The sequence below is a fragment of the Triturus cristatus genome, chromosome 11 (assembly GCF_964204655.1).
Source record: "Triturus cristatus chromosome 11, aTriCri1.1, whole genome shotgun sequence".
Classification (NCBI taxonomy): Eukaryota; Metazoa; Chordata; class Amphibia; order Caudata; family Salamandridae; genus Triturus; species Triturus cristatus.
In genome coordinates, this window is record NC_140594.1 from 224,532,970 (window position 1) to 225,577,590 (window position 1,044,621).

Genomic DNA, 1,044,621 nt, shown 5'->3' on the forward strand with positions numbered 1-1,044,621 from the left:
GAAAAGCTGCCGTGCCCCAGCCTTGTTACCTAGCGGTAACAAGCTAGAGATGGGGCTCAGGGGTAAGAACCTTTATCACAGTGGGAGCTACTTCTGATCATTGAAACTCACTCTGCGCTATTACCTATCATAGGAATACATGTACTGAGATGCCGAATAACTTAAATGCTGTCCCTAGGGTACCCCAGTCCTGCTATAGAGATAGAGAGCATACAACATAGATGGCATAGAAGCTGTATTGCAAAAGGTTTACATGTGAGGTCCTTAAGGATCAGTTTTGTCCCTTCGCTTTTGAGACAGTGAAAGGGAGAAAGAGAGAACTAGAGAGAAAAAGAGGCTTAGAACATGAGAGAAAAAAGAGGAAGAGGAACAGAGAAATCCAGAAATGAAAGGTCAGAATGAGAGCAAAAAATGAGTGTGAAAATGGAAAATGAGAAAGAAGCAGAGAAAGTCAGGGAAAGAAAGAGCAAAAAAAGAGAAAGAATGAGAAAAAATTAAAAATATACAGTGAAAGGAGCAAAAGGAAGGGGGTGAAGGAAGAAAGAGAAGAAAATGAACAAGGAAGAAACAAATGGAAACAATGAAAGGTGAGAAAGAAGGGAACACGGCAAAAGAAGTAGAAAAAAGAAGGGAATGACAGAAAGAGAAAAGAAAGTAAGCAAGAGAAAGAAAAAGAATGAGAAAGGGATGAAAAGTATGGAAAGGAAAAATGAGAAAGAAAGTAAAGAGAATATAAAAGAAAATAGGTGAGAAACAAAGGAGAAACGGATTAAAGGACGGGTGGAGGAAGGAAAGAGGAAAAAGAAAGGAAAAAGTACAATATGTAAATACAATAAGAAAAAGAGAAAGATAACGAATGAGGAAGGATGAAGACAGAAGCTACAGGTGAAAGAAAGGTAGGAAAGAAGGAAACAGAAAAAAACTGAAAAGAAGAGACAGGACAAAGGAAAGGAAGTAGCGAAGGAGATAAAGCAAGAAATGAGGGAGGGAAGAAAAGTGAAAGAACAAAAGCAGCTGTAAATCAAGAACTGCAAATCAAAATCTGGAAAGTACGCATATCAAGGGATTACTCTTAAAGCAGAACAGCAAGCAATACCACCACAAAGTCTAAATAGGATAGGAATATTGGTTGCAACAACATTAGGTACGGCGTTCATAGGTATTATACATGAGATCGCTACAGGGAAGAGCACAGATTTTTACTTCAAATCTTTTTATGAGCATCTTTGCATAATATAAACAGCCATAGATAAAAATCTAGTGTCACTAAGTCCGCTTTCTTCATCTAGCAAATTAAAATATGGTAAAAAAACATCTGAGAGAAAGCAGAGGCTTTCAACCAGTTAGGCTCACATCAAGTACTTGCAAACCAACAACATGCACTCCTACCTTTTATTCTCCTTATGAAGGTAGAAATACACATTCTAAAGCTTTATATGGGGGTGGGGGCGCAGTCGCTTCCCCACACCCCACCCCTAGTAAGAAGTCTGAGGTCTTAGGGAAAGGCACAAACATTGTAGCATTAAACTCTAATAGGATTGTCTATATAGGCTGCCCCTTATTGTTGCTTTCAGTGATAACAGGGAACCACCCTTCACTTGTCTTGGGGTGTAACTAGGTGTGGCTGTTTTTCCTAAATTGGGTTAGGTGAGTTCCTCATAATTTACATTGGAATTTCCCAAGGTTTCATTATTCAGTAAACGAAACTGAGAGCCCTGATTCTTGGGGGAGTGAAACATAGAACCTCTAGTTGGGTCATATAAGCAATGAGGGTTTGCTGCTGAGTCATTAATTTCTTTTCAGATTGGTTAATCCTGTAGGTTAACCGTTTCATGGCCAACATTTGACACAGTCTATTAAACACAAGGCAGTAGTTGGCAGTTCCATATTTTTCTACAAGAGGGCAAGGAGTTGCTTGGCCGCACTTGACATGTCCGCCAAGGCTCCAATAGGTCTGTGTCATGCCCTCCACAGATAGGAGTTGTATTCCCAGTATCAATGTGCTTGCGTTAGCAGTGATGAAATATACTAGGGTTCTTTTAATGTGACCAAGAACCTTCTTCCAGAAAGTTTGTATAACAACACAGGACCACCAAATGTGTATAAAGAATTTGGCAGCTTGATTACATGTCCAGCAACTTATGGATGCTGTGGGAAACATGCACCCTAATCTCACCAGCATCAGGTACAGCCGAAACAACATATTTTAAAACTGATTCCCTATGGTGTATGCTTTGGGGTATTTTAGGGAAATCACGCCATAGCTGTGCCTATGCTTAGCCGTCAAGTCTCTCCAATATCTGTGTCCCAATGGGCCCAAAAGGGATGTTTGGTAATGAGCTTGGACTCCTGAAGGGTGCAGAGAAGAGGCCATTCGTTCCTTCAAATGTACAAACCAGTGTTTCAAAAGGCATAGGAGGCCTCATAGCAGCCAACTAGAGAGAGAGGGGTGTTCGGTGTTGGGAATGTGGTGAGCACTATTTCAATTGCCACTTGGTTTTAGCAGGGGTGGCAGTATATGCATCGCTGGGCCTTAGGTGTCATTGGAGCCAAGCCAGATCCAATAGCAGCTGTGTAGCCGCCTCGCTATCCATTTGTAACCTTCTGTTTTTCCAATCACCACCTACTCTGAAATAAAGCACAGATGTGTTCTGCTGTGTAATAGTCCAAGAGATTTGGACAGAAAAGACCCCCTCTCTTGCTAAGGAACATAAGAATTTTAGTTGGGATAAGAGGCGTTTTCCCTCCTCATATAAATTCTCTTCATTTGTTCTGTAAATTATTATTGTCTGCAGTATAGATGGATGTTAGAAGGGATTTAAATAAGTAGAGTATCTTGGGCAGGATGTTAATGCATTCTAACCATGAAAGATAAAGAGGGTGCCCTCTTCTGATGTCCTCCAGGATATTTTTCTGACATTCAGGTCCGTTAGCTTGGGTCCAATAATCAAAGTGAGCTGTAATATTGAGACCATGATATCTAATGGAGTGGGAGGCCCTTTTGAAAGGGGTCCAGTGCCTGTAACTGGGGGAGCATATGGCTAGGTATTATATGATTTAGGACTCATGATTTTTCATTTTTAACTTTGAAACCAGAGACCCATTCGAAGCCATTGAGGTCTACTAACTCAGGGACAGGTCTCATGGGATTTAAAATTTGAGTAACAGGACATCTACACATATATTCACCTTGTACTGGAGCCCCCCCCCCCCAAAAAAAAATGTGATGCCTGCCATTCTTGGTGAGTTCCTGTTTCTAATTACCCGTGGCTCCACCACAAGAGTGTTGACAGAGGACATCCCTGCCTGGTTCCCCTTGTAAGCAAAAAGGGATGAGAGCGTTGGTCATTTATTCTCAGTAGTGCTATGGGGGACATATGCCTCCATTATAGGAGCCCAGATTTTGGGCAGTTAGCTAAATGCTGGAAATCGTAGCTCTGCCTTGAGAGAGGAGGGAAAAGTAAAGAAGCCAGAAGGCTTAACAGATCAATTAGGAATGTCTGGAGCAGATGAAGAACAAAACCTATATGCATGATAAGCATTTCGAAACGAACAAGGCTCACCTTCATGACATGTTATTTCCAAGTTTTGAGAAAGGAAAAGACTACAAGATTCAAAATTAAAGTGTGAAAACCGGGACTAGAGTAAAATATGAAGCAGGGTTTCAAACTTCAGCAAGTGTTCTGTAGTGACAGGGTAGGAACAAGGCAGAAAGCCTCATGGCCATCAAGTTCACCACCTGGTTTCAAGATCAGTCTGGATGGTTGTATTACTCTTATAGCACCGTTTTATTCTTTTAGAAAGGTCTTACTTTGCTGCAAGATGAAAGCACTACATATACTTAGTCATCCTTTATGCATAATTCTGCAGGGATGCAATTGATTACTGGCGGGACACACTAAGGAATAACTAGAAACGAATGCCAGTCTAGAGAAGGCACTCCAACTCTAAATGCACCATAAAGGGAAACATCTTATACTGAGACCTGTAAGTAAATTAAGGTACTTCAGTACAATGGGAATCCTAAAAGCTTGGGAGGGCTTGGATATGGTAGTAGACCCATGCAAATTCCCAGTCCCTTCAAACGTACTTTATTTCCAACTGCCATGACCCTCCTAATGCAAAGAGCTGTGCTAAAAATTTTCAAGTTTTTTTTTATTTACAGGCCACTAAATAGATTAAGCCTGGGCTCAGCCTGAGAGCATGTGCAGATTGAAGTGGACCCTTCTAAGGATTGCTTCCAACCATTCATCAACATGTGTAATACTCATTCTTACTCAGGGTTAGGACAGACTCAACAATCATTGCCATCTTGAAATGAGGTGATGTATCATCAAGCTTCACACCTTTAAAGAATGTAAAAACACTTTGTGACAAGTTGACCTGATATATGCTGTCCACTAGTTATAGTGGGCACCTTGTATCAGTCAAAACAACCCTTATTAATGAATAGGTTTAAAGACAACCTTTATTGGTAGCTATGGAGAGCAGCCTTCAGGCTAAGTCTTGAAGGAGTGTAAAGCAGCTTGGTTTACCAGATTATAACCTCTTGAATTACTAAATGAAAGGAGAACCACACAAGGTATATATAAAATATATGTATTTATTTCTAAACACTCACCACTAATCTCTTTATGAAATTAAGCCCAAGATACACAATAATACAGTTCTAAAACGACAGTAAATAGCACAATATACAATGGGCCCCAGGGGCGGACCAAACCATATATTAAGAAAGTGGTATAAGAACCACGACTTGACTAGATACAGTGCCTAGAGCACGTAGAATCGCTGGGACCCCAAGGAACCACCCAAGGTAGTGACACAGGAGACCCACGGGGGACGGGTGCAGTGTGAGAACACAGGCACGAGCCCAGTACTATTCTATGAGAAAGTCGTGGGTGGTATTTTAGAAGTTAAGGACACTTAAGAGAGGACTTTGAGCAAACCCCTTTAGACTTGGGGGTTCTAGGGCCAACACCCACTGGAGCACCGGAGTACTCGAGTTACCTCACCTGGGGAAGCCGGGTGCATAGGTGTCAAATGGGGGAATCATCGTTGATTTCAATGACTATCTGCTGCAAAGTGGTGCTGCCGGGAAGAAGAAAAGTGTACGGTGTGATCCAAGCCTGGATCGAAGATCAGAAGAACCTGAAAGCAGAGGGTACAGAATCTGGGTCACTTGCCAGTGACCAGGGGCACAATAGACGAATGCCCACCGATGTCGGGTGTTTCAGGTGCGAAGAGGTGAAGCTTGACTCTGCAGCCAAGAGGACCAGGAGGCGTCGACGACAACCAGGAGCTGCATTCGAGTTGTCCCACGAAGGATGTAGAGTGCTGTTGTGCGGGTGCTTGGATTGAACCCAACTAGCTTTGGCAACATTAACCCACGCAGGTGCGGTGCGGACCAGCAAGGTCCTGGGGACTCCCCAAGCGATGGAGAGTCAGGGCACGTCTGGAGCAACCAGGGAAACCCAATCAGAAGTAAAGTTGCCTTTACAGGGACCCACCAGTTGACGGACCAGGATTTGCAAAGGGACCTTGAGAGAAAACACAAAGGGCCAGCTCACGGAACACTCGTGGAGTGTAGGCAGGCATTCTTCGGTGGAATTGCTGCTCTGGGTCAGGGCTACAAGTAACCCAAAGCTCAGCTGCTGGAGTCACTGGAAAGCTGATGCTTCTGCAAAGTAACGCGGTGTCCAGGGGTTCGGGTTGCACGGTCGCCACGAGGGATACAGGCCTCAGACTTGCTGTGGGCACTGATCGACCTCCAAGACCACGTAAACACCCCTCCTGTGGTGCAAAGTTCTTCGGAGTCCTCAGGAGCATCAGAGATGCAAACCGGTCAGATGCGTCTTTGGTGCCTGCCTTACAGGGGAGTAACTCCTTTACGCCAAGGGAGATTCTTTAGTCATCTAGTTCATTGTAGATCGCGAAGTTCCAGGATTATGTATCAGAGTTTTGTCTAGGTAAATCTAAAGTCCTGTAGCCAGGGGTTCCTGTCTTATACCCAAGGAAGGGGGGGGGACAAACTCTAGGGACCCACCTATGGGAGGGTTAGGAAAGAGGGGTGGCTACACCCATTTCCTTTGTCCAGTTTCACGCCAGAGCAGGGGCTGGTAGCCCCTGCAACCGGTTTGAGCTGGACTGTGCACCAAATGTGCCTCCAGTGCAGACTTCAAAGCACTCTTGGAGTGCACCCACCCAGCCCCAATACACTAAAGCTTGTCTGGGAGGTGGTCACACCTCCCTGTGACAGGAAACCTATTGTCCAGGCCACCCCTGCTGGAGTTTCGTCCAGCAGCAGGAGGGCAGACTCGTGTCTGGCATCCATTTTGTGATGCCAGGGCTCTGTTAGCTGGTACCAGGTATACCGGTGCTGTCATGTTTCTCCCTCTAGTAGGATGGGATCATACTCCCACACCAGTTACTGGTGTGGGGGTATATTGACACAAAAACTCACAGGGTATGGGGCAAATATGACTGTACCTATCCCCTAATTGGGTTAAGGTTTGGGTGCCAAAGACCTGAGACGCAAAACCCCTACGTCCCCTATGGAAAACTCCACAAAACAATTATAAACAAACAATGATCAGGCACTCCACTCAGTAATACATATGTTATAAAGGACAAATTTTTCAGAAACAAATCAGCATGTCGTTGTATAACTTCTTTATTCAAAATTCTTCTTTAAAAATGACACGAAGACCGTATACTTGATGGTCATCTGCCCGATAGTACGATTTCCTTGATTTATAAGAAATTAATCAACAATCGGGCGGACCTCCTTGTGCGTCTTTGGGAGGCCTGGACCGGAGACGGGTTGGAGTTGGATGACAAAGACTGGCAGTCCGCACTGTCCTCCCCGAAAGAGGTCGCCATTCCTGCCCGTCTCCGTCTCGTCCAGCTCAAAATTCTTCACCGTGTTTATGTGACGGGTCCTCATTTGGTTGTGATGGGTTTTTCTTCGGATGGGCTGTGTAAGCACGGCTGTGGAATGAGCGCCACCTTCCTTCATATCCTTTGGGAGTGTCGCAAGGTTGCGGCTTATTGGCACCGTGTGCATGCGGTAATGGAGTGTGTTACTGGGGTCGCTCTGTTGCCTGAGGCTCGTCGATGTTTGTTGAATATATGGGAGCCGAATGATTACAACGTTGCCCAGGCCCGGTGGGCGGCACTTGGGAACATGATTGCAAAGAGGGATATCGCGCAGCTTTGGGGTTCCCGACGGCCTCCCACCGTGTCAGTGTGGAAGGAGAACATGGACTGGTGCATGTTCAGAGAGGAGACGGTATATCTGGTTCGGGGCAAGCCCGGGGCGTGGGGTAGAATTTGGGTCAGTGGAATACCTACCGAGGTAACATTTGCACGCCCCCTTTTGAAGACACTCCTGACATTTCTCTGTCCCCCTGATCCTGAGGTTCCTGGAATACTGTACCATTTTTGCTGATTGTTCGGACTTCCCCGCTGCCTCCCCCCCCCCCCCCCCCCCCCCCCTCCGGTCATCTCTATTGACCTCCTGATTCTTTACCTGGTATGGTGGGGTCCCCCCATCGGCACTCGACACCGTCTAGACTGTTTCTCGCCTTGAGTTTTGTTTCATTGTTTCTTTGTTTGCTCTTTTCTTTAAAATTTAAAATATTTGTATCCTGCCTAACTTCTGAGTTGCCGAGAATATCTCCTGTAATCCTGCTGAGCCTCTGGGGATCAGTCGCTGCTTCGTGATGACAAGCAATTTACATGCATATACTAGCGGCCGGCCCTGGCGGTTGTAGGCCCATGTTTGGAATGTTGGTTTTTTGCACAATAAAGTTTTTCAAAAAAAAAAAATGACACGAAGTAGCCAACGCGTTTCGTCCATACGGACTTCTTCTGTTTGTTTATAACTGGTGTGGGGGTATGATTCCAAAGTGTTTGACACCAAACACAACATGTTTCCATGCAGCCATTCCAAAGTTAGCATTTACCGTGAGGTTATAATGCACTTGAGAGTATATGGTTTGGCTGCATCATAAACAACCCCGGAATAAAGGTTCGAAAGCTGCAGAGGGGCTCTGCTCATGCATGGGCAACCTCTCACATGAAACCCAGCACCCTGCCTTCAGGACTGTAAAGCCCTGCCATAGGGGTGACTGATAGGTTTACATGTGCAGTGATATGGAGAGATCTAGGTAACCTATTTCGCAGTAAGGGGTGCATACACCACCTTACCCAGGCTGCAGTAGCAGACCTGTGGTGTCATTTTGGAAGGCTTGTTAGGGGTGGCACAATACATGCTGCAGCCTGTGGTAGGCCTCTGGGGTACCTATGCCCTGGGTACATAGTATACCATATACTAGGGACTTATAAGGGTACCCCAGAATCCAATCTGGAGTGTACCTAAAGTACTGCTAATCAATTTAGAGAGGAAGCAGCTAGGCTGGGGTCCTGGTTAGCAGGGCCCCAGCCAGACTAAAGTCGAAAAACAGTGAAACATCAGCAAAAAGTGGGTGTAACTATAAGAAGCAGATCCTACTCTCCTACACACTTCAGTTAACTTTAGGCTTTTGTAGACTTTTTTTTTTAGGAGCCTCAAGCCAAACTGCTGCCATTGATGTCCGTGGATGACAAAAATAAAATTCTGAATTCCCAATTCCTTAAATATGCACAATTGTGCCATGCCTGGCAGGCAGAGAATCTCCCTTGTGAACAACTCCCAGAATATGTACCCCTGGAAGGCAGACTCTTGTGAGAAGAGCTCATTAATAACAACATCCCTGACGGACTGGTGGGACTCCGGACGTGGTGGGAGAGGGAAGAAGGGCCTATGAAAGACATAGATTGGGAGGCAGCATTAATGCACCCCAGAGAAGTCGCCATAAAAGCGAGACTTCGCTTCATTCAACTCAAGATACTACACCAAATTTATTACGATAGAGACAGGTTACATAAGATGGGTAGGGCAGGATCCCCATGCCTGGCCTGCACGACGGCCAGAGGTGACTTTTTCCACACAGTATGGTCATGTCCCGAGATACAGTCATACTGGAAGCAGGTAGTCGATTTGTTGGGAACAGTCCTGGGGGTGTCGGTGCCGATGGACCCGAGATTTGAGATACTTGGGATACCAAGTGAGGTGGACATCACCAGAATATAGCTAACTTTCGCCTCCTTGGGGCTGGTGGTGGCCAAAAGGGATATAGCCAGAAAGTGGGGGTTTGCCAACAGGCTGACTATTTAGGAATGGACGAGGGGGATGGATATCTACATGACGGCTGAGCAAACCACATATCGTAGGAGAGGGTGCCCATTTTTTTTTTTTTTTATAAGATCTAGGGCCCGTGTAGAATATACTTCAGACTCGACATAGGTGACGACATACAACAACCCAATACACAGGCCACACAAGAGACTTAGAGAAGACGCCCGAGTGCACAACTTACTGGCGACCTTCACTGTGACCCACCCATTGCTACTCCTGAGCTCAAAATGAAGATACATGATCAGAACGATAAGGCTCTGGTGGCGAATCCTAATTTGCATGAATCAAGAGGGAGTGGGAGATATGGCCTTGATGGTGCCTTGATGGTGATGACATTGTTTGTATTGGTTTGCTATTAATTCCTGCAACTGTATTATGTGATAACTATGTTGAGCTAAACGTTCAGTTGGAAAATAATATATATATATATATTATCTACTGGCGGTCGCCAGTAGATAGCTATAGTTAGGACCGTGTTTCCATAGGAAATCCGCAACATTCTATTTGGAATAACTTTGGCGCCAGTTGACGAATCCTCGCAAATTTTTCAAAACAAAAGGGGCGCTACGCTCCGCTCCTACCCTGAAAGTCTCGGGGGGATTCGTCAAGCGGGGGCTGAGAAAAAAGGGGGGTCCCAAAACGCGTTTTCCCATAGGACCTTTAGTCCGAGCTACAGCCCGAACGGCTGAACAGAATTACTTGAAATTGGGCAGAGAGGTAGTCCTCAGGTCAGGGATGTGCCTTTTGCAGGTCTGGTGTAAATCTGTTCAGTAGGTCCTGAGAAATAGCATTTAAATCAATATATATATCTATAGGCGCGCTCCGTGCGCTTACGGTAAGCTTACCGTACGCGTATGGTGCCGTGCGCGAGCTCAATTCTGATTGGTGGTTACATGACTGTAAACATTCGAATCGGTCGAAATCAGAAAGTATCGGCCGCCATTTTCTGTCTCTCGCACTGAAAAACAAAGGTTGATAACATGAAAAGGGGGCAACGAAGAGAGTTGCAGACCCCCTAGCGTTCGTCAGGGGGTTCACGAAGGACCAAAAAGTATGAAAAATAAATTTGATAATTTAAAAACAAAATCGCGGATTGCGCGTACGGTAAGCTTACCGTAAGCGTATGGTAAAAAAAAATAAAAAAAATAAAAAAGAATTAACAATCACATTTAATATATAAATCTAAGGACCCCCAAGGGAGAAAAAAACAATTGATATTTTGTAAAAAATGGCGAGGCGTGGCCGGGACGTAATGCGCAACGTGGGCGCTCGGGGCGCGAAGCGCACCGAGTGCCCACTGTGTGCGCACGGTGCGCGAAGTGCACCGTGCGCGCAAAAATTACAAATAAATACATAACTTAGCATTTAAAAAACCGTACAAATTCACTGAAAAAACCATAGGTTTCACACACGTTATAGTTAGGAATTAGCATTTAAAAAACCTTGCAAATTCACTTAAAAAACCATAGGTTTCACACAAGTTATAGTTAGCTGTACATTTCACTCGTAAAAAACCAATGAAATTCCAGGTTATAGTTAGATCAGGTAACTATAACTTGCGCGACCGCAATGCACAATGTGTCATTTCAGATGTCATCATTGATGTCATGAGTGATGTCACTGACCATGTCATAAGTGATGTAATATGTGACGTCATCAGCAGTGCATTGTGGTCGCGCAAGTTATAGTTACCTGATCTAACTATAACGTGGAATTTCATTGGTTTTTTACGAGTGAAATGTACAGCTAACTATAACTTGTGTGAAACCTATGGTTTTTTAAGTGAATATATATATATATATCACCCAGTCCTCTGCAACCAACCAAAGGATGACGACGCCGTGTCCAGGCTCAAAAAGATGTATTATTCAATCAGCCGGTTTGTACGCGTTTCGCCTGCCCTGCAGGCTTGATCACCAACAATTCATTTAAACTCAAACTCCTTATTTACATAATTTTGCGTGCTCGTGACGAGTCACGTGACGGAACTACAACATTAGTGCATTAAAAGAGAGACTCGTAGTCCAACGGGAAAGAAAAACTCTTGGCTCTATAGTGCACAATTGATCATGCAAATCGTAATACTTATAAGGAAAAATACCATAAAAGCACATCTCATGTCATGCCTCCCCCAAGAGAAACAAAAGCGGGCAAGTGCCCTGATTATTCCTGATTAATACAATTCCTGATAACAGATATTATCGTAACGTTATCAACACGTGTACTGCGCAGATCCGTGTGGTTATCTTCAAATCGACAATTTGTCATTTTTCACAATTTGCATGATTAGCAATTTAAGCCCAAGTGGGCAGTCATTCAATTTACTTTTTACAAAGTAGCCCATTGGTCATGTCTTACTCTAAACAATACTCAACAACAAAATGTGTGCAGTGCAAAAGGAACCAAAAAAAAAGCAACTCAAAAGTTTAAAACACAATCGAGGGGGATTGTTGCTGCTATTCCATATACATATTGTACAGGTCCTTTAAAGATGTGTAATTAGATCTTCCTCAATATTGAGACCTGTGGGGGTCTAATCATGCAAATTGTGAAAAATGACAAATTGTCGATTTGAAGATAACCACACGGATCTGAGCAGTACACATGTTGATAACGTTACGATAATATCTGTTATCAGGAATTGTATTAATCAGGAATAATCAGGGCACTTGCCCGCTTTTGTTTCTCTTGGGGGAGGCATGACATGAGATGTTCTTTTATGGTATTTTTCCTTATAAGTATTACGATTTGCATGATCAATTGTGCACTATAGAGCCAAGAGTTTTTCTTTCCCGTTGGACTACGAGTCTGTCTTTTAATGCACTAATGTTGTAGTTCCGTCACGTGACTCGTCACGAGCACGCAAAATTATGTAAATAAGGAGTTTGAGTTTAAATGAATTGTTGGTGATCAAGCCTGCAGGGCAGGCGAAACGCGTACAAACCGGCTGATTGAATAATAAATCTTTTTGAGCCTGGACACGCCGTCGTCATCCTTTGGTTGGTTGCAGAGGACTGGGTGATGTAATGCGGACTTTGCTGGGGTAGTTCGCGGCAGACGACGCACCCTCTGTTCTGGCGTGTGGCGGCAGTTACTCGAGTGAGGAGGAGCAAATATATATATTATTATTTTTTTTTTTTTTTTTTAAATAATACAATTCTGAGCAAGAATCTCCCCACTAAGACTGTGATTCCTAGTTGCTTGTTCTATTCCAACCAGTGCTAGACCCCTGTTTACGCATGGGTCAGAATTTCGAGTTAAAAGGTATTTAACGGATCCGATAATTATCAAATGCGCTAAATAATTCAACCTTCATTAAGCTCCAGCAGGTCAAACCTGCTCAATTAACGGGGTAAATGCATACTGTATTTAATGTATCATGCAGATTGTGGTGCATTGAACACCAAATTCCACGTTATTCCCCAATAACTCTTAATAGGTGTCATTTATCGTATCCGATAATAATGTGCCCCGTGGTATCGTTATTCATCAGGTTTGATAAATAGCACCTAAACTCGTAATCAGGCTTTAGATATCTTATCATTTTACTTAGCATCCAACTCTAAAGATTGCATTAACAGTAGAAATCCAGCACTAGAGGGAAGGTTTTTTTTTGTTGGTTTTTTTTATTGTTATACTTCAAAGAGCTTGTTATTATTGGGTTCAATCTATTTTTCATTTTTCTAGTTACCTGCACCGTTGTGAGGTGCCTTAACCCCTTTTACTGCCAGGAAGGATGCAGATTCACATTGCGGAGGCTATGTTTTTTGTTTGTTTGCTTCTTTAAAGGCTCGAGATCACAAAAACATTTACAGCAGGCGGCAAGTTAATTCCTTCCTGATTTAGGGCAGTGCACTCAAGCCCTAAAGCACAAATATTCGCTCACTTTGCCCTATATAGACGGCTAAATGACAGTGTAAGAGATAATAATGTAATGCCAAGAAAAGTACATTCATTGCTTTTCCATTTCAGTCTGTGCTGTGCTTTTGCCATGTGATAGATATCTAACTTTAATTGTATTTTAAATAATTTTTAGATTACTGAACGCTATCTACGAGAGCAAGAGGCACTCCTCCGTCAAAAAGAGGAAGAGAAAGAAGAGAGGTTAGCTGAACATCAGTATGAAGACTTAGTCCAGCAAGAGGCTGATCTAATGACTCAGCGAGGATACCAAAACAAGGTATTTATGTATAAAATGTATCACTCCAATAAACTAGTTTAAACACTGTTAACTTACATATTCTTAGTTAAACAAATTAAGTTATTTTGCAGAATGTGATCGGCTGTTTTCATAATAAAACCTGTTATTGAATTTGTGTCCGTGCACTAGCGACCATTAGTGCAATAAGAAGTTGCTACATTTTAATGTTATGGAAACTATACCTCTTACTTGATATTTAAGAAAACACATTTGAGCACTTGCATCCTGCCATACAGTATTGGATTTTGTTTTTCTACTTGTCCTTAACGGTGGGCAAAGCTGTCAACTGATTCCTACCACAACAGTATTGCTCTCAAACTCGAAATCGGAGGTCACATTCCTAATAAGTTGACACTGCCTTATTTAAGAAACATGCTAGGCAGTGGATTTGACTCCATCACAAAGGCATGCACAGTGTCAGTGGTGGTTTCATCATTTTGTCATGTGCTTCCACATTCTCACGAGGATCTATTATCCACAGAAACCCAGTACTTCTTAGCGGGACAAAAGCTTAATGAGCATAGGTAAGAGGGATCATGTAATTGGTGCTGTACCTGAGCTGGCTATGTCTGTTGGTACCAGTAAGATGATCAGCTACTCCTTTTCCTGGACCTTCTACCAGAGGGAAACTTTGGATGCGTGCACTTGTGATAGCTTCCTGAAGTTAAATATCTCAGCAATAAGGCATGGACTTTTGTGGTACCTTAAATGACATGTTCGCTCCCGATATTGTCTCCCTGGTACAACAGTGTGTTCCTGCCTCAAATTTACTACATAACTTACCCAATGCATTCTGGATTTAGCCAAACCTTTCAGTCAAATTACCGGAAGAGATAGAGAACTTTGTCTCTTAATCCCTCACATCGTGGGTAAAGAGTATCTTCCCCCAGTGTCAGAGTACCAGTTAACACATTCTATAGATACCTGAGAATGGTGCTTTGTTACAGGATGACCCCAAATCACCCATTCCTTCTCTGACCTACATAAAGCATGTCTCAAAGGATTATAGAATAAAGCATGAAAACCTAAGTTGGCTACTGCTTTTGGGCAATGCCCTGCTCCGCGTAGGCTCTTATTTGGCTTGTAAAGACACAAAGTGTGAGGGGGTGAGAAAAGCCTATGGAGCTCCAGAATGGCTACCTTTCCTCTCGGCTAAGGCTTGGCTTTCCTTGCTAGAGCTCCGTTTCTGTTTCAGTGCTGTATTGAATTTAGTCACTGGAGAGTACATACTGTGGGAAAGGTGTGGGTGACGTCCTTTGAAATGTGTAAAACTGGTGTGATGTCAGATTTGATAGTGTAGAAACCTGGGAAACTGGGCTCCTCTCCAAGGTTTCAGGCTAGGCAAAAGTCAAGTTGAAAGAGCATTTTTCGCACCAAAGCCATTTTTTCTTCTTCACGAGCTGCCATTTATAGAATCCTCCAAGATGTTAAGCCGAGTTCACATTGAAGGTGAAGGATGCTCTGGTAAACTTTATGGAGCATGCATCTCCAGTAGAATGTACACCAATGCCTTTTTTAATCAATTAATTATGATTTCTCAGAATGTGTGAGTACAAAGCATCATGCCTGATTCTTCCTCGAGTTCCTCGTTCATGTTGCTCAAATGTCATCTTGAGCACTATTGAAGGAGATTTTAAAAAAACCTCTCAGGGATGGATTGAGACCTTCCTCATGCAATCTTCTGAACCACAGATGCCTTTCAGTACAGCAGAAAGTTCATTGCAGAGGTTTTTGGACTCCAGGGCTATGCTCTTTGCAGGACCGTGGTCAACGTCTTATTCACCTGGCCATTAGTCTGGGCTAGGAGCCTTTCCTTCCTCTCCTCCAAGGAAATGTTCATATCCTTTCAGAAAATACCACTGCTCTGTACCACAGGCAAATGAACAAAAAGGGAGGAACCTCGTTCAGACATACTCTGCAACTCAACATTTCAAATTTAGGAGCAGTGCCTGCCAAACAGCAATCTTCCTGTGTGTGTCAAGAAGACCTTCTCGGCAGGTTAGAAGGATCTAGAGAGTATCTTCATGATCTGACTATTTCTGTGAATATGTCTATTAGCCGGAGAGTGCACTGCTCAGACCTGGAATTTTTATCCCATTTGGGAATGAGTGAGAGGCCTTTAGGATATGTTCTTATGCTGGATTGGTTAGGAAATTATGTAAGCGTTTCCTCCATAGCCCAGGTTTCATCTGCCTCTTTATTTATTTTCAGGGGATCCTTCAACTCCTTGCTCCTTCTAATAGCCTTGCGAAATATGGTTTGCAGAAAAACTTTTTCACTTAGACAACAAAAATTAGTTATTTCCACAGGTTCTAAGCCTGCTGAGTGAGCAGAGGAACCTGATTAATCACACCTCCACTGCTGAGCTTGAAGTCTTGATTCCTGAAAAAAATGTCTATGAACATTTAGGCTTGTTAGAAGGAAAACTAGTCATTGTGTGTGAGGATAGAATAGAGAATACGATTTCAGGAGCATTTGAATTTACTCGAGGCTTCTGTGGGTGATTTATCATCCTTCACATCCTTTTTAGCCTAAGAACAAAGATGGTGAAAGGAATTCTTTCCATATACAGGGATTGTGGAAGGAACTTTTTTCCATATTCAGGGAATCACTTTCTCCTAGATCCAACAAACCTATAGCTCCACTTGAATATTGCATACATTAAACCTTGCTCATTGTTTGTGTGGCAGAAAGATGCAGTGGGATCCACTTACAGCAAATCTCATATCCCAATGATCACACCAAGTTCAAAAGACAACTCGTCTGAACATAACCTTGTTTGTGGAACAGCTAGCTCTCCAGAGCCAGAAAATCTAGCTATGCTGATGTCTTCTTGTATCTTCAGTCTTTAACCCGATTGAAACTGTACTGGTCATACTCTCAGTGAGCATCTAGTCAGTAATGATCCAAAAATCAAAGGAGGGAGTGAAGAGGAAAAAGGTAGAATCGTCCTCCTCTTGATACTGTTATCCAACATAGGGATTCTACCTTGTATTATGTGAATATATATGCACCCATGTGTGTGCTGCTATTTTAAAAAAATTATTTGAAGTGTTTAGTCATACGTGAAAAATGGTGCAAAAGGATCAGAGCTCCTTCTCTCAATTTGTGGGAAGGGCAATGTTTAAAAAAAAAATTAAATACCCCTCACACACTGAAACCTGATTCAGTGTCATGCTTCATCATTGGGGTCTTCTCGCCCCTCTACGGGACGGGGCGTGCTACGACTTACGTAGACGCAGGAGCACTTTATTCAGTGATTGGTGAGTATGTATAGTGCGTGGGATCGTCAAAAGAAAATGTGAGATGATTAAAAATTCTCTGGCTAGTGGAACAAAAATACTTTATTGTCTTCCCTGGCTGAGAATATTAAAAGTGGGGAGGTGTAGATGGTGTACTATAATGAGTCACCTCCTACAAGGTCGACATGTTTCAGAAGCCATCCCCTTGGCTTTCTTCCTCAGGACCAAAAAACCGATCCCTGTTACACCTCAATGGGTGATAGAATAAATGTACATATGCCTGATAGTCACAAACACTGTCCTTAGTTCTCTGTTATGGGAGTAAAAAAATATACCACTTGTATATCTTAAGAACCTGAAAAGAAAAATATTTTGGATAAATCATGGCTTTCATCATTTATCTTTATCTATTCACATCACCATCACGTGGAAAGTTTTAAGCTTTTTGTGATATATTTCTCTTGTGCAACTCTGTTGTAGGTAATGGTACCATTTGGTAAATATCCTCTACTCATAAATCATCTGAAAGAACACTCCTTGTGATTTCTAGTGCCCAGTATCACATTTACTCAACATTCTATCATACATATGTATCTCCTAGCAAGATTCATCTTATGTTACAATACATTCATACATAAAGGAAGTATTTGTACACTCTGATTGTGTCCCAAAAGGTTACAGATTAATGATCACAGCAAACGAGCACTCGCATTCGTACTCCCATGACAGGCCTTGTAAAAAAATGGGAGATGTTTTCCAAAAGTCTGTGCACTCGTGCTTTTTAAACTGTGATCTCACGGTGTGTCTTTTTTTTTTTAATTTAAATAATGGTATTCATGCTCTCAAAAGGACGTGCCATAATAATATCCTTATCGCTCCATGAGCTCACACGTGCGGTGTCGGGTGCCTTCAAATAGACACTGTGGGTATTTTAAAAGAACAGTAGGAAAAACAAGGTTTTAAAGCCAGGGTGGTTTTTAAACAAACAAGCGTGGTCTCTTCGGCTTTTTTAAGGACATGCCATTGTCCTACTTACATGCTGGAACGAGCGCAATCACCAAAGGAAGTACCTTCTCATGGCTCGTCGGAACCTAACTGAGGTTTGCCAGAGCCCGGTCTTTTAAAGTGCAAGGAGGCATGCTCGATAGGAAACCGGTGTGGCTGGAAACACTAGACCTTAAAATTTTAAAGATGGCCGCCGGTAAATGGACCCAAAACAGGGTTCATTTTGATCCACTTCCTGTTGGAATGATTAACACTGAATAGGTTGAAAAAACACTAGACCTTGGAATTTTTAAAGATGGCCACCGGTAAATGGACCCAAAACAGGGTTTATTTTGATCCACTTCCTGTTGGAACGATTAACATTGAATCAGTTGAAAAAGCAAGCATATATTTGTTTGTTTTGAGGATTATTTTGGAGGAGTTTCAAAAGGCAGCCAAATGGAGGTTGAATTCAAAGAAATTATTAAACAAAAAAGAAAAACAAATTGCTGTGCTAGAGACATCGCAGACATGCATTCATGTATGTGGGTTTTTTAAAAAAAAAACACGGGGGGACAAATTATGAAAAATGGAAAACCTAATGGAAAAAAGGTAAAGAATAAATCCCAGCAGTAGAACGCTAGAGGCTGGAAAAATATTAACTGGAAACATTTTCCTGTCAGAGGATAAGGATTGAAAAGCAAAAACCATGTATATTTAAAAATAGAGTGTGTGTACACGTAGGTTTCAAAAATTATAGTTTCTCTAAAAAAGAAGAAAAAGGAAGAAAAAGGAAGAAACCCAGTTTCCAAGGGCATAAACCTCCTCTTTGTTCAGTATTAGTTATGGGGGTGATTGTAGTACTGTATACTCCTTATGAGTCTGCAACTTTTTGGTTGATCATTAGTTTCCAGGGGCATAATCAGAGTGTACAAATACTTCCTTTATGTATGACTGTATTGTAACATAAGATGTATCTTGCTAGGAGATACATATGTATGATAGAATGTTGAGTTAATGTGATACTGGGCACTAGAAATCACAAGGAGTGCTCTTTCAGATGATTTATGAGTAGAGGATATTTACCAAATGGTACCATTACCTACAACAGAGTTGCACAAGAGAAATATATCACAAAAAAGCTTAAAACTTTCCACGTGATGGTGATGTGAATAGATAAAGATAAATGATGAAAGCCATGATTTATCCAAAATATTTTTCTTTTCAGGTTCTTAAGATATACAAGTTGTATATTTTTCTACTCCCATAACAGGGAACAAAGGACAGTGTTTGTGACTATGGGGCATATGTACATTTATTCAATCACCCATTGAGGTGTAACAGGGATTGGTTTTTTGGTCCTGAAGAAGAAAGCCAAGGGGATGGCTTCTGAAACATGTCGACCTTGTAGGAGGTGACTCAATATAGTACACCATCTACACCTCCCCACTTTTACTATTTTCAGCCAGGGAAAACAATAAAGTATTTTCGTTCCACTAGCCAGAGAATTTTTGACCATCTCACATTTTCTTTTCACGATCCCACGCACTACACATACTCACTAATCGCTGAATAAAGTGCTCCTGCGTCTACGTAAGTCGTAGCACGCCCCGTCCCGTAGAGGGGCGGGAAGACCCCAATGATGAAGCATGACACTGAATCAGGTTTCAGTGTGTGAGGGGTATTTTACAATTTTTTTAAACATTGCCCTTCCACAAATTGAGAGAAGGAGCTCTGATCCTTTTGCACCATTTTTCACGTATGACTAAACACTTCAAATACAAATAGTAGCACACACATGGGTGCATATATATTCACATAATACATGGTAGAATCCCTATGTTGGATAACAGCATCTAGTCAGTAGCCATGGCCCTAACTCGGTTCACAAACCACTCCATGTGATCCTTTGGTACCAGAGGGGAAAGTACTATCCTAGACAACCACTACCTTGTCAGACCTACTTAACTATCTGCCTCTACAGACTATGGTTATTATACACAGTAATGTATTTCAACATTCCCAGCAAATCCCTGTTAGCCTTCCACCAGCTGGCCACCATTACATTGGCAGACTGTTGGTGGATGTATGTCCCCCCAGGAATATTGTCCTCACATTCAACAGCTTTCTACCCAACCCTGCTGTCCCATCTTAGGTTGTGGTCTCTGGCCAGGCAATTAGACCCCAGTCGAGTTAACCCTCAAGGAGAATGGCCACACCCAGCTCCACTACACTATTAGACCAGCTACTGGTGGTGAAAGTCAAACTAAGTGTATTGGAATGATTGAACGTTTAAAAACCTGGGGGTTTACATTAGGTCTTCATACATTAATGAGCCATCATTCCCTTGGTAGCCATCAAAGGAAGTGTGCTGGTTCACAGATAACCGAGAACGCTGAATCAAGATTTAACTTAAACATAGGCAAATTATATTCTCAGGTTTTATATGCTCATACATTTGTGTGTGTGTGTCTACTGCCTGTGTTCATTAACTGTTAAATACCGTCTGTTCGTTGATGATGTAATTCTCTTGTGAATATCTGACACAACTGCTCACCGAGTGCCCTAACTTAACAAGGATATGACAGAGTACTTTGTTATAGCACAAACAGCTATATAACTCTGGAGTGCGTTTTTGTTATTCTTCAGAGGCAACAAACCTCTATTGGGAATCCTGTAACCAACATGTCTGTTTCTATCTCGCTTGACGGTATGCATAGATCATTCATCACACTGTAGCAAAACTATTATCACACATGGCGTTAGTGAGACTTATTAAAGGGAACTTAAAGAACTTCTTTCTCACCTTGCAAACACCCTTCGGGCCACATCATATAAACAAGCATTGGCAAAGTCAACAGGTCTGGCACTTTTCTAAAAGTGAATATATGCTTCCATTCATGCAATCACTCATCCACATCGGTCCTCTGTCACTCATGCATGTATTCATAAACCCATTGACTCATTCTTGCATTCACCCACTCATTCTTCCTCACAAGACACAAACTCGCAGTGACAAGACAATTTGTGAATAAGGCAGATCTTTTGGGTTTGCTTCAAGTCTGTTGGGAGTGATGGGTGCGCTGCTGGTAGCAGTGACTGCTATTTTTTGGGAGGTGAAAGAAAGTACATGGGGGGTGACTGCTAGCCTATTTTGGGTGTGAGTGTTCCAGTAGCGTGTGACTGCTTCTGTGTAATAGGGTGTGAGAATGCTGTTGGTAGTCCGTGACCTCTACCCTGTGAGGGGTGTGAGAGTGCTTCCAACATTGCATGATTGTTTGTCCGTGGGGGTGTGAGAGCGCTTTTGGTAGTGCCAGACCACAAGTCTTTGAGGAGTATAAGACTGCTTCTTGTATTGTGTGACTGCTGTTCTGTTAAGAGCATGAGAGTCTTGAGAAAAGTGGAGTGCTGTCTCAGTTGTTTGTCAGATTGTTAGTGTAAGATAACTATTCTTTGAGGTGTCTGAGTGTTGATACTCTGTGAGAGTTATGGAAGTGTTATCTAGTGTGGCTGATAGCCCTATGGGTAAGAGTGCATTTGGCAGCGTGAGACTGCTACTGTGGGAGGGTGCTGTTGATGGTATGAAACTATCAGTTTTTTGGGGGTGCAAGAGTGCTGCCTATTGTGCGATACGGTCTTCAGTACATTTCTAATATAATCTGCCTACCATATGACAGCAGTTCATTCACAATAACAATTGGAAAGCTGAGTATGGTTTAAATCTCTTTATTGGAATTTTCATATGGAGACGGCAACAGGAAGAGCAACACAGCGCTCTGCTTATATAACATATTGCATTGTTATCAACAACATGGAATAAATAAATCCCAAACCCAACAGGAACCCTCTCCACCCCCACCCACCCCTAGGTACTCATTGTAGTGAAGTATAATGGGAGTGACACCACATACCTCTGCTAGGGTCCGTTTAACTGGAATCTCCCTTTGTTACAGGGGAGGTAATGTCGGTGAGACGGAGTTGGCGCAGGTATTTGGGACAGGCAAGCTCCCGAAATTCCATGAAAGTAGCGCTATGATCTTGCACCATAGCTCTCCATATGATGCACTCTGGGCAGTGAGAGAGAGAGGGGGGGATCTTATCCATCCCCAGTATATGCCAGAGGCAGTGGAGCCATCCCTGGTGATTTGGAATACGTCCTATGCGCCAATGCATTTGTATGTTCTGGAGTGAAGCTCCCTGCGCCAGCCGTATGTCTTCCCCTGTGGGATTTTAATGGGAAGGTAAGTGGGTTAAGTAGTCCCGAAATCATGTAAGCAATGAACGTTGGGAGTTGTTTATCTAGATGTGAGTCGATATCTATGATCGTGGTCCAGTAGTCCGCTAATTTGGGACAATCCCATAGTAAGTGTAGCAATGTTCCGGGTGGAGCCACAGCCCCTCGAGCAATCTGGGCTCCGTTCTGGGTTCCCTTTGTGTAGGTGTACTGGCGTGATGTACCAGTATGAGGCTATCTTGGTGATGGTTTCAATGCTGGCTGCGTTGCGTGCCGTGTGTCTTGCTTTATAATACACCCCCCCCCCCCATTCTTTCAGCGTTGTTTGTCTCCCTAATTCTATCTCCCACCTCCTCTGGCTAGCAATAGGATGTGGCGAAGCAGGTTGGCACAAGATGCTGTAGAGTTGAATAATACGAAGTTTATTCAAAGTATTGATCAGTAGCCACTATTTGAAAGGCATAAGGCATCTCAGGCCCCTAGGCGATTAGGCAGGTGCATCAACCAGTGTCGCACCTGCAAGTAGTGCATCCTCTCGGATTCTGGCATTCCATAGTCAGTGCCCAGTTCGGCAAACAATAGCATCCCCTTCTCCGCGAACAGGCGGACTGGCAAATTATATCGCAATAGCCAGCATAGCCTCGGCAACAGCCTTAGAAATGCCCCATATTAATAAAAAATGCATCAGTTGACCAACATCTATGTTCATCCCAAGAGTAAGTCCAAAGACTGTAGAAAAATAGTGCAGGAACTAATGAGATTAGCAGAAGAAGACTTAAAGCACTTTGTAATATCTGGGGACTTCAACTTGCATCTACTGTGCGCATCCACCAGGTACCCAGAACTAGCCCAAACTGGGTTATGGGAAATACTTGACCAAGGTAAAAACACACTTGGGCTTCAAACAACAACTGGAAGCCGTCTGCTGGAAGATCTTGAACATTTATGCCTCAGGGCCCTGAACAGCAGGTTCCTAGAAGACGACCCACTGGCCACCACATACAACTCCAACAGAACCAGCACATGTCTGGGCTTTTGTGTCGCTCTCCATATTTCAACATGTTTTTTCATTCCAAATCAAAGACAGACCTGGCAGTGATCACCTCCCCCAGGAGGCACTATTTTCTTCAAATCCAACCACCCCAAAACATATTGTAGAGATAGCAGATAAAGCCTACTCCATAAACTACAGATGCATTAAGATAACACCAGCTATTCTTACGCAACTGCCCGCAATCACAGTAGATATACTTCAAAATCTCAGAGGTGTACAGCTGACGTGGTTGCTATGTGGGAAATCCTTATAGAAACACCTCAAGAGGCACATACAAAAGCGAACAAACCCAACTCTGTCAGTAAAATGTACAAGGAGGGCACTGGCACAACACAAGATCCTAGATTCCGGCAGCTCAAAACCGCAACAAATAAAGCTCTTCAAACTCAGCGGAAAAGGCCGGGAAATCCGACCGCCTTTGCAGCCCTACGACAATGAACAAAATCAGACCAATAAGCTAAAATGGTCAATAAAAATTGCACAGGAAGATGACCTCGGGACAAAGCTCCACACCGACTTGAAATGTCTTAATAGTGCCAGATTTTGGGCCTCTGTGACCCAACTCCTTCAACCATGCCACAGAGGTATTGACTCGTATATCTGAAGCCACATGAGCATAATATCTAAAAAAAACATTTCAACCATAAAATAACAGTCCCTAGACGGAACCCTGGGAAACTTTAACTGCAGTACAAGCCGAAGGATTATACTAGGTGGATGTAGAGAATAAAAGCAAATAAGTAAAAGATAAAGGGAAGGAGCTCCAGGCCCTAACAGTATACCTCTGGCGGTGTTTAAACAGCGTTTTGGGAGAAACCTTGGCACCGCTGTTGGCACAGATCAGAAGCAAAAGTACTCTGCCTGCATCATGGAGAGGTTCGAGTGTAACGGTTACAGATCTACTTCTTTCACCCTTCCCTGTGGTGTTCCACAGGGGTCTTCGCTGAGTCCCACTCTTTTTAATCTGCCCCTTACACCCCTGGCCTCATTGATCAAAGGCCTTGGCTTTTCAGTTGTCTCCTACGCTGACGACACCCAAATTGTGGTGTCAGTCACAGAGAATGCCGACAGCACAGCTAATTGTTTCCACAACTGTATGCAGCAGATAAGGAGCTTAATGTCTAACAACTGCTTGAAGTTGAACTCTGATAAAACGGAGGTGCTACTGTTTGGCAATAATCCATCATTTTGGGGCCCTAGTTGGTGGCCTGAGGAAATGGGTCTACTTCCCACTCCTGTGCCAAAGGTGAAAAATCTGGGAATTCAGTTAGGTGAAAAACTTTCCTTTGTGGGACATGCCAATGCTATTACCTCATCTAGTTTTTTCATTTTCAAATCTCTCAGGAAGATTTTCCCTTGCATCCCTCTGGACCAGAGGAAAGTGGTGATTACCACACTAGTCTTTGCTAAAATAGACTACTGCAGTGGGCTCTTCTTGACACCCACAAGAAAGCCTTCGACAAATTACAATTGGTCCATAACGCAGCTGCAAAACTGATTTTAGGGATCCCAAAACACCACTTCACTGGCTCCCAGTCAAGAAAAGGGTTATGTTCAAATCCCTGTGCATAGCCTTCAAGGCCCTCCATTCCAAGGGACCAGTTTGAATTAGGCAACTCTTCCATCGTTATATCCCGGCCAGAAACCTAAGGTCGGCCTCCCAGGCTAATCTGGTTGTCCCCAAGTTTAGCAGAGCTACCTGGGGAGGAAAGAGTTTTGCAATAACGATTGCTAAACTCTGGAATACTATGCCACTTACCCTCAAAACATCAAACAATCTGCTCACCTTTCGCAAAGCGCTTAAAACCTGGCTTTTTAATAATTAGTTTAAACTTGCTTCTTCATTTCTTGGGAGCCTCACTGTTGTCTAGTGTCTCCTACCCTTCTTTTTTCCCCCTGGAGTTTTCAGCGCCTAGACACCCGTGGGTATGGGTGCGCTTTAGAAATCCTAATTTCATTTCATTTCACATCTCCAATTTTCAAGCGAGGAGACATATCTCTCCCATCTAATTACCGTCTAATCGCCTTGATTGATAATGGCGCCAAATACTTTGCCAGAACTGTGCTTGATGAGCTAACAGCATGGGCCTCCAGCAACACCATTATACCATATAGTCTGAAAGAAACACATAGTGATAGATTCCTTACCTTAGAATTACCCCCAGGTGTCAGACTGGATCCGGAAAGCTTTTGTCAGCCGTACCCCTGCGCGTCGGAAGGTGACGTTGTGCAGCTCCGTGTCCGTCGTTGCCATTGTGGTCGCCGAGATGACGTCGCAGCAGCTACTTAGACGCCGCCCTCGCGCGTCTACATCAGTTCTTTCATTTTCTGCGCCAGCAAGCGCAGATACGGAGAGAGCTGGATCCCACAGTCACTTTTTGACTTAGTTTTTCGAGGCCTTTTTGTCTCTTCTTTTCGAGTCGATCGACTCCTGGTGCCATAGGGATGCCCGGTTTCAAGTCCTGTGGGGACTGTCATCGAATGATGTCGGTGACGGACCTACACCGCGTGTGTCTCTACTGCCTGGGGCGCGATCACGACCCTAAGTCGTGCCCTGACTGCCGGGTCATGGCGCCAAAGACATTGCGGGAGCGGTCCCGAAAGTTACTTGAAGTCCGGCAGTCGGCTCTGCGTCGCTCAAGGTCCTGGTCCCATGGGAGGTCGAGGGACCGGTCGCAGAGCCATCACCATTGTTCTTCAGGATGGAAGTCTTCGCACTCAGGGTCAGGTAAGGCGAAGCATCACAAGAAGTCGAAGAAGCGCCATCGCTGACCGACTTCCCATTGCCCGCAGCGGCTGAGGGTAGGGGTGGTGCCTCTCCCGCAGCTCCGGCAGAGTCTACGGTGTCGCAGTCAGCCTACCCGCCCTTCCTGGGTCCGTCAGCAACTCCGGCCCAGCTGCAGGACTTTCTGTCAGCCATGGCCTGCCTCTTGGGGCCGTCCTGCCCCGCCGGCATGCCTCCGGGCCCTGTGGGCCCGAGTGGGGGTCCTCACCGTTCACTGTCGGCGGCTTCGGTTCCGGCATCGCTGTCAGCTCCGGCGCTGTAGGGCCCCCAGGGATCCAAGCCTGGATCCCGGTCAACGCTGGTTGACCTAGTGACACCACCACCGATGTCGACCCCACCGGCACCACTTCCTACGTCGCCCGTGCCTCTGGACGACGCCGTCCCAGGTTTCAGCCCTGAAGTGGACACGGCGCCGGAACAGCGTGGCTCGACGCCGATTCTGACGCCGTCCCAGGTTTCAGCCCTGAAGTGGACACGGGGCCGGAACGGCGTGACTCGACGCCGATTCCAACGCCTATGGGGCCTTTCTACCCCGATGTCCAGCCTCTGTATTTTCGGCCTGTTCCACAGCATTCGGAGGAAGGTGAGGACTGGGAAGGGTCTAAGTCCTCCTACCGTAGCTACGGAGAAGGGTGCGAGTTATGCAGTGGTGTTGCGTAGGGCAGCCAAGGCTCTCCACCTAAAACTCCCTACAGTGGCCGTCAAGACTAACCCCCTGACAGAAGTGCTGCAGCCGGTGGCTACCTCTGCGGAGCCACTGCTGCCCTTTAATGATGCACTTTCGGATGTTCTTTTTGGCACCTGGTCCAGGCCCAACACAGGGGCTCCTGTGGATAGGAACGTGGCCCGACGCCATCGCCCGGCCACGGGCGACCCCCTCTTCCTCTCCCAACACCCCACAGCTGAGAGCTTGGTTGTCCAAGCCTCTACGTCCCAAAGCGCAGGGAATCCAAGAGACTGGAACAGTTTGGGAATAAGATATTTTCTTCCGCCAGTTCAGGTCTGCGGTCTGTGAACACTGCATGCCATTTGGGCCATTATTTCCACTTGTGTGGGATACGGTGGCGCAGGTGCTGTCTCAGTTTCCGGAGGAGGCCCGGACAGTGCACTCCAAAGCTATTGCTGAAGGGAGAGATGCGGCAAAGTTCACAATACGATGTGGTCTTGACACCACCGAATCGCTGGGCAGGACGAGGACTACTGGCTTCACGGGGGATGTCCAGAACATCCTGATGGACATGCCCTTTGATTGCATTCGCCTCTGTGGCAACAAGGCAGATAGTGCGTTGGAGCGTTTTAAGGACTCGTGGGCTACGGCCAAGTCCTTGGGCCTTTCTGCCACTCGTCCTCCTCTGCCTTCTGCTTTTCGCTCTTTTCGTGGCCACGGAAGGGGCGCTCCAACACGTTCGCTCCAGAGCCACAGGCCGCAGCAGGAACTGTCTCAGCGCAGATGTGGGACCCCCAGAGGAGGGTCAGGGGAGTCAGCCGGCGGGTCAGTCCACCTCCACCCTGGCCACCACTGCCTCCAAACCTTCCTAGTCCGGTTTTTCATGCCCATCAAATGCCAGTGGGCAGCAGGATTCACCACCACCTCCCCCACTGGCGCACCATCACTATGGACAGGTGGGTTTTACAAATAGTCCGAAGGGGCTACTCCCTCCCCTTCGAGACTACCCCTCCAGCCATGCCACCCCAGTACCACCGCATGTCGGGGAATCGCTTGGCACTTCTTCAACAGGAAGTTGTGGCCCGCTTGGCCAAGGGGGCCATCGAGCGCGTTCCTGCGCCAGAAGTAGGTTGTGTTTGTAATTCCCACTACTTTCTGGTGCCCAAGAAGGACAAGGGCCTGCGTCCTATCTTAGACCTCCGGATCGTCAATCACTTCCTCTGGAAGGAGAAGTTTAAGATGTTAACTCTGGCTCAGGTCTTGTCTGCCCTCGACCCTGGAGACTGGATGGTAGCGTTGGATCTGCAGGACGCATAATTCCATATTCCCGTCCTGCCGGCCCACCGGCGTTCCCTGCGGTTTGCGGTAGGCCACAAGCACTTTCAGAGTACCGTGCTCCCCTTTGGCCTTACCAGCGCCCCTCAGGTGTTCACGAAAGTGATGGCGGTGGTCGCAGCTCATCTGCGCAGATTAGGGGTCCTAGTTTTCCCCTATCTCGACGACTGGCTGTTGAAGGCGGGATTGCCCCAGGCTGTCGTCTCCCACCTCCAGACTACGGCCGACCTCCTGCATTAGCTGGGGTTCTCCATCAATGTGCTGAAGTCTCACTTGCTTCCCTCTCAGAAGCTCCTCTTCATCGGAGCGGTTCTGGATACGATGCTCTTTCGGGTCTATCCTCCCGAACGACGAGTCCAGGATATTCAGGCTCTGATTCCGATCTTCTGGCCTCTATCCTGGGTTTCGGTCAGGCTGACCCTGAGGCTGCTGGGCGTCATAGCCTCCTGCATCCTGTTGGTCGATCATGCCAGATGGAATATGCGGGCTCTGCAGTGGGACCTGAAGTTCCAGTGGGTGCAGCATATGGGGAACCTGTCAGAGTCTGTCCAGATCTCGTAGGGCACTGCAAGACAGTTACAGTGGTGGCTCACAAACCGGCATTGGGTGAATGGCAGATTCCTCTCCCTTCCCCAACCGGAGCACACAGTGGTGACGGATGCATCCCTCCTGGGACGGGGCGGCCACATGGGAGAGGAGGAGATCAGAGGCCTCTGGCGGAGTCCCGGCTTCATATCAATCTTCTGGAGCTTCGGGCAATCTGGCTTGCACTGAAGGCATTCCTTCCCTTTGTCAAGGGGAACTTAGTGCAGGTGTTCACGGACACCACCGCCATGTGGTACTGCAACAAACAGGGTGGGGTCAGGAGGCTCTGCGTCTCTGGACATGGCTGGAACATCAGGGCATTTCCCTGGTGGTTCAACACCTGGCAAGTTCACTGAACGCCAGGGCGGACAAACTCAGTTGCAGGTGCATGATGGATCACAAATGGCGTTTTCACTCGGAGGTGGTGCATGGTCTCTTTCAGCAGTGGGGAGAGCCTTGGTTAGATCTATTTGCCACCAAAGAGATCGCGTAATGTCAGCAGTTCTGCGCATTGGAATTTCCAAGGTGGCACTCGCTCGGCGACGCTTTTCGCTGCGAGTGGAGTTGCGGTCTGTTGTATGCCTTTCCGCCTATACCACTTCTGCCCAGAGTGCTGAAGAAGATCAGGCACGACTGGGCCCAAGTTATTCTTGTGGCTCCGGACTGGGCTCGAAGAGTATGGTATCCCGAGCTACTCAATAAGACCATCGACCCCCCCCCCCCCCCCCCCCTTCCCCGATCTGACTGCCTGTTCGGGAGGATCTTCTGTCGCAGCAGCAGGGGACAGTCCTCCACCCGAACCTGTCCAGTCTCCACCTCCTTGGGTGGCAGCAGTTAATTCCCTTTGACTTGCTTCCTGAAGTTTCTAATGTTATTCAGGCGGCCCTCCACTAAGTTGGTATACGCCTGCAGGTGGAACAAATTTGTGGCATGGTGCATAGCAAAGGCTGTGGATCCTCTTTCTGCCCCTCTTTCAGAAGTTCTTTTGTTTCTTCTTTCTTTGGCCCAGCAGGGCTCTGCTCTGGGCACTATCAAGGGCTACCTTTCTGCTATTTCGGCCTTTCTCAGGCTTCCTGATCAGCCCTCTCTCTTCAAGTCCCCTGTTGTAAATAGATTCCTCAAAGGCATTACTCACCTTTTCCCTGCTATTCCTTTTGTGAAGCCGCAGTGGGACTTGAATCTGGTTCTTACATACTTGATGTGCGCTTCCTTTGAGCCTCTTCAAACCTGTCCTCTACGTCTCTTGACTCTAAAGACTGCTTTCCTGGTTGCCCAGGCTCTTTCTTGTAAACCTCCTTTTCTGTCTGTCCATCCAGACAAGGTTGTGCTCAGGACCCGTCTATCCTTTCCGCCAAAAGATGTCACTGATTTTCACATCTGGTAGACCATCACTTTGCCGACCTTCTTTCCGCCTCCTTCTAGAGAGGAAGAGAGGATCCAATATCCATCATGATCACGAGTATTCTGGCGATCTCTCTTCTAATGGATGCTGCCCGTGCTTCCAATACATCGCTATTTTTCTGCTACATTGATTTGAAAGCAGCCTTTGACTGCGTCGACCGAGGTGGCTGTGGTAGAAGCAAGAAAGCTGGAGAAAACCACAAAACCTGCTTAACATGCTGATTATGCTCCATAGGGACACATGGGTGCAAGTCAAGATAGGTGCAGGAACGCACCTCTCCAGAAAAATCCCAACCACCTGTGATCTAATACAGGGATGCGCCTTGGCACCAACCGACCCTCTTCATCCTTTTTTTGGCAGACCTGACCGAGCAACTACAAACCTGTAACTCCCACGCTCCTAAATTAGGCGACTAGGCAATATCAAGCTTTCTCTATGTTGATGACGTGGTGCTGGTCAGTCGCACCTGGGTGGGGCTACAACAGCTGCTGGATAACTTGAATGCCTATTCCCTTGCCAATGGCTTGACAATTCACCTTGCTAAACAAAAACCATGGTTTACAACAATAAGGCAAACACAGGCAAGTTTTTGGGGTGACACCTGGCTTGACAGCACAAAGGAGTACAAATACCTCTGGGTCATCATTGATAAAGGCATTTTCACAGCCCAGAAGGAGGTGATACAAAGGAAAGGACTGTTTCTGTAGTAGCACTTAAAAACCTGAGAAGAAAACTTGCCAGCCCTTCCCTGATGCCTTTCCTGGAAGTAGTGCGAGTGAAACTTCTGCTGACAATCTCCTAATGATGCGAATCTCTAAGAGGCCGGGATGCTAGTACCTTAGATGCCACAATGGTTCGTGCTTATAGAATCATCTTCTCACTGCCGAGTTACACCTCACTAGCATAAATAAGGTGGAATTTTATTTAATAAAACAGGCGCTCGCCCAGCGCGGAGCATATGTAATATGTTGGAATAAGATCCGGAAAGCAGAACCAAATACTTTGAATCACATGCTATGGAAAGAGCTACAGGATCACGACACATCGCCGGCAAGAGCCTACTCACTCGACCTTTTTGGCCTCACACAACTCTGGGATTTGACTATTAATCTCCAGGCTTTTAAACGTCTGGTCTTGAAGACACTTAAAATTCAATCTGTTATCAAGGACAGGGCCACGCTATCAAGAGCACACGGGTGGATGATGCTTAATAAATACAGAGCTTTTGCTCTTCATAACTACTTTGCAACTGGGTACCCATCCTTCATCAAGCTGCAGTTCTTAAGATATCGGCTGGGGTTATTACCAGTAAAAGCTCTTTTGCACCTTGGTTGAGTGGAAATCTCCCTGAGCCTGCCGTCTCTATGGGATCAGGAAAGAAGACCTGCTACAACTAGTCTGCTCTTGTAAAACTGTGCAAGAAGAAAGGAGTCAGCTAGTGACAAGGGCTTTCAACCAAAAGGGAATTTGTTTGTGAAGGCAGGCGGTCCTGGCTTGCTTCGACCCAGGGGATCCCCTGCTGGACTGTTGCTTCATCAAATTTCTGCTGAAGGCTGAAAAAAGACTGCTCCACAACACAAACCCCAGCCCTGCTAGTCAATCTGCTATGTAGAAACAATGGACTATCCACTTTCCCTCCATCTAAACCTAGGCTGCACATTAGGTATTTACAAAATTATTTTATTAGGAACATTGCGACCTACCAAAAGGTGATACTGCGGCAGAACCAGGTCATGAAATTCTAGAAATCTTATTTATTAATAAAATGATACTCTTAAATATGTATTTAAACACCAAATTGTAAAAACTTGAATTCGACATGTTTATGTTTAAATTGCCGTTTTTAATCGATCAATTTATTAATACGTCAGACCATTTTATTTTATCTAACAAATTTTAGTGTAATTAGTTTTAAGTAACTCAGCAATTATTCAATAAAGTTAACTTAGACTCCATGTCGAACAGATGGCCCACCTATTGGCACTTCCCACGCTGCCATGGTAAAAATGCCACCTGATCCATGTCCGGAAGGAAGTCGGTGTGACCCAAGATTGCTGTCAATGGAGAAGGAAACGTTGAAAGGCCTTTACGTTGTCCCATGTGATCCCAGACCTCCATATTAACTCTGGTGATGGGAGATAGGTAGAGGCTTGTCAGGTGATGAGCCCTCTCCAAGAAGGGAACCTTCCATAGATGCCGACCTCCTATTGTCCTATCCAAATAGCCAGCACTTGTGGGATTCCTCCTGACTCCATTCCACTAAGTACTGTAGTTCTGCCTCTTGATAGTATTGTAAGAGGCTAGGAAAACCCAAGCCTCTGTCGACAGTGGGTCGATAAGTCTGCTCTTCTCGCATGCGAGGTCAGCTGTCTGCCCAAACAAATCGATTAATTTCTCCTGGATTATCACGGGGGGCGGTGTCATCAGGACGGTCTGGAATAGGACTAGGACCTTGTACAGGGCAGTCATTTTAAGGACAGACACCCTCCGAGCCTGGAGAGCTGGCAATGTCACCATCGGGACAAGTCTTCCTTAAGGTGTCACAGCAAGGATCCATGATTTAAGGTAGAAGTCGCCTGTACGGAGGATGCTAGTTGGATCCCCAAGTATGAGGTGGAAGTGGGTGCCCACCGTATCGCATATTGTGTTGCAAGTTGTGACTAAGCCTGGGCAGAGTTAAGAAAAAAAACTCTGCTGTGATACGCGGAGCTCCGCAAGCAGCGGAGTGCGTTAGATAAATGCTGTTCGCTGTGATTTTCAGGTGCTTGTCCCCACTGTGCAGTCATTGCGAACTGCACCATGCACAGCGCAAGCGGGCGCTGCCTCCTTTCTGCCACTCGAGTAGATTTTGACTCGAGCGGAAGCTTTCTCAACGCGAACGGACCATTTCTCAATGCGAGCGGTCGCGACCATATGCGACCACTCGCAATAAGAAATGTGACCGTCCGCATTGAGAAATATCGCCGGGAGGTTGATTTTACACGCTTGCGCTCGCCAACTTGATGTTGACGATCACGAATGAGGAAAAATTGCGCCGGGAGGTGGATTTTCCTTGCTTGCGCTCACCAGCCATGCCCCCTGAGAGTGCGCCCATGTGGCATGGCTGGGCCCCTCTCGGGTACGACCCCAGTGTAAGTGGTGGCAATCCCGTGGGCTATCTTCTGTCCTCACTCAGTGTGACCTGATGTTGAGGCAAGTAGGCAGCTGGCAGGTAAGTGCATGGTTTGTAGCGAAGTGGGAGTTAGGGCCAGGCCGAACGCATCATGCTTGTGGCAGCAGCCGCCATGTTGTACCACTCAGTCCCGCTCATCCACCAAGGCCATCATCCAGAAGCAGGGCCACTCTGTGTCGCCCAATGGGACCCCGCCTTCTGTGGTCCCACAGGGGCTCTCCGGTCTTCCCTTATTTGGGATTCAGTGCTGGGAATTCGCTGACTGGGCAGCGGCCTGCGATCTTCGTAAGTCAGCCGATGGTGCCACACCCGCAGTGTAGCTGGCCCGATCTCCATTGCCTTCTTGGTGTGGGCGACAGATACCCCACAGTTCAACCCCGCCTGATGCCCAGCACGGCTAGGTGAAACGGCAAGCAAGCGACTTGTTTGTGGAAGCGCAGCCTGTAGCAGCGGTGTAGTTGGGACCAAACCGATCGGGTCAGGCCTGCGTTGGCGGCCACCATGTTGTTGCACTCATATTCCCTCCGGTTGCAGTAGTCTATTGAGGCCCCAGTCTGGAATTGTTGCTGGTCTGCACTGTCTAATGAGGACTCCATTCGTCCACTTCTCTATGGGAGCCACCCCAGGTCCTCTCCGCAGGACATGCAAAGCATATAGGTGTCCTAGGTCGGGGACGGAGAGACGGAAAGGCACATCCTACCCCTCCTCCATCGTGGGCCATTTCCCAGAAAGTTATTTATGGAAAGATGGGAGATTTGATGCAGCGTGTCCTAAAAGACTCACTTCTTTCGGTTTATTAGTACTAGTGGAAATGTCAGGGGCCGCTCCTCCGCAATGGCGGAGGAGCTTAACTCAACTAGCAGAGCCAGCAGCTAAATTTTAAAACTATATTTGATTATCGTTTTATTTTTTAGCAGCTGGCTCAGCCAGCTTGTGCAGGGAGGGCTGGGGCATCGGAGGGGGTAGGAGAAAAGTGCTGAAGAAAAGTGTTTCCAGTGCAGAGAACAGGCAACAGGTTATGTGACAGTTCCCACCAGAGCTTGCTAAAAAGCCTCTAGTAAAGAATACACTCTTTAAGTGCACATGTAGGTTTGGCCGGCCGTCTCAGGCCGACCAAAACACACATGTGCTCTTAGGTTTCTCCAGCCTGGCTGCATTGAGCAACCAGCTGGAGAAACCCCACAGACTCCTTTGTCTGAGCAGGGTGTCTTTCTAGTTTGATCAGGCTAATGCCTGCGCTGCTCTGCTGTGCAGGGATTGGACAGGGAGTCTGATGCATCCCCAGTGCCATCCGGGACACGGAAAAAGAAGCACCCGGCGAGATGCAGCCGTCAACTTAAGGTAATTTTATTTCTTTTTTTATTCTCTCCCCACTGCTCTCCCCCTCCCGTGCCCCCTCCACCCCACCTCCCTTGCCCCACTACCTTTTGTATGTGACAGCTGCCACTGGGATATGTAACTAAACATTAGTAGGGCAATTAATGTTTAAATGGTGATTGGCGCTCTGTGCACACTCCTCTTCGAACAATGTCTCTGTATGAACGTCTTTAGTTGAATAACAGCTCTTAGCAGTGGAATCAATTGCGATTCAGGGATTATCCCAGTCCATTGAAACTTTCAAAGTAGCATGTGAATTCACTAAAGAAGGCAAATGAGAAATGGAGAAACCAAGGGGCCTTCTTATTATGTAACTGAGGATGGGTATGTTACTACAATAAAGAGTGCACGCCATCTGAGCATTAAGTGGAGAAGTTAATTATTTCACTTTTTTTAAAAATAATTTTTATTAGTGCAAAGGATATCATCATAGTTCATACAAAAATTCAGCATTGGTAAAACAGGGTAGCTTCACAAACATATACTTTACATAGACCAATCCATAATATAGGATAAAAGATATCAGATTGTGTTATTCATCCATGAATTGTCTGTGCCAAATAGCTTTAAATTTCTGCATTGAGCTTATACCTCTAGTTTTAGCCAAAGCTTTTTCTCTCAAAAATCTCTACCAATATTGCCCACCACTCTACCGTACTGCAGGGTTTGGGGGAAATCCAGGCCCTTGCAATGGTAAGCCTGGCAGTGACTAATAAGAGAGCAAAAATGCCCAACGTGTAGGGCTGGGGTCAGCCTTGTATCCCATCATAATCTCCTGTACAGTAAAAATTACGTCTAAGCCAAATCTAGCTTTTTCAGACGTATCGAACGCCCTCCCAAAATGCCAAGATTGAGGGACAGGTAGCAAACATATGTACAATATTAGCCGCAAAAGTTCCACATTTGAGATATTTTGTTTTATCATCAGGAGATTGACCACCACCCTTCTCCCACCAACCTGCTATTTTCTCAGGAGTGTAATATAACGTGCGCAATGTCCTAAACTGTTGAAGCTTTAGGTTAACTGAAACTGCCGCTTCTTTTTGTATCGTAAATGCTTCATCTATTGCTATAGCAGTGATGTCTGTCTCCAGCAATCAACTCCACTTCAGTGCGAGCTGGACGCATGAATCGGTTCAGTGCAGGGATGAGTGTTGGTTAGCAATGCGAATTGAGTGTTACCAGGGTATTTCTTGCATGAGTGTCATAATCTCATAAACCGCTATGGATGTAACACCTTGCGATCTCACAATAAAGTCTCTTATTTGTAAGTACTTATAATAATGTTGCTGTGGAAGGTAGAAGGTATTCTGAAGACTTTGGAATGTTTTAAGACCGTTGATATCATACAGGTGACTAAGTCTTTCCACCCCAAACATGGCCCAACCTTTGCCATGCTGTTATTGAAAATTCCAGGTACAAATGGGTTGTCCCATAAAGGGAACCTGTCATGGAATATGGAGAGCAAATAGCCAGAAAGAATTTCCCGCCAAACAGTAACTGTATCTCTGATTGTCTTAAAGCAGACACATTTGTAATAGTTCGGATCTTGGGTGCGGTAAAGAAATCTGCTACTGTCTTGGTCCAGTAAAAGCTGATGGCTAAAATCTTGATCCTTAATTGAGAGAAGGCTATGTAAGCGACACATAAAAGAGGCCCAAAAGTATAATTAAAAATTAGGCAATTGAAGACCCCCTTACGTATATGGGTATTTTATAAACGTAATAGCTCGTCCTGCTCGCTTATACCCCCAAATAAAGCTGCTTTTTATACCATCTAGTTTTTTAAAGAAGAGATTAGGGACTCTTAAGGGAATGGCGCAAAATAAATATAAAAAGTTACACAATATCGACATCTTTATAATGTTGTATCTGCCAATATTGCTTATAGGCAGCTTATGCCATAAGTTTTTGGTGACATCTTGTAAGAAAGAATCATAGTTCCGATTTATGGTTTAAATCGTTTTACTTTGGTTTAGGTGCCAGAGTTAAACAAACCACCACCTACAACCATTAGACGGTGGGGAGTAATGAGAGATATGAATTTTACTGTGGAAAGTAGAGAGAAGGAAATCAAAGAGATAGAGAAGAAGATAGTCAGAGGCCTAGGTACTGTCTATATCCCGAATGTGCAAGCTTCTAGCCCTTAGGGGGGAGCTCCCTCTCCTCGTGGGTGCGTTCCTCTCTGGTGGGAGTCGCAGTGGAGAGCCTGATGACTCGCAGGTATCTTGGGCATGTGAGTTCCACAAATTCAGAGGATAAATGTGTAATAGTAGAGCCCCATGTCTTGTCAAATCTGAGTAGCGTTCGGGAGAGCCCAGCGGTGATTTTCTCCATGCCTACCACTTCCTAGACGCTATGTAGTCAGTCCAAATTCGCTGGGATTTCCTCCATTCCCCACCTAGACAATAACACTTGCTTGGTGGCCCCTAATGCTGAGGTGATCGCTCTACCCCGGCAAGACTTAAGGGGATATGTAATGGGGTTGGGGAGTCCCAATAGGATATAGCTGAGAAATCTAGGTATTTTGGTATGGTAGATGTTATCAATGTCTGGTAAGTTGGAGTCCCAAAAGGTCTGTATCTTAGGGCACTGCCAGAGGATGTGTGTTAGTGTGCCAGGCTGTCCGCATCTGCGCAAACAGAGATCATCCCCTCCTGGTTTCCATTGTGCAATTCAGGCAGGGGTATAGTACCAATAATGCGACATCTTTAAAAACATTTTCTTACCAGCAGTGCTACAGGAGGAGGCTCTGGCCCTATGAATAATATCCCACCATTCCTTCGGGGAAAATTCCCGCTCCCCGCCTTCGTTGCGCCGGGGATTTCGTGTTAATTTTAGCTTTGTTCAGAAAGGTGTAGATCTCTGATAGTAGATGTTTGTCTGAGTTATGGGTGATGAACCAGAGCTTGAATTTAGTGAGGGGGTGACTTGCATGGGGATGTACCTGGGGCTGGGAGACCCAGTGAAGCACAGCCAGGTATTGCCAGTACACGTCTTTGGGGATCCTGAAGCCTGACAGCAGTTGGGGGAAGTCCATGACACCCTGCTCATCAGGTCCCCTATTCTTTTGCAGTTGGCCTCTTCAGGTAGCCATTTTCTTCACTAGTGGGCTGGAAGTCAGGGCTGCCAATGAAGGGGGTCAGAGTTGACATAGCAGTTGAGAGCCCAGACTTCTCTTGCACTCTGTCTCATACCCTCATGGTGGACCTCAAGACCTGGGAGATGTATACTCCAAGCAGGGGATGTTGTTTGGGGAGCCAGGGAACCTTCAAAATATGCATGCCTGCGATTACGCGGTCAATGAAGCACCAACGTTTTTCCAATTTCAATTTGTACTACTCTGCCATGTAACGTAATTGCGCTGCCTCGAAGTATCACCCCAAGTGTGGGACTCCGAGTCTCCCGTCCTCCTGCCTCTGGTGTCGAGCCATGGATGCCTTCATCCCTCCCCATATGAAACCTACAATGAGTTGCTGAAGTTGAGCCACTATTCTAGGCGGAGAATGTAGCGGAAGCGTCTGTATTATACAGAAGATGTAGGGTAGAAGAGTCATTTTTATAGCAGCCAGCCTGCCCAACCAGGACATTGTGTGCTTCTTGCAGGTAAGGAGCTCCCTTTGCACTTTAGCTAGGAGCTCTGAATAGTTCACCTGAGTGATCTTCTCCACCGTGGGGGAAATCCGTAGTCCTAGGTACGTAATGCCACCGGAAGCCCATGCAAATGGAAATGGCATCACCAGTTGTTGCTGGTCTGCTTTGGGAAGGGTTAGGCTAAGGGCCTGTCTCTTCCGAAGATTGATTTTAAATCCTGAGACCGCGCTAACGGCCATTATATCCGCTAAGAGGGGAGGCAAGGAGAGCAACGGCTGTGTGAGGAAGAGCACCACATCGTCCGCATATAGCAAAATCTTGTGTTTCCATCTCCCATCCGAATCCCGGGAATGGTAAGGAGCTGCCTGACTCTTTCTGCAAACAGCTCCATATAGAGCGCGAAGAGAAGGGGTGAGAGTGGCCACCCTTGTCTAGTGCCCCTCCCAATCTGGAAGGAACGGGAAGCAACTCAGTTTACTCTGATAAACGCCTCCTGTCCTTTGTAAATGCAGTTCATGTATCGCTCCCCAATGCCAAATCTGTATAGGACCTGTCTCAATTAGGGCCATTGGACCCTGTTGAACGCCTTCTCGGTGTCTACCGACAGGAACGCTGCAAGAGTCTGCGTGCGCAGAGTTTTATCCAAAAGGTGGCATAGTCGCCTAGTCCTGTCACTGCAATTATGTTCTGGGATGAATCCCGTCTGATCCGGGTCCACCAATCCTTACATATGGGGAGCGAGATGGGCCACTAAGAAAGGGATATAGGACGGTACGATGCGCAGTCCAGGGGGTCCTTTCCTGGCTTGGGTATCACGACCACCTCTGCCATTGACATCGACTGGGCCAGACTCCCAGTCTCGCTGAAGGTGTTGAACAGTCGGGTTAGAAGGGGAATGTGGTCTTACGCAAAGACTTTATAGAAGTCACCGAAAAGCCGCCCTCTCAAAGGGCTTTCCCAGGGGTGAGTCCCTGTACCACCCGCAAGACCTCCTCATGTTGGATGTCTGCTTCCAACTTGGCCGCATCCAGGGGTGGGAGGGAGGACACAGATGCCCTGCGAGTGTATTCCTCAGCTGCCGATGGATCTTATTGTTCTGCCGTGTAGAGAGCAGTATAGAAGGACTCAAATTTGTCCGCAATGTCCTTATCCGACTGGTGGATCTCTCCTCGGCCATTCCTAATCTCTACTATACGGTGGGAATTTGTCTGGGCTCGAAGCAGATGTGCTAAGAGCTTCCCAGCTTTGTTCCCCCTCGTAGTAGTGCTGCCTGGTGCGAAGAAGGGATTATTCAGCCTGATTAAGGTCCAGGGCCCTCAGTTGTTTCCTCACCATGCTGATTAACCAACACATTTGGATTGCCCCTGTCCGACGGTGGACCCCCTCCAGCTCCCTGATTTGGACCTCCAAGTCTTCCTGCTTGTCCCTTCTCTCTTTATTCAATCCTGCCGCAATAGCTAGAAGCAGACCCCTTATGACCACCTTCAGCGCATCCCACACCAAGGAGACGGTGACCGAGCCGTCAACATTGGTTGCTAAGTAAGTTTGATTAGCGCCCCGTATCTCTGTGACATTAGTCGTATGTGAGTAATTTATGGTTCAGCCTCCTCACTCTCTGGCGGGAAGATCCCCTGGGTAAAAGCAACATAAGGGAAATCGGGAAGTGATCCGAGAGCGCTGCCGTCCCGATCGCGACATCCCCTGTAGCCCTCATGACTCTTGGTTGGTCCAGAACAAGTCTATGTACTCGTAGGTTAGGTGCGCCACGGAAAATAAAGTATATTCCCGAGCTGTTGGGTAGCGGTGTCTTCAAGCATCCGTAAGCCCCACCTCCCCCATTCTCTGTAACATGGAGTCCGAAAGGGACCCGGAGTGCCCCACACGGAGAATCGATTGTCTATCTGAGAGTCTGGGGCCAGAAGGATAGCAGTTATCGTATCTAGCGTCTCTCAGCATTGCAAGGAGCGCCCGCTGTTTAATGAGTGAATTAAGTCCACGGACATTGAAGCTCATGATCAGAACCTTAAAAACTTTCATTGAGGAATGTGTGGGCATAAGCCATGGCAAATCTTTAGTGTAAGTCAGCAGGTCCGACTATGCGCTCCCTCCCATCCCCATCTCCCAGCAGAGTCCGACAGATGGACCAGACACCACAGCAAGAGTCTGTCTCTTCCCCCCCCCCCCCAACTCCCATAGCCAACCCGTAGGGTAGAATGCAGTAAGCTCTTTGTTCATGTTTCATTTGTGGACGCAATGGATTGCATTGGTGGGTCATAATACCTACTGGAGGGGACCTGGCTAAAAACGCATAGTGCTGAAGTATTTCACCCCACTTTGCTCGTGCCCATCGAGGATGTGGTTCGGTGCTTCACAGGTCTCTTCTTGGTATGAATAAACCCCCAAGTCTGGATATATCCCTGCCCGTGCATGTGAAGACCCCTGATGCCGGAATTGTAGAAAGAGGAACACGCAAGAGGAGAAAAAGACAGAACAAGGAAAACAAATTAAACAGATGATCCACCGCCCGTCGGCTGTGTATCACACCATCGTGCATGGGTCCATGTGTCCAGTAGTAGATCATCACATCCATATGGTTGGGCCCCCCCTCACCAAGGCCGAAGTCACTCTCCCCCAGACTTGTCTGTCTGCCATCTCAGTCCGTGGGCCCCGGACCAGTGCGCCGATTGAGTTCACTCATTCAGAGGGCCACCGCACCCTCGCGAATTTGTATCTGCCGCAGTAGAGCTTCCCTTTCCTTATGGTTTTCCTGGTCAGAAGGTTTTGTGCTCTTCGCCCTTCTGGGACCTCGTCTTCGGTTCAGTTTGGGTGGCCACTTAGATGTTGGCCCTTCCTCTAGCAACACAGAGCCTCCTTCTTCTTCCAGGTCGACCCGAGGACTTCCTGCGCTTCTTTGAGGGATCGCAACACTCGCAGCTCTTTATTCCAGATAAAAGATAGTCTGAACGGATGTCCCCATTGGTAACGAATACCATGGTCTCGGAGATATGAAGTTGCTAGCTTCAGAGTTTTGCGGCGTTGAAGAGTGAAGGGCTAGAGGTCCTGCAAGATTCCCACTTGAAGACCCTCAAACGCCACGGTCGGATTGTCGCGGGTGGTGCTCATTATGATCTCCTTCTGCCGATATGAAATAAGACAGGTTAGGATGTCTTGCTGTTGTCCCGGCCCGGAGGCAGGCCACCCGGCGTCTCCTAGAGCTGGTGCGGCGAGACGGAAAAAGCGTATCACCCACTCCTCCAGTCTGCCACCATCTTCCTGAAGTGGCACGCCTTTAATGCGAATGTTGGATCGCCTCGAACGATATTCAAGATCCTCCAGCTTGAGAGAAAGCTCCTCGTTGCACTCCCAAAGGTCTATCATTTCCCAGGCTTGTTCTGTGATTCCTTCCTCTCTGTGGTCCCCACTTCTTTCTAAGGAGTCCACTCGGTCCCCAATTTCTTGGATCTCCGTTCTCAGCTGTTTGATATCAGAGGCGACATCTTGCCGTAGGCTTGCGAAGTCCTCCATGAGCTTGCTAAGCAATTTCTCCATAAAGCCCCATGTGATCGGATCGTCTGTGTGTTCTCCGGCCAGTTCCATGTCTTTCTCAGAGGGCTGGGCGGCTTGTTGTTCGGAACTGTGTCCCCCTGTTTTCTTGGTGTCTGGTTTATGAAGGAGGTATTTAATCGTAGGGTTCTTCTTTGCTCGTTGCGTAGACATTTCTGTGTGGCACCCCCGAGCAGGCCAGGGGACCTCACAGTCGGCACGTCACGAGACAACTCTGTCTTCCTCCAGCCCGCCCATAAGTCAGTGACCTCTGTTCCCTGACCCACTGTCGATTGAATCCTGTCCCCCTGGGCGTGGGGTGAGGGTCAAGGTCTATGCTGCAGATCCTGGATATCCTTTACCCATCACCTCGCCAGCACTGACTTCCTCATATACCCGGGGGGCTGCGCCTCCCAACTCAGTGTCAGGCCCCTATGCAATAGCCAATATGGCCGACCAACCCACAGCGTATGCTGCGCTTCAAAGGGCCCTCACCGTGGCCGCATGCGCTCCTTGACTCTCCAGTGCCTCCACGTGGTGCTCAAGGGTAGGCCACCATCCAGATAGGCCTAGTGGCTATCAATGTAGGTCCCAGGATTAAGTAGGGGCCAACTCACAGTTCCTGGCTCTCAGTGCAGTCCCCCCGCTTAATTTGCACTATACCCAGACCCCTACCTGTTGGGGGAAACCCTGGTGCCAATCGGGGCTGTCTCTATCAGCGGCAGTGACTGGCTGGTGTGGGCCTCAGGCTCGTCCTCTGGACCTAGCTCAGGCCTCTCTTCCAGGGAGCGCATGAACTACGACCACTCCTGTGATGCCCTGCCCTGCGCAAGCTGCTCGGTTTCTGCTTACCACCGGCTTCACTGACCTCCGAGTCGGCCTCCTCCGCCTCCCGTGGCTGACTCTGCATGCCCACCCGGACTAGGGCACTGCTTATGGCTGCTCACCATCAACACGGCACAGTCTTTAGACCACTTCCATTGTCTCCTTCTTGGCAGCCTCTGGGTCCGTCCAGGCCACCTCACCACAGGGTTCCAAGCCGCTTAACCCTAGGGGTCACCAGCACAGTTTCATGATTCTGCACTCATGTGAGCGCTGCCGGGGCTTCGTCAGAGCCGCTGCCTGCAATCTCCGCAGGCTCGGCTATCCCCTCACGTGGCGGCGGCAAAGCACGAAAGGCACGCCATCATCCAGACCCCAGTGCCTGTCCGCAGCGTCTTCGATGCAGAGCCCGGCAGCACCAGGAAAGACTTAATCGTCTAGCCCAGCCTCCTAGCGTGCAGGAACACAGGACTTCAATTCCACCTCATCCAGGGTCTCTATTGTGCCATGCAGATGCCTTTCTCAGCTCTGGCAAGCAGAGCTCCGAAGAAACGGTGCTACTCCGCTGCCATCTTGGCCACGCCCCCATAGTTCAGATTTAATATGTTTTCTATTTGCGAAGTGATACGAACTCCGAGATAAGTCGACACAGGGCGTACTCCAGCTGTAGGCCTAGCAGGTTTGAAGTTTATAATCACTTGTGTCTTACTGGGATTTAGTTTGTAGCTGGAAAATGACCCAAAGGTTGTTGCTTCATTCATGATTATTTCTAGTGAAGTAGCTAGGTCCACTGTAAAAACAGCAATATCGTCTGTGTAGGCAATAACCTTAGGCGCACTTGTTCCGAACCATAGTTTTGTGATAGTTTCATTAGTCATCAGTATCCGTATGAAGGGCTCGATATATAGTGTAAACAGAAGTGGGGACAAAAGGCAACCCTGCCGTGTGCCTTTGTGTATAAAAAAAGGGTGCGGACTGAGTGCCCAGATAGCTGAGTTTGGCCTGCGGTATAAGGCTCGTATCCATGTGAGAAATCGGCCAGTAATTCCAAATGCGGCAAGAGTAGGCCAAAGACAACTCCAAGGTACACACTCAAAGGCCTTTTCTACGTCTAAAAGTATCATACCTAAGTTGCTCCATGCTCGTTTGGCATAATCAAAGGCCATGATAGCTGTATTGGTGTCTGCCGTAGTTCTTCGGCCCACTATAAAGCCATGTTGTTCTCCCGAAACCAATCCTGGCATCAGGGGGGCCAGGCGATTAGCCAGCACTTTGGCATAAAGCTTAGCATCCGCTTTTATGAGGGATATTGGTCGATACGAGCCACATTCATCAGATGACTTACCTTTTTTTAAGAAAAATGTAATATTTGAAGTGTCCCAGGTTAATGGTATTGTCCTAGAAGTGCCGATCTCTTGTATAATCTTGGCAAGCAAAGGTATTGTGATATTCCTAAATAGTTTATAGAATTCAATGGGAATAGAGTCATCCCCAGCTGCTTTACCTGCTGGCTGTACCGAGAGGGCCACAAAGAGTTCCTCTTGAGAAACCTCGGAGGTCAACTGTGAGGTAACCTCCTCCTGCAAGAGGGGAAGAGCCCTTTCTAGATATTTAACGAGTTCCTCTGAATTTATTGAATCTGACTTGGCATATAGAGTTTCATAGAATGTTATGAACTGTTTAAGAATCAAGTGGGTCTCAGTGTGAAGTATATTATCAGCCCCTTTAATAGCCTTTATTGAGTTTTTGGCCTTTTTGACTGCCAGTTGGTATTCAAGTATCTTCCCCATCTGTTCGCCGTTTTGCGAAGACCGATGATTGCCTAGGGTTATTTTGGTTAACAGCCGTTGCATGAGATCTTTCCAAGTTAACAAGTTCCACATAGGTGGCTTTGCTAGTGCCTACTCTGGCTTTATTCTCTCGCCATATAAATTGCTGTGTGATGCCTCTAATATATGCTTTCATCAAGTCCCAAATGATACAAAAGTTAGTAGCGTTAATATTAAAATGAATAAATTCTACAAAAGCCTTTCAATATATGCAATATACTCATTGTTGGTCAATTGGTTTTGTGGGAAAGAGAAGGAGTGTCTAGTTTTACTTGGCAACTGTGTTTTGAAGCTAAAAATGATAGGGTTATCATCCCATGTAATGTTTGGGCATAGCTCAATCGTGCCTGTCTAAAGTATCAGATCGTGAGCCCAAACCATATCAATCCTGGATAACTGCCTCCGTGGACATGAGTCATATGTGTAGCCTGGAAGGTCTGGGTGTAGAGTTCTCCATACATCTTTAAGATTATGCAAACAAGCTACTTCCAAAATCGAATTGCAGTCATGTGGCGACTGGTAGAGTCGATAGAATAATTCATCACACAGTTAAAAACGCCTATGATTATTAAAACCCCTTGCAATTCCAATTGTATTTGCATTAATGCGTTAAAAACCTTTGCATCATTGGCATTAGGCTGGTAATCATTAAACAAAACATATTCCACATCAAACATAGCTAGCTGAGCAATTACCCACCCCCCTCTTGGATCTGCTAAAACCCTCTGTGTTGTATATATAAGCGTTTTACTAGTTAGGACTGCAGTTCCTCTGATCGAGGCGCTTTGCGAAGTGCATATTATAGTATGGTACTTTAACTGATCAAGCAGCCCCATGTCTTTATGAGCTAAATGGGTTTCTGAGAAAAAATACCAGATGGGGTTTATATAAATTTAGCTTTTTGCGAACCAGCTGGTGTTTCCCAGCAGCATTTAAACCAGAGACTTTCCAACAGATGCACTTAAGTAGCGCCATAAGTTTTCAAGAGGTGGTCACAATATATTGCTTTTCCTTGTGAAAAGATACTGTTTTTAGTATAATTCTTATAGTTGCTGGCCTTGTTCATTACAAAAAAACACACAAGTTGGTAATTGTTGGCTACTCCCTGTCTTTCCTTTTTCATATCCCCTTTGCTTTTAGCTTGCCCCCTAATCCTAAACCCTGCCAGCACCCCCAGTCTATCTCACCCCCATCCCACCCCGTATCCAAGGAAAAGACTCACCCCCCCCCTCCCTGCTGTCGCTGACAGGACAGCTAGGGAGAGGGCCAACACACCCTGAAAGTCGCCCCACCACCCCTCCACACCGTGACTGTAGTTCTTCAAAAGTGCCTTAGTGCAGAAACAAAGAAAAAGCAGAAGAGGAGAAGAAACCAGTAAGACCAGGGGGAATCATTGTAACAGTAAAGAGATAACGAGGGCATACCAAAATCCAGCCTTCCTAATATATCAGACCATTACAGAATATTTGTATGAACCCATATGCGCCTGCTTGTTCCCCCTTAATCAAGCATTTTGAATAACTTTAGAATGGGAAGAGGTAGAAAGAAAGGGGCTATTTAGCTCCTTGTATCCACTTGGCCAAAATCTGCTAAGCATCTTGCTCCATATGCACCAATTGAGCTTGGCCATTTTTGATGATTTTAAGGCGGGCTGGTTACTGTAAAAAGACATGTGTCCCTGCAGACTTTAAAGGATCTATAAACTGGTGCAGTTTCCAGCGTCTATCCATCGCACTCTTTAAAAATCCGACCTACAGAAGATGGAATATGAACCCACTCCGATAGGGGCAGCAGGGCCAGCCTTGATGGAAACTGCTTGTCATAAGGGAAAGTTTCCAAAATAGACGAGAAATGGCAGAGTAAGGCGACCTGCAAGTTTGTTGAGGGCAATAGGTAATCTATGTGCCTGTTGCACTTGGCTGTCCCAGTCCCAGTCATCCAGGTTGGGAGATGCTCTCTGGAGTAGTTGTACCACAAATGCATGAGGATCAGCACCTTCCTTGCTTCCTGGTACTACAAAAAGGCGGAGGTTATTGCGTCGTGGCCTGTTTCGAAGTCCTAGACTTTGCCGTGCAAAAACGTAAGTTGATTTTTATGTGCATCGGAGATGATAGCGGCCCCCCATCGTGTGATCTTCTCTGTCTGCTACTCATTGCTGCAGCTCTGCAATATCCGTTGTTAATGCCACTACCTCAGCAAGAGCCTGTTTAATCGCTGAGCTATCTGCTTTAGCCTGTGAATAGCAGTGGCGGCTGGTGACATTTGAAAGTGTTGGGGCGTAAAATTATTGTCGTACTGCACTACGGCGAGCGAGCATAGCTTGCGAACCCGAACAACCTACGGAGGGTTCCGGGGGAGGGGGGGGGGGTTATATCCCCCGAGAAAATTTTGAAAAAGGAGTGGACAAATGATGCATTTTCAAGCAAACTTGAGGAAGCAGGAAGGTTAATAAAGAAATACTATTGAATTATTTATCATTTAAGAAATTGCAGGGCGTTGGATTTTTTGGGGAGGTTATTACACAGAGGACCACTCGATTGTTGAGAGTCTGGCAGAAAAAAGTATGGTAATAGACCGCAAGATAGAGTGTGGAAGAGAGAGCTCACCTGTGCTAACTTTTACAATGGCCTCTGTTTCTGGCACCTCACAATATCCACCAATGCCACCTGCCCTTGAGAGCCAGCTCATCTCTGCCCACCAGTGCCAGCTTCACACTGCCCTCAAACACCTTACAGTGCTCACCACTGCTTGCTTGTTGGAATTCAGAAAGTTGTGAACTTATGCCTCTTTGTGCCTCATGTGAGCTATGGTTGTGCTCCTCCACCAATAGTGTTAACCGGGTATTAAATTGTGAAAGACAGAGGACTTCAAGGGGAAAGGTTTAGGGGATCCTGTACTGGTGAAAAAGGTGCAATGCAAGGGAGCTTTCTGACCAAAGAATATTTAAAGTAGAGATGAGCGCATGAAAATGTGAGGCGTTTGTGTAGTTCACTTCTGTGCTAGCCCTCTTCTGTGAGGGCTATTGAAGTTTGCGCTACTGCTGCAATGCCTCACTGGGAGCTGTGCAGGCTACTGCTGCTGTTTGAAGGAGGCTTAAGGCTTTCTCCTCCTGGGCATGAGGTCGATAGCTCAGTTATATCCAATTCCCAGAGGTGCAATATATTTATTCTATATGAAAATGCAGCAGGTACTCAAGCTATTCGATTTTTCATTCATTGTCATGTAGAATACGTGCTTGTTTGTTGGGACATATTGAATATAAATGTAATCCTAATTAGAGCTCGGTTAGCCATGGTTGAGCTGTCACAGATTCAAACAGCAGCTGCTGTATAAATGCATTCCTAGGCTTCACTCCTCCCTGACACTGCTATCTGACGTGCTCCTTTGTCCACTGATAAACACACTGACCTGTCTGATGCTTCCTAGATTAGTCAGGTAAACACTCGCTGCTGACATGTGCTGTGATCTTCTGGCCACTGCACAGCATGCCACATAATTCATCTACACAAATCCATTCAACCCCACGCAATTCCGTGCCACAGAACACCACAACTAACAATTCCAATCCAACTCACATAATTCCACTACACACCACATACATTCATTCCACACCATAACACATAGGCAAGAAACATTTACATTTACAACACCAATAGATCTAACTCCCTTTCTTTTATTTAAACAACCAGACACACAGATCTGTAGCTTACTCCTACCTATTTGTTCTTTTTCATCACAAAAAAGGCAAAGCTATTCACACAGTTCCACGGGACACAATTAAATTCCACACATTTCCAATCCACAGCACATAATTCAACACCAAATCACATAAAACAATTCAACACAATTACACAACACACCACATACATCCAATCCACGCCACGCAATTTCACATTATGTCACAAAAATCAACAGCACACCACATAATTAAACTCCACTCCACGATACAAAATACCATTCCATATAATCACACTCTATAACGCAAAATCCCACTCCTCAAAATTGCACCTCACTCAATGGCATATAAATCCACATAATTCCACAACAGACCATGCCACATAATTCCTCTAGACAAATCCATGTCACAATTACACAGCTAACTAATCCAATACAACCCACATAATTCCACTACCCACCACATACATACACTCCATAACACATTGGTAAAAGACATTGCCATTTACAATGTCAATAGCTCTAACTCAAACAAATGCGAGACCTATTGCATTTCCAATGCTTGTTCTTTATGTAGACTGCTGCATGCAGCATACATAGTGAAAATGGCCCAGGTGGGCGCCTCACCAATCACAACGCGTTGTGATTGGCTTAGGGGAGCAGGAGGAGGGAGGCTGCCTAAAAGGCACCAGGAGTAGCAGGAGCTGAGGCGGCGGTGCGGGATGCAGTCGCGGAGGAAGGTAATTTTAAAATTTTATACAGATTTCCCACTCCCCACCCGCCCGTTTTGTCGGCCGTGACTGAAAAATTAACATGCGCCCTCATGGGTATTTTGAATGCCTTGTTAAAGCGAAATCAAGTGTTAACAAGCATTTGCAATGCAATAGGTCTCGCATTTATAAGAGTTTGAGCTATTGGCATTGTAAAATTACAATGCCTTTTATTTATGTTTTGGTTTTAAAACAAATAAAAGGCATTGTCATTTACAATGTCAGTAGCATAAACTCGCATAAAAGCAGAGTGCGGCGTGCAGCAGAGTGCGGCGTGCAACAGTGTGCGGCGTGCAGCAGTGTGCGGCGTGCAGCAGTGTTTCGTGTAGCAGTGTGAGGCATGCAGCACTGTGACGTGCAGCCGTGTGCGGCGTGCAGCAATGTGCTGCGTGCAGCAGTGTGCGGCGTGCAGCAGTGTTTCGTGTAGCAGTGTGAGGCATGCAGCACTGTGGCGTGCAGCAGTGTGCGGTGTGCAGCAGTGTGCGGCGTGCAGCAGTGTGCGGCGTGCAGCAGTGTGCTGCGTGCAGCAGTGTCGTGCAGCATGAAGCAGTGAGTAATGCAGCAGTGTGCAGCAGTGTGTGGTGTGCAGCAGTGTGCCGGTTGCATCAGTGTGTGCCGTGCAGCAGTGTGTGGCGTGCAGCAATGTTTCGTGTAGCAGTGTGTGGCGTGCAGCAGTGTGCGGCATGCAGCAGTGTGCGGCGTGCAGCAGTGTGCGGCGTGCAGCAGTGTGCGGCGTGCAGCAGTGTGCGACATGCAGCAGTGTGTGGCAGTGTGTGGTGTGCAGCAGTGTGAGGCGTGCAGCAGTGTGTGGCGTGCAGCGGCATGCAGCAGTGTGTGACGTGCAGCAGTGTGTGGCGTGCAACAGTGTGTGGCGTGCAACAGTGTGTGGCGTGCAGCAGTGTGAGGCGTGCAGCAGTGTGAGGCGTGCAGCAGTGTGAGGCGTGCAGCAGTGTGAGGCATGCAGCAGTGTGTGGCGTGCAGCAGTGTGAGGCATGCAGCAGAGACACGTGGAGGGTGAGGAGAGACACCTGGAGGGTGAGGAGAGACACGTGGAGGGTGAGGAGAGACAAGTGGAGGGTGAGGAGAGACACGTGGAGGGTGAGGAGAGACACGTGTGGAGGGTGAGGAGAGACACGTGTGGAGGGTGAGGAGAGACACGTGTGGAGGGTGAGGAGAGACACGTGTGGAGGGTGAGGAGAGACACCTGTGGAGGGTGAGGAGAGACACCTGTGGAGGGTGAGGAGAGACACCTGTGGAGGGTGAGGAGGAGACACCTGTGGAGGGTGAGGAGGAGACACATGTGGAGGGTGAGGAGGAGACACATGTGGAGGGTGAGGCGGAGGGTGAGGAGACACGTGTGGAGGGTGAGGAGACACGTGTGGAGGGTGAGGAGAGACACGTGTGGAGGGTGAGGAGAGAGACGTGTGGAGGGTGAGGAGAGACGTGTGGAGGGTGAGGAGAGACGTGTGGAGGGTGAGGAGAGACGTGTGGAGGGTGAGGAGAGACGTGTGGAGGGTGAGGAGAGACACGTAGAGGGTGAGGAGAGACACGTGGAGGGTGAGGAGAGACACGTGGAGGGTGAGGAGAGACACATGGAGGGTGAGGAGAGACACGTGGAGGGTGAGGAGAGACACGTGGAGGGTGAGGAGAGACACGTGGAGGGTGAGGAGAGACACGTGGAGGGTGAGGAGAGACACGTGGAGGGTGAGGAGAGACACGTGGAGGGCGAGGAGAGACACGTGGAGGGCGAGGAGAGACACGTGGAGGACTAGGAGAGACACGTGGAGGGTGAGGAGAGACACGTGTGGAGGGTGAGGAGCGGCGTGTGGAGGGTGAGGAGCGACGTGTGGAGGGTGAGGAGCGACGTGTGGAGGGTGAGGAGCGACGTGTGGAGGGTGAGGAGCGACGTGCGGAGGGTGAGGAGCGACGTGTGGAGGGTGAGGAGCGACGTGTGGAGGGTGAGGAGCGACGTGTGGAGGGTGAGGAGAGACGTGTGTGGAGGGTGAGGAGCGACGTGTGGAGGGTGAGGAGAGACGTGTGGAGGGTGAGGAGAGATGTGTGGAGGGTGAGGAGAGACGTGTGGAGGGTGAGGAGAGACGTGTGGAGGGTGAGGAGACACACGTGTGGAGGGTGAGGAGAGACGTGTGGAGGGTGAGGAGAGACACGTGTGGAGGGTGAGGAGAGACACATGTGGAGGGTGAGGAGAGACACATGTGGAGGGTGAGGAGAGACACGTGTGGAGGGTGAGGAGAGACATGTGGAGGGTGAGGAGAGACGTGTGGAGGGTGAGGAGAGACGTGTGGAGGGGAGACGTGTGGAGGGTGAGGAGAGACACGTGTGGAGGGTGAGCAGGGACACGTGTGGAGGGTGAGCAGAGACACGTGTGGAGGGTGAGGAGAGACACGTGTGGAGGGTGAGGAGAGACACGTGTGGAGGGTGAGGAGAGACACGTGTGGAGGGTGAGGAGAGACACGTGTGGAGGGTGAGGAGAGACACGTGTGGAGGGTGAGGAGAGACGTGTGGAGGGTGAGGAGAGACACGTGTGGAGGGTGAGGAGAGACACGTGTGGAGGGTGAGGAGAGACACGTGTGGAGGGTGAGGAGAGACGTGGAGGGTGAGGAGAGACACATGGAGGGTGAGGAGAGACACGTGGAAGGTGAGGTGGAGAGTGAGGATAAACAGAGTTGGAGGGTGAGGAGAGACGGAGGTGGAGGGTGAGGAGAGACGGAGGTGGAGGGTGAGGAGAGACACGTGTTGAGGGTGAGCAGAGACACGTGTGGAGGGTGAGCAGAGACACGTGTGGAGGGTGAGCAGAGACACGTGTGGAGGGTGAGGAGAGACACATGTGGAGGGTGAGGAGAGACACGTGTGGAGGGTGAGGAGAGACACGTGTGGAGGGTGAGGAGAGACGTGTGGAGGGTGAGCAGAGACGTGTGGAGGGTGAGGAGAGACACGTGTGGAGGGTGAGGAGAGACACGTGGAGGGTGAGGAGAGACGTGGAGGGTGAGGAGAGACGTGGAGGGTGAGGAGAGACACGTGGAGGGTGAGGAGAGACGCGTGGAGGGTGAGGAGACACGTGTGGAGGGTGAGGAGAGACACGTGTGGAGGGTGAGGAGAGACACGTGAAGGGTGAGGAGAGACACGTGAAGGGTGAGGAGAGACGTGGAGGGTGAGGAGAGACACGTGGAGGGTGAGGAGAGACACGTGGAGGGTGAGGAGAGACACGTGGAGGGTGAGTAGAGACACGTGGAAGGTGAGGTGGAGGGTGAGGATAAACAGAGTTGGAGGGTGAGGAGAGACACGTGTGGAGGGTGAGGAGAGACACCTGTGGAGGGTGAGGAGAGACACCTGTGGAGGGTGAGGAGGAGACACCTGTGGAGGGTGAGGAGGAGACACATGTGGAGGGTGAGGCGGAGGGAGAGGAGACGCGTGTGGAGGGTGAGGAGACACGTGTGGAGGGTGAGGAGAGACACGTGTGGAGGGTGAGGAGAGACACGTGTGGAGGGTGAGGAGAGACGTGTGGAGGGTGAGGAGAGACGTGTGGAGGGTGAGGAGAGACGTGTGGAGGGTGAGGAGAGACGTGTGGAGGGTGAGGAGAGACATGGAGGGTGAGGAGAGACGTGGAGGGTGAGGAGAGACACGTGGAGGGTGAGGAGAGACACGTGGAGGGTGAGGAGAGACATGGAGGGTGAGGAGAGACGTGGAGGGTGAGGAGAGACACGTGGAGGGTGAGGAGAGACACGTGGAGGGTGAGGAGAGACACGTGGAGGGTGAGGAGAGACACGTGGAGGGTGAGGAGAGACACGTGGAGGGTGAGGAGAGACACGTGGAGGGTGAGGAGAGACACGTGGAGGGTGAGGAGAGACACGTGGAGGGTGAGGAGAGACACGTGGAGGGTGAGGAGAGACACGTGGAGGGTGAGGAGAGACGTGTGGAGGGTGAGGAGAGACGTGTGGAGGGTGAGGAGAGACGTGTGGAGGGTGAGGAGAGACGTGTGGAGGGTGAGGAGAGACGTGTGGAGGGTGAGGAGAGACGTGTGGAGGGTGAGGAGACACACGTGTGGAGGGTAAGGAGACACACGTGTGGAGGGTGAGCAGACACACGTGTGGAGGGTGAGGAGAGACGTGTGGAGGGTGAGGAGAGACACGTGTGGAGGGTGAGGAGAGACACTTGTGGAGGGTGAGGAGAGACGTGTGGAGGGTGAGGAGAGACGTGTGGAGGGTGAGGAGAGACGTGTGGAGGGGAGACGTGTGGAGGGTGATGAGAGACACGTGTGGAGGGTGAGCAGAGACACGTGTGGAGGGTGAGCAGAGACACGTGTGGAGGGTGAGGAGAAACACGTGTGGAGGGTGAGGAGAGACACGTGTGGAGGGTGAGGAGAGACACGTGGAGGGTGAGGAGAGACGTGGAGGGTGAGGAGAGACACGTGGAGGGTGAGGAGAGACACGTGAAGGGTGAGGAGAGACATGTGGAGGGTGAGGAGAGACACGTAGAGGGTGAGGAGAGACACGTGTGGAGGGTGAGGAGAGACACGTGGAGGGTGAGGAGAGACGTGGAGGGTGAGGAGAGACATGGAGGGTGAGGAGAGACATGGAGGGTGAGGAGAGACACGTGGAGGGTGAGGAGAGACACGTGGAGGGTGAGGAGAGACACGTGGAGGGTGAGGAGAGACACGTGGAGGGTGAGGAGAGACACGTGGAGGGTGAGGAGAGACACGTGGAAGGTGAGGTGGAGGGTGAGGATAAACAGAGTTGGAGGGTGAGGAGAGACGGAGGTGGAGGGTGAGGAGAGACGGAGGTGGAGGGTGAGGAGAGACCGAGGTGGTGGGTGAGGAGAGACGGAGGTGGAGGGTGAGGAGAGACGGAGGTGGAGGGTGAGGAGAGACACGTGTGGAAGGTGAGCAGAGACACGTGTGGAGGGTGAGCAGAGACACGTGTGGAGGGTGAGCAGAGACACGTGTGGAGGGTGAGTAGAGACACGTGTGGAGGGTGAGGAGAGACACGTGTGGAGGGTGAGGAGAGACACGTGTGGAGGGTGAGGAGAGACACGTGTGGAGGGTGAGCAGAGACACGTGTGGAGGGTGAGGAGAGACACGTGTGGAGGGTGAGGAGAGACACGTGTGGAGGATGAGGAGAGACACGTGTGGAGGGTGAGGAGAGACACGTGTGGAGGGTGAGGAGAGACGTGTGGAGGGTGAGGAGAGACGTGTGGAGGGTGAGGAGAGACACGTGTGGAGGGTGAGGAGAGACGTGGAGGGTGAGGAGAGACACGTGGAGGGTGAGGAGAGACACGTGGAAGGTGAGGTGGAGGGTGAGGATAAACAGAGTTGGAGGGTGAGGATAAACAGAGTTGGAGGGTGAGGAGAGACGGAGGTGGAGGGTGAGGAGAGATGGAGGTGGAGGGTGAGGAGAGACGGAGGTGGAGGGTGAGGAGAGACGGAGGTGGAGGGTGAGGAGAGACGGAGGTGGAGGGTGAGGAGAGACGGAGGTGGAGGGTGAGGAGAGACGGAGGTGGAGGGTGAGGAGAGACGGAGGTGGAGGGTGAGGAGAGACGGAGGTGGAGAGTGAGGAGAGACCGAGGTGGAGAGTGAGGAGAGACCGAGGAGGAGGGTGAGGAGAGACCGAGGAGGAGGGTGAGGAGAGACCGAGGTGGAGGGTGAGGAGAGACCGAGGTGGAGGGTGAGGAGAGACCGAGGTGGAGGGTGAGGAGAGACCGAGTGGGGGGGTAAGGAGAGACCGAGGTGGAGGGTAAGGAGAGACCGAGGTGCAGGGTAAGGAGAGACCGAGTTGGAAGGGAATCAGAAGTGGAGGAGAGAGAGAGGTGGAGGGTGAGGAGAGACAGTGGTGGAGTGGGGGGGAGGGGAGGATATCACTTTTACTTCATCTCCTAGTGTAAGGTAAAGCCCCCACCCCACAGGCCCTTCCGGGGCTGAGAGCAGATCACTGTTCGCATCAGCCGTCACCCGAGACCGCTCCGTACTTGTTGTTGGTAAAATAGAGGTTCACTATCTGTTGATAATGGGATTCACTTGGGGGGGCTGACTTACCTCCTCCACCCCCAGGGCCAACACTGAGAAGGCATCAGAGACCTGGTGCTGCCTATGCTGCAGTACTGCGAGAGAGAGGGATGGGGGGGCGGGCAGAGGAAGAGGAGTGGGGTTAGAGAAGGGACAGGTGAGGAGAGAAAGAGGAGAGAAGGGACAGAGACAGAAAAGGAGCAAAAAAAGAATTAGAGAGAGTAAAGAGGAGAGTTGGGGAAAATGAAAACATTACGAGAGAACATGTAGCAAAGAGGTGGAGAGAGAAGATGGGAGAGAGTAAGGACGCCGCCAAGAGATAGGGCAGAGACAAAAAGAATCGAAACAATACAAAAGTATTTTCCAAACTCGTAAATAACCACGGGCCAAACAACTGATCTGCAATGAAGCATCCGAATCCGGTATATCATGACGTTAACCATGCAATAAAAAATAAATTTAAAAAAAATTAAAAAACACAAAAAAACACGTATACACCATGTTGACCCTTTTCCATGCAACGTATTCTAAAACGCCATTCTCATTCATACATTCACAGCAAACCTGTTCACAAGAGTGACAGAAAATGTGGTATTAGTGTTACATTTTTGTTTACATCCATACCCGCTCACTTATGCAATTAAAGGATTCATAACCACACGGTTAAACAAAACGTACTGATTGGCCTTGCCGTGAAGGAGAAACATGTGTTGACACACACTCCCGATCTGTGAAACGTTCACCCCACTTTCTCGAAATTGAAACCAGTGCATGTGTCCGACGAACTTCCTGCCGCTTATCTGAATGCACCAGTGGCAGAAGATAGTCACCATCTTGCAACAACACAATTAAAGGGAGGCATGTCTGTCTCTCCCCACCGCCACATGTCTCTGAGTCTTCCTGTCTCATGCGAGATCTCCCTCTAGGAGACAGCTGACACCGACTCTTCCCCTGAGACGGTACGGGAGATGCGTGTGTGTGCATAGTGTGTGTGTCTATATGTATATATCTGTGTGTGTATGCATGTGTGTGTGTTTGTATGTGTATATGTTTGTGTATGCATGTGTGTGTTGGTGTGCAAGTATGGGTGTGTCATTGTGTTCATTTGTCTTCATGGATGTGTACACATATGTTTGTGTGTATACCTATGTCTGTGTATGCATGTTTGTGTGTATGTATATGTGTTTGAGTATGTTGGTGTGCGTGCTTGTTTATATGTGTATGTGGGGTTGGTGTGTTGGTGTGCATGTATATGCATATGTTTATGCATGTCTGTGTGTGTTTGTATATGTTCATATGTGTGTGTAAATGCATGTGTGTGTTTGTATGTGTGCATATTTGTGTATGCATGTGATCAGAGGGAAGAGTGCACTTGAGGGCAAAGAGGAAAACATACAGGGAAGAGTATGTGAGGGCAGAGAGAAAAATAGAGAGGGAAAAGCACGTAAGGGCAGAGAGAAAAATACAGAGGGAAGAGTCCATGTGAGGGAGGAGAGAAAAATAGAGAGGGAAGAGCTCATGTGAGAGCAAAGCGAAAAATACAGAGGGTAGGGCGCATGTTAGACCGGAGATAAAACATAGAGGGAAGAGAGCATGTGAGAGCAGAGAGAAAAATATAGAGAGAAGAACACATGCGAGGGCAGAGAAAAAAATACAGAGCGAAGAGCACATGTGAGAGCATAGAGAAAAAATGCAGAGGGAAGAGTACATGTGAGGGAAGAGAGAGAAATACAGAGGGAATAGCATGTGTGAGGAAAGAGAGAAAAATAGAGAGGGAAAAGCACATGTGAGGGCAGAGTGAAAATACAGAGGGAATAGCACATGTGAGACCAGAGAGAAAAACATAGAGGGACGAGCATATGTGAGGACAAAGAGAACAAGTACAGGCTATGCCAAGCGGAAGTCATCGCGTTTACGATCAAACATCAAAGCGGCGAAAGTGAAAGTAATCGAGCAGAGCATCAAAGGGCTGGGTGAGAAGGGAGAGGGGAATGCAAGGGTCAAAGCGGCTAAAGTGAAAGTAATCGAGCAGAGCATCAAAGGGCTGGGTGAGAAGGGAGGGGGGAATGCAAGGAGCAGCTGTGCACGTGTACGCCATTGTGCACTCAAGCCCTAGGCCAGCAAAACCATGTGGGTAGCACTTTTGGAAGCCCACTTACAAAATGTCTCAAAGAGACAGCTTTCGCTGTCTCAGCGAGACCTAAAAATGACTCCATAGCTTGCAACGCCCTTTCGTTTCATTAATGTTCTCTTTTTCTTGTGCTGCCACCTCGGCCCCCTGCTCAGATCCGAGGGGGTACTTAAAGCTGTCACCGAGCCACATGGACCTAGAAAAGTCTGTGTTCAAATGCGTAGTCACATGCGCTTTCATCAATTCATGCCAGCCGCCAGACTACAACTGCAGAAAGTAATGGTGCTCAGCCGGGGTGGGGAATCCTGTGTTAAATACCACAGAGCTCGGCCTGCTCTGACTCGGGGAGGCCTGGCCTTGTGACAATTTACATCAGATGGGCTACTAGGGTTGTAGAAAAGACATCAGTCACCTCAGGCATTGTGTAGTGTAACTGGCTCTGCACCAGCTCTACCTGCCTTTAGAGGAAGCAATGTTTGAAAACCCCTCGCCCTCTGCTCAGTCCCGCCTCTGTAGTGTGTGAAAGGAGTCCTGGCTGCACTGGTAATGCTCATAAACGCAGAGTGTCATTTATGATAAGCCACTTCCTTGGGAGGGGGGTGTCAGGCACCGGCTCTTAAAAAGTAGCAGGTGACAATGTGTGAGGCTCGTTATATATACACATTTGGGTTTTTATGGAGCACTTCGTGCTGCACTGATATTGTCTGTAAGTTCTGTAAATAACGGGTTATACTGTTATCCAATGCTATAATTCTCAGCTTTATCAACTGTGTTCAATTAATACCACTGACAGCGATGATATTTTGCTAGTTGATGCGGGCCGTGAATCACAGCAGCGGTACTTCCGCGCTGCGTGTTTACGGAGTCTGTTGCCCGGGCAGCATTAAACCTCTGCCCTGGGGAGAAGTTGTTCACACTCCTGTATTGTTGCTGCATATCGGTAAATGTGCCGCGTCTATAAATGTGCTCGTAGTTTGACATTGTATTACCTGTTTGGGAAATATAAACTTTACAATTTATTTATGTCTCCTTCGTCATTAAAATATTGACATAACTTGCCCATAACAAGCAAATAAAGTGCCCAGTCTTTGCGACTCCAGTGCGCAAGTGCTAAGACATGATCTAGAGAGCTGCCTCTCCTAAGTTAACCTCTGAGTAGACCCCTCCAAAAGCGTGAGTCGGCCGCTGGGAGGCTTCTGCGCACACAGCACTACCCTAGAAATGTTGCCTGTTTGCAAATCATACATTGGTGGCGCCCCATGTCACATTCTTTGTTGGCATCCACCATGACCTCCACTGATTCCCTCACTACGACCGGTGACCACTGGTTTCATAACCGCGCCGGTTGCACACGCATCTCCCCTTCAGGTGCATTAAGCCACTGAGCTCCTTCTGGTCACAGAAGCGTTGAGCGGCAGACCATGAACACCGCACTGAGTGGACTATTCCCCTGAGCTACCTCACTGATAGAAGACGCAGGCCACATGGCCTCCCTGTCTCTGTGATCGGTGCGTTAATCCACTGAGCTACTTTCTAATATTTCAATGTGTGATCTTCGGGTAGAGCTCTTACTGATAGAAAACCGGCGACAGGCAGATAACTGTTTCATTAGCAGTCTCATTAACCAAGTGAGCGGCTATCTTACCTGCAGCCCGTGCATTACAAGAAAGCTTGTTTTAAGGATTTACTTCGTACATTTCTGTTTAGCTCCTAGGATCATTGAAGAAAACGTATGAAGTAGAATAAATGTTCTTTCTGCTAAAATATTATGGCTACAGGTCACACCAGAATAAATATATTGCACCTCTGGGAATTGGATATAACTGAGCTATCGACCTCATGCCCAGGAGGAGAAAGCCTTAAGCCTCCTTTAAACAGCAGCAGTAGCCTGCACAGCTCCCAGTGAGGCATTGCAGCAGTAGCGCAAACTTCAATAGCCCTCACAGAAGAGGGCTAGCACAGAAGTGAACTACACAAACGCCTCACATTTTCATGTGCTCATCTCTACTTTAAATATTCTTCGGTCAGAAAGCTCCCTTGCATTGCACCTTTTTCACCAGTACAGGATCCCCTAAACCTTTCCCCTTGAAGTCCTCTGTCTTTCACAATTTAATACCCGGTTAACACTATTGGTGGAGGAGCGCAACCATAGCTCACATGAGGCACAAAGAGGCATAAGTTCACAACATTCTGAATTCCAACAAGCAAGCAGTGGTGAGCACTGTAAGGTTCTTGAGGACAGTGTGAAGCTGGCAGTGGTGGGCAGAGATGAGCTGGCTCTCATGGGCAGAGTGTGAAGGTGGCATTGGTGGATAGTGTGTGAGGTGCCAGAAACAGAGGACATTGTAAAAGTTAGCACAGGTGAGCTCTTGCTTCCACACTCTATCTTGCTGTCTGTTACCATACTTTTTTTCTGCCACACTCTCAACATCTCTGTGTGGTCCTCTGTGTAATAACCTCCCCAAAAAATCCAACGCCCAGCAATTTCTTAAATGATAAATAATTCAATCGTATTGCTTTATTATGCATCATTTGTCCACTCTTTTTCAAAATTTTCTCGAGGGGGATAACACCCACCCCCCACCCTACCCCGTACCCTCCGTAGGTTGTTCGGGTTCGCAAGCTATGCTCGCTAGCCGTAGTGTAGTACGACAACAATTTTGTGCCTCAACACTTTCAAATGTCACCAGCCGCCACTGAAGTATCATCCTTGGAATCAGTGTCCAAATAATGCATTTACGACCCACGTTAAGGACCTTTGAGCATTTGACAGCCTTGTAGATGCAAAAACACGTCATTGATATCTTGTGCTAGGTCAGTAAAAACCACAGATGTAAAATTGCTTTATCATTTTATTCCATGCATTTAGGCCTTACAAGCAAACTGCACACTTTTAAAGATGACCTCAGAGTGTTTAAGAAAGAATTGTGGTTACCTTATCACAGAATTGTTGAAGGAGATGGGCACCACCAGACCATGTGTATGAAATCAGCAGGAGCCAGATGGTACTGAGAGCACATTCCTACGGGTGGACCATACATCTTTAGGAGTTGTGTCCCAGTTAGGAAGTTTGATGTAGAGGACTAAAAATAAACCTAACATTATGCAATAATACTTCTTGGCAAGCTAAAATTCTTTCTCACTCTTTCTCTGAGAATCCCTGCATCCGGAGGCATGGACTGAAGTGGGAGGCTAATAGCCTGTTTTCCACATACCAATTACAATAGAGTGTAAAACCTTTCGAGATTTCAATCCTAGGTTCTTCCTTCCTCAGCACAGGATATTCCAAACATGAAGCTGTAAAACCGAAACTGCCCAACAAGGTTTCAGAATGTTTCTCTCACATTTGCATACAATATCTGAATCATAGAGCCCCCCCCTCACTGAAAAATCCAGCATCCTATAAAAGGGCGACCCCATTGAAGTATGCAATCTTCTTCTACTGGGAAATGCCTAAAGGTGCATTTTTGGGGAATATATAATCTTAGTGTGAGTTCTTATCATTAATTTTCTCTAACATTTCAGCCACTAGTTTGAGGAGCGGGATCCTGGGAGTGAATTGTGCTCTAGGGCTGCATTTAGTGCAAAAAGCCACAGCCTATTAGTTATCATGCTTTCTGAGGATCCATATTTGATGATCCAAGACCTGGCAGTCGTACTGCCAGGTAATACAGCTCTAAATCTGGAATGCCTAGGACTCACCTCTCCACTGGTAAGTTATTTATTTATTAAGGACTACTTTGTATTTCCACTTACTTCAGATAAAAATGAAAGAAAGAAATTAAATTGCTTAATTAGGGGAGTTTTCAAGATAAACTTTGGAAATTGCACCTAACCTAGCGCATTACCAACATTGTTGCTGAACCTACCATGCCGTTTAGTCACAAGTGACTTTGGTGCCAGACCACACCAGACCACCAAGGATCCCTGAATGGCATGCTAAACCGCACAGAAATTGGTCAGTGAAATGGTCATCAGCATGGTGTTCCTACATTTCCAGATATTCCGAGGCCAAGATAAAAGGCAAAGCGTTTATGCTGTTTACATATAGAATGCCCTAGTGGGAACAAACAGCATCCTACCAGTTTACCAGGACTCTGGACCCTGGTCCAAGCCAGCTTTTCACTTCAAGGAGAACTCTAATGCCAGAGAGGAATATAAAATGTCCTCTATGTGCTAATATTTATCCTGTCCAGCCTCATGGAGTACTTGTGGTGTAACCAAGCAGTCCCACTGCCAAAGCAAACAGGAGTGGCAACTACAGTTATCCCGGTCTAGTACCTCTCTATTTGCCATCAATCAGAAATTACTCTGCCCATGTTTAGCCACACCTTTGGTTCTATAATAACAGTTTGATCTTGGTTAAAATTCAGTATGAAAGAAGTGTTTAGAAATAGTTTCGCCTGATGTCTCGTATGCCCTCTGTGTAAAAAAATGACCAGTGAAAGCTACAATTCCTACTTGACTGTCTCCAAATGGTATGGAAAGTGATCAAAGGTTTTCTGCCAAATTTTGGTCAGTGGTGAATGTAGCCTGGTAATAATGTGCTATATTCCAAAGTACAACCTGCGTACTGTTAGCCAGTAACTTCCCTAAAATCTAACAAGTAGAGGTTCGGCGTTGATGGTGGGAAATGGAATTACCTGTCCGTTGAGTTTTTAATTGATGTAAGTACCAGTTTTGTAATTGCCTCTTACATAAATGCTGGAAATTTACCATGTAAATCAGAATATGTGACTTGAAATTCCACTTAGCCAGTGTTCCCCTCAAAATGATGTAATTTGACCTCTATAATGATTCAACGAAACTCGCACTACATCAACACTGTAAGTTGTAGACACCACATTGACATTTTATTGATGCTAGTGCACCCATCCCTCGTCCGAATCGGTGGATGATTATGTTTCATATAGGTACTCCAATATAGACTCAGGCAGTCATCTAACCTTTCACCTATATTGTCCCCTACCATTGTACTACCTAACGGTTCTTGGGACTGACCTTTTACCTAGTTACGGTATTGCTTACAGGACGTGGGGTTTTCCCTGAAAACTAGCCTCAGCCATTATGCATGAGGATTCTTGGAAACTCGGCAGGACTACCTTCTTCTGCATGATAACTATGTATAAGGGTCATTCCTTCATGACACAGCAAGGTAGAACCCCTGAGGGTACCACTTTTGGTATATAAACACCATATCTTTCTGGGGTAGGCAGAGGATAAAAGGACTTACATGCTGACACACTGACCCAAGACTCTGAGGTTCCTGCACGCAGACACTCCAGCTGTTTAAAAAGAAAAATTGTAATGTTTCAAAATCATTTTTTAATAGTAAGCTGTGGTCCTTGGGAGGACTGCTTGCTCTTAAAAAATATTCTTTTTAAACATTTGCAAATGGGTCCAACTTTGAGTTGATGATAAAGTGCAAATATTTTACAACTACATTTTGGTTGCAAAGCATTAATACATCTCATTCTGATTCGGCATTTGGAAGGGCCGCCCTAAACACGCCCCTTCCAAATACCGAATCTGTATGTATTCGCAATTCCAAATTACGATTAAGTAGCATGTTACTGAATCGCTATTTGGGATCAATACGGAGTTCTGCCAATCGGCCCGTTTGCAACAGCAAAAATGCTCAGTACATCTAGCCCGATATGTCTTTACCATATACTCTCTTCATCAGCCTACGTGGCATTTTTGTGGATGCAGAAATCATCGACTGGGATGAGCAAATGTCAGAGAGCTCAGGATGCTTCCATGTCAAGATCAGATTTATCTTGTCAGTCTCTCCCCACAAGTTTGCATCTGGCAATAGAGATTTGTGAGTGGAACCGGTTTACAAATGTTCCATCGTCGTACGACTTGTTCCCTTACATTGCTCAATATTGCTTGCACCATCTATCAGAGCAAGGAATTGTAGTGTAGTTCCTATAGTACCCCTGCAGGACTTGCGCTTTTGGATAACATACATTGTGGGTCGGGTGGTAGACTGACTCTGTGCACCCCTACCACATGTTAGCCGTGTTTTGCATTAGCTAGCTCACAGTGCCACTAGAATCTCCTTTTATCAGAGAGATTAGTTTTTGGCAACCTCAGAACATAACAAACCCTGATTCCTCACACTCATGGAAACAATATACTACTTTTCACCCAGTCACTCATGCTTGCACATTATTTCTCAGAGAGATACACGGAAGAAACCGTTGAGCATGTTTACAATAAGAATTTATTGTACTGTTGTTCTTCTAGTGTAAAATATATGCGCTGCTACAAATGTTACACAGTAGCAGAGATATAGGATCAGCAGTACAGTGAATAAAAAGGAATAGTACAGTTCTACCATTTTGCAATAGTCCTGAACATATACATGAATACAAAATGCATTTATAAAATAAAGCGCATACTCCTACGATGCCTGTCTAGATGTACCTAGGTGTACCATGTGAGTTGGTGCGAAAGAGCTAAAAAGCCTAGGAGCCAAGAATCCCGCTAGGATTTAGTCGACCCCATTACCTGCATAATGAGAGTGTGGGACCTCATCCTGGTCTCGAGTTGGACACCCTGCAAGGGATGTTTAGACCACTGTCAGCTGGAGCGACTGCATGCAGGAGTCTCAGCGTCTCTGGTCAGTGTATCAGCCTTGAAGTCTTTGTTCCCTCCTGCCTACTGATAGCAAGATATGCTGTATTTATACAGTCCTTGTGCGTGTGTTAGCCATTGTTCAGTATGAGGATGATGTTGGGGATTAAACCTTGTCTGTAGATAGGAGAGGTGAAGTATACTCCCCCCGGGTAGTGTTCTCATAAATTATTCATATGTGCTAAGGATGACGTCTTAGCAATAAGGATTGGGAAAAACCCTCCCTCTGCATGGAACTAGGTGAACGGTTTAGTCCATAAAAGGCGTCAGTCCTTATAAGGCGTTCAGTCCCTATAAGGCATTCTGTCCTTATTAAGAGTTATGTCCTTATAAGGCACGGTCATATGAAATGAAAGGAGATGATGTAGGGAAAGTGTATGATGTTCCCTGGACCTATATTAGGATACTGATATGAAATATAACAGAATCAGGAGGCAGACTGTATCATAGCCCATAATAATTTAAACTAGACAATGTCTGATTGAACCCTTTGCCGCCAAACACAGCTCGATGTGCCCTCAATACTCATCGAAATGGTCGGAGGCCAGAATTATATCACGGGCTACGTTTCACCACAGATAGTCATGAGGGCCTGTGGACCATGAGTAGTAGACTCGCCGTTCCTGAGATTTACAGTAAACAAATGGTCTCTAAAGCTGGGGTAGATGCTGTACAACACAAACAATGTTGTGGTAGCTTGAGCTGTCAATGTATGATAGGCAGTACTCGTTGTTAAGAATAGAACTTAACCATATACGTATATTTTTTCATACAGGTTTTCAGGACGCCAAGAACAGCATGGACATGAATTTATTATGCAGAAATTGATGAGATGGGATCCATCTAATATTCACATCACTTTATCAGATAGTGAAATGATATTTTGCATGCTGTTCAAGACTTTCTTAATCCCGATAATTAGGAAATTTTTATTAGAAAGCAAAAGGTTTTGTATGACGTATTTATGTACAGCTAACTTTATATACACCCGTGGTAAACAGATGTAAAGAATTGCTTTTGTAGTTTTTCACAGCATGTTTTTGAAACAGACTATAGGACGAGCCTTTTCTGTTGGCAAATATAAAATGAATGATGTAATTACTTCAGAGGTATACTTGAGCTGTATTTTACCTCGCGACTATTTAATATTCTCATATTCATTGTACTTTCTGTTCTTTCTTTTATTAATTCGGTCACACCAAGGCAAGTGTATGCTGAAAGTTGCTTTATCAAATTATCTGTCTGTGCATTATTTATTGTCTAATGTATAAAGGCACATATTTATTGTAAGAAAGGGGCAATCTTCTGTTATATGATTTTCTTCAAAATGTGTCTTCGTACTTTTATGTTAGGTTTTGGTCTTGCCTCTCTGGTTGAAAACCACATCACTAATTGCTATGCTGTATTAAATCCACCTTAAATCTGCTTGATAACTTAAAATGTAGCAGGAATATACACAAGAATGTTATGCTTTAAATAAAACAAAATGCCATACTCAAGAACGGCATCCCCCCCCCCAAAAACCTAACATCAAAAATTGTAAAACAAAAGAATACATTAGATTGCTGATAAGAAGCAGAGGACCTAACCTTTGCAAGTCATGTTCGTGGGTTCTTAATTTAATCTGCAACATTTGCAGCTTTTACTTTGCATGTAGAACATGTATTGAAACTTAAGAAGCAACAGATGAGGACAACATGAATGTTTGTTATTTTGATAGCAGAAATGCTTTTAATCATTGTTAACTTTTGTAACTTAAACTAGCAGCTGTATGAATAAAGAGTGTCATTTTGTTTCTTTGTAACATGATTGGCATTATCTTCTAAATGTAAAAAATGTGTACAAATATTGAGGACTATTTTAACATGCATTGGTATAGCCGTCAGATCTGGGGTATTATAGGTGAATGATTAAGTAGCTATATGTTAGCCAAGTCTCTAAACACTTAAATATCACCTGCCTGTCTACATTGCAAGAGCTGTGCTTCAGATACCGCTAAACGTGTTATCTTTTGGGCTGTGTACTCTGGGCACCTATCTTTTTGTAGTTCTTTGTAAATAGATGTGTCTATTGTTAATGTGCATGGTTACCTTAATGTCAGATATGTGTGACCATGTGTATGCAGTATGCAAAATCCAAACCTACTGGCTGTACCAATCCCTATTCTGCATGCTTATGTCCGCTGTCAGTTTGGAGGGACTAATGTTTAAAACCTGCTCCGAAGTGTCTACAAGGGTACATGCTTAAGCACTGTTTATAAAAACATGTGAAATTCGGGTAAGCACAATACATTTCAATAGTGTGCTATAGCTAGAGAAAAGAAAACCGGACGAATCCACTACTAAATCCAATCAATCAGTCTCAAAGCCAAAAGGCCTCTCCATTAACACCTGTTTACTTTTCCAGTGATTTTTTTTCAGCCAACTTACAATGAGTTTTCTAAAAGCTAAAGAAAAATCATTCCAAGATGTCTGATGCGCATATGTGCACACTTGCGCGGCAACCACGTTGGTATAGTTTTCTTTTGCATTATGAAAAATCCTTCTTAAATGGCCACTGCCCATTTCTGCGTGGCCGCTGTCTTTGAATTTTTGTTATGCCTTAAAAAAATTCCAAGATTGCTGCCACGCGTGCACGCACACAAAGAAGGCCTTCACAGTGTGGTTTCAGAACAGTTTAGAAATGACTGCCAACTGATACAACGCTAGCAACTGTCACCGTGTGAAAATGCTGGTGGTGGTGGGCTCTGAGGAGGGGTATGGTATGGTTTGAATATAGAGTGGGTGGGGGAGAGAAAATAAGGGGCGCAAAAAGAACTGGAGAGTGAGGGGAAAATAGTCTTTTGCACTGCAAATCAAGGCCTTACATCAGTAGTTGAAGCAAGCAGTGATTGTCATCAAGTCAAAACATGGTGAGAATGACATTTTGTTAGAGCAAGGCAAACCTTAGAAAAGGAAGAAAGGAATTGAATCAGGAGCAGGGAAGTGCGATTGACAAGAAAACCATCGAATCATGAGAAAGGGTCTGGCAGAAATCCTACGTTTATACTGGATACAACATGTCTGCTTTGCTAAAGCTGTCCCTAGGTGAGACATTAATCGATAGATAAACTTATCTGCAGTTTTTTAATTGACTAAAAAGCTAAACAGCTAACTATCCTGTTAAAAAGAGGAAAAATTAAGGAGAAATAAAGATTTTTCTCCTCGTTACACCTCACCTGGCGAGGTGTAGCATTTTGACGCATTTCCAGGTCTAACACTAATGGTAAATCTGGGAATGCACCAAAATGTATGGGTGAATGCGTGGGAACACCAACGCTCCACCCATGGAATGCCACCCTGCTGCAGAGTAAAAAAAGGCAGCAATTTGCGCGAACGAAAAAGTAAGGGCGACGAGAGAGTAGAGCAAGTAAGCAATCAAGAGATCTAGAAATAGCAGCCAAAGATGTTGCCTGGTATGTTTTGGAGCCATGAGTCCTTAGGGATGGTCCAGAATCATGCCTGGTGTCTTTTTCCAAAGACCCTCACATGTCTATAAATTGCTGCGCCCTCCCCCTCAGAACATGACATTCATCTTGGTCGTTAATACATGCCAATCGTAAGGGTATCATTTTTGCTTGAAGAGGCACCTTCTTTATGACACAGACCAGGAGCTAATGGAGTCCTCCCAACAAATCATGACAATGAGAAGACTCGGGAAGATGTTTGATGCTGTTTTAATGTTTTATCTGGCACTGATAAAGCCAGAGGATTTTGATTTGCAGAAAAACTGATCTGGGAACTCCATGGCCATCGCCCAATCGAGCTGCGACTGCAGGCTATGCAGCTACGTGTGTGCTTCGGATGGCTCAAATGTAAACAAGATTTGACCACTCAATCCTCTATGTCCATGGGACTACTGCTCCAGGGTCCGGAATCCTGGAGGTAAATCAAGGTATAATTGGAGGTCATTCCAATAGTTGACTCTTGGATCCGGACCTGGGACAGATATGGCCTGAATTTGTACCAATGCAGATTAGGCCAGCAGTGGAGTAAATTAGGTTTAAAAAGATGCAGTTTAAGACTATACAATCGTTTTACCTGCTGTGAATTATGGGCCAGATTTATCAAGGGATTGTGTTACCCTTGTGTCACTCAAGGCGTCGCAAGTGCAACTCATCTTAAAGTAAATTTTACCAAGCTGCGCAATTCCACAATGCATGACCCTGGGTTGCTTGGTAAGTCTCTGCCTTGTGTTACTCTGCCGTTGGGAAGGCGTTCCATGGGTGAAGCGTGGGTGTTCACATGCATCGATACATGGACTCCGAAGCATTCTCAGATTTACTAACACTAGTAGACCTGAGTATGCGTCAGAATTGAACACCTTCCCACCGAGGCGAAATGAGGAGAAAAATCTTTATTCCACCTCGTTGTTTCCTCTTTTTAAGTGTGTTTTATTCTGCAGCACACTTAGAAAGAGGAAAAAGGCTCAGAGGATTTCCTTCCTGCACAAAAACAATCCATCTTGCAATGCAGGCACCCTTGCTCCATGGCGCAAGGGTGCCTGCTCTGGCACTAGGCGGTAGATTGTGCAGCAATTGTGTAGATTGTGCAGAGGATAGGAATGCGCCATATCTTAATATATATGGCTCATTCCTGTCCTCTCCCTTTCACGCAGCGCAGCAAGTTGCCTTGCTACATTGGGTGAAAAATTGGGAATCTGTCCCTCAGTCTCTAATAGTGTTGAAGAGGTCTGACCAGCATAGAAACATCCTGAACTGGATAATGAAGTGTAGCCTAATTTAAACTGATCCTGTACTTGAGTAGAGTAGGCAGCATAGGTGTAAATTAGACTTCCAACTTCGTAGGAGCTAGATCAAGTTGTTGAATTACGGATTAGGCTGGCACTGGTGTAGATGAGCTCTGACCTGGTGGTGACTGACCCAACATTGGTGTTTGTTCCGGTCAAATTAGGCTGACATTGCTGTAGATTAAGCATTGCTGTAGATTAAGCCGGTACTGCTGCAGATGTCTGAATATCTGTTAAGGCTGTACTCTGTTAGATTCCATGGCAGAAGTTTATGTATCAGAGTAAAGTAGGCCATATGACGGACCAGCACTTGAGCACTAGCGCTAGAAGAAACTACTGAGGCCACCTGGGCCAGTAGTGCTTTGCTCTCATAAGACAGATACATGTGCTGAGTTGGACCCCCAGTTCTCGAGGAGCCAAAGGAAAAAACCATTTATTGTGCATGCAACATTCTGTGCACTTCTGAGAAGCACATCTTCTACACCCACTCTAAGACAATCACACTTTATAAGGGACTGCACAGGGGTCATGAAGTTATTGTAATCAGTCTTTCAGAGTGTGCAAAGCAAAGGGGGTGGAAGTGCAGAAAGAGATGAGGACATCCTGGAGGGCAGGGCAGGGCAGTGTGAGAAAGGAAGAGGAGTGAAAGATCTACCGATAAAGACAAGAAACGAAATAGAAAACTATGCTATGAGGGTACAAGTTAAACGGGTGTAAACAAGGGGGAATTAGAAAGGAAAGTGAGGGATCGTCGGTAATGGAGAGGAAGAAGGAATGGAGATAAGCAAGGATAGAGTGAGAGAAATGGGTGTATGGTGAAACGAAAAAAGTGAAAAGGTAGTGTCGTGCAGTTCCTATATGACCTATACAGGCTCTCGGATAACAAACTGTGGGTTTGGTAGCTGACTGATTCCGTGCACCCCCCACCGGATACGTTAGCCTGTTTGTATCAGCTAGCTCACAGTGCCACTAGAACCTCCTCTTATCAGGGAGAGAATAGTTTTTGGCAACCCCAGAACATAACAACCCTGATCCCCCAGGATCATGGAAACAATATACTACTTTTCGCTCAGTCACTCGTGCTCACTTAGATTGTCTCAGAAATACACAGAATAAACAGGATGGGCGTTTGAATAAAGATTTATTGAACAGTTGTTATTCTAGTGTAGAATAGATGAGCTGCAACAACCATTAGACAGTAGCAGAGATATATGATTAGCAATACTACGAAAGTAAAGGGATGGTATAGTTCTAACATTTTGCAGTAATCATGAATATATACAATTACATAGAATACATGATGATAATGTGTACTCTTACAATGCCTCCCTAACTAGATGTACCTAATGTACATAGCATCTGTGTAGGTGTTATGCCAAGAATCCCTCTAGGATCTAGTCCACCCCATTACCTGAGAATTAGAGAATGTGGGATCCAGTCCTGGTCTTGAGTTGGACACCCCGCGAGGGATGTTAGACCACCGCTAGCTGGAGTGTCTGCATGCTGGAACCTCTGCGTCAGACGGGTAGTCACGGTCTCCTCTGTCTCTCTAAGTAAGACATGGTGTCATGATGAATATATACCCATAGGTCTCCCCAGGGGTCCTACCTTGCTGTGTTACTATATCGGCCTGAAGGATGATGTCGGCCCTGAACTTTATACAGGAGATATCAGTCCTGCTGTACTTCTAAGAAGCCTCATGCATAATGTATGAGGTTCGAACCAGGGAAAAACCAGCGTTCTGAAGGCAGTGTCGTATCTAGGTAAAAGGTCAGTGCCTAAGGACTGTTATGTATGTAATGTAGGGAAGAATATAGTTGTAAGATTGTGATGTTGCCTTCGCCTATATAAGGTACCTATATGGAATATAACAGGTGATGAAAGATATGCACTATAAAAAAGTGGGTTATTAATAGGTGGGAGTAGTCCCCCTAAGCTACTAATAATACCACAATGTTAGACCTGGCATCATTGGCGTGGGTCTCCCTTTCTCTTTTCGCTTCCTATCTTTTATGTTGGCTGGATTTAGATGCTCTGGGTGCTGTGCCACTGCTAATCAGTGCTACAGCGCGAATGCTCCCCGTGTAAATATGACTGTATGAATTAGGATAACCATAATGCCTAGGTCTGTGTAGCATGTTCTAATAGCGAGTTACCCTCCATTTCACTGTTACTATTGTGACGCTATCCGTTCTCATAGGCCAGAATGGGCAGGTTGAGGATTACCTTCTATAATCCTATCTGACCCCCAGAACCTGAAAGGGACTTCAAGTTTGAAATGTTTATGCTCAGGACATTGAGATACACCTTTTAGTAAGAACCATTTATATATCCCATGTTCGAAAATGCCTCTTCTGGAAACGCAGTATTGTCTTGCCTGAGCTTTCCTGTAGGCTTTGCTAGTATGTGTATTGGCCGTCTGGTTTTGGAACAGCAGGGCCAGCTGGGTCAGACCTGGCTGGAAAGAGAGATCGGTATTCAGAGCATGGGGGGGGTGACTCTTTGATCTGAGCAAGGCTGTGCCTGGCAAGGTGAATGATGGCTCCACCCCCACACTGGGCGTCTGATAGCAGACCCCCGCATTCCGAAAGGGCAGGATGTCACCTTGTAAACCAAGTGCTCCCCGACCCCACCCCACCGAACTGGTTCTGGCTGGATTTAGTGATTTGTGGATTTAGAGAACAAAGACTTTTTAGGTATAAAACGCTGCGCTGAAACTTTGTCCAGGTGAGTTCCTTCTGGATGTCAAGACAAAACTCTGTCCGAGTGAACAGAGGAAAGGACTTTTGAAACTTTCACCAAGCTTGCTGAAGAAACTACCCGAGGGCCTGAATTAAGAGCGCCTCCTGCCGAAGTCTCAGGGACATTAGACTTCACCCCGTCAGCCATCGGAATTCCTGTGCGAGGAATTCTGCTTGCAGGTGAGGCCTCCATCGAGCAATCTGGAGCCTCTAGTTCTACTGTGAGGAACGCGGACTGGGAACCTTCGCTGAATCTGTGTGGGCCGCTGCAGCTAAGAGAGAGCTGTCGCCGCTGAGAGCCCACCTGGGTTTGAATCTTCGGAACCCTCGCTGAATCTGTGTGGTCCGTTGCAGCTAAGAGAGAGCTGTAGCCGCTGAGTGCCCCCCGTTGTGACAGCCTGGTCGAGACCATCCTTCGTCCTCTGGGCCGCCGCAGCTAAGAGAGAGCTGCTGCCGCTGAGTGCCCGCACCTTCGCCAACTTGGCATCATTGTGGTCTGTACTGTGGGCCGCCGCAGCTAAGAGAGAGCTGCTGCCACTAAGTGCCCGCATCTTTTTTTTTTTAAACAAATTTTATTGTGTCAATTTGACTATCACCACGCAGAGCTCTGTAATCCAGAGGCGTCTGCCATATCTCTTATACATTTACATGCAGGCAAATGACAATTGTATATTCAAACACCCTCAATTACCCTTCCCGCAACTCCCCTCTCCCCCCCCAACACCCTGTGATCGCAGTACCTCCGCCTGAACCCACTCTCCCACTTCCATCCATCAGGTTCCCCCCTTGCATTACTCACACCCCCACTTGCCCCCCCCATGACCACTGACTCCCATGAACAAGCACCCCTATGGGTTGACCTCCCCCTCTACCGGGGGTTCTAACCAAATTCCCCGAAAGTCTGCCCACCGTTTCCAGATCTTATAATCTTTGCGTGGGCACCCCCTGACCACAAATACAGGCTGCTCCAGCCCCATAATAAAATCCAATCCGTTTTTCCATTTCGTCAGAGAGAGTGCCCGCACCTTTGCCAACTTTGCATCATCGTGATTTGTCCTGTGGGCCGCCGCAGCTAAGAGAGCTGCTGCCGCTGAGTGCCCGCACCTTGCCAACTTTGCATCATTGTGATTCGTCCTGTAGGCCGCCGCAGCTAAGAGAGAGCTGCTGCCGCTGAGTGCCTGCACCTTTGCCAACTTTGCAACATTGTGGCCTGTCCTGTGGGCCGCCGCAGCTAAGAGAGAACTGCTGCCACTGAGTGCCTGCACCTTTGCCAACTTTGCATCATCGTGATTCGTCTTGTGGGCCTTCGCAGCTAAGAGAGAGCTGCTGTCACTGAGTGCCTGCACCTTTGCCAACTTTGAGTCATCGTAATTCGTCCTGTGGGCTGCCGCAGCTAAGAGAGCTGCTGCCCCTGAGTGCCCGTACCTTTGCCAACGTTGCCTCGCATCTTGTCCACCATTGTCGAGGATTGTCGTCTCGTGGGCTGCCGCAGCTAAGAGAGAGCTGCTGCCACTGTGAGCCCACCACGGAGCAGCAAGACGAGAGTCATCGCCACCACCAGCCCGGGCCGCCGCAGCTGCGTTCTGCTGCCGCTGAGAGCCCGCCTGTCCCTGAGTGCCTGAATCATTGTGGGTGCATGCTGCGGACCCCTGCAGCCAAGACTTATGGTCGCTGGGAGTCTGCCTGTCACCGTCTCCGCTTCTTTGAGAAGCTGCGTGCTATGTCCCCTTTCAGCAGCAGGTATCTGGTGCGCAACGGGTCGCGTAGGCCCCGGCCTTGAACTCAGTCAGTGTCACGTTCTGGTGAATATGATATTGCCTTTTTGAGTCTCTACTGGTTTACATGCATTGTAGCTTGTTGAAACACTTTGAGAGTCTTGAGTTAAACCTTCGATAAAGATATTATTTTTCTATACCTAATTGAGTTGTGTCCTTTTGTGGTGTCGTTACTGCCTTATTGTGCATGGTCATAACTGCTTCACACACTGCCTCTGAGATAGGCCTAACTGCTCGTGCTACGTTACTACAGGGTTGAGCAGAGGTTGTCAAAGGGGCTAGCCTACTTGCCCTGACTTAGGAAGAAGGGTCCCTATTTGGACATTGGCGCCAGCCATTGCCAGCTAGAGACCCCCCTTTCTAACACACAATCACTAATAGGTCCAGTCAAGTCTCAGTAAATTAATACCTGCTCAGCCCTTGGTAGCTTAGCAAACGAGCATTCAGGCTTAACTATAATTTAGGAGACCAGTATGTTTAAAGAATTTAATACCACCAGAACAGTAAATAAGTAAGACACAACACAATAAACATCCAACACCAATTTATAAAAATAGAGATTTGTTTTATCTTTACAATGACATCAAAACAACAAATATCCAATGTAGGGAACCGGAGGTATGAATTTTTAAAGATTAAATACAAAATTGTGCATTCTAACGCCAAAATGGATAACGTGCAACTTGCGGGTATCTGGCCATGCTGGACTGGGACAAAGTCAAAGTTTTAGGCTGACCGCAATGCAGCATCGGTCAGATAGGTTGAGAGCTAGGTCCAGGTCAAACGTTGACCTTAGTCTTTTTCTTGGAGCTCTTCTCGTGACCATGGGCTGGTCGGCGGGTTCTCGGGTTTTTCAGATTTGAGGTTTGAATCGATGGTGGCAGCCTGCTGCAGCTCGGTGAAAAGATGGGCATCAGATCCTCGATGACAAAGAGGGTCTTGAAGTGGTCATTGAAGGCATCCCTCTTGATGTTGAGTTGGGCTCTGCCTGGAGCTTCTCAGCAGCATGAACCACCAAGGTTGATCGGATCAGCAAGTCGATGCCGGCAGCTTGACTCATCATCAAGCTGGTCTCCTCTTGGAGCTTTTCTGAAAAACTTTGCAGAATGTTTCTAAATTTTGAATTCTTGAAGTGTCATGGTTCCTTTACGGGTAACAAGGTTCCAGTAGCACCAAGGGTAAAGAAAACTCTGGATTGCTTCTTGGTGGCTAGGACTCAATCTTCCACAATGCGCCTGCACAGTCCAGAAAAAATCCAGTTGCAGGTAGCTGGGGTGATCCTCTCTTTGGTTTGGCAGGTAACTTCTTCCAGCTCTGTTGTATCTGTTGGTGATCAGGGGGTCCATTCCATCCCTTCAATTTGTGTACAGTGCCCTCTTTGTGGAACCTTGTGAGTGCAGCAGGTTCAGTCCTTCTGAGTGCAAGCCTTCTATGGTGCAGTCCAAGGGTCCAGCAGAGCAGTCCTCCTTCTTCCAATGTTCCTGGCCGTGCTATGAGGACCCTCTGGAGCTTCGCCATATTTATCCTGTATTCTGGACTCTCAGGAAGGGGCACCCTTACCAATAGGAATAAAGGAGCCTCGCCTTGTTGTGCCCACTCCATGCCATATGTTTGATCTAGAATGCACTGTTCTAATCAATCTCCTTTAGGTAGGTAGGTAGGTAGGTAGGTGGGGGGGGGGGGGGGGGGGTGTGTGTGTGTGTGTGTGTGTGTGTGTGTGTGTGTGTGTGTGTGTGTGTGTGTGTGTGTGTGTGTGTGTGTGTGTGTGTGTGTGTGTGTGTGTGTGTGTGTGTGTGTGTGTGTGTGTGTGTGTGTGTGTGTGTGTGTGTGTGTGTGTGTGTGTGTGTGTGTGTGTGTGTGTGTGTGTGTGTGTGTGTGTGTGTGTGTGTGTGTGTGTGTGTGTGTGTGTGTGTGTGTGTGTGTGTGTGTGTGTGTGTGAGTGTGAGAGATCCAACCCAAAGGTGTGGCTAACACTTGACTACACTCACCGTCTAGCCCCTCTCCTAATTAGGGGGGCTCCAATCTGGCTGGGAATCAAGGAAGTGGGAGCTAGTTGGGACATCTGTTCTCCTACCTTTGAAGTCCAGCTTATCTCCCCCACCTCCATCCTCTCCCTGGCTTCTCCGCAAAGCAAATTTCCTCCCAGCAAATGGCTGTATTGTTGCAGCCCCAGATCTCTTCACGCTTACTCCCGTAACAGCTTGGCTCAGGCTGGCCAATCAGAAGAGGCTGCTGCAGGGCTACTTCAGGATAGTAAGTTCTAAAACTACTTTCCTGTAATACTTATACACAATCCAACCATGGGAATTTGTTGGATTTATGTTAAACGCTATTTTGAAACTTTCAATATTATGTCAAGTTAGCTCCAAACAAAAGTTAGACTTTATAAAGTTTAATAAAGCCTTCCCATTTTAGCCTATGGGGCTAAAAGCACTACAATAGGGAAAAACAAATGTGGCTGTTCCTTACCAGGGCAAATATAACATTTTATTTTTTATAACAATGCACCCTACCTTTGAGGCACCTAGGGCAGACTTAAATGTAATAAAAAGGTAACTTTGGAAGTACTTTTAATTCCAAAGTCGAATTTGGGCATATATTTATTATAAAACCAGCCTGCAAGGCAGGTCTGACTTCAAAATGATACCAAACACTCACGCTCAGTATACTTTTCAGATATAAAACGGTTCCGTGTGCATTGCATTTCAATTTCAAGCAGTAACTGGGAGGCAGACTGATACAATTGATACCATAAGGAGAAAAATAACTACTCCTTGGAGCCAAAGCCATCTTTATGTATATTTTCATTAAGTAGTAACAAAAGGTCTTGTAGACAGACTGTGAAGCCAGAATTAAAAATGGCTAGGAATGGAAAAACAAGGGATTAAACCCAGATGTGTGATTGGGGGTGAATGTTTAATTGGTTCAGCATTCCGTCCATCATCTGTTCTTTTGCTTTTGTTGCCCTAAGTGGGATGGGTATGCCCAATGTGGATCCCGTGCTCACTGTGCCACTGGATTCAAGATAGACTGTCTGATGAGGGGGTGATACCCCAAACCGGTCCCAGGGGGCTTGTTTCCGGCCCAGGGAGGACCTGGCCTGGCAGTTCAATCTGGACTGTTACCATGGGGAGCAGGGTCAAGACTGATTTGCACATGGCTGGGTCCAAACTGGGGTTGTGTGGTGAGCAACAAAACGATGGATTAATTCCAGATCTGTAACTGGGGATGAATGTTTGATTGGTTCAGCATTCCATCCATCATCTGTTCTTTATGATTTTGTGACCCTCATTGGGGAAAGCTATGCCCAGACATGTGTCCTGTGCTCACTGTGCCACTGGATTCAAGCTAGCCTGGCTGATGAGGTGTGTTTCCCCGAAACTGGTCCCAAGATGCTTGTTTCTGGTCCAGGGAGGACCTGGCGTGGACTGTTCCTTTGCAAGGATCTGTCAGTTGGAACCCAGTGCAGGGGCACTCTGACTGGAGTAACCAGGCACTTTACAAATCCATAACATGACATAATCATAAGTACTGACTAGTCTCGTCCATGTGAAGGATCCTGGAGTACTTCTTTTAATATATCTTCTTTTGTGGCCCTGTTTTCCCCTTACTTCAGGAAGGCCAAATTGTTTCTTATATAATATTAAATATCTTTGAAGCCTAAAAAATAGCCTCTAGTAGGCAATCCCTTTAATTTACCTTTAAAAAGGACAGAATATTATGAAAGTATTGAAAGATTACTAGAAATGACTGACGTTTCCTAAAAACCCCATCCACAAACCGTTTTGTAGATAAGATTGAATTGGAGTAATCGGGGAAATGTAGACACATAGACTGCAGCTATGTTAACATGGAAACTGATACTGCAACTTGAAGGGCACACAGCCCTCCAGTATCCCATAATGCCTAGCAGGTGGCAGTTACCTTACTTAGGGGCATAGACTCAAGGATCTATCGCCGAGTTATCGGCATTTTAGCGCCGCCAAGGTCGCGATAAATTTATCGCCCCATTCACTACCTCGTGTAAACAGCCGATACCACCAGTTTACATGCGATAGCAGCCGCAAAATACATCGCCACAGATGACCCTGACAACTATCGCTATTGAAATGCAGAGTAGATGTGCAAAAAGCCGCGACAACACCACACCTCAACATTCTAAACGACCAGCCACATCGGCGATAAGAGCCCAAAACAGGTGATAAGGCGCGTTAGCAGCAGGAAATTAACACCTGCTCAGACCTGGTGTAAAGTCTGATGACAACCTGTACCATCAAAGGGAGCCCAGCCCAGAGCCACACATGAAAAACAACAGATGCCATGACACCACTGATCAAGCATCCCATAGCCCCAATAGGGCAACAACACCCACCGCCACCACCCCCAGGTCTAACCCCCCCCGGACCACCACAGAGGCAGCGCAGACACAGACAGCGGACCTTCTGGAAATGCACCAGCTTCACAGACCCAACACCAGACAATGTCAATGCCCACTACAGGCTCAAAAGGACAACCATCCTCTGCATCCGTACTATCATTGCCCCCAGGCTGACGGTACCAACACAGCGGACAACCAACATCCCACCTCAGACCTCCCAACCAACATCCGCCAGAGTCGGAGGGGTCCCACAGCCAGTCCCATCCAAGTTCGTCACACCTGCCCTGGTTGCCATCATCAGCTTGGTACCCCAGTACCTATACGTCCCCCACAAAGTGCAGGAACAGCTGGATATCAAGCATGGACCATACACCAAAGCTGGGTTACCGCATGTGTCGTGGGCAATCGACTGCACACATGTCCTACTTGTGCCCCCTGCCAACACTGCACACAATTACCGCAACAGAAAACACATGCATACCATCAATGTGCAGGCAATAGTGGACCACAGGTGAGCCTTCACCAATGTCGTATCCAACTACCCAGGCAGTGTGTATGATTCCCTCATCTTCCAACAGTCCAACATCACCCAGCGCTTCCAGGATGGCACCTATGGGAATGTACTGCTCGTCGGCAAGTACTAAATGAACACACCACACACCTCAACTACACAATCATGCAACTCACAGCTCTGGCAATGCACGTCACAAACTCACATACAACATGCAAAACAACATGCCCACCCACCAGACACAACAGCACAACTTACTGTGTTAACCTTGGTTAACCATGTACATGAGCCATCAATGGCATGGCACCTCAGCCCCACAATAGCAGAATGTGTGAAGAGGTGGGAACCAGGCATGTGCGAAGGAGGCAAGTGACCCATGAATGAGAATGTACACAATGCGGAGATGTGCTGGACAGACTGCAGTATGCAGACCACAAACATATCCATGTCTACATGCACTGCTGGTGTTTGGGGTGTACTGGACAGAGGACGCAACCATGTCACCTCAGCCAGTGGAGAAGATCGCATAAATGTGGCTTGTGACATACCCCCCTGTAAGCGTGTGCGGAGTAGGCTGCCCGGCGTACACCAGGCATGCGTAGGGGTGTGAATACAAAGCACGCACGCGTAGGGGTGTGAATAAAAAGCACGTAGCTCTGGGCGTGGTTCTCTTCCGGAATGCCCAACGTCTGCAAGGGCAGCGCCCCCCCATCTCGCCACGAGGCCAACGCCGTCGCTGTGAGTGGTGTGGTCTGCGATCCTGTGCACCTGCTGCACCCCGGGCCGCTGGTCCCAGGACCCGTCATGCCCGCCCTGCGAAGCCAGGCCTCACTGCTCACCTGCCGACACCAGCATGTGTCAAAGAGCGCCCACCATGTGCCGGCGCTAGTTCCAAGCCCGCGGGCCACGACCTTGGCAGCCTTCTCAGACCATCACGGCCTCCGCGACACAGGTCCACTATACTCCTTTCTCGTTGACGTACTCTACCGCTGCGTCCGACCTACACTACGGTCAAGTAGGTCACACATTTTGACTTGAGTCTTGATTATGCATTGGCAGAGTACACACTTCATGGCTGATTTTATGTCACTATACTCCCTTCGATGTGGTTACACCAAGTCTGTGCATGGCATCCCAACCACACGTGTCTGTGGGCCCTTGATGACCATGTCTTCGGCCTACACTGCGGTCCAGCAGGTCTCACACCAATCCAATCCAATCCAATCCAGTCCGTACCAGGCAGGACACGGCATTGTTGCTGGCTAAACATCCGCTCAGCTCTGTTGCTTCTACCTCCGTCAACCCCAAGTCATCCCCACACGCCATTTCAACGTCGTGTGTCAGAGTTCCAGGAGGGGCTTGCCGAACAGCGGTTGGCCCATGCTGACCGCTGCCTCCAGCCTACACAGCGGTCAAGTAGGTCACACAGTTGGAACTTAGTCTTGATCTGTGTATGGCAGAGTTCATATCATTGTACGCAAGGAGAGGAGTAAGAGGAAGATGTGGTGCAGCGCTGAGGAAAAAAGGATCCTCGTCACGGGGGTGATTGAACACTGCCAACAACTGCTCTGGTGTCACTAACTCTGTGCATCGCGAGCCAATGACACGTGACTGTGTGCCCCTGCTGACCGCTGCCTCTGGCCTACACTGCGGTCGAGTAGGTCACACATTGGGAACTCAGTCTTGATTTATTTATGGCAGACTTTATCTCATTGTACTGGCATCATCGCAGACTGCATCCCATTTCAGCTCTGGTGCCACTAAGTCTGTTCCCCAACATCCATGGATACTTTCTGGTTGAACTTTGGTGGCGACTGAGTCTATGGACTGGGGGTTGTCTTCATCATCATGTTGGTGATACTGATTTTGTGGCAAAAACTAGGCTGTAGCAGTCCATTCCTACATTTGCCGCTTCCAGACGGCTTCTGCCCTTTGCATCATGCCCTGGAGGACACCTTCCACTGTCCCCCGCAAACCTCCGGCACATTCACCTTGGACATCGACGAGGACCCGCTCAGCTCACGTGGCCCTATTTCACTGCACAGCAAGTCATCGTCCAGTGGTGGTGTGCCTGTGCCGGCCGCAGTGCATCCGGGACCTCTAACTCTGTGCAGCTCAAGTCATGGACCCTTTCTAAATGAATATTGGATGGCCTCTGTGTCGATGGCCTGGGGCACATCAAGGCCATGTGTCTGTGGCCCTGCGCTTTCCGCTGCCTCTGGCCTCAACTGCGGTCCACCTGGGCTCACACATTAAATCGAGTCCTGACCTGTCCGGATGTCGCATCACTGCAGGATGCACATGCCACCACCGCCAGGACCAAGTCCAAAAAACAGGTGCCAGAGTCGGAGGTGTCTTACTGCCAGACAATCAGAGTTGCTCACAACTGTCATGGGTGCCATCATCAGCTTGATACCCTGCTCAGCTCTTCAGATGCCACTGACTCCACCACACCTCATGGACCATTGTGGTTGCATGTTGGGTGAACATCGTACTTTCTCTGGCTACCACCATGATGCTTCACAGTTGTTTCTGTTATGCAGGTGTTTTCTGTTTCAGCTTTAATTGTGATCACTGTTCAAGTTGTTGCCAGCACCAACAACTCCATGAGGGCTGGCTTACACTCACCCCACACACATCCAGCACAGGCGTCACTGTACATGTGACCCTGGCAATAAAAGGTGTCAGGCGCACGTGCCCGTAGCCAGTTCAACGAACTATGTGTGTCCGTGTGCTCATGATGTATGCATTAGGGCCCTGGGCCCTATAACATTGTGCCATGTACAGCGGATGCAGCCATGTCACCGCAGGCAGTGGGTGTGACCTTGCACATGTGGCTTTGTCGTCCCCCACTCAATACGTGAGAGAAGTGAACTGGGCCGGTGTACGCCAGTCCAGCGTGAGGGTGTGGATGATTATCCTGTGGCTCTGGGTGTGGTTCAGTGCTGGAAATGTGCAAAGGCATGTGTCTGTCTCAGTGTGTCTCCCCGTTGGGGAGTGTAGGTGGTCCCTCTTGGGACTTAAACACCCACGTATGTGATCTAGTCCGACTTCCATGAGGTAGAGCCCCACCCCTTCTGATTGCCTAAGATGCCCATGTACAGTTGTAGGGCTTTGGTGTCGGAAGTGTGGAGGTCCTCTTGAACATCACTGTTGAGTTGTCTGGTCTGCTCTGCTGGAAGTGTTGTTTGCCCCTCTGCAATGTGAAGAGGAGGCGCTTGTTGACATTGTGTTGGCATGTATTTTGACGCATTGTTCATGTTTACATACAGACTGCATGGCAATGTACATTGTGATTGTTTGGGAGGAGCGGACAATTTTATGCGGGACAGTTTTGGACTATATGACGTAGGTGAGGTTGTACACGTACATTTTCATCTCACCGTTTCCTGCTATGTAAGATGTGATTGGCCTTTTTCTATGCACAAGCAGACCCAGTTGTGTCCTCTGTTCTGCAGTGTAAGTGTTGCACTGTGTACCACATTGTCGTCCAGTCAGTGGATGTGAGGTTATTGCTATGGGTGTGTGCTGCATTCTGGGGGAGTCGCTCCTGCAGCTGTGATTTTGCTGCCCCTTATCCCTTGGAGGCGGTCTGCCTTTGACTTTTGTGCTTTTAAAGTGCTGTGATGTTGGTGACTTGGGTCATCTGTGCTCTTGGACGGGTTTTGCACTCTTGTGCATTGTTTGTCTGGTTGTGTGGTGTGCTACACGTCGTTGTGCATGTGTGCCATTGTGCCCATCACCCCTCGTCCCCCCAGTCCCTGTTCGTTACTCACCCTGTTGATGTTGTGTCAGGTCATGTCGAGCTGTGTCCGGACTCCAGACTCCTTGCACAGTCTCCACACTGATGACTGTGGCCGCCATTGGCTCCAGCTCCTTCTGTGGTGCAAGACTCTTACCTCCATTCGCCGTAGCTGCCTTCCTGTTGGCAGCTGGTTTCTGCTTGGTTTGGCTTTTCACATCATGCCAGCGCATCTTGGCCTCCTCGACACTCCGACTGCATTCACGATGTGATGCCATATATCCGTCTGTATTGCCAATGACAAAGCGGAGGTGACGGACAGTTGTCATTAGTGTTCTGTCACCTCCGTGACGACGATCCGGTTGTCATGCGGACTGTACCCCGTCTTCCTCTTCTCCTTGGCCTTCCCCAAGCCCGAGGGTTCTTGCTGGTGGTCTGTGGGGCTTGTGGGGTTCGCGTTGACCTGGACACTCGTTCCGGGTGCATCCATATTGCTAAGCAGTTTATCTTGTTTTTGGTGTGTTTTTCTTGTTCTGCTTTTAACGTGCATTTTCCCGCATGACACGTGGGAATTGCAGGCCAGTGGCTGGTTTTCGATGGTTTTTGTATCGCGATTGGCGTCATCGCTACTATTTTCACATTGGTGTTTTGCATTTTTGCAGCGTCGCGTTGATTTTAGCGTGGTCGTTTGACGCAATATCATGAGACTATTGCATGGTGCCGTCTGCTTGTGAATACCACATTAACACAGAGTTATTTTCCCGCGATAGACTGCGATGCGAAGAGTTGTGTTAAGCTAATTTTGCGATGGTTATCACACGTTCTTGAGAATATCCCCCTTAATTTTTCCAGCTCCTGGTGACGGATCTTGTAGCATTGAGCTCTGCCGTTTTGATGTTCTTCATAAATCTCTTTAAATTTCTTCAGACAAGCTTCAAACGAAGAGGCCTATTTGTAAGCCCCTAGCGGCCGAAGCATTAGTTTTTAGACGCTCCGGTGGCGCACAATACTTCACCATATTTACTAGGCAACGCAAAACCACCCTGCGTGGATTTTCATGGCCTTGTAAATAGGGCCCCCTTTCAAGCATTACTCTGCATGAAAGGGGAGTTCCATGGGTGTTGCTGTGGGTGTTCCCATGCAACACCAATGGTTTCTGATGCATTCCCAGAGTTACAAGGTTTAGTAAACCTGGGAATGCAACAGATTCCTATGCCTCCGTCACAAAAACAATCATCCCTGCAACGCAGTCACCCCAGCACCATGGTGCAAGGGTGCCTGCGTTAGTGCTAGGCTGCACCAGCGAAGAGAAATGCGCAGGGACGAGTCTTATTGCTATAAATACAACGCATCCCTGCACTTGCCTAATGACGCAGCACAGCGCAGGAAGGTGGCTTGCAGTGCTGGGCTGCATCGTTTTTTAGTAAATATGCCACAAAAATCTTTTGACCTCTAGAGTGTTCGTCTGTCACTTTGTGACATAAAACATTTACTTATTGTTGCAAAAAATGCCTTATTTATTTGCAGCATGTCCTGTGTGTGACAGTCAAAGGCAAAATCAAATCCCTATGATCTATATTTACTTTACCTCCCTAACAATCACATTCCAGAGCTATGTCCTCACTGAAGGACATTTTCCAGGGGCACCATGAAGGACAGGAAGAAGATTCGCCTGCATGATAATGAGGAGCTGTGCAGAGCAGGGGACTTTATCTGAAGGAGCAGGAATGTTATTGAGCGAGGAGAGGGTCTGTCTCCTACCAGCTCTTTATTTCCACTGTCTGGGGACTACACAAGAAGGATTTCTAACAACAGACATCACCCTGGGCAAGCATTGGCAAAACCAATATGTCTCACCTATGCAAGAGCTATTGGCGTTGCCATTGTGTCTGAACCATGTTATACACTAGCGTGCCTGCTGTTCAGAATGGCTTAATGTTAGTGGCATGGAGTGGATTGGGGTGTCGTAGAGTGGAGTAGCATGGAGACAGTAGAGTGGAAGGGTGCAGAGTATTGTAGAGTGGGGTATATTGGTGTAGAGGGAGTTGTGTAGAGTGGAATGGCATAGAGTGGAAAAGAGTGTCATTGAAAGGAGTACATAGAGTATTGTGGGCGGAGTAGAGTCGTGGAGAGGCATAGAGTGTTGTGAAGTACAGTGTCCTAGACTGGAGTGGTGTGGCTAAGTGAAGTAAAGTGGCAGAAAGGGAGTTGCATAAAATGTTGTAGAGTGAAGTAGACTGGTATAGAGTTGAGTGGAGTAGTGTGTAGTGGAGCGGCTTTGAGTGTTGTGAAGTGGCAAAGAGTGCAGAAAGTGAAAGCCTTATTAAAATCCGTCCTTAAAGAAAATGGGGTAAGGACATGTCGCCAAGCACTTATAACTTGCCTCTCTTGGAAATCGGCTCATCTGACCACACAGTTTGTAAAATTTATTCTTATTGCAGAAAAAAAGTTAACCGTGGAGTGTGCCACCAGAGTTTAGGGGCTTGTGATAACCGATAATTGGTTTGTTTGACGATGCTGCCCCAAAGACGTTATCAACTATACTTTAATCTGACAACGTATAAATTGATATTTACGTAAGAAAGGATTCGCTGAAAGGATTTGCACAGTGGCATTTTTATCTATGGCATTTCATTTATTGAATTTAACATACTGATATTGAAAAAGGGTGCAGTGTACGGAATTCTTAGAAGACTTTGTGAAAGGCTTGTTTTAAAAAGGAACTGCACAATGGCACTTTAACTATGGCATTTTAATATTGACTTTTTTCATTACAATACGGGGTAGTGGAGGCATTTCTCACAAAACCTTTTAGTTATTTTAATTATTAGTCTTATATATAATTTAGCATAGTTATTTGTGATTTGTGTGAACCATTTGATTTCTAATATTATACACCCGAGAAGGATGGCATACTTGTAATGTTTACATACATAGGCACTTTAGCAATGGCACTTTAAATTAGGAACTGGAGGAAAAATACTCAAAATGATGCTAAAATATGGCGTGATTACTGTATTGAAATGTGGTGTATCTTCAATATTATTTTCCAAATTACAATGTTTTGTTGTGTCCATGCACAATTTAATGTCTTTTATATACTTCCTGTTTGTAATGATTTTAATTAATCAACAATTAAGTTTGACACTAGTAGTTGCTAGAGTGCAGAGTGTGTTGTAGAGTGGCATACAATGGAGTGGAATAAAGTAATGTGGACGGAGGAGAGTGTTGTAGAGTGTCATCATGTAGAATGTCAGCATGGAGTAAAGTGGCGTAGAGCGAGTGGAGTGGAGTAGAGTGTTGTAGAGTAGAGTGTCAGAATGGAGTGGCAGAGAGTTGTGGAGTTACATAGAGTGTTGTACAGTTGAGAAGAATATTGAAGAGTGGTATAGAGTGCCGTAGAGTGGAGTAAAGTGGCATGAAGTGTTGTAGAGTGGAGTAGACTGTCAGAGCTGAGTGGCATTGAGTGGAGTACAGTGTAGTGGATTGTCGGCGAGTGGAGTGCAGTGGGAGGGGCATAGAGTGTCGTGTAGTGGCATTGAGTGGAGTAGAATGTCGTAGAGTGGCATAGATTATCTTAGAGTAGAGTGTCTTAAAGTAGAGTAAAGTGGCATGGGTTGGCATAGACGGAGTTGCATAGAGTGGAGTAGACGGTCAATGGAGGAGAGTGTTGTTGAGTAGTGTAGAGTTCTGTGGAGTAGAGTGGAGTGGCGTAGACTGTTGTAGAGTAGAGTGGCATAGAGTGTCATGGAATGGAGTTGCATACAGTATCAAGAAGGAAGCAAAGTGGAGGGGTGTATAGTGAAGTAGAGTGTGGTGGAGAGGCATGAGTGGAGTAGGATGTTGTAAAGTGGGATGACGGAGTAAAGTATCAGGAGGGAGTTACATGGAGTAGAGTTGTAGTGTGGAGTGTCACAAAATGAGGTGGTATAGAGTGTCGTGTCGGGAGTAAAGTGGCATAGAGTAGAGCAGCATTGAGCCGAGGGGATTATCATAGTGTTGAATGGCCTTGAGAGGAGTAGAGTGTCCTTGAGTGGAGTGGCATAGAGTGGAGTAGAGGGTTGTAATGTGGAGTGACAGAGTAAAGTGGCGTAGAGGAAGCTGCATGGACTAGAGTTAATTGTCACAGGTTAAGAGGTACAGAGTGGAGTAGTGTGTTGTAGAGTGTCGTGGAGTGACAGAGTGTCATGGAGTAGGTGGTTGTTGAGTGGAGTAGGTGGTCGTCGAGTAGAGTGGATTTGAGTGGAGTGGCGTAGAGTGCTTTGGTGTAGAATGGAGTTGCATACAGTGTCAAAGAGGGAGTAGAGTGGAGGGGTATATAATGGGGTAGAGTGTCATAAAAGTCAGTTGAGTAGAGTGTCATGGCATAGAGAGGAGTAGATTGCCGTCCAGTGAAGTGGCTTCGAGTGGAGTACAGTATCACATAATGGAATGGCATGGAGTGTTGTGGAATAGATTGGGAAGGAGTGCAGTAGATTGTCATAGAGTGGAGTAGCATAGTGTTGTAGATTGGAGGGAAGTAGAGTCACAAATAGTGGCATAGAGTGGATCAGTGTAAAAGTGAAGTAGAGTAGATTGTCATTGATTTGAGTGGTGTATCATTGAGTGGGGTGGCAGAATGGCATAGAGAGTTGTGGAGTTGCATAGAGTGTCAAAGTGGAGTAGTGTTGTAGAGTGGAGTTGAGTGTTACAGATTGTCATAAAGTTGAGTGGAGTAGAATGTCATGCAGTACAGTGTTGTGTCATTGAGTGGAGCAAAGTAGAGTGGCAAAGAGGGAGTTGCATAAAGTGTAGAGTGGAACAGAGTGGAATGGCATAAAGTGGAGTCAAGCGGAGTGGAGCAGAGTATGGTGGAGTGGCGTAGAGTTGAATAGAAAGTTATAGAGTGTTGTGGAATGGAATAGAGTGAAGTGGCATAGAGGGAGTTGCATAGAGTGGAGTCGAGTGTTGTAGAGTGGAGTGGCGTAGATTGAAGTAATGACTCAGATTGGAGTAAAGTGGCATAGAGGGACTTGTGTAGAGCAGAGTAGAGGGTTGTGGATTGGCGTGGAGTAGAGTTATGTAGAGTGGAGGTGCAGGCTGTGGAATGGCATTTTCCTTAGAGTAGAGTGGCTTGTTCTAGAGTGACGTGTCGTAGAGTGTCTTGGATTGGAGTGGCATGTCATAAAGTGGAGTGTTAAGTCAAAGAGTGGAGTGGCGTAGTGTGGAGTATGCTTGGAGTGGATGCACAATGCCATTAGAGACAATACATCTTCAATTGAAATGACCATTACATTTCACAGACATGCAGTTTTACTAATAAAAGTATACAGCGCACAAATGATAATGTGTGAAAATGTCATCACCTAGGGTATTGTTTTTTGATCGTATATTTGCTTCCACCACACTTCAGAATTTCAAAAAACTTACTTCATCGTGCTTTCCTAATTCAGATATATTTTGAAATATCTGTACAGTTCATTTACAGACATTTAAATGTAGTTGTGTGCTATAAAAGCCTTTCTTCTCATAGCAAGATTGCTATATAAATCTTCTCACTGAAGTCAGAGAAAGAAAAGTAAACACAAAGCTCCTTTGGAAGACAGAGCCTGACATTTGACCCCTGTCTTTGAATACACAGCAAATGTAACAGGATAAGAACAAGATTTAAAGGCTTTTTTTTCTTTTCAGAAAGAGAACATTCGTGAAAGAATAAAGTAAAGATGCTATGCTCCACAGTAGGGACAAAGACATAGTGGACAACCTAAAACAAATTAAGTCAGCAAATAGAAAGCAAGCAACTGTGAGTTATAAAACACAGAGCCAATGGTACATAATGGGTGGAATGTATTTTCAGGGAAGCTTTCAGAATGTCCCCAACATGCTGTTAGCAAACCAAACAGCTGTGCGGTCTGATAGGGTTCTACCTAAAAACGACAAGGCTCCAGTTCAACATCAAGGACTCCGACATCAAGGCAAGGTACAGTGCCAACTTGTTCGCTATTTAAGACTGGGTTAACACCGAAGAGACTCCATGATGTCAAAGCACCCATTGGCATCGAGACACACTAGATTTTCTTTCTTTTCCAAATTGGAAGATTGGGAAAGAAAGATGAAGTCAAAAAGACTGCCTGCTACATTAGGCACTGGATATTCACCATCTGGACCATCATCACTGGTGGTCATTTCCGATTCTCCAGCTCCTCCTGCTCAGCCTTCAACTGCACAACACTCATGGGCATATTTACGAGAGAAGTGGTGGAGCGTAGCATTAGCCTCCTTGGCTTAACACCACACTCCACCACTACTGAAATGCAGGGCTGCACTGTATTTACAAGAATACAGTGCAGCCCTGTGTCTCCTCCTGCGCTTGTGCTAATTTAGCTGCCTAGCACAAACGCTGGCACCCTTGCACCATAGTGCAAGGGTGTCTGCGTTGCAGGGGAATGATTGTTTATGTGCAGGAAGATGTCCCTTCCTGTACATAAACAATCATTAATTGAGCTTTATAACTTCTGTGTGAGCTGCTTAATGCAGCCTTGTGGTGGCGATAGGGGCTTCACCTTACTTACAACATCTTTAGAAGTGACGACGTCGTGGCGATAGGGGAATAACTTCTCCTTTTTCTTGTGCAATTCCTGTTACTCCTCCACCAGATCCTTCTCCTGCATTAGGGCTTTTGGGGTCTCAACTTCCATCAAGATCACCTTGGGCACCAAGGAGATCCAAGTCTTCTCCTCCTAGATCCAGTTCTTGTCACTGATCAAGGCCGACATCAAGACACCGTTCTCATCTCTCAAGATACTCCACCTATTCTAGACATTCTTCAAGACATAGACATCAATCTACAACACATTCATACTCATCTGCATCATCAATGTCCTCTGACACAAGAAGACTTTGTGCATCCCGTGACTGACTCTCCCCCAGCAAAACATTTCCCCTGTTAATGATATCGACATGATTCAAGAGGTGCTCACCTAGGGAGCCAATGAACTGAACACCCTTCTGCCAGCTTTTTACACACTTCACCAACATTTATTGCTTACTGATCTGGATTCTGTTTTCTTTCATTCGTATCCTCCTCCTGAATCTATAGTGATCTTGGCTGCAAAAAAGTTTCATGCTACAGTTCTCTCGTCTACGGTTCTACTAGACAAGGAAAGCAGAAGATCTTATTATGCGAGATGAAATCTATGTGGTACAGCAGCCACCATCATGAAGGATAGTGCTACTGCCTACTTCTAGGCAGATACGAGAATCACTTTCGGAATTCCTTTAACAATTTCTTGACGACTTACCAAGAGATCGCAAAAAAGACTTTATTAAAATTTTGACTGAGGGCATGATGGTATCCAATCCAGTTGTCCGTGCGGTTGTAGACACATCCCTATTGCCTGAATATGGACACTGTCAAGGAATGGCTTAAATGAGATATTATTGGATAAGGCTAGTTGCTCCTAAGCCAGAATGTCAACAACAATTTTTAAATTTACCTTTTTCTGGCACAACTTTAGTTGAAGTCCTACTGGTGATGATATGGCCCGTATGACAGCCAAAATGGAGACCTAACAAGGAATATGATGCAACCTGTATTCATGGGAACCTGGACAAGTAAATAAACAACAAGGATAATGGTTCCCTCGGAAGAAGCTTTAAGCCTAAGCTCCCCTGGCATCACAGAACATCTTAAAAAGAACAGATATACCAACGCCCACCACCAACTCACGAGAAAAGCGAGGAAAAAAGCGATTGAAGACAGAATCTCCACACACGCACACAACAGCAAAGAACTCTTCAACATCATCAAGGAGTTCGCCCAACCCACCAGCGAGTCTACTGATATCCCTCCCTCACAAGACCTCTACGACAAACTCAGCACCTTCTTTGTATATTATTTAATTATACACAAAATATACAACAGGTAGGTGCTACAAAAAGAAGGCACAGTGCTAGTGAATCAAGAGAATGGTGATTAATAAAAACTCATGTGTTATTTACGAAAGGACAAAACACTGTAGTCTGAATAATAGTACAATTCTGGCTGCATTGGAGTTCAACTTTGAGGAATCTGTTCTAAAAACTTTACGATGAATGCCAGTCAGTAATATAGTATGTCAATGTTTTGACCCACTGCTATTAATTCTAGGGATTTGATCAGGACCAAACAGATTAGTAGCAACCTACAGCAAACAAATCCAATCAAACGATCACTAGCCAGTATAAATCATGTTAAAGGCACTAAAAAAAACTTTATAAAAATTATAGTATGGTGTATCAATTCTCCCACCTTGCTGGTACTATAACAATTATTTATGCTTTACTCCCCACACTCCTGAGGGTTAAAACCCCACATCACTGAAACCTTATCCATCTGGTTGGATTTAATATTTTTTGAGAACTTATTAAAATTGTAATAAGCGTGCTTGCTCTCTGCAGCCACGGGGACAGAGGACGATTACATCCTGACATTATAGACCTTCAAGATGTAAGAGCAAAATAGTATTGCTGTCGAATAGCTACAGGATTCCAAATAGCCCAATGAACTGGTAATAATTAAGATGTAGAAATTATACTGCTAACAAAACCAATCGGACCCCAACACCACATCCCCCCTGGACAACCTCCAAAACATTGGACTCCGCCAAATCGTGACCGAACCCACCCACTCAGCAGGACACACCCTCGACCCCCTCTTCACAACAGGAAACTCCATCACCTTTAGCCACACCACCAAACTCCCATGGACTGACCACTGATGCCTCCACTTCACCTTCAGAACGCCCATCATCCACAGACACCACTACCTGCTCTCACAAAGAAACTGGACCAGAATCACCGATGACCAGCTTACCTCTTCACTCAGCAACTCCACCCCAACCATCACGAAAAACGACGACCCCAACACAGCAGCCCGAACCCTGCACAGATGGATCTCCGACAGTGCCAACACCATAGCCCCCCTCAAGAAAAACAACACCCGCGCCAAGAGAGCCAGATGGTTCACCACCAAACTTCGAGAGTCAAGACGCACCTGCCGCTGCCTCAAAAAGGCCTGGAGGAACACCAAATCCACAGAAACTCACAACAATTTCAGAACCGCTACCAACGCCCACCACCAACTCACGAGAAAAACGAGGAAAAAAGCGATTGAAGACAGAATCTCCACACACGCACACAACAGCAAAGAACTCTTCAACATCATCAAGGAGTTCGCCCAACCCACCAGCGAGTCTACTGATATCCCTCCCTCACAAGACCTCTACGACAAACTCAGCACCTTCTTTCACCACAAAATCAAGAGCATCTAAGACAACTTCAACGAAGACAACCAACACACCCCGACACCCTGAAGCCAACGATTGACAGCTGGACAGCCCTCACCATCGAAGACACACTGAAGACGATGAAAGTCAATCCACTCCCGGGCCCCCACAGACCCCTGCCCCCACCACATCTTCAACGGAGCTGCTGAGACCATCGCACCCATGCTCCGCCACACCATCAACCGCTCCCTGGTGACCGCCTCGTTCCCCGACGACTGGAAACACGCCAAGCTAAACACCCTCCTGAAGAAACCCTCGGCTGACCACACAGATCTCAAAAACTAAAGACCCATCTCCCTGCTTCTGTTTCCTGCGAAAGTTATCGAGAAAGCCATCAACAGCCAACATCAACATCGAAGAGCACAACATCCTCGACTCCTCCCAATCCGGCTTCAGGGAAAACCACAGTACGTAAACCGCCCTCCTCGCTGCAACAGACGACATCCGCACCCTATGAGACAAAAGAGAAACAGTAGCCCTCATCCTCCTCGACCTTCGAAACGGTCTCCCACCGCACCCTTATAGGCAGACTTCACGACGCAGGGATCTAGGACAAGGCACTCGACTGGATCAGCTCCTTCCTCTCCGACAGAACGCAGCGGGTCAGACTCTTCCCCCCCCTTCCTCTCGGACCCTACACCAACAACCTGCGGAGTCCCTCAGGGTTCCTCCCTCAGCCTGATGCTCTTGAACGTTTACATGGCTCCGCTCACCCCCATCGTCAAAACCTACGGACTCAACATTGTGTCATACGGAGACGACACCCAACTCATCCTCTCCCTATCCAACAAACCCAACACCGCCAGACACAGCTTTCGGGAAGGCATGGAAGCCGTCGCAAAACGATGAAAAACAGCTGCCTACAACTAAACACCAACAAGATGGAAGTACTCATCATGGGCCCAAACCCCGATGCCTGGAACGACACCTGGTGGCCCCCGCCCTCGGAAACCCACCCACCCCCACAGACCATGCACGCAACCTGGGAATTATCCTGGACTCAGAGCTCAAAATGGACCGCCAGTTCAACTCAGTCTAGTCCTCCTGCTTCCACACCCTCCGCCTCCTATGTAAGACCTTCAAATGGATCCCCCTTGAACACAGAAAGACAGTCACTCACGCCCTGATCACTAGCAGACTTGACTACGGCAACGCACTCTACGCCGGAATAAAGAAAAACCTCACCCGCAAGCTACAGAACATCCAGAACGCCGCTGCAAGATTGGTCCGAAACCTGCCAAAACACTGCCACATCTCCCAGCACCTGCGCACACTCCACTGGCTCCCCATCGAGGCAAGAGTCCCCTTCAAGATGCTCACTCACGTACACAAGGCCCTCCACAACACTGGACCAGCATACCTGAACAGCCGACTCAAATTCCACGCACCCCAAAGGACCCTACGATCAGCCCAGCTCTCCTATGCCGTGGTCCCACGCACCGGAAAAACCAGATCGGGAGGCCGCTCCTTCTCCTTCCACTCCACCTCAGACAGACAACATCGCTTCCCATTTTCGTAAGAGACCTCAAGACCTGGCTCTTCGACGGACCCCCTCCTTAATAGTCTGGAACCTGCACACCCCCCCCTAGCGCCTTGAGACCCCTACAGGTGAGTAGTCGCGCTTAACAAATGCTTGATTGATTGAAGCAGATGTACCCCGCCCCGCCTCGCCTCGTAGCACGCTTAATACCGCCTTATAGACTCTTTGCCTTTTAGTCTCAAGCCTCTATACTGAATCAAGAAGGTCGAATTTTCAGGAATTTATAATGTCACAAGTTCCTTTGTTTACATTTCTTGAGGAAAACCATGTGAAAGAACTGTGTAAAGTACTTTTAAGATAAGGCCATTAACATTGCACACAACAGTCTCAATTAACTTGTTAGCCACTCTTATCACTCCCCCATAAAAGACCCGGGCCCCCGAAGGTATGAGCTGTCCTACGTCACTGGAGAGGAAACGAACGGCACCGGCCAGGAACCAAAAGTAACGCCAAGAAACACCTGCCGGTCTAAATGTGAAACATGTTTTCACCGCTCGTCAATCCAAACACTCCTAGGCCTACAGCAATCGACCCCACAGTGCCCTTTAATACTAGAACTAGCCCTTACTCCTCTGTTTGCTACGGCTGATATCGACCATAATGAACTAGTTTATAGGCTGTAAACGGGCAGGACTCAATAATTTAAGAATATTCATTAACAAACCGCTGACCACTCCCACGGGTGAGGTATTTGTGTCGGAGAGCTCTGTTTCCAGGTTGCTGGTAGCCCCTACGGCGGTGTTAGTAAACAGGTCTAGAATAGCTTGAAAGTTACTGGTGAAACAATCTCTGGCAAAACCAATAGGTCTCAGCACTGTCCGAGGTATTTGATTTGACAAGATGAATGTCTTTAAGCCATGTTGTCTAACAGCAAAGCTGCAGTTCAGCATGGACAGGGCAAGTACGGGAAGGTGCGAGGGAGAAAGCAGAGACGGGAGGGAGGAGGTGGGAGAAACGGAAAGCAGCAACGAGAGGAAAAATACTGACAGGGGAGGGGGTGATTTGTGGATGGGGCAGGCACGGGGAGACGCGAGGGAGCAAGCAGCGATGGAAGGAAGGAGGTGAGGGAAACGAAAAGCAGCAAAGATAGGAAAAGCAGTGATGGGGAAGGGGATGGTTTGTGAACGGTGCAGGAGGGCGGGTGGAGCTGGTAAAAGCACGCGCACTGTGTAGAGTGCTGAAAAAGAAAGAAAGAAAAGAATAGGTCCTAAAATGGTCGTAAAAACGGGAGCAGTGGATGTTTACAAGCCCTTGGTCCATGCTCTGGTGGAAGGGCTAAACACAAGAAGAGGCATGACCATGCATGCCAGGGACAAGTGGTGACAAAGAATATGAGACAGATGATGGAGTGAGCAAATGGGAAAACCTGTGGCCGGTATAAAGCCCATAGATTAAACACATGTCTCTTCAAGACAGCGCATGCGCTGTGTAGCCGAGACCTAAAAATAGTCTTCTTCAGTAACAAACATGGCTCAAAGCATGCTTGTTTATGTAATTTTATGTTACCCTCAAATGCCTACTGTTTATTTTGCCTGTAATTCAGATGTCATGTTAGATGGCTGTTTGTTTTGTGTCTCTCTTTTTAGAGTTGTTGTTATAAAGTATTTAAGTGACATCGCAACATTGTGGCTGCCTAAGATTTGAGTGGTGATTTATACTTGTCTCCTTCATGGGCAATAACAATAAAATGCATGGTGAAATTAAAAATCTTGCCATTTAATTAAAAAAAAAATACTAGAAAAAAATAAAAAGGCATCAGTTTTTTTAAATTTTATATTTCTGGTATAAACCCATAGAAGCCACACTTTAGAGGTAACATGTATTCCTATTTCCTTCTTTATTTATATGTTGCATGTGTGCCCTAAAAAATAAAAGATCAAAAAATGCACCAGCTTGCCAGTGCCAGATCTGTTGGCTTTGCCAATGCTTGTGTTTTTATGTTTTTTGTTTTTTTAACTTTCTGGCTTGAGGTGCCTCTTCTGCTGCTTGCAGGAGAGCAGGTGACCTTCTGGTGAAGAACACATTCCATTCCACCAATGGAACTCAATCGCGTTTTTACAAAGCCAATAGGTCTGGCCTTTAATGGCTGCCTGTTAACATATGGCAGAGCTATTGGCTTTGCCAAGAATTACACAGTTATTTTGCCGGCAACAGCACTACTATGTTGTAATCACATATGGGAGAAGTCCAGTAAATCACAGGTGCAAGCAGGTTTCATCAGTATAAAGGAATAAGGACCCCCTTTTAATAAATCACAGTTCCAAGGGCATGAAAACATTGAACAGTGCAAGCAGGTTTCATTACATCCAGAGCTTAAAAGGTAGATTGGGGGCTTATGGAAGTCTGCTTGCTGTTTTTAAAGTCATGGGGGCATATCTACAAGGCGGCACTAAAAACCTATCGCCGCTTTTGCGACCGTTTTCGGCCGAAAAGCGGCGATAATTTTATCGCTATATCAGCAAGGTCACGCTATCGCGTGAATCCTTGCCTTAGCGCCTGTTTTCTGAACACCCAGCTTTGCATCTCTAATGAGATGCAAAGTGGGCGTTCCTTCCTGAAATAACTGGAGAATTGTCGCTAACCGACATTTTTCCAATTATCAAGGGAATCGCTAACGAGCATAGCGATAAGAAAAGTAGCGCTAACCATGGTTATCGCTACTTTCCTCACGCCTGCTTCAGGACTGACTTAGCCATGATATCCTATGGAAGATGGATATCATGGCTAAGTCTGCCTTGCCCTATCAGCAAGCTTTCGCCAAACGTTGTGTGATTATCGCTGGATTTCCAGCGATAATCGCACAGTTGGCAGCTTGCACGTTGAATTTTATCGCTTTGGAGATAAGCGTTGCTGATAGCACGCTATCTCCATGATAAAATTCAGCTTTGGCACGCGATAATTATCCTTGTGCTAAGAGCGCTGAGCGATAATTATCGCCTGGCCTTGTAGATATGCCCCATGCACTCTAGGAAACATAGGAAATGGAAGCATTTGCTTTTTCCCTACTTTCACAGTTGTTGGTATGTACAGGAAGAGGCCAGAGAGAAGTTACTGTGATTATTTTAAGCTAGTTTATGATTCAAGCAATGCTTTGCCATAGCGTGGGGCAAATCGTGCTGGGTCTGCCGGGTGACATCGCCTGCCCTGACCTCTGCGGCACTTACCGGATCAAGTGCCGAGGTCTGGGGACATCTGCTGCCGGTTTCCCCTGCTGCCGCTGCCTGCTCTGACTGCGCGGCCGCTGAAGGGGGAGACAATAACCCCCAGGAATCCCTGCGGTCGGACGACGCCTACGCCCACTTAGCGTCCGGTGGTGCTTAAAAGTTCAGAAGAGCTCCGGTGGAGCGGGTGCTTTGCCATAGCGTGGGGCTAATCGTGCTGGGTCTGCCGGGTGACATCGCCTGCCCTGACCTCTGCGGCACTTACCGGATCAGGTGCCGAGGTCTGGGGACATCTGCTGCCGGTTCCCCTGCCGCCGCTGCCTGCTCTGACCGCGCGGCCGCTGAAGGGGTAGACTACAACCCCCAGGAATCCCTGCGGCCGGACGACGCCTATGCCCAATTAGCGCCCGGTGGCGCTTAAAAGTTCGGAAGAGCTCCGGTGGAGCGGGTGCTTTGCCATAGCGTGGGGCAAATCGTGCTGGGTCTGCCGGGTGACATCGCCTGTCCTGACCTCTGCGGCACTTACCGTATCAAGTGCCGAGGTCTGGGGACATCTGCTGCCGGTTTCCCCTGCCGCCGCTGCCTGCTCTGACTGCTTGGTCGCTGAAGGGGGAGACTATAACCCCCAGGAATCCCTGCGGCCGGATGACGCCTACGCCCACTTAGCGCCCGGTGGCGCTTAAAAGTTCAGAAGAGCTCCGGTGGAGCGGGTGCTTTGCCGTAGCGTGGGGCAAATCGTGCTGGGTCTGCCGGGTGACATCGCCTGCCCTGACCTCTGCGGCACTTACCCGATCAGGTACCGAGGTCTGGGGACATCTGCTGCCGGTTTCCCCTGCCGCCGCTGCCTGCTCTGACCGCGCGGCCGCTGAAGGGGGAGACTACAACCCCCAGGAATCCCTGCGGCCGGACGACGCCTACACCCACTTAGCGCCCGGTGGCGCTTAAAAGTTCGGAAGAGCTCCGGTGGAGCGGGTGGTTTGCCATAGCGTGGGGCAAATCGTGCTGGGTCTGCCGGGTGACATCCCCTGCCCTTACCTCTGCGGCACTTACCGGATCAGGTGCCGAGGTCTGGGGACATCTGCTGCCGGTTCCCCTGCCGCCGCTGCCTGCTCTGACCGCGCGGCCGCTGAAGGGGTAGACTACAACCCCCAGGAATCCCTGCGGCCGGACGACGCCTATGCCCAATTAGCGCCCGGTGGCGCTTAAAAGTTCGGAAGAGCTCCGGTGGAGCGGGTGCTTTGCCATAGCGTGGGGCAAATCGTGCTGGGTCTGCCGGGTGACATCGCCTGTCCTGACCTCTGCGGCACTTACCGTATCAAGTGCCGAGGTCTGGGGACATCTGCTGCCGGTTTCCCCTGCCGCCGCTGCCTGCTCTGACTGCTTGGTCGCTGAAGGGGGAGACTATAACCCCCAGGAATCCCTGCGGCCGGATGACGCCTACGCCCACTTAGCGCCCGGTGGCGCTTAAAAGTTCAGAAGAGCTCCGGTGGAGCGGGTGCTTTGCCGTAGCGTGGGGCAAATCGTGCTGGGTCTGCCGGGTGACATCGCCTGCCCTGACCTCTGCGGCACTTACCCGATCAGGTACCGAGGTCTGGGGACATCTGCTGCCGGTTTCCCCTGCCGCCGCTGCCTGCTCTGACCGCGCGGCCGCTGAAGGGGGAGACTACAACCCCCAGGAATCCCTGCGGCCGGACGACGCCTACACCCACTTAGCGCCCGGTGGCGCTTAAAAGTTCGGAAGAGCTCCGGTGGAGCGGGTGGTTTGCCATAGCGTGGGGCAAATCGTGCTGGGTCTGCCGGGTGACATCCCCTGCCCTTACCTCTGCGGCACTTACCGGATCAGGTGCCGATGTCTGGGGACATCTGCTGCCGGTTTCCCTTGCCGCCGCTGTCTGCTCTGACCGCTTGGCCGCTGAAGGGGGAGACTACAACCCCCAGGAATCCCTGTGGCCGGACGATGCCTATGCCCAATTAGCGCCCGGTGGCGCTTAAAAGTTCAGAAGAGCTCCGGTGGAGCGGGTGCTTAGCCATAGCGTGGGGCAAATCGTGCTGTGTCTGCCGGGTGACATCGCCTGCCCTTACCTCTGCGGCACTTACCGGATCAGGTGCCGAGGTCTGGGGACATCTGCTGCCGGTTTCCCCTGCCGCCGCTGTCTGCTCTGACCGCTTGGCCGCTGAAGGGGGAGACTACAACCCCCAGGAATCCCTGTGGCCGGACGACGCCTACGCCCACTTAGCACCCGGTGGCGCTTAAAAGTTCGGAAGAGCTCCTGCGTCGCAGGACGCACGCGGGCAGCGCAGGGAGAGGCCCGGGACAAGGGCAGAACCGTCTTAGGCTGTCTTAGGCCAGAAAAGGCTGGGCTGGGTCACCCCTGCAATGCTCGCATTATTTTGGTTATGGCAACCTAAAAACTGTTGAAAGGTATTGACTTGGCTGAAGTGTGTAAAAAAAAAAACTCTGCTATTTGCACCATATTTTACTTGAGCTGAGGATAGAGCATTGGCTTTACTGTAAAATGGCAAGAAGACGGGCAAACAAACCCTTGATGGACAAAACGTGTAACACCATAGACACATATTTAGTTAAAGCTTTATCAGAAGAGATTTATCGTACGGAGAGACGCTTGTCCACAGGGCTTAGTATTGCGCTCTGTGAAAAGATCAGTGACGAATTAATCTTGATTAATGAAAAAAGAGCAAGTACCCCTGAGTTACCCTCAATTGCAAGAGATGGCTCTGATTATGCTGAGGGCTTGAATGATATTGTAGATGAGCACTCTCGTATCTCTAACACACCCACACTATCTGTACTGATTGCTTTCCTCAATGTTTCTCCTCCTCCTCAGCCTAAAACCATCAGGCAGAAAAAGAAAACAATTGGTCAGGGGAACTCTAAGATTAAGAAAGATAAGAGATACCCTACACGGGGGGCCAGTAAATACAAATAAAAATTTAGCCCCTGAAAATGTGTTGAATGTAATATCTGTAGAAGTTATGTTTGATAAATTAATCGTACTACTTAGGCCACTCCATGATAGAATAGATAATATAGCTAAGGAAGTTCATAAACTAAATGGAAGCTTTGAGAAAATGTATGCAAGAATGGGGAAGGGCAACCTGAGGGCAGATATCTGTAGGGAGGATTTAACCTTGGCCATTGACAGTAGTAGCAATCCCCCAATACCTAATGTAATTAATCATACAGAGAGAATATCTGTAGGGGACCAAACTTATAGCCAACCTATAAAGGAAAATGTAATGCAGAGTAGAACTAAGCATGCTACCTTTTTAAACTGTGGTAAAGACCAAAGGGAGAAAGCAACTGCAGGGGTTAGTAATTCCCCGGCAGCAGACATCAATAGAGTAGATAACATAGATGTTATACTCTCTAAAACAAATAAAGCACCTTTATCTATTGATTTGCCCCCTGAGTGTGGGGCATATGTGGCAGTCTTAGTGAATGTATCTAAGTTAGGGAAGGACCAGTGGGAAAATTATGATGCACTCAAAAACAAAACACTACATTGGTTGACTAACAACTGTGGTTTCCTGTTGTCGGGGGCCAACCAGATATTGTTAACACAACGGGTAGGATGGATCGGCCCTCTCAAGAAAAAGTTTGAGGGAGATTGTATCATTATTAATTTTAAGTCCCCCGGTTAGGCGAGGAATACTTTATCAAATGCTCCACCACCGTCCCCCCGAGAGTATAACACGACTCTCTTGCCACTAGGATATTTCTATAGGCACCTAATGTTGAGCAGTAATCAGGGTAACTTAACCCACAACCCCAATTCTATTAACCAGGCACTATCATTAGCGCAACCACCATCTTGTATAAATGTTCCTTTACATAACAGATATCAGGCACTAAGTTCTTTGGAAGATAATGACTGACTTACGTTAGCTGATGGAACAGTGCAGAAATTCAACCCAATAGGGAACGAGGATGCCATAGTTCAAGGAGCAGCATTAGAGGTTGGGCTGTCATTTTCTTTGCCCATCGTACAAGAAGTTCATAACAAGCCTTATTGTAATATGGATGTAAATATAGGCAGTGAATTGCAATAAATAATTTGGGAGGGGCAGTTAGAAACTGAGATGATAGCAAGTGCTGTAATATTAAAGCCTTTACCTAAGGAGAGCCCAAATAATAATTTGCACTTACGGAGTAGGCCTGTTACAGTTGGTGCAAATGAAGGATATATAATTGTGACATGGAACGTAGCAGGTCTTAAAAGGAAATTAGATACGCCGTTCTGGAAAGACTTCGTTACCTCTAATTATGATATAATCTGTTTACAGGAGACCTGGCATAGAGATCCAATTTTTGTAGAGGGATATACCTCAAAATGGATTAATGCTATTGATTCTATGTCAGGAAGGGCTAAGGGTGGTCTTCTGATTCTCGTCTCTAATAAACTTATGAAATGTAAAATTAAAAGTTGTATAACAATAGACTACCACTGCCAGCTTATGAGGCTTCAATTCCATAAGGGTAAAGATTTGCTCTTAGTTAATTATTACAATAACATTTTTAATAGTCATAGGGGGAGTGTAATTTATAAACTGGAAAAAGAAATTGAGAGGGCATTGTTAGAGCCAAATACACAAGCTATTATCCTTTGGGTCGGCGATTTTAACATCCAAGTGTGTCCGCTGGCCCAAACTAAAATATGTGGGTTTATGAAAGGTCATAACGTGGGGGATAATACTGGCCATATGCATTTCCCACATGGTGAATATGGTACAGCACTAAATTCTTTAATAGCTAAGTTCGATCTTGAACTTTTGAGTTGTACCATGACCAGGAATAATATTAAATGCCCAACTTTTACCGGCAGGAATGCCGCTACTACTATTGATCATGTTTTGATTTCGTGCAATAGTGACTATGCCAATTTATGGATTACAGAATGCTGGGGGAAAAGACAACCAAATAACACTAAGAGTATTATTAATATTACTCCCACAAGAGCAAATGGCACGAGGATTAAATGGATGGGTGTTGACCCCCCAAAAAATACAAAAGGAAGTGATTGTTAAATGTAGGCGGGAAATAGATCACTGTCTTAGCGAAGAGTTCAATTCAATGCTCTTGATTCCTAGCTTCCTTAAAATAACCAAGATTATAGAAGGACTTTTTACCAAGAATCACAGGGCAACAAAAAAGTACACGCAGGATGGTTCGATAGGAATTGTACTCAGGCTCTAGATAGTTTGAAGTTAGCATTAGGAACTAAGCCACGTAATAAAATACACATACAAGAATTACGTTTTAAATATAAACGGACTATTGAAGTCCGTAAAAGAGAATTGCAAGGCGAAGCATGGGACAAACGCAGTTTAGCTGCAGCCACTAATAATAGCAAACTATTCTGGGAGACAGAAAAATTGTCCTTTTTTAAAGGATGATTGCCAGCCAGAACTAACCTCGCATGTAAATTGTAATGTCTGGATCGAATATTTTACCAACATTTTTAACCCAGATAGGATTGATAACAGTTCCCCCTTTGATTCTCTCTGGCCCGTTTTACCCCTATCGATAAATATTGAAGAAATATATGAAGGACTAGCGGATAGTAAAGGAGGTAAAGCCATGGGACCGGATGGGGTCCCTATTGATTTGTACAAGAATGAAATTAATTTATGGGCCCCGATTTTAACTAGGATTTTTAATGTTGCTATAGAAGACCACTTTCCGCCGTCTTGGGGACACTCACTAATTATCCCTCTTTTTAGGTCTCGCCTGACCCAGCGCATGCGCTGGTCTGGTGAGACATTTTGTGAGGGCTCCAAAAAGTGCTACCAGGCCAGCCTAGAGCTACGGTGCATGTGCGCGGGCACGTGCGTCGCGCTTTACCGCGATTACTTTCACTTTCACGGCCGCTTTGATGTTTGATCGCGATCACTTTCGCGGCTGCACGGCCGCTTTGATGTTCTCCGTGAGGCTTCAATAGATTGCAGCAGTTAAAACAAGCATTGGCGTAGCCAATAGGTCTCGCTTTTGGGACCTTATAAGTGTATAGTTATGCAACTGTTGCATGGCTAAACACTTATAAGGTCCCAAAGGCGAGACCTATTGGCTATGCCAATGCTTGTTAAAAAAGGTTCCAAATCAGAAGCCTGCAATTACCGGCCAATATCGTTACTAGACTCTTCAATTAAGGTAATGAGCAGGATTCCGTTGAAAAGGCTCGAATCCTGGGCCTCAGATAACAAAATCCTCTCACAAGCCCAATATGGGTTCAGGAAGGGCTTAGGTACATTGGAACAGTGCGTCAACCTTGATCTTCTTATCAGTAAGTACACATCAGTGAAAGGGGGCAATCTGTTCTTATGTTTTGCTTTCTTAAGTAGTGCTTTCGACCTTGTGGACCATTCCATACTGTGGCGTATACTACTGGATACTGGTGCCCCAAAAGAAATTGTTTATTTTTTGGCAAGACTTTATGAACGTCTATCCAGTAGAGTGCGCTATGGCACCGCAGGCGAATGTACCCGTTTTTTTTTTTTTATTAAGGTTATGGCATAACAAAGTCATATAACTGTAATACTTATTGCAATTGGTTGGTTCAGTTCTCTCAGAATGTATACCCATCCCTACTACAATCAGTACATAAGAGATCACATTAATAATTCCACACAAGTTTATACAGTTCTTCCCTGTTTCAATCTGAGATGTTCTCACTTGGTAGCTCAGGGGGGTCACATATTAAGCCCCTATCTTTGTTCCAGGCCCCCCACACCTTTCCCCATTTTCGGGGACAGCCTCGATTGACATATACTGCTTTCTCTGCGACCATGGCCACAGTACCCCGTTTTTTAACGTTAAAAGGGGCATCCGACAGGGTTGCGTTTTGTCCCCACTTTTGTTTTCATTGTTTATTAACCAAGTGGATGCAACCCTAAAACAGATATCCGCTAATGCCCCCTCTGATAGATGGCCAGGTTGTCCCAGACGATACGGTTTTATTGTCACGTACTCCAATAGGCCTCCAGCGTCTTATTAATAATTTTATAATGTTTATTAATGGCAGAAAACTTTTAATTAACAAATCTAAGACATTTGTTATGACATGTGGGAAAAAAAACACCTAAACCAAGCAAGGCCTTTTTTTCTGGAGGGTACAAAAATGCACTTGGTTAAATCTTTTTGTTATCTCGGCGTAACCTTCGCAGGAAATGGGAAATGGTTATGCGAATATGATAACATACGACATAAAATGAGTAGAACTACCAATAGTATTTTCAGATTTTCAACCAGAGTGGGAGCCAGAAGAATTAAAGATATGGTTGCCATTTATAATGCTAAGTGTGTATCTTCTGCCCTCTATGGTGCTGGCATTTGGGGGCACCATTCTGAGAAGTCACTACAGCAAGATGAAAACACTTTTCTTAAACGCTTGCTATAGATTTGATACATCAGGAAGTGGGACTCAACTATATCTCAGATTTAGCCGCCTTACGTCCTCTTCTATTATCGCGCTCTATCTGGTTGAAAGAGGAAACATTATTTACACAACGTTTTATTAGGGACTGTCTGAAGTTGGACCATTGTTCTCGTATCCCCTGGTTAGGTTTTATTCATTACTGGTATAGACTTTTGTTTAATTGCAATATCAACATAGAACCAGAGTATGTGGCTTTAATTTCAAAAAGGGAGATTAAAGAAACCTTCTTAGACTATAAAGGGGTGGTACTAGAGAGATTAATTGGGAAACAACCCACTCTGATATACTACCAACAATTAAATCTTAAAGCTGGTTGTCAGGCATATCTGACTGAAGTAACGAAATCCACCCATCGTTTTGTCCTGACACGTTTAAGGCTAGGGATTGTTCATCACCTTGTGGCTTTCCCGATTATGAAAAAAAGCACCAGCTCTGTGTGCCCTTGTGATAATATGTTTAAGCAAAGTTGTCGCCACTTTTTAATGTTTTGTAAATTTTATCTTTTATTAAGGAAATTTTACTTGAAACCCTTGTTTTTAAAATATAATATTCGGTCCATTAAAAATGCTATGAGGTTATTTTCCACTCTGTTTGCTTTTATGTGGCATCTTACATTTTAAAAAGTATTGCTGCTAGGAAATCCATCATTCTTTAAGTTTGTATATAATATGAACTGGTGCATTGAATATAGTGGTTAAGGCATTTCTGTACGTTTTCTGCATAATTTGCACAGAATTGAATACAGCTGACAAGTGTTACTTTATAGTAGCCAAAATAGGAACATAGCTGGCATATGACACTTTATAGCGTAATTTGCACATAATGTACAATGTTAGCACATGTCACTTTTTGTAAAATTTGTAGGTATTTCACTGTGTATTCTATTTTGAGAATGTTGCGGAGGCTGTTATAATGTATAATGTTTTCTTCCTTTTTGTTGTTGTTTTTGTTGTTGCTTATATGGTTGTTATTAGAAACCGAATAAAGCTTTTGAACTTGAACTTGAACTTGATTCAAGCAATGCCAGCATCCGCGCCCTGCAGGCGGTGAACTTTGTCCAGAAGGAAGGCACTCTAAGAGCGATAGAGGAGGGTTCAGAATCGTGGTGGTACCTTGGATATATCCAACCTAAAAGATGCAAACCAATTTTTCAATGAAAACTCTTGATGTTTACGTTTTTAAAAGGTTGGTATATGCACTGTAATTGTATGTGTACGTATTTTTTTTTATTGCCTTGGCGCACAATCCAATCAACTAACATAACAAACATTCACACCCTAAAACATGACCTCATCTAACCAGCTTAATAATACATCCGTTTCCTAAAGACATGGGAATGTAAAATGCAATCATATGTTTGAATCCCTACCACGGCCAACTAAGCTTGTCAACTTCCGGAGTTCGATACATTCAAAGTCATTACATTGAGTGATAGCAAGCATCTTATTTCCAGATTTACAATGCAGAAGGAGCGAGGACGAAGGGAGGGTGCATAAACACCAGAGCCTCGGTCCGCACTAAGGCTTGTGTAGGGCACATATGCGGCGTAGGAGACACTAAAATTCTGGGGGGGACAGGGACAACCTTGAGCACTTTCCAGTGACCCTATACAAACCACCGCCCGTTAAACAAATACAATTGCATACTTTCGAAGTGAAATATTGAGAAAAGCAGGCATGTAGTCACAGTTTGCATGTATGCTTTATTGTTATTCACATTCATATAGTAATGAGACCTAGGTGCCGATTACGATCCGGTAAAAAATTTCCCCGTACGACTCGTATCCGGTCTTTTTACCGTACGAATCGTACAAGTGCCGTACAAACTGCCAATTACGATTCGCATGGGAAAAAGACCATACGAATCGCATTGGGAAGTATTCCCCACACGTCCTCGGGTCGGAAAACGTGTCGGACGATTTACCGTACAAATGTGAAAAGTGAAGTCCGACCGAGGAATCACGATCCATCCCGTGCGTCCGATGTTACAACCGTATGGAAAAAACACCGTCCGCACCGAACACCCATAGCAACCATGGAGACATGTGCCCGCATACGCGCCCAACACTCCCCCAGCCCCCTAACGTCCGAGACGTACCCCCGTGTATGTACACCCCCACCCGTGTATGTACACCCGTGTACGTGTCGTACCCCCCCTGTATGTACACCCGTGTACGTGTCGTACCCCCGTGTATGTACACCCCTGTACGTGTCGTACCCCCCTGTATGTACACCCGTGTACGTGTCGTACCCCCCGTGTATGTACACCCCTGTACGTGTCGTACCCCCGTGTATGTACACCCCTGTATGTGTCGTACCCCCGTGTATGTACACCCCTGTACGTGTCGTACCCCCGTGTATGTACACCCCTGTAGGTGTCGTACCCCTCGTGTATGTACACCCCTGTACGTGTCGTACCCCCCGTGTATGTACACCCGTGTACGTGTCCTACCCCCCCTGTATGTACACCCGTGTACGTGTCGTACCCCTCGTGTATGTACACCCCTGTACGTGTCGTACCCCCCCCTGTATGTACACCCGTGTACGTGTCGTACCCCCCGTGTATGTACACCCCTGTACGTGTTGTACCCCCGTGTATGTACACCCCTGTATGTGTCGTACCCCCGTGTATGTACACCCCTGTACGTGTCGTACCCCCGTGTATGTACACCCCTGTAGGTGTCGTACCCCTCGTGTATGTACACCCCTGTACGTGTCGTACCCCCCGTGTATGTACACCCGTGTACGTGTCCTACCCCCCCTGTATGTACACCCGTGTACGTGTCGTACCCCTCGTGTATGTACACCCCTGTACGTGTCGTACCCCCCCCTGTATGTACACCCGTGTACGTGTCGTACCCCCGTGTATGTACACCCCTGTACGTGTCGTACCCCCCCTGTATGTACACCCGTGTACGTGTCGTACCCCTCGTGTATGTACACCCCTGTAGGTGTCGTACCCCCGCCTGTATGTACACCTGTGTACGTGTCGTACCCCCGTGTATGTACACCCCTGTACGTGTCGTACCCCCCCCTGTATGTACACCCGTGTACGTGTCGTACCCCTCATGTATGTACACCCCTGTACGTGTCGTACCCCCCCCTGTATGTACACCCGTGTACGTGTCGTACCCCCGTGTATGTACACCCCTGTACGTGTCGTACCCCCCCTGTATGTACACCCCTGTACATGTCGTACCCCCCCTGTATGTACACCCGTGTACGTGTCGTACCCCTCGTGTATGTACACCCCTGTACGTGTCGTACCCCCCCTGTATGTACACCCGTGTACGTGTCGTACCCCCGTGTATGTACACCCCTGTACGTGTCGTACCCCCCCCTGTATGTACACCCGTGTACGTGTCGTACCCCTCGTGTATGTACACCCCTGTACGTGTCGTACCCCCACCCGTGTATGTACACCCGTGTACGTCAGAGTCGCACCCCCACCACAACCTCCTAAGTACGGAGCGCACCCCAGGCCCCAACATCACAACCGCATGTACGAGTCGTACCAAGCCACACACAAGGACAGCACTGTACAACCAAATGGCCCATGTACACCCCGTACACACGCTAAAAACGCACGTACACAACCAGGACAAAACAAAACAACACAAGAATACACCATTCGAATGGCACAAAGCCACTAAACATGTCCAACAACCACTAAAACAACACATTCACTGACCTGCAACTGCCAAAAACAAACAGAGGCCCAAAACACCACCACTCCTTATAACACACCCACCCAAAGTTCAAACACAGCCACACCCACCAATGGACCAATAAAAAGGGCCCACACACACAAACCATGAGCCTTTGCACCAGACTCACTGCTGCCAGACCCCACAGACAACCTACAGCACCATACTACAAGCTTTACCACACCTTACACTTGCACACCTTCACACAACCACCTTCACAAACACCCCCTCATCACATTCACACACACACACACCTGCACAACCACACCCACACACCCACAACCATCCACACACCCCCCCATCCACCCCCACACCCCTCACCATGCCCACTAACAAGAATCCAAAGTTCAGTAACCGAGAGTTGGAGGTCCTTGTCGATGAAATCCTCAGAGTCGAGCCACACCTCTTTGGAACATTGGTCAGACAGACCAGCATGTCAGAAAAAACAGCCATGTGGCAGACCATCGTCGATGCTGTGAATGCTGTTGCGGACACCAGAAGGAACAAGCAGGAATGCCAAGCCAGGTGGTACGATCTGCGGAGGAGGGTCCGAGCCAAGATGACGGACGAACACAGAAGGGCCGTCCCGCAGACCCGTACACTACCATCCCTGGGCGGAGAGGGTGATGGCCATACTGCCGGTGGAGGCAGTCGAAGGATTAGGAGGACTCCGAGACCCGGATGAGTACACAAACAACGCACCTCACATGGGGGGAACGTCATCCACAACCAAACTCACAAACAGGCACGCAACCACCCCAAGCTATCGCATGACTCAACCACACTCCATGAACACGCACATGCCACTGGCGCCACCATGCCCCATGCACCCAGCTGGACAATGTCAAGTCACAGGCCACAGAAGACACCAACACATGACACGATAAGCCAGATGGCGGGAGGGTGGGCCCCAAAAATCACATAGTGCAACTCAGAAGCAGACAACAATGCCCTCTGCCCATATGGCCTAGGTCACAGCCAGACAAACACTGTGTCCCCACACAGGAAAGACTCGCCAGCAAATGGCGGACGCCTTGCATTAACACATGGGGGTGAAGGCACGTTTTTGCAGATGACAGCAGCTAATGAACAGCCAACACTGTGAAAGAGTGGCAGCACACACCACCACAGCAGCAGCGCTGACACAGACACTACACCCAATGGGTGCCTGGAGATCAGAAACAAACTCACATCAACAAGCCAAGGGCTATTCAAAGATCTGCTAACAGTGTGTGCCTAGGAAGCTGGGCTTAGGTGACAGAGGGTGACACACAGAGGGAGGGAGAGGGGGACAGAGAGGGAGGGAGACACGGGAAGACGGACAGAGGGAGGAGGCTGACACACAGAGGGAGGGACAGGGGGACACAGAGGGAGGGAGAGGGGGACACAGAGGGAGGGAGACACAGGGAGACGGACAGAGGGAGGAGGCTGACACACAGAGGTAGGGACAGGGGGACAGAGAGGGAGGGAGAGGGGGACAGAGAGGAAGGGAGACACAGGGAGACGGACAGAGGGAGGAGGCTGACACACAGAGGGAGGGAGAGGGGGACACAGAGGGAGGGAGACACGGGAAGACGGACAGAGGGAGGAGGCTGACACACAGAGGGAGGGACAGGGGGACACAGAGGGAGGGAGAGGGGGACACAGAGGGAGGGAGACACAGGGAGACGGACAGAGGGAGGAGGCTGACACACAGAGGGAGGGAGAGGGGGACACAGAGGGAGGGAGACACGGGAAGACGGACAGAGGGAGGAGGCTGACACACAGAGGGAGGGACAGGGGGACACAGAGGGAGGGAGAGGGGGACACAGAGGGAGGGAGACACAGGGAGACGGACAGAGGGAGGAGGCTGACACACAGAGGGAGGGAGAGGGGGACACAGAGGGAGGGAGACACGGGAAGACGGACAGAGGGAGGAGGCTGACACACAGAGGGAGGGACAGGGGGACACAGAGGGAGGGAGACACAGGGAGAGCAAATCAGCCTTGTGGTGTGTGGGAATGTCTGGTCGTCAGCAGGTGGACTGCGTGCATGTAGACAAGGGTGGCCAGTGCCAGCACCCCCCCTCTCCTCCATGGCAAAACACAGGGCCATGTCACAACCTGTGCACGAGCACAACGACAGCTACCTGCATCATTGAAGTGTGTGGAACAACTTCATGTGCCCACGTACAGTGCAACACGGAAGGCGCCAATGCACGGCTCGCCACACCTGCCCACTCCACTGCTGACTGCAGTCACACTTGACGCAGCAAGTAAGACTGTGCCACACATAGTTAAAGTCGCCAAAGCTGTGCCCAAGGGACACACCCATGCACAAGTGCACTGTGAGTGGAATGCAAGACAGATCCTAATTCCCAGAGGCAATGTTCCAACTTTGAAACTGATGAAACATGGATGTTGCATGGACCAAAATTAACATTGTCTCTCTCACACACAGGTCAACCTCGTGGTTCACCCCCCAACTCTGGGGGGGAAGACTCATAGGACCCGGCTCTGCGGGAGGGCGATCCCACCGGCAGCGACGACTCTCACCACTCTGTGGACGACCCCGACCAACCTGGCCCCTCTGGTGTCCAACGACCTGCAGCACCTGCGTCAGGTACAACGGGGCCAACCACCACCCCCACTCCTGCCACATGCCAGGAGACACCCAGGATCCCTGCCCCACCACCACAAAGCAGCCAGGCTGGCCAGGAGGGACACGGTGTCCCGGGCACCCAGGAGGAGGCAGGCGACAACGCCAATGCCACCCCTCAGGGGTCCCGGAGACCCGATGTGCCCACAAGGGCAGGCCAGGTGCAAGTGGGCATGGGTGGTGGGAGTGGAGGACGGCGGAGGCGCCAGCCTGACCTGTTGGCTGGGGAACCGGTATATTCCCATGTCCGTAACATCCTGGACACATACCGGCAGGACACCACGGGCATGGCCCAGGTTGTGTCCACCCTCAATGAGATGAAGGGGACCCTCGATGAGATAAAGACCCAGCAGGCCCAGCAACATGCCTGTCTACTGCAACACCAATGGAGGATGGAGGACAGACAGGCTGAGCTTGTGACGGTGTTCCAGGGGATTCACAATACACTCCGTCGGATGGCCGACAACATGGGCAACCCTCCCTGTGCCAGAAGGCGTAGAACATCAAAACCCACAGGGAGAGACCAGGAGGAGGAGGAAACATCCGATGGAGCATCCCAAACATCGTCACGGCCTGCTTCTGAGGGTCCCCGCAGGAGGCCGGGTCGTCCACGGAAAGGACCGTGAGGGTCGGCGCTACATCACCATCTCCCAGGACACCTGGCCTGGCACCTGGCCCACTGGAACAACAGCATCACAGCATCAAGAGACATTCTCTGCCACATGGCCTTGCTGGTCACTATCTGACCAATGTTGACAAAGACTGTGGCATGGACTCTGAGGATTTCCAATGGCAAGGACACCAACTCCCCTACTGAACTTTGGATTCCAAACTCCCGGAAAGCCCATCACGTCATACCCCCCCCCCCCCACCCCCCACCCCCCCCCCCCACAAAAATAAAAAGTCACACCATGAAGAGAAGATGCCTGCTGGTTGCATTATTACCTTACATGTGTCTTGTAAAGTCTAAACATGCCTGGGTTCTCTTTTGACTTCAACCATCCACACCCTGGGGCCTGAGTCTGGCACAGGACACACGGGTCACAGTGTATTAGGCAAGACAGACATGGAGCACCATACACACCCGTGATGGGCCCAACCAGCTGAGTGGGTGGCCGCACAACCGTGCTGACAGACACATTGAGTACAGCAACAGTCATGCGCAGAGGTCAGGGATCCTGTCCAGTGTCCTGGGGGGCACCCAGGTATGTGTAGACAGGTGGCAGAACCATGTCCTGCAAGCTTGAGTCCGGTGGATGCAGAGAATGGGGGCCTGGCCAACGTTGGATGCATGGGGATGGCACATGTCACAATACCCACACAGTCATGGACATCATACACAATACACACTCTCATCCCACACACACAGCTTGCATCTTGCTACTTGACACATAGACACATAGCCACTATCAGGGAAAACCATGCCAGACATGCTGGATGCACCGTGGCAACACACCAGCATTGACTGAGAAGAGGCACCTTGGAGGCATAGGGACACCTTTATTAGTCATGTGTTCGGGATTGCAGAGGCAACTTGAAGTACACATGAACACTTCATGTGGAGTAACATGTGGGTCCAACACTGGCACCCCCCTTCTGCAGCACAAATGCGTGATAGCCATGGAACTGGCACACAATTGTCGGCTAACAGCTAAACACCCACAGCTGCTCACGGAGAGACTGCCATACACCATTGATCCGCTGATGTAGAAGTCCCACACCATGTCAAGCCAATGCAAACCGTATGTGTCCGAGGGCAGTGTTACACACATTGATGCCATCATCACAATCCACTATCCCATCACTGATGACTGTCAACAAGTCAGACCATCTATTCAGGTGTACACAGCTGCATGTCATGTGTACCATGGTGATGCAACATGTCTGCAGAGGAACCAAACATCCACAGGGGCAGTGTGCATACATCGTGAACAACTGCCACACCCAATACACCCCTGATGCATCCCTTACCCTAAGGAGACTTCCAAACGTGTCCGTGCCTGTAACGCTGAGTCAGCACACGATGACGTGTCCATGAGGAATAGCAGTGCCACAACAATGCAAGCAGCAGACGGCATGCGCAAGTACCTGGGGAAGAGAGACACACAAGAAGTCAGCTACAAAAAGCACAGCCACTTGCATGTGCATTTATTCGACACATGTATGGATGACAACATGCTAGGTCACAATTATGACTGGGGAAATACAACCATCACTGGCACCATCACTCCAGTGACACACCCACACACACCTCTGACTCACGTGCCATACATGCATGTGGAGACACACATCACAACACATGCCACACGGGGACCAATGCGTGCACACTCAGACACTGGTACTCACCACTAAGCAAAGAAGTCGCGTATGAGCCGAGTCAGGATGTCCTCTTGCGGCTCCACATCCTCCACATCACTAGCCCCATTGCCAAGACCTTCGTCCTCCACGGGTGGATGGTCCTCGTCATCTTGATCCAGGATGAGTGGCACAGCTTTCTCAACTGCCATGTTGTGCAGCATGCAGCAGACCATGAAGATTTTGCAGACCTTCGCAGGGGCATATGGGAGGGCGCCGCCGGTCTTGTGTAGGCACCTGAATCGGCTCTTCAGCAGGCCAAATGTCCTCTCTATCACTCGCCTTGTCCAGCCATGTTGTAGCGGAGCTGGGCCGGCGTGATGGGGTTGCGGAGAGGTGTGATCAGCCATGGCATGTTGGGATAGCCAGCGTCCCCTACATGGGAAGCACATGGACATCATTGGAACTGGAGAAGCGGTCGTGCCGGTAGTCTACGCAAAATACAGGACAGACAGACTGTACCCACCAACAACACATGCTCGTTCGTTGCGCAGCTGCGTCATCATTTCAGGCACCCTGCTACGCCTCATGATGTAGGCATCGTGTGCTGATCCTGGAAAACGAGCACAGACATGTGAAATCACCATGTTGGACAGACACACCACAAGGGCATTGATGGAGTGGGAGTGCTTGCGATTCCTGTACGCTACCTCCTGTGCCTGTGGTGGTACCAAAGCAACATGTGTCCCATCTATGGACCCAATGACATGGGGCATCCCTCCCAGGGCATAGAATCCACGCTTGACCCCAGTCAACATTTCAGGGGTAGGAAAATGGATGAAGTCATCCAGGTGAATCAACATGGCCTCTAAGAAATCATGCAGCACACGGCAGAACATGCTCTGGGACATGCCACCAATATGAGCTATGGTATTTTGAAAGGTACCCGTGGCTAGAAAATGTAGGGCTGCCATTACCTTCAGCTTGGGTGTCAGTGCCGTAGGATGCCTGTGCAGCGGTTGCAGGTGTGGTGCCAGTCTCGCCGTCAACTCCAGAATCAACCGTTGGGGGAAGCGGTAGCACCGGATACGATCATTCTCCCGCATGGCAGCCAAGTCCGGAATTGCTCGGGGAAGAGGCGGCGCTCTGCAGTAATTTGGAAGTGACAAGGAAGAGTGAGTGCACCACAACAACAAATAATTTGTACTGAGCACATGGTAATCTGTCTATACACATATGCTACATAAGGAGTCAGGTATGTGCCACATGCCCTGGACACGTATGGCTGCCAGGTGACACTCCTACCAAGAGCCAGCTACACACGGAGATTGAGAACCTCCACATGCCATGGCATGGGATTAGCTGTGTCCCAGTGCAAGTGAACAGCCAGACGCAAGACAGGAGTGACATACACCCACACATCAGCAGAAGTAGGATGCCGATTGCAGAGACTGGTAGCGGAACACTAGAGCCACAGGTCACATGACATTACACTACGACAGCCCACACACCTTGCCATGAAGGTGCACATGTCATGACTCACCACACATTCATAGAGAGGATGCAGACATGTCCTAGTTACGCTACTCCGTGTCCCATGCATACATACGCACCTCACATCCGATACCACATGTGGCATGGTGTGCGGAACAGTGTGCAATGTCAATCTACACACAGACACATGTTGGTTGTTGCAACAGCTGCAGCTTTTGAGGGTGCTCCAACATCAACCTAATGGGAAACCCCCACACATACATGACATAGTCACATCGTGCACCGTGGGTAGTGACAAGTCAGGTGTGGTAACCCCTGTACCGGGCATCAGGGGACACTTCCGTGTGTTGGTGTCCGTGCCATGCCAGTGTCGGTCATCCCAAGTGTGCAGTACGACATGCACACATGTCCAAGGAGTCAAGGGCATGCCTGGCACACATTGCACCGTCACACATTACATCTGTACACATCTCATCATACATCTGGTGCCTTCTCGACTCAGGAGTCATGTGCCACATCACAGCCTGTCACACCTGTGCCCCACACATGTAGTACTGCACAGACAATGCCTTGATGTCCATCCATGGACAAGTATGTCCGCCCTATTCCTTCCTGTGTGCTGCCTGTCACCACTGTGATGTGTGAAAACCGCCGTACTGCTGCTAAGAGGGCCTGTGTACGTTCCCATATCACTATGGGAGTGCTGCCGTATGTGTACCCATAGTGATGGTGAGCGTACAGGCATGTGTACGGTCAGTAAGTACGCATACGCGAGAACACCCATAGTGGTACGGCCCGTACACACGCCTGTACGTTCACTATCACTATGGGTGTCCTCGCGTATGCGTACTCGTAGTGATAGTGAACATACAGGCGTGTGTACGGGCCGTACCAGTACGAGTACGCATAAGCGAGAACACCCATAGTGATACGGCCCGTACACACGCCTGTACGTTCACTATCACTATGGGTGTCCTCGCGTATGCGTACTCGTAGTGATAGTGAACGTACAGGCGTGTGTACGGGCCGTACCACTATGGGTGTCCTCGCGTATGCGTACTCGTACTGGTACGGCCCTACACACGCCTGTACGCTCACTATCACTACGAGTACGCATACGCGAGGACACCCATAGTTATAGTGAACGTACAGGCGTGTGTACGGGCCGTACCACAATGGATGTCCTCGCGTATGCGTACTCGTACTGGTACGGCCCGTACACACGCCTGTACGTTCACTATCACTATGGGTGTCCTCGCGTATGCGTACTCGTAGTGATAGTGAGCGTACAGGCGTGTGTACGGGCCGTACCAGTACGAGTACGCATACGCGAGGACACCCATGGTGATAGTGAACGTACGCACGCGTGTACGGGCCGTTGCTATGCATTTGGGGTGCCCTAGGGTCCCGGAACGCACCGTACCTGTGGGTGAAGCTCAATTTTACATAGGGGACACATGAGGGACAAGTATTAAGGCCTACATGCATGCTGGTTGTCATGGAGCCCAAGTTTAAAGTTTGAATTTGTTCTGGAAGGTGCACAGCAGAAGTCAGTTGGAATGAATCTACTTTGTTGCAATGTGTTTGTGGGGTTGACATCATGCTGAAGAAAAAAACACAATAAGAACCCACTGACTGTGCTAGGTGTGAAGGGATTGGAGGAAACATAGGATGCAAATGTGAGTGACCAATCACTCTGTACTCCTGTGCATGAAACAGGACAGCAAGGCAGATATAAGGCAGCCAGGTCCCATGAGGGAGCAGTTGCCTGCACATATTTCCTATCTAACACACTGCTGCTGCTCGTGATTCCCTGGAACCATGTCAAGGTCTGTGGAGAGGTCACAGCCATTCACCCTGGAGGAGAACCTGGCATTGCTGGATGTGATCCTCCCACAGTACCCCCTGCTGTATGGGCGACCAGGGTATCAGGTGAGTGCAGAGCTACTATCACAGACTGTGTCCCTTTTTTTGTGACTGTGACTTCTGCCATTGTGTCCAGGTGTGACACACATGCTATGTACTGTAGGGGGGGTCCCGGGGGGGGGAATGCCTGATGTCTCCCAGCAGTGCCCAGAGTCAGGAGGGGTGGGTGCCTATCACTCCCAGCAGTGCCCAGAGACAGGAGGGGTGTGTGCAGAGTCCTCCCAGCAGTGCCCAGAGTCAGGAGGGGTGTGTGCCTATCACTCCCAGCAGTGGCCAGAGGCAGGAGGGGTTGGTGCCTATCACTCCCAGCAGTGCCCAGAGTCAGGAGGGGTGGGTGCAGAGTCCTCCCATCAGTGCCCAGAGTCAGGAGGGGTGGGTGCAGAGTCCTCCCAGCAGTGCCAAGACATAGGAGGGGTGTGTGCAGAGTCCTCCCAGCAGTGCCCAGACATAGGAGGGGTGGGTGCCTATCACTCCCAGCAGTGCCCAGACATAGGAGGGGTGGGTGCAGAGTCCTCCCAGCAGTGCCCAGACATAGGAGGGGTGGGTGCCTATCACTCCCAGCAGTGCCCAGACATAGGAGGGGTGGGTGCCTATCACTCCCAGCAGTGCCCAGAGACAGGAGGGGTGGGTGCAGAGTCCTCCCAGCAGTGCCCAGACACAGGAGGGGTGGGTGCCTATCACCCCCAGCAGTGCCCAGAGACAGGAGGGGTGGGTGTGATGCACAGTGTGAGCCTTGATAATTGATTGTGTCTTTGCCCTCATTCCACCTCTGTACTTTCACTGGCACGTACTGCTTTTGCCCTTCCCCAGAGGAGTATGTCCCTATGGGAAAGGTGCAATGCGTTGGCTGCATGACATGCCTTGTTGTAACCAGCTAATTTGTTCCCATATGTGTCTCTGTGACATGTTGCAGGTGTATTGATGTAGTGTCACTTGTTCATCCTCACAGGTAGGCGCCTCTGCCAAGGAGCAGATCTGGCTGACCGCCGTCAGTGCCGTGAGGGGTGCGGATGGTCGGAGGCGGTGCCTGTCCCAGGTGAGGAAACGCTGGCAGGATATCCGGTGCTGGACGCGGAGGATCGCACGGGTCCTGCTGGGGGACTCACCTGAGAGCCATAAGAACCGCGGGCGCCGCCGTCTCTCCCACATCCACAAGCGTGTGCTGGCGGTGGTATTTCCAGACATGGACAGGCGCTTACAGGAGATGCAGCAGCAGGAAGGGGGTAGGTACATGTGTGTTTGTTGTGTTTCACCAGCATTTGTAAGTGCACTGTTCCATGGATGCACTGCCAGGGTTTAATGGTGCTGTGCAGATCCTGTTACCCACAGTATTGCAGTGCTCTCCTGCCTCCCTTCCCCTCCTTGCAATGTGTTCCCTGGTCTGTGTGACGTCACTCCGTCACAAGGTTATGTAGCCTGGCACCTTCTCCATGTGTACAATGCCTGCAGCATCATGTGTGGGGGTGGTGTGTAACATGTTTTGGGACCTTGCCTGTGCCCTGTCCAGTTCTGGTCTTGTGGGTTCCATGTCAGTTGGCACTAATGCTGAGTCCAGACATGGGAGTTAGTCTCTCAAGTGTGAGGCCTTACAGCACGCATGTCCTATGTGGTGGCCTGTGACATGATGTGCATGAGTGTGCGGTACGCATAGTGCGGGGATGGTAGCGTGTGTTGCAGTCATTCCCATTCAGGAGCATGGAGTTGTGTGGCCACCACTGTCCCCAGGGGCATATTTTCCTAGGTATCATGTGTGTAATCTGAATATGTTGACAATCTCTGTGTCTACAGCATAGGTTGTGCTCTGTGCCATTGTCCCCTGGCCAAATGTATATTGACGTGAAATGTAGTACAAGTGTCCACTGTACAGACTGACCTGATTTTCCTTGTTCATACTCACGGTGGACATTGCCTGTGTGTCTTGTTACAATCATCTGATGATGCCCATTTGTACATGATTATTTGGACAGGCGCACCTTGGGTATTTTGTGTGCAACCTTGATTTGTTGCATCCCATGTGTATTTCACCCAGACTAAGGGATGTAAGTGCTTCCTGTGTCTCCAAATAATTGTCTCATGTAGGGGGTGGGTGGTGCGGGCATGGCCTTCATGTCACAACCTGATATCTCCTTGCTAGGACTGGCCAGTGTGTGATGTTGGTCTGGACATGCACTCAAGGTGCAGTGGGCCAGTCATGGTGGGCATGTTTTCAGTTTAACCTATGCTGCATGTGCCTCTTGTTCCTGGATATGGTCCCTGCTCATCCCTATTTCCTGCCATGCTGTGTGGTGCAGATGCAGTGCTGGATTGTCCCCAGGGCCGTGCTCCTCAAAATTCCATTCCATCTCATTTGCTATTGTGTCATGCTCTCCATAGTTTTTCGGTGGCATGGTGGGTCAAAAAACTGTGTCTTGCATGCCCTACATATGTACCTTGTTTTGTAGATGTAACTATTCTTTTGTTTCAGGCTATGCACTGTGACCTATGTAGATTGGACTCATGTGACATATGTATACAGGTGTATGATTAATTTCTGTCTCTTCACCCTGCCCACAGCATCGTCGGGGGACACGGAGGGAGACATGGGCACAGACGGAGCAGAGGGACCGAGCACCAGTGCCAGCGGTGACATCGGGGCTGGCACATCAAGTGGGACTGAGGCGGAGGAGAGTGAACCCGGGGACCTGTCGACTGGCACAACAGAGTATAAAGCTGACGGGTCCGAGGATGATCTCTCCGAGTGGGCGGCGGCTGCACCAGCAGCTGACAGCGGCACTACATCTCGCCCCGCCCCCTCCATTGCCATCAGCCGCCTCCCACTTGCTCGTGTCCCTTCCCAGCGTGCCCGGTCACCACATGTCTCCTTCCTGCCAGGCACCGCACCCCCTTCCCCTGTCTCCACTGCTGCCGCCAATGCCGAGTCTGTGGACATCCAGCGGCAGTTGCAGGTTGGTCAGGCTGTGATCCTTAATGTCCTCCATGGCCACAGCCAGGTCCTCAACAACATGGAGGCATACTTGGAGGGCATTCATTCATCGCAGGCTGACCAACGCAGCTTGCTGAGGTCGATAGACTCGACACTGACTGCAGCAGTGGGTCTCCTGCAGCGCTACGTCCCACCCCCTACCCCTGCCCCATCCACACTTCCCACTCCCATGCCTGTCCCACATACACCCAGACGTCAGCATGCACCCACCACAACACACACAGGCACCACACCAGCAGGGAAGGTCCACCGCACACCTCCTGACACGCACACACAGGGTGAAGTAGGCACACCCACTGGGTCGGGGGGCAAACGTGTGACACGCAGCCAGAGTGGGAGTCCACATTCCACCCAATCCACTCCCTCCAAATCCCCTCCCCTCAGCTCTCCTGGCCACATCTCCCCCAAAGACTCCTTCATGGCCGCTCTGTCCCTGAGCCCCACAGTGACGCCACCACGCAAGCGGTCAAAGAAGTCCTCGGTCAGGGTGGTTGATTCCCCCCCCTGTCTACACCCTCCCCCAGTGGTGCTGCGACCCATCCCTCTGACCCCCCCCCCTCCTTGGGGCCTGTGGTTCGTTCGGGTGAAGGGGATTCCCTTGCGGACCTGGCTGAGGTGTGCAGCGAGCTCCTGGCCTCCACCTTTGGCCCTGCCCCACCCCCTGTGGTGGAGTCCTCCATCCCTGCACCCACGACGCCTACCCTTTACCCTCCTGTCCCTGCGGTGCCTGTTTCTTCCCCCCCACATGATGCCCTCACCCCTGTGGAAAACAACGGAATGTAACTGTGCAGGCAAGCTAGTGGACACGCATCCCACTGTGTCCCCCATCCAGCTGTGACTTCTGGACTGCCCAATGGGCTTTGTAAATATTGAACTTTCAACGAACATACAATTTTTGATATTGCTGATTAAAGCCATTTTTGTTTCCTTTGAACACTACTGCTTTTCTGATATTGCTGTTGGTGGGGCTGCTACATGATTTTGGGTGGTGATCATGTGTTGGTTGTGTGGGAAATGTAGTAGTGTGCTGGTCATAGGGGGGACCCTGGGATCTGTGTGCCATCACACGGTGTTAGCTAGGTTTCTGTGTTCATGTAAGCAGTTGCTGCATGGTGAATTTGTCCAAAGGTGTATTCCTTCCTCTGTGTACCCTGCCATCTTCCCTGCAGGGTGTTCCCAATATTTAGCGCAGAGCTGTGTGTACATTAGCTGGGTGTGTGACGGACTCCTTCTACTTTGCACATGCATGCTGAGCGATGTCTCCACCTGCATCATTCGTGGCATTCTTGGTAGTCATTGTACTTGTGTATGTGGACTATTGACATGACTTCATGTGTACATGTTTTCTTTTCTGCGCTATGCATGCGTATACTCCCAGCCTCGCACACATGTGGTACATGTACTGCAGGGTCTTTGTGCACCTGACTGAAATTTGTGGGCATGGTATCTGTGGCTACTCCACCCTTTGTGTTTCATGGGCACTGCTGTGAGTGTTCGGCACACACCCCTCCTGTCTCTGGGCACTGCTGGGAGGACTCTGCACACACCCCTCCTGTCTCTGGGCACTGCTGGGAGTGATAGGCACCCACCCCTCCTGCCTCTGGGCACTGCTGGGAGTGATAGGCACCCACCCCTCCTGTCTCTGGGCACTCCTGGGAGTGATAGGCACCCACCCCTCCTGCCTCTGGCCACTGCTGGAAGTGATAGGCACCCACCCCTCCTGTCTCTGGGCACTGCTGGGAGTGATTGGCACACACCCCTCCTATTTAACAATATGTACGCTTTGTCCATACACGTGTGTGGGTTTGCTCTATGGGGGTACGGGTCGTACTTACACTGTTGGGGTGGGGGGTGTGCTCCATACGTACACGGGTGAGGGTACGGGTCGTACATACACGGTTGGGGTGGGGGTACGGGTCGTACTTACACTGTTGGGTTGGGGGGTATGCTCCATACGTCCGCGGGTGAGGGTACGGGTCGTACTTATACCGTTGGGGTGGGGGTACGCTCCATACGTACGCGGGTGAGGGTACGGGTCGTACTTACACTGTTGGGGTGGGGGGTACGCTCAATGCATACGCGGGTGGGGGGACGTGTCGTACTTACACTGTTGGGGTGGGGGGTACGCTCCATGCATACGCGGGTGGGGGGATGTGTCCTACGTACAATGTTGGCATGGGGGTACGCTCCTTGCATACGCGGGTGGGGGTACGTGTCGTACTTACACTGTTGGGGTGGGGGGTACGCTCCATACGTACGCGGGTGAGGGTACGGGTCGTACTTACACTGTTGGGGTGGGGGGTACGCTCAATGCATACACGGGTGGGGGGACGTGTCGTACTTACACTGTTGGGGTGGGGGGTATGCTCCATGCATACGCGGGTGGGGGGACGTGTCGTATGTACAATGTTGGCATGGGGGTACGCTCCTTGCATACGCGGGTGGGGGTACGTGTCGTACTTACACTGTTGGGGTGGGGGGTACGCTCCATACGTACGCGTGTGAGGGTATGGGTCATACATACACGGTTGGGGTGGGGGGTACGCTCCTTGCATACGCGGGTGGGGGTACGTGTCGTACTTACACTGTTGGCATGGGGGGTACGCTCCTTGCATACGCGGGTGGGGGTACGTGTCGTACTTACACTGTTGGGGTTGGGGGTACGCTCCATGCATACGGGGTGGGGGTACGGTCCGTACATATCCGTCCCCACGCTATGTGATGCTTGTGCGGGACGTACCCAGGCCTTTGCCACGTGGGTACGAGCCGTCCCGCCATTGTTGGGGTGACGTAGGTGTGGGCGTGGTACGACTCGTACCCACGCTCTTAAGGCGTGGGTACGGGACGTACCTGTCTGGTTGTGTTGCCGGTTCGCGTCGTCAAGAACTTCTGTTGTGGCGGTCGCTGGCTTAGCTGGACACGCCCCCACCCCCTCGTAGTGACCAGGGCCTGAGGGTCAGGTATGTCCAGGGCATGTGTGCTGTGTGACTATGGTGGGGGTTTTGTGGCCTGCCCTGGACCTGCCACCCCCCTCCCCTTTCCCCCCTCCCTTTGTTGTTCTGACCTTCTGCGGTGTCTGCGTCGTAACCTGTAGAGGAGGTCGACTGCTATGAGGGCCGGGATGACACGTAGGTTCGGGTCCATGTCTGTCTGTCGCGTACGGGTACTCCTTGTTCGCGTCGTCCTGTCTGTCCATCGCGTACTGGTACTCCTTGTTCGCGTCGTCCTAATTTCCCGGCAGTTTTTGGCAGCCGGAAAATATTCACCGTGCGGGATGACGTCGGTGCGAATCGTAATTCCTGGTTCGTGAATGGCAGGCTGCGTGCGTCCCGACGTCACGTCGGCGCTTTCCCAGATCGCATTTGTATGTTTATTTTCGTCGGTCGGGGTTTTGTACGATTCGTACGGAAATGGTGTTTCCGTGCGAATCGTAATTCCATGTTGGTATATTTTGACGACCGGGTACGCGTCGGACGGAGAATATGCTCCGTCCGACGGTTCGTACCCGGTTTTTACAGGATCGTGATTGGCACCCAAATGTTTAAAAAAACCATATATATGAATCTTGCATCTTAATGCACAAAGCAAACAAAGGCCGCTGACTTAGGGTGGGGGCGTTGTGTTTGCAAGTGCATTATGGTTTGAAAAGTACCTGCTGCTGCATTCCTGGTCTCCAGCAATTTTCAGGCAACAATAAAAATGTGAAGACAACTTTGGTGATTAATGTTCTTTTTTTGAGAGAGATCGAAGACTTGTCTAGTGAAAGTTTTAATTCAAAAGGTCAGTGAGTTACTGCTTTTGTCTGAGATATTCTTTTGGTATTTGAAGTTTATAAGTTAAAATCCTAACATTGAACAGTGAGCTATTAACCGTCATCAAAGAGCTGCATAAAAACTTCAATGTATAGATTAGAACGTTATGATTTTTCCCCAGTCTTTCCCTATCCTAATGTTGGAAAATGGGTTCATTAGGATAGAAATCAATTCTGATTATTGAAGAGAACCCCCCAACCATGGTGTTATGTTTTACATTCTGAGTTTGTGTTTCTCTAGTGTTGCAAAGCCACCCTGGGCACTCCCCAACTTTTTGCTGACTGGTACTGGTGGTACCTGACTGACTGACCCTGGCCTCTGCCTAAACAGCCAGTGCTATTCTGAAAGAGGCACTTAAAAATACAGTGAAAACACCTACATACACTAGGGTGCACTATGGATTAGGGTACCCCTATGATTGACATAACCTCTCCTATAAGGCCCTAGTACATAATAGGGCAGGGGGATTAGAACTACTTTTAAGTCCCTAGAATATAATAAGGCATGGCAGTTTAAAGGCCAGCAGCCCTTTCTGCGCTTGCATGTGTGCACTGATGAAGCCTGAGGTCAGTTTAAAAGTAGCCCTGTGTTATAGGGCTGCTTTTAAAATGCAAATTGTGCCCAAACTCGACTTTTGGGTTTGGGGAACTTACAAATTGATCAACTACAATGTTGGGGCAAAATTAAGTGGAAAAATGTTTTCCACTTAACTATGGCTGTATCATACTTGCCACATAATACATCATCTGCTGCATAATCTAACGATTTCCTCCAAAACAATTTTGTAGCTCAAACGGATCCCAAATTACTAAAAGAAATGTGACTTGTGTTGCTGTGAAATTTAGGGCCCTTTGCAAAGGTTAGTAAAGAAAACAATTCCTAAGAAAACAATTGGTCCCAGACACTCCTAATGACACTCAAATTAATACCTGTAGGAGAGTGTATAATGCAATCAATTCATACAACCGAAAATGTATAATGTAAAGGCACATTCAACAGGGAAATCTCATATATAAGAGGCCAACCAAAGTCAATTAAATTGCAAACATCAATTTATTTCCCGCTGAATCATATTCATAAAATGCAAACTTAGGGGCTGACTACGATGGCAGGCGGACTTCAGTACCACCGCCATCGAATCGGGGAATGGGACCGCTGGCCTTCAAGGTGGAGGCCCCACGATAGGCATTACAATGCGACTGCCACTACGGTGTTCGCAGTGCCTATCTTTTACATTGCAGCAGGTGCTGCTGGCTGCATCATCCGCCGCAAAGTAAAAAAAAAGGAACATGTTCAATATATCGGTGCATGCCACATGGTGCAGTGATATGTTGTAGAGCATCATAGATGCCCCCCAGGACCCATTTCTGGGGGCCAGGGGTAAAGGGGCCTGCTACGGGCCCCCAATGTCCGTTTCGCCAGCATTTCTATGGCAGGTGAACCGCCATTGATAAGCTGGCGGGTAAGGGACATCGTAATTCCTGCTGCGGTGCATGGTAGGCACCACCAGTATTGTAGGAACCACGAGCCCCTCCACCACACCGGCGGGCTCAAGAAGCCCGTCGGGTGCGTGGTGGTTGGTCATTCCGACCGCCAGGTAACCACCCGCCATTGTAGTATGGCGGGCTGTGATGCAGTCACCAATGGCGGTGGGACCGCCACCGACGGGGTGACATGGCGGTCCCACTGCCATTATAATCACCCCCTAAGTTTGGTGTGCATGCAAATCCTACATTGCCAACCCCTGGCAAGTTGCACTGCTAGTGCTGGAAAAAGGCCAATGGAGGTACCAATGGGTGAGGTGGACTGGCCTCAAGGGTCTTGTGACCTCAGTGACAGATTCACTGTCGATCTAGGATGTGCTTCTTCATATGCCTGCCCGTAAGACTGGAAGTGAACTGCAGTATGGATTGTGGTGGACAGGTCCACCTGCGGGTGCTAAGACACCTGGGCTTCTAAGGTCTATCGGGCCTTCTAAGGTGTAGCATCGGAATAAGCTCTGTCAGGAGTGTGGTATGGTGAACTGGTCATGAAGGTCTGAACATGGTTCTCCAGTTCCAAATTCAGCAGCTCTGGCCAGAGTGCCACATTCTCTCCCAAACTGAACACCATACTGCCCCACTGAGAGAAACTCGCACTGCCTTCAGCACAACTCAATTGTGCTGCGACTAAATTCAAATTATGCACTAGACAACAGTAAAATGCTGCCTGAAAAAAAATGAATAACACCCTGGAAAAAGCAAACACTCATAGGGAATGCAAGAATAAGCAAAGCATGTGAACTGTAATCAGAAAAAAACATGGTTACCTTAACGGTTTTAAACTCATTATTCAGAAATCAGTAAGTGATTTTGCCTGAAAAGTTCAAGACATGGCTACAGGACCAGGAAGGGACCCCTTTCAATGTCCATTGCTTATATCCTTTCAAAATGTATGCAGTTTGGTTTAAAAAAGACCACATCCCCAAACACAGAGCCGCATTTTATAAGCTAAAATAATTAAAAAGTTGAAAACGATCATATTAAATGTTTCCACTCTACCCATCAACCAGGTATTGCAGTCCCTTTAGGAATGGCGCACTTACCCACCCTGGGAAAACAATGTTGTTCAAAGAAAGAAGATAAAAAGAAAGTAGCGCTTTCACTGGCAAACTCTGTAAAGTGGCGCTAATGTGTGTGGGTGTAAATAAGAGTCTTGCCTGTCTGCTGTCCACTCTGTATTGCTTTATTTAGGTATTTAACTATTTTTTCTCTCCATTCCGAGGTTTTTCTTTTCAATAGAAAGCGGTCAGAAAATGAGGACATTTACAGCCAAAGTGTTCAGCCTTTTTTGGATCAATTTCACAGGGGAACAAATAAAGAAAAGGAGAGGCAAGAGAGAGTACCTTAAGAGCTGCCTCTTGAAATCAGCACGTAAGCAGGAGCGAGACAGAGACAGAAAGAGATGGAGGAATAAAGAGAGGAGGGCAGCCGCCAGAGGCAGATCAGGAGTAGTGGACACGGTCCTTGCCATGAAGGAAAAGAGACAGAGTTTATTTTTTCTCCGTTCTCTGCCCTTCCCAGAACGGCTGAGCCTTCCTGCAGCATAACAAAAGGCAGAGGGCAGGTGGCCTCTGACTCCAGGCAGGTCAAGTGCAGGGCCATTAGGTAGCGCTTTCGCGTGCTAATGGCCCTGCGATAACAGAAGGGAGAGGGGAAATTCCTTTGTCCCCTCGTCCCCTCGTCCCCCCCACCCTCGTCCCCCGTGTCCCCCCACTCCAAAATCTGGGGGGGATATATCCCCCGCGTCCCCCACACTTCCTACGCCCATGCACATATGACACAACGAAACAACCAGTGCGCCGCTCCCCGCTCCACGAAGTTAGGAGCTACCTGGCGTATACCCAGGGCTTTAAGTGGGCCGGGTCTGTCAGGGTCTGAGCACCGGCAGTTTTTTTTGGGGGCCCTCGAAACGGGTCTCTATCGGGCTCTATTTTCGTGGATACTAAAGGTAGTCCGTTCTTTATTTATTTTTTTTCGGACCCGTTTTGAGGGCCCAAAAAAAACCTGCCGGTGCTCAGACTCTTTTTTTCCCACTTAAAGCACTGGTTTATTAGTAAGTTTGTTAATAAAATTAACATGGACATAGCTTCGATCTGAGCTTCGTCCACCCTTTTACAACAGGTTGTTTACTCCTTTTTTCTAGCAAATACCCCCGTTTGCAATTCAGACACCACTTGCAGATGCGACGCGTGCATTCTTGCACGTCTGTTGTGCACCGCAGGACTGGCTTTTCAATGAAGTGGAACTTTAACTGAAACACAAGAATTAGTTGTTTTCTGCTCAGTGCCAAAATGAATGTCTGGGGCCTGTGATTCCACTGTGTTGCAGTCTAGCCTTTCTGTGTGTGGTGTCCGTGTCTGCCGAGAAGAGGGAGCATTCCATCATCGCACACATGCCAGCAGCAAAGATTCAAGCAGAAGACTCACGTTTTTTAAAATCCCAAATGTTTTTTTTAAATTCTTTCTCCCGCCTAAAAGTGCCTACCTCCACTTCAATGCAGGAAAATGTGGAAAATACATTCCCAGACTATTTTAATAATTTCCTTCTTTACTGGCATATTTGTAATAATGGGAGCCTGCTTCACCTGATTATTGGTGGGATCAGGGCTTTAAATGGGCTGGGTCCCTGTGGGTCTCAGACCCGGAAGTAATTACAAGCTAACATTGAAACAGCCCTATCAGGCTCTATAATCACGTCCTTACCTTTACAGACAAAACTCATTGCCCGATTTCTGAACAGTGAATGTACAACATGTTAAGGTAATCCAAGTCCATGATTAAGTTCTGTTTATATTTCATATGCTTAACTTAATCTTCTCTTCCCAAAGGTGTTTGTTCCTTCTTGGATGTTCTATATCTGTAGTATGTGTGACGCACATTACTCTTGTGTGGTGCATACTTTGAACTGAGTGGCTTCCAGGTGCTTATAAAAGGCCACAATATAGAGTTCTGGAGTTGAGGCTGAACGAGGTGCAAGTTTCTCACTTGGCTGTCACTGTGTCCAAAAAGAGTTCACAATACATGCCCATTCTATCCTCGGCCTCTCTGCAGAGATCACGTATGCCAGCTGCAACTGTGATTCTATGCAGATGTGTGTGAAAGAGATAAGCAGTGGTCAAATTATTGACACAGCGTGAGTAACAGAAAATAAATTTCTTGGAGGCGAGTGAACGTGTTGTGTGTGCAAGAGGTGGTGAAGTGAATGAGATGCTAGGGAGTTCATAAAGGGGAGAGGGCCTGTTAGCTGGCCAGACCTGTGTGAGGCTCATGTTTTGCCAGAAAAACTGTTACAGAAAAGCAAGGTGTGAAATAAAATGGTCTTATCTGAAAGGGGTGGTGAAGAGAAGGACATGCCAGGAAGCACATACAGTGGTAAGTGACAAGTCTGTGCTCAAGGGGAAAAGAGTTGAAGTGTGAGAAGCGCAAAAAAAGATGTGAAGAGAACAAGAACACAAAGGCTACACGTAGACTGCAGAGAAATGTGGTATGAAGGGAAGAATGAGTGTTTGAGACACGGAAGACCACGATATCTTCCAAAGGCCTGAGTAATGTTTAATTCAGAGTCTCATAATTTCAGAATTGAAACCTTTTCAGTATTATTTACAACAAAATCTTTGTTGTTGCTGTTTTATCTTATGCAGTTAACAGCCATTGACAAAGCCAATTGTCCTGGCTTGTTTTAGGGGTATGTTGGCTGTTGTGCTATATAGCGGGATGCAATATGGGTTATACTTAATAAATATACCTTTTTGCCTATTTTATTATCCTTTGCTGGATGCGACTTCATGATTTTCTTAAGCACACAGTGCTAGTTATTTTGATTTAGACCACGCCCCTACTAGGATAGGCCACGCTCCTTCAAGACATAAACCACGCCCCTTTTAGAGCACCCCCAGTTTTTTTTCCCACTTAAAGCACTGCGTATACCTCCCCCCGCCCCCCCAAGCCTGTTCCCGCCACTCAGGTGCTGTTCCCCCATTTGTACCTGGCCAGGTCTCCCCATTGGACGGGGGTGAGACATTTTGGGTAAATGCAGCATATTATTAACAGCCTAGATAAATAATGTGCAGTGCAAATTAATGTCTTCTATGTCTATTCAGGAATAGGTGATCTTAGGTTACTGGAACTAAAGAGTCAGGGGGTAGCAAGTCAGAGACACGGGGTTGGGGGTGGAAAAGGGTGCAAAGAACGAGTTATCCGAGCGAAAGACAAGGGCACTGGGGTGACGGGAGATGGAGGAAGAGGAAATGGGGTTGAAGCGACAGGGTGGATGGTAGGAGTTCTTAGAAGCGAACAAAAGAAGTATGAAGGCCGGGGTGAAAAAAAGAATGTTGACTTAAATCGGGGCAGAAAGGACAGGGGCTGGAGTTGGACTATGCAGGACGTGAACAGTTGCTCGGATTGAGAAAAAGCTGGAGAACAAGGAGGGTGGTGCAAGTGGAAGCTGTAATCATGCCGGAGAAAAATGGGGAGCTGTAGTAAGCGCACGGTAGAAGAAGTAAGAAACCCGGCAGCAGTGAGGAGGGAGCTGTCAGCCCTGGGTAAAAGTTTACACGCAATATGAAAATCCAACCAACATGTCATCTCTGTGTGAATTGAAAAACAGTTTGAGGAGTCCCTCGTCATGGCACGCATAGCGCCTCTCACAATGCAGCTTATCGCCATAAAAATGTAAAAGCTCTATCTTGGCGCGAGGGTCATCTTATGGGAATCTTATAGGAGAAAACGAAAAGAGTAGCATTTCTGTGGTTCAAAGAAGCCGTTTTTCATATCCACCTCCAGGAGCCTGTCATAGCTCCCGAAGACGTGCTTAACACATTCCACACACGGTCCCCCATCTAAATAAATTTTAAAAGTAGTTCCCGAAACAATGATAACAAGCATTGGCATAGCCAATAGGTCTCGCCTTTGGGACCTTATAAGTGTTTAGCTATGCAACATTTGCATAACTAAATACTTATAAGGTCCCAAAAGCGAGACCTATTCCAGAGTCGCAACTAGAGCCAAATTTCGGGGGGGGGGGCTGAGCAAAAATTTCGGGGGGGCTGAACTTTAAGCAATAGGCAGAGTGGATCTGCAGGGGCTCTTAGAAGGGGTGAAACAACAGCGAGGCCTCATTAACATGCAAATGGTCTTTTAAAGACCTGTGAAGTGCTCGGGTGCGGCTGCTTTTTTGCCCGGGAAGGTGTCCAATGGGTGTTGCGCGCCTGCTATTAGCAATGCCAAGCGGCCGTGCGACCGCGAAAGTGAAAGTAATCTCGGTAAAGTGCGGCGCGCGTGCCCGCGCACATGCACTGTAGCTCTAGGCTGGCCTGGTAGCACTTTTTGGAGCCCTCTCAATAAGTCTCGCCAGACCAAAGTGAAAGTGATCGCAATCGCGATCAAACATCAAAGCGGCTGTGCGGTCGCGAAAGTGAAAGTAATCTCGGTAAAGTGCAGCGCGCGCGCCCGCGCACATGCACTGTAGCTCTAGGCTGGCCTGGTAGAACTTTTTGGAGCCCTCTCAATAAGTCTCGCCAGACGAGCGCATGCGCTGGGTCAGGCGAGACCTAAAAATGGCTGATGCGTATGTTTAAAGGTAGTTGGACAGTGCGCTCAGGAAGGGATAAACGTTACAACAAACAAGTGATGGACGGAATGCTGACAATGCAGACATTCTCCCCCAGTCAAGAGATCTGGGTTAAATCCATCGTTCTTTTGCCCACTACGACACCCCAGTTTAGACATGGCCATATGCAAATCAGTCTTGACCCTGTGCCTCATGGGAACAGTCCAGCCCGAACTGCCAAGCCATGTCTTCCCTGGACCAGAATCAAGCATCCTAGGACCGGTTTCTGGCTATCAGCCGTCATCAGCCAGGATAGCTTGACTCCAGTGGCGTAGTGAGTACGGGTCCCACGTCTGGGAATACCCATCCCACTTAGGGCGAAAAGCTGGAATGGCATGGTGAGCAAAAAAACGATGGATTTAGGCCCAGATCTCTGTACTGGGGTGAATGTATGACATTGTTCTGCATTCTGTCCATCAATTGTTGTTTTTGCATTTGTCACCCCGAGTGGGACGGGTATGCTCAGACGTGAGTCCCGTGCTCTCCATGCCACTGGAATCAAGCTATCCTGGCTGAAGAGGGGTGAAACCCCGAAACCAGTCCTAGGATGCTTGTTTCCAGTCCAGGGAGGACCTGGCTTGGCAGTTCGGGCTGGACTGTTCCCACGAGGCACAGGGTCAAGACTGATTTGCATATGGCTGGGTTCAAACTGTAATGGCATGGTGAGCAAAAAAACGATGGATTTAGGCCCAGATCTCTGTACTGGGGTGAATGTCTGACATTGTGCTGCATTCTGTCCATCAATTGTTGTTTTTGCATTTGCAGGAAGGGATAAACAGCAGAAGAGGCATGACGTATGCATGCCCTTCACAAATGGGAAGAAGGAACAAGCATTGGCATAGCCAATAGGTCTCGCTTTTGGGATCTTATAAGTGTTTAGCCATGCAACACTTGCTATTGTTTCATGAAGGCTATTGTGTTGGATAACTAAACACTTACAGTGTCCCAAAGGTGAGACCTATTGGCTATGCATTTGGGCGCCTTATAAGTGTTTAGGTAGAGCTATTGACTTTGCCAATGTTTCTAAGCTGTGCTGTAGAGAAGTGTGGCTGCTGTGCAGAATGCTGAGAAGTTGTAATTAAAAAGTGTAAGCACTGAGTGATGCTGTGGTGTCGTTGAGTGATGTTGTGCTGGCCCCGAGTTATGCTGTGGTGGTGTTGAGTGATGCTGTGCTGGCCCTGAGTGAAGCTGTGCTGGCCCAGAGTGAAGCTGTGGTGGCCCTAAGTGAAGCTGTGGTGGTGCTGACTGATGCTGTGGGATGCTGATTGACGCTGTGGCACTGCAGAGTGATGCTGTGGTGTCGTTGAGTGATGTTGTGCTGGCCCTGAGTTATGCTGTGGTGGTGTTGAGTGAAGCTGTGCTGGCCCCGAGTGAAGCTGTGGTGGCCCCGAGTGAAGCTGTGGTGGTGCTGACTGATGCTGTGGGATGCTGATTGATGCTGTGGCACCTCAGAGTGATGCTGTGGTAGTACATAGTGATGCTGTGGTGGTACTGAGTGATGCTGTGGTAAAGGTGAGTTATGTTGTGGTGGCCCTGAGTGATGCTTTGGTGGTGCTGACTGATGCTGTGGTGGTGGTGTATCCGCTGAGGGGAAACATCAATCAAGGAGGATGGCTCTGTCTGGCTTGTGCCCCAGTGGCGCCTCTGGTCTGTTTCCTGCTGACACTTGTTAATTTTGCATTGTAATGTAACTGGAAACAAGCCGCGCTGTATGCATGCTTGAACAACAAGCACTAAATAATAGTTACGCAACGTTGCTGCGGGAACACTGGGAGTATGTTTAAAAGCACCAATGTAACAAATATTGTGTGTTAATACATAGGTATGGAAAACCTTTGCAAATAGTTTTTTGATTTGAGCCAGAGACTCAAGGAATAACGAACATAGCAAGAGGAGAGAGAGAATAAAGGGGCAGATGACCGGGTATTGGGAAGAATAGAAAGAGAGTTATAGCGCAGTATGCGGGGGTACTGGATGTCTATGCGCTTTTACCTCAGACAACTGCGGAAGGGAATATTAGCAGGCGGGGTATACAATGCATTGCTATTGAAGACCCTCTAAGCACTTCACCTCACATAAACGGTGGCACTATATGGGTCACAAGTGAGTTATACAGGTTGACATTATAGAGCGGTATATGTTGCGTCATGAAATTAAGCTTGGCTGAGCAGTCCCGCTGTATCCCACCTTGACTAAAGCAACGACTAGCCTGCAGGTTGTTGTCAAAGATAGAGCCATCTATAGCTGTTCATACGAGGAGGCCGGGCTTGGCGCTTTACACCCTCGCTTCTGCAGCACTTCAGGGCTCACTTGTGCTTCGCAGTCACAGCTAAAGTCTGCCTTAGTACCACTGCCACTAGTGTTAGAGCACGGAGTGCGCTGCCTTTACCGCCGCAGGTATTCATTCCATCATGAACCCGCACGAGAGGTGGAGACGTCCAGACTAATGAGTATGTATAATCGTCTTATTAACCAGCGAGGTAGCTCAGTGGGTTAAATGCTCGCTGGCGACGTCTCCGGTGATGAATGGTCAGGAGTCCGGTAAATCCCACTCACTTTGTCATTCCCAAGATATTGATGAATACAATTAAAGTTGGAAGCTTTCACACCTGTGAATTATAGCACTTAGAAACGACTGAACCTACATGAAGCTCTACAAAAGTGATTGTCTGAGGGTTGACTGTAGAGAATTTTGCAGACTACCAAATGGGACTATGTAACAACCCATGTATCAGACTGAATACGAAATATTAGAATAATGCGAATTATTATCAGTGCTGGCTAAAGCTGGACTCTCCGCTTCAAAGCACTCACGTACATCTGCCGACACAAAGTAAAAGAAAGAGTAAAAACTGCCTGCACATCTGTGAAAGTCTGAGGAAGTGAGACTGAGGAGGGGGAGGAGCGTTGAAGCGCGCGCTTGGGAGAGCAAGCGAGAGGAAAGCCAGATGGCGCCTGAAAGCACATTTCGTTACTCCACTGCTTCCTGTCATGGGACAGTGTATCTAGTAGGCAACATAAAAGGAATTAAATAACTAAGTGTTTTATAACTCACTTCAGTCCGCATTTCTTCTGTTTCAAGCGCTTTAAATAACAAGGTAATTTGACTGATTTTATTGTACGTAATTTAGCGACCTCAAGTGAATGGAGTTGGTCTCGTCGGGGTTGAGGCACGCTACTTTAGTTCACTGCATTTTGTCAGAAGCGAACCTTAAAAAAACTAAGACATCGTCCACCATTTTTCTCACAACTAAGCACTATAAGGGCAGTATTACGAGAATGAAATCTTGCAAGTCAGTATTCATCTTAACGCGGCGCTGTAACGTAGTTTTCTTTGCAAAGCAAGCCTTGTTGATTTAGTTTCAGTTTCACTCCCGCAACGCAGCGGTAATCAGAAACGAAACTAGGACCGGAATCCTCGACTCAGATCGTCTTTATACCTTTGATGGGTTAGTATAGTGCCTCAAAGTCAGGCGAACGGGGGGGCGCCCTCACATTCCCAAGTTTACTGTATAACTTGCCAGATACCGTGAAGAGAGCAGGTAGCAAGCATGCATATCATTAATTTTTTTGTTTCAATTTCTGTATTGGTTTTCAAGCATGAAGCGTCATACCGATACACGCATGAGCTCAGCTTAGTAATCATGGCACACACATCACAAGTTACAACAGGTCAGGCAACAGTGCAATTCGTGGTCTATAGTGCATCTCGCAGCTAGTGCTCTAAGAACGCCTATTAGCATGTGGCGCACGGGAGTTGGTTGTTGTGGCTGACTACATTGGTATGCAGGGATGAGTATAACATGCCGGCGGGGGGCGGGAGGGGGCATAGGTGGGGAATAGGTGTTAAAGAAAATACCGTGAACTTCTACCCAACTTGGGTCTCTGCCTCTCTTTGCCGCAACTATATATGTCATTCATTTCAAGATAACAGTAAGCGTTTCGTCATGTAGGCAGGACCGCACACGGAGAACTTTAAATGAAGAATCGAAACATAGAAAACCTTTACAGAGCAATTAATGACTGAAGACGACAGATCAAATTAATGTCTGACAACATGCACTGATATATTTGTTGTTTTGGCATGGAGTGTGCATCCAGAGGGAGCACACAGGGAACAGAAGGCAATGGGAAGGATGACTAAGAAGTGAAGGGGGCAGGCCGCTAGTCCGTTAAAGTGACGCGGCCGCGAAAGTGAAAGTGAATGAGCCATGACGAGAGAGGAAAGCCAGATGGCGCCTCTGCTCGTTTGAAAAAGAGATAGGAAAGTCAGATGGTGGCTGTGCGCGTGCCCGCACGCGTAACCGCAAGCTTTAGGCCACAAGCAAAAGCTTGTGGTCGGATTTCTAAAGCCCACTCACTAAATGTCTCGCCAGACTAGCGCATGCGCTGGCTCAGGAGAGACCTAAAAAAACGGAGGAACAATGCTGCCAGTAAATGAGAAGCCTATGGGTGGGCTGAAGCCCACAACAGTAGAAACAGCATATATTGGTTTGAGACAGCGCATGTGCGTCGTCTAGAGCCGAGACCTAAAAAGGGATTAAATCTGCATGTTTATTCAGGGATAGTAGGCTGTAGCAAGGTACAAATATAAGTACACCATCGGAACCTTTACCTACTCAAGACAATCTTATCTTGATTTTTACATGGGACCCTAGCAGAATAATGTTTTCCCGTGTTTTAGGCTCTTTGGCTCTCGCAATTTAATGGGTCAAAGCTACAGTATGTGCAAGATGTGCAAATCAGCCTATGAGTAAGTCCATCGAACTGTCGTGTAGTTTCCACTCTACTGTAGGAAGTGCGTGTTTGTGGACAGCATAAACGTTGGAATGGTGCTAGACTGACTCCCTGCACCCCCTCAGGATATGACGTCCTATAGGCCAGCTAGCTCACAGTGCCACCATAAGCCTCCCTATACCTCGGCGGGTAGTAAATTGCTCTGGCAACCACTGAACATGACACTCCTGATCCCCCAGGAATCGTGGTAACAGATCTAGAACCCTTTTGCTCAGGCACTCCTGCTCTCTTTCTCTCAGAAATATACAAGGAATACACAGTGGGTCGTTTTCAATATTTATTGAACCAACGTAATTCTTGTATAAAATATATGTGCTGCAACGATCAATAGACAGAAGCAAATGCAAGGGATTAGGAGTATAAGGGCAGTGAAAAGAATAAAAAATGTAAAAACCACCATGCTGAAACAATGTATGTATGCAAGCATATAAAATGATATAGAAATCTGGTGTACTGCTACGGTGCGTTTCCTAAACTAAGCATTTAGGGGGTGTGTTTTTCCAAGAATCCCAGTACTGCATGATCCAAACCTTGTTACCTGAAGGGAAAAGATGTAGGTCACCATCATGGTCACAAGCGGGACACCTCTCGTAGAGATATCAGCAGGCTGATGGGCTGAAGCATCAGCATGTGGAAACCTTGCAAAGGACAGCAAACAAGTTCCTCTGCCAAATAGATGTTTACTTCTAATAGAAGGCATCCTTGCCTTGGGCCGCGATCTCGCTCAGGTCACCATTGATATGTTATAGATAGCTATGTCACCATATGTACAAAACAAATAAACACAGTTGCACAAAGTATGTATAGACCTTGTGTGTGATGTGTCAAGGTATCATGATAGTGTTCTTGCGAAGTTGATTCTGTAAGCAGGTGCATTTCCTAGAAACTAATATGCATGTTTGCAAATGCGTGGCAAAAGTCATTGTGTGAGAGTGAAAGCAACTTTAGGAAGAAACCTGTGTACATGTAAAAGTGGCAGTGCTTCCCTCTAGGCCTAGCTGGGACACAGGACAAAACACAAAATCTGTTTGTGCCCATTGCTGCTTGAGGAACGAAAAAAAAGTGCCTAAAACCCATTTTTAATGCAGAAGGTATAAGAACAATTTCAGATGCACTATAAACCTGTTTTAAAGGCGCTACAACAAAATCTGTGGGCCATGAAGTAACATTTTTAGGTCTCGCCTAGCGTTGCAGCGCATGTGCTGCTCACTCGGCGAGACCTATAGTGAGAGAGTAGATTTCAGAAGGGACTTGAAGCCCCGCCATTCATTTTTATTGGCTGGCGTCACCGTTTAAGGTAAATGGTGGCCTGCCATTGGAAATGAGGTTTTTTGGGTGACGCCCTTTCGCCTTTTCGTCTGGCCGATCCGGACAGGGTTGTCTGCTTTGCTGCTGTCGCAAAGTAATTTCTTTTCTTTATGGGGGCCATCTGTTTGCACTCAACCTCGTGTTTATTTTTGCATGGCGCTTTCACTTAAAGTGAAAGCGCGATGCAAATATAAAAATGCAGCTGAGTGAAAACAGATGGCCCCCTGCCTTCCCGCATTGGCGAGCGCTGGTTCCCACTGCAGGCAGGCACTAAGCGCATGGCTCGCTTTCACTTTCCTATTTTTATTTATCATTTGCGCAATGGCGTGCTGGCCCTGCCCCACCCTCTGGAACGGCTGCTCCCTCCCTCTCCCTGGCGGCTCAGGTTGAGTGAGGGTGGCTCCACCTTGTGCGAGCAGCCCTAGCACTGATTGAACCCACCCTTTGTTTTAAAACCGTGTCACGAGATTGCCACAAAAATGCTTTGGTTTTTTCCTGGTCTCTCATTATCCCCTCCAGCAAATGTATCACATTTCAGTTTTCAGAGCGGGCTGACTGAATATAGCAGGAGATACGTTTTCATGTTTTCGAGTTTAGATCTACAAATCAGGCCCTAGCAGAAAGCAATTTAGTTTACACAGATGATACTGTGAGTAAAAGTTACATTTAAACCATTAAGTGTATCATTGTCTGTGTTTTCGGTGCGTGAAATTAATTAAATCGTTCGGTCCATCGGTCAATTTAAAATTGCAGTCTATTTTTGAAGAATTTCCCAGCTTGGAGTTTTTAAAATATGTTCACCCTAGTTCAGGCTCCTACCCTACTCTAGCTTAAAGCACTCTGACTAACCCTCAATAGCCCTCCTTATACAGGCTCCTCCCATTGCAATCTTTGAAGAGCCCCCATCTCGCTGCTGTGGAAGCCAGAGGATGGAGACTGGAGAGGCCGCTCCTCCCAGAGCTCTGAGATTGCTGCCATGGCCGGGCTGCACGCTCTGTTCCTGCTGTTGGTGAGTGTTTATGCCACCAGTGTTAAAAGGCAGCCTCAATTCCAGTGTACTCTCTTCCCTGGTTAGCGGTTGGTGTCTTGTTTCCAGGGAGGAGTTTTCGGGTGTGGAGTAAAAACATTTTTTTCCTGCACTAGTTGGAAGCGCTAAAGCAGGTCCCTCCAGCAGGAAAAGAGGCGTGCCGCGGGCTGCTAGAGGCCAGTACACAGACGCAAGTAAAACAACGCCAGCGGCTTGTGTGAGCTTGGGCGATCCATTGAAATGCTTCTCTGCATCCATCTGCCGCTACGGCCTTAACAATGTCTCTGCTGGACTCGGGTTTAGCCCGCATATTATTGGCTCCGGCACCAAGGGGGGTTGGTTTTCAATAGCGCATTATCTGAAGGTAAATTCACATGCCCATGTTGCCATGGTGCCCTCTCGGAGTCAGCCATTATGCTCTGTTCTGCACCTTGCAAAGTTGGCGAATGCTTGGTATGCGCAAGATTGCTTTGCACGTTCAAATCACCAGAAACATTATTTGTTTACTTACATTTCCTTGATGATAATACTTTCTAATGCGTGCATCTGTTTATTGCTGCAAATCGGGTGTAACTTGGGCAAGCTTTTAAAAATTTGTCCAAAATAGCGACTTTAGGCCAGCATGACAGGATTTTTGTCCCTTTTTTCATATTTACCTTTGCAAAAACTTGCACAGAGCGCAGACAATGTCGGGAGTGAGTCAAAAGAAGAAATCTTGGGAGAGGATGTAGTCTGATGGCTAGAGCTGCCGACTTTGGTGCTGGAAACCAAGGTTCGACCCTCGGGGTCGACTCCACATCCTGTGATTCTGGGCAAATCACCTAATCTCCCTGTGCCTACCAATTTTTTTTTTTTAAATGCATCACTTAGAGCCAATCCACCGTCCTTAGAGCCACTCTATCGTCCTTAGACCCGCTTCACCATCCTTAGAAACTCTCCACCATCTTTAAATGGAACTGTCTGCAAAAGTATGTTTTGGCAGCCGAGGGGGTAGAGGCTGGGGGGTCACAATAGAGTCATCACATTGCACCCAATGGACAGGTATGGAGAAGCTGCTTCTGCTTTATTTTGCATAGTTATCCCTCATCTGGCGCATAATCTGTAGATAAATTGTTTCTAACTCAAAAGGATCAAAGGTTACTAAAAACTTGGGGCCATATTATCAAGGAACGGCGATAACATTATCGCCGCTCCTGCCGCTAAAGCGGCGATAATGGGCTTGATAATATGCCCTTGAGAATTCCCATAGTAGCCCAGGTTCACACTAGAACCTGACCTATTTACAATCTATGCACTTTGTAATTGTACTGAACTATTAACTTTTATCAAAGAACTGCATACACGCTGCAAAGTACAGAATTGAGCAAAGATTAATGGTGCAAAAAGGATTAATTTGGACAGAAATCTATTCTCATTATTAAAGAGAACCCCCCAACTACTGTATTCCTTTTTAAATTCTGAGTTTGTGCTTCTCCGGACCAAGCACTATTAAACTATACTGCCTACCAGTATTGATGAGGTGACTCCTACACCTTGTAGTCCTCTTTCTTATGGAACATATCCTATATGTTGAGTTACACACATATGATTGATTGTCTCTGTGTAATGTGTGTGTGTAATGCAAAGTGCCCTTACACCCTACACTGTTATGAGTGGCGCTATATGTGCATCTGAGAGAGAGTGCTATATATGCATCTGAGAGAGAGTGGTTATGGAGACTCGGGCACTGTTAAAAGGTGGTGGTGTGGGAATCCGTGGTGGAGGTGGTCCTTGGGGGGCGCCAACACACATTTTTGAGCCACCAGCTCTAAAGCCGGCCCTGTTGGTATCGGTCTACGTGGTAACCTTCAAAACTTTGATTTAAGACCATATTGTGTTCTTTGACAGACTCTTGTGTTCCCTTCCTCTCCTTACCCCCACTAAGGCATTTTATGCCTCATCAAGCCAAACTACCAGTAGATGGAAAACCTGTGCCGCAGCAGTTTGGCTGCACACCCAATAGACGCCTTCCTGGAGGGTTTCTAAATGGCAACTAACAGTTATCCACCTTTAGAAACGAGGTCAATCTTTCATTCAATATCCACCCATTTGCTTAAGTGGATTTATTGTCAAGACTACAACAAGATCACATACGTTTGGCAAGCCTCAAATTTGGGGAAAAGAATGTTACATACCTTTGGGAAAGCTCTATCTGCTAGATACTCTGCCTAACTGGAGATTCCTTACCTAAACAATATCCCCAGATGCTAAAATGGCTCCACAGAATTTTCTCAGCAATACTCCTCTGGTGCTGATAGTTGGTGCCGTGTAGCACTGCAGAGACTCCATTTCACACCATAAGTGATGGAGCAGAATGGCTTAGGAGTGCTACCTCTGTGTGCTGGTCAGTTTCTTTTCTTTCTCCTTCTGCACTCTAAGACTCAGAGCACTACGACGAAAGGCAGGGACGTATACCAGGACCCAACTTGGAATCTTATTAAAATGTTTGGGAGTCCACTCCACACAATTGGGAGGGTAGTGAGGGATCTGCAGTTAGAATATCCATCAACTAGCAGTAATGTTACCGAAGATAAGTAATTTGTTCTTCTGATACATACTTCTAAACTCACCAGAAGAACAGCTAACATAGCAGCACCTTCCAAAGATGGAGGATCTGAAGAGTGAACTAAGACTAGAAAGCCTTGCATTGCCCTCCATTTGGACCTGAATGCCAAGGCAGTGTTGTTTTGTGAACATGTGCACCAACGCTGATGTCGCATCCGGCAGATATCCAGAGCCAGCATCACCCACCTTGCCAATGCTGTCATAGCGGCCATGGTGAAATACTGTTTGCCAGTGCTTTTTAGATTTTAATGCAGTAATGTAAAGGATTATCCATCTCAACAAGGTCCTTTACTGCACCTCCGTCTCTATTTTCAGAAGAGAAAATTCTACAAATATAGCTCGTCTTCTGCACGATGGTCGCTTATGCGGTAAATGTGAAAGTTCGATGCTCTTTTAGAGTCAGACCAAAGGAGACTCTCCTTTGAAGTTTGAGGTGGAGCGAAAAAAGTTGGCAAAATGATAGATTGGCCAACATGGAAAGACGTTGTAACTGTGGGTGAGAAAGCCGCCTGGGTCCACAACACTAACTTGCCTAGAAAGAAGGTGGTGTAGGGGGTTTGCACAGAGAGTATGCGCAGTTCTCCCATGCAGCCACATGATGAATATGGAAACATTTGAGCCAGACCTTTGATTTAAAAAAAAAACGAATCACAAGTGATTTATATCGATTTGACTGATCAGTTAAAGAAAGTTTGGGTCAACAGATAACCCTTACTGTGCCCACTACAAGGCCTTGCTCTGCAAGCAATGAAACAAACACATCTAAAGGTTTTTCCTGCAGTGTCAGTACAACCAGCCCCACACACGGCTATGAACTTCTCCAAGTACCCAGAATAGATGGACTTTGTCAAACAGTGTTTGGCTACAGGGATAACGTCGACTACTACAACATGCAGATCGGACGCTTTTTACTCTCACTGCTCAGTCACCATGCATGGAGGTGTAGGTTGCAGAGACTCTGGCGCAGGATCTTCCACTATTGCTGAGAAAGAAGGCCATCTTTAAGTGGTACCTGTATTGGAGAGCAAATGATCATGATCCTGGGGGCAAGTACAGTGTGCAGTAGAGCTGATAATGTGAGCTCTCGCTGGTGGTGAACAGATCGAATCAGGGCGTACCCCACTTGTCGAAGATGCCCCTGGTCACCTCAGGTTGGAATTGTCACTTGTGATCTACCAACTGACTGACAAACTACCACCTGGAGAATCTCACTGACCCAAACAGAAACAACCCCATTCTCAAGGACCTTTCCAATCTCTGACTCACCCAGCGAGGGAACAACTCCACCCATGTCGAAAGTTATCTCTTAGACCTCATCTTCACTATCTGCAACATCACAGTGGACAAGCACACACCTCTTACTTGGACCGACCACGCTCTAATCCATTTCAAACAGTCACCATCCCCAAACTGCACCCACCAAACCCACAAGACACCACTGCAACAGGATCCTAGAAACAACAAGGACCTCAGAACTTCTAGCTAACACACCACAATGACCTTTCATGGCCCATTCACCAACTTCAACGCCCGGATCACCTCCTGCGCTGACACACTGGCCCCAGTCAAGACCACTAAGTGGGAAGGGTATGCCCAGACAAAGGTCCCATGCTCACTGAGCCACTGGATTCAAGCTAGCCCGCTGATATGGGGAAATGCCCCGAAGCCAGTCCCAGGATGCTTGTTTCATGTCCAGGGAGGACATGGCTTGGCAGTTCGGGCTGGACTGTTCCCATGAGGAACAGGGTCAAGACTGATTTGCATATGGCTGGGTCCAAACTGGAGTGGCGTGATGAGCAAAAGGATGATGGATTCAACTCAGATCCTTATGACTGGGGGGTGAATGCTTGCATTGTTCGGCATTCCGTCTATCATTTGTTCCTTTTGCTTTTGTTGCCCAAAGTGGGAAGAGTATGCCCAACTCAATCTGGATTCTGGCCAAACCACAGCACTGAGAATGCCTTTATCATTGCCACAGATCACATTCGACTGATCCTTTGACCAAGGTGGATTCCTACTAGACCTATCCACAACCTTCAACACAGTCTTTTCCCCCATCCTCATCTGATGGGTCCACAAAGCCAGCCCATAAGAACCGGTGCTTTGCTGGATTGGCTCCTTCCTCAGAGAACACACGCAGTCATCAGCCTGGCTCCCTACACCTCATCTGCTGCCAAACTCAACTGCCAGGTTCCCCACGGATCATCTCTCAGCTCCACATTTTTCAACACCTACATTGCCTGGCTTGCAAACATCATCAGGACCTGCAGAATCAACATCGTCTCCTACACTGATGACACTTAGCTCATCCTTTTTCTTCCCTACGAAACTCCTGGCATCTGGACCAACTTTACCACCTGCATGTTTGAAGTAAACTGATGAAGACCAATTGTTTAAAATTCAACACGGACAAAACTGAAGAAGTACTCCAGCACAGATGTGCAAGTTACTTACCTTTGGTAACGCCTTGGCTGGTAGAGACTGGATCTGGCCACAGATTCCTATTCCTTATATTAGAATCCTCTCCAGGTGCCAGATTGGATCCCAGGAGGCCCAGGATATATGCCAGATGGCTCTGTCCTTCATAGATACAAGCTTGCACCTGTATGATAGCACCCTTGGCCAGCAATGGTTGACTTCCACAACGCGATTGCTGAATGGTATGCTGACCGTTTCTCTGATTGGGGGGTGGGGGAAGGGAAACGAGGCAGCACTTAAAGGCGTGGTGTAGCTCCTTTTAATGATTTGTAAGACCCATCTATCCAATGTGATGGCTCTCCAGACTGGGTGGGCAGGGAGACTGAGCATTGGCCTGTGAGGTCAAGTTAAAGTGGCTTGGCAGCCACTGCAGTAGGGAATAAAGAGAGAGCTATCCCTAGTGATGTGAATGGTCTTGGCTGTTATCACAACTTCGGCCCGAAATAATTGGGGCTGCTGCACAGGTTGAGAAGGCTGTTGCTGTCTGTAGGCTAGCTGCCTGGAATAACTACTAAACCTCCAGTACTGATGGTGTAACTTCTTGGTGGGTCTAGTATCCCAAGGATTGTGAATATGTTGTGACTCGACTGTCCTTAACTAGTTTGAGTGCCGAACTAGCCTTCTCCTCAAACAATCATTATCCCCATAAAACATGGTCGATCGAGGTTAGTCATACCTTCTAAGCAGTACACAGGTATCAATAGCACTAGCCACACAGTCTGTGGTGTCCAAACCAGGCTCAAGACATACTTTGTAGTGTCCTGGCCATCATATAAGGTTTGACTCAGCAGGGCTCTGAAGTAGTCCAGAATGACTGTCAAGGTTTTGCTGGCCATGCCCCATAAAACATGTGTACCTGCCAAGAAAGCATACCGCATTTATGGATCTTAAGGTCAAACTGACCGAAGACAACAAACTCTTTCCTAAGGCATCAACTCTCTTTCCAGATGATTGGTCGGAAAGACATTAGGAGTGATTCATTAACACCTGTACCACCACACTTGCAGGCATAGGTTGCCTTGTCAGAAAATCAAGGTTAGCGTATGTGCCTGGCAATAGGTCGTTTGTTAACAGAACTTGAGCACAGCTTTGGCCAAGTGGCCATAATGGTGTCTGTAAGAGCCATGTCGAATAGCAATAATGGCTCCGAAATTGGGCCTCCTTGCTGGATCTCACTTTTGCCTTGGGTTCCATAGGTGACAACGGTAAATCAGACACTTCTGCTGCCCTTTCCACAACGACTGTGAAAAATACCCTTTCTTCCATTGGTGGTTTAGGTGGCGGGTCTCACTCAGTTCCTGGGGATGTGCTTAGCCTAATGGCATTTTGTAAATCCTGGTATAGCCCATCATTGATAGTGAGGAAGGAATAGGTCAGCCTTCTTGCCATCATCAGAGTCACCGAGAACATTCTGCATATTTAAACCGCATCACAGTCGAATCTACTAAGGCCTCCGGTATACTGGCATAGATGTAGAGGCCAAGGAATCTGGTTGCAAGTTGACTGGTAGTACAATTGTGGTCTCCTAGCACGACAAAAGCTTAAAGCGAGCTGATGACGGCTCTGGGTCGGATACCGGCTTCAGGATCGTTTCCTGAGCATGAGTTGACTATCGCTGAAGGGGCCATAGTGGTAACATGAACTGGCTTCGGAATGGGCCCGAGCATGAGGCATTCTAGTTCGCACCAAGGAGGGCCTGCTGGCAGAAGTCCAACTTGAGTCCTATAGGGCTCAATGGGGCTCTAAGGTGTGCCAAAAGGATCAAGAAGCATCTGAAAAATCTTGCAGCATGGCCTTCTTTAATGGCTGGAATTTGCTATGGGGTTGACAATGGCCCAGGGATATCAGGCCATGCTAGGAGGAGCAACCGCGGGACCAAATCAGAGTTGAAGATGCTTGAGTGATATGGCCTTAGGTTGCCACCCTCATGCTTTCTCAACTGGTGACAAGCAGAAGGATGGGATTTATAACTGTTTTGCCTTCGTCCGCAACATCTTTGACTTAATAGAAGATTTTAAGTGGGAACAAGACATCACCAGGGACAGACTTCTTGAACAGGTTCGCGAAAGGCCCCATGACTTGGAGCAGGATCTATTTTCTAACCATGCATGACCCCGTCTTACATTTGGCGAGGTAGAGTTTTGCCTCCTGCTCTTGGATTGGCTTTGGGTGTATGAGGCACATTTAATGCACAACTCTGAATAGTGACTGAGGCCCAAGCACCAAAGGCACATGTTGTTTGAGTCCTTGACATCTGCGTCCTGCAGTCATGGCATGGCTTGAATTGCATAGATTTCAGGACAGACGTCATCTTTGGCACATTATCTGAGTATTACGTTTTTTTAAATGGTCAATAAATGTACAAAGTTGGAAACAGAGCACCTCACCTGTGTTGAAGGGAGCAGAAAGAAAGAAACCAACGTCAGCGCACAGGTGTGGGTCTTACACGCAGCACTGCTTTTACTTCAACAGCACAAAGCCACAAGATGCCGCTTATGGGCATGTGGGAGCATTACTGAGAATTTTTCCAGATCCTGTTGTGCATGGGGATATTCTTAAGGTGATGAATCAGCAGTTCGAAGTATCTAACAGAATTATGAATAACACTATAGTAGTTTGCTTCCCACAACGTCAACTGCTGTGGGTACCAAGATTGTTTTTAAGTCATTACAGAAAGAAGCATAGAGTCCAGAGAGTCCCCAGAGGTATAGCAGAGGCTAAATTAGGTAAGTACTAATAGCTCTCTTTGTGGTAGTGTGGGCAAGCAGTTAGGCTTATCCAGAGGGTGTGTTAAGCATTTATTGTTTTCACTCACTCAAGGACTGATTATACATGCTCAGAGACAGAATCCAGACCAATTGCGTGAGTCTTAAAAAAGGTATACTTCAATTTTATTTCTAGAACGAAGCAGGACTTGGTACAGGTAGGTAACATTTACTTTCAATTGTAAACCTTTACACAGAAATGCAATTGGGAATGGATTTGTAATTAGTACAGGTTGGTATGGTTTCAAAAAGCAGGTTAAATTACACAGTAATAACTTATAGAATACTTTTTGATTACTTCGACTACTGGGGGTGGTATGCCTAGATACCCCATCGAGGGATCACACGATACAAGATAAGTAAGACTGTTCTTGGTTTGTTATAGTTTCTTTTTCCTCCATATAAAACAGTTCAACACGTAGAACATTTTAGGCCCAAAAACTCATAACATGGGTTGCTGTGAGAGGAAATGGGTTATCAGTTTCACAGCTAAGTATACGTCTTACGAGCTGGAGTTTTGAGGGTTAGGACCAAGGTTTCCTAAGGGGTTAGGTAGGCACTCAAGTTGCACCACCAGCGGCACTAGGGCGGCCAGGTGCAGAGTGCAGGGGCCCAATATTAGCCAGTAGGGGGACGTTCGCCTAGTTGCTGTTTAGGTGCAGGCCACTCGGGTGTGGGAGCAAAGATCCTGGGGTTAAGTTCAGCATTGCAGGGGCCAACAATCAGCACAGGAGCTGCACCAGCAGCAGCACAGGGACGGCCGGGTGCAGGGTGTCAAGATGATGTCGGGGACCCTTTGTTTTTCCAATGGAGACCTTTGGTTTGGCAAAGCTGCTGCAGGCTTGGGCAGGGAGACTTCCTGAAGGTGACTAGAGGTTGGAGAGGTAAGCTAGGACCTTGGGGGATGTGTGGACACTGTCAGATGGGCCACCCAAGGTCGAGTGCAGAGGTGTCTTTTGGTGTCTGATTCTTCTGACTGGCTCTGGTCACGTACTTCAGACCGCTTCAGTAGCAGTCTTCTTACAGCCTTTGGTCGTGGTCGGGGGGCCCTTCAGGTTAAGAATGAAGGAGTCGGCTTGAGGGAGTTCTGGGGTCACTGGTTCCCAGATCAGGATCGCTGGGGAGGCCTCCTCTGGTTGCTGGGCCACTAAGACCCGGGCCGTGGCAACCGGGTGCAGGACCCCGGAGCCGCCAGGATCTGGTCTTGGACTCTTTGGGTGATTAAGGCAAGTGTTCACGAGAAACAGAGTCTGTAAGATGGTTGCAGGACAGGTCCTCCGGGCTCTGGAGGGCTGCTGGCTACGCCGGTTTCTTCGCTGTAGGCAGGTCAGAGACGTGCCAGGCCGGTAGGGCTGGAGCCAAAGCAGTAGTTGCCCTCTTCTTCCTGGGTCAGCACAGCTCTTCGGTCCTTCTTTCTTCCTCGAATCTGAGGAGGGAAGGTTCAGGATCGCCCTGAAATACTAAATTTAGGGGCATTAAAAGGGGTGTGCAGGATGGGGCCAATGGGTCCCTTCCTTGAGGTGGGTACATCCCCTAGTATGCCACCCTCCAGTAGGAGGGGGGGGCATGAGCCTCTTCCTGATTGGTTGGGTCCCCTCATCTTCAAGATGGTGGGGACTGAGATGTGTGCTTCACCTCGCCTCCCCACCTGAGAAGTGGTGTTGGCAACGGTGGGCACACCTCTCCTTCTAGCTTGGTTTTCCCACTGATTCACCTGCCCAAATTGGGGGCAGAACTGGTGGGAGCCAGTTGCTGGGGGCAGCAAAAGGTAGGGACAGCTCACAAAGGAGGCAGGCCTTCCCTGGTCACAGTGCCCTTGGTACCCATGGTACATTTTACAAGGAGCTTATCTGTGGCCAAACATGTGGCACTTGTGGGTACAGAAGTACAGCTTTGGGAAAGAACACAGGCCCTGGGAACCTGATTGGCAGGGACTCAGGGCACACCAGGTTAAAAGTGCATCATGTGTCAGGCAAAAAGTGGTGGGTAACCATGCAAAAAGGGGCCCTTTCCTACACATCCTCTCTCCCACCCCCACCCCAACGAAAGAGGATGAGACCAACCTTTCCCTAGAGAGCCTTCATTGTCTAAGTGGATAAACCTGGAAAGGCAATCTGCATTGGCATGGGCAGTCCCAGGTCTATGTTCCACTGTGAAGTCCAATCCCTGTAGGGAGATGGAACACGTCAAACGTTTTGGATTTTCCCCTTTCATCTTCATTAGCCATCTGAGAGGTCTGTGGTCAGTTTGAACCAGGAAGTGAGTACGAAACAGGTATGGTCTCAGCTCCTTCAGGGACCAAACCACAGCAAAGGGCTCCCTCTCAATGGCACTCCAACACTGGCCCCTGGGGACTAGCCTTCTGCTTATAAAAGCAACAGGTTGGTCTTGTCCATCATCATTGGTCTGAGATAGGACCGCTCCTATCGCTAGCTCAGAGGCATCAGTCTGTACAATGAACTGCTTGGAGTAATCTGGAGCCTTGAGAATATGTGCTGAGCACATTGCCTCTTTTAGGGTATCAAAAGCATTTTGGCAACCAACTGTCCAGTTCACTTTCTTGGGCATCTTGTTGTGGGTGAGTTCTGTGAGGGGAGTCACAATGGACCAATCCATATCCCTTCAAAAACCTCCTATAGTACCCAGTCAAGCCAAGAAATGCCCTGACTTGGGTCTGGGTTGTTGGACCTTCCAATCCAGGATGGTCTGGATTTTGGGCTGCAGGGGTTGGTCTCGGCCTCTACCTACAAGGTGGCTGAAGTACAAAACAGATCTCTGCCCTATCTGGCATTTGGATGCCTTGATAGTGATAGGCTTGCAGCTTGCAGGGTTTGTTAATGCGGCCACAGGTGGACCAGGTGATCTTGCCAGGAAGAGCTAAACACAGCAATATCATCTATATAATCTGCACTAAAGCCATCCAACACAACAGGGACTTGATTCACCAACCTTTAGTGGAAGGGGCATTCTTTACACCAAAGGGCATCTTTGAACTGGACGTGCCCATCAGGTGTGGAGAATGCTGTCTTTTCTTTTGCTCCAGGGGCCATGCCAATCTGCCAGTAACCTGCAGTTAAGTCAAAGGTACTTAAGTAGTTGCCAGCCCCTAACTTCAGTTCATCAGCTCTGGGGATGGGGTGTGCATCTGTCTTGGTGACCGAATTGAGGCCTCTGTAGTCCGTACACAACCTAATTTCTCACTTTCCACCCTGAGGGTGAGGTTTAGGGACTAGGACCACTGGGCTGGCCCAGGGACTCTCAGAAGGTTCAATGGCCCCCAACTCCAGCATCTTGCTGACCACAGCTTTGATGCTTTCCTTAACTTGATCAGACTGGCGATTGATTTTGGCTTTGACAGGCAAGCTGTCTCCAGTGTTCACATAATGGGTACACCAGGGAATCTGACCAGAGGTTAAGGAAAACATCTGTGAATACTGTTGCAGAACCTGTCTGCAATCAGCCTGCTGTTGGGCAAGAGGGTGTCTGAATAGACAACTCCATCTACTGACCCATCTTGGGAGCTATAAGAGAGGAGGTCAGGGAGAGGTTCACACTCTGTCTCCTGGTCATCCTCAGTAACCATCATCATGGTCACATCAGCCCTGTCACAATAGAGTTTGAGGCAGTTCACATGTACCACCCTTTTGGGGGACCTGCTAGTGCCCAGGTCTACCAAGTAGGTGAACTCACTCTTCTTTCCTGGGATAGGCTAAAAGCCACTCTATTTGTCCTGGCGAGCCCTTGGTGCCACTGGCTCCAATACCCACACCTGTTGCCCTGGTTGAAATTCTCCCAGGGCAGCTTTTTGGCCACACCAGAGCTTCTGGATCTCCTGGCTGTCCTCAAGATTTGTTGATGATTTCTGCATGTACTCTGCCATCCTGGAACGAAGGCCTAGTACATAGTACACCACATCTTATTTTGGTACATGATGGGGTTTCTCCATTCCTTCCTTCACAAGTGAGAGTGGTCCTCTTACAGGGTGGCCAAACAGAAGTTCAAAGAGTGAAAACCCTACTCCCTTCTGAGGCACCTCTCTGGAGGCAAGAAGCAGGCAGGTCAACAGAACATCCCATCTCCTTTTCAGTTTTTCAGGGAGTCCCATTGTCATGCCTTTCAATGTCTTGTTAAATCTTTCAATAAGGCAATTGGTTTGTAGGTGGTAAGGTGTTGTGCACTTGTAGATAACTCCACACTCATCCCACATGTGTTTTAAGTATGCAGACATGAAGTTGGTGCCTATGTCTGATACTACCTCCTTAGGAAACCCTACCCTGGTGAAGACACTAATGAGGGCCTTGGCTACCACAGGGACTGTAATAGTCCTAAGGGGAATGGCTTCAGGATACCTAGTAGCATGATCCACTACTACTAGTATGCACTTTTTTCTGAGGTTTTGGGAGGTTCCAGTGGACCCACTATATCCACTCCTACTCTCTCAAAAGGGTACCCCAACCACTGGTAGTGGGATTAAGGGGGACTTTGTGTGTCGTCCTGTCTTGCCACTGGCTTGACAGGTGATGCAGAAGCTTACCTTTTTGGGACATCTACGGCCAACAGAAGTGGCTGACCAATCTTTCCCATGTTTTGGTCTGGCCCAAATGTCCAGCTAGGGGGATGCATGGGCTAGAATGAGTAAAAACTCCCTACACAACTGGGGCACTACCACTCTCCTAGTGGCACCTGGTATGGGGTCTCTGGCCTCAGAGTACCTACCTCCCAATAGACCTTGTGGGAGACACTGACATCTCCCTGCTTGTGTGCAGCAGCTTGCTGCCTCACACCTTCAAGAGTGCAACAGACCTGCTGCCCAATGCACAACTGTTCCCTAGAAGAACCCCTGGTCCCAAGAGCTCTACCTCGTAGGGTTCAAGCTCCATGGGCTGTCTTCCCTCTGGGGCTGACAAATCCTCTCCCTGAGGAGAGGGGTCCTGATCTTTTTGCTGTGTGGAAGCTATGTCACCAGTCTTCCTACCTTTCCTCTTGGGAAGTTAGACCATACTTTCAGGCTCCAACTCTCCTTTTTCACCTTGTGCTAGGCATTATGCTCTGGTTTTTACACACTATCTCATGGATTTGCAGCATGGCTGCATGTGTCTTTCTTTCTACCTCAGCCCATGCTGAGGTTTCCAGACCATTTCCAAGCAGATGGGCAGCTGTGAGTTTTGAAGACCTCTACTTGTTTCAGGCCAGCAACACCCCCCACTCCTCCAGTCTAATATCACCATATCCATGGCATGGTTAGTGGTGACACTGTCAGCATTGGTAACTGCATAGGTGTTTCCAGTTAGATATTGTTCTGGGGAAACCAGTGTATCTCTCTCCATGGTTAGACAGGCACCTGTATCCCTCAGGGCTTCTATCTTGAAATGAAAATGAAACTAAAATTTCTAAAGCGCTGCAATTACCCGGAGGTATCAAGGAACTAAGGTGAAAAGGACAAGCTGCTGGAACAGATTTAGAAGATGCTAGGAATATTTGCTAAAAAGCCAGGTTTTAAAATTCTTCCTGATTTGTAGTAAATTTGCCTTAAGTTTTGGTTTTGTCGGGAGCGAGTTCCACAGCCTCGATGTACATGAAATAAATACCATCCCACCCCAGTTCGCTTTCTTAAATCTGGAGATTACACGATTTCCACTGGTGGAGGAGTGCAAAGAACGTGCTGGTGAATAACGTTGAAAACATATTAGATAGTCAGGGCCAACACCTTGTTATGCCCTGAAGGAAATACGAAGGTGCCTTAAATTGAATGCATTTGCCTATGGAGAGCCAGTGTAGCTGGACCAACATTTGAGATGTGGATTTGTATTTCAGAATGCCTGGCAATAGCCGCGCTGCTGCATTCTGCAGCATCTGTAACATGTTAAAAATGCTTCTTAATATTAATAAAAAGTGCGCAACAATAATCCACTTTGGAAGAGATAAGGGTCGTAAATACCATCTGCTCAGGCTCAGTGGAACAAAAGGCAGCACTTTCAAAATATAAAAACACGAAGAGGTGATGTGATTTATTTGTCCTTCAAAGGATAACTTGGTGTCGATAATTACCCCAGATTTTTAGCTCTGCTACTAGGGGTAGGCAGAGTCCCAAGTTTCTGGGGCCACCAGTTTGAGGACCAAAAAGAAGGATTGTTGCTGAACAGCCGGACCTTGGTCTTTGAGGAGTTTACCTTCAAGCAGTTGCTGCTCATCCACTTCCCAATATGAAGCATACAGTTGTGAAACTGGGCTGCCATGGGTTCAGGATTGTCAGTAACAGACACAACAATCTGCGTGTAGTCAGCATACAAAACCAGTGTGAAGCCAAAAGATCTAATTAAAGCTACAAGTGGGGTAACATAAAGATTGAATAGAGTGGGGCTCAGGGTTGAGCCTTGAGGTACCTCAAAATGCAGCAAGAAAGCCAGGGAGACCGTCTGGATTCGGTCAGCCAGGAAAGAGGTGATAAACTTAAGTGCGTTGTCTTTGATCCCAATTAATTAGAGTCAGTCAATTAGAAGAGCAGGCTTGACCGTATCAAACGCGGCCGATAGAGCCAATAGGATCAAGGCCGCATTTCACCCACTATCTATTGTCTGTCTGATTTCTTCCGTAGCTGTGGTCAATGCCAACTTGGTACTAAGGGAACTACGAAATCTAAACTGCGTAGAATCAAGACTCTTGGTTTTGTCTAAAAAGGTTGTCAATTCCTGGTTGATGACTTTTTTGACCATTTTAACACGAAATTGTGATCGAGAGATTGGTCGATAGTTATTAGGGTCACCAGTGTCTAAGTTGGTCTTTTTTAATAATGGAAGAATTGACCCTATCTGCCAGTTTTTTTTCGAAAATATCCTACTTCAAATAGTCACATTCACAAAGGGGTACCGCAGGTATTTCTTTAAATTAGGGGGGCAGACAGCCAAAGTGGTCAACTCTCCCTCCCCTTCAAAGACTAAAACAGACTCAGTGTGGACCTTGATTTGCTCTGGGCACACGATTGATCCAATCTGAAGATTTGCCACACCAGTAGAAACTGGAGGGGGACTAGGGGCTGGTTTGTTGGGACAGGCAGGATCTCCAGTTCAGTGTCCCTTTTGTTACAGTGGAAACACCAGGCCTTAGCAGGATCAAAATGTTTTCCCTTGTACCCACCAATGGGCTGGGAAGAGTTCTTGGGCCTACCCCCCTGACAAGGATTTGGGGGCCTTTAGAAGACTCTAGTATGTTATCTTTAGGTTTCTCACCCTCTTTCCCCTGGGGAGGCTTTGAGACCCCTTTCTTTTGGTCACTCCCAGGGGCTGTCTTAGTAACCTTGTCTTGACCCAGTGGTCTGCCTTCTTTCCTAATTCTTGGGAAGAAATTGGACCCAGGTCTACCAGATACTGATGCAACTTTTCATTGATGAAGTTACTTTAAATGTGTTCCTTCATAAACAAATAATAAAGCCCTTCATAATTCTGCACTTTACTCCCAGTCAACCAGCCACCTAATGTCTTTACTGAGTAGTCTACAAATTCCACCCAGGACTGACTCTGGGATTTCTGAGCCCCCCTGAATTTAATTCTGTACTCCTCAGTAGAGGGTCCAAATCACTCAATCAATGTGCCCTTCATGAGTTCATAGGACTCTGCTTCTGCCCCAGATAGGGTCAGATGTCTTTTTCTGCAGCTACATGTGAACGGTTCCCACAGGAGTGCCCCCACTTCTCACTTTTCTGGCCTCACAAGCCTTCTCAAAGGCTGTGAACCACTTGGTGATATCACCATCCCATAATTTAGGGACAATCCCTTTGGGGATTTTAGGATCCTAGGATTATTCCTTCTTTTGAATTTTTAAATTTCTGCCAGCATTGATGGGTCCTAGGCCCATCTCTGCTCTCTCTTTCTCTAGAGCTAGGAGCCTAGTCTCTAGGTCTAGTCTTTTGGTCATCCTTGCTAAAAGGAGATCCTCCTTAGTGAAGTTGTCCTCACTGTCTGGTATGGAGTTGGTCCTACTGCTGTAGAAGCCAGACCCTGTAACTCTTGGGTGCTGAAGGTAGACCACAAACAACAAGTTACTTACCTTCAGTAACGCATTATCTGGTAGAGACTATCTAGTTGCAGATTCCTTACCTTTGAATTTTCCAGGCGTCAGGCTGGATCCGAAAACATTTGCTGAGCAATACCCCTTTTGCGCACCGTCGAGGGATTCCATTCGGCTCCGCGTGATGGCATCTGTAGCATCGGTTATAATGTTGTGATCACTCGTATAGGCACCACCCAGGCATGCAGACTTCAGTACTTCTAGTTTTTTTCCACGCCAGAAGCACAGAGCCATGAAGTAACTGACAAAGTTGTGTGCAAAACAAGGGCCCTGAAAAGGGGAGTAACCCTAGCCCTGACAAAATCAGTCCGCAAAGCAGGGAGGCATGGAAGGGGCTTTAAGGAATCTGCAGCTAAATAGAGTCTCTACCAGATAATGCATTACCAAAGGTAAGTAACTTGTTCATCTGATCGAGACTGGATACCCAAGCTATACCATCCCAGCGGTGGATTGCAGACCAATACCTTAACTAGGAAGTTCTGCATGACCGAATGGGCAAAATGCCATTCCCTGCGGACCAGACTGTCCAGGCAGTAGTGCTTGACAAATGTGTGCAAAGATGCCAAATTTGCTGCCTGACATTTGTCCAGGACTGGGACACCCCGAGTCAAGGCCGTAATCGCAGCCTTTCCCCTGGGGGAATGGGTTCTTAATCCCTCAGGGGCCTGCTTCTTGGCCAGGGCATAGCAGATCTTAATGCAAAGAATGACCTAGTGAGAGATGGTGCTTTTCTGCACTGCCAACCCTTTCTTAGCACCCCAAAAGAGTTAGTCGTCCACCCGGAACTCTTTTGTGAGGTCAAGGTAGAACGACGACTTTTTTGGGTCCAGACGGTGGAGATGCTCCTCTTCCTTAGAGCAATGTGGGGGAGCAAAGAAAGTGGGCAGTGTGATGGACTGACCCAGATGGAATGGAGTCACAACCTTTGGCAAAAATGAAGCACGGGTGTAAAGCACCACACGGTCTGGAAAAGACAGCATATAGGGAGGCATACAAGATAGCGCCTTTGTTAGACCTGGCATCTTTGGCGTGGTTTCCCCTGACTTTTTTGCCTCTGTCTCCTGTATTTTTTTTGACGCTGTGCTAGATTTCGCTTTTGCTGGTTTAGATGCTTTGGGCACTTTGCCACTGCTGACCAGTGTCAAAGTGCAAGTGCTCCCTGGGTAAATTGTTATTGTGATTGGTTATCCATGATTGGCAGATTTGTTTCATCAATAGGTCCCTAGTAAAGTGCACTGAGTGTGCCAGGGCTGGTGATTCAAATGCTACTAGTGGGCCTGCAGCACTGATTGTGCCACCCACGAGTAGCCCTATAATGGTATCTCAGGCCTGCCACAGCAGTGCCTGTGCACAGTTGCTAACTGCCATGCTGACCTGGCCAGGGATCCCACTGGCCAGGACTAACCTTTCCCTTTCTGGACACGTTGGGAACCCCTCTGGAAGGCCCAAGGTAACCCTCTGGGCAGGGTGCAGTGTATGTGAAAGGTAGAGCATGTATTAGTGTGGGTGACATGCTCTGATAGTGAAATACTGCCAATTTCATTTTTCACTATTGAAAGGCCATCTTGCCCATAGGACAGAATGGGGGATGCTGTGTCCCATGTGTACCTGCATATCTCCCCATAGCAGCATGATGGAAAATTGAAGTCTGGTATCCCTGAACTCAGAATTTAATAACCATCTTTTGGGAAGGATGGTTTTTAAATCCTGTTTGAAAACAGCACTTTTAGAAAGTGGCTGTTTTCTTGTCGAACCTTTCTGTGTGCCTCTGCCTGTTTGTGAATTGACTGTCTGGTTTGTGAGTGACAGGGGCTGGGGTGGCTCCAGGAGGCTGGGTGAGTCAGCCCTAGGCTGAATAGCTCCATCTGCATCTTAAGTTGTGGGAGGGGATAGCACCTGGGCCTGGATAGGGCTGTGCCTGCCTTCCACAATGCTGGCTCCACCTCCTGCTGGGCGGCTGACGACCCTGCCCCTCTCTCTCAAAGGAAGAAGGTGTCCACTGGCAGGAGACAGCCAGAACTGGTTTAGACCGGGCTCAGAGCCCTCCTGCACAAAGGGATCAAAGACTTTTTGGGGTATAACTACAGGACCCCAACCCCTGAACTTTAGATCATCCTGGAATCAAGAAGGAACCTCTGCCAAGGAGAAAAGCTGGAAGCCTGAAGAGGAAGGACTGACCTGTTGTGTGTTTGTGGGCTGACCTGCAGTTGCTATTCTGCCAAGGAGAGGGGAAGGACTTTGCTGTTGTTGTGTCCCCTGATTGACAAGGACTCCAAGGGCCTGAGGAGAGCTGGCCTCCTGTTAAGAAGTCCCAGGAACAAAAGGACTTCCCCCACCAGCTTCTCCCCCTGAACTCTGCTGTGTGAGTTCTGACCTGCCTAGGGTGCTTTATCCAGTTGTGTGGCCCCTGGAGGTCGTTTCCTGCTGTTTGGGGAGTTGGTAAAGAAGAAGAGAAGAAAATCTACAATTGCCACGCATCGCTCGCTTGCGAAGTGCATCGTCGACAGTGCGAGAAGATTCCCGTCACCACAAAGATCGTCGCAGCACCTGTTGCTGCTGCAAAAACCGACGTGTCACTCGCTTGCGGAGGGTATCGCCCCGGTGCGAGAAGATTCCTGTTGCTGCAAACATTGTCGCAGAACCTGTCATCGCTGCGAGAACCGGTGCACCGCTGGCCTGCGGAACGCATCATTGACAGCGAGAGAAGAAACCCGTTGCTTCGAGCATCGTCACAGAGTCCATCGCCGACGCATCGAGTGGCCACGAATGAAGAGGATCAACGCTGCGCCGTGCATCGCCGCTGCACCGAAGATTGTCGCATCGTACATGTGCGAGATGCTTCCCATCGGAGAACCTGCAAACCGGAATCCATACAAGGTATCGCATCGCTCCCCCTACAGACCGGATTCGACGCAACCCACCCGCTGCGTACAGCGGGGTTGTCGCATCGCCTCCCTAGGGTCTCAAGTGTGACGCATCGCTTGTTTTCTGACGGTGCAGCGGCTGTTTGGGAACTTTTGTCACATCTACAGGTACTTTGGGCCAAAACTAACGCAACTGTGAATTATTTTGGTGCAAACCCTTTTAAAGTCTTATTTTGGAACAGTGTATGTTGGATTTTTGTCATTTTGGTCTAGTGTAGTCTAGATAAAAATACTTTATTTTTCTAAACTGGTGTGGAGTCCATTTGTGGTGTTTTCACTGTGTTACTGTGAGTGTTGGTACAAATACTTTACACATTGCCTTTGATAAGCCTGTCTGCTCGTGCCAAGCTATCAAGGGGGTGAGCAGGGGTTATTCAAAGTGTGTATCCCCCTTACCCTGACTAGAAGCAAGGGTCCCTACTTGGACAGTCCTCTGCCAACTAGAGGCCCCCAGATCAAACAGCCTGCAACTCACTCACCCTCTGGGCAGATGTTATCACCACTAGAAAGGCCGTCTTGATGGTAAGCAGCTGGAGGGGACAGTTGTGTAAAGTCTTGAAGGGAGTGCACATAAGATAAGTGAGGACCAAATTAAGGTCCAACTGCGGCATAACAAAGGGAGCAGTGGAAACAAGTGAGTCCGTCCTTTCATAAACCTATTTACAATTGGAGGCCTAACGAGAGATGGATGGTCAGGCAGCTGCAAAAAAGCAGATAGAGAAGAAAGATAACCCTTGAGAGTTCCCAAAGCAGAGCCCTGCTAGGCAAGGGTTAGACTAAATAGAAGAACAGTGGAAAGAGAAGCAGAAAGAGGGTCGATAGACCTTTCTGTACAGTATAATCGAAATTTCTGGGAGGAAGATCAAAAGCCATCAACTGCCGCTGCTCAATTTCAACGCATGGAGGCGCAGAGTTGACCGGTTTGGGTAGAAGATCCTTCCCTGGTGCTGCGACAGAAGATCCTCTCGAAGGGCAGCGTGATTGGAGGATCGATGCTCATTTTCAGAAGCTTTGGATACCAGACTCTCCTCGCCCAGTCCGGAGCCACAAGAATGACTTGGGCCTGGTCGATCCCGATCTTCTTCAGAACCCTCGGTTGGAGTGGAATGGGCGAAAAGGCATACAGCAGGCCTGAGCTCCACTCGCGACGAAAGGCGTCGCCGGGCGACAGCTGCCCTGGAAACTCCAGAGCGCACTATTGCTGACACTGCGTGTTCTCTTCTGAGGAGAACAGATATAACCAAGGTTCTCCCCGTCGGCTGATAGAGACCTTGCGTCACCTCCCACTGGAGAAGCCATTTGTGATCCACTAGGCACCGATGGCTGAGTTTGTCTGCCCTGGCGTTCAGAGGAAATTGCCAGGTGTTGAAGCACCAGGGTTATGCCCTGCTGCAGAGATGCAGGGCCGATGACCCCACTTCTCCCTGCTTGTTGCAGTACCACATGGCGGTAGAGTTGCCCATGAACACCTGCACTAACTTCCCCTTGACAGAGGGAAGAAATGCCTTTAATGGCAACCGAATGGCTCGAAGCTCCAACATATTGATGTGGAGCGCCGACTCCACTCGAAACCAGTGTCCCCTGATCTCAAAATCTCCCAGATGGCCGCCCCATCCCAGAAGTAATGCATCTCTCACGACTGTGAGCTATGGTTGGGGAAGGGAGAGGGGTCTGCCACTGACTCAATCGCAGTTTGTCAACCACCACTGCAGATCTCTTGCTGTTCCTTCCAAGATCTGTACCACATCGGTGAGATTTCCTCGATGCTGTGCCCACTGGAACTTCAAGTCCCACTGCAGAGCCTGTGCACACCATGTGGCACACTTTACCAACAGGATGCAGGAAGCCATGAGGTCCAACAGCCTCAGAGTCAGTCTCACTGAAATCCAGGATAGAAGCTGAAACATCGGCATCATAACTTGAATATCCTGGACTCGCTGTTCGGGAGGATAGGCCCAAAACTGCACTGTGTCCAGAACAGCTCCGATGAAAGTAAGCATCTGAGAAGAAGCCAGGTGTCACTTTAGCACGTTCATAGAGAACCCCAGCGAATGCAGGAAGTCTTCCATAGTCTGAGGGTGGGAGATGACAGCCTGGGGTGAGGACGCCTTCAACAGCAAGTCGTCAAGATAGTTGAAGACTGACACTCCTAATCTGCGCAGATAAGCTGCAACCACAGCCATCACCTTGATGAACACCCAAGGAGCACTGTTAAGGCATAAGGGGAGCACAGTAAACTGAAAGTGCTCGCGTCCTACCTTGAACGGCAGATAACTCCTGTGGCCCAGCAGGATGGGGATGTGAAAATACACATCCGGTAGGTCCAACGCTACCATCCAGTCTTCTTGGTCTAGGGCAGACAAGACCTAAGCTAGAGTGAGCATCTTGAACTTCTCCTTCTTGAAGAAGAGATTGACGGTCTGAAGATCTAAAATGGGCTACAACCCTTTGTTGGAATCAGAAAGTAGTGGGAACAACAGCCACTGACTACTTCTGACTGCAGGACCCTCTCTATAGCTCCCTTGGCCAAGAGCTGTAACTTCCTTCTGGAGCAGTTTCAAATGATCCTCCGTCAGCCGTTCTTGATTTGGCAGAATGGGAGAAGAAAAAGAAAGGAAAGACAAGACAATAGCCCTCCTGAATGATCTGCAAGACTCTGTTGTCCGATGTTATGGGCCTCCAGTGGGGAGATGATGATGGTTTCTACTGCCAACTGAAGTGGTGTGGTCTTGCAGAGTCAGACCAGGAGTGCTTGGAGGCTTCGGCTGCTGATGGCAGGGTGGCCGTCGACTTCTGGCTTCCATTCCTAGGTTGGAATGAACCACATTCACGTCCCAGCACGGCTTGGGAAGCCTGCGAAGGTCGGTGGCTGGGATAGGGATGACGCAGCTGGAAACCCCTTCCGTTGCCATGAAAAGGGCAAAAGCTAGACTGGCCACGAGGTGTAGAAGAGAGGCCGAAGGATCTAGCCGTAGGTCGAGAGTCGTTGAATCACACTAGGGGCCAAATCTGCCTTCTCCCCAAAAAGATGGGTTCCATTACATGGCATATCCATCAAATTTGCCTGGTCATCGCCTAAGAAGCCAGTTGTCCTAAACCAGATGTGACGCCTCAAGGCCAGTGTCGTGAAAATCGATCTGCCCAGCGAATCAGCCATATCAAGGCCACACTTTATGGCGAATTTTACTGCATCTCTGCCATCCTTAACTGCCTGTGAGCCCATCCTGGGCCTTGTTGCAGCACTTGCGAAAGCGTCTCCCAAAGGGAGTGGGAGAAACGGCACATTAAGCATGCGGTATTCACCGACCGCAATGCCAGGCTGGAGGAAGAAAACACCTTCTTACCAAGTGAATCCAGCCTCTTGGATTCCCGATCCGGAGGGGCAGAAGGGAATGTGCCAGAGGATGTAGAAGCCTGTACCACCAAACTTTCGGCGGGGTGGGGTGTTGGCTGAGGAACTTTGGGTCGCTCAGAGCAGAGTGATGGTGGCAGGTGATGGTGGTGTGCAATTGTCCAATTCACAGGAGTCCCTGTGCTAGGCTTGGACATGTGCCTAGAAGGACATCATTAAAGTGCAAAAGGGGTTCAGAGGTGAAAGCCCAGGCTGAACAGCACTTCAGTCAGATTAGTCCTGACCTGCCCGGAAAGCAGCTCTAGTCCGAGGACCTCGGCTGCCCTTTAAACCACCGTGGCACAAGATGCGCCCTCCTCCGTAGCAACAGTTGTCGGAGAGAGCATGCCAGTATCTGGAGAAGTGTCCAGTCCACTGGCTTCCCCAAGTTCCCCATACCAGTCCAACTGCTCTGCAGAGTCATCCTGATGTTCCAAAAGGTCCATAGATCCATCCCATTCCTCTCCGGAGCCTAACACATCCTCAAAGTGTTCAGGTGACAACATAGAACCTCTGGGTTCAATCAGCGTCGGAATCGACTTCGAGCAACACCGTTCCATGTCGTTGGTGATAAGGATGGGGCAGGCACCGCCGGTAGGCACTGGCGGCACCGACTTCGGGTCAGACACCAGAGGAGTTCGCAATGGCACGGCCAGCATTGATCTGGATCCCTGAGGCCCCACTGGCGCTGTGGCCAGAGCCAACGGAGTTGAACCCGATAGGGCCCCTTCCGACCCTGCGGTGCCCGAGGGCTCACCAGAGGGATCGGCCTGCAAAAAGACGCTGCACATGGCCTTGTAAAATTCTTTAATTTGAGCAGGGGTCACTTTGTCCCCTGGAAAGTGAGGGAGGCTCGAAGTCCATCCCGACTCCGGCTCCACAGAACCGTGCCTAGAGCATCAGTGCTCCTTACCACATTAGTCAGCAGGCAACAGTCGAGGCAAAGCTGAAGTCCACTTGGACTTCTTCGTGTGCCTCTTCCCCAAGTAACCCGAAGACCTCGAGCGGGATGAAGAGGTCTTGGGGCTCCAGGAGAGGTCCTGCGACCTCCTCTTCTCCGATCGGGACCGGTACCTCCGCAGAGTCTTGCTGGCTGGCGTAGACTGCTGGGCCACAAAGAGCTTCATAGCTCATTCCGGCAAGGCCTTCGGAGACATAGCCCGACAGTTCGAGCACAACTTTGAATCGTGGTCATGCTCGAGACAACAGAGACAGACAAGGTTGGTGAGAGGCACCGCATGCTTTAATTCCATTCTTCCTCAAAAGACATCCTCGCACACATAGTTGAAAAAAATTCTAATGTCGACAAAAAGTTGAAAAAAGGCCTGTCAAAAAGAGACAGAGGGGTAGCTCTTCCAGGATCTGAGCTTAATTGGCCCGGAAAGAAAAGAACTGACATCTGCGGGCCTGGCTGGTGCTGATATAGGTGACTGCGACATCATAACCGACGCTATTGATGCCGTCAGACGGAGCCGAATGGAGACAACCGATGGTAGGCGCAAGGTGTATTGCTCAGCAAATGTTTCTGGATCCAGCCTGGCCTCTGGGAATTTCAAAGGCAAGGAATCTGCAGCTAAAAGTCTCTATCAGATGTTCCCTTCCTCATTAAGTAGTTGAGGTGGTTGGTCTAAGACTTAATCATCCTCACTACTTTCCCCATTCTCCTGAAGGTCTACACCTTCTTCTGTGGGATGGTCCATTACATACCCTGCCAGGAACTCTTGAAGTTGTATTCTGGTAGGGTTGGACCCAGTTCTTATTTGCTTAGCCTTACAGAGAAGCCTTAACTCTCTAACCTGTAGGTTGGAGTAAGGGGTGAGGTTGTGCTCCTATGTCATATTCCCTGTGTTGCTCATTATGTTTCCAAAGTGGGGTTCTTTTTAGAAGACCAACATTACCAAATCTAAGTACTTCCCCCCTAAGTTTAGTGACTTTCTTTTTTTTATTTTTTTATTTTTTTTTTATTCCTCATACAGCAATGTAGTGTATCTGGAGTTATCGGGGACCCAATTCTCTATTTTCTAGACCATCCCAGTTCTCCATTCTTTGGAGAGATACATTCTGTAGAATCTTTAGAGTAGGGTCCCTTTTCGTCCGTAACACTTCCAAAACTTTTCCATACGCGCTGGGGGAGCTGACCACTCTGGTCACTCACACAAGCATTATGCTTGTGGTTTTATTGCCATTGCATAATCATTGGAATTAAATGGGTCAAAGCTTGATTGTAACATAAAAATACTAAATTAGATTGCGAATTGAGAGGCTTCCCATATTTCCCAGTACTTGTACCTTTTACTGAGCTTCCCTCTCCTATCCCATTTATTTATTCTGTTAATTGAGGCCACCCAATCCAAATGTGTGGGCGGGACTGGTCTTATCCACTTTATACAGAGCTCCCTTCGTGCAAGTAAAATCATTATGAACAGAAGATTCTCTTCCTTCTTAGTTAACGTTATTAACATATCATGTCTTCTGACCCCAAAAATAACAAGATCTATACTTACTTTCACTGGTCTTCTTAATACCAAATCTATGGTTTTACTCACTTCCTGCCAGAAGCCTTCAATATGAGGACATTGCCAAAACATGTGCACATCATCTGCTCTTGGAAGAGCGCATTTAGGGCATGCCTTCGCAACGGATCCACCAAAGTTAGAAAGTCGCTTCGGCGTCCAGTATGCTCTATGGGAAGTAAAGAGATGATTTCTCTTTAAGGCAGCAGATTTCACAATTGACCAGCATTTGTTCATTGATACTTGCCACAGGTCTTGGAGATCCAGCGCTGGCAGATCTTTCCCCCAGATCTCATAGGGAATCGGAAACTCATCTTCTCCTGCTTTTACCAGTGCCCAGTACCATGTTGCTATTTCTTTTTTCTTTGGCGGATTTCTTATCATGATTGTTTCCATGATCCTATTTCCGGAAAATTTCTCCTTCACTGTTTTTGCCCAGCTAGTGAGCTGATAATATTTGAATTTTGAAGGGGCTATACTTGAGTTCGAGAGCAGAGTTTCCCAGTCTATTATACTGTTACCGACCAATAACTGGCCCCATACTCGAAAACCTGAAGATTTAAGAGGTATAGCCAAACTGTCTTTGAGGCATTCTGGTGTTCCTGGGGAATCCCAAATGGGCGCAAACTCACTATAATATGGAATATTTAGAGTGCACCTAATTTGATACCAAAGCTTAGCTGCTGCTCTCAGAGTCTTCAATTTCACTTTTTTGAAGTATTTTGGGTGGCCGAATTTGAATAAAAAATGGCCAGTATTTTTAGTCATTACTTTAAGATGTTCCGGGTACAAATCATAGTTGTTTAGAAGAACCCTCATGCTCTTGAATTGAAAGGCTCTGTAATATTCCACTAGGTCTGGGCTAGCAATTCCTCCTTCTGCTTTTCTTCTCCGTAATTTTCTCCAGGCAATACGTGTACTTTTTGCCATCCAAATGAAACTCGCAATTTCCCCTTGTATTTTTTTTAAAGTTTCTCTCTTAAATTCCAATGGGATTGCGCTGAATAAAAATGTGTATTTTGGGAGGATGGACATCTTAATTATATTAGATCTGCCTAAGAAGGTTAGAGGGAGACCCCCCCATGCTTTCAATAACTTTTTCACGTCAGCTGTTACTCTATCCATATTTATCTCGGGTATCTTACTTAGGTTTTTAATCAGGTCTATTCCCAAATATTTAATCTTCTCCCTGGTGTAAATGTTGTCTACCTGGGAGTTCCAACTCATTATCTCAGTTTTTGATTGATTAGTTTGGTAACCTGAAACCCTCCCAAAGTTTCTTAAAGTGTCATAAATGGCCTGAACAGAGCCTATATAGTTGCTCGTGAAAATCATCACATCGTCTGCATACAAGGCTATTTTTTTTTCCCAAGTCTGAAATTTGAATGGTGTTATTTCAGGGTGGACTCTGAGCCTATTTGCCAGAGGCTCGATATATAAATTAAAAAGAAGGGGAGACAAGGGACATCCCTGACGGGTCCCTCTAAATATGGGGATGTTTTCTGTTAAATTCCCATTAATTAGGACCTTGGCTTTTGGTGCTCGATAAATTTCTTTGATTGCTCCCTGAAAATTTTCTCCCAGGTTATATTTTGCTAAAGTAGCATTCAAAAAAGCCCAATTTACTCTATCGAATGCTTTGGCCGCATCCAATGTTATTATTGTCAGGGGGATTTTTTCGCTTATAGCTATATCTATTGATCCGATAAGCTCCTGCGTAAGATCTTGTAAATGTCTACCCCTTATAAACCCTTTCTGGTCTTCTTTTATCAGTTTTCCTGCAAACCTACCGAGCCTCTTTGCTAATATTTGTGTATAGATCTTATAATCACAATTGAGTAAGCTTATAGGACGGTAGGATTCACATTTAACTGGATTTTTACCGGGTTTCAACAGGATGCTTATCGTGGCTTCATTCCAAGAGTCAGGGAGTCTCCCCTTCTCCAAGTAAATTGTGTTTAACAAAATTGTGAGCGGGGGAACTATAACCTCACTAAGTTTACTATATAGTTCATTAGGGAGGGCGTCTGGACCTGCTGATTTACCTCTCTTCAGACCCTTTATTACTTCTTCTACTTCCTCTTTAGTAAATGGGGCATTCAGATCTTCTTTTTCCATGTTAGTTAGCTCAGAGAGTTCCAAATTGAGTAAGTATTCTTCTAAGTCCTCATTCAGTGGAACAGTATCTTCAGTGTATAGGGAAGAAAAGAAGTCTACAAATTCTCTCATTATTACCCCTTCTTCTGAACACGGGACAGTGCCGTCTTGTGGTAAGATATTAAGTATTTTATTTCTATTGGTATCGGTCTTCGTTTTCCATGCTAACAACTTACTGCAGCCCTCCCCATACTCATAGTGAGTGAGCTTGCTTACCTCCCATCTCTCTCTAACCTTACTTTCTAGAATTCCTGTTAATCTTTCCTCGTATGCCATCTTGTCTACTTCCAATTTCTTTTTTTTTTCCAGATCCACCTCCGCTTCTATTAATAACTCTAAATTTTTAATATCGGTTTCCAACCTTCTAATGTCTTGTTTTGATATTTTGGTTTTATAAGCGGCCAGACTGAGTATTTTCCCCCTAATAACAGCCTTGTATGCATCCCATGTAGTTTGAGGAGATACTCCCTCTTTATTATTTTCAAAGAAATTCACCGACTCTTTTATTAGATTCTCAACGATTTGTATATCATTGAAAATGGTTTGATCCACCGTCCATCTTATGTTAGACTGTTCCATGCCCAATTGAGTTTTGAGTAGGACAGCGGAATGATCTGAAAGTAAGGCTGGTAAATGCTCAACCCTAATGATTTTACATACTATCGTTTTTTCTACAAGAAAAAAATCAATTCTGGATTGATGACCCAGTCTTTTATTTTTGAACGTAAACGGGTAAGTTTTATCACCTTTCTCCTTCCAGATGTCCACCAACCCCAGATCTTTTCTGTAGATTCGCAACCATTCCCTCATTTTTGGGAGATTTATGTATTTCATTGGGGGCTGGCGATCTGTCTTGGGGTCTGGAATCAAGTTAAAATCTCCTCCTAAGACCACTGGAGTTACAGACGATAGTAAAAGAGTGTATAAATTTTGTAGCGAGGTGGGGTCATCTAGATTCGGCCCGTAATACCCAGCTATCGTGTATGGGGTGTTGTGAATTCTGACCCTAGCAATCGCCCATCTACCTTTTTTATCAACTTCAGTTCTCTCGATTCGGGCTTTTACTGACTTTTTAAAGAGTATAGCTACCCCTTTTACAACACACTCCTGATCTGTACAGACATAGCAATCTACCCATCTCGTTTTTTTTATAATGTCGTCCCATTCCTTTTTTAATAGATGTGTCTCTTGCAAAATTATGATCTCACAATCTATTACCCTTAAGTACTCCAAAATTCGACGCCTTCTACTTGGTAGCCTTAAACCATTTACATTCCAAGATAATATGTTAACGTTTCTTCCTGACATTTCTTCTCTCTCCTAATCTTACAATCCGCTTTACCCCATTTTCTCTTAATTGACCTAGGTGGTCCTCAGTAACTCCCATTGCTGCTTTTTCATTTATTTTTGCTGCATTCTGAGGATATTTTTTTGATTTTTTCCCTAAATTGCTCCCCACCCCTGTGCATTTTTTTTGAGTTTTTATATTTTTGAATGATAAATAACCCACCCTGGGGAAGCCTCCCTCTTTTTCTTGTTGGGGTATATTGATGCCCCTTCTGAGCTCCAAGGCTGGCCGCCTTTTTATTTTTTTCCCTTTTCTCTTCATTTTAGTATATGTGGGCTCTTCTCATCATTGTATATATATATATATTATTTTTTGGAATTATATGGATTATATGTGTTCCAATTTTACATATTTTTTTTTTTAAATAAATGTTTAGATACCCAATCACTAGGCTAAATCACCAAGAACTAAGTCCGCAACCCTTCTCTCCTGTAATAAATATAATTCAAACTCCAGTAGACAGCCCTGATTGACTCCTTGCCTGATCTTTCATTTGTTCAAGGAGAAGAGCGACTTCGGCAGGGTCTCTTATGTTGTGCATTTTGTTTCGCCACATAATTCTGAGGCTGGCCGGGAACTTCATCTGTACTGAGGCTCCTAGACTTTTTAGTTCCTGCATGTATTGACCGAGTTCCCATTGTCTATTTTGGGTAGATTTTGAGATATCTGATCTGATTCTGAAGGTGCAATCATCTTTTTTATGAGGGCCTTTCTTTAATGCTTCACTCAGGATTCTTTCCTTGATGTTGTAGGTTTTAAAATTTACTAAGATTTTTCTTGGGTTCTTCCTCTCTTTATTTCTACCAAAGGGGTCACGGTGGACTCTTTGAATATCGTCATCTAATCCTATTTCTTTAGTCCATGGGAATTGCTCCTCAAGTAGTTGGACTATAAATTTCTTGACATCTACCCCTTCTTTTCCTTCCGGGACATTTAATATTTGTATGTTGTTTTTTCTCGCCTGATTTTCCAAGGATTCTAGTTTTTCACTCGTACTTTTTTCCTTCTCTTTTAGAACCCTTATATCTTTTTCATTTTATTCTACTTTTTTGGATAGTCCCTCAACTGTTGCTTCAACTTCAGTAACCCGATCGTTCAGTGCAATCATCTTAGTGTCTAGGTACAGAGGAGATCTCCTACTATATCGGATTAGAGGGGAGCCGGGGGGATTGGGTGATGCCTCACTTGGGTTCTCCATGGTACTGTACTAAGATAGACTACAGAGTACGTTACAAGGAACTTACTGCCTGGCCATATATTCGGCCAAAGAGTCATGCCGGAGGAGTTGTGGGAAGAGGGTGGAGGGAGGGGGGAGGGAGTTATTGCGGAGTATAGCGGATAGCTTCAAGATGAGTTACATTGATCATGAACTGGACCTGTTGAGTGAGAGCCCTTTTACTCTTATGTCCGCAATCTGGCCTCGCATGAAGGCTTGCTGATGGACCTACTGGGGACTATATCGCTGGGTTTTGGGAGGAGTGATTAATCAGTAAATATGACAATGGGTGCCAGTGGGTATGATGGTCCTAGGTATGAGGCTCAGATGGGTGTTTTCAGGCTGTATTGATTGCTGACTGTAATGTGTTTCGCATGCTATTAAATGTTAATAAACATATTCAAACAAAAATTTTTTTTTTAAAAATCATCTTAGTGTCTAGGGCCTCACACACCTCACGAATTTTACCCTGATTCATCTCTGATATTGCAAATTTTGCCCTCATTTCCTCCAGCATCTTCTCAAGGAACTGATCTGTTGGACTTAAGCCTAAGGTCAGGATTTGTGTTTGGTTCCCCGGAACTCTATTCCCACTATGATGTGAATTCAATTGATCGTCTGCCGGAGTCAGCTGGGAGTCCACTGGTGAATTAGGCTGAACTGACATAGCCGAGATGATAGGATCAGAGATTACCTCAGACATCATTAAAGATGCTGATGATATGACAGTTTTGGAATGGGACTCAGTTGGTGCAGGGACACAAGCCAGGGAGGTTTTCGCAATTTTCGTGGAGTTGGTCCCTTTTGCCACGCTCTTTCGGCTTTGTTCTTGGATGTTAAAGAAGGATCTAAGGGAGGGGGTCACACGGGGGGGGGGGGGGGGGGAGTGCCACACTTCCACTTCTCCCCGATTCTTTTCGAATCCTCCCTTTCGTATAGAAGCTACTAGAGTCCAGCTTAACCTGTTTTTTTGAATTTCTCTTCGTGCTGCGAGGGGCAATGTGTTGTTTAGGGTCCACTGGAGTTGCGTTTTGGAGAAAGTCCCTATTTCTTAAACAGTAGGTAGACCTGCTTTTCTCCTGCTCAATGTCTGTTATTACTCCCTTGGCTTGTGTCTCTTGTGATTGAGTAAGTACACTTGGTCCTCCAGTTTTTGCAAATCCCAGGCAATTTACCCCCTCTCCCTCACTTCTTTTGCTTTCAATAGTACTAGAGTTTAACATCCAGAACGACACTCTGACAAATTTAAGAGAATTGGTTGTACTTTTCTCTCCGCACTCACTTGAGGTCCGGAGAACCCCTTTTATTACACTAGTGGGAGAACAAAACACTTATTTCTGAGATCTTCTTTTCCAGTATATTTTGCACAGTAACCGAACTCTCCTGATCCGTAGTCTGCTTAGGACACAAGTCACACAGATCCACTGGTACTGGTTTTGAAAATCCTCCTTTGCACGAGTATTGTCTGCACTTGTTAGAACGCCACAACTGCAGCCGCTCCCCGGTTGAATACGGCGTCTGACACCCTGCCTTGCCTTCCGCTGTTGGGAATGTTCTGTCACTGCCCCCGCTGCCTCGGAACGGAAAGGACACTGCACGCGGCTTGCCGAACGGCTTTGCGAGCTTTTCGTGCAGCGCTCCACACACTCGTAGAAGGGGGAAACCTCTGCTCCTCCTGTTTCTCCTGCCTCACCTGCCGGGACAGAGTGTTCGGTGTAAGAAAAATCAGGCGCCAGTTTTGCGGTCCTCCGACTCGGTAGGTTTCTGCGGGTATATTTACTCCCTCCAGTGGCATGTTATTTTCTTGTTATCTTCTTATCTCGATCCGGAGCCCTTACATGTCTCATATCGGGCGTCTACTACATGCTGGGGGTCGCGTAACTATTAGTATATTTAACGAATTTCGTGTACTTTACCCGATGTCAAGACATCTTCTTCCACAGCGAAGAGATGGGAAAAAATAGCCTGTTCATTGGTCTACATAGGGCAGTTCTCTCGGAGCTCCCGACCTGGCGGCCTAGCCGGCCGCCATCTTCCCCCGAAAGCCCCCTTCAAAAAGTTTAGTGACTTTCACTTTTTCTAAATAAAAAGCAAAAGAGATTTAACACAAGGCCCTAACAAGACTATTATACATTAGTCAATTCAAAAATGTAGTTCAAATAAAGTCAATTTTTCGATTCTTGTCATGTGATCAGAGGTTGACTAAGTTAGTCCAATAAATGTAAAGCTTTCCATGCCACCTCTAATCCATCAATGTAGTAAGCTGGCTCTGTATATACTATACCAAAGTAGGGTATAGTACGCACAGAGTCCAGGGCATCCCCAAAGGATTTGCAGAGGCTAAATTAGGTAAGTACTAACAGCTCTCTTTATTGTGGGTGAGCAGTTAGTCTTAGCCCCAGGGCGTGTTAAAAATGTATTCTGTTCACTCACTCATGGACTGATTACACATACTCAGAGACAGAATCCTGTCCAATTGGGTAAGTATAAAAACTGTATACTTATATTTTATTTCTAGAACCACGCAGGACTTGGTACAGGTAGGTAAAATGCACTTTAAATTGTAAACATTTACACAGAAATGCACGTGGGAATGGATTTGTAATTGTTACAGGTTTGTATGGTTTTAAAAAGCAGGTTAAATTGCACTGTAATTACATTTAGAATACTTTTTGATTACTTCCGACTACTGAAGTGGTATGCCTAGATACCACACCGAGGAATCTCACCATACAAGGTAAGTAAGACTTTTCTTGGTTTAAGATATAGTTACTTTTTCCTCCATACAAAACAGCAGTTCAACAGTTAGAACATTTTAGGCCCAAAAACTCATAACATGGATTCCTATGGGAGGAAAATGGTGATCTGCTTCACAGGTAAGGAAACGTCTTACGAGTGGGAGTTTTGAGGGTTAGGACCAAGGTTCCCCAAGGTCTAGATGGGCAATCAAGTTGCACCACCAAAGGCACTGGGCCAGACGAGTGCAGAGTGTTGGGGCACAATATTAGCCAATGGGGCTAAGGGGGCCTTTGTTTAGGGGCTGCTTACGAGCAGGCCACTTGGGTGAGGGAGCAAAGCTCCTGGGGTTGAGGTCAGCACTGTAGGGGACACCAAACAGCACAGGATCTGCACCACCAGCAGTACAGGGGCTGCCAGTTACAGGGTGCCCAGAAGACGCTGGGGATCCTGTGGTTTCCAAAGGAGACCTTCGGTTCGGCGAAGCTGCTGCAGGCTTGGGCAGGGAGACTTCCTGAAGGAGACTAGAGGCTGAGAGGTAAGCGAAGATCTTGGGGGATGCCTGGATAGCGTCAGTTGGGCCTCCCAAGGTCGTGCGGCGTTGAGTGTGGGGGTGTCTTTTGGTGTTGCATTCTTCAGACCAGCTCCGGTCGGGTTCTTCCAACCGCTTTGGTCGCCATGAACAAGTTACCTTCGGTAACGCAGATTCTTTAACTTAGAATATCCTCCAGGCGCCAGACTGGATGCGGAGGTTTTTCAGCAGTACCTCTGCGAGCCGGGTGACGGAGTCGCATGGATCCGCCCTGACGTCGTCCACGGATATGAAATCAGTGGAGCCATATAAGTCCCTCCCGGCATGCTGACATCAGTTTTCTACTGTGTCAACATTTCCGTGCCACAACGCAGAGCCACTACTAAAACTGAGTGTGTGGGAACAGTATGCCAAAAAAGATAAAAAAATCTTTGAAACAAGTTTGAAAATAAATAATAAAGTGATGAGAAACATTACAACGCATTGTAGAGAAAAACAGTCATACTGTAAGGAACTGAAGGGAAAGAGCAGAGAACTCGCACCTAGAAAAAATCTTGCGAAGAACCATACTTTCCTAGGAGGCAAAAAAGCAATGGAAATGAATGTTATTGTAAACAACAAGCAGTATGCAACCACTTGAATGTCATTGTAATGGACAACAAGACTGTACCCGCATGAAGTTATGGCAATTGACAACATTTCTGCAACAACAGAAAATGTGCAACCATACACAATAAATATGGCCAATTGACTGTAGCATAGTCAAATAGACCCCAAACTAATGGAGAAAAAGTCTCGGGGAGAGGGAGGTAAGAAGAACATGACCAATCTTCACACTGGAAAAGAACCAGGGTGAAGAGCGTGGAAGGATGTAGGAGCCCACCACCCAATTGTGAGAATGTGTAGAGAAGCAACAGGTAAAACAGAATCAGACATCCTGACCTGGGAAGGATGCGAAGAGACAAACACGCACGAAGACAGAGAGCACAGGCAGAAAGACCAGTGAAAGAACCCAACCTAAAAGGTCCTCTCAGAGCGGGGAGGATGGGTGGGCATTAAGGAATCTGAGGGTAGACTGTGTCTCTACCAGATACATTGTTACAGAAAGTAACTTGTTCATGTGATAGAGACATCTAGCCGCAGATTCCTTAACTTAGAATAGATACCAAAGCTATACCCCATTGGCGGAGGGTCTGCGACTGAACCTCAACAAGTTCCAAAGAGAACTAATCCATCAATAAAGATTGACTAAAAGAGGTGGAAACAGCAAGTGCAAGCATAGCTGACACTAGACCCATTAAGCTCTGGAAAAGGAGCATGAACAAGGAAAGGCAATGTAACCACAGTCCGTCACAGGACAGTACGAGACTTTCACCTTCCAGGAAGGGACAAAGGGAAAGCACGGAAACCAGAACGGTAGTGCACAATAAAAGAAAATCCATAAGATTCTGTAATTAAATAAGAAGCAGAACTGTGTGCAGGATCCCATGGATCTGCATAAAATAAGTCCCAGAGAAAGGACAAAACAGCATGACGGAGTCAGAGCATACAAAGTGAGCATGCACAACAGTGGATGCCATGAATGACATGTAGAGAGACAGAGGTCACCCAAGTAGAGATATACTAAACCATGACTACAAGGAGATACATTTATGTGGATAATAGAGATACACATATGCAGACTGTCGAAGTCACACCACACACATGCAAAAGCCCATGAAATGTAGCATCAATAGCACATATGTTATGTTATGTTAATGAGTTTTTGTAACGCGCACAGCTACTCCTAGGAGTGTCCCGGCGCGAGCCTGTGAGGATCCAGAATGGGACAAGAGTTAAAAAAAACTGATGAATCTCTTTGATGGCCCGTAAAGAGACGGGAAGTAAGTTCCAAGCCGTAGCCGCCTTAACAGCAAAGGATCTGCCCCCCATTCTCTGAAGGCGCACCTGAGGAATTCTTGCCAGCAGCTGAGAAGATGATCTTAAATGCCTAGTAGGCACATAAAAAGCAAAATGTTTCCCGAGATATGGCGGACCACCAGCATATAAGGTGCGATGAGCTATCACCAAAGCCTTAAACTCCACACGCTTCCTTACCGGAAGCCAGTGAAGCGTGCGCAGATGATGGACCATGCTCAGCCTCGCCGGAATATTCAAAACCACACGGGCTGCCGCATTCTGGACCACCTGTAATTTTTTGAAAATATAATCAGGGAGGCCCAGATACAGCCCATTGGCATAGTCAACCCGGGAGAGAATCAACGCCTGAACCACTGTTTCCTTTGCTGGTCTTGGCAGCAGAGGAAGAAATTTCTTAAGAGACTTAAGAATCCCAAAACAGCTCCCCGTCAGTCTTTTGATCTGGTTTGAGAAAGACAGCTGCTCATCGAACCAAACCCCTAGATTTTTTGCTGGGAGACCTGAGCACAGGGGTAGGGGAAAGTCAGAAGGCCAAAGTGATTCCCTGAAACGAGGAGGAAAGTTACCATAGAGAAGGATCTCAGTCTTCTCCTCATTACATTTCAGTTGAGCCGCCAAAAGCCAATGAAAAACGGCTGTCAGGCATTCCTGCACCTTTGTGGTGGAAAAATCCGATTTACCCCAGGTAAAAAAAAGCTGGGTGTCGTCGGCATATGCCACAATCTTTGCACCACATGCCTCCGCCAAAAGGACCAGAGGGGTGACATATATATTAAACAGCAGGGGACTCAAAGAGGACCCATGTGGAACACCCGTGGTAACTGGTTGCGGAAGAGATGAAAACGGCGGCATCCAGACCTGTTGCGACCGTCCCTCCAGGAAAGACTCCAGCCACTTCAGGGCTCGTCCGGTAACACCAATGTTTGCTAGTCGAGTCAAGAGCAGAGCGTGAGGGACGGTGTCGAACGCCGCCGTCAGGTCCAGCATTATGAGGGCTGCGCTCCCTCCCGAGTCTAAACACTCGCGAATAGCTTCCGAAACCTCTAACAAAGCAGATTCGGTACGGTAGGCAGCTCTAAAGCCCGACTGGGCAGGATGCAAGAGACTAAAACCCTCTACAAAGTCGGTAAGCTGTTTATTAACAGCTTTTTCACAAATTTTTGCAAGGCAAGAAAGTAGAGAGATGGGACGATAGCTCCATGGAACTCCCGGGTCCAGTGATGCTTTTTTTAAAAGTGGAAGGATTTTGGCTTGTTTCCACTCTGAAGGAACAACTGCCTCTTTAAGGGAGAGGTTAATAAGTAAGTTAACCTCATTATTCACTACCTCGGCTGTAGAGGCCAGTAGTCTAGCTGTACACGGATCCGCCGGCGACCCTGATTTTATAGATTTCAGAATTTTCAGGGTCTCCGACGGGTCAACAGAGGCAAAGGCCGAGAGCGTAGGGGCAGCAATAGGGGCCATGTCCAAATACAGATTCTGGCCAACAAATGACCCCTGAATGGCCCGTATTTTATCAATGAAAAAATTAGAAAGCTGTTCACACCAGGCGGCAGACGCCGGGAGTTTGGACAGCATAGCCTTAGGGGCCAAAAAGCTCTGAGCGATAGAGAAGATTTCGCTCGAATTATTATGAGCCGACTCAATACGGTCAGCATAGTAGAGACTTTTGGCCTTTCTAATGGCCTGGTAGTACACCTTCTGAGCTTCTCTAAGGACCTTTTTTGCCGAGGCGCAAAAGTCAGCACGCCAACTGTGTTCCAGCTTTTTATATTGTTGTTTGAGCAGTCTAAGCTCGGCTGAGAACCATGGTTCAGAGGAGGTATTCCTCACGCGATGGCGGCAAGAGGGGGGAGAAAGAGTACCCACAGCCCGCTCAATCCAGCCTGTAAAGCAGGCCAATGCCCCGCACAGATCTGCCGGGAGAACGGTTTTTGAAATCTCAAGAAGATTTTTGAAGACAGTCGGATTAATTTTAGCAGTGGCAGGCCGCGAATTGGCCTGACGCCCCACAGCTTCACCTCCCAGAGGCCACATGAAGCAAGAGAAGAAATGATCTAACCAGGAAACTGGGAGAGGACTCTCCATGTGGATGGGAAAGTAGGAACAGATGGGATCTAGAATATGGCCTCCTCAATGGGTTGGGTGTTTAACCCATTGAGAGAGCTGGGCCAGATCTAGATAATCTAGAAGAGACTGGGTATTTACCGAATCCGTCTGATATAGATGAATGTTAAGGTCACCCAGAAAAAGATATGGAGAAAAACGCAGGGCTCTGGGAACAATAACTTCCTCCAGACCATTGAGAAAAGGACCCGCAGGGCGGGGTGGTCTGTATACCAGTGTCCCGCCCAACGTAAAGTGGGCCGAAAAGACGATCGTGAAATACAAAAATTCACCTTGCCCCAATATAATACTAGACTCTTGGGAAACCTCCCAGACATCTCTATACACTATGGCAACACCACCCCCCCTACCACTAGGGCGATCTGCCCAAGAGATCCGATAGCCTGCTGGAATAGCCATTTGAACAGTGGGATTAGAAAAAGTATTCAACCAGGTCTCTGTGATAAAGAGGAGATCCAGCTGATGGTCCAAAACAAGATCAAAAATTTCTTGATAGTGTCGCACCAGCGACCTACTATTAATCAAGCCCGCTCTGATAAGAGGTCACTCTGGGGGCAGACCCGAACTCTGATCCCTTCAAACCAGCGCCAAGATGAAAATGGCATTCTGGACAGATTGGGCGCCGAACAGAGCCGACATCCCAGCTGGACGGTGCAGAGCAACTGGCGGGTCTCAATGACAACAATTCCCCCCCGAGTGTACCCGTTGTTACCCACCGAAACCACAGAACTACGGACAGCATACCTGGCGCCCGGCGCTTTTGGGATGCTGATGGGTGCAGACGGGCTTGCCTTGTGCGCGCCTTCGGCGCGCCCGCGGCGCACCCGCTGCGCGTCCGATCCGCGCGCATTAAGTAATCCCGTGTGCCTGAGAGCTAGACCGCCACCGAGCAGGAAATGGCGGCTCTCACGGCAACACGGAAGCACAGGAGGTGTGGTAGCGTGTGCCCCCACCAATCAGCCCCTCGTAATAGGCGAAGTCAATTATATTTCAGGATAGCATGTGATAAAAACATAGTACATCAGCGATTTTAAGGTGCAAGTATGGGGCCAGTAAAAATTAAAACAGAGGAACTGTGCAAAATAGCAAAAGACAAGCAGCTTTCTTCAAACAACTAAGGCGGACCTTCAAGCGCTGCGCATCCGATCCGCGCGCATTAAGTAATCCCGTGTGCCTGAGAGCTAGACCGCCACCGAGCAGGAAATGGCGGCTCTCACGGCAACACGGAAGCGCAGGAGGTGTGATAGCGTGTGCCCCCAGCAATCAGCCCCTCGTAATAGGCTAAGTCAATTATATTTCAGGATAGCATGTGATAAAAACATAGTACATCAGCGATTTTAAGGTGCAAGTATGGGGCCAGTAAAAAAGAAAACAGAGGAACTGTGCAAAATAGCAAAAGACAAGCAGCTTTCTTCAAACAACTAAGGCGGACCTTGAAGCGTCGGCAGAAACACAGAACGTATCACCAGGTAGTCATACTGACAACCATACACCGAAATACATTGGTTAACCCGTTCGGTGCCACGCCCTTTCCCCCTCCTGTGCCAGGCGTTTCCCACGCGGGTGGGTTTCATGACGAGATAGTCTCATCATGGGCACAGCGCGACCGTGCTCCATGACGAGACTATCTCGTCATGGGCACAGAAGAGGTTAAAGGACACCGGCAGAGGCCGGACACAAACATAAGGCTTGCTCTCATAATAGAGAGACAAAGAGAGAGAGAGGAACAGAAAGAGATAGAGAGACAGAATCTGGGGCTAAGAAACCCAAAATACTGCAACAAAGAAAAACATAGTATGAGTGCTCTCCCGCAGTCAGTATACATATTATGATATGTATACATATCTATACATACACATATATATACATATACACACACATATATATACACACACACACACACATATTTTTGTTTTTGTCTTTTAAAAAAAAAATGTATAAAGAGAAAGACAAGGGAAACTCGGAGAGCATGCCCAAGACAAATACAGCAGCCTTCACAACAGGTACCTACGGCACCAATGTAAACCATAGCAGGACATAACATATGTCAAAACACAGGAAATCACATACAGATATATTCAGAAATTTGTATATATAACCATATACAGACACTGTATAAATGAAAATGAGCATCTCTGAACAGAGAGACTTCTAAGGATAACATCTGCTGAGGCCATGAGTAGAGGAGCCTGAGCCCCTGCCTGGCAATGAGCAAAGGGAAGACCAAGGACATAAGCACTTCCTAACATCAGAGATTGAAGAGTAGACAATACCACAAAGATTACAACACAGCCAACACTGTGGCGCAAGTTGGACCAGCAGGCCACCCAGCACCTATGAACGTACCAAGTGTGTACCGACAGACCATGCCAGAACTGAAAGCGGAATAGAAACTGTTCCGGAAGTGGAACAGAAAAACCTGCTCACAAGAGACATTGTCTCATGGCTAAGACAGCCAACATAGGCCCAAAAGGTGGAAACACCGCAAAACGCTTGACAGACAGCCAAAGGCAAGAAAATAAAGACATGAATAAACAAGGATGAGCCAGTTGTAGCGTAAACCCAAAAATACTATGGAGAAGTCTGCATCCACAGAGGCAGGAGAGAACTAGGCACCAAAGAGAGCTACGCCACCCTTGTGGGTCTTACCAGAGGAGAAGTCCCATAACAGTAGGGGAGACGGGAAGAAGCGAAAACCATATTGCGATAAGCCTACAGCATGAACTATAGGAAAATTCCCCAGAGGGAAAGAAGAGAACAATCCTAAGAGGACCTCGCGGGATCCTCAGTAAGGACCTACAACATCCAGGAAGAACAGTACCTGGGTTATTGTACACACACCACCCAGGAAGAACACCTCCCGTGGCAAGGTAGAATGGCTATACAATAACCAACGAATACCCCATATAGAGTATGCCACATCCTTATAAAAAGCAAGGGAACACCCCTTGAGACTAGCTCTTAGACAGAGGAGATGAAAATAAAGGCAGAAACAGCTGTCTGGCTGTACTGTCCATCTGGGAAATAGCTTGAACCCAGAGACGGACACCAGAGAAAGACAGTGACAATACTGCAACCAATGCAAACAAGACAAGAAGTCCGCAACGATGGACTTAAAACAATGTCACTCACGGGAAACCCGACATGAGACGCTGGACCGCTGAGTTCGCAGTTTTCCTGAGAACATTCTCAGGAAAACTGACATCACACAGCCAAGTATGGCGATGCAGAACAACTGACCAAGCCATAGCCCGACCCACAGAGACAGTGGCTGATTGAATCGAACATTTTGCCAGCTCACGACCATCGTGGAGTATCCGAGTCCGGTCAGCCTAAGGGCCTTCCGGAAGAGAGAGAAGGAGGTGCTCAACTGAGTCCCAGAGGGTGAAAGTTGCCCATGCAAACACGCAGGCCCGACCTCGCGACGCAAAAAGTTGTCTGCCACATGTCTCCAACCAGCGAGACTCCCTAGTGGGTGGAAGTATCAGAGAAGAGGACGACGGCAGTGAAGCCGAGGCTGCCTGGACGACAAACCCTTGAGCCCTAGGGTGTAGGGACAGATAGACAGGGTCATCTGGAGCCAGGCAATGACTATGTGCGATAGCACGTTCCAAAGGAGCCCCCCCGAGAAGGGCCTCGCCCAGGTCCCCAGAAGAATGTTGTACAACGACCCGCCAAAAGGCAGCAAGGGCTTGACATCCACATTGCCCTGGTGGAGCAGATCCAACAAGGTATCGGAAGGCAGCGAGACAGAAGGAGGATTGAAATGTAATATGTCAGCAGCTTTACGAACAACTCGTGTAAACGCTGCATTAGCCTCCATGGCCCTTCTAGGTGGCGACAGCACATCATAATTCGGGGATGGTTGCAAGCTAACACGTCCACCACAGGCCACAGGCTCTGCAGCCAGAGGAGGGCCAAGGGCCTGCAATTGCTCCACATCAACATGTTCTGAAAAACGCATAAGCCACACTGGGGGGTGGGGGAGCTGAGGGAGGGGAATCCCAAGGGGCCTCATCCAGCATCAGAAAAGGACGTCTCCGGCGTCAAATGATGTCTAGACGGCGCTGCATCGACATCGATGAACGTCGAAGGAGACTCCGTTTACTGGTGTCGGGACTGCTTCGACCCAACATCCACTGCGATGGGAGACTGCGGTGTGAGACAGAATCGACTAGGGGACAAGTCCCCTGCTGCAGCCGCATCATATGTCATCGCAGGGAGCCCCACAGGACTGTGCCCTGACGTGGTAGGTGGACTTCGGCCCTACGTTTGAATGGGAAGCCCCACCGGGCCGACTCCAGACGTAGCAGCGACTCTGGAACCGAAGTCAGGGTATTCGACTGGTGCCGAAGGTGAAACCACCGGCGAGTTCCCAGTCCCTACCACCTCTGTGGGGCCCGAAGGCGCGCCAGGGAGAGGGGTCATCACCCCAACCCCAGGAAATGGGGGGTAGGCAGGGGTCGACTGCTGAGGGGCTGTGTCCGGTAAAGACCGGGAGCAGCGGCCACCGACGTCACTACTATGTGAGGCCGAAGGCCTCCATGACTACTTCTTGTGCTTACCTGAGTAAGGTGAGTGACGGCCTCGTGAACGGCTCTGACCTGCCCCGAACAGGAGCCCTAGCTCGAGATGGAGACCGGCGACGCTTGGACTCCGAATGGGACATCCGGGCGCTCAACAATTTCATCCTATGTTCTCGCAGGGACTTCAGCTTTAGCTTCCAACAGGCGTCGCACTCCACGGAGTCGTGGTGCTCACCCCAGCACCACATAAAAATTGCGTGCGGATCCGTCGCCCACATCTGCCACATACAGGTCTCACACGACTTAAAGCCCGAAGGCATCAGCACACTGTTCCCAGATGTAAAAAGGCATCAGTAAGTAAGTTCTCCCTGTTCCGCACTGCAGGCATGGATAATAAGAAAACGGATGTCAGCGTGCCGGGAGGGACGTGTATGGCTCCACTGATGTCATATCTGTGGACGACGTCAGGGCGGAGCCATGCAACACTGCCCACCCCCCCCCACCGGCGCCCAGAGGTACTGCTGAAAAATCTAAGTTAAGGAATCTGCGGCTAGATGTCTATCAGATAGGGGTCTTCCTACCGCCTTCGGTCGTGGTCAGGGGGGACCCTTCAAATTAAGGCTGCAGGCGTCGGCTTGAAGCTTGAGGAACGTCAGAGTTCCCCGGTTCCCAGGTCAGGATCACCAGGGAGGCCTTCTGAGGTTGTTGGGCCACTGGGACTCAGGCCGTAGCTGCCAGGTGCAGAGTGGTGCTGGACCGCAGAGCCAACTGGATCTAGGTTCTGGTCTTGGAGTCTTTGGTTGAGCAATAATGGGGCTCAAGGGAGACAGAGTCTGAAAGATGGTTGCAGGGCAGGTCCTCCGGGCTCTGGGGGGCTGCGGGACATGCCGGTTTCTGTGCTGTAGAAAGGTCGGAGGCCATAGCAGTAGGTGTCCTCTTCTTCCTGGGTCAGCCCAGATCTTTGGTCCTTCTTTCTTCCTCGAATCTGAGGAGGCAAGGTTCAGGGTTGCCTCTTGGCAGGGGTGTATAGGTCAGGACCAATAGGTCCCTTCCTTGGGGTGAGTACACACCCTAGTATGCCAACCTCCAGTGGGAGAGGAGCATGAGCCTCTTCCTGATTGGTTGGGTCCCCTCACCTTCAAGATGGAGGGGACTGAGGTGTATGCTCCACCTTGCCTCTCCCCACATGAGGGGAAGGATTGGTAAAGGTGGGCACACCTCTCCACCTAGTTTGGTATTCCCAATGATTCTCCCACTGAAAGTGGGGGTAGAACCAGCGGGGCTAGGTGCTCTGGGCAGCAAATGGCAGGGACAGCTCACAAAGGTGGCAGGCCTTTGAAGCTTCCCCTTCGTGGACTCAGCCAATCCTGGGGAAGGAGGCATGACACCTCTGCCAAGGATGGGCTTTGGTTATGGACCCAGAGAGTGGAGGCTCTCTACCCAGGGGTCCAGAAACCTGTCTGGTGGTGGCAAATGGCGGGCAGCAATTCAGGAACCGCACCAGTGCTGCTCTGAGTGCATTTTACATTAAATACCACACTGGCATCAGTGTGGGTTCAATGTGCTGAAAAGTTTGGTACCAAATTCCCAGATTTCAGTAAAGCTATCATGGGGCTCTGCAGTTTGTAGTGGCCAACTCCCAGACCATATACTCTTTATGGCTTTACTACACTTACAATGTCTAAGAAAGGACTTAGACACAGTAGGGGTACAGGGTTCATGCCACTGTACCCTCAACTGAGGGCTAGTGCACCCTGCTAGGGGGGTGGCCTACCTAGGTCTCAGGCAGTGTGTTACAGGCATGGCACACATGGAAGTGTGCCATGTCGACTTCACTTTTTGCTGCAACAAAACACGCAGCCTGCAATGGCAGTGTGTGGATGTTAACGTATAGGGTTTATAAGGGTGGTACAATAGGTGCTGCAGCTATTAGAGGCCTTTCCTAGTCACAGTACCCTTGCTACATTTTACAAGGGGCTTACCTGTGGCCAGAGATGTGCCAATTGTGGAGACATAAGTACATCTTTGGGAAAGAACATAGGCCATGGAAACCTGATTGACAGGGACCCAGGGCACACCAAGTCAAAGTGCATCATGTGTCAGGCAAAAGGTGGCGGTGAGGGGGGTAACCATGCAAAAAGGGTCCCTTTCCTACAAGAAGGGAGCATTTTTTCGAGCAGGATTTGTTGTTTAGACAGAGGTAGTGGCCATTGATGGTACTTTTTCTACAGGTGTTTTTAAGCACTGCTTCATGGATGCACACATGGCATCATGAAACCACATCGTGATTCCGAGATGGAATGACATAATAAAAACTAAATAAGCTTCACTGACTAACATACTCCTTTGAAGGTAATTTGCTAGATGCATAGGTTCTGCACAAAAGCAAAATCTCTCTGTTGGTGGGGGGGGGAGTCCCATAAATGGACTTAAATAATATGCACCAATAAAGAATGGACCCTTCAGGTGAAAATGCACCTTTCGAGCGTTTGTAATACAAAGGGAAAGGAAAGAGGACATATGCAAGGCAGTCTTCTGTAAAAAGACACATCAATTTTGGTCTTCAGCACTTGGGGAATGAGTCGTTAAATATGAAAAATCAAGTTTCTTAGCCTCAACGTAGCATATAAACAAAATTGTTCAGAATTTGTGGAGACGCTATCATAAGAAAAGCTATTCGGAAATCTCTGTTTTCATATCTGAGGAAAAACATATGAAGATTTTCACGTGAGCAAATAAATAGGGAACTCTGAAACAAAACCCTCCATGGGTTATTGAGTGGTATAAAAAACGGCAGGAGCTTGTAATACTTCAATAACATAAGTCATAAAAAATGATTTTTTTTAAATTCCATTTATTACATAACTGCAAACAAAACAACAATTTTACAACAAAGAAAAAAAGGCTACACAATTATTTCACAGTCAGAAACACATGCCATTGAAGGAGGCAATGACTGAAGTACAATAAGTTGGACACCAAAACATACAGTTTCATAAAAATACATTATTCATTTTTGTTTTTAAATTTCTGATGGCATAAGTTTTTGAAAGGTGGCGCAGAAGATAACAGAAAAAGCATTCCGATAAATACAATTTGGAATTTAAATACTACCACACAGCTCATTTGCGGTGCTTTCTTTACAACCTCATTTGCATCGAGTACTTTTCACAGCAAGTTAAAGAAATAGTCCAGAATATAGATATTTTTACAGTAAGTGCATATACATTTGTATTCTTTGGCAAAAAAAATTCTAGATTTCATTAAACCTAATTAGTAACAATAAACTAAATTGTATTACTTATTTTTTCAACCAATTTGTTTTTGAAAAATTAACATAAGTGCTTCCAGCTGCATAAGATAGAAAGAAGCAAAAGTCAGAGGGCCAATACCAAAAAGTGAAGCCCAACTTAAAATGCAGTCCCAGCATATTGCTGTTTAATTTTTGTACTATCCAATTATTCTTCAGACATATGGTGATCATCAGTAATACTACTGGTGAAAGATGCATGACAACACACAATTAATTCGTCTATTGGTGATGAATAAAGCAGGCTTGTGAAAAAGAGGGTCCTTATCTGTATACAAGAGATGAATGCAGTTGAGAGAGACTTGCAATCCTTTGCTTTTGCAGCCATTGTGGCTTCCATTTGAAGAGGGAATCCAAAGAGCAGCCCAAACTAGTGAAAGGTGAGCACGTGTAACTCCAATTTAAATTAAAATAAGCTCTCATTCTACATAACTGCTGTTGGAGGTAAACATTCTTCACTGATTAGGCACCGCTTAGGGTTTAGATACTTACAAAACAATGAAGGAGAGTCCAAAAGGCAGGGTATTTAGTAACGAAGTGCCATGTAGATACGTATTTCAGAACAGGATTCCCTACCTCTGGATTGCCATTAGCATCACAATACAAACAGTAATGCTTATAGGCGGTGTAGAATCATACATCTACTTTCTGAAAGTGATTACCGCAATTGCAGTGTTGTTTTTTTGTAAAGCGAGGCTTGTAGATACTTAGAAATTGATGGGGATGGATGGGGTATTTTGGCAATTTGAAAGCAATATTAAATGCATACAAAAATCCACCTGGAAATGCTGTTTTGACAACAGCTTGCATTATAACTTTAGGGGCAAAGGTCTACTAAACCTGACTGAAGCCTTTAAAACCACACATCACTGCCTTCCACTGGGAAAAAAAAAAAAGATTTGGACATCCAAGTTATTTTAAACTATGCATCTGCTTCCAAGAGATTGGGAAATAACTGAAACAGTAATTGACTAACAGATGTAGAAATCACACACAAGGTTGTCAAATAACCAGGATACATCTAAAAATTACACTGTGAACTACTCTTCAATGAAAAGAAAATGAATAGGACAAGAAGACACTAACGGCTCTTGAGCTGAAGTGAAAAAGTCACCTTGATGGACAGGCGTCAGATCAGATTTATGTGGCTACAGCAATACAAAGCTCCCATACAGGAGTCATACATCAAAGGGAATGAAATGGTCACTTTAACCCCTCCCAAACTTCTGACATAACCCTTGGCTTGAAAATAAGAAAACAATCGACTCCTAAGGGAGGATTCAAGGTCAACCGTGAAAAATGATATAATCCTTCTTTTATATACAGAGCCTCCTACACAAAATCCCAATCTTCCTTAAAACAATCAAGAGGGGGGCAATGACACTTAAAAACATCAGCTAATTTATGCTTGGTTGTAATACAGGTATCCACTACCTCTATTAGAAGAGCTACACATGAGCAGAACTTTTAACAAAGAACTATCCCAAGATATAGATGACCTGAACATCAGAACAAATCTGCCCACACCAGAGAAATTATATAGTGGAACAATTCAGTAATCAATTGAAAATAAAATGCATGAAGTAACTTCATAAAGTGCACGTTCCCAAGGGTTCTGGTACCTGGATATTAAGCCTTTCCCTTTTAAGTGGAGGCAAAAACTCTGGTCTAGCACTCCCACAGAGGGCAAACATTGTTTACTGTACCCTAATCCTAAGAAGGTCTCTTATTTCTTACTACAAAGGTTCACTGGTAAAAAGGGAACGCTGCCTAAAATCTACACATCTTAAAGTTCTGCTTTTTCCAAAGTCAATGATTAAGACTTCCAGCTCCCTCTGCTGTATTCTCCAGTATATCATCATCATCTCCATGAGGGTAATCTTTTTTAGAAGAAACATAAGAGCTAACCAGGCCTCAATGCCTTCCGAGAAACTGATAAGCAGAATCTGAGACTATACACTACTAATTAAAAGGAGCTTCAAAATGCTACCAAAAAGCATCCATCACCTTTTGAGGCTTTTGAGAGGCAAACTGTAAGAAGGACAGAATAATTCATTTTATTATCTATGGCATGCACGGGACAATCTTGCAACAAAAATCAAGACTATGGGCCAAAGATATTACTGGTTGGGATGAAGTGTTTGTGCAGCATCTATTACTCAACCTGAATAAATCTTTGCTGTATGACAGATGTATCAATCGGAAATAGTGCAAACTGACCACTCACTAGCATTTACCTAAATTCTTCCTCATTAATTTTCATGAGGCACAATGCAGTGTACAAATGCTTGCAAATGCATAGATGAAAGCCTGCATAGTAGAGGAAACCAACAGTTCTCCACTGACTGCTCGTATGGTAACAGGGAATGCAATACCTATTCAAAGTGGTACACTGCATTTTAGTCTTGTTTTTAGTGAATGTGAAACTACTTTACACATCGCCGTGGGCACGGGCACAAGTCAACGGAATGGTCTCTGAACTCTTCAAAATACAGATGGGGATGGAAATGAGATAGGGGCTGTCTCCTCTCTCCTCTTTTGATTGCCCTTATCATGAAGTCCCTGGCAGAAAGCTGAGACAAGTTGCTCAGGTCTGGGGCATTAAATGGCCTGGAGAATAAGTGGATCGTATTGCTCTTTATGCAGAGGATGTCCTGTTATATGTGCTGCAACTGCGACAATGTATCACATTTCTGATGCACATGCTTAGAGTTTATTGCGAAACCTCATTTAAATACCTTGGCATGCATTTCTCTCGGGACCGGCAGGTCTGCTGGGAATTAACACCACCTCTCGGATATAAAAATTATTAAATTCGTACAAGCATGAAGAAATGGAGTAAACTTCCAAGGTCTATAAAAGGGAGAAGGCCGTTTTAGGAATGATAGCCTTAGCCCAAACTATTGCATGTCCTTCAAAACTATCCCTATGCACTCCCTAGCAACTTCTTTGCCACACTACATTCATCAATAACCATACTTTGTGAGAAGGTTGGACCCCATGTGTCGCTTTCACTAAATGTTACAGTCGACTTATGATGGTGGACTGAACATTAGGATACATTACTGGGCAGAACAAGATACTTCCCTTCAGTAATGCCATTTCTGGTGGATACCTTAAGTGCAGATTACTCGTCTTTACAATATACTCTTGTGCCAATCTGAATCTGGAAGATTTAAACATTGGTCCGGCGCCAGTAGGTGGCTCCATGCAGCTAAGCGCTGACTTCATTTCACCTCCGAAGGGGCGATGGAGCTGCATGTAAGAGCTAACCCTGCACGTGACATCCGTATATTTTTTTACACTGTCCGCGCCCTCAGACATGGAGCCCAGTAAGCAGAGGTGCCAGATCTCTAGTTTGGGACCTTCTTACATAGAAAAATACCATTCCACAGAATAGGGAGCTGGGAGGGCATTGAGGAATCTGCGACTAGATAGAAAGTCCACCAGAAAGAGTGTTACAGAAAACAACTCACTCATTCTTTTGCTGGATACTTTTCATTGCAGATTTCTCACCTTTGGAACAGATACCAAAGCAGTACCTCCCTAGGTGTTTGGTCAATGAAATGGCTCAGACCAAAAAATCTTGCAGGAGCGAGCAGGCAAAATGCCCATCTCAACGGACCGGACTGTCGAGGTAATAGTGCCTCTTGAACATGCACATTGATGCCCAGGCTTCAGGCTGACAGTTGGCAAAGGCATGTACTCCACATGCCAGCATAGTGGTAGTAGCCTTAGCCCTGGTAGAAGGAGCCCCCAGTCTTTCCGGAGGCTGTTTTGGTCAGTGCGTAACAGATTTTAATGCAGAGGACAATCCACTTTGACAAAGTCAATTTTTGCACTACATTGCCTTTTTTGCGCCAGATAATATCACAAAAAGCGGATAGTTCACCTGATGGACTTTAATGCGATTGATGTAGAAGGTGAAGTCTCTTCTGTGGGGCCAACCAATGGAGTCTCTGCTCCTCATTCAATGGGTGAAGCAGAGCAATGGATGCTGGGAGAGTAATAAATTGCTCCACATGAAAAGCAGTTGGCGATGTGTGGCAAAAAGGCTGCCCTGTTCATCAACACCACTTTATCTGAAAAAAAAGCAGTTAAAGACAGCTGCACAGAGAGAGGTTAGAGTTCATTCATACAACAAGCTGAAGTTACAACGACCAGGAACACAGTCTTTAGAGTCAGGAGATGTAGTAGGCAGCTGTGCATTTGTTTGAAGTGAATGCACATGAGGAAAGTCAGGACAAAACTGAGATTCCACTGAGGCATCACAAAGGGTTTCAGGAGAAACATGCTTTTAACCTTAGAGAAATCTCATCACAACAAGTGATCTGTACAGGGATGGGTGGTCTGGCAAATGACCTTTAATGCCGCTCCTGGACACGTCTTTGCTGGGCCGGAGTAAAAACAAGACATTGGACAATGTGGCCTGGAATGGGTCCCCATGCAAGGGCCACATCAAGCTCCAAACTTGTCCCAGTGCCCAGCCTACACGGACTCTGTGAAGGACCACCTGGGGCAAGGATAACATCTACAACTTCAACAGAATGCAGCTGACTGTCACCGCTCAATCTCCACACATGGAGGTGCAGATTTCACAGGTTCCCTGCTCAGCTGCTGCAACAGAGGATTCTCCCAAAGCGGTAGCCTGACAGCAGGACTGATGCTCATGTCCAGAAGTTCAGTGTACCACACTCTCCTTGCCTAATGTGGAGCTACTAGGGTGACTTGGGCCTGGTTGATCCTGATCTTTTTCAGAACTCAGAACACAAAAGGCAGGGGAGGAAAAGGTGTACAGAAGTCCTGTGCTCCAGTCTATCCTGAATGTAGTTCTGAGAAAGTGTTATTGGAAAGTTTTCAAGAGTAACAACATGTTCCTATTTCGAGGCCAGCATTGTCTCAATGGCCCCTTTGGACAGTAGCGTACCCATGTCTTGCAGTAAGATTGAATGGTGCCCTTCTGTTACCCGTTCTAATGTGGGCGGAAGCTGGGGAGTGTCGGAAAAAAGAAGGGCATAGCGGTGCTGCATAATCTAAAAGGACCTATCTATCGGGTGTGGCAGAGAAAATGGCCTTCCACAAGGTGATTGTGCATTGCCAGAGGCAACTAAAGAGGATTGTAGGCTGATGCCCCCTGGTGCTCTGCACGCTGGATGCATGATACCCATCCCTGGCCATGAACGAGTTGAGGTGACTGCAACAAGGGCAGGCGGTAGGAGGGGGGCTAGTGTTATCTTTATGCCAAATCTCTTGAGTACCTTCATAAGAGCCAAAACTGATGAGGAAACTGTCTGGCAGGGGTCAAAACACCAAAAGAGTGAACTGTGGCTGGATTTTCTGGAAGCGCTCCAGGGTGGAATCAGCTTTTTGGCCAAACAGGCATGTCCCAGTGAAAGGCATGCCAATGGGAAAAGCCTCCAGATAAGCATGTGGATCTCATTCCTGCATGGTGATAGAGCACTACATTAGGGCTGTCTGCTTGCCCCAAGTAATCAGTAGTGTCGAGTAGCACTTTGATGCCCTTGCTACTTTTATTTAGCAAGATAATGGCAGGATAGGGTCGAGCCCTGCTTTCCCTTCTTGTGTTTCAATGTTGAGTTGGACTTTCACTTGCCAGTAAATCTCGATCACAAAGAAAAAATAGGATCCTAAAATTAATTTCTTGCACATTAATTTCCCAAGACTAATATCACAGTAATTAAGGGATTTGAAATAACCATATCGAACCATCCTGCTGATGGAGCAAGTGGTGTTGCTGACCATTCGGCCTCATTAACTGTAATGTTAGTAGTGTCTTCGTTTCTGAGTGAATCATCATGTTCATTCTCCTTAGGGACATTACAGAGCAAAGTCTATTTGTCTTTCTTAGATATATGGGCATACGCAAAACAGACTTAATAATGCCTCAAAAACACAGAGATGTAGGACAGAAGAGAAGTATAGAGCATGAGGAGAGTGTGCGGCATGCATTGTTTTTTTTAAATTGCCCTCACCAACAATATGTGGCATGTTTCATCACTAGGCTTGCTAACAACATTCCTGCACAGACCAACGCTTGGGATGGAGCAAAAGGGAGGGGAAAGACAATACAAAATCTCAGGGATCAAAAAAAGAACTATAATGCAGAGAATTAGATTGAAATTGGCTCAGGAATATCCACTCTATATTTTACTCCTGGACTTCCTGATCAGGATTAAAACGTGTATAATATGGGATGGTGGTGTCCGGGTGAATAAATGGCCCTGCACCCTGCCTATCTGCAGGTCTGTCAACATGTTTCAGCCGATTTTATATAGCCCCTAACGGGTACTCAGGACCTTCGATCCCCTTATTTCCCCTTCTCCCCTACCTTACTCAGTCGGTAGAATGAGGTGTGGCCCATTTTAGTCTGGGGCCTTGTGAACACACTACGGTAATACTGAGTCTCACACAAGTACTTGCTCATGATGGTGCACATGCAGGAGAATTTCCCTATAGTCAAACATTCGTCAAGGGTAGACCGCCACAGCCATGAGCCACTTTGCACACCATGAAGGTAATGGCTATGACTGGGAGTACTGGAGTTAATCTCACTGCTGAGTAGAGCAAACGCAGCATAAATGAGGCAAACATGTGTGCATTTTTGAAGACTTATTTGGAGGTCTGGAAACAGTGTGCCTTTAGTGAACAGAGGTTATAAGCATGGACACAGAGTGAACTATTTTCCAGCAAAGAAGAAAATCATGAATCCAATCCCTTCCCAAGGGAATCTAGTTCTTGTTGAATTAAGACTTTGCAGCAGTATTTATCAGCAGCCGTTCCTCCATGGGGGCGGAGGAGTGCCGCCCCCTCCCCACACAGCAGCAGAAAGCTGAAAAAATAAAATCGCACTGAAAGGATTTTCATTATCATTTTAGTTTTCTGGCTTTCTGCCATACTGAGAGGGAAGGGCGGGGCCAGTGTGCCATAGCTGCTGAATGGCAGCAATGACGAGTGGCCCTTCAGTGTCAATTGGGCATGTGGGTTAGGCCGGCTACATTATTACGGCCAAACAGGCATGTGCAATTAAACCTCTCCAACCCGGGTTGAGCGAGCAGGCACAGGCCTTCAGTGCTCTTTGGAGTGCTGAAGCTGCCTGCTCCAGCAAAACCAGACACTTCTCTCGTGCAGCTTGAGAGCAGGGTTTGCATTGGAGAAGGAGCTGCAAGACCTCGCGCTGTAGGAGTCAGGAGCTGGCTGGAGGAGTTGGGAGAAGGCTGGAGAATACAGAGGATGTGTGCTGCAAGCTAAAAAGTAAAGTGAAACTTTTTTTCTCATTTTGAAATGTAATTGATTATTTGCATATGATTAAATTTTATCATGTCGACCCACCATTTTCGTGGGTCACAAACCACCACTGGTATGCATTCTAATAATTTGACCTGGAAACGTCTGTGTAGCTTAAAAAACACACTGAAGTAAAAAAACAAAAAACAAAAAACAAAAAACAAAAAAACTGTAAGGCCAAAAACAGCATCTAGAAAATAGATCGTGATGGCAAAAATCATTATGGAAAATCTTGACATCACTAGGTCTCACATGGTACAGTGTGCACCTAGGGAAGACTAAAATGTATGCTACACATATTGTGACTTATTCAGAGTCAAACATAGGTCTAACTACAAATGACTCAATGATTTGAAGACCCACAGTGCCACGGGTCACAATTGGTCAGATCATGGTGCAGTCTTCTCAACACACCTAATTCTTATTTCTATCTTCCTTTAAATAGGCTGCAATTGTCGAGATTTTACTGAAAGTCAGTTTCCACCCAGAGTGATTCAATGCCATAATGCTATTTGACTGGAGTGCACCTTCCTGTTCCTGGCTGTGTTATAGTGTTAACACATCAAATGCATTTTTACTGGAGTAAGCCTTTCAAGGTGAGGATACATCCAATTCAAGCAGCTTTATGAGTCCATGGTCTTTGACTTTTGAAGTGGTCAGAAGGCACCCAGACTCTCTCAGAAGGTTTAAGATTCAAAGGACCAGCCTTACTGGAATAATATCCCCAACAGATGCATAGTACTTTGTTCAAAGAGCCTAATGGGAAATATTACATTGCCACTACCTGTCCAATACAAAATGCACTTAGCTTAGTTCGAAATTTCAAAACATCAACCTACTGTTTCTGTGGAAAATCGTATGCATACATTGAATTAAAGTGATTTGCCTGATAAATGTGCTCATCATTGAAAATATTTGATACTTTAAGCATTTGCTATATTTCTCTTTCTCACACCTTAACACCTTAGTGTGAGAGTCTAAAAAATGAATGTTCTGTTAAATTTTTCAACAATGCTAGCAGCATTTTAAAGTGAAGATCAAATCTATTTTTTTTTGTCTGGAATACTAATGCCATGAATTCTTATTATGGTAATTAAGATCATTCGGCATTGCTGTACAAAGAGTAACACTGCATGTTTTTCTACAATCCATATGTTGATCCATAATACATGAATAGTGTTATTTGCCAAACAGATCTAATGAGATAGCCGTTTATGGTAACATAATGCCATCTTTTTCAGGGTTATGAAATGTAAGCACGTCCTTCATTCCAATCACAGCTGTGGGAACATGAATTAAAGGCAAGAGGAAAAAATACAGTCACTATATGTAAAAATACAAGCAGCAATGAAGGAAAGCAATACAAAAATCATACAAAACCAAAAAGAAAGATCCCTTTTAGTTTGCAGACGTTTAACATTTTCATTATTCTCAGACAGGCGTATGAAAAACATTCTCTCATACCACATTTCAAAGCAATAAAATTATCACAAATTAAGGAAGGCACCTTGAATAACCATGCTGCTAAGGTCTAGCAGGCAGTTTTGCATCATCTTTCCCTTTGTAGAACACAACTCTTAAACTATTCAAATACAGTGTTGGTGCATTAATCTGCAACACAGCACTTCACAAAATGTGCACCATTTTTTCTCCCTAAAAATCCTGTATTGGATAAACTTTGTGTCTCAAAGTCTTTTGTGTAAGCTAAAATACTGAACAATCTCTTTTACACATCAGAGATTTACAGAGGTGATAGGGTAATGACATTTTCTCACATCAACTCATTAGTGATGCCCATGTTTCTATACAATTGTATATCATTTATGAAGTGGGACAACAGAAATAAACAAGTATGCTACAGCACAGAGATAGCCTACTGAAAAGTCTTAGTCTATGACACATGAATTAAAGATATAATACTATGTTTACAAACTAATTATGTTTTTCAAGACTTCTGAGTAAACAATTTAGAATTTAACAATAAGAAATTGTGGGGTGACTTAAATGTTTATAAATATTCCATTGTAATATTAAGGCATAGCCTACTGATTAACTGTTTATTAATAACATTTCTTTTTTAAAAGTGCAAAGTTGAATACCCTGTAGCAATAGATTTATTTAACTTTACTAACATGTATTGAACTAATTCCATGGGGAGATTAGTTCCTATAGATTACCTCTAAAACCTGATATGTTTGAACAATTTACAGTTTGTTTTAACTAACATCTACATGACAGGTTTTATATACATGTACCTAGTTATAAATGGAATATGGCACACAATAGACACAATCCTGGTGCATTTAACTGGCAAATTAAAAAAGAATGAATTGCCAATTTGTGACAGAGAACTACTAAATAATAGTCAAACTACAATTGGCTATGATTAACTATAGACATTGGTTCTTGTTGAATTGGATTACATTTCATGTGAAAAAGGCAATGTACGATATTAACAGGTGCCCAATAATATTATGAAATATTCACACATCCTGACATCTACATCAGTACAATTATTCTGCATTGTTGCAGGTTGTTAAAATCATGCTGCTCTTCAATATCACAGATGGGCCTCTTAAGATTGTCAGAGGTTCAGATATTTTATACGTTACGGTTATTCAACCTGATGTTCATAGGCAAACATTTGCTATATTTTTCATGAAGTACTTGTTTATAATCCGTTTAACTGAATACCGAGACTGTTAAAATTCTTTAATACATTTTAAAGAACTCCATATTATCTTGACTTTGACGGATTGCAAGTCTATAGCAAGATCGTGCAAACTTGGCCTATAACAATAATCAAGCAACTTGATTTAATTGTGGAGATAATCTATTCACGAAAGTAATCCATATTCAACTGGGAACTATCTAAAATGCATATACTGCAGTTTTTGTCTTTTTAATAATGCCAGTGCACTGTGTTTAATGTGAAAGACTTCACATCTCAAACGTAAGAGAACTTATTGCCTGGTAACATGGTTTTAAACTGTACAAGAAGTCTACAGACCTACAACGGAAGCAAATTCTTATAATCTTAACAGAAGATAATTGATACCATGGAATTGTGAGGTAATTGGGTCTCAAAATGTCTGTAGCTAACTGGTATAGAAGAATCTATATTGGGCTTTTAGAAACTTTGCAGTGGAGCAATACAATTTGCCATGGCACAAGTGCAACAATTCTCAAATTACATTTTGAATTATTAATTAAAATACATTAATACATGTGAATGTCCATCAGCAGTAACAATTTTAATTTGTCACCAATAATTTTGCCAACATTTAGAGCTTTTACGTTCCTTACGGATGAAACAGTTCACCTTAATACTCCAACAGGCATTTTTCCAAGATGTTTGGCAAGAATAAGGTATGAAATAAGGCAGTGGGTTAAATAAATAGCTTAACATAATTAGTTAAAAAAACATGCTAAAATAATACTGGTATATTTTTTAAACGTTGACCCTGCGCCTTTACATTTTGGTAAAAAAATAATAAAAAGGTGGTATTTTCATTAGAGCTGTAACCTCATAAAAAAGCAAGTCTCTAAAACACATCATTCAGTTGCTGTTTTCTTTGGTTGTTATTGTCACCAGTTGCTTAGCAGCCTTTGCAATGTCATAAGCGCATTGAATAACTTGTTGGGTAATAAGCTGTACATCGGTTGTAGGACTCAATTCCAATAGAAGCGTTTTCTTACATTCCGTCTGAAGTCTATAGGCACTGGATGTTAGCAGTCTTAGTGAAGTTCTCACCATGTCAGACTTGGGTTTCTAAATAAATGAAAAAGAAAAGAAAAGAAAAATCCATTTGTTGGTTTGGACAAAAAAAACACAAGTCCTATGAAAATAATTTACTTTCCACAGCTGAGGACAATGCAACGTATGATAGTTCAAAAGACAGATTTGCAAAGCATTTAAATTACTTGTCCAAGAGACTGAGTTGTGATTTTGGAGTACGATAATTATGTCAGATCCTACACTGTACCAGAGGATGGTTAAACAATGCTCTGAACGATTTATTCAATCGCCTGGATAAAGGTGCACATGAATATCACAGCTCCGGCAGGATCCCTTCACCTCCAAGAATCTAGTAACTACTCTTGGAACATATTTCAGGCTGGAGGGCACAACTTTGAATGGGAAATGTTTCTTTTCTATAACTAAAGAAAGCTAACCTTTTTGTATTTCTTCATGAATGTTATAAAGGAGAAACAATCATTGAAGTCTACTGAGCAAAGGTTGTCTTCTTCCGAGATGGAAGAACAAATCATACAGATAAAATGAGATGACAAGCACACAAGGTGTTTTCTATTTTTAACATTTTTTTATTTGCATTTTGTACAAAACAAGAAACAAAAGAAAACAGAGTTCCTTCGGTTACAGTCATGCAAAAGCATACGTGTACATTCTTCATCACAAAGAATCCCACTCCGTCATCCCTTCGGGTTTCTAGAGTTTGAATAGCCCACCCTTTCACCATTCCCCACTTCAATGTGCCCGGATTCTTCCCCGTCTGGAATGGTCGTCAACATCTCAGGCAGTTCAGGTCACTGCGATGGAGTTGGGCCCTATCGTAATAGACCCTATGCAGGACCTTGTATTGAATGAGACGAAGACGGGATTTAATGGCCACCTCGCGGTGGTGCATTAAAGTTGCCACCCAGTCTATATTTTCAAGTGTACCTAGATTGTGTTCCCAGGACTCCCTCAGTCTCCCCAGCCTATTTAGAGCATTTTTATTCAGGGTTCTGTATGTCAGCGAGACCGTCTTAGCAAGTATATGCTCTTGTAGTAGGCAACACTCCAGTGGTGCATACTCCGGCAGTGAGGAGGATAGGGAGCCCTCCACCTACCATGCATGTCGAAGTTGTGCATATTTGAGAAATTGAGAGGTGTGCAACCCAAAGTCCGCCTGCAGTGCACGCAAACCTTCAAGTGTACCCTTGGAGAGAATGTCACCTATGGTGGAAATGCCAATGACATCCCATCCCTCGAAGCCCCTCAGCTTGTGTAGTTCCCTTAACCAGGGGCAGTGCCAAAGAGGTGTTTGTTTTGGTGGTTTGCGCTCCCACCCCAATGTTTTCGACGCCCTGTCCCAGACCTCCAGCGTAACCTGTGTGGCCGGAAGAAGTCTTCCCTTGCCCCTTCCCCCGTAGAGATAGTACAGGTATGTGCGGTTCGCCATGGTGTCCCTTTCAAGCCTGTAGGTGGGATGATCTGCCATGGCATGAAGCCACTCATTCACCGGGGTTAGATGTTCCGCCCAATAATTGGCCTCCATATCAGGCAATGAAATTCCCCCATTGTATTGGTAACGGTGCAGTGTGGTCAACGCAATCCTCGGCTGCTTTCCAAGCCATAGAAGGGAGCGTAGCTCAGCATCTATCACCCGAAAGGTTTGCCAGGAGAGGGGGGGGGGGGGGGGAAGTACTCGTTCTGGGGGGCGTAAAGAAAACGGGGCAGGGTAATCATTTTAAACATAGCCGCCCTACCTAGTATTGTGAGGGGTAGGGATTTCCATCTCTGTGCATCTGTAGCGAAATTGGTTATGACCCGTTGGATATTCTTCTGATATGAGAGCTCCTTGTCTGTGGTAAGGTAGATCCCTAAATACGTAAACCCAGTATGTGCTATCTGTAGGGTCCCAGCGATCGCCGCTCAGGCGGTCACGGCTCTAGGGCTGTATATGACAGATTTCTGTCAGTTAATGGCATAACCGGAGCATGTCCCGTAATGGTCCATGATTTGATTATCCTAATGTTGAAAAAAGTGTTTATTTGGATAGAAATCAATTCTGATTATTAAAGAGAACCCACAACCATGGTATTACATTTTAAATTCTGAGGGTGTGTTTCTCCAGAACAATCACTATTAATATATTGCCTACTAGTATGGTTGTCATATAACTCCGACACCTTGTAGTCCTTTGTCTTATGTATCATTTCCTATACAGTGATTTACACATGTATAATTGATTGTCTCAGAGTAATGTGTGTGATGTAAAGTACTCTGACACTACACTGGTATGAGTGGCGCTGTAAATCAAATTAAATGCATCTAATGTGTGTTTATGGTGACTTGAGGGGCACTGTTAAAGGGTTTATGATTTTGGGGTTCCCAGCACACTGGACATACACTTGTCTTCTTTATTTGACAGTGGCCTTCACAAAAACTCATCTGCGGCCTTGCAGAGGCCTCCATCCTAATCTGCCAAAAGGCCTGCGTGACAGCTGAGAGCTCCTTGTTGGGCCTGCTCCTCAGGCCGAGCCTGTGCCGGCACCTCGGGCACGAGATGGTTAAATCCTGCTGCTTCATGTAACGAGTGAGGCATGAGAGGCAGAAGGTGTGCCAGCACTCTGTGGTCACCGGATCTGTGAAGTACTCAACCAAGCAAATGATGCAGGAAACGTCACCGAGAGCAGCTGCTGGGTCGGGGAAGTACCCAGTGGCAGTGCAGAGGGAGGCCGAGGGCTGCTGGACGCCGGGAGCCGCTGGTGCGCTAGCGGCCATGGCGGCCTCTCCCATCCCGGTGTGTGGACTAGGATTTCCGCGCTCGGGCTTTCTCTGATTATTTGTGGAGAGGAGTGTCCCTGGACACTTGTATGTTCGGGCCCTCGGAGGCACCAACAAAACAAGCCGTACCCAAGTCCGTCGGGTTACACGGTGATCCGACCAGTGGAATGGGTTTCTACAAGCATAATGTGGTACAAAGGTCGGGGACACAAACTCAAGGGCCTGTTTGAGGAAGACCTGCGCTAAGCACGGGCGCGCGCACAGGGGCAGCTTCAGGGCAAAGAAAGCTAATTTTTCTTAAGTAAATTTTTTCCCCCTTTTGCCGCCCTAGCCATTTTGCCATCCTAGGCAGCCGCCTAATGGTAGAAACGGCCCTGTCCCCATCCACCACTTTTAACAATATGAGTCCTAGGGGAGCAAGCCCCTCTCATGCTGTGTCCACAGGCTTACTCTGTGCTAGGGCGAGTCTCCTCCGATGTGTCAAGGCTTCTCAGGTTAGCTTGACAGGAGATCCTGCGGTAGCAGTGCAGGCGGCCGACCAACACCACCGCCTCCACCCTTGTGTTAGCACTAGGGGTGGGCAGAAAATTCCGCTCCGCCAGCATAGCAGATAAAGCCAGACACTCCTGCTCACCGGCCCGGTCCCTGCTTCTGAAAGCAGCAAGGCCGGGGAGAGCCTCCCCGGGCCCCGGTGGACCCCTGTCTCCAGCGCCCGGACCCTCGGCTGGCTTGCAGGACGGGGGGCTCCCGCACCCTGGGGCCTGCCGGACAGAGCACGAGCCCCGGGCCCGGTCCCAGCTTCAGAACCCTAGCCAGGCCGGGGAGAGCCTCCCTGGGCCCCGGTGGACACCCTTCCCCAGCGCCCGGACCCTCGGCTGGCTTGCAGGACGGGGGGCTCCCGCACCCTGGGACGGAGCACAAGCCCCGGGTCCGGGCCCAGCTTTCGAACCCTAGCCAGGCTGGGGAGAGCCTCCCCGGGCCCCGGTGGACACCCTTCCCCAGCGCCCGGACCCTCGGCTGGCTTGCTTGACGGGGGCCTCCAGCACCCTGGGACACTGGGACGGAGCACAAGCCCCGGGTCCAGGCCCAGCTTTCGAACCCTAGCAAGGCTGGGGAGAGCCTCCCCGGGCCCCGGTGGACACCCTTCGCCAGCGCCCGGACCCTCGGCTGGCTTGCAGGACGGGGGCTTCCACACCCTGGCACACTGGGACAGAGCACAAGCCCCGGGCCCAGCTTTCGAACCCAAGCCAGGCCGGGGAGAGCCTCCCCGGGCCCCTGTGGATCCCCGTCCCCAGCGCACGTAACCCTCGGCTGACTTGCGGGACAGGGGTCTCCCGCAACCTGGGACGGAGCCGCACCATGGGACGGAGCTCCAGCACCGGGCCCAGGCCCAGCTTCCGAACCCTAGCCAGGCCAGGGAGAGACTCCCGGGCCCCAGTGGACCCCCTTCCCCAGCGCCCGGACCCTCAGCTAGCTTGCAGGACGGGGGGCTCCCGCACCCCGGGGCCTGCCACACGGTGCAAAGCCCCAGGCCCGGTCCCAGCTTCCGTACCCTAGCAAGGCCGGGGAGAGCCTCCCCGGGCCCCCGGTGGACCCCTTGTCCTCAGCACCCGGACCCTCGGCTGGAACCAAGGAGGGTTAAGCCCAGGCCACGTCCTCTCCCGACGGCCTGCCCGGGATGCCCATTTTTCTCGACTATTAAGCCCCCAACCAACACCTTTTCTGGGGTCTGATGAGCGTCGGCATCGGGCGCCTTAACCCGGCGTTTGGTTCATCCTGCAGCGCCAGTTCTGCTTACCAAAAGTGGCCCACTAGGCACTCGCATTCCATACCCGGCTCCACGCCAGCGAGCCGGGCTTCTTACCCATTTAAATTTTGAGAATAGCTTGAGATCGTTTCGGCCCCAAGACCTCTAATTATTCGCTTTACCAGATAAAACTGGGGGCTCCGAGCGCCAGCTATCCTGAGGGAAACTTCAGAGGGAACCAGCTACTAGATGGTTCGATTAGTCTTTCGCCCCTATACCCAGGTCAGACGACCGATTTGCACGTCAGGACCGCTACGGACCTCCACCAGAGTTTCCTCTGGCTTCACCCTGCCCAGGCATAGTTCACCATCTTTCGGGTCCTATCACGCATGCTCATGCTCCACCTCCCCGACAGAGCGGGCGAGACGGTCCGGTGGTGCGCCCGCCTGGCGGCGGCGGCACACCTTGGAACGGTCGTTCCGAACTGCTGCGGAAATGTGCTGGGCGGAGAGGGGTGACGGCGTGGCGCACGGACCTGCTGGGCAACAGCGTCCAAGGGCCTGGCGCCACCCGACCCCTTCTGCTCGGGATCAGACCACTGGGAGGCACGAGCTGCCGGGGCCGCTCGGCCTTCGCTCTGCTGGGTAGGGTGAAGGGCCTCCCGCCAGGCGGCAGGCCCTCGAGTCGGACGGTCCATGCGGTGAGGAAGCTAATTGCTTGAAACAACAGCCGAGGCTGGCCAAGCAGTCCATCCCTAAATGGACCGAGAGTGCCCAATCGATCAGAGTACGGCCGGGGCATCCCCTCTGCAGGACGCCCTGCGCGGGGGGGATGACGGCTTCACATCCCTACCTGCTCCCAGGGCGAGCAGGCACGAAGGGAGGGCCCATCGATGGGTGCCGGGAGGCAGGCGCGTGCCCGGGTGCTGCCTTCCCCGTCTTGCGGTCGCCGGACATCACGGAGGTCTGACCCAGCAAACCCGGAGAAAAAAGGGCCATCGGGAAGGGGCTGAGAGGCAGGTGCGTACCCAGGCCCCTGGGGGCCCCGGCGGGCAGGCCCAGGCGCTGCCTTCCCCGTCTCGGGATCGCCGGACCTCCGGAGGTCTGACCCATAAAACTCGGAGAAAAAGGACCACCAGGAAGGGGCTGAGAGGCAGGTGCGTACCCGGGCTCCTGGGGGCCCCGGCGGGCAGGCCCGGGCGCTGCCTTCTCCATCTCGCGATCGCCGGACCTCACGGAGGTCTGACCCAGCAAACCTGGTGAAAAAAAGAACATCAGGAAGGGGCTGAGAGGCAGGAGCGTACCCGGGCCCCTGGGGACCCCAGCGGGCGGGCCCCGGGTCTGCCTTCCCCCGTCTCGGGATCGCCGGACTTCACGGAGGTCTGACCCAGCAAACTCGGAGAAAAAGGACCATCGGGAAGGGGGCTGAGAGGCAGGTGGGCGTACCTGGGCCCCTGGGGGCCCCGCTTCCGGCGGGCCCGGGTGCTGCCTTCCCCTGTCTCGGGATCCACGGACCTCACCGGCTCTGACCCAGAAAACTCGGAGAGAAAGGACCATCAGGAAGGGGCTGAGAGGCAGGAGCGTACCCGGGCCCCTGGGTGCCCCGGCGGGCGGGCCCCGGGTCTGCCTTCCCCTGTTTCAGAATCGCCAGACCTCATGGAGATCTGACTGACCTGCCCTAGTAATCTGGAGGAAAATTACCCCCCTTTCTTGTAATTCGTGCGCACGAGGTGACAGAGGGGACCCAAGGCACAAATGTACCTGACCTCCTGGAGCCCTCGTTGGGATCCCTGTTTCAGAATCGCCGGACCTCATGGAGGTCTGACTGACGCTCTCCCTAGTAATCCGGAGGAGAATTACCCCCCTTTCTTGTAATCCGTGCGCACGAGGTGACAGAGGGGACCCAAGGCGCGAATGTACCCGACCTCCTGGAGCCCTCGCTGGGATCCGGGAGGCAAATGGACCCTCATCGAGATTTCCAGGCAAGCCCGGCCATCTTGTCACCCCATTGGAAAGCATTGCGCGCGACCAGATGGCCGAAGGGACATGCGCGACCAGATGGCCGAAGGGACGTGTGTGACCAGATGGCCGAGGGGACAGGCGCGACCAGATGGCCGAGGGGACAGGCGCGAAAGGGAAGCCATCTGGTCGCTCTGTGCCCCAACGAATGAGTGAGCGGGCGCCAAGGCATGGGGGACCGGAGGCCCAGGGCCCCAACTGTGCCCCAGCCATGGAGGCTGCGTGGGGGACACGACGGGCCCTCCGACTAGGGGCCCGCAGAAAACCTTGACAAGCAGGGGAGGCCTGCACGGGACCGACAGACCCCAGTCCCGGGCCCTTGGCAGAGCGGCAGGCTGGGGAACGGGGCCCAGGGCCGCAGCACCCGGCACGGGGTCCGGCTGGGCCCCTGGACCCAGCCGGGGCTCCCAGGACTGCAGGCGAAGCCTCCCCGGGCCCGCCGGACCCCGTCTCGGGCACCCTGCCACGCGGCAGGACCCAGGACGGAGCCCGGGGTGGGGAGGCTGCCCTCCCTGGGGCCCCCAGGGGCCCGGCCGGAGCTCCTGAACCCAGACGAGCGAGGGGACGCTCCCCGGTCACAACGGAACCCCGTCCCGGGCCTTTGGCAGTGCCACAGGCCCGGAGACGGGGCCCGGGGCCGGAGCCCCCGAACCGGGGCCCGACCGGGCACAGAGGCGCAGGGAAAGCTTCCCCGGGCCCTCCGGACCCCGCCCCGGGCACCCTGTCACGCGGCAGGACCCAGGACGGAGACTGAGGTGGGAAGGCCGCCCTCCCCGGGGCCCCCAGGGGCCCGGCCGGAGCTCCTGAACCCAGACGAGCGAGGGGAGGCTCCCCAGCCACAACGGAATCCCGTCCCGGGCCTTTGGGAGTGCCGCAGGCCGGGGCCCCCAACCCGGGGCCCGGCCGGGCCCCCTGGACCCAGCCGGGGCTCCCAGGAGCGCAGGGGAAGCCTCCCCGGGCCCTCCGGACCCCGTCCTGGGCAACCTGCCACGCGGCAGGACCCAGGACTGAGCCCGGAGCGGGGAGGCTGCCCTCCCCGGGGCCCCGAGGGGCCTGGCCGGAGCTCCTGAACCCAGATGAGCGAGGGGAGGCTCCCCGGCCACAACAGAACCCCGTCCCGGGCCTTTGGCAGTGCCGCAGGCCGGGGGACGGGGCTCAGGGCTGGAGACCCCGACCCGGGACCTGCCTGCCCTTTTTGACAGAATGAGAGTAAACAGTGGGAAGAATAGAAAGCGTTAACCCCTTGAGTGCCCCGCCCTTTCCCCCTCCTGTGCCGGGCCTTTCATTAGCGGGCGGGGTCCATGACGAGATAGTCTCGTCATGGGCACAGCGCAACCGCGCTCCATGACGAGACTATCTCGTCATGGGCATAGAAGGGGTTAAAGCAATCCACCCATCACTTTTGTATCTTTCTCTGTGCAATGCTCCAAGTGTAAAGGGTATGCCCAGACATGAACATATGCTCACTGTGACATCAGACACAAGGTGCACCCTAAAGATAAGGCCCAAATACTCTAAATCCAGTCTGGGGTCGAGAGATTCGATAGAGGAGCGGTGGACTCAGGGATGAGTCCTCAAACGTCTCTAGACTGACCAATCAGATGACAACGATTGTTGTAGGGATAGAGATGCACAATCAGCACTTTATTTCTGTAATTTACAGAATGCTTACTTTTCTAGGGTTTGGATCAAGAGACTGTTTGCCTACTTTGCACACTAGCCTATCTGGCATACACTCTGTATTGATTATTGCATGCTTGTTTATGGAAACCTATTTACATTTTACATGTATCATGGAACTGACAATTGTTTTATGAAATATTTAAATTCAAACTAGTTGGTAATCATTCTATGTAATATTTCATGTGCCTGAATTTTTACATCTATTGCTATGATTTTGCAGACATGCTATTGATTTTTTGCAAATTTGTATTAATCTTGATGACATGATATTTGTTTTCTTATTTGTTGTGTGCTTGGCCCCCCTTGTGTGTTATAAATGCATAAGGGATAAAAAAATAATTTAAAAAAAGAAGAAAAAAAACTGTCTGGGGTTGCTAGTGTTCCGTTCAGAGGGGGCATGGCCTGGCAATCCGAAGGGCTGTTCCTAAAGGACCTAGACCAAAAACTATTTGAATATAAATGGTTCCTGTCTGGGGTGGCATGTTACACAAAAAAGATAATGGACTGGTTTGTGGCCCATAGTAATTAACAGTTGCTGAGTTTAGTCATAGCAATTCACCCCTTATTATTTTTTATGTATTTGGACCAGAAGGGTAGGGCGTAGCCCGTGTGGGTAAGCCCAGGCTATTGGCGATTTGTCATGAGTGTTTTCAAAAGGGTAATAAAGTAGGAAACGCTTTGGTGGGTGGTGGCTTGCCAGCCAACATGGCGGACAGGGATCTGTAAAGCCGGAGCCGTTAATCCCCCATGCCTGCCAATTTCTCCTGCCTTCGCCCATCAACACTTACCTGCTCGGGCCAATCCTGCGTCGGAAGCTCTCCGGCACCGGTTGGGCTGTCCGTTGTGCCTCGGGACCTGCTGGGGCTGGGGCGGTGTCTGGGCGATCCTGCCGGCTCCTGTGTGCGCGCGAGGCGTCCTCTGCGTGTAAAATGGACGCTCGCGCCTGAAGCAAGCCCCCAGCGGCAGCAGCGAAACCGGGCTCTGTGAGATGAGGCGAAGAGGCTGACACACCAGCTCGGCGGTATACATCGGCCCGCGCTGTTCGTTGTGCCTCTGGGTCTGCTGGGGCTGCGGGGGTGACTGTATGACCCTGCCAGCTTCTGTATGCGCGCGCAGCGTCCTCTGCACCTAAAATGCACGCTCGCGCCTGAAGACAGCTACCTGCGGCAGCGGCGGACCTGGGCCCTGAGAAGCCGGGCGGGGCGGTTGAGGCGCCCGCTCGGCGGTGCACATCGGACCGCGCTGGCCCCCCCCCCTACAATCTGGCGATACACGTCTGGTAGACCTACCTGAAAACCGGAGTGTTCCATGTACTGTCAGTGCTCCGGGTGCTGTGCGGGATATGCGCTTGTGTGGCCCTGGGCGCCCTTCGGCGGCGGGGGCGCTGCGTCTCCTGGGACCCAACCTGCCCACGGCAGTGGCGGTGAAGACCGGGAGGCCCTATCTGCTGCCAACCTCCTTGCGGCGCTTTTGCAACAAAAGATGACTGCCCACATCTAGCTGCAGTGACTGGAAGCGATAGTGGACTATGGTTTTGGGCAGCACCAGGTGCAGTGTGCATATTGGACCAAGCCGGCCCCCCTCTGCGTCCGGTGAGAGCAGTGCTTCAATACTGGAGAAGTAACTGGAGGTGAGCGGGGCGGTCCCTGGCACCATTTCGGAGGCATCGGGGAGGTGATGACAGTACACCTGACGGGCCCCGCCTCCCGGTGCGGACCATACGGGGACACTGCGGCCTGGAGGCCGGTTGGACCGCCACTGGTGGTGGCTAACTGGGGTTGTCCCTGACTGAATCAGACTGACACCAGCTGGCACTCATGCTGGAGGCCACTGACGCAACATGTGAGATGGCCACTTGGAGCCCTAAAGGTGGCATACCTGGCGAGCTGCCTCGGCGATCGGTGTATGCCTCTGAAGGTGACGAGACTACGTGGGCCGGGCATACACCACGGATTTTTGGGTGAGGCTGGGGAGGAGGTGAGCCACCCCACACTGGACTGTGACGCTAGAGGTGGCGACCCTTGGCGAGTGCAGCGGTCGACCGAACTGTTGAGGTACTGCCAGGACAACTGAAATCGGAACCTGCCCGATGCCCCTGCTGGTCCTCGGCTGGGCGCTGACCGCGGCCACCGGGGTGAAGCCGCAGCGCTTTGCCTCACCGGACCGCCCTCACGGGCGCTTAATACAGGAGCGTCCCCCTCGCTGTCACACCGCCTCGGCTGGTGGCTACCTGCGAATGCCCACGGCGCAGCAACTCGTGATGGGTCGTATGAAAGCCAAAATGCAAAAGGGGCCCTCGCGTGGGAATGCTCTACACCCTCCGACTTCATGTACTGGTGGCACGCCGGAACCCACACCCACAGCCCTAGCAGCAAAAATGGACTCCGTCCTTGCAGCGATGGAATGGATAGGTGCCGCGTTGGAACACACCAGAACCTCCCTGGAAACCAGGATAGATAAGATCGCCTCGGACTTCACCCTCCCACATGCGGACCATCGTCAGTTGGCTGATAAAGTCACGGTGCAGGGCCAAACAATTAAGGAGCTCCAGCCTATCACACAAAGCCACACTGCAGCGCTGCAAGACCTACTGGATTGTGTTCATGAGCTGGAAGACAAGGCGGATGATGCGGAGGGTCGTTCCCGCCGCAACAACGTCCGCGTGGTGGGCCTGCCGGAAGGTGAAGAAGGTAGTCATCCAGAACAATTCATGGAGCGGTGGCTTCGTGATCTTATTCCTCAAGGTCTCCTGTCGCAGCAGTGTCGAAAGAGCCCACCGCATCCCAGCACAGACCACGGCCGTTCCTCTTTAAGTTACTTAACTACAGAGATTGTGACGTGGTTCTCCGAGAAACGCGCAAGATGGACGCTCTCACAGTAAGCGGTAGCTCGGTCATGTTCTTTCCTGAATATACAGCCCGGGTGCAAAAGCGTAGGAGCAACTACACTGCAGTGAAACAGCAACTCCGCGCCCTTGAAATACCTTACTCACTGTTGTTTCCAGCACGCCTACGCATTACAGCTAAGGAGAAGACACACTTCTTTGATTCCCCATAGGAGACATGGGACTGCCTAGAGGAGTCGGGGCTGTGGTCGGGCGTGAGGCCTGTGAACTCAAGCAGTGGCGCCGCAACAGGTGGAGGAGCCCGACGTCGTCGACGCCGCGGGGCCAAGAGGCTCATCCAGCCTGGGATCAATGCCCCAACCCCGGAGAGCATGCGTAGGGAGAGATTGGAGGCTCTAGAAGCAGTCACCACCCTCGGCTCCCCACATGCCCAAGAACGCTTGGACCCCCGCATTCTGACCACTCTGGTGCCAAGCGGCTCTTCCTCGCCCTCCACTACCGTTTCAGAGGATCTTACTCTACCGGTGGTGATTTCGCAAACTGCTGATGATCTTATCTGAACTAACCTTCTGGCGATGGCCACCATCATGGACAGCTCACGCAAGTAACCCATTGGCAGTCCCCGCTGGGTCCTGTCTATGGCTGGGAGCAGGGGTGGATCTATTGTACTAGCGGTACTGTCCGTCCCTCCTGGTGTCGGAGCGGCGGTGACCCGCCTGCCACCGGCTGGGTGCCTGCATCCCAACTCATGGGGCCAGGTGGGAGGGGAGGTGGCGGGGGGGGGGTGATGGACCCAGGGGGCGTTGCATTACCCTTGCCCACCAACCAAACTCATGGCCCGTTGGCCCCACATGATGGCGCTAGAGCTCACACTGTCGACGCACATATGCAGGAGCAAGGGGGAAGGCTACGACACGTCACAGCTGGCGCGCACACCCTCACAGGCACCCTACTGACCTAGTTTACGCCACTCCATTGCTATAGAAGTTTGGACGGACATTACGCAATGTCTGCCCCTGATGTTACACTGTTCTTGGTTTCTCAGTTGTGTTTCTTGTTGCAGCACTCCGACACGCTATCGCCGGACCTTGTCCCTTGCCCCGCCTGCGCCCGCCTTAGCCCCGGCGCCCCATCACACTGGCTCACTCGCGATGGCGCGCACTGACATAATTACGTGGGACATCCGCGGCATATACACGCCCTCACGTCGGTATTCCATCTTTGCATACCTACAGAGACACTTTGCGGCCATTGCCTTCCTACAGGAGACACATATGACCCAGCCGGAGCTAGACAGGTTGCGAAGACGCTGGAGAGGCCAATTATATGGCACGACCTATTCAGCACATGCTCGGGGCACACTGATCTGGGTGCGGGCGGGTACCCCATTTGTATGTGCAGACACAGTGATAGACCCTGCAGGCAGGTACACTCTGGCTCGGGGAACACTAAACGGCCAGCAAATACTATTGGGCTCCATTTATGCTCCGAACATTGACCAAGCCTCATTGTTGGCACAACTGTCCAAGTCATTGGCCCCTTACGCTGGAATTCCGTGGTTGCTGGGCGGGGATTTCAATTCGGTACTGGATATACACCTGGACAGGTCCTTTCCGCCCCTCCGTACCACGCAGGCCAGTTCGAACGCCCAGGCCCTCGCCGGATGGCTTTCACATTGGGCGCTGCTAGATGTGTGGCGTTGCCTGTATCCTGACACTCTTATATATTCTTACTACTCCACGGTGCACGATCTTCACATGCGATTTGACAGGGTAGTGGGCTCCCAGGCACTGTCCCCGCTGATTGAAGATGCTGAGTATTTGGGGCGCACCCATTCAGACCACAATCCCCTGAAGCTGCGACTGAACTGGGACCCTGGTCGCCCCCCTGTACCCACGTGGCGTCTTCAACCCGCCGCGTTAGAACATCCAGAATTTCGTGCCTCTCTGGGAATGGCTATCCTGGAGTATTTTGAACTGAATGACGGGACGGCGAGCAGTGCGCTGGTGGAGTGGGATGCCCATAAAACGGCTACCAGGGGACACTGTCTTGGTGCAACGTGGAGCATACATAAACAATTAGCGTCGAAATGCAATTACTTCAATATGAACGTGACTGTGAAGGCGGGGATCGCCACTCCGTGCATTTGGCGCGTCTTCGGGCGCAGCATGCTGACCACCTGGAGCATCTGCGCTGCCACAATAACACGGCCCATACGGCACGTACTCATGCCAAAGCAGATAGGGCAGGTCGCTTGCTAGCTTGGTTACTCAAGCAGGAAAACGCCCACGCCCCGATTGGGGCCATACGTACGCCAGAAGGACCCCTGGTCTACCCCCAGCGCGAAATACACCGGGTGATGTCCGACCACTATGCGCAGCTGTACCGCTCTGCGGGGCGTTGCTCCGGGCTCGAGCTGGACGGTTTCTTGGAAGCTGTTCGCCTACCCACGGTCCCCGGAGAACATCTGGAGTCACTCGACGGCCCCCCTACCTTGGAGGAGATTGGTGAGGCGATCGGCTCCATGGCCACCGGGAAGGCGCCGGGACCGGATGGCCTCCCGGCTGAATACTATAAGGCCTACAGGGAGTCCCTGGTGCCGAAACTGCACACTCTTTATTCCACAGCTCTCGAAGAGTGCGTTCTGCCCCCTTCAATGCGCGAGGCCTACTTGGTGTCCCTGCTTAAACCAAACCGGGATCCTGCGAGTCTGGGATCATACCGGCTCCTGGCTCTACTTAATGTGGACTATAAAATATTTGCCAAGGTGTTGGCAGAGCGCCTGGTGCCGGTGGTGCCACAATTGGTGCACAGCGACCAGAACGGATTTGTGCCGAAGCGTAGTACCTCACTGAACCTACGGTGGTTCTTTAGGGTAGCCTCGGATACTGTGCAGAGGTGGCCTGGGGCGGGATGTCTCGTACTGGACCTTGAAAAAGCCTTCGACTGTTAGGAGTGGGGCTACCTCGAGGCGGTGCTGATACGATACGGGTTGGGCCCGGGGTTTCTCCAAATGGTGGCACTTCTGTACAGGAACCCTTCAGTGAGGGTAAAAAGTGGGCCCTACATCTCTGCTGCAATACCAGTCTGTAGGGGCACAAGGCAGGGGTGCACGCTTTCGCCCCTCCTGTTTGCCCCTGCTGCGGCAATGCGCACAACACTAGGAGATGGAACCCCCAGGAGACGCGACACATCAGGTGTCGCTGTACGCAGATGACCTTCAGGTGTTTGTCAGAGATGTTAGTAACATTCTGGTCGCTCTGGAACACATACTGCTCAACTTCGCCACTCTCTCGGGACTTAAGGTGAACGCCACTAAGTCCTGTCTGTATGTGTTTGGTGGGGATATCCTGGACCCAGGCTATATTCTAGATAGCATGCGTGTGCAGTGGAAAGCGGACACTTTCCGATACTTAGGAGTTCAGATATACCGCCAGCCGGCGGACCTCATCGAGGGCAATTTGGGTAGGGCTGTGACGGCGATTAAGTCCCAGATGCGTTTTTGGAGCACGCTCCCACTCACAGCCACCGGCAGGGTAGCCTTGTCCAAGATGGTGATACTCCCCAGCCTTCTGTACTATTTTGCCAATCTGCCAGCATATATCCCGGCGGCCTTTTTCGCCGCACTTACGCGGTCGCTCCGGGATTTCATTTGGGGTAGCGTGCGGCATAGGATCGCTCTGCCCAAGCTCTACTTACCTACCGACCAGGGAGGCCTGGCTGCGCCGGGCTTTGAACATTACTTGGCAGCGCAGATTCAATGGTAGGGGCCGCGATGACACTGCAACAACAACACCTCCCCTGTCTCTAGCTGACATTACCAAGCTCTTTCACCCTGCCGCGAAAGCCTCAACGCCGACACCACTCCTCATGGTAGTAGCCTACAAATGCTACCGTTGCAGCCTCTACCTTACTAGAACCCTGATTCCTTATGCTCCGGCCATTCCACTGGAGGGCTCCCCTAGCGGGCTGGGGGTGCTCACCGCCTCTGAGCTAACGGAGGGGCATGCAGCAGACATACAGACCCTGGGTGACCTCTATCCGGACGGCACTCTCATGGAGTACGATTCCCTGGTCGATGAGGCAGGCCTGCCACCTGGGCAATTCCTCAGACACCGTTCCCTGGTTACGACAATGACTGCTAGATGGGGGGACATGGCGGTGGAACTGGGCCAACACCTCACCATACAGTATCAACATGTGATGGGGCGGGGTATGCCCTTGATACGGTGGGTTGCGGCCTCCCTCTGCACACACGCGGCGATCAGTCTAGAACCGCTTCGCCGCAAATGGGAGATAGACCTGGGGAGGCCACTTGATGACAGGGAATGGGACAAGATGCTACAGAGCCCACCACGCATACCCCGCAATATGCGGTTCCGCCAGATACAGCTGTTTATACTCCACAGTGCGTACCTCACACCCGAAATGATTAATAGAAATTTCCATCGCATGGACACGGCTTGCCCCCGCTGCGCGGAGTTGGGGGCTGGGCTGGTGCACATGCTGTGGAGTTGCTGCAAGCTGCGCCCATATTGGGAGTCAGTCCACGAGGCACTGCATATATGCACAGGCCGTACCATACCATTTGAGTGGCCCGTCTATCTACTACACCTATTCAGCAGAACGCCAGCTATGAACGTCACCTCTCGTTTTCCCGAATTGGGGTTGGTGGTGGCTAAACGACTACTCACTAAACACTGGAAGGCACCGGATCCACCACACACATGGGCATGGTGGTTTTCACTCCAGGCATGGACCAAGGCGGAAGGCATAGCTCTCCTGAGAGAGGAAACACTGGGACTTCGGAGGACACCTATCACGACACAGCCGGGTCTCCTATGTGGGACTGCTCGTTTGGGGGGGGGGGGGGGGCGGAAGGGCTGGGGACATAATGTGAAGTATACGTTTGCAGGTCGGACTTTGCTGCTGTTCTTGGTTGCTGGGGGTTCTTGACGATCTGCCCCCCTGTTTATGTTCTCTTTTATTATCTGTACCTGCAAGTATCCTGATGAATTTGAGTAGACTCTGTGCACTATACCACTGGGCCTATCATACCAAAGCTTGATATTGTGTATCGTACTGGGGTTCGTATTATTACCACTTGGTCATTGAAACCATTGACTGTCGGGTGAAAGGTCCCCATGTTTCACGGTACGGCTTCACTGTTCTAGCCTACTACTTTATGATATGGTCAATGTTAATTGAATACTGGTGCCTGTCTGTAAGCTGTAAAATTTGTAAAACAATAAACAGATTTTTTTAAAAAAAAGAAAGTAGGAAACGCTTCCTCCCATTGATGTTAGTGGTAAAGGGGAGGAGTCAAAGACATTTTTAGAAGGCAGATCCATCATAAGACGTGGGAGACTGGAACTACTGCTGCTTGTGATGTTAGCATCCCATATGCCCTCCTCTTCCTTAAAAGGAGGTAAAGCTCATAGTGGGTCTATACCGGCTAGGAAGATTGCTTCTGCCATGAGTGTTGTTTTTCGGAGAAGCCACAGAAGTGTCAGTACTGTGGGTCCAACTGCTTCAATAAAATCCAGAAAACAGTCCATAACACGCCGATTCCAAAATTGCCAGAGACGAGCATGCGCGCCACTGAATCCATCAATGCTATCTAGATATCACCTACTGATAGGGTTGAGCACATCTATGCATGTCTTTGTAAGGTAATCCACATGCCTATGGTCTGAGCAATTTTGAAGATGTGGTCCAGGCTGCACTTCATGGAGGAGTCCAAACCATTGGTTAGCAGGTCAGAGAAAGGCCTTTCTATGTCACAAGGGAGATTGACACTGGCCATCCAAGCCACTTCCCCACAAGGCGTGGATGTATAGGCTAAGGAGATCTGCAGCATTTGCAGCATGCAAGGCTAGTCTGCCTGAAGCAAATACTTTTCTGTACATAGAGTCAGGCTTTAAACGCGTGAACAATAGGAGTGGTGTGGAAAGTATTCACTTTTAACTGGCAGGAGAGCAAACTCTCCAGTGACAGGCATGCAGACATGAATTTAGGTGCAGGCCTATGGCGCTGTGCAATTTGTCTTTGGACTGGCTCCTAAAGTGCTTTGTTGATTGGCAGCTATTGCTCTGGAGTCACCAAGGATGACTTCAAGGATGTCAGTCAATAAGTTGAACCTTGCTTCACCACTGCACAAAGGTCAGAGCTTCTATTGCTTTTGTACCACAGAAGTATATGAACATGCATTCCTGAGGGATAAAGAATGTCTCCTCCTTAAGGCAACCTACATTTTGTAGATCTAGAAGGCCATCATTTGAAATGTAAGGAGGGCGAAGGAAGTCAGCTTTAGAATGGTCTTCCTCTATGCGCCCATAGTCTCTATTGGGCATATCCAGGGCTTTGGAATTTGCTCTGAAGAGTTCTTCAAACCAGGCAATTGGGAGGAGCTATGAAAAAGGTGCATCATGAAAGTAGGTGTGAATCTCTGACTTTGTCACACAGATAATTTCTGAAGACTTCAAAGAAGGAAGTGGTGCTGAAACCGTCTCAGAGAGTGGCACTGAAGATGGCATCATAGGTGATACTGGGGCACGACAACTGGTGCTTTAGAAGGCATGAACATCTTAAGGAATAGCACCAAGGTCGAAGCCTGGTGAAGTGCAGGGTATGGAAGAGTCTGGTCAAGGCTGCTGAAATCTCCAAATCTGCAGGATCAGCCCCACCTTTGAGGACTGGCCAAAAAGTTGAGAACTTGTTCTGAAAATGTCCAACATATCTCATCAGAAAAACTGGGAGGAGTCAGTGAATGAAGTCATGAACTTCAGCTTTATTGTCTTCAGAACAGGAATCAGCTCCAATGAGAGTACTACCACTGGTACTGTTTCATCTAGACAGAGGTGAACGATTTTCTTATGGGGGGATCCTTTGGGAGATTGAATCTTGTCCAAATACTGAGCTGAAGTTGAGAAATGGAGTGATTAGGAGGTGTTCTTGCATCCCCTGGCCAAAAATAGCTTGACTTCCTACTTACTAATGGCCTTCTGGTGCAGAGATGAGCAGCAGTCGCAGTCTGAACCGAAACACCATAGGTTGCGTGAATCAGATAAAGAGATCCTCTTGCAATACAGCTGACAAGATTTAAACCCCAAAACTTTAAGAGATGATGTATAACCTAGTCACTATCGAATTCATGGAGATATTTTTATGGTAAATGGATCCAAGCTGATGAGGTGAAGAAAAACAGGAATTAATGTCAGTCACTGCCATATACAGCCTGTTGTCACACCTGAGGTGGAAGGAGATGCGACAGAAGGCTGATTGCCTCACCTAGCAGCCTTACAGCAATATTGCCAGGGAAACGTTTGCCAGATCCAGCCTGGTGCCTGGAGTACATGCGTTTGGTGAGAAATTTGCAAGCATACGTACCCATCAGAAATCTCATCAATGCTTAATCTACTTCAGAGAGTCACCAACGGTTGCATTGTTCTGAATTAATATGCTCTACTATCTCTCTTTATTTTGAAATTTCGATTAAAGATTGTCACGGTCATAGGGTGGATGGACCCCAGTGCAACATTATGGATGAAAGATGTGATGGAATGGGCGTTAGCCCCCCACCCCAACAAAAAAACACACATAAAATTGTCCAGGAAGGGCAATAAGGAGGTTGAAACTTCAGAAATATGGTCGGAGGTGACAAATGAGTTTGCAAAATCAACTGATTTTGGAAGAGATTGCTGAGCAGGAGTGATGCCAGAGGGTACGCCACTGGACAGTGGAAACTGGAAGGGTACATACAGTAACTAGGTACAGGAGAAAAAGGCTGTCCCATTTGAAAGGGGGATGAGGCAACATGTGGTGCATAATGCTACTGTAAAAATTAATGTGATGTCATGAATGTTTGTGTCCTGGATGTACGGTCAAGATGCAACTAAGATATTTTGCGTATGAAAAAAAGAGGGTTGCTTTGCTGCAATTTTCTTGGCTTTGCATACCTGATTGGATGACAAATGTTTAAGTACAATAAAAATTATATTTAAAAAATACTGTCACACTCATTTCCTTTATAAAGTCTTTTAAAAATAAAAATTCAGCAGCAGTGGGTTCTTTCCTGTGATTAATGCTTCAGTAGTACATGATGGCAACAAAGCAAAGTCCTATAATATTCATTAGTTAGTTAGTTAGTTAAGCAATTTATAGAGCGCGCAAATACCCTGGGGTGTCTCGGCGCTGCGGACTAGGTAGACGTTGGGCAAGAGCTAGATAGTCTCTTGATTGAAAAGCCAGGCCTTGATCTGCTTCCTAAACGCAAGTAGGGATGGGCAAGTTTTGATATGTTGGGGCAGGGTGTTCCACAGTTTAGCAGTAGCGACTGTAAATCTTCTGTCACCCCAGGCTACTTTCTTTGTGCGGGGGATATGCAGGAGGTTGGCCATTGAGGAGCGGAGAGTTCTGCTGGGGGTGTAACCACATAAGGCTTTCCTCAGAAAGACTGGTCCGCTGTTATGAATGGCTTTAAAGGCAAGGCAGAGGGCCTTTAACTTAATCCGGCTTGTTATAGGTAGCCAGTGAAGACTTCGTACTATTGCTGAGATAGGATGATACTTGGGGGTGCCTGTTATCAGTCTTGCGGCTGAGTTCTGCACCATCTGGAGTCTGTTGGTGACCTATTTCTGGGCGTTAATTCCTATCCTATTCATATAATCAGGAACACCAAAGTTTTGCAGATTATCGATCCAAGTGTGCTTATGAAAGGACCACTTATTTCCACGTTTTTGCTGTTTTAATATATTGATTTTGCCATGAAGGGTTTTGGCAGAGGTGCCCCATGTTCTGTGGTTTGGCTTAAGATCTAAGACAGCTACAAGTGATGAATATTCGTACTACTGCTGCGAGGAAAGGAAGGTGCGCAATCATTATTAAAAAAAGATTCAAGGGTATCCTACTGCACTCCTATTCTGTGCGTTTTACCTAGCTAATTTTGCTCAGTCAGAGGCTAAGAAAGGTACAGCCTATCACCCCAACACAACAGATGTGGCTGTAGGAGATAGTGCCTTTTGCAAAGGATGCTGCTTTACTCAACTGTGACAGCGTGGTTAATTGGGAGTTGCCCAACTTAACTTGGAAAAGAATAAGATTTAAAGATTGCCTTGGGGGGGTTATACACAGCTGGCTTGCTGCCCATTTTATGCCTGAAATTTGACTATTACGATTAACTCCAAATGAAAATGTTATGTTACAAAAACCAGTTGCTCAACCTATGCCTTAGTTAAACACATAATGGGTCTATCTCTCCAGGCGAGCGGAGCTTGTTTTGGAAATCAGTAGTCTCTAACAAAATTACTCCCTCTTTCTCCCAAATAAAATATTGGCTCCTAAATTGAACATTCTGGACTCCCTCTTGCCTTCACAAGATGTCTCTTAGCGCGGATTCAACGTGTTGCAACTCTAATATTACTATTAGTGATCTCCCTCACTTGCTTGCTTTTTTTTTTTTTTACTGTAGCTCTGTTTCTAAGTTCTAGGACTGTATTTTTTTTTTCACACATTCCCTCTTCGGGATCCACCTGGAAATGGACTTTCTCTCACTCATTCATGGCTCCTTGACCCAAAAGACACATAATAATAGCCTCCTGGAAGATATATTACTGTCTGCAGCATGTAAATCCGTTCTCGCTAACTGGAAAAACAGTCGACAACTCTTTCAAGTCCTGGTTGAACTGGATCGCTCACTTAAGTGAGGGGCGATAACATTACTTTATTTTGCCAATACCAAACCGCATGAACCCCTCAACACACCATGTAGTGGTCTCATAGTTATTACGTTCCATGAAAATCCAACTGTGCCCTGACTCTGATGAGGTGGGTTCCTAACATACTCAGGTGGATCTCCACCAAATGCATGGACCAGAGTGATATCCTAAGGCAACTTGGTGCACCTCATCAAACCAAAATTCGAGAACCACCTCTGATTAATCTGGTCAGACAACCAGATGACAAGCCCACTCGACACAGAAAAGTTCATTCTGTACCCGGCACTGACATTACAAGTATCGCTAAGACTTGGTATTGGAGACTGGCAGATGCGAACTTCAATGAAATTAAGCTAGCCCCTTGCAGATCACCAGGTATACGAATGAATAGTGAGGTAACAGTGGGCTCAATACAGGACTCTTCTACGTCATAGTTCCCAGGACATGATCAATCGTCCTTAGTTTCTATAAAACATGCAGTTGTTGAAGCGAAGCTGGCTGTTGCGTGCGAGTTGGTATTGGACTGGGAGAGTTATTTCAATGACAACCCATTTTCCTCTGTGTACTGCGTTTGAGTTTGGATTCAGCTAAATTCACAAAAATATATTTTAAAATTTGTTCATACGTGATTTAATTAAACAACTCTTTTACATACAACTTTACTTACTTTTGGGAACAGCGCTGCCATTTCAGTTACAGCCACATGTATTCTTTCTGAACATGGTATGTAACTGCAAGGAATAAGAATATCAGCATTATTATTCTTCTCATGAAAACACATGAATATTGCAAAGGTATCTACATTAATTCCTGTTAGTCCAGAAACACGCCATGCACAATAGGGACACATCACTTATCATAAGTGATTGTAAGTGCATAAGCCTGTGCAGATGATGCGAGGAAAGTGGATAGAATTTCCGTTTTCTGTTATTTTGATGCAATAATTAATATACAGGAACATGCATAGAAGACACGCATTGTGCACCCTATTTATTTTTGTTTATGGTACAGACAACAAATAGGTTAAATAGAACTTTATAACAGTCAAATAGATATGCAGCAATTATCCTTCTACCCTCAAATTCCTAAGCTGTCACAACCTTACTGTAGGATAAGATTTTAAAAAGTGTGCATATTCCAAATAAAGTTCTGCTCAACAGGTTTTTCGCCAATTGTTAATCAGATCCCAGAATTATCTGATCATTTTTTCCAATGTAACAGCTAAGAGGTGTTTAGTTAAAAAAAAAAACCTCTGGTCTTTTACAGAACACACTTCAAAACCGTTATACACACAGCTAAGCTGTTCGGATGTAGATTCAGTGTAATGGCTGAAAGTTAAAATAAATTAAAAAAATCTTTATTAAGTTTTCGTTGAATGAACAGCAATGTCATAGCAGTGTGCACCATAAACAACACATTTCCCCAGCATAAGGAACAAGCAAAGCATAAACTGACAATCCTTGACCCACTTCCCCCAATCCGGATTCAAAAGCAGTAGCATCTCTGAAAGGACTACAGGTCCTGCTCCGAAGAAGCGATCGAGCTGGTGGAGACTAGGTGTTTTTGCTAATCAGAGATTTCCTTCCTCCGGGGGCACCCACTACTACCTCTTTCCCTTCAACCAATCTACCCAGCAAGCTCGCCCATGTCTGCAAGTCCTCCTGCACATTCTCATCCAGTCTATACAGCTTAATAAACTTCTCTTTGGCTAAGATATCTTAACATCACTGTACCATACGGTGAGGGGGGGCTCTTGCGACTTAACCACCAAATCGCAACCCTTCTGCAACCAGCGCTAGATTCAAGTATTTCTAATGAATCTTTCTCTATTTTTCTTAGATCACTCCCAGGATATCTTGCAGCGGGCCAGGCTCCAATGGGATGCCAGTTACCATTGCCAATGTAGCAAGGATAGACTCCAAAGCCAGTAACGCTGCACAGGGAAGCAATCCCAGCCACTGTGTAGGAATGGGGGCCCGCTCTGCCTGGCACCTAGGATATGCGGGACTTCGCACTGTATAAACCTTACTTAGGATCACGGCAGTAAGATATATGCGATGTCGAAAATTGAATTGAAGGAGCTGAAATTTTGCCTTCCTCGAAACTGCTTGCACCTGTTCACACACCAAGTCCCACACCTTGTCTGTGAACTGCACCCCTATATCAGACATCCAGGTCGACCTCACCCCTAACTCTTTGTGGGGATCATCACCCTTTAAGGCTCTGTACATGTGTATTATGGTGTGTTGCGAAGTGCCTAGTTGCCGGATAGCCTCCAAGGTTCGCGAGGGGAGGGGCCCTGCGCAAAACACATCCAAATCTGTTAAAGCTGAAAAGTTAACACTTGATAGCTGCCAACTTACTCCCTCCTTGCATTTGTTTTACATATTTCAAGTGGAAGACAGGCACACTTACTTTAAGTGAAAACAGTAACATGAGTGCTCTACGTAAAGGTTACAGTTACTCCTAATAAAACTATTTCTCTCACTACTCCCTGAAATTAAGTCAACAAAAACGAATAGGTATTTGGCTGCATTATAGCATGGCATAGGAAATAAAACTACCATAACATTTTCAACTTCACGTTTGAAATAGTGACGCCTACATGCCTCAGAATAACGTTAGTCTTAAGCCGTACTTCTTTTGAGTATTCTGGGAACCATGACTGAGACAGCAACCATCTTGGGTACCCCAATGAGCAGGAATCAACATTCCGTGGTACTCCTCCACGTGTGTTCCTCTGAATATTAAATTGACGTCTAATGAAAATGACCTTCTTAATAAAATGATCTAATAATCAGAAAACATTAGCAGTATCAACTAAGTAGCTTTACCTTGTTGATTCCCAATTACGTAGAAATAGATTGAATCAGTTGTGAGGTGAATATTGCGAGGTTAATAAGTATACCAGCAGGCAAGATTTGGAACAAACAGGCAGCAACAAAGGTCCTTGCCAAATTAAGTCTCAATCCTCGAACAGTCTTTATAAAAAGCATCATAATTAACTTCTGTTTTTCAACTGACAGAAATGCATTCATGGCCTTGACTGGAGTATCAACAATGCCCTTGGATAAGGGAGCTAATTTAAATATTTTGTGATAGGACGTGCAGTCTGGGAGAGAGGTGTGCCTGCGAGCAGAGACTGGAAGCTGTTGTTGCTTGCTTTTTTCTTACTGATGTTAGTTGGAACTAGTCATTGACCATTCTACGTAAATGTCTGAAACAGTGAAGATGTCTTCCAAAATAAGTTAAAGAAAGGAATTTTCTTTGAGGCGCAACACCCATCCCGCTGGGAGTTCCAAGGTAGGCCTAGGAGAATTGCTGGTGGCCACATCCTTAGATGCAGTCATCAGTACCTACAGTCACTTCGGCATCTATCCTTAACCATGAGTAGTAAAAACTACAGCACGCTCCGCACAACTTAATGGCCAATATACCACTTCATCCCTGTTTCATATCACAGTCCTATCCCAAAAGGGTGGCTTGCCTGCAGAGATACTGAACTTTCATGTATTTAAATAGGTCCACCAAGAGAATAAGATGAGGCCCCCTTCTTATTGGAAGGGGGCCTCATCTTACTCTCTCATGGTGGAACGATTTAAATACAAGAAAGTTCAATATCTCTGCAAGCAAGCCACCCTTTTGGGAGAGCCTTTTTTGTCGCTTACTTGTTCCTGATCTTCTTCAGTCCCACGGACCAGAATAGGCAGAAAGGCATCCGGGAGTGCCGGGTTCCACTCTAGCCTTAATGCGTCTCCTTTGGAGCTTCAATGTTCCAATGTTTTGACACTACATGTTCGACAGGGGTGAAAAGATCCAACAAGGGCTTTCCAGACTACAGGAATTGTCCCATGCCACCTCATGATGAAAACCATCTTTTGTGATCTACCAGTTGTCGGAGGCTGAGCTCATCCACCCTTGTGTTTAAAGATACCACCAGGTACTCCCTGCTTTTAGCAGCTACACGTAACCCGGTATTCCCCCGAAAATTGGAGACAACTGCTGGTAACATTTTGAGACTGGTGGGTGTGAAAGTACTGGAAGACCTATTCCCTAGTGGAACTTTCATGTCTCTTTAAGACTTTAGGGCAAATGGGGCTGGTAATCCCATGGCCCTGCTGTATTTTTAATCTTTGAATCTTAATACTTTATTGTTTAAGTTAATAAAAACCATAACAATATCCTAAATATGAGATTAAGTTAATTAACCAGCATTTAAATGATTTAAAAGACAATTTTATATCACATAAAACAGACAAAAATAGAAAGTATCATATAAATTGTCAGCAATATTGTTGCTGTATTACCATAGAGTGCGTTCCATTGCCAAGGCTGCTTTTCTAGCTTTCCTAGACTTCCTAAAGAATTTCTGCTTTTAAACAAATATAAACAAACAATGAACATTTACAAATGTATCTCTTTTTTTATTTGGCTCAGCCGGCGCCGCGTCCCAATGCGGATCCCAGGTAGGAACAAAATGGTCCTGGAACCGGGGCAAGGGCGGGACAAACGGCACCCACTGCAGCACCAGAGGCGGAGCAGAGGGTGGGGCCGGAGGCGGAGCCGGCAGCGCTGGACCTTGTGGCACCGGGGCCGGAGCCAACAGTGCAGGATCCTGTGGCGCCGATGCTGGATCCGCCGGCGGTGCTGCCGGCCCCACAGGATCCGGACACGGGACCGCGGGGCCCGAAGGCGCGCCGGCGGGAGCCCGAGGCCCAAAAAGGCGGTCCATGGTAGCAAGAAATTCTTGCACCTGTTCAGGAGTCGCCGACGGACCTGGGTAAGGCAGGTAGGCCGCGGGACTCCCAGGCTCCAAAGGAGCCGTAGGGGCCGAACCCCTTTCCCCCTCGTCCGCATCCGAGGACCGACGGGGGGGTGTCGGAGAGCGAACTCGCTTCTTCTACTTCTTTTTATGTCGTCGCTTACCCGAATCCGAGGGCGAAGATTTGGAGCCCGAGGAGCGACAACTGCGGCCCAGCGAGCGTTCACGGGAACGGTCCCTGGACCTGGAATGGCACTGGGACGAGTGCCGAACCTCCAGCAGCTTCCGGCGCCACTCCCTCAAGGCCTTCGGGCCATGGCCCGACAGTCCCGGCAAGCCCGGGAGTCGTGGTCGGTCTCCAGGCAGTAGAGACAAACATTGTGGGGGTCTGCCACCGACCTATTGCGACGGCAGGCCCCACAAGACTTAAATCCAGGTATCCCTACGTGCACCAAGTCTCAAAAAGATTAGTCAAAAAGTGACTAAGGTACGTCCTCTAACCGGATATGCGCTTGCTGCCGCGGAAAAAGAAAGAACTGACGTCAGCGCGCATGGGTGGCGCCCAAGTAGTCTCCGTGACGTCATCTCGGCACTTACGACGCCAGCGACTGACGCGGAGCCGCACGACGCCAACTACTGACACGCAGGGGTACTGCTAGCAAAACTTTCCAGATCCAGTCTGACACCTGGGGATATTCTAAGGTAAGGAATCGATCACTAACGTGTCTCTTTCAGATGAATAATCAAATAATCGTCAATGCGAAAGCCAAGGATGCAACCAAGTGTCAGCCAAGAATCAACAAAACTAACTGCCACAGAAATATGCCCCACAGGGCCCAGATGAGAGTTTTGCCTCACTCATACAGCCAAAGCATAACTGGAACCTATAAATCTCTTCTGATCTGGATAGGGACCTTGGAGGAAGACCAGCAATAAGGGAGGAAAAGAATCCACCTCTGAATATGCAGCCACCGGGGGAATCTATCAAAGGGGATACAGCCTATAAGGCTGCATGCAAAATAAACTCTGGGACCTCAGCAACATTACATAGGACCGCACTAAAAGAAACATCTTTTCATGGGAGACCACCCAAGTTCGACCACATACTTTGAGTTAATATCGGCAAAATCATGGAAATCAAAGGCAAAGCTCCACAGGCACTAAATAGAACATTGACCTCCACACCCCCAATTTAAAATTGCATCTGGTACAATATGTTTGAAGGAAGGTCCAAGAGAGTCCACCGGCTACGCACCCTATGTGGGTATGCAGGTTGAGATTTTAAGTCAACTGTAGCCTCCTGTGTTTGGCTAGAAATCAAAATGGTTCCTAAAGCTAGAGCCCCAGATAGTGATTTTGAGAACTGTGTCATAATGTGATGCAGAGTATGACGTTAAAGCCAAAACTAGCAGCAAGGCTGGGACTAATATCAACACTCATATCAGCAGGCACGGGGTAGGCGGTTCAGGGGGCTTAGGAGGGGTGGCATTAGGCACCACCTGAGAGGGATCAGCCTCAGGGTGTGTAAAAGCCAGAAATAGATCCTGCAGCACCAGGTAAGGACCTGGGCACTGGTGCAAGCGTGTACCTAATAAGGCAGGCGATGAATCCAATAAAAATGACCTTGTCAGAGTTTAAGGACAAAAGCACTGTAATACTGGAAGCAGCATTGAGCTTTGGCGAAATCCGAAGTTTGGATCAGTTTATAAGAACCAAGGCAGGACGACCTGTGTGAAGAATCACTTTAGCTCGCTCCACTCCAATTCGGATCTGGAGCGGGATCTGAGGAGGCATCTGACTCAATGAATATTGAACATTTAACTTAAAAAGGAACACATGTCAAAGCAATGGGATCTCGATTTATGCAGCTTCATGACATCACAACTAGTGAGGGGCTTGAACATGGACGCAGCAAAGGTGCCGCCTGCTGGCATGGGAGAGCTATTTGAAACGTTTCAGGATCCAGTCTTGGAGATTCAAAAAGTGAGAAATCTGCAGATAGAAGTATCCATTACAACTTTAATTTGAAGCTATAACTGCCAGATAGACTAAGCTATCGATTCACATCTCTTAAAACAGAAAGCAGAGCATAATATTGTTTCTCTGATGTAAGAACATGCCTGGTTTTGTTAAACAAACTTTAAAATTCTCTTACTCCTCCTTAATCAGATGATACATTAAACTTAAATGAGTATTTTTATGGAAAACAGTGCAAACACCGGATATAAAAAAAAATACCTTTCTTACCATACAAACTTCACTTGAAGCAAAACATATACACATTAAAAGGCACTTTATGTAATTTTCAAAGCGCAAACTGAACACACTTATTCAAATTGTATAGGAAAAGGAAGAAGGGCACAAAATCAGGGGCATTTAGGCTATACATGGAAAGTTTCTCAAAGGCTACCAACAAAAATTAAACATGTTACCATTTGAAATTATATTTCGATAAGCTAAATTAAGCTATGATCAAAGCACCGATACAACATTATATGCATTCTATTAAAACTGGAGTTGCACACAATAGAAATAGTTATTGATGGTGATGAACAAGTTACTTACCTTGTTCATCACCATGTAGATATAGATTCCTTAGCTTTGAATTACCCCCAGGAGTCAGACTGGATCCGGAGAAATTTTCTGTAGCAGTACCCCTGCGCGTCGGTAGGTGGCGTCGGTCGACTCAGCGTCCGTCATCGGCATCGTGGTTGCTGGGATGACGTCGCGTTATCTACTTAGACGCTGTGCTGACGTTAGTTCTGACACGCCTTTCTACGCCAGAATCACAGAGCCATGCAAGACACTGACCACTGGTGCACATACCTAGGGTCGCAGAACAGGAAGGATGGATGGGGCGGTAAGGAATCTATAACTACATATGTCCCTTACAAATACATCGTGACCGAAGGTAAGCAACTTATTCATCTGAAAGCGACTGTAGTTCTAGATTCCTTACCTTAGAATAGATACCCCAGCAATACCAACCCCGGTGGTGGGTCTGCGAACTAAGTTCACCCCAGAAAGTCCTGGAGAACAGAACGGCCAAAGAAGTCTCTACGGACTTGGCTGTCCAGGCAGTAATGTCTAGTGAACGTGTGCAGAGATGCCCACGTGGCTGCCTGGCAGATGTCAACCAGTGGAACTCCACGTCCCAAAGCAGTAGTGGCTGCCGTCGCCCTGGTGGAGTGGGCGCGCAGTCCTATTGGAGGTTGCTTTTTTGCCAAAGAATAACAGATCTTGATGCATAGGACAACCCATCGAGAGATGGTACGTTTGTGCACAACCCGACCTTTCTTGGCACCCACATAACCCATGAACAGTTGATCATCCACCCGGAATTCTTTAGTGCGGTCAAGGTAGGACAGTGCACGTTTTGGGTCCAGAAGGTGGAGTCTCTTCTCCTCTTTGGAAAGTTGTGGAGGAGGGAAGACGGTGGGCAATGTGATGGTCTGACCTATGTGGAAAGAGGTAACTACTTACAGAAAAGAGGTCCTCGTGCGAAGGACCACTTTTTCCAGATGAACAGTAGGAAAGTGAGGCTTGGAAGACAGAGCCAGAAGCTCACTCACCCTGTGAGCAGAGGTGATGGCAAGCAGGAAAGCAGTCTTTAAAGAAAGAAAAAGAGGACAATTATGTAATGGCTCAAAGGGAGCAGACATAAGATAAGTAAGGACAAGATTTAAGTTACACTGGGGTATTAAGAAAGGAGAAGGAGGAAAAAGATGAGTAATGCCTTTCAGAAATCTGTTTATGCAGGATGACATGAGACCCAGCAGCCTCAGAGTCACTATCACAGAAATCGGGGATAGAAGCTGAAACATTGGTATCCTAGCCTGAATATCCTGGATTCGCTACGCCTGGAACAGCGCTGTATCTAGAATTGCTCCAATGAAAAGGAGCTTCTGAGAGGGAATCAGGTGTGACTTTAGCACACTGATAGTGAACCCCAGCGAATGCAGGAGATCCGCCGAAGCCTGGAGGTGGGAGACGACAGTCTGGGGCGATCCCGTCTTCAACAGCCAGTCGTCGAGATAGGGGAAGACTGGAACCCCTGATCTGCGTAGATGAGCTGCAACTACCGCTATCACTTTTGTGCACACCCGAGGGGTGCTGGTAAGGCCAACGAGGAGCACGGTAAACTGAAAATGCTGTGACCTACAGTGAACCATAAGTAACGGCGGTGGGCAGGCAAGACGGGGATTTCAAAATAAGTGTCCTACATGTCCAAAGCTACCATCCAGTCTCCAGGGTCGAGGGCAGACAGAACCTGAGCCAAGGTTAACATTTTGAACTTCCCCTTCCGGAGGAAGCGGTTGACGTCCCTGAGGTCTAAGATAGTACACAGGCCTTTGTCCTTCTTGAGTACCAGGAAGCAGTGGGATTAGCTACCATGACTTACTTCTGGCACAGGGACTCATTTGATAGTTCCCTTGGCCAAGAGAGCCGTAACTTCCTCGCGGAGAAGAGCCAAGTAATCCTCCGACATGTGTTAGAGTGTTGGTGGCAAGGAGGGGTAGTCTCGAAAGGGAGGAAGCAGACCCTTCCTCAAAACACCACCTGTCTGATGTGATGTTATGCCAATGAGGGAGGTGATAGAGGATCCTGCCGCCCACAGGCAACTGGTGGCCCTGAAAAGTCTGACTAGGAAGGTCTGGAAGCTGCTGCAGGGGAGGCATTGGTGGACTGGCCCGCCCGCTGGCCCCAGACCCGAGACGCTGGGTCCAACGGCCACGCCTAGGCTGGGCCCTGTAGCTCTGGGTGGAACGTGGTGGGGCACCCCTTCCGTAGCTACGAAAGGGGCAAAAGGCAGACTGCATGGGGCGAAAAGTTGCTGCGAGGCCCAAGGATCTGGCCATGGCCCTAGAGCGCATTGTCCGCCTTGTCACCAAACAGGCGACGGCCATCAAAAGGCATGTCCAAATGTGTGCGTTGGGCATCCCCAGAGAAGCTAGAAGTTCTCAGCCAGGTGTAGCGCCTCAGGGCTACCGACATGAAAACTGTCCTACCCAGTGAGTCAGCAGTATCCAGCCTACACAGGATGGTGAACTTAGCTGCGTCTCAACCCTCAGCAACAGCGCGGGTGAGCACGGCCCCGGCCTCCTTCAGGCACCGTGGCAGCACTTGTGTGGCCGTATACCATCCCACACAGTGTGTGTAGAACAGCCCAAGAGACATGCGGTGTCCATCGACCGCAGTCCTAAGCTGGTGGAAGAAAACATCTTCCCAAGATGGTCCAGCTTCTTGGATTCCCTATCTGGGAGAGAAGTAGGGAAGGCGCCTTTGGAGGATGAGGCTTGGACCACCAAGATCTCATTGATAGGATTTTGGGAGAGGAAAAGTGGGTCGCCTGGGGCTGGGCGGTGGCGTTGGGCAATCATCCTGTCCACAGGAGCCCCTGTGCTGGGCTTGGACCAAGTGCCCAGAATGATGTCAGTAAGAGCCTCATTAAAAGGCAGCAGGGGTTCCAAAGAGGCTGCTGCCGGCTGAAGCACCTCAGTCAGGAGCTCAGTCCTGACAGCCACCGTAGGAAGCTCGAGGCCCAAGGCCTCAGCCGCCCTACGCAGAACCACAGGGTAGGAAGCCTCCTCCTCTGTAGCCAAGGTAGTGGGAAAAAGCATACGAAGGTCTGGGGAGGTATCCAGACCACTCGCATCACCCAACTCCTCTTGCCAGTCCAGCTCCTCAAGTTGGTCTGCTAGAGGGTTATCTGACCCCTTCCAGTCCTCCTCTGGCTGCGACTCAGGGCCATAGGGAACACCAGGGCTGAACAGTGGTACAATAGTACCTTACGGCACCGGTACCGACGTCGGACGACATCGGTCCAGCACCAGGTCCAGGTCGGGGTGAAGCTGGGGTCGACGCCGGTTGGGGGCACAACCGGGATCAGGGGTGTCGTCTCTGGAATCGGCTCCGGGGAAGGTACCGTGTGGTCAACAGGTGCCGATCCGGATACAGGCATGGATCCATGGGGGCCCTACAGTGCTAAGCTTCCGGCATCGAAAGCCCAGGGCCCCCAGCGGAGTGCGCAGGGCCCGAAGGCGTACCAGCAGAGTCGGGCTGCCCAAAAATGCTATGGAGCACTTTGTAAAAGGCACAAAGATGGGCAGGGGACGCTCCAGCTCCAGGAAAGGAAGAGAAGCGCAGAGCCATCCCAGCGGGCTCTGAAGATGGAGCCGAAGACAGACGACGCTACGGGTCATGCAATGAGTCGGCTGACGGACAGAGAGAAGGCGAAGAGTGACTATGCTTTTTGTCTTTTTCTTGTGTTTAGACTTATTGGAGGAGTGCAAAGACTTCGAGGAAGAATGGTGATGACTCCGCGACCGGTCCCGCGACCTTTCTCTCAACGGGGACCTTGAACGGCATGGAGCGAACTGCCGCGCCTCCAAAAGCTTACAGGACCGCTCCCACAAAGACTTTGGGTTCATGGCCCGGCAGTCAGAGCACAACTTCCGATCGCGGTCGCGTTCCAGGCACCAGAGGCACACTAAGTGCAGATTGTTGAACGACATCAACTTGTGACAGGGGTCACAGGGCTTGAAGCCGGTCCAATGATGGGACATCCCTCGTGCACCAGGAGTCGAGGAATAGAAAAAGGCGTCGACAAAAAGTTGAAACAGGGTTAGTCAAAAAGACTAAGGGGCACGCTCTCTCCTGATCTGTGCTGGCTGGCGTGGAAAAAGAAAGAACGGACGTCAGCGCGCAGGGGCGGCATCTAAGTAGACACTGCGACGTCATCCCGGGGACTACGATGCCGACGATGGACGCAGAGTCGACCAACGCTACCTATCGACATGCAGGGGTACTGCTACAGAAAAATAATCTAGATCCAGTCTGACGCCTGGGGAAATTCTAAGGTAAGGAATCTACAACTACAGTCTCTTTCAGATATTGATAGTATTCTAGTTGCTTAAAAAATTAAATAATCAGACATATACAATCCTATGTCACATGAAATCCTAAAAACTAAAAGCATAACTTGGGCCCTCAGTGATCCTAATCTGCGATACAAGTCATTTACCCTACACTGCTACATTTGATTCCCAAGCTTGCATACGTGACATTTTGGTACCTAAACACTTTAATTGCTGGCTCACTGAAGGCTTATTTAGGCCAAATGTGCTGAACAAGGTATTTAGATGTAAAGACCATCATTGTTGTCTGGCACTAGAGCACGACAATATTATTACAGTTTAACGATATCCGGAGTTTGACAAGGGAATGGACATATCTATTTAAAAAATCAACTGAAAGTGACTGTATTTGGTGCCACTCGAATGAACTCTTATTAGGGCTGCGTAAGAAAAAATATTTTTAACAGACTCTTATCTATTGCAGTGTAATGTCAATGCAAAGAGGAAAGACTTTTTTTTAAAGGGCGTTTCTACCTTCCTCTGTGCAATCAACATGATGTAAAGGCAGTGATATTCTATGTTACACTTATAAAGGCTCTTGTGGCACAAAATATTCTAGGGTCCAGGAACACCCTTGTCAGAGTGAAATCCAAGATAGTTTCTACAAAAGATGGTTGCTGAGAGCGCACTGAAAAACTTTCCTGATTTACGCACTGCAGAGGGAGAAAACCAATGTGGTCTAGATGTTTAAACACGCTGCCTTATAATTTAATTTGCAAGGTGTCCACTTAAGGAAACAAGACGATGACAAAAGCACATCTGCTCGGATGAAACCGGATTGAAACCATAATTTCACTTTTTGGAAAAATATAATCAAAGATCTGTATAATAAGGAATTTATTCAAAATGTTGTTGCAAAAGACTAAGCTAGTCACGAAGCCCCAAATTAAATCTATGACATAACAGTATTTATGGATAAATATATAACTCAAAAGCTACTGAGAAGTGACTGGCACATATTACATGCAAAGGTCTGAATATTATACAGTGGTTGGAATGGCCAAACATGACTCATTTATCCAATTAACAACTCACAAGGATCCAACAAAGGTGTTGCTAACGTTTGGGGTAGGCAATGTTATACTGTAGCAAATTTGCTTTCCTGTGTGGTGGCACAGATATTTTTACTTTTTATGGACTTACGCAGTCTCCCAATACCAGCAAAACATTACACAGCTATTCAGAGTCACAGTGTGATTTTCTTTCTCCTGCATACGTATTGTGAATCTGGTTGCGGCCAAGTAGTTGCAGAAAATGCACTAGTGGAGTAGAATTTTTATGTCAAATGTGGACTGCATTGTGCATTTACTTCATCCACATATTTGACCGAGATGTAGGCGTCGGAGAACACCATTGTTATATACCTGTTGGCAGTTTTAAAACCCCTGCATTAGAAAGCAGAGAAAAAGTTTTGTCAAATAGGAAACATATGTTCATACAGTGAATGAGTCACCTCCAAGAGTGTAATATAAGGCCACTGGAGCGGGGGCCTAAGGTATAGAAGTGTGACATATGGACTATAAGAACAAGTTACTTACCTTCGGTAACGATGTATCTGTAAGAAACATTAGTTAGTTAGATTCCTCACCTTAGAATATCCCCAGGCGTCAGACTGGATCCGGAAGATTTTTCGTCAGCAATACCCCTTGCGCGTCGCTAGGCGTCGTCTGCGGCTCGGCGTCCGTCGTCGGCGTCGTGCGCCGGAATGACGTTGGAGTACTTAGACGCCGCCCTCGCGCGCTGACGTCAGTTCTTGTACATAGCCTTCCGCGCCAGGAACGCAGAGCCATGCAAGATACCGACACTGGTGCCAAAAAATTCTAGGGCCCTGAAAGGGATAGCCTTAACCCTAGATGTCAGTTCGCAGAACGGGGAGGATGGGTGGGTCGGTGAGGAATCTAACTAACTAATGTTTCTTACAGATACATCGTTACCGAAGGTAAGTAACTTGTTCATCTGAAAGAAACACGTTAGTTAGATTCCTCACCTTAGAATAGATACCGAAGCAATACCAACCCCGGTGGTGGGTCTGCGAACCAAGATCACATCAGAAAGTCCTGGAGGACAGAACGGCCAAAGAAGCCATCCCTCCGGACTTGGCTGTCTAGGCAATAATGCCTGGCAAACGTGTGCAGCGAAGCCCACGTTGCCGCCTGACAGATGTCCTGCAAAGGGACTCCCCGCCCCAAAGCAGTAGTAGCCGCTGTGGCCCGAGTAGAATGGGCGCGCAGCCCAACAGGCGGTTCCTTTTTTGCCAAGGAATAACAGATTTTTATACACAAAACGACCCACCGGGAGATGGTCCGTTTGTGTACAGCTTTTCCCTTCTTTGCACCCACGTAGCCAACGAAAAGCTGGTCGTCCACCCGGAACTGTTTTGTGCGGTCCAAATAGAAGGAGAGCGCACGTTTTGGGTCCAGATGGTGGAGCCGCTCTTCCTCTTTGGAAGGATGCGGAGGCGGAAAGAAGGTGGGCAAGGTGACAGATTGCCCAAGATGAAAGGGGGTCACCACTTTCGGTAGAAAGGAAGGACGAGGCCGAAGGACAACCTTGTCCGGATGAACAGATAGAAAAGGAGGCTTGGACGATAGAGCCTGGAGCTCACTCACCCGTCTAGCCGAGGTGATGGCTACCAGGAAAGCAGTCTTAAGAGTGAGAAGACGAAGAGGACAATTGTGAAGAGGCTCAAAGGGAGCGCACATCAGGAATGTCAAGACAAGATTCAAGTCCCACTGAGGCATTACGGCAGGGACAGGAGGGAACGTGTGAGTAATGCCTTTAAGAAAGCGTGACACTACAGGGGACTTGAAAAGAGAGGGCTGATCTGGAAGCCGTAAGAAGGCAGAGAGAGCAGCAAGATAACCTTTCAAGGTGCCCAGGGCAGAGCCCTGCCGGGCCAAAGAAAGAAGAAAGAGGAGAACCTCAGAAAGAGGGGCGGAAAGGGGATCCACAGCCTTTGCTGTGCACCATGCCACAAATTCGTTCCACCGGCAGGCGTATACCGTCTTTGTGGAGGGACGCCTGGCTGCCAGAATGATATCACAGACTTCAGGAGGCAAGTCAAATGGCATCAACTGCCGCCGCTCAATCTCCACGCATGGAGGTGGAGGCTGGACAGGTTCGGGTGGAGGACCGTCCCCTGCTGCTGCGACAGAAGATCCTCCCGAAGGGGCAGACGTATCGGAGGATCGGTCAACATATGGGTAGCTCGGGATACCAGTACCTTCGTGCCCAATCCGGAGCCACCAAGATGACTTGGGCCCGGTCGCGCTTGATCTTCTTCAGCACTCTGGGCAGAAGTGGTATAGGCGGAAAGGCGTACAACAGACCGCAACTCCACTCGCGACGAAAAGCGTCGCCGAGCGAGTGCCGCCTTGGAAATTCCAACGCGCAGAACTGCTGACATTGCCCGTTCTCGTCGGTGGCGAATAGATCTAACCAAGGCTCTCCCCACTGCTGAAAGAGACCTTGCGCCACCTCGGAGTTCAGACGCCATTCGTGACCCATCATGCACCGGCGGCTGAGTTCGTCTGCTCTGGCGTTCAGAGAGCCCGCCAGATGTTGAACCACCAGGGTGACGCACTGGTGTTCCAGCCATGTCCAGAGGCGCAGAGCCTCCTGACAAAGGGTCCACGACCCCACCCCGCCCTGTTTGTTGCAATACCACATGGCGTTGGTGTTGTCCGTGAACACCTGCACAACACTTCCCCGGACAGAGGGAAGGAAGGCTTTCAGTGCAAGTCGGATCGCTCTCAGCTCCAACAAGTTGATGTGGAGGCGAGACTCCGCCGGAGACCAGAGGCCTCTGATCTCCGCCTCTCCCATATGGCCACCCCATCCCAGGAGGGACGCATCCGTCACTACGACATGCTCCGGTAGGGGTAGGGAGAGGCTCTTGCCCGTGACCCAATCGCGGTCCGTGAGCCACCACTGCAACTGCTGTGCAGTGCCCTCCGAGATCAAGACATGGTCGGACAGGTTGCCGTGATGCTGGGCCCACTGAAACTTCAGGTCCCACTGCAGAGCCCGCATGCGCCGCCTGGCGTGATGCACTAGTAGGATGCAGGAGGCCATCAGCCCCAGAAGTCGCAACACTAGCCTGACCGAAACCCAGGATAGAGGCCGAAAGATGGGAATCAGGGCCTGAATATCCCGGACCCGCTGTCCCGGCGGATAGACCCGGAACTGCGCCGAATCAAGAACCGCTCCGATGAAAAGGAGCTTCTGAGAGGGACTCAGGTGTGACTTCGGCACGTTGATGGAAAACCCCAGCAAATGCAGGAGATCCGCCGTAGTCTGGAGGTGGGAGACGACTGCCTGGGGCGAGCCCGCCTTCAACAACCAGTCGTCGAGATAGGGGAAGACTGGAACCCCTGATCTGCGCAGATGAGCTGCGACCACCGCCATCACTTTCGTGAACACCCGAGGGGCACTGGTAAGGCCGAAGGGGAGCACGGTAAACTGAAAGTGCTCCTGACCCACCGTGAACCGTAGGTAACGCCGGTGGGCCGGCAGGACGGGGATGTGGAAATATGCGTCCTGCAAGTCCAACGCTACCATCCAGTCTCCAGGGTCTAGGGCAGCTAGAACCTGAGCCAAAGTTAACATCTTGAACCTTTCCTTCCGGAGGAAGGCATTGACGTTCCGGAGGTCCAAGATAGGGCGTAGGCCCCCTTTGCCCTTCTTGGGAACCAGAAAGTAGTGGGAATAACAACCACGACCTACTTCTGGGCTCGGAACGCGCTCGACGGCCCCCTTGGCCAAGAGGGCCGAAACTTCCTCGTGGAGAAGATTCAAATGATCCCCCGAGATACGGTGGTGCTGCGGTGGCATGGCTGGAGGGGTCGTCTCGAAGGGGAGGGAGTAGCCCCTTCGGACGATTTGCAGCACCCACCTGTCCGATGTGATGGACCGCCAGTGGAGCAGGTGATGGTGAACTCTGCCGCCCACTGGCGTGGAATGGGCCTGAAAGCTCGGACTAGGAAGGCTTTGAGGCGGATGCTGCTGGGGTGGATGTGGACTGACCGCGTCGTCCTACAGTACCGCCTCGGCGGAAACCACGTCCGCGACCGCATGCAGGTTGGTTCTGCGGCCGGTGGCTAGGCGGACGTGAGGAGGAGGAGCCCCTTCCTTGGCCACGAAAGGAGCGAAAAGCGGAAGTTTGTGGCCGCGGGGCCGAGAGGCCCAAGGACGTGGCCGAAGCCCGGGAGTCCTTGAAGCGAGCCAGCGCACTGTCCGCTTTGTCACCAAAAAGGCGAGCGCCATCAAAAGGCATGTCCATGAGGGTGCTCTGGAAATCCCCTGAAAAGGACGTGGACCGCAGCCAGGCGTGACGTTGAAGCGCCACCGTGGTAGAAATCGCCCTACCCAGCGAGTCCGTAGTTTCAAGCCCACATCGGATTGCATGGCGCGCTGCATCTCTCCCATTGGCCAGGGCCGAGGAAAGCCGCGCCCGGGCCTCCTCCGGGCACAGTGGCAGCACGTCCTCCACCGCATCCCACAAAGAGTGGGAATAACGGTCCAAGAGACAGGCGGTGTTCAAAGACCGCAGGCCCAAACTGAGCGAAGAGAACAGCTTCTTACCAAACTGTTCCAGTCTCTTGGAATCCCGGTCCGGAGGAGCGGACGGGAAGGAGGATTGGGAGGTAGAGGCCTGGATAACCAGACTCTCGGGGGTGGGGTGTTGGGACAGAAAACTGGGGTCGCCCGGAGCAGGGCGGTGGCGCCTGGCAACGTTCCTGTCCACAGGAGGGACTGTGGAGGGCTTGGACCAGGTGCCCTGCAGAACGTCAGTGAGGGCCTCATTGAATGGCAGCAGAGGCTCAGTGGAGCATGCGGTAGACTGAAGCACCTCAGTGAGGATGTTAGTCCGCACAGCCATGGCAGGCAGCTCTAGCCCAAGGGCTTCGGCCGCCTTGCGCAGCACCACAGAAAAGGCTGCACCCTCCTCCGAAGCCACAGTCGGAGGAGAGATGAATCCAGTGTCTGGTGAGGTATCCAACCCACTGGCATCCCCCAGTTCATCTGCCCAGTCCTGAGCAAGTTGGCTCTGAAAGGCCATAGGGTCCTCAGACCCCTCCCAGTCGCCCCCGTCATCCGATTCCTGGTAAACAGGAGGAATGATTGGAGCCGGTCGATAGACCATATGTGTCTCTAGCGGCATCGTATGCGGCGTCGGGCGGCGCCGCATCGGCGTCGGGACCGGACAGGGGCTGAACCGGGGATCGACGTCGACCGGAGCCGGCGTCGGGGGTGGTACGGTGTCGGCGCCGGCGGAGGAGGCGTAACGAGGTCGACCGGCGTCGACGTGGGCCCAGGCTCGGGCCCCTCGGGGACCTGCGGCGTCAGGGCCGGAGCCTCCAACGGCGCCGGGGCCGGAGCCACCGGCACGCGAGGTCGCCCAGTCGAGTCCGCGGGGCCCGAAGGCGTGCCAGCGGGCGTCGACGGCGGGGCCAGGCTCCTCATGGCCGAGAGGAAGGCATCGACCTCCGCCGGCGTCGCGTCAGTCCCAGGGACCGTCGGGTATGGGGACTTGCGCGGCGCCTGCGGCTCCTGCGGAGCCGCGGGGGTGGAACCACCCGGACCCTCGGCCGAGTCGCGCGACCGGCGAGGGGAGTCCGAAGAGCGGTGTCGCTTCTTGGACTTCTTGGAGTGCCTCGACTTACCCGAAGACTTCGAGCCAGACGAGTGACGGTGTCGGGTGCGACTCTGCGACCGATCCTTGGACCTCCTCCTGGACCGGGATCGAGAGCGACGCGGAGCAGAGTGGCGAAGTTCGAGAAGCTCCCGCCTAGCTTTCGAGGTCAGGGCCATACAGTCGGAGCACGACGCCGCGTCGTGGTCGAGGCCCAAGCAGTACAGGCACCGGCGGTGATGATCGGTCACCGACATCAGTCGGTGACAGTCGTCGCAGGCCTTGAAACCAGGCATCCTACCGGCACCAGAGTCGATAATTGACCAAAAAGAGTCAAAAAAGTTAGTCAAAAATTGACTAAAGGGGTAGCTCTCCCGGATCTGCGCTTACTGGCGCGGAAAAAAGAAGAACTGACGTCAGCGCGCGAGGGCGGCGTCTAAGTACTCCGACGACGTCATTCCGGCACACGACGCAGACGACGGACGCGGAGCCGCAGACGACGCCTAGCGACGCGCAAGGGGTATTGCTGGCGAAAAATCTTCCGGATCCAGTCTGACGCCTGGGGATATTCTAAGGTGAGGAATCTAACTAAAGTGTTTCTTTCAGATAAGAAATAATGTATGTCCCCACAGTGTAAAGCTGCCAAAAGCTTTTGTCAACGTGTAGGTAAGGGTACATTTTCCCCCAGCAGGCCTAATCATGAATAAAAAAGCTAGTTTCACACTGGTTCAAAATGGTTTGAACTCCATTAAAAGGTATTTTACACTTTTTATAAAAAATCTTAGAACATGGTCGAAGTGGATCTTTAGCCATCTATAGCAGAAATGTAACTTTTCACAATGGTACCTTGTGCCACCTAAAAAACAAACATAACTAAACCAGTTCTGGTGGCTGACTTTTCTCCATTACTGTAATTAACATTTCACTTAGGCATGCATTGTTGGCCTGCCAAAGAACAAACCAGTCCATTCTAAAGCTAGGAAGGCAACTGCAGTAGAAACACTAACCACATAGCTGGGGATAAGTCGCCTGAAAGGAGCAGGAACAGTATGTTTCACAAAGGACTTCAGCAGTAGACTTGAATTTCACATGGAAATTGCAAATTGGGACCAAAGAGACAAGAAACTGATCTCACAGAAACGTCTTCCATGTACCCAGATCAGGAAGAGAGTTCCCTCATTACCACAAAGGGGGACCTGGGAAAGGTCCCAGAGCTCCACTGTGGGGGACCTGACTAGAACCATTTTGAAGGTGGGACTCTTGAATGGTTTCCAGCAAGGTGTAAGAGAAAGTGCTGAAAAAGAGTTTGGATTTTGTTGAGAACACTCCTGGATTCAGCCTTCAAAATGTTCCAATCACTGGCTAGTGACACCACAAGCCAGCACCACATCACCAATTTGTCAGAACATGCCTGAACTGGGAAGAACATCTTAAAGAAGAAAGAACTCTGCCTGTCCATTAAGCAATGAGTCAAGATCCCTGAGGTGGGGCCTAGTAGCGAAGTACCTCCTTCCTGGTGGTATCTTCATCTGCTCCAGGGCTGGACTACAGTAGGTAGCCCTGCCAGGAACTCTGATGCCATTCCTAAGGGTCATACTAGATAGTAAGGTGATACATACCTACTTACTTACCACTGGGCACGTTTAGGCACTTCCTGGATGCAGTGGAGGGGGCGAGATGTGTTTCACTGTATCTTCAGACTGACCATCACGGTCTGGGGATGCGTCCCCTTCCAGATTCTGTTTTGAGATACTCTACCTACTCATATATGGAATATCACAGACCCGAAGTTAAGGGGTCTACTTGTGGCAGCCTGTGGAACACTTACTTGAACCCTTCATTGTTCATGTGTCTTTGAACACCGGATTCCGATATCAAAAGCGACTCATCAGTTACTGTTTTAAGAGGCAGTTAGAAAGTCCAAAACTGAGGCACCAAAGTTTGTGAACATGGCTGAGGCAGCTTGGTTCCCTCAGAGAGCGATAAGTACTCTGCTGAAAGTATTGGCTGAAAGTAAGACTTCAATCACGGAGGTCAATGCTGTGGTCTCCAATACCACTGCTGGTGACGTCCACTCTCTGCGAATGGACATTGCCATCTTGCTCAAGTGGATGGATGCCACTGACTCCAGGATATGGGTCTTAAAGTTTCGGGTAGACGGTGTCCAGGATTGGGGCCTGGAAATCTGCACATAAAGCAAAAATAGGGAGACTTGGAGATAAGACCTGGCAAGATAATGTGCAAATTAATGGGCTTCCCAAAAAGTCAGAGTACAAAAATATCTCTGCATTCCTTTTGCAATTGTTTACCTCACTCCTGTACCTAACTTTAGATCCCCCATTTTAATTTCAAAGTGCCCACAGCGTAAAACGTCGCACTCCCTTGAAACTAAACATGCACAACCAAACCTGGTGTGTTTTTGCGTCACAGTCAGGTCCGTCAAGTCATCAACACATCAAAAAACATACAGGCTGTAGGTGTGTGAGAGGCAGAAAATTTACATCTACACAGACTTCTACTATGGTATTACTATTAAACAGAATAAATTATCGGCCATATACCCCAACTTCGTCAGTGAGACATCACTATGGTTGCACCGCCAGAATGATCATTACTGCTAATGGTAACCACGTGACTCAAAAATGGTCTGCAGGGCACAGGCACACTCCTCGGCTTCACCTACACCATTAGATAAGTCCAGAGTCCCAATGAAAATGTAGCTGCTCACATGTTGTGAGGCTTCACAAACTTTGGCCACAACTCTTCGTTGCCTATGTGCTTCCACTCCGATGTCCTCATATACTCTTCATTGTGTGCATGTTGATGTATTCTTTACTGCTTATGTCCAGCATTATGGTATCTAGGTAGGCTATATGAACCTTCGCTCCCTTTGCTACTTTCTCATTGGCGTTTCCTATCTCCCTGGCGCCAATACCTGGTTTCTCTGTATTCTGGATTGCGATGCTTTGTCTTTATTTTCATGCTCCCTGCTTCTTTCCTCTAACTTCTTGTTCCTTGTGGACAGGCTATGTATCCACATGACCTAGATGATCGGGGCCCCAGGCCTGCAATAGGTGGGCTTTTCTGCCCCCAGGCTACAGGTGTGTGTGAATTGTTGATTGCAGGATACATTTGTACTCCTGTTGGTCCCAAGATGCCTTTTCTGACTACCCTATCCAGAATTCTACATTCCATTGGAACCACCAAAGATCTCCTAGTAGGGGACTGGAATCTCCCGCAAGAACCACACTAGGACCACTCTTAAACCTCCACTGACCCACATCCCAGTGACAGATTTGTCCTACAGAACATCATATTAGACGATGCGATGATCGAACAATGGCGCTTGATGCACCGCTTGGACAGAGAATACACTTTTACATCTTGTGATCATTGTTCTAGGTCCAGGGTCAATTACTTCCTCTGTACAGCACCCTTTGCCCACCATCTGATGGCAAAGTCCATTCTACCCACAGGACCGCCGATCATGATCTGATCCTCATGACCTAGATCTTGCTGCATTCTGACTCTGACTTTACACTGGAGAATGAATGCCGGTTGTTATAGACTCTCTGAGGAAAAGTTAAGACTTGTTCTTCAATTTTATTTGGAGGAAAAACGATAAATCGGTCCTATCTGTGCATGTGATCTGGGCAGCGAAGGCCTGTCTTCAGGGCGACAGGATGAGGGACTTGGCGACCTCCAAGAAGCACGTGGAAACTGAGAGGTGCAGGTTACATAAGGTCAAGTGTCTAACTCAATAATATAACACTTCAGATTCCTTCAGAGACCTCCCCAAAGCTAAATGCATCCTCAAAGAACTGTAAGACTCGCAAGTGGAATCAACACTTTTCTGCTTGAAACAAAGGCATACTGAACGCTGAGAGAAAGCCAGGTGGATTGTGGCAGCCCAAATAAAAAGTTGAGTCCGGCAAGGCTAGTCCTGCACTCAGGAACGACCAGGGACATCTTCCGAAACACGCATGACAGTCTGAAGGAATTTACAGTGTTTTATGAACACCTATATGCCTCAGAAGTGCCGGAAACTCAGCATTCAAAACATGCTTTTCTAATCCAAATCACACTTCTGAGGCCTCTGCTGGAACACTCAAGAGACTTTGGAAGGAGAGATCACTTGTGAGGAGATCACACAGGCGACTGACAGGATGGCTACTTTTAAGGCACTGGGAGCAGACAGGCTGCAGATCAAACTCTATGAGATATCTAAACTAATTCTCAACCCAGTCTTAGAAAAATGGTATAGGGAAATTCTGCAGCCAGTAAGTACCTCTGAGTTCCACAGGGCAAGAATCTCCCTCATACCAAATCCAGGCCGTGACTCATTCTCCCTTATTGGACCAAATCTTTAATCAATATGGATATAAAAATTATGGATAAAATATTGGCCAGTCGCATCAAAAGGTTTCTCCCTCTAGGGTTGGTCCCAGCGCAGTCCTCCACTAACAACTCTGAACCCTTTCACATTTCCGCTGGCAGGCTAAGGACGAGCGTGATGAGAAACTACTGCTCTTACTGGATGCTAAGAAGGTGTTTAACCGCTTGGAATGAGCCTACTTGTTCTGCATGATGGAGTAGATGGCCCTGGGCAGTGCATTCGTAGATGAGGTCTGATGGCCATATACTTCTGCCACAGAGTCTGTCTCATACAGTGGTTTCGACTACTGGAGTTTTTGCAATTAAACAGAGTACTAGATGCAGTTAGCTCTTTTCTTACTTGCTATTTTTCTTGACACTAGAACCCCTTGCCATTGCTAAACGTGCATCCCCAGATATTCACAGCATATATACCACAGTGGGTTAGCATAAAGCAATGTATTACGCGGCCAACATTTTATTCACCCTCTCAGACCCCACTACCTCCAAACTGCATTTTGTGTCTGTGACAAATTCTTTCTTGGGCTACAGGATTAACTAGACTAAGTGTGAAGCTCAGTCATTGACGGTCATCACATCTAGAGCTGCAATCAGTGACTTGCCTTAACCCTGGCCTGGCCAACACGGTGAGGGATAACGTGCTACCCCTGCTTGAAAGGATCAAAATCGAATTCACCACTTGGGCACCTTTCAATTGTCCATGTAGGGCACAGTCCAGATCGTGAAAATGAACATCATGTCTCGATTCACGTAAATCTTTAACATGCTTACCTTGATCATGTCGGTCCCTATTCTTAAGAAAATTGATGGGGCCAATAAGACCTTAAGGTAGCCAAGCTCTATGCGTTAACAACAGCAGGGGGCCTGTGGCTTCCTCTGCCAATTCATACTAGCTAGCTCCGCAACTGGCACATACGATGATGTTGAAAGTGGACAGAGACATGCCCATGAGGTGACTCACAGAATATCACCTCCTCAGATCCTCCTCTGATTTAACTTTACTTTACACAGACATATCTTACACGGACTGCATGGCCAACCTCATCTTCCAGGCTACCCAGCAGACGTTGCGCTGGCACCCTCACTCCTGAAAACCCCAGCATGGCTCCACTCCTTTACCCCCATATGAATTAACTAGCAGACGGGGAGGAGAGGGGATTTGAAATACAGTCACCAGTGTGGCTGTCCGTGGGCATAAAACGTCTGGATGACCTGATTCAGGATAGAGAACTCCTCTCATTCCCAACTCTCTTGCACAAACACAACGTAACACAATCCCAGTATTGGCACCACCTCCAACTAACACAGGCTCAGAGATGATTTATAACCTCCCTTTGGACTCTCTTTTGCAATATATGCTTCAGTAGAAGGACCACAAAGAAATTCTTTGTGGATTATACTCCACCTTGATTGATGACCCTTTTTCCATACCAACTGCCGCCTCTCTTTGCGGGTGGTGGTCTGACTGACTCAGGGATGTGGAATTTCTATATCCGAGGCCCAGAACATATTGTTTGGGGTCAAGGGCAACACATTTTCGTGTGTATTTTGTCCTTGGGACAAGTAGGCCCAACCCCCTACAGCACAAACCCTTTGGGTGCCAGTTTGCAGGACCACATTACGGATCAGGGAAGGGCACTGTCTGCAGTTAAGGTAAAATTTTTGCCCATATGTTTATGCTGTTCAAACTTTTATTTATGGTTCATTAATTGAAAGCCTTTATTGGTATGGTGAGTGCTCTAAGTAAATGCTGTAAGCTCAGACTGCACTGTCGACAGTGGTTCCAGTATAAAAATGTGTACACAGGTTTTCAAAGTTTAGCAATACGAGGCTATGTATAATGCTCCCAGAATACTCTCTGATTTGATGCACATATTTGCAGAAGCTTGAAAGCAAGATTGATGATTCTTTGCTTTCAAAATAAAATGTTCCTAAAAAAATGAAAGCAGGAAAAAAACATTTTGCTAAACTACTGTAAAATTTCAGGTACCATTTCTTTGCAGCATTTAGTAACATGTGTTGATGCATGCGAGTATTTCCCAAAAATATTCATAATGGAAAATCAGTGTAACCAGTTTCAATAAGATTATGGGAAACAAAAATAAACAAGCATTGGCAAAGCCAGCATGTGACTTGTTCGGGCATGGTTTTTGTAAAACCTTACTGGTGTGGGAGCTTCCGGGCCCTCACCATTATAACAAACTGCAAAAATTGATTTTTGGTCTCAAAAAGCACACACTGCCACAGTAGTTACTGGCACTAATCAAAACTACGTTATGTGCAGATATGGTTCTTGTGAAAGAGCAGAATGCTGTCACTCACTGTGAAGCCAATCGATACAGAGAGAGATACAGAATTCTAATCAACAGGCAACGCCAGACCAAATTAGGGGCCTAATTATTAATGAAAGTCTCAAAAGCGCACCCATGGTATATACTCTTGCATTAACTGCAGCTGTACGTCTTTCGTGAATTCCCAAGAATTTACAGTAGTAGGATGAGAAATAGTACTCCTAGAAAATATTAATAAACTGAATTTTTGCATGAGCTAATATGCATGTGTAGATTTGCTCATGCGAACATCTGAGTGTTTGCAAGTGCACTTTCCCTCTAACCACTTTTTTCCCAACTCTGGAAGGTGGTTTACGTCTGCTATTGTCAGGAGTAAATTTCCAACATTTCTCAGCATGGGAAAAGATTAGAGAAGAGTTGTTGAAAACCCTTAAAACATGCAAGTTAGTAGCTCTGCACAGACTCAAAAGGGCATTCTAACCCTAGAACTATTGCTTAACACTAACTTCAGCCCCAGTATGTAGATCTGCGGAAACGTGGCAACATAAGGGGATTGCAAGTATTCAAACACTACAAAGGTATGAGCATTGGCATAATCAGAGAGTCTATATCAGAGCTCTTATATATAAGATTGCTGCCATCATTTGTTGCTGCACTACTTGCCAGCAAATGGGGCAAGTACTTTTTGTTACAGGAAAAGTAGATTTATGAACCAAACTGCCCCATGGACAAGTAGATATTTTATTAAATTCCACACCCCTGCTGACTTGGTTTGGAATTTACTGATAAAGTTGGGCCCACATCATAGAAAACCACAATAGGACACTGAGGGAGGTAGGTCTCAAATTTAGCAACTATAGCATTTTACTCATGTGGTCCCTGGCATGCATCTTTCTAAGCCGCATGTTGCCGGATTCTGCCTGTTGATAGTGTCATGTCCAATGCTACAATATAGTTTATATAGTTTAGGAATGCATCATGCTCATGCAATTCTGAAGAACAGTATGGGATTCACTTAAACCGATTTTAGGGGTCTTAATGTAGGTAGCAAAGAGACTAGCAATTTACCACAATGCATCATCTTTACCTCCAATGCCCCACCATGGCTATTAGTGGATACTCTCTTGTACCGCTTGGGTGTCAGATATGCATGTTATGGTCTCATACGAAAAGGTCATCTACAAATTGAATGATTGCATGCAGTAATTTGAGGCTGTATGGAGCATATTTCTATCCAAAATACTGTAATTTCCTCTTCCTTCTTCCCTGGTTTTTCTCCGTACTTTACTACTCGATAGATAAAAGACCACAAACTAAGTAGGGAGATATTCTTGTGGTGCGACAGTTACCAGTTAATATGTGTTGCCTTGATATGAGCTTGGTTCTGGATGGAATTTACTTCCTGTATGTTATTTATTTACTTTCCCTTATTGTTTAAGCTCCTCCACCTCACCCCCAGGATACCCCTTTTTGATGTGGGTGCTGATGCTCCAGCACCAATGGTGTGTATATTTGTTAGGTAACTTACTGTATATTTTACATTGGAATGTTATATTACTTTGAAATGCCAATAAAGAGTTGATATACAAAACATACAGCCAATGTAGTGATTTGAAAGAAGGCCAAGTGTTCTCTTGAGAGGACCAATTCAGGTTTGTTGAGACAAAGCCAAAACAAAACAGACTAGGCACCACTCAATAAGGAGGATGAATGGATTGCTAGAATTAATCTCAGGTACTCTGGGATGGAACACCTATGCAATATGTTTTTGATCACTGAACCAACACAGAAGGGGACTCACATAATGCAAATCCATAGGTAGTTTCAACAAACTGGTTGCAAACCAGATGCAACGGCCAGAACTATTTTGAAGGGATTAGACAGACAAAACGAGAAATGAGTTCCAAGTCAGGAAAACAAGGAAAATGGAGGGCATTAAAGTTCTTCCTTGCCAAAATGTACTTACTAAAGGTGCAACAAGGAGGGGCACTACAAATGGGTCTGTCAGGTGAAAGACCCTGTCCTTGCTGCAACAATCATAGCAAGTGTGTTAAATATGGCTGAATGGACCCAACAGGGCCCAGGTAAGCCATCCACCCCCTGGCTCTCTGCTAAAATTAGAGCACAGAAGAGTCTCTGCAAGAGGCTGGAGTGCAGCTGGAGAAGGTCTTATGACCACACAGCAAAACTCACCTATAAGGCGGCCCTTACAGAATTAGGAAACTTATGCGGCAAACGATGAGAGCACTTCTAGAAGTGTATCGAGAATGCGGGTAATTCTTCTAAAGTAATTTTCAGTATTGTAAAATCTTTCCCCACACGGGAAGTTATGAAAAGTGCTTTTCATCCTTCTCATGCTCTTTTAACTAGCCCCTCTGATTTTTTTGATGAAAAAATTCTAAAGCTATACCCTACGTTCCCGCCAGAAGCTAGCTTAGAAGGTCTTGCTCCTTCGTCCGATAACCCTTTGTTTGTTTTTTCAGACTTTTTCCCAATTCCCAAAAAGGACTAGCTTGAGGAGATAGTGAACGGTAATTCTGGTTAACCAGATGATCCCTGCTTGCCTCAATTTCTTAAAATGGTTGCTTGCTCCCAGTGTAAAGCCTGTTCTGAACCGGATCTGGAATGACTCTCTGATTTCTGGCATATTTCCTGCCGTATGGAAACAGGCATTCCTACTGCCGCTGCTCAAGAAGCCCAATGCGTACCTGGTGGTGCTTAGCAATTTTAGACCCATTTCTCTGTTATCGGCACCAGTGAGAATCTTAGAAAGGATGGTTTATCGCCAACTATCCTCCTTTGTAGAAGCAACCCTAAACATGGACTGCTCATCATCTGTATAGTGGTTATTCACCAGACACTGGATAGTCCTGTCAGATATGAAGGTACCATACACAAAAAGAACACAAAGACAATTGGATTGGAAGAAGGTGCTGACACCAACAAAGTATTAACGAATGTAAGGATAAATGCACCAGTTAGTTGCAAAGACCCCTCAGACTATACAGGACTACAACTTTGGGACATTAACTGTAATATTGTGGTAAAAGATTTGAAAGGACACATCGGATCCTACTAATACTATGGATATACATTTGTAAATTTAACTGATCTTAATTCTGTTGTTGTTGAAACTGATATGAAAGGCACGAACCGGAACCTTATTATGATATACAAACTGTAATCTAAACAACTCCTAAAATGTACCTGTGAAGCGCTCTGATACCCTCGAGTCATGTTCGCGCTATACAAAACTCTATAAATATAAAAATGAATAAATATAAGAATTGTTTGTTGCATGCTACTCAATCTGGCTTCCCTGCAGGCTATAGCATGGAGACCGCTCTACTAGAAGTGTCTGAAACGGTTAGAGAGGTACTGGATGGTGGTGCCTCCGCTATGGTAGTGATGCTTGATTTTTGCGGCAGCATTTAACACGGTAGCTCATTTTACCTTGTTGAATAAACAAGAGCATGAGCCACAGGGCTCTGCTCTCAGTCCACTGCTTTTCAATCTATACTTGGCCCCTTCGACCGCTCTCATTGAATCCTGGGAAGTGAAGATTGTCTTTCATGCAGATGACACGCAGCTTATGTTTTTGTTTAGAGAACATTCAAAAGCAGCTTTTCTTAATTTCAAAGATACCGGTTTCATCAGCTAGAACTCTAGGAATTATGTTTGATTCCGATCTCTCTTTTGCGACCCAAATACGGTGTATTTCTCCATGTTGCTTTGTTAAGATAAGATCTGTCAGAAAGCTGTTGCGTTAGTGACTTCACATTTGGATTACGCCAATAGCTTATAACTGGATCTTCAACTTTTGTGATCCATAGTTTACAAATAATATAGAATGCCACAGCTAGGCTCATCTGACAGGCCCTTTTCGTCATCACATCTCCTCATTTGAAGCAACTCCATTAGCTTCTGGTTGCCAAGAGGACAGAGTTTAAAGTCCTGACATTTGCTTTCCAAGCCTTAAGTGGCAGAGGATCAACGTATCCCGGGAATAGGCGTAGACTGTACTATCAGGAGAGAGCCCCGAGATCTAACCACCTGCGACTCCTTCGCATTCAGAAGTTTGCCAAGGTTTGATGAGGAGGCAGGTCGTTCTCGATACGGATGGCTAAGCTGTGGAACTCCCTGCCCAATCATGTTCGCATTGCCGAGTCAGAACAGGGTTTCTGGAAAGATTTTAAAACATGGCTTTTCAATCAAGCTTAGATAGTGTTGGCCGAGTCTATTCTTCAGCCTTGCTTTGAGCGCCAGGATGCCATAGTTGAGGTAGCTGCATGCTGTGCAAATGTCTTTGATTGATTGCAATCAACCTAGCAGCAATGGACATTTGGCAAAGGGACCCAGATGCTCTATCACATATCCATCCAAATACCATGGGGTTTGTGTTGGAGGCTAGTATCAAAGGGAGGAAGGTTCATGCCTTGAAGGATGAAGCACAGGACTATGCTGAAGAAGAATTACCTCAACTCCATGACAATCCTGCCTAGTGTCAACTGCACAGGTTAAGTAACCAGTGGGGATGACTTGAAGCATCCAATTGCAGAACAAGATGTAGAAATCAATGGCAAGTTCGCCATGGTCGATGTAAGGGTGCCTGAGAAGCAAGGTGTTGGATGTCTCTTGGTAAATGATTTGATTATACCTGATTTATTACTGGTGTCGGGAGGAAGAGACTAAAGTCATCCCGAATTTGCAAAGAACAGAGAAAGGTACTGGCAGATCAGGACAGATATTGAGAAAGCACTGGTTGTGACCACTTCGCCTTTGCCTAAGAGGCAGAGGAGAATGAGACATGCCAAAAAACTAGGTGTTGGATTATGGGTCATTTGCAGAGGTGCAGGGTTTGTTAGCTGCTGTAGGACTAACTCCAGAGGAGTTCCTCCATGCACAAGTGGCTTACACTCATAGGACTTTTGAAGGAAGCCCAGATTAAGAGAGTGGTTGGAAAGTATTATGCTGGACTGAGAAGACAAGCTGCTTTACAGTGAGCCAGAGTATCCCGAGTCAGAAGCTAACAAGAGACTAGTGGTTCAATTAATGAACAAGACTTTCTGTTGTCACTAGCCCACGAGGGGCCCATCCTAGGGCATTTGGATATAAAGGGTAACTAGCATAAGTGGGACTCTTTGTTCTACTGGCAAGGTGTGCAGAGGCAGAGAGGTGTTCTGCAGAACTTGTTCTACTAGCCAGTTGAGTGGTAAGTCAGGAGGTAAGACCCAGTCACCTTTAGTGACACTGCCAGTGTAAGGTATTCCATTCGAGTATGTAGGCATTGACATTATTGGTCCGTCTGACCCCCTGTCAGCATTAGGCAACAAGTACCTTTTGGTTGAGTTGGATCATACCACCAGCTATCCAAAGGCAGTACCCAGGAGGAGCACAACTGTGAAGTTATTAACAAGAACACGCCTAGCTTTATTTTCAAAGGTTTTATGTCCTAAGACAAGTATCATCAATCAGGGAATATACTTTATTTTGTCTTACATGGGAGATGTGGCAGCAAGCAGGTGTTACCCACCACTACTCCCTGGCATACCACTCACAAACCAATGCACTGGAGGAAAGGTTTATCAAGACCGTTAAGAGCAAGATGGGAACTCTGCTACAGAACCTCAGGAGGAAATGGGATCACGTCCTGCCTTGTCTCCTATTCACTTAAAGAGACATTCCATTGAAGGACTTTAGGTTCAGTCCCTTCGACCTTCTATTTGGACACCAACTGCGTGTTTGAATCATCTTAGTCAGAGAAGGGTGGGAAGGACTTTGTGATAGGTCTCAGGAAGCTGATGGTGCACTATATGACTCATGTGAAGAAAATCCTTCAGGGGCAAGTCAAAAGCTGATGACTTAGCTTGACCAGAAAGCAATGTTGACTGGGTACCAGGAGGGTGAGGATATGTTGGTGCTGAAACCCTTTTATCCAAGGGTTAGAAAGATAAGTGGTGTGGGCTGAACATGGTAGTACAGATAGTTTCTGAGGTAAAATACTTGGTGGACACAGGAGCCAAATAGAAGGAGTTCAATGTGAATGTCACCAGTCATACCTCCAGAGAGATTTCACAGTAATCAAGCCAGTGACAGAGAAGGTTAAGAAAGACCATTTCACAAGACGCTGCACAGTAATGTGAACTATGGTTATGTGGATGGGGTACAACATTGTCCCTGTCATGACACAGAAACACCTACAACCCTGAAAGTCAAGAGGAGAAAGAACTGTACTTTGTTGAGTATGCAAATCCATAGTAGTATGAACTGCAGGACACCAGAGGCAAACAATCTCAAATACCATGGCCGGGGCCCAGTAGCCTCGTGTCTGACATATCACCCTATGAACAGGGTCTGGCACCCTAAGAAATGGACATTGCTCAAACTGCACAGGAACCTTTTTCCTACAATTCACTGAAATGAAAATAACGTTCAACAATATATAACTTTGTGACTCTTATTATTGATCAAGACAGAGCACAAGCCTATGAATCAGCCTGTAGAATGTGCTAGAAGATTAGATTTGGCCAAGCATAAACAGTGTTGAAGAGCATAGCCATTTAAAATAGGCATTGGCATAGCCAATAGATCTCGCATTTGGGACCTTATATGTATATTTACTTTTGCTATAATCATGGCACGTAAAGCGCGGGTGCCGCGATTACAGCAAAAGTAAAGAAATAGAAAAACATCTATTTCTTTACTTTTGCTATAATCGCGGCGCCTGCGCTTTACGTGCCGCGATTATAGAAAAAGTAAACATACTTATAAGGTCCCAAAAGCGAGACCTATTGGCTATGCCAATGCTTGTTTACTTTTGCTATAGTCGCGCAGGGGAGGGGACCTGCGAGATTACCTTGTGGGAGCGTGCGACCATATGGCGCCACCATAAGGCGCCACGCGCTCCCGCAAGGAAATCGCCAGCCGTGCACGCGTTGCCATTGCAAGCAATGCAATGCGTGCACGTTTTTGCCCCCAAAGCTGTGCCGATGGCATTAGGTCTCTCTCCTATGCAGCGCATGCATGCTGCGTAGGCGAGACCTAAAAAGAGCGCTGAAATATCTCCATGAACGAGTCCATACTGTGATATTTTAGAGATTCTAGATTAAGTCAGAGGAAGATTCAGAATGGTGGTTCCCAGAAACTATAATGTGAAGCAGTATCTGTATCACAAGTAATTAGCTTAACACATAAATTCATAAGTGAGCTTATATTAATGTGGCTGATATTTAGATAATCTGAAAAGAAAATGGGGGGTTGTGCCCATTGGTGGCAACCTAGACTGAGCCCCTTTTAAATTGTATCAACAATTACAGTGTCTAGGTGCCAAATAATATATACTAGTTCACACTTAAAGAACCTAACATTTAATTTTTGATGGCCCTTATGATTTATTTCACTTTCATTCTGTGATACTCTCAAAGCTTATGGAACTTTCTTGTATGTCCTTTTTGAAGGGCAACCTTTTTAAAAATAAATCATATATACATTTCACAACCTATTTAGACATCAAAACCAATATAACCACATACAATTATATAAATAACAAAACAATACAGTTGTGAAGTAGACCAGTCCCTCGTTAAAATAAAAATAACACCTGGCGGGGATATCGTTTTTTGGTTAATAACACCATGTGTTCTGGCCCCATACATTGCCAATCTTACTGTCCAAATTCGTTACCTAATTGCGACTATAAGATTTTTACCAGTATCCTTACAGTTCGTTTGAATAAATTGGTAGGGCAATTGATACATGAGGATCCAAAGGGCTTTCTAGCAGGGAGGAATATGAGAGAGCTTAATCATACCCTGACAGGTTCAATAGACATAGCTACAACACAAGGGGCTCCTCTCGCAATTGTGACCCTGGATGTGGCTAACGCATTTGACCGTTTTAATTTGAAATATTTTAGGATTACCTTACAAAATTTCAGACTAGGTAAAAACAGGATAGACTCAATGTTTACGATTTATAAAGCTCCAACAGCGAAGATCCTTGTCATCTACAGTAAGAATAGAAAGGTAGACAAGTCTTGGCTGCCCTCTCTCTCTCCTGTCTTATTTGATCTATACTTTGAACCTTTCGCTCAAAGTCTAAGAATGAATGCTGGAATCAAGCCTTTTGTAGTGGGTGCATATTCAAGGGAGATCTCATTATATGCAGACTGTTTAATGGTTTCTACTTTGGATGTAACATCTGCTCTGTCACACCTACCGGCTTTGGTAAGGAAAAATGAAGAGAAAACAGAAATAATGCTCTGGAACCAAAATGGCGGAGCGATAACAAGTGTTCAAAAAATGAGATATTTGGGGACTAAAATAACTAAAGACATAGGGAAAATAACAACTATTAATCTCGAAAGGGTGGAAAAGGAGATAGGAGGGTTATTAAAAAGATGGCAGAACCTTCCACTTTCGATATATGGGCGGATCAACTTAGTGAAGATGTCTGTCCTTCCTAAACTCACTTTTCTCTTTGACAACATCCCATTACACTTCGAGAAAAAAGCGCTCCTGATAACTGCAAGTGAAAATAGCATTTTTTATTTGAGTAGAGGAATACAACACTCTTGGAAAAAATTGAGACGGGAAGTTGGTGTAGGAGGCCTTACATCTTTACTGCTGGGCCTCACAACTTAAAAACAATAGAATGCTTCTTTTACATCCTGATGAGTCCCTAATAGGAGTCATGTTTAAGACTATGTTGGCAGGCTTACCTGAGGAGGGGTTCTCTTACAAGTATGGTGCACCAAAATTATTTACAAATGTGAGACTGAAACGTTTACAGGCAGCACCAAGCACCTGGTACGAGGTTAGATCAATTATGGGTATAGCACACTACAGTGTTTACTTGACAGTCTTGTGAAGCCTTTGAAGCAGGGCGATGTCACCAGGTGGGGGTAAAGGTTAACCTGGAGTTTTTGGAACAACAAGATGGGCAGTACTATATTATCCAGGTTTAAAATCTACCAAGTAAGTGCATGACTTAAAAGTCAAATTTGGTTGAAGGACGACTCAGGACAAATGGAAGTCGGTCTCCAGGACTTATCGGACAGGAAGAAACAAGTGGCGCATTGCTACCAGTATCTGCTGACGGCAGAGGAGGATATAATGAAAGCACCATAATCCATGTGGGACGGATCCCTGCCGGAAGCGAACCTGGCTGAGTTATGGCAAGTATCTTTTACTACACTTTATTCAGTGGTTAAACCTGCTGCACTAAAGAAGAATCACTTTTTCACCCTACATAACATTTACTGGACTCAAAAAAGGTTGGAAAAAGAGAATGGGAACTGGCAAATTAAAATGTAAGCAGTGCAGCAGCGGTGAGGCAGACAAAATGCATATGTTCGCCACATGTCCAAGACTAGAAGAATTTTTGACAGCAGTAGGTAAAGACTATTTCTCACTCCACCGGAGTCAATATGGAGGTAAGCACCACTTTAATAATGCTTGGGGTAATTCAGCAAGATAAGGATTCATGAAATCAGCAAGTAAAATGCTGATATCTGATATTTTATTTACTTTGACTGGCAAGGAGAGAAATGAACAAGTTACTTACCTTCAGTAACGATATATCTGTAAGTGACATAGATTAGTTATGGATTCCTCACCTTAGAATTACCCCCAGGCGTCAGTCTGGATCCAGAGAATTCTTTCCTCAGCAGTACCTCTGCGTGTCGATAAGTGGCGTCAGGCGACTTTGCCTTCATCGTTGGCGTCGTGGTAACCGGAATGACGTAGCAGTATCTACTTAGACGCCGCCCTCTCTAGCTGACACCAGTTTTTTACATGACATTCCACGCCAGAAGCGCAGAGCCATGCAAGACACTTACCACTCGAGCACGAAAATTAGGGCTCTGAAAGGGAGTCCCTTACCCTAGAACAGTGGTTCCCAAACTCTTGACTCCTGAGGACCCCCACTGAATCACTACTGGAGTCCGGGGACCCCCAAGCAATTTTTACAATTTAAATGTCAAAAAATTACAACAGGCCGGCTTTAGTGCTGGTGGCGCCCTGTGCGACAATGTTTGTTGGCGCCCCCCCAATGACCACCTCCACCAGGGAGTCTCTCACTAGCACCCTTTAACAGTGACGAAGTCTCCATAACCACACTCTCTCAGATGCATTGAATTAGTTAAATAGCGCCACTCATACCAGTGCAGGGTGTTCGAGCACTTTGCATCTCACACACATTACACAGAGACAATCAATCATACGTGTGTAAATCAGTGCATAGGAAATGTTACATAAGCCAAAAGACTAAAAGTGTAGGAGTCACATGTCATCCATACTGGTAGGCAGTATAGTTTAAGAGTACTTGGTGTGGAGAAGCCCAAACTTAGAGTCGAAAAAGAAACTGCATAGTTGGGAGTTCTCTTTAATAATAAGAATCGATTTCTGCCAAATTAATCCTTTTTGCAACATTAATCAATTTTCTAATAATGTATTCTTTGCAGTGTGTATGCAGTTCTGGGATGAAAGTCAATAGCTCACTATTCTATATTAGGAATTTAAGTTATAAATTGCAAGTAACAAAAGGAGGTTTCTTTTGAAAGCAGTAACCTGCTGATCTGTACATACGCACTCTGTAATCACTTGGTACACGTTCTTTGCAGAAGGCATATTAACCCTCTGCACTAACTTCACAGAAGTCAAAACCTCAACTACACAAAATGCTGATCTCTCTCCAGGAAGATAATTAATCACAGGAGTTATCTTGACATTTATGTGAGGCCTGGTAATTGCCGGCGGAAAGAAACGCTGCAGCAGGTGCTTCTAATCTAAAAAGCATAATAAACTTTCAAACACGTACCCAGGAAGCCAGCGGCCGGTGCGGTGGCACCGGTCGCACCGCCCTAAAGCCCACCGGCCGCTGGCTTCCTGGGTCCGTGTTTGAAAGTTTTTTATGCTTTTTAGATTAGAAGCACCTGCTGCAGCGTTTCTTTCCGCCGGCAATTACCAGGCCTCACATAAATGTCCGCAACACCCATTGCACTCCCGTTGTGTGTGTCGGCCCTCAGCCCGGAATGAGACTTCACCCGAGCACTTCAGAGGTATTTAAAAGCCCATTTGCACGTTATTGATGCCTTACTGTTTCACCCCTTCTAAGAGCCCTGCGCAGCTGCGGGGCTCTTAGAAGGGGTGAAACAGTAAGGCCACAATAACGTGCAAATGGGCTTTTAAATACCTCTTTAGTGCTCGGGTGAAGTCTCTTTCCGGGCTGAGGGCCGACACACACAACGGGAGTACAATGGGTGTTGCGCGACTGGTACACCCGGCCTACACACGACGACCTAATTCCCATGGCCTTGCCCAACAGGTGTAAATGTAACATTTTTAAAATTAATGATAAAGAAATAAACACTCACGTGCTCTAGTAGTGGTCCGAGGTGCCGGAATGCAGGTATTTAGCGAGGCGAAGCGGAGACAGGGCATTGGGCGGCAAAATGCTCCTGGGCTGGCTGCAGACGCGAGGGAAGACGCACTGCCGTGGGAGCGTGCGCGTCTATGAAAAAATAAGCCAATCACCCTTCAGCTTCCCCGGCCTAAGCTGAAATGGTGATTGGCCCGATTTTTTTTGGTCCCGCCGCCCCTGCGCTGTCATTCACAGTGCTTGTATGCTTAAATGCTTCGTAATATTTAAAAATAGCTGACTCGAAGGCACTCCAGTTCGCGGACCCCCTGGGAATGTGTCACGGACCCCTGGGGGTCCGCGGACCACAGTTTGGGAAACGCTGCCCTAGAAGTCAGTTCGAAGAACGCGGAAGATGAGCGGGGTGGTAAGGAATCCATAACTAATCTATGTCTCTTACAGATATATCATTACCAAAGGTAAGTAACTTGTTCATCTGAAAGAGAAAATTAGTTATGGATTCCTCATCTTAGAACAAATACCCCAGCAATACCTACCCCGTGGGGTGGGTATGCAAACCAAGTTCACACCAGAAAGTCCTGGAGAACCGAACGGCCGAAGAAGCCGTCCCTCCGGACTTGGCTGTCCAGGCAGTAGTGTTTGGTAAACGTGTGCAGTGAAGCCCACGTAGCTGCCCGACAGATGTCAAGAAGAGGGACTCCACGTCCCAAAGCAGTTGTGGCTGCCATCGCCCTGGTGGAATGGGCATGCAACCCAACTGGAGGTTCCTTTTTCGCTATGGAATAGCAGATTTTGATTCAAAGAACAACCCATCAGGAGATAGTTTGTTTTTGCATGTCCGACCTTTCTTGGCACCCACATAACCGTCAAAGAGCTAGTCATCCACACGGAATTGTGTTGTGCCTCTCTTATTCTTTAGAAGGATGCTGAGGCGGAAAGAAGGTGGGCAAAGTGATGGTCAATCCTATATGGAAAGAGGTAACAACTTTGGGAAGGAAAGAAGGCCTAGTGCGGGGGACAACCTTGTCTGGATGAACAGCCAGTAAAGCAGGCTTTGAAGAAGGGCCTGTAGCTAACTCACCCCTCAGGCAGAGGTGATGGCAACCAGAAAGGCAGATTTGAGGGTTAGGAGTCTGAGAGGACAGTTATGTAGCAGCTCGAAAGGAGCACACATCAGATAAGTAAGAACCAGGCTCAAGTCCCACTGGGGCATCACGAAAGGAGTTGGAGGAAACAAACGAGTAATGCCCTTAAGGAAGCGATTTACAATAGGGTACTTGAAAAGAGAAGGCTGGTCAGGCAGCCGAAGGAAGGCCGAAATGGCCGAAAGATAGCCTTTGAGAGTGCCCAGAGCAGAACCTTGCTGGGTCACAGAAACAATGAACAGGAGAACTTCTGAAAGGGGGGCAAAAAGGAGATCCACAGGTCGAAAGCCGTCAACTGTCGCCACTCAATCTCCACGCAATGAGGTGGAGGCTGGACAGGTTCATGTGGAGGACCGTCCCCTGCTCCTGCAACAGAAGATCCTCCCGAAGAGGCAGTCTGATTGGAGGATCGATGGCCATGTGCAATAGCTCAGGATACCAGACTCTCTGTGTCCAATCAGGGGTCACAAGAATGACTTGGGCCCGGTCACGCTTGATCTTCTTCAGCACTCTGGGCAGAAGAGGTATAGGCGGAAAGGCGTATAGAAGACCGCAACTCCAATCGCGACGAAAAGCTTTGCCTGGCAAGTGCCTCCTTGGAAATTCCAATGCACTGGACTGCTGACATTGCGCATTCTCTTTGGTGGCGAATAGATCTAACCAAGGCTCTCCCCACTGCTGAAAGAGATCTTGCACCACCTCAGAGTGAAGATGCCATTCGTGATCCATCATGCACCTGCGGCTGAGTTTGTCCGCTCTGGCGTTCAGAAAACCTGCCAGGGAACCACCAGAGATATGCCCTGATGTTCCAGCCATGTCCAAAGGCGGAGAGCCTCTTGACATAGGGTCCATAACCTCACCCTGCCATGTTTGTTGCAATACTACATGGCAGTGGTGTTGTCTATGAACACCTCCACCACTCTTCCATAGACAAGGGGAAGGAATGCTTTTAGTGCAAGACGAATCGCTCAAAGCTCCAGAAGGTTGATATGGAGCCCGGACTCCGCTGGAGACCAGAGGCCTCTGATCTCCGCCTCTCCCATGTGGCCGCCCCAACCCAGCAGTGATGCATCTGACACCACTGTGAACTCTGGTTGGGGACGGAAGAGGGATCTGCCGTTGACCCAATCCCGGTCCATTAACCACCACTGCAATTGGTGTGCAGTGCCCTACGATATCTGGACGCAATCGGAAAGATTCCCCATATGCTGTGCCCACTGTAACTTCAGGTCCCACTGCAGAGCTCGCATATGCCACCTGGCATAGTCCACCAGCAGGATGCAGGAGGCCATGAGGCCCAGTAGCCTCAGGGTCATTCTGACCAAAACCCGGGATAGAGGCTGAAAGATCAGAATCATAGCCCAAATATCCCGGATTCGCTGCTCGGGAGGATAAGCCCGAAACTTCACTGTGTCCAAAACCGCTCCGATGAAAAGGAGCTTCAGAAAGGGGATCAGGTGTGACTTTGGCACATTGATGGTGAACCTCAGCGAATGCAGGAGGTAGGCCATAGTCTGAAGGTGGGAGACGACAGCCTGGGGCGAGCCGCCTTCAACAGCCAGACGTTGAGATAGGGGAAGACTGGAACCCCTGATCTGTGCAGATGAGCTGCGCCCATTGCCATCACTTTCGTGAACACCCAAGGGTAGCTGGTAAGGCCAAAGGGGAGCACGGTAAACTGAAAGTGCTTGTGGCCTACCGTGAACCGTAGGTAACGCCGATGGGCAGGCAGGACGGGGATGTGAAAATAAGTGTCCTGCAAGTCCAACGCTACCATCTAGTCTCCAGGGTCGAGAGCAGACAGGACCCGAGTCTAGAATGTCAACATTTTGGACAACTCCTTCCGGAGGAAGCGGTTGACGTTCAGGAGATCCAAGATAGGACGCAGGCCCTTTTTCTTCTAGGGAACCAGAACGTAGTGGGAATAACAACCAACACCTACTTCTGGGGCAGGAACTCGCTTGATGGCTCCCTTGGCCAAGAGAGCCGTAACTTCCTGTTGGAGAAGGGCCAAGTGATCCTCCGACATGCGATGGGTCTGATGTGGCATGGATGGAGGGGTAGTCTCGAAGGGGAGGGTGTAGCCCCTTCGGACTATCTGCAAAACCCACTCGGCTGGTGTGATGTTGAGCCAGTGGGGGAGGTGATGGCAAATCCTACCGCCCACTGGCAAAAGGTGGCCCTGAAAGGTCAGACTAGGAGAGGGGGCACTGGTGGACTGGCCCGCCCACTGGCTCCCAGATCCAAGACGGGTGGCTCCCACGTCCCTAGCCACGCAGAGGCTGGACAACTTGCGCAGGCCTGTGGCCCTGGGCAGACTGCGCTGGGCGGGAGGTGGATGTGTGGCCCAAGGACTTGGCGTAGCCCTGGAGTGCTTAAAGTGCTTAAGCGTGTTGTCCGCCTTGTCGCCAAACAAGCGACGGACATCAAAGGGCATGTCCAAAAGCATAGCTTGGACATCACCCGAAAAGCCAGTAGACCTCAACCAGGCATAGCGTCTAAGGGCTACCAACGTGGAAACCGTCCTGCGTAGAGAGTTGGCGGAGTCCAGCCCACATCAGATGGTGAACTTTGTTGCGTCTCCCAGTTCTGCAACTGTACAGGAGAGCATGGCCTGGGCCTCCTCCGGGCACTGTGGCAGCACCTGTGCAACCGTGTCCCACATCGAGTGGGAGTTACAGCCCAATAGACATGCGGTGTTCACCGACCTCAGTCCCAAGCTGGAGGAAGAAAACATCTTTTTCCCAAGGTGGTCCAGATTCTTGGATTCCCTATCAGGTGGTGCGTTAGGGAATGCGCCTTTGGACATTGAGGCTTGGACTACCAAGCTCTCAATGGGTGGTATGGGAAGAGAGGAAAATGGGGTTTGCCCGGGGCCGGGCAGTGGCGTTGGTCAATCATCCTGTCCACAGGAGTCCCTGTGTTGGACTTGGACCAAGTAGCCAAAAGGATATCCGTAAGGGCTTCATTGAATGGCAGCAAGGGCTCCGAAGAGGCAGCTGCTGGCTGAAGCACCTCAGTCAGGAGGTTAGTCCTGACTGCCACCCTAGGAAGCTCGAGGTTTAAGGCCCCGGCTGCCCTACACAACACCACTGCATAAGATGCACCCTCCTCAGCAGCCTCGGTAGGGGGGAAGACAGCATGCCAAGGTCTGGGGAGGTGTCCAGACGACTGGTGACACCCAACTCCTCTCTCCGGTCCAGGTCCTCTAACTGGTCTGCAAGAGGGTCTACAGACCCCTCCCAGTCCTCCTCAACCTCTCCTGGTAGCCACTCAGGGTGATAGGAAACATCAGGGGAGAACAGGGGTACAAACGTACCGGTAGGCGTCGGTCCCGACGTTGGACGACGTCAGTCCGGCTCAGTGTCCTCATCAAGGGGGAGGGCCTATGCCGGTTGGGGACACAACTGGTGTCGGAGGCAGTGGCGAAGTGTCATCACTAGATTTGGCGCCGGAGGAGGTGTCACAAGGTCCAGCAGTGCCGATCCGTATCCAGGCCTGGATCCTTGGGGGCCTTGCGGCGCCAGAGCTGAAACTGCCGACATCGAAGGCCTAGAACCCCCAACCGAGTCCACGGGTACGAGGGCGCGCCGGCGGAGTCAGGCTGCCCGAGGATGGAATGCAAGGCTTCGTAAAAGTTGCGAAGCTGGGCAGGGGTCGCTCTGGTTCCCTGAAAAGGAGGGAGAGCCAGAGTCGACCCAACAGGCACAGCGGGCGGAGCAGGGCGACTACCTTCTGCTTCCCACATTGCGTCGACCGGCGGACAGGGAAAACGCTAACAGCGAAGATGCTTCTTCGACTTCTTCTTGTGCTTGGACTTACCCGAAGACTTCGATGACAAGTGGTGGCTCGGCAACTGGTCCCGCGTCCTCCCTCTTGACCGGGACCTCAAATGGCGCAGAATGCCAGGCCTCGAGAAGCTTTCGGGAACGCTCCTGCAAAGACTTCAGGTTCATGGCCCAGCAGTCGGAGCACGACTTCGAGTCGTGGTCATGCTCCAGGCATCAAAGGCACAAGAGTTGCGGATCCGTGACCGACATCAATTTGTGACGTCGGTCCAACGTGACATACCTCCGTTCACCAGGAGTCGAACAACAAAAAAGTTGTTGACAAAAGTCGCAAAAGCGGAGTCAAAAAGTGACTTGAGGTACTGCTTTCTCCGGATCTGCTCTGGTTGGCACGGAAAAAGAAAGAACTGATGTCAGCGTGCGAGGGCGGCGTCTAAGTAGATACTGTGACGTCATTCCGGTGACCACGACGCCAAAGATTAAAGCGGAGTCGACCGACGCCACCTATCGACGCGCAGAGGTACGGCTGAGGAAAAAATTCTCTGGATCCAGTGTGACACCCTGTGGGTAATTCTAAGGTGAGGAATCCATAACTAATTGTCTCTTTCAGATATGTAAGCTCTGGGCCTAAGCTTTGGCCCCTATATGGCAGGCCTGGATGAGATCTGTGGTTTTCTTTAAATATCTTGACAGAAGCAGAAATAATGAGAATGGAAAAGGAAGGTTTAGGAATTTGATAAAGTTCTGAAGATATTTCTGGCCAATGATTACAACCCCTCAATTCAGCAAAACTGGGGGGGCTGTATGCACTCTATATATCCCAGTAAATCTGATTGAACCAAAGCCGATATTGAGCACAAGGGAAAAGAGTCGGATCGGTGCTAATCGGTGGCGACATGAGGACAATAAAACATTTTTTTTTTTTAAAGACAAGCTGTGTGACTTCAAACCAACATCTCATGCGTGCCTTCTCTCATATCGTTATCCTCCTTCCATCCACATAACCGTTTGTGCCAAGCATAGTCTAGGGCAGTGATACTCAAAGTACGGCCTGGGGGCCGCATGCGGCCCTCCTGACCTTTACATGAGGCCCCCTGAGCAGCAGCAGCAGCACTGGGCTGCTGTTTACTTGACTCAGCACTAACTAAATGGTTCAATATAACCTGTTGAACCATTTCACCTTAGTAAATAAACCGAATTCTAGCAGTGTATTCAGCAGTATTTTTTAAGTAATGGTTTTCAAACATGAATTCAGAAATGTTCATGCCCCCTTCCCCCACCCCTGATAACAATGTCATTTTTTTTTTTTTTTTTTTTTTTTTTGAAAAACCTTTATTGATGTTTCAGTCATTTACACGTATGGGCCTACAACCCCCCGGGGCCGGCCGCTAAGTAACCAGGATAATAAAAGCAAATATCAACACAGGCGGCACCTCGGAGAGCGAAGTCTTCAATCCAATATAGTCCGGCCAATGAGCCGCACAGGTAGGACACCAGGAGAGAAAGGGTTTTTCATTTGATGATAAGACAAAACAGTAGGATCAGGTGCCAAACAATTTCCCAACAGCGAGAAGGGGCAAGGATAAGAGACGTAAACAATAAGCAGCAATACATTGAATCAATGGCGCCGGCGCGGGAAAGTACGGATGTGGAGAAATATCAAAAATAGTTGCGCCTACAGGTCCCCGTACCTAAAGCCCAGCGAACCCCCCGGAAACTGTGGCACACATGAAGAGCAAACGATTCACAATCAGGGTGGTGTATCGCACTGATCCCAGAAAAAATAAGCAAAAAGAAACAGAGAAAAAAAGAGGAGGCCATGGAAAAAGAGATAAAGACTAAAGAGTCCCCTCCCCCATCCCCCCACCCTGCACCTCTGCGAATGAGTATGGCCCCACCCCCCAGCAGTGTGCCTGTCGCCCTGGAACTAGACCCGAAATATAGAAGAGACAGGGAAAAAAGAGAGTGAGAAAGAGCCCCCCCAGACGGGGGGGCGGAAAGAATATAATAAACTGGAGGAGGGCCTTAAAAACATACCCCCGGCTTCTCCCTCCCGCACGGTGAAGTCTCCCCCCCGCAAACAATTAGCAGCACCAAGTCGACCATATCAAAAAAGGGGGGGGGGGGAATGGGGAGCATTATACACCAACTATGCGAATAACCACGAGAGCGCGCAACCATGAGTCCGCCTGTCTACTAGGTGACCACCCCCGAGGGATCGGCCTCAGCCTTGACCGCTTTTTGCGACTCTGCCCATGCCCGCCCCTCGACCCAGCACCATGTCCGATGTCCCAAGGCACAGGAGTGTCCAAAAACAGTCGGGAAGCGCCGCACACGGGTGGGGTGGAAGTCTCTGAGCATCCGCACAGACCGCTTCATGGAGGGGTGTCTTTTCCAGTGCCGCCCCAGGATCTGCGCTGCACACAAGGTCCAGACAGGCTGAATCAGCCAAATGAGACACACGTTGCTGGAATTGTCCCCGGGCCGCCGGAGACCGCGCACGGGACAAGGCCACCATCTTCCGCTCAGGTCCAATACCTCCGGGACAGATCAAGTCCACAGTTAGCCGACCACACGGTAGCATATTGTCCGGAGTGTCCGGCTGTACACTAATCGCGGGGGGGCCGCAACATCTTCCTCTTGTGTGCAGTGTGGAAAGCCACTGTGTACCTGTGGACCAGCATGCCGCCACTGTCCCAACGCTGTTACCACATCATCTAGCTTCCCCCCCAGGATCCCGGCGCCATGAGCCAAGGAGTAATGAAGGGCACCAAGGGCCTCCAGGAGGTCGCCGTACCCCAGAGCAGCTCCCTCCGATCGCTCCGCCACACTCCCGAAAGTCAAACACCCCCTGTCTCGCTGCGTCCCAGCGGAGAGGATGGTAGGCTGCATCGTGACAAAATGGCCGCTGGGAAGGCCCGACTCGTATTGGGGCCAGGACCCCGGGAACAACGCCTCAAGGTCCACGTCGCTGAAGACAGGGATCCTGGGGCAGGCACAGATTCAGCCGTTGCGCGGTCACGGGCAACAGTCGTCTCCGCCACGGACCAGCTCCCGCGGAAAGCCGGGAGCAGCCCTTAAGGATCAGGGCGAGCCAGGGACGGCGTCTGGGCAGCTCACCGTCAAAGGCAGGGGCAATCGCCACAGAATCCGAGAATTGTACACCCGGGCATGTCATCAGTCCGCAACGCTCAGCAGGGGGGAGCGGCCACAGCAAAATGCAGGCCGAGGGAAGCTCCGCTTCGGTGGACCGACTCCACCCAGTCACCACAGGCCGCTGTTGTTCAACTGCCACCCGGCCAAGGCGTCCACTCGAGGTCCCGGCTTCGGGACCGCACGGGCCGCAAAGTTCAACCGCTGATTTCTCCGGTTGTACGGCAGTCAGAGACCTCGGAGTCACACGATCGGTTGCCACTTTCGTTTACGAACACGATCTCGTAGCGCAGAGTAAGGATCTCATGCAGGATATCCGTGCGGGATGCGGAGGTTCACGGAGCCGGGAATCTACGCTGCCGTCCCGGTCGCCATCTTGGCTCCTCCCCCAACAATGTCATTATTGATTACATCCAAGCACAGGAGATGGTTTTGTACAGCACCATCCTAAAGTCATATTTCGAGGACCTTTTATATGTTATAATGAAGAAAAAGGAGGGAAATTGAAATAAAGCAATTGCCCAAGGTCACACAATTTGGTCAAGTTGAGAAGCCAGGATTTATCCCAAGTTTTCTGGTTGCACATTGTGCAATTGAGTTCAGCCAGTAGATATACATGTTTTGTTTCCCCTACACCCACTTTACAACCCCTCCTCCCCCGCTGACATCAGTGCGGCCCTCGGTCACACCAAAGATCAAACTTTGGGGCCCCTGCGAAAATGTTTGCGAGTACCCATGGTCTAGGGCATGTTTTGCACTCTTGTCTGAGAATAAGACTGGTGAATTCCATGTCATTCCTACAGCAGAATTCAAATCTACAGGTTAGTGGTGACCTGACTCTGACATTGTACAGTCCACACTTGAAAGGCCTTTTAATGTATTACCTTGTAGAATGCTAGAAGTTTAAATTGTGTGGGGTCTTCACACACAGAATGATTAGGACTGGGATAGTAATAACATGGAGATAACATTTAAGAATTTTTCTCATCTGGGAAAACATCAGCCACTTGAAGTTCAAAAACATAATAAGAAACACTATTTGCAAAACAAAAAGGGAGTGGGGGGGGGTGGACCTTTCATCTATAGTTCACTGATTTGACACTGATCTAGGATGAAGTAATTTGTTTCTCGTATCTGATACATGCAATATACTAGATAGGCTCAGTCCCTACTGGACGAGTGAATATGTGCAAAGGCATGCGTTTGTACAGAACAAACAAGTAAGAAACTTTCAGAAATTAAGATTAAAAAATAGAAAAATGTGATTGAGAGGTATTGGCAGTACATATCTGTTCAGCTAGGATAGGGCTTGGAAGCAATGTACTATTGATGGCACTTTGCACATTTAAGTACATTATATGTGTGCGGCTGATATTGAGATAAGACGTCAAAGTGATGGCACTCCAAAAATAGTACTTGGATAAGAATCTACATTCCAAATAAGTAAAGTCTTCCTAAACGCTTATGTGAAGTCTTCATCAATGACAAAAATGGTGGTCTGTTACCTTGGAAGTCGAGATGTTATTTTAGGTTAATTAAATTTATAAACAATTAGGGATGTGTACCTTTGGAGCAATTTAAGAAATATGTCCACTGTGAAGCTGTTTAAAAACGTTTCCATGAAGAAGTTGGGAGAATTGTATCTCACTTGTTTTTGTCAGGTGTATTCAAAGACTTCACAGCACATTACAACTACAGGGCAAAGTTCAGAGAACTTCATGAATGCAGAACAAGATGTTACACTGCAGATTATGTAAGTGGTTTAAAATGCAAGTACTTTTAAATGTGAAAGTGAGTAAAACAAATCGAAGTTCTAAGCATCTCGGATCTTCCATGTTACGTGTCCTAGATCAAATAATTCTTCTGCACAGTTGCTCTTAATTGCCACAAACTGAATAATGACTAACTTCCACAAGTTCCTCTATTGACCAATCGCTATTCGGCATTTCCTAAACAAAACTTCAGAAGCACAAGGAAGTCAACAACCTTCACCACAATCAACTGACTTCAGACTCCAGAGAGCAAAAGAGTATGTAAACATAAATCCAGAGGACCACTAACAGCTACAGATGAGGAGCTGCAAGTGGCCCTGAACCTCCTTTAAGTCACTCCCACATAAAATAGAGTGAATTGCCAGATTTATTTACATCAGCTGCATATGTGAGTTGGAGTGTTCTGTACAGCACTGCACTGGATCTGCTCCTTAGCCACAAGCCAGATAGGACAGGCACCACTGAATCCAGCTAGAAAACAGTCATAAGACCAGTACCTATGAGCAGTAATAGGGGGCATCATCACCCCTAAATGCTATTCTTGTCCAGGTCCTCACAACATACCACCTCAGGTTGCAGTTCACACCCTCTGGCTCAAGAGGAGATATGGGAACCAAAGTAACATTAGTGAGTGTATCAATTCACCTAGATGAAGGAAGGGTTTCTTTTCTTGAACGGTAACCTAAACATTCTGGTGTTTGTATTTGACACACAAATGCCCTTTATGCTTCAGATCAATACTGTGGAACAAAATACCAATCCTACCAGTTGAGAAGCATTCTAATACAAATACATGCCAACCACATGAATGAAATAACTGAGATTGGACTACTGCAACACATCTGCGCCAGATTGCCCACATAACAGATGCAAAACAGCAAAAGGAAATCTAGAACCTCGCAGCAAAAATATGTTTACATCTCAAAAGGCCAAGAATGCCAACCCAGCTTTAATACCACTTCACCGCAACTCAATATAACAAGAGACTCAACTCAAGGTGTTATGTATTATGCACAAACCCTTTTTGAAGAGGAGACCTAATCTATTTGCAAAATCTGGCCTTCTGTTTTCTACCCACAAAAAACCTTAGAGCCAAGGAATCCTAAACAAAACAAACATGGCGGAAAAGCCCTTACTATCTGGCCCTAGTCTCTGGAATGAACTTGGTCCGCTTTAAAGATGTATATGTATGTTATGCAGATCTGTAGAACACACCATCACCCTGTGGGGTATCCTGGCGCTGAGCAGGTGTGAGTCTAGGAACCCCTAGGGCCTAGTGGGACTACTGAAAAAACAGGTCTACAGCAGATTTCAAGAAGTGAGGAGGAGGTCGAACCACATGATCTGGTTTTCCATATGAGTGGGATTTGTGCAAGTAATAGTCTGAACAGGCGGAGGAATCTGGAAGTGTTCTGAAAGCAAATGTGATTGTTAAGATTTTCTGGGTCACGATAGGCAGTACCTTTAAAGTGTGAGTGAGGAGTCTGAATTGTGCTCATTTGTAAATGGGAAGACAGTGAAGTTCCTTCAGGTGGGATGTGTAGTATGTGAGGTTGAGAGGAATTCTATGTCAGGACTGGAGGCGAGGATTATGCCTTCTTTCTTCGCTTTATTAAACAACAGCATCGTTAGAAGAAACTAACAAAAACTACTTTTCCCATGAACCATTGGGAAAAATGTAGTCACAACAACAGAGTAATAACAACCAATCAAGACAGAGACAGTGTCCAATCAGGGCTCCTCGGTAACTGTATAGTCCCTTGTTAGTGTCTTGTCCTCCTCTTTCTTCGCTGCTGCGCAGCCAGTTAAGTTCTCCTCAGTTCTCTTATGTGGGGGGACTTGGTTTCAATGTAATTTGTGCTTGGTTTTGGTGCATATGTACGTTGTTCGCAGCGCGTTTGCTTTATGCGTGATGCGGCGCTCAGTAACGATTTACCTGTCACATTGATTTATGACGTGTTCTTGCTAGCGCTCGCTTCTTTTGTTGAGTATCGTGTTGCGCGTTGATGTTTCTTCACATTATCGCCGCGGGAATGATTTTTTTTTTGTCACTCCTACGCGGCTGTTAATGCTGGTGTGTTGCTCTGCTCCTCCCGCCGCCTGAGGGCGCGGGAGGCTGAGGTGAGCGCGACGCGTCTCGACGGTTTCAACCGTCTGTCAGAGACGCGCGCGCGTTGAGGTGTAGCGGAGCTCCTGGGCAGAGATTAACGCCTGTGTGGTCCGTATTAGCGCGCGAGGGTTAACAAACTGCTCGCAGCTTTACTTTCTTAACGCTCGGTCCCCAAGAGAGGGGAATGAGTCAGGTAACGCTTCAATAGCGCTGACGCCTCCTGTCAGGGAGGTCTAGTATTGGCCTTTGAGCCTTTTGTCTCTGCATAAAAACGGGATTGCCTGCCCAGGTTTTGATTTAGATTTGGTTCACCAGCCCCTATCCCCTTTTGGGTCAGTCACCCTATTGCTTGGTGGTTCTACCACGCAAAAAATTTTAGTAGCTGACACCCAGCTCTGTTTTAATTGCTGTTGTGGCCCTAAGACTTGCGTCCTCTGTTCCTCCCTTAAAATGGATTACTATGATGAATATCAGGAGGAAGAGGAAGACCCTTTGGCGGAGGTGCCATGGGGGGATGCCTTTTATGAGGCAGTGGATACCTCCATTTACAAGGCTGTGGATCAAGCTATATTGCCTTTGGAGGACAGACTTACACATAAGATCGAGCAGGCGTTTTCTCGCCTGGAGCGTAGATTTGGGTCTCAACCGGCCCCAGCATCTCAGGGTAGCCCTGGCTCGCCCCCTGCTAAACGTCCTTGTGCAAAAGGGGTAGATATAGACGCCTTTGAACGCCTCAAACAGGCTTTTATGGAAAGTCAACCTCTTCAGGGTTTAGGGGACTCCCTACCTCCAGCTCCGGCTCTTTCCCCTCAGCCAGGTCCTTCAACGGATCCTGATTCAAGCCCTTCCCGTCCCTGGCTTCCTTCACGGCCCTCCCAACCCCTGCAGGTTCCTTTGGTTCCCTCTGATTCGCAGCCCCTACCGCTGCTTTCTGACATGTTAGACCCTAACGACATAGTGCACCCACGGTCTTCGGACTGGACCCCTGCTGAAAAAGTCGCGACGTATGTCGCAGAACATATTCGAAGGCCACTCGAGAAAGAGGCCCGCAATTGTCTTAGGGCGTAATGCCCCCGACCTTCTCTAGAGGGTAAGGTGGCCCTCACCCCTGAAATCGACCCTAGAATGTCGACGTTTTTGCAAAAATTTATTAGAGATCCCAAGAAAGGAATTGATAGGTCTTGGAGGGCGTGTCAGGATAAACTCTTGGACGTCCTTGGGCCCGCCACAAAAATTTTGGACATGGCGGAGGAAGCCAAAGCTTCCGGCTCCATGAAACCACCTGAAACACTATCCGGCTGGGCTCAGCGGGTAGTAGTCTTTTTGGGCAATGCTAATTGCGCCTTGTCCACCGAGAGACGCAGGTCCCTTCTTATCAAGATAGATCCAAAGCTCGGAGACCTTGCTGATTCGGAGGCGGGGGCCATTGCCCAGGGGGGTCTGTTTGGTGAACCATTCATTAAGGAGCTAGGTAAATTTGTAAATACCTTCACCTCGTTAGACAGGGCTCAGTCCACAATCAAAAAAGTGTTTCCTCGTGTTTTTCGAGGGGCCGGTCGAGGGAGGGGCCGCTCGACCGGTCGTCAGAATCACCAATCCAACCAGAGAGGCCCTGCCCAGTTTCAAGATCAGTCCAAGTTCGGAAACTTTTACCCCACAAGAGGTCGCCGAGGCAAAGGCAGAGGATACAGGGGAGGAGCATCTAACTCAAACTCTGGTGAGTGTTTCCCTTTCTTCCCCACAAAACATAGGAGGGAGGCTGGCAGGTTGTTACGAGGCTTGGCTGTCTATCACGCACGACGCCTGGGTGCTTCAGACGGTGAGAGGGTTCCACATAGAATTCATAGGGAATCCGGTACAGAAGGTCCCTCCACGTCCCATTCAGTTTTCACTCCCCGACACTCAGTTGGTGGACGAGGAAGTGTCCTCCCTTCTACTCAAAGGCGCCATTTCCCGGACGTCGCCCCATCCGAACGGTTTCCTCAGCAACATCTTTTTGGTCGACAAGACCGACGGGGGCAAGCGCCCGGTTATCAACCTAAGCGAGTTCAATGGGTGGTTGGTTTACCGCCATTTCAAAATGGAGGGCATTCATCTCCTTCGAGATATCCTTCGACCTCACGACTGGATGGTCCGCCTGGACTTGAAGGACGCCTATCTGGTGGTCCCAATTTTTCAACCACATCGCAGGTTTCTCCAGTTTGCCTGGCGGAGTCAAGTTTACGAATTCAACGTCCTGCCTTTCGGTCTCTCTTCGGCTCCCTGGTGCTTCACCAAGGTGCTCAAACCAGTGGTGGAATTCCTGAGAGCTCGAGGGATAAGACTGATCGTTTACCTAGACGATCTTCTCTTGATGGCGGCGTGTCCTCGTCTGTTGACAGAGCAGCTTCAGATGACAGTAACTCTGTTGCAGGATCTTGGGTTTGTGATCAATGGGAAGAAGTCTCTCCTTCATCCCGCCCGGACCGTCACCTTCTTGGGGTTCGTCATCGACTCCTCCTCCTCTACTCTAAGTCTGCCAAACAGAAAACTGGCGAAGATTCGTCACGAGTTGCGGCGGGTTTTGGCCAGCCGCCGCGTTTCCCTTCGTCAGTTGGCTCGGGTGGTAGGTCTCCTGTCAGCTTCAATTCAGGCTATCTTCCCGGGCCCTCTACACTACAGGGCCCTTCAGCGCCTCAAGGCTTTCTTCCTACGGAAGGGATTTCCATACTCCCACAAGGTCCTCTTGTCCAACGAGGCTCGGGAGGAGATCCAATGGTGGTTAACGCACATGGAGGCATGGAACGGGAGAGCAATCTTCGGCTCCGTTCCGGATCTGGTTATCGAGTCGGACGCAAGCAGACTCGGTTGGGGCGCGCGTTGCGGGGACCTTTCTACGGGGGGTTTGTGGTCTCCCGCAGAACAGAGATTACATATCAATTGTCTCGAACTACTGGCGGGCTCGTTTGCCGTCAGATGCTGGACGAGAGAGTCGGTGCAGTCATGCGTGCTCCTCAAAATGGACAACATTTCAGCAGTCCGTTATATCAACCACCTAGGTGGCACAAAATCGAAGGCGCTGTCGGATCTGGCAGCAAGTTTGTGGCAATACTGCCTAGACAGTCACGTTTCCGTCACAGCGGAATACCTGCCGGGCCGCGACAACGTGGAGGCAGATTTCCACTCGCGCCACTTTCGGGATACCAGCCTGTGGAAGCTGGACGTCTCAGTCTTTGCGTCCCTCGACGACCTTTGGGGTCCGTTCACAGTAGATCTTTTCGCGTCCCGTCTGGACCATCAACTCCCGAAGTTTTTCAGTTGGAGACCCGATCCCCGGGCGGCAGCCACGGATGCATTTCTCCAAGATTGGAGCAAAGAGCGGGGCTATGCGTTCCCTCCGTTTGCGATGATCACCCGCTCAACTGCACAAGTCCGCCGGCAGCGAGCGGACTTAGTCCTAATCACCCCGCTTTGGAGGTCTCAAGTGTGGTTTCCAGTTCTTCTGGAACTTTCATGGGATTTTCCAATCCTACTCCCCCGGTTTCCTCATCTTCTCAAGGATCCGTTCGGCGCTCCTCATCCCCTAGCGTCCACCAATTCGCTGTGGCTCATGGCGTGGAGGATTTCAGGGGCAGATGGCAAACCCCAGGCCTTTCGCGAGCGGCTGAGGAGCTCATCTCCAAGGCATGGGCGGACAGTACGATTAAGAGATACAGGTCCGCGTGGGGCAGATGGTCCCGTTGGTGTTTGCGAAGGGGTCTCGATCCCCTGGTCGCGGACGTGGTCCACATCGTGAATTTTTTGGCAAGGCTTGCTTCAGACGGTATGGCCTACAGGTCTATAAACACTTTCAGATCTGCAATTTCCTCTGGCCATAGCCCGGTGGGGGGATCCTCGGTGGGGGAACACCCGTTGGTCTGCAGACTATTAAGAGGTATCCGTCTTTTTTTACCACCAGAGCCGAGATATTCGGCTTTATGGGATGTTAATCAGGTGTTGAATCTTTTCCTTTCATGGCAGCCTAACAGTTTTTTATCCCGTAAGGAGTTGTCGGCTAAGCTGGCAATACTCCTTTGCCTGGTGTCTTGCCGGAGAGTCTCTGATGTACGAGCTCTTGATATCTCCGGTCGCATGTTCACTCCGGAGGGAGTGACGTTTACACTTTCACGACGAACAAAGTGCCACACAAGGGTCATTTCTTACCCGGAATTTTCAGATTCACCGAAGCTGTGCGTGGTTCGCTGTCTTAAAGCGTATGAGGAAATGACGAGTGAGTACCGTCCTCCGGGAGAACGTCAGCTTCTCATTGCGCTCCGGAAACCCTTTAAGGCGGTATCCTCACCCACCATAGCCAGATGGGTTCGGTGGGTGATTCAAGAAGCAGGCATCAGCCTCGGACTTTTTGGAGCCCACTCGGCAAGAGGGGCCATGGCATCCAAGGCGTTCGGTCTGGGCGCTCGCTTGGAGGACATCCTCAATGCTGCGGATTGGTCCTCAGATTCTACCTTCAAGCGGTTTTATTTCAAGCCAATTCTAAATATGGCGCATTTGGTTGTGGGCAAGCTTTAAACAAGCATAATCCTCGCCTCCAGTCCTGACATAGAATGAAAATTTTCCTAGCTATCGTAAAGGAAAGTTTCAATTCTATTAAGGACTCGGAGGCGAGGATTATCCCGCCCTGTGCTCTTGGAAGAGATCCCTCCCCGTATGGAGGTAGGTATGTTGTTTTCCCCTTTGGCGGTCACTGTGTTGCTTTCTCATGCATGACTTAAGAATTGTTGATATTGTTTTCTTTCCTGAAACCTGATACCTAGGGTTGTTGTTTCCTCTGGTAATGCGCTCTTGTTTGTTTCAGGATCAGAGACCCACAAACAGGATTCCTGAACATGAGGATTGGGCTGTCTTCGCGCTCCGAAAGAGGAGGACAGGACACTAACAAGGGACTATACAGTTACCGAGGAGCCCTGATTGGACACTGTCTCTGTCTTGATTGGTTGTTATTACTCTGTTGTTGTGACTACATTTTTCCCAATGGTTCATGGGAAAGGTAGTTTTTGTTAGTTTCTTCTAACGCTGCTGTTGTTTAATAAAGCGAAGAAAGAAGGCATAATCCTCGCCTCCGAGTCCTTAATAGAATTGAAACTTTCCGTTACGATAGCTAGGAAAATTTTCATTCTGGCTGCCGATTTCTGAATGGTCTGCAACCACCTGGTGAGTTTTTGTTGATCATGGCATAAAGGTTGTTTCCGTAATCCTGCTTGCTTGGAAACTTGAGCATGTGTGACAGTTTTCCTGGTGCTAATTGGGAGCCATTTGAAAATCTTCCTTAGCATCTTTAGGGTACGATACATAAGGCGATGAAGGCATTGAATTCGGCAGTCATGCAGAGTTTGCTGTTGATGATGATCCAGAGGTTCCTGGTGACCAGGCTGTTGGCCACCAGGAGGAGACCCATGGTTATGTGCTTTTCCCGAAGATCACAATTTGGTCTTTTTGGAGTTCAGCTTTAGATAGTTACTCTTCATATCCAGTTAGTGATTTCAGTCATGCAGGCATTGAACTTAATTTGGTTACTGGGTGTCAAGTCCTTGTGAAAGAAAATGAGCTGCGTGTTGTTGACTTAGGAGAAATATTATCATGAGAGCGGATGATGCTGGCTAGAGAGATCATGTATGCCTTGAAGAGGGTCAGACCCGAGAGGAAGGTTGCAAAACTCTGAGTAGGAGGTTGCTGGCACCCGAGGTGTACAGTGCCAGACTGACTGACTGGGTCCTTCCAGTCAGGAAGGTGCAGATTCATCTGAGAATGTGCTCTTCGATTCCAATGTCATGAAGGTATTGGATGAGGATGGGTAGGAGACTGTGTCAAATGCTGCTGAGAGGTCCAGGAGAGTGAGGACCGCTGTGTCTCTTGTGCGCAGATTCATGTGGCTATCATCCATGGCAGCAATGAGTACAGTTTCTGTGCCATGGTTGGGTTTGAAAGTGAGTGGTGTCATGGAGTTGGTGGTCATCAAGGCCTCTGTTAATGATTTTCTCTAAGATAGGTAGCAGGGAGATTTGTCTGTAGTTGGCAAGCGTTGACTGGTCTGCAGAGGGTTTCTACAGCATTAGGAGGGCAACTGTGAGTTTCCAAGTATCTGGAAAGGTTGCAGAAGAAGTGAAGGCATTCAGAATGGGTGTAAATGTGGCACTGATGGGTTGCAATCCTTTGGAATAGGCGTGGTGGGGAAAGGGGTCTGATGGGGCCCCTGAGTGGAAGAATTTAATGGTGGCGGCGGCTTCCTTCGGGGTGATGACAGGCCATGTGGCTAGCACTGGTTCTTTGGATAAGATCGGGAGGCGCTGGGTGATGTCCGTAGGGTCCAGTTGAAGGTTGAAGTTGCTGTAAATGGCGGTGATTTTGTTGCTGAAGAATTGAGAGAGAGTTTTGCAGAGGTCCTGCAAGGGAGTAATCAGGTCAGAGATGGCCGATGGAAAGGTGAAATCTATCCCATGGCAAAGATTTCTTTGCTTCTGTTGGATCTGGCACTGATGAGGTTTGCCAGAGCAGAGCGTTTATTAGTCAGGATTGTTTGATGGTAGTGTTTCAGGGTGGATTTCGACGTGCTACTGTGAGCATTGTCCCGGCTCATTCTACATTGGCGGTCCAGTTGTTTGCAGTGGCATTTCATCAGTCTCAGTTCCTCTGTGTACCAACTGTCCGGAGGTCTGGATCCTGTTGTATTGTTGTTTTTGAGGGAGACCAGGGAGCTGGGACAGAAGGTGGTCTAATAGTTGAAGTTCTTGAAGCCTTTTGGGAAGCTGTTGCTGTGCTCTGGTCCATGGGTGCTGAGTGGCAGTTTAGTCCTTGTCAGTGATGCTGTTCTTTTTTCAGTGGGCTTGTCTGGCAGTGGTGCATGTGCATTGGAACGGGGGTGGGAAGGGAATTCTGAATTTGACGAGGGCATGGTCTGACCAGGGAACTGGTGTGGTCTCGTCAGCCCCGTTGCTGCTGATATTGGTGAAAGTAGGGTCCAGGAGGTGTCTGACGGTGTGGGCAGGTCCTTTTGCTCGTTGGGTGAGACCCGGGCTTCCAAGGTCTTCAATGAGTGCTCTTGTGTTGAGGTCAGTGTGGTCTTCCATGTGGAAGTTCAGGCCCCTGAGTGCGATGTAATTGCTAATATCGAGACCAAATGGTGCAACAAAGTTTGTGATGGTGTCAGTGAAACTGGTGTGCGGAGCCGGTGGTCTGTTAATGAGAGTGCCATTTAGGGTGCAGTTCAAACTTGTTTAAGTTCAATAGCCCTAAATAAAAAAACAATCTTCAAGGCAGCATTTAGTATAGTACGTCTGAACAAGACTAATCCCAGGGATTGGGCTATGGCAGACAAAAAGATCCTAATCATGACTACTTACAGCTGATTTTTCATTAAGAAGGTCTTGCCATTTCCCAGCTCTAAGATCGCATCATATGCCATTTTCAGCCTGAGAAGAAACTTATGTTATCACTGTCTTTCACAAAGTAGTTTGAAGTGGCCAGAAAGTGGCACAAAACACCCTAATGCTCTCCAGTCCTGTTATTCATAGAGGGCATCATATTGACATTTAATAAGACTACAAGTACTCCTAACATTGACAAATATTGAAATTCAGGTATAGAGTCAAATGACTATAATGAGTTTCCACCTGAGGCATCACACAGACAAAAACACACATTTACAATGCACCATTAGCGTCAAATAAAAAAAATATACACTTCAGAGGTCTGAGGTCTTCATACCAGCGTTTAGCTCTTTCCTAAGGGCTTTCGATTTTAACAGATTTGAGACTGGAACAGCATGAAGATGAAGTCGTTTTCCAGGATCACACAAAATGGTCCAGTGGGGATGGCATGACTACTGCTGTTATTTGTTGGATCAATAGTTAATATCTAAATTGCTAAACAGTATCAACTCCTAGAAAGACTTTTGAAGTCACTCTCATTTGGAGGCCCTCCAGCAAATATGGTGAAAGCTAAACAAATCACACACGTTTATCATATCGTAGCTTATAACTCAGAGTACATTATGCTTAGCCCAGATCTTGTTAGTAATTTATATACCGTGTCTTATAGGGCACATTCCCTGGGCGAAATACGCCTTAATACGTTTTCATAATTTTCTTCACTGCTATAAAATAAAACAATCTCTGAGCTGCAACCATTTCTCACATTTCATAGCTAATGTTAGCAAGGCTAGAACTTTGTGTCCTGATGTACACAGTTCAAGCAGGAACAAATGACAAAGTGAAAGTGTAACTGAACATGAAAGTTCTATGTTCGAAAAGTTTGCATTAATGACCTGGCACAAGTTACTGACTAAAGGTGCACATACTTTTTATTTTTGGCATCCAAAACTAGATGGAGTGCCTTTTTTCCTTTAACCTAATCCGAGGCTTGCACAGAACACAGTGGCTTTAGTCTCATGCAAAACAGAGTTAATCCTCAAACAAAATTGATCAATGGCATTCTAGTGATGAAAAGTATTAATATTGACATATCACCATGCTGTTTGATAAACCTTTCAGGACAATACATTAAAAAGAAAACTACGTTTTCTGTTAATTTCATTTAGGGCTCTGTCCTTTACATTTCAATTGCTATTTTATCATAGAAAAGTAACTGCATTCTATTAAATAAAATCATTCTACAAGATGCTTAACTTTCATCTATAATACTAAATGGTCCCTGTTTTGTTCATGCACCAGAACCAAAAAGGTAAAGAAACAGAATAAAAACAAACAAAATAGAAAGGGCACTGTGCCTGGAAGGCAGGGACAGAGGCCAGAATACCAAGATGTTGGGTCAGGCTGCTGAAGGGTCAGTGGCTGCAACGGAGCTTTCTCAGCCCAAGGAACCAGTGTACTGAAACAACCGAGGCTGTGCCTGAGCCTGCGCATGCTTTCACGCTCAAAAGGTCTAGACAGAGAAGTTGATGGACAAAAACAGTAACAGAGAAACCAAAATGAGAGGGAAAAGAAGAATGAAATGAGCACAAGTGGCTAAACACTGCATTTTAGGCTATAAGAAGAACAAGTTATTTACATTTGGATATGCTCTTTCTAGAGGATAATTGATCTAACTGCAGATTCCTCACCTTGTTATTATGCCCAGGCGCCAGACTGGTTTCTGGAAACTCTCTGTATTAGTTTCTGTGTGCCAGTAAGAGGCGTTGTGCATGAGGACATCAGTTACTCAAAGACATTTTCCGTGCCATCAAACAAAGTGTGTGACTGCAAACTGATACATCAAGAGTATGTCAAATCTAACTTGGGACCTGGTTGTTTCAGAAGAATTCCAGTTTACAGAACCTGGAGGAAGGCGGATGGTGAGGAATCTGCGGTAAGCTGAAGTATCCACTAGACACATTGTTAGCAGAGGCAAGTAACTTGTTCTTCGGAGAGATACTTGTAACCACAGATTCCTCACCTTGTTGTCAATAAAAAAGCTATGTCCCTCAAAGGGGTGGGTTGTGAGGAATGGACTTCACACCAGGAAGTCCTGCAGGACACAGCTACAAAAGGATCCTCCACATGGGTCTGAGAACATATACAGTAGGGCCTGCTGAATGTATGGATAAATACCCAGCAGGGTGTCTTTGCAGATGTCCAAATCAGGAACACCCAGAGTCAGGGCCATATAAGAAACCATCCAGCCAATGAAATGGGCCCGAATCCTTCTTGGACAACATGACGCACAGTTTTATACAAAGGACAACTGGATGTTAACATGGTCTGTTTTGTACTGCTTTTCGTTTCTTCACACCAACTAATCAGATGCAGTTGATCCCTCACTTGGTACTCCTTAGTCCTATTCTAATAGAAACTAAAGGCCTGCTTGGGATCCAATCAGTGTAGCCTCTCCTCCTCGTTTGAGGGGTGTGGAGGAGAGAAAAACGCAGGAATTGTGACAGACTGGCCCACTTGAAAGCGAGGCACCACTTTCAGAAGAAAGGATGAATGCAACCTAAGCACTCATTTATTAGGGAAAAAGGTGTTATACAGAGGTTAGACAAATAGCGCCAACAGCTCACTGAGACTACATGCAAAAATGAATGCAATAAGGTGCACAGTCTTTAGTCTCACAAGTCTCAGGGTGACACTATGAAGATGCTAAAAGGAGCACACATCAAGTACGTTAGAACTAATTTCGAGTCCGACTGCAGCGTAATGATGGGGCCAGGGAGGCCAGGGAGAATCATGTGCGAAAGTACTTTTAATAAAAGAATCACAGCAGCTGATCTGAACAAAGATGGTTGATTAAGCAAATGAAAAAAGGTCAACATGCATCATAAGTAGCCTTTACTCATGCCCACACCAAAACCTTGCTGAGCAAATCACAAAACAACCACAAGAAGATAAGACAATTTATTCTTCAGTGGATCAATTTAGACTTTAGAGGGCTTCCCCTTGCACCAGGAAACAATTCAGACCAACGTCCAGAGAAAATTGCCTCTGTGGATGGTTGGCAAGGAGCCAAAGCACCACCCACCACCTGTGACCCAAGATTGAATTTTCTCAGTTGATTCTACTCAATCTCCATGCATGCAGAAGTAGGATATGGAAGTTTGAATATAGGACTCTGCTGCTGGGACAGAAGGTCCACTCAAAGAGGAAGTCAAAGTGGAGGGCATATGCTGAGATCCAGGCACTCTTAGTACCAGACCCTTCAAGCCCAGCCCAAGGCTATTAGAACAAGCAGAGTATGATCACCCCCCCCCCTTCCCCCCTGAAACTTCAGGGAGCAAAAGATGGGACATTAAGCCTTCTAAGAAATAGCAAACAGATCTACAGAGAGCGTATACTACTGAGAAAAGATACCCTATGATATCTCCAGACGCAGATGCCACCTGTGATTGACAAGATGATACCCGATTAATTCATCCGCCCGACTGAACAAAGCCATGAGATGACTGCCTGTGAAACCCATTAAGATCCAGTCAATGCCGCAACCTCCAGGCAGAGGGCATGGAACCCCCAACTTGGCCCTGCTTGTTGCAGAATCACATGGTGATCATGTCAGGACTTCTGATGGAAGGCATAAAATCACTGGGGGCTTGCCAGATGACTCCAAACGATTTAACATGGCACTGCTCCACTGGTGACTAGGATCTCCTGATCCCCACATTGCCAAGCGAACCCCACCCCTGAGCACAGAGCACAGAGTTGATGTGTCCATCACCAATGTAACCCCTGGTTGCGTTAAGGCTAATTGCCTGATGTTCACCAGGTGGGCAGTAGTCATACACCACCAAAGATTCTGGCCTACTTCAGCCAAAAAGCCAATGTTTTCCGACAGGAACTCCTAGTGTTCGGGCCAATTGAAGGTGAAGATTCCATTGCAGATCCCACTAGTGCCAATGGTCATGAGACACCAGCAGAATGCACAAGCCCAAAAAGTCTCTGAACCATTCGCCTTTTATTCCTCTGGGATTTTTTTTGGGGTGCTTTTCCAACTGTCTACTGACACTGTCCCGATGATGGCCCTGGTCAAGTAAGTTTTTAGGGCGGAAACGTAAACTTTTTACAAATGTGGACTGTTCAAGTACCTATATTAAATATGACTAAGATCAACTAAACATGCACCTGAATTATGTGATATCTCATATCTTGGATAGCTTATAAAATAATCTATTTATAGTTATACACTCTTTTCACCTTGTTTTTCAAAAAAGCACTACACTGTTAAGCCACCTCACATAGATAATGTAAGGTAATTGCTGAAATATATATGTTTGCTATAATATGCTTAACCTACTATGTTTTTCTACTTGGTGGATTACCTTTAACATGTATCTGCATGGATTAATCTCAATTAATAAACTCCAAGTCCAACTCTTCGTCCCTCTTTGTTTGACTAATCCAAACAAAAATCTTGGCGTTAAACTTCTTGTTCCCGATTTGTGTGCAGCACAGCTTACATGCGGTCCTTTGGGAGTAGACATCCCTGCACAATGTCAGTTTAGAAAGTTCAGAAGTTTGGAAAGCTTTAGTCAAGTACTGAAAACTGTTGGAGGGGAGTTTTGGTTAAACGCCTTAGGGCACAGAAAAACAAGAAAAACTGACAAACAAGTTACTTCTTTTTTGGTAGAGACTCCATCTAGCTGCAGATTCCTCACCTTTAAATATCCCCAGGCGTCCAACCAGATCTGGAAGATTTTCGAGCAGTACGCCTGTGTGGCAGTAGGTGGCTTCAATCACTTTCTCGACTTTCTATGCCAAAGCACAGCACCGCAATAAGAACCGACCACTAATGTGGAAAAGACTAAGCCTCTGAAAGAGGTTATCGCTCATACCTGAACCGATTCACAGAGCAGTGCGGACGGGAGGGTCGGTAAGGAATCTGTGGCTACATAAAGTCTCTACCAGATAAGGCGCTACTGAAGGAAAGTAACTGATAGAACTTCTATCCAAAGATTCCTTACCTTTGAATAGATACCCAAACAATACCTCCCTGGAGGTGGGACTGCGAATCCTATCAAACCAAAAAACCTGCAAGACCTAACGGGCGATGTACCCATGACGAAAGACTGGACTGTCCAGGCAGTAATGTTTTGTGAACATGTGCAGAGATGCCCAAGCCGCTGCATGACATGTCCAGGAGAGGAAAGCCACACACTAATACAATGGTTGTAGCCTTGGCTCTGGTAGAGTGAGCCCACAAGCCCTCAGGGGGCTGTTTCATGACCAATGCATAGCATATTTTAATGTACATGACAATCCATTGAGAGATGGGTCTTTTCTGTACAGCTTTCCCCTTTTTTAGCTCCCAAAAAACCCACGAAAAGTTGATCATCCACCCGGAACTCTTTTGTGCGGTCAAGATAGAAAGGCAATGCTCTTTTTGGGTTCAGGCGGTTCAATCTCTTCTTTTGAGGGATAGGGGAGCAAAGAAGGTCGGCAGGGTGATGTTTTGGCTGACACAGAAAGGAGTGACCACTTTTGGCAGGAAAGAGGCATGTGGCCGGAAGAGCAGTTTGTCTGGATAAAAAGGTGGTGTAAGGAGGGTGCGCCGAGTGCGCATGGAATTTGTTATAGTCACTAAGAAATCTGTTTTGTTGGTCAACAGCCTAAAAGGACAATTATGTAGAGGATCAAAGGGAAGACCACATTACAAAAATAAGGACCAGGTTGAGCTCCCACTGAGGCATAATAAAGGGTGTAACTGGGAGCATGTGTTGTAGACCCTTAAGGAACCTAGTCACAACCTGTGACTTACAGAGAGAAGGTTGGTCCAGCAATGATTTCCCAATGGCAGGTGTATACCATCTTGGTGGAATGATGTCTGACTGCCAGAATAATGTCACAGACTTCTGGAGAAAGGTCGAAGGCTGTCAACTGTCCCCACTCAATCTCCATGCATGGATGTGGAGGGTGCACATGTTTGGGTGCAGAGCCCTGCCCTGTTGCTGCGACAGAAAATCCTCCTGAAAAAACAGCCTGATAAGAGGACCAATGACCATGCTCAATAGCTCAGGATACCAGACTTTCTGTGCCCAATTCGGAGCCACAAGAATTACCTGGGCCCAGTCGTTCCTGATCTTCTTGAGAACTCTGGGCAGGAGTGGTACTGGCAGAAAGGTGTACATGAGTCTGGAGGTTCACTCGAGATGAAAAGTGCCTGAAAGCGAGTCGGTCTGAAAACTGCAGCACGCAGACCAACCGACACTGCACATTCTCTGCAGTGGCGAACAGATCTAACCAATGCTATCCCTACTGCAAAAAGAGGCCTGGAACCACCTTCGGATGGCGATGCTATTCGCAATCTGCTAGGCTTCTTTGACTGAGTTCGTCCACCATGGCATTCAAAGAGTCCGCCAGTTGTTGAACCGCCAAGAAAATGCCCTGACGTCTCAGCGATGTCCAGAGGCGCAGAGCCTTCTGGCAGAGGGTCCAAGACTGCACCACACCCGGTTTGTTACAGTAGCACATGGCAGTGATGCTGTCCGTGAACACCTGCACCAGCAGGATTGCAGGAGGCCATGAGACCCAAGAGCCTCAGAGTCAGACTCATCGAAATCCTGGATAGAGACTGAAACATTGGTATCATAACGTGGATTTCCCAGACTCGCCGCTTGGGAGGATAGGCCCGAAACTGCACTGTGTCCAGACCGAGGAAAGGGAGCGGCTGAGAGTCAAGTATGACTTTGGCACGCTGACAGTGAATCCCAGTGAGTGAGTACAAGAGCTTCTCCATAGTCTGAAGGTGAGAGATGACTGCCTGGTGCAAGCCTGCCTTCAACAGCCAGTCAACGAGGTAGGGGAAGACATAAATCCCTGACTGCTGTAGATGAGCTGCGAACCCTGCCATCACCTTGCTGAACACCCAAGGGGTGCTGGTAAGGTGGAAGGAAAGGACAGTGCGTTGAAAATGTTTGTGGTCCACCGTGAAACACAGATAGCCTCTGTGGTCCCGCATGACAGGGATATGGAAATAAGAGTCCTTCAAGTCAAACACTACCATCCAGTCTTCCAGGTACAGAGCAGACAAAACTAGAGCAAGCTCAAGCATTTTGAATTTCTTCTTTTTCATGAAGAGGTGTGGGATGAAACACATTGAGAATAGGACAGAGTCCTTTGTCCTTGGGCAGCAGAAAGTAGCGTAAATAACAACCATTACCTATTTCTGATGTCAGCACCCTCTCTCTGGCCAAAGGAGCCTGCACGTTTTGACAGAGGAAGGAGAGGTGGTCCTCTGTCAGCCGGTGGTATGTAGGTGGGATGGGTGGATAGGGTGTCACAAGGCGTAGAGAGTACCCCTTTTGACTATCTGTAGTACCCATCTGTCTGATGTTACTGACCGCTAGTGGGAGAGGTGAGGACGTATCCTACCTTCCACTGGGTGCCCAAGATGGTCTGAGGGCGGATTAAAGAGACTTGGAGGCAGTGGCTGCGGAGGGGAGGGTCATAGACTGGCCTGATATCAGGGCGCCAGCCCCACATAGTTGCTGGGACCTGCGTCCTCAGCCATGAAAAGAGTGGGAAGCCTGCAAGCCCTGGCAGCTGGGATGGTATGGGTGCAGATGGAGACCCTTTCCACATTCACGACAGGCTGATTGAGGTGGACGAGGGGCAACTGACAACCCCAAAGACCTGGCCATAGCTCTGATGTCCTTGAAGAGCGCAAGTGCTGAATCCGTCCGGTCTCCAAATAGGCGAGAACCATCAAAGGGCATGTCCATGGCCATCAAAGGACATGTCCGTGAGGGAAGCCTGGGCATCTCCTGAAAAAACAGATGCTCTCAGCCAGGCATGGCACCGCAAGGCCACCGACGATGAAGTCGTTCTACCTAGTGAGTCAATCGTGTCAAGTCCACATCTGATGGAGAACTTTGCTGCATCTCTCCCATTGACAAAAGCCTGAGAGAGTACGGCCCGGATCTCGTCTTGGGATTTGGCGCTTGCGTAAACCAAATCCCAAAGAGGTATGGGTATAACGGCCCAAAAGTTATGAGGTGTTCATGACCACAGTGTCAGGCTGTTGGAAGAGAATATTCTCTTACCAGTCTCTTGGGTTCCCTATCCGTTGGAGTGGTAGGGAAACTGGGATGTGGAGGCTTGGACCACCAAGCTCTCCAGGGTAGGGTGCTGGGTAAGGAAATGGAATCATAGGATCGGGGCAGTGGGCAATCGCCCTATTCACAGGAGTCACTGTGCATGGCTTGGACCAGACACCAAGAAGGACGTCTCAAAGGGCTTCATTAAAAGGGAGTAAGGATTCTGAGGGGGAAACTCCCGGATGAAGCACCACCATAGCGAAAGAGGCTCCCTCCTCCGTAGCCACAGTAGGTGGGAAATCCAGACCAGTATAATGTGAGATGTCCAAACCACTGGCCTTACCCAGTTCCTCATACCAGCTGTCCTCCTAAACTGGTTCTTCTCCACTGGGGGCATGTCCAAGATGGCAGACGGGATGGTCGCTTAAGAGCGAGCTCCGATCCCCCTCTTCATTTCTCCGTTCCAAATCCCACTTGCCCCACAAGATTAGGGGATGTGGGTGTTTGTGCCCTGCTGTGGGACACTCGTGGCGAGCCTGGCCTAGCGGAGGTTCCAGAAGGATGCCTCCCGACATAGTGAGGACACCGCAATTTACGACCTCATCTGGGCACGATGAAATGAGACTGCGGCCCCGGTTGGAGATAGCTGCGCAGACCCCCGCCTTGTGAGTTGTCCAACCCAAGAACGCTGCAGGCGCTGTGAGCAATGGTAGTGTGGGCAGCCATGCGCACCCCCCCCCCCGGGAGAGAATCGTCGGAGTGAGTGCAGAGCAGGGCGGAGCCTTGCTCCAGCGGATGCAGCTTAATTGGAATTTCGGCATTCACACACAGCTTGAGATAGGGTGGCGGCAGAGTAGAACGGCCACTGCCCGGAGGGAGATAACATGCCGCTTGAGATGTCGGGCATGCACCGGGGACATCCTGGAGGTCATGCTGTAAGGATTGCCTGTTTATGCCTGTCAACTGCTGGTATAGGCCTGAGCAGTGAAACACTAGGCCACCTCCCCCACTGCTGGATAGAAGGCTTAGAAGGCATGGCTGATTCCTCATTTCCTCTGGCTCTGACAATCATTAGTGTGGCATACCTTAGCAAGCACTAGATGAGGCAACAATTTGTGTGGAATAAATAAACAGGCACTGCAAGAGACGGCCTGAGAAGCGTGCTGCTGGTGCAGGGAAGCTCACCCTCGCATAAATGCTTACGCAGGGACCAGGCTGCTGTCACTGTGGCGCTCTCTGTAGGACACATCAGGACTGTGAAGGGGAATTGGACAGACCAGGATAACAGGATACTTTGGCAGGATCTGAGTAATCAGACTTTCTAATTGACTTTTGATGACGGCCAAGGTCCAGAAGGGGAAGGGCAGTGACATCCTGCAGACTTGTGCGGTCGTAGAACCAGCGCAATCCTCAGTGCAACAACTTCTGCAGGACCATATCCAGAAAGTTTCTGAACTACTCAGCCACAAAGCCTCTATTGAACTGAAACTTAACTCTTTGCTATATGATATGGGGCTCCTGAAAGTAACCCTGGGCATAGTACTATGCTTCGCTCACGGAACATCTCCGGACTGAGGATCAACTGGGGGAAATCCTGTTTATTTCCCTCGCTACAGACACCTGACCTTCCACTTCACCCCGCTGGGGATGCTCAGCTGATGTTTGAAGTATGATACTTCCAAGTATCTAGGAGGGCAAATATATCACTTTGAACAAGACCTAGTAGAAGGGATCCTTGGGAGGGCCTTGTTCTCTATCAGACAATCACTACCTATATCGCCTCTGGGGAGAGTGCCTAAGTGTCTATAGCTAAAATGTTGGCCCTTCTGCAACTCCTGTATTTCTTTGCAGCACTCTCGGTGATACTGAAGAGGCCTTTCTTAGTGAACCTTTGACGATTGTTGTCCACATTGATAAGGGCAAATAAAAGGCATAGGGTGACACTAGAGACGTTATATGCTCTACTGAAGGACAGATGGTTGGGTGCTCCCAATAATTAGCTTTAATATGCCACGGTCCAACTCCAGTGGCCACTTCGTTGGTTGCTGCAGGAGACAATGCCGGAGCGATGTCTGGTGGGCTCTGCCTTTGGGGATTATTCGCCACTAGAGTTGTTCTTAACCTGCCCTTAGCATGCTGCCATTACTGTCATGGTGGTGGCGTGGCATTAGAGGAAATATATATTTCATGGTAAACGTGATGCACCCAATGCACCTGGTCTCCCACTCTGGGCACCCCCACAGAGCAGATACTTTACTGGAATTTTTCCGATTAAATCCTGGACAGCAGCTGGCTATGAAACCTGGGGGGGGATTTAATAGTAGATGGTAGTGTTTGCACTTTTGAGGAGTTGATGGAGGTGGGTGGACTAGACCCGGGGCAGTTTTTTTTTTTAGTTCCTCACGGAGGAGAGTGGCTGGGAAATTGTAGAGGTTGGATGGGAACTCCACACAGACGGCTGGCCCATTGGAATTCATGTTAACATTGACAGGATCCAGGCGGGCTATCTCACACACATACCGAGCGTTACAGGAGGAGGGCATAGACAAGGGTTTCCCGGCACTTAAGGGATGGTGGGAGGAGAAATTGATTATGGAAATATAGGACTCCACATGGCAAAGATGTTTGGGCTCAGTTAGAACCACACGAAAAGCGTGTTTTTGATTTATGCAATTCAATTATATTCATCACATGTACCTTGCCCCAGACAGAAAGGAAACATTTTCCCAGGTATGGGGGTGGTGTGTTCTAGATGTTAACAGGTTATTGGTGATGCCCCTCCAGTGGTTGTGTGGCTGAGGGATGTGATTTGATGGGCGAATGTAGAACTCTCAGTTCGAATGGATGCCAGAGCTCGAGATGGGAGATGTAATCGTATGGAACAATGGAATGAGTACTCAACCAGACTGAATATGATTCTTGCCCCTACCGACCATACTAATATACCTCAGATGTGAGGCAGTTTGTTCAATCCATTCGGGTGGCAGGAGGGGGTACTGTTGACTATTATGTTGCCTGACAATCTGGTAATGGGGAGAGGGTGCGGGGGACCGAGCAAGGTTGATTGTTTTCTTTATTTGATATGTGTTTCTTCTTTATGGTGACTGTTAGCTCATGATGGCACGGCCTTATGACTCCTTTGATTTTTAAATCATTCACATGTTAATGTTTTGCTGTAAAGGCTGAATGAACCAGATTACCTCGGACCAAGCCACTGTAACACCTTTGGAGTGGAAAATGTATACTACAAGTGAACTGTACCAAAATTGTCAATAAAGATATTTAACACAAAAAAAAAGGTTCTTCTCCATAAGGGTCCATAGACCCCTCCCAAAAGTCTCTCTCCAGGCCTATCCATTAAATAAGGCACTGACTTCGCTCTGGGGAGTATGTCCTTGGTCGGCGCCGAATTTGGTGTCGGACGACGCCCATCGGGCTCCGTGTCTAAGTCAGGTAGGACGATGGGGATGGTGGCGCCTAGGGGCGTCGCTGGTATTGGATAGGGCGTCTGCTGCGTCGGCACTGGAGAAGATGCAAAGAAAGGTCTCGCTCTCACCAGTAGCTCGGCTCCAGATCGAGTGAGGGATCCTTGGGGCCTGAGTGGTGCAGAGATTGAACCTGCTGGCGCGGTCCTCATAGGGGCCTCTCTTACACCCATGGGGCCCGAAAGTGCTCCTGAGGGGCGGACTGCCCGAAAATTAGGCACATGGTCTTATAAAAGTTATTCAGTCGGGCGGGAGTCAGTCCGGCTCTGGGAAAATATGGGAAGCGGCGATCTGTCCCAGGTTCAGGCGCCGTCGATTCACAGGGTCCGGAGTGCCGATGTTCCCTCATCTAGTCAGATGACTTTAACTAAGTCGAAAAGTGTTTGTATTTCTTCTACTTATGCTTGTGGGACTTACCCAACTTTCCAGAAGACTTCGAATGCTATGACGAACGTAGAGACTGGCATTACGAACGGTCTCAGGAGCTCCCAAGCAGACAGGATGTAGAGCATCGCAAGGTCGACAAACATCGGGCAGCAAGGAGATTGATGGAGCGCTCCCTCAGCACCTTTGCATATATGGCACCGCAGTCCCTACAAGCCTTGGAGTCGTGTCCCGGTTACAGGCACCACAAGCACACCAAGTGGGGGGTCTGTCCTCAACATTTGCAGATGACAGGCTCTAAAGTTTATAAGTAGCTGGGTTTTCAGATGACATCCTCACGCCAGGAGATAAATCTCAAAAAGTCAACAATTTTTTTTTTTAAATTGTAAAAAAATGTCTGAGCGGTAGCTCAATCTGAATAAATCTGGGCTGAACGATGTCAACTCAGAAACGAACTACGTCAACTACCGGCACTCAGTGGGTACTGCTTGCAAATCTTCTGGATATAGTCCGACAGCTAGGGATATTGAAAGGTACGGAATTTGAGGCTAGAAGATGTCAGTGGGCAAGGGTGGTGCCTATAAAATGCTCCATGAGGTCAAGCCTGGAGCCTAGACAGAGTCTAAGGCGCCACATGCCAGCATGCAGGACTTATTTCAGACAGTCTTCTGGATCCAGTCTAGCACTTGGAGAGATTCACAAAGTGAGGAATCTGCTGTTAAAAGTGTTTAAGAGAATAATTAAAGCCATGCTTTCAAAGAATTTCCCTTTAAACATATTGAAGTTTCTGATTTCCAAGTAAAATTGCTGTAGCTGTTACAATTAGAATGTAGAACACTGAGATTAACGTTATTATGAAGTATAAATGTAGTATCCCAATAAAACAGTTTGATTGGGGAAATAGGTTTTCTTTAATGTAACAGGTTAAAACATTTCGAAATATTATCACTTACAGATTTCTCAAAAGAAAGAGGTCCATGATTAAAAAGTGGATTCTGTGAAGGCTGTGACAGCTACTGGAAAGGCATACATACATTTTACTACATGTGACTCAGGAGTGAATTAAAATACTTCATGCATTTCTGTTCTGGCTGGTGTAAAAAAACTGCTTACCTGCAAGTGCAGTTTGCCAGCATCAACGTGTTTTAGCAATTTACATGCTTTTTATGAAACTAGAAATCCCCAACCTTAAACCAATAAATCTGTCAAATTGATCAGGAGCAGTGATTCACTTACATTCACCTCAGATTTGCAGCATATGCACCTTCTTTTAGTCTTTGTAGCAGTGGCCAGGCTAATCTATTTCATTTCCACCCAGGGGTCATTTAGATGTTTTTTTATCAGATTATTTAATCGTGAGGACTGGCCTCCAAAGGAGAATGTTAGATTGATAGTAATGCTTAGTTATAGGTACATGTAGGTAATTGTGGTTCGCCAGCATTGGATCAGTTTTAGTTCTCGCCAGAGACAGCACATGCTGTTTAGCTTACAGTGGTCTTAGAGTCTGCCCATTGGTTTGCTGTATCATCACCCTCATTTGCTTGCTCCTCTTTGGCCAGCATACGCAGGCTTCAAATCCTCTTCTGTTTGACCCTCCCCAAGAGCATGGTCCAAGTACTTGCATCTTTTCACCGCTCATGCTTTGGAAGCTAATGTTTTTTGTTTTCTCATTTCGGTGAACCACTCTGTGAGAGTGCATATGTTTGCTAGTTGTTCCCCTCATCGGCCCCCCACACACAGTGTCCCTCACTCTCACCTGATTCTGTTCTCCTTTGTTGCTTTCCCCACCCAATGCCTGTGTTGTTGCATTCACCCTCCATGTTGTTGCTTGCCTCATCCTCCCGCTGTCCACGCTGTTGCTTGCCCCATCCTGTTGTCCGTGAGGTCCCCACCAATGCTTGTCCATCATGCAGTCCCTGTTGTGGTTTGCTTCCTGTGTTTTTGCTTGCCTTTTCCCACCCTCATCCTGCTGTCTGTTGTTGCTTGCCACTCCTGCTGTCTGTGTTGTTAATTAGTCATTCCATGAGGTTACTTGTCCCTACGACCCTTCTTCCACAGTCCCTGTTGTTGCTTGCCTCTTCTCTTCTCTCACACAGACACATCGGACTGCGTCATAGTGCTTTTTCAATGCACCCTTAATGTGTTTTGGACAGAATGGCCTTTATTGAGGCAGCTGAGTGTACTGAAAGGGCAGTGACACTGCTAACTAGTAAAAAAGAAAAAGAAATTACAAAAAATAAAATCCATTATGCCTCTGCTTTGCTTAACTAGGTCTTCAACACTTTTTCTATTTCTGTATGTCAGAAACCGATGATCAGGAGTTATTTGTTTGCGTAATACTTCATGTGCTTTTGGCATTTTGTCTACACAACAATATGTCATCTATATACACACACAGGGGTATGGAAGAAAAACAGTAAGCACTCAATTTTACCACTTAGCAATAGTGGCAGCCATTTCAGGTGTTTATTATTTTGTGACTTCAGCAATATATTATTTCTCTGGATACACTGAAATAGTTGTTAAATTTAGAAAGTGTGCATCTTGTTCACTCATCTAGCCAAAGTAAGGTTTCTATTAATGCTCTTTCCATGACAGAAACTTCTGAAGTCTGTGAGATAAAGTCTCAATCCACAGATATTTAAACCATTGTCTTGTCTTCCAAGTGAAGTTAACTGCAGTACAGTGCTTGGCATCAGCTTACCCTCTGCTAGAGTAATATTCAACTTCCTGCTGTATGCCCTCAGACAGAAAATCCATCAAGTTTGACATTGTACCACAAATTATCCTTCATATTGCAAAATAATTCCCATGAAAATATTATCTCTGATTATGAAGAGATATTCTTTTACTAATTTTCCCCATTTCTGATATATTGTCAATAAGAAGGCACAGGGAGACTGCAGGTATTATCAACAGATATCTGAACTGCTTTTTCAATGATAAAGATGCTTTGGCAGACTACATGGATAGCACTACTCAAAACCTTGCATTTCTTGGCTGGGTGATTACTTGACGCTGGGGTAGAAAATGGATATTTCATGGGCTGTTTGGCAGAATTTATAAACATTGTTCAAATTGAGCCATTTGTGGGTGATAAACCAATTTAAAGACAGAAAAACAAGGTGATAATTAATTTCAAAGGCCCACTGAAATTACATGCATGGTCCAGAAGGAATGGGCGAATAAGAGAAGATAGGCTCCTAGGGAATGTCTCAATCATTTTAAGGTTTCTTGTTATTATCTGGTTGAGATTCCTCTCCCACACTTTAGTTTTTCTTCCTCATCAAAATTCTCGTCTTCATCACAGTTTGCATTAGCTTGTGAATCTCGCCTCTGTATTTGGAAACGTCGGTCCTTCCTTCTATCCATGTGGCCTTATAATGGTTTTCTTTCTTATCACATGTCTTCACTAGTTTAAGTATGGTATCTATCAAGGTTGGTAGTTTAGCCTTTTCTTCCTCTCAAGTGTCAGTACATCTAGCATGGTCTCTGGAGAGATGGGGAGTGTCCGATTGCCAAGGCCCTTATGATGACTGATCTGTTTGCTTCTGTTGACATTTGGTGTGCCGGCTTCAAGGGATTCGACAGTGGAGTCAATGAAAGTTTCATCGGTTTTGAGGATCCCAACAACATAAAGCCCATTCCAGGAACCCGTTACATGAGGTTTCTTCCTGGCAGGTTTTACAGATTCTGGGAAAGATATTTTCCTTTTTTTAAAGGCAAGGGTTATGAAAATAAAAGCTAAAACGCTCCAGGCCCCTGATTTAATGAACATTGCTAACAGATATTAGAGTTTACGACATCAAGAGGGTATGTAATGTATGCAGTCTTCACAAGGCTCCTCTAGCAATATTTTTCTATCCAAAGTCTATCCATCCAGCAGAGAATTACTTTTTCTTTCTGAGGATGTGACATGTCTGCTATATGCTAGAAGACTTTTCTGAGAGGTAAAATGTATGACCCTACAGATGAACGAAAAGAGCACCTCAAGAATGGAGAAGCTCCCTCTGGAGTATACGTTTTATGCAAAGCAAAACGCAAGCTGCTATTCATTGAAATTCTTCAAAGAAGCATTTGCTCAAGCATGGAACTGTCTCCCCACAGACGGTGTAAAAAACAATCTTAAAAGGCCTCTAGGAGTGGGGCTAAAGTAAATCTCTGATTCACCAATGCAAAATCATTCTAAAAAAATGTTGGTGAACTGCCTATCTGAATTCCATATTATAAATATAGGTGAAGCTGCTACACTTGTATATCTATACCCCAACAACTGTATACAAATTTTATGATGCATCTTTTATGGTTTTTTGTGAACCGAAATGAAGATATATTGAATTGAATTCCATATAAGTTCATAAATGCTGCTAAATAGTAATATAACACATACGATAACAAATTTTGCATTTCCAGCTTGACTGGGAAATTATAAAAAAATAACCACTTAAGGATCTATGAAATATTCAATGTTGGAGTAAAAAAAAAAAGAGTATGAAAAGCCACAGAGAATCTAATTGCAGAATAAAGTAGATTCCCAGACCGCTAGTTATTCTCCACATCTGATTTAAAATAAGCAAATCAGCCAAGATTCAAAAAAAGAATTGGGTTCAAGTTGTTAACAGGTTTTGCCTCATCCACTGGCTATTCCTGTTACCAGTTTCATGGGTATCCTCGATGCATACAAGTCAACCTGGAACCTGATTTACAAGTCAAAGGAAAAAATGATGAAAAGGTGTGCAATGCCCTTCATATCAGTGTCCAGTGTCAATCCCCTATCCCTGCATCCTCCATCCACAGTTCCAAATGTACAGTTCACTTAAATTAAACCCATAAATAATTCTGCAAATGCCAAATTTATTCACTGGGAGGGCAGCTGGGGGTGGATTAATACAGAAAAGGGCTGATAGTCCATCCAATGGCCTTTGGTGCTATCAATGTAAAATATGAATGCTCTTTTGCATCCAAACAGCAGTCACTCTACTTCTTTCCAGAGGTGAAGGGGGTGGGGGGAAGAATACTATAAAAGTGACTGATTTGCCGACGTGAAAAGAGGTCACAACCTTTAGGAGAAAAGCCACTATGGTCCTCAGCACCACTTTGTCCAGAAAGAAGGTGTGTAGGGTGGCTGAGCTGTCAGAGCTTGGAGCTCATTGATTTGACAAGTGCATGTGATTGCAATGAAAACGTTCTTCAGGGTTAACAGATGTAGGGGACAGCTGTGTAGCAGCTCAAAAGGAGCACAGAAAAGTATGGACCAAATTAAAGTTCCACTGTGGCATCACAAAACTTTTTAGAGGGAACATGAGGACCAAGGTTTGAGAAAACACATCACAACAGGAGATCTGAAGTAGGATGGTTGGAACGACCAACAGCAAGAAACAAAATAAAAAAAAAAAAGGACCAACAAGTAACCTTTAACTCCTGCAAGTCCTTGTGGGGACTAAGACTGGAAGATCAGTAACACATCCGACAGTTTGGCGTGTAATGGGTCCATACCATGGGTGCTACATTAAACCACAAACCAGTCCCAGCATCCCACATAAATGAATTTTGTAGAAGGAAGCCTGTTCTTGATGACATGCACTACTTTGGAAGATAGATTAAATGCAGTTGTCACTACTCGATCCTCATGCATGGAGGTGTAGATTGAGCAAGCCAGGGTGCGAGACCTTGACTTGCTGCTGTGACAAAAGATCCTCCCAAAGCAGCATCCTGATTGGAGAACAGATGCTCATGGCCAGATGTTCTGGGTACCACAGTCCCTGGTCCAAACCAGAGCCACTAGGATGACTTGGGCTCGTCATTCCTGATGTTCTAGAGAGCTCAGGGCAAGGAGAGGTCGGGTGGAAAGGCATATAGGAGTCTCAAGGTCCAATCCAAGCAGAATGCAACTCCAAGAGAGAGCCTTCTTGGGAACTCCAACACACAAAAGTGTTGACATTGCACATTCTCAGTGGTGCCACAGAGATTCAGTCAGATATCTTGACAATAGTGGAAGACATCCTTCTCCACCTAGGGATGCAGTTGCCATTCGTGATCCGCAAGGCATCGTTGTCTGAGTTTACCTGCCCTGGCATTTCAAGATCCCGCCAGGTGGTGTATGATCCAGATGTCCCTGATGATTCAGCCCAACCCAAAGATGCAGAGCATTTTAAGAGACTCCAGTTTATTCAAAAATAAAAAAAATTGACTTACCTGGGTGCCGCCGCCTCTCCTCCGTTGTCTTCTGGTGCAGCAACAGGAAGCACACAGCCTCCCAAAATCCCCTGTCCAATTAGAATTCTGCCTAACAGCAGTGTTGTGATTGGTCTGAGCACCGGGGTTCGGCGCTCAGACAGGGGCTTGGAGGCTGGGGATGTTCCCCACCAGACTGTGTAATGCAGCCTGGTGGGGAAGATGCAAAGTGTGCATGATGGTTTGGCCAGCCAAGCAGTCATGTGCACTTGGGGAGTGTGCTTAACACTCCTTCTGCTGCCCACTGCACTGGCCAGCCTAGCTCCACCCTCCCCGCCCGCACCCCTTGCAGAGCCTAAGCGGAGGAGACGCCGCTGGCTCTAGAACCACGGTCATCACTTTTGTGAGTGACCGAGGGCATTAGTAAGGCCAAAGGGGAGAATAGCGAATGAAAGTGCTCCTGCTCCATCGTGAAATTCAGATAACGCCTGTAGTTCTCCAGGATAGGGGTGTTGAAATAAGTGTCCTGCAGGTCTAATGCTACCACCCACTCTCAAGGGTCGGGGCAGACAGACCCTGGTCTAGAGTGAGCATCTTGAATTGGCATTGAAAAGGGAAAGATCTAAAATAGGATAAAGGCATCCTTCCTTCTTCGGCACTTGGAAGTAGCAAGAGTAACACCCAGTTTCCACTGCCGAGACCAGAACCCTCACTGTAGGTCCTTGGACCAAAAGGGCCTTCACTTCCTGCTGCAAGAGAGGCAGATGGCTCACTGCCAGCCGCTGTGAGGATGGTGGAAGGGGCAGCAGGTTGAGAAGAAAGAGAAGTGTTTGACCCTGCCGGACAACTGGAAGGACCTACTTGTCCAAAGTGATGTTGCCACCATGGGAGAAAATGTCAGTCTCTGAGAGGGTGGGTGTGCGCCTGAAAGGGCACACTAAAGAGGTTTTGCAGCAGCAGGAGGAGCAGGAGATTGGGCTGTTTGCTGCACTTGATGTCTGCGTTGTCTATGGGTATTAGGGCTTTGCCCATGAAAAGGCTGTAGGGTCTGCTGGGCTGGATGTACTGAAAGCCATAGTCTCGGACCAGGAGAAACAGCTTGCAAAACTGATGTTTTGGAACAGACAGGCCCAAGGAGTGCAATATGGCCTTGCTGTCTTTACAGTGCTTCAGGGAAGAGTTTGTCTTCTAGCCAAAGATGCGAGAGCCATTGAAGAGCATGTCTATTAGGGAAGATTGGACATTCCCAGAGAAGCACAACGACCTCATCCAGGTGTGTCTCAAGTGTCATGCTAGTGCGAATTGCCCGAGCAAGGTAATCAGTAGTGTCAAACCCCAACGAAGGAATGCGTTACTTACCTGTAACTGCAGTTATCCAGTATTGGTATCATTCATAGATTCACATGCCTGAATCATTCCCCGTCGTCGGGATGGGAGTCCCCGGTACATAAATAAAGTAATGTCTCTAAAATATAGAGTAATAGACCAAGGACCTCACCTTAGTAACATATCCATGTCCTTTTGTAAAAAAGGACCAAACTTTGGAGTGAAGCCAATCAGCTATCACCACCCTCTGGAACCTTCCTGGAAGGAGCTCTAGTCCCTCAGATTTTTGTAAGCACAGTGCTAAGTAGTTGTATCACTGAGAGACCCAAGAGAGTCCTTCCAGGGGAGGTGGGTGGGTTGCATGTGAATCTATGAAAGATACCGATACTGGATAACTGCAGTTACAGGTAAGTAACGCATTCTTTATCCAGTATTAGGGTATCTTTCATAGATTCACATGCCTGAATCAGAGTAGTAAGCAATGATAAGCACATTTCGAATGGTACAGTATATATGAATTCACCAGATAACATATAAACGTGAAAATAGAAAGTACCAAAAAGCAATGAAATAGCATAGTAAGAAACACAATAGAGAAATGTGCGTATACAAGAAAGGATGGTGGGATGAAAGGCAGGGCTCACCTCTAATGAAATAGGTGACGGAGCACCGCTTGTCCCACTGCAGCGTCTCTCATGAGTTCTGTATCCAGGCAGTAATGCTTGGTAAATGTATGCGGCGTCTTCCATGTTGCCGCTCTGCAAATGTCTGCAATGGGCACACCTGCAAAAAGTGCCCTTGAGGTAGAAATTGCCCTCGTGGAATGGGCTCGAACTTTGGAATGCAGGGTCTGCCCCGCTTGCTGGTGACAAAAAGTAATAGCTGCGGAGATCCAGCGAGAGAGCCTTTGTTTAGTGACTGGGAGACCTTTCCTAGGTCGACTGTAAGCCACAAAGAGTTGGTTGGATTTGCCGAATGTCTTGGTCTTGTCAATGTAGAATTTTAGGCAGCGTTTAAGATCCAGAGAATGCAGGGTCCTTTGCCACTGAGGATTTGGAAAAAAGAATCGTAACACTACAGGTTCATTGAGATGAAAGTTTGACGGGACCTTGGGTATAAATTTCGGATTCGTGCGTAGTATAACCCTGTTGTGTTTGAATTGAAGAAAAGGGTCTTGAATTGAGAAAGCATGAAGTTCACTCACTCGCCTTGCCGAGGTAAGGGCTGTTTTCCAGGAGAGATACTGAACATCAGCTCTGTGTATCTGCCCAAAAGGGTGTTTCATAAGCTGAGCCAGAACTGTGTTGAGTTGCCATGAAGGAGGTAAAGTCTTTACAGGAGGGAATGTCCTAAACAGGCCTTTAAGAAATTGTTTAATCAACCTATTAGACCACAAAGAAGGGCCTGCAAAGGATCTCCTGAAACAGGATATTGCTGCCAGATGGACTTTAATGGAGGCATGAGCGAGACCAGAGTTCGCCAGATGGAGAAGGTAAGGCAGTATTTGCTCTGGAGAGGATGAAAGAGGGTGTATTTTGTTTGACTTGCACCAGATACAGAACCTCTTCCATTTTAAGGAATATGTTTTGTTAGTACTGTCTGCTCGAGCCAGAACTGCTCTACAGTCCAGAGGTATGTCTAGACCCTGGAACTCTCTGAACTCAGGAGCCAAGCTGAAAATCTGAGAGACGCTGGATCCGGATGCTGGACTTGTTGGTTGTTCATTGTGAGAAGAGAGGGAAACAGTTTCAACTGGATCGGCGGTTCCAGGGAGAGAAGGTGAAGCTCCGTGAACCAGTGTTGGTGTGGCCAAGCTGGAGCTATCAGGATGAGCGTGCAAGGTTCCGCTTTCAATTTTCTGAGAACCCTGGGAATCAGGGGAATTGGTGGAAAAGTGTATGCCAAGATGTTGCACCATGCGATCGAAAATGCATTCCCTAGAGATCCCTTCTGGGGATGCCAACTTGCGAAGTGTTGGCATTTGGCGTTCGGCTTGGTAGAGAATAGGTCCAGAAGAGGGGTGCCCCATTGAGAGAATATGTGGTTGAGAATCCGCTGATTCAATTCCCATTTGTGACATGCTGTCTGTTGTCTGCTCAAAGAGTCGGCCAGAACGTTGTGTGTTCCTGGAACGTACTCTGCCAGAAGAGAAATGTTGTGATGGAGCAACCAGTTCCAGATTTTTTGCAACTCGTGATAAAGTATTAGAGAGCGAGTTCCTCCCTGCTTGTTTAAATAGTGCATTGTCGTGGTGTTGTCAGTCCTCACAAGCACTAGTGAATTTCTGATCCGTGATAGGAATGCCAGAAGACCGAGATAAACCGCTCGTAGCTCTAGGAGATTTACGTGGAGTTTTCTTTCGGAAAGGGACCATTTCCCGCTGATCTGAAGTACTTGGAGGAAAGCTCCCCAACCTTCCAGGGACGCATCTGTTGTGATGGTATGTGGAGAAGCAGGAAGCAAGAAAGGCAAGCCTTGAGAAAGGTTCTGAGGGCAAATCCACCACCGTAGAGCCTTGATCATCTGAAGGGTCACCCAGATGACATCGTCGAATGATCCCGTACATTGGACCCATTGAGCTGATAGCGCCTCTTGAAGAGGGCGCATGTGAAGGCGACAGTGTGGAACTAGTAGAATGTAGGAAGACATCATCCCGAGCAGGGATTTGAATAGGTGCACTGTAAGAGACTTTTTTGATCGTAAGCGAAATGCCAAGGAAAGAAGCTTGTCTCTTCGCTCTTGTGAGGGAAACGCTTTCTTCTGGGTCGTGTCGAGAGTAGCACCCAGGAAAGTTATACGCTGGGAAGGCCGGAGGACGGACTTGTCCTGATTGAGAGTGAGCCCCAAGTGATTGAAAAGCCGTAGACAGGCGTCGGAAAACCTGGACGCGTCTTCTAGAGAGGGTGCTTTGACGAGCCAGTCGTCCAGATATGGAAAGACCTGATGGTGTTGTTGTCTGAGATATGCGGCAACCGGAGAAAGGCATTTTGTAAAAATGCGTGGCGCCGATTTGAGTCTAACGGAAGGACACGGAATTGGTAATGTCTGCCCGCTACTGCGAATCTCAGAAATTTCTTGTGATTCCGATGGATAGGGATGTGAAAATAGGCATCCTGAAGGTCTAAAGACACCATCTAGTCGTTCGCATTGAGAAGTTGCAGTACTTCCTGGATGGTAACCAACGAAACGACTGCTTTTTTAAGAATGTGTTGAGACTTCTCAAGTCTAAAATTGGCCTCCATTGCCTCTCCTTTTTGCGTACCAGGAAAAAACGGGAGAAAAATCCCTTCCCCCTTTGACGAAGAGGAACTCTTTCTATAGCTCCCTTCTGGAGCATAAGTGAAAGTTCCAGGAGTAGAGCACGTACATTTTTGTGAAGCATAGGTCGGGGAGCGGTTTGGGGAGGAATTTGAATGAACTCTAGTGAATGTCCGAATTTAACTAGTTGCAGAACCCAACAGTCCTTTGTTATTTGTTTCCAATTTTGTAGGTAGTGGGAAATTCTTCCTCCAACCTTTGAGGGCGGAGAGGAGATGGAGACCGGCGGTAGTGGAAAGTCACTGTCGCCGAGCAGGATCTTTCTGTCGACCTCCTTTGTCACGAAAGGAGGACTTAGTGTAGGTTGATTGGTGCTGTTGACGTTGCTGGTATAGTGGCCGATATTGCTGATTAGAGGAATAGGAAGATCGGTGTTGGTAATCACCTCTTGCAGATGTTTGTCCTCTTCCTCTTGAGCCCCGAAAAGGTGGGTTCTTGAATTGAAGGGTACTAGGCTCTAGCTGTGTCAGTATCCGTTTTTATACCCCGAAGAGTTTCTTCAATGTGTGTTCCGAAAAGAAGCTGACCATCATAGGGCATGTCCAAAACTTTTGTTTGCACTTCCGGTCGGAATGAAGTCGCCTTCAACCAACCCTGGCGCCGTAGTACAGCTAGCCAGCCAGTTGGCGATATCCAGTTGAGGCGATATCCAGTTGAGGCGATATCCATCGCACAGTCTATTATCTCGAATGCAGAACGTTCGCCCTCCAGCAAGATCTTTTTTGCTTCTTCCTTTGAGTCATCTGGCAAGGCCGCAAGATATGGAGCAATATCTGCCCACATCTGCCTGTTATAGCGTCTTAACAGTGCCAAGGAATTGGATGCACGCACTGTTAATGCGGACATTGACGAGAAACATTTTCCGATATTATCAAGCCGTCTACCGTCTTTGTCCGGAGGAGCGGTCAGCAGAGCGGAAGGATTTTTTTCGATTTCCGCTGAGCAGCTTGTGTGATGACTGAGTCTGGTTTGGGATGTCCGGTTAAGCAAGCTGGAACAGTATCTGGAGCTCTGTATTTTTTATCCAGACAAGTCAATACTGGGGGCACCGAGGAAGGGTTTTGCATTATTTTAACACCCTGATCCCATATATAATCTATAATAGGGATAGATCTGACTGATTTTTTAAAGGGCTCTTTAAAATCATAGAGGAAGCAATCTTGCTGGTGTGAAGGCATAGGTATTTGGAAACGCTGCGCCGCTCTTTTCACTATGTTGTGAAATCCCCCAATGTCCTCAGGAGGCGAGTCCGCTTGCGCGGGCACGGGGAAAGCTGGACAGGGGAGTACATAATCGTCCCACTCATCACGAGCAGATAGGGAACCTTGAAGTTCCCCTTCCTCATGTGGATCCTCCTACTCATCGTCTGTAGAAAGCGGAGGTGGTGAAGTGACAGGCCTAGACTTCAAATTTAAAGGTGGAGGCTGTGGTCTGGGCGGTGGAGACACAGCTGGAGGCGGAGACATGGCAGAAGTGGGAAATCGCTGCTTATAGTCCATACTGAGGAATTGCAGATCAGAAACTAAAGATGCAGGCAGACAAACCATGGGAGGTGGATGGCATTCTTCAGGATAAACTGCCTGATCCTCCTGTACTTGATCCTCATAGTCTGACCTGTCCTGATACTTGACGTTAAGTTGAGATGGGCTTGTCGCCTTCCTAAACATACTGCCATCATCAGAATCTTCTTCCTCCAAAAGGTGTGCTGGAGGTAATAGCTGGACCCTACTAGGGGAAGTCAGGGCCGGCGTCAACGTACATTTTGTGATCTTCAGATGTACGTACGTACTTTTTAGATTGGAATCAGCTGTCGTCAACGTGCCCGTCGATGGTGTAGTCTTCGACTGTGAAGCGTCGACGGGCACCATGGTAGACGGAGTTCAAGTCGACTGAGCTGTCGTCGACGGTGTTGTCATGGTCGATGGAGTTTGTCAACGGAGTCTTCGTCGACGATGAAGTGGATGTCGACGGGATAGTCTTCGGCGACGGTGTCGTCGTCGACACAGTCGTTGGCGATCGCAGCGTCGACGGTAGTTTGGACGTCGACGATGACTTCTTTATCTTAAGCGTTGACAAGACAGACCTACCGGCCGTCGACGATGGAGTCGTCGATGTGGATAATGAAGAAGACAGGACAGACGTTGAAACAGTCGTCGACGAGGTCACACACAAGGCTGTAGATGGAGATTTCCTCGTCGTCGAGACCACCGTCGACGAGGCCGTCGTCGACTGGGTGGAAGAAGGCTTTTTGAAGGTGTGAAGAACCTCCTGAGGAGAAACCTTCGCTGAAAGAGCCTTGGGATGTACCTCTGAAGACTTTTTATACGCCTTCTTTTGAGGTGGCTGCAACGAAGGGCCTGGAGAAGCCTCCCTTGGTCTTTTCCGAGAGGACTGAGAAGATATGGAAGAGTCCTCACTCTCCTCAGAAGACAGTACTTGTTCTTTGTCTTTAAGCCTCTGCAGTCAAATTAAGAGACGTCCCTCACGATCTTTGAGGGTCTTTGAGGAAAAGGTACGACATACCTTACAGTCCTTTGAGGAGTGATCCGGATAAAAGCAGTAGAGACAATCCTTGGGTTGGTCATCCACATGAAGTCTCTTTTTTCCACAGGAAGCACCAGGCCTAAAAAGGCCTTTCTTTGGAGTATCTGCCATGAAGAACTGGAGAACTTCACCCCGAAGATAGAAAATTGAAGTAAGAAGCACTGGAAATCCAAAAATAAGGAAAGCTGAGCAGAGCTCAGAGGAGACTCCCTTAGCACGACGTGCGGTAGAAAATCTGAGGGACTAGAGCTCCTTCCAGGAAGGTTCTAGAGGGTGGTAATAGCGGATTGGCTCTATTCCAAAGTTTGGTCCTTTCTTTACAAAAGGACATGGATATGTTACTAAGGTGAGGCCCTAGGCCTATTACTCTATATGTCTTACTTTATTTATGTACCGGGGACTCCCATTCCGACGACGGGGAATGATTCAGGCATGTGAATCTATGAAAGATACCCTAATACTGGATAATCATACATTTTGCAGCATCATGGTCATCCTGAATGGCTTCTGTAAGTGTGGGGTGCAAGTCCTCTGGTACAGCAAGCATGATTGGTGCGATGGAATCCCAAACAGCATGAGTACAGCAGCCCAAAAGGCAGCTGGCGTTGACGGACCAGAATGCTAGGCTAGTGGAGGAGAACATATGTTTGCCAAATGTTCCAAGGCAATTGGACAATCTATCCAGTGGAGTGGTGGTAAAGGCATAGGGGTTGACCTTGCTTGTGGAAGCTTACACCACTAAGCTGTCCGGAGTCAGATGCTGTGTTAGGAAAGCCGGGTCAATAAGAGCTGGGCTATGGTTCCTTGTTTTTTAGAATGTAACTGGCCCGGAACATGGCTTTGCCCATCTCCAAAGAAGGGTGTCAGTGAGGGCCCTTACTGAAAGGCAACACAAATTCATTAGTAGTTTGTCTAGGCTGGAAGAACTTGGTAAGAACATTGGTTTTCAACCAAATAGTGGGCAATTAGAGGTTAAGAACTTCAGCTGCCCTTCGCATCATCACTGCGAAAGAGGCACTTTCTTCAGTAGCTGACCCAGGTGGGAGAGAGCATACCAGTGTCTGGAGAAGTATACAGTTCACTGGCATCTTGTAGCTCATCATCACAGTTGTCCTCAGTATAGGGATGAGCAAATGAATTCCCTTCATCATAACGGTCCTTATTAGACTTCGCAAAAAAGACTGTGGATGATCTGGACCCTTGCTTGAGGCAAGTGCAGAGTATCAGAATCCGATGGATTGCCAGGAAGCTGCCTGCGGTCTAGTGAGGTCATGGCGCAGCCTTGGTCAAAGACGAACCAGAGTCAGCAGTCAGACAGCTCTATCGGTTGCACTTTGCTGTCATCCGACCGCATGCCGAAAAGACGCAGCATAACTTCATGGAACTTGTGGATTAGCTGCGGTGTTGCTGAGGAACCTGGAAACTCGGGCTGCCTTGAGGCGAAAGTTGAAATGGACTCAGAAGATCGAGTTTGGGGCCAAGACCAAAAGGACATTGACACCCTCTTGCCTACTCAAGAGCAGCGGGAAGGGGCAAGGTTCCCATGGACTACTTTTTTGTCTTACCTGAGGAGTTTGACCACAACGAAGATCTGCAGAGATAAAGACTTTGTGAATGGAAACAGGACCTTCCCTTTGACCTTGAATGGTCACAGAATGGAGTCTTCTGGTGCTTGGCAACATACAGCTTTACCTTATAGTCCTGGGTGGCCTTCAGATTAATTTAGGTGCAGTTGCTAAGGGTCTTAGAGTCATTGTGTAACCCCAAGCACCAAAGACAAATCTGGTGGGTATCGGTCACAGAATTTCCTTACAATGGTCTCTACAAGATTTGTACCCTGTGGTTTTAGGGGTGACCTTTTCCCTTGCACACTGGTATGTAAAGTAACATTTTGAGAAAGTAGTTTTGTAGAGAGGTGAGGTGCAGCTCTCGATTAGTGTGTGGAATAGAAAATAAGAAACCAATAGCGTGCATGGGTGGTGTTCATATGCGGCTTGGCACGTCGCTTCTAGAGTGGAATGACATCAGTGTGGAAACGCATGATGCCACTTACTAGCATGCATGGGTACTGCTTAGGATTTTATATGAATATTCAATCTGCGAGGAATCTAAATTTAGAAGTATGCTTCGGAATTCGAAAACAGAAAGACAAACATACTTTATCCGTATGTCAGTAATACTGCTGACTGAAACATTCTTTAACTAAGTTATAGTTTTATCAACCTTTCTTCTCTGAGTTTGTGCATTCAGTCCTACCCTTTCAGTGAAAAACGGTGGTACTTCTGAGAAACCCTAATCCTCTGCATCTGAAATAATAAACAATAAGTGTATGAGCAGTCTTTCGCTGAAAATCTCTCATCTTAAAGTACATTGCGATCAAAAATGTCTGTATTATATGCCGACGACTTCTAGGGTAGACTCGTTTAGATTCTCCCCTCAGAAAAATTTAAAAGAAGGCTATTTTGTTCTGTTGCTTATTTAACATTGGTTTACAATTCAAATAAGAGCTTTTAAAATAAAAGATGGATAGGATCCCTTTAGACGTGCATCTTTAAAAATATTTTTGGAAATCTTTGTGTTTGCTAAAAGTTGAACTGGGGTCCCACACATACACATACATATTCAATGTTTATTAATATTATGATGGAGAACCCAGGTTCATCTTTCCTTAGCATTTTACCAAACCTATCTACTTTCTCAGTTATTAGCTCTTGAAAACATTTTGTTTGATGATCCATCATTCCTACTTTACTCAATCAAATCTAGCTGACATAACTAAACTGAGTAGCTATGTATGCCCAGATGCAAATCTAATCACTCGCATATGTTCAAAAGGTATTCCCCTACGATGTTACTGCTCTATCACTATTTTATATCACTTTTCTGAAATACAAAGTAGACGCAAACGTGAAAAATGGGCGTCAATGGTATCATCTCCATATTCGCACCTCAGTTATGTTAGCTAAAACAGTTTTAAAACTTATGATCGCAACGCAATGGAAAGCCAACACTCCTACTGGTTTTCCTGAGCAGAAGAGACAAATTATGTAGATTATACATTTTGAATTGACAATTGTGAGGCAGAATAAGACAACAAGGAAAATCTACCTGTTGCAAGCAATGGAGGACAAATTAGGTACAGGCTTTAGTCTGTGAGATATATCATGTCTTTCAAACTCATGTGGCACAGTTCTTTGCTTTTCTTAAATGTTAGCTCAAGACTGGTAATGATTAGTTAAATAGCCCTGCTACTATGATCCTCATGTGCCCAGTAAGTTGCCAGTTGTAGGCCAAGACTTTGCATTCTTGGCTGTGCCTCCCTGAAAAAAAGGCTTTCCTCTTGAATTATGTATGATTATTAAAAAAAACACAAAAAAATGATAAACGAGAAATGAGTCAGGGATACTTAGTTAATATTAAATAGAGTTTTTTGCACCTATTACAAAGTTGGGAAAATATTTTTAAAAAAGTTAAATCTTAAACTTGCGTATGGAGGTTCAACAGACTTTCTCACCTGTCATGCTTATTTTCTTGAGCTGCTCGCAGCAGTTCCTGAATATTTTTAGTTATCTGTTCAGTTTTGCGAATTACATCCTCCGTGCAGGGCAAGACAGGACTTGGGTCTGTATCGATGTTGCCTGTTTCCATACTGCCAATGTCTCCTGCCCATCCTGAACTTCCTTGCTTTTCTTTCTTACCACTGCTGATTCTGTAATACAAACATAACTACATTACACAAAACACTGCTGGGAATCTCAGTTTTGGCAAAAATTGGATGATGTCCTGCTCGCTTTATTTAGAGTTTATACGCTTAAACAGATTACACAGATGTGAAATGATCTATGTCTCATTGTAGGATAATTCAGTCCAATTAACCAATTTTCACACCACTTCTATAAACTTGGTCAACAAGTAATTAACTTATAATCAAACCATGTATTAGCTAGCACAGTCCATCTTGTTACAGCTGACGTTTACTGGTAGCCACAATGTGTTTCAGGGTTATTTCTCAGCTTCGGGCCCTATTTTATAAATTCCTTGATGGATACCTTAAGAATAAAAACTAAGAGAAAATATTATAGACTAAACTCACATAATGATCTTGCACAGTTTATATTCTCCGTTTTGTCAAAGGAGGAAATACATAACATCAAAAAACAATTGTACAACTGGAAACAAAAATGATTTAGGACCTGTGTTTGAGTAGTTTTTTTCAGAGGATCCCAGACTGCAGAAGTTCTTTCCTTTTAGAAGGCAGACATTTAACTATATACATTGCTGTAAATTCAGTGTGTAGGATGCCAGGCTCAGAATCACCAAGATTTATTACACACTATTTAGGCTATATACCAATGTATACACTCCAAATGACTGAGTTACTTACATTTGAAAATGCTCTTCCTTGTGGACAGTATAGCTAATCGCTGAGTCCTCACCTTACAAATACCCCCCATGAACCAGACTGGATCCACAAACCTTTCTTCTGTTTTGGTCCCTTGCCACGCTGCACTCTTGATTTCAGTCTCTTATTTCCCTTTCCATGCCCTCAGACTCAGAGTGTGAACTACTGTTGGTACCAGTGGGGTGATCTCTAACTTGGAACCTTTTTTTAGATGTTAAAAAGAGACCACTCCACGGGGGGGGGGGGTGGCTAAGGATGGTGAGGAATCTGTGGCTAGATTGGGTATACATAAGAAGGAGCATTTTCAAAGGTAAGCAACTTGTTTTTCTGATGGATAGTTCTCACCGTTGATTTGTCGATTCCTCACCTCAGAATAGGTATCAAAGCAGTACTTCCCCAGATGGAGGGCCGGTGGAATGGACTGCAATCAAAAAGTCCTGTAGACCAAGAGGGTGAAGTGTCCTTCAAGCTGGACCTGCCCATCAAAGCAGTAGTGCTTTGTTAACATATCCATTAATGCCCACATCGCAGCCTGGAAGATGTGAAGGACAGGCGCTCCATGAGCCAAAGCAGTAGTAGCAGCCTTAGTCCTGTTGAAATGAGACCCCAGATCTTGCAAGAGCTGCTTTTCGGCCAGTCTGTAACAGAGCTTGATGCAGAGTACTACCAACCTTGACAAGGATCTCTTCTGCACAGCCTTCCTATTCCTCACTCCAGAGAACCCATAAAAAAGCAGATTGTCCACACGGTATTCCTTGGTACGATCAATATAAATGCATAAAGCTCTTTTGAGGTTCAGCTGATGGAGATGCTCCTCCTCTTTCAAGTAGAGAGGGGGAGCAGAGAACACAGGCCCTATGGACTGCCCAACATGAAAAGGAGTCCTGATTTTCATAAAGAATGCCACTGTAGTCCTCAGCACCAAATTGTTTGGAAAAAAGTTAGTGTATGGCGGTTGCATTGCAAGTGCTTGGAGTTCACTCATAAGTCGAGCTGCTGTAATCACAATGAGGAAGTCTTCAAAGTCAGAAGACACTGTGAACTACTATGCATTGGCTCGAAGGGTGAACACCTGATAAATGTCAAGACTAAATTAAGGTCCTACTGTGGCATCATAAATGGCTTGGGAGGGAACACGTATGTCAAACATTTAATAAACTTCATCACAATACGTGAGTAAAACAAGGATGGTTGGTCCAGTAAACGCACAAAGGCCGAAAGGGCCAACAAACACCCTTTTAATAGTGCCCACTGAAAGGCCTTGCTGGGCTAAAGATAAAACAAACAAAGGACTTCTGACACCCTTGCTTGCAAGGGGGAGGTCTATCTTATAAATGCCACACGAAGCCACAAATGAGACTTGGCATAAATGGATTTTGTAGAAGAGCGCCTGGCAGCAATGATGACATCCACCATAACAGGCAGAAGGTCAAACTCACAGACTCACAAACTGCACAGATTCAGCAGGATGACCCTGCATTGCTGCTGTAACAAAAGATCTTTCTGAAGTGCAGCCTGATTGGAGGACAGATGCACATGCCAGCAGTTCCTGGTACCACACTTTCCTGGTTCAATATGGAACCACTACAGTGACTTGCACCCAGAATTTACAGCGGGAGAGGTAGGGACGGGAAAGTCAGTGCTCCATTCCAGTCAGCATTCATCTCCTAATGAGAATTCTTGTGGGAATTCCAATGCGCAAAACTTATGATATTGTGCGTTCACGACAATGGCAAAAGATCTAGCCAAGGTTCCCCCCCCATTGGAAGATGCACAGCACCACCTCAGGCTGTAGATGCCACTCATGATCCACTAGAGGGCGTCTGCTCAACTTGTTACCTCTGACATTTGGGAACCGTGCCAGGTGATTGACTAACAGGAAACTGCCCTGGCACTCTATCAAACTCCAGAGGCACAGTGCTTCCTTTAAGCAGCTGTTTATTGCAATACTACATTGAAGTGGTGGTGTCAATGAGAACCTGCACCAGAACCCACTGATGGCAGGAATGCATTTGGAGCCATAGGAATAGCCTGCAACTCCAATAGATTTATACAAGTTTCTGTTGGGAGACCAAAGTCATATGATCTACACCTCCCCTAGATGGCCTTCCCAGCCCATCAGAGATGCATCCATCACCACCGTCAACTCTGGGTGGGGAAGGGAGAGGTCACTGGACGGCTTTCGTTTGAGCAGTCACCACATCAAATCATAAGCGGTCTCCTCTGAAATCCAGATGACATTTGTCAGATTTCTTTGATGTTAGACCCATTGGAACTTCAGATTCAATTATAGAACATGCATATGCCCCGTGGCATAGCTGACAAAGAGAATGCAGGAGCAAGAAATCTCAGAGCTGCTTTCACCATGATTCAGGATTAAGGAAGAACAAGGGGATTATAGCCCGAACAGCATGAACTCACTGATGCGGAGGGGAGGCCCGGAATTGCAATGCGTTCTAGAATCCTCTGTGAAGGAGTCAGGTGTGACTCTGGCATGCGGATAGTGAACTCCAAGAATATCAGGAGGTTAGCTGTCATCTGCAGGGGGTTTACGACGGACTGTGGTGAGCCTGCCTTCAACAGCCAGTCAATCCAGGTAGGGGAAGACTGGTATCCCGATTTCCAAAGATGGGCCACAACCACCTCCATCCAATGGAGGGGAGCTGGTGAGGCTGAAAGGGAGCACCACTAACTGAAAATACCCTAGTCTTACCTTTAACCGCAGGTAATGTATATGAACTGCAGGACGGATATTTGAAAATCTGCATTCTGCACGTCCAAAGACAGCATCCATTTGCCAGGGTCCAGGGCAGCGTGAGCCTTCTGTATTTGTTCCTCCAGAGGGCATTCAGATGCTGAAGGTCAAAAATAGGCCACAGAGCCACATCCTTTTTCGGCATAAAGAAATAACAACAGTAACTACCCACTCCTCTTTCCGAGTATGCTAACCTTGGATAGTAACACTCCTACCTCCTGCAGAATAATGAACAAATGCTCTTTTGGAATTATGTCTGATGTGAGAGGAACGTTTGGTGAGGCAAAAAAGGACATGTAAGACATAACCATGCTGAGCGACTTGTAAGACCCATCGCTCAGATGTGATGCATCTCCATCTTGGAAGGAAGTACTTGATCATTCCTACTAATGGATGAGCAAGCACAAATAAGAGCAAACTAACACACTTTGATGATTGCTGCAGCAACGGAGCGGGAATGAATGGACTGTTGCTCCTGCTAGCCTGCCAGACCCATGTACAAGGCCTCGAAAGGACCTGGGTGACTGCTGCACTGATTGGGGAGACTGTCTTTTGATAAAAGCCAGCCCTCTGGAATAGCCACTGAACATTTTGAATTTGTGTGTAAACTGCATGGCAAAGACCAATAGACCCATAAAGCTTACAGTGGCTCTAATTTCCTTAAAGACCCCAACAAAGAATATGCCTTAAAAAAAAAACCATGAATTTAGGTCCAGATCTCGGTACTGGGGTGAATGTATGACATTGTTCTGCATTCTGTCCATCAATTGTTCTTTTTGCATTTGTCACCCCGAGTGGGACGGGTATGCCCAGACTTGGGTCCTGTGCTCTCCATGCCACTGGAGTTAAGCTATCCTGGCTGAAAAGGGGGTGAAACCCCGAAACCGGTCCTAGGATGTTCGTTTCCAGTCCAGGGAGGACCTGGCCTGGCAATTCGAGCTGGACTGTTGCCATAGGGAGCAGGTTCAGGACTAATTTGCATATGGCTGGGTTCAAACTGGAATGGCATGGGCAGCACAAAAACGATGGATTTAGGCCCAGATCTCTGTACTGGGGTGAATTTTTGCATTTTGCACCGGAAAGGACTGAGCTATCAAAAGGCATATCCATGACAGAGGCTTGTACATTGCTGGATAATCCTGTGAAGCATACACATGTGTGTAGGCAAAACTCAACTGGTGCCAACTGCCCTCTCAAGGAAATCAGAATTATGTAGGTGATTGTGGATAACCTATTTAGGCGCGTCTAGACCATCATGAATTGTCTGATCCAGGAAGGCCTTAGGGTCTTCTAGGACCGCCAGCAATATCTTGCTGGCCATGTCCCACAAGACATGCATGCAGAACCTAATAGGCAGATAGCAATAAACAACTGCAATGCTAGACTGTGAAGAAATTCATATACTTGCCAAAAGTCTCAATCCTCCCTTTCTGGAGTCACAGGGAATGAATTGGGATTAACTTTACGGGTTGGGGGCATGGTCTAACTGCGCTGCGAAATGGCCACTTGCTGAACGAGCTCCGCCGCCGTGTTATGATCCTGTATCAATCCTGCCATCCGGAGAGCCACTGCTGAGCTATAATTGCCCCTATGTAATGCCGAAGAGGTGGTGACACAGATGACCTGCATCCCGGAGCTGGGACCGGCGAATTGATTGACTTTGCGGGGTCCGATGAGTGAGGCCTGCCCGCCGTGCTGCATACTCCATGCCGGCAAAGCTGAGCGATTGGAGATAGCTTGCGGCAACCGAGCAGGTGTCAGACTGGGGTATCCTTGTGCCCAACCTGCGGGAAAAAGACATTGCCTGAAGGGGCACGATCGCCGCAAACCTAATTTCGAAGGCGGATAGTGGCTGAGCCTCAGGGCGGTGCGCGAGCCGAGATTTTGAAGTCAGGAGCGGACTGGTTGGTGTGTGAGGAGGTCGCTGCGTCAGCCCGGGACTCTGCGTTATCAACCCGGTAAGCGGCTGATCTCACTGCCGCGTCTATCATTGGTTGGTCTGCTGGGCTAAGAAAGTGATGACCCCCGTGTGAGGACCATGGTGCCGCTCACGGATGGGTGTGCGAGGCCCCTGGAGCAGGTTGCTTGCCGCAGGATCATCCTTGGGGTCCGGCCAGGGAGCTGTGATGGACTTGCTGGGGCGGATGTAGCTGAGGAGAGGCCGGACCCTACAGTACACATTTCAGTGCCCAGGTTGTAATGATGTTGCCCTGAGGCCGACGGCCATTTGCTGCACTGTAAGTGCGCCAGCCAAACATGATACGCCTGCTAGGTGCTGGTCAGTTAGCTCAGATCAGTGCAGAGCAGTCCCAGTAGCGCACAGAATTGTCTTTGCTTAGACACAATAGAGTCTGGGTGGCTGGCCCTCAAGGCAAGTAGACTCCTGGAACTGCTACATATAATTACAGCATAGACATCGGCTATTCAAGCTACCTGGCGCTATGGGAAAACAGGAGGCAAAACAGCCCAAACTCACTTTCGAGAATAAACGGAACACTAGACTTGCTGAGGGAGAGGGAGATGCTGACAGCCAACCTACGCCTCAATCAGAGGATCAAGGGGAACACTTGCGCACACTACTGCTAGAAATGAGGTCTAGCCTGAAAACGATTGACACCAAGCTAGATGTACTCACCTCACAACTCGACGAGGTCAAGATACAAGTGGAAACGCATAAGACAAGGATGGATGTTCTTGAGAATCTTAGCTCCGAAAAACCATGAGTTTCAAGTGGAGAGCAACTGAGGCAGATGGACAAGGTTCTCAACCTTATTAGGGCAAACGACGATGATTTAGAGGCCAGATCTTGGCGGAACAACCTCCGTATAACTGGTATTCCCGAGACGACGGCCATTGTCAAAATGGAATCCTTTGTTACGCTCTGCTACATGATCTCTTTGGCACCGGCCTGTCGGCGGTGTTCGCGGTCGACAGAGCACACCGTGCATTGGGTCCTAAGCCACCAATTGGAGCAACGCCCAGGCCAATTCTAGCTAAGCTGTTATACTATCAAGACCGCGACTATTGAGGCTAGCAAGAGAGCAGGGATCCATTGACTATAAGGGAAATTCCATTTCCTTCTACACTGACTTTACACCGGTGGTGCAGGCGGCCTACAGGGAACTCCTACCCGTGAAGCGTATCCTGATGCAGGCTAAGATCCCATACGCCCTACTCTACCCTGCAAAACTCAAAGTGACACATGAAGGGTCTTCTCACATGTTCATAGATGCAAAATCTGCATTAAAGTTTGCTTAACATGTGGGAGGAAAGAAAAACGCGCACAGGTCTCCTGCGGGCAGCACCTCCGCAGCTGGTTTAAGGGACAACAATTCACTTTTCTTTTCCCTTTCGTATACATGCTGTACCAGACATGATGTTTATTATGTCACCATTTTGGAATTTGATTTGTTGGGGAGTGGGTGGGTGGGGGGGGGGGGGTTCGCTCTTAACTGATGCTGTAATGTCATGCTACTCTTAGGGTGTTTGCCGGGATGAGCAAGCAGGCCTTAAGGTGTGCCGACTTGTTATGGCTCTCCAATTTAAGCACGGCCACCTTGCCACTCGGCAGGGAAGTATGCAGGAGATCCCACGCCCCCCATGAAGAGTTCCTAAAGGTTTTTATTTTTTATTTTTTTCATATTTTAGCTTTTTCAAATACAAGAAAAACATCTTACAATCAAGCAGATGATGGCATTGGCTCAGCATACATGCATGATACCTATAAACTCATTGCATAAATCACAGTGTTGCTGAATACATCGTGAAGGGCACAAATACATACAGACAGGGCAATAGCAGGAAGCATATTATTGGGCAGGAATAGGCAGGGCAATAGTGCAAGGCACACCCGACAGTCCTAGATTATAGCATTGGCATAGCATGCAGGCTACATTTAACCTCAGTGCTGAAATCACAGTGGTACCGTATGCGTCATCAAGGGCACAAATACATACAGACATGACATTGGTAGGGAGCATATTGTGAGGTAGGAATAGGCAGGGCAATATGGCAATGCACACCCGACAATCCTCAAATATCAGCAATTGACAACAAATAGGACGTGAGCGGCCTCCAGATATCTCGTGGCTAGGATTTTTATGGTGCCTGCTTCCCTGGTGACCGAGAGGTCTGAATGGTGCAGTAGTGGCATGCTCGGTGCATTTAATGGCAACTTATGCGCTCGTTGACCAAGATCACGCCAGGCCCCAGATGTGATCTGCACCGTATCAAACTCCACTTTGTCAAACACCGTATGTTTATTAACAATCATGGCCTTGAGTGGTATGGGGTGCACTGCGCCCGTCTCCACCGCCACATGCGGAATGAATGCTGGGTCATGTTGCCAGTAGTAGGCGTAATGGGCCTGTGCACAGAGTAGAAGATGAAAGTCTGGCGCAGCGAAGCCACCCCGGTCATATGGAAGGGTAAGTGTCTCCCACTTAAGCCGAGGTTTCCTACCATCCCATGCAAGTGTGATCAAAAGGGAGCGAAGCGTGTTGAAGAAATGTCGCGTCAGGCGCACCAGGACATTTAAAAAAAGATATAGAAAGCGCAGAAGGACCACCATTTTCATCAATACTACTCGATCCGCAAAGGTCAGAGGCAACTTGATCCAGCAGTGCACCTGACCCTCAAGCCGTGCAATGGCGGTGCCAAAATTAGACTGCACAACAGTTTGCATGTCCCTTTGCAACCATATTCCTAAATATTTTACAGGATCTGCACACCACACTATGGGATATTTGGTGTCAAACTGCTGGGTACAGTCCTGGGTACAGTCCATAAGGGGCAGAATAATCGATTTGGCCCAGTTGATTCCCAAGCCGGAGAAACGTTAGAATCGGACATATTCACGTATAAGTTGCGCAAGAAAGCACGCCGGCTCCCGGACATACAACACCATGTCTTCCGCATACATGGAGACGGCAAACGGACGCTGTAAAAATCGCAAGGCCGTTTCAGCATGGCGCTGTTGTAGAATACATGCCAGAGGCTCTAGTATGAGGGCAAATAGCAGTGGCGACAACGGACAGCCCTGCCGCGTGCCACATTGTATAGGAATCGTCTCCGACAACTGCCCATTGACTCGAACCCGGGCCACTGGATTGGTATATATTAGCTTTATCCAATTGGCAAACACAAATGGTACACCCATGCGGTGAAGGACCGAAATCATGTAGGACCAGGAGATCGAATCAGACGCCTTTGCAGCGTCAAGCAGCACCGCCGGCAACGTGGACTCCAGCACATGCATGGTTGCGAAAATGGTGTGCAAATTATGCGACGTAGAACGGGTGGGGACAAATCCCGATTGATCCGGGAGTACCAGAACAGGAAGGAGGAGTTGCAGCCTGGTAGCCAACACTTTCGCTAAAACTTAAACATCCGTATTCATGAGAGATAACGGACGGTAGGAGTCGCATTTGTCAGGCGGCTTATCAGGCTTTAAGAGCGCAACCACAAGTGCCTCACGCAGGGTTGGCAGTAAACATTGGGTTTCATACGCCTCGTCATATAGCTGAAGGAGACAGGGAGCCAATTGATCTACATATTCTTTATAAAATTCCGCCGGAAGCCCATCTGTACCCGCAGCTTTCCCATTGGGCAGTGCGGCTATGGCATCCCGCACTTCGCCCAACGTGAGCGGATGCATCAAAAAGTCTTGCTGCCTCCGTGACAGCCACACCAAAGCGATATCATCAAGATATTGTTCAAGCTCAGCAGTGTCAACCGTGGGCCTGTGAGCATACATCCTGGTATAGTACTCCGTGAACACATTGAGGATGTTCGGCGTGTCATAGTGTGTACTATCAGCGACCGTGATCGCTTGTATCGTGTGTGCCCGAGCCTGAGGCTCCCGTATACGGCTAGCCAGAGTTTTGCCCGGCCGGCCGCCATCACCGTAATACCTCACTTTGTACCGGCGTGACAGGTGCTTGATCTCTTGATCAGCCATTTCATTAGAGTCTACAATTTTTTCTTTTATGAGTGCCAGTGTACTGGGATCTGCTCCCGCACTATATTTACGCTCCAAGTCGCCCAACTCACGCTCCAGCGCTGTCATGGAGCGACTTCTACATGTCCCCCGAATAGTTACATTAAAGGCTTCCCATAGCGTTCCCATAGTTTGGACAGACCCAGTATTTAGTAAGAAATAATCCGATATGGCCTCACGCACACCCTCTTTAAAGACCTGATCTAGCAACGAAGACGACTGCAATTGCCATTGAAAGGGGGGAGGGATGCGAGATGGCAGAATCATGTCCAGAGCTACCGGGGAAGGATCTGAGAGTGTGAGAGGTAGATGCCTTATCTGCGTAGTCCATGTACAGACATCCTGTGTGCCCAGCCAATAATCTATGCGGGACCAGGACTGTCGGGCATATGAGTGTCATGTACCTTCCTTAGCATGTGGGTGCCGTAATCGCCAGATGTCAGTAAGGCCCAACGACCACATACCGTCACGTACGGCTCCCGTAGCCCGTCGGAGGGGTGTCTGCCGTTGACACCCGATCTAAGGATCCAAGACCACATTAAAGTCACCGCCACAGATAAGTGCCGCCGGGGATAATTTACAGAGTTTGCACCATATTGCATCAAAGAATGCTGGATCGTCCACTTTAGTACCATATAGATTGACAATTGTCAACGGAGTATTATATAGCATACCTTGCACTAGGATATATCGTCCGCCTTCATCCTCCTCTACATGTGTGGGCACAAACGGAACCCCCTTCCGTACGATAATCATGACCCCCCCGTGCATAAGAGGAATAGGAAGCAGCTATTCTCACACCCGCCCACCTAGTAGCAACATGCAAGGCTGCCTGCTTTGTTAGGTGTGTCTCCTGCAACAAGGCAATGTGAATATGGTGCCTGTCAAGGTATGATAGCAACTGGCGCACTTTCCTAGCATTGTTAAGCCCCCGCACATTCCAGCTCACCAAAGAAATGCCAGAGTGTTTGCATTCAGCCATGTCTGTAAAAGCTACCCATAAAGATCACAACACATTGCAGTAGGTATGAGACATACAGATCTGTCGCTGCTGAATCGTCACATTCAATGCCATTATAGTACAACAGTGTTCCCCTCCCACCCACAGCGGCCTCAGAACCATAGCGCAAATAGACTCCCCATTTAACACAACAAGAAAAAGGCAGCGCAGTTCTCAACGTGCCAGACAGGCTAACAGCGTGAGAGTGCAATACCCCACTAAAGGCACCCAAAGGACCCAACCCAGAAAGCAAAACTTGGGGAATTCCCATACTGTGGGTCGCTAGTAGCCCACGCCCCCCCCGCGTAAGCAGGGTGGGTCGAGCAAAGTATAGTTAGGCTAACCAGACAACGACATATAACCAATCAACAGAGTCATACAGCTTCGATCTATCATGAAATCAATACCTGACATAAAGTACTCCACCCAGCAGGTAACTAAAGCATCTCATATGACTTTATGAACAAAGTTTCCCAAATTGAACAAGCATAGAAATACTTATTACATGGCACGAGGACCGCACAAACCAGAAACAATCATATCACATTATATATAATAGACCAGGGACACCTGTCCACCATTACAGTCTGAAAGATGATCAGAAATGGCTCACATGCTCAGCCTTCGGAGTCCGAGGGGGCACCTCTCTCTCGCTGCGTCTCCTGCCGTTCAAGTCTTCGGATATATTGCAAGGCCTCCTTCAGTGTCGTGAAAATTTGCGCCTTCCCATTATGTTGTATCCGTAGACGGGCAGGATAGAGCATAGCATACTGAATCTGAAGTGACCGCTACTTCAGCTTGACTGTTTGATATTTTGGGCGCGCCTGTTGCATGGCAACAGTGAAGTCAAAGAATAGCTCCACTTTCATCCCTTGATAGTCGAGTTTCCCTTTCTCTCTCGCCAGACGGAGCGCAGTGTCTCTGTCCCTATAGTTCAATAGTCTGGCAACTATGGGGCGAGGCGGGCCCCTGGGATTGGTCGCGCATCCAACGAACGGTGAGCTCTCTCAACTATTAACACCTTTGAGAAGTGTTCCGCCCCCAGCAACGTGATGAGCAATGTCTCAACAAACGTCTCCATTGGCCCGGTGTTGGTGGTTTCCGAAATTCCGGTTATATGGAGGTTGTTTCTGCGGGAGCGGGCTTCTATGTCCTCATTCTTGGCCATGATGACCTCCAGTATTTTTTCCATGGCAGCACAAGAGGCGCCAACCGCCACCACACGATCTTCTGCGGTGGAAACGCGCTGCTCCGCCTCCGCAATCTGCGAGCCATGCCTGTCTAATCTCGAGGCCATAGTGTCCATACGCAGGTTAAGGTGGTCAATTTTGGCGTCAATAGTATGCAGGCTCTGCTGCATGCTAAGCATCATACGCTCCAACTTGGTAGAAGCGCCAGTCTCAGGGTCAGGATCTGTGTCCGAGGCAATAGGTGTTGGAGGCTTGGCAGACTTCTTAGTCTCAAACGTTAGTTTGCTCTGCTGCTTATCCGTCCGGCCCATGCTGAGATACTTTTAGAGTCCAAATCAGTGATCTCAAGTGTCCCAAGAGGCCAGCCCACAGCGGGAAGTCTAGCTCCAAAGCAGAAAAGTAGTAGTGCAGGCAGCCGTGACCAGACGCCGTGCGCACTCTGCGCACCAGCAGCTAAACCAGCTACAAAAATACAGGAGCCAGCCTCCCGCCCAGACTGCCCACAGCAGCGGCAGATAGGTCACAGAAGTGATAGGGCGCAGCACCACAGGGTTATGATGGCTGACACTGGGACAGAGACACAGCAGTTCGCGTCGAAAGCTGGCAGGCCCAGCTAAATCTGGAAAGAGATAGTGACAGGAACAGCTCTGGAAACCTACACACCTGCCTCAGAGCGATAATGTAGTAGAAATACTCCCCCAACTAGCGCCCTCAAGCTGACGTACGGGGCAAGTGGACCGGGAGTATACGATACAGATGGCTCCCCTGACAGTCCCAAAAGTTCCAAGGGCAATGAAGGAAGGCCGTTAGTGGCCGCTGTGAGTGATTTCCCCCAGGGAGCGCTATGCCGCCAGAGGCCCGTAACCGGCGCCTATATGCGCGCCGAATCTGCAGCTAGTGCAATATCACACTCACCAGCTGAGATGACCGAGCAGGGCAGCCGCTGAATACTGGCGCTGTATCTGCCGCCGTACGCCAACAAGCCGCAGGCCTCGGGAGGAAAGAGCCGCCGCTACCCGCAAAAGGCAGTCAGGCCGCGGCCTCAGGCACAACAGCAGCCGATGTCGCAAAGTGATAGCGGGCCCGCCACCGAGACTCCCAGCAGCAGCTCACACCGCCGAACAGGCACCCTGATGCTCCGCAGCCCTGCAGCTCCTCCGCCACGTAAGGGCCGGTCAATCAGCAGATCACCTTCCGCAAACACCAGGGCACGACCGGACACCGGAGCCGCCACCGCAGGCGGAAGCCACGTAGCGAGTAAGCTCCCGCAGCCCCGGGATCAGGAAACGGCGGACACCCAGCACACTTCACACTCCACCGAGCACACTCCAAAGCCGCTTACTGTGCACCGGAGAGCAGACTGCTAGAGTGGAACACAGCAGCACCGGCAGGACCCCAGCAGCGGAGCAAAACCCTCAGGTCATGGAGACCAGCAGCTTACACTCCCTCACGCCGCCATCTTACGTCCAGCGAGGCCTGGCAAGGGGCAGCGGGGCCGGAGCCTGGAGAGGCAGCCAATCGTCAAATGAAGTACAGCAGTGCACTCCTCAATGTTTCAGAAGCAACCATCAATCAGGTATAGCCATGGATGGCGCCAGGGATTGCGGATATTAGGCGGATGTTTAACTCGACCAGCGGAGCAGCACTAAAGCGCAGCCATCTTGCTCCGGGCTCTCTAGCGCCCCCCAAGAGTTCCCAAAGGTTGCGTCTAAACTTGCATTGGGTGTTCAATGTTGTTTCTGTTTTTTGGTTGGGTCTGTAATGCACAACTTGTTTGGGGGGCTGGTGTGGGTGATGGGTGGGGGGGTAAATGTAATGTTTTATTGTCAGGCAAGACATGGTAAGGCAGCACACTTGTAGGCAGAGGTGTGGCAGATACCACAGAAGATGCATGCAGTTGGCAGAGGGCAACGGGGATATCCGTAATTACCACCCAGCAACGCACAGACATAGGTAGAGCTGCAGCTCCGGTCACAGGGTGCCGCATTCCATTACAATTGACAATAGATATATTATGACCACACTGAACCTACTGACATGGAACATCAGGGGTTTGAATGACCACAGGAAGGCTAGACTAAGCTACACTTATTTAGTCAGACACCACATAGATATATTCTTTCCACAGGAGACTCACCTGAACTGCACCCCATCCACTAGGCTACAACATAGAAGTTGGGGACAAATATTCAGCTGTCTACTCCAGCTATGCGCGGGGGTGGCTGTGCTGGTTAGGCAGGGCCTGGACTGGAAAATATGCGATTCACTTATTGATCCTAAAGGGAGATACGCTATACTGCTGGGCTCACTAGGGGGCACACTGGTCACTCTAGCAGCAATATATGGTCCAAATACGGACACGCCAGAGTTCTTTCAGACTATATGGGCGAATATCAAATCTACAGGTTGTGATACTGTTATATGGGGAGGGGACTTTAATGCTGTGCTAGATGATGCACAAGACAGGAAGGGCCTATCCAGCTCTCTACATCTAACTCCAGCAACACACTTAAAGCAATTATATCAGATGGCCATTTGACGGATGTCTGGAGAAGCTCTAACGTAATGTATATCAGACCACCACAGAGCGTGGTCAAGGCTGGACTTCTGGCTGCTGGCTAGAGATGGAGTGACATGGATGAGGGAGTTACGCAACCTTACCCGGTCACTGTCGGACCACGTCCCTTGCCTTCTACTCTTAGCCATGCCCAACACACCCAACAGACTGTTCAGATGGAGGCTCCCCTCTAACCCCGTACTGGACGAAGCTTTCAAGGAGGAGATTCATGGGGACATTGTCAAATATTTTAATCTCAACACAGGCTCAGTCACGACCCAGTCATCCCTTTGGGAAGCTTTTAAAGTAGTTATTAGGGGCGAATGCATTGCGAGATAAACTAGGGTTTTGAAGGCAATTAGGTCTACACTCCCCTCCCTCGAAGCCCGAATTAGGGACCTTGAGACTCAATTTTACAATACAGGCAATTCTGATTTGCTTGCCAACTAAAAGAAAGCCTGCTGGAGTTTGAGGAAGAGGAAAATAGGGAGGTGAAGTTTATAGGCAAATATACACAAGCCAGACGTTACGGAGAGGGGGGACAGGCCAGGTAAAACTCTCACGAACATGCACAGAGCCCCGCGGAATGCCGCACGTGTTAGCGAGATCAGGGGTGGCGACCAGGCCTTGATCAGGGATCTGCCTAAAATCCTAGATAGATTCACCCAATTCTATTCCAATCTTTACACGCCCACACATCAAGCACAACCAAAGGGCCAGCAGCCCTTCTTGGAATCCCTTGAACTGCTGTGGCTGGAAAGGGGGCATAGGGATTATCTGAATAATCCATTTACATTGGCTGATGTAGCACAAGTCATACGAGGTTTTCTGTTTGATAAAGCCGCTGGTTCTGATGGCCTGACCACTACATTCTATAAAAAGTATGCCGAGGAGCTCTCTCCACACCTCATCGCAGTGTACGAAGAGGCGTAGACCACTGGAATCCTCACGCCCTCTATTATTATTACGCTGCTTAAGCCCGGGAAACCTAGCGATGAAGTAGACTCATACAGACCACTTTCTCTTATAAATGTGGACGTTAAAATCTGTGCAAAAGTGCTTGCGAGAATGGGCTTCAGCTCTTTATTTATGGGCCTCATACGCCTATTATACACTGCACCTTCCTCAAGAATTTGTCTCAACGGCATGCTCTCCAGCCCAATTCCACATCACTAGGGGTATGAGACAGGGCTGCCCTTTATCCCCCCTCCTCTTTGCTATAGCTATGGAGCCATTGGCAGCGTGGATCAGGCAGCACCACGCTGCAAGAGATTTGGGTTTTAGTACGAGGGGATTGCTAATCTCACTATACGCAGATGATATCACGTTATACATAAACAATCTCGAGACAAATTTGGCCCCCGTATTGCGCAAACTCATAAAATTTAGCGGAGCATCCGGCATCTCCATAAATCTACTATCTTTCCCCTGACTGATGCCACTACCCCATTCTCTGTCGAATACCCCCTGCAGTTGGCCAATGGTCCAGTAAAATACTTGGGCGTATGGCTCAGTCAGGACGAGCAGGAGATCTGGGCCATGAACTTTGGGCGAGCTATTACATGGTTGGAAGGGAAAATAAACGCCTGGGCTAAACTCCCTCTCTCCCTAGCCGGGAGGATTGCGGTGGCCAAAATGGTGATCTTACCTAAACTTTTATATTTATTTGTTAATATCTCGATCCCACTCAATCAGGTTTTATTTTCAGTAAACTCCGGTCGTTGTTGATAGCAATGGTATGGGCGGGCAGGCGGGCAAGCTCGAGTCTCATGGGAACTCCTAACACTGCCTCTTTCGCAGGGTGGGCTGGTCACCCCAGACTTTCAACTGTATGCATTTTGGGCACAAGCACAATTTCTACAATTATGGGTTCATTCTGTCCCATTCCAACCGCATGCTGCTGTGGAGATAGATGCGGCGGCAGCGGTCCCCCTCCAAGTGGCGATATACCAGGCATAGAAACGACCACGGGATGGCATTGACACAGTTGAGACCCTGAGATGGGCGTGGGAAAACTTTGAGATAGAGCCCAACTATTAATACTGTAACCTCCTTTCATCCCCTGGTGCATAACCCCATGCTCCCTATGATGTCAGAGGGCACCAACAGATCCATGGCAAGAGGATTAGGCCTACATACCTTTGCGGACCTATATCCAGGAGATACTTTCAGAGATCCGCTGGAGGCTTCAGCTGGGAGAACTAGGTCATTTTCAGAGCTCTTCTTTTTTTTTTTACAGACTTAGGGCTACCTGCAAGCAAATACATGCAAAATTCCCCGTTCCCCCGCCCACATTGCAGGCACTTGAAAACATCATTAAGATGACATCCCCTCGCAGGCTCATCACACGCCTTTACAGTAAGATGAACAAGCATTGGCATTGCCAATAGGTCTCGCTTTTGGGACCTTATAAGTATTTAGTTATGCAGCACAATATCCTTGGTGCAACATCAACTGTTGCATGGCTAAACACTTATAAGGTACAAGGTTTAGCCATGCAAAAGCTGATCTTGTTGCACCAAGGATACTGTGCTAGCAAAACTAAATACTTATAAGGTCCCAAAAGCGAGACCTATTGGCTATGCCAATGCTTGTTCGTTGTTATGACCCAGATGGGGAAATGTGACACACAAAAATGGCAAGAATGTACATAATCACCAAGATGTTACAAACTGCGGGAATGACTTCACTCACCATCCAACATCCAATTACATTATAGGTTGACCCCTTGCTTTACCCTTGGCACATCAACAACCTCCTATTTACTGCTGAGGGCCTTGGGGAGAGGCAAGGGAAGCAAACAACGGAAAGTAAACATTGCCCTTTTTATACCTGGTCTTTAAGACAGCTTTAGTCTCACATTAAACTATTGCTTTGGGAAACATTCATAGATAATATACATACATAGAGGAGCATTTGGTCAGCACGCTTCATAAACTGTTCTGTTTAATTGTCAATCATATCTTTCTTCCCCTACCACAGCATACAACATGGGGCAATGGGTCACCACACATTTCCGATTGGGTCCCCTCACTTTGAGTGACTGTACAAAGCTAGTGCCCATTGTACCCACTAAATTACAATAGTTCCTTTCTCTTCGGTGACAAAGCTCTTTCAAAGTGTACTACTTAAATTTAATTTTTTGTATTTTATCTGGCAAAATTGCTATTTATTTTGTTTGCACTCAGAGTCCAGATAAGATGGCAACTTAATTTCTGTGTCCTTTCTAAATTGCTTGTATGAAGTGTTTGAGGGCCATTGTAGCTGCCTGCAATCTGAACGTTCGGCTCCATCATGAAAGAATTTTGTGTTTTTACAAGTTTAATAAAACAGCCACATAAGTAAATATTTATTCACTTTAAATGTTTTACTGCAAGTATCTGGTAGTGGTTTGTTTTCTATTTTTATTTCTTTTCATGCCGTGTGCGATATGCTGTCAATAAACAGATGGAAAAAAACGTAACCATTGCACCAGCATGCCAAAGCCAGACCTGCTGGCTTTTCCAATGCTTGTTATAATTCTGTTCATGCCACTAAAAGCAGGATTTGCAAGGGCAATCAAGAGCTACCACCTGCTATCCCTAGCTATCCCTAACAGACATCCACGAAGACAGTGGTTGCATGTTAGATAGGGTGACCAGAGAGATACTTGGCCCAGAAAACATATGGAGAGTTGATGAGGCCTAACTCATGGCAGGTAGTGTAAAGGTTTGTACCAAAGACTGTTATAAATAATGAAGGCAAAAAGCTACTGTTGTTTCTGCTCAAAATCATATGAGATTTTTACACCCATAGTTGCAGTGTAGTTTGTGTCTTCTGTCTTCAGAGAACGAAATAGCTCAAGGAAAATAGGTTGGAAAGTGTGTCTGCATGAAGTGGGGTGAAGAAAGGTGGGGTAGGGATGAATTGGGTTTATGGGTGTAGTGAGTGGGCGTATGAGGGTAGGGAAGAGAATAGTTGTAATTTAGAAGAAAAAAGATAGTGACTATCAAGGGAAGAGTGTGGATGAAGGCCGATTAGAGTGAGTGCATGTTAGAGTGGTGAAACAGTAAGTGAGTGTCAGTAGGAGAGATCAGAGAGAATGGCTCTATAAATGAAGATTAAAGGAAGTTAGAGAGTAAGTGACCCTCAAGAAGCTCCTGCTCTTCTAAAGTCCATGCCAAATCCAATGCAACCAAAGAACCATGCCACAACCCATCTGCACCCATGGGTGGGAGCACTTTCCACCCACCTGGTCAGGCTCCAAGGGCTACCCTTTGACCAGAAGATAAAGTGACAATTGTGCAGTGTCCACAAATCCTAACGTGTATTCAAACCACCGTGTAACTCGAACAAGTTCAAATGTTACACAAACTGGGAGGGGGTGAAGGATCAGGTCAGGCTCTGGAAATTTACCACAATTTGTACAGAAGGACATGTCTGCAGTGGGCCTTGCAGCCCACTGTACTACCTCATATGCCAACATGCCACCCCTCTCACTTCACCACACAGTCAAGAAACACACCACTCATGCTATGCACGACCACAGAACACTATCCCATTCCCTGCCTGCACATCAGAGACACACACACATACTCCTCTCCTGTGTCCATAACACTCACAGATGACAATGTGAGTTCAGAAGAAGGTCGCAATGCCCAATCCCCCTGCGAAGCCTACCTGTAAAATGCATACTTAGATACCCACACACCAGGGTGGGAGGACAGGAATGCTACTTTTTCCATTACTCTTTTTTAGCCCTGAAGTCGGGATGCCTTGTGGATCCAGACTTCTTGGGCCATTTTTGGCCAACCTGCTGACATTTACTACCTGCTACACGGGCTGGTCAGGGATGCGCTCCCAGGTGAAGGGAGGCTGTTGCCAGGGGGAGCGTTGTCCAGTCCCTCTGCTTATGAAACGGGCAAGTGGAGGCTGGACCATGCCTCTGTCCACCAGCCATGGTTGTACCGGATGTGGATCACCACCTGGTAAACCTGGTGCATTGTTTTTAGTCCCAGTAGTTTCAAGTTCAGAAACAACAGACAGCCCATAGTAGGGCAGAGGTTCCACACCACCATACTCGTAATAAGAGGCTAAGAGCAGGGGTTTAAGTGGGATGAAAAAAATGGGGGGGGGGGTCCCTCAGAGGGGCAAGGCCGATGTAATTAAGGGCGTGGCTTGAAAACACGCAAGCTAAAGATCTGCGCTTAACACATTGTGCTGCCCGACTGGTATTTTGCTGCTTCTGTCATTGCATCTAGATATATTGTATTGTATTGTAATTGAATTTAAATAATACAACAAGTAACATTACATCTACAACAAGCCGGGACTATTGGCTTTGTCAATGTTCATTAGTTGCATAAGATAATTAAGCAACAACTATGGCTTCCTCATATATAATATAGAAAATGCTTTCATTCTAAAATAATGGGGCTGTGTTACATCAATGGCAGTGACGGATGGCACCGCTTCAGAATAAAGATTTTTTTTCACGCTGACGTTGAGGGCAAAAATGGAGAGCTCGATAGTGACCTTTCTCGGAACCTGCTTTTTAGAACAGTCAGTGCTGAGCACCGGCAGGACCCGGCCCACTTAAAGCCATAGCTAAGAGAACTAGTAGTTGGCGAACTCGGGATTGTTCAAAATGGCGTAACATACGTCATTTTCCACATCTATTCTTTATTCGTGAGCCACTCATTACCTGGAGTTTGGGCAGGCTTGGGTGGCGATAGGTGGGGAGGTGAGGGGGCGGGTCCGTGCTGGTGACTGACTGCACGAGGGCAGGTGGAACATGCCGCTCTGCCGAGGAGAAGACGAAGCTGCAAGAGAGGAGGCAGCCGGGAGAAACAGTTGGTGCGGAGACTTCAGGGGGCTGTATCCGCAGCGCTGTGCACAGTGCCAGCTATGTGCACAGCCGGCCGCCTGGCACCGTTAGCAGGATGCCAATGAAGCAGATGAGCACGGCTTCTAACACTAATGCAACGTAACAGTGTCTTTGGCACTGGCAACAGGTGCCAACATGCCCGTTCTGCTGCCGCATTACACTCACTCACTCATGGGTGGAATAAAATGCCTTACATAGACTCATGGTGCACTGAGAGTCAAAACATGCAGGTACCTGAAAGGGCATAGCTGACAGCTGTCACATCCAAGAGCACAGAAGCCGAAAGCGGCACAGATGCAGGCAGTCACAATGGTCCCTGATTTCCTGACCATCAGGACACATACTTGGCACATATTTAGTTTCACAGAAGTAGGATCAAGTGTGTGTTTTATGGGGCACACACTGCACATTGAATTGGGGCACACAGTGCGCATTGAATTGCCGCTGGGTGCTTGGGTGATTTATGGTGTGTTTGGTGCTAGTGAAAGTTAAAACAAGCGTTGGCTGCGAGACGCGATATGTGGTGGGGGAGGGGGAGAAGAGGGAGTTGTGTGCGCGCGTGCGTCATCGCGATCGCTCTGAAAGCGATCGCAATCGCGATGACGCACGAGTTTTCAAAGTGCTGCAGAAGGCTAGCGGTTCGCGCGTGCACGGTCGCGTGAACGCAAGCGCTAGGCCAGCCAGCAGCACTTTGAAAACACCCATACAAAATGTATCTCCGAGCCAGCGCATGCGCTGGGCTCAGCAAGACCTAAAAATACTGCTCCCATAATCACGCAAAAAGCGATCTAGGGATGGAACCTAACGGAGGACCAGTGGGCTTTTTGCTGTGGGCAGCTCACTGTCCTATCACCCAACTATAAATTACGTTTAATCCATTTTAAATTACTCCATCGGTTTTATAGAACTCCTATCCAGTTGCATAGAATGGGGGTCAAGGCAGATGATAGCTGCTGGAGGTGTGGTTTCAGGCCGGCCACTTTTATTCACATGGCTTGATATTTTTCTCGCTGGCAACAGTCTAGGCTAAGATATTCACTACAATCGATAATATAATCAGTACACAAGTCGACCCTGAGCCGCACGTTGGCCTACTGGGCTATGTGAGAGACACATCGGCAGAACACAGAAAACTACATGTTTTGCTATTACTCTTTGCCAAACGCAGACTAGCCATATACTGGGGAAGGAAAGAGGTACCCACATTGGAAGCCTGGCTGCGGGATGTCACTTTCAGTCAGACACAATTAACAACTTTCTGGGAGCTAATGCCAACTGCATCTAGGCCAAAAGACATTTCGGAGCAGTTTCGGTCATGGGCCTGTTTACAGCAGGGGGCGACGGAGATGCAAGCCGATTAAACTGGTCTTTCAGAAGCTTGCTAACACATTCCAGAGTGTAGTTTATCCGAGGTATAAGCAAATTAAGTGGTATATTAACCAAGTGGTCTTCCTTTGGTTAGCCATGTAGTTTGAGGCTCGGGGTCCCCCTGTACAGGTGGGTTGGAGTCGCTCTGCAATACTTGTAAAACCGTTATAGCTGTGGTACTTAATGTATTGTCCTGAATAAGATGTTGCCTGTGTTGTATCCATGCTACTCTGTACAACTGTAAGATATACGCCGATCACCTGTGCGGCTACTATTTTATAACTGGCTGGTTATACTGCCTTGCGTTATGTTGGTTGTGTGGAAAAGTTACCAGTATGCATTTGTTCTTGGCATGTAGAGCTGCAGAGTTGTACACTATCCATAGATTGCCATCTGGTGTTGGGCTTGGATGCTTGCACTTTGTTGTTGTCTTGGAAGAGTCTTTTGTAGTCACGAGATAGGCGATTCCTCCCTTGGACGTTAGTGCGCATGGGCATAGACTCCATCCTCAGATTGTTTTTCGTCATGATGGGAAATGTTGGAGTCAGTAAGAAATAAGAGATGTCCATGTGAATGTATCTAATTAAGATAATAATGGAACAGATACAGGTACCAGGAAGGCGGGTGGGCGTTTACAACTCTGCAGCTCTACATGCCAAGAACAGATGAATACTGATAAGTAGCATATTCCGTTCGAGGCATATGAGCTGCAGATTGTACACTATGCATGGACTGTACAGCAGTGTCTCCCCTAGTAGTGGTCACCTGTATCTATTGCAGTAGTTTGAAAAAGTGTTTTAAGAACAGCTTGGCCTACAGAAGCTTGTTGCTTAGCCTGCACGTCAACACAATAGTGTTTGGTGAAGGTGTGTGGTGTAGACCATGTTGCTGCTTTACAGATGTCATCTAAGGGAATGTTCCCTAATAATGCCATGGAAGCCCCTAGTTTGTGTGTTGAGTGCGCTCTAGGGGGAATTGTTAATGTGCGTTTAGCCTTTAGGTAGCATATTTGAATGCATTTTACTATCCACCTCGCGATCCCGGCTTTGGAGATGTGGTTACCTTTATGAGGTGGTGAGAAGGCTACAAACAGTTGTTTTGTCTTTCAAAAGGGCTTAGTTCTGTCAATGCAATAAAGTAGGGTTCTTATGACGTCCAGTGTGTGAAGAGCTCTCTCTGCTACAGAGTCTGGGCATTGGAAAAACACCGGTAACTCAACTGATTGGTTAAGATGAAAATCAGAGATTACTTTGGGAAGGAATTTTGGATTTGTTCAAAGAACCACCTAGTTACGATGTATTTGTAAGAATGGTTCTTGTATGGGTAAAGCCTGGATCTCACTTACACTTCTGAGAGAGGTAATTGCATCAAGGAAAGCTGCTTTCCATGTGAGGAACTGCAGTTCACATTTATGTAGAGGTTCAAATGGGGGACCCATGAGCCTGGTAAGAACAATGTTTAAATTCCACACCGGAGAGGGTGGCAGTCTGGAGGGAATTATCCTTTTAAGGCCCTCCATAAAGGCTTTAATTGCAGGTACTCTAAATAGTGACAAGTGTTGTCTGTTTTGTAAATAAGCGTCAAGTGCCGCTAGATGTAATCTTATGGATGAATATGCTAGATTACAACTTTGTAAGTGTAGCAAATGGCAAATGATGTCCTGGATTGAAGCATCCAGCAGATCAATTTGATTTTTATTGCAGTAGATGACAAATATTTTCCATTTTGCTGCATAGCAAGCTCTAGTAGTAGGGCGCCTGGCTTCTTTATTGATGTTCATACAGTCCGGCGGAAGGTTAAGATAACCCAACTCTAGGACTTCAGGAGCCAGATCGCTAGATTCAATTGACCTGGATCGGGGTGCCTTATCTCTCCATGGCGATACCAAAGGGGATGATGGACGGAGCGTTAGAGCAAATAAAACACTCACCTCCAGTCAACTGATCTGGGTTTAATCCATCATCATTCTTTAGCTCACTCCACCTCTCCAGTTCAGACATGGCCATAAGCAAATCAGTCTGACCCTGTGCCTCATGGGAACATTCCAGCCTGAACTGCCAAGCCATGTCTTCCCTGGACTGGAAACTAGCATCCTTGGACCGGTTTCGGGTTCCTAACCTTCATCAGCCAGGCTATTTTGAATCCAGTGGCAAAGTGAGCAAGGGCCCCACGTCTGGGCATACCCTGCCCACTTAGGGCAAACAAAGAGATACCAAAGGGGATGATGGACGGAGCGTTAGAGCAAATCAAACACTCACCCCCAGTCAACTGATCTGGGTTTAATCCATCATCATTCTTTAACTCACTCCACCACCCCAGTTCAGACATGGCCATATGCAAATCAGTCTGACCCTGTGCCTCATGGGAACAGTCCAGCCCGAACTGCCAAGCCATGTCTTCCCTGGACCGGAAACAAGCATCCTGGGACCGGTTTCGGGTTCATAACCCTCCTCAGCCAGGCTATCTTGAATCCAGTGGCAAAGTGAGCAAGGGTCTCACGTCTGGGCATGCCCTGCCAACTTAGGGCAAACAAAGCGATACCAAAGTGGATGAAGAGGGGTGAAACCCCAAAACCGGTCCTAGGATGCTTGGTTCCAGTCCAGGGATGACCTGGCTTGGCAGTTCAGGCTGGACTGTTCCCATGAGGCACAGGGTCAAGACTGATTTGCATATGGCTGGGTTCAAACTGGAATGGCATGGTGAGCAAAAAAACGATGGATTTAGGCCCAGATCTCTGTACTGGGGTGAATGTATGACATTGTTCTGCATTCTGTCCATCAACCGTTGTTTTTGTATTTGTCACCCCGAGTGGGACAGGTATGCTCAGACGTGAGTCCCGTGTTCTCCATGCCACTGGAATCAAGCTATCCTGGCTGAAGAGGGGTGAAACCCCGAAACCGGTCCTAGGATGCTTGGTTCCAGTCCAGGGAGGACCTGGCTTGGCAGTTTGGGCTGGACTGTTCCCATGAGGCACAGGGTCAAGACTGATTTGCATATGGCTGGGTTCAAACTGGAATGACATGGTGAGCAAAAACACGATGGATTTAGGCCCAGATCTCTGTACTGGGGTGAAGGTAGGACATTGTTCTGCATTCTGTCCATCAACTGTTTTTGTATTTATCTCTCCATGGTTCTGCGTAAGCAACGTTGGGGAGAGGCGTAGTTTTTGGTGTGTAACTACTGAAAGTTCCAGTAGTGTTGTGAACCACGGTTGCCGTGCCCATGTGGGAGCTACCAGGATCATCTTGAGAGACTGTTGTCTGAGCTTGCGTACTACTAGGGGAATCAGTGGGATTGGCGGAAAAGCATACGCAAATCTGCCTGACCTGTTCATCCATATCGCATTGCCTTCGGACAACGGGTGTGGAAACCTGGCGGCGAAGGTTGGGCATTTTGCATTTGCATGTGTGGGGAACAGATCTATGTCTGGTTGACCCCACATTTGGAAAAATGGTTGAAGAACTTGGAGATGAAGTTCCCATTTGTGTATCTGCTGTGTCTGTCGACTTAGCAGATCCGCAATCTGATTGGGAACTCCTGGAAGATGTTCTGCCAGAAGGTATATGTTTTGTGGAATGGCCCATCTCCAAATGTTTTGTGCCAGCTGAGACAGCTGCAAAGAATGTGTGCCTCCTAGTTTTTGTATGTAATACATGGCTGTCATGTTGTCCGTCCGGACTAGGATAGTCTTGTGATGTAGATGTACTTGGAATGATTTTAATGTTAGAAATATTGCCAGTAATTCTAGGAAATTGATGTGGAACACTTTCTGTTGAGTGGTCCATTTGCCTTGAATTGTGTGGTTTAGGAGATGGGCTCCCCAGCCGGTGAGTGATGCGTCTGCTGTTAGCACGATCTGTGCCCCGGCTTTAGAAACAGCCGCCCTTTGGAAAGGTTTAGTGTGTTACACCACTGCAGAGAGCGATGTGTGTGGCTGTCCACCAACACCAGATCTGTAAGTTGTCCTTGAGCCTGGTTCCACTGACGTGCTAGGCATTCCTGTAAGGGGTGCATCTGAAGTCTTGCATGAGGTATGATAAAAATGCAAGAGGCCATCATTCCTGTGAGTTGCATGAATACCCTTGTTGGGAGGGAATGCTGTGGCTGAAATTTGGTGATTAGTGTTTGTATACTAGTTATCCTAGCTGGATTGGGATATGCCAGAGCTCTGGAGGGGTCTAATGTGGCCCCTAGATATTGATGTAATTGGGAGGGCTGAAGATGTGACTTGGTGTAGTTTACTGTGAATCCCAAGTCGTATAGCAGCTGGATGGTTTGATGAGTGTGATGAACACACTGGTTGAATGACTTGGCTTTTATCAGCCAGTCGTCGAGATATGGAAAGACATGGATTTGTTGTCTTCTCAAGTGTGCTGCTACTACTGCAAGGCACTTTGTGAACACCATGGGTGCGGTGGTCATCCCGAATGGAAGGACTTTGAACTGATAGTGTTGTCCGTCCACTATGAATCTTAGATATTTCCTGTGAGCAAGGTGTATGGGAATGTGGAAGTAGGCGTCCTAGAGATCTAGTGTGGCAAGCAAGTCGCCTTGTTGAAGTAGTGGGAGGACCTGTTTAAGAGTAATCATATGAAAATTATCTGACTGTATGTAAAGAATGAGGGGGTCTGAGGTTGAGTATTGGCCTTAGGGTGCCGTCCTTTTTGGGAATTAGGAAATACAGCGAGTAAACCCCTGCTCCTTGATGCTTTAAGGGAACTCGTTCTATTGCCTGCTTTTGAAGCAGTGAGAGAACATCTTGTTTTAAGAGTGTGAGATGTTCCGTGGACAATGGACGCTGTTTGGGTGGTATGGTGGGTGGGGTTGCTGTAAGTTCCAGGCAGTAACCATACTGGATAATTTGTCTTACCCACTTGTCTGTAGTGATGGAATTCCAGACAGGCAGGAACTGTGAGATTCTCCCTCCGACCAGAGTGGAATGGTGTGGAGGGAAGTCACTGCTTATTAGTGGGGGAGGAGGGAGTGTTGTTGTTACCTCAGCCTCTCCCTTTGTTGTTATTTGCCCTGTATCCGCCTCTAAAATATCCTCTGTTGGGAGATGTTTGCATGGTGTTTTTGTAGGAAGAAGAGGCGGTGTCTGTTCCAATATTTTCGGATGCTCCTCTATAAAAGGAGCGACGAAAGGAACCACGTGTGGATGGAGACTAATGCCCCCATGGATTTAGCAGTCTCCGTGTCCTTTTTCATTTTCTCTAGAGTGCGGTCTACAGCCGGTCCAAAAAGTTGTTCCTGAATTAATGGCTGATTGAGGATAGTTGTTTGTACCTCCTGTTTGAAGCCTGAGATGCGTAACCAGGCATGTCTTCTGAGTAACACACTAGTGTTAATGGACCTAGAGGCTGTGTCAGCTGCATCAAGGGCACACTTGATTGATGCATTGGTTATTAATTTGCCCTCCTGAATTAAATCATTTGCCTTGGTTTTATATTAATCAGGTAAATGTTGTAATAGGGTTTCTCGTTGGTCATAGTGAGCCCTATCGTACCTAGCAAGTAATGCTTCTGTGTTGGCTATCAGCCAGTGATTAGCTGCTTGGGCAGCAACTCTCTTGCCAGAGGCATCTAACAACTTAGATTCTTTATCTGGAGGTGGAGCATCACCGGAGGTCTGAGAGTTGGCACGTTTCCTAGCATTAGTCTAGAGGGAGTTGCCCCTTGATGTAGGTGGGATAATCGGGAGCGGGTTTATATTTTTTGTCAATCCTGGGATTGAGAATTCTAGCTCTCACAGGGTCCTTGAATATTGCGGGGGCATGTTTAATGACCCCCTTTGGCATTGGCAAGGTTTGTACAGTCTTCTGTGACTGTTCAAAGGTGTCTAGAAGAAAGTCCTCGTCTGCAGGGTCAGAATGCATCTGAACACCATGGTAGAGAGCAGCTCTATTTACAAGCTGACCAACGCCAATATTGTCATCTGGGGGAGATGGCTTGGTTGGATATGCCTGGGGATCAGGGAGGTCTGGGGGATCTACAGGGTCATCATAATCGTCCCAATCGTCCTGTGGTACGTCGTTGTCGTCATCAGGGTGAGTGAAAGGGTCATTGTTGCCTCCCCCAACCCCCTAAATCGTCATCATTATCATCTGTCATGGCTATGGGCTGCAGCTCTAGGGGCACGGGAAACTGCTCGCGCAGACTCTGTGGCAAGATGCATGGTGCCACTCCCATGGCTCGCTTTTGGTGGTTCTGCTATCGAGCACGGAGCCATTAGTGTTGAAGCTCATTATGTTCATTGTTGTCAGTTGTATCCATGTATGCCCATTGATGCTCTCCGTTTGCTCAAGTGCTAACGTAGTTTATTATATGTCCAGGTCATTCCAACTATTAATGCTAACGGAATGCAGCGCTTGTAAAGGCATGGTAGACGCTGTGTTAATGTCAAAATGCACGCATTCGGTCATCCTCATTATTTTCTTGTGCCCTGTATTCTGTATTATTGCCGGTAGCTTTATGGCCACGCCCCCTCTGGCATCGTCACGCTCCTACGAGCGCTCTGGAACAACTGCAGTCTGTAAGGGCGGGTCCCTTTTATAAAAGGGGACTCCGCCTGCAAACAAACGCTCACTATTCCTCTGCTGCATCGGGAAGAGGAGTCAGCTGTTGCGGTTGTTTCCCGACTGTTCCGAATGCAGCAGAAACATCCGGACATTGCTCAGAATCAGGTGCGGTCACTAGCAGCAGTACCACGAGTTGATTTAGCAGTTTTACCTGAATCAGTGTAAGAACATCTTGGCATCGCAAACGCTTATGTTAATTTTTGCTACTAAGTAATGGGCACATTACTGTGGATGTTTAGAGACATTTAGAGACAGTTAACTCTAACTGATTCGTGGAACTAATCCTGTTTTTGTAAACACGGATAATTTTTGGAAACCTTTGCTGAACAGAACTTTAAAAGACTTTATCACACGTATTCAAGATATGATTGTGCGAAGTTGCGTGGCTGGTCCAGCAAGTAAAACAAGCATTGTATAGTGCAAGTTTGGAAAGGATTGCGGTGGGTATAATCTCAATCCCTTTAATTTATGATAGTGTTGCAGAAATAATGTGCAATTGACTAATGACTTTAGTTACTTCCCCTTTCACGCCGCTGAGTTCACAGTAGGGAAGAACAGGTGAATATTCTAAAACATTATATTATAGCGAATGGTAATTCCAATTCCTAGTTCTTCCTGTTTGACGCATTCTACATTTTGTTATTTCAGATCTCCTTCCCTGCTGTTCCTTTCCCAACACCCTTTCCGCCAACCAGGCCACTCTAATACTATGTGTCCTAAAGACAAATCAGAGTTAGAGCTGCCTGAAGTTGGGCCCTTCTATCATCGTACAAGCTCCGAGGAACACCTTGACATCATCCTGTAGTGGTGGTGAGTGTGGTGGCAGTTTTGGAGAATGTGGAGGAGAGACCGGCTTAAGAGGGTCGTATAGGTGAAGTGGCACAGTCTTTTTGTTCTTCACAGGCACTGCAGGGGTGTCTGGCGTGTCCAGCTTCCTCTTCTTGTGTGGAACAGCAGCCATATGATATCCTGTTTTGGGGTCTATGTGGAGAGTTTTTTTGTTTCGGATCGTCAGGATCCGGTCAAAAAAGTTATTCGTCTTCGGTAACCGCTTTCAGCGCCGACTTCTTCGGGTCCTAGCAGGGTTTGGATTTCTGCTCCGAGGCCTTGGGAGGCGGTTTGGGGTCCTTTGGTTTGGCTGTGGAGACGGAAATCTTTTTCGGTTCCGAATGCTTTGATTTCGAATCCGATGTCTTTTCTTTCGGCGTCGAGGTGGTCAGTGCCGACTTCTTTTTGGGAGTAGGCTGCGCTCCCGTCAACGGTGCCGAAGGCACCTGCGGGACACAGATGCGGTTTGCTCGGTCCCGAGCTTCCAGAAGGCTTGTTCCTTATCTTTGGAGCCGGCCCTGGGGGCAGGGCTTCTGAAACTTGTTTTCGGTTGCGGCCAGCAGGCGAAGTCTTGACCAGGGCCTTTTTTTTCCGGGTGGAGTTGGGGTAGGGGCAACTGTAGTCACTCGTTGACCAGGAGTAATGTGGTCGTCTGAGTCGTCTGCTTAGGACACGACTTCCAGGTCCTCAGAATCCTCCTCCGGGACATCGGGGCCTTCATCGAAGATGTTCACCGGTGCCGGAGCTGCTCGCTGCACCATGATGTGTTGTCGGGCCCGGCGATCACAGATGGTCTTTTTGGATCTAAAAGAGGCGCAGGCCTGGCAATTGTTCTAGTCGTGCTCAGGCGAGAGACACAGGTTACAGACCTTGTGGTGGTCAATGTGTGGGAATTTAGCTCCACACTGGGGGCATTTTTTAAATGGAGTCCTTTCCATGAGCTGTGGCCCGAACGGCGTCGATAGGCCCAGCGGCCCGCGTCGACGACTGGAATCGAGTAGTTGAGGTGCGCATCGAAGATCACGCGATCGAAAACAATACCGTCGAGTTTTAGATAGTTTGCACGTCAAAAAGGTTTGGAGAATATGGTGCCGAACCGGAGTGCAGAAGTTACAGCCGAACCCGATAGCGGAAAAAAACAATCTGAGGATGGAGTCGATGCCCATGCGCACTATCGTCCTAGGGATGAGTCACCTATCTCGTGACTACAAAAGACTCTTCTAAGACAACAACAAAGTGCAAGCATCCGAGCCCAACACCAGATGGTGATCTATGCATAGTGTACAATTGACAGCTCATTTGCCTCGAACACAGTTTCAACCAAGTGGCTGGCAAAATATTGGTGAAAGCCTCGATACAAAAAGAGCAAATGCTCAAAAGTGGCTGGCCCAGACTGTAAAATGTCTGTAAGGCCACTTGTTTTTGTATCAACTGAGGGCAGCTGTAGATCTAGGAACTTAGCTGCCCTCCGGACCACCACTGCAAATAAGGCACTTTTTTCCGCTGGTGGCCCAAGTGACAAGTCAAACCTTGCCTCAGGGAGGGTGTTAAGCCCACTGACCTCTTGTACATTTATGTAAAAATTTTAATCTGTGTAAAGAGGGGGAAAAAACATTTCCATGCCCACCATTATCATCTTCACCATCATCATCCCCATCCCCTTCGTGGGATGCCCCTTTTTCAGAGTCAGAACCAAAAATATAACTGAGCCTCTGCTGGCGTGTCCAGGGCCAGGATGTATGACGACCACTTGCACATTTGTAATCTCTTAACAAGACATCAGCTGAAATCAAGCCAAAGTTGGTTCAGTGTTCAACAATAAAATCAGCATTGGGTCCTGTGGCGTCGATAAATGTATAGATGTGGAATGGCTTGGCTCAGGTCCTGGAGCTGGAGTGGAAGCTTGTACCAGAGTAGCTTTGAGGCCTAAGGCAGGTCCTAAGGGGTCAGATGACACAGAGGAAGGATCTGATGGTGTCAAGCCAACTGGGGGCCCCTCCAGTGCCTTGGAGCCTGAAGGCATGCTAGAAGGAGCCGGGAGCACTCCACAAATCTGCAATATGACCTCCTCAAAGGCTTAAATCTGCTGCAGTGTTGAAGATTCCCTGGGAACCTTCAGGCTGCACTTGTATCAGTTGAGGAATCTGTTACACGAACGGAAACCTCAAGGGTGAATGACCTAAGGTTGAAAGTGGCAGGATGGGGTTGAGTTCTGCTTTTTTATGTTTGTGCTTGGACTTTGAACTACTGGAGAAGTTCAAGTGCAAAGTTGACAACTCGCAGTAACAGCCTTGTTGCGGCTTGGAGCAGGGCAGGACTTGCACGAAAGCCTCGACTTCTGGTGTTTGACGACATGCAACTTCGCCTCCTGGATTGCCTTCGGGTTTATGAAGGCACACTGATCGCACACCATAGACCTATCTCGTGAGGGTCCGTTACCGGCATTCGATTTCTGCAGTTGCGGCATGATTTTAGGTGGATTCGTCGTTCCCTAGCACATGGAATTCAATTAATAAGTTGTTGAAAACCAACAAAGAGTGTGCAGCTCCAGATTTGCGTTGGATGGTGCAGAAAGAAAGAACATAATGTCACCACACGAGGTGGCATTTATATGCAGCTCAGCTTTGTCACTTCTGGGGTGGTATGGAGTAAACACAGAGCCACATGGCAGCACCTTGTGGCACTCAGGAGTAGTGCTGTAGAAAGGTTTCCGGATCTAGTCTAGCGCCTGGGGAGTATTCTAATGTGAAGAATCTGCGACACCAGCCAATTTTTTGCAGATGTCCTGCATACTTGAATCTCTAAATAACCCCTCCAGTCTTTTACAGTGGTTAGTGGCACAAATGAAGTATTTAGAATTCAGTATAAGGAACCAGTTTATGGATTAAACACTAACACTCCTTGAGGTGTATAACTGGTGGCTTCCACAGATTTGCAAGAAGGTAGCCAGTTCTGGTTGCCTTTTCAAATGATTTGCTGCTAGCAACATGCGGCTAGATTTTCTAAGAAAAGGGACTACACTTTTCAGGCTGGTTTGCGAACCCTTCCATGCCATAGGTCACAATAATGCATAAATGTCAATGTGATAGAAGGTGGATGTGAGAAGAGTTAGAACTACCACCAAAAGGAAAATAATGGAAGCATTAATTTTACTGCATAATAAAAAAAGGCAGATTTGGAGTTGTGGCAAATGGCAGAATGTCCACAGAGTTTACTTACATCCTACTGCTGTGAATGTGATTATGTTAATCTAACAAAAAAAGACACAGGTGAAACTGCAATGTGTGAAGCAGAATATTCACCAACAAACAGAATATCATACACAATATTAAGCACAATATTAGCAAAATAATTTCCCAAACCTACTTGCAAACATGAATGAAGATAACATGGGTGTCCGCGACTGCTTAGAAAAGTAAATAATAAATATTAACAGATAGGATAAAGTGTATATATATTATTGTACCCCTTTGGCAATACATTTCAGAAAAAGCTGTTGTTTTATAAACTGAGTATATATAGTCGTTTTAAATGTTTTAAATGATATTTGTTATTTATGACCACCCGTTTTAACTTCCCCAAACAGGCTCCAAACCATATTTTTATACTGTGTGTTATGAAATATTTATGTATCGTGCTTTTATGACTAATACGTCAAATAAAGCTTGTTTGGATTGGATTGGTATGTATGTATTAAAAAGCAAAATGTACAATTGAACATTTTAAAACATTCTGTAAATGTGATGAACTTTGGAATTGGATGCTAAAAGTTAAGTTAGTATCCTCAGAATGATACGTGGAAGCAGTGCGAGTGCATCAAACAGAATAGACTATGAATGATGAGTGGCTGCAATTGAATTCGTAAATGCTCCAATCTTCCTATTAAAATTGCATTTATTTTCTTGTGAGTCAAATAAAATATGTCATCATTGTGCATTTGTTTGATAAATGCTTGTTTCTGTATTTTAGTATATTGGTCTGCGGTTCAAATCATCGAAAATGCTTAGGTTTGGTTCCCCAGATTTCAATAATGATTCAGTGGGGGTCCCCGGGTTACTGTAATGATTAAGTGGGGTCCTTAGAATTCAATATGTTACGAAGCACTGTAGTAGGCAATAGGTTTTACAACCTGCTTAAAAACAATATATCTAATGAGTTAGTGCTCTTTTTCAATGCTTTGAAGACTGCAGCACTACAAGAAGTGAGTACGAACTTCCTCAGCGGGTCAAAGAACACAGTAAGAAAGTTTATGTGATGTCACGTGGATAGGTTGTCCTCCAAGGAGGAGGGGGAAATCATCCTTTCGGAACTAGGGCCCTCACACACCCAGCAAGCTAGGTGTCATGCTTCATCATATGGGCCTGCTCCTCGTCGGGTCGGCGCTGCAATACCAGACGGGCACCCATAAAGGGGCTCTTTACCAGAGATCTTTAGTTCCTTGCCGTTTAGGTGCCGTGGGTGTAAGGGGCCTAGTACGTGTAGATGTAATGGTGGATGTGCAAGATAAACAGGGAAGGGAATCCTCTAAATAAGTTTTGTTGTGTAAGGATCCCAGCCTGGTTAAAATAATGATAAGGAGAGGCGATTATCTGGCTGTTATGTGTCAAAAAAGCGCTATACTCCTACATGGTCGACATGTTTCTCGCCTAGTAGTCAAGATTGATCTGTGGCAATTCCTCAGGACCAAATGAACAGAAAAACGATCTACACCTAATGTTGAGGTGAAAAACTACCTACCACGTAGTGTACCTACGGGAACGGTACCCGCAGGCCCATATGATGAAGCAGGACACCTAGCTTGCCGGGTGTGTGAGGGCCCTAGTTCCGAAAGGAGGATTTCCTCCTCCTCCTGGGAGGACAACCTATCCATGTGACATCACATAAACTTTCTTACTGTGTTCTTTGACCCACTGAGGAACTTCATACTCACTTCTTGTAGTATATCAGGGCACGTACGTTGGACCTTTTAAAAAGCCCACTGTCCCTTATTGTTGATTGATTCGAAGACTGCGGCCCCATTAGGAATTTGCCTCAGACATACTCCCACAATTCAATCCTTGGACATGGAATGGCAAAAAAGAAAAATCACTTTCGCTAAGAAGTATTTGGCTGCTCAACATTTACAAAATAAATAAAAATAAATAAGTGCACTTTAGAGAATGGAGAAAAACAAACGAGCATTGTCAAAGCTCTCAATCAATCAATGCCTACAAATCCCTCCACAACATCAGACCCAAATACCTTAACGAGAGAGTATCCTTCCACGCACCCAGGAGGAACCTCCGCTCCACCGACCTCGCCCTGGCAGACGTCCCCCGCATCCACAGAAACAGAACAGGCGAGAGAGCCTTCTCCTACATCGCGTCCAAGACCTGGAACGAGCTCCCGGTGAACATCAGACGCTCCCCCACCCTTCACACTTTCAGGACGGACCTCAATACCTGGCTCTTCGACTGATCCGGACCTGCACCCCTCCCCCCCCATAGGGCCTTGAGACCCTCACGGGTGAGTGACACACTTTATAAGCCCCTTGATTGATTGAAAGCCTACAGGACTCCGTTCTCAAAGGTCGAGCTACTGCGTTTGCCAATACCTTTGTTAACTGCCATTTGCACCAAAAAAAGCATTATTACGCTTGCATGTGGATGGCAGACAATCGTGCAAGTTTCTTTTTATTAAAGAAAGGGCATTCCAATAAGGCTTCGTATGCGCACGCATGTGGCACAACATACATGTGGATGGCATGCGCATTGTGACACACTGCAGCCATTATGTTATTTTTAATTTACCGTTCTACCATGGTGGCTGTCCATACTAGAACAATAAATGCAAAGTTAAATAAAAAAAAGGGAAAAAATGAAGCGGACAAAAAGAAGGGAGTGGCAGTTTGCAGCTGCCAGGCCTACTTAAAAAACACGAAGTGACAAATCAATCAAATAAATTAATTAAGACAGAGCATCAGGGAGAGCAAAAGGGAAGAAGGAGAGTACACAGAGGGGACAACAGGAACAAGATGGGAGAAAGGAAAACAACTTTTCATGAAGTGCTGAATGAAAAACAAGCGTTGAACAAGTCAATGGGTCTTGCTTGGGTATGAAGACGTTTTGCTGGGACTTTCTTAAGCTAATACGGTTAACAAAGTAGTAGTATCTACATGTGAGTCATTAAAAGTTATTCAACACTTCTTTTTGCATATGTAACTTATCTTTGAGCACCATTTGGAAGTGACCAACACAAGCAATTAACACAAAGTGCTGACATTTACATTCTAAGACAAAGTCTGTAAACAGGCAGTCGGTCGCTTTAAACTTCTTTTACCAACTTTAAAGAAACAGGGTTCCTGTCATTTCACCTGACTATGTTATCTAAATTATAAAGTATTAGGGGATGAGAACACCAAAGGTAAGGGAAGTGGAATCAAAAAGCACAGAGCAGGAAAGCCAATATGGTGAAACCTTGCAAAAATATACAGCAGAAATCAAAATACAAATACTCATTGGCAATGCCAATAGCTCTGGCTCTAAAGGAATTTTCTATGGGAATAAGAAGCATTACCAGTGAATAGTATGGGAATTGATATGCATTTGTGTGGAAGAAAAGAACTGCAGAATAATGCTGGTGAAAGTTAAAAGGTCAGGTGACAGTTACACTAAACATCCATGTCGGTTAATGACTGCCCTCTTCCCATCTGTGCTGCGGCCAGTAAAAAGCACCATAAATTATGTAGTTATCTATGAAACTTTAATAGCATTCCAATGTCTTGTCTCTGACCCTAAGCATTCAAGCTCAGGTAGATGGTAAAATAAAGCCATTACTGCTGTGTGGAGGACAAGCACTTTGTACTCCTGGCTCCCAACATATAGGTGGAGCCAAAGCCCCTCTCTAAGTGATGCTCACATAATTGTCTGTCAAGCCAGACCATAATTAAGCCTGGATTTCACTCTGGTTCTCCATTTCCAAAGTAGGCAGTCCCATATGAGGCCTTAACTTTCACCAGATAGTATAAAAACGTGTTCACACGCCTTGTCCACAATATAAAGAAATTAAACATATCAATACAGTTGCACAATTGTTTTAATGATTCCCCAGTGCATTCTTTTATTTAATATTGCTTTATTCAAATGTCATCAAAATTATGAGATAAAAAGGCATGGGTACACAAAAAGAAAGTTAACTCCTAACAATAAACAGAGTATGGAAATAAGCCATGGCAAAGTCATACAGTGTCAATATAGAACTACAAAGAAAAGAATATTAGCACAACAGCCCGGAGTGTGCATTACAGTGCTGTACAAGCAGTTAGAAAGGCCTAGCACAGGAAATTCAGACAAGAAAGGCTATTATTAAAAGAGCCTAAAGCGGATGGGAAGTATAGGATACAAATCTGACTGTAACTGATAGCCAAAGCTGTCCTTAGGGACTCTGCAGAAAGGAACCCCTTCAAGTTAGCAGTGGAAAGCTTTAATTCATTCAATCAGAATACTGAGAGTACAACATGCTTTTGAGTGGGACAGGCAAAGGAACAGGACGGAAAGATATGGGATCATGAGCAGGCACCTGATATAAAACAACAAAGCTATCAAATCATGAGCAAGGGGCTGACCCAAAGCCCACTCCAAGTATATTTTATGTATTGGAAACAATAGGTCTGCTTGCGATTTGATATCAATGTTTATTGCTCTGAAGCATTTGAAGTTATTCACTTCCATTCTTGTTGCATCCGAAAAATGCTTACACATGCAGGGCTGTTAATCAAGGCTCAGGAAGCAATTCTGGATATTAAATTCAAAACACATTTTAGACATCCATTGTACTTCTGCTTGATAAAGGAACTCGGAGGCGATGTCATTCTAGCTGGGATCTGTATCAATGTGCTTGACCACAACAATACAAGGATGGTACTGCAGGGTTAACTCTTGTCTGGTTCAACATCATTGACTACAAAAGTAATAACGGATACAGGCAAAGATGGTGCTCTAGTCCCCCTTTAAACACATAATGCAAAGTATGATAAAATATGATTAGCAGCATCTCATGCTCTACTCCAAATATCCTCAGGATTGTGCAGCCTTTGCAATTGTTAATACTAATTCTATAAACATGAACAATTCTTTTAGAGGACCTCTTCTTAGGCATTTCATGATTAAAAGGAAGTATATTTTCATTCTGTTTTTGAAGCACAGTACGAAACTAGAGCAATCCCTATTTCCAGCAAAAAGGTCTGCTTATAGATTTAAACTGTATGTGCTTTGCGAGGTCACAAAGGATTGGTGCATACTTTCAAAACAATTATTTTTTGCTACATGTACAAAATATAAAAAACATACCCCGTGTCTTCTGGTTCCAAGTCGTTCATCGTGTTATCATAATCACTCTCTGGCATACTAGTCTCCTTTTCTAATTTTGATGACTAGAGTTAACAGTGAAAAAAAGGTACAATTATTCAAGAAAATAAATTGAAGGCGAGTATGTCTGTACCAATTAACAGTCAAAGTAAAACTAAGAATAACCTGATTAAAAGATGAAGTTCACAGTTAGAATGCCATCAAACCAAATAGCGTTTCTTACCAATAGTAACCCCTAGATTACTACTCTATTACCATCTTGTGACAAATTTGCATCTTTCGGGGCAGAGTTGAAAACTGCAAATTAGCAAACCAAAGAGCAAATAGCATCTTCATCCTACTTGTTTTTTTTCTTTTTATTGGCATTTGGTAATTTAAGCGTACAAACATCGTGTTTCATAAAGAGGATTGTGATACATAAGTAGCAGAGTAGACCATCATCAATACATAGAGTACGTTTTACATCTTATTCAGTGTGGATGCGGTCTGTGTTGTAGCAGGTCTTTGCCAGTAAGAAGAACTGGGGGAAAACTAAACTGGGATGTGCCATGGGGTTTTCAGTGTTTAGGCCAGGCGTGTACTGTGGGTCCGTTATTGCCTACTCGCTAGTGCAGCTACTATTCAGCTGGGAGGAAGCGGATGCGCGGGCCGACGTGGGGGGCCGTGGAGTGTGGCAGACAGGCGAGGACAAACCCGGTGGGTCTAGGAGTGGCGCGGGAAGTCGTGGAGGGGGATCCCCTGCCTCGGGAGCCTGTGCAGTGTGAGGCTGTACGGTGTCGGGGAATGTAGGTCCGTGCCCGGGACCTCCGGGGTCTGGGATTGTCTGAATTGGTGCAGTAGAAGCGCCCATTCTAAAGAGATTGGGACCTTGCGGATACCTTTGGCTTCTTCCTCGCGAATTGCATCCTCCTCGGCTGCCACCCATTTCAGAACCGCCCCCACCCATGCCGCTAGTGGAGGACCCGATGGGGCCCGCCAATGCATGGCTATACAGCGTTTGGCCAACAGGTGGGCTAGGAAAACAAAGCGCATTGGTATTTTGTGTCGTTTCCTCCCTCCGAGTATGCCCAGCTCGCAACCCTCCCAGGTAGTCAAGTGGGTCAGCCCGGTGAGATCTCTGAGCGTCGAGTGGATAGATGACCAATAGGTCTGAATGCCCGGGCAGGTCCAGAACATGTGGGAAAAGGCTGCGTCCCCCGCTTGACAACGAGGGCAGAGGAAGGTCGTGTTGGGGTAGAAGCGTTGAAGGCGCGCTGGCGTTAGGTAGGCCCTATGTAGGATGTGAAACTGTATGTTCTTAAACCGGGCATTCCTGGATACTTTTTGGGGGAATTCTATCGCTCTGTCCCACTCGCTATCATGGAATGGTCGTCCTGCTTCCTCCTCCCACAGGGCACGTAGGGATCCTAACAGTGGGGGTGTCAGTTTCCTAATCGATTTGTACAACCATGTGGTGAGATGGCGACCCGATCCCATTCGTAGTATTGAGTGGAGTACTGGGTGTGTGGGGGGTTCCCCGATGTAAGGTCGGAGTATGGTCGGTAGTGGCTGAGAAGTTGGCGGTGGAGCAAGAACTGGCCTGGGGGCAGGTCATAATCGTCCATAAGTTGTCGGTACGACCAGAGCTGTCCTTCTTCGAACAATGCTTCTGCCTCGACTGCGTCTCTAGACGTCCATTCCCGAAGCATAGCAGAGGTGAAAAACCCCCAGTGTCTGGGCCAGCCGACTAGCGGTAGCAATGGTGTATGTATACGTTGAACGCACTTCCGGGCGATGTCTACTTGTAGGGGGTAGGTTCGAGTGGGGCGGGATCCCGGTATAAGTAGGCAGCGTAACTCTGGTATGGGCATACCACCTGTGGTAGTACATGTTTCGAGTGTATCTGTCCGCCATCCAATATGAGAGCCACTGAAGCTGCGATGCCAGGAAGTAGGCTTCAAATGACGGCGCGCCGAGCCCCCCCTGTGCCGTGGGTAATTTCAGCTTTGCTAGCGCGATCCTGTGCCGCCCTTTACCCCATTAGGGAACTGAGGAGTGTGTCTAAGTCCTTGAAGAAGGAACGGGGTGGGATTACTGGGAGGTTGGAGAAGTAATATAAGAGCCGCGGGACCAGTATCATCTTTGCGAGGGCTACCCGGCCTATCGGGCCAACGGGAGGCTCTGCCAGAACCCGATGGAGGATCGTATCCCTGCGAGTGCCCTACGGTGGTTACCCTCGTAGATGTCGGCTGGGGAGTGGTATAAACGAATCCCGAGGTATCGGGGACCCTCTGCCGTCCAATGTATTTTCCGGTCACCGATCCAGACATCCTGGGAGGAGGCGCCTGGATGGAGGGGGTACACCATCGACTTGTCTCAGTTCACTTTCAAGCCCGAGGCCGCCGTGAACTCCATCAGGGCGGTCTCTAGCATGGTGAGATCCGCCGTCACGTCTCGTATGTATATGAGTAGGTCGTCTGCGTACATGGACACGCAGTGCGTGACATCCGCTAGTGGAATACCCCAGGTCTGCCGGTCCCGGCGGAGCCGGATAGCTAAGGGCTCCACCGCGAGCGCGAATAATAAGGGCGAGCGGGGGCACCCCTGTCGCGCGCCTCTGTTTATTGCGAATTCCGGGGAGGTGTAGCGACCAAGGCGGACCCGAGATGTAAGGTTGGTATAGAGCAGGCGAGTGTAGGCTATGAGCGTGGGACCCAGTCCAACCCGTCCGAGGACGGCAAAGAGGAACTGTCATGTTAGGGTGTCAAACCTAACATGACAGACCAAATTCAGGCCCAGCCGACTCGTGGGGCCTGGAGAGCAGAAGCTCTCTTGTTTCGTTGGATGACTTTGACAGACGCGATGAAGTCGAAGAGCGTTTGGACTAGTTCAACTTCTTGTGTTTGTGGGACTTACCCAACTTCCTAGATGACTCGGAGGGCAACTATGAACGTTGGGAGGGGCTCCGCGAATGGTTCGAGGGACCTCGAGCGTCACAGAGTCGACCAACGTCGGGCAGCAAGGAGCTTGAGGGGTCGCTCCCTCAGCTCCTTTGGGTGCATGGCGCAGTAGTACTCACATGCCTTGGAGTCGTGTCCCGGCTTCAGGCACCACAAACATACCAAGTGAGGGTCGCTCTCCAACATTGGCTTATGATAGGCCCTAGATGGTTTGAAACCAGCCGGTTTTTTTGGTGACATCCCCATACAAGGAGATGAAAATATCGATAAGAGTTGACAAAAAGTCAAAAAAGACCAGTCAAAAACCGACTGAGGAGTAGCTTAGACTGTATCAGTGCTATCTGATGCAGAAAGGAAAGAACTAACATCAGCGAACCACGGTGGCGTCTATATAGGTACAGCGCACGTCACTTACAGCGTGGATGCCACCAGCGCCATCTACTGGCACACAGGGGTACTTCTCAAATATCCTTTGGATCCTGTCTGACGCCTGGGGATATTCTAAGGTAAGGAATCTGCGACTAGAAGTCTCTATCAAATAAACATGTTACTTACCTTTGGTAACATTATTTCTGTTGGATACTTTATCTAACCAGAAACTGCTCATCTTTAGAATATCCCCAGGTGCCAGACTGGATCCGGAAGAGTTTTCAGAATAGCCCCTGTGCAGAGGTAGGTGGCATTGTGTGGGTTAGTGTCAAATCTGCTCCGAGGTGGAAGTGACAGCTGTATAAGTGCCACCCATGGCCACAAGGGGGCTTGGTTCGGTAAATGAAAAAGTCTGAAAAGGAGGAGAACCTTTAACCCTGCCCACTGCAAGTCCTTGCTGGACAATGGCAGAACGAAGAGCAAAACATCTGACAGTTTGGTCTGCAATGGTTCCTTATTGAGAGTTCCACATCAGGCCACAAATTTGTCCCATCATCCCATATCCACAGACTTTGTACCAGATTTGGCTACATCTGCCAGGATGATATCCACTACTTCAGAAGATAGATCGAATGCGATCAACTGGCGCCACTAAATCTTCACGCATGGAGATGTAGAATGGCCAGGCCAGTTGCTTGACCCTGCTTTACAGCTACGACAGAAAAGTGTCCAAAAGCCGCAGCCTGATTAGAGGACTGATGCTCATGCCCAGAAGTTCTGGGTACCGCACTCCACTGTCCCAATTTGAAGTCACTAGGATGACTTGGACCCAGTCACTCCCGATGTTCATAACATGTGATAGGAGATGTAGTAGCTGAAAGGCATACAGGAGTCCCAAGTACCACACAAAATGAATGTCTGAAAGACAGCCTTCAAGGGGAATCCAGTGCGCAAAAGGGTTGAGATCAGTCTCTGCCTGATGGATGACAGGAAGCCAAACAAATGGCCTGTAACTTTAGCAAAATCATGTGAAGAAGGCCCTTGCCCTAGACCAAAGTCATCTGATCAACACCTCTTCTAGATCTCCTCCACCTCCCAGCAGCAACGCATCCATCACCTTCTGCTGGGGTAGGGTCAGGTTTCTGTTACTGGTCCAATGGTGGTCGAGCAGCCACTACTACAGCTCTTCGTAAACGTGGATGGAATCGGATAGGTTCCATTAGAGCTGAACCCTCAGACTTCAGTACTAATTGCATGTGCTATCTGGCATGGTTGACAAACAGGATGCAGAAGCCATTACAGCAAGAAGACTCACAGCCCTTCTAACAGAGACCCAGGATGCAGGTTGAAATATCCAGATTATAACCCGAATGTCCTGCACTCGATCTTGAGTGGAAGCCAGAAACTGCACCTTATCCTGTATGGTTCTGATGAAAGGGATCCTCTGCGAAGTCAGGTTTGACTTTGGCATGCTGATCGTGAACCCCAGCGTTGAAAGGAGGTACATCGTCATCTGGAGGCGGTCCACAACTGACTGGTGAACAAGCCTTCAATAGCCAGTCATCTAGGTCGGGGAAGACTGGAAACCCTAACCTCCAAAGGTATACTGTGACCACCACCATCACTTTTGTGAACACCCAATGTGCACTAGTGAAGTTGAAGAGAACATGGCAAATTGAAAATATGCTTAACCCACCTGGAACTACAGGTTGCACCTGTGGGCCTGTAGGACAGGAATATTGAAATATGTGTCCTGCAGGTCAAGCACTACCATCCAGTCTTCAGGATCCAGGGCAGATAAACATGAGTCAGAGTGAGCATCTTGAAATTGCCATTTCCCAGGAAGAAACTAAAAGGTCGAAGAGCTACAATACGGTGAAGGCCTCCTCCCTTTTTCAGCACTAGGAAATAACAAGAGTACCACCAAGTTCTGACCTTACAGGCAGGAAATTCCTCCTTCTCGCTGCAAAAGACCCTGAAATTCCTGCAGCAAAATGGACAAATGATCCTCCGAAGGCCTCCCTGATGTGGATGAAAAATGTTGAGGAATGGAAAGGAATTACAGGGTGTATCCCCACTAGACTATCTGCAAGATCCACCTGTTGGATATTATGGCTTGCCACTCGAGGAGGAAATGACTGATTCTGCTTCTCAGGGCATTGTTGGGTGCCTCTAAGGGCAAACTAAAGCAGCTTGGAGGCTGATGCTGGAGAGGCTTGGGCCTCGGAGGTTTTCAACTCCTATGAGCCTGGGTGCTTTCTAGGGGGACCTACTGCGGAGGTGGAGGGTGTTCTCGCTGCAGGTAATACCTTAAAAGGGACAACATTGTTGAGGATACTGTCCTGCAGCTGTGAAGATCTAGGGAGAACACAATGGCTCTACTTTTTATTTTGAAGTGCTGGAGAGTGGAGTCAGCCTTCTTGCCAAAAAGGTGCGGCCCTTCAAACGATAAGGCCATGAGCGACAATTGAAAGTTGCAGAAAAAACATATGGATCTCATTCATGTGTGGTGCTGGAGCACCATGCCATTGCCGACTGCTCTGCCTAAGCAGTTCCTTGTGTCAAGGCCCGACTGTATGACATACTTGGATGTGTCTTGGTCACCTTGAATGGTTTGTGCTAAGCTGGTTGGAAGTCTTCTGGGATTGCTAGCATAACATTTGGGAGTACCAACACAGCAAAAAACAGTTGTAAGTGCAAGGTAAGCTGAAGAAAACATCCTTTTCCTAAATTTTTGACTCTGTCAGTGGGGGAGTAACTGGAAAAGAATTGGGGTTTACCCTGCTAGTAGGTGTTTGTACTAACAGGCTCTCTGGTACAGGGTGCTGTGTCAGTAAGGTAGGGTCACCTTGAGCAGGTCTGTGTTGTTGTGCCACCTGTCTGTTCACAAGTATGCAGGTGCAGGGTTTAGACCAAGATCCCATGAGTGTGTAGGTCATGACTTCGTTAAATGGCATTAAAGGTTCAGATGAGGTCTGTGGCCAGTAAAATGTCCCCAAGGACGTTGGTTTTCACCTCAACAGTGGGTAACTGTAAATCTAGACCCTTTGCTGCCTGTTTAATGACTACAGCAAATTAGGCTTACTCTTTCATGGAAGTGCTAGTGTGAGAACTCAACAACAAGTCAGGGGAAGTGTCCAGCCCACATGCCTCTTGTAGGTTCATGTATGTAAAAACTGTCATGATAAGGTAAGGGAAAATGTGTGCTCACCATAATCATCGTCACCATCATCACCAAAAGCTGATTGACTTTGGTCAAAGTACGATTCGATGAGGTGCTGGAGCGCGGCTTTTAAGCAAAGGAACTGCTTTATCAGAGTCAGAAAAAACTGAAGCCAGGTGTGTCAGAAATATTTTGGGGAGCATCTTACGCTGAGAATGAGCTGGTAGGGTGTCGAAGATTCAATGCATGGCCTCCTTATATATCTCAATCTGTTGTGGCATCGTCGACTGCCCCAGGAACTCAGGATGTATCAGGATCAGCTATGGAATCGACTTCTCGGTAGGGGGCTGGGAGTGAGGTTGAGGGGCACCTTGAATTCTTTGAGACTTGACAAATGGAGTGTCGAAGCTCAAACGAGTCCTGCTTTAACTTCTAGAGCTTCATTTTGGACTTGGACTTACCCTATGACTTAGAATGCAACAATGACCTGTCGCTGGAAAGGCCATAAATGCGGGAAAGGGTCCATGCCCTTGACTTAGAGTGGATGAGGTCCTTACACAACTTTCTACGGTGTTCGGCGACATACAACTTGGCTTCCCGGATTGTCTTCAGGTGCATAAGCAAAAGACACACAATTGATGGACGGAATGCAGAACAAATCAAAAATTGGCTGAAGAGGGGTGAAACCCCGAAACCATTCCTAGGATGCTTGTTTCCAGTCTAGGGAGGACCTGGCCTGGCAGTTCGGGCTGGACTGTTCCCTTTGGGCACAGGGTCAAGACTGATTTGCATATGGCTGCAAAAAAACGATGGATTTAGGCCCAGATCTCTGTACTGGGGTGAATGTATGGACATTGTTCTGCATTCTGTCCATCAATAGTTCTTTTTTCAGGTGCATAAGGGCACACTTCTCACATGACTTGGAGTCATAGTATGAACCCAAACACCAAACTCACCCCTCGTGGGAATCTGTCACAGAGGTGTTTGTGACAGTCCATACAATGCGAAAACATGGAGTTTTATGAGGGGACATTGTTCCCTGCACACTGGTAAGAAATATACAGAATTTTTTTTTTGCCAACTGATGTGAACACGTTAGGAGCTTCCTCTGGATCTACACATGGAGACTTAGAAAGAAAGGAACTGACACAGCACCATCTACGGGACCACAGGGGCTATGATGAAAAATCTTCCAAATCCAGTCTGGTGCCCTGGGATATTTTAAGCGCGAGGAATCTGCGGTTAGAAGAATCCATCAGAAAAATTGCATATACAAATTTCACTTAGTCATTTGATTATGAAACACAAATGTCAGCCAGCATTCACTAGTCTTTGGTGAAAAAGTGCTCCCTGTGAACCACTGATGCATGGAACCTCCTTTAACAAAAAATGACTTTCTTGTATGGATTGATTAGGCACTCGTATCACCTTAAGCATTTGTTTATTAACAGCTCTGCAAGTTCTGGCGGAGTACATGAATGGGTCTTGGGTGGGCATACATGGGCCATTCAAAAATCAAGATTCTTTTCATTTTCAGACATTCAGTAATATATTTGCTGGTGTCTTGGACCACTGTCTTGTTGCATGATCCACTTTTGGCTAAGCTTTAACCACGGGCCGAATATTGAAATATTTTCCTGTAGAATGCGCTGGTATACAGAAGAAAAATGGTGGATGCAATAACTGTGAGGGGTCTAGGCCCTGCTGCTACTGACCAGATATTAATCATCAATCTTCTGCTTCACTTGTACGTAGAGACAACGTGCATCCTTTGCATGACAACCTCGTCAGTAACTGAGCAGTGATACAGGAACTGGGTCACATGTCTGTATGTAATAAATTGTTATTTAAATACATATCTGATCCACAGAGCTCCCAATAATGCTGATGTATAGTTGTTGTGATGCAATTTTCATTAATACTCCGCTGTATGTAATCAAAAAGAAAATTTCAATAAAAAGGTTTTTAAAAAAAATCAAACATCTGTCTCACTTGAGGGTTAGTATCATGTTCTTGTGGGGATCAATAGTGTTTAGGCTTTGTAAAATATGTTCTACCATAACAAGACAAGCGTCACTAAACTGCAGCCTTTCAGGAGCTACACATGCAAGTATAGATCACAAGTCATGTAACATTTCCCAGAGCCCTAATGACTTGTGCTTCTGCTGAAGGCTTTTCCTTTCAGGGTTTTTTCTGGAGTTGGAAATCAGTTGTTGAACTAGGATGAGGTTTCGCAAACATGCGCTTTCAGCTTTTTAAATCCATCATATACTTAAGTAGGCTTGTTCTGAAATGGTACAGACTACTTTACAGCATTACAAGTTAAAAACAAAAGAGCCGTGTGACCATCCCCTCATTGCTGAGAAACCATGGATTCAAATATATGATTTTCCTGTATTTCCCAGTTTATTAAGATAGTTTAAAGCCTCCCGAATATGTTCAACACCATTTGATTAACTGGCAATAGAGGAAATGCTTCAATCCAGGGAAGCAACAAGGAGTCTTCAAGAACACCAACTCTCAGAAGCAAAGCAAAGTGCACTATGAGTTCACTTTACTTACAGAGAAACTTCCTGATATTGAGGCCACAATACCACAAATATCCGTATCTCCCTAGATTATTTGCAGATTTTACCAACCTCAAGGCTAATGACCAAAATATATTAGTTATTTCTTTAAAATCAGTTTCATTCACCATGAATGAGTCAGTCACTATTTGATCATTACATAAAATGCCACATCTGTACTGGTCTATCCTCTCACAAAACTTTTTGTGAAATTGGAGTTATGGTAGCTGCTTCTCCAAACAATCAGCTAAACGATTTGTAAGCTTCAATGAAAAAGAGATAGGGGACTCATCAAGAGGCCCTTTAGGAAGTATGTCTTTGGGCTTATCATGTGTATACACTTAAAGAATAGCAGGTGGACTAAACCAGATGAAGCTAGACCCGACCAGTCTGCTGACATTGTTGAAAAAATTGCAGTGAATTAATTCTCAAAGTTTTGCCTATCATCTCCATATTTCTTGTAAAGGCACCTTGACTAGAGAATTCTCAAGTCTCAACATTTAATTTGTCTTCAGGCTGTGAGGAGTGTCATTCTTAGTCAAAGGCAAATTACTGTTTGACTCAACATTTGCCAGTTTGCAGCTACTGGCTAAGTGGTCACTAGCAAGCAATCAAATGGACCACAAGATGGTTAGAGGAATCCTTTAATTTCACACATGGCACCAGTGCTGTCAATTAGACACGTTGCCAAACAACTCTCTGATATCAGTGCTGATTTATTTCTCCTTCCTCCCTCTCCCGCCCCAACTGGAGGCAGAAATGCCTTCATGCATAAGGAGCCATAACCACTACTATGAATTTATTTTTTCTGCCTGGGTTCATATTTGGCATCTGTGACATCAAAGAAATTCTACATTTATTTGTAAAGCCAACAAGCACCCTTTTCAGGAAAACATTTTTCATAAGCCCGCCTTCAAGGGAAGAGTACAACTTCCCTGCTAAGAGTGGCAGTTAAAAAGCTGCCTCCAATGACAGCTTTGGAAAAACCCAAGGTGCTGAAATGAGGCCCAAGGTCATAACTCTGAACGGGAATGATTTCCCCTATTCCAAACTGTACATATGGTATGCGTTCTGTCAGAATGAGACTATGGAATTTTATGTCCTTGGTCTAAAGAGATACCATCCAATCTCCTCCCCTCAATGTTGCTAGAATTAGTGCTAGAGAAACCATTCCAAAATGTTCCTTTGTGTACTTGAGCATAATCCAGCAACTGGATGGTCCTGTCCAGTTTTGGAATGATAGGATATCTGTGGTAGAACTTCTACCATTCTTCTTTCAACTCCTTCCAACAGTTTTTTCCATGTGTTACTCCTATGAACTCAAGAATGTGGGGCTGAATGGAAGAATGTACACTTTCCTTACCATCTACAGGACCCATAGAACTGTGGTCAAACTCTACTACTCCAGAATGAAGTTCATCAACTTCCCTCCTACGAGTATCACATACTGCATGGGAGTCAAATAAGTAGATTTATCAGTTATGCAGTGGACATTACAAATGTAGCCTGAGTTGTTATTTGTTAGGCATCTTCTGAGCCCCTTGCCTGTTTCTTGACTTGTGACTGTGTTGCAAAGGGGTCTTTTATTGCAAATTTAGGCGAATGACTTGCAGTGAGCTGCTGAATGGTATAAAAAGGCTTGGGAGATGGTAAAAGGCTGAAAGATCTACCCATTGACAGTGGTAACATTTGTCATTTACATTGTTTTGAAAAGGGAGGAGTGCAGTATGAAGTGTCCTATAGATTATTACTTTAGTGTTAAAGATCTGTCTGGCTGTATTTACATCCGTCTTACTAGACTTGATGTCACGTTACAGTCTAGGAAAACCTCCCTGTACATTTGGAAACATGCCCTCTGAAAATAGATCTGCTATGTGTGATTAGTGAGACTGAAAAGATTCCTCTTCGGGGCCTGCATTTCATAAGGAAAGACCATAGGATTGCCAACACAGAAGCACGTTTTCCCCAAATATATTTAAAAGGAAAATCATTGTGAAGACCTTTACACATAATATCATTAGGCTTATTATGTACACCAATCTCTTGTATCAGGAAGCTTAAGACCAAAGTTGAGGCAGTTCTCCTAATTAGTGCAATGGATTAACTGCAGTCATGTGGAGTAGTAAAACCTAATTTATCAGTCAAGCTTCCATAGATGTTGCTGCTTGTTCTGTGGGACACCAGCACTGAAAGGTTCATCAAATGGTGCTGTAATTTAATTCAATTTAATTGTGGGTTTATATAGCGCTAGAATCGACTCCCGGAGGAGTATCTCCGCGCTTCGACCGCTGGGGAACCCGTCCTGGCTCACCCTGAGAGATGGTCCCTAATGGGTATCTCTAAGGTGCGACCAAGCATCCCCGGCGGACTGGGGGGGCCGTTGTGAAGATGAGGCAAGCTAATGCCCAGAGTTGCCGAGTGTGGTCCCTGACTCGAGTAGGCACCGAGGCGAGAATTATCGAGCCCGCTGACCCTGGTCCACGACCCTGCCGCGTCGGGAATCGAACCCTGGATCCGGGCCGTCCTCTGCTTACGGGTCTGCCGCCTCTAACCAGTGAGCCACACCTCTCCAAAAGGTTATCTGGCATGCAAACTATACATTCAGCTTTGGGCCCGTTCCAATACAGGTGGCTCAAGCAAAATTGACATGAGATTATCCATAGATAACCTATGCAAAGTTGCAGAACTCTCTGTAGTTCTCAATAGCTGATAAATGGGAACTGGGGAGGAGGAGGAGAGGTAAACAGCTCCCTTGTCTGAGACAAAAAAGGCAAATTTTCAACCACAAAGACAAACAGTACTACTGTAGGTGCTATGGGCACCAAAGTAAGATACACCCATCACCCCCTTTTTGCTGGCATCTGAAACTGGACTCCACGCCCAGCGCAGTTTGACCAACAACTTGTGGAAGACTCCAGGTCTCCAACTTGGTTCAGGGATGGTGTCCTTTGTCTTTTTTTCCTATGAAGAAAATGACTGTCTTGCTGAGACTTGCTATAGAACCTGCACTTCTTATGTTTATGCTTCTTTAGTGAAAGTCACAGTGAAGAACAGCAATGGGAGACCGGATCACCTGACAGGATGGGATGAATTTATTCCTAACTTATAAGACTTGGCTGGTCCTCAAGGGACAATCTAGCCATATGAGCCTTAACTTTCTTTTCCCTTCAGTGTCTAGCATTAGAGGTCATGCTGAAGCAAGTGATGCATTTTGAAGCTGTCACACTTTCCCAACAGCTTTCATCCAAGAGACACAGAGTGGTCAAGGAAATCTTCAAACTTTAGAGCAGGTCTAAGATCTTCTTATAAATTGCTGAAGGGAGCCTATTAACTGGAAAGCAAAAAATAAAACAATCAAATATCTGAAACGGACCCAAGAATGTTTAGAACTTGTGATATCTTGCTATAGAAAAAGGAAAAGGTTTCAGGGAGGGGTGAGGAAAGGCAGAAGGGTGTTCTGTCTTTAATGCACTATATGTCAATACTAACATGCGTCACACAACCAGTTCAACACACTGACATACGTGGTGCCACACAATGCTGTCACAGTGTATAAAGGGTACTGGGTTCTCAACCTGTGAAGTTTCAAAGAAAAAGAACCTGCAGAGGACAGTTTCCATTAGAAATATGTTTGATCATTCTTACGCTAATAACCTTTTAATAAATTCTCACTAGATTTATAATGTTTCAAGAGAATGCACTTAATTAAGTCAGCAAAGTTTGAGGGCGATTTATTTGTGATGGCCAAACATATAGAAAAAGCATGGATTTGCATGTTGATTCAACCTATATGCACAGCCATTGGTGCATTTTGGTACTCGTATGCAATTCATTAACATTCTTTTACAAAAATAAAGATTTATTTATACTTTATTATTTGATTGTAATGCCCTGTTAAGGAAACAAAATAGTTTTTAATATTCTTACATATATCAACCAAAAATACAATTATGTGTGAACATGCTTTATTAGACATTTGGGTTTCACAAGCACATTATTAGTAAAAGAAAATAATAATAATACAAATAGATGTTTTAACTTCTGAAGTCTAGATTTCATTCCATTAATTATTCAGCCTCCATTAAAAGCACAAGTTAATGAGCAAGCGTCACTGTTTGTGATGTTTCTATGTGCAGTATACCATCCCCACATTGACTCCAATACATCATAGTGCATCACATTGTCACCTACTACGGACATGATACTATAAATAGTAAGTAATATAAATGAGGTATGGGTAATAATTATTAAGAACGGTGGTAAAGGTAACTTAAAGAAAATAAATAGACATCTTTTTGTGTCATGATGCAGTGTCAATAAAGATATGCATGCAACAGCAGGTGAGCATTTATTGGACACATTTCTCACATTTTAGGTTTTACTGCTGTATGTTTTAAGGTCATGTAGTATGTACTAAATGACCAGCTCATTTTCCACAGTGCACACATTTCTCCATTGACTCTAGTATTCACACACAAGATTTGCACTTGAAGCCACAAACTGTGTTCATAAAATGTTGGTCATGGCATGGAAACCCACACCTCAAATATAAAGCACTGTCCATTAAAAACATTATATTCTAAAAAGGTAGACAATAAAGAGCTTCATTCTGAGAGGTATATACGTACAGGCATGAACCACATTAAAAAAAATTGAGCAAAGACTTTCTGAACAGAGTCTCAAAGAGCAGCCAGTATTTTAAGCGTTATTAGTTTATATTTATGATAAAGTAAGTCATGGAAATGGTAGGAAACATTCTATATTTTTGTTAAATAGATTTTAGCCGATGGAGGGTTAGATGAGTGTCAGAAGAGTATTTTTTTATGCAATGCAGCTGCTTCATGCAAGAGAGCGGAGCAGAAAGAGGGCAAAGGACAGAAGCATGAGGCTCCCAAGGAGACTTCAGCTTTCTGACAATGAGGTGTATTCAGAAGGTACTTAACCCTTCGAGCGTTTTCATCCCTTGACCAGGAAAGTGTGGAGGGGAAAGAAGGTAGCGACGAAGAGGAGGTCACAAACCCTCCCCTACTGATCTAAAAGTAGAAAGAAAAAACACTGGAAAAAACAAGCAAAACTACACTAGCACATTCATCAAAAATGAATAATAGGGAAAACTCATTAAATACATTTTCCCGAATTAATTATATCCAATGTCTGCCAAAATAGGTGCTCTAAAATGAGATACATCAATGAACAAGGACCAATACTCAGGCATGGAGTAATGACCAATGCCCAGAGGAGTATGGATCAACATCTAGATGGGCTGGCAGTGAGGATCATGATCCAGATCAGCAGGGATTAAAACCAAGAAAGGATCTTAAACAATAACCTCACTTGAAACACAAATAGCATTGGCCAAATTATATACTATATAACATAGGAGAACTTAAAACATAATTTAAACTAGACCAACCAGGCTGCCTACAATCAAAACTACACAAATATACACTTTTAACACTTTTCGAGGATGAGTGAAAATGGTGCAGGTAGATTTCAAAGTATTTATCAAAAACAACTGCAACTTTCGCAGAAAGCAAGTTTAAAACACAAAGCATAATTACAGAAAAATATATTATTGAGAACGTACCTTAAAATTAATGAAAACAAAATTGATGTTAGTGCGTTTAATACAGGTATGTTTCAACAAATATGTTTAGCATTTCTGTTAATTTCAAAATCAAAAGGAAACTCTAAATTGGGATAATCTTAAACAAATTAGTTGTAGTGCAATGGGCATATTGCTCAGGACAAATATTGATATTACACACTGGCCTGTAAAATGTTTGACAGATTGACCACTAACCTGCAGAGCGTTCACTTGTTTGTAAGTTTTGGGACTTATTTTATATAGAATGAGTTATAGATGGGGGTACTGAGATATGCAGACAATAAACCAACATTGGAGCCATTGCACCAATTCCCACAGTTTGCTAAAACATACCAGCTAATGAAAGAACTAGGTAAACATCGCCCTTATGAGTGCAAACAGAAAGACAGCAAAGATCTGAATCAAATGTAACATAAAATGCTACAGACCATTAAGATCAGTGCAGGTACAAGGACTATTAGCACCCAAAGAATAAAAGAGTATTATTGCAGCCCTTCCTTCAGCAATGAAGCATATTTGAGTCTTCAAGGGACTATATGGTGCATCATGCATGCTGGTGCCACGGGTAACTAACTAAATGTACGTTCAAGTTCAACAGACACACCTTAGGCCTAAGACCAATGGATATCTGCACAGGAGCTGTCACTAATTCAAAGCTTTCACACAACTCTCTACCAAGGAGGATGTTTGGAAGAGAAGATATCACAACAACTCAATGTTTTCAGAATATGCAATTGAAGTAGCTACTCTACTGCAGTGGAGAGTAGACGGTAGCGCTCTGTCAAAATATGATGACCAGGTTGTTAACTTTGAGAAATTTGGTAGAGGGTATGTTCAAAACAGAATAGCAGTTGTGAAGTCCCTAAATGATTGTACAGCTGTCTGATACCTGCAGTTTCTATTTTTACCTGCGGTCCCCCCTCATCATTTTCCTTGGTTAGCTGAGTTTGAGGACCCCTTAATTCCAAGGGAACCATCCACTAAAATAAAATTCTGGTGAGCGTACAGTTGTACAATGCTGTGTACATTGCGACAGAGGAGACACTCAATTGATCTTCTCATCCTGCGCTCTGGAGGGTGTAAAAATCACGTACCCTTAATGGAGGTCCTAGGTGGTGACATCATTTGTGTAGTTTGCAGGTGCAGCAGCTGTAGCCCATAGAATCCCCAATGGCTTCCAACAAGTAAAATAAGTCCACTGATCTCTGGTAAGTGCTGTCCTTTTCTATTTATTTATTCCCCTCCACCCCCGTGAAAGGCAAATGTTCGTAAAAATATCTACAATGTTTTTGTGATAACTGCAACAATCAGAACAAGTGCAGATGTGTTGCTTATGATTCTTCCATATGCATGAGGACTGACTTTGAGGAGGCCAGTCTTTGAGTGCTAAAGCACAAAACTCCGAGATAGAGCATTCTGGACCAGTGCCAAAGAAGATGAAAATGAAAGGCGTAATTGCACTGAAATGAGTGCATTATGGCTTCAACGACATCACCAGGCCCCACGTTCGGCACTGCCAGGGAGCCAGTACCCCTTTACTGTTGTCAAACAGCTTTAAAGTTTTCTGGATCGAGTCTGAAGCCTGGGATAATTCAACAGGTGAGGAATCTGCAGGTAGAAGTATACCTCAGAAAGAAACTTCTTCATTAACCATATGTGATGAACAAGTCAAGATGATTTCTCAGTGTTTCCATGATTATTTAGTGCTGAAAGATGCTCAATGAGTTTTGTTCAACTGACAAAATTTTGATTTAAATGTAGTAAAACTTCTGTAATCGGGAAACATAATCCTAAGAAACATTTGATGAATGGCCATTTACTCCACGACTTACTATAATAGACGGGCTGTTTAAAATTGTAGTGCTGTTTCAAATTACTCATAAGAGACAGTCAACAAATGTGAATGGGTATGCATGAACTATCTAATGATCTTGTCAGAGATAAGGTGCAATTAAAGTGTTTGCTAATTATTTTTATTTTATCAAACTACAAATCACTAATGCATTTGAACAGATTGGGTACTTTAATCTTTTTAAATACACCTAGTAGGTAGCAATGACTCAAAGTGTATTGTCCCATTTGGAGGTTCTAGTCTACTGGTCTTTGGGATGGACTCCCTTTTGAGTTAGTAGACTCTCCAGTTGTTATCTCCGCAATCTAGGCTTCTCCCCTTTATTCCAGCCACTCTCCATGGACAGCTCAAACTGGAAGTGTCAGGCAGACACACAGTTTATCTCTTGTAATCTTACATAAAACCTGCTACTCTAATGTAAGCCTACAGACAGACAGCTTCATTCCTCTGGGCTCTAGTCTCCAATACTACCTCTTGAAAACTTGATTGACAGTTAGCTTCCTTAGGTAAGGTGGTAGGAACATGGCATAAGCAAGTGATATCACAGCACACCGTTTTTACATTCCTTTTTTTTTATTTCAATGCATGTATGGGGTACGCCTAACACAGGAAGATCTCAAAATGAAAAAAGTAACCTGGCAAATTGTTGGAGGTGTAAAGAAAACATATTCTGTTACTCCTTTCTAAACATTTCAATAACACGCCTGATCTAATTTTGCATCATCTAGTCCTCTGACCAAAGAGGGGTAGTGTCTGAATAAGATGCCTAACAGCCAATTAGTTTTTACAAAGTTTAAGTATAAGACATTGCTTTATTCAAGGGGCACTGTGACATTGTACAGATGGAGCTTCACGGATTTAGATGCACAATATTTATAGGGGTCTGGTCAGAATGTAGAAATACTGACATGTAATGAAATGAACAATAAATGTATAGAGCGTGAAACATTCACCCGAAGGTGTGAAGGCGCTAGCTCATCAATCATGACTAACTGGACAGTCCAGAAACACATCAAATATTAAACAGCCAGGTCATCAACACCTTCCTGAAGGCCAACAGGTGAGTTTCTTGTTTCAGCCTAAGTGGTAGAGGGTTCCACAATTTGGTCGTACCGACTAGAAAACTCCTTCCACCCCAGGAACACTTTTTGAACCTGGGAACAATCAGATTATGGGCATGAGATGAGCGAAGATGGCGAGCAGGAATGTAAGGCTGTAGATTCTGTTTAAAAAAGCTAGGCCCTATGTCGTTCTTAGCCTTAAAAGCAATGCAAAGAGCCTTAAACTCAATCCGTCTCTTCACTGGCCGGCAGTGTAATTCTTTGAGCGCCGGTGAAACATATTTATATCTTGGAATGTTCAGTAAGAGATGTGCAGCAGCGTTTTGCACAATCTGCAGTTTGGATAAGCACTTCTTTCGCAGGTTGATGAAAAGCCCATTACAGTAATCGGCTCTAGATAGAACAAGAGCTGAGACCACTAGTTTGGGCAGCTCAGCTGGAATAAATGGGAGAATCCTTCTCAGTAGTTTTAATGTGTAGAAGGAAAGGGATGTAACTTGGTTAACGTGGCTTTCGAAAGAGAGCATAGAGTCAAACGTGACTCCCAAGTTTTTCACCTTATTTGTAGGAGTCTGTAATGGGCCCAGCTCCAAAGGCCACAGAGCAGGGGACCAAAAATTAGTATGGCCACCAAAGAGTGAGACCTCGGTCTTACTAGAGTTCAGTTTCAAGTAATTGGTGGCCATCCATTCACTGACCTGATGAAGACAGGTGTGAAACTGTGCAGCAGTGTCAGCTGGCGAGCCTCTCACTGAGACTACAATCTGGGTGTCGTCGGCATATGAAATAGCCGGGAAACCCATGGACCTGATTAACCTAGCCAGAGATGCAACATAGTTATTTGGGCTCAATGAAGATCTCTGTGGCACTCCACATGTCAAAGTAAAGTTGGGTGACTTGAACTCATCAAGAGCCACAAATTGCTCCCGGACAGACAGGAATGATTCAAGAAAAGTAAACACTTTCTCTTTAATACCAATCCCCCTCAGGACTTCCAGCAATTTGTGATGGTTCACAGTATCAAATGCAACAGAGAGGTCAAGCAGCACTAGTGCTGCATTGCCTCCTGCATCAACTGTCTGCCTAATTAATTCAGATGCTGTGATCAGGGCCAGTTCGGTGCTATGATGCTTTCTAAAGCCAGACTGAGTAGCATCCAGGAAAGCATGCTTCTCAATATATTCGGATATAACACCATTCATGGCTTTTTCCACCATCTTTGCAGGCAAAGGGAGTCTGGAGATTGGGCGGTAGTTGTTAGGATCCGCCCTATCTAAATTTAGTTTCTTCAGAAGGGGGAGAACAGACACCAGTTTCCAACTGGTGGGGAATATACCAGAGGTGAACATTTGGTTAAAAATAGGAGACAAATGCAAGGCAAATAGTTCCGGTAGATGATGGAAGATTTTAGGGGGACAGGGGTCCATAAGGGATCCAGATTTAGTGGACTGCAAAAGGTTAATGGTCTCCACTTCCTCCTTTAAGTGTAAAATGCTTTAGGTCCTCAGGAGAGTCACAGGGAGTATGCCATCGCCTTTCATGGGTCCATAACCGGTGTAGTCTCCCCTTCTTGTGGGATGGGGCAGAAGATAACAGTTGGTTAGAGTAATAGATAGCCCAGACAGGAAGGGGACACCATCAGGGGAAGGAAAGCTGCTTTAAGTCGCAGAACCAATTTGTTCAGAGAAGAAGCATTTTTAGAGCAGGCAAATGTTTAGTGCTTACTCACTTACTTTTGTGCCACGCTGAAATAACTGCAACCAGAGAATACGTCTTAAATATCAATAACCCTAACTGACAACAATGGAGGGATCCAAAGGGAGCTGCGCCCAAAAATCAAAACCAAATTCAGATCGCATATAGGGCATAAGGAAAGGAGTGGCACTACGCAGCTTTTTGGTTAGGTTTGTGCTATAGAAGAACAAGTTATTTACCTTCTGAAACGCTTTTTCTGGTAAAGACTATATAGCCACATACTCCTCACCTTTCAAATAGTCCCCAGGTGTTACACTATATCCTGTACTATATCCTGTACCTTGTTAGCAGTACCTCTGCACATCAGCAGGTGGCGCTGCGTGAATCCGCACTGTCTCCATTCTGCTCTGGAAATGAAATGTTGAGCCAATATAGACACGACTTCCGCCCACACAGATGTCTAAGTGTGTTTATATGCCCAGACTTGGAGCCCTCAAAGCATATTAGTGAGACCAGTGTGCAGACTCCTAGACTTGGGATCTTATTAATGGACAGAGTTTAACACACAAAAGAGAAGCTGGGAGGGTTGGTGAGGAATCTGCAGCTAGATAAAGTCTCTACCAGAAAGAGCACCAAAGGTAAGTAATTTGTTCTTCATAGAGACTACTATTTGCAGATTGCTTATCTTTTGAATAGAGCAAAGCAGTACATATTTAAAGGTGGGTCTGTGGATAGACTCAAACGAGAAAGTCTTGCAGGAGCAAGCGGGCAAAGTGCCCCACTCTGCCAAACTAACTGTCCAGACAATAGTGTTTCATAAACATATGGAGAGAAGCCCATGTAGCCGCCTAACAAATGTCCTTGATAGCCTGTGGTAGCTGGTTCGGACCTGACAGAATAAGCATGCAGCCCTTTTGGAGGCTGCTTTTCAGCCAATGAATAGCAAATCTTAATGTGGTGCACAATTAAACAAGATGGTTCTCTTCTGCACAGCCTTGCTCTTTTTCGCTCCAGAGAAGCCCACATAAAGCAGATCATCCACCCGGTGTTCTTTGGTATGAGTGATATAAAAGCATAAGCGCTCTCTTGTAGTCCAAGCGATGGAGTCTCTCCTCCTCCTTGGTGGAGTGAAGCGGAGTTAAGAATGCTGGCAAGGTGATGTTCTGAACAATGTGGAATGACGTCTCAAATTTAGGCAAGAAAGGCGCCCATGTCCGTAAAACCAGCTTGTCTGGGAAAAATGTAATGTATAGCGGGTTGACAGAGAGCTTGAAACTCATTAACATGCAGAGATGAGGAATACTGTCTTGAGGGTGAGAAGTCAGAAGGAGCAGCTGTGAAGCAACTCTAAGGGAGTGCACACTAGGGGTCGTATTACGGTATGGAGGCATTTTCCTGGTTAGCGCTGGGCAACCTTTCAAAAGGTACGCCCAGCGCTAACCAGGAAAATACACAGCATTATAGTGAATGCGCTGCCCCCAGAGCAGCCGCAAACTCACACTGCCCCGGAGGCAGCGCATTCAGGTGAAAAAAGGAGCAGCTGCTTTTAAGCCGCTACGTGTTTCACAGTGAAGGCGGCAACCCTGCGCTTTGAAGGGGGATTAGAGATCCCCTTGCAGAAAGGTGCAGCGAATGACAGCACATGCCTGCAAGAGGAGGACTTGGAGTCCCTGGGACCCTCTTTCCCCCTCCAGAGGGCTGCCATCAGGGGGAGCACTCTGACAGCATGTTTGCCTCTGTGCCCACGTCTGTAATACAGCGCGGGCGCAGAGGCAAAGAGATTCCCACATTTGCATAGGGCCACGCCCCCATGCAAATGAGGGAACACCCTCTGATTATAGCACTGGTCCTTTATGTGCGCCAGTGCTACCAGTATTACAGAAGGGGCAGCAAACATCTGCAGACCATTATGTAATACCCAAGTGCCCCGGGGAGACAAGCGGGCACAAATGCCGATTGCGCCCCCGGGGAACTCCGGCAATACAGCCCCAGAAGTGTAAGGACAAAGTTAAGGTCCCACTGTGGCATGACAAAAGGGGAGGGAGGAAACAAATATAAATCTTTCAAAAAGTGTATAAAAACTGGACACTTAAATAAAGAGGGGTGGCAACCACGAAAAAGCTAAAAGAGTTGAAAGGTATCCTATAACTGTGCTAGGGATAACACAAATTACAAAACGTCAGATAAGGGAATACCGTGTAAAAGATGGTGGCTAGCGGCTGAACACTCTTGGTCAGAGGTCGACTCTGCCGGCATAATCTAATCATTCTCACCTCCTCATTCTACCAACCTGAGTGGTGTTAACTGGCTTTTCCTATTCCCACAATGGCACCAAAACAATTGCAAAAGACTCTGGGAGCCGTGTTCTTGTGCAGGCACGAGTTGCCAGCTCCTTTGGCTCCCGCTTTCTCTGCTTTGGCAGCAGTGCTTCTGTTGTGGCAGCAGGAGCAAGGGAACAACGTCTTGGAGGCAAATGTCAGTGCAGAAGCGTTCTGCCGCAGTGGAGGAAGGCTTCTGATTAAGGTCAGCCCCTGCGGTACATCTTTCCCGCATTTTCCATGCGAGTGCTGATTTCGGAGGGCAGACCAGAGTATCTACCAGCTGTGCACACATATTCAGCACAAAAGGATCAGCAAAGGCTTGGAGAATGCAAGCTGGCATGATTGGTGAAACTTACTTTTTTTTCTGTTGCCACTTTGTTGAAGTTCTAGTAAAAACTTTGACTCCTCATGTAGAGGGTATTGGGATGGGCCTTGGGCGGAGATCTCAGTCTTGTTGGGAATTATGTAGTCTACCACTGTACTAACCCTGACAGGAGGCTGCAGGCAAAAGGAGGTCAGAAGAGTGCCTACAGGACTGATTGAGGTGGTACCTGCAATACTGCAAAATCTTATATATGGTCACAATTCAAGTTGCGGTTTTTCCTCAGCCAGCATGCCAGATAAAGGAGGTGCAAGGAAGGGTGGTAGAGGGGATCCAATGGGTACTCACACCTTGCCAAAAGTGGAGAGACAGCGGCTTCTCCTTGATGGGTCTTTTGGGTCCCATGGTGGATTCAGCGGTCTTGGAGTGATTAAACCCACAAAATACCTATTGGCAGAAGGCAGACAATGCCCTGATGCAACTGGGGGCCTTAGCTGGGGTCTAGCAACATCAAAGGAAACCTCCGGACTAGAAACTTTGGTCTCCTCCTCTGGTTCTCATGGGGAAGGGCAGGGAAGCACGCAGGTGGGGGTTCAGAGAACTCTAGTCTCTTGTCTTGTCATTCTCTCCTGGTACCTGCTCTCCTGCTCTTGCAATGGTTTTGAGTGAAGATTCCTGCCATTTCGGACCAGTAATGCTAGTCCCCATTCAACTACTTTATTTGTATTGGCTACTGATGGCTGCAATCAGCTGAAGTAGGTCAAAATTCTGGGGAGCAATCTGATGCAGTCTAAACACCACCACCTACTTACTCTCACTTGACTGGAGTAGCCAAAGTGGGGTCTGGAGGGGGAACTGACTCGGCTACTTGGTGCCAGTCAGGAGGCCTTCTTTTCCCTATCGGATTGGTCTGACAGTGATGAGAAGGAGACAGATGATCTAATAGATAAATCAGTGTTGGATGCAACAGGTAACAGAGATTGCACAAGGGGTACTGATCATCCTAACTTGCCTGACCTAAATTTGGATGGTGCTGCATCTGCATTGCCTCGCTTAACTCTAGATGAGGCCCCTGTTTCGGTGACAGCTGCCTTAGGAACAATTAATCCCACCCCTCATCAGATGGAACGGACGGAATGGGGGAGCTAGTTTGAGATCCTGATGGGACAGAACAGACACCAACTAATCGTTCTCCACTTGCTTCAGTACCCTCTATCATTCTACCAACTGAGGCATGGCCACTTGGTAGTATTAATGCTTTAGGGCCAGGTCCCCTTTCCTTAGGAGCTGCACCTGCGAAGGCATCTCAGGGCATCCAGGATGCCCCTACCCTGGATGTTGTACACCAACTTCTTTTGCAGCACAGGGAGGATTACAGGAGGGATTCCTCTGTGTTAAAATCTGCTCACATGAAAACCGAAGCTGTAAAATGTCAAGAAATATGGATATAATTGGGCGGTTAAAAACTGCTGTGCTCGACAGATGGCCAGGTTTGAGAATAGCGAAGACCAGGGGTGGATTCTCTAGTATAGAGTAAAGAATAATTCCAATGTTAATACTATTCATAAGGTTAGGGATGAGAATGGCTTGTTGGTGGCTAATTTTGCTTCTTTTCGAGGCATTTTCTCCTGTTTCTATCAAGCACGCTACCAGGAGGATTGTATCTCAATGATGATGGAAATCCTTCAATTCACTGAGAACTGTACTGTTGGCATAAACTGAGCCAGATAGAAAGCTCAAGGCTGGAAGCACTGATTACTCTTACAGAGAAAGAAACTGCTATTGTTTCTCTTGCTCAAGTTAAGGCTTTGGGCCCTGTTCAGATACCCTTGGAATTCTATGCTACCTTTAAGGATATCTTAACTCCGATTAAAGAGGCACTTTTTAACTCCTTTGATTTAATTGCTAGGGGACAGAATCCTGGGTTGAGACCAGAATTGTGATTGTCCCTAAGACAGTAAAAGATCTTACGCTCTGCGGGGTGTATCACCCCATTTCTCCAATTAACAAGGACTGTAAGATCTGTAAGTGTTAAATGGAATATTTTCTGTCATCACGCAGATGGTAGACAAATCAGCATGGTTTTATTCTGGGGCTGGGCACAACGTCTCATATAAACACAGAAATCACAGCTCTGGAGATAGTATAAAGGGGTTATAGGAGGGATGCGGGAGGCTGTTGGCTTGATCTTTCTGGACCCTGAGAAGACTTTAGATTGGGTCTCTCGTCCCTTCAATATTTTGGGGCCACGGAGACCTTGGTCCAGGTTTTATGTCAAGAGTACAATGTCTTTATGTGTGACCGAAAGCTATGATCTGCTGTTCAGATTCCCTCTCTGAATCTATAACTGTTTTCTCTTGGGCTAGGTAGGGGTACACTTTGTTTGCCTTGTATTTCAAACGTTTTATTACATTTTTGTGGAAGTCTGAGGACATCCATCCTCTAACGACACATTGGTTAGAGGTGAAGGATTTGGCAAATAAGGATGATTTGGCTGTTTTGACCCCTATCACGATTGTTGGTTTGGAGGCTGTGCCGATGATGGCTCAAACATTCAGTAGAATCTCCAGATGTATTAATAATAATAATATATGGATTTATAGAGCGCCTGGTTACACTACAGCGGTGTGTCCCTGCTCTGAGACCAGACCTATCTAAGCTACAACCAGGAGACATAGTAAGAAAAAACCCTAACAGAACACTAAGAGGAACTGAACAATCAAGTCTTCAATTTATTCCTAAACAGTATTTCAGAAGGTTCGGCTCTTATCAGCGCCGGGAGGGAATTCCACGTTTTGGCAGCTAGGAAGGAGAAGGAATGTGTCCCCAGTCTGGCCCTAAACTTGCACAAAATTGGCCTTCGAAGATCTCAAATAACGCTGCAGGGAGTATTCACAAATACCGATTTGGGTAGAACGCTGTTTATTCCAAGTAATTTACGTCCACATCACACCAGTTCCAATTAGGTATATGGTGGTGAGTTGTCAGTTGCAAAATTCTTTATTCATGAATTGTTCATGCCAATGTAGCCTGCCAATGTAGCCAACGTGTTTGTCCCTTTCTTGAGACTTCCTCAGAGCTTAGTCCTGGTGTACTTGTATTCACATGCCACTTGTAGGTATACAGATTCACAAGAAGAGTATTGGCCTTAACTATTTGGCTGATGTTCGTCATTCTTAAAGAAAAGTCATGTTTGCCAGCGGTATATTCTGGCCCATCTTGGTAGCCAAACCTGTTAGTATGCTGGCATGTATGCATCGTCTCACAGCTCGAACTTCGAGTGACATGTGAATACAAGTATATTGCTTCCATATACTTAATTCGAACTGGTGTGATGTTGACGTGTATTACTTGGAATAAACACTGTTATACCCAAATCGGTATCTGTTAATATTACCTTAACTAAGATATAGAACCAGAGAAAACCAGTGATTGTGAGCGCTGATCTCACTAGTGTACAAGTTTGGGGATATTTCCATTTATGGGGATTAGGAGGTTGTTCCCCCTGATTGTAGCACCACTCCTTGTTACTATTTCCACATTGCGATAGGTGCGGTATTGAAGGTCTATGTCTCCTTTTGTAAATCGCTTAACGCCGCAGGGAGTAAGGCTGTATCATAGTGCGTATGTATTTAGGACCTTTCTGGGAGAGAATCTTGTGACAGAAGCAAAGAGCTTTAAAACAGATTCTCTTTTCCAGCAGTAGCCAATGAAAGTGGCAAGAGCAATAGTTGCCAATGCCATTTTAGGAAGGTTAAGAACCAAGCGAGCCACTGCGTTTTGCACTCTTTGGAGTTTTGTTAAACTACCTTTGATTGCTCCTAAATAAAGACCATTGCAGTAGTCTAAATGAGACGTTACGAGTGCATGTACCATGGTTTTACGTGACTCAATCAGGAGCAGATCCAGGGTCTTTCTTAAAGTTTTAAGAGTGCCACATCTTTTCCTTGCTACACTACCGATTTGGTTTTTGAAGGAGAGTTTGGGATTGAACCACACTCCTAGATTTTTAACTTTAGGCTTGGGTTGTGGGATCTGGCCCAGCGCATCAGGCTACCAAGCTGATGACCATACAGATGGAGCCTTGCCCACGATCATGATCTCTGTTTTATTGATGCTGAGCTTCAAACAGCGGTCAGCCATCCATGAGGCAAATTCCACCAGGCAAGATTTGAAATGATGCGTCGGACCGTCCTAGCCCTGAGAGAGGGTCACGATCAGTTGAGTGTCGTCAGCATACAATACTAATTTGACATTGTGTTTCTCGATGATCTCTGCAAGGGGATGAATGTAAATATTAAATAGAGTAGGGCTGAGAATAGAGCCCTGGGGAACTCCTTGCAGTTGGCTAAGTATCTTAGATGTGAAAGGTCTCTGTGCGACTTGGAAGGTGCGACTGAGCAAGAAAGAAGTGAGCCCTCTTAGTGCGAGGCTGCTGACACTGCACACCTCCAGATCAGGAGGCCGTGAGATACGGTGTTGAAGGCCGCGCTCAGATCAAGCAGAGTTAGGGCTGAGACCTTTATCTGCACTTTGTCCTAAGGTTTCAGTCACAAGTAATAAGGCAGACTCTGTAGAGTGAGCAGCCCTGAAGCCTGATTGTGAAGGGTGAAGCAACTCTCTCGCTTCGATGAAACGTGTAAGCTAATTGTTAACATGTTTTTCAAGGATTTTAGCAAAAAAGGCCAAGAGTGAGATGGGTCTCAGATTGTCCTGGATCATAGGATCAAGGGTAAGTTTCTTGCAAATAGGGAGCACAATTGCATGCTTCCATTTCTGAGGTATTAGCAGTGCCACCAGTAGTGAATCATTGAATACACAAACACGGGTGGAGGGGCCCATTTCCGATCCCTTTTTTTTAGAATTACAACGCTACAGGAAAGGGAACAAACAAACATACAGGAAAGATATGGGCCAAAAAAGGCAAGAAGGGGAAAAACCAGGCACAGGCGGACAAGAAAGAACAGGGGTGACCACGAGATCAAATGCACGCAATCAGAAGAATTGATTAATGTTGAAGATACTACATGTATGAATACTGTTAATGTTGTAAATCTTTCGGATCATGTACTTAATGAACATGAAATTAAAATATTGAGCAAAGGCTTGAGTTTCTGTCCCAGTGCTGTCCCAAACTTCACATCTTTACATGTCAGCTGTTTTAAATTTGTTAGAAAGATCAAATTGTTAAAATACTTTCAGGATAAACAACAGCTGTCCAGTGCAATTGGGAATGTTACTCATCTAGAAGAATTACCATCGATTAGGGACATCAAAGATGTCCAATTACTACTTTCCATAGACGACAGTGATTGTACTCCATCATTACAAGATGTAGCAATGGATCTAGACTTTGATACTTTTGTTAGTTCCGACAGTGGTTTGAGACACAAATCCAGATTTACACCACAATTGCCAGGGCACAATCTGATTGATAAATTTCAACATAACATTTTCAATGATCTATATAAATTAGAAGACCAATATCTCTTGAAGAGAAAACATTATCCAACAAACATCACGAGGGAGGAAAGACAGGCATTGCTCAGTCTCAAAAATGATTCCTCCCTTGTCATCCGTGAGGCTGACAAGGGAGGAAATGTTGTGCTAATGAACAAATCGGACTATATGGATGAAATAAACAGACAATTAAGTGATGATATGACATATCAGCTATTAGACCATAATCCGGTTAACACCACCAAAGAACTCATTCATAATACGTTACGATTTTGGAAAGACAAATGTTTGATCTCAGATATCGAATACAGATATCTATACAATGATACACCAACCATACCGTGTATATACGTTTTACCCAAAATACATAAAAATGAACCCTTCCCCCCAGGTAGGCCAATCATTTCGGGAATTGGATCACCAACTGAACGTATCTCGGAATACATTGATGCATATTTACAACCATTGGTAGTGAACCTACCATCGTTCATAAAAGACACCACAGACGTCCTAAGTAAGATTTCGGATGTAGACTGGGTAGAGGGACACTATCTTGTCACCCTGGATGTGTGTTCCCTCTACACCAGTATACCTATGGACATGGGTCTCCTGGCAGCACAATATTTTCTGGAATCTAGGTCCATACAATTCCTAGAACACACAGTCATGATACTCGAATTGATAGAATTGGTGTTAAAAAACAACATTTTCATGCACAATGACACTTGGTACCGTCAAATTAGAGGGGTGGCGATGGGGGCGAAATTTTCGCCCTCATTTGCCAATCTCTATATGGGATATTTTGAACTGCACCATATTTGGAAGAAGGGTCCTAATACACTAACGGAAAATATCCTATTTCTAGGTCGGTATATAGACGATATACTGATGTTTTGGTCAGGTACAAAAATAATGCTTGATGAATTTTTCCAGTATCTCAATACCAATCCCTTCAACTTAAGGTTTACGAAAACAGAAAGCACTACACAAATCAACTTTCTTGATATTACAATTGTAGTTGCTAAGGACAAACTGCTATCACAACCATACAGAAAAGATACGGCATGCAATGCAGTTCTGCATGCCACCAGTGCACACCCACCCTCACAGATTAGAGCAATTCCTTTGGGGGAGATGATCCGTACAAAAAGAAATTGCAGTGATACGCAAATATTGGATAACGAACTAAACACAGTGGAACAACGTTTTATGGCCAGAGGATATAAGACATATGATATCCGAAAGTTACGTAAAGCTGTAAACAGTATGACTAGAACGGATTTGTTGAAGGGCCGCATGAAAACAAACAAAAGGCCAGACAGTACAAAAATGATTAGGTTTATTACACCATACTCTAATGCGAGTGTAGAAATCTTCAAAATTCTCAGAAAACACTGGCATCTATTAACAGATGATGAGAAAATCATGGAGGCGGTGGGACCAAGGCCCAACATTACCTTTGCCAGGGGTAATACTTTGAGACAATCTCTATGCCCCAGCTTTATTTCAAAAACGCCTCAAAGGACATGGTTACCAGTAAAACCCAAAGGATTTTTTAAATGTGGTACCTGCAATGTTTGCCCCTTTGCGCTGAATAAAACCACGTCATTCAAATACAACTCTGAAAGAATGTACACAGTCAACAACTTTATTAATTGCAACACGAAATTCGTTATTTATTGTATCATTTGCATTTGTGGAAAAATTTATGTAGGCAGTACTATCCGACCACTAAAGGAACGGATACAGGAACACCTAAGAGCCATTAGAAACAATAATTTGCAATACCCGTTAGCCTTACATTTTAATACCACACACAACCATACTGAATTGATCAGAATTACTTTTCATGGCCTTGAGGTAGTACTGCCACACCAGAGAGGTGGCAACAGAATTAGTATGCTCAGACAAAAAGAATGTAAATGGATTGTTTCCCTTAGAGCAGTTGAACATGGGATCAACATTGATAAGGAACTTTTTGAATTTCTGTAGATCAATGTGTTATGCATTATAAATAACAATTACAAGTTTATATTTTGGCATATTATCTACCGATACCTGTCATTACTTTAATAATGGAATGTGCAATATTGCAGCGAACTATAATCATGTTGTAACAGGCTTTTCAATATAATATTGTCTGTGACATGCTGTGGCGCCAGGATTCCTATCTCATATGACCTGCTGCTACCTGTCCTTTCTGTTTCCAACTTTAACTACCTATTACGAAATACCATGCTCTCTCGCCTTTCTAAACGTCACTGTGGTAATGATGTCGGGTCTTTTCTTGAAGAATGAGTATATGAACAGGACTTGACAATCACAATGTATCGAAGGAATTTGGGACGATATGAGAAAGAGGACGGTAGTTTAGACATAATACATATACTGTTGTATCGTTCCAACATGGCCGCCAGTTCGCTTACTTTGAATCTGGTCGCTTCAGGTGTTAGTCCATTTTCTGTGTTGACAACTCCGGGCCCTACTTATACATCATAATGGCGGGAGGCACTCGGTTTACAAACGCCCAGGAACATGCGGGAGAATCAATAACGTGTAGGAGGTGAGTGCGATATGGGCAGTGTCACGTAAATAATTGAAGTAATACGAAGCGTGGTGTAATGAACACCAATACATTTCCGTATGCGATATGGGCAGTGTCACGTAAATATTTGAAGTGATACGAAGCGCGGTGTAATGAACACGCATACATTTCCATATGCGTTTGGATCTTAATGCATAAGCCGAATCACTTTGGGGAATAATATAGCTATATAACTCTCGGCTCGACATGCAGATACATAGCACACAATAGGTGCGGTAAAACGTTGACCGTTCGTAACTAACATGAAATCATGACCGCTACTAGACCACAGCAAGTACATACGGTCCTCCAATTGCTCACGCATATAGTATTTAAGTGGTCATCACTGAATGATGATCCTGACAACACACCAGAGTAAATCTTTGTTTCCATTGTACTTCTAATTTAGAGGGGACGGATCCTGGTCCTTGGTTACATTTGAGTGACTACGGATACGAAGAAACATTGATAGCGCCTTACTTGGGGCACGAATTACGTGACCATTTGGTGGGAACTAGGTAAGCAATACAGATTGTCACAACAGATGTGTTGACGAATACCAATTGAGTTATATTGTCAGTGGTTATAGTACATTATAATTCTATTTTTCAGGTGTAATCTTGGGAATTTCCTTTACACCTAATACGAACAAAACAGTAAAACTCACAAGGTGAGATGTCATCACCTTATATTACATGACTTGGAGCACTTTAGTACCAATGACTGTTCGGGTATTGGCTTTTAACACGGGCACATCCATTAACACTCACTATACCTATCGGTGTAAGATGAATGACGAATTCTGAAAATTTATGACAATAGTATTCAGTAATTCAGTGGTTTCTTGGACTACGATGTTCTATCCACTTGGGGAACCTATCGGGATCTATCTCTCTACTAATCATACAATGGAGGGGATCACTTTCTATCCCTTGGGGAACTCTCTCCCTTTGAATTTGATGATCAATTATGGATCTGTTTTACATTAGAATGTACGGCATAACACAGCTGAGAATATTGAGTATGTTTCTGGTTATACAGAAAATTAGATACGTTGTTTTTTTTCTTTTTCTTGTATGTATGCAGCCTTGAGAAAGCCCGTTGGGCGAAACGCGCGTCGGCTGCGTTGTGAAAACTGGATACTTATATGATTATGAAAGAATAAACATAACATATCCTGTTACATCAAGATCGGATATCTATGGTGTTTTTCGCATGAACATTTACTACTTTTGGACCACACCCAGGAATAAGATTGTCTTAAGGGGTGCAGGTTACTTTTGGGGTGTGCAGCATTGCCTTTTTTGTAAAGTCTTCCAGGATGACGTCCATTTGTACTTCATGAAAAGTAGCTGCCCTATGTATGACCTCATGGTACGAGGTGGTGCCATCATAATGTTTTGATGGGTACAGATCTGGGTCCGTATCACCGGGGGAAATCGAATCTCTGCTGTCCCAAGGGTTGTTTCTCGGTTCAGGATCATAAGAGGTATTGTATGGTTCAACTGGATAAGTCAGGCAGCCCCCAATAGGAAGAGTGTAGTGACTCGTCTAGTGAAACTGAAGGAGGTAGAAAGTATGGTGGTGGAAGTGAGGGGGAGGTGGACGATGAGTGCATTGAGCAGGGACATCGTCCATATGTCTCCTATGATTTGGAGGAGGTGTGGGTTCCAAGGCAATCTGCTCCTCAAAAGGTAATTTCCTCTTCCTTGGCGCCTCCTTGGGAGAGTCTCCTATGGCGTTGATAGCAGTTTAATGGTGATTTTCCCAGTTTGTGGGTGGATTAAAAGGTGCTTTTGATGAGCGTTCATTTTCTCCTATAAACGCTGGAGAATAGACTGCTCCAAGTCGTCAGAGCCAGCTGTTTTTTTTAAATATTTTTTTTTATTTGGTTTTCATAGCATAGATGTGATAGGACAACATCGTTAGGAATTTTAATTTACATAAGAACTTGTACATGCATTTGGATACATTATCATTTCAGCTGTGAACATTGTTATAATCTTATATACTGCACTAATATGTATCTCTTGTTTTAGTCTATGACAAAGGATGTAGCTTCACTGTATATATTACAGCGTTATTTGATGTCTGTCCTTGGAACTGTTGAGTCTAAGACTCAGTTCTGCAATGGGGAGTATAACTATAACTAAACTGGCGAGTGGAACAAAACTGGGGTTACACTGTGTATGAAGAAATGTAAGGCGCGAGATGTAGTCACAGCCAGCTGTTGATAGTGATTTTAGCACGGAGTGTGTTTTTGGCAATGATGAAGCCTCCGATGTCGAGGCCTATAGTGCCAATGTTGACTGATGTGGGCTTCGGTGAGGAGGTTAGTTTTGGTGCCGGAATCGATTTAGGCATCACCTTCAATGTCAAAGTCGACAAGCCCATTAGCTCCAAATAAGGCTGTGGATTATGCACTGCCTTTGTGGGTGGAGAAAGGAGTGGTGTCGGTTCCATAGGCTTTTGTCAGTGCCAACTACAGCCCGAAAGCAGTAATTTACCAGTAAGCCGTTGTTGAATCTCTGGGTTTGACGTCGAACCCCTGCTGGGGCAGTGCTGTACCTGTCCACAGGGTTACTCTAAGACTGTGGGTTGCGATTGGGAAGTAACCACACTTAAGGTCGAAGTTGTTGGGGTGTGGAACTGCAGGGTTCCGATGCTATTCTCCTTCAGATTCGGAGGGAGAGCTCACCTCTAGACTGCACCAGCTGGGTCCCGGAAGGGCCAGCTTCTTCCTCTACCTCATCTTGTTCCCGGAAGATGGTGGAGAGTGTAATCTCCATCTCAGTTCTGCATTCTCCTATAGGCCCACCTACGCTCACCTCGGTGTAGAAGGGTCTTTTTTGACCAGTCTATGAGGCAGGCCTGGCATGAGTTCGCACTGTGCTTGGAGCAGACTTGATAGGGGTCAGTCCAGGGGAAGGGGCCACAGCACTGAGGGCAGTATCTGAAGGGCATCCTTTCCATTACTAATACTCTAAAGGGGAACTTGAAACGAGGGATGGTAGGCCCCAAGAGGGGGCAAAGGCTCTGGTTGAAGTGAGTTCCATTGGTTGAATTTTGATTGTCGACAATGAAGCTGGATCGGTTAGGACTGTTTCATGACAACGGAAGTGAAAGAGTCAAAAAGGCCCAGCAGTAAGCGCTACTAGGCACTGAACACAGAGCCTGATCGGTTTACGTCAGAACCAGATGGCGGAAAAAAACAATCTAACAATCAATAGAGCTGGTGCCCATGAGCATTACCAACTAAGGAAAGAGTCACTATACCTTGTGACTCTTAAGACTTCTTAGAAGAAAAACAAGCTGCAAACATCTGAGCCCAACACTAAATGACAAGAGTATGTACAGCCTGTGTATCTACATCCACACATGCTATGAACCTATTGTTCCCTTTTCGCATTGATTACCCATTGGTTCCTCGGGCTACTGGGATGCCCCCCTGTGGTTTGTATTGACATCTTACACAGAATGCTGTAACATTTGGGTACTTAATCAGAAGTGGAACGTTTCTGCAAGTTAAAATAAGGTCTTTGAGATTTATTTTCTGATAATAGTTTTGTGACGGTTCCAGCTTGATGAAACATGTATCAGTTGAATCATTAATTAAACAAGTTACTTACCTTCAGTAACGCCTTGTCTGGTAGAGACACTATCTAGCCGCAGATTCCTCATCTTAGAATTATCCTCAGGCGTTAGCCTGGGTCTGGAAATATTTTTGTGAGCAGTACCCCAGCAAGTCACGTCGTTCGGCTTTGTGTGGCATTGTCCACGTCAGTGACATGTGGGGTGCCTATATAAGTGTCACTGCAGTGCTCTGGCATTTGTTTATTTTTGTGACTTTCAATGCAAGGAGTGAGGAGCCACGAGCGGGGAGGATGAGTGGGTCGCTAAGCAATCTGCGACTAGATAGAGACTCCATGGATAAGGCATTACCGAAGGCAAGTAACTTGTTCATCTGATAGAGACTTCTGGCTGCAGATTATTTACCTTAGAATGGATTCACAAGCAATACCATCCCTGAAAGTGGGTCTGCTTACTAATTTGATAAGAGTTAGTCCTGCAGGACCAAACAGGCAAACTGCCCATCTCGATGGACCAGACTGTCCAGGTAGTGATGCTTTGTGAACGTGTGCATGGAGGCCCACATAGCTGCCCATCAGACCTGTAGGATGAACTCCGCTAGCTAATGCAGTGGTCGCAGCTTTTTCTCTGGTGGAGTGAGCCCACAAACCCTCAGGGGGTTGCTTCATCGTCAAAGCATAGCAGATCTTGATTGATAGCCCTATCCATCTGGAGACGGTCTGCTTCTGCACTGCCCGTCCTTTCTTCGCTGTGACATACCCCATGATGCGTTGGTCATCCACCCAGAGCTCTAGTGTGCGGTTAAGGTAGAACGATAACACTCTTTTTGGGTCCAGCCGGCAACGCTGCTCCTTGGAGGTATACAGCTGAGTGTAAAAAGTAGGCAGAGTGATGGATTGGCCTCTTGAAAGTGAGAGACCAATTTCAATAGAAAGGTAGCTCTTGTACAAAGTGCCAGTTTGCCTGGGTAGACATTGAAGTAGAGAGGCTTGAATGATAAAGCCTGAAGTTCATCGACTATCCGAGCAGATGTTATAGCCATGAAAAAAAGCCATTTTTATGGTGATGAGCCTGAGTGGGCAATTGTGCAAAGGCAAAAGAGCCCACATAAAAAAACAGAGAGGAAGAGATTGAGGTCCCACAGGGGCATAATCAACGGGGAAGGTGGAAACAAATGTTGCAAACCTTTCAAGAACCCATTTACAATAGGGAATTTGAAGAGAAATGGCTGGTCAGTTAAAAAAGCAGAAATAGCAAAGATCGCCCTTTAGATTGCCCAGAGTAGAGCTACGCTGGGGAAGAGAAAGGATTATAAAGGAGAACCTGAGAAAGGGGGGAAGAAAGGCAATCGATCTCTCCTTCTGTATACCATGCCACAAATTTGCACAACAGCAGAAGTATACAGTCTGGGTGGAGGGAAGCCTGGCTGCCAAGAAAACGTTACAGAGTTCGGGAGAAAGTACGAAAGCGGTCTACTGTCACTACTTGATCATCACACAAGAAGGCAAGGAGTTGACAGGTTTGGTTGCCGGACCTTCTCCTACTGCTGTGACAGAAGATCCTCCTGAAGGGGCAGCCTGATTGGAGGATCAATGGCCCTGCTAAACAGATAGGGATACCAAATTTTCTGTGTCCCATCTTGAGCCATAAAGATGACTTGGGCCTGGTCATTCCTGATTTTCTTGAGAACGCTGGGCAAGAGTGGTATGGGTGGAAAGGCGTACAAGAGGCCTGAGCTCAACTTGAGAAAAAAAGCGTCTGCATGTGAGAACCGCCTCAACCTCTAGCGCGCAGAACTGCTGACAGTGCACGTTCTCGTCACTGGCGAACAGATCTATCCGAAGCTCTTCCCACTGCTCCAAGAGACCTTGCACCACCTCCGGATGGAGATGCCTTTGGTGATTCACTAGGCATCTCCAGCTTAGTTTGCCCACTCTGGCATTCAAAGAGCCCACCAGATGTTGACCACTAGGAAAATACCCTGACGCTCCAGCCATCTCCAGAGAAGCACAGCCTCCTAACAAAGGGTCGATGACACCACCCTACCCTGTTGGATGCATTACTGCATGGATGTGGTGTTGTCTGGGAATACCTGGCCTAGCTTTCCTGTGATGAAGAGTCTTTCAATGCCAATTGATTCACTCGGAGCTCCACCAGGTTTATGTGAAGTCCAGATTCTGCTGGAGACCAGAAATCTCTGATTGCCACCTCTCCATGATGGCCGCCCCGTCCCAGGAGTGACGCGTCTGTGGGTACTGTCAGACCTCGATGGGGAAGAGAGTGGCATCTGCAGCTGATACAATCGTGGTTCTGTAAGCCAACACTGCAGGTCTTTTGCAGTTTCCACCAAGATCTTGACCATGTCGTAGAGATTCGGCTGATGCTGCGTCCACTAGAGCACCAAGTCCCACTCCAGAGCCCGCATATGCCAGTGGGAATGTCTTACCAGCAGCATTGCAGGAGGCCATGAGGCCAGCAGAGTCAGTTTCACCGAATTACATGCATTATGTCCATCAATTGTTCTTTTTGCATTTTTCACCCAGAGTGGGACGGGTATGCCCAGACGTGGGTCCTGTGCTCTCCATGCCACTGGAGTCAAGCTATCCTGGCTGATGAGGGCTGAAAGCCAAAAACCGGTCCTAGGATGCTTGTTTCCAGTCCAGGGAGGACCTGGCCTGGCAGTTCGGGCTGGACTGTTCCCATTGGGCACAGGGTCAAGACTGATTTGCATATAGCTGGGTCCAAACTGGAAAGGCATGGTGAGCAAAAAAACGATGGATTTAGGCCCAGATCTCTGTACTGGGGTGAAAGTAGGACATTGTTCTGCATTCTGTCCATCAATTGTTCTTTTTATAAGAGTCAAACACTACCAATTTTTTTAAAACATCTGTTTATTGGCATTTATTTTAGGCACCTACAGGTGTTTACAAGCATATCAGATAACATCATATATCAAAGTTTTACGTGGTCAGAATGGTTGATAAGTAGTCCAAAAACAGTCCGTTGTATACAGTTTCCTTTACAAAAAATACGTGATCTACTAGTCCCGTTATCAGCTGTACCACTCCTGATTCAGTGGTGATTTACAAATTATAAGATGAGAGGAAGACTGTGAAGTCTATTAGATGTCCAATATTATTACAGTAAAAGAGAGAGGAAAAGAAAAACTAAAAAGCTCAGGTTCAGCATCTTAGAGAATCAAATACTCTGTAGGTACATAACTGGTAGGACTCAGTCATTAAGGTGAGGGGGTGGAAAGGTCTGGTCAGATGATCTTGATACGGCTAGCAGTGTGAATCCTCCACTTTATCACTCAAACACATTTTACAACCCAGGGGGGTGGGAGGTCTAGTTGCAAAGCAATTATAGCTCCGGAGAACTGTGGCCTGAAACAACAGTATCATAGCCTAAATATCCTGGACTCACCCTTTGGGAGGATAAGCCCGAAACTGCACAGTGTCCATTACAGCATCCTGTGAAAGGGAGCGTACGAGACAGAGTCAGGTGTGACTTCCACATGTTGATAGTGAATCCCAGCAAGAGCAGGAGGTTCATCATAATCCGGAGGTGGGAGACAACAGCCTGGTGCAAGATGCCTTTAACAGCCGGTTGTCAAGATAGGGTAAGACTGGCATGCCTGACCTCTGCAAATTAGCTGCAACCACCACCATCATCTTGGTGAACACCCAAGGGGAGCTGGCAAGGCCAAAGGGAAGCCCAGCAAACTGAAAAAACTCTTGGCTCACTGTGAACTGCAGGTAAAGCCTTTGGGCAGGCTGGATGGCAATGTGGAAACATGCGCCCAGTAAGTCCAAAGCTACAATTCAGTCTCCCCAGTAGAGGACAGAGAGGACCTGAGATAGCCTGAGCATTTTTAACTTCTCCTTGAGGAAGAAATTAAGAGGGAGCATGTCTAGGATAGGACTAAGGCCTCTGTCCTTTTTGAGTGCCAGAAAGTAGCAGGAATAACAACAATGAACTACTTCTGGTGTTGACACCATCTCTATGGCTCTCTTGGCCAAGAGAGCTGTCACTTCCTGGTGGAGAAGAGAGAGGTGATCCTCATTCAGCCTGTCACAAGTTGTTGACATGGGGGATGGGTAGTCACAAAGGGAGTAGCTCTGTTGGACGATGTGGGTCCTTCTTTAAAACTGCAACCGCGTGGGGTTCCTGGTTACTTACCTCGGGTGGTTCCTTGGGTCCCCAGCACTTCTACGTCTCCTGGGTATAGTCTTGACTTGAGCCGTGATTCACATACAACTATTTTAGTATATGGTTTGGTCTCCCTCTGGCGACCACTGTGTATTTGTGCTACTTACCTGTTTTTATTGCAAATTATTGTGTGCACTGTGTATATCTCCGGGTATGAGATATCTGTATGTGTTAGTGTGTTATAATAAATACATATTTTTATAAATATACTGTGTGGTTCTTTTTCACTTAATCTATACCATTAAGATTATACTCTGGTAAAACAAGCTGCTTTACACTCCTTCTGGACTAAGCCTGAAGGCTGCTCTCTACAGTTACCACTTATAGAGCTTACTAAGGTTGTCTAAGACCAGTAAATAACCATAATGGTTGTCAGGATTAGTGCAGGGTGCCCACTTGCATAGTGTCCACCATATACTAAGCCAGCTTCTCACATCTAGTCCACATCGCATCGTGAACTTAGTCGTGTCCCTCCCATCGGCAACAGCCTGGTAGAGAACAGCCCAGGCCTCCTCCGGGACTGTTAGCACGATCCGTGCAACCGTATCGCAGAAAATGGGAATAGCAGCCCAAAAGGAAAACGGTGTTCACGACTGCAGTGTCAGGCTGATGAAAAATAACATCTTTTTTCCTAGGGTATCCAGTTTCTTGGATTCCCGATCCGGTAGTGTGGTTGGGAATGCCAGGACTTGCGTGCAAGGTGGAGGCTTGAACCACCAAGCTCTCTGGGGAGGGGTATTAGGAAGTTAGGAAGTTAGGATCCCCTGGAGCGGGTTGGTGGTGGGGGCGGCATGCAGTTGTCCTGTTCACAGGAGCCCCCCTGCCGGGCGTGGACCACATCCCAAGCATTACATCAGTAAGTATCTCAGTAAAAGGGAGAATGTGTTCTGATGGGTAAACTCCTGGCTGAAACACTCCTGTCAAGAGATTCGTCTTAACTGCCACAGAGGGCAAGCTGAGGACGCTCCCTCATCCATAGCCACATTAGAGGGAGAAAGTGTGCCAGTATCTGGAGAATTGTCCAGTCTGCCGGCTTAACCCAGATCCTCCCACCAGTTCAAGGTGTCAAAAGCTGGTATTCCTCAGGGTCCAGCGACCCCTCCCATTAATCCCAGAGTCCTAGCTCATAAGAATAGGTCTCAGGCTCCTGCCTGGAAGATGTGGGTTCAGTCTGCGCCAGAGTCAGCATCAGACAATGCCCCTTGGGCTCAGTGTCGGAGTAAGGCATTAGATTGGAGACGGCGCCGCCGGTGGAGTCTACATCGGGACCAACGCCAGGGAAGGTCAAGGTGCATGACCAACGTCAGTCAGGATCCAGGAATGGATCCTAGGGGCCCGACTGGTTCCGGGGCCAGTGCCGCCGGTGTGGAACCAGACAGGACCTGTGCCTCACACTCCGGCTCAATGGCACGCCACAGCGAATGGGCCACCCAAATATGAGGAGGTGGCTTCATAGAATTCACATTGCTGAGCGGGGCTCACTCTGGCTCTCGGAGACTCAGGGAAGCATGGAGCTGGCCCAGGAGCTGGCTCAACCGCAGAGCCAGGCTACGAATGTGGACGATTCCTCGTCGGCCTACAGATGTCGAGAAGTCGAAGATCTCTTTGACAACTTCTTCTTCTGGTGGTGTGACTTACCAGAGTGACGGGACTACTTCGAATGCGACGAGGATCTCGGACTCTGCCACTGTTCTTGGGCTTTCCTCTCGACCAGGATCTCGATTGTCACGTTGTCATTAGTTAAGCTGCAAGGAGCTTGAGGGATCACTTCCTCATGGCCTTCAGGATCACGGCAATCAACACAGGCCTTTGCATCAGGGTCGCGCTCGAGGTACCAGAGGCATACAAGGTGTGGGTCCATGACTGACATCAATTGGTGACAGGTGGCATAGTGCTTGAAGCAGGCCTTCCTTGAGGACATCCCTGCCATACCAGGAGAAAAAAAACCTTTAAAAAGACTTCGACAACGGTCGAAAAATGTTAAGACAAATAATGACTAAGGGGTAGCTCTTCTCCGGACCTACGCTGACTGGGGTGGCAGCTATATAGGCACCAGGCACGTCCCTGTGGATTGGACGATGCCACACAGAGCCGAATGGCGCCACCTATATTTGGTTTAGGCTTATTTGTTTTTGTTACTTATTTTTACATAGGGTGTTTTCACCCTTCAACCACTTGGAACATTCATTCTGCTCACAGCAACTTGTCTCTGTGGCTTATCCTAACACCTCTAGAGTTTTCACCATCTGAACATCATACTGAAGGACAAACACTCAAATATTGGGCAGTGTTACAGCTGGAGTGGAACACTGTAGAGTAAGTCTAGAAATGGGCGGCAAGCCCTGTGGTGGGCAAAATAGGCCAGATGTATCCCATTAATTATGCCCTTACCATCTTCTGTTTTAAGGCAGGATAAGAACTTGAAGGAGAGCATAAACGGGCAGGCTGTGGACAAAGGTCCACTTTGTCCTACTGCTATTCACATTAATGTTCACTCTGCTGACACAGAGGCAACCCATAGGAAAATAATAGCTCAAATTATCAACAGATATTTTAGTAAACAGGATTTCACGAGTGACAGTCTTACCCAATTTGAGAACCTCAACTTTTGTAGAGTGAAAAAGATATCTCAGCAAGCGTGAGACAAATCATTTGGTATTGACCATTTTAATTCGACATAGATGCTTAACCCACGATAGGTCCTGGCAGTGATACAGACAGCAATGTCTTTGGAGAAGTATCATCAACCATAAATGGTTTACTGTGCAGCTCTTACACCATAGCTTTGCTTTCACACAAACATATGATAAAAGTTCCTACCTGTTTTCCACATCAAGAGCAAGGAGTTTCTGCAAGCCAGAGCATATTAGTAATTTGAAGTCTGAAGGATAGACCCGTTATTCTTGCCCCTCTTTGTTGGGGCATAACGGATGTGATTACACCTTTGCATCTTCCCTTTTCAGACTAGAATATACAATCAGTTTGTGCCTGGATATAATTTCAATCTAACCCTGGTTGATGCATTTAAAGCTGGCTAAGCTCTGGGGTTGCCTCAATGTCAGCGCCTAGACACCTTTGGGTAGCAGAGTGCTTTAAAAATCCTTTTTTCCTTTCATTTCAATGTCCATTTTTGTGAATGTGTTGTTTTTTGCTTAGTCCGATTATAGGTTATAGGTTTGTGACAGTTTGAGTCCATGCACAAGTTTTCCTTCCTTTTCACTTAGTTGCCTTCTGCTGAGGATAGCTTGAACCATTATAGGTCTTTTTAAAATGTTGTGCTGTGTACAATAGTTCCATTCATTTTAGTTGCTCTTTTCGAAATACAGCTGGTACTGGACTCTTCACTTGGCCAAATAAATATTATGATGATTTAAAGATATGTTGCCTTTGAAGATAGTGAAATGTGGCGTAGTTGTTCTAGTTTAGAAAGCACAGGTAGGTCTTCTCCTTTTCATCTATACTTAACTCTACTTCAATAGGACCGATGTGATACTTTTTTTACTGGTGTGTTGGATCATCTATTACATCTAAGGCTAAACTGATAGCAGTTTTGCGAGGGATGCGTTGCTTGCCTCCAATTCTTGGCCAGTGTGCATTTTCAAAAGAGGATAACTAGACCAGTACCTGGATTGTGGAGCTGCTAAGGTAAAAAGTTGTTCTACATCCATTAACGAACCACATCCTGGCAATCTATGATTTTGACCTAGTGCCCATTTTCAGCATACACACAGACGGATGTCTATGTGTTAAAAATAACTTAAGGAATTGCTTTTGGTGCATTAAACTTCCTCTGATATGGATGAGGCACACCACCTGACATTTTATAGCAAGACAGTTGCCAAATAGCTTCTAGTCATCTGACACCTACGGGAAGGCGTAGAAAATGTCGCTTTTTATGCCGAGATTTCTTTAGCCCAGAATGTTGAAAGCAAAAAAAGTCTCAGACTGCAATGTTGTAAGCTAAAAGAAATAAACAGACAAAACTGGACTGACTGAACTTGGTGCCCCTTAGCAGCTACGGGAAAGTATCACTGATCCAATTATGTTCTGTCAGTTGTGTTAAGGTGAAATGACGGGATTCAAACGGGGAATGTCTCAGATTCCCAGCTAATCTCTTAACAACGTAAGCAGTATGTAGCACTCTACCATGATGTAGATTGCAGAGATGAGGGGATTCTCGCTAAGACTTAATAGCGTAATTTTCATTCCTCTTTCAGATACGAACACTAGGTTTGCTGTTCCACACAACCCGAAGTGTTCTAATGAAATCCCTCTTTAAGACTTTGGGAAATGTTAGGTTTGAGATAAGATGCAGGTTGGCTTAGGACTGGAAGTCCTGTAAGACCAAGTAAAGTAGGTAGCCACCACTTGATGATGCTAAATACGGAAAAGGCCGAAAACCAATGTTTGCTTAGTGAATAAGGCCACTCCACAGGAAAAGTGAAACTTGTGCTTCAGCACCCATTATCATACAACCACTCTAGATTGGGTTGGTACTTCCAGCAGTTAGTTTCTTCATAAGGGGTGATAACTTCATGCTTCAGGACAGCAAACATAATGGACTTCTGCAGGACCATTTAACATGTCTATCATGTTGCTGCAAGTGTTTGGAAACATTTTTTTTATCAACAACCCTACCAAATGGAAAAGCAGCATTATGTACAAAATGAAGAAGTTAATTACCTTCAGTAACACTATAACTGGTGGCTACTCTAACAGCAGATTCATCACCTAGTGAACATTTCGGAGATGCTAGAGAGGACCTAGAACATTTTCAAAGCAACTGCTCCTGCAGGCAGATAGGAGGCCCAACTGACTCCAAAGTGACCCGGTGACATACCAGGAAGTGACCACATCGAGCTATATACAGGTACGACCATGGTATGCTGATATCAGCTCTCTTTCAACTATTCCACACACTGAGGCACATACAGACTGTGAAAGATTGCAGCAAGAGAGTGCGAAATGTGACTTGAGACCTTTTCAGAACCCAAAAAGTCCACTCAAAGAATGATGAGGGAGGAAAGGAATCTGTGCTAAAATAGAGAATGCACCAGATAAGAGTGTTACTTTAGGTAAGTAACTTGTTCTTATGATGGATACTTACTTCTACGCACTGATTCCTCACCTTTGGAAGAAATATCAAGGGGGTGCCTGCTAAAAAGTTGGAGGGTCTGAGGGATTGACTTGTAATAGGAAATCCTGCAGGACAAATCGGATGCAATGGCACTTCCTGCAGACATGGTTGTCAAGACAGAAATGTCTAGTGACGCTGTAAAACAAGCCCATATGGCAGCCAAGGAGATGTCCAACACTGGAACAGCTCTTGCCAACACCACAGTGACTACCTTGGATTCATGGCATGGGTTCAAAGGCCTTCAAGAGGCTCCCTTTTATCTAGAGCACTGCATGTTTTAATACCTAGAATGATCCACCTCAATAAGAGTTGCTTCTTAAGTGTTTTACCCTTCTGAGCATAAAAATGTCAATAAATAGCTGATCATCTACCCAGTGCTCATTTGTGCTCCTGGTGTAAAACCTAAGAGCTATCTTTAGGGCCAATCAGCAAATTTTCTCCTCCTCCTTAGAGGGGTGAGGTGAAGCAAAGAAGGCAGGGAGAGTGATGGACTGTCCGACAAGGAGGGATGACACCACCTTTGGCAAAAAGGAGGTGTATGTTCACAGTACCATCTTGTCTGGAGAGAAGGTGGTATACAGAATTTGCTATGAATCCCGTGCAGCTCACTGATAAAGAGCACAAAAGTAATCACAATCAGGAATACAATCTTAATTGTAAGCGCTCATAGGTAGCAACTGTGTGTAAACTTAACCCCTTCGATGCACATGACGAAGCGGTTCCGTCATGAGCATCGGTTGGGCTGTGCTTATGACGGAACCGCTCCGTCATGAGCACAGCCCCTGGGGGAAGCGCTGGCGGCATCGATCAGAGGGGGATGGCAGCGGAAGAGTTTCTGCTGCCACCCCAGACCGCCCCCCCCCCCCCCCACACTTTCCCATGACGTCAGCGCGCGCCACGTCATCAGGAAGCGCTGGGACGCCTGGAAGCCAATTGATTCCAGGAGGAAAAAGGTCTCTTTGCATGAAGAACATTTGTTGGCCATTCGCAGAGTTTTGTCTGAGAAGACAGCGGAACTCTGTGTTATGACCACCGATAAATCTAAGGGTGAAATGATCCCTAAAGCTCATGCTAATACTGTGGAGACACTAAGCTCGTATTTCCAGGCTCCACGTAAGGATGGGACTTTGGGGGCTCGCAAACAAAGGAAAAATTTATGGTACACTTCAGACTGTAAGCTTAAAAGACAATCTCTGATCCTAGCAGTTAGAACTAAAAATCGTTCTAGGGTTAAAATGGCTAGAAAAGACTATAAGGTATCTCTACATAAAGCGAAGACGGAGTGGGATGAGCGACACTGGTCAGAGCTAAAAGATGCTAGCCAGGAAAAGAACAAGAATCTCTTCTGTTCTTTAGTGAGTCGTGGAGCCAATAGGGATTTAAATATTGTACAGAATCATATCACTGGATATGAGTGGCATAACCACTTTGCAAAGTTATATTCCTTTATGGAGGACGGATGTCTGGAGGAGCCATGCGGCACCACAGATATTCCTCCTTTGGGGAATGATAGAGACCCCTTTTCGCGAGTCGAGATAGAGTCTGCAATTTTAAAATTAGTCCCTGCTAAGGCCCCTGGACCGGATGGTCTGCCAGGAGATTTATTTTTGTTTGACTCTAGAGGGTGGTCAAGTTATTTTTACTTGTTGTTTAATGCCATTGCTGCAGGATGCCCAGTACCAGATTCCTGGAAAGGCGCTGAAGTAGTTCCCATCTACAAAAAAGGTGATAGGGAAGACCCTTCAAACTATAGGCCCATAAGCCTGACTGATGTAATGCAAAAGGTGCTTGGTAGGGTTCTCCTGCAGAGAATACAATCATGGTGTGATGATGAATATATTCTCTCACAATACCAGGCGGGGTTTAGGGCTAACACTGGGACAATCGATCAGGTTTTTAGACTAATGCTCATATACTGGAAAGGTAGCCTTTATATGGCCTTTATCGATTTAAAAACAGCTTTTGATCTGGTACCGAGGGCTAATTTGTGGCGGATTCTAAATGATATGGGCATTCCTCCAATTATTGTTAATTTGTTAATCCGTCTTCATGAGGGTAATTATGCTCAGGTGAGATGGGGTGCTCAGGGTCAGCTAACAAAGCGGATTTCTGTTGACAAGGGCGTGCGCCAGGGTTGCGTAATGGCTCCCACCCTGTACTCCTTGTATGTGAAGGTGGTGAAGTTTGTACAGGAGGACCCAGCGGATGCACCTATTTTAGTGGGTGACAAAGTGCCAACGCTTCTATTCGCTGATGACATCCTGTTGGTGTCTAAGACTCCAGTTGGGCTTCAAAAATTGTTGTTCAGATTTCAGTCCTTTTGTGATGCACGGGGCCTAGTTATTAATACCACGAAGACCAAGCTTATGGTTTTTAACACCCCGAAATCTTTTAGGAATAATTTTACATTAAATGGTACCCCTCTGGGAAGAGTTGGGAACTTTGATTACCTCGGCATACGCCTCTCAGACAAAATGCTCTGGAGGCCCCATATAGCCAAAATGCTTCTGAATCACAAACGCGTGACTGGGGCACTAAGCAAAGAACATCGCTTCTCGTACAGTAGGCCAGTTGCCCCTGCGTTAGCAATTTATGAAGCAAAGGCAGTTAGTTCAGCCATGTATGGAGCCGAGATATGGGGGTCTGAAAACGTGGACGAAATAAGTAGGTCCGAGCATAAATTTTTGAGGGAACTGGTGATGTTCCCCCGCAATACCCCTTTAACACCGCTAATGTATGACATGGGTAGGCGTCTGTTTAGAGCAATCGCTAGGTTACGACCATTGCTCTTTTGGGCCTGCCTTCGGCGCACTGAAGAGCTTACCAATTATGCTGCAGCTCTAACGGAGGTAATGAAGTTGGATGTTAACTATAAAGTCAAATGGTTATCGTATGTAAAGAAAGTTATGATGCAGCTTGGTCTGAGAGATGCATGGGACAGTCAGGTTCCCCCTAGTAAAGCGGAACTCAAGAGATACTATTGGGATTGGATTGACAGGCAAGAACTTTGCAAGCCAATGTTGGGCAGACTGACAGAGGAGTTCCACCTGTTCAAACACACTAAAAGCTTGGAGCGTTATTTAGATGTGATCCAGGTCCCATGAGATAGAACCCTATACATCCAGTTTAGATACAGCACGCTCCCTGTTAATATTCGAAAGGCAAACTGGTGTAAAGCCGAGGACACGACAGAGAGCTGCCCGTGTTGTGGAGCTCCAGTGGAGTGTGATGCCCATGTCCTGTTTGCCTGCCCTGCCTACAATAAAGCTAGGAGCAAATGGTTAAAACCAATTTGCAGTGGCATGGGCACCCACGATTACCGGTCTGCTATGCGTATTTTAAAATCTGATCCCAGTGTCTTATTTTCTTTTGGAGTGGCCACATTTTTAGGCCAAGCTTGGCAAATTAGGATTAGAGCCCAACGAGGTGTGACCCTATTATAGACATTTATGTCCCATTATTTGTGATTAAAATCATTTATCATTTTGGAATGTTTTACAATTTTTGAATACTGTTAATCACATAGATAGCACTTGCACTTTACACATAGTCTATTGTGAGGGATTATGCCACTCTATGTATATAGCGTTTTAGATCTAAGTCTAGGTCTTTTACGAAATTGGTTTTATGTCCTTTTTAATCTCATATGCTGTTTTTCATTTAAGTCAAGATTTTTTTTTTTTTTTTGCATCCATCTGTACTGTATTGTACTCGAAGCTTTTATGATACATGCTGTCAAATAAAGCTATTTGAATTTGAATTGGAAAAAGCTATTGCAAATTGCTGCTCAGTTTTTAACTCTAGGTTCGTCCTGTTCTTGGTGAACCTACAAGTCCTATATATCCCCACAACCAGTAAGGTCCAGCGGATGTAACGGTATATTGCTTTCAAAGAGCTGTCATAATTAGAAGTTGTTACAGGTGAAAACGTTGACACAAATGGCTGTTTTTTTCAACTAATTTTCAATTGTTCCTATATTTAACTGTTAGTTTCTATAAAGAGACGTTGATGGATCTACACAAATGACCGCTTGCTGATTTCAGAATTTTGTCTACTCTTCTAAAATGTATAGCTTACCAGGATCTATTATTGCTTTCATACCCATTTCTACCATTAACTGGAAGGAGGTTGAAAGCACAAAAAATAGCAAAAATAGGCTGTGTCCCAGAAAAATGCCAAAACTGTGTAAAAAATGTTGGTTTTCTGACAAAAGTCTGTCATTCCCTAAAAGCTGGGAAAATGGTGATTTCAGCCCCACAAACACTTTTTTGATATCATTTGCAGGAAAAACCCAGACGCTTTCATTTGCAGCCCTTTTTTCCAATTTGTCCCAAAAAAACGAATATTTAGCTGTATTTTGGCTAATTTCTGGGACCCCTCCAGGGGAATCCACAAACCCTGGGTACCTTTACAATCCCCATGATGTTGGACGAAAAGGACGCAAATTTGGCGTGGATACCTTATGTGGTCAAAAGGTTACAGGGGCCTAAGCACGCACTATCCCAAATAGCCAAAAAAAGGCTTAGCACAGGGGGGGGAAAGGCCTAGCAGCGAAGGGGTTAAATGGCATGCATATCAGAAATGTGAAGCCCAAGTTACCCATAAAGATATAAAAAAGGGTGCAGGGGGAAACATGTAAGTAAGTCCCTTTAAAAAAAAAAACTACATCACAACACTTCACTTAAATAACAAATGGTCTTTGGACAAATGCAGAAAAGCTAAAAGGACTGACAAGTAAACTTTAACAGTGTCCAATGCAAACCTTTACTAGGGAAGAGACAAACACAACCCAATAAAACATCAGCCAGTTTTAACTGGAAAGGGTCAGCTTGACAGTCTCCACACCGGGCCACAAACTTCACCCAAATCTAGAATGAAAGTATTTGGTAGATGGGAGTCCAGCCACAAGAATAACACCCATTACTTCAGTGGGCAAATCAAACATGCTCAGTAAACGCAGCTCAGGCTCAACACATGGAGGTGTAGGCTTTGGGGATTTGGTTGGAGGAACCTGCCCTGTTGCTGAGACAGGAGGTCCATTCAAAAAGGCAGCAGAACTAGACGTCAAATGCTCAGGAGATAAGGGCACTACACTCTCCTGGCCCAATTTAGGGCTGTGAAAATGATCTGAGTGCAGTCTAGTGTGAATTTCTACTCTGGGCAGGAGAGGAAAGGGTGGGATACCATACAGGAGACAAGAGTCCCACTTCAGGCTGAAGGAGTTTCCAACGGAACCCCTTGGCAGAAACTTCTAAAGGAAGTAGTCTTAACACCCTGCGGTGGCAAACAAATCTAGACAGGGCATGCCATATGGGACGATGAGGCCTTGAATCACCTCAGAGTTAAGACGCCATTCGTGATCTGTGTGAGAAGTTGGCCTGGCATATGCTGTCCACTAGTTATAGTGGGCACCTTGCACCAGTCCAAGCAACCCTTGTTGTTGATAGGTTTAAAGACAACCTTTATTGAAAGCTATCCTAGTGGTAGCTATGGAGAGCAGCCGTCAGGCTAAGTCTTGAAGGAGTGTAAAGCAGATTAGTTTACCAGATTATAACTTCTTGAATCACTAAATGAAAGGGGAACCACACAAGGTACATATAAAATATATGTATTTATTTCTAAACACTAATTACTAATCTCTTTATGAGATTAGAGTCCAAGATGCACAATAATACAGTTCTAAAACGACAGTAAATAGCACAATATACAATGGGCCCTAGGGGCGGAGCAAACCATATATTAAGAAAGTGGTAAAAGAACCATGACTTGACTAGACACAGTGCCTAGAGCACGTAGAATCGCTGGGACCACAAGGAACCACCCAAGGTAGTGACACAGGAGACCCACAGGGGACGCGTGCAGTGTGAGAACACAGGCGTGAGCCCCGTACTATTCTATGGGAAAGTCGCGGTTGGAATTTTAGAAGTTAAGGGCACTTAGGAGAGGACTTTGAGCAAACCCCTTTAGACTTAGGGGGTTCTAGGGCCTGTGCTCACGGGAGCACCGGAGTTCTCGAGTTACCTCACCCAGGGAAGCCGGGTGCATAGGTGTCAAATGGTGTCGGGAATCGTCATTGATGTCAATGGCGATCTGCTGCAAAGTGCTTCTGCCGGGAAGAAGAAAAGTGTCCAGTGTGATCCAAGCCTGGATCGAAGATCAGAAGAACCTGAAAGCAGAGGGGACAGAGTCTGGGTCACAGCAACCCACGCAGGAAGAGAAAAGATGCTTCTGTGCAGACTAGCAAGGTCCTGGGGACTGCCCAAGCGATGGAGAGTCAGGGCACGTCTGGAGCAACCAGGGAAGCCCAATTAGAAGTAAAGTTGCCTTCACAGGGACCCACCAGTCGACGGACTAGGGATCGCGAAGGGACCTCGAGAGAAAACACAAAGGGCCAGCTCAAGGAACACTCGTGGAGTGTAGGCAGGCAATCTTCGGTGCAAATGCAGCTCGGGGTCAGGGCTACAAGTAACCCAAAGATCAGCTGCAGGAGTCGTTGTAAAGCTGATGCTTCTGCAAAGTGACACGGTGTCCAGGGGTTAGGGTTGCACGGTCGCCGCGAGGGATACGGGCCTCAAACTTGCTGTAGGCACTGATTGACCATTAAGACCACGGAAACCCACCTCTTGTGTTGCAAAATTCTTCGGAGTCCGGCGGGAGCTTCGGAGATGCAAACCGGTCAGATGCGTCTTTGGTGCCTGCCTTGCAGGGGAGTAACTCCTTTACTCCAAAGGAGATTCTTCAGTCATCTAGTTCAATGTAGATTGTCGAAGTTCCAGGATTCAGTATACTCGTTTCGTCCAGGTGTAATCTAAAGTCCTGTAGCCAGGGATTCTCATCTTATACCCAAGGAAGGGGTGGGACAAACTCTAGGGACCCACCTATGGGAGGGTCAGGAAAGAGGGGTGGCTACACCCATTTCCTTTGTCCAGTTTCGCGCCAGAGCAGGGGCTGGCAGCCCCTGCAACCGGTTTGAGCTGGACTATGCACAGGGACACCAAATGTGCCCCCAGTGCAGACTTCAAAGCACTCTTGGAGTGCACCCACCCAGCCCCAATACACTAAAGCCTGTCTGGGAGGTGGTGACACCTCCCTGTGACAGGAAACCTATTGTCCAGGCCTACCCTGCTGGCGTTTCATCCAGCAGCAGGAGGGCAGATTCGTGTCTGTGGCTGGCAGCATCCATTTTGTGATGCCAGGGCTCTGTTAGCTGGTACCGGGTATACCGCTGCTGTCATATCTCTCCCTCTGGAAGGGCGGGATCATACTCCTGCACCAGTTACAAGTGCGGGAGTATGATTCCAAGGTGTTTGATACCAAACACGACATGTTTTCGTGCAGCCAATCCAAAGTTAGCATTTAATGTTTGGTTATAATGCACTTAAGAGTATATGGTTTGGCTGCATCACAAACAACCCCGGAGTAAAGGTTCCGAAGGCTGCAGAGGGGCTCTGCTCATGCATGGGCCCCCTCTCACATAAAACCCAGCACCCTGCCTTCAGGATTAGTAAGGCCTGCCATAGGGGTGACTGATAGGTTTATATGTGCAGAGATATAGTGAACCTCTATCTCAGTTAGGGGCGTATGCACCACCTTACCCAGGCTGCAGTAGCAGTCCTGTGGTGTCATTTTGGAAGGCTTCCCAGGGGTGGCATAATACATACTGCAGCCCCTGGTAGGCCTCTGGGGTACCTATGCCCTGGGTACATAGTATACCATATACTAGGGACTTATAAGGGTACCCAGAATCCAATCTGGAGTGTACCTAAAGTACTGGCAACCACTTTCAGGGAGAAAGCAGATAGGCTGGGGTCCTGAATAGCAGGATCCCAGCCAGCCTAAGTCGAAAACCAGCAAAACAGCAGGAAAAAAGTGGGGGAAGCCATGCAGTCAGATTCCACCTTCCTACAGTCTGCTTGATGAAATCTGCTGAACATTCAAGGAACCCACCAAATGGTTGACTGAAATAAGGAGCTCCTCAGATTCCAACTGCTTCCAGTACCACAGCGTCTACTGGTAAAAGACCCGAAACCTCATATAGCACTTCTTGTTGTAGTACCACATGGAGGTCATGTTATTTGTCAGGGCCTGAACAGACTTTCCTCTGAATGACAAAACAAATGTTTAAAAACTAACCAAATGGTGCAAAGCACAAGCAGGTTGATGTAGAGACCCTACTCCTACAGGGATCAAAGGCCCCTGATCTCCACCTCTCCCACATGACTGCCCCAATCCAGAGACCATGCCTCCTTGCATACAGTGCGCATTGAATGGGGCAAAGGGAAAAGTCTGCCACAGGTCAGACTGGTGCCTGACAGCAACCACTGGAGGTGCATGTATCCAATGCAGAGAGCATTTGGGAACCTCCATTCCAAACTGCCAGAGAAAGTCTTGTTTGCTGAATGCATTAATGAGCATTTGATTGTTTAAGGGTGGCCGGAAATGGCAATGCCTCTGGCTCAGGAGTGAAGGAATGGGCTAATGCCAGTACAGGGCTTGACGGAGGTCCAGTGGGGTCAGTCAGCACTGGCGTGGGTACCGTCCATAGAGGTCTGGCTAAGAGTTCCTTCGGCTCCATCGCGCCCAAAGGCACTACAGAGGAAGCTGACTTTGATCTACAGCGCAACAACCAGTCCTCCTTTAAGACCTCTATATCTGCCAGGAATGTTCGACAACCCAGGGAAAACCGGCATACCAGGACCTGCTTTGTAATGGGTTTGGAGTCAGACAATGGAAGAGAAACTGTGTCCTTTGAGTGCCAACTGTGTGACTTCAGATAAGGACTAGTAGGACAATTAAGATTGGATTTCTTGCGGCGGTGAGAAGAAATGTCTTTCAACTTACTATTAAACTTACCCGAGGACGGCAACTTCGAGTCAGAGTGGGACAGGGAGCGAGAATGCCACTTTTAGCACTAGCGGATTAATTTCTCATGTTCAGCAATGTACAGCTTCACCTCCCGCTCCCTGATGACCTTTGGGTGCATAGATGAGCGTTATTCATAAGACATGGAGCTGTGCCTAGAACCAAGATACCATAGGCAGATATTATGTTGGTCAGTAATGGACATCTGCTTCATTAAGTCATGGCAAGGTCTGAAGCCTGTGGTCTTCGCAGAGACATTTTCCTAGCTTACGGTCTAGAAACATGTTTTGGGAGTTGGTGAGTACCAATAAAAAGTTGGGAGTGGAGCTCCAGATTAGCGTTGACGGGAGCAGAAATAACAGAACTGTTGTCAGCATGTTGTGTGCCTTTATAAGAAAATTCCTGGGATGGCAAGGGGTCACCAGAGAGCCAACAGCGCCATCCTTAGACACGCTTGAGCAGTTGCTTGGAAAAGATTTCAGATACAGTCTAGCACCTGGAAGATAATTAAAAGGTGAGAAGTACAAGTTACTTACCTTCGGAAACGATGTATCTGATAGATTTGGTTCTAGCCGCAGATTCCTGAACGTAGAATTATCCCCAGGCGTGAGACTGGACCAGGAAAACTTACTTGCCCAGCATCTCTGCGCGCCGTGGCGCGGCACCTCGCGACTCCGCCCCGACGTCCTCCGCAGACGTGACGTCAGCGAGGTCACATAAGCCCCACCCCGGCGCGCCGACGTTAGTTTGCTTCTGAGAACTTTTCCGCTCCACAACGCAGAGCCATCACAACAAAACTGAGAAGAGCATGGGAACAGTGTGCGAAAAAACCAGAGAAACAAAATAGAGAAAAACAAAAGGTGAAAAACATCACCAGACGGCATCAAGCACCAGAAGGCGATAACAGCAGGCCAGAGCAGGAAAAGAGCAGAGCACCACTCGAAGGAACAACTGAGCAAGCCAAGGCGAAAACACCAGGTGGCAGTTAAGCACCAGAAGACCAAAGCAGCAAAGCCATAGCAAGAAAAGCACAAAGCACCACTCCGCGGAACCACCTTGCAAGCCAAAGCAAGAGCCATCCTGGAGGCACAAGCATGTGAAAGCGCGCGACAGAAAGAGAGAGAGATAGAGAGAAACTGCAAACACAACCACAAAGGGCCACAACGCCTGAAAGGAGTAGGAGGCTGAAGGACAGGTAAAAGAACCCCTAACGAATAAGACCGGTAGGGAACCAGAAATACTAACCACAGAGGGAAGAGCAAAGATAGGCCCTCACGCTGGAGAGAAACCAGCTAGAGGAAAGCCTGACCGGAAGAAAACGAAAACAAGCCACCCAGAGGGAGGCGACTGCAGAAACCCAAGCAGAAGGTCCTCGCAGAACGGGGAGGAAGGGCGGGTCGTGAAGGAATCTGCGGCTAGAACCGTCTCTACCAGATACATCGTTACCGAAGGTAAGTAACTTGTACATCTGATAGAGACTACTAGCCACAGATTCCTTAACGTAGAATAGATACCCTAGCCATACTCAGAAGGGAGGAGGGCCTGCGAGAGAACCCCCCAGCCAGAGAGACACAGAGCCCCTGCAGAGGACATGTCACAGGGACAAGAAGGGAAAGGACAGGAGATCCTAAGCCCCACCAAGGGAAAACCGCCCAACACCCCGCAGGGGCAGACAGCACCCGAAGGAACACAAGGACCACCTCAATCCCTAGGGAGAAGAGGTAGAACCGGAGGCAGGGCCCCCCTGAAGAAACACAGACACAGTGACAGAAGAGAGCTGAGCACACCCCAGCCGTAGCATCGGACAAGGCAGGGATGGCTCCACTGCCAAAAGTGCAGACGGAAGAAGAAAGGCACAAGAGAACACATCAAAGGCCACAATGGTGTAGCAGAACAAACAGGCCTGCACTGGCATGACAACCAGCAGCAGACAACACCACTGAACAGTGCACCCAGGACCAAGTAGACGTCAGCCAAAGGCAGAGGCCAGGAGGGGCCAAGAAGGGCCAGGACACGCCCCACGAGAGGGGCCTGCTCCCACTGACCCCCGAATGAAGAGGAACTAGGGAGAAAGAAAGAAACAGAAGCGCAAAACCGCGAGAACAGAAGGCCATAGACAGCAGGCCGGACCAGGCCCGCGACACAGTGATCCAGGAGACGGAAGGCCTGGGGCGCAACGCAAGCCACTCCAAAACCACCAGCAAGAAGATCGCACTCGCGACATACCGTGACGCCACGGAGAGCAGAAGTCTGAAGGACGACAACACCTCCCCAGCACAAGATAAAGCTATATAATAGCTACCATTACTCCACATAAGGCATGTTACGTCCCAGAACATGGGAACCCTCTTAGGAAAACGTTTCCGCAGCAGAGGACAAACAGAAGATCCTGCAGAGATTAAACCGCAGATGGCTGGCCAATCAGCCAACAATGAAAAGACAGAAGGCCTAAACTCAGGGCCTACACGGCTTACCAACAGCCAAAACCAGTAATCAAAAAAGGGGGCCGGACCAGCAGTCAACAGCACCAAAGTCCCAACAAAAGGACCTGAAGGCACATGAACCACACAGAACACACAACCGGAGCTACTCGGCACAAGGCCCCAGTACAAAAATGGAAGAACACCTCCCTAACACAGACCAACTCACAGGTCACGGAGGCGGCGGAGCAGGGCGAAGCCCCGCAAGAAACCTCTGAATGGCAGAATCCGCAGGGGCGTGGAACAACAGAGTGCCATCAAAAGGAATGTCCACCAACCGTTCCCTCACACTATCCAGGAACACACTATCCCAGAGCCAGGCATTGCGACGGAGGGCCACAGAAGTAGCCATGGTACGACCAAGCACCTCCGAAACGTCCAGAGCCGAGCGAAGAATAAAGGATGCCAGCTCCCGGCCATCCAACACATGGTGCCTCAGATCAACACAGGCACCCTCCCGAGAAGCAGCAGACATAAGGGGCTCTGCCGAGTCCCACAAGCAAGAAGTGGCCCTTGCCAAAACACAAAGAGTGTTATGGGCCCGCAAAGCCGCACCGGTGGAGGCGAAGATATTGCACCCCCAGGAATCCAACCAGCGGGCCTCGCGCGATGGAGGGGACAACACCGATGGCAGGGTGGGAAAGGCAGTCTGCAAAAGAGGGCCCCTGGTAGAGGGGTGGAGGGAAAGACAGACAGGGTCATGCTGTGCCGGACCGCTGCGGTGCAGAAGCGGTTGGGGCACTGGGTCCCCCGTGGTGACCCGCCCCCACGTGTGAAGCGAAGCCTCAAAGGGAATAAGCAGCTCCCGACCCAGATAACCCTGATGGAGGACTTCCAGAAGATGATCTGTGGGGAAATGGGCAGCTGGATCGCCCATGCGCAAGATCCCTGCCGCCGTGGAAACAGCCAGAGCAAAAGCAGCACCTGCCTCCGTAGGGCCCAGTGGAGGGAAAAGCAGTTCCTCGGTGGGCGACGGCTGCAAACTAAGGCGGCCGTCCCCTCTGCCAATCGGAGGAAGGAAAGGCCAAGTCCGAAAAGGAGGAGGAGGGGTTGTCGAGGAATGGGGAACCTGAGGACCTTTTGGTGAAGACTGCGGGCGCGGCGACGCCGATGAGCCGTCTTTGGAAGACGCCGGGGAAAACTGCACGACGCGGCGGACCGTCTCCGGAGAAGACGAGACCAACAAGCGCCGAACTTCTGGGGAAGAGGGAGCATCTGAAGATGACTCAACGACCCGACGCCAGCCCGGCGACGTAGAGTCCGCGACAGGTGTCAGGTCAACGTCGACCAACGCCGAAGGGGACGCCGGAACAACCTCTACCACAACTCGCGGTGCAGGAGACCGGAGCGGGGTCGGAGCAGGGGCGGCTAAAGAACAGTGCTGAAAAGGCGTCAACTCGACCTCCAACAAGGCAGCCGCCTGCGTGGAGGGACGAGGGGGAAACGCCCGACCCCTAGCCGGCCCATGCTGCGCCACCAGGGCCAGCAGCCGCCGGCGCCTGAGCGGCGTCACCCCGGCCTCGGACAAGGCCGCCCCCTGCCCAGAGGACCGAGGGGGACTCGAGGACACGCCCCGAGCTCCGGCAACCTCCCGCGACACCACAGGTACCCCCGCGGGGTTTGCGGCGAGGCAGAGGCGCCGTGGTCCGAAGGAGAGAACCCCGAAGGGCCGCACCCCGACGGCCCCACATCCTCCAAACCTGGATCTGAAGCCGCCGGCGATGCCACAATAGCCCCCAAACGCAGCAAGGGACCCGCAGACGTCCCAGGAAGTGAAGGAGAAGATGGAAGAGCCAAAGAGGTCTGCAAGGCCGCCGCATAGGCCTCCATCCGGGCTCCAGTCGCTCCCGCGCCGGGAAACGACGGATAGGATGGCGATGCACGGGCCGCACCACCCGCGGAGAACCCACGTCCCCAACAGGCCGGAGACCGGGCCTCGGGTACAAACTGCAACACTTACCAACAGGTGAGCGACGCCCTTGCAGCCTGGGAGAGGGACGATGTCGGAGACTAAGGCGGCGGTTCTTGAAGCCGTCTGCGGGGGACAGACGCGGCGACGATGCCGACCTGGACATACGTGCCGACAGGAGCTTCATCCAGCGCTCCTACTGGGACTTCGGCTTCATCTGCTGACATGCCTCACAATCCGTGGAGTCGTGGTGCTCCCCCAAACACCACATACAGTTGGGGTGAGGGTCTGTCGCCGACATCTGGCGCACGCAAGACGAGCACGTTTTAAAGCCCGAAGGCATTTGCACACTGTACCCATGAAAAACAAGAAAAGAAGGCCTGAACAGGCCAGGACACAATCCGGGTCCGCGTTGCACACAGAAAAGAAGAAAACTGACGTCAGCGTGCCGGGGTGGGGCTTATGTGACCTCGCTAACGTCACTCCTGCGGAGGACGTCGTGCGGAGTCGTGAGGTGCCGCTTCCCGGCGCGCAGAGATGCTGGGCAAGAAAATTTTCCGAGTTCAGTCTCACGCCTGGGGATAATTCTACATTAAGGAATCTGCGGCAAGTAGTCTCTATCAGATATCTACAGTTAGAAGTATCCATCAGAAAAGTTACTATAATAACTGGTATTACGTCAATGCTATGAGTAAGGTCTGAGTTCAGTGCTTAGCCAGCTGTGTGGGTGGGATCATTAATCAGCTGCTAGAACTCAGCAGGTAATGATTCTAGATTGTATCCACTCTGTATCTGCTTGTATTGATTTAAAACCATTTGTTCACATTTATTAAAATGAATTTCTATGACATGATTCCCAAATTAAATCCCAGTTTATAAAAAGAAGGGGTCAGAGTTAGGATTGGTGTAGAAAACTACGCAAACAAAATATATTTTGAATAGATAATGTAATTAACAATCTCATTTTCAAACCAGTAGTTAGTAATCACTGAGAATTCTGTGCATTTCATCTCAAGTGGATAGTTATGGGGTCCTCTTTGTCCATTTTTTTAATGAATATTCTGTAAATCCAATGAGCGCCCTTTACGAAATATGGCCATAATCAGGATGCAAACTTTAGTTTCTGCAAAGCACTTGTTTTTATACAGTAGGTTCTGCAATTTAGCAATGTGTTTTGGGGCAGATTGACATAGTCTATATTTAGCTATATTCCTTTGATAGATTATATATATTTTTAATTGGTTTTACACTTTTACCATATATACACCTGTGTCTGAAGGGAAGGTTTCAGAACAAGTCTGGGAAGACGGTAGGACAGAAATGGGAAATCAATTGATTCAGTAAATAAGGACCTTTAGAAGGATAAAGTTACTTTCATTGTTACTCCTGTTAATCCTACTTCATAGAATCTCTCAGGCTTTACGTTTTATATTTATCTTTTACCTGCTTATTTATTTCCCAGTATTCCAGGTACAGAAGTAATTCCAAATCCAGAAGGCTATTTCAGGGTGCCAGTTTCGGTTTCTTTTATCCATTCTCAATCTTATTACATTACTTTGGCACCTAATCACAGATTGGGCTTCCCAAAATTCAAAACTGACACAGTTTTGTAATGGTCCTACCAGCATGACTCCTCATGTTCTGAGATCTGCCTGTTCTGTTTATGTTATACCTTTTTATTTGCCTACTACTGTTTGGATCTTGGCCCCATCATCTTGTCTTTCATTTTCATTCTGTATTTGAACTAAAGGCCCTCAATTCTGTCCTTATCTTTAAAACACTTATTTCATTTTATTTCTTACCCAGTAAATCTGTAACAGATCTGGAAGGATGCTTTTGGGCATCAGTTTTGTCTCCTTTACTGCACCTTCAGTCCACTTTTTAGGTCTAAACTAGTGTAGCGCGCATGCGCTGCTCTAGGTGAAGGCCTGTTGGAATCCCTTCAGACTTTCTGCAAACTCGTGCGTGTGGTGTTTGATTTTCCACACATGCTATTGGCCTTTGCGTGTGGCTTTCAAAAATGAAAGCACGAAATTGGCCAAAGGAGGGTGCATGTCCCACCTTTTCTGAAAATGTTTACTCCCACAGCGTTTAGCTGTCAGGAGCGAGCAGCAGTGCACAGCGTGCCATCTGTTGTGGATCATGTTTCATTTCAAGACCTTGCTACTTTCCTTACAAGGAGCATCCCCTCCTCCCGGCCAGAGGACAGACCCCACCACCACAAGAGTGGGCGCTTCTTTTTCCAGCACTCACATTTCATCTATGTCAGCACTCTCTTCCTGCACCGTTATCTTTGTATTAGTATGTTATTGTCAAGACATTTGCTGTACTCTGTAGTTGGCCTCTATAATCTCCTCTTTTTCTGTACCATCTTAAAAATTGACTGCACCTTTTAACAATAGCGTTTTTTCATCACTGTGATGCGTGCTTCCTTTTACACCTCTGCACAGCTGTGGTACGTGCTACCTTTGCCATCTCTGCAGAGTGCACAGCTGTGGTGCGTGTTTCCTTTCCCCACATTGTTTTTGGTGCTCGCTCCATCAAGAGGTGTAACGCAGGCCCTTGCTGGGGGCTTAATTTGAGCCGGTGTCTGCCGGTGCGCACATGGGCACTTAATTATTAGCACTTGCTTTTTGTGTGTGCTTGCTGGCACTAGCTGCTAAATAATGCCTCTGCACAGCTGTGGTGCATGCTACCTTTCACATCTCTGCACAGTACACAGCTGTGGTGCATACTTCCTTTCCCCCATTGCACAGTAGAACAGCTTCAAAATGGACCGCACCTTTTAACATTTGCGTTTGTTCATCACTGTGGTGCATGCTTCCTTTCACATCTCTGCGCAGCTGTGGTGTGTGCTACCTTTGACATCTCTGCACAATGCACAACTGTGGTGCGGGCTTCCTTTCCCCCCATTGCACAGTACACAGTTGTGGCGAGTGCTTCCTTTCACCCGACTGCACAGTAGTGGTGCATGCTTCCTTTCACAACACTGCACAGTGCAGATATGTGGTGTGTGCCTCCTTTCACCCTAGTGCACAGCTGTGGTGCATGCTTCCTTTCACCTTATTGAACAGCTGTGGTGCTGTGGTGCAAGCTTCTTTCACCCCACTGCACAGCTATGGTGCGTGTTTCCTTCACCCCACTGCACGCGCCCCCCTCCATCACACCCACATGGTTCTCTTGTTTTCTGTTTAATAAACAAATTTCACACACAGATGCCCAGGTTTCCAATGTTAGCATTTGTGAACTCACTGGACCGTGCAGCTTTTCTTACTAGGCGCGTCCCCTTCACCCCGGCCGAGGGACAGACTCCACCGCCATAAGATGGATTATAAAGCCCCCTGACAGACGCACCAAGGCACTGGACCTTGCAGCTTTCCTTACAAGGCGCATCCTCTCCACCCCACCGAGGGACAAACTCCTCCACCACAAGCTGCTGTGATAGTATGAGAATATTATTCATTTTTATCATTGCTTGCAACTTTGGCATTGACATTATTGCTCTTTATTACACTATTTGTTCGTTTTTAAATCATCAGCAGCAATATTTGTGCCCCTGTGCTGCCCAGACAGGAAGCACACCAGTACGGCCACTGTAACAGGAAGAAGACCCACCACCCCTCCCACACCTCCAACAGACGGCTCTCCAGTAAACAGTCTGTGTATTCTTTCTTATCACTGCAATTTATCTCCCTTCAATGGCTCCTCACCCGCCCCCTTCACTCTTCCCCTCTCTCCCTCCCACGGTCTCCTCCCCGAGATTGGTGCAACAGACATAAGTGTTTAGGCTCTGTTAATCTGTAGGAACGTTAATACCCTTAAAAGGCCCACACTGCCACCGTTATTTTATTTTTCAGCTATACTGATTATATTGATATGCCAAAACCATCCAAACATCCAAAAAGGTGCCTACTATACAAAATAAAGGACACAGAGCATTAAAAGATGCTTTGTTTTTGGGAATATTGTTAAATAAAGAGTTTTCCGTGGGAGGCCTGCACACGGGGACAGTTCAGAAAGCCAGCACATTTCACTCTACAGGAGGCCTACAGATCAGCCGCTGCATACCAGGCGTCCTTTGTAATACAGTTCCTTTGAGTGTGTTTGTGTGTGTAGTAGTCCAGGCTCTTGGTGCTCGCTCGATCCAGGGGCGTAACACAGGCCACTAGAACACATTTTTTGTATTAATTTTGTTTTTTAGTACAATACTTCAGTTGTATATAATGTTTTTTAAGTTAGATATAAGGTGGCAGAAATAGTTATAATACTTTATTATAACTTAGCCATTTTCAACATGTTGCACAGCATTCACAATGCTCTACAATACATAATAAAAACGTTAACAATGCCAATAGCTCTGTCTAAACACTTATAACGCCCCAAAGGCGAGACCTATTGGCTATGCCAGTGCTTGTTTTTTCTTAGCCTTCTCATCGCAGGTCCAGCTTCCTACACTCCAAATGCTGACTGGGCTATTTAATGCTCCTTCCAAATGCAAGCCCATCTATACCAAGACTCTATAGGCAATGAGTGATGCAGCCTACTTCTAACCTGCCCCAACCTTCGGTTCATTTCTCTTGCTCTAGGGATTTCATCCTCTCTCACCATCCTCAACTCAACACAATTGCCTGTTGTAAGCCATCCTTTCGTCAAATTGAAGCCCCCTTATCGATAGCTGTGATTAGCTGCATCACTGCCCTCAATTGTACGCTGGGCAATTTTAGATCCATGCCTGTGCACACTCCACTTTCAGACGGTCGTCCATAACCTCGATTAGGATTGCTGCAGCAGAAACATGATCAGTCCTGACACTGTCCTGGCTATTCTTTTAGACTATAAAATATTTTGCTCGGACTGCATGCTTAGACTGCTGTTGGTATTAATCTCTGTTTGTGACTCTTAAAATTTCCAGATTTAAACTGTTGGCATGCCCTGCCGACCGACTTGATGCCATACCCGTTTAATCTACCTTGCAGTATTTGTTGCTTCCTCTGAAAACATCTTCCAGGCTCATTAGTGCTGTTTGGGGGAAGTCCTTGACAATCTCTTGGTTATGTTGCTCCTACCTCAAATAGTCTACTTCTTTGAGACTTCGACATTTGGACAGACCGGTGTGACTGCAATGACCACACTGTGTCAACAAGCACCACACACATTGCAGGTCACTGTTTGGATCTCATCTTTTCTGGCCTCTGGCACTGGTTTCTGTTAGTGTGGTTCTCCCCCCTGCTGAATTGGATTATTTCTCAGTCTTTGCTGCTCATTGCCTTTCTGCCCCCTCTAGACACTGCCCTCCTTGTTTCTACAGCTTTTAGACCCTGGCTTAAACTCTTGTTTCAAAATTCTGCGCCAACATTTCTACCACCTACTCAACCCTGGGCCCCACCCCTCCACTACCTAGCCTTACTTCTTAATTTATCAAACCAATGTCTGGCTTCTGGCAGCTATTAATGCTATGTTTTACTTGTAGCATTCCACAATCAAAAAGGGTCAGTCTTTTACCCTCTAGTTTTACCCTATAATGTCACCACATCTTTGAGTAAAAAGAAAGCCAAAACAGCTAAAAAACATACAAATTCACTATGCTTCCAAACTCTCTACCCATAGGATCTTCCAAGCATGTTGTTTTTATCTCCTTAAACACATCTATAACTTTCACAATTCAAACACAGCAATCTTTGAGACTGCATATCAATTGAGCAGCCCAATCAGTATGAAATTGGTGATTAACTCTTTCTGAATTGTGCGCTGAGCTGTACCCCCTTCCTCCAGCCCCAAATTCTGGCACAGTGGGAATTCTACGCCTCATGCTTTTATCACACAGGATTGCCAGCAATTATATGTTTTTAGTTCCTCCTACTGTTTAGATCAATTTCAACTTCTCTTAAAAAAAAAGAGGTCCCTAAAACGTCTAAACACCACAAGTTCTGGATCTTCCATGGAGTTGGGGAAGGTGGCTGGAGTAGTATCCCCTGTATTCCGTTATAAACAATTGCTTTCTGGTTAGTGCTTTGTTCCACCGCCTATTAAGGAGGTCATAATAGTCTCACTTCTAAAGGGGCCCACTGAGGACCTTTCACTTGAAAATGTATAGTCATTTGGCTTTGCTCTACCTCCTTGCAAAGAACTTGGCAAAGTCTGTCAAAACCAACTCTACACCGTTTTGGAAAAGACCACCGCAATGGATACAGCTCAGTCCCATTTTTATCCACTCACTACACAGAAGGCAGTCAGCGTTGCACTCCCAAGCATTTGGCTTGCTCCGGATGAATGTAGTGTGAGCGCTATAATCCTTTTAATTCTCTCCATGGCTTTTCACACTGCGGACCATCAAAACATGCTTTGCGATATAGGGGTCAAATACACTTGCCTATTTATTTGTCCTGCTTACTAAAAACTGCCATTCTAATTTTGTCCACAGATAGTCATGGACAGCCACTGTGTTATTAATAAGAGACCTTAGCGCTATCTGGTGAGGTGGATGCATCAAATGACATTGGTGGGGATAATGGGGACAAGCTCCAAGTGCTTAAGTTATGGCAAGGTCACCTGCAATGAGGTGCCCATAGCAGTTAGGTGAATCCAGCAGCCAAGGAGGCGTTTCCTAAGAAATGCAGTCATAAGAAAGGTACAATAACATACCTGGTCTCACCACCCCCCTCACCAACTTCCACATGTGAGAATGAAGGAATGAGTCTCACAGGGCAAAGGACTCAAGTTGTTGGGGCTCTTATGGCATTTCGTTTTCTTGTACAGAGGACTGTGTTTTTTTGTTGAACCACTGACAACCCCTTTAGGGTTCTGGCGTGCCATAGTTACACACATGCACTTACCAAGCCTGGAAGCACTTGCACCAGTGCCAAATAAACAAAAGGTTCCTGCACTCAGGTGGGTATTTTATAAAAGCATAGCCCAGCAGCAACATCTCTGTGAAAGCACTAATCCACCTACCCCAAAGACCCTTGTCCTCACGAGCCCCAGCTAAGAGACATGAGTGGTCTCACTGTGAAGAAATAAAGGGAGATCTACACGTACAGATATATTGAAATCTGCACAATCTATAGAGAACCTGGAAAAAAAAGCCACTGGCTGGAGCAATCAAATAGGAAACTGCATCTTGCTGCACACCTTGTCTGCTCCTCCCTGATTGTCATTCTCAACCGGTCATCATTGACATTAAAAGGCAGCTGCAGGGAGCACTATGCAAATACAGCTGATGAGGATGGAGGCACACCAATGTATGGGACATCATGCACTCTTTTTCAAGCTTGATGAACATCTTGCTACAACTCTAGGAGTCACTGATGAAATTAAGAGCTGATGGGCTTGGTCACATTTTGACCAAGGCTGCTATCACCGTCCGTGTCCATGTGACTAAGCCATGAGTACAGGTGAAGTCAGAGTCAGTACAGGTTTTAAGAGACTGGCATATCAAAGCAGGGCAAACTGAAGGTTTCAGAGTCAAAGTAGTGAGAAACACATGGAGGTTGACATCATAAGGAATAATGATGACTAGCCATTCTATCCATAGGTATTGCTATGGAATAAGGTTGAGTTGCATTACCTGCATTTCTTGCTCCTTCCTAAAAGGTCCAGCATGTACACTCTAGGGTACTCTGTGCATGAGATTCAAGATCTGTGTTTGCAGAGGCAAGCCCTTCCAAAGACTGGTTGCCCTGTGAAGGAGTGTACACAGGGTCTTAACCCTTTCACTGATGTATCTAGGAAATACAATCAGTAGCTGTAAGATTCCCACAGAAGACTGACAATGTACAGTGAACAGTCCTTGTGCTTCTGCTGCTAGGAGCAAAGCACTGTTTGTGTCTTCCCTTCATGTACCAGGATCCTCGTGTTTGCTGCTCCCAAGACCAGGGAAAATTATGGAATGACAAAATCTGCTTCTGTCCTCAACAAACTACTTCTCAAAGCCAGGAGACCAATATATATTTGAAAAACAAAAACAATCGATTAAAAATTACAAAGTATGGTGGCATATTATAACTCCATAATAGCCACTTATTTTCTAAAGTTATAGGTGCTGTAATTCCCAGTAACAGGACATTTTTCTTCATTTACTGTTTCCGACATTCTTCCTAGGAGATAGCTAGAACTGCACACGTAATTCCAGAGGAGAGGAAAGCACATGACAAATAATACCCCGAGAAGAGAAAGGAGCATATGTGGAAAGGGGATTATGCATCAAAAATGTACATGTACTGTCAGATTTAAATCGAGAATAGAAATATTAACTGAGACTTTTAAGTACAGCTATGTGTATTGCGGTCTACTAGAAGACAGCATTTATTTAACCTCCCTTCTAGCCTCCAGTCCACTTTTAAATACCCTTAAACCATAAGAAGTAATTGTTGAGGTACATACGTTGCCTTAAGGATTTCCCAATAATTTGAGAGCTGGAAGAGCTTTTTAATTGGCCAATGAAGCAACTAATAGGAAAAGAGTCAAATATTCTTTGAGATTTCACATTTACTCACTGGTGGTAGTTTTTCAGTCGGCCTAGAGATAGCCTTACCTCTTTCAACAAACTCATATAATTAAAAAAGTCATAAGTTAAATAAACACAGATAGAGGGGCTTAGGGTCACCCCTTTTCATCCATTGATCTTTTAAGTGTCAAAGACATTTTCGTCCTTCGTTGTTGGTACACAGCATGGAACAATGGCTCAGCTCACTTTAGCCACTGGCTTTATTGCAATGAGAATTATGTCATGATCATATGTGATGCATCATTCTATGTGCCCATCTTCCTTGAAATGAATGCCCTTCTATGCCAGGCCTGGCAGGACAATCCTTTATTTTTTCCATAGCCTACTTTTCAGGTCTTGTTCATTTCTTTCATTCATTGCAAAGCAACTCCAAAGGCAGTTCTATAGGGCTGCTCACTTGCCATGTAGTGATTTATTTTTAATGCAGTGCGCCTCATTAAACGCTGCCACTGCTTCAAAAGTGGACGGACAATTTTCAATGATATTGTGCACACTTTTGCCACGCCAAGCTGGCACTCAGGTTTAAAAGGAAAGAGTCAGCCATCTCGGAACGGTACAAAACAACAAGCGCGCCAGTAGGTGGCATGGTTAAGCTCAGCGTGGCGTTGACCTGCCGGATGTGACATGCACGGTGCATATACAGGTGACACCCAGTGCACTGAAGTCAGTTTCTTATTGCGACGTTCCATGCCAGGAGCGTGGAGTCATGAAGAACACTGACCACTGGTGTGGAAAACCTAGGGCCCTGAAAGGGGAAAAAAACTCTCCCTAGAGGTCCATTTGCAGAGCAGTGAGGATGGGTGGGTCACTAAGGAACCTGCAGCTAGACAATCTCTACCAGATAAGGCGTTACCGAAGGTAAGTAACTAGTTCATCTGATAGACCCTTCTAGCCACAGATTCCCTACCTTTTAAATAGATACCCAAGCAGTACCTCCCCAGAGGTGGGTCTTATAACCAATTTAATACGAGGAAGTCCTGCAGGACTGAACAAGCAAAGTGCCCGTCCTGACAGACCAGAATGTGCAGGGTGGAGTGTTTTGTGAACGTGTGCAAGGAAGCCCATGTTGCTGCCTGGCAGATGTCTAGGACCAGAACTCAGAGTGCTAATGGAAATGTTGCGTCTTTAGCTCTAGTAGAATGAGCACACAAACCCACTGGGGGTCACTTTTTGGCCAAAGCAATGCAGATCTTTTTACAGAGAACGATCCATTGGGAGATGGTCCACGTCTGCACAGCCTGTCCTTTCTTCACTCCGACATACCCCACAGAGCATTGATTGTCCACCTGTAACTCTTGTGTGCAGTCAAAATAGAATGGCAATGCTCTTGTTGGGTCCAGATGGTGAAGTAGCTCCTCTTCATTCGAGGGGTGTGGCAGAGCATAAAAAGTTGGCAGAGTGATGGTTTGGCCTACATGTAAGGAAGACAACTTTTGGTAGAAATGATGCTCTATTACGAAGCACCAATTTCTCTGAGTAGATGTTAAAGTACGGAGGCGGAGTGAACAGCCTGAAGTGTGCTGACTCTCTGGGCGTATGTGATAGCCATGAGAAAGGCCGTCTTGATGGCAAGGAGCCTGAGACGACAATTGTGCAAACGTTCAAAAGGAGGACACATAAGGTAAGTGGGGACAAGATGGAGTTCCCACTGAGGCATAATGAAAGGAGACAATGGGAAGAGGGATGGCAGGTCAGGCAAGAATAGAAAAGCTGAAATAGCAGAAAGATGACCCTTGAGAGTGCCCAGAGAAAAGCCCTGCTAGGCAAGAGAAAGATTGAAGAAAAGAACTGGAGAAAGGGGGTGGGGCAGAAAGGGGATTATTGGTCTTTTTGTACATCATGCCACATATCTTCACCAACGGCAGGGGTATACCGTCTTAGTAGAGGGGCATCTGGCTGCCAAGATAAAGTTACAGACTTCAGGAGGAAGGTTGAAAGCTATCAGCTGTCAACACCCAATCGCCGCTCAAAAAGGCAAAGAGTGGACAGGTTCAGGTGGAGGACCCTCCCCTGCTGCTGCAACAAAAGATCCTCCCTGAAAGGGAAGCCTGATAGGAGGACTGATGGCCATGCTCAACAGCTCGGGTTACCAGATTCTCCATGTCCAGTCCGGGGGCTACAAGAATGACTTGGGCCTGGTTGTTCTTGATCTTCTTGAGAACTCTTGGCAGGAGAGTATGGGCGGAAAGGCGTGCAGGAGGCCTGAGCTCCACTCAAGACAAAAAGCATCTCTGAGCGAGAGCCACCTTGGAAACTCCAGCGCACAGAACTGCTGACGTTGTGAGTTCTTGTCAGTGGCGAACACATCTAACAAAGGCTCTCCACACTACTGAAAGAGACCTTGCACCACCTCCGGGTGGAGATACCATCTGTGATCCACTTGGCATTTTCGGCTGAGTTTGCCCATCCTGGCTTTCAGAGAGCCTGCCTGCTGTTGATCCATCAGGGATAGGTCTTGACATTCCAGCCATATCCAGAGACGCAGGGCCTCTTGACAAAGGGACTATGACTCTACTGTGCCCGGTTTGTTGCAGTACCACATGACAGTGGTATTGTTTATGAACACCTGTACTAGCCTTCCCGAGAGGGGGGTAAAAAGGCTTTTAATGACAGTCAGATCGCTCAGAGCTCCAACAGGTTGATGAGTAGTCCGGATTCTGCATGAGATCAGAGGCCTTTGATCTCCACCGTTCTCTGATGGCCGCCCCATCTCAGGAGTGATGCATCTGTAACTACCGTCAGATCTGGTTGGGAAAGGGAGAGGGGTCTGCTGCTGACCCAACTGTGGTTCATTAACCACCAATGAAAATATTTTGCAGTTCCCTCTGAGATCTGGTCGGAGAGAATCCCCTGATGCGACGGCACGGACGATACACACAACGCCACATGAAGCCGAATGATGCCACCTACCGCCATGCAAGGATACTGCTCAAGAAACAAGTTCTGGATCCAGTCTGACGCCTGGATATAATTCAAAAGGTAAGGAATCTGCAGGTATAAGTCTCTGTAAATATGATACTGTATATAACACCATCATAAATGACTGCCCGTTGCTATGGTTACCGGGTGGCTATCTTGGAATAGTAATGTGTATAGTTTGTAATTGTTTTACTGTTATAAGATTGCAGACATGTTGCTTCTAAATCTAGCTGCTATTTTTGAATGATTAAGTTTGAATAGATGATGCCGACTGTGATTATTTTCTATTTTTACTTATTTCTCATTGCAAGCACGTGCCGTCAGGCAATTTTTTTTTTCATTTAAATCTTTAGATTTTTGGTGCAAATGCTAGCCACAAAAAAAAAACACACACACACAACAACACTGCACTACAACAATATACCTTGCTAAGATCAGACCTATTATCTTTAGCAATTCTCGTTTTACATGATCTTTGAACAACTTGGCAGAGCAGACTTAAAAATAAATCGCCACCTGGAGAAAAGAGCATAACAACTCTGTTTTCAATAAAACTCCTGAAATACAAAGGATAGAGATGGAACTTCAGCTAAGGTTCAACAGTAAAGTATACTTACTTGAAAAGACTTCTGGTTAAACGCTGCTTTTCACACACGCAGTCAGACTATATAAAAAAATCAAGAGCAAAAATCCTCCTAGCCAGATTTTGGGAACAAACGCACAATTAACAATTAATGAAAGTAAAGCAAGGCCACAGACCTCAGAACTTGACATAGTGAATGTTACGGTTCGCTAAGCTAAGAAGACGTTTATTAATGGGCAAAGTACGGAATTAAAATTATGAGTTGCAGAAGAAAATCAGAACAAAGAACAGAAGCAGCAGCAATTTTACTCACGTGTGGTGGGAAAGGACGCAGTCGAGTTAAACTCTCCTCTGGATATGTGACTTCTCCCATTGGGAGGAAAGGTTTTGGAACTGATCCAGTCTCATACATAGACATGGGTCTGCTACCCCGTGCGGTTGGCCGATGCTTTAAAGAGGAGTGATTGGAGGGATCTGGGTAGTCAGAACCAGTTTGGACCTGATAAATATTGGTTGTGGCCTGTTTCCTGAGGGTCGTATTTTCACTCTGTAGCGTTTGAAGCTGAAAAACATTTTAGCAAGGGAACTTCGTTTTCCTTTACAAGAAGCTTCAAATGCACGCGAGTACACAAATACATCTTTGTAAATAATATATTAGGATAAATAAGTGCAAGCACAGATTGCTGAAAATGACATCACTTGTTTAGTCCTTAAATGATAAATTACGTTATTTAAAATATAAAACACTTTTAGGATGGGCATTTACAAGGCGCTCCTTCTGCTATAGTTTGTTTTCTTCTAATAAAATGTCAATTTGTAGTCTCTCCTGATATAAAACTTCTTTTATTTTAAGGTTAAATGTTATGCATGAAGAATTTCAATAAAACATTATTTAAAGGACTACCAGGCCAACCACAAATAAATCACATTACCAATTAAAAGCCCAACTTCATCGACGTGCCTGGCTAACGTTTCCTACCAGTGAAACCTTGTCTAGTAGCCACCTTTAGGCATTATCCACCCCCCAGCCCTGCACGCTAAACACTGGCAAACTAACACCATAGAGCAAGAGTACAAACAAAGCCACTTTTCAAAGCAAGCAGAGGCAAACTGGAGCTAAGGATATGCAACGAGGTAAAAGGCGGCGATTTTCAAAAAACGCAACAAGAATAAACAGTTTTAAAAGTTATTTATTATATAAAAATCTTCGTTATTAAGAATTTTTTAAAAAAAGATATATACATCATTTATATAAGATTGTTAAACTCTCAGTCCGTAATGGGCTTGCGATGCGTGCACTTGAGTCTTTTCTCTAAGTGTTTGGAACTGCAGATTCACAGAGTTGAGGTTTTTTCAGCAGCGTAAGCAATATTCAGAAAAAAGTCTCTGTAATAATGGTGCTTGAAACTTAATGGACAGTCCATGCCAACAATCAAATTTGTCCAACAGCCAAATAAACACTTATTGAACCGTCTTGTAACCAGAGCTCACCTAAAGTCACACCAACATGATGTAACCCTAAAACTTGTGACACGTTAACACTTAGTTGGCATGGCCATGTTGTGGTCTTCGCTTCTATCGCATCAATGTAACTCAGGTGTCCTCTTATTTCAGCTGCACACCATTTCACAACTGTTTCAATTTCCTGTAATACTTTTCAACATGGACATGGCTTAAATCCTCAGTGAGGGGGGGTGGTGCATTCTTTTTTTCTTAAGACCACACGTTAAACGATAGAGAAACGCTTAGGTCGCCAGGAGCATCTCCTCTTCATTTAGCATCTTTTCCATGCAAACTCTGAAGTGTAAAGATAAGATATGAATCATGCAACTAGAAAACTAAAAACAATAAGTATGTGCATATTACTGCTGCCTATAAATACGCTCTTAGCAAACTGGATACATTACTGTAAATGGCTGGACTGTAAGAACCGCACGGTCTCGAGATGGTGAACTAATGACAAGAAAGGGGGTTTAGGACAGGAAAAAGTGGTGTGGTAAGATGCTAGGTGTCAAAGGCTTACTCGTTCCGAGTGCCGAGTCAAGAATTAAAAAAAAAAAAAGTGCAATCAACGGCAATGGGTATTAACTTGAAGACGCGGTTAGCATCATGGTTTTCCACACACATCCTCATTGCCACACATTGCATGTGCGATTTCCTCTAGATTGTACCTGGAGATAACTGCACATGAAACAAGCATTGACAAAGATCACAGGTCGTGCCTAAGAGACCTATTGGCTTTAGCAAAGATTTTTAGCACTACTAGGCTGGAAATAAGGTTAAAAACAAAAAAAGCGCTATATGACAGCCTTTGATTTTGAGAAACTAGGAGGGCGGGTGGGTTGGGGTAACACGGCAATGGTGGGTGAACAGGCAGCGGTTAACACAGAAAAGCAGGGGTTAACGCAGAAAACGGTGGATGGGCAGGGGTTAACAGACAACGGTAGGGCGGGCGTTAACGCACACAACGGTAGGTGGGCGGGGTTAATGTAGAAAACGGTAGGTGGGCGTTGATGCAGCCAACGGTTGCGGTGGGGTTACCGCTGACAACAGTGGGTGGGAGGGGGTTAATACACACAAAGGCAGGTGGGACGGCAGGGATTAACTAAAAAACAGTGGGTGGGTAGGGATTAACTCAGAAAACGGTGGGTGGGGGTTAATGCATATACACACGAACCCCTTATGTTCAAAGGGGGAGGGAACAAGAGGCTACAGGGTAGTCAGGGTAAGCAGGCCTCCAGTAAACATATATGACACAACATAAAGCTACCCTAACAAGACGTTGGATTCCTACGGAGGTAAAGGCACACTATGCCTGTAACCTATGTGCTGTTGGGCATCTCAGAAAAATGTATGGACTGTCCTCACACACCACCTGGAGTCATGCTTCATCATCGGCAGTCCTCGCTCTTCAAAAACCACGTTTGATAATGAGCGGGCCTACACCTGGAGACAGGGAGGCACTTCTATAACTAAGTGGGGGCCCGTGCTAAGAATGTGAGTGAGTGATGTTAAAAATTTATGCAAATGCTACAAGAAACTTGAATTGCGACATTAATGAGGACGGTGCACTAATCCCCCAAGTCCCCTTCACCAGTTTTAATATTGAGTAAATCCTGTGCAATTAAAGTTTCTTGTAGCATATGCATCAATTTTTAACATCACTCACTCACATTCTTAGCATGGGCCCCCACTTAGTCATAGAAGTGCCTCCCTCTCTCCAGGTGTAGGCCCGCTCTTTATCAAACATGGTTTTTAAAGAGCGAGGACTGCCGATGATGAAGCATGACACCAGGTGGTGTGTGAGGACAGTCCATACATTTTTTTGAGCTGCTGAATAGCACATAGGTTACAGGCATAGTGTGCCTTAACCCCCGTAGGAATCAGACGTCTTGTTAGGGTAGCTTCATGTTGTGTGATATATGGGGGTTAATGCAAACAACGGTAGGTGGGGGTTAAAACACACAACGGTGGGTGGGGGTTAACTCACACAAGCTGGGGGTTAACGCACACAACAGTGGGTGGGTGACTGGGCGGGGGTTACCATTGACAGTGGGTGGGAAAGGGTTAATGGGAGAGCAGGGGTTAACGCAGAAATCGGTGGGGGGAGGGAGTCAACGCACACAATTGCTTAATGCACACAACGGTGGGTGGGCGGGTGGGGCTTAATGCACACAATGGGGGTTAACGCACACAACTGTGGGTGGGCAGACGAGGGTTAACGCACACAACGGTGGGTGGAACAATGGGCGGGGGTTAACGCACACAACAGTGGGTGGGCAGAGGTTAATGTAAACAACTGTTTAACGCACACATGGGGGTAACAAACAACCGTGGGTGGGGGTTAATGCACACAACAGTGGGTGGGTGGAGGTCAATGCACAACGGTGGGTGGAGGTTACCGCACACAACAACGGGGATTAACGCACACAGCGGTGGGTGGGGTTAATGCACACAACGGTGGGTGAGTGGGCAGGGGCTAACACACACAATGGCGGGTGGGTGGGCAGGGGTTAACGCACACAACGGCAGGTGGGTGAGGGTTAATGCACACAACAGCATGGGGTGGATGGGGGTTAACACACACAACGGCAGGCGGGACGGCACGTGGGGGTTAATGCACAACAGTGGGTGGGGGGTTAACGCAAACAACGGCAGGTGGCTGGGGATTAATGCACACAACGGCGGGTGGGTAGGCGGGGGTTAACGCACACAATGGCAGGTCGGTGGGGGTTAACGCACACAACAGTGGGTGGGTGGCCGGGGATTAACGCACACAATGGTGGGTGGGCGGGGGTTAACGCACACAACAGTGGGTGGGAGGGCGGGGGTTAACACACACACAACAGTGGGTAGAAGGGGGTTAACACACACAACGGTAGGTGGCTGGGGTTAATGCACACAACGGTATGTGGATGGGTGGTGTTAATGCGCACAACCGTGGGTGAGGGTTAACGCACACAATGGTGGGTTGGAAGGGGTTAATGCACACAATGGTGGTTGGGCGGACGGGGTTAACGCAGACCACAGTAGGTGGGTAGGTTTAATGCAGACAACAGTGGGAGGGCAGGTGGGTTAAATCGAGAAAACAGTGGGTGGGCTCAACGCAGACAAGAGTGGGTGAGGGGGCTTAACACAGGAAACAATGGGTGGGCAGGCTTAACGCAGACAGCGGTGGTAGGACGGTCTTAATGCAGACATCGGTGGATGGGTGGTCTTATTGCAGACATCGGTGGGTGGGCCTAATGCAGACAATGCTGGGTGGGCAGGCTTAACGCAGACAACTCTTGGGAGGACGGGTTTAACGCAGACAATGGTGGGGGGGTTAAAGAAGACATTGGTGAGTGGAAGGGGATAACAGACAACGGTGGGTGGGAGAGGTTAACAGACAACGGTGGGTGGGAGAGGTTAACAGACAACGGTGGGTGGGAGAGGTTAACAACGGTGAGTGGGCAGGGTTAACACAAACAATGGTGGGTGGCCAGGCCGGGGTAACACAGACAACAGTGGGTGGGCAGGGTTAACACAGACAATGGTTGGAGGGTTAACAGACAACAGTGGATGGGCCGGTGGGGTTAACATGGCCAACGGTGGGTGGGGTTAACATAGACAATGGTGGGGGGAGAGGGGTTTAATACAGACAACTGGGTGGGGTGAGAGGGGTTTAACACAGACAACTGGGGTGGGGTGAGAGGGGTTTAACGCAGACAACTGGGGCTGGGCGGGGTTTAACATAAACAACTGTGTGTGGGTGGGGCTTAACACAGAACTGGGGGTGGGCAGGGTTTAACATAGACAACGGGGCCGGCGGGGTTTAACAGACAACTGGGGGCGGGCGGGCGGGGTTTAACACAGACAACTGGGGGTGGGCGGGTCGAGTTTAACACAGACAATGGTGGGTGGGATGGCAGGATTAACAGACAACGGTAGGCAGGCGGTTTTACCACAGACAACAGTGGGGGGCAGACAGGGTAAACACAAACAGTAGGTGGGCCACAGGTGTTAACACAGACCACAGTTTTAACATAGACAACAGTGTGTTGGCGAGAGGAGTTAATGTAGACGAGGGTGGGCGAAGGGGTTAATGCAGACAACTGGGGATAGGTGGGCGGGGTTGAACACAGACAAAGGGGGGTGGGTGAACGGGGTTGAACAAAGTCAACTGGGGGTGGGTGGGCGGGGTTTAACACAGGCAACGGGGGTGCGTGGGCGGGGTTTAACACAGACATCTGGGGTTAGAGGTGGGCGGGAGGGGTTTAACACACATCTAGGGGTGGGCGGGCAGATTTTAACACAGAAAACTGTGGTGGGCGGGAGGGGTTTAACACAGCAAACTGGGGTGGGCAGGAGGGGATCAACACAGAAAACTGGGGTGGGCAGGAGGGGATCAACACGGACAACTGGGGGTGGGAGGGGATAAACACGGACAACTGGAGGTGGGCGGGAGGGGATAAACACGGACAACTGGGGGTGGGCGGGAGGGGATCAACACGTGGGGGTGGGGGGAGGGAATCAACACGGACAACTGGGGGTGGGCGGGAGGGGTTCAACACGGACAACTGGGGGTGGGCGGGAGGGGTTCAACACGGACAACTGCGGGCGGGAGGGGTTCAACACAGCAAACTGGGGTGGGCAGGAGGGGATCAACACAGAAAACTGGGGTGGGCAGGAGGGGATCAACACGGACAACTGGGGGTGGGAGGGGATAAACACGGACAACTGGGGGTGGGCGGGAGGGGATAAACACGGACAACTGGGGGTGGGCGGGAGGGGATAAACACGGACAACTGGGGGTGGGCGGGAGGGGATCAACACGTGGGGGTGGGGGGGAGGGAATCAACACGGACAACTGGGGGTGGGCGGGAGGGGTTCAACACGGACAACTGGGGGTGGGCGGGAGGGGTTCAACACGGACAACTGCGGGCGGGAGGGGTTCAACACAGACAATGGTGGGGGGCAGGCAGGGAAAACAGACAATGGTAGGTGGGCCACAGATGTCAACACAGACCACAGTTTTAACATAGACAACAGTGTGTTGACGAGAGGAGTTAATGCAACGTAAGGTGGGCGAAGGGATTAATGTAGACAAACTAAGGCGGTTGGGGTTAACGGAGACAACAGAAGGTGGGGATAACGCAGACAACGTAAGGTGGGTGGGGTTAAAGCAGACAGCGGAAGGTGGGTGGGGTTCAAGTAGGCAATGGAAGGCGGGGTTAACTTGTAGAGTGGTTAACCCAAAAAACAAAAACGTAGCACCTGAAAAGGGAGCAGTAGGAGGACGCAAGTGGAGGGACACTAAAAGAGGTAGGCAAACCCACAGAAGCTGACAAATAAGAAACAAGCAAATGAGTGACAAAGCCAACCAATGATAGGCAATGGGCAGGCATTGAGCCTGCTGTAAGTGAACAATTTGTTTTGTAACAGGCAGCACACACATTGCCTTTGGCAATATTTAAAAAAAGAATCTAAACGTAATATTAAAAAACATAAGGCTATAAATGTATGCCATGCTATTTTTTGGGGGGAAACTTTTTTTAGGTCTGGTAAGCATCAAGCTCTAAATTACCTTTTCCTATATAAGAAAATGGGAATGCAAAAATGGCAGTTCTGATTGACACCACTATGTGTTGGTGGCAAACTAATTTAAAAGCAGAGAAAATCAGTTTAAAAGTGACATTTTTTCATACTCGCAGAAAATGCTGTGTTGATTAGGAAGTGGTAAAGGGAAGACATCAAGAAAACATGCAGTTAAGTCTGTCGTACATTTCAATAATCGGCTACAATGCTTTATTGGTCACAAGTCAACAAGGACATAACTACTATAACAACGCCAGAGCTGCATAAAGATGCTAAATTATGGGGTTACTAAGTCAAGATAAAATTTACCAAATCAGCATTTTCCATGTCACTATGCATAGAGAAACACTCTTCTAAGGTTACATGATAGATCTTCTGGGTGACTATACATGACAGATACCTTGAAAGCAGCAGCAGTATCAAAAATGCTTATTATAAATGTTTTAAGTATGCCAAATATTTCAACATTATCCTGCCATTTCCTTTTGAACATGCACAGTGTGTTTCATACTAATCGGTAAGTTATGCCACTACATTTTCATTTCGGCACAACATACTTTATGTAAAAATCAATACCGCAACTCGGTTTCTATGTGTTTTTCAGTGCGGTGATTAGACATACATAAAAATTACGAAGGCATAAAATAAGAAGATTTTCTAGATTGGCTGACATGTCAGGTAACAAAGTGCATATGTATAAAAAAACAAGTATTAGCAAAGCCAATAGGTCTCGCATTTGCGAAAGTCAGAACTATTGGCGTTGAAAATGACAAGGTCTTTTACTCATGTGTTATGGAGTGGAGTGGATGTATGTGGTGTGGAGTGGAATTGTATGGCTTGGATTGGGATTGTTAGTTATGGAATTGTGTGGCGTGGAGTGGATTTATTTAGTGGAATTATGTGGAATGGAATGCAGTGGAATTATGCGTATAGTAATTATGTGGCATTAAGTGTAAAGGAATTATGTGGACTGGGACTGAGTGTCAGGGAGGGTGTTGGACATGGCCTTTTTTATGGGATTTCACTAAAATGTTTTGCTGTTTGACCTCCTGGTTTTTGTCAACTCTTTTCATGGCATTAAGAATCTGGGCACTTTCCCACTTTACTGCAATGGAAAAGTGCACACGCATTTCTTACACATGCCAGGCAGTGGTGGTTACTTAGTTGGTTGATGTGTTGTACCATGAGTGCCCTGTAAAAAGGTACACCACATACCCAGGGCAGGTACTGTACTTGCTAGTAGTGAGACTCAGCACTGATTGCGCCACCCACCAGAGTAGCCTGTCAAATATGTATCATGCTTAGGTCGGCCTTTCTCATTCAGTAACCAACATGGAGCGGGCCTTTCACTAACGTCAGAGCCTCTCTAGGGTAAATCCTGAGGGGTGAAGTACGTGTTCTCTGCCTGGGTAGTGAAGAATCCCCATGTGGGTTTTCCCTACCTGGGGGAGTATGGGGTGTCAGCTCTTCCCATAGGAAACCACCTCTGTTTTGCTGATTCTCCTCTTGCAGTGGCCTTAGGACTCTGAGCATTTTTCCACTGTAAATGCAGTGTGAAAGTGAGCACACCCTTCATATCAATGTTAGGAAGTGGAGCTTACCTGATGGTTGTAAAACATGTCAGAGCCTGCCATTGCAGGCCGTTGTAGGAGCACTTTCAGCCAAAGGGTTTTTAAACCAGCGTCCAGCCTGCCATTTCAGGCCTGAGTGTGCGCAACACCACTTTTGCTAAAGCACTAGCTAGTCCTGAGGGGACCTTTCACTAGCACTAGAACACGCCTAGGGTCCTGAGGGGTGACAAGTGGCAGGTGAAAGGCAGGGCAGGCACATATGGGTGTACCCTGCCTAGGTGGTGAAGAGTACCTATGTTTCACTGCCTATGAGGTTTGTCGCTGTAGGAAGGTAGGATCCTTCAAGCATGGTTACCCCCACTTTTTGCCTGGTGTCAGTGTATTTTTGACCTAGTCTACCGGGATTCTACAAATTAGGACCCCAGCAACTGTGCTCTCTCCTCTAAAATAGTTCTGGTAAGTACTTTGGTACCTCTATAACTAGCAACTGGTGTTCCTTTATAAGTCCCTAGTATATGGTACTAAGGTATCCAGGGTATAGGTACACCAGGGGTCTCACATGGGCTGCAGCATGTATTGCGCCATCCATGGGAGTTCACTTAAACTAGGACTACAGGCCTGCCATTCCAGCCTGTATGAGTTGGTGCTTGAACCTCTCATGACATATATACGTTTCTTTACATCCGAGATCACTGTACTTAAAACCTATAAGTCACCGCTATGGCAGGCTCTTCAGTTCTGAGGGCAGGGTGCTTGGTTATACGTGTGAGGGTGCCCCTGCATGAGCAGAACACCCCAACAAACCCCAGAGTCGATTCTACAGGCTTTGTAAGTGTGGTCAGTCATTTTAAGACATAGTGGACACCAGTCATTACAAGATGTCTAACTATATAGTGGCTGCACCGAACCCAATCATGAATGTTATCACACATGTTGGAATCATGCCCCAACACCGATTCCACTGCTGGAAGTATGAACCCATGTACTGAGGGTCCCTTGGGGGGCCCCTTAGGTGACCTCCCCTGTGCTCCTGGTAACAGCTTTTCAATGTCTGCAAGCAAGCTAGTGCTGCTGCCAATAACAGACACAATTCTGCTCTCCTGCTGCTGAGCCAAGCTCGAGCAGGAGGAGGTAGAACAATAGCTTTCCTGTCGCAGGGAGGTGTGACCATCTCCCAGACAGAACTTAATGTATTGGGCTGGGGTGGGGGTGCTTGCCAGCGCCACCAGACTGCTTTGAAGGGTACATCTGGTGCACTCCTTGCAAACTCCAGTTTGAGCCTGGTCACGAACCTTTTATTCCTGCTCTGGCAGGAAACTTAACAAAGGACAGGGGAGTGTCCTCCCCTCTGTCCAGCCATTCCTTCGGGAGCCCCCCCCCCTCCCAAGAAGTTCCAACCCTTCCTCTAAGGTACATAAGGGCACCCCTGTGGGTGGGTCCTTCGATTGGTCGTGGGACCAGACTCAACCCTGAAACAACGTCACTCTATAATCGTCTGGACACTTGGACTTCGACTAGAACGGAGACTGCACATAGGAAGACTCCTGCTGCTCCTGGTCTCACTGTTCTGTAAGTCTTCTGTGTCGTCTGTGTTTCAGCCAGGTTCTTCAACAGACCTATGGGCATCAAAGACACCCGAAGAAATCTCCCTGGAGTGAAGGAGTCACTCGCCTGCATCTGCAGGTACTGCATTGAAGCTGACGGGTCTGCTGCTCCTGACGTCCCACGGACATTCAGAGGCTCAGCAACACATGTGGTGGATATGTGGCTCCCTAGAGGCCTGACCTGTATTCCCTGCAATTCGGAGGACTGTATCCCTCAACGGGGCTGTTGGGACTGAACCACTGTGCACTATGTCGACTTTCTGTTACCAAAGCTTGTTGGCTCTGCACTCCAGAGATCTTCGGGCTACTAGAAGCTCCAGCACCTCACATCCTGAAGAACAGTCTCCTCCCTGCATCTCAGGCCTTCGACTTTGGGGAGCTGCTTGAGGACCTCTTGTGACTCCTGTGCCTTTGGCCTGTGGGTCCTCCTGAGGGTATTCTCTTGCTTCAGTGGGCTCCCCTGCTTGCTAGAGGCCTGTTCTGACTCTCTTGTCTTTGGTGAGTCCCTTGGACCTTGTTGGTCCCAATGTTCACTCCTTTTCATTCTCCACGCCGGTTGTGGCTACCAAGGCTTGGTGGTGGTGTCACCAGACACTGACCACCTAGAAACCGACATCCGACATGGGGCAGCTAATGAACGGCTCCTGGTCTTCCTCAGCGTTGCCTGGTCCTCACAGCTGCAGCGACAAGGCTACAGTTGTCTCTTCTGAACCTCTTGACATCGGTGGGCATTGAGCTTCCGTGCCGCCTGTTCATCTCGCAGTGGCATGTTCTTCACTTCAAGAATCCACTCTTGGATTCCAACTGACTCCTTCACAGTCTTCTTCAGAGTCGTCATCTTCAAAGTCTCCCATTATCGTCCACGCCAGGTTCCAATGTCACTTCACCCCTATGCAGCAGCTTCCCTGGTGCAGGTAACCTGGTTCCTGGGGTATCCACGGGTGGGGTGGCTATCCCACCTTCTGTCTTCCGACGGGTTTCTTCAGGGTCAGCCAGGAAGGGTCCTTCTTCAAAACTGCAACTGTGACTTCTCAATTGACTTCCAATGGGTACACGGCTGTGTTTCCACTCTGCACGCAGCCTATGTGGGGTTCCTGGGTATTTACCTTGGGTGGTTCCTTATTTCCCCAGCTCCTCTGAGTCTTCTGGTCCAAGTCCCAGTACACTTTCTTAATATATGGTTTGGTCTCCCCTGGAGACCAGTGTATATTTGTACTACTTACCTGATTATTTCAAAGTATTCTTGTGTGTTGTGTTGATATCTCCGTGTAGGAGGTATACCAATGTGTTAGTGATTGTGTTGTGTAATATACTATTTTTATATAGTGTGCGATTCTTTTTAATTTAACTTACATTATTGATTAAGGTTGGTAAAACAAGCTGCTTCACACTCCTTCAAAATAAGCCTGGAGGCTGCTCTCCACCGCTACCACTTTGAGAGTTTTCAAAGGTCATCAAAGACCACCAAAATCACCATAAGGGTTGTCTGGATTAGTGCAAGATGTATCAATTAAATAAGTGTGCACTATATACTAAGCCATCCTCCTATAGAATGCAAATAGGTATCCTGCAGGTCAACAGACACCATCTAGTCTTCCATTTCCAGCGCTAGCAGAACCTGAGCTTGAGACAGCATTTTTAGCTTTTCCTGTTTGAGGAATCAGTTCATAACCCTGAAGTTTAGGATCGAACAGAGACCAGTGTCCCATTTTTGGGACCAGGAAGTATCAGGAGTAGCACCACAGGCCCAGTTCCAGCTTTGGAAGCAACTCCACTGCACCCTTTATGAGTAAGGTCTGAACTTCTTGCTGTAGGACAAGTAGGTGGCCCATCAGGAGTGCCTATGGCTGGGAAGGGATGGGTGGGAGGCTTGTGTTAGAAGGACAGGGCTTAATTCCTTTCCACAATCCGCAAGAACCAAAGGTGAGAAGTGATGGCCCTCTAGACCTGTATAAAAGAGAACACCCATCCTCCAACAGGCTGTGTGGTCGGATAAGGGGAAACTATGGGCTGCTTTCTTGCAGCGACTGGGGACGAGGAGGAGGAAAGAAAGGAGGGCATGTGTTTTAGCTCCCTTGACCTCTGTACTGCTTGTACAGGGGATTTGTCTGTTGCTGGTAATACTGGCGACCTGGAAAGGAAAATCGTCTTGAGAAGCCTAAACACTTCAAAAACAGTCTACAGTCCTTTGTCTGAATCTGGAGGGCAGGCGATTGTGCAGTAGACTTGCAGTGTTTAAACCTCCCCAGTGCTGAATCAGCTTTTGCACCGAAGAGGTGAGAACTGTCGAAGGGGAGGTCCACCAACGTGGATTGTCCTGGAAAAAAAGAGAACTACACAGCCAAGCATGGTGACGTAGGGAGACATCATCATAGACCTTTCAACTGAGACTGCAGTATACAGTCCAGACTGTATGGCCTGTTTTGCCACAGTTTGACCATCCCACGGTAAATTGTCCTCGAATATCTTCTGGCAGATGGAGGATCACAACCTTCACCATTTCGCAGAGGTCATGGATTTAACGGCCGAGAAGGGCAACGCTCCCAGTAGTAAACACCTTCTTCGTGAACTGCTCTATCCTTTTTTGACTCCCTGTCCAAAGTTGTTGGGGAAAGACACCCAAAGTAAGTTTAACGGAGCAAGAGGACTGGACTACTAGAGATGGATGGGATGATAGGAAGGGTGGATCTATACACCGTGGTGGAAGTTGTCAGTTTTTCCCATAATGCAAGAAAAGGCTTTGGCAGTACCTCATTGAATGGCAGCAATGAATCCGAGCCATGGTATGCTGTATGTCAGAATCTTGCGGAGAATGTTGGATTTTGACTCAGTAGTGGGGAGTTCAATATCAAACATGTGTGCTGCACACCTGACAACAGAATGGTAAGAATTAACCCCTGGCAGAGGGAGCCTGGGAAAGGAGTTACCTTTCTGGAGAGGTTACAAGTCCACCTGCATCTTTGTGGCCTGAGACATCCTGGTCCAGTGTGGACCGGCCATCCCCACCCTTATTTGTACTGGGATCATTCTGTGGATCTTTGTCTCCAAAGAAGAATCTACTTTCTTAGATGAGCATTTGAAATGTCTTCTGAAACGATAGTGGGACAAGTCCATCAAAGATGGAGAATCTGGATCGACGGGTTGTGCGGCTAGATAAGTCGGTTCAGTCATAGAAGACAATGGGTGTAAGGTAGTGGAGTTGATTGTGACACCAGTGGCATCATATATATGGCATCATATATAGCATCAGACTGTGGAGCAGGAGAGGTGATAAGTTTCAGCACCAATGATGACGAAGATGGATGGTTAACGGGGCAGCCATCAGACGTAGCACTGATCCGAATGGTTGTGGTGGCAACGGTGTTGGGGGGGCGGGGGGTCACAGCCCATATAACTATAGGGCAGTAACGGTGTAAGGGCAACAGAGAGACATGTTGTTGGGAAACCTACCTAAAGTCAGTTATTGGACCCCTGGGGTCAGTCAGCCTTCTTGAGGGGATCACAGACCTACTGAAGATGTTAAATATTGTGTAAAGGAACATCAAAAGATTTGCCCTAGAAACGGGAAACTCTAGCAACAGCATACCAGCTGGAGCCTGGAGTCAGTGCCACAGTAGTAAAGACTCTGAGATCGGCCCAAGATAGATGGAGCCACAGGTGCCAGATCCTCCAGAAGGTTGTCTGTCAGTTCCTGTTCTGGCAGCAGTTGAGACGAAGCAGGGGTTCTTGGTAACCTACTTTTCGATGTACAATTACATCCAGACACGTGACGCATCTTTTTCTTCTGCTTCTTCTTTGAGAATTTTTGTGACTCCCCAGATCTTGGCTTAGATTTACAACACCCTCATAATTCGTCTTGCGCCCTGGCCATAAACACCTTTGCTACCCTTTCTCTGGTTGGCTTGGGATGCATCCAGTGACTTGACACGCAGACCTAGACATCGTGGTTGGATCTCAAGCATCAAAGGCAGATATCATAGGGTTCTGTGATGAATAGCTAACCATCACACTCTCTACAAGGTTTAAAATCAGACCATTTGGGTGTAAACATTTTGAAGAGAAAACTTCACTTGAAAGTGATGGAATAGTAGAAATCGTTGACGTTAACAAATCCTGAGGAAAACTGAGTGGGCTTCATATCGCTTTGATGGCACAGAAAAAAGGGAACTAATGTCAGCATGCTGACAGTGGTGCTTTATGGCTCCAGTGATGTGACAGGAGCGCTGCACACAGTGCAGACATGGACCAGCACCCCCTACTGGTGTGGCAAAGCTATTGAAGAGTTTCCGGACCCAGATTGGCACCTGGGAAATTCAAAAGGTGAGGTGTTTGCAGGAGAAGTATCCATCATGGAAAGCACTCTACTCTTTCCCTCTATAGCACCTTTGGAGAGCAACACTAGCACTTTCTGTAACATAATGGAGAGGGGCTCCTCTAAAAGTATGCCAGAGGTGGGGGAATGTTTAGATGAACAAAAAGACAGGTTAGGACGTAGCCATGCTGAACTATTTGTATGACCCATCTGTTTGCCGGGATGGAAAATCACTCTGAGAAGAAATATTTAATACTACCCCCCCCTCCCCCCCACAGGCTAGTTCTGTGCCACTAAGTGGCTTAGCGGCTGTTGCTGAAGGGGAAGGGAACTGGTCCCGTTCTCAAAGCAATGGGGTGGCTGCTTTATCCACTGGGATGACAGCTGCTGTCTATATGCCAGTCCCATGTAATAGCCTCTTAATTTTCTGAACTGATATGGGAACGTTTTGACAGGGGTCAAAAGTCCCACGGTGCCGTGCTGTGACTCTACTTTCCTTAAAATGCACCAGGGCAGAGTCAGCTTTTCACCAAAAAGGCACGAGCCATCTAAGGGCATATTCATGAGAGAGACTTGTACGTCTCCAGAAAATCCTGTGGAACACCGCTACGCATGATGGTAGAGAACAGCACTGGTGCCCATTGCCCATCCAGGCAATCAGTATCATCATAGCTGGCATGAATCACTGCGTGGAAGCGTCCTAAACATCATGAATTGTTTGACCTAAAGAGGCCCTGGGGTCTTCCGGGACCACCAGTAAGATCTTGCTACCCATGTCCTAGAGGGAATGAATGTAGGGACCCAACAAATAAAGCTTAATGACATTTCTCGGTGCCATGGCTAGCTGAGGACAGCATTCCTTTACTAAACGCCTCAATCCTGTTGGACTTCCTATCTAGAAAGGTCATGGGTAATGAAATGTGGTAGACCTAGCTGGTGGAAGCCTGAACCATAGTTAGGGTGTTCAGTGAGAAAATCAGGATAGCCAGCTGCCGGTCTGCGACTCCTGGCAACCTACCTGTTTACCTGCCAACTTAATGGTGAGTAAGAACAGGGCTTTGTCCAAGTAACTATCAAGATATTAGTGAGGGCCTCGTTAAAGGGAATTTCCCCTGGCTCAGAAATATTCATAGGCTCATATTACAAAGTAAGCTGGGTGGATGGGAGGGGCATTTTTTATATGTGCCTTCTATCAGGGCAGGAAGCATACCCTGTAAAGTGGCAGTAGGAGTGACCTTGCACTTGCAGATTTATATCTGATGGCACTTAAACACCTGCTTTTCGCTTGTACGCCCCCTCTCCTACCTGGCCCTGGGAGTTAGAGAGTTTGACGCCAGTTTGAATGGAAGATACCTTGTTTGCTCAGGCCCTGGATGAGCTCCATGGAGCGGGAGTGGTGAAGTCAGTTCTCTCTAGCAGAAGCAGCCCCGAATTCATACGAAGTAGGGTGAGCCAGGCCTGTACTGGTATGTGCAACCCTGGCTGCAACTAGCAGCTGCCTCCTGAGCATGAGATCGGGTCCCAGAGGAACTCAAAGAGTCGAGTGCAGAAGACCTAGTGCCAGGGTGCCCGCAGAGCACTACAGATTAGTCCTTGGGAGACTGGATAAGGCTTACACGAACTGGGCTTGGCAGTGGTCAGTTTGTGTTCCAAGGGACCTGCTCTATGGGTTCTTTATGCTTTTACACTGTCTTCCATACACCAGGTACAAAAGCTTCTCCAGGTCAATGTCTGTCAACACCCCTCCATCCCCATGCAAAACTGTGACCAAGCAAACCAAAGCCTGGAATGCAAAGGACTTAAAAACACTAGAACCCCCTTTGCACTGCTACAGGCTTGCAAAGGCGGAAATATATTTTCCAGATACATGCCAACAGTGTATTGTTTTCCTTGGCAATTTTTAGGATTAGCGACTGCAGAATCAGAAGTCAATTTGAGACACCCCTGCAATATTCTTCCATTAATGGCACTGTGTGCCTTTAAGGATAAACTCAAAAAGACGGATTGTAATGTTCAGTCAGATGTCAACTTGGAAGAGAGCCATTTTCTCAGACAAGATGTCAACTCAACAATACGACTAGAGTACTTCTGCACTAAATATATTTGTTGTATGCATACTTTGGACAAATGTTTTCATACATATATATTTGTACATAACTGTTTTTTCCGCATAATCTATAGGATGTTCTCACCTGTTTCACATACTGTAGCCAGTTGTGAGTAAAACAAAAAGGAAAACATTCCATTTCAAAGAAGACATGGGCTCTTCCCTTCCCTCCCACGAGCAGAAACCATTTTAGTTAATTTGTTCGTTTTGAACACTGCCTGGCCAGGGTTTGGTTTTCAGCAGCTAGCCTGTCCTCATCTCAACAGCACTGACCTCTGCTATAAATGGAAATAATGTTTGCAGTTAAGTAATGAGGAGCAGAGTCCAAGACTATCAAGCCTGTTAATGTTTTAGACATGTGATCCTCAAAGAAATAGCCAACAAATAAAAATGTATTGCCCATGTTATTCTGGCTCACTTAACTGCTCGATAAACGGAGTGGGTTTTAGGATCTTTTACGGTGTCAAGGCACTTGGGGCAAAGCTCTCCATTCATCCTGAAAGTTTCAAGGAACAACACTGATAACGTATGTGGTTAATACACCTTTAGAGAGATCAGGCTATCTCTGGTCACAGGTTTGAATCATCATAAAATAGACTATATATTAATGTACCAGCTACAGAGCATTGAACTTAACATCTAGTCCACTAATATATTTTCTATTTAAGATGCTCAACGTATTAATGCTTTAGTTGCAGAAAACTTTGTCCAAGCTGCTGCGCATAAGTTAAAACCCAGTGAGTTATGGACCCTCTGCAAAAAGCTGCATGCAGCCTGCCAAGAATGCGTTTGAGTCATTGTAGGTTTTAACTCAATTGTTCATTATTTTACGTTTGATAAAATGGGTTTCACCGAGTAGCAATAGATACTCCTTATTAACTGACAAGAAATCAGTTTATATTAAGTGCTATATAGACAGTTATTATTACATAAGTGACAGATGGACATACACTATACATTGACCTACCTACATTAATGGATACAGAGCTTGAGAAAGTCAAGAACACTTTAAAATGTGAGTTTATCTCTTAGCGACTTGGGAAGTTATGCAGAGCATATTTTATTTCTTTGATAAAGATGCTAAATATAGCAGGTTCAAGTCAACAGGACCTTGTCTGACCTCCATATCCTCCAAGCAGGAGGCAAATCGGACGAAATTATTTATAGATTGCATCTGAATGGAGACATTTACAGCCGGAGCTGTGCTAGAAAGGAAAATAAGAGGCATCCCTACGTCTACAGGAAACTGCTACGCACAACACACAACACACTGAAATGTGCTCATACCTCTGCATTTCTCTTAGTGACTGTACACTGCACTAGGACACAATAGGGAGGATACACAGGAGATGCCCCTGAACTCACCACTAGCTAATAGATGCTTGAACTAGAACCCAGCTGCTTTCCACCTAACTGGTGAGGACTACTGGTGAGGAATATGTCAACAGGAATGTGTCTTCACCAGTGCGGATTCTTTTTTCCTTTCTGTATTCTCTATTTGAATTTGAGTTTTTTTTTTTTACATTGTTTGGGGGCACTAGTAAGGCTTAGCTGAAGAACAAACAGGACGTTGCATGTCTCTACTGGCAGGCAGAACTCAATTTTATTAGCCAATAAAGTTTGTGATTCAATGGAGAATGGGAGTATGTACTTCCTGAGGGCATTGTTTTCTCCCCCAATTTTCTTGTCCTAAAAATATAAAACTGCCAACTGTGATGTTGAGGAACTTTACCGAATGGTCACCCTCAAATTGCAGGCTATGGGCTAACCCAGTGTGTCAACGCTGTCAGAAGTATTTTGTTTTTTACATCTATGACAAAGGTATTCCATTTTCCAAAGAACCTGCCTGGGTCAGTATTTTACTTTGCCGGAAGTAGTTTCAGGGAAATGCTGACATTACTTAATAATTTCTTTTTCTTTTTTAAAAGAGTTTTGTATAGCGCGAACTTGACCCGAATCGGGTATCAGAGCGCTTTACATAGCACCAGTTGCATTACATGAGGACACAAATGGTGCTGTATGCATTTGAAGTCAAACCAAAAGGGAAAAAGGACAAAGTTAAAAGTACTTTCATGGTGCTGAAAGTATGAACCTCTGAAGAGAATAGAGGTCTACAAAATGAGCATTAAAACCTGTTGTCTAGGGGGCGTGGCTTGGTGAGCCAAGATGGCGGACGCGTCTAGAGCCGGCTCCCGCCCGCCCGCGGCATTTATCCTTCTACAATATCCTTTCCCCCGGAGCTGAGGCGCCCTGCTTGATAGCAGTGGAGGGCAGCTGACGGCGGCGGCAATCTGGGCGATTCAGACGGCCCGGGACCCCCGCGAGCCGCGGGGATACGGAGCGGCGGTTCCGGCCTGGTGCGGGGCTGCGAGTTACGGCCTCGAGTGAGCGGAGAGGCGGGGCCGGGCTTGCCTGCGTGAGGCTGTGACTGTGAGTCGCCCCCTTGCAGGTGGATACCAGACGGCGGCGATTGTAGCTGGAGGCGGAGCAGAGCTCTGGAGACGACAACTCGGCCCAGCCCTGGAGGGGACCGGCGGAGGCATCCTGGGGCGCCCCGGCCTGGAGGGGCCCACGTGGTAGTGTGGTGAGTGTCCCGGTCGGGCGGTGGGCCCTGATTCGGCGTGGCGCCCCGGTCCCCGTGCGCCATGCTAGTTTCCCCCACCCCCCTCCCCCCGGATGCGCCAGAGAGTTGGGTGGTTCGGCGGCCGGTTCGGGTCGCAGGGGGTGAGGAGCCTGGTGGGGAACGATGGTGTTGACCGCGGTCGTCTGGCCCGGTTGGTAAGGGCTACAGCTTTCTGGACCCCGGAGACGATGGGGCTCGCTTGAGTTGGCCGGCTGGGTTGGCGTGGAGGTCGCGTCTGCCCCGAGGCAGTATTGGAGGAGCAGTGCCTGGATCCTTCAGGCTGGTCCGGAGCAAGCGGATCGGCTGGGCTCCTGACCCCCATGATTCATCTCTGACGATTGGGGTGGAGGACGTGCATCAGGGGCAATATCCTGGAGGTGGACACGCAAGGGGGGGGGGGGGAGAGGATCTACCGTCGGGCCCGCTTATTCGTGGGGGTGCAGCGAAGCAAGGGCCAACTGATAAATACATGGGCCCGGGCCAGGCGGGGTCGGCCGCGGGGGGCTCCTCGGCGGTGGCGCCGGATAATGCAGCCCACCTAGCAGCTATAACGCAGTATGGACGATATTGGTGGCAACATATACAAGAGACATTTACTGCTGTTGGGCCTTACTCTGGCCAAGAGGGACATCGCCCGGGCATGGAAGGCTCGGCGGCTCCTTCTTTGAATGTATGGAAGAGGGGATTGGACTTTAGCATGGGCTTGGAGCTCCCCATATTTGCAGATAGGGGGTGCCCCCATAAGCATTATAAGATCTGGAAGCGTTGGGCAGATTACAGGGGTCTTCCCCTAGAGCCGGTTCCGGAGGAGCGGGAGGAGGTGTCCATCTAGGTCCCCGGGAGAGAGGGGGCACGCGCAGGGACTGGGGTCGGAACTGTCAGGCTGATGCTCATTCAAGATGTCACTTGTTAGATATGGTACGGTGCGGTCAAGGGGGGGATTGGGGGAGGGGAGTGTTGGGGGGCTTGTTTTTCAACTGACATGCATTTTCAAATATCCTACTTTGGTAAAATGTCAACGTCATCATGGGGGCAATGCTTGGGCCGGTACTCCTGGGTCTTCAGGGGCCGGAAATGTATGTGTTTGTTGACAAATAAAAACAATTTAAAAAAAAAAAACCTGTTGTCTAGGACTTCAAGGCTAAAAGAATGAAGCAAGTTAGTTTTAACTACTTTAGTCACTCTCCCCACAACAATGGAATTACTGTATGGCAACTTCTCAAATCTCCTATGTGATGAATTGCAGAACAAACAAATGAATTTTATTAATACGTTGGAGGAAGGAAGACTACATAAGGAGGGATTTTCATTCCTCCGTGGGTGGGGAATCCACGCAATGCCACAGACCAAATTTCTGAGAATAACTTTGAGAGGAGTTTTGTTTTCACTATTAGTTGACACGGTTTCTACACATTAACAATAGCATAAAGCTGGACAATAGAATATTAACTATGCAGTTATTGTTCCAGCCATCTCTGTAATCACGAGGAAAGAATACAGAGTTGAGTTTATGTTATGATGCCTATAACACAAATTTAATATATATAAAAATCCAGTACGGAATGTAGCACAGTTAAAGTCAATAGCTTTATCTGTAATGGTCTATTTGTAACTGTTGCTCTTAATATACCTCCCTATTGTCGCTTGTTCATGAAGGGTTGAAGGGCTTCCCGCCCTGGAGTTCCCTTCACATCCCCCATATCCACCTTTTGCATACGTCTTTCCTGTCCCTGCATTCAAGACTCTTCTGCAGGCCTGCCTGCAATGTACCCCCAACAGCTAGTCAGTCCACTCCTGCCCAGTACACACACACGTCCCTCCTGTCATCCTATACCTGTTAAAGTACAAGTAGGATTATTTTAATTCCACAAGAATTTAAATGTATTATTTGTAAGATCTAATGTTTCAAGCAACAAGTTCAATTGTTTTCTACACTTGTAGATCAACTTGTCTGTACCATATCTTTTAGAACAAGTGTTACTACTATCCTGAGGCACTGGAATTCAAGTAAAAGCATATGCAGGAAACACATAGGGAGCACAAGTGCAACGTGGGTTCCCCACACATTCCTCTTCTTTAGTTTACTCATTAAGATTTACGTCTTTTTCAAGTAGTACAAAGATTTCACAACAAGTTGGGTGTATGAAGTAGCCAGAATATATAGAACATTTTTGGGAATTGTTTCAGTCGCTTCAAGCACGTACAACACATTTCCCCTGGCTTGGCAACACAATTGCCTAGATTGCTGAGATTTTATTTTATTCATTCCTACTTCTTTAAATAACGAAAGAGCATGATACAGTGCACCAAATAACTTCGGATACTACAACACATTTTCATTCAATCGAAAATATTTGTATTTTTTATGAAGATAACTCCTAGCTTAAGAAAAACCCAGACTGTAAAATATAGTCGATGACTATTGAATAAAACTAGTCTGGAGAAGTCCAAGGCAAAGCTTTTACAAGAAAAAGTAAGGCAAGATTTTTTTGGGGGGCGTGGGGGAGTAAGAGAGGAGGAGGAAGTAGATTGCTCAACATGTGTCAATTGTATTTAAAGCCACTTAGTGGCAGTACCACAAGGCAGCCACCAGGATACTCCTAAATCAAAATTGGTAAGTAAAGAAACAGCTTTGTTTAATGGGAGGCCATCTGATAACTGAAGCTGTAGTCTTGATTGCACACTAACTATATCTGAAGTGGGTTAATGATGCAAGGAGAATGCTTAGAATCTTTCTAATACCTATGCTCTCAATGTAAGCTAACTGCATGTGCATTCAAACACGCATTTTTCTCCTGTCCATAAAAAACAACCTTGAGTATTATGCTTTATATTTTCTTTACCTTTTTCTGCATATTTCTCAGCTCTTCACTCAAGTTGTTGTTCACCTTCATTAACTGCTGTATTTTTGTCTCTGAAGCTGCTAATGCATTTTTAACATCCATAAATTCCTGTGTGGTGATTGATCCATCTGATACATCTGAATCCAAACTCTAGAATCATAAATTAAGAATGTATAAACTAGATAATGACCTGAAACAAACAATATATTAATTAAATCTTGTTGCAATGGTCTATAGTGTCAACAGTACCTTTTTTCTGTTAGCTTTGGACGTCATTGATTCTGATTCTGTGTCTTCATCTGATGCAACACTATCATAATCTGGCTGGTCATTGTCCTGGCTTTCGTTGCTATGCTGAGTGCTTATGCTTTTCAATATTAGTTCTACATGTTCTGCAACAACAGGAAGAACACTTGTTTTGGAAATGGAACATTTATTTCGAACATAACATACTTCTTAAACATTTAATCAAAAAAGTGACAGTACCTTAAATACTATCCACCAAAATTAAGCAACTGAGCAATTTTACCAGATAAAACATAATAAAGGGTATGAGAAGCAGACAAACCACTGTTCATTAAGTAAATGGGGACGTTATGCTAAATGTACTATAATTAATCTAGGATAGCTGAACACATTCACCGCAGGCCCTCTTCCAGATAAGAGAATGACAAGCGTTTCAGTCATAAAGGAGGTATATATTGCTGTCCACTTGAAGATTAGGAATAAAGTAGGTTAATGTGGCATACAGCTACCATTTAAGGAGAAGAGAACATACTTTAATAAGAATTCTTAAGCTTCAAAGCGTTCTCTTGCAGACAAATATGAAGTCATGTTTCCAGTCCTTAAAGATTACTGATTCAAAACATGCATCACCTGGAAAAAGATGTTACCTGGAACATTAATTATGCAGGGACAATAGCTTGCAGCATGTTTTGAAAGGAATATGCTACTTACCAGTATGCATCTGTTCTTGGCATGTAGAGCTGCAGAGTTGTACACTTAGCATAGGTCGCCATCTGGTGTTGGGCCCGGATGTTTGCAGTTTGTTTTTCTTCTTGGACCGTCTTTGGAAGTCACGAGTTTGGTGACTCCTCCTTCGGTCCGTACTGCGCATGGGCTTCGGCTCCATCCTCAGATTGTTTTTCGCCAACAGGGAAATGATGGAGCGTAGTAATAACAGTGAGAAACCCATGTGTGTTGTATCTAAATAAGATGGACTGGAACGGATACAGGTAGCCGGGGAGGCGGGTGGGCGTGTACAACTCTGCAGCTCTACATGCCAAGAACAGATGCATACTGGTAAGTAGCATATTCCGTTCGAGGCATATGAGCTGCAGATTGTACACTTAGCATAGATTATATAGCAGTACCCAACCTTAGCGGCGACCACCGGTATCCGTTGCAGCTGTTTGAAAGAGTGTTTTTAGTACAGCCTGGCCCACCCTAGCTTGCTGCTGGGAATGCACATCTACACAGTAGTGTTATGTGAATGTGTGCGGTGTAGACCATGTGGCTGCCTTGCATATGTCATCTAAGGGTATATTCCCTAGAAAAGCCATAGAAGCCCCTAACTTTCTTGTAGAGTGGGCTTTAGGGGGAACAGATAATGTTCTCTTTGCCTTCTGATAGCAAATTTGTATGCATTTTACAATCCACCTAGCTATCCCTGATTTTGAGATGGGGTTGCCTTTATGTGGTGGAGAAAAGGAAACGAACAACTGTTTGGTCTTCCTGAAGGGTTGCGTTCTTTGTATGTAATATAGCAACGCTCGTTTCACATCTAGTGTGTGTAAGGCCCTTTCCGCAACAGATTGGGGTTGCGAAAAGAAGACAGGTAATTCCACTGATTGATTGAGGTGGAAGGGGGTAATGACTTTGGGCAGGAACTTCGGATTAGTTCGAAGTATGACCTTGCTGTGATGCATTTGTATGTAAGGTTCCTGTATGGTGAACGCTTGTATTTCACCAACCCTTCTAAGGGAAGTGATAGCTACAAGGAAAGCTGTTTTCCAGGTGAGAAATTGTAGCTCACATTTGTGCATTGGTTCGAAGGGCGGACCCATTAGTCGTGTAAGGACCAAATTTAGATTCCATACAGGGGAGGGTGGTGCCCTGGGAGGAATTACTCGTTTAAGGCCTTCCATGAAGGCTTTAATAGCGGGCACTCTGAAGAGTGACAAATGCTGTCTGTTTTGTAGATAGGCAGCGATCGCTGCTAGGTGTAGGCGTATGGATGAATACGCCAGGTTACACCTGTGAAGATGGAGCAGATAGCATATGATGTGTTGTATGGATGCATCTAGAGGGTTGATTGTATTGTTACGGCAGTACATTACAAATCTTTTCCACTTTGCGGCATAGCATGCTCTAGTGGTAGGACGTCTGGCTTCCATGATGATGTTCATGCAATCAGGGGGAAGGTTAAGGTACCCGAATTCTAAGATTTCAGGAGCCAGATCGCCAGGTTGAGCTGAGCTGGGTCCGGGTGCCTGATTTCTCCATGGTTCTGGGTTAGGAGGCATGGGGAAAGGTGCAGTTTTTGATGTGGTACCACTGATAGTTGTAGTAGCGTGGTGTACCACGGCTGTCTGGCCCACGTCGGAGCTACCAGAATGAGTGTGAGGGAGTGCTGTTGTAGTTTCCTGACCACTAATGGAATTAGTGGGAGAGGTGGAAAGGCGTATGCAAATCTGCCTGACCAGTTCATCCATATCGCATTGCCCTTGGACAATGGGTGTGGGTATCTGGCGGCGAAGCTTGGGCATTTTTTGTTTTCGTGGGTGGCGAAGAGGTCTATTTGAGGATGCCCCCACTGTTGGAAGAATGGGTGAAGAACTTGTGGATGCAGTTCCCATTCGTGTAGTTGTTGAGTCTGTCTGCTGAGCAGATCTGCTATGGTGTTTTGTACGCCTGGAACATGTTGTGCCAGGAGAAAAATGTTTTGGGGAATTGCCCATCTCCATATGCTCTGGGCTAAGCGGGAGAGCTGGGGAGAGTGTGTCCCCCCCTGTTTCTGTATATAATACATCGCAGTCATGTTGTCTGTGCGAATGAGGACTGCTTTGCCTGAAATCTGCTTTTGGAAAGATTTTAGGGCTAGAAAGATCGCCAAGAGCTCCAGATGGTTGATGTGGAGCGATTTTTGCTGTGGCGTCCATAGACCTTGCATTGTGAGGTGTAAGAGGTGCGCTCCCCAGCCGGAGAGCGATGCGTCCGCTGTTAGAGTCACTTGGGGAACCGGGTCCAGGAACGGCCGTCCCTTGGAAAGGTTTGTGGTGTTCCACCACTGCAGAGAGTGATGTGTGCGGCCGTCCACCAACACCAGATCCGTCAGCTGACCCTGGGCCTGGTTCCACTGTTGTGCTAGGCACTCCTGAAGTGGACGCATGTGGAGTCTTGCATGGGGCACTATGAAGATGCAAGACGCCATCATCCCTATGAGCTTCATAAACACTCTTGCTGGTAGAGAGTGTTGAGGAAGGAATATTTTGCGTAAGGCTAGAATGCTTGTGATTCTGGCTGAGTTTGGATAGGCAATACCTTTTGAGGTGTCTATGGTGGCCCCGAGATATTGCTTTGTGTGAGATGGTATGAGGTGGGACTTTTGGTAGTTCACCGTGAAGCCTAGCTGATGAAGCAGTTGGATGGTGCTGTTTGTATGTTGCACGCATTGGTGGTAGGACGCGGCTTTTATGAGCCAGTCGTCTAAGTAAGGGAAGACGTGAATATGTTGACGTCTGAGGTGTGCTGCTACTACTGCTAGGCATTTGGTAAACACCCGTGGTGCAGTGGTGACCCCGAAGGGGAGAACCTTGAATTGGTAATGTTGCCCGTCCACCACGAACCTGAGGTATTTTCTGTGAGAGGGGTGTATTGGAATGTGAAAGTACGCGTCTTTCAGATCCAGTGTTGTGAGAAAGTCTCCCTGGCAGAGGAGTGGGAGGACTTGTTGTAAGGTGACCATGTGAAAGTGGTCTGAATGTATGTAGGCATTTAGAGGCCGGAGATCCAGAATGGGTCTGAGGGTCTCGTCTTTCTTTGGGATTAAGAAATATAGGGAGTAGACCCCTAGATTTCGTTGATTGCCGGGTACCTGCTCTATGGCGTGTTTCTGGAGGAGCGAGAGTACCTCTTGTTTGAGCAGTGTGGAATGCTCTTGGGACATTGGACGGTGCCTTGGTGGGATATTGGGTGGGGTAGATGTTAGCTCGAGGCATTTGTCCGATGTTATGGACTCCCATACGTGGATAAAATCTTGTAGTCTGCCCCCGACCGGAGTGGAATGGTCTGGGGGGAGCGAAGGGGAGTCATTGTGCGGGTGGGGTGGCAGAACGGGTATTGTTGGTTTTGCCCCTGCCCTTATTGTTGTTGCCTCTGTAACCACCTCTTTGGTTGCCCTTTGAAAAGGTATTTTGAGGAGGGGATTTGTAGGAGGTAGAGGCATTATCGGTGGAGGAGCCTCTACCTGTGCCACGAAAGGACGAGCGTCGAAAGGAACGCTTAGAGGCTTGGGTCTGGAGCGCTCCCATAGACTTCGCTGTGTCTGTATCTTTCTTCATTTTTTCGAGCGCTTCGTCTACCTTTGGGCCAAAGAGTGTTTGCTGGTCAAAGGTGTGATTAAGTATTGATGTCTGGACCTCAGGCTTGAACCCTGATATCCTGAGCCAGGCATGGCGGCGAAGCAGGACACTGGTGTTTATGGCTCTAGAAGCAGTGTCTGCTGCATCGAGGGCACACTTAATGGAGGTGTTTGTGATTAGTTTGCCCTCCTGTATCAGGTCATGAGCTTGACGTTTGTATTTCTCTGGAAGGTGCTGCATAAGAGCCTCTAATTCATCATAGTGTGCTCTATCATATCGCGCAAGCAGTGCTTGTGTATTTGCAATGCGCCACATGTTTGCAGCCTGGTAGGCGGTGCGTTTACCAGACGCGTCCAGAAGTTTAGATTCCTTGTCTGGTGGTGGGGCATCTCCTGAGGATTGGGAGTTAGCCCGCTTTCTAGCTGTGGAGACAACTAGGGAATCTAGAGGAGCAGGGCCCTTGATGTATGCAGGGTCTGTGGGTGCCGCCTTGTACTTCTTCTCTATTCTAGGGTTTAGTACTCTGGCTCTGACAGGGTCTTTGAATACCTCTGTAGCGTGCTTGGTGACACCCTTAAGCATGGGTAAAATAGCAGTGGAACGATCTTGTAAATCAAATGTATCCAGTAGGAAGTCTTCTTCCACTGGTTCAGTGTGCATGTCCACCCCATGGTAGTGTGCTGCTCTCTGCACTAAATGGTGAAACCCTAAAGAGTCCTCTGGAGGAGACGGCCTTGATGGGTATAGGTCGTCTTGAGGTACATTGGGTACATCAGGGTTATTATAATCCTCCCATGGATCTGGGGTCCCTGGTGGAGTGGAATCCATTGGGGCGTCCCCTGGGTCATTGTCCGGGTCCCCGTCATCCGGATCTGGGGATGGGGCCGGATCGTAGTGAGGTAAAGGTGGAGGGGGTGGTGGTGGGAGGGGGGGTGGCAGTGGGGAGGGTACTCTAAGGGGAGAAGTAGCTGAGTCCCTCTTTTTGGGTGGAGGAGGAGGAGCCGGAGCCTCAAGGCGACGCTTCTTAGTAATCACAGTCAAAAGGCCAGTCTTTGGATCTCTGGACAAAGTCTTTTGTAAAGGGTCTGGTGTAAACAGAGCCAATGGCGCCGAGTCGTTTGTCGGCACCGGCGATTTCGGAACCGGAGGTTTCGATGTTCTGTGTACGCCATGCTTTTTGGAGGTCTCCGTGTGTTTCGGCGTCGAATGCTGTTTCGGCGCCGGAGCGTCGGTGCCGACCGATTTCTGTTTGTGTTTGGTCGGCGCCGAGTGTCCAGGCTTCGGCACCGGTGGTTTCGGAGTCGAGCTGGATTTTGCAGGCTTCGGTGCCGAGTGGTGTTTATCGGCACCGGGCGTCGGCTGGCTCGATCCCGAGCTGCCGTGAGACTTTGAGTGCTTCGACACCGGGCCCGAAGGTGGGGTGATCGAGGCTTTGGTTTTGGTTTTGCCCAGGCCGGCAGGCGAGGGAGTAACCGGAGTCTCTTTGGTTTTCGGTGCGGGGCTGGGAGGGGGCATTGTACTCACGGCCCGCTGTCCTGGTGTTACGTCCTCCAGGTCTGAGTCGTCGGCCTCGGAAGCGCTGACGATGTCTTCTCCCAGTTCGGTGTGTGTCTGCCCCGAAGCTTCGGCGTCGTCTCCGAAGATGTCCGGTGGAGCTGTCGAGGATGAGTGCGCCATGGTGCGTCGAGCCCTTCGATCTCGGATCGTTTTCTTCGATCGAAAAGACTTGCAGGCGGGGCAGTCTCGAGCCTCGTGTTCCGGAGAGAGGCAAAGGTTACACACCTGATGGAGGTCGGTGTGGGGAAATTTAGACCCACATTTTGGGCACTTTTTAAACGGAGTCCTTTCCATCGGCCGGGACCGGAGTCGCGGAGGGCCCGAAGGCCGGTGTCGATGTACGGGATGGAAAAAGTGCCGCTTCGAGAGATGAAGATGAAGGAACTCGAAGAATCGAGGATTTTCCGTCGAGGCTGGAACCGTAGAAGTTCGAAGCCGGAGCACGAAGTATCACATCCGAGCCCGATGGCGGAAAAAAACAATCTGAGGATGGAGCCGAAGCCCATGCGCAGTACGGACCGAAGGAGGAGTCACCAAACTCGTGACTTCCAAAGACGGTCCAAGAAGAAAAACAAACTGCAAACATCCGGGCCCAACACCAGATGGCGACCTATGCTAAGTGTACAATCTGCAGCTCATATGCCTCGAACAAGAATATTTCGACACAATTTTGGAATATCTATAATTATTATAACATAGGTAATATAATCCCAGATAAGAGGTACAGATTAGTGCTTCCTGTGAAAACTCTGTAAGAGAACCATTGATGAGAAGGAGTGTTGCAGACGCGTAATAAATAAAGGATTTTCTATAGGGCCAGTCAAGCAAACACAAAGTCGACAACACTACCACATCAAAAAAAAGGTTTATCAGAAAAAATAGTATGCATATTTGTTTTACCTTTCGAACCATTGATAGAATTTCCTTGCTGTCTTCGCTTAGCATCACTCAAAATGTCTATAACTAATGTAGCAAATTCATGAGCATTGAAACGAGCAAGTTTTTGCCTCCCCTGAAATACAAATTAGTTTATTATTATTAACAATGATAATTATTTTTAAAATTATAATACGTGTATCTCAATTCACATATGTAGCTCGATATAATAAGCAATGTACATTATAAATACCCATTCTTAGGTTACCAGCAGCTTTTCACAAAATAGTACTAACTCTATGTAAAGAACCACAGAAAAAAGGGTGCCTGAAAGTTGCTAAGGAACTACTTGTCCCTCACTGGATATTTTGTATTTTCATATGTTTGGTTTATTCCTAGTTCTCGAGTTGGAAGTCTCGCAGTAACCTTGCAAAAGCAATATGAGAGTATAACAAGAACTTAAAGGACTTAAAACATAAGTACTGAAGGGCATGGCCTGGCTGCTTAAGATAGTGGTTGCAACTCTGTGAGCTCCACTCCGGAGCGCCGCATATCAGATATTTCTCTGACTCAAGGATGGAATGCATTTTGGACTATGCTGCAGCCCAGGAGCCGATGGTGGGCAAGAAGTTTTTTTTCCCGTTCCCCTTGGCAGAGAGGCCTAGCCCTTCCGCTCAGGGACGTGAGGCAGAACGTCATGGCCCAGGGGGTGAGAGTAGCATGGTCGGGTGGAGGCAAGGGGGTGAGAGTAGCATGGTTGGGTGGAGGCAAGAGTGCGACCTGCCATTTCATGCCTTATAAATCCTGTTCCCCCACCCGGGTGCGCGCTACAACCCTAGACTGGCAGCTTGTGTGCTTGGGGTCTCAAGACCCGGAATTGCTTAAACACCAGAGCCCCCCCCCCCCACCCCGGACAGAGGGACCACGTGTCGAGACCACGTGTCGAGACTGGTAGCCCGTGCCGAGGGGTGTTGTTGCAACCTGGAGAGGGGTTCTAGACTGGGAATGCGGGGCTCTGCCTGAAGGGCCGGGCCATTCAACAATGATTGAGTGGCGGTCTGCTCTGTGATATGGAATGGTTTCTTATGAAAAAATAGCTGGTAGTAGTGGAAAGAAATCACACCTTGTATTTAAGATATACAATTTAGTGGGCATAAGAGTAAATGCAGAGTATGTACGATGCATTAGTCAAAGAGATGGTGCTTAAGAGGTAGTTATTTATTCATATAATTTGTAAAGCGCAGCTCATGCCGTTAGACGCATCGGCGCTATAGGACCTGAAAAAGTTGCTGTATTTGATGACCTCATCATGTTTAGCTTGGGCCAGGTGGCCTTAAGTCTCCTGGGGGAACAGTCAGGTCTTTAGGGCATTTCTGAAAGTGAGTAGAGAGGGTGCAACTTTCAGTGCCATTGGGAGACTGTTCCAGAGCACTGCTGTGGCCCTGAAGGAGCTCTTTCCTCCCCAGTTGGTTCTCCTAAAGGGGAGCGGGGAGGATCAAATTCATTGCGGAGCCAGAGTGTAGTGTCCTGGCTGGGATGTACCATTTGATTCTCTCTCTAAAATGATCCGGCTCCAGTCCATGTAGCGCCTTGTAGGCCAGGTAAAGAGCCTTACATTTACAGCGTTGTTTAACAGTTCCACACCCTACTACTAAAAGTGTAAGTGCACATGAGACCAAGGACTCCATGTGCCAATATACAAAAAGAAATATCACAGCACTCCACTTAGAGTATAAACAGAGCAAGTAAAATCCACCCAATCGGGATTTGTCTTTAAAGCAAGACATTTTCTTTGGCATAGAAAAAAGTGTAGTTCAATTGTTATCAATTAAAATCTTCTTCCACAAGTCATAACCATTGAGTTTTCAATACACTGATGTACAGGTTACAGCCATCCAGTTTTCAATACACTGATGACAGCAGACACATGTTTCATCACACACTGACTTTTTCAAGGCTGTACAATAATAATAAACCGATATTGAGAAACAGAAAAAAACTTAGCAAAGATATACGATGTAGAGTATAGGATAAGCCTCTAATGGTGCTTAATCATTATTTGTAGTTATGGAAACGGTTGTGAAAAGTGTCTGAAAGTGCATCAGAAGAAAGCAATGTCAGTAAAAAACCCGACCAGAGATCATGTGCTTTGGCCAAGCCACATGCATTATAAGGAACCATAAAGTGCAGTAAAAAGAGCCCTTCCTTATGCAGAATACTCATAATTGAGGGATACCAGTGATCTCCTTAACAAACTTGAGGATATAGAGTGGGTGGAGGACTTTACATTTGTTACACTGGATGTCTGTTCTTTATACACTAGTGAACCCTTGGAGGAAGGGATACAATCCCTGGCATCTACTCTATCTCAGAAGGATGCCACACTCTTTGAACATACAGAGATGTTACTGGATTTGACACGTTTCATTTTGGAGAACAATGTTTTCCTACATCATGGAAATTGGTACAGACAAGCTATGGGTTGGAAATTTTCCCCATTATATAGGAACCTGTATATGGGCATTTTTTAACAACATCTATGGGCAGCCAGCCCACCAGAAGTCATCAAACGCATCATTTACTGGGGATGCTACATAGATGACATTTTTGTAATCTGGGCCGGCAATGCCACAATTAGACACACTACTACAGCATCTCAACAACAATTAGCTTAATCTACAGTTAACTAATCAGACAAATGAGAGGGAAATAGATTTTCTTGATGTAGTGGTTTATGTTAAAGAAATAAAGATAGCATCAAGACTCTTCAGGAAACAAACAGCTTGCAATTCTCTCTGTGATCTCTTGGTAGGTCTTCAACAAACTGCTGCAATGAGTCCTATAAGGCTCTGTCACATTTGCCTAGCAGGACAGATGCATTTGCTGCTTTCATGGTGATGGCAGCTGTTCCATGTATCTTGCATCCCACTGAATCCAGCTTCTTACTCTACTTGCCTGGTGTAAAAGTGGATGAAGGAATAGTAGAAAGTACTTTCTTTGCAGGTAGGATACCCACTGAATCAGGGGGAGGATCTGATTGCAGGACCTACTATGGAGACATAGGTTTTTTCTGAAGTCTAGACGGTGTGGATTTGGCTGCAGCAAGGAACACTTCCATTACTGACTTCAATAAACCCGAAACTAGGAGTAGGAGGGGTCTTCTTGCAGCACAGTGGTGAAGAGTTTTCAAAGATCATCAATGATGTAGATGGGTCAGGTAACAAAGTTCAGTTTTGCTGCCCCTCTGACAAGCACCTCTTGGATGGTGTTGATGTCATCAACGGGAGTGACCCATGGCTGGGGAGAATCCATCAGTGTCAGTGAATATATTCCAGTACTGGAGGAAGAGGTAGCATAAAATAATATGAGACTTGATCGTTACCTTTATCTAGATCTGCACCTAGAACGACAATAGTTATGAGTGGGACGAATAGAGCGTCTTGATGAGGCATGCAGAGACCAATGATGAGGTCTTGAAGGTGTTCTTGATCTATGGTGAGATTTGGAGAGAGGAGATATTGAATTCCGAGGGGCAGCAAGATGCCTCATTGGAGAAGGCACTTCCAAAGGTGTCTCTGTTTGGGGGAAGAGGCCGAGGCAAAGTAGGTGGAAGAGGCGTGGAAGGTGCTGGTGTAGGAGGATTCTGGAAGTAGGATGGGAAACTATGTTGAGTATGCCCTAGAGTATTCTGGGTTAGAGGCAGATGGTAATCATCTTGGTCTCGACTTCCTGACTCTTTCCACAGGTCTGGAATGTCTCGATATCGACAGACTTCTCAACGTCGATTTTCCACCATGTCTCGACATCGGCAGACTTTGACATCGAACGTCTCCTGTCTCTCAACGTCATGCAATCCTTTGACCGTGACCTCATATGTCTCAACATCAAAAGAAGTCTCCTTTTCTACATCGACCCAGCTCGACGGCGAGCACATAGGCACTTTACCTTGTCTCGATGTCCTCGACGTCGAACAACGTTGTTTTTGAAGAGGGTCTCTCTTTTTGGATCTCATTCTCCTGGAGTTCTCGTGGAAGAGCCATTATAGAGGACTGACTCTCTGATCGCTCTCACTATGTCCCACCTTCGGATGGCACTTCCTGCTGCCTGCATCACTCTTCTGGGTTCCCTGTCCTTCTGGTTAAGCCTGGAGAAGGTCCTGCAGTGGGGAAATATGTCAGAGATGTGGCTGTCAGGGCGGCAGATGCCACAGACATCATGAGGATCTGATTTTGCATTTTTTTCTTCAGCAGGCAGGGCATTTGTCAAATAAAGATGATATTTTATTTGACTCAGGAAAAAACTTCCCTGTCAGAAAATGGCGAAAAACATTGGAAATGTTAAAAACCGTCGAATGAAATAGTTGTCAAAAAATTCCTGAGAGAAATTTTTGAAGCAAAAAGCCAAAAAACCAAGCTCAGTTCTCCAAGATCCTGTCAGCAGGATCGGAAAAAAGAACTGTGGTAAGTGCCACCTATTGGGCATGATGGGATACTGGAGGGTTGTGAGCCCTTGAAGGTACAGACTCTCCTTTCATATCTGCAGAGTAGCACCCTATAAGTCTACATGGTCATTTTTCTTAATCTTTTTCCTTTAAAAATGGTTTGTGAATGAGATTTGTAAAGACAAATAATGCAATTCCAGCTAATCTTTCCAGGTTCTTTAAGTATATATTTACCCGTTTTAAATGAAAATTAAAGCAATTTGCCAATATAGCCTCATTTATAGGCTGCAAAACATTTAATACCTTAAGTACTTCTCCAGGCCTTACTAAGAAAAGTGAAGATCTACACTATAGAAGATGCATTGTAAAGAAGTGCTCCAGGATCCCCGCATGTAGGCAGGACTATTCAGTGCTTATGAATATCAACGGAGAACCCCCTCAGGGAGAAATTATTTCACCAGGATGGGAGGCTGGTTCCTGTGAGCTGGGAGCCGGGGTGTATGTCCGCTGGATCCTGTCATTCTGGGTACACAGGCCGGCCCTGGAAGAACAATGAAGGTCACCTCAAAAGGCATAACCTTGGGAACTAAGAGGTCATGGGTTCAGTGGGCTCACATCTAAACATGTTATTGGGGCCTGGAACTGGGCTTTCGGACAGTAGTCTGGGACTGCCTTTCGGTCATGTGTCTGGGGTCGGTTGCTAGGTTCCTATGTGAACTGACTTGCAGGCCAAAGATTGTGTGCTTGGACCAAACCATGGTGATCAGTGAAAACAGTGGGACTACTCATGGCCTCCTGCCTTTAGTGATCATGTAAGGCAGGTGTTGGGCAAGCCCCCTTGCACTTACATCTGCGACCGTGAGTTGGAACCTTGAGCTGAATGGAAGGTGCTGCCAAATGTCACTGGCTGGACAGTCTGCCCTGAAGATAAGGACTGGGGTCTAAGTCAACACTGTACAGGTGGATGGTAAGGTCCAGGGCATGAAGTGGGAGCACCCCTACCCTGGGTGATGTCCTTCACACCACAGACATTTCCAATTACCGCTTGGAAGGGATGCCATGTGTAAAGTGGCGGGTCCTATGCCCACATGGTACGTAAAATAACGGCATGAACACTAATGCACTGGGTACATAATTAGCCCAGAGTCCGTGTGCCCAGCCCTTATATTAGTGGGGTTATCAGACTGGTGATGCCTATGTGGGGTGGGTGTTAGCACAGTCTCTTGGGAGGGGTAGCTGCGTGACGTGTCCAGCAGAACACTATATCGCTTCCAAAAGCCAAAAGAAAAGTCGAGTCCACTTGTGTAAACAAAAACAAAACAAATATCACATAGTCCATTATTCTCTAGAGTCACTCAGCAGGACAGCAGTCGACACATGGATGGATGATGTTCGCTGCAACCGGACATCACTTCTCATATTCATACTTTAACCTGTGTGAGACATGACAACACTGCTATAATACCTTTTGCGGATTATTGTGCGCTTAATGTTATTTCTTTACTCAACTCTAAAGCACAGGCGTGCTACTCCGGGTGTGTATGTTGTCGGTCATACATTTACAATAACTGTCAATACTTCCAAACATATTAGCTCTTTGGACCCAGAGTGCACATGCATTGGGCAATCTTGTTTTGTAACGATTGTATTTTCAGAAATGATTTATTGTATGCATGAACAAATTAAGTGCAGCAAATTGATGTGCACAATATAGAGCGAGGCAGACTACAGGAGTGGTCTGTGTATTAGTGACCAGAAAATAGTAATTTTAATGACTTGAAATTAAAAAAGCATAAAAATGTATTTAAGTTAAAGTGATGAATATGTTTGATTATTATTATATAATCTTTCGCAGTGCCCTCTGGGTCCAAAGAACTACTATCTTTGACAGCATTAACAACACTGCTTCAATGACATCCAAAATTTTCTGCCACCAGGGTGGCTTAAGTTATGTCCATTGAGCTGCTCCATTCCGCTGATGCTCCAGATGTTTCATAGTTGGTTAAAGAAAATAAGGGTGCATCAGGAGGGTTGTCAGAATCTATTGTGAGGCTTGCACTGGTGGTGTTGCTGGACTCCTTCAAAACTGTCTTGGCATGCTGCAATCTGATGAAGTCTTGGCTCTTAGGTCCCACTAGCTCCTGGCATTTGTCAGTGGGACCATTTCAAGTCCATCCCTTGCGCATGTGGAGGCCCCTTAGTTGGGTTGCCATGAACTGCTTGTGGTCACATCTGGGACAATGCAAGACCGCTGAGGAGCTACTGCCTAGTTGCTTGAGTGACCACAGGGTAGATCGGTCCTGGTCAAGACATGCTCTACCACCGGGAATCAGGTTGCAGACAGGGTGAGCAAGTAGTTGCTGGTGACTGATTCTTCAGAGTGTCACTAGTGCTTCGTGCCTGTTGGTATAGCAGCAGTGTCAGACGCCACTCTGGTTGTTCCACGCTCAATGAATGATAGAGATGATGCACTAGACAGGGGCTTGCATAATGGGTTTGCTATTCGATTGCTGAACCTGGACGACTTGCCTTGATGGTTGATGGCTGCAGAAATTCTTCTTGTGTTGTTGAAAACTTGGAGTGGTGATGGTCTTGTGCTCACGTTCTTTCTTTGTAAGGGCACTTGTATCCTTCAGCCTGGCTACTCTGGGTTGCTGAGTCGCCGGTTAAAATGTTTGGATGGCTATGCTGGGAAGCCTGGGACAGATATTTGGTATGGCATGCTTGTGATTTACTCTCGCGTTTCTCACACTGGGCTTAGGGCAGAGAATCCATTTGTACATGCATGCAGCTTACTCCCGCTGGGCTTGGTGCACAGACTGTTTGTGCATGTTTGCAGCTTAATCCCGGTTCCCCAGATGTGTTGTCGCCAGTCCGTCCTTGTTTCAACTTAGTGGCTAATCATTTAGATAGATGTGCACCGTCAGGGGCCAGATGCTTCTCTGGCGTGCCTATAGGGCCTGGCCACTCTTGATCTTCTCTCCTTCGTGGCTTGATCAGTCGTCCAATTTTCCAGTGGGAAACTGTAGGTCGCACTTAAAATTCCTCTTCTTCTTTCACCTTGGTGCTTTGGCTGCACCTTCTTTTCAATGATGCAGTTGGCACTTCTCGTTGCTAGCGTCTCTTCTTCTGGGTGCAGTGGCATGCACTATCTTTGAAGCTATGCGGGTGAGACTACAAGTCATTTAAGTCTCTTCTCCTTCTGGGTGCAGCGGCATGCACCTTCTTCAGGGCTGGCCAATAGAGCCTCTCAGTGGTTGATAGTCTTTGTATTCTGACCCCTGTTCTCAGGTGTTGAGATCCGGTTTGGTGATGCATAGGACAGTTGCAGAACCTGTTCTCCTCTTCTTGAGTGGGGTATATGCCATGTGTTCCTTCTTCAGGGAACTTCTTGGAGCTTCCACTCCGTGGGTAGATATGTATGAATGGCCCTCTGCCTCAAGGATGTTCACCTGCCTGGGCCTCTTCTCTGGATCCATGTGCATTATGCCATGTATCGCACATTCCCTCCTCAGGGACCTTTTTCGAGCTCCTACTCCGGGGTGTTGCCTTGTCGTGTAGTTCCTAATAATTCTTAGGATCTGAGCGTTTAGACAAAATAAACTAAGGGATTGGAGTCCAGACACCCCCAAAGGATATGTTAGTCTTTAGACATGCTAGCTCACAGTGCCATTATAATCTCCCTAACCTTATCAAGGGGCAAATCGTTTCTGGCAAATATTGAACATGACAGGGATCGATGAAACAATGCAGTACCTTTCGCTCAGTAAATCATGCTCACTTAGTCTCAGAGAGATACACAGAGTAAACAAAACGTTTTCAATAAGCATTTATTGAACCAGCGTCAGTCTAGTATAAAACCTGTTTGGTGCGACAATCATTAGACAGAAACAGATATATAAGGTTACAAGCACCGACAGAGTAAATAAAAGGTAGAATTCTACCATGGTGGTAAAACAATAAATATATGCAGGCATATCGCTACATGGCAGTAATCATGAGTACTCCTACTATGCGGACCCTATCTAGTAAGTACATTTTTATTGTCTATGATTAGTTCAAACCAAAAATACACATTGGTAAAAAAGTCATATATATTAAAACAGGTCGAAATGTGTTTCTAAAAACTAAAAAGTCTCCGGTATAAGAGATGCCCTTGTTCGGGTTGTGCTGGAGACAGTCCAATATCTGTACTCACAGATTAGTTATGTAGGCTAAAACCCTATGTAGTTTTTGCAATTGCTCGGAGTGCCACTGATCCTTGCTTAGATGCTGCTAATAACAGGAACTTTACTAACTTCCCATTTAGCTGCGGGTCGAAGCAAGCAATCACAGTCTGTCTCCAAGTTCGAATCCCTAATTAGTTGAAATGCGCTTTTAGTAGACCTACCCTTTCCTCCTAATTTGGTGCAGGAGCATATTAGGTGTTCTACATCCTCAATTCCATTCCCACATAGCCTGCATGAATTTCCATGGTTCTCTCTCTGCTAGGGTGGAAGGTGCGGTATGCCTGGCAGGATTCCTAGCCTGTATTTTAAAAATTGGTCTTTGGTCTTGCTTGAGTACACCAGTTTAAAATATGCCTGTGGCTCAAGTAGTTTGTAGCCGCTCAATGTCATCCAGGCGTGGCTCCTACGGGCAAAGGCAGTTTTGTCTTCAGCAAGACAGAGCTTCTTGATGACCTTGTTTACTGCTTGCTTGAAGTGCAAGTGGGTAGTTTGGGTTTCCCATAAGTCGACTAATCTAGTGATGGCCAGTGACTCCTCCAAATATTTTATAGCCGGCGAGGTGGATGTGCTGCACAGTTCTTGCCAGAGCTGATGGTTCAGTGTATTCCTGGGAGAGTTCTTAATTTTATGCCAACACTTGATATAGGAACATTGCCTTGCAAAAAGTTGTTTGGTTAGGCCAAAGTCGAATCGAATCTGTGCAGGTGAAACGTAAGAGGGGAGGTTTAACATGTCTCTATATGCTTTGGCTAGGGTGATTTCCAGCAGTTTTGCGTGTTTGCCCCACAGGGCTTCGCTGCCGTAAGTAATCGAGGGTTGTATTTTAGCTTGCGCGACCCGGAGCAGAGGGGAAATAATAGGCCCAGTAAGTTTTGTTTTAAGTTGCCTTAGTGTTGTCGCTATCGCCATCCCTTTCCTCTTGATAGCCTCAAGTTGGTTGGTGAATTAGCCACCCATGCCGATGATCATCCCTAGGTATTTGTACACGGAGGTGTACACAGTTGCTTTTTTTCCCCCAAAGACCAGGAGTGGGACCATCGTTTGCCATTGATTCTCAGGGTTTTTGTTTTGTTGATGTTTACTTCTAGGTTATTTTCAACTGCAAATATGTGCATCTTATTGAGTAACCGTTGTAGATCAACTTGAGTATGGCTTGCCAAAATAACATCCTCGTATGAAATACTGGAGATGGCTTTGCCGCCAAGTCGTGGGGCGTGAGCGTTGCAGGTGCTGAGGGCTGATGCCAGGTCTGCTGTATATAGGTTAAACAGAGTTGGTGCAAGCACGCATCTCTGTTTGAGTCCTTTGGTGGTTGGTATACGCCTCGAGAGACGGGAGCCATTGCCTAAATTAACCTGTATCCATGTGTTGGTGTGAAGATGTATCAGGAGGTTCAAAAGCGATGGAGGGATTCCCCATAGTGCCAGTTTCCTCCACAGTATTGCTCAATTGACGTTATCGAAGGCAGCCTTGAAATCGATAAAGACAAGTGAAGTGTTTGTTTGGATAGATTCGCCTCATCGGTAAGTAATGACATAGTTAGTATGTTAGTTGTTGTACCAGTGTCTTTGCAGAACCCGGTTTGGTAGGGGGGGGGATTATTTCATTCTCTTTTGCCCAGTCCTGTAGCTCTGTGAGCAAGATGCCGGTAAACTATTTTGCCTCTACGTCTAATAGAGCAAATCAGACGATAGTTTTTGGGTGAGGTTTTGTCACAATCGGTGAGATAATGGGGCCTTTCCATGATGCGGGTAGGAATCCGGACTGCCTGACAGTACAGAAAAGGGGGGCCAGTGTTTCTGACCAATATACCGGGTCTAGTTTGAAAACAGCTAATGAAATCCAGTTTGGCCCCGGTGGTCCTTCTTTCCTCCCTTTTGAAATTTGCTTTTTAATCAAAACAGCATTGGTTCCGTTGTCATCTTCCACTGTATTCTTTGCAGTTTGAGTGGAAGGAGTTAGTTGGTTATCCGGAATTGCTTGTGATCCAGGTGTTTGTTGATTGAAGTGGGATTCTAGAAAGGTTGTCCATGAGTTCTCTGTGATGTGTGATGTTAAGCCTTAACGTGCCGGTTGTAGGATTTTATTGATGGTACACCAGAAACACGCGCTATTGATTGCTTTAGAGTCATGGTAGAGTTTTGCCCAGAATTCGTTTTCGTTGGACCTATTGATGTCCCACTTGAGTTTTTTTAATTTTGGCCTTTCTTTTATGAAGTTGGTGGTTTAGATTCTGGTCTCCAGGGCAGAGACTCAATGATCTTAAAAGTTTGTTTACAGATTTTTTAAGTAGTTTCAAGTCAGTCCAGTGTGTGCGCATGGCCCTCCCTGCGATCATTGGGAGAGGCATATCTGCCTACGGTTGAGAAGGAATTTGCAAGCGATGCCGTGAAATATTCCCATATACTAGTAGGGGTATCGGTAGGGTAATTAAGCTTGTATGGCTGTGATTTCGCTGCCAGGAGCACCCACCCCCTGGAGTTTGCTAGAGACGACTTGATTCTTTTCAAATTTATGGTATGGCATGCGTGCCTACCAACAAGAGTAGGTGTCAGTTTGTGCGAAAGAGCTTGAATTGAAACTTCCTGGGGCCGATGGTCACTGTCCCTTTGTCTCCTAGGCAGAAGCCTGTTACATGTTGTAAAAATGAGAGACAAACTAGAGTGTAGGCTATGGTGGAGTTTGCGAATTCCGTGTAATATGAGGCGGCTGGGGGGGGGGGGGCGGGGGGGAGGGGGGGGTGTTGCTTTTGGTTTGAGCTGCTATGTTCCAATAAAAGGACTGGACCTGTATGTCATTTGATGATGTGTGTAAGATTTGTTGGTTTAGATCACAAGAAAGCAGGAGGTTGGAAGTGCTGTGCAAACTCATGGATTGAAACAAGTGTTCAATTAGGGTTTTTTCCGTTTCGGGTTTATGTATGTATTAATCAATAGCACCTCCTCCTTAGAGCCGCTAAGGTTTAGGTGAATCTTGACAGTGTTTACAGATGATAAAGAGGATGGAAATTCCTACGCGCTGTCAATTTTTGTAATGGTAATGTAGGTGGCTAGACGCCCTGACAGGCAGCCGTATTTGGATTTCCTCAGTGCTGGGGTGTGGAAACAGATGTACCCCTGTAGTTGGAATGGGTCCACTTACCATATGTCCTGCAAGAAGGGAATATCAAAGGTTTTCAGATATGCAAGAAATTCAACATTGGCTACCTTACTATTAAGCCCATTGATGTTCCATGAGCATAGGCTCAGGGTTGTTTTATCGTGGTTTTCCCGGTTATTTTATGGGTTGGTTTGTCATTGTGACAGTCTGACTGTGTTGATAGTTCTAAGAATCTGGGGATATGCAGGGATAGTGGGATGATGGTAGCTGATGCCTGTTTGTATGCTCAACGCCTGCTCCCTATGGTGTGACCCCCTCGAGCTCCCCTGAGCACAGAGGATGTTTTTTCTCTGTTGCTGTTGGTTCCTTGTTGTTTGGTGGTGAGTAGTGGGAGGGGATGTCCTATATTGTAATGCAAGGAGGTTTGTATGCCCCATGATTTAAATGTTTCCCATTCTTCCAAGATTTAATTTGCTATTTGGATTGAGCCCCATGTGGCTTTGGTGGTTTCCGGCCCAGAGCCTTATCTGACTTTATAAATTCTATCGATAGAAGATCGGTTGTATTGATGCCTCTTAATGTTGGTATGGCACCTAACAGTTTGATAATATTCCCTTTGTTCAGGGTGTCCCAAAGAGCTTTCTAGTCATTCTCTGGAGTGATAAGTGTGATAGTAGAGTTTGTTGATTGTTGGGCTGGAGGTGCTCTAAGTGAGTGTTGCCCTGGGCGTTTTCCCCCCAAAGGTACAAAGGTGCTGCTGGGTTAGTCCGCTGCAGTTGTCGAGTTTTGGGGTTTCTCAACGCCTGGGACTTAGAGAGGCTTCTGTGCGGAGGTCTATACTTCTATTTGGATGTTGCAATAAAGGAAGGCCTGGGTGCCCGGTTGTCGTTATTATTGACCCGTGCAGTGCTCCTTGCACCTCCCTTTGGGCTTTATTGTCGTCAGCGTTTTCACGTTTCACTACCCTTGAAACTGGAATATGAACATGGGCGGTACTGTGCTTTGTGAGGCCATTTGCCGTGGTAATTGTATTATGATGGTGGCGCTGTAGTTGTGATGGAAGTGAATTTGGAGTTACCTTATGCCATGGGTTGCCCCTGTGTACGGTCAGGGTTTCTGTTGGTGCCTGCGCCCGATTGGGTCCCTGCGTGGGAGGGGTCCCCCCTTCGTCTTTAATAATAAGAGTTGGCAGTTGATGCCGTTTTCCTGATTCTGTGTGACTGCGTTTTTTCTGGTAACTGGAGTGCCAGTTAGGCAGCCTGGTACCGCCGAGTCAGCCCCGAGTGGAGCTGTTGCCACTTGTACCACATCCTTTGGCTGACTTATTGTTTCATGAACTGTTGGATCGTGTGCTGTAATATATGTAGTTATCTTCTGTGGTTGTATTTTTGTGACAAAGAGGGGCTATACTGCTGTGTGACTCGGGAATGTTGTTTTATTGCGGACTTTTCTCCGAAGTTGACGACGTTGCTTAGCGCTTTGAGCTGTAGTTTGTTACTTTTGTGGCTGTGTCCCAGAGCCCAGGCTGCCCCCTGGGCAGCTCACTTGGTTTGAGATGGTTGTGTTTTTAACTGCAAGATCCTTTTTAAATAGTCCCTTGGGCACTGCTTTATCTTGATTCGTGGTGTCCTTTTCATGATTGTGTCCCTTTGGCAAGCCCCCTAGAAGTGTAGATACAATTGAGGGAAGTGACAACAGTTTGTCAATGATGGGGCCGCAGCTGCAGTTCAATTTGGCCTCCTGTTGTGCTCTGCTGATTAGTAAGTTTAATTGCCCCAGTTTTTTGTCTATCCCCTCTACAAAGAAAGCCAGGGTGTCAAGTAATGTCAATTGCAGGTCCATTTTGTCGGACTGATAATGTAGCACGTCAACAGTTCTTTGCATAGTGTTTAGTAGAGTATGCCATGTGTTGGGTGCTTGGTTTTCGACTTGGCTTGTTGAGTCCAAGGAGAGGCTTGAGGGGCTACAGCGTAAAGTTGATGTGTTTTTTGCCGCTTTGTGATCTCTGCCTTGTTTGTACCGGTACTGGCCATAAGCGTTGGCAGTTTTTCCGGAGTGTCCACGGTGTAGGAGGCGACTAAATAGGCCCACTCCTGGGATCCTAGGTAAGAGAGGGCGTCGTACCCACCACCCATGGATTCCTGGGTCCCTTCTGGGGTCACTTTTGAGGTCTCTGCTGCTCCTCCCACCACTGTTTCCAAGAGGGCCTTCGCAGCCTTGATGGCTTTTAACTGTGAGGGCTGGTCTTGAGAGGGATTTAGGGGGTATCGTGCAGATGATAGATTCAGTTGAGATTCATTTATGGCATCATGCGCTGAACTTGTCCCCTTACTATCAGATCCTGCTGCCGCTAGCACTAGTTGTGCTTCTTGAGTTTCATTGTACATATCTGAGCCATTTGCTGTGGTTCCCAAGGTGATGGATACTTGGGGTGCTGCCCGTCTCCGCTATTGCTTGTTTGGGTCTGAGCCGGGGGGGCTAGCCCGAATGTCGGCTGCCTAGAAGACAAGGAGGGGGAGGCGTGGGCGGCCGGGATTGGAAAGTTGACTCGCTCCCACCACTTCCACTTCCTACACTCTTATTTGTGGATCGATATGGCTGCGTTTTTTAAGTTGTGGGGTGACCACCGGTTGGTCCGCTGGAGTTTCCGCACTGGCTTGTGCCACAGCAGGTTTGTTAGTTGGTTGTATAGGGAGAAGCGGATCTTGAAGGTCTTGAATTTTACTGCTGGAAGAGAATATAGAGGCGGTTGCGTCTCTGAGAATTTGAATAGATTTTTGGTTGGAAGAGATATGTTGAAGGCCCCCCCCCAGGTGAGCTCTTGTCTACAAGCGGTCCGGGTAGCTGCTAGAGATACCCACTGGGTCCTCAGATGGAGTTGCCGGGTTTGTTATGATTGGCCTGGTGTTCCCGTTGCATTTATTTTTGCGAGGTGGCGCCATGGGTTGGCCCCTGTTCCTTCCAGACCTGATGGTGGAGATCATTCTGGAAGCCCCCCCTCGGGTTTGAGGATTACGGGTCTATGTGCGCCACACCAAATTGTTTGCCCTCTTTGTTTTGAGCTTACTAGTGGCCCTGATCGCTTTGCAGTCTGGGAGGCCTGTGGATGGAGTTGTAAGACAGATGGGCAAGGTGAAGCGTACAGGTGCGCTGTGAGGATAACAAGGAGTCGCTTCCGTGGGCTCTGCTCTCCGTTGCAGATGTGGTCTCTACTAAGCCACCCCCCGGCCCCTGATCCCTCGGTTGACCTTTTTACCAGATAAAAGTTCTTGCTCCAACTCTCGGTAGGGGGCTGCAGACTGGCAGGCGAGTGGTTTGAGGGTCTGGGAGCAGGCACAGAGTGGGCACAAAAAATGGCTTGAATGGTGTGACCCTTCCCCCTGTACTGTTTAGCACCTACTCGGCCTATTCGATCAATCAGCAGCTCCGTGTCTTCCTGCAGGGGGGAGCAAAACCTCAGAGCCGGTTGGATTGGGTTGGCAGATTGTGGGGCAGGACCAAGGGAGGAGAGCATGGAGCAGGGCACACTGGTGAGCAGCAAGCCGTACCCAACCTAGTTGGGTCGCTACCGCAGACTCCCGGCCTCGCACTTAGTGGCCGCTGCTAATGGCAGCCGCACTCTTTTGGCTCTGTGGGAACTCACCTGCCCAACGCTGCTGCTGCCGATTTAGTTTCCGCTTCCCACCGCAGTTCTCGAGCCGATAGCTTGTTGCTTGCCCGTTGCTCGATGGTTCACCAGGTCCCAGAGAAGAGTGAGAAAGCGAATGGGAATACAAGCAGGGACCAAACGGCGCTACTGCAGGCCGAATCCGAGCATAGTCAGGCCGCCTCCAAAGGCGCCGCATCACACACTTGGCAGCAACCTACTAACGGCTGCCACGCTTGTTTTCCTTCAGCACAGGAGAAGCACGGCAGCCCCGGAAAGGATTTCAGACCGCTGCGTGCTGGAGTTTCTGCGTGCAGGGACTTCAGAGTCTTGTATCAGCATGGAAGCTTCTCCTCTGGTTGCCCAGTGAAGATGTGGTTCTTTTGTACCCTGAGAGGTTCAATCTAGTTGTATAATGGTACTGTGGGCCTGTCGTTCAAGGATGACGATAGTGGTGACTTTTGTGCAGAGTTATTATACAGAAGATTGTAATCCTGCTGCGTATGTCCTAGGCAGGGATCCTCATGCATAATAAATTAGGCTAGTTTTTGAAGAAAACCACACAACATTTATATGGCACATAACTTGGTAAAAGGTCAACGCCAGAACGCTTATGTAGAGCAGGGTAGGACAAATGTAGGTAAAAGGTTCTGCAGCTACCTAGGCCTATATTTGGGTACAATGGGGCACATAACTCCCTCTTCCACGACCTTACGTGGGCAGGAGGGAGCTGTGGTTCTTACCCACTTTCTCTGGGGGTGCAAGACTTGCGTCTTGAGGCGTCGCTGGCATCAGGTATGGTTGATCGGGTCTTGCATGGTGTGTCTTGAGGTTGCAGGACATTGTAGTCCTAGTGTCTGCAGCACAGTCTCAGCATTGTGTACTTCAGTCCACCTTTTGGTCCGGCCTCACTTTCCTTGGACATTTCCTTATCACGGTTGTGTCAATCTAGCAGGATAGGGCAAACAATGTGGTGTCTCTGGGGTTCTTAGACTCTTTACTAGATGGCACTTGGTGGGTTGCACCTCATGATCAGAGTTTTTTCCTGGGATGCTTCTACTACTCTGTTGTGTGGAGGTAGAGATGGAGAATCTCCTCCGTTTTGCTGTTCGAGTCCTCCAATCCCTCCTCAGCTAAGGAGCCATGGGTGTATGACCAGTTTGTGGCTAAGACGGCAGGGACCGTCTGGTACTGTGGTGACTTGATGGCACGGCATCAATGGCATGCAGCCAACCAATGTCTGTGTGCACTCTGGCAGTGCTCTTGTTGCAGTGCTGGGCAGGGCCTCTCTTTCTGGGGCGATAGACCATTTTTACCTTCCCGGGTGGCAGACCCTTTCTAGTAGTTTCTGGAGACGGCCACTGATGTCTATCCATGGTTAGGTGGCGTTGCTGCTGCTCCACTGGTCTCGTTTGCAGGTTTGTTTTTGGCTATGCACTTCTTGGCCGTATTTCAAATCTTGTCTCTTGAATCTCTGATCAGTAGTGGTATTCACTGGATGTCAGGTATTTCACAACTCTGCTGGGCGTGTTAGCAGGACTCCTTGGTGCTCGGCAGGGACAGACTTTCTTTTTCCATATTTTGTATTGCCCTTCCAAGTTGCTGCTGTGTGTTTAGACTCCTTCTCGTGTTGGCAACAGTTGACCACCAGGGGTGAACGATGCTTCTCTGCACTAGCCTCAAGTTTTGTTCCCACTTGGCTCCAATGGCTTCACAGCTGGGAGAGGATGACACATCACTCTCCTTTCATCCCGCAAATCAGAGCAGACCGACGTTGACCTTCTCCAGTGAGGAACAGTGGCAGTCCTCCTTCTCCTGGCTTCAGAGTCACAGGGTAACTTAGCAGTTAATCGGGCCTCTTAACGCTTGTACAATCTCTTCGAGCGAGCAACGGCCAGTGATGCGATGTTGGCATGGGAGGCAAACAGACTCCTTTCCTTCCTGCAGCGGTGATGACTAATGGCTGTGTGCATGGTGCGGTGCTCCCACTGCTTGGCCCATGTCTTCCCTTCACTTCTCTGCAAGCGACAGCCAGTACTGCAATGTTGCTCAAGGAAGCAGTCTCCTTTGCTCCCTGTGGCCACCAGGGTGTGCACTGCACTCTCCATGCCTGTCTTGGCTTTCCCCTTTTTCAAAAGACAGGGCTCATCTCTCGCCCAGCTCAGCGTGTGCTGTTTCTAGTCCGCCGCAATCAGGTTGCAGCGGCGAGATATGGGGATGATTTTGCCCAGTGCATCTCTTTACCTTCCGCAACGCATGGCATACTAGGTACACAGCCACACTGAAGGGAGGAAGGGCCAATGTCGGCAACTGCTGAATGTTCTTGGCCAGTTGGTGCTGTAAGCTGGCTACCTAAAGGGGGTGGCTGCAGGGATATTAATGATTGACGCTGTTGTCCTCACCAGTTGGGAGCCTTTCCCCTTGCCTTATTGCGGCGTGTATGTCCTCAGTGCCTTGGTCGCTGCCCCCCCTAGAAGCGGTGTTGAGGTGCTCCGGAATCCATCTACACCTCCCCCACAAGGACCTTTTGTGCTCTCAGCAGTGCACAGGTGGGTCGGACCTAAAAGTCTCCAATGTAAAGTAATGGACCCTAGGCCCACATTCTACGTAAAATAATGACACTGACACTAGTGTGGTGGGTGCCTAACTGGCCCAGGGCACGTGCCCCGTCCCCTTTTATTAGCAGGGTCACCTGACTGGTGAGGCCTGTGTTGGATGGATGTAAGGTGGGTGTTAGCACAGCCGCTAGGGAGGGGCTGAAGCAAGACCTGTCCCGTTTTTCACTTTCAGGTAACTCCATATAAAATAATACACCTTAAAAGAAAAATAAATATAAGTTAAACCAGTGAGAAATGCACTTTTGTAAACTATAAAACCTGTACTGATTAATGTAAATGTCTGTGTGAGAACTGAAACTGAAAAGTAGTGGGGAATAGTGACCTGTGTATTTTTAGCGCTTTGAGGTCCCAGCCTATGACAGAAAGCTCTGTGAATATGTAAGTCATTATTTTAAACTTGCATTACACACAGTAAAAGTTAAGGTGCCACAAGATGTTTGAAAAAGTGCTTCCGAAATGTAGCTTTAGTAATATGCGGACTGCAAAGCGCAATTATTTTTTTATTACTGTCCATTTAACGTGCACACTCCACAGTTCAGCTAGTAACATCCTTACAGTTTATTTAAAAAACAAACCACAAAGCTTCAAGTGACTCCATCAATTAAAGACAATGCCATCTTCCAAGCTGCCTTTACATTTGCAGATTTACCCATTGCACACATTTACATTTCTTTAAGGCAGCAGATTCCATGGCAAAGCAGCTTGTTTCTTGTTAAGCTCTGTGTCCCTACCTCAGCTTCGCAGCCCAGGAGACTCCCTCACTTCTACATTTTAGCTAAGGCATCTTTATTGTCAGATCATCTCAGGGACAGATTACATTAACCCACAGTATTATACAAAGATTTCGAATAACTCATCCTTGAGGTAGTGGTGAAATTCATGTTCCTTATTGAGTCCCAGTTCCACTGTACATAAGCATGAATTCCACCTAGCCTCGAGCATCAATGGTGACTATGTCTATTCCATGAAATCTAAAGGTAGAGTTAGTGTCTCCATCACATACATGTGAAGACAATGGATAGGCGGTCTATCTATTTTTGTTGGCTCTGATAGCCTATACCCAAGATCCCTGGTAGTGCTGCCAATGTAAACTTTGCCACATGTGCACACAATGGCTTATAATACATAAGTTGTCCGGCAGTTGATAAATGTGTTTATCTTAGGACTTCAAGAGGTATTATACAAGAAGGAATATGCCACTTACCAGTATGCATCTGTTCTTGGCATGTAGAGCTGCAGATCTGTATACTGTGCATAGATCGCCATCTGGTGTTGGGCACGGATGTTTGCAGTATGTTTTTCCTCTTGGAAAGTCTTTGGAAGTCACAAGGTCGGTGACTCCTCCTTTGGTTCGTATTGCGCATGGGCTTCGGCTCCATCCTCAGATTGTTTTTCACCAGCAGGGAAAGATGGAGCGTAGTAATAACAGTAAAGAAACCCATGTGTGTTGTCTCTAAATAAGATAGACTGGAACGGATACAGGTAGCCGGGGAGGCGGGTAGGCGTGTATAGATCTGCAGCTCTACATGCCAAGAACAGATGCATACTGGTAAGTAGCATATTCCGTTCGAGGCATATGAGCTGCAGATCATACACTGTGCATAGACTATATAGCAGTACCCAACCCTAGCGGCGACCACCGGCATCCGTTGCAGTTGTTTGGAACAGTGTTTTTAGTACAGCCTGGCCCACACTAGCTTGTTGCTTGATTTGCACATCTACACAGTAATGTTTTGTGAAAGTGTGCGGTGTTGACCATGTCGCTGCTTTGCAGATGTCATCTAATGGTATGTTCCCTAGAAAAGCCATAGAAGCCCCTATCTTCCTTGTAGAGTGGGCTTTAGGGGGAACAGATAGCATTCGTTTTGCCTTATGGTAGCAAATCTGTATGCATTTTACAATCCACCTAGCTATCCCCGATTTAGAAATAGGGTTGCCTTTATGTGGTGGAGAGAAAGAGACAAATAGCGGTTTGGTTTTTCTGAAAGGTTGTGTTCTTTGGATGTAGTAAAGTAAGGCCCTTTTAACATCCAGTGTGTGTAAAGCCCTTTCCGCAACGGTTTGAGGTTGTGAGAAAAAGATTCGTAATTCTACCGACTGGTTGAGATGGAAGGGAGAAATGACTTTGGGTAGGAATTTTGGGTTGGTGCGGAGTACAACCTTGTTCTGATGCATTTGGAGAAAAGGTTCCTGTATAGTGAGTGCTTGTATTTCACTAACCCTGCTAAGGGAAGTGATGGCCACTAGAAAGGCTGTTTTCCATGTGAGAAATTGCAGCTCACATTTATGTAATGGTTCAAAAGGTGGTCCCATTAGCCTTGTGAGAACTATATTCAAGTCCAAGACAGGTGAGGGTGGTAGTCTGGGTGGAATTACTCTTTTGAGGCCTTCCATAAACGCTTTGATGGCAGGCACCCTGAAAAGCGATGGGTGCTGCCTGTTCTGTAAGTAAGCAGCAATTGCTGCGAGGTGTAACCGAATGGATGTATATGCTAGGTTACACCTTTGTAGATGGAGCAAGTAACATATGATGTGCTGTATGGACACATTTAGAGGATTGATTGTGTTGTTGTGGCAGTAAACAACAAATCTTTTCCACTTTGCAGCATTGCATGCCCTAGTAGTAGGGCGTCTAGCTTCTCTGATAATATTCATGCAATCAGGGGGAAGGTTAAGGTATCCGAATTCTAGGACCTCAGGAGCCAGATCGCAAGGTTGAGCTGAGCTGGGTCCCTGATCTCTCCATGGTTCTGGGTTAGGAGGCATGGTGAGAGGTGTAACTTTTGGTGTGGTACTACCGAGAGTTCCAGTAGTGTGGTGTACCACGGTTGTCTGGCCCATGTTGGAGCTACCAGGATGAGCGTGAGGGAATGCTGTTGTAGCTTTCGCACCACTAATGGAATTAGTGGGAGAGGTGGAAAAGCGTATGCAAATTTGTCTGACCAGTTCATCCATATCGCATTGCCTTTGGACAATGGGTGTGGATATCTGGCGGTGAAGCTTGGGCATTTTTTGTTTTCGTGGGTGGCAAAGAGGTCTATCTGAGGATGCCCCCACTTCTGAAAGAACGAGTGAAGAACCTGTGGGTGAAGTTCCCATTCGTGGATCTGTTGCGTTTGTCTGCTAAGCAGATCTGCCACGGTGTTTTGGACTCCTGGGACGTGTTGGGCCAGGAGAAAAATTTTCTGCGGAATTGCCCATCTCCATATGTTCTGTGCTAATTGAGAGAGCTGTGGAAAGTGTGTGCCCCCCTGTTTTTGAATGTAGTACATGGCAGTCATGTTGTCTGTGCGAATGAGGACTGCCTTGCATGAAATCTGCGCCTGGAAGGATTTTAGGGCTAGGAAGATTGCCAGTAACTCAAAATGGTTGATGTGGAGTAACTTCTGTTGCGGCGTCCATGTGCCCTGCACTGTGAGATGTAACAAGATGAGCTCCCCAGCCGGAGAGCGATGCGTCTGTTAGGGTTATTTGTGGAACCGGGTCCAGGAACGGTCGACCTTTGGAAAGGTTTGTGGTGTTCCACCACTGCAGAGAGTGATGGGTGCGACCGTCCACCAACACCAGATCTGTCAGTTGCCCCTGGGCCTGGTTCCACTGGCGCGCTAAGCACTCTTGGAGTGGACGCATCTGGAGTCTTGCATGAGGCACTATGAAAATGCAAGAGGCCATCATCCCTATAAGTTGCATAAACACTCTTGCTGGGAAAGAGTGTTGAAGTATGAATTTTTGACGCAGAGCCTGTATGTTTTCAATCCTGGCAGGATTGGGATAGGCTATGGCTTTTGAGGTGTCTATGGTGGCACCGAGGTATTGTTTTGTGTGTGATGGTACCAGGTGGGACTTTTGGTGGTTCACCGTGAAACCTAGCTGGTGAAGTAGTTGGATTGTAGCGGCGGTGTGGTGCACACATTGGTCGTAGGACGTGGCTTTTATTAGCCAGTCGTCCAAATATGGGAAGACGTGAATGTGTTTTCTTCTGAGGTGTGCCGCCACTACTGCTAGGCACTTGGTGAATACACTTGGTGAATACCCTTGGTGCTGTTGTGACCCCGAACGGGAGCACTTTGAACTGGCAGTGTTGCCCGTCCACTACAAACCTGAGGTACTTTCTGTGAGCATGGTGTACTGGGATGTGAAAGTATACGTCTTTCATGTCCAATGTGGTGTGAAAGTCGTTGTGGGAGAGGAGTGGAAGAACCTGTTGAAGGGTTACCATGTGAAAATGGTCTGAATGTATGCAAGTGTTTAGAGGTCTGAGATCTAGAATAGGTCGTAGAGTCTCGTCTCTTTTTGGAATCAGAAAGTATAGGGAGTAGACCCCTAAATTTTGCTGATTGATGGGGACTTGCTCTATGGCTTGTTTTTGCAGGAGGGAGATTACTTCCTGTTTTAATAACGTGACCTGTTCTTGTGACATTGGGCGTTGCCTGGGTGGAATGTTTGGGGGGGTAGATGTTAATTCTAGGCAGTACCCTGAATGAATAATTTGGGTCACCCATCTGTCTGAGGTGATGGTCTCCCAGACGTGAAGGAAATTTTGTATTCTGCCCCCGACCGGAGTGGAATGGTCTGGAGGGAGCGGGGGAAAGTCATTGGGTAGGCGGTGTGGCAGAGCGGGCGGTATTTGTCTTGCCTCTGCCTTTATTATTATTGCCTCTGTAGCCGCCTCTTTGATAACCCCTTGTGAAGGTACACTGAGGAGGGGATTTGTAGGACATGGATGCGCTATCTGAGGAGTAGCCTCTACCCGTGCCCCAAAAGGAAGAGCGGCGAAAGGAGCGCCTAGGAGTGTGTGACTGTAGGGCTCACATGGATTTCGCCGTATCAGTGTCTTTCTTCATCTTCTCGATGGCTTCATCAACTTTTGGACCAAATAAATGTTGTTGATCGAATGGGTGGTTCAATATGGAGGCTTGCACCTCAGGTTTAAAACCTGAAACTCTTAGCCAGGCGTGGCGACGGAGGAGGACACTGGTGTTTATGGCCCTGGAGGCTGTATCTGCCGCATCTAGGGCACAGCGTATAGAGGTATTAGTTATAGTTTTTCCCTCCTGAATCAATTCATTAGCCCTATTTCTGTATTTTTCAGGGAGATGGTGCATGATGGTCTCTAACTCATCATAATGCGCTCTGTCGTATCTGGCCAATAGTGCTTGAGTGTTGGCGATACGCCATATATTGGCGGCTTGTGACGCAGTGCGCTTCCCTGACGCGTCTAGGAGCTTGGACTCCTTGTCAGGTGGTGGTGCTTCGCCTGACGCCTGAGAATTTGATCTCTTCCTAGCTGTAGATACCACTAAGGAATCCAGTGGTGCTGGGCCTTTAATGTATGCAGGATCTGTGGGGGCGGCTTTATATTTTTTCTCTATACGTGGGTTTAGGACCCTAGCCCTGACTGGGTCTTTAAAAACCTCTGGTGCATGTTTGATTACTCCTTTTAGCATAGGAAGTATAGCAGTAGACCTATGTGCAGTATCGAAGGTGTCTAGGATAAAATCTTCCTCTACTGGGTCAGTATGTAGCTCTACCCCGTGATAATGTGCCGCCCTCTGTAGTAGGTGGTGAAAAGCTAACGAGTCTTCTGGTGGGGATGGCCTAGATGGATAAAGGTCATCCTGTGGGACATCTGGGATGTCTGGATTGTTATAGTCATCCCATGGGTCTGGGGATCCAGTAGGGGTGGGATCTTGTGGCACATCTGCTGGATCGTAGTAAGGGTCCCCTTGATCATCATGGTCTGGAGACAGGGTCGGAGAGCGATGAGGCAGGGGTGGAGGTGGGGAAGGTGGAGGGGGTGGAGGAGGTGGGGAAGGCACTCTGAAAGGGGAGGTAGCAGTGTCCTTCCTCTTTGGAGGTGGAGGTGGATCTGGTTTGTCCAAATGTCTCTTTTTTGAAGACAGTGTCAAATGTCCAGTTTTTGGATCTTTGGTAAGTGTCTTGTGCAGAGGATCCGGTGTGAATAGTTCTTGCGACACTGGTTGTTCGGTCGGCGCCGAGGTTTTCGGGGCTGACGGCTTTTTAGGCTTGTCTGTGCCGTGCTTTTTCGGGACCTCCGATTTTTTGTTCGGTGCCGAGAGAGGCTTCGACACGGGAGTGTCGGCGCCGAGGGCCTTATGATGTTTGGTCGGCACCGAGAGGGCGGGTTTCGACACCGAGGGCTTTGGTGCTGAGCTCGGTGTGGAGGTAGAGGCCGACTTTTTGTTCGGTGCCGAAGGGTGTTTTTCGGCACCGCTGGTAGGCTGGCTCGAGCCCGAGCTGCCGGAAGGCTTAGTAGGCTTCTTTACCGGGCCCGAAGGTGGCGTGTTAGAAGCAGTGTCCTTGGTCTTGCCTAGGCTCGAAGGCGTGACCGAAGCCTTTTTGTGTATCGGCGCGGGTGTGGGAGGGGGTATAGTACTCACGACCCTCTGCGCCGGGGTGATGTCCTCCACATCGGAGTCGTCGGCCTCGGAAGAACTGATGAGGTCGTCGTCATCTTCTTCGATGTTCTGCTATCCCGGAGCTTCGACGTCGTCCCCGAAGATGTCGACTGGAGCGGAGGTCGAGGAGTGCGCCATGTTGCGTCTGGCCCTTCGATCTCGAATAGTCTTTTTCGATCTAAAAGACTTGCAGGCGGGACAGTCTTGAGCCTCGTGTTCAGGGGAGAGGCAGAGGTTGCACACCTCATGAAGATCAGTGTGGGGGAATTTGGACCCACATCGAGGGCACTTCTTGAAGGGAGTTCTTTCCATCAGCCGAGACCGGAGATACCGGGATAGGCCCGAAGGCTGCCGTTGATGACCGGAATCGAAGAAGTGTCGAAGAGAAGGTGATTAAGAGGATTTATTATCTGAAGAATCTCGATGAGCGAGGATTTTGCGTTGATCGTTGAACTGGAAAAGTTCGGAACTGGAGCGCGAAGGTCTACATCCGAGCCCGATGGCAGAAAAAAAAACAATCTGAGGATGGAGCCGAAGCCCATGCGCAATACGAACCAAAGGAGGAGTCACCGACCTCGTGACTTCCAAAGACTTTCCAAGAGGAAAAACAAACTGCAAACATCCGGGCCCAACACCAGATGGCGATCTATGCACTGTGTATAATCTGCAGCTCATATGCCTCGAACAGTGGTTGTTTCATGTAGTTTTTAATTCTGTCTTAATGGCTGAGCACGTTATGCGATATTGATGTATGTTATGATTTTGTCTTTGACAATGTATTTGTGTAATTGTTATTATGACTGCCATTACGTTTTCTGTATTTTTGTTCTGTATGTCTTTTACTAGAAGAAGTCCCTATGTAGTGGGACGAAACATGTTGGCAGTATGCTTGTCTGTCTTTAATGTGAAACAACTAATAAAGAAAAAATTTAAAGAGTATAGAAGACAAATCTGATGCTTCATTTGGGTTTTCTCTTTGATATAAAGTTACTTTAATTGAATTATTAAAACTGAGAATAAAGTGACTTCACCAATAATGTTTCTTTGATGAATTACTCAATGTAGACAGTGCACCTTCTTTTATAGTTTTTCTATACTTCCGTGGAATGTTAATGGACTAAATAATAAAATGAAAAGTGACAAAACTACAATTCGCAGAGTGTCACTCCCATGAAGATCCCCTGTTACAGGAAACATACCTATTGGGTACAAACCAAAGATCTCTAGGGAGATATATCTCCTCCCAAATATAATATTTAGGATTTAAATCTTCCTCCAGGAGGGTAGCAAAACGTATCCATAAGTGATTGCCTCAGTCGTGGCTAACTTATGCAGAGACCTGCTGGGATAGTATGTACAGCTATCTGGTAGACTGAACAGACTAAACTGGATATTAATCAGTGTTTACACTTCCCCTACCCTCTTTTATGTCACACTACAATCTTTGATGGAAAGCTCTTTGAGGTCCCAGCTGGTTTACTTTTAAATGGCCGGGACTTTAATGCAGTGATGCAAAAACAGTTGGATGTGTGGTGCCTCAAGCCATCCGAGTTGCATCACACACGTATGTTGCTAGAATGGTCCTCTTCCTTGGGCCTGGCCGATGTGTGTAGCGGCTTGCACCCCATGGCCAGGTAGATCTTTCTTTCCAATGTCCATAACTGCATGTCAGGACTGGATTACTTTATTCTTCATACTAGCAGGTAACATCCAAGTTGTAGTGGGAATAGAAATGCTCCCCTGGGGAAATCATTCTTTCGTATTGCTTCCCCTGGCTAAGCCAGACAATCGAGGTTGAGGCAACTGCACCTCAGCACCTGTTGGCTTTTGGATGCTGACTTTGTCACTTCCATTAGAGATGATATTTTTGATTACTGCGACATTAATACGCCATTAATGGAACCATCAAACATTCTGTGAGAAGCATTTAAAGCAGTGATTCGAGGCAGGCCGTCTCCCACGTCAAGCAGAAATAAGTAGAGCGCAAATGTAATAATGTCACTCTGGAAACCAAGGTGAAGGAGTTCAAGCAACAAAGTCAGCTGTCCAAAGAGGAGGTACAGTTGAGGCAGCTGGCCTCTGCTCAACAGCAATTAAAATATTTGTCTCAAGCCACAGCATGTCTGAAACTAAACTTAGATAAAACCGAGATAGTCCTCATCAAGAATAGGATTGCCTGCTGGAATCCCACATGGTGGCCCAGTGAGATGGGCTCTCCCTCCACTCCTAAAAAGGCAGAAAAAAATTTGGGGGTGATTATCAATGAGGATCTCTTACTTAAACATCAGGTCAGTGCAATGACATTGGCCTGTTTTCTGCAACTGCACAGGATAAAAAAAGATTAGAAAATTCCTTACGAGGGAGGCCCTGGTTCAAGTAATCTTTGCTTCGGTTATGTCCAGAATTGATTACGCGAACTCTCTCTATCTGGACCTCCCAAAATTCCTTTTGCGCGAGCTTCAGTTATTCAAAATTAGGCTGCCAGGCTGATGGTTCACCTGCCCAGAGGGGGCCATATCTCGCGGGTGACTAAGGACCTTCACTGGTTGCCAGTCGCACAGAGATCCAGGTTCAAGGTATGTTGTGTGGCCTTTAAGGCATTACATATGAGCTGGCCAGCTTTCGTGAAAGCTTGGATCGTAAAATACTATCCGACAAGAGAACTGAGATCCAGCTCCCTCCACTACCTGGTTACCCCCACTTATAAGAAACATAGGATTGGAGGTCACAGGTTCTCTGTCGCAGTCCCTCGAGCATGGAACACACTTCCCCTGGAGATTAGGCAGTCATCCAACTATATGAAATTTAGGCAACTCCTGAAGACTTGGCTGTTTATACAGGCTTACCAGTAACAAGGGTTTTATGACATATCAGTACCCAGAGACCTTCTGGGGAAAGTGTGCTCTAGAAATATTCATTAACATAACATATGTGCAACTCTGGGGATACAATTGGAAAGGATTATGTAACTTACCCTGAGAGCATCTGTTTTTGGCATGTAGAGCTGTAGATTCACATGCTTTGCAAACTCCTGCCATCTAGTGTTGGGTCCAGATATTTGCAAGTTGTTTTTCTTCGAAGAAGTCTTTCCCAGTGACGAGGTAAGGGGACTCCTCCTTTCGGAGATAGTGCGCATGGGCATCGACTCCATTGTTAGATTGTTTTCCCGCAAGAGTGTAAGAATGGAGTAAGTAAGTGTAATATAGAGATGTCCATGGGTATGTAGTGTGAATAATAATAACTGCAACAACCTCAGGTGTCCAGGGAGGGCGCATGTGAATCTACAGCTCTACATGCCAAGAACAGATGGTAACATAATCTGTTCTAGGCATGTGTGCTGTAGATACACATGCTTTGTATAGACTATACTGCAGTACTCCTCAAAGCAGTGGCTAACCAGTGACCTTGCAGTTGTCTGAAAGAGTGTCTTTAGCACTGCCTGTCCTACATGATCTTGTTAACGTGCTAAGACATCCACACAATAATGTTTTGTAAATGTGTGTAGTGTGGACCATGTAGCTGCTTTACATATATCAGCTATGGGAACGTTACTTAAAATCCACATATGCTCCAATTTTTTAAGTAGAATGTGCCCTAGGAGGAATAGTTAAAAGTTATTTTAGCTTTAACATAACAAGTTTGAATGCACTTGACTATCCACCCTAGAAATCCCACATTTCGAAATAGGATTTTCTTTATGAATAAATGAATGAATAAAACATTTATTAAGCGCTTAGCTACCCGAAGGCATCCCAACGCTGAGGTGGAGCAAATGCACCCAGGCGTTGTGTGCGGATGAGCGAAAAAGTCTTGCAGTTAACAATCATTAGTAGTGCATCGTGTTGCCATTTAATGATATAAGTTCAACTATAGGAGCCAATGTGATATTTTATCTGTTATGTCAATGTTGTGTTGCAAGCAGCCTAATCCTATGTTCATCAGGTTAACAAATCCATACTAAAAACACCAGACCGGACTGGTATACATTAACGTTTAATTTAGAGATGTTTCTCTGGTAACTTGGCCCAGGCGCCATAATTGTATTGAAATGCAAATACACTGCAATTGTAATACCTGACTTGCTATGGAATATCATAATTTTTTAACAATCAATAAAACCACATTTAAATAAAATGACGTGGAGCAAACGCAACAAAAAGTTGTTTTGTTTTACGAAAACCTTTTGTCCTGTCAATATAGTATAGTAGTGCTCTTCTAACATCAAGCGTGTGTAGAGCTCTTTCTGCTACTGAATCTGGCTGAGGAAAGTACAGAGTATCTCAACTAACTGATTTATATGAAAAGCAGAAACTACTTTTGGGAGGAATTTAGGATTTGTACAGAGAACCACTATATCTGTGTAGCTAAAAGAACGGTTCTTCCAAGGTTAATGCCTGCAACTCACCAACGCGCCTGAGTGAAGTGATGGCGATTAGGAACGTAACTTTCCATGAAAGAAATTGTAACTGATAACTATGTAATGGTTCAACTGGTGTACCCATAAGCCTTATAAGAACAATGTTAAGGCTCCAGACAGGTGCAGGTGGTACCCTGGGTGTATTCTTTTGAGCCCTTCCATTTAATAAATGGAACTTTGAGTAAGGACAAATGTTGTCTGTTTTGCAGATATGCAGCTACTGCTGCAAGGTGTAGTCGAATTAATGTGTGTAGTCTCAGCCTACTCGTTGCAGATGCAAAAGATAAATAATATTTTGTGTAGATGCATCTAGTGGATCAATTTTGTAATTATAATATATAACAAACCTTTTACACTTTGCTGCATAACATGCTCTAGTGGTAGGTTTCCTTGCTTCTGTAAGAATCGTCATAAAATCTGGTGGTAGATTTAGGTATCCAAACTCTGACTATAGGAGCCAGATCGCTAGGTTGAGCTCCTTGGGAGGTTTGGATGTTTGATTTCTCCATGGTTCTGTGTGAGAAGTTTGGAAGTGAGATGCGATTTCTGGTGTGGAACTACTGACAGTTCTAGTAGTGTGGTGAACCACAGTTGACTAGCTCAGGTGGGAGCCACCAGAATCAGTGTGAGTGATTTCTGCCTGAGTTTCCGAACCAGAAATGGAAGGAGAGGGCGAGATGACGGAAAAGCGAAAGCAAATATCCCTGACCAGTTCATCCGTAGGGCATTGCCATTGGATACATGGTGTGAGTATCTGGATGCAAAGTTTGGGCATTTTGAGTTCTGTGCTATCCTAATTTCTGGAAGTATGGGAGGAGAACTTGGGGATCAATTTCCCATTCTTGTATTTGTTGTCGCATTCTGCAGAGGAGGTCGGCTAACTGTTTTTTTATTACTGGAAGTTGTTCTGCCAGAAGATGAATTTTGTGATGCATTGCCCAGCGCCAAATGGTCTGACAGAGGAGCGGCAACTGTAGTGTGCGTGTGTCCCTCCGTTTCTGTACATAGTACATTGCTGTCATGTTGTGCGTCCAGTCTAAGACAACTTTCCCTACTAGGCGAGGCTGAAACGCTTTCAGTGCTAGTTGAACTGCTAGAAGTTCCAAGTAATTGATGTGTAGACTTTTGCATTTGGTGTCCCTTAAACCTTGAATAGTCATATACTGGAGATGGGCACCCCAACCTGTGAGAGAGGCATCAGCTGTTAGTACTACTTGTGGAACAGGGTCGACGAACGGCCTCCCTTTTGATTTTTGTGTTTTCCGCCACTGCAGAGAGCGATGGGTGTGGCTGTCTACCAACACTAGATCCGTCAATTGACCCTGTGCTTGATTCCACTGTCGTGCTAGACATTCTAGAAGGGGGTGCATGTATAACCTCGCATGCGGCACTATGTGAATGCTTGATGCCTTCATTCCTAACAACTGCATGAAAGTTTTCACTGGTAGGTGCTGGTTTAACTGAAACCGTAGTAAGATTCTCTGAAAATTTTGATTCCTGGCTGCATTGGGGGAAACTAGAGCTGTATGAGTGTTGAGCGTTGCCCCCAGATATGTTTGTAGTTGTGAGGGTTGACGATGGGATTTTTGCGCATTGACTGTGAATACCGAATAATGAAGAAGGTTTATTGTAGATTGAGTGTGTTGTAAACACTTTCCCTGTGTTTTGGCTTTGATGAGCCAATTGTCTAGGTATGGGAAGACAAGGATTTGCTGTCTTCTCAGATGACCTCTACTACCACATTTTGTGAATACTCTAGGTACAGTAGTCACTCTGAAAGGAAGTACCTTGAACTGGAAATGCATTCCCGCTATCACAAACCAGAGGTATGTGCGATGCACAGGATGGATGGGAATATGAAAGTATGTGTCATTTAGGTCTAATGTAGACAAAGTCGCTTCGCTGTATCAGTGGAAGCACTTGTTGGAGAGTGACCATATGAAAGTGCTCCGATATTTTTTTACAGATTTAGGGGCCTTAGATCGAATATTAGTCATAGAGACCCGTCCTTTTTGGGAATTAGGAAATATAGTGAATATACTCCTAATCCTCGATATTGTATTGGAACATGTTCTATAGCTCTTTTTGCCAATAGGGCTTGTACCGCCTGTTTGAGTAGTTGTAAGTGTTGTAATGACAGCTGATAACTGCGAGGTGGAATATTGGGAGGGTTGGTGGTGAGTTATAGGCAATAACCATGTTGGATAATGTCTATTACCTATTTGTCCGTGGTTATTGCTTGCCAAATAGGCAGAAAGTACTGTTGTCTTCCCCCAACAGGTGTAAGATGATCGGGGGGAATGGTAGGCAAGTCACTGTTTATTGGGAGATGGAGAGGTACATGTTGGCGTACCTCTTCCTCTGCCTTTGAAGTTGTTCCCTCTTATTCCTCCTCTATAGAAACCCTTGGGTGAAGAGGGTTGCGTGTTTGCTTTACAGGAGAAAGTATTGGGATCGAAGGTATTACTTTCGGATCCTCCTCTATAAAAGGAGCGATGAAAGGAGCCTCTACTGGATGGTGACTGCAAGGCTCCCATAGATTTTTTCGTTTTCTCAAGTGACATCTACTTGAGGTCCAAAAAGGTGTTCCTTATTAAAATGAACATTTAAAATAATTTTTGAACCTCTGGCTTAAATCCAGAGATAAGCCATGCATGCCTACAGAGGAGAATGCTGGTATTAATCCCTCTTTCTGCAGTGTCAGAATCATCTAGTGCACATAAAAAGAAGAATTAGATATAAATGTTCCTTCTTGCACTAGTTCTTGACCCCTCTCTTTATGTGCCTCTGAGAGGTATTATAGAATGTCCTCTATTTCATATCAGTGGACTCTATCATATCTTGCTAAAAGAGCCTGTGTGATAGCAATGAGCCACTGGTTGGCAGATTGCGCAGCTATCCTCTTGCCCGATGTATCAATTAATTTAGACTCCTTATCTGGAGGAGGTGCATCTGCTGTTGTTTGCAAATTAGCTCTTTTACGAGCACTTGAAACTACAAGAGGTTCTAGAGGCAGCTGCCCTTTGATAAAAATTGGGTCAGATGGTGGAGGTTGTATTTTTTTTTTTGTAATTCGACCCTAGGTGTTAATACACAGGTGCATACTAGGTCCTCAGCAGGTCTCAAAATACCCTTTGGTATTGGTAAGCTTTGTGTAGTCCTACGTGTGATACCTAATGTCTCAAATAAGAAATCTTCCTCTAGAGATTTTCTATATAGAGCAACTCCATGATAAGATGAATCTCTTGAAATCAACTCCTGGTAAGCTATGATATCAGGAGGTGAAGGTCTGGAAGGGTAGAGATCAGGATCACTATCTACTGGTTGATCATAATCAATCCATGGATCTGTGGGTGGAGGACTATTATCATCTCCTTTATCTAGGTCAAGTTGTGTGTGGAGAACACTGTGGTGTGATTTGCAGGGGATTTTAACCTGTTCATGGTACAAGTGGTGGAGGGATCTGAGGAAGAGGATAGATAGGGCTTGTAGCCATGTCCTTCTTTTTCTACAGAGGAATTGTGTAATCTGTATCCTCAGGAACAGTTATTTTCTTGGATGGTATTTCATCCTTGGCCAAAATGTGTCCAGTATCTGGATTAATATAGAGATGTTTTTGTGTGGGGTCCAACTTATTTTTCATATTGTCCCGAATCGGGGACAGAGGTTTTTCTTTCTCTTTTGCTGCCGAAGGTTTCAGTGCTGAACTGGACCGATGTTTTTTGTCGTTTGGAGTCAAAGGTTTTGGCTCCGAAGGTGTCTGTCTCCATTTGAGCCCGAGCTGGAAGGGTTGACGTGCTGTTCGAAGCAGTGTTCGAAGCAGTCTCTCGGTGCCGACCATGCCCGAAGGTAGTGGTGGCCCAGAAGCCTTAAGTTTAACGGGAACAAGTTTGGAGGGCAAAGGGGCTTTTTTACTCACGTGTCTCTGTCCCACTAGGAGTTCTTCGGACTGTAGGTGGATCTTGAGATCGGAGTCTGATTCAGGAATGGAAAGAACCTCTTCCTCCTCCGCTGTTTCCATCTCCTCTTGTTCAGTATCTTCTCCGAAGATATCCGGGGTGTACTCAATGTTTTGTCTCTGCATGTCCCTTTGCCGATTCCGACAATCCCACAAAGTCTTTTTCGACCGCAATGATCGACAAGCATCACAATCTTCTTCCATGTGCTCCGGTGAAAGCACAAGTTGCAGACATTGTGCAGGTCGGTGTGCAGATACTTGAAGTGGCACCGAGGACAGAATTGAAACTGAGTCCATTCCATCAGCGGTAGACTCGACGAGTATGACGGAGTGGAAGTCGAGACACGCGGCTAGGCCCGAGGGCCGCCCATGACTTCTTCTGAATCAAAGATGGAGTTTTCTAACTTTTTTCAACACGCAGGATTAAAGGAACGCATATGAAACAATACTGACAAGGGTACAGTAGGTTGCGCGCCGAGGGAATCCTGAAGAACAGTCTTGAACCGGAGCACCACAAACCACGTCCAAACCAGAAGGCGGAAAGAATATCTAACAATGGAGTCAATGCCCATGTACACTATCACCGAAAGGAGTCGTCACCTTACCTCATGACAGGGAAAGACTTCTTTGAAGAAAAACAACTTGCAAACATCCGGACCCAACACTAGATGGCAGGAGAAAGCAACGCATGTGTATCTACAGCACACATGCCACAAGCACTACTGTTCTAGTTGGCAACCCAGGAGCGGTCAGCCAGGATAATCCCCAGACTCCATACTGTGTGAGGTGTGACGATCTCTGTGGCCAGTGACACAGCTAACATCTTCAAAGACTATTACAGTTTGCTATATGTTCTGCACCACCCACTAGATGGCAATTGACTTGTACCTTTAAATCAAGAAACTCCTAGTTTGGGCTCTCAATCCTACTGACAGCATGGATCTTAAACCTCAAATTACACTTGCAGTCAGTTAAGTCTCCCAGACCACATGGTTTCCTGATTCATTTTACAAAAAAGTTCTTCTCCCACCAAGCATCTAAAACACAGTTTTAGATGCAGTTGGCGGTTCGTGTTCCAACTGCTCATTACAATTAATTTAGCCCATAATTTATGCGGTGTGAAGGGAAGCTTTTTAGCGACATATTGACCGATAGGCCAAGATCGGTTGGATGCTATTGAGGCAATTTCTGAGTCAAACGAGGCTGGAGACAGATGTGACTGCTGTCGTCCCTTCTCTTTGCCCTAGTGATAGAGCTCATGGCAGAGTTGTTCAGGAGAGAGCCCTAGTTTGGGGCTTCTAGTGAAATGGACCAATAATAGACAGCATAACGTTATATGGTGATGATATTCACATTTTCATGCAAGACTCCCCACCACCTGAAACAAATTAATGCATATCCTTAGGTTATTTTGAGAGGCTTCTGCATGGCCGGCAATTAGCCCAAATTAGCTACGGTACTGCTGGGGAAAAACACTGACAGGGTGGCTCTGATGTTCAAACTTTCTATGCACCTCTGACTTTTTTAAATACTTGAGAATGTACGTTGCACCAACCATCCAGGTGAGCTGGGATCTTACATCCAATGGTTTATTGGAATGCCCACTCATCTAACTGTTCTAGAGCTATGTACACCGCGCATGGGGGCTTGTGAGTAGAATTTCTATAGCTCTCACTTCCAAAATTGCTTTGTTAGAACTTCAGGACGAAGTTTGGACGGCATACAAGTTATCAGGAGATCCAGAAATGTTATGTTAGAACGTTTTCTCAAGCGCACAGCTGCCACAGCAAAGGGGCGTCCCATCACTGACAGCAGAAAACTGCAAGACTACCAGAAGGAAAGTCTAGGACGGAGGAAAGAGGTATGTTTTGATTGCCTTACGAAATAACAAATAGTTATCCATGCCACGAATATGCAAAGGTAGCCTGTTCCAAAGTTTAGCTGCCAATGTAGAGAAGGAACGTCCGCTGCACGCACCCTCCTCACCCGAGGGACAACCGCCAGATGCTGCCCCATCGACCGAAGTTGGCGAGCAGGAATGTATAGTGCAATTAAGTTGGCCAGAATGCCTGGCGAAGAGCGCTCTAATTTTTTTTTTAAAGCAATGCAGAGGGAACTCTACTCTACTCTAGAGGCAGCCAGGGTAGCCGGTGAATTGAGTTAGTCGTAGAGCACACTCTGGGCAAGCCAAGGATACTTCTGGTAGCAGCGTTTTGAACCCTCTGCAGTCTCAAAATTTCAGCCTTATTAGTCCCCAAATAAAGTGAACTAGCGTAGTCCAATCGCGAAAGAATGGAAGCCTGCACAATAACCTGCCTAATGGGCAGGTCAAAAACCCCAGCAGCCCACGCAAAATGCCGAAGCAGGTCCCTGCTACTTTCTTGGTTTGAGTCTGAAAAGGTAAGGGCAGAGTCCACCCAGACACCTACATTTTTTACCACCGGTTTAGGAGCGGGTGCACCTCCCAGGGTGGCCAGCCACCAGCGTTCGCTCCACAGCTCAGGATCTCTTCCTACCAGCAAGACCTCTGACTTGCTGGCACTGAGCTGGAGACAGTTGGCAGTCATCCACTCAGCGACAGCCTCGAGGTCGCTCCGAAACTTACAAGCATCCCGTACATGGTCGTCCGTGAGAGCGACTACCAACTGAGTATTATCTTTGCTCCTGGCCACCGCTGCCAAAGGTGAGACAAAGATTGAAAAGTGTAGGGCTCAAAGCTGAGCTATGTGGCACCCCATGTTTGGAAGTATGGGCCATGGAGGCAAAAGGGGGAGCTGTTACCTGGAATGCACAAACATTGATAGGGCTTGGATGTTTAATTGCAAAAGGGGGTGAAGGAAGGAGACATACCACTCCCACACAACTGGATGAGGGGGAGGGATCATTGTTTCACTTTGGAGAGGGAGGTATACAAGATCCGGGGTTGCCCGCATAATCATTCTTGAACTGTGGAGCCTGTAGAGAATGTATATACCCTGGCAATTACCTAATTCTGTGCCTGGTGTCAGCACGGTCTGTAGTGTCCACTCGGTTAGTCCAAGGTGAGACAGCTATCCAAATGAATACTCTCAGATGTTGGCAATTCATAATTAATGTCTTTGTAAATGTTACTACTGATTGTGAACACGCTATTGTTATCTTTCTTTTTGCTTTCCTCATTTGACAACTACTTGAATATGAGGACTGGATGATGACTGTTACGGTCTTCTGTTTTATGATATGTCCATGTAAAATAACACATAAAAATGTATTAAAAAAATTTAGTAGTCCAATCGCCTTATTCCAAAAGACTCCAAGTCCAGTCAATTTGGGGAGGGCAGCCTGGCTGTCAACCCTGCTAGAAGCATTCTCACCTTGCCTTCTACTGCATGTTGTGTGGAAAGGGATCCCCAGAGCTTTGCGCCCTCTTCAGAAAGGTAAGTCAATCATTTTCTTCAGAAATCCTTCTCAAAACCTTTTGTTTTAGTGTAAGAGTCTTGAGTCATACCCTATCTCTAGATTAGGTGAAAATAATAAGGCACTTACCTTCGGTAACGATATATCTGTAAGAAACATTAGTAGTGATAGATTCCTTACCTTAGAATTACCCCAGGCGTCAGACTGGATCCGGAAAGTTTTCGTCAGTAGTACCCCTGCGCGTCTGTAGGTGACATCGTGCGGATCCGCGTCCGTCGTTGGCGTCATGGTCGCAGAGATGACGTTGCGGGCGCTACATAGACGCTGCCCACGAGCGCTGATGTAAGTTCTGTACACGACTTTCCGAGCCAGTAACGCAGAGCCATGCAAGAAATTGACCACTGGTGCATTGAAACTAGGGCCCTGAAAGGGATGACCTTAACCCTAGAAATCAGTTCGTAGAACAGGGAGGATGGGTGGGGCGGTAAGGAATCTATCACTACTAATGTTTCTTACAGATATATCGTTAGCGAAGGTAAGTAGTTTGTTCATCTGAAAGAAACACATAGTGATCGATTCCTTACCTTAGAATAGATACCCCAGCAATACCAACCCCAGTGGTGGGTCTGCGACCCAAGATCATACCAGAAAGTCACAGAGAACAGAACGGCCAAAGAAGCCGTCTCTCCGGACTTGGCTGTCCCGGCAATAATGCTTAGTAAACGTGTGCAGCGAGGCCCACGTGGCTGCCTGACAGATGTCTTGCAGGGGGATACCACGCCCCAATGCAGTAGTGGCTGCAGTAGCTCTGGTGGAATGAGCATGCAGTCCCACCGGAGGTTCCTTTTTAGCCAACGAGTAACAGGCTTTGATACACAAGACAACCCAGCGGATACTCCTCTTGTGTACCGCCCGACCTTTCTTAGTGCCAACGTAGCCAACAAAGAGTTGGTCATCCACAAGGATATGCTGTGTGCGGTAGAGATAAAATGAGAGCGCACATTTTGGGTCCAGACAGTGGAGCCTCTCTTCCTCCCTGGAAGGATGCGGAGGCGGAAAGAAGGTGGGCATGGTAATAGTCTGCCCAATGTGAAAGGCCGTAACAACTTTTGGCAAAAAGGAAGGACGGGGCCTGAGTACAACCTTGTCCAGATGGACTGATAGGAAAGGAGGCTTACAAGAAAGAGCCTGGAGCTCACTCACTCGCCTAGCAAAGGTGATGGCCACCAGGAAGGGAGTCTTCAAAGTCAGAAGACAAAGAGGACAGTTGTGAAGGGGCTCAAAGGGAGCGCACATCAAGTATGTAAGAACCAGGTTCAAATCCCACTGAGGCATCACAAAAGTAATAGTAGGAAAAAGGTGTGTAATGCCTTTGAGAAATCTACTTACGACAGGGGACTTGAAAAGAGAGGGCTGATCAGGGAGCCTGAGAAAGGCCAAAATAGCAGAAAGATAGCCCTCGATAGCGCCCAGAGCAGAGCCCTGCTGGGCCAAAGAAAGAAGGAACAGTAGTACTTCAGAAAGAGGGGAAGAAAGGGGATCCACAGCCTTTGCTGTGCACCATGCCACAAACTTGTTCCACCTGCAGCCGTATAACACTTTAGTGGAGGGACGCCTGGCTGCCAGAATGACATCACAAACTTCAAGGGGCAAGTTGAAAGGAATCAACTGCCGCCACTCAATCTCCACGCAAAGAGGTAGAGACTGGACAGGTTCGGGTGGAGGACCATTCCCTGCTGCTGCAACAGAAGATCCTCCCGAAGAGTCAGTCTGATCGGAGGATCGATGCTCATATCTTCGAGCCCAGTCCGGGGCCACAAGGATGACTTGTGCCCGGTCGCACCTGATCTTCTTCAGCACTCTGGGCAGAAGTGGTATAGGCGGAAAGGCGTACAACAGACCGCAACACCACTTGCGGCGAAAAGCGTCGATGGGCGAGTGCCACTTTGGAAATTCCAATGTGCAGAATTGATTGCCCGTTCTCTTCGGTGGCAAATAGATCTAACCAAGGCTCTCCCCACTGCTGAAAGAGACCTTGCACCACCTGAGTGAAGACGCCACTCGTGATCCATCATGCACCTGCGGCTGAGTTCGTCCGCCCTGGTGTTCAGAGAACCTGCCAGGTGTTAAACCACCAGGAAAACACACTGATGTTCCAGCCACGTCCAGAGACGCACAGCCTCCTGAGGGTCCACGACCCCACCCCGCCTTGCTTGTTGCAGTACCACATGGCGGTGGTGTCTGTGAACACCTGCACTACTCTCCCCTTGACAGAGGGAAGGAATGCCTTCAGTGCACGTCGGATCACCCGAAGCTCCAGAAGGTTGATATGGAGCTTGGACTCTGACAGAGACCAGAGGCCTCTGATCTCCGCCTCTCCCATGTGGCCGCCCCATCCCAGGAGGGACGCATCCGTTACTACTGTAAACTCCGGTTGGGGAAAGGAGAGGGATCTGCCATCGACCGGTTTGTGAGCCACCACTGCAACTGTTGTGCAGTGCCCTCCGAGACCTGGACGTGATTGGACAAGTTTCCCTGATGCTGCGCCCACTGGAAATTTAGGTCCGACTGCAGAGCCCGCATATGTCATCTGGCATGATCGATCAGCAGGATACAGGAGGCCATGAGGCCCAGCAGCCTCAGTCACTCTGACTGAAACCCGGGACAAGGGCTGAAAGATCGGAATCAGAGCCAGAATATCCCAGACTTGCTGTACGGGAGGATAGACCCGAAACTGCGCTGTGTCCAGAACCGCTCCGATAAAGAGGAGCTTCTGAGAGGGAATCAGGTGCGACTTTGGCACGTTGATGGAGAACCCCAGCAATTGCAGGAGGTCGGCCGTAGTCTGGAGCTGGGAGACGACGCCTGGGGCGTGCCCGACTTTAGCAACCAGTCTTCGAGATGGGGGGAAGACTGAAACCCCTGATCTCCGCAGATGAGCTGCGACCACCCGAGGGGCGCTGGTAAGGCTAAAAGTGAACATGGTGAACTGAAAATGCTCGTGGCCTACCATGAACCGCAGGTAACGCTGGTGGGCCCGCAGGACTGCGATGTGGAAATGAGCATCCTGCAAGTCCAGCACTACCATCCAGTCTTGTAGATCGAGAGCAGACAAGATCTGAGCCAGAGTGAGCATCTTTAACTTCTCTTTGCGGAGGAAGCGATTGACGTTCCGGAGGTCTAAGATAGGATGCAGGCCCTTGTCCTTCTTGGGTACCAGAAGTAGTGAGAATAGCAACCACGACCTACTTCTGGCGTCGGAACACGCTTGATGGCCCCCTTAGCCAAGAAGGCCGCAACTTCCTGCTGAAGAAGCACCATGTGATCCCCCAACATGCGGTGGTACCGAGGTGGCAAGGCTGGAGGGGGAGTCTCGAAGGGGAGGGAGTAGCCCCTTCGGACTATCTCTAAAACCCACCGATGTGATGGTGCGCCAGTGGGAGAGGAGATGGCGAAGCCTGCCGCCCACTGGCCTTTGATGGGCCTGAAAGTTCGGGACTAGGAAGGTTTGGAGGCAGTGGTGGCCGGGGAGGATGTGAACTGACCCACCCGCTGGCCCCTTGGTCTGCCACGGCGGAACCCGCGTCCGCAGCCACGCTGGGATTATTGCTACGCAGGCTTGTGGCTCTGTTGCGAACGCTGCGGGGCGCACCTTCCGGTGCCACGAAAGGAGCGAAAAGCAGAAGGCGGAGGAGGGCGGACTACAGAGTCCAAAGGACTTGGCCGTAGCCCGTGAGTCCTTAAACCACTGCAACGCGATGGACAATAAACAGTTGTGACAAAAGCCAACAGGCACAAGCAGACAAACAATACTCCATATGTTCAAAATTAGATAATCATTAATGAACAAGTTACTTACCTTCGGTAACGATGTATCTGTAAGAAACATTAGTTAGTTAGATTCCTCACCTTAGAATATCCCCAGGCGTCAGGCTGGATCCGGAAAGATTTTTCGTCAGCAATACCCTTGCACGTCGCTAGGCGTCGCCTGCGGCTCCGCGTCCGTCGTCTGCGTCGTGATCGCTGGGATGGCTTCAGAGTACTTGGACGCCGCCCTCGCGTGCTGACGTCAGTTCTTGTACATAGCTTTCCGCACCAGGAACGCAGAGCCATGCAAGAGACCGACACTGGTGCCAAGAATCTAGGGCCCTGAAAGGGATGACCTTAACCCTAGATATCGGTTCGCAGAACGGGGAGGATGGGTGGGTCGGTGAGGAATCTAACTAACTAAAGTTTCTTACAGATACATCGTTACCGAAGGTAAGTAACTTGTTCATCTGAAAGAAACACGTTAGTTAGATTCCTCACCTTAGAATAGATACCCCAGCAATACCAACCCCGGTGGTGGGTCTGCGAATCAAGATCACACCAGGAAGTCATGGAGAACGGAACGGCCAAAGAAGCCATCTCTCCGGACTTGGTTGTCTAGGCAATAATGTTTGGCAAACTTGTGCAGCGAGGCCCACGTTGCTGCCTGACAAATGTCCTGCAAAGGGACTCCCTGTCCCAGGGCAGTAGTGGCCGCTGTGGCCCGAGTGGAATGGGCCCTCAGCCCCACAGGAGGTTCCTTCTTAGCTAAGGAATAACAGGCCATAATGCACAAAACGACCCACTGAGAGATGGTTCGCTTGTGCACCGCCCGCCCCTTCTTAGTGCCCACGTAGCCAACAAAGAGTTGGTCGTCCACCCGGAACTGCTTTGTGCGGTCCAGATAGAAGGATAGCGCCCGTTTTGGGTCCAGACGGTGGAGCCTCTCTTCCTCTTTTGAGGGATGCGGAGGCAGAAAGAAGGTGGGCAATGTAACAGATTGGCCGATGTGAAAAGCAGTTACCGCCTTAGGGACAAAGGAAGGGCGAGTCCTGAGAACAGCCTTGTCCGGATGGACAGAAAGGAAAGGAGGCATAGAAGATAGAGCCTGGAGCTCACTCACCCTTCTAGCAGAAGCTTCTATGCTTCTATTGCTTCTATGGCAACCAGGAAAGCAGTCTTAAGAGTCAGAAGAAGAAGGGGACAATTATGAAGTGGCTCAAAGGGAGCGCACATCAAATAGGTCAACACTAGGTTCAAATCCCACTGAGGCATTACGAAAGGGACAGGAGGAAACATGTGAGTAATGCCCTTAAAGAATCGAGAAACAACAGGGGATTTAAAAAGAGAAGGCTGATCAGAAAGCTGTAAGAAAGCAGAAATAGCAGAAAGGTATCCCTTGAGGGTGCCCAGAGCAGAGCCCCAGGGAAAGGGGATCCACAGCCTTTGCTGTGCACCATGCTACAAATTTGTTCCACCTGCAGGCGTATACCGATTTTGTGGAGGGACGCCTGGCTGCCAGAATGACATTACAGACTTCAGGAAGCAAGTCAAATGGCATCAACTGTCGCTGCTCAATCTCCACGCATGGAGGTGGAGGCTGGACAGGTTCGGGTGGAGGACCGTCCCCTGCTGCTGCGACAGAAGGTCCTCTTGAAGAGGCAGTCGAATCGGGGGATCGATCGATAGGCTGAGTAGCTCAGGATACCAGTATCTTCGTGCCCAATCCGGAGCCGCAAGGATGACTTGGGCCCGGTCGCTCCTGATCATCTTCAGCACTCTTTCGACGAAAAGAGTGTCTGAGCGAGTGCCGCCTTGGAAATTCCATCGCGCAGAACTGATGACATTGTACGTTCTCTTCGGTGGCGAATAGATCTAACCAAGGCTCTCCCCACTGCCGAAAGAGTCCTTGCGCCACGTCCGAGTTCAGACGCCATTCGTGATCCATCATGCACCGGCGGCTGAGTTCGTCCGCTCTGGCGTTCAGAGAGCCCGCCAAGTGTTGAACCACCAGGGTGATGCCCTGATGTTCCGGACATGTCCAGAGGCGCAGAGCCTTCCTGACAAAGGGTCCACAACCCCACCCCGCCCTATTTGTTGCAATACCACACGGCGGTGGTGTTGTCCGTGAACACCTGCACAACACTTCCCCGGACAGAGGGAAGGAATGCCTTCAGAGCAAGTTGGATCGCCCGCAGCTCCAATAGGTTGATATGGAGCCGGGACTCCGCCGGAGACCAGAGGCCTCTGATCTCCGCCTCTTCCATGTGGCCCCCCCCATCCCAGGAGGGATGCATCCGTCACCAGTACGTGCTCCGGTTGGGGTAGGGAGAGGAATCTGCCACTGACCCAATCGCGGTCCATGAGCCACCACTGCAACTGTCTTGCAGTGCCCTCTGAGATCAAGACATGGTCGAACAGGTTGCCCCGATGCTGGGCCGACTGAAACTTCAGGTCTCACTGCAGAGCCCGCATCTGCCACCTGGCGTGATGTCCCAGCAGGATGCAGGAGGCCATCAGACGCAGGAGGCCATCAGACCAAGGAGCCGCAGCACCAACCTGACCGAAACCCGGGATAAAGGCCGGAAGATCGGAATCAGAGCCTGAATATCCCGAACCTGCTGTTCCGGAGGATAGACCCGGAACTGCCCCGAGTCTAGAACCGCTCCGATGAAAAGGAGCTTCTGAGAGGGACTCAGATGTGACTTCGGCACATTGATGGAAAACCCCAGCAAATGCAGGAGGTCGGCCGTAGTCTGGAGGTGGGAGACGACTGCCTGGGGCGAGCCCGCCTTCAACAACCAGTCAGTCATCGAGATAGGGGAAGACTGGAACCCCTAATCTGCGCAGCTGAGCTGCGACCACCGCCATCACTTTCGTGAACACCCGAGGGGCACTGGTGAGGCCGAAGGAGAGCATGGTAAACTGAAAGTGCTTGTGGCCTACCGTGAACCGCAGGTAACGCCGGTGGGCCGGCAGGACGGGGATGTGGAAGTATGCATCCTGCAAGCTCAACGCTACCATCCAGTCTCCAGGGTCTAGGACAGCCAGAACCTGAGCTAAGGTGAGCATCTTGAACTTCTCCTTCCGGAGGAAGGCGTTGACGCTCCTGAGGTCCAAGATAGGGCGTAGGCCCCCTTTGCCCTTCTTGGGAACCAGAAAGTAGTGGGAATAACAACCCTGACCTACTTCTGGGCCAGGAACGCGCTCGATGGCCCCCTTGGCCAAGAGGGCCGTAACTTCCTCCTGGAGAAGTTGCAAGTGATCCCCCGACATGCGGTGGCACTGGAGGGGTCGCCTCGAAGGGGAGGGAGTAGCCCCTTCGGACGATTTGCAGCACCCACCTGTCCGATGTGATGGTACGCCAGTGGAACAGGTGATGGCGAACTCTGCCTCCCACTGGCGTGGAATGGGCCTGAAAGCTCGGACTAGGAGGGCTTTGAGGCGGATGCTGCTGGGGCAGATGTGGGCGGACCGGCTCTCTGTCCCCCTGCTCCGCCTCAGCAGAATCCACATCCGCGACTGCGTTGAGGCTGGTTCTGCGGCCTGTGGATAGACGGACGTGAGGGGGCGCCCCTTCATTGGCCACGAAAGGGGCGAAAAGCGGAAGTTTGCGGGCGCGGGGCCGTGAGGCCCAAGGACGTGGCCGTAGCCCTGGAGTCATTAAAGCGCTCCAGCGCACTATACGCTTTGTCGCCAAAAAGACGACGGCCATCGAAGGGCATGTCCATGAGGGTGCTCTGGACATCCCCAGAGAAATTCGGGGATCTCAGCCAGGTGTGGCGACGAATCGCCACCGTTGTCGCAATTGCCCTGACTAGCGGGTCCGTTGTGTCCAGCCCACATCGTATCGAATACCGTGCCACATCCCGCCCCTCGGCAAGAGCCTGGGCGAGCTATGTCTGGGCCTCCTCCGGACACTGGGGCAGCACGTCCGCCAACGTATCCCAAAAGGAGTGGGTGTAACGGTCCAAAAGGCACGCGGTGTTGATAGACCGCAACCCCAAACTAAGGGAGGAGAACAGTTTCTTCCCAAACTGTTCCAACCTTTCGGATTCCCGATCTGGGGGAGTGGACTGTTAAGCGGTCTGGGTGGTAGAGGCCTGGATAACCAGGCTCTCGGGCGTGGGGTGAACCGACAGAAAGCTGGGGTCGCCCGGTGCAGGGTGGTGGCGCCGGGCCACGTTCCGGTCCACAGGAGGAACTGTGGAGGGCTTGGCCCAGGTGCCCATCAGAACGTCCGTCAGTGCTTCATTGAACTGCAGCAGAGGCTCAGAGGAGCTTATTGGCGGTTGAAGCACTTCAGTGAGGAGATTAGTCCTCACGGCCACTGCAGGAAGCTCCAGCCCGAGGGCTTCTGCTGCCTTGCACAGCACCACAGAAGAGGTAGCACCCTCCTCCGTAGCCACGGAGGGATGGAGAGATGAAGCCAGTGTCAGGGGAGGTGTCAAGACCACTGGCATCCCCCAGCTCTTCTGCCCAGTCCTGAGATAACTGGCACTGCTGTGCCAGAGGGTCCTCAGACCCCTCCCAGTCGTCCCCGTCATCCGACTCCTGGTAGACAGGTGGAACGGTCGGAAGATGAACCTGTCATCCATCGGTGCCGAATACAGCGCCGGGCCCGGACTAAACCTTGAGACAACGTCGTCTGAAGAGGGTGCCAGGGGCGGCACCGAAGGAGTCGACACAGGCAGAGGGGTCGTAAGGTCGACCGGCGTCGACCGGGATCCCACGGGGGCCTGCGGTGTCGGGACTGAAGTAGACGACGGCGCCAGGGACGGAGCCGCTGGCTCGCTAGCCCTCCCAGTCGAGCCTGCGGGGCCCGAAGGTGCGCCGGCAGGCGTCGACGGTGGAGCCAGGCTCCTCATGGCCACGAGGAAGTCTCTGATCTCCGCCGGAGTCGCGTCTGACCCAGGGACCGGAGGGTATGGGGTCGGACGTGACTCCTGCAGCTCCGACGGAGCCGCGCGGTTGGTGCCACACGAACCCTCAGCCGAGTCGCGCAACCGGCGAGGGGAGTCAGAAGAGCGATGTTGCCTCTTCGACTTCTTGCTGCGCCTCGACTTACCGGAATGCGAGGGCTTTGACCCCGACGAACGGTAATGGCTGTGGCTCCCTCGAGCGGCGAAGCCGACTGCCGGATCGTGAGCAGCTTGCGGGAACGCTCCCGCCTAGCCTTCGAGGTCAAGGCCCGGCAGTCGAGGCACGACTCGGCATCATGGTCGGCCCAAAGGCAGTAGAGACACTGGCGGTAGTGATCCGTGACCGACATCAAGCGGTGACAGGCGTCGCACGTTTTGAATCCAGGCATCCCTACCGGCACCAGAGTTGAGGTCGACTGGAAATGGGAACCAAAAGAGTTGAAAAAGTTTAGTCAAAAAGTGACTAAAAGGGTATGCTCTTCCCGGATGGGCGCTTACTGGCGCGGAAAATAGAAGAACTGACGTCAGCGCGCAAGGGCGGCGTCTAAGTACTCCGACGACGTGATCCCAGCTATCATGACGCCGACGACGGACGCGGAGCCGCAGGCGACGCCTAGCGACGCGCAAGGGTATTGCTGACGAAAAATCTTTCCAGATCCAGCCTGACGCCTGGGGATATGCTAAGGTGAGGAATCTAACTAATGTGTTTCTTTCAGATACATATTTCAGCAGAAAAGAGCTGACGTGGGTTTCGGAAGTAACTGGAGAATGGAGAATTCCTTCATCAGGGCGCTGTGAGTACAGATTGTTCAGTGGCAGGTGGCCATCTGTAATAAATACACTCTCTCTGATAATGGTATACAGGGTGCTCAATCACAACCAATACACCCAAAGGTTAGATGGAAATATGCTTCAACAGTTTCTACAGATAAGAACGTGGTGGTGGTGCTTCTGACTGAGTTGGGCCCAGACCATGAAACAGTCCCTAGTCACGTGTAGATTCCGTGAGGTAAGGCAAAGTAGAAAATATTGACAAAGAGATACACGGGGTCCCAAGAAACATCGGAATAAAGCCGGGCTAACAAGTCCGGGCGTCTCACAAGAGACTCTTTATCTTTATCGTTAAAGAGTACTACGATTGAGGTGTGTACTCTAGGGCCAAACAGATGCTGTCAAATGAGAGAAATGGTTTGTGTTTCTTAAACTCACGAAATCTAGGTCCACAGGACAGGCCAAAACGTCAACCAAGTAGTTGGTGTTTTTGCTTTGTAGTATGTATACACAATGATAATTTTTATGTAACAAAAGAAAAAAAGATCTATCCATTGCATTTTTAATACTTCCGAATAATAAATTGCTAAAACCATTGGTCTGTTGGACAACCGTGTATGTATCATGGACATATTGCCGTATCTTAATTGATTTTGGAGAAGCTTTTGTTGTTATTTACCATGTTGTTTCCCTGTCTTCTTCTCCATTTGTATTCAGCCTAATCAGGGACCCTCTAGTTTACTTTAAAGTGAGCAAGGGACCCACGTCTGGGCATACCCTTCCAACTAGGGGCAAACAAAGCAAACACAAGGAGATGGATGGGGCGCTGAAACATGTTAGACACTCACCCAGAGTCCTAGATCTGGGTTGAATCAATCATCATCATTCTTTAGCTCACTTCGCCACAAAGCACAGGAAACAAAGTGGAATCTGTTGTCACAAATGCAGCCAAAAGAAGACTGAGGAACCCCAAGTACCATTTTACAGCCCAACCTCTGGAATAAGGGGGCAGAAGAATGAATGCCTTTTGGAAAAGGGTTGCCTATATGGCAGCCATATCAACTAAAGAAGTGAAATACACGGCCATCACCACCAAATAAGATTGTCAGAAGGGGTCAGATATAACTTTCAACACTAAGCTTCTATCAGAGGACAAGAAGGAAACTAAGGGGATTCTCTGTAATGGGAAGAAAGTGACAGTGGCCACCACAGTTACAGCAAAGAACATGACAAACCTTGAATTTAGGCAACTAGTTTGAGCTGCTGTTCTTCGTAGAAAGGTTTGGCTAACAGTGATGTACTTCATGCTGGAAGTTGAAAACAGCAAACTTGATATGCCCTTTTGATGAGAGACCCAGTTTCACAAACATATTGACTGTGCTATTCGGAATATAAAGAGTGAAACAGGCATGGCCAGATCTGTCACTGTCTTACAGCATCTACGATCCCAGCCTTTTGTGGCAACAGAGGAATAAGCAGCTCATACCATATAGGCTACCAACCGCACCAGATACAACAGACCTAATACCATTAGTACTATTGCTATCAACAGTAGTAAAAGTCCTTTAAATTACCACCATTGGCATCCAACAATCCCCAAACTTTGGCTTAAAGAAGGTACTCAGCTGAAATTACAAGCCAAAGGTAATCGTCACTCATAGGCCCTCAGCATTGACGACTCCTACTTCTGTTCTCTGGCCAATTGGCCCATTGGTGGAAGGATATCGGCCTTTGGTTCAGGCTGGCCGCAAATGATCCTCAACAGCTGGATATGCCAGTCAAGATTGAAAGCAAACATCTGCACTTACTGAAGACCAAAATCTTTCTTATTCTACATAGGGGACCAGTTCTAAAACATCAAGGAAATGTAGGTTTCTACTTGAGGTTCTTTTTCATCAAGAAGACAATGTCAGGTGAATGTAGAGCCATCCTAGAACTATGTCAGCTCAACACCTTTCCATATGGTCATTCTACAGGAACTGTTACATGTATAGCATCCTTGGATCTCGAAGACACCTACTATGACACCCCAATACCTTGCAAACATCGTAAATGTTTAAGGTTTAGGGTGGCCGGCCACAATTACAATTTCAGAGCACTCCCTTTTAGCCTCAAACCAGCTGCGAGAATATTTACTAAGAGTATGGTAATAGTGGCAGCTCACCTTTGACACTTGGGGCACGTGGTGTACCTTGACAATTAGGTAGCTAAGGACAACCAGTTATAGTCTGCACCCAGGTTTTTCCGAGATTAGGACTGATGCTCAAAGATAAATCATATCCACACAGTAGAAAAGGTCCCTTATTATGGAACCAACTAAGACGAAGGAGTAGGCCTACCATATCTTCCACCACAAACAGATTTCATAGTAACCTTGGATGCCTTAATAAACGGAAGGGGCTCATTATAAAAAGCTAAAAGACAATTGGCGTTGGTACACAAAGGAAGAAAAGGAGTTACTTAACTGTAACTTCAGTTCCGATGTATTGGTATCTTTGATACATTCACATGCTTGAATCATTCCCCGTCGAAGTGTGAGTCCTACGCATTCCCCGTCGTTGAAGTGGGAGTCCAACAGTATCATAATATAGCAGTATATATTACTATCATAGGCTTTAATGGAAACGTACAACCACTTAGCTATCCCATCTATGTACTTTTTAAAATAGGACCAAACTTAATGCCTTAACCAATCTGATGATAGCACCCTCTAAAACACTTGAGAGGCTGATTCCCCCAGATTTTCAAGCACAAGTGGGGAAAAAAGAATCCCAAGGGGAAGCTCTTAGGGGAGCCTGCAGAGAGGTTGTGTGAGAACCAACGCAATTGGAGGACAAGCTGGGGCTCCTGGAGAGGGCTATGGTTAATGACACTGAGGCAGCTGACAGACTGCAAGAAGCTAGCATAATCCATGAAGAACTCCTAGAACGCCTCTGTGTAATTGACTACAAGGCTTATGCCTGAGGAAACATACAGATGCAGATAAATCAGGCACACTTCTGGCCTGTCTAATACGACCGGAGGCCTCACCCACATCCATTCTCTCCATCAACATGCCAACCAACAGGACTGACAGCGCAGCTAGACATTAACAAGGCATTCCGTGACTTTTTACACACTACTAAACGCACTACTATACACTGCCCGGGCTCCCTCGAATCCGGCAATGGTCGCCTCCTTTTTGCAACAAGTGACACTGCCAAAAGGGCCAGCGGCTGACAAACCCTTGGGGGCCATTATATCAGCGGGAGAGATGCAGGGAGAAATCAAGGAACTCGCCCGCAATAAAAATACCGGGGTCCCACGGCTTCCCCGTTTAATTACACTCGACGTATGTAACACGATTAGTGCCTCAATTAGAAAAAATATATAATTCCTCACTTAAGAACGGTTCCAACCCGTCCACTACAAGGAAGGCATTAGTGATCTCACTGCTGTAATCTGGAAAGACACCTGCAGATCCTACTTAGTACAGACCCTTGCCTTTATTGAATACAGATTATAGAAGTTTAAGAAAAATACTCGTGCGTAGGTGTTGGAAATGGCCCTTTTTACAGGGCTATCCCTAAACTGTTTGCTTCTCCCTCCTATTTTTTCCTGACCTGTGGTTGTTGGCTATAGGACTCTAGGCACTTTACCACTGCTGATCAGTGCTAAAGTGCATATGCTCTCTGTGTAAATTGTTATTGTGATTGGTTTCCATGATTGGCGTATTTGTTTTACCAGTAGGTCCCTAGTAAAGTGCACTGAGTGTGTCAGGGCTGGTGATTCAAATGCTGCTAGTGGGCCTGCAGCACTGATTGTGCAATCCACAGGAGTAGACCTAAGATGGTGCCTCAGGTCTGCCACTGCAGTGCCTGTGCGCAGTTTGTTTACTGCCATGTTGACCTGGCTAGTGTACACACTTTCCAGGCCTGACCCTTCACTTTTCTTACACATTGGACACCCCTATGGTAGGCCCAAGGTACCCCCCTGGGCAGGGTAAAGTGTATGTGAAAGGTAGGATATGTACTAGTGTGGGTGGATGTCCTGATATTGAAATACTGCCAATTTCGTTTTTCATTATTGAAAGGCTATCTTGCCCATAGGACAGAATGGGGAATGCTGTGTAACATGTTTACCTGCATATCTTCCCATAGGAGCGTGATTGAAATTTGGAATCTGGTATCCTGAACTCAGAGTTTAATAACACATCTTTTAGGGTGGATGGTTTTTAAATTCAGTGTTTGAAAATAGCAATTTTAGAAAGCGGCTATTTTCTTGATCAACCTTTCTGTGTGCCTCTGCCTGTTTGTGGATTAACTGACTGGTTTGAGAGTGACAGGGGCTGGGGTGGCTCCAGGAGACTGGGTGAGTCAGCACTAGGCTGAATAGACCTATCTGCATTTGGAGTGGTGGGAGGAGTAGCACATGGGCCTGAATAGGGCTGTGCCTGCCTTCCACAATGCTGGCTCCACCTCCTGCGGTGTGTCTGATGGCCCTGGCCCACACTGACAAAGGAAGAAGATGTGCACTGGCAGAGTGCACCCAGAGCTGGTTTGGACTGGGTCCAGGAAGAACAAAGACTTTTGGGGTATAAATATCAGAGCTGAAACCCCTAAACTTTAGACTAAGAAACTTCGTGATCAAGAAGGAATCCCTGCCAAAGAGAACCGCTGAAGAAGACTGAGGAAAAGTGCTGCCGTTGCTGTGTGTCTGGGGGCTGACCTGCAGTTGCTGTTTCTGCCGAGGAAGAGGACTAAGGAACTCTCTGCTGTGTGCTGTGTCCCCATACTTGAAGAGGAACTGTGCTGTGTGCTTTGTTCTTCTGAAGACAAGGGCCTCCAAGGGCCTGAAGAGAGCTGGCCTCCTGTTACTGAAACACAGGGCTATAAAAGTTTCCAAGATTCCCAGAAGCGCTGTGTGCCTGCGCTTCTACTCATCTGGTGTACTGCGTGGAACCCTTGTTCCGAGGGGCTCGTCCAGGAGGAGACGCGCTGAGTTCCGTGAATGCGAGGCATTCCCTAGCAACTGGGGCTTCCCCAAGTTCAGTGACGAAAGCAGAGCTGCGCCAGAGTCCGTAGAGTGCCAAAGAGGAGAAAACTCCCTTGCGGGGTCGACTGCGCGGACAGCACAGCCAAGTCATACTCACAGGTAACGGCTCCGATCAGTGACCGGAGCCTGCACCCAAGACTGTTGTTGGTGAGCGCGCTGCAGGTGGTCCGTGTCTCGCTTGCTTAAAAGTTGTGGTGGCTGGCTCGCACTCGCGCAGTGAGGAAGGGTGATCTGTAGGTGTTCAAGAGAACTGAGGGGTGGCATTGTTTAAACCCTCGAGAGAACTGAGGGGTGATAATTGATCACGCTTTCACGCACAGTACAGAAGATTACCGCATTTAATTTCTAATGTGAACATTTACCAAGAACATTATGTATGTGGTCGTTTTGGTCTTGCCGAATCAGATAGATATTTATATTTCTATGAATAACCTGTGTGGTGTCCATTTGTTGTGTTTCACTGTGGGTGTTGGTGCAAATACTTTACACATTGCCTTGGGGATAAGCCGGTCTGCTTGTGCCAAGCTACCAAGGGGGTGACCAGGGGTTATCAGCAATGTGTTTCCCCCTTACCCTGACTAGAAGTAAGGGTCCCAATTTGGTCAAAGGTACCTACCTGTGCCAACTAGAGACCCCCCATTTCTAACAGTAGGCTACTTCCACTGCTCTAGGGGTTATTACACATGGATCAAGGTGGCTTTGATCCCGGACGATGTACCTCCCTCAATATCCGTCGCTGGTTTCAAAATATGGATGCTGCTCATGGGAAATACCCACTTGCTGGCTGAGTGTCACTGGATATTCGCCAGGCTTGTGACACACTAGGTTGGGAATGCATGGCAGCAGCATTGACCAAATTTGCCATCCACTCGGTATATGTTAGATGGGTGAAATTATTATATACAGCATTCATGGCCAGGGCTTGTACGGGGCCTTATACCTCTACTTCCTATCAGATTGCATGAGGGACACAACAAGGCTGCCCTCTTTTGCTGATCCTGTCCATGCTTGCAATCAAACCTATTAAACAACGAATCCAATAAGAGGCTGTTGAATGGAGGGATCCCCATACACCGCACTATCCGTTCTGTGATCTTATATTCTAATGACATGATCCTATACTTTGAGAACCTCCAGGGGAGTCTAGCTGAGACAGCCCAATTACTAGCCGAATTTGGGGCATTGTCGGGGTTCCAGGTCAATACAGATAAATCACGCACGTTTTTCTTCGCTGACACATACACGGACCCCAAGCTGCCACTTGGATCCACCTCTATACCTGTGGCTCCACGTACATTCCGGTATTTAGGGATTTAAATACATCGGTAGACGCAGGACCTACTGGAGGGCAAGCTTGTCCGTACAATCAACTTGTGTTTCTAGATCGGACTACATTAACTTTGCCACGCCTGCTGTATCATTTTGCTAACCTACCGACAGTGGTGCCGGTGTGGCTGTTCAGGGTGATAAACACTGTTAGTGAAGCTCGCATGGGAAAAGGGGCACCGCAGTGTCAGCCATACAAAGCTATTGTTACCGAATGATGTACATAGTCTGGGAGCACCTGACTTTAAGGCATACTGCCCGGCTGGACAGCTGTAGTGGCTGTCTTATTGGTTGGCTGTCCAGAACCTGATGGACAACGGGTATCCGGCGGAAAGGATTGAACAGGGTCATCTCCACCGACTATTGTGCCCAGGTGCAATAGTGCCGCTGACGGGCTACCTTCTATTGCGCTGACATACTTAAGGATGGCGAGGAAGTACACAGGGTCCATGGTTCCACCATACGCACCAAAGTTAGCACTAATGCCTCCCCACGTCCTCGGGTACACACTGACAGCATGCAGGCTAGGCCCTTAGGAGCAGGAAGGCGTGGTGATGGTGGGCTTCTTGTTTCAGGATGGTGTGTTGCTTCCACATGGAGATTTTGTACACGTACGTGGACTATCTGAAGACCTTTTTTTCACACACGCTAGTATTCTTCGGTATGTGTGACGATACTGGGCACCCGAGGGGAGAGAACCAGAGAAGCATACACCACTTCAGGAGCTACACGCTGTCGCCTCCCATGCATCCCCCTCACTATTGCTCTGGGTGCGGACGTGCTCCTCTTCTGCACCACTCCCTGGCACAATTATTACTCCCCCACTGACAGAGCACCAGTTATACCTCTCAACTCCTTCATTATGCCATGGTTACTATGCCCACACACCAGGGCCTACACAACTGGCTGATGTTTTACATTCTACTGCACTTAGACAAATAGATGGGTGACACTGTCTAGTTATGTGGGAGCATGAGAGAATAAAGTTAGCAATGCATTATTCTGTGGCAATGGTATTTCATAGACAGAAGCTTGCCACTTGCTTATGGTATGTATAACATGTAAAATTACTCTTCTGTACGGCATTGCCAAATGTAATATTGTGATTGGGATAACAACGATGTGAACTCAATAAATGCAATAAAGTTTGTGTTAAAAAAGTGCACTCTAACAGAAGTATAAGCAAGGAACTGTATGAGCCTTGAAACAGGTAAGGAACTAAGGAAACGGGGCTAGTTTGGCACCACGCCGTATCTGATCAAGAACTGCGGTCAGATTTCAGAATGGGACGGGTTCGAAAGTTCAGTACAGTTTGACTTCCCATATTGCAGGTGAGAGGATTTGATGGGTGAAGACATACTTGGACTTATCGTTTTACGGCAGATATATATATATATATATATATTCACTGAAAAAACCATAGGTTTCACACATGTTATAGTTAGCGGAAATTTTACTGATAAAAAACCAGTGAAATTCCCCCGTTATAGTTAGTGCAGGCAACTATAACTCACGCGACCGCAATCCTCTGCTGATGCTAATACTGTATTTAGACACTTATTTGCCCATGTCTTCTTCCATACATTTTTAGCTATACATATATGACAAATATTTTTTTTTCATAAAGACACATATGTCATCAGCAGAAGATTGCGGTCGCGCGAGTTATAGTTGCCTGCACTAACTATAACGGGGGAATTTCACTGGTTTTTTATCAGTAAAATTTCCGCCAACTATAACATGTGTGAAACCTATGGTTTTTTCAGTGAATTTGCAAGGTTTTTTAAATGCTAATTCCTAACTATAACGTGTGTGAAACCTATGGTTTTTTCAGTGAATTTGTACGGTTTTTTAAATGCTAAGTTACTTTACGCCATTCGTGGCGTGCGCGCCCACTTAACACAGTTCGTTCCGTGCGCGCACGGTGCGCTTCGCGCACCGTGCGCGCACAGTAAGCACGCGGTGCTTACTGTGCTTACGGTGCTTATAAGCCATGCACAAATGGTGCCCTTCGGGCACCATTTGCACACGGGGTGGAGAGAGTGTGGATAATTTTGTCTTTTATTATTTTTGTTAAAAATATTGTGGTTTTCCACGGCTCTGAAAAGCCCTGCACATTTGGTGGCCTGCGGCCACCAAAAGCACAGGGGGTGGGGAGAGTGTGGATAGTGTTTTTTTTTTTTACATTTTTTACCGTACGCGTACGGTAAGCGTAATCGGCGAAATTAGCGAAAAAATAAAAATGGCATTTTTGGCCTTGGGGGGGTCTTGGGGGACTCCCTCATCATGGCTATGTGTGTGTGAGCTGTCAAAACAGCTTTGTTACATGTGTATTGGTTTTATTTGACTACCTAACTCTCAGTGCGAGAGAGAAAATGGCGGCCGCCGCTTCCTGGTTTCGGCCGATTCGAATGTTTACTAAGAGCCAATCAGAATCGCGCTCGCGCACGCCACCGTACGCGTACGGTAAGCTTACGGTAAGCGTACCGTAAGCTGGCTCAGATATATATATTGATTTAAAGGCTATTTTCTCAGAATCTACTGAACAGATTTACACCAAACCTACAAAAGGCACTTCCTTGACCTGAGGACTACCTCTCTGCCAAATTTCAAGTAATTCTGTTCAGCCGTTCGGGCTGTAGCCCTGTCTAAAGGTCCTATGGAAAAATGCATGGGAAAAACGCTTTTTGGGACCCCCCTTTTATCTCAGCCCCCGCTTGACGAATCCTCCCGAGACTTTCAGGGTAGGAGCGGAGCGTAGCGCCCCACCTATTTTGAGAAATTCGCGAGGATTCGTCGACCAGCGCCAAAGTTATTCCAAATAGAATGTTGCGGATTTCCTATGGAAAAGGGGTCCTAACTATAACTACCTACTGGCGACCGCCAGTAGGTAATATATATATATATATGTCCCAATTGTGTTGCCACTTGCTTGGAGTTGCACTCAAAGAACAAAGCAGGACCCCTTGCCATTTCAGAAAAGGTCCTTTATTTAGTTGCAAAAACCGGCATTCTTTTCAGAGCGTTTAACAAGGTCCTACGCGTTTCAAGGCTCCTGCCTCTTGATCACGGACCGGCTGGTTTCTGGCAGAGATTACGTCTTCATGACAAGCCCCACTTTTAAATAATTACCTGCCCCCAGGTGGGCTGGCTCTGGTGCTAAGTTCAAGGGTATCATGGGAGTTGTATTTTATCGAAAGTTACCGCCATGTAAGCTTGCTTGTAATTTGCCCTCCAGTGGATGTTACTGAAAGGAATCCGGTTTGAATTTAAAGCAGAACTTTGTCTTTCTGCGTATAGCGTGATTCCAGTATCACGCTGCAGTCCATTAATTTCCATGGCGGTGCAGCTCCACGACCGAGGCTGGCCGTATTAAATGTCCCAATTGTGTTGCCACTTGCTTGGAGTTGCACTCAAAGAACAAAGCAGGACCCCTTGCCATTTCAGAAAAGGTCCTTTATTTAGTTGCAAAAACCGGCATTCTTTTCAGAGCGTTTAACAAGGTCCTACGCGTTTCAAGGCTCCTGCCTCTTGATCACGGACCGGCTGGTTTCTGGCAGAGATTACGTCTTCATGACAAGCCCCACTTTTAAATAATTACCTGCCCCCAGGTGGGCTGGCTCTGGTGCTAAGTTCAAGGGTATCATGGGAGTTGTATTTTATCGAAAGTTACCGCCATGTAAGCTTGCTTGTAATTTGCCCTCCAGTGGATGTTACTGAAAGGAATCCGGTTTGAATTTAAAGCAGAACTTTGTCTTTCTGCGTATAGCGTGATTCCAGTATCACGCTGCAGTCCATTAATTTCCATGGCGGTGCAGCTCCACGACCGAGGCTGGCCGTATTAAATGTCCCAATTGTGTTGCCACTTGCTTGGAGTTGCACTCAAAGAACAAAGCAGGACCCCTTGCCATTTCAGAAAAGGTCCTTTATTTAGTTGCAAAAACCGGCATTCTTTTCAGAGCGTTTAACAAGGTCCTACGCGTTTCAAGGCTCCTGCCTCTTGATCACGGACCGGCTGGTTTCTGGCAGAGATTACGTCTTCATGACAAGCCCCACTTTTAAATAATTACCTGCCCCCAGGTGGGCTGGCTCTGGTGCTAAGTTCAAGGGTATCATGGGAGTTGTATTTTATCGAAAGTTACCGCCATGTAAGCTTGCTTGTAATTTGCCCTCCAGTGGATGTTACTGAAAGGAATCCGGTTTGAATTTAAAGCAGAACTTTGTCTTTCTGCGTATAGCGTGATTCCAGTATCACGCTGCAGTCCATTAATTTCCATGGCGGTGCAGCTCCACGACCGAGGCTGGCCGTATTAAATGTCCCAATTGTGTTGCCACTTGCTTGGAGTTGCACTCAAAGAACAAAGCAGGACCCCTTGCCATTTCAGAAAAGGTCCTTTATTTAGTTGCAAAAACCGGCATTCTTTTCAGAGCGTTTAACAAGGTCCTACGCGTTTCAAGGCTCCTGCCTCTTGATCACGGACCGGCTGGTTTCTGGCAGAGATTACGTCTTCATGACAAGCCCCACTTTTAAATAATTACCTGCCCCCAGGTGGGCTGGCTCTGGTGCTAAGTTCAAGGGTATCATGGGAGTTGTATTTTATCGAAAGTTACCGCCATGTAAGCTTGCTTGTAATTTGCCCTCCAGTGGATGTTACTGAAAGGAATCCGGTTTGAATTTAAAGCAGAACTTTGTCTTTCTGCGTATAGCGTGATTCCAGTATCACGCTGCAGTCCATTAATTTCCATGGCGGTGCAGCTCCACGACCGAGGCTGGCCGTATTAAATGTCCCAATTGTGTTGCCACTTGCTTGGAGTTGCACTCAAAGAACAAAGCAGGACCCCTTGCCATTTCAGAAAAGGTCCTTTATTTAGTTGCAAAAACCGGCATTCTTTTCAGAGCGTTTAACAAGGTCCTACGAACAACTGACCTAACTGTCACCCCTGAGGCATGATGGGATATGGAAGTCAGGGCTGCCTTAAAGGCACGGTGCCAGTTTTTACCTGTACAGGGCTTTTTAGTCTCTATGGTATTGTATTGCAATGCAGCCTGCAGGCTGGCAATGTGTTGTACATCTGTGTTTTTCCACAGTTTGTTCTCTTTATTTTTTGCTTTCTCATGAGTGTTTACCTCATTAAAAAAAAAAAAAAAAAAAAAAGAGATTTAGGTGTATTGTTATACCTTTATATATATATATATATATATGTGTGTTATTGGATGTGTATATTTACATTGCCTAGCCTTTTATGGGAGCTGCATTTGCTTGGAAAAAATGATATATGTTTATACATATACAGAGCTGTATATATGTATGTTTTTTTTACATATATAATTTTATTATTTCCGGGGTCCCCGCACATGGGCGGGAATATTCAGTGCTTATGACTTTGATGAGGATCCCCTGGAAGAGAAGACAAAGTTCTGCTTTAAATTCAAACCGGATTCCTTTCAGTAACATCCACTGGAGGGCAAATTACAAGCAAGCTTACATGGCGGTAACTTTCGATAAAATACAACTCCCATGATACCCTTGAACTTAGCACCAGAGCCAGCCCACCTGGGGGCAGGTAATTATTTAAAAGTGGGGCTTGTCAAAAGACGTAATCTCTGCCAGAAACCAGCCGGTCCGTGATCAAGAGGCAGGAGCCTTGAAACGCGTAGGACCTTGTTAAACGCTCTGAAAAGAATGCCGGTTTTTGCAACTAAATAAAGGACCTTTTCTGAAATGGCAAGGGGTCCTGCTTTGTTCTTTGAGTGCAACTCCAAGCAAGTGGCAACACAATTGGGACATTTAATACGGCCAGCCTCGGTCGTGGAGCTGCACCGCCATGGAAATTAATGGACTGCAGCGTGATACTGGAATCACGCTATACGCAGAAAGACAAAGTTCTGCTTTAAATTCAAACCGGATTCCTTTCAGTAACATCCACTGGAGGGCAAATTACAAGCAAGCTTACATGGCGGTAACTTTCGATAAAATACAACTCCCATGATACCCTTGAACTTAGCACCAGAGCCAGCCCACCTGGGGGCAGGTAATTATTTAAAAGTGGGGCTTGTCATGAAGACGTAATCTCTGCCAGAAACCAGCCGGTCCGTGATCAAGAGGCAGGAGCCTTGAAACGCGTAGGACCTTGTTAAACGCTCTGAAAAGAATGCCGGTTTTTGCAACTAAATAAAGGACCTTTTCTGAAATGGCAAGGGGTCCTGCTTTGTTCTTTGAGTGCAACTCCAAGCAAGTGGCAACACAATTGGGACATATATATATATATATATATATAAAATATTTTTTTAATTTAATCTGAGGATATACTATATTAACCTCAGGTACATAAACATGGCGTATCTTCACAGGAGTGAATAAACGTTCAAAAGACTTCTTTTTTCTATCCCCTGCAAATGCGAATTACAGGTATTTGATAGAAGGGTGACGGTCACTGGCTCTCTGTGTCACTTGACACTGGGTTAGCTTGCGGTTATACTAATATAGTTTCATAATAATTTCATATCACACGTTGAATAGATGCTCCTTTTTGGAACACTAGCTTGTCCATGATATGATTCTCTCACATTGATCATTGAGTTTGTGCATGACTATCAGGGAATATGGCACATTTGCCAAATCTTAATTTCACTGATTACTAACGAGGTTGTAGTGGCAAGCGACACAGGAGGCGCTTCAAAGCACCAAAGAATATAATATGAAAATTGTTTGCGGTAAGAACAGCTCTAAAAATGTTAAGAAACACGTTTCCACAATTAACTGCACCAATGAAATATTGATAACATTGACTGATATGGACATTGAATACAATGCCCCGATTATGTATAGGCAAAACCTACACGCTTCAGTAGATGGGCTTCCCTCTCTTGAAGTCCTATTATGGGTCTTCTTCAAAGCCTTCTTGAAGGTTCTTGTGGCTGCTGAGCTTCTGACCTCTCGCTCTTCTGCACTATTTTGCTATATTCGGAGGAATACTCCCCATCTTCCCCTGAAGCAAGGGTGTGCTTGGCTTTGATTTTCTGAAGCAAAAGTGATACCCTTCCCTCTAAATCTTTTACGGTTTTAAAAGAAAAGGTACAACAGATATTACAGTCTTCTACCTTATGAGAGAGGTGGAGGTAATATATGCAGTCCTTATCTGGATTTGTTTTTTTTGGATTCAAGGAATGCAGCCTCTTCTTCCCACAGGTTCCACATGTTCTGAAAAGTTATTTTTTAGCAAGCTCTGAAAACCTGAGTAGTCAGATTTTCTCAACAGATGATCTAGTATTGATAATGTAGTCAGAATTGTTACAAGAAATCTCGAACATTGTGAATATTTAGGTCAACTGTGCAGAGCTCAGGGGAGAATCACTTTACACAGTGTGTGGTAGAAAATCTGAGGGATGGTAGTCTCTGAGAGGAGTGGTCTATAGAGTGCAGTAGCCTGACAGGCTGGAGTTTGATTATTTTTTAATGATGTGACTAGGATGCTACGGTTGATGTTTTCTAGCCCTTCTAGCGTTGTATGGTTGGTAGGTCCATTGTTGACATTGCTAAGTTGGCATGAGCATCGCTGTCAGGAGGCTGCTTTTGCGCACGCTACTGCACGCCTTTATTTTGCAAGACTCTGCTTGTGCCTTTCACAGGAGAACGGTCTGCTTTTCACATTCTCTGCTATTTTCTGGGGTTTAGTCTGCACACGATGTACAAGGTCGATAATGCCCCTTGTTATTCTGTTCTGGTCAGCCTCTAGCACCAAGACACACAGCCTCGCTACTGAAAGTCGAGTGCTGTAATATTACGGAAAAGCTTGTTGTTCATACACTTGGAGAGAGACCTTTCCAGAGAGAAGAGCTGTGCTGTTCCTAAGATGTAAACCTTTCATCTAGGCCTTGAGGTATGGGGTCTTCTGGCAAAGCCCAGAGGTCTTTTTTATAATAAACTATTTCCTATCAGGGGGAGGGTGGTTGGGCCCTATAATATTTTTCCACTGTCTTTATAAAATGACATCCCCTTCTGTATACTATGGAATTGTAACAATGCTAACGGTATTGTGTTTATGCATTTTGCTGCTGGCAATTGCACGTGTACTGCACCATAGAGCACGTTAGTTAAAATAAACATTTTACACTATACCATGACTCGGACTATTCTTATTGTGGACAAGTGTAAGTGAGTGAGTGAGCGAAAAAGGTGTCTTGCTACCGCGATTCCTGAGAGAGTCGGGAGTGTTGTGTTCTGAGCTGTCTAATCAAGTGTAGCATTGTGATTATGTAGGAGAACGAATGAGACACTATAGCTAGTCGGTTTGGGGATTTTGGGTACTAAGGTGATAGATTGGTACACCACTATACACCAAGGTCCTGGTTTCCTGCGCATAGTTCTGTATATGTGCAGAATCCCTGCAACACTAGTCTATTTTAGCAATTGACTGCTTTCTAGTTATACTGTGAGACTCCCACTTCAATGACAGGGAATGATTCAAGTATGTGAATCTATAAAAGATCCAATACTGGAGAAATAAATTACTCTTCTCCCACCATGCTTGTTTATTACCTATCCTGCTACAATTTTGCTATGTTGTCACTATGAGGCCCTACCCTCAGCACGGCCACCTGTAGCACCAGCCAATGTCACATATGCCCCTGGTCAATCAGCTTAAATGCAGGGCTACTGGTGAAGGATATGGTTATTCTGTTACTTGCTCAATAGTGTCCAAGGGTCTTTCTATTGTAGTGAGGACTGCTATTTATATACGTACATTGCTAAGTTAGCACAACCGCGTTAGATGTTAGAAAGCCATCTTGCCACTTTTGCACACGACACTGCAGTTGCATGTTATTGTTTGAGAAATGCTTGCTCGCCTTTGCTTCACATGAGAACGGTCTTTTGTTCACAACCCTAACAGTGAGCTGCGACCTTGTTCTGAACATTGTGTAAAGAAACAGTCTGGGTCGCTAGACGGTGCATGTTGTTGGGTTCAGGTTGATCGGCCCACTATTTAGCCATACACGCACGCAGCTGCAAATACCTGAAAGTCGAGTGCTTTTAATATTGCAGGCTGCATGCTTTATACACATTCGGAAGAAGAGCTTTCCCAGGAGCAGAGTATACCTGATCCTGTGATGTGATTCCACTAAGCTGATCTTTACAGTATGGGGGTTCCCCATTTAAGCCTAGAGACCTTCTGTTAGTCTAATAATAATATTAGTTTACTAGCGAAAGGAAGGTGGCTGTAATCCACTGTCATTTTAGTATTCTTTCTCCTTTCATTTTCTATGGTATTGTAACTATGCTGATGGTTTTGATTTTAATCATTTGTCTGCTTATGTTAGCCAAAGTACTGCATCTTAGGACACGAGGTTTATAAAATAAACTCTTTAAACTTTACTGTGTACTCTTGTTGTGGACTGATATGAGAATAATTACGAACAGGTATTTCTGATTCCCACCATTCCTGAGAATACACTAAGTCGCTTGTTCTGGGTTGTCTATACATGGGACCGCCAAGATAAAACTCGGATAACGAATGGGACACTGATGCTGGTCGGATAAGGGGTTCTGAGGTGAGTTTTTTGTACACCACAATTCACTGAGGTCCTGGTTTCCTGTGCATAGTTCTGTGCAAAAGCAGAATCCCTGCAACACTATCAAGCTAGGCACAGAGCATCAACCCACAAAGGTCTGCCCCACTCCTCTCTCACAGGATAAAGCTGGGTCAGCAAGCTAGCACGAATCCGTGGCTGCCATTTTGTCTCTCCACTAGAGAAGGTGTGACTATAACTGCCTCTGGCACAGCAACCACCACATTAGCATCAAGTCATTGGAAGCAGATGATTGACAAGGATTTATCACATCTTCATGGAAAATCTAGCCCATCTCAGTGATGGAGATTGGGCTCCTTCAGTAAGTGATTGGCATGAAAAGTCTGAGAAGGGAGTATCAATTCTGATCATTACTTGACTTCATATTTTAGTTTTATAAAGTCAATCCCATTTTGAAATTTTAACAAACCACTACAGGCATTAATTTTCGGATAAATATTAATAAGAACAAAGCTCACCTGGTTCCTTGTTGAGGAGTATTCTGGGTTTACCGGAAGAAAAGGAACAACTGTAGTTTCTGTTACCAAAGTACTGTGGTTCTGAGTTGCCAGCCATACTGGAATAGAAAAGGTAAACAAATGGTGCGCCTAAATGTTTTTTATTCAAGTAAGGCATCCAACAAAAATAAGAAGCATTATACAACTATCTGTAACAACATACTAACCTAAGAATAAGGAAAAGGGATACATTTTATTTTAATCAGTGATTATTGTCTTCTACCATGGCCTACCAAGGTAGGCCATGGCAGAACACCTTCAGAATGGACTTGATCTTTAAAAGAACAGAATCAACTTTAACATCTCTAAATACAATTGCAATTGTGTTAAAAGAATTGTTCGAATAATGAACTGACATGGCATGACCTGAGGTTAAAGCTTACAGTGCGACACCACTGTCAGTGCTAGCATAAACTCTCTAAAATTACTCTTCATTGAAGCTGTACCTTACATCACCTGTAACCTCATGTCCAAACTAATATAGTCAGTCTTTCTTGCATACTATCTATTAGAAAACTATGCTGAGCTAGGATGAAGAGCTGCTGGCATTTCATTTCCAAGGTAGGAACAATAAATGTATATCCTTAGACCTGGCCGATACTACTGCTATACAAACGACTTCTTGTCAAGGCTGTAGGAGTGTACTACTGCTATACAAACTACTTCTTGTCAAGGCTTTAACACGGAACCTCACCCTCTGACAGATAACATTGGTTCAGGGATAAATTTAATAAATTATAGAATTTGCTGTATTTTGACCAACACATGGTCCTTAATAAAAAATAAAATTGAATTCACCGATTTCTTGGACAATCAGAGTAGACCTAGCATTTGTCACAGAAACTTGGGCAGACTCTACATCTGGACCAGATTCATTGTAGCTGTACTCAGAATACATCCTGCTAAGACTAGGTCGCCACACTTTGGGGGGTGAGCCTCCCAACAATAGAGCAGCATCATCTTACTGGTACCTGCCCCAGACTGTGAAGTCCTTTCATTTAAAATCGAAATTTCCAAAAATCAATCATTAAACATATTACTAATTTATCGCCACCAGGCCCAAAAACTACATTTGAGCAAAAGATTTGATCACTATTAGAATCTTATTTCCAACTGGCAGCTATAACTGTACCAGCAGATTTCAACTTCCATCTGGAAGTCTCTGATGATAAAACCAAATAACATCTAATAGATACAATGGCGAGCATGAGCCTAACCCAACTGGTCAAGAAACCTACGCCATAACTTTGATGGGATTTTCTCGAATAATCCAGCTGTCTCAGTTACTGCCATACTATCTTTGATTTGGTCAGACCACAATACCATAATATTTAATTTACAACTCGCTAAAACGCTATCCTCTACCAAAACAACTCATGCAACCAACCGAGCCTGGCACAAGCTGGAATCATTGCAGCTCAAACATGTCCCATGTGGCACACTACCCAATGTCCTTGAATACTTTCAAAGCCCTCTGTATCGCCCACAAGGCCATACATGACAGGTCCTGAATACTTCATAAAGAGCCTTTAATGATATAACCCTGCTAGGTCTCTTCAGTCTGCTTCGGCTAAGAATATCAGAATTGCTCGGTTTAAACTTGCCAACTGGAGAGGTAGGAGTTTTATTGGCTGTACTGCTAAGTTAGGGAACAGCCATCCACTATATCTAATATCGCAGACCACCCTGCTTAGGCTTAAGAAAGACATAAAAACTTGCCTTTTTACAAATTAATCACACAGCACGGACTTCGGTAAATTAATTTCTCACAGCAGTCCTATGCATTCGCAGCGCAAAGATAACATATGGCATTCGCGCGCTTTACAAAAAAAAATAAAAAATTAACCTGACCACCATCTTCCAGCTCATTACGGATACTGTTGTAGTGTTTTTTGTCTCCACTGAACTAATTTGACTAACACACCTGAACTCAATGATTTGTAGGTAAAATGGTCTGACTGGAGACAGTGTCTTTAATGGACTGGGGTGAGGTGGTCACCTAATCCCTAGCTCTTATCATACTTTATAATAATATAAATGATTTTTAGCAATTTTTTTTAGATTTCTTTCCCCCTTGTCTTTCGAAAAGACCATATCACCTCGCTCTATCTGTCTCACATTTCTGAGCATGCATTTGTCATTGTGTTATTTTTATGAAGAAAACCCAACAAACACTAACCTAAATATTTAGGGGGAGCAGAAAAAAAGTGAAAATGGTGAATGCATATTATTTGCAAAAAAAGTATTTTACAGTAGCATAGTCATTGGGAAATTATTTATTTAACATTCTGGGCTCTTTATACTAGTAATTTTTCCCTCCAGGGAACACGTTTCAGCTTGTTGCTACAGGCTGTTGACAAGAGATGTCAGTATGATAGGATCAGTGTGAATAATCTCAGGCTGAAATAGGATGTCAGAAATGTGCCAACAGTGTTTAGCCACGCTATGTTAATTTTATTTTGAACCATTAAAAAAGAGTGACATCTTCTTACAACTATGTTGACCAAGCTATTAATGAATTAAAAAAACTCTAACACAACCAGTTTGCTCAACAAACTCTTCAAAGGCCAAAATTATGTTTGCTATTAATTCTTTGAACTGAAAAGGATCTTACAATCACCCCAACTATGCTTTCTAAAGTCTTTATTCTGAAGGTCTTACAGTAGCTTAGCGGAAACCAGCTTTGGCAACTTCATATGTCTCTCCACAGATTGATACTGAATGCCTTAAGCAACATTGGCAGGCACAAACAGTTGTGCAAAAAGATGATGCTATAAAAAAAAAAAAGCTGAACAAAGGTATTTTAAAACCGTAATGACAGCAATAACTTGCATATTATATTCAAAGAAGAAGACTTAAGCAGCATAATGCCACCAAAAACAAATAAAAAAGGAATTACCTGCATCAGTCTCCCGCCTGTCAACCTCATCATACACATCCATGGCTAGTTCTTCGAACAAGTGATTACTCAACTAAAACATAAAATAAACAAATAGCAGATTATGTTACTGAAGCAGTTGCAACTGTTGAATTGTTATTTAAGAATTATTTCAACTTCTTGATGTGTTATGAACAAAGTCTTCTGGAATATGTTACACAAGTAGATATATTGATCTTAAAGAACCTGATTAACGCCTTCTGGATACTGATATCCACAAATATTTAATATCAGGCTAAGGATTAAATTGATTTACAGTTACTAAAATAGCATAGTCAGTCAGAGAAAGCCTGGCAAAGTATCCTGCACTTCATGTTTGAACCACAAGCCTCCCCACTCTATATACACCAGCAGCACATCTCTACTTTAGCAGAGGCCTATGTAAGCATAGGATAGTGAAAAAGACATAGGAACAGTGGAAGGGCTTTGATAATCTGCAACAAAACCCAAATGTTGGTTATGTCCCGACATTACTGTGTAACAATCAAAATCCCTAGTCAATTTATCTCGACAACTAACGTTTAGTCATTTCCACCAAAGCATCAACTGTAACATCTGTAGCGACACAAAATATATGGTGTATGCTACATGCTGTAACAGCATGGTTAGAGGAACAACTGAAGTCACCAGACGACACTGGCCAAACATGTGGTGGATAAAGTCATAAGCCTTAAGAAAATGCTACAGGAGCAGTGGGTGGCCACACGCGTTAAAATAACCCTAGTGCTAGCCAATGAAAAAGGTTTAAATTGATGTAAAAAGGAAAGCACCTCTTAGGATTCTATAGCTTTATATAAAAAGACATTATCTAGTCCTCACCAAGTCTTAACAGTAGATAAATCCCAACCTCTTGTGAAAAATAACACAAAAATTTCACTTAGACATTTAAAAGAAAAGAAAACAATTAATAAATATTAGCATGTGGAACCCTGTTCAAAATCAATAACTAGAAATAAAAAATGTCAAGGTCGGTCACATCATGTGGGAGAAATTATGGACCTCTTTACCAACGACTTAGGCTTGGTGACTTACTGATGAGTTAGCTTATGCACAGCTTTCTTTGTACCAGTCATACCATCTCAATGGGGTTAAGGTCTGAACTTTGCCTTTCCAAATTCCTGATTCTTTTCTTCATAAGCCATTCAGTAGTACATTTATCTGCATGTTTTGGATCACTGCCCTGTTTTTTCATACACTTTTAGTTTAGCTTCATCTGTGGGACAGGTTCTCACATTTTCTTCGAGAACACAAAAGGTATAAAGGGAAATTCAAGGTAGGCGCAATGATTGTGAGGTGTAAAGGTCCTGCGCATCAAAAAGGAGGCTTAAATCATCACTTCTTCACCAACATAATTGTAGGATGCTATGACTGATGATGTGTGGGATCTGGTTTTTGCCAAACACGTCACTGAGCATTACAACAGTATGAAAGCCTAATACTTCACATTAGACTTTTGAAAGTAGGCTAACATATTTGTTGAATAAATAATGACAAAGTGAAATGGGTGTTATTTGTCAAATGAGGTTAGATTTATCTACTGTTCAGACTAGGTGAGGATTAAAAGAAAGTCATAAATATTAATATGCAAGACTATATAATGTTAAGATGATGCACTTTCTTTTTCACATCACTGAAGGTTGGTAGGTGCTCACAGTAAGAGGTTCCGCTTTGCTTTCGCTGGGCACTTTTAGTCTACTGAGTTTGTTGTACAGGTCAGTCATAGATAATAGAGATAGAATATGGTGTTGCATATATAACAGATGTCCTCATTTCCCTCCAAATATTTAGAACAAAAACAACCAGTCTGCCACTAACTAAGGGATGAGGTAAATGCTTAACGAAATGTGATTTTATTTAAGGTGGGAATTCATTTTGTAAAATCAAAAAGCATAAAAACATGCTGAAAATTGTTAAGTATTTGCTTTTATTCACCTAAACTGAAGTACTCTACTCGTATCCTGCCTTGAAACATCAGCAGATCATAAGACTGCAGTGGGTATGTTTGGTGCCAATTGCTGCCGACTTTGGAAGTCTCAAAAGTGTTGTTTGTTTCCTCTAGTGATACTTTATTCAGGATGCTTGCTTATGCTTTTTTTCCAATTTCAAACCTAAATTTCATTGTCTTCATTTCACTTGAGTGGCTCTTTGTTGAGAGTTTCAAGCTTCGTCCTCAAGGACTTGCAACCTCTTTCTTGGCTATACAGATCTTTCCCATGGCATTCAGGTAAACCGCAACAGGGTTAAGGGTGCTTTCCTTTGGTTTGGCTGGGTCCTCGCCAACGTGACCACAAGCATGTAATTGACTAACAGTACAGCGGAGCAGAACTCGGCAGAATCTCACAGAGTTTTTAGACAACTCCACAGAATTCCGCAGAGTACAACTCCACGAGGTCCGCCTACACCTACTTGAAAGGGTGATCCCTACACCATAAATCTTTTGCGGAGAAGGGAGGATGGGCGAGTCAGTAAGGAATCTGTAGCTAGATTGATTTTCAACCAGATATGGCATTCCAAAGGTAAGTAACTTGTTAATCTTATACACCTTTAGCCGCTGATTCCTTACCCTAGAATATACACCCAAGCAATACCTACCCAGAGGTAGGTACTGCAAAACCAATTCGATTAGAAAGTCCTGCAGGACGGTATGGGCGAAGTGCCCGTCATGACGGACCGGACTGTCCAGGCAGTAGTGCTTGAGGAACATATGCAGTGAGGCCCACACTGCTGTCTGGTAGGACTTAGACGTTGCGCGCTAATGCAGTGGTAGCAGCCTTGGCTCTTTTGTCATGAGCCCACAAGCCCTCGAGGGGTTGCTTCTTGGCCAGTGTGTAGCAGATTTTAATGCACAGCACAGACTATTGTGATATGGTTTTCGTCTGTATTGCCTTCTGTTTACTTGCTCCCAAATAGCCCATGAAGAGTTAATCGTCCACCCGGAATTCTCTTGTGTGCTCAAGGTAGAACAGCACCACTCTTTGGGGTCCAGACAGTGGAGAAATGAGATGGAGCAAAGAACGTAGGCTGGGAGATGTTCTGGTCAACGTGGAATGGAGTTACAACTTTGAAAAGGAAGGAGGCATGTGTCCATTGAACCAGCTGGCCCAGATAATAAGTGGTGCAGGGAATTTGCTGACCCTCCTGGACGATGGTATGGCCACTAATAAGGTAGTTTTAAGAAGGGAACTGTGGAGAGGCTCAAATGGTGTCCACATGAGAAAAGTGAGGACCAAAATGAAGGTGCCCCGAGGCATTGTGAATGGTGTAGGGGGCAAAAATATGTTGTAGACCTTTAAAGAACCTACCCGCTATGGGTGACTTCAAGAGAAGGTAGGTCCAGCAACTGCAAAAATGCTGAGATGGCAGAAAGGTAATCCTTAACTGTGTCCATAGCACAGCCCTGCTGGGCAAAAGGATAATGCAAACAATAGAACTTGAGCTCGGGATACAGAAAGGGGATCATTGTTGTGGTAACACAACATGACAAAAACTTGTCTCAATGGCAGGTGTATACTAACTTGGTGGAGGGGGGTCTGGCTCCCAGAATAACATTACAGACTTCAGCAGGAAAGTCGAAACTGTCAACCTTTGCCGCTCAATCTCCACGCATTAAGTTGGAGGTGCGGGTGCAGGACCTTTCGGTGTTGCTGCCAGAGGAGATCCTTTAGAAGAAATAGCCTAACTGGAGGACCAATGGTCACGCTCAACAGCTCAGGATACCAGTCTCTCAGTGCCCAATCCAGGGCCACAAGAATGACTTGGGCCCGGTTGTTCCTGATCTTCGAGAACTCTACGTAGGAGTGGTGAAGGCAGAAAAGTGTACAGAAGGCATGAACTCCAATCAAGACGAAAAGCGTCTCTGAGCGAGTGTTGCCTTGGAAACTCCAGTGTGTAAAACTGCTGACGTACGTTCCCGCCGGTGGCAAACTGATCTAACCAAGGCTCTCCCCACTGCTGAAAGAAGCCATGCACTACCGCTGGATGGAGAACCCATTAGAGATCCGCTAAGCATCTTTAGCTGAGTTTGTCCATCCTGGCGTTCAGAGAACCCGCAAGGTGTTGAAAAACCAGGGAAATGCCCTGACATTCGAGCCAGGTCCAGAGACGCAGGACCTCTTGACAAAGGGTCCACCTCCCCTCCCAGTCTGGTTTCTTTCAATACTACATGGCGGTGCTGTCCGTGAACACCTGCACCAGTCCTGCCATCGATAGAAGGAAGAAAGGCTTTCAGTGCCAAGCGTACTGCCCGAAGCAGGTTGATGTGAAACTGTGACTACATTGGAGACTAGAGGCCTCTGATTTCCACCTCTCCTAGGTGGCCGCCCCAGCCCAAGAGTGATGAATCTGGCACCACAGTCCGCTCCAGTTTTGGGAGGGGTCTGCTGTAAACCCAATCACAGTTCGTTAGCTACCACTGCTGATCTTACGCAGTTCCCTCCAAGATCCGGACCATGTTGAAGAGCTTCCCCTGATACTATGCCCACTGGGACTACGAGTCCCAATGCAGAGCCCTCATATGCCAATGGGCATGTGTCAGGATGCTGGAGGCCATGAGGCCCAACTGCCTCAAAGTCAGTCTCACTGAAATACAGGATGGAGACTGAAACATCGAATTCATAGCTTGCAATATCCTGGACTTGCCATTCAGAAGAATGTATCTGAAACTGCACTGTGTCCAGAACGGCTCCGATAAAAGGTAGCACCTGAGAGAGTCAGGTGCTACTTCTTCATGCTGATAGCGAAACCCAGTGAGTGCAGGAGGTTCGCTGAACTCTGAAAGTGGGAGATGAGCCCCCCTTCAACAGCTAATCATCGAGGTAGGGAAAAGCTGGAACCCCCGACCCTTGCAGATGAGTTGCAGCCACCGCCATCACTTTCATAAACACCCGAGGGGTGCATGAACCGCAGGTTATGTCTGTGGGCAGACAGGACTGGGATGTGGAAATATGCGTTCTTTAAGTCCAACACTGTCATCCAGTCTCCCGGGTCAAGAGCAGACAGAACTTGGGCGAGCATGAGCATTCTGAATTTCTCTTTCCTTAAGAAGAGGGTGAGAAGGCACAAATCTAGGATAGGACAGAGATCCCCATCCTTCTTTGGCACTCGAAAATAGCAGGAATAGCAACCACGACCTGCTTCGGATGCAAGCAACTTCTGTATGGCTCCCTAGGCCAAGAGAGCCTGCACTTCTTGACAAAGCAAGGAGACAGGGTGCTCTGTCATCCAATAGTAAGCTGGTGGGGAAGTGTCACAAAAGGGAGGGAGTAGCCCCTTTGGACTATCTGTAATACACAACTGTCTGATGTTACTCACCACCAGTGGAGGAGGTGGAGGTGATGACGTATCATGCCACCCACTGGGTGCCCATAATGGTCTGAGGGTGAACAAAAGAGGTTTGAAGGCCGCGTCTGCCGAGGGGGGAACTGGACTGACATGACCCCTGGCCCCCTGTCCCATGTGGTCTGTGGGAACCACGCCCTCTGCTACGAAAAAAGATAGGAAGCCTGCTGGCCGTGGTGGCTTTGAGGGTAGGGGCGCAGTTGAAGACTCCTTCCATAGCCACCAACAGGGCAGAAGGAGGATTGGGGTTGACGATAGCCATAGACAAGCCCAAAGACCTACAGAGAAGAACTACAGGCCTATTTCCCAACTGCCTTTCCTCTCTAAAATACTAGAACAACATGTATTAAAATCCTTGTCCCTGTATCTGGAATCTCACCATCTATTCCATGAGCGGCAGGCAGGATTTCGAGCTCATCCCAGCACCGAATTGGTGATGCTCTCGGTGCTGGATGAACTAAGAGGCATGGCTGACCATAAGAAACCGAGCGCCCTGATTCTGTTAGATCTATCAGCGGCGTTCGATACGGTCAGTCATGCCTTACTCTTGGAGAGATTGAGAGACTTTGGGATCAAAGGGCTGGCCTTTAAGTGGTTGCAATCCTTCCTTTTGGGAAGAACACAAAGGATACAACTGGGGGATCAAACATCTGAGGTGGGGACCTTAGAATGTGGGGTGCCACAGGGCTCTGCCCTGTCCCCGCTGTTATTTAATCTCTACCTACAACCTTTGATTGCATCACTGGCCAGCAGGGGCTGTAGAGTCTTCAACTACGCGGACGATACTCAGCTGTTGCTGAGTATCGATAACTCAAGGACCGCACAACTCAACGCTCAGAACATATTGAGGTACACTGTACAATGGATGACTGGAAATCTATTAAAGATCAATCCAGATAAGACCGAGGTATTGGTGATTCCATCCACCGCCTCACCCTGGAGTGACCTCTATTGGCCAGCGGAGTTGGGCCCTGCTCCAAAACCAAGTAGGAATGTAAAGAGCTTGGGGATCAAATTGGATTGCGACTTGTCAATGGCCAGTCAAATTTCATCTGTGGTGGGTAGCTGTACAAATATCATCCGACAGTTACGAAAGTTAACCCCTGTCCTCTCCCAATCAATGATGCGCTCAATTGTAGCAGCAACGGTCATCTCAAGGATAGACTACGGAAACGCTCTCTACCTTGGCCTACCTAAAACTCTCACTAACAGATTGCAGGTCGTGATGAATGATGCTGCACGCCTAATTTTTAGACTCCCAAGGAGAACTGAGGCCTCTCCCCTGCTACACAGCTTGCATTGGCTCCCCATTAAAGAGAGAGTGGAATTCAAAAACTTATGCACAGTTCATAAGGCTATCTATGGTCAGGCACCAGCCTACATCACTGATCGTCTAGAGGTGTACAGCCCAGTGAGAACACTTAGATCCTCAGACTCTCAGCTTCTGGTCTGCCCCCGTTACAAACTTGTAACTAAGGGAGGAAGAGCCTTCTCAGTATTAGTCCCTCAGCTATGGAACACGCTGCCTGAGGTGATGCGCAGGGAGGGGAATCTCCTGCGATTTAGAAGGATGCTAAAAACATTGCTGTTTAAAAGAACCTTGGGTGTAAACTAGATCAAAAAAGTGCCTTTCATTCTGTGTTTGCCTAGTTTATTGTTAGTTACCATCAATTTCCGCGCGCCTAGAGACCTGTAGGTGATTGGGCGCGATATAAATCCAAAATAACAATAACAATAACAATAACCTGGCTGTAGCTCTGCTGTCCTTGAAGCAATCCATCTTGCCTCCAAATATGCGAGAGCCATCAAAGGGAAGGATCATGAAGAAAACCTGGACATCGCCTGAAAAAACAGATGTTCTCTGCCAGCAGTGGTGTTGTAAGGCCAATGATGATTAAATTGCTCTACCTAGCGAGGCAGTCATGTCAAGTCCACATCTGATGGGAGAACTTTGCTGCATCCCGCCCATCTGCAACTGCCAGAGAGACTATGGCCCAGGCCTCCTCCGGGACCATAGGAAGCACTTGCTCAACCAAATACCAAAGAGTATAGGAATAACGGCCTAATAGAATGCAGTGTTCACCGACCGCAGTGCCAAGGTGATGGAAGAGAACATTCTCTCACTGAAGTTGTCCAGCCTCTTGGATTGTCAATCCGGTGGAGTGGTAGGGAAAGTGCCAGAGTGGGTATGGGATTAGGTGGCTTGGACCACCAAGCTCTCTGGGGTGGGATGCTGGGTAAGGAAACTGGGAGCCCCAAGAGCGGGGTGATGGGGACAGGCAATCAGCCTATTATTAGGGGCCCCTGTGCAGGACTTTGACCAAGCCCCAAGTAGGACATCTGTAAGGGCTTCACTGAATTAGAGAAGAGGTTCATAAGGGGAAACTCACAGCTGAAGCACGTTTTCATCTAGACCGCCACTGTAGGCAACTGAAGGTCCAAAACCTTAGCTGCCCAATGCACCACCATCACAAAAAAGGCTCTATCCTCTGTAGTCACGGTAGTAGGAGGAGAGACCAGACCAGTGCAGGGTGAGGTGACTATCCCACTTGCCTTTACCAGTTCCTCATTCTAGTTGTCCTGTTCCTGCTGTTCTTTAGGGAACTAGAAACCATAAGGGCCCCTAGACCCTTCCCACTCATCTTCCTCTCCATGTATATCAAATAAATAAAATACTGGCACTACTCAGTGAAGCATTGACCGGAGGCAGCGTCTGACAACGTTGCTTTGACTCCTTGTCAGAGTTTGGAATAATGATGGGGCGTTGCCGCCTAGGGTCGTTGACACTGGAGAGGGCATCGAGGAAGGTTTCGGTCTCGCTGATGGCTCTGCTCCAGATCCAACAAGGGACCCATGGGGCCCCAGTAGCACCGAGGGCGAACCCATTGGCGTGCATCCAGTAGGAGCCGCTCCAGCGCCCATGGAAACCAAAGGCGCTCCAGAGGGGCCAGGCCACCTACATATGAGGAGCATGGCCTCAGAAAACTCTTTCAGCTGAGTGGGTGGTCACTTTGGCTATGGGAAAATCGGGCAAGTACGGAGTGGAACCGGATTCAGGTTCTGCCAGCTCGTGACGAGTGTACTGCTGAAACTCTTGGGTCTTGTCAGAAGACTTCGTCGGACACGGTTAAGCCCAAGAACTCTTTGACTTTTTGGTCTTGTGTTTGTGAAAATTACCTGACAAGTTTGAGAGAGACAATGACCGTAGGAAAGGGCTCTGCGAACAGTTTCGGGCCCTTCCTTGCAAACGGGACCTTGACTTTCGTGGAATCGACTGATGTCTAACGGCGAGGAACTTGAAGAAGTGCTTATTCAGTGTCTAGGGGATCAGCACTATCTAGCACGGAAAGGAAAAAACTGACGTCAGCGCATCAAGGTGGAGCCTATATATCTACTTTGCCAGTCACTTCCAACACCACATGGAGTCAAATAAAGTTACCTACCAGCGTGCAGAGGTACTATTTGAAACTTTTCCTGATCCAGTGTGACCTCTGGGGATTTTTTCAAAAATAAGGAATCTGCAGCTAGAAGTCTCTGCTAAGAACTAAGAACAAAAAACGAAACAAGCATTTACAATGCAATGGTCTCGGCAAAATTATAGGTAGAGCTATTGGTATTGCTCATTATTTTTTTTATTATTTTTGTATCCCTAAATAAATGGCATTGTCATTCCTATTGGCATTAGCTTTTTTTTTGCATATGTGATACCTATTGCATTAGCAGAGAGAGAGTGAGGTAGTGAGATAGAGAGAGAGTGTGAGGTATTGAAATAGAGAGTGAGGTAGTGAGAGAGAGTGAGGTAGATAGAGAGTGAGGTAGTGAGATAGAGAGTGAGGTAGATTGACAGAGGTAGTGAGATAGTGAGGTAGTGAAAGAGTGAGGTAGTGAAAGAGTGAGGTAGTGAGGGAGAGGGATGTTGTGAGGTAGTGATATATAAGCATAGAGTGATGTTGTGATGTAGTGAGATAGAGAGAGAGGTAGTGAAAGAGAGAGTGAAAGTGAGTTAGTGAGATAGAAAGAGTGAGGTAGTGAGATAGAGAGTGATTGAGGTAGTGAAAGAGATAGTGAAGTTGTGAGGTTGTGAGCTAGAGAGTGAGGTAGTGATGTTTTGAGAGAGAGAAGTTGTGAGATAGTGAGGTAGTGAGATAGAGTGGAGTAGTGAGGTAGAGAGAGTTATGTAGTGAGAAAGAGTGAGGTAGTGAAACAGTGAAACAGTGATGTAGTGAGGGAGAGGGATGTTGTCAGGTAGTGAGATGTAAGCAGAGTGGTGTTGTGATGTAGTGAGATAGAGAGAGATAGTGAAAGAGACAGTGAAAGTGAGTTAGTGAGATGTTGCAGAGTTCTGATCCCGTGATGAGGAGCACACACGCTGCTGAACTTGGCTCCGGTGGGAGTATAACTTTTGCTTGTTTTCGTGTGCAGTGTTTGTGCAAGGTAAGTTTGCACATTCAGGCTGGATGCGTGAGAAGCCACGGCTTCCTATCTCTGCAGTCTGGATGATGGTGTGTAGGAAACTGATCCAAGCGATAAGAAATCCGTCCATGGCCAAACTGATGCCCCGCATTACAACACTACGCTATATAATCAATTACATGAGGGTCGATATACAATCTCAAACTTGACTTCCATTCCAAGGTCATCTCCAGCACCTTAACAAGGGAACTCACACATGATTTCAACCATAACTTGTAAACATACCTATCACTGCCCAAGCACCCGCAACCCTTCCTTAGATTCTCCAATGCACATTCTGGATGCACTACCATACTCCCGATCTCACCTCCTCGCCCCCTTCCTCCAGGCTCTGGAAGCTCCATCCCAGAAGCGCTTGTAGCAAAAGGATCAGCAACGCAGTGAACAGTAGTAGCCGGTACCTTCGGAGGAGAGACTGTACCCGATCCCGGCCCACCATCTCCAAACGTTCCTGCTTTAGGGTGCGCGCACGTACTGGCAGGTACGGTTGTCACGGACATAAATGACAGACTAGATGGCACATCGGATTACTGCAGGGCTGTCGATCACCGTTAAGACAACTAGTGTGCGTGTGTGACATCAACAGGACGATGGAGTTCAGCAGTAGGGGGGTCTTTTAAAACAATGGCGCGCCCCCCAAGACTTTAATTGAATTCGGGTGTATTATTGCGCGCTAACTAGCCATGCAATGCGCAGAGGCCGAACATTTGAATCTGAGTAAGCCCTTCTCAAGGTGGCCGCCATCGCGGCTCCGAGGGTAAAGCGCCGACGGCAATCTTCGAGGCGTTAGGAGTAATTTCTTGTATTGCTGCGGAGATACTTTTCTGAAATTTTCAAATATGAGATAACTACATTATATATTCTAAAACAATTTTTTTATATCTAAACTGTAAAAGCTTCCTATAATATCGCTAGTAAATTTCAGAATAGTTAAGAAACTATGGTTGGCAACTTTGGAAATACAAAATGCATGTTATTCAGTTTCTCTCGGATTCCTGTCCATATTTTCTCTTTAACACTCAAAAATGCACTAATTGTGCAAGTTGACTTCCACATCGAAATCCTCGGTTACTACGGCGGTACATAATGGAAAGCATGGCAGGACAAGCACACCACTGCCTTTATCCGAGGCGAAGCAGAAATGCCTCGGAGAAACGCAGCGGCAGTTTCAGATTCGGGGGCGTGTTTCTTTTTCTCTCCTCTTGCCATTGGCAGGAGGAGAGAAAAACACGCCTAAAAAAGGGCGTTGCTACAAAGTGGAAAGAACACCAAAAAACACGCCCCCGAATCTGAAAAAGACGGAGCCTATTTGGAGGGACGGCTCTCTCCTCCAATGGCTGGCCTCCGTTTAGGAAGCCAGCCAATGGAGGAGAGCCAAAAAGAGAGGCGGGCTAAGGAGCCACTCTCAGAAACATTAAATCTCCGACTTCCGGTTCTGCCTTCGGCAGACCGGACGGTCCTCGACCTAAAAAAGTAGAAATGTTTCTCATGTGAGACCATCCAAAACTGTGTTCTCATCAATGCAGGACTTCTTTCCACGACAGGAGAAACATTTATTAAGAGGCATCATCATAGTTTGTTACAGCAATTTAAAAATCTACGTTAATGGAGGCGACAATTAAAACTCAATGGATCTTTTTGTCATACCCAAAAGATGGAAGAAAAAAACATAGATTTTAATTTAAGTAATATAGTCGGAGACTATAGTACCATGCATAACAAAACTAGTCACACTTACTGACTGCAGTTTCTTCTTGGCAGCTTTTGCTAACTCCGACAAATCCAGACTGCTGTAACAACAAAATACGTTTTAATTACAACACAGGTTAAATTCTATTAAAAATGAAAAACACAAACACACGCTATTTTGTGTACATTTAATAATGAATAATCTATCAATTGTTTACTAAATTTGATGTATTAATTTCGGAAAATAAGTGCACATCTTCACAAAAAACTATATATAAACATTGCAAGAAAGAATGAGAAAGGATAAAATCTTCTACTTTAATAAAGTGTAACAAATCTGTCTTGTTTAGCTGTTCTTGTTCCTGGTATTAAATAACCTACTCGAACAAACAGTTTAAGAGCCAATAAAAACAACTATGAGCAATATCTTCATGCATTCATATGGAGACGCAAAGTGTGGGCAGCCAGTAGAGTACTGCACCCTTAAAAGTAGTGCTACTGCTGACAACTGTTAAAATAGAATTCTGGTCATGGGACTGTTTAACTAGTTAATCCTCCCCAAGTGACTTACTTCTGCTTTATACCAATTCAAGATATACTGAAGTATGTATAGGAACTTTAAAAAAGCTATAGCATTAGGTCAGGAATTGTATTCGAAATAAGTTAGAAATCCACAACTTGCATTCCCAACTGTGGTCTTTACCTTGTAATTAGGTTTCTCATTCCCACTTTCAAGATCTGATTCCAAATGAGAATTTGCATTGTTTAATATGCTATTTAAAGCCTATGTGGCACTTCATCGCAATACATCACAGTGCTGCGATCCATCAAGGTCAGTACTATTTTATGTAGAGGGAAACTTAAATGTAGTATGACATAAGACAGTCAATAAGCTACTGATATCAACGTCAGTGTTTTAAAGACTTATTTGCTTTACACCAGATAAAGAGATAGGATAGTGACAGGTAAGCATAATGACTGGATTATGATAGGATAACACAAGAGCAAGATGAAGGAGATAGAAGGTGGGGGTGATCAAAGTGCAAGAAGGCCCAAGGTTCACAGTATCAATTAAAAAGGGGGAAGATGGGGATGGATACAACATGACCTGGTGATCAAAGTAACCCGTGCTAGTGATGTTGAGCTACAATAAGATAAATGCCCATGGTGCACTAAACCTACAGACAGATTCCTCAATGTATACAATAGCGGTTGAAGGCAGTAATATGATTTTAAGAAATTTAAGTACAAGATATCAAGTATGGGGAATAATAAGATTATGGTAGGCCTTGTATTTACTATGTTATTTGTTGGAGAAAAAATGAAAACGTAAAAATGTGTAATTTGTAGAATATATTTGGGGAATAGCAACCAAAACCAGTGACAATTGTCGATATCCGTCAAAGGAGGCTATTTCTACTTTAAAGAGAGACTAAATGATAAGATTTAGTATACATGAAACAAGTGGGGTAACACGTTGCCAGAATCAAAAATAATCCCAGCTGCAGAAGGACTTGCCAACAAATAAAGACCTCATTTACAATTCTGCTTTGGGGCAGCAAACAAGTATAATAAAGTTACAACCTGTACATTGTTATTAAATTATAAAAGTGAAGAAAATAAAATTTGATGCAGTACAAAATATATACCTGAAATAAAAAGGATTATTTCGAGTAATATACACACACACCCAAATATGTATCACCAAAGGTTAAAGTGACATCATAGTTAGAAATTGTAATAATATCTTCCTTCACCTTAAGAAAAATCTTTAAAATTCACTGAAAAAGACAAAGGTTAAAGGGACAGTATAGTTAGGTGAAAATGTGAGTTAAAACATTCAGTTTTAAAGGAACCAAACTATCGAAATTTACCAGTTATAGTTATCTCAAGTAACTATAATTCGTGCGCTAAAGTAACTATAACTTGCACCCTTGCCATGCACAGTGTTCTTAAATATGCCATTTCAGATGCTGCGGTAATGTCACAATGCAGGTCATGAGTAATGTAATATGTGAGGTAATTAGCAGTCCATGGCAACAGGGCAAGTTATAGTTACTTTAGGGCATGAGTTATAGTTACTTGAGATCATTTCAGTGGTTTTGCAAGTTTAAAACAGTATATCTTACTGACCTTTTTCCCTAACTGTAATGTTGCCTTAACCTTTGTTATATTAGTGGATTTCTGAGGTTTGTTCTTTTAATGTAAAGCAAGATATTATCACAATTCCGAACGGTAACGTCACTTTAACCTTTGCTTTTTTCAGTGAATTTCTATGGATTTTTTAAAGTTAAGTAAGATGTCCATAGGCGTGTGCAGCATGGGGTTGGGTGCAGTACTTGACCTGTGGCCAGGTGCTGCCCCTAACCCCACAGGCACCCAATAACTATAATCAAATGTATATTTACTAAATTCACATATTGCAATGTTAAAAGATAGTGACTGACAAAATATTTTTAATAATGCATTAAAAGAAATACACATGTCTGAGCCTTTTTTGTAACATTTTTCAGGCCACAAAGTGCAGCCATTAAAGCAACCACAAGGAATGCCTACACTCCAGCTGAAGAGCATACAGCTTCAGCTCACAGTGCTTTGAAAACATATGGTAAGCTCTTCGGGGGTCATGGATTCAATGACACATGAGACTTATTGTATTTTCTCTTTTTTAAATGTTGCTAGGGGCCTGCTTTGCTTCCCAGGAGCCCTTCACAGCATTAAAAAAATGTTTGGGGTGCCGACCCTTCCCCTTCAAGGGGCACTACTAAGATCCACAAACAGAAGTCAAAAGCCCTTGCAGGCCATTAAAGGGTGCTACTTGCTAGGAACTGTTTTTTTTTTTTAAATAGGTGCCCACTTGGGGCTCCCACAATTTGTAATAATGTTGGTATTGCAATGGGTGCCCTAGGGCCCCGGCTCGCTCCCCAGTTAGCACCTATTGTGGCTACTGGCAGGAGTTGGCCATTTTAGTTTTAATGTGGTTGCCCACTCTGGGCACCCACAACATATGGCATTGTGGTAGCCGCTGGATTGGGGAGAACCCCAGCGCCCCCGCAGACACAGTCAGCTCCCAAGCCATCACCCATTCTGGGTGCTGGCAGGAGCTGGCTCGATTCCTGTGCTGTAGCCCAGATAGGAGCAGGGCAGGGAATAAAGTTTGCATTTCCTGTCCAAACTTTCCCAGACAGGAACACAGCAGTGCCCTGGGGATTGACTCCCTGGGCCACTGCTCTTGCCGGGTACTGGTGCATGGGGTCCCTAGGGTCGGTGTGTGGCTCAGGAAAGGAAGCAGTATGAGCTACTCCCTTAAAATAATGATTTGTCCCATGAGATTTGGTATTCCTGGAGCCCTACACAGTCTCGGAGCAGGGGGGGGGGGTGCCTCCCCATCCCCAACAATAATCAATTGCCCCAGGGGATTGGGTCCGTGGGGCCTCTAAAAGGCTCAAGGAGGAAGCACCACGCCCCCTCCCCTGACAAAAACATTGCTAAACCCCGAGCCACCTCGGGGGTTTATTTTTGGAAAAAGTGGGAGCCTTCTGTTTTTCTTTATTTACTGGTGCCATGGATCTGCAATACCGCTTACAACATAATTACGGTTTGGTGCCTTTGCGGTGGGGGCCCTATATGTTTTTTTTTTTTTTTTACTTATTCTTGGGAAGGTAACTGAATCCATGAGTCCAAAAATGGCTGCCACCACATATTTTTGGGTGTGGTGACTGTCAATCAAATCTTATCTTTAGATCTGGTGGCTCTGGGGATCCTCTGCACCGTGGTATATACATTTTGAACCTTTATTTCTCAAAATCTACTAAACGGATTCTACAAAAAATGGAAATGCAATGCGAGAAAGAGGGGAGGCATTCAAATGTCAGGGAGTCACATCCTTCCAAATGGCTACTAACTTAAACTCAAAACTAGCCTCTTCCCAGTAACAGTCAGAATAGTCAAAAGGTGCTAACTAACCAGGCAGCCACCTTAACTACAGACCCACAATTGAGACCCATCAACATCATCATGAGAAAGAGCTCTTAGCCTGCCTAAGGCCAATAATGCACAGACGCAATGAAGAAAATGTCCAAATGTGGCACACAGAGGGCAATGCATCAGCTATCATCAGAAACTCAATGCGGATAAGGACCAATGATAATCATCTGCCACTTCTTAAGTGTCACGGTATAAACACAGCATATAGTGAAGAAAAGAAGCACTCCAGAAAACGTTAAAGTGACAGCAGAAAAAGTGACAGCAGAAAAAGCGCCTATGATGACTATCATTTATTAGGGAACTCGCTGAAGACACATTGAGAAAAACATGGCAGCAGGCACAGCTTAACAATGGTAAATAATGTATTGCTGTACAACTAGCTTCAATACCGATGCTAATGCAGCTGCAGCACAGAGAGAAAACAGAATTTTCAATACTCATTATCCGCCAATGTAGGATTCCAACTAGCACAAGTGCAAATATAGCTATGGTCACTGAAATGGAAAAGCAGCTGAATGAAACTGAAACAAAAGCATCAAGGTATTGAAGAAACACATAATCCTGTCAGAACAGTTGAAAAAAACATACACACAAAATTGATGACCTGGATTCCATACGTACGAGAAATAACTAACAAGTGCTCTGGAATTAAAAAAGGGCAGAGAAATTGCACAAAAAATGATTCATAATTAATCCATAAAATAAATCATTCCCTGCATCTAAAAACTCTAATCTTGAGAAGCTGATCCAAATAGCCCATCACATTTGCGTAAAGCATTCACAAGGCATCAATCAGTCGAACAAGAACCACCAGAATTAATGTACAAGGTCCAGGGTTAAGAGACACATTATATTACATGGCAACGCCAAAGAATCCTGCTGTGAACTAAATAAATGAAACTAAATTCAAGCCGATAAAGGCAACCAATGCAGAGTGTCAAATATCTGAGAGTACACAATGCGAGCGGATTTATTCAAAAGCAGCTGTCTGTAATGTGCTCCTTTGTTCCATAGAAAAAAATGAAAAATGAATTGACTCAAACACAACAATATTAAGGCTTGGCAACTTTGTGGTTTTCAAACTTAGTTACGTTTTTCAACATTAAACAGGGCGACGTAGTGCCGTTCAAGAGTATTGCGTAGTTATTAACCGTCTTGTTTAAAGGAGGAAATAAAGTGGCTAATTAGTCAAAAAATAAATATAACACTGCATTAGTTGCAGTATGAAAATCAAGACCTTCTTCAACCTAAAAACCCAGGTTGTGCTCTAAGGTCAATGATCATAAATTAGGGCAGGAACGAATGCTGCCCGTGATATATTTGCCCACTACAATGGGAATATCAGCTTCCGAGTACTATTTCAACCAGGTCTTGCTCATCCAGTTGTTGACCACCCCTATACAAGATCAGAATCAACAGCTGCAACAAACAAATTGTATCAAATATTGTGATGGGTCTAGCGGTCAACCACATTCAAGTAAAAGCAGAAGCCCAGGAGAGGCAGACATTGAAATGGCTGGGAGAGAGTAGGAGAAAAGCACCCTGAGCCAGATTGCAAGCTCTTTTTGCATCGATACAGTAAAAGCCACGCCTGGCATGCTGAAGGGTTGGACGGTGTGACGCTGCCAGAATATGCCCCCTTAGAAGGTAGGCTCCTACAGGAAGAGATCCCGACCCAGGCGATATCCCTGACATGCAAGACACAAATCAACAAGATGCCTGACAACCTTGGTCCGCTACGTGCCAAGTGGGAACTCACCACTGGACCCCTGGAAGATATAGATTGGGAGGCGGCCCTCATGCACCCGCGCAAAGTAGTGATCAAACTAAGATTGCTTCTCATACAATATAAGATCCTTCACAGATGCTACTTTGACAGGGCACGTTTACACAAGATGGGGAGGGGCGGAGGACCCAACCTGTCTCAGATGTCATGTAGAGCACGGCACGTACATTCACACCCTCTGGGAGTGCAGACACATTCAAACCTACTGGCACACGATCATGGGAGAATTGAACAAAATATTGGGAGCCCACCTAGGGCTAGACGTGAAATTCCTGCTACTAGGTATCCCCACAGACATCGACCTGCCGCGACACAGGCTCTTGCTGGCCAATCTTGGGTTAGTAGTGGCCAAAAGAGACATAGCTAAGTACTGGGGGGCTCAACAACTTCCCACACTCACGGAATGGAAGTCTAATATGGATCTTTATATGGTGGCGTAGAAAGTGGTATACAAGGCAAGCGGCTGCCCGCACAAATTCCGAAAAATTTGGACACCATGGATGAAATACTACAAACTGGATCTAGTCGCAGATGGGTGAACCCTAAATCTTTCGCACGGCAGGACAGAACCAGGTCATTAGTAACTGTTACCTAGCCTTTACCTGATGGTTAAGATTGTAAGAGATTTGACCTATGTACTTGCATGTCTGTGATGTTGATGTGACTCGGTGTCTCTCATTGAAGAGTCAGCTGCAATATTTACTGCCCATTGATGTAACTCGCTGCCCGCAATTAGACATACTTCATGCATGAACGACTCCTTTTCCCAATTGTATGTTTTGCTTTTCAGTCAAAAAAAATAAATTAAAAATAAAGTAAAAAATAAATAAAAATACAGTAAAAGAAGAAATAAATGCCTTTCTGGAGGTTCCTCCATTTAAGAATTGTAAAAATACAAAATAGGAAATTTAATTTATAATAGGATCTACTTTGTTGAAAAGAAGAAACTTAAGATCAGTCAAACTTGCCATTTCCTACATCATTGGCAAAGCCATCTTCACTCCAGACTAGGGGCTGTCAACAGCTGGGGGGCATTCAAATGCTCAAGGGCATTCTAAAGCAGTTGACCGGACTATGACACTGAACATTGTCACAGTTTAAAATTACTATCTTTTGTCTTACACATCAGAATATAGAGTTTGAATGCGGGGGAAAACTGATACCTTGTATTTGGCGTTTCATCAGCTCCTTGGTACTTCACCAAGCTGTCTTTTATTTTGCAACGGCAATTTGGACTGATAAACCTAGCCTAGATTGTGGGTCTCCTGGCCTTGTAATTCTCTTTGGTCCCCTACATTACCCGGCCTTTCAAGAATGTTATAGCTTTTACATCCCTAAACTTAGAACACACTTGATTGGCAGGGCCAGACCACCAGAGAGCAACTTGGCTATTGCCTAATAGATATGGATGCTTGGAAATAGTTTCTGAATAGAGAGAGAGAGAAAATATATGCAGCCTTCCCTGAAAGTAGCAGGAATTATATCTCTGCTCCAGCTATAGAGGATTCCGGGGTTGAGAATAGGTTTTCTTTCCGCCCTCCTGTAGAAAGTGACGTCCTAACACTTATGGAAGCAGTTAAATAAGGGTCTCCCCTGGATTTAATCCTCCCGAAATTTGTATTGTGAGGAAAAGAAGCCATTGCACAGGTTCTTACCAAACTTCTAAACTTGTCTTTCAGTTCAGGGCAGGTTCCTATTAATTGGAAACATGCTATGGTGGTACCACTGCTTAAGAAACCTTCTCTAGACCTGGTTCTCCCAGAAAATCTGAAACCTATTTTGTTGCTTTCCTACTTTGCTAAAATTGCAAGGAATCCGCTAAATATTCAATTGACCATGTTTTTGGAAGAAAGACGTGTTCTCCATGAAACCCAGTCTGGGTTCAGGCCGCTTCACAGTACCGAATCGGCCTTATTTCTAGCTTCGGAGGCCCTGAAAACCGCAGTTGATGAGGGTAGAACAACTGCATTGATCTTACTGGATCCGAGTGCTGCATTTGACACGGTCTCCGACGGCCTTCTGTTGGAACGGCTGGGGAGGCCGGGGTCGGTGGCAAATCATGGGAATGGTTCAAACACTTCTTGCAGAACCGATCCTTCCAAGTCTTACAACATCCTTTTAAATCCAAAGTATGTCCTCTGTCTCAAGTGGTACCACAGGGCTCAGCCCTTAGCCATACTTTATTTAATGTCTAAATGCGCCCCCAAGCAGACATTGTGCTGAGACATGGGGTGAAACTGGTGTCATATGCCGATGACACTCGGTTGATTGTTACACTGGAGCAAAAGGGGGCATGAACAGCATCTGATTTCAAGGTTTGAGTGATCTAGCTAACTAGATGAATTTCAGCTGCCTGCAGCTGAATGCGGGAAAGACTGAGGTGATGGTAGTTGGCAAGCAGCCCTCCATTTGGACACATTTGTGGTGGCCGGAGGAGCTGGGACCTACTCCAACTCCCAAGGCTAAGGTCAAGAATATGGGAGTATGGTTCGACAACACCCTATCTTACTCAGAGCAGATATCAGCTGAGACCAGAGCCTGCTTTGGCATTCTTAAAATGTTGAGGAAAATCCTGGACCTACTACCACTAGAAGCCAAAAGAACCATTGTCCAGACCCTCGTTACATCCAGTTTGGATTACTGTAACATCCTTTACCTAGGAGTGACCAAAAGAAATCTGAACATTTTGTAGAAGGTTCAGAATGCTGCGGCTCGGCTGATACTGAATATCCATAGGCGGGCATCAGTGGGGGCTGCCTTGAGGGAATTACACTGGCTCCCTATACAGGCTAGAGTCACCTTTAAGGCTTTGTGTTTTTGCCATAGGATCCTCAATGAGAAAGGGCCAAGATATCTGTGCCCCCTTCTCACGAACTACAGACCTGCTAAGAATCTGAGGTCATTGGGCACGGCGAAGATGATCATGCCTAAGGTTCGTAAGGTATGGGCAGGAGGTAGTTCCTTTATCTTTCTTGCGGCTAAGACCTGGAATGACCTACCTGTGGAATTGAGGACTTGTTCAACGGAGACATTGTTTCGGAAAAAATTGAAAACCTGGCTCTTCTAATATCCTCCACAGGGCCGGTAGTAGGCCATCCCTGCATCTTAGGGCCTTGAGGCTAGGAGGAGGGGGGGTACGGGCCAGTTGCTTTGGTTCAAGGGTGTCCTAGCACGGGGATACTGAATTGGAGTAACCAGGCGCTCTACAAGTTTAACAATAATAATAACTGGATGCAAGTTTCCTGGGCTGGGAAGGCAATCTAGTTAGATGTTCTCTAGTGGTAAAGTGGATTGAGGCGTATTCCAAATTTCAATAACTAACATTGGCTGTTAGCTATGCTATAAATAGTTTGATACGGAGTGAAGTCTAACTGCTTAATCCTTATTCTTTCACGTTGCTCAAATTCTATTGCAGTAATTGCAAGCTAAACCTTTAACAATTGAAGTGGGTCTAGAGCTGGCTGGGGGTAGTTCATTCTTCCTCATGGGTTACCAACCACAGACAGATTTATCAGACACTGAAGCATGTGCAACAGATACCTTAATATTAGATTGGAATCCCACAATCCCTTCATGCTTTGCCCTAGAGTGATGCTTCAAAGAGCTTGTCTTATTGTTCATCGTCACGATGAATATATAGTTGGTAGCTCATTTCTGAACACCTTGCGTATGGCAGCCAGGACTGATATAACTTCCTGAACGACATTAGACCTCTTTCAAGCAGCCCTAGTAAAAAATGCGTTTGCAGTCGGGAGTGCTGTAGATTCGCATACTTTATACACTCATACTTTATAGTGTTTGGCTTGGAATGTTGCAAATTGCTTTACTTCAAGCACAAATTTAGGTTTGGAGGTGACTTGTGGTATCTCCCCTAAAATCCCAAAATGCACAAGGAGACAGACTCGACCTCTCAATGTTTTTCTCCCCGTAGGCCAAGTGTATTTGTGTAGAAAGTAAAATGTTGTAATGTGTGTGCACTGGAGACAAATATGCTAGTACAAGTGTGTACATAAAGGATGTTTTTAACATGCCCCTGTCCTCAATTCCAGGTTAGTATGTAAAATGCATGTGAATCTACAACATTACAGTCTGAAAGCCAGCCAGTTACAGGTAAATAAGGTTTTCCATTGCAAGGTGTGTAGCTGTAGATCATATGTTGTGCACAGACCCGAACTACCTTTAGTGTGTTTTGTGAGTAGAGGAGGAATGGGTGTGAAGAACAAGTTACTTACCTTCGGTAACGATGTATCTGGTAGAGACATACGTTAGTTGTAGATTCCTTACCTCAGACTTTCCCCCAAGCGTCAGTCTGGATCCGGAGATTTTTTTCTTCAGCAGTACCCCTGCACATTGTTAGGTGGAGTCGGTCAGCTCTGCGTCCACTGTCAGCGTCGACCAGGATCACGTCACAGGACCTACATAGACGCCACCTATGTGCGCTGACGTCAGTTCTTAACACTACTTTCCACGCCAAAAACGCAGAGCCATGAAAGACTCTGACAACTGGTGAGTCAAAACTTGGGCCCTTTAAGGGAATCCCCATCTCTAGAAATCAGTTCACAGAGTGGGGAGGATGGGTGGGGCGGTAAGGAATCTACAACCGACAAACTAACACAGGAGAAACCTCCACTCCGCTCAGCCGACCTCTCCCTAGCCACCGTCTCACGCTTCTACAGGACCAGAGTGCGTGGAAGGTCCTTCTCCAATCTCGCAGCCAAGACCTGGAACGATCTCCCCCTTCACCTACAGCGATACCCACGTTGTTACCTGACAGATGTCAAGGAGTGGAACTCCACATGCTAAAGCCGTGGTTGCCGCCGTTGCTCTGGTGGAATGAGAACGCAGCCCCACAAGAAGTTCCTTTTTTGCCAAAGCATAACATATTTTGATGCAAAGGAAAACCTATCTGGAGATGGTCTGCTTTTGAACAGCCCGACCTTTCTTGGCTCCCACATAGTCAATGGAGAGTTGATCACCCACCCGGAGGTCTTTTGTGCGATCAAGATAAAAAGACAATGCACGTTTTGGATCCAGACGGTGGAGTCTCTCCACCTTCTTGGAGGGATGCGGGTTTGGATAAAAGGAGGCCAGGGTGATAGATTGTCCCAAATGAAGAGGAGTGATGACCTTAGAAGGAATGAAGGATTGGTCCGAAGCACCACTTTCTACGGATAGACAGATAGAAAGGGGGAGGCAATGAAGATAAACCCTGCAGCTTGCTCACCCTGTGAGCAGAGGTGATGGCAACAAGAAAGGCAGTTTTGACAGTCAGCAAACTCAGGGTACAGTTATGAACAGGCTTGAAGGGAGCACACATAAGAAAGGTGAGAACCAGATTTAAGTCACATTGTTGCATTACAAAAGGAGATGGAGGGAACAGATGAGTAAGGCCATTAAGGAATCTGTTAATGATAGGAGATTTCAATAAAGAAGGCTAATCTGGAAGCCGAAGAAAATCAGAGATGGCTGCAAGATGCCCCTTAAGAGTCCCCAAGGCAGAACCCTGCTGGGCTAAAAAATTTATATACAAGAGAACCTCTAAAAGAGGAGCAGAAAGGGGATAAACAGCCTTTGCTGTGCACCATGCCACAAATATGTTCCATCTACAGGCGTACAGCATTTTAGTGGAAGGAAGCCTGGCTGCAAAGATAACATCACAAACTTCGAGCAGAAGATCAAAAGCTGTGAACTAGCGCTGCTCAATCTCCATGCAAGGAGGTGGAGACTGGACAGGTTTGGGTGAAGAACCCTCCCCCGCTGGTGCGACACAAGATCCTTCCAAAGAGGTAGTCTGAACGGAGGATCAATGGCCATGCTCATAAGGTTGGAGTACCAGACTCTTCATGCCCAGTTCGGAACCACAAGAATGACTTGAGCCCGATAGCGCTTGATCTTCTTGAACACTCTTGGCAGAGGTGGTAAAGGAGTACAGGAGGCCGAAGCTCCACTTGTGACGAAAAGCGTGGTTGAGCGAGCACTACCTTGGAAACTCCAACGTGCAAAAGTGTTGACACTGCGCGAACAGATCTAACAAAGGCTCAACCTACCGCTGAAAAAGACCTGGCGGTACCTCTGGATGGAGACGCCATTCATGATCGACTAGGCACAGACGGGCACATTTGTCCGCCCTGGCGTTCAGGGAGCCTGCCAGTTATTGATTCACCAGAGTTATCTTCTGATGTTCCAGCCATATCCAGAGGCGAACAACCGCTTGACAAAGGGTCCAAACCCTACCCCACCGTGTTTGTTGCAATACCACATGGCACTGGAGCTGTCGGTTAACACTTATACCACTTTTCCCCTGAGAGAGGGAAGGAATGCCTTCAGTGCCAGTCTGATTGCCCGGAGCTCATAAAGGTTGATATGGAGGCCAGACTCAGCAGGAGACCAGACACCTCCGATCTCTGCTTCTTCCAGATGGCCACCCTATCCCTGAAGTGATGCATCCGTCACTACTGTTAGGTTTGGTAGGGGAAGAGAGAGGGATATGCCTCCGACCCAATCGTGGCTTGTGAGCCTCACTGCAGTTGGTGAGCAGTACCCTCAGAGAACTGGACGTAGTCGAAAGAATAACCCTGATTCTGCACCCACTAACTTTCAGGTCCCACTGCAGAGCCCGCATATGCTGTCTGGCATGATCCGCCAGCAGGGGTCCATGAGTCCCAACAGCCTCAGTCATTCTCACCGAAAACTGGGATAGAGGCTGAAACATCTGTATCATAGCCAGCATATCCTGGACTCTCACCTCAGGAGGATAGGTCAGAAACTGCACTGTATACAAAACCACCCGATGAAAGGGAGCATCTGAGGGGGAGTGAGGAGTGACTTCGGAACGTTGATAGTGAACCCCAGCAAATGCAGGAGGTCCGCAATAGTCTGGAGGTGGGAGACGACAGACTGGAGGGGAACCTGCCTTCAACAGCCAATCATAAAGATAGGAGAAGACTTGAACCCCTGATCTGTGAGGATGTGCTGCGACCACTGCCATCACCTTGTGAACATCCGAGGGACACTGGTAAGGCCAAAGGGGAGCACAGTGAACTGAGAGTGCTCGTGGTCCACCGTGAACCGAAGGCAAGGTCTGTGGGCCGGCAGGACGGGGATATGAAAATAAGTGTTCTGTAAGTCTCCTGGTTCAAGTGCAGACAGAACTTGGGCTGGTGTGAGCATATTGAACTTCTCCTTCTGGAAGAAGAAGTTGAGGGCCCGGAGGTCTAAGATAGGACGCAGGCCTTTGTGCTTTTTGGGTACCAGAAAGTAGCTGTAATAACAACCACAACCTATTTCTGGCACAGGGACCCTCTCTATAGCTCCCTTGGCCAATAGAGCCAATACTTCCTGCCGGAGAAGTGCCAAATGATCTTCCATCATACGATCGTAAGAAGGTGGCATGGAGAGAGGTGTAGTCACGAAGGGGCGGGAGTGGCCCCTTCGGACTATTTGCAGAACCCACCTGTGTGACGTGATGGATTACCAGTGGAGGAGGGGATGGCAGATCCTGCCTCGAACTGGCCGTTGATGGACCTGAAATGCTGGACTAGGAATGTTTGGAGGCTGCGGCGGGGGTGGGGTGGGGGGGGAGGTGAACTGGCCCATCCACTGGCTCCCCGACCCGTGAGGACGCTGGGTCCCACGTCCACGGCCTCGCAGAGGCTGGACAGTTAGCGTGACTTTGTGGCTGGACAGGACGTAGCCACAAAAGGGACGAAAGGCAGACGGAGATGGATGTGAGGTAGCCGCAAGGGCCAATTAACTGGCCGTAGCTCAAGAATCCTTGAAGCGCTGAAGCGCCGAGTCTGCCTTGTCGCCAAAACGGCAAGTGCCATCAAAAGGCATGTCCATCAAGGAAGACTGGACATCCCCTGAGAAGCCAGACGTCCTCAACCAGGCATAGCGTCTAACAGCTACTGACGTGGTAATCGTTCTGCCCAGTGATTCGGTGGTATGCAGTCCACATTGTACGCTGAATTTGGCTGCGTCTCTCCAGTCTGCCACTGCTTGAGACAGAAAGGCCCGGGCCTCCTCCGGGCACTGAAGCAGCACCTACGAAACAGTATCCAAGATAGTATCGGCCACAGAGGAATGCAGTATTTACCGACTGCAACGCCAAGCTTAAGGAAGAGAACATCTTCTTGGATTCCCTGAGGGAGCAGAAGGTAATGTGTCTTTTGATGTACAGGCTTGGACTACCAAACTCTCAGGGGAGGGGTGTTTGGTCAGGAACGCTGGGTGGAGCAGGCGGTGGCGGCGGGCAATCATCCTATCCACAGGAGCCCCTGTGCTTGGCTTGGACCAAGAGCCCAGAAGGACCTTCGTGAGGGCTTCATTGAACAGCAAATGGGGTTCAGAAGAGGAAGCTGCAGAAGCACCTCGGTCAGAAGGTTAGTCCTAACTGCCACCGTAGGGAGCTCAAGGCGGAGGGCGTCAGCTGCCCTTCTCACCACCACAGCATAAGAAGCTCCTTCCTCCGTAGCCACAGCATGGGGAGAAAGCAGACCAGTGTAAGCGGAAGTGTCCAGACCACAGGCATTACCCAGGTCCAATCTTCAGTGCAGTTCCTCAAGTTGGTTAGTTAAAGGGTCCAGCGGCCCCTCCCAGTTGTCTTCCTCACTTTATAGAGCAAGAGGAATGCCAGGAATAAACATAGGGTCGAAAGTCCCTTCTGGCACTGGAATCGATGCCGGTCCAGCTCCGTGTCAACTTTGGTGATGGGGATGAGGTCAGCGCTGACCAGGGGCACGGTCGACGTCGGGAAGGTCGAGTGAGATCAACCGGCATTGATCCGGATCCAGGCCTGTTACCACAGGGACCCTCAGGATCTGGGACCAAAGTCACCGGTATCGAAGTCCCAGGGTCCCCAACAGATTCTGAGGCCCAAAGGCGCGACAGCAAAGCTAGGCTGCCCAAATAGGAGGTAAAAGGCCTCATAGAAAAATGAGGGGAAATGAGATCCATCAGGAAATTTTTACGTTTTGTGCCGGAGGAGAGCCGGAGGATTACAGTCCAAAAATTGGTAACCTCTCAGCTGGATTATGCCAACAGCCTCTACCTGGGGTTGCCGGTCTACCTGATCCACAGGCAGCCGATGGTCCAGAATGCAGCGGCCAGGCTAATCCACTGGTTCCCTTTTTGTCATCACATTTCCCCACACTTGAGGCAGCTACACTGGCTCCCAGTGGCCAGGAGGATAGAGATTAAAGCGCTCACCCTCGCCTTTCGAGCCGCTTATGGCAAGGGCCCTGGCTATCTCAGGTAGAGGCTTAGCCCATATCGATAGGAGATCAAATTATCTGTGTCTCCTCCAAGTCCCATGATACGCAAAGACATGACAAGGGGGCAGGTCCTTCGCAGGAAGGGCAGCCAAATTATGGAACGCACTGCCTAGCCACCTGCGCCTGTTAAAAACAGAACATGAGCTTATGAAGGCCTTAAAAACCTGCCTCTTTAAGCAAGGGTAGTAGTATCATTGGCTGCTCAGTCTCTCTAGTCTGTTTTCTAGCTCCGGGAAACCTCAGGCTAGGTAAATGCATGCTTTAAATGGCCATTGATTAATTGATAGAACTTCTGGATTTGGGCAGGAGACTGCAGCTTCCGGAAAGGAAGGGAGGCGTGGAGCAGTCTGAGAAGTAGGTTCTAGAAACGAAGCCTTCGAGCGACAACACTTGGGATCCCATGTTGGGTCTGCAGACTGATGGGGAGAAGTCAAAGAACGACTGGGCTTCTTCGACTTCTTCTTGTGCTTCCCTGACTTACCCGAGGGGCTCCCAGACAACTTGGAGCGCGAGGAGTGTGGGCTCCGCAATCGGTCATGACCTTACCCTCAAGCGTGAGCGACGTGAAGCCGACCACCGGCCCTCCTGCAGCTTTCGGGACCACTCCCACAATGACTTTGGGCTCATGGCCCGGCACTTGGAGCATGACTTCGGGTCGTGCTCCAGACACCAAGGGCACATGAGGTGCAGATCCGTAACAGACAGTCTGGTGGCAGGAACCACGAGGCTTGAAGCGAGTCCTTCGCTGGGACATCCTCAACGCACCAGGAGTCTACGACTCAAAAAAGAAGTCGACTAACAGTCGAAAAAAGTGGCCAGGGGAAGCTCTCTCTGGGCCTGCACTAGGCTGGCACAGAAAAAGAAAGAACGGGTGGCGTCTATGTAGGTCCCACAATGTCATCCCGGTGTACACGCCGACAGACGTGGGGCCGACAGACACCACCTAAAGATGCGCAGGGGTACTGCATAAGAAAAAATCCCCGGATCCATACGGATCCCTGGTGGAAATTCTAAGGTAAGGAATCTACAATTAACAGTCTCTATCAGATTTAAGTTTTAGTACAAGTTTGCCCAGCTAAGGCCCCTTGTCACATGTGAATATCATCATAGTAGTGTTTACTGAAATGTGAGCTGAAGTCCATGTAGGACCCTGACAAAAGTCTACTAGTGGCAGGTTACCCAGAAAAGCCATAGTGGCTCCTTCCTTACTAGCAGAATGAGCTGTTGATTGATCATGCAGCGCAAGGTTAACTTTAGCATTAAATAGCTGAATATATTTGGCAATTCATGCTGCAAGGTCTAATTTAAGAATAGGCTGGCCAAGGTGTGGCAACAAAAAAGGTCTTTGGTTTTCCTAATAAAATGAGTATGAGTGATTGCAACTGTGGGAAAAATAAATGTGATGTGGTCAGTTCTATTGACTGACATCAAATGGAGATACTTTTGACAAAATATGTGAGTGAGTGCACAGCGCCCCTTTGTGTTTGTAAACCTGAATAAACCGTTCTCAAACTGTGAGCACTTGCAGCTCACTAACTCTTCTGAGCGAGGTAATAGCATTAGGAAAACTACCTTCCAAGGCAGAAACTGCATTGGGCATGAGTTAACGGCTCAAGGGTGCCCCTATACGAAGGGTAAAGACGATGTTAAATTCCCAAGAAGGAGCATGGGGCAGCCTAGATTTACCCTCTTTAGGATTTCCATAAATGGGTTAAGTACAGATATTTTAAAATTAGATAGTATTTTCTATGTTTCTATTTCCGCACATAGCATGCACAAGCAATTTGCGTGCATTCCTGGGTTAACTGCAAGTATCTAACAGCTCAGGAGCAAAATTGGGCAACTAGAAGTGGAAACGCAAAAGGTGATTGTGATGCTAGCTGAGCAAGTGTGGGTTGATTTGTAGTTTTTTGTGAGGATGACTGGATATCTCTAGTAGGAGAGAGTTCCTGGGTGGACTTGTCTATTTATTAGCAATGAGAATTAGTGTCAAAGATTCTTGTTGCATTTTCAATAGGGAATCAATGGTAACATGGGGAAAGCAAATATATCCGACCTGCTCAGCCATGGGCACTGCCCAGGGACCATGTTTGTGGACAACTGGAGGCAAAGCTTTGGCATTTTGTTTGATAGCTTACAGACCCACTGTCAGGAGTGCCCCATTAAAGCAGTAACGAAGGAGAATTTTGGAGGAGATCTCCCATTTGAGGGTTACCCGAAGTATTCTACTGAGGAGGTAAGTAAAGTAGATGTCCACCACCAGGAGATATTCTTCGAGCAAATGTAGTTGATGTTGTAATGCACAATGTCAAATTGCTTGGGAATGCTTGGACAGCAGTGGGGAACTAGTGCTTCCTTGTTTTTGTAGGTATTAGATGGTTAGGTGGGCCATGCAACCTTGCACCACTTTCTTGTGAATGTTGTTTGGAAATCCCCAACAGTTAACTGAACCACCATTAGCATACATCACTAGAAACGTCAAAATGTACGTCAATATGCCGATGATACTCACAGGATATAAAGAAATTGTGAAAAATTAGATTTTTAGACGAGGGGGTATTCAAACACATGAAGAAACTTAGAACTACCTTATGTTTTCAAGACCTCGTCCTTATCCTAGGTAAAAGATCAAATACCCTAAAATGGAAGCACTCACTGCCTCCCATGCGAGGTTTAGCACGGGCTCCGAGACGATGGGGTTAGTCGACAGCCTTACACAAAGTAGAAGCCATGGAACTCTGTTGCCACCCAATAGTCCAGAAATGGCACGGACTACTTTCCGACTGGATGGACCCCCACAGTGGCTCAATCTCTCCTTCATAAGTCTCTCACGGAGACCTAAGCACCCCCTAAGACAATGGCCTTCTCCCTTACTGTCCATTACCCACAACCAATTTGAATGCTCTGCAGCGAGACACATTCACTTCCAGATTCCTACCATGTTTTTATGTTGCTATTTCATTATACTCCTGATGCCTCATAAAATGAGGCAGTTATGTACTGTCAATGTTAAAAACAATAAAACAGATGAAAAAAAATGAGCTGCGGGGGTAAGTGCCCACCTCAAGTAATATTCACGATCCTTGTCAGGGTGAACAACTCACGTCACTAAATAAACCTAAGCTAAACACCCTGGGAGCTATGGCATAGAGCAGACAATGCTCAACTTAGAGGCAATGTGTAAAGAACAAGTTACTTACCTTCGGTAACGATGTATCTGTAAGAAACATTAGTTAGTTAGATTCCTCACCTTAGAATATCCCCAGGCGTCAGACTGGATCCGGAAGATTTTTCGTCAGCAATACCCCTTGCGCGTCGCTAGGCGTCGTCTGCGGCTCCGCGTCCGTCGTTTGCTTCGTGCGCCGTAATGACGTCGAAGTACTTAGACGCCGCCCTCGCGCACTGACGTCAGTTCTTGTACATAGTTTTCTGCGCCAGGAACGCAGAGCCATGCAAGAGACCGACACTGGTGCCAAAAAATTCTAGGGGCCTGAAAAGGACAACCTTAACCCTAGATGTCAGTTCGCAGAACGGGGAGGATGGGTGGGTCGGTGAGGAATCTAACTAACTAATGTTTCTTACAGATACATCGTTACCGAAGGTAAGTAACTTGTTCATCTGAAAGAAACACGTTAGTTAGATTCCTCACCTTAGAATAGATACCCAAGCAATACCAACCCCAGTGGTGGGTCTGCGAACCAAGATCACACCAGAAAGTCCTGGAGGACAGAACGGCCAAAGAAGCCATCCCTCCGGACTTGGCTGTCTAGGCAATAATGCCTGGCAAACGTGTGTAGCGAAGCCCACGTAGCCGCCTGACAGATGTCCTGCAAAGGGACTCCCCGTCCCAAAGCAGTAGTAGCCGCTGTAGCCCGAGTAGAATGGGCGCGCAGCCCAACAGGAGGGTCCTTTTTCGCCAAGGAGTAACAGATTTTGATGCACAAAACGACCCACCGGGAGATGGTCCGTTTGTGCACAGCTTTTCCCTTCTTAGCACCCACGTATCCAACGAAAAGATGGTCGTCCACCCGGAACTGTTTTGTGCGGTCCAAATAAAAGGAGAGCGCATGTTTTGGGTCCAGACGGTGGAGCCTCTCTTCCTCTTTGGAAGGATGCGGAGGCGGAAAGAAGGTGGGCAAGGTGACAGACTGCCCAAGATGAAAGGGAGTCACCGCTTTCAGTAGAAAAGAAGGACGAGGCCGAAGGACAACCTTGTCCGGATGAACAGATAGAAAAGGAGGCTTGGACGATGGAGCCTGGAGCTCACTCACCCGTCTAGCCGAGGTGATGGCTACCAGGAAAGCAGTCTTAAGCGTCAGAAGACGAAGAGGACAATTGTGAAGAGGCTCAAAGGGAGCGCACATCAGAAATGTGAGAACAAGATTCAAGTCCCACTGAGGCATTACGAAAGGAACAGGAGGGAACGTATGAGTAATGCCTTTAAGAAAGCGTTGAACCACAGGGGACTTGAAAAGAGAAGGCGGATTAGGAAGCCGTAAGAAGGCAGAGAGGGCAGCAAGATAACCTTTCAAGGTGCCCAGGGCAGAGCCCTGCCGGGCCAAAGAAAGAAGAAAAAGGAGAACCTCAGAAAGAGGGGCGGAAAGGGGATCCACAGCCTTTGCTGTGCACCATGCCACAAATTTGTTCCACCGGCAGGCGTATACCGTCTTTGTGGAGGGACGCCTGGCTGCCGGAATGATATCACAGACTTCAGGAGGCAAGTCAAATGGCATCAACTGCCGCGGCTCAATCTCCACGCATGGAGGTGGAGGCTGGAACAGGTTCGGGTGGAGGACCGTCCCCTGCTGCTGCGACAGAAGATCCTCCCTAAGGGGCAGACGTATCGGAGGATCTGTCAACATACTGAGTAGCTCGGGATACCAGTACCTTCGTGCCCAATCCGGAGCCACCAAGATGACTTGGGCCCGGTCGTGCCTGATCTTCTTCAGCACTCTGGGCAGAAGTGGTATAGGCGGAAAGGCGTACAACAGACCGCAACTCCACTCGTGACGAAAAGCATCGCCGAGCGAGTGCCGCCTTGGAAATTCCAACGCGCAGAACTGCTGACATTGCGCGCTCTCTTCGGTGGCGAATAGATCTAACCAAGGCTCTCCCCACTGCTGAAAGAGACCTTGCACCACTTCGGAGTTCAGACGCCATTCGTGATCCATCATGCACCGGCGGCTGAGTTCGTCTGCTCTGGCGTTCAGAGAGCCCGCCAGATGTTGAACCACTAGGGTGACGCCCTGGTGTTCCAGCCACGTCCAGAGGCGCAGAGCCTCCTGACAAAGGCGACCCCACCCCGCCCTGTTTGTTGCAATACCACATGGCGGTGGTGTTGTCCGTGAACACCTGCACAACACTTCCCCTGACAGAGGGAAGGAAGGCTTTCAGTGCAAGTCAGATCGCTCTCAACTCCAATATGGCCACCCCATACCAGGAGGGACGCATCCGTCACTACGACATGCTCCGGTTGGGGAAGGGAGAGGCTCTTGCCTGTGACCAAATCGCGGTCCGTGAGCCACCACTGCAACTGCTGTGCAGTGCCCTCCGAGATCAAGACATGGTCGGACAGGTTGCCGTGATGCTGGGCCCACTGAAACTTCAGGTCCCACTGCAGAGCTCGCATGCGCCGCCTGGCGTGATGCACTAGCAGGATGCAGGAGGCCATCAGCCCCAGAAGCCGCAACACTAGCCTGACCGAAACCCAGGATAGAGGCCGAAAGATGGGAATCGGGGCCTGAATAACCCGGACCCGCTGTTCCGGCGGATAGACCCGGAACTGCGCCGAATCGAGAACCGCTCCGATGAAGAGGAGCTTCTGAGAGGGACTCAGGTGTGACTTCGGCACGTTGATGGAAAACCCCAGCAAATGCAGGAGATCCGCCGTAGTCTGGAGGTGGGAGACGACTGCCTGGGGCGAGCCCGCCTTCAACAACCAGTCGTCGAGATAGGGGAAGACTGGAACCCCTGATCTGCGCAGATGAGCTGCGACCACCGCCATCACTTTCGTGAACACCCGAGGGGCACTGGTGAGGCCGAAGGGGAGCACGGTGAACTGAAAGTGCTCCTGGCCCACCGTGAACCGCAGGTAACACCGGTGGGCCGGCAGGACGGGGATGTGGAAATATGCGTCCTGCAAGTCCAACGCTACCATCCAGTCTCCAGGGTCGAGGGCAGCTAGAACCTGAGCCAAAGTCAACATTTTGAACCGTTCCTTCCGGAGGAAGGCATTGACGTTCCTGAGGTCCAAAATAGGGCATAGGCCCCCTTTGCCCTTCTTGGGAACCAGAAAGTAGTGGGAATAACAACCACGACCTACTTCTGGGCTCGGAACGCGCTCGACCGCCTCTTTGGCCAAGAGGGCCGAAACTTCCTCTCGCAGAAGATTCAAATGATCCTCCGAGATACGGTGGTGCTGTGGTGGCATGGCTGGAGGGGTCGTCTCGAAGGGGAGGGAGTAGCCCCTTCGGACGATTTGCAGCACCCACCTGTCCGAAGTGATGGTACGCCAGTGGAGCAGGTGATGGCGAACTCTGCCGCCCACTGGCGATGAATGGGCCTGAAAGCTCGGACTAGGAACGCTTTGAGGCGGATCCTGCCGGGGTGGATGTGGACTGACCGCGTCGTCCTCCAGAACCGCCTCGGCGGAAACCACGTCCGCGTGCAGGTTGGGTCTGCGGACGGTGGCTCTGCAGACGTGAGGAGGCACCCCTTCCTTGGCCACGAAAGGGGCGAAAAGCGGAAGCTTGCGGCCGCGGGGCCGAAAGGCCCAAGGACGTGGCCGTAGCCCGGGAGTCCTTAAAGCGAGCCAGCGCACTGTCCGCTTTCTCACCAAAAAGGCGAGCGCCATCAAAGGGCATGTCCATGAGAGTGCTCTGGATATCCCCCGAAAAGGACGTGGACTGCAGCCAGGCGTGACGCCGAAGCGCCACCGTGGTGGAAATCGCCCTACCCAGCGAGTCCGTGGTGTCAAGTCCACACCGGATTGCATGGCGCGCTGCATCCCTCCCATCGGCCAGAGCATGGGAAAGCCGTGTCTGGGCCCCCTCCGGGCACAGGGGCAGCACGTCCTCCACCGTATCCCACAGAGAGTGGGAGAAACGGTCCAAGAGACAGGCGGTGTTTAAAGACCACAGGCCTAAACTGAGGGAGGAGAACAGCTTTTTGCCAAACTGTTCCAGTCTCTTGGAATCCCGGTCCGGAGGAGCGGACGGGAAGGAGGTTTGGGAGGTAGAGGCCTGGATAACCAGGCTCTCGGGGGTGGGATGTTGCGACAGAAAACTGGGGTCGCCCGGAGCAGGGCGGTGGCGCCTGGCGACGTTTCTATCCACAGGAGGGACTGTGGAGGGCTTGGACCAGGTGCCATGCAGAACGTCAGTGAGGGCCTCATTGAATGGCAGCAGAGGCTCAGTGGAGCTTGCTGCAGACTGAAGCACCTCAGTGAGGATGTTAGTCCTCACAGCCACGGCAGGCAGCTCAAGCCCGAGGGCTGCGGCCGCCTTGCGCAGCACCACGGAAAAAGCAGCACCCTCCTCCGAAGCCACAGTCGGAGGAGAGATGAATCCAGTGTCCGGTGAGGTATCCAGACCACTGGCCTCCCACAGTTCATCTGCCCAGTCCTGTGACAGTTGAGCCTGAACGGCCATAGGGTCATCGGACTCCTCCCAGTCACCCCCGTCATCCGATTCCTGGTAAACAGGTGGAATGATCGGAGCCGGACGATAGACATAGTGAGTCTCGAGCGGCGTCAGATGCGGCGTCGGTGGGCGCCGCATCGGCGTCGGGTCCGGACAGGGGCTGTACCGGGGAACGACGACGACCGGAGTCGGCGTCGGGGGTGGAACCGGAGTCGGCGCCGGCGGAGGAGGCGTGACGAGGTCGACCGGCGTCGACGGGGGCCCAGGGATGGGCCCCTCGGGGACCTGCGCGTCGGGGCCGGAGCCTCCAACGGCGCCGGGGCCGGAGCCGCCGGCGCGCAAGGTCGCCCAGTCGAGTCCGCGGGGCCCGAAGGCGCGCCGGCGGGCGTCGACGGCGGAGACAGTTTCCTCATGGCCGAGAGGAAAGCACCGATCTCCGCCGGCGTCACGTCAGTCCCAGGGACCGGCGGGTATGGGGACGTGCGCGGCTCCTGCGGAGCCGCGGGGGTGGAACCACCCTGACCCTCGGCCGAGTCGCGCGACCGGCGAGGGGAGTCCGAAGAGCGGTGTCGCCTCTTGGACTTCTTAGATCGCTTGGACTTACCCGAAGACTTCGAGCCAGACGAGCAATGACGTCTGTCGCGGCTCCGCGACCGATCCTTGGACCTCCTCCTGGACCGGGATCGAGAAGGGTGCGGAGCCGAGTGTCGGAGCTCGAGAAGCTTACGGGACCGCTCCCGCCTAGCTTTTGAGGTCAGGGCCTTGCAGTCGGAGCACGAGTCCGCGTCGTGGTCGAGGCCCAAACAGTAGAGGCACCGGCGGTGGTGATCGGTCACCGACATCAGTCGGTGGCAATCGTCGCAAGCCTTGAACCCAGGCATCCTACCGGCACCAGATGTCGATTGACAAAGATCAAAAGGGATCAAAATATTTAGTCAAAAAAGACTAAAAGAGGTAGCTCTCCCGGATCGGCGCTTACTGGCGCGGAAAAAAGAAGAACTGACGTCAGCGCACGAGGGCGGCGTCTAAGTACTCCGACGACGTCATTACGGCGCACGACGCCAACGACGGACGCAGACGACGCCTAGCGACGCACAAGGGGTATTGCTGACGAAAAATCTTCCGGATCCAGTCTGACGCCTGGGGATATTCTAAGGTGAGGAATCTAACTAACGTGTTTCTTTCAGATGTATTTATTCAGCACCAAAACAGTAATAAAGTTGAAATGCAAACAATAGCTTGGATCAGATACACCAACCAGGTGTGTAGTGGTCCTAGATTTTACCTTCTGACTTTAGTCAATTAAGTCCCAAACCACCAGTACACTTCTTAAGTCTTGCAGTACCTCACGGGAGGCACTTAGAAAGTCACAGGGTGTCAGTCAGAGTCCTGTTCATGTCCAGATGACAATGATCAGCTGGGAAGTTGCAGGAAAAGGAAAGACTGCATCTTAGAACACATCAGGGCGGTTAAACAGGCTGACACCAGGTACCTCGTAGCCATGCACATATTGGAATATCCTCCTCAGGGTAGCCACCAAACCTTCTCCTTTTACGGCTTTGACACAATAACCAGAGACGTGGGAGGTGGCAATAGGGAACTAACTTTGAGGAGAAGGGAAGCGACTTGGATGATGCGATTAAGAAGTGTGGAAATGGACATTAACACAGATGACGAATTACATCACTTTTTGGGGGACTAGCATTCACGGGAGACATAATGTTACCAAGTTGAAACAGTTTCTATTTACTCAGTACCACAATCTCCATGTGGTCTTCTGACCTGTTCGCGATGTAATCTCTATCTTACTACTACTGTTGAGTTCAAACTGAATTTTTGAAGTCTGCTTCCATATGCTTACGTGCAAGCTCACCTAGGACTACACGTCCTTACATGGTTTTGGTTTCCTCAGCACTATAGGCTGTCACTTCGAAGCTCATGTGTTCACTAACCATCTATCATGCTCCTTATACTTGTTCTGCTATCCCCTCGGATTTAGGATTCTACTGTCACAACCTCTCTTCTTTACTCTGGAACCGATATGCTTACTCTGGCACCGATGTACTTACTGTGTATGTTTAACTATCTTAAGGTGACACACAGGACTGTGTATGTAGATCCTGTGGGCATACAATATTTAGATTTATGATAACTATTATTCAGTACCATTCTACTTAGATGGTTGCAGCACACACTGAACTCAGGAAACCCTTTCCCTTGACTCTCCTTTAAAGTTGCCTTAGAACTCTACAACTAGAGCCCCCCTTTTTCTTAGATTCAAATATTAAATAACTTATTGTTTCAGGTAATTTATATCCAGATGAATTAGTTACCCTAGGGATGGTTCACCCACGTTCCGTTTATTACATTTTTCTCCTTTACATTACTAAACTTGCTGTGGACACACCATTACATGGGAGCATCAGCATTGTTTTCCTTCTACAAACCTTTTTTCTGTATGCACACAGCAATAATCGAAATGATATTTTCAGATCCTTATTGGATGCACACAGCTACAATCGCTTTAATTTCATATGTTCCTTACTCCTTCTGGGGCCGTTATTTGCCCATCACTATCTCTGTTATTAAGCCGAATGCGGAGATCAGACTCTCCAAGATGGCAGACGGTATTTGTTTTATTACTATGCATTAGCCCATTGAGCATAAGGATGATCAATACCCCACGACCCTTGAGCTCTACATCAACACACCTCGGGGGCTGATGAATTACCCACTTTTAACCTCTAACTGAAAAGAGGGGTACTGAATTTACAGTTCCAAGATCGCCGTCTTTGGAGCGGGTACAGTCCAACAACTGTCTCCGCTCCCAGGCCTATATAAACGTGTGTTCTCCTGCGGGCCATTAGGTCTCCAGCAAACACGCCGGAGGGAGCTCTGTTCATCACAGAGGTAAGCACCCATAACTAACTGAATGTTCTCCTGCAATTAGCGGTACAGTGCCAATTAACGCTAGATACGAGCATCTGCGTTTGGGGGAATCCTTTAAATACTAACGCGGAGTCTGTCTACTTGCTTGTTCTAACACACTTTCCTTCGATCCTTTTTATTAGGCAAAGGTCCCGTATTAATACCGGCAAGGATATGGCTGCCGGTTATTTTCTTTAACACAACCTGCATCAAGTGAGGGCGATGCACCACAGATTTTATTTATTCATGCCTGAATAAACTTGCACTATTACTAAATCCTTGTTTAAGGTACATGGGACCACATTACCATATTCTCAAAGTATATAGAATATGGCCCTGCCATTTTTCCTTTGGGTGTATTCTTATATGTAATTAGGCAGTTATCCTTTCTGAAACACATCCAGGATATATATACTGTGAATATTTCTGTACACAAGATTTATGCAGTCTTAACTATGTGTCTAACATTGGATCCTATTAAATCCCATTCGGTACGGAAATACAACCGGAATTAAGGTTGGTTTCCTGGTCAGATTCACCGTAGCACGATAAACTTGCTTTTATAGGGCTTGTATACTTAGCACCATTTTTCTTTCTTTTTTACCCGTCACTTTTCCCCTAGGATCTTCACGCATTGAGTATAGGTATTTTGTTTTTTATTACATGGCTTCGGGTATCTGGCAACATTAAAAGGGGTGTCCGTATGTTAAATTCACTTTAGCAAAATCAATGTTGACTGTTTAGGTTCATATGTCACAACTGGACTCACAAGGAACAAGCATGCCTTAACTTCGGACAAGAAAGAGCTCTTTCCTTATCAAATCGCCAAAATAAAATAAAAAAAAACAGATTTCACCATTAAAAACTCTCTCAGGCATGACGCTAATCGTGTGGAACTCGCCCATCAAAAACAACTCAACAACAAACCTTTTCTTTAGAAAAGCACTAAAAACTCACTTGCTTCGTACGCATCTCACTGCTATATCGTCCAGAAGAAATGCTAATAGTAACACGATGGCAATCACACAAATAGCTATGTTTCCATTCCCCACTTTTTCATTATGTTAAAGTTTGACTTAAAATGATGTTGTAATTAGCTAAATGTATTCTTTGTAAAGCATTTGGTACCACTTTGTGAGATCAGAGCCATATAAAACTGTTAAATAAATGAGGTCCAGCAGATTGATGTGGAGGAATTGTTCTTGCAGAGCCCATTGACCTTGTGCAAAGAAATTTTTCATGAACCCTCCCTAACCTGTCATGAACGCATCGGTGTGGGTGGTCACTCGCTGCTGTGAGAAACAATCTGCCTTGTAACAGATTCTTTTTGCACAACCACTGCATGTTAGGCTGGACATTAGGCCTCACCACACTTGATCCACACAGTTCCCATATGATGGTGACAACTGTCTGGCCATATACACATGTCCTGCACAGGACGAACCTGTAACTTTGCATTCGGTACTAAAGCAATATTGATGCCTTCACTCCCAACAGTTTTCCTACAATCACTAACTGTAGGTGGACAAGCCAACTAGTGAAGTGGAAGAAATCTTTGAAATGCAAGAGTTGCAATTTGCAACTGAGTGGGTTGATTATGATTCCTTGGAAACTGTATTTGTTGAGAGTACAAGCAATACTTTTTTGGCATTTATTGTAACCTAATTTGTGCATAAGAATAACCTGTTGAACATGGACAAGGCATTGCATAAGGTTTGTGCTTTTAGCAACAAGTTGTCTAGGTATGGAAACACAAGGATATGACTATGCTACCACTATGGCATGAAATTTTGTGAACATGTGTGCAGAATTAATCACCCCTATGAATAGAACTTAGAAATGGTAAGGTGTTCCATTTACCACAAACCTCTGCTACTGTCAATGTGCATGATGTACATGAATGTGAAAGTAGGTGTCCATTAAGTTGGTGTAGCGGTTGAGAGCTCTTAGGTCCAAGATTGATGTAGGAAAGTAGGATCTTCTTTTAAGCTCACCCCCACTTTTTGCCTGGTGTTGGTACATTTTGACTGCAGTTTGCTGGGATCCTGCTAACCAGGACCCCAGCGGTTATGCTCGCTCTCACAAAATGGCTTTAGTAAGTACTTCGGTACCTCCACAATTGGCTACTGGTGGACCCTTATAAGTCCCTAGTACATGTTACTCAGTTACCTAGGGCTCCGGGCACACCAGGGGTCTCCCATGGGCTGCAGCATGTATTGTGCTACCCAAGGGAGTCCACTTAAGCGCTCACTACAGGCCTGCCATTGCAGCCTGTCTGAGATGGTGCTTGCACCTCTCACAACAGATACAAGTTTCCTTACATCCGAGGTCACTGCACTTAAAACCTATAAGTCGTCCCTATGGTAGTTCCTTCAGCCCTAAGGGTAGGTTGCTTGGTTATCAGAATGAAGGTGCACCTGCATGAGCAGGACACCCCCACAAATCCCGGAGTTGATATTGTCCAGGCTTTGTAAGTGCGGTCAGCCATTTTCAGACATTTAGTGGATATCAGTCATTATGAGAAGTCTAACTATATCATGGCTGTGCCGAACATGGTAATGTTTGAATCAAACATGTTGGAATCATACCCAAACACAGATTCCGGTGTTGGAGGAATGATTCCAGGTACTGGGGGTATCTTAGATGAGCCCCCTGTACTCCTGATTACAGCCTTTCAGGGTTTGACAGCAAGCTAGTTCTGCTGCCGACCACAGACACTGTTCTGCCCTCATGCTGCTGAGCTGAGCTCAAGCAAGGTAAGGTAGCACAATGGGCTTCCTGTCACAGGGATGTGTGACCACCTCCCAGACAGGACTTGGTATATTGGGCTGGGGTGGGGGAGCTTTCCAGCGCCACCAGACTGCATTGAAGGGCACATTTGGTGCCCTATTTGCATACACCGGTTTGAGCAAGTTCAGGAACCCTTGGTTCCTGCTCTGGCGTGAAATGGGACAAAGGACAGGGAAGTATCCTTCACTCTGTCCAGGCTCCCCATGGGTGGGTCCTTAGATTCATTGTCTGAAACCAAAACACTCTTAGACCGCCTGGACACTTGGACTTCTCCTGGAACCGAGACTGCATTCAGGAAGACTCCTGCTGCTCCTGGTCTCGCTGTTCTGCAAGTATTCTGCCTGGTCTGTCTGTGCTTCATTCAGGATCTCCAGGGATCTGTGGGCATCAAGGACATCCAAACAAATCCCTCTTTAAGTGAAGGAGTCACTCCCCCGCATCCGCACCGCAACAAAGCTCACCAGTCTGCTGCTCCTGTTATCCTACGGACTTCCCGAGGCTCAGTAACATAGGTGATGGTTCTGGGGGTCTCCAGAGGCCTGACCTGTCATCCCTGCAATTTGAAGGAAGATATCCCTTGTCGGATCTGCTGAGACCGAACCCCTGTGCACCAAGTCGACTTGCGGTTGCAAACGCTTGTTGGCTCTGCACTCCAGAGGTTTTCAGGCTACAAGAAACTCCTGCCTCCAGCATCTCATCCCTCCAAGCACAGCATCCTCCATGCATCTCCTACATCGTGGGCCTCCATCTTTGGTGAGCTGCCTGAGGTCCTCTTGCGATTCCGGTGCCTTTGCCCTGTGGATCCTCTTCTGCTTTGGTGGCCTCCCCTGCTTGTTCGGGCCTGCTCTGACTCTCCTGCATTTGGTGAGTCCCTTGGACCTTGCTGGTTCCAACGATTGAAGCTTTCACGTCAGTTGCGGCTGCCAAGGCTTGTTGGAGCTCCCGCCGGACACCGACCACCTGGACACAGACATCCGACGTGGGACAGCTCGTGTACGGTTCCTGGTCTTCCACAGCATTGCCTGGTTCCCGCAGCTGCAGCGACAAGGTCCTCATGAACTCGTCTGAACTTTGACAAAGGTGGGCATTGTAAATCCGTGTCTCCTGGTTACCTCCGAGTGGCAGACTCAGTCTCCTCTGCTTGCAGGGTCATCTCTTCAAGAATCCACACTTGGATTCCACCGGGCATCTTCACAGACTTCTTCAGATGCCTTTCTTCCCGAATCGCCCACTGTAATCTACAAGAGGTTCCAACGTCACTTTACCCCTATGCACCCAGCTTCCAGCAGGTAAACTGGTTCCTGGGGCATCCGCGGGTGGGGTGGCTCTCCAACCTTCCGTCCTCCAAAGGATTTATTCAGGGTCCTCTGGGAAGGGCCCTTTTTCTTTAAAACTCCAACCGCAAGTTCTCCATTGACATCTATTAAACACACAACTGTGTTTTCACTCTGCACACAGCCTCCTTGGGGTTCCTGGGTACTTACCTAGGGAGGTTCCTGGTTCTCCAAGCTATTCTAAGTCCTTTGGTCCAAGTCCTGTTCTCCTTTGCAGTTCTCATTCCACTTATTTGGTGTATGGTTTTTGTCTCCCCCTGGAGACCAGTATATATTTGTGCTACATACCGGATCGCTTTAGGTATACTTATGTTTATTATTGAAATCTCTGGATAGGAGATCTAAATACCAAGTGATAGTGATCGTGTTGTTTATAAATATACCTATTTTTCATAAACACTGCTATTCTTTCTAATCGAATCTAGACTATAGATTAAATGTGGTAAAACAAGCTGCTTTATCCTCCTTCAAGATAAGCGTGAAGGCTGCCCTCCACAGCTACCCCTCTGAGATCTTTAAGGTTATCAACGACCACTAAAATCACCATAAGGGTTGCCTGGAATAGTTCAAGGCGTATCACTCTTAAGTATACACCATATACTAAGCCATCCTCCTACAATTGATCTCAAGGTTTCGTCCTTTTTGGGGATGAGAAAGAAGAAAAAGTACACTCCTTGTCTGCACTGATGTGTTGGCACCATCTCAAGAGTCACATTTTATAGGTGTGCCTGCATCTCTTCCAGCACAAATTGCATGCATTTGTTGTTGATATTGTGAAGATGGAATGGAAGTTTAGAAGAGGTGATGTTAAACTGCAAGTAACCATGGGTGATGGTGGATAACACTTCCTGATCCAGGGTTATCTCCTCTCACAATGAGAGGTATAATCCCACAACAGGTTATCTGTGGCTGGGGGAATGCAAGGACGTACAGTGGCTTAGGAGCGTTTGCTGTGTGCAGTCTAGCCCTGAAACTATCACTACAAGGAACACATTGTTTTGGATACTGTCCTTAATTGGTTTGCTGCTGCCTCTCTGAGAAGAGCTGCTGTGGCGGCCTTGCACCACTGGTTCCTGCTATAGAAGGGGTGCAGGTTTGCTCCTTGTGGAAGCTTGTTTTTATTGTTGCTGCTGTGAAGACATCCATTGCCTTTCCAGTACCATTGTCTTTTTTTATTTTCTCCATCTATGTCATCAACATGAGGTCTGAAGAGATGTTGACCATCAAACGGTAAACCTATCTGGTGCTGCTGTACTTATGGATGGAATCCAGAAATTGGCACCAAGGCATGGCACTGAAAGAGGATGCTTTTTAAAATGATTACTATCATTATAGATTTATAGAGCGCGCAGCTACCCAACAGGGTTTCCCGATGCTGAGCGGGACAACAATCATGCCACAGACTGCAAATGAGAGCACAGGATAAGGAATTATACTTGGCTATAGAGGAAAGTCTTCAAATTCTTATGAAAGGCTAGTAGCCCACCGACCACTACAAAAACGCTTGGAAAGCGCCACGACTGCCATTCTTGACAGCCTCTGAGGCGGAAAGCCGGAGGTTTAGCTCTCTGTACTTTGTTTTTTAAAAAATCGTCACCATTTACTTGTTTTAATCCCACTGAAAACAATCTCCTCACCTGTGTTTGAAGCGCTGCCTCTTCGCGCTCACACAGACCCCCGCCCTTCAGGCAAGCACAACAGCGCCAGCGCGCCAAAAGGCGGAGCCACGCCCACTGCGAGGCCACGCCCACCGACCACTACAAAAACGCTTGGAAAGCGCCACGACTGCCATTCTTGACAGCCTCTGAGGCGGAAAGCCGGAGGTTTAGCTCTCTGTACTTTGTTTTTTAAAAATTGTCACCATTTACTTGTTTTAATCCCACTGAAAACAATCTCCTCACCTGTGTTTGAAGCGCTGCCTCTTCGCGCTCACACAGACCCCCGCCCTTCAGGCAAGCACAACAGCGCCAGCGCGCCAAAAGGCGGAGCCACGCCCACTGCGAGGCCACGCCCACCGACCACTACAAAAACGCTTGGAAAGCGCCACGACTGCCATTCTTGACAGCCTCTGAGGCGGAAAGCCGGAGGTTTAGCTCTCTGTACTTTGTTTTTTAAAAATTGTCACCATTTACTTGTTTTAATCCCACTGAAAACAATCTCCTCACCTGTGTTTGAAGCGCTGCCTCTTCGCGCTCACACAGACCCCCGCCCTTCAGGCAAGCACAACAGCGCCAGCGCGCCAAAAGGCGGAGCCACGCCCACTGCGAGGCCACGCCCACCGACCACTACAAAAACGCTTGGAAAGCGCCACGACTGCCATTCTTGACAGCCTCTGAGGCGGAAAGCCGGAGGTTTAGCTCTCTGTACTTTGTTTTTTAAAAATTGTCACCATTTACTTGTTTTAATCCCACTGAAAACAATCTCCTCACCTGTGTTTGAAGCGCTGCCTCTTCGCGCTCACACAGACCCCCGCCCTTCAGGCAAGCACAACAGCGCCAGCGCGCCAAAAGGCGGAGCCACGCCCACTGCGAGGCCACGCCCACCGACCACTACAAAAACGCTTGGAAAGCGCCACGACTGCCATTCTTGACAGCCTCTGAGGCGGAAAGCCGGAGGTTTAGCTCTCTGTACTTTGTTTTTTAAAAAATCGTCACCATTTACTTGTTTTAATCCCACTGAAAACAATCTCCTCACCTGTGTTTGAAGCGCTGCCTCTTCGCGCTCACACAGACCCCCGCCCTTCAGGCAAGCACAACAGCGCCAGCGCGCCAAAAGGCGGAGCCACGCCCACTGCGAGGCCACGCCCACCGACCACTACAAAAACGCTTGGAAAGCGCCACGACTGCCATTCTTGACAGCCTCTGAGGCGGAAAGCCGGAGGTTTAGCTCTCTGTACTTTGTTTTTTAAAAATTGTCACCATTTACTTGTTTTAATCCCACTGAAAACAATCTCCTCACCTGTGTTTGAAGCGCTGCCTCTTCGCGCTCACACAGACCCCCGCCCTTCAGGCAAGCACAACAGCGCCAGCGCGCCAAAAGGCGGAGCCACGCCCACTGCGAGGCCACGCCCACCGACCACTACAAAAACGCTTGGAAAGCGCCACGACTGCCATTCTTGACAGCCTCTGAGGCGGAAAGCCGGAGGTTTAGCTCTCTGTACTTTGTTTTTTAAAAATTGTCACCATTTACTTGTTTTAATCCCACTGAAAACAATCTCCTCACCTGTGTTTGAAGCGCTGCCTCTTCGCGCTCACACAGACCCCCGCCCTTCAGGCAAGCACAACAGCGCCAGCGCGCCAAAAGGCGGAGCCACGCCCACTGCGAGGCCACGCCCACCGACCACTACAAAAACGCTTGGAAAGCGCCACGACTGCCATTCTTGACAGCCTCTGAGGCGGAAAGCCGGAGGTTTAGCTCTCTGTACTTTGTTTTTTAAAAAATCGTCACCATTTACTTGTTTTAATCCCACTGAAAACAATCTCCTCACCTGTGTTTGAAGCGCTGCCTCTTCGCGCTCACACAGACCCCCGCCCTTCAGGCAAGCACAACAGCGCCAGCGCGCCAAAAGGCGGAGCCACGCCCACTGCGAGGCCACGCCCACCGACCACTACAAAAACGCTTGGAAAGCGCCACGACTGCCATTCTTGACAGCCTCTGAGGCGGAAAGCCGGAGGTTTAGCTCTCTGTACTTTGTTTTTTAAAAATTGTCACCATTTACTTGTTTTAATCCCACTGAAAACAATCTCCTCACCTGTGTTTGAAGCGCTGCCTCTTCGCGCTCACACAGACCCCCGCCCTTCAGGCAAGCACAACAGCGCCAGCGCGCCAAAAGGCGGAGCCACGCCCACTGCGAGGCCACGCCCACCGACCACTACAAAAACGCTTGGAAAGCGCCACGACTGCCATTCTTGACAGCCTCTGAGGCGGAAAGCCGGAGGTTTAGCTCTCTGTACTTTGTTTTTTAAAAATTGTCACCATTTACTTGTTTTAATCCCACTGAAAACAATCTCCTCACCTGTGTTTGAAGCGCTGCCTCTTCGCGCTCACACAGACCCCCGCCCTTCAGGCAAGCACAACAGCGCCAGCGCGCCAAAAGGCGGAGCCACGCCCACTGCGAGGCCACGCCCACCGACCACTACAAATGTGTCGACCAACCAAGCGCAGCGGACGAGCGCAGCGGGAGCGCCGTCTGCGCGCCAAAGGCGAGCCCGTCTGCGCCCGTCCGCGCCAAGACCGCGCCCAGCGCACGAAACCCTGCGCAAACCTCGACTGTCATTAGATATCTCCCCGAAGAACTCCATCGGTTACGTGGCGGCAAACACTGCCCCTGTACACTCGATCCAATTAAGTCGGCGGACAATATCAGCTGTAAAAATTGTAACTGGACAACCTCTAATTCTCAAGCCTTTACACCCACTCCCTTATCGCACACCAAGGCCACACCAACGCTCTTCAAAGGAGGTCTGATTAACGCACGTTCTATGTGCAAGCATAATCAAGACATCCACGACCTCATCTGCGACTCTGACCTGGACTGCCTTCTAATAACCGAAACTTGGTTAACTGAAGATAGCAATCCTGATATCACCGTTTCCCTACCTCAAGGCTACTCATTCTTTAGGCAGGACAGACCAAAAGGCAGAGGAGGAGGTGTTGCCATAATACTCAGGAACACCTTCCCATGCCACACCTTCAACCTTGAACCCCTAAAAAACACGGAAGGGCTAGGTTTCTCAATCAAACTGAACGAGCAAACCTCCTTCTCTGGTGGCCTTATTTACCGCCCACCCGGTAACGCCACCGAATTTCTTGATTCACTGTGCGACTCCCTGGGCCACTTCCTTCTCCGATACCCCCACTTCACTTTACTCGGGGATTTCAACCTTCATCTCGACTCCAAATCTGATACCCAAGCCATCAACTTCCTCCAAACACTAGAAATGTTTAATCTCCAACAACTAGTCTCACAGCCGACCCACCTGCTTGGTCATACCCTTGATGCTGTATGCACCAATCTCTCCTCCCTCATCACCCTACCCCCACTCCCTCAGATCTGGACTGACCACAGCTTGATCTTGTTTCATATCCACAGTGTACGTTCCCCTTCCCGTAACAACACTAACTCACTCGCCCCCAATTCCATCAACTGGAAAAAAGTCCAAGAAAGCTTGACTCTTAAACCTATGGATCAATCCCATACCCCCACTCTGTCCGGAAATGCAGTAACCGACGCCGACCTCTTTTACAATTGGCTCACGCAGGAAATGACAACCAGAAACCCCCCCAAACGTCAAGGCACTTCTCATAAAAAATCCAAGAGCAATGCCCCCTGGTTCACTCCCGAACTAGCCACCTCTCACCTACTCTGTAGGAAAGCAGAGCGAAAATGGCGTAAGTCCTATAACATTGACGATCGTCTCTTATACACTCAAACAAGAAAATCTTATCTTTCGAGTATTAAATCAGCCAAGAAGTCATACTATGTGAACGCCATCAAAGAATCCCACCAAAAACAAAAGACCCTGTTTTCCATAGTAAAGTCTTTCACCCATCCCAAAACTCTGCAACCTGAAATACCGCCATCACAGGATTTATGCGATAAAATTTCCGACTATTTTGAAGAGAAAATTGTTTCCATTCAAAGCAATTTTCCTCCTTTCTGTACCTCCCCACTCCCCCCTCCCTCTGACTCCCTTCCCGGAAATTTGAGCAGTTTCTCCCCTGTAACTCTTGCGCAAACTAGAGAAGTCATCCTGGCCTGTAAATCCGGCTCCCCCTCCGATCCCTGTCCCCCCAAAATCCTCCACCAAATTATCGACGTAATCAACCCAGTAATTAACGACATAGTCAATTCCTCGCTTAACACAGGAACTGTCCCCCCCCCGGTGGAAGAAAGGTATTGTCAAGCCTCTGATGAAAAAGGCCAATAAACCACCATCTGACTTGACTAATCTTCGCCCGATTTCACTACTTCCAGCCTTAGGAAAAATTACCGAGCAATTGGTCTATAGAGAACTCAGACATTACCTGGAAGTAAATAACATACTCCATCCGCAGCAATCTGGTTTCCGGCCCAAACATTCGACGGAAACAGCACTGATAGAACTATCAGACACGATCAAACTGCTACAAGATCAGCGAAAAAATTCAATCCTCATCCTTCTTGACCTGACCGCGGCGTTCGACACCATTTCCCATTCCATCCTCATCAGTAGACTGATGAACATAGGGATCTCAGACCACGCTCTAGCCTGGTTAAAATCATTCCTGGCTGACCGATCTCAGACTGTCGCTCTGGGCCCTTTTCACTCAAAAGAGAAAACGATTTTCTCAGGTGTCCCGCAGGGTTCGATCCTAAGCCCTCTCCTTTTCAACATCTACCTCATTCCCCTTCTGTCCCTGATTGAATCCTTTGGAATTCCTGTAACCTCCTACGCCGATGACACCCAGCTCATCGTGACTCTGGATGGTAGTTCTACCAGCGCAGAACTCAACCTTAAGAACTGCCTAACGAAAGTCTTCCATTGGATGAATGCAAATCATTTGAAGTGTAACTCAAATAAAACGGAGATTCTCCCAATCGGCAAGAGTACCCCCTTCTGCCCAGCCCTCTGGTGGCCTGACGACTCACTCGCCCCCCCCCAAACTGTAACTACTGCCAGAAATTTAGGCGTCATCTTTGACTCAGATCTCTCATTCGACCACCATGCTAAGACTGTAGCCGGCAAATGCTTCGGGACAATAAGATCCCTAAGAAAGTTCTTTAACTTCCTCTCTCTCGACGCCAGAAAGAGCGTAACAGTGGCCCTTATAATCTCCCGATTAGATTATTGCAACGGCCTACTGGCAGGGACAAAAAAGAGCACTCTCGCTAAACTCCAGAGCGTGCTAAATACAGCTGCTCGACTTGTACTCAAACTGCCCCGGAGAGCTTCCACCTCCGCAGCCCTTCTTTCCTTACACTGGCTACCTCTCCACAAGAGAATTCTATTTAAGATTCTAATCATCGCCTTCAGATCCTTCAACAAATCCGGGCCAAAATACCTCCACAAACGTTTTCCCCACTACATCCCCAGGCGATCTCTCCGCTCGGCACAGGACAACCTCATCCTGCCTGCAAAATACAATCTGAAGACGAAAGGAGGAAAAACCGTTAGCCACCTAGCCACCAAGGCATGGAACAATTTGCCCAAACACCTCAGGCAAATAACACAAGAAAGACCATTTAGAAAGGCTCTGAAGACCTGGATCTTCAGCCTTCCCGACGATCTCACTAAAGCAGCCATCTAATCCCGCTCTGTTCCCAGACCGGCCATCAAGAACACTTAGCGCCAAGATGCTCCCTCCGGAGCGAACGCCGCGCTTTACAAATACCCCCACAAATACAAATACACAAATACAAGTAGCGAATGACACCTCCTAAGTCCCATTGGGAGAGAGTTCCACAGTTTGGGGCCTAGGTAGGAAAACAAGCGGCCTCTCATACGAGTGAGACGGAATCTGGGCACAAAAAACAGAGAAAGGCAAGCTGATCTCAGCTGTCGGGTGGGCATGTAAGGTTTGACCAGACTTTGTATGTAGGGGGTGCAAACCATGTTTGGCCCAGAACATGTAACATAAGGTTTTAAATTTGATGCGTTTTTTCACCTTGAGCCAATGGGATTTATGAAGAAAGGTGAGACTGAAGCTTGTCGAGGTACCCAGAAAAGGAGGCGTGCAGCCACATTTAGTATGAGCTGCAAGAGATGGACTGAAGTTTTATCTGCGCCCAAGTACAATACATTTCCATAATCTAGTCTTGAAATCACCAACTTTTGCATTACCGTTCTTTGGGCTGCAGGTAGAATTAACCAGAGAATTTGTTTAAGCCACTTGAGAACCGCAAAGCAGGTCGCAATGACCCCAGACACCTGGGCTTTGAGGAAGAGGATGTTATCAATAGCAAAACCCAGGTGCTTAACTTTAGGTACCAGAGCAGGTAAAGGTCCCAAAGTGTCAGGCCAATGGTTAATTACCCAAAGTTAGGGGTTGTTTCCCAGAACAAGGACCTCTGTTTTAGTGTTGTTCAACTTCAAGGCATTTCTGGTCATCCACAGAGGGATATTACTCAGTCCAAGCTGGAGCAAGGAAAGGTCCTGATGCTGAGCGGCTGAGAGAGAAAAGATCATCTGGGTATCATCTGCACAGAAAAAAATAGTCAGTCCTGACTTCTCAGCAATGTCCACCAGAGGGCGAACATAGAGGTTAAAAAGGAGAGGGCTTTTTAATCTTCATAAATCGCAGTTTCATCGCTATCTGCAGCTTCGTCATGCCTTGACCCACCTGATTCGGCAGCTAGAGTATTTACCGGAGTTCCACCCGTTGGAGGGCCGCCTGCTGTTGGGAGATCTTGGGGCCCACAAAATCAGACGCTCAATACCCACTCCAAGACCACTATTCACAAAACACGGGAGGCATGGGCAACTGATTTGTCAGCCCTCACAGACGACGACTGGTTCCGAGGCGTTGGCTAGCCCTCGGTAAGCCGCCGTCTCTACCAGGTATCAGCTAATCCAATGTAAATACCTCCACAGGGTATACTATATTCGTCTTCGGCTAGGGAAAATGAGGGCAATCCAGTCCCCGGTCTGTCACCGCTGCGGTACAGACGAGGGGTCGTTCCTTCACACGGTGTGGGGCGCTGCAGATATTCTGGTCGGGCGTGCTGTCATGCTTAGGTCATGTCCTGGCGTGGGATATTCCGATGGATCCAAGATTAGCGCTCTTACACAGCACGGAGGACATTGGGAGGAACCGGTAAAAGAGACACCTCTTGTTTTTGGGCCTCAATTTAGCTAAGCGTGACATAGAGCAGCACTGGAAGGACGAGTCCCCACCCAGGTTAACTAACTAGAAAAAGGCACTGGACAGGTACATGTCTGCAGAAATTGTGGTATTTCAGGCAAGGGGGTGTCCTCAGAAGCCCGGGAAGATTTGGTCGGGGTGGGCAGAGTACAGGGGTATAGATCTGCCTCTCGTGGCACAGTCTGCTGCTTGTGATCCTATTGAACGTTTGGTGGTGAACAATTTACCTGTCTAAATGTATCGTTGTTAAATTAAAAAGACATGGCTGGGAATTTCCTTGATGCATGCATATATTGTTTCCTAAGAGTGTACGGTGCGCATTAGGGGGGCGGGGGGATACATGTTTCTCCAGGTTTGATGTTCTGCAGACTATTGTGGGGGCGGGGAGGTATACGGTATCCAGAGATATAATGTTATGCATTTCTTCTCTATTTTGCTTGTCGGGCTCGGCCCCTCTGGTACATTGAAAAATGTAAATAAAATCTGTTGAAAAAAAGAGAGGGCTTAACATCGAACCCTGCGGCACTCCTGAATATAACTCTACAGGATTTGACTTTGTGATGTGTGAGAAAACTTGGAACGAGCAATCTTTTAAAAAAAGAGATCAGCCACCTCAAAGCCACACCCTCAATACCTGAAGCTTCAAGACGATTTGCCAAGATGGAATGCGACACCTTATCAAATGCCGCAGTCAAGTCCAGCAGAATGATAGCTGTCGTACCTTCGCAATCAAGCTGCTGCCTGAGATATTCAGTGACACCAAACAGTGCTGTAGCCAGACCTGAAGCCAGAATGTGACGCATGAAATAAATTGTGCATTGCAACAAAAGAGTAGAGTTGGGAATTGATGTGTCTTTCCAATACCTTAGAGAAAACAGAAAGGAGGGATATTGGGCGGTAATTTGACCAGCAGAGAGGATCAAGACCGGTCTTTTTCAGTAAAGGAAGCACAAGAGCGTGTTTCCACTTCTGAGGCACATGAACTGAACTTAGGGAGGTATTAAGAAGGTTAAGAATCACAATAAGGGCCGATTCGTCCAGAATTGTAAGCTTAGATGGGTGAAGAGGGTCAAGTGGGGAGCCGGACTTAATAGTTCCCAGTAAAGATTGTAGTGTGGCCAAGTGCAGCAGGAGCCAAGCCCTGATTTGTCGAGGTTCATCAGAAGAAGATGCCTGGGAAGATTTGTCAGCCTGGTCCACATTTAAATTAACAGGAAAGGTAAAATTACCTTGATGGGATGTGTCCAAGTCGAGTTGGCAGTGAATGGACTCTGCTTTATTAGGGAACAAAGTCGCTAGCTCGTTACATTGATGTTACGAAAGTGGGGGAGGAGGCAGGAAAGTACTAGCTGCAGATAATTTCTTTATGACTTTGAACAAAAGTTTTCTGGTAGTGTTGGGAATTTGTGATTCTTTCCGTAAAGAAGTAGCGGGAGCATATCTACAGAGATGCTTGTGTTAACTTTTTTTTGAGTCTGTATTCATTGCATCCTATGTACATCTAATCTTGGCACTGATAATAAGTTTACCCTCTTCAACCACCTTGTGATCCCTTTTTTTTTTTTTTTTTTTTTTTTTTGGTTTTAAAAAGTTTTTATTGAACAATAATTCGATTACAAGCACGGGCCTACAACCACCAGGGCCGGCCGCTAAGTACAGAATGAAATAGACATTTATCAAAGCTGCAGTCGGTTCCCGGGGGTCGGCCCCGTAGTGAGTCCGGATAGTTCTAGAGGCACAGGAGAATTACATCAAACAAACACAGAAAACTAAAAGAAAAACAAAAGGCGAGGCATAAAGACAAACGGCGCAGGTCAGGCTTCCTCCGGGGAACTCCAGGTCAGACCATTAAGCAGCACGCGAAAGGAAGGAGTACCGGGAGGCTGGGGACGGGGGGGGGGGGCCAAGGGAAATGAACGTCCATATGTAGTCATTCCAAAAGGTGCCCGGAACCGTCAAGGGTCAGGGGGACATGGCGATATCGGTGTCCACCAGGGGGGGCGTACAGATACCCCCGCGATATACATTCCATTGCCCCCAGATTCTGCCCCATGCCCCCGGCTTACCACGGGCAACATACACAGTCTTCTCCCTGAACATACACCAGTCCATATTCTCCTTCCATACTGACACGGTGGGCGGCCGCTGGGCACCCCAAAGCAGCGCTATATCTCTCTTGGCAATCATGTTCCCCAGGGCCGCCCACCGAGTCTGAGCCGCGCTATAATCATTGGGCTCCCACACATTCAGGACACAGCGACGCACCTCCGGCAGCAGCACAACCCCAGTGACCTGTCCCATAACCGTATGTACCCGGCGCCAGTAGTCCGCCACCTCGCGGCACTCCCACAGGATATGGAGAAAGGTGGCACTGAGCCCACAACCCCGCTTACAGAGCCCATCGTCGGAATATCCCATCGAGACCAAGCGAGGACCCGTCACATACACCCGGTGAAGAATCTTAAGCTGTACCAACCGGAGACGGGCTGGAATGGCGACCTCCTTGGGGGACGACAGTGCAGACTGCCAGTCCTCGTCGTCCAATTCCACCCCATCCCCCGTCCAAGCCTCCCGAAGGCGCACCAAGAGGTCAGCCCGATGATTAATCAGTTTCTTATAAATTAAAGAAATAGTACTGTCAGGGACATGTCCGTCAAGTATGCGGTCCTCGAGGGGCGAGGAAACCGGGATCTTGGTCCCCTCTCCAAAGACCGAGAGCAGGGCGTGTCGAACCTGGGCATAGCGGAAGAACTCCCTGTCCGTAAGCTCATATTCGGCCTGAAGAGCCGCGAAAGTCTTAACCGCGCCCTTATGCCACAGGTCTCCCACTTTGCTGATACCAATCGTGTCCCACTGGTCAAACCCCTTCGTAGTCCAGAGGCTCCCCAGGCGATCGGAGGCAAACAAAGGAGTAGCACATGTCAGTCGCTCACCCCAGCCCGTGGCCGCAGTGGCGGCCCTCCAGGTCCGCACCGCAATCTTAGTAGGACCCGTAAGGGTCCGGCCAGCCGAGCGGGAGTACAGCGCCCTGTTATAGTCCCCGCCGGGAAGCAGGAACTTGTCCATATCATACGCCGGGTTCAGGCCAGGCGCATACGTGGCATGGTTGATGGCCGAAAGCTGCGCGGCCCAATAATACCTGCGAATGTCGGGAAGCGCGATGCCCCCGTCGTACCAGGGGAGAGTAAGCTTAGCAAGAGCAATACGCGCCCGCCCGTCCCACACCAGTCTCCTCTGCAGGCTCTCTACCTCCCGAAAGTAGGCCACTGGGATGACGTCGAAGGAATTCTGGAGTGCATAGAGGAACCTGGGAAGGGACATCATTTTGAACAGCGTGGCCCGACCCAGCGGGGACAGGGGCAGCCTGCACCACCGGGCCGTATCCTCTCGCAATCGCCGAAGCGGACGCAGGAGATTCTGCTCATAGCGAGCCACCGGGTCCAGCGAAACGTATATCCCCAGATACTTAAAGCCGCTCAGAGATACCTGGATCGGAAGCCGAGGCGGTAGGAGTGGAGGACCACCGGAGATCGGATAGACGCAGGATTTAGACCAATTGATCGTGAGACCCGAATTATTCCCAAAGGAAGTCAGAACGTCAAAGAGGACATTGAGCGACTGCCGCGGTGAGGTGAGATATAGGAGAATATCGTCCGCATACAGCGAAACCCGATCTTCAAAGCCCGGGGCCCACCGGATCCCTCTAAGCGAGGGCTCCCAGCGGAGCCAAGCCGCGAGTGGCTCCAGGGCGAGAGCGAAGAGCAAAGGGGACAACGGGCATCCCTGCCTCGTGCCCCTGCCGAGGGCAAAGGGCCGAGAGACCCGCCCATTCACCACCACCTGAGCCATGGGTCCCGTGTACAGAAGCTTCACCCAGCCAATAAATCCTTCCCCAAAGCCAAATTTAGCCAAGACAGCCCAGAGGAATGGCCACTCGATGGTGTCAAAAGCCATCGTGGCATCCAAAGAAACCAGCACGGCCGGTTCGGAGAGGAGCTCCGCCCTGGCAAGGGCGCCATGAAGACACCGCAAGTTAAGAGCGGTGTTGCGATGCGGGATGAATCCGCATTGGTCCGGATGAATCAGATCGCACACGACGCTCAACAGACGATTGGCAAGGACTTTCGCCAGGATCTTAGGCTCCGCATTTAGCAGTGAAATAGGCCGGTAAGAAGTACAGCGATCTCGCGGCTTGTCCTCCTTGGGGATAACGACTATCGTGGCCAAACGCTGATCGGCCGGGAGGGAACCCGCCGCCAGAGACTCACGGAACATGCGCCTGAGGAAGGGCGCAAGCTTGTCAGGGCGCAATTTATATAGCTCAATGGGCAGACCGTTGGGACCCATAGCCTTGCCCGAGCGAAGGGAGCGGATCGCGGTCGCTATTTCATCCGCCGACAAGGGGGCGTCCAGCCGCTCACGGTCCTCAACGGACAGGCAGGGCAAGGCGATATCCCTCAGTAGAAGGCGAGAGTCGTCCTCATCCCTGTCAGTCACTGGGGAGTACACAGCCCGGAGGTGGTCGGCAAAACATTCCACAATCTCGTCAGGCTCCGTCACACACACACCATCCGCCGCACGCAACTCCGGGACCACACGATTCACTCTCTCCTTCCTGTCCAGCCACGCGATCAACTTTCCCGCCTTGTCCCCGGCATCGTACAGTCGACCCTGCTGCTCCCTATACATAGTTTTGGCCGCGTCAGTGACCAGGGACCTATATTCAAACTGTTTCAGGCTGAGGGCATGGAGCCCGTCCGGAGTAACATTCGCCTCCAAGGCCGACTCCAGCCCCAAGATGTCAGTCTCCAGCCTCACCACTGCCTCACTCTTGACCCTCTTAGCCACCACTATCTGGGAAAGGGCGTGTCCGCGGATCACGGTTTTAAAGGCTTCCCACAGGGACATTGCAGAAGACACCGACCCCTCGTTATCCAGGAAGTATTGGTCCATAGCTTTAACCAGGCTGTCACGAGTCGTAGGGTCTCGCAGGTACCATGGGTTAATGGGAGCGATCCGCCCTGCAGACCGCGGCCCGGTGTCAAAAAGGAGCCACAGCGGAGAATGGTCGGAGATACCCCGCGCCAGGTGCCTGACCTCTCGAATCCGACCAGTCTGCGCCGCGGGCATAAGGAAGTAGTCTAACCTAGAGAGACTCCCATGCGCCCCCGAGTGAAAGGTGAATTGACATTGGGTCGGATGCATTAATCTCCAACTATCCACCAGGCCGAAGGTCTCCAGCATCCCACCCAGCCATGCCTGGGCAGCGGGGAGGGTCCTTGGTGGGTGACGATCCAGTTCACCCGAAACCACAGAATTAAAGTCCCCGCCCATGAGCAGGAGGCTGTCCGGAAGGTCAAGCAGCATTCGACCCAAGTCAGTGAAGGTGGAGTTCTGAAGGCCCGGGGGGACGTAAACTGAAACCAGGGCAAGGGGCTGCCCCTCCCACCTCCCAATCAAACACACATAGCGCCCTCTGTCATCCGAGACTATCTTAGTGATCTCCACCGGAAGTGAGGTTCGCAGCAGAATGCCCACCCCCCTGGAACCAGTTGTGAAACCAGAATGGGCCACGAGGCGGTATCCCCCCCTGTTCATTGCATGACAAACATTGCCAACCAGATGCGTCTCCTGGAGAAACACCACATCAGGAGTCAAACGACGCAAATATTGCAGTACTACACCCCGCTTGATACGGTCCCCCAACCCATTGACGTTCCATGACATAAGCCTCAACCCGTCCCCCCCCATCCCCCCCAATAGATCAAGGGTCCCCCAGCCTGCAGCACAGTTCCCAAATGTGGACAAAAATCAGTACCTCGCCCTGTAAACAAAAAACACACAGCAAAACAAACCCTCCTCCCCCCCAACCCCACCCCAGGACCAACTCCCCCCACCCTGCACCCCTGCGGGCCAAAAAACCCCCCCAACTTGCAGTGTGCCTGTCGCCCCACTAACCCCATTCTACGAAAAGAACCCAGAGGAGGTAAGGGACCCGTCCCCGCCCGCCCCCCTCACTGGTCCTGGTAAAACACAATATGCAAATGAAATAAGACCCGACTGTACAGTGCAAAAAGGCAAAATCAAGGACCAAAAGTCATTCTAAAGGGGACCCATCACCTGCGGTGCCCGCAGAGGGTCCGGGACGGCCACCTCCGTCCGGCAGAGAGTCCAGCCAGTCACTTGCAGCCACAGGAGAGTCAAAAAAGGCTGTCCGATCCCCATGTTCCACTCGGAGTTTTGCAGGGTAGAGCATCGAATACTTTAGGCCCAGCTCACGGAGACGACGCTTCACCCCTTGGAATCCCATCCGTTGTTTCTGGACCAGTTGCGTGAAGTCCGGGTAAAAATTGATGGTCGAGTTCTCATGACGAACCGGGCCGTGGGTCCGTGAGGCCTGCAGAATAGCGTCGCGGTCCCTGTAGTAGAAAAGTTTGGCCACGATAGGCCTCGGGGGGGCCCCCGGCCGTGGCCGACCGCCCGGAACTCGATGGGCCCGCTCCACGGCAAAGAACTTACTTAGGCCAGCCGAGGACAACTGTTTCAGGATAAGTTCCTCGACCACGAGGTCAACCGGGCGGCCGTCAGGGGACTCCGGTACACCGATGACGCGGATGTTGTTGCGTCGGGCCCGTCCCTCGAAGTCCTCAAGCCGCCGGGCCATATGATCGTTAACCACCCTGATGTCTCCAAGCGCGGCCCGCAGATCCGACACCTCCGCACCGAGGGTGGAGGTCCGTGCGTCGAGAGCCTGGACCCTCTCGTTAGTTTTGGAGAGGTCGGCCCGGATCAGGGTGACATCGATGGCGACAGTGTCAATCTTACGGGCCAGGGCCTCATATTGCGTCGCGATGGTTTCCCTGATGCCATCAATGGCGCCCATAATGTCCTGCAGGGATAGTTCCGTAGTGACGGTCGCGCCTCCCTCCGCAGTGTCCGAGGGGAGGCCAGCAGCGCCAGAAGGCCCCCTGCCCTGGGTGTAGCGGTCCATGTTATTGCTCTGGACCGCTCCCCCGCGGAGGGAAGCCTTGGTCTTGCGGCCCTCGGGACCCCCTTTGCCCCCCATGTGAACACGGTCACCCGAGGGGACCTCCAATCAAGAGGTGTGAGGGCACCAGCAAGAAGACCACAAAATGTCGGTATAGGGGGTCCGAGGCGATAGGCACTCTAGTGGCAGGTGAAAGAAAACCTCATGCAGAGGCCTAGGAAGCACCTCTCCACCCAGAGCGCACCGCCCTGCCGGTCTCCTGAAGTGCAAAACCGAAACCGAAAGTGGTGGATCGGCAGCTGGCACCACGCTGAAGCCGCTGTTGTTCAATTGCAGCCCGGTCCCTCGGGTCACCTTCACCCCGGTCACCTCCGTCGGGTGGGTCCCAAAAGTTCCGACGACGACAACTCAGGATTCCCAGGTCCGATTTGAGTTTTGAAAAGAGATATACGCTCAGCTGGTCTTTATCTCCCAGATTCCATAAGCCACGTCAGGATATTCTCAGGATAAATTCCGAGGAGCAGAGAGGGTCCGGGGAGCCCTGTGCTCACGCGACCATCTTGGATGCGCGCTAGGCTCCTCCTCCTGTGATCCCTTTTTTATATGCATCTCGGAAATGTTCTATTAACTGTTCAACGTCTTCCATATGCACTTTTCATACCTCACTAGCAGGTCCACAAAACGGGAAATACACCACTGCATTTATGCGTTACAGCCATGTGTTTACTTGTTTTATCAAGCCGTTTGCTTTCCTGGTTAAGGTGTTCTCCGGTACCCTGCATAAGTAGTCTTTTTTATGGCAGTATGTACCACAAGAGAATGTGAAGGCATACTTTTTACAACAGGTAGAAACCACCTCACCCCTCAACCCTCCTCCCCCATATTTAGATACACACAGAGTCATCCTCCGGCTCCGTCGCATGTAGCTGAACTCTGCGGTGTGCTGCTGCCTCTTCAATAACGAGGAGAGGCGTTTTGGAGGATGGCAATGGATAGTTATTGGTACGTCCTCTACATTATTTGCTCTATGATCTTGCTATGCATCTTCCCGTTCGTCAGTTGGACCTGGCCAAAAGAAGCACTAATTATTACAGAGTCCACAAAGTTTATTGTTCTTTCTTTGCATGATTGTTTCAAGATGTAGTCTATACAGTAGTTTTAAAAGCTCTACCTTTTTTTAGCTTTCCAGTTTAGCCACTTTTGATCTCACAGCACTTATCAAATTTGTGGCTGTTAGATGAGTAAAGGTAAGGACTCTTCAAAAGTGATATATTAGACTATCATATTTATCGACCTTTGGAGCATAAAGAGGGTCCAATTTGGTTAAAGAACTAGTTTAGTTAGTTTGCATCACAATGTTTTTTTGTGCTGTCACTTAAAACATCTGCCATTTTATCTTTGGATATAATCTTAACTTTCTCTACAATAGCTTGGAAATGCCTTATGTTTCTACCTCACTGATGTATTATTACCAGATTTCAGAAGTGAGAGAACTTGCCACTCAGAAACTGCTAAACATCCACATTTAACACCCTGATGCATCCACAACTTTCAGAAATGTCTAGAGCCAGTTTATTTCGGTTAGCTAATGATCTCTTGCCTAATGACAACACAAAATGGGTCATCATTTTTCACAATTCTTGCCGTCATTGGTTCCCTCACAGATAGTTTCTTTACTGGTGCTAGAAAAGCATGTTCTAATATTCCTTGGTTCTATCTTGCAGAATCAGTGTACCTAATGGCCTTTCCGGCACGATTCACCACTTCTCTCACATGCAGCCAATGCAACCCTGACCTACTGCTTTTGCACAGTTTGGTGTAATCAGGGATACCTTGAATCAGTTTTATCAAATGAAATAGATCAAAGGTCTGGGTTCTTAAGTACCTGCCACTTTTCCATATTTTGGAACGCTGCCTCATATCCTCTTTCTTGAAACATCTCTTGATCACGCAACTCGATGGTTACATTCAAGCCTTATTTTTGCCCTTCTGGAGTCTCCAGTGGTGCTTACTGCTATGCTAATGTAGTACGCTTACATTCTAAAGGATGGAGGGTGGTATGAACATCTCATATCCTGTTAACGTGGCAAATTATATTCTTCCCCGAAGCATACATTCCAAATTTCAGTGCCAACCAATGTATTCCCAACAAAGGGTTTCTAATGCATCATGCACATTAATAGTCTATACAAACTTGAGCTACATTAGGAATATAAACTGATTTTACTTTCATAGAAGCTGACCAATACATCAGCTAATTGGACAACCTGAATTTAAAACTATATTAAATAATTTACTTACATGTGTCTTATTTCCAAATGAACAGCAAGAAAAGAAGAAATGTGTGCTTGTGTTATAATGCAAACAGAATAAGATAGGTACATTTGAAAGTAAATCAAAGTTTTAGTGCACCTCATTTTATGCAAAGTTAAACCCGAAAATTCACAGTCCCAGACAAAATGTAAAACACATTTTTTATAGATGACTCATGAACCTGTGGCGGGGGAGGATTGAGGAGCCAAACTAATTGCGAGTAAAACAGGGGGAAAAGATGGGGGCAGCATTTGGGATTGTTCACTTAAGTTCCAATAGGAATTCAGTGGCAAAACACCGAGTGCAATGAACTCATATGAAACAGCATAAACAACATACCCAAAACAATTCACTGCTGAAAGTTTTGATTATAAACAAAACATTTGTATTGGATCTTTAAATACAAGTTACCTTTGGTGATGTTCTTTCTGGAGGATACTCTATTTAACCACAGATTACTAAACTTTTGAATTCCCCCAACAATCAGTGAATCCAATACTTTTGCAGCAAATGCTCCAGTGTGTCGGTAGGTTAAGCCTCCTGACTTTGCACCCAGAGCTTAATTTGTAAAACAATAAGTGCTGGTGCCAAAATGTTGTCGGAAGGCCACAGCCAGTGCCATCTAAGGTCGGGGTCCCAAATACCAAGACTGAGTTTGTCTTGGTCCCACCTCCTGCCTCTTAAATCCACTCACCAAACACTTCCTGCCTCCTGATATCACTCTTGCAGGTGCTTTTTCCTTCCTTCTTTCTCTTTTTGTCTCTCTTGTTCTAGATCAAAATTTTGTGGAGGAAAAATATGTGCCGGTCCTTAAAAATGATTACTGGTAGGTCCCACCAGCAAGCACCGTCTCAAACTAAGCACTGTTTGCACCACCTCCAGAAGTGACAGCATCAGCTGTCCATAGGTGCCACCCTTGTACATCCATGTCCGTTGTCTTTTGAAACTCTTCCGTGGCCTCGGACACAGATCAACCTTGACAGATGGGCAAACCTAACTTGAGACCTTTTTAGAACCCTGAACGTCCACTCCACAGAACAGTGAGGAGGTAGGGTGGTGAAGAATTTGTAGCTAGAGTATTCACCAGATGAAGTGTTACCAACGGTAACGTGTTTTTCTGATAGATAGTTCGAACTGCACATTCTTTGCCTTTTGAATAGACACCAAAGCAGTACCTCTCAAAAGGTGGAGGATCTGAGGAGTCGGCTTACAGTAGCAAGACTGCCTGAATGGCAAACTTAAACCTGATAAGGTGTGTGTGGGCGCCCATGCAGCAGTTGGGCAGATAAACATAGAAACACATCTAACCAAACCCTTAGTGGCGTCTTCGGTGGAATGAATCCGAAGGCCCTCAGGAGGCTAATTCTTGGCCAGGGAATAACAGTTTTATGCACAGGAAGAACCATCTGAAAAAGGTTCACTCCCCAACCACTCTTCCATTCTTGACACCGGCTAATCCAACAAGAATGCTTGTTGTCTCCTAAATTTATGTAAAAATAAGGACCTTCCTTGGATCCCACCAATGAAGGATCTCCTCCCTAGAGGCATGTGGTGGAGACAAAAAGGTGGGAAGGATGATGGACTGTCCCACCTGGAAGAGCGATATCACTTTCAGTGGAAAAGATGACTGTCCCAAGCACCAGCTTCTCTAAAAAGAAGGGGGTATAAGTAATCACAGTAAGGAAAATTGTCTTAATGGTCTGCATTACAAATGTTGACTTAAACAACTAAGGTCAGACAGCCAAACATTTTATAGTACCCACAGAAAAGCCTTGCCAGGCCAGTGACATACAAACATCAGAACATCAGATGGCTTAGCCTGAAGAGGGTCAGCCTGATAGTTCTCACACCAGGCAATGAATGTTATCCATCAACCAAAATAAATAGATTTCATAACTGGGTGCTGAAATAACAGAATAATGTCCATCACTTCTGCGTGCAAGTCAAACCAACCCAGTTGGTTTAGCGTGATCGCTACACATGGTGTAATTAGCTGTGCAGGGTTGAATGCAGAACCTTGCCATACTGTTGGACCAGAAGGTCCTTCGGAAGAGGTAGAATGAATAGAGGGCAAAAAGAGTATCACACTCTCCTGGGCCAGCGAAAAAGTTACTTACCTTTATTAACTATATTTCTGGAATCTACATGTAAACCCAGTATCCAATACAAATATACAAATGTATTTTTACCGAAGGTAAGTACCTTTTTCTTCTGATGGATACTTCTACCTACATATTCCTCACCTTGTTGAGGCAATTGCCATTTTGGTGGGGCAAATATTGAGCTGTGTCCAAGTTCACAGCAGGAAGCAAACTAGCCACCTCACAGCGGTCATCATCGTTGTGAGGGACGATGTGTGGTGACAGAATGTGGTCTGAGTCAGACCCAAAGATACCATTAAGCCTCTGTTAATCCACCCTTAGAAAAGCTTTATGTTGTGTATTATCCCTGTAACTGGTCTCCTTCAAAGTCCTTTATGAATGTTTGGAGAACACATGAAGATGGCGGTGGCCCGAGGCATGGGTTCCTGGGGGGGGATGCAGGAGCTGATGTCTGCATCGATAACCACACCACTGACATCAGTGAAGCCTCGTGACGGGGCTACAGGGTGGGCCCAGGGCTCTGGTGTGGCACCAGCTGATAATTAGAGCATGCGCAGTGGTGGTTCCATGGGGTTGACTGGCACAAAGGGAATACCCCGCCGATGGTTTCCAATGCGGAGGCCTCATCAAATCAGTTAGCCTGCAGGCAGACATGAGGGAACTGCTGCATTCTGGAATAATGGTAATTGTGAACATATTTCCTAGCACAAGACACACAATTGATGGACGGAATGCAGAACAAATCAAAACATTCACCCCCAGTCAAGAGATCTGGGTTAAATCCATCATTCTTTTGCTCACCATGCCACCCCAGTTTAGACCTGGCTATATGCAAATCAGTCTTGACCCTGTGCCTCATGGGAACAGTCCAGCCCGAACTGCTAAGCCAGGTCCTCCCTGCACCGGAAACAAGCATCCTAGGACCGGTTTCAGGGCTTCATCCCTCTTCAGCCAGGATAGCTTGATTCCAGTGGCACAGTAAGCCCAGGACTCACGTCTGAGCATACCTGGCGCACTTAGGGCGAGAAAGCAAAAGACACACAATTGATGGACGGAATGCAGAACAAATCAAAACATTCACCCCCAGTCAAGAGATCTGGGTCAAATCCATCATTCATTTGCTCACCATGCCACCCCAGTTTAGACCTGGCTATATGCAAATCAGTCTTGACCCTGTGCCTCAGGGGAACAGTCCAGCCCGAACTGCCAAGCCAGGTCCTCCCTGGACCGGAAACAAGCATCCTAGGACCGGTTTCGGGGTTTCTGTCCATCATCTGTTTTTGCATTTGTCACCCCGAGTGGGACAGGTATGCTCAGACATGAGTCCCGTGCTCTCCATGCCACTGAAATCAAGCTATCCTGGCTGAAGAGGGGTGAAAACCCGAAACCGGTCCTAGGATGCTCGGTTCCAGTCCAGGGAGGACCTGGCTTGGCAGTTCGGGCTGGACTGTTCCCATGAGGCACAGGGTCAAGACTGATTTGCATATGGCTGGATTCAAACTGGAATGGCATGGGGAGCAAAACAATGATGGATTTAGGCCCAGATCTCTGTACTGGGGTGAATGTATGACATTGTTCTGCATTCTGTCCATCAACTGTTGTTTTTGCATATTTCCTAGCACTTCAAAAAGCTGACATTTTGAGTGAAACAAATCATCTAGAGCAACTCTGGATCCATGTTGAAGGGTGTGGAAAACAGGGACCGAAGTCAAGGTGTAGAAGTGGTACTATATGGCTCCAGGGATTTCATGTCCAGGTAGTAACCGGTGCAGAGACAAAGCCAACACATCTACTGGCACAGGAGAGCTATTTAGAAATTCTCTGCATCCAGGCTAGCATCTGGGATTTTCAAAGGGTGAGAAATCTGCAGGTAGAAGTATCCATCAAGACCAGGCTAGCAGGATGAGTTGAGCTTGATCCTTTCTACCCTCTAAAACACGAGCGTGAAGTGGCAGTGGTGTAAACACATAGATGAGACTGCAGTCCCAATGTAGGTGGAATGAATCTCCCAAAGAGGCTTGAGGCAGAAACTCCAGCACACAGTACTTGCAACACTAAGTTCTCAGTGGTGGCAAAAACATATACACATGGATTACGCTATTGAGCAAAGACATCTGAAACAAGTACAGGGTGCAGAAGCCATTCCTGGTCCACCAGATGTCATCGCCCACCATGCCATTTAGAGAGCCCATAAAATAACTGTCTCTCAAAAGAGATCCATTGAAGGTCGAACCACAGTCTTAGAGCTTCCTGGTACAGAACTGCTGAACTCACACAGACTTGCTTGTTGAAGTACCACATACCAGACGTGTTCTCTGTCAGGACCTCGTAAATTATTCACCTCATAACCACCATTTTGATCATGAGGAATATTTTAAAAGAACTGGACAGCATCTGAATTTGATATGAATAAAGTCTCTAGCCTTCAGTTGTACTCTGGGATAGTGACACTGACTGGAAGTACTCCCTGACCAATGGCTTTGCCGTGACTATTTCATAATGAGAAATCTGCTGGGCACAGGCTAAAATTGGCTATGGATTAGGAACAGCCATTGGTGTTGGGTCCAGATATCAGCGCCCCAGGGCAAATACTGACATACCAGCAGTCAGAGCTGACGCAGCCTTCGACACTTCTGGAGGTAATGACTGACGCTAGCAGGTGGCCAGACATGGAGGTTAGTCAGAGCCAGGGCAGGCACCACAAAGGAGTGTGTCTGGGAGACCCAATAAATCCATGGGCCTGAAGGAGCTCCAGATTGATCATACATTGTTAAAAAGAGTTGCCCCTTCCTGCTATGGGATGGGGGAGGAGCGGTGTTAATGACTGCCTGGGAAAGGTATTGATTATTTGCAATTATGCAGTGGTGCATTTTTTTTGTAGGTTCTGTCAGTACACTTCACATTGATGTAGCAGTATGCAATAAAGTACAGTTGGCAAAAAGTTAAAATTAGTAATCAGTGTGAGGGTTTAATAAGTCAATAATGAGACTATGCACAGCAGGATGGGACTGGTAAGTATGCACAAGTCTTCTTCACACTGCAGGGGCATCATGAGCTGTAAACGCATTAGAACATCAAAATGTAATAACAGCAATTACAGTTTTGATAGCCTGTGTGAGGGAGAGGCAAACTATTTAAAATGTAATGTTCTTCAGTGTATCAATTGCAGTGCGCTTTGAACAAGTGCAACTTCATGCAACCAGTGTTTGAATTTGAGCCGGTGTCCCTCACTTGACTGCCAGTCTCTGCCTAAACAAGTAAACAACTCTGCGCCACCCAAACTATCCTTTACTGATTTAATCCTACATGGCAATGGCTTTGGCGCAACTGTCCTTAAGTGAATTTAAATGTGGCAGACTCAATGGAAACCCAAACATGGTACCAATTATGCCAAAGTCCTGCACACATTTTAAATTGGAGGACAACGGTCCCTCAGTTTGTTTCTTTCTCACCCACCAGCCTCAGTGTGTGCGATACAGCTGAAAAAAAACACATATAAACAGCACATTAAGGTGCGTAAGCGCCATTCATTACAGCAATATATTAAATGGAGAGACACTCAGATTGTGCTCCTACAGGAGACAGGTTTTGCAAGGGGGGGGGTATGTTCGATTACAGAAGTGCTGGCGAGGCAAACGTTACTGCATTACGTACTCGGCTTTGCCTGAGGGCCTATGATCTGGGTTCGCCCTGGTGTCCCCTTCCAGACAACACATATAGACCCAGAGAGCCGGTACGTTTTGTTTGAGGGTCAACTGAATGGTAGATTGGTATTGCTATGGGGCATCTATGCTCCAAATACAGCGCAGCCGGTCTTCCTGTCTCACCTATCAATAATGCTAATTTCTCCATTCTTCCTTCCTCATTCCAGTAGTTACATAATGAGGTTTATCCTCATGCAATACCACTGCCCACAATCTTTCAAGCTTTCTAGCATTTCTATTAGGTTAGCCCACAGGCCAACCTCTTATCTAAACTCTCCTCCCCAAATATACCCTTTCCTGGAATTTTGTAAAACCTACCATAAGAATTATAGGAAGGGTGGGAGGGAGAGTTGTAATGTCTGAGACGAAGAAGGAATAATTAAAGTAATGACTATTACTGGTAAGTAGTTGTTACATTCTTGTCTCCTTCCTCACCCCTTTATTTATATAATCATGATATGCCCAAGCAAAGGCCGTATCAAGCTAAAAGAAACAAAAGTAAAATACTAGTATGGGTGCAAAAAAAATACCTTTATTTATTACACCCGCAACTGAAACCAGAGCTCTTAATCCACAAGAACTAGGCCATTACAAAGAATTTTGACAGGCTAGCTAGTTTATAAAGTATACCTGACCCACAACTCAGTTCGTTTCCCTGACCCACACTAAACTTATAAGGAGAAATAAGTGTTGAAGGTGAAATTCATGAAGAAAAAAAACACACACACACACACACACACACACACACTACTATACTACCAAAGGGGAGAAGTCCATATAAATAAAACAAGCATTGGCATAGCCAATAGGTCTCGCCTTTGGAACCTTATAAGTGTTTAGCCATGCAACAGTTAATGTTGTTGGAGTAAGGATATTGTGCTGCATAACTAAATACTTATAAGGTCCCAAAGGCGAGACCTATTGGCTATGCCGATGCTTGTTTTTGGTTGTTAAACTGACACTAATACAGTGAAACACTTGCCCAGACAGTGTTAACGTGTAAAAATTACAAAATAATACAGTAATGCTATCATAATACGTGCCGCATTAAGCTGCATAGTTTGCCTTTTCTGGTTCCATAAGTTAGTCAACTCCGCTGCATAATTTTGACCTGCTCTGCTGCATCAGGTCATTGAGTACTTCAAATAATAAACTTATTTCTCAACCCGATCTTGGTAAATTAGCTCCAAGGAACCCCAAGACACTAGATGGCAGGCGACAACAAAACAGTCTCCCCAAGCAGAAGTACACTATGAGGTATGAAGGAGTACATCATTTTAAATTGTTTTGCATAGAAAAGAAAAGAAAAAAAAAACACAGGACTGGACCCAATGCATCCTGGAAAACTTGTAGAAATTCTGAACCCAAGAGCTACTGTCCTTGTCCAAATGCACCTCCTACTGAGACAGGGCTTGTTTTTTTTTTCAATTGCACCCAACAGATGATCTGTTTGAAGACTAAGACCGGGTTCTCTGGTGTGGAAAAAAACACAGAATACGCATCTTATAAATGCCTCCCCAATGTGCTCTTGGTTCTAAGCGTAAGTAGCGTGATCAGTGAATATGAAACACAAAAGAGGAGAAGATCACATTTCTTAATAAAGGATTTGCCAATAGTAAAACAAGATTGCCAACTCACTATCTATACAAAAAATATATTTCATGTTGGCTGAGGATTTGAACCCAAGTAATATTTCGCTTTTAAGACCATAATTACAAGTGTCCCATTTTTTGGATCCCTGAACAAACACCTACTTGGCTAAGTATTGCAACTACAAGCGTTCAGAATTTATGGCAACCAACAGGTACTAAATGCAGTAAATTCTATAGCCCTGTATTAATTACTGAATGGCAAACCTGCCAAAATTTGACAGTGGGGCAAAAGGCCTGGTAAATGCATGGACATGTGGATTTTCAGTGCTTACATCATAAGAAATCCAATTGTTAGTCCAGATTTGAAAGGGAAACCTGGATCTGAAGATACTCATCACACACATGGAAAATACTAAACCCTGTTGTATCGCATTTTATTCTGTGGAATAATTGTCGGATAATTCTTTGGGACAATCGTAACCTAAATAGTCGGCCCTAAACTAGTGTCTTAAAACGGATTGGCCAGTTGAGTGAAGACATTTTATTATTTATTGTATCTGTTCTGCATCATGCCTTTACGTTGCCCTCTAGCTCCTTCACCATTTTCCGAGTCTATATAAAAAAACATTAAAAAGGTTTATGGAGAAAATAATCAAATTGCTCGATTTGGACCGAAATAAGAAATAGGGGATAGAACCTTAATACACTTTTTTTTTTTTTAAATGTAAGGTTGTACATTTTAGGGAAGCTCGATAAAAATAGTTTCTTAATCAGGAGAACGTTTCCAAACCCATAGTGGCAAAGAGAATTTGAAGATGGCAGTGATGCTTTGTGGTCCCATGGAGGGCATGATTCTGAGCCACACTAAAGTACCTATGGTGGACGAGGAATAATGTGCAGCATGTAAACACAGAACAAAAAATTAAGTTGCAAAACCATTGTTACTGGTGAGTAACTTTTTACTGAGGCAAAATAACCACGAGAGAAAAGCTGATTATTTAATTTTCACTCAGGGTCGTCTTTCGAAATCCACCTCACCCTCCCCTTACCTGCGCGTGCTGCGGCTGCCACCTCCAGATGCAAAGGGGGAGTTTGCTCACAAGCACCATGGAAGACAATACATTTGTATACCACTTGCACTTCTGATGTGGTTTGCTTTTTGTACTCAGATTTACGATATCTGATGGGACTCCAGGCTTATTAAATGGTCTGAACCACTATGAGCTCTGCATGGAAAGAACCTGTCCGTTCAACATCAGTGCAGCACTGTGGGACTGCCAAAGCCTGGGCACAGGCACTTGGCTGGCTGTGAGAGGTGCATTTCAAGTTAAAATTCACATAAAAGTTTAACGGTTGTGAAGCAGAAGGTATTCATCTGGCCTGGGGCACATTACAGTAACATGCCCTTTTAAACCGCAGCCTCATCTCTCCTAAAAATATTAATGAAGTGACCTGGTTCCATAGGTTGATGTGACACAGCAGACGTAGCCAGGATAGATCTTAAGTATATTTATTAAGTTAATTAAGTCCATAGAAAAGCCCCACCAGGAGCAGCCTGCTAGCTGCTCAGCCCATCCTCTCAACTGTCTCACACCACACCAACCTCCAACATTCCAGTCACGTCAACATTCCACATGGAACTCTCACACTGGCTGAGCAGCTAGTTAGAAGATACAGGAGAACAGTATTAACCTTACATGAAGATACTACAATATCTCCCTTCTTTACAATTGAAAATACAAAAAACAATACTAAAAGTTCAAAGCAACTATACACCAAATATAAACAAAAGATAAATAGTCCAAAGCCCAAGGGTAAGATAAATAAACTATACCACGAAAGGGACCCAGACATAAAACGGCAGAAAAAGGATAAGAAAAAGGATGAAAAGATAAGAATTAACTATCACCATCCTCCTCTTATAATAAGACAGAAAAGAAAACATTAAACTCACTCACTAACACCAACCTCCTCTTTTAATAAAACACGAAAAGAACGGTAAAATCCCAAACAGAAATTGAGTAGACAGCACAAAAGAAACTTATATAAAAACGCAGAGAAGCACAATAGAAAACAACTACAATTACTCTAGAAATTGAAGAAACATACAGGAAGAATCACTCCCAGAACAAATATACAATGGGTGGATCTCACCCATCACTAAAACGTAGGTGGGACTAAGACCCCCTAAACTCTAAGTATATGGGACTAACACCCATTACCAATAACCTAGGTGGGATTAACACCCCGTAAACACGAAGTATATGGGACTAACACCCATTAACCATACGCTAGGTGGGACTAACACCCCCTAAACACTAAGTACATGGGACTAACACCCATTAACCAATTTAATAGGTGGGACTAACACCCCCTATAGCCCGACAAGTGAGTCACAGCATGACTAACAGACAGAATAGAAAACAACGTGCAGCATAAAGTGACTGATACACTAACACCCATTAACCAATTTAATGGGTGGAACTCTCACCCTCAATAAGTGAGTAAACAGGACTGACACCCATTACTAATAACATAGGTTGGACTCTCAGCCCCCATAACTGAGTAAATGGGACTGACACCCATTACTAATAACCTAGGTGGGACTCTCACCCCCCATAACTGAGTAAATGGGACTGACACCCAAACTCAAAAGTCACACCTGAGCAACTAAACAGTGACTTGCGACGTGGAAATAGGGCAAAAACCCATTCCAAATAATTAATTGCGGAGTACAACATTCAGAATGACCAATGTGCAGCATAACGTGATAAAAACAAACACACTAGTGAACCAAAGTGCAGCACAAAACAGAACAACAACACAAACAAGAGTGATTATATTAGCGCTTAAAAAACTCCAGCACATAGCTATTGTGAAACAAGCGCCGGTGAGCGACCTCTCACCCGAGCAGTAGGTACGCTCCCAACTAGTGTGCACCATATAATTCCAATGAAAGGCAGCATGGTCCGTAGATATAACATCACAGTGTGTTCTGTAAATGTAAATATATGTGCATGTGTACCAAAATCACGTCATCATAATACACGTGTACCTCCTGTGTATCACCAGCTTCAACGTGTGTATTTACTGCAGAGCGCCTGACCTGCACAACCAAAACTGCTCCATTGGTGAAATAATTGTCAAAATGTCCCAATGCTGTAAAACGAAACAGTAGACAAATTCTACAGAAGAAGAAGCGGACAACTACCATGTCCTCCAACTTGGAGTCATAGTCTTGAGCAAGTGATCTCACGCACCTGAATTCGTCCTCCACAGACATGTTATAGATCAACCAGTGCTGTACAAACAGTCCGGTGCTGTTAATGCTGGTCCTGCTGCATTACTCTTCATGACAAAAGACTTGTCTCCACACACAGCGTTCCTGAAGACGATGTGACTCAACCCCGAGAAACTTTATTGAAAGTGAACAATGGTTGGCAAAGTACTAGCGAGCACTTTACAATAACCCGGGATGCTGAAAATCTAGATCCACCAACTCAAAGATGGCGGCACGCTGAGAAGACGCACACCGAGTGGGTCACGGCGCGCTCTTGCACCAAAACGTGCTTAGGTAGCATGGCAGACCGGGAAGAATAGAAGACGTCATGAAAAGGCTCACCCTCTGCTACGTGCAACACAGTGGATCGGGTAAGAAGCGCGAGCCATATTTTAAATTTGAAATACAGCGTAACTGTTTATCTTGAGTCCAAGCAAAAGGGAAAACAGCGTACACATGCCAGAAAACGTAAATACAAAGTCTCTCACCCAGTAGTTTCGCCATTCCTGCACGAGGCAATCTTCATTTTATATTTTTTAAAACAGCTCACTGACCTTTGAAAAACGAACGAGCAATAGTGGTGAGAACAGGCACACTTTTACTCCTCCAATCTCGTGTTTACACGGAGGAAAAGTCACAAAAACAATTGCTGGAAACAACTTGAGCAAGTGCACAGTTCCACACTGGAGACACAACCAAACCAACCACAGATTACCTTACTTGAAGAGGCACTGTGTAGCTCACCAGACTTTTCTTGTTGAATTGTAGATGTTTGAAGTAGCACTGAAACGTTTTTGTGGTACTGCAGACATTTGTTGTGGCAAAGTTTCTTCTGCCAAGTGAAACTACCAATGCAGAACTGGCGAGAGTGACTGACCGCTGCAGAAAAATGTGTTTTGGCTGAAACAATGTTATTCAACTGGATTTCAATGTATTTTGGGATAAAGAGTTCTGAGAAATAAAAGAGCAATATATTTTTCCTGTCAGAAAATAAAAAGGTGTGTAATTAAACTACCAGGGGTTGATGGTAAGGCTATGCGTATGCAAACCTGCTGTCATGCGGGGAAGGTGAACCTGCCAGCAGCTTCAATGCATAAGAATCGATGCATAAAATGTCGGAAGGGCTTGGGATGGATGAGTTAATAACGGTCTGTTCCCTCTGGGTGGAAAGTACATGAGTCGATGGTAAGGGGCCATAAAGGCTCTTGACTGCAGAGACTTACAGGAGAAGGCACTCGCAGTTTGTCTATTAAAAAAATATGACAATTAAATTAAACTCAAACCCGTAAGCAGGCAGCAGCAATAGGAACAGTCCCGGCTGGGAGGTGGCTTTTGAAACCTTTCCTCATGAGCCCTAGAAAAGAGGCAACAGATGACAGGCGCCGCATGGTTTAAAGAGAAGTGTCGCATTTACAGTAAACGGTAGAGAAGGATATTATTCTGAAGAGTGTCTCTCTAGTATTTTTTTTTTTTTTTTTGAAACCGTTTATTGCAATCTCAAGAATATACAAGTATGGGCCTACAACCCCGGCCGGCCGCTAGAGTGACAGGAGCATATGACATACATACAAAAACACTGGGCGGTGCAGAGAAGCAAGATCAGGAGGTATCAGCGTCGTGGGCCACATCACTCTGACCCCACAATACGGTTTCATTTTATACACACAACACAAAAACCACACCCGCAAGGCATCCCGCAATCGAAAGTAACAGCACGTGCTCCCCGGATGGGGAACCCCAACCAGCAACAGGAGTCTAAAGAGGGGAAAGGGAACAGATCGAGGACTGGGGGAACTCCGTGCTCGGGGCTATAGAAAGGAGTCAACTAAGGGGACGGGGCTGGTGAGGCCGCAGGCAGCAATGGTGGCGCGCAGATACCCCCGCGGTAGGCGTTCCAGGGGCCCCATACTTTCACCCATGCCCCAGGCTTACCCCTCGCCACATACACCACCTTTTCCCGGAACATGCACCAATCCATATGTTCTTTCCAGGCCGACACCGTCGGGGGCCTCTGGGATCCCCACAATTGAGCAATGTCACGCTTAGCTATCATATATCCCAGAGTCACCCATCGCGTCTGCGGGACCGAGTAGTCAGTTGGTTCCCACACATTCAGCAGGCATCTCCTCGCTTCAGGCAGCAGCGCGACATGCGTAACCACTCGCAGAACCTCATGCACACCACGCCAGAATCGCTCCACCTTCGGGCATTCCCACAAAATATGCAAAAAAGTCGCCAAGGCCCCACACCCGCGCTTACACAACCCATCCTCAGCATAGCCCATACGCAGAAGCCTTGGCCCCGTCATGTAAACCCGATGGAGTATCTTAAGCTGGACGAAGCGAAGGCGAGCCGGTATGGCCACCTCCTTCGGAGAGGCCACCGCGGAAGTCCAGTCTTCGTCGTCCAACTCCAGCCCGTCGGCAATCCAAGCCTCGCGGAGGCCGGTCAGCAAGCCCGAGCGATCATTAATCAATTTTTTGTAGATGAGGGAGATCGTGCTGTCCGGAACGTGGCCATCCAGCACTCTATCCTCCAGGGGGGAAGACTCCGGGATGGAGGCGACGTCTGGGAAGACTGAGCCCAGCGCGTGACGGACCTGCAAGTACCGAAAGTATTCACTGCCCTGCAGCTGAAACTCCGTCTGCAGCGTCTCGAATGTTTTAAATCCCCCCCTCGTCCAGAGGTCCCCCACTTTACTGATGCCGATCGTGTCCCACTTCTCGAAGCCCTTCGAGGTCCACAGGGAGCCCAATCTCTCAGACGCGTACAACGGTGATGCCCGGGTCAAACGGTCCTTCCATCCCATAGCTGCGTTAGCCGCGTGCCATACTCGTACCATGACACGCGTAGGTCCGGTCAGGCGGGGTCCGGGCGCGCCAGAGTAGAGCGCTCGATTATAGTCGCCACCAGGCAGGAGCATCTTGTCCATTTCAAATGCCGGGTTTAAGGCGGGCCCGTAAAGGCCATGATTAATTGCAGCTAGCTGGGAGGCCCAGTAATACCGTTTAATATCCGGGAGGGCAATCCCCCCGTCGTACCATGGGAGCGTCAACTTCGTCGGGGCAATACGCGGCCTCCCGTCCCAGAACAGGCGGCGCTGTAGACTCTCCACCTCACGGAAGTAGCGCACCGGGACTAAATCCATAGTATTCTGGAGAGCGTACAGGAAGCGTGGCAACGACATCATCTTAAACAGTGCCGCCCGGCCGAGCGGCGAAAGCGGCAGGCGCCGCCAGTGCGCGACGTCCTCCTTCAAGCGCTGGAGGGGGGGAAGCAAATTCCGCTCGTAGCGGGCCTCCGGGTCCAGAGTAATGTAAACCCCCAGGTACCGAAACCCCTGCGAGGCAATCTGGATCGGACAGCCCCGCGGGAGGACGGGAGCCTCCCCGGAAAGCACATACACACATGATTTAGCCCAGTTGATGACAAGGCCTGAGTTGCGGCCGAATGAGCGCAAAACATCAACCAGGACAATCAGTGATTTACGCGGGGAGGCTAGGTACAAAAGGATATCGTCAGCGTATAGGGACACGCGGTCCTCATACTCGGGGGTCCAACGGAGACCACGGATGGAAGGGTGCCACCGCAGCCACTCCGCCAGGGGTTCCAAGGCCAGAGCGAACAGGAGCGGCGACAAGGGACAGCCCTGTCGCGTGCCCCGTCCCAGCTCGAATGGGACCGATACTCTTCCATTCACCACCACCTGCGCCAATGGGCCCGAATACAACAATTTGACCCAGCTGATGAACCCCGGGCCAAATCCAAACTTCGCCAGCATAGCCCAGATGTATGGCCACTCGAGCGTGCGAAACGCCATGGTGGCGTCTAAGGACGCCAATATGGCCGGCTCCCGGGACACGCGCGAGCACCCCGTGCAAGCGCCGCAGATTAAGGGCCGTATTGCGATGGGGAATAAAGCCGGACTGGTCTTGGTGGACCAAATCGCCCACCACGCCGACCAGCCGGTTGGCTAGCACCTTGGCGAGGATTTTGGGCTCCGCATTCAAGAGCGAGATAGGCCGGTAGGATGTAACCCGGTCTCGAGGTCTCCCTTCCTTGTGGATCACCACGATTGTAGCCAGACGTTGGTCCGGCGGGAGGGAGCCCAGCGAGTGGGCCGCCAGGAACATCGCACGGAGGTGGGGTGCCAGTACATCCGGTCGCAGCTTATACAACTCGATAGGGATGCCGTTCGGGCCCATGGCCTTGCCGGATGCGACCGAGCGCATAGCGAGGGCAATTTCGTCGGAGGTAGGAGCGGCATCTAACGACACCCTGTCCTCCACCGAAAGGGAAGGCAGCGCGATATCCCTAAGCAGGGCATGGGAATCCTCCTCCGAGCAGGGAGACACAGGGGAATACACCTCGCGGAAATAATCCGCGAAACAAGAGACAATGTCTTCTGGCTCGGTGACACGCACACCATCCATCCTCTCAATCAGCGGGACCACACGACTCGCTCTCTCCTTTTTGTCCAACCATGCAAGCAGTTTACCAGCCTTATCACCCACATCATACAGTCGCCCCTGTTGCTCTCTATAGAGGCCCCTGGCCGCCTCCGTGACGAGGGCCCTGTAGGCCGCCTGCTTAAGCTGTAGGACATGTAGTGCAGCATCCGTCACCCCACCCTCTAGATCACCCTCCAATTCAGCGATTTCGGCCTCCACCCGGGTCACCTCCTCCTGCTCGCGCCGCCGGGCATGGGAAATAAAGGAGAGGGCCTCCCCTCTAAGAACTGTTTTGAAGGCTTCCCACAGGGAGATAGCCGAAGGGACGGACCCCACATTCTCATCGAAATACCGCTGCAAGGATTTAATCAAATCAGCGCGAATAGTGGGGTCGCGCAGATACCAGGCATTGATTGGAGCTACCCTGCCCTCGCCCCTCGGGAAGACATCAACGTGCAACAGGAGCGGGGAGTGATCTGAAATACTCCGCGCCAAATGGCGCACCTCTCCTACCCTCCCAACATAGGCCGCAGGGACAAGGACATAATCAAGCCGTGAGAGGCTACCATGGGCACCCGAGTGGAAAGTGTACTGCAGCTGCGTGGGATGTTTTAAGCGCCAGCAGTCCACCAATCCCAGTGTATCTAAGAAGCCGGACAGCCACGCCTGCGCCCGGGGGAGGTCCCTAGGGGGGTGACGATCCACGGTCCCAGAAACCACCGCATTGAAGTCCCCCCCAACCACCAGAAGCCCCCCCGGAAGGTCAAGGAGGAGGCGCCCCAAGTCTGCAAAAGTCGTAGACTGTAACCCCGGTGGGACATACACTGATACAAAGACAACTACTTTACCCTCCATTCTCCCCACGAAGACAGTGTAGCGTCCCCTCTCATCATGGCGCACCTCGTCTATTTCCAACGGGAGCGAGTTCTTCACCATGATGCCCACCCCCCGTGAGCCCGACGTGAAGCCCGAGTGGGCCACCAAGCGATAGCCACGTCGATTCATGGCACAAAAGGAATTACCAATAAGGTGTGTCTCCTGCAGAAAGACCACATCTGGCGAAAGTCGTTTCAAATACTGCAGGACCACACCTCGCTTAATCCTATCCCCCAGTCCGTTAACGTTCCAGGACAATAAAGTCAGGTCCCTACCCCCCATCACGTACAGAAGCCATCATTCGTCCCCCGGAGAGCACCTTGAAAACACCAATACAATAAAGGGTTTGCCTTGCGGTAGAAACGAACAACACCCCACCCCAACCCACCCATCCCAACAGAACTCCCCCCTCCCTGCACCCCTGCATGAGCCCAAACAGCCCCCCCAAAGTGCAGTGTGCCTGTCGCCCCATGAATGATTAAACTAACTAGTCCCCCAGAGGAGGAGGGAGAGCCCCCAAGAGACCCCGTACCACCTCCACAGGAGGGAGACTTAACGAACAGTCAAAAATGACGACAATGTTGTCCAGAGCGAGGCCTACTATTAATCCCTCAGTCCTGATCCGGCGAGCCCTCCCCTCCAACCGCGCCCCCCCCACCCCCCCCGCCCCGATCCCCGGCAAGGAGTCCAACCAGTCCCCGGCCGCCTCGGGACGATCAAAAAAGTGCGTGCGGCCATCCACCTCCACCCGCAACTTAGCTGGAAAAAGCATCGCATACTTGAGGTTCAAGTCCCGTAGACGACGTTTGACTCCGAGAAAGCTCAGTCTCTGCTTCTGGACCGCTGGGGTGAAATCAGGATAGAAGTTTACGTCCATATTGTCCAGTCTGACCGGTCCTTGTTGCCTAGAAGTCTGAAGGATAGCGTCTCTGTCCCGAAAGTTGAAAATCCGGGCAATGAGAGGCCTCGGAGGGGCTCCGGCCTTAGGTCTTCCTCCGGGAACCCTGTGGGCACGTTCCACCGCAAAGAATTTACTCAGCCCCCGGGGCTGGAGATGGGTGAGAATCAGGTCCTCCACAAACAGGTCCGCCGCCGCCTCCTCACGTCCCTCCGGCACCCCGACAATGCGGACATTGTTCCTCCGGGCCCGACCCTCGGAATCCTCCAGTCGACGATCCATCAGGGCGCTCGCCTGGCCAAGCCGGCGCACCTCCTTTTGGAGGGCCGCCACGTCCGCTGTAAGGCCCGAGGTGGTGTGGGCCAAGGAATCGACCCGGTCATTGGTCTTGGATAAATCAGCCCTCACCAGGCCAACATCCACGTGGACCGAGTCGATCTTTTGCGCCAGTGTGTCAAAGCGCTGGTCCACCGAGGCCTTCATCTCGGCGATAGCGCCCATGACATCTCGCAGGGTCAGATCCGCGGGCAGCGCAGGAGCATCAGTCGGGTCCTCAGGGGACCTACGCGGCACCTCGGGAGATCCCTTCTGGAGGGTGTAACGGTCCATGCTGTTGGACTGATGGGCTGCGCCACGGCGGGTCGATTTCACCTTTGCCCGGTCGCCATCTTGCTTTGTGGACATGGTTTCAGTCCCCAAATCGTGCCAATCACCTCGGAAAAGGCCGATAAACCAGTTCACGGGCTCCGGGGGGGGGCAATCACAAGTCCGCAGGACGGATCACAGCCGGCGGGCCAGCAGGGCACCCCAACGAGGCCACACCACCGCACACCGCCCCGCAACCCAACCTCGCCTATACAGCAAGGAGGGTGCAAAAGCGAAAGTGAAAGTGCGGGGTAAGCGAGTCGCCCAGCCCTGCCCGCCGCTGTTGATCACTTTGTCTCCGGATCGCCCCGTAACTCCAATCCGGGGGGCCGGCGTGGAGAAGGCCGCAAACCTCAATCGGTGCTCCCGCCGGTGTCCGAGGTCCAATTTGGAAGCGGAAAACGGGTGACACCTCAGCTCGGGCTCACCAACACAGTCCCCTCATTTAGGACAGGATGTTTTCAGGATTTATGTAGGAGGTCACGGAGGTCCTCGGGAGCCTCGCACCTACGTGGCCATCTTGGTTGCGCACTAGGCTCCTCCTCCTCGTCTCTCTAGTATTAAACAATTTATTAAAAGGGCTTCTATTGGTAGCAAAGAATAAAGGAATTCCCAAAATTCCCGCACATGAGTAAATACAAAAAATTAAGTAACACCTTCACACAATTCACAAACATATGGAAATAGGAAAACTCAAAGAAGTTGGGAAGTAAAAAAGAAATATTAAGAAGAGAACATAGCAATCTGTTTCATCTCTAATGTGACAGATCAGTATAAGATCTGACAAGGGAGGCGAAAGCAAGACAAAAGAAATGCGTAATGGGCTGATAGAGGAAACAGTGTTGCTTGTAAGGGACTTAGCAGGGGAGACTAGGGAAAAGGAGGAGGCATATAAATTTAAAAAAAAGTTTTTAAAAAACAAAATCACACTGTGCTGCATGTAGGACCTAAATGTTTATTTAGCACACGGCAAAATGGGCTAGATGGAGTTAACAATTCCCCCCCAAAAATAATAATCTACAAGCGTTGTCCTGACACAATAAAATCGCACTAAGTGTTCATTCAAAGGCCTATTCTAAGAAGAGCAATGGATTTTTTTCTCCTTGTTTGCACGTGAAGATTGCTCACATCCAACAGATTGCCCACTTGCAGCGTGAGGTCATCGTCTATTATTGCTTGTGAGCAACGGATTTGAAAAACCAAAACTAGTGGAGCACGTACTGAAGAGCTCTCTGGCATGAAGTGATACGTTTGAACATATACAGAAGCTGATGGTGAATGACAAAGAGAGAGGTAAGGAACCCATCAGTGCTAGAGGCCCATGGCAAGTTTAGTAAGGAAGACAGCAAGCCTGGAGGAGAGCAACGAGAGACAGGAAGGCAAAAGTGAAAGCAGGGGTGCGCGCGCGACGGCGGAAAAAGTGAAAGCTCCAGATGGCGCCTCGGGCGCTGAAAGCTGCCGGCTGCGCGCGTGCACGCTCGTGTGAACGCAAGCGCTAGGCCAGCCAGCAGCACTTTGAAAACTCACCTACTAAATGTCTCTCCAAGCAGCGCATCCGCGCTGACTCAGCAAGACCTAAAAAACTCAGTGTGGGCATCCTGCACTGCACTGGCTCTCAGAAGACCATAAGCAGCCATTAACATGCCCAAGTTTGATTAAAAACACGCTCGAAAGTAAAAGGCACGAATTTAACGATGAAAGGGAAAGTATTGAAAGCAAGCCTTTGCATCGCTTAGGTATTAAGAGGCCACAGAGCTCTAGCCATGTTAAGTAACACAAATAGACGAGAATAGGCAAGAGTGTCCAAGCAACTTCCAAAGCTCGAAAAATAATAAAAACGTGTTTGTAACAAAAAGAAAAAACCCAGAAATAAGGTATGGTGGGAGGAGGTGGTATAGGGTGTTGGTTTTGGGCCGAAACTAATAAAATAGGAGAAAGTTTGACAGTGCGACTGCATGTGGCTAAAACTCATGTAAAGAATTGGACGAGAAAGGAGATAAAGAGATAATTAAAACTATAAAGTGGCAGTGTGCTAGCCGATTAAAGCAAAACGTGACCATAACAAACCACATTATAACATGCAATGTTAAAAATTGTGGAAAACTGTGAAACACATTTGAGAAAGCTTTCCTAAACAGTAGATTGTCTGTAGAGACATTTAAAAACCACAATCCTTGAAATTTCAGAAACGTATGAGCCTGTTTGGAGAAGACTAAATAATAACATAATGCAATGAAAAGTCAATATTTAAGGACAGATCTTAAAAGTCTCCTCAAGGCGTGGTTTCAGCGCCGGTCAAGATGGCCGCCTGAGGGGGAAGCTCGGTGTCATCGGGACTTCTTAGGACCCGATGACACCCTTTCTTCCCGGAAAAACATCAGTTTCTGCCATCGGACGATGTCGGGATCCCGGTGAGCTGTTTCCAGCATTAAGTGCACTCCGCATTTTTTATTTATAGCCGCGAACGGCTCTTTCACCACGTGTCCGCCATTTTAGGTGCTCGCTGGCTCCTCCGCATTCTCAAGCATGAGCTGCCTGCACTTTTTCCTTTCTTCAGCGCTCTGTCCCTGACACAAAGCCCTCATGCCTGCAGCAAGTCTCTGGTGAAAAAGTGCAGTACATCTGCATTAGATCGCTGGTTGGCATCTACTCTGCTGTTTTATTCACCTCAGAGAGTCCTCCATTTTGTCCTCAATGCTCTGTCAGCTGCTTTACTGAATAATATGCAGCACTGCGTTTTTCAAGATATCTTTCACTTTCTCAAGGGTTCTTTGATACTTTTATGACTTTTCTGGCTGGAGTTTGCTGCTTTACCTTTCTTTGATATAATTTTTATTGCATCATTTTTTGGCGGTCTTCAGTTAGGATCTTTCCAGCTATAAGTTATTATTATTATTAAGGAGTTTTATATAGCGCTAGCCTGACCCGAGGGTATTGGAGCGCTTCACAGCAGTTTTTGAGCAAGATTCATCCAATAAAGCCATATTCTACATATAGGTTTGGAAAGTCCGCGAGTGCTGAGCAGTATACCATGCCTTCCCTCATGTCACGAGTGTGGTCAGTATTTTAGTTACTTCCAGTGGACATCCAACGTCACCTCTCTTGTGAAGTTTGAATATCATGACTTTTGTTAGTTCGTGCAACGACCTCTGCACTACTTTGGTGACTTTTATATACGAGTATACTGCGTAAGCCGCAATTTGTTTTTGTGCCTAAAGGGCGTACCTCATCAACGTCTTTTCTTCCTGCATCTGCTCTGGACTCATCTTTTACCGCAGGATCGACGGCTGGGGTGTCTTCGCACTTCCTCATCATAGTTTTCATCTAAATCATCTCCGCCATCTTCAACTTCTAAACGTCTGAAGCAGGGTCCTCTTTCTCCTGACAAGGCGTCCCCTCCCATCTCTATGGAGCTGCTGTTGGAGGAAATCCGCGCTTGCCGTCCGTTTGTAAAGGAAACGAACAACAAGATGCAATTCCTGGAGGAGAAATGGTCCACAATGGAAACTAGAGTGTCTTCAATGGAACAGCAACTTTCGGTGGTCCAGGGCGACTCCCAGAGACTTTCTTCTTTAGAAACGGAAGTTCGCAATTTGAAACAGCATACTGAGGATTTGGACAACCGAAACAGAAGGAATAATTTACGCATTTATGGTCTAACGGAAGCTTTGGAGGTCGACGACCTGGTCTCCTTTTTAACAAACTTTTTGCCAAAACTCTTAGACATGCCTTCTACCACATCCCTCAGCATTCAGAGAGCACACAGGCTTGGCCCTCGTCCTCCACTCTCTACGTCTCCGGTCAGACCAAGAGGAGTCATCATCCTCTTCTTAAAATTCACGGATCTGCTTTCAGTCCTCTCTGTAGCTAGGGCCAAGCGACAAATTTCTTGGCTTGGTCAGAAGGTGTTTCTTCCTCAAGATGTCTCCAACACTACGGCAGCTAGGAGGAAGGAGTTTCTAAGTCTTCATCCGCTTCTTCGATCTCTTGGAGCCAGATATGGTCTTTTCCATCCCTGCATATTTAAGGTGACACTTCAAAATCGAACTTGGTCCTTTGAAGATCCTGCGGAACTTAAAAATGTTCTTCAATCTCATACTGCAAGCAACATGGACACTGCTTGCCCCTCTAATTGTTGATTAGTTTATACTTCTTGAATTGCAATGGTACTTTTTCAATAGTTTTGAAATGTTTTATGGCATGGCTTATTCTGTTGGTTTGGTCATGCAATTTTTGGAATTTTTTCTCGTTATGAAATGGATTGTGCCAACCCTCCCCAGGGTCCTTTAGTTGTCTCTTCACTGCTCTCTGTGTTTTTATTTATTTGTTGTAGTTCTTTCAATATTGTTCAATTAAGGTTTTACCTGTTGCTTATGTTTGTCTTTCTTGCCTATCTTATGTTCAATAGTCGCGTAGTTTTTCTTGTGTATATGATGCTTACGGTCTTTCCTTTGTTTATCTCTATAGGTCAGTTCGTTCGTGTTCCATACCATAGTTTTGTTTCCTTTCTCTTCCTTGTCCCGATGTGGTTCAGACTCCCTGTGTTTGGGCGCCTCATCTTATCGTGTGTCGTTCTTGCCCCAGTTTTTTTTTGTTTTTGTCCCCTCAGGTATGTTTTCTCAGTCGTCCTTTTTTGATATGGGCTGTCTCTTCTTCTTCTGGTTCTCTCTCCTTTACTCTTTTTCCCTATACTCTTCCCTTTTCTTCTTTTGCCTGATCCTCCCTTCTTTATATCCGGTCTTCTTCTTTCTTACTACTTTTTGTTTCTTCTTCTACAGATGCTGCAAGATTTTGCCATTTTCTTAACTCTCCCTTTTTTCTTCTTCCACCTTTCCCATTTCACTTCTTTATTTTTTATCATATCACCTTATTCCTGTCACCTATTTCTCCCAATTTTTCAAATGCTCATTTTTCATTTTATGTTTGGTTGCATTTTTTCTCAATATTACGATGTTAATCTTTTTCATTCAGAGTTATTACATGGAATGTAAAATGTTTTAATAATCCTATAAAGAGACAGAGCATTCTTTCACATCTAGCCTCCTATAAACCTGATTTAGTTCTGTTACAAGAAACTCATTTATCTGAGGCTGAAGCTCTCAAACTTGAGCGTAATTGGGTTGGCTCAGTATTGGTCTCTCCTACTAACACAAAAAAGACTGGGGTTGTTATTTTATGCCATAAAAAATTGAAATGCACTGTTACACAATATATTGGCTCTGATGGTAGGTGGTCCTAGTTAAACTATTAATTAATAATATCCCTCTCACTGTGTTTAACCTCTATGGTCCAACTAAACCCGATCCCTCTTTTTGGCCTACTGTTAGACAAGTTTTTTCAAAATAAAGATGAATTTTTTTATACTTGGAGGTGATTGCAATCAAGTTATAGACCCTTTTATTGATCACAAATCCCAGGTACGTTTTATTCCCCACAAAACTCACAAACAATTTCTTAACACTATCACACAGACTCAACTGGTCGATGCCTGGAGGCTATGAAATCCAGACCAATCAGAATTTTCCTTTTTTTCCCCTCCACATAGATCCCTATCCCGGATTGATTATATATTTCTTTCCAAATCATTGGCCCAAAACCTCGATTAAGCCCATTTTGATTTCAGATCATGCTCCAGTGGTCGATTTACTTCCTCCTCACTCTAAAATGTCTAGGTGGAGATTTAATAATTATCTTTTACAGGATCCAGTTTTTTCCTCTTCTTTCACCTCCTTTGCTGAAGAATTTTTCTCTATTAATGAAGATACCTCTGTGTCTCCTGTTTCGGTGTGGGATAGTTTTAAAGCCGCTGCTCGAGGTTTTATTATAGATTTTGTTTCTAAGAAAAAGAAAAAGTCCTCCAATAAACAAAGATTTATTATCTTCCATTAAACACTTAGAACATCAGTTTTATACTTCATCGGACTCTACTCTGCAGTTACTTATTCGTGCGAAGATGGAATTTAATAACATTTCTACGATAAAGATAGATTAACCAAATTTTAAAAAATGTATAGCGCTTTATACACTCCTGAGTCGCCCCCAACTGATTCACTCATTAATGAATATCTTAGTACTATTCCTCCTCCTTCCTCTTCTGCTCTAGATTTCACCTCTCTAGACCAGATCTTTCACTACAGGAACTCTCCTCCTCCTTGAATTCTTTATAGAAGAATAAAACCCCTGGTCCTGACGGTTTTTCTGTAGAATTTTATCTTAATTTGTCTAATCTGTTCTTACCAAAACTTTTTAACCTTTTCCAACATTTTTGTTCCACAGGTGCAGCAAGTGGTACTTTTCTAGAAGCTTCTATTTGTCTTATTCATAAGGAAGGCAAAGATCCCAAATTTTGCAAAAACTATCGCCCCATCTCCTTGATAAATGTTGATTATAAGATCTTTGCTAAACTTTTAGCATTGCGCCTTGAAACCTTCCTCCCTCATTTAATAGGCCCCGAACAATGTGGATTTGTTAAAGGTGGACTAACCTCTGATAACTCTCGTCTATTTTTCAATGTTCTCAATAAAGCTCCTTCTTGTATCTTTTCCTCTTGCGGCGATCTCCATCGATGCGGAAAAAGCTTTCAACAGGGTGGATTGGTCCTTTTTGTTTAAATCTCTTCGATGACATGGTTTTGGCACTAAATTGGTTTCTCTTATCTTTCTTCTTTACTCTAGCCCCTCTGCTTCTACCATCGTGAATGGTCAAATCTCGCAGAATTTTTCACTCCATCGAGATGTTAGGCAGGGATGTCCATTATCCCCCCTTTTGTTTGTTCTTTCTCTTGAACCTTTTCTTTCCTGTATTCGTCAAAATCCCTCTATTTTTGGATTTCCATATGGAGATCATCATCTGAAATTATCTGCTTATGATGGTTTTTTGCTTTTGATTTCCAATCCAGATTCTTCTATCCCTTCGTCATTACAAGAAATCTCCGATTTCTCATCAGTATCAGGCTATAAGATCAACTCTGATAAAACATAAGTTTTACCAATTACAAAATTTTGCCTCAAACAACAATTTGAATCTACTGGAACAGTTCTGAAATCACTATCGTTCTGAACATTTCCAACCCCCTTGAATTCCTTCCTCTTTGTTTTCTCTTTCCTCTTCTTCTACTATTTGGCGAAGTTTTTACTCAACAGTTATTTGTTCTTTATTTTTACAATTCTTAGGAGCATAGTATTGACGTCTATTTAGTGATTATGATTATAAATATATTTTATATCCCGTCTTTTCCCTTTCCCCTCTTTCCTTTCCCTTATTTTCCCAAAATGTAAATAGCTTTTGTTAGACCTGTCAGCCCTTTGGGTGGTCCCTCCTCATCATTATTTATTTTGTCCCACTTTTGCCTCAAACCCTGTTTGAATTTTTCCTTTTTGGGAACCACCAGACTTTTTCGTGTTGCTACAGATTCAGGGAGCCATTTTAGCTACCCCTGAACCTTCTGTCTGAGGGCCTGAAGCACAAAATGGTGGCCTCCCATGACATCACCAGCATCCACTGGAACCTACCAGCACCTTCCAGAACCTTCCAGGAGATTCCAGAACTGTGTGACAGTTGGAAACCGTTTAGAATGTTGGGAGGATAAGAGAGGCAGTTGGCAGTTGAAGCTGGCAGTTGGCACCTGACTGGTGAAGAGAGAGGAGCACAACAGTGAAGGAGGAAGGAGTGAAGCAGCAGGGGTGGAAACTTGTGCCTGGAGTGGGGTCCATAAACCCACCCTTGATACTTGTCCCTACTGATGGATCCCAGCCTATAGCCCTGTGTGGGAAGAAGACAGAAGAAACTTATCCTAAGGACCTGGACAGCAGGAACAGGCCTTAGAAACAAGAAAACAGCAAGATTCTGACCTGAGAACTGGTTTCCCTGGAGTCCGGCGTCGAGTAGCCTGAAGACCTGGAGCCCGAGGTGGAGAAGCGGCGCTGACTGAAGTAGCAGACGTCGTACCCGGAGCCGCCTGAGGTCGTGAGAGGGCGCCGACGGAGGTCGTGAGGAATACCAGAGGTCGAGGAGGAAGTGAACCGAGGTCGAGCGAGCGGCGTCATCGGAGGAGTGAAGTCCGCCCTCCGGAGTCGTTGGAGACCGAGGTAGAGGAGCACCGGAGGTCGGGAGTGAGGATCGCACTCCGGAGTCGCCCGGAACCTGTGTGGAGGAGCACCGGAGGTCGGGGGTGAGGATCGCACCCCGGAGTCGCCGGAAGTCGACATCGAGGCCAGGCCGGCCGACGTCATCGGAGCCGAGAGCGCCATCGGACCGGAGCCGCCCGAAGCCGACATCGTGAAGAGACTGCCCGACGCCGTCGAATCGGAGGTCGAGATCGAACCGAGGCCACCGACATCGGACCGGAACCGCCTACCGGCGTCGTCAAAGAACTGACATTGTGCCGAGACCGCCGAACCGGAACCGCCTCACGGCGTCGACACGACTCCAGCGGCGTCGGAACATCAGAAAAAGGGCAGTAAGTGGAGTAGAGGGCGCCTAAGGCCCTGTGGAGACCTGAGAGACTACTCTAAGGGGCTAGGGAGGTGCTGAAACCAACCTGACTGTGCCTGGGGTGAACTGGGACTAACCTAGAGAGGTTGTGTGGAGAGAGAAAGCCAGGGCACTGGTATTCCCCCCTTTGATCTACCTCAGTTTAGGCCTCAGCCTTGTCCCAGCCAGGGAGTAGCCCCCCTCAAGCCTTCCACAACCCTACAAGCTGTGCCTGGGCCAAATCAGCCCTTAAGAATTGAAGTGTCATCTGATTATATGAGGGTTGCTGTATACTTTTAATTATTTATTGGGGATACTGTATTTATTGAGTTTTTACCTATTTATTGCTGCACTATATTTATAGGTCCACAGGACTTGATGGTGTACAATATTTATTGGTACAGTATTTATTGCCTCAAAGTATTTAATTGTCTGTATATTTTGCACTTGTATTTATGCCCTGTTATTTATGATCACCCCTATTTATTTCATCAAACAGCCAATATTTATTTGACCTGCACTAATTGAAACTTGTATATTGTGATTGACCTATTTATTTTTCCAATCAGCAACTAAGAGAAAAAGATAAAGAAAGAATATTTTCATAATTTTTACGGTGTAGAGTCGTTTTTGGAACGGATGCACGCATGGTTATTGTATGGGTATATTGTATGCTTAGCACTGCGCCTGTTTCCTGACCACTCGAGCCAAGCTACCACAGTGTGTCCGGAAGACCACCACCACCCTTTCAGAGTGGGAGTGTGGTTTTCCAACATAAATTGGTGTTCAGTGGTGGGATAGAGCTGTGCCTACGTATACTCAACAATAACTGTGGGTAGTCCATAGGCCTACACCGGGAGTTTTCTCAAAGCGGCCTTCCTAATTGTGGGTTTTTGTTTTTTCCAAATTTACTCTGGTGGTGGGAGGAGGTATTATTAAAGGTACCCCCCTGCATTGTTACTGCACAAAACCTGTCCTCTAACCTGAGTGGGCAAGATGGAGTTTGTACTGGAAGATTTAGAAACGTACACTGTGGCCCAACTCAGGGAGTTTTGCCAGCGGGAGGGGGTGTACTGTCCCCCAGGAGCAAAGAAGGGTGCACTCCAAACCAGCTTAAGGGCTTGGGGGGAGGCACGCCGAGAAAGCAAGGCTGAGGAGGAAGACAGGGATGGAGAGCCTGACCCCGAGGGGGCTGAGATGTACCAACCTGAGGTGGGGAACCTGTCAGCAGGGCCCAGGACACTTTCTAGGAAGGGCAGCACTGTCTCTAGCGGGGGCTTATCCAGCGTGGAGTTAGCAGATCGGAGAGAGAAAAGACAGCTCACATGGGATTTAGCAAAGCTGGAGAAGGAGAAGGAGGAACAGAGGTTGGCTCATGAGACGGAGAAAGAGAGGATGGCTCATGAGATAAGACTGAAAGAGATAGAGCTTCAGATCCTAAGAATTGGAGCACCAACTGTTCCTAATGGTGGCAGCCAAGACCAAGAAATCACCAGGGAATCCAAACCTTACCTGCCAAAGGACATAGTAGCTAGCTATGGGGCGGGTGACGACATCGCCAAGTGGCTAGCAGCCTATGAGGTCTCGTTGAGGGCCCATGGGGTTCCAGTGAAGTATTGGGGAGGAGGATTGTATAGGTACATGCCTCCAGCTGGTAGGGATGCTTTATTGGCCCTCGAAGAGGATGAGCAGACCCACTACCCCACCATGAAACTGGCGCTCATCAGAAAGTTTGGACTAACACCTGAAAAGTACAGACAGAAGTTCAGGGGTAGTCACAAGCTGGGCACACAGAATTGGGTGGACTTCCTGGACTATGCAAAGAAGGCACTGGAAGGTTGGATTCAGGGCAGTGAAGTAAGGAACTACGAGGAGCTGTTTGACCTAGTACTGAAGGAACACCTACTCGAGAAATGTTTCCCTGAACTGCGGCAACACCTGGTGGATAGCAAGCTGACCAGTCCCCGGAAGCTTGCTGAGGAGGCGGACATTTGGGCTAGTACCCGGGTGTCCACAAGGGGGACTGGAGGGGATACTCAAAAGGCCGGACAGGGCGCCCCCCAGAAGAAAGAGGGAGGGGAAAAGAAAAAGGAGTTCTCCAAAGGCCCCCAAAATAACTTCCAAGGGAAGGGAACAGGATTCACCTCTAAGGCTAACCCACCCAGAAACCCTAATCCTGGCCAGAGTCAGCAGCCAAGGGTTGTCCATTGCTACGAGTGCGGTGGCGTTGGACACTATAAAGGAGATCCGAAGTGTCAGAAACGATCACCCCCTCCCACTGGAGGAAAGCCCCCCGGAGTAGCTAGTGTAGTGCTCGGGGAGGAGATGCCCTTAACTAAGGGAAGGGAGTGGGCGGGTGTCACTCTAGTGTCCCTGGGAGAACGGGAGATGGTTCCTAAGATCCAGGTGCCCGCAAATACCGCAAAGTATGGGCAGTGGATCACCATCAACGGCCAAAGAGGGGAGGCTCTGAGAGACACAGGAGCCAGTATCACTATGGTGCGTAGCCAGCTGGTGTCTCCAGAGCAGGTAATTCCCGATGTACTCCACCCAGCCGCGATGGCTGACGGCAGAACAGGCCACTATCCCGTGGCCGAGGTTCCCTTTGAATGGGGGGGGGTTGCAGGTTCACTTCGAGTTGCCGTAAGCCCTGCCGTGCCAGTCGATTGTCTGCTGGGCAATGACATGGAGCACAACGCTTGGAAGGAGGTGGAATACCGGACTCACACCGAGATGCTGGGTACACCTGACTGGGCCTGTGTTAGCACAAGGTCCGCGACTACCCGAAGAGGGAGTTCATTCCGGCTGGAGCCTGGAACAAAGGCCCAGCCAGCTGCCAGTCAAGGGAAGAACCGAGGACAGGAGGAGCCTGCCTCGGCGTCTCCACCCCGTAGGACGGATAGGCCACCGGAGGTGGTGGACCAGGAGTCTGCGGAGGGGGACGTTACCAACCTGGAGGACCTACCCATCCCGGCCGAGTGGCACGTGGAGGGAGGCCCGTCCAGGGAGGAATTCTGCCAGGGCCAGAGGGAGTGCCCTACCCTTGAGGGGCTGAGGCGACAGGCCGAAGCCCAGGCAGCAGGGAACGTTGAGGGGAACTACAGTGTTTACTGGGAGGATGGCCTCCTCTACAGTGAACCCAAGGCACCCCTACATGGATCGTCACGAGCCTTGGTAGTTCCTCAACGTTATCGAGCCTTCCTTCTGGAGTTGGCTCACGAGATACCATTGGCAGGACACCTGGGGCAAGACAAGACCTTCGCCCGTCTTGTCCCACACTTTTATTGGCCTCAGATGAAAGTGTCGTCCGATACCTACTGCCGGACATGTGTGTCTTGCCAAGCCAGTGGGAAAACAGGGGTGAAGCTGAAAGCTCCCCTGGAACCACTTCCTGTCGTTAGCACCCCCTTTGAAAGGGTGGGCATCGACATTGTGGGTCCATTAGATCCACCAACTACAGCTGGTCACAGGTTTATCCTGGTTCTGGTGGATCATGCCACACGGTACCCAGAGGCAATACCTCTGAGGACCATAACAGCACCTGTTGTGGCTAGGGCTCTGATGGGAATCTTTACCCGAGTGGGTTTTCCCAAGGAAGTTGTGTCCGACAGGGGGACCAACTTCATGTCAGCGTATATGCGGGCAATGTGGAAGGAGTGTGGAGTGACCTACCGGTTCACGACTCCTTACCACCCCCAGACCAATGGTCTGGTGGAAAGGTTTAACAAAACCTTAAAAGGCATGATCAGAAGTCTGCCTGAAAGCCTGCGGAGGAAATGGGACGTCCTCCTACCCTGTTTACTCTTTTCATACAGGGAAGTGCCACAGAAGGGAGTGGGCTTCAGCCCCTTCGAGCTTCTGTATGGGCACCCTGTACGTGGACCTCTTAACCTGGTGAGAGACGGATGGGAAAGAACTCCCAGAAAGCTCCCCCAGGATGTGGTGAGCTACATGCTGGCCTTCCGGAGCCAAATGGCTAAGTTGTGGAAGCAAGCTTCTGACAACTTGGAAGCCAGCCAAGCAGTGATGAAGGCGTGGTATGACCACAACGCTCACCCGGTGGAGTTGGAGCCTGGCCAGAAGGTGTGGGTGATCGAACCAGGAGAGCTTAGTGCCCTCCAGGATCGCTGGTCAGGACCCTTTGAGGTGTTGGAGAAGAAGGGTAAGGCTACCTACTTGGTGGACCTGAAGACCCCTCGTCAGCCCCTGCGGGTGCTGCATGCCAACCGCCTCAAACCCCACCACGAGAGGCCCGAAGTCATCTTGATGATGGTGACTGACGGAGGAGAGGACGTGGAAAGCGAGCCTCTCCCTGATCTGTTTGCGTCTCAGGAAAAGGATGGGTCGGTGGAGGGAGTGATTCTCTCCCCATCTCTAACTCCTGAACAGCAGGAGGACTGTCGCCAGGCCCTGGGGCAGTACTCTGCGTTGTTCTCCCTTGTCCCGGGTAGGACTCACCTGTGCGTCCATGACGTGGACACAGGAGACAGCCCACCTGTGAAGTCCAAGATCTACCGGATGTCAGACAAGGTGAAGGCCAGCATTCATAGTGAAGTCACTAAGATGCTGGAGCTAGGAGTGATTGAACCTTCTAGCAGCCCCTGGTCTAGTCCGGTGGTGTTAGTACCGAAAGCTGCACCACCGGGTGCCCAACCAGAACTGAGGTTCTGTGTGGACTACCGGGGACTGAATTCAGTGACAAAAACTGATGCTCATCCGATCCCTAGGGCGGACGAATTAATTGACCGGCTGGGAGCTGCCCAATATCTAAGTACCTTTGACCTTACCTCTGGGTACTGGCAGATCTCTTTGACTGATGGAGCAAGGGAAAGGTCAGCCTTCTCCACGCCCAATGGCCACTACCAGTTCTGTGTGATGCCCTTTGGGCTCAAGAACGCACCTGCCACGTTTCAGCGCCTGGTAAACCAGATCCTCACCGGAATGGAGAGTTTCTCTGCTGCTTATCTGGATGACATAGCCGTCTTCAGTAGCAGCTGGGAGGATCACTTGCGTCACCTGCAAGCTGTTCTCCAGGCCCTGAGACAAGCTGGATTGACGATCAAGGCCAGCAAGTGCCAGATCGGGCAGGGGTCGGTAGTGTACCTTGGACACTTGGTGGGTAGGGGAACGGTGCAACCCCTCCAGGCGAAGATCGAGGCCATCATGGCCTGGGAACCCCCCAAGACACAGACTGAGGTCCGAGCATTTTTGGGCCTCACGGGATACTATCGCCGCTTCGTGAAGGGGTACGGTACCATCGTAGCCCCTCTCACGGAGCTTACGTCCAAGAAACAACCTCGACGGGTAGTCTGGACGGAGGCTTGTCAGCAAGCCTTTGAGAAATTGAAGAAAGCCATGTGCGAGGCCCCGGTCTTAAGGGCCCCAGACTTTTCCAAGAAGTTCATTGTCCAGACAGATGCATCAGAACATGGCATTGGGGCAGTGTTATCGCAACTCAACGAAGAGGGTCTGGATCAACCCGTGGTCTTCCTATCCAGGAGACTACTTCCCAGGGAACAGAAGTGGAGTGCAATAGAGCGTGAAGCCTTTGCAGTGGTATGGGCTCTGAAGAAGTTGCGGCCATACCTGTTTGGCTCGCACTTCCTAGTTCAGACCGACCACAGACCCCTTCGTTGGCTGATGCAAATGAAGGGGGAGAATCCCAAGTTGTTGAGGTGGTCTATTTCCCTACAGGGGATGGACTTTCAGGTGGAACATCGGCCTGGAGTGGACCACGCCAATGCAGACGGTCTCTCAAGGTATTTCCGCCTTAGTGATGAGAACTCCCAAGGGGTTGGGTAGCTCTCCCCACTTTCAGCTGGGGGGGACGCGTGTTAGACCTGTCAGCCCTTTGGGTGGTCCCTCCTCATCATTATTTATTTTGTCCCACTTTTGCCTCAAACCCTGTTTGAATTTTTCCTTTTTGGGAACCACCAGACTTTTTCGTGTTGCTACAGATTCAGGGAGCCATTTTAGCTACCCCTGAACCTTCTGTCTGAGGGCCTGAAGCACAAAATGGTGGCCTCCCATGACATCACCAGCATCCACTGGAACCTACCAGCACCTTCCAGAACCTTCCAGGAGATTCCAGAACTGTGTGACAGTTGGAAACCGTTTAGAATGTTGGGAGGATAAGAGAGGCAGTTGGCAGTTGAAGCTGGCAGTTGGCACCTGACTGGTGAAGAGAGAGGAGCACAACAGTGAAGGAGGAAGGAGTGAAGCAGCAGGGGTGGAAACTTGTGCCTGGAGTGGGGTCCATAAACCCACCCTTGATACTTGTCCCTACTGATGGATCCCAGCCTATAGCCCTGTGTGGGAAGAAGACAGAAGAAACTTATCCTAAGGACCTGGACAGCAGGAACAGGCCTTAGAAACAAGAAAACAGCAAGATTCTGACCTGAGAACTGGTTTCCCTGGAGTCCGGCGTCGAGTAGCCTGAAGACCTGGAGCCCGAGGTGGAGAAGCGGCGCTGACTGAAGTAGCAGACGTCGTACCCGGAGCCGCCTGAGGTCGTGAGAGGGCGCCGACGGAGGTCGTGAGGAATACCAGAGGTCGAGGAGGAAGTGAACCGAGGTCGAGCGAGCGGCGTCATCGGAGGAGTGAAGTCCGCCCTCCGGAGTCGTTGGAGACCGAGGTAGAGGAGCACCGGAGGTCGGGAGTGAGGATCGCACTCCGGAGTCGCCCGGAACCTGTGTGGAGGAGCACCGGAGGTCGGGGGTGAGGATCGCACCCCGGAGTCGCCGGAAGTCGACATCGAGGCCAGGCCGGCCGACGTCATCGGAGCCGAGAGCGCCATCGGACCGGAGCCGCCCGAAGCCGACATCGTGAAGAGACTGCCCGACGCCGTCGAATCGGAGGTCGAGATCGAACCGAGGCCACCGACATCGGACCGGAACCGCCTACCGGCGTCGTCAAAGAACTGACATTGTGCCGAGACCGCCGAACCGGAACCGCCTCACGGCGTCGACACGACTCCAGCGGCGTCGGAACATCAGAAAAAGGGCAGTAAGTGGAGTAGAGGGCGCCTAAGGCCCTGTGGAGACCTGAGAGACTACTCTAAGGGGCTAGGGAGGTGCTGAAACCAACCTGACTGTGCCTGGGGTGAACTGGGACTAACCTAGAGAGGTTGTGTGGAGAGAGAAAGCCAGGGCACTGGTATTCCCCCCTTTGATCTACCTCAGTTTAGGCCTCAGCCTTGTCCCAGCCAGGGAGTAGCCCCCCTCAAGCCTTCCACAACCCTACAAGCTGTGCCTGGGCCAAATCAGCCCTTAAGAATTGAAGTGTCATCTGATTATATGAGGGTTGCTGTATACTTTTAATTATTTATTGGGGATACTGTATTTATTGAGTTTTTACCTATTTATTGCTGCACTATATTTATAGGTCCACAGGACTTGATGGTGTACAATATTTATTGGTACAGTATTTATTGCCTCAAAGTATTTAATTGTCTGTATATTTTGCACTTGTATTTATGCCCTGTTATTTATGATCACCCCTATTTATTTCATCAAACAGCCAATATTTATTTGACCTGCACTAATTGAAACTTGTATATTGTGATTGACCTATTTATTTTTCCAATCAGCAACTAAGAGAAAAAGATAAAGAAAGAATATTTTCATAATTTTTACGGTGTAGAGTCGTTTTTGGAACGGATGCACGCATGGTTATTGTATGGGTATATTGTATGCTTAGCACTGCGCCTGTTTCCTGACCACTCGAGCCAAGCTACCACAGTGTGTCCGGAAGACCACCACCACCCTTTCAGAGTGGGAGTGTGGTTTTCCAACAGCTTTCTACTATGATTTGTTGCCTACTCTTTTTTGCCTACAAGATATCCTATGCATTGTTATTCTTTAGGCCTTTAATGTATGTTATTGATTTTTATGATTCAATAAAGCTTATTAAACTTAAAAAAAAAAAAAAAAAAGTCTCCTCCCTTCATATTTGAGGTGATATTGATGGCCTTTTTTTATTATTGAAATATAACGTTTGCACAACTCTATGGTGTATGAACCAAAATCTTTTGATTTACGTTAATGGTCCATGACCATTTACAGCTGGCAAAAATGGCTCTTGGGAATCAGAAGAGAAACATTTCTCTAACGTGTAAGAATCGGAGCACAAGCACCACAAAACAAAAGCTAGAGGTTCAGACAATATTGAATCAAAGCTATCTTATCAACTATTAAGAATACAGAGCATGCACAGTACATCCCAAGTGATCAACAGTCTAACCGTTCAATAATTAACAATCGATGCACTGATTTGATCTGTGACTAACACACAGTTTGCCACAGACTATAAAGGCATTTTTGAATAATAACTTGCTCAAAAACTAACTTGAGCTTCCTGTAAAACTTCGAACATGTTACATTTTTAGCAATTAGTTTTAACATTTGTTTCTGGAATATTGCCAGTGCAGAAACAACCACTGTCAATTTCACTTCAAATGACAGCAACCTTTTTGAAACTTCACTGTATGTCAAGAAAGAGATTAATAGTACTCCAGAGCTTTAAAAAAATCAATAAAATAAAAGCATAGGTACTATTTGTATTTAAAAGCTGGCTAACAAACAGTATGAAATTACCAATCCTCTTTGTTAATAAGCACTGGCCATGTCACTAGAATCAGCTTCAAAATGAAAGTTTCCTGTAAGGCATTGATAGGGTTAGGTACTCAATAAGTCAGAACATTTTCACTCTTCCAACATCCTTGCACTCATGTAACCATTCCTCCACCCACCGACTCATTCTTGCGTTCACCCACTAACACAACCACAAAAAATACACACACAAACCAAACATATGCAAGATTAATTAAAAGAAGAAAATGATAAAGAAGAAAACACTAAGTTGTCTAAACAATGGAGACCATATGCTTGCAATAGCGAATAAAATTAAACAAAGCAGCGGGTGGCGATTTTGAAAAGGTATAGCACACAGTATGTCGCTTTTTTAAAGTTCCATCATGATCACCGTGTTTAGAACCAACATGTTTGCCATCTTGGAAAAGTAAAGCAAGGATAACTATGAGCAAAACCATTTCATAACGATTCCTTGGTTTCGATCGTCGCCATGTGGGATGCGGTGCACTGGAAATTAAATGAACGGAAAGCCAGCGTCCCTCTAGCTGAATAGGTTTTAAAAATTTTTTGAGAACACGATCCTGACAGACAACTAACCCTTTCAAGTAATCTGCAGAACTTCCAGCAACAGTTACTACATGGCAAATCATTGTGAACATCTTGCATACTCTGGTAATCTGTGAGAATCCATGTAACAAAATGCATGGCTACAGGTTCTATCTAAGTGTAACCACAATCCACCCTTAAAACCCTATTGCCTTTGACATATGCTTTTCACAATGAGTAAGTCAGGCCTAGTGGCTTTAGCACAACGTTTCATCATAAACAAATATAACCAATTGAATCTGACAAAACGCTCCGAATTAACTAACAAGGCCCATAGCGAGGGCCACTGGAATTACGTGATTCTGCAGCCACAGCATTTTCTACATAATTATGGACTTGCTACATATCATCTACAGCTTTATTTTCAGTTTTTGATTAAATCTTTTTCATTCATTCGGAGTACGAATAAAAATAGCAACCCACCTACATCCACTGGCCGGTGGGGAAACAATAAATCATTTAGAAAATAATTGAAGTGAGAAGGGATGACGAAGAGAAAGAAAAGCAATCAAACAATTCTAGATAGATGTGGGTTCTCGACAGCTTCAGCAAAGATCCCTATAGAATTGTAGAGCGATTCTTGTGGAGGCACAACATACAATAATAAGAGACAGGTGAAGCATTTGCATGAACCGATTGAGTGAGGCAAAGGACCCGCAAATACATCGGGCAAGTCAGCCCGACAAACTTAGTCGCTAATAATTTAATAGTTGAGCCCCATGTTTTAACATAACGTGGAAACGTGTGTGTGACACACACGGTCAGTTTCTCCAAAACGACAATCTGCTACACTTTATGCAGCCAGTCGTAGTCTAGTTGGAACAGTTTCGGTACCCCAGTGGGACAACAGGATCGGTTTAGCAGACCCCAAAGCCATAGTGATGGCCTGCACACGGCAGGAAAGGGTAGATCAACGCATTTGGCAAACACAGTAATGTGTAGCTAGGGAACCTGGGCAACTCCGTGTCATAGGTGCTGTCAATATCGGACAGAACGGTCGTCCAGAACTTCTGAAATTTCGAGCATTGCCATAGCAAGTGTGTGAGGGTGCTCTCCAGTCCTCATCGACGCCAGCATTGAGGATCCCCCCCCCCCCCCCCCGCCGCCGACTTCCAATGGGCCACATTGACTGGGGTATAATACCAATAGTGGGCTATTTTAAGAAACCTTTCCTTGCCTCTGGTGCTCCATAAAGTAGCCCTGGTTCTGTGGATAATATCCTGCCATTCCTTAAGTAAAAATTCCCGTTGACATTCAGATTCCCACCTACGTTGCACTGGTGATTTGGTTAGATGTAAAGGTGTGAGGAGGAAGGAATATATATACGATAGTAAGCGTTTATCTGACTGGCGTGTAATAAACCCTTTTTCAAAGTCTGTCAATATGGAACTAGCATGTGGGCAAATGTAGGGTTGTGAGACCGAGTACCTCAGAGCGATGTACTGCCAGTAGGCCTCAGGAGGCAAGCCATATGCTGAGCAGAGTTTGGTTAAGTCCATCACTCCATCCGCATCGAATAGGTCACCAATTCTTACAGTTAGCCTCTTGCCATCTAATATAGCTATCGCCCTCCATTGCCGGAGAAAAGTCTGGGTGTTATAAAAATGGGGGATGTGCCCGTGGAGAGGTGTCACGCTCTTGCCCCCTGTCCCACACTCCCACTGTGGCCCTGGTGATTAGTGAAATATATGCTCCAGAAGGTCGATATTTTTTAGGTAGCCAGGGTACCTTCCAGGAATTAATCCCAGCAACGGTACGGTCTACAAAGCACCAATGCTTTTCAGATGTGGGTCTGTACCATTCTATCATGTAGCATAGTTGGGCCATCTGGTAATATCTTTCTAGGTGAGGAATTCATATCCCACCGCCCTTCTGTTTGAAAAATGTCTGAGTATGAGCCAGGGTGAAACGGTAGGGTTTGCATAACATACGATCCAGGGGATTAGGGTCATTTTAACCGCGGCTATTCTACCTAGCCAGGATAGCGCATGTGTTTTCTAGGTCAAAAGTTCAGCTCTAGCAGTGGCAAGGAGGGTAGAGTAGTTCTCCCATGATGTGCGCTCAGTCGTGGAATCAATCTGGAGTCCCAAGTATGTCACCCCACGGGTTGCCCAGACAAAGGGAAACAGTCGCCAGTCATGTCTGCTCAGCTCTGGGGATAGTCAGACTGAGGGCCTGCATTTTCTGCAGGTTAATCTTAAAACCGGACACTAGACCAAAGTTCTCCATTTCACGCAAAAGGGGGAGGATGGGCGGGTCGGTAAGGAACCTGCACCTACATACATAGTCTCTACCTGATAAGGTATTACTGAAGGTACGGAACTTGTTCATCCGATAGTGACTTCTGGCCACAGATTCCTTACCTTCTGAATAGATACCTAAGCAATACCCCCCCACAAGTGGGTCTGCAGACCAATTTCATTTGAGGAAGTCCTGTAGGACCGAACAGGTAAAGTGCCTCTCCAGACAAACCCGACTGTCCTGACAGTAGGGTTTTGTGAAAATGTGCAAGAAAGCCCACGTTACTGCCATGCAGATGTCCAGGATTAGAACACCACGTGCTGAAGCAGTGGGGGCAGCCATAGCTCTAGGTGGTGATATCCAGTCCATATCGAATTGTGAATTTAGCTGTGTCCCTCCCATCGGCAAATGCCTGGGAGAGTACGGCCCGGGCCTTCTCCAGGAACGTTGGCAGCACCTGCTCAACCATATCACACAGTGAGTGGGAATAGCGGCCCAAAAGGCATGCAGTGTTCATGGACTGCAGTGCCAGATTGGTGGAAGAAAACATTTTACCCAAGGTAATCCAGCCTCTTGCATTCCCGGTCCGGTGGTTCAGTTGGGAATGCCCCAGAAATTACATGGGAGGTGGAGGCTTGGACCACCAAATTCTCCGGGTAGGGTGTTGTGTGAGGAAGTTGGGGTCCCCTGGGGCAGGGCGGTGGGCATTTGTCCTGTTCACAGGAGCCCCTGTGTTGTCTTGACCAAGTCTTAAGCAGAATGTCAGTAAAAGCTTTCTTAAATGGAAAAAGAAGTCCTGAGCTGGGTACTCCTGGTTGAAGCACTTCTGTTAAGATGTCAGTCTTAATTGCCATTGAGGGCAAGCTAAGGTTCAGAACCTTTGCTGCCCTCTTCACCACCATTGCAAAAGACGCTCCTTCCTCTGTAGCCACAGTAGAGGCAGAAAGCATGCCAGTATCTAGAGAGGTATCCAGTCCACTGGCGCCTGCCAAGTCCTTAAACCAGTCTAAGTTTGCATCACAGTGCTAGTATTCTTCAGGGTCCAGCAACCCTTGCCACTCCTTCCCGAGTCCTAGCCCATAAAAACAGGGCTCAGCTCCATGCCCCTCCTACTTCATGATGGAGTCTGGAATCGGACTTGGGATGGTGGCGCCGGGAGCATCGGGATCGGCGCCGGGGAAGGTAGAGGTAGCATGACTGGCGCAGGTCCGGTTCAGTCTGTGGATACAAGGGTCCGGAGCTGCCAGTGTAAATCCAGAAGGGGCCCCTCCTGAACCCGCGGGGACCGAAGGTGCGCCACAGGGAACGTGCCACCCATAAAGGAGGTACATAGCCTCATAAAATTCTCAAAATTCTTTTAAATGGCCGGGGGTTGCACCGGCTCCTGGAAACTCTAGGAGGTGTGGAGACAGCCCAGCCGCTGGCTCTACTGTGGGACCAAGCCTAAAATGTAGATGCTCCCGCGTCTCGTCAGCCAACAGACATGGAGAAGTCAAAGATCTTGTCAACTACTTCTTCTTGTGGTGAGACTTACCCAAATGGCCTGACAACTTCGCGTGCGACGAGGATCTTGGACTTTGCGACCACACCTGGGATCTTCTTCTCTACCTGTAAATGGAACGTCACAGCATCGCACATCGATGCTGGGCGGAGATGTCAGCATAGAGAGTGTTGCCATAGTCAAGGCAACTGTTGACGAAGGCCTAGGTGACTGTCTTTCTGGTATTGGCTGGGATCCATCTGAAGATCCTGCGGAGCATGCAAAAGGTGTAGAAGCAGGAGGAGGCGACTGATTATCATAGTCCAAATCTCTTATCCTCACAGTATGTGCGAGAGGGTAACCAACTTTAAAACCATAACCTACCAAGGTAATCTGTGAGATGACATGTAACTAAATACCTACCTTTAGGCTATAATACAGAATAACGACCATTAACTCCAAGTCATATTGACTGAAATGTATGATTTGCACAATTAATACATCAGGCCTAAATCGTTTTTTGTAACTTTTCATAACAAACAGATCAGGCCTACTGACTTGGAATTAATTTACTGACTGTCCGACTAATTAAAATCATTACAGTAAAATATATCCATGCAAGCACCCCCACCCTCCATCCTCATGAATACAAATCACATCAGCAAGTTGACAAATTGTCAATTGTTTCCACATTTTATATGTTGTCACCATGTTATTTTAAACCAGCAATATTTAAAAAAGCTCATGGCTACCCTAAAAGGGGCTTTCCCAGTGCTACAGAGTTTGTATGAGGAGAGTCTGCGCACCATGTCCGCCTGCTTTAGGAAATTAGAGGGCTTTGGCATAGGTGTGGAGGCAGGGTGTTCCAAAGCTTGGCTGCCAAACAGCGGCTACCTTGTCCGATTTGTTTAATAACATGAATTTGTGCTAACTTGAGATTAGGTAACCTACAGGTCCTAGATGGAATATAGGGCTGGATAAAATGCCTGAGGTTGCATAGCACTGTATTTGCGAAAGCACAGTAGGCAAGTCAGAGAACCTTGAATCAAATGTATTTGCCCACTGGCAGCTAATACAGATCTCTCAGGTAGGGTGTGGTAGAATGGTACTTCGGGATGTGGCAGAGCAGTCATGCCGCCAAAATTTGAAGTCCAAGTGAGAAGGAATAATTACTTGAAATACGTTTTTTTTTGTGCCTGGATCTGAAGGGCCCCGGGCATCTTCTATAGGCACATTAAAAGGGAAAAATAGCTGCAAGGGACAGTTCTTATTAAGTTATTTGGCTTTCCATCCACACACCTAGATTCTTCATGGCAGGTTTATGGGCGGGTAGTGGGTCTAAGGTGTCAGGCCACAGGATAGGACTCAACAGGTTGGGGTGATTTTAATATCAGTGTCCTTGTAATTTAATTTAAGGTCGTTAAGGCCGGTCAAGTTAGCTACATCTATTAGACAATCTCTTAGTTTAGGTGGGTTGCTACTCGAAAAAGGAGGTAAGGTTATGATCAGTTGTTTAACATTGACATAAGAAATCAATGCAAGGACAAAATAAATTCAACGATCATCGCCAGAGGGCGAACATGTATGTTGAAGAGAATAGGGCTTAATGATGAGCCCAGTGGGACAACCAATAGAATAGACTTGGATTTAGACATAAAAGGTTTAAGCGCAACCTGAAAGGAGTGGCCGTCTAGAAAAGATCTGAACCAATTTAGGGCTGTATTGCTTAGCCCACACTCTAATAATCTAGTCAACAGGATGTTGTTGGACAGTGCCGAAAGCAGTACTTAAATCAAGTAGAATAAGTGCCACAGTGGCATCTTTCTCCAACGTCCAATGTAATGGTTCTGAGACAGCTAAAAGAACAGATTTTAAGTTTCAAAAGATAGGTTTATTGAATGTAAATAGAAAAAGCATCAAAGTATCCTGTATTACAACATCAAAAATACTCTGCGAAGGGTATCAATATTATCAAATAGGCAGGGAATCACAAGCAAAATTATATTTATGGCTGGAATAAAAACGGGCTCAAAGATTGAGAAGTATACAGCTAGAACGAGTATAAATAGAACAAAATAAAGGTAATAGTAATCACAATATCAGAAAATTCAAGGAGGCTGAGCAACTTCATGCATATAAGGGACAGGATTTAGTGTTATGACTGGAGCAGAAACCTAACCGAGAAGCATATAATATACTGTTGGATTCCAAAGGTGGCTGGAAAGCTTGCAGGTAATATGTTTTTCAACGATCTTGGATGTACTTCTCAAATTTGGCAGGATAAAGGAGTAGCTTTTTCAATAGTTGTAACACTACAGCATGCCTTCAGAAGGTCGGTAACATCATGAAGAAATCAGGCAAACTTAAAAGGTCCACCAAGAATGGATTGATAATCTGGAAGGCTTAGTCCAGCAGATTGGGTAGGGCAGTGTCTAATAGAGATCCAGAGTTGAGCATATATTTTTTTTAAGAGCATAGAGTACATAGGTTTAACATCAAACAGATGGTTTACCTAACTTATGGAGCAAAGCAGGAGCATTTTGGCCTGCCACTGGGGAAGTGGAATATACGGCTACAATTTTCTGACAGAAAAAAAGCTACTGTTTCATTACACCTTACCTCAGAGGCAGGAAACAGGACTATCTTTGTAGACATGTCAGTAAAGGATTTAACACATTTATTTGGTAGAAATGGGAGCATCAATTTTCCTAGCACAGAAGGCTGTGTAAGCTTTCCTAATTGCTTTATGGTAGCTCTTAATGTCCATCAGATATGCAGGTTTAGCAGTAGGATCATACTTTCTGCACCAAACGTATTCTAGTACTTTACTGCCTTTTTTCAAAATGAGATTATCAAACCCGGCTGCAGGGGGCTTAGTAAACGGCCTAAAGGAGGTGCTTAGCAGTTTGTCAAGGGTGGAAGAGATCCATGCTCTAATGACCGTGTCAATATCTTCAATCGGAGCATGGCAGTGGGCTAGAAGATTGCAGAACGTAGCTGAATGCAGTTTATAGCAGCCCCTATAGACGTGGATCGTCAGGACTGGAATAAAACATATGTTTAATTGAAAAGTTCAGGTGGTCTGTATAGTGATCAGACTAGACAAGGGGATATGGTAGCCCACTGTCAATGTAAATAAGTAAATAAATAAAATAATAAAGACCAGGTCGAGAATGTGCCCAGCACAGGTGAGCAATCTGAATTTGCGTGTAGGTCTTGCATTAAATTCGATTTGGCAGAAAAAACAAGTTACTTACCTGTACACTGTGGTTCTACAGTATTGATATTCTTTATATATTCACATGCTTGAATCTTCCCCGTCGTCATTGTGGGAGTCCCATGGTAACAGCAACAATAGCACTACAAAAGCTTTAGCCTTAATTTCCATTGAAAACAATAGTATTTAGTAAGCTATTTACATTGCTTTAAAACATCCAAACTTTTGTCAATCAGAGTAGAGACCCTGAAGTATCCATCCCCTGCAGAGTCTCCATAACTCATATTTCGAGCATGAGGGTAAATAAAAAGCAATAGAGGTTTGCAATGGTAAACCTGAACGGGGAGGATGGAGGGTTGCATGAAAATCTATAAGATATCAATCCTGGAGGACCACAGTGTACAGGTAACTATTTTTTTCTCCAGGATTATGTTTTATAGATTCACATGCTTGAATCAGACTAGTTAGCAGCATCCAAAGACTAATGGCGGTGGGAAGGCGAACCATCCAACCATGGCACTCAATCAAAATACAAATAGCCAAGGATATGACTTTGAAAATTGGGCAAAATTAGAAGATATATATAAATATCTTTTGCCAAACCTAATAAGAGCAGTTAAAAAACATTAAAGTATAGACCAGATTGAGCTTATTATTTGCATGCCTAATGCAAAGAGACGTGGCATGGTAGAATGACCAACACCCACATCTGTTTTCCTCCAGCCATCAAGGCAGTAATGCTTAGAGAAGGTGTGGGTGTTCACCCATGTCGCTGCCTTGCAGGTTTCAGCAAATACACCTATGAACAGGACTGAAGAGGCGGAAATCTTTCCAGTTGAGTCTTCATCTTTGCCAGCAGTGGATGTCCAGCCTGTTCACGACAGAAGAGTATGGCTGAGGAGAACCAGCGAGCAATACTAGCCCGCGTTAAGGCTTGACCTTTTTCAGGAGCTGAGACATAGATGAGCATCTGCGTTGATTTGCGGAAAGACTTTGGTCTATGCAAGTAGAATTACAAACAATGCTTAATGTCCAGCGAGTGAATGCCCTCTCTGCCATTGAAGGGTTGGGAAAGAATGTAGGCAGAACTGGTTTATCAAAGTGATATGTTGAAGGCACCCTGAAAATAAATGAAGGATTAGTACGCAAGACTACTCTGTACTGTAGGAACAGAAAGTAAGGTTCTTTTATGGTGAAACCCTGGAATATACTAATACCTTTTGCAGATGTGATGGCTAAGAGGAAAGCCACTTTCCAAGAAAGGAATTTGAGATTACACTTCTGAATAGGCTCGAATGAAGGCCTCATGAGTTGTGATAAGACTGAGTTCAGATGCCACAGCACTGAAGGAGGCTTAACAGGAGGGTAAGCCTTGAAGAGACCCTTCATAAACTCCTTGACTAGCTTGTTGGACCACAAGGACAAATGGCCAGAACGCCTTCTGTATCTGGAAATGGACGCTAAGAATACCTTTATGGATGAATGGGAAACGCCTGATTTGACAAGATGCAGGAGACAGGGTAATACCTGCTCAGGTGGGGAAGAAAAAGGATGACAACTGTGTAGCACACCATGCACAGAACCTCTTCCATTTCTTCATGTAGCACTTAGGTAGAAGAAGCTCCAGCTTTGTGAAGTATCGATCTGAATTAGATCTCCGAAATCAGCGTGGTGAGGAGCCAAGCCAATAAGTGAAGAGTGTGAGTCTGTGGATGAACCAGTTGTCACTGGTTCATAGAGGAGATCCTCCCTCGGAGGAAACTGAATGCGAGCGCACTCCGATAAGTGATGCGGCTCAGTGTACCAGTACTGTCTCGCCCACGCTGGGGCAAACAGAATGAGCCGGCACCATTTCAGTTTCATCTTCTGCAGAATTCTTGGGATGGGAGGGAATGGAGGAAATGCATAAGCAACCATCCCTATCCATGAGAAATGGAAGGTGTTTCCTTAAGATCCTGGCTGAGGAACCCTGCTGGCGAAGAGTGATCATTTTTTTTGTTGAGGGATGTAGCAGACCGATCTAAGGTTGGATAACCCCAAGACTGGGAGACACTTAGCAGTTATTCGTCTCTGCGCTCCCATTTATGACATTGCTTGGTGTCCCTGCTGAGAGCGTCAGCTCACTCGCTCTGCACTCCTGGCACATGCTCCACCTTAAAAGAGATGCCATTGGTTATCAGCCACTCCCATATCTGATGTGCTTGGGCTGAGAGGACTTGCAACTTCACCCCATCCTGTTTGAGGAGATAAAACATGGTGGTGGTGTTGTCCGTCCAGACGAGGACCGAAGAGCCCCAGTTCCATGGGAGGGAGGCTTGAAAGCCGAGAAACACTGTCTAGCTACAAAAGATTTATGTGGCACAATGCTTCCTGGTTGGACTATTTGCCGTGAACCTCTAGATCCTGGAGGTGGGTTCCCCATCCTTACATGGAGGCATCCGAAGTCACCACCATTTGTGGTGTTGTCTGGAGGAAGAAGAGACCATCAGAGATGTTGTCCGGGACCATCAGAGATGTTATCCTTGACCATCTACCAGGACATTGCTGAGGACCTTTCTGAGGTTATGGAAATTAGGTCGAACGATCCCAGAGACTGAGCCCGCTACGTTTCGAGCTGCTCCTGCAGCGGTCTCATGCGGGGACAGCAATTGGGGATCAACAGTATGCAGGATGACATCCTGCCTAGCATGGATTTGTATGTCCTTACAGAAACTGACTTTCTTTCAGACAGGAGATGTTATTATTTTGCAGATGTGAAATCCTTTCTTTTGTGGGAAAGGATTTTGAGAGCTCCGTGTCGAGGCTCGCCCCTAGAAATCCAGCGACCTGGATGGGACGAGATAGGATTTTTCCTCGTTGAAGCGGAGACCTAGAGACTGAAAGAACTGAGGCTAGGCTTGCGTGGATTTCTTGCCCGCTTGGCGGGATGGAGCTTTGATTTATCAATCGACCAGGTACGGGAATACCTGGTGACCAGAAAGTCGGAGAAAAGCTGCCACTGGGGCCAGAGACTTGGTGAAGACTCTGGGTGCCGACTTCAACTCGAAGGGTAGCACTTTGAATTCATAACGGCACCCTGCCACTTCGAACCTGAGCCATCTGCAATGCTTGGGATGTATGGGGATGTGAAAATAAGCATCAAGAAGATCAAGGGAGGTGAGGTAATCTCCCGCCTCCATGAGCAGCATGATCTCTTGGAGAGAGAGCTTGCTGAATGGTTGATTTTTGATTAACTTCTTTAGTAACTTAAGGTCCATTATTAGCCTCCATTTCCCGGTTTTCTTGATGAGGAAGAAGTGGGAGTAACATCCTGGATGGCGCTGGTCAAGTAGTTTCTCTTCTATTGCGTTTTTGGAAAGAAGTAATTGCATTCCTTTTCTGGGAATTGGAAGATGGCGATGAGAGGTCTTCCGTGGAGGAAAATTTGGAGGCTACTGAACAATTTCCAGCGTGTGACCATGCTGGAAACACCCATTTGTCTGATGAAAAGGACTTCCACTGATTTAAGAATTTGGGCATGGTGGGACAGGATTATAGTGTAGTGATGGGGGCCTACTGCTTCTCGTTTTCTCCTGTTGAAAACTTGAGACTTCCCAACTGATGGTTGGTGTGTATGCCCTGATGCGATCAAATACGACGGTGTGGTATTAGATTCATATATTTGGCTGGAATAAGACGGGTGTAAGGCCTGCTGGAGATAAGGATGGAACCGCTGTTGAAATTGCGGTGTTGATAGGTACTGACCCCTATTTCTGCCTTGATTAGACCGAAATATCTGCCGCTGCAAACTGCTGAGCGATTTGGCTGTGTCATGGTTGGACTTAATGGATTGGAGCGCATCGTCGATGTGCTTTTCAAAACGTCATTTTTCATCGAACAGCATGACTAACACCTTGGCCTGCACTTCCTGGTGCAAAATAGTGGCTTTAAGCCTTCCCTGGGGGCGCAACACTGCCGCTCCAGCCATCGGTCTAAAGTCTGTGGACGAGATGCCCATGGCAATATTAATCAGCTCGGAAGAGGCCTTTTCTCCTTCAAATAGAATGTCTCTCGCCTCTTTTTTCTGGTCTTCTGGGAGATACTCCAACAGAGATATGTCTGACCACATATGTTGGTCGTATTTCCCCAGGATGGCAGTGGCATTGAAGGCTCTAATGTACGTGTCTGCCAGGGCAGAAAATCATTTGCCTATGTTATCAAGACAGAGCCCTTCCTTGTCCAGTGGAGCCATGCATGACGAAGATGGATTCTTGGCCCTTAGCTGTGCGACCTACATGATGACCGAATCCGGCTGAGGATGTCCAATGAGACACGTGGGGGAGGTTTCAGGGGCCTTACATTTTTTGTCGCGCTTCGACACGGCGGTTGGAATGGATGCTGGTATTCTCATCAATTTGGAGGTGCTCCTGCCACAAGAAATCCATAATGTGGAGAGATCGAATGGTGTGCTGTGTGCCATGTTTAAAAGCACTCCTCTTGTTTGGCTCGCAGACGGAGGTCTGAGTTCTTGGAGGCCGGCTCTAAAAGATCGTAGAAACTGGCAATATCCACAGGTGGCGAATCAGCTACTGGCGGGGAAGGAGATGGTGGCATTGCGGCAACATAATCGCCCCATTCATCAGTAGCATCTGGATCTGTGGGAATCTCACCGCCTCTATTTGCTGGTCATCACTGTACTGCAGATCATCCGGGATGGAACGAACAGGAAGTATTACCTTCTCCTTAATGCGTTTGAGTACTTTGAGGAGCAGGGCTTTTAATAGGGACCTCCTGTGGAGTCGGAAGCCATTAAGCAGAGTTTGCATCAGGAAAGCCTGTATAATAGTCACTGATCATGAAACGCAAGTCCGTAACCAAGAGTATAGGGACATCCTCTTGCTCCTCATAAGGGTAATGCTCCTGGAAGGAGTCCAGGCGCTGAGCTGAGGGAGGACCCCTATCAGTGAAGGAGTAGACACCCTGAAGGTAAGCGGATGGATTGTCGTCCTTGTCATCCTGTTCATCAGATTCCTGGCATTTAACTTACAACTGAGAAGGACTGTAGGCAGCAATAAATAAGCCTTCCTCTTCAGATTCCTGGAAATATAGGAGGCAAGCAGGGGGCAATAGGGAGATTTTAGAGTAGTCCTGAAGCGCTGGCTTTGACAGTGGCATTAGAATGGTCTTTTCCTCCGTCTACGACGTCATAGTGGACAGCAACGCCGACGGCGTGGCATGAGGGGTCTTCGTTGGCAAAACAGCCGTAGATGCAACCGTCGACTGTGAGGTGGCAGATGATGAAGGCTTCATCATCTGCCATTCATCACGTGGTGGACGTTGCCGACGAGAGCGTTGACAGTGTGGAAAAAAAGAAGTCGCTGTATACAGCAGAATGCTTGATAACAGAGCCATCCACAGGCAGTCAGATAGTGAGAATAGCTCTTTGAAAGGAGTATGAGGTACAGACGGAGGCACTGAGCCAGACCTCTGAACATAAGTGGAATGGCCAGTCTGGTCTGTTTTAGATTTTCTCTCCTCGGAAACATCTTTTTCGTGAGATTTTAATCTTTTAGTGTCCTTGTGAGTAGACGAGGATTCTCCTTTTCTTCTACTGGAGGAGAAGGAATGAGACTAAACCTCACGCTCAGAGCCTAAGTCAGAAGTTGACTTTGTTTTCTCTGGAGCCATAGAAGCAGTCTACCCTCTCTGTCCTTGAGGGTTTTGACAGAAAACATATGGCAGTACTTACATTCTCTGGGTTTCTGGTAAGGATAGAGGGAATATAGAGACTCCTTATGAGGATCCTGAGAGAAAAGTCTGCTTTGTCCATAAGTCTTGAGGGCCTAAACAACCCTTTTTTAGACACTGCCATTCCGTGTGAATATAGTCGAACACACACTTCAACATTACCTTAGACGTTGATAGGTGATGAAATGATAGCTGGAAGCTGGAGGTCAAAAGGGCATTAGAGAAACACGGATACTCCCTAAAACACGACATGCGGTAAGAAATCTGAGGTATGGTGGCTTTGCAGAGGATGAATACTCCAAGGTCTCAGTTGTGATTGGCTGAAGTTTGGATGCTTTATAAATACTATTGTTTTCAATGTAGATTAAGGCCAATGCTTTTCCACCACTATTTTTGCTGTTACCGTGGGACTACCACCATGACGACGGGGAATATTCAAGCTTGTGAATCTATAAAAGATACAATACAGGGGAACATTCTTCCTTATCAAGGTGTAAATTAGGATCGCCTAATATATTTAAGTTTTATTACATAAGGTGCACAACTTCAGAAAGAGCCTGGATGGATAAAACTTCCATCAGGGCCATGCGGTTGATAATGGAGAGAGCCCTAAAATAAGAAATTACAAGTGATCTTGAGTGATAAAACAGTGCCTTCACAGTCAGGCACTGGCAGGTCAATCGTGGTGCAATTGTAAATAGATGTAAAAACAATAACAATTCCACCACCCCTTCTATCCGCAGGGTACAACCTAATAATACAGCGCCAACCAGAAACAGCTAGTGCACTATCAGGAGCAGCACTTTTGTTAAAGTTTAAGTCAAGAAAACATTGTCAGGTTTATGGTCTTGAAGAAAATTGAAAATTTCCAGTTTCTGTTACGGCAACAATCAACAGCTTAGGTTGAACATATGGCTCTTAATGATATGGTCCTGCTTACCAGGTAAGGTGTAAAATGATAGCTACAGTGCTTGAAAGCTAGTGTATCACTTGGCACACATATCAAGTGCTTGCAGGCAAGCTCCTGAAAAAGTTGAGCTGCCAGGACATCAGAAGATTAGAATGATGAGATAGGCGTTAACCCCGGTTTTGAGCAGAGTTACTGGCCCCTGGTGCCTTCCAGGCATGTTTGGGCTTGCCCCAGGAACCGCACAGAACTAAAATAAAAGTGGTCAAGTAAAATTCACAGGATGAAAATCATACAAAACCCCAATTCATTCACAACAAACTAAAGTGCAGCCATAACCAACTCAGACATGTTGTATTGCGTGTAAGCTTTCTCACATGGCAAAACGTGCAGTGGAAGTGGAGTTTGCACAATTTCTGCTTAGTTAAAATAGTACTCAAGAAAAACAACAAGTGGGCAGAGCCAAAGCCCTTCTCAGCAGAACTTCCGAAAGGTCTTTGTAACCAACTGTTCACATAGGATGGAGACAGCTGCGCCATAAAGGGACATCGAAGAATGGCTCAAAATAGCTGTTGTTTTTAGCCGACTGTAAGGAATATCAAAAAGTATTTATTAGCAAAATCAACAAAAGACGCTTCCCGCAACGCGGGATGTGTGCTTGGAAAAGTTTGGTAAAGACTGACTCACATGCAATTCAATTGTTGACAAGCATATCATGCAGGATGCACACAAAACACTACTTTTCAGAAATGTTGGCAACCTTAGATTCTTTATGACTCTCTGTGAGGTTAGCTCATGGACTAGAAGAAACAAACACTTTAAAACTGTCGGGGTAACTGGTTCAAAAGGGGCTATGTGAAAGGAAACTTAAGTGTTCAAAATACAGATCTACGTGGTTCTGTTTTCTGAGCTGCTGACAATACTTGTAATTATCTTCCCTCTTCACTAAGGATCCCTGCTGAGGTGTCTCTTTAGCAGATCCGTAAAAACATGCCTCTAGTTCTCGTCTTTGGATTTTAATTACTGTAATATCTGCAAATTAAAGCTGATGGTTGTTTTCTTCATACCAAGTTAAGTACAGTATTTAGCTGGTTATCCAATAGGACATTTTTGCACTTTTGCTTGCCAGGATGCACTCTGAATTTGGTTTGTGGTAAATAAAAATGCAAATAAATAGAAGTCAGAATTTATTTTTGAAGAATGCCCTCATTTATTGAATGTGTATCCTTAAGGAGAGTGATCTAGTTGAGCACATTAGGAGCTGAGATCAAATCATACTTTATCATAAAAAGGTGACCCCGAAGACCATCAATATAATAATATTCTGCTTGAAATAAAACCAATAACTTGTTTCTCCAAACGTCAATGGCAAACCATAATACAATAAGTCACATTGATCATTAAACTTACAAAGGAATTGATCATAGAACATAAACCAACAGAACTAAGTGTCTAGTGTCCAACACTGTCATATTACTGGGGCAGGTCTCAATTTTCACCCTCTTATCTACAGTCTAAACTGGTACTGCTTGGGTCTATTTTGAAAGGGGTCAGACCTTATTATGCACATGGAATCATGAATTCCATCATTGATAGCACACACATATATGCACAAATGTATACATTAAATGACAGTTCTTGGCCACGTTCTTAGATGCGCCATACACCGACGCGTTTCAACCTTCACGGTGAGCCGGTGGTGTATTTAAAAGAAGGTCTTCCTCAGGGCTGTGAACTTTGTGGACATGTGAAAACTGCTGAGTTCAGTTACTTTTCCAGAGAATTTGAAAACTTCCTTTATTGACGGGTCATTCCGTGTTTAGTTTCAGCGTTTAGCCCTTAACCCAAGGTGGTTTGTACATGTCTGTTTCAAATCAATGTGGTCATAAGTGTAACCCCTTTCTGAGGGTGTGTATAACAGTACATGTACAAAGTTTGTTTTGTTTATCACAAAAAATGAGTGAAATATGAAACATGACACCTTGCATATTCTCACTTATTTATTTATTGTAAGATCAATGTTATAAATAGTTATATTGGCGCAATCTAATCTTTTGTGTACACCATTGAAGAAATGTTTCAATTAGAAGAAGTGAAGTCATTGACGTTTGGAAAAACAAGTTATTGGTTTTTTTCAAGCAGAATTTCATTTTTTGAATAGCATCGTATTCTATATTGTTTACTGATTAAATATTTTGAGAGTAAGTGGAAGCTAAGTGCGGCAGATATCAAAATGTACTGCAATGATAAGAAACATTAACCTACCTGTCTGCCACCTGAGGTATAATAAAATGCTGTCCATTTCCGTGATCTGAAAAAGAAGTTAGGCTGCAAATTACAAATTAATTTATGTGCAGCAAATCACAAACAACTAGTTTTGTATCAAAAATCACTTGTCTGTACCAATGGCGGCAAGGGGCTGTAAATAATAGCTCTTCTCCAGTTATTATTTTAGTTGGATGGCAAAGGAGTTTTGTTTATAACAAGTCAGGTCAATAAGGATATTAAAATTCATAATCAGAAAGTATGCAACATACTTACGCCATACATTTTGCATCTACAATTCTTCAGTCTCCTGAACTGTCCTGATCATTGTTAATAGAATCACTCATTTTTTAGAATTTTAGGTTTAAGTCAGGAAAAAAGGAATTTAAATGGTCGAGGTAAGCACTGTATCCGGACTGGGGGTTTAGGTTTCATTGTACGTGGGGCAAGTTTCACATCCACTGACTACCCTAAATAGGATTTAGGAGGGAATCAACTCACTTAGGAAGTCGCCCCTAAGACGATATGTCTTGTCAGGTGGCTGGGCAGGATTTGTATTATGTTGGTTCAGGAGGAAGAGGAGCTATCAGACACAGAATCCATAAGCCTGGATAATAGAGGATTTCATGTTGGAGCTACAGAGTGCCAGTGGAGGCCCCTGACCTTCTCCTTGTAAAAGGGCAGTTGCTTCAACACTAGCCTACCGCCCCAGAGTGATCTTCCATGTTGTGCTTTGGGAGGTACCATGCTTTTCCATTTCATCTTTATTGTCAATTTTGCTAGTGCAAGGATTAGATCAGAGAAAATGGCAGCTGTCTTTGTATTTTTTGCATTGATGATGAATTGTTAAGGCCCCATCCTCCCAAGTACCTAATTGAGATCCACCTGTGGTCGCGAAAATCTTCAGGGTAACCTCTGTCCAGTAGGGGCGAAGATGGGGGTAAGTCCCACAACGCATGCCGGAGAGGTACTGCCAGTGACTTGCACCGGTAATTCATAGAACTTTGTTAGATGTAGGTACGCTTTGTGGAAGACTTCATTCTAGCCTATTCCCTCTTGTGTAGGACCCGGCCTAACTTGGACTCCCAGGTCTCTCAGAGATGTTGTAAATGAATCTGCGTATGAGTGACCATCGCCTGTGTGATCCTCAATACAAGTCACCTCCCAGATCCCACTGTGTGTAGGGAATCAATAAGGGTGTTTGTGGCTAGTTCTGTGTCGTCTATGTGCAAGCGGTCACGAAGAAACTGGCGCAGGAGGCTGTACGTCAGGAATTGACTCAGTGGAGGCCAAATTGGTCCACCAATTATTCAAAGGTAAGTAGCTGCACATTGTTCTAAAGGTGATCTAAGATCGAGAGACCTCCTTGATCCAAGGGTGCTGATCTTTTAGTGAGGCAGCCCAGGCCCCTAGGAAGGTCCAAGTTGGGGATGAAAGGAGCATAAGCGAAGAAATTTCTAGTGAGCCAGCATCTCTGGCTAGGCATTGCAGGGCCACCCACAACAGGCGAGGAGCCCCTCTAGCTGGTCAGGTCCCCAGCAACAACAAAGCTAGTACAGGCGTTCAGGTAAGTGGAGGTGGGGGTCTAGTACCACAGAATCCAGTAGCCAGTGCTGATGCGAGCCAGTGGGCAAGTCATTGCAACTGGGCTGCCAGATGGTATCATTCAAACAGTGAGGCTCCCAGGGACCCCAAAGTCAGAGGAAGCTGCAGTTTTAAAAGGGCGACATGTCGGCCGCAGTTTTCCCAAATGAGGTTCCCAGTAATGTATCCAGTTCTCTGTAGGCTTGCCGACGAGGTATTATGGGAGGGCAGTAAAGTGACATAGGGGCATAGGAGGCATCACAATCTTCGTGAGGGCTATGCGACTCTCTGATAGTGGTAGGGATTTCCAAAAAGTAACCTGGGCACGGAGCTAAGATACTGCAGCAGTGAGGTTCCCATCTAATATATCTGGCTCAGAATGTAAAATTCTGATGCCCAGATACCAGAAATAGAATAACTTCTTTTAACAATAATTTCACACTTATGCAAAATCACTTACAAAATTGTTTGTTTCTATGTGCTGGTAACATTAATAGTCACTGTTCAACTCAGCAGAATACATCTGACTAGCCTAGGATAGGCGGGAGGCTGAGTGGTGTTGCCTGAATTTAGACTTACAGCTTTCAGGTTTCAGAAAGCTTTCCACAGTTGAATCATTAAAATACAGAGCTGCTTTACAAACATGTACTGCGGTTCAAACCGGATGTAGATCTTGCATCCAAAATAAATGCTCCAGAGTCTATCTACACTACTGTCAGATGTTGCATGTTACCAGTTCCTAAGCTTTCTCCTGTAATTCACCATTTCAGCCACTGCTGCTGAAGGAGTCAAACACATCAAATACAATTGGTTGAGGCAATGAAAACGCAGTGTTTTACAGATATAAGCCTGCACTATGGAAATAGACTTTAACAGCTCTGTGAATGAAGATAAGCATTCATTCTGACAACGCGACACTGCTGAAGGGGGCAGTACTTTGCTGCGGGGCCTGGGCATGGTCCAGATGGCTGAGACCGGCATGACTGCCTCCACATGTGGAAGGTTCCAGAAGCTGCAAATAACTACTGTCCCCATTCATCTTGGTAAGTTAGTGGCTGGACATGGCAGCAGTAGCCTGACCCGGGAGGCAGTCTAGAGGGTTTCTTGACTAAGGGAATTACAGTGTGATTTCCAAAGAGCAACTGGAGCCCCAGTTAGAGCCCACAGACACAAAACCAATACTGTGGGAAGTAATGTGAACAACACCTCCCACCAACAATATATTACAGCACCGCTGGGTGAGCTTTGAGTCCAGACTTGCAGCACTGACAGCCTCCTGTTCACTCAGATCCTAGCTCACGCCGACAGCAATTATGGGTAAAACTAAAGCTATCTTATAATCAAATGAGGGAGAGAGAAGCTTAGATTCATTCGGCTTCCATCCAGTAAGCAAGTAATCATAGGAGAATGAATCACTTGTCCTGTTTATAGCCAGGGTCTCGGGTTCTAACCGTCTTTAAAAACCCTCATTTATGTGAAAGCCCTAAGTGCGGTATATCTTGGTTTTCCGCAAGGATTGTTACGTGAAAAGCATAGTCATCGGGTCTTTGTTATGCTTTCCTCCACCTGGAGGGAGACCAACTGGTATTCACAGTAATGATCAGAGATAGTGAGGGTGAGAGTGAAGTGCCCCGTTGCAGTGGCGTAACGAAACTGGAGGGGGCCCCCCTGCACAGTACAAGGCGGGCCCCCCTCCGGTCTTCTTCAGGAGCTGTCAGGCCAGGGTAAAGTGTTGAGGGGGCCCCCTGGAGCTCGGGCCCCCCTGCACCACGGTGGCTGCGGGGGCCTTTGTTACGCCCCTGCCCCGTTGCACGGCAGATGGAGCTAGCACAAGTCGCTTCGAAGACGTCTCAGAGAGAGTCTTTTTCCGTCCATCCCCCGACAGAGCTGATTTGCCACACAAATGATTTACAGGTACAACTCACCTATAACCAGCCATTGTGCTATTAAGTGCACTTAAGAAGAAGGGTAAGTGCATTACTTACCTACGCATGTCTGAAAACAGTAAACATGCAACCACTTGGTTCCGAAGAAAGCCCAACGACCCGACGGGCCACCCAAGGGCTGAAACATGTCGACCACTCACGTTTTTTAAGCAGGTGCTATACAACAGTGAGTCTTCTATTCACGCACCATCTCCCTTTTTAGCTTTACCCCATCCTCAACACAATGAATACAAGCTTTGATAGATGGAGGTCATTTTAAACGCACTTCACTCTCACCCTCACTATCTCTAATAACCAATGATCATGCTTTTCACGTAACAATCCTTGCAGAAAACAAAGATACACCACACTTATGGCTTTCACGTGAATGAAGGTTTTTAAAGACGCTTAAAACTAAACCTAGACTGAAGGCCTTGCAGCTGGGGACTCCTTACTCACACCATCGGGGTCAAAGGAAGATGGTGCAGTAGATGAAATGAAATGAAAAAGAGACTAGTAGAGCGCAAAACAATCACTCAAAGGAATCATGGCGCTAGCTCAGCACAAAACAAATAAAAACGATAGAGACAGCTCGAAGATTAAACAGCCATATCTTTAAAGCCTTCCTGAATGGCAACAATTGATTTTCTTTCTTAATCTGCACCGGAAGTGTATTCCAAAGTCGGGTCGTACTGACCAGAAAACTCCTTTCCCCCAAGCCCACTTTTTAACCCTGGAAACTACCAGGTTGTGAGAATGTGCTGAGTGGAGCTGGCGGGCAGGAACATAAGGTTGCAAGCTCTTTTAAAAAAATACTTGCCCCGCATCACGAGTGGCCTTAAATGCAATGCAGAGCGCCTTAAATTCTATCCGCCTTTTCACTGAAAGCCAGTGCAGCTTTTTGAGTGCCGTGGAGACCGATTTATATTTTGGTATGTTTAGCAGTAGACGCGCTGCGGTGTTTTTCAACATCTGCAACGTGTTGATGCAGTTTTTGCGGAGGTTCATAAAGAGCCCGTTACAATAGTCAGCTCTGGACAATACAAGCGCCGAAACCACCAATTTCCTCAAGTCAACTGGAATAAATGGAAAAATCCTTCATAGTATTTTCAAAGTATAGAAGGAGGCAGAAGTGACCTGATTGACATGACCTTCAAAGGAGAGCATAGAGTCAAATGTCACCCCTGAGTTTTTTACCTTATCTTTTGGATAGGGAAGCGGACCAAACTCTGGGGGCCACAGCGCGGGATCCCAGAAATTGCAGTTTTTGCCAAAAAGTAGGACTTTAGTCTTGCTAGCATTAAGCTTCAGACAATTAGCGGACAACCAGTCCCCCACCAGGCAGAGATGTGTGGAACTGGGCCGCAGTTTCGTCTGGTGAGCCTGTCACCGAAACTACAATCTGGGTATCATCTGCAAATGAAATAGCAGAGAAACCCAAAGATCTAATTAGCCTTGCCACTGGGGCAACATAAAGGTTAAAAAGGGTAGGTCTCAGCGAGGAGACCTGTGGCACCCCACATGGCAGCATGAAATTCAGCGACTTTTACTCAGCGAGAGTCACATATTGTTCCCGCCCCGACAAATTATTTTAGAAGTGCAAGCACTTTTCCTCCGATACCAGTACCCACCAGAACGTACAATAATTTCTGATGGTTAACCGTATCAAATGCTGCACAGAGGTCAAGCAGCACAAGTGCTGCATTGCCTCCTGCATCAACGGTCTGCCTAATCGTCCCAGAGGCAGAAATCAGCGCCAGTTCCATGCTGTGTTGCTTTCTGAATCCAAACTGAGAATTGTCTAAGCAATCATGCTTTTCCAGATAATCCGAGATAACTGAATTCATAGCTTTTTCCACCATCTTTGCAGACAATGGGAGTCTGGAAATTGGTTGATAATTATTAGGGTCTGCGCCATCCAGATTGGCTTGCTTTAGGAGGGGGGAGAACGGACGCCAATTTCCAATTAGCGGGAAAAATACCGGAGAGGAACATTTGATTAAAAATGCAAGTCAAATGTGGTGCAAGAACCTCTGGCTAAAGATGAAAAATTTTAGGTGGACAGGAATCAAGGGGGGACCCGGATTTAGTGGACATCATGCGATTAAAGACTGCCTCCGTTGTTAATAGGGAAAAGGAAAGAAGTTCATGTGGATCACTCCCCTCAACGGATACCGGAGAGGTTTTTATTTCCACCATAGCACCACCAGGAGTCCCTAAAAGTGACAACATCCTTGGGGCAGCACTCTGTGTAAACCCACTATAGACCGCTTTCACTTTGTCTCAAAAGAAAAAGGCTAGGGAGTTACAGAATGTTTCATTTAATGGTAAAATGGTCTCCTCTGGGCATTTGGCTAACTTTTTTACTGTTGAAAAAAGATCCTTTGAAGAATTTTTTGCGGTTAGTGTGGCTTTAGTGAAGTAAGACTCTTTCTCCTTCTGTACTAACTTTTTATAGTCAAGTAGTACGAGTTACTTACCTTTGGTAACAATGTATCTGGTAGAGACGTTGTCTAGCCGCAGATTGCTTAACTTATAATTATCCCCAAGCGTCAGACTGGATCCGGAAAAAGTTTTGCAGCAGCACCTCTGCGCCCCTGGGGACGGCGCCACATGACCCTAACGGACGGGACGTCAGCGAGGTCATACAAGCCCTCCCGGCGGGCTGACGTCAGTTTTCTTCGGAGAAACTGTGCCGCGGCACAACGCGCAGCCACCAACAAAACCTTGAAAGTATGGGTACAGTGTGCGAAGAAGGAAAAATCCGTAGAACATAGAAATCGGATAATGCATCATAAAGGACAGTGTCAGACACTGTATACCAGCAGACCAAGAAGTAAAGGCAGAGCATCGCTCTGAGAAAGAAACCCCACAAACCGAAGCCGAGACCCTCCCCAGAGGCTAAGTAACAAGGGAAGAATGTCCTAACAGACAACATAAAGACTGCCATTACAACGCAGAACTGTGCCGGCCAACAAGGGTGGAGCACAGGAAGAACAACAATCCACTGGGAGATGACATTACAAGGAATGGCACTTTCCCCTGTAGCGATAGAAGGGCCAAGGCACAGCCCAACAGATCCCAAGTAAGGAGACTGCAGAGGAGACAAGAAACACTAAACCGATGGAGGAGGCAAAGAATAGGAGAAGACCCCACACTGGAAGGAACAGAGTGGAGGAATATAGAGAAAAGGAAAAATAAATCCCCTGTGAAGGCGAAGCGAAAAGCACCGCTCCACCGAAAGGGAGGCCACCCAGAGGGAGGCGGCTGCAGAGGCAAAATCTGAGAGAGTCGCACCAACTGGAGCACTCTGGATGAAGACCAGTGCCAACTGAAAGGAGGCAAGGCGGAGAACCCCTCTTGGAAAGGTCCTCGCAGAATGGGGAGGATGGGTGGGCGTTAAGGAATCTGCGGCTAGACAACGTCTCTACCAGATACATCGTTACCGAAGGTAAGTAACTCGTACATCTGATAGAGACATATAGCCACAGATTCCTGGACTTAGAATAAATACCACAGCCATTCCCCAAGGGGGGAGGTGGGTCTGCGACTGAACAACAAAAAGTGCAGACCAAGCAACTGGGAAGAGCAAATAACAATGGGTGGCAAAGGCACCACAAGACAACCCGAAGGGTGCGAGACCACACCTGTGTGAATACGGGATGGAATAACGGCACTAAGCCATATCCCAGAACGGAAGAGAGAGTTCATAATGAAGGTAGGAAGAAGAACTGCTCCCAGAGCCCAATGGTGCGCTAAGTTGGCACCAAGCAAGATCCAGAGGACAATATGGAGTGACATAATCCGAGCCTACCCGGCGGGCCTACGCAAGGGAGGCCGGACAGGCAGCAGCCAGGAGGCGAAGGGCAAGAGCCAGGAACTGAGCAACCTCACAGAAGCACAGGCGTGAAACCTAAGACACGCCAAGTGCAAAACTCAGTCACATGAAAGCGTAGTTAAGACAAGTAGGGGACTGCCCAACAAGGCAGCTTGAAGGGGAAGAAAGCACCCTAAGGGAAACAGATGCAGGGCGCAGCACCCGGGACGACCCTCAGATGAGGAACTGTCCCACAGGCACACCAAACACTGATAAGGGTGACACCCGAAGGAAAAAAAGAAACATCTGAAGGGCGTGTCATCCGTGGCACCGAAGGTGCCTATAGGAACTGTGAATAAGTGCACGCAGAGCTGTGGAGAACATCAGATCTCCGGGACCACCACCTCCGACCGGGAGGAGAAATGCACCCCCACAGAAGAGAGGGACTGTTTAGTACATGAACAGGACAGAGAAGACCCCCAAGAAGAAGAGCATCCAGAAGAGGAGGCTCACCCCAGGGAGCTGAACCATGGGAACCGTGGTCGCCGAAGCAGCATGAAAACGTACCGAATTGTACTATAAGATATGCAAAGGAAAACGCTGCCGTGCAGAACGATGGCAAACCTGATGACAAGGCACCCAACTGCTCCTCGAAAAACGGGGATAAAGGACCAGACCTCGCAGAGCGAAGATAGGTGGAGGCGTATAAAAAGGGTACCCAGTGGTCAGGAACATGCGGGTATATATAGAAAGGGTGAGCCACAAGACCAACGCTGCTGCGAGCGCTATAGCAGGAACCCACCTAATGCACCGGTGGCAGGGCGGGAGCCTTGGAAGAAGCGTGTTGAAACACACGGAAAAGAGTTAGTAACAAGGAAAAAACCTGTAGAAGGGGAGCAAGAGACACACACACCAGGCGCAAGCAGGGCAAGACCTGTGGCATGTGGGAGGTAGTGCCAGAAGGCACAACACGGAAAGCGCCAGTTATGTTATGTTAAGCACACTTCTATAGCGCACGACTCCCCCAAGGGCATCTCGGCGCTTACCTAGTGAAAAACGAGGAAGAAATCGGTAACATTTAATGAATGTATTTAAAACAAAAAGGTTTTTAGTTGTTTCCTAAAAACAATGTACGAAGTGCATTTTCGAAGGGCCATGGGGAGCTGATTCCAGTACCGAGGGGAAGGTACGAGAAGGCTCTACCCCCAGTGCGACTTAGACGGATTCGGGGGACCTTTAGAAGAGCTAACGAGTTGGATCTAAGATTACAACCCGACATCTGTTTTGTAAATTTCTTTTGCAGGTAGAGAGGGCCCTTACCATTCAAAGCATTAAAGGTAAGGCAGCAGATCTTAAAAAAGGATTGTTTCTTCACTGGTAACCAGTGAAACTCTCTCAATAAAGGGGCTGAAGAAGAGCCTGGGGGGCGATTTAAAATCATCCTTGCCGCGGTGTTTTGAATCACCTGTAATTTGCCAAGCAATGTCTCACCCACTTCCGCCAACAACGCGTTCCCATAGTCCGGGCGACTCATTACCATTGCCTGCACCACGGTTCTCTGATGTTTTATAGGCAGATAGGAGAGTATCTTACGTAGAAAGCATAGACTAATAACAGGAGCTGATAGTAGTTGCAATGTGATCCTTCATAGTAAGGGTCTGGTCCAATTTTAATCCAAGATTTTTTACGGATTGAGTTGGAATGGGGGTCGTTCCCAGCTGACCAGGCCACCAGTCGTCCGTCCGGATGGTTGAGGCTTTAGCAAATAAGCATAAGCTCGGTTTTGCTAGCATTCAGCTGGAGGCAGTTCTCCGAAATCCAATTTGAGATGGCGCACATACCTGCCAAGAATCAAATTTTCTCATCTTCTACATTAGAACCGATTGGCAACATCAGCTGAGTATCATCAGCGTAAGAAATTATTTCGAACCCAAACGGTTTAGACAATTTTGGCCAGAGGGGCCATATAAACATTAAAAAGTGTAGGACTTAGACAGGAGCCCTGAGGTAAGCCCTTGTCTAAACATGATTTCTGAGACAGATACGGTCCTAACATTATGGTTTGCCATCTATCTGATAGAAAATTTTCCAGCCATTTTAGGGCTGAGCCTGGGATGCCACATGAATGTAGTCTCTCCACGAGCAGTAGATGTGAGATGGTATCGAATGCCGCGGAGAGATCTAGGAGGATCAGAACCACTGATCCCTCAGCATCCATTACCTGCCTCACGGAGTCAGTAACTTCCAGGATAGCGGTCTCAGCCCTGAAACCTGGACGAAATCCAGATTGTGAGGGGTCTAAGATTTTATTGGACTCAAGATAGGAGCTTAGTTGCCTATTTATTATGGTTTCCAATTGCTTACTCAACAGGGGTAGCAAAGATATAGGTCTGTAGTTGCTAAGCACTTGAGGGTCGGCTGTAAGTTTTTTCAGGATAGGTCATACAAAAGCTTCTTTACAGACAGAAGGAATAATACCCGATTGAATCGAACAGTTAAACGTTTTGAGAATTTTCGGAGCGCAGCTGGGAGAGAGGAGAGCCATGATTTTTGGTGGACATAAATCACCAGGCGCACCAGATTTTGCCGATTTTGCCAGGAGTCGGGGGAGCCCAAAGGGACCTCCACGCCCGCCTGGCGTGGAGCAGAGCTACACAATAGCATTAAGGTACCCCACTTGGAGTATATCACGCCCCTAAGAAAAAACAGAGGAACACCTCTTAGGGTAAACCACAGTCAGAGGTCAAGATACGAACGACCTGTGGAACACCGCCACAGTCGGCTTACTGTCAGCCTAAAACGCACAGACCAACTTGTGGATGCTGAATGAAAGTTGCAAAAAGAAAGAGGGGGGTAACCACCCCAGGATAGGACGACCTGAGACCTGCCAAGTACAGGCCTATGATGGGGGGCGAAAGCCCGCAAGGAGTCGCTGAATCGCCGAGTCGGCGTGGGTATTAAACAAAAGGACCCCATCAAAAGGCAGGTCAACAAGGGGCTACTGAATATTCTCCGGGAAGAAACCATCACACAACAAAGCATGTAATCGTAGTGAAACAGAACCAGCCATAGCCCGGCCTGAGAAGTCTGAGGTATCCAGGGCCGACCGGATAGTAAATTCTGCCAGGTCACGTCCGTCACGGACTTGACAGAGGAGGTCAGCACGAACGCCCTTAGAGGTTGAAGAGAGAAGAGACTCGGCAGAGTCCCAAAGGGCAGAAGCAGCCCGAGTCAACACACACACTGTACTGAGGGAGCGAAGAGCCGTGCTAGTGGAGGCAAAAATATTACCACCGCACGACTCCAGCCATCTAGACTCCCGGGAGGGAGGAAGCAACAGCGGAGGCAAAGAAGGAAAGGCAGTCTGCAGAACGAGCCCCTCAAAGTCCAGATGAACAAACAAGAAAACCAGATTGTTCGGGGCAGGGTGGTGAATGATGGAACGAGCCACCGGATAACCAGACGCCGGCCGAGCCCAGGTCCCCAGAAGGGCATCATAAAGGGAGGCTTTGAAAGGCAGAAGCAGCTCTACATCCCCCGAACCGTGGTGGAGAACCTCCAACAGGGGGTCAACAGGTAGGGGAACTGAAGGGGGCTGCATACGCAGAATGCGTGCGGCCATGGAAACAACCCTCAGAAATGCCACATCAGCCTCGGTAGCCCTCTGAGGAGGGGACAGTAACTCATCCCTGGGTGAGGGATGTAAGCTGAGCCGCCCACTTCAAGGGGATTGTCAGATTAAAGGAGGAGCAGACCACTGTCCAAAGGTAGGAAGCCCCATGGACGAATGAGGGTCCTGGAGGGGCTCTTGAGGAGGCGGAGAATCCACCGGAGCCACAAACTCCAAGGGGGAGAAGAAGCAACGACGAATCTGGCGTCGACGGACGTCGGGCGATGATAAACTTCCTCCGGAGGCCTTCGGAGAGGAGTCGATGATCCGGCGTCGAGGCAGCGCCAGGGCGTCATCGGCCGGCGCCGACTCAGCCTCGTCCGGCGCGGACTTGGCCTCATCCGTCACCGACTCTGCCTCAACCAAAACAGGCTCCGACTCCGAAGTAGGGAACGGAGACGGAGCGGGGAGGCAAGTCTACAGTGCCGGGCCGGCTCGGCCTCCGAAGTGACAGCTGCCTGTCCGGAGGGCCGAAGGGGACTCGGAGACGAGCTACGAGTACCAGCAACCACCTGCAGCGCCACAGGGAGCCCCACAGGACTATGTGCCTGTTAGGGGTGCTATGGGCTGAAGAGGGGGACCCAGCCAGGCCGCACCCTGTCGATGCCATATTTCCATCATTCCTAGAGGCACGGGGCCCAGTCGGCGCCGGGGCCCACCGGCGAGGCCACCGGAGACCCCACACGCAGCATGGGGTCCGATGGCACCCCAGGGAGAGGAGGGGACCCAAGGGAGGCCTGCAGGGCCGCGGCATAAGCCGCCATCTGGGTCCGAGTCGCACCTGTGCCAGGAAATGGCAGATAGGGGAGGGCAGACCCTTGGGGCGCAAGTCAGAAGAAGTCCGAGAACTAGTACCCCCTACAACAGGAGGCAGGGAGGTCGAGGACCACGGTGACAGGCGCCAGGACTTACCAGAAACGGGCGAGTTACGCACACGGGAACCAGACGGCGTTGAAAGATCAGGCATGTTCTCCTATCAACAAAATTGGCTTACTATAGCAATTACACCTCACAAAATTATTTGCCCTCGAAAGAGTCCACCGAGTGCCAGTGCTCTCCTTTGGTGCAAGACCACCTAGGCCGGTAGTAGTGAGACTACTCCACTATAGGGACAGAGACATCACATTGGATCAAGCCTGCACCAATGGTACATTTATAGGTGAAAATAGTAAGGTACTAGTGTTTCCAGACTTTATCGCCTAGGTGCAGCTGCAGCATGCGTCCTTTGGAGAGGCCAAGAAAGCTCTCCGTGATGAGGGCACACAGTATTCATTGATCTTCCCGGCTAAACTCCGCATTATGCTGGATGGCAACACATACTTCTGTAACACTGACATGGTTGGACTCATACAAAGCTGGTGCGCCGCTTGGGGGTGCCAGGGGGAAAGGCGGGGCCCCTAGGCAGAGAACTAAGAGAGGACTTAGACAGCCCACCAGGGGGTTCACTCTGAAGAGGCCCTCCTCCCCACAAACGGAACACGAGTGCAAGGTGGTATTGGTGGCTGTAGCTGAAATTGTATCTTCACCAAAGAATGAGGCGGACATAGATACCTCATCAGATTATCTCTCAGTGGCATCTGACTCAGGGAGCTTGGTCCTTGGAGGCAATGGGCTCCCAGTGGTAACTCCACAGTCTGTAGAGGACATAATTTGAGGTCTTGCTTATTTGTTATTAATGCTTTCAGTGTGAATATTGGTCTGAACCTTGACATATAGAGCTATTACATTATCTGGACTGGGAAGGGTGGTGTGTAGGATGAGTGCTGCGGGGGTGCCCCGAGATTGAACTACTGGCCTTGGCCCCCGGAGGAATTTTTTCAGCTACTTTAAGGGATGGGCTGATGAATACTTGGGTTTTCTGCATTATCTTGCCTGCCCCCACTCGGATTGCCCCTACTAGGAACCTGTAGGTGGCATTCCTTTAATGGTTTTTTTCACCGGTTTGGACGGCCTGCCGGAGCTGGACTGCCCGTGATGCTGCTGAGGGGTACACAGGGGGGCTGGGAGGTGGAGAGGAAGAAGTTATCACACAGATGTCAAATTTGAGGGACCTTCATAGCAATATACATTTATTCGACTGGAATGTAGGGGGGTTGGGGTCTGCATCCAAACGGCATAGCATTCATATAGTTGTGTCACCGAAGAGCCCAAATTGTGAAGTTACAGGAGACCCATCTTACTGCAGAAGAAGCTGTCTTCCCTACGACGTAGATGGCTTGGCCCACTTTATGCAACCTCTCATTCTGCTTATTTCCGGTGGATATTGTTGTGGATTTGGGCAGGAACCCCTTTTGAGGCCACCCACTCCATGATTGATCCAGAGGGCAGTTATGTGCGAGTAAAGGGTAGACTGCTGGGAAGGGAGTTTAGTCTAGGGAGTGTATACGCTCGAATGTCGATCAGATCTCTTTTCCTCAGGCCCTATCTGTACCCATGTCTTCTGTCATAGCAGAGGATCTCCTTTTAGGGGAGGGGGGGGGGGGGGGAGGACTTTAACTGTGTGGTGGATGTTCACCTGGATAGGTCCACACCGCCTCTGCATAGGGTGCTAGCTTCCACAGCTTCAGAGGGTTTCTGAGACTTGATGGGACACTGGGGTCTCACGGATATCTGGAGGGTGAAACATGGGCAAATAAGAGACTATTGTTACTACTCACACCTTTATAGACTAAACACGTCTGGATAGGTTTGTTTGCTTGACATGCACTAGCCCGAACGTTACTCATACAAAGCATCTAGGGTGCACGCTGTTGGATCATAGCCTAATGCTGTTGACGTTTTGCCCCATTGCTGAACCCAGAGTGACTCTGACATGGCGCCATAACCCATCCTTTCTAAAGGATGCATGTTTTAGGGATTTTCTGCAGGTGGCCACCTCTGAATACTTTCAATTTAACCAGGTCACAGCTACCAACCAGCTTCTTGAATGGGACGCTTTTAAAGTGGTAATGAGGGGTCATTGTATGGGACAGACTGTTGGGGTTAAAAGGGTACTCATTAGAAAGCTTTCTACTCTTAAAAAAGCAGTTTGCATGATCTGGGTAATCCGTTGGGTTCTGAGAACTCCACTCACACATTTCACAGAGGTGCATTGGAACGCCTTTGGTGTCTTGACATGCAAGACTATCTTACATGAGGGGTGGGGGCGATCGTGCAGGCTCTTGGCATGGTTGGTATGCCCGGAAACTAGGGGTACACCCATTTCTCTGATCCTATTTGACGACGGGACTCTACTTTATTCACCAGGGGGCATTAACACAACCTTTTGTAAATACTACAAAGCCCTTTATGATCACCCGGGGGCGGTTTTGCTGGAGAGGTTTGTGGCTTTTCTGGCTCCACTGCCATTGCAAACTCTTGATCCGGTACTGCCAGAGGAATTGGGGGGCCTGTGACGATATAAGAAATTCGACTGACCATAAAAGAGATGGCTGCTGGCAAGACCCCTAGCCCGGACAGATAACAAGCAGAGTTTTATTCAACGTTTGCACCTGCTCTGGCCCCTATATTGGAGGCGTATGTGGAGTCGTTGCGTTTGAGTTCCTTGCTGACTTCATTCAGGGATGCGCATGGGATCACTCTTCCGAAAACGAAATAATCTGCCGCACATTCTTCCGAGTTTTGCCCCCTTTCTATGTTAAATGTGGATTTTAAGATTCTCAGTAAGATTCTAGCTATTAGTTTGCTTCCATTAATGCCTGGCCTCATACATGAAGACCAAAATGGATTTATTTAAAATAGGTCCACCTCCGAGAACGTCTGCCGACCGCATCATATTCTTAACCAGCAGGATATTGTCCTCTACCGAGATGCTTTAGTGAGGTCAGTTGACCTGGAGAAGGCCTTTGATTCTTTAAGATGGGAATTTCCTATATGCGGTCATGAAGAGGGTGGGATAGGAGATGGATCAGATGGGTGGGTCTTCATACACCAATCTTACGGCAAGGGTTCAGACAAGTGGCGTTATCTCCGCTTCATATGGTGTACACCGTGGCACTAGACAAGGGTGCCCATTATCACCCTTTTGTTTGCTTTGGCCATTGAGACCTTGGCAGAGCTTTTTCTGATGGAGAGGCACGAGGCATGGAGTGATCCTGGAAGGTGAAGAACATATTATATCCTTATATGCGGATGACTTCTTATTATACTTAGTTGATGGCCACCTAGGGGTTACCCATGCAACGGCGTTATTAAATCAGTTTTCAGTAATGGCGGGCCTTCGAATAAAGAAGTCTTATCTTTTCCCCATGAAGCCGGGGATGCCACAGCTAGCTGAACTGCCAATTAGACTTACTTGGTCGCCACGTCCTTCAGATATTTGGGCATCTAGATGCTTCATGCCTTGGATTATCTCCAGGAAGGTAATTTGGGACCGGTGGCACGATCAATTAAGACTAGTATACAATTCAGGCACTCTCTCAGGTTACCAGTGATGGCACGCATCGCCTTATCCCAAATGGTTATGCTCCCAAAGTTCATATTTCGAAATTAAGCTCCAGTTTGCGATACTGCAAACTTGGTTCAAACACTTAGATACCCTACTTTGCGACCTAATTTGGGATGGGGATCGTAATGGTGTTTCTTTGGCGGTACTCTGGAGAGCCCTGGAATATGGTGACTTGGCTGCTCCTGATTTTGGGTTATACTTTCTGGCCACCCAGCTTCAGTGGTTGGCACAGTGGTTAGATGGTAGGGGCCTTAAAAAGCTTGGTCCTATTGGGTTGGTTGATAACCAGGAGTTTTTGCTGGCAAACCTCCTCAATCCAAAAGTAGTAATTCCCACAGTCCTGTTGAGACCCCTCTTTATGATCCAGATCAGCCACTGATAGGGTTGCCGCATGGGGATGCTCTCTCCCATTTACAAGACAACAATTATAAGAGTGGATGGCAGCCAGCATCATTACGGTGCACATATGTTTCCAACTAGGTGAGCTTATCCATTGTTATGAGTTATTACAATATGACCTACCCCCTGGCCAGTTTTTGAACTATCAAGGGCTGGTGCACACGATTGGGGAATTATGGCCTGGGAGCAGATAAGAGCCAGAAACTCAAATTAAACTATATACACATGACTTATCGAACCCCCCAAAGACAGCTGGTTATGTATGAAGGTAGTGTGCAGGCTTGTCCTAGATGTGGGGAGGCAGAAGCTGTATTTGCACATACGACGTGGAGCTGTCCCAAACTTCCGGATTTCTGGAATGCTGTAGTGGCCACACTTAATTGGGTAATATTGCGCTTGCTTCCCTGCACAGCAGAAGTTTGTTTCCTACGTCTGTTCCCTAGACCCTAGGCACCAAATGTTGGCACTAGGTTTGTCGCCCTGGACTTGATATTGGCAAAGGCAGCATATCGCACTGAAGTCAAAACCGGGACCAGTCGGACAGTGGCAGCCTGGGAAAGTGATGTTGACATATGGGCCAGTGCTGAATAGAGAGCCCTGATTAGAGATAACACACGAGGGGTTCACTATCGCCCATTGACAGGACTCTGGGCCAAGGTGCTAGGAGCCTGGGATAGCCGAAACGATTGCGCCAGTATAGACAATACAGATAGGGCACAGAGAAATGAGAACATCGCAGACTGCCCCTGAGGTGATATATTTACTTAATAAGATGCTATTGGAGTGAGAGGAATACACACTATGGTGTCCTCCTTTCTCCCTGCCCCCGCGGCGCATTGCAGTGAACTTACTGGCTATCACTAGAGCCACTCTAATTAGAGTGGTTCCTAATTCAACTTCTTAAAACTTAGACCCTCAGGACAACATTGTTTCTTGGTTTTAGTTATCTTTATGCAGTCTGTTTTTGCTTAACCACTATGTCTATAGAACTAGGAAGAGGCTTGAGGTTGCAGCTACAAATCCCACTTGGCAACAGTTGCGTAGAGCAGTAGACAATCATACTATATCAGACAACTCTATAAAAAAGTATTGGATTAGGTCAGAATTTAGTATCGTGTACAACTTGACACCCACTGAGAATAGGATAAATGTATACATGACAGAACATGGCTTTTTCATTACGTGCAGATATTATCTACAAGGATTTGTACTGTATTATCAGTGGAAATGGAAAAGAATTGAAGATGTACTCTGATGTGGTCCAATTGCTATGCTTTGTATTGACTTGGGCTCCGATTTACATGTCTGTACTCTTATGTAAAAGCCAATAAAGACCTATTTAAAAAAAAATATATGGGTCTTCGAAGAAGATAAAAGGGGAAGATATGTTGCAATAAGTGGAGATAATGGTTTGATGTGTTGACCACAGATCCAGCCCGAGCACATAGGGCCATTCTGTGCAATTTCCAAAAGTGTATTTCACATTTAATAACAGCAGCTTACTGGAAAACATGACCCAATTCAATACGGAAGCAGACAAATCTTGATGCACAAGTCATAACAGTCCTACTGAAAAAAGCCTGCAACACAAATTATAATTGAGAAAATTAACAAGGTAAAAAGATGATAAACAGAACCTATTTTTAACCTACTATGTTGGGTTTAAAGAACTGATGTGATTGAATCCAATGAACTGTCATAGCAGGGAAAGCTTTTATAAAAGAATATCAGATAATCGAAAACATTTCAGACATAATAGATCCAGTAGCGTGGACTATGAACTTCCATGTAATGAGAGGACATCTGAAGAAATACATTCACACTTTACACAAGACACCAAAAATAGTCAAACTGCTTTATTAATCTTTATTAGGGAAGAAACAGTCGCTTATATAACCAATTGTCCTCCTTCTATACCACCTCAATTCCGTGGCAAATCTTAGCCTTTATTTCTGGAGTTAGGAAACAAGCAGGTTAGAGGTCTCACTTTTCCCAGTTCCATGCATGAACATCTTACTCATGCCAGAAATTTTCTTTGAATTGTAGAACAAGTACCCGGATTTAATAATCATTTAAAAAACACTGCATGTAACAAAAACACCTTGGACTGGATAGGCAATTCATGTATGGAACTGGATAACTTGAGAACCCTGGCAGGTGCAGGGACAAATTTACAGGTGAAAGGTGAAGGCACATTTGGCTTTATTGATGTACAGAGATAAATGACAAACTACATTACAACTAACCGATGTTTAAGAATATTTTGATAAGTTTATTGTCAAAAAGATATGTCTCATAGGTTACCTGGTTTCCTGCCACATAAATAGAATGCTAATCTGTCAGTCAGCTCATGCTGTATTTCAACAAGGCGATCCGCCAAATCATTGTGCCCTCCTTGTCTGGAATATAAAAATTTAAAAAAATAAAAAGAATTGGTATTAATTGAAAAGTGTACATATATCCATAGTGTACACTAGGGTGAATATAAATCCACAACACTAAAATGTTTCTCACCTGTTACATTAGTCCTTGTAAGTTTCACATATATAAAATGAGATGAGTGTATTATTACAGCTTTTGTAAAGCTTTTTAAAAAATACTATGCTAAAATTTAGGGGTTGTAGCTGCTGTGCAAAACAAAAGCTTAAAAAAAAAACCACACAAAAAAGTACATCTCTTTTAAAAATGATCATTGGACCCCACTTGTAATTGGAGATATGAAGTGTTCAAGAAGAAATCATGAAAGAGAATTTGAAAATACTCAAGATCAAGGTATGCAGGCCTGAAATTCTCAATTTGACTCCTCCAAGAAGCAGGTGGAAGACAATAAGGGTCTATAAGGGAACAGCAGGAAAGGGGATGAGGGATACACTATTCAGGAATTACCATCTTTAATAAAGTTACTATATGCCAGCTTTTCTAATCTGTTTGGTGGTTTGGAGACGTCTATGGAAATCTGGGACACCTATTCATAAGATATCTGGAAAGTGCAAAGGGCGTCAAAAGGTATATGCTCCAACACAACCTGCATAGATTTCATAAAAACGAAGAGCGACAAATTCAAGAAAGAACTCACAATTTATATACCAAAAAAACCCCAAAAAACTCCCCTAACTAAAGCTAAGTCCTGCTTGTCTAAAAAATAACTAATTAATTACTGTTCTTATGATGGTTACAAAGGTTGTCGTAGTTACGAAGCTAAACATCCCCTCAGAAGCAAGATTGGATATGGACCATTTTCAGCCATGTTGAGCTACCAGCACTAGGAGATGCTCCTGGGGGTCATAGGTCCCTACCGGAAGTGATATGCATAGGTTCTACGAAGCCGGCACAGAGGAGACTGCTCTCAACTGGATCATATCTTACCTTCAAAACAGGACTAATGTCATGTATACTCAACATTTCTCTTCCACACCGTAGTTCACAAAAGGAGGGACCCGTCAAGGCTCACCCATGCTTTTCAACATCTACATAAAGTCATTACCGGCAACGATCAATGAATTTCAGCTCACATGCTATAACTATGGAGATAATACACAAATAATTCTTAAACTGGAAAGTCCCAAAGACATTGGAAACTCCAAAATCTGATCAAAGTCGTTGATCAGTGGATGACTTGGAGACATCTCAAACTGAAGGTTTCCAAAATGAAAACACTACCATGTGACGAATGGAAAAATTATAGCCTACTCGGTACCTGGCTTGACGATCTGGGACTACCTCCTAAAGTATCTAAGGAAGTAAGAAATCTTGGATGTACCATGGACTCGAAGCTATCAATGAATGTCCAAGTGGGTGAATTAGAAAGCTCAAGCTTCATTACTATAAAAACTCTTGCCCAAACTGGGATTTCCATACAAGGTCCAAGCTACTATCCCTTGTACGTTCTAAACTTGATTACACCAATGGCTTATACCACGGATCATCTCTATCAACCATGAAAAGACTACAACGGATTCAGAACTATGCTGCCAGACTACTCCTACATGTAAAACCACAAGCCCACATCTCCCCTGCCTTGAGGGCCCTACATTGGTTACCGGTTGCTAGAAGATCCACATTCAAGCTGCTTTGTATCACCCACAAAGCAATGCATGGAACAGGTCTGCTTTTGATCAGGAATAAAGTTACCAAATACATTCAACAAAGGAACCTCCGCTCCAGATTGGCACTTCACATCAAAATCCCACCATACAAGAAAAAACATAGGTGGCACATCCTTCTCTATTCAAGCTGCCAAACTATGGAACTCATTACCCCCCAAACATAAACTTCACAGATAATATAGTTATCGGCAGAAGTCTACTTAAGAGTTGGCTCTTTCCTACATACTCAAGCACTAATGTACAGCATATCCCTGTATGTAAATATGTATAATCTGATTATGTGTTTTATTTGGATCTGTGTATTTCTTTTTATGATTATGTATAATAATTATGATTTAAATATACAGACATTCTTTAGGTCTACTTAACAAATGTACACATTACTTATGGTTAAATGTATATAGATTATTCTATACTTTTCGTATAAATTATGTGATTAGGTATTTAAGGTTCTCCGTTTATATACCTATCACAATATGTAAATATTATTATTATTATTTTTTTTTGTCCTCATCTCACCATATAGCACCTGCAATAAAGAGCAGTAAGCCAACTATGGTCCTGAGCTCCCCCTGGCATCTGCGTTTTGCATTAGCTATAGACCTACCCACGTCAGCTTCTTTTGAAGCTAGGTGTAATCATAGGACCTGGGGGTACTAAATCAATCTCAAATCTCTTCCCCAGCTTAAAAGAGGTGACCACATGCTGGTTTCCAGACCATCCAAATGACCAAGATCTAATCGGGCAGCACTAAAAGAAGTTCGCAGCCATTTTTCGTACAGTGGGGGTGATGGATCTTTCCATAGCCTGCATATCTCCCTTCTAGCTATAAGGATTAAATACATAATCAGACCTTTCTGTTTTGCAGACATCCAGTCCATCAAGTCCTTATCAATTCCAAAAATTACTATCGGGGGATGTGAGGAGGTGGGGCCGGGGCCACGATGTCCAACCCCTTTCTCACCTGGTTTACGGGGAATGCAAGCGCCAGAGGGACAGCGGAGGTCTAGGGACGCAGTTCCGAAACGTCCGTCTACCACACCCCCCTCTCCTCTCTTCCTACAGACAGACCTGACGTGGCAAGAGGGAGGGGCTAACCCCGGAAGCAGTCCAGCTCCACCACTCATAGGAGACCTGAACCAGGACGTGTTCTCTCGGAGCGGAGCAGGAGGAAGCCGAAGGACGACGCGAGTGGAGCAGAGAGAAGAGGAGCAGAACGACCGCGAACCGGACCAGGACGAGATCGAGGCAGAGGAGCCGGAGGAGTTCTGGAGCGAGGACTGGTGGTGTCCCCCGGAGGAGGCTGTGGAGCGGCCGCAGCTCTGGAGAGTTGCGGCGGGGCCGGGTGAGTGACGAAACTCCAGGGGAAAGGCCGGTAGGGTAGAGGGGCGGAGGGAGGACACTGAGGGTGGGGAGGGCGGAACTGGCACGGGCGGGACCCCAGGGCACTGTTAGTTTGTTCTTCCCTGCACTTTTGTTGTCCTGAGCACCTCTCCGTGGTTTCCCTGAGCACCAAGGGTGTCTGGCGGATCTTTTATCTCGAGAAACCGGACAAAATCCTCCTCACAAAACATACCAATCCCTACACGACCTTTTGGTCTGTTTTTCTTTTCTTTTCTTCGTGTGAGCTGAATCATCCCGGTTATTGTGTGACTTAGGAGGTCTAAACACCCCTTACTGTCGGTCTCATCCTACACCACAAAGCTGAGGCACGGTGTTCCCAGTAACAGGACCAACCCAAATAGAAACACGGGTGAGGTGACGGGTAAAGTAACACCTAATTCTAAGTGAACCTGACACTGACGGCCCACTGTTTCTTCTTTCCATGAGCCTTCGGGAGGAACCAACCACGGCCGAAGAAGCGAAGCAGACACCTTTGAGGTCCAGCTTTGAGGAAGAAGACGACGGCCAGCGTTACCCCAGTACCTCTTCGGGAACGAGAACCGATACCTTTCCAACCCCCATAGTAAAGAGTGGCCTGTCTGACAATAAATCATTCTCACTTGGAAAATATATTCAGCCTCCGCGTCTGTATATCCGACCCGCCCTCCCACAGGGGACTCAAGTTGATCTTAACTTTGAAGATGGCTTGGAGAGCATATTCTACTTGCTGCCAAAAGGGCCTTAATTTCAGACAGTAAAAAAAAATATGTAAATCATCAGCCGGGGAGAATTCACATCTTGGGCATTTTGCAGAAACTAGGGGAGCAAACTTGGCTATTTTCTTTGGGGTGTAATATAACCGGTTTATAACATAAAAATGGTTCTTTTTTAACGAGGCAGGTTTGATGGATTTGTATAATATAGCCAATGAAGGTTCGTATAGCTCTTCTGCAACATTGTCCAGGGCTGACAAGTTCCAAACCATCTGTTGTGGGGGAGACTCAGTTGTAACGTTTTCCAAAAGACTTTTGTACCAAAAGCCAGCCTCTTTTTTGATGAGATTTGTATTTTGGAAAAGAGACTCAATTTCCACCTATATGCTCTCTCTCTGCGGCAAACCAGGAAACCAGTTGGAGATACTTAAACTTTGAAAAAGAGCAACCAATTCGGGACTTTAACACCTCCCAAGGATGGACACCTTCTTAAGAAATTAGGTCAGCCCAAATCGTAAGATCTGCATCTTTTATGGGTTTCGCAAGGCTATCTTTCAGGCAAGCGGGGATACCAGGGGAATCCCAGATTGGAGCAAACTCTGAATAATAAGAGATTCCCCACATTTTCCTGATTTTATACCACCCATTTAGGGCTGTTTTTAATATCTTCAAGCGCACCTTTTTGAAGAACCTCGGGGCTCCGAATTTGTATAGGAAACCCCTTCCTCCACCTTCGAAAGTAGCCATTTCCTTCAGAATCATCCCCCAGTTTGAATCCCCCGGGGAGATAAGTAGCGTCCGAACATTTTTAAATTGGAATGAATAGGAATACAAAAACAAATCGGGAAGAGCGAGGCCTCCCTTCAGGAGTTTTCGCCTTAGCTTCTTCCAGGAGAGCCTCGTGGTTTTATTGGACCAAATAAAGCTGCCAATCTTGCCTTGAATTTTACTAATATCTTTATTAGAAAAACTAAGAGGGATGGTACTAAATAGATAAGTTAATTTAGACAAGATTACCATTTTTACCAGGTTAACCCTTCCGTATATAGTTAGGGGTAAGTTCTTCCATCTTAAGAATAGATGATCGATCTCATTTGACACTTTCTTCAGATTAATCCTCGGAATATCATCTAAATTACTCACTATAGTTACCCCTAGATAACTGAATTCCTTACTAATACGGCCAGTCCAGTTCTCGATGTTCCAGCACATCACCTCCGTTTTAGATGAGTTGGTAAGATACCCTGAAAAGACACCATACTCATCCATAATTAATTCTACTCTGGGGAGTGCCTCACTAGGATTATTGGTATATATGAGTAGGTCATCTGCATATAGGGCTACCTTGCTGCTATACAAGTTAACACTGAAGGGAGTAATTGACTCTTCTAGTCTTATGGCTTGAGCCAAAGGCTCTATGTACAGATCGAACAACAGAGGCGAGATGGGGCCACCCTGCCTTGTCCCTCTAGTTATTGCAAAGCTAGATGTTAACATGCCATTTAGTAAAATTGTAGCAGAGGCCCCCTGGTAACAATTTAGTCAAAGTCTGAATAAAAATTAGACCCAAGCCCATTGATTTCAAAAGTTCCCATAAAAAGATCCAACAAACGCGATCGAAGGCTTTAGCTGCATCAAATGCAGCAACAGCCAGGGGCTCCGACCTTGCTATCGCTAGGTCGATACTACCAATTAATTGGAGAGTCTGATCCTGAATGAATCTACCAGGGATAAAGCCCTTTTGGTCCCCATTTATCAGTAGGGGGATTACCTTGACCAATCTCCCTGCGAGTATGCTCATAAAGATCTTATAGTCAGCATTTAGCAGGGAGATTGGTCTATATGAATCTGCTTTACGGGGATCTTTCCCTGGTTTTAGTACAAGAACAATGGTAGCTTCTTTCCAAGAATTTGGAACTCTACCACTTGGGCTATATATTGAATTAAACAATGCACACAACCCAGGGACCAACTCATTCTGTAGTATTTTATATATTTCACCTGGAAGGGCATCCGTCCCTGCAGCTTTATTGTTCTTAATCTTACTAATGTGTAGTTTTACTTCTAACTCAGTTATAGGGGCATCTATAGTGAGTCGACTGTTTTCAGTTAACACAGGTAGTTCTTTGAGTTGCAGCCACTTCTGAATACTGTCTGCATTTGGTGTAGACTCCTCTCTATATAGATCTGAAAACAGGGACACGAGGCATCTCTGCATGTCCTCCCATTTTCCTGAACTCTCCCCACTCTCGTCAATTATTAGCTCGCTTATATTATTTTTGGCGCGGTCTGCTCTTGCTTTCCAAGCTAAAATAGCCCCCGCTTTTTCACCATATTCAAAATGTTGCATGTTTTGGACGGACCACTATGCCTTAATTTTGGTCTCTAATTTACCTCTATAGACCTGCCGTAGATGTTCAAGATCTTTATTTATTTGTATCATTTTTTCATTTGAGTACTGGGGGTTATTCGTCCTTTCGTCCTCCAGCTTACTTATGTTATATTCCAGGTTTTTAAAGATTGATATTTCTTCTCTATTTTTTGAGCAAATCAAACTGTGTAACTGACCTCTTATGTTTGCTTTAAAAGCATCCCAAACAAAATCTAAGGATGTGGAACCTAAATTAAGTTGAAAATAATCTACTGTGGAGGCTTTAAGAGCATTAATAATATCGATGTTAGAAAACATTGACCGTTTTAATGTCCATCTGGGTCTGGGGGTTCTCCTTCCTCCTGAGCATGAAAATGAGAAAAATATAAGTGCATGATCCGAGAGGATGGTAGGTAGAATCGAGATATCAAGGACATTCTCCAAGACAGACCTATCAGCTAATATGTAATCAATTCTTGAAGAATGACCGTATTTCTTACTAAAGAAGGTAAAACCTGTCTTCTCTCCTTGCTTTACCCTCCAGACGTCAGCTAGCCCGAGTTCATGCATCATATTAATCATCCCACGGCGGATATTAGGATTTCCAACATAATGACTATTATTAGATCTATCCCGAATAGGGTTAAGAAGGACATTAAAATCGCCTCCAATAATAATTGGGGACGCGGTTTCAGTTAGCTTAGCCTGGAGTTTATACATATATGCTGGATCATCGAGATTTGGTCCGTAGAATGATGCTATGGATAACTCTCTCCCTTCAATTTCAATCTGTGCGGTGATCCATCTACCTGTCTGATCTGAGGAGACTGATTTAATACTCACTCCAGTACCCGTTCTAATTAAAATTACCAACCCTTTAGTATGGCTTACTTGCTCAGATGAATAATACAACTCAACCCAGCGGAACTTACTAAAAGAAGCCCTACTTTCTAAAAGACTCAAATGCGACTCTTGAAGAAGGAAGACCTGAGCTGTGGTTTGTTCAAGAAATTTCATTACCAACCCAAGCCTCCGTGAACATCTAAGTCCATTAACATTCCATGAAATGAAGTTTATACATCTATTCATTGTGGCTACCCCTTTAACCGGGTTTTATTCAGAGATTCTATATGCTGCTTACTGAGTACCATATTTACAGGATTTCTATGAGAATGAGGATATTTTTTTGGATTTTTTCCCTTTGCAACCCCACCTGTGCTCCCTACCCCCCTTCTACCTCCCCTAACACCCGTGCTCCTATCCAACCCCAGTATCCCTATCTTACTGCCCTGGGGAACCCTCCCTTCTCTTCTGAGCATGAGCTCATAGGGCAGGACCTCCCTGACACTATGTATGCAAAAAAGAAAAATATATTGTTTTCCCAGGTCCCTCTGTGTATCGCTCAGCAAGAACTATGTGTAAAAAATATTTATTGATAATTCATTACAAGTCATTCGTTTGCCTTGTGGAGTCCCGCAGGGGTCATCCTACGCTCTTTAATGTTTACGTGAAGCCCCTTGCCCCTCTGATACGATCTTTTGGCCTTAGGCTAACATCCTACGCCGACAACACCCAGATCGTGATATCCCTAAACAAAGGGACGGAAGCAATTAAAGCGTCCATCTGCCAGAATTGTATGATTGCCATCACTAGCTGGATGGCCAATAATTGTTTGAAACTGAACGCTGGCAAAACGGAGGTTATCCTGTTTGGAAATAAACCCTGTTTTTGGTCTCCCGCCTGGTGGCCTAGTGATCTGGACCCCCCTCCCCTGCCTACTACCAAAGTAAAGGACCTGGGGGTTATTATTGACAATAGGCTTTCTTTTGAGAATCAGGTAAACAGAGTGACCTCTACCTGCTTCCTAACCATCAGGACGCTGAGAAAAATCAAACCCTATCTATCTACTGATAGTTTTAGATCTGTGGTGTCTGCTCTAGCTCTGTCCCACCTGGACTATTGTAATGGTCTCTACCTTACTGTCCATAAAAAACATCTTAGTAGACTCCAGATGGCCCAGAATGCGGCAGCTAGATTGTTGACTAATACACCCAAGTTTGTATCCGTTAGTAAAGGTCTTCGAGACCTGCACTGGCTTCCCATGAAACATCGGGTGCTCTTCAAGGCCCTCTGTATAGCACACAAATCGCTACACGGAGTGGGACCATACGATCTTAGGAAACGTTTCCAGTGGTATCACCCGCAGAGAGCTCTTCGCTCCAGTGAGGCAAAACTGGCAGTCATCACCAGGATAAAAAAGGCCAACTGGGGCGGTAAAAGCTTTGTGCGGAAGGCATCCTATGCTTGGAACGAACTGCCTCCTTCTCTTAGAGCCACTTCTGACCTACTCTCTTTTAGAAGAGGCTTGAAGACCTGGCTGTTCTCTACCAGGCCTTGACACCGCCCCTGGTATTGAGTCTTGTTCATTTCTCCTTCAGACACTCTGCTACAGCGCCAGGACACCTTCGGGTATTAGCGCGCTCTACAAGCTTACATAACATAACATAACATAACATTACAAGGAAGCTTCTCCCTCTTTTCCGCTCCTTATTTTCCTGATAAGGTCATCTACTTCCTCAATCTGATGTATATTGTACATGTGGTTATTCCACATTATTCTAAGGAGAGCCGGGAACCTTAATTGAACCTTAACACCTAAAGTGTTTAAAATTGTCATCCATTTACCCAGTTCCCATTGTCTCGTGGCCGTAATTTGGGAAATATCAGACCTGATGGTTTAGGAAAACGGGCTGGGATATAGGTTACACTTCACTGAACCTATTTTCAGCGCAAGAGATATGATTTTCTCTTTGGATGTATAGGTAAGAAAGTTCACCAAGATTTTCCTCGGTTTAGGCCTTGTGGGATTCCTTCTGTAGGGATCTCGCTATCACAAATTCTTTTATGTCGCTCCCCTCCAGGTCTTCCGGGACATTCAAGATTTTCAGATTATTCTTCCTGGCATGATTCTCGAGCCGTTCCATATTATCTTTTAATTCCCTATTTTGGAGGGCTAGCTTATCCAGTTCAACAGTAGAACTATGCAAGGCTTCCCTTAACTTAGGGATTTCCTCTTCCAGTGTATCAGTCCTCTTAGAGACCTCTTCGATCCTTTGTGCCAAAACCTCACATGAGGATTTAATATCAGCTTGGTTAGACTCGGAAATTGAGAAACGCTTCCCAATGTCTTCTTTTAAGGCCAGTAAGATATCCGCAAGCCCCCCTACTCCTTCATTCCTATTACTAGGAGATCCACTTTCTGGTAGACGGGGGATTTCTACGACAAGCAAGGGGGTTGTCGTGACTGGATCTAATTCCGTTGCTGTTTTGTCTGGCCCTGGTGAAATTTCCTGATTTTCACAACTGAGGGGGCTGTCTAGGGTTTCTAAGGCCGAATATCTATTTGACACGCTAACCGAAGGATGTATGTCTCGGGTGTCTGTTAGAGATACTATATCACCTCCCTCAGCTAGCTTCGACTGAATACCGTTCTCGGAAGATAGGAGTTAGGGTGATTTCTCAGATTGTGAACTGTTTGTTAGGGGAAGCCATAATGTTTTTATTGATTGCTTCTTTACCTCTGTCTAAGGGATTAGATAATACCTTATAAAAGGATTTTAAAGAAGGAGTCACTCTGACTTTAGAGAGAGGAACTTTCTTTGCCCTTCCTCTACCTTTCCCCCCTTCACTGAAGAAACCCTCCGTGGTAGTTTTTTTCTTTGTCTGGCAAGCAGAAACTTTAATCTTAACAGCAGGGGGAGCCGAGTCCGTATTTATCTCCAGCCTTGCTGCTCTGTTTCGCAGGGTATATCTACTGACCGGGGTTATATTGCTGGTGTTCTTAATATTCAACAAAACCCCCTGCTGTGAAATAATACTACAGGGGGCACTCTGGGGGGTCGCACTCCCTGTTATCCATACAATCTTGATAGATAATATGTGAAAACGTCGCTCCACTTACTTCTTTAGGAGTAACTCGACCGATTTTCAAAGAGGACAGAAATATACCGTTCCTCCTAGAGTCGATATCCAGAGCTCCCAGAGCTTCCTGGATTTCAATAGCAGGGACAACCTCACCTCGAGTCTTCCGCCTCTCCCAGCACGCCAGCCCGTTTGAGTACCAGATCTTCCTCCTCCACTCGCCGAATCCAGGCTTGCAGGTTCTGTCTCTGCCAGGATTAGCCCGGAACCAAAGCTCCGGGACGCGCTTCCTCCACTCCCGAACTGCTCCGCCTAGCCTGAGCTGCGAGATCTCCGATAATTCTGCAGGCACCATCCAGGTATAATTAATCCAAAGATATGGGAGTTAAAATTAGGAAGAGCTTCAAAGATTTCCGAAATAGCGAAAAGGGTGCATCTTGCTGCGCTTCACGTAGAACCGGGAGAAAGTGTCAGGCAGCTCCGCCACGGCCGTTAGCTTCCGGCCGCCATGTTCCCATGTTATGTAAATATTATAACTATTTTATCTACAATTGCTTCACTATTGAAATATTGACAAAATACACAAACTAGCTTAAAGTACAGCAGCACTTCAAAATCTGAGTTTATTAAATACAACTTAAATCTTGATATTTTACCTCATTTATACATGTATACCCTCTATGTGCTTGAGTCTCTCCAATGTACTACCCTATTCTTCACCCTATATCTCTCTCAATATATCGTCTACTAATAACCCTTTCTAGACTCTTTCCTCCTCTATCCCTCCTTGGATCACCCCAAACCTCATTTTACTACTATGATCCCGTAAACAACACTTTCTAATTTCTTCACTCATGTATTCCCCCTTAGACTCATCCCAAAACTCATTTTACTACTATGATCTCTCAAATCCATTTCTAGAGACTCTTATTTACCTCTCAATAAACACTTTCTAGACTCTTCCCTCTTCTATCCCTCCATTATCGTTTTCAATCCAACTAACAGACTCACATGTCCACTGCTCAAATGAACTCATGTTTCCCTATACTAATTCACCACTAATCCTTTTTGGGTTCCAGGGTAGAGCGCTACTCGCCGAAAAGAGCTTTGATGCTTCGTCAGGGGTAGTAATGATATATAAATACAATTTCAATAAATGATGCTCAATCACCAGTGATGTCGCAAACACAGCTTAGATTCATCTTACAAACTCTTTAATGCAGAATAAGATCCCAAGGAAACCATCACCTATTGTCCTGAAAATTCAAAGGCAAAGACTTACACTCCACAAGGAAACATTTCCCTGACATCCTGACTTCTGCTACGGGAAACACAGCTATCGGCAACAAGTTGCAGCTTTCTGAGGAGCCATGGATACATACAAATTTACCAGTCTTGCTTCACTATAGGCTCCAGAGGGGTGCTCTGCAATCATTTCTATTGTCAGTCTCTACAGTATGCAACACCACCATAGGGCTATTTCTGGTGGTTTGGGATCACAAAAGTAACAATATTGGATGCTTGCTAGCATATATGCTCCACCCAGCCAAATTGGCAGTACTTTACAGGCCCTAAGGGACCTGCTGCCAGTTTTGCCACCAGGTATGACAACTGTGTCATGGACCCCGCACTTGATACAAGCGGGCCCGCTGTATGTTATGACTACCTCCCTTTCCAAATGGGTGTTATCCTTAGGCAAACGGACTTGTGGCAGACAAGGAACTTAGGAGCATACACACACTACACTTGCACACATCCTATACATATGGAAAACCAGATCCGACAGTCAAGCCTTCTTCTACATCACTCTTAAAGTGTGGAACAACCTGCCACTACACATAAGAGCCTCCATCTCACTTCTTGAATTCTGCAAGAAGCTCAAGACCTGGCTTTTCGAGTAGCCCCACTAGGCCCTAGGTTTGGCTAGGCTCTCACCTGTACAGCTCCAGGATACCCTTCCAGGTAATAGTGCACTGTACAAATCTGCATTACACAATATAACTACTCAGGCTCCCCCTCCATCACATGTTCTACAGCATCGACTACTTCTTTATACCAGGGGCTGGAGCGGAGTATGGTAATGGAATGCGCATTCTCCCAGGTGTTTTCAGACCACTCCTTAATGCAGCTGAGCCTACAAAGCCTCGAGATGAAATAAAGGACTTTTTTGCCCTGAATGTAAGTGCAGTACAGTGAAAGGCCACTCCTGAAGACAGTTGTCACAGGGAAGGATATGTCATTCCGACTGGGGCAAACTCTGGAAAGGGAATGAGATGCCTTGTCACTTAAAGAAATTATTTGATTAGAACATAAACTGATCAGATCCCACAAGACATTCTGTAAGCTCAACACTGCTGGACTCACCCCTAAGCAATGCTTCTCAGAACAGAATCTACGAGGCCAGTGACGGGAAAGGCAATTTGCTACACTGGCTGACAAAAAGAGGAATAGCTGCAAGGGTAGTTGCTGGAATATAGGAGACAGAGAAAATCCTAGTCACTCCTTTGAAGTTGCAGATGCATTTGCCACTTACTACAGATGGCTAAATGGGGAGCAGTAGTTACCAGAAACTGAGGCCGAGAAACTCATCATAATAAAAAACGACTGATCTGCACTCTCCAGAAGGATGACTGGCCCCCCTTGGAATCCCTCATTACACCAGTAGATTCAAAAGGCAACCAGTGAAATACCAATGAGCAAAATACCAGTCCCAAACAGGCTCCCGCTAGCATTTTTCAAGGGTAACGCCTCGCTCCTGATCCTTCACCTTCTGGTGATATTCACAGAGGTCTCACAAACAGGCCTGTTGCCTTTCGATTGCCAAGGAGCTATCATCTCAATTATACCTAAACCCAAAAAACATGAGATTAATTGCTACTCATTTGGTTCCCTGTCACTTATTAATGTGGAGATAGAGATTCAAGCTAAAGTCTTGAGTAGAGGAGCAACTTGTTCAGTGGATTAGGCAAGATGCGCAGGTGCGTTGCTTTGAATGGGAGAGTGGGTAAGAGGATAGAATTCCCTCTATGCTGACAATACTCTGCTCTATGTAGGAAAACCAGATCACACTGTACCAAGATTGATGCAAATCCTGCAGGTTTATACAGATTCTACTGGTTTCCAAGTAAACTGGGAAAACTCACCTACCTCCTAGCATAGGGGACACATTCTAAAACTCAGCATAATTTGAGATTGAGTTGAGTGAAAGACAATTTGAAATACCTGAGCCTAACTGTCTCGGATGACCGACAGCCATGCTGGGATCTGAATAGAATACCGCTGCTTCACAGAGTTTGGTGAGATATGGACACGTGTATTACACCCCCACTGTCTAGAATTGGTAGAGGAACGCAGTTCAAAATGATTTCAATTTCCAGGCTGCTGTGTCGGATGCACAACTACATGAAATTACTCCAGCTTCTTTAAAGGATTACACACCTCCTTGACCAACAATCTGTGAGCTTGCAGCTTCCTGAATTTAAAAAAATAAAAAAATAAAAAGAGGGCCTGGGAATAGCAGACATCCAGTTATATTACTAGGCATCTCAACTGATTCCCAATAACAAATGGATGTTTGTATATGGAACTGATTCAACTAAAATACTTGAAATGGATCCCCTAAAAAAGTAAGTCTTCTTGACGTACTGTATGGTGTGGCTTTAACACATACACTACCTGTGGTCACTAGGGTTTCCCTGTACTGTCGGCCCGCAGTCTGAACTGGATCAACTAAGACCGTAGCCAATTCCTTCATAGATAGATGAAGGGGGGTATACAAAAATGAAAAGGAAATCACCTCAAATACATGGAAGTCCCATACCTACCCCAGAGAGAACACCCTAAAAAACACCACGTCTTTCAAAATTGCTATGAAAGGAGAAGATGATAGAGCAGAACTTTGCATATGTGTCCGATATAGAAGCTACAAGTGTACTTTTCCAAGTAAGAAATCTGACATTGCAGAAATATAATGGTTCAATGGATGAATTATGAGAGCTGTTCGCACTAATTTTAAATGCTACCGAGCGACAACAGGAGGAATTACCACAGTTTAAATACATACGGATACCCGATCAATGGGAAAGAGACATTCCAAAATAGCTGTTAATATCCCATTAGTGCGCCAATTCTTAAACCTTTCTTAGCTAGGGAAATATCAAACTGTGAAACGTTATTCAAGTCAGATAACAATAAATACAAAGATCTATCTTGACACAATCAGAAAAAACAGAGCAACTGCTAGAATAAACAGCCCTGTTAGATGGGTGTCTAGAAGAGGAAAGAACTTCAGGCACTTTAATCGAGACTTCATAATATTAGCCAATTACCTTTGCTTGCAAGTTTAATGTTGCCGAGCTGCAATGAAAAATCTCCCCTTCATTCTGTATTAGAAGGTCTCCTTAAAGAGGCATGTTCCAAAGGTTGATCAAGCTACCTGGATAAGATCATTATAGCAAGAACTCCAAGCTCAAGCCGGTGTTATCAAGATCACCTTGGCTTTGCAAAATGTGATTTGCTGGAGTCCTCTGGATCATAGCAATGGACTGAAGGCATAGAGAGCATTGTTTGGAACAAAGCAGAGGACAACTTTTGTTTGCGTCAGTTACAAAGGGAACAATTCCGGAAACGTTCTAAAGTGGCAAAAAAGTAATCTAGAATCTCTGGAGCCAATTATCATTCATGGTTAGTCAATAGCAGTCAGATCCGGAAAGCCACTTTCTGGTTTTCCTTAACTGAAATATCACCTACTGAAAGACCAATTCCGTGGTCCAAGACCCAATGTTTGAGCTCCTTTGCTTGTAGGCAAAGTAACAAATTTACATCCCCTGGTTTGTTCAAGTAGAGCATTGCACACACTTTGTCAGTGAGGATCTAAAGATAATTTTCCTGAATTTGATGTAAGGACACTTTCAGTATTAACCATAAACCGCTCAACTTCAGCAGGCTTCTGTAACCCATGTTCATCATGTGTCCACTGAGTACTGAAAGTGAAGGGTCCTAGATACGCTCCCCAGCTATTAAAGAAGAATCCAATACTAAAGTGGACCACAGTCAAGGAGCTAGAAAGGTCTCCCAGTTAAAGAGATTGAATTGTTTCATCCACCAACAGAGAAACTCCAAGGCAATCTTGTCCAGATGAAAGCAATTTTGAAAAACGCCACGGAACCAACTTCACTGCTGTTGGATAAACATCTGGAAGGATCACATGTAGAGATAAACATATGGAATCGGTAAGATACAAGAAGCAGAAGACCGAGAAATCTCAGAATAGATCTTGCAGGCCGATGCCTTAATTATCAAAAAGTAATCATTTCTTTGATGTGGATTAAACATTCACGATGCTGGAAGGCGCACATCTGACAAGCATCTAGTATACACGAAGGACCTGTTAGGCACCAGGCTGAATTGCTCCTGATTGACAGAGGTACAGTGAATGTGCAAAAGTGTGGTGGTATCAGAGGCGCTCTGCTCAAAAGCTTGCGACGAGGACTGCTTCAGGAGCCAATTGTCCAAATATGGCTAGATGTCGTTACCCGACAAAGGTGAGCCATCACAACCACATCATCTTTTTATACACTCTCACTGCTGAGGACAGTCTGAATGGAAGAACTGTAAATTGAAAGCGTAAGTCTCCTACTGTAAAGTAGAGATTTTGTTTACGATGACAGACTGGTACATGGAAATAAATGTCCTGCAAATCCAGCTGAGCTAGCTATTGGTCAGTCCTGAAATTTAGAGGCCAACAGGACAGGCTGACGGGTGACCATATCGAACCTTTCCTTCTTCGCAATCTTGTTTAGGAATCAGAGGTCTAGCATCAAACACGCAATCTTTTTGATAATCAGAAAGTATCTAGAGTGACACATAGAAATTTCAAAGAAAGTGGATCGAATTCTGCCACTGAGAAAGAAATGCAGTAAGCATAAACATTCCATTATCTACTAGCATCTTATTGCTATTAGCGGTTCAAGAAGCCGAGAGATAGATGATAATCTCTAATTCATCTACTCTTAAAAGGGCGATATGAGAGTTGCTGGTGCAGCTGTTACAAAATGGTCTGTATTACATACATTTGCCTGAATGTATCACCAGAATTTATGCAACTGTCTGAGGAACGTTTGGTTGGTGATGAGAGGCCTAGACCACGGTCATAACTTTGTTCTCTTTTACTCTCGCCAAAGATGCATCCAATTTGTTGTTGAAAAAGCAATGGCCTTCAAACGGCATGACCAGGAAGTGTGCTCGGACCTTCCCTGCACTGACGGAAGTCCAGTAAAGGATCACATACAGATAGATCTCAAGCAGTTGGCCATTATAAATGTATGGAAAAAGTACCTGATATATCTAGGGTAGAGTGATTTATGTCAGATGGGTGTGTAGGTCTAGCTCGGGCCGTTCACAGGGCATAGAGTCAATGCAAAAAACAAAGATTTGCCAACAGAGTCCTTCAGCAGGAATCTGGACTGGTCTCGGTCTACTGGTTTTCTTCCTCTTCTCTAGGGATTTGACACATCTGCCCATCATCCAGTACTGCCATCGACTAGACCTCTGTCCCAAACCATGGTTCTATTGCTATTTGCATTGCGGTCATCCTTGTAAGTTTCTCTTTGTTCTGGACCTTTGGACATATCTATCAACAATATTTTGAGTCAATGTAAAAACTGTTCAATGATGTTAGGATGTTAGAATACGTTGGCATTTGTCAGCTAACATCACAATCATTATTGCAGCTTATTTCCCATTTCTGAATGAGAGGTTTTAAAGCAAGAAATCAGATCTACTTCAGATTTGTTTTGTGTGAATAATCTGCTGAGATATGGATTTTCTTAATTTATTCTATATGTTGGGGCCATGCTTCTTGGTGAACATGGTGAGATGTCCGACCTATTGATATTGTAGACAGAATGCAATAAAAGGATGGTGTATGTACTTCTTAGATCGTTGGAATCATATCCTATATGCTCTCTTGCAATCCAAGGGAGGAATTCAGATTCCAAGAGGTACAGACAGACCAAAGAACTGAACAGTCTCAGTTTTGATCCTATCCTCCAGCTCCATTCTTTCTGTGGAGATTTCACATATATTGTGCCCAGTCAGGGATGTGAATAAGATAATCCATCAACTATTCAAGTCTTTGCTCCACTCTAGACATTTATGGAATGTACGTTATGGGCTGTGCTACTCTGGAGACCTCAGTTCCAACTGAAGTTTTGATGAATGCAAGTTCTTTAATCAAGCTTAACAGCTGAAATCTGTAGCATGGATTTCTGCTTTTCCTTTAAGGCTTCTGAGGAGAGTAGCTGTAAAAAATAAAAAAATAAAATCCTCTTTTCTAGGCATAAGCTATTTATTGTTGGGAAACCTTGTATTAAAAAAAGTTCTAAAGGAAACTGTTTATATTAAGCCAGTGAGTCCTCCCCAGACGCAAACACAACAATATACTTAGGAGATAAGGCTCTGGCATGGCTGACACCAGGGCAGAGGGAATTTCTAGTACAGCCAATCATTATAGATGAGATAAAGGAGGCTGTGCAACGGCTCCCTAATTGGAAGGCCATGAGCACTGACGGGCTTCCATGTGAATTTTATACAGAGTATATAAATATTTTGACCCCACTTGCATTCAATGTTCACAGGGGCTTATAAAAGGCAGACTCTACTGCCTTCCCTGTGAGAAGTGTTAATCATAATGCTCCTAAAGCCAGACAATCCACCTGAATGCTGCGAATCCTACCGCCGATTATCCTTTATTAATACAGGTGCCAAGATCATGGCAAAAATCTTGGCAGCAAGAATCCAGCCTCTTCTTGACCTGCTGATATTACCGGATCAAGCGGACTTCATACATGCAGGCTCCACCTCACAAAAGCTGCACACACTTTTTGCAGTCCTGCACCAGCTAGACCCAACAATCCAGGTGGTGTGGTCCTACTGGACACCATGAAAACCTTTGACTCTATACAGTGGAAGTACATGTTTGAGATCCTACACCGCATGAACATGCTGCAAGCGTTCCTACCCTGAATTTGGCGATTATACACTGACTCTGCAGCGCGAGTGGGCATACATGGCAACACATTGGCTATGTTCAAAATTCATAGGGGACAAGCCAGGGGTGCCCTCTGTCACCACTTTTGTTTGTGCTGGCTCCACTGGCATGCCTAATAGGGCTGAGACAGGCACATGTAGCGCTACGCCTTCGGCAATGCCCCTTTGCCATATCACTCTACGTAGATGATCTGGTGCTCTATGGACCCCTCTGAGCAGCTTGCTCTATTACTCCGGGAATATGTTAACAGGAATGGTACTCTGGGCTAAGTATTATGGGGTCCAAGTCGACCATATTTCCCCTCACGCAGAACACCATGCCCTACACGCTGGACTTCACTCTGGAGTGGAGTGTATGGCCAGTCAGATACTTTGGAATATGGGTACATGGGGACCCAGAGATAGCAGTCAGACAGAATTATGGAAGGGGAGGGGGCAGGGGGGTTCGGAACACCGGATTTACACTCATATTACCTATGTGCACAAGCACAGTTTGCTCATTACTGGTATTTCCCAACTAAATGCATACTGCACGTAGCTATAGAAGCGAATGACAACACACCCTTTGCCCCTCAGAGCCAGTCTACTGCATGAGTGCAAAGATGTATTGAAATACACAGTGAGGTTCAGCAGCAACTAATGAATAAAGAATTATCTTTCGAAGAAAGAACGACTCGTACAATGATTTACTGAGAAGATATCACTCTGTTTATCCTATCTGTGGACAATGATTGATAATCCCCGTTAGTTGTTCATTTAAATGTGAAGTGGAGTGCTGAACCACACTGTGTATTTTGGTTGGGAGTTTCTGTTTCCCCGTATTGAGGCATAGGGGGGTCACATCTCTGGTTCATTGCACCACAATCTAGATACATTTTTATTGTGATCATTCTGTTCTGTCGAGTGCAGGACTTGTGTGCCTTGACCTACTTTGTGCCTCGCCAAAGTTGTGTTGAGACTGGAAATAAACACTATGCATAGCACCATGAGGGCATGTCGCACGCTTCGTGTGTGGGCATGTAAATCTATTTCTGCACCCGCGCAGCAGTTACTACATCACCCAGGCTATCTCAGTCTCTCAGGAACCTAAGGCACTATCCATACTCAGAGAGGCAGGGCTGAGGACATTGGGAGACCTATACCCAGGAGGAACGTTTTGCACACTAGAGGAGGTATCCCAGCACAAGCGCCAAACTCCTCTTGTGATATTAATTTATCATAGGCTGCAAGAAGCTGTCAGAATGTTATACCCACAATTTCCAGACAAATAGCCCTAGCTGGGGGCGCTACCGACACTGCTCACACACGGCACAGGTAAAAATCTTATCACCAGAATATAAAGCGGCTCGCAGGCAGATAGACCAACAGACCCTAGTGTAGCATTGGAAAAATAGAACAACTTGTTAGGGAGATCACTCACGTTGGAGGACTGGGAGTTTTGCTGTGCGCAGACTTACCTCCAACCGCAACCAAAGAATTATACACTTTAAATACCATCACCAAGTAGACCACACTCCTCTTCAACTGCACACATACGGGCTCTGTATGGACATGGCATGTGCCAGATGCCAAGACACAGATGCAGACTTCTTACACTTAGCCTGGACATGCGCCAGAGTACACCACTTCTAGGTTCAGGTAACACAGGCTTTTTCAACAATCGCGATGGAAGAGGTGGCATGCACCCCCCACATGTATCTACTGGGCCTAGTCAAACCACTACAGCTGGCTAACCGCAAGTTGACGGCTATAACCCTACTGCTGGTGAAAAGGCAAGTGGCCATTGATTGGGGAAAACGACTAGCCCCAAAACTCAACTAGTGGCTATAAAATATGATGTACTGTAGGAATCAAATCGATCTGTATGCTGAGGAACTTCCGGGGGCCTCCAGACATAAAAATATATGGGGCCCATATACTATGCATATTCTGACACTGTCTGTCCTAATTTGATATGTATATTCTGTATTGCAGACCTTGTGCTACAACACGTAATGCATTGAACTGTATTTTATGCACTAATCCATGATGAAAATGTTGTACACACTGTACTGATGATGTGATGACACTGGTGCCTCTGTTTTTTAAATAATTAAATTCTAATTCCCCGCACCCCCAAAAAAAAGGAGAGCGTTAAGACGACATTTGAGTGAAGTAAACTTAACCTCACTAGTGAAGACCCTTGAGGAAGCCTGGAAGCCATTAACTAGATCACACTCCGAAATATTAATTGGGACAACCAGCTAATATGCAATGAGGATGGGCGGGTACATGCAGAGATTGCAAAGATGTGCTCACCATGTCAGTGTCAAATCTAGCAGAGTAAAGTCACATAAGATGAATGGGCATAGTGCAGTCAAGCAAAACTCCTTAGCTGAAAGAGGACTACATTCAAGCTAACCAGGGGACATAGATATAAATTAAGACAGTGTTGTGGAGATGGGCTCCCCAGTTAATAGGGAACAGTGGGTGAGAGTAGTATCAGTAAAACGGAACAAGCTAACTTCCAAGGTATTCTATACACATTCACAACTTTCCGAATTCTGCAAGAGCTATGCAGGACTGTATGGCCCATTGCAATATTTATTTGTGGTGTACTTAGCCCATCTGGTGTAGATATTGGCCTGCCAATCAGGGAGGATATAGAATATTCTACTTGCATAACTGAGGTAGTGCATTTTGCATTTGCAGTGTATAAGAGTAACCTTGAATCTAATAATATTTATAGCAATATAGGAGTGGCCAAGTGGGAGTGCTGGTGTTCCCACCTTGAAACAGGGTCAAACTGTATTAGTATACGTCAAGGAATTTGTGGTATTGTATATAGGTAACGGCGCCCCAAGGGGTAAATCCACCAAGTATCTGTAGATCAGACTAATCTGTATGGTGCTAAAAGGTGGGAAGAACCACCAGCCTCCACAAAACCTGCAGCAAAGGCCACAACGCAAGTACTAAGCATCCCTAGCACACGTTAAAGTAAATTACACATAGAAATGACAGCAGTAGCATTAGTGAGTCAATGCACATATATACACCAATCACAGTCGACACTTGATTCTTTTATTATTCTTCAGTAGTCACTTCAGATCAGAAAACCATGAACCAACACGTGTTTCGTCGCTTCTTATAAAGTATGTACATGCGACTTTTTCAAGGTTTGACTGTCTTCAGGTCTATTCTTTGAGCCGTGGTGATAATTCCAACCCACAGGTTACTTCGTCGCGGGACAACCATATTGCTCTCAATTCCACAATCCCTGAGTTAGTTTCTTTTACTGTGAAGTCAGAGTTACATGTAAGTCTTCCTCGTCACATTAGCTCCTACTCGATGTTTCGGCGGGATAACTGCATACGTTACGGAATCCAAAGAAATGACAAGAACTCTACGAGATTATGCCAATTTGGGTGCTGGCACTATGGCCGGAAACTCACAATGAGTATTGCACTCCCACAGGGACAGGCTAACGTGGAATAATACACAAATGACTGTCTCAGGTGAAATTGTTCAATGTATTTTTGAAATAGCAGGTGATCTTTAACACTAAACCTAACAATCCAATGGTCTTGAGAAGACCTTTGCTCTGGCCTATAGTCTTGTGCAGATAGTGGCGGTGGCGAGCACTGACCGAGACACCCGCAATAATGTTTACCTACCAAGATGGTAAGGTTGAGGTGGGAAATAATGTCCCACGCATTTGGTTTGGAGTGAGGGGGGGTTGGGGTACATGTTTTCGAGTTCCATGTAGGTGGGATGGAGGGATGGCACTAGTCTTCAGCGAAGGGAGTGATAGCACAAATCATGTGCGTTGTCGTTTAAGCTATGGAGGGTGTGGGAAGGGGCCATCAATTTGAGGAAAGTAACTGACTTACCTTAAGATGATAACTATAGTATCCTGGAACATAACACTTAAGTGTACTTGTCAGATCACTAATGTGATGTAGTGCCATTACAGGAGACACATTTTAAGAGACCAGAGGACCACCGATTGAAACACAAAAATTACCCCCTTGATCATTAAATCCTCGGCAAGTATGAAACAAAAAGGGGTGGCGCTGATGTTCCACTTCACCACGAAGTTTCAGCCTGAGGGATACAAAACTGACAATGTTGGGAGTATAGTAATGGTGAAGGGAAAACTGCAGGGGAAACTGTTCACATTTGTGTCGGCATATGCACCCGTGGGTCAAGTCAAATTCATCACCTCATTATTAGCGTTGGTAGGGGGATATGCAGAAGGACCACTCATACTTATGGGAGAATTTAATCTCACATGGAATTAGAATTAGACAGCACCCACCCTCGGCGGGCTCCCACGAGTAGCTTTTCAGAAGGGGTAAAACAATCTATCCAAGACTTGGGGCTCGGGGATGCATGGAGAACACTTTATCCCACGATGAAAGACTTCATTTTTCTCACATGTTTACCAGACCTACTGTTGTTTTTATTGTTAGATTATATTTGTGGAGCGCCAATCGCCAAAGGTCTCTAGGCCTATTCACGGCTAGATTACTTCTTTATTAACCAAGGTTTGCTGAGCAATCTCCGAGGTGCAAAAATTCACCCTATCACTATTTCGGATCATGCCCTGGTTTCCATTTGTCTCGACTGGAACATACGCTCCCCTAAATTCTCACAATGGTTTTTCCCAACCTACCTCACGCGTGACATAATATTAATAGACAAACTATGCGCAGCAATTAGGGAATATTTCCAAATGAATCTCCCACAGGATAAAACACCATCAATCAATTGGGACGACTTAAAAGCGGTCCTGAGGGGCAAATGTGTCAAACTAACTCAACTTTGAATATGCAGAGAGCAAAAGTACCTGTAGCATTAGAAGAACTTCGAGAGACAGAACAGACACATAAAATAGCACCTAAGAGAGCCCTCCAACATAAACTGACTGAACTTAAGGGGAAAGTAAATACGATATACACAAATAGAGCAGAACTGACTATGTTTACAACGAATATCACACGAACAGGGAAACAAGATAGGGGCCCATCTAGCCAATACATAGTGGACATTCGAGATACACAGGGAAAGCTGGAAAACACAGACGCAGGGAGAGCTTAGATATTTGGTGCATATTGTAAGACTTTATATCAAGCTGACGAGACAGATGATAAGGCTCAAGTACCGTACTTAAATTTGATCAGTCTCTCTCAGATCACATCTTCCCAGAAAGATCTCTTGGCAGCCACCATAACACAGAGATGAAGTGCAGCTGGCAATTAAGGCGCTGTCATAAATCAGACGGCCTAAAAGATCATTTTTACAAAACGTTTGCCTCAGAGATAGTACTGAAATCGGACTCTCCTCACTATAATCACATAGCATCTGGAACAACGGTCACACATTCAATGAGTGAGGCTTTGATAACGGTAATGCCAAAACCAGCGAAAAACGCACAATTATATTTCTCATGCAGGCCGATAGTACTAGTAAACCTGGATGCCAACTTGTACTACAAAATACTAGCTAGTAGGTTGGAAGACATGATGCCTGACTTGATACATCCCGATAAATTGGGTTTTATTAAATGAAGACAAACACATGACAATATCCGAAGGGTTCTCCTCTTGGTGGAAAAGCCCTGGAAAATGCAGATTATGGCAATTCTATTAGGGCTAGACGCTGAAAAATCATTTGATAGAGTTGACTGGCCCTTCCTCTTCCAAACACTACAGCAGTTTGGGTTTTTCGAGACCTTTATTACCATGGTTAAAGCTAATTATATTCAACTCCGGTCTAAAGTAGTAGTCAATGGGGTCAGTTTCAGACACCTTCACGATGGGCAGAGGGCAAGACAGGGGTGTCCATTATCACCTTTATTATTTGCCCTGAGTATTAAAGCCTCGGCAGCTAGGATAAGGGCAACACAGGACATTGGGTGTATATGATTTGGGTCGGAAGAACACAAGATTTCGTTGTTCGTTGCAGATATCCTCTTAACGCTTACAGCACTACGGTCCTCTCTGACTGCCCTACAAGGAGAACTACGATAATTCGAAAAAATAACTGGTTTTCCTAGTCAGGGACTTTCCTTTCCAATGGGGAAAACACAATATTACATATTTAGGCATTAAGATTACAGCCAGCATAAGCGGTTTATAAAGGGCAAACTACATCACCCCCCCACTACAATAGTTACAGACTGAACTTAAAAGGTGGGGACAGCTATAGATCTCATGGGTGGGCCGCATCCACGCGATCAAAATGACAGCTCTCCCGAAACTGTTATATCTAATTCAGACCCTCCCAATAGCCTCGACCGCAACTTTCTACCAACACTGCGCACGATATTCACTTGTTACATATGGCAGAATGGAAGGGCAGGATTACCCTTTATACTTCTCAGACCATCTAGAGAGGATGGTGTGTGGCCCTTCCTGACTTTGCCCTATATTACAAGGCTGCACAACGTACAGTAATTGCAGAGTGGTCCCTAAAATAATCTGAGAAGCACTGGCTACAAATGGATAGGGCAATAGTGGGCATAATTATTTGGGATGTGCTGTGAAAGCCAAGGGAAGGCTGACCTAAGAATGCTTATCTGATCACCCCAACTCAGATTACACTCAAGGTGTGGGATGGATGAGGTCACAAAAGCTGCAGATTGAACAACATTCCCCTCCCCATATACACAGATTCACTTCAATCCAGCTTTCCCTCTGGCAATTCAGCCAGGAACCTTTGATGCTTGGCCAGAGTGCGGCTGTTTAACACTATCAGATCTTTTCCATAAAAAACAAATTACTTACCTGTACACTGTGGTTCTCCAGTATTGATATTGTTTATAGATTCACATGCTTGAATCTTACCAGTCGTCATGGTGGGAGTCCCACAGTAACAGTAAAATAGCAGTATAAAAGCTAAAAGGACAATCTACCTTGAGAAACAATAGCATTTAGTAACTAGTTAGTCTAATTAAAGAACATCCAAACTCCAGCCAATCACATCGCAGACCCTAGAGTATCCATCCCCAGCAGGGCCACCATACCTCAGATTTTGAGCACAAGTGTAGTTAGTAAAATAATAGAGGTATGGAAGGGTGCACCTGTAAGGTGAGGATGGAGGACCACACGTGAATCTGTAAAATATATCAATACTGGAGAACCAGAGTGTACAGGTAAGCAACTTGTTTTTTCTCCATTATTGTATTTGTATAGATTCACATGCATGAATCAGACTAGTAAGCAGTACATAATAATAAATGGAGGTGGGAAAAAAACAGGTGAACCATCCCACCGGGCGACATAATGTTATCACCTAAAACTGAAACAAGTAACATAACTTCTGCGGATATTAAATATATATATATATATATATATATATATATATATATATATATATATTTCACTGAAAAATCCATAGGTTTCAGGCACGTTATAGTTAGGAATTAGCATTTAAAAAACCTTAGAAATTCACTGAAAAAACCATAGGTTTCAGGGGCGTTATAGTTAGCTGGACTTTTCACTCGTACAAAACCATTGAAATTCCCCCGTTATAGTTAGTTCAGCTAACTATAACTCGCGCGCCCGCAATGCACTGCTGATGACGTCACATATTACATCACTCATGACATGGTCAGTGACATCACTCATGACATCACTGATGACATCTCAAATGACATCACTGATGACATCATCCAGTGAATGTGTGTTTTTCGGAAAATTACATATGTTTTATATATGTATATCTCAAGGTCGATGGAAGAATAAATGGGTATACAAGTGTCTAAATGGATGATTTGTTTTTGAAAAATTGATTGTATAACTGACTGATTAAGTGTATCTTAGTGAATACATGGCTTAGTGAGTAATATTTAAATGTGTAAATATCTGTATCAGTCTCTCACTTTGTGTATAAGTGGCTGCATGGGTTGGTGAGTAGCTACAGGAGTGTCTATATAGGTTATTAGTTGGTTTTTTGAGCATCAGTATGAGTGTCTGAGTGTCTGTATGGTTCGGTGGGGGGTATTACGTAGTGCATAGGTGCATGAATGAGTGACTCACTGTTTGTATGTGTTGAAGACAGCATGTGTGCAGGACTGTATGGGTGGATGAGTGTGTGCATGGGTGTGTTAGTGAGTGATAGACTGTCTCAATAGTGTCTTTATGAGTAACTACATATGTTTTAAACTAGTATATGTGACTATTGGTGTATATAAGTGAGTATATGCAAGAGTGAGAGATTGAAAGAGTTCCTGTATGAATAAGTATGTGTTTCTATAAGTGATTGTTTAAAAGACTAAGTATGTGTAAGTTTCTGTAGAAGTAAGTGTGGTGGTGTGTGTATAACTGTATATGCAAGTAAATGGATGTTTGATTCTTTATTAGCATGAGTGACTATGTGTGTGAGTAACTCTATGGATGAGTGGCGTTGTGTAACAGGATGTATAGGTGTGTGTGAGTACATATGATGAGTGAGTACATGTATGAGTGACTGTATAGGACTGTTGGTGAATGAGTGGATGTGGATATTAGAATTACTGAATAGGTTGTTGTAACTGGTATTGGTATGTCCATTGTTTTGAACATTGTAGTTTCTATTTTTGAATGTGTGTATCAAAGGTTATATTAGGGGGAGAGGAGATCTGCCACTCTATCACACGGATGATGTCATCAGTGATGTCATTAGTGATGTCACTGACCAGGTCATGAGTGATGTAATATGTGACATTATCAGCAGTGCATTGCGGGCGCGCGAGTTATAGTTAGCTGAACTAACTATAACGGGGGAATTTCAATGGTTTTGTACGAGTGAAAAGTCCAGCTAACTATAACGCCCCTGAAACTTATGGTTTTTTTCAGTGAATTTCTAAGCTTTTTTAAATGCTAATTCCTAACTATAACGTGCCTGAAACCTATGTTTTTTTTCAGTGAATTTCAAAGGTTTTTTAAATGCTAATTTCTAACTATGCCTACAGAGATAGGACATGTGAAGAAAGGAGAAAAAACGCACAGAAAGAAAAAAAAGAAATGCAGAAAGAAGCAACAGAAGTCCTCAAAGATGAAGAAAAGTGCAGGAAGAAGGATAACATGCAGAAAGAACAAACAGAAGAGCAGCAAGAAGCCTTGTTGCAAAATCATCCTGTACCCTCAACTTTTTCAGACGGATAATGGTGGTAACTGATCAGTCCTAGAGCCAGTGCTATGTTAAAAGACACTCAGAATACAGTGAAAACACCTACATACACTAGGGAACACTATGCATTGGGGTCCCCCTGTGATCAGCATGACCTCCTCTGTAAGCCCCTAGAATAAAATAGGGCAGGGGATTAAAACTACCTCTTAAAACGCGCCACAGGGCGTGTTTGCACACGTCACCTCAGGCCCCGTCCCCTCACTTTGTAAACACGCCCTGTGGCCGTTTTACGTTGGGAGATTAAGTCCCCTTGAATCCTGAGGGTCCCTAGGGTCCAACTAGACCACTAGGTACCTCCAGTAAGCGCCACAGAGCTAAGTTGCAGAGAGATGTAAAAAGGGGCACGGCCTAGACCACCTCTCTGCAACGCAGCGGAGTGGTGCTTACTGGAAGCACCTGGTGGGCTAGTTGGCCCCCAGGGTCCCTCAGGATTGAAGGGGAATTATTTCCCCAACTTATAACGCGCCATAGGGCGTGTTTGCACACGTTAACTCAGGCCCCGTCCCCTCCCTTCACCACTGTGTAAACACGCCCTGTGGCCGTTTTTAGTTGGGAGATTAAGTTCATTTGAATCCTGAGGGTCCCTAGGGTCCAACTAGCCCACTAGGTACCTCCAGTATGCGCCACAGAGCTGCGTTGCAGAGAGGTGTAAAAAGTGGAACGGCCTGCACCACCTCTCTGCACCGCAGAGCAGTGGCACTTACTGGAAGCACCTGGTGGGCTAGTTGGCCCCCAGGGTCCCTCAGGATTGAAAGGGAATTATTTCCCCAACTTAAAACGCGCCACAGTGCGTGTTTGCACACGTCACCTCAGGCCCCGTACCCGCCCTTCACCACTGTGTAAACGCGCCCTGTGGCCGCTCTATGTTGAGAGATTAAGTCCTCTTGAATCCTAAGGGTCCCTAGGGTCAAACTAGTCCACTAGGTACCTCCAGTAAGCGCCACAGAGCTGCATTGCATAGAGGTGTAAAAAGGGGCGTGGCCTCAGAACACCTGTCTGCCACGCAGCTCCCTGGCACACACTGGAGATACCTGTTGGGCTAGTTGGCCCTCAGGGACCCTCAGTATTGAAGGGGAATTAATTCCCCAACTTACAACTGGCCAGGGGGCGCGTTTGCAGAGTGCTGCAAGGAGGGGGCGTGGCCTCCAGCACGATGCCGATCTTTTATTTATTTTTTTAAGAAGGAGGGCTGTGTGGCCCCCCTTCTTTTTCTAATTTACTGGCCCTAGGGACCCCATCCCCCAGGGCCTGCACCCTAATTTTTTTTGTTGAAAAAAATAAATTTGGCCCTCCCAAGGCCTTAATCGGCCCCGGGGACCCCAACCCCCGGGTCATGGCCTTTTTTTAAATTTAAATTCTTTAGGAGGGGGCTGCGTTGCCCCCCTGCTCAGGCCACTTATGGCTCCGGGGCCCCCATCCCCCGGGCCGTCCTTTGTTTTTTATTATTTTAAAAATATATAGATTTATAGAAACACCTAGGACATGCTGGACAAACCGTATGTACCTATCACCATGACGATTTGCGTGATATTCATTAAAAGGAGACTATGCATAGAATGAATCCACATGGAATGTATTTACACCGCTAGTGAAGCTCTGACGTGTCTGACGCCCTACCGTGCCTAATCCCGGCGCCCCTGCCGGTGGGTGCTCTCCAAGTAGACACCCTTGTCGTTTATTTATACAAACATGGGTAGCTATTGACGGGCACATTTAATATACACGCACACCAAGCCATTCAAAGGGAATTCGACCAAAATTTGACCAAACTATGCAAGAAACCCCCCTCACGGTTAATAAAAAACACATCCACCGCCGGATGTGTAATACTTTTTATTTTACTCTCTGGAAAGGAGACGAACCTCACTTGAGAGTCACAGCGTGCTCCTGGCTGAGCCCAATGCTGTGTTACACCCACCAGTGCCCGCCGATTGCCTCACACCTCTGTGTTGTATTCCACCAGCTAGTGCGTATGCTATGACACTCTCTAGCCCATGTGCACTGTAACACCACCCCCTGAATATGTCATGCCACACTTGCCTTCGCACGGGTTATATTGCCCCATCTAACGTGCCTTCCTCGATGTGTATGTTATAACGCACAGCGCTATGCCATACATATTACAATCTGGGATCCATATCTTTGTCACAGTGCATATGCAACGTTACACTCCCCAGCACATATTTTATATTACAACTTTAGAGACTAGTAATGTTACACAACACTGCCCTGTGCATATTACACTCCAAGGCGCATATCGCATAGCACGCGCTAGTGGCTGTGCTATCTCGCGCTCTCCAATGAATCTGTCAATGCGCATAATGTATTGCATATTATATTTCACGCCCCGGTTCATCTTATATCACACTTTTTGGTGCATAGTTTATACCATAAACTACATCTAGTTTTCATTTTCAATCGTGCTCTCAGGACTATGTTCTATACAACACTGCGTCCACCTACCCTTTTCACGGGCATTACATTTTGCGATGGGGGTGGAGGGTCAGGGGGTGTTTCTGCCAAGTGAGCCCGGAGTCACAGTCACAAACGTCCTCTTCTTCCTGAATAAAAGTAAGATTATGCTGCATACTTGTTCATATTTTAAGTAGTTCGCACAGACACACATTAAAAAAAAAAAAGAAAGTTCCTAACACCCACCTTCTCTGAACAGTTAGCTTGCTGCCCCATCCACCTCCTCCCTATCCTCTGTTGTCTGAATCCATGGACTAGCCTCCTCCCTCCTGCCATGCATGGTCTGATGTGCTGCCACTGCCCTCCATTTAGCATGATGTACCAGTCCACTCCTCCTGCCCTCCATTGCCCAATTCTATGGCCCATCATTGACCTCCTGCTTAGCCTCTGTGCTTAGCTTGCTGCCCCTATTCTACTTCCCCCTGCCCTCCGATGTCTTTGTGCATGCCCCTGCTCCATCCTTTTTGCCCACTATGTTCCATGGACCTGCCACTCCTATCTACTCTGAGTGTTCTGTTGAGCTGCCACTCCCCTCCCACCTGCCTAGCATTGTCAGATGACTGTAACCTGTCCCTGCCACCTCCACCCTGCCTGTCCAAATGCCATGCCCCTATCCCCTTCCTCCTGTTCTCCATGGTCCATTTTACTGCCACACCCTTCTGCCCTCCCTGATCTGTTGTGCAGCAACTGCTCCTCCTGCCTGCCCCGCGCGGTCTGTTGAGGCCCCTTCCCCTGAACTCTCTTGTCTGTGCCCAGGTCCTGACCCTCCCTTCTATCCTCCATGGTCCTTTGTGCATGCCCCTGCACCCTCCTTCTTGCCCATCATAGCCATTGTGCTGACACTAACCCTCCCGCTTGCCATGCATGGTCTTCTGTGCTGCCATGGCCCCTCCCACCTTCCCTGTGTGGTCAGCTAGCTGCCCCTGACCCCCTCCCACCTTCCCTCCATGGTCTGTGTGTATGCCACCATAGTCTCATTGTTACTCTCCATGGTGTGTCTTGTTTCTAGTGCCCATCCTGCCTGACCTCCATGGTCATCTTGCTGCTCCTGCCCTGCCACCTTGCCCCCAGCCCTCTGTTTCCATGTGCAGACCCCCTATTCCCTCCCTCCTGGCTTGTCTGTTCCATTGTAATGCCCCTGATCCGTCCCTCCTGCCCTTTATGGTCTGTTATGCTGCAGCTTTCTCTCCTGTCTGTCCATTATGGTCAGCTAGCTACCATTGCCTCTTTCCCATCTGTTCTCTGTTGTCCATGTGCATGGTCCTGTCCCCTCCCTATTGCTTTCTATGGATTGTTGTGCTGCACTCCCGTCCCGCATGAGCGGTGTGGTGTATTGTGCTGCTGCAAACCCTGATGCCTGCCCTGTAGGGTCAGTTTGGTGCACCTCTCCATGTCCCTCCTGTCCTTTGTTATCCGAGTCCATGTCACTATCCCAATTCCTCCTGCCTACCATGATTCAATGTACCATACTTGCGAACATTTTGAACTTGGTAAGAGGGAGATTTTGAAAAAAAACTGGGGTAATGATTTTTCCCTTTGAGTTACATTGAAAAAGAGGAGATTGTAGACAGGAGACAGATCAAATAAAGCCCATTTGAGCTTAAAAACATCGGACGTTTCCTGGCTGAAACGGGTCTGTTGGCATGTATGGTTGTACTACCACTGCCTCTTCCTTCTGCCCACAATGGTCTATTATATTGCCACAGCCTCTCTTGCCAGCCCTGTATTGTGGGTTTGTTGCCCCTGCCCCCCTTTCCACTGCCCTCCATAGTCTGTTGTGCTGCCACTGCCCTTCCTGCCTGCCCAGTGTGGTCAAATTGTTGCCTCTGCACTCTCCTACCTGCCTTCAATTTTCAGAGTCCGTGCCCCTGGCCTCTGCCTCTCAACAGTATCCCAATGAACAACTAGATTGCTAACATTCTATATTTATTACAAAAGTGTGGAACGCCTGACGTCATCTTGATATATGAGAGGGTCTTATTTGCATCAAAATTATGGTTAGTGCTATAAAAAACTAAAATGAGGACATATTTTCTGAGTTTTCAAATAGCGACAAAGAACTTTTAAATTATTTATAATCTTTATGTTTTTTTATCCAGTTGACCACTTGATTAAATGTTGCACCTTGGCGAGAGGATGTGGTGTTACTTCCAGAGCTGCAGACTTTGCAACTGGGGAACCAGGTTGGAGTTTCTGCTTCAGCTCAACATTCTGTGATTGTGGTCAAATCACTTAATCTCCCCATGTCTACAACCAAAAAGAATTTGATCTTGTGTGATGTAACCAATGCTCATGTAAAGCATTCCAATACCTGACAAGTCTGCACTATATAAATACACAAAAAATAAGTGTTTTGCACACTTCTGTCATTGGGCTACATGTGGGCTACATCTGGGTGATATTTGTGCTGCATTTAGGCTCTTTTGTGTCTGGTGGCCATCTTGGGAGATTTATTTGTTATGAAGTTTCCTAATTTCCTCATTTACTGCAGTCTCCTCAGTAGGAAATGCTTTCAGTTTTTTACTTTGATTTCATCAAGAAGGTATTCAGAGGAGGGAGGAGCCTAGCGCTTGACCGAGATGGCCGCGTGAGCTTAGAGCTCCCGAGACCCTCGCGCCCTCCGTCGACTATCCTGTCTCTAATCCTGTCTGCATGCATGGCATCGTGTAGATGATCGGTCAGGGAGGCGATTGATGCTACCCGCGGTCGGATCGTCCACCGGGAACCGGACTTACGCCTGGCGGAAGATTGCGGCCTGTTTCCCGGGGAAGCCAGGGGCTAGAGTTGGCTGGAAGCCCGACTCCTAGTTGAACAACAACGGCCAGGCGAGTTGTGAACTGTCGGACGGAGGTCCCCGCACTTTTACTTTCGATTTCGCTCCCTTTGTCAGCCCTACTACTGGAGAGCTCTGGATGGCTTTATTACCTCGGGGACGCTCTGCAGGCTACTCTGGCGGTCCACGGTAGAACTGATCACTCCTTATTCCTCTCCTTGAGAGGGACCAGTCTTAACTGAACCGACCTGCTTGGAGTCAGCCATGTCGGGCAAAGCAGAAGGGGATCGGCAGAAGCCTAAGTCTACCAGGCGGGGAACCTACACCCAAGTCAACAGCATGGACCGATATGCTCTGCAAAAGGGATCACCGAGTGGATCGAGCCAGGTGCCGGATGCCCAGAAGGAGGACTCGCCTGTGGCCCCGGAGCTCTCCCTGCAGGATGTCATGGGCGCGCTCGAAGGGATGCAGACTTCGATTGGGAGACAGTTTGAGGCCCTGGCGCATAAGGAGGATGCCATTTTGGTGGATGTCAACCTGATCCGTGCGGACTTGGGCAAAACGAATGAACGGGTTAAGAACTTGGACCTCAAGACCACGGGCCTCACTGATGATGTTGCGGAACTGCAGACCGAGGTTCGTAAGCTGAGGACAGAGAGAGTGATCTCGTCGCCCGCCGGCTGGAGGACTTTGAGAGCCGGGCCAGGCGCAACAATGTGCGCGTTATCGGGGTACCGGAGTCCTCGGATGAGGCTTCGGTTGACCTGCTTGTTGAAGACTTGGTCCTCAATCATCTGAAGCCCAAGGGCCTTGGGAAGTTCTTTGCGGTGGAAAGGGCCCATAGAGTGCCGGGCGGGAGGCCTAAGGCGGGTGTCCCGCCGAGGCCGATCGTGGCCCGGCTCTTTCACTTTCGAGATCGGGACGCTATTCTGCAAGCATCGAGGGTGACGGGCCCGGTCCCCTTCCAGAACGCGTCGGTGAATTTCTATCCGGACTTCACCCAGCAGGTGCAGAGGCAGAGACAGGGCTTCCTGGGGGTGAAGCGGCGGCTCCGGGAAGGAGACCTGAAGTATGCCATGCTCTTCCCTGCCAGACTGCGGGTGGTGCACGACGATCGGACATTCTTTTTTGACTCTCCTGTTATGGCCGACGAATGGCTGGACGCTTTGCCCCGGCGACGGACGGGGGACGACACAGCCGAGGATGGAGATAGTGGCCGGGATGGGCAGGGCTGACATCTCGGAGCCGGCCTGACTTGATTTGACTATACTTGAAGACTTGCATAGAGTGCAGTAACTGTGGAGGGTCGCGGGAGGACGAGGGTTGCTCTTTTCCTCCCTTAGGGTACTTTTTGTAGACTTTGTTTGTGTAGGGCGACAGGCACACTGCAAGTTGGGGGGGGCTTTGTAAGCTGCAGCAGGGGTGCAGGGTGGGGGGAGTTTTAGGGATTTTGGGGTTGTTGTTGGGGGGTTTATTTCTGCAAGGCATGATGCTTATATCCAGGGCTGTTCCATGGTGGCTCCTCGGGTGTGGGGTGGGCCTCTTTCCGTTTGAGGATGGGGGGTAGGGGCTTAAGTGTTATAAGCTGGAATGTTAATGGGTTGGGGGATCGCATTAAGCAGGGGATTGTTTTGCAATTTTTGAAACGATCAATGCCGGATGTTGCCCTGCTGCAGGAGACGCATCTTATAGGAAATACGTGCTATGCCCTGAATAGGAAGGGGTATAAATTCATTGCACATTCAGGATTCTCATCTGGGTCCAGGGGTGTGGGCATCCTAGTTAGAGCTTCGTTGCCATTTGAGGTGGACTCCACCATTGTTGATGATAGGGGGAGGTTTGTGGCGGTGGCGGGGCGGTGGGAAGGACGGACTGTGGTTTTAGTTTCGGTTTATGTCCCGCCGGCCCTGCAGGCCTCCACTTTTGCAGATCTGGGTAGGGCCCTGCTGGATCTCCCGGAGGGAATGCTTGTAGTGGGAGGGGATTTCAACGCTGTTTGCTCCGGCCTGCTGGATAGATACCCGCCCAGAGATACAGGGGGGGCTCAGAAATGGCTTCCAGACTTCTTAGACACGCTTGGTCTGATAGACTGCTGGCGGCTCCGGCACCCCACACAGAGCCAATACACGTTCCACTCCGGGGCACATGGTAGCCTCTCCAGGATTGATTACCTGCTCACTCAGGCCGCGCATGCCTCGTTGGTATCCGAGGCGAGGCACATGGCGCGCGGTATATCTGACCACTCGCCAGTGTGGATCCGGCTGGATCTAGGTCGGGAGGGAGGAGGAAGGGTGGCCCCTATCAATCCTTGGTATTTCCGAGACCCCAAGATGCGTAGCGCCCTGGTAAAGAAGGTGAAAACATTTTTCAAGAACAATCAGGGAACCGTTGACTCGGCAGTGTCGCTGTGGGAAGCTTTTAAGACCGTGCTTCGGGGGGAAGCCCTCTCCCTAGTAGTGGCTGCCAAGAGGCGTAGAGATGGTGAGATTCTGCAGGTGGAGGAGGAGATCGCGGCTCTGGAGGGAGCGATGGAGGGGGAGGTTACAGAGTCCTCACTGCATGAGCTTTGTTTGAAGCAAACTGAGTATAAAGACCTGGTGACGAACGCCGCTAAGACCCTCAGTAGGGAACAGCAGGGCCGACTGTATGATGTTGGTGATAAGGCAGGGAAACTCCTGTCGTGGCTGGACAAAAAAGAAAGGGTCAATAGAGTGGTGCCAGAGTTGACGGGAGAGAGGGGAGAGGCGATTGTGGAACCTGAGGGGATTGTAAAGAGCTTCTCGGACTATTTATGTAAAGTTTATGCCTCTGCGTCGGATAGGCCAACCGAGGACTCGTGTGACCTCCTCCGTGATATCGAGTTGCCCTGCCTCTCTGCTATAGATAGGGACGATCTAGATGGTGACATAACGGTCGACGAGGTGGCGGGGGCTATCCGCGCGTTAAACTCGGGTAAGGCCTCGGGACCGAACCGCTTGCCGATCGACCTGTACAAGCTGTTCCCGGGTAGGGTCGCCCCTCACCTGCGCGCCATGTTTTTGGAGGCGCGGGGGGGTGGGGCCCTCCCGTTGGATCAGCGACTGGCGTCGATTGTGGTCATACACAAAGAGGGTAAACCCCGCGATAAGTGCGCCTCATATCGGCCTATTTCACTTCTTAACGCGGAGCCGAAAATTCTGGCTAAACTCCTGGCGACCCGTTTGATTAGGGTACTTGGCGACTTAGTCCACCCGGATCAATCCGGCTTCATCCCGCACCGAAACACAGCGCTGAATCTTAGGCGTCTTCATGGCGTAATCGCCAGGGCGGGCACGTTGCGTGAACCGGCTACTGTGGCGTCTCTTGATGCCACGATGGCCTTTGACACGGTGGAGTGGGCATACTTATGGGCCGTGCTGGCCAAGTTCGGTTTTGGCAGCGGTTTTGTGAGCTGGGTGAGGTTGCTGTACGAGGGGCCGCTAGCTAGTGTTGTGGTGAATGGTCGGGCGTCGACTCCGTTTCAGCTTGGAAGGGGTACTCGGCAGGGTTGCCCCCTGTCGCCTCTGTTGTTCGCCCTCGCCCTTGAGCCGCTGGCTGCGTGGATACGTTGGCACCCGGATATACGGGGCCTTCGGTGGTCGCCTGAACACGAGGACCGTATTTCGCTCTATGCCGATGATATCCTGTTGTATCTTGCCTCACCCAAGAAGTCACTTATAGTGGTCTGTGACGTACTCACATCTTTTGGTAGGAACTCGGGTCTCGTCATCAATTGGAGCAAATCGTACTTGTATGTCCTTAGTGGCGAGGTTCCACCGATCCCTAGAACATGTTCGATACAGATCGCCCAGCAGGGTTTCGTGTACTTGGGGATCTTTATCTCCATGGACTCGGCTGTGCGCTATGAGAAGAATCTGCCCCCCCCCCTGGCACGCCTGAGGCGCGATGTTGAAGGTTGGCGGAGGCTGCCGCTCTCCCTCGTTGGGCGCGCGGCCCTGTTCAAAATGAGGTCTCTCCCCCGCTTTCTCTACGCCTTACAGAATACCTTGGATTGGGTGCCGGCCAAATACTTTCGGGAGGTCGAGGGCCTCCAACGGACGTTGCTGTGGGATGGGCGGCCGCGAATTGCTATTGCAAAGCTGACGCTTCCATGGTACGACGGGGGCATTGCGCTCCCAGATATCCGTCGGTACTATTGGGCCACACAGCTGAGCGCGATCAATCATGGGCTTTATGGCCCTGCTCTCAGCCCTGGGTATGCCATGGACAGGTGGTTGCTGCGTGGTGGTAACTATTACAGGGCGTTGTACTCGCGATCCCTAGACTCGTCCCTCACGGGGCCCACCACTGTGGCAGTGCGGGTGTGGAAGATGGCAACTGACTCGCTGGGCTGGAAGGATAAGCTCACCCTCGCTACCCCGTTGTTTGAATCGGATAGATTGGGAAGGCTTTGGCATTCAAAAGGCTTTGATAAGTGGGACCTGATTGGCATCTCCAGGGAGGGTGATGTGCTGCATAAGGGGAAGGTGAAGTCCTTTGAGGAGTTGCAGACTGAGTATGAGCTGGGGCCCTCCGAGTATTTCAGATATATTCAGATGCGCCACGCCCTCCGATCAGTCCTCGTGGAGGGTGAGAAGGTGCCTGAGTCCTCTCCCTTGGAGGACCGGGTCCTTGATGGCCATATGCCCGAGAGCACGATCTCGCTCATATATAAGAAACTTATAAACGTCCGGGCGGACATGCTTCTGGGGCTGAGGGACAAGTGGACTAGGGATGGCCTCGAGTTAGATGATGAGGATTGGCAGTCAGCTGTTTCTTCCCCTAAGGAGGTTGCGATCCCGTCGCGCCTGAGGCTGGTGCAGCTTAAAATACTGCACCGAGTGTATGTGATGGGGCCAAGGCTGGTCCACATGGGGTTCTCGGAGTACGGCCTGTGCAGGAGGGGGTGTGGTATGGTGGGTACTTTCCTGCACATCATTTGGGAGTGTGGTGTCATTGTGGAATTCTGGAGGGAAGTCCATGCAGTAATGGGGGAGGTGACAGGCATTGCTCTGCAGCCGGAGGCGCGGTGCTGCCTCCTGAATATCTGGGGGCCCACTGACCTCGATGAGGCGCGGACCCAATGGGTGACACTGGGTAACATGGTCGCTAAGAGGGATATCGCGCGATTGTGGGGCTCCTCGGGGCCCCCCACACTGACTGTGTGGAAAGAGAACATGGACTGGAGCATGTTTAGGGAGAAGACAGTCTACTGCTCTAGAGGCCGCCCCCGGAAGTGGCACGCCATCTGGGGGCGGTGGAATCAATACAGGGGGGGAATATGTCTTGCCCCTGATCTGGAACCGCCCGAGGAACAGCTTTCCCCCTGACCTTCTTTCCAGCACAGTCTGGTTTGTGAACTATTTGGGCCTCTGCTGTCCCCCCTCTTCCTCCTTACACTATCTTGTAACTGGTAGATGAGTGGGGTCCGGCCTCCCCTGGGGGCTCTCACCATGGGTTTTTTTTTTTTTAGTGTTCTTGCCTTGCTGGGGTTTGCTGTGCTTTTTGTGTTTGTTTAAAATTGAACCTTTGCATTTCTCTTTGTACTTTACTGGGGACGCATCACTGTTTCTAATTATCGATGCTGCCGAACCTTCGGGTTGTCGGCTGAATAGCTGTGTCTTGATTTTTAAATAAAGGTTTTTCAAAAAAAAAAAAAAAAGAAGGTATTCAGATATGTCACACATTTGCCATAAAATCTGAATGTTAGCACTCTAGTTGCTCATTAGATCACTGTAGTAAAGCTACTGCTCACCACGGAAGTCTGCTGCTGGTATTAAAAGTGCATGTTTCAGTCTGCAAATCAGAATTTTTTAATGAAATAGAAGAGGATTTGAGAAGTCACTCAAAATGTGCCCTAATTTTTCTTTCTTCAGAACTAATCATAATTTCTATGGCAAAATGAACCCCCTCATTGTGTTCCTTTTTAAATTAAATGTTTTAAGTGTTACCAGTTTATTCCATTCAAGATGGCTTCAGGTGTGCCATACTTTTGTCATAAGTAAGACAGTAAGCGCTCTAGTTGTTCTTAAGAACACCATGGGACATTCTGTCATTAGGCTATACTTGGGCTACATCTGGGTGATATTTGGGCTACATTTGGGCTCTTTTGTCTCTGGTGGCCATCTTAGAAGATTTATTTGTTATGAAGTTTCCTAATTTCCTCATTTACTGCAGTCTCCTCAGTAGGAAATACTTTCAGTTTTTTACTTGGTTCCATCAAGAAGGCATTCAGATGTGTCACACATTTGCCATAAATTCTGAATGTTAGCACTCTAGTTGCTCATTAGATCACTGTAGTAAAGCTACTGCTCACCAGGGAAGTCTGCTGCTGGTATTCAAAGTGCATGTTTCAGTCTGCATGTCAGAATTTTTTTATGACATAGAAGAGGATTTGAGAAGTCAAAATGTGCCCTAATTTTTCTTTCTGCAGCACTAATCATAATTTATATGGCAAAATGAACCCCCTCATTGTGTTCCTTTGTAAATTAAATGTTTTAAGTGTTACCAGTTTATTCCATTCAAGATGGCTTCAGGTGTGCCATACTTTTGTCATAAGTAAGACAGTAAGCGCTCTAGTTGTTCTTAAGAACACCATGGGACATTCTGTCATTAGGCTATACTTGGGCTACATCTGGGTGATATTTGGGCTACATTTGGGCTCTTTTGTCTCTGGTGGCCATCTTGGAAGATTTATTTGTTATGAAGTTTCCTAATTTCCTCATTTACTGCAGTCTCCTCAGTAGGAAATACTTTCAGTTTTTTACTTGGTTCCATCAAGAAGGCATTCAGATGTGTCACACATTTGCCATAAATTCTGAATGTTAGCACTCTAGTTGCTCATTAGATCACTGTAGTAAAGCTACTGCTCACCAGGGAAGTCTGCTGCTGGTATTCAAAGTGCATGTTTCAGTCTGCATGTCAGAATTTTTTTATGACATAGAAGAGGATTTGAGAAGTCAAAATGTGCCCTAATTTTTCTTTCTGCAGCACTAATCATAATTTATATGGCAAAATGAACCCCCTCATTGTGTTCCTTTGTAAATTAAATGTTTTAAGTGTTACCAGTTTATTCCATTCAAGATGGCTTCAGGTGTGCCATACTTTTGTCATAAGTAAGACAGTAAGCGCTCTAGTTGTTCTTAAGAACACCATGGGACATTCTGTCATTAGGCTATACTTGGGCTACATCTGGGTGATATTTGGGCTACATTTGGGCTCTTTTGTCTCTGGTGGCCATCTTGGAACATTTATTTGTTATGAAGTTTCCTAATTTCCTCATTTACTGCAGTCTCCTCAGTAGGAAATACTTTCAGTTTTTTACTTGGTTCCATCAAGAAGGCATTCAGATGTGTCACACATTTGCCATAAATTCTGAATGTTAGCACTCTAGTTGCTCATTAGATCACTGTAGTAAAGCTACTGCTCACCAGGGAAGTCTGCTGCTGGTATTCAAAGTGCATGTTTCAGTCTGCATGTCAGAATTTTTTTATGACATAGAAGAGGATTTGAGAAGTCAAAATGTGCCCTAATTTTTCTTTGTGCAGCACTAATCATAATTTATATGGCAAAATGAACCCCCTCATTGTATTCCTTTGTAAATTAAATGTTTTAAGTGTTACCACTTTATTCCATTCAAGACGGCTTCAGTGTGCCATACGTTTGTCATAAGTAGGACTGTTAGCGCTCTAGTTGTTCTTTAGAACACTCTGGGAAGCTGCAGTAGAACACAACGGAATCAACTGACAGTCTCTGCCCTTGTTGGATGTACATGTTTTACTGAGAATGTCAGACTTCATTCTCACATGACTGAGAAAGATAATGTGAATTTACAGAAAATATGCTCTCAGTTAGCTTATAGATCACCTTCTAAACCTCTGTGGGAAAAGCATGAGAAAATAGTTTTCTCTCAAACATGATTCATGATATCACAGCAGAAGGCTTTTTCACATGGTAAAATCACCTTGGAGCACACCACAATTCCTAAAATGAGTATGGTACCATCAACAAATGATTTATAATGTAACTAAAGTCTTAAAACCTTCTATTAACTGCAATGCTTTTTAATGAGGTGCTATCATGTATATTGGTCCCGAGATGGCTGCCAACACTTCTTGGATGAAGTGCTGACAGCCAATCAGATCTCACGATGAGATGTGTGGTTAGGCTCCGCCCAGATATATATGTGATTTTACTTTTGATTTTCCCAGGAACTACTGAACAGATTTACACCATTTAAGCAAAAGGCACATGCCTGACCTGAGGACTACCGCTTTGCCAAATTTCAAGTAATTCTGTTCAGCCGTTCGGGCTGTACCTTCGACTAAAGGTCCTATGGGAAAATGCATGGGGAAAACGCGTTTTGGGACCCCACTTTTTTCTCAGCCCCCGCTTGACGAATCACCCCGAGACTTTCAGTGTAGGAGCTGAGCGGAGCGCCCCATTAGTTTTGAAAATTTCACGAAGATAAGTCAACCGGCGCCAAAGTTATTCAAAATAGAATTTTCAGATTTCCTATGGGAACTCAGTCCTAACTATAACTATCTACTGGCGACTGCCAGTAGATTATATATATATATTCACTGAAAAAACCATAGGTTTCACACATGTTATAGTTAGCGGAAATTTTACTGATAAAAAACCAATGAAATTCCCCCGTTATAGTTAGTGCAGGCAACTATAACTCACGCGACCGCAATCCTCTGCTGATGCTAATACTGTATTTAGACACTTATTTGCCCATGTCTTCTTCCATACATTTTTAGCTATACATATATTACAAATATTTTTTTTTCATAAAGACACATATGTCATCAGCAGAAGATTGCGGTCGCGTGAGTTATAGTTGCCTGCACTAACTATAACGGGGGAATTTCATTGGTTTTTTATCAGTAAAATTTCCGCTAACTATAACATGTGTGAAACCTATGGTTTTTTCAGTGAATTTGCAAGGTTTTTTAAATGCTAATTCCTAACTATAACGTGTGTGAAACCTATGGTTTTTTCAGTGAATTTGTACGGTTTTTTTAAATGCTAAGTTACTTTACGCCATTCGTGGCGTGCGCGCCCACTCAACGCAGTTCGTTCCGTGCGCGCACGGTGCGCTTCGCGCACCGTGCGCGCACAGTGAGCACGCGGTGTGCTTCGCGCACCGCGCGCCCACTTTACGCAGTTAGTGCCGTGCACGCACGGTGGGCACGCGGTGCGCTACGCGCACCGCGTGCCCACGTTACGCTAGATGGGCCATGTACGCACGATGCGCTTCGCGCACCGTGCGCACATGGAGGACATATGATGCACTTCGTTTTGAAAGGTAATATTGTCATTTTTCGTATATTTTATAAGCCGTGCACAAATGGTGCCCTTCGGGCACCATTTGCACACGGGGTGGAGAGAGTGTGGATAATTTTTTTTTATTATTATTTTTTTTTAAATATTTTAGTTTATCTCATGTGTGGCTGGCTCAGATATATATATTGATTTAAAGGCTATTTTCTCAGAATCTACTGAACAGATTTACACCAAACCTACAAAAGGCACTTCCTTGACCTGAGGACTACCTCTCTGCCAAATTTCTAGTAATTCTGTTCAGCCGTTCGGGCTGTAGCCCTGTCTAAAGGTCCTTTGGAAAAATGCATGGGAAAAACGCGTTTTGGGACCCCCCTTTTATCTCAGCCCCCGCTTGACGAATCCCCCCCGAGACTTTCAGGGTAGGAGCGGAGCGTAGCGCCCCACCTATTTTGAAAAATTCGCGAGGATTCGTCGACCGGCGCCAAAGTTATTCAAAATAGAATGTTGCGGATTTCCTATGGAAACGTGGTCCTAACTATAACTACCTACTGGCGACCGCCAGTAGGTAATATATACATACATATATACACACATACATATCGTCCATCAATAGTGTAGGCGAAACTGTTACACAAAATGTGGATTTTTTCCTTCAAGATTTTGTTAAGAAATTACCCAGTTATGTGAAGGACACTGGTGACTTTCTAAGAAAGGTACAAGGTATTACATGGTCAGATAATCTACTTTTTATTATATTGGACATTGAATCCTTGTACACCAGTATCGAGCTTTCAATTGGTCTAAGGGCTACCCAGTATTTTTTAGATTCCAGACCGATTGAATTTTATCAACATAACAAAATGCTTCTAAGTCTTATTTCATGGTGTCTGCACAATAATTATTTTCTATTTGGCAATGATATTTATGTACAGAAAAGAGGTGTGGCGATGTGGGCTTGCTTCTCCCCCAGCTACGCATGTTTGCATGTAGGCTGGTGGGAGGAGCAGGTTCTCAAAGTCACATATGCTACGGTTTTTAAGAAACGTGTTTTGTATTGGTTAAGGTACATTGATGACGTTTTTATTGTGTGCCAAGGTAGCGAATCAAGTGCATCTGAGTTTATCAAGCAGATCAATATCAATGCTGCAAATCTTAGATTTACTTCTAATATCAGTAGAAGCAGCATTGATTTTTTGGATGTTAAGGTTTACCAAAATGAAGGGAAATTATGTACCACCTTATATAGAAAGGAAACTGCTGGCAATTTAACGTTGCATGCCAGCAGTGCTCATCCGAAACATATGATTGACAACATCCCTTACGGTGAATTCTTACGTCTTAACATAAGATGCAACAATAATGAGGATCGGAACAGATGCACAGAGGAGGCATATAAAAGATTCAGAGAAAGGGGCTATAGTGAGAAGACCCTTAAAACTGCCATAAATAAGACCAAGGAGCGATCTAGGGAGTCCTTACTCACCAATAGAGTAGATAAACCAGCTAATGATAACTCTTCCCCAAGATTGATCACTGCCTTCAGTAAGCAAGAAAAAAAAATTCGCGCTATTGTCAAACGTCACTGGCCAATTGTTCTAACAGATGGTGTGCTGTCCACGAGATTACCATTGCAACCCACTGTCACTTATAGAAAGGGCATTTCAATGCGCACGCAGATGGGGAGGATTTGCCCAGAATTGGTAGCTGCTAAAACGTGGCTACAACCTAAGAATGGCTTTACAAAATGCAGTGCATGCAGAGCTTGTACATTTGGGAAGAACACTACACATTATTCCTCTCCGTTCAGCCCAAATGAGATAGCCATTAGGGGTAATTTCTCATGTAGAACGGAGTTTGTGATATATATCCTGACATGCACCTGCGGGCTAAGATATGTGGGAAGTACCAAGCTGCAGGTGCATGTCAGGATACTGCAACACTTATGTGCCATAGTTAACAACGACCCCACGTATTCGGTAGCACGTCATTTCAAACTGACACACAATAACGATCTTAGTTGTTTGAGTTATTTTGTGGCAGCTGCCATTCCAAAACTACGACGTGGAGGGGATCGTGAAAAGGCCCTGAGACAGTTAGAATCAAGAATGATTTTAGAGCTCGATACTAAATTTCCACATGGTTTGAATAACACAGAGGATCTGCATAACGTTTTATAGATTGATAAACTTAATCATGAAGAAATTGAAATCATGGTCATAAAATATCTATTCTAGATATATAAACTTTCTTTGTTTTTCTGTACTTGTTTGTAAATAGGCATTTATTTAAGCAGCGGTTTGTAGTATGTGGTCGCAGTTGGGATTGGATTCTTTTCAGTTTTAAGTGAACTTCATTATCTATGGCCTTTGTATCAGGAATGTTTTTAACATGTTTTAGGATCAATTAAGGTTAGAACACTTTTTGGTTATTGCACTTTTACTAATTAGCACTTTAATATGCACTTGACACTTTGTTTGCATTCCAGGTGCATCTTGATGTATTTTACTGTGGTGTCCTATCAATTAAAAGGAGGGTTGGAGTAGGTTCTAGAAAGGAAACGCATATAATCTCGAATGTTGGTAGAATATAGAATGCAGTGGCGACATTTTGCACATGCAACTATGAATTTATTATGGTATTTTAATATATTTATTTGTATATTTATATTATATTTATACTCTTCAATATTTTAGATACAAACGGAATCATCGAGTGAAACACTGTAGTTAAACCGACACAAAAAAACAGTTCTGGGACCTATCACCGATATATGGACTATGATATTTATGAGGACCACAGTACATTTGTAATGCAGACACTACAGTGATCAAGAAAAGATAATTTGGAAGAGGAAAAAATAGTATATACAATATGAAATGAAAGAGAAAAGATACAAGAAACAAAAAGAAAGACTGGGTGTTTCCACAATCATGTATATACATATGTATTTTTTCTATATCTATGGATGGTGTTTTATCACGTGGTGAAAGCATTGTATAAAAAATGGCGTTTCTTAATTTCTGGCTATGTGAACAAGGGCAAGTGGTGCCCGAAACGCATAATCAGGAAACAGCAATAAATATTTGATTTGCCTGCAGTTTTGGTGGTTCGTGAACCCTTTGTGGCAGAAGAAGCGATGATAACGCTGCGAGCTAACGAAGGATCTTTGGAGATTTCCACATATATACACAAATTATATATATATATATATATATATATATATAAAATCTACTCGCGGTCGCCAGTAGATAGTTATAGTTACAACCTAGTTTCCATAGGAAATCTCAAAATTCTATTTTGAATAACTTTGGCGCCGGTTGACGAATCCTCGCGAAATTTTCAAAACTAATGGGGCGCTCCTGTAACGCCCTGAACGTCTCAGGATCGTTTAACAGACACGACAATGAGGACGCAACCACTTGTGAAGGGTTAGTTCTTTTAATGAAGGCAAATAAAATACAAAGAACAAACAAAAGTTATAGTCACTGGAATCCTCCAGGCTAAGTACGTTACCAGCCCACAGCACGGATGGTCCTAACCATCCTCTGCATATACGCCGATCCCGGCGTATGCCAACAGAGGGCAGAAATGAAATGGCCGACAATGCCAATCGGTAGGCTGTGAGGGGCACGAAGAGTGTTGGGGAGAATCGAGGAGTCAGGGAAACACCCAGCCGGGGTCTCTACCTGAAGGGAGCAGCCGCTCAACCTCTTCCTCAGACTGCACCGGGACGCGGAGTCACCTCCTGGTGATGCGTCACCGATACCCCAATCACAAGCAAGAAGACTGAACCGAGAGCAGCCGCTCGATCGATCCTGTGGACTTCCGAGTCTGTAACGCGGCAAACACCTCCTGGTGTGCGTTACAGCTGGCAGTCCCTGTGTCTCTGGTCGGGCTGGGAGTTACGACTCCAACCAGCAAAAGCGCCACTGCGCTTGGACTCAGCCGAGTCAAAAAGCGAAGCTCAATGGTTGACCGGTAGAGCTTCCGGGTCCTTCACAGGTGACGATGGGGCAAGACACGGCCCAGGGAGTAACGACTCGACCTACCTCCGTTCTTGCCTTACTGGAGCACCACTCCGGAACACTGCTCTTCACGAAGCAGGTACGTCGGTGTAAACACAATATCCGACAGCCTTGTACCTCCCGGTTCCTCCCTTTATAGGGCGTGTTTTCCTTGAGTTATGTAACAGCTCTCCTGTTTACATAAGGGCGTGTTTCCCTTGAGTTATGTAACAGCTCTCCTGTTTACATAAGGGCGTGTTTCCCTTGTATGACAGGAATTCTTGACAGCTCCGCTCAGCTCCTACCCTGAAAGTCTCGGGGTGATTCGTCAAGCGGGGGCCGAGAAAAAGGGGGGGTCCCAAAACACGTTTACCCATGCATTTTTCCATAGGACCTTTAGACGCAGCTACAGCCCGAACGGCTGAACAGAATTACGTGAAATTTGGCAGACAGGTAGCCATAAGGTCAAGGAAGTGCCTTTTGCAGGTCTGGTGTAAATCTGTTCAGTATTTCCTGAGAAAATAGCATTTAAAAGCATATCAATATCTATACGCGCGCACCGTGCGCGCACCCTGCCGTGCGCGAGCGCAATTCTGATTGGTTGTTAGATGTCGGTAAACATTCGAATCGGTCGAAACTAGGAAGTGTTGGCCGCCATTTTGTCTCTCGCAGTCTGAGGGGGTAAAAAAAAAAAGGAGGAGAACGTGAAAAGGGGGCAGAGTGGACAGTTCCTGACCCCCTAGCCTTGGTCAGGGCGTCACAGAAGGACCCCCAAGGGAGAAAAAAAAAATTTTTTTTTTTAAATCTCGAGGTGCGCGCACGGCACGGCACACACTGCGAACCGTGGGTGCTCGGTGCGGAAGCGCACCGAGCGCCCACAGCGCACGCAGGGTGCGTGAAGCGCACCGTGAGCGCGCACCTCGCGATTTAAAAAAAATAATAATAATTCACGGTGCACCCACGGTGAAAAACCTAAAAAAAAAAAATAATTATACATAACTTAGCATTTAAAAAACCGTACAAATTCACTGCAAAAACCATAGGTTTCACACACGTTATAGTTACGAATTAGCATTTAAAAAACCTTGCAAGTTCACTTAAAAAACCATAGGTTTCACACATGTTATAGTTAGCTGGACATTTCACTCGTAAAAAACCTATGAAATTCCCCCGTTATAGTTACTGTAGGCAACTATAACTCACGCGACCGCAATCCTCTGCTGATGACGTCAGATATTACATCACTGATGACATATGTGTCTTTATGAAAAATAAATATTTGTAATATATGTATAGCTAAAGATTAATGGAAGAAGACATGGGTAAATAAGTGTCTAAATACAGTGATGTAATATCTGACGTCATCAGCAGAGGATTGCGGTCACGTGAGTTATAGTTGCCTACAGTAACTATAACGGGGGAATTTCATAGGTTTTTTACGAGTGAAATGTCCAGCTAACTATAACATGTGTGAAACCTATGGTTTTTTAAGTGAACTTGCAAGGTTTTTTAAATGCTAATTCGTAATTATAACGTGTGTGAAACCTATGGTTTTTTCAGTGAATATATATATATATATATATATATATATATATATATATATATATATATATTACACACACACACACACACACACACACACACACACATAACATTTGCAAGAAGTAATGACAATAATAACAATAAAAAATTCATAATAAACCTCAATAAACCGAGCCCTTCCTTAATCAAACAGACGACGAAGGGCCGCTAGGCCAACCGCAGTATAGTATCTGTCTTTCGCAAAGTATCCAGGCAGTAGTGCCTTGTGAAGGTATGGACATTCGTCCATGTCGCCGCCCTGCAGATGTCTGGTAGGAACACACCGACAAACAGGGCCGAGCACGTTGCCATCTTCCTCGTGGAATGGGCAGACACTTTAGAAGTAAGCGGGCATCCCGCTCTTTCATGGCAGTACGCTATATTAGAAGAAACCCAACGAGCAATTGAAGGTCTAGTCAAAGCCTGACCTTTCCTAGGGGCAGAGAAAGCGATGAGGAGTTGGGTAGATTTACAAAAAGGTCTTGACCTTTGAAGGTAAAACTTCAAATATCGTTTCATGTCGAAGGAATGGAGAGCTCTCTCCACTGGTGTAGGCCGAACAGGAAAAAATGAAGGCAGGACTACAGGTTCATTCAGATGGAACGTGGTAGGTACCTTGAGGATGAATGAGGAATTAGTGAGGAGCACCACTATATCCTGCTGGAATTGAAGGTACGGTTCTGTTGCTGTAAAAGCTTGAATTTCACTAATACATCTAGCAGACTTGATGGCTAAGAGCAAAGCCACCTTCCAAGAGACTGATTTCAGATCACACTTGTGAATTGGTTCGAATGGTGCTTTCATGAGATGAGACAACACAATGTTCAATTGCCAGAACACTGGAGGAGGCCGAAACAGCAGGTAGGCTCTAAAAAGACCTTTCCTAAATTTCTTCACTAGTCTGCAGGACCATAAGGACGACTGGTTCGAACGTCTCCTATACCTTAAAATTGCGGCCAAATTAACTTTAATCGAAGAATGGAAAAGGCCAGCTTTTGCCAGAGATAACAGATATGGCAAAACCTCCTACAGAGAAGAAGAGAGCGGATAGCAGGAGTGTTTTGTACACCAGGAACAGAATCTTTTCCATTTGGCTGAATAACACTTGACCGTGGAGGGAGCACAGGCCTTGTTAAGAATGGAAAGGCACTCCTCAGAGATAGCGGAGTAACCAAACTCCGTGTGGTGAGGAGCCAGGCCAACAAGTGAAGAGAGTGAATCTGTGGCTGAACCAGCTGGCCTTGGTCCATGGAAAGTAGACGTTCCGAAGGATGAAGACGTATTGGAGAAACCTCTGATTGGCGAAACAGCTCTGTGAACCATTATTGCCTTGCCCATGCCGGGGTAATGAGAATGATGCAGCAAGGCTCTTGTGTAATCTTCTGTAGAACCTTTGGTATTAGTGGTAACTGAGGGAACGCCTAAGCAAACGTCCCTTCCCAGGAAAAATGGAAAGCGTTCCCTAGAGAACCTGGCTGAGGAAATCTGCTGGCAAATAATTCACATTTGTTGTTGAGTAATGTAGCAAACTGATACAGGGTTGGCGATCCCCAACATTGATTATTTTTTCTCCAGCTGAACGGCATCCAATTCTCACTCGTGACACTGCTTGGTATCTCTAGTGAGAGAATCCGCCCATTCGTTGAGCACCCCTGGAACATGCTAGACTTGTAAGGAAAAATTGTGGTGTATCAGCCAATTCCAAATTCGTTGCGCTAGACTTGAGAGAGGCAGAGATCTCGTCCCTCCTTGTTCCTGCAGGTAGATCATGGTGGTTGTGTTGCCTGTGCAGACGAGGATTGACAAACCCTTTATCCTTGGTATGAAGGAACATAGCCCTCGAAAAACTGCCTTCAGCTCCAACAGGTTGATGTGGCATGGAGACTCCTGGTCTGACCACCCCTTGAACCTGAAGTTCCTGGGAGGTGAGCTCCCCATCCCTCCATGGGAGCATCCGTTGTCATCATCATCAAAGGCTTCGGTGGAAGGAAGTATATGCCTTGTGAGAGTTTGCTTCTTAATGTCCACCAAGACATTGCCCTGATCATCTGAGGCGTGAATGACAGTGTATCCTCGAAGCGTGTATCCATTGGTTGTTGAGCTGCTCCTGAAGAGGCCTCATCTGCAATTGACAGTGAGGAATCAACGGAATGCAAGATAACATCATCCCCAACATTGATTTCTAAATCTTCACAGAAACAAACTTTTCTGAGGACTGAACTATCCTTAGAAGACGAGAAATTCTTTCCTCTGTGGGAAAAGCCATTGAGCGGTTTGGGTCTAACATCGCTCACAGAAACACCAGAGACTTGGAAGGAAGGAGTGAAGACTTCTCTTTGTTGAGGTTGAGACCCAGCGAGCGAAAAAGGCGAAGACATTTGTGGACATTCGTGGACTTTCTTGCACCTTGAAATGTTGAACCCTTGACCAACTAGTCGTCCAGGTAGGGAAACACCTTGTGACCAGAACACCGGATATAGGCTGCTACTGGTGCCAAGCATTTGGTGAAAACCCTGGCGCAGACTTTAGCCCGAAAGATAGCACCTTGAACCGGTTGTGGCACCCTGTCACTTGGAACCCGAGGAAACGACAGAGCTTTGGATGAATAGAAATATGGAAATACGCATACAGAAGATCCAGGGAGGTCATGTAATCTCCTGAATCCAAGAGTAGAATCTCCTGGAGTGACAACATCCGGAACGGCTGACTTTTGATGAACTTGTTCAACAACCTGAGGTCCATAACCTGCCTCCATTTTCCGGACTTTTTCTTTATCACAAAAAAGTGAGAATAGAAGCCCAAGTGGCGCTGACTGCGTGGCACTATCTCAATTGCCTGTTTGTCGAGAAGGAGCTTTATCTCCCTTTTGAGAAGCGTCAGATGGCAGTGGGCAGTCTTTCTTGGGGGAAAATCGGGAGGTTGTTGAAGAAATTCCAGGGAGTGACCATGGTTGAAAACGTCTAACACTCATCTGTCGGACTAAATGGAGTTTTATTGAACAAAGAATTTGGAGCAATCTTGAGCTGAATGCAATGGGACTGGGGTGGGGGGTGCCTGATCAGTCTCATTGCCTTCTGCCTGCGCCATGCAATTTCCCTTCAGATGCGGGACGTTTTTGAGCTGGAGCCCTAGTGTAATTCGGTGCAGCCGTCTGACGAAAGGACTGGGAAGAGTATTAAGGTCGGAAACCTTGTTGGTAATAAGGCTGAAAACGCTGCTGAAGCTGGGGTCGAGATGTAAATGGACCCCTTTCCCTTCCTCGAAAAGAAGAGAACCTTTTCTGTTGCAAATTAGCTAAAGATTTCGCTTATCTGTGTCCGATTTGATAGCCTGAAGTGCCTCATCCACATGTTTGCCGCACTGGTTCTCCCCGTCGAATGGCATGGCCAGTACCTTAGCTTGGACTTCTGGGCAAAATGTCTTCACTTTCACCCAACCCTGTCTGCACAACACTGCAGCGTCTCCCATCTGCCTAATGGCAGTAGAAGAAATGTCCATCGCCACATCGATGGCTTCCAATGAGGCTCTCTCACCCTCTAAAACAATCTCTTTTGCTTCCTTTTTCTTGTTCTCAGGCAGAAATTCCAGAAAGGAGTAATGTCTGACCACATCTGGCTATCGTACCTCCCAAAGATGGCCATGGCATTGGAGGCTCTGATGGCTGTTGCCGCCTGTGCATTAAATCTCTTCCCGATATTGTCCAACTTATGCCCTTTCTTGTGTGGCTGGGTGGTACATGGAGAAGCAGGGCTCTTAGATCTTCATTGAAAAGCTTGCTTTATTACCGAATCAGGCATCGGATGGCTGATGAGACATGCCAGAGAGTCTTCTGGTGCATTGTTTTTTTGTCCAGTTTTGGAATGACTGTTGGCACAGAATCTGGATTTTTCATTAACTTAATGCCTTCTTGTCGACAATAGGGATTGCCCTAACAGAACGCTGCCAGGTTGCCTAGAAGTCGTACAAGAAGCACTCCGCTTGCTTGACAGGCATGGGAAGGTCAAAGCGTTTCAACGCTCTTTCAAGAAGGGCATGGAAGCCGCCAATATCTGCTGGAGGAGAGTCAGCCACTGACAGCGAGGACAAAGTGGTGTATGTGCCACATAACCCATCCACTCATCATGGTCCACTTGTGTCTCTCCTTCTTCCAATTGTTGGTCACCACGGTCTCATGCTTTAGTAGGAATCTGCAGGGGAGGTAAGGACTTTTATTTTGGCAGAGCAGGTGGGGTTTTGTGATCTAGAGTAATGGCAGGCTTCTCCTGTGGAGAAACTGGCTTCTGAACCACAATAGCCTCAGGGAACCATTTATAATAGTCACTTAGCATCATACGTAAATCTGTGATCAGTGACATTGGAACGTTAATGGAGGGTTCTTGTTGACGGTCATTATCTTCCTGCTCATAGTAAGGGTAATGTTCTTGAAAGGTGTCCAAGCGCTGCATACCTGAGCGTATGGCTGAAAAGGAATAATCACCTTCCAAGCACGCAGAAGGGTCATCTGGTTGATCATTATCTTCAGATTCCTGGCGTTTAACTCTCAGTTGAGAGGGGCTGTAAGCAGGGTCATAAGGACCTTCATCCTCCGATTTCTGAAAATCCAGGAGGGGAGAAGGAGGCAGAGGAGAGATTTTGGAAATGTCCTGTATTATTTAAGGAATTGTTTTGGAGACTGGCATGTCAGTTTTCTTTGTCAAAGGGATAGTCACCAGAGACTGCACCGACGGTGTGGAAATATCTGTCGATGGGGCAGAGACACTCATCCACGGCACAGCACCCAACTGAACCATCGATGGCAAAGCTCTCAGTGACGACGAACTCCTTACCGAAGCAGTCGATGACATCACCACTTCTGTCTTCATCGACAAGACAGTCGTCGTCGTCGTCTTAAGCGTTGATGTCGCTGACTAAACCGTCGGCGGAGTCTTCGTTTTGACGGGCGTAGGCGGAGATGCCTCATCGACAAGCCTGTCGACGGGCAGATGTTTTTGTGAGGGAGTATGTGGTACAGAAGGAGGAGCAGAACCAGATCTTTTCTGGACATGAGATGCGCCAGGTTGCTCCTTTTTCACCCTTTTTTTCCACCGAAGACTCCTAGCTCTGAGATCTTGATTCCTTTGGATCTCTCTTAACAGAAGAAGGATCCTCTTTCTTCCTTTTCTTGGAGGAGGTATGAGGCCTCTCCTCCCTCTCAGAGTCAGATTCCCGCACAGATTTTCTCTTTTGAAGCCAAATGAGAAGTCTTCCCTCAAGATCTTTGAGGGTCGCTGATAAAAAAAAGTCTGGCAGTGGTTACAGTCTTTAGGTTTGTGATCAGGGTAAATGCAGTACAAGCACTCTTTATGAGGGCTTTCTGAGAAAATCCTGGACTTTCCTTTTTTTTTTTAGACTCTGACATTCTGCAGCAAATACAGAAACAAAGGAGTAAACTCACTTTCCAGCAGCACCTTAGTTGAAGAGAAGGTTGAGGAAAAGGAACTGCTAGCTCAAAGTTGAAAAATTCAATGTAGAAACACGGTGACTGAGCAGATCTCAGGGAGACTCCGTAACACGACGTGCGGCAAGAAATCTGAGATATGGTGGCCCTGCAGGTGATAGATACTCAAGGGTCTGCAATGTGATTGGCTGGAGTTTGGATGTTCTTTAATGAGGCTAACTGGTTACTAAATGCTATTGATTCTCAAGGGAGATTGTCCTTTTAGCTTTTATACTGCTATTTTACTGTTACCATGGGACACCCACCATGACGATCGGGAAGATTCAAGCATCTGAATCTATAAAAGATACAATACTGGAAAACTAGGACATCTTAACTTTTGAACATTGCCAACGCGACTTTGGCCTCCCATCCACTGAACAATACCACTATCTCCAGATTAAGCACTTGGTATTAAACCGGGGATCAGGGCAGCAGCCACTCAAGAATTGACACCGATAGAAAAGTTTGTTAGGAGTGTGGGATCCTTTGTTTGTTGTTGTCAACATTGCACATGCCCAGACCTCGCTCCATGGTATTCTGGGAACACACACTAGAGTCAGATCACTGAGGGGCAGTGGAAAACCCTCTGGAATTACATTGCTAAAAACAATAATTCCACGGGTATGATGGAGGCCCACTTCAAAACAGTTTATTACTGGTATCTCTATCCCACAGAACTGAAGCGGTTCTTTCCGGATACCTCTGATCTGTGCTGGAGAGACTGCATGTTTTTGTTTTTTTTAAGACTTCTGCCATATTTGGTGGGGCTGTCCAACGATCCGCCCTTTTTGGACAGAAATTCTGGCACAAATTTTGGATATTTTGGGATATCATGTTACTGACACTGCCAAATTTGCACTACTAGGCCTCAGAAATAGCTGCCTACAATATCAGATGATGGGAGATAAAGCCATTATATGGGTTTGTCTAGGGGTGACTAAGTGCGCAATCGCAGCGGCATGGAAGAAAAAGAACGCACCCGCCCTAATTTAATAGCACTCCCGCCTCGGGAGGACACTCACGATGAAAAGAATGGCGGATATTTTTAGAGATAATTTCAAAAACATTAAACACTGCTGGGGCCCTTTGGTGGAGTTCTAGACGGGAGGCCTACCCTTGACAATGTGCCCTCCAACCATAAGAGCGCTAAACCTCTTTCAATTTCAAACTAAGAATACCATAGCCAGAAGACCCTTAACAATAGGCTATATATGTCTGATTGACCGGTCTCTCCCTTTGCTCCCGTTTATGGACCACATGGACTGACCATCCAGTCCTACTCCATCCAACACCTACGATACTGTTTGGGAAGGGTTACTGCGGGAGGTGGGTGTAGGGTTTTTTGGGGGGAGTGTTTCTGCTTTGTAAGGTTTTAGAGCCAGCAAATGACTTTTTTGAATGTATTAATGTTAAAGCGATCCTGCGTTTAATGAGCAACTGTATTACCTATAGAGTGTGCATAAGACACTTGGGAAATGTATGGCTCTGCTACTGTCATTGTTTGCTATAAAACCTAAACTAATAAAAAGAGGTTTGAGAAATAAACAAATAGAATACATAGAGTTCTGCTATTTCACTGGTGATTCTTTTGCTTTCGAAGTGTACAGAATTCTCAATGCATTTCATGTTGATGTTTCAATCCAGTCAACCTAACTGCATTTCTCCCTAAGGATAAGTAAAGACGCAAAGAATCAAACCAAGAAATTAGACGTTTTATACAAGTTCAGCAAATAACCCCAAATACTGCCACTCAAGTCACCCTTTGGGCCCAAAGGTAGAAGCCAGATAGTAGATGTGAATGTGTGGTAGCGGACCCCAATTTACACAGCGGTCACACTTTAAAAGAAGGACATTACAGGGTTATGGATAATATAAGTGTGATTGCAAATGGCAACTCAAGCTTTACAGAGCTAGCATGCTTTGTATAACAACACACGTAAGCGGCATAACTTCTCCACCGACTTTGTAGTGGGTAACAATGGCAAACCACTCTCGGCGGAGATATGAATAGACACACCCTTCAACTGATTTTTTTTTTTTTAACTGTATTTTATTGATTTTAAGAAAAACAACAAGCCATACAGTGCCTCATATCAGCATTAGACCGGATATACACTAATAGCAGATATGATCGAACAAGACAAAACTTACATACCTATGTGGATTTAAGACAATGATACATGAACCAAGACTTCTACCAATATATCATATAAGGAAACATCACTGCCCACTTCGTTGCCGAAAAAAACAGCAAACACAATTACCCAGCTCTCTGTTCAAACCTCTAACCCAGACCCATCCTCAATGAAATTATCATCGTGAAACATACCCAGCAGTTGGGCCCTTAGCATTATAGCCTCAGATGCCCCCTCATTATTGTGAGAAAGCCAGCCACTGAAATTACACACATCACAAGTATTCTATACACTATCAAAGTGAAAAAAACCTGGCATGCATTTTTAAAGTATGCAGAATACTTGACCCTATATGGTAGGCACACTTGCTATTTTGTTAGACTAGTACTAACTCTTTGTGGCATGCTTTATCTTTGTTATCATTAACTAACAAAATAGTAGGTGCGTCTAACATGTAGGGTCAAATAATCTGCATACTTTAAATACAAATTTTAAAAAAGCTGGCCACATTTTTGGCTTTGATAGTGCGTACAACACTTAAGCGGTAGACATGTAGTCGCTGACTGCAATAGTGGTCGAGGAGGTCTGATCCCGCATGGACAGAAAAAAATCTAGGAGTCACCATCCTTCCATTCAGGCACTACAGGGCAGGCCATTAGGTAGCATAGATATTTACAAGGTATTGGAGTGGGGAGGATGCTTTTTGTCAGACACCTCAGGCATGTGATGCAAGATTGCACATGTTGCAGAGTAAGCTCTCTACAATAGTAGGTAGAGGTGTCACGCCATTAGGTACCCTTCTCTCAGATACTGATAATCAGTAAGGATAAACAAAGAAGAGTGGCGCTCTAGAAAAAGACTGCTATCATGTTTCTGGTCAAACCATAACTCCATGGCATGTTTTTGATTCTGGCGTTAACGACCATTGCGGACCCCTGAAATCTGTCAAACAAGTTTAAAAAAAAAAATTATATAGTTTCACGTTTTTTCACAGATAACAAACGTGCCAGTCTCAATCAAATACAACATAACATGTGATGTCAGAGTGTTGAACTTCAGGTTGTTTTGCCCTTGCACCCATTCTGAATTCCACGGTTACCTTTACAGGGGGGTTTCAGCAACTCCCCGCAATGGGGGCTCACGAGTCAGGGTCACTCTTGCTCAGTCAGTACTTCTTTCTAGTGGGACCACCTACCCACTCATCTTTGCGTTACGATCCTGGGTGTTGGACCCAGTGCCCTTTTAGTGCCATCTATGTGGGGTCCTTCTGCTGTAGATGCCTCGTCCGACCCCATCAAGAGGGGCGGGGACAAAATGTGGCCCTCCAGTGCTTCAGCAGCTGGCACCTCCCCCTCCTCGTCTGCCACGTTGTGTAGCATACTTTTCCACTCCCAAAAATCATCCTCCAGTCGCTCATCCATGCAAACTTCTTTCATACATCTCAATTCCACCCTAGACCATGTCTGAATCATAGGCCTATTATTAGACAACCGATGGAGAGCTACCATACGCTTCGCTAACAGAAGCCCCAGCTGCGCAAATCTATAGTGCACTCTACCTTTCTTAGGGCATGGAATTAGGCCCAGCACACAGTGCTTATGTCACGTCCAAGGCCCCAACCGCTGCCCCCTTCCTGGACCTTACAGCGGAAGCCAGCCATTGGCACCGAACCGCCATACTGCTCCGCGAGATGCGGGACAATTGGAAGGTTGCCGCGGAAACCAGGCAACTACAGCTCCCAGTGGCCCCTATAATGGACGACGCGCGCGCACAGGAAGTGACGCGGCACGATACTCGGGCGGCTACGAAAGTCGGAGCCGGAGAAGGAGCGAGTGCAGATTATTGTCGTATGACCGGAGAACCTGCGGGAGTTTCCATACCGAGTACCCAGAGTACGGTAAGGGTGTCATTGGACACCACCCAGACCCGCGTTATTTAAGCTAAAGGGTGTCATTGGACACCACCCAGACCCGCGTTACTTAAGCAAAACATTTCCCTTGGCTTGCGCTGTATCCTGGAATCCTAGCGCCAGCAGCCATGCCGGGGTTCTGGTGGAATTTGTGACAATCTAGGATAACACTTGGCGTGAGAATACTAACCTTGATTAACAGTACCAGGTGGTATATGGTGCATACCCCCCCATTGATAAGATTGGAGAAAGGACATTCTCCTTCAATTACTTTTGATTATAAACTGCCAGCTTGATTCATATGATGCCAATATGATAATGTATGACGTGTGTGTTTGTCTCGTCATATAGCCGGGGATTGTAGAGTGGTCGCTAAACTGCAACAGAGACCATCCTCCCCAGTAAAGTCTCCACACACACCCTGTTGTGTGGTAACTGTGATACATTTTGGGAGAGTGCATGTAGCATACGGTGTGGATTCGTTTCTTATGTGTTGTTTGTTTACCTACAGTCCCATAAGCTGAGCATTACGCACCAAACTCCATTCAGGAACGGTGGCCCAGAAAAGGCGTTGACAAACGTACTACCTCTTCTTCTGGTAACTGCCAGACGTGGTTCTTTTTCTTTACAGGTAGACTCAGTAGTTTAAAGTGGAGTAAGCCTGTTGGTCATTACGTATATCCGGCAGTCCAGTGTGTTTGACGTAATCTGTGTTTTCTTACAGGTCTCCCTCCCCGCTGTTCCCTTCCTTTCCTTCCCCCGATTGATCCCCTCAACCTTCCGTGCCTTCACGGCATCTCGGAATTGAGGTTATCAATAGGTGGACCCCATTGAGCAACGAACCGATCCGGAGAGGCCTCCGAGGGACCTGACAGCTTAGCTGTTGGTTCAATGAGAATACTTTTGGAGCGTTTTAAGTGACCAATCACACAATAGCAATACTGAGAGAGTTCCCCGAAATTCCATATCATGTGAGTGAACCCTGCCTAAAGCCCCACCATCCCCGCATCTTGGGCACTTTCCCATACGGGTGCAGTATATTTTACCAAATCTGGTGGGGCTAAGTGCGTGTGGTGCAGGACATAAAAATGGGTTAACTTGAATCGCACGCTACTGGACACTTCCTTCACCGGGCACAAGTTTTATTCCATTCAGTATCTACGGTATGTTGGTCTCCCAGCCATCTTGTGCATTGTAGGCAGCCTTTGGTCACTCCTCCGTCAGGGTCCTGTAGATATGGGACACCAGTCTCCCAGAAGACCTAAGTTTCAACATCAACCACAGCGTGCATGTCTACAGAGGCACAGCCAGAATGCCAGCCCACAATTCCCTCACCACCCAGGGCTGCAAATTGTAGGAGTTGTTTCAGGTCTACCACAAAAAACTTCTGTTCCTACTGAAAGGTGACAAGTTATTGTCCTGGTAGAGGCCCCCAAGCAACTCACACCTTCCTTCTCTCCACGTTACCAATGAGAGCTTGCAGCTGAGGCCTGCGACTTGTGATAATCACGCTTTCTCGAGCTTTCTAGAAAATCATGGTATCCCGGAACACCCTCCTTACAGGCTGCCCCACGTCTGAGTGACCTATTGGATCACAAATGTGTAAGAAGTATTATGCAGTGAGCATTCCTTCCATTGGAATGGATGGCAGGTGTGCCCCCTCCAGGACTACCGCAAATGAAGCTTCTCCTAGTTATCCTCCTCTGCGCACCATCTGGCTCCATGTTGCAACTATGCTGCAGATAATACAGCTCGAGGTCCAGGAGGCCCAGATCCCTCATATAGGGTCTAGTTTGAGAACGTTCAGGCCTTCCCTGAGGCCTTCCCTGCCGCACTTACCCGCTCACACCGGTGCCACCAGGAGGCTATCAAGTTCTTTGAATGCTCCTCGGGGAATCAGGCACAGCGAGTTCTGCAAGACATACAGGCATTTTGGGAGCAACACCATCTTTGCCAGGGAGATTCTACCTGCAACTGACAGTGGAAGCGTTTGCCAAATCATCACAGAGACACACAGCCCTGCTATCACCCTTCCATGTTGAAGGAGTATTGTTTCTCCTCAGTATGCGCTACCTGGATCCACAGATATCTAAACGAATCCAACTCCTATCGTATGCCTACCTGTGGCAAGGCCTTGAAAAGACAGCCCACCAGGGGACAAATCAGTGATTTATCCTGATTCACCTGAAGGCCGGGTAATTCGCCAAGTCGCTGCAGCTCCCATAGGAGTGGCACTGAAAGCTACGGCTGTTGTAGGTAAACAAGGGTATTGTCGGGATACAGAGAGACCAGGTGGTCCATTGCTCCACCCATATAGCCCATCTCCCAAGCTCAGCTCATAAGTGGATCGCCAGGGGTTCCACCACCAGTGTCAAACAAGTTAAAACAGTTATGGGTCAACTTGGTGCGTGTGCACTGTCATCAATAAGTGGATTGTCATCATCATCTTTATTCAGCTATGAACAGTCATAAAAATACGTACAAGATATTATTACAAACAGTACCAAATACTCATTAAATCAAAGAAGAATACAATTTATATACAGGAAATAAAAATCAGGCCCATATTTTGAAACCCATATTAAAAAAAAAGACCTAGCAACTAATAAAGGCAAACTGAAGTCCCATACCTCCTCCTTGAAAGCATAGAACATCTGATAAAATTAACTACTGTATGGCATGAGTACAAAGAGCCTGATTATCCAGTCATTGTGAATAATACAGCACATATACTTAACTAAGGAATGCAGCCACATTTTGAATTCACGTTAATAACAATAAACCGCTAAACAAAAATTAAACAAATCAACAAAAGGCATCAAATGACGTGAAAGCTCACTGTACCATCAAAATATGGCCTTTTTTGTGTGATTTTTGAGTGTTCACTTTGAACGTCTCCTATCACGATTTATATGGTAATGGAAAAATGATCTTTTTATACCTTTGGACCAATTTGAAACAAATCTGACAAGCTGAAAGATTACATCCTACATGCTGTGTCTCTTTCTTTGCTGCAAATTGGTCAAGAGGAGTAGCAAAGTTATTGGGACAAAAAAAGACTGCCAATGTAGCGGCATGTTAAACTGTAATCGTTATAAGGGACTCAGCTTAGATTTAAATATGAATGGACGTAACTAGAGGAAATGGAGTTCGGTGGATTACCAAAGGGGTAAACCAGAGCATTGCATATAAACCCTGAAATTCATATAGTTAAGATAGAAGATCTGGTGAGATAGAAGAAGATCTGGTGTTAAACAAAAATTGTATTTATTTTCCTGCATTATTTATGCCAATTTACATGAACCTGACTTCTCTCCTTTGGCAAGAGGGTTTAGCAAGACCAGGGATGTATTTGAAAAGAAATAAGGCAAATTTAAATCATTGGTGGCACTATCAACCAGCTCTCAAAGAACATGGTAGTATTGTGCGTAAGGCACAAAACCTAAAGTGCAAGAAAGTATACAAAAACTTAATGTTCAGTTGCATAAGGTTATTCTTCTCACAAGTAGGTGAGAATAGTGGAAAAGAATAAGGTTTTCAATTTTACTGTCTGAACTTTAATGCTCTGTGGGCGGAGAAAGGTACACGCCTATGCTTGTGAGCAGCTTATCTATTGACAGCAGGTGCTCAATTAGGTTTCTCTCAGGCTTTTGTTATGCTCTCTTAGGAAAAAGTTAACAAAAGGCAAGGGGTGCACCATTATGTCCAGGAGAGGGAGGAACCCAATCCAATGAGATGCTTCACTGTCCAATATTAAAAAAAGAGATGTTCAATACTTTTTCATTCTTTATCACCATCAATGTAAAGTAGATTTGCTCTTGTAAAGGAATGCTGAGAGGCACTAACAAAACTGTTCTCCACATATGTCACTCCCACCAACATTGGAAAATCTAGCTACAGACCACATCAGAAGTCTACAGGTTCATAGACTGTCTTGCTGATTAAGGCCTCAAAGTGGGCGAAGCACCATGCAAAAGGGACTAATTTGGAAAAGGGTTGATCATCATAAAAGGTAGTAGAAACAGTGTTCCGAGCAAACTTCACTATCAAATCCATTGATCGGGACAGAAAGCTAGAAAATTGGAACAATTCAAATCTACCAATGGCCAACTCAGAGCCAGTTACTACTGTCTGGAAGTAACCGGTTCGATCACGGGTTCTGTGCTTAGTACACTTCTTGGCTTCACAGCTGAGAGTGACATATGCACTGGTATTTTCTGGCATTTTGCATGTGTTGAGAAGACCATGAAACCACTAGACGGGTGCCCAAGGGCAGAGCTGCAGGCACACCACCACTCAAAAAGGCATTTCGGAAGGGGAAAGAACATTAGCCGCCCGATGGCATGCCACAGTTTTCCTGTTTTGATTCAAAGTCAAAAACCTTTATTTTGACATGCGAAGACCTCAATCTACTCAGGTTTAGCTCCTGTAGGTGTGAAGCTCAACTGTGTGAAGGCATTTTCTCCGTGACTAGTGTAGAATTGATTAGATGGGCTCTCATAGGTATGTGTGTTAGATTATGATGGAGCAGTTGTTGGCTATCTGACTTATGGTGAACACTCCTAGGACTTTTCATTGTGAAGAGAGCAACTCAGAGGAACAGTCTGTTAACCATGAGAATGAGTTGTCAAAAGTAATTTGTCTTCTGCACATGGAAGAAAGGCACTAACGACACCACTGCAGGTAAAACCACTATTGAGTAGTTACATCATTGGCTATCACATCTAGCAGACTCACTGATGCAACATGGGCAGCAGCAAGTGCCAGAGAAGAGAGAGAAACAACACAATTGTACACATTTAAATACAAATATGGCTGCACTATGCCATGTGATCATCAAATTTAAATATGCTGCAGGATAACTATTAAGAAACACAAAAACTAAATGGAACATGAGAACACTCTACAGGAACGAATAAAGAGTAATCTTTAAATACGTTTTAAGGGCCAACAGCAATGCAAGCCAGAGTAAGCAACAGCTCACCTTGCATAGTCAATTGGTGTTTTGCCACTCGAATCAGGTGTGCCAGGGTCAGCACCATATACTGCTAATAGTTCTGCTTGTAAAATCTGGCCAGCTTTAGCAGCAACATGAAGTGGGGTGTTCCCCTTCTCCTAAAAAGGATTCATAAAAGAAAACTCTAATTAACAAAATAAACAATTTGGAACTCAAACAGTGATCCTTGCACAATGCTTGATTATTTATCTGCTTGACTAATGTCCAAATTGGTCCCAATAGCTCTTGTAATTGTGCACCCATGTATTTTCCCATCATATATTGGTTTTCAGCAACAATTAACCCTTAAGGAGAAAATGCCATACTGGATAGTAAAAGAAAGCAGTTGCCCAGAGTAAAGGATGCATATCCAAGGTCAGTGGGAGGACTAAATGAGGGCAACCCCGACTGTAGCTTTCAGAACAAAAGTGGAAAGATCCTCCCATATGCATTAATCAACAGTAAATTTCCCAGAGACTCTTCTCCCAGAGATTTGGCTCCTGTTCTACTAACTGTCAATAGGTAATCAGCTGCAAGACAAATGAAAGTTAACTTCTTTGAGAAGCCAGTGGATGCACAGCCTCATGGTACAAGAAGATATGCATATCCAACTCTCTACCTATGGCTTTGTTACCATCGCAAAATTAGGCAAGTAGTACTGGACGCTCGTAATGACATACTTACAACTGTTTTTTCTGGCATCCAAGCCAGTGACTAGTTGCCTACAAAGCAACAGTGGGTACAGAAAAATGTGACTGTTGGATTTGTAAAGCCATTAGTCAATTTTCACCAGACTAAAATTGTTCACACTCGACTCATTCACTCTAGCTTGTAATGAGAAACAGTATTCCACTGCACAATTATTTAAATGTCATCAATATATAATATACATTTTGATACAAAGAAGATCAAACATATTCAAATATTTTACATGTAAATGAAACAGATGTGTCCAAAACACCGGCTTTTGAATGGGCATTTTTGGAGGCTTTAATAATGAATTACAATTATTGGTCTAGCCTGGAGTACAAGGTTTAAAGAAAATGATTGGGCATAGCACTATGGCTTTAGGAATCATATATATAGATTTCTGAAATGGAGGAATGTTTACAAAAGTAACATAACCTGCTGATCAAGGACTCAAATGTATCCTACCAAAACATACATCTACCAGTTTTTTAATTTGTAGTAGTTCCCAACTAAACTATAGAGAAAACAATGCAAAACAAGTCTTTATTTGTTCAAACGCAACCTAACTGGCATTTCCTTACACAGTGAAAATAATTTGCTTGAGCTCCCAATGATAGAAGCCTTAAACAGGTCTCCAGGTTCCCTGTCCTCACACTCGAATGGAGTTGCTGTGAACAAAAAAAAACACAAGATATAAATTAGTCAATCCACTTAATTTCCTGTAATGCACTGTGAATCTAAAATTCAGTTCTAGAGTTTTACAACCACATGGCTAACATAGAATGACATGCCAGTTGCTGTCACAGTAACATAAATGAGACCTGGTTAAAAATATACATACAGAGTTATTGTAGAGAATTAAACATGTACGTTTCTATCATATCCATCACTTAATAAAATTTAACAGTATTTTGTGAGCAGTTGAACACTGGTGGCACGATGGCGTGACAAACATATTTAACAAGTTCGACAAACTAATGTGTCAGCCAGATGGGATGACAATATCTAGGTATATGCACCCTCTAAAGCCGTTTTAGACAAAGACCACAGGGCACTAAATACTACTTAATATTTAACATCCAGACATTTAACCCAAAGGGAAAGCGAACACCACAGGCATTATTTAAGGCGGGATGAGTTTTAAAAAGGCTACTTATTTTTAACAAATGCCCAATAGAACTAGCCAAATCCTCAAGGGGATCACATTAGTTTATGAACTAAGCTGATGATTAAATCCCAAACACTTTACAAATGTTTCTTTGGTGCCAAGCAATAAACTGTGGGGACAAAATATTTTGAAACTGATGCTAAAATTCAAAGGCATAGGCCACCATTTTAACTCCCTTAATGGGTGGAGCAGTAAATGTTTTACTTCACATTCCAAAGAAGTGTTTATGGTGTAACAATAAAACCATGTTATTTCAAGGTCTTCTTCTTTATGGATCTTTTGGCCAAAAGACTGAGTAGAAAAAGAGCGTGTTTCATTCAGAGCCCACTTTCTCGTCCTGTCTTCTTGGCTCCTCCCTTGGAGTTAAAGCATCAAAACATACAGTGTCAATGCCACCCTCTGTATTTTGGAGAGAAATCAGGCAAATTATTTTTTATTTATAAAAGATATATTTTTCTCAGGGGATGGCTAAGGCATAAAGTCTCCTATCATTTTCCCCAGTTTGAGGACATGGGACTAGCCCTATACCTTGTAGGTTCTCTGGCCTATTCCGCAGTCTTCTATCAGTGTCATCTGACTGGTATGGAGTGTTGGAAGACCTAGGGCTAATCCTACATTTGTGTTTCCAATTCTTGCAGCTGTATTTATTTGGGGGTCGGAATGCTAGAAGGCACTTTAAATTTTCCCAGACTTAAATTACTCAAACGTTGGGCTTTTGCAACTATGTATGCCAGGAGTCTGGAATTGTTTGTGCTATGGGAGTGGTCACAGATTACTTTTAGGCATTTTTGTAGCTTAATTTAGGATGTAGGCTTATGCATGGTCTGACGCTCACATTTTCCACCAGACGTTCACTGAGCCCATCTCCTATTGCTGTATATCATGCTACTGTGTGCAACTTGGGATGCCTGCTCATTCATTGTTCCTCAATTTTTGTGCCTTTTTTCCAAAGGGTCTTCTTGGTTCCTGTGTGTGACAGGCACCATGAGGAGGCCACACGATTTGAGGACTGGTACATTTCCATTACTTCATACAGGCCTATCTTCGTGGTAAACCTCTTGGTGGATGGGTTATTAAATAGCTAACAGCCAGACCCAACAAAGTACAAACTCTTAGGATGCAGGATAGACATAGAATCTGTAAGGAACCTTTTCTGCTGCTTTGTGGACTTCCAGGTCGCCTTCGACCTAGTTGACCGGCAATGTTTATGGGAGACCCTGGAAAAATAGAACATCCCCAAAGGCCTGCTGTGCATTATCCAAGAGCTGCATAGCGGGAATTGGGCGCAGGTAATTAAGGACACGGCCGGGTCTTTGATACTAAAGATAGCTATTGAAAACGGACTGAGACAAGGCTGTGTGTTGGCACCTTTACTATTTGCCAAATACTTAGCAGATCTACCCGCAGCTCTAGAGGTGGAGAGAAGTGCCAGTCTGAAAATGAATAGCAGACACTTATCGTGCTTATTGTACGCAGATGACCTTGTGATTTTCAATTAGACCGAGATAGGGCTTCAAAGAAAGCTCAATGCTTTTAAGGATTACTGTGTCTCAAAGCATTTAACAGTAAACCTAGATAAAACTAAAATGTTATGCTCTGGGAAAAGAGCCCCAAGGAGCAGATGGTTCCTAGGGACATTGAAGCTCGAAATAGTTACGGAATATAAGTACCTAGGGGACTTGTTCGATAGTTCCTTAAAGTGGCATACACACATAGAAGCCCAAAAAGCCAAGGAGGCCCCAAAAAGGCCCTTACATCGGTATATGGCTTGAAAAAACTTAACCGGGACTATGGGGAGATGTCACATAGATCATTAATAAAGGTATATAGTGTGATGATACACACCCCCCCCCCCCCCCAAGTATTATACGGTGGAGAAGTGCTTTACTTAAGTGGTAAACAGGGGTGGGAACTCGAAGAAGGGAAGTGCCTAAAAATATTGCTGTCGCTACCAGGATCAGCAATGATCCAAGCCATTAGAGCGGAGTTAGGTATAACATCATGGTGCATACAAGCTCAAATGGCACTATTAAGATTCTGGAAGCGTCAGAACCCAGGGGATGTACAAAAGGTTTCACAATGGTGTAGAAACGAAATTCAGCTTAGTAGCCTAAAATGGGCCAGAGAGTCAAGAAAGCAATTGTACAAGGTGTGTGAGAATTTGATAGTGAGAATCTGCCCACACTCACTCCAGGTAGAAACAAATGAAAGCACACCAAGGACAGGTCGCAGCCAGGAGGGTTGATGCCGAATACTTGAGCAAGAAAAAATCAGTATCAGAGTATGGCTTGGCAGAATGAGGACTGGTACCCGTACCTGGATACGCTACCTAATTATTGGCTCAGGTGCGAAATCATAAGAATAAGAATTGGAATAAACCCTTGGAGAATGAATGATAAAATATGGTTAGCAATGACGCAGTCCGATGCTAATTGCAGATGTATGCTTGGGAATAAATGAGATATCCCACATATATTTATTGACTGTAGAACTGTTTTAGCACAGCGGAAACTTTGTTCTGCAGCCTGTGTTTTTAAAGTATTGTACACATTCAAGGGCCCAAGCTATAGAGCTGCTTACTGGTATGCCTAACCTGGATATAGCTATTGCTATTGGTACATATATGAAGGCGGTGAAAAGCTGTTTTATGGAAAATGATACTGTGAATTAAGTTATGAACTGAACGTGCCCTTTAGTAAAATCAAAGTATGGATATTAATCACAGGGGTTTATTTATAGGCAGGAAGCATTTTTACAATTGATTTTGTTTTAGGGATATACTGAAATATGTATACTATGGATAACTTTTGATGAAGGCTAAATGTATGCGATATTGAGGCGCTTTATGGAAATAAGGCATCGACTGTTTAGAAACACTGTAGGTATTTTTATGATTTTTATACCATTTTATGATAATATTTTTAACATGATTTTATGCTGTTTAAAGACCATTGGTCTAAATAAACGTTGCCATTTGACTAGACTTGACATAGAATCTGTAGACCGCATTGAAGGCTATGAATCAGAAGAAGAAGATATTCATGATTCTGACGAGTATTTGAAAAATGTACTGCACTGAAGTCGTTAGAATCGAAAAAAGAAAAAAGGTTGGTCACTCAAATTTCTGTTTCATGTGAGGAAGCTGGAAATTGTTTAATCAATGCACCTTGTGTCTTCTTCTATTTTATTATGTGAACGTTATAAAAGCAACAAACTTTGAGCTGAGATTTGTATTGTTAAAAATGGCCCAACACAGAAGAGTAGATCTAGCCATGATTGCTTATGCGTCCATCAGAATACAAATTCAAGTAAAGGATGCAAACATATTGATATCTAATAATATGCAATCATGATTTTAAGTACTGTTTTCCATTTTATATTCTTCACTTTTTAGGTACCTTTATAGAATAAATAGTAAAGAGCAATTTCAGAATAAGATAACTGAAAAGGCACCAGCCACATGTCTTGACTGCTGTAAAGATGGCAGTACTATTATCGGACAAAGAATTAATATGAGAAGGCAGATTACAAATTTAGAAAAAAAACAGTAAGAACTATAGGTCACTTTGTAGAACATGGCATGAGTCTCACTGACGGAAGGATTGGATGATCCTTGAAGACATGGTCTTTTTGCATCGGAAAAGGTAATTTTTTGTCACTTCTTTCGTAGTTAATATTCATAGGGCTTAAATTTTATTCTCACTCAAAGTGATCTTACAAAAAATAGTTTTAAAACAATATTGTCTACCTACGCTAGGGCACTAAACTTAGCCTTGTTTCCTGCACCTGCAAACAATTTTTAAAGCAGAATTGGGGTAGTGTTTATGCTCATTTTTGCTCCAGGGGCTAGACAGGTCCTAGACTTTTTCTATTTTTTTGATTTATTACTATAGACTGAAAACTGAGATAAAGGGTTGGGCAGTGGTTGCGAGAAGTGTTTTTTATTCAAGGTTTTCAGTAATGTTAGCACATTACAACCACAAATTGTATGAAACGAGCTTTAAGGGCAGTGGCACTAGGAATACATCAAAACACACACTACCAGAGCTACCCAAACAAGAGAAAGGAATGCTCCAGAACAAAGAAAATAAATAAATGTCAAATTCCAACTTAAAGCGTATACACAGTCCTCGTAATGTAAAGGCCAAATAACAGAGCACTAGGGACGAAGATAAATCTAAAGTTTCCACTAGACTTCATTAACCCAGGTCATTCAGGACCCAATATGCGGACTTTCAGCTTTTGTAGATGCATTAAAAAAAAGCGGTATATCTAATTCTTCTATCCTATATATTGTGGAAGCATCCACTCAGTGTGTGTCAACTTTACATGATGAAAAAACATACCTAGTGCAAACCAATATAGTGAACCTGGACTTAACTGCTCCCTCCGACCTTAGCCAATGCTCAGCTCTGCAGAAAGGTTTCTCAAACTTATGTAGATATGGCCAGGAGAGCCAACACAAAGAGGAGCTCAAAATCTGACAAGCCAATGTGGTGTTCATTGAATTGGTTCATATAGATACCCAAGTGTTGAATAAGGAGTGATTATTGCTGATAATAACCAAGAAGATTTACTTTAATACCCACATTTTTAGAAAGGCAGAAACGTGGTTGAGGATTTTTGGACATTTTCTACTGTCACCAGGTTCAATAAAGCTTGCTGGACTCAAATGCAAAGTACAGGAGCAGATAACTGGTATTTATTTGTTTGTCTTCACTACAACTTGTTTTTTCAGAAGCCATTTTAGATGTTTTGTCAGAGGTAATAGTTGCACTTCTGTGGTTGAGGAGTTGAATTTATGCATATATTTGAGAGTGACTTGTAAAGCCCTCCCTTTCAACAAAAAGGGCAGGTTGAGCTTTAGCTGAGGGAGCGCCATGTCCCTGTGCCACCCAGCTTCTTCACCCTCTGCAGGGCTCCCACTGCAGTCTCCTTTTCCTATCTTGCTGCCACTCCCATAGGCACCCTCCTGCTACTGGGGCACCAGGAAGTTTACCCTTCTCTCAGCACTAGACGTTTTGGTCTAATACTGAGGGGGGCCGTCAGGGTACTCTCTCTGCAGGATGACACCATATAAACCAGGGCAGGCCTCCAGACAGCCCAATTATTGACCAGCAATGGGTACAAACGCTCCCTATTCGGTCTAAGCAATGCCCTGTACACATCCTCAACACTCTAGTCCCAAACAAACTGGGAAGGCTGGGCTGGTAGAAAGTCAAAAGATAAGTCCTTGGTGAGTCTGTAAGGGGGTTGCTGAAAATGAGGCAGACCTTTATGATCCACTGGGCAGCAGACTCAGCCCAGAACACATTCCTTTACTTGGTGTACCTTGCTCTTCACAGCTACCACACATGGCTGGGAGAGGACATATATTAGATACAGTGAGAATTGCTCCGCCTTGAGATTCACAGTCAAGGGCACATTTAGACTGAGTTCCTGTTTGGGTGAGGAAACAAACTCAGATCCAGGCGCCAAAGTAAATGCATATTGGTCAGCCTTTTTATATGACAGGGAATTGTCACAGGTCATGTAATTATGACTGACACTCCATACTGGTAGGAGTAAGACACAATTCTGTATTATACCAATAGGAAGCAGGGTGTTCCCTAAAATGCTCATGATGTTCCTTGGTCGGACTACACACTCAACATGCTGTTACCACTATAAAGTATGTAGATGTGATAAAGGAGTCCTCTGACAGAATTACTGGTTGCCAAGATAGGAGGACCTAGAGTAGGATGCCAGGCAAGAGGGAAGTGGCAATCTACTCCTGGATGAGACAATGGCCTTAATTAATATAAATTATTTTGCCCCCTTCATCTTCACCTGAGGTCATGCAGTAGGAATGACATAACCCCAACGCCCCAAGTCCTCTCACCTAAAGTCATGCCTCATTTTCCTTTTTCCTTCACTGCTAAATTGAATATCTACCAGCAACCCTTTGCCTGATTAACAAAGCCAGCCTTAAAGCAGATTACTGGGGTTTTACTGAGACTGAACTTTTAACAAATTGTAAAGAATCCCTTTCGGCTGCTTTTACTGATTTTAAACTGGCACCGTCTTTTGAGGACAACATAGACAAAACTGTACCTCCTTTGGCAAGGAAACTATACCTTTAGGTTGGCTACCTGTAAAATCCTATATGGCAAAATGGCGTAAAACAGGAGTCAGGGTAGTTGATAACTGTACCTGCTGCCAAGGGCAACCAGAGTCAATCAAGCACATTTTATTTTTCTGCCCCTTGTATAGTCAGTCTCGAAAGAAATGGATAGCCCCACTTTGGAGGAACTTGGGAGCAAGTAAGTACAAGGAAGCCGACAGAATAATGCAGTCAGATACATCTCATGCTATTGTATTCTGTATAGTCAAGTTTCTAATGGCAATGTGGATTAGACGTGCCAAGTGCTCTCTTGTTAGTACCTATGCTGTTATCTCACTGTAGGGCTTGGCCAAATTTTATTGTGTAACTTGAATTCTTTTCTGTGGACCACTCATTTTTATTACTTTTTAAAATATCCATGGATTTTTAGGCTGTTTTTAAAATATTTCTTATGACGATTCCTTGGTCCTCTTAAGACATTTTTCTTTTACTGTACCGGTGTGCTGCTATTTGAACGGACTGTGTCTGTGCTCTACATATGTTTATGTTTTTACTGAGTTTGTAAGTGATTGTTTTACGTTGTACTTTTATGATCCACAGTGATCAAAATAAAGTCTTTTGAATGAATAAATATGTACCAAACCACAGTAAAAAGCACTTGTTTCCAAGCATTGAACATGTTACTCTAGACAGTCAAAATTTCATATTGGCTACCTCAATAAGGGGATATTCCGTTTTAAGCTTTCAAAAGTCCTCAAGAAACAATGTGTTGATAAAACAGTAGCTTTACCTTACTAAGATCTTTGGAAGTAACACTATCATCATCACGACATGGTAAACGATGGACAAATGCCAACATCTGGTACTTGGCTCTGATGAATTCTGCTTTATTTGGGCTGATGGAAAGAAATAAAAGCAAAACAAAGTTCACAGCCATGTACTATGCACACGTGTCTACTTTCATGGGGAGAGAAATGCCCTTCACAAATAAGGTTGGTTAATACAGACCAACATAGAAGGTAATCTGGTGGATTACTGCCCCTTATTCAGCTAAATATTGTATACAAATAGATGTTCTTTTCTCACCACCGCAATTGTCAAATCACACAAACTAGATGAAAGGTGTTCAGAGGAGATTGTAAACCATCCAGCAGAAATGAAAATAAAGGGAAAAAACGCTGAACTCAAGAAAATATAAATGGTCATTAAACAAGAAAGTGTGTTAATACATTTTGCTAATACAAGAGTGGGCATGTGCTTCAACTCTCTGGAAACATTTTCAAGCTTAAGTGCAAGTTACAGCTCACTATTTAAAACCAAGTGCAAGTAGGAGTTCAGTTGTCCACCAGTTAACCTCCAGACCAATTTCCCCAACAGAATCATGGAAACTGTAGTTTCCACATCAAATGAAGTGTTTCAAACTTAATGTGAAAAGATGGTGACTATCAGGTAAAGTGACTGAAGTGACACATGCATTACAATTTGGCACACCACATAGGCATGATTGTTTACAAAAATCCTGGTGGCCAATAATGGGTAACCATATCAAACCAAAAATAACACTACTTACAAAAAAATCCAGGTGTTTCTATAATGCTAATTTTAGGTTTTGACAGAAAGCTGTTGTGGTTTGACAGCAAACTCCAGAAACCCCTAAATTCTGAAGGTAATCCAAAGTGGTTGATACTAAAGAGCAAGCGGGCTTAAAAAAGCAAGCATTCTCAAAGCATACAGGCTTACAAAATGACGCAAATGCCACTTTGTTTACATTTACCAATCCAAACTGGATTGCTAAATTAAAAAAACAAAGTAATTCGAGAGCACTTTTTGGGCATATTTTTTTTTTTAATGAATTTAAAAAAAAATAGAAAAGCAGGGGAATACCGACAAGCGGGTGGAGGCTAGAAACAACAGGGAATGGGCAGGGAAAAGACAAAAAAGGGAAATTGTACCATAGAGGAAGCCTTCAACAAATTTAACAGAGTGCTGTAGAGGGAGAAAAGCACACAGGTGAGAGAAAGCTACACCGAGAGAGAGAAGTGCATGAATGAGAGAGAACAACACAAAGCATGAGAGAGACGCACATGAGGGAGACAAGTGGAAAATAGATGCACTCTTATAGAGTGCTAAAGCAAAGAAAAAAGTGGTTCCTTAAAAACGAGCAGTGGAAGGACATAAGTAAAGAGGCCTTAGGGAAGGGACAAACACATGATGGATAAGGCCGTCGAATATGAAGCAAGCAAATGAAAGGGACTATAAAGCCAACCAATGGAAAGGTTTTATCATTATAAATTCTTGGTAAACTGACAATAGGGTTTCGTCAATCTGGTAGGCTCAAACAAAAAATCAGGCGCAAGAAAGACAAATAAATGATAGTGGTACATTTTCACAAAATACTTTCAAAATAGAGAGGCGTGTAAGGTTCCTAATGTAGAATATCACCTTTGCAAGTGCCTAGTTTGGATAGTCCTTTTATTATAAACACATAACACAGTAGCGTAAAATGTCATATTGGCCTGTATAGAGAGCAAAAAAAGGATGCAGCTGACCATTAATGAGGGGCCTATGCTTACCAGCTAGAACTCAAAGACAGGTTGGTGCATTGCGATTTTGAAAAATGAGAGAAAAGCACATTACTGAATGACAACTAAGTTTTTGGCAAATGCGACAGGGGGGGCGTGGCTTGCCGTGCAGCGAAATGGCCGCTCTGTGAGCGAGCTCCGCCGGCCGGAAAGAAATCCTGTTGATATCCTGCACTTCAGGGTGAGCGTGCGCTGCCCAGGCCAGCTGGCACGGTGCCGAGAACGGTGGTGAATCGGCGGTGGCGAGCTGAGCCCGCCGGAGGCAGATTTGGCGGAGATTGAGGTCCGCGAGTCCGGCAGGCGTCCTGACATGAGGTGCATCCTGGTAGCCAACTCAGGGTGAGCTGTAACTGGAGACCGGGGCGGACGCAGCGGAGCAGGCCGACTTGGTAGCGGTGTGGGATCGCGGCGGAGTCCCTGCCTGGCCGGAACCTGCGACTGTGTGCTGGTGAGTCGGAGCGGGCCCGGAGCGGGTGCCGGAGGAAGTGGCGGTGATCACGAGACCTGAGAGGCGGTCAGAGATCGGCGCGCTACCTGGTGTAGCGTGTAGTGCAAACTGTGGTACCGGTCGCCTGAGGCCTGAACGGCGCGACTACGACACCCGGGTGTGCCGTACAGGGAGTCTGTTGCCGCTTTGGATGCTGCCCAGGGCCTGATGATCCTGTGTTGCGGCCTATTGTATTGGGCGGTGCTGTTGCGAGGCCCTGGAGAAACCACGTGGAGACAAGCTGACACCGCCGCGACTCCGAGGATGGCGGGGAGTGCCTGGCTCTACTGGGAGCCTAGAGAGTCAAGCCGGTGAGACGTACGCAGAGGGGCTGGTGGCGCTGGGCCGGCTGGCCTGGAGCAGAGACCGGGGTGAGTGAGGGAGTCGGGAGACCCCATATCGGCGAAAGGAGAGTGGATGCTGCTGTGGGCTGCACTGGTAGTAGGAGGCCATTGGTGGTGTGCATTACGCTGCCCTCTCTCCCCCATCCTCCCCCCCCCCCTCCCCGGTGCCCCGTGGGGGTGTGGAGGGCCGCTGCCCGGTCTTGGGCTGTGGGCTGGCTCGCCCTGGGCTGTGGCCCCGAGATAGCCTGGAAGCGGAGCTGCGTGGGATGTGGGGGCCTACACACGTGGACCTGTAGCTGGAGTGAGGGGGCACGGCTGTTGCCTGGTCGCCCGCCTTTCGCAGTGGCAAGGATTTGGAGGTGGTGACGCAAGGGCGGCCTGGTCTCTGGAGGCGGCTGGTAACTGGGGGTGTTAGCTGGTTGTGCCCCCTCCGCCATGGGTAAGCACGACTCGAGACAGCCGAAGCTAACCTTTGACCACAAACGATCGGCACTGCATGCTGAGGCGGAGCGGGACCCCCAGGAGGATGAGAGGCAGGACTCACCCCCTGTCGATCAAGGTGGAAGATCTACGCACATTGATGCTCGAGATGCGCTCCAACCTCCGCAATAGCGACACTAAGCTAGACAATCTCACGAGCCAGTTGGACTCCGTGAAAACGCAGGTGTCGTCGCATGAGACGCGGCTGGACACGCTTGAGGCTCGTCAATCGGAATTCCATGAATTTCAAGTGGAGACGAAGGACCAGCTCCTACACATGGACAAACTGCTGGGCGTCATTCGCGCAAAGAACGAGGATTTGGAGGCGCGCTCTCGGCGCAACAATCTACGCATTACTGGGGTGCCGGAGACCACCGCCATATCCAAAATGGAAACCTATGTCGCCGACCTTCTCCACGAACTGTTTGACCCTGGCCTCTCGGCGGTATTTGCGGTGGAGAGGGCGCACAGATCGCTGGGTCAGAGGCCCCCGGTCGGCGCACCGCCCCGGCCCATAATTGCTCGACTCCTGAACTATCAAGACAGGGACGTGATCCTTAGACTAGCCAGGGAGAAAGGAACCATCACGCACAAGGGCAACACGCTCTCATTCTACCCTGACTTTACCCCGGCTGTCCAGGCCGCCCGCCGGGAATTCCTGCCGGCCAAACGGCTACTTCTGCAAGTGCAGGTTCCCTATTCGCTACTTTATCCAGCCAAGTTAAAGGTGACCTTTGAGGGATCCGCCCACATCTTCACGGATGTTAAGGAAGCTCTGAAGTTCGCCAAACATGTGGGTCGTAAAACAGGACAGCGACCCAAGGGTGCTGCTGAGAAGGGGCCTGGCGGACTCAGTGACATTGAGTAATTGCGGGGCCCCATGCTGGTATCTTTGTGTAAGGGGCTAATGCTTGTCTGGGGTAAGATTGTTAATCTACTGGGGTGTGTATGGGGGGCGCCCGGAACTCTGGTGTAGCTCACTGCCAACGTAAGTAGAACTCCTGCATTCAGGTTTGGGCGGCTCGCATCCCCTGCAGATCTTCCGGCCACCCTGTTCTTCACGGGGGAGTAGCCGACTTAGCCACACCCCATTGGGAATGTTCCCGTGTCCATTTAAAGGTTTTGTGGGGGTAGGGAGGGGAGGGCTCTTCCACGACCCGGTTGGGGGGTTGGAGTGGGTGGGGGGAGGTTGGCTGGGGTTTTTGTTTAAATGTTCACTGCCAGACTTGATTTTCTGCTCTAGCTATGGTGTCAGGATCGTGCAGGTTGGCTTTCGTCAGTATGTCTATTTGCAATCCATTTGATAAGGGATGGGAATGCCAAGATCTGGGAAAACTTTGAATTGCATCACCTGGAATGTCCGGGGGCTCAATGACCATAGAAAGGCCAGGTTGGTACATGCATATCTGGTGCGGCACTGTGTGGATGTATGCCTGCTGCAGGAAACCCATTTGAATACCGCCCCTGCCCCAAGGCTGCGACACACCAGATGGGGCCATGTTTATTCCGCTATCTACTCCAACTATGCCCGAGGGGTGGCAATATTGATACGTTGTGGGTTAGACTGGCGGGAGGGCTCTGTCCTGTGTGACCCGGAGGGAAGATATGTTCTAGTTCAGGGTATTGTGTGTGGCGTGTCGGTGGTATTTGTAGCCGTGTATGGACCTAACGTTGACTCCCCTGGGTTCTTCCACAAGCTTTGGGGGCAGGTGCGGAACACTGGCTGCGATACAATTATTTGGGGAGGTGATTTTAATGCAGTGATGGATGACAGAGAGGATAGGCAGGGGGCGGCGCGCACGCTGAATCCGATGGCGAGCTCCGCACTACGTGAGATTATGATGGATGGCGCATTGGTGGATGTGTGGCGTGGTCGTCATGGAGGTCTGCGGGACGGCACCGGTATATCGGCCCATGGGGGAGCGTGGTCCCGCTGGGACTTCTGGCTGGTGTCACGGGACGTCGTGTTGTGGACGTCGCAGGTAGAACACATGCCCCGTTCGCTCTCCGATCACGCGCCATGCATGCTAAAGCTGCTGCTCCCGGGCGAATCCCTCCCGGCGTTTTCGTGGCGACTCCCGCCCCACGCATTGCTAGATGAGGCCTTCAGGGAAGAGATACGTACAGATGTTACCGAATATTTCGAGCATAATGTGGGATCGGTGAACACGGTGGCGACCCTGTGGGAGGCCTTTAAGGTCGTCATTAGAGGCCAGTGCACAGCTCGCCAGGCGGGCGTACTAAAGACTATACGGGGCACCCTGGCCACGCTGGAAGCCGACATAAAACAGCTCGAGCGCACTTTCTTTATGGGGGAGGACCCGGAGGTGGCTGGGCTGCTGAAAACTAAATTATTGGAGTACGACGAGGAGGCGATGCGGGAAGTTAAATTCCTAGGGAAATACGCGGAAGCTCGCCGATATGGCAAAGGTGGGAGACCGGGGAAGGTATTGGCTAGTATGACCAGGCCGACGCGACCCGCATCGTATATCCATGAGCTGCGCACGGCTGCGGGCGAACTACTTCACACCAAGAGGGAGATTGTAGGTGTGTTCTCGGAGTTCTACTCCAGACTATATACTTCCACCCAACATGTGAGTCCGGAGGGGCTCACGTCCTTCCTGGATTCCATTGCACTGGCGTGGTTTAATAATAAGCACAGAGAGTATATGGATCTCCCGATAGACGCTGGGGATGTGGCACAGGTCATCAGGAGCTTGCCGCACGATAAGGCGCCGGGACCGGATGGCCTTACGACGGCCTTCTATAAGGCGTATGCGGATGAACTAGCGCCCCGGCTGCTGGCAGTGTACGAGGAGGCCTTAGGAACTGGAGTTTTGCCAGCTACCATGCGCGAAGCGCTGATCATCACAACGCTGAAACCGGATAAGCCCGCAGACGACCTAAACTCATACCGGCCTCTATCTCTGATTAATGTGGATGTAAAGATCCTGGCTAAGCTACTCGCGAACCGGGTGCTGCCGATGATTACCCTACCGGATCAATCAGGATTTATACCGGGTAGAGCGACCGCCCACAATTTGCGCACGATATTTGCTGCACTGCATTATTTACATCCCGAGGTAAAGGCCGCGGTGGTGTTCTTGGACGCCACGAAGGCCTTTGACACCCTTGAATGGCCATACTTATTCCGAATATTGGAGAGGATGGGGTTCAGCGCGCTGCTGCTTCGGAAGATTTGATTGTTGTACACCATGCCCACTGCCAGGGTGCGGGTGAACGGCCTGGTGTCTGACCCATTCGGTATATCGCGATGGACTAGGCAGGGGTGCCCCCTCTCCCCGCTGCTATTTGCCATAGCTATGGAGCCGCTGGCAGCCAGGATCCGTCAACACCACACGGCGAGAGGCATAGGTTTCAGCTCCAGAAGCCTTCTGATCTCCCTATATGCGGACGATGTGACCCTTTACCTCATCAATCCCGCAGACAACCTTGATCCCATGTTGCGGGAATTTGTCCGCTTTGAGGGCCTCGCTGGCATCTCCATCAATTGGTCTAAGTCGGTGCTCTTTCCCCTCACGGACAGCACCGCGGAGGTAACCTCTGAATACCCACTGCGTTGGGAGGCGGAGGAGGTCAAATATTTGGGAATTTGGATCAGCCGGAACACCCAGGAGATTTGAAATCTCAACTTCGGTAGGGCAGTGATGTGGCTCAGAGCAAAGGTGAAACTGTGGGCTTCTTTGCCCCTGTCGTTGACTGGGCGGATTGCGCTAACAAAAATGATAGTGCTGCCCAAATTCCTTTATCTATTTGCTAATATACCTGTGCCACTTACAGCACATTTCTTTGCCACTTTACGGTCCTCTCTGGTGGAGCTGGTATGGGCTGGCGGGCAGGCCAGGGTGGCATGGGAAACGCTGACGCTGCCCCTGCGACGGGGAGGGTTGGGGGCCCCGGACATGAAGCTGTATGCTCTCTGTGCTCAGGCACAGTTCCTACATTTCTGGTCCCACCCTACTCCCTTTCAGCCCCACGTGGCAGTGGAGCGAGATGCGGTGGTGCCCCTTCCGCTGGGGGTCACGATCTGCACCAGGGCTCGCCGCCCGGGGGTGGACGTTGATACGGCGGAACTGTTGCGATGGGTGTGGGAGGAGCTGCGTAGGAGAGCACAGGTTCCGCTGCTCTATGCCCCCTCGCTCCCTCTGCTGCATAACCCGCTGCTGCCCTGTGCTGCTGATGGGATAGCAGGACACCTTGCTGAGAGGTTGCGTCTTCGTACACTTGCTGACCTTTTCCCTGATGGCAAGTTCATGCCTCCCCCGGCGCCGGGGGACGGGGAGATGGTGCCCTTTTCCGTGCTATTCCTGTACCACAAACTCCGTGCGGCGTGTCGGGCGCTGTCGCGGGAGTTCCCTGCCGAGCCGCCTGTCTTCCCGGCTTTGGAGGCGGTGGTGGGCTCCCCGTCTCCCCGTAAACTAGTCACTCGTATATATCGCCATATGCAGGACGTGGCTCCGGTTGCGGCGCCGAACGCTCTGCTACATTGGAACGGGGAGCTCCAACCTGAGGTGTCGGAGGAACAGTGGGAGTTCTGTTGCGGGCAGCTCACCGAGCTGTCGCCGAATTACAATTTGCGCCTCATACACTTTAAATATCTACATCGATTCTACAGGACACCCATCAGCCTGAAAAGGATGGGTCTTCGGGAGACGGATGACTGTTGGCGGTGCGGCTCTGCCGCTGCTTCCTTTCTGCATATCGCGTGGTCCTGCCCCAAACTGGACAGCTATTGGTCTCAGGTTTTCCTATTGGTAAACCAGATTGTAGGTCGAGAGGAGGTCCCCTCCCCCCTGAGTGGGCTGCTGGGTTATGTCAGAGACACTCCGCCACAGTCGCGCAAGCTGCATGCTTTGCTTTTATTGTTCGCCAAGAGGCGGGTGGCTATCCATTGGGGACGGCGGGGGGTGCCCACGGTGAAGGGTTGGTTAGCGGATGTAACATATGGTTGTACGCAGCTCGCTACTTTCTGGGAGTTGATGCCGGCTGCATCCCGGCCCAGGGACATTTGGGATCCGTTTGTGAGTTGGGCTCGTGAACATCAGCACAAAGACTCGGAGGCGGGTGGCCTGAGTGAATGATACGACAGGGGAAATTGCGATGTGTGGGCGCTGCGCTTTGCTCCTAACTAGCCGCGGAGGCGATGCCTGTGACATTTGCATAGCCTAGATGGCGATTCGTGTTTCCTTCCAGGGCTGCTCTATCTAGGTGCCGTTGCGGAGAATGAGGGTCTTGTGGGCTTCTGGACTGTGTTGATTGGTATGTGGTCCCCATCTAGGTATTGTTAAGACGACGATTGAAATATTTCCTTTTTCTGTCTGACACCGACTAGTGAGCTGTATGCACCACGCTCATGATGCTACATGGCAAGGTTGTTGTTTGTTCTTGTTGTTTTGACCAGTATACTGCTCCATGAACATAAATTCGACAGTGTATGTCATTGATTCGCGCTGATGGCGTGACGCCACGAGCATTAGCTGCCTGCCTCCGGGTTGTTGGCTAAATAGCAGTGTACACTGATGGCAAAATAAAGGTTTTGAACACTTAAAAAAAAAAAAAGTTTTTGGCAAATGTGGGTATGATAATGGCCTTAATACAACTTTTGACAAGCAGATTTCTCCAAAATAAGTTTCCAATTTGGCAAAAAATAGGGTACAAGATAGACATAAACAGTTTCTTTGCTTGAAAACATGTGGAACAATAAATATATAGGGAGGAAAGCATGCAAGTTTTAGAAGAGGACTTTGGAGTTTTTTCAAGCAATAAAGAACATTGATCAGATACTGTCATGGTATGCACAAATCCACACTTGCTGAAATACAATGCTCTTGTTTGTGCACGGCCCAACCCATGGGGATGAAATCCAGAGAAGAAACGGAGGGGTGTTGTAGTTTTAGCATACCTCCATGATTTCACTGTTTCGATTTTGTAACACGTTATTCACATATAGGATACCTGTAAACGTTAATTGGAATTTGCTGTGACAAACCGAAGCATGGGCAACTCACACAGGTTTTCATAATTACTGGCAACTCTATTTCCCACAAGGGCTCTGATAATTTCACATCGTGTTCCATAAACTAACATTAAGGCCGGCAACATGGCTCCGTGTGTTAAACTCTTGCTGCTGGCATTTCCTGGATCATGGAGGTCAAAAAAAGCAGTTCTGGCAAGGCCATTACAGTCTTCGAGATCTTTGAGCACACTAGATCGAACACCATTAAACTGGGCAATGAAACACAAAGTACTGATCTTTATTGTTACACCTTTACTGTTCCCCCACTCCCCTCCACGCTTCTTGGGACTTGCTCTCTATTGTTGTTTGTAACCCTAGCAATGGATGTAATGCTGTGGCGCGGTGTTCCCATGCCTATGTTTTTATTCTCTGGCAACTCATGTGGCTTTGTGGCACTGCTGATCGGCCGAATTTCTTTTGCTTGAACCCCTAGGCGCATTATGAATTGCAAATTGAAAGACAGAAAGAGGGCCTCATCTTGGCAAAATAATCTATAAATTTGATGGTACAGACACTTTTCCATGTGTGTTTGAGACAGAGCAACATGGCCGATGCCCGGTGGAGCTGCCTAGTGCGCTATAGAGGAGATAGGCTCTGGTTCTCCCCCCCCTCGGCCGTCACCTACCCAGCTGGACATTGGACACTGTTTCTCCTCGTCTACCCACTGTTATCTCCCCCCGGTCTTCCGACGAATTACCGATGTTCTGCCAAATTACGGAGTATATGTTGATGTTATTCCACGCTCTTGTAACACTCGTTTTAATGTGTAACACTGTTTCTCATTTTCCTATGTTTTTAATAGGCTCTTGTAACTGAATTAACTCAATGATCCTCATGTGAAGCGCTTGGATACCTCCGGGTCTAGCGAGTGCTATATAAAACTCAAATAAATTAATAAAACAATTTGAAGTCTGTTTAAAACTAAAGTGAATGCCACCACAAACTATTCTGAATACTGAATACAATGCATTCAGTCAGTGAAAGACAAATAGTATCGCCATTTGCACCCCTCAGTCCCCCCTCCACAAGAATACATACCCAATAATAACACACACACACAGACTGCTTGGTTGGGTAAAAAAGTGCTGCAGGTTTATTACATACGCCATTATGTAATAGGTGGGTTATCTTACGGGCGATCCAAGGGCAGGCAACAAACTGGGCCGCCTGCCCGCCTGATGAGCCGGGCAGCACTGGGGCAAACCCCGCCTTTGCTGCCGTCCAAGTGATTCTCTTACAGGATCACGTGACCGTTGGTAACTTCTACTCACGCCCCTTCACCTGGCGGATCGTCGCATAGCAATGCCCCCGGTTGTTCAGGCCCACAACCGTCCGAAGGACTAGCGGGGCGCCGACAAGGCTTCCAGGACCCTCCCATGAGGCTCCTCGGATTTGGCTCTGGCACCCCCTATGGTGCCACGCAGAGGTACCCTTGGTACCAACCTGCTTCCAGATCGCCCTGTAACTCCGCCACAGCTCTGGAGGTGGCCCCCGTCACCGCCATGGCCCCCCCTCACAATGGTCCCACCGGCAGGGCCACCAGCAGTGTCAGCCCTCGCAGTAGTGCCTAAGCCCCTGGTAACCACGGCACCGCTATTATCTGGCCGCTGCTCCCTCGGGTGGCAAGTCCCCCTGGCTGCCAAAGAGGGGATCTGGCAGAGGGAGTTTATTGATATTTTCACACTACTCATGCATGGGGCTAAAGGGGTTGACACCAGGAAGATGGGCGCCAAGGAGGACGATAAGAAGGTGCGCTTTTAAAATTGGCCCGAAAAGAACATTGTCACATGGGGCCAAGCCTTCGCCATATTGGCGGCGGTAATAATGGAAAGGTTCCCGGATCAAGGGCCAGGGCTATTTCGGTATGCAAGTGTTATCACGGAAGAGGCCGCAAATAGCGGGGGTTTGGGGTGGTACCGGTATGACTGTGACTTTAGGAAAAAAGAGGGCAATCTGTCCGGAATTAGAATGGGACCAACAGGAGGTTAGGCTTTGGGTCATGCATATGGGTAAGCATGCAGTGGAAGGGACAGCTAAGCCAAGCACCTCTAACTGGGACAAGAGTAAAGAGACAAAGCAGGAAGGGAAGGGACAGACAAGGAAACCCTTTCGGGGGGCCGTAGGGGTGGCCGCAAGCCGGGCTTTAGAACACAGTCCAACGGCACCTGCAGGCTGTTCAACGCCGGCTCATGTTCATGGGGCAAAGCGTGCAGGTTCGCCCACAACTGCAGCAAGTGCGGGGGCCCACACACCGCCTCCTCCTGTTCCAAGCGCGACAGCTCGGCCCAACCACCGGCCAGACAGGACAAGTAAGCACGGCCCGGTCCAAGCCCCTCCCACAACACCTAGTACCCTTTTGCCTCCCGACGGTACTGCAGGCCCCCTTGAGCCCCACGAGCGGGACCCTGGCCCCCCACCTCGGGCAAAGGTCCATCCCCCATTAGCATTGCGGCGTGCAAGGCAAACAAGAGGTCGCCAGCATGGTGGGGGAAGGCTATATAGCCTCCCCCCTCGCCAAAGAAAGCCCGGAAGTGACAACCCGCGTGTCACTTCCGGGCAGGAGAGAGGAGGGTGACACCGGCCGGCGTCCCCACCCCCTGAAGGGGGGGGGCGGGGAGGGGTGACCGGTGCCCAGCCGATACTAGGGCGCCGACCGCTCTAGTGCCCCCCTGCGGGGGCTGCGGTCGGCGGCATATACCACAATTATGGTGTTGACAGACTTACAAAATGAGGTCCTCAAAGGATTATTCTTCAGTAACCTACAGGGGCTTTTCCGGTGCCGCACTTTTTCATACTTGTTTGACATTGGCAACATGTCTTGCTGGTCTTAATGCACATAACGATGTACTGTATTTGTGAAATGAGTGGTGTAACAAGTGTGTTCACGTAGATGTGGACTAGGCATGAACAGGCCTCAAAATATAACTAAGCTTTCATTATTTATTTTGTGCAAGCTGACAAAATTGTTCTCTGTGTGAAAACAACTGTCATTCAGTCTATTTTGGTTGCTTCAGTGGTAGGGGAATTTTCCATTGCTTGCTAACAGGGTTTAAAATTAAGAAGTGCTGACATTCCTGAACATCCATATGTTTCAAATGGAAGGATTGATGGCCTACAGCTGCAAAATCAAACTCAACTCTATAAAGCGGAGGCAGCGTTGCGGGATTAAGCTTAAACATACTTATTTGTACGAATATTTGGTGTTTAAAGCATGCCTAAATAAACATACCACTGAACCTTATCAAATATATTACTTACAAACTCTCAAGCAAACTTATGGTGAACCCATAGCCTCCTAAAGATCATTGTTTTTGATTTCCAAATATGTATTCGGAGATCACTTACTTAACAGTTAATTTTTCACGGAATCCTACTGGTATTATACCTACCCATCAATGCAATGTAGGCAAACCTTAATAAATTAACGGAGTTAACACCCCCCACCCAAAAGGAATGGTGTAAAGGTAAACATATTGTTTGAAATATCTAGTAGGTCTGCTAGATATTAGGAGAACCACAGGGGAGCGACAGGGCACCTTTGCCTAAGGCTGTTTTTTACCTGTACTGCGAAAGAACATTCTTTCACTGTTCCTGATTGCACCTAATCCAGTTTTCTGAAAGGAGCACTTTCAGTGCCAGTTGTAAGGCCCAGTGGATGCACGATTTTTCTAACTTACCGAGAGTGTACCAAAATATCCTATGAGCCATATCATTATCTTGTGTGAACAATTTGCCCTAAAGCCACTCTCTTCAAGCGAATGAAGAGTCAACTTCATCAACCAGTTTTTCAAAATGGTTAGAAAAAACCTTGCATATAGTTTTAGGTGCATTTAATAAGGTTGCATGTTGAAAATCAGGGGTAGAACTTCAGGGTTCCTTTCTAAGTACATATGTAATATCAGGCTTCCTCTCTAAGTAGAAAATAGTACACCACAAAAAAACTCAGATGCTCAACAAAGGGCATAACATGTTTTTCAAAAAGTCTTTTTTCACTCGCTATAAAGATTTTAAAAAAAGTCCTAATCTGGCCCTTGCGCACAAGACAATTTTGTTGAGCAGTTTAAATGAACAATAATATTTACTGTACATGAACAATTCAAATTAGTACCCGTTATATTCTGCTTTAATATGAGTTCAGAAATAAACAGATTATTAACACTATCCAAAATTTCAAATTAATCTTCTAGGCTTCTTCAGGGAATTAACGTTTTTAGATACAACATTGCCAGCCAATTTGGAAACATGTTAAAAGAAGTGTCTGTTTTTTAAATTGAAAAGTGAGCGATTTGTGAAAACTCAATGCAATGCATTTTTGTTCTCTTTTTCAATGCGACTAGGTTTTCTTTTAGTTTGTGGCACAATACAAGGCGTTAAAATTTGAATTACAATAGAAGATCCAAATTTTGTTGTAACCAGCTTACCCATAACCTAATACATCTGTTTATTTAACCTGGATATAATTTAATCAGTCACTTTTTTGTACACCTTCTATCTCCTCAGCAATTTCATTCAATTGTGTTCGGTTTATACTTTGGTGGGACCACGGGACATGGTCAAAACAATATTCAAAAGAAATATATAACTGTATAAAAACAGCATACTTTTCACAATGTCGCACAAACTATCATGTTCGTAAAGAGACCTGCCAAATGGTAGGAGCCAAATACATCATAATTTGTAGAATGTATATTGTCTCTACTCCACATTGATTTACGAGGTCAATCTGCTTCAATGCAAAACTCAAGTTAGACGTGTGCTGTAATGAAATCATACCATGATTATCTACCCTTATATTGTGCAAAATAGGAGTGTCCAATCCCCAAATTTCAAACACAGTTGCTAACCCTGAAACTAAAGAATCAGAGTAAGTTGTGTACATTACATTCTACTCCTATTATTAGCTTACTTCAGGCATTAGGCACCACTTCAACTAATATAGACAATCAGGCTGAATCAAAGTATCTGGTATTACAGGAATGATGATCTGCACACCAGAGCTTTTATCTTACCTTGAGTTATTCAAACCTCTTGAGTAGCATAAGTGAAAGAGACCTCCACGAATGAAGGAGAAAATACATAGATACCCAACTATGTCTGCAGCAGACAATGTCAATCAGCCAAATGGCCAAGAACAAGAACTTAAAGTTCCATTTTTTTAATGATTAAAACCAACGTCTCCCTTCATGAATCTGTATGCAAGATAAGAAGTTCTGCAAGAACCCCATTCTGATGGCAATGATAGACTCACACTATCCAACGAATAACAATTACCCCAAGCAAGCGATGACAAATATATGTGTGCTGGATGCTACAGTTATAAAAAGAGCATTACTTAAAGCTAGATTGTTGCAGCAGTAGCTTCTCGAGCGTAAGGAAGAGACGGGGAAATAAAGACCATAAGCATTGGTGAATGCATTAGGTTTCGTCTATGTGATTAATAATAAGCTGTTTTTTGTTGTAAGTTGTAGCTTGCTGAGTAGTTGTACAATATAAGTTAAAGAAAGTCTGTTAAAGTGTTATGACTTGTTTATATACAAAAAGGCAATATATTGTGCTGTTGCTAGTGGTATAGTGCAGTCAAGTAATAGCAAAATTCTGAAAAAAACGAAATGAAAAAGGGAAATAATTGATATTATAGAAATATTACGTGTTTACAGGAGTTCTGACAACTTTTGGACCAAGTGCCACTGCACCTGCTGCACCATTCAAATCATGCTCCTAGTGCCTGCAAGATATCCGCATTTGTGACCACCTTTCAGTAGTAAAATATAGCAATATTTGGTTTTTAGAGGTGTTATGACAACTTTTGGCCCCCGTGCCATTGCACTTGATGCACCATTCAAATCATGACTCTATGGTCTGTAAGGTAATTGCACTTGTGACTTCCTGTTTAGTTTTAAAATATTGCAATATTTTGTGTTTAATGGGGTTCCTAGTGCTTTGGGCCCCGGTGTCACAGCACCTGCTGCACTATTAAAATCATGACCCTGGTGTCTGCAAGGTAACTACACTTGTGACTGCTTGGTTAGTAGTCAACTATAGTAATATTTGCTGTTTAGAACAGTTCTGACAACTTTTGGTCCCGGTGCCACAGCACCATTGAAATCACTGTAGTGCCTGCTAAATAACTGCACTTGCGGTTGCCTGTTTAGTAGTAAAGTTTAGCAATAGTCTGCGTTTAGTAGGGTCCCTAAAGCTTTTGGCCCTGGTTCCACTTCACCTGCTGCACCATTAAAAATCAAGTCCCTTTTAACTGCAAGATAACTGCAATTATATAGTAGTGAAATATAGTAATATTAGGTGTTACGAGGAGGTCATGACAAATGTCGGGCCTGGTGCCACTGCACCATTCAAATCATGACCATGTTGCCTGCAAGATAACTGCACTTGAGACTGCCTGTTTAGTAGTAAAATATAGCAATACTATGTGATTTGCGAAGTTCTGACAACTTTTGGGCCCAGTGCTACTGCACCTGCTGCACCATCCAAATCATGACCCTGTTGTCTGCAAGGTAACTGCTCTTGTGGCTCCTGTTTAGTAGTAAAATATAGCATAGCTCGCGTATATTAATTTTATTTTTAACTAGCAATATTTATTACAACATTTAGATTTTAATCATAATGACCAAATAGATTAAGCTGAAAAAATGAATCCGATAATGCCTACAATGTGCAAAGAAAGGTACTGAGGCATGAATAGGAAATGCGACAAATGATCTAAGGCTGAGGCATCTGCTTTACAGAACAAAGTAATAAAAAGCAAGCATTTCAGCATACTGTTAGAAGCGGTCTGTCTTTTCCGCGGGAAGAGATGTTATCTTGACAGTGAATTGGGCTTAAACAGTGTGAACAGCTTCAGTAGAAGTATCGTAAATCCGTGCAGCCAGTGGAAGTTAGCCACACAAAAAAAGTTCCACACAAAGTAAATGCATACAGTAATTCGGCCATGATCCGCTTTTAAGATGTATTGAATACAATAGATTTAACAAGCACAGCGCAAGCGCTGTTCAGGCGAAACCTAAAAAGAAACTGAGCTGAGGCCCCTCAAAGGAAACTGCTGAGCTCAACATAGGATGGTTCAGAACGATTACGTTCAGCAGAAATGGCGGAACTTAGAAGGGTGTGCATCGGTTCAGAAACAGGGACATGCGTATTTGATACATGCATGAGTCCATGCACTGAACTGGTGTGTATAGATTCAACTAAAAAGCTTTTTAAGCAGTTTATAGTTGCACCCCATAACCCTAAAGATAATCACGCAAAAGATTCAAAAAGATAAGTCATGTAAAAGTAAGCAAGGATGATTTTTAAAAAGTTATGCAGAACATAAATAACTTCGATCTAAAAGAAATTACAACTAGATTACGGTTACTGGCATTTGGCTTATGTTTCATCTTCATTATTCACTTGTACAGCAAGAGGATGTTTTATTCCCTCTAAGCTTGTATGGTGTGCTAGCAGCACGGATCCTCTGGTAGTGAAACAAGAAGAGCATTGGGGGGGATTAAGTCAGGTCTAGAAAGTGTTCAATGTTTTGGTATTTACATGAATGCAGGTGTTCATTTTCGTTGTTTCCCGGCAAATTGGTTACGTTTCTACTTATTTTTAGACAACAGTACATCTCCTGAAATATACTTTGCGCGCAGTAGGCACATTCTGGAATGCTCATGTTTCTCTCAGAGTAGGCCTTTCTCCATTGTCACTTGTTAAGAGTAGTATAGTCATTTAATTGAAAATGTAATTTACCCCACATTTTGGTTCTTTTGTCGATGTAGTCTTTATTAATGTTATGCTTTTGATATCTATCATTCTTTAGTTTAGTTTCAACTTCAATGTCTTTTTATGTTACAGTTTAGTTACTGGGACCTTCAACTGCAGTATCAACAATGGACAATGGATACATGAGAAACATTCACTTACTGGAGTCTATCCTGAGGGTTGGCTTTACGTTTTCCACTAAGTACAGATGCAGGGTCCAGCAAAGAATGCTCCCAAATGGAGTTTGCGCCATTATTATATAGTGTTTGGACCATCTGAAAAGCAAACATGTTTAGTTGTTAAAATGAAAAACATGGTGCAGCCTGGTTACATTTAAAAGAACTGATTAGGAAACAATATTAGGTTATTTTTCTTTAAAATAGGAATTTGAAGTCCCATAAATACACAGTAATTTAGACAAGTCAACAATTTCTAAAGTATGTGCGTTTTCCAACACCTTAAAGAAACAACAACATATATAATAGAAGTTATGCACGTTTTTTTTAATCATGTCAAAACCGGAGAAAGACTCTTAAAGCAGCTATTAACATTACATGGAAAGTGTGTTTTATAGAGAACAGTTGAATTAACAGGGCGCTGGAAATCACCTACTCTCAATTCTCGAGGATATTGGGCATTTGTCCAACCTTACCTTGCATGTAGTTGTGGCGTTATCTAAGCTCTCCACCTAGACCAACACACGCCGATATATTTTTGACACTGAATGGTAGCGTTGGCAAGCATGAAGGTATTGCAACTAGGTCAGATTTGAGCAATCTATGTCATAACACCAAAGCAGAAGTACTGTGCAAATTTTGTGACTCACAAAGCCTTTTTGGTAAGGTATCTACATTGAACAAACACAAGTGATCCCACAGCAGATTTTCCAAGCGATCTACATTTCAGAGATAGGTGTCCTTGAGAACACAGCACACAGGGCAAGAAAGAGTAGGCAAAAGATTTCTGTAGTTTGGATTAAGGAAAAACATCTGTGTTTACCTGTTTTATTCAATCCCTTTCCCAATGCTATAACGTAAATTAAATTCATTAAAATGTAACTGTTGGAGGAGCCTAGCCTGCAGCCGAGATGGCCGCCTAGCTCTTCGGCTCCGCCGACCCTTTCGCCCTTCGTCGATATCCTGGCAAGAATCCTGCGCCTCCGAGCCCTACGCTTACCTGCGCCACGTCCCTGACCACGATACTTTGACTCCGGTCGAAAACGGAGCTCCCCCGGCGGAGTTGGGCCCCGGTTTCCATTCCGGCCTTCCAGGCGGTCGCGGCCGGGCCATTGTTTAGTGGGGACGGCCGGCGGCGACAACGATAGCAGCGGCCGCTGTGGAGAGGGAGGAGCCGGTACACCGGACCTGGAGCGCGGCGCTGGGATTCTCACAGCAGCCTTTTTCGTGCTCGGCTGCCCAGCGCGCCCCGCTCGCAACATTGTATCCAGCTCCCGTATACTGTATCCCGGCCCAGCTGGGAGAGGGCCGGGATCGCTTCTTTGTTGCAGCCTACAGCAGCGGACGCCATCTTCCGCATCGGAAGCCCTGGTCTCGCCGGTGGGTTTCCCTGCACCACAGATTCTCCTGTCCCTGAAGCCTTTCCACGACCGGCTGCCTCCACGTTTCCTGCACCTCCGGGGCCCCGCAGAGAGCTTATCACCTTCCAGATACCGATGGTTGGTGAGGGGGGCTTGCTCCCCGGGGCGCTCGATGGTTGCTTGCCTAAGATGGCGGACGCAACAGCACCCTCCATCCTTGATCCACCGCTGGGGCTTCGCGACATCCTGGCAGCACTGGAGGACCTGTGGTTGGCCTTCCGCGACTCTGCCACTGGTTTGGAGGACCGGTTTGATCGGACTTTTTCAGCTGGCCATGATGATTCTCCAGTGCGGCATGTTAAGCCACATCTTCAGTCGACTGTCGGTGGATCACCCGAGTTGAGGTATGTGGCGGTGACGGGGGGACGTGTCCCAGTGCCCGCTGCGGTACTCCTCGGCTCTGCCCTGGAGGAGTCTGACAATCCTGCTCCCTTGGTATGGCCGGAGCTTGTGCCTCAGCCGCCGTTTTGCCCATCTCCTTTGTCCTTTGGTGCCACGTCTCTGAGCGTCCTCCTGGACTTGCTTCCTGTACATCGGCCGGCCGCTACTCTGGGATTTATGCATCGTCCTGCTCCCTGTTGTGCTAGCCACCGCATAGCAGTGGCGCATTCTGTGGTCCTTTACTATCGAGCTTCGCTCCAGTTTGACTTGTCTCTTACCCCTCGATTGCTGCAACGGACTCCATGGTGGCCCATCCCGTCCAGGTTGGCTGTACTGCAATTGGACTCTGTTGGACTGCAGATTCGAAGGGGCCAAGGCTGAGGAAGGGGGTTTTTCTTGTTGCACATTGATACGTATATGGCTGGGACTGGGACTTGTGACTGTTGGAGGTACATGTAGCAGGGTGTTAGGTCGGGGCCTGGGGTTGGGTGACCGCGGGTGACGATTTTGCTTGTATTGAATAGATCCTTGGCCCTCCTCCGATCAACCGTGACATTCTTTTTCTTTTTCTTCTCTTTCTCTTCTCCTACATTTCGGGTACTCTTTTGGGGCGACAGACACACTGCTAGGGGGGGTAGGCCGTAGCCTCTGCATGCGTGTAGGGTGGGGGGTATATTTCCTTGTTGGTTTTTTTTTTTCTATGGGCCTCCTTTTTCTTTCTTTCTTTTCTCTCTTTCTCTTCTCCCTTTCTACTCTTTACCTTTCTCGTTTGTTCTCTCCTTTCTTATTTCTTGGGTCGAGGGGAGGATTGGGAACTTGTGGGTAGTGCTTGGGGATCGTCATGTGATATGCTTCTTTTCTATCCTGATTTTATTGAGTGCGATTGATTACCTTACGGATAATGCTTGCTGACTCTTCTGATGATCGTTGCCCACTATAGTCCTAACTGCATTGCTCTGATTCGGATCCTTCCAGACCTGTTGCTATGGACTTATTTCAAAACTTTATAAAACTTAAACCTCATCATCCTGCGCTCGGCGGCACAATTGTGTATAACGTAATCTGGTCTATTTGTGCTTGTACTGATATGCTGCTGAATCGTATAATTGCTTGCTGATGTGCCCCTTTTTTTTTTTGTCGAGGCCGGCCTGAGGGTTGTAGGCCCGTATTTGTCTGCACATACTGTTAAATAAAGGTTTTCCAAAAAAAAAAAAAAAAAAAAAAAAAATGTAACTGTTTTTTTGAAAGAAAGATCCCGCTGGACTCTTACACTAAACTAAAACATTCCCACAGACTGTAGACAATTGGAGGTTCAATATTAAAGCTTAAAGGCAATTAAAGATCCAGTTCTATAGGTTAAAGGCACAATTAAAGCTTGCAGACAACAGCACATTCCAATGCTAATATAAGGTTTTAAATGCTTTCTAAGCTGTTCACACTCCGTTCCTGATCAATTTTCATCATCTACAGGTCCTACTCCTTTGCTCCCTCACTTCTCTGGCAGTAATGCAGGAGCACAGCAACACATGAAATGCCATGTATTTAATAGATAGGAACAGGATTTCAGCCAAGCCAAATCAATTTGCCAGCTGTTGCCTAGTGTTGTGTGCATGTCTCCGACTCAGACAGAGCCAACGGATGGAGCCTGGAATATTCGTTGTGGTAATCAGGGTGCCTGTGTCGGTGTCATTTTGCATTTGCTATAATTATGTTTTCGCTGTAGTGCTGTTGTACTTTCTGTGTTGCAGAGCTATAGTTGTGCTTGCAATATATTATCTTTGTGGCATTCTGATGGAAAGTTGTGTTGGAGCTGGTTGTAAAGCTCTGCTGAAAATATGGAATTGGTGATCTATTTATATTTTAGAGCTGGAGTTAGTTGGCTGGACAGCTTCTACTGTACCTGGTGTTGTGAATCTAACGTTTTAGTGGATTTGCTTAGTACTTTAGGTCCCTATTGTCAGTCTGTATTCTTTCACTATGGCATAGCTCTAAGGAGATGGTCTTACTTGCAGGCAGTGATCATGTCATTAGGCTCAAGTACCCTAAGAGCTTCACTGCTCAGGCTGCTTACCCACCACTATAAATATTACTGCTTGAAGAACTGTTCCCCTTTCGAACATTTTTTACTGGATTTTAACGCCACTAGTCTCGAAATTAAATAGCATACAAGAGGTGGAATTGCTTCAGCAATCCTGGCAGTCTGGGCTATTTAATTTATGTCAGATAGGACAGAAAACAGGCACACAGACTTCCAGCACCTACCCAAAGACTAATTGAGTTTGTTCAGCAGATGGAATTTTATAGTAATGGGGCATATGCTTATGCTACAGAGCCTAGCTTTCATCATTAGTGAACTGAAATCAACCTCGTCTCTCCGGTTGCTGCTCAAATGCCTCATAAGTAACATCTATTCCTCCACTGAGTTCGTAATAAACACCATTTGCCTCACTGAGTATCCCCAGGGCCAATATGGATATCTACTGCTTACAAAAGAAGTTAATTGTCGATTTAAGGGGAAATTATCAAGTTGATGGGAATACAAACTATGACTTGCCACTCTTGGAACTTCACATGAGCATTCCCAAGCAAAATGATATATCCACAAGACTGTTTCACATGTGCAACGCAACCTTTAACTGTATCTAGATTGACCATATTGATTCTGTTATACCTGGTACCATTGGTGTGAGTCTCCCTTCCATTGTTTGATTGCCTCCTCTGTTTTTGATATGTTGTGCTGGTTTAGATGCTTTGGGCACTGTGCCACTGCTATTCAGTGCCACAGTGCAAGTGCTCCCTATGTTAAATTGATGTATTGATTAGTGACTCCATGATTGGGTTATTTGATTTACTTGTCAGACCTTAGTACAGTGTATCATGTGTGCCCAGGGCTTGTAAATCAAATGCTGCTGGTGGGTTTGCAGCACTGGTTGTGCCACCCACAGAAGCAGCTTGTAAAGTGTATCTCAGGTCTGTCATTGCAGAGCCTATGTGCTGTCTGGTACTGCCATGCTGATTGACCAAGTGCACCCACTTGCCATTTCCTAAACCTTCCCTTTTCTTCATATCAGACACCCCTATGGTAGGCCCAATGTCAGGTTGCATTGTAAGTATAAGGTAGGACATGCCCTGGTGTGTGTGGCATGTCCTAACAGTGAATTACAGCCATTTTCGTTGTTCACTATTGCACGGCTACCTGTTCCCCATAGGCCAGAATGGGCAGTTTGATTATTACATCTTATAATCCTAACTGGCTCAGGGAACTAGGTAGAAATTCGAGTTTAGAATGCCTGAACTCAGAATGATAAAATACATCTTTTAGTGAAGTTGGTTTTAACATTTTGTGTTTGAAAATACCACTTTTAGAAAGTAGGTATTAAATTGCTTAACTGTCCAAGCCTGCCTCTGCTAGGTTGTATATTGTGTGTCTGGTTCTGTGAGTGACAGGGTCTGGGGGATTCAAGGAGAGAGGGTGAGTCAGCACAGGGCTGAATAGAGAGATAATATTCATGTAGATGGGTGGGAGGAGCTGCACCTGGGACTTGAATAGGGCTCTGCCTTACCTCCACAATGCTGGGTCCACCTCCTGTGGTGCGTCTGATGTCCCTGGCCTGCACTGTGAAAGGAAAGAAGGAGTCTTGTTAACAAAGTGCTCCAGGACTGACCAGAACTGGTTTGGACTAGGCAAAGGCCTCTCTGCCTTCAGAGAACAAAGAGAAAAGTAGTATAAATATGGGGACCCAGACCCCAAGACTTTAGATCACTTCTGGAACAACAAGACGAACCTCTGCCAAGGAGAAGAACCAAAGGAAGCTGTAGGAGTTGTACTGCCCCCCTGCCAGTGTGCTGTGTTGGCCTACAGTGGTGTCTTCAGTTCCAAGGAGAGGAGAAGGAACTTTCAAAGGACTTTCATCATCTTGCAGAATATTACTCCAAGGGCTTGAACTTGTGCTTGCCTCCTGCTGAAGTCTCAGGGACAAAAGACTTGACCACCAGCCCCCCTCTGAATTTCCTTGCTGGGAATTCTATCTGCAGAACCCTGCGTGTCACTGGGAGCTGGAAGTGCGACGCAACAAGAAGAAGCGTGTCGCCGCCGCAGCTGCAGTTGTCGCATCTCCCCAGAAGCGTGTCTTCGTCGCAGCGGTCTGCTGTCGCTTCCTCGAAGAAGTGTGACGCCGCCATAGCATCACCGGAGAAGCGTGTCGCAGGGCCTGTCGCGGCTCCAAAGTACAGAGTCGCCGCAAGGCTGCCAGGCCGTGCATGCATCATCTCAACATCGTCGCATCAAGGGCACCATCTTATCGCATCGAGGCGCCATCTTGCCACGTCGCATCCGGGCTGCAGCACAAGAATCTACGCATCTCCTCCTCTCCGGTAAGGATCAAGACGCATCCCCTACTCTGCGCAAGCATTGAGGCGCGATGCATCGTCTCCCCCGAAGCAAGGAACCAACGCATCTCCAACGCTGCAAGCCTTTTGTTTATTTTGCGTTGCGCATCCAAGTACTTTTGTGAGAACTGTGTCGCATTTACCATCAACTTGAACTAAGTTACTTCTACCATCTTTAAGTCAATTTTGAGTACAGTATTGTGGATTTTTGTCATTTGTGGTCTTGTGTTAAGTCTATATAAAGAATACTTATTTTTATAAAACCTGTGTGGTGTCCCTCTGTAGTGTTTTCACTGTATTATTGAGTGTGTCCACTAATGCTTAACACACTGCCTCTGAGAAAAGCCTGTCTGCTCGTGCCAAGCTACCAAGGGGGTGAGCAGGGGATTTCCAGTAGTGTAATCCCCTTTCCCTGACTTAGAAGCAAGGGTCCCCATTTAGTCAAAGGTACCTACCTCTGCCAACTAGAGACCCCCAGTTCTAACAGTTTCCATCTAGCCAAAACGTAAATTAATGAGGAGACCTCATACGGTTAGTACCTTCTGTGTACGTCTTTAACTTACTTAAAATAGCAACGATGTGCTGGAGGACTTGCTGCTTTCATGTGGAGTGACATTCCCATTTCTTCCTCGGTCACCACTTATACTATCATTTCTACTCATGGTATTAAGAAAATAAACACGAAACTAAGACTGCTTTATAGACACCGAGATAACTGCAGCTTGGCAGACTCACTGTACCCAACTGATAATCTTCTTGGAGCCAAGAACTACACCAGTTGTAGGCGATTTCAATTTGCATAAGGACTCACTTGTAGTCACATTACTAATGCATTTAACAACCTGGCCGCAAACCCCCCTCCCTCCACAAATGTGCTTCAATGCAATGCTCCCTGGTACAAGCAACAGCTGAAACATATAAAAGAGTTGAACAGAATGAATGAATTTTTGTTTCAATTAATAAAACTTGTTACAAAAAGACATACACAATATATCCTTTCATAAAACCTTATTTGATATCAATATTACCTAAAACACATGCGTAACATTTTGTTTAGTTAATTTCAAATCATTGGAATTATTTAAATACAAAAGATGAAACAATTAAGACGTGGATATACGTTCATTGTTAAAAGGTTAATTTGGAATTTGTCAATATTGCATTTGCCCAAGCTTGACTTTCGCTTAAAAGCCTTTGGAGTTGCTGTGCGAATTTTGCTAGCCTTGCCAGTTCCATCTGGATGGCCACAGTAAAAAGGTGTACCATTGCTTCTATACAAGTGCGAGAACCATACTTGCACAAAATTTGGACGAATACAAACGAGGTGGGCGAAAGATTCCTCATACTGGTGACACAATCTGCAGTAGGTGAGCATCGCCAGGGATTTCTAGCGGACGTTTATGTCTTTAATTGGCAAAGCCATAAGTCTAACTGACAGAATTTCTTTTAAAATTGATTTGTTCAGTGCACAGTTTAAATAAGGTTGGCTTAATTTGTCCCTGTATGAGCTGGTAATAACCCAAATGTTACTTTCACAGGTTTCAATTGAGCCCAGATCTTCTTGCCTGGATAAAAGTGTACCAAGGCATTCGGGCATGGGCAGGAATTTGGAAAATCAGTTTAAAGGCATGGCAGCAGGTGGTCTCCTTAGTATTAACCAGTGCTCCGGGGAAAACTAATTGCCCATAGGAAATCGAAGGCAGAAGCTTACCTCTTATTACCTTTCAGATAGCCTCAGTAGATGGACTGTACAATTTAGCAATGAGTTTACACGTTGCGTAAGTCACTGCCTTGGCCTTTGCTTCCATGGAAGAAATGGGTTGATTGGGCTACCGTTACTCAAACCAAATCCCCAAATAGTTATAATTGGAGGCGGTAGTAATCCCCATGTTGCCAAATCTCCAATGATGTGTAAGTTTATTGGCATGACTTCCGAAAATAACACTGATATATAGATTATATATATATATATATATAGAGGACCTGGGAAAGGGGTAGGTGATCCCTTTCTCAGTCAGGAGGGTAGAGAGGTTCTTCCACCTTATGGAAGGGGTACAGGAAGGCTACGACCTACCAAATTACTGCATATAAACAAAAAGGTATCCCACCTCGTATTAAATCTTACATGTCAGGATAACTTTTTAGAAACACGATTGTTAAAAACGTATAATAGTCTGCTTACCATGTCTAGTGAGCAACCAATCATGTGACTCTGTATTTGGTTTTAAAAGAAACGGATTTGTTCGCATGTAGTTGTGTGATCAAGGGAGTTGTCCCGAAACGCGTTACGTGAGAGAATAAATATCCAAGCCGGATGGCAACAAGCAACTCCAGTGTCGGTGTCTGATTTTTAAAGGAAATCGGATTTGGTTGGAATACTGAGCCGCTGCATTGCTGGAGCAGCGGGAAACCGACGCGACCTCGTTCAGGAGCATCCTCGATTCTCCGGCATAATTCTGGTTTTCAGTGTTTTCAACACTACGAGGAAGCCCCCCCAAAGCCGCTCTTCTTTGAATGTGTGATCGTTGGTCGTAGTGCTGTTCCGGACGGCGGCGAGTTTCCCTGGGAAGCAGTTCATCGAAGGAGCACGCTAAAGAAATCAACGGTCAGTAATCTCAGGCAGCGGGGAGAGGAGCTATGGCTTAACAAGCACGGCGGAGTTTGCTAAGCAGGCAAAGGATACATTCAGCGTTTTATTTATTCGACAAGCGAACGCTTTGTTAAACAAAACCAATGTATAATGGATACCTTAATCCAACAACGTGAGGCGACTGCTGACTCTGTATTCAGTGAGAGATGCACCACAGCGGTAAATTCAAAACCTGGGGTGGACTCAGCAGGGAAGGAGTCAAGTAATAACATTGTAGCGCTAAAGAAAAAGATTGAAAAGTCACGTCGAAGTGAGATTTCAAAGTGGTGGGAGGTGAAGTCATTAAGCAGGTACCTGGATGTGGGGAGGGTTCCCCGAGGTCTGCGAGTGTTGACAGCCCCCACGTATGAGAATCCGGATCCCGAAATGCTCAAGGAGTGGGCAGCGAACAACGCGCATGCTTCGGAAAATATGATGAAGATTCTGATTAAGTATGCTGTGAAAGACCGGGAAAGAATACTGGCCGAAATTGAAGTGCTGGAAGCAGAATTATTTAAATGCTTGGGGGAGGAGGATGCAAACAAATTCAAATCCGACCTCAGTGCTCGTTTAACAAAATACGAGCAATCAATAACCGCACGCAAGGCTACAAAGTTTCACCGGGACAGGCAGGATTATTTGTTGGGTCAGATTTACACTTTTGCACGTCGTTTCGATTCCATCCGCAAGCAACGTCTATCAAAGGCAAATGCGACGGTGTGTAACCCAAATTCTAGTATCCAGTCTTCTCACATTCCTGGTGAAACTTCTGACCTGAGTTCAGTAGCTAGCTCCGATGTAGAATCACTCCCGGAGGATGGAGCATCATTACCATCAGTAACGACGAACCCCCCGTCTGTAATTGAGGAATTTGGTTTTTTATACCAGGATCGGACACAAAATCTACGTCCGCCGTTTCCAAATCAAAGAAAAGAAAATTACGCAAACGAAAAAACCGACGGGGCAAGCATGGAACTGCGATCAGGAAAGAAGAAGCAGTTCCAGCGCAAGGGATGGAAGAAATAATATCAACTGTTATTAACTTAACGGATCTCTTATTATCTGAGGAAGAAATAAAAATCCTCTCACTTGGTTTTTCCTTTTGTAAACGTGCTAATTTCAATTACACGCAAACGCGCATTGACTTTTTCAAGTTCGTGAGGAAACTGAAGTTGAGAAAATTCTTTGACACTAAAATCATTGGTCGGAAGGAAAGAAACCAAGAGGTCAGTGAAGAACCTGGTAACCTTGATGTTGGGGACATGCAGGTACTATTTGACTGTCAACAACTCATGAGGGAAGGAGTGGGTGAAAGTATGGTGGATGAAATTAGTCAGGCTGATAATTTATTCTGTTTAGATGTTTTTGACAGCTCTGCCACCAAATTTAGACCGAAATCTAACTTTACACCCAACACCCCGAAAGATGCGTTAGACCTATACTCCGACCTAGTAATTAAAGATCTAAAAGAGATATCTTTAAATTCTAGCAAAGAATTTTTGAAAAATGAAACGGGTTTTGACAAAAAATACCAATCTGTGATGGTCAAAATTCAGAATAGACCAGACATAGTAGTGAGACAGGCCGACAAAGGGGGCAATTTGGTTCTGTGGTCCCTAGAAGCTTATAATGGTGAGGCAGCTCTGCAACTGAGGGATAAGGAGTGTTATTCACTGGTCCCTCACAGTAACCTAGTGGAAGTCAAACTTAAATTTGACAAGGACCTTGCGAGATGGCGAGGATTAGGTTTAATTAATCAGTCAGAATATTTATTTCTGAAGGTGGATAAACCAGTGGTACCAATATTATACCTAATACCAAAAATCCACAAAAATAAGGACAATCCGCCTGGGCGTCCCATCATTTCTGCCATAGGGAGTCTGTTTGAACCAACCTCAAAATATCTGGACTCTTTCCTACAGCAATTTGTAAGAGCACTACCAGCCTATATTCAAGATTCGAGGGACTTCTTAAATAAAATTGAAAATGTAAAATGGGAAGAATCTTATCTCCTAATAACGCTAGACGTCGTGAGCCTCTATACAAGTATCGCCCATGAAGATGGGCTAAGGGCTTTGAGGCACTTCCTAAATTTGAGACCTATTAACCTCTACCAACACACCAACATGTTGTTGGAGATGTGCAGGTTGTGTCTCACCAATAATCATTTTTTATTTGGAGGTGACACCTACAGGCAATTGAAAGGCACGGCGATGGGCACCTGCTTCGCCCCCAGCTATGCCAACCTACACATGGGCTGGTGGGAGGAGCAGGTGCTCAGAGTTGAGTACATCAACGAATGGAGAGATCATATCATCAAATGGATTTGTTTCATTGATGATTTATTCATCATATGGAACGAATCCAAAGAATCGGCCCAAAAGTTCATCGATAGCATTAATGTAAACAAGTTAAATCTAAAATTCACTGAGGAAATAAGCACTGAGAGAGTAACTTACTTAGACCTAGAGGTATATATTGCACAAAATTCAATTCAAACCTGTACGTACAGAAAACCAACTGCTGGAAATTCAATTTTACATGCAGCTAGTTTCCATCCAACCAAACTCAAAATGAGTATCCCATATGCAGAGAATCTAAGAATGAAAAGAAACTGCAGTGAACCGGCTGCTCTAGATCAAGCCCAGGGAGCATTAACCAATAGATTCCTTCAGAGAGGATACAAGTTGGACACATTAAATCAGGCAAAATTGAAGGTACAAAAGATGGAAAGAAGTGCATTACTAAAACCGGATGGTGAAAGAGTGGAACAAAAGAGGAAGCAGACTGAAAGTCAAATCCGTATGATTACAGGTTTCAGTGCATACCAGGCCAGAGTGAGAGACAGCCTGAGTAGGCACTGGCACCTTGTCAGACAGGATCCTGTGCTTCAAGGGAAAATTTCCAGATATCCCTTGGTGACTTTCAATCGTGCCAAATCAATGAGGGATGATTTGTTCAAAACTAATATGGAAACCAAAAAGGGAGGTGGTTGGCTTAAAGTCAGCCCTGGTTTCCATAAGTGTTATAAGTGTAAAGCTTGTAGGTATGGCAAGAACACGCAGCAAATAATATCCCCTCTTTTGAACAGCCCCTGGAAACTAAGAAAACCTCTTAACTGTAAAAGTGATTTTGTTGTTTACATCTTAAAGTGTTCGTGTCCTAAGATGTATGTAGGCAGTACTATCCACATGGTTCATGTACGGATACTGCAGCATCTTAGGGCTATAAATAACAACGATAAGAACTATGTAGTTGCTCGACACATAAATGAAATCCACAAGGGTAATACGAATGACCTGGTGTACTTTGCTATTGACCAAGTTCCCAAAGATCAAAGAGGGGGCGACAGAGAAAGCAAATTAAGAAAATTGGAGTCGAAATACATACTCATGTTTAACACAAAGAAGCCTCACGGTATGAATGTCGAAGAAGATTTACATGTACATTTAAAATAGAGGTACCGTTATTAATTGGTCTTGATCTTAATTTTATTGCTATTTTAAACTTGCATTATGTCACATATGATTGTTCCTCCTATGTGTTTTTTATTTGTAAATACATCGTCATAAGGAGAGTCTTTTAGTAATGAAAGGACTTTGATAAAATACATTGAAAGGATCTATTATTAATACTGTATTGCACTAGCACTTTGTGATAAAATTGCGGTTTTTGTACATAATAAGGCACTTGCACTTTATGAAAACAAGCACTAGCACTTTATCATTTTAAAATCTGATCCATGTACTACCTTTGAAAGATTAGGCAGTAATATATGTCCTTTTATTCTTCCCCTTTATCCCCTCTTTTTTACCAACAGAGGTTTGAAATGAAAAAACCATCGTGGGTTGTTTTACACAAAATGAATTATGGATAAAGATCAATTGACGATGTATAAATATATAAGTTGTAACATGGAATAACAAGGACTATACGTAAAAGAAATAATGATGTAAATTATTCTAAACAGTGTCAAATTTTCTCTATACTTGATTTGTGCCTAGATGGATGAGTCGATTAAATTGTAAATATATGAAGTAATATGTATCTTTTTAAATTTAATCCATCTATGACTGGCAGTGAAGTATAAATAATGATGTAAAGAGTTCAATGGCACTATGTCAGGATAACTTTTTAGAAACACGATTGTTAAAAACGTATAATAGTCTGCTTACCATGTCTAGTGAGCAACCAATCATGTGACTCTGTATTTGGTTTTAAAAGAAACGGATTTGTTCGCATGTAGTTGTGTGATCAAGGGAGTTGTCCCGAAACGCGTTACGTGAGAGAATAAATATCCAAGCCGGATGGCAACAAGCAACTCCAGTGTCGGTGTCTGATTTTTAAAGGAAATCGGATTTGTTTGGAATATATATATATATATATATATATATATATATATATATATATATATATATATATATATATATATATATTACCTACTGGCGGTCGCCAGTAGGTAGTTATAGTTAAGACCACGTTTCCATAGGAAAACCTCAACATTCTATTTTGAATAACTTTGGCGCCGGTCGACGAATCCTCGCGAATTTCTCAAAATAGGTGGGGCGCTACGCTCCGCTCCTACCCTGAAAGTCTCGGGGGGGATCCGTCAAGCGGGGGCTGAGATAAAAGGGGGGTCCCAAAACGCGTTTTTCCCATGCATTTTTCCATAGGACCTTTAGAACGAGCTACAGCCCGAACGGCTGAACAGAATGACTCAAAATTTGGCAGAGAGGTAGTCCCTAGGTCAAGGAAGTGCCTTTTGTAGGTTTGGTGTAAATCTGTTCAGTAGATTCTGAGAAAATAGCCTTTAAATCAATATATATATCTGAGCCCGCTTACGGTACGCTTACGGTAAGCGTACGGTGGCGTGCGCGAGCGCGATTCTGATTGGCTCTTAGATCTTAGTAAACATTCGAATCGGCCGAAACCAGGAAGCGGCGGCCGCCATTTTGTGTATTTCACTCTGAAAAAAAAGAGTGAAAACAAGGAAAGGGGGCAATGAGGAGAGTTACAGACCCCCTAACAATTGTAAGGGGGTCAAAGAAGGACAGAAAAGTACAAAAAAAACATTTATTGATTTTAAAAAAAATCACGGGGTACGCGTACGGTAAGCTTACGGTAAGCGTACGGTAAAAAAAATAAAAATAAATAAATGAAAAGCAGATTTAAGAGTTTAGAAATTAGGGAGCTCTAAAAAGAGCTGTTGTGTTTATGAAGTCATTTTTTTAGTGGTACCTACAAGTAAGTACCGATGCAGAGTCTAAGGTTCAAGAGGAAGACTCTGTTCCCTTCATCATTGAAGTGCACACCATCTCCTCTATAAATGTCTTGCATGTCATAACGCAAGTTGTTGTGGTAAATGGCACCCATACCATAGTCACGGAGGAAAGCAGAAACAGATTTGTTGACGTGCTTTCTTGCTTTGTCAATCTGCGGACAGAAATGATTGGACCAGTTCCATTTTTGCCTTTGGCATATGTTGGAAAACACAAAGGCAGTTTTAGGGAAAAGTGTAAACAGTTGTGCAAAGGTGTCCTTCATAAGCATTTCCAGACCTACCCCAGTCAAAGTGCCTAGGTCATTGCCACCACAGTGCACTATTATGAGGTCAGGGTGTTGGATTTGAATGAAGGATTTCACCAATGGCATCAATTGGTGCCACTTTAACCCTCTGTGACCAATCCATTTAATGTCTACATTTGGCAAAGCAAGGTCTCTCACCATATCTGTTTTCTCTGCAAACTTTTCACTCCAGAAGACATAGCTGTGCCCTACAATCCACACTGTGAACATCTTCAAAGGAGAACTGGATGCACTCAGGAGGTGTCTTTCAGTAGAATGGCAATATGAAAAGAAAGACAGTTTGGAAATGGAGGCATACATATTTTTTACAAAACAAAAAGAACTGATTGGCTGTTTCATACCATTCTAGAAAAAAAACTAGGCTGTATGTGAAAATTAAAAGAAGCATGTTTTGTATTGGTACAAAAAAATGTGTAACCAAAGAACAGTACTATGGATTTGCTGTTAGGTTTGAAAAGTCAAGCACTCTTGCTCTGTGGAATTGAAACATTGTGTGTCGAACTTCTGACCTAACTGCACACAGCAGTGTTCCATGAGCTGTTGCTATGGTAGCAGGCAGAAGTCAAGTTGGGGGAAGGGTACTAGGCAGAAGTCAAGTTGGGGGCAGGGTACTTTTGGAAAAGGGTTGGTTTTCAACCAATAGAAATGTGTCATTACATTTGAAAAAAAGGGGGAAGCACTGAGATTTGAAACTTACATGTATATGTGTGGAAAAATAGAGGGAAAGTTTGCCATTATCTGGTTCTGCTGAGAGGAGAGAGGTGTAGAGAACAGAGATCCTGGCTCTGATAATCTGCTGTTTGAGTGTCACATTTCTTTCAGAACTAACTAATTTTAAAGGTGAGTTTACAGTTTGAGAGGGTATGTATGTGGTAACTTAAGAAATGAATAATAGAAATGGGAATTGTTTTTGTTGTAGTTACACATGGTGGTTTCATAATGTGTCAGTGTGTAAAAGTGATTTACATTTGCCCCTGAAAAAATAAAAGAGCAGTAAGTGTGCTTTGAAATTGGCAAAGAAATTTCGTTTTGGCACTAATGTGAAAACATGACTCTGTGTGCATAGAAGAATTATAGACAGAGATTTATTGCGTCTTGCTCTGGTGATTTCACAGTTGCATTAGATGGAAAGGGGGAGCGAATTTTTGGGGGAAGAAGCAGAGGCTTAGCATACACCCATGTCCTTGCCGTGTATAGTCATGCACAGTATGTACAAGCCAGTGGGGTTTTCAGGTTTAAGTCTGTAATGCAAATACATTCAGCATCACTAAGGCTGGTTGCCCTTGGTGGAGTGTAGGCAGTCACAGAGAATGCACATGGTGGTGGTCTGAAAAAAAAACAGCTTGGTCACGTGCAATTAAATAAAGCAAAAATAGTGGTTTCATAATGTGTCAGTCTGTAAAAGTGATTTCAAATTGTAAAAAGAGATTTTCACTTGCCCCTGAAAAAATAAAAGAGCAGTAAGTGTGCTTTGAAATTGGCAAAGAAATTTCGTTTTGGCACTAATGTGAAAACATGACTCTGTGTGCATAGAAGAATTATAGACAGAGATTTATTGCGTCTTGCTCTGGTGATTTCACAGTTGCATTAGATGGAAAGGGGGAGCGAATTTTTGGGGGAAGAAGCAGAGGCTTAGCACACACCCATGTCCTTGCCGTGTATAGTCATGCACAGTATGTACAAGCCAGTGGGGTTTTCAGGTTTAAGTCTGTAATGCAAATACATTCAGCATCACTAAGGCTGGTTGCCCTTGGTGGAGTGTAGGCAGTCACAGAGAATGCACATGGTGGTGGTCTGAAAAAAAAACAGCTTGGACACGTGCAATTAAATAAAGCAAAAATAGTGGTTTCATAATGTGTCAGTCTGTAAAAGTGATTTCAAATTGTAAAAAGAGATTTTCACTTGCCCCTGAAAAAATAAAAGAGCAGTAAGTGTGCTTTGAAATTGGCAAAGAAATTTCGTTTTGGCACTAATGTGAAAACATGACTCTGTGTGCATAGAAGAATTATAGACAGAGATTTATTGCGTCTTGCTCTGGTGATTTCACAGTTGCATTAGATGGAAAGGGGGAGCGAATTTTTGGGGGAAGAAGCAGAGGCTTAGCACACACCCATGTCCTTGCCGTGTATAGTCATGCACAGTATGTACAAGCCAGTGGGGTTTTCAGGTTTAAGTCTGTAATGCAAATACATTCAGCATCACTAAGGCTGGTTGCCCTTGGTGGAGTGTAGGCAGTCACAGAGAATGCACATGGTGGTGGTCTGAAAAAAAAACAGCTTGGACACGTGCAATTAAATAAAGCAAAAATAGTGGTTTCATAATGTGTCAGTCTGTAAAAGTGATTTCAAATTGTAAAAAGAGATTTTCACTTGCCCCTGAAAAAATAAAAGAGCAGTAAGTGTGCTTTGAAATTGGCAAAGAAATTTCGTTTTGGCACTAATGTGAAAACATGACTCTGTGTGCATAGAAGAATTATAGACAGAGATTTATTGCGTCTTGCTCTGGTGATTTCACAGTTGCATTAGATGGAAAGGGGGAGCGAATTTTTGGGGGAAGAAGCAGAGGCTTAGCCCACACCCATGTCCTTGCCGTGTATAGTCATGCACAGTATGTACAAGCCAGTGGGGTTTTCAGGTTTAAGTCTGTAATGCAAATACATTCAGCATCACTAAGGCTGGTTGCCCTTGGTGGAGTGTAGGCAGTCACAGAGAATGCACATGGTGGTGGTCTGAAAAAAAAACAGCTTGGACACGTGCAATTAAATAAAGCAAAAATAGTGGATTCATAATGTGTCAGTCTGTAAAAGTGATTTCAAATTGTAAAAAGAGATTTTCACTTGCCCCTGAAAAAATAAAAGAGCAGTAAGTGTGCTTTGAAATTGGCAAAGAAATTTCGTTTTGGCACTAATGTGAAAACATGACTCTGTGTGCATAGAAGAATTATAGACAGAGATTTATTGCGTCTTGCTCTGGTGATTTCACAGTTGCATTAGATGGAAAGGGGGAGCGAATTTTTGGGGGAAGAAGCAGAGGCTTAGCCCACACCCATGTCCTTGCCGTGTATAGTCATGCACAGTATGTACAAGCCAGTGGGGTTTTCAGGTTTAAGTCTGTAATGCAAATACATTCAGCATCACTAAGGCTGGTTGCCCTTGGTGGAGTGTAGCACTGTGGACATGGGCTTTTTAAAAAATCTGAAAAGTGGTTTCATAATGTGACAGTTTGTAAAAGAGATTTTCACTTGCCCAAAAAAAAAGAGCAGTTTGTGTGCATTCAAATTGGCAAAGAAATTTCGTTTTGTGACTATTGTGAAAAGAAATTTAGTAATATATTTAAATACAATAACGGATTTTTTTTTTAGTTTTTTTCAGGTATTGCTGAAGAACAGTGAACAAAATTTAAGATGCCTACAAAATCTCGAGTTCAAAAAACGCTAAAAAAAAAACTATATTTGAAGACAACTGGAGGACCAAAGTTAGTAGAAGATGCTGATGTTGGGAAAAAGAAAAAATCTTCTGGTAAGCAAAAAAAACAATTTCTAAACAAAATATTCAAAACAAAGAAAAATGTACAAAATGTCTGTTCTCTCTATCCGTGGTCTCCGCTGGACCCCCGAGCATGAGGACCGCGTGTCCCTCTATGCTGACGATATCCTTTTGTATCTCGCCTCCCCGCGCAAGTCACTGATCGTCCTGGTTGATGTTTTGCGCTCCTTCGGTCGCAACTCAGGCCTGGTCATCAACTGGGCGAAATCCTGTGTCTATGTGCTCTCCGGGGAGGCCCCGGTCTTGCCACGGGACTGTCCGATCCAGATTGCCTCCCAGGGTTTCCGGTACCTGGGTATATACATCACTCTTGACCCGGAGGCCCGCTATGAGCGGAACTTGCTGCCCCCCCTCCAGCGTCTGAGGGAGGACGTGGTGCGCTGGCGGCGTCTGCCGCTCTCGCCGCTCGGCCGAGCGGCCTTATTTAAAATGATGTCCCTGCCGCGCTTCCTCTACGCCCTCCAGAATACCATGGACCTGGTCCCGGCACGCTACTTTCGCGAGGTGGAGGGCCTCCAGCGGCGCCTGTTCTGGGACGGGAGGCCGCGTATTGCTCTGGCTAAATTGACGCTCCCGTGGTACGATGGAGGGATCGCCCTCCCGGACATCAAACGGTATTACTGGGCCTCCCAACTAGCTGCAATTAATCATGGCCTTTACGGGCCCGCCTTGAACCCGGCATTTGAGATGGACAGGACGCTTCTGCCCGGTGGCGATTATAATCGAGCGCTCTACTCTGGCGCGCCCGACTCCCGTTTGACGGGACCGACGCGTGTCATGGTGCGTGTCTGGCACGCGGCTAATGCAGCTATGGGGTGGAAGGACCGTTTGACCCGAGCGTCTCCGCTGTATGCATCTGAGAGGTTGGGCTCCCTGTGGACGTCGAAGGGCTTCGAGAAGTGGGACACGATCGGAATCAGCACGGTGGGAGATCTCTGGACGAGGGGGGGATTCAAAACTTTTGAGACGCTGCAGGCGGAGTTTCAGCTGCAGGGCAGTGAGTACTTTCGGTACCTACAGGTCCGCCATGCGCTGGGCTCCGTCTTCCCGGATGTTGCATCCATTCCGGAGTCTTCCCCCCTGGAGGACAGAGTGCTAGATGGCCATGTCCCGGACAGCACGATCTCCCTCATATACAAAAAATTGATTAACGATAGATCGTGTCTGCTGACTAGTCTCCGCGAGGCTTGGGTTGCCGACGGGCTGGAGCTGGACGACGAGGATTGGATCTCCGCGGTGGCCTCTCCGAAAGAGGTGGCCATCCCGGCTCGCCTTCGTTTCGTCCAGCTCAAGATCCTTCACCGGGTCTACGTGACGGGGCCAAGGCTTTTACGTATGGGTTTTGCCGGTGATGGAATGTGTAAGCGTGGCTGTGGTGCGTTGGCGACTTTCATGCATATACTGTGGGAGTGCCCGAAGGTGGAGCGATTCTGGCGTGGTGTGCATGAGGTTCTACGAATGGTTACGCGTGTCGCGCTGCTGCCTGAAGCGAGGAGATGCTTGCTGAATGTCTGGGAACCAAATGACTACTCGGTCCCGCAGGCGCGGTGGGTGACTCTGGGATACATGATAGCCAAGCGTGATATTGCCCAATTGTGGGGATCCCAGAGGCCCCCTGCGGTGTCGGCCTGGAAAGAGCATATGGATTGGTGTATGTTTCGTGAAAAGGTGGTGTATGTGGCGAGGGGTAAGCCTGGGGCGTGGATGAAACTCTGGGGCCCCTGGAACGCCTACCGCGGGGGTATTTGTGAGCCGCCGCTGCTACCGGCGGCCTCGCCGGCTCCGCCTCCCTAGATGGCGCCCCTCCCTTGGCCGCGGGCGCGTGGTCCCCCAGTCCCTGATCTACTCCCGTCCCCCTCTTCAGAATTTTGCTGCTGGTTTGGATCCCCCACTTATGGAGCACGTGTTGTCACTTTGGATCGAGGGTTGCCTTGCGGTTGTGGTTTGTTTACGTTGTTTTGCTTTAAGAAAATGGAACCGTACTGTGGGCATGGAGCTGTGAGGCCTGCACCATTGATCACTCCTGTCTTCCTACTGTGCTCCGCTGAGAAAGTTTTTTGCTGTATGTATGTAATATGCTTTTGATGCTCTAGCGGCCGGCCGTGTGGTTGTAGGCCCATACCTGTAACTTCTATAAACTGCAATAAACGGTTTCCAAAAAAAAAAAAAAAAAAAAAAAAAAAAATGTCTGTTCTCGGAAAAATGTAACAAAAAATAGAGAACAGCAAAAAATTGAGAATTTAGTTAATGCAAATATACCTTCTGCAATTGAAAAGTTTAACATAAACAGAAAAACAGCATTTAAAGAGATACGTAGAAAAATGTTTCAGAGAAGAGTTATGTCCAATTTGATAAAGGATATAAAGAAATATAAGCAAAAGGCAAAATATTACAAGAGAAAAAAAGAAATTGAAGCCATTGCAGCAAAGGCATTAGAATTAAAAAGGAAACTATTCATTTTAATTTTGAATAGGATGCGTACATTAGATAAAATGGTTAATGTACTGAAATCACAAAGCAAAAGCAAAAGAGTAGTGAACAGAACAAACTTTTGTAAAGTGGTTTTAGGAAAGTGGATGCATAGTTCAAGTAGTGAACCTTTTTTTAATGAAGAGAGCTATTTTCAAAGTAATAGTTTGCTGCATGCAGTTGACACCAGAGGTCGTTCATACGAAGTAAAAAATGGTTGCATAATGGAGAAGGAGATAATGGTTCCAAGAGATGAGGTACAAGTGATGGCAGATGAGGCAATGGGGAGACGTCCTAAAGCCCCAGTGTACACTTGGAATTGTAGTAGTATTTGCACTGTGCGTCAGGAATCTATTGACAGATTTCGAGAGTTTCTAAGAGAATATAGTAAAAAAAGTGTAAAACAAAAGATTAAGGTGCTTCAAAGTCTGGATCCATGCAGAGTGAGAGAGAATACTGGTTTGCAGGGTCATTCTCTTGCTTGTCTATCTAGAAAAGTGTGCAATAGTGTTTTCCATCATTTTAGGATGCTGGCTGTTCATCATACTGAAATGAGAAAGTTTGTGAGACGGTTGTATTTTGCCAAAAGTCCAGCAATAAAGTTAAATGAATTGAATAGGGCTCTGTTCCGAGGAACGGTATCAGATGTAGAGAAGGTTGTTGATGAAATTCAGTTTTGTTACTTTGGTCCTGAACAAAACAGTGCAGAGAAGGACACAGTAAATGAGGCAGAAGTGGAAGAGAATGTAGAACCTTGTGTAAGTAAGACATTTAATGATCACATAACAAAATTTGCAATAATCTCTAATGAAAGACCAAATGTTACTTGTATTTGTTGCCGCAGAACTCATTATAGAAAACAAACTAGGAATGTTGATCTCTACAGAAAGAGTGAAAATGAAGATAATTATAAGTGGATGGATTTTGCCACATATATATTTCTTGAAAATTGTTTTGAATTGGGTGAAGATCAGCGTATTTGTAAATACTGCTACAACAAGTTAGAGGAAAATAGAATGCCGACCAGAGCTGTACATAATAATTTAGAATTGGATGCTATTCCTGCTGAACTTTCTGAATTAAATACATATGAGTCTATACTCATTCAATGTGTTCATCCGTTCCAGACCATAGTACGTATGGAGCCCAAAACTGGTAAATTACCTCCTTCAGATTTACTGAGAGGTTTAAAAGGTAGAGTGGTGTATTTGCCCTTGGATTTGAAAAAAAATATGGAAACTATTGATGCGGATACTTTGGAAACTGAACCATTAATTATTCTGGTTAATGGTGTACCTACAAAGAATAAGAAGATTTGGCAGGAGCTGGTAGATGTGCGGAAAGTACAAAGAGCAAATTTGTATTTGAAAAAAAATAACAAATGGTATGAATCAATTTATATAGAAGAAGAAGAAGAAGAAGAAGAAGATTTACAAGGAGACACAGAAACACCAACTGGACAAATTGAAAAAGTGGACAAGTCAAAGGAAGAAGAAATTTATGAACATTTTAGCATACATCCTCTCCATTCGAAAGAAGTTATGGGAGACAATATTGATCTCTTTCAGATGAAGAAAGCAAAAGGAAATCCCGTGAGTGTATGGGAGGAGAGCTTGGAAGCTCGATGTTTTCCCCAGCTGTTTCCTAAAGGAAAAGGAGAACGATACGATGAACGTCCAGAACAGATTCCAGCTTCAGAGTATCGAACTACAAGACTATATGCTGAAGATCCCAGATTTCGACAAAGTATTCCTTATTTGTTCCATCTTTTATTTGAAAGCGACTTGTCTGCACTGTCTTATGCAGTAAATCACATTTTAAAAAGTGGAGTACATTTACAAAATGTGTCTGCTAAGGATTTTATGGAGAAAGTGCAGCACCGAGATGATCATTTGGAAACACAACTGATCAATCTGATGGCTTGTCAGCGTGGGACAAATGAATATTGGTACCGACGCCATGGTGAACTAAAATGCATGTTACGCAATTTAGGAACACCAACATGGTTCCTTACCCTAAGCTGTGCAGAGTACGCTTGGGATGATTTACTGGATTTTCTACGAGAGGCCAATTCAAACATTAAAAACATCGAATACAAGACAGCAGGAGAACTGTGCTCATTGGATCCGGTTAATGTTTGCAGATATTTCAATCATAGATTTGAGGCTATGATGTCCTTCATCTGCAATAAAAAAAATCCACCCCTTGGAGAAGTAGTGGATTTCTTTTGGAGAAAAGAGTACCAGGCAAGAGGTGCTCCTCATATTCATATGCTGCTGTGGATCAAGGATGCCCCAAAGTTTGGAACAGATACTGATGAAGCAGTGTTATCTTACATTGAAGAATATGCAACATGTGCTATACCTAAAAGCACAGAAGAGAACAAGTTAAAGGAGCAAGTTCTACGTTTCCAAAGTCATCGGTGTGGAAAATACTGTCGACGGAAATACAAGAGCAAAGAAAAATACTACACTAAATGTCGATTTGGATTTCCTAGACCTGTTCTTACAAATGGAAGAGTCAACAGTTTTATGTCAGCTGTGAGACATACTATCACAAGAAAATCACCTAAGAATACCTACAACCTTAAAAGAAAAGAAGAATCAAAAAATATAAATGACTACAACCCAGTCATTTTATCCATGTGGAACGCTAACATGGATATACAGTATGTTGCTGACAATTCCATTGCTGTTGCTCGATATGTAACGTCTTACATTACGAAATCAGAAAAAACAGAATTGAAGGAAATGTGGGAAGAGATTTCTCACGAGAAGACTGTCAGTAAGAAGCTGTACAGTTTCAGTTTGAAGATGTTATCGCATCGAGAAATTGGATCCTACGAATGTTCAGATAGGTTATCTTCTGCAAGTCTCTAATCGAAGTCAAGAAGAATAATTTGGGCAAGTTTAGGCCTTGCAGCAATGAGAAATCGGGTACTGAAATCTGTTGGAGAAATTGAATATTTGGCTGAGAATGACCCAGAAAGTACAGACATATTGAAAACAAACATGTTGGACACATATTATCCCAAGAGAAGTCATCATCTGGAGAACATGTGTCTCTATGAAGTGTTACAGAACTACATTTATTCACGGAAAGCTGCAGAAGACATCAACAGTGGAAAATATAAAGTTGTTGGTGAAGAAGGATGTTTGGTGAAGCAAACCAAAGGAAGTTTGATAAATCACCGGAAGCTGAGTTGCGACACTACCAACAAGAAAGAATTTTACTACTTGGCTCTTTTACAGTTGTTTAAACCATGGCGTACAGAGGATGAACTACTGGGAGAATTCCAGAGCTATGAAGATTCTTTTAATGCTTGCAAAGACAGCATACAATGCAGTACATTCTCAACTTATCTGCAAATGTTAAATGAAGAAATTGAACAGGAAACTACAATTGCAGCAGAAATAGCTAGAGACAGTTCTCAGGACAGCCAAAGTTCAGGAACACACAGTCAAGATCCCCTAGGACAACCAATCGTTGAAAATGAAGCATCAATAGCCATGAATGAAGTGGAAACGGCTATGAATCAAGCTCAAGAAGAATTTATAGACTTAGAAAATTTGGAAAGACAACTGAATCAAGAGCAGCAACAAATTTATGAAGAGATCAAAAACAAAATTGATCACGGATTTCTACATATCAAAAAAGAGTGCTCATGCACATCATTTCATCCAATCAGGATGTATGTAAGCGGACAAGCTGGCACTGGAAAAAGTTTCCTAATTAAAGTCATCAGAAGCTACCTAAAGCAAAAAACGGATTCTACTTTGTCTTGTGTGGTTACTGCTCCAACTGGGTTAGCAGCATATAACATAAAAGGAATCACCTTACATCGTTTGCTAATGTTACCAGTGGAGCATGAGAACAAAATACAATTCAACAAGCTAACTGGAGAAGCATCCTTGGAAGTTTCACGAGTATTGAAGAAGATGCAAGTTCTCATTATTGATGAGGTGAGCATGGTATCAAACTTAATGCTTGCCTTTGTGCATTTAAGAATGCAGCAAATTTTGAAGACAGACTATGACGTGTTATTTGGTGGAAAACACGTCATAGTTTTTGGGGATCTTTTGCAACTTACTCCAGTTAAAGGACAACCAGTGTTTAATACTGTGACACATGAAGACACAAAGAAGTCATTGGGAAGCATTGGAAATACAAATATTTGGTCCTTCTTTGAGTACAAGGAACTTACAACTAATATGAGGCAAGCAAACGATGAAGAATATGGAAGTATTCTGAAAGATATCAGGATTGGACTACTCACAGATGTTGGGAAAAAAGCATTACAGAGTCGGCTGCTACATAATTTATTTCCAAAGGAAGAAATAGTTGCAGAGAAAATATACAAGAATATTGCAGAAAACAAAAGTGTCATCTGCTTAATGCCAACTCTACGTGAATGCTCAATATTTAATGAGGAGCTTTTGAAATTGGAAAAGGAAGACATCAGGAAATTGGAAGCAGTGGACAAAATTGAGGATGGAAGAATTACAGTCACAGTAACAGGCAAACTGAAAAATAAATTGGACTCACTAGAGAAGAACATCTCCAAAACAGCAGGATTAGAAAAAAATCTTTATGTTTGCATGAACTGTAGAGTGTTTTTAAGGAGAAATTTGGATGTTGAGAAAGGCTTAGTGAATGGAGCGATGGGAAGAGTTGTGGGTTTTATTAATTATCAGAAAAAAGAAGGAATTGAATGTTTACAGATAAAATTTGATCAGATAGAGGAAGTTAAAGACATTTGTCGTTGTTCAGTTCGTTTCATGCTTGTGAAAGACTTATATGTACGTAGGAAGCAGTTTCCGTTTTCGCTAGCATATGCTGTAACTATCCACAAGTCTCAAGGATTGACTGTAGATTGTGCATTTGTGAACATTGGTTCAACTGTGTTCAAAGAAGGTATGGCATATGTTGCTTTGTCACGAGTCAAAACATTATCAGGTTTATTCATGATAGACTTTGATGACTCAAAAGTTAGTGCTGATACAAACTGTGTAAAGGAGTATAATAGATTAAGAAGAAGCTATGCTCCTCATTTAGGTCAGTATCCTGTGTTGGAGAAACGTGTAGTTTCTCGTAAAAGGAGAAATGAGAATATCTGTAATGAAGATGTAGAGAAGAGGAAAAAAAAGAGGAGTGATGTAATTGCAAGCAAAAAGAATAAGGAAAATGAAGAACAGGTTGTAGGATGTCATTTTGAAAATAGCTCTGGTGTCAACTGCTACGCTAATGTAGTGCTGAATGTTGCATTTTATCTGGAAAGTTTGCAAGAGCAGATAATAGTAAATCAGGGAAAAAGATTCTGTTCAGAGCTCAGTCTCCTTTTTCAAAAGCTGAGTAAAGATAAAACTCAAATAGAAAGTGCTACTGAAATTAGAAAACTTTTAGATGTATGTTCAGGACGAACACAGTTTTCTCAAAATGAACAGCAAGATGCACACGAATTTTTGATGTATTTTCTTCAGGTAGTGGAAGAAGAAGGAGTTCCCATTGACATTTTTTTTGGTCTCTCTTATAAATGGGAACATAGTTGTGATAATTGTTATAATATATGTGGCTCTATTGTTGATAATGAAAGGTTTATTTATTTGACATTGCCAGAGAGTAAAACAGTCACTTTTGCAAAATTAGTTAAAGATGCTAATCATAGCATGAAATGTGGTGAGTGTAATTCTGACATGTTTTCAACATTAATTTTAAGGGAATACGGACAGTATGTAATTTTAATGATGCAACGATGTAGAGCTGATGGATCAAAATTGGATACTTTAATAAAGAAGTTTACAGGACAGCAATTATCAATTTCAGGAAAAACTTTTGTAACTGTTGCAATAATTTTCCATGATGGACCTACTGTTACTTCTGGACATTACACAGTTTATCTAAAATGTGAAAAAGGCTGGACACTGTGTAATGATTCCAAATTGATTTTCAAACAACGTTTGCCTTTTGATTTAGCAAATTCCTATCTAATCTTCCTGAAACCTAAATTTTAGAGAGATTTGGCAAGATCTGGACAAAATAATTTTACCATTTTACTGGATTACCATTGCAATTTTGTAGAAAAAAGATTTTTAAAATTATCATTTGGCCTAAAGGAAAGATAACCAATTGTAATGTGGACTTTTTTAAATTTTAATGCAATTTTCAAAAACCAATAATTTAGAGATAATCGGTAACTTCTGCACATTTTAAATTATGGAATGCTATTGGACTGCCATTGGAAATTTTTTCAAAAATGATTTAAAAAATTACTATTTGGCCATGTGGAAAAGTAAGCAATTCTATTGTGGACTAAATAAATTATTCAAAAAATTTTCGTGAACCAAAATGTTACAGAGAATTGGTGAGATCTGGACAGATTAAACTTTAGAATTTTAATGGTTTTCCCTTGGAAATTTATTCCAGGAAAAAAAAAAAATACTATTTGGCCTAAAGGAAATAAAATCAGATGTATTTTGGAGTTATTTGAGATATAATATTGTGATTATACTTCTGAAACAAACATATCAGACGGTATTTTAAAGAAAAAAGTATTGTTTTTAGATGATATTTTTTTAGAATAATATGCATTTCTTTAATGATAAGTTTAAGTGAGAAGACATTCTGGGCTTTTTTAATACAATCTTTGTGATTGTTAATTTTTTTTGCCCGCTGTAAAATGATGAATGCAATTGCTTTCACAATTAATAGTGAAATGCAATATATTCTGAAAACAGCAAAAATAAGGCAAAAATATTTTTTTGTAAAAAATGTAAATATGTGTATTGTATTATAAAATGGATAAAAAATATTAATACTTTTTTCTTTATTTTCAGATCGATATAGAAAATTTTCGGAAACTACAACCATTTTAAAAACTATTTTTTAAAAAAACAAATGAATAAATATTTTTTTGAGTGAGTATGGTAAGTTAAAAATAAAAATTGTAGTCTCTCAAGGACTTTGTAATGAGATAAATGATTTTTAGTGTTTTTTTTTTAAAAATAAAAAAAAGGTACGCTTACCGTACGCGTACGGTAAAAAAAAAAAAAGTTTTTTAAAAAAAAAGAAAAAAAAAGATGAAAGATAAGGTTGGCTCTTAAAAGAACCGTTGTGTTAATGCAGGGACAGAGGAAAGAAAGATTGGGAATATTAGACGGTACGACAAGTGTGCTGATCTATTTTACTGTTCACCAGGGAAACACTGGTCTCCCTATAAGTAATTAGATCGTGACAAGTGGCGCACCGTACTTCAACCCTCGCAAACCGAGGGTTAATTTCCAGAGGGCCAGCAAAAGGAGATTCTCCCCCCACAGATGAAGGGCTCACCTGACCTGCAGAAGAAGGAGTCTGCCCTGCAGATGATTGTCCAGGCTGAGCTGCTGTGGATGTACTGGCTCGTCTTTCTGAAGAGTTACCTCCAAAAAGATGACCATGTGTCCTTCTGTGTACTTCCTGGAGGTGTCTCTTCATGGTGTGATTCCCAAAGGAATACTTCCTGTTAGGATTACCTCTAGAAAGTACACGCTTACACAGCTTGCAAGTAACTAAGGGTGCATTCACCTTTTGCTGGCCTTCTGGAAAAGTAAAATACTCCCAAACGTAAGAAGGCTTTACTTTCCTCGCTCTCTGCCTCAAGACAGTGCTGCTGGTGCTAGCCTCACTCTCAGAAGAGCTCTGCTGTTCTGCCATCGTATCCCAAAGACAAACCAGCTCCTTCTCCCAAGGGATCACAAGCAGAAATGAGGGGACTGGGTGTGGTGTAGGAGAGTTCTAGAACTGAAAGTAGTTTCAACCAATCAAAAGTTGTGTTTCAAGATCACATGACCTACCGTACGCTTACGGTACGCTTACGGTACGCTTACGGCAAAAAGTACGCGTGCGCGTAAAAAAGACACGCGCTTGCGCGCATGCGCATAACTGTCACTCCCCGGCACTTCCGCGTAACGTGCGCGTGTTGCGTAAGCGCGCACGCGTCCCACGCGCAGTACGCGCGGCTACGCAAAGTACGTAACTATACGCAAGCAGCGTAGATAGATTACGGGCGTTGCGTAAACCGTACGCTTACGGTACGCGTACTATAAAAAAAAAAAAAACTGGAAATAAATTTTACATGTTTATTTTAAAAAATATATATAAAAAAAATATTTAAGGATTTTAAAAATTTAAGCATAGTCTTTATAAAAGATAAGAAAATTAAATTAAAAATATGTTTGAAAAAAATGAAGAATAAAAAAAAAATAGCATTTAAAAAACCTTGCAAATTCACTGAAAAAACCATGGGTTTCACACACGTTATATTTAGGAATTAGCATTTAAAAAACCTTTCAAATTCACTGAAAAAACCATGGGTTTCACACACGTTATAGTTAGGAATTAGCATTTAAAAAACCTTAGAAATTCACTGAAAAAACCATAGGTTTCACACACGTTATAGTTAGGAATTAGCATTTAAAAAACCTTAGAAATTCAGTGAAAAAACCATAGGTTTCACACATGTTATAGTTAGCTGGACATTTTACTCGTAAAAAACCAATGAAATTGCCCCGTTATAGTTAGTTCAGCTAACTATAACTCGCGCGCCCGCAATGCACTGCTGATGACGTCACATATTACATCACTCATGACATGGTCAGTGACATCACTCATGACATCACTGATGACATCTCAAATGACATCACTGATGACATCACTGATGACATCATCCTTGTGATAGAGTGGCAGACCTCCTCTCACCTTAATATAAGCTTTGATACACACATTCAGAAATAGAGACTAAAAATTTCAAAACAATGGACATACCAATACCAGTTACAACAACCTCTTCAGTAATTCTAAGATCCACATACACATCCACTCATTCACCAACAGTCCTATACAGTCACTCATACATGTACTCACTCATCATATGTACTCATACATCTATACATCCTGTTACACAATGCCACTCATCCATAGAGTTACTCACACACATAGTCACTCATGCTAATAAAGAATAAAACATACATTTACTTGCATATACAGTAATACACACACCACCATACTTACTTCTACGGAAACTTACACATACTTAGTCTTTTAAACAATCACTTATAGAAACACATACTTATTCATACAGGAACTCTTTCAATCTCTCCCTCTCACATATACTCACATATATACACCAATAGTCACATATACTAGTTAAAAACATATGTAGTTACTCCTGAAGACACTATTGAGACAGTCATTCACTCACTAACACACCCATACACACACTCATCCACCCATACAGTCCTGCACACATGCTGTCTTCAACACATACAAACAGTGAGTCACTCATTCATGCATCTATGCACTACGTAATACCCCCCACCGTACCATACAGACACTCAGACTGATACTCAAAAAAACAACTAATAACCTATATAGACACCCATGTAGCTACTCACCAACCCATGCAGCCACTTATACACAAAGTGAGAGATACACTTAATCAGTCAGTAACACAATCAATTTTTCAAAAACAAATCATCCATTTAGACACTTATATACCCATTTATTCTTCCATCGACCTTGAGATACACATATATAAAACATATTTAATTTTCAGAAAAACACACATTCACTGGATGATGTCATCAGTGATGTCATCAGTGATGTCATTTGAGATGTCATCAGTGATGTCATGAGTGATGTCACTGACCATGTCATGAGTGATGTAATATGTGACGTCATCAGCAGTGCATTGCGGGCGCGCGAGTTATAGTTAGCTGAACTAACTATAACGGGGCAATTTCATTGGTTTTTTACGAGTAAAATGTCCAGCTAACTATAACATGTGTGAAACCTATGGTTTTTTCACTGAATTTCTAAGGTTTTTTAAATGCTAATTCCTAACTATAACGTGTGTGAAACCTATGGTTTTTTCAGTGAATATATATATATATATATATATATATATATATATATAGATATAGAGGACCTGGGAAAGGGGTAGGTGATCCCTTTCTCAGTCAGGAGGGTAGAGAGGTTCTTCCACCTTATGGAAGGGGTACAGGAAGGCTACGACCTACCAAATTACTGCATATAAACAAAAAGGTATCCCACCTCGTATTAAATCTTACATGCAGGGCACTAATTACTTCAGGTGTAGCTCCACCTTACTAAAGGTGGGGAAGTAAAGTGTTCCTTTTCTTTAAATAAGCCTCACACACAGTCTAAGTGTCATGCTTCATCATTGGGTTCGCCCTGACTCCTAAAGGTCAGGGTGGGTTCCACTAGGTTCCAGGGAGTGCTTGAAAGAAAAAGACCAGGGGGCATAAAGATAAAAAAAAACTCCCTCATATTGTATCTCTAACACCAGACATTCATTTTAATTTTTAACATCCGCAACTACTCCATCAATAAAGGGATACCTTGGCGCAAGCTGGGCGATTTTTAATCTTTATGCCACCTGGTCTTTTTCTTCCCCGCCTTTAGTAAGGCAGAACTCCATCTTAAGAAATGAGTGTCCTGCATGTTAGACATAATACGAGATGCAATACCTTTTTGTTCATATCCTGAAAATAACAACCTCTGTTTTGTTGGCATTGGCCACAAATTCTTTTTATTTTTTTTATTCTGTTTAATAATTTTACAGGTTCAACTTTCAAAAGTACGGTTACAAAGTAAAGACTCGATATACAAAGCATGCTTCATCTTACAGTGATTCTCCTCTTAAAATATACAGTTATTACATTTGATATGTTAGACAGTATCTGACATTTTTCTACACCCTCTTATATTGGCACTAGTTTGTGTCTGATTCAATCGGAGGTGGAGCATAAATGTTCACCCTGTAAGCGTTCCACTTTTCCCATACGCTTTCCCACTTTTTGGGGCACCCTCGATGCAGGTATGCCGCCCTTTCTGCCACCATAGCACTATCCATAGCTCCTTTCCACTTTCGATATGTTGGAGAAGTTTGTGATCCCCAGTGTTTGGCTATGTTTTGTTTTGCATACATCATACCCAATGTGGCCCAGTCCTGTGCCACGTGATTGAGGTCTGTGGGCTCCCATATATTTAGGAGAAATCTTCTGGGCTCCGGCTCGACAGTCCCCCCCCACTAACCTGCATTAGGCCACTAATTTGTTGGCGTCATTATGAATACTTAACGCATCCAATGTTTTTTGTAGTCCCGTCCTTTTATGGTCTATTAGTACCATGTCATCTGGGTACTGTATCTAAAACAATCTAGTTGGCCCTATTTTTTAGCACAAGCGAGTTAGCAGATGATAATGACTTACCCAGGTCCGTAGTGTACAAATTAAAAAGTAGGGGCGCCAGTACACAGCCTTGTTTAAGCCCTTGGTCCGTGTACACTTTTTTGTTGCTGTATTCTGCGTGAGCTTAACACATACCCTGGTTGGGAATAGAGTACTATAATGGCGTTTAACAGCTTGCTTGGAATCCTCCAATTTTCCAATTTGAACCAAGGCTTAGTCCTGTTGACACAATCAAAAGCCGCAGATGTTGTTCAATGTCGAGGTTCCGGCCCTATAGCACGTTTGGTACACCGGGAGTATACCTTCATCCTTGGGTCCAGGATGATGTTAATTTCATATAGTTCAGGAATTTATATTAAAAAAATATTTTTTAGGAGAATTTGCATGAAATTGCACATTAAACAATATGGAGAAACAATATTATGTTCAATAAGATCTAAAAACACCATAATATCGCAAAAAGTTTTAATGACATCAATGGAAGTTTGAACATTATAATACAGCACCAGCACTTTACCAAACTGTGGCAGCTTGGGTAGAAACTATCAGCACTTTAATTCAATCAATTATGGTAGATTGAGCCATGATAAGGATACTACCATTGCATAGCACTAGCACTTTATACCCATGTTATCAAGATATTTTAATACATAGTTGTAGTAAATTAACAACACAGCACAAGCACTTTATATATAGAAATCAACAGTGAAATAAATTAATAGTACCATAAGATTATGAGATAAAAAAATGAAGTAGAGAAAAAAGTACAAAAGAAAAAAAGGCTATGATGTAACGATTCTGTGCAAAAAGTCTTTTCTCGATGTCTATTGTGTCTTAAAATCATGTGACCCATTATTTAACATGGTGGAATTAATGGCACGTAGTGTGTGATCAAGGCAGCAGGAACTACCGAAACGAGTTACATTGAAAATTAAAACGTGTGATTAACTTTCCTCGCAGTGTCGGTGTCTGGTTTCTCATGTGAAGACTGGAGCTGATATATATATATATATATATAATATACCGTCAATCTATGAAGTTTCAAATTGAGTGAGACCACAGCCATCTACCAATAGGCATTGCACTTGCATTTTATTAGGTTACGCGAGTCCCACTGTTCTTTGATCAACACATCACTGGGGATCCTGTGTGTATTCAGTTCTACTCACGTTTCCGGTTCCTTTTCCTACCCTCTTTCTTCCCCTTCTTACCTTCCCCAACCCTATTTTTAATTCCTTTCTTTCCTCTCCCTTCCCAATCTTTTTCTTCTTTTTCTTTTTCTTTTTTTCTTCTTTTCTGGTGCTACATCAACCAGCAATATTTTGATGTATTTAAACAGATATTCTGGTTTTTATTTCATACCAAAGTGAGCTTTGTATTGGCATTTATACTGCTTAAAGAGAAAAATATATTTTGTATACATTTTATTCACTATTTGCACTATTTTGCACCAATTTGCACTTCAATCTATTATTTTTGCATTGTTTTAATTAGGGACGACATTATGGGTATTAATAATCATGATGTTAAATTAAATCAGAAATTGTGTATGATTTAGTCATTTATGTAACTAATGAATATTATGGACTCTCAATTGTGAGTTTATTGTGATATTTTACACATTTTTACTTTTCAAAAAGACGTAAAGTGAAACTAAAAAAGAAAAAAGACTGGATTTGCAGTTCACAAAGTGAATGTCTTCTATATTGATCATGCTCGCATGTTCCTGTATGCAATGAATATGTCTTCTCGCTTAAACTATTTAAACCAATGCATTGCTTTCACTGTGCCATGTGATCAAGGCCCGTGGGAAGGGTTGAAACGCGTCATGGCGACTAACCACTCAAAATAAAATTCAAGCACTGAATTGTGGTCCGTATCCGTTTGGTCTTTTTTGCGCTGGATTGTGCATAGGAAGCGGAATATCTGGATATTTCAAGCCGGCGAAGTCTCTTTCCAGCGTTCTACGGACCCCCTCTCGTTTTGGGCTACAGCACTTGGAGAGACTTGTTTTTCATTCACGGAGAACTACGAGTGTGTTCCGGAAGGAGCCGTGCTGTGGAACCCCCGTAAACCGCAGGATATAAGGAAACAAGCCTGAAGCGGACCGGGAATTGGCCGAATCGGAGGAAACGGCCGTTACTTGGGTCAACTCCGGTACGTGACTATATGCGGTAAAGGAGTGAGGTGTGCGTTTACGAAGCTAGGAGGTTATTTACAGCCACCCAAGTTTTGAAACATTTATTTTCAAACACGTGGTGAAAAGTCGTCTGACACAATTAAAGAAAGAGAACTGGCAGCTTTATCAATGTTTAAAGAGTGCAGAACTGTACAAAGCAAAGAGAATGACATCAATACAAATCAAAAAGAGTCTAATATGACATTAAGAGACAAATTTATATTGCTGGAAAAGAAAATTCGATCAGAACAAAGTAAATGGTGGGAATCACGGTCGCTGCAAATGTATTTAGACGTGGACAGAGTCCCTCGTGGATTGAGGATACTTTTAGCACCAAGCTATGAGGCACCAAACCCACTCATGATGTGTGAGTGGGCTGAATGTAATTTGGAATCATCTAAACGCCTGATGCAAATTTTAATCAAATATGCGGATATCGATCGCACTGCTCTCTTGGAGGAGATTGCGAAAATCAATGAGGATATTGATGCAATAGACCAACCTGAAGAAAAATCTAAATTGCGTATGGAAATGTTATCAAGACTGAAGAAGGAGGAAGACAAAATAAAGGAACGCAAAACATATAAATTCTTTCGTGATAAAACGGATTATGAAGTAGGACAGATCTTTACTTTTTCTAAAAAATACGAGGCCTTGAGATCTAACAAAGATAATAGAAAAATTGGATCTGCTAAAACTAAAGTAGGCAGGACTGATGAAATCACTTCTGGTACTTCACAATCTGATTTGAGCTCCGTCCCCGATAGTGATTCAGAGCGGGAAGGATCATCTTTGCAAGGTATGCCAAAATGCACCATTGATGAGGAATTATCTTTTTTATGCGAAGACAGACGGCAAACTCTCCGCCCTCGCACACAGAAAACAAATTATGGCCAAACAAGAACTGGAAGCGAGGACAACGGCGGAAGGCAAACTGCGACAAACATAAATCACAAGAAAAGAGGAGGGTGAAGGAGAGGAAAATAAATACGCTTTCAACGCACAACAAAACCATTGTAAACTTGTCGGATATAGTATTAAGTGATAAAGAAATTACAACATTGAATTTGGGTCTGTCCTATTGCCCTACCAACAACTTTAATTATGTAAAAACAAGATTAGATGTTTTCAAGAGCACTCGCAAACTAAAGTTACAAAAATATCATCTGTTAAACCCAAGAGTAAATAAAAATGTGTTAGCTTCAATAGAAAACCTGGACGACATTGATACAATGGGAGCCTCTAGAACTGAGGAAGCTTTCTTGGATGAGATGCAGGAGCTATGGGACCCACAACAATCTAGTAACAGATCGACCACATCCAATGGAGAACATAACAAATCCATCATTGAATCTAATACAATATCGACAGCAATGGGATATCCTCTAACTCAATTTAAACCTAAATCAACCTTCAATCCAATTATGTTAATGGACTCGATTGACCTGTTCCATGATCAAGTAACAGAACAACTGAAGGAACTCAATATAAAGACACACAGAGGTAAATTAAAGTATAATAAAGAAAAAGCGGATTATGTCACTCTATTATCCAAATTAAAAGAAAAACAACAAAACTAATCCGAGCTTCAGACAAGGGTGGAAATATCGTTTTAATGACTAAAGACAAATACATCAAAGAAGGCTACAATCAGCTAAATGACCGAGTGCTACACGAGATGTAATGGAATTGATTTAAAGGCAATGTATACAACTTTTTACAAAAAGCGGTCAACATGGAAATTAGAGGGTCTGCTTACTGAGCAGGAGTTTAAATTTCTAAAGAATAATTTTCCTGTGGTACCAACCATTTATTTTTTACCCAAGATACACAAAGACTCGGTAAACCCGCCAGGGAGACCCATTATCTCGGCGAGAAATGGGTGCCTTGAACACGCATCCCAATATGTGGATTTCTTTCTTCAGAGTCTGGTGAAAACACTCCCATCATATGTGAGTGACACAAGTGACTTTCTACGCAAAATCAAGAATCTTGTATGGGAACAAAGTTTTTTATTGATTGCTCTTGATGTCAGCTCACTATATACGAGTATCCGACATGTAGATGGGTTGAGAGCACTTGATTTCTTTTTGGACAAATCTATGGGTAAAATGTAGAATCACAAAAAAATGTTACTTGAAATGGTAGATGTCTGCTTGAATACCAACATCTTTATGTTTCATGGCCTTCTTTACAGACAGTTAAGAGGTGTTATGATGGGGGCCAGCTTCTCCCCAAGCTATGCTTGTTTACACATGGGCTGGTGGGAGGAGCTGGTCCTCATGACAGAACACAAGAAGGCTATGACCCTCTGACATTTGCCACTGGACATCAGAACTGTAAGTGTCGCTAATGGCCATTTGGTTGCGCTGTTGGTTCCCCCCGACTGCTGTGTGATATCGAAGTACCTCCCTTTACTTTATTGCCACCATTTTGTAGGCTCCCCTGTATTAACTCTGCCCCAGCCCATGTGACTAATTAAGACTGGCCACACTTGTAGGCTTCGCATTTTAGTAACTGTGGGCAGCCCGGGGTTGTAGAGTGGGGCCTTTAGTAACATATTTTATAATCCTGTTATTCTTAATGTCATTTCATATTAAGTGCTTTATTTTTAATTTGGTAATTCTTGTGTTGGTTATCCTATTTCTTTGTACCTTTGTATTTTATTTTTTTAAGGCGACATTCCTAAATCAGTCGGGAATCCCCGCCCTAGTGTCTCTACACTTGATAACTACTTAGTTAAAGTAGTAGACAAGATTAATAAGGAACGTAGATTATCTCTGGGTTTAGGAAGCATTCCTGACCCCACGATCCATCCAATCACTGTTGAGATCTCTGCCCCTCTGTCTACCGATTCGCTAATTTCCACTATCGACGATAATTGTTCAGAGGTCTCTCTAGACTGTTTAACCAGGGAGGGCATTAATGAAAAAGTGCAATCACAGTTTATTTCTGACGCCGAGGACTCCCACAAGGAACTTGATGCAAATGAGTCTCATTATGACCTTGACCCTGACGCCCCGGGTCCTGTGGCCCCTAAACCTCAGAGTGTTGAGGTCAGGGAGACATTTAAGTAGACCAGTACAACCTAAGAAGGGGGGCCGTAACAAGAAAAAGAATAGTGTCCCCGTACCAAGCGGGGGTTCCACCGAGTCAAACATCTTATTAAATGATGATAATCCTACCCATTTGACACTAGCCCCAGACCAGCTTGAGCTTCTTATAGGGATGATTGATGCCAAATTGGAAAAAATAGTCCTTCCACTCCTTGATAAACTTGAGGTTGTTTCTAGGGAGGTTGTTAGATTAAGTGAGCTTGTGCAATCTGCCCTGAAACCAATCAATAGCCAGCAACCAGCTGCTGTTGCGGCCCCTATCGTCGGGGGTCGGACCAGCAGGCCCGTGCAACCTAACAAAGAAACTTCCAGCGTTGGAACGACTTATATAGGTTCTAGTAACCCTGCTCAGATAAATAGTAACTCCATTATAGCTACCGAGCAGCAGAGTAATTTAAATTCATCATCCTCAGGGGGCACTATAAAAGCTACTACAGCATTACCTTCATGCACTAATGAGGCCCCTCTGAACCCGCCAACCATCCGGGCCCCGGGGAACCAGTTGAAGATCACTAAAAGGGGGATATCTAATAATCGTGGCCTACCTCAACCAAACCTCCCACCGGACTGCTCACCTTATGTAGCTGTCTTGACTCATGTTACACCAATTAGGGAGGATGGGCTTTATCATCATATGGAATCACACGAGTCCCTTAAAAACAAAACCGTGGCATGGCTTAATCGGGAGTGTGGCTTTCCAGTGGCTCTGGCGGACCAAATTTTGGCCACCACCAGAGCCAACTGGATTGGCACATCCCCGAAGCACATCTCTGGGGAATGTGTTATTGTTAATTTCAGTAACCCACACCTTGCCACAACAGCTCTGATTCGAGCCACCTCTCGTCCATGCAATGAGCAGGGCATCTCACTTCGTCCCTTGGGCTTTTTTTATAGACAATGCATTAGTCATCATTTCAGCAACAATGGGGGGGTGAGTACGAGGGGAGAAGCTGTGGACAGGCTTGCAAACAGTTTTCATGTGAATACTGCTAATCGTTTTGAGTGCCTTAGCGGGCTGGATCAAAATGATTGACTGGAATATAAGATACCCCCTGAGATTTTGGAGAGACAGGCTCCGCCTGACTTGGGACAAAATGTTTGTATTTTAGGGACTCCAACCAACACCCCTGGGATAATTATAGATCGTCTGCCTATGGATTTGAAGGGTGATACAGTTGGTCACTCGGAGTCTTTGATGGTGTTGGGTACGTTACCCCCAGTCACCGTGTTGGAGTGGATCCCGTCTGGTACCGGTCAAATTGTTCATACTCCAGGGTACACGGATAACCCCTCTGGGACAACTGTAGATTGTACGCCTATGGGCAGGGAGGGCACCCTTTTTGGCCAGCCGGAGTTATCATCGGATACTTTAAATGTTGCTATTTCCCAGCAAGGTAGTAATTGTTCACCTAAGGGGCCTGGTGCCCCTGGTCTTTCCAGCTGTTATATTGCCAGTTGGAATATTGCGGGTATCAGGTCCAAATCAGATTGCTTAGGCTGGACCGAATTTTTAGCTCTCTTTGATATCATTTGTCTACAGGAAACTTGGTGTAGGGACTTTGAAGGATATAATGGTTTTGTCTCTTACCATTACCTGCCACTGGCTCCCTATCAGGTAGAGCCAAGGGGGGTCTTTTGATTTTAATCTCTGTCCAAGCCCCCTTGCTGGTTAAAAAATATATACAATAATGTTTTTGATGATACCAGGGTTCAGGTGGTTAGTGCACTATCAAGTGCGTTGGATGATATCCTCAAGGAATCCAACGTAATCTTTGATTTGTTCATGGCAGGAGATTTTAATGCCACTACCTGTCCATTCTCAAATGTCAATGTTTGTGGGGTGGTGGACTGTTATGGAGACGTAACTCCCCACTTTCAACATAATCGTTACGGAGATGCCTTAAATAGTCTCCTTGATTCACATAATATGTCTATTATGGTGAATGAGAAAAATGAGCAGGAGGAGATTTGTCCAACTTTCACAGGTCGGGGTGTGAATTCTGTTATCGATTTTATCTGCATTTCCTCGAGTCTCGAGGCCTGGACTATGGCACCTAAAGTCAGACATCCAGCTTAGTGATCATAATTGCTTGTCAGTCGAGGCTATGCTATGGGAAAACAATGGGAACTACATTTCGGGCAGTATTAATAACATAGAAGTTGTACGCCCTAATGGTTTTAGACTCAGATGGAGGGGGGACAAAGCTGAAATCTTGTCTGACTCAATTATCACTGCTGCCTGGCTGGTATCACAGTTATTTTAGAAGATAATCTTGGTACTATTGGCTCTATCGAGCTTTTTACCGGTATTAATGCGGTCATTGACTCCAAGCTTACTAGTACTTCTAAATTTAAGGAAGAACGTCCGCGAGGGTGGTTTAATACAGCTTGTACTCAGGCTTTAAAGGAACTAAAGTTAGCCCTATCAACCACGCCTAGAGATAAGGGCCTGGTTGTAGATCTCAGAACCAGATACAAGGATACCCTCAAACAGAGGAAACTGGAACTCCAACAGGAAGCGTGGGATAATTTGTCCCTGGCTGCTGAATCTAATAATAGCACCCTATTTTGGAAAACAGTTCATTCCCCTTTTCTCAAAGATGATAAAATCCCTGAATTAACCTCTAATGTTATGAAGGAAGAGTGGGTTTCCCATTTCTCTAAAATCTTTGAGTCCGATACTGTATCTAGGGATTCTGGGGATAGGTGGCCGTATATGCCATTGAATATCACCATCCAAGAGGTTTTAGATAGCATAAGGGCAAGTAAAGGAGGAAAAGCCCAGGGTCCAGATGGCGTCCCAATCGATGTTTACAAACTGGTCCCTGAAGTCTGGGGGCCTTTGCTAACTAATATCTTTAATGCAGCAGCCCGTAATGAGGTGCCCCCTACTTGGGAAGAATCCATCCTAATACCAAAATTTAAGAAAGGAAATCGAGGGGACGTTAAGAACTATCGTCCAATCTCCTTGTTGGATTCTTCCATAAAAGTAATGAGTAGAGTGCTTCTAGTAAGGCTGGAAGAATGGGCGGAGGATAATGGCATTCTAGCAGAGAGCCAGTTTGGGTTCAGGAAGGGCCGTGGTACGATCGAGCAGTGTCTAAATTTAGACCTGCTCATCAGTAAATATACCCTGGCAAAGACCGGCACCATTTATCTCTGCTTTGCGGATTTGAGTAGTGCCTTTGACCTGGTGGACCATGGCATTCTCTGGGCAAAGTTTATTGAAATTGGGGCACCCGAGGGCATTGTGTTCTTCTTAGCACGTCTTTATGCCAAACTACGTGCTTGTGTCCGTTACGGTTCCAACGGGGAATGTACCACTAACTTTGAGATCGGACGTGGAATTAGACAGGGATGTGTGTTGGCGCCACTGCTTTTTACACTTTTTATTAATGAGATCGATCTTTTTCTTAAATCCTTGGCAGTGGACGCCCCCAAAATCAATAAGGACCCAGTCCCTGTGTTATTATACGCAGATGACGCGGTCCTAATTTCACGTACCCCAAATGGCCTTCAGCGATTGATGGATGGCTTTTCTCAATTTATCACAAGTAGAAAGTTAGTGATAAACAAATCCAAAACCTATGTTATGGTATGTGGGCGTAGGAACAGAAAGACACAGTCTTCCTTCTTTATAGAGGGACAGAAGGTTCAGGCTGTTGATAATTTCTCATACTTGGGGGTCACTTTTTCAAATAAAAATATTTGGGTTAATGAACATAAGAATGTCAGGGCCAAGATGGCGAGGAGTGCTCATGGAATTTTTTCCATGGCCACGAAACTTGGAGACAGGCGGGTTCAGGATATGCTTAAAATCTTTCAGTCCCGCTGTGTTTCGATTGCCTTATATGGAGCTGGCATTTGGGGCTATGCCCCGGCGGGATCTCTTCAGGTCGAGGAGAATCTTTTTCTGAAGAGACTTTTGTGTTTGCCAAGCTCTGTTTCCAATGTTCTAGTGCATAATGAACTGGGTATTCACCATCTTGCCGATCTGATCCTCCTTAGGCCTCTGTTGCTATGGCGTTCCATCTGGATGAAAGAAGAGACCTCATTATGTAGAGCTATCATTTCTGACTGCCTCTCTTTGGACCATCATCTGAGCATCCCATGGTTAAAGTATATCGTGTATAATTTTCATGAGATCTTTAATATCAATATCATGGTGGATCATTGTGGGGCCAATGAGTTGTCTAAAGCAGAACTGCTTTTTACAACAGCTCTCCACTAGGAGGCTACAAAATAGTTTGGAACTTTCATCCTGTGTTCTTTATTACGATCTAAATGAATTTGTAGGTCTCCAACCATATCGGTCACAAGTGAGCTGGAAGTCACATCGGTTTGTGTTGGCCAGATTCAGAACCGAATAGCCCACAACCTTGTTGCTTTCCCCTCTCAGTACCTACATCCTGTTGGCCCCTGTCCATGTGACAATACTACCCCCCAAAGTACTGTGCACTTTCTTTTGCTTTGTCAGCTGTACAAACATCTGCAGATTGCTTACCTGAAACCCTTATTTGTAAAATTTGGAGTTAGACCAACACATGACTGTATGAGCTTGCTTTTTAATTTACATCATCCTGATGTTTGTTTTTATACAGCTACCTTTCTTCTTAAATCAATGAATGCAAGGAAAAGTATGCTTTTTTAACTTTTTAATATTGTTGTATATCCTGCCCATGACTGTTGTTCATATTTTATGCTGTGCTTTTAAGGTCTTGTCAAATGTACCGAATAAAGCCTTATGAAATGAATGAATGACTAATAATGTTGAGGCATGGTTACGGTTCATCGACTACTTGTTTATTGTTTGGGATGGTATCTTGGATACAGCTCAGGAATTTGTGCAGGCAATCAATGTAAACAAATGTAACCTGCACTTCACTGCTAACATAAGCACTACCTCAGTGAGCTTTTTAGACACGGATGTGTTTATTGAGAATAACAAACTAGAAACCAAGCTCCATCACAAACTAACGGCTGGAAATTCTACACTTCACGCTAGTAGCTCGCATGTGAAACATTTGGTAAATAGTATCCCCTATGGGAAGATGCTGAGGCTCAGACGAATCCATAGTAAGGAGTGTGATCTCCTGATAGCCCAACAAGAAATCAAACAGATTCAGGGAAAGGGGATACCTGGATAAAGTCATTGATAATGCCATTACCAAATCCATGCGCAGAGACAGGTTGGAACTACTAAGTATAGCAGATAACATGATAGACACCAGTAGCGATGCTAACAGAGTTGTAATTCAAAAGGAATTTAGATTCATTATCCAGTATAGCCAACAACACAGGAAGGTCGAATCCATCATTAAGAGGAACTGGCCTTTGATTTTAAGTGACCCCACAATAGGCCCCAGACTACCTAAAAGGCCCTCTATTACCTACAGCAGAGGACGTTCTATGCGAGATGAACTCGTTAGAACGAGTCCTGAAGTGATTGAGTCTGCGAATTGGTTACAAACGCACACAGGCTTCTTTAACTGCAAATCATGTAAACTTTGTAAAGCATGTCAGCATGGTGAGAATAGAACATCTTATTTCACGCAGTTTGATCAAAAAGATCACAAGATCAACAGATTACTGACATGCAAAACAGAATTTGCCATCTATGTATTGTCATGCCCATGCAATTTATTGTATGTAGGGAGCACGAAGCTCCAAGTACACAAAAGAATATTGTAACATCTTAGGGCGATAAATAATCAAGATAACACTTATCCGGTAGCAAGACATTTCAAATCTAAACATGATTCTAGAAGCCGTGATTTAAGATATTTTGTGATCGATTGTGTGCCTGCTAGTAGAAGAGAGGGCAATAGAGAAGAAAAATTGCGCCAACTTGAGACCAGATACATTTTAGAGTTGAATACAAAACAACCGAATGGTCTCAACGTCACTGAGGATCTGTTTACATGCCTTTGGTATTAAAACTTTCTAGAATTTTGACAGCACTGTACTATGAGATTTAAATAAGGAACATTTTATAGTTTTTTGCAAGTTATTTATGGGTCTCCTCTGATTAGGGGAATTTTATATTTATATCTGTATTTAATGATTATTTATGAGTAGTTTAGTAACCATTTTACACAATTTTATGTGACCTTTTATATATGTGAATATCTAGTATGTTTAATCAATTTTAGATTTAATATATCTATTTATTTTAAATATGTATTGTGTATACATCAGGTGATATATATGTGTAGGTTTCTTATTTTATTCAAGGCCAATAGAGGGATATCTTATCTCTAGCCTATTATTTGATGATAATTATTTATATTTACATTATATCACATTTCCTATATTGAGCTTCCAGGCATTCATACCGTCAATCTATGAAGTTTCAAATTGAGTGAGACCACCATCATCTACCAATAGGCATTGCACTTTATTAGGTTACGTGAGTCCCACTGTTCTGTGATCAACACATTACTGGGGAACCAGTATGTATTCAGTTATACTCACGTTTCCGGTTGCTTTTCTTACCTTCTTTCCTCTCCTTCTTGCCTTCCCCAACCCTCTTTTTCTTTCCTTTCCTTCCTCTCCCTTCCCAATCTTTCCTTCTTCTTTTTTCTTTTCTGGTGCTACATCAGCCAGCAATATTTTGATGTATTTAAACAGATATACTGGTTTTTATATCCTACCAAAGTGAGCTTTGTATTGGCATTTATACTGCTTAAAGAGAAAATACGAAAAATATATTTTATATACATTTTATTCACTATTTGCACTATTTTGCACCAATTTGCACTTCAATCTATTATTTTTGCATTGTTTTAATTAGGGATGACATTATGGGTATTAATATGCATGATGTTAAATTAAATCAGAAATTGTGTATGATTTAGTCATTTATGTAATTAATGAATATTATGGACTCTCAATTGTGATTCTATTGTGATATTTTACACATTTTTACTTTTCAAAAAGACGTAAAGTGAAACTAAAAAAGAAAAAAGACTGGATTTGCAGTTCACAAAGTGAATATGTCTTCTATTTTTATCATGCTTGCATGTTCCTGTATCCAATGAATATGTCGTCTCGCTTAAACTATTTAAACTAATGCATTGCTTTCACTGTCATGTGATCAAGGCCCTTGGGAAGGGCTGAAACGCGTCATGGCGACTAACCACTCGAAATAAAATTCAAGCACTGAATAGTGGTCCGTATCCGTTTGGTCTTTTTTGTGCTGGATTGTGCATAGGAAGCGGAATATCTGGAGATATATATATATATATATCTCCTACTGGCGGTCGCCAGTAGGTATAGTTAGGACCTATTGTCCATAGGAAAATCGTAACATTCTTTTCCCAATAACTTTGGCGTCGGGTGACGAATCTTCGCGAAATTTTCAAAACTCGTGGGGCGCTCCGGTCAGCTCCTATCTTAAAAGTTTTGGGGTGATTCGGCAAGCGGGGGCCGAGAAAAAAGAGGGGTCCCAAAACGTGTTTTCTCCATGTTAATTCCCATAGGAAACTTTAGACACAGCTACAGCCCGAACTGCTGAACGGAATTTTACACCAAATTTGGCGAAAAGGTAGCCCTTGGTTCAGAAAGATCCCTTTTTGTTAAATGGTGTAAATACGTTCAGTAATTCATGAGAAATTAGAAAAAGAAAAAGCTTAAATATCTGGGTGGAGCCTAATGACAGCTCATCGTGAGATCTGATTGGCTGTCAGCACTTCATCCTGGAATTGCTGGCAGCCATCTTGGGACCAATATACATGATAGTACCCCATTGAAATGCATTGTAGTGAATTGAAGATTTTGAGGGTTACCAAAAGGAAAACTATAAAGGGTGATAACAGACTTTAGTTACATTAGAATTCATTTATTGATGGTACCTAACTAATTTCAGGAATTGTGGTGTGTTCTAAGGTGATTTTACCCTGTGAAAAACCTTCTGCTGGGATATCATTAATCATGTTTGAGAGAAAACTGAAGCTAAAATGAGAGCATATTTTCTGTAAATTCAGTCATGTGAGAATGAAGTCTATCATTCTCAGTAAATCATGTACATCCAACAAGGGCAGAGACTGTCAGTGGATTCCTTTGTGTTCTACTGCAGCTTCCCAGAGTGTTCGAAAGAACAACTAGAGCGCTAACAGCCTTACTTATGACAACATTATGGCACACCTGAAGCCATCTTGATTGGAATAAACTGTTAACACTTAAAACATTTAATTTAAAAAGGAACAAAATGAGGGGGTTTATTTTGCCATAGAAATTATAGTTAGTGCTGCAGAAAGAAAATTTAGGGCACGTTTTAAGTGAGATCTCAAATCCTCTTCTATTTCATTAGAAAATTCTGACATGCAGACTGAAACAATCACTTTCAATACCAGCAGTAGACTTCCAGTTAACTCCCTGGTGAGCAGTAGCTTTACTACAGTGATCTAGTGAACAACTAGAGTGCTAACCTGAATTTATGGCAAATGTGTGACCCATCTGAATGCCTTCTTGATGGAATCTAAGTAAAAAACTGAAAGCATTTCCTACTGAGGAGACTGCAGTAAATGACTAAATTAGGAAACTTCATAACAAAAAAGTCTCCTAAGATGGCCACCAGAGGAAAAAAAAAAAAAAGAGTCCAAATGTAGCACAAATATCACCCAGATGTAGCCCACATATAGCCCAATGAGAAGTGTGCAAAACACTTTATTTTTTGTTTTTCTGCAGTTTTATATAGTGCAGACTGGTCAGGTATTGGAGCGTTACATCTTACTTGGACCCCTTATTGCGTATTTTGCACGAAGTACACGAGATTGATCTTGCGAAACATTGAACTTTACGATTCGGTTAACCTGAAGTTGCTCTGAACCGGGCTTAGTAACACCAGTTTTTACCTACTGGTTTTAATTAATTCTCACTGTATTGTATTAGGAAAGAGGATTTACTGTTTTTATGTACACTTTTATGATCTATGTTTCTAAATCAGATCAAATAAAGTTGAATTAATTCTATGGCAGGACGGAGGCGAGGATTATGCATATCTTTCCTCATTTTATTTGCATAGCTGTTCAAAGAAAACGTAACACAACAATCACAACAATCATTAAACAAAAGACTACACAACCCATGAACCATTAGGGGGGTAGTCTCCAAGGCAACTATAGTCCAATCATATCACAGTCCATCGTATATAATATTGTGATGTCCCTTCCGCTTCCTCTTTCTTCACTGCTCGTCAGTTAAGTGCATTCCTTACATTCTTGGCTTAATCGGACATTGTTGCTGTTTGTATAGCGGTTTCTGGTGCACGTTATTAGCATTATTGCCTTGTTATTGTTTCATATTCCATGCGCAGCAGGCTCTTGCCCGAGAGCGTTCTCCCCCTCACAGTTTCTCCCGAAGTGTGCCCTGCGCGCGGAGAGACCCTGTCGGGTGCATCTGGTCAGAGCAAGGCAGCTCCGTTGAGCGCTCCCGCTGGTCTTTACGCGCGTTTGTGAATCCGGTCACTCCTTTAGGGTCCGCTTGATTCCCGACCAACCCTTGCCTAGTTTTGACACCGCTACGCAGTGATTTCCCCACACGGCCATGTTAGTGACCAGCGCCACCTGGTGGTTGTAATTGGTATTGCGCCTCAGTCAATTCTTATAACCGCTTCGGAAAAAGCCCAGCTGTTGGAGCACCGGCGAGGGGGCTGCCTTAAGGATTTTAAGGGCATTTGTTCTGTGCTCACACCCTCTGCTATCATGTCTTCTCCAGAAGACCATTTTTACTCTTCCAACCAGGAAGTGGAGGAGGAATGGCCCCCCCAACTTCTCCCTCCAGCAGTGGACCAAGCCCTCTCTCTGGCTATTTCTAGGGCGCTGGCTCCTCTTAGGGATCAGGTTGATAAGCTGGCGAAAAAGCATCCCTGGGGTGTTCAGTGACCCAGATCTGGTGGTAGTAGGTCCAAGATGGGGAATAAAAGGGCCGTTAAGCATAACACGGGGCACTTGGAAGGATTTGATAAACTTACGGACACCTTCCTCAAGGATGCGCAAACGCTGAAACATGCACCCTACTGGGAGGAGGAGGAGTCCGGAGAAAATTGCGACGCCGTCACCACTATTGTAGACCCCAACGGTGGGTTTCCCTTAGAGGGAGAGGGTGTATCGGAGTAAGATTTCTCCTCCGATGAGGATAAGGACTCGGGGCGTCCCTGGCATCCAGAGTCCCACTCCTCTCAGTCCCGGGTTGGGGACGGGGTCCACTCTGACATGTTGGAGCCTACCCAAATTTACCATCCTAGGTCGGCGGAGTGGACCCCTGACACCAAAGTGGCAGAGTATGTGGTGGGGAAAATCCATCAACCCCTTGAAAGGGAGGTCAGAAATAGGATGAGGGGAGAATGCCACAGGCCCTCACTGAAGGGGAAGGTGGCACACATGCCTGAAATTGGTGAGAAACTATGTACCTTTTTCTCCAAGTATATGAGGGATCCCAAGAAAGGAATTGAGAGGTCTTGGACGTGGTAGGTCCCAAATTATTCAATTGGCGGAGCGTTCAAAAGAGTCAGAATCCCCTTTGTCCACGGATATTGTGGCTGGTTGGGCGCACTACCCTAAACCCTAAAACACTACCCCCTCCACTACCCAAATACCACTGCACTACCCTAAGCCCTAAAACACTACCCCCAGCATGACACCCAACACTACCCAAACATAACTGCACTACCATAAACCCTAAATCTACCCCAGCACAACCCCCTACACTACACAAACACTGCACTACCCTAAACCCCAAAACACTACCCCCAGCACGACCCCCTTCACTACCTAAATACAACTGCACTACCCTAAACCCTAAAACACTACCCCCAGCACGACCACTTCACTACCCAAACACCACTGCACAACCCTAAACCCTAAAACATGACCCCCTATACTACACAAACACCACTGCACAACCCTAAACCCTAAAACACTACCCCAGCACGACCCCCTACACTACTGCACCACCCAAAACCCTAATACACTAACCAGGCACGACCCCCATACTACCCAAACACCACTGCACTACCCTAAACCCTAGAAAAAAAAACACCCCATGCCCAATCCCCCTTACCTCTCACTCCTCGTGGTTCCTCTCTCCTCGTGGTTCCTGCTTCACGTCGTCTCTGAGGGGCAGTGCACGTCGTTGTGAGGAAACGTAACAGCCTCTGTTTCCTTACAACAACGTGGATCGTCTACATGTTTTTTAGAACGCATGGTCATTTACCATACATACCTTTACAACAAAATTTGTTGTAAAGGCATGCGTGGTAAATGACCATGCGTTCTAAAAAAAATGTGTAGCAATGACTTTGCGATGTACAACGCATGCGTGGTAATGCATGCGTTGTAATGGTATCGCAAAGTAAAAAAAGTCGTTGCAACGGCTGTTTACCGATCGAAGCTGGCCCCTGTTCTTCAGTGAGATGTTTATTTGATTAATTAGGAGGAAGGAATGTGTTTTTTTTACCAAAAAGTGCATTCCCAGCTGTTGTATTGTGAAAGTGTCCGCGTGGCCTGGTTTCACTTCCGGTGAGAAAGTGGAAGAGTCTGTTTGGATCCAAAGGAGTTCTGTTGTTGGGCGGGGCCGGCGCGACACGTCATCAGAAAACATAGTTAATGGAACGCGTCCTCCCTGAAGTGTGAAGCTGTGCCATGAGAGGTCAACGAGTGTGCGTCCCACCTCAGTATGACCGTACAACGTGACCCATGTGCCGCCTCCAGGGTACGGGAGGCAAAAGCGGCATCGCAGGTCCTCTTGAAGACCGTTGTAGCACTAATTCTACATTTTGGTACTAGGGCATTTTAACTTTTTTGTTCCTGCCAGATACAAAGAGAAGATCCTGTGTTATTCAGTGCCCTCGTTACCTTTTTTGTGGGTTGTGGTGCTTGTCACTTCGCTGCCCCGCCAGTGCACACGACTGGGCACCCCACCTCGTTGCCATCTGCAGGGCCTCTGCCCTCGGATCACTGGTTTCGGTTTCTGGAGTGGCAACATAAACAGTTGCTCCCAAAGGACTAGCCTGAACACTTAGGTGAATATCCCCTGCACCAGCATTCCACGTAAATTCTTTCCTAGCTCTCCCACGTCGACGAGGACATCATAATAGCACGGCTCCGCTCGCGGCACCGTATGACGTCATCGGAGCCATAAGAGGACCTAGTCGGCATGCTGACGTCAGTTCCACCCATTTCTTCTGTGCCACCAAGGCAAACAGGAATGAACAGGTAGAAGGGTGCCTTCAAGGGATTTGTTTAACAATTAATTTGTATAATTTCGACTGTTAATTAAAAGGTAGGATAATTATTTACCTACAACTCTATTAATTGTCACTTTTTGTATACTTAAATCAGCTTAGTTTGTCAGTATTAGGATTAAGCAAAGTGCGAATGAAAAATCACATGTTAGCTTGAATACAATAAAATCAATGAACTAGAAGGAGGAGATACAGGCGGGTGTATATATAAAAATTGAATTTATATTCCAAGTTCAAAAGGGTACTTCAAATAATAACAATTATTGATACAGTGAAAGGAAATATTTCAAAATTTGATGCCTTCACTTTTCAAATTCATCAAACACTTTTTCACAACAGTATACAGTTATTTCTCTGGAAAACAGTGTGGTTGTCGACGTTTCGGTCTCTAGATTTTCTTTAGCAAGACCATCCTCAGGACAATTCTATTTACAGAGTTGACCCCTCAAATTACTGTAGGTTATTTTATCCAATGAAAATCCAAAAGGGCATAGAGTCCGAAACTCGTAACTGCCACGATCTATCGTAGTCAAAAATGTTCAGACGATTATCAAAATGCCCACGTCTTAATATGTAGGCTGTTTTATAGATCTCAGAAGAACCTCTATATGGCGGACCGACTCTTGTATTTATTTGCCGACACCGTTAGGCGAGCCGTCCAGAAGTGTATGCTAGACTCGAATCTTCAGAATAGCCAGATTAACTCGTTGGCATCTATACAACCATCTGAACCTTAACGGTGTCGGCAAATAAATACAAGAGTGATATGTAAGAGTGAAGGCATGCATGCATGTCTCTGCTTTTACCTTGTGACATGTTACATAACAATAAACATACAAATACTTGAATACCTGTGTTTCAAACAGCATACTCTGTAAATTTGTGTACAAAAAGGTGTATGTATTTCTGCACATAATACAGGACACATAGGTATTCAATAGTATATTTGAGGGGCTCTATAACACCTATATACATAAGACATGTCTGCTAGTGCCACCGAAGGACAGAGCAGAACTAAGAAGATCTGACCATCTACAGGAGAAGCTACCATCTTCAGATGCATAACACATGTGAGAATACATATACAAGCAGACATATACATCAGTCGCAAGAATACGCAGACCTTTAAACTTGACAGCTGGCACTTCCCATTTGAGTACAGAAAGAGGTGAGAGAGTTGTAGAAACAGGCAAAAGAGGTACATAAAGCGGCAAGAGGGGTGCAGAAAGTGGCAAGAGGGGTGCAGAAAGAAGGAAGATGGGTGCACCTTAGCAAGAAAGGTGCAGAAAGAAGCAAGAGCAGAACAGAAAGAACCAACAGAGGTACACAAAGAACCAACAGAGGTACACAAAGAAGCAACAGAGGTGCAGAATGAGGCAAGAAAAGTGCAGAAAGAGGCATGAGAGTTGCAGAAGCAGGCAAAAGAGGTGCAGAGAGTAACCAACAGAGATGCAGAAAGAACCAAGAGGGGTGCATAAAGAGGCAACAGATGCAGAAAGGGGTAAGAGGGGTATAGAAAGAGGCAAGAGGGGTGCAGAAAGAAGCCAGAGAGATGCAGAAAGAAGGAAGAGAGGTGCAGAAAGACGGAAGAGAGGTGCAGAAAGACGGAAGAGGGGTGCAGAAAGACGGAAGAGGGGTGCAGAAAGACGGAAGAGGGGTGCAGAAAGACGGAAGAGGGGTGCAGAAAAAGGCAAGAGGGGTGCAGAAAGACGGTCGCAGAAAGAGGCAAGAGGGTCGCAGAAAGGTGGTGCAGAAGGAGGCAAGAGGGGTGCAGAAGGAGGCAAGAGGGGTGCAGAAGGAGGCATGAGGCGTGCAGAAGGAGGCAAGAGGCGTGCAGAAGGAGGCAAGAGGCGTGCAGAAGGAGGCAAGAGGCGTGCAGAAGGAGGCAAGAGGCGTGCAGAAGGAGGCAAGAGCTGCAGAAAGAGGCAGGGGCATGCAAAAAGAGGGAAGAGAGGTGCAGAAAGAAGAAAAGGGGTGCAGAAACAACAAAAAAGTGCAAAAAGAAAGAACAGAGGTAAAGAAAAAGGGAAGAAGGGTGCAGAAAGAGGCACAAGGGGTGCAGGAAGAAGCAACAGAGGTGCAGAAAGAAGCAACAGAGGTGCAGAAAGAGGCAAGATGGGTGCAGAAAGAGGCAAGTGATGTGCAGAAAGAAGTAACGGATATGTAGAAAGGGGCAAGAGGGTTGGAGAAAGAAGCAAGAGAAGTGCAGCAAGAAGTAACAGATGCAGAATGGGGAAAGGGTTGCAAAACGAAGAGAGGTGCAGAACGAGGCGCGAAGGGTGCAGAAAGAATGAGGAGGGTGCAGAAAGAGGCAAGAGGGGTGCAGAAAGAGGCAAGAGGGGTGGAGAAAGAGGCAAGAGGGGTGGAGAAAGAGGCAAGAGGGATACAGAAAGAATCAGGAGAGGTGCAGAAAGAACAAAAGAAGTACAGAAAGAAGAAGAAGAAACAGGTGCAGAAAGAGGCACAAGGGATACAGAAAGAAGCGAGAGGTGCAGAAATAAACAGAATAAGTACAGAAAGAAGCAACAAAGGTGCAAAAAGAGGCAAGAAGGGTGCAGAAAGAGGCAAGAGGGGTACAGGAAGAGGGGTGCAGAAAGAAGCAAGAGAGGTGCAGAAAGGTGCAACAGAGGTGCGGAAAGGTGCAACAGAGGTGCAGAAAGGTGCAACAGAGGTGCAGAAAGGTGCAACAGAGGTGCAGAAAGGTGCAACAGAGGTGCAGAAAGGTGCAACAGAGGTGCAGAAAGGTGCAACAGAGGTGCAGAAAGGTGCAACAGAGGTGCAGAAAGAGGGATGAGGGGTTGAGAAAAAGGCATCAGAAGTTCAGAAAGAAGCAACAGAGATGCAAAAAAGGGGGAACAGGGGTGGAGAAAGTGGCAAGAGGCATGTGGAAAGAAGCAAGAGAGGTGCAGAAAGAAACAGAAGTGCAGAAAGAAGGAACAGAGGTGCAGAAAGAGGCAAGAGGGGTGCAGGAAGAGGGGTGCAGAAAGAGGGGTGCAGAAAGAGGCACGAGGGGAACAGAAAAAGGAAGAGGGGTGTGAAAGAGGAACAAGGGGTGCAGAAAGAAGCAAGAGGGGTGCAGAAAGAGGAAAGCGGGGTGCAGAAAGAAGAAACAGAGGTGCAGAAAGAGACAAGTGATGTGCAGAAACATTCAGGAGAGGTGCAGAAAGAGGGAACGGGGTGCAGAAATAGGCAACTGGGGTACAGAAAGAGGCAAGACGCGCAGAAACAGGCAGGAGAGGTGCTGAAAGAATTAAAAGAAATGCAGAACAAGCATTTGCAATGCAATAGGTCTCGCATTTATGAGAGTTTAAGCTATTGGCATTGTAAATGACAATGGCAATAGCTTAAACTCGCGTAAATGCGAGACCTATTGCATTACAAATGCTTGTTCTTCCTGCTACCCCTTCCACCCAGCCATTCCCGTAAAAAATCCAAGATCATCTCTTTAAAAACACAGCCCACAATAACTTGTCCCGCGTACTTGGCAGGTTGCTTGAACACTCGCCGAAGACCCACAGACTTCACCTCTTCCAGTACACCATTGTGCCATTGTGCCATTTGACACCCCTCGCAACCCCCTCCTGCCCACAACTATTTCCTTTATTGTATTGCACTGTACCTTGGCAAAGAGAGAAACCACCACCCATGTGGCAAACTTTGCTACATAAAATGAATAACTAAATGCAAATTGTGATATGCTTGACTGCAGTTCAAATGCAGTACTGGGCAACAACAAAGGACTCACTGTTACCTTCTGACTTCTTGAGGCACCGCCGCAGCCAACTTTGCCGGTGGAATGGGCAATCCGTGCGCTCAAGACAGTAATGCTTGGCTGGTTGCCCCAATGCCAGCCTGCAACTGCATGTGTTGTGTCTTGTGTGATGGTAGCTTTGTGAGAGTATGCCCAGAAATCTCCTAAATGCCCTTGACAGCTGACTGCACCTCTGAGGCTGTAGTAGCGTGGATTCCCCCCACACCCAACACAACTGTGAGTGTAAACCAAAGCCAGTGTTACCCTCTAATTAGTCTGTGAAAGGATAGACGGTGGCGCCTTGTCGAGCGCTTTCCACGCTTGCTAGCGCTGTTTATCTTTGATTAGTACGTGGCTTCTTTTCATGCCCCAGACAGCCATCCTGTCTTTCAGGATCTGCACAGGTCAGATCACTTTCGTCCCTCGTGAAAGCTTTCTTGTCTTTATGGGGCCATCTGTTTGAAACACATGGCCCTATAAAGATAAGAAAACTTTCACGACAAAAAGAAGGCAGACGAGCCCGTCCAAATGGGACGGCTCAGAAAGCCGAGCAAATACGTCACCAACAGCTCTTTTCCAATGGCTGGCCACCGTTTAGCATACACGGTGACGCCAGCCAATGGAAAAGAGGGGCGGGGCTTAATGCCCTTTACATTAAATACCCCATATCATTAAATATCGCCAGCGAGACTGCGCATGTGCGCAGCCTACGCCAGGGAAGAGGGTGGAGAAAGAGGCAAGAGGGGTGGAGAAAGAGGCAAGAGGGGTGGAGAAAGAGGCAAGAGGGTGGAGAAAGAGGCAAGAGGGATACAGAAAGAAGCAAGAAAGGTGCAGAAAGAAACAAAAGAAGTCCAGAAAGAAGGAACAGAGGTTCAGAAAGAGGCAAGAGGGGTACATAAAGGCAGGAGGGGTGCAGAAATAAGCAACAGAGGTACAGAAAGAGGCAACAGAAGAGCAGAAAAGATAAGAGATGTGCAGAAAGAGGCAACATAAGTGCAGAAAAAGTAATAAAGGTGCAGAAAGAAGCAACAGAAATGTAGAAAGAGGCAAGAGAGGGGCAGAAAGAAGCAAGAGTGGTTTGCACACCATTAGTACCAATTTAACACCCACATCTAGCAATAAGTAGCAGGTGACCATTCTAGGTTTGCAAAGGGCCTTCCACCACACTGTAATACTAGTCGCAGCATTTTTGGTAACGTTTTAGCCGTTTGAACTAGAAACAAGGTTTTTTTTAGTTCAAATCTGCAGATTATGCAGCAGATGATGGATTATGTGGCAAATGCGGAAAATGTATAATTGTGCGAAAATCGGTGCAGCCAAACAGTCGCATACCTCCAATGGCCTGTTCATACTTTGGACTAGGTCCAGAAGTGCTCCTCAGTGGTTCCTTCTTTTTTGGTCTCATTGAGTTTGTAGTTTAGCTTCTATGGAAACGAGGAAGGCTAAACCGGAAGTTACCACCCCACACCACAGACTACCATACCACACGATTACTCTCCATAACACATAATCCCACTCAACATAATTCCTATACACTAAATACCACATACCTTTTATCCACATAATTTCACTGCACAACATACCACATAATTCCACTGCACACAACGTATATCCACTCCAACAAACATTAGTAAAAAAAAGTTTACATTTACAACGCCAATAGCTCTAAACTCTTACAGATGCGAAACCTATTACATTGCAAATGCTTCTTTAACTAGTAGTAGAGTGTGCAGAGTGGTGGAGAAAGGGTGCTGGGCCTCCGACCAGCGCTCAGAAATTCCGCTGCGTAGGACTTACAGCAGGTACCAGGAGGGCTTATTGGCCCCAAAGTCCCTCAGGAGTAAAGTGGACTTCATCCCCCAACCCATAGTGTGCCAGGAGCCGCGTTTGCAGAGTGATGGAGAAAGGTGGGCGTGGCCTCCGAAGACCTCTAAGCAACCTCACTGTGTAAGGACATCTTTGGGGACCAACAACCCCTCCTATTACCGCCAGTAAGTTCCACACAAAGCATGATTGCTAAGTTCTCATAGCATGCCACGACCCCTTTGCCCACCACTCTGCAAACACACCTCCTGGAGCGCTCTTGGATGGGGATTAAAGACCCCTTCGCTGCTGTGGGTCCTTAGGGGCCAACTAGCCTACCTGATACCTCCAGTAAGCCCCAGATAGTGGGATTGCTGAGAGGTGGACACAGGCCACACCCCCTTTCTCCACCACTGGCGCACTCTTGGTTGGGGGATTTAGTACCCTTGCCTCTTGAGGGTCCCTGGGGGACAACTAGTCCTCCCGTTATCTCTAGAAAGCTCCACGCAGCTGGATTGCTGAGAGTGGTCAGAGGGAACAACCCCTTTTCACACCACTCTGCAAACGTGCCTCATGCTCTGGGGATGAAGTCCACTTTAGTCCTAAGGTCCTCAGGACGCAAGAGGACCTCATCAGCCCACCAGCAGTGCGCCAAGAGGCGCGTTTGCAAAGTGCTGTAAAAAGGGGCATAGCCTCAGTCCACCTCTCAGCAATCCCACTGTGTGGGGCTTACTGGAGGTACCTGATGGGCTAGTTGGCCCCTAAGGACCCTTAGGATTCAAGGGGACTTAATCCACCAACCAAGAACGCACCAGGTGGTGCAGTGGCAGAGTGGTGCAGGGAGGGGGCGGGGCCTCCGGCGAGATGCCAGCTTCTCTTCTTTAGGAGAGGGGCTGTGTGGCCCCTCTTCTCTTAATATTTTTTGGGTCCTGTGGACCCCATCCCCCAAGGCCTTAGCCATTCTTCTTAAGAAAAAAACGGGAAGGGGACTGCACGACACCCCTCCTGAGGCCATTTTTGGCCCTGGGGACCCCATCCCCAGGGGCTTGGCCACACGTTGGAGACCGTGGGGGGAGCCCCAATACCCCGCGGTCCCTGCTGGCTCCCTGTCTCCAGTGAAAGCCAGCAGCAACCTTTGCCTAAAAGCAAATCTGCTTCGCTTCATTGAAGCAAGAGCAGTTTTTCTACTCTTGCTTCCATGAAGCGAAGCAGAAGTTTACAATGGCAGGGCGGGGAGCAGTGCTCCCACCCTGCCATTGCAAACTGCAATGTCCCGGGGGTGGGCACCCAGGACATTGCTGAAGCCGGCCCTGGGGGGGTGGCTGTCCCCAGGGCTAAGCAGGGCTCCTGGAAGGGGGCTCATGGCCCCCCTCCCAACTGATTTGAAGCCCCAGGGAGGTGGTAGTCCCCCTGGCCAGGGGTCCACAACGGACCCCCATATTTAAATGAAGTGTGCCCCAGGGAGGTGGTGGTCCCCGGGGCAGTGTGGCACTTATTTTTTACAAGTAGCCCCGGCGAGGTGGCGGTCCCCAAGGCTTGGCAGGGCCCGCAAGGCCCCCCCCCCCCATTATAAATTCAAGCCCTGGGGAGGTGGCAGTCCCTGGGGCAGAGCGGGGGGTGGTTGGAGGACCCTCCCGCACCATTTCAGGACAGTTTGCAGATCCACCGCAGTCACCAGATAGATTTGTTTTAAGAATGATTTTCTTTGGAACTACTGAACGGATTTAAATCATTTAAAAAAAGGTCGCTTTCTGAACCAAGAGCTACCTTTCTCCCACATTTGGTGTAATTCCGTCCAGCAGTTCGGGTTGTAGCTTTGTCTAAAGTTTCCTATGGAAATGAACATGGAGAAAACGTGTTTTGGGACCCCCCCCATTTTTCTCTGCCCTTGCTTCACAAATCACCACAAAACTTTCAAGACAGGAGCTGACCTGAGCCGGGCATTAGTTTTGAAAATGTCGCGAAGATTCGTCAATCAGCGCCAAAGATATCTCACACTCCGTTGCTTGCTCCTTCTAGTCGAGACAGAACAAACATGGACCACAGTTGGCGTTCCTATTCCTACTAGGTCCTAACATTGAGAAAGGAGTGAACCCGAAACGAGTCGGTCTGGTGCTGTAGTTGTGTGGCAAATACATTTATGAATCTATCTCTCTTGTGTGCGCCTCGTTTGTGACCATGGAGGTCATGGTTTTGGGGAGATATATATATCTCTCACATGCGTTATACAGAACTACCAGTCACAGAATACAGTGCTTCAAGTGGATCACCGGAGCACGATTATCATTATGATGTGGGGATATACTGGCGGTTGCTGCTTGCCGTCATTTCACATGGCCTGCCTCTGAAGAAGGGCGTTGGCCCGAAATGCATCAGCAGGTATTAGTTTTAAAGGATTTTGTTCATGGCAGTTGCTTTTGGCAAGAAACCTACCTGTGTGTGCATGTCACCGAGGGGCAAATATATAAATATGCAGGTCTGTTTGTGACTTTGGCCCAACCTATCAGGATTGCCATGCAAGGTGGAGCGACTGGAGGTATTTAAACTGAACTGTTGCAAGATTGTGATGAGAGCTGGCATTCGAAAAAGGCAAATGCCGAAACACGTCATGCCTATGCTCGTTAAATAAATCCCCTCCTGCAGTACCCCATGGTGTCCCTCCGGTTCTTTCCAGTCAAAGGATCCTTTTGTGGCATATGGTGCGCGCAAGTCCTGGGCGCGCAAAGGAGGAGACCCGTCTCACCAAGAGGACAGAGTCATCCGGGCAGCTTTGTCAATCTTCATGTTATCCATGGTAATGGAAAGACTCTGACCCACCGCACCCGCCCTCGGTATCTGTGCGCTGCGAATTGCAGTTTGTGACTCCATGAAGGAATCTGGATCACTGCATACGTGTTTTCCAGGCCACCCTAGAAGCGGTCTTGTGTGGTTTGAGGCGTTTTGGGGACTCGGGAGGGAAACTTGTTCAACCTCGACTGTCACAGTCCTAACCAGCGCTCTCAATTATCCTGATTGTAATGGACTACACCATTGCCGGGTGAAACAACTTAACTAACATGCAGTGTGAGTGCATGCTGGGATCTGTAGTTTACTACTGGGACTGCAGGTCTGTTTGTGACTTTGGCCCGACCTATCTGGATTGCCACGCAAGGCGGCGCGACTGGAGGTATTTAAACGGAACTGTTGCAAGATTGTGGTGAGAGCTGGCATTTGAAAAAGGCAAATGCCGAAACGCGGCATGCCTATGATCGTTAAATAAATCCCCTCCTACATACATACATACATACATATCTATATATATATATCTATATATATATATCTATATATATATATCTATATATATATATATCTATATATATATATCTATATATATATATCTATATCTATATATATCTATATATCTATATATATATCTATATATCTATATATATATCTATATATATATATATATATATATATATATATATATATATATATATATATATATATATATAGGAAGGCGTCTTCTGCGTATAAACTGCCTCCACCACAGCGGAAGTCGCTTCGTTACGGGAGGACCCCACAGAAGCGGGTCCCGTTAAATTACTGTAATTCCTTCTAAATCCTCAGGAGGAAAAACGAAGCCGTGTGTGGTCCTTCAAAATTCTTTATTCAGCCACTCTGCCAAACGCGTTTCGAGTGCGAAGCACTCTTGTTCACTGACAAGGGATCTGGGATCTGTAGTTTACTACTGGGACTGCAGGTCTGTTTGTGACTTTGGCCCGACCTATCTGGATTGCCACGCAAGGCGGCGCGACTGGAGGTATTTAAACGGAACTGTTGCAAGATTGTGGTGAGAGCTGGCATTTGAAAAAGGCAAATGCCGAAACGCGGCATGCCTATGATCGTTAAATAAATCCCCTCCTACATACATACATACATATATATATATATATATATATATATATATATATATATATATATATATATATATATATATATATACACACATATACATATATCCCAACTCGCTAGGAAGGGCATCCGTTGTCCTACCGACCACTTCGCATTTGGATTTTGAACAGGGAAGCCCGCTGACTGTTACTCACCGCGGAAGCCAGGAACGCCACACACGCCTTCAAGATTGCTCGGGGAGACGCAGGTAAGGGGCCGTGCACCTCAGTGAATGGCTCCTGTGTTATCCTGCATCCCCCATGATATAGCGAAATATTGCACATTCACCGCTACGACCCTTCCGTGATTTATATACAGTCAGAGTTCACGTGAGCTATTTGGAGCTCAAGAATGCATGATCATTGAATTACACAGGAGCCTGCTCAGATTTGTGAAAAATATGGCAGATGAGTTCTTAAAGGGCCGGGAGGCCTCTGCCAAGTTAATCTTTAAGAAGACAACAACCCAAAGTGAACCTACAGGGAATATAATGCCAAACACAAATTCGACTGGAATAAAGCGAAGAGGCAATATGTTGGATTGGCTAAGGAGAAAGGAAATTAGCAGATGGTGGGAAGCAACTTCGCTACAAGACTAGATTGAAGTCAACCGCATTCCCAGAGGTCTGAGGATTTTCATATAACCGACACTGGTTGTCCCTAAACTGCAAGTTTTAAAAGACTGGGTGGAAAATACAAATGCATGCTCTAGGAGGATGCTTCAAATTCTGATTGCTAATGCTTGGGATGAGCACAAGGATCTGATGTTGCAGACACAACAGTTGATGGACGAATTCAAAAAAGAAGAAGATCAAGCGGAGACCACTAAAATCCAAAAACAAACTGATGACAGAATCAAAGTGTACGAGAAAGAGGTCATTGCACGAAAGCAACGAAAAAGTTGGTGCCCAGCCAAAATTCAATGGAGAAGGGGGGTCACGTGGCCCCTCTTTCCCGTCCGATTCTGAACCTGGGGAATGGGCTTAATTGAAAAGAGGAGGGAGTCGTACAAACCCCCTCCCAGGGCCAAGTTCTATCCCCTGGGGCCCAGCCATGTGTCTCTGGGGGCCCTGGTCCCAGCCAGAGCAACCAGTGTGCCGGATGGGGACTGTGGGGGGAGACTCAAGGCCCCTGCCTCCTGTGGGAGCCAACACTGCTGCTGCATTTAAGGAGCTGCTGGAAAAAGCAACCCCCATCGTGCTGGAGCAATAGTTTCATCTCTTTCCCTGCCCCATGTCTGCGGGCAGGGAAAGAGAAGCCTCTGCTTCCAGAGGGTGGCAGCACTTGGACAGCTCGAGCTCGCTGAAACCGGAGTGTTTGCTTTTGCTTGGGCAGAGCGGTCAGCTCCGGCCAAGCAAAAGCAAACAGCTATGTCCTGGGGGTGGGCACCGCTGGACATAGCAAGAGTCCCTGGGAAATGGGGGTCCCCAGGGTCATGCAGGCCTTCAGGAGGGGAGGCCGCACATTCCCTCTCCTTTCTTGTGCACAGGCCACCCCGGGGAGGTGGCGTTCCCTGGGTCAAGAATGACCGGGTGGCCCCCCTACTTCTAAAAAACAAAAAGAATGGGGGAGGTGGTGGGGCCAGAAGTCGTACAGATCCACTCAAACGATAGGTTTATTAGCCCCGGGGAGGTGGTGGTACTGGTGGTGGTGAGGTTCTCTGGGAATAACATGGGAAACACTTTTTTTTACCCTCTTTTTTTTTCCCCTCGGCCACCACTTTCCTGGAAACTTTCCATGCACAACATGATTCACCGGGGCACTTTTTGGAAAGTTTTCGTAAAGATTCATCAAGCAGCGTCAAAAATATAGGCAAGTCACAAACACTTTTCCTATGGAAATATTGTCCTAACTATAACTACCTACTGACGACCGTCAAGCTGGGTGCGAGAAATTTAGTGTGCACAGTATTTCACCTTATGCGCCTCACATTGGCGAATCCTAAACCATCGCTCCCTCAGAGATACAAGTTAGTCAAAAAGCAGTCTCCCTCTTGGTTTTGCAACGTGCGTTGAGTTTTCTGAAATGAAGTGAAGCTTGCACCACCCTGGTCTGGTTTTACTTTCCTGCCGAGCATTTCTCTCTCAGCGTGGCAGTATGAGTCCCGGTGTCACATCAACAACCAATGAATGCACTCCTTGCTTCTGCCAATAGAAGCTCTGCGCTTCCCAAGCCGCTTTTTTAATTCCGCCCTCATATTATCAGTTGTCCACGCAGTGCTCTGCATGCATAACTTTTACATGCATGGGCACCACACCACGCTTCATGTTTAAGCACAGCGCCCATTTGTTTTGTTGTTCTACTTGTGAAGCTTCATTCCTAGAAGGAGGGGCAGGCGCTGCAGGTCAACACCATGCTCACGCGCAGCAACAGCGAGCAAGGAGCGTTAGGTAGTTGTACTGCTCGATTTTCCCGGCCCTATTGTGTTGATGGGTGATTAGGGTGACTTCAGTCTCCCACCATTCAAGCCTAAGGGTTAGAGTAGTGAATGAAGTCTATTTACTAGGCACTTCGACATGATCCTGTGTTCTTCCCCATAGACTAGGGCTTGCACACATATCCTAGGGGATAAATTCGTTAGTATTAGGGATAACCTGCCCTGTAGTGAGGGTATTTCATGGAGCCGTGCTGAATTCAGGCCTGGTAGGCCTCAAACGGGAGAGACTCCATCTTTCTTTCTGCTCTGGCAGCTTGAGATGCTTCTAGGTTAAAGGGGATGTTTTAGTTATGAGGTGTTATTCGCTTGGAGAGAACCGGTTCAGACCGGCCCTTATCGAAGGATTGTATTTTTCTTCATGCCGAAGACACTACATCAGGCCGGCCGGCTGGGAAAGTGTCCTTGGTACGGGGAGGTACAAGAATTTGGTGGGCGGCAGGTTACGGGCCGGAATTTTCCATGAGGAAATGCACCTCTATATTAGTGAAAGTCTGAGGCAATTACGAGGCACTTACTTCAGTCCGTAGGCGGCATCTAGCCGTTAGCAGTAAAGCTACTACTTATTCCAGGGAAGACAGATGATAAACTTGAAGGCGGAGAAAAACCCAGAGACAGATACTCTTCTAGCAGAATTGCCAGAGAGGAGAGAGTAGCCGATGAGGAAGAGGTCCCAGTGACTCGGAGAAGGGAGCTGTGACTACGGGGGTGTGACCTCCAGGCGAGCCGAGGCACAGACGAGAAGGGAACCTAGATGACCATTGAGTGCAGGCTACACACGACTAAGGTGATGTCGACCCCTTTCTTATCAGAGTGTACAACCTAATCTTTTACTTTTCTTTGCAGGTTATGTGTTACACAGTAATGTTATGTGATTGCGTATATAATAAATAATAAAGTATCCAGTTTGTAGTGAATCAACATGTGCTGCGTGTTCTTGTATAAGAGGGTAGCCTATTCTTTTAGTCAGCTGTGACTTGACATGAACAGATGTTAACCCTGATCAGGTAAGTGGTAACTGAATAAGGGAGAGAGGAACCCCTCGAACCAGAGAACAGGTTGTGCTCAAACTGGCAGTTCTTGTGTGATCTGATAAATAGTAAAACTGATTCCCCTGTTGTATGTTATGGTAATCATAGGATGAACCTGTATTGAGGCTGCCATCTGGGTAGGAAGTCCTGGGTCCGTCTGGGACCGCGAGGCTAAGGCTGCCGTCTGGGTAGGAAGTCCTGTGTCCGTCTGGGACCGCGAGGCTAAGGCTGCCGTCTGGGTAGGAAGTCCTGGGTCCGTCTGGGACCGCGAGGCTAAGGCTGCCGTCTGGGTAGGAAGTCCTGGGTCCGTCTGGAACCGCGAGGCTAAGGCTGTCGTCTGGGTAGGAAGTCCTGGGTCCGTCTGGGACCGCGAGGCTAAGGCTGCCGTCTGGGTAGGAAGTCCTGGGTCCGTCTGGGACCGCGAGGCTAAGGCTGCCGTCTGGGTAGGAAGTCCTGGGTCCGTCTGGGACCGCGAGGCTAAGGCTGCCGCCTGGGTAGGAAGTCCTGGGTCCGTCTGGGACCGCGAGGCTAAGGCTGCCGTCTGGGTAGGAAGTCCTGGGTCCGTCTGGGACCGCGAGGCTAAGGCTGCCGTCTGGGTAGGAAGTCCTGGGTCCGTCTGGGACCGCGAGGCTAAGGCTGCCGTCTGGGTAGGAAGTCCTGGGTCCGTCTGGGACCGCGAGGCTAAGGCTGCCGTCTGGGTAGGAAGTCCTGGGTCCGTCTGGGATCGCGAGGCCGCCACTTGTATTATAAGAGGTCTAGATATATATATATATATATATATATATATATACATATATAGTAGGAATTCCCTGTCCTTAGGTGGTATCTGTGGTTACTTGTTGCGAATAAGCCCTAGGGAGAGGGTAACGTTCTGGCTGGGTTAGAGAGGCTCTAATGAGCGGGTTCTATCTGATCCGTAAAACCCAAGCAGAACAGTAGTCCATCTTCTTTGTCTAGCTACCACTCCTTCCAGAGTCCTGGGAACACTAACTAGAGCTATGGCCCGCAGCCCCCACCTAAGCCTTTGGAGACCTAGCAGAGTCCGACTGCCTCCAGCTCCTTTCATATTTGGAACATGCACCTATATTCTCCTCCCACCTTCTACCATTAACTACTGCCGGATTTCCCTGCTTTCAACAATTTTCACTCCTTCAGCCTTCTACCACCAACGGGAGCCTGGTCACCCTGATTTTTACCAGTAACTGCAGCGAAGTACTCATACATTACCACTAACTGTAGGTGGTTCTCTTGCTTTAGTCACTAACCACAGCCGGGGTCTACATGCTTTCAACCTTAACTGCAGCCAGATTGCTCTGCCTTTATCACTAACCATAGCTGGAGCTCCATGCCCTTGCCAATATTCACTCACTATCCCACTAACTGCATCAGGGTCTCCTTGATTTCACCAATAAACGGTTTCTGAGTATTTTAGCTATTACCACTATCTGCAGCCATATCTCGGTACTTATACCCCTAACTACAACCGGGTCTACCTGCATTCATCCCTACTTCCTGCAGGGTTGCCTTGATATTTCCACTAACTGCAGCTGGGTCTCTCTGCCTTCACCTCTAACTACAGCCGAGACCCTAAGCTTTCACCACTAGAATATAGCTGAGTATTTCTGCTCTTACCAGTGACTGCACCTCAGTTTCCTTTTTTTTTTTCCTCATATAACCTCCGTAGCCATAGCAACCTCTCGACCTAATGCTGATGACTTGGTGGTTTCAGTCTTAGAAGTTGTTTCTTCTTTGGGGACCGCCCAAAGTACACATCATGAGCTGACCAAGAGGTTTTAATCATTGGAATTTAACCTGAACCTATTCTTATCTGCTATCCATTGTATTCCCAGCCAACAAATTCCAAATTAACCCAGTAGCAGGCCTACCTCTATAGGTGTTCACCCTTTGATCCAGAGCTCTAAAATAAATAGCTGAATTCCACCAGGCATTCCAAGACGGTGGAGCCATCTGACGCCAAAGTTTACATATCTCTCTCCTGGCCAGAAGGATCATATAAAACACCAGCTTATATTGCAATACGTTCATGTTTTGCCTCCCCCCAGGTTCAAGGATTATCCCAAAAAGTATAAGAGATGGGCTTACCTCTACATCTGAACCAAGCACCCTCGAAATACTCTTACCCACGTTCTTCCAATATTCATGTATCTTGGGGCAAGAGGCAAATATATGAACATCATCCGCATTCAGGGAGCCACACCTAATACATCTTGCTTCTCCCCCGCCTCTCATTCTTGAAGTTTTCAAGGGGGACCAATATAGCCTGTGGATTGTAAAAAAATGGTTCTTTCTGAGTGGAGCAGATTTGACTGTCGAATAAAGAGTATCTATTGATACTTGCCATAATTGATCTAACTCCTCTCTCGGCAAGTAGTTTTCCCAGACTCGCGTTGGGTTGTCGATCTTCCTGTCGGCTGCGGGTAGGAGATACCCGTACCAAAGAACCACCTCCTTTTTCCTGGGAGCCATATCTTGTAGGTCACTTTCCATTTGACACTCCTCAGAGGGCGGCCAGGATTGATTCTTGCACCAGGAAACAATCTGATAGTATTTAAACCTAGACAAAGTGCCTCTAGTGATGGAGTATCAATACTCCCATGAGAAGCATTCATTGTTTAGAACAATATCCTTCCAAGACATGACACCAGCCTCAAACAAAGGACGAGCTAAAGCATCTAGGAGGCACTCCGGAGTTCCTGGGGATCCCCACACCGGCGCCCGCTCACTATAATATGAGAGGCCGAGACAATCACGACAGCTTAACCATAGTTTTGCCGTCATTTGTAAAGTCTTCAAACGCACTTTTTGGAAGAATTTGGAAGAGACGAATTTATACATAAATCCGAATGCAGCTATACCCGTTACCATGGCGGAAAACATACTCCCTATTAATGAATTGTCTGGGGAGAGCAGTAGCATCCTGCAGTTCTTTAACTGGTAGGCCCAACAATAGAGTTGTAAGTCAGGTAAACCCATACCCCCTTGCTTCAGTTTACGCCTTAGTTTTTTCCAGGATAGACGGACCCACTTACTTGCCCATATAAAAGACGAGATCTTGCCCTGGATTTTAAGCAAATTCGCTTTTGCAAATACTAAAGGAATGTTGTCAAACAGATAGGTACATTTTGGTAGTATGGACATTTTTATGAGGTTCACCCTTCCATAGTGTGAGAGGGGTATACTCTGCCACCTTTTCAACAAAACGTCGACCTCTTTAGAGACTATCTAAATTTGTTTTTGGGAGTTTCTCCAGGTCGTGGGTAATTGTGATTCCTAAGTATCTAAGCTCCCTGACCTGCTTACTCTCATGATCAGGAATATTCCATGTCATAATCTCCGTTTTATCTTCATTCACTTTGTACCTTGAAAATTTCCCAAACGCCTGTGTTTCAGCCATAAGCTCTGGGAGTACAGCAGGAACATTAGGGGACATTAACACTAAGTCATCTGCATAAAGGGCGACTTTCCTCTCAAATCCATTTATAGAAAAGGGAGTTATCTTCTGGTTCTGACGGAGACTTTGGGCAAGGGGCTCAATATATAAGTCAAACAAAATAGGTGACAGAGGACAACCCTGCCTAGTTCCTCTACTTATTTTAACAATTGGGGAAGGGCTTCCATTAACTAGTATCTGGGCATAAGGTGACCTGAATATTTTCTTGAGTACATCCCTAAATTCATCCCCGAATCCAAATACCTTCAAGACCCTGTCTAAAAAAATTCCAATTTACACGGTCAAAGGCTTTGGCAGCGTCCACAGTAATGATGGAGAGAGGCCTAGTCTGTGACACTGCCAAACCAATCGCCCCAATTAGAGTGTATACCAGTTCAGACATCTGCCGACCAGGAATGAAACCCTTCTGGTCTTCGTATAATGGGACCTATAATTTTAGACAGGCGGTTATTCAATATCCCTGCAAATACTTTATAATCAGTATTTAATAAAGAAATCGGCCGATATGACTGGCATTGAGTCGGGTCCTTCCCTGTTTTTAAAATGAGAGATATGAGTGCTCCATTCCAAGAGTCTGGCAGGGGGGAAAGATCACCTAGAATATCATTAAATAGGTTCAACCAGACTGGAATAATCTGATCTCTTAATATGGAATAGACTTCAATTGGGATCGAATCTAGGCCGGGGGCCTTTCCTCTCTTAGATTTATCTAATACCGCCAAAATCTCACTTCCAGTTATTTTTTACTTTAGGAAGTTCTGACTGTCCTCTGATATTTTCGGGAGTAATTTCTCAGTAAGCCAGCAGTCTGTGTTCTTTCACAGTATAAGAATCTTCATGATATAGCTCTTGAAAGAACTGCACAAAAGACTGTTCTATCTCATCTTTATCCTCAGTGATATGTGCATGAAATTTTATCCTACTGATGTAGTTATAGGATCTATCAATCCGACTCTTTATCGCCAAGACTTTACCGCAGTTCTCCCCCTGCTCAAAGTCAGACATCTTACTCACTTCCCATTTTTGAAGTATGATCTAATCAGATTTAAGCCTAAAATTCAACTGTACTTCCTTAAGTCTCCTTACAAAATTTTCCCTCACTGTAGCAGTTATATTTCTAGACTTAAGCTCTACCTCTACTTTTTTTTCATTTATGACTCTAGGCCGGCCAACTTAGTCTTCTCTGCCCTAGACCAGCCCGCTACACCCCCTATAGAGTTCCCCTCAACCAAGCTTTGTAAGTATCCCAAACATTATGCAGGGAGGTTGATCCAAGATTGTCTTGTAAGAAACAGGCGGTTTTAGATTTCAAGAGATCAGGGGTGGAAGACTGCAGTAGAAATCTATTTAGAGTCCATCTCTTCACAGGAGAGTTTTGAGGAAGCTCCAAATTAAAGGCTATAGCCCCATGATCAGAAATATGGATGGGCATATACTCTATGTGGCTTACTTTATCCACCTCAGAACGATCCATAAATATATAATCTAACCTAGAAAAGTGTGAATTCTTTTTACTAAAAAAGGAGTACTCTCGCCTCACCATTTTTTTTCCGCCATACGTCACATAAATTTAGATTTTTTAGAGTAGTCATAAGATGGGCTTTGACACGAGGAGCCGCAATCTGTTTTCGAAAGGAAGATCTATCCAGCCTGTTATCCATAAGGACATTAAAATCTCCACCCATTAAAAGTGGGGACTCAAAATCAGCCAGGGCAAAACAAAGATTTAGTGGTCCTATAGCATCCTCATTCGGGCCGTAGTAACTAACTATAGTGCATTTAAACGCCTGGGATTTTATTTCAGCTATGACCCAGCGCCCCATTGTGTCTACCTGAGATCTAATAAATTCAATCCCCAAGTTTAGTTTCAAAATAATGGCTGCCCCTTTCGAACAGCACTGTTGGTCTGAAGCAATAATCTTATCTACCCATCTCTCCTTATCAAATAATGCCCTACACCCTGAATGTAGAAGATGAGTTTCCTTAACCAAACAGATTGAAGCCAAACTATTTTTTAGATATTGAAGGATCAGACGCTGTCTTCTCTTAATTCTCAGCCCGTTGACATTCCAGCATAAAAAATCCAAATCCCGTCTTGATCCCTGTAGAGGTCTATCCACCATCATTATCATTGTCCTGGTCTCCTCCCCTGCTAAAGCTACTGAGGGTTATTATATCCAAAAGGTTTAACAATTTTATTATTTTTTCCCAATGCTCCCCACCAACACATGTGCAAACCCCCCCCCCCCCCCCCCCCCCACACACACCATCCCTTCCCCCCCATTTACTGGTGCACCCACCCCCGGGAACACTCCCTGTCTAACCATGGCAATAATTATTGCCCTATGAGTCGTAGCTCTCCCATCTCCCACAAAAAAAGAAAAGTGAGATTAAAAGGTATATATGATACCGACATTCCTTAACCTTTAACTTAATTTCTAGTTTTAGCCTGTTCTAAAAAAGTGTCTACTTCTTCAGGGAACCTAAAATTAAACATCTTATTAGCCCAGAGAACTTTCAGGAAGGCTGGGAATCTCAACTGCATCTGAGCCCCCTTCTCTCTTAATGCATCCATCCGCTTCCCTAATTCCCATCTCCTATCTTCTGTTACCCTAGAGATGTCAGACCCAATCTTAAAGGAGACGTCATTAAACTCAATATACTTGAGTTTAAGGGCTGCCCCTAATAGCTGCTCTTTTAGAGGGTAGGATTGGATGCATACTAAGATCTTCCTTGGCTTCTTTCTTGCAGGATTTAACCTAAAGGGGTCTCTATGAATGCGCTGTATTTCTTTCTCCCATATTGGTGCTGAGGCAATTTGGGGAAATGCTTTAACAAGAATATCTAGAACATATGCTTTCAGATTGTCCCCTTCCAGTCCTTCTTTTAGATCTGATACTCTTATATTGTTTCTTCTAGATACATTTTCAAGTCTCTCCAGCCTTTCAACAACATCCCGCTCTCTCGCTTTTAGCCTGAGCACTTCCTGAGCATTATCCTTGACCTCCTGACCGAGTTCTCCCACCTTACTTTCCAATGCCTCCAGCCTTTGTGTTAGTGCATCTAGGTTCTCTTCTAGACTGGTGCATGCATCCTGTATCCTCCTCTGATTAACCTCCAAGGTAGAGAATCGGGTGCTCATCTCTGCAGATATCGGTCTCAGCATCCCTTGTATTGATTCTATAGCGGGACTTAACTCCACCCCTTCTGCGCTCTGCCTCAGGCCTTCCAAGTTACGTTCTGTGTCTTCCACCGTCGCATCCCCAAGTTCAGTTTGGCTTTCATGTCGAACTTCCATAGTGGTAGGGGCTATACCATTAATCTTATCTAGTACGGAGTATCTAATTGACAGAGGAATGACAGGATTCAGAGCTAAAGCCGAGTCTGCCACTAGGGTCCCTTTGCTTAGGTCCCTTTTTCCCTGTGAATTAGACATAAAGTAGGCCTTTAAAGAGGGCGTTATCTTTGTAAGGGGTTGGATTTTATCTCTTTTCCTGCCTTTCGCAAGAGCTGGCTTCCCTGTCCTAGAGACCGGCTTTTTACACTTATGGGCACTTATTAAGGCCTCCGTGGGCTGAGGTAGTTGCGTAGGCTGTATATACTGTATTGCCTGCGCTGGCTTCTGTACAAGGGGCTCTATCCCAAGAAAGTTTTGCGATCTTAATTTGTACCTCCTTCCCTGAGAAGTGGCAGTACTGGGTGTCTGTTTGGTTGAATTTGGGTCTACCCCTTTGTTCGGCTGTTGCCTTCTCCCTCCCAATAAAGCTGGGTCCTGCTCAGGCTGCAGCTTGTCTGCCTCCATGTAGTAGCAAATATCTTCATTACCTATTTTAACCACATCAGTAAATATAGTGTGGGGCTCGCGCTGTTTATATGAAGATTGGACCCTATATAAGCACTTCCAGGAATGGGTTTCGCCTCTGCCGCAATCTCTGTATATTTGGGGCAGCTTTTCAGGGGATATACATAGCACACCTAGCGCTTCGAGTGTAGAACAACTAACAGACTGTGCTCGGTTATAACGCTGCGCACGTCTGCTAATCGCTAGTGCCCCTGCTGCCCTGAAAAGAGGAATACAAGTCTTGCACACATACAGACTATCACCACAGTCTCTCCAATGCCCCTCCGGATCCTTTACCTGCCTAAGACCACTTCAACTCTTCATCTGTTAATCTTCCGTTTCCACCGCAGCCATTAAGCTCCTGGTGATGCCTCAAAGGCCGAAAGAGCAGCTTCCTGAGCCCCAGCAGCTCTCAGTCCCGAACCGCCAGCTCCGGCGATGTTCTGACGGCAAAGGAATGAGCCCCAGGCAAGAACAATCAATCCTAGATGCAGGAAGCAGCCTCAGACTAACCACGGGGAGAGAGAAACGGGCGGGCAGGGCCGCAAAACAGCTGAAGCCGCCCGGCCCGAGCAGAGAAAACGGAATACGAAGTGCGCGAAGACCCAGGCTCCGAAGCGGTGAAATCACAAAGCAAGATGCGGCAATATCATTCCCTCAGTTAGACACACTAGGTGAGCACTTCAGCATTAGCGTTGGCATTAGTTGGTACCAAGAAAGGAGGACGGGGGAGCGAACGACTCGCGACCTGCTGATTAGCTGGCCGCCATGTTCCCTCTCAGTATAGCACCTCAGTTTCCCTCCTTTTCTCATTAACTAAAGCTGGGTAATTTTTCTTTTACCACTAACTGAATCTGGCTCTCCCTGTTTTCAACGCTAAACCATAGCGGATTACTTCTGCTAGCACCACTAACTTCCTCCGGTTTCCCTGCTTTTACCCCTGTCTGCAGCTCAATTACCCTGCTAACCAGCACTCATACCTTCCGTCTTTACCTCTAACCTTAATTGTCGCCCAGCTTTCACCACTGACTACAGTACTGTTTCCTTGCTGTTACCAACAACTTGACTCACACAAAAAAATCTTTTTATATTGTCAGTTTTGAAATAGTGCCATTTTACTTTGGACTGCAGTAGTGTCAGATCGAATATGAAATTATTATTTTTTTTTCTGTATATTTTAGTTGGGTCACACTGGTCACTTTTTTTTTTATATTATGGGGAACTTTAACCGAGTGTTCAGATAAAAGGTGCCTGCCTGCCTTCTCTCTGCTTTACTGAGGTTTGGGCTATTCAGGAGTACTTTTTTTCCTAGCAATGACATTAATTAAAGATTAATGCTCTTCTCACTCACCTTCCTTGTGCCTCATGCTTCTCATCTCACTCGCCTTCCTTGTGCCTCACGCTGCTCTTCTCACTCACCTTCCTTGTGCCTCACGCTGCTCTTCTCACTCTCCTTCCTTGTGCCTTACGCTGATCTTCTCACTTGCCTTCCTTGTGCCTCATGCTGCTCTTCCTCTCACTCTCATTTCTTGTGCCTCACGCTGCTCTTCTCTCCTTCCTTTTGCCTCACTCTGCTGTTCTCCTCAGTCTCCATCCTTATGCCTCACGCTGCTCTTCTCCTCACTCTCCTTCCCTTTGCTTCACTCTGCTCTTCTCCTCAGTCTCCATCCTTGTGCTTCACGCTGCTCTTCTCACTCTCCTTCCTTGTGCCTCACGCTGATCTTCTCACTCGCCTTCCTTGTGCCTCATGCTGCCCTTCTCGTCACTCTCCTTCCATATGCTTCATGCTGCTCCACAACTAACAATTCCAATACAACCCACATAATTCCACTACACACAACATACATACACTCCATAATACATAGGTAAAAAACATTGTCATTTACAATAATGAGCCCATGCAGAGATCTGCAGAGCTCTGACTGTCAGCCTATATTTCAACTAGAAACTCTTGGCAGCCATCTTTGGACTCTGCTTCAGCCGAGTCCCCCTAAAAAAAAAAAAAAGAGAAAAAAGGAGAAGAGAGGCAGGGTCGGAATACCCTACCCAAACCCAGAGCAAAAAAGCATTTTTTTTTATAAATTCAGTGATTTTCGCTAAATATTTGCAAATATTGGCAAGAATTTTTGTTTTGAAAATGGTTTTTATTCGTCAATAAACACATATTGCCGGCCCCTGTAACCCCAGAGGTATCGGCCCAAGCAGCGCACTAATCATGACATTGACATTTTTATCATAATAGGATACTTGGAATGCATTTCAGATGAAAACCAACTCCCCAACTCTCCCCCCCCCACCTCCCGAGTCCCTCCCCCCGACCGCACTATACTGTATCCAACCAACAACAGCTTGAATGAGCATAAGCCGGACAGATCCAACCCCAGTCTCTGCGTGTACCCACCCCCTCCGAAGGAATATTGCCAAGAATTTGAAAGAAAAAAAAAACAAAAAAACAACAAGCACTGTCTCCCGTGCTTGTTTTTCATTAAGCCACCCGGTGGGCCAGGTTCCAGGGACATGCCTCCTTTATTAGATTAAAGGAGAGTGTGCACAGGGCCCCCTCCAGGGGCATTTTTATGCCCTGGGACCACCACCTCAACGGGGCTATAAATAAAATGAATAGGGGGGATGCACAGACCTCCCTCCCCCCCCACTGAGCCCCGGGACCACAATAAATAAATAAGGGGTGCCACGTGCCCCCCCCCTCCAGGGCCATATACGGCTGAGGGGACTACCACCTCACTGGGGCCGGCCCAGGCATAAAGAAGGAAGGGGGTTGCGCCCCCGATCCATTAATGGCCCTGGGGCCCTCCACCCACCACGGCCGGCACCTGCTATGTACCAGAGTTCCTACCCACCAGGACATAGCTGTTTTCTTTTGCTTAGCTGGAGCGGACAGCTCCGGCCAACAAAAAGCAAACACTCCAGTTTCAGCGGGTGGTAACTGTCAAAGAGCTCCATCCCGCTGGAAGAGGAAGTTTCACCTCTTTCGGGAAAGAGAGAAAACGATTGCTCTTGCACACAGGGAGCTGCATTTTCAGCAGCGCCATGTGTGCAATAGCAATGCCAGCTTCTGCAGGAGGCAGGGAGCTGGCTGGAACCGTGTGGGCCTTGAGGCTCCCCCTGCAGTGCTTAACCTGCATACTGGGTGCCCTGGCTAGGACCAGGGCACACAGGCACACATGGCTGGGCCCCGATGGAGGGGGTCCCTGGGGCCAAAATTGACCTGGGGAGAGGGGGCTTGTGGTCCCCTTTTCTCTATTAAATTGTGGCAGGGCCCTAAATTCCCTGGGGCCAAAATCAGCCCCAAGAGGGGTGCCGCACAGCCCCCTCCCCTTCAAATAATTGCGCAGGCCTCCCCGCCCACCTTAGTTGTATGCAAAGGTCTTCCTGACTTTTGCCAGGATGATGGAAAGCTTACCAAGAGGCCCCCCAGCACGCTCCCTCCAGTTTTGGTGACGCATTCTTGATCCTGAAGAATATGAGAACATCTGCACGAAACAAAAAAGCACCTACTTCATTTAGATTAGAGTAAGTACCGCTGTTTGTATTCTTGTTGTGCTTTCTATGGGAGGATTCATGTTATCACAGATTTCTGGATAAAGACGCAAAAGTAACAATCACACTGCTAAATGCACACAAGGTCACTAGAGACAGTTCCTCGTGGACCATTACACAAATGTAATGCAGAATACGTACTGGACGTTTACCCAACAAGGTAGCAGTTACAAGTTAACCAGAAGAAAGTACTCCACTTAAGTAGATAATTTGTGCAAAACTATGGACTCTTGTTGGATAAAAGGGCAGGTGTGGTATATTTGTGGCCGAGTGACTCACAGAGCTACTGACACAACCACTAAGGCACTCACACACCCATTCAGACACCCATTCACAGACCCAGCTAGCCACTGACACAGCAACTTAGAGACTCACACACCCACTTACAGACCCACTCAGACCAACGCACCCACTCACAGACCCACTCAGATACTCACACACCCATTCACACACCCAGTGAGACACTTACGCAGCCAGACCCACTCAGACACTCAGTCACACCCTCACTTTGGAAGGTTACAGTTAGGAACTAAAATTTAAAAAACCTTGGAAATTAAATGGAAAAATACCAGACGTTACAGGGACGTTAAATTTAGGAAATAGAATTTAAACAACTTATAAATTCACTGAAAAAAAAACAAAGGTTACAGGGACGTTATAGTTAGGCTCAGATTTCTTAAGCTGAGCCAACTATAACTTACGCCCCGGATGCGCTGCTTATGACCGCACATATTACATCCTTTACGACAGTCAGTGACATCATTGATGATATTATCGGCTCTCCTCATCACACACCCACTCACACTGTCATGCAGTCTCTCATACACCCACTCATATGCCCACTTGAGCACTCACAGACCCATTCAGAGATCCATACAACCACTCCTATATCAAATTACTCATACACATAGCCACTCACTTGATCACACACAGCCACTCACTTACCCATACACCTACTGTCACAGCCACACACTTACCCATACACTCACTCAAACTGCCACTCCCTCACATATACAGCTACTACCACATATTCACCCATGCAGCCACTCACACACCTAGTCACTCACCCATACAGCCTCTCAGCAGAGCCACTCACACATCCATACTACCACTTACATACTCATTCACACATCCATACAAGCCCTCGCCCATTTACAGCAACTCATAGTCACTCTGCAATACAGTCACTCCCAAACCCACTCATTTAACCCAACACCCACCCATACAGCCACTCACTCACCCATACAGCTACTTACATAATTACCCATACAACTACTCACACACCCACTTATTCGCCCATAAGACCACTCATCCAACCATTCACACATCAAGTGTCACACACACAGATACACATCGTCACTCATATAATATATGTTAGAAACAGCAGGATTCATTAGTAGCACACAAAGTAAACAAATTTAACTTTTGTGGTACTTTAATATATAGGTTTCACACTCAGAAACGTTTAGAAAACACTCACAATAACTGGATGACGACATCAGTGGTGTCATGAGTGATATAATATGTGAGGTCATAAGCAGTGCATGGCAAAGGAGTAAGTTATAGTTAGGTCAGCTAACTAGAACTGCTGTACCTCACTGGTTTTGTACCAGTGAAATCTGAGCCCAACTATAACGTCCATGTAACCTTTGGAGACAGACAGACACACACGCGATTAGGAAAGAAAGATCAAATTAATATTTTAGTTATACATGGCTTCATATACTCTAATGGATTTATATTTCAATTGACAATTTCTAGTCCTGAAATCTGAATTTTTTTAGGGTTACCAGGTTGCAAATAATCTGCATTTAGTCATATAGGGAGAAATACTTGAGAGATATTGCAGATTTCCAGATTCTCAACATCTCTGTTTTAGCCAACCGTAAAACACCAAAGATGAATTTCGTGTTGCTCCAGTCCAGTTTCAAAAAGTTCACATTGTGATGGAATAAAAGAATTAAGGGGATGTTCGAGGTATAAATTCCACAATCAAGGCGATCTTTTGAATAAGTTCAAACCAATAAACGTAGTCTATTTCATGTCCAAAAGAGCTGTAAAATGGTCATAACCCCAAACACCCTAGCAATGTACATCAAATATAGTATGATATCTTCCGAACTGTGTTCTGTTAGTTTAATTCTGTCCGGCATCCATAAACAGTAGATTCAAACCATGCAAGTGTATTTGATGTTGATATTTTGCCAAAAAGAATTCTCACAAATATCTGCTGAACTTTTAAAGTGAAAAATGTCTCCCCAAACTAAAAAAAAAGGATAGTAGATATTGGTACTGGAATGCTCTAATTTCGTGATGTATATTAAATATGTTATTTTCAAGTAAGGGGTTATTGCATCCTCACGCAAGGAAATCTTCGCTAAACAAATACAATACCTTGATCTGTCAAACATTCTAGATCTCAATCAATTTAGAGTCTAAAGGTGACAACTGCTCAACTTGACAGCCACCTGGAAATCTTGGTCCTTTTTGACCTGCAAGCAGAATTTGATAACGTTAACTACCCTACACTGTTGAGATTATTTAAGTCTGCTACCAAAGTGGACCACAAACTAGTTAGGAGTTCTCATAGTTCATGCGTGATCAAACTTACAACGGTCTGGCTGAGTGCTTACCCAAGTTCCGGACTCCCCTTACTTATACTTGCAGGATTCCACAACTTCTACGCATGTCACACCAACCCATTAGAATAGTTCACCACAACAATCCCTATAGCAGATCATCTCAGAACATAACAGAGCAAAGCACATGTGGGGTTTCGTTGGATAAACTCGTCTATAGGAAAGCCCACATAGCCGGTTTGTAAAAATCATGTTTCTGTCCACATTAAAAAAACAAGCATTGGCAAAGCCAGCAGATCGCGGCAATCCAAGAGCTATAGGAATTGGCAATGTAAATGCATTTGTGCATGGCTCTGGGGCTTTTTTATTGATGTACACAAATGTATTAACATTGCCAACACATGCGATCCAATGGTCGGTGCTATGAGGAAGATGTGGTGATCAGGTCCTGGTAATTTAACCCGGGCTGTTATCGCTTGGACTGGAATGCATGGGGGCCTGGTTGACACACTTCCCAGACACATTGACTATTGTTGATGGGGACCTGAACTTGACGTTGAAAGGGGACATAGACAGGGTGACAAGATCAGGGGACCGTACAAGACCTGACATATGACTAGTTAATTTTGTGGCTGCCATGGGCCGGAATGATTTGTGGTTGGCGACAAATCGCATGCCTCCTCATCACTAGGAACCAGGAGACAGGGAACCCAAAACAATAGCCGCAACGGCGACTGCTAGATATTTTACAGAGAAACAGGCTCAGTTCGATCCACAGCTGGCCTATGGGAGGCCTATAAGATGGTCCTGAAGGGTCAGTTAATCACACAGAGGGTGTGCCTGAGAAGGAACCGGGATATAGAGAGTCGACAACTTGAGGAGAAACTTATGCTGCTTGAGGCTGATTATGTGGCACACCCATTAAGAATGAGGAGGTCAGGCGGGAAGACGTTGCCCTAGCACAACAAGAAGCGAAAGCTCAATTTTGAGCCACTCGGGTCGACTATATGAGGTACGCAATAAGGTCTGTAAGCTCCTTGCATGGCTAGCCAAGAAAAGAGGAGAGGCTGTTTTGGGTCAGGGGAATTTGAACGGCAGAAAGGGAGTAAAGGTAGACCCCTCTGGATATTGCTAAGGAATTTGCAACGTATCCAGATCTGCTCTATCTGAGCTGAGCTACTGCTGATCAGGGTGATCTGGAGACATTTGTGAGGGACCTTCCGATCCCTCGTCTAGATAGTGATCGGGCTGAGACGCCGGATGACGAGATTACGAGTGGTGAGGTGACTACTGCTATTTCACAGCTCATTAATGGTAAAACTCCCAGGCCGAATAGCTTCCCGGAGGAATTCTATAAAGGGGTTACCTCAAAAGTCATGAAGCCGATGCTTTCAATGTTTAACGCAGCTAGAGAAGCAGGAGTTCTGCCACCTGACCTCCGGGAAGCCACAATTTTCTTGATCCACGAGGAAGGAGAGGCAGTTGAAGATTGTTCCTCTTACAGGCCTATCTCCTTGATCAATACCGAAATGAAAATCATGAGCAAGATTCTGGCAAACCGACTCACACAGGTGATTGATATCCTTGTTAATTCTGATCAGTTCGGCTTTGGCCCGTATTTTCTCTCTTGGAACAGCTTCTTATATAAAGATCTGGTGGCGAGGGTTCAGGTAAATGGGTTCCTCTTAGATAGTTTTGGACTGTTCCAGGGAACCAGGCAAGATTACCCACTCTGACTCCTGCTATTTGCGGTTGCACTTGAGCCCATGGCGTTCTGGATTTCGGTAGATGAACAAATTAGGGGACTCCGCTGGGACTGGGAATGGGAGGACGTTTTACAACTATATGCCGATGACGATCTTCTATACCTTGCAGCCCCATCACTTTCAGTGGCGAAAGTCCTGGACGTCCCAATAATATTTGGGTCCTATGCGGGGTTCTGCATCAAGTGGCACAATTCAGTGGCCTTCCCGGTAGGAGTGGATGCCACGAGAACGACTGGGAATTGCCCCTTTCGTTGGGCGACCCAGGTATTCTGGTATCTAGGCATTTTTGTTACACCAGACCAAGAATTTTATTTGCAGGAAAATTTGGAGAGGGTTCTAAAGACCTACCGTCTGGATGTATAAAGACAGCAGAAATTTGCGCTTTCACTTCTGGGCCCTCTATTAGATGATCTACTTTCCCAAATTCCTACATATCCTACAAAATACCCTATTCCCAGATACCGTCTTTCGTAGGGTGGACAGTGCAACAAGGGTGCAGCTCTGAGATGGTGGCGTGCCATGCATAGCCCTTTCCATATTGATCAGACGGAGGGCGGCATAGCCCTCCTTGACCTTCAACTCTACTATTGGGCTTCACAATTGCTGCCTGTTAATGGGATGATCTTTCTCATCCCAACAGGAATCCTCCCTGCAGGCGGACCGTACCGATATGGCCCCAGTAGAATACCTCCTCTACAGAGGTGGCAGGCTGCCACCACTCCTTCTCCTGACGCAGATAGTAGTCCATATTTGGCACAGGATGATGCGGACACTGGGATCTGTACAGAATTGAGGGCCATCGAGAATGGGATCTGTTGGGGATCTCCCAACTGGGAGACGTATGGAGAGATGAAGATGTAATTCCTTACACTAACCTGCAAGCTGAATACAAACTGACAGGGGCCAAATTTTGAGGTACTGACAGATGCGTTTCAACCTAGGTATATGTGGGTTACTGCGGGCAGAGACAAAGGAGGAATCCCCAATAGAATACTGGATGTTCGGCCCCCGTACCCCCGACAGATCATGCAATGCCCGAGATTTACTCAACACTCCTACATAACAGTCTTCCCCCTCTAGACTTCCAGAGAGAAAAGTGGGAGACAGATCGGGGGGGAGACTGGAAGATGACGACTGGGGCCAGACGTGTGGGTATCCCAGAGAGGATGCAATCCGGGCAGATTTTCACCTGATCCAGTTGAAAATCTTATATATGGGATATTACACCCAGACCAGCCTTTCTGGTATGGCCCGTGCCTCTGATGATCAATGCCTATGGGGATGCCACATGAGAGGCAAACTTATTCAAACGCTTTGGGGAGGTCTAGGGATAGGGGCCTACTGGAGGCATATGGGCGATGCGCCGTCAGCCACCCTGGGCGAGGAACTGCGACTTGTGCCTCAATTGCTTGCACTAGAACTCTGTTACGCCATGGGGCTTGGTTCGGCATGCGACACTTCCATCTGTTCCGTCGCAGGCCGTGCTTCAGCCCACAACGTCTCCATTTGCCTCTCGGGCATGCCACGGTACCAGGCAGCGTCCCGCAGTTGTTATTATGGTGCCTCGGGTGAGTCACAGTTCCAGTTTTGGAACTGTCGCTCTCAGTCTGACGCTCCGCTTGGGCCAGAGAATACTTTCCTGTCACATGGGAGACAGGAATGCCAGTCTTTCTAGCAGACATTCTCTTGTCCCGGGGACATTTTTGTGCTTGTCTTCTTCCCAGGATCAAGCCCCCTTTTTCCTAGAATACCTTGAGGAGAACTTTCTTTCATCATTCTAAGATGGCGACCTTTCATATCTTTTCACCACTATTTCCCAATTCAAGATGGTGACTGCTCACTTGCTTTCGCATTAATTCCCATCTAGGGTTGTATAAGGGGCTGAATCATTCAGATCCTTGTGTTGCAACACTCCTCGCTCCAGCTGGTGTGTCCTTGCTCCTGTTGGCATATCTTCGCTCCTGTCAGTGTATCTTTGTTCCTGTTGGCAATTCTTTTTCCTATTCTGGATCTCCATTGGACCTTCATTTCTGTTGGATTTTTCTCTGTTTCCTGGTCGGAGCTCTCCTTCTTGGTTATCTTTCCTCGGACTGTTTATGTGCCCTGGTTATCGGTGGTCTTCCTCCACTCCTGGATTCTCTCCACTTCAGCCAGAGGTTTTTTCCCTTCAGGGTTTTTCCTTTGGTAGGCACAGTCTGCCCTGTTGTTTCATGGTCAGCAGCACCGTAGCCACTGGAAAGGGTTGCCCCTACCTCGGACAGACCAGAACCTTCAAGACCCGGAACCGGGAAGCATATCTTGGCACCAGAACCAGACAAGAAGTTCCTATAAGGATGAACCTGATAGAAATATGGGGTGAACAGACCTTGGGACTGCTATGCCCTACTATTCTGTAACCTGGCCCTCAGAGTTATCCTGAAACACGGGGGGGGGCATCCACTCTACCCTCCATGTGTGAATAGGAGGAGGGTATCAAGCTAGAGGCTGCCCACGTAAATTTGGAAAAATATGGGGTCCATGGTTAGAGGGGAGGAGAATGGTTAGAGACAGATGGAGGATAATTGTTCCAATACTGGTTGCACTGCGTATTTATTGTGGGCTGAATGAGAGGGTTCCCAGGCCTGTTGTATTTACTGATTGGTGGAAGATCATATTGGCTATGATGGTGTCCCGATTCGGCCCCAGTCCTCGGGAGATTGTGCATGCTAAAATATGTGTATTTGCCTACTTGCCCTCGAATGTTGGGGAGTTAAGTTGTTGGTTTCCCTCTGCAAAATGTAATAAAGAGAAATAAAAAATAAAAAAACCATTGCCAACGCCTAAATCTCTCAGATTGCAGAGACCTAATGGCGCCCTTTAGAGCAGAGACCTAAAAAAGGGCTTTTACCCATTGTGCAGCTACCAAAATTCCCCAAAAGCGCCCCGGCTTGTTTGCAGAACAGAAAAGTTAAGAGTGAGGCACAGAGCTAAGAGAGATGAACACTGGCCAGGAGGATCTGCTCAGGTATTTGTTTAAAGGGATTGATAGCTGATTTATTTTGTAACAGATGCATCTGGGGAAGCTAATGGTCAGGATTTCACTGGCCGAGCTGATAACTTCAATTGTAAAAGAAAGGAGAAAGAAACGGGTGTGCTGGTCACAGATTCTGCAAATCGAGTTTATTGTCAATACACACAAGACCATCATTCTGACATTTGACAGGTGTATACATGTATGAATTCTGTGAAACTTAGATGTTCCCTGGCGCATACTTCTCTGCGCTAAGAGAATAACTATGTACAGTACACCCTGAGAAATTGTAGCAATGCGCTGCATTTAATAAATTAAAAAACGGTACCTAACACAAGAATTGAGGATGCGTGCTCAGAAACACTTTACTGAGTTAATTTCACAATACACTACAGAAGAAAAATTGAAATGCAATTGGTGTTTAAAAATATCAAATTACAATTACTCACTCGTTTTACATTGGTGGATGAAAAAAAATGGCTCTTATAACAGGCCGAATATTTCTCATCCTCTTCTCTGCTGAGTCCTCTGGGAGTTTGCATCAGACAAAATCAGATCCAAGTGACCCGTATACTGCTCATCGACATAAAATGACTGAGTGCATTCAATAACAAACACAAAAAAATAAAAACAGCAAACAATTGGACAATTGGAAAGGGTGTCAGTGTTCAGAGAAGCCTCTCTTGCTGGAAAGCACCAGAGATGGAAAAATCTTCATGTGGCTCTCGTGTTCCTTCTATAGCCGTCGCAACCGAGGTCTAGACCGAAGCAATTTACTTTTTCTCTCCAAAAATAACTCAATAGAGCAATACTCTGGCAGAGCGACAGTTAAAGCTTTCTGGTTTCTACTCCGGTAAGGGGACTTGAGTTGTGATGAGTTATAATTCGAGATAACGGTTGCTTTTAAATACAAGGCATCTACTCTCCAGTTAAAACAGGGGCACATATCCCAAAAATATACATATGATTTGATGATTGGCGTTTATGCCTCTGAGGCACTGAAATCTAAAGATGCTGAAATGTTGCAAGTCAAATATGGTGCAGAATCCTTCAATTTCAAAAAAGGCCACTGGTAATAATCGCTCGATTCGCCGAATCCTTAGAGTTCAAATAAAGAATCACGAGTTCTGTAAAGCAGACAGAGTCCTCAGTGGAAAAGGTAGGCTAGGAGTCAGATGGGAACATATGTACAGGCTGTGTCTGTGGGGAATGGGACCAGGAGGCGGCGAGGAATCCCAGGTGCTCTTGTTCTCCCAGGACAGCCTCTGAAGTGAGAGAAAGGACAGAGAGAAAAGGAGCCGGTATGGGCATTCCAGAGACTGTGATTGTAGAAACCCATCCAGGAGTCCCCAGGGGCACTGTGAAGCCTCGCTTCAGGGAACTATATTTGTGAGGATGTCTCCTTTTCGGCTCAATATTACTGTTCCGATCACCCATAAAAAATGTTTTTAAAAAAGTTGACCCAAAACAATGCATGAAATTGGCTGCTGCATATGTTCAACAGTGGTTGGCCGGTGCTCTAAGGGAGGGCTAAACACCAGAAAAGGCATGTCCTTGACAAACGGAGAGAATGCAAAATGGAGCGATGATGGTTACAGCAAATGGGAAGAGTATGGACGGGCTGAAGCCCATAATTGTAGATACAGCATGTCTCGGTTCAAGACAGCACATGCTCGCTGTCTGGAGCGGAGACCTAAAAATATAGGAATTATGCAGTCCTCAAAAATCTACAGTCAATCATATATATTGCAGTAAACTTTGGACTCAGTTATTTCAATAAACTCTAACAGGGTGCGAATAAGAAATGTTACATTTATATGCAAGATTGACCAGAAAACCTGAGTCTGTCTTGTTGCCAAGTTGAAGGAAAATTATGAGTCTACAGCTTGGCATAACATCAAGTGGCTGAACTAAGAGAACTAGATAAAATGTAATAGTTTGTGGCTTCTGTTTAGATCAGTCACCTAAAAAGCCTGAAATACGTTCAAGGGTCCTGCCAATGAATCCTACATGCCCTTGTGGGATTACTCTCATGTGAACAAGAAGTCAAGAAGATCCTGCAGCAGTGGGGCAGCTGACTGCATGGAAGACCACCAGTGGCCCTCTTACAATAGGACATTTTGAGCACAAGTTACATCAGATTTGCAACATAACTCTTGTGGGTTGGCAGGCTAAAACAGAGAGAGATGTTGATGCTGCAGAGAGACCCTAAGTGCCGGTTAGTATTGGATGTCTTGCTATGGACATAAGGTAGCGTTACAGGGAATTGCCTGCAACTGAAAACCATGGACAAGTGTCTGAAGAACCAGTTCAGAAGATTTTACGACTTCTGATTAAGAACATTTTAGCCAGAGTCCTGTAGCACTGCTGCAGCAGAGAAGAAAAGTTTCCGTCTTTAAATACAGTCTTTTTATGCGTGCTTTTGTTTCTGGAAGAAGATGCTGGAGCCCCTTGCTTGCTTGAAGGATGCCCACAACTAACGCGCTGCTGCCTCCTTGAGGCCCTTCTAGAAAATAACTATTTGCTATCTCAGCATATAAAGGGGTTTTGCTGAAAAAGATAGTAATTTGGTTTTGCTATATACAACCTTTGAACCCCAGATAGGATTGCTCGATTCTCTTCAAATTTTTGACTAAATGTTTATATTTTCAGCTTTGGCTTTCTTTTAAAAATAAGTCATGTATATGTGTCAGAACCAATCGATGCATGCCTTGGTAGAACCGAATTAAACTATAAAATTGCTTCAGTCTTGCTTGGCCCCAAACTGAATAAGCAATAATAAATCTTCCAAGGCTTTGATTTTGATCCAACATTTTTTGTAGACTACCTTCACAATATCCACCGATCTGTCTTCAACACATAAGCCTGGTATTACAGGAAAGAGTGAGGGCAAGAGGAAGGCCATCTAGGCCATGGATTTCAAATCCTTGATAACACTAACTTGCAATGAATGGGTAGAATCAAGAAGAAGCACACTGTATAAACCATAGGAGGATGCAGCTATCAAGTTGCCTGACAGCTTGTCTTATAACTGTCTAGGAATGATGTAATCACCTATGTCTGTGAAAAGAACTGGTCTTGCCATGATGGACCACTTTCAGTTTTGCTAGGTTCCATAAAGAAGCTGAAATGTGAAGATTCTAAAGTTCTTTAAGGATTTCCAAAACTAACTTGCGTTTACTGAGCTTCTATGCCAAAGTCTGAAAAAGCAGGGCTTTGATACTGGCTTACAGTTCTCCCTTCAGCACAGCAGCTTTCCTCAATATTTTGTTAATCTGCTTAGGATCAGCAAGTACAACCGTAATTGTGCTACCACTGGGTTCAGTGGAGGATGCAGGCAATCTAGAGAAGTCTGTAAATGTTTTCACCTTAGAGGGGCATAGATGGTCAGGATGGGACATGTGAATCGTAAATGAAGGAGCTTATCAACACACACTTTAACAATTATATCCAAAACCGCTAACATACCTTGGTAACCTTCACTCAACTCTTTTGAGACAAAGTAACTCCTACCATCCTCCTAAGTTCCATACTTATCTGGCTGAGAAAAACCCTGTTTTTGAGATCCACTCCACTGTTGCAGTATGGCTGAGCTCACTGAGATGGTCAGTGACGCAGGCAGGCAGGCAGAGACACCCCCCACACACACACTCACACACAAACACCCCCCCCCCACCCCCGGGGTCCATAACATACGATGGATAGGCCGATATAGTCTTCCTTTATGGGAAACCACCCTATAAAAGAACTGTGGTATCAGTGTACCTGCTCCAAGACACCGACAGCACACCGCTCCCACAGACAAAGATGGAGCTCCAGGGGATTATTTTGGCTGGCATCGGCTGTATTACGCATAGCTCTAGAGTCTAAGGGGCTGCATCCCCTCATCTGCCAGGGAGCAACCACGGGAAAAGAAAAATTCAAACAACAGTACAGGTCACCACAACACTGGTTACACTTCACGCCAATTTCTCCTGAGGTACCCAGGGATCCACAAGCAGCCCAGTCAGCCAGAAATCTGGGATTGAAGACAGTATCATGAGCAGATGCGATAAGACAGCTTACTGCACAAAGTTCACCCCTTCCAAACTCAACCTTTTAAGTTCTTTATTTCTTAACTGTGCTGTTTAAGGTATTTGTTGAACACCGTTCGGTATTTCTATGAAAAACTCTGCTATTTGAGGAAGTCGTGGCTCACCCCTAGAAGCATGGCTAGTAGAATCTAATTTACCTTTCAGGAGTCAGATTATCTGGACTTAGTGGGAGCTCAGTCGTAGTTCACATCGACACATTGGCGCCTGACCCCACAGGGTAACATTCTCTTTTCTAAGCACTTCCTTTAGTGCTACTACTTAAATCTTCACAAACTAGGCTGCATTCACCTTAGAAAATTATTCTCTTGGCCACCCATCTTGGCTCTCGAGCTTGGATCCCCTGGTAGGCGCCAGAAGTGTTTGGAGTGCAGTGGTGTGGAGAGAGCGATCTCAAAGGAGCTGCTAGCAAAGGACCTTGTGGGACATCATTTCTGCCTCCCAGCTCAAACAGGTAGGAGAAGGATCTACTACCCGCTTGGACGTTGGTTCGGGGGATACTGGTACTGTTTGACCTAGCCTGTTTAACTCTTCATTTGTTGTGAGTCCCTGCCAGAGAGCCATGGGAAAATGTAAGGGACCGGTTGCAGGTGCCCCAGGACCATCAGCATCCACAATGGACTCCTTCCTATTAAGAGTTGCAGGGATCATTGACAAGGAGATCGAGTTGGTGGACCGTCGGCTTTCTCATTCTCCTGTAACTCGCCCTCAACGACAGACCACCAAGTACGTCAAGGGTCAGTCCAGACTGCTGAAAATGCACGGTTTGTCCAGCCGGACCTAGGACTTTTAATCTCACCTGCAAGATCCACCAGTTTGGGGGTGGATGGAGGTTTTGGTCCCAAGGAAGTTGTCAGTCACAAAGTGGGTCTGAACCATCTTGCTCGACTTCTCAAAGTAAGGGCACACAGCTTACCTTCCAGACAGGGAGCACAAGAGCAGGGGCAGGTTTGAGAGTTAAAAGGAAAGGCCCCCTGACCGGGAGCACAGCAAAACGTTCAAGGGGACAGCGCAATGAGCCAGCAACCTGCAAACCCTGACCAAGGAAGATATGGCAGCAATGATGGAAGGCTGGCTGGGTTTGTTGCTGGCAAGTATGGATCTCAAATTAGATCTTATCAGGCAACGCTTAGCAACATTAGAACTGGCGCTCTCGAGGATCTCTCAGAATAGCCCAGTGGGGAACCACGATTCACAGAGTTGGTTAGAGAGAGCCAGTGCAGATGATCAAGGATCTAGTGGGCAGATTAATTAATCCTTGTTAAATACTGTGAAAGGTAGTGACACTCTTCCCTCACGGTCACGGGTGGATTTAAATCCCTTGATGGTAGACCCACTGGATGTAATGGCGGTTCCGAAAACCCAGTGCCCTAAAGCTTGCTTTGGGCCAACCAAATCCTCATTGGGAGAGATCGAGAGAAGAGGTGGAGGCCTTTTGCGGCAAGCTTGGTAGTAGACTCTATGGGACAGAGTCAAAGGTTACCTGTTCTACACCTTCCCCCGGAATCAACTCATAGTACATAGTGGTACTTGGGAATGTTCCAGCGCTTCCCCCGGGTGCCATTGAAAACAGTGACCAATCAAAGAATAAACTCCTGCACTGGCTGAACCACAATACGGTTCTGGGTCTCAGGTTGGAGAGATTTATTAACATGGTGCGAAGAGTTTCCTGAGTTGGAAGGTCCACAAAATACATGGAAAGAGACCGTGTAATTGTCAAATTCAACAGACGTCATCTGGCAGAGAGGATCTTGCATGCAGCTACACAGAGTAAAACTTGTGATGTCTTCTCATCCATTGTGGCCCTTCCCCTGGAGCATTTCTACAGTCCCTCGAGCAGTGAGAGGACACGTAGTGAAGTGAAGCAATGGTGGCTCCCTGGTTATCCTGTTCGCCCTCAGCCTGTCAGGCAGATTGTAACTCACAACACCCCCTCTTTAATAGATTTGCCCCTCTGAAAACGCTGGACTCCTGCGATTTACTCACTGGGATGGAACCAGCGGAGCCATTATTCTCTCATCCAAAATAAACACCGGGCCTTTCAACTGATTTAGGGGAAGGCAAGGCCTGCAAATTTGCATCATGGAACATAGATGGGTTAGCGAGCAAGTTCACCGACCCTAGCTGGAGCACATTTATAAAAGGATTTGACGTGATATGTCTCCAGGAGACATGGTCTAACACGAACAGCTTTTTCTAGAGTGACACAAGACTTTCTTTGTGCCTGCCATCCCATCCAGGGCGGGAAGATCAAAGGGCAGGAAGATCTAAGAGAGGGAAGATCTAAGGGCAGGAAGATCTAAGGGCAGGAAGATCTAAGGGCAGGAAGATCTAAGGGCGGGCTGGAAACTTATGTCTCCTTACCACTTACCAGTACGCTGTCACCTAACGGTGCTGCCAACCAATAATCCTTTTTTGCAGGCTTTTTTTTTTTCAGGGGTCTGATTATTTGTTGTATTGAAATTTTATAATGCCAATGCTGTTTCTCCAGATGTTTGTAACATTTCGAGCATGGGATGCTTTTTAAAAAAAATTACCCTTAGGGTCCTTCACAATGGCCATCTTATGATTGCAGGAGACACCAATCTTCACTTATGCGGGGACCCACCTGCGTCAAACCCCTCTGACATAGGATGCCCGCATTTGATGGGCATGCATGTAGAACATAATAAGCAGGGAGACATTCTGAATACCCTAGCCAATGAGTGTGATCTGACCATGGCAATGTGCCGGTTGGATAGAGGCAGGAAATCCATCACTCTCACCTTTACAGGGAGGGGGAGCGCATCTATTATAGATTTTATTTTTGTTTCAAACCCTTTTTACTCTTTTCTCAATTGAAGATAGTATATACAGCGACCACAACCAACTACGCGTACCGACTAGTTGGCCTCCATTAGGGAAATCTAGGACAACTGTAGCCAGGGGGACACTAAAGGCAATAGGCCACGGTAGAAGGTTATGGTAGGTACAGATAACCCCAGTCCTTTTTTATGAGTCTCTTCTAGCTAGGTGCAACAGGGAATTAGAGATCTGTGCAAAAGGGCAGGTAGTGCCGGTCATCATGCTTGAGGCTTTCTTAGCCATCTCATGCACCATTGGGAAATTATTAAGGGCGCCATATAGGAATCTGATGGATCGAGCTCTGAGAAGGTTTGACCGTGATTGCTCCAGTGCATCTAGGAAACTGAGGGGAGTGTTAGGCACTAAACCAAGGGATCAAGCCTTGGTAAAAGCTTGTGGAGGGCTATACAAAGCGGAATTAGCAAGGCGCAAGGCCGAGTTGAGGGATGAGGCATAAAGCAGGCTCTCAGAGGTTGGCATCTTCAAAAATAGCGAAATGTTCTGGAGCATAGTTAACAGCCCTCTTTTGGTAGGAGATGCTGCATAGGCTCTTGACGCACATATCACAGAAGAGGAATGGGTCGGTCATTTCGTGGAAATGTTTAGAAGCCCGAGCATAGTCAACAGTAGGGGAGAAGGGAAATCGGCTCTTGTTATCTCAGCTGATGAAGTTAGAAAGGGTATGTTTGGGGGGGGTGCCTTGAAATAAGGCTCCTGGACCCGACCGTATTCCCCAGATATTTACAGATATTTACATATCTAACCCTCAGCTGTGGTTGCCAGTTCTCACCTCAATTATCAATGCACCTATAAGAGGCGATCCACCTAGCACCTGGGCTATATCCATCATCGTCTCAGTTTTCAAAAAAGGCAACAGAGGCAGTGCTCTCTGTGTCAGGCCAATATCACTGCTGGACTCAATAGTCAAGGTGGTGAGATGCATTCTATTGGATAGGCTAACTACATGGGCAGATGATAATATCCAAGCAGACATCCAATATGGTTTTCGTCCGGGGAGGTCAACAGTGGATCATTACTTGACTTTGTATCTGATTGTAAACAAGTATACAGTTACCCGCCCCGTTATGATCTATCTGGTCTTCACGGACCTGCCCTCCGCTTTTGATCGGGTGAATAGATGTGAGCTATGGGAGACCCTACTTTGTATGGGGGTAGATAAAAACATTGTCCTTTTCTTACAGGAGCTCCATACGGACCCCAAAGCGGAGGCACGTTATACGAACAATTTTAAGGAGAGCCGTCAGTTTCCAATACTGAGAGGGGTTAGACAGGGTTGTATATTGGCCTGTTTTTATTTAATTTGTATATTAATAAATTGGAGAAGGAATTGATAGCTACACAGGTGCATTTTCCCAAGGTGGGACGGCGCGGTCTGCCGGTATTACTGTATGCAGATGACGCGGTCCTTATGGTACGGACTGCTAGAGGGTTGCAAACTCTAACTCCTTCGTGACGTTTATGGAAGACCGGGACCAATTAGTGAATAACTCCAAGTCATATGTGAAGCAGATGGGACATAGCTCAAAAAGTTATTCAACTTCAAGGTCGGGTCTACTCCAGCTCCTAAGAATAGTGTTTTTTTAGGTCTCGCCTGAGCCAGCACATGTGTGGTCTCAGGCGAGACATTTAGTAAGTGGGTTTTCAAAGTGCTACCACATGCTTTTGCTGGTCTCAAGCTTGCGGTTACACGCGCAGCCGCCATCTGGCTTTCCTCTCGGCCTTTAGCTGTCGCTCTCCATCAGAGCCTCCTCTCCGCCCCCTTCCCTGCTGCTCTTTCACACCAGCCACTTCATGCGCCGCGCCATCTGACTTTCCTCTCTACCTGTAGCCGTCGCTCTCCCTCAGAGCCTCCTTTCCGCCCCCTCATTCATTCACTGCTGATCCTCTCTCGCCCTCTACATTTGATACTTTCTTATTTTTTTCTGTCACACGTTTCTACTTTTCATTGTGGTTTCCTAGCCCCACCCCGTCTAGTGTTGTCCCTCTTCATTACTTTCCTGCTTCCCCCATTGCTCACCTTTCACGATCTCCCCTCATCTTTCCCCTCTCACTGCTTCTCCCACCTCCTTTCCCTCCTATTCTCTTCCACTGTTGGCACACCTCTCCGCCTTTCTCTGGTGCCATCCTCATCTCCTTTCACTCAATGACTGCACAGGGAACCCCTCCACAGCAGGTTACATTTAATTGTGCTGAAAAGGTCTTCACAAAAACGCAGAAGAGCTGAACTGAGTGTCAAGACACAGGCTGAAAGCTGCGATTTTCCCACAGAACTGTGTCTGAATCTGCAGACAGCGTCAGGCCACTTTTTCACTTTTACATTTTTAAAGCCCCATGGGAGGTGGATGTGCCCTTTTACAGAACACCAACTGCTCAGAGGTCTTGGCAGCATCCAGCTCTGAAGCGCCTCATGACGTGAAACCCAATTTTATGATACTTTAAATTCAACCAATACAAGCACATTCTAAGGAGGACAACTGTACTGTGTTAAGAAGTCTGCACACAGTCGCGGCCTCTGCCCCCTCCTGGGGTGGAATGTCTTGGCTAGAGGCAGGGGCGAACGATAACACTTATCTCCTCTACACAACAGTGATTTATTTTTACTTTCAAAAGAAGCTGAAGTAATTTGGCATTTGCCAGCCCCACCCTTCATAACTCTCGAAGCATGCCAACTCAATCACGTAAAAAACTCGCCTCAGGAACGGGGCAAGTTCAAAACACCATGCAAAATTTTATGTTGCCTATGAAGTGCTCCCGAGGCCACAATAGACTGCCTTTTAAAGACGTTTTGCGGTTACTGACCGCTGCTAGATGGCGCTGCAGCACCGCTGTCTTGATTCCCCTTCTGGAGGTGCTGTGTCCCTGGCCCGAAGCAATAAGCCGAATAGTGCAGCATAATTTTAAGCCCATGATGAGTGCGTAATTTTGGGACTATAAGAAGTGCTGAGCCACAGTAAGGACATTTTATAGAGTGAAAATATATAGTATTTATAATAAACTTATAGAATATCTAAATATAAAGCTGTGCATGCCCCCGTGTGGGGATTCGGAGCTGAAAAACCCGCAATAAATAGCTGCAGGGAAATGAGCCGTGAGACTTGGACGGGACCACATGGGGTTCCTAACGCACAAAAAAGCGAACAACTAATCGACCGTGGAATACTTCATACCAAATTAGCCCGACTTCTTTTACGGAATATAATTTGTCCACACGAAGGAAGTTTTACAAGAGAAATTTCTGAAACAACTTTTGGCAACAGAACCGACCAGCTAAAAAGCACCTTGGTTCAATTTCACCGTGCATGCCTAGTTTTAGAGAAACGTTTTCTTCTGATATTTTTCGAAAGCTTGCAAACGTCCCGACAGACATACATTGTTGTAAAGTAAAAAAAATAAAGGTAGTTGACAAGAAAAAATCCCTTACAAATCCCGACCGATTACGGGGTGGAGGGGGGGAGCACATGCGGCGACTGTCACTAGGGGCATCAACGTTTTCTTTTTAACTGTATTTGTATTTTCTTTTTCCAAAAATTAAACACACGTCTAACACAGATAATGAAACTCAAGTTAAAGTCAATTTAAAAAACAAAATTGGAGTATAAATTAACACAGCTAGTCAAAAGTATGCAATAATGAGAAGCAAATTCATATGTAACAGTCCAGCCTATACCATAGATGTCCTTATATGTGGGAATGTATTAACATCTTCAAAACAAGCATTGGCATAGCCAATAGGTCTCGCCTTTGGGACCTTATAAGTGTTTAACCATGCAACAGTTAATGTTGTTGCACCAAGGATATTGTGCTGCATAACTAAATACTTATAAGGTCCCAAAAGCGAGACCTATTGGCTATGCCAATGCTTGTCTTACATAGGGGTCAGGCTGGATGCCAAGTTAAACTGGGGCCCATTAAAAAACAGAAAGCAGGGGGGGATTTCTAAGGGCTAATGCAGCCATTTTTGACTTTGCCTCCTGTCTGGGAAAAAAAACGATAGGCGCATTCCTACAGATCTATAGAGACAAGTGTATAGTACAGGTGATGTATGGTATAGAAATCTGGGCTATATCTCTCATGACAAGCTCCAAAGAGTTGAAAATAGGTTCCTGGGGACTGTTTTTATGAATACCTCAGGGAACCGCTACTTTCATCGTACATGAAGAATTGGGTATGTACTATTTGTCAGACCTGTTGTCTTTTTCCCCCCCTATCATATTGGCTTAAAGTATGGTTAAGTAACAGGACTGCCTTAAACAAAGAGATCCTAAGGGATTGCCTGGCCCTAGACCGTGTTCATTATATGCCCTGGTTCAAATACATACGGGAAAGATTTAGGAGTCAAGGAAGAGTGGATCTCTTTAGCAACCCGGACACAATTAGAAGGAAAGACCAGCTTTGGGCTAACGAGTCCTTTTTTTTAAGACAGCGGGCGTTGGACATGGAAGAATGTGAGTTAAGGAACCCCAGTGTACGTAGATTTATCATCTTGAAAACTATACAATCTATGGAACCATATCTTCTGGGTTTCCTAGTTCGTATGACCGTTTATTACGGACTAGATTTCGCCTTGATCTATTCCATCTTCTTCTTAATCATCCACAAGTGAGTAAGAAAGGTGAGACCCTGCTGCCCTGTTGCTGTGACTGCAAATCTCCACAGGACATGCTTAATTTTTTTATGTTTTGTAGCAATTACGAGGTGCAGAGAAAGACCTATTAAATTTAAATTTAAAAAAAAGCTAATTTTAAATACAAGTGCGAGCTGCTTTTACCTTTTTATCAATGCTTTCAGGGACCACTGTATGGCATGTTCTTAACTTTTTAAAGGCCGCAGTCAGGCTCAGATTGAGCTGTGACTAAGTAATGTGGGTGGGGCAGGCCTGGACACAAAGTTACTTTGTATCTTTTTAACCTGTTTTCTCTCCATTTTTATTATATGTATTCTTAGGCGGCCTGATTTGATTTATTCTTGACTGTTATGTTTTTCTTTTTTTTTTTTAAAAGCGAATAAAGTATTGTCGATTGTGGATTGATTGATTACTGTATGAAGTTCACCCCTTCCAAACTCGACATTTTAAGTTATTTATTTCTTAACTGTGTTGTTTTAGTTATTTGTTGAACACCTTTCTGTATTCCTAAGAAAAACTCTTTGCTATTTGAGGAAGTCATAGCTCACTCGTAGAATCTAATTTACCTTTCAGGAGTCAGATTATTTGGACTTAGTGGGAGCTCAGTTGTTAATTCACATCGACACATTGGCGCCTGTCTCCTGCAGGGTAACAATCTCTTTTCTAAGGACTTCCTTTAGTGCTACTCCTTACAACTTCACACACTAGGCTGCATTTACCTTTGAAAACTATTCTCTTTTTGAATTTCACGTTAACACAATTTAACAATTTATTTATTTCGGTATGGAACTCCATACTTTGAGTACAATACAAAATTCTTCCATATTTGATCATCATATAGTATTATCTGCAAAAGTAGCATTAAACATTATCTAATAAATAGCCAAAAATGTTTTAAAAAATTGATATATCTTAAAACAAAACATTTCATTTGGAGGGGACAAAACGAATGAACGGCCCTCCTGGGCAGAATAAATAGGGCAGAATGAATATTTTTTGGGATAAATACAGCTCTTAAAAACATATGCCTGGCCTTTTGTAACTTCGTACAAACAAATAACACATGATTAAAATCTTGTATTTGAGAGTGGCACATTTCACAGATTCTCTCCTCGCTCGGAATTTTGTCCCATATACCAGTGACATCTCTTAAGGGCAGAAAATTAATTCTTAATAAAAGAATTAACCTTCTAATTCGGTGTGGAATGTTCCAAGTTAAATAAAGCTGTGTTCTATTCCCCGAAGCACTCCCACAAACCACCTCATTGTGAGACTTGGTCTTACTTAAATAAATGTCTCTAGCCAAGCTAATAAAGAATGCAAATTTCTTTATATACAGCATTAGTGCAGTTTTTGGCATGGGGAGTCGATGTTCTTGAGTCATTTGCCTGTACAAAGGACCAAACAAATGTTGAATTTTCTCTCAATTTAATCAAAGATTTCTGTTCTCAGGGCAGCCCTAAGAGTGGCCTTCACCCCGCAGCACAGGGAGTTACCCCATCTCAAAACCACAGCCCAGGATAAAATATATGAGGAAACTAAACCAAGTTCCAGACGCAAAACATGTACGGCAGCCTGAGAATTTAGATCGCAAATTTGACGAAGGATTCGGCCTTGAGCCTTATCAAAAGAAAGCCAGTGATTCATATCCAATACCTCTGCAGTGTATGTTAATGAGGGGGGAATTTTTACCTTAAAAACTGACAAAACATGACTAATATGGTGTTTCCCACAAGTTTGATAAAGTCCATTTAAAGCTCCAGCCTGGGAGATGGCCTTGCTAACACATTGTTTAATGTGCTCTAAATCTAGCCCCGTTTTCGAAAAACCCTTCCCCAGATATAAGTAGGAGTCAATCAATTCCAGTGCTTCAGACCCCAGCGACCACTTAAAACATCTCTTTAATCTATGTCTTCTCTTGCGGAAGACCAAAATTTTGCTTTGGCGTTAAATCAAAAACTGCAACGTCATCCGCATATAATAATAAGCCAACGGACACTGTGCAAATCTTGGGGGCATCCCCCCATACTAAACTCAAAGCAGCGGGAAGATCAGATATATACAAAGAGAACAATAAAGGGGCCAACAAGCAACCCTGCTTTAACCCATTGTAAATTTTAATCCTACGTGATAGCCCCAGCGCACCTCCCAACAGGACTTGACACCAAGTGTCTGTGTGCAATTCTATAACAAGGCCCAAAAGGTGCTGGGGTATACCAAGTTGAACGAGCTTTCTCCACAGTGTTTGACGGTCGACTTTGTCAAACGCTGTGGAGAAATCAATAAATGCCGTATAAACTGGCATACTTCGCAGAAAAACATATTTCTCTACAATAGTCTGGACAACCGCAATGTTGTCCAGAGTACCATGGTTCTTTCTAAAGCCAGCCTGTTCTGGAGGTAAAATATTCTGATCCTGGGCCCATTGCTGTAAATGACGTAGAATACTTTTTGCGAATAACTTGCCTGAGGCATCCAACAGAGCAATCTGTCTGAAGCTGGCTTTTTATACAAAGGGACGATAATACTGCACTTCCAGGAGGGCGGAATACTACTCGTTCGAAAGCAGTATTTGAACAATGGTGCTAAAAGAGATCCCAATGCAGCCGACCCCTTTTTGATTAGCACAATCGGAATTCCATGTGGACCATGTGCGCCGGAGGTTTCTAGTGTTTTTTTATAAAACCTACGACCTCATCCCCTGACGGGGAACCATATTCAAGGAGAGAAGACTACTCCATGCAGATCGTTACTGGAGCTACTGAACTGTTTTTATATAGTGAAGAAATATAATCCACCCACTCCTTTTCTGGAATCGGTATGGGTAAAGCCCTCTGTCTTGAATCAGAGTATTCCGCTATCGGGTGCCAGAACTTTCTTGAATCTTTGGCCCTTGCAGCTTCCCTCAACCCAATCCATTTACCGTCAAACTCCCTTCTCTTTTCACTAAGCTTACGACGGCTTCTTATTCGCTTAAAGCGATTGATTTCCTGCTGTTGACCTATTGAAAAATGAATATCTTGATTCCAAACAAGTCGATTAAATTCCTGAATTGACAGTTTCAACGATGACATGCTCCGTTTAAACAGACGGGGACCAACAGATCTAGAACTTAAATTCCGTATCTCTTCCATTTGGGCCTCAAAGTGTTGTATAATATTTGCATATGCATAACTCTCCTGTTCTACATAAGCCTTCTTCACTATTAAACTCACTTCCGTGATATTTTTGAACGTCCAGAAAGAGCGTCAATTTGGTTTGTTATAGACCACCATGCCCTGGCCTGAATTCCCTGAGTCCAGGACAGGAAGAGCAAAAAGCATTGTCATACCTACTATACTGTGGTCATTCCATACCGAAGGAAGGACAAATAAGTATTCACAAGCCCCAAACATTTGATAAGACACCACTACATAGTTTAAAAGACACCGAGTGTGACGGGAGTGAAAAGTAAATTGGGCTGTTTCATCAGCAGGCACTCTCCCGTTTAAAATAACAAGATCTGTACTTCTAATACTATCCAACAGGGAGAAGCCCTGTTTTTATTTTTTCCGGTACAAGGATCTCAGGGATATGCCAAGTTTCCTCTTTATCAGTATTCGCATAAATCTCTAAAGCAGGGTAGGAAATGTTGGCATTTAAGTCTCACACTATTACCACTAAAGGACATTCTTCCCTGATGGCCATATCATGAATGTATAAGAATAGAGTATTTGATAGATGGTCAAAGTTTCTCCCAGGGGGATATAAAGGTTTGCCATGAGGAAAGAAATAGGCCTACCAAGGTCTCCCAAGCCAGCCAACTTCAAACATATGCAAAAATGTGAGGGATGGCAGAATATCTTCTGGTTCCAATTGATCGAGTTTTTAAGCAAAATGGAGACCCCCACTAGCATGACCTCTTTCAGAACGTTTAGCATGGCAGGAAAAAACGAAATAACCATCACAATCGAAGTCCTTGCAAGATCAAGTTTCTTGCAGACAGATGATTAAGGGATTCATGGTATTCAAATAATTTAATTTTGCTTCGTTATGGCCCAGACCAACCACATACCAAGATAAAAGTAACCCAACCAGGCTACCTCAAAGGCACGCTTCTTTCTACTACCGGACAGGTATTATTCAATGCTCTTGCGACCCAGCTCCACTGGGCCGATTCTTCTTCTAGATCCAAGGCCTGGGAAACAGCTACCATATCAGACCCCAGATTTATTGAGCGACCCCTTCTATCCAGGGAAACCACAATATTTTTGGGGATACACAATAAGCACTCAGAATCAGGGCCCAGCGCATCTCGCGCCACCGAATTGACGGCCCTAGGAGCTGTCGGACACTGCTTTGGGAAACACATGGAGGGATATTCCTCATATTCGGGAACAGATGTTATATCAAGCCCTCGTTTCAGGTAATGCTCACAGTTCTGCATAATCAAGTTGTCAATGATCAGAGAACTAAAAGTAACTCTAGGAGTAGGAGAAGGAGAAGGTATCCTGTAAATTAATCTTCACATTAATAATATCCCTACTTGATATCAACCTTAATGTCTCTATTTCTGAAAATAGACAAAGAATGGATGCTCGATTTACCAGATAGAATTCATTGTCAAATAACCAGGTAAAATCCACAATGGGAGATAGAGCTCTCTGCACCACACTAAATTTATTTGAAGCGTCCCTTGGGGGGATTCATAGTGGGACCCTATCGCCACAACTGACAACATTTAGGCCGTTTTTGGGCTAGATGGACAAGTACGGCACCGTAGTGGTAATTGGGGCCTATAGACTTCTATTAGGCAAAGAGGTTTTCCCTGTAAGAGCTCTATTCCACCCAACCAGCTTGGTACTCAGTGTTTGGTGCCCCTTTTTTAGATTCTCATCCACACTAGCCCCAGAAGCCCCAGACCAAGTCTGGACCATATGAACACCACCTCCCATTTGTGATTCCCGTTCAGAATGATCAACCAGCTCGTTAATCAAGAGAGTATGAAATACTAGAGAGGGCTGCAACATCGAATTTGGTAAGGATTCTCCTATTCCAGAGAACCCCGCTCTCCCAGCCGATGACGTGCCCACTCTGCGGGGCTCCTTAGGAACACCCTCAGCAGACAGGGGTTTAGGGTCTCCCTCCTCCTTTGTGACTGGAGTATCACTCTGGATTCTGAGGATTCATGAAAAATGCAACTTTGAAGCTTTCCGTTTAAAAAAACGCAGCAACTTTTTATGTTTCTTTTTCATATTTTCCCCCATAAGATTTATTGTGGGACATGCCCTCTTCCTTGCTTTCAACCCTCCTTTCTCAGGCAGGTTTGAGTAACAGGCCTGGAAGGTAGAGGGAATTAAAACCTCCCCCTACCCCTCTCCCCAACCCACTTGTTTTTCAGAACCCCTAATTTTCTCAGTTCCTCTGCTACCCCCTTTTTTACCATTATTAAACATAGGAAAATGATTTATTAAAGGCTTTTCCGACAGGGGTCCTAATACGTCCTCCCCAAATAGAGTACTTAAGCATAACTCTTCTATTTCAAGATTAAACATGGATTCAACAGGGGTCAATATATGAAGAGGTATTCCCACTTGAATAGAGATAGATTCTCTCAAGGGTACCGAAGAATGGAGCCTATCATTTACCAATTCTTCTGCAAGGGGATGTATCATAGATATGGGTTGGATAAAATCCGGTTTAGTTACCTTTTGTACTCCAAAAAAACATTACTGAGATAATTTCCAGTATATGGTCAGAGCTTAATACAGTTTCCTCTAGTAAAGACAAAATAGAATTACAATTTTTTTCAATGCAAACAAGATTTTCTGAAGGCACAACATCCCTCTCATTTGCCCACTTGAATTGTGTGCAGGGTAAAAATACATCATAGCGAGGGAGTGGGGGGTGGGGTGGCCTGGCGTCTGCCAAGATGGCAGCATAAACCGAGAGCTACGCTGAAGATGTGGCGAAGGCCCGCAATATCTTGAGTAATATCCTGTTGCTGCAGCACTACAGGCACCTGTGGAGCAGCGGGACATCAAGCGCTCTCGTTTAAAGTTTGAAATCGGGAGCTACGACACACGCCGGTGGAGATAGGTGACGGCAAAGAGGTGCGGCCCGTGAGTGTTGAGGTCTCCGGAGCGGCTGAGTGGTCCCTGCCTAGGACGCATCTGGACGCTTGATCCTCCTGGGCTGCGAGTTGGAGACACCGCTGTTTGTCGCCTGGGGACGTGGCCATCCGGACCCAGAGATCCTGTATCACGCCGCAGGGTCCGCACGATAGGAGCTGGTGCGCCGGGCGGTTCCAGGCAGCAGAGGGACTGCGTGTGGCTGCGGGATCGAGCGTGCCAGCCCATTACTCTGCATCTGAGCGGGCGGGGCTGATCGGAGTGACCCCCCCGCCCCACGCCTGGATATCCTGCATCGGAGGCACTGAGGCCCGTAGAGGAGGCCGCCTTTACCCTGCGCCCATGCTGTGAGGAGCCGGGTGCCGAAACTGCACCATCGGCCTGGGCCCGCACGGAGGAAAGTGATCCCGCATAGCGCTGCTTACCCCGCCCCCGGTGTGCACCGTGGTGCTGGGAGGCGTCAGGCAGCAGCAGCATAGTGACCAAGTGACTGTGGGAAACAGCCTGTTGACCTTCCTGCGTTGAATACAGGTGGGCGGGACAGAGGAGCACCCCCCCACGCATGATCTATTGTGTCTCAGGCTGCCAGGACACTGATGAAGTAAGGCTCGTCTGAATGCCTGTGTGTGTGGCCGCATCTGAAATTTTCCTGTGCGTCTACATTTGCTTCTGGGCCCGGAACGTTGGACTGGGGCCGGCGGGGCGGTGGCTTCGCTCAATGACTGTGTTTGCAGCCAGAGATAGGGTGCCTCTCTCTTCAGCCAAATTCGATGGGGGTAACTCTAAGGCACCGACGTCCGATACACACATGCTGGGTGTGGGCCTGCAACTGTCTTGCCCCATGCGATTATTGAGGGGTTATGCCCCACATGGCGTTTTGCTGGTACTCTGGCGGGGTGTAGCTCTTACCTGATGGCAGATGGGACATAGCGCATCTCCTCACACCCCGCTTTATAGCGCGACGCCGTCTCCAATGGGAAGGTAGGGGGCTCCGCCTCACACTTAACTCCAGCGCTGGGCTCTTGTGCACATCATTCCTCGAGTGGGCTACTATTGTGGACTTGGTACCCTGTGGGGGGGTGCCTGTGGCCGTGCTGGGCACCCCGTCCCAGTGGGCTGTTATCACTAGTGATGAGGTCTGGTGCTTGAATCCTCGTCTTTATTGCGGCCCAGCCCAATGCAAGATAAAGCCTAAAGGAGCTGCGCAATTGCAGTCTAACAAATTGGATAAGTATGCGGTTCAGAAGCAACCGTTCACGGATGAGGGGGGCGTTGAGGGACAGGAGAAGGCACCTAAACCATCTTCAAGCTCTATAATGGCAGCTATTCAATTTCTTGGAACAACACTGGAAACAAAGATAGATAAAGTTTCTATCCAAATTAACTTGATCCGTGCGGATATGACCAAGACCTCGGAGAGGGTTACAACAGCGGAGACTAATATAACAGAACTGCATCCACCACAAGTAAATTGGAAGAGCGGGTTCAGCAATTAGTCTATCAACACAAACAGGTGGCCCTGAAGTTGGAGGACCAGGAAGGTAGGGCTCGTCGGAACAACATACGGGTGGTCGGGGTCCCGGAGGGGGCGGAGGGTCCCAGCGTGGACTTATTTCTTGAGACCCTAATATTGAATCATCGAGGGGGACGTGGCTAGCAGCCAAGCGAAATGGTCACGGCCTGAAGGAGCTCCGTGAACACGGGAGCCTTCCCTGACAATCCGATCATTAATCCGCCAATTTGATGGCGGATCTAAAGTAGTGCCGAAACCGGAGTGTCTGTACGCCAGGCAGAGATCTTCCTGACCTCCGTGATACCGGAGATTGCCGAGAGGGACACACGGAGGCCTGCACCCACTGACTAAAGCCGGGGCCTCACGTAACTCCTCGGCCTGCGGCTGGGACAAGACTGGTGGCGCCGAGAGCAAAAACGCAGAAAGGGGACGTGGCCACCATACCGGAACCACGACACACCGCAAGGCAGGAGCTGCCGGTAAGACGTGGCGCCTTACAACAGCAGGGGACCCGACGTCGAGAACGGCGGCCGGCTGCTAAATACGGAAGGATCCAGTCGGTGAGGAAGACGGGTCTGTGGCGCACGCATGGTGAGACTGAGGCGGGCTGGTAATACCAACTGAAATACCGCAACCGGGGAAAATTGAAGACGGGATTCACGACGGCCGCCTAGATTAAAGGGCGACATTTACTGGTAAAAAATAATGGTGGGGAAGGTGGTGCAGGATACGAACACTTACCTAACTGGCTGGGAGCAGCAGGGGCACCCCACCGGGGACAATAGAACGGACGAACCTGGCATTGCCCTATAAAAGCGAATACATGCCGCAGACAAGGATCTAGCCCTACATTCCTGGCACTACTGTACACGGCAGCAGGAACACCCCGCCACTAGTTGAACACGGGCGCACATTAGGCCCGCTACATAACGCTTTATTGACCCAACTCTTCCAGCTTGTGCACAGCGCAGTGAGCCAGGCGCCGGTGGTGAAACTCCTCCCCTGTGAGAAGGAACACACAATACAGCGTGACCGCCTCGGCCCAGCGCCACAGGTGAGGAGGGTGAGAAACCCGAAAGGCCGCGTGCGCCCAGTATTGCCCGTGGCAGGCAGCAGCAATTACCACCCTTTCCCCACTAGGAACTTGGTGCAACATTCCCACCGGGTAGTGCAAAATGGGGGGCCAAGGACCAAGGGGCGCACCTACTAGCAGACTAGACAAATTCATGTACAGCAAGGACCAGGGCAAAAAGTCCTCCCCTGAAACGGCGCAGGCAGTGGCCCAAGCGTCCAAAGAACACAACGCAGTCACGCTGACAGCCATAATGGCAGCCCTACAGCAAGTGCAATCCTCTATCGGAACAATCTCCACAGACATTTCACTAATAAGGGCGGATTTCTCCAAACTATTGCAACGCCTCACTGAGGTGGAGTCCACCACAACGACGCTCGCCACGGATGTGACCGCACTACAGCAACAAATACGTAACCTGGAAGCAGACAACAAACTCATCATGGCGAAACTTGATGACCAGGAAGGCCGCTCAAGACGCAATAATGTCTGCATCATTGGTGTGGCCGAAAAAACAGGAGGACCAGCCTTGGACCTATTTGTGGAAGACCTAATTAAGAACCAGCTACAACCACATGGTCTGTCCAGCTTTTTTCTGTAGAAAGAGCTCATCGAGTACCCCGGGGGGGAGGCCACGGCCTGGTGTCCCCCGACCAATATTGGCACGCTTTTTCAACTTCCGAGACCGGGACGCCATACTACAGGCAGCGAGGGTGGCCACACCACTCCGTATAGAGAACAGCACCATCACGTTCTACCCAGATTATACAGCATTACTAACCAAACAAAGGCGCCGTTTCCTGGATGTCAAGAAGGAGCTTCGAAACAGAGAACTCAAATACTCAATGCTTTTCCCGGCAAAACTTCGAGTGAAAGCAGAAGGAAAAGCCTGGTTCTTCGCTACACCGGAGGAAGTCCAAGATTGGCTGGAGGGATGGTGCCCAGCGACGAGGTCCAGAAAAACGAGAACGCAGCAGCAGAACCGACTTCACGAGTCCCAAAGGTCAAGATCTCCCAGCTCCAGAGACCAAGGAGACTGATCGAGAATGAATTGGTATAGAAGACATACAACACCTCTGACCCGATTGACAGAACAACTATATTTTGACAGGGAGTGATTTGAAGGTACAACAGGCAACACAGACCACGACTACAACATTGAATGAAACGTGAGCACAGTTACGACTTATGAACCTCTGGAGCGGCCGAAAGACCGTCAAAGAGGACATGCTTCTGGGAAGGGGGAGCTCCCGAGGACTACGGACGATCTCTCACCCCCTACACAAGTACTAGTTATGGGGAACAAGCACTCTGCTCAGTTGGGGAGGAGGGCAGTTTGGGGACCGCTGGGCAGGGAGGCGGGAGGGGAACCGGGGGAGGGGTGGGGTTGCAGTGGTGTTTTACAAAGTTATAGTTGGCCTTTAGTTACAACGGTGCGAAATACCTACGCCTTAAGCTACAAGTTGGGGGATTTTACCATCCCCATGGACACATCTGTGGATAGACAACCCCCCCAGAGATATCATAAGACCGAGCTATAAACTGTCAGACTTCATCGAGGCAATGGGTCTGATAGGTATATGGAGGACCAGACTTCCGACGACGAGAGAATACACGTTTCTCTCTGGAGTGTACGGAAGTCCCTCGAGAATTGACTACATATTTGCACTGGTGACAGGGTTTGAAAGGGTGGGAGAGATCACGCACCTCCCGAGAGGCATCTCGGATCACTCGCCTATTTTACTCACATTCGTTTGACACTTCCCGGGTAGGAAGCGTATTTTTCCATTACATCCTGGCTACTCAAAAAACCCAAAGATTAGCAAAGGATTGCTCAAGGCCACGAAACAGTACTTTAGTGAAAACGAGCATACAGTGTCCTCGCCGGTGACCTTATGGGAAGCCTACAAGACGGTGATAAGGGGGTAGGCCATATCACTGATTACAAACCACAAACGTGAGAAACGAGATCAGATTGAGTCGCTGGAACAAGAAGTGTCACGGGTGGAGGCCGAAGGTGTGGGGGAAGTGGATGAATCTATATCACACAGGTTGCATTTAGCCCAACAGGCATACCGAACATACGCATGGGAAGAAGCGAAAACAATAAATGAAGATACGCGAAACACTGTATATGAGATGGGGGATAAGGCAGGAAAACTACTGGCATGGTTTGATAAAAGGAAAGGGCAGGCAAATGGGTTGCGGAGCTCAGGACACAAGTGGGTGAACTCACAACAGATGCCCAAGAGATAGTTGAGGCGATGGCGGCACATTTCCAACAAATATACACACCCCTTGCAACGGACACGATCAAGGAAAATATAGCATTCCTCAGACATTCACATGCCAAAGCTTGCACCGGAGGACGCCTTAAAACTAGAAGCACGCCTTACTAGTTTAGAGCTCCAGCAAGCGGTGGGAGCCTTACACCTTGGGAAAGCACTGGGGCCCAGCAGGCTACCAGTGGAACTTTATAAAAAAAGCATCTGCACAGCTCAATATGTTTACACATAGTCTACAAAAAGGGACATTACCGAGGGATCAACGTCTAGCCACAATAGTAGCAATCACCAAACCGGGAAAGCCCCCGGGGGAGTGTGGTTCCTATAGACCGATCTCCCTTATAAACGCGGAGGTGAACATTCTGGCCAAAACACTACCTACAAGACTCCAGGCCCACCTCCCGGCCCTAATTCACCCGGATCAGTCAGGGTTCATGCCTAACCGAAATACGGCGCTCAATCTGTGCAGGTTAAATGGTGTGATGGCACGTAAAGACACGAGCGAGGAAGACGCTGTGATAGTATCGCTAGATGCACGTATGGCTTTTGACTTGGTGGAATGGCCATTTCTGTTCGCAGTGCTGTGGCATATGGGGTTTGGCCCAAAATTTTGTGCGTTGATAGAACTCCTTTACACGAAGCCTATAGCCCAGGTAGTAGTAAATGGACGCATCTCCACAGAATTTCCACTGGGGAGGGTAACAAGGCAGGGCTGTCCTTTGTCACCGTTGCTTTTCGCAATGGTGCTGGAGCCTCTTGCGGCATGGGTCCGACAAGACCTGGTCATCCGGGGGCTGCAGTGGGCAATGGGATGGGAAGATCGTATCTCACTATACGCAGACGATATCCTTCTCTATTAGGCTTCCCCAGCACAATCCATAAATTCCCTACTGGACATCTGCGCGGCCTATGGTCGTGCCTCAGGATACACGATCAACTGGGCGAAATCCCTTCTTTACGTGCTGCATGGTCCCGTGCCGAAACTCCCAAGACACTGCACCATTCAGGTTGCGACCAAGGGATTAAAATACCTTGGTATCTACATCACTCATGCACATCAGCTCTTCATAACAGAAAACCTTACAAAACTGCTTGCGAGACTCCAGAGCGACATCAAACACTGGCGCTCCTTGCCGTTAACCCTACTTGGACGGGCGGCCCATTTTAAGATGATGGCACTTCCCCGATTTTTATATGCCCTCAAAAACACACCATTCCCAGTGGCACCCACATACTTCACAGCAATCAATGCTGAAGTGAACAAACTGCTATGGGATGGCAAAACGAGCTGAATAGCCATATAAAAGTTAATGAGGGGGTGGTACGACGGAGGCATTGCACTATCCAATATTAAACACTACTATTGGGCTGCTCAGCATATGGTCATAAATCAATGGCCAGGCGCAAAAAAGTCACCCATGCCCAAAAAGAAGAGAAAGGTAAAAGAGTGAAGGGAAATCCTAGGTGAAGGACCCACTCAACTAATGGAAGACCACTCTTTGTCCTCTAATGCCCTCACACCCCCCAAAGGGTGTCATGCTTCATCATCGGGCAGTGCTCCTCATAGGGCCGGCGCTGCAATTCCCTACGGTCCCCCAAAGGGTCACTTTGTCGGAGATCTTTTAAGGACTGCCAGATGATGCATGCGGGTGTGTGGAGAGTGGGTCCTCTGTGGAGGATAGAAACAGTGCGTGCCATTGTGTGAAAAATTAATAAAGGGTCATCATGCAGCCAATGTAAAACAGATGTACCCTTAGCAGAGTCTGACTGCTAAATAAAATGTTCCCCTGAAGGCATACTATGCCCAGGTGTCGTTGGTCATAGGTCGACATGTTTCGCGCCTCCATCGCCATAAGGGTCGTTTGCGCTTCTTCAGGACCAGAACTACAATGAAAGTGCACGTGAAACACAAAAGTGTAAAATGCCCTCTATGCAGATCAGGGCGGTAACCTGTATAACCTCACTATGGTTACAGCGTAATGATGAGAGCCGCGCACTTTCATTGTAGTTCTGGTCCTGAAGAAGCGCAAACGACCCTTATGGCGATATAGGCGCGATCTGGTTTGAGGCGCAAAGAACACTGGGTTGGGAGGGGGTCCTTACTCAGGCTACACCTATCTGGGACACACGACAGCTGGGCAATACGAAGGGTTTCCGTTAATGGGATCTAATTGGCATAACGAAGGTAGGGGACCTTTGGAAAAAAAGGGAAATCAACTCCTTTGAACAACTACAATGCACATATGGCCTAGCACAGACAGAAAGGTTTAGATATCTACAGGTGAAACATGCCTTACAAAAAGCGCTGCCACAAGACAACACTGCCAGAAGCCTCGCCACTAGAGGATAGACTCCTCACAGATCACCTACACAAGAAGGCGATATCCCTGGTGTACCGGAAAACAGGGAATAATCAGCCAGATCCCACGATAGCCCTTATGGAACGATGGGAGGCAGAGCGGAGTTCCATGGATGAAGCAGACTGGCAGGAGGCGCTAGCATCACCAAGGGAGGTGGCAATCCCCTCAAGGCTTCGACTAGTGCAATTGAAGTTCTTACATAGAACTTACTACACACGTATATTATTACATAAAGTGGGAAACACTGACACACCACTTTGCCTGAGACAATGTGGGCTCCCGGGAACTTTCATACACACTGTCACACTGGGGGTGACGGGGGGGTGGATGGATGGACGGTGGGCCTCCTGTTCTTCTTAGATGGCCTCGCAACACACCCAAAAGGTAAAGGTGCTATCGTGGAATGTGAATGGTCTTGGGGACAAAATTAAATGGACTATGGTGTTACAATATCTCGCAGGCACTCCCCGGACATAGCGCTCCTGCAGGAGACGCACCTGAAGGGAAACAACTACCTAGTGCTCAACCGGTTTGGGTACACGCTTGTGGCACATGCTGGGTTCACGATTGGCTCTAGGGGGACAGCGATACTGCTCAAGAACTCGGTGCCACTTGTGGTATCCTGCACATGGTGTGATCATTTGGGCCGATATGCTGCGTTATCGGGAACACGGGAGGGACACATTCTTAACATATGTTCTGTGTACATCCCTCCGAGATGTGAGCTCCCACAGGGCTGGTGGGGTGCGGGCACTGAAGGACTGCTATGGGGTTGGTGAACCTGTGGAGGTTACATAATCCAGTGGCTAGACAATATACTCACATCTCAGCAGCTCACGGTAGTGGGTCCCGATTGGATTACATTTTCACACACACCACTGGCGCGATCTATTTATTTTGTATCAAACTAAATTTGCTATTTGAATTGCCTACGTCTGGAAATGCGATAATAACTAGCGTCCATGCTCCATGGTTCCCCAACGCCATTGATCGATCCTACCCAACGCCATCAGGCATTCTACGTTTGATGCCATTCTGCATAAACCGACATGGAGTGACCTCTCAATAAGAGATAGAATAATTGTGAAGAGGTCGCAGGTTTTCCTGATATCATCACTATTAGGATCTGCGCTACATGAATTGCAATATAGTGGCCTAAAAAGAAGATTAAGAAAAGTTATTGTATATCCAAGACAGAGATAATTCATCTCTCTAATTACTTGAGGTCAGTGTCATCATGACACCCACAAGTAACCACTGACGGAGTCCCGATGAAGGCCTAGCCGAAACACGTTGTTTTCGTTTTCCAACAAGCCGCCAGTCTCTGTACATTTAGTTATTTGTGATACATGGGTTTTCAATATACACCTCCTTTGACCAAAGCAGTAAATTGAAAAAAAAAAAAATCATGTGCATGCAAATGAATTGAAAGTCGAAATGTATCTACTGTCTAAGGAAGAGAATACATTGTAAATTGATACTTGTATAGCGCACTACTCACCCGCAAGGGTCTCAAGGCGCTTGTACGAATACCGCTGTGGAACCCATCCTGGCTTTCCCTGTGAGGCGTCCACTCCTGGGCACCCCCGAGGTGGAGGCCAGGCATCCTTAGCGTTATGGGGGCCGTTGTGGAGATTAAGCAAGCTATTGCCCAGAGTTTGCAGAGTGGGACTCCATGATTGGAATGGCACCGAGGCGAGAATTATCAGGTCTGTGGAATTTTGAGCCCAAGACCCGCCGAGGCGGGGAATTGAACCCTGGTCCCGGGCTAGACCTCTGCATCAGAGTCTGCCGCTCTAATCATTAAGCCACACTACATGTGGTTCATAGAATATTATTGAGAAAGTAAATTAATGTATCATTTTGTATATACATTATCTATAAAAAGCATTTTCTATGCAAAAAAAGATATAAGAATATCGATGAGAAAAAAATTAACTATTTATATATATTGTGTAGTAGCATTTGTATTTTGATTACATGCATTTTGTGTTAGTCTAGAGTTCACATGCCAGTCTAAGGTATAACACACTGTGCCCGGTGTTCTTGTTTTCCAAAGAAGTAATTTCCCCGTTAGGGCGTTGTATCCTAATTATGGGGGCCCAGTCCTTTTTCCATAAAAAGGAAGGAGACTCCATACCGGAGTATACACCACTCGAAGATACTCCTCCTTGACCCAATGATAGATAAGGCAATATCCCTCACCTACAAAAAACTAATCAACAATACCCCTGACTGTCTGGGACCCTTGCGGGCGGCATGGGAATCGGATGTGGGTCTCCTCGAGGAAGATGACTGCAAACAGGCCCTACAGAGCCCCAGGGAAATAGCGGTACGAGCAAGATTTAGATTGGTCCAACTACGTATCTTTCATAGGTCTTATGCCTCAAGGACTGTACAGTACCGTATGGGCCTCTGTACATCGGTGCAGTGTATTAGGGGCTGTGGTGAGACAGGAACTATCTTTCCCACATTGTGGGCATGCCCCAAGATTCAGGTTTTTTGGGCGGGTGTGGCCAGAGTGATAACATCAGTGGTGCGGGAACAGGTCCCGCTAGAAGGGAGATGGCATATCCTGGGAGTGACAGGCGAAATCGTATGGCCCAAATGGGCCACGACATGGCTCGCCCTGGCGGGAGTGGTGGCAAAACGCAATATCGCTCAAGCATGGGGCTCCAGTGTAGTCGCAACTGTGAAATCCTGGGGAAATGATTTGGACTGGTGAGAAAGGGCCGAGCAGGCTATATATCAGGGTTGGGGATGCCCCAGCAAATGGGAGAAGATATGGGGGACCTGGGTTGGTTACAGAACCGGACAGTCCCCAGTCTATTGATGGGTTGTAGGTTTGTTACAGATTAATGTTGATGGTTTGTGAACTATGTTCGACGGGTGGGCGTGAGTGGGCCAGTGGGAGGGTTGAAGTGCGGTAATATTTTGTATCTATCTACGCCAAACTCACTATGTATATTGCAACATTTTCTGAAGCATTTGTTTTTCTTTGGTTAATAAAAAGAATTTTAAAAAAACAAAAAACATCATGGGCAGACTCCAAAGAAGTGCCAATCAAATACCGTGTACTACAATACAAGAGAGGCAAAGAGAAACACCTAGGAGAGGAACTTACAATTGGAATATTATGACCCCTAACACCGCTTATTGGATGATCATCCTTATGAGGGACTTCCCAGGCCCTTGTATGGGTTTCTATGTCAATGTCTGGTAGAGTATAATCTTACCCCAAGTTTAACCTTTCACATAGAATTGATTTCTCACCATCGAAGAGGCATCATCCGATGTAACTTCAGGACCACCCTCCCAGCTTGTTCGCTTACACATATCCCCCTGTGCCGATGAAACAGCTAGTAGGACAACTTACCCATAGTCAGGCTTTGGAGCATCCAAGGGAATGTGTTGCTGACTCTGTAAATTGGCTGGAAAGTCTGCGCACGGTTTTGTGCATGAGAGGACGTCAGATGTGACAGGTACCACAACCGACATACAATCTGGCTTTAACCTGTTCGGGGAGGGCTGTTGCTGGCTCTGATGGACATTACAAGAGACAATACCCAGATTTGTATATGAAGGGGAGACATATTGCCCACTTTGGCCATCTTCAACAGCTTCATTCTTCTGTGCCCACTCCCCTTCCCGGGAGTGATTCAGGTCCCCTGCAAGGATACAAGTATCTCCCAGTGACTCCACAGCAGAGAGGGGAGAGGGCGTTGTTGAGTGACAATTTAAGAACTGTCCGTCTTGAGTCACTGCGACCACTTCAGGTGCAATCAGGGGCACTTTGTGAAAAAGAACGGTAATAACTGGGTGGGATTTGTAGCAGAGTTGCTGCAGTTGCCTAGTGCCACTATATGATCTCTTTAATTTATGTGACCAACTTGGCGATGACGAGAGTACACGCCCCGAGCGTAGTTTTTGGAAGTCATATTGCTCGCAAGAAGTGCACTCTTTGCAGGGCTTACTGCAACCCAGCTCCCTCTTAGTTTCGGAAGTCCCAAGAGGTTTTTCAGACGATTAAGGAGCCACTCCTCACAACTCCCAGTTCCTCACAGCTCCCAGCTTACAGTTCACTCGACTCCAGACGGCTCATTAGGTATTAAGTCCTTGAGAGTATACAAAAAAGAGCAAAGACCAGTGAGTGGGGCTCTACAGGCGGACACAGGCCACACCCAACACTACCTGGGCCGCCTAAGCCCGGGTAGTACCCGGTAGCACTCTTCGCTGCCACCGTCTAACGGTGGTGCACTCTTCACTGCACTCACCCAGACGAGGGGTATGCACGCTGCTCCGGGCGCTACACCGGGCTTCGGATTCAGCGTCCTTGGGATCCTCAGGCCAAGCAGGTAGACACAGATACCCGCTTCGGCTCAGCTCCACTCTGATCACACTGATGCTCGACACTCTGCAGCCGTCCTCAGTGGCCCAATACCGCCACCGCTGATGGAAGTTGGAAAAAGCAGAGTGAAACACCGCAATCGGCTGATGAGGCAGGTATTGTGGAGCCTAAACGGAGTTGAATGGAATTGAACACTCGGTCCAGAGTGAACTTGAAGACCAAACTTAAGGGCTGGACTGGGCTGGGCTCACGGCTCAAGGACTGCGGCTCGCTCGTAGGGGAAGAAGAAAAAAGTAGAGGCCCCAAGCGGGAGCACTCGGGGACCCACACAAGCCACACCTAGCCTAGCCTAGCTTCCGCAGGGGCTCCCCGGCTCACACTCCACAGAAGGTTAGCCCCCCCCTGAGCTCAGGCCCCTATGCCTTATGCCCAGTCATCGCAACCACCAACACAATGTTTCCAGAGCCTACAGCAGGCCAGCAGCAGCAACCGGGCAACTGGCACGTTCGATTAACGAGCTCCATACACCCTCCTTCACTTGCCTCATGGCCTCCCACGAGGGTGCGGCCGTAGGCCGGAACCGGCGGTCACCCAAGATACAGCCCGCCACACCACACCTCACCTCATGCCCACTGATATACCCGCCGCCTGGAGGTCTTGTGTATCAAAAGTGGCAACAGGTGGCCTGACTGCTTTTCCCCCAGAGCTCTTTCGGAGCCTTCAGTGAGCGGTCTTAGGACTCTGATACGCAGCGACAGGCGTATAGCGTCTGACCTCAACACACAACTCTCTGAGCTAGTTGTCATTAGCACTGCTGGCAATTAGTTGCCCTTGTCATAGATTGGGTTTACCATAAGGTGTGCACGTTTTAAGTGCCCTGTGTCATTCAAGCAAGTTGTGTTTGAGTTGTGTAGCAGCTGCTATTTGGCTGGTGTAGTAGAATCACACTGGAATTGTTTTGCACCTTTTATGTTTTTATAGTAGTGAATTCTGTGCAAGTGTTCTATCTGCTTGTTTCAATTATACTATGTCCACCATTGCCTAAAGGACAGCAAGTGTTTCTAACACAAGGAAACAATTCCCACTGCACATTTGAAACACTGCAGCATCTGGTCAGTCGTACACAGAGAAAGCACATGACAGTTTTCCTTTGGCAATGGAATGGCCTTGACAGTAGATGTGTTACCCTTGGCCAACCAAACACATGCAATGAGATATTTAGTTAGAATGGAGATAAAGCATCAATAGACCTACCTAAACTTTCAAATGGACATAATCTGCGTGTTTTAAACATTACACGAAAAGTAAAATAGAGCGTATACAAACCAGATGACATCCCATATGTATTCCCCAGAAATGTTGCCGTTAATGCAGAAGCTTTTAATTGGCTATGGTAGCCCGCACAAATGTGGAATTAAAAAATGCCTGAAATGTTAGTAAATTGTTTTGCCACAAACATGTTTGCCTCTCTGAAAATGGAGCTTTCTTGTTGACAGAAAACCACTTATAGGCACAGAAAGCTTATCAAGGTACCAATACGGTCACGTAAATCGCAATAATTAATCACCGACTAGTCCTTTATAAGACTGAATGATCTCCGATTTCTAAATGACAATGAAACCAGGACTTTATATTGTGGTCTTTGCCGATTAATACCATTTCTCTGAGAGAGAGAGTGAGAGTGTGAGAGAGACAGAGAGAGACGGAGTTAATATGAGTAGCTTCATCTTATTTTTCACTAAACATTTAATGATATATTTCGTGAACTGTCCTACCTGCAGAAGCGTAGGAGGCCACGATGTGTGCTTCAAATGCCTCACTTGAGAAATATGACGACCCAGACTTCGATGTACACTGCAGCATTCGTCACATATTAAAACTCCTCGGTTAACTGAAGCCCATCGAGGGGCTGACACAAAATAAAACATAAACAAAGAAATGAAGCAGACAGTTCGAGCCTCAGATATATTAAAACGTTTGCTATTCAAACACTTTATTAGAAAAAGGCATCAGACACTAGAAAAACAGTTTGTTACTACTTTGCAATTCAAGAGCAATACACAAGATGTGATGCCAATAAAAAATTTAAAAAAATCTTTTGCAGTAAACCATATTTAAAAATCCTGTCAAAATATAGCAAATTACTTACCTTATGCTAACCTCTGCCTGGTGTATACTCTTATCCAACCGCAGCTTATTTATTTATTTATGGCATTAACCCCTTCAGCGCGGCGCGTATTAACGCGCCGTGCTGAAGGTTCGTTGCGCGGGCGGGGCCGTGACGGAGCGGTTCCGTCATACGCACAGCGCGACCGATGCGCATGACGGAACCGCTCCGTCATGCGCATCGAAAGCGCTCTATCACCTAACAGGCATCCTGGCGCTGAACCAACAGTGTAAACAATCAGACTGGTGTTCCGGGAGACGCAAGTGACCAATTACGAACTAGGAAAGAGCCACGTTTTTAATCTCTTACTGAAAGGGAGGAGGTCCTCCATTTGTCTCAGCTCCAGAGGGAGCCTGTTCCACAGTCGTGTGGCTGTGGTGCCAAAAGCCCTACCACCTAATTTTATTTTTTTGTACCTAGGAACCTTTACCAACCTTGCTGTAGAGGAGCGAAGGCTCCGCACTGGAATATACCACGCAAATTTCCTTCTCAGCAGAGTCAGCCCAAGTCCATGCAGGGTTTTAAAAACTATACACAAAGATTTGAACTGGACTCTCTGGAATATCGGGAACCAGTGCAGCTCAGCCAAAGCCAAAGAGGTAGAAGATCGCTTGATTTCCCCAGAGCAAGTTTCGCAGCTATTGTCTGAATCCTCTGAAGCCTATCCAGTAAATATCTCGGGGACTCAAGCAATAAGGTGTTGCAGTAATCCAATCTGCTTACAATGGTGCATTGCACAGTCCGTGCTCGTGCATGCATTGGCAGAAGCGGGAGAATTTTACGCAGGGTTCTAATAATGACAAAACAACTCCCCACCGTTTTTTTTTACCTACGATTCGAGAGTCAGCTTACTGTTGAACATGACACCCAGGTTACGGACCTTCTCAACCGGCAACACTGGACTGGCCGATGCTAATTGCCAGAATTTCGGGGGGAGCCCCGTGGGGTTCTTCCCCACTTAACAGTATAGAATCTGTTTTCTCTGAGTTAAACTGAAGCAAATTCTCCTTCAGCCATTGAGCAGTATCTCGAAGGCACTCATGAAACATTTCCAGCGTTGTGGACTGTTCTCCCTCTAAGGAGAGAATCAGTTGGGTATCGTCCCCATAATTTACAAGAGGTTTCATATAAACATTGAAGAGAATAGGGCTGAGCGCGGAGCCCTGCGGAACGCCATGCAAAATGTCAGTAAAATCTGACTGATAAGGGGGGAGCGACATTGCCTGTTTCCTATTCGCCTGTAGTACATCCCTAAGTACCCGGCTGTATCCAGGAAATTTTTCAGCACTGCCACTGTGCATCAGTAATATGGCATCGTACGGCTCTGCGTCTGCTCCACTGGGCCCTGGAACTGGTCACTAGTTGCATACAGGAGCCACAAGTACGGCTCCTCTAAATGGGCCTAAGAACTATATGACCCTTGTTTTCTGGCCCATTTGTTTTTATTATACCGAGAGTAAATATTAATCTATTATTCATTCACTCTTGGTATAATAAAAATGAAAACCTCCTTTGTGTCGGGCAACATCACCAGGGCTAGAGAATTTCTATCCACAGCCTCGGGGCCCTGGCACGCCTCTTTGCCTCCCCATTAGTGACGAGCTAAGCATCACATCTAAATGTGCCCATGGGTGCTGCAGGTTTATGGCCTATAGTGCCAGTGACTACAAGCCATGGCCTATAGTGCCTGTGGCTACACATAATCATTCCGTCACCCTACCCTTTCCCAACTCATCACTGAGTTGGGAAAGGATGGGGTGAAGAAACAGAGGCTAAAACCTGAAAGCTTTGACTGCGCAGGTTTGAGGTTTCAGTTTCATGCCTCAGCGCTGGAAGCTGAAAGAAGCTAAAGTCAAAACAGGACCTGCAGCAAGATTAGTGGGGAAAAAAAAGCTTTCAAGCCTTTAAATGTTGGAGAGAGGGTGAGAGGGAGAGAGGGGGGGTAAGGGGAGAATTAGTGAAGGGAGTTAGTTAGTGATACTGCGCGAGTATGAGAATGACAGGGAGTGTTACTGTGTTGGAAAATGACAGTGAGTGTAACTGAAGAAGAATGACAGTGAGTAACTGTGAGGGAGAAAGACAGTGAGTGTAACTGTGAGGGCCCTCCTTTCTGCCATTGTCAGGAACCATGGACTCAATATAGTCTCCAACTCCAACGACACCCAGCTGATCTTCTCCCTCACCAACGAACCCACAGCCGCCAGAATCAGCTTCCACAGCGGGATGAAGGCCATTGCCATCTGGTTGAAGGATAGTGGCCTCAAACTCAACTCGGAGAAGACCAAAGAACTCATCTTGAGACCCTTCGCCTCAGCTTGGAACGACTCCTGGTGGCCCGCCGCATTGGGGAACCCCCACGGACCATGCATGTAACCTCACCATCATATTGGACTCCTCGCTCATAATGAACTGCTGGATCAACGCTGTATTCTCATCATGCTTCAACATGCGCTGCCTGCTTCGAAGGACATTCAGATGGATTCCCCACCGAATCCAGAAAGACAGTCACCCACACACTCATCACCAGCAGACTCGACTATGGCAATGCACTCTACACCGGCGTCACCCAGAAACTTCTCAGGAAACTACAGAATGTTCAAAACACCGCAGCCAGACTGGTCCTCAACATCCCCCGCCACAGCCACATCACCGAACACCTTTGAGAACTACACTGGCCACGAGTCAGCAAACAAATCACTTTCAAGCTCCTCACACATGCCTACAAAGCCCTCCATGACGCAGGACCAGCATATCTGTACCACAGCCTCTCATTCCAAATACTCACCAGACACCTTCGCTCTTCCCAACTGGCCCTAGCCACTGTCCCACAGATCCATAAGACCAGAGTCAGAGGAAGATCCTTCTCCTACCTCGCCTGGACCACCTGCCTCTCCACCTCAGGCAATCCGCTTCGCTAACCCAATTCAGAAAGGATCCCAAGACCTGGCTCTTCGACTGAACAACTGCACCCAGACGGATCAGCATCCCCACCCTTCCCCCTCAACACCTGGAGACCCTTATGGGTGAGTAGCCCCGCTACATAAACCCCTGATTGATTGCGAGGGAGAAGGAATGCGAGCATTACTGTGAGGGAGAAGGAAAGTGAGTGTTACTAAGTGGGAGAATAGGAGCGACAGTGAGGGAGAAGGACAGCAAGCATAACTGTGAGCGAGAATGACAGTTTGCGTTACTGTGAGGAAGAATAACCATGTGCATTACTGTGAGGAAGAATGACCGTGTGCGTTACTGTGAGGAAAAATGACTGTTTCTGCATGCAAGACTGCATGAGTCAGAGTGAGTCGGAGTGTGACTGAGTAAGAATGAATGAGAATAATTGAGACTAGGTGAGTGAGTTTGAACGAATTAGAGTAAGATTGACTGAGAATGAGTACAACTGAGTGAGTAAGAGAATGAGTGTGGGTGAGTGAGTCAGAAAATAAGTGAGTTAGACTGGTGGGACTGAGTGAATACGAGTGAGACTGTGAGAATGGGTGATAGGTGAGTAAGAGTGAGATTGAGTGAGAATAAAAAAAGATTGAGTGTGCCCGAGTTAGACTAACTGATAATGAATGAGACTGAGGGCCTCATGTAGGTAGCATACCAGTTACCACTTCTAAAATACCGAACGATACCGAAACGGTATTTTAGAAGTGGTAACTCGTATGTAGGTAATGAGTCGGTATTTTTTACCGATTCGTTACAATTCGGTAATTACCGAATCGGTATTTACCGAATCGGTATTTACCGATTCGGTAATGAGGCATACCTTCCCATTGAGGGGAAGGTATGCCTCATTACCGAATCGGTAAATACCGATTCGGTAATGGTGGAGAAAATGCAAGGGTGGCAGGGTGTCACATTGACACCCTGTTGCACCCCTGATTCGGCCATGTGTGCACATGTGGCACACATACATGCCCTAAGGGCATGTATGTATGCCACATTGCACACTGCTACGCGCTTCCAAATGCATACACACATACATTAATTATTTACCACCAACTAAAAGTTGGTGGTAAATACCGACTCATAAACACACACACACACTCCCCCTACATATCATTTCTGAAATCGGAATTTACCGATTCGGTAATTTTACCGATTCGGTAGTTTTACCGATTCGGTAAATTCCGATTTCAGAAATTGACCCCCTACATACCAATAGCCAATATACCGGTCGGTAACGGTATAATTACCGAAAATCGGCCGTTACCGACCGGTATATGGCTACCTACATGAGGCCCTAAGTGAGGAGTGAGAATGAGACAGAGTGAGTGATTGAGTCAGAGTGCGACCGGGTGAGCCCCAACTGCCCTCAAACCTCCTCAGATGTCAGAATCGCACACTAGAACGAAAGCAAAAAGATTATGCCCAACCGCTTTTAAAGGTCACCAGCCGCCATTCAAGAGTGAGGACCTCAGTTGCTTTGTGGCATTTGTCTTAAAACGAATTGTTTGTGCCAGTGTGCTGATCTCTAATTTGGCATTATCTTAGATGAAAAAAGCGCCCATTCCAGAGAACAGGGAGGAAAGATGACGATGAGGAATCTATGGTTAGACAGAGTATCCACCAGAAAGCAGAAAGAGTGTTCCCAAGGGTAAGTAACTTGTTCTTCTGATGGATACTTCTAACCGCAGATTTCTTACCTTTAGAATAGATGCCAGAGTAAAACCTCTCACGGTAGTGAGTCTATTGAATGACAAAATCCAAGAAGTCCTGCAGGACCAAACAATCAAAACGCCTTTCCCGTTGGACATGGCGTTTCAGGCAGTAGTGCTTCCTGAACATGTGCACCGATACCCATGTTGCAGACTGACATATATCCAGGACAGACACTTAGCGTGTTAACCCAGTGGTATCAGCCTTGTCCCTGATGGAATAGGCCCTCAATGCTTCTGGAGGCTGCTTCTTTCCCATTACGTTTCCAGATCTTAATGGAAAGGACAAGCCATATGGACAAAGTCCTTTTCTGTAGTCTTTGGCTTTCTTTGCCCCTGAAAATCACACAAAGTCCATCCAATAGTCTTTGGTACAATAAATGTAAATGAGGGGCACAAACAATGGAGTCTATCCTTCTCTTTCGAGTGATGAAGTAGGGAAATGAATATTGGAAGAGTGATGGAAAGTCTGACTTGAAAGGCAGTCACAAACTTTGGAAGGATGTCTGCTCTAGTTCAGTGCTAGTGGTGTAGGGAGGCTGAACTGCTAGAACTTGAATCTCAATCAAACCACAAGCTGGAGTTATCATGATGAGAAACAGTCTTCAAGGACCAACAGGCATAGGGAACAGCTGTGCAACAGTTCAGAAGTTCACATAAGGAAGGTAAGGACCAAGTTGAGTTACCAATGTGGCATAAAAAAAGGTTTAGGAGGCAATATATGAGCTAAATCTTTGAGAAAACGCATCACAACAGGCGATTTAAAGAGGGACTGTTGATCTAGTAAACACAAAAAGGCCAAAACGGCCGACAAATGATCATTAACAGTGGCCACTGCTAGTCTTTGCTGGGCCAAAGACAGTAATAACACTAATAACAATTTAGCTTGTAATAGGTCGGCATTAAGAGAGCCTCATCAAGCCACATATCCCAATGTGCAGCGTAAACTGATTTGGGAAAAGGATGCCTACCCACTAGGATCACAACTACTACTTTGGGAGGCAGATCAAACACAGACAACTGAATCTGCTCAATCTCCACACACGGAAGTGCAGATTGGTCAGACTCTGGTACAAGACTCTGCTCTGCTGCTGCATCAGAGCATCCTCCTGAAGTGGCAGCCTGATTGGAGGACAGATGCTCATGCCCAGAAGTTCCGGGTACCACACACTACTTGCACAATCTGGAGCCACTAAGATGACTTAGGCTCAGTCATTCCAGATGTTCTTCATAACTCAGGGGCATGAGAGAGATAACAGGAAGGTATAGAGCAATCCTGTGCTCCCCTCAATGCGGAATGCATTTCCGAGGGAGAGCGATCTGGGAACTACATTATGCCAAAGTGCTGACATTGCGCGTTCTCATCAGTGGCGAACCAATCGTGCCAGGATTTGCCCCATTGCTGGAAGATGCCCTGTTCTACCTCCAAGTGTAACTGCCATTTGTGATCTGCTAGTCGTTGGCAGCTAAGTTTGTCCACTTTCGCATTTAAAGATCCCCTCTGGTGGTTCACAAGCAGGGAAATGCCCTTGAGATTCAGCCAGTTCCAAAGGCAAAGAGCCTCCTGGCACATGAGCTGGGACTTCACACCACTCTGCTTACAGTAACATATGGTGGTGGTGGTGGTGTCTGCGAGAACCTGAACTAGAGTTCCCTTTATTGATGGCAGGATGGCCTTCAAAGCCAAACAAATGGACCACAACTCTAATAGTTTAATATGCAGTTGGTCTCTACCAAAGACCAGAGTCGTCTGACCTCTACCTCTCCCAGATGACCTTCTCAGCCCAGTGGTGATGCATCTGTCACCATCGCTCGCTCTGTATAGGGTTGAGCGACGGGTCTGCTACTGGTCCAATTGCAGATGAGCAGGCCCCACTGGAGATCTTTTACAGTCCCCTACAAAACCTGGATGGAGTCACATAGGTTTGTTTTGTACTAGGGCCACAAAGACTTCAGATCCCACTGCAGAGCCCGCCTAAGCCCTGGTATAGTCGACAAGCAGGATGCAGGAAGACAGCAGGCCAAGAAGTCTTGGAGTCATCCTAACTGAGATGCAGGATTTAGCCTAAAACTTTGGGATCAGAGCCAAATGTCCTGGACTAGTTGGTATGGAGCAAATGCCTGAAACTGCACCGTATCCAGGATGAAGCTGATTAAAGAGAGCCTCTGCAAAGGAGTTGTGTGTGACTTCGGCACATTGATGAACCCCAGCAATTTGAGGAGGTTCATCATTTGCTGAATGTGGTCTACAACTGACTGAGGAGAGCAGCGGGAAGACTGGTACCCCTGACCTCCAAAAGTATACTGCAACCACCACCATCACCTTTGTGAGCACATATTGGGCACTAATAAGTCTGAAAGGGAACTCTGTAAACTGAAAATGCTCCCCCCCCCTGAACTAGAGGTACCACCTGCAGGACTAGGACAAGAAATAGGCATAATGCAGCTCCAATGTCCCCATATAATCCCCTAGATCCGAAGATAAAAAGGAGCCAGCATGAATAGGTCCTTCTGGAGGAAGAAGTTCAGGGGTTGAACACATAAAATATAGCAAAGGGAGGAGGAGGAGCTTAGCACGCATCCAAGATGGTCGCGTGAGCACAGGGCTCCCCGGACCCTCGCCACTCCTCGTAATTTATCCTGATTTCTTGGACGGGCTTTCGAAGGTGAACCTAGACTGAGTCCATAACTCTTTCCAGAATTTGAATCGGACTTGGGCGACCGAAATGACAGCACTTTGAACTTTTGAGGCCCACCTTGGGGCTGTGCCGGGGACTTGGTGATCTGTGGAGCCGGGACGTAGTTGAACAACAACGGCATTGGGACCTCACCGGTGGCCGTATCCCCACTTTCGGTGTCGCTTTCGGTTTCTGGCATGGTCTGATTGAGGCTTTGTTTCGCTCGGCCGGGGACCAGTCCAGTCTCCTTCTGGTGTCATCGCTGCCTCCTCATTACAGCGTACTGGGTCACGTCGCGACTCTCTCCGGACCCCACGAGCCAGCTTCTTGGCCGGTCGGTGCCCGACCTGCGGGCGGCCGTTTTCGCTCGATCTAGTGGGGCCCTCCGGGGTGCATCTTCCACCATGGCGGGCAGGGGTGAACCCGAGAAGCGGAAGACCAAGACGTCTCACCGTGGGGGACAGTTCCAGACAAATGTTATGGACCGCTATACTCAAGCCAAAGGATCCCCCGAGCTCTCCAGCAGTACCCCGGAGGACGCCAGAGAAGACCCATCTGCCCCTGGTGACTTGTCCCTGCAGGACATTATGGGCGCCATCACCGGCATGAAGGAGACCATCGGCCAGCAGTATGAGGCCCTGGCTCGTAAATTTGACACGGTTGCCATCGATGTCACTCTAATCAGGGCTGACCTGTCTAAAACTAACGAGAAGGTGAAGTCACTGGACTTGAAGACCTCCAGCCTCACGGCCGATGTGTCGGAACTTCGAACAGCCCTTGGCGCTCTGAAATCGGCCAACGACGTGATGTCCCATCGGCTGGAGGATTTTGAGAATAGGGCAAGAAGCAACAACATCCGCGTCATAGGTGTTCCGGAGAATCCCGAGACTCGTTCTGTTGACCTCCTGGTCGAAGATTTAATCCTTACCCATCTTGCCCCTTCTGGACTCAGCAAGTTTTTCGCTGTGGAGCGTGCACATCGTGTCCCGGGCGGTAAGCCCAAGCCTGGCGCTCCCCCGAGGCCTATCATCGCTAAACTTTTTCATTTCAGGGACCGTGATGCGATTTTGCAGGCTTCGAGGGTGCACGGCCCGGTGAAATTTGAAAACTCCTCTGTCAATTTTTTCACGGACTTCACTCAACTTGTTCAGAGACAGAGGTTGGGCTTTCAGGGGGTTAAGCGACGTCTCCGGGACCTGGGCTTGAAGTATGCTATGCTTTTCCCTACCAGGCTTCGAGTGGAACATGAGGAACGGACCTTCTTTTTCGAACGACCGGACAATGTGAGTGACTGGTTGGATTCCCTGCCTGGTCGGGGCGATCGAACGGGGCACCCTGGCGGTGCCGAGGGTGGTGAGCCTCCAAAGAAGTGACCTTTCGGTCCCGAACCTAGATAATCGGACATTGCTCGGTTGGGTTTTACCTCGTGTATATTTTGTCTTATAGTAGTTCGCATCTGGGTGGCGGGTGGAGACGGGCCTCTCTCCTCCTCCGGGGTCTTTTTGTAGAATGGGATTGTTAGGGCGACAGGCACACTGCATTTTGGGGTGGTTTTATAGTCTGCAGGGTTGCAGGGAGGGGGGGAGTTGTAACGGGTTTTGGTTGGGGTGTTTGTGTTCGTCTTTTATTTTCTCATGGCGGCATATTGGCTCTTTCTTTGCTTCAGGTGCCCTGCTCTCTGTGGGGAGACTCCTGCTACTTTTGTGGGGATGGGGGGGTAGTGGGTTGAGGTTGATATCTTGGAACGTCAATGGATTGGGGGATCGTATCAAACGGGGTGTTGTACTGCAATATTTGCGTCGTTTGACTCCTGATGTTGTACTCCTGCAGGAGATGCATTTGGTCGGCAATGTGTGTCATGCTATGAATAGGTGGGGATACCGATTGGTCGCACACTCCGGGTTCACCACTGGTTCCAGAGGGGTTGATATTCTTGTCCGGTCTTCCCTCCCACTAGAGATTGATAATGTCATCCTTGACGACAGAGGGCGTTATGCCGCCCTGACTGGTAGGTGGGAGGGTAAGACCCTTTCCTTAGTCACGATATATGTTCCCCCAGGCCTCCAGACCTCCACTTTCTCAGATGTTGGTCGGATGTTGCTGGAACTCCCCGATAGTCTTCTCCTCATGGGTGGGGACTTTAACTCTGTGCTGTCCGGCGATCTGGATCGTCTCCCCCCCAGGGCCCTTCCCGTTTCCCCAATCATGGCTCGGTGGGTTTTTGGACATCTTTGGTCTGGTGGATTGCTGGAGGTTAATGCACCCGACGCAATGTCAATACACCTTCCACTCCGGGGCTCATGGGAGTCTCTCCAGGCTTGATTACTTCCTCAAGCCCGCGGCCCAGTCCACCCACGTTGGGGAGGTTCGACACTTGGCCCCGGGGCATTTCAGATCACTCCCCTGTGTGGCTGCTTTTCGATACAGGGACGCAAGCCGCGGGGCGGATTGCCCCTATTAACCCTTGGCAACTGCGCAACCCCAAGACTCGTGACAGCCTCATTAAATCGCTCGACCACTACTTCCTGGAGAATGAGGGGTCTGTCTTGTCCTCAGTGTCCCTGTGGGAAGCCTTCAAAACTGTTATTCGTGGACAGGCCCTCTCTTTAATAGCTGAGACCAAGAAAGCTAGGACTGGGGAGGTCGTGAGGCTGGAGACTGAAATACTGGAGTTGGAGGCTGAACTAGACTCAGGTGTCACCCAGGATAGGCTCCACGCCCTTAGCTTGAAACAGTTTGAATACAAATCGGTTGTTACTGATGCCGCCAAGACACTGTACAGGGAACAGCAAGGTAGACTGTATGATGTTGGGGATAAGGCGGGTAAACTGATTGCGTGGCTTGATAAGAAGGAGAGAGTGAACCGCGTGGTCCCTGTGCTTCAGAATTCCGACGGTGTGCGTGTGACTGACCCTGGCGAGATTGTGGAGTGCTTTGCTGACTATTTGTGTGGTCTACTCCCCGGTGTCCGATAGAGATGAGGATGACTCTCGTTCCTTGTTGAGGGACATTGCGCTGCGCTGCCTTGCCTGTCTGAAGAGGATCGAGAGTGCATGGGGGCTTCGTTGTCAGCCGACGAGATTGCTACCGCGATTCGTTCCCTTCGTCCTGGTAAGGCTATGGGCCCCAATGGATTGCCCATTGAATTGTACAAATTGTGCCCGGATAAAGTCGCACCGTTTCTCCGTGATATGTTTTTGGAGTCGCGTGAGCTTGGTTCCCTCCCTAGTGACCAGCGTCTGGCCACCATAGTTGTGATTCCCAAGGAGGGCAAGCCTCGTGATCGTTGTGCCTCATAAAGGCCCATTTCCCTATTGAATGCTGAACCTAAGATTCTCGCCAAGGTCCTCGCTAATCGCTGTTATCTGTGACCTGATTCATCCGGATCAATCTGGTTTCATTCCACACCGGAACACTGCTCTCAACCTGCGGCGTTTGCATGGCGTTCTCGCCAGGGCGGAGTTCCTTTCCGAGCCGTCCATCTTGGCTTCCTTGGACGCCACGATGGCCTTTGATACGATAGAATGGCCATACCTCTGGGCCACACTGGCGAAGTTCAGTTTCGGGGCGGGCTTTATTAGTTGGGTGAGACTTTTATATACGGATCCGCTAGCTCAGGTTGTTGTCAATGGGAGGGTGTCCCAGCCCTTCGCTCTCAGGAGGGGTACTAGGCAGGGGTGTCCGTTGTCCCCCCTGCTCTTTGCTCTTGCTCTAGAACCGCTCGCAGCCTGGCTCCGATGGGAACCGTCGATAAAGGGCATTCAGTGGGCCCCTGGCTTTGAGGACCGAGTCTCGTTGTACGCCGACGATATTCTTCTGTACCTCACCTCCCCGCGTGAATCCCTTAATGTCCTTTTTGACGTCCTCACTTCTTTCGGGTAAAAATCTGGGCTGATCATTAATTGGTCTAAATCTTATGTGTATGTTATTTCTGGAGGCCTTCCCCCCTTGCGGAATAGGTTTCCCATTCAAATTTCGCAATCCGGTTTCAAGTACTTGGGGGTCTACGTATCGTTGGACCCGGCGGTCCGCCATGAACATAATCTCCTTCCTCCTCTCCGGCGATTGAAGTTGGATGTGGCTCGCTGGCGTAGGTTGCCGTTGTCGCCACTCGGACGAGCGGCACATTTTAAAATGATGTCCCTGCCCCGATTTCTCTACGCACTCCAGAACTCCTTTGATATTATTCCGGTGGCCTACTTCCGGGAGGTAGAGGGTTTACAGAGGAGACTTATTTGGGACGGTCGCGCTCGCATCGCTCTTGCAAAATTGACTCTCCCCTGGTATGACGGGGGCATCGCGCTCCCGGACATCAGGAGGTACTATTGGGCCTCCCAGCTGTCCGCTATCAACCATGTTACCTATGCACCCGGTCCGAATCCGGCTTTCGAGATGGATAAATATCAGTTGCCTGGTGGCAACTTCAACAGAGCGCTCTATTCTCAGATGGCGGGGAGGAACCTAACGGGACCCAGTAAGATTGCATACGTGTGTGGAAGGATGCCTTTGTGGCCATGCGTTGGAATGATCGCCTGACACGAGTGACCCCTTTGTTTGCGTCGGAAGGATTGGGATGCCTCTGGACAATGAACGGTTTTGATAACTGGGATATGATTGGCATTAGCAGAGTGGGTGATCTTTGGGTGAAAGGTGCGGTCAAATCCTTTGCGGTGCTTCAGAGTGAGTATGAGTTGAGTGAGAGGGAGTTCTTCAGGTACGCACAGGTTCGCCACGCTTTGCTGTCGGTCTTCAGGGCCGGTACCACGGTCCCCGCAGCTTCACCACTCGAGGACCGTATACTTGATAGTCATCTGCCCGATAGTACGATTTCCTTGATTTATAAGAAATTAATCAACAATCGGGCGGACCTCCTTGTGCATCTTAGGGAGGCCTGGACCGGAGACGGGTTGGAGCTGGACGACGAGGACTGGCAGTCTGCACTGTACTCCCCGAAGGAGGTCGCCATTCCTGCCCGTCTCCGTCTTGTCCAGCTTAAAATTCTTCATCGTGTTTATGTGAAGGGTCCTCGTTTGGTCGTGATGGGTTTTTCTTCGGATGGGCTGTGTAAGCACGGCTGTGGAATGAGCGCCACCTTCCTTCATATCCTTTGGGAGTGTCGCGAGGTTGCGGCTTATTGGCGCCGTGTGCATGCGGTAATGGAGTGTGTCACTGGGGTCGCTCTGTTGCCTGAGGCTCGTCGATGTTTGCTGAATGTATGGGAGCCGAATGATTACAGCGTTGCCCAGGCCCGGTGGGCGGCACTTGGGAACATGATTGCAAAGAGGGATATCGCACAGCTTTGGGGTTCCCGACGGCCTCCCACCGTGTCAGTGTGGAAGGAGAACATGGACTGGTGCATGTTCAGAGAGAAGACGGTATATCTGGTTCGGGGCAAGCCCGGGGCGTGGGGTAGAATCTGGGGTCAGTGGAACGCCTACCGAGGTAACATTTGTACGCCCCCTTTTGAAGATACTTCTGACATTTCTCTTTCCCCCTGATCCTGAGGTTCCCGGAATACTGTACTCTTTATGCTGATTGTTCTGACTTCCCCGCTGCCTCCCCCCCCCCCCCGGGTTATCTTTATTGACCTCCTGATTCTTTACCTGGTATGGTGGGGTCCCCCCATCGGCGCTTGACACCGTCTAGATGGTTTCTCGCTCGCCTTGAGTTTTGTTTTTTGTCTCTTTGTTCGTTCTTTTCTCTTAAAAATTAAAATATCTGTATCCTGCCTAACTTCTGAGTTGCCGAGACTAACTTTTGTAATCCTGCTGCGCCTCTGGGGATCAGTCGCTGCATTGTGACGTCACGTAATTGGAATGCATATACTAGCGGCCGGCCCTGGTGGTTGTAGGCCCATGTTTGTACTGCTGGTCTTCTGCACAATAAAGTTTTTCAAAGAAAAAAAATATAGCAAGGCATCAGACCTTTTTCGGCACTAGAAAATAGTGGGACTAACACCAAGTTCTCATCTCCAAAGATGCAACCCTTTCTTTTGCTCCTTTCTCCAAAAAGACCTGAAGTCCCAGCTGTAAAAATTGACAAGTGATCCTTCAAAATCCACTCTGACGTAGGTTTAATAGGCGGAGTGGTGGGAAGGAGTGGCAGGGAATTGGCCCACTGAACTCTTTGTAGGACCTATATGTCAGATATTATGGCTTGCCAACTGTGGAGAAATTGAGTGATCCTGCTTCCCACAGCATAGTCATGTGCCGTTTAGGACAAACTCAAGCGGTTTGTGGATAGGAAAGTTGGCTGCCCCTTCTGGCCAAGACGATGCATGCCAGATCCTCTACCCTGACATGGAAAGGTCTGTTGTTAGGGGGCAAGCATGGACATTGTCATTAGGTGAAGCCCCTAGTTATGGCTTAAAATTGAATTTGTTGAGGATACAACCTTGCAGCTGTGGAAAGACTAAGGGAATGCTCAATAACTCTGCTCAGTTTAAAGTGCTCAACGGTAGAGTCACATTCTTCCCAAAGAGACAAGACTCATCAAAATGCATACTCATGAGTGACGCCTGAACGTCACACAAGAAGCCGTGGATCTCACCAATGCATGGTGCCAGAGCATTAAGCTTGTTCAGGCTGCTCCGCCTACACAGTTGGTCCTGTCCAGGCCTGACCCTATGTGACAGACTCAGCCGCATCCTGGCTAGCTTGAACAGTTTGCACCAAATGAACACATAGTCCTCTGGGACTGCTGGCAAGATTTCTGACACCATGCCCCATAAAGCATGAGACCATCTACCCAGCAAGAGGCTGTGTAGATATTCATACTGATCTGACAGTGAGGCTTGAAGATTAAAACAATCTTCCCAAATGCCTTCATTCTTTCCGACTCTCTGATCAGGGAAAAGTGGAAAAATAATTAGGCTTAACCCTGCTAGTATAAGCTTGTATTACCAGGCTCAAAGGGTTGGAATGCTGTGTAGAAAAACAGGGTAACCCAGAGCTGGTTTCTGATGATGTGCCAACTGTCTGTTTATGGGTGATAGGAGTAGGGCTTGACACAAGTGCACGAGGGTATCTGTCAGAGCCTCACTAAATGGCAGTAGTAGTTCAAAGGAAGATTGTCCAGGTTGCAGCACTCCATGAGTATGCTGGTCTGAAAGTTAACAGAGGATAACTGTAGATCTAGGACCTCAGGTGCCAGCCTAATACCTACGGCAAATGAGGCTGACTATTCTGTGGAAGGACCATCGGGAGAGACTATCCCTGTGTAGGAGGGATGTGTCCAGCCCACTGGTCTCTTGCAGGTCCACATGAGATCCAACATCATCATGTTGTGGGGCAAATTCGCCCCCACCATCATCTCTGAAAGCTGGTCAGCTCTGCTCAGAGCCCGACCCGAAAAAGTGGCAGAGCACTGGGGGGCGGTTTCTTAGTAAGAGCACTGTATTATCAGTCTGTGTATGGGGGACAGACTGAACTCACATTTGGCTTCAGCCAAGATGGATTCGGTTCAGAGACAGAACTGTGGGCTCACTATACTCCTCAGGCATAGGCGTGGATGTGGAAAGAACCAGCATGGATCATGGTGCCGGGCGTTGAGTCAGCTTTTTAGTAGGAGCTAAATCCAAAGCAGGTTCTGGAAGCACAGATGGGAGGGAAGGCAGACCCGCCAGTGGTAACTGGACTGTAAGCCTCCACTGAGCCATGTGGCCCGAAGGCACACCAGAGAGAGCGGATAGGGTGCCGAAGAAGCAAAGCGTGATCTCCTTAAATGCCTGAACCTGCTGCAGCACATTTCAATTTTAAGTTAATATAAAGTCTATTGTTTATGTATAAAAATAAAAAAGATTCACCAAGAACTAGGTGAGTTCAAACCACTCCCCCCACATCCCCCAACATCAGATCTTCAATGCACCGGACATTCAAAGGTCAAACAGCACAGCAAGTGATAGCTGCGCAGTCGTCTCTGAATACATTCAAACAGGAGAAATATCATTGTAAGATCAAAAGAAGTAGAAGACTGGCTTCAAATATAGTTCACAAGTAGTCAAGTGGAGCCACGGTGGACCTGCCCCAGATAGGAACCCCCCTCCCAGTTGGCACAGACGCTGGAGACTGCTCCATTGTTTGGGTGATGGCTGTTGAAAATGGATGAGTGAATCGAATGTCGGTGTAGGGTGCGGTGACCCCAGGTGTTGAGCCCCATACTGCGATTACCTCCCCCCACCCCCATGGATTATCTGGGAGAAGAAGTTGGTGTATCCTTTGAGTTCATGCCTAACTAACTGTGACATATCAGATTGTCACGTACCTGCTTCCCCACAAAGGAACAATACCAACTGTATATCGGCCGAAGATTGGTGGACACCCCCTCTGAACCAGATCTTGTCCTCTCTCCACAGCAGGATGAATGGGTTAATCTATCGGAGACAATGGAGGAGGACGGGTCAGCTTTTCCCGTTCCCGGACCCTTTAACTGGAAATCGCCTTGTGAAGACGCCTCCTACCACAGTGACGTCATATGCCCTGAGCCAGTCGGGGAGACGCTGACGCGAGGGAGGGACCTGCAAATACCCAGAAGACAAGAGGAGTTGTTCGTTGGAACCGAGGGAAACCACCGAGATGCCAGCCGCCGACCGGGAGAAGCCGCCGAGGAGTCCGGAAGAAAAGAGTCCCAGGAGTGCCAGGAGGCCAACGTCCCACGCTGCGCCCAGCCACGCTCCAGCAGGAGCGTGGCTCAACCAGGTACGAGACCGCTATGCGGGATGGCTCGGGTGGAAAGAGAGGTCCGGCGAGTACGGCTCTACATACTCTATCTCCTACTGGTGTGCTGTCCTATTGCCACGCTTGTTCACAGACGTCCACTGAGCACTGGTGATCCCTCACACCCTTCCCCAATGCACCAAATTATAATATTACACTGACGCCTGCCATATACTTCTCTGCTTTAACCGAGGGACTGAGGTACGCCCCCTGAGGGAAAGAGAAGACCCACGAAGCACCCCGGAAGGTCCAAGAAGACAGGATAAGACGGATTATCCTTTGTAGTCCTGCTCCGAACTCTGGCTTCTCGACTCAGACGTGTGTACAATAACATAAAACCACGTTTATTTCAACCTTGTCCCGACCTCTATCCTTGCTCTACTTCACACAGATCTATGTAACCCGGTAATTGATATTCACTGGAAGCTCCTATGACATGATCCCCTACTCAGGAACTAGTGGAGTCGCATCTCCGTGGGGGGAGGGACAATTACTACCATATGTTCGGGTCCGTCTAAATGCCTGAAGAGATGCAGTAGTGTACCACCACTCGCTGCCAGAGTTTCTTTATTATTCTGTTTTATGTTAATATAATTGGTTGAACCATGAGACAATGCAGTACGTCTGATATGCAGTAATGTTTACTTTGATAGTGACGAAGGGCATGCTCCCGGTTGTTTATAGGCAAGACTGTTTATGACAATATGTTATTTGTAATATGTATTGTAACTGATCTATCAGCCCGACACATCCTAACTGCAATACCTCTGTATTTACCCAGGAAGTGATGACATGTACTACAAACTGAATATCCTTACTGAGTAAGTGCCCAGGATACATGCTGTACATGTACCTGCAACAATGTCCTTAAGATTAAATACTAATAAAAAAAATGTTCAAATATATAAAGCTCACAAGTAGACAAAATAAACACTACTATGAAAGTCTTGCTATGACAACCCTCAAAGCCTTTACTTCAAATTGTAAAAACTATGCAGAAGACTGCAGCATTTGTAAAAACAAATATTTAAATCCTACTTCACTTGAGTGAAAGCACTCGGTTTTGAATGTGCATACTACCAGGAGGTGTTTAAGCATTCATTCTCGGCTACGATAGGCTTAGCAATTAATTTTATTAAACAAAGTAAAAGAAAGCTTCACTGATAGTACTCTCACTGGTTAAAGGTGCCCAGAATAAAAGCAAAGTTTTTTTTTAAATTGGCAGAGTTGTTGTTTTTGTTCTTAACCCCAAAAGACAACAGTTTTGCTCACAATGCAAGCCTATTCAACCCTCAAATAGTCAAAATTGTAAAAACAAATTGTAAAAGTTCATTAAGGTTGTATAAAGTAATCACTGGCATTAAACATTCAGATCAAATACTTTTCACTGGTGAGTGAACAAAGAACAAAAAATCAATGATTTATGGGAGGCAACCAAAATCACTAAAATTTACAAATTGCTCAACAATTTTGGAAACACTCAGACGTTCCTACTGTGTTCAGTGGACGCTTATGCAAAAGCTTGAATTTTACCAATATTTTCTGAAAGACACTAAAGCTAAAAAGTACCAATAAACAATGAATATTGAGGCCAGTGACAGTGAATCTCTGTGAAATGTAGGTCATAAAAGCCAAATAGCAAGATATGGGAGGCAATCAGTTGAGAGACTTCAACTCCAAGTAACGTATACTAGCCGACAACTTGGCTGAATTCTGTACTAGTTTATGGCATGCATCATACTGGTAGCCAATATTTATCAGCAGCTTTGATTAAGTTGACCACAGCACATGGATTATAACTGTAGCAACACATGGGTTTTAGAAGTCTTGTTCCAAGCTCTTTATCTTTTATCACCAGCAGACTGAAAGTGATGTAAATGGTAGATTTACACCTGTATAACAATCACAGTGCCATGGGGTGTTCCTTCCCAGGGTAAAATCTCAGCAATGGCTCTCTTCAACATATACATGGAGTCCAAGCCTAAACCTAGAGAATACTGGCATCTGAAACCACCATAATGACGATGTACAAATGAACCTTAAAGAATGGACCATCAAGAAAATCACCAGGCTAGACACTTGCCTAAAGTGACCAAGGCTAAATGTTGGAAATGTTCCTTCTGCCAAATCAACAAAAAAAATTCTGCTCTTCTTTACACATTTTCAAAACTGTAAACTTGCTCTTTATTGGACTCCCTGATATTGAATGGTTTAGCTCTCTTTGTTTACTACTGGTGTTCCAGCCTCTTGATAACTGCTGCATTGCTCAAACTAGATACCAGGCATTACTATTTGAATCCTTAATCTCTAAAATACAACCATTTCAAGCAGTTAAGACTTCCTTGCAGCAACAGGAACACAGATGCAATACGACACAAGTACAGAGAGATCACTCGCCAGTCACAGCTATATATCTGAAAAAGTCTTTTGTTACAATTTAAAAGCAGCATAAGGCAGAAACGTCTAATGATGATAATCCAAATATCCTAGCCTACAGGGAAGACAGTCTGTTTCCACTATGTTTCGACATCACAAGAGTTACTGACATAAAAACTTAGTGATAGGCATATTCTTTCTGTTCCAAATATAAGGACCTGATCTCCTTTAAGTCCTGCCTACAAGTGTGCTGTTTAGCTTAAAAAACAATGACAAACATTAAACACTTACCTGCAAATAAGGTTTAAGAAACTTTTGTTTCCATTTAATTCAACTTTCAACTAATTGGTTCGAAACCAATGTTAAAAGCCGTTCTCTCACTTTCCAACTGAAGTTTATTTTGTATGTCTATTTATTAAAAGGTTCTACACAAAACAAGCCATATAAAACTGCAAACAATAACAATTTTCCCATGTTAAATTAAAATACACTAATCACTATCAAGAGGAACAATGCCTTAAAGGAACATTGACTGAGTAGGCAGACAACTTTCAACAGAAATGTAATTAGCACAGAGACATGTTTGATGTTGTGCTAACAACTGAAAGTGCCTTTGGTTAAAGAAACAAACCGTCCAGGTTTATGAGAAGTACCTCTTGCAGAGATACCATTTTCTTTAAAAATATATGTTTCAGTTTTGGTAAACAGCATGCACTGCCCAATTAAACCAGTATTTTTTTACAATTCTCAAACACATGCCAGAAACACATAACATAAGGTCGACGTACGTTTTGCTTAGCTTCCACAGTTCACTTCCTGTTGTGGTAGAGAAAATGTGAATTGTTTTTTTTAATCAGTTCCAAAATCAAACTGTGTTCTACTTTTGAAACAAGAATACTGGAAGGAAGAAACTGTAAGAAAACGTGGGCAAATGGTTGTGAAGATGAATAATCATGACAAAACAAAGGGTTATTTTTGCACTAAACAGAATAATTTTTTTAAAGGACTGAATTATTTTTAATTAACTAAGCCATCTTTGGAGCTCAGACTTTACATTATTTGTCATCCTTTGCCTGAACGCACTAAACCTTAGGAACCAAATTGCAAGGAATAACACGCATATAAGTTATGGAATATGTGTCGATGTAAAAAATAGTAAACTCGCAATAGCAGGAAGTGCCATTTCACAAACTGAACTGGTATTTCACCGCAGGTCTATCTTCTTCTCTTTTTTGTCAGCAGAACATCCGCGATCACCTCTGAATATGCTACGAAGCAATTCTGTACATGATAACATTTCAAAAAAGAGGAAGCAAATATAAAACGTTGTAACTAGAGAGTATAATCATATTTTAACTGGATGTTTAGTTTTGCTGATTGTTATGCCAAAAACACATTTTTTTCTGCTATGTTTTTTCCATTTGAAGAGTAACAATCATTTTGATGCAACTATTTAACACTTAGGCAAAATGAAAACAAGTGCATGTATAGTAAAAAAAAATTGAATGGCACACAAGTGCTAAAATTGAACACCAAGGTTCAAATACGTAACAAAATAATAAAATCCTAGTCGAGCCGAGTTTGAAGGTCATGAAAACTTCTGAAAGCTGTTTTTAGGGAGGTTAGGACTTGTCTGGGATTTTTGATCGTTTTCTTTCTAGAAAACGTGACATTTGAGATGTAAATGTCTTAAAGCGGGTCAGTAACCTATACAAGATGCCACTAACAACTTTTGGAAGTGGGCAATGGAAGCAGTACTCTAAACTTAGCAGACTAGGTACTATACTATTGGCAAAAAAACAAGCAAAAGGAAGACCGTACAGGCTGATTCACTGAATTATTCAGCCACTCAAAAGTCAGACATTTGTGACCACACTGCAAGCCAATGAAAAGAGGTCAACAGCTCCTCTTCCCTAAACTGAGAACAAGACCAATTGACATTTTAAAAAGTCTTCCAACTTCACAATTTCTACCATTATAGATTTACTCTGATCAGAGGGAAAAGAGCTTGTGTGTAAAGATAATAAAAATATAAACACTCCATAAGCATTTGCTCACACTTTATGAAGTACTGATCATTCAGATGCTTCGCTGCGAGGCTTTTTATGTCCCATTAATACATTTTGCATTTCAAGATGCAGTGCCTTTTAAACAAATTAAAGCTTATTTCGGCTTCCAGGACCATAAGCAAATGCAGATAAAAATACATAATAAATTGATTAAAAAGTACATTTCAGTTTGAAGAATTCAAAATTCGTATAAATAGATGCCAAAATTAATAAAGTAAAAAATGTAAATATCAACTAGCATATACAGGATGCAAAAATGGTACAAGGACTCCGATTAGTGTTGCTGGCATACAACTGAAGAAAGCAGAAATAAGACACAATAGTCAACATCAAGAGGGGAGGGGGCGCCTTTCTACGAAGTATCCACATGGCGCCCAAAAACGTGGCTACTGGGATGGCAAAAGTTAGACTGCATTCCGATCTCAGGATACGAAGAGCCACGGAGTGACTACGTTCATCTAAGTGTCTGCAAATGAGAGCTAGTCAAGTTCTGCTGGGACAGTCATAAAGTGGCCAGTCAAAGAGGACGTGAGAGACACTCTTCCCTGAAGCACATGCAAGATATAGATCAGAGGCCCCACAAGACCACTTTGAGGTAAAAGCTCTCAGCGGGAGGGCACCCTCTCTAAACTGGAAGTATAACTTCCTTTCTAAGAAGACAGTCACCTGATCCCTGTAAGACTCATATCCACTCAACAGCTTAAAATCAAGGAAATTGTTGGCCAGCTTGGAAAAAGCTGCCATCCTGTAGTCATTGGTCACTGTGGCTGCCCAAAGGCGCAGCCTCAATGAATTTGACAGAAATGCCCAAAGGAGCAGCCTCAATGAATTTCTGACAGAAAGCAGGTGGTAGCAGGATGGTCCCAAAGGTCAGACAGCCCAAAGGCATAAAGAAACTCTTTTATGTTCATGAGTCAAGGAACTTTGGAAAATTAGTAGGCTTCCATTATGTCCTGGAGGACTGTGCCATAATGGGCAAGTTATGGGGTAGGCCACAAACACCTCCCATACAACAGGAGGCGTAGCCTGGTTTTGCTGGTAAGACGTTTTACTCCCATGTTCAAAAAGAGCGGGTACAAATGGGTGCCAGGGGTTCGGGGGCAAGTTTACACGGACAACTCTTTTCAGCACTAGTTGATATCTCTATGTTGGAGAAGCTCCCCCCATAGATGACTGAACCCAAAGCCTTGGCATCATAGAAGCAAAGTGCAGGTGGAATATATTAGTTATGGGATGCACAATATTCTTAAGTATTCTCCCTGTTATTTGTTTAAGCTTTGGGTCCGCTTTATTAACATTGGGTTTTCAGGACATGCAGCCACTAAACAAGACACCCAAGTATATAAAAGAAACCACCGTCTCAAGTGGTACCCTCCCCAGAACTATACTCTTCTAGAAAGGAATTATGGCGGATGAACATTAGTTTTGCTTTGGTGGTGTTTATCTCCAGACCCTGAGCAAGGCAGAACTCAAAGCGTTGCAGGAGTTTCTGAGCCCGCTCAGTGTCTTAGAGATCAATAATGTGGCATCAGCAAATAAAAGAATAAGGGTTTTAATTTGGCCCAACGAGGTAGCATCAGCTTCAACCGGAGCTCAAAATGGAACAATGTCATTTATATACAAGGAGAAAAGGGGGGGCAGTATGCAGCCCGTGGGATCATGTTGGTCAAATTACCATGTGAAGATGTATTATGAGTGACAAAATGTTCAGGGGCATTTTCATGTCAGTAAAGCCTGCCAGAGAGCAGGATGTCAGACCAGATCGAAGATCAACATAGAGGTTGCCCTTGCCGATAATAACAATACGCCAGTAGATCAAGAGAAAACAAAAGACCTGATCTATGGTGGAGACTTTCATCTGGAAGCCCACTTGGAAGGGATTAAGGATGTCCATCTCGAGCATCCAGTCCTGGATTTTAGCAAGCATGAAGCGACAGAAGACTTTTGAATGCATTTGATTAAACTAATAGGTCTATGATTGTTTGGTTGAGACCGGTCACGTTTTTAGTGGATAGGTATTACAATGGCACCTTTCCGTGACTCAGGAATGGGAGCCCCTGCAGCAATAGCACCGGCAATAATTAGAATATAGTGAGGCCAGACCTCCACATCAGATAGAAAAACAACAGCCGGAATGCCATCCGGCCCTGCAGCACTTGTCCTTACTGCAGCTGAAAAGATTGAACCACATCCAAGATATCAAACAAAAGAGTGGAAGGGAAGGAACGAAGTAGGACCAGAGTGGTGTCATTCGGAGTAATTAGGGAAACATCAGAGTATACATTGCTAAAATAATCAGCCCAAACAGAGGGAGCAATGCTGTTTGCAGGTTCCGATGTGACCGAACCACCATTGCAGGTCCAAAATGCCAGAATTAAGTGAAGTCTCTGTCTACACAGGCATCGTTGAGAGTGCTCCACCTCGGATCGTCCCAGTTTTTATTAGAAAGAATAATGGCCATTTTGTAAAATTTCTTAGCCAAGGAGATGCGGGGCACATCTCTGATTTTAATGGCTCTAACTAAGGAATGTTGGAGCTTTAGTCACTCTTTATTAAACCACAAACAGATCTTTGGAGTACCACGCCTTTTTGTGGTGACCGGGACAGTGACGAGCCCTGATATATAATCGAAAAAGGCTCTGAGTATGGATCAATCGGTAGGGGGTGTCGGAGTGTCCGGCTTCTATTCCCGCCATGATGTCATTAAGGTTGGCAATGAGGGTAGATAGAATGTTTAGGCGGTTTGCCATTTGACTCTTCTTTAAATGACACTTGCCGGAGGTCAGTGCAATATCCCTGCTAAGAAGAGATGGACCAGGAGCAGGAGAGATAGTTGTGTAAAAAGCCTGTATAAACAGGGGGAGTGTATTATTGCCACTTTTAGTCCTCTCGAATACGCTCATATCCATAATAAACTGCCACAGCCTTAGATCAACTGAAATATAAATTGATTCTGCTAGTATGAAGACGTTTGTAGAATGTGTGGGCCCCTGTTAAAGCCAATATTGTGCAGCCTTTAACAGCCTTAAGCCCAAACTCAATCATTAGGGCGTTCTATTGGAGACTGTCTTGTGACCATCTGTGGATTGGCAGAATATCCAAGAGGGGAATGGTCCAGGCAGCATCCTCGATTTTCGTTAGATGATCATGATGAGGGGCTCAAATGTGGTGTTGAAATTGCTCCCCAGTATAAGTTGCTGTTTATCGAGGCACTGATCAAGATAACTTTCTAGAACTTGGAGGGTGAGTAATGCCGGCCCACCTCTAGTCCCTCTCCCATAAAATGTTACAAATGATTACCCTGGGCTTGGACTTACTACTAAGGACGAGGCAATGCAAACTTGACAAATCTGACATTTGCGAGACTTTTACCCCAGGTGACTAGGCCACCAGAGGTTCTACCACTCTGGCTAGGGATTGTAGGAATAAAAAAAGTTAAGATAGCCAGGCCTATAACTTGGTTCCAGAAACCACGTCTCTTGGAATCTACAGACATCGTGGTCTTTGACAAGAGTGTTCCAGTTGGGCAAAACTAGCTTAGACTCAAGTCCAGCCACGTTCCACGACATGAGCGACATCTTGTTGGGCACAGGGTTTATAGATACCTCTCTGGAAGTGCTAGGGTGGAGAATACTGGTTGCAGGAAAGTACTACTGTTATGAGGTTGAGAGAAGACAAGAAAGTGTAGAAATGTTGAGTGCGTTAGTGATCACGCAATTTAAGTTAGAAATAAGAAGAGGCATTAGGGGGCTGGCTTAGAAAAAATTTGAGCAACTGACTCACTGCTGACCTCTGGCATGTGGAGCTAGCTAGGGTTTGATGTCAGAGGCTGTTTCAAGTTAAGTCAAATGCTATTTAACCTCCTGAGTTAATCAATCTCGCTGAGGGATGAAGGACAACTATATGTTGCCAAGCTGGGGAGCGTGTCAGTATAGTGGGCTGACCTGGAATATTTAATTGGATGTTAGAATGACTCGGCGGACACGTCCTAGCGTCAAGGGCAACCAAATTGTTAGCCAATTCCATATTGCAAAAAGTCAGTTCTAGGCACAGAAAGCAAAAGCTCACACGTCTGTTTGTGAGCTGAAAAAATGAAATCGCAGCTTTGGTGACATGTCCCACAGACCATTGATAAAGGCCTTCAGTGCTATGATACCCCCACAACTAATGAATGGAGCAGAAATTCTCTGCTTGGGTGGAAAAAGTACCTGGGATATCAAGGAAGGAAAATGCATAAAATCTCTAATGTCATTGCCGGGCTCATCTAGGATTCAGGCAATTAGACTGGAGATGGGCATGACCTCATGGAATGCTCAGGTCAAGTGGTCCTATTATGTTTTTGGAAAAGGTTGGGGACAGGAGAAGAGAAAAGTGTCACAATGGTGTAAGAATGAGATTCAGCATAGTGACCTAAAATGAGCCAAAGAGGTCAGTAAGAAATTGTACACTATTTGTGAAAAATTAGATGAAAGAATTGATCAACAGACTCTTCAAATAAAAGGGACAAAGAGCAAACTCAGAACAATAGGGAAGGGATGGTCTAGGCTAGAAGACATGGAGTACCTGAGAAAGAAAGATTCCGTGAAATGTATGAGAAATAGTTGGGTGAAAGATAATTGGTACCCCTATTTGGATATTCTACCTAAACAATGGCTCAGATTGGAAATACTAAGGCTGAGAATTAGCATTAATCCTGCTATGTTAAATGGTAGAATAAGACCTGAACCGAGGCGAAACTATGGTAATTGCACATGCTGGTTGGACACAAAATACGATAGTTTACAAATCCTGATGGACTGCCTAAATTGTTAGCCCACGGAAACCGTTTTTACGCCCTATCTTTTTAAAATATGGTACGAGGTTGCGCACACAAGCAATTGAACTCCTCACAGATATGCCAAACCTCGAAATTACAATAGCCATTGCGAAGTACATGAAGGCTGTAAAAAGTTTTTTTATGGAATAGGAAATAGTCAGCTGTAAGGTAGATTAGAAATTATGATGGATAGGGATTATAGGAAATCTTTTACTGGTTAATAACATTTTATAAACTTGTTAGAATAGGAATTTTACTGCTCTTAAAATTATTTATGTTTATATACAGGTGTGTTTAGGACTTATGCATGGAGTAGTGTGTATAATTGAGAGGAAGTACATGGAAATCAGGCTTCTGTAACGATGTTGGTTGATGAATATCTAATGTTTTAGAATGTTTAAACAAAAAGTCACATTTTTATGTTGTTTAAAAGGACCAATGGTCTAAATAAACTTTACTTTTTGACTTGACAGTTCTATCTTATCAAATTTAGGATTGGAGCTACCTAGTCTTTTGTCGCTAATTATATCATCACTGATGGCTGAGCAGCAGCCCCCGATGTACCAAATCCAGTAAATCGCTTAATTTTTAAGAGAATCTTCCCCTTTGTCAGTGGTGTGAGAGCTCAACTTGGGGACGTTTGTCATCACAATGGAGCCGAGAGGCATATATCTACTCATGCTTAAAAAGGTGGTGGTTTGTGGAATTCTGCGACGTGCTTCCCTGTGGGCCTGAGTACTTGCATATTTGGTGGAGTTATCATTATAACACGATGGCTGTGCACTGGGAGTCATGGTGCTCTGCATATTTAGGTGGGGGGCAGCCCTTAGTGCCTTGGGCCTAAGGCGAGGGAGCTTGTACACAGCCGGGGGCCGTGGCCCCAAGTTGGTGGGGGCTGCCTCTGATGGAGATGGAACAACTGGGAGCCTTCTGGAAGATGTGGACAGAAGTTGGGAAGATATTTCTGCAGAGACCTTACTGAAGGCTAGCAACTGGTTCACAGTGGTGGTCAAAGGAACCAATGATTTTAGTAGTCCCACCTCCTCCTTAATTTCTTGTATAAGGGAAATGAGAACAGCCTCATTCGAAGTAAGGGTGTCAGACACATCGGGCTCCACAGGGAATCGCACAAATATATTACTATCAAAAGCAGAGTCAGTGGCCTGCTCGACTGATGTTTCAGACAAAGGAGAAAAAGAGATTGCTGCAGGGAAAAGGCACAGTCAGGAGAAACTAGAGTCCGGGAAACAGAAAGGGCGGTAGGGGGTGGTAAACATTAAGCAATTTGAGCAGCAGTAATGGGTTCCTGGCCCTGCTTCCTAGATCTGGTGCGCATCTCAGGGATCCTCTTCTGGTTCTGCACGACTTTGTTAGAAGGGGGAACTGAGGGAACTATGGTGAGGTGGAGTCTGGGCAGGAACTAAAATCTGCTCACACTCAGGACAATACATTGTCTATCCTATCTAGGACACAGTTATCCCAGCAGATTTTTGGGTTTTCTTGTGTTTTTATAGCTCTATTGCGAAAAGTCAAGTGTCAGCCAGGTCCTTTCAGACAACTTAAAAACAAGTAGACGGATGATGGTATGAACAGGGAAAACTAGGCAGCGAACAACAGGACCTTGGGGTATGAGAGGCGTTAGTGGGGTGGCCTAGCCCAGCCTCCTCCGGGTGTGGACGGGCCCGCCCTTGGCCCAGGCTTCGGCCGAGTGCGTCTCGCGCCACAGGAGTTCTCAATGCCCTGTGTAGCACGGCAATGGGAGGTGGTACGAACTTAGGCCCCGCCTCTCAGGCCAGTGGTGGGTGGGAAGTGGAGTCCCTCTAGTGAATTGCGGCAAAAGACACCAGCACCATACGTCGCATGAGTCCTCAAGATGCTTTTTAGTGTGTCTTTAGCAACTGGAGGCGGCAGCAATCAGGCTCCTCTACTATGGCCAGTGGGGTATGGGAACTGGAATCCCTCCAGTGAATTGCGGCAAAAGACCCCAGCACACTGCATCCCACAGAACAACACATATTTACATTTTTTAAAAAGTCTTCCAACTTCACAATATCTACCATTATAGATTTACTTCTGATCAAAGGTAAAAAAAGCTTGCGTGTAAAGATAATATAGATATAAACACTCGATAAGAATTTGTTCAGACTTATGAAGTACTGATAATTCAGATGCTTCACTGCAAGGCTTCTTATTTACCTCTTATACATTCTGCATTTCAAGATACAGTGCCTGTTTAACAGATTAAACTCAAATCTAGGGTGTGATGAAAAACAGTGTTTTAAAACGTGTATGTCACATTTGTTTACATCACCAACAACTTCATAATGACTTATATAGCTTGGGTTGGCAATGGTCCAATGTTCAACAACTACCTCTCCCTCACTAGGACTGCAACTTTTAATCAATCTTGTTGTAAAACCCCGACATTGTACGGTTTGGCTCCATTTGTTCAATTCTATAATATTATGCACTACAAACACTACCCCAATATTTAACACCCTTATTAGTATTGTGCAGCCCTCACGCTCTCCCAGTGGCTATTTTACACCACGACAGTCACGCCATTTTGACATTATGGCTTCTACCACATCTCTATTCCCCGGCTGTGGCCAGAGAAATCCCCAGATTCGCTTGGCCACAAAGTTTTGCCTCCGACCCGCCACCTGGCCTTTACCCGTGACAGGTGTTTTTTTTTTAAGCTTCCTTGCCTTATTGCATCCACTTATGCAGCTCAACAACCTGCCACTTATGGCCTGTTTCGCCAGATATCTTGACACAGTGCCCTGTTAAAACCTTTGTGCCCCGTTTCTGCTGACACATAACTAGGGCCGATCCTAAAATGTGTCACATTCATGATAACCAGCAACGGAATAGACAATTTATAGTATTTGATGGGTAGGTATTGAGAATGAATTAAAGTTGCCTCCACAACCACAGAGGATAAATAGAGCTACCCTATCACACTACCATTACAATTAAAAAAGCATATACTGCAAGCTTTCATCACAATGTCATTAAGAGACGAGGCCAGGTATATATGGCACAATCAATCTTAAAAGAATGTTGCTTTCCCAAGAAAAGTTAAATGAAAATGTGTATCACAATAGAACACAAAACGTAATAACGGTTTATTATATTTTAAGTGCTCTGAGGCAAATCTAAAGAGGAGGTCCTAAACGAAAATTAAACAAAAGAAGTGAACTAAAAATATGTTGCATACTGATAGCGGACCAAGTAAAGAAAGTTCTGGGGTGTGACCAAGGGCCTGCAAAGAAGAGGGTTCTCTCCACAATACACAAAGTGGGTGTCTGTACAACTGATGAGTGGTAGTTTAAGAAAGGCTCCTAGGAGAGGGAATAGCGCTAAAGGGGTGAATCGAAGACAATTCTGCTGAGAGCTAGCTTGGTGCTTGGGGGAAGACCCTGTTTCAAGATATCAGTAAGTGACTCAAGCTCCTCCCCCACTCAGGTTACTCCCTGTCTTGAAGACATCTTGTTCATGGAACGAAAGAAGGAACACTAGTGGACATAAACGTGAATTTCTGCCACTTAGCACACATTTTGCAAGTTTTCGTTTGACCTGATGTACCTTCGTCTTTGGAGTCCAGGTATTTTTTCACTTATAGATTACTCTTTAATTCACATTTAGGATTGGTTTTTATTGCTGGGTGAGGTTTGACATAAACAATCATTTAATTTTGCAGGTGTAGCATTGGGAGACACTTTTCGATTAGGTTTGAGCTCCTCTTCTGATAGAATTACCCCAAATTATTTGGCAATAAAACATGTAGACCTGTCCACAGTGAATGGCCATAGTGTGTCTTGATGTTGTATAGTTCAATCAAAATGATATACCTCAGATACATTTTTAACCTTTTTGGTACAAAAGACATCATAATGGAAGCACTTCCTACTTCCTGAGAGGCTGTATATCCAGTTATTCTCACATTAGAATTAGTTCATGGTTCAGATATCTACAGATGCTCTCACGTTCCCAAACAGTTGAGGATGTTGCGGGCATCAGTAAGTGTTGCTTTGTCCCAGAATTCAGTTCAACCTTCTAGTGCCCGTGTTTGACACCAATGCTGAGAATAAACGGGACACATATCCAACATTTGAGTTAACACAATACAGCCCTCATGAGACGTCTCCTCCTGTTTGTGGGTAGCAGTTTGTCCGCTGTACTGGCTTTGAGAGTGTTTTATCATTTGAGCGGGACCTACTAGATTCAATTTCCAAAGAGTTGAATGTAACCTGACAGAGGAGTAGCTTTTCCACTCCTTACAGTAGTAGGCAACGTGCAAGGTTTTTGTGGCTACCTGTTTGAGGTTCAGAGAAGTTAAAAGCAGGCAAGAAAGAACCTGCCAGCAAGTCCCTGTACCTAGCAGGTAGAGATTGAAATGAAGATGCTTCCATGACTGATTCAGCTCGTCCAGAGATGGTCAGTCCAGTGCCATGGCCACCAAAGATTGACATGTAAAGAGTTACAGACTGTGACACCAAACGGAACCCATTGCAAATGGTTGTAATATCACACAACGCATCTATTGTGAGGAGACAAATGGCAGAATCTGCAACAACAAAAAAACACAGGGAAGGACCCAGTGCAGTTAGAGGATTACTACCATTCTCAACACTGTCACCGTAATGAGACACTTGAACTGGGAAAGCTACAGGGAGTGAAGCAATTATCCTCTCAGTAAGAACGGGGGGGGGGTAGATGCAAATGGCATCTTGGATTGACTCTACAAGAGACTGGACAGCATAGATGGCATTAATGGATGGTAGGTTAGAGGTAAAATCAACAAGGATGACAAGTTGAAAAAGCTTGGCAATCACTATGAGAACTTGAGAAGGAGAGGATCCAGTTGTCACAAAGAAGCCAATGAGTCACAAGATAATTTTCAGCTGTGTGCAGTCACTTGAATCTGAATGTTAAGGATGGGATTGAACAGCTTTAGAACCATAGAAAAGTGTCTGAGGTTTCCCTTGTGGGATAACACAAGGAAGACAATGAGTCACATATGAAGGGACCTGTTCAGGCCTTTTTTTGATCGTCTAGGCAGATCGCTTGCTGATTCAGAGAGCATTTTGGGGAGATGTGCACTAAGATTGTTAATAATAAACAGGCAAGTAGATGTGCCACTGTATCATCTTAGACAGGGATCCATTTGTAACCTCCAGGACATAGGTTTGAAAGTTAAAAGGGGCATTTTATAATCCTGAGGTTGATAATATTGGCGTCACTGAGTCAGCTAAATGAACTATATGCTTTTGGAAGTGCCATTTCAAACACAAGTACATATGTATCTATTTAATGATTCTCTATACATTAATTCAGTAGAGCCCATTGACAAATTTGTTTTTCTAGCTGAAACTTGGTTTCCTAGTTGGCTTCTAAAAATGTGATCTTGCAAACATACTATATGAATAACAACTCTTAAAGAGACTGTGCATTCATTGGTCAAACATACAATCTTAGGTGCAATTGTATAATCGTAGACTCAAATGCACAACTATTGGAATGAATCTACCATTCTTTGTCCAAATCTACATTAATATTGTCTCAGATCCATGCACTCCTGACATTTGAACTTCGCACTTGCATTTTATTCTGACCGAACAGTAACTAAGCTGGTAGAGCTTACATTGCTAATGGCTTCTACAGTACTGTGTTCAACATGTCTTTAGGATGTAGATAGTTATTAAATATGAACTGGGTATTTTTGTTAACACCCGTGCTAACAGTAAATATTAATCATGCTTAAAGTGCTTTTCTCAAATTGTACAGTCCATTTTTACAATCTACTAATATACATGTGTGACAAGTAGATTACATGTCAAGTTAGGTGAAATTTGATGTAAAAAGTTTTGAGAAATGTGTGCTTTCATGTACTCAATAAAGAAACCATGTGAGGTTAGTGATCTAGCTTAAATGGCATACAAATGATTATTTAAACAATAGACCCCTTGACAAATTTCCACCAAGCTTCATATGCATAAAAAACCAGAGGTGGGCAAGCCACTGAAAGCTCAGGCCAGGGCCAAGCTCAGGTCTTCTTGGACATTGTGCTCTCTAACCTCATGCACCAAGAAATGAAGACAAAGAACTAAATTTTGATGCAAGACAGAAGACAACAGAAAATGATACCCATCTAATGACTGAAATGCAGAATGTTTAACAAAAAACCCTGTGATCAATCCTGGCTGCCTAGCTCAAACTGTCTGGTCCTAGGATAATATTTTACTTCACAGCGCCTCCATTGTTTTCGTTTTCACACATGAGAGCACTTTAAATAAATGAGTAAAGGGTGAAACTCTACAAAATCCTTGCGCTTATTTTAAAATAATGTAACATTGCTCCAATAAGAATCTAGCTCGCCTGTTAGTTCACTAATGGCATTGTCGTCAGGGTGGGGGTTATCATTTCAGGTTTACAAACTATCACTTTTAATAAATAACTCTCATTGAAACACTTCCGTTAGCTAAATACACTATTTTGAATTTGAGAGAAAATTTTATATATTTTTACATAATGTTTGTGGCATGATTTACATCAATCACTCCATAACATGGTATATGTTGTGAATTTTTATATTTCTTTTTCAATAGTGTAACATGCTGTAGAAACAGTATTATATAATAATGTAATGTGTTGTAGTATATTCCACTAATGTACAGCATTCACGTTTGTTGACATCGGTCATTGACAGGGGAAAATTAATTTACAATAGTTATGGAAAATAAATAATTCTTGGGTACATCCTTATTTCTGCGAAATATAGGTTTTTAAACCACTTCTGAAAAGACTACACAAAACGATTTAAAAACGAAAACACAATGTTTTCCCCATTAATGGTTAACTGTGGTAACACCTCAACCCCACAGTCACTGCATACACTTCAGACATGGCCCCGGCCCAAATTAACCTGAACACACTGATCGCCGGCTAGGCTGTGCTGCAAGTAGTACTAGGGACCGCGCATGTCTCCCAGGACCCGCTGGGATAAGCCTGGACGTATGCCACGTGGGCAGTGGCATGCACCCATACAGCATTCCCACTGACGTCTGTGTAGATAGAATCTTGGCCATGCTCAATATTTCATTATGGCGCTTTGACATTGTGGTTAAAGTTGAGACACCACTCTGGCCGGAGACGAAATAGGACATTATTAGAATCAGCGTTATTAAAGGTACATAACTGTTGCTCCTTAGACACATAGTTTAAAGCAGTACATCTTCTAAAATGCTTTGTTGATTTTTGACTGCTCAGATTCATGGCATCCATTCGTGACCCTTCCATAGCCAGAACTTTGGAGCAAGACCTAGAGTAACCCTCTGTGTTATGGCTTTAGTTTTAACCCTCCACCTACTGTCACAACTAATCGGCTTCCTGTTTGCCTGTTAACGGTGTGCTGTGTGTCACAACTAACAGTGTATTATTGCCTCTTCTCCCCGGCCAAGAAAGAGTACAATGCTTACTGAAGTCCTCCCAACATTTCAAACAACCATACTTGCCACAGCTGCTCCTGTCACACACCCCTAAACCGTCACAAATGCAGAGCCTCTGCTAACCTAACTGAATGTCACAACCCCCAATACGAATAACTGTTCAATGCCCGTCACAGTCGGCTGCAGTCTCTTGACTGTCACAGCACAGACTCTCATGTCGCAGTCCCCGTCATTGTCACTTATCCATGCCTGGCGCAATCACCCTATAACACCCAGCCACACCCCCGCCGCTCCTCACCCTGGACGCTGCAGTCCGCGCACACCTCGCTGCTCCTCACCCTCTTGGACATGGCTATCCAGCTCTAGGTTTGTCTATAGCTGGAATCACTTATGGTTGCAACCAGTACCAAAGAGAGGAAGGGAGAACTGTGACGCAACGCGTGACGTGATGACGTCAGACGGCCCATACGTGCGCATGCTCCAGCTTTAGAAGGTGAAGTTTGCAGCCTGCTCTACTTACTGTGAGCGTTTTAAGAAGTTGGTATCGCAGAGAGAGTGAACGACACTACGACAGGGAGGTTTGTGATTGACTGTCTGTGATCACACACTGCGGGTCCACTCCACGCATCTAACTACTTTGTACTCATGGATATCCAGCCGAGTTCCTGCTTCTTCTTTCCAGTGTTTGTCCTAGAGCGGTCAACTTTCCACTATAGTTTCCCACGACACACCGTGTTTGGGGATTTAACTCGGGCGAAAACTGGGATTATCGGTTTTGAATTGTATTCATTTTTTGGTTTCTGATCCCTTTACCACCTCCTGGAATAAGTCTTGCCTACTCGCTAATGCAGTGTTCTAAAGTAATTAACAACTTTGGTATCCAAATTCCAATCAGTCCGCATTTGTAGAGCGTGTCCGTATCATTCGTGGGGGTATCTGGGCGCTGGGGCACGACGTCTCCCTCGTAAAGCCAGATCTTGAGGAAACGGCGGGAGAGGGAAGAAACTAGCAGAACAAGCATTAAAAATGCAATAGGTCTCGCCTTTTATTAAGTTAAAGCCATGTGCTTTGCTATATAATACCATTAGCAAAGCAAATGTCTTTAAAACTTAATCAAAAGCGAGACCTATTGCATTTTCAATGCTTGTTTTCTTGAGTGCTGTAGGCAGACCCCATTTCTTGACAAAAAGATCACACTTCGTATGGGAAAAATGAAGTCCAAGAACACCAAATAAGGTCCCCTTTGGGAATAGTCCAGAAAAATAAGAACTCATCTGTAGCTAGAATTCTCCAGCACGATGTACAACAAAAAAAAGAATTGATGTAGTTCTCAGGGAAGGTCCAGAAAACAAAATTGGAGTGCTGGTAAATTTCAGATTCACGTGCCTGAACTGGCCCCAGTAGTCAGTTTAGGAATGATTGTCAGACCAATGGCCCCCCTACCCCTGATTGAATAATCAATTAAAGATCCAATAGTGGAGGCTATCGATTTAAATTTGAAGGAATGATCAAGGTTTTCGACCACGAAGCCTTACTAGCAAATTAAAGAACATTCTGGACAAGACTGACGATACAATATAAATGTTTAGATAACAAGGAGGCATGCAGACTTTGCTACCGTAAAAAGCCATGGAAATAATCTAGCAGCAGTCAATTGAGCTTAAGCCCTGATCTGCATGTTAGTTTTAGGTGTAGGAAGAACTGCTTAATACGAGAGTTGAAAGTCAAGTCCTAAGCACAATGATAGCAGTCAGATTTATTTTTCTGCACACCTAAAATGAAGTTCATTCATTCACGTTTAGCGTGATGGGGGGGGAATCAAAGACGAAAATATGATGCCACGCGGATAAAAATGGAGCGTTTGAATACACGGTGCTGGGCGCATATAAGCGGTGTCTGAAAGTGTACAATATGATGCCCTAAAGCTGCAGGGGGCCTACATTGGAGACGCGTTTGGATAGCGACAGACATTTCAGCGAGGGTCTGCCATTTTGTATTTCAATAGCAGACAGAACTCGGTAAGTGGCCTGTATAAGTAGGAAATAGTGCAGTAAGTGAGGAAAGATAGCTAGGGCATTGGCGAGACCTGTTGGCAGTAAAACTAATATATATAAACTCCCTGAACTCTGGCAGCACCCTGGATCAAAATAGTTGTCAATGTGTTCCTCCTCTCTACAAACCAGATCACTTAGTTCCAGCTTCCCAGTAGCAAAGATAAACACTACAGACTAACTGGAATTCAGGAAGCATTATAAAGCCGTCTCTCCCCTACCGAATTATGAATGGCCTCCACAAGGAGCCGATTAACAATGAGCATTACAATTAATAAATTGTAGCAACACGGCTAAGAGGAGCTCAACCCAATGAAACAGTACTGTGTTTTTTTTTTTAAGCATGACAGAATTGTTTACACCATTGGCCACTCCCATTAACAATACAATTTAAAACCATGCCAGCTATACTGAAGAGCCTGCTGCCCATGCGCACAGCACTTCGGGGCCAGGACATCAATCATATACGCTTTATAAATAAGCCTACAACATACATGGTAGTTGGTAATCAATGAGATTTTCCCACAAGGGCAGAGATACCGGATGACCCCGATTTAATTCAGTTTCGGTAGATTAACCACATGAACCCCTGTTGTGTGACACCCAGGTCCCTATTGTCGATCCCCAAGTCCCCAGTATTCAACTGTATTAGTACAAGCGGTTTAATTGAATGCATGCCTTAACTTCGAGAAAGTATTTGTGCTAACCCAAACGATTGGAAACAGACCATCCCAACATAACAGAATCCCTAACACATTCTTGAGGACTCTGTAGGTAGAGAGACGACAGCTAACCCCAAGATCATGAACGTTTGTTTCTCCTGATACCTTCGTAATCTTATCATAATTAAACCCACATCCCCGCACACCTCTCTCTAGGACTAGGAGTACGGAAAATTATTATTAGACCAAGCCGAGACGCCGCAACACCTAGCCAAAGAGGCGGAGCACACAAGATATGCACACTTCATCAAATATGGCTGCCTTTGTGGAGTGCTGTCAGGAGAAACCGGCTAAATGGCCCACTGATCACCAGGAGATGAACTTATTGTCTTTGTGCCGTTACTCTTCTTCACACGCGACCTGCAAGTCACTCACTGCTCAACCAAAAACACTCATCACTAGTACATAGAGCGCAATGAATCGTTTGGCTATTATGCTGGCCGCATCAGCAATCAGGGCTTACCTCTATCCTTCGTCTCTCCATATAACAAACATTTGCAATGCAATAGGTCCAAATGCATTGCTTAGCTGTCCTCTTTCTACACGTGCCTGGCTCCCCAGCAGTGCTTTAAGTGGATAGGGTCCTGCCGGTGCTCAGCACCCGCAGTTCTAAAAAGTAGGTGCTGAGACGGGCCCCTATTGGGCTCTCCATTTCTGCCAACACCCTCAGGGTGAAAAAAACATCTTAACACTCTTCAATGCCTTTGATGTAACCTTGAAGAGACTCGTTGTAGGTCTTTCATAGACTCATAATTTCAGAACTGAAGCAATTATTTATATTATAAACAACAAACCCATAGTTGTTACTTATTTATCTTATGCTACTAATAACTATTGACAAAGCCGATAGTCCTGGCTTGCTGGTACTTATTGTATTATATATCTGGATGCAATGACAGAAATAGAAACATACCAGTCAGACGGCACACTATGCTAAGCACAGGTTTTTAGCTTGTTTTTTTAAGCCACGCCCTTAATGACATAGGCCTTGCCCCTTTGAGAGCCCACCTCCGCCCCAGTTTTTTCATCCCACTTAAAGCCCCCCGGTATTGTCAGGGGGCTCAGGGACACCTTTTTGCTCTCTGCTTGCTATCGGAGGTTGGGGCTCTGGCTGGTTGCTCCCATTACTAGCAGGCACGGAGCGTGGCATGGGTAGGGGAGTAGTGCCGTAGCAAGGATGCAATGGGCCCTGGTGCCAGAAAGGAAAAGGCCCCCTTTGACGGCTGTTGAGGTAGCAAAACACAGCCTTGTCAGCTTTCAATGGGCCTCTCTGGACCCTGGTGCCACTACACCTGCTGCACCTGAGTAGGAAGGGTGGGGTGGGGGTTGCAACTTTATCTTTATATACTTTGGTATGTGGGAGCAGGCGGGGCTTCTGTTTCGTTGCTCCTTTGTGCTTCACATAGTGAGTGGGAGGCATGAGGGGTTACTGCCCCTTTGCTGCTCAGTGCTTGAAATGGGCAGTTAGGGGTGAGGGGGGCGGTGCTGTCGCTTTGATGCTCAGTGCTTGAAATCGACATTTAGAGGCGGGGGGTTACTGTCCCTTTGCTGCTCGGTATCTGAAATGGTGAGTGGGTGGCAGGAGGGGTTGCTGCGCCTGCTGCTCTGCGCCCGGTGTGGGGAGTAGTAGCTGTCTCCTTGCTTGATAATGCTTGGCTTGGGCAGTTGGTGGCAGGAAGGGTTGCTGCTCTTGTTGCTCTGCGCGCGGTGTGAGGAGTAATGGCTGTCTCCTGCTGTCCCCTTGCTTGTCTATGCCTGGCTTGGACAGTGAGGTAGAGAACGGGCCTGGCTTCCCCTGCTGCTCTGTTCTCGGGCTGGATACAAATAGTATCAGGGGTGGGTGTGGCCTTCCTCACCTGTGCTGGCATAGGAAGGGGCTAATCTTCCAACTACCCCCGACAAGCCAGACACAGGCAGAAAGAGAGTGTCAGAGTCCAGGTTCTGGGACCCATGCTCTGACCTTACCTGACACGGCCACCACTGTTTCCCCCTTACAGCCACCGGACTCGGATCTCTCCTGGGCTGGTTCTTCTGGCTCCGCTGCCACGTATGCCTGGCCCTTTAAGGAAGACGCTGACAATCCCTGCCCCAGCCTCTGGGGGTGGAACCATGCAGCGTCATCCGCTGATAAGAACCAGACAGCCAATACCCAGCAGGACGTAACCCGTAAGGAGTTGAGAAAGACGTCCCATGGAGCCGAGAGCAGTCCAGCGATCCCGGAGCACCAGAGACGCCGAAGGGCCCTGCCAAGGAGGAGCCAGGAGGCCAACGTCCCCTCGAATCGCTCCACCATGCTCCCGGAGGAACGTGGCTTGACAGGTGCGTCAGCGCTTGCGGGAAACCAGGAGACGGGTGGATTCAGAAACCCCGGGAGGAGTGGGACTGCCAGCTAGGGAAACCGAATAGAGAGGGTGCTGTCTGGCCCCATACTCTGGCGATACCCTGGTGACGGTTACCCTCCCTGCACAGACCAATAGCCTCCTATAACCCGGGTGAAAGCCCTCACACCCTTTCCTTTCCCCATCGCCACATTTCAAAGCACTAATCAGTGCTTACTTTCTTTTGTTCCCTTCATTTCCATTGGACTATGTTGCTGCCTGGAAAACCCCGACGTGGGAGACAAGAGGGAGAGTGCCAAAGAGTGAAAACGCCATCCCCCTGAAGGACGGCACCGAAGACTCCTCTTTACTTTTGTTACCCCCTGTGTATCAGGCATACACATCCCCATTAAAAACCCTATTAACGCTACTTGTGTGTCACGAGATTCCTACCCATTCTGACAGAGAGCCAGCCCTTTAACCTCCCACTGCCCAAGCACAGAGCACCCCGGCGCGGACCCAGCTACTCCCGCCTCCGACCTGATGGCAGGTGGAGGATTAAACAGCAATGTGAAAGCTGCCATCTGGCGCATCTCACCCCGCGCCCAACAGTAGGGAAAATCATTATTAATCACCAGTCTTAACAAAGCACGAGTACCAATTCTCAACCTGCTTCTAGGCGCTCCTAAATGTCAGCCGTGTGAACCGAGGCACGTGCTGATGACGTATTTCTTAGAATCGCAACACGTTGTCGAGTGAGACACCACAAATTATAATGTAGGTGACAGTCTAGTGCTGCCCGAAGCTCTCACAATACAGCTTGCTTTCAGCCATGGTTTGCTTTAAGACATAGCGCTTGCTCACCATAATGCAATCTCGCAGCACTGCAGTGTTTTGCTCAACTTGATAAAACTCACGGTATCAGCTCCAGATGAATCCACCGGGGTGCAAACTTCTGACTGCCATGAACTGCATTAATCGGCCTATTGAGGTGTCTTATTTGACCTTCGGTGCTCAGTCGCTAGCTGCACCCCGTAGTGCCCACATTCTGCAGCTTGTCTATTCTTTCCGCCCCTGGTCACCTGGGACTGAGCAGGCCTCGTGCCATAGGGGGAGGGGGGCACAGCCTAAGGGACGTAGCACAACACCTGTGTATTTTCTGTGCTTTCCTACTCAGTACTGCATTTCTGGGTGTCACGGAATCACCGCAGATTTACTGCTTCTCCTGTGCACGTGGAGCATCAGCGCTTCTGTACTCGGTACACTCAATGCCTTCCCTGTACTCCATCGACCCTCGCCTATATCCAGTAGATCACCTGTCCGTCTCCTCTACTCCGGTCAACCAAAGTGTCTCTATTGTGCTCCTTCAAGCCTCGGTGCTCGCAGATTTTCCTGTACTCCGAAAGTAGTACACATTAGTTTCTCTCCTGTACCCCTCTCAGCCCTGGTGACTCAGATGTGCTCCTAGAAGACTCGGCGCTTCTCGTGGTGCTCTCAGTAGCCCATGTACTTACTCAGTGCAGTCACAGGGTTTTCCTGTACACGGTACATCTCCTGTACAACTTTCATTGCCAGTAGACGCCTCGGTGCCTCTCCTGTACCCCAAGCATTTGCAATGCAATAGGTCTGATTGCATTGCAAATGCTTAAGTTTCAAAGTTAATTAAAAAACAAACAAACACAAATAGAGCGCGGTGCACTCCTATTAGTGCTGCGCTGAAAATGAAAACTAAAGAGTGCTTAGTGACTAATAAAAGAGGACGTGTAGACTCCGTGCTTCTCGTGGTGTTCTCAGTAGCCCATGTACTTACTCAGTGCAGTCACAGGTTTTCCTGTACACGGTACATCTCCTGTACACCTTTCACTGCCAGTAGACGCCTCGGTGCCTCTCCTGTACCCCAAGCATTTGCAATGCAATAGGTCCGATTGCATTGCAAATGCTAAAGTTTCAAAATTAATTAAAAAACAAACAGAGCGCGGTGCACTCCTATTAGTACCACGCTGAAAACGAAAACCAAAGAGTGCCTAGTAACTAATAAAAGTGGACGTGTAACTCTGCCAGTAAACTATCCAATCCCGGTGGGCGGGGCTAAAAGGAGACAGGGTGGCAACAATCAGCGAGTGACATGCCTTCAGTGCAATCATTGCACTGCCTTTGGCATAATTTGTGACTCAAAACGACGCGTACAAATCAAAAGTTAAGGCGGAGCTGGGACGAGGCTTCTGGAATCGTATTGATTCCAAGAAGCCTTGTAAGACGAGAGCAGCGCATGCGCTGCTTACGTCACGAGACCTAAAAACGAGCGAGCAGAAAAGGCAAAATAGGGCAGAAAAGTAATCAGATAAGGCAAAACAGAGGGAAGAAAAGGCAAAACATGAGGGAAAACAGAGCAGTAAAAGGAGCAGGAAAGGCCAAACGACAAAAGAAATTGTGCAGAAAAGGCAAAACGGAGGGCAGAAAAACAAAAAAGGCAAAACTGAGCAAGAAACGAGCAGAGGAGGCACAAACAGAGGACAGCAGGTAGACTAGGAGCAGAAGGTAGGGGACTGTGGGCAAGCAGGACAGGAGAACTGTTGCAGGGCAGGCTGGTATGAGGACCTGCAGTTGTCTTTGAAATATGTTTTATGAATATTGGTATATAATGCATGGGATTCTGTAATCCTTATATAAATGCCTATGTCTAGTTTCTTTGTAAACAGCAACTTGTGACACGCCCATTCAGCAATTATAAAGAAAAGCCATTAGAACTCGACTAATATAAAGCAGCAGCTGAGGTGAATGGCAGGTCAGGGAGCATAATTAAAGCGTCTGTTTAAAGCAACGAAAATGGAACGTTGCTTTTCTTTCTTCACTATTTTTCTAGTTTACAATGACAACCAGAGAGAACATGTTTATTTTGTGCACACCTTAGATAGATAAAAACTAGGATCATTCTGCATGTTCCTGCTCATTCCAAGGTACAACAGATTTTATTTTATTTTTAAAAATACTGACTTGTATTGAACTGTTTCTGATATCTGTTTGCAGCAAATATCTAACCGTTTTTTTTATGTGTTTAATTTTACACAAGAGGTTTTAGTTTTATTCTTCATGTATGCAAACATGCAAGCTCTTTCATATGAAAGAGCTACTTAGTAAGGTTTTAAGTGGGTTGTGGGAAAGGTAATGTTGGACAGGCCACACGAAGGGCTTGGTCCCTCCCCGCACGACAGGGCCCGAGCTCCGGCCCACCAGGCATAACCCACGAAAAGCACCTGTACCCCGTCTCCCGACGGATCTTCTGCCATCGGACCTCTACTCCTCACGGGGCCCAGCCCCACCGGCTCCCCCGGCCGGTTCAAGCCGCCATCTTGGGCCCTGCACCACGAGGCCGCGTGGCCTCGGCCCGACCCTAACCCCGGGCCTGGCCGGCCCCGACATCCCGGCACCACCCTCCACCCAGGAGGTGAGCGGACCACTTGGCAGGTCAATGGGAGAACGAAGTGTCAAGAGCTCTTCCCCCCGCCAGGTGCCGATCGCCTCCAGCTCCCCCAGGCGCTGGCTCCACCCCCTGCTGGGTGTCTGGACACCTTCATCCCGGGCCCTCCGACCTCCAAGTGCGAGGGTCCGGACATCAAAGGGCGCCTGCCCTATAACTGGGGCAACTCCGGAGCAGGAAGGCAGTTGTATCCTGGAGTCGAGAGACACCGAGAGAACTCAGCCTTGACGGACTACTGGCGCTACCGTAGCCCGCTCTTGTGAACCATCGTCCTGCCTGCTGGCGCTGCCGCGGCCTTCTGCAACCTCCATCCTCGTCGGGACCTGCTGGCGCTGCCGCGGCCCGTTGTAACGACCATCCTCGTCGGGACCTGCTGGCGCTGCCGCGGCCCGTTGTAACGACCATCCTCACCGGGACCTGCTGGCGCTGCCGCGGACCGTACATCGACCATCTTTCCGGGACCTGCTGGCGCTGCCGCGGACCGTGTACCGACCATCTCAACCGGGACCTGCTGGCGCTGCCGCGGCCCGTACCAACTAAGCCACCAAGCTCGAGGATTGTGAGCTAGTCATCATCTCATCCGAACTACCTGACTGGTAGACAGACTGTCCCGCTACCCCTTACCCTGCTTTGAGAGACTTGAATCGAGGGGACCCCTGAGTCCAGACCTCCTTGTACCATTCAACCGTACCTTAAGAAGTGCGTATAAAGAACACTGAACCTTATCCGTGTGTGGTATCTGTCTGTGGGGGGGAAGTTACTTGTCTGTACGATCGCTGGAGACGGCTCTCCCCGGAGACCTCTCCTCCTGTCCCCGGCCGACCCTCCCGGTCCATCTACCCTTTCTAACATTGGTGGCCAGCGGCGCGATCCGAATCAACGCATAATCGTACAGAGAGTAGCTCACCCCACGACAAAAACACGATGTCAGCCAAAGATAGCAGCTCCACCGAGAATTTCCAAATGGATAAATTAGAAGAATACAACCACCGCGAACTGAGACAATTCTGCATAGAACTTGGCATTGCTACCACCGGCCTGAGTACCAAGGATGATCTAAAGCACGCCCTAGAGTCGTGGACAGAAACTGGGGTCGCCGGACCCTCCGACCAAAGCAGCATCACACCAGAGGGGAACGCCACGGCTCCCGAGGAGCGGGGAACGGGCCTCTCGCAGGAGGAGATCCGAGAAAGAGAAAGAACCAGATTGCACGAGTTGGAAATGGCACGACTCAAGATGGATGGGGAACTCAAGTTAGCTGAACAGAAACTCAACCTCGAGCATATGCGGCTCCGAGATGAACGAGAAGAGAAGCAGAGACAGAGAGAGCTGGAGGAGAAAAAAATAACGCTCGAGCACGAACGCCAACTAGCGGAGATAGAACTTCGGAAACAAAATAAAGAACTGGGGGTGCCTGAGCGACCACACACCCCAGGGCCAATCGAGAAAAAAGTCCACATCCCCAAGGATGTTGTCCGCGAGTATGTCCGAGAAGACGACATACAACAGTGGTTTAAAGCCTACGAGATCGCCATGACCTCCCACCGGATCGACCGGAGTGATTGGGGAGCCGGACTTTGGGGGAGGTTTATCAACGAGGGTCGCGATGCCCTACTGCAGCTCCCAGATCACCAAATGTCGTCCTACGACCACATGAAGGCTGCCCTCCTCACCCGCTACGGCCTCACACCCGAGATGTACCGCCAGAGGTTCAGAGATTGCACCCGGATCCCAGGTACCACTTGGGTAGAATACTTGAACTATTTCAGCCGTGCCTTCGAGGGTTGGATAAAGGGGAGCCATGTCACCACTTACGAACAACTCTTTAACCTTATGGTATGGGAGCACCTGTCGAACAACTGTTTCGTCGAGCTCAGGCAGCACCTCCTCGACAGTAAGCTGACTGACCCCCGGCAGCTCGCCGCCGAAGCTGACCGATGGGAAAGCACCCGAGTGGGCCGGAGGGGGCCACACGAACAGAACAGAAGCAACCCAGGCCAGCACCGTCCTCGGGGAGGAGGAGGGGGCCAGGGGCGAGGGAGAGACGCCTTGCCAACAACACCCGTGACCAGCACCCCGCCTCCGGCCGGCCGGGGCAACCCCCCGTGGCGTCCTGGGGCCCGAGCCAACGTCACGTGCCACCGATGCCAGCGAGTCGGCCACTACGCCAATGACCCGAGCTGCCCGCAGAACCAAGCACCCAAGCCCCGCCAGGTAGCTGCCGCCGCCCTGGGGGAAGAGCGATCATCGGAGGAACAAGAAGAGTATGAGCCGGCCCAGCAAGAGTGGGAGCCGGCCGCCATGGTCCTGGCGTGCTTAGGGGGAAGAGACATGGTCCCGCGGGCTCCCCTACCCGCTAACACCAGGAAATACGGTCAGTGGGTGACAATTAATGGACAGCGAGCCGAGGCCTTGCGTGACACAGGCGCCAGTGTGACGGCCGTCCACTGTCACCTGGTGAAGCCCGAGCAGATCCTGCCGAACATTCTCTGCCCCGTCCGCTCGGCAGACAACTCTGAAAGTATGTGTCAGATGGCCTGCGTCCCATTCGAATGGGGAGGGGTCTCCGGCCTGTTGAAGGTGACGGTCCGGGATGATGCCCCCGTGGACTGCCTCCTGGGGAATGACCTCGAGAGTTCCCCGTGGGCCACAGTTGAGAGAAGGGAGCACCTGGGGATGCTGGGCCTCCCGGACTGGGCCTGCATAACCACCCGGTCCATGGCCGCCCGTGCCGTCCCTCGATCAGAAGAACCGGAATGGCCGGCACCTCCGCCCCCGGTCGCCCCAGTAGAAGACAACGACAAGGCCAGCCTCCCAGACCCGACGACCGAAGGGGACGCGCAATCCCAGGACCTTCCTGACCTGGCCCAGTGGCGTCAAGAAGGTGGGCCCACCCAAGAACAGTTCCGCCAGGAACAAAAGACCTGTCCCTCCCTCGAGGGACTCCGCCAACAAGCCAGCGCCCAGAACGCAGGGGACTCCACCGGAACTCACTGGGTCTACTGGGATAACGACCTGCTGTACAGCGAGCAAAGAATCGCCGAGCTGGGGGCCGGTCGAGTACTGGTGGTACCTCTCCGCTTCAGAGACTTTCTGCTCAACCTGGCACACGATGTCCCCCTGGCTGGACACCTGGGCCAGGACAAAACGTACAGCCGCCTAGTGACCCACTTTTTCTGGCCGAAAATGAGGAACGACGTCCTGAACCACTGCCGATCTTGCCCCACATGCCAAGCCAGCGGGAAGAGTGGTCGGAAGCTGAAAGCCCCTCTGCAACCCTTCCCTGTGGTCACCACCCCGTTCGAGAGGGTGGGGATAGACATTGTGGGGCCTCTGGACCCCCGCACGGCACAAGGACACAGGTTCATCTTAGTACTGGTGGACCATGCCACCCGATACCCCGAGGCGGTGCCCCTACGGACCGTGACAGCTCCGGTGGTTGGCCGGGCCCTAATGGGGATCTTCTCCCGGGTAGGCTTCCCCCGAGAAGTCGTCAGCGACCGAGGCACGAACTTTATATCCAAATACATGAAGTCCCTCTGGCAACAATGCGGGGTCACCTACAGATTCACGACCCCCTATCACCCCCAAGGGAACGGACTAGTGGAGCGGTTTAACCGCACTCTCAAGGGGATGATTGGGGGATTGGAAGAGCCCCTCCGTCGCCAGTGGGATGTACTACTCCCGTGCCTCCTCTTCGCTTACCGAGAAGTTCCCCAGAAGTCCCTCGGGTTTAGCCCTTTCGAACTCCTGTACGGGCACCCTGTGCGAGGGCCCCTCAGCCTAGTAAAAGAAGGTTGGGAGATGGCCCCCCTAAAGACCCCTCCAGACGTCTTCAAATACATCCTGGCCCTACGCAATCAGACCCGGCGCTTCAGACAGATGGCCAAGGCGAACCTCGAGGCCAGCCAGGAGGGCATGAAGAGGTGGTATGATCACAATGCCTCCTCCGTTGAGTTCGAGCCTGGACAACAAGTGTGGGTGATGTCCCCCACCGAACCATGTGCCTTGCAAGATAAGTGGACGGGGCCCTTCAAAGTGGTCGAGCGCAAAAGCCCCGTCACTTACCTCATCGACCTGGGGACCTCCCGGAACCCCCTCCGGGTCCTCCACACCAACCGACTCAAACCACACTTTGTGCGCTCAGAACTCAGCCTCCTGATGGCTACGGACAGTGGGGCAGAGGAAGACTCCGAACCCCTCCCGGATCTTCTGAAAACTCAGGAGAATGACGGCTCCGTGGACGGGGTCCGGCTCTCTGACGCCCTCACTTCGGAGCAACGCCAGGGCTGCCGGAACCTCCTGCTGCAGTTCGCTACCCTGTTCTCCCTCACCCCCGGGGTCACCCCGTGGTGTTTGCACGACGTGGACACCGGGGACAGTCCCCCTGTCCGACACCGGGCCTACCGCGTACCAGATCGGGTACGGGCCTGCATACAGGAGGAAGTGGCCAAGATGCTCACAATCGGGGTCATCGAGCCCTCGGACAGTCCCTGGGCCAGTCCGGTTGTATTGGTTCCCAAAGCCGCTGCCCCCGGTACCGCACCTGAACTGAGATTCTGCGTCGACTACCGGGGCTTGAACGCTGTCACCCGGACCGACGCTCATCCGATTCCCCGAGCAGACGAGCTGATCGACCGGCTGGGGGCCGCCCGCTACCTCAGTATCTTCGACCTAACAGCGGGCTACTGGCAGATCGGCCTCACACCCAGGGCTCAGGAACGGTCAGCCTTCTCTACCCCCGATGGCCACTACCAATTCAAGGTCATGCCCTTCGGCATGAAGAATGCCCCCGCCACGTTTCAACGCCTCGTGAACCAGGTCTTGGCAGGGCTCGAAGAGTTCAGCGCTGCCTACCTGGACGATATCGCTGTATACAGCCGCCACTGGCCCGACCACCTCCGTCACCTCCAAGAGGTCCTACAGGCCCTCCAGCGGGCCGGTCTCACAATTAAGGCCGGCAAGTGCCAAATTGGCCAAGGGTCTGTGACCTACCTTGGGCACCAAGTGGGAAGTGGGCTGGTGGCCCCGCTACAACTTAAGATTGCTGCCATCCAGTCCTGGCAGCCCCCCGTCACCCAGACCGAGGTCCGAGCCTTCTTGGGGCTCACCGGCTACTACCGGCGGTTCGTGAGAGACTACGGCAGCATCGTGGGGCCCCTCACGGGTCTCACGTCCAAGAACCAGCCGAAGCGGATTAACTGGACCCCCGATTGTCAAGCGGCCTTCGAGAAGCTGAAGGCCGCCCTGTGCACCGCCCCTGTGCTCCAGGCCCCCGATTACAGTCAGGAATTCGTGGTACAGACCGACGCCTCCGACCACGGCATCGGGGCCGTCCTTTCTCAGTTAAACCCCGAGGGTCATGACCAGCCGGTGGCCTTCATCAGTCGACGTCTCCTGGCCCGAGAACAGCGCTGGAGCACCATCGAGAGGGAGGCCTTCGCAGTGGTGTGGGCCCTCAAAAAGCTCCGGCCCTATCTCTTCGGTACCCACTTCCGGGTACAAACCGACCATCGACCCCTGCAGTGGCTGATGCAGATGCGGGGGGAGAACCCAAAACTCTTGCGCTGGTCCATTTCCCTGCAGGGAATGGACTTCACTGTGGAGCACCGACCAGGCCAAGACCACGCCAACGCGGATGGCCTGTCCCGCTTTTTCCGCCTCGACGAAGAGAGTCCCCAAGGAGATGGGTGACTCTCCCCGCCTTCAGCTGTGGGGGACGCATGTTGGACAGGCCACACGAAGGGCTTGGTCCCTCCCCGCACGACAGGGCCCGAGCTCCGGCCCACCAGGCATAACCCACGAAAAGCACCTGTACCCCGTCTCCCGACGGATCTTCTGCCCTCGGACCTCTACTCCTCACGGGGCCCAGCCCCACCGGCTCCCTCGGCCGGTTCAAGCCGCCATCTTGGGCCCTGCACCACGAGGCCGCGTGGCCTCGGCCCGACCCTAACCCCGGGCCTGGCCGGCCCCGACATCCCGGCACCACCCTCCACCCAGGAGGTGAGCGGACCACTTGGCAGGTCAATGGGAGAACGAAGTGTCAAGAGCTCTTCCCCCCGCCAGGTGCCGATCGCCTCCAGCTCCCCCAGGCGCTGGCTCCACCCCCTGCTGGGTGTCTGGACACCTTCATCCCGGGCCCTCCGACCTCCAAGTGCGAGGGTCCGGACATCAAAGGGCGCCTGCCCTATAACTGGGGCAACTCCGGAGCAGGAAGGCAGTTGTATCCTGGAGTCGAGAGACACCGAGAGAACTCAGCTTTGACGGACTACTGGCGCTACCGTAGCCCGCTCTTGTGAACCATCGTCCTGCCTGCTGGCGCTGCCGCGGCCTTCTGCAACCTCCATCCTCGTCGGGACCTGCTGGCGCTGCCGCAGCCCGTTGTAACGACCATCCTCGTCGGGACCAGCTGGCGCTGCCGCGGCCCGTTGTAACGACCATCCTCACCGGGACCTGCTGGCGCTGCCGCGGACCGTACATCGACCATCTTTCCGGGACCTGCTGGCGCTGCCGCGGACCGTGTACCGACCATCTCAACCGGGACCTGCTGGCGCTGCCGCGGCCCGTACCAACTAAGCCACCAAGCTCGAGGATTGTGAGCTAGTCATCATCTCATCCGAACTACCTGACTGGTAGACAGACTGTCCCGCTACCCCTTACCCTGCTTTGAGAGACTTGAATCGAGGGGACCCCTGAGTCCAGACCTCCTTGTACCATTCAACCGTACCTTAAGAAGTGCGTATAAAGAACACTGAACCTTATCCGTGTGTGGTATCTGTCTGTGGGGGGGAAGTTACTTGTCTGTACGATCGCTGGAGACGGCTCTCCCCGGAGACCTCTCCTCCTGTCCCGGCCGACCCTCCCGGTCCATCTACCCTTTCTAACAGGTAATGGGGTGACCATGTATTATATGGGATAAAGTACCCACTGGCATACATGATAAGGATATTACAAGTCACCTTGGAGTTCCTTAACCATATAAAGGAACTCTATTTCTACCCATGGTATTCTGGATAATATCTGTCAACTGCTTTACATTCTAGACCAGGGGTCTCCAACCTTTTTGGTAATGAGAACTACTTCTGATCAGTGAAAATCCCAGTGAGCTAGTAAATACCAACTAGTGCATTGTTCCCAGAGACCCCCAGCTCCATTTACTTTCACAGTGCACGCACACTGTCAAGTGTACAACACGCACCCCTGGTTTAAAATGTTCCTGTTGCAGATAATGCTGTATAATGTAGAGTGTCCTAGGTAGGTAGGATGCCTCAATTGGCTGAGTTCCCGCCTGGAGGTCTACAGGAATAGGTTTGAATTTCAACAGGGCCTACTTTGCTGATCATCCTTACTAAGTCCATAACATCCTGAAACCATTACACCTGTCATACGAGCACCTAGATGCAGTCTGTTTCTTGAGTTGGCCAAATGCATTTGCTACTGTTCACATTGGCACATGCTACAGGTAATATAAAAAGTAGGGGCCACGCTGACGTTTTGTGAGAGTCAAGTAAAACCATCAACACCTCCAGGTGCACTGGTTTTGAAAAACTTGTAAGGTGTGATCTTAGTGGGACTTCACTTGGGTGTTTAAAGCGGCTCCTCAGTGCAAATCGCGCCATAGCTCTTTAAAAAGCAGTCTGCCCCCCCGGACCACTGAGCATTGTACTGCAGAGTTACAACTCCCCCACGTGGACTGCAGCCCACATCGTACTGCTCTCCATTTCTCCAGCCCACTAAAGTCTCAGTTTTTAGAGACAAAATTCTAATGTCCCTGGTTTGCTTTTAAGAAACATCTGGGGGTTGTTAAAGAGACCATTGTCTAAATTAATAATCAAGATATAGGTATTTCACACATCAAGCTTTCCATCTGATATCCAGCACGCGCAGCCTGAGAACAGAATGCTAAACTCTTATTAGCAGCAACTTGTATGCAAGATTCGCTCTGAGCACAGATAACTTTGCGTGCCTTTTCCATCTTTATTTCAGGGCTAAAATATAATGCGTTATTTAATTTAAAAAAAATCCCTGTGAAATGCTGCTTTCAATTAATACAGCGATTCATGGTGCTTTTTAAATAAAGAAAGTACCTCTTGCATTTTACCTTCATCATCCATTTCAACAAAAAACAGTTTGATATAGATATGTATTTTTTTAAATAGAGTACCTCTTGCAAGTTGAACCTCAAACCAGTGTCAGGAAATGTATGCCGGCCCCTGACCATTGATTGGTCTCTTCGGCCCAAGATGCCAAGCGCTCCACCACCTGCTCTAAGCAGCTACATGAAACCCAACTGGATTCCTAAGCCTTACAAGGCTCTGGTGGAAAGGGTGTGTCTCGCCGCAGAGGTTGTGTGTTATAAAAGCGTAGTATTGGACAGCAGAAGGGTGGGCCGATGGGTTCCCAGTGACCAGTCTATTACGTCTCGTGCTGGGGTTTTGCAATGAAGTCACCCCTGTCACCCCCCCCCCTTAACTAAGCTAAATTTCAGCCAGTGTGAACAGCTTGTTTGGGTGAAGCGGGGCTAGCATTGCAAGAGGCCTAAAATAAACATAACAATTACCGACAGGCTACATTAACTTTCAATGCAAGGCATCAAAGTGCACTAAAGTGGATGTTTGGGCGTGAGCTACTCACTGGGTGTCAGCGAGCTACCGGTGGCTCGCGATCGACCAGTTGGAGACACCTGTTCTAGACTGAGAATAGCTTCCGCTGGACTCTTTGGTTATCTCCATGGATATCTGGAAGGTGTTTGACTCACCTGTTAGGAGTTCTTGTTCTCTACCTTGCTTGGTATGGACTTCGGGCTGCCCTTTGTCAAGTGGACAATGCTATGTACACTGGCCCAATTGCTTGGGTCCGTACTGGCTCGGTGATCTCAGAGGCATGGTTGGTGGCCCGCTATCCCTTCAGTTGTTTGCACTAGCTTTAGAGTCATTTGCGTAGACAGTCCGGCAGGGTGGCCATTACCGGTGTTTGCAGATCTCCAGTAACTGCCTCTATCTCTCCCTGTATGTGGACAGTCTTCATTTATTCATGAGAGGGGAAAACTCTGACCTGGAAGGAGTGGTGGCAGTCTGACAGATTTTGGCCTTTCTTTGTTTCAAATCTGTTTATTGAGAATATAATTCAAATAAAAACAATACAGTCATCAAGATAATCAGGAAACAGAAAGAAGGAGAAAGAGAAAAAGAGGAGAAGAAGAGAAAATCAAAGAGAAAGAGGAGGAGGAGGACAACATTCAGCATCCCAAAAGGTCAGCGAGTGTCGGTTTAGTAAGCAAGGCTGCCGTGTGTCACATAGCCATCATAGATCAAAAGTATCGCTCTAGGGGAGCGTAAGGCTACCCGGCTTGTGGAAAGTGGTTGGATGATGAAGGGTTCCAACTGGGGGGAGGGGGGGCTGTGTAATGTGGAGGTGTGGTGAATAAGGCGTCCCACATCTAGAAACTGATCCCCTGTAGGTGGAAAGGGGCATGGAGAGAGAGGAGCGTGATTGCTTGCAGAGGTAACCCCACGTAGTGAGGATATCAGTCGGCATCTCTATTGGGCCCCCAGAGTCTATCCGCATCAGAGGGTAGTAGGTTATCCTCAAATAGGCGTCGAGCCCGGAGCTTTGGAGGCTGAAGGCGGGCGTGGTCCAGTTTGCAAAAATAGTCTATCAGCGGTTGCCAGAGTTTGGTAGAGTTGGTGTCTCGGAGTTGCAAACGTGCTGTGAGTAACTCTAATGCCATAGTATGCCACCTGGTAGGTATGCTGGATAACCAGAGAAGTGTGTTGAAGAACTTGATATGTGCGAAAGATCAGACCCCTGAAGTTGTCAAAGGAGCGCACCAGCTGTTCAAAAGGGGTAAAAGGGCGGGTGGCTCCTTGCGTGGAGGATGATGCCTGTACCCAGTGCCGGAGTTGAAGATACAGTAATCGAGCCCCATTGGAGGGCTGAAAGTCCCGTTTGAATTGTTCAAATGATTTAAAGGAGTCCCCCTTAAAAAGGTCCCGAAGTGTCCGGCACCTCCCATCCGACCAGGCCGAGAAGGAATGTGGATGCAATGCAGGCGGGAAGTGTGGGTTGCGTGCAATAGGAGTGTGAGGAGACGGAAAAGAAGTGAGACCCCTGGACATTAACTTATCCCAGATATCGAGCACAGTTTTTGTTGGGATGGCCATACTGGCACTGAGTGACCGAGCCTCCCATGGGAGCCAATCAAGATCCCATATGGGTCTACAGGTCACCGCCCTATCCATATGAAACCAGACCTTCTCGCTGTCCCACGCCATCCATTCTGAAATGAAACGAAGGTGAGAGGCCCAATAATACTAAATTGGCACAATCTAGCCCCCCTGTCTCGCAGTACCAGAAGTATTTTATTGGAGAAGCATGGCCGATGCCCTCCCCAAATGAAGTTAGTGAGTTCACGCTGAAGATTCTGAATCTGGTGCTGCAGGAAAGGTGTGGGTAGGGTCTGGAATATATATAATAATAATGGTAGCACCGACATTTTTACTCTGTTCAAGCGGCCCAGCCAGGAAAGGGTGAGAGACTTCCACATTCGCAGATCCTCTAGAATGGCCGTTTTACATTCTTGCCAATTGACTTGTGACCATGTGTTAAGATTAGGAGTCAAGTTGAGCCCTAGGTACCGAATGGAATGGGAAGCCCATTGATATGGGACAAGAGACTGGAGCACAGGGATCTCTGTCTCAGGGATTGTGAGATTCAAGGCCTATGATTTAGCGTGGTTACGTTTGAGGCCCGAAACAAGTTAGAACGACTGAAGCAACCCATGAAGGGCGGGCAAAGAGGTTCACGGGCGGGACAGCGTGAGGAGGAGGTCATCCGCAAACAAGGCTATTTTATGGTCCAAACCTCAGAGAATGATGCCATGGATATCAGGAGACTGGCATATCATGACGGCGAGGGGCTCTACAACGAGTGCAAATAATAGGGGGGATAGAGGACAGCCCTGTTGGGTGCCCCTATGGACAGAGATGGGACTCGTAAGTTGGCTGTTGACCCGTACCTGGGCTAGAGATGAGAGGTAGGGAGCCATGATCATAGCAATCATCCGAGTTCCCAGTCCTATTTTATGCAGGACAGACCGTAGAAAGACCCAATCCACCCGGTCGAATGCTTTTTCAACATCGAGTGACAACAAGCACGCAGATATATTCCAGTGGTGAGCCTTCCCGACTAAATGAACGATGCGCCACACATTATCCGCGCCCTGCCGATGACGAATAAAGCCAACCTGATCTGGTGCAATAAGCCCGGGTAGATGTGGATCGAGTCGTTTGGCCAGTATTTTGGTATAGAGTTTGAGATCCGTGTTTAAGAGCGCGATGGGGCAGAAAGAGGAACATAGCATGAGATCCTTCCCTGGTTTGGGAAGCAATGGGATCTCGGCGATTACCATAGAGGCGGAGGGCCCCCCAGAATCCAAGAAAGAATTAAAAAGGCGAAGTAAATGTTCCTGAAGCTGCGGAAGGGAAACACGATAAAAAGAGACCGGGAGGCTGTCTGGACCCGGGGGTTTACAGAGAGGGAGGTCTTTCTGTAAGTTCCTCCTGTGTGAGTGGGTCCTCAAGGAGTTGTGCATGGTGTCGGCCAATCGGAGACCAAGTGCATTTTCCCAGTACTGCCTGAATCTGATCCAGATTGGGTGGATCCCGTGCATAAAGAGATGAGTACTAGTTGTGGAAGGATTTCAGTTTAACGGTATCTCACGTGCCATTGTCCAATTTTTTTTGAGCAATGTGTGCCTTTGCGGCCCGTTTCCGGGGGCGACAGGCCAGAACTGTTCCCACCTTATCCCTCCCTTCATAATATCTATGCTTCAATGCCAGGAGAGCATGCTCTGCTTTGTTAGATCTATGGGCCCATAGCTGGCCGCGGAGCATAGCCAGACAGCGCTTGTGAAGGGAAAGAGGATGTTCCTTGTCCAGTTTTTCAAGCGTTTTTATGTCACGAGATAGAGCGTCTTCAAAGAGGTGAGCTGCCCGAGCTATTGCAATAGTGGTGATATGACCCCGAATCGTGGCTTTAAAGGTGTCCCAGACCACGGGGAAAGGAGTTTCGAGGAGGTCGTTGGACAAGAAATAGGATGTGATAGCTTCACGGAGCTCTGATACATCCACAGAGTCTCGAAGAACCTGGGGAGGGAGTCGCCAGCGGGGAGAGCGACGTGAGTGAGATGTGTGGTCATGCAACCGAAGCTTCACATGGGCACGATCCGAGATGGAAATATCGGACATAGACGCGGGAAGGGTTTCACGTATCAGAGGGTGCGAAACAAATACATAATTGATGCGAGAGTAAGAACGATGGACATGTGAATAGTAGGAATAGTCTTGCGCGGCTGTGGAGTGGTAGCGCCAAATGTCTATTGAGCCAAGATCTGGAAGGGCTTTTTCAAAGAAGAGGACATGGCCCCCGCCCCATGAAACGAGCCATCGCTACGATCCAGTCCCGCATCCCAGACCAGGTTGAAATCACCCCCCAGGATAAGTTGGTGGTCGTCATTCCCTAATGAAGAGGTCCTGCACTTGATTAAGAGCATAAATATTGCAAAGTGTGAATGCCCGCTGCCCTATCTTGACCACTGATTTAATGAATCTACCATCTTTGCCATGGACCACTTTGGGGGCGCCCTGTTGGATGCCTGCCCTCCAGAGAATAGCCACCCCAGCCGTTTTTTGTGGGTGCAGATGCCCAGGATTGGAGGGGATATCTAGGGTGAGCCATATGGGGAACGTCTGCCTTTAACAGATGTGTCTCCTGTAGGAAGATAACGTCTGGGTTCTTTTGTAATAGATAACGCCAAATCTGGCGGCGCTTGTTGGGATAGTTGAGACCTTTTACATTAAGGGAGAGAAGTTTCAAACAGGGTACAGAAGTCATGGCAAAGGCAGACTACACACAAGTGCCATCGCGGGTAGGGAGAATAGGTTGCAAAGCAGCGCTCGCAGCTTCCCCCGGCATACCCCCATAAAAAGCAAATACAGCAAGAATATATCATAATGTCCAGTGTAAGGTAGAGAGGGGCCTATACAGCAAATAATAGCCCTCGATTGAGAAATGGCGCACCCATGGTAGCTAAATTCCCCCTCCCTCCAAACAGAGAAGAAGAAAAAGAAATGGGAAAAAGAAAAGATAAGCAGAATATCCAAATTGAACAACGGCCAACGTGGCCAACATGACCTATTCCAGTCTAGGAGAAAGCTAGGCTCAGTGGCACAAGCCACCCCAGAGATGTCACCCTCCGAGGAATAGGAGGGGAAGCGGGTCTCAGATGGTCAGCATCGCCGTCAGAGGGTGCACACCGGCACCGCTGCCACGTTGCGGTCAGAGCAAGGGGCGAACAGGCAAGGAGCATGAAGATCCAAATCCGTCTCCGTGAGGAACTGACAAGGACGAAGAAGAATGATGTCCATCTGAGATATCGTAAATCGTTCAGTTCTCTTTATGCTGAGAGAAGGGGGGAGACCGCCATCCAGAGAGCGAAGATGCTGGATGATGTCTTGTTTGGCTTGGGAAGAGGAGAGTTCCCCCCGCTTAGACTGGCACCGCGGTCTAAGCACTCTAGCCCACTGTGGCTTTGCAGGCTCTCAGACCAAGGAAGGCAGTCGTGAAGGGCTGGACGGTGGGGAAGTGATCGGGAGGTGAAGCAGTTGGGAGGCCTCCTGAAAGGATCGTAGCACCCGGCGCTTGGATTACCGTTGAAAGATGAGTGCGAAAGGATGACCCCACTAATATTGGACGCCCAACTCTCGAAGTGTGTCAGTTACAGGTTTGAAGTTCCTTCGGCGTCGAAGCATGGTCGGAGCAAGGTCCTGTAATATCTGTATAGGAGAGCCCTTGTAGGTTAACTCTGACTTGGAATGTGCTGCCTTTAAAATGGCCTCCTATTCTGTGAAGAAGTGGACCCTGGCCAGTATATCTGGGACCAGACTGGAGCGACCAGGAGGTCCAGACACACGGTGAGCTCGATCAAGTGCAGGCGGAGAGGCATCATCACCCCTCCTGATTTCGTGGAGGAGATCAGCAACAAAAGTCATGATGTCAGAGCCCTCTGCACCCGCCGTGACCCCTCTCAGGCGCAGATTTTTGTGGCGGCTCCGGTTTTCTAAGTCCTCCTGCTTAATTTGGAGCTCGATATGCTGTTCCTCCAGGAGAGCCATTCATTGCCAGAGTTGCTCTTGATCCTCCGTGCGAGTGTCGACCATTTTCTCATGGTCGTCCACCCGCCCACCAATTTCTGTGATGTTTCTCCTGAGCTCCTTAGCGCAGGATTGCACTTCAGTCCGTTGGGAGCCAATTTCGGACTTGAGTTCTTGTAGAAAATTGGCCATGAAGGAGTGAGTAACCATGTCCGGGGGGCCCCCGTCGAAGAAGCCATAACCGCAACAGAGGGATAACCAGGTTTATTCCACAGGGCTGTCACTGGATTGTCCTTCAGAAGTGCAGCCGTGTCTTTCCCCACCTTAGAGCGTGGCATGACCCCTCCAACACCCACATGCCGAATGTGGAGCCAGGGCAGGAGGGTGTAGCAGGAGGCCAGGTGCCACCCCCGAATGTAGTAAAGGCAGCTGCTGTGCGAAGAAACAGAACAATCCGCAGCAAAGGGCTGAGTACTGAGGGCTTGTCTTTTCAGAGGCCGAGATCACTGGCAGGAGGAGAATCTCGTGAGTCCCTCTTGAGGCCCCAGCAGACGCGGCGGTGCTCCCAGCCCCACAGAAGTCGGAGCCAGGTATGTTGCAGGAAGCAGAGACCACTCGTGAGGGTATGCAGGGAAGAGCAACTACCCGGCCCACAGTGTGAGTCCCCAGGAAGCCCCAAAGCGTCCCGGCAGCAGAGCTCAGAGAGGTGGGAGTGGGAGGGTGCCCAGCGACCCAGGCAGGGGGTGAGGGCTCAACAGAAATCCAGTGCCCTAAGCGCCAGCGGGGATTGAGGTAAGCTCATCCGGCAGGCCTTCAAGACGGAGACACTGGGGGAGCCCCAACGCCAGACCAGGGTCCAGGTGTGGTGTGGTCCAGTGGCAGAGAGAATATAGGTCGGAGAGGAGGGGTCCGGTGAGAGACGCCACTCACCTCAGCATGGAAGGCAGCTGCACAGGGTCTCCAGAGAACTGGTGCTGTGTAGAAAAGTCTGCCAGAGGCTCCGCGGACCGTTCACTCTCACCTCGCCGGGCGGCCCAAGATTGCGGTGTCCCCAAAGGCCTCTGGATGACGCACCCCCTGTGCGCCTGCAAGAAGGGCCCGAGCACCCAGGGCTTCGCTCTGGACCCAGAGGTGTAGGCAGGACCCTCTGAAGTGCCTCCTAGAGTCTGCAGCAAGCCCCCGCTGCCTGGGAACTCGCCGGGATCTGAGTGGTACAAAATGGCAGCCGCAGGCCCCCACGCCAAAGACACCAGCAGTTCAAGGAGCATGTCGGCCAGGCAAGCGATATCCCGCTACCTCCGGTGCCCAGGTGCACCAAGCGGGAACACCGGGAGGCGGTTGGAGAATGGTCAAGTGGTCCACGGCCCCCCGGGGTTTCGCCGCGTTGCAAGGCCCAAGATGGTGGCCCTCACCTCGGTCGTGGGGCATCACACCCTCCGCTCCTCCAAAGAATGGGGTCCGGCCGCCGGGTCCCAAGAAACCAGGCGAGGCCCCCGGGGATGTCATGAAGGGGCACAGAGGGAGCGTCACTGTCCGGAGAGGAAATGGCGGCTGCAGGCACTCGGTCCGAGCCGCAACACCAAAGCTGCGAAGGGCAACACCACCAGTAGTCCGAGGCGCGGGCTAGACGGGCCAGGGATTCCAGCACAACCCCAGTACCCAAGCGCTCCAAGTGGTGCCGCCGAGGAAGCTCTGATGCTGCAAAAAAAGCTTTAGAAGGCAGCGGTGGACCGGAGGTCCCGCGGAGTGCCTCTCACTCTATGCTTAGTGAGACCACGCCCCCTGTGGCCTTTCTTTATGAGGGCAACTTTGGCTGCCGCCCTGAGATGCTCTGTGGCCTTCTAGACCACTCTGCCTTTGTCAGTGGGTGGGCTAATAGCCATTTCTAAGATGGTGGTGCTGTTACGACTTCTATTTCTTTGCATCCCTTCTGATTGAACTCCCGCGGGGGTTCTTTTGGGAGTTAGATGGTATTCTCCAGACTTTATACTGGGGGAGCTTGCAGCATCAGGTTGCTCTGCGGACATTGCATTTACCAGTGGAGGAGGGAAGGTTAACAGGGCCAGATTTCAAACCCTGTTACCTGACAGTGCAGTTGCAATGGGGTGGAGATCTGTGTTGTGGGATGGGATGGGCCATTCGGAATGTGGACTGCCCTTCAAGGATCTGTTGACTAGCATTTTACTAAGACCTGTTCCATCCTCCATGGTTTGTGATGAGAATGTGCTGGTTAGGACGGCGCACTATATCTGGGGAAGGGCATTACAAAGAACACACTAGAACACCGTACACAAGTGAACTACCCTGGGCAAATTGCTTGGCACTGGCAGAGACTTGGAGGTTGGGAAGGACTACACTTGCGACCAAGGTGGGACTCAATATAGTGGGTGACTTGTTTGTAGGAGGTGAAATGTGTTCCTTTCTGGAGTTAAGGGAGACATATGACCTCCCAGTAGGACACATTTTGCTCCATGGAGCTCTGTTGCACAAGGTCCGCGAGTGGTGTGGATGTTGCACTGTGGAACCTCCGGCACATGAGTGCCGGCATTATTTATTCCTCATTATGGGCCGAATGAGGGCAATCACGTTACTCTACAGAGCTTTGCTGAACAGGCCACAGCTGGACTTGGTGTTGGTTGCGACAGCACTGGGAGGAGGATTTAGGATCTCGATTAACTCACACGGCTTGGAGGAAGATACTAGAGTTCAACCCCAGATGTCCAGAAATGCTTGCTTTAAACTTATTCAGTTCTGTTACCTAGTAGGAAAGTAGGATCTGCTTTTATGGTTACCCCTACTTTTTGCCTGGTTCTAAGCTGTTATTGACTAGTCTGACTGGGATCCTGCTAATCAGGGCCCGGTCTATCTGTTTTCTCCCTTATGTTTTTATGTTCAGTACTTAGGTACATCCCAGATTGGATACTGGGGTACCCTTATCAGTCCCTAGTATATGGTACTAAGGTACCCAGGGCATAGGTACCCCAGAGGTGCCCCATGGGCAAAAGCATGCATTATGCCACCCATGGGAGAGCATTCAAAATGGAACTACAGGCCTTCCATTGTAGCCTGTGTAAGCTGATGCTACTACAACTTACTAAAGATATAGGTTTCCTATATTTAGGGTCGCTGCACTTAAAACCTATTAGTCACCCCAATTGCAGGCCTTTGCAACCCTGAAGGCAGGGTGCTTGGTTCTAAGTGTAAGGGAGCCCTTGCATGAGCAGGACACCCCTACAGCCTACAGAGTCCATTCTCCCCGGTTGTAAATGAAGCAGCCATATACTATATAGAGGGGCACCGTGTAATTACGTGATGACCATCTCAAAAACGGCTGCAACGAATCCCATCATGTTTGGTATCAAACATGTTAGAATCATACCCCCACACTGTAAACTATGTGGGAGGTATGATCCAAGCACTGGAAGAGCCCTTTGTTAGGCTCTCAGTGTTTCTGGCACCAGTTTTCTGGACCCAGACACCACAGAATTGTTGCTGCCGACCAGAGATACGATTCTGCCCTCCTGCTGCTGAGCCAATCTTGATCAGGGGAAGGCAGAACAATAGGAAACCTGTCACAGGGCGGTATGACTACCTCCCAGACAGGATTTAGTGTATTGGGGCAGGGTGGGTGTGCTTGCCAGCGCCACTCAGTCTGCATGAAGGGCTGATTGTGGAGGGGGAGGAACTCCTTGGGATCCCCCTCCCCGACTGCTGAAACAGGGAATGACCCCAGCTCCGACAGTGTCCCCTTTAACTCTTGAAATTAGGATGGTGTGTCTGACTCTGGGCTGCCAAATTATTATGGATGTGATAGGAAGGGAGTGGGCCACCTGAATGCGTAAGTGGGGACGTTTTTGCACTTTATTTCCAATGTTAAGATTTGTGTACTGTCTCGTTCCTCTATATGGTATGGACCTCCTCGTGAATTGCAATATCCTTATAATTTACAGCAGGGTATATGTTATCCAATATATACTACGCATACTGACCAATTACCACCTTGCCACAGGACCTGATCCAGTCAGTACGTTTTAGCTCAGTAACTAGGTAACATGACATTTAAGCTAAGCTTTATCTCTTCACCTAATTATGCTGTAAATAAACATTGTATTTCAAATCTGGGAAGGGCTGGGCCACTGGAATTATGCAGCACATTTTTATAGTACTACTGCATTATTTCGTAATTTGTATACATGGTAATACTGTCTGGGCAAATATTTCACCTCAGTACCAGTTCAACAACTAAATAGAGAACCAAGCAACTGAAAGTTGACCAGTTAAACTCTGCAAAGAGCCTGTCACTGCACACAAACACATTTTTCTGTTAAAATCTGCATATTATGGTGAGGATGATGTGGCAAATGCAGCAAATCCATAATTATGCTAAAATAGCTGCAGAATCTCATAATTTCAGTGGCCCTGGGCTTGGCCTAAAACATACCTCGCAACTTTCTGAATAAAAAAGGTGGGTGAAGTCAGACTTTTAATAGGAGGTGAATGGGGAATGCACACAAAAAAACGTGTAACATCAGCCAAATGCAGGTGAGTTGACTAATATGCCAAAGTGACATTTCCCTGGGAAGTGTAGCCCTTTGGCCTTGCTATCAAAATCACTATTACCCCAAATGTGGTCTAGAGGACTAGTTGGAACCATGAGACAAGGTTTTTAATTCTGGCCTTCTTTTGGACAACTTGTATTATTTTGGACATGCATTTAATAAACGTATTCCACAAGATTGAGAGTATTTAGAATCAAAGTAAAAGCTGCTTGTAAGAATATGGTTAAGAAAATTAACTGGCTAATGGCAAGGATGGTTGAGAAGTGTCCAGACACAGGATACATTCACCAAAATTCAATATTGTACTAAATGTATAGCCTTTGCAGCAAGTTGCAGTGTGCTGCAGTCTGGGGGCTGCTGCTTTAACAAACTGTTTGCTCCTTGGAGACTTATGATACTCTGCCTGTGCCCCAGTCCACTAATTTGACAATATGTTAGCACTTTGAAACAACCTTAATGGAAGAAATTAACACCAAGTGCTTACTCCCAAGATAGGTCCCTAGCATAGTTATCATTCACACATTAAGGGCTGTTTTACAGCTGGTGGCTGTATTTGTATCTCTCTAGGTGAAAGTGCTCCTGGAACTGTACAGGATTCTTCCTACTCTATAGTTCATATCTCCCAGCTGTTGATAAGTACCTCTTCTACAGCTAGTTAGGGCTTAAAGCGTAACAGCTGTTTGTCGTTTCAGATCATTAAATGCGGGACAGTTAGCCTCTGTGCGGGCAGTGGGCCACAATTGCAATACAAACCTGCAAAATGCAGATTGATAGGCCACCCTAGTTTGAGCCCTCCATTCAACTGTTGTGTGCTTTTGCAGAGATTGTGAATTTTCACCATAAACAGAGACCAAAGTGCATGAAAAAAGTAATGGGAACCGTGATCCTGAGTAGAACGGGGTCTGTAACTAATTTGTTGACCTTTTTTTACCCACAGGCAGTGCTTTAACTTTGTCCTAAGAGAGTACCGGTACTCATGGGGATGTAAGCCAAGCTCAGTGAAATTGCCATTTACATAAAAGCGCAACACAGCTGACAAGGAATGGGTCAGTTTTCCTAAAGCACTCTGATCGAGTGCTAATCTCCCCTTTCAATGTGCTAATAGAGCCACGGCTGGAGGCATTCATTCAGAGTTGGCAGGTAGCTTGGGAGGAGCCAGACTCACACTATGATGCCTGACGCAGTGTCCACTCAGGCTCTTTGTAGTCCATAGCACTGTAGGTGTGAGAGCAGGGCCTGCTAACAGGCATATCTCCTGACTCTCTGTAAATCGAAGAGGCAGTTTCCTGCTGGCATAGCAGACTACTGCAGCACTTGTTTGCAACCAGACTGAGGAGGAAGGTGGCGATAGTGATGCTGTAGCACAGGACGTGGGATCAAGGTTTAGTAATGAGGGCAACAACTAATGTACGCGTTTCTAAAATACATCTACTGAATGCCCTGTTTGCGTGCATGAAGGCTTAAATGGTGCCACTGGCTGGATCCATTTGTGCTGCCCATAGCTCTGCCCACTAGCCCCACCCCAAGCCTCTCCCTCTAGTACACATCTCAATTTGGTGAGTACCTGCACTTATTTTTTTTCCATTTAAAGCACTGCCCACAGGTAAAGGGATACAAAATATAATGCAAATACCTTAAATGCAAGCTAAAGTAATCTGTTCTTTCAATACTCAATAAAAAATGTGTAACAAAATAAGTGATCTGTGAAAAGAGTAATGTGATTAAATCTGACTACTGTGTGTAACCAGAGAGGCACTGATATGAATCCTGGTTGGTGCACTGGGTAATAGTGACTTTTATTTATGGTGCTATAAGATTGCAGCCTCTGACCGAAAGCACTCTCAATTTGTATGTCAGTATTGTAAAGAAATGCATTATACACAATATAAGATAGGCAGCCACAAACTGTGCAGATACTAAGTTCTTACATTGCTTTCAAAAGTTATAGTTTTAGAAGCAGGTAAATCGGTTTCTATTAAACTGACACATTCCAAAACTGAAAACACCCTTGCAGTACCTCTCAAAAAACAACTGTTTGTCACCATGAAAAGTCAAAGGATTCTATCAATTACAGCTTGCACTGGCTTCCAAGCAGCCTTTAAATTTGCTGATTAGCAGTTGCACACATATACATTTCTTTTAGGTAGCAGGCTCCTTGAAGAAAAGGCTTGTTTCTTCTTTAGCTGTCTATGCCTTCTGTCACTTCAGAATACAGCTCACCTCTCTTGCTTTTCAGCCTGAAGCAACTCAAGATAGGCATTAACTGTTCAGGAACATTTGTTTGTTAACAAAATAGCTTGGGAATATTGTTCCCATTAGATCCTGCCCACTTCAACCTCTGCCTAAAAGTGTGTGCGTCAAACCCAGTTGCCGTCCTTCCCAGTCTATGCTTACTCAGTATGCATGCCCACAAGTCTCTAGCCTCCACACCAATCTCATATGTACACAGTGCTGAAATTAGAAAAACATCCTGGGTCTAATAAATTGGGAGTAAAGGAGCGACAGTTGAAAGGGGCGGGGTCACCAAGAGGGACATTTGATTTTTTTTTACGTTTGTTTTTTTTGTAAATCTGCCCCCTCAAAAAATGGACACAAACACATGTGGATAGCAAGTCTTGTCTTAATTATTTAATTAGTCTCAAGCATACTGGATTTTAAAATATTTTAGAGGGCACCTGTAGAGAACTATGTTAACCCAACAATCTTTAAAGTCTAATAGAAGCAGGATAACTGGTGGTTAACACTTGCTGAAGAGATCTGTGCAGTATACTCACAAGTTTGACTCCTTATAAAATAGCAAAGTGTTGTAGAGGGCATACCGCGTGCGATTCGCCCCATTCATAGCGCCCAAATCTCCCATTTGTTACCCTCCCTCTCGCGCCCCCCCCCCCCCCAAATGCTGCTACCCCTTCCTCATCTAAGGCCATGGCCCCCAAAATGGTTTGGATGAACACTTCCAACCCTGCCTCAGACAGATGCACTCCATCCACCAAATAAAGTTCTGCTTTTGCTCCCTGTATCAAGTTGTGCATGATGGCCCGTATGGGTGAAACTCTCAAAAGTTTTGCCACCGCCTGGTTCAATTTCTTCACTGACCTATTTACTGCCACTGCTGGTGCGTTATTAGCCCAGACCCGACGTGGGATCATTTCTGACCAAAATATCATGGCATTCGGGAAGGCCTTCCTAACCTTGGAGAGCGTAAAAAAGAGTTCATCTTTTACCCCCTCCGACCCGCCGGGATTATGTTGTTACCCCCTGAATGTATCACCAGCATGTCTGGGATGGGCATGCCCATATCTAGCACCTTCCGAAGATGGGCTATGACGTCTTTTAAACGCTACCCTCCTGCCCCTACCCAGTGGTGATCTATACCTTTCATCCTCTGCACTCTTTCCTCTCTGGAGTTTAAAAAAAATTGTCCTGCGTATATAAGAATGGCCGCACCAGCATACCTGCGTCCGCTGCCTTGAGACCACTGCATGATAATTAAAGAAATTGAAAGACAAGAAATAAAAAGAAGGTTTCATTACATTACGCAGCAGGCATCCCCGCACCAGCTCCTTAAGTAAACGGAGCACCCACGGCCATCTAGCCCTCTGATTGTTCACTGCCATTACTGCCGACATACTGTCAGACCAAAAAGCAATGTGCTTATTGTCAAAGAAGTGGCCCCACAGATGCAAAGCCACAATGATGGAAAACAGCTCCAAAAATGTGATATTGCGGGTCAAACCATTTTTTACCCAATCTGCCAGCCAATGTTTCATGCACCACTGTGATCCTAAGACTGCCCCGAGCCCTACGCTGCCAGCTGCATCTTTGTAAAGTTCTAATTCTGCACTTGACTGGGTCGGCTGCTGCCAAATCGCTGTGCCATTGAACCCCGTCAGAAATTCCTTCCATGTGCCCAAGTCATTTTTTACCTCCACCGATAACCTAGTATGGTGGTGTTTAGCCCTTAAGCCGAACATTGCCCTGGCGATGTTGCATGAAAAGGCCCTACCCACGGGTATCACTCGGAGTGCGAAGTTCAGCTGCCCCACCAAGACCTGTAGCTGATGTAGAGTGACCTTACATTCATCTATGGATGCTTCAAAAGACCTCACTTTCTCCTGTGGGAGTCGGCACACTCCCTCCACCGTGTCAATCTCTATCCCAAGGAAAGTTAAACTAGTGGATGGGCCTTCAGTTTTTTCTCCCACTAGAGGTACCCCCCAGTGCCTCCGCCAACCGCTGGAAGCCCAACAGAGCCTTCCCGCAGGCTGGCGAGCCCGGTGGACCCATAAAAAGGAAATCATCCAGATAATTCACCACATCACGGGACTCCACTATGTCCTGCACTGCCCATTCCAAGAAACGACTGAAGGTTTCAAACACCGCGCATGCGATGGAACAACCCATCGGCATACACAGGTCCATAAAGAACTGCCCCTCGAATGTGAAACCTAACAACCTAGTATCTTCTGGGTGCACTGGCAGGAGGTTAAAGGCAGCCTCCACATTCGATATGGCCATCAGCGCTCCCTCCCCTAGTTTCTGCAGCCTCTGAATAGCGGTGTCAAATGTGTTGTAACGCACTGCACAGAGTTCTGGATCCAACCTGTCATTAACTGACAGACCGGGTGGACTTGAAAGGGCATGAATCAGGCAATATTTTCCCACTTCCTTCTTTGGCACCAAGCCCAGCGGTGAGCACACCAGCTCTTGCCTTGGCGGATGCTGAAAAGGCCCCGCCACCCTCCCCAGCGCTACCTCCTTCATGATCTTCTACCTAGCCACATCTGGGTGCTACAAAACTGAGCGCTGGTTGCGTGGAGGGACTGTCAAAGGCGGAGCACTCAATGGGATATGAAACCCAAATTTAAAACTTTGATATAACAGCTGGGCCTCCTGTCCCTTCTTATATCTACTGAGCAGGTGGGCCAGGACTTGCAAGCATATGGGCGTGGGCAGACTCTTAGGATAACTTGGCAGGGCGTCCCTTGGCCTGTGCATGGGTTGGTGCATGCTTGTAACGCCCTGAACGTCTCAGGATCGTTTAACAGACACGACAATGAGGACGCAACCACTTGTGAAGGGTTAGTTCTTTTAATGAAGGCAAATAAAATACAAAGAACAAACAAAAGTTATAGTCACTGGAATCCTCCAGGCTAAGTACGTTACCAGCCCACAGCACGGATGGTCCTAACCGTCCTCTGCATATACGCCGATCCCGGCGTATGCCAACAGAGGGCAGAAATGAAATGGCCGACAATGCCAATCGGTAGGCTGTGAGGGGCACGAAGAGTGTTGGGGAGAATCGAGGAGTCAGGGAAACACCCAGCCGGGGTCTCTACCTGAAGGGAGCAGCCGCTCAACCTCTTCCTCAGACTGCACCGGGACGCGGAGTCACCTCCTGGTGATGCGTCACCGATACCCCAATCACAAGCAAGAAGACTGAACCGAGAGCAGCCGCTCGATCGATCCTGTGGACTTCCGAGTCTGTAACGCGGCAAACACCTCCTGGTGTGCGTTACAGCTGGCAGTCCCTGTGTCTCTGGTCGGGCTGGGAGTTACGACTCCAACCAGCAAAAGCGCCACTGCGCTTGGACTCAGCCGAGTCAAAAAGCGAAGCTCAATGGTTGACCGGTAGAGCTTCCGGGTCCTTCACAGGTGACGATGGGGCAAGACACGGCCCAGGGAGTAACGACTCGACCTACCTCCGTTCTTGCCTTACTGGAGCACCACTCCGGAACACTGCTCTTCACGAAGCAGGTACGTCGGTGTAAACACAATATCCGACAGCCTTGTACCTCCCGGTTCCTCCCTTTATAGGGCGTGTTTTCCTTGAGTTATGTAACAGCTCTCCTGTTTACATAAGGGCGTGTTTCCCTTGAGTTATGTAACAGCTCTCCTGTTTACATAAGGGCGTGTTTCCCTTGAGTTATGTAACAGCTCTCCTGTTTACATAAGGGCGTGTTTCCCTTGAGTTATGTAACAGCTCTCCTGTTTACATAAGGGCGTGTTTCCCTTGTATGACAGGAATTCTTGACAGTACATCCTCCCTCTCAGCGGCTCCCCACGGGTCCAGCGCTGGCAGGAAAACGCCGATGGAACAAGGAGACCAAGCGCGGAGCATGAACCCCTTCAGCCGGTTCCCATGAATGCTCCTCCGGGCCATAGCCTTTCCACGCAACCAGGTACCACAGCTTCCCCCTGCGCCATTTGGACACCCGTATGCCCGACACTTCATACTCCACCTCCGACTCCACGCATACCGGCCTAGGTGTCCCAGACGGCTTGGAGGGTGCTGGTTTGAGCAATGATACATGAAAGACAGGGTGTATCCGCAATGACTGGGGCAAGCACACCTTCACGTTCACGGGACCCATACACTTGGTAATTCGATAGGGGCCCATGTACTTGGGATGGAACACACTGTTCTTTCGAAACCTCATGTTTCTTGTGGATATCCAGACGTAGTCTCCAGTGCGGTACAGTGGCCCGGGCCTTCTCTTCCTATCTGCCGCAGCCTTGTATCTTCTCTTGGCCTCTATTAGGACAGCCCTTGAGCGCATCAACGTGTCTTTTATGTGTGCCACCCTGTCCGCTGTGGCGGGAATCCTGTCCTCTCTGAACGGATGTAGAAATGGCAAGAACCTGGGATGTTGGCCATAGTTGCTATAGAACGGAGATGACTGTGTGGAGCTGTGAGTGGCGTTGTTATAGGCTATCTCTGCAACCCATAGCAAGTCGACCCATTCTTCCCTGCCCTGGTCCACAAAACATCGCAGATACTGTTTGAGCGTTTGGTTCAGGCGCTCGGTTTGGCCGTCCGTTTGAGGGTGGTAGCTGGTGGACAGGGCGGTCTTAACATGCAGCGCAGTGCACCAAGTCTTCCAGAATTGCGCAGTAAACTGCGACCCCCGGTCCGACACGATCACCCCAGGTAATCCATGCAGTCGTACCACATTCTTTAGGAGTAGTGACGCCAATTCCCCGGCCGTAGGGACTCTCTTGCAGGGGATGAAGTGCCCCATTTTCGTCAAGTAATCCACCACCACCAGTATTGCCGTCATCCCCTGGTCTACCGGTAGGCCCACCACGAAGTCCAGTGATATGCTATACCATGGTCTATCCGGGGTCGGAAGTGGATGTAAGAGCCCTTGGGTTCGGCCATGGTCGGCCTTCATGGTAGCACACGTAGGACACTCCTGTCCCCACCTCCTGACATCCACTCTCATGGTTGGCCACCAGAAATGCCGTCCCATGCTAGCCACCGTTTTTTCAAAGCCCAAATGACCTGCGCATGGAGAGTCATGGCACCAGATGAATGCTTGTTTCCTTAGCCTAGGCGTGGGTATCAATAGGCACCTGCCCTTCAGGGGTATCCCGTCCTTCAGCTGCCATTCTCTGTGACTGAGGAGCTACCTCCGCCATGCGAATGACCTGATCCCTCTCTTTATTCCCCTCAGGAAAGTATCCGGTTGGATAACCCCCAATACCATCCTCGGGGAAATGATGGAACGCTCGGTTGCAGGCAATGGTTCCTTAACTGCAGATTGACGGGACAGGGCGTCCGCCTTCCGGTTTTCCGTCCCCGGCCGATATGTGATGCGGAAGTTGAACCCCGCAAAGAAGATCATCCACCGCAGCTGCCTGGGAGAAAGGTGTCTAGTGGCCGTCATGAACTGTAGGTTCCGATGGTCCGTGTACACCGATACCACATGTCTTGCCCCCATCAACCAATGCCTCCATTCGGTGAAGGCGTCCTTGATTGCGAGAAGCTCCTTCTCCGCAATATGGTAGTTGCGTTCGGCGTCGTTGAGTTTGCGGGACATGTACGCAACGGGATGAAGCACCCCTGTGTCGTGGTTGCGTTGGGACAAGATAGCCCCCAGCGCCACATCCGACGCGTCCGCTTCCACCACGTAGGGGAGATCCGGATCGGGGTGAGCCAACACCGGCGCCTTACCAAAGGCGCTTTTCAGGGCCTCAAAGGCTTTGTTCGCTTCAGGGGACCAGACAAACTCCTTGGACTTCCTCAGTAGCTGTGTGATTGGGGCCACCACTCCTGAAAATCCATCTATAAACCGCCTGTAAAAGTTGGCGAAGCCAATGAAACTTTGGACGTCCTTCACGCTTTGGGGCACCGGCCATTCTTTCACCGCCTTGATCTTTCGTTCTGCCATCTCCTGTCCCTCTGGACTCAGCATCACTCCGAGGAATTCCACGGATGTGACGTGGAAGTCACACTTGCTGAGTTTACAAAACAGCATGTTTTCCCTCAGCTTTTGGAGCACAGCTTTGACGTGGTGTACGTGCTCCTCCACACTGGACGAATAGATGAGGATGTCGTCGATATATACGACCACGTAGATATCCAACTCCTCTCTGAATACCTCATTCAAAAAGTACTGAAAGGCTGCCGGGGCGTTGCACAGACCGAACGGCATGACGAGGTACTCAAAAAGGCCGAACCTGGTCTTAAAGGCGGTCTTCCACTCGTCTCCGTCCCTCATGCGCACCAGATGGTATGCCCCTTTCAAATCCAACTTGGTGTAGATACGAGCTTTCTTGACCTGTTCCAGAAGTACACTGATGAGAGGCAAGGGGTACCGATTTTTTATGGTTATCGCATTCAATGCCCTAAAGTCCACACAGGCTCTCAGCTCCCCATTAGCCTTCGGGATGAAGAAGAGTGGCGAGGCGGCCGGAGACTTGGACGGGCGGATGAATCCTAGCTTGAGGAGTTTATCCAGGTACCCCCGGAGATGCACGTTTTCAGGCTCCGTCAGGGCATACAGCCTGCCGCTGGGAACGCTGGCCCCTGGCACCAGGTCGATCTGGCAGTCAAACTGTCTATGTGGTGGTAGCACTTCCGCCTTCACCTCATCAAATACATCCTCAAAACTGTGATAAGCCTGGGGGAGAGCCACATCTTTTTCTGCCGCTGTAGCCACCGTCTGACTCCCGCTCTCATCTGCGTCAAGGGATTCCGTTCTTATTCCACAATGCAGGATGCAATACGGTGACGTCATTTCGATGCGATGTGTTGGCCAATCCACAAAGGGGTTGTGTTTCTGTAGCCACGGCAATCCCAATATGACGCCATATTGGGGCGCTCGGATGATGTTAAAATCGATTTGTTCCAAATGGTTCCTCCCATATCTCATCGGAAGGACCCCCGTGTGCTGTCCGATGGGCCCCGTCACCAATCGCCTTCCGTCTACCGCATAGACGTCTTCGGGTACTGCTTTGGGAAGAAGCACTAGCCCTAGCCTGCATGCCTCGTTGTGGTCCATAAACATGCCAGTGGCCCCTGAATCCACCATGGCCACAACGGGTATCCACTGGTCATGCACTCCCACGTGCACCGTGATAAACAGGTGTCGTTGTCCCTTAGTGACCGAGTTGGAAAGTGAAGGGATGGATGAGTGACTCCGAGATGCCCCTTCTCTGGTCTTGGAGTCCTCTAGTTTTCCGCCGGTATGTCCACCACGGCTGTTACCGACCGGTTGGCCCGATAACGTGACGTCTTCGGTTTGGCAGGGCATTCACGTACGTAGTGGCCTTTTTTGCCACAATATAGGCACAATCCTTGTTTACGGCGTGACTCTTTCTCCGTGGCTGTGAGGCTCGCTCGTATTGCGCTGATGTCCATGGGTTCTCCCTTGGATGCGGTGGAAGTTTCAGGACTTCCCACCGTCACATAGGATGGAAGGGATTTTCCTTTTCTCCCATGATCCCCCTTTCTTTCACTTAGCCTATGTTCCAGCCGTAATACCAGGTTGATAAGGCCCTCACATGTCTTGGGTTGAGGGTCAATATGAGCCACGGCGTCCTTGAGCTCATCGCACAGCCCTTGATGGAAGAGCGCCGTCTGTTTAGCAACAGGCCACTTGGTTTCCGCAACCAGCCTTCGGAACGCGTTGAGATACTGCACCAGGTCGTTGGATCCCTGTCTCAACTCAAGCATTTCACGGTCCGCCGTGTATGAGTCAGCCCTTCTGTCGAATACCTTCAGGAATTCCTTGCGAAAAGCACCCCAATCACATAAGAGGGGGTCGTCCCTGCTCACCAGAGGTACGGCCCATTGTGCCGCGTTTCCAGCCAAATAGGATATAAGGAAAGCCACACGAGCCTGACTCGTGGGGAACGCCTTTGGTTTGCACGATAAATGTAGCGCCACTTGTGTGAGGAATACCTGCACTGTGTTAGGATCCCCACTGTACCTCTCTGGTGTTGCCAAGGGGATGGCTACCGGCATTTCCACTACTACCGCAGGGGTCTGGTTCGTGAGGGAGGTGCTGGGCGTGAGCGGGTCCAATTGGATAGCATCCAGTCTGGCTTTTACATCGGCTGTTTCTTGCCTAGAGGCAGCCACTTCAACTTGCATGGCCAATAAAGCAGGCAGCACATCATCAAGTGTTGCCATGTCTGTTATCGACCGGGAGACAGTTAGTGTTATTAAGGTCGGATATTTTGTAACGCCCTGAACGTCTCAGGATCGTTTAACAGACACGACAATGAGGACGCAACCACTTGTGAAGGGTTAGTTCTTTTAATGAAGGCAAATAAAATACAAAGAACAAACAAAAGTTATAGTCACTGGAATCCTCCAGGCTAAGTACGTTACCAGCCCACAGCACGGATGGTCCTAACCGTCCTCTGCATATACGCCGATCCCGGCGTATGCCAACAGAGGGCAGAAATGAAATGGCCGACAATGCCAATCGGTAGGCTGTGAGGGGCACGAAGAGTGTTGGGGAGAATCGAGGAGTCAGGGAAACACCCAGCCGGGGTCTCTACCTGAAGGGAGCAGCCGCTCAACCTCTTCCTCAGACTGCACCGGGACGCGGAGTCACCTCCTGGTGATGCGTCACCGATACCCCAATCACAAGCAAGAAGACTGAACCGAGAGCAGCCACTCGATCGATCCTGTGGACTTCCGAGTCTGTAACGCGGCAAACACCTCCTGGTGTGCGTTACAGCTGGCAGTCCCTGTGTCTCTGGTCGGGCTGAGAGTTACGACTCCAACCAGCAAAAGCGCCACTGCGCTTGGACTCAGCCGAGTCAAAAAGCGAAGCTCAATGGTTGACCGGTAGAGCTTCCGGGTCCTTCACAGGTGACGATGGGGCAAGACACGGCCCAGGGAGTAACGACTCGACCTACCTCCGTTCTTGCCTTACTGGAGCACCACTCCGGAACACTGCTCTTCACGAAGCAGGTACGTCGGTGTAAACACAATATCCGACAGCCTTGTACCTCCCGGTTCCTCCCTTTATAGGGCGTGTTTTCCTTGAGTTATGTAACAGCTCTCCTGTTTACAATGCTGTTCTTTGGGTTTCCCCACCTTTTTGTAACACTTGTTCTCAGGGTGGCCTTGTATTCCACAGAAGGAGCATATGTGCTTGAACTTGCATGCTGATCCCCTACTGCATTAATTCTTATTAAACTGCCAGCAAGCTTGCTTCTTATCGCCACCCCCTTTGTCCACAAGAAAGGAATGAGTGGCCTTGATAACGGGTGTTGACGAATGAAACTCAGAGTACCATATATTGATCTCCCTCTGATCCCATGCCACTTCTGGCCTTACTGCCTTGCATAAATGTATTGTCATATTGCAACCACGCCATGCCCTGGAATTCCGACGTGGCCCCGTGAATCATTGCCATGTAGCTTATCAGTTGTGCCGCCAACGCTGGGAACCGCTCTACCATGATCGCTGCGTAGATAGCGAAACCAGTAACCCAATTCCTGATTGACCATTCCACCCAAACTTTTTTCTGCTTAAATTTGCCCTCCTTGCCTGCTCTGTTCTTCCCAGGTACCATGCCCGCATTTATCAGGTCAAATACATCTATGAATTCTCCCCTGAAAATCTTCTCCCTGGTTTCTGCCGGCACATGCTATGTAATACCTGCTGATGGGGTTACCGCCAGTGACGCGGAACCATAGATCACCGGGCTCTGTGTTAGGGGATGTTGTACTGATACCACCGCTCCTGGGGGTCCCAGCGGTGTGGGTGGGATTGGCCCTGGCAATCCTGCATTATTGGTTGGACCCTGTGATGTTGCCGCAATCACCATGGGAGATTGTGCCACCCCACCCAACTGGACCCAAACTTGCTCCACCCCACTGCCTTGATGCACTACTACTGGAGCGGGAGCCTGCGCGGAAGGTATTGTTGCTACCGCCATCCCTCCTTGTTTGCGCGGCATGAACTGCAGTTGCCAGTATTGGCGGTGATGCTATGCGGGGTGCTGAGCTCTGTTGAAGCCCCTCTATCGGAAGCGACTCCGCATTCGCCTGACCCTTCTGCACAGCAGCGCCAGAAGCATGACTATTTTGGCCCGCTGCCACCGCCTCACCTGAAGTGCTTGCCCACGCTTTAACAACCCTTTTCTCCTTCTCTTGTTGCGCATCTCTGAAACGTTCAGGCGTCTTCCTTGTGCGTGTGGACGACGGGACCCCTTGCTGTGGACTCCCTCCGGCCCCTTGTGTTAAAGTCTGTAGGGCCCCATCAATTCCACCTTTCTTTGCGACCTCCCACAACACTGACAGCGATCGAAATTCTTCCAATGTAGCGGGAGCCTCCTTGGCTCCCCGCGCCCGCTTTAGTGGCATCCTGCCCACTAGATAAAACAAAAAAGAGTTACAACACGCCCACTACGTTTTTCCCCCTGCCCTCTTGACGGGCCTTGTGTGATGCGCTTGCCTTGGCCCCCCTTTACAGCTGGGGCACTGGCAATACTCACTACACGGTGCCTCCCTTCATCCCTGGGCGGACCGTTCATGCGTAACACCACCCCCCCCTCCCTCTGGGGCACTCTACCTACTCACTGGTCGAGGCCCCTGTGTTCATTGCGCTCCACCATGCCACGCCATGCGTAATGCCCCACCTTCTGAAGTGCCTGGCCTACTCACTAGCCGAGCACCCCAGTTAGTTGTGGCAGCCCGTGCACCTCCCCCTGCTCATGCCATGCACGATAGGCCCCTGCCCTCATGCACGATCCCCTCGTCTCCTTAGGCCCTTCCCACTTGTCCCAATGCGATCATGCATTAGGTGAGCCTGTACCACCATCTCCATGCCAAGGACCTTGTGCATGGCAAACCATCCTCCTCCTTCATCATGCTAACCTCCCTCCCTCCGATAACAGAGAAATTGCCCCCACATTGAGCACGAGTGAAAAGGGCCCCGACTCACTGCATCAGCGCTCCATGATGCGTGCACACATTACCCCCGGGTTCATTTCCTGCCCGCTTTTAATGTTGCACCTCTGCTTGGCTCCCTCCGGTAAAGGAGAAATTGCCCCCATTGACCTCCAGTAACAAAGAGGCCCCGCTGCTTTAGCCATTCTCTGCCTTAGCCGCCCATTAACCCATGAGCTTCTTCCCGCCCGCTTTCATGCTGGGCCTCCGCTTTGGTCTCCTTTTTTCGCTATCACGCCCCCGGCCCTCTCCATTACATGCCTCCTGCCGCGCAAGCGCCCGACTCGTGCGCCACCCGTCAGCCTTCAAGCGTGTCCTCCGAAGCGAGCTGCGCCCCCCGCACATCGCTCCCGACTTCCACTCGAGAGAGCGCCCCCACCGTTCACTACCAACGCGCTCACACACCTACGCGTGCTCGCAAACCCAAACAACATTGCCGCCATGGCCCCCCATGCTACGCAGATATGGCCCCCTCACCTGAGTGTTCCGACGGCCAACAACTGCCACTCCTGGTAACTCGTTTGTGGCTCCGATCCGCCGGACAACGCGGTGAAGGGACAAAGAGGGCTTCCCCCTTGTGACCCCTGCCTTTTATCTCCTTTGTCCTAGGAGGGCCTCCAGCGCACCTTGGTGAAGCCCCATGACCTTTCCTGTTTCCCGGCGACGCCCCCCTCTTCCCCCTTGACCCTCCGGACCGGAAGTTGAGGTTGGCTCCCACCCGAGGTGCCACTAAGGGCCCCCCGACCCTAGGCGTGAGGGGGCCTGCCATTGTCCCTGCTGCAAAATAAATATAGTGTGTAACATGCAGCCCATAGATTTGTACTTTATGTAAATGTTTCAACAGGTTACTGTTTTGTTTTTGCAGAAATCCTTGTGTTACCAGCAGGTCACAAGTTACAGATCTTTATAATATAGCGTTAGTGAGCTATAACTCCACTCCAAGGAGCTACCTGGGAACTGCAAGGCAACATTACATCCTTGCATCTGGCATTCCTACAGTGCCTGATGCATCTGGAATTCATAGAAAGCCTGAAAAAGTAATAACGAAACTTGCCTGGAAATCTTAGTCTACCTCTATGACAAAGTGAATTGCTATGGAGGTCAGCTATATCTTGTGAAATGACAAGGTAAGTGTCTATGTTTTCTCAACGAAAATGGGATACATGTGTTAGGCTCTAGCTAGCTCCTGGCCATGATGATACTGAAACAAAATCAGGCTAATGATCCTTAAACTGAACGCCGCTAAAACGGAGGTCATACTTTTCAGTTGCTCCCCCACCCTTTGGTCCAGTGCCTTTTAGTCTCTGCAATTGGGTGCTGCCCTGTCTCCGGTGTTGCAGGCCAGGAATCTGGGAGTCAGATTTGACAAGGAGCTCTCTTTTGCCCCACAGGTGAAGGCTGTCACTGGCACCTACTTTTCGATTTTAAAAGCTTAAAAAAATTCTTGTGCCTGGTCCCCAGAGGTGCCCTTTTGTGGGGGCGAATATTTTTCCACTGAAGTCTAGGGGCAGTTCTGTCTCCCGGGGGTAGAATTTGGAGAAACACCATAAAGCCACACCAAAAGGACAAAAAAAGGACGTGGGAGCGGCTCACCCAGGCATCATGCCTCGCACCTTACCAAGAATAGGTTCATCCGACTCTCTACCCCCCTCGGGATGGATTGAGGGTGTTTACACAAAATCTTCCTCCCCTGGACAGAAGGGACACTAGACACTAGGACAAGACCTCGGGCCTAACCTCTAAACAAAGCACACTGGACCAACACCTCACCGGGGCTAGCGGCGCCGATGACAGGAGCCCCACTCCGGACAATGCTACCCTGCTTGCCGCCATAACACAATCCCGCAACATGTTAGACGCCAAGATTAGTTCATCACAGAGGCAGAAACCAGAGTGTCATCGGTGGAAGATACGGTCGCAACCCTACAGCAAAAGGGCAAAAAGCTTCTCGGAGGGCCGAGCAAGACAAAACAACTTTTGCCTTATTGGATTCCTGGAGGGATGCGAAGGCACCTCAGCTGAGGGTTTTCTGACACAGTGGTTGGCGTCACTTCTGCCGGAGGACTCCCTTTCCTCCGGTTTTGTAGTAGAACGAGCCCACAGAGCATTCATAAGGAAGCCCCCACCTGACCCCCGGGGGAGCAGCCCTGACCTATCATAGCCAAACTGTTAAACTATATGGATCGGGACACTATCCTCCAATTTGCCAGGAGCCACAGAGATAAACTGATGCATGACTCACATCACGATATTTCCCAATTATACCCAGCTTGTTCAGCAGTAGCGCCAATCATTCGCTGCCGCCAAACGCAGACCTTGAAAGCACGTAATTTATGAGAATAAATCTTTGTTTTTCGACACCTCGGAGGCTATCTTCACATGGACAGATGAAACTGCACAGATCAGGACTCATATCTCTACTAGAATCAGCCTCTTCCCAAGGCACTAGAAGGAATCGGCCAAAGAAGTCCACCTCCAAGCGTCGGCTCCGGTCCAGCTGGCGTTCCCCGGCGCAGAGCGAGGACTCCTGACTACAATGAGTATCCGCAGTGAATCTAGTTGCATATCCTCAGACTGCCTACACATAGACAGACTCAGATCGGTTGGTCCGCCCCTGGAATAATACCTGGCTTGGTGGACTCCAACTAGTGTCATCTGCACGCCCGATTTTGGTTGAGGGTATTGGGACGTTGGGGAATAATTGTTGGGAGACTCCTAGGGCCCTCCGTTGGAGCCCTGGGACCATCCTTACCGCGACAGATACTTCATGTTGTCTGAGGTATAGGGGAGGATGGGGGAAGACTTGTTTCCAGGTTTGCAGTGTTCACTTTCGGTACAGGTACGGCTACTCCATAAACCCTACACATACATCCCGCACCTGGCGAACGCCCTGAGGTATAAATGGCAATATCATGACATGGAATGTCCGTGGGGTACTAGAGAAAATCAAACGAGGAGCAGTTCTAAAACAAGTGAGAAGACTAGAAGTGGAAATACTTCTGATACAGGAAACCCGTATGCTGGGAACTAATGCACCCTGCCCAGCCTGTTATGGATTCAACCAGGTTTTCCACTTCGGATTTGTCTGTGGGTCACGGGGTACAGGGATCTTCATACACCGCAGGATCCCATACAGCGTCTCCAAAATATGGTCCGACTCAGGTGGGAGGTTCACGATCATCACGGGTACAATACATGGGGTATCGCTGACGCTTGGCAGTTTCTATGCCCTTTCTTTGGGAAAACCCTTGTGGACAAAACTGTACAATTATGGGGAGAGCTCCTGGACGGCCCAACACTTATAGGGGGCGACTGGAATAACATTATGGCACCTATTGACCAGTGGCGGGAGGCGGGCCCAGGAGGCAGCGCAGGGGAAACTAGACTACACGGTTTGGTCTCTACCCTGGGGTGGTCGGATGCATGGCGTGCCTGTCATCTAGCGGAGCCGAGCTTCGACTACCTTTCGCAGTACACGGGTCACTCTCTAGAATTGACTATCTTTTCCTCCCACATGTGTATGTCCATAGGGTCATAGGAGTCTCCATTCCCTCCTAGGGGATTATCAGATCACTCCCTAGTAACAGTAAGGCTACACATAGGGCCCCGCACATCTCCCTTCAGATGGCATGTGTCACCCTGGCACCTGAATGACCTGTCTTACCACGCCACCCTCAGACAATCATGGACTACTTAGAGTCCAACTCGGACACAGCCCCCTCTCGTTTGACATTATGGGAAGCCCTTAAACCTATGATACGGGGGTATATATCAGCCGGCGAGAAACGTTGCCGTCAGGCACAGGTGGTGGATCTTGAGACACTCCAACGCGCTGTAGAGACTGAAGTAAGATAGGGCACAAGAACTAATGCCACACGTGACCACCTCCTCATGCAACAGCAGCTACACCAGTTGCATACAAACAAAGCCCAACACATCTGGCAGGCGACCCAATCCAGAATCTATCAGTGGGGCGATAAGTCCAGTAAAATGCTACATCGCCTCTGTCAAGCGGCACTGTCGCCCACCCCAGTGCTGCCGCTGCATAACACAGAGGGGACTCTATGCACCACAACCACTGCAGTCATTCAAGTGTTTGCATCATATTACTCTGCACTTTATACAAACAAGAAACCATAACCTGAGGCCAAATTGAGAAATTCCTCAGAGATATACCACAGAAATCGCTACCAGATCACATTTGTGAGCAACTTGATGAACCAATTACGGTTAGAGAACTCAATAAAGTACTGTCGGGCCTACGACCAGGCAAAGCACTGGGCCCCAACTGGCTCCCAAGTGAATTCTTATGATATCACATGACCCTCTTGGGTCATGCCGAAATCATGGTGTTCCTCAAATCGGGCTGACTGCCTGAGGAGCCCTCCTCGTACCGCCCTTTCTCCCTCCTGAACTTTGAGACCAAGATCCTCTGTAAGGTCCTTGCAGATAGTCTCTTCACACTCATTCAGGAGCTTGTCCATCCAAGCGGGCTTTATGCTACACAGATCGACACAACATATAATTAGGCGGGTCCATAATGCCAATCCGAAGGTCCCAGATCTCTGCAGCCCTCTTACTTGCCGACAATAAGGCCTTTGACTCCTTCAGCTTGGATTATTTATTTCTCCTCTTGCTAGCCCTCAAGTTCCACCCGCATTTTCTTTTATACGTCCCTCTGTTATACACAGGTCTCTCGGTCTCAGTGCGGGTGGTGGGGACACACTCGAGGCGATTCCCCATCCATCTGGGCACAAGACATGGGCGCCCGCTTTCCCCACTACTATTTGCTCTAGCAATTGAGCCCCTGGCAACATGGGTGAGGCGGGATTTCCTGGTACAGGTATACGACTGGTTTGTAGAAATGTCAGACAGAATTGCATTATATGCAGATGACTTATTGTTTTTTTCCTACAGACCCTGGTTTTCTGGCTCGCATAGCTTGCAAATTTTACGAGTATTTGGGGAAACTACTGGGCTTAAAACCAATCCAGAAAAGGTTGCGCTGTTCCTGGTCTGTGGAGATCAGGGGAGGGGCTCCTGGTCGACTCAACTAACTGATGCTACGGGAGTGTTCCGGTACCTAGGGGTGTTTGTTTCACCACGCCAAATTGTCTCATGGTAACACAATATTTATCCAACATTGTCACGTCTCATAGAGGGGATAAAAGCGTTGTCACCTCTACATTTATCATGATATGGGCGGTCTGCCATCTTCAAGATGGTCTTCCTTCCATGAATATTGTACCGACTTCAAAACTTCTCGTATGACATCCCACCTTCGCGGTTCTGGCAAGTCAATACACTCCTAAATCAGTTCCTGTGGGGAGGAGGTGCAATCCGGGTGGCCCTCCGGATATGTACACAAACCACTTATTGCGGCGGGATCGCCGCGGCTGACATATACGCATACTACTCTGCTTCTCACTTACTCAAAATTAACAACTGATGGTATAGTGCACAGACGGATCCGGCTTTCGCATTTGAAAGGCTAGCCCCAGGAACCTTTACCACATTGATTAGTCCGTCCCCAGAGGTCATTCACACCCACTAGCTTGTACCAGGCATAAAAGTGGTACCTCTAGGCTCCTGCTTCAGAACACTCCTGGTTCTGTATAATACCTGAAGAGGACTGAGCCTGGTGTCTGAGACCTGAAAAGATCCCATAAGATTGGACCTGTTATCCCTCCTGTACCCAGGACAACAAAGTGGACTCCAAGAGTCATAAGACTGATCTTCTGTTAAAATTACAGGGATGCAACAAGCTACAAGAGGCCTTTCCTGCAACTGCCCAACTGTTATATGGCCGTTAGGGTCATTCTCAACATTGCTAGTTTAGCATGAGCTCTGCTGCTATGATGCTGCTTTTACGCACGTTACTACATGACTTAATTTTGCAAGACTCTGTTTGTGCCTTTCCCATGAGAACTGTCTGCTTTCTGTATCCTCTTCCTGGAGTTTAGTCTGAACACGATGTGCAAGGTCGATAAGCAATGCCCCTTGTTATTCTGTTCTGGTCGGTCCCTAGCACCTAGACACAACATGCTAACACAGCTGCGCTGCTGGAAACTAGTGATTTGATATTACAGGGATGCATGTTGTTTTAAATACACACTTGGAGAGGGATCTTTCTAGGTAGAAGAGCTATGCTGTTCCTATGATGTTAAACTTCCAACTAGGCACTAAGGTACGGGGTCTGCTGACAAAGCCCAGAGATCTTCCTTTATATAATAAAATGTCTTACCAAGGGAGGGTGGTTAGGCCTTATAGTCCTTTATCCACTGTCTGTATACAATGACATCCCCCTTTATATTCTATGACATTTTAATAGTGCTAACTGTTTTAGGTTTATGCATTTTGCTGCTGGTAGTGTCTTGTATACTGCATTTTAGAGCACGATAGTTAAAATAAAAATTTTGAACTATAAAAGTGACTCTGACAATTCAATTACGAGTGAGTGAGTGAAAGGGTTTGTCTTGCTTCCGCGAATCCTGAGAGAGTCGATAGTGTTGTGTTCTGGGTTGTCTAATCATTTGTAACTTCATGATTATGTAGGAGAACGAACTATTTTGGGTCTAAGGTGATAGGAAGGTTCAGCCCCTATACAGCGAGGTCCTGTTTTCCTTCGCATAGTTCTCTGTATGTGCAGAATCCCCGCATCATGGCGCCGCCAACGTTTGGTCTGGTACTTATCTGCGAGACTCCTGAGTAGTGCTTGTGCTTGTCCACAATCCCTTCACATCTGTTTCCGTAGACAGTTGTGACAGTTTAGCCTTCTATATTGTAAAGTTAGAGGTTTTTCAAGCTTGAATTCTAAAAGGTCTTTCTCTTTCTCCAGCCCAGTGTTGTACTGCCGCGAGTAGGTTGTTTCACATTTTTCCTTTCATTATGGCAGTCGCCATAACACCTCCGATCCGCGTTCCAGTCATCGCTTATTTGACTCAATATGGAGTCCCTAATGGTGGTGCTGATCTTATTTTTGTTGTCGAGGCGGATGCAGCACACCGCTTCGAGGTGTTTTATTCTTCGGTAACCTTCCCAGCAGCAGATGGCACAGATAACTTCTTTCACAAGTATACTGCCTCTGCGTTACCGCAGGATTATCGACCATATCGATCTCTTGATGTTCCGTTAACAACTTGGTAACACACTATATGGTTTAATGGCGCCCTTCTTCACCCTATGACAGCAGTCTGTTTAGGCCCCTTATCGATTGATGGGGCCACTTGGCCCATTTTGGCTGGGTATACCCCACACCCAAATTATCTTAATGCTACAGTCGCAGTGCTACGCGTATTGCATACTTCGTTAATACATGTGCATAGAGATGTTATACAGTTTATGTCACGCAACATGCAGGTGAGACCACCTGGAGTTGCTGCACAACCACCGGGACCCGGTGGTGTAGTTATCAGTCCTATCATGATTAATTCAATAATGGTCAAGTGTCTGCAAAATAAGGACAAGCTTCCTTATTGGCTTGCTGAAAGATTTGGGCAACTCTAAGCTGTTTTTCCTAATACGATACCTGTGGAGAAGCACAGGATTCTGACCATGAGTTTGCCTAAAGGCCTTGTTCCCGAGTTGGCTGATTGTAACACTTGGGGTAGAATGTTTGCAGCGATATATTGAATGTGCTTTGGCACTCAATCAATGACCATTCTCCCTTCCGTGATAAAACGTGTTCAGGATGAACATGGGGCCGAAGCAGTCCTGGAGTTAGGGATGAGACTGGTGGGAGTGTTCGATATTGATTGCGATATAATCCTTGCTAATGTGAAGGGTGAAGCTGTAAGCTAACAAGTGGCACAATGCTTGGAGGCTGTTGCTGACATAGACAAACAGCGCAAATTGCCGAAGATTATTGCTAAAACTTATAAAACCTTAGGGCGCAATAGTTGGGAATTAAGCCTTTTACTCAACTGCAAGCTCAAACACAACAGAAAGCCCAGACTGATAAGGATGGGCGCCCATTCTTTCCTAAAAAGAACTGGAGAAATAAAAAACAGGGGCAGCAACAACAGAAGCAAGGTTCGCTTACTGGTTCACAGACACCTGATTCTTCTGAGCGTACTTATGATTTGTGCGTTCGCGCGAAACTTAAGACTCCTTATAGATTTCAAGTCCCTGATCAGTGCTCTCCTTGTTCTCTACAGGACACATCAGACTCTGAAGTCGGTGGTGGGGAATGCTAGGATCGCAGCAAAGGTCTGAATACGCAACAAGGACGGGATCAACCTCGACAGTTTGACATCAAGGCCAAACAAGAGGGAATGCCTCGTTTTCGACCCCCATATCAAAAGAAGAAAGTTGCCGCTTTGACTGCGAAGTATGCCTCAGACGGTGAGAACGTGGCTCCTAGATTGGACATGGGCAGTGACTCTGCTCGACAGCGCAGCGGAGGTTACCATAGTGCGGGAGGCACTCTATTCCTATCTGGAGGCGAGAGCAACTAATACTTTCATTACAGTAGAAACAGCAACTACTCAAGTTGCCCCCCCGGATAGACTTTATGAGATTGTATTACTAATTGAAGGTGATATACAGTGTACAATTATGGCGTTTTTGTAGAAAATCTGACCACCTCATATAACATTTTGTTGGCGGAGGCAGATTGGCCTCCCCCATTTGTGCTAGCCCCTTCTAAAATGGAGAACGTGATACTTTTTCACGTTACATCCCTGAGGAACATGCAACGGCTTACTCACTTGAGTGGGCTTTGGCCCTTTCCCCGGCAGTGTACCGTAATCAGGTGGGCTGGGATTGAGATTCACCGGTGCATGAGATACCATTACGGTCTATTCCACTGTCACAACCACAATATCCAATCAGACGAGAGGCTAAGGCTCCCGTTTGTGACATTCTAACTCAGTTGGATTATCAAGGGGTAATTGAATCCTGTGTATCACTGATGAATTATCCCTTTTTTTAATCCACAAAGGGGTTGTGTTTCTGTAGCCACGGCAATCCCAATATGACGCCATATTGGGGCGCTCGGATGATGTTAAAATCGATTTGTTCCAAATGGTTCCTCCCATATCTCATCGGAAGGACCCCCGTGTGCTGTCCGATGGGCCCCGTCACCAATCGCCTTCCGTCTACCGCATAGACGTCTTCGGGTACTGCTTTGGGAAGAAGCACTAGCCCTAGCCTGCATGCCTCGTTGTGGTCCATAAACATGCCAGTGGCCCCTGAATCCACCATGGCCACAACGGGTATCCACTGGTCATGCACTCCCACGTGCACCGTGATAAACAGGTGTCGTTGTCCCTTAGTGACCGAGTTGGAAAGTGAAGGGATGGATGAGTGACTCCGAGATGCCCCTTCTCTGGTCTTGGAGTCCTCTAGTTTTCCGCCGGTATGTCCACCACGGCTGTTACCGACCGGTTGGCCCGATAACGTGACGTCTTCGGTTTGGCAGGGCATTCACGTACGTAGTGGCCTTTTTTGCCACAATATAGGCACAATCCTTGTTTACGGCGTGACTCTTTCTCCGTGGCTGTGAGGCTCGCTCGTATTGCGCTGATGTCCATGGGTTCTCCCTTGGATGCGGTGGAAGTTTCAGGACTTCCCACCGTCACATAGGATGGAAGGGATTTTCCTTTTCTCCCATGATCCCCCTTTCTTTCACTTAGCCTATGTTCCAGCCGTAATACCAGGTTGATAAGGCCCTCACATGTCTTGGGTTGAGGGTCAATATGAGCCACGGCGTCCTTGAGCTCATCGCACAGCCCTTGATGGAAGAGCGCCGTCTGTTTAGCAACAGGCCACTTGGTTTCCGCAACCAGCCTTCGGAACGCGTTGAGATACTGCACCAGGTCGTTGGATCCCTGTCTCAACTCAAGCATTTCACGGTCCGCCGTGTATGAGTCAGCCCTTCTGTCGAATACCTTCAGGAATTCCTTGCGAAAAGCACCCCAATCACATAAGAGGGGGTCGTCCCTGCTCACCAGAGGTACGGCCCATTGTGCCGCGTTTCCAGCCAAATAGGATATAAGGAAAGCCACACGAGCCTGACTCGTGGGGAACGCCTTTGGTTTGCACGATAAATGTAGCGCCACTTGTGTGAGGAATACCTGCACTGTGTTAGGATCCCCACTGTACCTCTCTGGTGTTGCCAAGGGGATGGCTACCGGCATTTCCACTACTACCGCAGGGGTCTGGTTCGTGAGGGAGGTGCTGGGCGTGAGCGGGTCCAATTGGATAGCATCCAGTCTGGCTTTTACATCGGCTGTTTCTTGCCTAGAGGCAGCCACTTCAACTTGCATGGCCAATAAAGCAGCCAGCACATCATCAAGTGTTGCCATGTCTGTTATCGCCCGGGAGACAGTTAGTGTTATTAAGGTCGGATATTTTGTAACGCCCTGAACGTCTCAGGATCGTTTAACAGACACGACAATGAGGACGCAACCACTTGTGAAGGGTTAGTTCTTTTAATGAAGGCAAATAAAATACAAAGAACAAACAAAAGTTATAGTCACTGGAATCCTCCAGGCTAAGTACGTTACCAGCCCACAGCACGGATGGTCCTAACCGTCCTCTGCATATACGCCGATCCCGGCGTATGCCAACAGAGGGCAGAAATGAAATGGCCGACAATGCCAATCGGTAGGCTGTGAGGGGCACGAAGAGTGTTGGGGAGAATCGAGGAGTCAGGGAAACACCCAGCCGGGGTCTCTACCTGAAGGGAGCAGCCGCTCAACCTCTTCCTCAGACTGCACCGGGACGCGGAGTCACCTCCTGGTGATGCGTCACCGATACCCCAATCACAAGCAAGAAGACTGAACCGAGAGCAGCCGCTCGATCGATCCTGTGGACTTCCGAGTCTGTAACGCGGCAAACACCTCCTGGTGTGCGTTACAGCTGGCAGTCCCTGTGTCTCTGGTCGGGCTGGGAGTTACGACTCCAACCAGCAAAAGCGCCACTGCGCTTGGACTCAGCCGAGTCAAAAAGCGAAGCTCAATGGTTGACCGGTAGAGCTTCCGGGTCCTTCACAGGTGACGATGGGGCAAGACACGGCCCAGGGAGTAACGACTCGACCTACCTCCGTTCTTGCCTTACTGGAGCACCACTCCGGAACACTGCTCTTCACGAAGCAGGTACGTCGGTGTAAACACAATATCCGACAGCCTTGTACCTCCCGGTTCCTCCCTTTATAGGGCGTGTTTTCCTTGAGTTATGTAACAGCTCTCCTGTTTACAATGCTGTTCTTTGGGTTTCCCCACCTTTTTGTAACACTTGTTCTCAGGGTGGCCTTGTATTCCACAGAAGGAGCATATGTGCTTGAACTTGCATGCTGATCCCCTACTGCATTAATTCTTATTAAACTGCCAGCAAGCTTGCTTCTTATCGCCACCCCCTTTGTCCACAAGAAAGGAATGAGTGGCCTTGATAACGGGTGTTGACGAATGAAACTCAGAGTACCATATATTGATCTCCCTCTGATCCCATGCCACTTCTGGCCTTACTGCCTTGCATAAATGTATTGTCATATTGCAACCACGCCATGCCCTGGAATTCCGACGTGGCCCCGTGAATCATTGCCATGTAGCTTATCAGTTGTGCCGCCAACGCTGGGAACCGCTCTACCATGATCGCTGCGTAGATAGCGAAACCAGTAACCCAATTCCTGATTGACCATTCCACCCAAACTTTTTTCTGCTTAAATTTGCCCTCCTTGCCTGCTCTGTTCTTCCCAGGTACCATGCCCGCATTTATCAGGTCAAATACATCTATGAATTCTCCCCTGAAAATCTTCTCCCTGGTTTCTGCCGGCACATGCTATGTAATACCTGCTGATGGGGTTACCGCCAGTGACGCGGAACCATAGATCACCGGGCTCTGTGTTAGGGGATGTTGTACTGATACCACCGCTCCTGGGGGTCCCAGCGGTGTGGGTGGGATTGGCCCTGGCAATCCTGCATTATTGGTTGGACCCTGTGATGTTGCCGCAATCACCATGGGAGATTGTGCCACCCCACCCAACTGGACCCAAACTTGCTCCACCCCACTGCCTTGATGCACTACTACTGGAGCGGGAGCCTGCGCGGAAGGTATTGTTGCTACCGCCATCCCTCCTTGTTTGCGCGGCATGAACTGCAGTTGCCAGTATTGGCGGTGATGCTATGCGGGGTGCTGAGCTCTGTTGAAGCCCCTCTATCGGAAGCGACTCCGCATTCGCCTGACCCTTCTGCACAGCAGCGCCAGAAGCATGACTATTTTGGCCCGCTGCCACCGCCTCACCTGAAGTGCTTGCCCACGCTTTAACAACCCTTTTCTCCTTCTCTTGTTGCGCATCTCTGAAACGTTCAGGCGTCTTCCTTGTGCGTGTGGACGACGGGACCCCTTGCTGTGGACTCCCTCCGGCCCCTTGTGTTAAAGTCTGTAGGGCCCCATCAATTCCACCTTTCTTTGCGACCTCCCACAACACTGACAGCGATCGAAATTCTTCCAATGTAGCGGGAGCCTCCTTGGCTCCCCGCGCCCGCTTTAGTGGCATCCTGCCCACTAGATAAAACAAAAAAGAGTTACAACACGCCCACTACGTTTTTCCCCCTGCCCTCTTGACGGGCCTTGTGTGATGCGCTTGCCTTGGCCCCCCTTTACAGCTGGGGCACTGGCAATACTCACTACACGGTGCCTCCCTTCATCCCTGGGCGGACCGTTCATGCGTAACACCACCCCCCCCTCCCTCTGGGGCACTCTACCTACTCACTGGTCGAGGCCCCTGTGTTCATTGCGCTCCACCATGCCACGCCATGCGTAATGCCCCACCTTCTGAAGTGCCTGGCCTACTCACTAGCCGAGCACCCCAGTTAGTTGTGGCAGCCCGTGCACCTCCCCCTGCTCATGCCATGCACGATAGGCCCCTGCCCTCATGCACGATCCCCTCGTCTCCTTAGGCCCTTCCCACTTGTCCCAATGCGATCATGCATTAGGTGAGCCTGTACCACCATCTCCATGCCAAGGACCTTGTGCATGGCAAACCATCCTCCTCCTTCATCATGCTAACCTCCCTCCCTCCGATAACAGAGAAATTGCCCCCACATTGAGCACGAGTGAAAAGGGCCCCGACTCACTGCATCAGCGCTCCATGATGCGTGCACACATTACCCCCGGGTTCATTTCCTGCCCGCTTTTAATGTTGCACCTCTGCTTGGCTCCCTCCGGTAAAGGAGAAATTGCCCCCATTGACCTCCAGTAACAAAGAGGCCCCGCTGCTTTAGCCATTCTCTGCCTTAGCCGCCCATTAACCCATGAGCTTCTTCCCGCCCGCTTTCATGCTGGGCCTCCGCTTTGGTCTCCTTTTTTCGCTATCACGCCCCCGGCCCTCTCCATTACATGCCTCCTGCCGCGCAAGCGCCCGACTCGTGCGCCACCCGTCAGCCTTCAAGCGTGTCCTCCGAAGCGAGCTGCGCCCCCCGCACATCGCTCCCGACTTCCACTCGAGAGAGCGCCCCCACCGTTCACTACCAACGCGCTCACACACCTACGCGTGCTCGCAAACCCAAACAACATTGCCGCCATGGCCCCCCATGCTACGCAGATATGGCCCCCTCACCTGAGTGTTCCGACGGCCAACAACTGCCACTCCTGGTAACTCGTTTGTGGCTCCGATCCGCCGGACAACGCGGTGAAGGGACAAAGAGGGCTTCCCCCTTGTGACCCCTGCCTTTTATCTCCTTTGTCCTAGGAGGGCCTCCAGCGCACCTTGGTGAAGCCCCATGACCTTTCCTGTTTCCCGGCGACGCCCCCCTCTTCCCCCTTGACCCTCCGGACCGGAAGTTGAGGTTGGCTCCCACCCGAGGTGCCACTAAGGGCCCCCCGACCCTAGGCGTGAGGGGGCCTGCCATTGTCCCTGCTGCAAAATAAATATAGTGTGTAACATGCAGCCCATAGATTTGTACTTTATGTAAATGTTTCAACAGGTTACTGTTTTGTTTTTGCAGAAATCCTTGTGTTACCAGCAGGTCACAAGTTACAGATCTTTATAATATAGCGTTAGTGAGCTATAACTCCACTCCAAGGAGCTACCTGGGAACTGCAAGGCAACATTACATCCTTGCATCTGGCATTCCTACAGTGCCTGATGCATCTGGAATTCATAGAAAGCCTGAAAAAGTAATAACGAAACTTGCCTGGAAATCTTAGTCTACCTCTATGACAAAGTGAATTGCTATGGAGGTCAGCTATATCTTGTGAAATGACAAGGTAAGTGTCTATGTTTTCTCAACGAAAATGGGATACATGTGTTAGGCTCTAGCTAGCTCCTGGCCATGATGATACTGAAACAAAATCAGGCTAATGATCCTTAAACTGAACGCCGCTAAAACGGAGGTCATACTTTTCAGTTGCTCCCCCACCCTTTGGTCCAGTGCCTTTTAGTCTCTGCAATTGGGTGCTGCCCTGTCTCCGGTGTTGCAGGCCAGGAATCTGGGAGTCAGATTTGACAAGGAGCTCTCTTTTGCCCCACAGGTGAAGGCTGTCACTGGCACCTACTTTTCGATTTTAAAAGCTTAAAAAAATTCTTGTGCCTGGTCCCCAGAGGTGCCCTTTTGTGGGGGCGAATATTTTTCCACTGAAGTCTAGGGGCAGTTCTGTCTCCCGGGGGTAGAATTTGGAGAAACACCATAAAGCCACACCAAAAGGACAAAAAAAGGACGTGGGAGCGGCTCACCCAGGCATCATGCCTCGCACCTTACCAAGAATAGTTTCATCCGACTCTCTACCCCCCTCGGGATGGATTGAGGGTGTTTACACAAAATCTTCCTCCCCTGGACAGAAGGGACACTAGACACTAGGACAAGACCTCGGGCCTAACCTCTAAACAAAGCACACTGGACCAACACCTCACCGGGGCTAGCGGCGCCGATGACAGGAGCCCCACTCCGGACAATGCTACCCTGCTTGCCGCCATAACACAATCCCGCAACATGTTAGACGCCAAGATTAGTTCATCACAGAGGCAGAAACCAGAGTGTCATCGGTGGAAGATACGGTCGCAACCCTACAGCAAAAGGGCAAAAAGCTTCTCGGAGGGCCGAGCAAGACAAAACAACTTTTGCCTTATTGGATTCCTGGAGGGATGCGAAGGCACCTCAGCTGAGGGTTTTCTGACACAGTGGTTGGCGTCACTTCTGCCGGAGGACTCCCTTTCCTCCGGTTTTGTAGTAGAACGAGCCCACAGAGCATTCATAAGGAAGCCCCCACCTGACCCCCGGGGGAGCAGCCCTGACCTATCATAGCCAAACTGTTAAACTATATGGATCGGGACACTATCCTCCAATTTGCCAGGAGCCACAGAGATAAACTGATGCATGACTCACATCACGATATTTCCCAATTATACCCAGCTTGTTCAGCAGTAGCGCCAATCATTCGCTGCCGCCAAACGCAGACCTTGAAAGCACGTAATTTATGAGAATAAATCTTTGTTTTTCGACACCTCGGAGGCTATCTTCACATGGACAGATGAAACTGCACAGATCAGGACTCATATCTCTACTAGAATCAGCCTCTTCCCAAGGCACTAGAAGGAATCGGCCAAAGAAGTCCACCTCCAAGCGTCGGCTCCGGTCCAGCTGGCGTTCCCCGGCGCAGAGCGAGGACTCCTGACTACAATGAGTATCCGCAGTGAATCTAGTTGCATATCCTCAGACTGCCTACACATAGACAGACTCAGATCGGTTGGTCCGCCCCTGGAATAATACCTGGCTTGGTGGACTCCAACTAGTGTCATCTGCACGCCCGATTTTGGTTGAGGGTATTGGGACGTTGGGGAATAATTGTTGGGAGACTCCTAGGGCCCTCCGTTGGAGCCCTGGGACCATCCTTACCGCGACAGATACTTCATGTTGTCTGAGGTATAGGGGAGGAGGGGGGAAGACTTGTTTCCAGGTTTGCAGTGTTCACTTTCGGTACAGGTACGGCTACTCCATAAACCCTACACATACATCCCGCACCTGGCGAACGCCCTGAGGTATAAATGGCAATATCATGACATGGAATGTCCGTGGGGTACTAGAGAAAATCAAACGAGGAGCAGTTCTAAAACAAGTGAGAAGACTAGAAGTGGAAATACTTCTGATACAGGAAACCCGTATGCTGGGAACTAATGCACCCTGCCCAGCCTGTTATGGATTCAACCAGGTTTTCCACTTCGGATTTGTCTGTGGGTCACGGGGTACAGGGATCTTCATACACCGCAGGATCCCATACAGCGTCTCCAAAATATGGTCCGACTCAGGTGGGAGGTTCACGATCATCACGGGTACAATACATGGGGTATCGCTGACGCTTGGCAGTTTCTATGCCCTTTCTTTGGGAAAACCCTTGTGGACAAAACTGTACAATTATGGGGAGAGCTCCTGGACGGCCCAACACTTATAGGGGGCGACTGGAATAACATTATGGCACCTATTGACCAGTGGCGGGAGGCGGGCCCAGGAGGCAGCGCAGGGGAAACTAGACTACACGGTTTGGTCTCTACCCTGGGGTGGTCGGATGCATGGCGTGCCTGTCATCTAGCGGAGCCGAGCTTCGACTACCTTTCGCAGTACACGGGTCACTCTCTAGAATTGACTATCTTTTCCTCCCACATGTGTATGTCCATAGGGTCATAGGAGTCTCCATTCCCTCCTAGGGGATTATCAGATCACTCCCTAGTAACAGTAAGGCTACACATAGGGCCCCGCACATCTCCCTTCAGATGGCATGTGTCACCCTGGCACCTGAATGACCTGTCTTACCACGCCACCCTCAGACAATCATGGACTACTTAGAGTCCAACTCGGACACAGCCCCCTCTCGTTTGACATTATGGGAAGCCCTTAAACCTATGATACGGGGGTATATATCAGCCGGCGAGAAACGTTGCCGTCAGGCACAGGTGGTGGATCTTGAGACACTCCAACGCGCTGTAGAGACTGAAGTAAGATAGGGCACAAGAACTAATGCCACACGTGACCACCTCCTCATGCAACAGCAGCTACACCAGTTGCATACAAACAAAGCCCAACACATCTGGCAGGCGACCCAATCCAGAATCTATCAGTGGGGCGATAAGTCCAGTAAAATGCTACATCGCCTCTGTCAAGCGGCACTGTCGCCCACCCCAGTGCTGCCGCTGCATAACACAGAGGGGACTCTATGCACCACAACCACTGCAGTCATTCAAGTGTTTGCATCATATTACTCTGCACTTTATACAAACAAGAAACCATAACCTGAGGCCAAATTGAGAAATTCCTCAGAGATATACCACAGAAATCGCTACCAGATCACATTTGTGAGCAACTTGATGAACCAATTACGGTTAGAGAACTCAATAAAGTACTGTCGGGCCTACGACCAGGCAAAGCACTGGGCCCCAACTGGCTCCCAAGTGAATTCTTATGATATCACATGACCCTCTTGGGTCATGCCGAAATCATGGTGTTCCTCAAATCGGGCTGACTGCCTGAGGAGCCCTCCTCGTACCGCCCTTTCTCCCTCCTGAACTTTGAGACCAAGATCCTCTGTAAGGTCCTTGCAGATAGTCTCTTCACACTCATTCAGGAGCTTGTCCATCCAAGCGGGCTTTATGCTACACAGATCGACACAACATATAATTAGGCGGGTCCATAATGCCAATCCGAAGGTCCCAGATCTCTGCAGCCCTCTTACTTGCCGACAATAAGGCCTTTGACTCCTTCAGCTTGGATTATTTATTTCTCCTCTTGCTAGCCCTCAAGTTCCACCCGCATTTTCTTTTATACGTCCCTCTGTTATACACAGGTCTCTCGGTCTCAGTGCGGGTGGTGGGGACACACTCGAGGCGATTCCCCATCCATCTGGGCACAAGACATGGGCGCCCGCTTTCCCCACTACTATTTGCTCTAGCAATTGAGCCCCTGGCAACATGGGTGAGGCGGGATTTCCTGGTACAGGTATACGACTGGTTTGTAGAAATGTCAGACAGAATTGCATTATATGCAGATGACTTATTGTTTTTTTCCTACAGACCCTGGTTTTCTGGCTCGCATAGCTTGCAAATTTTACGAGTATTTGGGGAAACTACTGGGCTTAAAACCAATCCAGAAAAGGTTGCGCTGTTCCTGGTCTGTGGAGATCAGGGGAGGGGCTCCTGGTCGACTCAACTAACTGATGCTACGGGAGTGTTCCGGTACCTAGGGGTGTTTGTTTCACCACGCCAAATTGTCTCATGGTAACACAATATTTATCCAACATTGTCACGTCTCATAGAGGGGATAAAAGCGTTGTCACCTCTACATTTATCATGATATGGGCGGTCTGCCATCTTCAAGATGGTCTTCCTTCCATGAATATTGTACCGACTTCAAAACTTCTCGTATGACATCCCACCTTCGCGGTTCTGGCAAGTCAATACACTCCTAAATCAGTTCCTGTGGGGAGGAGGTGCAATCCGGGTGGCCCTCCGGATATGTACACAAACCACTTATTGCGGCGGGATCGCCGCGGCTGACATATACGCATACTACTCTGCTTCTCACTTACTCAAAATTAACAACTGATGGTATAGTGCACAGACGGATCCGGCTTTCGCATTTGAAAGGCTAGCCCCAGGAACCTTTACCACATTGATTAGTCCGTCCCCAGAGGTCATTCACACCCACTAGCTTGTACCAGGCATAAAAGTGGTACCTCTAGGCTCCTGCTTCAGAACACTCCTGGTTCTGTATAATACCTGAAGAGGACTGAGCCTGGTGTCTGAGACCTGAAAAGATCCCATAAGATTGGACCTGTTATCCCTCCTGTACCCAGGACAACAAAGTGGACTCCAAGAGTCATAAGACTGATCTTCTGTTAAAATTACAGGGATGCAACAAGCTACAAGAGGCCTTTCCTGCAACTGCCCAACTGTTATATGGCCGTTAGGGTCATTCTCAACATTGCTAGTTTAGCATGAGCTCTGCTGCCATGATGCTGCTTTTACGCACGTTACTACATGACTTAATTTTGCAAGACTCTGTTTGTGCCTTTCCCATGAGAACTGTCTGCTTTCTGTATCCTGTTCCTGGAGTTTAGTCTGAACACGATGTGCAAGGTCGATAAGCAATGCCCCTTGTTATTCTGTTCTGGTCGGTCCCTAGCACCTAGACACAACATGCTAACACAGCTGCGCTGCTGGAAACTAGTGATTTGATATTACAGGGATGCATGTTGTTTTAAATACACACTTGGAGAGGGATCTTTCTAGGGAGAAGAGCTATGCTGTTCCTATGATGTTAAACTTCCAACTAGGCACTAAGGTACGGGGTCTGCTGACAAAGCCCAGAGATCTTCCTTTATATAATAAAATGTCTTACCAAGGGAGGGTGGTTAGGCCTTATAGTCCTTTATCCACTGTCTGTATACAATGACATCCCCCTTTATATTCTATGACATTTTAATAGTGCTAACTGTTTTAGGTTTATGCATTTTGCTGCTGGTAGTGTCTTGTATACTGCATTTTAGAGCACGATAGTTAAAATAAAAATTTTGAACTATAAAAGTGACTCTGACAATTCAATTACGAGTGAGTGAGTGAAAGGGTTTGTCTTGCTTCCGCGAATCCTGAGAGAGTCGATAGTGTTGTGTTCTGGGTTGTCTAATCATTTGTAACTTCATGATTATGTAGGAGAACGAACTATTTTGGGTCTAAGGTGATAGGAAGGTTCAGCCCCTATACAGCGAGGTCCTGTTTTCCTTCGCATAGTTCTCTGTATGTGCAGAATCCCCGCATCATGGCGCCGCCAACGTTTGGTCTGGTACTTATCTGCGAGACTCCTGAGTAGTGCTTGTGCTTGTCCACAATCCCTTCACATCTGTTTCCGTAGACAGTTGTGACAGTTTAGCCTTCTATATTGTAAAGTTAGAGGTTTTTCAAGCTTGAATTCTAAAAGGTCTTTCTCTTTCTCCAGCCCAGTGTTGTACTGCCGCGAGTAGGTTGTTTCACATTTTTCCTTTCATTATGGCAGTCGCCATAACACCTCCGATCCGCGTTCCAGTCATCGCTTATTTGACTCAATATGGAGTCCCTAATGGTGGTGCTGATCTTATTTTTGTTGTCGAGGCGGATGCAGCACACCGCTTCGAGGTGTTTTATTCTTCGGTAACCTTCCCAGCAGCAGATGGCACAGATAACTTCTTTCACAAGTATACTGCCTCTGCGTTACCGCAGGATTATCGACCATATCGATCTCTTGATGTTCCGTTAACAACTTGGTAACACACTATATGGTTTAATGGCGCCCTTCTTCACCCTATGACAGCAGTCTGTTTAGGCCCCTTATCGATTGATGGGGCCACTTGGCCCATTTTGGCTGGGTATACCCCACACCCAAATTATCTTAATGCTACAGTCGCAGTGCTACGCGTATTGCATACTTCGTTAATACATGTGCATAGAGATGTTATACAGTTTATGTCACGCAACATGCAGGTGAGACCACCTGGAGTTGCTGCACAACCACCGGGACCCGGTGGTGTAGTTATCAGTCCTATCATGATTAATTCAATAATGGTCAAGTGTCTGCAAAATAAGGACAAGCTTCCTTATTGGCTTGCTGAAAGATTTGGGCAACTCTAAGCTGTTTTTCCTAATACGATACCTGTGGAGAAGCACAGGATTCTGACCATGAGTTTGCCTAAAGGCCTTGTTCCCGAGTTGGCTGATTGTAACACTTGGGGTAGAATGTTTGCAGCGATATATTGAATGTGCTTTGGCACTCAATCAATGACCATTCTCCCTTCCGTGATAAAACGTGTTCAGGATGAACATGGGGCCGAAGCAGTCCTGGAGTTAGGGATGAGACTGGTGGGAGTGTTCGATATTGATTGCGATATAATCCTTGCTAATGTGAAGGGTGAAGCTGTAAGCTAACAAGTGGCACAATGCTTGGAGGCTGTTGCTGACATAGACAAACAGCGCAAATTGCCGAAGATTATTGCTAAAACTTATAAAACCTTAGGGCGCAATAGTTGGGAATTAAGCCTTTTACTCAACTGCAAGCTCAAACACAACAGAAAGCCCAGACTGATAAGGATGGGCGCCCATTCTTTCCTAAAAAGAACTGGAGAAATAAAAAACAGGGGCAGCAACAACAGAAGCAAGGTTCGCTTACTGGTTCACAGACACCTGATTCTTCTGAGCGTACTTATGATTTGTGCGTTCGCGCGAAACTTAAGACTCCTTATAGATTTCAAGTCCCTGATCAGTGCTCTCCTTGTTCTCTACAGGACACATCAGACTCTGAAGTCGGTGGTGGGGAATGCTAGGATCGCAGCAAAGGTCTGAATACGCAACAAGGACGGGATCAACCTCGACAGTTTGACATCAAGGCCAAACAAGAGGGAATGCCTCGTTTTCGACCCCCATATCAAAAGAAGAAAGTTGCCGCTTTGACTGCGAAGTATGCCTCAGACGGTGAGAACGTGGCTCCTAGATTGGACATGGGCAGTGACTCTGCTCGACAGCGCAGCGGAGGTTACCATAGTGCGGGAGGCACTCTATTCCTATCTGGAGGCGAGAGCAACTAATACTTTCATTACAGTAGAAACAGCAACTACTCAAGTTGCCCCCCCGGATAGACTTTATGAGATTGTATTACTAATTGAAGGTGATATACAGTGTACAATTATGGCGTTTTTGTAGAAAATCTGACCACCTCATATAACATTTTGTTGGCGGAGGCAGATTGGCCTCCCCCATTTGTGCTAGCCCCTTCTAAAATGGAGAACGTGATACTTTTTCACGTTACATCCCTGAGGAACATGCAACGGCTTACTCACTTGAGTGGGCTTTGGCCCTTTCCCCGGCAGTGTACCGTAATCAGGTGGGCTGGGATTGAGATTCACCGGTGCATGAGATACCATTACGGTCTATTCCACTGTCACAACCACAATATCCAATCAGACGAGAGGCTAAGGCTCCCGTTTGTGACATTCTAACTCAGTTGGATTATCAAGGGGTAATTGAATCCTGTGTATCACTGATGAATTATCCCTTTTTTCCGGTATCAAAACCTGATGGTTCACATTGCATTGTATTACATTATCAAAATTTGAATTGTCATTGTCGTACATTTGCGGTTCAGAACACACACAGCTCTGCACTAGTAAACAAACTTATTCGTAAAAAATACAAAACTACACTGGATATATCCAATGGTGTCTACAGTCATAGCTTGGCTCCTTAGAGCCATGACTTCACAGCATTTACCGCCGTAGAAAATCTGAATAAAATTACGCGCTTGCCTATGGGGTATAAGAACAGCCCAGGGGCTTTTGCTGCACACATTGTGTCTTTATTGCACTACATAGATCCAGATGCGTTCTCGGACGTAGATGATATTTATCTGACGGACGACCAACTGATAGTGAATCTTGTCCGAGTCGACCGCATCATTCTCTCATTTGCCGACGATAGATACAAATTCAATTTTGCAAAATCACACATCGCTCATTTTGCGGTGCTCTTTTTGGGCTATGGGCTCAATAATGAAGGTAGGGGGTTAGCCCCCACTTTCTTGAGAAATGTGCACAATTGCAACCTCCATCAACACTGAAGAAACTACAGTCTATGCTGGGATTTTTGAATTTCGGGAGGACTTACATCCCCTTTTATGCCCAGCATATCAAACCGATTTATGCGTTGATACAACCGACATATTCTTATGCCAGCTGACTTCCAGAACATACCACTATTCTGCAATCTTTGCAATCAGATTTGCTTGTGACTACCTACTTGTTGACGCGTGATAATGCCACGAACCTGGTAATACGTATAGTATTGGGGACTGTGGGTTTCACTTACTTGGCGTTCAATGAGGGAGACACAGTACCTATTGCATACAAATCACATTTGTACACATCGGCTGAAATGCGATTTTCGAATGTTTAAATTTTTTTGGCTGCGGACCAAATGGCGATTCTGAAAGAACGGTCGCTGGTGCAGGGAAAACGCATTCTTATGGTCACGCTTCTCCCTGCTTTAGAAGCAGTGACTAAGACAAGTGTACCAAACTCTAAGGCACTACATCCCCGTTGGATACAATGGGCTATTTCTTTGACATCGTCCGATGTCACGTTTATCTTTGATCCTGCCCTTCAGACACAGGAGATTTTACAGTATGAACATGTTCATCCTCCTCCATTGTCGTTGCTTGCTTTGGACGAGTACAAATGTATCATTTACACTGACGGCTCTGCTCAACCGGCCTTCGGGTCCAAACACGTTTATTCAGCGGCTTGCGCTATTGTGCCTGGTTCAATTGTAAATGGATAATTTAAGTCTACCATAGTGCGTACACAGGCACTTGGAGACTGTACAGAGCAATTGGCGGAGCTGCGTGCTATTGTGTTAGCTCTTGAGTTTGCTGATCCTAATGTGAGTACTCTTATTGTATGCGGTTCTTAATACTGTGTTTAGTCTTTTAATGACAACTTATTTTTTTGGTCTCCAAATGACTATCGAGACTCTAAAGTCAGGGCAATAAAGCATAAAACGCTTTGGGTTTGTGTGGCAGAGCTTAGAGAACGTCTGCCACTCACACAGGTTATACATGCTCTTGGCCATCAGCGTGTGGGAGCACATGCTGTTGGTAATTCTCTGGCTGAGGAGGCTGCCACATATGCAGTAGTCACGTGTTCTGTTGCAGCAGTTACAAGGTCTATGACTAAGATAGATAATGACATTTTGGCAGCTATAGCTGCTACAAAGGATGGAACTGCTTATCCGCAGGGCTTCCCTTTGAAGTATTCTTATCATTTATCTCCCGAACAAGTTCCTTATGCTACTATACCGTCAGTTGGGGATTGGCTGATTCCCAACATGGACTGCAGACTTGCTTTGATCGTTGCAGCACACGAAGACATGGCTTCCGCACATGCCGGAGTGTCTGCGACTGTCTCTATTTTACAGCAACGTTATTGGTGGCGAGGTTTATATAAACCTGTGATTATGTGCTTTCTTGTGACATTTGTCAGCAAATCAAACCATCTACGGTTTCAAGACCACCACAAACCCAGCTTTGCATTTCCAATCAGTCGTTTGGCTGTGTATATCTTGATCACTTTGGTCCATTGTCTTCTGATACTGCATATAAATATATTTTTGTTGCAGTTGATTCGTGCACTAGATTCCTATGGGTTTGGCCACAACACAGCGCTGACGCTCGAAATGTCATTAGAGATTTGCGTGTCTTTGTCGAGACATTTGTCCGTGGCACCTTCCATTCTGACCAAGGTCCAGCGTTCGCCTCTAAGGACGATATGAAGTCGATGGGGTTGCTGGTGCAGATTAATTTCAAGGTTGATTTTGTGCTTTACATCTTTTTTGTGCTAAACCTTCATTGTATGATCATGTTGATGATAACAACAAACAGGTTGGAGGCACTAGAGGGCCAGCTACAAGATGGCCGCACCGTAATGCAGCTGTCCTGGCAGAGGCATCAAAATCACAAATATTTCCGTCCAAAAGCTGAAAATGATAACTGACCACTCGCTACATTCCTGGAGAAGACGGGTGCACAAGCTGTGGAAAAATGCATAGACCAGAGGCCAGCAGACCAAGAACAAGAACTGTGTGAGATCTACTGCAGGGGGGCCTCTGGTAGAGCTGCCGCTGACGGGAGCATCGAGTGTGCTGAAAGGTTGCTGAGGAGTGTCGACTATTGGCGACGCATCATTTCCCCGTGTCAGTAAGATGTAATCTATCCCAACCAAAAGACAAACGTATCTCAACAAAATAGTGGGCGTGTCTACAGAATGAATGCTGTAGTGACCAGCAGCCCTGGTTTTAATGCCTAATACTAGAGAGAAGTGCTACCAGTAGGAAACAATATCCATATTACTTCTATTCAAAATAGTTCTTATTTTTTAAAATGTCTCTCATGCACACAATTTGTGACATGCTTCATCATTGAGTCCGAAATGGTACTCATGGTGAGGGGCGAGCTCAGGATCCCCAAGAACCATTATTACAATCCATGCAACTAAGCTTGCTGTCTTTTGATGGCACGAGTGTTACCTTAAATCAGCGTATTGATTTCATGTTTGCTAGTTAGACACGCATTAACTTCTGGCCTCCCTGTACTAGTGCTGGCCCTGCAGGCCCTAAGTTGTTGATTACATTGAAGGTTTCAGGGCAGCCATGATAAGTGGCTCAAAAAGATAAAGGTCTCACAAGTGAAAGGAGCACAACAGGAAATAAATGGAAATGGAGGGCACCTGGTTCCTGGGTCCCACTGACTTGTGCTGCAAAGCCCTATCACTTAAAAACGACCGTGCAGTGTGATTGGATGATCACTGGGGCCAAAGCCGGGCAATCCAAGCATGAAGAAGGCGGCAGCATCAATGAGTGACCTGCTGTGCAGCTTGTAAAAATGACCTGATGGAGCATGTAACGCTCACATTTACAAATCCAAGGTTTCTCCAAACGCTGTGAAACCCCTTTTGAAGTGGAAAAGAATGTGGGTAGTAGGAGGGGGCAGACGTAGGGAGGAGACCTAGTAGCTCTCCTAGGTCCATGCACAACTAGCTGCTCCGATCCAGATTTTCTTTGCATTCTAGGCATTGGTATAATATAGTCTACTAGAATGTAAAGAAAACAAGCATTGGTATAGCCAATAGGTCTCGCCTTTGGGACCTTGTAAGTGTTTAGCTAAAGCTAGACTGACTCTAGGCTCGCCCTAAAAAGCCGGTACATAATTAAGACAGAGTATGGCACAGCCAAAGAAGGCCATGCATAGGAGTCAGCAGAAAACCTCCCACAGGGCGAGTTTCAAGGGAAAAGCCACAGGAGAAGTTCTCTTAAATACGAAGGATAGAGTAGGTGTGTTTATTTCAAACTAATAATAAAAGATTTTGGTCTACTTCGTAGTTTCATCCAACAGGAAGCAGAAGAACCTGTTTTACAGAATGCCTGTTTAATTGATCAAACACATCGTTCCTGATATTCGTGGCCAGGGCTTGAAGAAAGGCCGGGTCCTGCCGGTGCCAAGCCCTGGCAGTTTTTAAAAGCAGGTTCTGAAACGGGTCCCTATCGGGCTCACCATTTTTGCCCTCAGGGGGGAAAAAAATAAATAACCTTCCGTAGTACCACGCTTCACTGCTTTTTATGTAACTTCAAAAAGACACTTTTTTCACTTTTAAACTGCGCAAACTTGGCCGAAGATATTGGTGTGTTTTGCATAACCACCAGTTACAAATTACAATTTTTAAATAACAGGCTGTTGAGCCACGTCAGGCTTGAACCTGCTCTCTCAGCTCGGGCAGCTTTAGCCTAACACCACAACCTCACCCAGAAGAAGCAAGCATTTTCAATATTATGTACAATGAAGCCATTGTTGTTGCTTATCTCATGAAACTTACAACCATTGACAAAGCCAATAGTCCTGGCTTGTTGTAGGTGTAATGTATGTACAAATCTGGCAAAATGCCAGGACGGCCCACTATGCTAAGTACAGATTTTTAGCTTAAGTGCGTTAAGTCACGCCCTTAATTACATCGGCCACGCTCCTATGAGAAAACCCCCAGTTTTTTATCCCACTTAAAACCCTGTCCTGGCTCAATGGAAAACCGTCAACAAACTGCTGCAGTGTCATATTTCAGTTTTGTATATGTCTGTAAGTACTGAGCTCAAAGGAAGGGTTCTTTGGCTGTCACTTAGGGGTTTAATGAAGGCCAAAACCAGCTGCTTGGGTGATAAGGCAGTTCAAGGCTAAAGGTATGTTTATTAATCAACAACGTCCAGAAAGAAAGGGCAAGGTAATCAAACCAAAAGTAGTCTTTGAACAATTTTGAAAGGGGCTGGCAGAATGTCCCTAATGTCTCTGGTTCCTGGAGAAAGCCTTGTCCTTTGGTTCTTCCTCCTCCGGGTTCTCTTGATTATAGATGGGGTTCCGCCGCCCCAAGAAGATGAGAAAAGAACAAAACAAACAAACAAAACAAAAAAAGAAACTAAGTTCGGTTTTGCACTTATCAGTCTTTGTCAGTGCTACCGTAACCAGCCTGCAGGATATCACCACGGTGAGGGGAAAAGGATGTGAGGGCACGGTCAATACTCTGTGTCCCCCACCTTCTTTTCCCTCGTTACTTAAGCTCCCTCTGTATTCCTCCCTGCCCCGTCAGCCTCCTCAAAAGCCGTATCCAGTGCACTTGCCTGGGGCTGCGGTCCTCCTGGACTGCAGCAGTGTGTATCGGGGCGTCCCCTCCCTCTCCAGGATGTCCAAATACTTCCACCTTTTCCTGCTCGGGATGTTCTCCTCGCTCCGGGTTCGCGTCTGGCTCCCCCTCGTCTCCTGTTCCTCTCCTCTCGGCTTCCTCCAGTCCCAGCTTCTCCCCGTCTTCAGCTTCAGCGTCTGACGTCATCGGAGGGCGCCACTCCTCCACTAGACCGCTGACCGTTGTGTCGTGGGCAGAATCGCCGCGTTCCATGTTGGAGTTCCCGGCTAGCTGGGACTCCATACTACAATGTCACTGCACCAAGGGATCCTGGGCATACCCAAGATAATTAATATAAAGCACACTCAAGCTCTCTCACATGCCCACTGCATAGTAACAAACACACGAGCAGTGCTTCGTTTACCACCATAGAACCAGCCCACTTAGATCCTAACACACTTCACCAACTCTTCACGCATTGGTCATAATCCTCCTACTACAACCACACGCCAGTCTAACCGAGCACACAGATTCACTTGTTTTCGGTACATACAGTTAGAGTGCCACGATGCAGCACTAGTGCCAGTGGTGCGCTTTATAGGTGCCTGATAGCATAAAGTGCGTTTGTACGGGTTCACCCAAATAAAAGATCACAAAATTGAGGCCAAATGTTGCATTTTTCAATCACTAAAAAGTGATAAAACGTCAACTCTTTCACAGACAGTTCCGAAAAGAAAGGGGAGACATACCAACCATAATAGTGCCACCATTGGCAACACACCCCAACCACACAAACACATAGCATGCATGCCAAATATATAAATACACAACACAACTTTTGTTTGGGTAAATATTGCTGCAGGTTTATTCCATACAAAAGTATGCAATATGGTGTGTTATCTTACAGGCGATCCAAGGGCAGGCAGCTGTAACCAAACTGTGCTGCCTGCCCGCCTGATGAGCCAAGCAGCACTGGGGAGAACCCAATCAGTGTTACACCTTATGGGGTGATCCTATTTCCGGATGACGTGACACATTGGTCCCTTACTCACGCCCCTTTCATGGCAGAGCGTAGCAAGGCGAGCCCCCGGTTGTTCAGGCCCACAAACGCCTGAAGGACTAACGGGACAACAACGCGGTTTTCCAGGAACCTGCCATGAGGCTCCTGGGATTTGGCTCTGGCACCACTATTGTGCCCTGCAGAGGTACCCTTCTGTACCCATTTGCTTCCAGATCGCCCTGTAACTTCGCCCCAGCTCTGGAGGCGGCCTCCGTCGCCGCCAGAGCCCCCCCACCAAAACAGCTATACTCTTACCTGCAACTTCTCATATCTAGAGCCTCCTGCAAATCTAGAAGGAAGAGATCCATCCCTACTGGTGATAAATTAACCCCATCTTTATCAAAGTATCCTTTCACCTTAGCTTGAATCATCTCATGTTTGATGAAACCCAGACCCCTCTGATCTGTGAACTTACGCATTGAACTATTAACTCACTTACGGGAATGTTCAATGGCCTCCTCTGACTTAGTCCCGTGCCACACTCTGCGGGGAATTATCTCAGACCACCAGAGCTCACATTGCCCCATGTATTTACTGATCACCCTCAAGTCAGCTTTCATGGCTTGTAATAGTGACCTCCTCCCCATGGCAATGAGGTCGTTGCCCCCTAGGTGTATCACTAAGAAATTGGGGGGGACCCCCCCTTGGACCAGTCTCTTTTCCAAGCTGTTCATGAGCCTGCTCCATCTCATTCTGGGCAAACCCATCCAAACAAACTGAGTTTGTGAAAATCCCCGCTTCCAATTCCGGCACACAGCCCACTGCGCCACCCTGGCGACGAATGAGTGCCCCATCACCCATACTTCGAATCCTGGTAAAGTAAAGGCCACCATTTTTACACTCTGCTTTTTAATGTTCATGGTATTCACTCATAATTTGTCATTAGTACACTCAAAGTCACTGCACACTATAATTACTATATACAAAATTGCCTTCAAGGGCGGATGTAACGCTTGTAGCAGTGAGACTCCCAAACTTCCACCTTTTTTATACCCTCTGGCTTCATGCCTGCCTCAAACGCAACTGTGGCCGCCCCGATCCTGAAGGAGTGACTAGAGTATTTTTTGTCAGGATGGGCAAGACATGACCGTGCTAGGCAAGCTCTCATTATGCGTTCTATCTGAAATGTGGTCAGGGATCCCTGGTCAGCGTGAATCAGGAAGTAGCCAGGGACGTCGGGGCGTAGCGCCATATACTCTTTTACCTTGGCGACTAGGCAGTATCTCTGATCCCCTAGAGGCCTTAGAACCACATCTGCCTCTCGCCCTATCTGATCAGTTTTGGACTTTCTGATGTGAATCGACAGGGTACCCTCCAGGATGACGTCCTGTCTGCTTAAGGCATCACCTGACCTATCTGTCTTGGACCTGGCCACCAGCTCACTGATTCGAAAAGCTCCAAAGAACACCAGACAGAATGCTGTCGAGAAGAGTAAGGCCTCAAACTGTGAATAGGTTACCTGCTCAATCACATCCAACATGCCCTGGTGTGTGGGAATGTCAATGGGGGCCCTGTTGTCTGTGACGTCATCCTTGGCCCAACCCTTGAGGGCCGCCCTGAAAAGTAGGGACTTGGTAGGATCGTGCCAAGTGGCCGCATACCCAAGAATGTCTCCTCCCCTGTTCCTTTGCCCAGACTACGAATGTTAGCACTCTCTGTTCCAGGGGTAGCAAGGAATGGCCCTGAGTCTGTGAAACTTCCAAGAATGTGATAAGGTGTGCCTTATATCTCTTTCTGGTACCTGGTGCCAGAGAGCGTTCTCCCAGTGCTCTCAATCGCTGTTCCACTGCAGGATCTGCCAGAGGTGTGCCGGGAAGGGGGTCATCTCCGCTCTCGCTCGTGGCCAGGCCTCCCGGAAACAGAGCCACTGAAAACGAGAGAGAGCGTCAGCTGCCACATTCTTAACCCACTCAATATGCCTCGCCCTATACTCAACATTGCAGCGCAGGCATGCCCTGACTAACTCCCTTAGCAAGCACAGCACCAATGGGCACTTGGCTGTCTGCCCATTGATGGCCTGCACCACCGCCATGTTATCAGACGAGAATAGGACCTTTCTGGCTGATAGCGCTTCGGGCCACAAATGTAGTGCAATCACAATGGGGAACAATTCTAGGACAGGGATGTTTGCCGTGATGTTACGCTTGCGCCAGGCATTGGGCCACTCCTGGGCACACCATTTGATACCCATTATTGCCCCAAAGCCCTCTCTGCCTGATGCGTCCGTGAAGAGGCAGAGCTCTGGACTCTCCGCCCTGGGTGCTCTCCAGATCACCGTTCCATTAAAATGAATGAGGAACTCGGGCCACATTGCCAGGTCCTTCTTCAAACCTTTCCCCAGCTGGACCAGGTGATGTTTCTTACTAACTTTCGCTGTTGCCCTTTCTAGTCTTCTGGCAAACACCCTACCCACCGGGATCCCTCTCGCTGCAAAATTCCGCTTTCCCAAGAGGCATTGGATGGCACCCAGGGTGGCCTAGTCCTTCTCTATCAATGCCTGAATGTCCTGACGCAGAGCCAGCACCTTATCCGCAGGAAACCTGGACTCGCCCTTAATCGTGTCCAGCTCAATGCCTAAAAAAGTGAGAACCTGCGTCGGACCCTCTGTCTTACCAGGTGCTAACGGGACCCCTAGGTGCCTTGCCAGTTCTTGAAAACACTGCAGGCCCCTGCTACAATCCTGTGTACCTGCGCCCCCAATGAACAGAAAGTTGTCCAAGTAGTGGGTCACTCCCTCAACCTTGAATGCCCCAGTGAGCACCCACTGAAGGAAAGAGCTAAAGGCCTCGAAGTAGGCGCAAGACACGGCGCACCCCATGGGCATGCATCTGTCAAAGAAGAATTTACACTGCCACTTGAAACCCAGAAGATGCTGGCTTTCCGGGTGAACCGGCAGCAGGCGTAATGCCGACTCAATGTCTGCCTTTGCCAGCCATGCCCCCCTGCCCGCTCTCCTCACCATGTCCACTGCCATATCTAGGGAGCAGTAGGAAACCGAACACGTCCCCTCCTCTAACCAGTGGTTAAGTGAGTTGCCTTCAGGGTAGGACAGGTGATGGATCAAACGGAAGGCCCCTGGCTCTTTCTTAGGGACCACACCCAGCGGGGAGATTAAAAAAGTCTTGAGGGGGTGCTGATTAAAGAGGCCCACAACCCTGCCCAGGGCAGCTTCCTTCTGAACTTTCTCCATTACTACATCAGGTAGATCTCTGGCAGACTTAAGGGTCTCTGCATCCCTGCAAACTAAAGAACCTAGATATGGTATTTTGAAACCTTCCATGAAACCCTCTGCTAGGAGCAGCCTGTCCTTGGGGTTCGGGTAGTCTCGGATCTGGAGGGAGGAGGTTGGAAATGATGATGGGGAAGGGCCCTTTGCCTTGGGAAGCTTGGAGGACACCACCCGGGAGGGTGAGCAAAGGGTATCCGCGCTGAGTGATAATGGAGGTACCTGGGAGGATGGGACCCGGGGGAGGGCTGGACACCAAAACTGGACTACTTGTCTTGTCGGCCAGCAAGTGTTGGGGCACCCTCTCGCTTGGTGCTGCAGGAGGCGGCTGGATAGGTGGACCCACACTTACTGCAGCTGTGGCCACACTTGCAAACTTTGCCCAAGGAGCAGGACCCCGCATTGTATAACCTACAGGTGTCAGCATTGTATCTTTTACCCCCTTGCTTCTGACCACCTCCCTGACCTCCTCGAAAGGTGCTTGAACTGGCCTTTCCCCACCTGCTTATGACCCTTGGGTTTGTCCCCCCCTTCATGTTTGTACTTGTCTTATCCTCAATTTCAGAAGTGCATTTACCCATGTGCTGAACCCAGAGACGAACCTTCATTTGGTCCCACCCCAGTTCGGGACACATTGCCATCTTTTTCCGGAATTCACGGTTGTAGTTGTACCAACCCATTCCACTGTTCATTTCCACCTCATTGGTTAACGTGCGGGCGTACTGGAACAACCCCTGCCCCTGCTCTGGGTATTTTTCCATGATCACCGCTGCTGAAATGGCGAGAGCTTGCCCCCAGGTTGCAATTGTTTTCTCAGGCCATGCTTGGAATCGCACCTTCTTATCATCCTCCTTACCCCACATCTTTCTTGTGTCAACTCTGTCTAGCCCATGCATTACTAAGGTGAATATGTCGGTGAACTCACGCCTCCAGATCCCTTCTTTGGCCGCTAAAGGCACCTCCCATGCCAAGGAGCAACGCCCGGATACCAATGGTGCCACTGTGAGGAGTGGCAGGGGCGCCGCAGCTGCTTTGGCTGGTTCAGCCGGAGGTGTGTGAATGCTAACATCCTGGGGCGCGGCCAGAGGGGGCACCAAAATGGGAGGGACTAGGGGGCTGGGCACAATTGCCGCAGTCGTCTGAGCGGCTGTTGCCCGCTGCTGCCCCCCCAAATCTGGGGGAATGCTACTTGACACTGCACCGCCGTGGATCTAGGCTGCCATTGCCCCCACCCCAGCCATCTGCTGAGACCCAGTATTCCCTGCGTTGGTGGCTGCCACGGGAGCACTTGGGCTGCTCGCGCTGCTGGCTTGATCCACCCAGACCTGTGTAATGGAAGGTGCCCGACCCCACCCAAGGCAGGGGGAGCCGGCGGGGAGGGCTGCAATAGGATTGTCAAGCAGTGATTGAAAGCTGGCCATCAAGCTTAACATAGAGTCCATCATCTTACCCATCTTCTCCATGTTTCCGTCGCCAACAGCGGAAATGTTCGGTGCACCTGCTGGTGCATCCGGTACAGGCACTGCTTTTTGCGGATTGGCCATTACCCTGGCCTTTGGGGTCGGGGGTCTGGAGGGAAGTCCTTATTGGTGGGCCGGCGAGCCCGTTTCGGCGTGCCTGGTCCTACTTGCACTGGTCCTGCCTGAGGTCCAATTGGTAAGTCCGCCACCACCCCAGAATCTTCTTATTCTCGGGAGTTGAGCATTCCTTTCGCCCAATTGACTCCTTTGGCCTTAGCCATTGCCATAAAGTCAGCCCAAACTGCATCCTGTGACGTGCCGGGTTGAGACTCATCCACACAGCTGATTTGGGAAAACAAGAGTGTGGGGGTTAAGGACAATCCTGTGCACACATACAGATTATCAAATCAATGTTGACAAGGGTAAGTACAGAAATGACAAAAGAAGCATCCGCATATGAACAGGTGGTTCTGTTTAATAGGCGTAACCAGCCGACACGTGTTTCGTCATGGAAAGAGTAGACCACGACTCTTCAGGGCTGGGAAAGATACAAAACATTTTTTGCTAAAACATATAACTCAAAGGCAATAATTATGAGATCGTAAAAAGACAAAGTAGTTCGCCTATTTCTGTAGAAAGGAAAAAAGAACAACACCACTACTTCAAGAAAACCATACAAATGCCCAAGTAGAGTGTACAGTAAAACAAAAAAACAAAAGAAGTGCTAAGTGACGTGTTGATAGGAACAAAGGTACATTGCCAACCAACACCACAGCTCGGTGAAAAGGAAACGGGAAATGAGAGGAAAAGGAAAAAATTATTTATTTCGCGTGAAAGAAATGCAAGAAAGCACTGAGTCAAGGGAAAAGTCTAGTAAGAGTGAAAAGACGATTCGTGGAAAGTGCCCAAAATCTCTATGGGTGAAGAACCAAAAATACGTCAAATACCTGTAGCCTTAGCCAGAAAAACAATGGATGCTAGAAAAAATATATACGGAAAATGAGTTAAAAACTACGTATACAAAAAGCTAAACAATGAGCCCAAACTGGCGTCAGTGAACAAGGAATACAAAAGGATCTTACCCCACAACCGGTGATAATTTCAACCCGGCTGGGTAAACAACACAATAAGTGAGAACAGTAGGTCATTCAGACCAGACAAATCTGTATAATCTCTGTAAAAAATAGAAGAAAAAAAAAAAAGGGGGGGGGGAACATCACCTAATGTGAGTGACCTCATAGTTCATGTATCTCAAGTAGGCAACACTTCATGGTGCATGAAAAAAGTCATACCTTAATATTCGAGCAAAAGTAGTCCTAAAGGTGCCTACCGCCAGTAACGTAAAATCAAGTCTTCAAAGTAAAACCTGTATGGCAGAACATGAGTCAAGAATTTAGAATCAAGACGTAAGAGTAAAAAAAAAAAAAAAAAAAAAAAATCAAGACAGAGGCAGATCATACACAACCGATCACAACAGGTATATAATCAAAAAGGGAAATAGCTTACGTATTCAAAGTGTATTGGCTCTGACTAGTAAGTATTGGGCAAAAGTTCCAGCACGAGTAAGTCCAAGCGACAATAGTCCTGGAATAAACCATAACGAAGCCCGAGTCAGGAAGCGCAAATCAATCAAAGAATGCTCGTAAACAAAGTCAAAGACACCGTACCAGCGTCGGTACCAGTCCAAACCCATGCAATATTAACATTTGAGCAACACATGTCTCCCAAGTCAGCATGGGGAAAAGCATAACATTGCCATGTTCATAGTGCTTTGCAAGTTACCACATGTTCGCAATCAAATGCTCCCAATACATCCCCTAAGGTGGGAGGGGCAATGGGTAAAGACCATCTAGCATTTGGCAAGTGAGCACACGTTCATCATCAAAAAGTGCACACGATGCATCCCAACAAACACAAAGTAGCGAAGTAGGATGAGCACACAGCAGCAGCGCCCTCAGGACCAGCCCAGTAAGGTGAGCACCGATCGATCGCCCTCCGTGGTATACGTATCTCGGATGCGGCGCTCTAACCCACACCATCTGCCAAGCAGAGGAGTGCTTGCAGGCCCCCCCAGAGACTGTTGTGTGTAGTGTTGTTCCACCCCTACGCTAAAATGCATGCTAACATGCCGTGGCCCGCCTCCTACGCCACTATGCATTGTGCCCTGCACCGCCAGAGCGTGGCTTCGTGAAAGGGGGAGCCTGCATCGGTGCACTGCCCCCCCTGTAGCCGGATGCCCCCCAACGGTCTCCGGGCCTGTGCCCCGTGCCACCGGGACAAGCGGGAGAGGGCTGAACTGGCGCATGGGTCCACCGTGGGCAAGGGGTGAACACAGAGCCGGGCATGGGGACAACAGCTCTGGTGCGGTGATCTGGCCCCATACTTGTGCTCCTCAATTCCTCTCCAGGGGATAAGGTGGGAGGCCAGAAATCTGTCGTGCTCCAGGCGCCGCACCCCTCCAAAATACTCTGGCTACTACAAACGGAGCCAGCCCGGCCCGTAGCCGTGAGGGTAGGCGCCAGTGGGCCTGAGAGCGTTGCACGGGGGAGGGGGAGCCATGGGCTCACCGCCCTCCCCCCGCTTGCCCGTACAGAACCCAGTCTAAAGAAATACTGGCCAGTCCGGGAATCGGACCCGCGGCCTAGCCGTAGCACCACCACGCTGCCCCACGGACCAAGCCCTCCGGTTTTGAACGGAGGAGGGATCCCGATCATACCGCTGCTCCCCCCCACTCCCCAGCCAGTGGGCACTCCCGCAGTGGATACGGTGGTGAAGAGGAGCCCCGCGAGACCCCCCCCCCCCCCCCCCCCCCCCTGAATCGTGTCTCGGGCTCACAGCCTGTCACGCCATGCGCAGACCTGCATGGCCACACCGAGGAAGACCGCACCGGGAGCCGCAGCGCTACAGGCCCCTGGCCCTGATAGTAAACACTGGCTCACCGCGAGGGGAGGGACCGGGCCACAGCGAAGCGTGCTTCCTAGCCTACCTTAATACCTATGCCCCCGAGCCAAAAAGGGAGCCCCGCCGGGCAACCAGGTCGGGGCCAGGCCACGGTGCGCACGGCACCGGGCCAAAAGACACGGGCCTATGTACCCGGGAGCTGTGCTAACCCCCCCCCCCCCCCCCCCCCCCCCCCATGGTGGGCCGTTACCTGCGGCAGCTGCTGGGCACCCGACGTGAAGTGCCTACTGGGAGAGGGGGGGTTTGTTCGCACTCACCGCCGTACAGCTCTTGAGGCACCCGCCACTCCTGGAGGATCACCAAGCGGATCCTAAATGGCGTCAAGGGTCGTGGCAAAGTGACGGCGTGTCCGGCGCAACAGAGGATTCTAGGGTGGCGGGGGAAGGTATATATACCTTCCCCCAATCCTCGGCATGCTGGAACTGACGCACCTAGCACGGCACAGGCAAGGGGGGGACTCCTCCCTGAGTCCCCACCTTTAGAGAGGGGGGTGGGTTGGTGCCCAGATGGCACTAGAGGGCCGCACATTTGAGTGGCCCCCTGCGTGGGCCGTGGGGAAGCTGCATATCATTTACTGTGAATACAAGGGACAGTTGCACAAACCATGATGTACCAACACTGGGAGAAGTCGAGGCCTGCACAACAGAACAGTAAATCTCTTCTAAAAAAGCATGTACTCACACGTATGCACATGATTATACCGTAGCATACTTGAATGGAAGATGCCAAGAGCAGGGGCGGCTGGTGACATTTGAAAATGGCGGGGCGTAAAAGTGCCCCGTAACAAAGTCGCGTCAAAACGCACTCTCAAACTAGGACCAAAACACCCCTTCCCCTCCATGGATTTTCTTCAAAACACTTGCAATCAAAATTAGACCTTCCCAACTCTGATCCCAGCTAAGTACATATCCCGCCATTTACAAATGTCACCAGCCGCCCCCATGCGTCATAAAATAACGCGCGACCAGAGGACCCTCCAACTAAAGTAAATAACTGTATTACAAAAGAACTTACACGCTAGCAATGCACAGTGCACAGGTACATCATAGACAAATCATAAGAAAGCCAGTAAACAGAGCTCTCTGCTATGACAATGTACAGGTACATCATAAAAGAACAAACAGACAGCAAGCACAAGAATGATAAACTCCAGATGCATCATAAAATAACCCACAAGTAGAGCACCCTGCCATACATAGGAATCGAAGAATCATGAAATAAACCACACAGCACCCTGCAATACACTGTAAAAGCACATCACCAGACAACTCATAGGCAGCAAGCAGAACACAGTACAATAACACTGTACCCGACAAACTGCCATAGCAGCGTTCTCTGTTGCTGCCTGCTGCAATAGCGACCTCTCCTGAGCAGCCCCCTTGTCTTCAAAATTATACTCTCAATGTAACCCTCCACAGTTTATTTGCGTCTGACCCGCTAAACTCCGCTAGTAATAATGTAAATACTTTCCCTCACTCCTTATGTCAGGGAACAATGCCTGGGAGCGCTCCCTTCCAGCCCCGCGTGGCTGGGTGCAGCTTCCTGACAAGCAGGTACAAAGGGCACGGGATTGACTCTGTCACTCACGGCGCCCAATGAAGATGGCATCATTACTTAACAAAACTGATTAGCAAAAAATTCATTTCACCCCAAGATGCTTTCCGGCATTCTCGCTGATTAGTAAGACCCGTAGGGCACTGAACAAACATTTTCAAGAAAATAAACTATACCCAGAGGCCACCCGGCATCTCATGGTCAGAGAAAAATATTCACTAATATTGAAAAAGGATTCGAGCAGAAAAAAGAGTAAAAGCTGCACTTCATGTATTATTAAAAATTAAAAAACACTTACCTGACCGCCTCTTCTCCTGGTCCGCGTTTGGCGCCTCTCTCTGCCCCTTCAAACGGTCCAAAACACCACGTCCACGTGACGTGACGCAAGTGACTGTAACCCGGCCCTCAGCCAATCCTGGCGCTGCAGCAGCGCCAGGATTGGCTGACGGCACCGCCTACTCCTCGCCCGCCGCCTGCCCATTAGGAGACCGAGGGGCTCCTAATGGGCATGCGCAAGACAGCAAAAATACAAGTACGCATGACTGGGCACGGAGTAAAAATTAAGCTCCATGCCCACTCATGCGCACTTGTGCTGACTTTCCCAAATGCCTCTGACAATGATGTCAGTCAACATGACGCCGGACCGCCCACGGTCCGACGTCATGCTGACTGCCATTCACAGAGGGAGCTAGGAGGGAGCTGCGGGCGCGGGCGGGGGGGCTACGCCCCCACGCCCCTATGGACGCACCGCGCCTGGCCAAGAGCATACTTCGTTATGGTCTCGTGCTGCACTATGCATTTCTGTACACACATTTCTTCTCTCTTCCTGAGTAGAGAAAGGGGAAAGAGAACCACTGGGGGCGAGAGAGGGCAACACAGAAGCACAGCATCATGGCACGTGGGGGTCACAGAGAAGCACACGGTGCGAGAGAACAACGAGAGAAGGTGGGGGGCATGTGCAGAGAAGTGCGTTCGCCTAATATTATTTGTCTGTCACCTTGCAGGACTCCGCTGAGAGGCTCAAAAGGGACTGCTCCAGTGGGATTAAAAAAATAGTTGTTGGAAATGGCCCTTTTTGCAGGGTCTTCCCTAAGCTTTTTGCCTTCCTCCTGAATTTTTCCTAACCTGTTTTTGTTGGCTTTATGACTCTGGGAACTTTACCACTGCTGATCTGTGCTAAAGTGCATATGCTCTCCCTTGGTCAATATGACAGTGAATTGGTATGTCCCTGATTGGCTTATTTGGTTTACCTGTTAGTCCCTAGTAGTTTGGCCTGTGTGTGCCCAGGGCTGGTAACCCAAATGCTGCTGGTGGGCCTGCAGCGCTGGTTTGCGCCACCCACAGAAGCAGCTTGTAAAGTGTACCTCAGACCTGCCACTGCAGTGTCTGTGTGCAGTCCAGAACTGCCATCTTAGCTGTGAAGTGCACCCACTACCCAGCCCCTGAAACCTTCCCTTGGCATCATGTAAGCCAACCCTATGATAGGGTGCATTGTATGTGTAAGGTAGGACATGCCTTTGTGTGTATAGCATGTCCTGGTAGTGAATTACACCCAATTTCGTTTTTAACTACTGTAGGGCTACCTGTTCTCCATAGGCCCGAATGGGCAGTTTGACTATTACATTCTATAGTCCTAACTGACCCAAATAACATGGTAGAAAAACAAATTTAGTATGCCTGAGCTCAGAATATTAAAATACATCTTTTAGTGAAGTTTATTTTTATATTCTGTGTTTGAAAATACCACTTTTAGAAAGTAGGTATTTTCTAGCCTAAGCCTGCCAGTGTGCTCTGCTGTTATGTGTATTGGCTGTCTCGTTTTGGAGTGACAGGGCTGGGGAATTCCAGGAGACAGGGTGAGGTGTCCCAGTGGTGAATAGAGAGATCTGCATCTAGATGGGTGAGATGAGTTGCACCTGGGACCTGAATAGGGCTGTGCCTTCCCTCCACAATGCTGGCTCCACCTCCTGTGGTGCCTCTGATGGCAGACCCCCTCTTTCTGAAAGGAAGGATGCAGCCTAGTAAACAAAGTGCTCCAGGACTGAGCAGAACGGGTTCTGGCTGGGTTCAGTGACTTGTAGCTTTTGAGAACAAAGACTTTTGGGGTATAAATATCTGTGCTGAAACCCCTACGATTTGTATTGCTCCTGGACAACAAGAAGAACCTCTGTCCATGTAACTGAAGGAATCTGCAGGAGAGGACTGTCCTTGTGCTTGTGTGCTGTTTCTTGGACTCACCTGCAGTGGTTACTACTGGACTTGGTAGAAGAGGAAAAGGACTTTGAAGGAACTTTTATTTTATCTTGCTACAGCAATCACCCAAGGGCTAGAAGAGAGTTAGCCTCCTGCTGGAGTCTCAGGCACATCAGACTCCACCACCAGCCTCCTGTTTCCTCCCAGCGAGGATTTCTATCTGCAGGTGAGGCTCCTGTGAGTTCCAGGGCCTCTAGTTCTACTGTGGAGAAGAGAGTGCTGAAAATTGTCACTAACGCCCGTTAGCGAGCCGCCGCAGCTGAAGAGCGTAAGGAAAATCATCGCGCTGCTGCCGCTGAGTGCTCGCTACCGGAGATCATCGCATCACACGTTTGCGGGCTGCCAAATGCTCGCTAACCCGAAGACTATCGCATCGCATGTTTGTGGGCCTCCAAGTGCTCGCTAACCAAAGATCATCGCATCGAGCCGAGCGTTCGCCATTTTCATCGCATCGCATCAGGATCGTCGCTCCCTCGCGGGGTGCCATTTCTTTTCATTGCAACAAGATCACACATGCAACAGGCTTGACGCATCATCCTCCCTTCGCGGCAAGGATTTCATCGCATCGCCGGCTTAGCGTGTAGAAGTTTGTTGCTTTGTCCTGCACACCGATCAGCACATCATCCTCCCTTGCGGCAAGGATTCAACACAACGCTGGTCACGCGTGAGGAAAATTATCGCTACAACTCCTTAGCGACATTTTGGTTGCTCTGCTACAGAATCCAGATAGTTTGTGAGTAAAAGGGTCGCAGAGACCACTGCCTTGAACTGAACTCCTCTTTGCACACTTTGAACTATTTTTGCAGCATTTTAAAAGTAACCCTATTTTCCTAGTATTGTGGATTTTTACTGTTATTGGTCTTGTGTTAAGTCTATATACAAAGATACTTATTTTTAGGTCTCGCCTGGCTATCGCATAAGCGAGCGCACTGTGAGACTTATGTAGGGGCTTCAGAAAATGCTCCCAAAGGATTCCCAGGCGGATCGGGTGGCGGTTACGCGCACAACCATGCACATTCCATTTGCCACCAGCTACTTCCTGCGCGTGCGCCGCCTCGCGCATTCAGCGAGATTTAGTAAGGGGCACAAGACCTTAGGAATGCGGTTTATGGCCAGTGCATGTGAGGCATTCAAGCGCGAAGCTGGCATCTGGCATCGGACTTGAAAGCAGCAGACTGCTTTCGCCAGCGCGCGCTCGGCCTCACTTCCTGCATCCCCTCTTACAACAATTAACTTTCGTTATAACTCACACCCCATATGCTCGTTCCCTCCCACCCTTCCTTTGATGTCCGCTTTTCTTGTTGTTTACAAACCACACCACACACTGCTGCACGCCACACACTGCTGCACGCCACACACTGCTGCACACCGCACACTGCCGCACACTACCGCACGCCACACACTGCTGCACGCCACACACTGCTGCGCACACTGCTGCATTACACACTGCTGCACTCCGCACACTGCTGCACGCCGCACACTGCTACACGAAACACTGCTGCACGCCTCACACTGCTGCATGCCTCACACTGCTGCACACCACACACTGCTGCACGCCTCACACTGCTGCACGCCACACACTGCTGCACGCCACACACTGCTGGACGCCACACACTGCTGCACGTCACACACTGCTGCACACCACACACTGCTGCACGCCTCACACTGCTGCATGCCTCACACTGCTGCACGCCTCACACTGCTGCACGCCTCACACTGCTGCACGCCGCACACTGCTACATGCCACACACTGCTGCATGCCACACACTGCTGCACGCCACACACTGCTGCATGCCGCTGCACGCCACACACTGCTGCATGCCACATACTGCTGCACGCCACACACTGCTGCACGCAGCACACTGTTGCACGCCGCATACTGCTGCACGCCGCACACTGGTACACGAAACACTGCTGCACGCCACACACTGCTGCACGCCACACACTGCGGCACACCACACACAGCTGCACGCCGCACAATGCTACACGAAACACAGCTGCACGCCACACACTGCTGCACGCCACACACTGCTGCACGCCGCACACTGTTGCACGCCTCACACTGTTGCACGCCTCACACTGCTGCACGCCGCACACTGCTGCACGCCGCACACTGCTGCACGTCGTACACTGCTGCACGCCGCACACTGCTGCACGCCACACACTGCTGCATGCCGCTGCACGCCACACACTGCTGCATGCCACACACTGCTGCACGCCGCACACAGCTGCACGCCGCACACTGCTGTACACCGCACACTGCTACACGAAACACTGCTGCACGCCACACACTGCTGCACGCCACACACTGCTGCACGCCGCACAATGCTACACGAAACACTGCGGCACGCCGCACACTGCTGCACGCCGCACACTGCTACACGAAACACTGCTGCACGCCACAAACTGCTGCACGCCACACACTGCTGCACGCCACACACTGCTGCACACCGCACACTGCTACACAAAACACTGCTGCACGCGACACACTGCTGCATGCCACATGCTGCTGCACACCGCACACTGCTGCACGCCTCACACTGCTGCACGCCTCACACTGCTGCACGCCACACACTGCTGCACGCCGCACAATGCTACACGAAACACTGCTGCATGCCACACGCTACTGCACACCGCACACTGCTGCACACCTCACACTGCTGCACGCCTCACACTGCTGCATGCCTCACACTGCTGCACGCCGCACACTGCTGCACGCCACACACTGCTGCACGCCGCACACTGCTGCATGCAGCACACTGCTGCACGCAGCACACTGCTGCACGCCGCACACTGCTGCACGCCGCACACTGCTGCACGCCTCACACTGCTGCACGCCGCACACTGCTACACACCACACACTGCTGCACGCCACACACTGCTGCATGCCGCTGCACACCACACACTGCTGCACGCCACACACTGCTGCACGCCGCACACTGCTGCACGCAGCACACTGCTGCATGCCGCACTGCTGCACGCCACACACTGCTGCACGCCACACACTGCTGCACGCCGCACAATGCTACACGAAACACTGCTGCACGCCGCACACTGCTGCATGCCGCACACTGCTGCACGCCGCACACTGCTACACGAAATACTGCTACACGAAATACTGCTACACGAAACACAGCTACACGAAACACTGCTGCATGCCACACACTGCTTCACGCCACACACTGCTGCACGCCTCACAATGCTACACAAAACACTGCTGCACGCCACACACTGCTGCACGGCACATACTGCTGCACGCCGCACACTGCTGCATGCCTCACACTGCTGCACACCTCACACTGCTGCACGCCGCATACTGCTGCACGCCTCACACTGCTGCACGCCTCACACTGCTGCACGCCGCACACTGCTGCACGTCACACCCTGCTGCACGCCACACACTGCTGCATGCCGCTGCACGCCACACACTGCTGCACACCGCACAATGCTGCACGCCGCATACTGCTACACGAAACACTGTTGCACGCCACACACTGCTGCGCGCCACATACTGCTGCACGCAACACACTGCTACATGCCACACACTGCTGCACGCCACACACTGCTGCACGCTACACACTGCTGCACGGCAGACACTGCTGCACGCCGCACACTGCTGCATGCCTCACACTGCTGCACGCCGTCACTGCTGCACGCCGCTGTGGGGCCCGGCCTCGTGGCGTGGGCCTCCATGACCATTAGCACTTCAACCCTACCCATACACCACCCCTGGTCCCTGGTTATAGCCGCCCGGTCTCCCCACCCCGTAGCCACCGAAGACCTCTGGCCACCATGTCCCGATGTCCCGATGGCCGGCCCGGGGCCCCAGCGAAACCCAGACCCTAAACGCGCCATGCCCGGCCGAGGGAGAGGGAACCCCCTCCAAGCAAGACAGGGAGGAGTAGTCTCTGTCACACCTCTGACCTCCTCTCAACAGAGGGTTTCGATCGCCCTCCGGGCCCCCAGGGAGCTGGCTTCCCGCATGCTGGGTGTCTGGAGTCCCTCCCGGGCCAACTTGAAAGGATCAAAGAGCCGAGCGGCAGGAAATCCCAACACGGCCCCCAGAAGCCAAGACCCCTCTCTGTGTGGACGCCGGACTTCAAAGAGAATGAGGCGTATAACAGGGGGTGTTGAGGGGACTGGGGCAGAGAAGACCTGGAACTAAGAGAGCCCTACGGACCTGGTCGCGGCTCGACGAAACTGCAAAGACGGACGCTACCTGATCCTTGGAAACCATCTGAGCCCTGCTGACATCGTCGCGGCTCCCGAGAACACTATGAACCCCGGGGCCTGCTGAGAGACTTGCGGCTCCCCTCGACCCTAAGACCATCGGAGCCTACTGAGAGACTCGCGGCTCCCCCCAACTCTAAGACCAGCTGAGCCTGCCGAGTGAATCGCGGCTCCCCGAAGATCTCCCGATTGACAGTTCCTTCCTACCGGAGCCCTGCAGACGTGGTCGCGGCTCGAGAATACACTGGTCCGGCTGGACCCAAGACTGTACCGTGTCCCCCGGCTCGAGGATTGAGAGCTGTGCGAAGGATACTCGGCATTGACTCTGAACCTAGAACTGTCGCGCTACCCCAACCCCCTTTATCAAGGAATTACCAAGCTTGTTGTATTGACCAAAGACTACTTTGCGGATCGTAAAGATCCAAAGAATCTTAGATAAAGATCTCCGTCTACTGAAACCTACTGTGTGGTGTCCCTTTGTCAAGTAGTGCCAGCTCAGCGAGTGCGATCCTAAAGTACAAAACCCCTTCCTGGAAGGGCCTCCCCGCCGGTGCTCGGCCTGGTTCTGGGAGAGGTGGGTCACAGGGTGGTCAGGAACGTGTTCTGTAACCCCCCCTGAGATCGCCCCTTCCAACATTTGGTGGCAGGCGACGGGATCCGAGCCGACACCTAGAGATCATACAGTTAACGGCTGACGCACTACCGAACAAAGATGGAAGAAGGAACCGCCATGAGTACCACAGGAACCAACGCAAGTTCTACGTTCCGAGCGGAACGGTTGGAAGAGTATACGTACCGAGAATTAAAACAGTTTTGCAAAGACCTTGGAATCGCTACCACCGGATTAAGCACCAAAGAAGATTTCCAGAAAGCATTGAAGGCCGGGGTAGAGTCCGGAGATTCCCTTCCCCAAACTGAAGGAGACGGCCGACGGATGAAGCCGCCGAACAAGCTCCGAAGCACCCCGGTAAGGAACAACGCCCCAGAGGGTGGCCTATCCCCAGAAGAACTAGCGGACCGGGAAAGGAGCCGCAGCCACGAACTAGAACTGGCCAAGCTAAATGTTGGACAGGCCACACGAAGGGCTTGCTCCCTCCCCGCATGACAGGGCCTAAGCCCCGGCCCGCCAGGCGTGACCCACACGAATCACCCGCACCCCGTCTCCCGACGGAACTCCTGCCCCCGGGCCTCCATGTATCACAGGACCGAGCCACCACCGGCTCCCCCGGCCGGATCAAGCCGCCATCTTGGGCCCTGCGCCACGAGGCCGCGTGGCCTCCACCCGACCCTAACCCTGGGCCTGGCCGGCCCCGGCATCCCGGCACCACCTTCCACACAGGAGGTGAGCGGACCACTTGGCAGGTCAATGGGAGAACGAAGCGTCAAGGGCTCTCCCCCGCCAGGTGCCGATCGCCTCCAGCTCCCCCAGGCGCTGGCTCCACCCCCTGCTGGGTGTCTGGACACCTTCATCCCGGACCCTCCGACCTCCAAGTGCGAGGGTCCGGACATCAAAGGGCGCCAGACCTATAACTAGGGCAGCTCCGGAGCAGGACGGCAGTTGTATCCTGGAGTCGAGAGACACCGAGAGAACTCAGCCTTGACGGACTACTGGCGCTGCCGTAGCCCTATCTTGTGAACTATCGTCCTGCCTGCTGGCGCTGCCGCGGCCTTCTGCAACATCCATCCTCGTCGGGACCTGCTGGCGCTGCCGCGGCCCGTTGTAACGACCATCCTCACCGGGACCTGCTGGCGCTGCCGCGGACCGTGCATCGACCATCTCTCCGGGACCTGCTGGCGCTGCCGCGGACCGTGTATCAACCATCTTCACCGGGACCTGCTGGCGCTGCCGCGGACCGTGTATCACCCATCTTCACCGGGACCTGCTGGCGCTGCCGCGGCCCGTCCCAGCTAGAACACCGAGCTCGAGGATTGTGAGCTATCCACCATACCACCTCAACTACCAAGACTGGTAACCAGACTGTCCCGCTACCCCCTTTCCCCATCTTGAGAGACTTGAATCGAGGGGACCCCTGAGTCCAGACCTCCTTGTACCTTCCATCGTACCGTAAGAAATTGCCTATAAAGAACGCTGAATCTTCTCCTTGTGTGGTGTCTGTCTGTGGGGGGGAAGTTATTTATCTGTACGATCGTTGGAGACGGCTCTCCCCGGAGACCTCTCCCCTTGTCCTCGGCCGACCCTCCCGGTCCGTCTAACACTAAAGATAGAGGGAGAGCTAAAATTGGCCGAGAAAAGGTTAGCTGTAGAACAGTTACGCCTACAAGGGGAACTTGAAGAGAAGAAACGCCAGCGAGAGCACGAAGAAAAAAAACTTCAACTGGAACATGAGCGCAGCCTAAAAGAGATCGAGCTCAAGGCCAGGAGTGAGGAATCCAGAGCCCCGGGGAATCAAGGGACCTCTCCCCCGGTGGAACCAAAGGTCCACATCCCCAAGGATGTGGTGAAAGAATATTACAAGAACGACGACATCCAGCAATGGTTCAAGGCCTACGAGGTCGCCATGACCTCCCACCGAGTCCCACAGAAGGATTGGGGGGCTGGCTTGTGGGGTCGGTTCCTGCGCGAGGGGAGAGACACCCTGCTGGACCTGCCCTCCACTGTGCTAAATTCTTACAGCCACATGAAAGAGGCCCTGTTAGCGAGATATGGACTCACCCCCGAGATGTACCGGCAAAGGTTCCGAGACTGCAAAAAGATACCCGGTACTACGTGGGTGGAGTACGTGAACTTTTACAGCCGGGCCTTAGACGGGTGGATCAAGGGCAGCAAGGTCTCCACCTTTGAGGAGCTGTTCGACCTGATCGCATGGGAACACATGTCCGCAAATTGCTTTGTAGAGTTACGCCAGCACCTCCTCGACAGCAAGCTCACAGATCCGCGGAAACTGGCTGTTGAAGCTGACCGCTGGGTGAACACCCGGACCCCCGGGGCCCCGTGGGAGACTACGGCCGCCACAGTCAGGGACCTCCCCGCCAGAGGGGTGGGGAACCAGGGAAGACAGAGGGAATTCCAGGCAGGCCCCCAGCATAGTCCCCCCAGAAACCAACCCCCGCACTTTCTAGCACCACCTCCAGCCAGCACGGGGCCCCGGGGGAGGCAGGGACCCCGAGACAAGATCACCTGTTACCGATGCCAACAGACTGGTCACTACGCCAGTGACCCCCAATGTCCCAGGTACCAACGGGCTGCAGCGACCGCTCCCCCAGCCCGACAGATGGCCACCGTGGCCCTAGGGGAGGAGATGGAGGACACCGAGGAGTGGGAGCCTGCAGCCATTGCCCTGGTCTCCCTAGGAGACCGAGAAATGGTTCCCGGAACTTCCTTACCCGCCAACACCAAGAAATACCGAGAGCAGGTGACGGTCAATGGGCACCGAGTCGCGGCCCTCCGCGACACCGGGGCGAGTGTCACAGCGGTCCACTGCTACCTGGTAGCCGAAGACCAGATACTACCCGACATTTTCTGTCCGGTTATATCCTCGGACAACTCCGAGAGCCTCTGCAGGATGGCCCTGGTACCCTTCGAATGGGGGGGTAGTAACCGGTAAATTGAGAGTGGCCTTCCGAATCTCCCAGCCAGTAGACTGCCTCCTGGGCAACGATCTCGAGAGCTCCCTGTGGGGACAGGTGGAATGAAGGGCCCACCTAGGAATGATAGGCCTACCCGAATGGGTGTGCGCCCGATCGCCTCCCCTCGAGGGAGGTGAGGCCCCAACCCTGAACCCAGTCGCCATCCCCGAGGGACGGGACAGGCTACCCGAGCCCGATGACCCCCCCCGGAAGGGGAACCCATCCCCGACAACGGACCATTATATCGGAACCCCGAGCAAATGACGGAGCTGGGTGACCTGCCCGAGTTGGCGCAATGGCGCTTTGAGGGGGGCCCCTCCCAAGAGGAGTTCTGCAGAGAACAAGCCACCTGCCCTTCCCTCATCGGACTCCGGCAGCAGGCTGAAGCCCAGGCGGCGGGCGACAGGTCCGGAACCCATTGGGTGTATTGGGAAAACGACCTCCTGTACAGTGAGCAGAAGTCTGCCGAGCTAGGATCGGCCCGGGTACTGGTGGTACCCCTGCGCTTCCGAGACTTCCTCCTGGGCCTAGCCCACGATGTACCCCTGGATGGACACTTGGGCCAAGACAAAACCTATCATCGCTTAGTCACCCACTTCTATTGGCCCAAGATGCGAGCTAATGTCGAAACCCACTGTAAGTCATGTCCCACGTGCCAGGCCAGCGGAAAAAGTGGCGGAAAGCGCAAGGCGCCACTACAACCCTTCCCCGTCGTTAGTACCCCCTTGGAGCGGGTGGGGATAGACATCGTGGGACCTCTGGACCCAAGGACTGCCCAGGGCCACCGGTTCATCCTCGTACTGGTGGACCATGCCACCCGCTACCCCGAGGCCATCCCCCTCCGAACCGTGACGGCCCCCGTGGTGGGACGGGTCTTGATGGGGATATTCTCCTGCGTGGGGTTCCCTCGCGAGGTCGTGAGTGATCGCGGCACTAACTTTATCTCGAAGTACATGAAGTCCTTGAAGTCCTTATGGCAGCAATGCGGGGTATCGTACAAATTCACCACCCCGTACCATCCCCAAGGCAATGGTCTAGTGGAACGGTTTAACCGGACCCTGAAGGGGATGATCATGGGCCTCGAAGAGCCCCTCCGTCGCAGGTGGGACGTCCTCCTCCCCTGCCTCCTGTTCGCCTACCGGGAAGTTCCCCAAAAATCCCTGGGGTTCAGCCCATTCGAATTGCTCTACGGGCACCCCGTCCGGGGACCCCTGAGCCTGGTCAAGGAGGGCTGGGAGACCGCCCCCCGAGGGCCCCCCAAAGATGTATTCCGATACATCCTGGCGCTCCGCAACCAGACTCGGAAATTCCGAGAGCTCGCCGAAGCAAACCTCAAGACTAGCCAGGAGGAGATGAAGCGCTGGTATGACCAGAATGCCACTCTGGTCGAGTTCCAGCCGGGCCAACAGGTCTGGGTGATGGCCCCGGTGAAACCCTGCGCTCTCCAAGACAAATGGACTGGACCCTTCAAGGTCGTAGAGCGAAAGAGTCAAGTCACTTATTTAGTTGACGTCCAGTCCCCTCGGAACCCCCTCCGGGTCCTTCACGTGAACCGCCTCAAACCTCACATCGTAAGGACGGAGTTGAGTTTGCTCCTGGCCACCGACGATGGGGCAGAGGAGGACACCGAGCCCCTCCCGGACCTCCTGTGCGTGAAGGAAAAAGATGGCTCTATAGAAGGAGTGAGACTTTCCTCCTCCCTCACCCCCCAACAATACGACGATTGCCGCCAGCTATTGGGGCAATTCGCAGACCTCTTCTCCCTCACCCCCAGGGTCACCGACTGGTGTGTCCACGACGTGGATACCGGAGACAGCCCGCCAGTACGGCACAGAGCCTACCGCATCCCTGACTGGGTCCGGACCTGCATCCAGGCCGAGGTAGCCAAGATGCTAGCCCTAGGGGTGGTCGAACCCTCTGACAGTCCAGGGGCTAGCCCCATGGTACTGGTTCCGAAAGCAGCGGCCCCGGGGGTCGCCCCCGAACTAAGGTTCTGTGTGGACTACCGGGGGCTCAACGCGGTCACCCGAGCCGACGCTCACCGTATTCCCCGCGCAGACGAGCTCATTGACCGCCTGGGGGCTGCTCACTACCTCAGCACCTTTGACTTGACCTGCGGATACTGGCAAATTGCGCTCACCGAGGGAGCCAAGGAGCGGTCCGCCTTCTCCACCCCAGATGGGCACTATCGCTTCCGAGTCATGCCCTTTGGAATGAAAAATGTCCCGGCCACCTTCCAGCGGCTGGTCAACAGGGTCCTGGCCGGGCTGGAAGAGTTCAGCGCCGCGTACCTAGACGACATTGCGGTGTTCAGCTCCCAATGGACCGAACACCTCCAGCACCTCCGACAGGTGCTGATGGCCCTGCGCCAAGCGGGCCTAACCGTCAAAGCCAGCAAATGTCAAATTGGACAAGGTTCAGTGGTTTACCTGGGACACCAGGTCGGGAGCGGGCAGGTCACCCCCCTCCAGCCCAAGATCGACGCCATCTTGGCCTGGGAACCCCCTGCGACACAGACCAAAGTCCGGGTCTTCTTAGGCCTCACCGGCTACTACCGCAGATTCATTAAAAACTATGGCAGCATAGTAGGCCCCCTCACAGAACTAACCTCCAAGAAACAGCCGAAGAGAGTACAATGGACCCCCCCTTGCCAGGAGGCGTTCGACGCCCTAAAAACCGCGATGCGTACTGCCCCCATGCTCAAAGCCCCCGATTACTCCAAGGAGTTTGTAGTCCAGACGGACGCTTCGGAGCATGGTATCGGGGCCGTCCTCTCACAATTCAACGAGAAGGGCCTAGACCAGCCTGTAGCCTTCATCAGCCGAAGGCTACTACCCCGGGAACGACGGTGGAGCACCATTGAAAGAGAGGCCTTCGCAGTAGTCTGGGCACTAAAGAAACTACGGCCTTACTTGTTCGGAACCCACTTCCGAGTCCAAACAGATCATCGACCCTTACGGTGGCTGATGCAAATGAGAGGAGAAAACCCCAAACTGCCGCGATGGTCGATCTCCCTCCAGGGGATGGACTTCACCGTAGAGCATCGCCCAGGTACTGACCACGCCAACGCTGACGGCCTGTCCCGATTCTTCTGCCCAAGAGGATGGGTAGTTCTCCCCGACTTTCAGCTGGGGGGGACGCGTGTGGGGCCCGGCCTCGTGGCATGGGCCTCCATGACCATTAGCATCCCAACCCTACCCATACACCACCCCTGGTCCCTTGTTATAGCCGCCCGGCCTCCCCACCCCGTAGCCACCGAAGACCCCTGGCCACCATGTCCCGATGTCCCGATGGCCGGCCCGGGGCGCCAGCGAAACCTAGACCCTAAACGCGCCATGCCCGGCCGAGGGAGAGGGAACCCCCCCCAAGCAAGACAGGGAGGAGTAGTCTCTGTCACACCTCTGACCTCCTCTCAATAGAGGGTTTCGATCACCCTCCGGGCCCCCAGGGAGCTGGCTCCCCGCATGCTGGGTGTCTGGAGTCCCTCCCGGGCCAACTTGAAAGGATCAAAGAGCCGAGCGGCAGGAAATCCCAACACCGCCCCCAGAAGCCAAGACCCCTCTCTGTGTGGACGCCGGACTTCAAAGAGAATGAGGCGTATAACAGGGGGTGCTGAGGGGACTGGGGCAGAGAAGACCTGGAACTAAGAGAGCCCTGCGGACCTGGTCGCGGCTCGACGAAACTGCAAAGACGGACGCTACCTGATCCTTGGAAACCATCTGAGCCCTGCTGACGTCGTTGCGGCTCCCGAGAACACTACGAACCCCGGGGCCTGCTGAGAGACTCGCGGCTCCCCTCGACCCTAAGACCATCAGAGCCTGCTGAGAGACTCGCGGCTCACCCCAACTCTAAGACCAGCTGAGCCTGCAGAGTGAATCGCGGCTCCCCGAAGATCTCCCGATTGACAGTTCCTTCCTACCGGAGCCCTGCAGACGTGGTCGCGGCTCGAGAATACACTGGTGCGGCTGGACCCAAGACTGTACCGTGTCCCCCGGCTCGAGGATTGAGAGCTGTGCGAAGGATACTCGGCATTGACTCTGAACCTAGAACTGTCCCGCTACCCCAAGCCCCTTTGTCAAGGAATTACCAAGCTTGTTGTATTGACCAAAGACTACCTTGCGGATCATAAAGATCCAAAGAATCTTAGATAAAGATCTCCGTCTACTGAAACCTACTGTGTGGTGTCCCTTTGTCAAGTAGTGCCAGCTCAGCGAGTGCGATCCTAAAGTACGAGACCCCTTCCTGGAAGGGCCTCCCCGCCGGTGCTCGGCCTGGTTCTGGGAGAGGTGGGTCACGGGGTGGTCAGGAACGTGTTCTGTAACCCCCCCCTGAGATCGCCCCTTCCAACAGCCGCACACTGCTTCACGCCACACACTGCTGCACGCCTCACACTGCTGCACGCCGCACACTGCTGCACGCCGCACATTGCTGCACGCCACACACTGCTGCATGCTGCTGCCCGCCACACACTGCTGCACGCAGCACACTGCTGCACGCCGCACACTGCTACACGAAACACTGCTGCACGCCGCACACTGCTGCACACCTCACACTGCTGCACGCCTCACACTGCTGCACGCCGTACACTGCTTATGCCGCACACTGCTGCACGCCGCACACTGCTGCACGCCGCACACTGCTACACGCCACACACTGCTGCACGCTACACACTGCTGTACGCCACACACTGCTGCATGCCGCTGCACGTCACACACTGCTGCACACCACACACTGCTGCACGCAGCACACTGCTGCACGCAGCACACTGCTGCACACCGCACACTGCTGCACGCCGCACACTGCTACACAAAACACTGCTGCACGCCACACACTGCTGCACACCACACACTGCTGCACGCCGCACAAAGCTACACGACGCACAATGCTACATGAAACACTGCTGCACGCCACACACTGCTGCACGGCACACACTGCTGCACGCCGCACACTGCTGCACGCCTCACACTGCTGCACGCCGCACACTGCTGCACGCCTCACACTGCTGCACACCGTCACTGCTACACGCCACACACTGCTGCATGCCGCTGCACGCCACACACTGCTGCACGCCACACACTGCTGCACGCCGCACACTTTCTCGAGCCCTGCAGACGTGGTCGCGGCTCGAGAATACACTGGTCCGGCTGGACCCAAGACTGTACCGTGTCCCCCGGCTCGAGGATTGAGAGCTGTGCGAAGGATACTCGCCATTGACTCTGAACCTAGAACTGTCCCGCTACCCCAACCCCCTTTGTCAAGGAATTACCAAGCTTGTTGTATTGACCAAAGACTACCTTGCGGATCATAAAGATCCAAAGAATCTTAGATAAAGATCTCCGTCTACTGAAACCTACTGTGTGGTGTCCCTTTGTCAAGTAGTGCCAGCTCAGCGAGTGCGATCCTAAAGTATGAGACCCCTTCCTGGAAGGGCCTCCACGCCGGTGCTCGGCCTGGTTCTGGGAGAGGTGGGTCACGGGGTGGTCAGGAACGTGTTCTGTAACCCCCCCTGAGATCGCCCCTTCCAACAGCCGCACACTGCTGCACACCGCACACTGCTGCACGCCTCACACTGCTGCATGCCGCACACTGCTGCACGCCGCACACTGCTGCACGCCACACACTGCTGCACGCCACACACTGCTGCATGCCGCTGCACGCCACACACTGCTGCACGCCGCACACTGCTACACGAAACACTGCTGCACGCCGCACACTGCTGCACGCCTCACACTGCTGCACGCCGCACACTGCTGTACGCCGCACACTGCTGCACGCCGCACACTGCTACACGCCACACACTGCTGCACGCTACACACTGCTGCACGCCACACACTGCTGCATGCCGCTGCACGTCACACACTGCTGCATGCAGCACACTGCTGCACACTGCTACATGAAACACTGCTGCACGCCACACACTGCTGCACACCACACACTGCTGTACGCCGCACAATGCTACACGACGCACAATGCTACACGAAACACTGCTGCACGCCACGCACTGCTGCACGCCACGCACTGCTGCACGGCACACATTGCTGCACGCCTCACACTGCTGCATGCCACACACTGCTGCACGCCTCACACTGCTGCACACCGTCACTGCTACACGCCACACACTGCTGCATGCCGCTGCACGCCTCACACTGCTGCACGCCACACACTGCTGCACGCAGCACACTGCTGCACGCCGCACACTGCTGCATGCCACACTGCTGCACGCCACACACTGCTGCACGGCACACACTGCTGCACACCACACACTGCTGCACGCCACACACTGCTGCACGCCGCACAATGCTACACGAAACACTGCTGCACGCCGCACACTGCTACACAAAACACTGCTACACAAAACACTGCTGCACGCCACACACTGCACAATGCTACATGAAACACTGCTGCACGCCACACACTGCTGCATGCCGCTGCACGTCACACACTGCTGCACGCCACACACTGCTGCACGCAGCACACTGCTGCACACCGCACACTGCTGCACGAAACACTGCTGCACGCCACACACTGCTGCACACCACACACTGCTGCACGCCGCACAATGCTACACGACGCACAATGCTACACGAAACACTGCTGCACGCCACGCGCTGCTGCACGGCACACACTGCTGCACGCCGCACACTGCTGCATGCCTCACACTGATGCACACCGTCACTGCTACACGCCACACACTGCTGCACGCAGCACACTGCTGCACGCCGCACACTGCTGCACACTGCTGCACGCCACACTGCTGCACGGCACACACTGCTGCACGGCACACACTGCTGCACGCCGCACAATGCTACACGAAACACTGCTGCACGCCGCACACTGCTGCACGCCGCACACTGCTACACGAAACACTGCTACACGAAACACTACTGCACGCCACACACTGCTGCATGCCACACACTGCTGCACGCCACACACTGCTGCACGCTGCACAATGCTACATGAAACACTGCTGCACGCCACACACTGCTGCACACCGCACACTGCTGCACGCCTCACACTGCTGCACGCCTCACACTGCTGCATGCCGCACACTGCTGTATGCCTCACACTGCTGCACGCCGCACACTGCTGCACGCCGCACACTGCTGCACGCCGCACACTGCTGCATGCCACACACTGCTGCATGCCACGCACTGCTGCACGCCACGCACTGCTGCATGCCGCTGCACACCACACACTGCTGCACGCCGCACACTGCTGCACGCCGCACACTGCTGCATGCCGCACACTGCTACACGAAACACTACTGCACGCCACACACTGCTGCATGCCACACACTGCTGCACGCCACACACTGCTGCACGCCGCACAATGCTACACGAAACACTGCTGCACGCCACACACTACTGCACTGCACACACTGCTGCACACTGCTGCATTACTCACTGCTGCATGCTGCACGACACTGCTGCACGCCGCACACTGCTGCACGCTACACACTGCTGCACGCCGCTGCACGCCAAACAGTGCTGCATGCCTCACACTGCTACACGAAACACTGCTGCACGCAACACACTGCTGCACGCCGCTCACTGCTGGACGCCACACACTGCTGCACGCCACACACTGCTGCACGCCGCACACTGCTGCACGCCGCACACTGCTGCACGCCGCACACTGCTGCACTCCACACACTGCTTTTATGCGAGTTTATGCTACTGACATTGTAAATGACAATGCCTTTTATTTGTTTTAAAACCAAAACATAAATAGAAGGCATTGTAATTTTACAATGCAAATAGCTCAAACTCTTATAAATGTGAGACCTATTGCATTGCAAAGGCTTGTTTATAACTACTTGTGTGGTGTCCCTTGTTAGAGATGGGATTTCTGGTTGGCTAGGGCTTGCGCCAAAGCCAGGCAGAAACCACCACTCTAGTCAGGGCTGGGGAGTTACACGCCAAAGATAACCCCTGCTCACCCCCTTGGTAGCTTGGCACGAGCAGACAGGCTTATCCCTGAGGCGATGTGTAAAGCGTTTGCGCGCGCACCCAGCAACAACACCCAAGGCCCACCACAAAAGAAACTCCACACAAGGTATAATATAAAAATAGCCTTTGTATTACCAAAACACATTAGATAAGAACACACACTTTACAATGTGCCAACAGGCACGGGCAGAGTTTTCAAGGGATTATATGTACAGGGGACAGGGCCACATGGACCACTGTCAGGAATTAGCACTTTGTAGAAATTAGCACTTAGAACATAGGAATAATACTTTAGAACATAGCACATACAATCACTGTAGCACTAAAATAGAACATGCAGCACACAACCAGTAACTACTGGTAACAGGTAAGTACCACCTACGCAACCCTAACCACCTTAGGAAAATGTCACGCAGGGAACTAGGACCTCACTAGCACCACCTGTACTAGGAGTAAACAAACAACCACCTAAGTATCACAATACCTGTAGGGGTAATAGCACATTACACATGATGCATCACGTTCAGAGGTGTAGGGAAGGAAAACACATGATGCATAAAAACATTCAGCGGTGTAAAACAAGGCACATGACGCATAAAAACACATTCAGAGGTGCAGGAAAGGAACAATAGCGCCAGAACTCACATAAGCCACCACCTGTGGCAGTCCCTAGGCCAACTGGCCTTGTAGGGGCTAGGACGCCCTGTGTCCCAATGTCAGGGGGGGGGAGCCTAAACGTGGCAGCTGCCCACTAAGTGCTGGGCAGCTGTAGGGGCTGAGGCCTGGGCACCTCTCGGCCCTTAGAACAATTATGGCCTCCGTGGGAGCCTCGCTGGGCTCTGAGAAAACACTCGTGGCCCCCTGAGCCTCGCAGGCTCTAAACAAGAAATGCCCCCTGAGCCTCGCAGGCTCTAAACAATAAAGCGCCCTGAGCCTCGCAGGCTCTGATCATTAATGCGCCCGGTTGGAGCCTTCAGGCTCTACAACCAATAGTGGGGGCCAATGTTGGAGCGGCCCGCTATCCTCCGGGGCCGCTCTTCTCCGAAAACCACTGCCCCCGTCGTTGGAGCGCAGGAGCGCTCAAATACAAAGATGCCCCTAACGTTGGAGTCCCTACGGACTCTGAATCAAGCAATGCGCCCCTGTATGTTGGAGTGCCACTCGCGCTCGTAACTGGCAACGCACTGCGTCGGAGCGCTGGGGCTGCACAGAGTCCCCCAGCCCTTCTCACTTACCGGGCTGCGCTCGGGGGACTCCCGCGTCGGCTCCTTCTCTCGGCGGACTTCTCTTGCTTTCCTCCGTTCGGGGCAGAGCGGGGTAGGCTCCCGCCTACTTCCGTGAATCCGAGCGTCGCTTCCTCGTTAAGGCCCCGGTCACGTGGGTGACACTCCCTGCCGCTGGACCAATCCCAGCGCGGCAGGGAGGTGACGTCAGCGAACTCTCGGGCTGCCGGCGGTGAATTCGATACCGGCTTTCTCCAAAGCGCGGGGTGGGCTCCCGCCTTCGGATTTCGAGTATTAAGTGGCGGAAACAAGCGGCAAGGTCCCTGACGGGGTGGGCACCCGCTAGGGATATTGATTTTCCAATAAAGCGGGGTAGGCTCCCGCTCGAGCTCCACAATGCGGGGTGGGCACCCGCCTTACCACACGGCGGACTAGCAGGGAATCCCTACGTCGGGGTTCCCTCGCTAACAATTGCAGCTCCGCGCTGCTGGCCACGAATAAAGCGCTCCTAGCGCTATGGGTGAAAGAAAAGCGCTTCCAGGCGCTTTAGGGGCAAAATAAAGCGCTCCCAGTGCTTAAAGGCGGATACCAACAGAGTCCAGCAAAGTTCTCCCCTGCTTGCAGCCAGGCAGGGGTGGAGGGGCAAGGCTGGACCCAGAGCCAGCTCACTGGGCCTCCAGGCAGGGAGGTAGTCGAAGGGCGGTCCTCTGGTCCAGCAGCAGCAGCAGCCCCCCTCAGGTAGGATCCTGGAAGAGAACAGTTTCTGTGGGGACACAGCCCCATTTTTATACAGTAAAACCGTTTGTTCTTGGTTCAGGGTGAGGGGGAAAACCAGTCGCAGCTGGTTGGGGAGCACCCTTGATGTGCTCAGCCCCTCACTCTATTCACTGGCAGGGCTAGGGTCGTCAGTCGCACCACAGGGGGCGGAGCTAGCATTGTGTGGGGAAAGCCCTGCCCTATTCAGGTCCAAGGTGCACTCCTCCCCAGCCATCAGTATGCTAATCTCACACTCACCACTGGGGCAGACCCACCCAGACTCCTGGAGCCAGGCTCACCAGCCAGCTCCAGCCAATCACACGCCAGACACCTTTTACACTAATATGCCAACTCCTAGAAGTGGCACTTCCTCACATGACATAATCACGCATCATACATCATTGCGAAGCATTCGGTCACACGAGTCCGCACATACCAAACTCGAGCCTGCACACCCCACGCATCAAGAACTACCAGGGACACATACATTACCCATGCATTCCTATGGGAGGGCAGGCCTATCTCACCACATGCACTCAGAGTGCGCACGCACTTTACCCTGGGACACAGGGAAAGTGCGCAGAAACCAAAAACCACTATCACCAAGTCACCAATAAAAGCAAAAAAGTTCAGGGGTGAACCTGCCAGAAGGGCCAAGTCCAACATCCCTTTGTAGTGTTCTTCACTGTGTTACTGTGTATGGGCATAAATGCTTCACACACTGCCTCTGAGATAATCCTAACTGCTCGTGCTACGTTGCCACAGGGTTGAGCAGGGGTTATCAAAGGGTGTAGCCCGCTTACTCTGACTTAGGAAGAAGGGTCCCTACTTGGACAGTGGCCAGCCATTGCCAACTAGAGACCCCCCATTTCTAACATTGGTGGTCAGCGGTGAGGATCTGTACTTGCATTTATGATCGCATACAGTAATTATAGTGTACACTACTAGTGAGTGCAGACCATAACGTACGTTTTTGAGGTTTTGATTCTATTTTTTTTAAATAAATCTTTTCTTTAAACATACTCGACAACAAGGCATAGTATCACAAAAAGTCGATATGGAGGGTACCGCAAAAACAAATATACATACTAGTAAAGTAAAATTATGCAGTGGAAATCACGGGGAGGGGGAGACATCATTGTCCTGTAAGCGAGGGGGGGTACAGATGTTTCCACGATATAAATTCCAAGGGGCCCACACCTTGGACCATTTACGGGGACAGCCCCGGGCCGTATACACAAACTTCTCTCTTAGCATACACCAATCAAGGTCTTTTCTCCAATTCGCAATTGTGGGTGCATGTGAGGCCCCCCAGAGCTGAGCAATGTTCATTTTGGCTATCATACAGCCGAGTGTGACCCAGTGTGTGGTATGAGTGGTGAGGTCGGTTGGTTCCCAGATGTTAAGGAGGCATCTGGGCGCTTCTGACTGGATCTCGACCTCCAATGTTTCGCTCATGACTACATGTATCTTACGCCAGAATTCCTGGATTGGTCTGCAGTGCCATAGAATGTGCATGAAAGTGCCCGGTTGAGAGCAACCCCGTCTACAAGACCCATCCGTCTGACCTCCCATATGTACCAGTTGGGGACCTGTTACATAGATTCTATTCAGGATTTTCAGCTGCACAAGCCGGAGCTGTGCTGATATTGCAACCGTTTTAGGGGAGGAGATCGCCGTCTGCCAACTTTCGTCATCTAGTTTGATGCTGTCTCCAGTCCATTTCTCCCGCAGTGAGATTAGGGGATCGCCCATGTTGTTAAGTTTTCGGTAGATTAAGGATATAGCCCTTTCGGGCAGATGCCCATCTAGCAGACTGTCCTCTAATGGGGAGCTATCCGGTGGGGAGGCATCACAAGGCAGAACGGATTGTAATGCGTGACGGATCTATAGGTATCTGAAAAACTCCGAGTCTGCCAGCGAGTGTTGACTTTGGAGGGTGTCAAAAGGCTTTACGCCCCCTGTGCCCCATAGGTCCCTGATATGGGAGGTACCAATCAGGTCCCATTTGTCAAAGCCTTTGGAGTTGCCCAAGTCCCCTAGTTTTTGTGAATCCCACAATGGCGTGGCAAGTGTTAATCTATTGTTCCAGCCCAGCGATTGGGTTGCAGCATGCCAGATCTTTAACTGTGTGTTTGGTAGGTCCAGTAAGTGGGTATCTGTCAGGTTTGGAATACAGTGCTCGGGTGTAGGCCCCGTTGGGAAGGATCCAGCGGTCCATACGGAACCCTGGAGCGTCAGGGCGACCGTAGGTGCCGTGGTTTATTGCTGTGAGATGTGCAGCCCGGTAGTATTTTCTGACGTCTGGTAGTCCGATTCCACTATCATACCAACTGAGCGTGAGTTTTGGTAGAGCAATGCGCGTTCTCCCACCCCAAAGAAGGTCCCTCTGGAGTCCTTCGATTTCCTTGAAGTAAGAGTTTGGGACAGGGTCAGCCGAATTTTGTAAGGCATAGAGGAAACGGGGCAGGGACATCATTTTAAATAGGGCTGCCTTATCTAATAGAGAGATTGGGAGTTATTTCCAATTTATGATGTCACTTTTAAGCCTCTGCAGGGGTGGGACCAGCTTGCGGGCATATCTGATCGCTGGGTCAAGAGAGATGAATATGCCTAGATATTTAAAACCTTCTGTAACTATTGGTATGCGGCAGCCTCGGGCAGTTGGGGAGAATTTCCACAGAGAACATATGTTAGACCTGGCACCTTGGCGTGAGTTTCCCTTCCACTTTTTGCTGATGTGCCTCATTGTGTTTTGTTGGTGTTAGCTGCTCAGAGCACTGTGCCACTGCTGATCAGTGCCACAGTGCAAGTGCTCCCTTTGAAAAATGTATACAATGATTGGTGTCCATGATTGGTTCATTTGGTTTACTGTCAGCCCCTAGTAAAGTGCACCAGGAGTGCCAGGGCTTGTAAATACAAATACCGCTGGTGGGCCTGCAGCACTGGTTGTGCCACCCACAGAAGCGGCCTAGTAAAATATGTCTAGGGTCTGCCACTGCAGACCCTGCGCGCGGTCTGGTACAGTCGCACTGACTGTGCAAGTGCCCACACTTGCCAGTCCCTAAACCTTCCCTTAACTACATATTAGTCACCCCTTTGGTAGGCCCAAGGGCAGGGTGCATTGTAGGCATAAGGTAGGACATGCCCTGATGTGTGTGGCATGTCTTAATAGTGAATTACAGCCATTTTCGTTTTTCACTATTGAAGGCTACCTGCTCTCCATAAGCCAGAATGGGCTGCTGGAGTCACTACACGCTGTGACCCCAGTGGACTCCTAGAGCATGGTAGTAAGTCATGTTTAGTATGCCTGAACTCAGAATAATAAAAATACTTCTTTTAGTAAAGTTTATTTTAATATCCTGTGTTTGTAAATACTACTTTTAGAAAGTTAGTATTTACTGATCTGGCCATTCAGTCCGCCTCTGCGCTGTGTGTGTGTGTTCTGCCTAGCAACAGTAAGGAGCAGGGCTGGGGAATTCCAAGAGACAGGCTGGCTGCCAGGTGGTGGGTAGAGAGATTACACCAGGATGGGTGGGAGGAGTACACCTTGACTCTTGAATAGACCTGTGCTCTGCCCCCACAAAGCCGGCTCCGTCCCCTGTGGAGCGGCTGATGTCTCTGCCCTGCTGCTGAAAGGAAAGTGCAGAGTCACCACAACAAAGTGCTCCAAAACTGGACTGAGCCAGGCCCAGGCCCCCTGGCGCTAAAGAACAAAAGAATTGTGCTATAAAAGTAGGAGCCTGGCTCCTAAGAAATCAGATCCTGTTTGCACTACGACGAACCTCTACCTGAAGGAGAAGGACCTGGAGAAGCTGAAGGAGGAGTACTGTCTCTCTGCCTGAGAGACTGGCCTGCAGTGGGTGCCTGTCTGCTGAAAGGGGAGGAAAGAACTTAAAGAAAGGACTTTGTTTCACTTTGTGCTGAACTATCTCCAAGGGCTTGCTAGAGAACTTGCCTCCTGAACTGCGCCCCAGGAACATTGGGCGCTACCCCCCCCCCCCCCCTTGAAGGAGAAGAGACTGCCGTGGGTGAATCTACACCGCTGACTCTGGAGAACCTTGTGCTTTGATCTCCCTAAACAACGCGACCATCTGCCGCTGGAGTGACTGCAAACATCGTGAGGGCCCACCAGCCTAAACAGCGTGAGCAACTACCCCCGTGAGCCGTCGTTCGCACAGTGAGGAGGAGATCCCCCGTCTGAACATCGAGCTTTGCACCCCCCCCCCCCCGGGCCGCAGAAATCACCGTGAGGACGTGGGGCACTGTTCGCCCCAACCGGACGAAGCCGACAGCGCGCTGCCCTGTGATCTTGCCCCCAGGCTGCCCCCTCGGCTCCTTCCCTCGTGGCGTGTGTGGAAACTGAGGAGCGGCCCCACGAAGCATCGCTGTCCACGGAGGAGCCGGGACCCAGACGCGACGTGGGACACTCGTGTTCAGCCTTTGCAGCCCGCCATGAACATTCCCGGTGAAGAAGTAAAGTATTTGTGCCCCTTCGCGCTCACCGTACGGCCCGTACTGCCTTCGTACGAGCCGTACCTGCAACCGAAGTAGCTGGGACTGTGTATGCCTTGTCCGGCCCGTACGTGCTTCGTACGAGCCGTAATCACCTTTAAAGTGTAGAGCTGTGAATCGTACCTGCTTCAACTACACTGACTGGTGCCGGGTGCGTGGTTCGAACCGCACTGGCCTTCTAGTGTAGCAGTTCGCCCCGCAATTGCATTCCGAGTATCCTGAGTTGAAGCTGTACTCGCCTTTGAAATCACCCGTGTACGCCGCGTCCTCCTCCTTGTACGGACCGTACCATAGCCAAAGCAGTGTCAGCGCTCACGCGGGAAGCGTGGGACTTGGCACGCGAAGCCGAGCGCGCGTTCGACGCGTCCCCTCTCAATACGGCCCGTATGGTTCAAGGCCTGTAGACGCGTACCTCACGCGAGAAGCGTGAGAAACGGCACGGCGGCTGGAAATAGCGGTACGAAGCGGATTTGAAGCGCTACGAAGCACATAACCCCCCAAAATAACTTATTTTAACAAGAACTGTGCCATTTAAAGACCTGTGGATTGCCCTTAAGCCTTTGCAAGTAACTGGAACTGTGAGTAACCAAGACAACTGTATTTGAGCAACCTGCCTGCAAGAAATCCTTTATATAAAGTTATATTTTTACAGAAATACAGCCTTGTGTCTTTGTGTGGTGGGGAGGTAGTTATTGTGTGGGACAACTTGAACGCTTAACCTACATGCCCTCTGGAAATTTAGCCTGACTGCTCGCGCCACGTTACCTAGAGGGTGAGCAGGGGTTATTTTTAAAGAGGTTATCCTTTACCCTGACTTAGATGAAAAGGGTCCCTGCTTGTCGCAAGTGCATACCTGCGCCAACCAGAGACCCCGGATTCTAACATTGGTGGCAGCGGTGCGGATTTACGGATTTGCGTTCTTGGTGTCTGCGCAGTGATTGCTAACCATTGCACAGTAGACGGTCCAGTAGCTTAAGCCACAGAACTTTGCCATTTAATTTCGCCTGCCAAGAAAAGATCCCTTGCGGTGAAGCCATGCCGGGCTCAACCAGCACAGCATCTGAAGCCTCTGGGGTGGAATTGGAATGGGATGCATCAAAACTAGTGTTGGACAGGCCACACGAAGGGCTTGCTCCCTCCCCGCATGACAGGGCCCAAGCCCCGGCCCGCCAGGCGTGACCCACGAGAATCACCCGCACCCCGTCTCCCGACGGAACTCCTGCCCTCGGACCTCCATGTATCACGGGCCCAAGCCACCACCGGCTCCCTCGGCCGGGTCAAGCCGCCATCTTGGGCCCTGCGCCACGAGGCCGCGTGGCCTCCACCCGACCCTAACCCTGGGCCTGGCCGGCCCCGACATCCCGGCACCACCATCCACCCAGGAGGTGAGCGGACCACTTGGCAGGTCAATGGGAGAACGAAGCGCCAAGGACTCTCCCCCGCCAGGTGACGATCGCCTCCAGCTCCCCCAGGCACCGGCTCCACCCCCCCGCTGGGTGTCTGGACACCTTCATCCCGGACCCTCCGACCTCCAAGTGCGAGGGTCCGGACATCAAAGGGCGCCTGCCCTATAACTGGAGCAGCTCCGGAGCAGGAAGGCAGTTGTATCCTGGAGTCGAGAGACACCGAGAGAACTCAGCCTTGACGGACTACTGGCGCTGCCGTAGCCCTATCTTGTGAACTATCGTCCTGCCTGCTGGCGCTGCCGTGGCCTTCTGCAACATCCATCCTCGTCGGGACCTGCTGGCGCTGCCGCGGCCCGTTGTAACGACCACCTTCACCGGGACCTGCTGGCGCTGCCGCGGACCGTACATCGATCATCTTCACTGGGACCTGCTGGCGCTGCCGCGGACCGTGTATCGACCATCTTCACCGGGACTTGCTGGCGCTGCCGCGGCCCGTACCAGCTAGACCACCAAGCTCGAGGATTGTGAGCTACCCACCATACCATCTCAACTACCAGACTGGTAACCAGACTGTCCCGCTACCCCCTTTTCCCATCTTGAGAGACTTGAATCGAGGGGACCCCTGAGTCCAGACCTCCTTGTACCTTTTCATCGTACCTTAAGAAGTGCTTATAAAGAACGCTAACTCATCTCCTTGTGTGGTATCTGTCTGTGGGGGGGAAGTTATTTGTCTGTACGATCGCTGGAGACGGCTCTCCCCGGAGACCTCTCCCCTTGTCCTCGGCCGACCCTCCCGGTCCGTCTAACATTGGTGGCCAGCGGCGCGATCCGAATCAACGCGTAATCGTACAGAGAGTAGCTCACCCCACGACAAAACCACGATGTCAGCCAAAGATAGCGGTTCCACTGAAAAGTTCCAAATGGATAAGTTGGAAGAATATAGCCACCGCGAACTTAAACAATTCTGCATGGAACTAGGCATTGCTACCACCGGCCTGAGTACCAAAGATGATTTGAAGCGCGCCCTTGAGTCGTGGGCAGAAACTGGGATCACCGGATCCTCCGACCAAAACAGTGTCGCACCGGAGGGGAACGCCACGGCTCCCGAGGAGCGGGGAACGGGCCTCTCGCAGGAGGAGATCCAGGAAAGAGAAAGGACCAGATTACACGAGTTGGAAATGGCACGACTCAAGATGGACGGTGAACTAAAGTTAGCCGAGCAGAAACTAAATCTAGAGCATCTGCGGCTCCGAGAGGAACGAGAAGAAAAACAGAGACAGAGAGAGCTTGAGGAAAAAAGAATAACACTCGAACACGAGCGCAAACTTGCGGAAATAGAACTTCGGAAACAGAATAAAGAACCGGGGGTGCCTGAGCGACCGCACACCCCAGGGGCAACCGAGAAAAAAGTCCACATCCCCAAGGATGTTGTCCGAGAGTATGTCCGAGAAGACGACATACAGCAGTGGTTCAAAGCCTACGAGATCGCCATGACCTCCCACCGGATCGACCGGAGTGATTGGGGAGCCGGACTATGGGGGAGGTTCGTCAACGAAGGTCGCGATGCCCTGTTGCAGCTCCCAGATCACCAAATGTCGTCCTACGACCACATGAAGGCTGCCCTCCTCACCCGCTACGGCCTCACACCCGAGATGTACCGCCAGAGGTTCAGAGATTGCACCCGGATCCCGGGTACAACTTGGGTGGAGTACGTAAACTATTTCAGCCGAGCCTTCGAGGGTTGGATCAAGGGGAGCCATGTAACGACCTACGAACAACTCTTTAACCTTATGGTATGGGAACACCTGTCGAACAACTGTTTCGTCGAGCTCAGGCAGCACCTCCTTGACAGTAAATTGACTGACCCCCGGCAGCTCGCCGCTGAAGCTGACCGATGGGAAAGCACCCGAGTGGGCCGGAGAGGACCACACGAGCAGAACCGAAGCAACCAAGGCCAGCACCGTCCTCGGGGAGGAGGAGGAGGCCAGGGGCGAGGGAGAGACACCCTCCCGGCAACACCCGTGGCCAGCACCCCGCCCCCGGCCGGCCGGGGAAACCCCCCGATGCGTCCAGGGTTCCGAGCCAATGTCACGTGCCACCGATGCCAGCGAGTCGGCCATTACGCCAATGACCCGAGCTGCCCGCAGAACCAAACGCCCAAGCCCCGCCAGGTAGCTGCCGCCGCCCTGGGGGAAGAACGACTATCAGAGGAACAGGAAGAGTATGAGCCGGCCCAGCAGGAGTGGGAACCGGCCGCCATGGTTCTAGCGTGCCTAGGGGGAAAAGACATAGTCCCGCGGGCTCCCCTACCCGCCAACACCAGGAAATACGGTCAGTGGGTGACCATTAATGGGCATCGGGCCGAGGCCTTACGTGACACAGGCGCCAGTGTGACGGCCGTCCGCTGTCACCTGGTGAAACCCGAGCAGATCCTGCCGAACATTCTCTGCCCCGTCCGCTCAGCCGACAATTCCGAAAGTCTGTGTCAAATGGCCTGCGTCCCCTTCGAATGGGGAGGGGTCTCCGGCCTGTTGAAAGTGACGGTCCGGGATGATGCCCCCGTGGACTGCCTCCTGGGGAATGACCTTGAGAGTTCCCCGTGGGCCACCGTCGAGAGAAGAGAGCACCTGGGGATGCTGGGCCTCCCGGACTGGGCCTGCGTAACCACCCGGTCCATGGCCGCCCGTGCCGTCCCCCGGCCAGAAGAACCGGAATGGCCAGCACCTCCGCCCCCGGTCGCCCCAGTAGAAGACAACGACGAGGCCAACCCCCCGGAACCAACGACCGAAGGGGACGCGCAACCCCAGGACTTCCCCGGCCTGGCTCAGTGGCGTCAAGAAGGGGGGCCCACCCAAGAACAGTTCCGCCAGGAGCAAAAGACCTGCCCCTCCCTCGAGGGACTCCGCCAACAAGCCAGCGCCCAGAGCGCAGGGGACTCCACCGGAACTCACTGGGTCTACTGGGAGAACGACCTGCTATACAGCGAACAGAGGATCGCAGAGCTAGGGGCCGGTCGAGTACTGGTGGTACCTCTCCGCTTCAGAGACTTCCTGCTCAACCTGGCCCACGATGTCCCCCTGGCTGGACACCTGGGCCAAGACAAAACTTACAGTCGCCTAGTGACCCACTTTTTCTGGCCGAAGATGCGGAACGACGTCCTGAACCACTGCCGGTCCTGCCCCACGTGCCAGGCCAGCGGGAAGAGTGGCCGTAAGCTGAAAGCCCCTCTACAACCCTTCCCAGTGGTCACCACCCCGTTCGAGAGGGTAGGAATAGACATTGTGGGGCCCCTGGACCCCCGCACGGCACAAGGACATAGGTTCATCCTGGTACTGGTGGATCACGCCACCCGCTACCCCGAGGCGGTGCCTCTACGAACTGTAACAGCTCCGGTGGTTGGCCGGGCCCTAATGGGGATCTTCTCCCGGGTGGGCTTCCCCCGAGAAGTCGTCAGCGACCGAGGCACGAACTTCATCTCAAAATACATGAAGTCCCTCTGGCAACAGTGCGGGGTCACCTACCGATTCACGACCCCCTATCACCCCCAAGGGAACGGACTAGTGGAGCGATTCAACCGCACTCTCAAGGGGATGATTGGGGGATTGGAAGAGCCCCTCCGTCGCCAGTGGGATGTACTACTCCCGTGCCTCCTCTTCGCCTACTGAGAAGTTCCCCAGAAGTCCCTCGGTTTTAGCCCTTTCGAACTCCTGTACGGGCACCCTGTGCGAGGGCCCCTCAGCCTAGTCAAAGAAGGTTGGGAGATGGCCCCCCTAAAGACCCCTCCAGACGTCTTCAAGTACCTCCTGGCCCTACGCAATCAGACCCGGCGCTTCAGGGAGATGGCCAAGGCGAACCTCGAGGCCAGCCAGGAAGACATGAAGAGATGGTATGATCACAATGCCTCCTCCGTCGAGTTCGAACCTGGTCAACAAGTGTGGGTGATGTCCCCCCACCGAACCATGTGCCTTGCAAGATAAGTGGACGGGGCCCTTCAAGGTGGTCGAGCGCAAAAGCCCCGTCTTTACCTCATCGACATGGGGACCCCCCGGAACCCCCTTCGGGTCCTCCACACCAACAGACTCAAACCACACTTTGTGCGCTCAGAACTCAGCCTCCTGATGGCTACGGACAGTGGGGCAGAGGAGGACTCCGAACCCCTCCCGGATCTCCTGAAGACTCAGGAGAACGACGGTTCCATGGACGGGGTCCGGCTCTCCAATGCCCTCACCCCAGAGCAACGCCAGGGCTGCCGGGACCTCCTGCTGCGGTTCGCTTCACTGTTCTCCCTCACTCCCGGGGTCACCCCTTGGTGCTTGCACGACGTGGACACCGGGGACAGTCCCCCTATCCGACACCGGGCCTACCGCGTACCAGATCGGGTACGGGCCTGCATACAAGAGGAAGTGGCCAAAATGCTCACGATCGGGGTCATCGAGCCCTCGGACAGTCCCTGGGCCAGCCCGGTTGTATTGGTCCCCAAAGCCGCTGCCCCCGGCACCACACCTGAACTGAGATTCTGCGTCGACTACCGGGGCTTGAACGCTGTCACCCGAACCGACGCTCATCCTATCCCCCGAGCGGATGAATTGATCGACCGGCTGGTGGCCGCCCGCTACCTCAGTATCTTCGACCTAACAGCGAGCTACTGGCAGATCGGTCTCACACCCCGGGCTCAAGAACGGTCCGCCTTCTCTACCCCCGATGGCCACTACCACTTCAAGGTCATGCCCTTCGCCATGAAGAACGCCCCCGCTACATTTCAACGTCTTGTGAACCAGGTCTTGGCGGGGCTCGAAGAGTTCAGCGCTGCCTACCTGGACGATATCGCTGTATACAGCCGCCACTGGTCCGACCACCTCCTCCACCTCCAGGAGGTCCTACAGGCCCTCCAGCGGGCCGGCCTCACGATTAAGGCCGGCAAATGCCAAATTGGTCAAGGGTCCGTGACCTACCTGGGGCACCAGGTGGGAAGCGGGCTGGTGGCCCCACTGCAACTTAAAATTGCTGCCATCCAGTCCTGGCAGCCCCCCGTCACCCAGACCGAAGTCCGAGCCTTCTTGGGGCTCACCGGCTACTACCGGCGGTTCGTGAGGGACTACGGCAGCATTGTGGGGCCCCTCACGGGTCTCACGTCCAAGAACCAACCGAAGCGGATTAACTGGACCCCCGATTGTCAAGCGGCCTTCGAAAAGCTGAAGGCAGCCCTGTGCACTGCCCCTGTGCTCCAGGCCCCCGATTACAGTCGGGAATTCGTGGTACAGACAGACGCCTCCGACCACGGCATCGGAGCGGTTCTTTCCCAAGTGAACCCCGAGGGTCATGACCAGCCGGTGGCCTTCATCAGCCGACGTCTCCTGGCCCGAGAACAGCGCTGGAGCACAATCGAGAGGGAGGCCTTCGCAGTGGTGTGGGCCCTCAAAAAGCTCCGGCCCTATCTCTTCGGTACCCACTTCCGGGTACAAACCGACCATAGACCCCTGCAGTGGCTGATGCAGATGCGGGGGGAGAACCCAAAACTATTGCGCTGGTCCATCTCCCTGCAGGGAATGGACTTCACCGTGGAGCACCGACCGGGCCAAGACCACGCCAACGCAGATGGCCTGTCACGCTTCTTCCGCCTCGACGAGGAGAGTCCCCAAGAAGATGGATGACTCTCCCCGCCTTCAGCTGGGGGGGACGCATGTTGGACAGGCCACACGAAGGGCTTGCTCCCTCCCCGCATGACAGGGCCCAAGCCCCGGCCCGCCAGGCGTGACCCACGAGAATCACCCGCACCCCGTCTCCCGACGGAACTCCTGCCCTCGGACCTCCATGTATCACGGGCCCAAGCCACCACCGGCTCCCTCGGCCGGGTCAAGCCGCCATCTTGGGCCCTGCGCCACGAGGCCGCGTGGCCTCCACCCGACCCTAACCCTGGGCCTGGCCGGCCCCGACATCCCGGCACCACCATCCACCCAGGAGGTGAGCGGACCACTTGGCAGGTCAATGGGAGAACGAAGCGCCAAGGACTCTCCCCCGCCAGGTGACGATCGCCTCCAGCTCCCCCAGGCACCGGCTCCACCCCCCCGCTGGGTGTCTGGACACCTTCATCCCGGACCCTCCGACCTCCAAGTGCGAGGGTCCGGACATCAAAGGGCGCCTGCCCTATAACTGGAGCAGCTCCGGAGCAGGAAGGCAGTTGTATCCTGGAGTCGAGAGACACCGAGAGAACTCAGCCTTGACGGACTACTGGCGCTGCCGTAGCCCTATCTTGTGAACTATCGTCCTGCCTGCTGGCGCTGCCGCGGCCTTCTGCAACATCCATCCTCGTCGGGACCTGCTGGCGCTGCCGCGGCCCGTTGTAACGACCACCTTCACCGGGACCTGCTGGCGCTGCCGCGGACCGTACATCGACCATCTTCACTGGGACCTGCTGGCGCTGCCGCGGACCGTGTATCGACCATCTTCACCGGGACTTGTTGGCGCTGCCGCGGCCCGTACCAGCTAGACCACCAAGCTCGAGGATTGTGAGCTACCCACCATACCATCTCAACTACCAGACTGGTAACCAGACTGTCCCGCTACCCCCTTTTCCCATCTTGAGAGACTTGAATCGAGGGGACCCCTGAGTCCTTGTACCTTTTCATCGTACCTTAAGAAGTGCTTATAAAGAACGCTAACTCATCTCCTTGTGTGGTATCTGTCTGTGGGGGGGAAGTTATTTGTCTGTACGATCGCTGGAGACGTCTCTCCCCGGAGACCTCTCCCCTTGTCCTCGGCCGACCCTCCCGGTCCGTCTAACAACTAGATAGCTATACAAGAGACCAACTCAGGTACTTTTGCAGAAAGCTAAAGGTTCCACATGTAGGATGCAGGAACAAATCAGAGCTCTACAAGGCGATGAAAGCCTGGATAGAATCAAGGGGTGCAGCTGAGGAAGTTGTACCTGGATTTGTGCCAGTGGAGCCAGCAGAGAGCGTCCACAGCTTTGGCAGAGACCTGTCGCCAGGAGAGCTGGCAGACAGACAGGCCGCAAGAGAACAAGAAGTCACTTTGGCGAAATTGAAAATGGCTCTGGAAGAAAAGAAAATAGCTCTGGAAGAGAGAAAGGCTCTGATGGAGCACGACACTAGAATGAGGGAACTGGCGATAAAAGAGAAAGAAGTGGAGAACACTCCCTCTGGTGGCAGCGCAACGCCGGTGCAGGTAGAGTCAAGGGTGTACATCCCAAAAGATGTAGTTAAAGAGTTCTTCAGGAATGATGACATAGGGCAATGGTTCCTGGCCTATGAGGTAGCCATGTCCTCCCACCGGGTCCCTGAGAAAGACTGGGGAGCGGGGTTGTGGGGACGGTTCCTCAGTGAGGGGCGGGACACACTTTTAGATTTGCCCTTAGACATGCAGAATTCTTACCCCCACATGAAAGAAGCTTTAATGACCAGATATGGGCTAACTCCTGAAATGTATAGACAGAGGTTCAGGGGGTGTACCAAGATTGCGGGGGTACGTATGTGGAGTATGTAACCTTTTTCTGCAGAGCACTGGATGGCTGGGTGAAGGGTTGCAAAGTTGATGATTACCAAGGTCTCTTTGATTTAATTGCATGGGAGCACTTGTCGCTTAATTGTTTTCCTGAGCTACACCAACACCTGATAGATAGCAAGCTGACTAACCCTAGGAAGCTTGCTGAGGAGGCGGACCGCTGGCTCAGCACCAGGGTCCACAAGGGTCACGTGGGAGACTCCGCCAAGGGTGGGCAGGGTCCCCAGCAGAAGAGTGGGGGGGGACAGGGGAAAACAGAAAGGGTTCCAAAAAGGCCCCCAAAGTAATACTCAAGGGAACCAGCAGAAAGGTTCTCAGCCTCCCCCACCCCCGAAGCAGACCGGGGCCCGGCAGGTAAACCTGTTCCCAAGGGGCCCCCTCAATGTTATAAATGTGGCGAGCTAGGTCACTTTGCCAGTGATTCTAAGTGTCGCCAGTATGTGAAACCAGCACCCACTGGTGCTCCACCCAGGCAAGTGGCTACAGTAGCCTTTGGGGAGGAGGTAGAAGTCCAAGGTGGGTGGGACCCCGTCCAGATGACCTTAGTCTCACTAGGAGACAGTGAGATGGTCCCCCAAGCCAACTTGCCCTCGAACACTAAGAAATATGGGCAAGTGGTGACCGTCAATGGGAAGAAGGTAGAGGCTCTTAGAGACACAGGAGCCAGCGTGACTGCAGTGCGGCAGCACCTGGTATCTCAAGAGCAGGTCGTACCCCATGCCTATTGTCGGGTTGTCAATGCTGACAACACGGAGAGTCATTGTCCAATGGCTCAAGTTCCCTTTGAGTGGGGGGGTCTCTGGTACTCTGCAAGTCGCTGTGAGAACTGCCATGCCTGTAGACTGTCTCCTAGGGAATGACTTGGAGAGCTCCCCTTGGGAAAAGGTGGAGTAGACAGCCCATCTGCGGATGGTGGGTTTACCTGATTGGGCGTGCGTGACCACCCGGTCAATGGCAGCCAGTAGGGGTGTTGAAGGGACCCTGGAGCCTGAGGGAGAGGCCCAGGAACCGGCCTTAGAGAGAGGGCAAGGGAGGCACGGGAAACCGGCTCCTGAAGTTCCCACGGCCCAGGAGGAAGCAGACCTTGAGGGGGATGCCCTGGAGCCTACCGGGGAACAGATAGCCGAACTGGGGGACCTGCCTGAGCTGACCCATTGGCAGCAAGAAGGAGGCCCCTCCAGGGAGGAATTCTGCAGGGAGCAGAAAGAGTGCCCCTCTCTAGAGGGTATGCGGCAGCAGGCTGCAGCCCAGGCCAATGGTGATCAGTCCGGAACTCACTTGATCTACTGGGAGAACGACCTCCTGTACTCAGAGCCTAAGGTTGCTGAACCTGGGTCAGCCCGTGCGCTGGTGGTACCCCAGAAGTTCAGAACCTTCCTACTGGGGCTGGCTCACGACGTGCTATTAGCAGGGCATTTGGGGCAGGACAAGACCTTTGAAAGGCTTGTCACCCACTTCTATTGGCCCCAAATGCGCAGGAGTTCTGATACTCACTGCAGGACATGCCAGACTTGCCAGGCAAGTGGCAAGAGTGGAAGAAAGCTGAAAGCTCCACTCCAACCTTTCCCTGTGGTCAGTACCCCATTCCAGCGAGTGGGGATTGACATTGTGGGGCCACTGGACCCCAAGACAGCCATGGGCAACAGGTTTATCCTGGTCTTGGTGGACCATGCCACCCGGTACCCTGAAGCCATCCCTCTGAGGACAGTGACGGCCCCCGTGGTGGGACGAGCACTGATGGGAATTTTCTCACGAGTAGGATTCCCTCTAGAGGTGGTGTCCGATAGGGGGACCAATTTCATATCGAAATATATGAAATCCCTTTGGCAAGAATGTGGTGTGACATACAAGTTCACCACCCCTTACCATCCACAAGGAAACGGGTTGGTTGAGCGATTCAACCGAACCCTAAAGGGCATGATCATGGGCCTTGAAGGACCAATGAGGCGTAAGTGGGGCGTCCTCTTACCATGCCTTCTCTTTGCGTACCGTGAGGTGCCACAGAAGTCTCTGGGGTTCAGTCCCTTTGAGCTTCTGTATGGCCACCCTGTACGTGGACCTCTGAGTCTGGTCAAGGAAGGCTGGGAGCAATCTCCCAGGAAACCTCCCCAGAATGTATTTAGTTACATGCTGGCCTTCAGGAACCAGACTAGGCGTTTCAGGCAACTTGCTGAGGCAAATCTGGAAGCCAGCCAGGAGGAAATGGAGCGGTGGTACGACCAGAATGCCACTCTGGTTGAGCTTCAACCTGGTTAAAAGGTATGGGTCCTTGCCCCTGTGGAGCCTTGTGCACTCCAGGACAAGTGGACAGGACCCTTTGAGATTGTGGAGCGCAAGAGTTCTGTCACCTACTTGGTGAACTTGCAGTCTCCTAGGAACCCCTTAAGGGTCCTACATGTCAATCGCCTTAAGCCCCACTTGGAGAGGTCCGAAGTGGGCATGCTCTTGGCCACCGATGATGGGACGGAGGAGGAGTCAGAACCTCTTCCTGACCTCTTGGTAGCCTCAGAGCAAGATGGGTCAGTGGATGGAGTTAACCTCTCACCCACCCTGACCCCTGAGCAACAGAATGACTGCCGCCAGCTGCTGGGGCAGTTTCCTGACTTGTTCTCCCTGGTTCCTGGTATCACAGATTGGTGCGTCCATGATGTGGATACAGGAGACAGCTTACCTGTGAAGCACAAAGCTTACAGGGTAACTGACAGGGTCAGAGCCTGCATCAAAGAGGAGGTCTCAAAGATGCTTGCTCTCGGGGTGGTTGAGTCCTCCAGCAGTCCTTGGGCCAGCCCAGTGGTCTTGGTCCCGAAGGCTGCAGCGCCGGGTGCCACACCCGAACTCCGGTTCTGTGTGGACTACCGAGGACTCAATTCAGTCACGAAGACTGACGCGCACCCCATCCCCAGAGCTGATGAGCTCATCGATCGGTTAGGGGCTGCACGGTACCTCAGCACGTTTGATTTAACGTCTGGGTACTGGCAGATCGCCTTGACTGATGGGGCTAAAGAGAGGTCCGCATTCTCCACACCAGATGGGCATTTCCAGTTCCGGGTTATGCCATTTGGGATGAAGAATGCCCCTGCCACCTTCCAGAGGTTGGTCAACCAGGTGTTGGCTGGACTGACCGAGTTCAGCGCAGCATACCTGGATGACATCGCAGTGTTCAGCGGCACATGGGAAGAACACCTGCAACATCTCTGGGAAGTGTTGATGGCACTGCGCAAGGCAGGCCTCACGATCAAGGCAAGCAAGTGTCAGATCGTGCAGGGGTCCGTGGTGTACTTGGGACATCAGGTGGGGAGCAGCCAGGTGGCGCCCCTACAACCCAAGATAGAAACCATCCTGGCTTGGGAGCCCCCAAAGACCCAGACGGAGGTGAGGGCCTTTTTAGGACTCACTGGGTACTACAGGAGGTTTGTCAAGGGGTATGGCAGCATTGTTGCCCCCTTGACAGAGCTGACTTCGAAGAAGCAGCCCAGAAAAGTGATATGGACTGACACCTGTCAGAAGACCTTTGACACCCTGAAAACTGCCAGGTGCACGGCGCCCGTGCTCTTGGCTCCTGACTTCTCCAAAGAATTCCTAGTGCAGACAGACGCATCAGAGCATGGTGTAGGGGTTGTTCTCTCACAGATGACTGAGGAGGGCTGGGACCAACCTGTAGCCTTCATAAGTAGGAGGTTACTTCCACGGGAACAAAGGTGGAGTGCGATAGAGCGGGAAGCATTTGCTGTGGTCTGGGCGCTGAAGAAGCTGAGGCCCTACTTGTTTGGGACTCACTTCCGGGTTCAGACCGACCACAGGCCCCTCAGATGGTTAATGCAAATGAGGGGAGACAACCCAAAACTGTTGAGGTGGTCCATCTCCCTACAGGGTATGGACTTTACGGTGGAACATCGCCCTGGCACAGATCACGCCAATGCTGACGGTCTGTCCAGGTTTTTCCGCCTTAGTGAAGAGGATCTCCCTGGGGTAGGGTAGTTCCCCCCACATTTCAGCTGGAGGGGACACGTGTTAGACCTGGCACCTTGGCGTGAGTTTCCCTTCCACTTTTTGCTGATGTGCCTCATTGTGTTTTGTTGGTGTTAGCTGCTCAGAGCACTGTGCCACTGCTGATCAGTGCCACAGTGCAAGTGCTCCCTTTGAAAAATGTATACATTGATTGGTGTCCATGATTGGTTTATTTGGTTTACTGTCAGCCCCTAGTAAAGTGCACCAGGAGTGCCAGGGCTTGTAAATACAAATACCGCTGGTGGGCCTGCAGCACTGGTAGTGCCACCCACAGAAGCGGCCTAGTAAAATATGTCTAGGGTCTGCCACTGCAGACCCTGCGCGCGGTCTGGTACCGTCGCACTGACTGTGCAAGTGCCCCCACTTGCCAGTCCCTAAACCTTCCCTTAACTACATATTAGTCACCCCTTTGGTAGGCCCAAGGGCAGGGTGCATTGTAGGCATAAGGTAGGACATGCCCTGATGTGTGTGGCATCTCTTAATAGTGAATTACAGCCATTTTCGTTTTTCACTATTGAAGGCTACCTGCTCTCCATAGGCCAGAATGGGCTGCTGGAGTCACTACACGCTGTGACCCCAATGGACTCCTAGAGCATGGTAGAAAGTCATGTTTAGTATGCCTGAACTCAGAATAATAAAATACTTCTTTTAGTAAAGTTTATTTTAATATCCTGTGTTTGTAAATACTACTTTTAGAAAGTTAGTATTTACTGATCTGGCCATTCAGTCCGCCTCTGCGCTGTGTGTGTGTGTTCTGCCTAGCAACAGTAAGGAGCAGGGCTGGGGAATTGCAAGAGAAAGGCTGGCTGCCAGGTGGTGGGTAGAGAGATTACACCAGGATGGGTGGGAGGAGTACACCTTGACTCTTGAATAGACCTGTGCTCTGCCCCCACAAAGCCGGCTCCGCCCCCTGTGGAGCGGCTGATGTCTCTGCCCTGCTGCTGAAAGGAAAGCGCAGAGTCACCACAACAAAGTGCTCCAAAACTGGACTGAGCCAGGCCCAGGCCCCCTGGCGCTAAAGAACAAAAGAATTGTGCTATAAAAGTAGGAGCCTGGCTCCTAAGAAATCAGATCCTGTTTGCACTACGACGAACCTCTACCTGAAGGAGAAGGACCTGGAGAAGCTGAAGGAGGAGTACTGTCTCTCTGCCTGAGAGACTGGCCTGCAGTGGGTGCCTGTCTGCTGGAAGGGGAGGAAAGAACTTAAAGAAAGGACTTTGTTTCACTTTGTGCTGAACTAGCAAGGGCTTGCTAGAGAACTTGCCTCCTGAACTGCGCCCCAGGAACATTGGGCGCTACCCCCCCCTTGAAGGAGAAGAGACTACCGTGGGTGAATCTACACCGCTGACTCTGGAGAACCTTGTGCTTTGATCTCCCTAAAGAACGCGACCATCTGCCGCTGGAGTGACTGCAAACATCGTGAGGGCCCACCAGCCTAAACAGCGTGAGCAACTACCCCTGTGAGCCGTCGCTCGCACAGTGAGGAGGAGATCCCACGTCTGAACATCGAGCTTTGCACCCCCCCCCCGGGCCGCAGAAATCACCGTGAGGACGTGGGGCACTGTTCGCCCCAACCGGACGAAGCCGACAGCGCGCTGCGCTGTGATCTTGCCCCCAGGCTGCCCCCTCGGCTCCTTCCCTCGTGGCGTGTGTGGAAACTGAGGAGCGGCCCCACGAAGCATCGCTTTCCACGGAGGAGCCGGGACCCAGACGCGACGTGGGACACTCGTGTTCAGCCTTTGCAGCCCGCCACGAACATTCCCGGTGAAGAAGTAAAGTATTTGTGCCCCTTCGCGCTCACCGTACGGCCCGTACTGCCTTCGTACGAGCCGTACCTGCAACCGAAGTAGCTGGGACTGTGTATGCCTTGTCCGGCCCGTACGTGCTTCGTAAGAGCCGTAATCACCTTCAAAGTGTAGAGCTGTGAATCGTACCTGCTTCAGCAATAGCCTGCTTCGACTACACTGACTGGTGCCGGGTGCGTGGTTCGAACCGCACTGGCCTTCTAGTGTAGCAGTTCGCCCCGCAATTGCATTCCGAGTATCCTGAGTTGAAGCCGAACTTTGAAATCACCCATGTACGGCGCGTCCTCCTCCTTGTACGGACCGTACCATGGCCAAAGCAGTGTCAGCGCTCACGCGGGAAGCATGGGACTTGGCACGCGAAGCCGAGCGCACGTTCGACGCGTCCCCTCTCAGTACGGCCCGTATGGTTCAAGGCCTGTAGACGCGTACCTCACGCGAGAAGCGTGAGAAACGGCACGGCGGCTGGAAATAGCGGTACGAAGCGGATTTGAAGCGCTACGAAGCGCACAACCCCCCAAAATAACTTATTTTAACAAGAACTGTGCCATTTAAAGACCTGTGGATTGCCCTTAAGCCTTTGTTAGTAACTCGAACTATGAGTAACCAAGACAACTGTATTTGAGCAACCTGCCTGCAAGAAATCCTTTATATAAAGTTATATTTTTACAGAAATACAGCCTTGTGTCTTTGTGTGGTGGGGAGGTAGTTATTGTGTGGGACAACTTGAACGCTTAACCTACATGCCCTCTGGAAATTTAGCCTGACTGCTCGCGCCACGTTACCTAGAGGGTGAGCAAGGTTATTTTTAAAGAGGTGATCCTTTGCCCTGACTTAGATGAAAAGGGTCCCTGCTTGTCGCAAGTGCATACCTGCGCCAACCAGAGACCCCGGATTCTAACAACATATATTAACGATTTTTGCCAATTAACTCTAAATCCGGAATACCTGCCGAAAACGTCTAGGATGTCGAATACAGCAATCAAGGATCTCTTGGGGGAGGTGAGATAAAGGAGGATGTCATCCGCATACAGGGAAATACGGTCTTCCCAGTCCACCGACCACCGCATCCCTCGGACTACTGCATCCTTGCGGATCCATGCTGCAAGAGGCTCGAGGGCCAGAGCAAACAGTAAGGGAGAGAGGGGACAGCCCTGGCGGATACCTCGACTAAGTGTGAAGGTTTCGGATTTTTTGTTATTCACAACCACTTGCGCCATAGGTGCGCTGTAGAGTAATTTCACCCATCTGATGAATATCGGGTCAAATCCCAATTTTATAAGTACTGCGAAGAGATAAGGCCATTCCAGGGTGTCGAATGCCATAGTAGCATCCAGGGACACTATGACTGCATCTTCACGAATGGTCGGTGTCCTACCCAGCACCCCGTGCACTCTGCGCAGGTTTAAGGCAGTGTTCCTCCGTGGCATGAATCCTGATTGGTCAGGATGCACCAATTCTCCTATCACCTTAACTAATCTGTTGGCGAGTACTTTGGCTAGAATTTTAGGCTCAGCGTTCAGCAATGAAATGGGCCGGTAGGAGGCACAGTCCGTTTTGGGTTTTCCGTCTTTATATATTGTGACAATGGTCGCGATTCTTTGGTCTAGGGGCAGTAGTCCCTTTTCAAAACTGTTGTTATACATGGATTTCAGATAAAGGCCTAATTTGTCAGGGCGGAGCTTGTACAGCTCAATTGGAATACCGTTTGGGCCGAGGGCCTTACCCGGGTTTAGCGCTCGTATAGCTAATGCAATTTCTCCAGTGGAGAGGGCACTATCCAGAAACAGTCGGTCAGCATCTGGGAGAGTAGGGAGAGAGATATCTTTTAGAAGATCTAAGGAGTCTGCATTTGTATATGGGGCCACCGAGCTGTATACTGTGTGAAAATGGGCTGCAAATTGGTTAGCTATATCCTGGGGATCTTTTATGGGGTTACCGTCAGTTCCTCTAAGCTCTGAGACAAGCCTGCTAGCGTGCTCCTTTTTGTCAAGCCAGGCAATCAGTTTCCCTGCTTTGTCTCCCCAGTTGTAGATCCGGACCAGTCTTTCTTGCCCCATTAGTTTGGCACGGTCAGTGACCAGAGACCTATATTCATCTTGGTGCAGCCGGAGTGCATGTAGCGTTTCAGGCGTGGCATCAGAGTTAGCGTCTTGCTCAAGTCGATAGATCACCTGTTCAACATCCGAGATGTCCTTCAACCTTTCCTTTTTTGCTCCCGCTATGAGGGACAAGGCCTGACCCCGGTTTTAAAGGCTTCCCAAAGCGTTTGCGGGGATTCAAAGGTATGTTCATTTTCCATAAAATAGTCGTCAATGGACTTGATCAATTCTTTACGTATTTTGGGGTTTTTGAGATGCCAGGGATTTATAGGGGCAATGCGTCCTATTTGTGCGTGACCTAGTACTATGTGGACCCATAGGGGAGAGTGATTAGATATGCCTCTGGCAAGATGCCGGATCTCATGGATGTCTGCGACCTGGGAAGCGGGGACAATTATGTAGTCCAGGCGGGAGAGACTGTTATGTGCACCAGAGTGAAAGGTGTGTTGTATTTTGTCCGGGTTATAAGTTCTCCATCCGTCCACTAAGCCCATTGCCTCCAGAAAACTAGGAAAGGAGTGTGCAGCTGGGGGTAGTGCACGAGGGGGGTGCCTATCTAACGCGCCTGATAAGACAGAGTTTAAGTCGCCGCCGAGAACGAGGTGCCCATCAGGCAACGTTAGCAGCAGGGCACTGAGGTCAGTGAAGGTGACAGGTTGTAGTCCAGGAGGCTCATACACAGACAGGAAAGTTATGCTTCGGCCCTCCCACGTGCCCGTGACCCCGACATATCTCCCACGGTCATCAACGTGTGTGGACGTAACAGATAACGGGAATTATTTTTTTTGCATAATGCCCACCCCTCTTCAGTTATATGTAAAGCCCGCGAGTGCCACCATGGAGTATCTCCACCTGTACATTGCTTTGCACTTATTCCCGATTAGGTGTGTTTCCTGATGCAGGGCAATGTCCAGTAACAGTCTTTTAATATATTACAACACCACACTTCTCTTAATTTTGTCTCCTAACCTGTTAACATTCCAACTTAAGATTTTAACTTCTTTGTTCCGCTGCGTACCCATTGGCATTTAAGTAAAGTGTGACACTGTGTTTCACAGATAGGGACTATACCGTCGAGTAAATGCAAAAAATAAGAAACAAGAAAAAACAATCCCACCCAACAACCCCCCGCCCTGCTTCCCTGCACTCTGGGCTCAAAACTGCCCATCTTGAAAATGCAGAGTGCCTGTCGTCCAACAAAAAGGCTAAAAGAAGAACGTGGGGAGAGGCTTTAGTGCCCCGCCGGCCCTCCTCCCTACCGTATCAAATTATCGGTGCATTGTATGAGGAAAGCCAAAATAAAGAACATTATTTAATGCCATATTAAATTGTACAGTTTGGCACCTGTGAGTGTCAAGGAGCCATGATCAGGTCCCAGCCCACGATGGGAGAAGGTGGCTTTGAAATCTTTCGAGGACACCCGGTGCAGGCACACTGTCCGTTTCAATTTTCGTTGGGGCCTCTTTCCGTCGGTTCTCTCCGGCTGTCCAACTAGTCAGATGCAGCCTCTGGAAGGTCGAAGAAGTAGGTTTTCCCATCTGCCTCGACACACAGACGCGCGGGGAAGAGCATGGCGTATTTCAGGCCTTCGCTTGACATCCAGAAATGAACGTCGACGCATCTGTACTGCGCGAGTAAAGTCGGGAAAGAAAGTGACCACCGAATTATCAAGGTGGAGTGGAGGGCGACTCTGGCGGCTTGGAGAATCGTGTCTCTATCTTGGTAGTTCAATAGCCGGGCCAGTATCGGGCGGGGCGGAGCTCCCGACCTCAGGCGACCCTCGGGTACTCTGTGTGCCCTTTCGACCACAAACAGCTTGGAGAGACCCTTTGGTTGTAGTTTCATTACGATCAGGTCTTCAATGAACAGGTCTACAGCGGGGCCCTCCAATTTCTCTGGTACCCCCAGCAGGCGTATGTTGTTGCGCCTTAATCGCCCCTCATAATCATCGAGCTTATCATCCGTGAATTTGCGGAACGCTTGTAGTTCTTTAACATCAGTTTGTACTTGCGAGGTGTCTTCCACTAGACTTGCAGTGGTGGTCTCGAGTTGCTTTACCTTTTCCCTATATTTGGTGAGGTCCGCCCTGATTAACGTTACTTCAGAGGACAGGGCATCAATGGACGTGCAAACCCCTGTAATTGCCGCCATTAAGTCTTTCATGGTGGGTTCAGAAGGGTCATGGTCCGCGCCACTTTGTTGCTTGTCGCCTACTCCCTTCCGCTCGGGTAGGTCCGCCTTCAGACAGGTGTAGCGGTCCAGCCTGCTCTGTTGGGACGTTTTCGCGCCCTTTGCATTGGACATGGTGAGGCCTTGGGCCCGGCCAATGAAGACACCGAGTCAGCCCCTCCGCCACAAAGCACCAGAGCAGGGTGACTATGGAAAGAGTCTCTTGAGGCAGGTCGCCCAGTGCGTAGCACGCAAATGAGTCGCCACGCGACGGGGTCCCGCAACGGCTCACGCACCCCCGGCAGGTTGTGTGGAGCCCCTCCGTCTCTCTCCAGCCGTCCCGCCGCAGTAAGGACCAGCTGAATGCACACCAGCACCCAGGGGCCCGGCAGCCGATATTAATTCTCCTGGCACGTGCCCACTGTAACACTTGGAGCCGAAATAAGGCAAGAGAGAGAAAAAAAAGGGGGGGCGGCACAGTATACCCCGCGGTCGACACCGTCCAATGATGTGGGATGATGGGCGCCCGGTCCGCCAACACAAGTGCAATCCACTTTTATCAGGGCAGACAGTCTGTTTTATTCCTTGTGCCCCACTTGCTCTGCCTCACTAGGCGCCTGTAGCGTAAGCCAGGTGGCCCCCACCGCAGTCCATGCGAGTCAGCCACAGAGTCTATTTTCAGGGCTCCACCCCAGCTGGCAGCCTCACAAGGCTCCCGGGTCCAGCACCGGGATTCCTCGCCTCAACGTCTGGTCCGGCTCCCAGTACCGCCGGCAGAATGCGGGGCCGCAGCGTCACCCCACCGGAGCGCTGCAAGACATCAGCTTTGATTCTATTTTTGATTGATATTGCCAGTTATTGCTACAATGGGTCTTGCTGAAATGAGACCTACTCAGCTATCCTTGCAGACAACCCTGAGGCTTTGGCAACAAGACAGATGGAGATTCTTGGAGTCCCAGTACACCTACCAAGAGGGTAGTTGGTCTGAGGGTGCCTCTGGAGAGTCAGAAGAGGAGGAAGAAAGTGTTATGGAATATCTCATAGGTAGGGAGTCCCTTGCTGAGTCTAGTGCCTATGGTAGTGACCGATTCCCATCATGGTCCCCAGAGGAGTTGGTGGACAGGTGGGAGGGTCCCATAGGTAGGGAGTCCCTTGCGTGGTCTAGTGCCCAGAGTAGTGCCCAATCCCCTTCATGGTCCCCAGAGGAGTTGGACAGACAGAGGGAGAGGGAGAACCAGCTGGAATTAGAGAGGCTCCAAATGGAGATTGCCCAGCTGGAGGCACACCTAGCGCAGATAGCAGTAAAGGAGAAGTTAGCTTGGGAGGGTAGATTGTCCCCTGAGCGCAGTTTTAATTGTCTGGACTCACCAGTGAGGGTGAGGTCCAGTGGTGGCAGCAAAATTGAGTTATGTAATGATGACAGTGTAGTACACCCACCCAGAGATGTGGCACCTGACTCGAAGAAGGGGGTTGGTCTACACCAGGGGTTTCAAGGATATGAGGTAGCTCCATTGGTGTGCAGTGTCCCTGAGGTGGAATGGGGAACTAGCGCAGGGGCCCATAGTCCTAGTGAGGGGAAGGACACCCTACCGACTCTAGATGTGAGGTGCAGGGAGAGGGGTTCCCCCGTGGTTGAAGTCCTGGTGTATGAGTGTGAGAACCGCCCAGAAGAGTGGGTTGAGTGATAGGGACAGCCATGTAATGCCTCGCCCATTTCAGGAGAATGGTGTGGGGTACGTATGTGAGGCACTGGATTGTGAGGTGAAGGTTAACACCTGCGTGGAACTGTGTAAACCTATGTGAGAGAGCATATTGTGAGTTCCTGTTTTCCAGAGCTAAACCAACACCTGTTAGAGCGCGAGTTCTCTGATCATAGGGAGCTTGCACAGGAGGCAGACCTCTGGGTGAGTACCAGAGGCCCTGTAGAGGCGTTAGTGAATGACCCTAATAGGAGTGGCTCAGAGGTCTTCCAACCCAGAGTGGTGGGAGAGATCCGGAGTGATGCAGCTAGGTCCCCTTGTTTTGAGGAGGTTGTAGGGCCTCACATCCTGTCTCGTGGGAGCAGGAGTGAGACTGGGATAGGTCCCGAAGTGCCCCCACCTCAGTCTCCAGTACTGGATGGTTCCATGAGGGAACACCAGGTAGGGAATCTAGTCTGTCCGGATGGACCATCAGTTGTGGGGAGTCTCCCCGTGTTAGGTGAGCTGGGGGTGCCTGTAGTCAGGCCTCCATCAGTTCTTGTGTCTGGCAGTGCCACTCCTAGGGGGAGGGTGCAGAAGTCCAGCTTGAGGGGTGAGAGGGGGATGGAGCCCCCAGTGGGAGAACCAGTGGGTCAGGGGCCAGTCAGGAGGGCTGAGCCCCAGAAGAGTGACCCTGGTAGCACCACTTCTGTCCTGGGGATCTTCGGGCACTGTCAGATGGACAGGGGTCGGGAGATCTGCGCCAGGCAGACTGTCACGCAACACAGGAGTTATGTGTTACCCTCGGGGAGGGTGTTGGTACTCCCCAAGAAGTCCTGGTTCGCCGGGCAATTGTTCAACCGCAGGGGATGGTCCCTGGGTTGGGAGGCCAGGCTACAGGCGATTCCTGACCTGGAGGGAAGGACATCGATGGGTGGTGTCCTGCCCGTGGGGTTGATGTTGTGTGTGCCCCTTGAAGTCCTGGTTGGCCAGGCAGTTGTTCCGCCGCGGGGGTTAGTCCCTGGGTTGGTAAGTCAGGTCCAGCTGTTGTCTGACCTGGAGGGAGGGACAACTGTAATCAGTGTCCCGACCATTTTTTTTTCTAAGAGCACCACTCCAGGTGGGAGGGTGCAGTATGCTGGAAGGGGGTGCAGAGGGAGGGAGTCCTCGTCTCTGACCCCGGTACCACCTGAGGGTTTTTCAGGTTGGTAGATCGGTTGCAGGGTCAAGGCCCTGATCTGGTGGGGGGGATTGTTGCCCTCGAGGGGGGCTTGTGTGCTCCCCAGGAAGTCCTGGTGTGCCTGGCAGACTGTTGCACAACTCTAGAGGAGTGTGTTTTTTCCTTGGGGGGAATTGGTGTACTCTCCCAGAAGTCCTGGGTTGCCAGGCACAGGCCCAGCCTAAGGGTACAGACCCTGGGTTGGAGGACCAGGTTCAGGGTGTCCCCCTGACCTGGAGGAAGGGGCCACTGCTAACAGTGCCCCTACCGGTTTGTGTTATGGGAGCACCTCTCCAGGTGGGAGGGTGCAGGGCCCCAGTAAGTGGGGCAGGGAGAGGGCAGCCTCACCCCTGACCCCCACCCAGTCTAAGGGTACAAACCCTAGGCTGGGATGCCAGTTGCAGGATCGAACCCCTGAACTGGTGGGCGAATTGCGCAGGACACCTGCCACAGGTGCCCTGACAATTCTGGAAGGGGGTACCGCTCCAGGTGGGAGGGTACCAAGCCCCAAGGAGGAGCACCGGGTATGGAAAAGCCCACCCCAGTCTCTCGCCCAGCCGCTGGGTACAGGCCCAGGGCTGGTGGGTCAGTGTCAGGATGTCTTGCCTGACCTGATGAGAGAGAGAGTGGACAAAAGGTGCCAGGCACCTGGGGTTACTGCCCCCCACTCTCTGATGCCACAGAGGTTTGAGAACCCTGAGAGACATAAGGCCTGGGTCTCATCACTGACTACTGTCAGTGGCCATTGTGGCTTGTTGTCTGACTGTTGGGACACACCTGTGAGCCAGTTAAGGTTAGGTGTTGCACAGGTGGTGTCCACAGGTGAGGAGGACCGGGTGTGGGAAAGCCCACCACAGTCTCTCACCCAGCCGCTGGGTACAGGCCCAGGGCTGGTGGGTCAGAGTCAGGGTGGCGTGCCTGACCTGACAGAAGGGAGAGTGGACAAAAGGTGCTTGGCACCTGGGGTACTGCCCCCCACTCTCTGATGCCACAGAGGTTAGAGAGCCCTGAGAGGTATAGGGCCTGGGTCTCATCGCTGACTACTGTCCGTGGAAACTATGGCTTGCTGTCTCTCTGTTGGGACACACCTGTGAGCAAGCTAGGGTTAGGTGCTGCGCAGGTGCTGTCCACAGGTGAGGGGAAGAGTTCCCCATTGGTTGTCTTAGTGGGCCCTGAGAGTGTGGACAGAGGGATCCACCACGGTTCAGATTGGCGCAGAACTGGAATATACCCCTGCAGTCGCGGGCCAGTTCCGTGTTCTATCACCCAAAGCAGGGAATCCCATCGAGGTAGTGATTGGTCTCTCCTGCGTTTTGGCTGGAAGGGGGTCGTGTTAGAAATGGCCCTTTTTGCAGGGTCATCCCTAAGCTTTTTGCCTTCCTCCTGGGTTTTTCCTAATCTGTTTTTGTTGGCTTTATGACTCTGGGCACTTTACCACTGCTGATCAGTGCTAAAGTGCATATGCTCTCCCTTTGTAAATATGCCAGTGAATTGGTATGTCCCTGATTGGCTTATTTGGTTTACCTGTTAGTCCCTAGTAGCGTGGCCTGTGTGTGCGCCCAGGGCTGGTAACCCAAATGCTGCTGGTGGGCCTGCAACGCTGGTTTGCGCCACCCACAGAAGCAGCTTGTAAAGTGTACCTCAGACCTGCCACTGCAGTGTCTGTATGCAGTCCAGAACTGCCATCTTGGCTGTGAAGTGCACCCACTTCCCAGCCCCTGAACCTTCCCTTGGCATCATGTAAGCCACCCCTATGGTAGGGTGCATTGTATGTGTAAGGTAGGACATGCCTTGGTGTGTATAGCATGTCCTGGTAGTGAATTACCCCCAATTTCGTTTTTCGCTACTGTAAGGCTACCTGTTCTCCATAGGCCAGAATGGGTAGTTTGACTATTACATTCTATAGTCCTAACTGACCCAAAGACCATGGTTGAAAAACAAATTTAGTATGCCTGAGCTCAGAATATTAAAATACATCTTTTAGTGAACTTTATTTTTAAATTCTGTGTTTGGAAATACCACTTTTAGAAAGTAGGTATTTTCTTGCCAAAGCCTGCCAGTGTGCTCTGCTGTTATGTGTATTGGCTGTCTCGTTTTGGAGTGACAGTGCTGGGGAATTCCAGGAGACAGGGTGAGGGGTCCCAGTGGTGAATAGAGAGATCTGCATCTAGATCGGTGAGAGGAGTTGCACCTAGGACCTGAATAGGGCTGTGCCTTCCCTCCACAATGCTGGCTCCACCTCCTGTGGTGCGTCTGATGGCAGACTCCCTCTTTCTGAAAGGAAGGATGCAGCCTAGTAAACAAAGTGCTCCAGGACTGAGCAGAACTGGTTCTGGCTGGGTTCAGTGACTTGTAGCTTTTGAGAACAAAGACTTTTGGGGTATAAATATCTGTGCTGAAACCCCTACAATTTGTATTGCTCCTGGACAACAAGAAGAACCTCTGTCCGTGTAACTGAAGGAATCTGCAGGAGAGGACTGTCCTTTTGCTTGTGTGCTGTTTCTTGGACTGGCCTGCAGTGGTTACTACTGGACTTGGAAGAGGAGGAAAAGGACTTTTGAGGAACTTTTATTTTATCTTGCTACAGCAATCACCCAAGGGCTAGAAGAGAGCTAGCCTCCTGCTGGAGTCTCAGGCACATCAGACTCCACCACCAGCCTCCTGTTTCCTCCCAGCGAGGATTTCTATATGCAGGTGAGGCTCCTGTGAGTTCCAGGGCCTCTAGTTCTACTGTGGAGAAGAGAGTGCTGAAAATCGTCGCTAACGCCTGTTAGCGAGCCACCGCAGCTGAAGAGCGTAAGAAAAATCATCGCGCTGCTGCTGCTGAGTGTTCGCTACCGGAGATCATCGCATCACACGTTTGCGGGCTGCCAAATGCTCGCTAACCTGAAGATTATCGCATTGCATGTTTGCGGGCCTCCAAGTGCTCGCTAACCAAAGATCATCGCATCGAGTTCACCGCTTCACGACATCGCAGCGCGGACGCTGGGCGTTCGCCATTTTCATCGCATCGTATCAGGACCGTCGCTCCCTCGCGGGGCGCCATTTCTTTTCATCGCACACGCAACAGGCTCGCCGCATCATCCTCCCTTTGCGGCAAGGATTTCATCGCATCGCCGGCTTAGCGTGTAGAAGTTTGTCGCTTTGTCCTGCACACAGATCAGCACATCATCCTCCCTTGCGGCAAGGATTCAACGCATCACTGGTCACGCGTGAGGAAAATCATTGCTACAACTCCTTAGCGACATTTTGGTTGCTCTGCTACATAATCCAGGTAGTTTGTGAGTAAAAGGGTCGCAGAGACCACTGCCTTGAACTGAACTCCTCTTTGCACACTTTGAACTATTTTTGCAGCATTTTAAGAGTAACCCTATTTTCCTAGATGTGGATTTTTACTGTTATTGGTCTTGTGTTAAGTCTATATATAAAGATACTTATTTGTTATAACTACTTGTGTGGTGTCCCTTTGTAGTGTTCTTCACTGTGTTACTCTGTATGGTCATAAATGCTTCACACACTGCCTCTGAGATAAGCCTAACTGCTCGTACTACGTTACCACAGGGTTGAGCAGGGGTTATCAAAGGGTGTAGCCCGCTTACTCTGACTTAGGAAGAAGGGTCCCTACTTGGACAGTGGCCAGCCATTGCCAACTAGAGACTCCCACTTCTAACAATTGTTATAGAGTTGCAACATAGGCATTTTTTTTAAAAGGAGTGTGCAGTGACTACACATGTGGTCACCAGTGAAAGCATCCTGGCAACAGGGCCAGTCACCAGGGCGTTAACAAAACAGCCACATGGCGGGACAAATATACAATATCCACCTACGAAAGTCATGGAATTTTTATAGGCAGACTAAGTAACGCATGAAAATGTAGGCGTTTTCAAAAGGCCAGAGATATTACAAGAAGCCTCGCAGCGCATGCGAGCTGACTCTAGGCTCGACCTAAAAAACACAAGACTGCATATGATTACACACAATTATTTACAAAGCATGTCTTCACACAGTATTCCTTCCATATAATCATAGGGCACACTATGTAGCAGTGAAAACATGTTTTCTTTTATAAGGTGTGTAGGAAGTGCCCCTTTTTGCATGGTGACCCCCCCAATTTTTGCCTGACATCTGATGCAACCTAACTTGATGTGCCTTGGGTCCCTGCCAATCAGGTTCCAACGGACTGTGTTCTTTCCCAAGACTGTACCTGTGTTAACAAGTCATGCCGGGGGAGTTGTGGGAGGGGGATGGTGGGAGGGAGGAGGGATTGTAGTATGTTATAGGCTTTATGTTTTTGTGCTCATTTCCTTTACTATGATCCGGAGCTTCCGAATATAATACCTGTTATTGCCCTTTATCACATTGTGCCTTGCTATGGAAATGTGATGAGGGGAATTGTGGGTGAACCACCGCAAGGTTTTCCAGTATAGTAGTGAGCACTTCCAATTGTACACATGGATTAATGAAAAGATCGTGTAAGGAGACGTGTATTAGGGACGAACTATGCGAGCGGAAGCTCATGTTTGAATTGTTTATGAGTGATATAAGATGATAATCAATAAACATATTTTGCAAAAAAAAAAAAAAAGACTATACCTGTGTACCCATAGATTGCACATATCTGGCCCACAGATAAGTCCCTTGTAAAAGTGTGGTGAAGTCATAATGTAATATGTAGGAGTTGGTCATTACGAACTCCACAGCTCCATTATGGCTTTTATAAAAACTGGGAAGTTTAGTAGCAAACTTCTCAGCACATTAAACCCTCAAAGACGCCAGTGTTGGATTTAATGTAAAATGCACTCAGAGGGCATCTTAGAGATGCCCCCTGAAAACTGACCAACCCTTGTGTCATTCCTAAATGGCTGCCCGTCATTTGCCACCACCAGACAGGTTTCTGTACCCCTGGGTAGAGAGCCTCCGCTCTCTGGGTCCAGAAACTAAGACCATCCTGGGCAGATGTGTCATGCCTCCTCTCCCAGGATGGGCTGGGTCCACGAAAGGGGAAGCTTCAAAAGCCTGCCACCTATGGAAGCTGTCCCTGCCTTTTGCTGCCCCAAGCAACTGGCTCCCACCGGTTCTGGCCCCCACTTTGAGTTGAAGAAACGGCAGGAAAACCAAGCTAGGAAGAGAGGTGTGCCCACCTTTGTCAACCCCCACCCCTCAGGTGGGGGAGACAAGAAGTGAAGGACACATCTCAGTCCCCTCCATCTTGGATGGGGGGATTCAGCCAATTAGGGAGAGGCTGATGCCCCCTCCCACTGGAAGGTGGTATAATAGTGGGTGTACCCACTCCAAGGAAGGGATCCATTGGTCCCGACCTGCACACACCTAAATTTAGTATTTAGGGGCAACCCTGAACCTTGACTCCTCAGGTTCGAGGAAGAAAAAGGAAGGACAGAAGAGCCATGCTAACCCAGGAACTGCTTTGGCCCAAGCCCTACCAGCCTGTCCCAACTCTGAACTCCCTACAGCGAAGAAACTGGCATATCCAGCTCCCCCCAGAGGCCGGAGGACCTGTCCTGCACTCACCATATGAACTCTGTCTCCCGTAAGCATCAGATTTGCTCAAACTAATGACTCCAAGGCCAGGAAATAGACCCCGGCAGTCCCACGGAACTGCACCACTCTGCATCCAGCCGCCACAGCCCTAGCCCTGATGTAGGATCTGGCAGCCCCTGACCTCCCACAAGCTTCAAGACGATACCTGCATCCTCAACCTGAAGGATCCCCCCTACCTCGACAGTCGGTAAGAAGACTGCGACAGCGACTAAAGTGGTCTGAAGAATCCATTGCCAACAGACATCCCCAGGCCTTGTGTTACCCCACCGATGGTGCCCAAGCATCAGCCAGCTCACCTCTCCAGCCAGTGGTCGCTTTCAGGAAGTCTCCATGCCCAAGCCTGCAGCCTCTTTCCCAAGATCTTCATTGGTATCCATTGGGTCCCCGACGTCGCCTTGGTACTCTGCACCCATCCTCCCCTGTGCCGCTGGTGGTGCAACTCCTGTGCTGATTGTTGGCCCCTGCAGTGCTGATCTTAACCCCAGGAGCTTTGCTCCCACACCCGAGTGGCCTGTTCGTAAGAAGCCCTGAAGCGAAGGCCCCCATAGCCCCATTGGCTGACATTGGGCCCCTACACTCTGCACCCGCCCGCCCCAGTGCCTCTGCTGGTGCAACTCGAGTGCCCATCTAGACCTTGGGGAACCTTGGTCCTTACCCCCAAACCTCACACTCATAAGTCCAGTACTTACCCGTAATACTGATAACCATTTTTCTCCCGTAGGAAACAATGTTATCAGTTTCCTGTTCCTAAAATTGCATGTGTTGACCTGTGTTTTTGTATGAAAAAAGGTAACTGTATTTTAAACCTGAAGAAGTCTTACTTACCTTGTTTTGTAGGATCCCCGGTGTGATATCTGGGCATATCGCCCGAGTAGTTGATGTAATGCAAAAATACCAAAGAAGTAATCAAGAGTAATTCCTATGTAATTTAAACTGTTTCTAAAGTATATACAAACATGTAACGAGAGTGAATTCAACCATAACTGCAATTACTTGAAAAGTTTTACTCACTTTCGAAATTTCAAACCAATGGAGGAAGGTTACAAGAACACCTAAGAGCAGTAAATAATGGGGATCTTAGATATCCCCTTACATCTCATATTCAGAATAAACAACACAAATCTAATGGGTTATGGTTTTTTGGAATAGATCATATACCGATATCCCCCAGGGGAGGAAATAGAGAACAGGATTTAAGAAGGAATGAAGCTGGTTGGATATGCAGACTTCGTTGTGTGGAAATGGGTCATAATAGTGAATCTGAAATGCACTATTTTCTTTAAACTATGCCCTGTTATTTACACCGAATACTGGGAAATTGCAGACTACCATATGAGTTTCCTTACTGGTGGCTGCCCCTTAACTCTCTGTATCTATGCCACACAATGCCTATAATGGTAATATTAATATGTTCTACTCCTTCTGCAGTTCTCTGCAAATAATGTAAAAAATGACAAATTTACTGCTCTACAGGTTGCTCCTGACGATTGACGAATTGTTTGTCTTTATAGTTCCTGAAATGACATGTTCATTACCATGCCTTCTGATGCACGCTCCTCTCCTTATGATATATGACTTCGGTTACTAATATATTTGTCTCTTTGTCTTTTACGATTATGTTTTTTGGGAAGAATGACCATTTCTGAACGAACTTTGTGATAAATGGCCTGATGTAAGCCTTGGTTCATGTTCCTTTAGCGTCTTTCTTACCTCTATACATAGTCTTTTCTCCTTCCTGATATTGGTGTTTTGACAGTTTAAAATGGCGTTTTTATTGACTACTGTTCTTATAGTAGTTTTGTGTTAGTACTTCTTTTATTTTCATAGGCGCTCTAATTTTCTCACCTGTGCAAGTGGTGATTTGTTAAATCTAATGACCCCTTCTAAACGAACTTTGTGGAAATTGGCTTGATGTGAGCCTCAACTTATATGTTTTTTTACCGTCTCTTCCACTACTATACACAATTTCTTTCCCCTTCCCGATATTGGTTTTCCTGACAGCTTAAACATGGTGTTCTTATTGACTACTGATCCCATGGTAGTTTTTTCTGTTAGTGCCTCCTTTACTCTCATAGGTATTGTTACTCTTTAACCTCTCCAAAATGGCGCTCGTTCACGCCACTAAATCCTTACTTTGATCTCCCAGCGACGTTATTTTTTCTCATTATCTATATAGTTCGCTCAATTACTACTTTTCTTTAATAAACCAGGTAATTATACATTATTTTGCATTTCAAATAGCTGTTAGAAATAAAGTATTTGCTTTTTTCGCTTTTCTTAACCGCCACGAAGGTCCTTAATACCCTTCTAAGATGGCGGCTACTGTTTTCTCATCTCGGTCATACCTTTGACCTACGATTGAAACTCCCGCGCTCCGTGAGCAAGACTCAGGTGTTACCATTTTTACCAATTATTGACACTATTTAAACATGTACCTTCAACCACTTGTCCTGTTGCTACCTGACAGGCTCGGTGCTTTTCATCAGAACAAGGATACGGAATCGGGTAGGTTGGTTCGTCGGGCTCTTTAATACTGGCCTTCTTAGGTGCACCCTGGCTTTTATCCTTGCTGTTTGGTTTACACGTAACAGTTTATATGGGGTTAGTCCAATATTATATAGTATACTCTCCCGTTTATTCAGATATTGCTTTATGGTGATTTTCTATGCAGCCTTTACCGGGGCTCTGCGTATTTATATTTCTCTTCTTTCGCACTGATTCTCCTAGGCTCCGAGGAACGATTGGGTGCTGAGATAGACATTAGAGGGGAACTTTTTGAGGTTATGAGGTCATTTTCTCTTGTATATATTTTTCTAAGTTGGAATGACTGCTTTCCTATATCTCATTAGGCTTTCTCCATTGGACGATGCTCTTCCTCTTATTATGGCCATTTGAGGTCTTGGCGTTTTATTCTGATTGGACGCTTTTTTCATTTAACCATAGGTATCTTAGAGAGTGATTTTGCTGCTCTTATCACTGGATGACCTTTTGAACAGGACCGTTGTTATATTGATATGATTCGCTTGAGCTACTTAGCAGACAACCTTCCTCCATTGGTTTGAAATTTCGAAAGTGAGTAAAATTTATTATCTCATGATCATGCCTCATTAGTTCAGATGTTCTGTATGTTTTGTTTTTTCTTTACTGGCGCGCCCTATGTTTTGTTTGTTTTTTTCTTTCTTCCCCGTAGTGACATCGATTACAGTTTCCTGCAACACTACAAATTGTAGTAGTGAGGGAGAAGAAAGAAAGATAAATCACTAAGACCATTACATCATTTTTGGTGGGTATACATCCCTTTCCCTTAGCAATTGATCCCTTCTGGCTCCCCTTATTTCGTCTTAGATTGAAATCGGGAAAACCAGTGTGGCTCTAACCCAACCAGGGATTTAGCTCACGTGCCCGAGATTGACTTTTAACTTCTGGTAAAATCATGCCTCAGAATAGGCCTTTTTAGCCTATGCCCCCTATTGCCTGATATTGGAACTATATACTTTTGATCATGACATATTGAGAGGAGTGTTCATATAAATATAACACACTTACTTGTCATTGCAACCAGTCAATATGTCATGACTATGATTTTGGAAACAATGAATAGTTATTCTTTGAAATATTGATCACTTTGTGTATTTTCATGTTGGTTTGTAATTGTCCATCGATGTTGTATGTAATTACATTGATAATTGAGTCCAATTGTATTTAGTTATGTTTATATTGGTTTCCCATTGTGGTATCATAATTGTTTGTGCCTAGTCCTTATGTGTGTTATTTATATTGTATACTCTTTTTATACTCTTTTTGTATAAATTCGTTGCAGCCCTGAAGAAGTCCAGAGGTGGACGAAACGCGTCGGCTGCTTTGGCTGTTTTGGATGTTTTAACATTTACATGATAAACTGAACAATAAAGAAGAACATTTTGAAAAGATAAAAAAACAAGGATATGGACTTATTTAAATTACATTGTACAAGTTGAGTGGTGCATTTGGTGCTGTTTTTTCATTTATGCTCCAGTAACTGGAACAGCATTGTGCTGGCGGGTGCTAACCAAGATTGCACACTTGTGGTGAATGGAATATATCGCCAATAGATATGTTGGGATATTGTTAAATCCAGTGCTGCCCTAGAGGGATACCGCTAGCTTTGTGTGCTTTTCTTGTTAATTACTTGAAAAGTCTTGCATTTCAGAATATCTTTTACTTACTTGTGCCAAGTCCTACTTGGTTCTAAAATAAAACATAAGTATACCTTTTGAGGTCGAGCCTGGGCAGCGCATGCACTGCTGCGAGGCATGCAGTATTGGAGTATGGCTTTGAAGCCTCGCCCACTCTCCACCCATATTTTTAATTGGCTTGTGTCATTGTCCTTCGTAAATGCTGACTTCTGAGTCATTATTAGACTTGTTAGTCCCCGCTTGGTACCCGCTTGTCTGCATTTGCAACCTCCCATGGCGACTGGCCCTTTTACTTCTGTTGCGACACGGTATGTCTTATTTAGTCTGTAATCACTATTTTCTTTAATGAGTTTCTCCTACTGCAGGCATGATGTTCTTTCCTCGTCATGTGTGCTTTCACTTTCAAGCAGCCCCGGAAGATGATGGCCCCTTCTTTAAAGTGAAATATGTCTTTCATTTATAAGAGTTTGAGCTATTGCCATTGTAAATGACAATAGCTTAAACTCTCGTAAATGCGAGACCCATTGCATGGCAAATGCTTATTTATACTTACCAATTGGTCTGAATTCTGTCTCTGACTGTGTGTAACCATTCCTTGATTGAGTGAATACAATAAATGCTCAACACACCCTGTGGATAAGCCTAACAGCTCGCCCACACTACTACAAAGAGAGCTGTTGGGACTTAACTAATTTAGCCTCTGCTATACCCCTGGGGATCCCCTAGACTCTGTGCACACTATACCTTACTTTGGTAGAGTACATACAGAGCCAGCTTCCTAAATGGTGCATAAACCAAACTACCTTGTAACGGGCAAAATGGCTCTCATGCTATAGTAATAACTTGTTTTTTTAGGAGAGCTTTATACTGCATTCTGCCATCTCGAAGTACTGTAGATAATAGATACCATTACAGTACACAAAAAGGGGTCATTGTGACATACATTTACTTACATGGATATGACTGATGTGTTACTTCTAATAAAATGTTACTCAGTGTTGCACCTAAATCACTGAACTATCAAACATAAGCACACCGACAACAGAAACGTCACTCATAAGTGTAATGCCATGACCAGGGCAACTGAAATTATGCGGCAGAGTTGAATAAATTATACGGGAAGGAAAGGCAAATTATGCGGCATAATGCAGCACAATTGTAATTGCATTACCTTATTATTTAATAATTTTTAAACTTGGTAATACTGTCTGGGCATTGGTTGCACCTCATTAGTACTGGTTTAATACCCCAATATAGCAATAAACAACAGAAAGGTGACCAATCCAGGTTTGCAAAGGACTTTCCCCTGCACAGCAACACGCGTTGCTGTATTTTTTTTAACTTTTGATCCGTTTGAGCTAGAAAAAAAATGTTTTGGGGTTAAAAACTGCAGATTATCAGGCTGATAATGGATTGTGTTGCAAAAGCAGCAAATCTATAATTATGCCAAAATTGACACACAATCGCATATTTCCATTGGCCCTGGCTATGACTCACACACAACCTTCATACACAACCCAGTGGTCAATCAATCAGTCAATCAGAGATTTATAAAGCGCAGCAAATCCCCTGAGAGTGTCTCACAGTGCTGGAGTAGCTAACTGCTTTGTTGTGATATGTTTATTCGAACATTTAGGTCTCGAGTCTTTACCTGAACTCCTGGAGTGAAGCGCTGGTCCTGAGGTGCAAGGGAAGGTAGTACCAAGCATTTGCCACCAGGTATGAGAAGGAGCATCCTCTGCTGTGCCATCGGGGGTTGTCTGTGAGGGAAGCAGATCGTAGGTGTCTGGTTGGTTGGTGGAAGGTCATGCGTTGGTTGATGTATGGTGGTCCCTCGTTGTGCAGGGCTTAGTATGCGTGGGTCAGCATCTTGAACTGGCATCTCTTCTGAATCTGGAGCCAGTGTCGCTTCTTGAGCTGCGGTGTGATGTAGATACATTTGGAGAGGTCAAAGATAAGTCTTGCTGCTGAGTTTTGTATTGTTTGTAGTCTCCTCAGGAGACATGTGTTGATTCATACGTAGAGTATGTTCCCATAGTCCAACCTACTGGTGATGAGGGCCTGCGTGACGGTCCTTGTGGTGTTGACGGGGATCTACCTGAAGATCATGCGGTGCATGTGTAGGGTGTGGAGGCAGGCGGATGAGGCTGCGTTTACTTGTTTCTTCATGGGTAGCTTGTTGTCCAGGAGGATACCGAGGTTGCGGGTGTGGTCTGTTGGGGCAAAGGAGGAGCTGAGTTCTGCGGGTCACCATGTGTCATTCTATGGCGAGGTGTTGTTCCCAAAGAGGAGGACTTCCATCTTGTCCGTGTTGAACTTGATACAGTTGTCCTTCTTCCAGTCAGTGACTTTCATTATACATCTGTGGAAGTTGGTACTAGTGATGGAGGGTTCTTCTGATAGCGAGAGCATGAGCTGGGTGTCATCTGCTTAGGAGATTATGTTGAGTCCATGCAATCCGACAGTGTTGGCCGGGGGGGTCATGTACGTGTTGAAGGTGGTGCGGCTAAGGGACAATCCTTGGGGAACGCCGCAGATGACCTTTTTGGGTTTCGGGGTGAACCGTGGGAGGCGGATCCCCTGGGCTCTTTTGGTGAAGTCTAACATGATCCATTTGAGTGCATCTCTCTGGATACTGATATGGTGGAGTCTGTTGATCAAGATGTGATGGGAGATGGTGTCAAAGGCGGCTGACATGTCCAGGAGAATGGGGACTGCCATAATCTCATTGTATTCAGAAACATGGGTCCGTGTGGCAAAAGGCCATTGCTCGACTCCCAAAGAAAATTCAAACAAATCGGGGACTAAAGAAAGGTGTGTCCTAGCCCCCCTACTGTTCAATTTGTACATAGCCGATTTAGGGAAAAGTCTGGAGCCCAGTGGCTGGCGCCTCCTAACCTAGGACCTACCAAGTTCTAAATAATACAATATGCTGACGATATAGTGATCATGGATCGCACAAGAGCCAGTTTACAGTGGATGCTGAATGCCTTGAACACTTTTAATATGGCCAACCAGCACAAAGATAATCAGGAAAAAACAAAGGTCCTGATATTCGGAAGGTGTACGAATAAAAAGAACATCTCCTCACGTATTGGCAGCCAGTGCATCAGCACCGCTAGAAGCATAACTACCTTGGCGTGTGGTTCACTGAAAATAGTACCACAGTGGCACAGATAAATGCAATCAAAAAAATGGGCGCTGCTATCACATATGGGATTGGTCAATTGAATCGAAAATTATGGAGTGCTTCGACAGCCCCAGTACTGAGGGTAATGAAGACAACATTTCTCCCTGGCGTGCAATATGGCCACTTAGCATATCCAGAAACCTTAGATGTAGCCCTGGAACAATCCCACTGTAGGGCATACAAGAAAATCTTTCAACAACCAAGCTTTGTTCGCCACTAAGGCTGGAACTGAGTTGGGTGTCTCAAACTCTAGACTACCAAGCGGCCATGCTGAAGTATTACATCAGGGGTAGGATGGCTGACACACAATCACTAAAAAGTCACCTAAAACTTATTTTTGAAACCCCAGTCAAATCTTGGTATGTCTGGGTGTTAGACTTGGCATATTTTGGTGTGTTTCCCCTGAGTTTTTGCTTTCTGACCTCCCAGTTTTGACACTATTTTTGCTGGCGTAGTGTTTCTGCGCACTTTTCTCACTGCTGATCAGTGGTAAGGTGCAAGTGCTCCTGTGGTAAAATGTGTTATGGATTGGTGTTTCCATGATTGGCCTAGTTGATTTATGTGTCAGTCCCTAGTAAAGTGCACTGCGTGTGCCAGGGCCTGTAAATCAAATGCTGTTGATGGGCTGCAGCACTGGATTGTGCCACCCATACAAACAGCCCATAAATGTGACTCTGGCCGGCCATTGCAGAGCCTGTGTGCAGTCTGGTTCTGCCATGTCGACTTGGCAAGTGCACCCAATTGCCAGGCCCTAACCTTCCCTTTTCTTACATGTCATCAACCCCTAAGGTAGGTCCAAGGTACCCCTGTGGGCAGGGTGCAGTGTATGTGAAAGGTAAGACATGCCCTGGTGTGTGTGGCATGTCCTAATAGTGAATTACTGGCAATTTCGTTTTTCTCTATTTCAAGGCTACCTGTTCCCCATAGGACAGAATGGGGAGTTTGTTTATAACATCTTATAAACATAACTGGCCCGGGGAATTTGGTAGGAAAATAAAGTTTAGTATGCCTGAACTCAGAATTTAAAGATGCATCTTTTAGTGAAGGTGATTTTTACATTCTGTGTTTGAAAATACCACTTTTAGAAAGTAGGTATTTTCTTGCTCAGTTATCCAGTGTGCCTCTGCAAGAATGTAGATTGACTGTTTGGGTTTTGTATGACAGAGGGCTGGTGAGCAGGAGTGCCTCCGGATAGTCGAGGTGGGTCAGGAAAGGGCTGAATAGACCTGGGCTGCAGTTAGAGTAGGGGTAGGAGATTTCCTTGCACCTGAATAGGCATGGTATGCCTCTGACAATGCCGTCTCCACCTCCTGCCAGGAAGCCACACCAGAGAAGCAGAATTGGTTCTGGCTGGGCACAGACATTCTCTGCCTAAGAGATCAAAGGAGTTCGGGATATAAATATTGGGGCGATGACCCCTGAACTTTCAAACTCTTTTGGACCAAGAAGACTGCCAAGTAGAACTACCACTTTGCAGTGTGCGTTGCTGTGTTGGCCTGCAGTGGCTGCTTCTGTCTTTGGCAATGAAAGGACTGGACTTTCTGCAATCTACTTTTGTGAGATTCTCCAAGGGCTTGAGGTAGAGTTTGCCCCTGTTTAAGAAGTCTCAGGCACAGCAAAGACTTCAAGCTCTTCTGCCCTCAGCAATGGGGACTGTGTGTTTTGTGCTGCAACAGAAGAAAAAGAAACCCGACGACATCGATGATGCCGCTGACGACTCCGTGTCCTGAAGGCACCGCCGCAATGCCGCACCGCGACCCTGGTCTAGCCCAACGCTGTCTGCTGATGCCTCCACCGAGCCGCTGCTCGCACCGCGACCTGTGAGCCCCGCACTCTGTACCGCCTCGCTTCATGATGATGCCTTGGTATCCCCGACGACGCCACTCCATGCCGAAATTGACGCCGCTGCTTGCACCGTGGTACGAGGGCACTGCTCATAAAGTTACACTATGCACGGTTCTCATCCCGCACCGCAGCCTTGGCCTACGGGCGCCGGTGCCATCGACTTCAGTTCGTCAGCCGACAACAGCGCTTCAGCAACGACGACGCCACTGCTTGCACCGTGACCTGCCCGCACCGTGACGAGCACTGCATTCACTTCGCACCTCGACCCTGGTCTCACCAACAACGCCATCTGACGCCGTCACTGAGCGGCTGCTCGCACCGTGACCTGAAGGCACCGCACGCCGCTTTGCTGCACTTCGCACTGCAGCACCCGACGCCTGCCGACGCCGGCGTTCCTGACTTCAACAGAGAGGAGCTCGATGTCATGATTCCCAGTCTGGTCCTGCACTTCCGGTCTTGCCCTGCACTTCCACTCTGGTATAAGCTTTACTATAAGCTTTACAACGCACTTATGTGCATAGGAGCACAGATTAATCCCCGGTTGTAACCCTCCCCTGTCCCGTGCCAACCAGCACTCCATATGTTCCTAGGAATATGCAATTGATTTGTATTGTGTAATTGTACTTTGTTTTGTTTAGTATGTATATTGAACTAATGTACTTTTGTCTGTAGCAATGCTTGTTTGGTGGTTTTGCATTTGATCATAATAATGCATATTTACTTGGTTAAAAGTATTCACAACATTGACCTGAGCTTGTAACAGCTTCCACTTTCTCTAGCACCTTGGAAATAACACTCGCGCTGAGCAGCTCGCACGCTGCTTTCATCTCCGATGCAAGGATCCAACCCGATGCTTTACCGGGATCATCGGAAAGCGTGTCACGTCGCGCATAACGTAACTGCCGTTTGGGTGTGGCAAGAGTATATAATCCTGCTTAGCCTTCCGGGTTCGACCCAGGTCAGCTGGTTGCTCATCTTCTCCTCGGCTGGGTTTCTTCTTCTCTGCAAGAAACTTCTGGATGACAGCGCAGTTTACAGAGATCGCCTAAAGAGGACAAGACACCAAAGAAAGCTAAGTGAGTATTCCTAATTTCTGGCGCCCATCGCAAGACAGCACAGAATGGAAGATTATCTCTATAATTATAAAGGAACCATTTTTGGAACATCTTCTAGCAATTAAAGCTTGAAAAAAGGAATCAAAGAGAGAATTAAGGACTTAATATTAGAAGTTATAGTTTATGTACAATTTGTTGTGAAACATTTTTTCATTTAGATTTACGTGATGGCAGAAAGGACATAAGGGGGACAGAAAATAGTAAGTAAAGGTGTTGTGCACTTCTAATGATTGTAACCTTTTAATCCAAGGAATAAGTAATTTATTCATATGTTTACATGTCCTAGATAATATCATACAATCTTCTGCAGTTAAAGAGACAACACAATTATCAACCTGACTTCACTTTACGACTGACACCACTTCAGTGTTACCATCATCACCATCACAAGGCTGCTGGACGCTATTCTCAACTCCTAAAGATCGCAGGTAGGAAGGTATCTTTTAGCATTTCCTGAAAGAAGGGGTTAGTGGAACTTAATTGTTAGATAAAAGACAACGCACAACAGTATCCTTATGCATAGGTATTGTTGCCTCGCACGTCGACAACAGGACATCGCCAGCGCCCAGTATCCGGCCCTCCTCCCTGGGTCCTATTGTTTAGCCTAAGTGTATTCGAATCACAGGTTATTAAATAGAGTTCTTGAGGGGGCGGAGCCAAGATGGCGGAGTGAGCAGACGTACTGCTCTCGAGCTCCTGCTGACGATCCCCAAAGCACCGGCCTGCGGGCCGTTACAGGCATAAGCAGTGCCCCTCAGGAAGCGGGAGAGGTCCCCGGGTCATATGGAATCGTCTGAGGCGGATGCTGGATTGCGGACAGTGCGGCGCGGGATGGACGCGCTGGTGTGGCGAGGCCGCGCTGAAGGGCCAGAACGCCGAGTGGAGCTGCAGGACCCTTAGCTGCCCAGAGACAGGGCCCTGTGCTCACCGAGACGGCCAGTAGCGGTGGTGGGACTGCTGGCACGACGATCGCCGCTGACGGGGTGAGTAGACAGCCGCGGGAGCCCGGCGCGGAGCCATGGAAAGAGGCGGCCCGCCATCTTGGGAGTGTGCTGTGTTGGAGCTGGGGCCTTGGTAGCAGCGGCCGCAGATCTGGTGAGCGGGCCCGCGCCCCCTTTCTTCTTGTCCCTCCCCCCCACATCAGGATATTCTTAAGGAGCCGGCATTACCCTCCTGGGGGTGGGGGGGGGTCAGACGGCCTGGTGTGCGTGGAGGCAGCGGCTGAACGCCTGACAAGGAGGAGCCGGTACTGGACCTTGCCTCCACCGGGGCCGGCCGAAGCTCGCAGGGCAGCGGAAGAAGTTGAGAAGTTGGAACCACATAACCCCCAGGCACGAGGGGCGCACTGGCACGTTAGACCTACTGCTGTTGGAGGGGTGCCTGTCAACGGGGTGCCTGCATTGATTGGAAGGAGGGCCGGATCAGTGAATGACTGTGGGGCAGGGCAGGAGCACAACGCAACGGTCCCCGTGGAGACGCAGCGACGGGGCTGGCTGGTTGGCACGGATTTCTGAGCAAGACTGGAGGTGGGCTCCCTATGGGAGGACAGGACTGGTATGTTGGTGGGGCCCCCGGATCAACTCCTTTACATGGGGAACTGGGCCTAACACTTTGAGGCAGAGAGGTGGCTGACACTGATACCACGCGCCGGGGCGACTACCTTGGTGACTGTGAGGCGGTGACCTCCGTAGACCCCCTTCCCCTCCTACCAATACACCTGGTTCCGCATCAACCCGTCTTTCGCAGGCAGGGAGAGAAAGAGTTAATCCCTGCTAATGCCTCTTGCTCACAGGGAGGAGTCCCGTCAGACGGATGCGGGAACCAATGGGACAACAGGAAGGCGGGACTAGTGGAGTACGAAAGCACCCCGGAAGAACAGCCAGGTGTGCCTGCACCAGAAGGAGGAGAAGAGTGGACTACCGAGGAGAGGAGACAGACGGAGAACAAGAGTATCGAGGACTGCGGAAGACAGCCTGAAGAGACGAGCGAGGAAACCAGCCCCGGCGCTTCTCACGGACAGGAGGAAGAAGCAGAGCTCTGGTCCGAAGAGTGGTGGACACCCCGGTAGACGCTGACGAGCCGCTGCAACTCTGGAGGGTTGCGGCTCCCGCGGTACGTGACACGGGAAGGGGGGGAGGAAGAACGGGGTGGGTTACAGGGGGGCAGAGTAACCGGGGCACTGTATATAGTTCTTTCACGCACAACGTCTCTTCTTTACACTCCACGGTAAAAGTTCCAGTGTCTCTGAATACCAAGCACTATTCTGTATGTTCCTTTCTTTTGAGCACGTATCAACCTTCCTAGGGAACCCCCACCAAGCCCAAACAACCTTCATAAACCTGCACTGTTTTAGCGTCCTGAGTCTTTGCTCGTTGTCTCTCTAATTTTCTTACTTCTGCTGCTTTCCTATCCTCTTCTGGCCCCTGTGGTCTTGACACGATCTGGCCGTTACAAGCCGGTCTTCCGAACGAACACAACGGGTGCATCTTACTGCGGTGAAGGGTTCACACTCCACAGAGAAACGAGACCAAATAACTTACCGCCCTTCTGTCTTTGTCTTTCCCGAGGCTGCTGGGGTGTGTATCCACTACAAGTTGGACCGCCAGTAAGAACCAACCTTGCGAACAACCCCACAGAGGAAAGGAAGTCTCCGAGGATATCCTGCTAACCAACAGACAGATCACCTATACCTGTGTTTTTGTTTTACTCCAATAAATCCTATCACTATTGATCCCCGAATTCGGCCTCCTAGGTTTTTCTTTCGCCCATCCCTCTCACACTTGGTGTCAGAAGTAGGATCTGAAAGAATGGAGGCCGCAATACAGAAAATGGCCGAAGGACAAGAAAAGTTGGGCCGTGTGATGGAGAAGTTCCTGGCGGTGGTAGAGGAAGATAGAGAGAAGCTCCATAAGTCCATAACAGAACAAAATCAGTCCCAAGAGGCCGTCATGAATAGGTTAGCCGACACGATGGGTCAATCAAGAAGTCACGCCACTTTGCCCTCGGTGGTCCTCCAAAAATATGTCAGCGGAGAGGACCCTGATTTCTTCTTTGCCAATTTCGAGAGAATGGCTAGGGCAGCGGGATGGACTGTCGATAAATGGGGCCAGTACCTGGGACCGTTATTAACAGGAGACCTACAAGCTGCGTATCAAGCTGCCAATCCCCTAGGTCTTACACCCTATGAGGAGGTAAAGAAAACCATGTTGGAAAGACTCGGGATAGACGATGAGACCTATCGTATACGGCTCCGACAAGTGAAAGAAGGCCCCCAAGAGACCCCTAGAACCCTGTCCTATCGAATACGAGACCTTGCTGATTGATGGTTAAAACCCTTGACGGCTACTAAAGAGGAAATCATGGAGAAAATTTATCTAGAACAACTTTTGTCCTCACTACACCCGCCCGTACAGAAGTGGATACGACAACATACCAACCTGACGTTTGACCGAGCGGTAGAGATAGCAGGAGCATACAGTAGGGCACAAGACCTTCAACGAGGAAGAGATGAGCATTCTTGGAAACATGCTACTGGGGGCCCCTCTAAACCCAGTAAGCCAGTGGGGGCCCAAAGACAGGAGACCGTTACCCTCTTACCTGGTCCAGCACCTGCTCCTCTGAAACCCCAACCCCAATCAGGACCCCAATGTTTCTCCTGTGGAGGGTTTGGACACATAGCCAGGATGTGCCCCCAAAAAGAAGAGCCCATGGACATTGGTCTCACCCGTTAATACTACTGTAGGCCAACGGAAAAGAGATCGTCTTACTACCGTACTGTAAGAGTCAACGGGGAACAACGACAAGCCCTGATGGACACTGGTTGCTTACAGAGCGTGATACAACCCTCCGCTGTTCCGGGAGGAGTAAGACCTACCACTGGAATGGTAAATATACAGTGTGTGCATGGGGATAAAAAGCGTTATCCTACCACAGAGGTACAGATCCAACACGGTCCTGATTATAACCCAGTACCTATAAAAGTAGGATTAATACCCAATCTACCCGAGTCCTTGGTGTTAGGCTCCGACTACCCCTATCTATCCAAAGCTGTACCAGACATGTCGTCAGAACAGGAAGAATAGTGCCAAAGTGCTCCTTTCTCTACAGAAGACAGCTTGGTACCACCTCAAGAGAAGCCCTAGAAGAGTGAGAAACAAAAGAAAAGAGAGAAAAGAGACTGGAATCGTATCGCACTCACCCGGACCAAAGAAGATGTGGAGCCAGGTGTAATGGTAGGAGGGGAAGGGGGTCTACGGAGGTCACCGCCTCACATTCCCCTACCCTAACTTTCGCAGGCAGGGAGAGAAAGAGTTAATCCCTGCTAATGCCTCTTGCTCTTAGGGAGGAGTCCCGTCAGACGGATGCGGGAACCAATGGGACAACAGGAAACCGGGACTAGTGGAGTACGAAAGCACCCCGGAAGAACAGCCAGGTGTGCCTGCACCAGAAGGAGGAGAAGAGTGGACTACCGAGGAGAGGAGACAGACGGAGAACAAGAGTATCGAGGACTGCGGAAGACAGCCTGAAGAGACGAGCGAGGAAACCAGCCCCTGCGCTTCTCACGGACAGGAGGAAGAAGCAGAGCTCTGGTCCGAAGAGTGGTGGACACCCCGGAAGACGCTGACGAGCCGCCGCAACTCTGGAGGGTTGCGGCTCCCGCGGTACGTGACACGGGAAGGGGGGGGGGAGGAAGAACGGGGTGGGTTACAGGGGGGCAGGGTAACCGGGGCACTGTATATAGTACTTTCACGCACAACGTCTCTTCTTTACACTCCACGGTAAAAGTTCCAGTGTCTCTGAATACCAAGCACTATTCTGTATGTTCCTTTCTTTTGAGCACGTATCAACCTTCCTAGGGAACCCCCACCAAGCCCAAACAAACTTCATAAACCTGCACTGTTTTAGCGTCCTGAGTCTTTGCTCGTTGTCTCTATAATTTTCTTACTTCTGCCGCTTTCGTATCCTCTTCTGGCCCCTGTGGTCTTGACACGATCTGGCCGTTACAAGCCGGTCTTCTGAACGAACACAACGGGTGCATCATACTGCGGTGAAGGGTTCACACTCCACAGAGAAACGAGACCAAATAACTTACCGCCCTTCTGTCTTTGTCTTTCCCGAGGCTGCTGGGGCGTGTATCCACTACAAGTTGGACCACCAGTAAGAACCAACCTTGCGAACAACCCCACAGAGGAAAGGAAGTCTCAGAGGATATCCAGCTAACCAACAGACAGATCACCTATACCTGTGTTTTTGTTTTACTCCAATAAATCCTATCACCATTGATCCCCGAATTCGGCCTCCTAGATTTTTCTTTCGCCCATCCCTCTCACAGTGACGTAGCTGACTGCCGACGTGGTGCGCCTTGGGGGGCACCGGCGGTGGAGAGAGTGACGCGGTTTGAACAGCCTTCCGGGCCCTCGGGTGCCCAGCGACCCTAATCCTAAGCAGGGTGCTCAGACTGGCGCTATCCTCTGTCGGGGGGTTGGAGACGGCGACACCGAGACCCACGCACAGTTCCTTGGACCCAGCTGGAGTGGGCTATGCCCACCTCCAGGAAACAACAGGACAGGACCCTTAAGGACTTATTTGCCAAAGCGCCGGCAGGACAGATGGCTTCCGGTGCGGATACGGGTGCCTCCGGGGGGGCACCGGTGGAAGGTGGAGGAGCGGAGCCCATTACTAAGGCATTCCTCGAATCCATGTTTGTCGCGCTGAGGGAAGACATCCGCACACTCAAGCAAGAGTTCACTTCGGAGATAAAGGAGGTCCTTCGTGACATGGACTGCATCAGAGAGCGGGTCGCCGACCTGGAGGGCAAGAGCGATGGGAGGGACGTGGAGATTTCGGCGCTACTAAAAGAGATCATCCGGCTCCATGATCAACAAGTTGATCTCCAAACCCACCTTGAAGACTTGGAAAACCGCTCCCGTCACCATAATATCAGGATCAGAGGTGTAAAAGTGGATGACGCCTCGAAAGACCTTTTCGCCTACACGAGGGAGCTCTTTAATCACGTTCTGGGCAGGCCACCAGAGGCGGAGGTGTGGGTAGATCGTGCGCACAGAGTGGGGCCTCCTAGAGCACCAACGGCTCCTCCATCTGACATTTTAGTGTGTGTCCAAGACTATCGCACCAAAGAAGCTATTCTCCAAAAAGCGCGTCAAATGCATCCCATAAAGTTTTGTGACCAGACGCAAGTTCTGTATCAGAACTTATCTGCTCTCACGTTGCAAAAAAGGCGAATCTTCAAACCTATCACTATGCACCTCCAGCAACACAATATCCCCTACAGCTGGGGCCATACATTCCGGTTGGTGTTTCGTAAAGATAACAAACTGTACCAACCAACTACGCTCCTTGTCCGAAGCTTGCAAGATACTGGGTGTAGACCTCCCGGAAGAAGAGAGTGGAGGGGAAGCACCCAAGGCAGGGTCTGAGGACTCCAGACCCCGCTGGTGCCAACAGGGCTGCAGGCGTCGCCCCAGAAACCCCCCGGCTGCAGAAATCACGGAGGGCCGGAGGTCGGCTCTGGAGGCTGTTTCCGCAGAACTATCTAGCTCCGACCCCGTCTGACTTTCATTGCTGTCCAGTAGCAGATTGCCTGTTTTACTAATGTCCAGATCATTGGTGGGAGGGGGGCTTCCTTTTCACCATTGGTGAACATACCCCAATGCTTTCTCACCGATCACTGACGAGTGATGAACTATCGGTTCTTAGTTATTGTTGCGGATTGATTTTTATGTTGAGTTTTTTGGGAGTTATTTTGGGGGGGATTTCGGTGCTCCACGTCCACCTATCCTCTAGCATTAGAAGGACCCCTTGCACCCGTGCGCACCCTAGCCGACTGACCACCACGCACACTAGCAACGCCACATATGGCATCCCTTGACGCATCAGATCCCACCAGATCACACACATGCCTCCCAGTACACTTAGGGTCCTAACCCTTAATGTACGGGGTCTCAATAACCCAGTGAAGCGCAGAGCAGTTTTGTCCTATCTAGAAAATTCCCAAGCAGACCTCTGCCTTCTACAGGAGACACACCTTCTGCCGAGAGATTGCCAATGTCTCCGGTCCTGGAAATTTCCCACTCAATTCTTCTCTTCTGGCCCTACTAAGACTGCTGGAGTGGCAATATTGGTGGCTCAGAGGTTTCGGGGAGAGGTCCTCCACAGGGTGGCCGAGATTAAGGGGAGGCTCTTAGCATGTCGCTTCGCCTTGGGAGGACTGACATTCACTATTGGTTCCCTGTACGTCCCGAATGAAGGCCAGGAACGGTTCTTACACTCTGCTCTCGTAGAAGCCACTGCCACGACGGATCGCAATATCATTCTGGGGAGCGACCTGAATCTCGTCTTTGATAACAATAAGGACAGATCCAGTCAACGCACTCACCAATCGAGGGCACTCTCGACCGAGGGACTTACACGTTTACATGATCTGGGGCTGTGTGACCTCTGGCGTAGCTTTCACCCTCTTGCCAGTGAATACACATTTTACTCTAATGCACACAAGACTTACGCAAGGTTGGACCATTTCTTAGCATCTGAATCAGTGCAAGCACTCACAGCAGCCGTTGAGATAGGGGTGGCCGCTCTGTCAGATCACGCTCCAGTCCTCGCCACCCTCACCCTTCCGCCCATATCACGGCCGGCTAGAGTTTGGCGTCTTAGGGACACTCTTCTACACCGAGAGGACGTTGTTAAACGCATACAGCACTCTATTGATGACTACCTTTCACATAACGCAAACCCGGACACCACACTTGCTACACAATGGGCGGCCTTGAAAGCAGTCATTAGAGGGGAGTTCATTGCAGTATCGGTGGCTGACAATGAGGAGCGCAGATGCAAACGGCATGAACTCACACAACAGACCCGAGAGCTGGAGCAGATGCACCAGAGGACGGGAGCTCCGAGAGTGTGGCGACAGCTTAAAGCTGTGCGCCACCAGCTAGCGGCGCTTAACCAGGATAGGGCGGAATTTGCGGCACTACGATTGAAGCATGCATACTATGCTGGGGGGGACAGATGTGGCCGCCTCCTCGCTCACAAATTGAGGGAGGTCCATCAACGACACGGCGTCAAGGAGATCACCCGAGCGGATGGCAAATGCGTGTCTGATGACGGTGCTATAGCAGAAACATTTAGCGACTTTTACGCCACTCTTTACGCGGGTGACTCATTGGACGGTTCCGAGGGGACGGCCTTCCTGGATTCTGTTACTTTACCAGCTCTGACTAAGGCCCAGTCAGACCACCTGGACAGGGACATCCAGACGAGGAGGTCATAGCCGCTATATCTCGTCTTAAGCTGGGGAAAGCCCCCGGTCCGGACGGCTTTTCCACTATTTTGCGCCTTTCTAGCCCCGATTTTCACTCGGTTGTTTAACTCTTTTGCTGCCCAAGGGGCGATACCAAGCGATCTCTTAGAGGACTCTATAGCGGTGATTCCCAAACCCGGGAAGGATAGATCTTGTTGCGGAGCGTACCGCCCAATATCCCTCCTCAACATAGATTTTAAACTATACACGGGGATTCTAACTTCTCGTCTTGGCCCCCATATGCCTGGCCTCATTGACCCGGATCAAGCAGGGTTCATCCCTGAACGGCAAACGTCGGATAATACTAAACGAGTTTTACACCTTATCGAGAAAGCTACCCGAGTTCCGGGAGAATTCATGATGCTAGCCATCGATGCTGAAAAAGCATTCTACCGTGTGCACTGGCCCTATTTAGAACAGGTGCTAGAAAGAGTGGGGATGGGGAAACGATTCTGCACGTATATACTTAATTGCTATAAGTTTAACACAGCAATGGTCCGAGTGAATGGCTACACATCCTCCCGATTCCATATTGAAAGAGGCACGAAACAGGGGTGCCCGTTATCGCCCCTCCTCTTTGCCCTCTATATAGAGCCCCTAGCTCAAAGAATGCTGCAGAATCCGAAGGTAAAGGGGATTAAATTTGGGGGCTATGTCCAAACGATTTGCTTATACGCAGATGATGTGTTAATATCGCTTGCTGAACCAAGGAACGCACTGCCGGCTTGTTTAGCAGAGCTGGACGCCTTTGCCCGAGCTGTGGGATTTAAGGTGAATGCTGACATCTTTGTCACACCCCACCCGGGAATATCTCCAGACCTTGCTCCCCATCCAATGGGCGACGGACACAATCCCATACCTGGGGATTCAGCTGGCTCCCTCCCTCCCTGCAGTGGTTAATATTAATAATGCGATACTGCGCCGGAAGATCCGTCGAGAACTCGGCCGGTGGAAACACTACCCCTTATCATGGTTAGGCAAAGTTGCAGCTGGCAAAATGACCATTCTACCGCAGATCCTCTATCTCTTTCGCACCATACCTCTGCGGCCGCCTGCCGGGTGGATTCGAAAGATGCAATCCGACTTAGCCCAGTTTATCTGGAATGGTAGGAAACCACGAATGCGACGGGCATTGGCAAAGCTTGCTCTGGAAGACAGAGGGCTAGGAATCCCAGATCTCCAGCTCTACTTCCAGGCGGCACAGTTGCGGTACCTGATGGAATGGAGCAGATGGGAATCCGAAAATCACTGGTTGTTTCAGGACCAGGTGGTGGCGGCTCGACCACTTTAGGAAATTCCTTTCCTGCGCAAGCCCCATAGGCCTCCTAATCTATACGCCTCGTATATCACACGGGTCCCCCTGGAAGTGTGAGATGCCACTAACATCAAGCACAAACTCACAACCTTCCCATCCCCGCTCACCCCGTTGGCTGATAACCCTGATTTTACTCCTGGGATGGATAAAGCAGCTTTTGCAGGCTGGAGGTCGGCTGGTTGCCGATTTCTGTAACACATCTATGGCGCTGATGGGGTCAACTCGTTCGCTCAGTTGAAGAAGGAATTTGGGCTCCCGGAGACAGAGAGACTCAGATACCTACAAGTGAGGCACTGGGCGCTTCAACCACAGGTCCGCTCTGAGGCGGACAGACGCTTCTCCTCTTACGAAAGATGGCTCCTCACTAGCACGTCAGACAAAAAACTCATTTGCGACCTTTACAAGAGATTGCAGATTATCCACACATACAAACACAATCCCAGTAGAGAACAGTGGAATCGAGAGTTGGGCAGAACACTCAACCACAAAGAGTGGGAGGGAATATATTATAGGGCCAGGCATTCTGCATATCATATGGGACTCACAGAGACATTCACAAAGATTGTGACATATTGATACTATACTCCAGAATGCTTGCACGCAATGGATCACACCCGAGAGGCGAAGTGCTGGAGGGGTTGCGGCCAAGTAGGCAACCTAGTACATTTAGTTTGGGAGTGCGAACACGTTCAACCTTACTGGACCCAGGTGCTAGATGAGGTGGATAAGAACTTCGAGACTGAGATACCACGCTTCCCGGTCTATGTTCTACTAGGTTTACCCAATCCTTTGACCTACCCACTAAAATCTCGCAGAGGTAGACATATGGCTATTGCACTAGGGTCAGCGACACAAAACATACTTATGCACTGGCGCACCCCCAACGCCCCAACTCTTACGGGTTGGCTGCACCGTCTGTGGCATGTCCTTGGTATGCAGAAGTTGGCACTCACCATGGCGGGGGAGGGAACTAAATATGATGAGCTGTGGCAACCATTTCTGTCGCTATTAGCTGCTGAATTTCGAGAGGTCACATGCCCCCGGTATCTACGGTTGTTGCGCCTTACAAAGGTGGGACGGGTGGACTGCTGATGGGGTAGATGGGGAGTTCACACAGCTTGAGTGAGGGACATGGAGCACGAAGAGGAGAGTGGGGCGGAGGGAAGGGACGGGGGATCCGGGGTTTTTTTTGTCCTTTTTTTTCTGCCTGTTCTTTTCTTCGCATTTAATTGTTAGTTCCTGTACGCATTATTTCGCAACAGGGCACATACTGTTGGGAAAGCGCTTTACAGTCACTGGGTCCAGTGGTACCATTATAGCACTATATGATGATAGCTGTATGTACGTGGTTATGTTTTTGAATTGCAAATTAATAAAAACACTTAAACCATAAATAGAGTTCTTGGAAGTTGGCTCATAGTGTCTCTGCGAAACATCTCCAAGCACCTTACAGGTAAGAGTGTTTGGTGTCCTGACTTCTAGGGCCCCGACGATTTCTGCACCGAACACTGGAACCGACGCCTGTGGATACCGTGCTTTTGGAAGCTCAATGAGAGGTCGCAGATCCCCTGCATTTCTAAAAGGTACTGTTTCCTGGTCTTCCCCACACCGTAGCTGGCATGCGACACCGCGGTCAGCCAGAACTGTTTGGATTTGTTTGCTCACGACACCGTGATAGCCCCGGACGGAGCTATCGACATCAAGGAACTGTTTTTCAAGCATATTTTGATAACTGAAGATTTTTAAGTACTGTATTGTGGAGTTTTACCATTTTTGGTCTTGTCTTACGTATATAAAAATATTGGATATTTTTCTAAACTGGTGTGGTGTCCATTTGTAGTGCTTACACTGTATTTTGTTTTGATAATCAAGTTTATTCGCATTTGAGATAGCTAAAGCTTACACTGTATTACTGTTGGTTATGTGCAAATGCTTTACACACTGCCTCTAAGATAAGCCTGATTGCTCATGCCAAGCTACCAAGGGTGTGAGCAGGGATTATTTTAGGAGCGTAACTCCTTTATCATGACTAGGAAGAAGGGTCCCTATTTGGACAAAGGTGCAAACCCTTGCCAACTAGAGACCCCCATTTCTAACATTGGTTGTCAGTGGTGAGGATAGGACTTGCGTTTGCACTTGACTTACAGTGATTGGTGTGCACTACTACCATATCACAGAACATTAAGTGCCACATACTGGTTCTTTTTCTTTTTGGCCTATTTTTGATCTTGCCAGTTTGAACTTGCTACTTCATCATGCCGGAATCAAGAGCATCATCTGTTGAATCCCTGGAAGTTGCCTTTGAGGAGGAAAAGGTTGGAATCCTACAGTGTTAGGGAATTGAAAGCGATTTGCAAAAATCTAAAAGTCCAAGTCAGAGGCCATACTAGGAAGGAGGAGCTACAAAACGCGCTGAGGGCCTAGGTAGCAGCCAGACATGCCAGCGAGCAGTCTGGTGATCTCAGTGGAGAGGAGGAGGAGCCTTCTCCTATGTTGTATGTGCTTTTGGGAGAGAAGGAACCCTCCGGTCAGACAGCAGTGGCCTGTCCCCAGAGGAGCTGGAGGACAGGCGGGAAGCAAGGAGAGTGGCAGTAGAACTGGAGAAGCTTAAGTTAGCCATGGAGGAGAAAAAGATGATGTTAGATCAAGAGATCAGGATAAAGGAGCTGGATCAGAGGAGTAGAGCCAGCTCAGAAGGTGGCAGCAACCCGTCAGGACAGGCAGACAGGATTGTGCACATCCCTAAAAATGTGGGCAAGGAATTCAAGAAGGGGGATGACATACAAAGGTGGTTGCAGGGTTACGAGACAGCAATACACATGAATGGGGTCCCTGAGAGGAATTGGGGAGCAGGATTGTGGCCTCTGTTTCCAGAAGAAGCAAGGAATACTTTAATAGCTTTGGGTAAGGGGTATAACCTCACCTATGCTTACATGAAGGAGGCCCTTCTCACTAAGTATGGTCTCACTCCTGAAAGATACAGGGATCAGTTCAGGTCCAGTAAGAAGTCGGATGCCAACACTTGGTTGGAGTGTGTCGATTCGTTTTGCAGGTCACTGGATGGCTGGGTGAAGGGCAGCACAGTGGCAGATTTTCAGGGGCTCTACAATTTGATTGCACAGGAGCACTTGTCTAGTCTATATTTTGCAGATCTGCGCCAGCACCTAGTCGATAGTAAGCTGGCTGACCCCAGGAGCTTGCTATGGAGGCGGACCGCTGGGTGAGTACAAGGGTCCACAAGAAAGCATTTGTTCAGCCAAAGGTGGGCAGGGTCCCCAGCAGAAAAGTGGGGGGACAAGGGTAAAGCACAAGAGTTCTCTAAAGGGCCCCAAACTAACACCCAGGGTAAAGGTTCCCATCCCACCGGAGATAAGAAACAAGGGGTCTCTTCAGGAAAGCCTGCTGAGACTGGCCCGCAAGTGTTTTGCATGTCACCATGTGGGTCACATGAAGGGGGACCCCAAGTGCCCTAAGGCGGCACAGCCACCCACCGGTGGGCAGTCCATGGTGTTGGATAGTGTAGCGTTTGGGGATGAGGAGTACCCACAGGAGGGTGGGGAGCCTGCAGAAATTACCCTTGTCTCGCTAGTGGACTGTGAGATGGTCCCAGGAAACCAGGTGCCCCCTAACACAAAGAAATACAGCACTTGGGTGACCATCAATGGGAAAAGGGTAGAGCCTCGCAGAGATTTCGGAGCCAGTGTGACCTCAGTCGGATGTCACCTGGTCTCTGAGAAGCAGGTTGTCCCAGGGGCATTCCTGTAAGTAATTGCTGTGGACAATTCAGAGCGCCAGTGTATGGTGGCGCAGGTTCCCTTCAAGTGGTGGGGTCTCAGGTCCCTTGAGGGTGACTGTGAGACCTTCCATGCCTGTAGATTGACTGCTAGGTAACGACCTGGAGCAGTCCTTATGGAAGGATGTTGAGCTCAGGTCTCCCTTGGAGATGCTTGGGTTGCCAGAGTTGGCATGTGTGTCCACTCGGTCAATGGCGGCAAGAAAGGGTGATCAAGAGGACTTGGAGCCTGAAACAGTGGCCCAAGTCCCTGCCAAGAGAAAGGGCAAGGGGCGCGGGAAACTGGCCCCTGAAGTTCCCCCAGACCAGAAGGAGGCGGACCATGAGGGGGACGCCTCAGTGCCTACAGGGGAGCAGGTAGCTGAACTGGGGGACATCTCTGAGCTGACCCATTGGCAGCAAGAAGGGGGGTCCCACCAGGGAGGAATTCTGCTAGGAGCAGAAAGAGTGCCCTTCTATAGAGGGTCTGCGGCAGCAGACTGCAGACCAGGCTGCTGGTGATCAGTTCGGATCACATTGGATCTACTGGGAGAATGGTTTCCTGTACAGTGATCCTAAGGTCGTTAAGCCTGGGTCAGCCCGTCTGCTAGTGGTACCACATCGCTTCAGGACCTTCCTACTGGGTTTGGCTCATGTCGTGCCTTTGGCAGGACATTTGGGGCAGGAAAAAACCTTTGACAGGCTTATCACCCACTTCTTCTGGCCCCAAATGCAAAGTCAGTCAGATGGACATTGCAGGTCTTGACAAACTTGCCAGGCAAGTGGTAAGAGTGGCAGAAAGGTCAAAGCTCCTCTCCAACCTTTTCCAGTTGTTGGAACACCCTTCGAAAGGGTAGGGATGGACATTGTGGGGCCACTGAATCCCAAGACAGCCATGGGCAACAGGTACATCCTGGTCTTGGTAGACCATGCCACCCAGTACCTGGAGGCAATCCCTCTCAGGACAACGACGGCACCAGTGGTGGGCTGGGCGTTAATGGGAAACTTTTCCTGCGTGGGGTTCCCCAGAGAGGTGGTTTCTGACAGGGGGACCAATTTCATATCCAAGTATATGACATCCCTGTGGAAGGAGTGTGGTGTAACCTACAAGTTCACCACCCCTTACCACCCACATGGTAACGGTCTGGTGGAGGGATTCAACCAGACCTTAAAGGGCATGATTGAGGGTCTAACAGAATCTCTGAGGCGTAAATGGGACATCCTCTTGCCATGCCTTATCTTTGCATACAGGGAGGTGCCACAGAAGTCTCTTAGGTTCAGTCCCTTTGAGCTTCTGTATGGTCACCCTGTGAGAGGACCTCTGAGTTTGGTAAAGGAAGGCTGGGAGGCAGCTCCCAGGAAATCTCCCCAGGATGTGTTTAGTTACATGCTGGCCTTCAGAAACCAGACTGCCCCCTTCGGGAAGCTTGCTCAGGCGAACCTAGAAGCAAGCCAGGAAGAAATGAAGAAATGGTATGACCAGAATGCCATACTGGTGGAATTTCAACCTGTGCAAAAAGTGTGGGCCATGGCCCCAGTGGTACCTTGTGCCTTGCAGGACAATGTACTGGGCAATTTGAGGTGGTGAAGCGCAAAAGTGATGTCACCTACCTGGTGGATTTGCGGACTCCAGGGAACCCTTGGAGGGTCCTGCACGTGAACCGCCTCAAACCCCACTTCGAGAGGTCCGAAGTGAGCATGCTCTTGGAGACAGATGATGGGGTGGAAGAGGAGAGTGAACCTCTCCCTGACCTCCTGTCTACCAAGGAGCATGATGGGTCAGTGGAGGGTGTGATCCTCTCCCCTACACTGACCCCAGAGCAGCAGAGTGACTGTCGCCAGTTAGTGGGACAGTTTGCCCCACTGTTCTCTCTGACCCCAGGTGTTACGCACTGGTGTACCCATGACGTGGACACCGGTGACAGCCCTCCTGTGAAGCACAAAATTTACAGGTTGACTGACCATCAAAGAGGAGGTCTCTAAGATGTTGGCGTTAAGGGTGATCGAGCCCTCCAACAGTCCTTGAGCCAGCCCAGTGGTCTTGGTCCCAAAGGCTGCTGCACCCAGTGCCACTCCAGAACTAATGTTTTGTGTGGACTACCGGGGCCTCAATGCTCTCACCAGGACTGACGCGCACCCCATTCCCAGAGCTGATGAGGTCATTGATCGGTTGGGAGCTGCCAAAGTCCCTCAGCACGTTTGATTAATCGTCTGGGTATTGGCAGTTTGCCTTAACGGATGGGGCCAAGGAGAGGTCAGCATTCTCATCCCCAAACGGACATTACCAGTTCCGGGTGATGCCCTTTGGGTTGAGTAATGCCCCTCCCACCTTTCAGAGGTTGGTCAACCAGGGGTTAGCTGGGCTGGAGGATTTCAGTGCCGCCTACCTGGATGACATTGCAGTGTTCAGTTCCAGCTGGGAAGAAAACTCGCACCAACTCTGTGAAGTGTTGAGGGCTCAGCAGAGGGCAGGCCTCACGATCAAGGCCAGTAAGTGCCAGATCGGGCAGGGTTCCGTGGTGTACTTGGGACACCAGGTAGGAAGAAGCCAGGTGGCGCCCCTACAACCCAAGATTAACACAATTCTGGCTTGGGAGCCCCTCAAGACCCAGACAGAGGTGAGAGCCTTCTTAGGTCTCACCGGGTACTACAGGAGGTTTGCTAAGGGGTATGGAACCATTGTTGCCCCCTTAACAGAGTTGACATCCAGGAAGCAGCCCAAGAAGGTGATCTGGACTGAGTCCTGCCAGAAGGCGTTTGATGCCCTGAAGGCTGCCATGTGCACAGTGCCCGTGCTCAAGGCGCCTGACTTCTCCAAGGAATTCGTCGTGCAGACTGACGCTTCAGAGCATGGTGTGGGAGTGGTGCTCTCACAACTGAACGAAGAGGTCTAAGACCAGCCTGTAGTCTTCCTTAGCAGGAGACTACAGCCCAGGGAACAGAGGTGGAGTGCCATAGAAAGGGAAGCTTTCGCTGTGGTCTGGGCACTGAAGAAGCTGAGGCCCTACCTGTTTGGGACTCACTTCCGGGTTAAGACCGACCACAGGCCGCTCAGATGGTTGATGCAAATGAGGGGTGAGAATCCAAAACTGCTGAGGTGGTCCATCTCCCTGCAGGGAATGGCCTTTACGGTGGAACACCGCACTGGCACTGAACACGCCAATGCAGATGGTCTGTGTAGGAACTGGGGTCACCAGTCCCTCAGGGGGTAGCTTGGCGCGAGCAGGTAGGCACCCAAAGGCTTACGTGTAAAGTGACCATACAGCACACACATCCACTGAGACAGGAAGCGCACGCAATGACTGACACCACACCAGTGAGGTTGAGTAAAAACCAATTAACTTTATCTAGATCAAAGTCAGGTTCTCAAAGCATTTCATTAGACCGTCTCAGTTGAGCATTGCATTAAAACATTAAACCGTTTCAGTTGAGCATTGCATTAAAACATTAAACCGTTTCAGTCGAGCTTCGCATTAAAACATTAAACCGTTTCAGTTGAGCTTTGCATTAAAACATTAAACCGGTTCAGTCGAGCTTAGCATTAAAACATTAAACCGTTTCAGTTGAGCTTTGCATTAAAACATTAAACCGGGCATCTCCTTAAGCATTTCCCTGAGCGCTCAACACCGCATTTCATTGGAGGGTTAAGTGTGGCAATGGCATTAGAGCGCGCGACTCCGCGTTTAATCAGAGCGCTGGACTTGGGATTTATATTAGCGAGATAATCATATCATGCCATTCCAGCATTAACCATAGCATTGAATCACAGCTTCCACTATATCATTGTATCACAGCATTAACCCTGGCAGGGAATCAGAGCATTACCCAGAGTGTTGAATCAGAGCATTAAATCAGAGCATTAACCATGGTCTTTGAGGCAGATGTTCCATTAAGCATGAGGCCATCTGCCGGGGGAGGGTACAAAGTCTCCCCTTATGTTCCAAAATATCCCTTGAAATAGGCTTGCACTTAGCCCCTCACAGGGCGAGAGGTACGGAGGCCATAGGCCGGTGTTGGGCCCCGTTCCGGGCCGTAGGGGCCAAGAGACCCAGCGATGGATCACTCCGGGGGAGGGGCGAGCTCCGGGCCTCTCCCGGGCCTCCCGCCCTCCTCCCCGGGGGTTTACCTTGCTCTTCGGCCTTCCACAGGCCCTTGCGATGGTTCTCCAGCCAGGACAGGGCTCGCGCTCCTGGGGCCCTTCCCGCCCGCTGCCGGGGCCGCCCGGCGATATCCGGGCCGAGGGGAAGAGCGTGGTGACGGGCCCTGCGGGCCTCCCACGAAGCGGGGGGACCACGAGGCTATCTGGGGTACACGCGCACCCGCAGCCGCCGTTGGCAGCGCGGCCTGCGGGGGCGCGGCCTCAACCTTTGCTGACAGCGGCGGGGGCGGCGTTTAGCAGTCCGCCCCTCCGTCACGTGATGCCGGGTGATGGCTTCGCGGCCTACCGAGGCCTTGGCTGAGTTCCGGCAGCCTTCTCCTCACTGAGGGACGCGTTGCATCGGCTGCGACGGCAGCGACAGGGCCCCGGGCTTCTCCGCGGGCCCCGGTGATGGCGGGGGCAATCTTCCCGGCCCAGGGCCGCGGGGGTGAGTGATTTTCTTTAAGGCCCCCCAATAGGGGCAGGGAAAATGAAGGCCCGGCCTGCAGTTAAAGGGGGCAAGTCAAGTGATGCCCAGCGGCCCCTTCCAATACCCACAGGGGGGACTAGCCCAGGGCAGGACAGCTGGTAGGTCAGGCCACCCGTCAGTGGTAGGGCAGTATAGGGGGGATCCAGGCAAGGTCAGGGAGTGCAGGGGTGTCACAGCGCTGGTACCTGGTTGATCCCCCAGCAGTTCGGTGGTGAGGGTACGAGGTCTTCTTGGCGCTTGCTGGTTCCTGCGCCCTTAGGACTTAGTTTCTTGGGGGGGGTAGGTTGAGTTGGTGACTGAAGAGAGTCTCTAGTCAGGCTTTGCAGGTCGTCCCTGGGTTCCCCTACCGCTGGGCCAGATCAGTGGGCTAGTTCAGTGTCCCTCACGCAACTTAGAAGGCAGTACCTAAGCCCTGTCACTTCCAGTGGTATAGGTCCCTGACTAGGCCCCACCGCCTAAATCTCCTGCGTAGGTTCCCCCAGGTCAGCGTCGCCCCAACAGACTGAAAAGTTTCCCTCCTTTCCTTAAGTATCCCCAGGTCAGGTGACCACTCTCTAAGGCGGCAAAAGTAGACCCCGCCCTTATTCTAGAAGGTTCCAGGAGCTTCCCTACTCTAGCTATGGGAGAAAAAGGCGGGCTGGTGTCGCAACAATGTTGTAGGGTCCCAGCCAGCTCCTGGCAACTAGGGTGCTACTAAAAAGATCACTCCGCAGTAGCAGGGGCCTGTGGCAGCCATATTGGGAGAAGAGAGCACCTGCACCTTAGCATTGATTAGCAATGGGAAGGCGCTCGGAGACCTAAGGCCAACGAAAAAGAGGGTGGAAAAATGAGGCAAGGGCAAAAACACAGGGAAGACCACCCTAGGGCTGACAGGTCTAACATGCGTCCCCCCCAGCCGAAAGAGGGGAAAGCTACCCAACCTCTAGGGAGTTCTCGTCACTAAGGCGGAAAAACCGGTAGAGACCGTCAGCATTGGCGTGGTCAACTCCGGGACGATGTTCCACCCGAAAGTCCATCCCCTGTAGGGAAATGGGCCACCTTAGCAACTTGGGATTTTCGCCTCTCGTCTGCATGAGCCAGCGAAGGGGTCGGTGATCCGTCTGAATCAGGAAGTGAGAGCTAAAGAGGTATGGCCTCAACTTCTTCCGGGCCCAGACCACCGCGAAGGCTTCTCGCTCGATGGTGCTCCACCGTTTTTCCCGAGGGAGGAGTCTTCTTGAGATAAAGGCCACAGGTTGGTCTTGGCCGTCGTTGTTCAGTTGCGAGAGCACAGCACCTATGCCGTGCTCTGAGGCGTCCATCTGCACGATGAATTCTTTTGTAAAGTCAGGTGTTGCAAGCACTGGAGCGGTGCACATCGCGTGCTTGAGGGTCTCGAATGCCTCATGGCAAGCAGCCATCCAGATTACTTTTCGTGGCTGCTTCTTGGACGTCAACTCCGTCAAGGCGGCTACGATGGTACCATACCCCTTGACAAACCGGCGGTAATATCCAGTGAGGCCGAGGAAAGCTCGGACCTCAGTTTGGGTCTTGGGGGGCTCCCAGGCGTGATGGTCTCAATTTTGGCCTGGAGGGGTTGCACCTTACCCCCGCCCACCAAGTGTCCCAGGTAGACGACAGATCCCTGTCCAATCTGGCACTTGCTAGCCTTGCTAGTCAGGCCAGCACGTTGTAGTGCCTGCAGCACCTCCTGGAGATGCTGCAGATGGTCCTCCCAGGTGCTACTGAACACAGATATGTCATCCAGATATGCCGCTGAGAAGGACTCCATGCCAGACAGCACCTGGTTCACCAACCGCTGGAAAGTGTCCGGAGCATTCTTAAGCCCGAAGGGCATCACCCTAAATTGGAAGTGGCCCTCGGGGGTGGAGAACGCTGTTTTCTCCTTTGCTCCATCGGCCATGGCAATCTGCCAGTACCCTGATGTCAAGTCGATGGTACTGAGGTACCGGGCTGCTCCCAGCCGGTCCACCAACTCATCTGCCGTGGGATCGGGTGAGCGTCTGTTTTGGTGAGAGTTCAATCCCCTATAATCCACACAGAACCGAAGTTCTGGGGTGGTGCCCGGTGGGGCCGCTTTCGGCACCAACACCACCAGACTAGCCCACGGGCTGCTGGAAGGTTCGATCACCCCCAGCTCCAGCATTTTCGCTACCTCACTCTAGATGCTGTTCCTCACTCTATCCGATAGCCGGTAAGACTTGGTTTTTACCGGTGGGCTGTCCCCTGTGTCCACATCATGGGTACACAGATGAGTGATTCCAGGCGTGAGGGAGAACAACGAGGTGTACTACCCCAATAACTGGCGGAGTCCCTCTGTTGCTCTGGGGTCAAGGATGGGGAGAGGATCACGCCCTCCACCGATCCATCCTTCTCCTGGGCCGCCAGAAGGTCAGGAAGAGTCTCACTCTCTTCCTCCTTGCTCCCATACGTCACCATGAGGAGAGCAAGCTCAGATCGCGCATGGTGTGGCTTCAGGCGGTTGACGTGGAGCACCCGATGGGGCTGTCGGGGGGTCTTCAAGTCCACGACATAGGTAGTCTGGCCCCGTCGCTCCACAATCTCGTACGGACCAGTCCACCGGTCCTGGAGGGCACTAGGCTCCCCAGGCTCCATGACCCACACCTCCTGTCCAGCGTCCAACTCCACCGTCCGAGCGTTGTGGTCATACCACTCCTTCATGACGGCTTGGCTAGCCTCCAGATTGTCTGAGGCTTCCTTCCACAGCTTGGCCATCTGGCTGCGGAATGCCAGCCTGTAGCTGACGATATCACGGGGAAGCTTCTTCGAAGTCTTCTCCCACCCCTCCTTCACCAGGCTGAGGGGCCCCCCTAACAGGGTGGCCATTGAGCAGCTCAAAAGGGCTGAACCCGATTCCTTCTGCGGCACCTCACGATATGAAAACAGAAGGCAAGGGAGGAGGACGTCCCACTTCCGCCTCAAGTCCTCTGGTAGGCTCCGGATCATTCCCTTTAGAGTCTTATTAAAACGCTCCACGAGCTCGTTAGTCTGGGGGTGGTAAGGAGTGGAGAACCGATAGGTCACTCCGCACTCCTTCCACATGGCCTGCATGTAGGCCGACATGAAATTCGTGCCCCTGTCTGACACCACGACCTTGGGGAATCCCACACGGGTAAAAATCCCCAACAGGGCCCGCGCCACCACCGGTGCAGTGATGGTCCTCAGAGGAATAGCCTCCGGGTACCGAGTGGCGTGGTCCACTAATACCAAAATGAACCGGTGTCCCGCAGAGGTCGGAGGGTCCAACGGCCCAACAATGTCAATTCCGACCCGCTCAAAAGGGGTCCCGACCACCGGAAGCGGTTCCAAAGGGACCTTCCACTTAGTTCCAGTCTTGCCACTCGCCTGGCAAGTCTTACAGGTCTTACAGTAGGTGTCAGAGGCAACTCTCATCCTGGGCCAATAAAAATGTGGGACCAGGAGGAGGAGCTTAGCGCGCATCCAAGATGGTCGCATGAGCACAGGGCTCCCCGGACCCTCGCCACTCCTCGCAACTTATCCTGATGATATCCTGATTTCTTGGACGGACTCTCGAAGGCGAACCTCGACTGAGTCCATAACTCTTTTCAGAATTTGAATCGGACTTGGGCGACCAGAATTACAGCGCTTTAAACTTTTGAGGCCCACCTTGAGGCCGTGCCGGGGACTTGGTGACTTGTGGAGCCGGGTCGTAGTTGAACAACAACGGCAGTGGTATCTCATCGGTGGCCGTACCCCCACTTTTGGTTTTGTTTCCGGATCCTGACATGGTCGGATTGAGGGACTGTTTCGCTCGGCCGGGGACCAATCCAGCCTCCATTTAGTGTCATCGCTGCCTCCTCATTATAGTTTCTCGGGTCAAGTCGTGACTTTCTCCGGACCGTGCGAGCCAGCTTCTTGACCTGTTTGTGCCAGACCTGCCGGCGGCCATTTTCACCAGGTCTTGCGGGCCCCTCCGGGGTGCATCTTCCAACATGACGGGCAGGGGTGAACCCGAGAAGCGGAAGACCAAGACATCTCTTCGTGGGGGACCGTTCCAGACAAATGTTATGGACCGTTACACTCAAGCCAAAGAATCCCCCGGGCTCTCCAGTAGTACCCCGGAGCACGCCAGAGACGACCCTTCTGCCCCTGTTGACTTGTCCCTGCAGGACATTATGGGCGCCATCGCCGGCATGAAGGAGACCATCGGCCAGCAGTATGAGGCTCTGGCTCGTAAAATTGACACGGTCGCCATTGATGTCACTCTAATCAGGGCCGACCTGTCTAAGACTAACGAGAAGGTGAAGTCATTGGATTTGAAGACTTCCAGCCTCACGGCCGATGTGTCGGAACTTCACACAGACCTTGGCACTCTGAAATCGGCCAACGACCTGATGTCCCATCGGCTGGAGGATGTTGAGAACAGGGCAAGACGCAACAACATTCGCGTCACAGGGGTTCCAGAGAATCCCGAGACTCGTTCGGTTGACCTCCTGGTCGAAGATCTTATTCTCACCCATCTTGCCCCTTCTGGACTGAGCAAGTTTTTTGCTGTGGAGCGTGCACATCGTGTTCCGGGCGGTAAGCCCAAGCCTGGCGCTCCTCCGAGGCCTATCATCGCAAAACTTTTTCATTTAAGAGACCGTGATGCGATTTTGCAGGCTTCGAGAGTGCACGGCCCGGTGAAATTCAAAAACTCCTCTGTCAATTTTTTCCCGGACTTCACTCAACTTGTCCAGAGACAGAGGATGGGCTTTCAGGGGGTTAAGCGACGTCTCCGGGACCTGGGATTGAAGTATGCTATGCTTTTCCCTACCAGGCTTCGAGTGGAACACGAGGAACGGACCTTCTTTTTTGAGCGACCGGACAATGTGAGTGACAGGTTGGATTCCCTGCTTGGTCGGGGCGATCGAACGGGGCACCCTGGCGGTGCCGAGGGTGAGGAGCCTACACAGAAGTGACTTTTTGGTCTCTAACCCTGACAATCGGACATTGCTCAGTTGGGTTCTGCTTCTTTTGTATATTTTGCCTTATATCAGTTCGCGCCCGGATGGCGGGTGGAGACGGCCCTCTCTCCTCCTCCGGGGTCTTTTTGTAGAATGGGATTGTTAGGGCGACAGGCACACTGCATTTTGGGGTGGCTTTTTAGTCTGCAGGGGTGCAGGGAGGGGGAGTTGTAACGGGGTTTGGTTGGGGGGTGGGAGAGGGTGTTTGTGTTTGTGTTTTCTTTTCTCAAGGCGGCATATTGGTTCTTTCTCTGCTTCAGGTGTCCTGCTCTCTGTGGGGTGACTCATGCAACTCTTGTGGGGATGGGGGGTAGTGGGTTGAGGTTGATATCTTGGAACGTTAATGGATTGGGGGACCGTATTAAACGGGGTATTGTACTGCAATGTTTGCGTCGTTTGACCCCTGATGTGGTACTCCTGCAGGAAACGCATTTGATCGGCAATGTGTGTCATGCTATGAATAGGTGGGGGTACCGATTGGTTGCACACTCCGGGTTCACCACTGGTTCCAGAGGGGTTGGTATTCTGGTCCGGTCTTCCCTCCCACTAGAGATTGATAATGTCATCCTTGACGACAGAGGGCGTTATGCCGCCCTAACCAGTAGGTGGGAGGGTAAGACTCTTTCTTTAGCCACGATATATGTTCCCCCAGGCCTCCAGACCTCCACTTTCTCTGATGTTGGTCGGATGTTGCTGGAACTCCCCTATAGTCTTCTCCTCATGGGTGGGGACTTCAACTCCGTGCTATCCGGCGATCTGGATCGCCACCCCCCCCCGGGCCCTTCCCGTTTCCCAATCATGGCTTGGTGGGTTTTTGGACACCTTTGGTTTGGTGGATTGCTGGAGGTTAATGCATCCGACGCAATGTCAATACACCTTCCACTCCGGGGCTCATGGGAGTCTCTCCAGGCTTGATTACTTCCTCATGCCCGCGGCCCAGTCCCCCCACGTTGGGGAGGTAGGACACTTGGCCCGGGGCATTTCAGATCACTCCCCTGTGTGGCTTCTTTTCGACACGGGGACGCAAGCCGCGGGGCGGATCGCCCCTATTAACCCTTGGCATCTGCGCAACCCCAAGACTCGTAAAAGCCACATTAAGTCGCTCGACCATTACTTCCTGGAGAACGAGGGGTCTGTTTTGTCCTCAGTGTCCCTGTGGGAAGCATTCAAAACTGTTGTTCGTGGACAGGCCCTATCTTTAATAGTCGAGACCAAGAAAGCTATGAATGCGGAGGTCGTGAAGCTGGAGGCCGAAATAATGGAGTTGGAGGCTGATCTTGACTTAGGTGTCACCCAGGATAGGCTCCACGCTCTTAGCTTGAAACAGTTTGAATATAAATCCCTTGTCACGGGTGCTGCCAAGACAATGTACAGGGAACAGCAAGGTAGACTGTATGATGTCGGGGATAAGGCGGGTAAATTGATTGCATGGCTTAATAAGAAAGAGAGAGTGAACCGTGTGGTCCCTGTGCTTCAGAATTCTGACGGTGTGCATGTGACTGACCCTGGCGAGATTGTGGAGTGTTTTGCTGACTATTTCCGTGTGGTTTACTCCCCGGTGTCCGATAGAGATGAGGATGACTCTTGTTTCTTGTTGAGGGACATTGCGCTGCCCTGCTTGTCTGAAGAGGATCGAGAGCGCATGGAGGCGTCGCTGTCGGTCGATGAGATTGCTACCGCGATTCGTTCACTTCGTTCTGGCAAAGCTATGGGCCCCAATGGATTGCCTATTGAATTGTATAAATTGCGCCCGGATCAAGTCGCACCGTTTCTCCGTGATATGTTTCTGGAGTCGCGTGAGCTTGGTTCCCTCCCTTGTGACCAGCGTCTGGCCACTATAGTTGTGATTCCTAAGGAGGGCAAGCCTCGTGACCGTTGTGCCTCATACAGGCCTATTTCCCTATTGAATGCTGAACCGAAGATTCTCGCCAAGGTCCTTGCTAATCGCTTACTCGCTGTCATCTGTGACCTGATTCATCCGGATCAATCTGGTTTCATTCCGCACCGGAACACTGCTCTCAACTTGCGGCGCTTACATGGCGTTCTCGCCAGGGCGGAGTTTCTCTCCGTGCCAGTCATCTTGGCTTCCTTGGACGCCACGATGGCCTTTGATACGATAGAATGGCCATATCTTTGGGCCACTCTGGCGAAGTTCGGTTTCGGTGCGGGGTTTATTAGTTGGGTGAGACTTCTATATACAGATCCGCTAGTTCAGGTTGTAGTCAATGGTAGGGTGTCCCAGCCCTTCGCTCTCGGGAGGGGTACTAGGCAGGGGTGTCCGTTGTCCCCCCTGCTCTTTGCGCTTGCTCTCGAACCGCTTGCAGTCTGGCTCCGATGGGAACCATCGATAAAGGGCATTCAGTGGGCCCCTGACTTTGAGGACCGGGTTTCGTTGTACGCCGACGATATTCTTTTGTACCTCACCTCCCCGCGTGAATCCCTTAACGTTCTATTTGATGTCCTCACTTCTTTCGGTAAAAACTCCGGTTTGATCATTAATTGGTCTAAATCGTGTGTGTATGTTATCTCCGGTGGCCTCCCCCCCTTACCGAATCGGTTTCCCATTCAAATTTCGCAATCCGGTTTCAAGTACTTGGGGGTCTACGTATCATTGGACCCGGCGGTCCGCCACGAGCATAATCTCCTTCCCCCTCTCTGGCGATTGAAGTTGGACGTGGCTCGGTGGTGTAGATTGCCGTTGTCGCCACTCGGTCGAGCGGCACTTTTTAAAATGATGTCCCTGACCCGATTTCTCTACGCACTCCAGAACTCCTTTGATATTATTCCGGCAGCTTACTTTCGGGAGGTGGAGGGTTTACAGAGGAGACTTGTTTGGGACGGTCGCGCACGTATCACTCTGGCAAAACTGACTCTCCCCTGGTATGACGGGGGCATCGCGCTCCCGGACATCAGGTGGTATTATTGGGCCTCCCAGTTGTCCGCCATCAACCATGCTACGTATGCACCTGGTCCGAATCCGGCTTTTGAGATGGATAAATATCAGTTGCCAGGTGGCAACTTCAACAGAGCGCTCTACTCTCGGACGGCGGGGAGGAACCTAACGGGACCCACTAAGATTGCAGTACGTGTGTGGAAGGATGCCAATGTGGCTGTGGGATGGAATGATCGCCTGACACGAGCGACCCCCTTGTTTGCATCGGACAGATTGGGATGCCTCTGGACAATGAAAGGTTTTGATAACTGGGATATGATTGGCATTAGCAGAGTGGGTGATCTCTGGGTGAAAGGTGCGATCAAATCCTTTGCGGTGCTTCAGAGTGAGTATGAGTTGAGTGAGAGGGAGTTCTTCAGATATGCACAGGTCCGCCACGCTTTGCTGTCGGTCTTCGAGGCCGGTACCACGGTCCCTGCATCTTCACCACTCGAGGACCGCATACTTGATGGTCATCTGCCTGATAGTACGATTTCCTTGATTTATAAGAAATTAATCAACAATCGGGCAGACCTTCTCGTGCGTCTTAGGGAGGCCTGGACCGGAGACGGGTTGGAGTTGGATGACGAAGACTGGCAGTCCGCACTGTCCTCCCCGAAAGAGGCTGCCATTCCTGCCCGTCTCCGTCTCGTCCAGCTCAAAATTCTTTACCGTGTTTATGTGACGGGTCCTCGTTTGGTTGTGATGGGTTTTTCTTCGGATGGGTTGTGTAAGAGCGGCTGTGGAATGAGCGCCACCTTCCTTCATATTCTTTGGGAGTGCCGCGAGGTTGCGGCATATTGGCACCGTGTGCATGCTGTAATGGAGTGTGTTACTGGGGTCGCTCTGTTGCCTGAGGCTTGTCGATGTTTGTTGAATGTATGGGAGCCGAATGACTACAACATCGCCCAGGCCCGGTGGGCGGCACTGGGGAACATGATTGCAAAGCAGGATATTGCGCAGCTTTGGGGTTCCCGACGGCCTCCCACCGTGTCAGTGTGGAAGGAGAACATGGACTGGTGCATGTTCAGAGAGAAGACGGTGTATCTGGTTCGGGGCAAGCCTGGGGCGTGGGGTAGAATTTGGGGCCAGTGGAACACCTACCGAGGTAACATCTGTATGCCCCCTTTTGTAGATACTCCGGACACTTCTCTGTCCCCCTGATCCTGAGGTTCCTGGAATACTGTACATTTTGACTGATTGCTCTGACTTCCCCGCTGCCTCCCCCCCACCCTGGTCATCTTTATTGTCCTCCTGATTCTCTACCTGGTATGGTGGGATCCCCCCGTCGGAGCTCGACACCATCTAGACTGTTTCTCGCCTTGAGTTTTGTTTCATTGTTTCTTTGTTTGTTCCTTCTTTTTCTTTTTTTAAAATTAAAAATATCTTTATCCTGCCTAGCTTCTGAGATGCTTAGAATATCTCCTGTAACCCTGCTTCGCCTCTGGGGATCAGTCGCTGCTTCGTGACATCCAGCAATTGATATGCATTTACTAGCGGCCGGCCCTGGTGGGTGTAGGCCCATATTTGTAGCGATGCTATTTTGCACAATAAAGTTTAAAAAAAAAAGAAAAATGTGGGACCAACCGCGCAAAGGTTTTGTCCTGACCCAGGTGTCCCGCTAAGGGTATTTCATGCGCCAATTCCAATAGGAAGGCCCAGTAGTATTGGGGGACCACTAAAGCCCTCGAGGATCCATGAACCGGAACCTTAGGTTCACTGTAAAGGAGGCCATCCTCCCAATACACGTGATAACTGCCAGTCTCCTGATTGGTCGCTTGGGCTTCGGCCTGCCGCCGCATGCCATCAAGCGTGGGACACTCCTTCTGCGCCCGGCAGAATTCTTCCCGGGTAGGCCCCCCTTCCACATGCCACTCGGCAAGGGTCGGTAAGTCCCCCACGGGAACAACATCCACCTCCGCGGACTCCGGGGGTACCTCCGCGGGCTCCCCATCCATCACACGGGGCGTGTTCTCCACAACATTCTCCTCTCCAGGACCGGCATTGGGTTGGGCCATTATCCCAGGCTCCAACCCGGGTTGAGTTCCTTGCCGGGCAGCCATGGACCTCGTGACTACGCAAGTCCATCCTTGTAACCCCAGCATCTCAGTGTGGGCTCTAAACTCCACTTCTTTCCAGACGGTGTGTTCTAGATCATTCCCTAGTAAACACTCCACAGGCAAGGCAGGGCTCACCACAACTTTCAACGGGCCTTTGACTCCTCCCCACTCAAAGGGAACTTGAGCCACCGGATAGTGACTCACACTGCCGTCAGCCAACACGGCCGGATGGAACTCATCAGGGATCACCTGCTCGGGGGACACCAGCCGCCTCACTACGGTGGTCATGCTGGCACCTGTGTCCCTCAGAGCCTCCACCTCCTCCCCGTTAACCTTCACCCTCTGCTGGTACTTAGCAGTGTTAGGGGGTAGGGATGCCACTGGGACCATCTCTCTATCCAGGGTCAGGCCTGTCCACTCCCCTTCCCTATCTAGGGGCAGCTCCACCCCAAGCGCTACACTAGCCACCCCGGGGCTCTTCCCTCCCCTGGGTGCTGGGGTTCTCTTGCGACACTTAGGGTCGCCCTTGTAGTGTCCAATCTCCCCACATTCATAGCACCGGACAGTTCTTGGCTGCTGACTCCTGTCAGGGTAAGTGCGCTTTGGGGAACTGGACTGATTTGGGGTACCTACTCCTTTCCCAAACTGTCTAGTTTGTGGGCCTCGTGAGAACTCCATCTTTTTATCTCCCCCCTCTTTCTTCTGGGGGAAACCCTGTCCGCCTTTCGGGCCATCTCCCCCGGGGCCCTTGTGAGACACCTGGGTGCTAACCCAAATGTCCGCCTCCTCCGCAAGCTCACGGGGATCAGTCAGCTTGCGGTCCACCAGATGTTGGCGCAGCTCCGGAAAACACTTATCCAAGAGGTGCTCTCTCAAAAATAAATTGTACAAGCCCTCATAATCATGTACCTCGCTGCCACGCACCCAACCATCCAGAGCCTTACGGGCATAATCAAAGAAATCTGCCCAGTTTCGCGTGGACAGCTTATGGCTGCCACGGAACTTCTGGCGGTACCGTTCAGGGTTGAGGCCAAACTTTTTAAGTAGCGCCTCCTTCATGGGGACATACTTGACTTGGTCCGCCTTTGCTAGGTACAAAAGGCTGTCCTGGACATTGGGAGGTATGTAACGATACATTCCACCCCCCCAGTTGCTTTCAGGCACCCCATGGGCTGTCAAGGCCACCTCATACGCCTCCAGCCACTTGGCGATGTCATCCCCCACAGTGTAACTCGCAATCACATCCTTGGGTAGATAAAAATTAGGCTCCTGTAGAGCCTTCGTTACGCTGCCAACATTAGCATTTCCTGACGCACCTAACTGTAGTGCTCGCAGCTCCAACTCTTTCAGTTGAAGCTCGTGCGCCAGCTTCTTTTCCTCCATCGCAAATCTTCTACCTTCCCTTTCTCTCTCCCTTTCGTGGTCCAGCTTGGCAAGCTCCCACTTCAATTGCCTCTCCTCCCTCCTGTCCTCATACTCTTCTAGCGACGCACTCCTCCTAGACTCTCCACTACTGCTTGCCCCGGAACGTCTCCCTGGTAGCAAGTTTTCAGTGACATCAATCTGCAGTAGGTCTAGCTCCTCCTGTGCGCCCGCCTCCTGTGGTGTGCCCTGCCCCTCCTGTCCCCCATCCCATCTCCCCTCTGGGTGGGCCTCTACCCATGCCCTCAAGGCTGCACGGAGCTCAATTCAATTCAATAGAGACTTTATTTGGTTATATTTCACACCATAAAAGTACACATGTAAACAATACAATTAAAAAAATATTATTCATACTATTACAATAGTTCATAGTCACATACAAAAAATCATATTACACGTAGCCCATTGCCAATAACTTGATCCAGATACATGGTAAAGTACAGATAGTAAGTACAACATCATTGGTCTAGGCAATTCCTTAATTTGACAGTTAATTTTAAAAATTCTTTAAGACGCTATCACTGTACAAAAGCTGCAAATAAAAAAAGGCAGGTTTGATTTGGTTAAAATTAAGTTTCCTTAAGAGTGCAACAAGATAACGTTTGCGGGGATATTCATAAAAACTACATAAAAACATAAAATGCAGCATATCCTGAGGAGACTTCCCGTCGCAGCCACAGGGTGCTGCAACCTCGTTAAAAATGTCTGACTTCGGTCGTATTAAAAGATGATGGAAGATGTCAAATCTAAACCTAGTCAACAAGAATTTCTCATGAGAGGTGAAATTACTCATTAAATATGGCTCCATGCTTTCACAAGTTTTTAACATCACATATTTCCTAATTCTTGGTTTCAAAAGCTCCTCACTTTCCCTTTGAGCCAACTTATCCTTATAAAAGGCTTGTTTGATTGCTGTTATATCCCCCTTTACAATTCCGCTAGGATTTTCAAACAGATTCAGGCGGCCAAGCCTGGAAAAGCAGGTTTTCAGATATTTTAACCAGGGAACACACATATGTTTGTCCTGAGATATAAGATCTCTTACAATCAAATGGGTAAGAGGTATGTCCTGATTTATCCACAGTTTCACCCAACAAATCAAAGGCCTTAAGGAAAATATATATCACTTAGATACTGAATTCCCAGTTCTTCGTGTACTGTCAGGTTGGGTGTACTGGTGGGGACACAAAGTAGACGTTTTAGGAAATTGTTTTCGGCAACCTGCAACTGTTCTCCAGCCACATATCCCCAAAGTTCGCTGCCATATGCAGCTGTAGCAACAGATTTAGCATTGTACAGCTTAATCATTGCGTTGATTGGCTTCTTACCCAGTTTTGTCGCAAAGTTAAAAACAGAAGCATTAGCCCTTATCAGTTTACCTTTCTTTTTGGCCAAATGTGGGCCCCAGTTAAGCTTGGTATCAAACAGGACACCAAGATATGAGAATGTTTCTGTGACTGGTATTGGGACATCATCCAATTTAAAGATAAAATTCTTTTTGGGTTTATGGCCAATATGCATTATATATGATTTAGAGTTGTTGACCAATAGATTTCGGTCAGACATAAAAATGTTAAAAGCATTTAAAAGCACCTGGAGTCCCTTCTCCGTTCTTGAAATTAAAACCGCATCATCTGCGTATAAAAGAGCTGGAATACCCCGCCTGCCGACTCTGGGGCAATCTGCCTGTACATTCTGTAGATAATCATCTAAATCATTAATATACAAATTAAAAAGGAAGGGGGAAAGAATGCAACCCTGACGCACTCCCTTCTTTATATCGAAGTTACCAGTGGTGTCCCCGTTTGCAGAATATCTGACGTTAGCACTGGTATTACTGTGCATATCCACCAGGAAGTCAACTATCCCCGGATCCACACCTTTCTCCCTCATGGACCTCCACAGCCCCCCCCTGTTGACACAGTCGAAGGCTGAAGAAAGGTCCATGAAGGCAAGATGGACAGTTCCACTCTGTACAGTGGTATATTTGCTCAATACAAGAAATAGGTTAAGGCACTGGGTTATGGTGGAGCGCCCCCCACAGAAACCATACTGAGAAATCGACATGATGTTATTTTCGATCGCCCAGCATGTTATTCTCTGTAGTAGAATTCTCCCCATAATTTTGACCATGGAGTCAATTAGTGAAATTGGCCGGTAGCAGTGAGGACTGCCCTTATCTCCTTTTTTAAAAACGGGAACAATCGTTGATAGTCCCCAGGAGATAGGACAGCCCACTTTGGCAGCTGCATTAAATACTGCAGCCAGGATGGGCGCCCAAAAGTGTGGATCAGAATTATACAAGTCTGGGGGGATCCTATCAGGCCCTGGAGCTTTTCTAGCAGTAAGTCCTTCAATGGCCACCATAACTTCAACATTAGTAAACCTAATAGCACCTCCCCTAGCATCAAGCAATTTCTCACTTGTGACAGGTAACCCAGAAGAGTATAATTGTTTGAAATGAAGTTCCCACTCCTCCTTGGTAATACAGCAATCCAGACCATTACCCGGGTCTTCTAGCAGGAATGGTTTTTTAATTATTGTCCAAAATCTGGTGCTGGATTTTAAGGTAGAGGGATCAAGTAACTCATTCCACGCTTCGACTCTTAGCGACTCCTTATGGGATTTTAGAATGGACTTATATTCCCTGCGACACAGTTTGACATTTTCCTGCACTCTCGGAGTAGCTGCCAGTGCTAGCCTAAGGTTACGAGCAGCTTTGGAGCAATCATGATTGAACCATCTTGGCCCACATTTTCCCACACTCGTCTTTACTGGGACCAACATCAGTTCTGACACCTTCTCCGACAGATTTTGATAAGCAGTAAGAACCCGTCGAGGGTCTGCCCCCACCTGAATGCAGTTCACAATATCCTCAGTACATGTGTCTACAATGTTTTTATACAATAAATCTGGAGTCACCATTGACCATTTAAGTCGCCGCCTTCCATCAGTAGTGCCCAGCCTCCCGGAGTTACATATCAGTCTTTCCTTAGAAAACCAGGGTCCCTTCAGACAGATTGTTAAAGGATTATGGTCACTGAATTCGCTTGGAACAATATCAAACGAATCCAGTAAAGGCAGCAGTGTTGCTGACAACAGCATGTGATCAATAAAAGTGCCCCTCCCATGCCCCTTAAAGGTGGGAGTATCAAAACATTTAAATGGATCCCTGAGCGTCATGGCCAGGGAGAGGTCCAGGTTATCCAGGAGAGCATTGCATAGTTCCCCAGCCATTGTGTGATCCAGGTGGAGTCCCTCCATACGCTCACAACTTAAATCATTTATGCATTTGTGCAGAGGGTCTCCACACAAGTGAACATTGAGATCCCCCACAATCATGAGGTTATGATTGAAATCCTTTAGAGAGGAAGTGAGAAAGGCATGCAAGGCAGATACGGAGTTAGGTACTTTTACAGGTAACAAGGGTGGAAACAAAAATCACCAGCCCACCCTTAGGTCTGCCTCTTAGTGATGGTGTGGCCGGGACATAGAAGGCCTTGTACCCTTCTAGAAAAAGATCACATTCAACCAGCCAAGTCTCTTGTAGGCAGATAACTTTAAATTGCTTAATGTAGTTGACCCAATTCATGTCTGTCATTTTTGCAGCCAACCCCGCAATGTTCCACGAGACAACATTGCTACCATAGTTTTTATCCTGTGAGTTCGGAATAGACACCAATTCGTCTGAGATTGAGATGCCCTGACCCAAAGGGATCTCATGTCAGTCGCACATGTCCAGGCCAGATAGAAGATTGTACCTGTTCAGTGTGTTGATGTTAAACCCAGGATTAGGTTTGGCTGAGAAGTAAGGTGTATTCTGTGTATTGGTAATGTTTCCCAGTCCCCTCCGATTAACAATATTATACTGAAAGTGGGTATCCATAACCTGGGTCTGAGTTTCAGCCACTGAACTAAACAGCCTTTGTTGGGGGGAGTTATGACAAAGATGGGCATAAAAATACCCCAAAGGTCGAACACATATACTGCTCTCATTGTATATCAGTGACGAAGCTCTTAAGAGAGCGGTGGCCACATGTTGGGGATGTTTGAAGTTCACAACAATGCAGTCTCCGCTTCCCATTTTTTTCGATGGGCCCACCCAGTTCACCCGCCTGACTGCCAGAATCTGATCAGAATATGCAATTGGGAAGCCACAGTTTTTGTTAAGCCATGACACTGTTTTGTTTTTAAGTGAGGCATGAGACTCGTCATAGGGTGAGGCAGGATTGGTACCGCAGGGTGGGACATTAGTTAGGACTACCACAAATGGCGCACAGTCAGGCGGTAGATTAAGATAACGTTTACTTCTGTGCGACCTACTATCTGTTCCCTGTCTTGATACAGGGTCAGATTGAATCTGTGGATCCATTGTTACTTGGGTGGCTGGTGTGGTTGCTAATGTAGGTGCCATACTCGCGGTGGTAGGTACTGCCGTCACATTGATGGGATTTGACTGAGTTATTCCCCACAGCAACCCTGCCTGTCTGCCTTCCCCAGGTTTATCCCTTAATCCAGTAACTGCAGCCTGGTACAAAGATACCAGGCCGCCAAGCCTGGACACCTCAGCTGTTAGAGTGTCTATCTTAATGGTTAAAGGTCTGATTGCCTCCTCTACCTTAGATTCTAATTTAGACTCAAGGTTTTTTATAAGGGCAACCAGTTGTGCAATATTAGCATTAAAGTTATTCACCTTGTTTCCAGTAAACACAAAGGGATTATTAAGTGGGACATTAACACCAGCAGAGTCTACAACAGTAGGTTTTTTCTTCTGTTTCCCACCCCCTTTTATCTGTGTTCGCCTACAATTGAGTACCGGCCTTATAGCTGGCGGAACTTCTTCCAAATCCTCACTGGATATATCTTGTTGATCTATATGGACCTCAGCCCTTACCACAATCGGCGTGACCGGGTTTTCTCCAGCAGCACCATTGACACTGGCCTCTCCCTCACCGACCATCGCTGTCAGAGGCAGCGTCTCAACCAGTGCTGTTGCAGGGGGCCCTTTCCCTAGAGATGCCCTGCATTCACTGTTAATCAGAGTTACTTTTTTTACCATGTAATTGTCAATAGTACTATGGCCAGTTGCAGTTTTATCATTTTTAGGCTTAGACATCCTAAATAGTAACAATACGTGTTGGAATTGCAATGCGACTATACACAAATAATTAAAAAGAATTAAAGTCTCACTTGTTACTTTAAATAAGAAAAATCAGTTCACAGAACCAGGGTCTCGGGCCCAGCCCAGTCTCTTCAGGCCTCTGAGAGCCACAGAGGGCCTGCCCTTTGCCTGGGCTTCGCCCGGGCGCTGCCCGCGCGCGTCCCACGCTGCGGGAGGCGCCTCGATCTTTTAAGGGCCTCCTCCCCCTCAGCTGTGACAAATGCGCTGGCTGCGCAAAGCCCTCTGGGTAATGTAGTTTTAGCCGGACTAGAGCCGTTCCCCTCACGGCTTAGGAGATGCTGGTGAGGCGAGGCAGAGAAAACAGAAAACACTCTCCACGGACAACCGTTCCCCTCACGGTGTGCAGGCTCACTTCAGCGCGCGTCCCGTGCTGCGGGAGGCGCCTCGATCTTTTAAGGGCCTCCTCCCCCTCAGCTGTGACAAATGCGCTGGCTGCGCAAAGCCCTCTGGGTAATGTAGTTTTAGCCGGACTAGAGCCGTTCCCCTCACGGCTTAGGAGATGCTGGTGAGGCGAGGCAGAGAAAACAGAAAACACTCTCCATGGACAACCGTTCCCCTCACGGTGTGCAGGCTCACTTCAGCGCACGTCCCGCGCTGCGGGAGGCACCTCGATCTTTTAAGGGCCTCCTCCCCCTCAGCTGTGACAAATGCGCTGGCTGCGCAAAGCCCTCTGGGTAATGTAGTTTTAGCCGGACTAGAGCCGTTCCCCTCACGGCTTAGGAGATGCTGGTGAGGCGAGGCAGAAAAAACAGAAAACACTCTCCACGGACAACCGTTCCCCTCACGGTGTGCAGGCTCACTTCAGCGCGCGTCCCACTTCAATTGCCTCTCCTCCCTCCTGTCCTCATACTCTTCTAGCGACGCACTCCTCCTAGACTCTCCACTACTGCTTGCCCCGGAACGTCTCCCTGGTAGCAAGTTTTCAGTGACATCAATCTGCAGTAGGTCTAGCTCCTCCTGTGCGCCCGCCTCCTGTGGTGTGCCCTGCCCCTCCTGTCCCCCATCCCATCTCCCCTCTGGGTGGGCCTCTACCCATGCCCTCAAGGCTGCACGGAGCTCCTCTCCTTTGGCTCTCCGCACACCAGGCACCCCCATCTCCTGCCCGAATTCTCTCAGCAGCCTCACTGTATACCCTTCCAGGTTGGCTAACTGGAACTCCATTTTGACAGGTGGGGACCCAGACATCAAAGGAAAAAGACACTAGGATGTAGGTAACAGTACTGGGCTAACCAGGACTCCGCACACTCAGTTTAGACAGTGGGGGTCAATTGATGCAGAAATAAAAAACACAATAGGCGTCCAATTGCGGCGCCCACCCTCCCACTGGAGGGTGCTGTATAGTCACAGGTCCTGATCCCACCGCTGCCACCAATGTAGGAACTGGGGTCACCAGTCCCTCAGGGGGTAGCTTGGCGCGAGCAGATAGGCACCCAAAGGCTTACGTGTAAAGTGACCATACAGCACACACATCCACTGAGACAGGAAGTGCACGCAATGACTGACACCACACCAGTGAGGTTGAGTAACAACCAATTAACTTTATCTAGATCAAAGTCAGGTTCTCAAAGCATTTCATTAGACCGTCTCAGTTGAGCATTGCATTAAAACATTAAACCGTTTCAGTTGAGCATTGCATTAAAACATTAAACCGTTTCAGTCGAGCTTTGTATTAAAACATTAAACCATTTCTGTTGAGCTTTGTATTAAAACATTAAACCGGTTCAGTCGAGCTTTGCATTAAAACATTAAACCGTTTCAGTTGAGCTTTGCATTAAAACATTAAACCGGGCATCTCCTTAAGCATTTCCCTGAGCGCTCAACACTGCATTTCATTGGAGGGTTAAGTGTGTCAATGGCATTAGAGCGCGGGACTCCGCGTTTAATCAGAGCGCTGGACTTGGCATTTATAATAGCGCGATAATCATATCATGGCATTCCAGCATTAACCATAGCATTGAATCACAGCTTCCACCATATCATTGTATCACAGCATTAATCCTGGCAGGGAATCAGAGCATTACCCAGAGTGTTGAATCAGAGCATTAAATCAGAGCATTAACCATTGTCTTTGAGGCTGATGTTCAATTAAGCATGAGGCCATCGCCGGGGGAGGGTACAAAGTCTCCCCTTATGCTCCAAAATATCCCTTGAAATAGGCTTGCACTAGGCTTAGCCCCTCACAGGGCGAGAGGCCGGTGTTGGGCCCCGTTCCGGGCCGTAGGGGCCAAGAGACCTTCTCCCCGGGGGGTTACCTTGCTCTTCGGCCTTCCAGAGGCCCTTGCGATGGTTCTCCAGCCAGGACAGGGCTCGCGCTCCTGGGGCCCTTGCCATATCTGGGCCGAGGGGAAGAGCGTGGTGACGGGCCCTGCGGGGCCTCCCACGGAGCGGGGGGACCACAAGGCTATCTGGGGTACACGCGCACCCGCAGCCGCCGATGGCAGCGTGGCCTGCGGGGGCGCGGCCTCAACCTTTGCTGACAGCAGCGGGGGCGGCGTTTAGCAGTCCGCCCCCTTTGTCACGTGATGCCGGGTGATGGCTTCGCGGCCTACCGAGGCCTTCGCCGAGTTCCGGCGGCCTTCTCCTCACTGAGGGCCGCGTTGCATCGGCTGCGACGGCAGCGACGGGGCCCCGGGCTTCTCCGCGGGCCCCGGTGATGGCGGGAGCAATCTTCCCAGCCCAGGGCCGCAGCGGTGAGTGATTTTCTTTAAGGCCCCCCAATAAGGGCAGGGAAAATGAAGGCCCGGCCTGCAGTTAAAGGGGGCAAGTCGAGTGATGCCCAGCGCCCCCTTCCAATACCCACAGGGGGGGCTAGCCCACGGCAGGACAGCTGGTAGAGCAGGCCACCCGTCAGTGGTAGGGCATTATTGGGGGGATCCAGGCAAGGTCAGGGAGCGCAGGGGTGTCACAGCGCTGGTACCTGGTTGATCCCCCAGCAGTTCGGTGGTGAGGGTACGAGGTCTTCTTGGCGCTTGCTGGTTCCAGTGCCCTTAGGACTTAGTTGCTTGGGGGGGAGGGGGGAGGTTGAGTTGGTGACTGAAGAGAGTCTTTAGTCAGGCTTTGCAGGTCGTCCCTTGGTTCCCCTCCTGCTGGGCCAGATCAGTGGGCTAGTTCAGTGTCCCTCACGCAACTTAGAAGGCAGCACCTAAGCCCTGTCGCTTCCAGTGGTATAGGTCCCTGACTAGGCACTACCGCCTAAATCTCCTGCGTAGGTTCCCCCAGGTCAGCGTCGCCCCAACTGACTGAAAAGTTTCCCTCCTTTCCTTAAGTATCCCCAGGTCAGGTGACCACTCTCTAAGGCGGCAAAAGTAGACCCCGCCCTTATTCTAGAAGGTTCCAGCAGGTTCCAGGCGCTTCCCTACTCTAGCTATGGGAGGAAAAGGCGGGCTGGTGTTGCAACAATGTTGTAGGGTCCCAGCCAGCTCCTGGCAACTAGGGTGCTACTAAAAAGACCACTCCGCAGTAGCAGGGGCCTGTGGCAGCATTATTGGGAGAAGAGAGCACCTGCACCTTAGCATTGATTAGCAATGGGAAGGCGCTCGGAGACCTAAGGCCAACGAAAAAGAGGGTGGAAAAAATGAGGCAAGGGCAAAAACACAGAGAAGACCACCCTTGGGCTGACAGGTCTAACAGTCTGTCCAGGTTCTTCTGCCTTAGTGAAGAGAACTCCCAGGAGGTTGGTTAGTTCTCCCTACTTTCAGCTGGAGGGGACATGTGTGAGACTTGGCATCTTTTGGCGTGATTTCCCAGAGTTTTTGCTTTCTGACCTACCGGTTTTGACTCTGTTTTTGCTGGCATAGTGTTTTGTGCGCACTTATCTCACTGCTGATCAGTGGTAAGGTGCAAGTGCTCCTGTGGTAAAATGTTTTATGGATTGGTGTTTCCATGATTGGCCTATTTGATTTATGTGTCAGTCCCTAGCAAAGTGCACTGCGTGTGCCAGGGCCTGTAAATCAAATGGTGTCAGTGGGCTGCAGCACTGGATTGTGCCACCCACACAATCAGCCCGTAAATGTGACTCTGGCCTGCCATTGCAGAGCCTGTGTGCAGTCTGGTACTGCCATGTCGACTTGGCAAGTGCACCCACTTGCCAGGCCCTACCCTTCCCTTTTCTTACATGTCAGCCACCCCTAAGGTAGGCCCAAGGTACCCCTGTGGGCAGGGTGCAGTGTATGTGAAAGGTAGGACATGCCCTGGTGTGTGTGGCATGTCCTGATAGTGAATTACTGCCAATTTCGTTTTTCACTATTGCAAGGCTACCTGTTTGCCATAGGACAGAATGGGAAGTTTGTTTACAACATCTTATAAAAATAACTGGCCCGGGGAATTTGGTAGGAAAATAAAGTTTAGTATGCCTGAACTCAGAATTTAAAGATGCATCTTTTAGTGAAGGTGATTTTTACATTCTGTGTTTGAAAATACCACTTTTAAAAAGTAGGTATTTTCTTGCTCAGTCATCCAGTTTGCCTCTGCTAGAATGTGGATTGACTGTCTGGGTTTTGGATGACAGAGGGCTGGGGAGCAGGAGCGGCTCCGGATAGTCTAGGTGGGTCAGGAAAGGGCTGAATAGACCTGGGCTGCATTTAGAGTAGGGGAGGAGATTTCCTTGCACCTGAATGGGCCTGGTCTGCCTCCAACAATGCTGTTTCCACCTCCTGCCAGGAAGCCACACCAGAGAAGGCAGAACTGGTTCTGGCTGGGCACAGACACTCTCTGTCCAAGAGATCAAAGGAGTTTGGGATATAAATATTGGGGCCCAGACCCCTGAACTTTAGAACTCTTTTGGACCAAAAAGACTACCACGGAGAAGAGCTGGAGAAGCTGTGAGGAGGAACTACCACTTTGCGGCATGCTTTACAGTGTTGGCCTGTAGTGGCTGCTTCTGTCTTGGGCAGTGAAAGGACTGGACTTTCTACAATCTACTTTTGTGAGTTTCTCTAAGGGCTTAAGGTAGAGCTTGCCCCTGTTCAAGAAGTCTCAGGCACAACAAAGACTTCAAGCTCTTCTGCCCTCAGCACTGGGGACTGTGTGTTTTGTGCTGCAACAGAAGAAAAAGCAACCCAACGACGTCGACGATGCCGCTGACGACTCCATGTCCTGAAGGCACCGTAGAGGACAACGCCGCACCGCGACCCTGGTCTTACTGACGACTCCTGCTGACGCTGCCACCAAACCGCAGCTCGCACCGTGACCTGTGAGCCCGCACTCCACACCGCCTCGCTTCACGACGACGCCTTGGTATCCCCGACGACACCGCTCCACATTGAAATCGACACCGCTGCTTTCACTGTGGTTCGAGGGCGCCGCTCGTAAAGTTAGATGACTGTTCTGCTTGGGTTTTTGATCAGATAGAACCCGCTCATCAGAGCCTCACTAACCCAGCCAGAACGTTACCCTCTCCCTAGGGCCTATTTACAATAGTGCAACCACATATATCTACCACCTAAGGACAGGGAATTCCTACTATACATACCAAGACCTCTTATAATCGGCGGCCTCGCGATCCCATACGGATCCAGACCTCTCTGCCCATACGACAGTATCACAAGTGGCGGCCTCGCGATCCCATACGAATCCAGACCTCTCTGCCCATACGACAGTATCACAAGTGGCGGCCTCGCGATCCCATACGAATCCAGACCTCTCTACCCAGACGGCAGTCTCAGCACAATCGGCGGCCTCGCGATCCCATACGAATCCAGACCTCTCTGCCCATACGACAGTATCACAATTGGCGGCCTCGCGATCCCATACGAATCCAGACCTCTCTACCCAGACGGCAGTCTCAGCACAATCGGCGGCCTCGCGATCCCATACGAATCCAGACCTCTCTGCCCGTACGACAGTATCACAAGTGGCGGCCTCGCGATCCCATACGAATCCAGACCTCTCTACCCAGACGGCAGTCTCAGCACAATCGGCGGCCTCGCGATCCCATACGAATCCAGACCTCTCTACCCAGACGGCAGTCTCATACGACAGTTCATCCTATGATTACCATAACATACAAAAAGGGAATCAGTCTCACTATTCATCAGATCACACAAGGACTGCCAGTTCGAGCATAGCCTGTTCTCCGGTTCGAGGGGCTCCTCTTTCCCTTATTCAGTTAGCACTTACCTGATCAGGGTTAACATCTGTTCATGTAGCCGCAGCTGACTAGAAGAATAGGCTACCCTCTCATACAAGAACACGCAGCACATGTTGGTTCACTACAAACTGGATACTTTATTACTCATTACATACGCAATCACATAACATTACAATATAACACATAACCTGCAAAGAAAAGTGAAAGATTAAGTTGTACACTCTAATAAGAAAGGGTCGACATCACCTTAGTAGTGTGTAGCCTGCACTCAGTGGTCATCTAGGTTCCCTTCTCGTCTGTGCCTCGGCTCGCCTGGAAGTCACACCTCCGCAGTCACGGGTCACCCTTCTCCGAGTCACTGGGACCTCTTCCTTATCGGCTACTCTCTCCTCTCTGGCTATTCTGCTAGGAGAGTATCTGTCTCTCGGTTCTCCTCCGCCTTCAAGATGGCGTCTGTCTTCCCTGGAATAAGTAATAGCTTTACTGCTAACGGCTAGATGCCGCCTACGGACTGAACATGTAACTGCCTCAGACTTTCACTAATATAGAGGTGCATTTCCTCATGGAAAATTCCGGCCCGTAACCTGCCGCCCACCAAATTCTTGTACCTCCCCGTACCAAGAACACTTTCCCAGCCGGCCGGCCTGATGTAGTGTCTTCGGCATGAAGAAAAATACAATCCTTCGATAAGGGCCGGCCTGAACCGGTTCTCTCCAAGCGAATAACACCTCATAACTAAAACATTACATTTGACCTAGAAGCATCCCAAGCTGCCGGAGCAGAAAGAAAGATGGAGTCTCTCCCGTTTGAGGCCTAACAGGCCTGAATTCAGCACGGCTCCATGAAATGCCCTCACTACAGGACAGGTTATCCCTAATACTAACGAATCTATCCCCTAGGCTATGTGTGCAAGCCCTGATCTATGGGGAAGAGCACAGGATCATGTCGAAGTGCCTAGTAAATAGGCTCCATTCACTACTCTAACCCTTAGACTTGAATGGTAAGAGACTGAAGTCACATTCAATAACTTTTCAACACAAGAAGGCCGGGAAAATCGAGCAGAACAATGACGCACCATTCTCATCCCACACCGCAGCCTTAGCCTACTAACGCCGGTGCCATCGACTCCAGTTCGTCAGCCGACGACCGCGCTTCAGCAACGACGTCGCCGCTGCTTGCACCGTGACCTGCCCGCACCGCGACGAGCACCACATTCACTTCGCACCATGACCCTGGTCTCACCAACGACACCCACTGATGCCGCCACCGAGCCGCTGCACGCACTGCGACCTGAAGGCGCCGCACTGCTGCACTTCGCACCGCAGCACTGATGCCTGCCGACGCCAGCGCTCCTGACTTCAACAGAGGAGCTCAAACTGCAACGCGTGTGACTTCAAGAGCCCCGACGACCCCTGCACCGACCTCCGGAACCGATGCCTGCGGATGCCGTGCTATCAGATGCTTAACGAGAGGTCTTCCCGACACCGTAGCTTGCCCGCGACGCCGCGGTCAGCCAGAACTGCTTGGATTTGTTTGCTCACGACACCGTGATAGCCCCGGACGGAGCTATCGACATCAAGGAACTGTTTGTCAAGCATATTTTGATAACTGACGATTTTTTAAGTACTGTATTGTGTATTTTTACCGTTTTTAGGTCTCACTTGAGCCAGCGAATGCGCTGCTCGGAGAGACATTTAGTATACGGGTTTCCAAAGTGCTACCAGACCTCGCTGGTCTAACGCTTGCTTTCACGCGATCGTGCACGCGCGCAGCCGCCAATCACTGCTGCGCACCACTCGCGTGCTTACCACACAGCACGTTTCGTCCTCGCGATCGCGATCATTTTCGCTTTGATCGCGATTACTTTCACTTTCACGGCCACAAGGCCATTACTTTTACGGCCGCGTGGCCAATGCTTATTTCTTTAGTGACACCGCCGCTACTGTTCCATGTATGCCTATCAATTACCCATGCTGGCCTACGTAAATGTAAAACAAGAATGGGCGAGGGTCAAAACTTCCTGGGGGCTCCCATACGATGTCAGAACCGGTGCAGACAGAGTCCTCTATTAATATTTCTTTAGACCTTATTTATGAAGGAAAGAATACTCCTCAACGCCAGATCCAAATCAGGTAAGACACAAAGGTTCCACAATGCAATAAAATGTCAACAAAAAGATTCAGTTGTAGGAGTAGAGCTCGTGCTAGCAAAGGACACTAAAAATCAAATCACCAAAAACTTTTGTAGAGTGTCCAAAAGACACATCTCCTGGTACAAGGAATACTATTCACTGAGAATTTTATATTAAGCGGAAGAAAAAGTACTCATTTTGGGTTTTGACATCGCTGCAGCACAACTCGCATGACCTGTCAAGCATACAAGGAATCTTTTTGGAATACACATCAAGATCTCGGCTGAAGGCCGCTTGAAAATTGCTTGTCATTCAAAACAAAAGGTAACAAGCCATTTGTAATTCAACAGGCACAAGAACATAATGCCTTTTTCTCTAAACCCACGCTAACTGGAGCACAAAGATTATTTTTCTGTTATACAAAAAATAAGAGGCGGGCGGGTTTTTTGTCATCTAATACACAATTTCCCTCATTTTAGTGGCGGTTGAAATAAACAAAGAAATTGCTGCTTTCTTCAATGTTTCACAAATAACATTTTGCTCGCAGATGTGAAAACAATATCGGCAATAGGCTGGTACAGAAGCCGGGGACAATCAATTTTACAAAGCGCTATATGTGAATGTTTGGGGGCTCTAATCGTCTGTAAGTGATTTTGCAAATCTCAAGGCAGCGCAGACTCATTTCGGCGGGATCAGAAGCGGCTGCAATGTTTCTGCAGCAGCAATCATGGGTTACATATTTCTCCTTTATGGAGGGCCTCGATTTTTCCACACAAATTGCTTCAGCCAAGGACAACAGAGCCAGGAGGATGACTTTCATTAGACGCCATCACGGCCTGGTTCCATGCGCAGCGGCACGCGGGCTGACCGCGAGTCCCGCCTGCGTAACCTTTCGCTTCAGACTGACAGCAGAGAGCCGAGACTGGCCGCTTCTGAGCACGCATTTCAGCTTCAGAGCATCGGCGGGCAATTTCCCAAGCATAGTAAGACTGGCCCATTTGCCTGGTTTTGTACGTTCCTGTCGTGGCAAGATTACATATCTACCATCTAAACTGCAGACTGATTGAAATATTAATATTTAAGCTACTGCCCTCAGCTGAGGGCGTTAATGGCCGTTAATTGCACGCCCCAGTCGTAATCGTAAAAGCACACGGTAATAAATTGCTTTTTATCTAGTACTAAATACCACCCTCTAGTCACTCCTAAGAGCTTTAGAAAATAAATGTTAGCATTACCCAATGTATGGTAGTCACTATAACCAGGGCTTTAAGTGGGATGAAAAAACGGGGGGGCAAAGGGGCGTGGGCAATATAATTAAGGACGTGGCTTAAAACCGTATGCTCAAAAATCTGTGCTTAGCATAATGTGCCGCCCAACTTGTATTTTACTTTTTCAGTAATCGCATCCAGATATATGATACAACAAGTAACATCATACCTACAACAAGTCACAACTATTGGCTTTGTCAATGGTTGTTAGTTGCATAAGATAAATAAGCAGCAACTATGGCTTGTATGTATTATTGAAATAGCTTCCACTTAAAGCCCTGGTGACACCACGACAATTGTGCTGCTCCTGAGTTTCGAAAAGAATAGGGAAATCCAGAGGGAATAGGACTCTTTAAAGGATTTCCTTTCCCCTACAAGGCTCACCTGGCATGACGTCATGCCATAACTTCTCCACTATTGAGAAGTGAGCAGTGTGAGCACGCGCACATGATGTGCCTGCTGTCACTGCAGTCCGGAAACAAATGGACCGCCTGTGCCACGACACAAAACAGAGCCCGATAGAGACCCGTTTTGAGGCCCCCTTAAAACAAGCATTGGCATAGCCAATAGGTCTCGCTTTTGGGACCTTATAAGTAGTTTGTTATGCAGCACAATATCCTTGGTGCAACAACATCAACTGTTGCATGGCTAAACACTTATAAGGTCCCAAATGCGAGACCTATTGGCTATGCCAATGCTTGTTGGTCTTGTCTTAAGTATACAAAAATATTGGATATTTTTCTAAACTGGTGTGGTGTCCATTTGTAGTGCTTACACTATATTCCTATATTTTTTTTGATAATCAAGTTTATTCGCATTTGAGATAGCAAAAGCTTACACTGTATTACTGTTGGTTATGTGCAAATGCTTTACACACTGCCTCTAAGATAAGCCTTACTGCCCGTTCCAAGCTACCAAGGGGGTGAGCAGGGGTTATTTTAGGAGCGTAACTCCCTTATTCTGACTAGGAAGAAGGGTTCCTATTTGGACAAAGGGGCAAACCCTTGCCAACTAGAAACCCCCATTTCTAACACTGGTTAGATAATGCATTGAAGACATTCCAGATGGAAGACTCCATCCTCCAGGTAGGAAACGTCCCATTTACCACCTGGAAAAAAATTATCAATCAGCAACTAAAGGCGACCTCGAGGGACCAAGATCTTCTTACCCTCAGCAATTTATTAGTGGCACAGGTGCTAACCGCCTCCTACCTTGTTGGGACACTACAGCCATACTTACTGTGAGCTATAAATGCGGAAAGTCATTGACAAATCTTTTATATGCGATTGCCAGCTCTGCAAATTAAATACTTTATCCCATCCTGGGCCACTCACAGAGGCAAAAGAGCTTGAAGGCTTTGTGCTTTTCAAAACGAATCATGGTTACACCTGCTATGTTGTTGCCCTTCCTTATATCACCAGAGAAGACAATTAATCACACCAGTATACCTGACCGTCAGGGTGCGATCATGCCAGTAAGTTTGCAGCTTTTGTTTTTCACATTCGCCTCCTGGGTCCTGGCAAAATGCACAAAATTTGTGAACATACTGAGGCAGCATCTGTCCTCAACCATCATGACGGCCAATATGGAAGTGCAAAACCGAACAAAATAGTCTGATGAAGTATAGTCTGACTCTGAGCGCAGGCTGGGGATCTCTGGAATGCACTGACTGTCTTTGTAAATTTCAAATACATACACACACCTTTTATGTAGAATTTTTTTAATAACAGACCCAAGGAGCTAATTGCCCAGTGCCATACCAACACTTTTCTGTCATACTTGAGCAAACGTACTCCCTAACGTATTGATTGTTTACAAACATTTTATTTTGCACATTTTTCGTATTCAGAAGTTTTTAATAGTTTAATTAGACTACTGTATTATTCACTGCAGATCTTATCTATTGTAATGGTTTTAATTAGCTAAACAATAAAGTTTACAATAAAGGTCAAAGGTTAAGGACAAATTTAAAAAAAAGGTCAAGGATATGATGAGATCGCCCCAGCAGTCTTTATCAGCAGGTATACACAATAAACATTAGCAGAATTACACAACGCAGTATAAACTAATTAGCCATAACAGAATTACCACCTTCAATTAAGTCCATGAGAGTTGATAGCTTGACTTGAGACTCATGTGATTTCCGTACATGAAGAGGTATCGTATCAAATGCTTGGAGGCAAGCGTGCAGTGCCCTTCACGACCTTGGAGTGCGCTTGGAGACCTTACAGCTTGGCACAGGTGAGACGTCTCGGTGTCAAAGGTTAGGGGTAGTGACAGGAGTTCTGAGGCAAGTAATGCTATGAGGTTGGGAAAGTAAATGTTATCCACCATGGCCGCCAGACGGTGAGGAGCTCCAGGAGGGAGCTCCGAGGCTGAGGATTGCTCAAGCGAGCTGTAATCCTTGTTTGGCCTCGCATCCCGTACATTGGACCCCCGAGCCGATATCGGAACATTCGACCCATGCTGGGGAACCTATCTGATTGAGGACTCACTGCCAGTGGCCAGGACGCTTCAAGAAGGGGCAGGAGAGGTGCCCCGGCAGGTCGTTTGTTTTCGCCGCATCTCTGGATCGATGGTGGTGACTGCGGCTCATGGTGAGGCTGGGCCTTTGTTTTTGAGTGTGGCCCAGGTGGCACTGCCGATGGGT

The 1,044,621-nt window shown here is 47.5% G+C and overlaps 2 protein-coding genes across 9 annotated transcripts in view; one reads left to right on the forward strand and one right to left on the reverse strand.

Moving 5' to 3' along the window:
• Positions 1–65,104, forward strand: part of TCHP (trichoplein keratin filament binding) — a 413,518-nt gene extending 348,414 nt beyond the window's left edge. For both annotated transcript variants that reach the window (XM_085633293.1, XM_085633294.1), the window contains exons 12-13: positions 13,278–13,421; positions 64,076–65,104. In XM_085633293.1, the coding sequence (XP_085489419.1) occupies positions 13,278–13,421; positions 64,076–64,108 (177 nt within the window). In that variant the 3' untranslated portion in view covers positions 64,109–65,104. The remainder of the gene's footprint in view (positions 1–13,277; positions 13,422–64,075) is intronic.
• Positions 65,105–189,113: 124,009 nt separating this feature from the next.
• On the reverse strand, positions 189,114–858,089 carry GIT2 (GIT ArfGAP 2). Of its 7 annotated transcripts, XM_085633295.1 has the most exons (21): positions 857,953–858,084; positions 824,501–824,634; positions 713,063–713,175; positions 696,003–696,108; positions 688,523–688,609; positions 687,240–687,370; positions 625,202–625,296; positions 607,056–607,101; positions 508,169–508,220; positions 496,582–496,654; positions 493,644–493,741; positions 431,538–431,649; positions 424,747–424,889; positions 424,498–424,647; positions 402,674–402,922; positions 348,205–348,294; positions 334,206–334,288; positions 296,852–297,046; positions 269,404–269,529; positions 212,935–212,998; positions 189,114–191,516 (listed from the first exon to the last, which is right to left on the reverse strand). In XM_085633295.1, the coding sequence occupies exons 1-21, from the start codon at positions 858,002–858,004 to the stop codon at positions 191,304–191,306; spliced, it is 2,412 nt and encodes an 803-aa protein (XP_085489421.1). In that variant the 5' UTR covers positions 858,005–858,084; the 3' UTR covers positions 189,114–191,303. The 7 variants fall into 7 exon arrangements, with proteins under 7 accessions (XP_085489421.1, XP_085489423.1, XP_085489422.1 ...); XM_085633297.1 differs by lacking the exon at positions 269,404–269,529 and having other exon boundaries at positions 857,953–858,089; XM_085633296.1 differs by lacking the exon at positions 348,205–348,294.
• Positions 858,090–1,044,621: the final 186,532 nt, after the last annotated feature.

Excerpts from the sequence above, each read along its gene's own strand:
- GIT2 (XM_085633295.1), bottom strand. The coding sequence starts at position 858,004 with ATGTCCAAGAGGGTGAGGAGCAGCGAGGTGTGCGCGGACTGCAGCGTC. Across the intron at positions 824,635-857,952 it reads CGCGGACTGCAGCGTCCAGG|CCCCTCGATGGGCTTCAGTT; the intron begins GTGAGGAGCGGC and ends ATTTTGTGTCAG. Across the intron at positions 348,295-402,673 it reads TGCGTCCTTTCCCACCACAC|ATCAGTAGGGGAGGGTTTGT; the intron begins GTGAGTAAAATT and ends TTCTACTTTTAG.